The sequence below is a fragment of the Bufo bufo genome, chromosome 2 (assembly GCF_905171765.1).
Source record: "Bufo bufo chromosome 2, aBufBuf1.1, whole genome shotgun sequence".
In the NCBI taxonomy this organism is placed as follows: domain Eukaryota; kingdom Metazoa; phylum Chordata; class Amphibia; order Anura; family Bufonidae; genus Bufo; species Bufo bufo.
Window position 1 is genome coordinate 670,486,193 of NC_053390.1, and position 1,153,433 is coordinate 671,639,625.

The following is a 1,153,433-nucleotide window of genomic DNA, read 5'->3' on the forward strand; positions in this document are numbered from 1 at the left end:
GGGGTCATTATTTCAGAAGACTTAAAGGTAGGCAGACAATGTCATAGAGCAGCAGGAAATGATAGCAGAATGCTTGGGTGTATAGGGAGAGGAATTACCAGTAGAAAGAGGGAGGTGCTCATGCCGCTCTACAGAGCACTAGTGAGACCTCATTTGGAGTATTGTGCTCAGTACTGGAGACCATATCTCCAGAAGGATATTGATACTTTGGAGAGAGTTCAGAGAAGAGCTACTAAACTGGTACATGGATTGCAGGATAAAACTTACCAGGAAAGATTAAAGGACCTTAACATGTATAGCTTGGAAGAAAGACGAGACAGAGGGGATATGATAGAAAAACGTTTAAATACATAAAGGGAATCAACAAGGTAAAAGAGGAGAGAATATATAAAAGAAGAAAAACTGCTACAAGAGGACATAGTTTAAATTAGAGGGGCAAAGGTTTAAAAGTAATATCAGGAAGTATTACTTTACTGAGAGAGTAGTGGATGCATGGAATAGCCTTCCTGCAGAAGTGGTAGCTGCAAATACAGTGGAGGAGTTTAAGCATGCATGGGATAGGCATAAGTCCATCCTTCATATAAGATAGGGCCAGGGGCTATCCATAGTATTTAGTATATTGGGCAGACTAGATGGGCCAAATTGTTCTTATCTGCCGACACATTCTATGTTTCTATGTTTCTATATTGATGACCTATCCTGAGAATAGCTTATCAATATATTTGCACTGCGTAACCCCTTTAAAGCTCATTTTAAATAATCTGGTCTCTTTTTAGGGTTTATAATGTCTGACAGAACCTGCATGGTTCTGGAACCCAATAGTGATCTAATTTCAGATCAGTCAAACTATGCGGAGGATCCAAGTGTTGCAGACATGATATAGAGTTTAAGATCTGATAAAATTATAACTGTCTTATATAAGCCTATACCTACAGTTACTTAGTATTTATCCTATTAATTTAATCCATAGTGGAGCCTTAAGACAGTATTACACTGGCCAATATATTGGCCAATAATCGTTAACGAGTGTTCGTATGAAATCCCGGTAGCTTTCATCCTGCAGTGTAATACTGCTGCTGATTTCCTAATGAATGAGCAAACACTTGTTCATCTGACAATTCTGATTTTGAAGAATGCTTAAAAATCAGTTCTTGCCGGGAGCTGATTGCGCTGTCTAATATAAATCTACTGTCGGCAAACCACTAGACAGTATAGGGACAAGCAATGACATAGAAATCGCTCCTCCCCATACTGAGGAGGAAATTGCTGCATGTAATAGCAGCAGTCACCCCCGCTGCTCCTAACGCTTCCCTTCCATTAATCGCTTCCTGATCTGCCCCTCTAATGCAGGCTTTAGCAATGTGGCAACCTAATTGTTTCCTTATCTTCTCCTGTCTCTCTTGCTCTTAACAAAAATAAAGATGTTTATAATAGTCTATTGATCTCATCATGAGTTAAACAATCCAGTTCCGCACATATTTATGCCATCATTCCCCTACTTCTTCCTTTCAAATTCCAACATACTGTATATGAAGTTATTATATACTGGTAGACAATAATTTTCCACATAGAAAACTATATTTAAAAAACTGAATGATGGGTGATGAAAGTGCAAATCAAAGTATCCGAAGTGGACTTTGATCCAAATTTCAGGAAAATTTCAATTTGCTGTGAAGCCGAGTTTTCTCGTGCCTTGGGGTAACTAATCAATTTTCCCTGAAATAAAAATGGCCATCTTGATTGAACATACCGTGCAAAATCTCAAGTATGGTGTCGTATGACATCACTACGCTGGTTGACGGGATGACGCCAAGATTTTGTGCGGTGACTGCTATCAGGATGCCCTTGGCAGCCTTAAAGCGATCAAATAGATAAGGTTAGTATTTTTTTTTTACCGGGTTAACCCCTGAAAGCCCTCAATGATCAGCGATGAACGTGACATCTGATTAAGTAATTCATCACAAAGCAAATTTCTTTGTGAAATTCAGCAAAGCAGCTGAATCGAATGTTCAATAACTTCGCTCATCTCTAGTAGTGACTGTTCTCACATCTGTGCTTTTGTTGGGGATAAATTAATTTGTAATTATGGCCAAAAAAGCCACATATTTAGGCCCTGGTGAGTGGCACATATGCAGTATGGAACCGTGGGCACTATGAGTGCCGCTGTGTTTTATTTCCATATGGATCCAAATTACAGAGGTATTTCCCAAAAGAGTAATTGCATGACATTTATTATTAGGTGTTTCTGTATGAATCCAAAAGAATGTACAGTTCACTTTTGCCAAACCCTGTAATCCTTAAAGGGAACCTGTCACCGGGATTTTAGGTATAATGCTGAGGACATGGGTTGCTAGATGGCCGCTAGCACATCCGCAATACCCAGTCCCCATAGCTCTGTGTGCTTTTATTGTGTAAAAAAAACCGATTTGATACATATGCAAATTAACCTGAGATGAGTCAGAGCTTGAAAATATGACTCTTCTCTGGTCACACAAGTAAGATATGACTCTTTTATGTTAATTTGCATATGTATCAAATCGTTTTTTTTACACAATAAAAGCACACAGAGCTATGGGGACTAGGTATTGCGGATGTGCTAGCGGCCATCTAGCAGCCCATGTCCTCAGCTCTGTACACCAAATCCCGGTGACAGGTTCCCTTTAATGAAGGAGAAGTATATTCAAATTATTAGTATATTTCCTCATCATACTTTACTTTTTTAAATGTAAGCACTAACATGCATTCCACAATTTGATTAAAATGTGTGGTATGAATATGGAATTATGAATTGAAAAACACAGTATAAAGTAAGCATTTCATATCTGCATTTATTTTAACAAAGGAAAAAAAATGAAATTGAATGTTGAAATTGATGCAATGCTGAAAAACGAGTTTATAATACTTACTAAAACATTATAAAATAATAAAAGTATGGTGTTTATGTAAATTATGATTAATATTATTATTTTAGCACTTTTACAAAAATATGCCCTTACTGCAGGGTTTGTATATATATAAAAAAAAAAAACATGGCATCAAGTTAAATCAGTTTAAGGAGGGTCCACTATTATTTCCGAAAAATTCATATTTTAATTTTTAATATTTAACTTATCTTTAGATGGCATATTAGAGCAGTATAATTTTCTCTAAATTAAAATAATATTGCAGTAGTTATTAATATGCTAGATGTATTTGTTAAAGGAAAACATGCATTTTCAGGAACAGCCCATGAGATTACGGACTGCACAAGTACTGTAAATTATTGAAATAAATTGACAGCAAAAGCAAAATTCCCTCATAATCTCTCAACGTTCATGACATGAAAAGTATACTTATTAAAACTGATAAAATGTTATACCTGAAATTAGTCCCTGATACATAAACGTTGAAAATAGGAATGCTTCTAAATGACTGTGTTCCTATATTATTTTAAGCGACAATTAAGAACATGGGACACGTTTGAGAAATTAAATGTTAAAATGTAATCGACAGTTCACAACATGTACGGTGTAATAGATGTATCGTCTTTCTCACAACATGACCCCAAATGGGTATATGTTATTCTTTGCTTTTTTAATGCGTTTTTATTATAAAACATTCCACCCAAGGCACAAACGAACAGGGGACATGATTTGGCTCTTTAAAAACAGAACAGGAAGTTTTGGGGGTAATTGTTCTTTCTGATTTATGAGCCATAAATATTAACTAAAAAAGAGTGAAATTTATATTTTCCCCGCTTTCCCATGAATTTTTCTTGTTTTTTATTATTTAAACATCATTTTATGAAAACTATAAAAAGTTATATACTTGTACAATTTTATCAGTAAACAATTTAGTTAAACCCATAAATATATGAAAAATTAAAATCCTGGGCTCTGCAAAACTCATTTAAAATACTTAAATTTGCAAAAGCAGGTGGAAAGAAATACATTATAATTTAACAAACAAAATAAAAATAAAAATTAGGTGCTTATGCTATGATTTTATACTTCCCCAAACCAAACAATTGTGTTGCCTTTTACAACTTCAGTTATCTCACAGTTTAATTTGTTGAGTCGTCCATCTAGAATAAACAGTGATTCTTTAGAGGGTGTCATTAAGTACTGTCCAAAGAGGCCACTCCCAATGATAATTCGATTCTTTGAACTCCATGGCCATTCTTCTAGTTGCAATGGTTCTTTAAGGCTCTTTATCATTTTTACTTTTCCAGAAGAGAGCTCTACAAAAAGTACATCAGTTTGTGTACTAGAGCTTGCATAGACATTGTATTGATGAGCTTCTATAAATGATGATTGAAAGGCCACATCAGATATATGCAAATTAGTATGAATATCAAATAAGTCCTGGATTTCTCCTTGAATTGTTATAAGCTGTACCCTCATGATTCCTTTTACATCATCAATGCTAACAAGGTAGTGGCCATCAGGAGAGACATAGGGAGTACCAGTCACATCTTTGTTATATCCAATAACAGCATCAGTTACACCATCGACTATTACTTGAGGAAGAATTGCTCCAGTTGTATCAGGCTTACAATGGATAAAATAATATCCTCCGAGGTGAGTGTAGGCCAAAGACTGAGGGATGCAATTATAGTCTTTTAAACTTATTGTCTTTATATAAGACATGGTCTCCAAATCAATTTTCAGAAGAGCTTGCTCATCTTTATGAAGGATGAAGCCAAACCTAAAAGCAAAAAATAAGGCAGCTTAAAGAATGAACAAATCTTTCAACCTTTAACAGTAATCTTAATTACATTGCATATAATGAATAATATAGACTGAAAAACTAAAGTAATACTAATGATTTCACCATATACTGTATCTTATAATAAGTAAAGTTAAGCTGCTTTGGCTAATTATCCTAGTATACGTATTGTTTACATCACATAGCATATACAATAGGTGTCTTTCTGTAAAGTACAGAATGATGTAAGGATTGAACAGGAAAGCATGCTGGCAGCTGAACTATTAATACCTAAATTCTTAATGTTTTTCATCACTACACCATAATAACAGGTTCCGCGTAATTAATTTTTTTCTTTGTAAGACATTCTACAGAGAGGATTTCTATGCATGCTGCTGAGCGGCTTTGCTATGTTTGTGCTATATTTTCTGAAAATATGTGAACTCTAACATTCAGTACTCTATAGTCAATTGAAGCTGTAAGCATATAGGATGGTGAATGTGATTAATATTTGTTAACCAAATCAGCTATCTAAATTACAGAAAAATGAACCAGATCCCCAACTTTTTAGTGTTAAAAAATGAAGGTGTTATACAGGTAGATATACAGTAGGTGAACCCGATTTTGTGTCAATCTCGCTGTATTTCTCGGCGAGATTGAGCACATACGAGCCCCATCGCGGGAGCCAGCGCCGAGCTGGCTTGCCGCGATGGAGAGCAAGCGCGTCATAGAAGCGACGGGAGATCCGACTTGGATTCCCGCCAATTCTACACGTGTGCGGCGTTTGTTATGAATCCTGAGGGGGAAGTCCCCGCCGGATTTTAAATAAAAATCCGGCCTGGGTCCCGCCCTCAGGAGCATACCGGGCCCTTAGGTCTGTTATGGGTTGTAAGGAGAGCCCCCCCTACGCCGAAAAAAACGGCGTAGGGGTCCCCCTACAATCCATACCAGACCCGTATCCAAAGCACGCTACCCGGCCAGCCAGGAAGGGAGTGGGGACGAGCGAGCGCCCCCCCCCCCCCTCCTGAGCCGTACCAGGCTGCATGCCCTCAACATGGGGGGTTGGGTGCTCTGGGGCAGGGGGCGCACTGCGGCCCCCCCACCTCAGAGCACCCTGTCCCCATGTTGATGAGGACAGGGCCCCTTCCCGACAACCCTGGCCGTTGGTTGTCGGGGTATGCGGGCGGGAGGCTTATCGGAATCTGGGAGCCCCCTTTAATAAGGGGGCCCCCAGATACCGGCCCCCCACCCTAAGTGAATGAGTATGGGGTACATCGTACCCCTACCCATTCACCTGCAAGAAAAGTGGTAAAAACACAAATAAACCACACAGTGTATTAAAATATTTTATTTTTCTGCTCCGGAGGCCGCCCCCTGTCTTCTTTATTAGCTCTTTTACCAGGGGGGGGCTCTTCTTCTTCCGATATCCCGACGGGTCTTCTCCGCTATCCGGGGGGGTCTTCTCAACTCTCCGGGGTTCTCCTTCTGTCTTCTCCTTCTGTCTTGTTGTCTCCTTCTGTCTTCTGTCTCCGGGGGGGGCTCTTCTTCTTCCGATATCCCGACGGGTCTTCTCCGCTATCCGGGGGGGTCTTCTCAACTCTCCGGGGTTCTCCTTCTGTCTTCTCCTTCTGTCTTGTTGTCTCGGCGCACCCCGATTCTTCGTCTTCTCTTCTTGTTTTCGCCTCTCTCTGTTGTTGACTCGGCGCACCCCGGTTCTTCGTCTCGCGAGACGAAGAATCGGGGTGCGCCGAGTCTCGCGAGACGAAGAATCGGGGTGCGCCGAGTCTCGCGAGACGAAGAACCGGGGTGCGCCGAGTCAACAACAGAGAGAGGCGAAAACAAGAAGAGAAGACGAAGAATCGGGGTGCGCCGAGACAACAAGACAGAAGGAGAAGACAGAAGGAGAACCCCGGAGAGTTGAGAAGACCCCCCCGGATAGCGGAGAAGACCCGTCGGGATATCGGAAGAAGAAGAGCCCCCCCCGGAGACAGAAGACAGAAGGAGACAACAAGACAGAAGGAGAAGACAGAAGGAGAACCCCGGAGAGTTGAGAAGACCCCCCCGGATAGCGGAGAAGACCCGTCGGGATATCGGAAGAAGAAGAGCCCCCCCCCCCCGAGACAGAAGACAGAAGGAGACAACAAGACAGAAGGAGAAGACAGAAGGAGAACCCCGGAGAGTTGAGAAGACCCCCCCGGATAGCGGAGAAGACCCGTCAGGATATCGGAAGAAGAAGAGCCCCCCCCTGGTAAAAGAGCTAATAAAGAAGACAGGGGGCGGCCTCCGGAGCAGAAAAATAAAATATTTTAATACACTGTGTGGTTTATTTGTGTTTTTACCACTTTTCTTGCAGGTGAATGGGTAGGGGTACGATGTACCCCATACTCATTCACTTAGGGTGGGGGGCCGGTATCTGGGGGCCCCCTTATTAAAGGGGGCTCCCAGATTCCGATAAGCCTCCCGCCCGCATACCCCGACAACCAACGGCCAGGGTTGTCGGGAAGGGGCCCTGTCCTTATCAACATGGGGACAGGGTGCTCTGAGGTGGGGGGGCCGCAGTGCGCCCCCTGCCCCAGAGCACCCAACCCCCCATGTTGAGGGCATGCAGCCTGGTACGGCTCAGGAGGGGGGGGGGGGCGCTCGCTCGTCCCCACTCCCTTCCTGGCTGGCCGGGTAGCGTGCTTTGGATACGGGTCTGGTATGGATTGTAGGGGGACCCCTACGCCGTTTTTTTCGGCGTAGGGGGGGCTCTCCTTACAACCCATAACAGACCTAAGGGCCCGGTATGCTCCTGAGGGCGGGACCCAGGCCGGATTTTTATTTAAAATCCGGCGGGGACTTCCCCCTCAGGATTCATAACAAACGCCGCACACGTGTAGAATTGGCGGGAATCCAAGTCGGATCTCCCGTCGCTTCTATGACGCGCTTGCTGGGATGTGCTGTCGCTATCCCAGTGAGTGCGAGATCTCGGCACCACATCGCCGAGTATCAGCGCGACGCTGTCGTGCTGAAAACACAATCTCACAAACACCTACTGTATATGTGCTTAATTGTCTATATTTCAGATGTGGTACCTGACACACTTGAGTTTTACTGAACCAAACATACAGACCCTATGGTGCTATAAGTTAATCTTGCACCTAAATGTTGCCTGTGGATGAAAATCAGGCACATTCAAATATGGAGTTTATATACCTCCAAGCATATCTATATATTTTTGACACCACACCATTTTATGTAGTTTGTATATAGTTATGTTTGGAGGTATATAAACTCCATATTTAAATGTGCCTGTTTTTCATCCACAGGCAACATTTAGGTGCACCTGTGAGGCCTGGGCCTTATCACTCAGTCTTGGGTGGGACTCACAACCTCCTCCCTCCTCCCATTGCAAGTATGGCTGCATGCTGGAGGTAACTGGGAGTTTGCTGTGAGTTGGACCTTACGCTCCTGTAATTCGCCCACTGGCTCCTGGTATTGCATACGGAACAGGTAGGTTAGCGTTAGGTCCCGAGCTACTTGAGATACCTTGGCGCGGTGCTCGGGCTCAGATATGTCCTTCATATAAGGATATATTGGCTAAATTCTCAATTTTAACACCAGTTTAAGGGTTTAGTCAGACTTGTTTGTTTGCATCCACAGTAGTGCACCTTCCTTATTAATGTTTTTTTCATATAGCTATTTACATCTGCACATTTTTCTATCTTGTGTAGGATGTATTTTTGTGGTACTTGTGGTCCGCTGTGGGCATCCTCCACTGTATGAATTTTTGCTGGGGATCGCCATTAGCAATGGGCCACAAGTGCACCAAACTCTTTTGCCACAAATAAGTGCACCAGTGAAATGCGCATGTTTTTTTCTTTCTGTACGCTTTCAACACATTTAACTGCAGAAGTGAACTGCGTATATATTTTTATTTTTCCACAGATATAAGCCACTAAAGGCTTTTCAACATAGCACTTGCACCCCAAGAACAAATTGCTGGAATGACAGAGCTGTATAATGGCTATTTGGATCCCCAAATAATCTTTCCCTGCACTTGTAAATCGCTTTTCTAGCACTGTCCCTAGCGCCTTCTGACGTCTCTCCCTGCACTAAGATGCTGTGAAATAATTCCTTCCTATCCTTTCCCTGCACTTATAAATAGTTTTTATGGCACTGTTCCTAGCGCTTTCTGACGTCTCTCCCTGTACTAAGATGCAGTGAGATGATTCCTTCCTATCCTTTCCATGCACTTATAAAACGTTTTTTCAGGGTTTTTTTCACAATCAGGTTTTTCCAATTGCTGTCCCTAGCGCCTTCTCACGTCTGTCCCTGCACTCAGAACATTGAAAATGCCTGACTCTAAGATGGCCTCCGTATTTATAGGGCTGTGACATCACAGGGCTGGCTGGCTGCTGATTGGCTGCATGCATGGCATTATGGGTCAGCCCGCCTTCCCAGAGATCCTCGCCCCATGTCTTCACACGTGTAACCGCCATTGTAGCCGCCATTTTAGGAAAAATTGTGATTAGTTTCCACGAAGCACAAGGAAATTTGCACTTGTTGCAAAATTAATTTTTCCTGAAATTTGGATCGAATTCAACTTCGTCTGATTCGTTTCGCTCATCTCCAATTATAAGGAGCTTGTGAACTACATATCACAGAAGCCTTGCGGGCTCTGAAACAGGAAGATGACTGGCGAGTAGGGATGAGCGAACCCGAACTGTATAGTTCGGGTTCGTACCGAATTTTGGGGTGTCCGTGACACGGACCCGAACCCGAACATTTTCGTAAAAGTCTGGGTTCGGGTTCGGTGTTCGGCGCTTTCTTGGCGCTTTTTGAAAGGCTGCAAAGCAGCCAATCAACAAGCGTCATACTACTTGGCCCAAGAGGCCATCACAGCCATGCCTACTATTGGCATGGCTGTGATTGGACAGTGCACCATGTGACCCAGCCTCTATTTAAGCTGGAGTCACGTAGCGCCGCACGTCACTCTGCTATGATCAGTATAGGGAGAGGTTGCAGCTGCGACGTTAGGGCGAGATTAGGCAGATTAACTCCTCCAAAAGACTTCATTCTGTGATCGATCTGCAGCTGTGGATCATTGAAGTGCTATTATTGACTTGCTCACTTTTTTGAGGCTGCCCAGAGCGTTTTTAGATCACTTTTTTTCTGGGGTGATCGGCGGCCATTTTGTGACTTGTGCGCCAGCACGAGCTATCACCAAGTGTATTTAACCATCGATAGTGTGATTATTTTGTGCTATATCCTACATCAGCTGCAGGCTGAGCCTGTGTCACCGAAGTGCATTTAACCATCAACAGTCTGGTTATTTTTTGGCCATATACTACATCAGCTGCAGGCTGAGCCTGTGTCACCCAAGTGCATTCAACCATCAACAGTCTGATTATTTTTTGGCCATATACTACATCTGGTGCAGGCTGAGCCTGTGTCACCCAAGTGCATTTAACCATCAACAGTCTGATTATTTTTTGGCCATATATTACATCAGGGGCAAGTTGAGCCTGTCACCCAGCGCCTAAAAAATAGACCTGACATTTCTATTCAACCAAATCTGCACAGTTTTAGCTGGTCAAGTTATTTGTAGTGAACGTAAAAGCAGACTTTTTGTTCTGGGTTGAAAAAGCATTCCCAAATTTGCCATTCTGAAAATAACTAGTTTGTGGTATTTGAGGCCTACTTGAAATCTATCCCAAAAAGAAAATCTTACATTGAAGGTATTGATAGTGTCATTCAAAAAAACCTAAGACACACGCTAGCGTGCTGATAGAAATGTCATTCTGTGATTAAACCTATAACTGTCACACAGCGCAAAAAAAAACAGGTCTCACATCTCTATTCAACCAAATCTGCACAGTTTTAGCTGGTCATGTTATTTGTAGTGACCGTAAAAGCAGACTTTTTGTTCTGGGTTGAAAAAGCATTCCCAAATTTGCCATTCTGAAAATAACTAGTTTGTGGTATTTGAGGCCTACTTGAAATCTATCCCAAAAAGAAAATCTTACATTGAAGGTATTGATAGTGTCATTCAGAAAAACCTAAGACACACGCTAGCGTGCTGATAGAAGTGTCATTCTGTGATTAAACCTATAACTGTCACACAGCGCAAAAAAAAAACAGGTCTCACATCTCTATTCAACCAAATCTGCACAGTTTTAGCTGGTCAAGTTATTTGTAGTGACCGTAAAAGCAGACTTTTTGTTCTGGTTTGAAAAAGCATTCCCAAATTTGCCATTCTGAAAATAACTAGTTTGTGGTATTTGAGGCCTACTTGAAATCTATCCCAAAAAGAAAATCTTACATTGAAGGTATTGATAGTGTCATTCAGAAAAACCTAAGACACACGCTAGCGTGCTGATAGAAGTGTCATTCTGTGATTAAACCTATAACTGTGACACAGCGCAAAAAAAAACAGGTCTCACATCTCTATTCAACCAAATCTGCACAGTTTTAGCTGGTCAAGTTATTTGTAGTGACCGTAAAAGCAGACTTTTTGTTCTGGGTTGAAAAAGCATTCCCAAATTTGCCATTCTGAAAATAACTAGTTTGTGGTATTTGAGGCCTACTTGAAATCTATCCCAAAAAGAAAATCTTACATTGAAGGTATTGATAGAGTCATTCAGAAAAACCTAAGACACACGCTAGCGTGCTGATAGAAGTGTCATTCTGTGATTAAACCTATAACTGTCACACAGCGCAAAAAAAAACAGGTCTCACATCTCTATTCAACCAAATCTGCACAGTTTTAGCTGGTCAAGTTATTTGTAGTGACCGTAAAAGCAGACATTTTGTTCTGGGTTGAAAAAGCATTCCCAAATTTGCCATTCTGAAAATAACTAGTTTGTGGTATTTGAGGCCTACTTGAAATCTATCCCAAAAAGAAAATCTTACATTGAAGGTATTGATAGTGTCATTCAGAAAAACCTAAGACACACGCTAGCGTGCTGATAGAAGTGTCATTCTGTGATTAAACCTATAACTGTCACACAGCGCAAAAAAAAACAGGTCTCACATCTCTATTCAACCAAATCTGCACAGTTTTAGCTGGTCAAGTTATTTGTAGTGACCGTAAAAGCAGACTTTTTGTTCTGGGTTGAAAAAGCATTCCCAAATTTGCCATTCTGAAAATAACTAGTTTGTGGTATTTGAGGCCTACTTGAAATCTATTCCAAAAAGAAAATCTTACATTGAAGGTATTGATAGTGTCATTTAGAAAAACCTAAGACACACGCTAGCGTGCTGATAGAAGTGTCATTCTGTGATTAAATCTATAACTGTCACACAGCGCAAAAAAAAACAGGTCTCACATCTCTATTCAACCAAATCTGCACAGTTTTAGCTGGTCAAGTTATTTGTAGTGACCGTAAAAGCAGACTTTTTGTTCTGGGTTGAAAAAGCATTCCCAAATTTGCCATTCTCAAAATTGTGGTGAACGGGAACAATGAGGAAAACATCTAATAAGGGACGCGGACGTGGACATGGTCGTGGTGGTGTTAGTGGACCCTCTGGTGCTGGGAGAGGACGTGGCCGTTCTGCCACAGCCACACGTCCTAGTGAACCAACTACCTCAGGTCCCAGTAGCCAGCAGAATTTACAGCGATATTTGGTGGGGCCCAATGCCGTTCTAAGGATGGTAAGGCCTGAGCAGGTACAGGCATTAGTCAATTGGGTGGCCGACAGTGGATCCAGCACGTTCACATTATCTCCCACCCAGTCTTCTGCAGAAAGCGCACAGATGGCGCATGAAAACCAAGCCCATCGGTCTGTCACATCACCCCCATGCATATCAGGGAAACTGTCTGAGCCTCAAATTATGCAGCAGTCTCTTATGCTGTTTGAAGACTCTGCTGCCAGGGTTTCCCAAGGGCATCCACCTAGCCCTTCCCCAGGGGTGGAAGAGATAGAATGCACTAACGCACAACCACTTATTTTTCCTGATGATGAGGACATGGGAATACCACCTCAGCACGTCTCTGATGATGACGAAACACAGGTGCCAACTGCTGCGTCTTTCTGCAGTGTGCAGACTGAACAGGAGGTCAGGGATCAAGACTGGGTGGAAGACGATGCAGGGGACGATGAGGTCCTAGACCCCACATGGAATGAAGTTGTGCCACTGACTTTCACAGTTCGGAGGAAGAGGCAGTGGTGAGACCGAGCCAACAGCGTAGCAAAAGAAGGAGCAGTGGGCAAAATCAGAACACCCGCCGCCAAGAGACTCCGCCTGCTACTGACCGCCGCCATCTGGGACCGAGCACCCCAAAGGCAGCTTCAAGGAGTTCCCTGGCATGGCACTTCTTCAAACAATGTGCTGACGACAAGACCCGAGTGGTTTGCACGCTGTGCCATCAGAGCCTGAAGCGAGGCATTAACGTTCTGAACCTTAGCACAACCTGCATGACCAGGCACCTGCATGCAAAGCATGAACTGCAGTGGAGTAAACACCTTAAAAACAAGGAAGTCACTCAGGCTCCCCTTGCTACCTCTTCTGCTGCTGCCGCCTCGGCTTCCTCTGCTGCTGCCGCCGCCTCGGCCTCTTCTGCTGCTGCTGCCGCCGCCTCGGCCTCTTCCTCCGCCTCTGGAGGAACGTTGGCACCTGCCGCCCAGCAAACATGGGATGTACCACCAACACCACCACCTGCGTCACCAAGCATCTCAACCATGTCACACGGCAGCGTTCAGCTCTCCATCTCACAAACATTTGAGAGAAAGCGTAAATTCTCACCTAGCCACCCTCAATCCCTGGCCCTGAATGCAAGCATTTCTAAACTACTGGCCTATAAAATGCTGTCATTTAGGCTGGTGGACACACACAGCTTCAAACAGCTCATGTCACTTGCTGTCCCACAGTATGTTGTTCCCAGCCGCCACTACTTCTCCAAGAGAGCCGTGCCTTCCCTGCACAAACAAGTGTCCGATAAAATCAAGTGTGCACTGCGCAACGCCATCTGTGGCAAGGTCCACCTAACCACAGATACGTGGACCAGTAAGCACGGCCAGGGACGCTATATCTCCCTAACAGCACACTGGGTAAATGTAGTGGCGGCTGGGCCCCAGGCAGAGAGCTGTTTGGCGCACGTCCTTCCGCCGCCAAGGATCGCAGGGCAACATTCTTTGCCTCCTATCTCCTCCTCCTCCTCAGCTTCCTCCTCCTCTTCTTCCACCTGCTCATCCAGTCAGCCACACACCTTCACCACCAACTTCAGCACAGCACGGGGTAAACGTCAGCAGGCCATTCTGAAACTCATATGTTTGGGGGACAGGCCCCACACCGCACAGGAGTTGTGGCGGGGTATAGAACAACAGACCAACGAGTGGTTGCTGCCGGTGAGCCTCAAGCCCGGCCTAGTGGTGTGCGATAATGGCCGAAATCTCGTTGCAGCTCTGGGACTAGCCGGTTTGACGCACATCCCTTGCCTGGCGCATGTGCTGAATTTGGTGGTGCAGAAGTTCATTCGCAACTACCCCGACATGTCAGAGCTGCTGCATAAAGTGCGGGCCGTCTGTTCGCGCTTCCGGCGTTCACACCCTGCCGCTGCTCGCCTGTCTGCGCTACAGCGTAACTTCGGCCTTCCCGCTCACCGCCTCATATGCGACGTGCCCACCAGGTGGAAATCCACCTTGCATATGCTGGACAGACTGTGCGAGCAGCAGCAGGCCATAGTGGAGTTTCAGCTGCAGCACGCACGGGTCAGTCGCACTGTGGATCAGACCCACTTCACCACCAATGACTGGGCCTCCATGCGAGACCTGTGTGCCCTGTTGCGCTGTTTCGAGTACTCCACCAACATGGCCAGTGGCGATGACCCCGTTATCAGCGTTACAATACCACTTCTATGTCTCCTTGAGAAAACACTTAGGGCGATGATGGAAGAGGAGGTGGCCCAGGAGGAAGAGGAGGAAGAGGGGTCATTTTTAGCACTTTCATGCCAGTCTCTTCGAAGTGATTCAGAGGGAGGTTTTTTGCAACACCAGAGGCCAGGTACAAATGTGGCCAGACAGGGCCCACTACTGGAGGACGAGGAGGACGAGGAGGAGGTGGAGGAGGATGAGGATGAAGCATGTTCACAGCGGGGTGGCACCCAAAGCAGCTCGGGCCCATCACTGGTGCGTGGCTGGGGGGAAACACAGGACGATGACGATACGCCTCCCACAGAGGACAGCTTGTCCTTACCTCTGGGCAGCCTGGCACACATGAGCGACTACATGCTGCAGTGCCTGCGCAACGACAGCAGAGTTACCCACATTTTAACGTGTGCGGACTACTGGGTTGCCACCCTGCTGGATCCCCAGTACAAAGACAATGTGCCCACCTTACTTCCTACACTGGAGCGTGATAGGAAGATGCGCGAGTACAAGCGCACGTTGGTAGACGCGCTACTGAGAGCATTCCCAAATGTCACAGGGGAACCAGTGGAAGCCCAAGGCGAAGGCAGAGGAGGAGCAAGAGGTCGCCAACGCAGCTGTGTCACGCCCAGCTCCTCTGAGGGCAGGGTTAGCATGGCAGAGATGTGGAAAAGTTTTTTTTCAACACGCCACAGCTAAGTGCACCACCATCTGATACGGAACGTGTTAGCAGGAGGCAACATTTCACTAACATGGTGGAACAGTACCTGTGCACACCCCTCCACGTACTGACTGATGGTTCGGCCCCATTCAACTTCTGGGTCTCCAAATTGTCCACGTGGCCAGAGCTAGCCTTTTATGCCTTGGAGGTGCTGGCCTGCCCGGCGGCCAGCGTTTTGTCTGAACGTGTATTCAGCACGGCAGGGGGCGTCATTACAGACAAACGCAGCCGCCTGTCTACAGCCAATGTGGACAAGCTGACGTTCATAAAAATGAACCAGGCATGGATCCCACAGGACCTGTCCATCCCTTGTGCAGATTAGATATTAACTACCTCCCCTTAACAATAAATTATTCTACTCCAGGGCACTTCCTCATTCAATACTATTTTTAATTTCATTTTACCATTATATTGCGGGGCAACCCAAAGTTGAATGAACCTCTCCTCTGTCTGTGTGCCGGGGCCTAAATGTGTGACAGTGGCCTGTTCCAGTGGTGGGTGACATGAAGCCTGATTCTCTGCTATGACATGAATACAGATTCTGCGCTGACATAAGGCCAGATTCTCTGTTACGGGACCTCTCTCCTCTGCCTGGGTGCCTGGGCCTAAATGTGTGGCAGTGGCCTGTTCCAGTGGTGGCTGACGTGAAGCCTGATTCTCTGCTATGACATGAAGATAGATTCTGCGCTGACATAAGGCCAGATTCTCTGTTACGGGACCGCTCTCCTCTGTCTGGGTGCCGGGGCCTAAATGTGTGACAGTGGCCTGTTCCAGTGGTGGGTGACGTGAAGCCTGATTCTCTGCTATGACATGAATACAGATTCTGCGCTGACATAAGGCCAGATTCTCTGTTACGGGACCTCTCTCCTCGGCCTGGGTGCCTGGGCCTAAATGTGTGACAGTGGCCTGTTCCAGTGGTGGGTGACGTGAAGCCTGATTCTCTGCTATGACATGAAGACAGATTCTGTGCTGACATAAGGCCAGATTCTCTGTTACGGGACCGCTCTCCTCTGTCTGGGTGCCGGGGCCTAAATGTGTGACAGTGGCCTGTTCCAGTGGTGGGTGACGTGAAGCCTGATTCTCTGCTATGACATGAATACAGATTCTGCGCTGACATAAGGCCAGATTCTCTGTTACGGGACCTCTCTCCTCTGCCTGGGTGCCTGGGCCTAAATGTGTGACAGGGGCCTGTTCCAGTGGTGGGTGACGTGAAGCATGATTCTCTGCTATGACATGAAGACAGATTCTGCGCTGACATAAGGCCAGATTCTCTGTTACGGGACCGCTCTCCTCTGTCTGGGTGCCTGGGCCTAAATGTGTGACAGTGGCCTGTTCCAGTGGTGGGTGACGTGAAGCCTGATTCACTGCTATGACATGAAGACAGATTCTGCGCTGACATAAGGCCAGATTCTCTGTTACGGGACCTCTCTCCTCTGCCTGGGTGCCTGGGCCTAAATGTGTGACAGTGGCCTGTTCCAGTGGTGGGTGACGTGAAGCCTGATTCTCTGCTATGACATGAAGACAGATTCTGAGCTGACATAAGGCCAGATTCTCTGTTACGGGACCGCTCTCCTCTGTCTGGGTGCCGGGGCCTAAATGTGTGACAGTGGCCTGTTCCAGTGGTGGGTGACGTGAAGCCTGATTCTCTGCTATGACATGAAGACAGATTCTGCGCTGACATAAGGCCAGATTCTCTGTTACGGGACCTCTCCTCTGCCTGGGTGCCTGGGCCTAAATGTGTGACAGTGGCCTGTTCCAGTGGTGGGTGACGTGAAGCCTGATTCTCTGCTATGACATGAAGACTGACTCTGCGCTGACATGAAGCCAGATTCTCTGCTATGGCATGAAGAGACTGATTCTGTGCTGACATGAAGCCAGATTCTTTGCTATGGCATGAAGAGACTGATTCTCTGCTGACGTGAAGCCAGATTCTCTGCTATGGGACCTCTGTCCAATTGATATTGGTTCATTTTTATTTTTTTAATTTTAATTTTAATTCATTTCCCTATCCACATTTGTTTGCAGGCGATTTACCTACATGTTGCTGCCTTTTGCAGCCCTCTAGCTCTTTCCTGGGCTGTTTTACAGCCTTTTTAGTGCCCAAAAGTTCGGGTCCCCATTGACTTCAATGGGGTTCGGGTTCGGGACGAAGTTCGGATCGGGTTCGGATCCCGAACCCGAACATTTCTGGGAAGTTCGGCCGAACTTCTCGAACCCGAACATCCAGGTGTTCGCTCAACTCTACTGGCGAGTCAATCCCATGTTAGCTGTGCTCCTGGGCAGAATGATCCAGTCTGGGCTGGTTAGGCACTGAGGTATAAAGCAAGAGGAGCTCTACGTGCCAGGAAGAAGCACATGTTCTCTGACTGGAATTGGGATGACAGACAAGCTTTATCTGAAGACAATATCGAGGACTAATAAGCCAGAGACTGTGTCACCAAGACACCTCCATTACACTGTGGCAGCCATTTTCCAGTACAACAGTTAAATAGCAGACATTACAGGATTATTCCCTGATGGAGCTCAGCCCCTGAACACAAAGTACAGATGTAGTCGAGCTAAAATTGACTCTGATAACACATGTCACAGTGTTATCTTGGTTATTTCGTGACAAAAGCCATTGAAATCCACTGAAAAGTTAGTTATCCTTTTCTTGCCATTCGTTACTTAACACGTTAACCATCAAGTTTGGCTCGGCTGCATCTGTTTTGTGGTGAACCAGTGTTGTCAGCCATAGATTACCAGCCTCTACCACTGGATTGATTTGTGCTGTTTAATAACAATTCTAATTTACCAGCAGTATATTTCCTGGGTATCCCAACTGTTAAAGAGACAGTACCTCAGTAATACTTGTGGAAGTCTATGCAACATAAAGACTACAAATATCTCATATATTGCTGGGTCCTTTATTTACGCTGCATAAACATACCTGTGAGGTCAAATATATTACATAATATATAGAGATTTAATACAATTTTGAAAACATACTGAGAAGTGCTATTTTCAATTACTGCTTAGAGTTAACTGCTTTTGTGTTACCAGATTGCATGGGTTTACCCATTACTAATTATTAGCCACACTTGTTTGGCAGGGTTGCCAAGAAAAAGTCTCATTACTACAAAGAACATGGCAGCACAGAACAAACCACAAGATTTGTGGAACAACATTCTTGGGACAGACAAGACCAAATTGAAGATGTTTGGCCGTAAAGTACAGTACAGTGCTACATTTGGAGAAAAAAACAAACGCAGCATATCAGCAAAAAACACCTCATACCAACTTGTTTTGCAGTCACGGGACCGGAGTATCTTGCAGCCTTTGAGTCAACTATGAACTCCTCTGTATACTAAAGAGGTCTAGAGTCATGTTTTTCACACGTGGCTTTTTCATTTTGTTTTCATTTCCGTTGAATAGATAATGAAATGTGTAATCTACTGTGTATTTACCTAATTTTAAGACCTTCTGAGGACCAGAGTTTTTATTATGCTATGATAGTTAAAAGACGGGGATGTACAGTACAAGTGAGGGATTGGTAAATGAGCTGGTATGACAAGCTACTGAATTACAGCAATGTATTATGGTATATAGTACAGAAGAAAAAGTCAAATAAAAATACACACTAGATGGGAATATAAAAGAAGGCATCAGAAATATATTTTAACAGTATAATGTATGAAAGCAGTGTAAGTACCGGTACTTCCTCTAAGATGTGCACTCTGAAAGGAAGTTATTAAAATAACCTAATAATAAGGATCAACAATAGAGATGAGCGAATTTTTCAAAAGTTCGATTCGGCTGATTCACTGAATTTTACAAAAAAATTTGCTTTGTAACGAATATCTTCAAAGTGCATTTTTTTGTAAGTAGTGGGTGCAATAACAGGGAGCTGTGATAGCGCCGTCCCCGTCATTGTACCCCTCAAATGCCTTGTTCATAATTGATTGTATCTGAGTGTAAAAACAGTGTGTAATGAACATAAAAGAAAATTTTATCAAACTTACCGCATCCATTTGCTCGCGACAGGCCGGCCACCATCATCTTGCTTGAAGATCTGGGGCGAAATCTCGTGCGGCGCGAGATTACATCATTACGCCAGCCGACATGGTGACATATGACGGGATCTTCAATCAAGATGGCGGCTGGCGGCCCATCATGAGAAAATGGAGTAGGTAAGAATGAATTTTTTAGTTTTTTATACTATTTCAGGTTAAATCGATTCGATTACACGAAGCACAAGGAAATTCGGCTTCGAGGCGAATCAAATTTATCCTGAAATTTGGATCAAATTCCACTTTGTGGGATTTGATTCGCTCATCTCTAATCAACAATCTCAAACAAGCTTGTTGTTCCTTATTACTAGAAATCCTCATAAGGGTGTTGACACACACATTAAGTATTTTTTTATTTATTCAGTTTTTGAAGCCAAAATCAGGAGTGGATCATAAAAACAAGAGAAAACATTAATGCCTGATTGTATTTATCACTTTTTGAATGGATTCCTGTTTTGGATTTCTAAACTACATTAAAAAAATCTTGAATGTGTGTCAGCATCCTTAGGGGAGTCAGTAGAGTCTAGAAGTTGATCTGTATCAGTTCCAGAACACACATTTTACAAGAAACAGTGGAGCTTAATATTTCAAGATCGGGGATTATGACTAAACTGTAAAGCACTGTATTGAGAAAAATTCTCAAAGATAAAAGTTTGGCTATCCATGCCAAAAGATCAGTTGGAACTTGGAAGACATTTCTTGATAATAACATATACATAGCCACTTTCTCTCCACAGTGTTCTATTATTCCATGAGTTATTAATCACACAAACCTGTTTTGCAGGATTAAAAAAAGATAATCCTTTTCTAGAATATCAAATTAAAGTTCTTGTTTTGTTGGCAATTTCAATGTTTACATCTTAATATATAATATAGGTCTTTTGGACATAATATATTTCATACCTGATATGATTGATAATCAATGTTGTGCTAGGAATGAAGAAGTCATCAACTCTGTCAAAATGCTTTCCAACTGGCTGAGTATGAATGGTATGATGTGAAACACTTCCACTTGCTTGGGTTATGACCTGAGAACAAATAAAAGAAAAATACATGATTTGCAGAAAATAGCAGACTCACACTTGTTAATGCAGCATAGAAAAACATTTATAAAATTAACCCGTAGGATACCAGTGCCATACATGTAAGGCGCTGGAAAGCGGTTCTGAAATCCCAGCGCCGTACAAAAATGTGCCGGCATCAGTGAAAACACTGATGCCGGCGCATCAACCCTTGTACTGCCGCAGTCAGCGCTGACCGTGGCTCGTGCGGTATCCTGCCGGTTGTGGGGTGGCCATCAGGTCTTTTCCCACAATAAAGTAAAAAAAAATAGAAAAAAAAAATAAAGTCAAAAATAAAATTAGACATATTAGGTATTGCCACGTCCGTATCAACCTGCTCTATGAAAATATTACATGACCTAACCCCTCAGATGAACACCGTCAAAAAAATAAAATAAAAACTGTGCTAAAAAAACATTTTTTTGTCACCTTACATCACTAAAAGTGCAACACCAAGCGATCAAAAAGGCGTATGCCCCCCAATCTAACCGTCACCTCATCCCACCAAAAATTAGCCCCTACCTAAGACAATCACCCAAAAAATAAAAAAAAACTATGGCTCTCAGACTATGGAGACACTAAACCATGATTTTTTTTTTTGTTTAAAAAATGATATTGTGTAAAACTTAAATAAATAAAAAAGTATACATATTAGGTATTGCCACGTCTGTAATGACATTCTCTAAAAAAAATCACGACTTAACCCCTCAAGGGAACACCGTAAAAAAATAAAATAAAAATGGTGTAAAAAAAGCCATTTTTTGACACCTTACATCATAAAAAGTGTAATACCAAGCGATCAAAAAGTCATACGCACCCAAAAATCATACTAATCAAACCATCGTCTCATCCAACTAAAAATGAGACCCTACCTAAGACAATCGCCCACAAAATAAAAAAAGAACTATGGCTCTCAGAATATGGAGACACTAAAATATGATTTTTTTTTTTGTTTCAAAAGTGCTGTTATTATGTAAAAATAAATTTAAAAAAGTATACATATTAGGTATCGCCGCGTCCATAAGAACCTACTGTATAAAAATATCACATGAACTAACCCCTCAGCTGAACACCGTAAAAAAAAAAGTGTAAAAAAAGCCATTTTTTGACACCTTACAAAACAAAAAGTGTAATACCAAGCGATCAAAATGTCATACTTACCCCAAAATCACACCAATCAAACAGTCATATCATCCTGCAAAAAATTTATACCCTACCTTGGACAATTTCCCAAAAAAAAAAAAAATATGGCTCTCAGAATATGGAGACACTAAAACATGATTTATTTATTTTTTTAAATGCTGTCATTGTCTAAAACTTAAATAAATAAAAAAGTATACATATTAGGTATCGCCGCATCCGTAAGAACCTGCTGTATAAAAATATCACATGAACTAACCTCTCAGTCGAACACCGTAAAATAATAAAATAAAAAGTGTGTCAAAAAAGCTATTTTTGTCACCCTACATCACAAAAAGTGTAATACCAAGAGATCAAAATGTCATATGCATACTGGAAAAAATAAGCCCCTACATAAGACAGTCATCCAAAAAAAACAAAAAAACTATGTCTTTCAGAATATGGAGACACTAAAAAAAAAAAAAAAATTCAAAAATGCTCTATTATGTAAAATTGAAACCAACAACCCCCAAAAAATAGTCATATTTGGTCTTATCGCTAGAGATGAGCGATTTAAAAAAAAAAATCTGATTTGCCGGTTCGCTTAATTTCCGGGAAAAATTTAGCTCCATCCGAATAAATTTGTGCGAATTACGTTAAAAAACGCTTATTCCCTGGCTGCTGAGAGCCATTATAGTGGTGTAGAACACTGTGTCTTGAAGTAACATGCATAGGGAGTCTGCTTTGGTAGTGAAATAATACTGTGAGTCCATATGACATGCAGATGACAGGCTTCGCTCTTAGAATCACAGCATACTTCACTTATTTGGGCGGTAATGGGCCCAAAACTAACCATATAACTCAAGTATCAACTCAGCCTTACAGGTAGATGTTAGCATCAAGAAGAAGCGCACTCCTTTTACACCCTCGTCAGGTGATTCCACATAGATGTCTACAGAACCTGTTCTATTAAACGCTTATACAAGTAGAGGCCCGAGTGGAGAGGGTGTGAGCAGTAAGTTTGTGTTGACGTCACTTATTAATTTTTCCCATTCTCTGATCCGCCAGAACAATTACCCAGAAAAAACGGATCCTGTCTGTGAAGCATACGTCTTCACTCGGTAAGCTTTTGCTGAATAATCAATTAGTATTGCTAAAGGCAAAAAAAAAAAAATGAGTGGATCTAAAACAGAGTTAACACGTGAATGGAATATTTGCATGTCTTCTGTGTTTTCTACCCACTCCTGCTTGGCCGTCAGCGGACCAGCCCAGTATGGTTGTATCAACTGGTGGATTGGCTGCCGGCAGGAGGTGTGTTCTAGGGGGCGGGGTGTTTCCCCTTTAAATCACCGCGTCTGCCTGGCCGCTCGCGGCCATTACAGAGCCGAGACTATGTTTGCAACGAACAGTACACCGTCTCTCACACTAGGCTTCGGTGTTCCTTGTTGATTACATGGCTTAGCAAGCCGATCTCAAACCTGTGTTATCGGCGTTAGGCAGTGTAGGTGTAGTGGCTACCTGGCTCCTGATGACGTGCATTTACCAACTGCACAGAAACGCGTAGAGCCGTAGCTCAGTGTGTTTAGACTTGTTGTTTGTTGGTCTGTCTCTGCCAGCATCAGCAATCGTTTATGTGGTTAACTCACCTATGTTAGTGGTTTGAGTCTCTGAGTCGGCATAGTGCACAGCCGCTCTCAGTACTCACTGCCGCTGCTCAGTGACACGCTGGTCACTGGTCAGTTCATGTGCTTGCAGTGTGTGTTAGCCCCTGTTAGTGGGTTGGGGATTCCTCAAAATACTATAAGTCTCCCCAGGGGCTATAGCGCACAGTATCTCTCTCCGTTAGCACATCACAATTATACAGGCAGCACCTTGCCTTTCGGAGCACCATATCCGAGTATTAGTGCTGCGGATTTTAGATTATCAGTCCGTCTATCCCCTTATTATAATCAATATAGCCCTCCTAATTGCTAGGGAGTTATACCCAATTTTAGTAGAGGCCAGATATATTAGGGTAGACGGGTTCAGTCTTAGTTGATTTTTATAGGTTCCACCCCTTTCCTATATAAGCACTAATAAAACATTTATTATTTTGCTCCATTTTAGCGTCCTCTTTCTCAATATTTTGGTGTTATATCATAGGGACGTGTACCGTATATACACAATTTTCTTGTTTTGCAACCAAATTATAAGCCAATACTGATGGGACCATACAGGCCTTAAAGGGAACCTGTCACCGGGATTTTGGGTATAGAGCTGAGGACATGGGTTGCTAGATGGCCACTAGCACATCCGCAATATCCAGTCCCCATAGCTCTGTGTGCTTTTATTGTGTAAAAAAAACAAAACGATTTGATACATATGCAAATTAACATAAAAGAGTCATATCTTGCTTGTGTGACCACAGAAGAGTCATATTTTCAAGCTCTGACTCATCTCAGGTTAATTTGCATATGTATCAAATCGTTTTATTTACACAATAAAAGCACACAGAGCTATGGGGACTGGGTATTGCGGATGTGCTAGCAGCCATCTAGCAACCCATGTCCTCAGCTCTATACACAAAATCCCGATGACAGGTTCACTTTAAATCTGCTACATAGACAGGATCCGTTGTGTGCCTCGTTTTTCCTTCCTTCTGATAGATCAGAAGTGTCAAATAAATAATGATGTCAGCCAAGCCAAAAGCCAAAATAGTGGACCAGTCATTAAGTGGGGAGAGTGGGAACAGCATGAGAAGTCCACAGAGTAGACCTATGACATAGTGGTGAGGTGAAAGCAGCATGGGGAGACCACAGAGTGGCCCAATGACAGGGTCTGGAGGTGGCAGCAGCATGAGGAGACCACAAAGCGGCACAATGACAGAGTCTGGAGGTGGCAGCAGCATGAGGAGGCCAGAGAAGGGCACAATGACAGAGTCTGGAGCTGGCGGCAGCATCTGGAGTTGTGATGGATGAACATCGTCCAGGGCGGTTCGCGAACCCCATTATGCAAACGCGATCAAATGTTTGCGAACCACAAGTTTGCGGCGAGCCCCATTCACTTTCATGGCAGGCGAACCTGAAAAACCTTCAGCTTATATTTGCAGCCACCAAATACTTAGTAGAAGTGTACAAATAGTCTCACAACATTGACAGTGACATACTAGATGGGGATCAATGATAAAAATTCCAACAAAAAATATGTATCTTAATATGGGGAAATTCTCTGAAATCTGCCCTGTTGGAGCCTAGAAAATTTTTATTTTAGGCCACAGGAGTACGGGCCTTAAAAATTAGGCATTCACCTGACATAAAAGAAATTGTGATTATGTGGCTCGAGGTACATAATGCGTTCACTGAACAACAATTTTACTGTAGCCCACTTTTTTTTCACTTTTTTTGGGGGGCAACCGTTATATCACACTAGTATTATTTGTTTCAATGTCGTTTGTCACTATCTGTAGCTAAGGTAACACAGCAAAACCGCAAACCAATGCTGCACTGCCCAAATGCGCTATATAGAAAGTATATAATTGCTATATAACACCCCTGCTTCAATCAGTTTTTTGTGTGGGGAAACTGGTATATCACACCAGTAGAAATGATTTGTTTCAATAGCGTTTGGCAAGATTTTTTGTCCACCAAATTAATAAAAAAAATTTTTTACCACAGATAAAAGTAAAGTGCTTAATGCTGAATACAAGATTTTTTTGTCCACCGAAATAATTCAAAAGAGATTTTACCGCATGTAAGTGTAGTGCTTAATGCTGAATACAAGATTTTTTTGTCCACCGAAATAAGTCCCAAAATATTTTACCGCATATAACTGCCGCGTTGAACGCTAAATATCTTTTTCTTTTTCTACTGATATACGGCACTAAAGGCTTTAGCACATGTAACTGGAACAGTGAACGCCGAGTATATTTTTATTTTTCCATGTATATACACCACTAAAGGCTTTTCAACAGATGGTTATAAACTGTCAGTTTAAAAAAAATAATGGCGCCTGAGGAGGAGTGATCTGAAGTGAATGGGACGTAGCGGAGGAACTAGGTCTGTGCTGGAAGAGCGAGACACGGTCCTCGTGCCGTTTTTTGTGCTGCACAGAAGTCCCCGTAGTGTCCAGTAAGCAATGCCGCAGATGGATGAGGACTGGTGTGAATTAGCTTGCATTTTTGTGCAAGGTTAGTGCATAGTGCATTCACCTGTATTGGCGTGCTGCTCTTATGGACATCGTCACGTAAACGCGCAGTGTGTGAAACGTAAATACAAAATTTCACCATGACGTAATTCGGTCCATACCGCAAAAAGAACTTTCCCACATATAACTGCAACAGTGAACGCTGAATATATTTTAATTTTTCTACTGATATACGTCAATAAAGGTTTTTCAAGATATACAGTGGGATGCGAAAGTTTGGGCAACCTTGTTAATCGTCATGATTTTCCTGTATAAATCGTTGGTTGTTAGGATAAAAAATGTCAGTTAAATATATCATATAGGAGACACACACAGTGATATTTGAGAAGTGAAATGAAGTTTATTGGATTTACAGAAAGTGTGCTATAATCGTTTAAACAAAATTAGGCAGGTGCATAAATTTGGGCACCACAAAAAAGAAATGAAATCACTATTTAGTAGATATTCCTTTTGCAGAAATGACAGCCTCTAAACGCTTCCTGTAGGTTCCAATTAGAGTCTGGATTCTGGTTGAAGGTATTTTGACCATTCCTCTTTACAAAACATCTTTAGTTCATTCAGGTTTGATGGCTTCCGAGCATGGACAGCTCTCACCACAGATTTTCAATTCTATTCAGGTCTGGGGACGGAGATGGCCATTCCAGAACGTTGTATTTGTTCCTCTGCATAAATGCCTTAGTGGATTTTGAGCAGTGTTTAGGATCGTTGTCTTGTTGAAAGATCCAGCCCTGGCGCAGCTTCAGCTTTGTCACTGATTCCTGACCATTGGTCTCCAGAATCTGCTGATACTGAGTGGAATCCATGCGTCCCTCAACTTTGACAAGATTCCCAGTCCCTGCACTGGCCACACAGCCCCACAGCATGATGGAACCACCACCATATTTTACTGTAGGTAGCAGGTGTTTTTCTTGGAATGCTGTGTTCTTTTTCCTCCATGCATAACACCCCTTGTTATGGCCAAATAACTCAATTTTAGTTTCATCAGTCCACAGCACCTTATTCCAAAATGAAGCTGGCTTGTCCGAATGTGCTTTAGCCCACCTCGAGCGTCACTTTTTGTGCTGTGGGTGGAGAAAAGGCTTCCTCTGCATCATTCTCGCATACAGCATCTCCTTGTGTAAAGTGCGCTGAATGGTTGAACGATGCACAGTGACTCCATCTGCAGCAAGATGATGTTGTAGGTCTTTGGTGCTGGTCTGTGGGTTGACTCGGACTGTTCTCACCATTCGTCGCTTCTGTCTATCCGAGATTTTTCTTGGTCTGCCACTTCGAGCCTTGACTTGAACTGAGCTTGTGGTCTTCCATTTCCTCAATATGTTCCTAACTGTGGAAAGAGACAGCTGAAATCTCTGAGACAGCTTTCTGTATCCTTCCACTAAACCATGATGGTGAACAATCTTTGTCTTCAGGTCATTTGAGAGTTGTTTTTAGACCCCTATGTTGCTACTCTTCAGAGAAAATTAAAAGAGGAGGGAAACTTACAATTGACCCCCTTAAATACTCTTTCTCATAATTGGATTCACCTGTGTATGTAGGTCAGGGGTCACTGAGCTTACCAAGCCAATTTGAGTTCCAATAATTAGTTCTAAAGGTTTTGGAATCAATAAAATGACAACAGTGCCCAAATTTATGCACCTGCCTAATTTTGTTTAAACAATTATAGCACACTTTTTGTAAATCCAATAAACTTCATTTCACTTCTCAAATATCACTGTGTGTGTCTCCTATATGATATATTTAACTGACATTTTTTATCGTAACAGCCAACGATTTATACAGGAAAATCATGACGATTAACAAGGTTGCCCAAACTTTCGCATCCCACTGTAATTGCAGCAGCGAATGGGGAATGTATATTTGGATTTTTACTGATATACGTTACTAAAGTTTTTTCGAGATATAAGTACAGGAACGAATGGCGAACGCATGTTTCTTTTTCTAATGATATATGTCAATAAAGGTTTTTCTACATGTAAGTGCACCAGCGAATGGCGAATTTATATATATTTTTCTACTGCAATACTCCAGTAAAGGCTTTACCAGATATAACTGCAACAGTGAAGTGAGAATATATTTTTCTTGTAGTACTGAAATACACCCCTATACGCTTTCACCAGAAATTACTGCAGAAGTGACCAAAGAATATATTTTTCTTGTTAGACTGAAATTGGCCACTATACACTTTGACCAGAAAAAAAATAAAGAGTAAGTGCGTATATATACAGTACAGACCAAAAGTTTGGACACACCTTCTCATTCAAAGAGTTTTCTTTATTTTCATGACTATGAAAATTGTAGATTCACACTGAAGGCATCAAAACTATGAATTAACACATGTGGAATTATATACATAACAAACAAGTGTGAAACAACTGAAAATATGTCATATTCTAGGTTCTTCAAAGTAGCCACCTTTTGCTTTGATTACTGCTTTGCACACTCTTGGCATTCTCTTGATGAGCTTCAAGAGGTAGTCCCCTGAAATGGTTTTCACTTCACAGGTGTGCCCTGTCAGGTTTAATAAGTGGGATTTCTTGCCTTATAAATGGGGTTGGGACCATCAGTGGCGTTGAGGAGAAGTCAGGTGGATACACAGCTGATAGTCCTACTGAATAGACTGTTAGAATTTGTATTATGGCAAGAAAAAAGCAGCTAAGTAAAGAAAAACGAGTGGCCATCATTACTTTACGAAATGAAGGTCAGTCAGTCAGCCGAAAAATTGGGAAAACTTTGAAAGTAAGGGCTATTTGACCATGAAGGAGAGTGATAGGGTGCTGCGCCAGATGACCTAACCTCCACAGTCACCGGACCTGAACCCAATCGAGATGGTTTGGGGTGAGCTGGACCGCAGAGTGAAGGCAAAAGGGCCAAAAAGTGCTAAGCATCTCTGGGAACTCCTTCAAGACTGTTGGAAGACCATTTCAGGGGACTACCTCTTGAAGCTCATCAAGAGAATGCCAAGAATGTGCAAAGCAGTAATCAAAGCAAAAGGTGGCTACTTTGAAGAACCTAGAATATGACATATTTTCAGTTGTTTCACACTTGTTTGTTATGTATATAATTCCACATGTGTTAATTCATAGTTTTGATGCCTTCATAGTCATGAAATTAAAGAAAACTCTTTGAATGAGAAGGTGTGGCCAAACTTTTGGTCTGTACTGTATTTCTTGCAGTACTTAAATACGCCCCTATATGCTTTCACCAGAAATAACTGCAGCAGTGACCTGAGAATACATATTTCTTGTGGCACTGAAATTGGCCACTATAAGCTTTGACCAGAAAAAAATTAAAGAGTGAAGTGCGTATATATATTTCTTGCAGTACTGAAATACGCCCCTATATGCCTTCACCAGAAATAACTGCAGCAGTTGAGTGCGTATATATTTTTCATTTTTTTTTACTGAAATACGACACTATACGCTTTTACAGAAATAACTGCAGAAGTGACCTGAGAATATATATTTCTTGTTGGACTGAAATAGGCCACTATACGCTTTGACCCGAAATAAATAAATAAATTGTGAAGTACGTATATATTTTTCTTGTCATACGGAAATATGCCCCTATAAGCTTTCACCTGAAATAACTGCAACAGTGCAGTACGTATATATATTTCTTGTTGTACTGAAATACGCCCCTATACGCTTTCACCAGAAATAACTTCAGCAGTGCGTATATATTTTTGTTACTGAAATACGCCCCTATATGCTTTCACCAGAAATAACTGCAGAAGTGAAATGCGTATATATTTTTCTTGTAGTACTGAATAAGATACTAAAGATACTAAGATATAAGCCTCTAAGAGGTTTTCAACATAACACTTGCAGCCCAATAACAAAAGCTGACAGAGCTGTCTAATGACTATTTGGATCCCAAATAATCATTCCCTGCACTTATAAATCACTTTCCTATCAATGTCCCTAGCAACCTCTGTCGTCTCTCTCTGCACTAAGATGCTTTAAAATGATTCCTCCCTATCCTTTCCCTGCACTTATAAATCATTTTTTCTGTCTTTTTTTTCCACAATGAGGTTTTTACAATTGCTGTCCCTAGCGCCTTCACACGTCTGTCCCTGCACTCTGAATGCTGCAAAATAGGAAAATCTAAAATGGCTGCCATATTTATAGGGCTGTGACATCACATGACTGGCTGGCTGCTGATTGGCTTCATGCAGGCATGTCAATCTGGGTGATCCCGCCTTCCCAGAGTTCCATGCACCATGTCCTCAGTCCTCACACGTGTTGCCGCCATTTTAGGAAAATTGTGATTCGTTACCACGAAGCGCGAGGAAATTTGCATTCGTTGCTAATAAAAAATTTCCTGAAATTCTAAACTAATTCCACTTTGTTGCATCCCTATCAACCTGCTCTATAAAAATACCACATGATCTAACCTGTCAGATGAACATTGTAAATAAAAAATAAAAACTGTGCCAAAACAGCTATTTTTTGTTACCTTGCCTCACAAAAAGTGTAATATAGCATATTGCATCCCTTTCCTTCTGTGCCCTGCCGTGTGCCCGTACAACAGTTTACGACCACATATGGGGTGTTTCAGTAAACTACAGAATCAGTGCAATAAATATTGAGTTTTTTTTGCTGTTAATCCTTGCTTTGTTAATGCAAAAAATAGATTAAAATGGAAAATCTGCCAAAAATTTTAAATTCTGAAATTTCATCTACATTTTCCTTAAATTTTTGTGGAACACCTAAAGGGTTAAGAAAGTTTGTAAAATCAGTTTTGAATACCTTGAGGGGTGTAGTTTGCAAAATGGGGTCACTTTTTGGGCATTTCTACTCTAGAGGTACATTAGGGGGTCTTCAAATGTGCCATGGCAACTTAAAATTATCCCTGTGAAATCTGCCTTCCAAAAAACATATGGCGTCTCTTTCCTTCTGTGCCCTGCTGTGTGCCTGTACAACAGTTTACAACCACATATAGGGTGTTTCTGTAAACTACAGAATCAGGGCAATAAATATTGAGTTTTGTTTGTCTGTTAACCCTTGCTTTGTTACTGGAAAAATTAAAAATTAAAAATTATTAAAATGGAAAATCTGCCAAAAAAGTTAAATTCTGAAATGTCATGTACATTTTCCTTTAATTCTTGTGGAACACTTAAAGGGTTAAGAAAGATTGTAAAGTCAGTTTTCAATACCTTGAGGGGTGTAGTTTCTAAAATGGGGCCATTTATGGGTGGTTTCTATTATGTAAGCCTCATAAAGTGACTTCAGATCTGAACTGGTCCTTAAAAAGTGGGTTTTGGATAGTTTCTAAATTTCTAAGGGCTGTTTCACACGAGCGGATGCCGTGCGTGACATCCGCTGCGTGAATGACAGCCAAGACCCGATACAGACAGCAGAAGCACGGAGCATTAACATAACTGATAATGCTCCGTGCCTCTCTGTGATCTCTTTACTACGAAATCACAGTGACAACTTTATCTCACTGTGATTTCGTAGTAAAGAGATCACAGAGAGGCACGGAGCATTATCAGTAATGTTAATGCTCTGTGCTTCTGCTTTCCGCATGGGGTCTTGGCTGTCATTCACGCAGCGGATGTCACGCACGGCATCCGCTTGTGTGAAACAGCCCTAAGCCTTCTAACGTCCCAAAAAAAGAAAATGGCATTTACAAAATGATCCAAACATGAAGTAGACATATGTGAAATGTAAAGTAATAACTATTTTAAGAGGTATCACTATCTGTTTTAAAAGCAGAGAAATTGAAATTTTGAAACTTGTGAATTTTTTCTAATTTTTGGTAAATTTGGTATTTTTTTATAAATAAAAATGAAATATTTTAACTTAAATTTACCACTGTCATGAAGTACAAATTGTGACGAGAAAACAATTTCAGAATGGCTTGGATAAGTAAAAGCGTTTTAACGTTATCACCACATAAAATGACACATGTCAGATTTGCCAAAAATCGGCCTGGGATTTAAGATGAAAAGTGGCCCGTACTGAAGGGGTTAACCAATGTGTAAATAGTATCATAAAAAAATGGGCTCTATGAAATGTCACATTTAATTATTTAAATGCACCTATGAATGAATTATTCCTGTAATTAATGTAGTGTGACGCTCTTTGGTAGAATTATTTTTTGGAAATGCATGTAAGGGATAATTTTATTATTTGTATAAAATGTGTGTTTTTGTCAATATTCATATATAAAATAGTTTAACCCGTTCTCACTGTATGCATTTTGGGAGTTAGTGACCAAGCTATTTCTTTTTTCATTTTTTTATCGTTGTCTTCCAAGATCTATTACTTGTTTTAAATTTCCATCAATGCAGCCATATAAGAGCTTAAATTTTTGCAGAACAAGTTTTAGTTTTTAATGGCACCATTTTGGTGTATACATACAGTAACCTACTGATTAATTTTATGAACTCTTTTTTGGGGTTAATGGTAAAAAACAGCAATACTAGTACTGAGTTTTTTATATAATTTTTGCAGGATTCATTTTTTGCCATAAATAACTTGGTAACATTATTCTTTAGGTCAGTATGATTATGGCAATACCAATTACAAAATTTACTACTTTTACACAATAAAAAAAAAAAATGTTTTGAAGGAAACATTTACATTGCTAAATCCCAAGACCCATAACATTTTTGTTTTTCTTTGTAAAGAGCTGTGTAAGGGCTTGTACACTTGTACATGAGAGACCTGGCAAGTGGTGTTACAAATTTGATTACTTTTAGTAAAAATGTTAATTCATCAAAAATGTATTTTATTACAACTCCAAAAGATACAAAAAAAAGAACCTCCAAAAATCTCCAACACCTGTTAGAAATAGCAGGGATAGACATTTTATTAGTAGTCGGGATGAGCAAATCAATTTTAGATTAATCAAATTCGTTATGAATTTCCTAAATAATTCAGATTTGAGTGAATTCAAAACCTTTGCGTTTTGTTTCGGCCAAATAACTCAAAATTAAACCAAATGCAGGTAATACAGAGAATAAGGCATCTGCCACAAAAAAAGGATCATTTTTGGACTTTGTTTTAATAGTTTCACTACTTTAAAAAAAACTTAAAAATCAAATCAAAATTTTCTTTGCTTCACCATTTTCTGACAGTCATAACTTTTTCATATTTCTATCTACAGAACTATATGAAGATGTGTTTTTTGCAGGAATGAATTTTAGTTTTAATTGGTACCATTCTTGAAGTACATACAGCTTTTTGCTTTTATTATATTTTGGGGGGGAAGAAGGTGAACAAAAAATGGCTAATTGTGGATTATTTTTATTTTTTGTTACGCTGTTCAATGCGCAGGAAAAATTATTTTATATTTTAATAGTTTGGACATTTTGGGAAGCAATGATACCTGTTACGTTTATTTTAATTGTTTTATATGTAAAACTGGGAAAGGGGGTTATGACATCTGTGTGCATTCCGTATTTTGCAGAACAGAACAGCTGGCTCCTAATAGAACAGTGCTATCCTTGTCCATAATGGGGACAATAATAGGACATGTTCTATCTTTTGCAAAACGGAATGCACATGAAGTAACTTCAGTTTTTTTGCGGACCCATTGAAATGAATGGTTCCGTATACAGTTCGCAAGAAAAATGGAATGGACACAGAAAGATAATGTGTTCGTATGCATGAGGCCTTACAGACAGTAAAACAAAGTTTAACCTTCAGAAGGCCTCGGGCTGTCATAGTAACCGATCAAAGCTATGCAATTTATTTATAGGTGCTCTGATCAGAAGGCAGAGGGAGCCCTCTCTCTGAATAAGGCCTCTTTCACACAGCCGTTTTTTATTTTCATTTACGGACCGTTTTTTGCATACCGTAAATGGTCCGTATACGGAACCATTCATTTCAATGGTTCTGCCAAAAAAATGGAATGTACTCCGTATGCTTTCCGTTTCCGTATTTCCGTTTTTCCGTTCCGCTGAAAGATAGAACATATCCTATTATTGCCCGCAAATCACGTTCCGCGGTTTCATTCAAGTCAATGGGTCCGCAAAAAAAAAAAAAACGGAACACATACGGAAATGCATCCATTTGTCTTCCATATCCGTTCCGTTTTTGCGGAACCATCTATTGAAAATTTTAGGCCCAGCCCAATTTTTTCTATGTAATTACTGTATATGCCATATGGAAAAGCGGAATGGAAAAACGGAACAGAAATGGAAACACAACGGAAACAAAAAAAACGGAACAACGTATCCCTGAAAAACGGACCACAAAACACTGAAAAAGCCATACGGTCGTCTGAAAGAGGCCTAACTCCACAGATGCCACAATCTCTATTGACTGCAGCATCTTAGGGGTTATATCACGGAGTTCAGCGCCATCGGCAATTACGGTCATTGCAGCTGCGGGCTTGTATCATACAGCTGGTACCTGCCATGTATGGAGCTGGCTCAGTGCAGCAGCCTGCTCCGTACAGCCCCTTAAGCATAATGACGTACATATACGTGATTATGCTTTAAGAGCTTGATATATTGAATGGATGGAGATGAACTAAAAGTTTTTAATTTGAGCAGTAATCTTTTCCAAGCAAACAGAGTGAGTGAAAAAGTTCCCTATCCAACCAAAGGCCTGTTCAGTAGACAATTTTAACAAGAAGGATTGGATAAATTGTGCTAAGGGTGTGTGTTCTAAAGGGAGATATATTTTTTTGAGAAAGAGAGTGACTTTAAATCAAAAGAACATCCCTCGGCATCCATGAGATGTGTTGGTGTTCTAAACCAGGTGTGCTCTATCTCAGTATTTCAGGGGCTTATTTTATGACCAACAATTTCCATTCTAATACTGTCACTTCTAACAACTGCAAATTGATTATGTGAACATACCAGTAGTTTTTGTCTTGTTACAAAATAAATGAAAAAAAAGTCAGCCCTTTGTTTAGCTAATGTTTAATGCATAGTAAATGCACTGTGCACATGCTGATGCATTAAGTATGCCCAGTTAATGTTTCCCATGGGCTCAATAGCCTTTTCTAAATCTGTACAGTATCTATTATGTGACTCACAATATGTTCCTTCTTTATGTTGCATTTTTATTAGGTTTTTATTACCAGGACACTAGTGAACTAGCATTATGCTATTGTAAGCACATTATTGATTGGGCTGTTTAAATGTGGAAAAATTAAAGTTAAATAAAAGTGAAGAACTTTGGAGCATAGAATATCTAATGTGAGCATTTTCTATATATAATTTGTAAACGATCATCTAATGAAAGCTTTATGCATGTCTGGTACACAAATAAAAGAATACAGTAGTTCCAGCTATGGCTGCTTTCCCCACAAAATAAAGGCAGTACAAAATAAAGGCAGGAGAGTGGGCAGTCTGGTTGCTATGTATAACTGATTCCTCTTCTGGAAAGGAAGCATTCTTTGGCATTGTAAAATATTATTATTATTATTATTATTATTAATCCTTTTAAAACCTGAGATAATACAAAAAAGTACAATAAGCATGAAGTAACTGAGTGATCGTTGCCTAGGCTACCTGACCAACCTCTCTCTTGGTGAAATGGCCCTATGCCGCCACTGTCCTACATGATTTTGAGTGTGTCAGTGATTGTTATTAGTGTTGAGCGAGCTGAAGCTGATGAAGTGGAATTCGATCCAAATTTCAGGAAAAATTCAATTAGTTTCTCGTGCTACATGGTAATGAATCATTTTGTTTCTAAAATGGCTACTGCATTACAAAGCGGAAGCAAGAAGCCCGGGAATGATGGATCACCCATAACTCCATGCAGATAGCCAATCAGCAGTTTAGCCAGCCTCTTTGATGTCACAGCCCTATAAAAAGCCTCATCCTGCCTGGCCAGTTTCCAGTGAACTTATTGCTCTATTTTTTTGCGGGACCGCGGAACGGAAGTGCGGATGCGGACAGCACATAGTGTGCTTTCCCCATCTTTTGAGGCCCCATTGAAAATGAATGGGTCCACACCTCTTCCGCAAAATTGTGGAACAGATGCGACCGATTATGCAGACGTGTGAATGGACCCCTAGTTATGGTCCATGGTAGCAGAATCCATAGCGGAATTCTTACATAACCCGAACCTAAACCTTGTACGCCAAACTTGAAACATAAGTTTGCTCATCCCTAGTTGCGAACACAGGGGTGAATAAAGTGTTTTTCTTTTCACTAATTTTTTGAGAGAGTGCTGCCATTTTTTTTATTCTTATATTGTCCTGGATTTGTTGCCGTATCTACTGGTCTACATCTCTATATTAATATTACGCCCGGTGTGCTGCCATGCGTCTTATAGGGTGAATACAGGGGAAAAAAATGAACGGCTTGCCGCCGGACATCTTATACTACCTGACCGCCGCTGCTGGTGCTGGGAGGAAGTGGCCGGACATCGCTGCAGATGGTGGGTGAGGCAGGGACAAGTTGCCTCTGCAAATGGCAGGGGATACAGGGACCGGTCGTCGCTGCAGATGGTGAGGGAAGCAGGGGCTGGCCGGCGCTGCAGATGGTGGGAGAGGCAGGGATCTGCCGCTGCTGCAGTTGGTGGGAGGCAGGGGCCAGCTGCCTCTGCTGGTGCTCCGTGTTATGGACCGGCCGGTCGTGGCAGGTGTTGGGTGATATGAACCGGCCGGCCGATGCACTGTGAGAGGTTGATGGAATCACGTGAGCAGGAAGAGGTGGGGTGCAGCAGGCTTTACATGTGCCTGCTCCTGTTGTGCCCTGAGAGCTGTGTCCTGAGAGCTGTGTCATCTATAAGGTACCCCTAATAAAGTGCCCCCCCTAAATAAAGTGACCCACTTATTAAAGTGTTAAAGGATAGTATACTTACGCTAGCCCACTTGTGCCACCAGAAGTCCGCTTTGTCCACATTATATATATATATTATGCTGTTACACAATAAATATTTACATTAATGTAGAGGGGAATTTAAATAGTTTATTCTTCTGTGCAATTTTCTATAGATGTTTCTATGGTTAGTTATATGCTGACATCTAGTGGTCTTTTTTTGGTAATGCACTTGTTTTTCCATGTTCCCTTTCTGAGATCTATAACTCATTTCCTTTGCAATGCTCCACCCTTCTTCTGGAGTACAGCACTTCCTGTATCATGGATGTAGCTAATAGAACACATGTAACAGGGACACATGTATTTTTCATGGTAGGCTAAAAAAAGAATCATCTTTTGACCGCATAATACTGAGATCCATTCATTCTGCTGTATCCTGCTGTCTGATGTACAGAATAAAGCAACTTGTGGATGAACACGGTATTGGTGAGTTCAGCCATCTGATGAGGATTTTCCGCAGTGATCATATCTGCTTATACAGGCCAGGCATAGAGGTCTTACAAGGGATAGATCGTTATCACAACAATCAGAGTCAGAATATATATATATATATATATATATATATATAGATATATATATATATTCCTGCAGTATATAAATCTGTTGCTAGAGGTAGTTGTGCATTGTGTGCGTGCATATACAGTACAGACCAAAAGTTTGGACACACCTTCTCATTCAAAGAGTTTTCTTTATTTTCATGACTATGAAGGCATCAAAACTATGAATTAACACATGTGGATTGGAATTATATACATAAAAAACAAGTGTGAAACAACTGAAAATATGTCATATTCTAGGTTCTTCAAAGTAGCCACCTTTTGCTTTGATTACTGCTTTGCACACTCTTGGCATTCTCTTGATGAGCTTCAAGAGGTAGTCCCCTGAAATGGTCTTCCAACAGTCTTGAAGGAGTTCCCAGAGATGCTTAGCACTTGTTGGCCCTTTTGCCTTGACTCTGCAGTCCAGCTCACCCCAAACCATCTCGATTGGGTTCAGGTCCGGTGACTGTGGAGGCCAGGTCATCTGGCACAGCATCCCATCACTCTCCTTCATGGTCAAATAGCCCTTACTTTCAAAGTTTTCCCAATTTTTCGGCTGACTGACTGACCTTCATTTCTTAAAGTAATGATGGCCACTAGTTTTTCTTTACTTAGCTGCTTTTTTCTTGCCATAATACCAATTCTAACAGTCTATTCAGTAGGACTATCAGCTGTGTATCCACCTGACTTCTCCTCAACGCAACTGATAGTCCCAACCCTATTTATAAGGCAAGAAATCCCACTTTTTAAACCTGACAGGGCACACCTGTGAAGTGAAAACCATTTCAGGGGACTACCTCTTGAAGCTCATGAAGAGAATGCCAAGAGTGTGCAAAGCAGTAATCAAAGCAAAAGGTGGCTACTTTGAAGAACCTAGAATATGACATATTTTCAGTTGTTTCCCACTTGTTTGTTATGTATATAATTCCACATGTGTTAATTCATAGTTTTGATGCCTTCAGTGTGAATCTACAATTTTCATAGTCATGAAAATAAAGAAAACTCTTTGAATGAGAAGGTGTGGTGTCCAAACTTTTGGTCTGTACTGTGTATATATATATATATATATATATATATATATTACTCATTTTATGATGTAAAGTAACAAAAAAATGGCTGTTCTGGCACAGTTTTTTATTTTTAATTTTTTTACAATGTTCACCTGATAATGTAATATTTTTATAGAGCAGGTCGTAACGACGCGGTGATACCTAATATGTAATTTTTTTATTTTATTTTGGATTTACACAATAAAAAAATTTGGAAAAAAAATCATGTTTTTGTGTTTCCATTTTCTGAAAGCCATTTTTTTTGCCACATTTTTAAATTAATTTTTTTATGGCGTTCACCAGACAGGTTGTATCACATGCTACTTTTATAGAGCAGGTGGTTACGGACACAGCGATGCCTAATATGTGCATTTTTTATTTTGTTTTCCACAATAAAAGCATATTTTTTTTTTAAATCATGTTTTTGTGTTTCCATTTTCTGAAAGCCATATTTTTTTATTTTTTGGGCGATTATCTTAGGTAGGGTCTCATTATTTGCAGGATGAGATGATGGTTTGATTGGTACCATTTTGGGGCACATATGATCGCTTGGTATTACACTTTTTATGATGTAAGGTGATAAAAAAATTGCTTTTTTGGCACATTTTTTTATTTTATTTTTTAAGGCATTCACGAGACAGGCTGGATCACATGACATTTTTATAGAGCATGTCGTTACGGACGCGGTGATGTGTAATATGTGCATTTTAAATTTTTTATTTTACACTGTAAAAATCAGGTTTTTATTGCGTTCACCATGCGGGGAAAGTAACATGATCCTTTTATATTCAGGTCGTTACGGATGCGGCGATACCAAACATGTTTAGTATTTTTTATTTTTTTTTAACCAATTATATGTGTGTGTATATAGGAATAAGTATTTTTTTTAACTTTTTTTTTCCCTTTTTTTGTTTACACGTTTTTGACCCAGACCCACTTGGTTCTTAAATATCCAGTGGGTCTGATAGTTTACAATACACTGCAGTACACTGTATAGTCTACTGCAGTGTATCTTTAATTACATTTATGCTGGGTTCATACGGATGTTGCGGGAAAAGATGCTGGTGCGTCAGGGGCGTAGCTAGAAATGCATGGGCCCCATAGCAAAAAAAATTTATGGCCCCCCCCCCCCCATAACAGTGTCCCTGACAGTGACTGACCCCCAACAGGGGGTGGAGGCCGACAACTATTGTAAGACGGACCCCGCGTTCCTTATGTAAGTGAGCTTAAAGGGAACCTGTCACCAAAAAATCACTTATTAAGCTGTTAATAGTACCTTATAGTGCTGCATAGTAGTTTCCTAATGCACTTTTTCTTCATTTAGCCTCCTTGAGAAATCGATGTTTTATTCAGCCGCTGCCCCGTGCTTCAAGTCAGGTTTGAAGTCAAGGGGGCAGCGGCCTAGGCGTCTCCAATCCTGCTCTCCCCGCCTCCCGCCGCCTTTATTGACACGCCGGATCTCAGTGCCGGGACCGAGCTCCCAGCCCGCATGCCCAGTAAAGGGCTGCTGTATCCTGTAGCGCGATCCCGGCTCTGGCTCGTACACTCAGCCGGCTTCAGTTTCGCTACTGCGCATGCGCCCGCCAGCCTTACATACTAGCGCAGTTACAGAAGATGCTGGGCGCATGCGCAGTAGCGAAACTGAAGCCGGCTGAGTGTACGAGCCGGAGCCGGGATCGCGCTACAGGATACAGCAGCCCTTTACTGCGCATGCGGGCTGGGAGCGCGGTCCCGGCACTGAGATCCGGCGTGTCAATAAAGGCGGCGGGAGGCGGGGAGAGCAGGATTGGAGACGCCTAGGCCGCTGCCCCCTTGACTTCAAACCTGACTTGAAGCACGGGGCAGCGGCTGAATAAAACATTAATTTCTCAAGGAGGCTAAATGCGGCTAAACGATGAAAAAGTGCATTAGGAAACTACTATGCAGCACTATAAGGTACTACATACTAGTACATACTTTGCACAAGTTTATTATTTACAACTTAAAGGGAACCTGTCACCAAAAAAATCGCTTATTAAGCTGTTAATAGTATTTTTTGGTGACAGGCTTTTCTTTTTACTGTGGCAGACTGCCGGCAGTGCACAAATGATCCGAATCCATTCACTTCTGTATTGATGACACATCCTGAAGATCAATTAGGCACACTCCCCCCGGGGCGGGGGGGGGGGGCGTTCAGGCAGGCTCCCGCTCTTCACATTCAAAATAGGCAGCCGGCGGCAGCGTAACGTGACGTCACTCACTCCGTCACGCCGCACGTGCATGGCTGGCAGTGCAGGAGGCGGAGCACAGACAGGGGTGTGATTAGGCTGTGCCCAGGCACACCTCGTGCGCACGCCTATGGGTACGCCCCTGTTCCGGCCCCCTCCACCACTTACCTCATCTTCTGCCCCGGGCCCGCCTGCTCCAGTCCTGAGTCCTGACTTGGCGCGGCTTTCCCCCAGCCAGGCCTGAGCCGCGGACCGCCCACGCCCCACCCACTACACTGGGCGGGCGGTCGGGCCTGGCTACCAGTGCCTGTGTGTGTGTTAATAAAAAAACATAAAAAATTTATGCGATCCGGACGGGCCCCCAGTGGCGTAGGGCCCCATAGCCACTGCTATGGTTGCTATGGCGATCCCTACGCCACTGGGGTGCGTTGTGGGAACATGCGCGATTTTTCCCCACGAGTGCAAAGCGTTTTAATGCATTTTGCACGTACGTGAGAAAAATTTACATGTTTGGTACCCAGACCCGAACCCGGACTTCTTCACAGGAGTTCGGGTTTGGGTTAGGTGTTGTGTAGATTTTATTATTTTCCCTTATAACATGGTTAGCATTGAGGGGTTAAAAATAATAAACAAATCAGATCTCCTCTTCTTTCTTCTGTGAACCCAGCCTTAGTCTGCTTATGCTTCTGCCTTTAGCAGGAGCCTGATCAGGCCCAGATATACCACGGCAAACCAGATGCCTGTGAAGGCGTCGGTTGCCATGGTAACCACCGGGCCGATGCCACAGCAGCACAGTGGCCCGATGTTTAGCCCCTTCCATATAGTGGGCCCTAAAAACCATGGCATGGAAGGGTTTATATCTGCAGTTTGAAACAGACTGTCAGCTGTATGTTACAGTTGACAGTCTGCACCGCTCTGCCATTCTGAAGGGGGGAAAGGGTTGTAGAGGAGGGAGAGAAAGACTGTGCGCACTCCCGTGTGGAGCGAGGAGGAGTTACAGAAAATCCGTCAGATGACGGATTCTCTGTAAATTCACTGAGAGCAGCCTGCTGTGCATGGGAAGCACAGCAGGCTGTAGAACCAAAACAAAAAAATAAAAATAAATACAACCAATTGGAGAAATGATTTTCTCCAGAAAATAAATTTGTGTAATTTTTTTATTTTTTTATTTTTACAAAGGTGTCCATATCCTTTAAAACCAACCTTGATATCCGAATGATACAAATATACTGTATAATTACCTGCTGGAAATTTCTCTGGGTTTGGGCTCATTCGCACAAACGTTTTTTGCGTTCCATATATGGGCCTTTTTTTGCGTTTCGTATACGGTCCCCATACGGTCCTTATACGGAACCATTCATTTCAATGGTTCCGCAAAAAAAATTCCGTATGCATTCCGTTTCCATATTTCCATTATTCCGTTCCGTTGAAAGATAGAACATGTCCTATTATTGCCCGCAAATCACGTTACGTGGCTCTATTTAAGTCAATGGGTGCGCAAAAAAAAAATGGAACACATACGGAATGTACTCCGTATGTCTTCCGTATCCGTTCCGTTTCTGCGGAACCATATATTGAAAATGTTATGCCCAGCCCAATTTTTTTAGTGTAATTACTGTATACTGTATATGCCATACGGAAAAACAGAACGGAAAAAACGGAATGGAACCAGAAACAGTACTAAAAAAAAAAAAATGATCCGGGAAAAACGGCTTGCAAAACACTGAAAAATGAGCCCTTTGGATGTGAACTTTTATTGCAATTTGCTGAGTAAATTAATTATTAGAACTGACTGAAATTTACAAATGTAATTGGACTCACAGAAAAAAATATTCATGTGATCTGTGAAAATACCTTTTACTTTGCTTTAAACTTAATTAAGGCTGGGTTCACACGGGCGTCACGTTTTGGCTCCGGATGCATCCCGGGTGCATTGCGGCAAACCCGCGCGAGTAGGTACACAATTGCAGTCAGTTTTGACTGTGATTGCATTCCGTTGTTCAGTCTTTATCGCGGGGTGCAATGCGTTTTGCATGCGAGTGATAAAAAACTGACTGTGGTACCCGGATGCGAAATTCTTCACTGAAGTTCAGGATTGGGTTCGGTGTTGTGTAGATGTAATTATTTTCCCTTATAACATGGTTATAAGGGAAAATAATTGCTTTCTTTACTACAGAATGCTTAGTAGAAGGTAAATTGAGGGTTAAAAAAATAAAAATAAAATTAACTCACCTCCTCCAATTGATTGGGTAGCTGCCGGTCTCCTGTTCTTTCTTCAGGACCTGTCAAAGGACCTGTGGTGATGTCACTGAGCTCATCACATGGTCCAATCACATGGTCCATCACCACGGTGATGGACCATGTGATTGGACCATGTAATGTGACGTCACTACAGGTCCTTTAGCCGGCAGCTCATGATTAAAGAAGTAAGAAGAGATCGGCACCTACGCGATCAAGAGGAGGAGGTGAGTTTATTTTATTTATTTTTTTTAACCCTCAATTGACCTTCTACTAAGCATTCTGTTTTAAGAATTCTATTATTTTCCCTTATAACCATGTTATAAGGGAAAATAATACAGTGAATAGACTTTCATCTTAGCAACCATGCGTGAAAATCGCACCGCATCCGCACTTGCTTGCTTACATTTTTGTAAACTTCCCTTGCCATCCATCCCCAAAGGTTCTCAATTGGATTTAGATCAGGGGAACACGCAGGATGGGCCAAAAGAGTGATGTTATTCTCCTGTAAAAAGTCCCTTGCCCTGCGGGCATTGCATACTGTAGCGTTGTCCTGTTGAAAAACGCAGTTGTTACCACACAGACGAGGGCCCTTAGTCATGAGGAATGCTTTCTGCAACATCTGGACATAGCCAGCAGCCGTTTGACGCCCCTGCACTTCCTGAAGCTCCATTGTTCCACTGAAGGAAAAAGCACCCCAGACCATTATGACGCCCCCTCCACTGTGGCGCGTAGAAAACATCTCAGGTGGGATCTGCTTGTCATGCCAGTAACATTGGAAACCATCAGGACCATCAAGATAAAAAAAATTCTCATCAGAGAATAAAAATTTCTTCCACCTTTGAATGTCCCATGTTTGGTGCTCTCTTGCAAAGTCCAAACGAGCAGTTCTGTGGCGTTCAAGGAGACGAGGTCTTTGTAGACGCTTTTTGTTTTTAAAGCCCTTCAGTCTCAGATGCCGTCTGATGGTTATGGGGCTGCAGTCAGCACCAGTAAGGGCCTTAATTTGGGTCGAGGATCGTCCAGTGTCTTGACGGACAGCCAATTGGATCATCCGGCTCAGTGCTGATGAATTTTTTTTAGGTCTTCCACTTGACTTTTTTGTTCCATAACCCTCAGGATCATTTAAGAAATTCCAAATGACTGTCTTAGGCTACTTTCACACCTGCGTTTAGGTCGGATCCGTCTGGTATGTGCCCAGACGGATCCGCACCTATAATGCAAACGCTTAGATCCGTTCAGAACGGATCCGTTTGCATTACCATGAACAAAAAAAAATAAAAAAATAAATTTTTTTTTTTTTTGTTCATGATAATGCAAACGGATTCATTTTGACTTTACATTGAAAGTCAAAGGGAGACGGATCCGTTTGAAAATTGAGCCATACTGTGTCAACTTCAAACGGATCAGTCCCCATTGACTTACATTGTAAGTCTGGACGGATCCGTTTGCCTCCGCACGGCCAGGCGGACACCTGAATGCTGCAAGCTGCGTACAGGTGTCCGCCTGCTGAGTGGAGCGGAGGACAAACGGAGCCAGACTGATGCATTCTGAGCGGATCCGCATCCATTCAGAATGCATTAGGGCTGGACGGATCCGTTCGGGGCCGCTTGTGAGAGCCTTCAAACGGAACTCACAAGCGGAGCCCCGAACGCTAGTGTGAAAGTAGCCTTACTGCGTCCCACCTCAGCAGCGATGGCGCGCTGTGAGAGACCCTGCTTATGCAGTTCAGCAACCCGACCACGTTCAAAAAGGGAGAGTTTTTTTGCCTTTGCCATCACAATGTGGGACTACCTGACAGAAAATGACAATGAATCCACATCTTTGCACAGATTTGACCTTTTAAAGGCATGTGGTCCTAAAATTTGGATCAGCTGAAAAACAGCCTGTTTCAGTTTAATCGTTATTTTCAATTAATTGAATGCTCAAAAAATGTTTTGTCTCACTCTCATTTCTTCTTGTTGCATGTGGAAGCTCTACTTGGAACCTTGTTAAGATCCAGCCATGCTAAATATGATTTTTTGCAATTTTTCAAGTGGTCTTAAACTTTTGATCAGGACTGTATTAATACAGAATCATTGTTTGAGGGCAGCAGAGTGCTGTTAAGGCACGATATGCTGCCCACAAAAGATAGTTTTGGTAACCGCACCGACGTTCCGCTTGTTCATTGGGTACTCGGCGGCACCTTTAAACTGGTCAATTATCACTTACAAGAGTTCCTTTGAATGCATGTGATAATGTGCCCAAATTTTGGACAGTGTAAAGGGGCCTTCAGTTATTTTGTCATTAACTAGATTTGACTAATGTATTCACAAATCTATTATTATAATAATAATATATAAGTAATACTGAAACTAGCCATACACATTATGCTTTTGATTGGCTGAATCTGCTGAAAACAGGTTTGGCCAACACACTAATGTGTGTGGGGAGCTCCCGACTCTCACCAGAGATGATGTCGGGGGGTACAAGGGTCAGGAGAAATTTATATTTTCACCATCCTTTTGTTCTCCAGTGAGATAAACCATCTGCAGAAGAGTCTAGCACTTGCTTTCTCTCCAATTCCAATAGCATACACAGACACGTTCGAGACATGAGAGCTGAACGTGTATTCCCAGCTTTAGTCAGCAGAAACAACTGCTCACTATCCTCTATTTTCTAAAAAGTAGTTATTCATTTTTAATTTTTAATCTTTATTATTTTCTTTTTCAACTTTTTTCCCAGTCCCAATAGGAGATTTGACAATTTGATCTTCTGATTGTCCATTGCAGATTAAAATAGATGTGTGTGTGTGGGGGGGGGGGGGGGGGAGTATTTATCTTGAGAGAATTTATGATTTCAGACAGGCAGTATATTTTAGGCTTTAAAGTTATGAAATGTCAAAGGATGTTTGACAAATTTGGAGCATTTTGAGCATCAGTCTAACATTCGATGTTTATGATATGTCTTTAATGGCGTTAGATCAAGACACTGCAACATCTAAGGGGTTAAACAATTTGGAGTTATTTCCAATGGCAACAACGAAAATGACAGAAGGGCACACAACTGAATTGATTCATATTGAATGGACCCCAATGATTATAATTAGAGATGAGCAAAGTTTAGAAAAGTTTGTGTCAGCAACTTTGCCGAAGTTCGCCAAGAAATTTGATATATTTTAAATTAATCTGTCATGAATCGCTATAAATCAGTTATACCCAGGCCACCCTGTCTTAGGGTAAGGCAGCGGGGGGCGGCAGTGCTACGGGCGGGTGCAGCCATGCTGTGGTGAAGAACCACATGACCAATTAGCTCGCAGTTGCCTTTCATTTAATTATGAAGATGACACTGTATAGTCCTTCTTTATTGTTAATTAGAGCTGTAAACAGGGGTGTTGCTGGTATAGGGTTTGGCTGGTTAGGTGGGGGCACAATATGCATATTATTGCTGTTCTTTCCTGAAATCTCCTGCAGGGTATTTGACAGTAAACAATAGATATTAATCAGCTCTGGCAAACCCACTTCTCCAACCCCAGCACTCTCCTGCTCTCCTGGGAGCCCTTCTTCTGCCATCTGCTTTTTCACATCATCTAATACCCATGAGAATATGCCATCAGGAACATCCAGCTCCTCCTCTCTCTGCATCTTCCTGACTTTTGTAGGACATGGAGACTTTGAAGGATGATTTGGTAGAAGTAAAGCCAGCAAAAGATGACAATGCTCATCATTAAAACCTACCCCCCCAAGGGGTGCAGACTGGATGGTGTTGGTTGGCACACTGGCAGTGGAATAATAAAGGCTTCCATCTTATTGGTATTGAATTACATATCTTAGTTTATGGCTGATGTAGGATTAAGTAAATGTAAGAATAAATAAATAAACTGACACATAATAAGTCTCCCTGCACTCTCCCTTTCCAATATTATTTATGAATCGTTTCAGCAACACTGGCCCTAGTACATGAGCACTTGCCACATCTCTCCCTATGTTCAGCTCAAAGGACAACGGCAAAGACTGCGCGGGATGAGGGTTTTATAGGGCTATGACATCACAGTTTTGCTTTGTAACACAAGCAGCTGCCATTTTAGGAAAATCTGATTCGCTTCCACAAAGCTCAAGAAAATTTGGATTAATTGCAAATCAATGTTTTCCTAAACTTCGGACTAGAGATGAGCGAATCAAAGTTGACGAAGTGGAATTTGATCCAAATTTCAGGAAAAATTCGATTCGCAAGTGCAGGGAAAGGTTATTTACAAGTGCAGGGAAAGGTTATTCAAGGTGTAGGGAAAGGATTGGGAGGAATCATTCCATAGCATTTATTTTGAACATGGTTCAGTAGGGGAGGTTACAGCCTGGGTAATGGGAACAATCCTATTACACCTTGCTACACTGACTGGAGACCCAAATTGCCATTATACAGCTCTGTAATTTCAGCAAACCGTTCTTGTTATTGGTGTGTTACAGCCATTAACAGGGTTTATACGTCTTATTTGCCCTTGTGCGGTGCAGTTATATGCTATAAAGCACTTTTTGCCTTGTATTAGTGGGAAAAAAAGGGCTTATTAGCCATTGTGTGGGGAAGTGCTAAAATGACAGCACTTTTTGTCGTGTATTGTGGCAAAAGAAAAATATATTTGCCGTTCAGCTGTGCAGTTATATGTTCTATAGACCTTTTTGTCGTGTAATAGTGGCAAAATAAAAATATATTTGCCGTTCAGCAGTGCAGTTATATGTTCTATAGACCTTTTTGTCGTGTAATAGTGGCAAAATAAAAATATATTTGCCGTTCAGCAGTGCAGTTATATGTTCTAAAGCAGGGATGCTCAACCTGCGGCCCTCCAGCCGTTGCAAATCTACAACTCCCAGCATGCCCAGAAAGCCTACAACTATCAGCCTACAGCCGAGCATGATGGGAGTTGTAGTTTTACAACAGCTGGAGGGCTGCAGGTTGAGCATCCCTGTTCTAAAGCCTTTTGTGGCGTGTTCTAGTGACAAAAGTAAAATATATTTTCTGTTCAGCGGTGCAGTTATATGTTCTAAAGCCTTTTGTGGTGTGTATAAGTGGAAAAATATAAATATATTTGCCATTCAGTGGTGCAGTTATATGTTCTAAAGCCTTTTGTGGCGTGTATAAGTGCAAAAATAAAAATATATTGGCCGTTCAGCGATGCAGTTATATGTTCTAAAGCCTTTTGTGGTGTGTAGCGTATAAGTGGAAAAATAAATATATATTTGCCATTCAGCGGTGCAGTTATATGTTCTAAAGCCTTTTGTGGCGTATATTAGTTGTCACAGTCGTTACCTTTGACTGTGACCTTCCGTCCTCGCTCGTTCGGCGCTCCTCGCTGAAGTTTTGTTTCTGTGTCATTTGTGGTTCTTTATGGGTTAACTCCCCTGTGTGCCTATTAGGAGTTAATCCTCTGTCTGCTCCATGGGTGTGGTCTCTCTGCTGCACCCATGGAACCTGTATATAAGGCTGAGGTTTCCTCAGTTCTGTGTCAGCTCTCCTGGTGTGTGTTGTCCTGTCCTGCTCCTGGTTTGTACTCTCTCTCCCATGCTGCTGACCCATGGGATCCGTGTCTATCTGTGCTCTGTGGGTTTCCCTACTTGTTCATTAACGTCGTCGGTCTGTTATCTGTTCTGCCTGTTATGTTTCAGTTACTTTGTGTTTATTCTGATGTCTGTGTTCAGCCAGCCTTTGCAGCAGAGTGGCATGACAATGCCATGCAGTTTACTACTGGTGGAGCAAGTCCTTCTCTGCTCATTGCCACTCCTGCTCCCTTGCATGAACTCCTGCTTGTGTTATTATTTGCCCTGTTTTGTATTTACCTGTCTGTTATGTTTGCCTATGTGCCGTCGGTACCTTCTGGTACCTGTTGTCCATTCGTCCCTGCTGTCACTGTCTAGTTCACGCTCCAGAGTGCACCCATGGAACCTGTATATAAGGCTGAGGTTTCCTCAGTTCTGTGTCAGCTCTCCTGGTGTGTGTTGTCCTGTCCTGCTCCTGGTTTGTACTCTCTCTCCCATGCTGCTGACCCATGGGATCCGTGTCTGTCTGTCTGTGCTCTGTGGGTTTCCCTACTTGTTCATTAACGTCGTCTGTCTGTTATCTGTGCTGACGGTACATAGAGCTCATGTTTTGTCTGTGCTGCCTTCCCTGTTTTGTTTGTGCAATAAACTCTTATGTGTCTGTACCTGATTTCCGTTTGTTTATTGCATGACGACGCGGTGGTCTCTCCTGGGACCTCCAACTCGTGACATTAGTGGCAAAAGAAAAATATATTTGCCGTTCAGCGGTACAGTTATATGTTCTGAAGCCCTTTTTAGTGTGTATTAGTGTGATAAAAAGGGCTTATTAGCAGTTGTGTAGTGAAGTGAGAAAATTACAGACTTTTTTGGGGTGTTTGAATTTCCTTTTTATTTAATTATTTGATCTAACAGTATGTGGGACAGAGAACCCAGGCCCTGCACAGGGGCGTGGCAGAGGCCTAAATGTTTATGGTATGAGGTCGCAGCAGAGTAATGGGCCATGGCAGCAGGGGTCACTTCGAGAGGCCTGAGCTCCCAGTGTCAGCTAACAGTCGAGTCTTGTTCAGCAACGCAGCGGTTCTTGAATGGTTGACTCGATCTTCGACTTCGTTGCAAGTGACATCAGACACCCCCAGCCAAGAGTCAGTGAGTTCTTCAGACACAATCCTTAGTTGGCATGGCCCGGAAGCAGGCCCTGTGCCCTCACCTGTCCTCTACCTGCCTTTGTCCTTTTCTGTTCCTCAGCCAGAGAAGTATTGTATGCTGTGGGCTCAGCTCCACTATACAGTGAGGACGAGCTACTAGTATGTCAGCAGCTACTGGCAAGCCAAGATGTGGAGGAGACATCCACTGCTTCCTCCACTATACGGGCAAGTAGTGATGAGGAGAGTGGCGTGGGAGCTGGTGTTGCGAGCGGACAGGCTCCTGACTCAGAGAGGAGGACATCAGTGGTGTGCAGACAGTACTCAATGATGATGATGTAGCTGATCACACTTGGGAGCCGGTGATGAAGGGGCTTCATTATCATCGGGAGAAGAGGGTCGCAGCTTGCCTGTGAGGAAGCAGCAGAGACAAAAAGTCACTAGTGCATCTGGGAGAGGAGGGTGGCAGCAGTGGGAGGTCAGGAGCCAAACATGCAAGGGGTAGACCAACCCTTTTGCAGGAGCCTACCTGCCCGGGAAGTAGATATGCATGGGTTCACAGAGGCAGCGGCGGTAGCCGTAAGTCAGTGCATAGTGTTGGGGGTAAAATCACCTACTCGGCGGTGTGGCAGTTTTTGTTAAGCCGCCGGAGTAGGTGAACATGGGCATATGTAGAATCTGTAGGCAGAAGGTGAAGTATGGCCAGGGTGTCAAAGTTGGCACCATGACCCTGCATCAACATATGCAGCATCACCATAAAGTGGGCTGGGAGAACTGTGGCTCCGATGTGGTGGTTCAGCCTGCTGCAGCAACCACTGCATCACCCAGTGGCAAGCAGCCGATTTTAGGCAGTCAAGGCTCCACCACCTCAGATGAAGGGAGCTGTCTGTCCTTCCCATCATCTGCTGGTCCTGATGCTCCTGCTCCTCGCCCTCCATCTCCTGTCAATTATTCCATCAGCACTCAAAGCGATTGCCAAGAGACAACAGTATGCGTGCACTCATACAATGGCGCAGAAGCTGAACGTGCTCCTGTCCAAGTTGCTAGTGCTGCAGTCCCATTCCCTTTCCAAGTACTGGACTCTGCTCCTTTCAGAGAACTGATGGCTTGTGCTGAGGTGGAGAGTCCCAAGCCGTCATTTCTTTGCCAAAAAGGCGGTACCAGCCCTGCACACACATGTAGAAGAGAAGGTGGGCCAGTCCTTAAGCCTGTCGATGTCTGCCAAAGTGCACAGCAGCGCCGATGTGTGGAGCTGTAACTACAGTCAGGGACAATACATGTCCTTTATGGCCCACTGGGTGAATGTGGTTCCTGCACAGCCACACCAGCAACTTGGCCAGGTGACACCGCCTCAGCCTCCACATTCTCACTCCGTTGGTCCTGTGACAATATCCGCCTCTGCCTCTTTACCTTCCACCGTGTCCTCAGCCTCCACTGCAAGGACAATTCACAGTGCCCCTCCAGCATACCACATGTGCAGGGCACGGTGGTGTCACCCTGTTCTGCACCTCGTTTGCCTGGAGGAACGGAGTCACACAGGGGAGGAACTGCTCCGTGTCCTTCATCAAGAATTTGAATCCTGGCTTTCTCCACAAAAACTCAAAATCTGAACCATGGTGACCGACAATGGTAGGAACATGGTGTCGGTGCTGCGTCAAGGAGGGCTGAGCCATGCTGCCTTTATTTGACATGTGTTTAATCTGGTTGTTAAACGGTTCCTGAAGTCTTCCACTCATCTGCAAGACATCCTAATAATGACCAGGAAACTTTGCATACACATCACCCACTCGTACACCGCAAAGCACACCTTCCTTGAGCTGCAGCGGCAGAACGGCTTCCCCCAACATAGGCTGATATGCAACGTTTCCACGTTGGAATTCCACCTTCCATATTTTGGTCCGACTGTATGAACAGAGAATGGCCGACGATTTCTTGATGATCCAAGCGGACAGAAGTACATACCCTGTGTAACTTCAATGTCAGCCAGTGGCAGCTCATGCGTGACACCTGCCGTTTGCTCAGGCCCTTTGAGGAGACCACGTTATTTGTCAACCGCCAGGACTACGGGATGAACAATGTCATCCCACAATGTCTATCTTCTATATCATCCTTCTTCGCCTCTCGCTTTCTAAAACTTAACATGGATAAGACAGAATTCATAATCTTTCCCCCATCTTGTTCAACCCCCTCAACAGACCTATCTATCATGATCAATGGCTGCACACTCTCCCCGGTCAACAAAGTCCGCTGCCTCGGAGTGACCTTGGATTCTGCCCTCTCCTTCAGACCGCACATCCAAGCACTTTCCACCACCTGCCGCCTCCAACTCAAAAACATCTCCCGCATCCGTGCTTTCCTTAACTTTGAATCTGCGAAAATTCTTGTACATGCCCTCATTATCTCTCGCCTAGACTACTGCAACATTCTCCTCTGTGGCCTTCCATCTAGCACTCTCGCACCCCTCCAATCTATCCTCAACTCTGCTGCCCGACTAATCCACCTCTCACCCTATTACTCCTCTGCCTCTCCCCTCTGCCAATCCCTTCACTGGCTCCCCATTGCCCAGCGAATTCACTTCAAAGTACTAACAAATACATACAAGGCCATCCATAACCTGTCGCCTCCCTACATTTCTGAGCTACTTTCCCGATACATCCCCACACGCACTCTCCGATCCTCACAAGACCTCCTTCTCTCCTCACCTCTTATTGCCTCTTCCCACAATCGACTTCAAGATTTCTCCCGTGCATCCCCCACACTCTGGAACTCGCTACCCCAACATATCAGACTCTCACCTACATTGGAATCCTTCAAAAGAAACCTGAAAACCCACCTCTTCAGACAAGCCTACAAACAGTGACCCTGCTGCCTCTATACCGCCATGACCTACTTAACTCGCACCTACTGTGTCCTTCTCCCATACCATGTAGATTGTAAGCCCTCACGGGCAGGGCCCTCTCTCCTTCTGTACCAGTTTGTAACTTGTCTTGTTTATGATTAGTGCAATTGTCTGTATTATGTATGTGCACCGCTCATCATATGTACAGCGCTATGGAATGAATGGTGCTTTAATAATAAATAATAATAATAATTCCACTGCTTCATGTCCTGGAACAGATGCTGGTAAATCTGTCTGGTCAGGGGATTGGAGAAATGGCGCCTACATCTCAAGGCCACATGAGCCCTGTGGGGGCTGAACTAGAGGTGGAGGAGAAGGAGGAGGATGTTGGAGCACAAGCAATGTGTAGCGAAATGGGTGTTTTTTATACAGTAGAGGAGGAGCAAGAGCAGCCAGAGGATCTACAGGGCGATGAGGAAGATGAGGCAGAGGACCCAGACACACCATGGCAGTGTGCAGTGGAGATGGAGGCAGAGGGTCCCTCCGAGTCACTTGCACATATGGCCCGATGCATGATCACTTGCTTGCGCAGTGACAGCTGAATTGTCACTATTCGGTAAAGGGATGACTTCTGGCTCTCCACCTTGTTGGACCCTTGCTACCGGTCCAAAATGGGGGCATTTTTTACACCCACTGAGAGGGAGGACAAACTGAACTACTATAGAGACATTCGATGTAGTCAATTGGCCTCTGCCTATCTGCCTGCACTATCGTCCATCCTCTCGCTGTCACGGCTGAAAGTGGGGGAAACCCCCAGCTGTGCGGTGTCGTAGATAAGGGTAGCTGCTAGGCCAGGATGACAGGATCAGGGAGCAGGTCACCTCCTAACGCATCCCTAATTTTGACCCTGACTCCTAACTGTATTAGCCAACCCTGATGGTAGGAGGGCTCATACTCCAGAACCTGGGGTCCCTACTAGCCCTGAGGAAAACCCTGAAATAGGAGCAGGGTAAGACGACCTGTTCCTCCTAGACACGGAGGAAAAGGAGTCTCACTGGACAAGCTGCAAGGAGAAGGGAAACATATACAGGGAGTGCAGAATTATTAGGCAAGTTGTATTTTTGAGGATTAATTTTATTATTGAACAACAACCATGTTCTCAATGAACCCAAAAAACTAATTAATATCAAAGCTGAATATTTTTGGAAGTAGTTTTTAGTTTGTTTTTAGTTTTAGCTATTTTAGGGGGATATCTGTGTGTGCAGGTGACTATTACTGTGCATAATTATTAGGCAACTTAACAAAAAACAAATATATACCCATTTCAATTATTTATTTTTACCAGTGAAACCAATATAACATCTCAACATTCACAAATATACATTTCTGACATTCAAAAACAAAACAAAAACAAATCAGTGACCAATATAGCCACCTTTCTTTGCAAGGACACTCAAAAGCCTGCCATCCATGGATTCTGTCAGTGTTTTGATCTGTTCACCATCAACATTGCGTGCAGCAGCAACCACAGCCTCCCAGACACTGTTCAGAGAGGTGTACTGTTTTCCCTCCTTGTAAATCTCACATTTGATGATGGACCACAGGTTCTCAATGGGGTTCAGATCAGGTGAACAAGGAGGCCATGTCATTAGATTTTCTTCTTTTATACCCTTTCTTGCCAGCCACGCTGTGGAGTACTTGGATGCGTGTGATGGAGCATTGTCCTGCATGAAAATCATGTTTTTCTTGAAGGATGCAGACTTCTTCCTGTACCACTGCTTGAAGAAGGTGTCTTCCAGAAACTGGCAGTAGGACTGGGAGTTGAGCTTGACTCCATCCTCAACCCGAAAAGGCCCCAGAAGCTCATCTTTGATGATACCAGCCCAAACCAGTACTCCACCTCCACCTTGCTGGCGTCTGAGTCGGACTGGAGCTCTCTGCCCTTTACCATTCCAGCCACGGGCCCATCCATCTGGCCCATCAAGACTCACTCTCATTTCATCAGTCCATAAAACCTTAGAAAAATCAGTCTTGAGATATTTCTTGGCCCAGTCTTGACATTTCAGCTTGTGTGTCTTGTTCAGTGGTGGTCGTCTTTCAGCCTTTCTTACCTTGGCCATGTCTCTGAGTATTGCACACCTTGTGCTTTTGGGCACTCCAGTGATGTTGCAGCTCTGAAATATGGCCAAACTGGTGGCAAGTGGCATCTTGGCAGCTGCACGCTTGACTTTTCTCAGTTCATGGGCAGTTATTTTGCGCCTTGGTTTTTCCACACGCTTCTTGTGACCCTGTTGACTATTTTGAATGAAACGCTTGATTGTTCGATGATCACGCTTCAGAAGCTTTGCAATTTTAAGAGTGCTGCATCCCTCTGCAAGATATCTCACTATTTTTGACTTTTCTGAGCCTGTCAAGTCCTTCTTTTGACCCATTTTGCCAAAGGAAAGGAAGTTGCCTAATAATTATGTACACCTAATATAGGGTGTTGATGTCATTAGACCACACCCCTTCTCATTAGAGAGATGCACATCACCTAATATGCTTAATTGGTAGTAGGCTTTCGAGCCTATACAGCTTGGAGTAAGACAACATGCATAAAGAGGATGATGTGGTCAAAATACTCATTTGCCTAATAATTCTGCACGCAGTGTACAGATATATGGCAATGGCATGTAGTGAAACTAGTACCACACCTACCTGCCACAGAAACAGAGACTGGAACCCGTGCACAAGTGCTAATGTCCACACCAAACACAAAAGGACACAGCACACACACAAAGCACACAGGAACCCAGACAACCATAAGCTGCAATAAACATAGAGACACCACTAGACATATAATAACAACAGAACAACAATGTCTAAACATATCTTATGACCACAAGCGTGGCCCTCACTTAATAGATGGTATAATACTGGGAGGATGACTCCAGCATAAACATGGCTGAAGTACCCCTCAGCTACAGGCATCCAGCAGAGGCTAAATAGCCCAAGTAGCCACACCTACACAGACACACCCAGTGTTCACACAGTAAGGAGGGAGTTAACCCTTTCTACACCAGGCAAAGAACGGAAACTACTTAAAGGGAAATACACACATAAACACCACACTCCACCTGTTACCGACGGCAACGGCATGCGTGGCAACCATGTCCTGGGAATCAGTCAGAAGGCCGAGACACTGCCACCACATGCACACAACACCACACGTTACAACCGCAAGCGAAGGGAAAATGTCACAGTGCACACCATACAGACAAAAGGCACACCTACAAAGACAGGTTGCCAGGTGCAACCGCATGCCCTAAACAGCAAGCTGCCTAGCAACAGCTCAGGCCGCTATACTGCAAATAACATCATGTTGCCAGCGGCAACCACATGTGAGGCCACATACTTCAGCCCTCACCTGTGATTGATAACAAGACCAGACCGCGGCAACAGCATGCGGGTCCAGGAGGCACGACCATGAGCAAGGTCGTGACACTCGCAGGCCCTCTGATCTCACGTTCCACTGTCATGGCTGCTGGGGAGGGGTTGGGTGGCAGGAGCATTACCAGCTCCATCAGCAGCAGCCTGAGTCTAGAGTCGCTGATGAGCAGCTTTCTTCATCCACTTAGTGAAGAAACTACTCACCAGCAGCAGCTAGACCTAGAGCAGGACCTGAACCAGCAGGTAGTGGCATACTTGGACAGCACCCTGTCACCCCACATTAAAGATCCGCTGGACTACTGGGCAGCCAAAGTGGATTTGTGGCTGCAACTGGCAGAGTTTTCCCTGGAAAGGCTGTCCTGCCCAGCCAGTAGTGTGGCATCAGAGCGAGTGTTTAGTGCGGAGGGGGCCATAGTTACCGCAAGAAAAACTCACATGTCCACCCAAAATGTTAAGAGACTGACTTTTGCCAAGATGAATCAGGCGTGGATCAGCCAGGATTTCCAGCCACCAATGCCTGTTGCATCAGACTAGATCATCCTTAGTGACACACCAAGACTTTGACAAAATAAATCGGTTTCTTCTGGCTACCTGCCATAGCTACTATTCTGATGCTGCCACCTACCTGATGCCACACATCTGATTCCAAGTACTCCTTCTTTCACCCACAATCTTCAGCTGGTACTGGTATTGCCACCCACCTCTCCACTCTGTTACCAGGTCACTATGTGGTCTCCTGATCCTGCTGCCACCTCCACACTATGTCAACTTGCCACTCTGTGGTCTCTTCATTCTGATGCCACCTCCACACTATGTCATCTTGCCACTCTGTGGTCTCCTCATTCTGATGCCACCTCCACACTATGTCACCTTGCCACTCTGTGGCTTCCTGATGCTGCTGTCACCTTGCCACACTGTGGCCTCCTAATGCTGCTGCCAACTCCACACTAAGTCACCTTGCCATTTTGTGGTCTCCTCATGCTGATCCTACCTCCACATTATGTCATCTTGCCACTCTGTGGCCTCTTGATGCTGCTGCCACCTCTACACTTCGTCACCTTGCCACTCTGTGGTCTCCTCATGCTGCTGCCACCTCCACACTATGTCACCTTGCCACTCTGTGGCCTCCTCATGCTGCTGTCACCTCCACGCTTGCCACCTTGCCACTCTGTGGCCTCCTAATGCTGCCACCACCTCCACACTGTCATTGTGCCACTCTGTGGCTTCCTCCTGATGCTGATGCTGCCTCCTCCACACTGTTATTGTGCCACTCTGTGGCCTCCTCATGCTGTTTCCACCTCACCACTATGCCATAGGACCACTCTGTGGACTTCTCATGCTGTTCCCACCCTCCCCACTTCATGACTGGGCCATTATTTTGCCTTTCGCCCTGGCTGACAACTTCATTTATTTGACCCTTCTTCTGATCTGTCATGAGACACACAATGGATCTTGTCTGTGTAGCAGCTGTAAGGCCTGTATGGTCATATCAGAATTGGCTTGTGATTTGGTAGCCCAAAGCAGGAGTGGGTACAAAACACAGAAGACATGCAATTATCCCATTCACGTGTCATCTCTGATTTAGATCCACTCCTGTTTTGATGGCATTAGCAATACTGATGGATTACTAATCAAATGCTGACCTAGTGAAGGTGCTTGCTCAACAGACAGGAAACATTTTTTGGTGATTATTGTTCTGACGGATCAGAGGATGGGCAAAATAATCAGTGACGTCAATACAAACTTACTGCTGACATCCTCTCCACTATGTCGGGGGGCTCTATTTGTATAAGTGTTTAATAGTACAGGTTCTGTAGAAGGAGTGTGCTTTTTCTTGACGCTAACATCGTCATGTAAGGCTGAGGTCATACTTTAGTTATTTGGTCAGTTTGGCACCGTAACTGCCCAAATAAGTGAAGTGTGCAGTGATTCTAAGAGCGACGCCTGTCATCTGCATGTCATACTGACTCATAGTATTATTTCACTACCACAGCAGACTCCCTATGCATTTTACTGCAAGGCACAGTGCTCTACAACACTACAAAGGCTCTCTGCAGCCAGGAAATAGCCGTTATTTAACGCGATTCAACGCAAATAAATTCGGATCGAACCAAATTTTTTCTGAAAATTCAGCGAACGGGCCGAATCGAATTTTGGAAAAATTTGCTCATCTCTACTTCGGACCAAATTTTGCTTTGAATGCTTCGCTTTGCTCAACAGTAATTAGAATGTGAACTGTTTGGTTTCTGTTCAAGATTCTGTTCTAGGAGAAAAAAGTCACAGAAGTACCTTCTATCTTCATTTAGCAGGACCTGCGCTGACGTGGTGAGCGCAATGACGTCAGCAAAGGCCCTTTTGCAGGTCCTTTAAGAAGAACAAAGAAGAGGATCCCGACTGAACGATCAAGTGGATGAGGTGAGTTATGTTTTTATTATTTTTTAACCCTTAATTGACATTATACTTCCATATTAAAGAATGCTATTATTTTCCATTATAACCATGTTATAATGGAAAATAATAAAGTAAATGGGGTCCCTGGTCATACATCCCTCGTCTCCTTAGCAACCATGCGTGAAAATTGCACCGCATCCGCACTTGCTTGTGGATGCGATGTGATTTTTACACAGTTCCATTCATTTCTATGGGGCCTGTGTTGCGTGAAAAACGCAGAATATAGAACATGCTGCGATTAAACCCATGCGGAATACTTGCCCGTGTGAAAGGGGCCTAAATCTTCGCCAGTATTCCCAGAAAATGCATACGTTATAACAATAATAAAACAAGTTAAAACAATAATGTATTTTCATAGTAGTGGTTACACCCCCTTTAAGTTTAATCAGCTTAAGGCTATATGCACACGACCGTTGTGTGTTTTGCGGTCCGCAAATTGAGGATCCGCAAAACACGGATGGCATTAATACTATTCTTGTCTGCAAAACGCGGACAAAAATAGGACAGGTTATATTTTTTTGGCGGACCACGGAACGGAGCAACATTGAAGTGAATGGGTCCGCATGCAAGCCGCAATAACTGCTACTCGGATGCGGACCAAAACATCGGCCGTGTGCATGTAGCCTAAACCAGGTTTCTTCCAGCTAGTTTAATCTTTACCTCTTGCTGCACATTTTCACTAATGTTACTGCAGTTTTAAATGTATATATATTGATGGAAGGTACGTGTCACCGAGATTCCTGGCCTCGGTGAGGTAAGAGTCGGAAATTTTAAGTGTCAGCGACAGTTAGTGCTGACTGACACTATTTGTTATTTAGTATGCCTGTAGAGCCGATCCGGGCCGGCTCTTACTGGGAGCAGCCAAAGTGCAGGGTGGGTGGCTCTCCCCACGCCCCAGGCCGGGTTTTGGCTGGGATATAAAAACCCAGCCAGCAGTCTCAGCTGTGTGGATTTTACCTCCATCTGACAGTGAAGCTGTGGAGAATCTGTGCTGAAAGCTGAAGACTGCAAACAGGCGTGCAGGGCGCCTGAAAGAGGCCAGTGAACTTTTCTGTGGCTCAGCATTCAGCCGGGTGTGAACTGACACCTAGGATTCCAGGTGAACACTGTGTTATTTTCTGTGTGAGAACAAGCACCAAGACTGTTATGTTTTTGTTGAGTGTGAATAAAACACTGAAGTTTGATGTACATCCTGGTTCCTTGCCTCTATACTGTGTCCGCTAACCTGTCTACCAGAGCAAATCCCCACTATATATATGTTTGTTTTAAATTAAACTACATAACAAAACAGAATATAGGAACCTGGCTTTTGTCTTATGTTATATTTTGTTTATAGACCATGAGTAGACCACAGAAATATACAATTATAGGGCACAAAACTTTTTATTCTTGTTCTATAATCTAAAAAAGGTAATTTAACAGTAAACTGAGTGTTTTTTTCTAAGCATCCATATCCTGGTTTTATTCACCATACCTATTAGTAATGTGTTAGAGAAATTATGCTTCCAATTATTTTTCAGTTTGAATATTTTATCATACACAGTAGCATAACTAGTATGAAAATCTAAATCTAATCTAACAATAAAGTTTGTGTAAGGATCCATTCACACGTCCGTAGGTTTTTCGCGGTATGCAAATTGCGGGTCCGCAAAACACGGACACCGGAAATTTGCGGACCGGACATCGCCTGCACTATAATAGAAAATTCTGTTTCTTGTCCGCAGTTTATTTCGGGAACGGAATTGTGGATCCGGAAGTGCGGATGCGGACAGTACATAACATCCGTTCCGGCTCCATTTTAAAAAGATCGGTCCGCATAATCCTAAACAGATCCGGAAAACAATTGTGGATGTGTGAATGGGCCCTGAAAATGGCAGTTTTTTCATACAATAGAACACATAAACATACCTGTAATGTTGAAGAAGACTTTTCTATAGTACCCCAGCTGAGAACCCAGACTTGGTCATGTGACTTATCATAATGCAGTTTCACAGGAACGGGATCTGTGTTTACTGCCTAGAAATATTAAATAAGAATCGTAGTAAGAAAATAAATAGATAATAAATATTAGCTTTATGTGACACCTCAGGGTATTTAAAGGGGACCTGTCACCAAATGCAGTGCAATCTACAGGCAGCATGTTATAGAGCAGAAGCAGATGATCAAATTGATATACAGTTTTGTGGGAAAAGATTCCATAAAACTTGTAGGGACACATTTATTAAGACCGGCGATTTAGTCACCAGTCTTAATAAAGCCCTGCGCAGGCGGTGGTTCTGCCGGAGTTTTGAAAAGGCGCCGGCCTCTACATAACTTCGGCGGATCCTCCACCAGCTTCCTTGCTGTCTTGCATTTAGACATTTTTCTATTCCTGAAACAGGCGTAGGAAATGATGACTGAGACGGGCCTGCCAGGCCATGCCCACAATTTTAGACTTGGCGTGAGCGGGGAGAAGTCGCACATTGCGGCGCAACTAACCATTGCATCGCAATCTGGCCCTGAAATACGCCTAGTTTAGGCGTGTTTCAGATTAATAAATGACCCCCGTAATTTATACATTTAAATGTTTACAGATTGTATTGCATTGCATTTCATGGTGACAGGTCCCCTTTAATATAGTCTCAAAATATTAAGTAACTGTAGACAGAAACCAAAATTTAGTTGAATGGGTCTGCAATCCGGAAGGTCCGGTGCGGAACAGATGCATTCTGTAGTGCTTACATGGGATTTCTGTTCATGAATGGGTCTGCGGAATCTGCACGTACGTTGCCCATGCATTGGGGACCGAATGCACGGAACGGCCGATCAACGGGCCTGTGCATGAGCCCTTAGTATGACTAAACTATCCAGTTCTGGAAGTCACTAATTCAGAAAAATTGCTCTGATAATAAACTTGTTATTTTGTTGAAAGATTTCCTTCTTTAAACTCACACAGTAAAGTCACGTACAACCTCTGAACGACACATAAGAGCTTTCACACCTAGAATCGAAATCTCTCATCTAATCAGGCAATTTTGATACTGTACATCTGGAAAATTATCCTATGGCTATTTTATTATGTCCATATGTTTATTGTGTTTGTTTATTAGGTTCAGTTTGATAAGACTATTGCTTAAATAAGTGTTTATGAGCTGTCAGAGCTGCTGTCTGATGGATTCAGTATGAATAAGTGAAATTAAATTATAAAAAAATGTCCCCTAAGGCGCTTTTTACACGAGCGTGACGGATTAGGTCCGGATGCGTTCAGAGTGCATTCAGTGAAACTCACACCATTTTGCAAGCAAGTTCAGTCAGTTTTGTCTGCAATTGCGTTCAGTTAGTCAGTTTTTTCCACGCGAGTGCAATGCGTTTTGACAAAAAAACGGAAGGTTTACAAACATCTCCTAGCAACCGTCAGTGAGAAACGCAATGCATTTTTCACTGAAGCCCCATTTTACTTCTATAGGGCCAGTGCTGCGTAAAAACGCAGAATATAGAACATGCTGCGTTTTTTCACGCAATGCAGAACTGATGCGTGAAAAAAAAACGCTCATGTACACAGACCCATTGAAATGAATCGGTCAGGATTCAATGCGGGTGCTATGCGTTCTCGCCATGTATTACACCCGCACGGAAAACTCACTCATGTGAAAGGGGCCTAAGGACTCTTTCACACGAGCGTGACGGATTAGGTCCGGGTGCGTTGAGTGAAAATTGCAACATTTTGCAAGCAAGTTCAGTCAGTTTTGTCTGCCATTGCGTTCAGTTGGTCAGTTTTTTGCCGTGCGAGTGCAATGTGTTTTGATGCGTTTTTCACGCGCTTGATAAAAAAACTAAAGGTTTACAAACGACATCTCCTAGCAACCATCAGTGAAAAACTTTTCACTGAAGGCCCATTCACTTCTATGGGGCATGGGCTGCGTGAAAAACGCAGAATATAGAACATGCTGCGTTTTTCACGCAACGCAGAACTGATGCATGAAAAAAAACGGTCATGTACACAGACCTATTGAAATGAATGTGTCAGGATTCAGTGCGGGTGCTATGCATTCACGTCACGCAATGCACCCGCGCGGAAATCTCGCTCATGTGAAAGGGGCCTAAGGCCCCTTTCACACGGGCGAGTATTCCGCGCAGATGCGATGCGGGAGGTGAACGCATTGCACCCGCACTGAATACCGACCCATTCATTTCTATGGGGCTGCTCACATGAGTGGTGATTTTCACGCATCACTTGTGCGTTGCGTAAAAATCGCAGCATGCTCCTCTTTGTGCGTTTTTCACGTAACGCAGGCCCCATAGAAGTAAATGGGGTTGCGTGAAAATCGCAAGCATCCGCAAGCAAGTGCGGATGCGGTGCGATTTTCACGCACGGTTGCTAGGAGACCCGATCATTATTATTTTCCCTTATAACATGATTATAAGGGAAAATAATAGCATTCTGAATACAGAATGCATAGTAAAACATTGCTGGAGGGGTTAAAAAAAATTATAATAATTTAACTCACCTTAATCCACTTGATCGCTTAGCCCGGCATCTCCTTCTGTCTTCATCTGATCCCTGTGCAGCAATAGGACCTGTGGTAACGTCACTCCGGTCATCACATGATCCATCACATGATCTTTTACCATGGTGATGGATCATGTGATGACCGGAATGACGTCACCACAGGTCCTGTTGCTGCACAGAGATCAGATGAAGACAGAAGGAGATGCCGGGCTACGCGATCAAGTGGACTAAGGTGAGTTAAAATTTTATTTTATTTTTTTAACCCCTCCAGCGATGTTTTACTATGCATTCTGTATTCAGAATGCTATTATTTTCCCTTATAACCATGTTATAAGGGAAAATAATAGCAATCTACAGAACGCCAATCCCAAGCCTGAACTTCTGTGAAGAAGTTCGGATTTGGGTACCAAACACGCGCGATTTCTCACGCGAGTGCAAAACGCATTACAATGTTTTGCACTCGCGCGGAAAAATTGCGGGTGTTCCTGTAACGCACCCGCTAATTTTCCCGCAACGCACGTGTGAAAGAAGCCTAACAGTCACATTAAAATTGGAAAAACCCTCCCAAAAATGTCACTTTTTTTATTGTAGATTTTTAATATATGTCTGCAGTAAATCTTGTTGGCGCACAACTCAGGGGAAACATTTTCATTTTTAACCACTTCCAGACCGGGCCACTTGCCCCCATACTGACCAGGCATAATTTTGCAAATCTGACATTTGGCTCTTTATGTGGTAATAACTTACGAATGCTTTTACTTATCCAAGACATTCAGGGACTATTTTCTTGTGACACATTGTACATCATGTTAATGGTAAATTTGAGTCAATATATTTCACCTTTATTTTCTAAATTTGAATCTCTCTGCTTTTAAGACAGATACCTCATAATATACTCATTAATTAACATTCACCATATGTCTACCTTATGTTGGCATCATTTTGATAATGTAATTTAATTTTTTAGGACGTTAGAAGGTTTAGAATTTTAGAAGCAAATTGTGAAATTTTTAAGAAAATTTCCAAAATCTATTTTTTTAGGGACCAGTTCAGTTCTGAAGTCATTTTGGGGAGATCACATAATAGAAACCACCCATAAATATCCCATTTTAGAAAATACACCCATTAAACTATTCAAAACTTGTTTTAGAACAGTTGTTAACCCTTTAAGTATTTCACAAAAATGTAAGCAAAATATATGTGAAATTTCAAAATTTCACTTTTTTTTTGCAGATTTTCCATTTTAATATTTTTTTTTTCCTGTAACACATCAAGGGTTAACAACAAAAAAACTCAATATTTATTACCCTGATTCTGAAGTTTACAGAAACAACCTATATGTGGTCCTATACATCTGTATGGCCACACGGCAGGGCACAGAAGGCAAGGAGCACCATATGATTTTTGGAAGGCAGACTTTGATGGAATGGTCTTAGGGCGCTATGTTCCATTTAAAGAGACCCTGATGTACCCAAGAAATTTTTAAGGTGTGTAGCGAGCACTTTGAGCTAACAGGCGTTTCATAAAATTTATAACCCTTGGCTGTGAAAATGAAAAATATATATTTTTTTTTTTACAAGAAAATGGTGCTTTAGGCCCAAGCTTTCTTTTTCACAAAAGATGACAGGAGAATATGACCTCACAATTTGCTACGCATTTTCTTCTGAATATAGTAACACCCCAATTGTGGTTGTAAACTGTTATTTGGGGATATGCCAGGGCTCAGAAGGGAAGAAGCAGCATCTGGATTTTATAACATGGAATTTTCTGTCATGGGTATTAAGAGCGATAACTTTTTAATTTTTTTTGTTGACTGAGCTGTGCAAGGGCTTATTTTTTGCGGGACAAGCTGTAGTTTTTATTGGCACCATTTTGGGGTACAAATGACTTTCTGGTAGTTTTTTATCTTATTTTTTTTGGGAGGTGAACTAACAATAAAAGCTGAAGCTAGAAAAGGCGTAATTTTTCTATATATTTTTTATTTTACATTCACTTGATGGGGTAGATCATGTGATATTTTTGTAGATCTGGTCATTATGGATGTGGCAATACCAAATATGTATATTTTTGAAGTTGTACACGAGCATTTTTAGAAAAAAAATCATGTTTTTGTGTTGCAATTTTCTTAGAGCCATATTTTTTTATTTTTCTGGCTATGGTCTTGTGTGGAGCTAATTTTTTGTGGGATGAGGTGACGTTTTTATTGTTACCATTTTGGGGTACATACAACTTTTTGATCGATTTAACATTATGTTTTTTGGGAAGTGAGGTAAATAAAATCTGTTTTGGATAATGTTTATTTTTTTTTATTTTTTTACAGTGTTAACTTGATGGGGTAGATCATTTGATACTTTTATAGAGCCAGCCATCAAGGACATGGCGAGACCAAATATGTCTATTTTATTTTATTTATTTTTTTAATTTTTTTGATTTTTTTTTTTTTAAATTACTTAATTGAGTATTTTTTTGTTTTTTTTTACGTGATGAAACTTAATAAATTTTTTTATAAAACCCTCCCCTGGCTCTCGCAGTCACATTACTACGGGGCCGGGACACAAAGCAGCACATTGCTTCCTTGATGTTTACACAGCGCTCGTTTCACACTGTGTATACAGCGATCTAGAAGGCAGGGACACCCAGGAATGGTCCCTGCCTTCTCGCTGGGGTGCTGTGCTGTCACTGATAATGGGCCCCCAGCCCAGCAGCTTCACAATTAGCGTGCAGCTGTCATCTCTGAAAGGACATTCCAAAACGTCTGATCAAAGATAAACCTGACTGCCCAGGACGTTTATAGTCAATGGGCGGTAGGGAAGTGGTTAATTAGCCGTAAGGACCATTAATACTTTCCCCCTTTGTATTCTAGCAGTCATAACTTTTAAATTTTTTTCTTAAAAAATTTTTTTGGGGGAGTATATATACTTTAGTAAATGATATTCTGGTTGTAGGAATTTACTCCTTAGTGACAGCAGGAGTTGCTTTCTGTCCTCACTGTCTGAAAAAAATACTAATTTATCATAAGGCCAAGAGGATTCCAAGGAGCAGCCTCTTGAAATAGAGCTATCCAATAATTGCATGGTTACTCCCTGGTCTGGTTCTAGTCCTGCAACTTAACCTTAGGCCTCTTTAAAACGATTGTGTGTGTCCCGTGGCCGTATTGCGTCCCGCATATGGCGGGTCCGCAATACACGGGGCACTGGCCATGTGCATTCCGCATCACAGATGCGGACCCATTCACTTGAATGGGTCCGCAAATCCAGAGAGGAAGTGCGGTGCAGAACAAAAGCACGGAATGGAAGCACTACGGAGTGCTTCTGTGGTGTTTTGTTTCATGCTTCATTCCGCAAAAGGATAGAACTTGTTCGATCTTTTTGCGGAACGGATGGATTGTGAACCCCATTTAAGTAAATGGGTCTGCGATCCGCATGCGGCTTCCCTGCGGTCGGTGTCCGTGCATTGCGGACCGCAATTTGCAGTTTGAAGCACAGCAACGGGGAACACGCGTTTGTGTGAAAGAGGCCTTATTCAGCTGACTGGGGATGAACAGCAATATCAGACACAGCTCAAGGGCAAGAGTGGTGTTTCTGCAAACAAGACTTTTTGCTAATCCCAGACAGCTCATGTAAATGTTACATTTTATAGAATTTCCTCCAAAAAAAAGACAGCTTAGTGTTCTTTTCATATGTTCCATTGTCTTCAACTTTATATAAAAGTGAGGTACGAAGTACTATTTATAGAATTTTTTCATCATCTTACTAAACTAGACTTTAATGGTGTCATTTACAAAACAGAAATATGCTTATATTGGGCGTATTTCTGGCGCAGATTGTGGCACAAAGATCCTTTGTGCCACAATCTGTGACTTTTCCCCGCTCATGCCAGGTCTAAAAAAGTGGGTGTGGGTGGGGAAGGGGATGGGCCTGCAGGCCTGTCACATTTACCATTTTCTATGGCTGTTTTAGAAAATGGTCTAAATGTGAGACAGCTGTCTCACATGCAGAAGCGGCGGTGGATTCTCCAAAGTTATGTAGAGGCCGGCACTTCTACATTACTGCAGCAGATCCACCGCCAGTGTAGAGGTTTATAAAGACCGGCGTCTAAAACACTGCTCTTAATAAATGTGCCCCTAAATCTTTTCTAAAAATATGAGAATGTATTTCATAGAGATGAGCGAATTTCCCTAAATTTGTTTTGGGTCCAATTCAATCAAATCAGCTGTCATATTTGGTTCAGACCTAACAAGTTCAGTCTAAGGCCTCTTTCACACGGCCGTTTTTTTTTCCCGTTTACTGGCTGTTTTTTGCGGTCCGTATACGTGTACTCCGTATGCATTCCGTTTCCGTTTTTCCGTTTTTCCGTTCCGTTTTAACATAGAACATGTCCTATATTTGGCCGCAAATCACGTTCCGTGGCTCCATTAAAGTCTATGGGTCCGCAAAAAAACGGAATGCATACGGAAGTGCATCCGTATGTCTTCCGTATCCGTTCCGTTTTTTGCGGATCCATCTATTGAAAATGTTATGCCCAGCCCAATTTTTTCTATGAAATAACTGTATACTGTATTTGCCATACGGAAAAACGGAACGGAAAAACGGAACGGAAACGGAAACACAACGGAAAGAAAAACGGAACAACGGATCCGTTTAAAACGGATCGCAAAACACTGAAAAAGCCATACGGTCGTGTGCAATAGGCCTAAACTGGATTTGCCCCAGTTGTCCTGAAAACTCATTTATTACACTCTTAGGTCTCCTAGGACTGCATCCAACTTCTTTCATGCCAAGACAGCATTAGTAATATCAAAGTGACAACAACAAATATGGCTATGGGTGAACAGTTTGGAACCCATGTCAGTCTATTTCAGTCTATAAAAAAAAAAACAAAAAAAAAAAACAGCACTGTCAAGTTTTTGCACTTTTTAAAATAAAAAACAAACATTTAAAAACAAAACAAAAAAAATTCAGAACCCTGATTTGTCACATAATATTTTTAATTATCCACTTCTATCACCACAACTATGGCAGCGTGGAGTGGGGAGTCATGTATTTTTCTTTTTCTTGGTCACTTTGAGAGAAGATAATACTTTATAGGGCATTATAGGGGCTGAGGCATTATAACTACAGGGAGCCACTATAAGTAGAGGGGGAACTACAGTGGGCTTTTTTCTTACTAGGGACAGTACAGGGGGTCATTATTACTACTAGGGCACTATATGGGGCTATATACCTATGGAGGCGCTATAGTAGGCATTATTCCTACTTGGGGTACTATAGGGGAACTGAGGGAACTACAGGAGGAACTATTACTGCTACAGGCACTACAGGGGGTGTTATAACTACTGGGGGCACTATAGAGGGCATTATAATCACTCGAGACACTAGAAGGGGGCATTATACCTACTAGGAGCACTATAAGAGGCAGTATAAATACTGTGGACACTATAGGGGGCATTATGGCCAATGGGAGAAATACAGGCACTACAGGGGGTGTTATCATTGCTGAGGGTACAATAGGGGTCATTTAACATACTGGTGTCATGATGAGGGATATTAAACTCCTGTATGCACTATTGAGAGCATTATAACTACTGGGAGCATTTTATGGGCATTATAACTACTGCAGGCACTATAGGGGGCATTATAACCATGGGGGCTCTACAGGGGGGTCTTATGGAGGAGTTTTATATTTCTTTTAGGGACACATTTGGGGGCTTCAGTACCACTGGGGCACTTTGCGGAGCTTTATCACCATTTGGGGCACTATGGGGCATTATCACCGGATGTATTTTCCTGAATGTTTGATGTAATGTCCATCCAAAGAGATGAGGAAAAAGAATGTGTATAATCAGAGGAGACGTCACTGGATATAATAGGTATATAGTGTAGTATTCTCCTGTATATATGCGGTTGGATAGATAATTTTACATATATGCATTGGGCTTGAGCATCAAATCTTGACTCTAGCAACACTCCTATAATTCAAAAATTATTGTAAGAAATTGAATTATATAGCCAGTAGAAGTATTCACTCACAGCAATGTATTTTTTTCTCACTATGAAACACACTCACTGATAGTGATGAGCGGGAGGTGCCATATTCGATTTCGCGATATTTTGCGAATATTCGAATAAATATTCTTATTATTTTCGTCGAAATCGAATATTCGTAATTATTTAATTTTTCGCGAATAATATGCGATTAAAATAATCGTACGATTATTTTAATCTTATGATTTTTTTTTTCTTTCCTATGGCTAGGCTAATATGTGTACTTTACGAAATTTCTTAATATTGCTCTAACTTCGTCTTTTAGAATATTCGGAATATTGCTCTAACTCCGTCTTTTAGAATATTACGAATATTCTAAAAGACGAAGTTAGAGCAATATTAAGAAATTTCGTAAAATACACATATTAGCCTAGCCATAGTCATAGGAAAAAAAAAAAAAATCATAAGATTAAAATAATCGTACGAATTTTTTTTTCGAATAAAAATACGAATATTCAATTTCGCGAATATTTGGAACTATATTCTAAATATTCGCGAAATCTCGAAATTGCGATATTCGAGAAAAAAATTCGAAATTCGAATATTCGCGCTCAACACTACTCACTGACACTAATCTATAGTTTTTTACTGTCTCTAATTTGCTGTCTGATGTCCTCTCTCCATAGAGTAGCAGCATTTCCTAGTTGGGCACTTTTATAGTGGCCATGAATCATCCACTGAGTCATCAATAACTCACAACTATAGTTCCTCATGATTAGCTGTGCTAGAGGGAAGTCTGCCAGCAATGTAAGCCCGCTGGGCCACCACCCAAAGTCATGTGATCCTTTTTCCTTGTCTCACGATCTGTAAAATGGTAGATTTTGAGAGATCCATGCAGGGTGAATCCAAGTTTCAGATTCTCTAAAATATGAAGTTTTGGAAAGTTCATAACATATCCAGTTTATGCCAAATCAATTTGTTCATCTCTAGTACTGTTTACAAGAAAAACTTAACAGATATGACAGAAAGAAAGCAGAAAAATAGGCAAGATAATGAATTAGTGTCACATTTCCTATATTTCTACATTGTATTCCTTGTCTTGTTTGTCAAGGAAGGTACCAGCTGGCTAATTAGGATCAGCTAATTTAAACTAATGATATAGATCCTCAGGATAATGCTCTAATGACTAGTTGAGATTGCCGATGACACATAAGAGCACTCTTGGGCTGTTTCAACAAGCCTTTCCTATATCCCAACTGAACTAATGTTCCTCTTCACCGTGAAAATATAGTAGTTGTTTATCCTAGCTTTGCTTTTTAGAAATACACCTGCAGCCAGTTCATTAGAAGGACAGGCTAACTTTTTTATCCATTATTTCCAATTTTAAGTTAATATGTTTGATGGCTTTTAAGTATATCTTACATCCTTTTGATGGATATTCACACTATATATAATGTATATAAATAGTTGTTAATTGAAAAATTTGCCAGCCTTAAACCTAACATTTTTGTCTACAAAAGCTACTACAGTTTTCCTACTCCACAACTCCACTGCTACTGGTGTGAAATTGCAACTTTTTTTGCAAATGTCTCAGTGATAAATCTGAAGTAAAACTATTTAACATAGCAAACCGCATGCACTTTCTCACCCATATTTCAAAACTGGAGTGAGTGGTGTAAAAATCACAAAATTTTTGTGCACGTTTTGAAGCCAGAGATTAGTGTTGATCAAGCATGCTCGGCCGAACACCGATGCTCTGCACATGGCGGTATTTGGCCGAATACCGCACGTGCTCGAGCGCAATGCTCGAGTCTCCTCCTCGCACGTTTGTTGGCTGCAACGCAGCCAATAAACATGCAGGTGAGTACTGCCCTTCACTGTAATGCTGTAGCCATGTTGGTTACTGGCATTACAGCGATTGGCTGGCCGGAACACGTCATCGGGTGCTATATAGCACCCGATGACACGTGTTCGGCTCAGTGTTAGTCAGGGAGAGCTGTGCTGAAGAAGGGAAAGCTAGTGTAGGGACAGGAATAGTTTTTTTGTAAGTTGAAAAACTTGTCAGAGACCCAAAAGTCCTTTAAAGGACTATTGTTGTGTGTGGCAGCAGCAATATATATATTTTTAGCGCAACCTGCTCTAAATTGCTAAAACTTTACAGACCCAAAAGTACTTTTAAGGACTATTGTGTGTGGCAGCAATATAATTTTTTTGTGCATCCTGCGCTAAATGGCGTACAATAGTTTGGCCACTGCAGACAGCGACATTATCTGTGCTAAATCTCCTGTGTAACATGTGCGCATACCAAAAATATCTGTGACATTCAGTGTACTTTTTCCGTAGACTGTGTCCGCTGCGGACCGTGACATTAGCTGCGAAACATCTCCTGTGTAACGTGTGCACATCCAAAAAATATTAGTGACATTCAGTCTACTTTTTTACGTAGATGGTGTCCGCTGCCCGACAGTGACATTACCTAAGGTACATCTCCTGTGTAAAGTTTCCACATCCCAAATACCTGTGACATTCCCTGTAATTTTTTTATTAGACGCCGGTGACATCAGCGACAATATCTGTGGAATTTCTCCTGTGTAATGTTTCCACATCCCAAATATCTGTGACATTCCCTGTAAATTTATATTAGTCGCTGCTGACATCAGCGACATTATCTGCGGTATTTCTCCTGTGTAACATTTCCACATCCGAAATACCTGTGACATTCCCTGTAATATTTTTATTAGCCGCTGGTGACAGCATTGACATTATCTGCGGTATTTCTCCTGTGTGACGTTTTCACATCCCAAATACCTGTGACATTCCCTGTAATATTTATTATCCGCTGGTGACAGCATTGACATTATCTGCGGTATTTCTCCTGTGTAATGCATCCACATTCCAAATACCCGTGACATTCCCTGTAATTTTATATTAGTCGCTGCTGACATCAGCGACATTTTCTGCAGTATTTCTCCTGTGTGACGTTTCCAAATCCTAAATACCTTTTTATTTTATTTTTGCGCATACACTTACAAATCCTATGCTACTGTACATGTGACATACTTTCAATATATAACAGAAGGCGAGCAATAAGGTACAGGGAAGTGGCCGTGATGCTGATGGTGCACGCAGAGGCTGTGGCCCTGGGCACGTTGAAACTGTGCCTGCTGCCAAAGCACAAGAAAAACAATCATCCACGATGCCTAGCTTCATGTCCCAGTTTGCAGGGTTGGACAGGACAACACTCTCTAAGTCAGACCAGTGCGACCAGGTGGTCAGTTGGATTGCAGCAGATGATGTTTCCAGTCGGATAAGCACCACCCTGTCTTCCACCAAGTCCAGTCTCAGTAGCCAAGAGTCTGGTCAACACAATCCTCACCCTGATCCTCCTTCCTCCCACAATGGAGAGTCTTGCCAAATAAGTGATCCCACACTCCAAGATTCCAAGGAGCTCTTTTCAGCGCCATTCCTTCATTTGGGCCTTTCGACAAGCCTGCTTGAAGAGGGACATGAGATCTTGTGCCCTGATTCCCAAACTCTTGAGCATCCACAGTCACAAGAAGATGACAGTGGGGAATGGCAATTAGTGTTTCAGGAGGTGGAGGTTGATGATGATGAGACACAGTTGCCAATAAGTCAATGGAAATTAGTGTCTCAAGAGGTTGATGATGAGAATGAGACACAGTAGTCAATAACTGGGGTTGTTGTTAGGTCAACAAGTCAGGAGGATGAGCAGAGTGAGGAAGTGGAAGAGGAGGTGCTGGACAATGAAGTCACTGACCCAACCTGGGAAGGTGGCAAAATGAGCAAGGACAGCAGTACAGGGAGGGGGAGGGATCCGCAGCACCGCAACAGGCTGAAAGAGGAAGTGGGGTGGCAAAAGGGAGAAGGTGGGCCACACCAAACAAGCCTGCAACTGTTCCCCGGAGCACACCCTTGCAAAAATTTCCCTTGCCAAGGGGTAGGTGTTCCACAGTCTGGCATTTTTTTGAGTAAAGTGCGGACGACAAAAGAATTGTAAATTGCAACTTGTGCCATACAAAAATTAGCAATTGCGTGAACACTAGCAACCTTACCACCACCAGCATGATCCGCTACATGGCATCAAAGCACGGTAATAGGTGGGCCAAACACCTGGGTTCACAATCTGTGTCTGCTGGTCACACCACTGCCTCCTCTTCCCCTGTGTTACATGCTGTCCAATCCCCTGTCAAAGGCGCAGGCCCGGATGCCTTCCGACCTCCACCTGGACCGTCGCAAGCACCATCAGCGACCACATTCACTTCCGTGTCCCAGCACAGCGTACAGATGTCCTTACCCCAGGCATTTGAACGCAAGCTCAAATACCCCGCCACCCACCCACAGACCATAGCACTAAATGCATAACTTTCCAAATTACTGGCCCCGGAAATGTTGCAATTTAGGCTTGTTGACACTGAGGCCTTCCGCAGCCTGATGTCGGCGTTCATCCCTCATTACACAGTCCCCAGCTGCCACAATTTTTCACGGTGTGCCATGCACTCCTTACACCACCATGTGTCCCATAACATCACCCGTGCCCTGACCAACGCAGTTACCATGAAGGTTCACTTAACTAGTGATGAACGAACATCGGCCGGGACATTTCAAATGTTTGCGAACCTCGAGTTCGTGGCGAGCCCCATTTACTTTAATGGCAGGCGAGCCTTAAAAAACCTTCAGGTCATATTTGCAGCCACCAAATACTTACTAGAAGTGCACAAATATTCTCACAACATGGACAGTGACATACCTGAGGTGGATCAATTGCATAATTTCCCACAAAAAATATGTATTTTAATCAGGGGCCATTGTTATGCGTCTTAAAGGGAAACTCTCAAAAATGTACCATGCTGGAGCCTAGACATTTATTTTTATTTTAGGCCAGTGGAGTAGAGGCCCCAAAAATTATGCATTCAACTGACAGAAAAGAACAAGTGATTATGTGGCTGGAGGTATAATAGGTGGTCAGTGCATAACAATTTTACTGCAGGCCAGTGGAGTACAGGCCCCAAACATTAAGCTTTCACTGGAAAGAAAAGAACAAGTGATTATGTGGCTGGAGGTATATAAGGCGGTTTACTGTAGGACAGTTGAGTACAGGCCCCAAATATTAGGCTTTTACTGGAAAGAAAAGAACAAGTGATTATATGGCTGGAGCTATATTTGGCAGTCAGTGGATAACAATTTTACTGCAGGCCACTGGAGTACAGGCCCCAAAAATTATGCATTCACTGGACAAAAAAGAACAAGTGATTATGTGACTGGAGGTATTTTAGACGCACAGTGGATATCAATTTTAGTGTAGGCCAGTAAAGGCCCCAAAAATTAGGCATTCACCTGACAGAAAAGGGCTTTTATGCCGCTGTATATACATAAGACAAGGACCATTCTTTGTTCTTTCTGGTGGCGGATATGTGTGGGCTGGCATAAGGAAATTCAATTACATGTGGTCGTCACAGGTGTTGAATTCCTCCGAGATCCATACCTCATTAATTTTTAGAAATGTGAGGTAGTCCACACTGTCGTGAGCTAGGCGAGTGCGTTTATCGGTCACAATCCCACCGGCAACGCTGAACGTAATTTCGGACAGGACACTAGACGAGGGGCAAGCCAAGAGTTACATGGCAAATTGTGCCAGCTCTGGCCACATGGTCAAGTTTGCACACCCAGTAGTCCAGGGGTTCCTCGCTTCTCAGAGCGTCCACATCGGCCATTAACCCAATCTAGTCGGACACCTGTCGGTCTAGGCGTTCCCTGAGACTAGATCCGGAGGGCGGCTCTCAATGGGTTGGCTGCAAAAATGATCTCATATCTGAAGTGACAAACACATCTTCAAACCACCCTCTTGCAGGCACGGCAGGATTTGTACCCGCACCTGTTTCGCTGTGGGTGAAAACTCCTCTGCCAGTGCCAGCAACAGCAGAATGCAGCATCTCTCACAGCAAGGCCTGGAAATGTTGCAATCTGACAGCCCTCTGTGATGCTGGTAACATGTCTGCCATTTTGTGTTTGAACCGGGGGTCCAAGTACGTCGCCACCCAGTACTGGTTCTTGCCCTTTATGCTTTTTATACAGAGGTCCCTCTTCAAACACTGGAGCATAAAGGCCCCCATATGCACTAACTTGGAAGCGGTGGAGCGCCCTAGCTCATGTCCATCGCTCAGCAGAATGTCGTCCTCGGTCTCCTTCCCCCAGCCACGGACAACACCAGGGATCCCCGAAAAGTTTAAGGTCCGTCTCAAAGCCTGCTCTTCTTGCATCTCCTCCTCATCCCAGTTACAAACCTACTCTGACTCCTCTTGAGACTCCTGCTGACTTGTCTTAGATGAAGTAGCCCTCCCAGGGATTTCATTCAGCATTGCGTTTTCCTCATCTTCCAGCTCCTGCTCCTCGGCGGCTTGTTTGATGACACGACACAATGCACGCTCCAGAAAGAAGGCTTAAGGTACTATGTCACTGATGGTGCCCTGGCCGTGACGGACCAGTTTGGTGATCCCATCAAATGGCTGCAGAAGCATCGCGCATGAGCAGCCAATGGAGCAGTGAAAAGAAACCAAGATCCCCAGAACCTGTCCTGCTGCAGAGTTCATACAGGTAGTCGTTAACGGCACTTTGCTGCTGGAGCAGCCTATCAAGCATATACAAGGTGGAGTTTCAGCACGTCGGGCAGTCCCAAATCAGACGTCTGAGGGGCAGATGGTGTCACTGCTGAACGTCAGCAAGGAAAGCCATGGCCGTGTAAGATCTTCTAAAATGGCCAGAGATTTCCTGGCCTGCCGCAAGACGTCCTGGACCCTGGGGTATTTGGCAATGAATCGCTGCATGACTAAGTTCAGGACATGTGCCATGCATGGCACATGTGTCATTTTGCCCTGTTTCAGCGCACTCAGCAGATTGGCACCGTTGACACCACTTTTCCAACTGTCAATTGAGTTGGGTTAGCCACTGAGCGGCCTGTGACCGCAGAGCTGAAAGCAGTGCAGGAACGGTGTGGCTCTTAGCTTCCAGGCACAACAGCCGCAGCACAGCATGGCAACGTCACCTGGCACGTCGAATAGGTTCTGGGGAGCTTGGGGGGTGCAGCGGAAGAGGCGGTAGCAGTGGAAAAGGAGGAGTCAGCTGAGGTGGAGACGGAGGATGGAGTAGGAGGAGGAAAAGAAGCAGGCCTGCATACTACCCAGTGGGCAGTAAAAGTTATGTACCGTGCTAGACCACGTGTCTGTGGTCAGATGTATTTTGGCACCGACACTGTGCTAGAGATATATTCACTTGGCACTGAACGTGGCCATATAGCTCTGGGATGCCCTTCTGGGAAAAATACTTCCTTCCGAGGACCTTCCATTGCAGTGTGCCAATGGCCACAAATTTTCTAAAGGCCTCCGAGTCCACAAGTTTATATGGCAGTAGTTGGCGGGCTAGCAGTTCTGACAAGCCAGTGGTCAGCCGTTGGGCAAGAGGGTTATCCAGCATCATCAACTTTTTACGCTCAAACATTTTGGCCGCAAAAGCCTGCCTTCTGCAATATGAACGCGACGACAGCACGGTGGAAAGTGGAGTGGAGGACAAATGGAAGGAGAGAGGGGAAGATGAAGAGGCAGGACATGGAGCGCCGGGAGTGTGGCTTTGTGGGTTCTGATGATATTGCTCCCACTGGGTTCGGTAATGGGAGGCCAGGTGCCTTAAGGCGGTCATTCCTATGTGAGTGTTGGGCTTACCACGACTTATGCATTGACAGCACAGGCTGCAGATGGCAACACTATTGTTAGTAGCTGACACAGCATCCTGGGAACACAAGATGTAACCGTGCATGGTGGATGGCTTGCTCCAGATACATTTGCAGTCTGCTTTTTGCCTCCTGTGCACAGCGAGTTTTGCCTGCTTCTCCTCCTTCTCCTCCCTATCTGCTGCTCCGTCTCTCCCTCTGAACTCACCTCCTAGTCAGTATTTTGTGGAAAGAGGTATATAGAACGCCTGTATAAATATTTGGTGGAAGCAGGGATATGGCACCCCTCAATCAGTATTTTGTGGAAATAGGTATATAGAACCCCTTAATCAGTATTTTGTAGTAGCAGGTATTTCGCACCCCTCAATCAGTATTTTGTGGAAGCCGGTGTATCGCAGGCCTCAATCAATATTTGGTGGAAGCAGGTAAATCGAACCCCTTAATCAGTATTTTGTAGAAGCAGGTGTATCGCACCCCTCAATCAGCATTTTGTGGAAGCCGGTGTATCGCAGGCCTCAATCAGTATTTTGTGGAAGCAGGTATATAGAACCCCTTAATCAGTATTTTGTAGAAGCAGGTATATCGCACCCCTCAATCAGCATTTTGTGGAAACGGGTATATAGTACCCTGAATCAGTATTTTGTGGAAGCGGGTATATCGCACCCCTCAATCAGTATTTTGTGGAAGCCGGTGTATTGCAGGCCTCAATCAATATTTGAAAGAAATAGTATGAGACTGGCACTCAATTATGTGGATCACATAGAACGTGGCAATTTAATACAGCAATAAATTGATATAAAATCACATTTATAAACTTACAATAAAATCCAATAATAAAAATAAATATAAAAAAATAATCACAGATTATATGCACACTGATAGCACTGATTTATAAAGTCGCGTATTGTTCATAGAAAATAAATCCAGGTATAGGACTGTATTTGGAGAGAGAAAAGAATTGTGTATATATCAGTTATTTGAATGTCACTGCGTTCCCTCGGTGGTGGTCCCTAGGATAGGGACAGCACGGACAGTAAATAAAGTCGGGGGGCGGGACCTTAGTATTCCGGTTTATGTAGTTGTTAGGTATAGTTGGTGGATAGGGCGTGAAATAGTTCCTTACCCCTGTTGTATCGGGAACGCCACTTGGATTTCCACTCACCGCCTTGTACCGGCCTCTTCTCCTCCCGCTTGGAGTCCTCGTCCGAGACTTCCGCGTCACGTGGTGTTTGTCTTGCGGGACTTGCCTGTTTGGTCCGGTCTTTCGTACGAATATCAATCCGGAAGATTTATATGGAGCGCTCCACAAGTAATATAGTCCTCGGTCCTGTACAGTTAATCCGGATCTTTCTTTATGGGGGTGAACTTTGCCAGATGCGTTTCAGGGACCTCTCTCCCCTTCCTCAGTGGCTCCACAGCACGGCCGGCGTCCTCGGTCCCCCCAGCAACCAGATGAAGCCTGAGCACTGAGCTGGGCACTCGGTGCTCAGCCTTTTGCAGCAGCGCGAGTCATGTGATGCTGGCCACGTCCCATGACCCCTGTTACTCAGTATTTAAACAGGCAGCCTGCTGGCCACAGGTTGCCTGTTGTTTAGGTACCTGCTGTGAATTTGCATTACCTGGCTTACTTACCTTTTGCTATTTCCTGACGATCCTCTGCCTGCTTCTTGTGTACTTTGCTGCTCTGGAATTCTGACCCAGGCTTCCTCCTGACGATCCTCTGCTGACTCCTTTGATACTTCTTGACTTTACTGGTATTTATAACCCTGGCTTCTCCTGACTATTCTCTGCTTGCTCCATTTGTACTTCGTTGCTCTCCTGGTATTGACTCGGTCCGTTCACGTTCTGTTTGTCTGGTCTGTCCTCCCAGCACTTATTCCAAGCTAGGGATTGCCGTCCAGTTGTTTCCTGTCATTATTGCGAGGCAAGTAGGCGGGGCCGGGGTGAGGGTGGAGCACAGTGGTCACTTTCCTCCCCCCTGTGTGTGTGTGTGTGTACGCGACCGTTACAGAATAACAGGCCCGACCTAACCACTATATCATTAATCCTGGAGAACTTACTTGTCGAGGTGTTACTGGGAATGCCTTGGCTCCAATTACACAACCCCACTATAGATTGGACCAGAGGCTAGTTGGTGAGATGGGGACCTAAATGCGACTTGTACTTGTCTGTGGTGCAGGTTGGGGTCTCAATAGAATCTGATAAATTACCAGCAGTCATTAAGGAATATACTGATGTGTTCTCATCATCGACCCCAGAGGCTTTACCACCCCATAGATCTTATGATTGTGCCATTGAGTTAGTAGAGGGTGCCAGGTTTCCTAAGGGGCGTATTTATAATCTTTCTAAGCCTGAACGCAAGGCCATGGAGGATTATATTAAAGAAAGTCTCATTAAGGGGCACATTAGACCCTCTGTCTCTCTCTGATGGGGCAGGGTTTTTCTTTGTAAAGAAGAAGGATGGTGGTCTCAGACCTTGTATCGATTGCCGGAAATTAAATAAGATTACTATCCGGAATAGATACTCCCTCCCATTGATTCCGGATTTGTTTAACCAGGTACTAGGCATGGTTTTCTAAAATTGACTTGTAAGGAGCATATAACCTAATCCAAATCAAGGAGGAAGATGAATGGAAGACAGCGTTCAATACTCCGGCTGGGCACTTTGAATATCTGGTTATGCATTTTGGACTCCGCAATGCCCCAGCTGTGTTCCAAAACTTCATGAACGGTATTCTCAGGGAGTTCTTGGGTAAATTTTGTCATTGTCTACCTTGACGACATTTTGATATTTTCCCCTGATTTCAAATCTCATGTGTTTCATTATAGACAAGTGTTGGAGGTTTTGAGGGAGAATCAGTTATCCGCTAAACAAGAGAAGTGTGGCGTGCAGAGTCCTCGTCTCCTAGGTGATGGGGGGGCAGGACGGACCCAGCCTCGCACGTCTTCTCAGCGCGGCCGGCGTCCTTAGTCCCCCCAGCCACCAGATGAAGCCTGAGCACCGAGCTGGGCACTCAGTGCTCAGCCTTTTGTAGCAGGGCGAGTCATGCGACGCTGGCCATGTCACATGACCCCTGTTACTCAGTATTTAAACAAGCAGCCTGCTGGCCACAGGTGTCCTGTTATTTAGGTTCCTGGCTTACTTACCTTCTGCTATTTCCGGATGTACCTCTGCCTGCTCCTTGTGTACTTTGCTGCTCTCCTGGAATTCTGACTCAGGCTTCCTCCTGACAATCCTCTACTGACTCCTTTGGTACTTTTCGACTCTCCTGGTATTTATGACCCCGGCTTCTCCTGACTATTCTCTGTGTGCTCCATTTGTACTTTGTTGCTCTCCTGGTATTGACTCGGTCCGTTCACGTTCTGTTGTTTGTCTGGTCTGTCCTCCCAGCACTTATTTCAAGCTAGGGATTTCCATCCAGTTGTCCCCTGTTATTAGGACTTGCGAGTCAAGTAGGCAGGGCAAGGGGTGAGGGTGGAGTGCAGTGGTCACTTTTCTCCCCCCCGTGTGTGTGTGTACGCGACCGTTACAACTATAATATACTTTCTATGTTAGAAAGCATATTATAGGTATATCACACCAGTTGCAATTAGTTATTCAAATAGTATCTCTATATAGCTGCGTTATCACAGCAGAACCGCACACAACTGCTGCACAAAACAAATGCACTATAATATACTTTCTATGTTAGAAAGTATATTATAAGTATATCAACCCCCCAGTATATCACACATATTAGCTTGCGTTTGGTGTTGCTAACAGTGGCAACCTCTCCCTACACTGGCAAAACAAAGAATGTAAAATAGCTGCCAGATCGGGTTCTGTTATAGGGTGGGGGTGTTTCCATGTGCTTAAACGTCTCAATTGGCTGTCCTGTTACACCTGATGGATGTGTCATGGATCAAAGTTCGACGCAATGCAAAAAAATATGGCGCTTGCGAACATCGCCATATATTCGCATGTTTGGCGAATTGCGAACGAGCAAAGTTTGCCGCGAAACGACCGCCGGACGAACAGCAAGGCCATCTCTACACTTAACCACTGACACATGGACAAGTGCATTCGGCCAGAGATGCTCCATTTCCTTGACGGCACACTGGGTGTACATTGTGAAGTCCGGTAGCGAGTCGTACCCTGGGATGGCACAGGTGCTACCGACGCCAAGGATTGCGGGCCCTAATTCCATCAGGGTTTCCGCCACCATCTAAATTACTGGCTCCAACCCCCACTTCTCCTCCTCCACTTCCACCTCAGAATTATTCTCTTACAGCACCAGTCAGCCATCAGTCGGTAGCTGGAAGCAGTGTAGCACTGTAGTGGGGAAGCGTCAACAGGCCGTGCTTAAGCTGATCTGCTTAGGTGACAAACAGCACACCGTCGCAGAGCTGTGGCAGGGGATAAAAGACCAGACTGACCTGTGGCTCTCGCCACTCAACCTAGAACCAGGCATGGTTGTGTCTGATAATGGCCGTAACTTGGTAGTGGCTTTGGAGCTCAGCAAGCTCACACACATGCCATGCCTAGCCCACATGTTCAACTTAGTGGTTCAGTGGTTACTCAAAACCTACCCCAATTTGCCTGACCTACTGGTGAAAGTGCGCCGCGTGTGTGCCCATTTCCGAAAGTCATCGACAGCTTCCACCAGTCTGTCAACGCTGCAGCAGCGCTTACAATTGCCAGCTCACCGACTGTTGTGCGACGCGAGCACGCGTTGGAACTCCACGTTCCTCATGTTGGCCAGGCTTTATGAGCAGCAGAGGGCAGTAGTGGAATACCAGCTGCAACATATTTGTCGCCTTTCCAGTCAGCTTCCGCCCTTCACAAGCGAGGAGTGGGCATGAATGTCTAACCTCTGTGAGGTTTTAAGAAACTTTGAGGAATCAACACAGATGGTGAGTGGCGATAACGCTATTATTAGCGCAACCATCCCATTTCTGTGTCGACTCAAATGCTAGCTGCTCACAATTAAGGCCGACGCTTTACATCTGGAAGAGGTGGAAATGGGGGAAGACATTACACAGGGTGATAGCCAGACCACTCTCAGTTCGTCTTCTCCGCGCAAATTGGATGATAATGATGTGCAGGAGAAGGTTGCCTCCGCTACAGAGGGTAGTACCCATGGAAATGTAATTCCATCTTTTCAGAGTGTATGGGCAGAAGAGGATGAGGAGATTGAGAGTCATCCTTCTGATGCTGACAGCGAAGTCTTGCCTGTTAAGGCTGACTTTATGTTAATGGCTGACTTTATGTTAGGCTGCCTTTCCCGTGACCCACGCGTTTTACCCATTTTGGACAACAACACCGATTTACTGGTTGTTCATCCTTCTCGACCCCCGCTACAAAGAGAACTTCTCATCTCTCATTCCTCTGGTGGAGAGGACTAGCAAATTGGTGCAATACCAGAAGGTCCTTGTGGAAAAATTGCTCCAAAAATTTCCACCTGACAACGCTGGTGGCAGAGTACGTAGTTCCTTGGGCAACCGAGGAGGGGAGATGAGGGGAACACACAGCAGTTCCAACAGAGGCAGGGCAACACTCTCCAAAGCCTGGGACAGTTTCATGACGCCCCACCAGCACCCTCACCCTGATGCGCGGCCTAGTGACACAAGGAGGGAAACATTTTGGAAGATGGTGAAGGAGTACGTAGCAGACCGTGTCAGTGTCCTTAATGATCCCTCTATGCCTTACAACTATTGTGTGCCTAATCTTGACACGTGGCACGAACTGGTGCTCCTTGGAGGTGCTGGCCTGCCCTGCCGCCAGCGTTTTGTCAGAGTGGGTATTTAGTGCTGCTGGGGGCATAATAACTGATAAACGCATCAGCCTGTCAACTGAAAATGCTGACAGGTTGACTCTTATAAAAATGAACAAGGCCTGGATTGCCCCTGACTTTTCTACTCCACCAGAGGATAGCGGCTGAACATAAAGGCCCTTTAAATGTGTTTTTTATAATGTACTGAATACACTGTATTCCCCTGCACCCCTTCCACCACAAAAAAGGGTATATGGTTTAATCTTTTTCTCCTCCTTCTCTTTCATCATATCAACATGCTTATTAGTCTGCCCTCGCTTCTAATGTTGTAGAGGGTCAGCTCACCAGCAGCCCCTCACCTACAATCTTTTACAGAGTTAGCTCACCTGCATGCCCTCACATGTAATGTTTTAGAGGGTCAGATCACCAGCAGGCCCTCACCTACAGTCTTTTACAGGGTCAGCTCACCAGCAGGCCCTCGCCAATAATTTTTTCAATGGTTAGCTCAGCAGCAGGCACTCGCCCATAATTTTTTTGATGCTCAGATCAGCAGCAGGCACTCGCCCCTAATGTTTTAGAGGGTTACCAGCAGGCCCTTGCTCCTAATGTTTTTGAGGGTCACCAGCAGGCCATCAATCATAATTTTTCAAGGGTGTATGATGCCCTCCTTTATGTGTAATAAAGGGTGTATTGGAGTGCCGGTTCCTTGTAATTTTTGGAAGCCCTTTCACTTAGCGCATACGCTTTATGTGTAGGAGTCCCACTACCTGAACAATTGTACCACAATGTGAATGAGGCCTTCCATTATGTGATAAACAGGTTGTATCGGAGTGCCTATTCCTTGTAATTTTTGGCAGCACTTGCACTTTATATATAAGCAAATATACAGGAAAGAATGTTTCCTAACAATTTTTCCTCTAAAATCTATTTTATCTTCGGTTTTGTGCGTATTATAATCAGTCTGTAAAAGTAGCATACTACTCGAACAACCTCATTCCCAGCAGCGACCTGGGAGTCCAATATGCATCCAGACATCCTCCCCATGCTATTCCCAAACCATTTCGGTGGTGTTTTCCATCAATTTCTAACCTTTTTCCTATGAACCAGACAACCTCCCCTCTTCAGAACAGGGGGTGCCTGGTTTAATGCTTGGGTTCTCCCATTGACTTCCATTGTGCTTGGTAGAGCACCCGAGCATCCCGAGGTGTTCGACCCGAACACCCGAGCACTTTGGTGCTCGATCAAAACTACCAGAAATCTTTAGTGAAGGCATGATTTGTGGTTTCTTAGGTTATTATATAATGCAAAAAAAAATTGTTTATTTTATTAGCTCAACTACCTACAAAAGACACCAGAGTCTCCACAGCTGAAAAAATATATAAAAAATCTTTATTTAACCCTTTAGGGACGCATGACGTACCGGTACGGCATATTTCCCGAGTCCTTAAGGACCCATGACGTACCGATTGCGGGGGTTAATCGGAACGGGATGCCCGCTGAAATCATTACAGCAGTTTACGACCCCATATGGGGTGTTTCTGTAAACTACAGAATCAGGGCCATAAATAATGAGTTTTGTTTGGCTGTTAACCCTTGCTTTGTAACTGGAAAAAAAATATTAAAATGGAAAATCTGCCAAAAAAGTGAAATTTTGAAATTGTATCTCTATTTTCCATTAAATCTTGTGCAACACCTAGAGGGTTAACAAAGTTTGTAAAATCTGTTTTGAATACCTTGAGGGGTGTAGTTTCTTAGATGGGGTCACTTTTATGGAGTTTCTACTCTAGGGGTGCATCAGGGGGGCTTCAAATGGGACATGGTGTAAAAAAAAACAATCCAGCAAAATCTGCCTTCTAAAAACCATACGGTGCACCTTTCACTCTACGCCCTACTGTGTGCCCGTACAGTAGTTTACAGCCACATATGGGGTGTTTCTGCAAACTACAGAATCGGGGCAATAAATATAGCATTTTGTTTGGCTGTTAACCCTTGCTTTTGTTACTGGAAAAAATTGATTAAAATGGAAAATTTGCCAAAAAATCTAAATTCTGAAATTTTATCACCATTTACCATTAACTCTTGTGGAACACCTAAACGGTTAACAAAGTTTGTAAAAATCAGTTTTGAACACCTTGAGGGGTGTAGTTTATTGAATGGGGTGGTTTCTATTATGTAATCCTCGCAAAGTGACTTCAGACCTGAACTGGTCCCTAAAAATTGGGTTTTTGAAAATTTCTGAAAGATTTCAAGATTTGCTTCTAAACTTCTAAGCCTTGTAACATCCCCAAAAAATAAAATATCATTCCCAAAATGATCCAAACATGAAGTAGACATATGGGGAATGTAAAGTAATAACTATTTTTGGAGGTATTACTATGTATTATAGAAGTAGAGAAATTGAAACTTGGAAATTAGCTTTTTTTTTTTTTACAAATTTTGGGTAAATTTGGTATTTTTTTTTTTATAAATAAAATGATTTTTTTTTTGCTTCATTTTACCAGTGTCATGAAGTACACTATGTGACGAAAAAACAATCTCAGAATGGCCTGGATAAGTCAAAGCGTTTTAAAGTTATCAGCACTTAAAGTGACACTGGTCAGATTGGTCAGATTGGCCAAGTCCTTAAGGTGAAATAGGGCTGAGTCCTTAAGGGGTTAATAAATATGTATAACATAACATGATTAAAAGAGACATGTTTCTCATCTCTTTTAATTATGTTATACATATTTATTTAATAAAGATTTTTCATATATTTTTTCAGCTGTGGAGACTGGTTTCTTTTGTAGGTAGTTGTATCAATATAGATGTGGCTCTTTTTGAGGGGGTTTGTACACTTTTTTTTCATTATATTTTTATGTTTAGATCTATATATTTTTTTATGTGTAACCTATTTATTATAACCTTTATTTGCTCAAACACAGTTACATTCTTCCTGTGTCCATGAGTCTATACTGCCCCTCATGTGCATATCCTATATAATTACTTCTCATGGAGGCGCCATAGAGCCTACCACAGATAAATAGGGACTCTATGTACTGTCAAACAGGAGCCTTGCAAGTAGTTATGTAAGGTAGTAGATCATGGCATATGTAATAGCTCACAAAATATGTGAATTTTTGTGTATATATCCTTCGTCCCGCATTATCCGAATTGCATTGGATTGGTTTTGACACTCCTAAGCATCAGTAACTCAGTATATTGACATCACTAAGCGCTCTGTTTGAGCTCGAGTTAGCAAATACGATACAGAATCCGTTCCATTTTAGTGTATATAATCCTTTACCCAGCCCCGAAGAGAAGTACCAGTATACAAGAGAGTAGCAACACGGGCAGTGACTTGACAGTGGAAGCCTAGTAAGGTACATGCTTGGTTTTTAAGCTGTGAGTGCACATTTACCTCTATGTCTGATACTTCAAAATGGTGTTTAGTGTGTAAGTACTGTATATTACTTGTTAATTAATGGGATTTGTGGAGAGGTGTTAAAGTTGTAAATGATTAACCCCTTCACTACAAGCTCTGTACATGTACATTGCTGGAGCGATGAGACAACATGGTGCCTGCTCGCACATGCACTCGCTGTTTCAAACAGCAGAGACCCACAGCTAATGACCGTGACTGGCAATAATGCAGATCGTGGTCATTAAAGCCTTTTGATGTTGTGATCAAGTGAGATCATGGTATCTAAACGGTAAAACTCTGCGGCCAATGAGGATGCTGGTAATTGGTTTGAATACCCTAGGTCTTGCTGAAAAGACCAAGGGTTTTTGAAGCTGCAATTCTTATTTTGATCATAAGATGGCAGGCCAAAATAAGAAATGAGCAGTTCTGAACAATAAATGGATTTAAAAAATCCATGATTGTTCAGAATTTCACAAAAAAAAAAATTGGTAGACTTGAATACTGATTTCAAAATCATAACAAAAATATTAAAAAAACGTAAAAAATATATAAAAAAATGTAAAATATAAGTTTAGCCCCCCTCCTTCCTGTAGAATAAAAAATAAATACATAAATATTAAAAATATAAACATCATGGGTATCACCATGACCAAAAACGGCCATACTATTAAAATATAAATATATTTTTCCAATATAGCAAATGCCAATTTGACATTTTTTCATCACTTCTCCTAACCAAAAAATTTTAATAAAATGTGATTAAAATGTCACACATTCCACAATGGTATCAATAAAAACTACAAATTGTCCCGCAAAAAATAAGATCCCACACAGCTCAGTAGATATAACTAGAAAAAAGTTATGAGGGTCAGAATAAGGTTGATGTAAAAAAAAAAAATCTCAAAGTTGAAATTTATTTTTACACTATTTAGACATAAAAACCTATACATATGTGGTATCTTTGTAATTGTACAGACCCAGAGAATAACGGGTACAGGTCGGTTTTGCTGCAAACAGAATGCAGTGGAAACAATACCCGTAAAAAGGCGGAGGAATTTTGTTTTTTTACAGCTTCCAACTACATTGTATGCAATATTAAATGGTGGAATTAGAAAGTACAACTTGTCCCATAAATAAGCCCTCATACAGCTATATGAACAGAAAAAATGAAAAAGTTATGGCTCAAGGAAGATGGGAGAGAAAAATGAAAATGCAAAGACAAAAAAAAACTCTGGTTTCCTAAGGGTTAAAAGTGTGTTATGGGCTGAATAAGTCTGGATTCTGTACTTCCTGATACCTGGTGAAGAAAGGACTCAAATGGTATTACCACTTAGGGAGGAGGTGTCTGGGGCTGTTTTACAGTGGCATCAGGTGAGAGCTATCATAAGAAAAATTTATATTACTAAAGCATCACGGTCTGATAGGGTTCAAAGGCACATTTTAAAATCTTGCGCTGATCAACTAGTGGGGGTATTTACTTTTATTTAATCTGTCACTTTGATTGACTGTGGTCCGTAGTTGTTTAAAAACTATCACTATTATACGAGTACCCAAGAAGCAGAGAGTTGGATATCTGAATGATTATAGGCCAGTGGGTTGAACACCACTCATTATGAAATGTTTTGAGAGACTTGTTTTATGTTATACTAGCAGAAGGACCCAGCTTCGCAGGGGTATACTTCATCTATTTAATTTAATGTGTGTGTATGTCATTAAAAGATATCGACAGTATCCCCCTTAACACTGACATCCATAGCGGACCGTCCCCTTAACTGTGACCTCCACAGTTCTCTGTCCCCTTAACAAAGACCTCCACAGTGACCGTCCCTTATCAGTGACCTCCACAGCAGCCCACCCCTTTAACAGTGACCTCGACAGCATCCCATCCCCTTAACAGTGACCTTCACAGCGGCCACCCCTTCATTAGTGACCTCCACAGTACCCCATCTCCTTAGCAGTGATTTTCACAACACCCCGTCCTCTTAACATTGGCCTCTACAGCAATCTGCCCTTTAACACTGACCTCCATAGCAGACCGTCCCCTTAACTGTGACCTCCACAGCAGCCTGCCCCTATGGTGGCCAGAGGTCTGGTTTTAGGCCAGATAGTCCGGCTATCAGACTCCCTGTCCTCCGTCCGGCGCAGGGCCTGGATGGACACAGGGATGTTCTTTTGAACAGCTCACTCTCAGACAGCAGCACAGAAGTTGATTTTTACCTTCATTTTTTCAATCCCCGTCGGCTGCAGAGTGGGAGGGGTTGTGGCTAAGCGGGACCTAGGGGCAGGGTTTTTAAGTCAGTATTTTGAGGGTGGCCTGAATTAATACCCTACCTACCCCTGAATTGTGACCTCCACAGCACTCCGCTCCCTTAACAGTGTCATCCACAGCACCCTGCCCCTTTAAAGCTGACCTACAGCAGTGAAGAAAAATGACTGGGTTGTTATGGAAACTGGTGTAAAACTGTGTGTATGTGGAGACTGAGGGCCTGCGAGCTTCTATTGTCTGATAAGGGTCATGTGACCAGGCTTCTATTGGCTAATGCATTTTTTGGGAATATCTTACGCAGGGATGTCCTTTTGAACAGCTCACTCTCAGACAGCAGCACTGCGCTGTCTGAGCATGAGCTGCAGGGAGAAAGTTCACCATCCCTCCCAACCCTGCAGCTGACAGAAGTTTATTTTTACCTTCATTTCTTTAATCCCTGTCGGCTGCGGAGTGGGAGGGGCGTGGCCTAACCGGATTGGGGGTGTGGCTTAGCGGGACCTGGGGGCGGAGTTTTTAAGTCCATATTTTGAGGGTGGCCTGATTAGCCTACCTAATTGTGCCCTGAACTGGGACCTTTACAGCACTCCGCTCCCTTAACAGTGTCATCCACAGCGCCCTTCCCCTTTAAAGCTGACCTGCAGCAGTGAAGAAAAATGGCTGGGTTGTTATGGAAACCTGGTATAAAACTGTGTGTATGTGGAGACTAAGGTCCTGCGAGCTTCTATTGGCTGATAAGGGACATGTGGCCCTGTGTATGGCAGTTGGGATATGAAGAGAAAGACCTGCAGGCTTCTATTTGCTAATGTAGGTCATATGATGTGCTATATTTGCATTATATTTTTTTTTTTATATCTCAGGAAGTGCTAGAGAGCTGTGACCCCCACACGATTTCTTTCAAGGTAGCAAGAGATGTGTATTACCAAGTTTCATTGAAATCGAAGGTTGTGTTTTTGAGTGATTGTGGAGCATACATACATCCATCCATCCTTCTATCTATCTATCTATCTATCTATATATATATATATATATATATATATATATATATATATATACACTGCTCAAAAAAATAAAGGGAACACAAAAATAACACATCCTAGATCTGAATTAATTAAATATTCTTCTGAAATACTTTGTTCTTTACATAGTTGAATGTGCTGACAACAAAATCACACACAAAAAAAAATGGAAATCAAATTTTTCAACCCATGGAGGTCTGGATTTGGAGTCACACTCAAAATTAAAGTGGAAAAACACACTATAGGCTGATCCAACTTTGATGTAATGTCCTTAAAACAAGTCAAAATGAGGCTCAGTAGTGTGTGTGGCCCCACGTGCCTGTATGACCTCCCTACAACGTCTGTGCATGCTCCTGATGAGGTGGCGGATGGTCTCCTGAGGGATCTCCTCCCAGACCTGGACTGAAGCATCTGCCAACTCCTGGACAGTCTGTGGTGCAACATGACGTTGGCGGATAGAGCGAGACATGATGTCCCAGATGTGCTCAATTGGATTCAGGTCTGGGGAACGAGCGGGCCAGTCCATAGCATCAATGCCTTCATCTTGCAGGAACTGCTGACACACACCAGCCACATGAGGTCTAGCATTGTCTTGCATTAGGAGGAACCCAGGGCCAACCGCACCAGCATATGGTCTCACAAGGGGTCTGAGGATCTCATCTCGGTACCTAATGGCAGTCAGGCTACCTCTGGCGAGCACATGGAGGGCTGTGCGGCCCTCCAAAGAAATGCCACCCCACACCATTACTGACCCAATGCCAAACCGGTCATGCTGGAGGATGTTGCAGGCAGCAGAACGTTCTCCACGGCATCTCCAGACATGTCTGTCACATGTGCTCAGTGTGAACCTGCTTTCATCTGTGAAGAGCACAGGGCGCCAGTGGCGAATTTGCCAATCTTGGTGTTCTCTGGCAAATGCCAAACGTCCTGCACGGTGTTGGGCTGTAAGCACAACCCCCACCTATGGACGTCGGGCCCTCATATCACCCTCATGGAGTCTGTTTCTGACCGTTTGAGCAGACACATGCACATTTGTGGCCTGCTGGAGGTCATTTTGCAGGGCTCTGGCACTGCTCCTCCTGTTCCTCCTTGCACAAAGGCGGAGGTAGCGGTCCTGCTTCTGGGTTGTTGCCCTCCTACAGCCTCCTCCACGTCTCCTGATGTACTGGCCTGTCTCCTGGTAGCGCCTCCATGCTCTGGACACTACGCTGACAGACACAGCAAACCTTCTTGCCACATCTCGCATTGATGTGCCATCCTGGATAAGCTGCACTACCTGAGCCACTTGTGTGGGTTGTAGACTCCGTCTCATGCTACCACTAGAGTGAAAGCACCGCCAGCATTCAAAAGTGACCAAAACATCAGCCAGGAAGCATAGGAACTGAGAAGTGGTCTTGTTTTAAGGACATTACATCAAAGTTGGATCAGCCTGTAGTGTGTTTTTCCACTTTAATTTTGAGTGTGACTCCAAATCCAGACCTCCATGGGTTGAAAATTTTGATTTCCATTTTTAAATTTTTGTGTGATTTTGTTGTCAGCACATTCAACTATGTAAAGAACAAAGTATTTCAGAAGAATATTTAGCAGTGTGTGTGTGTGTGTGTGTGTGTGTGTGTGTGTATGTGTATATATATATATATATATATATATCAGTACAGACCAAAAGTTTGGACACACCTTCTCATTCAAAGAGTTTTCTTTATTTTCATGACTATGAAGGCATCCAAACTATGAATTAATACATGTGGAATTATATACATAACAAACAAGTGTGAAACAACTGAAAATATGTCATATTCTTGGTTCTTCAAAGTAGCCACCTTTTGCTTTGATTACTGCTTTGCACACTCTTGGCATTCTCTTGATGAGCTTCAAGAGGTAGTCCCCTGAAATGGTCTTCCAACAGTCTTGAAGGAGTTCCCAGAGATGCTTAGCACTTGTTGGCCCTTTTACCTTCACTCTGCGGTCCAGCTCACCCCAAACCATCTCGATTGGGTTCAGGTCCGGTGACTGTGGAGGCCAGGTCATCTGGCGCAGCACCCCATCACTCTCCTTCATGGTCAAATAGCCCTTACTTTCAAAGTTTTCCCAATTTTTCGACTGACTGACCTTCATTTCTTAAAGTAATGATGGCCACTCGTTTTTCTTTACTTAGCTGCTTTTTTCTTGCCATAATACCAATTCTAACAGTCTATTCAGTAGGACTATCAGCTGTGTATCCACCTGACTTCTCCTCAACGCAACTGATGGTCCCAACCCCATTTATAAGGCAAGAAATCCCACTTATTAAACCTGACAGGGCACACCTATGAAGTGAAAACCATTTCAGGGGACTACCTCTTGAAGCTCATCAAGAGAATGCCAAGAGTGTGCAAAGCAGTAGTCAAAGCAAAAGGTGGCTACTTTGAAGAACCTAGAATATGACATATTTTCAGTTGTTTCACACTTGTTTGTTATGTATATAATTCCACATGTGTTAATTCATAGTTTTGATGCCTTCAGTGTGAATCTACAATTTTCAAGGTGTGTCCAAACTTTTGGTCTGTACTGTATGTATGTGTGTGTATATATATATATATATATATATATATATATATATATATATATATATATATATATATATATATGATAATGGCTAATATTCCAGTTACACTGGATAGCTAAAAGTTGGTCTACAGGAGTAATAGATCTACGGAAGATGCAATTTCGATTGTACTTCACTCTGTTGTGCTACATGTGGAAAAGCCTAACAAGTATGCTAGGATGTTATTTATTGATTTTAGTTCCTGTAATACTATAATCCCTCAGAAACTTGTAGAGAATCTTAAGAACCATTGATTGGCAAACAGGCTTTGTTCACGGATTGTGAATGAGTCGTCTACTTTGGTATTAAATACAGGTACTCCGAAAGGATGTGTCCTTAGCCTGGCTCTTTTTACGTAGTTAAACTCCCTTTTTCCTTTTTTACTCATGACTGTATCCATTTAGCCATCTAACTATAGTGTAGTTTGCTGATGATACCACGGTAGTGAGATTGAAATCAGGCAATGATGAGAATTTTTATAGGGAGGAAGTTCAGAATTTAGTTAAGTGGTGCTCAGAGAGTAATCTAGGTCTTAATATAGCAAAAACAAAAAAGGTCATAATTGATTTTAGGAGAACAAGGTATTTTCTCCTCTCTATATAATTGGAGAGAAAGTAGAAAGAGTAGATGATCTTATCTAAGGTTTCTGGGCTTCATATTACTTAAGATTTGACATGGATTGTTAATGTATCTTATTTAGTAAGGAAGGCCCAACAAAGGTTTTTCTTTTTGAGGAAGTTGAAAAAAACTAGACTTCCATCCAATCTATTAGTGAGTTATTATAGTAGTGTAATAGAGAGTATTCTCTGCTTATACACTAGTCGTTTGTATAAGAGAGCTACCAGTAAAATTAGGGATTCAACCCACCCAAGCTATAACTTCTTTGTCTGACTAATATCTGGCAAAATATACAGGCCCTTCCTTTAAAGCACAGACAAACAGCTTTTTTCTAGGGCTGTTGCCTAGCTGTTTTTTTTTATTTTTAAATTGGGTATGCTAAGGGGTGTGGGTTTAATTAAATCGGTTGTGATTGAGATGTGATTTCTTTAAACTACTGCACGTATGCACTCTTTGGTGGTATTGCTATGCACTAGTGATGAGCGGGAGGTGCTATATTCGTCAAAATCAAATATTCTTCATTATTCTATTTATCGTGAAGAATATGCGTATTGCGTTTTTTTTTTTTTTTTTCAACTGTATAAGGCAACTTTCCTATTGGTTGGCTATTGCTATTGGCTAATATGTGTATTTTACGAATATTCGCTATATTGCTATAACTTAGATTTTTTTTAATATTACGAATATCCTAAAAAACAAAGTTATAGCAATATAGCAAATATTCGTAAAATACACCTATAGACTGTAATTTAGGTAATATAATGCTATAATTTTTTTACAGTCTAATTTTTTTTGTCTCTTCTGAACTTCAGATTCGGAAAAAAATTACACTATTAAAAAAAAAATACTATAGAACTATATTAGCTAAATTGCAGTCTATATGTGCATTTTACGAATATTCACTATATTGCTATATATTCGTTTTTTAGTATATTCAGAATTTTTTTTCCATATGAAAACATGATTCCTTCCTGCTTAAGTTGCTTGTGGGCCAGTGAGTCATTGACCCACAAGAAAGAAGCAGGGAGGAATCATGTTTTCAGATGTTAAAAAATTACGAATATTCGATATAGAGAATATATAGCTCTATATTCGAAATATTCGCGAATTAGTGAAGTTGGGATATTCGCAATTAATATTCACTATTCGATTATTCACGCTCAACACTACTATGCACATGGGTCTATATATGATATTGTGACTACTGTATATTGCTGCTAAAAAATTATATGAGCTGTATACAAAACTAATTTCATAAATACTATGTAAATTCCAATGATAATAGAGTGATATCTATCGTATATACAGTATAAATATAAATGTATAGCTCCTCGAAAGTAGCTAAAACTCTACTTTAGGCCTTATGCACACAAACGTATTTTCATTCAGTGTCCATTACATTTTTTTGTGGACCGTATACGGAACCATTCATTTGAATGGGTCTGCAAAAAAAAAAAAAAAATCGGTAGGTACTCCGTATGCATTCCGTTTCTGTATGTCTGTATTTCCGTTCTGCAAAAAAATAGAACATGTCCTATTATTGAAAAATACATACGGTCGTGTGTATGAGGCCTTAGAGGAACATTTGTACTCCAGTGTTGGTTTAAACTTAATGAACACATAAGCTTAATGAACACAGACAAATTAGGGATCTGCATCCCAAGTAGAATTATATGATCCACAGTAACGGATGCAATACAGTTAGAATGCAATATGGAAGGGACACACACTATTGTGTGCATGAGTCTTAGAAAACACATTTTTGCCAAGTGCATTACATTCCTTTGGCGATAAGCAAAAGGAGTAATGAATCTCAGAACATTTATAGCCATTGCTATAGTTTAGTCAACAAGTAAGCATTATTTATAGGGCTCTAAATTTTACAAAATAAGTTTTAGCAAACATATTGTCAAGTGCAGTTCAATTACCTGCTATAGTCCAATAAAATGTAAAGTATAGGACTTACTACTTAAGTTTATAAAGACTGTTCTCATTCACTGAGTATTCCAGCAAGTAAAATTCTAAAATAGCCCAATACAGATATCAGCATACTCAATTTATGAACCTAATAGCTGAATTAAATTGTAAACAACAGAGTCTGAATAAAATATCACATTTACCACTGATACTATGTTCGAATAATACATAAAATTGAGCCCTGACATGGAAAAACATGATAGATCTGTGCACTCAAAACTTGTTACAACTTGCAATAAAACACAGGCATTATCAAGACTATGCAATTTCCAAGGCACTGAACAGCACAGATGCACCTGATATAAGTTAATTTATTTCTACCGTCTTATAACTAACTTCATGTTTAAACTCAGTTTCAGTATTGCTGCAACATAGTCCAAAGTCCCTGTTGATGGGAAAGGACTTTTGACATCCAAAATGAAATATCTAATTGGCTGACCTCTATTGCACCTGTAAGCAAAACAAAGTTAACCTTTCAGGTCAAATGACTTCAATTTAAGTATTCAAAGAATCTATCTGGGAAAGTATTAGAGAGCTTCTTCATAAACTATTAAAACTGAGCTACAGTGAAATTTGAATGTGTAGAAAAAAGGGCAGGCAGCGTTATGAAGTTTCAGTACTACTTACTTTTTAAAAATAACAAAGATTATGGGGGAAATTATTAACAAGTCGCAGATTTTGTCGGACGCCAGTTTTCTGGCAAAATCCGCTCACTCCACTTTTCTAGAGTGGTAAGAAAAGAGGAGTGGCATGGGTGGCAGGCCCGGCTCATTTATCATTTTCATCTCCGTTTTTTGGCATAGTAAATGGCTTAAATCTATACCAGCAAAGGAGCTGGCTTAGTATTAAGTATGTCGCACGACAGGCTGAATGAAGCACCAAACTTACCATCTGTTGAGGCCTGTGCCTCTACCAAACTTTGGCAGTTCCTCTGGCTGTGCAGTGTAACTTAAGACTGGTGTGAAAAACGCTAGTCCTGATAAATCTCCTCCTATTTGTTTTAAAACATTGAATAGCCTAAGTATTGCATACACTTAACAGATGAGAGACACAAATTGGCCTGTTAAAGCATGCCCGTTGCAATAAATATACCAGATATGCAGTATGCATCAACAATATATTGCTTTCTACGTAAGTAAAGAGGCTTGTCCAGGTATGGCATAAAAAGTCGCCAACCTTGTGTTTGGGTTGTTTTCTACGCCACTGCGACAAAATGTTGTTATAAGTTGCATTTCTACATTGCCCTTTCTATTTTCTGAAAAGGGGGCATGGTGGGGAAGGGGGTGGGTCCAGGAAAGCTGGTATATTTATCTTCATTTATTTAGGCCAAGACAGAAATCTACGGCAGCTCTGAGATGCTGTAGATTTATGTTTAGACACATGGACTGCTGGAGGATGCGCCTAATATCTTCATAAATTAGGTGCATCTTCTGGCAGTGCACAGGATAACATAGACTGGCTTAAAATGACGATCTATGATGAATTCCCCCAATGTCAAAAAATGCAGCTGTATATCCCATAATTCCATCCTTTGCTTTTCTTTACTGTTTTACACTAGAAGGATTTTTTGTACAGTAAGGAGAAACTTTAGGTTTCTGGAAGGTGAGAAAGATGCAATTTCCACCGAGTTATCTTCCATTTCATTAATGTGGATTTGGGGGGTACTATATCTCCTTACAGAGTGCCAAAGTCAGCTCGAGGAGATTTATAGGACATACATGCTCTTCTGGAATTCTGGGAAGAAAGGGATGCAAATGAGCTCTTAGCAAGTTCTGCCTCTGATGCTACCAGATGTAATGTAGCTATCCTATAAATCTATGACAGCTATGTATATATAAGCAGCTTAACGTTTTGTTCACTCATGAGGCTAATGTATACTGTATATGCAGAGGTTGGCATTTTCTGAAAAAAAATTCCAATACAGGTAAACTGTAAATTTTGAATACAAGAAATTCGCTAATTGTCAAAACTTTTTTTTTTTTGTTTGACACAAATTTCTAATTCAATGTTATGACTACAAATTTGAATGCATGTTAAATATTTTCAAAACTTCTTGACAATGTCAAAAAGGTTTTCCCTTACTGTAGTTGATGCTTTTAGCATAATTCCTCAATTCTATTCACTAACATTACTAAAATTGTAAATAGGGTACATGTGTAGCAGTTAACAAACAATAAAATAAACAGTAAGGTTGATTTATTTCCTAAATTCATTGAAAATTCAATTAAACATGTATGATGTTTTTCTAAAATAGTGGATTCTTCAAACTAAATTTCGAGATAAAGGCACTTTTGGTAGCCAGTGATGGATTCAATTGTTCACCATTTAAAAATATTTACTTTTCAGTAATGTATTTAACATTTACTGTTGTGGTATTTACATGACAGACTAGTACATTTTTATTACCTGCACAACTTTCTGAGCCTGGACATCAACAAGGATGACCCTATTCAGCATAGGCTGCGCTGCATATATGAATTTGTCCTTTACTATAACAGCAGATGCCCATACACATCCTTGAGTTTCATGTCCTTCTAACTTTGGACAAACCTCATCCTGGAAAAGAAAGACAAAAACAAAATTAGTTAAAACAAAACTATTTGCATTAACTCCAAATCAGTGTTTATTCCAATATGTGTGTGTGTGTGTGTGTATATGTGTGTATGTATGTATGTATGTATGTATGTATGTATGTATGTATATATATATATATATGCTGAAACGTTGCTGCTGGTTGGGTTAATAAACCTTCCACTTTCTTCACTATTTGGAGTGTTGCCTTCGTTTTTTGCTTTGTGTCTACAATTTGGACCTTGGTCACAGGTCTTATAAGGAGGACTTTTTGCACCCGTTTATATTTCATCTGGAGTGCTGCTTCTTTTCTTTTCTCTTCTATATATATATATATATATATATATATATATATATATATATAAACAGCCAATCAACAAGCGCTTAACTCTGTGCCCTTAGAAGCCATCACAGCCATACCTACTAATGGCATGGCTGTGATTTGGCCAGTGCAGCATGTGACCCAGCCTTTATATAAGCTGGAGTCACGTAGCGCTGCACGTCACTCTGCTGTGCTTAGTGTAGGGAGAGGATGCTGCTGCTGTGAGGGAGAGAACAGGAAAGAAATTTTAATCCGAACTGCAATTGAATTCAGCGATCTACATAGATTTAGTTGTGTGGGTGCAGTGCACAATCTTTTTACCCTGCCCTGAGCCCAGTGACAGAGAAAAATAACTTTTATCCGTCTGTTAGTTAGGTGGGCGGCGGCGGCCCTTTTATGCAAGCTCAGTGCACCAGCACTGCAGATGTGCTTTTGTGACATTGAAATCCAAGCTTGAAATACTGAAATAATAATCTGGGTTTAAAAAAAACTCATTTTTGGCAATATCCTTCATATGGGGCATTTGCAGCATTAGTCAGTGTGCAATTTAAGCTAGAAATACAGCTATAATTTTCTGGGTTTTAAAAAACACCCTTTTTGGGCAAAATACTCAATTTTACAGCTCTTGCTGCATCTGTACGTGTGAAATTCAAGCGTTATATACTGCTGTCATATTCTTTTTTTCAAACAAACACCAATTTTGGCCAAAATACTTAATATTGCAGCTTTTGCTGCATCTGTGATTGTTAAATCAAGCTTGAAATACTTCAATAATTTTCTGGCTTTGAAAAAACACCAATTTTTGGCAATACCCTCCATCTGGGGCCTCTGCCGTATTAGTCAGTGTTCAATTTAAGCTAGAAATACAGCTATAATATTCTGGGTTTTAAAAAAAAAAAACATTTAGGACAAAATACTTAATTTGTGGCCTAGTCTGCATCTGTACGTGTGAAATTCAAGCATTATATACTGCTGTCATATTCTCTTATTCAAAAAACACCTAGGCAAAAAACTTAATTTTGCAGCCTTTGCTGCATATGTCATTGTGAGATACACCCTTTACATACTGCGGTGCTATTCGGATATTAAATAAACAACCATTTTGGGCAAAAATCTTAATTTGCAGCCTTGTCTGCATCTGTCAGTGTGAGATACATGCTTTAGATACTGCTCTGCTATTTTGGTATAAAAAAACACCCATTTTGGGCAAAAATCTTAATTTTGCAGCCTTTGTTGCATCTGTCATTGTGAGATACATGCGTTATATACTGTTGTTCTATTCTGTAATTAAAAAAACACTCATTTTAGGCAAGATCCTAAATTTAAAAAAATATGAGAGCGTCAAATAAGGGATGTGTCACCGGTCATGGTGCTGCTAGTGGAGCTCCTATTGCAGGGAGAGGACAAGGTCGATCTATGCCAGCTACACACAAGTGAAACACCTTCCTCAGGTGCAAGTAGGCGACAGAAACTTCTGCGGTATTTGGTCGGGCGTAATGCGGCTCTACGAATGGTGAGGCTAGAACAAGTACAGGCGATAGTAGATTGGTTGCTGACAGTGCCTCCAGTTCCTTTACATTGTCTCCCACCCAGTCTCCTGCTGAAAGATCAGAGTTGGCACCTGAAGCCATTGTCCATCAGTCTTTCACCTCACCCCCTTGCAAATCAGCCAAGCAGTCTGAGCCCCAAGTTATGCAGCAGTCTCTTCTGCTTTCTGATGAGTCTGCTAGCAGGGTTTCCCAGGGCCATCCACCTAGCCCTGTCCCAGAAGTGGAAGAGATTGAGTGCACCGATGCCCAACCACTTATGTTTCAAAATGAGTACATGGGAGGACCATCGCAGCATGTCTCGGATGATGATGAAACACAGGTGCCAACTGCTGTGGCTTTCGAAAGTGTGCAGGCCGACAAAGATGGCAGGGGTGAAGACTGGGTGGAAGAAGATGTGGAGGACGAGGAGGTCCTCGACCCCACATGGAATCAAGGTCATGCGATTGACCTGTGTAGTTCGGAGGATGAGGCGGTGGTCGCACAAAGCCACCAGCACAGCAGAAGAGGGAGCAGGGTGCAAAAGCGGAGCGGCCGTCCTCTAGACAGTACGCCTGCTACTGCCCACCGCAGCAAAGGACCGAGCACACCAAAGCCAGCTCCAAGGAGTTCCCTGGTGTGGCAGTTCTTCAGACAATATGCTGACGACAAGACACGAGTGGTTTGCACGCTGTGCAATCAGAGCCTGAAGCTAGGCATAAATGTTCTCAACCTGAGCACAACCTGCATGACCAGGCATCTAAGTGCAAAGCACGCGCTGCAGTGGAGTAGACACCTCAAAAACCAAGAAAGGTCTCTGGCTCCTCCTGCTTCCTCTTCTGCTGCAGTCTCGGCCTCTTCATCCACCTCTGGAGTGACAGTGCCACCTGCCACCCCGCAAACAGAGGATCTGCCAGCAACATCACCATCTGGGTCACCAAGCATCTCCGCAATGTCCCAAGGAAGCGTTCAGCTCTCCATCTCCCAAACACTAGAGCGGAAGAGGACGTACCCCTCTACCCACCCGCGATCCCTGGCCCTGAATGCAAGCAATTCAAAATTACTGGCCTTTGAATTGCTGTCATTCCTTCTAGTGGAGACAAAGTTTTAAAAGCATTATGGCGGTGGCTGTCCCACAGTACGTTGTGCCCAGCCGCCACAATTTTTCCAGGCGTGCCATCCCTTCCCTGGACAACCAAGTGGGGGACAAAATCAGGTGTACACTGTGCAACGCCATCTGTGGCACGGTGCACCTCAGTACGGATATGAGGACCAGTAAGCATGGTCAGGGACGTTCTATCTTCATAACCGCACACTGGGTAAATGCAGTGGCAGCTGGGCCTGAGGCGATAGCAGTTTGGCACATGTCCTTCCACCACCGAGGATTGCAGGGCGCTCCAGTTTGCCTCCTTTTGCTTCCTCCTCCTACTCTGCTTCCTCATCCTCTACCGGCTCCTCATCCGGTCAGCGTAACACCTTCACCACCAACTTCAGCACAGCCAGGGGTAAGCGACAGCAGGCAGTTTTAAAACGTATCTGTTTGGGGGACGAACCCCACACCGTGCAGGAGCAGTGGACGGGCCTTAAACCAACAGACCGATGAGTGGTTGGTGCCAGTGAGCCTCAAGCCCAGCCTGGTGGTGTGCGATAATGGGCAAAATCTCGTAGTAGCTCTGGGACTAGGCGGTTTGATGCACATCCCTTGCCTGGCGCATGTGCTGAATTTGGTGGTGCAGAGATTCCTTAAAAATTACCCCGATATGTCAGAGCTGCTGCATAAAGCGCGGGCCGCCTGTGCGCGCTTTCAGCGTTCTCACCCTGCTGCTGCTCGCCTTTCAGCGTTGCAGCGTAACTTCGGCCTTCCTGCTCACTGCCTCATATGCGACGTGCCCACAAGGTAAAACTCCACCTTGCACATGCTGGCCAGACTGTGCGAGTAGCAGCAGGCGATAGTGGAGCTTCAGCTGCAGCATGCATGTGTGAGTCGCTCTGCAGAACAGCACCACTTCACCACCAATGACTGGGCCTCCATGTGAGACCTGTGTTCCTTGTTGCGCTGTTTCGAGTACTCCACCAACATGGCCAGTGCTGATAACGCAGTTCTCAGCGTTACTATCCCACTTCTATGCCTCCTTGAAAAAACGCTACTAGCGATGATGGAAGAGGATGTGGCACAGGAGGAGGAGGAGGAAGAGGGATAATTTCATAGGGCTTCCGGCCAGTCATTCACATGTGGCTCCGAGGATGGGTTACTACACCCACAAACGCCAGGTATACAATTGTCCAGCCAGCGCACAGTTCTGGAGGATGACGAGGTGGAGGATGAGGAGGAGATAGAGGAGATAGAGGAGAAGGAACCATGTTCACAGCAGGGTGGCACCCAGACCAGCTCATGGCCATCACTGGTGCGTGGCTGGGGGGATACAGAGGACACAGACTATACACCTCCCACAGAGGACAGCTTTTCGTTGCCTCTGGGCATCCTGGCACACAAGAGCGATTACATGCTTCAGTGTCTCCGCAACGACTGCCGAGTTGCCCACATTCTAACTTGTGCTGATTACTGGGTGGCCACGCTGCTGGATCCCCGTTACAAGGACAACGTACCGTCCCTAATTCCCTCACTGGAGCGTGAATGTAAGATGCGTGAGTACAAGCGCAAGCTGGTAGATGCGCTGCTGGTGGCATTCCCACCTGACAGCGGGGGCACAGTGGAAGAACAAGGCAAAGGAAGAGGAGGAGGAAGAGGAGGAGGAAGAGGTCACCAACGCAGCTGGGGCACCGCCAGCACCTCAGAAAACAGGGTTAGCATGGCCGAAATGTGGAAAAGCTTTGTCAGCACGCCACAACAACCAGCACCACCAGCTGATATGAAACGTCTTAGCAGGAGAAAGCATTTCAGCAACATGGTGGAGCAGTATGTGTGCACACGCCTACACGTACTAAATAACTGGTCAGCCCCCTTCAACTTCGAGGTCACCAAATTGGGCACATGGCCTGAGCTTGCCCTTTACGCCTTGGAAGTGCTGGCCTGCCCTGCAGCCAGTGTATTATCTGAACGTGTGTTTAGCACGGCAGGGGGCGTTATCACAGACAAGCGCAGCCGCCTGTCCACAGCCAATGTGGACAAGCTCACGTTCATTAAAATGAACCAGGCATGGATCCCACAGGACTTGTCCGTACCTTGTGCAGAATAGACGTGTATACCGGCCTTAACCAGCCATTGTTATACTACAGCGCAATTGCTCATTCTTGTATTTTGGATATTTCACACTCTTTTGGAGTGTACCCTAATAAAAAAAAAATATATGAAACCAAAAATCTGTGTTGGCTACCTCATCCTCCTCCACCGCCGCTTCTACCTACACCGCTAATTCCACCGTCTCCTCAAACTCCTACTCCATATGGACCTCTACCTCATAAATCTAGTTGTTTTTTTTAATTATTTGTACGTATTTTATTTTATGTCATTTCATTTATTTGTCTGTTACATTTTCGGGTGAAATTCACCAATTTTTGGCTGTGATAGACCCCTGCCTACCTAGTAGACAGCTTAATACATTTCACTAATTTGTCTGTTACATTCTTGGGTGACATTTTACAATTTTTGCCGTGAATAAACTCCTGCTCTGCATAGGTGACAGGGACCGAAATTTTTTAAAATAATCTGTTCCATTGGTGGGTGACATTAACCCATTTCTGGCGATGAAAAACCCCTGCTCTGCATAGGTTACAGGGACCTAAATTTCTAAAATTTTTCTTCAATTGGCCCTTTCATTCGATCCTTCTGCTTTAATAACTAGTGATGAGCGGCAGGTGCCATATTCGATTTCGACGAAATTCGCGAATATTCGATAGAATATTCATTTCATATTCGTCAAAATCGAATATTCGTCATTATTCTAGTTATCGCGATTATTATGTGATTAAAATAATCGCTTATTGCGATTTTTAACTTAAGGCTACTTTCCTATTGGTTTGATATCAAGAATTAGCGAAGATGACGAATATGACGAATGTATTCTTCATATTCCTCAAAACGAAGATAACGAAGTATTCTACATCTTCGTTTTAGCTACCTATTCGTCAACTTCGCTAATTGTAGCAATCAAATAGGAAAGTTGACTATAGAGACAGCTAAGTTTAATTCGCTATGCGATTATATTACTTTTTTTTTATTATTGAATAGTTAAATACTTGATTATTATAATGATTCTATTTATAAAAATAAAAAAAAGCAAAGTAATATAATCGCATAGCGAATTAAACACAGCTGTCTCTATAGTCAACTTTCCTATTTGATTTCTAGAATTAGCGAAGTTGACGAATATGGAGCTAAAACGAAGAGGAGAATACTTTATCTTCGTTTTGAGGAATATGACGAATACATTCGTCATATTCGCTAATTCTACCAAGCCAACCATAGTAAACCAGGTCCAAGTTGAAATAGCAATTCGATTAATTCAAATTATAATAATCGAATTTCGATTTTAACTTAGCACTGCTATATTCCATATTAGGCTAGAATTAACAAATATGGAATATAGCAGTGCTAAGTTGAAATCGAGATTCGATTATTATAACTTGAATTAATCGAATTTGCGATTTCAACGTAATTCTCAAATCCGACAGTACATTCTAGTATGGAGACGTTCCCATGGTGATGGGGACGCTCCATGAGCACGGAAGTCGTCAGAAGCGGCAACGGGCACTGACTGGAGCAGCCAGGAAGCCAGGAATCCTAAGGACAGGTAAGAACTACTTTTGGGAAGTGGGAAAGAAAAAAATATAAAAAAAAAACTAATATTCAAAATATCGACTTTATACCACTATATTAAAAATATTCGTGAATTAGCGAAGTGCCGATATTCGCTAAAAAAATTTGATATTCGAATATTCGCGCTCAACACTATTAATAACTTGTCCCACATTTACACTACATCCCATTGCAGCCATTGACCTCCCTTGGATGAGGTCTCCTTTTCACATGCTCCCTATCCGGCGTGGAACCCTGATTCGCCGATAACCGTGATCAACATGGTAGCCTCAGAAAAGAACATCGAAAGTTGATAGAGAAGATATCCAAATGGATTGTGGAAGTCATAGGGACGTGCGATCAGGCAGAAGTTATCTAGAGTCAACAAAGCGGCAGTAGGTCCTCTCCTGGCTAATGTTTCCAAATCCTAAATACCCCAGTGACATTCCCTATAATTTTTTTTCTTAATCATTCCAATAACAGGGCATCTTAAGAGTCCTGTATTGTTATTTATCGTCACTACCTTGCCGCGCGCGCCCCCTCCTTAACTTGGAAGCTTATGCTTCAATACTTTGTCCCACATTTCCGCTTAATTACATTTAATTTCATCCATTGACTTCCCTTGGATGTGGTATCCCTTTCTCAGGCTCCCTCTCCGGCCTGGAACCCTGATTCCCCGCCACCCATGATCACCATGGTAGGCGCATAAAAGAACATCGAAAGTTGATAGAGAAGATATCAAATTGGATTGTGGACATCACGGGGACATGCGACATGATGGAGCAGTATGTATGTACACGCCTACATGTACTGAATGATTGGTCTGCCCCTTTCAACTTCTGGGTCTCCAAATTGGGCACATAGCCTCAGCTTGCCCTTTACACCTTGGAGGTGCTGGCCTGCCCTGCAGCCAGTGTACAGGGAGTGCAGAATTATTAGGCAAGTTGTATTTTTGAGGATTAATTTTATTATTGAACAACAACCATGTTCTCAATGAACCCAAAAAACTCATTAATATCAAAGCTGAATATTTTTGGAAGTAGTTTTTTGTTTGTTTTTAGTTTTAGCTATTTTAGGGGGATATCTGTGTGTGCAGGTGACTATTACTGTGCATAATTATTAGGCAACTTAACAAAAAACAAATATATACCCATTTCAATTATTTATTTTTACCAGTGAAACCAATATAACATCTCAACATTCACAAATATACATTTCTGACATTCAAAAACAAAACAAAAACAAATCAGTGACCAATATAGCCACCTTTCTTTGCAAGGACACTCAAAAGCCTGCCATCCATGGATTCTGTCAGTGTTTTGATCTGTTCACCATCAACATTGCGTGCAGCAGCAACCACAGCCTCCCAGACACTGTTCAGAGAGGTGTACTGTTTTCCCTCCTTGTAAATCTCACATTTGATGTTGACCACAGGTTCTCAATGGGGTTCAGATCAGATGAACAAGGAGGCCATGTCATTAGATTTTCTTCTTTTATACCCTTTCTTGCCAGCCACGCTGTGGAGTACTTGGGCGCGTGTGATGGAGCATTGTCCTGCATGAAAATCATGTTTTTCTTGAAGGATGCAGACTTCTTCCTGTACCACTGCTTGAAGAAGGTGTCTTCCAGAAACTGGCAGTAGGACTGGGAGTTGAGCTTGACTCCATCCTCAACCCGAAAAGGCCCCACAAGCTCATCTTTGATACCAGCCCAAACCAGTACTCCACCTCCACCTTGCTGGTGTCTGAGTCAGACTGGAGCTCTCTGCCCTTTACCAATCCAGCCACGGGCCCATCCATCTGGCCCATCAAGACTCACTCTCATTTCATCAGTCCATAAAACCTTAGAAAAATCAGTCTTGAGATATTTCTTGGCCCAGTCTTGACGTTTCAGCTTGTGTGTTTTGTTCAGTGGTGGTCGTCTATCAGCCTTTCTTACCTTGGCCATGTCTCTGAGTATTGCACACCTTGTGCTTTTGGGCACTCCAGTGATGTTGCAGCTCTGAAATATGGCCAAACTGGTGGCAAGTGGCATCTTGGCAGCTGCACGCTTGACTTTTCTCAGTTCATGGGCAGTTATTTTGCGCCTTGGTTTTTCCACACGCTTCTTGCGACCCTGTTGACTATTTTGAATGAAACGCTTGATTGTTCGATGATCACGCTTCAGAAGCTTTGCAATTTTAAGAGTGCTGCATCCCTCTGCAAGATATCTCACTATTTTTGACTTTTCTGAGCCTGTCAAGTCCTTCTTTTGACCCATTTTGCCATAGGAAAGGAAGTTGCCTAATAATTATGCACACCTGATATAGGGTGTTGATGTCATTAGACCACACCCCTTCTCATTACAGAGATGCACATCACCTAATATGCTTAATTGGTAGTAGGCTTTCGAGCCTATACAGCTTGGAGTAAGACAACATGCATAAAGAGGATGATGTGGTCAAAATACTCATTTGCCTAATAATTCTGCACGCAGTGTATTGTGAGGGTGGACCCTAATTTAAAAAAATAATAACTTTAAAACCAAAATGCATTGTAGGCTACCTCCCTCTCCACCGCCGCTTCCACCTACACCGCCACATCCACCGCATCCTCAACCTCCTACTCCATATGGACCTCGTCCTCCTAGATCAAGATTATTATATTTTTTGACGTATTTTATGTTATTAAGTCATTTACCTATCCACATTAGTTTGCAGAGCACTTGCCATGCTCTTAACCACATTTTGCTGGCATTTGCTGCCCTCTAGCCCTTTCCATTACCTTTTTACAGCCATTTTAGTGCTCAAAAGGGGTTCGGGTTCGGAGTCAAGTTCGGGTCCCGAACTCTAACTTTTTTGTGAAGTTCGGCCGAACCCGTCGAACCTAAACATCCAGGTGTCTGCTCAACTCTAGTCAGGATACGTTCAGGGTGCATTCCGTGATAATCACGCGATTTTGTATGCGATTGCGTTGCGTTATAGCTTTTTTCCCCGCGCAGATGACATGCGGATTGCATGCGTTTTTAACGCGCGTGAAAAAAACTGAACCATCCTCTAGTTCGCCTGTTACTGCAAACACATATAAATATCCCCAGCATGCATTGGTTTTTTAGACAGCTCCATTTGTTTGGGGAGTTTTGGTCGTTTGGCTGGTTTGTGTGCTTGGTTATTGGATTTCCCTTTGCAGGATGTCCACTTTCACCGTATCATCCACTCACCAGGTGTTCTTGCACTGGCTGGTCTTCCGCTGTTTTGGAAAGCGGCCAGAAATGATACAGGAGGAACCGCGGAGGAAGCGAATGTGGGTGCATCCTATAATTTCGCAGCGGGCCAGCAAAGGGCAATTTGTTGGTTTGTACTCTGACCTCTGTGCACACCCTGTTAAGTTCTTTTATTATTGCCGCATGTCCGTGGCTACCTTTGATCGGCTGTTGGGGGACTTGAGGCCTGCCTTGACTTTCCAGGACACCGCCATACGGCGGAGTGTGTCACCTGAAGAACGTCTCATTATTACTTTAAGGTAAGACTATATTATCACACTCATACATGAATGACCCACTTTTTGCCGATACATAGCAGTTTTCTCTATGGCCTGTGTATTCAGAACTGTACCTGATCCATGTAAAAGTACTTAATAGTAGTACATATGTATAGTACTGTGTTTCTCCAAAAATAAGCCCTACCCCGATAATAAGCCCTAGCCTAGCGCTATTTTGCAGGGTTTTTGGAGTAGGCTTAAAATATAAGCCCTACTCCAAAAATAAGCCCTAGATACAGCCGTATTTTATTATACAGGGTGGACCATTTATATGGATACACCTTAATAAAATGGGAATGGTTGGTGATATTAACTTCCTGTTTGTGGCACATTAGTATATGTGAGGGGGGAAACTTTTCAAGATGGGTGGTGACCATGGCGGCCATTTTGAAGTCGGCCATTTTGAATCCAACTTTTGTTTTTTCAATAGGAAGAGGGTCATGTGACACATCAAACTTATTGGGAATTTCACAAGAAAAACAATGGTGTGCTTGGTTTTAACATAACTTTTATTCTTTCATGAGTTATTTACAAGTTTCTGACCACTTATAAAATGTGTTCAATGTGCTGCCCATTGTGTTGGATTGTCAATGCAACCCTCTTCTCCCACTCTTCACACACTGATAGCAACACCGCAGGAGAAATGCTAGCACAGGCTTCCAGTATCCGTAGTTTCAGGTGCTGCACATCTCGTATCTTCACAGCATAGACAATTTCCTTCAGATGACTCCAAAGATAAAAGTCTAAGGGGGTCAGATCGTGAGACCTTGTGGGCCATTCAACTGGCCCACGACGACCAATCCACTTTCCAGGAAACTGTTCATCTAGGAATGCTCGGACCTGACACCCATAATGTGGTGGTGCACCATCTTGCTGGAAACTCAGGGAACGTGCCAGCTAGATGAACAGTTTCCTGGAAAGTGGATTGGTCATCGTGGGCCAGTTGAATGGCCCCCAAGGTCTCCCGATCTGACCCCCATATAAATGGCCCACCCTGTATAATGGGTCCCCCTCTGTATTATTATAATGTATAATGCCCCTATGTCTTATTGGTAGATATATTCCCCCCTCTGTAGTAGTTATAATGCTCTTCTCCACCCCTGTAGTGTCCCCAGTATGGCCTGCATTAGCATGGATACATAAAAAAAAAATGTGTGTGTCTCACGAAGGTGGTAGCAAACACATCACTGTGTGCCACGTCATCACATTATCTTGTAATACCAAGAGCAGGAGGTCACAGTGATGTTATTGTGATCTCCTGCCTCGTAGGCTTTAGGCCTACCAGCCTGAGGCCTACAAGTCTGGGGCCATAGGCTCCCGTACAATGCAGTGAACTGTAGCCCCCTCCACAGTCTGGTGGCACACTGTGTCAGTGAGTTAGGCAGGCAGAGGAAGCCATTGCTCTGAGTGAGTGCTCCTGCAGTTATACAATTCAGTTTCTTACATTAAATTTCAAATTGTCTTATTTCAGAAACTGGCATTTATCATGTACACATAGTTAATACAAGGCAGTTATTAATGTATTTTGATTGTCCATATTGCTTCTTTTGCTGGCTTCTTTCATTTTTCCATAAAATTATACATTGCTTGTTTCAAGGGGTTCCAACTACTCTGCAATCCAGAAGTGGTGGTCGTGCTTGTACACTAAAGGAAAAAGCGCAGCCCTCTCTGGCAGCTGGGACCGTGGGAGTCCACATAAGACAGAGCTTTTTCCAATAGGTTACAAGCACGGCCACTGCTGCTGGATTGCAGGGTGGTCATAACTCCTAGATAATGTGATGGAAAAATGAATGAAATCAGCAATATGGACAATCACAATACATTAGTAAGGGCCTTGTATTAACTTTCTCTACATTATAAGTGCAATTTGTTGAAGTGAGACAACTACTGTACTTTAATTCATATATCACCAATCTTCACATTTTTTAAATCCTTCAATGCAGTATGTTATTAAACAGGATATTTACTACCCATTATCACCGGGTTACCCATAGTGTATATGTGTTGCTGTCTTCACTTTAAAAAGCTTGAAGGGGGTTGCATATAGTCCTAGTGGCAGAGTGGCATGCACAACTTTTCAGGGCTATTGCCACACTTTCGATTCAGACTGAATTTATTCAGACCAGATCTAATCTGGTGGCTTATTCAAATCAAATCAGACCCCAAACAAAGTTTGGGAAATTCACTCATCTATACCTTTGCCCTATTGTAAAGAATTTATTATGACTTTATAAAATGCTTGTATGCTTTGTGCATACAGTGCATAGTGATTCGGTGAACAAAGACCATGAGCCGTATGAATAAATTCTTCCACATCCTTTCATATACTATGCTGATAACATTCCATTCAGGTGAAAAATCTGCTTTGGATGAACTGCAAATAAATGTGCTCCTTGTAACATTCTATGATTTTTTTTATTCTTATTATTTTTACTTACACGTCTTATTACTTTGACTTAATAAATATCAATGAGGCAGTTTGTATGTAAATTTATTTAATTTTTTTTTGATTGCAGTCACTTAGATCAACTATCAGTATTACTATAATTAGAGATGAGCAAAGTTTAGAAAAATTCAATTCAGCAACTTTTCTGAAGTTTGCAAATACATTTGATTCGCTCCGAATTAATTTGTCACAAATTGCTATAAGTCAGATATACCCTGGCCACTCTGCCTTGGGGTATGGCCACACAGGGCCAATGCATTCCTATAATTTTAACTAGCAGATCTGCTTTACAATAGGAATCATTCAACAATGCAATGAAGACATCTGCATTTAATACATTATGTGATATATCATTTTAAGGATTATATATATATATATATATATATATATATATATATATATATATATATAGATAGAATATTGTTTGCCCTATAAGACACATCTACCAATAAGATATCCCTAGGTTTTAGAGGAGGAAAATAAGAAAAAAATATTTTCCATCGGAACTCAGCTTAGACCCCCCCCATCAGATCATCAATTAAAATAGCTTAACCCCTTTAATTTGCATTTGTGGATTTCACGGTAAACTCTGTTCACAGACAATCATTCCTGGAAGTGTTCTTTAGCCTATAGAGTGATTTCCAGTGCAGTATATTGCCTGTTTTTAATGCAGTGCTCCCTGAGGCCGTAGATTACAAGCATGTTGACCGTCAGCCTTGTCCCCTTTGCACATAGATTTCTCCAGATTCTCTAAATCATTTGATTTTATGTACTGTAGATTGGGGATACTCAGTCTTCACAATTTTACATTGAAGAACATTTTTATGAAATTCTTCCACAATTTTTAGACAGTTTTTTGCAGGTTGGTGAACCTCTGCCCATCTGGTTCTGAGAGACTCTGCCTCTGTAACATGTTATTTTTATACTTTTGTTGAAAATTGCTCATACAGTTGTTCTATCATTAGTACCACTTACTTTTTTCGGCCTTTTGTCACCCCTGTCCCAACTTTTTTGAGAAGTGTTGCTGCCATCAAGTTCTTAAGGAATTTTTTTTTTTCGGGAAATTATAAAATGTCACACTTTCGGTATTTAATATACCGATACATGTATGTCCTATTTTCTACTGTGAATAAAATATGCGCCTATGAGATTTGTAAAATGTTGCATTCTGTTTTTATTAATGTTTATTTACATTTTACACAGCGTAAATTTTTTGGGAAGGGGGGTTGTGTGTATATATGTGTATATTATATATATATATATATATATATATATATATATATATATATATATATACATATACTTTTTCAAAGTAATATATTTCATATTATGATTACACACTAGCACTGTACATTACACACTGTGGTTTAAAAGAATCATTTTTTAAATTACTGTTGAAAATAGTTCACATAGGAGCAGCAAAACCCATGTCTTCTGTGAATTTTGGTTGTAATTCTACACAGGTAATTTGACAGTAAGTCAATGAAGTCCAGTAGGAATCATGTGCTTTGTAAGCACTCCCAAATGAATAAAAATGATATAGAGCAACACTAAGAAAATGGCCAATAAAAGTTTAATTTGCTCAGAGAATGAAAAAGTTGACATATTGGTTGTTGCTTATTTTTCCAATCTGTAGCCCTATGTTTTTGTTTTCTAACTGCCAGTATCGTGTCATTCTGCTAGCATAACCTTTTAAAATATATCTTAGCTTATTCTATCTCTATCTGTGTCATTTAATTTCAGATGCAATTTATATCATATACAACAAACTAAGATATGTTTTTACCAATAGCTCAAGGGCTCTGTGCAAGTTTCCTTTTTTTTTTTTTTTTTAAAGAAACTTAGCACACTACCGGTTTCAATATAAAAGACAAATCAAATGGATTTAACTACAAATGTCAATATTTTAATACAACTGAAAGGTCACCGGTGCCACCAATAGTTCAAAAGAAGATACAAACTGAGAAAATAAAAGCAAATATTTGCAATCAATATTAATTGTGTAACTGTCTATGCTTTGCGAAAGTATATTCTACTGCTGATGGCTTGGTGTAAAAGCTCTAGATTTTTCCTTTTCTCTGCTGCTCTCAACATTAAAAAAAAAAAGAGATTAGAGGAGGATTAGGGGCCACCACAATCTGACACATTTAGGCCCCTTTCACACGGGCGAGTATTCCGCGCGGATGCGATGCGTGAGTTGAACGCATTGCACCCACACTGAATACCGACCCATTCATTTCTATGGGGCTGTTCAGATGAGCGGTGATTTTCACGCATCACTTGTGCGTTGCGTGAAATTCGCAGCATGCTCTATATTCTGCGTTTTTCACGCAACGCAGGCCCCATAGAAGTGAATGGGGTTGCGTGAAAATCGCAAGCATCCGCAAGCAAGTGCGGATGCGGTGCGATTTTCACGCACGGTTGCTAGGAGACGATCGGGATAGAGACCCGATCATTATTATTTTCCCTTATAACATGGTTATAAGGGAAAATAATAGCATTCTGAATACAGAATGCGTAGTAAAACAGCGCTGGAGGGGTTAAAAAATAATAAAAAAATTAATTTAACTCACCTTAGTCCACTTGATCGCGTAGCCTGCCATCTCCTTCTGTCTCCTTTGCTGAATAGGACCTGTGGTGAGCATTAAATACAGGAACAGGACCTTTGATGACGTCACTCCGGTCATCACATGGTACGTCACATGCTCTTTTACCAAGGTGATGGATCATGTGATGACCGGAGTGACGTCATCAAAGGTCCTGTTCCTGTATTTAATGCTCATCACAGGTCCTATTCAACAAAGGAGACAGAAGGAGATGGCGGGCTAATCGATCAAGTGGACTAAGGTGAGTTAAATTTTTTATTTTTTTTTAACCCCTCCAGAGCTGTTTTACTGTGCATTCTGTATTCAGAATGCTATTATTTTCCCTTTATAACCATGTTATAAGGGAAAATAATACAATCTACAGAACACCGATCCCAATCTGTGAAGAAGTTCGGGTTTGGGTACCAAACATGCGCGATTTTTCTCGCGCGAGTGCAAAACGCATTACAATGTTTTGCACTCACGCGGAAAAATCACTGGTGTTCCCGCAAAGCACCCGCACATTTTCCCACAACGCCCGTGTGAAAGAGGCCTTACTATGGTGTAAATTATAACTGGAATCTATGCTCCTAGCAGGCATAGGTTTTCGTTTTTAGCGCACAGAGATGCTGGACTACATAGATGTAACACATTTCTTAAGAGGACTGTGCCTCTTCATAAATTGGTCGCAATTTTTGTAAGACTAGTGTGTAAAACACTGCTCTATAGTAAATGAGAACGTTCTAATGACGTGCTGATCTTCAGTTTAATAGAATTCTGCCAGCAGTTCAGACATCATGTTCAACAGAACACTTTTTTCTAGTAAGAATTTAAACAGATTATCTCTAAGCATTACACAATTGCTTTGAAACTATTTTTCAGTCCATGAGTACAAAGTATGATCATAGGTAGCTACTGAATTTTGAGCCATTCTTTCATCTTATTCTGATCTGGGTTTGGTGCATTCATTACTAGAGCTAATTACATTCTATTGGAGAAAATGTTAAACTGATTAAAACAGATTCTGTTTGCTTCTCATCCACGTAATTCCCAAAAGAAAATAATATTTTAAAATCATAATACAGATTACATCTAATTTGAGAAAGAATATCATAAATAGATGCCAAATTTCACCCCGAAATATGTGATGGATAAACAAAATGATTATACATTGTAATGCTGTAACCTAGAGTGATCTATTGCTTGTTGCTCACTAAGGGCTCATGCCCATGCCCATGAACGTAAGGGCTCCGTGCCCGTGCTGCGGACTGCAAATTGCAGTCCGCAATGCACGGGCACCAACTGTGATGCAGCCGCATGCGGATTGCGGACCCATTCACTTGAATGGTGTCCGCGATCCGCATCCTACGGTCCGCAACGCAAAAAAGTAGTACATGCACTACTTTTTTGCAGTGCCGAGGCATGGCCAGAAACACCATGGAAGCACTCCGTAGCGCTTCCGCGGGGTTCCGATCCATGCTTCCGCACCGCATCTTCGGATTTGCGGACCCATTCAAGTGAATGTGGAAAGCACACGGCTGGTGACTCGTGTATGGCGGAACCACCGTATGCGGTCCACAGCATGGGCACAGAGCCCTTACATTCGTGGTCATGAGCCCTAACTTTGTTTAAGGCATTTTCTATACACCTGAATCTGTTTTATGTGCTGGGAGGGGCTTATTGTTATGCCTTTAAATATCTTTAGTTTCTATGCCTGTTTGCTGGGTATAGCGAATGTTGTGTATTTCCTTCAAGAGTCCATCCTAGGGTTTGTAGGTCCACAGTCTCCTGTTTGTATTATATTTGTAATTGTTGTGTTTTTTTTTTTGGAGGGGGTGATTTTTTTTGCTGTCTAGCTGAACTTCACAGTTCAGGGTCAGTTTTTGCTAGATTTATTACTCTTAGGCCTCATGCACACCACCGTATGTATTTTGCGGTCCGCAAAAATCGGATCCGCAAAAAATACGGATGAAGTCCGTGTGCATTCCATATTTTGCAGAACGGAACAGCTGGCCACTAATAGAACAGTGCTATCCTTGTCCGTAATGCGGACAATAATGGGGGACATGAGGGGGCCGGGGTGCACACAGGACAGAGGACGTGTGGGGGCAAACTTTTATTTTATAATGTGGCAACTTTGGGGGACATGAGGGGGGTGCACACAGGAGGACGTGGGGGGAATATGGTGGGATACTGTGTGACACAGTGGGGGGGCAATTTATTATGGGAGGGATGGCAATGTGGGGGACACTGCACTGTGGGGGACACTACTGTGTGGGGGGCACCGTGGGGGACACTACTGTGTGGGGGGCACCGTGGGGGACACTACTGTGTGGGGTGGGCAGCGTGGGGGACACTACTGTGTGGGGGCAGCGTGGGGGACACTACTGTGTGGGGGCAGCGTGGGGGACACTACTGTGTGGGGGAAATTACTGTCCGTAATGCGGACAGTCAGTTTCTGTATTAAACAAACTCTGCTTGCTGTGACCAGTGAGAAGAAAATCAGCACTGATATCTAGGCCGTGTGTGACGCCTATATTTAATCAAAATTGCAGTTAGTCAGTAAATATTATCTGCTTTATATGTTTCCTTGGGACCATCCGGTTCTTATGCAATTCTGCTCTATTCAAGTGCTAAGCACACCCGAGTACTAAGACCTAAAGATTAGGACTTTCAAAAAGCAACTGAATAAGATCAAATGACATGTGTTATTTAGGTGTCACCCCTTTATTTAGAAGATAAGTAAGATTCCATATTCCTGGTATTAAGTCGTCGGTAAGGAATATCCATTGTGAGACAATGAGACAAGTTCTTTTCTGTTAGTTCATTCTCCCTCCTATACAATTATTTTACGCTATTCTTGGCTGCCCCTCCATAATCCAGTAATGCCTTTAGGGCTCTGCAATGTCCCTGACTGTTTTCCAAGAATGTATAAGTGATATATGAGAATATATGGGATGGAAAAATTAATCAAGACAGCAAAGGAAACAATAGGGACAATTACAATACATTAGCGCCTTGTATTAACTTTCTCTACATGATAAAGGCCATTTGCTGAAGTGAGTCAACCCCTTTAAATATTCTAAAACACTATTTGGTATCCTTGTAATCATAATAAACAGTACAATATAGTGAACATATTATTTATGGTGATTGGTAAACAGCATAAATAAAAGTGAAGGGGGGAGGGGCATGGTTTGGCTATATGGATTCCAGAAATTCCTGATGGCAGCCTGGATCCAATTCTGCTTGATTCCCTGCTGGAAAAATCCCATCCTAAAGCAAAGCACCATTGCTGACATCTACAGGGCAGTGTCCAGAAAAATGAGTACAACACTCCCCTTAGGGCTCATGCACATGACCATATGGCTTTTTCAGTGTTTTACGGATCCGTTGTTCCGTTTTTTTGTTTCCGTTGTGGTTCCGTTTCCTTTCCTTTTTTCCGTTCCGTTTTTCCGTATGCCATATACAGTATACAGTAATTACATAGAAAAAATTGGGCTGGGCATAACATTTTCAATAGATGGTTCAGCAAGAACGGATACGGAAGACATACGGATGCATTTCCGTATGTGTTCCGTTTATTTTGCGGATCCATTGACTTGAATGGAGCCAAGCACTGTGATTTGCGGACAAGAATAGGACATGTTCTATCTTTTCACGGTACGGAAATACTGAAACGCAATGCACACGGAGACACTTCAGTATTTTTTGCTGAACCATTGAAATGAATGCTTCAGTATATGTACCGCATACTGAGCTAAAAAAACGGCCAGTATACTGAACGCAAAATACTGTCGTGTGCATGAGCCCTTAGAGGAAGGTCATTGATGATGTTGTGTCTACAGAACAGAGCCTTACAAGCCTTGCCACACCTCCCATTTAGATGATATAATCAGGATAGGGAACCAACACAGTCGGAAATGTCCCAGGAACACGGGGCATTACAGATAAAAATTCACTATTAGGGCTCATACACACGACCGTTGTTTTGCGGTCTGTTTTTCACGGATCTGTTTTTTTTTCTCTGATTTAAGTCCTGTTCCGTTATTCCACAAAACATATCCGTATGGTTTCCGTATGCGATCCGTTTTTTGCTGATCAGAAACAGTAACTTATTAATCACCAAACACATGTGCAATATGGGCTGGGTACAGCATTTCTACAGTATGGATCCCCAAAATACGGATGACACACGGATGTGTTCCGTGTGCGTTTCGTATTGTTTGCGGACCCATTGATTTGAATGGGGCCTCGGACCGTGATTTGCGGACAATAATAGGACATGCACTACTTTTTTGCGGAACGGAAATACAGAAATATGGAAACGGAATGCACACAGAGTACCTTCCGCTGTTTTTGCGGACCCATTGAAGTGAATGGTTCCGCATACGGTCCGCAAAAAAAAAAGGAACGGAAACGGAAAGAAAATAAGTTTGTGCGTATGAGCCCTTAGTGAGTGATAACGTGTTGTTTCCTATCTCCTTTAAGCTGAAAGACAATTGTTTCATTGCTAAAATGGAGAAATGTGAGTTTGAGGTGGAGAGTGTCTCCTGTTTGGGGTATGTCATTTCCTCCTTCAGTCTGCTATCTGATAGATGCTTTGTACGTCTTTCCTTGTGATCTTCTGGTTGTTACATAATTCTGCTCTACTCAAGTCCTGGAAATATCTGAGTACCAAGAGCCATTGATTAGGATTTGGAAGAAGTGACTGCTGAAGCTGAAGTCAATTTCTGCAAACCACTCAGTGTCATTACATATAGCAATGACTGTTATTTTTCTTTTTATGATTTAGGATTTTGTACTGCATATAATGTAGCTGTGTATGCATTTTTTTTTTTTATGAATAGCATCAAGTCATGGCAGGAGATTTGATTATTTCTGGGATAGAATACAATAAAAGATCAACTTGAATTTATAAGACCAGTGTGTCAGTTCCTTTTTATATCACTTTTTCAGTTGTGTTTTGTATTTTTTCATTTATAACAAATGTATGACTTTATATCTCTACATATTCACATTTATATACTATTTTGATCACACAGTTACTTATTTAGCTTACCTGGGTTCCAAATATTTTCTCAATGGTCCTAATATGTCTCTGATATTCACATTCTACAGGTTGGATTACTTTTATACCATCTTCATTAAACACGTAAAACAAGTTTCCAATCCCAAGACCTTTAAAAAAAGAAACATATTACCATGAGAATGTATTTCATGTTAATCATATATCACAGGGACTACAAATATCAATAGCTGGTTTTGTACAGAATCTGAAATATTTAGTTTTGTTACATATAATGTAGTAATGTTATATCACAAACCGTAAACCTTTTATATTACTTTAAAAGAAAAACATCAGTATTAGGGCTCATTCACACGGCCGTTGCCCCTCCGTTGCCATATTGTGGCCCGCATACATGGGGCACCGGCCGTGTGCATTTCATATGACTTGAATGGGTCCGCAAATTCGGAGATGTGGAACGGAATGGAAGCACGGAACCCCACAGAAGCACTACGGAGTGCCTCCGGGGGGTTCTATGCCTCCACACTTCAAAAAGATAGAACTTGCTCTATCTTTTTGCGGAAAAAATGGATCGCGGACCCCATTAAAGTGAATGGGTCTGCGATCCGCATGCGGCTGGCCCACGGTTAGTGCCCATGCATTGCGGACCACAGCACCGGTACGGAGCCCTTACGCTTATGTGGACAAGCCCTTACGATACTAAAATGTTACACATGTAGTAGAGGGACCTTTGACACTTAACCACCTCCCGTCCACCCATAGACTAAAAGTGTAAAATAAAAAAATAAAAAATAAAGGGTTGAAAAAATAAAATAAAAAAAAAGGTTTCACATGTAAAAAAAATAATTCCCCAAGTAAGGAATAAAAAAAATATGTTAAAAATAGAAAACATAAAATAAAATAGACATATTTGGTATTGCTGCGTCCGAAAAACCAGCTCTATAAAAATATCACATGACCTAACCCGTCGGGTGAACACTGTAAAAAAAAAAAAAAAAACCTGTGTCAAAACAAGCAATTTTTGTCACCTTAAATCACAAAAAGTGCCACACAAAGTGATCAAAAACGCGTATGTCCCACAAAATGGTACCAATAAAACCATCACCTCATCCCGCAAAAAATGAGCCCCAACATAAGAAAATCTCTCAAAAAATAAAAAAACTATAGCTCTCAGAACATGAACACATTAAAACATAATTTTTTTGTTTCAAAAATGCTATTATTGTGTAAAACTTTAATAAATAAGAAAAAGTATACATATTAGATATCGCCACATCCGTAACAATCTGCTCTATAAAAATGTCACTTGACTGAACCCCTCAGGTGAACGCTGTAAAAATAAATAAATAGAAACTGTGCTAAAACAACCAATTTTTTTGGTCACCTTGCCCCATAAAGTTTTATAATGAATAATCAACAATTCATATGTACCCAAAAATAGTAGCAATTAAACTGGCACCTTATCCCCTAGTTTCCAAAATGGGGTCACTTCTTGGGAGTTTCTACTGTAAAGGGTGCATCAGGGGGCTTCAAATGGGACATGGCATCTAAAAACCATGTGGAGTTCCTTTTCTTCTGCGCCCTGCCGTGTGCCCAAACATCAGTTTATGACCACATGTGGGGTGTTTCTGTAAACTACAGATCAGGGCCATAACTATTGAGTTTGGTTTGGCTGTTAACCCTTGCTTTGTAACTGGAAAAAAATTATTAAAATGGAAAATCTGCCAAAAAAGTGAAATTTTGAAATTGTATCTCTATTTTCCATTAATTCTTGTGGAACGCCTAAAGGGTTAACAAAGTTTGTAAAATCGGTTTTAAGTAACTTGAGGGGTGTAGTTTCTACAATGGGGTCATTTATGGGGGTATCCACTATGTAGGCCCCACAAATTGACTTCAGACCTGAACTGGTCCTTAAAAAGTGGGTTTTGGCAATTTTCTTAAAAATTTGAAGAATTGCTTCTAAACTTCTAAGCCTTCTAACGTCCTAAAAAAATAAAATGACATTTCCAAAATGATGCCAACATAAAGTAGACATATGGGGAATGTTAAGTAATAAATATTTTATGAGGTATCACTTTCTGTTTTAAAAGCAGAGAAATTGAAATTTAGAAAATTGCGAATTTTTCAAAATTTTTGGTAAATTAGGGATTTTTTCATAAATAAAGGTGAAATATTTTGACTCAAATTTATGACTATCATGAAGTACAATGTGTCACGAGAAAACAATCTCTGAATGACTTGGATAAGTAAAGGCGTTCCAAAGTTATTACCACATAAAGTGAGATATGTCAGTTTTGCAAAATTAGGCCTGGTCAGGAAGGGGGCAAATGGCCCGGATGGCAAGTGGTTAAACATTTATCTTGTGCAGCATGATAACTGAGTTAAAGTCTTACTATCAAAAACTGAACATTCAGCTTTTTGGCCTTACATATGAAACGTTATTTGCCCCAAACTGTGTTTTTTACTCTAAAAAAGAGAGCAAGGTTTTTAAGAGCAGGGTTGCTACATATCTATCATTGTCTTTTATAAGGCCAAACTGAAGGCTCAGATGACTATGGCAAAATATGTCATACTGTCATGAACCACTTGGAGGAAATGACACAACTACATCACACAATTACTACTAATGGTGCTACTACAAAAGATTTGATGCCCGCTTCTCGGTGTGATCTTCTGGTACAGAACCTTGGTGTTGTATCTACTACATATCTCACTGTGGTATGAGCTACTAATCTGATTGCCATAGTTAATATTTTCCTGACTAGTAAATATAAACTCTGACCACTGTATAGACCATTTATTTAATTACTGTCCGATCTTTGTATAAAGGTGCATTCACATGACCATATGTATTTTGCAGATAACGTCCGTTTTGCATGCATTTGTTTGAGGACTTATTGACTTCAATGGGTCCTGAATTCTCATTTGTGGTCAAGAATAGGATATGTTCTATCTTTTTGCGGAACGGACATATGGATGTGGAAAGCACATGCATGTCTGTACAGCTGGTTGTCTTCTTCTATTTTTTCCACTTATATACCGGCATTTGAAAGCCATCTGGACATTTAGCTTTATCAGATAGGTATTAGTTATCAGAGATACATTGTTTTGGATTTAGATCATTTATTAATCTATGGGGTGCGATACCATTGCGTTTCCACAGCACTGTAGTAACACCAGTGATAAACTATTAGTTTATTTCTAATGTGTTATGTTAATGTTTTACAAAATGTACTGGATTTACTAACACATGAGAAACCCAGTTTTTAATGTTCAGAAGTCAAAATGCATTTATATGTAGTTGGAAATAATCAGGCAAGTTTTTTATGGGTAATTTTATATCATTTTACACTGCTTGATTCATCAGCTTTTAACCTGATTATACATGAATGCTTTCAGAAAACTACATTTGAGTAAAAATGCTTTTAGTAAATTTGGAAGGTGTTACATATCAGTAATGTTTAAGTTTGTCAAGTCTATGCTCTCCAGTCTTTATAGAAAAAAAAAAAAAAAATACAATGGGGGACATTTACTAAGCATGTTGCACCAGAATTATAGCGTAAAATGCACCCAAAAAAATGGTGTTTTAATTTGCACCAAATATATCAACTGTTTTCTCCAGAATGTTTGCCATAAAGAATGCATCACGTCAGAAATGTATCATAAATGTCAAAGTGGAGAAGGCTATCAAATTGGCACACATTTTGCCTCATTTATCATCCTCTTATCGGCAGAAATGGCTCAAATTGTTGCAGACAATTTAGCCAGCTTATGTGGTGGTGGTTTGTGCAAAAAGTCACATTTATGGAATGAAGATGCTGCTTTTTGTCAAAGTCACATTTATAAAAATAAAAAAAATAATAAATAACAAGGTACAAAACAATAACAAAAAACAAGGTAATTATTAAAACAGGACACAATTATTTTTTCTAATATAAATCTGCAGGGTTTTGTCAGTGAATTGACATCCAACAAAAGTCGCAATTTACCACAAGAAATATCGCAAATATACTTCAAAAGTCGCAAATATGTTTCTAAAGTCTCCAGTGTGGTCTGGCTGAAATGACGCATTTTGGTTTAAAAAAGTCGCATTTTAGTGCCATTGGTGTTAAAATGTCGCAAATAAAATAAAATAGGCGGATAATCAGGTTTATATTTTAAAAAGTCACATTTTAAAAGTGGTGTGCACCTTTTGGATATATGTGGTGAAATAAATCAACACTTTTGATGTGTAATTTTAGTATTTTTTTGGTACAAATTACACCATTATTTATAAATGTCCCCCAATGTGTTTACTGTGTTTCCTTTCTGGAGAGCCATAGACAGCATTTTTAAACGATTCCTAAGATTTGATAACATTTACATATTCAAATACCACATTTTCTTAGTCACAAAGTACTGGATCAGTATTAATAAACATGAAATCATTATTTGTATATTTGTTATTGCCAAGTAAATGAAATCTTTTTTTAATACATCTAACATCATAGACCACTTCAAGATGATTTATATTTAAATTTGGCGCACATTTATGTCACAAGGACTACATCATCATATTTGCTCATCCCTTTTCTGATACCTCTAACTTATCTAACATCTAAAATAACAATACAATTTTCTTCAGGTAACAAGTTGAATTTCAAGAAAACACAAGTTGACTTACTTGACTTAAATTTGAGAAACACTCAATATTAAAATGACATTAAGATTTTCAATATAGAAACAGTTCTGGAAATATTACTTAAATCGGTTATCCCACGATAAAAATGTATCCCTCATTCAAAAATTAGGGGATGGTCCAAATGTTGGAGCCCCCATAAAAAGAACTGGGGCTCTGCATTCCCCCATTTGAATGTAGCTGCATCACGAAGGTGCACTGCCATTGCACTGAACTCTAAAGATACAGTTGAGTGCTTGTACTTGGCTATCTTTGGCAGTACCATTGAGTTAAAATAAAGTGGCAGCTCTGATGTGTAACTATTGCTCTATTTAAACATGAAAACTCAGAGTCCCTGTTCTAGTTATTGGTGGGGCCCCTAGCAGATACAATTTTGTTAGGAGACCACTAGGGTTGAGCGAACCCGAACTGTAAAGTTCGGGTTCGTACCGAACTTTAGGATTTTTGGACCCCGGACCCAAACCCGAACATTTTTGTAAAAGTTAGGGTACGGTTCGGTGTTTGGCGGTTCTTTCTTGGTGCTTTTTGAAAGGCTGCACAGCAGCCAATCAACAAGCGTCATACTACTTGCCCCAAGAGGCCATCATAGCCATGTCTACTAATGGCATGGCTGTGATTGGCCAGAGCAGCATGTGACCCAGGCTCTATATAAGCTTCAGTCACGTAGCGCTGCACGTCACTCTGCTGTTACAAGTGTAGGGAGAGGATGCTGCTGGACTTGTGATTTCAGGGAGAGCATAGGAGAGAATCTAACTCAGCGATCTACAGACAAATAGTTGTGTGGGTTCAGGGCACTATCGTTTTACCCTGCCCTGAGCTCATTGACCAAAAATACTAACTTTTAGAATTCTGTTAGATAGGTGGGTGGCGGCGGCCATTTTATGCATGCTCAGTGCACTAGCACTGCATCTGAGCTTTTGGGACATTGCAAATCACCATTTTTTTCGGTCAAACTACAACATTTGAATTAGTCAGTGTGCAATTTAAGCGAGAAATACACCCATAATTTTCTGGGGTTTGAAAGACACATTTCTTTTTTTCAAAAAACAGTATTTGCCAGATCTGCAAGTGTTAAATTCAAGTTTAATATATACAGCATTCATATTCTGTTAGCAAAAAAAAAACTTTTTGGGCAATCTACAACATCTGTATTAGTCAGTGTGCAATTTAAGCTAGAAATACACCCATCAATTTCTGGGGTTTGAAAAATACACTTATTTGACAAAAAACACTATTTTCAGGCCTTGCAGCATCAGCACGTGTGAAATTACAGGCTTATATATTGCTGTCAAATTCAGTTGTTAAACAAACAGTCATTTGGGCTCCAAAAATTTAGTTGGCAGCCTTTGATGCAGATGTCATTGTGAGATACACCCTTAATACATTTGGGTTACATTCAGAGATTTTAAATACCGCCATTTATTGAATTCAGGCCTACAGAGGTTCAGGCCCTGTGAGATACCACCTCTACATACAGGGGTTTGAATTAGCCATTTTGAAATACAGCCATTTTAAATACAGCCTTTTTGTGCAAAGATATATTTACTTCAGGCCTACACTGATTCAGGGCGTTTGATCCCCACTATACATACAGGGGTTTGAATTAGGCATTTGAAATACAGTCATTTGAAATACAGCCTTTTTGTGCAAAGATATATTTACTTCAGGCCTACACAGGTTCAGACCGTGTGAGATACCCCCCTACATACAGGGGTTTGAATCAGGCAATTGAAATACAGCCATTTTTGGGGGCGGAGCTAGCGCCGGACTGTGATGGCCGCATAGTCAGTAGCTCTCCGTACTAAATCCTACACAGCACCAGCTAAAGCAAGCAGACAGACGTGACAATGGTCAAGATTGGTCACCCCAGGGCCGGAGATAACCCTAGTGCCATCAAACCTCTGAATAGCAGTGGAGATATGGACAAATTCATAAAAAAGGCTGCCGCCACTGTTGCGGCCAGAGAAACTAAGATGGCGCCGACTCCATCTCATAAGGTGAGCGAACGCTCCACTAAAGTCTCCGAGGGAGAGAGTGATACAGAGGACTCTCATTGCAAAACGGCTCTCCCGATTACTCGCCGCTTCCTAAAGCAATCGCTCAGCAAGGCTATGGAGACAATTTTGAGCGAATTAACAGCCCTTCGCCACGATGTTCATCAGATAGGAAACAGGGTTGTAGCCCTGGAAACTCGCCAAGCTGCGGTCCTGGATCACCAGTCAGCAACCGCTACCTCCTTACAGAAATGTCGCAACTACCTGAACGATCTCCATAATGCTTTGGAGGATCAGGAGAATAGAGGGCGCAGAAACAACTTGTGCTTCAGGGGAATACCCGTATCTGTCTTGGCATCGGACATCCCTGCGGCGGTTAAGGCGATCTGCAGCTCCGTTCTGGGCCCAGACCAACAGACGGAAATAATCGTGCAACGGGCACACAGGGCTTTGAGACCTAAGCCCAAACCATTAGAGCCGCCTAGAAAATTGGGAACTATACCAGGACTTGACGGATCTACCTGAAGTACCGAAGATCTCACCCTTTGAGCCACCGCGCACTCCGAAGTCTCAGAGGTTCAAGCGGAGGACCGCACAGATGACGCCGTAGAACCTGGTTTTAATGCTGTAACCTGAGCGTCAGAAATGATTTGACAACTTACGAACTCCTCTCCTTATCTTTTCTGTGTCTTTCCTTCCTCCCACTATTCATCTAAACCATCTGTACTCCATCGATTCTTCATAGATGGTTGCTACCCACCCTCGCTCACCTTACCCTGTAATTCCTCATATACCCCTCCCCCTCCTTCCATTAATAATTTTCTATCACTCTGTCGATATGCCTCACTGTTGAGGCTTCCTCTAGTGCTGTGAGGGTCACAATAGGGTTTATAAACCATTTCCCCCCCTTGCAATCCTTACTTTAACTTTTCAGAATGACCCATTAATGGGTTTTGTTACTCAAAAGTTTATTTTTTAGTTACAAGTTTTTTTGTTTGCTTTATGTTTAAGGTACTGGTCTTCTCCATTCCTATGCAAATGACAACACTAAGAACACCTCTAGCTCCTACCTCACCCTCCCAGATCTCTCAAAGCGGATGCATTCAAAAACTGACTTCCTGGAGGGGGACCTGGCTTCGACAAGGTAATCCCCTTTACAACAGACGTTATGGTTGATCTATCATTTGCGTCTTTTAATGTTAAGGGCTTTAACTCCCCTTCTAAGAGGAGCCAGGTCTTCACATTGCTACGCAAATCTGGAGCCAGTGTCCTTCTCCTTCAGGAAACACACTTCAAATTTAATCACTATCCTAACTTATCCTTCTCCAACTACCCCCAGAGGTATCATTGTGGAGGTGATTCTGCTGCATCTGGGGGGGTGAGCATTGGATTCCAGAGGAAGGTTCCTTTTGATTGGTGTCGAACATTAGTTTGGTTTGAATCACTTATAACTAACCCTAACCCCCCAAAAAGGCTAATCTCACAATTATATAAAAAAACTGAACAATCCCTCTATGCTCATTAAACCGGTGTTCATTAGACATTGGGAAAAATATCTAGGCCGAGACTTTCCATTATATACTTTACCAGATATACTTTTATCTCCTCATAGGTGATCCCGCTGTGTACGTATACAGGAGAACGGTTACAAAATTTTAACTAGGTGGTACAAAACGCCAGATGTGACCTCTCTGTATTGGGATACAGCTACAGATAAATGTTGGAGATGCCTCAAAGATAAAGGAACGTTCCTTCATATATGGTGGATGTGCCCTATAATCAATAAATGGTGGAAAGAAATCTTTGATGTAAGCAACCAAATTTGTCACACTAAAGTACAGTTGTCCCCTCTGATGGCATTACTTAATCTAGATGGCCATATAAAGCCACCCTCTCCTCCCTTCCTTTTCAAACAGCTACTGATAGCAGCCCGCCTCCTAGTGCCAAAATATTGGTTATCAACTTCCATCCCCCCCCCCTTCTTGAACAATGGAAATAAAAAATTGACCAATTGTACAGATTTGAAGAACTTTCCTCCTGGGAAGCCCGCAACCATAGCAAATTCCAAAAGCATTGGCGTTTATGGCACGAATTTTGACACCCTGATTAATATATAGAGAAACTCACATCACCTCTGATAGCTGGGATGACCTATAAATTGACTCTGTTAAATTTACTCTGTTGCATTTTACAATGTTGGATGTATAAACAACGCGTGACCAGGAACACAATTATATTGAACCACTGTATATGCCTTCTTATGTCATTAGTGTTCATTTTAGTATGGAATGAATCATATAATGTACAACTTCAACGTCATGCTTGATGTTCAAGATACCAATGTATGTACCTTGTTACGTTATGTTCTTTAAATAAAAATTTCTAATAAAAAAAAAAAGAAATACAGCCATTTTAAATACAGCCTTTTTGTGCAAAGACATATTTACTTCAGGCCTACACTGATTCGGGGCGTTTGTGATCCCCACTATACATACAGGGGTTTGAATTAGGCATTTGAAATAGTCATTTGAAATGCAGCCTTTTTGTGCAAAGATATATTTACTTCAGGCCTACACAGATTCAGACCGTGTGAGATACCCCCTACATACAGGGGTTTGAATCAGGCATTTGAAATACAGCCATTTGAAATACAGCCTTTTTGTGCAAAGATATATTTACTTCAGGCCTACACTGAATCAGGGCGTTTGTGATCCCCACTATACATACAGGGGTTTTACTCAGGCATTTGAAATACAGTCATTTGAAATACAGCCTTTGTGCAAAGATATATTTACTTCAGGCCTACACAGGTTCAGACCGTGTGAGATACCCCCCTACATACAGGGGTTTGAATCAAGCATTTAAAATATAGCCTTTTGAAATACAGCCTTTTTGTGCAAAGATATATTTACTTCAGGCCTACACTGGTTCTGATCGTGTGAGATACCCCCCTACATACAGGGGTTTGAATCAGGCATTTGAAATACAGCCATTTTGTGCAAAGATATATTTACTTCAGGCCTACAGAGGTTCAGTCCCTCTGAGATACTACCTCTACATACAGGGGTTTGAATTAGGCATTTGAAATACAGCCATTTGAAATACAGCCTTTTTGTGCAAAGATATATTTACTTCAGGCCTACACTAATTCTGGGCGTTTGTGATCCCCACTATACATACAGGGGTTTGAATTAGGCATTTGAAATACAGTCTTTTTGTGCAAAAATATATTTACTTCAGGCCTACACTGATTCAGGGCTTTTGTGATCCCCACTATACATACAGGGGTTTGAATTAGGCATTTGAAATACAGCCTTTTTGTGCAAAGATATATTTACTTCAGGCCTACACAGGTTCAGACCGTGTGAGATACCCTCCTACATGCAGGGGTTTGAATCAGGCATTTGAAATACAGCCATTTTATGCAAATAAATCTTTAATTGAGGCCTAGTCTGGTTCAGGCCGTGTGAGATAAACCCTTTTACATACTGTCGTTCTTTTTTTACTATTAATTAAACACCCATTTATTGCAAGATACTAAATTAAAAAAAATATGAGGAGAGTGTAAATAAGGGACGTGGCCCAGGTCATGGTGCTGCTGGTGGAGCTCCTGTTGCAGGGAGAGGATGTGGTCGATCTGTGCCAGCTACACGCACAAGTGAAACCCCTTCCTCAGGTGCGAGTAGGCGACAAAACCTGCAGCGGTATTTGGTCGGGCCTAATGCTGCTCTACGAATGGTGAGGCCTCAACAAGTACAGGCGATAGTAGATTGGGTTGCTGACAGTGGATCCAGTTCCTTCACATTGTCTCCCACCCAGTCTCCTGCTGAAAGACCACAGTTGGCACCTGCAGCCGATGTCCATCAGTCTTTCACCTCACCCCCTTGCAAATCAGCCAAGCAGTCTAAGCCCCAAGTCATGCAGCAGTCTCTTCTGTTTTTGATGACTCTGTTAGCAGGGTTTCCCAGGGCCATCCACCTAGCCCTGCCCCAGAAGTGGAAGAGATTGAGTGCACCGATGCCCAACCACTTATTTTTCAAGATGAGTACATGGGAGGACCATCGCAGCACGTCTCGGATGAAGATGAAACACAGGTGCCAACTGCTGGGGCTTTCGAAAGTGTGCAGACAGACAAGGAAGTCAGGGGTGAAGACTGGGTGGAAGATGATGTGGAGACCGATGAGGCCCTCGACCCGACATAGAATCAAGGTCATGCGAGTGACCGATGTAGATCGGAGGAAGAGGCGGTGGTCACACAGAGCCACCAGCACAGCCGAAGAGGGAGCAGGGTGCAAAAGCGGAGCGCCCCTCCTCTAGACAGTACGCCTCCTACTGCTCACCGCAGCAAGGGACCGAGCACACCAAAGCCAGCTCCTACGGAGTTCCCTGGTGTGGCAGTTCTTCAAACAATGTGCTGATGACAAGACACAAATGGTTTGCATGCTGTGCAATCAGAGCCTGAGGCGAGGCATAAACGTTCTCAACCTGAGCACAACCTGCATGACAAGGCATTTAAGTGCAAAGTACGAGCTGCAGTGGAGAAGACACCTCAAAAACCAAGAAAGGTCTCTGGCTCCTCCTGCTTCCTCTTCTGCTGCAGTCGCGGCCTCTTCATCCACCTCTGGAGTGACAGTGCCACCTGGCACCCCACATACAGAGGATCTGCCAGCAACACCACCACCTGGGTCACCAAGCATCTCCACAATGTCCCACGGAAGAGTTCAGCTCTCCATATACCAAACGCTGGTGAGGAAGAGGAAGAGGAAGTACCCCCCTACCCACCCGCGATCCCTAGCCCTGAATGCCAGCATTTCTAAATTACTGGCCTTTGAAATGCTGTCATTCCGTCTGGTAAAGACGGATAGTTTTAAAGGCCTTATGGTGGTGGCTGTCCCACAGTACGTCGTGCCCAGCCGCCACTACTTTTCAAGGCGAGCCATCCCTTCACAAACAAACAAGTAGGGGACAAAATCAGGTGTGCACTGCGCGACGCCATCTGTGGCAAGGTGCACCTGACTACGGATACGAGAACCAGTAAGCACGGTCAGGGCCGTTATATCTCCATAACAGCACACCTTGTAAATTTCAGTGGCGGCTGGGCCTGAGGCGAATAGCAGTTTGACGCATGTCCTTCCACCACCGAGGATTGCAGGGCGCTTCAGTTTGCCTCCTGTTGCTTCCTCCTCCTACTCTGCTTCCTCATCCTCTACCAGCTCCTCATCCGGTCAGCGTAACACCTTCACCACCAACTTAAGCATAGCCAGGGGTAAATGACAGCAGACAGTTTTAAAACTTATCTGTTTGGGGGACAAACACCACACCGCGCAGAAGCTGTGGACGGGCCTTGAACAACAGACCGATGAGTGGTTTGTGCCAGTCAGCCTCAAGCCCGGCCTGGTGGTGTGCGATAATGGGCGAAATCTCGTAGCAGCTCTGGGACTAGCCGCTTTGACGCACAACCCTTGCCTGGCGCATGTGCTGAATTTGGTGGTGCAGAGATTCCTTAAAGATTACCCCGACATGTTAGAGCTGCTGCATAAAGTGCTGGCCGTCTGTGCGCGCTTTCTGCATTCTCACCCTGCAGATGCTCGCCTGTCAGCGCTGCAGTGTAACTTCGGCCTCCCCGCTCACCGCCTCATATGCGACGTGCCCACAAGGTGGAACTCCACCTTGCACATGCTGGCCAGACTGTGCGAGCAGCAGCAGGCGATAGTGGAGTTTCAGCTGCAGCACGCACGGGTGAGTCGCTCGGCGGAATAGCACCACTTCACCACCAATGACTGGGCCTCCATGCGAGACCTGTGTTCCTTGTTGCGCTATTTCGAGTACTCCACCAACATGGCCAGTGCCGATAACGCCGTTCTCAGCGTTACTATCCCACTTCTATGCCTCCTTGAAAAAATGATCATGGCGATGATGGAAGAGGATGTAGCACAGGAGGAGGAGGAGGAGGAAGAGGGATCATTTCGTAGGGTTTTCGGCCAGTCATTCCCAAGTGGCTCCGAGGGTGGGTTCCTGCACCCACAAACCTAAGGTACACAATTGTCCAGCCCGGGCACAGTTCTGGATGATGAGGAGGTGAAGGATGAGGAGATGGAGGAGGAGGAACCATGTTCACAGCAGGGTGGCACCCAGACCAGCTCATGGCCATCACTGGTGCGTGGATGGGGGATACAGAGGACACAGATGATACACCTCCCACAGAGGACAGCTTTTCGTTGCCTCTGGGCAGCCCTGCACACATAAGCGATTACATGCTGCAGTGTCTCCGCAACGACCGCAGAGTTGCCCACATTCTAACTTGTGCTGATTATTGGGTGGCCACTCTGCTGGATCCCCATTACAAGGACAACGTACCGTCCTTAATTCCGTCACTGGAGCGTGATCGTAAGATGCGCGAGTACAAGCGCACGCTGGTAGACGCGCTTCTGGTGGCATTCCCACCTGACAGCGGGGTCACAGTGGAAGCACAAGGCGAAGGCAGAGGACGAGGAAGAGGTCGCCAACGCAGCTGGGACACCGCCAGCACCTCAGAAGGCAGGGTTAGCATGGCCGACATGTGGAAAAGTTTTGTCAGCACGCCACAACAACCAGCACCACCAGCTGATATGGAACGTCGTAGCAGGAGGCAGCATTTCTCCAACATGGTGGAGCAGTATGTGTGCACACGCCTACACGTACTGAATGACTGGTCTGCCCCCTTCAACTTCTGGGTCTCCAAATTGGGCACATGGCCTGAGCTTGCCCTTTACGCCTTGGAGGTGCTGGCCTGCCCTGCAGCCAGTGTATTATCTAAATGTGTGTTTAGCACGGCAGGGGGCGTCATCACAGACAAGCGCAGCCGCCTATCCACAGCCAACGTGGACAAGCTCATGTTCATTAAAATGAACCAGGCTTGGATCCCACAAGACTTGTCTGTACCTTGTGCAGAATAGACATTTATACCACCATCAAACATACATTCTTGTACTAAAGTAAAGGGCAATGATCCTTTGTTTTATTTATTTTTTATTTGTCACAATATTTTGGGGGCTACCTACCCCAATAAAAAATAAAAATAAAACATTGTTGGCTACCTCCTCCTCCTCCATTGCTGCCTCCACCTACAACACCACATTCACTGCCTCCTCAACCTCCGACTCCATATCCACCTCCTTCTCTGAGTTGCAGGTTAATAATTTGTAATTTTTTGTTATTTTATCTTATTTTAAGTTATTTACCTATCCACATTTGTTTGCAGAGCAGTTGCCATGCTCTTAAGCACATTTTAGTGCCTTTTACATCCCTGTAGCCTTTTCAAGGACAATTTTATAGCCATTTTAATGCAAAAAAGTGCCAATTTTAGTGCCCTAATTTAAAAAAAATCTTATTTTCAATTGTGGGAGGAGCTGAGCGAGGAACAGAATAGGCATGCCTACGTACCGTCCTGACCTAACTGGCTGGAGTGTGCCCGACGCCAGTGACGAGGTAAGGCCTGAATAAGTGGGCCACCCAAGAGGAGAGTATGAAGAACGGGATGGGAGGGAGGGGCAAGAACCGGGCACCCTCCTGCTTGTAGGAGGGGGTTTAAATAGGGAGAGTGCGCTCCTCCCACAATTACAGGCTGCAAGCAGCCTTCAATATTTGTGGGAGGAGCTGAGCGAGGAACAGAATAGGCATGCCTACGTACCGTCCTGACCTAACTGGCTGGAGTGTGCCCGACGCCAGTGACGAGGTAAGGCCTGAATAAGTGGGCAAAAGAGAACTGGCACGTTGCAGGGTATGGAATATTTATTGAAGCATTGTGGCCTACAATGCCAAGGACAAAGGCTCTGGATACCTCAGCCCGTGGATTCGGAATGTACCTTGCGAAGCAGGACGACCTCCAACGACCCATCTTGCGGATGATGTGAGCCGGTACCTGGTGACTAGAAGCTGCGGACGCGGCCCCTATACGAAAGGAGTGCCCGGACATTGTGCTAGGGTTGTAACCCAACCCTGCGGCCAGGGTGCGGATGTTGGAGATGAACAGGGTTGAAGACAGGGGCTTACCGTTAACCGGGAGCAACGGGTCGTCTAAAGCGGGAGATTGGAGGGAGGCCAGGAGCTCCTGGAGCACCTTGATAGGACACCAACAGTTGGCCGTAGGGTAAAATTCCACCTCTGTGGGAGGACCGGTTTGATTGGTCTTGGAGGACGGAATGGACAGGATGAAGTGGTCGGAGTGCCAGGCGAGATGTCGCCTGAGCAGGGTTGTTCGGGAGATGGCGCTGCAGGTGAACTCCCCGGGTCTGAGGAACCCATAGAACCCGAGGTACATGGCCGCTTGTAATGATGCCTGCTGATTGGCCAAAAGGAAGACCTTGATGGGACACCAGTAGGCCGTGGGGAAGAACTCTACCTCGTTGGGAGGACCAGCCTGATTGGACTTGGTGGCTGGGATGGACAGTATGAAGTGGACTGAATGCCAGGCGAGATGTCGCCTGAGCAGGGTTGCTCGGTTGACTGTGCCGCAGGTGAACTCCCCGGGTCTAAGAACCCAGAGACCCTAGGTACATGGCTGCTTTGGCGATGATGCTTGCCATGTCCAAACCCACGTGATGACCCGGATCCAATGCAATCAGGGATTCAAACATGCGGAACCCGAACTGGATAACAGGAACCACTGGCTACTGCTGGAAAACCCAGAGCGTTTCAGGCAAATATATCGGATCCCGAGTGATTCAGGCAAATGTGTACCACCAGTGGGAAAAGACCTGAGTGATTCAGGCAAATGCGAACAACCTGTGGGCAAAAAAGACCTGAGCGATTCAGGGAATAAGTAACCTGGGTGAATCGGGAAAACATACGACCTGGAACTACCGGCAACCTGAAAGACAGGAAAAATACAAAACCTGAGCGATTCAGGGAAATACCTAAACCTGAGCGATTCAGGAAAATACCTGACCTGAGCGATTCAGGGAAACACCTGACCTGAGCGATTCAGGGAATACGTAACCTGGGTGAATCGGGAAAACATACGACCTGGAACTACCGGCAACCTGAAAGAGACAGGAAAAATACAAAACCTAAGTGATTCAGGGAAAAACCTAAACCTGAGCGATTCAGGAAAATACCTGACCTGAGCGATTCAGGGAAAACGTAAAACCTGAGTGACTTGGGCACATACATAACCCGAGCGATCCAGAACACATGAACCCGGGCGATTCTGGAACATGAAACCCGAGTGATTCAGGTAAAACATGGACCTGAGTGATTCAGCGAAATGCATGAACCCGAGCGATCCAGGAAACACGTAAAACCCGCGCAACTCCGGGGAATTAGACCTGGGTGAATGGGTAAACACGTGAATTTTTGAGCTAATCTGGGAAATACATGAACCTGAGAATCATAAGGAAACAGGAATGAACATGGTATAGAAAGGATCGCAACCCAACCGAATCAACGGACAGTGCTGCCAACTCTCCGGCGATACTGGAGACATAGTAATGGAGGCTCGTGATGAATAAAGAAAGCTCTGAGCTGCGGAGAAGCGTCACGCCGCCACCCGGCTGGAACTTACCTGAAACCCGGCACCGTGGAGTGACTGCGACACAATTGAGGATGGATCGAAATTCCAGTGGCTGAGGCCCTGCTTACATAAAAATAAGCTTGCGTTGGTACGAGACCCGGGGAGAGGTGCGATCTGGTGGCAGTGGAAAGAGGCGACGGAGAACCAGGATGCAGCCTGGACGCCATGGCCAACTGCTGGGTGACCCTGGAGAGCCAGAATCAGAGCCCAAAGTCGCGCTGCATGCCACAACCTGCGGAACAGGAATCCAGACACGCCGGACACGAATCGGGTAACCAGGAACCAGCCGGACGTTGCTGAACAACCCCCGAGCGCAACAGGCTGATGCATGGAACCTGCGTAATTCCGGCTATGCACTGAATCCTGAGCGGTTCAGGCAACATGGAATCCTAAGCAAGCAGGCAATGACATACACCTTCATGAAGATGACGGACACCTGGGTGGGTCGGGCAGAACCTTGAACCTGGTTGGACCTGGCCACCACCTACCCACTGGGAGACCAGGGAAACAGAAGCCTGAGCGGATCAGGCCCACCTGACCTGAGGGAATCAGGGGAATACATAACCAGACTGTTCAGGAAAATGTGCGATCTGGGAACAACCGACCTGGAACAGGAAGGAAAAACAAAACCCGAATGAGGGAGAACATGGCACCTGAGCGACTCAGGGAACATGACACCTGAGCGATTCAGGGAACACACCAGACCTGAGCGATTCAGGGAACACACCAGACCTGAGCGATTCAGGGAACACACCAGACCCGAGCGATTCAGGGAGCATCACCCCTAAGTGACTAAGGGGAGGCAACACCAGAGCGATTCAGGGGACCTGACCCTGATCACCTAGGGAAGACATGACACATGCGATTTTGGGAACATGACATTTGTGAAATTGGAGAAGACATGACACCTGCGATTCTTGGGTAAATGACACCTGCAATTTGGAGAAAAACACGATGCCTGAGCGAATCAGGGAAGACAAACCTGACAGAATCAGGGAAGACATGACACCTGCGATTCTGGGAACATGACACCTGCGATTTGGGGAAAAACATGACACTTGATCGATTCAGGGATCCGGGAAGACATACCACTCGAGTGATTCAGGGGAGACATACCACTTGAGTGATTCAGGGGAGATATACCACTTGAGTGATTCAGGGGAGACATAACATTTGAGTGATTCAGGGGAGACATTACACCTGAGCGATTCAGGGAGACATTACACCTGAGCGATTCAGGGAGACATTACACCTGAGCGATTCAGGGAGACATTACACCTGAGCGAGTTCAGAGAAGAAATGGCACCTGAGCGATCCAGGGAAGACATTGCGCCTGAGCGATTCAGGGAAGACATGACACCCGGGTGGTACAGGGAACATTGTAACAGAGCGATTTGGGGACCTCATCCTATGAGCGAATCAGGGAGTATATACCTGAGCGAAATCGGGGATGACATTGAACCTGAGCGATTCAGGGGACAAATGACCTGGTGGTTGCAGATGATATGACAACCGTGCGGATCGGGAAACACGTGATGCTTGGGCGGAACCACGGAATGACGTTACCCTGAGTGATTTGGGTAGCAGGACCCCTGGGTGACCTAAGGACAGCCGCACCGGCGCGAGGCCCAGGCAACGGACCCCTGACCTCAAGGAACGACTGCCCTCAGTCCCCCAGAGGTTGATTGGCCAATGTATTGGCGTGGTTGGCAGGCGCTCTGCCTGGTTTTGAACAACAAGAGGCCATCAGATGACTGCCATTACCTTTTTTTTTTTTTTGGCAGTGCAGGGGTTAAGGGCAGCAACTGACAGACAGACAACACCAGCTGCTGACCCGCAGTGGCTGGAGGACGCGGCACATGCTGCATGAGCCTGCTGGAACAGAGGTATTGGCTGTCTGCAGCCGCCAGCACCGTTTCCCTCGGATCCCAGACCATCATGACCCCCGCACGAACCCCAGAGGGAGAGAGTGACTGCCGCAGGATCGGCTGTGAAGCCTCTCCCCCCCCCCCGCTGGACCCAGGTCACGACTGCTCAGAGTCCCGTTTGCTTCCCGAGCCCAGCCAGCCCTGGATAGTGGGTGCAGCTTCTGAACTCCGCCCCCGTGACGGACAGACCTGCCCCGCCGGCCGCGACGTCTGTGCTGGCTGAGTGCCAGGGTACCTGGAGGGGAAGCCGTCTGGCCGCGACGTCCGTGGACGCCGACCGGAACCCCGAGCGATGCCTGAAGGCCCATCCCGGTTGCAGGGCGTGTTCGGGAGGAAGGCAGACGGGGCAGGGGGAGAAGCGCCTGGTGCTGGTGGGAGGCCGCGGCCACATGGATGTGCCGAAGCACTTACTTACCGCTGGCGCCCCTCTGCAGGAACAAACTGAAGTCACGGGAACCGGAAGTGACGTCACGGATCTGCCGAGGTGAGAACCATGCAAGAACCGGGCGCCCTCCTGCTTGTAGGAGGGGGTTTAAATAGGGTAAGTGCGCTCCTCCCACAATTGCAGGCTGCAAGCAGCCTTCAATATTTGTCGGGTGACATTTTACCATTTTTGACATATAAAAAACCCTGCTGAGCCTGGGTAACAGGGGCCTAAATCTCTCAAAATCCTCTGTTTTATTGCTGGGTGACAAGAACCCCCTTTTGCCGTGAATGAACCCCTGCTGTGCCTAATTTTGTGAAAACATCTGTTACTGATCGGAAGATGCGCGACTACAAGCCCACGCTGCTGATGGCATTCCCACTTGACAGCGGGGGCACAGTGGAAGCACAAGGCGAAGGCAGAGGAGGAGGAAGAGGTCGCCAACGCAGCTGGGGCACCACCAGCACCTAAGAAGGCAGGGTTAGCATGGCCAAAATGTGGAAAAGCTTTGTCCGCCCCGGAGGTGCTGACCTGCCTCCAGCCAGTGTATAGTGTGAACGTGTGTTTATATAGAATGTGTCGGCAGATAAGAACCATTTGGCCTATCTAGTCGGCCCAATATACTGAATACTATGGATAGCCCCTGGCCCTATCTTATATGAAGGATGGCCTTATGCCTATCCCATGCATGCTTAAACTTCTTCACTGTAATTGCAGCTACCACTTCTGCAGGAAGGCTATTCCATGCATTCACTACTCTCTCAGTAAAGTAATACTTCCTGATATTACTTTTAAACCTTTGCCCCTCTAATTTAAAACTATGTCCTCTTGTAGCAGTTTTTCTTCTTTTAAATATTCTCTCCTCTTTTACCTTGTTGATTCCCTTTATGTATTTAAAAGTTTCTATCATATCCCCTCTGTCTCGTCTTTCTTCCAAGCTATACATGTTAAGGTCCTTTAATCTTTCCTAGTAAGTTTTATCCTGCAATCCATGTACCAGTTTAGTAGCTCTTCTCTGAACTCTCTCCAAAGTATCAATATCCTTCTGGAGATATGGTCTCCAGTACTAAGCACAATACTCCAAATAAGGTCTCACTAGGGCTCTGTAGAGCGTCATGAGCACCTCCCTCTTTCTACTGGTAATTACTCTCCCTATACACCCAAGCATTCTGCTAGCATTTCCTGCTGCTCTATGACATTGTCTGCCTACCTTTAAGTCTTCGGAAATAATGATCCCTAAGTCCCTTTCCTCAGATACTGAGGTTAGGACTGTATCACTGATTTTATATTCTGCTCTTTGGTTTTTACGCCCCAGGTACATTATCTTGCACTTATCAACATTAAATTTTAGTTGCCAGATTTTTGACCATTCCTCTAGTTTTCCTAAATCCTTTTCCATTTGGTGTATCCCTGCAGGAACATCAACCATGTTACAAATCTTTGTGTCATCAGCAAAAAGACACACCTTACCATCGAGGCCTTTTGCAATTTCGCTGATAAAGATATTAAACAATATGGGTCCCAGAACAGATCCCTGAGGTACCCCACTGGTAACAAGATCTTGGTCTGAATATATTCCATTGACTACAACCCTCTGTTGCCTGTCCCTCAGCCACTGCCTAATCCATTCAACAATATGGGAGTCCAAGGCCAAAGACTGCCATTTATTAAAAAGCCTTCTATGTGGGACAGTATCAAAAGCCTTACTAAAGCCTAGATAAGCGATGTCTACTGCACCTCCTCCATCTATTATTTTAGTCACCCAATCAAAAAAATCAATAAGATTAGTTTGACATGATCTCTCTGAAGTAAACCCATGCTGTTTTTCATCTTTCAATCCATGGGATTTTAGATGTGCCACAATCCTCTCCTTAAGTATGGTTTCCATTAATTTCCCCACTATTGATGTCAGGCTTACTGGCCTGTAGTTGACCGATTCCTCCCTACTACCTTTCTTGTGAATGGGCACAACATTTGCTCATTTCCAATCTTCTGGGATGACTCCTGTTGCCAGTGATTGGTTAAATAAATCTGTTAATGGTTTTGCTAGTTCACCGCTGAGCTCTTTTAATAGCTTTGGGTGTATCCCATCAGGCCCCTGTGACTTATTTGTATTAATTTTAGACAGCTGACTTAGAACCTCTTCTTCTGGAAAGACACATGCATCAAAAGATTCATTAGTCTTCTTTCCTAACTGAGGTCCTTTTCCTTCATTTTCCTTTGTAAAAACTGAACAGAAGTAGTCATTGAGGCAGTCAGCTAGTTCTTTATCTTCTTCCATATACCTTCCTTCTTTTGTTTTTAATTTGGTAATTCCTTGTTTTAGTTTACTTTTTTCATTTATGTCTCTGAAAAATGCCTTATCGCCTTTTTTCCCTGACTGAGCTAATTTCTCTTCTGCCTGTGCTTTAGAAGCTCTTATAACTTGTTTGGCCTCTCTCTGCCTAATCTTATAAATTTGCCTGTCATCCTCCGTTTTTTTTTTTTTATAATTCCTAAATGCTATCTTCTCGTTTTTAATGATTTTGGCCACTTCTGCTGAGTACCACAGTGGTCTCTTCCTTTTTTTGCTTTTACTGACAAGCCTAATGCAATTTTCTGTTGCCTTCAATAGTGCCACTTTTAAGTAGTCCCATTTATCCTGGACTCCAATAAAACTGTTCCAATCTGATAGGGACTCGTATACCACTAATCTAATTTTAAAAAAGTCAGTTTTTCTAAAATCTAAAACTTTTGTTTTTGTGTGGTGTGACTCAGTCACTGTACTTATAGTAAACCACACTGACTGGTGATCACTAGATCCCAAGATTTCCCCTACAGTAATATCCTATACCAAATTCCCATTTGTGAATACTAAATCTAAAATGGCCTCCTTCCGGGTTGGCTCCTCAACTACTTGCTGTAGAGATAATCCCATTAGGGAATTTAGAATATCTGTACTACTGGCAGAACTAGCTATTTTGGTTTTCCAGTTTACATCTGGAAGATTGAAGTCTCCCATAATGATAACTTCCCCCTTCAATGTCATTTTAGATATTTCCTCAACTAGTAGATCATCTAATTCTTTGACTTGGCTAGGTGGTCTATATATCACACCTACACGAGTTACCTTATGATTATCAAGCTGCAAGGTAACCCAAACTGACTCTAAATTGTTCTCGCTAACTTGTATCAAATTAGATTTTATGCTATCTTTAACATACAGGGCCACCCCTTCTCGCCTTCTCTGTCTTTCCTGTATAGAGAGAACCCTGGTATTGATATATCCCAGTCATTACTCCCCTTGAACCACGTCTCAGTAACAGCCACTACATCTACACTGCGTGCAGAATTATCAGGCAAATGAGTATTTTGACCACATCATCCTCTTTATGCATGTTGTCTTACTCCAAGCTGTATAGGCTCGAAAGCCTACTACCAATTAAGCATATTAGGTGATGTGCATCTCTGTAATGAGAAGGGGTGTGGTCTAATGACATCAACACCCTATATTAGGTGTGCATAATTATTAGGCAACTTCCTTTCCTTTGGCAAAATGGGTCAAAAGAAGGACTTGACAGGCTCAGAAAGTCAAAAATAGTGAGATATCCTTGCAGAGGGATGCAGCACTCTAAAATTGCAAAGCTTCTGAAGCGTGATCATCGAACAATCAAGCGTTTCATTCAAAATAGTCAACAGGGTCGCAAGAAGCGTGTGGAAAAACCAAGGCGCAAAATAACTGCCCATGAACTGAGAAAAGTCAAGCGTGCAGCTGCCAAGATGCCACTTGCCACCAGTTTTGGCCATATTTCAGAGCTGCAACATCACTGGAGTGCCCAAAAGCACAAGGGTGCAATACTCAGAGACATGGCCAAGGTAAGAAAGGCTGAAAGACGACCACCACTGAACAAGACACACAAGCTGAAACGTCAAGACTGGGCCAAGAAATATCTCAAGACTGATTTTTCTAATGTTTTATGGACTGATGAAATGAGAGTGAGTCTTGATGGGCCAGATGGATGGGCCCGTGGCTGGATTGGTAAAGGGCAGAGAGCTCCAGTCCGACTCAGACGCCAGCAAGGTGGAGGTGGAGTACTGGTTTGGGTTGGTATCATCAAAGATGAGCTTGTGGGGCCTTTTCGGGTTGAGGATGGAGTCAAGCTCAACTCCCAGTCCTACTGCCAGTTTCTGGAAGACACCTTCTTCAAGCAGTGGTACAGGAAGAAGTCTGCATCCTTCAAGAAAAACATGATTTTCATGCAGGACAATGCTCCATCACACGCGTCCAAGTACTCCACAGCGTGGCTGGCAAGAAAGGGTATAAAGAAGAAAATCTAATGACATGGCCTCCTTGTTCACCTGATCTGAACCCCATTGAGAACCTGTGTCCATCATCAAATGTGAGATTTACAAGGAGGGAAAACAGTACACCTCTCTGAACAGTGTCTGGGAGGCTGTGGTTGCTGCTGCACGCAAGTTGATGGTGAACAGATCAAAACACTGACAGAATCCATGGAAGGCAGGCTTTTTGAGTGTCCTTGCAAAGAAAGGTGGCTAAATTGGTCACTGATTTGTTTTTGTTTTGTTTTGAATGTCAGAAATGTATATTTGTGAATGTTGAGATGTTATATTGGTTTCACTGGTAAAAAATAATAATTGAAATGAGTAAATATTTGTTTTTGTTAAGTTGCCTAATAATTATGCACAGTAATAGTCACCTGCACACACAGATATCCCCCTAAAATAGCTAAAACTAAAAACAAACTAAAAACTACTTCCAAAAATATTCAGCTTTGATATTAATGAGTTTTTTGGGTTCATTGAGAACATGGTTGTTGTTCAATAATAAAATTAATCCTCAAAAATACAACTTGCCTAATAATTCTGCACTCCCTGTATATTCTCAGATGCTGGATTATCACTCCTTTGCCCCCTTTCCTAGTTTAAATGCTCCTTAACCAAATACTTGGAACTGTTCACCGAGGACATTCGTTCCCTTGAGAGAAAGATGCAAACCATCTGTCTTGTACAGTTTTTTTCCATTCCAACAAGAGCTAACATGAGACACAAAACCAAACCCTTGGTTCAGACACCATTCACCAAGACATACATTGAGCTCCTTAATGCGCATCTTCCTGTCATGCTGAAGGTTATGCACAGGCAAAACTGCAGAGAATGAAACAGTTGATGCAACCTCCCGTATATCCTTTCCAAGTGTGTGAAAAGCTTCTTTCACCTTTGAAACCTCATTGCAAGCCAGATCGTTTGTTCGAAGATGGACAATAACATCCACTTCCCTTTCCTGCTTTGCTTGCCTAACAATATTAAGGATCCGTCGTCTATCCCTGCTAGCGGTAGCACCAGGGAGACATCTCACAACACCATTCTCCTCAAAATTCACACCTCTTATGATGGAATCGCCCACCAACAGCTGCTTACTATCAAACCTCACCTTCTCCTTTTTGTCTTTGGCTGCAGTCTTACATACTTTAGGCATGGGAGATGATTGTTTCTCACCCACTGTGCTTGAGCCATCCTCCATGTTGCTCTTGCACTCTGAAAGTGCTGCAAATGAATTATGGAGAGCCACAGACTGTGGAACATGTCTTCTATCCACAACTCTCAGTCTACCAGAACCTACAGTAACCCATCTTCCATTTCTAGGGGGCCTCTGTGGCAGTGGCATTGCAATGTTCTCAGCCTGAGTTTGTTTAATGGTTAATTTACAAATCTCATATTTCAAAAAGGTAATTTCCTGCTGCATTATGGAGAGCTGTCTACAGATCAGACAGTATCCAAACCTCTGAAGAGTGGAACCTGAAATAAAAGCACAACAATTCCTGCACAGAACCAGGTCTGCCATTGTAAAGAGGGGAAAGATTTTAAACAAACAAATCTTACTTGTTTAGATTGTATCCACCTCCAGAATATCTCCTGAATATCTCCAATGCACTTGTAGATCAGCACTTGGAATAGCAGCAAGCTATAATTAGACAAGCTAATACTATGTTGCTATATATACACACACTCCCACAAAGGCTCCTCCCCAACAGCAAATTAACACCTTACTCGCCTATGCTCATTTGCAATCAGACAATAGAGATACTGTGTCTAACAAATTCCTTACCTCTTTTGAAACACAGTGTCTGAGTATCCACCAGAAAAACCACTGAAGTTCTGCTACAGTGGAAAAACTCTGAGTTAGACTAAGTTAGTCTCCTGAATATCTCCAATGCACTTGTAGATCAGCACTTGGAATAGCAGCCTTGGAAAAGCAGCAGGCTATATTTAGCACGGCTATGTTTAGCACGGCAGAGAGCATTACCGCAGCCAATGTGGACAAGCTTACGTTTATTAAAATGAACCAGACATGGATCCCACAGGACTTGTCCGTACCTTGTGCAGAATAGACATTTATACCAGCCTCAACCATCCATTCTTGTACTCAAGTGCACTTATTCTTTGTTTTATTATGTTATATGTCCCAATATTTTGGGGGATACCCCAATTTAAAAATAAAAAATAACACAAATCAGTGTTGGCTACCTATTCCTCCTTCACCGCTGCTTCCACCTACACCGCCACGTCAACCTACACCGCCACATCCACCGCCTCCTCAACCTCCTACTCCTAGATCCAGATTGTTATTTTTAATTTTTCTGTATTTAATGTTATTTTAAGTAATTTCCCTATCCACATTTGTTTGCAGAACAATTGCCATGCTCCATTTTGATGCCTTTTGCAGCCCTCTAGACCTTTCCAGGACTATTTTAGAGCCATTTTAGTGCCCAAAAGTTCGGGTCTCCATTGACCTCAATGGGGTTCGGGTTCGGCGTCAAGTTCGGGTCAAGTTCGGGTCCCGAATTTTTTTTTCAAGTTCGGCCGAACTCGTCGAACCTGAACATCCAAAAAATAAATCCTAAATGGGTTGTCTCTAGAGTTGAGCGGACAGCTCAACTCTAGAGACAACCCATTTAGGATTTATTTTTTTTAAGTAAACACTATTGACTGCATATTCTTAATCCTTTCAGCGCTGGAGGATTTTTCATTTTTACGTTTTCATTTTCACTCCCTGTCTTTCTCAGGCCATAAATTTTTTACTTTTCCATCCACATAGCCATATAGGGACTTTTTTTTTGCAGGACAAGTTGCACTTTCTAGTTCCACCATTTATTGCATACATATGCATATAAGGAAGGAGCTGGAAAAAATTCCAAATGGAGTGAAATAAAAAAATAATAATGCAATTCTGCACCAGTTTAAGGGTTTTGTTTTTACGGCATACGGCAAAATGCTAATTTCATTCTCCATGTTAGTAAGATTAAGGTGATATCACAGATATATAGTTTATCCTGTGTTTTAAGGCTGAAAAAGAAAATTTGAAAAAATATTTTTTGATTTTTATCGCCATATTCTGACCCCTATAACTTTTTTATAGTTATGTGTATAGAATCTGTGTTAGGCTCATTTTTTGTTGGGCAATATGTACTTTTCATTGATACCATTTTGGGGTGTGCATGACTTTTTATCACTTTTCATAAAAAAAAATTGTGGGAATTGAAGTAAGCAAAAATTTGCAGAAGCCATTTTGACTTTTATTTTTCTGTATGGGATAAATATTTTTATATTTTAATAGTACGGGCCTGCAGCGATGCCAATGAGTATATTTTTTTGTTTACATATTTTTATTTACATTTTCAGAAAAGTGGATGATTTTAATTTTTACTGTATGTTTTTTCCTTTTATTTTTAAAAATATATTTTGTACAGTTTTTTTATAGTTCCCTTAGTAAACTATAACAATTAATAATTAGATTGCTTCACTCGTGCAAGCAAGACCACCACTGATGGATTGCAGGGTGGTCTGTAACCATGGAAACGAGCAGTGTATAATATGATGGAAAAATGAATCCAGCCAGCAAAGGAAGCAATATGGATAATAACAATATATTAGTAAGTGCCTTGTAGTAACATTCTCTACATAATAAATGCCACTTTACTGAAGTGAGACAACCCCTTTAATCCTCATGAGCTGATGGCGGATGCGCCAAAGTTGCACCATGTCTCATGGCAGGCAGAACCAAGCGCCAAAGTTATGTAAACGCCTACTTTGGAGCTTGGCTCTGCTGGCTGGGCGACATGGTTTAAACTATGACAGCACTCTTGCTGGTGTAGTTTCAGACCATTTTCCATGCCATTAAACTGGCGTAGAAAATGGGTAAAGTGCTGTGAGTGGGGATAAGGAGCAGATTTTGACGCAAAACCCCTTTGCAACAAAATCTGCACCTTAAATATGGCAAAAAGTGTTGTATATTTCTTAATAAATGACCCTCTCTGTTGCTATTGAGCCCTGCCACAGGACCCACCCCTCAGGGCACTGAAGCCCTCATATGTGCAAAAAAAATACAATTTAGTTTTTCTCAGGAACCCCAAAATCTATTTTCACAAGACAGGTTTTAATTTTAGTAACCAGATCAACCCTACCAGGCAGTATGCCTGGTTTATTAGGGATGATCTTGCTGACAGGTGCTCTTTAAGCAAAAACAGTAGTACATTTTGATCACATATATTTAGCATCTGCACCAAGAAATGTCACAAAATATACTAAAAAGCCACATAAAATTAATGTTCATACAAAATCAAGACATGTGGTCCACCAGTTTAGATCCATTGATGGCTGGTAAACCCAGGTTTAGTCATAACTTCCAAGTAAACTTTTTGTTACAAAAATCTGATTACCATGGCAGCATGAAATTGAGAAATGTTTGTCTCCTAAGTACTAATAATAACTCCAATAATGGAGTTAAGCTGACAACTCCACTAACATAATACTGGTTGCTACTGATTCCTACTAGACACAGCCTTTTAAAGGGTTATAGCTGGTAGGCAGCATAGAGCTAGAAAAAAATTACTGGACTACTTATGAGATTGGAGGAAGGAAATCATTCCTTCATCCCATCCTGCATTATTAATCAGAATTTTCTAAACACAAATTAAATAATCTTTCTAATTATATGTTGCTTTTTTTTATTTTTTGGGATATTGTGCTTCATTTTGTTATGATCATTATGTCATCAAACCAAGAACAGTTGATGAAGCTCCTAGCATGGACATTTCATGATTTTATGGAATACAATTATATTACAACATGAAAATGAAAAAAAAAAAGAAAACAAAAAACAAAAGTACTTTATGAATACCTTCTTTGCGCCACAATATATTCGACACTGCAGCATGTAAGGAAGGAAGAAACACAACAGAAACAAATAAAATGTGAATATGTAAAACAATGGATTGAAAGTACATGCATTTATTTTGCACCATTACAATGAATATTCATTAAATGAAATGGCAAAAAAACTAAATAATGAATTACCCAGCCATATTAATATAAAAATATCTCTGAAACAAGATTTGCACTATTAAATCATAATTTTATTAATTTATCTATTAAAGAAACATTTTAAATGAAAACAGCAAGGACACTGTTTATTATTGGAGTCAAGGCGGTCATACAATATTTCACAAAAGTGAGTACACTGCTTACATTTTTGTAAATATTTTTATTATATCTGTTAATGGGACAACACTGAATATATGACACTTTCATACAATGTAATGAAGTGTATGGCTTGTATAACAGTGTAAATTTGTTGTGCCCTCAAAACAACTCAACAGACATCCATTAATGTCTAAACCGCTGGCAACAAAAGTAAGTACACCCCTAAGTGAAAATGGCCAAATTGTGCCTAATTAGCCATTTTCCCTTCCTGGTGTCATGTGACTCATTTGTGTAAAAGTCTCAGGTGTGAATGGGGAGTAGGTATGTTAAATTTGGTGTTATCGCTCTCACTCTCTCTCATACTGGTCACTAGAATTCTCAATGGCTCAATGGCACCTCATGGCAAAGACCTGAAAAAATGGATCTGCTCTACATAAAGATGGCCTAGGCTATAAGAAGATTGCCAACACCCTGAAACTGACCTGCAGCTTGATGGCCAAGACCATACAGAGGATTAACCAGAGAGGTTCCATTCAGAACAGGCCTCGCCATGGTGGACCAAAGAAGTTGAGTGCACAGCGTCATATTCAGAGGTTGTCTTTTCAAAATAGATGTATGAGTGCTGCCAGCATGCCAGCATTGCTGTAGAGTTTAAAGGGGTAGGGGTTAGCCTACCAGTGCTCTGACCATACGCCGCACACTGCATCAAATTGGTCTACATGGCTGTTGTTCCAGAAGGAAGCCTCTTCTAAAGATGATGCACAAGAAAGCCAGCAAACAGTTTGATGACTACAAGCAGACTAAGGACATGGATTACTGGAATCCTGCAATGTGCTCTGATGAGACCAAGATAAATTTATTTACAGTAGTTCAGATGGTATCAAGCATGTGTGGAGGCAACCATGTAAGGAGTATAAAGACAGTGTGTCTTGCCTAGAGTCAAGAATGGCGGTGGGAGTGTCATGGTTTGGAGCTGCATGAGTGCTGCCAGCTGTGGGAGCTACAGTTCATTGAGGGAACCATGAATGTCAACATGTACTGTGACATACTTAAACAGAGCATGATCCCCTCCCTTCATAAACTGGACCACAGGGCAGTATTTTAACATGATAACAACCTCAAACACACCACCAAGATGACCAGTGTTTTGCTAAAAAATGAGGGTAAAGGTGCTGAACTGGCCAAACATGTCTCCAGACCTAAACCCTACTGAGCATATGTGGGGCATCCTCAAACAGAAGGTGGCGGAGTACAAGGTCACTTTGGGCACAAATTAGCCATTTTCACTTAGGGATGTACTCACTTTTGTTGCCAGTGGATTAGACATTAATGGCTATGTGTTGTATTAGTTTAAGGGCACAACAAATTTACACTGTTACACGGGCTATACACTGACTACTTTACATTATATCAAAGTGTGATATCAGCAGTGTTGTCTCATGAAAAGAATAGAATAAAATATTTACAAAAATGTGAGGGGTGTACTCACTTTTGTGAGATACTGTATATTTTCTGCTTATAGTCTGCAAGTGCTTTGGTAAGGTTCTAATATTTATTTCAGTAAACTAAAATGCCATTATGTTAGTTTTTATCCTCCACAGTTTGATCCTAATCAGAAACATATAATGATCTCATAGCAAAACATATTCTGAAAATAACAGTTCATGGTTCATCTATTACCATTCCATGTGCTACAAGCTATTTGCTCTACATTATTCATAAATAAGCATCTTATTCACTCACAATAACATTTTAATGCAATGATAACATTTTAATACAGCCATCTAATGATTTGCCGAGAGTGATGAAGTGCTTTGGGGTAGATAATGATATCTTGGGATGATTCATTATTAGCTGAGGCTAGAGGAACCCTCTACCATATATGATTATTATTAGGAACAAACTATGGTACAGATATAGCCAGTATTAAAGTCATACCTGGTGCGTTATCACTATAGCTTTTTGCACAGGCTTTGTTTAAAGAGTTTGGCCACCGCCTGGTTACTGTTGACAAATGTGTTTGTAAGCTGACCGTATGGCACTTACTAATATAGTCTTTATTGAAATTCTGCAGTATTTTCTATATTTCATAAGGTATGCCCCATTTTTTGGCAAATTCTTTTGTGCTGTCTGCATGGAGGTGCTGTCCATAAGGGAGGGTCAAATGACTTCCATGTGATGTCTCCTTCATTTAAACACACTGCACCTACATGTACACGTAAAAACCCAACAGACCAAGTGCAGATGGCAAATGTGGTGTATTTGAATGGAGGAGACACCACATGGAGGTGATTTGCCAGGTTACATGACCTCCATCAGCGGCTATCTTATGGAGAGGACCTCTGTGTGGACAGCACAAAATAATTTGTAAGCAAGAGAGTATGCCTTAGAAAATATAGAAAATGGTGCTGTATTAGTAAGTGCCATGTAATCATCTCACAAACACATCGGTCAACAGTAATCAGAAAGTGGCCAACCCCTTTAACTCTGTGCAAAGTTTGTAAAGCTTTAAGTTGGTATCTTACATTGTCGGGATGGTGCAAACCCACTGATTTTGGGGCTTGCTATATCTGTAGTGGAAAAGTGACATTATGAGCTCCCGAGCAATGCATATTATAAAAATATGTTAATTGAGTGCAGAGCTACAGTACTGTCATTACTAGAGATGAGCGAAATTCGATTAGGCTGGTTCACCGAATCTTCCGAAAAGAATTTATTTGATCTGTCGCGGCGAATCACGCTAAAAAACAGCTATTTCCTGGCTGCAGAGAGGATGTATAGTGGTGTAGAACACTGTGCCTTGCAGTAACATGCATAGGGAGTCTTCTATGGTAGTGAGTCAGTATGACACGCACATGACAGGAGTCACTCTTAGAATCACTGCACACTTCACTTATTTAGGCAGTTATGGGGCCAAAACTGACCAAATAACTCAATTATGAACTCAGCCTTACAGGTCGATGTTAGTGCCAGGTATAAAGAACCGTGCAGAGGCCCAAGATCCTACTGTAGCGTGAAAGAGCGCACTCCTTTTACACCGTCAGCTGATTCCACATAGATGTCTACAGAACCTGTTCTATTAAACGCTTATACAAGTAGAGCCCCCCTGACAGAGTGGAAAGGGTGTTAGCAGTTAGTTTGTGTTAACGTCACTGATTATTTTGCCCTTCCTCTGATCCATCAGAACAATAACCCCCCAAAAAACTACCCTGTCTGTTGAGCATCCGTCTTCACTTGGTCAGCATTTGGTCAGTAATCCATCAGTATTGCTAAAGCCCAAAAAAAACTGGAGTTGATCCAAAACAGAGATGACACGTGAATGGAATATTTGCATGTCTTCTGTGTTTTGCACCCACTCCTGCTTTTGGCTACCAAACCATAAGTCAATTCTGATGGGACCATACAGGCCTTATAGCTGCTACATAGACAGGATCCATTGTGTGTCTCATCTTTCCTTCATTCTGACAGATCAGAAGAAGGGTCAAATAAATGATAATGTCAACCAGAACAAAAACACAAAATGGTGGCCCAGTAAAGGAGTGAGGAGGGTGGGAGAACAGCTTGAGAAATCCACAGAGTGGCACATTGACACAGTGTTGAGGTAGCAACAGCATGAGGAGACCAAAGAGTGGCCCAGTGACATAGTGGGGAAGGTGGCAGCAGCATCATTAGGAGACCTCAGAGTGGCCCATTTACATAGTGTTGAGGTGGCAGCAGCATGAGGAAGACACAGAGTGGCCCAGTGACATAGTGTTGAGTTATCAGCAGCATGAGGAGGCCACACACTGCAAGGTGACAGTGTGGAGGTGGCAGCAGCAGCATGAGGAGGCCACAGAGTGGCAAAGTGACATAGTGTGGAGGTGGCAGCAGCAGCATGAGGAGGTCACAAAGTTGTACAATGAAATAGTGTAGAGGTGGCAGCAGCATGAGGAGGCCACAGAGTGGCCCAGTGACAGAGTGTGGAGGTGGCAGCAGCAGCATGAGGAGACCTATGTGGTGAGGTGGCAGCAGCATCAGGAGACCACAAAGTGACCCGGTGACAGAGTGGGGAGGTGTGTGGAAATACCCGCTGACGATGGTGGGTATAAGAAGGAGCACTTTGCATCAGATGTGTCGCATCAGGCGGGTGGAAGCATCAGAATAGTAGCTGAGGCAGGTAGCCAGAAGAAACCAGTCTCTTTTGTAAAGGTTGGGGTGAGACAATATGGATGATCTAATCTGATGCATCAGGCATTGGTGGGTGGAAATCCTGGCTGATCCACGCCTGATTCATCTTGACAAAGGTCAGTCTCTCCACATTTTGGATGGACAGGCGAGTTCGCCTTGGGGTAACTATGGTCCCCACCGCACTGAACACCCGCTCTGATGTGACACTACTGGCTGGGCAGGACAGCTTTTCTAGGGCAAACTCGGCCAGTTGTGGACACAAATCCAGTTTGGCTGCCCAGTAGTCCAGTGGATCTTCAATGTGGGGTGGCAGGGTGCTATCCAAGTATACCACCACCTGCTGGTTCCGGTTATGCTCCTGGTCTAGCTGCTGCTGGTGAGTAGTTTCTTCACTAAGCTGCTCATCGTCGACTATAGACTCAAGCTGCTGTTGATGGAGCTGGTACTGCTCCTACCCCCCAACCCTGCCACAGCAGTCATGGCATTGGAACAAGAGTGCATAGGGCCCCCCTCGGTCAGACCTGCGAGAGGATGGACGATGGCGCAAATAGGCAGCGGCCAACTGACTACATAGGATGTCTCTATAGTAGTTCAGTTTGTCCTCCCTCTCAGTGGGTGTAAAAAAGGCCCCCATTTTGAACCGGTATCGAAGGTCCAACAAGGTGGAGAGCCAGAAGTCATCCCTTTGCCGAATGGTGACAATTCGGCTGCCACTACCCAAGCAAGTGAGCATGCAGCGGGCCATTTGCGCAAGTGATTCGGAGAGACTCCCTGCCTCCATCTCCACTGCATACTGCCTCGGTGTGCCTGGGTCATCTGCCTCACCTTCATCATCTCCCTCTTGCGCTCAGGCTGCTCCTCCTCTCCTGTCACCTGTGTACAAAAACCACCTATTTCGCTACATATTGCTTGTGCTCCATTGTCCTCCTCCTCCTCCGCCTCCTCCAGTTCAGCCCCCACAGGGCTCATGTGGCTGTGAGATTTAGGCACCACGTCTCCTGTCCCCTGACCAGCCAAATATACCAGCATCTGTTTCAGGATATTAAGCAGTGGAATGACGTTGTTCATCCTGTAGTCCTGGCGACTGACAAATAACGTGGCATCCTCAAAGGGCCTGAGCAAATGGCAGGTGTCACACATGAGCTGCCACTGGCTGACATCGAAGTTACACAGGGGAGTACTCCTGTCTGCTTGGATCATCAAGAAATCATTGATGACCTGTTCGTACAGTCGGTCCAACATATGGAGGGTAGAATTCCAACGTGTGAAAACGTTGCATATTAGCCTATGTTGAGGGACCCCGTTCTGCCACTGCAACTCAAGGAGGGTGTGCTTGGCGGTGTACGAGTGGCTGAAGTGCTTGCAAAGTTTCCTGCCCATTTTTAGGATGCCTTGCAGATGGATGGAAGACTTCAGGAACCGCTTGACAACCAGATTGAACACATGCACAATGCAAGGCGCATGGCTCAGCCCTCCTTGACGCAGCACTGACACCATGTTCTTCCCGTTGTCGGTCACCATGGTTCCGATTTTGAGTGTCGCAGAGAAAGCCAGGATTCGATTTCTTAATGAAGGACATGGAGCACTTCCTCCCCTGTGTGACTCGCCCAGGCAAACGAGGTGTAGAACAGCTTGACACTGCTGTGCACTGCACATGTGATATGCTGAAGAAGCACTGTGAATTGTCTCTGCAGTGGAGGCTGAGGAGGCAGAGGCAGACATTGTCGCAGGACCAATGGAGTGAGAACGTTGAGGCGGAAGTAGCGTCACCTGACCAAGTTGCTGGTTTGGCTGGGCAGGAACCACATTTATCCAGTGGGCCGTAAAGGACATATATTCCACACATCGGCGCTGCTGTGCACTTTTGCAGACACCAACAGGCTCAAGGACTGGCCCACCTTCTGTTCTACATATTTGTGCAGGGCTAGTACTGCCTTTTTGGCAAAGAAATGACGGCTTGGGACTCTCCACCTATGCTCGACACAAGCTATCAGTTCTCTGAAAGGTGCAAAGTCCACCACTTGGAAACAAGGGGACTGCAGCACCAGCAACTTGGACAGGAGAACGTTCAGCTTCTGCGCCGTTGAATAAGTGCATGCATACTGTTGTCTCTTGGAAATTTCTTCGGTGATCGATTGCTGATGGAATGACTGAAGAGGAGCTGGGGGGCGAGGAGCAGGGGCATTAGGAACGGTAGATGATGTTAAGGATAGAGAGCTCCCTTTGGCTAAGGTGGTGGACCCTTGACTGCCTGGGTGCGTGCCCCTGGGTAATGCAGCGGTTGCTGCGGCAGGCTAGACAACCACATCGGAGCCACGGTTCTCCTAGGCCACTTTATGGTGACGCTGCATATTTTGATGCAGGGCCGTGGTGCCAACATTGGCACCCTGGCCACGCTTCACCTTCTGCCAACAGATTTGGCAAATGGCCATGTTCACCTCTTCCGGAGGCTTAAAAAGAAACTGCCACACCCCTGAGTAGGTGTTTTTACCACCAACACTCCACACTGACTTACTGCTATAGCTGCTGCCTACATGACCCCCGGAACCACTACTTTCGGGGCAGGTAGGCTCCTGAAAAGCGGATGGTCTATCCCGGGCATGTTTGGCTCTCGACCTCCCACTGCTGCCACCCTGCTGACTGCCGGCCACGCTACCGACTTATCGGCTCTGCCGCTGCCTCACTCGCAAGCTGCCACCCTCTTCTCCCGATGATAATGAATAGTTGAGCGCAAATATTTGAATGGCAAATTTTTATCACCACTTCGAGAATTCGCGAATATTTAGAATATAGTGCTATGTATTCGTTATATTGAATATTCTGCCTTTTCTTCCATCTGAACACATGATTCCTCTCTGCTTCTTGCTTGTGGGACAATGATAAGGAAGCAATGTCAAGTTCACAACAATATTTAGTGCACCAATAAGTAATCTGTAGTCAGACCTGCTAAAATGTGAAGTTGCACGAAGTGTGATAAAAAATATCCTAATCACTGCCAATTAGCGCAATCATAAATATATTGGAGCACTTGACTTTATCTCAGTATAAAGCTATTCTAATGTTCTGCCGTGCCAACCATTTAATCCAGTCTCAGGAGAAACTCATGAAACTTCTAGTAGTTTGAAAAAGGTAGCCAAAGTGACCCACGCCTGTATTTCGCATTATGAATTTGCATTACACGATTTTTACATTGCTGATTTCTCGCATTCAATAAAATCTCGAATTTGCGAATATATGATGAATTTTCTGCAATATATTCATGAAATATAGCAAATTTGAATATAGCCCCTGCCTCACATCACTAATAATGAAGCCTCTTCGTCACCCGGCTCCCAATTGCGATCGGCTACATCATCAAATCGAGTACTGTCTGCACTTCACTGATTTCCTCCTCCACGGTCTTTCAGCCAGGAGCCTGACCGCTTCCAACACCAGCTCCCACGTCACTCTCCTCATCACTACTTGCCTGCCTACCGGAGGAAGCGGTCTCCTCCAGATCTTGGCTGGGCAGTAGCTGCTGACTGTCCTCTAGTAGCTCCAACTGCACCACTGAATGGCAAATAATACTTTTTTTGCCACTAATACAGGCCAAAAAAGTAGTGTTGAGCAAGCATGCTCGACCGAATACCAGTTCGGCTCGAGCATCACAGCTTGAGTCTCTTCCCCGCACGTTTAGCGGCTGATAAGCAGCCAATAAACGCGCTGGTAAGTACTGCCCCTACTGTAATGCCAGTAGCCATGTTGGCTACTGGCATTACAGTGATTGGCTGGCCGGAGCACGTCATCTATATAGCACCCGATGACGCATGTTCCAGTGGCGTGCCCAGGGGTGCCAGGCACAGAAGCAATGAGCGCTTCCATCAATACAGATGTAAGCGCTCATTACTTGAGCGCTGACACCCACATACTGCGGCGAGGCACCGGAGCGCATAGTTACCTGCCTGCCCTGCTGCTTACCACAGCCATAGGCTTCAGGCCTAGTAGGTCTGAGGCCTATGCAGTAGTGAAATCCCATCCCAGGTGTGTGCGATGACGTCATCGCGCGTGCCTGTGCTGGGACGCAGCAGCACAGTGAAGTGTTCACACCTTCCTCTGCAAGCAAGCGCCTGGACATAGGAGAGTATTTAGATTTTTTTTTTTATTATTGCAAATTATTATGGGAGGGATTACTATGTGGGGCCAATAATTATGGGAGGGATTACTATGTGGGGGGCAAATTACTATATGGGGCAATGGGGGGAAACTACTGTGTGGGGCAAATTATGATATGCGGTAGTGGGGGCAGTGTGGGGGGAAATTACTGTGTGGAGGCAGTGTTGGGGAAACTACTGTATGGGGGCAGTGTGAGGGACATTAGTGTATGGGGGCAGTGTGGGGGAAATTACTGTGGGGGAAACAATACTGTATTGGGACAGTGTGGGGTAAATTACTATATGTGGGCAGTGTGGGGAAAATTACTATATGGGGGCAGTGTGGGGAAAATTACTATATGGGGGCAGTGTGGGGAAAATTACTATATGGGGCAGTGTGGGGGAAATTACTATATGGGCAGTATGGGGAAAATACTACAGTCAGGTCCATAAATATTGGGACATGGACACAATTCTAACATTTTGGGCTCTATACACCACCACAATGGATTTGAAATGGAACAAACTAGATTTGCTTTACCTGCAGACTGTTAGCATTAATTTGAGGGTATTTACATTTAAATCAGGTGAACGGTGCAGGAATTGCAGCAGTTTGCATATGTGCCTCCCACTTGTTAAGGGACCAAAAGTAATGGGACTGAATAATAATCATAAATCAAATTTTCACTTTTTAATACTTGGTTGCAAATCCTTTTCAGTCAATTACAGCCTTAAGTCTGGAACGCATAGACATCACCAGACGCTGGGTTTCATCCCTGGTGATGATCTGCCAGGCCTCTACTGCAACTGTCTTCAGTTCCTGCTTGTTCTTGGGGCATTTTCCCTTCAGTTTTGTCTTCAGCAGGTGAAATGCATGCTCAATCGGATTCAGGGCAGGTGATTGACTTGGCCTTTTAATAACATTCCACTTCTTTCCCTTAAATAACTCTTTGGTTGCTTTTGCAGTATGCTTTGGGTCATTGTCCATCTGCACTGTGAAGCGCCGTCCAATGAGTTCTGAAGCATTTGGCTGAATATGAGCAGATAATATTGCCCGAAACACTTCAGAATTCATCCTGCTGCTTTTGTCAGCAGTCACATCATCAATAAATACAAGAGAACCAGTTCCATTGGCAGCCATACATGCCCACGCCATGACACTACCACCACCATGCCTCACTGATGAGGTGGTATGCTTAGGATCATGACATGAGCAGTTCCTTTCCTTTTCCATAGTCTTCTCTTCCCATCACTCTGGTACAAGTTGATCTTGGTCTCATCTGTCCATAGGATGTTGTTCCAGAACTGTGAAGGCTTTTTTAGATGTCGTTTGGCAAACTCTAATCTGGCCTTCCTGTTTTTGAGGCTCACCAATGGTTTACATCTTGTGGTGAACCTTCTGTATTCATTCTGGTGAAGTCTTCTCTTGATTGTTGACTTTGACACACATACAGCAACCTCCTGGAGAGTGTTCTTGATCTGGCCAACTATTGTGAAGGGTGTTTTCTTCACCAGGGAAAGAATTCTTCAGTCATCCACCACAGTTGTTTTCCGTGGTCTTCCAGATCTTCTGGTGTTGCTGAGCTCCAAATGTTCCAAACAGTTGTTTTGGCCAGGCCTAATGTTTTTGCTATCTCTCTGATGGGTTTGTTGTGTTTTTTCAGCCTAATGATGGCTTGCTTCACTGATAGTGACAGCTCTTTGGATCTCATCTTGAGAGTTGACAGCAACAGATTCCAAATGCAAATAACAGACTTGAAATGAACCGTGGACCTTTTATCTGCTCATTGTAATTGGGATAATGAGGGAATAACACACACCTGACCATGGAACAGCTGAGAAGCCAATTGTCCCATTACTTTTGGTCCCTTAACAAGTGGGAGGCGCATATGCAAACTGTGGTAATTCCTACACCGTTCACCTGATTTGGATGTAAATACCCTCAAATTAAAGCTGACAGTCTGCAGTTAAAGCACATCTTGTTCGTTTCATTTCAAATCCATTGTGGTGGTGTATAGAGCCAAAAATGTTAGAATTATGTCCATGTCCCAATATTTATGGACCTGACTGTATATGAGGGCAGCGAGAGGGAAACTACTGTATGGGGCAGTGTGAGGGAAATTACTGTGTGGGGGCAGTAGGGGGAAATAACTATATGGGGGCAGCGAGAGGGAAACTACTGTTTGGGGGCAACGTGGGGAAAATTACTTTATGGGGGCAGTGTGGGGGAAATTACTATATGGGGCAGTGTGTGGGAAATTATTGTATGGGGCAGTGTGGGGTAAATTACTATATGGGGCAGTGGATATAGGTGAGTATTTAGCTTTTTTTTTATTGCAAATTATTATGGCAGGGATTACTATTTGGTGGGCAAATTACTATATATGGCAATGTGGGGGAAACTACTGTATGGGAAAAATTACAATATGGGGGCAGTGTGGGGAAATTACTGTGTGGGGGATATTACTATATGGGGGCAGTGTGGGGGAAATTACTGTGTGGGGGAAATGTAGTTTAAATTACTGTATGGGGGCAGTGTGATGGAAACTACTGTATGGGGGTAGTATGGGGGAAATTGCTGTGGGGGCCAAAGTGAGGGAAACTACTTTATGGGGGCAGTATGGGGCAAATTACTATATGGGGGCTGTGTGGGAAATTACTGTATGGGGCAGTGTGGGGAAAATTACTATGTGGGGACAGTGTGGGGGAAATTACTGTATGGGGCAGTGTGGAGGAAATTACTGTGTGGGGCAGTGTGGAGCAAATTACTGTATGGGGGCAGTGTAGGGCAAATTATTATATGGGGGCAGTGGGAGGGAAATTACTATATGGGGCAGTGTGGGGGAAATTACTATATGGAGGCAGTGTGGGGGAAATTACTATATGGGGCCAGTGGACATAGGTGAGTATTTAGCTTTTTTTTATTGCAAATTATTATGGAAGGGATTATTATGTGGGGGCAATAATTATGTGAGGGATTACTATGTGCGGGGCAAATTACTATATGGGGCAATGTGGGGGAAACTACTGTATGGGGGAAATTATAATATGGGGCAGTGTGGGGCAAATTACTGTGTGGGGGCAGTGTGGGGGAAATTACTGTATGGGGCAGTGTGGAGGAAATTACTGTGTGGGGCAGTGTGGAGGAAATTACTGTATGGGGGCGGTGTAGGGCAAGTTACTATATGGGGCAGTGGGAGGGAAATTACTATATGGGGGCAGTGTGGGGGAAATAACTTTATGGAGCCAGTGTGGGGGAAATTACTATATGGGGCAGTATGGGGGAAATTACTGTGTGGGGGAAATTACTATATGGGGCAGCGTGGGGGGAGTTGCTATTGGGGAAGCACTGTAGTGGCAATTCTATTATTTCTGGGGACACTATACATGGGTTATTACCTGGAGCACAATATAGGGTGTTATTATTACTGGGGGAACTCTAGGGGACACTATAGCTGCTGTGGACACTATAGGGACATTTGGGGTAATTTATCAAACTGGTGTAAAGTAGAACTGGCTTAGTTGCCCATAGCAGCCAATCAGATTCCACCTTTCACTTTTGACAGCTCTTTTGGAAATCCAGTTCTACTTTACACCAGTTTGATAAATGACCCCAATTAAGTCTACTGGGGTCACTATTTTTAAGTCTACTGGGGTCACTATTTTTTCAGCAGTATAGTACCTGGGGCATTGGGGGGAACAACGGGCACAGTATTGGGGGTGGCAGACGGATGACACTGTGGGGACACCAGGATGGGAAGGTTGATGGAAAAATTAAGAAATCTAACGAGTCTGTTACAAACTCTGTAGAGACGATATGCGGCTGAAAGAATTAGTCATGGCGGTCTAACGGAGGAGAAGAGGAAAGAAAATGTCTACATGACAGGAGATGTCCCTGGATGTAAGAGGTATGTGGTCAAGTATTGGGGGGATGTGCCAGAGAAAGGACCGCCCCGGGTGCCAAACACCCTAGGCACGCCAATGGCATGTTCGGCTCATTCTAAGTCAGGGAGAGCTGAGCATAGGAAGGGACAGAGAGTGTAGGGAGTGTAATTGAATTAAATTATTCTACAAAAACGTTTAATAGACCCAAAAGTCCTTGTAAGGACTATTGTGTGTGACAGCAGCAATATATGTTTGTAGCGCAACCTGCGCTAAATTGTTCAGTGTTAAGGACAGCTGTGCATAGGAAGGGACAGACAGTGTAGGGAGTGTAATAGGAAGATTTTTACACAAAAAAGTTTCATAGACCCAAAAGTCCTTTTAAGGACCATTGTGTGTGACAGCAGCAATATATATTTTTTGCGCATCCTGCGCAAAATACCGTGAAATAGGCCGCTGCGGACAGTTAAATTATTCGCTCCACATCTCCTGTGTAAATTCTGCGCATCACTAAAATATAAGTGACATCCAGTGCACTTTTCCCGTAGACGGTGTCCGCTGCAGACACTTATTTTCCACGCCACATCTCCTGTGTAAAGTGTGCGCAACTCTAAAATATCAGTGACATCCAGTGCACTTTTTCCGTAGGTTGTGTCCCCTGCGGACAGTTAAATTATCCGTGCGACATCTCCTGTTTAAAGTGTGCGCATCCCTAAAATATCAGTGACATCCAGTACACTTTTTCCGTAGACGGTGTCCGCTGCGGACAGTAAAATTATCCACGCCACATCTCCTGTTTAAAGTGTGTGCATCCCTAAAATATCATTGACATACAGAACACTTTTTCCGTAGATGGTATCCCCTGCAGACAGTTAAATTATCCGCGCCACATCTCCTGTTTAAACTGTGCGCATCCCTAAAATATCAGTGACATACAGTACACTTTTTCTGTAAACACTGCGAACTGTGACATTATCTGTGGTACCTGTCCTGTATAATGTTTCCTCATCACAAATACCTTTGCACATTTTTTTTGCACATACATACTCTTCCAAATCCTATGCTACTGTACGTGTGACATACTTTCAAGCATATATCACATTTAAAATGAAGAAGGCAAGCAGTAAGGGACGGGGAAGTGGCTGTGCTGCTGATGGTGCACGCAAAGGCCGTGGCTCTGGGCGCGGAGAAACAGTGCCTGCTGCCAGAGCACAAGAATACCTAGCTTCACGTCCCATTTTGTAGGGCGGCGCAGGACACAAATCTTGAAGTCAGACCATTGCGACCAGGTGGTCGGTTGGTTTGCAGAAGATAATGCTTCCAGTCGGTTAAGCACCACCCTGTCTTCCACCAAGTCCAGACTCAGTAGTCAAGAGTCTGGTCAACATAATCCTCACCCTGATACTCCTTCCTCAAACCATTTACAGTCTGGCCAAACAAGTGATCCCACACTTGGATATTCCGAGGACCTATTTTCATCGCCATTACTTGATTTGGCCCTCTCGCCAAGCACACTTGAAGAGAGACATGAGATCTTGTGCCCTGATTGCCAAACTCTTGAACATCCACAGTCACAAGAACATGACGGTGGGGAACAGCAATTAGTGTTTAATGAGGTGGATGATGATGAGACACAGTTGTCAATGATTCAACCGTAATTACTGTGTCAAGAGGCTGATGAAGAGGATGAGACACAGTTGTCAATCACTAAGGTTGTTATTTAGGTCAACAAATCAGGAGGATGATGGTGGACGATGAGGTCACTGACCCAACTTGGGCAGGTGGAAAGCCGAGCGAGGACAGCAGTACAGAGGGGGAGGGATCTGCAGCACCGCAACAGGCTGGACTAGGCAGTGGGGTGGCAAAAGGGAGAAGGCGGGCCACACCACGCAGGCCCACAACTGTTCCACGGATCAACCCCTTACTGAAATCTCCCTTGCCAAGGGTTAGCTATTCCACAGTATGACGCTTTTTGAGGAAAGTGCGAACGACAAAAGAATAGTAGTTTTCAACCTGTGCCATACGAAAATGAGCCGGGGTGTGAACACTAGCAAGCTGACCACCACCAGCATGATCTGCCACATGGCATCCAAGCACCGTAATAAGTTGGATGAACGCTACATTTCCCAGACCGTACACTGGGTGAACATTCTGGAGGCCGGGAGCGAGTTGTACCCTGGGATGGCACAGGTGCTACCGACACCAAGGATTGCGGGCCCTAATTCAATCAGGGTTTCGGCCACCACCTGCGTTAGTGGCTCCAACCCCCACTTCTCCTCCTCCACTTCCACCTCAGAATTATCCTATTGCAGCACCAGTCATCCATCAGTTGGTAGATGAAAGCAGTGTAGCACTGCTGTGGGGAAGCATCAACAGGCCGTGCTGAAGCTGATCTGCTTAGGTCACAAACAGCACACTGCCGCAGAGCTGTGGCAGGGGATGATAGACCAGACTGAGCTGTGGCTCTCGCCACTCAACCTAGAACCAGGCATGGTTGTGTCTGATAATGGCCTTAACTTGGTGGCAGCTTTGGAGCTCGCAAGCTCAGGCACATCCCATGCCTAGCCCACGTGTTCAACCTTGTGGTTCAGCGGTTTCTCAAAACCTACCCCAATTTGCCTGAGCTACTGGTGAAGGTGAGCCGTGGTGTGTGCACAATTTCGCAAGTCACCGACAGCTGTAGTGCAACGTGAGCATGCGCTGGAACACGACGTTCCACATGTTGGCCAGGCTTTGTGAGCAGCAGAGGGCAGTAGTGGAATACCAGCTGCAACATGGTTGTCACCTTTCCAGTCAACTTCCACTATTCACAAGCAAGGAGTGGGCATGGATGTATGACCTCTGTGAGGTTTTCGGAAACTTTGAGAAATCAACACAGATGGTGAGCGGCGATAACGCTGTTATCAGCGTAACCATCTCACTTCTGTGTCTACTCAAATTCTCGCTGCTCACAATTAAGGACGCCGCTTTGCATGTGGAAGAGGTGTAAATGGGGGAAGACATTACACAGGGTGATAGCCAGACCACCCTCAGTTCATCTTCTGAGAGCCAATTGGAAGATGAAGAGGAGAAGGAGGAGGAAGAGCAGGAGATGGTTGCCTCCGCTACAGAGGGTAGTACCCATGGAAGTTTAATTCCATCTGTTAAGTTTGGGTGGGGAGAAGGGGAGCAAGAGGATGAGGAGATTGAGAGTGATCCTTGTAACAACCACCCGCCAATCCCGTCGTACTAAGCCACAGTTGCCATACAGGTCTCCACTAGAGACTTCTGGAGGCGAGTCCACTGTGAGCACAGAAGACGTTTAAGATTGGTTGGTGGGCCCAAACATGATACAATCACGATTGTATGTACAATCGGTAAAAATAAAATTACTGATTTCACGCTGGAAATCAAATTAATTTGCTGCCACCACTCTTCGTATTGAATCGGGGCGAAGAGACCCCGGCTAGCTAATCCTAAAGGGACGAAATGGTTATTTGCAACCTAGCTAGTAAATTAACAATTTATAAAAATAAAACAATTTGGTAGTATGTCTTCTGAGGACAGAGTTCTTAGCATAGATCAGGTCATCAAGTAACAAGGGCAAAACTGGAACGATGAAATTGTTAGTTTTTATTCTAAAACTATACACAAAAATATATATACATTAAAGCTGACAGATAATAATACCTGCCAGTTGGACAGATTGGTTTGGATAGAAATAGGTAAGAGGTGGAAGGGAATAGAATGTCTGTAATTTCAGAATTACCGTGGTAAAGTCCAGTAAAAGGCAAAGTCTTTGTAGAATAATCCAAGATGGTGGGGTGTGCCCGTGTCCAGCGGGCGGTCGTGATGTTAGTAGACATCAGATGGTAGAAGAAGGACCCAGGGCTGAATGTGTCACAGGGTTTTACACCCTCTGTAGTGGGGAGGGGTTGTGACCCGCACAAGTCCAGCCTTGGGTAATTGGAAGAGGGGCAGTTCCTGCCCTGGACAGAGGAAATCTGGCTGAATCTTTGCTGTGCCAGTTTCTCCGTACCCGTGGGTCAAATTAGGACATAGAGGCCATATTGAGAATCAGCACAATTTTACAGATCCTCTGATACCAAACAGGATAGAATTACCATTTAGATTCCCTGAGAGCTTTGATATCTGAGAGAGAGAATCTCTGATTGACTGGCCGATTTCCTGAAAGGTGTATTATTGGGGCCGGAATAATCCCTAAAGAGATGGTTCAGTGCATTGGTTCCGAACCCAGGAAATATGAGGAAATATGGACTCAAATATGAAAGCTATGTATTAGAGGTGGCTGCCCAGTGACCTCTTTTTGTGTCTCAAACAGCTGTCTGATAAGAATCTGTCCTGCTTTCTTTGAAGCGCACTGGCAAGACTGAAGGTGTGAGAACCCTGCTGGTATTGGAGACACTATGGCTGCAAAAAGGTTTAGGAGGTACTGTCATAAGAGAACTAGATTGATGGCTACTCAACTTGGCATGGGGCAGGAAAGGTTTGTCACAAGGAGGTGATAATGGCACCTCTGCTCTGTGAATTACTCCTTTAGTGAAAAGAGAAGATTTTTAGTGAAGGCTCTGGTGTCTCTGTGATTGCGAAATATGGCGCATTTGCGATTTCCTAGTATCGCTGTGGATCGCAAAGCGTCACAATCCTCCTGATGACGACAGCGGAGTCTTGCTTGTTGGTACTCTGGCACACATGGCTGACTTCATGTTAGACTGCCTTTCCCGCAAACCCGCACATTATACTAATTTTAGACGACACCGATTACTGATTGTTCACCCTTCTCGACACCCGCTACAAAGAGAACTTCTCATCTCTTATTCCTGTGGTGGAGAGAACGAGCAAAATGGTGCAATACCAGAAGGTCCTTGTGGAAAAAAATTGCTCCAAAAATTTCCAGCTGACAACGCTGGCTGCAGAGTACGTAGTACCTTGGCCAATCGAGGAGGGGAAACAAGGGGAACACACAGCAGTTCCAACAGAGGCAGAGCAACACACTCCAAAGCCTGGGACAGTTTCATGACACGCCGCCAGCACCCTCACCCTGATTCCTGCCCTGGTTTCACAAGGAGGGAAAAATTTTAGAAGATGGTGTACATAGCAGACCGTGACAGCGTTATTTTTTTACCAAAAAGAGGAGGGGATTACAAAAGAAAATTATTAAATAGAGAATATTTTTGGATTTTCGCATTGAACACGCGGCAACCTGATGGTCTGAACAGACGTCTAGACCTAATCTTGCAACAATAAACCCATCATGTCATTGTTCCTGCACTTCACAGCCGTCCCTCAAAAAAGCAAAAAAACTTTAAAAAACTCTCTCCTTTAATTTTGTTTCCCACTTTTTGTATAGGCTTTTTTGTTCATTGTGTGTTTTTTTCTTTTTTTGTCTCCTTTTTTTCTCATGAGAAGTCTTGTTCATAGGTGTGGCATGTTTTGGAGGTTGTCTGCAGTCATGTGACCAGAATCAGTGAAAACAGGTGCAGTCCCTCTTTAAACACTGCCACTTTTTAATGTTGTATTGTGTCATGAGTAAGGGCGCAAATTGTCTTCAGTAGCCCGAAACGCATAGACAACGACTTTGTAACTGTCTGGATGTGATTTTACCGCAAGCAAAATAAATTTTCCTTTACTAAAGTGGAGCTGGATTTTCTTGAACCATATTGCAATTTTCCCCTACTCCCCCCCCCACCGTGACACATAGCATGTTTGAAGTAAAAATACACAGCTAAAAGTAAGGTTTTTCAGAACATACTTTTTATAGCAGCAGCACAAGGTGGCACAGTTTAGTCCTATGTACTGCAATGTGAAAAAGCTTCAATGCCTCATACTGTTGTTCCTAATGGTATGCTGTGTGAACAATGTCAGGACTTCTGTAAACAAACAGGCTCCACCGATCAGAGGCAAGAGTCTGTCCTCAACTGATCTAATATTGATGACCAATGGTAAGGATGGGATTTCAATAGGCTGGATAACCCCCTTAATACATGTTCCCATTTTTTTTATTTTGTTTCATATTAATGACATTATGATGATCATTTAGCAGTAAGGAAGAATTTTTATGTGCTTGTCCTCAGGATGTAGAACTCCACTTGGCAGAACACTTAAATCATATGATTGTACAAGAGCTGCTTAGATATTTTGTACCAAGATTTAGCAAATGTTTCCTTGGATCATTTTAACACATAACATATGAAATATAGAAGTAAATTAATGTCCTCAAAGGTAAAAGAAAATACTAGGAACAATATGCAATTAGTATTTAAATAAAATAATAAATAAGCACAGGTTATTAAAGGGGTTGTGCACCTTTGGGGGATCCTTTCCCTTTCACATGCAGATCTGAAAAGAAAAGCATACTTTCACTGGCTCCTAGCTCCTTTGCTCCTAGGCTTCCTGTTTGATGCCACTGAAGCTAATTGATGGCCACAGTGTTGAGCAGCTCCCCTTATGTTATAACAAATTTCCAAGTGACGCAAGGGGATCAGATCACTGCTGCAGGCAGCAATTGGCTGCAGTGGTGTCAAAAAGAAGTTTTATTTATAGGGAGGGTAATGAATCAGCCAAAGCCTAGGACCAAAGGATTCAGGACACATTGCCAGGTAGCAGGTAAGTATGCATTTGCAGGTCTGTCAAGTAGGAGAGGAGAGGGTTGAGGGTTGACAACCCCCCCCCCCAAGTTGCACAACCCCTTTACTATGTGGGTGAGTCAAAAATGACCCACACTCTAGCTGTGCATTGTATGAAGAAAGTGTTTTAACATTAAGACTTGTGTATGAATAGGTAGAGAAGTTCAAGTAAGGTTGCACATAAGTATTGATCAGAAGAACGGAAAATTAAACAGTGATGAAAATCTACCCTTAGGCTTGCACTCACTGGAGATACTTGGTTGCCCATGATTCACTGTATCAACTCAGACTTAACATGTGCATCCAGCCTTGCCAACACATAGACATGGCACTTTAGGGCATGTTCACACTACAATTGTGTTTTTGAATTAGTCAAACTGTGGTAAGACTTAGACAGAACTTTACTCAATAAAAATGAAAAGGAGCTGCCCATCGGTTTTGATCAGTTGTATCAACAAAAACATACCTCATAAAAATAAATAATGGGCATGCTCGCTTATATTTACACAAAAATACAAAAATAAAATAAATATTAAAATGACAACAAACATAAGAAACATAAGGGTGGTGTCACACAAAGCTTTTTATAGCAGTTTCTGATGCAGTTTTTTGAGCCAAAGCCAGAGGTAGATCCAGAGGGAAGGAGAAGCGTTTTTTCCTTTAAATTTTGTGTTCCCTTCAAACCCTCTTCTGGTTTTGGTTTAGAATCTGCACAAAAACCCATGTGTGACACCAGACTTAACATGTAAATATATCCTAATGTTTTCATAAGGTACAGTACACAGTTTATATGCTAGTTACTGCCACTGTGGAACCATACAGCTCTAAGACATATAACAAAAATAAAAGCAGAACAAAAGAGTAAAAAAAAAGAAAAGGCAAATTTTAAAAATAAAGAAAAAATAAAAATAGCAGATAACAAAAGGTTTTTCACTTTGGCAGACTCAAAAAGCTTAAAAGGGTTGTCAACTCCTTTAGGACTAATTCAAATGAATAATAGGGTACTTGTTTATGTTTTTTTTTACCCTGAACATGCACAATTTTTCTAATCGACGGTATTGAGTCAGTCTTGTGGGAAAAATGGGTGAGGAATATGTTTGATTTTATTCCCAAAGGGCCTATGGTCTGAGCAGAAAATCATTCATGTGAATATGCCTATTCAATGATTGAATGAGTCAGTTTTCAGTCCAGGTGCTGTCTGCTCTAACCTCCTAGAATTTAATGTACTGAATTAGGGCTCATGCACATGGCCGTTACCTGGTCGTGCCAGTATTGCGGCCTTCAAACAGTGGGTATGCAATATGCGGGCACCAGCTGCGGGCACCCCGCATCAAGTTGAATAGGTTTGGATCTGTCTGCGGAATCTGTTGTGGTCCCAATGCACGGAACGGCTGACCAATGGCCACGTGCATGAGCCCTAACTCCTAGAAATCAAAGGACAAGTGAATTTTTACTTTTTCTCATCATATCATTATTTTCTTAAATAGTAATTATTTTCTTAATGTGTACTGCATTCATAGTGTTTGAAGCTACATATTTCTGATACGTAGGGGGAATTTATTATTGTAGATGTATTTGAGGTCAGTTTTTAGACTAGAGTTGCCATACAGAAGTGCCAAATTTAGAAAAATAGCGCACAGTAAAAACGTGCAATATGGTTGCACCTATTTCAGTAAAAGTAAGCATAAGGTATGCCTGGCATGGAGTTCGGAGTATTTGTCACTTTTTAAAATATTGCACTTCCTAATGTGACACAACAGTCTGCTCTGAAATTCTATCCATATTTTCACAATCTTTAGGTGGCGCTGGAAGGTGCATTTCTCAATAAGTAGCAAAATTAAAACCCAAAAAGTCACCCCACTTTTGACTTTAGGAAAAAGATTTCTGAAAGACAGGGCTTGATAAATTTCCCCATAGACATAGATTTATAACATTCTTTTCTGAGAGCTTACTGTATACTGTGTTATTATTGACACCCCAAATATAAAAAGCAGGGCACCTTACTCCGTAACACTACTGTGTGCTAGGAAAATCTAACACCCCAATTATGATCGAAATTACACAGTATTCCTTTTAATTAAATACTCAATGCTTTATTAGTTCATAACAAAATAATAAAAATATAAAAAATCAATAATGGCGGCATGCATGTACAGAAAACAGAAGCTTACAAGGACTGTAATTCCTATGTATAACACCATATGTGGGATAGGTAAAACAATGTTGTCATCAGACGCAAATATACGCCTATCTGAAAAACCCCTATCACATGTAAAGTGCAAGTGCAACAACAGAGAATTCTGGGGATATGAGCTCAGCAAGGGGGAACACTCCATATACTGAGTACCTAATAAAATGCAAGATAGACACCATCCACAATGGGTAACAAAACATAAGTACCGACCAGTGTAGCTAGGAATTACAGTCTATATGAGCTTCTGTTTTCTGTACTAGTGTTGATCACGAATATTCAAATTTCGAATTTTTATCGCAAATATAGATACTTCAAAAATTTGCAAATATTTCGAATATAGTTATATATATTCGTTATTTCGATTATTTATTTTTTTTATTCGATTTTTTTTTTATCAGTACACATGATCCCTCCCTGCTTCTAGCTTGTGGGCCAATGAGAAGGCTGCAATATACTTGACTTTAGGAGTAGTAGTGTTTGCGAATTTTGCTCTATATTCGTTTTTTTCGAATATTCGCTATATTGCAAAATATTGTTGTTTTAGAATATTACAAATATTCGAAAAAACAAAGTTATAGCAATATAGCGAATATTCAAAAAAAATCGAATATAGAGCAATTTAGCTAATATAGTGCTATAATCTTTTTTTTATAGTTGTAATTTTTTTCCAATCTGAACTTCAGATGAGAAAAAAATTACAACTATTAGACAAAGAAGATTATAGCACAATATTAGCTAAATTGCTCTATATTCGTTTTTTTTCGAATATTCGCTATATTGCTATATATTCTTGTTTTAGAATATTCGAAAAACAAAGTTATAGCAATATAGCAAATATAAAAAAAAAATCGAATATAGGGCAATTTAGCTAATATAGTGCTATAATCTTCTTTGTCTAATAGTTGTAAGTTAAAAAATTCAAATCCGAAAATTCTAATGACGAAAATTTGCATATTACACAATCATTACCTTGCCGATTTTTTGAGAAAAAAAATTGTGAATTTTAGAATTTGCGAATATTCGATGAATATACTACAAAATATTTGCGAAATATCGCGAATTCGAATATGACCCCTGCCGCTCATCACTATTCTGTACATGCATACAGCCGTTATTGATTTTTATATTTCTTCTATAAAAATCGCAATCCCGGATCTGTGCAGCACACTGTGCTGCCCCATAGAAATGAATGGGTTCTCAATTCCGTTCCGCAAAATGCGGAACAAAATTGCGGACGTGTGAATGGACCCTTAGTCTTCCTCCTGAAGGGGGCCCTTGTGGCTCTGGGCCCCAAAGCAACCACTTCCCCTATATCTGCACCCCTGAGATATACAATGCCTCCAGTATAACAAACTTGATAACTGTCTATAGTATTAATAAAATCATTTGAATACAATATATTCGTTTGCATTGCACAACTGGCTGTACTGTATAAAGGTTGACTACATAGCATCATGCAGAAGATTTTTAGCACTGTTTCTCAGCACTCCTAAATAAAATTAGGAAAATCAACATCTCTAAACAGTACACTTTTTAAATTGTAGTATTTCTACCTTGGAAAGGGCAAAATAGTAGTGTAATTCCATTAGTATGAATTGCTTTAAAAAAATCAGGTTAAGATGATTAAAGCAATGTGATGGATCGAAGAGGAATAAACGCTAATAATAAAGTTTGAAGAGAAACATTTTCAGTTTTTCCCATTTTACAGTTGACTTGACTTAATACAAAAAAAGAAAAAATGGCAATCTGAAAAAAATTTTGAATGACAGAAGTGAGAGATTGAAAAATTAGCAGAGCTGAAATAATGTAATAGGAAATATGGCGTTTGTCTAGAAAGCATTTCTGCACATTCCAAGAGTCAATAACGGGGAAAAAAGAAAATGAAGAGGTATAGGTGAAATGAGTTGGCAAAAGAGCCACAGACCATAAACAGAAAAAGGACTAAAAAAGATTTTCATTGCAGCACCTAGAACTATAAAATGTGTTCAAGTTTACAAAGCTACCCATGCAATAATGCCCCAGCTAAATTATTAGAAGCCATTCATTCAAAGCAGTCATGAGATCTTTATATTATTTCAGAAAGTTGATTTTAACATATGTTGACACAAAATGGTAGGACATTTTAAATTAAGTTCCATTTGAAAACGTAATAAATCCGGCTTTATTACATGCTGTACAGTGATGGACGAACATCGGCTGGGATGTTTCGCGAACGCACATTTGCGATAAAATGTTTGCAAACCACGTGCTTGCGGGAGGCCCCATTCACTTTAATGGCAGGCAAACCTGAAAAACCTTCAGGTCATATTTGCAGCCACCAAATAAATACTTACTAGAAGTGCACAAATAGTCCCACAACATGGACAGTGACATACCAGAGGGGGATCAATCACAAAAATTCCCACAGAAAATATGTATTTTAATCAGGGGCCAATTTTATGCATCTTAAAGGGAAACTCTCAAAAATGTGCCCTGCTGGAGCCTAGAAATTTTTTATTTTAGGCCACGGGAGTACGGGTTCTAAAAATTATGCATTCACCCGACTGAAAAAGAACAAATGATTATGTGGCTGGAGGTATATTAGACAGTCAGTGGATAGCAATTTTACTGTAAACCACTGGAGTACAGGCCCCAAAAATTATGTATTCACCTGACAGAAAAGAACAAGTGATTATGTGGCTGGAGGTATATTAGACGGTCAGTGGATAACAATTTTACTCTAGGCCAGTGGAGTACAGGCCCCAAAAATTATGCATTCACCTGACAGAAAAGAACAAGTGATTATGTGGCTGGAGGTACCGTATTTTTCGCCCCATAAGACGCACTTTTTCTTCCCCCAAAATGGGGGAGAAATGCCCCTGCGTCTTATGGGGCGAATGCTTGCCGTTTTACATCGCAAGCTGCGATGTAGGAGCGTGCGGGGACTCGGGGAGGGACTGGGAGGAGGATCTGGGGGCTGGCAATAGCGGCGGGGCGGTGCAGTCAGTGTAGTATAGCCCCGCCCCGCCACTCCGGTATACTAATATAAGATGTCATATTCATTTATTGGTTATTAAACATGTCCCCTCAGTCCTATTACTACCTTACATCCTAATCGCATCTATAGAATTCAGGCAGGCCAGGCGGGCGGCAGCGTAACTCTTGTCATGTGCCTGAATAAAGCCGGCGGCGCAGGCAAGTGACGTCAGTGAGAGACGCGCCGGCCGCCCGGCTTGGGCTGCCTGAATTCTACAGAAGCGATTAGGATGTAAGGTAGTAATATGACTGAGGGGGCATGTTTAATAACCAATAAATGAATATAACATCTTATATTTGTATACTGGCGGCAGCGGGGGGGGGGGAGGCGGGGGCGATCTGTGGATGGCACAGTTATGGGCTGGGGGGGTCTGTGGATGTCACTGTTATGGGCTGGGGGGGGTCTGTGGATGTCACTGTTATGGGCTGGGGGGGGTCTGTGGATGGCACTGTTATGGGCTGGGGGGTCTGTGGATGGCACATATATAACAGTGCCACCCACAGATCCCCCCCAGCCCATAACAGTGCCATCCGCAGATCCCCTCCTGTAACAGTGCCAGCCACAGATCCCCCCCCCTGTAACAGTGCCAGCCACAGATCCCCCTGTAACAGTGTCCGTCATCCACAGATCCCCCCATAACAGTGTCCGTCATCCACAGATCCCCCCCATAACAGTGTCCGTCATCCACAGATCCCCCCCCATAACAGTGTCCGTCATCCACAGATCCCCCCCATAACAGTGTCCGTCATCCACAGATCCCCCCCATAACAGTGTCCGTCATCCACAGATCCCCCCATAACAGTGTCAGTCATCCACAGATCCCCAGTAATAGTGCCATCCACAGACCACCATTAGTTCCAAACACACAGCACACCTTTTGGTTAAAAATATTTGTTTTCTTATTTTCCTCCCCAAAAACCTAGGTGCGTCTTATGGGCCGGTGCGTCTTATAGGGCGTAAAATACGGTATATTAGACGGTCAGTGGATAACAATTTTACTGTATGCCAGTGGAGTACAGGCCCCAAAAATTATGCATTCACTAGACAGAAAATAACAAGTGATTATGTGGCTGGAGGTATATTAGACGGTCAGTGGATAGCAATTTTACTGTAGGCCAGTACAGGCCCCAAAAATTAGGCATTCACCTGACAGAAAATACCTTTTATGTTGCTGTATATACATAAGACAAGGGCCATTCTTTGATCTGGTCGGTGGCAGATATATGTGTGGGCTGTATATCTGCCACCGTCCAGGGGTTTTTTGCTTCTCAGAGCGTCCACATCGGCCGTTAACACGATCTATTCAGACACCTGTCGGTCTAGGCGTTCCCTGAGGCTGGATCCGGAGGGCGGCTCTCGATGGGTTGGCTGCAAGAATGATCTCATATCCAAAGTGACCAACACATCTTCAAACCGCCCTGTTCTTGCAGGTGCGGTAGGATTAGTACCCGCACCTGTTTCGTTGTGGGTGGAAATTCCTCTGCCAGCTCCAGCAAGAGCAGAATGCAGCATCTCTCACAGCGAGGCCTGGAAATTCTGCATTCTGACAGCCCTCTGTGATGCTGGTAACATGTCCGCCATTTTGTGTTTGTATCGAGGGTCCAAGTACATTGCCATCCAGTACTGGTCCTTGCCCTTTATGCTTTTTACACGGGGGTCCCTCTTCAAACACTAGAGCATGAAGACCCCATTTGCACTAAATTGGAAGCGGTGGAGCGCTCTGGCTTCTGCTCATTGCCCAGGAGAATGTCATCCTAGATTTCCTCCCCCCAGCGACGGACAACACCAGGGATCCCTGAAAAGTTTAAAGTCCCCCTCAAAGCCTGCTCTTCTTGCTACTCCTCCTCCTCCCCTCCCCAGCCACCATCCTCCTCTGACTCCTCTTCAGACTCCTGGTGATTTGTCGCAGATGGAGTGGCCCCCCCTGGGAATTCATTCAGCATTGCAACTTCCTCATCTTCCTGCTCCTGCTCCTCGACAGCTTGATCAATGACACAACGCAGTGCACGCTCCAGAAAGAAGACGTAAGGTACAATGTCACTGATGGTGCCCTGGCTGCGACTGACCAGTTTGGTGATCTCATCAAATAGCCGCAGAAGTCTGCATGTGTCGCGCATGAGCAGCCACTGGCGCGGTGAAAAGAAACCAAGCTCCCCAGAACCTGTCCTGGCACAGAGTTCATACAGGTAGTCGTTAATGGCACGTTGCTGCTGGAGCAGCCTATCAAGCATATACAAGGTGGAGTTGCAGCGCGTCAGGCTGTCACCAATCAGACGTCTGACAGGCAGGTGGTGTCGCCGCTGAACGTCAGCAAGGTGAGCCATGGCCGTGTAAGATCTTCTAAAATGGGCAGAGATTTTCCTGGCCTGCCGCAAGACGTCTTGGACCCCGGGGTATTTGGCAACGAATCGCTGCACGACTAAGTTCAGGATGTGTGCCATGCACGGCACGCATGTCATTTTGCCCTGTTTCAGCACGCTCAGCAGGTTGGCATCATTGTCACATATCACTTTACCAACTGTCAAATTGAGTGGGGTTAGCTACTGATTGGCCTGTGACCACAAATCTGAAAGCAGTGCAGGACCGGTGTGGCTCTTGGCTTCCAGGCACAACAACCGCAGCACAGCATGGCAACTTCTCACCTGGCATGTCAAATAGGTTCTGGGGAGCTTGGGGGGTGCAGCCGAAGAGGCGGTAGAAGTGGAAAAGGAGGAGTCAGCCGAGGAGGAGACGGAGGATGGAGTAGAAGGAGGAGAAGAAGAGGCAGGCCTGTATGCAATCCGTGGCAGTAACACCAAATCCACACGGGTTACATGCTTGACGGCCGTCAGAAGGTTTACCCAGTGGGCAGTAAAAGTTATGTACCTTCCCTGCCATTGTTTGCTAGACCATGTGTCTGTGGTCAGATGTATCTTGGCACCAACACTGTGTGCCAGAGATATATTCAATTGCCGCTGAACGTGGCCATAAAGCTCTGGGATGCCCTTCTGGGAGAAATATTTCCTTCCGGGGACCTTCCATTGTGGTGCGCCAATGGCCACAAATTTTCTAAAGGCCTCCACCAGTTTGTATGGTAGTAGTTGGCGGGCCAGCAGTTCTGACAAGCCAGCGGTCAGCCGTTGGGCAAGAGGGTTATCTGGCGTCATCAACTTTTTACGCTTGAACATTTGGGCCACGGAAGCCTGCCTTCTACCAGATGAACACAATGACGGCATGGTGGAAGGTGGAGTGGAGGACAAATGGGAGGCGTCAGGAATATGGATTATCGTTTAATGGCAGCCATGATTCTCATTTAATTCACCTTGGTCAGTGTACATGCAAAATAAGTTCTCACTTCAACCCTCTGTCTGTCAGATAGCGGAAGTAGTGAGCTCCACAGGGGGGCCCTGCTTCAAAGCCAGCAGATGGCAGAGAACCTCTAGCAGTCCACCAGTGTTTACAACTTTTCACACTTCCATCTAGTCAGCCAAAAACCCAGATGATGTGACAGGAAGAATCTCTCAGCATAAGGTCTAGTCCATTCCCCAGTTCAATCAAATCTAGCAGACAGCATGGAACCGGCGATTTATAAGGAATTATGAATCGCCTGGCCATCACAGGCACAAACCGGATACATATTTGTGTCCCTGTGGCCACGATGAACCGCCCATGGTCTTTGTTTGGTGGTGGGAGGCCAGGGAAAGGGGATATACATATCTCCCCACAGAAACCAAATAACGGTACCATGCTTGGACTCTACTAGTAGTCCTAAAACCATCTCCCTGTGACCTTTTGGTCTGGAGCTATGAACCCTAAAGGGTTATGTGGGTCATTTGCTGCCAGTCCAGCAGAGGGGGGTGGACCCCTTCCAGAGGCCGAGAGGGGAGGTGCCGGCTACAGGTTAAAAGGCTTGTGCCAGCAAGTGGGCGGGTCTTTCTCTGAAAGCGGGTCACATCATGCCATGTGTTTGGAGAGACCTGGAAATGGCTGACATCACTGCCGCCATGTGACCCCAGCCAAGAACTATTCCACCATTATAACCCAAAGGAACATTCATCTACCTGGTAACTGACTTGTACTCTATGTAATCCTGTTTGTACCATATTACTTGCATTCGTAACCTCAGACCACTGTATATATTCCTTGTGTATATTGTGTTATCTAGTGTGCCCTTAAGGCGAATAAATATATAATTTAATCTTGTGCTATCTTGTATCTCAATCACAAATCCCCATGTCTGTGTTACGGCCTAGTTATAGGCTACCGCGGGTTGGTTTCTCACCCTATATAATACCGTTAGCGGACCGGGCTTATATCAAATGAGAAGCTGGTGGCAGATTTCCCGGGCTGAGGAAGTGCTGTTTCATTGGGGCAGTGACCAGGCTCCCTCAGCTTGTTGCCTCTCTGTGCCGTGTGGACATGAGGAGTCGGTGTAAACTGTACCAAGCTGACCTTACATGCTACTTCGGGGGGGGGGCGTAACATCACGTCTTGGTAACCAGGGACCATACCGCATCTCATGAGCTCGCCGTAGTTGACGTCAAGCAGGCACGAGCGGTGGTATTTGTCACAGGAGGAGAGAGGAGAAGGAGAAGAGGCAGGATGTGGAGCATCGGGAGTGTGGCTTTGTGGGTTCTGATGGCGTTGCTCCCACTGGGCTCGGTGATGGGAGGCCAGGTGCCTTCTAAAGGTGGTCGTCCCTAGGTTAGTGTTGGGCTTACCGTGACTTATGCATTGACAGCAAAGGCTGCAGTTGGCAGCTGACACGTTTTTAAAAAAGTCCATACTGAGGAGCCATGTGCCGGCGTCCTGGGAGCGCAAGATGTGACCATGCATGGTGGATGGCTCTCTTCAGATACATTTGCAGTCTGCTTTTTGCCTCCTGTCCACTGCGGGTTCTGCCTGCTTCTCCTCCTTCTCCTCTGCTCCGTCTCTCCCTCTGAACTCCCCTCCTCTTCCTCTCTTGTGGGCACCCATGTGACATCTATTGACACACCATCGTCACCTTCACCGCCACTGACATTACAGATCTTGGAGTAGGCAGCAACAGCGGAGACCACCCTCATTTGGCTGATCTTGGTACAGTGGTCAGACTGCTGGGTGGCGGCCGTTGCTACCTCCTCTTCCTCATCCAATGCCAAGAATGGCTGCGCATCGGTAAGGTCTGGGAATGGATGGGAAAATATTTAATCTGACTCGAGTGGAGGGGCTATAGTGGTGGTGGTGTCTTTAGGGGTGTACACAGCAGAAAGTGAGGAGGGTACAGAAGCAGAAGGCTGAGTGAGCCACTCAACCAACTCTAGTGTGACCTTTGACGTAATCGCACGCACCTTCTCCAACTTCCAACTTAGGCTCTGGCCTGGTGCACCTGCCCGACCCCTACCACCCCTGCGGCACGGCCTGCTTCTTCTTCTGCCTGTCATTTTCAAAATGACCCTGTGCCAAAGTCCCTAGAGAAAAGCAGTATTTGCGGAAGCAGAAATATCGCAGGCCTCAATCAGTATTTGGTGGAAGCTGGTATATCACACCCCTCAATCAGTATTTGGTGGAAGCAGGTATATAGATCCCCTTAATCAGTATTTTGTAGAAGCAGGTATATCGCACCCCTTAATCAGTATTTTGTGGAAACAGGTACTGTAGGAAGGGGCAAGGGTCCATCGTTGATGGAAGGTATGTGTCACCAATGTTCCTGGCCTCGGTGAAATAAGAGCCAATATTTTCAGGTGTCAGCGGCAGCTAATACTGATTGACACTTTGCTATTTTAGTATGGCTGTATAGCTAATCCGGGATGGCTCTTACTGGGAGTAGCCAAAGTGATGGCTGGGTGACTACTCTTCACGTTCCAGGCTAGGTCTTGACTGGCCTATAAAAAACTCAGCCAGCAGTGTCAGCTGTGAGTGGATTACTCCTCTCTGACAGTGGAGCTCTGTCAGTCTCTGTGTTTGGACCTGGGAGTTTGTGCCCGGATTAAGGCCTGCTTCCTTGGTGGTGTGAAAACAGGTGGATTTGGCTTTGTCCAAGGATTTCTTCTTTGCAGCATGGTGTGAACGAACACCAGAATCACAAGGTGACTGCTTTCCTTGAAGCAGACTTTTTGTTTTGTCATTTACTTAATGTGTGAATAAACACTGAACTGTTTAATTCAAAGAATTTGTTGCTGCCTCTATACTGCGTCCGCTAACCTGCCTACCAGAGCGAATCCCCACAGTATATAGAACATCTAAATCAATATTTGGTGGAAGCAGGTATATTGCACCCCCCAATCAGTATTTTGTTGAATCAGGTATATTAAACCCCTCAATCAGTATTTTGTTGAAACAGGTATATAGAAAACCTGAAGTAATATTTAATGGAAGCAGGAATATTGCACCCCCTCAATCTGTATTTTGCGGAAGTAGGTATATCAAATCCCTTAATCAGTATTTTGTGGAAGCAAGTATATAGAACCTCCTAATCAGTATTTTGTAGAAGCAGGTATATCCCACCCCTCAATCAGTATTTTGTGGCAACAGGTATATAGAACACCTGAATCAATATTTGGTGGAAGCAGGTATATCGCACCCCTCAATCAATATTTTGTGGAAGCAGGTATATCAGACCCCTTAATCAGTATTTTGTGGAAGCAGGTATATAGCACCCCTCAATCAGTATTTTGTGGAAGCAGGTATATAAAACCCCTTAATCATTATTTTGTGGAAGCAGGTATATCGCACCCCTCAATCTGTATTTTGTGGAAGCAGGCATATAAAACCCCTTAATCAGTATTTTGTGGAAGTAGGTATATCGCGCCCCTCAATCTGTATTTTGTGGAAGCATGTATATAGAACCCCTTAATCAGTATTTTGTAGAAGCAGGTATATTGCACCACTCAATCAGTATTTTGTGGAAACAGGTATATATATATATATATATATATATATATATATAACACCTGAATCAATATTTGGTGGAAGCAGGAATATCGCACCCCTCAATCAGTATTTTGTGGAAGCATGTATATAGAACCCCTTAATCAGTATTTTGTAGAAGCAGGTATATCGCAACACTGAATCAGTATTTTGTGGAAACAGGTATATATATAACACCTGAATCAATATTTGGTGGAAGCAGGATTATCGCACCCCTCAATCTGTATTTTGTGGAAGCAAGTATATAAAACCCCTTAATCACTATTTGTGGAAGCAGGTATATCGCACCCCTCAATCAGTATTTTGTAGTAGCAGGTATATTGCGCCCCTCAATCAGTATTTTGTGGAGACAGGTATATAGAACACCTGAATCAATATTTGGTGGAAGCAGGTATATCGCACCCCTCAATCAGTATTTTGTGGAAGCAGGTATATCAAACCCATTAAACAGTATTTTGGGGAAGCAGGAATATTGCACCCTTTAATCCGTTTTTTTTTGGGGCAACAGGTATATCACACCCATTGCAAATAGTTGTTCCAATAACACTTGTCCCTCTATATACCTGCGATATCGCAGCAGAACCGCACACAACTGCTGCACAATAAAAATGCACTATCATATACTTTCTATGTTAGAAAGTATATTTTAAGTATATCACACTGCTCAGTATATCACACCTATCGATAGCACACCTATACCAGTCCTTAAAAGAACTTTTGTGGCCCTATTAGCTAGCGGTTGGTGTCCCTAACAGTCTGTCCCTGCTCCACAAAGCAACCTCTCCCTACACTGGCAAAACACAGAATGAAAAAATGGCTGCCAGATCGGGTTCTGTTGGGGGTGTGTCCATGTGTTGAAATGTGTCAATTGGCTGTCCTGTCCCACCTGATGGATGTGTCATGGGTAAAGGTCTGGCGCAATGCAAAAGAATATGGCGCATGCGAACGACCGCCGGGCGAACTGCAAGGCCATCTCTAATGCTGTAGTCCAGTCTACCAATTTTCTTCTCTTGAATTTATAAGGTCTACATTAGAGATGACCACATTTCCTAAAATTCGTCTGAATCGACCAAAAAATTTGATTCAGATGTGAATCGATTCTATTCAACTCAAATGTGCTTTAAATGCTGGGGAAAATATTTATCTCATAAAATTCTACTCAAACAAATCTCAAAAATTTCTGATGCCACTAAATCAAAAGTTTGGGTTGAATTTTGATTCTAACGAATCAATTCGCTAATATCTAGTCTACATGTTAAAGGAGTTGTCTCACTTCAGCAAATGGCATTTATCATGTAGAGGAAGTTAATAGAAGGCACTTACTAATGTATTGTGATTGTCCATATTGCTTCCTTTGCTGGATTCATTCATTTTTTTCATCACATAAACTGCACTTTTCCATGGTTATGACCACCCTGCAATCCATAAGTGGTCATCCATCTGGTTGCCGGACCATGGGAGTGCAAATAAACTAGTGCTTTTCCCTATAATGTGTTAGCATGGCCACCTCTGCTGGATTGCAGGGTGGCCATAACCCCTTGATGCGAGTAGTGTATTATGTGATGGGAAATTAATAAAGCCAGGAAAGGTTTCAATATGGACAATGTTATTTGCTGAAGTGAGACAACCCCTTTAAGTGTCATAGTGCTCTAGTATACATTTTAACATACAAAATAAATAAAACATGATACTGTAACTTTTTATAGCAGTGAAATTAGATGAGTGCAAAAAATAAAGGCAGAAGTCTTTAATACATACAGCTGAGAAATTCCACCCACAGTTAGGGCTTATGCACACAACTGTTGTTTTGTTCAATGTTCAATAAAAAAATTTTGTGCATTGCAGATGTCATCCGTGTGCTGTTTGCATATGTGTAGCTGCTCTGCAAATTAGACAACATGCCCTATTCTTGCCCACTTTGCAGACAAGAATGAGCATTTCTACTGATGGGAGTGAAAACATTTCTGAATGCACATGGCCAGGATCTATATTTTTTTGGATACCTGGTTTGCTGACCGCAAAATGGATAAAGTTGTGTGCATGAGCCTTGCTATAAGATAGAGTTGATGCTGTACCTCGTTGAACCAGTAGGTAAAATGTGTCTTGTATTTTTGATATATTCTCCTTTTGGATGCATTTTAAAGGACATATGCAGTGCATTCTAATTCTGTGCATATGGCTTTGACATACAGGTATGTATGAAGACTAAGGAGCATAGTCAAGTCTTAAAACCTGGCTGGTGACTAGAGATGTCGCGAACATAAAATTTTCCGTTCGCGAACGGCGAACGCGAATTTTCGCAAATGTTCGCGAACGGGCGAACTGCCATAGACTTCAATAGGCAGGCGAATTTTAAAACCCACAGGGACTCTTTCTGGCCACAATAGTGATGGAAAAGTTGTTTCAAGGGGACTAACACCTGGACTGTGGCATGCCGGAGGGGGATCCATGGCAAAACTACCATGGAAAATTACGTAGTTGACGCAGAGTCGGGTTTTAATCCATAAAGGGCATAAATCACCTAACATTCCTAAATTGTTTGAAATAACGTGCTTTAAAACATCAGGTATGATGTTGTATCGATCAGGTAGTGTAACTGTTATGCCCGCTTCACAGTGACAGACCAAACTCCCCGTTTAACGCACCGCAAACAGTACATTTGCACAACCGCAAACTCCCCATTTGCACAAGGTTGGATACCAAGCTAGCCATGTCCCGTTCCTTGTCCTGACTGATGTCATTGAAGGTCTCTTCCTCCACCCAGCCACGTACAACACCAAGGGTCCCCGAAAGGTGACAACAAGCCCCCTGGGAACGCTGCTGTGGTTGGTCTTCCACCTCCTCAAAGCCACCTTCCTCCTCTGACTCCTCTTGTTCAGACTCCTCTCTCTGCATTGCATCTCTATGCGTTATTATAAGGTGTGTTAAGTAGTACTATTCCTATCAGTTTAATCCCTGTTACGTCCCCTATCAGGGGACGTGTATATGGAATCGATTTTAGGAACCGGGAGATGGAAAAAGATGCTTGGTCGGTCCTCCTACTTCAAATTTGAGGCACTGCGCGTGCAATCTAATGTGCCGCCAGATAGTTGTGGTGTGTTATGTTGTTCTATTCTTATCAGTTTAATCCCTGTTACGTCCCCTATCAGGGGACGTGTATATGGCATCGATTTTAGGAACGGGGAGATGGAAAAAGATGCTTGGTCGGTCCTCCTACTTCAAATTTGGGGCACTGCGTGTGTAATCTAATGTGCCACCAGATAGGAGTGGTGCGTTAAGTAGTTCTATTCTTATCAGTTTAATCCCTGTTACGTCCCCTATCAGCTTTCAGGCAAGTCAACCCTAAGATGGCGTGACACTGCCGTATCCGGGATGTGGAATAGCCCCTGGGAGCTGGGGGGGTGCCGTTGATGTGGAGCAAGACGCAGCAGCAGAGAGGGACTCAGCCGAAGAGGTTAAGGAAGAGGATGGAGTAGGAGGAGTAGAGGAAGGTGGCATCAGGCCGGCCCTGCAAGTCGTGGCGGTGTCACCAACTCCTCTGCAGAGCACGCATTCCATGCTTGGCTGCCGTCAGCAGGTTTACCCAATGCGCAGTGTAGGTGATATACCTGCCCTGACCGTGCTTTGCAGACCAGGTATCAGTGGTCAGATGGCCCCCTTACCCCCAACACTGTGTGCCAGACATGCCATGACTTCCTTTTCCACAATAGAGTACAGGTTGGGGATTGCCTTTTGTGAAAAGAAATTTCGGCCGGGTAACTTCCACTGCGGTGTCCCAATAGCTACAAATTTTTTGAAGGCCTCAGACTCCACCAGCTTGTATGGTAAAAGCTGGCGGGCTAAGAGTTCCGACAAGCCAGCTGTCAGACGCCGGGCAAGGGGGTGACTTTGTGACATTTGCTTCTTACGCTCAAACATTTCCTTGACAGACACCTGACTGTGGGCAGATGAGCAGGAACTGCTGAAGGTGAGAGGCGGAGTGGCGGATGGTTGAGAGGGGGCAAGGAGGAAAGCAGTGGTTGACGTGGCTGAAGATGCTGGACCAGGAGGAGGATGGAGGCTTTGAGTTTGTGATGTGCGATCATGTGCCTTCGCAAAGCAGTTGTACCTAGGTGGGTGTTGGACTTCCCACGACTCAGTTTCTTTTGGCACAGGTTGCAAATGGCATTGCTGTTGTCAGAGGCAGATTGCTGAGCTCTGCAATGACGGCCATCTGGTGGTGGCAACAGCATGCGTTGATTGGCGTGCTGTCTGGCTGACCCCGGGTGCCGATGCATGCTGTCTGACTGTGCCACTAGCTCCTTGCGACGACCTCCCCCTGCTTCCAACTTGTCTCCTCCTCCTCTCTGTCTCCCCAACTGAACTTTCCCCCTGTTCTTCATCTCTTCTAGCGGGCACCCATGTGACATGCACGGACACATCGTCATCATCAACCGCATCACTTGTATCTGACAACGCAGCAAAGGAAGCAGCAGCGGGTACAACATCATCATCATCACACCGTACGTCCATGTGTGTAATGCTGCCTGACTGAGACATATCCCTGTTATCTACATCCTCTGGCAATAATGGTTGCGCATCACTCATTTCTTCCAACTGATGTGTAAATAACTCCTCTGACAGATCAAGTGAAGCAGCTGTGGTGCTAGTGTTGGTGGTGGCAGCAGGCGGGCGAGTGGTAATTTGAGAGGTGCCCGAAGCTAAGCTGGAGGAGGATGGTGCGTCAAGGTTCCGAGTAGAGTTGAGCGAACACCTGGATGTTCGGGTTCGAGAAGTTCGGCCGAACTTCCCGGAAATGTTCGGGTTCGGGATCCGAACCCGATCCGAACTTCGTCCCGAACCCGAACCCCATTGAAGTCAATGGGGACCCGAACTTTTGGGCACTAAAAAGGCTGTAAAACAGCCCAGGAAGAGCTAGAGGGCTGCAAAAGGCAGCAACATGTAGGTAAATCCCCTGCAAACAAATGTGGATAGGGAAATGAATTAAAATAAAAATTAAAAAAATAAAAATTAACTCATATCAATTGGACAGAGGTCCCATAGCAGAGAATCTGGCTTCACGTCAGCAGAGAATCAGTCTCTTCATGCCATAGCAAAGAATCAGGCTTCATGTCAGCAGAGAATCAGTCTCTTCATGCCATAGCAGAGAATCTGGCTTCATGTCAGCGCAGAATCAGTCTTCATGTCATAGCAGAGAATCAGGTTCACGTCAACCCCCCACCACTGGAACAGGCACTGTCACATATTTAGGCCCCGGCACCCAGACAGAGGAGAGAGGTCCCGTAACAGAAAATCTGGCCTTATGTCAGCACAGAATCTGTCTTCATGTCATAGCAGAGAATCAGGCTTCACGTCACCCACCACTGGAACAGGCCACTGTCACATATTTAGGCCCGGCACCCAGACAGAGGAGAGAGGTCCCGTAACAGAGAATCTGGCCTTATGTCAGCGCAGAATCAGTCTTCATGTCATAGCAGAGAATCAGGCTTCGCGTCACCCACCCACTGGAACAGGCCACTGTCACACATTTAGGCCCACGGCACCAGGCAGAGGAGAGAGGTCCCGTAACAGAGAATTCGGCCTTATTTCAGCACAGAATCTGTCTTCATGTCATAGCAGAGAATCAGGCTTCACGTCACCCACCACTGGAACAGGCCACTGTCACATATTAGGCCCAGGCACCCAGGCAGAGGAGAGAGGTCCCGTAACAGAGAATCTGGCCTTATGTCAGCACAGAATCTGTCTTCATGTCATAGCAGAGAATCAGGCTTCACGTCACCCACCACTGGAACAGGCCACTGTCACACATTTAGGCCCAGGCACCCAGGCAGAGGAGAGGTTCATTCAACTTTGGGTTGCCCCGGAGTAGAATAATATATTGTTAAGGGGAGGTAGTTAATATCTAATCTGCACAAGGGATGGACAGGTCCTGTGGGATCCATGCTTGGTTCATTTTTATGAACGTCAGCTTGTCCACATTGGCTGTAGACAGGCGGCTGCGTTTGTCTGTAATGACGCCCCCTGCCGTGCTGAATACACGTTCAGACAAAATGCTGGCCGCTGGGCAGGCCAGCACCTCCAAGGCATAAAAGGCTAGCTCTGGCCACGTGGACAATTTGGAGGACCCAGAAGTTGAATGGGGCGAACCATCAGTCAGTACGTGGAGGGGTGTGCACAGGTACTGTTCCACCATGTTAGTGAAATGTTGCCTCCTGCTAACACGTTCCGTATCAGGTGGTGGTGCAGTTAGCTGTGGCGTGGTGACAAAACTTTTCCACATCTCTGCCATGCTAACCCTGCCCTCAGAGGAGCTGGCCGTGACACAGCTGCGTTGGCGACCTCTTGCTCCTCCTCTGACTTCGCCGAGGGCTTCCACTGGTTCCCCTGTGACATTTGGGAATGCTCTCAGTAGCGCGTCTACCAACGTGCGCTTGTACTCGCGCATCTTCCTATCACGCTCCAGTGTAGGAAGTAAGGTGGGCCCATTGTCTTTGTACCGGGGATCCAGAAGGGTGGCAACCCAGTAGTCCGCACACGTTAAAATGTGAGCAACTCTGCTGTCGTTGCGCAGGCATTGCAGCATGTAGTCGCTCATGTGTGCCAGGCTGCCCAGAGGTAAGGACAAGCTGTCCTCTGTGGGAGGCGTATCGTCATCGTCCTGTGTTTCCCCCCAGCCACGCACCAGTGATGGGCCCGGGCTGCTTTGGGTGCCACCCCGCTGTGAACATGCTTCATCCTCATCCTCCTCCACCTCCCTCCTCCTCATCCTCGTCCTCCTCCAGTAGTGGGCCCTTTCTGGCCACATTTGTACCTGGCCTCTGGTGTTGCAAAAAACCTCCCTCTGAGTCACTTCGAAGAGACTGACCTGAAAGTGCTAGAAATGACCCCTCTTCCTCCTCTTCCTCCTGGGCCACCTCCTCTTCCATTATCGCCCTAAGTGTTTTCTCAAGGAGACATAGAAGTGGTATTGTAACGCTGAGAACGGCGTCATCGCCACTGGCCATGTTGGTGGAGTACTCGAAACAGTGCAACAGGGCACACAGGTCTCGCATGGAGGCCCAGTCATTGGTGGTGAAGTGGGTCTGATCCGCAGTGCGACTGACCCGTGCGTGCTGCAGCTGAAACTCCACTATGGCCTGCTGCTGCTCGCACAGTCTGTCCAGCATATGCAAGGTGGAGTTACACCTGGTGGGCACGTCGCATATGAGGCGGTGAGCGGGAAGGCCGAAGTTACGCTGTAGCGCAGACAGGCGAGCAGCGGCAGGGTGTGAACGCCGGAAGCGCAAACAGACGGCCCGCACTTTATGCAGCAGCTCTGACATGTCGGGGTAGTTGCGAATGAACTTCTGCACCACCAAATACAGCACATGCGCAGGCAAGGGATGTGCGTCAAACCGGCTAGTCCCAGAGCTGCAACGAGATTTCGCCCATTATCGCACACCACCAGGCCGGGCTTGAGGCTCACCGGCAGCAACCACTCGTCGGTCTGTTGTTCTATACCCCGCCACAACTCCTGTGCGATGTGGGGCCTGTCCCCCAAACATATGAGTTTCAGAACGGCCTGCTGACGTTTACCCCGGGCTGTGCTGAAGTTGGTGGTGAAGGTGTGTGGCTGACTGGATGAGCAGGTGGAAGAAGAGGAGGAGGAAGCTGAGTAGGAGGAGGAGGAGACAGGAGGCAAAGAATGTTGCCCTGCGATCCTTGGCGGCGGAAGGACGTGCGCCAAACAGCTCTCCGCCTGGGGCCCAGCCGCCACTACATTTACCCAGTGTGCAGTTAGGGAGATATAGCGTCCCTGGCCGTGCTTACTGGTCCACGTATCTGTGGTTAGGTGGACCTTGTCACAGATGGCGTTGCGCAGTGCACACTTGATTTTATCCGACACTTGGTTGTGCAGGGAAGGCACGGCTCTCTTGGAGAAGTAGTGCCGGCTGGGAACAACATACTGTGGGACAGCAAGCGACATGAGCTGTTTGAAGGGATCGAGGGTGGCTAGGTGGGAATTTACGCTTTCTCTCAAATGTTTGTGAGATGGAGAGCTGAACGCTGCCGTGTGACATGGCTGAGATGCTTGGTGACGCAGGTGGTGGTGTTGGTGGTACATCCCATGTTTGCTGGGCGGCAGGTGCCAACGTTACTCCAGAGGCGGAGGAAGAGGCCGAGGCGGCGGTAGCAGCATAAGAGGTAGCAGGGGGAGCCTGAGTGAGTTCCTTGTTTTTAAGGTGTTTACTCCACTGCAGTTCATGCTTTGCATGCAGGTGCCTGGTCATGCAGGTTGTGCTAAGGTTCAGAACGTTAATGCCTCGCTTCAGGCTCTGATGGCACAGCATGCAAACCACTCAGGTCTTGTCGTCAGCACATTGTTTGAAGAAGTGCCATGCCAGGGAACTCCTTGAAGCTGCCTTTGGGGTGCTCGGTCCCAGATGGCGGCGGTCAGTAGCAGGCGGAGTCTCTTGGCGGCGGGTGTTCTGATTTTGCCCACTGCTCCCTCTTTTGCTACGCTGTTGGCTCGGTCTCACCACTGCCTCTTCCTCTGAACTCTAAAAGTCAGTGGCACGACCTTCATTCCATGTGGGGTCTAGGACCTCATCGTCCCCTGCATCGTCTTCCACCCAGTCTTGACCCCTGACCTCCTGTTCAGTCTGCACACTGCAGAAAGACGCAGCAGTTTGCACCTGTGTTTCGTCATCATCAGAGACGTGCTGAGGTGGTATTCCCATGTCCTCATCATCAGGAAAAATAAGTGGTTGTGCGTTAGTGCATTCTATCTCTTCCACCCCTGGGGAAGGGCTAGGTGGATGCCCTTGGGAAACCCTGGCAGCAGAGTCTTCAAACAGCATAAGAGACTGCTGCATAACTTGAGGCTCAGACAGTTTCCCTGATATGCATGGGGGTGATGTGACAGACCGATAGGCTAGGTTTTCATGCGCCATCTGTGCGGTTTCTGCAAAAGACTGGGTGGGAGATAATGTGAACGTGCTGGATCTACTGTCGGCCACCCAATTGACTAATGCCTGTACCTGCTCAGGCCTTACCATCCTTAGAACGGCATTGGGCCCCACCAAATATCGCTGTAAATTCTGCTGGCTACTGGGACCTTAGGTAGTTGGTTCACTAGGACGTGTGGCTGTGGCAGAACGGCCACGTCCTCTCCCAGCACCAGAGGGTCCACTAACACCACCACGACCATGTCCACGTCCGCGTCCCTTATTAGATGTTTTCCTCATTGTTGCCGTTCACCACAATTTTGAGAATGGCAAATTTGGGAATAGTTTTTCAACCCAGAACAAAAAGTGTGCTTTTACGGTCACTACAAATAACTTGACCAGCTAAAACAGTACAGATTTGGTTGAATAGAAATGTGAGGCCTGTTTTTTTTTGCGCTGTGTGACAGGTATAGGTTTAATCACAGAATTAGACTTGTATCTGCACGGTAGCGTGTGTGTTAAGTTTTTCTGAATGACACTCAGCACCTTGAATGTAAGATATCCTTTTTGGGATAGATTTCAAGTAGGCCTCATATAGCAGAAACTAGTTATTTTGAGAATGGCAAATTTGGGAATAGTTTTTCAACCCAGAACAAAAAGTGTGCTTTTATGGTCACTACAAATAACTTGACCAGCTAAAACAGTACAAATTTGGTTGAATAGAAATGTCAGGTCTATTTTTTAGGCGCTGGGTGACATTCTCAACTTGCCCCTGATGTAGTATATGGCCAAAAAATAACCACACTATTGATGGTTAAATGCAGTTGGGTGACACAGGCTCAGCCGGCACCAGATGTAGTATATGGCCAAAAAATAACCAGACTGTTGATGGTTAAATGCACTTCGGTGACACAGGCTCAGCCTGCAGCTGATATAGTATATGGCCAAAAAATAACCAGACTGTTGATGGTTAAATGCACTTCGGTGACACAGGCTCAGCCTGCAGCTGATGTAGTATATGGCCAAAAAATAACCAGACTGTTGATGGTTAAATGCACTTCGGTGACACAGGCTCAGCCTGCAGCTGATGTAGGATATAGCAAAAAATAACCACACTATTGATGGTTAAATACACTTGGTGATAGCTTGTGCTGGCGCACCACAAGCCACAAAATGGCCGCCGATCACCCCAGAAAAAAGTGATCTAAAACGTTTTGGGCAGCCTCATAAAAGTGAGCAAGTCGATATTAGCACTTCAATGATCCACAGCTGCAGATCGATCACAGAATGAAGTCTTTTGGAAGAGTTAATCTGCCTAATCTCACCCTAACGTCGCAGCAGCAACCTCTCCCTATGCTTGAATCAGCAGAGTGACGTGCAGCGCTACGTGACCCAAGCTTATTTAGAGGCTGGGTCACATGCTGCACTGGCCAATCACAGCCATGCCAATAGTAGGCAAGGCTGTGATGGCCTCTTGGGGCAAGTAGTATGACGCTTGTTGATTGGCTGCTTTGCAGCCTTTCAAAAAGCGTCAAGAAAGCGCCGAACACCGAACCCGAACACAGACTTTTACGAAAATGTTCGGGTTCGGGTCCGTGTCACGGACACCCCAAAATTCGGTACGAACCCGAACTATACAGTTCGGGTTCGCTCATCCCTAGTTCCGAGCGGAAGCTGTTGAAGATTGGGTGTCCTGTGTTAGCCAGTCAACTATGTCCTCAGAACTTTTCGAATTCAGGGTACGTGGCCTCTGAACACTGGGCATTGTTCTAGGGCCAAAGGGAATCACAGCATCATGACCACGATGGCCCCTGCGGGGTGGCCTGCCTCTGCCTGTCATTTTTTTTTTAGATTAGTTAAGTTGTACTATGCGTGCAAGGTACTGTGACACCAGATATGAGTGGCACTGTGCACTGGCAGAAGTTGGCAGAGTAGACGCTGTAGGCCTGACACACACGCTTGTAGACAACTAACTGCTATTCAATCTATTACAGTCAAAACATATATTTTTTTTTAAATGTGCACTACTGTTACACCAGATATGAGTTGCACTGGTGTGACACTGTGCCCTTGCGGGCCCTGAAACGCACACTTGTGAAGGAAAATGACTGCTATTATTTCAGTCCAAAAAGTGTTTTTTTTTTTAAATGTTACACCAGATATGAGTTGCACTGGTGTGACACTGTGCCCTTGCAGGCCCTGAAACACACACTTGTGAAGGAAAATGACTGGTATTATTTCACAATCCAAAAATTTTATATTTTTTTTTAAATGCATATCTGACACCAGATATGAGTGGTGGCACTGGGCAAGTGGGCACAGTATACACTGTGAGCCTGATACACACGCTGGCAGCCGCAGGCAGGCAACAGCAATTAGATTACACAGAAAAAAAAAAAGCAGACTGATGTTCTAGCCCTAAAAAGGGCTTTTTGGGGTGCTGTCCTTACAGCAGAGATCAGATGAGTCCTTCAGGACTGTAGTGGACACTGAATACACTGGCCTAGCTATCAATTTCCCTATTAAATCAGCAGCAGCTACACTGTCCCTCCTCTCACTAAGGATGCAGCTTCCGAATGAATCTAAGATGGATGCTGTCCAGGTGGTGGGAGAGTCTGGGAGGGAGGGTCTGCTGCTGATTAGCTGGAATGTGTCTGCTGACTGTGAGGTACAGGGTCAAAGTTTACTCACTGATGACGAATAGGGGGCGGACCGAACATCGCATATGTTCGCCCGCCGCGGCGAACGCGAACAAGCTATGTTCGCCGGGAACTATTCGCCGGCAAACTATTCGGGACATCTCTACTGGTGACATGCTAGCCTATAATTTGATAATTTCTTAACCTTGATAATATCTCTGGTGTCTACAGGCAAGAAGTCATCTGTAGATGGATATTCATTAAAGTGGACACCCTTATGGAAAGCATCTGACTCATAAATCTAAAGGAGGGTTAGAATATACATTTACACACTTCTAATTTTAATTCAGCGTAGCGGTGTTCAATGTACAGTACTGATACATTCTGAATTACTAGCATCTAACATTTACTATTCAAGGTCAACTGTTTGCACAATGCATTAACATTATTAAATGCAGAAAGAAGTTGGTCCAGCCTTGCTTCGTGGTAATCCAAATGCACTTTATTAAATAGTAATGTGTACTAAAAACATCCAGATACAGGTTGCATGCGTCTACGTGTTTCGGGCAAAGAACAGTTTAGCCCTTACTCATGACTGCTCAAAATACACTAAGATCTTCACCTTTATAGGGGGAAGTGAGCCTCAGCTGAAGCAATCATGGCATCAAGTGGCTCTTCCCTCCTGGAAAGGTGCTTGGTAATAAAACTAAACTAAAAAGGGTAAATATAATTCATCCTTAGTAATATAAAAGACATGGGAAAGGAAAAGAGTTAGTACTGTAGGATCAAGTCTAATCTTTTATTTAACCCCTGAGGCTGGCGGCTTTCTAACTGGATAATCCAGTAGGATTCTCTATTTAACAATTTCCTTCTGCGGTCGCCTCCTCTTACTGGTTTGTTAACCCTTTCAATACCTTGTACAGACATGTCAGAGGTATCACCACCATGGACTAGCGCAAAATGAAGACTAGCCGCAGCTAATCTTCATTTTTCCTTTCCCATGTCTTTTAAATTACTCAGGATGAATTATATTTACCCTTTTTAGTTTAGTTTTATTACCACCTTTCCAGGAGGGAGAAGCCACTTGATGCCATGATTGCTTCAGCTGCGGCTCACTTCCCCCTATAAAGGTGAAAATCTTAGTGTATTTTGAGCAGTCATGAGTAAGGGCTAAACTGTTCTTTGCCCGAAACGCGTAGACGCATGCAACCTGTATCTGGATGTTTTTAGCACACATTACTATTTAATAAAGTGCCTTTTGGATTACCACGAAGCAAGGCTGGACCAACTTCTTTCTGCATTTATCCCTATTTGCTCCCAGACCGGGTGAGGGAGCGGTTCCGTGCCTCAAAAGTGGAGTTCCAGGCAGGTGAGAGCTGCTCATACCACATTTTTTTCCTGAATGATTTGTTATTAACACTATTAAATACTGTATTAAAACACAGTGAGGGCTTACAGCAGTTATTCTTCAGTAAGTCTCACATCTGGCTTTTTAACTTGTGGGTGAGTTATAATATTTTGCCTAAAGGGTCCACTTTGCCAGGTTTCTCCTCTAAAGACTTTTCCTATACTTAAAATATACAAGCTACCATAATTCTCATAAAAGAAACCATGTGTGAAAAAAACAGAACAATACTAATTCCACATAAATACTCAAAGACATTCTAAATGTGTAGGTGTTTGCATATAAAACTGATGTGATTGATTAGACACTTCCACTCTAAGTTCGGAAAAGCGCTTTGAAAAGATATACTATATTTCAGAGATTTTCTTTGCATACATTAGTGTCTCGGGAAGCCATAATGTAGAAATAATTTTGTTACACATAGAGCACAGGCACAGACATAAAATTAGATATCTGTGTATATTATGTTTTAGGAAATTAGCGAAAAAGGCATTGTTAAATGCTAAGATGACGGGTTTATTTTTTAAATGTAAAATAAAAAACAGTGGAATGGCAGTAGCTTCCAGGAAAATATTGTACTTTAACTTGTAGCGAGACATGATGATGTGGTCATTATTATACATAAATCAGTTCTATAATAAAAAGCAATTTTGAGTGTGCAGTGCATAAAATAACATAAATAGGTTTACGTGTGCAAATGATGCTAACTGGAATGGAAGTACTAAGACAGCGTGGATGGTCAATCTCAATGATATTTATCAAGTCATCTAAGTGTTGTAAAATAACTATATAACGCATTACCAAAAAATTATGTGCATAACGTAAAACTCTGGTCAGGAATAAAAAAAAATCAACTATCACTTGCTATAGTTTTTATATACATCCCCTAAATATCCACTGTAAAAGATTTCTCTTTTTTTCGCCATTATGGCTTCTATACCCACACACCTCTATATGCACACACCATTTAACTCGTATTTTTTATAGGCGTGATTTTTTGTAACTTGCTGCACATGTAATTTTCGGGCTATTTTTGAAGTTGCAAACAAAGCGCAAAAAAATGTAAATACACATTTTCAATGTTAGACTTGGAAAGTATTTATGATAAATTAAAGGTGTCCTACAGAATTTGACAAATAAACATCTATAAAACTTTTTTGATTCAATTCTCTAGCACATGGATGCCCAACCTGTGGTCCTCCAGCTGTTGCAAAACTACAACTCCCAGCATGCCCGGACAGCCGACAGCTATCATCCTACACCAGGGCATGTTGGGAGTTCTAGCTTTACAACATCTGGAGGGAGGCAGGTTGGGCATCCCTGCTCTAGCAAGTTCCTCCAGTTTGTTGGTTCTGCATTGAAATGATAGTCCTAAGAGCAACTCAAGATACACTTAAGTACTACAATGACTGTTGCCTGAGTGCATTACACAGTATTAGTTTTACTGTATGTCAATAGCATAACAGGAAAAATATTAAAAATACTGATATTTTGGGAACAGTGTCCCAAAAAATAGAGCTACAGCATAACAAGTGAACCTGGGGCACCACAGTGCAGCTTGAAAATAAGACCCAATCAGACCTCTTCTAATCTGCTGATTGCTCCTCCTCCATTCCCCGATTTCTCGTCTTTATTACATGTGTAAATAGGGACTGTTAAACTTGTCTCTTTTTACACTGCATGTGTGCAATGAAAACTATTATGATAATGGAAGCATTTTGCTGTGAGTATAGCTAAATTATCATACAAAATATAGAATGATTGTGTCCTCTTGTGAGCCTACTTCTATGTAGCAGAGCTGAAAAGCTTCTGAATGCAGGAAATCCGTGATATACATATTGACACTTGAGATTTACCTCATTAGTGACCAGCCTACTGTATTTTCCACCTTAGTGATCAAGCAACTTTTTTTTAAAAAAGATTTCCGTCACATTCTGAAAATTATAGATGTAGCCTAACTAAAATTGACTCTGATAACTCTGATAACCCATGTCACAGTGTTTTATTGTGACAAAAGCCATTGATTCACTTTTATTAACTATTTCTGTAAGGGAATGTAAAAAAACAAACAGCAATACCATAATTGTTTTTTATACTGTAAATTTGGTGACATTCACTTTAATGCTTAGATAATCTGCTAACTTTACTTTTTTTCAATATAATTACAGCAATATCAAATATGTACATGTTTTTTGAGTTTTACCTTTTTCTTTTAAATGTTTTTGCATTGCCGCAATCCCCGGAACCATAACTTTTTTTTCTTTCTAAGGAGCTGTGTGAGGATTTTTGTAATATGACTTGTAGTTTTCATTGTCATCATTTTGGGTACATATGATGTTTTAATTGCTTTTTATTATGCTTTTTGTGGCAGATAAGCAAAAAAACAATAGCAATTCTATCTTTTTTTTATGGTGTACAACGTGCAGGACAAGTTATGTTAATTGCATATTTCAAGTCATTATGGATGTGACAATACCAAATATGTGAGAGTTTTAAAAAGTAAATTCCATTAAAAAGCATTTTTTTGTGTTCTTTTCAAACTTGGAGATTAAAAAAAAATATATATATAAAATTTTTATTTGACATGTATTAGTCCTATAAGGGGACTTTGACACGTGATCCTCTGATTGTTTCTATAATACACTGTACCACTTATGTAGTGCAATGTATTATTCTGTCAGTAGGATAGTGACAGTTAACTTATCAGGCCATATCGGTACCTGACAATCTCATTTGCAGTGGTGCCGATGGCTCACAGAGGGGGCCCCCCTCATTTTGAAACCACTTAGATGAGTGGTTACTATTGAACAGGTTAAACACCCGAGATCTGTGATTCTGCCGATCCAGGCTGTTAGAACAGGAGCCTGTCTGACATGAGAGAGCAGAGCTCCTGCTCTTTGATGCACGGTAGATTTGTGCAGTGATATGACTAAACTGCTATAAAAAAGATATATTGGTGGTCACTAAGGGAATATATACAAATAAGTAAAATTTTATCTTTGAATTAGCACTCCATTTGTTGTAATTCATCACCTAAACTGGCACTTAGAAGAAGCTTAATTTTCGAGATAGACATCAATCTTAAACATAAGGTCAAATTCCTAATAATAACAACAATAATAATGTAAAAATAAAATAATAATTTGTGCAGATATTTCTACAAACAAGCATTATACTAGTTTATAAAGCTATTTGAAACTTCATCAAATTAGTTAGAGATAGCCTACTGTATAGATTAAATATATAATGCAAAGTTTAAGAACATTACAGTTGAACTTCTCTTGTTTTTTATTGTTTTAACAGACTATGCCAAATGTTCAAACTGTTGTATCTTGAATAGTGCTTACATAATTATGTGCATTTTTTATTTTTATTTACAGGTATTAAAAGAAATGCTTCGATCCATTGAATCCCCTGATAGTCCCAGAATAATCAGTGAATGTTCAGAGGTGGACACATATTCTCATCCTTGCCTCTCTCCTTCTGGTATGCAGAGGGATTTCTGGTGTGGTGAGTGGACTGCTTCTGAGTCTGCAGCATCTTTTCTGCTACTAAGAATTGAGCAAATACAATTGCTGTAATGCTGCAACTTCAGGAGACTTTGAAGGAGAAGACACAAAAGATCTAGCCCGACTGTCCACCTTGTTACATTTATTCAGTTGAACACCAAAAGGCTGCTCAATAGAAACAGCAGGTGACACTATATTAAAGGGGTTCTCTGGGAATTCAAAAAATAATTAAATATTACTTTATTATAAATATATTCTCAAATACCTTTCATTATTTATAATGGCTCATTTTGTCTGGGGAGCAATCATCAGGGGAAACAAAATGGCCACTGTCCCATTAGTTCACACAAAACCTGTCCTGATCACACATGACGACAAGTTACTTTACAACACTGAGGTAAGGAGCTGCCTTATCCTCCTCCTCATCTCTATTTGTCAGGGATTATGATCCTCAATACAGATGATAAGAAATGTTGCTGAATCTCTGGGGAATTTAGTTCATGAGGAGACATGAAGTACAGAGAGGACAAACAGGACAGGCTGTGGTAATGTGTTGTGGTAATGGAGACTGTAAACAAGTGCTGCTGCTCTTTAGCCACACCTCACCAGCCTCTCATGTCTCCTCATTATCTCCATTTCTACAGAGAGTAACTTGTGCTTCTGTATGATAAGGACAGGTTTTGTGTGTACTGATAGGACAACGGACATTTTATTTCTCCTAATGATTGCTCCCTAGACAAAACAAGTCATTCTAAGTAATTAAAGGTATTTGTGAATATACTTATTATAAAATAATATTTAAGTATTTTCCTTTTTTTTTTTTTCCTGAAGAACCCCTTTAACATTATTCTGGGAATATAGCGTGGAAAGCATTTTTTTATATGAACGTAAATGAAAAAAAAAATTGAAAAATGGACTGGATTTAAACTACAAACAGTATTTTTGTTGGATAATACCTTTATATGGCATTAGAGGTTATCACAGTTAAAAGGGACATATCCCCATTTTCACCCAGACAACCCCCCTGATATGAGCACCAGAGTATTTCATGCTCCGATGCATTCCCTTGCCCTGCGCTGTATCATGCAGGGCAAGGGCTTTATTTGGTTATATTTTTACACTGCTAGGCGGAGGCTTCTGCCTAGCAGTGTTCCGGGTAACGTCAGCGGCACTGATGGGCAGGCTTTAGCACTGCCCTAGCTGCCGTTTTACATGCTAGGGCATGCCCATTGATGCTGGTGATGACACTGGGCTCACTGCTAGGCGGAAGCCTCTGTCCAGCTTTACCCATGGAGAGCCTGGAACATTTCTGGATCTCCAGAAAAAAAACTTTGCCCTGCACAATTCAGCGCAGGTCAAGCATTGGAACATGTCAGAGGTCTTGCCTAGGTGAAAACAGGGATACTTTAACTGTTGTCACATACAGGGGTTAAAAATAAAAATTTTCCAGTGCATGGACTTCAAAAGATGCCCACACATAAAACTCCTAGGCAAATCTTAAGAATTGTACAGTATATAGTACATACGTGTTTTTCTGGCTGAGTCTTCCACAAAGAGGGAAGAGATGTCTTCATCCACTCCAGCTGCATTCTTGGCAATGCAAGTGTATGCACCAGTGTCTTCATAGCGCACATTGCTGATGTGCACCTCACTGCCATTTGCTAGGGGGAATAATTAAAAAAATACAAATTAATATTGTTTGTTTGTCAAGTATATATACTTATCTACTAAAGTGGAATTAAGTTTTCCAGGTATTAATAAGGCTATTTCATTTTATTTTTATTGACTACGAGCCATGCTAAGCTATTACTGTATTGCTTGGTTTAGAAGAAAAGAACTAGCGGTCAAATGACCAAATACTCCCTTTAGGGGTCCTACAGTAGCTAATATACGGTATATGATTAAAACTACATCTTTTATTCTATTAAAACGTATAACATAGAAAAGAAAAATGTGTAAGATTAAAACTATCAGGAACTAGCCGGGGACATTTATTATTTCACTGATAATGTCAGCAATGGGGTCAGTGCTTTATATTGCAGCACTGTGTTGTTAATAAACACTGTTTTGTGAGTTAAGTTGTGTTATTATCTTATGTCATCGTCTCCATATATCAATCCCTTATTATACTTATTCTTTATTACGCACTAATTGGTCTTACAGTGTGCAATATATGTCTTTTTGCTGTTGACAGCAGTGCAGGATTCTGGAGGCGAGGCCAGATAGTCTGAATTTACTGCAGTTGTCACTGCTTTATATGCTCACACATAGACACAACACTCTCTATATCTGAATACACTGGAGCGGTTGGTGTATCGATCCACACAGTTTGTCACCCACACACTTGGTTGCATATGTATCGCACTGTCCCTACAAGCTCACCCTCTCAATTACAATTGGTGACCTACAGCTAATCCCTGCCTAAAAATTAGCAGCAAACACTACCTATCCCGACATGTTTCGACACGTGTGCGGCTTCGTCAGGGAAGTTTAGGTGATAGCGGTTGCGTGCCACTAACTGCCCTGTTAAGTAGCTTCATTCTCCTCCCTCCCAGATAGTTTCCTCCAATGTACAGTCCACACAGCGCCTCCCCCTGCCATTCAGCAGTTATGCCGGAGGCTCCGTCTTACGGTGGAAGGAGACAAAGGTCACGATCACGCACGATGACGCATTTCTAAGTAACCCTTCACATTTCTAAGTAACCCTTCAGTTGCTGCCAGCCAGCTTATGTGTATTATATATTAAACAAGGGATGGCTGTTAGATGTAGAGTATGTGGGGGACATACATGCATGGATATAATTGTAATAAATAAGGACCAAAGAATATGTCATAAATTATGAAGGAAAAAAATAAAAATAAAATATATATATATATATATATACTGACATGCACGTGTGATTAAATTAAAGGGAACCTGTCACCGGGATTTTGGGTATAGAGCTGAGGACAAGGGTTTCTAGATGGCCTCTAGCACATCCGCAATACCCAGTCCCCATAGCTCTATGTGCTTTTAATGTGTGTAAAAACCGATTTGATACATATGCAAATTAACCTGAGATGAGTCAGAGCTTGAAAATATGACTCTTCTCTGGTCACACAAGTAAGATATGACTCTTATGTTAATTTGCATAAAAGGCGGGAAGTACAAAATGCATAATACTTATTAAATTCGTCTGCAAATGAAATTAAAAGTGTAATTTATATGTTTAGGGTAACACAATGAACATTTAGAAACGCTCAGTGAGGGTAGCATAGTAGAGGTGACAGGTTCCCTTTAACCCCTTAAGGACGCAGGGCGTATCGGTACGCCCTATTTCCCGAGTCCTTAAGGACTCAGGGCGTACCGGTACGTCCTAACTTGAAATCAGTATTCCGGCGCCCGAGGGGTTAAACGGAACGGGATTTCGGCTGAAATCCTTCAGCCGGCATCCTGTGACAACGCCAGGGGGGGTCATGTGACCCCCCCGTGTCGGCGATTGCAGCAAACCGCAGGTCAATTCAGACCTGCGGTTTGCTGCGCTTTTTGCAGTTTCTGATGCCCGCGGTCCCTGACCGCGGGGATCAGAAACTTTTGAGTGCCTATAATCAATATTTTTCACCCCCCCCTGCACCCCTGCACGATTTTATGCCGGCGGGTGGTGCGGGGGGTGTCGCATGCGGTGGGGGCGGTGCGGGAGGCGGGCGGTGCAGCAGGCGGGATCGCGATCCCCCGCCCGCCTCCCCATGAATGATCGTTGGCTTCTAGTGGTTATACCAGGGTGCCAGCACATTGCTGGCACCCTGGTATAAACGGCTGACATCTGTGCAGATGTCAGCCGTTTAACCCTTTCCATACCGCGGTCCGTACGGACCGCTGTATGGAAAAAGTTAACTGTCGTCGGTCAGGGAGCTCCCTCCCTCTCCATCGGGGGGCTGCTGGGCCTTTGCAGCCCCCCGATGGAGAGGGAGAGAGCCCCCCTCAGCCCTGTGCTTACCCTTCCCCGTCTGCGAAGTTCTGAGCAGACGGGGAGGGTTCCTATGGCAACAGGACGCCTGCTCAGGCGTCCTGCTGTCCATGGTGCTGAACAGATCTATGCTGAAAGCATAGATCTGTTCAGTGTAAGTAAAATACAGTGCAGAACAATATATATTGTACTGTACTGTATTATACAGACATCAGACCCACTGGATCTTCCAGAACCAAGTGGGTCTGGGTCAAAAAAAAAGTTAAAAAAAGTGAAAAAAGTTAAGATAAAAAAAAAAACATTCATCACTGAATAAAAATTAAAAAAATAAAATACACTACACATATTAGGTATCGCCGCGTCCGTAACGACCTGATCTATAAAACGGTCATGTTACTTTCCCCGCACGGTGAACACCATAAAAATAAAAAAATAAAAACTATGAGAAAATTGAAATTTTGCCCACCTTACTTTCCAAAAAAGGTAATAAAAGTGATCAAAAAAGTCACATGTACGCTAAAATAGTACCAATAAAACCGTCATCTCATCCCGCAAAAATCATACCTTACCCAAGATAATCGCCCAAAAACTGAAAAAACTATGGCTCTCAGACTAAAGAAACACTAAAACATGATTTTTTTTGTTTCAAAAATGAAATCATTGTGTAAAACTTACATAAATAAAAATAAAGTATACATATTAGGTATCGCCGCATCCGTATCGACCGGCTCTATAAGAATATCACATGATCTAACCCCTCAGGTGACCACCGTAAAAAATAAAAAATAAAAACGGTGTAAAAAAAGCCATTTTTTGTCATCTTACATCACAAAAAGTGTAATAACAAGCGATCAAAAAGTCATATGCACCCCAAAATAGTGCCAATTAAACCGTCATCTCATCCCGCAAAAAATGAGACCCTACTCAAGATAATCGCCCAAAAACTGAAAAAACTATGGCTCTTAGACTATGGAGACACTAAAACTTTTTTTGGTTTTAAAAATGAAGTTATTGTATAAAACTTACATAAATAAAAAAAAAGGTATACATATTAGGTATCGCCGCGTCCGTGACAACCTGCTCTATAAAATTACCACATGATCTAACCTCTCAGATGAATGTTGTAAATAACAAAAAAAAAAAAGTGCCAAAAAAGCTATTTCTTGTTACCTTGCCGCACAAAAAGTGTAATATAGAGCAACCAAAAATCATATGTACCCTAAACTAGTACCAACAAAGCTGCCACCTTATTCCGTACTTTCTAAAATGGGGTCACTTTTTTGGAGTTTCTACTCTAGGGGTGCATCAGGGGGGCTTCAAATGGGACATGGTGTCAAAAAAACCAGTCCAGCAAAACCTGCCTTCCAAAAACCGTATGGCGTTCCTTTCCTTCTGCGCTCTGCTGCGTGCCCGTACAGCGGTTTACGAACTCATATGGGGTGTTTCTGTAAACTACAGAATCAGGGCCATAAATAATGAGTTTTGTTTGGCTGTTAACCCTTGCTTTGTTACTGGAAAAAAAAATATTAAAATGGAAAATCTGCCAAAAAAGTGAAATTTTGAAATTGTATCTCTATTTTCCATTAAATCTTGTGCAACACCTAAAGGGTTAACAAAGTTTGTAAAATCAGTTTTGAATACCTTGAGGGGTGTAGTTTCTTAGATGGGGTCACTTTTATGGAGTTTCTACTCTAGGGGTGCATCAGGGGGGCTTCAAATGGGACATGGTGTCAAAAAAACAGTCCAGCAAAATCTGGCTTCCAAAAACCATACGGCGCACCTTTCACTCTACGCCCCGCTGTGTGGCCATACAGTAGTTTACGGCCACATATGGGGTGTTTCTGTAAACGGCAGAGTCAGGGCAATAAAGATACAGTCTTGTTTGGCTGTTAACCCTTGCTTTGTTAGTGGAAAAAATGGGTTAAAATGGAAAATTAGGCAAAAAAAGGAAATTCTCAAATTTCATCCCCATTTGCCAATAACTCTTGTGCAACACCTAAAGGGTTAACAAAGTTTGTAAAATCAGTTTTGAATACCTTGAGGGGTGTAGTTTCTTAGATGGGGTCACTTTTATGGAGTTTCTACTCTAGGGGTGCATCAGGGGGCTTCAAATGGGACATGGTGTCAAAAAAACAGTCCAGCAAAATCAGCCTTCCAGAAACCAAACGGCACACCTTTCCCTCTACGCCCTACTGTGTGCCCGTACAGTAGTTTACGACCACATATGGGGTGTTTCTGTAAACGGCAGAGTCAGGGCAATAAAGATACAGTCTTGTTTAGCTGTTAACCCTTGCTTTGTTAGTGGAAAAAATGGGTTAAAATGGAAAATTAGGCAAAAAAATGAAATTCTCAAATTTCATCCCCATTTGCCAATAACTCTTGTGCAATACCTAAAGGGTTAACGAAGCTTATAAAATCAGTTTTGAATACCTTGAGGAGTGTAGTTTATAGAATGGGGTCATTTTTGGGCGGTTTCTATTATGTAAGCCTTGCAAAGTGACTTCAGACCTGTAGTGGTCCCTAAAAATTTGGTTTTTGTAAATTTCTGAAAAATTTCAAGATTTGCTTCTAAACTTCTAATTCTTAAAACATCCCCAAAAAATAAAATATCAATCCCAAAATGCTACAAACATGAAGTAGACATATGGGGAATGTAAAGTCATCAAAATTTTTGGGGGTATTACTATGTATTACAGAAGTAGAGAAACTGAAACTTTGAAATTTGCAAATTTTTCAAATTTTTTGGTAAATATGGTATTTTTTTATGCAAAAAAATTAACTTTTTTGACCCAATTTTAGCAGTGTCATGAAGTACAATATGTGACGAAAAAACAATCTCAGAACGGCCTGGATAAGTCAAAGCGTTTTAAAGTTATCAGCACTTAAAGTGACACTGGTCAGATTTGCAAAAAATGGCCAAGTCCTTAAGGTGAAATAGGGCTGAGTCCTTAAGGGGTTAAATCCAATAATGTATTGTTGGATATTATTACTACAATAAATAAATCAATAAAGTGCAGTGTAAATAATAATGAAAACCTTACTCCAATCAATATATAATGGTCCTACATGTAATTCTTCTATACTATCTACGTTTGGGTAGAGCACTTATACATATCAATGTGAGGAACTGAGATGTATAAGAGGAGATTTAGATATTCCATTTTATGGGCTGAATACACAATAGATTCAAATCTATATTAATTAGTTATTATGTAAATTCCATATTCCAAACATAAATTCAGACAAATTATCAGGTAGATCAAATGAAGGCAGTGTACGAAAAGCCCTCATTCAGGCCATTTGGACTCAAGGGGCCAGATTTATCATTAGCTCAGGTCAGAATAATGGAGTGAAAAAGTCCCAAAAAAGTCCCAAACGCTAAAACTGCGCACAAATTTGCGACTTTTTTCTGCTCTGCACTATGCTCGCCAGTTTTCTGAAAGTGGGCGTGTTTTCTTATGTAAATGAATCTCTAGACAGATTTACTATTGGGATTATTTAAAAAGTCGCAAAAAAAGTCGCAATTTCACTCCAGTGAGGACCATGCTTATCTTATGAGACTTTTTAATAGAACATGCGACTTTTTCATAAAAACGTGCAACTTTTTCGTAAAGATGTGCGACTTTTGTAAAGCTGCTTACTGACGGATAAACTGCTACCGTCAAACCACATTTATTACAGTCTTAAAGGGCCGATCATAAATCTGACTTGGCTAAAACTGACTTTAGCCATATGTGAAAGTGGAGTGAGCTGTCAGAGTAATGATAAATCTGGCCCAAGGAGTGTAACCTATATATCCACTTCGCCTCCTCCTAAAGTATTTTCTGGTCAAAATTCCCACTTCTGGGGCCTAGTTTTATTTTAGAAAGACCCCAGAATTTTAGAACATCCAAATTGTTATTGTGTACATATGAAATATGTCTATATAGAGAAGTGTCTATTTTTGTATTTATGTCACTGATATGTCCAGAAATCCTTCTCCTAAATTCCTGCACCGTTTTGCCCACATCTAGTTTCGGGCAAGTGCAGGATGCGACATAGACTATGTCAGTACTCCAACAATTAAAATAGTCCCTAATGACATATTCACGTCCATCCACTGGATTTCTAAATTTCTTAATCTTGGGTACGTATTTGCTGAACGTGCAATTACCACACGGGAAAAAGCCCTTTGCTTTTGGTTTCAGCTATAATTCATTATCTATCTGTGTATTAGGCAGGAGACTTTGGACTAATTAGTCCCTGAGGTTTTTTCCCCTTCTATACATTACACTTGGATAAGGTGATGGGACTTTATTTAAATTCGAATCACTAAAAAGTATTTTCCAGTGTCTTCTGAGAATATTAATTATTTGTTGGTGACAGCCATCATACTTCCCAATACATCTGATTATCTTGGTTTCCTGTGGGGGATCTTCTCTATTTTTCTGTGATAAGAGATCCTCTCTTTTTTGAATTTTTGCTCGATTAAATGCCCTTTTCAGAAATTTTCGTGGGTATCCTCTCGCTCTTAAGCATCTACTGTATATAGTTTATCTGCTTCTTTTTTGAAAGCATCCTCTGTGGTACAATTTCTCCTGGCTCTCAGATATTGTCCAACAGGTATTCCTTTATTTAATGCCGCTGGATGCCAACTGGACCAATGGAGAAGACTATCTGTAGAGTTGGGTTTGCGAAATATATCTGTCAGGATGCGTCCGTCCCTATCTTTGCTGATTTTTTAATCCAGAAAACAGATCTCACTTGGATGGATCTCAAAAGTGAAGTGCATTCCAATATCGTTCTCATTTCGTTTTTTTACAAACTCAAGGAAGACTTGCTTCTCTCCTTCCCAGAACAGCAGGACATCATCAATAAATCTGCCCCAAAAGAGAATATTACTTGTGAATGATGAAAATGTCTATGAAAACACAATTTGGTTCTCACACCACCCTAGAAAAAAATTGGGGAAAATCGGTGCACAAGGCGTGCCGATCGTGGTACCTTTCGTCTGATGATAAAAGGTACCGTTACATTAAAAAAAAAAAAAAATTGTGTGTGAGTAGGAATCTCAAATTCAAAATAAAACCATTGTGCTTGTGAAAAGAAGTGTTTTTTCTATCAAGGAAGAATTTGACTGCTCTAATGCCCGGTTCTCCTCCTATACCATCTCAGCGGTGCACAAGCCCAAACAAAAATCAGTCCAGGACAATATTCTTTTTAGTAGAAAGAAAGCGGGCGGCACTCACCATCGTGAAGATATGAAATATTCCTTTACTGCCACATAAAGCACACGCGGCACCGGATCTAGCAGTCACTTCCCTGAACACTGAATGCAGCGACGGCCGTTTCACGCAATATGCGCTTCGTCAGGCTGCTACAGGTGTGTGCAACTGCACTCCACCTCTTAAAGCACTTCACGTCAAAGCATCAGCTGTGCAATCAGTGACGCTCTCCTGGTGCTGATATACATTGGTTACATTTAAGAACAAACTGCTACATTCAACATAATTGTCACAGAGCATTTATATAAGTTACAACAAAACACTGTAATCCAGTCTATCATTTAGGTCTGAGTTTCCTGTTGTCTGCGTCCGCAATATCCATCGCGCTTCACTATGCAACAATTGGCGATGTCTATCTCCTCCATTCAAAGGAGGAGGGACGGACTCAATCCCTGTAAATATTAATGAGCTTGCATCTCCAGCGTGCACTTCCCTAAAATGTTCAATGAGTCTGGGGGATCCCTTCCCTGTGTCAATTGAACTCAAATGTTCTCTAACACGCTCAAACATGCAGCGAATCGTCTTGCCAATATAAAATCGGCCACAACTGCAGGTCACCATGTACACGACATATGTGCTGCGGCAGTTCATAAAGCTGCGAACTTGTTCTTAAATGTAACCGATGTATATCAGCACCAGGAGAGAGTCACTGATTGCACAGCTGATGCTTTGACGTAAAGTGCTTTAAGAGGTGGAGTGCAGGTGCACACACCTGTAGCAGTCTGACGAAGCGCATATTGCGTAAAACGGCCGTTGCTGCATCCAGTGTGCAGGGAAGTGACTCCTAGCTCCGGTGCCGCGTGTGCTTTGCTTTATGTGGCAATAAAGGAATATTTCATATCTTCACAATGGTGAGTGCCGCCCGCTTTCTTTCTACTAAGAAGGCTATTACCCAAACTCCCCTGATTAAGCCGCACACGCGGAGAAACATGTGAGAATGGGTAGTGTTTGCTGCTAATTTTTAGGCAGAGATTAGCTGTAGGTCACCAATTATAATTGAGAGGGTGAGCTTGAAGGGACAGTGCGATACATATGCAACCAAGTGTGTGGGTGACAAACTGTGTGGATCGATACACCAACTGCTCCAGTGTATTCAGATATAGAGAGTGTTGTGTCTATGTGTGAGCATATAAAGCAGTGACAACTGCAGTAAATTCAGACTATCTGGCCTCGCCTCCAGAATCCTGCACTGCTGTCGACAGCAAAAAGACATATATTGCACACTGTAAGACCAATTAGTGCGTAATAAAGAATAAGTATAATAAGGGATTGATATATGGAGACGATGACATAAGATAATAACACAACTTAACTCACAAAACAGTGTTTATTAACAACACAGTGCTGCAATATAAAGCACTGACCCCATTGCTGACATTATCAGTGAAATAATAAATGTCCCCAGCTAGTTCCTGATAGTTTTAATCTTACACATTTTTCTTTTCTATGTTATACCTTTTAATAGAATATAATAAAAGATGTAGTTTTAATCATATACATTAGCTAGGAGTATTTGGTCATTTGACCGCTAGTTATTTTGTGAGTATTCATCCCGAGGGTCCCAGAAAGGGCTCAATTGTGTGCTTGGTATAGAACATTTAAACTAGAAGTGAATGTTAAAAGTAAACAGGAGATACATTAAGCTTGCCCAAGATATTTCGTCAGTGTGCAGGATATTCTGCATGTTCATGGAAATAGTCTTAAAAAAATCCTGCAGAGACTAATGTCAGTTTTCACTTAGTCTGACAAAAGTTTTAACATTTCAATCCTGCAGTCAGAGGAAGATAGGTGAATGATAAAGCTGTTAATCCAGTCCTAGACCAGGCCATTTACCCCCTGACCAGTTGCATGTTCTGCTTTTAATTTTTTTTTAGTTCATGCACGGTTTAGTTACGTAGATATTTTTGCACCTTTTTCTGTAATACGTGGGGCTTTATTTATATGTCATTTAAAATTAGTATTTTTTGTTTTTAGTTTTTATTAAAAAGGAAAAATGTAAATGAAAGGGTTAAACTTTTTTACATTCTTTTGTTAATACACAGCTTAATAACATAATGCAACTCAAATATTTTTTATATTATGTCCTCTTTTACTCAGGCTGACACATTAGCCCCAGCTACAGGAGGAATACAATACATGGCTGTGCAAACTCATTAGAGTATTGATCTGGGTCTGATATGACCCTGTAGCACGCATGGACTCCCAGCTCTTGGAGATCACTTGACCACTAGGACCAAAACAGGAAGCTGCATTACCACTTCCTGGTCTCTATGCACAACACCTGTTGAGTGCTGTGTATAGAGTGAGGGGAAAGGAGGGGCGGTGAAATATACGTCTTTGCCTTCTCTATGTGGGAGCAGAGGTGCCACTGACATCTGGTTCCCCACTTCCGCAGCTTCACAATTAGTGTTCAGCTGTGATCCCTGCAAGGACATTTTAAAACGTCTGTCCAGAGATGAAGGACGACCACCCAGACATATATAGTAAATGATTAGTTGGGAAAGAGTGAATCATATTGTCATGGTTGCTCATGCTTCTTGTCTGAATGAGTAGCAGAAGCTTTAATAAACCTTCCTGTGACTGCAAGTTCTATGGAGGAAGTTCCTTCAGGTGCAGTATCCCAAGCTCTATAAACTGAACCCTCTTCTCTGCTCTGAGTGACAGCTCTAGTGGTCTCCCCGTTGGACACTAGAGCCATCACTCTCTTTAAAGGCTCATGCACAAAAACCTATTTGTTACGTTTTTTTTTTTTTTTTTTCTCCACTAAGCAGAACTATTCACTTCAATGGGGCCGCAAAAAAAAAACAGGAATAACTCTGTGCAGTGCATTCCATGTCCGTATGTTCACATGGTCTTTCTTTAAAAAAGTAGAGCATGTCCTTTTATTGTCCGCATTATGCACAAAGATAGGACTGTTCTATAGAGGGCAGGACATTCTGTTCTGCAAAATGCAGAATGCACGCAGCCGGGATACATGTTTTGCAGATGAGTAATTTGCGGAACGCAAAACACCCAACGGTCGTGTGCATGAGCCCTAAAGGGGTTGGATAGAATTAAAAAACAGGTCTGCTTTTCCTTTCCAGGAACAGTGTAGTTTTGAATCTTTAGTTTATTCAATTGAACAGATTAAAGGGGTTCTCCAGAAATTAAAAAAATTAAAATACTTAAATATAATTTTTTAATAAATATATTCACAAATACTTATTTTTACTTAGAATGGCTTGTTTTGTCTAGGGAGCAATCATTAGGAGAAATAAAATGGCCGTTGTCCTATCAGTACACACAAAACCTGTCCTAATCACACAGGAGCACAGGTTACTTCACCACAATGAGCCATAGTGCTGCCTCATCCCCCTCTCTGCTCTTCTTGTCAGGAATCATGATCCTGATTACAGGTGAATCTTTGTGGGAATGGAGATGATAAGGAGACATGAGAGGTGTGGCTAATGAGCAGCAGCAATTGTTTACAGTCTCCATTACCACAGCAACACATTACCACAGCTTGTCCTGTCCGTCCTCTCTTTACTTCATGTCTCCTCATGAATTAAATTCCCCAGAGATTCATCTAAAGTTATTATCATCTGTATTCAGGATCATAATCCCTTACAAGTGGAAAAGAGGGGGAGGATGAGGCAGCTCTTTACCTCAGTGTTGTAAAGTAACTTGTCCTCAAGTGTGATCAGGACAGGTTTTGTGTGAACTAATGGGACAGCAGCCATTTTGTTTCCCCTGATTTCTCCCCAGACAAAATAAGCCATTATAAATATTGAAAGGTATTTGATAATATATTTATAATAAAGTAATATTTAAGTATTTTCATTTTCTTCATTCCCAGAGAACCCCTTTAAACTGCAATTACCAGACACAGCTCATAATCTGTTGGAGTAATCTTTTTGTAATCATGTGCAATGTGTAGCTGACTTACTTTTAACCAATCAGATACAGTACATTAAAAGAAAATCTCGTTTGTCACATTAAAGATAGTGTTGTTTTTTTTTTTTACAGAATTCTCATTCAACTCATTACAACCTCCTCCTATACCCCACCCAAATTTTTAATTCCAACTGCTCCGTATCTTACTCCATTTTGGTGATTGATTCTGATTCCTAATCCAAATCCGCTATTTTAGTCTAATAACTTGGGTTGAGCAAAGCAAAGCATTCAAAGCAGAATTCAGCACAAAGTTTAGGAAAACTTAGATTTAAAACTAATACGATTTTCCTTGCGCTTACAGGTAACGAATCAGTTTTTCCTAAAATGGCGGCTGCACGTGTTACAAGGTGAAAATAAGAAGCCCAGGAACGGAAGATCACTCATAATTCCCTGCAGCCAGCCATTTTGCAGTTAGCCATCCCCTGTGATGTCACTGCCCTATAAAACCCTCAACCGCGCAGTCTCCACCACTGTCCTGTGAGCAAAGCATAGGGAGAGATGTGGCAAGCGCTCATGCACTAGCAACAGTGTTTCCGAAAATGAATTGAAGAGTGTTGGAGAGGGAGAGTGTAGGGAGACATATGCTGCATCAGTTTTATTTATTTATTCCTACATTTACTTATTCCTACTATCAGCCGTAAACTAACATATGTAATTCAACACTAATAAGATGGAAGCCTTTATTATTCTGGTGCCAGTGTGCTATCCAGTCTCTTTACCCTTTAGGGGGCCCAGGTCTTAATAAAGGCCATCCACATCTTTTGCTGGTTTTACTTCTTCCAAATCATCCTTCAAAGTCTTCATTTCCTAGAAAAGTATTACATGATGTGGAAAAGGAGTAGAAAAAGATCGCAGAAGAAGCGCTCCCACCTGTAGGGCAGAATAGCACTGGGGATGGAGAAGTGAGTATGCCAGAGCTTATTAATATTCAGTAAATGGAAAACTCAGCGGCTCAACCTCTCACCATATGGAAAAGATGCTCACCTACAAGGCCCACCCTAAGGCCCAAAGTGAAAACATAGATCGCAAAAACAAAGAAGGGGCACACTCAAAAGTGCGCACTTGAAAGAACAAAGATGGAAAATTTTTTCAACCTAAAAACATATACTCTCCTAAAAATAGATATACATAAAATGCAGGCTCTATACGGATTGAGTCCCGCATATCAATGCGCCAGTCCCAGGGTGATTCCTATAGAATGTATGCCAGCTGTATACAGTTGAAATGAGGCCCATGCTGATGAATAGGGATGAGCGAACCCGAACTGTATAGTTTCGGGTTCGTACCGAATTTTAGGGTGTCCGTGACACGGACCCGAACCCGAACATTTTCGTAAAAGTCCGGGTTCGGGTTCGGTGTTCGGCGCTTTCTTGGCGCTTTTTGAAAGGCTGCAAAGCAGCCAATCAACAAGCGTCATACTACTTGCCCCAAGAGGCCATCACAGCCATGCCTACTATTGGCATGGCTGTGATTGGCCAGTGCAGCATGTGACCCAGCCTCTATTTAAGCTGGAGTCACGTAGCGCCGCACGTCACTCTGCTATGATCAGTATAGGGAGAGGTTGCAGCTGCGACGTTAGGGCGAGATTAGGCAGATTAACTCCTCCAAAAGACTTCATTCTGTGATCGATCTGCAGCTGTGGATTATTGAAGTGCTATTATTGACTTGCTCACTTTTTTGAGGCTGCCCAGAGCGTTTTTAGATCACTTTTTTTCTGGGGTGATCGGCGGCCATTTTGTGACTTGTGGTGCGCCAGCACAAGCTATCACCAAGTGTATTAAACCATCGATAGTGTGGTTATTTTGTGCTATATCCTACATCAGCTGCAGGCTGAGCCTGTGTCACCGAAGTGCATTTAACCATCGACAGTCTGATTATTTTTTGGCCATATACTACATCTGGTGCAGGCTGAGCCTGTGTCACCCAAGTGCATTTAACCATCAACAGTGTGGTTATTTTTTGGCCATATATTACATCAGGGGCAAGTTGAGCCTGTCACCCAGCGCCTAAAAAATAGACCTGACATTTCTATTTAACCAAATCTGTACTGTTTTAGCTGGTCAAGTTATTTGTAGTGACCGTAAAAGCACACTTTTTTTTCTGGGTTGAAAAACCATTCCCAAATTTGCCATTCTCAAAATAACTAGTTTCTGGTATTTGAGGCCTACTTGAAATCTATCCCAAAAAGAATATCTTACATTGAAGCTAGTGATAGTGTCATTCAGAAAAACCTAAGACACACGCTAGCGTGCTGATAGAAATCTGATTCTGTGATTAAACCTATACCTGTCACACAGCGCAAAAAAAAACAGGCCTCACATCTCTATTTAACCAAATCTCTACTGTTTTAGCTGGTCAAGTTATTTGTAGTGACCGTAAAAGCACACTTTTTTTTCTGGATTAAAAAACCATTCCCAAATTTGCCATTCTCAAAATAACTAGTTTCTGGTATTTGAGGCCTACTTGAAATCTATCCCAAACAGAATATCTTACATTGAAGCTAGTGATAGTGTCATTCAGAAAAACCTAAGACACACGCTAGCGTGCTGATAGAAATCTGATTCTGTGATTAAACCTATACCTGTCACACAGCGCAAAAAAAAACAGGCCTCACATCTCTATTTAACCAAATCTCTAGTGTTTTAGCTGGTCAAGTTATTTGTAGTGACCGTAAAAGCACACTTTTTTTTCTGGGTTGAAAAAACCATTCCCAAATTTGCCATTCTCAAAATAACTAGTTTCTGGTATTTGAGGCCTACTTGAAATCTATCCCAAAAAGAATATCTTACATTGAAGCTAGTGATAGTGTCATTCAGAAAAACCTAAGACACACGCTAGCGTGCTGATAGAAATCTGATTCTGTGATTAAACCTATACCTGTCACACAGCGCAAAAAAAAACAGGCCTCACATCTCTATTTAACCAAATCTCTACTGTTTTAGCTGGTCAAGTTATTGGTAGTGACCGTAAAAGCACACTTTTTTTTCTGGGTTGAAAAACCATTCCCAAATTTGCCATTCTCAAAATTGTGGTGAACGGGAACAATGAGGAAAACATCTAATAAGGGACGCGGACGCGGACGTGGACATGGTCGTGGTGGTGTTAGTGGACCCTCTGGTGCTGGGAGAGGACGTGGCCGTTCTGCCACAGCCACACGTCCTAGTGAACCAACTACCTCAGGTCCCAGTAGCCAGCAGAATTTACAGGGATATTTGGTGGGGCCCAATGCCGTTCTAAGGATGGTAAGGCCTGAGCAGGTGCAGGCATTAGTCAATTGGGTGGCCGACAGTGGATCCAGCACGTTCACATTATCTCCCACCCAGTCTTCTGCAGAAAGCGCACAGATGGCGCATGAAAACCAAGCCCATCGGTCTGTCACATCACCCCCATGCATATCAGGGAAACTGTCTGAGCCTCAAGTTATGCAGCAGTCTCTTATGCTGTTTGAAGACTCTGCTGCCAGGGTTTCCCAAGGGCATCCACCTAGCCCTTCCCCAGGGGTGGAAGAGATAGAATGCACTAACGCACAACCACTTATTTTTCCTGATGATGAGGACATGGGAATACCACCTCAGCACGTCTCTGATGATGACGAAACACAGGTGCCAACTGCTGCGTCTTTCTGCAGTGTGCAGACTGAACAGGAGGTCAGGGATCAAGACTGGGTGGAAGACGATGCAGGGGACGATGAGGTCCTAGACCCCACATGGAATGAAGGTCGTGCCACTGACTTTCACAGTTCGGAGGAAGAGGCAGTGGTGAGACCGAGCCAACAGCGTAGCAAAAGAGGGAGCAGTGGGCAAAATCAGAACACCCGCCGCCAAGAGACTCCGCCTGCTACTGACCGCCGCCATCTGGGACCGAGCACCCCAAAGGCAGCTTCAAGGAGTTCCCTGGCATGGCACTTCTTCAAACAATGTGCTGACGACAAGACCCGAGTGGTTTGCACGCTGTGCCATCAGAGCCTGAAGCGAGGCATTAACGTTCTGAACCTTAGCACAACCTGCATGACCAGGCACCTGCATGCAAAGCATGAACTGCAGTGGAGTAAACACCATAAAAACAAAGAAGTCACTCAGGCTCCCCCTGCTACCTCTTCTGCTGCTGCTGCCTCGGCCTCTTCTGCTGCTGCCGCCGCCTCGGCCTCTTCCTCCGCCTCTGGAGGAACGTTGGCACCTGCCGCCCAGCAAACATGGGATGTACCACCAACACCACCACCTGCGTCACCAAGCATCTCAACCATGTCACACGGCAGCGTTCAGCTCTCCATCTCACAAACATTTGAGAGAAAGCGTAAATTCCCACCTAGCCACCCTCGATCCCTGGCCCTGAATGCCAGCATTTCGAAACTACTGGCCTATGAAATGCTGTCATTTAGGCTGGTGGACACACACAGCTTCAAACAGCTCATGTCGCTTGCTGTCCCACAGTATGTTGTTCCTAGCCGCCACTACTTCTCCAAGAGAGCCGTGCCTTCCCTGCACAAACAAGTGTCCGATAAAATCAAGTGTGCACTGTGCAACGCCATCTGTGGCAAGGTCCACCTAACCACAGATACGTGGACCAGTAAGCACGGCCAGGGACGCTATATCTCCCTAACTGCACACTGGGTAAATGTAGTGGCGGCTGGGCCCCAGGCGGAGAGCTGTTTGGCGCACGTTCTTCCGCCGCCAAGGATCGCAGGGCAACATTCTTTGCCTCCTGTCTCCTCCTCCTCCTACTCAGCTTCCTCCTCCTCTTCTTCCACCTGCTCATCCAGACAGACCGACGAGTGGTTGCTGCCAGTGGGCCTCAAGCCCGGCCTGGTGGTGTGCGATAATGGGCGAAATCTCGTTGCAGCTCTGGGACTAGCCGGTTTGACGCACATCCCTTGCCTGGCGCATGTGCTGAATTTGGTGGTGCAGAAGTTCATTCGCAACTACCCCGACATGTCAGAGCTGCTGCATAAAGTGCGGGCCGTCGGTTCGCGCTTCCGGCGTTCACACCCTGCCGCTGCTCGCCTGTCTGCGCTACAGCGTAACTTTGGCCTTCCCGCTCACCGCCTCATATGCGACGTACCCACCAGGTGGAACTCCACCTTGCATATGCTGGACAGACTGTGCGAGCAGCAGCAGGCCATAGTGGAGTTTCAGCTGCAGGACGCACGGGTCAGTCGCACTGTGGATCAGACACACTTCACCACCAATGACTGGGCCTCCATGCGAGACCTGTGTGCCCTGTTGCGCTGTTTCGAGTACTCCACCAACATGGCCAGTGGCGATGACGCCGTTATCAGCGTTACAATACCACTTCTATGTCTCCTTGAGAAAACACTTAGGGCGATGATGGAAGAGGAGGTGGCCCAGGAGGAAGAGGAGGAAGAGGGGTCATTTTTAGCACTTTCAGGCCAGTCTCTTCAAAGTGACTCAGAGGGAGGTTTTTTGAAACACCAGAGGCCAGGTACAAATGTGGCCAGACAGGGCCCACTACTGGAGGACGAGGAGGACGAGGATGAGGAGGAGGTGGATGAGGATGAGGATGAAGCATGTTCACAGCGGGGTGGCACCCAAAGCAGCTCGGGCCCATCACTGGTGCGTGGCTGGGGGGAAACACAGGACGATGACGATACGCCTCCCACAGAGGACAGCTTGTCCTTACCTCTGGGCAGCCTGGCACACATGAGCGACTACATGCTGCAGTGCCTGCGCAACGACAGCAGAGTTGCCCACATTTTAACTTGTGCGGACTACTGGGTTGCCACCCTGCTGGATCCCGGTACAAAGACAATGTGCCCACCTTACTTCCTACACTGGAGCGTGATAGGAAGATGCGCGAGTACAAGCGCTCGTTGGTAGACGCGCTACTGAGAGCATTCCCAAATGTCACAGGGGAACCAGTGGAAGCCCAAGGCGAAGGCAGAGGAGGAGCAAGAGGTCGCCAACGCAGCTGTGTCACGGCCAGCTCCTCTGAGGGCAGGGTTAGCATGGCAGAGATGTGGAAAAGTTTTGTCACCACGCCACAGCTAACTGCACCACCACCTGATACGGAACGTGTTAGCAGGAGGCAACATTTCACTAACATGGTGGAACAGTACCTGTGCACACCACTCCACGTGCTGACTGATGGTTCGGCCCCATTCAACTTCTGGGTCTCCAAATTGTCCACGTGGCCAGAGCTAGCCTTTTATGCCTTGGAGGTGCTGGCCTGCCCGGCGGCCAGCGTTTTGTCTGAACGTGTATTCAGCACGGCAGGGGGCGTCATTACAGACAAATGCAGCCGCCTGTCTACAGCCAATGTGGACAAGCTGACGTTCAAAAAATGAACCAGGCATGGATCCCACAGGACCTGTCCATCCCTTGTGCAGATTAGATATTAACTACCTCCCCTTAACAATATATTATTCTACTCCAGGGCACTTCCTCATTCAATACTATTTTTAATTTCATTTTACCATTATATTGCGGGGCAACCCAAAGTTGAATGAACCTCTCCTCTGTCTGGGTGCCGGGGCCTAAATGTGTGACAGTGGCCTGTTCCAGTGGTGGGTGACGTGAAGCCTGATTCTCTGCTATGACATTAAGACAGATTCTGCGCTGACATAAGGCCAGATTCTCTGTTACGGGACTGCTCTCCTCTGCCTGGGTGCCTGGGCCTAAATATGTGACAGTGGCCTGTTCCAGTGGTGGGTGACGTGAAGCCTGATTCTCTGCTATGACATGAAGACTTATTCTGTGCTGACATGAAGCCAGATTCTCTGTTACGCGACCTCTCTCCTCTGCATGGGTGCCTGGGCCTAAATATGTGACAGTGGCCTGTTCCAGTGGTGGGTGACGTGAAGCCTGATTCTCTGCTATGACATGAAGACAGATTCTGCGCTGACATAAGGCCAGATTCTCTGTTACGGGACCGCTCTCCTCTGTCTGGGTGCCGGGGCCTAAATGTGTGACAGTGGCCTGTTCCAGTGGTGGGTGACGTGAAGCCTGATTCTCTGCTATGACATGAAGACAGATTCTGTGCTGACATAAGGCCAGATTCTCTGTTACGGAACCGCTCTCCTCTGTCTTGGTGCCGGGGCCTAAATGTGTGACAGTGGCCTGTTCCAGTGGTGGGTGACGTGAAGCCTGATTCTCTGCTATGACTTGAAGACAGATTCTGCGCTGACATAAGGCCAGATTCTCTGTTACGGGACCGCTCTCCTCTGTCTGGGTGCCGGGGCCTAAATGTGTGACAGTGGCCTGTTCCAGTGGTGGGTGACGTGAAGCCTGATTCTCTGCTATGACATGAAGACAGATTCTGTGCTGACATAAGGCCAGATTCTCTGTTACGGGACCGCTCTCCTCTGTCTGGGTGCCGGGGCCTAAATGTGTGACAGTGGCCTGTTCCAGTGGTGGGTGACGTGAAGCCTGATTCTCTGCTATGACATGAAGAGACTGATTCTGTGCTGACATGAAGCCAGATTCTCTGCTATGGCATGAAGAGACTGATTCTGTGCTGACATGAAGCCAGATTCTTTGCTATGGCATGAAGAGACTGATTCTCTGCTGACATGAAGCCAGATTCTCTGCTATGGGACCTCTGTCCAATTGATATTGGTTCATTTTTATTTTTTTTTCATTTTTATTTTAATTCATTTCCCTATCCACATTTGTTTGCAGGGGATTTACCTACATGTTGCTGCCTTTTGCAGCCCTCTAGCTCTTTCCTGGGCTGTTTTACAGCCTTTTTAGTGCCCAAAAGTTCGGGTCCCCATTGATTTCAATGGGGTTCGGGTTCGGGACGGAGTTCGGTTCGGGTTCGGATCCCGAACATTTCCGGGAAGTTCGGCCGAACTTCTCGAACCCGAACATCCAGGTGTTCGCTCAACTCTAATACTCGGACTTCCAGATCTCTACTTTCATTGCCCATCCCGTCCAGACCATGGACTCACTTATCAATGGATTTTATCACTGCTCTACCTAATTCTTCAGAAAAGATAGTTATTCTGGTGGTAGTTGATCGCTTTAGTAAAATGGTGCACTTTATGGCATTTTCCGGCCTACCTAATGCTAAAACACTTGCACAAGTGTTTGTTGACTACATTGTGAAACTCCATGGCATTCCCTCTGAGGTGGTCTCGGATCGTGGGACTCAGTTTGTTTCCAGATTCTGGAAGGCGTTATGTACTCGACTGGGGGTACAACTTTCCTTTTCTTCGGCTTTTCATCCTCAGTCGAACGGACAGACAGGGCACACTAATCAGAGTCTGGAGACTTACTTGAGATCTTTTGTCTCTGAGAACCAGGAGGAGTGGTCTTCATTTTTGTCCTCCTGATAGACAGGAGTCCACTGGGAAGTTGCCATTTTTTGGGGCATATGGGTTTCACCAGCAGTTTGGAACATTTTCTGGTTCGGATACGTATGGTATCCCTGAGGAGGAGCATTTTTTTGTTATCATTGTCATCTATATGGCGGAAAATTCAAGATAACTTGATGAATATGGGCAACAAGTATAAACGTGTAGTTGACAGGAAACGTATGAATGGTTCGGACCTAAGAGTGGGTGATTCTGTGTGGCTGTCCACAAGAAACATTGAGTTAAAGGTACCTTCTTGGAAGTTGGGTCCAGGGTTTATTGGTCCATATAAGATCACTACCATTATTAATCCTGTAGCTTTTCGTCTTGAACTTCCTCAGGCCCTGAAAATTCATAATGTGTTTCATAAATCTTTGTTGAAGAGATATGTTGAACCTTTGGAGCCGTCTTCCTTGCCATCCGCTCCTGTCATGGTGGACTGTAGTTTTAAAATTTCAGTTCGCCAAGATAATTGACTCTCGAGTTCTCTGTAGATCTGTTCAGTATCTTGTTCACTGGAAGGGTTATGGACCAGAGGAGAGGATGTGGGTGACATGAATGCCAGTCGTTTGGTGAAAGCTTTTCACGGGCCTTACCCGGATAAGGTCGGTCTTGGGCATCCGAAGGTCATCCGTAGAAGGGGTGGTACTGTCACGGATGTACCGAGACATACGGACGTCCCGGCGACAGTGGGTGGCAGGAGATCTGTGAGACTGGTAACACGTGGTTTAATCTGACAGGTTTTCCTTGTGAATTAATAGGTGTGTTGTGTTGTTTATGGTAATGGACACACCCCTTGCCTCCAGGTGTTGCTTATGTGCTCATTTAACCTTCCTTATTTATAGTTGCTTCTCCCACTATGCTATGCGGTTTATAGCTTCTGTACCTGTGGATTGTTTGTGGTTGGATCTCGGCTGAGTTCCTGGTGCTTCCATAGCCTCTTTGAAGTTAAGTCTTTCCTTTCCCTTTTGTATTTTGTTTGGGTACTGTGTTTTACATTTCCCTATTGTTTGTATTAGGCCTGAAGTAGACTCCTGTTCGCCCTTCCTTTTGGAGGAACAGGTAGTCTCGTCCCTGCCATTAGTACCAGGGTCCTATAGGGCTAGATAGGACTCTAGGTATTCCTGCGTATGACTCACCTACCTTTGGGGTCTGTTAATACTGGTAGTCACACAAGATTTTGGTTATGGTTTTCACTAGGAAGTGTCCATCTTCCTTCCCTAGTTCTCAGGCCTGATTCCCTGTTTCCCCCTTCCCTCCTATGCTCGGTGTGGAGTTTCCCTCCCACAACGAAGCGTGACACCAATACTGATCAATTACTGACCAAATACTGACCGTGTGAAGGCGGATACTCAAAAGACTGGATCTATTTTTTAATAAACATTGACGTCAACACAAACTTACTGCTGACACTCCCCACTCTTGGGCCACTGCACATTTATGTACATTACACCTGATGCAATCATTGACCTGTAAGGCTCAGTTCACACTTCAGTTATTTGGTCAGTTAATTCCAGCAGTTACTGTAGAATGAGCCAAAATCAGGAGCCAATCCTACTCGCAGACAAGGTATCATGAATAGATCTGCGCCAGTTCTGACCAAATAAGACCGATAACTGACCAAATAAGTGAAGTGTGAACTGAGCCTAATAGTGATGCATGCCAATGGGCTCATGCATATACTGTATGTGTCTGTCATATTGATGCATAGTAACAGTTCACTGCCAGAAAGGACTAGCTATGCATGTTTCTGCAATGCACAGTGATGTACACCAAGATACACTCTCCCTGCAGACCGGGATATAGACATCAGCGAAGTGTCGGAATCAAATTTTTTTAAAGTTTGCTTATCTCTAGTAACAAATCAAATTTCTTGTCAAAGTTCAACAAAGCTGCCAAATCAAATTTTTCAAAACTTCACTCATCTCTTCTCACAATGAATGGAGAAAATCAGCGAGCGAATCACTGAAGTGTGAACTAGGCCTAACACTATGATGGGATAACATGTGAGTAATTAGATGGGAAGTAGTACTATTGATTTACAATAATCAAACTTTTACTGGTGACTAGAGTTGAGCAGGCACCTGGATGTTTGGGTTCGGCAGGTTCGGCCGAACTTGAAAAAAAAGTTCAGGTTCGGGACCCGAACTTGACCCCGAACCCGAACCCCATTGAAGTCAATGGGGACTCGAACTTTTGGGCACTAAAATGGCTCTAAAATAGTCCTGGAAAGGGCTAGAGGGCTGCATCAGAATGTGCTTAAGAGCATGGCAACTGTTCTGCAAACAAATAAGGATCGGGAAATGACTTAAAATGACATAAAATACAGAAAAATTAAAAATAACAATCTGGATCTAGGAGTAGGAGGTTGAGGAGGCGGTGGATGGGTGGATGTGGCGGTGTAGGTTGATGTGGCGGTGTAGGTGGAAGCGGCGGTGAAGGAGGAATAGGTAACCAACACTGATTTGTGTTATTTTTTATTTTTAAATTGGGGTATCCCCCAAAATATTGGGACATATAACAAAATAAAACAAAGAATAAGTGCAAGAATGGATGGTTGAGGCTGTTATAAATGTCTATTCTGCACAAGGTACGGACAAGTCCTGTGGGATCCATGCCTGGTTCATTTTAATAAACGTAAGCTTGTCCACATTGGTTGTGGCCTGTGATAATGCTATCTGCCATGCTAAACCCTGGCTGCAGAGCAGGTCAGCACCTCAAAGACTGACAAAGCTTTTCCACATTTGGGCCATGCTAACCCTGCCTTCTCAGGTGCTGGTGGTGCCCAAGCTGAGTTGGCGACCTCTTCCTCCTCCTCTGCCTTCGCCTTATGCTTCCACTGTGCCCCCGCTGTCAGGTGGGAATGCCATCAGCAGCGTGCGCTTGTAGTCGCGCATCTTCCGATCAGTAACAGATGTTTTCACTAAATTTAGTTCCCTGTCAGCAATGCAGAGCAGGGGTTCATTCACGGCAAAAGGGGCTTCATGTCACCCAGCAATAGAACAGAGGATTTTGAGAGATTTAGGCCCCTGTCACCCAGGCACAGCAGGGGTTCATTCACGAAAAAAGGGGGTTCATGGCACCCAGCAATAGAACAGAGGATTTTGAGAGATTTAGGCCCCTGTCACCTAGGCACAGAAGGGGTTCATTCACGGCAAAAGGGGGTTCTTGTCACCCAGCAATAGAACAGAGGATTTTGAGAGATTTAGGCCCCTGTCACCCAGGCACAGCAGGGGTTCATTCATTGCAAAAGGGGCTTCATGTCACCTAGCAATAGAACAGAGGATTTTGAGAGATTTAGGCCCCTGTCACCCAGGCACAGCAGGGGTTCATTCACGGCAAAAGGGGGTTCATGTCACCCAGCAATAGAACATTGGATTTTGAGAGATTTAGGCCCCTGTCACCCAGGCACAGCAGGAGTTCATTCACGGCAAAAGGGGGTTCATGTCACCCAGCAATAGAACAGAGGATTTTGAAATATTTAGGCCCCTGTCACCCAGGCACAGCAGGGGCTCATTCATGGCAAAAGGGGCTTCATGTCACCTAGCAATAGAACAGAGGATTTTGAGAGATTTAGGCCCCTGTCACCCAGGCACAGCAGGGGTTTGTATACGCCAAAAATGGTAAAATGTTACCCGACAATTGAAAATAAGAATTTTTTCAATTTAGGGCACTAACATTGGCACTTTTTTGCATTAAAATGGCTCAAAAATAGTCATTGAAAAGGCTAGAGGGATATAAAAGGCAGACAGAACCATCAGTCAGTACGTGTAGTCGTGTGCACAGGTACTGTTCCACCATGTTGTTCAAATGCTGCCTCCTGCTAACACGCTCCATTACAGCAGTTGGGGCCGGTTGTTGCGGTGAGGTGACAAAGGTTTTCCACATGTCGGCCATGCTAACCCTGCCTTCTAAGGTGCTGGCGCTGACACAGCTGCGTTGGCGACCTCTTCCTCCTCCCCTGCCTTCGCCTTGTGCTTCCACTTGTCCCCCGGCGTCAGTCGGGAATGCTCTCAGGACCGCATCTACCAGCGTGCGCCTGTAGTCGCGCATCTTCTGATCAAGCTCCAGTGAGGGAATTAAGGACGGCACATTGTCTTTGTAACGGGGATCCAGCAGGGTGGCCACCCAGTAGTCAGCACACGTTAAAATGTGGGCAACTATGCAGTCGTTGCGCAGGCACTGCAGCATGTAGTCGCTCATGTGTGCCAGGCTGCCCAGAGGTAAGGACAAGCTGTCCTCTGTGGGAGGTGTATCGTCTGCGTCCTCCGTATCCCCCCAGCCACACACCAGTGATGGCCCCGTGCTGCGTTGGATGTCACCCCGCTGTGAACATGCTTCATCCCCATCCTCCTCTTCATCCTCCTCCTCCTCCAGTAGTGGGCCCTGGCTGGCCAAATTTGAACCTGGCCTCTGCTGTTGCAAAAATCCTCTTTCTGAGCCACTTCTAAAAGACTGGCCTGAAAGTGTTAGAGATGACCCCTCTTCCTCCTCCTCTTCCTGGGCCACATCCTCTTCCATCATCGCCCTAAGTGTTTTCTCAAGGAGACATAGAAGTGGTATTGTAACGCTGATAACTGCGTCATCGCCACTGGCCATGTTGGTGGAGTACTCGAAATAGAGCAACAGGGCACACAGGTCTCGCATGGAGGCCCAGTCATTGGTGGTGAAGTGGTGCTGTTCCACAGTGCGACTCACCCGTGCGTGCTGCAGCTGAAACTCCACTATGGCCTGCTGCTGCTCGCACAGTCTCTTCAGCATGTGCAAGGTGGAGTTCCACCTGGTGGGCACGTCGCATATGAGTCGGTGAGCGGGAAGGCCGAAGTTACACTGTAGAGCAGACAGCAGAGCGGCGGCAGGATGAGAACGCCGGAAGCGCGCCTGCACGGCCCGCACTATATGCAGCAGCTCTGACATGTCGGGGTAGTTGTGAATGAATTTCTGCACCACCAAATTCAGCACATGAGCCAGGCAAGGGATGTGCATCAAACCGGCTAGTCCCAGAGCTGCAACGAGATTTCGCCCATTATCGCACACCACCAGGCCGGGCTTGAGGCCCACTGGCAGCAACCACTCGTCGGTCTGTTGTTCTATACCCTGCCACATCTCCTGTGCTGTGTGGGGCCTGTCCCCCAAACACATCAGTTTCAGAACGGCCTGCTGACGTTTGCCCCTGGCTGTACTGAAGTTGGTGGTGAAGGTCTGTCGCTGACCGGATGAGGAGGTGGTAGAAGAGGAAGATGAAGCCGAGTAGGAAGAGGAGGCAACAGGAGGCAAAGAATGATAGCCTGCGATCCTTGGCGGCGGAAGAACGTGCGCCAAACAGCTCTCCGCCTGGGGCCCAGCCGCCACTACATTTACCCAGTGTGCAGTTAGGGAGATATAGCAGCCCTGGCCGTGCTTACTTACGTATCTGTGGTTAGGTGAACCTTGCCACAGATGGCGTTGCGCAGTGCACACTTGATTTTATCCGATACTTGGTTGTGCAGGGAGGGCACAGCTCTCCTGGAGAAGTAGTGGCGGCTGGGAACTACGTACTGTGGGACAGCAAGCAACATGAGCTGTTTGAAGCTGTCCGTCTCCACCAGCCTGAATGACAGCATTTCAAAGGCCAGCAGTTTAGAAATGCTGGCATTCAGGGCCAGGGATCGAGGGTGGCTAGGTGGGAATTTACGCTTTCTTTCAAAGGTTTGTGAGATGGAGAGTTGAACGCTTCCGTGTGACATGGTGGAGATGCTTGGTGACGGAGGTGGTGTTGTTGGTGGCACATCCTCTGTTTGCTGGGCGGCAGGTGCGAACGTTCCTCCAGAGGTGGAGGGAGAGGCCGAGGCAGCAGCAGAAGAGGGAGCAGAAGGGGCCTGAGCCCTTTCTTGCCATGCCAGGGAACTCCTTGAAGCTGCCTTTGGTGTGCTCTGTCCCTGGTGATGGTGACTGCTCTGCTTTTGCACCCTGATCCCGCTTTTGCTACGCTGTTGGCTCGGTCTCACCACTGCCTCTTCCTCCAAACTCTGAAAGTCAGTGGCACGACCTTCATTCCATGTGGGGTCTAGGACTTCATCGTCCCCTGCATAGTCTTCCACCCAGTCTTCCTCCCTGGCCTCCTTTTCGGTATGCACACTGCAGAAAGACGCAGCAGTTGGCACCTGTGTTTCGTCATCATCAGAGACGTGCTGAGGTGGTATTCCCATGTCCTCATCAGGAAACATAAGTGGTCGTGCGTCAGTGCATTCTACGTCTTCCACCCCTGGGGAAGGGCTGGGTGGATGCCCTTAAGAAACCCTGCAAGCAGAGTCTTCAAACAGCATAAGAGACTGCTGCATGACTTGAGGCTCAGACAGGTTCCCCGATATGCACGGGGGTGATGTGACAGACTGATGGGTATGGGTTTCAGGCGCCACCTGTGCACTTTCTGCAGAAGACTGGGTGGGAGATAATGTGAACGGGCTGAATCCACTGTCGGCCACCCAACTGACTAGCGCCTGTACTTGCTCAGGCCTTACTATCCTTAGAATGGCATTAGGCCCGACCAAATATCGCTGTAGATTCTAGCGGCTACTGGGACCTGAGGTAGTAGGTTCAGTAGGAACAGTGTTGTTATGGCAGAACGGCCACGTCCTCTCCCTGCACCAGAGGCTCCACCAACACCACCACCACGACCATGACCGCGTCCCTTATTAGATGTTTTCCTCATAGTTAGCGTTTACAAAGCAAAGTAAAAAGTTGATAAGTCTGTTAAAAATAATTAACCGCCAATAAGAACCCTGATGTAGGGTATTGCACTCAATTATTATTATTTTTTTTTTACTCTATATGACAGCAGTATTTTTGCCCTAAATGTGACACACACTTATGCACGTCTTATCCCAGATGTGCAGTATATCAGAGGGTTTTTTCACTGCAGTAACCAAAAAGTCGTATTTCTGGCCTAAATGTGACAGTCACTTATGCAAGTGTAATCCCAGATGTGCAGTATATCAGAGGCTTTTTTCACCCCAGTATGCCAAAGCCGTATTTATGGCCTAAATGTGACAGTCACTTATGCACGTGTAATCCCAGATGTGCAATGTATTAGAGGCTTTTTTCACCCCAGTAACCAAAAAGCTGTATTTCTGGCCTAAATGTGACAGTCACTTATGCTTGTCTAATCCCAGATGTGCAGTATATTAGAGGGTTTTTTCACCCCAGTAACCAAAAAGCCGTATTTCTGGCCAAAATGTGACAGTCACTTATGCTTGTCTAATCCCAGATGTGCAGTATATCAGAGGCTTTTTTCACCCCAGTATGCCAAAGCCATATTTATGGCCTAAATGTAACAGTCACTTATGCACGTGTTATCCCAGATGTGCAATATATTAGAGGCTTTTGTCACCACAGTATGCCAAAGCCATATTTCTGGCCTAAATGTGACCGTCACCTATGCTTGTCTAATCCCAGATGTGCAGCATATTAGAGGGATTTTTCACCCCAGTAACCAAAAAGCCGTATTTCTGGCATAAATGTGACAGTCACTTATGCACGGGTAATCCCAGATGTGCAATATATTAGAGGGTTTTTTCACCCCAGTAACCAAAAAGCCGTATTTATGGCCTAAATGTGACAGTCACTTATGCACGTGTAATCTCAGATGTTCAGTATATCAGAGGCTTTTTTCACCCCAGTATGCCAAAGCCGTATTTATGGCTAAATGTGACAGTCACTTATGCACGTGTAATCCCAGATGTGCAATATATTAGAGGGTTTTTGCACCCCAGTAACCAAAAAGCCATATTTCTGACCTAAATGTGACAGTCACTTATGCTTGTCTAATCCTAGATGTGCAGTATATTAGAGGCTTTTTTCACCCCAGTAACCAAAAAGCCGTATTTCTGGCCTAAATGTGACAGTCACTTATGCATGTGTAATCCTAGATGTGCAGTATATCAGAGGCTTTTTTCACCCCAGTAACCAAAAAAAACGTATTTCTGGCCTAAATGTGACAGTCACTTATGCTTGTCTAATCCCAGATGTGCAGTATATCAGAGGGTTTTTTCACCCCAGTATGCCAAAGCTGTATTTATGGCCTAAATGTGACAGTCACTTATGCACGTGTAATCCCAGATGTGCAATATATTAGTGGGTTTTTTCACCCCAGTAACCAAAAAGCTGTTTTTCTGTCCAAAATGTGACAATCACTTATACTCGTGTAATCCCAGATGTGCACTATATTTAACAGATGTATTTTTTTAACCCCAGTAAGCAAAAAGCTGTATTTCTGGACTTGCAGATAGCCTGTGCTGGTGCACTATCGTTGCATAAAATGGCTGCCGATTATGTATTGATATTGACTAACTGAAGAAAAAAAAGTTTGTTTTCAGCAGTAGTTGGCTCAGGGCAGGCTTAAAAAAATTGTGCACTGCACTTACAAAACACATTTGCTGTATATCACTGAGTACAAAAAACAGTTCTTGATAGGATTTCTCCCTGATCTCTCCCTCACAGCAGCTGCAGCCTCTCCCTACACTAATCCGAGCAGAGTGACGGGCAGTGCTACGTGACTCCAGCTTAAATAGAGGCTGGGTCACATGCTGCAGTTGGCCAATCACAGCCATGCCAATAGTAGGCATGGCTGTAATGGCCTTTTGGGGCAAGTAGTATGACGCTTGTTGATTGGCTGCTGTGCAAGAAAAGTGCCGAACACCGAACCCAAACCCAAACTTTTACGTAAATGTTCGGGTTCGGGTCCGGGTGACGAAAAACCTAAAGTTCGGTACGAACCCGAACTTTACAGTTCGGGTTCGCTCAACTCTACTGGTGACTTTTTATTGTATATGTACAATTTTTGAAAATATTCATATTCAATATCCTAGAGAAAAACAGGCATATATTAAAGCCGAACTCCTGGCTAAGAGCACCAAAGCACTAGTCTGTTACTAACATAATCAAGCAACATTTGATTCCAGGGTGTTTAATCAAGCTCTTTAAATATGCATCTCATTCTCCATTAGACACAATATTACATATAAAACTCAACCACTTATGAAATGTACTGCAATTCTAAGAATGTGCACTTTAGCTAATCATCCCCATGCCTGAAGATAACATGTATATAAGTGTATATAAATATATATTCGGTTCCCTCTTATGATTCTTCTATTCATTGTTATATTCAGAATATCCTATATCTACGTAATCATTTTATTTTGTTTCTTTTTATTTCTATTTATCTTTACTACTATATTTTCATTTATTTCCAATGTCCCTTCAACTTTTTCACATACAGTTATTCATACATTATGCTTGTGGACCCCTGCATTTCTGTTACTCCTTCAGGTTATTGTTAGTGTTGAGCCAATCGAAGCCAAATTTACTTTGATCCGAATTTCAGGAAGAATTTGTTTTTTTGCGAAGCCGAATTTCCACATGCTTAGTGGTAAAAAATCTATTTTTCCAGAAATGGAAGTAAAAAAACAAAAAAACATACTATCCTCATCTATTTGCTGGCGGAGAGGCTGTTGCAGCCACCTTGATTGAATCTCACGCGGGGCGACATGTAATGTCACCATGTCAGCACACTTCCCGGGCGCAGTGATGTCATTAGTCGGCCGCAACGGTGAACAAAAGGACAAGGTATGTCTTTTTTTTAAACCTGATTGATCCCTGAAAGGCCTCAATTGTAGCATCAGATGCAGTGATCAGTCATAAATGCTGCATCTGAAGGGTTCAATAATTTCCCATCATTGCGCCCGCTTCATACACAGAAATTCGGTTTGTGACTAAGTAATTCACTATGAATCAAATTTCTTAATGAAATTAGGAGAAGCAGCAGAATCATAACTTCGTTTGTCACTAGTTATAGTCATACAACTAGTCTTACTTTATTTTAATTGGCTGTGTGTTCTAGGTTGGAGCATGCAGCAGGTTGTTTTCTATATATTCTGCTGGGAGATAGACTATTAGCTGTATGTTATAGGTGGAGTACACAGCTGATTGTCTCCTATACATTCTGTAAAGGTTCCGCCTTCAATTTGATGTTAGCCACTTTTGTCACCATTATCTGGCATGCACTCCACCCTGGAACGCAAATACAACATGCCCATTACTTTTTCACGAAGCGGTGTGTTTCACCCTGGTATGCATTGCTCTTACTTGACACACCTACACACATGCTTTCTACACATAGCCTGCCATCACTTTTCTATCTTACAGTGCGTTCCACCTTGGAATACACGACTCACATGTAGACATGCCTACACACATGCGTTCTAGGTTACTTCAAGGCAACAGTGCGAGTCATTGTCAGATTACTATATAGCAGTGACCATATCATATTTGCTACAATAATGCTTCTCTATTGGTGAAGTTTCACTGTTCCTTCGCACCGTTCCCTTTTTTTTACCGTCAGTTCTCTGATCCAAAGAGTAGGTGTTATTTTTGGCATGGCTGATTTATTAGATGTTTCGTAGTTATTTTCAGTTTATCCCTATACCTGTTTGCTGCTCTCTAAGTACACATTGTCGTTCTCATTTATTCCAGTTGTCTTGCTTGTTTCCTTAACCCTACCATGCCATGTCTTTAGCATTCTTGAGTACCGTTATATTCACCTTAGAAGCAGATCGATACATGCAGTTTTTTAGCAGGCTCTGTTGTCATTAGCACAGGCCGGCAGTATACCTGACTTTGTTACCTAAAGTCCCCTGATGAAATCATAATCCTTTTGAAATAGCTAGGGATGTTTTCAATGTATTATCTAGAAACCTTGCAAACCTCTGAACAGCAGGACTGGTACCACCTGGTTCAGGATTCATTATAGGGATCTTAGGCAGTTTAAGGACTGTCCAAAGGGGGTCATCCCTGTAGGGGCACGTGCTTTGCTTAGCTGGACCTAATAGTTCAGACTACGCCAAGCAGGGAAAGAGAAGGGAAAGAAATCCCATCCTGCTGTGACTCACATCACAACTTCCCTCTACCTTCCCTCTGTGATATTTATCCACAGTAAGTTCATACAGCTATATTGCAAGAGTGTCAGAAGAGTAGAAATCTTTTATTAGTACTGTGACACAGTGAAGGGTTTTGCCTGGGAAGGCAGGTATTTCCCTCCCAACATGTATGGCGGGGCTGGTTTCCAGCCAGGTGAGGTCAAATACCGGACTGGAGTGTAAGTGCCGGTCCAGGTTTTGCAGCACCTGGCTGTCCTTAAATAGGCAGCTGGGCTCAGCAGCTGAGTCTCTGTGTTGGGATCCGAGGTTTTGTGCCGGACTGGAGGGCTGAGACCTTTGTGCAGGGGGAACAGTCTCCCTAAAGCCTGCTGTGGACTACTGGAGGCAGAACTGCCAACAAGGTGACTTGTGCAATATGAACTTTCCATTTGTGTGTGAATTAACACCAAAGACTGCAAAGTGACGTGGTGTTTTGTTCAACTGCTGCAAGTGTGAATAAACACTGAAGTTTGAGTAAAGAACTTGTATTATGCCTCTGTACTGTGTCCGCTTACCCTATCTACCAGAGCGAAACCCCACAGTACTACCAGCAAAAAACTAACCAGCGGCTGCTGTAACACATGATGGGTTTAGAGAAATCAGGGATGTCTCAGGGAGTCCATGATGCATGGAAAGCGATTCCCAAGTTGGCACCAACAGATGACGTTGAAACCTACCTGGCAGTGTTCGAGAAGGTGGCTGTGAGGCAGAGTTTACCCCAAGACCAGTGGGCTGAGGTCATCGCTCCGTTCCTGGCATTCGGAACCAGGATGAAGAACTCCAGGGGGGAACTCTGGGGAAGGGTGTAACAAAATCCAGAAATTCCCCGCCCCAAACCCGGCAGCCTGAGCTGAGAAAGACCAAACAGGATGTGCACTTTGGGGATCGGAAACAGATAATCTGCTGGCGGTGTGTCATGAACCTGGCTATGTATGGGCCGACTGTCCCCACCTAGTCGAGCCCATTTGGGTATCGACAATCATGGTATGCCAGAAGGGTCGGTGCATCAGACACAGAACAACAGAAACTCTCAATAACGAACCTTTGTGTCAGGTGGAGGTGGGAGTCACTCCCGTGGTGGCTCTGCTGGACTCAGGGAGTCGGGTGACCCTTGTGAGGGCTTCCCTGGTGCAACCCACCGAGTTCACGGGCCGGAAAGTCGGGGTGCTCAGTGTACATGGAGATTTAAAAGAGTACCCCACTGCTCTGGTGTCCCTAAGCACGTGTGCCAGCAGGCGGATCGATGAGGTGGCCGTAACCACGAGCATGCACTGTGACTTGATATTAGGAAGAGACTTTCCGTTGTTCCCAGCCCTGCGGCCGGCCGTTGTACATACTGATCCCCGAGAGTTAGGGAAAGCTCCAGTAGCGAGGCCTGGCCCAGTTTAGGTGTTAGAACACAGGAAACCCAAGGCAGAGGAGCCCATGGTAGGTCCGGTGGATGAGGGGGAGACAACCCCATGGATAGGTAGGGAGCATAGGAAGATAGCTCAGCAAGACCAGAGTCGGACCTATAATCGAGCATATGGGGTCCGTAATTTTTGCCAGGGAGATCCGGTGTTGGTTTGTGGGCCGCCTGTGGACAGTAAGTTCTGCGCTAGGTGGAAGCGGCCCTACGAGGTACACGAGAAAATTGGAGATGTAAACTACAAGGTACACCAGCCATGGCCGTGAAAGCCGGAGCAGGTTTACCATGTTAATTTACTCAAACCTTGGAAAGATAGGGAAACCTGTATTGAAGACAGACCTTCTTAAACAGGCTCAGGAGGCCAAGGAGATGGTTAGTCGGAACACAGATGTGTTCTTGGACCTCCTTGGATGCACTTCCACAATTCGCAATGACATTCTTACTGAGCCTCAGGTGAAAGTCTGGCTAAAACTGTACTGGGTACCCGAGGCTTAGCGACAAGCACAGTAGAACACAGGGCAGGTCGGTTGCAGAGAAATGCGGATGCCCTGTCCCGGGTGCACTGTTTGGCATGTGTTGACGCCCTCAGGGTGACACAAACTATGTGACACATTGAAGGGTTTTGTCTTGGAAAGCAGGTATTTTCCTCCCAACATGTGCGGCTGGGCTAGTTTCCAGCCAGATCAGGTCAAATTCTGGACCGGGGTGCCGGTCCGGGTTTTGGCAGCACCTGGCTGTCCTTAAATAGGCAGCTGGGCTCAGCAGCTGAGTCTCTGTGTTGGGATCTGAAGTTTTGTGCCGGACTGGAGGGCTGAGACCCATGTGCAGGGGGAACAGGCTCCCTTAAAGCCTGATGTGGGCTACTGGACGCAGAACTGCCAACAAGGTGATTTGAGCAATATGATCTTTTCATTTGTGTGTGAATTAACTCCAAAGACTGGAAAGTGACGTGTTGAACTTGTTTTGTGCAACTGCCGTAAGTGTGAATAAACACTGAAGTTTGAGTAAAGAACTTGTATTTTGCCTCTGTACTGCGTCCGCTTACCGTATCTACCAGAGTGAAACCCCACAGTACTAATAGTATGTTTTAAAGACATATTAAAAGTTATGTTTTAGAATAATTCACCTTTCTTTGAAGGCATACATGCATTTTTATGATTTTTTTTATGGTATATGGTGATCTGTATCATACTTACTAGTGTTGGGCGAGCATGCTCAGCCGAACACTAATTCGGCTCGAGAATCACAATGCTCGGCACATCGCGGTGTTCGGCCGAATACTGCGTGGGCTCGAGTCTCCTCCCCGCACGTTTGTTGGATGCTACGCAGCCAATAAACGTGCAGGTAGGTACTGCCATTCACTTTAATTCCGTAGCCATGTTGGCTGCTAGCATTACAGTAATTGGCTGGCCGCAACTCGTCATTGGGTGCTATATAGCACCCGATGACACGTGTTCGGCTTAATATTAGTTAGGAAGAGCAGGAGAGCAGAAGGGAGAGATAGTGTAGGGATTGAAATAGCAATAATTTAGTTTTTATACTTGTTAGAGACCCAAAAGTACTTTTAAGGACTACAGTTGTATCTGGCAGCAATATATATATTTTTAGCGCAACCAGCGCTAAATAGCTTGTATTTGTTTGGCCGCTGCAGACAGTGACATTATCTGCACTACATCTCCAGTCTAACGTGTGCGCAGCCTAAAAATATCTGTGACATCCAGTGTACTTTTTCCGTAGACGGTGTCCATTACTTACGCTATACCTCCTGTATAATGTTTGTGCAACCTAAATATCAGTGACATTCATTCAGTGTAATTTTTTATTAGGGAGTGGTGACAGGGACATTACTTGAGCTATACCTCGTGCTTAATGTGTCCGCATCCTAAAAATATCTGACATTCTGTTTACTTTTTTTGCACATACACTTACTGTGCTACTGTACGTGTGACATACTTGCAAGCATATATACCATTTAATATGCGCAAGGCGAGTGGTAAGAGACGAGGAAGTGGCCATGCTACTTCTAGTGCACGCAGAGGCCATTGTCCTGGGCGCGGTGAAACTGTGCCTGCTGCTAGGGCACAAAAAACACAGTCATCCATGATACCTAGCTTCATGTCCCAGTTTGCAGGGAGGCGCAGGACACCACTCTGGAAGTCGGACTAGTGCGACCAGGTGGTCGGTTGGATTGCAGGAGATAATGCTTCCAGTCGGTTAAGCACCACCCTGTCTTCCACAAAGTCCAGTCTCAGTAGCCAAGAGTCTGGTCAACAGAATCCTCCTTCCACCCACCATGGAGAGTCTTGGCAAACAAGTGATCCCACACTCGGATATTCTGAGGAGCTGTTTTCATCGCCATTCCTTAATTTGGGCCTCTCACCAAGGCCGCTTGAAGAGGGACATGAGGAGATCTTGTGCCCTGATTCCCAAACTCTGAAGCTGCCACAGTCAGAAGAAGATGACGGTGGGGAACAGGAATTAGTGTTTCACGAGGTGGATGATGAGGATGAGACTCAGTTGTCAATAACTGAGGTTGTTGTTAAGTGGAAGAGGAGGTGCTGGACGATGAAGTCACTGACCCAACCTGGGAAGGTGAAAAGCCAAGCGAGGACAGCAGTACAGAGGGGGAGGGATCTGCTGCACCGCAACAGGCTGGAAGAGGCAGTGGGGTGGCAAAAGGGAGAAGACAGGCCACACCAAACAGGCCTGCAACTGTTCTTTGGAGCACCCCCTTGCAGCAATCTTCTTTGCCAAGGGGTAGGTGTTCCACAGTGTGGTCGATAAAAGAATTGTCATTTGCAACCTGTGCCGTACCAAAATGAGCAGGGACATGAACACTAGCAATCTCACCACCACCAGCATAATCCACCACATGGCATCAAAGCACCCTAATAGGTGGGCCGGACGCCTGGGTCCACAACCAGTGTCTGCGGGTCACACCACTGCCTCCTCTTCCCCTGTGTTAAAGGCTGGCCAATCCCCTGTCCAAGACGCAGGCCTGGATGCCTCCCGCCATTCACCTGGACCTTCGCAAGCACCATCAGATTCTGTGTCCCAGCGCAGCGTACAGATTTCTATACCCCAGGCCTTTGAACGAAAGTGCAAATACTCAGCCACCCTCCCACAGACCATAGAACTAAATGCGCACATTTCCAAATTGCTGGCCCTGGAAATGTTGCCATTTAGGCTTGTGGACACTGAGGCTTTCTGCAGCCTGATGACTGCGGCTGTCCCGCGGTGCTCTATCCCCAACTGCCAATATTTTTCATGGTGTGCAGTCCCAGCCTTACACTAGCATGTGTCCCGTAACATCACCCGTGCCCTGACCAACACAGTTATTGGGAAGATCCACTTAACGACTGACACATGGACAAGTGCTTTTGTCCAGGGATGCTCCATTTCCATGACAGCACACTGTGTGAACATTGTGGAGGCCGGGAGCGAGTCGTACCCTGGGATGACACAGGTGCTACCGATGCCAAGGATTGCGGGCCCTACTTCCATCAGGGTTTTTGCCGCCACCTACATTAGTGGCTGCAACCCCCCTTCTCCTCCTCCGCCTCCTACTCAACTTCCACCTCTGAATTATCATCTTGCAGCACCAGTTATATATCAGTCAGTAGCTGGAAGCAGTGTAGCACTGCCGGGTGGAAGCGGCAACAGGCCGTGCTTAAGCAAGTCATCGACAGCTTGTGCTGGTCTGGCAACACTGCTTAAGCTGATCTGCTTAGGTGACAAACAGCATACCGCCGCAGAGCTGTGGCAGGGCATAAGAGATCAGCCTGAGCTGTGGCTCTTGACACTCAACCTAGAACCAGGCCTGGTTGTGTCTGATAATGGCCGTAACTTGGTGGCGGCTTTGGAGCTCGGCAAGCTCACACACATACCATGCCTAGCCCACGTGTTCAACCTAGTGGTTCAGCGGTTTCTCAAAACCTACCCCAATTTACATGATCTACTGATGAAGGAGCGCCGCATGTGGGCCTATTTCCGCAAGTCATCGACAGCTTATGCTGGTCTGGCAACGCTGCAGCAGCGCTTGCAATTGCCAGCTCACTGGCTGTTGAGCAACGTGAGCACGTGCGTGCTGGATCTCCACGTTCCACTGTTGGCCAGGCTTTTTGAGCAGCAAAGGGCAGTAGTGGAATACCAACTGCAACATAGTCGTCGCCTTTCCACTCAGCTTACACTCTTCACAAGCGACAAGTGGGCATTGATGTCTGACCTCTGTGAGGTTTTAAGAAATCTTTGAGAAATCAACACAGATGGTGAGTGGCGATAACACTATTATCAGCGTAACCATCCCACTTCTGTGTCTACTCAAACGCTCGCTGCTCACAATTAAGGCGGACGCTTTGCATGCAGAAGAGGTGGAAATGGGGGAAGACATTACACAGGGTGATAGCGAGACCACCCTCAGTTAATTTCATATTCCTGTGGTGGAGAGGACGAACAAAATGGTTTAATACCAGAATGTCCTTGTGGAAAAATTGCTCCAAAAATTTCCAGCTGACAATGCTGGCTGCAGAGTATGTAGTACCTTGGCAAATCGAGGAGAAGAGATGAGGGGAACATGCAGCAGTTCCAAAAGAGGCAGGGCAACACTCTCCAAGGCCTGGGACAGTTTTATGACACCCGCCAGCACCCTCAACCTGATGCGTGGCCTAGTGTCACAAGGAGGGAAACATTTTGGAAGATTGTGAAGGAGGACGTAGCAGACCGTGTCAGCATCCTCAGTGATCCCTGCGTGCCTTACAACTATTGGGTGTCCAAGCTGGACACGTGGCACGAACTGCCGCTTTACGCCTTGAAGGTGCTGGCCTGCGTTTTGTCAGAGAGTATATTTAGTGCTGCTGGGGGCATAATAACTGATCAGCGCATCCACCTGTCAACTGAAAATGCTGACAGGTTGACTCTTAGAAAAATGAACTAGGCCTAGATAGCCCCTGACTTCTCTACTCCACCAGAAGAAAGCTGCTGAACATAAAGGCACTCTAAATTTGGCTTTTTGGTTTATTAAATACACTGTATTCCCATGCACCCCTTCCACCACTTGAAAGGGTATATGGTTCAATCTCCCTTTTCTCGTCCTCCTTCTCCTCCTCCATCATATCAACATGCTTATTAGGCTGCCCTCACTCCTAATGTTTTAGAGGGTCAGTTCAGCAGCGGGCCCTCACCCATAATGTTTAAGAGAGTCACCACCAGGCCCTCAACCATAATGTTTTAGAGGGTCAGCTCGGCAGCAGACCCTCGTTCACAAATTTTTTAGATGGTCAGCTCGGCAGCAGGCCCTCACCCCTAATGTTTGAGATGGTCAGCTCTGCAGAAGACGCTCACCCCTAATGTTCTAGATGGTGAGATCAGCAGCAGCCCCTCGCCCCTAATGTTTTAGAGGGTAATCAGCAAGCCCTTTCTCCTAATGTTTTTGAGGGTCACCAGCAGGCCATCAATCATAATTTTTCAAGGCTGTGTATAATGCCCTCCTTTATTTGTAATAAAGAGTGTATTGGAGTGCCGGTTCCTTGTAATTTTTGGCAGCCCTTTCCCTTAGTGCATAGGCTTTATGAGTGTAGGAATCCAACTACCTAAATAATTGTACCACAATGTGAATGAGGCACTCCTTTATGTGATACACAGGTTGAATCGGAGTGCCTCTTCCTTGTAATTTTTGGGGTGTTCTACTCAAGCATCCGAGCACTTTGGTGCTCGACCAACACTAATACTTACCTGTGATCACCAGTTCTGGGGTTATTTTCAAACTGATATCTCACCAGTCAGGTATTGGGAAGGGGAAAATGAAATATTCCCCTTTTTATCCATAGTTTTTCATTCAATGTGACTATAGTATTTCTTAGTATTAAATGACATCAGTTGTATTTTTCGCCCCATAAGATGCACTTTTTCTCTCCCCAAAATGGGGGAAAAATGCCCCTGCGTCTTATGAGGCAAATGCTGGCAGTTTTACATCGCAAGCTGTGATGTACGAGCGAGCGGGGGAGGGACTGGGAGGAGGAGCTGGGGGCCGGCAATAGTGGCGGGGCGGTGCAGTCAGTGTACTATAGCCCCGCCGCTCCGGTATACTAATATAAAATGTCTTATTCAATTAATAGTTATTAAACATGCCCCCCAACTCCAAATAGTACCATACATCCTAACCGCTTCAGTAGAATGCAGGCAGGCAGGCCGGGCGGGCGGCAGCGTAACTCCCTGATGTCACGTGCCTGCGCCGCCTACTTTATGAATGAAGCAGGCGGCGCAGGCAAGTGACGTCAGTGAGTGACGCGCCGGCCACCCGGCCTGCCTGCCTGCGTTGTACTGAAGCGGTTAGGATGTACGGTACTATTAGGAGTTGGGGGGAATGTTTAATAACTATTAATTGAATAAGACATTTTATATTAGTATACTGGAGCGGCAGGGGGGGTTGTGGATGACATTTTTATGGGGGACATCTGTGGATGGCACAGTTATGGGCTGGGGGGGGTCTGTGGATGGCACTTTTATGGGCTGGGGGGGTCTGTGGATGGCACTGTTATGGGGTGGGGGGGTCTGTGGATGGCACATATAGAACAGTGCCACCCACAGATCCCCCCTCTAACAGTGTCAGCCACAGATCCCCCCGTAACAGTGCAAGCCAAAGATCCCCCCCATAACAGTGTCCGTCACAGATCCCCCCCATAACAGTGTCCGTCATCCACAGATCCCCCCATAACAGTGTCCGTCATCCACAGATCCCCCCATAACAGTGTCCGTCATCCACAGATCCCCCCATAACAGTGTCCTGAACAGATCCCCAGTAATATTGCCATCCACAGACCACCATTAGTTCCAAACCCACCAAAAGCACACCTTTTGGTTAAAAATATTTTTTTTCTTATTTTCCTCCCCAAAAACCTAGGTGCGTCTTATGGGTCGGTGCGTCTTATAGGGCGGAAAATACGGTATATTGTTATTTATTTTCCCTGGTCTTTAAACAAATATGACTACAGCACATCATTGAGAGTGAGCTCTACCATTACATCAGATGTACTCCTACAATGTCTGTGATAAAAAATAAGGGTATTATACACTGTTACCATTTAACCGTGATGAAGGCAAATTAGTTGATGATACGCTTGGGTACTAGCACCAGTCTCCTTATTTGGCTGCCTTTTGGAGATGATATTTACCTAATGAACAGTATTAATCGTGTTTATATTTTTTCATTGGATATTGCGTGTTAGGTTTATTTGTTGCACTAGTGTACTTTAAAAATAAAATGTAGTTATCACTTGGGATATTGACTTTTTGCACCTGTATATGCATTTTTATCTTTGATTTATCTTTCCTGTAGGTTTGTCGAAATGCATATTGCTTATTGCTATAGGAGACTGGTTAAAGTAGTCATGTATCATGACATCACTTTGCTCACATCTATGTGATTTTAGAGATTTTATCTTTTGTATTCATCTGCATATGTTTATCATGGAATAAAGATTATTTATTTGTACTGCAGTGTGCCCACTGTTTTTGTCTTGGCTTCGTTGGTTTATAGTTAATTTACAGCAATGCATCAATAACCAGCACTCTGACCTTACCAAGCTGATACTGATGCTTTAATCGACTAGCAGCTAATAATTTCCACCATACAAATTGCTATTATGTCTTTCCGGTGATCATAATTATGGATCATTCATGACCAACTGTGTAACAGCACTGTTGATAACAGGTGAAACAATATTGGTACTAACTGATTGAGCCTTTAGTTACTTGCCATTACTACCTGTTTTTGGTTTGATGCAGAGGATTTTTTAAAAACGATTACCAGTGCTAGAGAAGTGTGTGAGATCTACTAGCAACAAAAGTAGGGCACTTTTCCCCACTAACTATATCATTATGACAATCTTCAACATGACTGGATAAAATAGTGGTGCTGGCAGAGTATGGGGAGGGGTCCCCTCTATATGTATCTCCAGATAGCACGGCACCATGAGGAAAACATCAATGCTGACTAGGGATGAGCGAACCCGAACTGTATAGTTCGGGTTCGTACCGAATTTTGGGGTGTCCGTGACACGGACCCGAACCCGAACATTTTCGTAAAAGTCCGGGTTCGGGTTCGGTGTTCGGCGCTTTCTTGGCGCTTTTTGAAAGGCTGCAAAGCAGCCAATCAACAAGCGTCATACTACTTGCCCCAAGAGGCCATCACAGCCTTGCCTACTATTGGCATGGCTGTGATTGGCCAGTGCAGCATGTGACCCAGCCTCTATATAAGCTTGGGTCACGTAGCGCTGCACGTCACTCTGCTGATTCAAGCATAGGGAGAGGTTGCTGCTGCGACGTTATGGCGAGATTAGGCAGATTAACTCCTCCAAAAGACTTCATTTTGTGATCGATCTGTAGCTGTGGATCATTGAAGTGCTAATATCGACTTGCTCACTTTTTTGAGGCTGCCCAGAGCGTTTTTAGATCACTTTTTTCTGGGGTGATCGGCGGCCATTTTGTGGCTTGTGGTGCGCCAGCACAAGCTATCACCAAGTGTATTTAACCATCAATAGTGTAGTTATTTTTTGCTATATCCTACATCAGCTGCAGGCTGAGCCTGTGTCACCGAAGTGCATTTAACCATCAACAGTCTGGTTATTTTTTGGCCATATACTACATCAGCTGCAGGCTGAGCCTGTGTCACCGAAGTGCATTTAACCATCAAAAGTCTGGTTATTTTTTGGCCATATACTACATCTGGTGAAGGCTGAGCCTGTGTCACCCAAGTGCATTTAACCATCAATAGTGTGGTTATTTTTTGGCCATATACTACATCAGGGGCAAGTTGAGCCTGTCACCCAGCGCCTAAAAAATAGACCTGACATTTCTATTCAACCAAATTTGTACTGTTTTAGCTGGTCAAGTTATTTGTAGTGACCGTAAAAGCACACTTTTTGTTCTGGGTTGAAAAACTATTACCAAATTTGCCATTCTCAAAATAACTAGTTTCTGCTATATGAGGCCTACTTGAAATCTATCCCAAAAAGGATATCTTACATTCAAGGTGCTGATAGTGTCATTCAGAAAAACTTAACACACACGCTACCGAGCAGATACAAGTCTAATTCTGTGATTAAACCTATACCTGTCACACAGCGCAAAAAAAAACAGGCCTCACATTTCTATTCAACCAAATCTGTACTGTTTTAGCTGGTCAAGTTATTTGTAGTGACCGTAAAAGCACACTTTTTGTTTTGGGTTGAAAAACTATTCCCAAATTTGCCATTCTTAAAATTGTGGTGAACGGGAACAATGAGGAAAACATCTAATAAGGGACGCGGACGTGGACCTGGTCGTGGTGGTGTTAGTGGACCCTCTGGTGCTGGGAGAGGACTTGGCCGTTCTGCCACAGCCACACGTCCTAGTGAACCAACTACCTCAGGTCCCAGTAGCCAGCAGAATTTACAGCGATATTTGGTGGGGCCCAATGCCGTTCTAAGGATGGTAAGGCCTGAGCAGGTGCAGGCATTAGTCAATTGGGTGGCCGACAGTGGATCCAGCACGTTCACATTATCTCCCACCCAGTCTTTTGCAGAAAGCGCACAGATGGCGCATGAAAACCAAGCCCATCGGTCTGTCACATCACCCCCATGCATATCAGGGAAACTGTCTGAGCCTCAAGTTATGCAGCAGTCTCTTATGCTGTTTGAAGACTCTGCTGCCAGGGTTTCCCAAGGGCATCCACCTAGCCCTTCCCCAGGGGTGGAAGAGATAGAATGCACTAACGCACAACCACTTATTTTTCCTGATGATGAGGACATGGGAATACCTGCTCAGCACGTCTCTGATGATGACGATACACAGGTGCCAACTGCTGCGTCTTTCTGCAGTGTGCAGACTGAACAGGAGGTCAGGGATCAAGACTGGGTGGAAGACGATGCAGGAAACGATGAGGTCCTAGACCCCACATGGAATGAAGGTCGTGCCACTGACTTTCACAGTTCGGAGGAAGAGGCAGTGGTGAGACTGAGCCAACAGCGTAGCAAAAGAGGGAGCAGTGGGCAAAATCAGAACACCCGCCGCCAAGAGACTCCGCCTGCTACTGACCGCCGCCATCTGGGACCGAGCACCCCAAAGGCAGCTTCAAGGAGTTCCCTGGCATGGCACTTCTTCAAACAATGTGCTGACGACAAGACCCGAGTGGTTTGCACGCTGTACCATCAGAGCCTGAAGCAAGGCATTAACATTCTGAACCTTAGCACAACCTGCATGACCAGGCACCTGCATGCAAAGCATGAACTGCAGTGGAGTAAACACCTTTAAAACAAGGAACTCACTCAGGCTCCCCCTGATACCTCTTCTGCTGCTGCTGCCGCCTCGGCCTTTTCTGCTGCTGCCGCCGCCTCGGCCTCTTCCTCCGCCTCTGGAGGAACGTTGGCACCTGCCACCCAGCAAACATGGGATGTACCACCAACACCACCACCTGCGTCACCAAGCATCTCAACCATGTCACACGGCAGCGTTCAGCTCTCCATCTCACAAACATTTGAGAGAAAGCGTAAATTCCCACCTAGCCACCCTCGATCCCTGGCCCTGAATGCCAGCATTTCTAAACTACTGGCCTATGAAATGCTGTCATTTAGGCTGGTGGACACACACAGGTTCAAACAGCTCATGTCGCTTGCTGTCCCACAGTATGTTGTTCCCAGCCGGCACTACTTCTCCAAGAGAGCCGTGCCTTCCCTGCACAACCAAGTGTCCGATAAAATCAAGTGTGCACTGCGCAACGCCATCTGTGACAAGGTCCACCTAACCACAGATACGTGGACCAGTAAGTACGGCCAGGGACGCTATATCTCCCTAACTGCACACTGGGTAAATGTAGTGGCGGCTGGGCCCCAGGCGGAGAGCTGTTTGGCGCACGTCCTTCCGCCGCCAAGGATCGCAGGGCAACATTCTTTGCCTCCAGTCTCCTCCTCCTCCTACTCAGCTTCCTCCTCCTCTTCTTCCACCTGCTCATCCAGTCAGCCACACACCTTCACCACCAACTTCAGCACAGCCCGGGGTAAACGTCAGCAGGCCGTTCTGAAACTCATATGTTTGGGGGACAGGCCCCACACCGCACAGGAGTTGTGGCGGGGTATAGAACAACAGACCGACGAGTGGTTGCTGCCGGTGAGCCTCAAGCCCGGCCTGGTGGTGTGCGATAATGGGTGAAATCTCATTGCAGCTCTGGGACTAGCCAGTTTGACGCACATCCCTTGCCTGGCGCATGTGCTGAATTTGGTGGTGCAGAAGTTCATTCGCAACTACGCCGACATGTTAGAGCTGCTGCATAAAATGCGGGCCGTCTGTTCGCGCTTCCGGCGTTCACACCCTGCCGCTGCTCGCCTGTCTGAGCTACAGCGTAACTTCGGCCTTCCCGCTCACCGCCTCATATGCGACGTGCCCACCAGGTGGAACTCCACCTTGCATATGCTGGACAGACTGTGCGAGCAACAGCAGGCCATAGTGGAGTTTCAGCTGCAGCACGCACGGGTCAGTCGCAGTGCGGATCAGACCCACTTAACCACCAATGACTGGGCCTCCATGCGAGACCTGTGTGCCCTGTTGCGCTGTTTCGAGTACTCCACCAACATGGCCAGTGGCGATGACGCCGTTATCAGCGTTACAATACCACTTCTATGTCTCCTTGAGAAAACACTTAGGGCGATGATGGAAGAGGAGGTGGCCCAGGAGGAAGAGGAGGAAGAGGGGTCATTTTTAGCACTTTCAGGCCAGTCTCTTTGAAGTGACTCAGAGGGAGGTTTTTTGCAACAGCAGAGGCCAGGTACAAATGTGGCCAGACAGGGCCCACTACTGGAGGACGAGGAGGACGAGGATGAGGAGGAGGTGGAGGAGGATGAGGATGAAGCATGTTCACAGCGGGGTGGCACCCAAATCAGCTCAGGCCCATCACTGGTGCGTGGCTGGGGGGAAACACAGGGCGATGACGATACGCCTCCCACAGAGGACAGCTTGTCCTTACCTCTGGGCAGCCTGGCACACATGAGCGACTACATGCTGCAGTGCCTGCGCAACGACAGCAGAGTTGCCCACATTTTAACGTGTGCGGACTACTGGGTTGCCACCCTGCTGGATCCCCGGTACAAAGACAATGTGCCCACCTTACTTCCTAAACTGGAGCGTGATAGGAAGATGCGCGAGTACAAGCGCACGTTGGTAGACACGCTACTGAGAGCATTCCCAAATGTCACAGGGTGTCATGGTCTTACCTTCTTGCTGTTCTCCTTCGTTTGACATGTGCTGGCGGCCATCTTGGTTTCTGGGTTTCTTGTAGCCTCCCACCCTGCGGCTCCTCCTTCCCACTGGGAGGAGCTGGATGCCTAGCTCATATATATAGGAGGTCTGTGGCTTCAGTTCCTTGCTTGGTCCTCCTGTGTTCACATGCTTCTAGACTGCTGCTGCTTCTGGTTCCTGATCCTGGTTTCATCCGACTACCCTGCTGGTTCCTGATCCTGGTTTCGTCCGACTACCCTGCTGGTTCCTGATCCTGGCTTCATCTGACTACCCTGCTGGTTCCTGATCCTGGCTTCGTCTGACTACCCTTCTGGTTCCTGACCTCTGGCTTCGCAAAGACTCTGCTTCGGTTTCGCCATCCGTTTGGACTTTTGCTTTACAGCTTTATTTTCAATAAAGCCTTCTTATTTTCACTTATCCCTTGTTGTACGTCTGGTTCATGGTTCCGTGACACAGGGGAACCAGTGGAAGCCCAAGGCGAAGGCCGAGGAGGAGCAAGAGGTCGCCAACGCAGCTGTGTCACGGCCAGCTCCTCTGAGGGCAGGGTTAGCATGGCAGAGATGTGGAAAAGTTTTGTCACCACGCCACAGCTAACTGCACCACCACCTGATACGGAACGTGTTAGCAGGAGGCAACATTTCACTAACATGGTGGAACAGTACCTGTGCACACCCCTCCACGTACTGACTGATGGTTCGGCCCCATTCAACTTCTGGGTCTCCAAATTGTCCACGTGGCCAGAGCTAGCCTTTTATGCCTTGGAGGTGCTGGCCTGCCCGACGGCCAGCGTTTTGTCTGAACGTGTATTCAGCACGGCAGGGGGCGTCATTACAGACAAACGCAGCCGCCTGTCTACAGCCATTGTGGACAAGCTGACGTTCATAAAAATGAACCAGGCATGGATCCCACAGGACCTGTCCATCCCTTGTGCAGATTAGATATTAACTACCTCCCCTTAACAATATATTATTCTACTCCAGGATACTTCCTCATTCAATACTATTTTAAATTTCATTTTACCATTATATTGCGGGGCAACCCAAAGTTGAATGAACCTCTCCTCTGTCTGGGTGCCGGGGCCTAAATATGTGACAGTGGCCTGTTCCAGTGGTGGGTGACGTGAAGCCTGATTCTCTGCTATGACATGAAGACTGATTCTGCGCTGACATAAGGCCAGATTCTCTGTTACGGGACCTCTCTCCTCTGCCTGGGTGCCTGGGCCTAAATATGTGACAGTGGCCTGTTCCAGTGGTGGGTGACGTGAAGCCTTATTCTCTGCTATGACATGAAGACTGATTCTGCGCTGACATAAGGCCAGATTCTCTGTTACGGGACCTCTCTCCTCTGTCTGGGTGCCGGGGCCTAAATATGTGACAGTGGCCTGTTCCAGTGGTGGGTGACGTGAAGCCTGATTCTCTGCTATGACATGAAGACTGATTCTGCGCTGACATAAGGCCAGATTCTCTGTTACGGGACCTCTCTCCTCTGTCTGGGTGCCGGGGCCTAAATATGTGACAGTGGCCTGTTCCAGTGGTGGGTGACGTGAAGCCTGATTCTCTGCTATGACATGAAGACAGATTCTGTGCTGACATAAGGCCAGATTCTCTGTTACGGGACCTCCCTCCTCTGTCTGGGTGCCGGGGCCTAAATATGTGACGGTGGCCTGTTCCAGTGGTGGGTGACGTGAAGCCTGATTCTCTGCTATGACACGAAGACTGATTCTGTGTTGACATAAGGCCAGATTCTCTGTTACGGGACCTCTCTCCTCTGCCTGGGTGCCGGGGCCTAAATGTGTGACAGTGGCCTGTTCCAGTGGTGGGTGACGTGAAGCCTGATTCTCTGCTATGACATGAAGACAGATTCTGTGCTGACATAAGGCCAGATTCTCTGTTACGGGACCTCTCTCCTCTGTCTGGGTGCCGGGGCCTAAATATGTGACAGTGGCCTGTTCCAGTGGTGGGTGACGTGAAGCCTGATTCTCTGCTATGACATGAAGACAGATTCTGTGCTGACATAAGGCCAGATTCTCTGTTACGGGACCTCTCTCCTCTGTCTGGGTGCCGGGGCCTAAATATGTGACAGTGGCCTGTTCCAGTGGTGGGTGACGTGAAGCCTGATTCTCTGCTATGACATGAAGACAGATTCTGTGCTGACATAAGGCCAGATTCTCTGTTACGGGACCTCTCTCCTCTGCCTGGGTGCCTGGGCCTAAATATGTGACAGCGGCCTGTTCCAGTGGTGGGTGACGTGAAGCCTGATTCTCTGCTATGACATGAAGACTGATTCTGCGCTGACATAAGGCCAGATTCTCTGTTACGGGACCTCTCTCCTCTGTCTGGGTGCCGGGGCCTAAATATGTGACAGTGGCCTGTTCCAGTGGTGGGTGACGTGAAGCCTGATTCTCTGCTATGACATGAAGACAGATTCTGTGCTGACATAAGGCCAGATTCTCTGTTACGGGACCTCCCTCCTCTGTCTGGGTGCCGGGGCCTAAATATGTGACGGTGGCCTGTTCCAGTGGTGGGTGACGTGAAGCCTGATTCTCTGCTATGACATGAAGACTGATTCTGCGCTGACATGAAGCCAGATTCTCTGCTATGGCATGAAGAGACTGATTCTCTGCTGACATGAAGCCATATTCTTTGCTATGGCATGAAGAGACTGATTCTCTGCTGACGTGAAGCCAGATTCTCTGCTATGGGACCTCTGTCCAATTGATATTGGTTCATTTTTATTTTTTTAATTTTTATTTTAATTCATTTCCCTATCCACATTTGTTTGCAGGGGATTTACCTACATGTTGCTGCCTTTTGCAGCCCTCTAGCTCTTTCCTGGGCTGTTTTACAGCCTTTTTAGTGCCCAAAAGTTCGGGTCCCCATTGACTTCAATGGGGGTCGGGTTCGGATCCCGAACCCGAACATTTCCGGGAAGTTCGGCCGAACTTCTCGAACCCGAACATCCAGGTTTTCGCTCAACTATAATGCTGACAGCACACTGACAAAATTAATATATTGCAACTTAGTGTTCTAAATGCAGTCTGACTTTTGAAGAGACAGAATAATGATACATGTATGGTCTGCCTTAATCTTTTTTAGGTAATGAAATATCAGAACAGAGATATTAATCCACTTTGAAATAGCTCTGAAACAATGCCTCCCAAACTGGCAGTCCTCACTGTGCACCAGGGCTTTGCACAAAGAGGGAGGATACAGACAACATTTCTGTTATTCTGCAGATACTTTGTGTCACACGCTGCCTATTGAGATAATTTATAGGTTTATCACAAAATACTGTGAAGCTTGACTTCATAAATATTTATTTTTCTCTTTGTCTAACCTCTTTTTTCTTCTAAAGATTTTAAATTACATCAATAATGTTAATAGGTTTTAATTAGAGTGAAGTGATTCTAAAATGTTACCTGAATGTTGTGTGATTTGATGTGGTGGAATAGGATTTGGAATCAGAGCACTTTTGAATTTATTCAGGCCCGAATAGAAATGGGTGGTCAATTCGACTGAATTAGTCAGAATCAGAATTTTAAGAAATTTGTTCATCTCTAGGGTTGAGCGAACCAGAACTGTAAAGTTCGGGTTCGTACCGAACTTTAGGATTTTTGGACCCCGGACCCGAACCCGAACATTTCAGTAAAAGTTTGGGTTCGGTGTTCGGCGCTTTCTTGACGCTTTTTGAAAGGCTGCAGAGCAGCCAATCAACAAGCGGTTAACTGTCTGACCTTAGAAGCCATCACAGCCATGCCTACTATTGGCATGGCTGTGATTGGCCAGAGCAGCATGTGACCCAGCCTCTATATAAGCTTGAGTCACATAGCGCTGCTTGTCACTCTGCTGTTACAAGTGTAGGGAGAGGATGATGCTGGACTTGTGATTTCAGGGAGAGAATAGGAGAGAATCTAACTCAGCGACCTACATAGAAATAGTTGTGTGTGTGCAGGGCACAATCGTTTTACCCTGCCCTGAGCCCATTGACCAAAAAAAAAATAAAAAAAATAATAATTCTGTTAGTTAGGTGGGCGGCGGCGGCCATTTTATGCATGCTCAGGACACCAGCGCTGCATCTGAACTTTTGGGACATTACAAATCACAATTTTTTTGGGCAATCTACAACATCTGGATTAGTCTTTTCCTGATCTGCAAGTGTTAAATTCAAGTTTAATATATACAGCTTTCATATTCTGTTACCAAAAAAACTCTTTTTCGGCAATCTACAACATCTGGATTAGTCAGTGTTCAATTTAAGATAGAAATACACCAATCATTTTCTGTGGTTTTAAAAACACACTTTTTTGACAAAAAACACTATTTTCAGGCCTTGCAGCATCAGCACGTGTGAAATTCAGTTGTTAAACAAACACTCGTTTCGGCAAAAAAAAAATTGTTGCCAGCCTTTGATGCAGATGTCATTGTGAGATACACCCTTAATACATTTGGGATAGATTCAGAGATTTGAAATACCACCATTTGGTGCACCAATATTGAATTCAGGCCTACACTGGTTCAGGCCGTGTGAGATACCCCCTCTACATACAGGGGTTTGATTCAGGCATTTGAAATACAGCATATTTTAGGCAAATAAATATTTAATTCAGGCCTACACTGGTTCAGACCGTGTGAGATACACTCTCTACATAGAGATGTTTGATTCAGGCATTTGAAATACAGCATATTTTAGGCAAATAAATATTTAATTCAGGCCTACACTGGTTCAGACCGTGTGAGATTCACTCTCTACATACAGGGGTTTGATTCAGGCATTTGAAATACAGCCATTTGAAATACAGTTATTTTGGGCAAAGAAATCTTTAATTTAGGCCTACACTGGTTCAGACCGTGTGAGATACACCCTCTACATACAGGGGTTTGATTCAGGCATTTGAAAAACAGCCATTTGAAATACAGCCATTTTGGGCAAAGAAATATTTAATTTAGGCTTACACTAGTTCAGACCGTGTGAGATACACTCTCTCTACATACAAGGGTTTGATTCAGACATTTGAAATACAGCCATTTGAAATACAGCCATTTTGGGCACAGAAATATTTAATTCAGGCCTACACTGGTTCAGACCGTGTGAGATTCACTCTCTACATACAGTGGTTTGATTCAGGCATTTGAAATACAGCCATTTGAAATACAACCATTTTGGGCAAAGAAATCTTTAATTCAGGCCTACACTGGTTCAGACTGTTTGACATACACCCTCTACATACATGGGTTTGATTCAGGCTTTTGAAATACAGCCATTTGAAATACAGCCATTTTGGGCAAAAAAAAATTCTTTACTTCAGTCCTACACTGATTCAGACTGTGGGAGATACACCCTCTACATACAGTGGTTTGATTCAGGCATTTTGAATACAGCCATTTTGGGCAAAGAAATCTTTAATTCAGACCTACACTGGTTCAGACCGTGTGAGATACACCCTCTATATACAGGGGTTTGATTCAGGCATTTGAAATACAGCCATTTTGGGCAAAGAAATCTTTAATTCAGGCCTACACTGGTTCAGGCCCTGTGAGATACACCCTCTACATACAGGGGTTTGATTCAGGCATTTGAAATACAGCCATTTGAAATACAGCCCTTTTGGGCAAAGAAATATTTAATTCAGGCCTACACTGATTCAGACCGTGTAAGATACACCCTCTACATACAGGGGTTTGTTTCAGGCATTTAAAATGCAGCCATTTTGGGGAAAGAAATCTTTAATACAGGCCTACACTGGTTCTGGCCGTGTGAGATACACCCTTTACATACAGGGGTTTTATTCAGGCATTTGTAATACAGCCATTTTTGGGAAAGAAATCTTTAATTCAGGCCTAGTCGGGATCAGGCCGTGTGAGATACACCCTTTACATACTGTCGTTTTATTCTACAATTAAAAACACCCATTTAGGGCAAGATCCTAAATTCGAAAAATATGAGGAGAGTGTCAAATAAGGGATGTGGCCCAGGTCCTGGTGCTGCTGGTGGAGCTCCTGTTGCAGGGAGAGGACGTTGTCGATCTGTGCCAGCTACACGCAAAAGTGAAACCCCTTCCTCAGGTGAGAGTAGGCGACAAAACCTGAAGCGGTATTTGGTCGGGCCTAATGCTGCTCTACGAATGGTGAGGCCTGAACAAGTACAGGCGATAGTAGATTAGGTTGCTGACAGTGGTTCCAGTTCATTCACATTGTCTCCCACCCAGTCTCCTGCTGAAATACCACAGTTGGCACCTGCAGCCGATGTCCATCAGTCTTTCACCTCACCCCCTTGCAAATCAGCCAAGAAGACTGAGCCCCAAGTCATGCAACAGTCTCTTCTGCTTTTTGATGACTCTGCTAGCAGGGTTTCCCAGGGCCATTCACTTAGCCCTGCCCCAGAAGTGGAAGAGATTGAGTGCACCGATGCCCAACCCCTTATCTTTCAAGATGAGTACATGGGTGGACCATTGCAGCACATCGTGGATGATGACGAAACACAGGTGCCAACTGCTGGGGCTTTCGAAAGTGTGCAGACCGACAAGGAAGGCAGGGGTGTAGAGTGGATGGAAGATGATGTGGAGGACGATGAGGTCCTCGACCCCACATGGAATCAAGGTCATGCGAGTGACCTATGTAGTTCGGAGGAAGAGGCGGTGGTCGCACAAAGTCACCAGCACAGCAGAAGAGGGAGCAGGGTGCAAAAGCGGAGCGGCCGTCCTCTAGACAGTACGCCTGCTACTTCCCACCGCAGCAAGGGACTGAGCACACCAAAGCCAACTCCAAGGAGTTCCCTGGCGTGGCAGTTCTTCAGACAATGTGCTGATGACAAGACACGAGTGGTTTGCACGCTGTGCAATTAGAGCCTGAAGTGAGGCATAAACATTCTTAACCTGAGCACAATCTGCATGACCAGGCATTTAAGTGCAAAGCACGAACTGCAGTGGAGTAGACACCTCAAAAACCAAGAAAGGTCTCTGGCTCCTCCTGTTTCCTCTTCTGCTGCAGTCTCGGCCTCTTAATCCACCTCTGGAATGACAGTGCCACCTGCCACCCCACAAACAGAGGATCTGCCAGCAACACCAACACCTGGGTCACCTAGCATCTCCACAATGTCCCAAGGAAGCGTTCAGCTCTCCATCTCCCAAACGGTGGAGAGGGAGAGGAAGTACCCCCCTACCCACCCGCGATCCTTAGCCCTGAATGCTACCATTTCTAAATTACTGGCCTTTGAAATGCTGTCATTCCGTCTGGTGGAGACGGATAGTTTTAAAGGCCTTATGGTGGTGGCTGTCCCACAGTACGTCGTTCCCAGCCGCTACTACTTCTTAAGGCGAGCCATCCCTTCCCTGCACAACCAAGTAGGGGACAAAATCAGGTGTGCACTGCGCAACGCCATATGTGGCAAGGTGCACCTGACTACGGATACGTGGACCAGTAAGCACGGTCAGGGCCATTATATCTCCATAACAGCACACTGGGTAAATGCAGTGGCGGCTGGGCCTGAGGCGGATAGCAGTTTGGCGCATGTCCTTCCACCACCGAGGATTGCAGGGCGCTTAAGTTTTCCTCCTGTTGCTTCCTCCTTCTACTCTGCTTCCTCTTCCTCTACCAGCTCCTCATCCGGTCAGCGTAACACCTTCACCACCAACTTCAGCACAGCCAGGGGTAAACGACAGAAGGCAGTTTTAAAACTTATCTGTTTGGGGGACAAACCTCACACCGCGCAGGAGCTGTGGACGGGCCTTGAACAACAGACTGATGAGCCTCAAGCCCGGCCTGGTGGTGTGCGATAATGGGCAAAATCTCGTAGCAGCTCTAGGACTAGCCGATTTGACGTACATTCCTTGCCTGGCGCATGTGCTGAATTTGGTGGTGCAGAGATTCCTTACCCCGATATGTTAGAGCTGCTGCACAAAGTGCGGGCCGTCTGTGCGCGCTTTCGGCGTTCTCACCGTACTGCTGCTCGCCTGTCAGCGCTTCCCACTCACCGCCTCATATGCGACGTGCCCACAAGGTGGAACTCCACCTTGCACATGCTGGCCAGACTGTGCGAGCAGCAGCAGGCGATAGTGGAGTTTCAGCTGCAGCACGCATAGGTGAGTCGCTCGGCGGAAAAGCACCACTTCACCTCCAATGACTGGGCCTCCATGCGAGGCCTGTGTTCCTTGTTGCGCTGTTTCGAGTACTCCACCAACATGGCCAGTGTCGATAACGCCGTTCTCAGCGTTACTATCCCACTTCTATGCCTCCTTGAAAAAACTCTCCTGGAGATGATGGAAGAGGATGTGGCACAGGAGGAGGAGGAGGAGGAAGAGGGATCATTTCATAGGGTTTCCGGCCAGTCATTCCCAAGTGGCTCCGAGGGTGGGTTCCTGCACCCACAAACCCAAGGAACACAATTGTCCAGCCTGTTTACAGTTCTGGAGGATGAGGAGGAGGAGGAGATGGAGGAGGAGGAACCATGTTCACAATAGGGTGGCACCCAGACCAGCTCATGGCCATCACTGGTGCATGGATGGGGGGATACAGAGGACACAGACGATACACCTCCCACAGCGGACAGCTTTTTTTGCCTCTGGGCAGCCTGGCACATATGCTGCAGTGTCTCCACAATGACCGCCGAGTTGCCCACATTGAAACTTGTGCTGATTACTGGGTGGCCGCGCTTCGGGATCCCCGTTACAAGGACAATGTACCATCCTTAATTCCGTCACTGGAGCGTGATCGTAAGATGCGCGAGTACAAGCGCACGCTGGTAGACGCGCTGCTGGTGGCACAAGGCGAAGGCATAGGACGAGGAAGAGGTCGCCAATGCAGCTGGGGCACCGCCAGCACCTCAGAAGGAAGGGTTAGCATAGCCGAAATGTGGAAAAGCTTTGTCAGCACGCCACAACAACCAGCACCACCAGCTGATATGGAACGTCTTAGCAGGAGGCAGCATTTCAGCAACATGGTGGAGCAGTATGTGTGCACACGCCTACACGTACTGAATGACGGGTCTTCCCCCTTCAACTTTTGGGTCTCCAAATTGGGCACATGGCCTGAGCTTGCCCTTTACGCCTTGGAGGTGCTGGCCTGCCCTGCAGCCAGTGTATCATCTGAACGTGTGTTTAGCACGGCAGGAGGCGTCATCACAGACAAGCGCAGCCGCCTGTCCACAGCCAATGTGGACAAGCTCACATTCATTAAAATGAACCAGGCATGGATCCCTCAGGACTTGTCCGTACCTTGTGCAGAATAGACATGTATACCGGCACTAAGCAGCCTTTGTTATACTGCAGCGCAATTGCTCATTCTTGTTTTTTGGATATTTCACACTCTTACAGTGTACCCTAATTTAAAAAATAAAAACCAAAAGCCTGTGTTGGCTACCTCGTCCTCCTCCACCGCCGCTTCCACCTACACTGCTACGTCCACCGCCTCCTCAATCTCCTACTCCATATCATAACTCTAAATCAGCACTCCACTTCATAAATCCAATTATTTTTTTATTTGTACGTATTTTATTTTATATAATTTCACTACTGTTTCATCTATATTTTCGGGTGAAAGTCACCAATTTTTGGGTGTATAGTACTACTGCTATACCTAGTAGGCCGGCTAAAAAATAAATAAATTGTAATTTACATTTTCTGGCGAAATTTACTAATCTTTGGGTGTATAGTACCACTGCTATACCTTGTAGACCAGTAAAAAAATAAAAATAAATTGTCAGTTACATTTTCTGGCGAAATTAACTAATTTTTGGGTGTATAGTACCACTGCTATACCTAGGAGACCGGTAAAAATAAATAAAAAAATTGTCAGTTACATTTTCTGGCGAAATCAACAACTTTTTGGGTGTATAGTACCACTGCTATACCTAGTAGACAGATTAAACAAAAAAAAATTTTATTGTCATTTACATTTTCGGGTGAAATTCACAAATTTTGGTGTGTATAGTACCACTGCTATACCTAGTAGACCGGTAAAAAAAAATAAAAAAATTGTCAGTTACATTTTCTGGCTAAATTAACTAATTTTTGGGTGTATAGTACCACTGCTATACCTAGTAGACCGGTAAAAAAATAAAAATAAAATTGTCCGTTACATTTTCTGCCAAAATTAACAGATTTTTGGGTGTATAGTATTACTGCTATATTTAGTAGACAGGTTAAACAAAAAAGAATTGTCATTTACATTTTCGGGTGAAATCCACCAATTTTTGGATGTATATCACCACTGCTATACCTAGTAGGCCGGTTAAAAAAAAATGTCATTTACATTTTCGGGTGAAATTAACCAATTTTTGGGTGTATAGTACCACTGCTATACCTGTGTTTTTTTTTATTTTTTCAGGAGTTTGCTATTGATTTGATCTAGGTCCTCAAACTCAGACTGCTGCTTTTCTGGAACTAGGCACTGGACCACCTCACCTCAGCTCCATGCACTGTGTAGTACCTACAGGGAGTGCAGAATTATTAGGCAAGTTGTATTTTTGAGGATTAATTTTATTATTGAAAAACAACCATGTTCTCAATGAACCCAAAAAACTCATTAATATCAAAGCTGAATATTTTTGGAAGTAGTTTTTTGTTTGTTTTTAGTTTTAGCTATTTTAGGGGGATATCTGTGTGTGCAGGTGACTATTACTGTGCATAATTATTAGGCAACTTAACAAAAAACTAATATATACCCATTTCAATTATTTATTTTTACCAGTGAAACCAATATAACATCTCAACATTCACAAATATACATTTCTGACATTCAAAAACAAAACAAAAACAAATCAGTGACCAATATAGCCACCTTTCTTTGCAAGGACACTCAAAAGCCTGCCATCCATGGATTCTGTCAGTGTTTTGATCTGTTCACCATCAACATTGCGTGCAGCAGCAACCACAGCCTCCCAGACACTGTTCAGAGAGGTGTACTGTTTTCCCTCCTTGTAAATCTCACATTTGATGATGGACCACAGGTTCTCAATGGGGTTCAGATCAGGTGAACAAGGAGGCCATGTCATTAGATTTTCTTCTTTTATACCCTTTCTTGCCAGCCACGCTGTGGAGTACTTGGACGCGTGTGATGGAGCATTGTCCTGCATGAAAATCATGTTTTTCTTCAAGGATGCAGACTTCTTCCTGTACCACTGCTTGAAGAAGGTGTCTTCCAGAAACTGGCAGTAGGACTGGGAGTTGAGCTTGACTCCATCCTCAACCCGAAAAGGCCCCACAAGATCATCTTTGATGATACCAGCCCAAACCAGTACTCCACCTCCACCTTGTGTAATGACCGACGACACGCACAGGGAGGAAAACAGGGAAAGCCCTGCCCAAGGGAGAGGGAAAGGTGGTGACCCCTAACTCACCTTGCGGCTGGCACCTGACTGCCCTGACGTCCCTAGACGGGTTCCTCACCCGTGCGGCGATCGCGTGCCTAAACCCTGGCTTTCCCTAATATGAGCCCTGGATAGTGAACAGGCCGGTGGGATCGCTAGTCCACACCACTATCACTAAGAGGGAAACACCAGGGAGAGGACAGACAAAACATACAAACACATACACCCAGGTGGGCGACCACAATAAACCAAAAAGGTCCAACAGGGATCTGGAGGGTAGCGTTCTGGACCAACTACCAGCGAACGCAGCAACACAGCTCCAGAAGGTCAGAATAGATGTCCAGGCAGGAAGCTCTATCTCTGGCAACCAGAGAAGTGTGAGAGAGAAATATAAGGAGGTCTGGGAGTGCTGGACAAGGAACAGCTGAGGAGAAGGAGCTACGGATCCCTGAGTGAGCCAAAAGGGTTTGCTAAGCAAACCCAGAAAGCTACCATAAGGAAAACAGCCCTATCTTAAATAGAGCGTGCAGCCAACCGCTGCGACTTCCTGATCCCGGGTATAACGGAGTCAGGCGTGGTCCTCGACACCCTCGTGACAGTACCCCCCTCTCTACGAGGGGCCTCCGGACACTCAGGACCAGGTCTCCCAGGATGAGAGGCATGAAAAACCCGAACTAACCTGTCGGCGTTTACCTCAGACGCAGGAAACCACATTCTTTCCTCGGGACCGTAACCTCTCCAATGCACCATATATTGAAGAGAGCGGAGGACCCGACGAGAATTAACAATTTTGGATATCTGAAATTCTAGGTTACCATCCACGACAACAGGAGGGGGTGGCAGCGGTGATGGTTCTAGAGGTGGAACATATTTTTTGAGTAACGACTAATGAAAAACATTATGAATTTTAAAAGTCTGAGGTAACTCCAGGCGAAAAGCCACGGGGTTGATGATGGCTACAATTTTGTAAGGGCCAATAAACCTAGGACCCAGTTTCCAAGAGGGAACCTTCAATTTAATATTCCTAGTAGACAACCACACATAGTCATTCACTCCTAGGTCCGGACCTGGCGACCGTCTCTTATCAGCCATGCATTTGTATTTACCTCCCATATTTTTCAAGTTAGCTTGCACCTTCTGCCATACCGATGAAAGAGATGACGAAAACCGTTCCTCTTCGGGAACCCCAGAAGACCCCCCCTCTTTGAAAGTACAGAATTGGGGATGAAAACCATATGCACCAAGAAATGGTGACTTGCCAGTGGATTCCTGACGACGATTATTTATGGCAAACTCAGCTAACGGTAAATATGATGACCACAACTCTTGGTTTTCAGACACAAAACATCTTAGATATGTCTCAAGGTTTTGGTTGGTACGCTCAGTCTGTCCATTCGACTGAGGATGGAAAGCAGAGGAAAAGGACAAGTGTACCCCCAAACGAGAACAAAAAGCTTTCCAAAAATTAGAAATAAACTGGGTACCCCGATCCGAAACAACATCGGAGGGGACCCCGTGAAGCTTCACGATTTCACTGACGAATACCTGAGCAAGAGTCTTAGCATTAGGTAGTGCGGGTAACGCAATTAAGTGTACCATTTTGCTAAACCTGTCCACTACTACCAAAATAACTGTTTTACCCGCAGACAAAGGTAAGTCAGTGATAAAATCCATTGACAGATGTGTCCACGGTCTATTGGGAATGACGAGTGGTAATAGAGACCCTGCAGGACGTGTATGTGAAACTTTTGCGCGCGCACAGGTAGAACAAGAAGACACAAAATCCAATACATCCTGACGCAACCTTGGCCACCAAAAACGACGAGACAATAGTTCCAAGGTTGCTTTACTACCCGGGTGCCCAGCAAGTGCCGAATTATGATGTTCCTTTAATAATTCGAAACGTAAGTTCAACGGTACAAACAATTTCTCTGAGGGGCAAGAGACCGGGGCGTCCCCCTGGGCCTCTAACACCTTCCCCTCCAAAACAGAGTGTACCGCAGAAACAACCACTCCTCTTTGAAGAATGGGTACCGGATCACTCACATTACCCCCTCCAGGGAAACAATGAGATAGTGCATCAGCCTTGGTGTTCTTTGCCCCAGGACGATAGGTAATCACAAAGTTAAACCTGGTAAAAAATAGCGACCACCTAGCCTGTCTAGGGGTGAGACTCTTAGCTGATTCGAGGTACAGAAGATTTTTGTGGTCCGTAATTACAGTGACGGGGTGGACTGCCCCCTCTAAGAAATGACGCCACTCCTCAAACGCAAGTTTAATAGCTAATAGTTCCCTATTGCCAATATCGTAGTTCTTTTCTGCTGCAGATAGTTTTTTAGAAAAGAAAGCACAAGGACGCCATTTGCCAGGAGACGGATCCTGAGACAGCACCGCCCCCACTCCCACCTCTGACGCATCGACTTCAACAATAAAAGGCTGAGAGACATCAGGTTGGACCAGTACAGGTGCTGAGGTAAACCTCTCTTTTAGAGAGGAAAAAGCAACTTTAGCGGCGTCAGACCATTTAGAAAAATCAGTCCCCTTCCTAGTCATGTCAGTAAGCGGTTTTACAATAAGTGAATAATTTTTAATGAATTTCCTATAGAAATTCGCGAAGCCCAAGAACCGTTGTAGTGCTTTGAGGTTCTCAGGAAGATCCCAATCTAAAATTGCCTGGACCTTCCTAGGATCCATACGGAAACCTGACGCAGATAAAAAATAACCCAGGAATTGTATCTCCTGAACGGCGAAGACACATTTTTCAATTTTAGCATATAATTCATTCGTCCGTAGGACCTGCAGTACTTGTCTGACATGCACCTCATGGTGTTTTCAGATCGGACGAATAAATTAAAATATCATCTAGGTATATTACCACAAACCTGCCGATTAGATGACTAAAAATGTCATTAACGAAATGTTGAAAGACGGCAGGAGCATTGGTCAGACCGAAAGGCATAACTAGATTTTCATAATGCCCCTCAGGGGTGTTAAACGCTGTCTTCCACTCATCCCCCTCCTTAATACGAATCAGATTGTAGGCACCCCTAAGATCAAGTTTGGAGAACCACCTAGCACCCGCAATCTGATTAAACAGGTCAGGAATGAGAGGAAGAGGGTATGGGTCTCGGATGGTTATCTGATTTAATTCGCGAAAATCTAAGCAAGGACGCAGGCCCCCATCTTTCTTTTTAACGAAGAAAAACCCTGCAGCCACGGGTGAAGAAGAGGGTCTGATGTGTCCCTTAGCCAAGCTCTCGGAGATATAATCTTTCATGGCTTGTCTCTCTGGACCCGAAAGATTATATAACCTGGTCTTGGGTAATTTTGCGCCGGGAATAAGCTTAACCGGGCAATCATAAGGACGATGAGGTGGTAACTTCTGACAACCCTTTTCAGAAAAAACATCCTCAAAGTCCGAAATAAATGTAGGTAGGGTAGTTATGGAGGCGACTAAGCAATTGCTATTTAAGCAATTTTCTCTGCACTGCTCACTCCACTCCAATATCTCCCTGGCCTGCCAATCCACCACTGGATTGTGCGCTACCAACCAGGGAAGACCCAGCACTACCGGAGTGGGAAGCCCCTCCAGAACATAACCTGAAAGCATCTCGTTATGGTGGTCCCCTACCCGAAGGTGTAAATTATGAACCATGTGCGTGAGGTTTCTCTGAGACAGAGGAGCAGAATCAATAGCGAATATGGGAATGGGTCTCTGTAAAGTACAGAGAGACAAACCCAAAGTGCGGGCAAAATGGGCATCTATCAAATTTACCCCTGCTCCACTGTCTAGAAAGAAAGAAATAGTCTCCGTCTTATCACCAAAAATAATAACCGCTGGCAACACAAATTGCGATGTACGTATGGAGGAAACGTATACCCCCCGGCTGACATCCTCCACACAGCCTGGGGTTAGTAGTTTTTCCGACGGTCTTTTGTTTCTGAGGAAAGAAGGACAGACATTAATGAAATGACCCCTCTCCCCACAAAAAAAACAAACCCCACGCCTACGGCGAGCCTCAGGAGGACGGACCTGACGAGTAGTTCCTCCTAGCTGCATAGGCTCGTCTAAGTCCGTACAGACTAACTGCTGCTTGGGAGGGGTTACCAATTGCTCCGGTTTTTTCAACCTGACCCTAAGGCGTCTATCTATTCGGATAGAAAGGGACATAACCGCATCAAGGGAAAAGGGGGTCTCATATAATGCAAGCGCATCCTTAACCCTTTCGGATAACCCAGAGCAGAACTGACTCCTGAGAGCCGGGTCGTTCCATTGGGTATCCGTAGCCCACCTACGGAATTCAGAGCAATACTCCTCTACCGGCCGCTCTCCTTGTAAGAGTCTCCGTAATCTTGATTCAGCCAGGGCGACTCGGTCAGGGTCATCATATATGAGACCCAAGGCCCCAAAAAACTCATCCACTGACCGAAGAGCCTGGGAATCAGTAGGTAAAGAGAGCGCCCAGGACTGCGGATCCCCCTGCAGCAGGGAAATAACAACCCCCACCCGCTGATCTTCATTACCAGAGGAGTAAGGGCGCAGTTTAAAATATAACTTACAGGCCTCACGGAATGTCAAAAACTTGTCCCTTCCCCCAGAAAATCTGTCAGGGAGAGGGACCTTGGGTTCCGCAACAACCTGGTTACCAGTAGCAACCGCTGGGCTTGCAGTCAGTTGTAATTGCTGCTGTTGCTGGAGGACCGACGCCTTCAATCCTACCACCTCCAAAGACAGGCCATGAAATTGTTTGGACAGAGCAGCAATTTGATCCATACTGGATTCTAAGTAGGTAAAAAAAAATTTTTTTACCTACACAAAATAATGGCCAGAGATAATGTAATGACCGACGACACGCACAGGGAGGAAAACAGGGAAAGCCCTGCCCAAGGGAGAGGGAAAGGTGGTGACCCCTAACTCACCTTGCGGCTGGCACCTGACTGCCCTGACGTCCCTAGACGGGTTCCTCATCGCGTGCCTAAACCCTGGCTTTCCCTAATATGAGCCCTGGATAGTGAACAGGCCGGTGGGATCGCTAGTCCACACCACTATCACTAAGAGGGAAACACCAGGGAGAGGACAGACAAAACATACAAACACATACACCCAGGTGGGCGACCACAATAAACCAAAAAGGTCCAACAGGGATCTGGAGGGTAGCGTTCTGGACCAACTACCAGCGAACGCAGCAACACAGCTCCAGAAGGTCAGAATAGATGTCCAGGCAGGAAGCTCTATCTCTGGCAACCAGAGAAGTGTGAGAGAGAAATATAAGGAGGTCTGGGAGTGCTGGACAAGGAACAGCTGAGGAGAAGGAGCTACGGATCCCTGAGTGAGCCAAAAGGGTTTGCTAAGCAAACCCAGAAAGCTACCATAAGGAAAACAGCCCTATCTTAAATAGAGCGTGCAGCCAACCGCTGCGACTTCCTGACCCCGGGTATAACGGAGTCAGGCGTGGTCCTCGACACCCTCGTGACACCTTGCTGGCGTCTGAGTCGGACTGGAGCTCTCTGCCCTTTACCAATCCAGCCACGGGCCCATCCATCTGGCCCATCAAGACTCACTCTCATTTCATCAGTCCATAAAACCTTAGAAAAATCAGTCTTGAGATATTTCTTTGCCCAGTCTTGACGTTTCAGCTTGTGTGTCTTGTTCAGTGGTGGTCGTCTTTCAGCCTTTCTTACCTTGGCCATGTCTCTGAGTATTGCACACCTTGTGCTTTTGGGCACTCCAGTGATGTTGCAGCTCTGAAATATGGCCAAACTGGTGGCAAGTGGCATCTTGGCAGCTGCACGCTTGACTTTTCTCAGTTCATGGGCAGTTATTTTGCGCCTTGGTTTTTCCACACGCTTCTTGCGACCCTGTTGACTATTTTGAATGAAACGCTTGATTGTTCGATGATCACGCTTCAGAAACTTTGCAATTTTAAGAGTGCTACATCCCTCTGCAAGATATCTCACTATTTTTGACTTTTCTGAGCCTGTCAAGTCCTTCTTTTGACCCATTTTGCCAAAGGAAAGGTAAAGATAATTATGCACACCTAATATAGGGTGTTGATGTCATTAGACCACACCCCTTCTCATTACAGAGATGCACATCACCTAATATGCTTAATTGGTAGTAGGCTTTCGAGCCTATACAGCTTGGAGTAAGACAACATGCATAAAGAGGATGATGTGGTCAAAATACTCATTTGCCTAATAATTCTGCACGCAGTGTATTTACTGCAGTGCTTCTCCATTTAAGCAGGATATATGCATTGTATTCTCTCTGGCTCATTTAAGCATCCACAAGACATGAAAAGGTTCCCTGGTATACCTAGTATAATGATATTAGCTGCAGATCATTTGTGTCATGTAATCTGAAAGATAGGACCTATATGGAACAGGCTGTGTTTCTGAATGATTTTTGTACTGTATAAAGCCCATTATTCTGCTGAAGAGGACAATGTCATTAGAAAAAAAAAAACTGTTGCCATATAGGGTTGTTTTTGGGCTGCAAAAATGTTTAGGTAGGTAATATGTGTAACATTCACATGAATGCCAGGACCTACATTTTTCCAGTAGGAAATTGGTCAGAACCTCACACTGCCTCCATCCTGGTACCACCTCTTCCCTGAGTAAACAAATATGAACCCGACTGTTCAAATTTAACCTGCTTATAAAACAAAGCATGGTTTGTCAGATCAGGCCACCTTCTTTCATTGCTTACTTATCCAGTTCTGATGCTCATCTGGGTTTATGGTGGACAGGAGTAAGCATGGACATTGTGATTGGTCTGCACCTCTGCAGCCTTCTAGCTTAGCAGTTTGTGATGCACTTTGCGTTCTGACACTTTTTTTTATAATATCCAACCTTAACTTTTAAGTAATATGTGCTACAGTAGCTATTCACTGTAATCTAGCCTTTGCTTCTCAAATTAATCAAAAAAACTTTTAAGTTCTCATTACCCTAGTTTTTCACTTGGTTTTAATGTTATAGCTGATTATTGTATACATAGACAAAATTATTAAATGTAAATCCACATTCATATTTGGATTGTATTTTTCCATTAAGAAACATTGTAAAGATTAAAGTTACCTATTTATCTTATGAGACACTCACTAGAAAAAAAAAAGCAAAATACAGACTCTATACAATAGGTGTCATATCGTCCAATTCTGTGAGTTCCCTAACATCTGGTATATGACAGGTCTTGAGTTTCATTTGCTGCAAAGAATAATATATCTTAGAGTAGGCATCAGTGTGGAAGAGAAAAGCAGCTGAGCAATAAATTAAATGCATACAATTTGCATGACTTTTTAAAAGTCTAGTAATTACCTGTCAATCAATATCTAAGGATTTTTTTTTTAACTAAAACCCAAGTTGTTTTAATAAGACAACATATCATACAACATGCAGATGTATGTACAGAATTTCAGAATAGTATAAAAAAATTTGAATAATTACAGGGACACATCTGTACACCTTAGGGGCTTACACAATTACAGTAAGTGATTTTTGTTTGTTATTTTTATTTTTTTTATCTAATGTGGACATATTAGTATATTAGGAATCAAAACTGAATTCTAGTAGTGAATGCCATCTACAGTACAGTCGTGGCTAGGGATGAGCGAACCCGAACTGTATAGTTCGGGTTCGTACCGAATTTTGGGGTGTCCGTGACACGGACCCGAACCCGAACATTTTCGTAAAAGTCTGGGTTCGGGTTCGGTGTTCGGCGCTTTCTTGGCACTTTTTGAAAGGCTGCAAAGCAGCCAATCAACAAGCGTCATACTACTTGCCCCAAGAGGCCATCACAGCCTTGCCTACTATTGGCATGGCTGTGATTGGCCAGTGCAGCATGTGACCCAGCCTCTATATAAGCTTGGGTCACGTAGCGCTGCACGTCACTCTGCTGTTACAAGTGTAGGGAGAGGTTGCAGCTGCGACGTTAGGGCGAGATTAGGCAGTGATTAACTCCTCCAAAACACTTAAGACAGTGATCGATCTACAGCTGTGGATCATTGAACTGCTGCTATTCAATTGCTCACTGTTTTTAGGCTGCCCAGAGCGTTTTTCAGTCACTTTTTTCTGGGGTGATCGGCAGCCATTTTGTGGCTTATGGTGCGCCAGCACAAGCTGCCACCAAGTCCATTTAACCATCAATAGTGTGGTTATTTTTTGCTATATCCTACATCAGGGGCAAGCTGTCACCAAGTCCATTTAACCATCAATAGTGTGGTTATTTTTTGGCTATATCCTACATCAAGGGCAAGCTGCCACCAAGTCCATTTAACCATCAATAGTGTGGTTATTTTTTGGCTATATCCTACATCAGGGGCAAGCTGCCACCAAGTCCATTTAACCATCAATAGTGTGGTTAATTTAAATCTATCCCTAAAAGGGTATATTAGATTCAAGGTGCTGATAGGGTCATTCTCAATAACTTCACACACACGCTACTGGTGCATATCCAAGTCTAATTCTGTCCGTAAACGTATACCTGTCACCCAGCGCCTAAATAATAGGCCTCAAATTTATATTCAGCCAAATCTGTGGCTATTGCTGTAGCTGCTCAAGTTATTTTGTGTCCGTCAAAGCACAGTTTTTGTTCTGGGTTGAAATACAATTCCCAACCTAGCAATTTTCTAAATTAGTGGTTTCTTCTGTATCAGGCCTACTTTAAATCTATCCCTAAAAGAGTATATTAGATTCAAGGTGCTGATAGGGTCATTCTCAATAACTTCACACACACGCTACTGTGCATATCCAAGTCTAATTCTGTCCGTAAACGTATACCTGTCACCCAGCGCCTAAATAATAGGCCTCAAATTTATATTCAGCTAAATCTGTCATTACTGCTGTGCCTGTATTAGTGTAATACGGTACCTAAATAGATAGCCAGATAGTGTTAGGTGTCTGTAAAAAAAAGGCCTGAATTTGAATTCAATACATTGGGCCAAATAATATTTTTCTTATTGTGGTGAACGGTAACAATGAGGAAAACATCTAGTAAGGGACGCGGACGCGGACATGGTCGTGCTGGTGTTAGTGGACCCTCTGGTGCTGGGAGAGGACTTGGCCGTTCTGCCACAGCCACACGTCCTAGTGTACCAACTACCTCAGGTCCCAGTAGCCGCCAGAATTTACAGGGATATTTGGTGGGGCCCAATGCCGTTCTAAGGATGGTAAGGCCTGAGCAGGTACAGGCATTAGTCAATTGGGTGGCCGAGAGTGGATCCAGCACGTTCACATTATCTCCCACCCACTCTTCTGCAGAAAGCGCACAGATGGCGCATGAAAACCAAGCCCATCAGTCTGTCACATAACCCCCATGCATATCAGGGAAACTGTCTGAGCCTCAAGTTATGCAGCAGTCTCTTATGCTTTTTGAAGACTCTGCTGGCAGGGTTTCCCAAGGGCATTCACCTAGCCCTTCCCCAGCGGTGGAAGACATAGAATGCACTAACGCACAACCACTTATGTTTCCTGATGATGAGGACATGGGAATACCAGCTCAGCATGTCTCTGATGATGACGAAACACAGGTTCCAACTGCTGCGTCTTTCTGCAGTGTGCAGACTGAACAGGAGGTCAGGGATGAAGACGATGCAGGGGACGATGAGGTCCTAGACCCCACATGGAATGAAGGTCGTGCCACTGACTTTCACAGTTCGGAGGAAGAGGCAGTGGTGAGACCGAGCCAACAGCGTAGCAAAAGACAAAGAGGGAGCAGTGGGCAAAAGCAGAACACCCGCCGCCAAGAGACTCCGCCTGCTACTGACCGCCGCCATCTGGAACCGAGCACCCCAAAGGCAGCTTCAAGGAGTTCCCTGGCATGGAACTTCTTCAAACAATGTGCTGACGACAAGACCCGAGTGGTTTGCACGCTGTGCCATCAGAGCCTGAAGCGAGGCATTAACGTTCTGAACCTTAGCACAACCTGCATGACCAGGCACCTGCATGCAAAGCATGAACTGCAGTGGAGTAAACACCTTAAAAACAAGGAAGTCACTCAGGCTCCCCCTGCTACCTCTTCTGCTGCTGCCGCCTTGGCCTCTTCTGCTGCTGCAGCCTCGGCCTCTTCCTCCGCCTCTGGAGTAACGTTGGCACCTGCCGCCCAGCAAACATGGGATGTACCACCAACACCACCACCTGCGTCACCAAGCATCTCAACCATGTCACACGGCAGCGTTCAGCTCTCCATCTCACAAACATTTGAGAGAAAGCGTAAATTCTCACCTAGCCACCCTCGATCCCTGGCCCTGAATGCCAGCATTTCTAAACTACTGGCCTATGAAATGCTGTTATTTAGGCTGGTGGACACACACAGCTTCAAACAGCTCATGTCACTTGCTGTCCCACAGTATGTTGTTCCAAGCCGGCACTACTTCTCCAAGAGAGCCGTGCCTTCCCTGCACAACCAAGTATCCGATAAAATCAAGTGTGCACTGCGCAACGCAATCTGTGGCATGGTCCACCTAACCACAGATACGTGGACCAGTAAGCACGGCCAGGGACGCTATATCTCCCTAACTGCACACTGGGTAAATGTAGTGGCGGCTGGGCCCCAGGCGGAGAGCTGTTTGGCGCACGTCCTTCCGCCGCCAAGGATCGCATGGCAACATTCTTTGCCTCCAGTCTCCTCCTCCTCCTACTCAGCTTCCTCCTCCTCTTCTTCCACCTGCTCATCCAGTCAGCCACACACCTTCACCACCAACTTCAGCACAGCCCGGGGTAAACGTCAGCAGGCCATTCTGAAACTCATATGTTTGGGGGACAGGCCCCACTCCGCACAGGAGTTGTGGCGGGGTATAGAACAACAGACCGACGAGTGGTTGCTGCCGGTGAGCCTCAAGCCCGGCCTGGTGGTGTGCGATAATGGGCGAAATCTCGTTGCAGCTCTGGGACTAGCCGGTTTGACGCACATCCCTTGCCTGGTGCATGTGCTGAATTTGGTGGTGCAGAAGTTCATTCGCAACTACCCCGACATGTCAGAGCTGCTGCATAAAGTGCGGGCCGTCTGTTCGCGCTTCCGGCGTTCACATCCTGCCGCTGCTTGCCTGTCTGCGCTACAGCGTAACTTCGGCCTTCCCGCTCACCGCCTCATATGCGACGTGCCCACCAGGTGGAACTCCACCTTGCACATGCTGGACAGACTGTGCGAGCAGCAGCAGGCCATAGTGGAGTTTCAGCTGCAGCACGCACGGGTCAGTCGCACTGCGGAACAGCACCACTTCACCACCAATGCGAGACCTGTGTGCCCTGTTGCGCTGTTTCGAGTACTCCACCAACATTGCCAGTGGCGATGACACCGTTATCAGTGTTACAATACCACTTCTATGTCTCCTTGAGAAAACACTTAGGGCGATGATGGAAGAGGAGGTGGCCCAGGAGGAGGAGGAGGAAGAGGGGTCATTTTTAGCACTTTCAGGCCAGTCTCTTCGAAGTGACTCAGAAGGAGGTTTTTTGCAACAGCAGAGGCCAGGTACAAATGTGGCTAGACAGGGCCCACTACTGGAGGACGAGGAGGACGAGGATGAGGAGGAGGTGGAGGAGGATGAGGATGAAGCATGTTCACAGCGGGGTGGCACCCAACGCAGCTCGGGCCCATCACTGGTGCGTGGCTGGGGGGAAAAGCAGGACGATGACGATACGCCTCCCACAGAGGACAGCTTGTCCTTACCTCTGGGTAGCCTGGCACACATGAGCGACTACATGCTGCAGTGCCTGCGCAACGACAGCAGAGTTGCCCACATTTTAACGTGTGCGGACTACTGGGTTGCCACCCTGCTGGATCCACGGTACAAAGACAATGTGCCCACCTTACTTCCTGCACTGGAGCGTGATAGGAAGATGCGCGAGTACAAGCACACGTTGGTAGACGCGCTACTGAGAGCATTCCCAAATGTCACAGGGGAACAAGTGGAAGCCCAAGGCGAAGGCAGAGGAGGAGCAAGAGGTCGCCAACGCAGCTGTGTCACGGCCAGCTCCTCTGAGGGCAGGGTTAGCATGGTTAACTGCACCACCACCTGATACGGAACGTGTTAGCAGGAGGCAACATTTCACTAACATGGTGGAACAGTACCTGTGCACACCCCTCTACGTACTGACTGATGGTTTGGCCCCATTCAACTTCTGGGTCTCCAAATTGTCCACGTGGCCAGAGCTAGCCTTTTATGCCTTGGAGGTGCTGGCCTGCCCGGCGGCCAGCGTTTTGTCTGAACGTGTATTCAGCACGGCAGGGGGGCGTCATTACAGACAAACGCAGCCGCCTGTCTACAGCCAATGTGGACAAGCTGACGTTCATAAAAATGAACCAGGCATGGATCCCACAGGACCTGTCCATCCCTTGTGCAGATTAGACATTAACTACCTCCCCGTAACCATATATTATTGTACTCCAGGGCACTTCCTCATTCAATCCTATTTTTATTTTCATTTTACCAATATATTGCGGGGCAACCCAAAGTTGAATGAACCTCTCCTCTGTCTGGGTGCCGGGGCCTAAAAATATCTGACAGTGGCCTGTTCCAGTGGTGGGTGATATGAAGCCTGATTCTCTGCTATGACATGAAGACTGATTCACTGCTGAGTCGCTGACATGAAGCCTGAATCTCTGTTATGGGACCTCTCTCCTCTGTCTGGGTGCCGGGGCCTAAATTATATGACAATGGACTGTTCCAATGTTGGGTGACGTGAAGCATGATTCTCTGCTATGACATGAAGACTGATTCCCTGCTGACATGAAGGCAGATTCTCTGCTATGGGACCTCTCTCCTCTGCCTGGGTGCCTGGGCCTAAATATGTGACAATCGACTGTTCCAGTGGTGGGTGACGTGAAGCCGGATTCTCTGCTATGACATGAAGACTGATTCTCTGCTGACATGAAGCCAGATTCTCTGCTATGGGACCTGTGAGAGAAGGATTTATTATTTTACGCATATATAATGAGAACATTCTGTAGTACACATTTCTGTCCACTGGATGGCCGCAAACCATATGTATGAGAAGGTCAATAATGGAGGGGGAAGAGGGGATTACATTACAGTCTTCAAATACACCTATAGACTCAGTGAAACCACTCCAATCAGGTTAAGGAACCAATAGTCTCTTCTTAAGGAACACCCCTTTTGTGATGTCATGTCTGCTATTTAAGTGAATGTACTGTGAATAAAAGGCTCTGTCTCGCCGGCTCTCTTCTACCATGGCTCATGGAAGATAAGAAGATGCTTTCATGAAACCACCTAGTGTCTGGTCTCATTATAAAGCAGTATGGTGTACACATACTTATTCTTCTAATTGATTTGGCACCACACAAAGAAGAAGGAGAAGCGCATGAATTGCGACCACAAAATGGCGCCGAGCGTGGGGAAGATAGCTTGCGTAACTTCCGATTCAAACGCCACGAAAGCGACTTAAACGGAACCATCAGACGAGATCACATGCCGGCAAGGTAAGAAAGCTTTATTTCTTACAAATCTCCTCTGTAACTTCCGCTTTTGTGGGTTCTCAAGAGTTGAATTGGTGTTATTGCGATAAAAGGGTTCAAGTTATAGCTGATCTGTCCGTTAGAAAGAACCTGTTGAAATATTCCTTCTTTGTGTGGTAGAACATGCTGAAACTAAACGGAAATTGTTAGACAGCTGAGCCGGATATCCTGTGACAGAGAATTAGTTCCCAGTCAAGGTTCTGACGAGAACTTTGGGAAAAGGGTTAATACCAATTGCCATAGGCAATTGGAAGTTATTAAGATTTTGTATCCCGGTGAATTGACTAGGGGTCTTCACTTTGAGAGATTGTGGGTTCAATACTATTATTTCATTTGAGCTGTGTGCAACTGCGCTTAAGTTTGTGTGTTCGGTGGCAATTACTTATAGTAATCGGATTCCGTTTGAGCTTTGTGCAACTACGCTTAAGTTTGCGGGTTTGATAAGTAGCAATTGTTAGAGCTTTGTGCAACTACAATAATGGGAAATTCGGATGTTGCAGGACAGAGTAAAGAGATATTAACGGTGGCTCAGTTGATGAGAGAAAAAGAAAGGAAAAGTTTCAGTTAGAAATAAAAGTTGAAAGCATTCTGTCATACTAAGTAGCAGCGATTTCTGGTATTATCCGTAAATATGCAGTTTTGTGTAAAAGTTCCCCCTAGATGTTGCAAATGCAGTAGGAGATAGATTAAATTAAAGTTGTGGATAAGTGTGTAGATGGAAAGTTGAAAGTAATTGAGAAGAATGGACAATATTGCTATAGTAAAATGGAGGATTTGGGTGTGGTAAGGGAACAAAGAGAGTTGGCCATGCGGCATTCCCTTCCCCCCCACCACATGTGTTGTAACTAAGTAATCCTGGGTCTTGTGGTCCATCAAAGACTACCTATTGCTTTTTCTGTCAGCCCCTCCTCTACACCAGGTGCTGGAATGTGCTAATCAGCACCACCCACTGTGCCTTCTGCTCCCTCTAGCCCTTCCCCACCCCCCAAAAACTCTTTCCTTAGGCCTTATGGGGGATGAGTGTGTGTGCAAGCACGAGTAACATGTTGTTTGTTTGTGGATCTCAGAGACAGGACACTATTTCTATCATAGTTCCAACACTGGATTATATCCAGTGATGTCTGAAAATAACCCTTCCCAATTGTATGTCCCATCAGTTAAAAATGTACCTGCAGTAATTGCCCCTATGATGCCTACTAGAAATATTCCAGGCCAGTCTACTCAATCTAGATTGCACCCATTCTAAGTCCTTATTCAGGTATGAGTGAAAGTGTAGGGATATCTGCATCATTATATGATGTATGACATCTTCTACACCCAGTAGTAACATCAATTTTGCCATGATGAATAGAATTCCCAATTCAGAGGACTTACTTATGCTGCTTTATAGAAAATTAGTTAAAATATGGAGAGTTTTCTCATATTATTTCTGAGATTTGGAAAATTGAGTCCAATGTAGAGCTGGGGATTTAATGCATAGTGAAGATCAGTGAGTCTGTGATGAAGTGTTTAGATCATCAGTCAGTCACATTGTCATCAGGACAGAGAGTGTGGAGAAAGTTTTCACTAGACTCCAGGAAAGTTGGGTGGATTTGGATTTTTGAGCTTATTTTATCTATGCATGAGAAAATCCTAAGTGCTGCCTTTGTGTATGATCTTGAGAATCATCTAGAAAGGTCTAGTGTTGGCTAGGCTTGAGAGAAGTTAAATTTGTCCCTATTTTGTCATATTGTTAAAGTTAAATCAAACAAAGACCTAAGGCGGGGGTGGCTGCCTATCAGTCCTCCCCACAAGGGGGGGGAGGAAGACTTTGTATGTACTTGCCCACTTCCTCACCTGTGGGAGGAAGACAAATGTTCAGCCCCTTCAAATGAAACACCCATAGGAAATTAACAACCCAGAATCAAATACTGGATCCCTGTTATCTATACAGTCCTTAGGATCTAATTACATTGCCTCATAGCAAACATGTTCCATGATCTCTCATGACTGAGGGTAGTATCACATGTGTAGGAGCATCTAGTAATGCAATTCCTACTCCTCTCACCAATTAATCACCGTCTTAAGGGTGTGCAAAATTAGATCCGATTACTCTGCTGCATCTGGAAGGGGGGAGACTGGGAGTAGTAAATACAAATACTTTTTCCCACCTCTGTAAATAAAAAAATATAAAAATTCAAATTTAATGTCTCCAATTAATAACCACATTTTTGTGTTTCTGGTAGATCATTTCAGGTTCCTGGAAGATGGATCACCTCGGACAGGATATGCTGTTCCTACTTAATCTGATGTTGTCAAGAAAGAACCACTCCGTCCAGCAATGGTAGTGCAGGAGACAGAGCTGAAGACACTCGCTGAGGTTGGTAAGATGGCTGAGGGTAAGACTACTAACATCCAGGTATGCCTTCGGTATCACTCATTATTATGGTCTAATCTAGTGAACCAGAGATTTTGTTTGATCCATGGCTAAGCCCATCAATAATGAATGCTGAGTGTATGAAAGATGTTTGATGCCCTGATACTGCCTGAGAAGGTAGAGGTTACATTATTACCTGAAGTCTACCCTAAGTGTAAATCTGTGTGATACAGGATGGCTTAAGGCCAGTGGACTTCCAAAAAGTTTGTCTTTTTCAGATACAGGTTACAGAGGCTGAAAGGAAACATCAAAGGAAAAAGGTAGAAGTGATAATAGGACTCTGGAGGGTTAGTAATAAACTCTTCCTTCAGAGGGCACTCTACCTAAAGAGGATGGATTTAGAACATGGGCAAATCCAGAGAGAGAAGGTGTGATTGGGTTCTGTGGTGGACGGCTCCTGGGTTCAACAATGCTGCCACTAGGTGAATGCTGTAATAATGATAGGAGAACTATGGGAGTTCCAGGAAGGCATATGCCCAGGTCATCTTACCCATTTCAGAGACTGCGGATTGACTACATTCAGAACAAAGGTGGAACAGTGTAAATATGTCTGTGTCTGTATTGATATCTTTCCAGGATATTCGGAGATTTGGCCTGTAGCAAAGGCTACAGCTAAAAGATACTGACTGAGGTGAGAGTACCTATCCCTGGGGTTTTTCTTCCTCCGATATACATCTAACCGGAAGATAGGCCTAAGTCCTTATGAAGTACTCTTTGGGAATGCTCCTGGATTAGGTGTCTATTTCCCCAAAAGTTCCAGATGCAGCATAGTAGTTTTCCAAAATGATGTTGTCTGTTGCACAAGTTATTGTCTAATGTGTATTTCCAAGTTTTAGTTGTTTCCTAGAATCCAGACTGTATAGAAGCGATTCATTCTTCACAATCAGGAGATTGGATAGTGGTGAAACAAGAGACGGGCGGAAAGTCCTAGAGCTACGGTTTGAAGACCTACATCAAGTCCTGATAACCGCCGCCACTGCTGTCGAATTGCAAGGAAAAACTGATCGTATTGCAATCAAGTGCCAGGACTATAAGAGCCATAATGTTGTTTCATGCCTTATTGTTTGTTCCATATTGTACAAGGGGGAAATCACAGTCAAATCAAATTCCAACGGTGATATATTATCAAGATGAGTCAGGAACAACTAAGTTGACTTTTGCAGTATAGTGGACTGTAAGACAGAGGACAGATAGGACACTTGGTTTTGGTCTGATAAGTACATCTGTGTGACGGGGACTGACCCAGTCTATGGTAATTGTATTTAGATATGACCATACCAACTGTGGATATTGGAAATTAACAGAATGGAGTACTGGTCTAAAGTGTTAGAGATATAAACTAGTGGAAACTACCTCTAGAGTCAGTAAAGGCGAAGGTTTGTCGCAAAAGATGACTATCCTGAAGGGAACCCCACCAAACAGTTGTAAACATGATGAGTGTAATCCTCTGTTCCTGTCCATTAGAAATCCTATCCAACAGGATTCGGGGATATATGTGTTAGGAGCGTGTGTAAGTGACCAAGATCCCCTAGGAAAATTTAGAATGTTGGTAAGGGAGAAACCTCAAAGTTCAGTTGCATCTGTAGCTCCTACATCCTTACCTATAATTGACATTAAATATTTGGCCAAATTTAAAATATAATGACAAACTGACCTTAGAGACAGGATTTATACAGGAAAGCCCTTTGGTGTTTTCCCTCCAGGATATTGTTCTTAGGGTACTTTCACACTAGCGTTTTTCTTTTCCGGCGCTGAGTTCCGTCCTAGGGGCTCAAATCCGGAAAAGAACTGATCAGTTTTATCCCCATGCATTCTGAATGGAGAGTCAGTCCTTCAGGATGCATCAGGATGTCTTCAGTTCAGTCTTTTTGACTGATCAGGCTTTTCAGAAAAACGAAGCATGCAGTATTTTTACCTCCGGCCAAAAAGCCTGAACACTTTGACTGAACGCCGGATCAGGCCTTTTTCCCATTGACTTGCATTAACGCCGGATCTGGCACTGTGTGTTCAGTCAAAACGGATCCGGCTTTTGCATGTTAAACCCGAAAAATGTGAAAAAAAGTTAAAGTCCATAAATGGCGGATCCGTTTTTTCCTGATCAGGATTCAAATGTAATCCATTTTCACACGTTTTTCCGGATCCGGCGGGCAGTTCGGGTGTCGGAATGGAACGCCGGATTAAAACAACGCTAGTGTGAAAGTAGCCTTACATAATTCAGCTGAAGAAGACAAGTAGTGACTCTAACGTTTACTCTGACAGTTGGTTTATCAACCAAAATTATCAAAACGCAGATATCTGGTGATTGTGTGGAGATTTGAAACTCCGACCCAGGATGCAGGTGGAATGAAGTGGTCAATGTACCCTGATCAAGTCCTGATCGGGTACTGATGCCATTTGTTCTATTCTCACCTCCTGAGTGGGATCAAATCAGAAAACAATGTCCGGTCACGACTAAGGAGGTCACTGCCTACATCTTTTGACTCACGTTTATACATGGATGCCATAGGAATCTGTAGAAGAGTTTCTGATTAATTTAAAGCTAAAAGTCAGATAGTTGCAGGATTCGAGTCATTAATTCCTATGATTAGTAGTATAAAAAAATTAATAATAATTTTTTTTTTGATTGGATTAACATATCTATTGTCATCAACAGAGATTTGTGAATTATATCTGTGATGCTGTTAAGGGAATGGTGGAACAACTGAGCTCTTTTCCAGTGATGACTCTACAGAACCGACTGGTCCTTGACAGCAGAAAAAGGAGGGGTCTACAGGAACTGCTGCATCTACATCCCGGACAACACTGCCCCTGATGGAAGGATCACCAAGGATCTGAAGAAACTGATGAACTTTATCAAATGAACTGATGGGAAAAATTCTGAAATTAATATCATGGCCAGAATAAAGTTTTGGGAACTGGTTCAGTGACTACAATGTTATTAGAATTTGGTTTTAATGGGCTGTCATATAGTTCTACATTTTAGGAAAATTTTTTGGAAAATGTATAATACATCCATGCCCACACTATGTATATGTGCTGTGCCCCTGTCAAAGACAAAGATTATTCCATCCTTAACCACCTCCGGACCGCCTAACGCAGGATCGCGTTCCGGAGGTGGCAGCCCTGCGCAGAGTCACGCATATATGCGTCATCTCGCGATGGCCGAGATTTCCTGTGAACGCGCGCACACAGGCGCGTGCGCTCACAGGAACGGAAGGTAAGAGAGTTGATCTCCAGCCTGCCAGCGGCGATCGTTCGCTGGCAGGCTGGAGATGTGTTTTTTTTAACCCCTAACAGGTATATTAGACGCTGTTTTGATAACAGCGTCTAATATACCTGCTACCTGGTCCTCTGGTGGTCCCATTTGTTTGGATCGACCACCAGAGGACACAGGTAGCTCAGTAAAGTCCCACCAAGCACCACTACACTACACTACCCCCCCCCCCCGTCACTTATTAACCCCTTATTAGCCCCTGATCACCCCTGATCACCCCATAGAGACTCCCTGATCACCCCCCTGTCATTGATCACCCCCCTGTCATTGATTACCCCCCTGTAAAGCTCCATTCAGATGTCCGCATGATTTTTACGGATCCACTGATAGATGGATCGGATCCGCAAAACGCATCCGGACGTCTGAATGAAGCCTTACAGGGGCGTGATCAATGACTGTGGTTATCACCCCATATAGACTCCCTGATCACCCCCCTGTCATTGATTACACCCCTGTCATTGATCAACCCCCTGTAAAGCTCCATTCAGACGTCCGCATGATTTTTACGGATCCACTGATAGATGGATCGGATCCGCAAAACGCATCCGGACGTCTGAATGAAGCCTTACAGGGGCGTGATCAATGACTGTGGTGATCACCCCATATAGACTCCCTGATCACCCCCCTGTAAAGCTCCATTCAGATGTCCGCATGATTTTTACGGATGCACTGATAGATGGATCCGATCCGCAAAACGCATCCGGACGTCTGAATGAAGCCTTACAGGGGCATGATCAATGACTGTGGTGATCACCCCATATAGACTCCCTGATCACCCCCCTGTAAAGCTCCATTCAGATGTCCGCATGATTTTTACGGATGCACTTATAGATGGATCCGATCCGCAAAACGCATCCGGACGTCTGAATGAAGCCTTACAGGGGCATGATCAATGACTGTGGTGATCACCCCATATAGACTCCCTGATCACCCCCCTGTAAAGCTCCATTCAGATGTCCGCATGATTTTTACGGATGCACTGATAGATGGATCCGATCCGCAAAACGCATCCGGACGTCTGAATGAAGCCTTACAGGGGCATGATCAATGACTGTGGTGATCACCCCATATAGACTCCCTGATCACCCCCCTGTAAAGCTCCATTCAGATGTCCGCATGATTTTTACGGATGCACTGATAGATGGATCCGATCCGCAAAACGCATCCGGACGTCTGAATGAAGCCTTACAGGGGCATGATCAATGACTGTGGTGATCACCCCATATAGACTCCCTGATCACCCCCCTGTAAAGCTCCATTCAGATGTCCGCATGATTTTTACGGATGCACTGATAGATGGATCCGATCCGCAAAACGCATCCGGACGTCTGAATGAAGCCTTACAGGGGCATGATCAATGACTGTGGTGATCACCCCATATAGACTCCCTGATCACCCCCCTGTCATTGATTACCCCCCTGTAAAGCTCCATTCAGATGTCCGCATGATTTTTACGGATGCACTGATAGATGGATCGGATCCGCAAAACGCATCCGGACGTCTGAATGAAGCCTTACAGGGGCGTGATCAATGACTGTGGTGATCACCCCATATAAACTCCCTGATCACCCCCCTGTCATTGATTACCCCCCTGTCATTGATTACCCCCCTGTAAAGCTCCATTCAGACGTCCGCATGATTTTTACGGATCCACTGATAGATGGATCGGATCCGCAAAACGCATCCGGACGTCTGAATGAAGCCTTACAGGGGCGTGATCAATGACTGTGGTGATCACCCCATATAGACTCCCTGATCACCCCCCTGTCATTGATCAACCCCCCTGTCATTGATCAACCCCCCTGTCATTGATCACCCCCCTGTCATTGATCACCCCCCTGTCATTGATCACCCCTCTGTAAGGCTCCATTCAGATATTTTTTTGGCCCAAGTTAGCGGAATTTTTATTTTTTTTTCTTACAAAGTCTCATATTCCACTAACTTGTGTCAAAAAATAAAATCTCACATGAACTCACCATACCCCTCACGGAATCCAAATGCGTAAAATTTTTTAGACATTTATATTCCAGACTTCTTCTCACGCTTTAGGGCCCCTAGAATGCCAGGGCAGTATAAATACCCCACATGTGACCCCATTTCGGAAAGAAGACACCCCCAGGTATTCCGTGAGGGGCATATTGAGTCCATGAAAGATTGAAATTTTTGTCCCAAGTTAGCGGAACGGGAGACTTTGTGAGAAAAAAATTAAAAATATCAATTTCCGCTAACTTGTGCCAAAAAAAAAAAATTTCTATGAACTCGCCATGCCCCTCATTGAATACCTTGGGGTGTCTTCTTTCCAAAATGGGGTCACATGTGGGGTATTTATACTGCCCTGGCATTCTAGGGGCCCCAAAGCGTGAGAAGAAGTCTGGTATCCAAATGTCTAAAAATGCCCTCCTAAAAGGAATTTGGGCACCTTTGCGCATCTAGGCTGCAAAAAAGTGTCACACATCTGGTATCGCCGTACTCAGGAGAAGTTGGGGAATGTGTTTTGGGGTGTCATTTTACATATACCCATGCTGGGTGAGAGAAATATATTGGTCAAATGCCAACTTTGTATAAAAAAATGGGAAAAGTTGTCTTTTGCTAAGATATTTCTCTCACCCAGCATGGGTATATGTAAAATGACACCCCAAAACACATTCCCCAACTTCTCCTGAATACGGCGATACCACATGTGTGACACTTTTTTGCAGCCTAGGTGGGCAAAGGGGCCCATATTCCAAAGAGCACCTTTAGGATTTCACAGGTCATTTACCTACTTACCACACATTAGGGCCCCTGGAAAATGCCAGGGCAGTATAACTACCCCACAAGTGACCCCATTTTGGAAAGAAGACACCCCAAGGTATTCCGTGAGGGGCATGGCGAGTTCCTAGAATTTTTTATTTTTTGTCACAAGTTAGTGGAAAATGCTTATTTTTTTTTTTTTTTTTTTTTTTCATACAAAGTCTCATATTCCACTAACTTGTGACAAAAAATAAAAAGTTCCATGAACTCACTATGCCCATCAGCGAATACCTTGGGGTCTCTTCTTTCCAAAATGGGGTCACTTGTGGGGTAGTTATACTGCCCTGGCATTCTAGGGGCCCAAAAGTGTGGTAAGGAGTTTGAAATCAAATTCTGTAAAAAATGACCTGTGAAATCCGAAAGGTGCTCTTTTGAATATGGGCCCCTTTGCCCACCTAGGCTGCAAAAAAGTGTCACACATCTGGTATCTCCGTAATCGGGAGAAGTTGGGGAATGTGTTTTGGGGTGTCATTTTACATATACCCATGCTGGGTGAGAGAAATATCTTGGCAAAAGACAACTTTTCCCATTTTTTTATACAAAGTTGGCATTTGACCAAGATATTTATCTCACCCAGCATGGGTATATGTAAAAAGACACCCCAAAACACATTCCTCAACTTCTCCTGAATACAGAGATACCAGATGTGTGACACTTTTTTGCAGCCTAGGTGGGCAAAGGGGCCCACATTCCAAAGAGCACCTTTCGGATTTCACAGGTCATTTACCTACTTACCACACATTTGGGCCCCTAGAATGCCAGGGCAGTATAACTACCCCACAAGTGACCCCATTTTGGAAAGAAGAGACCCCAAGGTATTCGCTGATGGGCATAGTGAGTTCATGGAAATTTTTATTTTTTGTCACAAGTTTGTGGAATATGAGACTTTGTATGAAAAAAAAAAAAAAAAAAAAAATCATCATTTTCCACTAACTTGTGACAAAAAATAAAAAATTCTAGGAACTCGCCATGCCCCTCACGGAATACCTTGGGGTGTCTTCTTTCCAAAATGGGGTCACTTGTGGGGTAGTTATACTGCCCTGGTATTCTAGGGGCCCAAATGTGTGGTAAGGAGTTTGAAATCAAATTCAGGAAAAAATGAGGAGTGAAATCCGAAAGGTGCTCTTTGGAATATGGGCCCCTTTGCCCACCTAGGCTGCAAAAAAGTGTCACACATCTGGTATCCCCGTACTCAGGAGAAGTTGAGGAATGGGTTTTGGGGTGTCTTTTTACATATACCCATGCTGGGTGAGATAAATATCTTGGTCAAATGACAACTTTGTATAAAAAAATGGGAAAAGTTGTCTTTTGCCAAGATATTTCTCTCACCCAGCATGGGTATATATAAAATGACACCCCAAAACACATTCCCCACCTTCTCCTGAGTACGGAGATACCAGATGTGTGACACTTTTTTGCAGCCTAGGTGGGCAAAGGGGCCCATATTCCAAAGAGCACCTTTCGGATTTCACAGGTCATTTTTTACAGAATTTGATTTCAAACTCCTTACCACACATTTGGGCCCCTAGAATGCCAGGGCAGTATAACTACCCCACAAGTGACCCCATTTTGGAAAGAAGAGACCCCAAGGTATTCGCTGATGGGCATAGTGAGTTCATAGAACTTTTTATTTTTTGTCACAAGTTAGTGGAATATGAGACTTTGTAAGAAAAAATAAATAAATAAATAAATCATAATTTTCCGCTAACTTGTGACAAAAAATAAAAAGTTTTATGAACTCACTATGCCCATCAGCGAATACCTTAGGGTGTGTACTTTCAGAAATGGGGTCATTTGTGGGGTGTTTGTACTGTCTGGGCATTGTAGAACCTCAGGAAACATGACAGGTGCTCAGAAAGTCAGAGCTGCTTCAAAAAGCGGAAAATCACATTTTTGTACCATAGTTTGTAAACGCTATAACTTTTACCCAAACCATTTTTTTTTTACCCAAACATTTTTTTTTTATCAAAGACATGTAGAACTATAAATTTAGAGCAAAATTTTTATATGGATGTCGTTTTTTTTGCAAAATTTTACAACTGAAAGTGAAAAATGTCATTTTTTTGCAAAAAAATCGTTAAATTTCGATTAATAACAAAAAAAGTAAAAATGTCAGCAGCAATGAAATACCACCAAATGAAAGCTCTATTAGTGAGAAGAAAAGGAGGTAAAATTCATTTGGGTGGTAAGTTGCATGACCGAGCAATAAATGGTGAAAGTAGTGTAGGTCAGAAGTGTAAAAAGTGGCCTGGTCTTTCAGGGTGTTTAAGCACTGGGGGCTGAAGTGGTTAAACAAATGAAATCTTGTTGGTGGTTGCGGGGTAAATAGGACAAGGTGAAGGCAAACCCGAAAGGGAATTGAGGGGACTTGGTGAAGCAATAAGGGAAGTCCAGCTCTTCGCTGTTTAGGGCGTTGGGAGAGTACCTCACTTTGCCTGTTCACCTCTGGTCTATTGCCCGCAAAAGGAGGGATTTGTGAGAGAAGGATTTATTATTTTACGCATATATAATGAGAACATTATGTAGTACACATTTCTGTCCACTGGATGGCCGCAAACCATATGTATGAGAAGGTCAATAATGGAGGGGGAAGAGGGGATTACATTACAGTCTTCAAATACACCTATAGACTCAGTGAAACCACTCCTATCAGGTTAAGGAGCCAATAGTCTCTTCTTAAGGAACACCCCTTTTGTGATGTCATGTCTGCTATTTAAGTGAATGTACTGTGAATAAAAGGCTCTGTCTCGCCGGTTCTCTTCTACCATGGCTCATGGAAGATAAGAAGATGCTTTCATGAAACCACCTAGTGTCTGGTCTCATTAAGGAGAAGCGCATGAATTGCGACCACAGACCTCTCTCCTCTGTCTAGGTGCCGGGGCATAAATATATGACAATGGACTGTTCCAGTGGTGGGTGACGTGAAGCCGATTCTCTGCTATGACATGAAGACTGATTCTCTGCTGACATGAAGCCTGAATCTCTGTTATGGGACCTCTCCCCTCTGTCTGGGTGCCGGGGCCTAAAAATATCTGACAGTGGCCTGTTCCAGTGGTGGGTGACATGAAGCCTGATTCTCTGCTATGACATGAAGACTGATTCTCTGCTGAGTCGCTGACATGAAGCCTGAATCTCTGTTATGGGACCTCTCTCCTCTGTCTGGGTGTCGGGGCCTAAATTATATGACAATGGACTGTTCCAATGTTGGGTGACGTGAAATATGATTCTCTGCTATGACATGAAGACTGATTCTCTGCTGACATGAAGCCAGATTCTATGTTATGGGACCTCTCTCCTCTGTCTGGGTTCCGGGGCCTAAATTATATGACAATGGACTGTTCCAATGTTGGGTGACGTGAAGCATGATTCTCTGCTATGACATGAAGACTGATTCTCTGCTGACATGAAGCCAGATTCTATGTTATGGGACCTCTCTCCTCTGTCTGGGTGCCGGGGCCTAAATTATATGACAATGGACTGTTCCAATGTTGGGTGACGTGAAGCATAATTCTCTGCTATGACATGAAGACTGATTCTCTGCTGACATGAAGCCTGAATCTCTGCTATGGGTCCTCTCTCCTCTGCCTGGGTGCCTGGGCCTAAATATCTGACAATGGACTGTTCCAGTGGTGGGTGACGTAAAGCCTGATTCTCTGCTATGACATGAAGCCTGATTCTCTGCTATGACATGAAGACTGATTCTCTGCTGACATGAAGCCAGATTCTATGTTATGGGACCTCTCTCCTCTGCCTGGGTGCCGGGGCCTAAATATCTGACAATGGACTGTTCCAGTTTTGGGTGACGTGAAGCCTGATTCTCTGCTATGACATGAAGACTGATTCTCTGCTGACATGAAGCCTGATTCTCTGCTATGGGACCTCTCTCCAATTGATATTGGTTAATTTTTATTTATTTTATTTTTATTTTAATTCATTTCCCTATCCACATTTGTTTGCAAGGGATTTAACTACATTTTGCTGCCTTTTGCAGCCCTCTAGCCCTTTCCTGGGCTGTTTTACAGCCTTATTAGTGCCGAAAAGTTCAATGGGGTTCGGGACGAAGTTCGGGTCGGGTTCAGATCCCGAACCCGAACATTTCCGGGAAGTTCGGCCGAACTTCTCGAACCCGAACATCCAGGTGTTCGCTCAACTCTAGTCGTGGCCAAAAGTTTTGAGAATGACACAAATATTAGTTTTCACAAAGTTTGCTGGTAAACTGCTTTTAGATCTTTGTTTCGGTTGTTTCTCAGATGTAGTGAAATATAATTACACGCACTTCATACGTTTCAAAGGCTTTTATTGACAATTACGTGACATTTATGCAAAGAGTCAGTATTTGCAGTGTTGGCCCTTCTTTTTCAGGACCTCTGCAATTCGACTGGGCATTAGAGATGTCCCGAACTATTCGCCGGCGAATAGTTCCCGGCGAACATCGCTTGTTCGCGTTCGCCGCGGTGGGCGAACATATGCGATGTTCGGTCCGCCCCTTATACATCATCATTGTGTAAACTTTGACCCTGTACCTCACAGTCAGCAGATACATTCCAGCCAATCAGCATCATACCCTCCTTCCCAGACCCTCCCACCTCCTGGACAGCATTCATTTTAGATTCATTCGGAAGCTGCAGTGTCACAAATTTGTCTAAGTTGTAATCGCAATGCGATTAATACAGGTTATATTAATCGCATTGCGAATTCAACTTAGAGCTGGGTTCCTAATGGTTGGCGTTGCTATGGCTGGTATCACCCGGTGCGGTAGAAAATGGTGTCACCCCTGCCCCCCCCCCCTCCCGAAGCCATAATAAAGAGATAAAGAGAAAAAAAAAGAAGTCACTAAGTCAGCTCCAATCACATATCTGCATAGACCCAGAGTCTTGGTCTGTGTGCAGATATCTGATTGGAGCTGACTTCTTATTTTCTCTTTTGCACATAAACGTTTAAACTATATTCCTTAGTAAAAATGACCAGTCCACACCATGTGGGTCTATATTTATGAGGGTCCGTCTGAGCAAAGATTAGTAAATTTGGCCGGGTGGACCCAACTATATTCGTCAATTCTAGCAATACAACCATTAGGAACTCAGATCTAAGTTTTAATCGCATTGCGAATTTAACTTACCACACTCTGCGTCAACTACGTAATTTTCCATGGGAGTTTTGCCATGGATCCCCCTCCGGCATGCCATAGTCCAGGTGTTAGTCCCCTTGAAACAACTTTTCCATCACTATTGTGGCCAGAAAGAGTCCCTGTGGGTTTTAAAATTCGCCTGTCTATTGAAGCCTATGGCGGTTCGCCCGGTTCGCTCGTTCGCGAACATTTGCGGAAATTCGCATTCGCCATTCGTGAACGAAAATTTTTATGTTCGCGACATCTCTACTGGGCATGCTCTCAATCAACTTCTGGGCCAATTCCTAACTGAGAGCAACCCATTCTTTCATAATTACTTCTTGGAGTTTGTCAGAATTAGTGGGTTTTTATTTGTCCACCCGCCTCTTGAGGATTGACCACAAGTTCTCAATGGGATTAAGATCTGGGGAGTTTCCAGGCCATGGACCCAAAATGTCAACGTTTTGGTCCCCGAGCCACTTAGTTATCACTTTTGCCTTATGGCACAGTGCTCCATCATGCTGGAAAATGCATTGTTCTTCACCAAACTGTTGTTGGATTGTTGGAAGAAGTTGCTGTTGGAGGGTGTTTTGGTACCATTCTTTATTCATGGCTGTGTTTTTGGGCAAAATTGTGAGTGAGCCCACTCCCTTGGATGAGAAGCAACCCCACACATGAATGGTCTCAGGATGCTTTACTGTTGGCATGACACAGGACTGATGGTAGTGCTCACCTTTTCTTCTTCGGACAAGCCTTTTTCCAGATGCCCCAAACAATCGGAAAGAGGCTTCATCAGAGAATATGACTTTGCCCCAGTCCTCAGCAGTCCACTCACCAAACTTTCTGCAGAAGATCAATCTGTCCCTGATGGTATTTTTGTAGAGAAGTGGCTTCTTTGCTGCCCTTCTTGACACCAGGCCATCTTCCAAAAGTCTTCGCCTCACTGTGCGTGCAGATGCGCTCACACCTGCCTGCTGCCATTCCTGAGCAAGCTCTGCACTGGTGGCACTCTGATCCCACAGCTGAATCCTCTTTAGGAGACGATCCTGGCGCTTGCTGGACTTTCTTGGACGCCCTGAAGCCTTCTTAACAAGAATTGAACCTCTTTCCTTGAAGTTCTTGATGATCCTATAAATTGTTGATTGAGGTGCAATCTTAGTAGCCACAATATCCTTGCCTTTGAAGCCATTTTTATGCAACGCAATGATGGCTGCATGTGTTTCTTTGCAGGTCACCATGGTTAACAATGAAAGAACAATGATTTCAAGCATCACCCTCCTTTTAACATGTCAAGTCTGCCATTTTAACCCAATCAGCCTGACATAATGATCTCCAGCCTTGTGCTCGTCAACATTTTCACCTGAGTTAACAAGACGATTACTGAAATGATCTCAGCAGGTCCTTTAATGACAGCAATGAAATGCAGTGGAAAGGTTTTTTTGGGATTAAGTTAATTTTTATGGCAAAGAAGGACTATGCAATTCATCTGATCACTCTTAATAACATTCTGGAGTATATGCCAATTGCTATTATAAAAACTTAAGCAGCAACTTTTCCAATTTCCAATATTTATGTAATTCTCAAAACTTTTGGCCATGACTGTATATGTAAATGGGACTTGTAGTATTATTCCCAATTTATTTTATAAAACCTTAAGAATGACCTGGATATCTGCATTGATTGCATATGATTGTGATCTAAGCCACGGGGAAAAAAAATAGTTTTATTATTTATATGTTTTATAGAGCACATTAAGTAAACATGCAAAGTGCAGGCAAAGAAGTACATGAACCTTTGTGATTTAACCAAGAGCTAGTTGCAAAAGGTGTTCCAATTAAGAGGATATGATTGGAAGCATAGATTTCAAAGGCACTTTTCCTATTAAAAAGGGGAACACAAAGCCTGATTGCTGACAAATGAGTACTCCTTATGAAAGATTGGTTAGTGTCTAACATGCCTTGATGCGAACAACTTGCAGAATACTTCAAAAAAAGTGTAAGGCTTCATTGGCATCTGTAGCAGAGAACAGCCTGCTAGAGTTCTCCAGATATAGCATTGCCAGATGCTGCCGTCTGCCCGCAGGACCCCATTGACTATAATGTGGTCCAGCAGAGATTTGGCTGCTACTTGAAAAATATGCTGGTAATCGGCCAGGTAGGCAATATTCTTTGTTCTATGCTGTAACAGCCTGCTAGAGTGGACAGTTGCACATGTGAAATTAGCATTATATAGTTGGTTGAAGCTGGAAAAGGCTATACAAAATATTGTAAAATATCTGTCTGTTTATCGACCCATGGTTAGACAAATTAGCTATAAATGGAAAAAATTTAGGACTGTTGCTATTCTCTCTAGAGGTAGGAGTCCTGTTAAGATCACTCCAACATCACATTGGACAATCCTAAAAGAGATGAGCAAGAACCCAAAAGACCTACAGAAGACTACAAACAGCTCTTCATGTGTCCGATATGAGAAAAATTCTGAACAAGAATGATGTTCACGGAAGGACATAAAATAGGAAGCCACTGCTTACTATGTGTAACTTTTAGTACAAACGCAATGCACAATGGAGTGTTTGTAGGAAAAACAACACTGCACCCCAACAGCAAAAACGTATCCCAACTGTGAAGTAAGATGGGGAGAGTATCATGGTTGGGGCTGGTTTTCTGCCACAGGGATTGGATGCCTTGCAACCATTGAGAGAACAATAAATTATAAGCCATATTAAAATGTTTTACAAGAAAAATATTGGAGGCAGCACTCCGTGATTTCAAACTGAAGAACATTGGGGTGATGCAGCAAGACAATGACCCAAAACAAAAATAATTAAATCAACTAAAGAATGTTTCAAAAATATTTGTATTAGGCTACATTCACATGTCCATGTGACATCCGTGTCACATCCGTTATTTTTTTGTGGCTCCATTGTAACAATGTTGTAACAATGTCTATCCTTGTCCACAAAACGGACAAGAATAGAACATGCTCAATATTTCTTGCAGGGCTATGGAACAGACAAATGGATGCAGACAGCACATGGTGTGCTGTCCGAATTTTTTGCAAACCCATTGAAATGGATGGGTCCGCATCCAATCCACAAAAAAAAACGGAAAGGACATGGAAACAAAATACGTTTGTGTGAATGTAGCCTTATTCATATCAAAATTCCTCCTCCATGCTGTGCAAATGTTATTTTAAACTATAGGAAACATTTGGAGGTACAGGTTAATAAACATTTCACAACGATGTTAATTTCAGCCTCCATGGCTTCTGCATCTTTTCAGGAATAAGTCAGATTTTTTTAAAAATCTAATTTTCATACACATAATTTAGGCTCTTTTTTTTTTTTTTTACAAGTTTTAGATATTATACTAAAATATACTTTTTATTTGCATTTGCCATTGCTTATGTTTGATTCTTTTCACTCTATTTAGATCCAGCAGCAACTTCCTTCATCCTGTATACCAGTTATTATGGGATCAGTCACATGGTCACTGGTATAAATAAAGACAGCGGCAGCCTCTATTTTTTACACAGTGCTTGTGTGTAGTGTACGAGAGAAGAGAAGATAGAAGCAGTAAAGAACCTGCCTTGTTTTTGGGTCCTCAGGAATCTTTGACAGTGAGGTACCCCTTACGTGACTGCTGAAAGCCCACAATGGAAATATACACTGCCTGTCCCCAAAAAAGTTGCCACCAAAAAAAAAAAAAAAAGGTCACACACTCTAATATTTTGTTGGACCGTCCAGTGTTGCATACATTTTTCACCAAGATCTTGCATTAATGATGGTAGAGTCTGACTGCTGCGCAAATCCTTCTCTAGCACATACCAAAGATTCTCAATGGGGTTAAGGTCTGGACACTGTGGTGGCCAATCCATGTGTGAAAATGATGTCTCATGCTCCTTGAACCACTCTTTCACAATTTGAGCCTAAAGAATCCTGGCATTGTCATCTTGGAATATGCCTGTGCCATTAGGGAAGAACAAATCCATTGATGGAATAACCTGGTCATTCAGTATGTTCAGGGAGTCAGCTGACCTCATTTTTGGAGCACATACTGTTGCTGAACCTAGACCTGATTAAGTGCAGCAACCCCAGATCATAGCACTGCCACCACAGGCTTGTACAGTAGCACTAGGCATGATGGGTGTATCACTTCATCTGCCTCTCTTCTTACCCTGATGCGCCCATCACTCTGGAACAGGGTAAATCTGGACTCATCAGACCACATGACCTTCTTCCATTGCTCCAGAGTCCAATCTTTATGCTCCCTAGCAAATTTAAGCCTTTTTTTCAGGTTTGCCTCACTGATTAGTGGTTTTCTTACGGCTACACAGCTGTTCAGTTCCAATCCCTTGAGTTCCCTTTGCATTGTGTGTGTGGAAATGCTCTTATTTTCACTATTAAACATAGCCCTGAGTTCTACTGTTGTTTTTTTTTTATTTGATTTCATCAAACGTTTAAGAGATCACCGATCACGATCATTCAGGATTTTTTTCCCATCACATATCTTCCTCGAATACGATGGGTCCCCACTATTCTTCCAGTTTTTAATAATGCGTTGGACAGTTCTTAACCCAATTTTAGTAATTTCTGCAATCTCCTTAGATGTTTTCTCTGCTTGATGCATGCCAATGATTTGACCCTTCTCAAACAGACTAACATCTTTTCCACGACCACGAGATGTGTCTTTCGACATGGTTGTTTAAGAAATGAGAAGCAACTCATTGCACCAGTTGGGGTTAAATAACTTATTGCCAGCTGAAAGATAATGTAGTAATTATCCAATAGGAGGCTCATAACTATTTGCTTAGTTAAATCCAGGTGCCGACTTTTTTTTTGGACAGGCAGTGTATGTACTAGGTCAGAGATTTTTTGGTTTTTAAAAAAATGGCAGGTAATTCTTAACCAATTCACTTTATTTTCTCTCTCTGCACTGAGGAGGTTTCCTCAATATACTAAATAAAAGACATGAACAGTACAGCCATTTGTACTGTATATTAGTAGCTAATATTGAGATTTGTTTATAATTGTGATTTCTCGAACAATCAGACCAAATTTTCTGAGATCTCTGCAGCAGTACAGCTTTTTATTGCAATTTAAGTGCCCTACACTTTATAATAATTGACATAATATCATATAATTATGAAATGCAATTTATGTTGTACTCTTTATTTTGGCTCTTGTGCATTTTTATATTAGATACACATGCAAAGAAAATGGCCAAGAGAATTGATGTTCTTTCATATTTGTATCTATTTTGTTAATGTTAAATTCACATTTAATATAGACATCCATTTTATTTAATTTTTTTTTTCAATATTAGCACTACAATAGATTGATTAGTTTTGGTTGGCAAAAAACTTACAAAGGCCTTAACTCAGTGATATAATTATGCTAGTGCAGTTTATTTAAATTAAAAGGAAAAAACGAAGATGAAAATAAAATGAGGCTTATTTCTATAGTTCATAGTCCCCAATTTCCATGATTTTTCTTACATTTCCTTAGATTTCCCTGACATCACTCATCAGGGTATAGTCAAGGGGCATGTACACATTTCAGTAGATCCACTGATCAGGCTAACTGTGGGAGAAAATGTCTGTATGTGGGTAAGTAACTGGCTCAGTGGTAGAAAACAGAGGGTGGTTATTAACGGTACACACTCAGATTCGGTCACTGTCACTAGTGGGGTACCTCAGGGGTGAGTATTGGGCTCTATTCTATTTAATATATTTATTAATGATCTTGTAGAAGGCTTGCACAGAAAAATAGCTATTTTTGCAGATGACACTAAACTGTGTAATGTAATTAACATGGAAGTGGACAGTATACTGCTACAGAGGAATCTGGATAGGTTAGAGGCTTGGGTAGAGAAGTGTCAGACGATGTTTAACACTGACAAATATAAGGTTATGCACATGGGAAGAAAAATACATGTCACCAGTACATACTAAATGATAAAACACTGGGTAACAGTGGGTAACTACGCTGTAGAAACCAGTATCAGGCAGCTGCTGCCAAGGCAAATACGATAATGGGTTGCATCAAAAGGGGCATAGATGCCCGTGATGAGAACATAGTCCTACCACTTTATAAATCACTAGTCAGACCACACATGGAGTACTGTGTACAGTTATGGGCTCCTGTGAACAAGACAGACATAGCAGATCTGGAGAGAGTTGAGAGGAGGGCAACTAAAGTAATAACTGGAATGGATGGAATACAGTACCCTGAAAGATTATAAAAATTAGGGTTATTTACTTTACAAAAAAGACAACTAATGGGAGATGTAATAAGTATGTATAAATATATCAGGGGTCAGTACAGAGATCTATCCCATCATCTATTTATCCCCAGGACTGTGACTGTGACGAGGGGACATCCTCTGAGTCTGGAGGAAAGAAGGTTTGTACACAAACATAGAAAAGGATTCTTTACGGTAAAAGCAGTGAGACTATGGAACTCTCTGCCTGAGGAGGTGGTGATGGTGAGTACAATAAAGGAATTCAAGAGGGGCCTGGATGTATTTCTGGAGCGTAATAGTATTACAGGCTGTAGCTACAAAAGAGGGGTCATTGATCCAGGGAGTTATTCTGATTGCCTGATTGGAGTCGAAAAGGATTTTTTTTTCCCTTAAAGTGAGGAAAATTGGCTTCTACCTCCAAGTTTTTTTTTGCCTTCCTCTGGATCAACTTGCAGGATAACAGGTTGAACTGGATGGAGAGATGTATTTTTTAAGCCTTATAAACTATATCACCATTAAAAGTGTTTTGCTTTGACATAAAATATTTACATTGAGTTTCTTTCATACCTTTAGCGCATATCTTTTCATATACATTTACAGCAGTACTTTGAACTTTTGCTTATAGCGTTTTTCTTTGTCTTTTTTATACTGTATAGTCCTTATCCAAGCATTTTTTAAACATTCACAAAAAAAGTAATTATGGACTAAAGCAATTCAATAGCTAGTTGATTCTACCGTACAGTTTCTCAATAGGAATGAGGTTATACAAGATGGAGAAATGATTAAGAGCAGAGGCAATTATATGCAGTATATGAAGATTATTATACATTGTCGCTGACAACTGATATTCTAAAAGAATGATATAATGTAGGAAGCTCAACTCCAAGATAGAGTGGAAATCTATTCATTATAGATAATAATACAGATAATATACAGATAAATTCCATTTCGAGGAGTCAGTATGGGAATCAATAATTTAAGAAAGACTTCAGTAAAATACATTTTCAACTGGATTTTTTAAATTGAAATAGATGTTTGAAGAATACTCAATCTAAGAAACTGTATATGAAGGTAGAGGAGAGTAAAAAGGATTTAAGACAGCAAAGAGTTACAAAGAAAAAAGTACAAAGATGAGACCTTTCTTGACATGACAGAAGAGAATAGCGAGACTGGTTAGTTAGGATTATGTGAGTATACTACAGTATCTGGTTAAAGTGTAAAGAATGAGGGGAACATTTATTAAGTCCTTCTGCATTGTTGGTGGAAGTGCCAAAATAGAGGCACAGGCCTCTACATAAGTTTGGCACTTTCTCCAGCAGGCCGTGACACCCACTTAACTCTATGTCAGCCCCCTTGCTGGCATAGATTTAAGGCATTTTCCACTTCATAAACATGTGCTTCCCCGCCCACGCCACTGTCCCTTTTCTCGGCACTTAAGAAAAGTTATGTAAGCAGAAAAAAGTTTCAGATTTTGCCGCAATAATAGCATGTGACAAAATCTGCAACTTTAATAAATATGCCCCAGAATGCTGGTTATGAATAGTAACCTTCAAGAGAGAGTTAACTTTTTTAATATATCAGAGGGATACAGCAAAGAACTGTTTTGCCTCAGTATATAGTGAGCTTACTTTTCATTTATTTGCGGAAATTTATTTTGTAGTCCTACGTAAATCAGAGATATAAATGTTAGTTTTTCTTGTCAGCTATCATGTGTACTACTATTGTGAACACATACTGTACACAATACAGAATGTTTGAAATCTTTATAGGATTTTAGTGATGTCACTGAGGTGGTAGATTGTTTCACAACTGCTATGTGCAATTCTTTATTACATCATAGGAGGATTTTTTTCTGTCAGTTTCATATGTAAACCCCCCTATGAATTGACAGGTATACCAAGGCATAGTATGTCCCCATAGACTTTCATGGGTGCTGCTTTATGGCCGGATACAAACAGTGGTTTTATGGAGTCATAATACAGCAGTATACATTAGCCCTAAGGCTGGGTTCACACCAGAGCGTACTAAACGTACGCTCTGTATGCACGATTGTACGGGCGTTTGCAATCGCGCATACAGAGACAAGCGAACGCCCAGTGTCGCGCGTTCCTGGAAGTCTATGTACGGGAATGCGCGACACTACGCCCCAAAGAAGCTCCTGAACTTCTTGGGGCGTCGGGCGTTTTACAGCGCGATCGTACGCACTGTAAAATGCCCAGGTGAGAACCATGCCGATAGGGAAGCATTGGTTTCTCCTTGTTGAGCGTTTTACAGCGCGTAGGTCTGAACCGGCTGTAAAAAGAACTACTGCATGCAGATTTCAATTAGCACAGAACTGTCAGCTGCAATTCTTTTACTTCCGTAGTTCTTATTTCCTGCATATTCCTTGAGGGTGGACACAAAAAGCAGAGATCTAAATATGATCATATATGAAAAATAGAAATTAACACTGTCTGATGGTATTTTTGCCAGTACTGTTTCAAATATTTAAAGGGAATCTGTCAACTCTCATATGCTGTCATTACTGAGGGCAGCAAAGGGTAGTGCTAGACCCACTGATTTCTGAAATTTGTCACTCTTATGATGGTCTACAGTGAGGTCAGCATATGGGAGTTGACAGATTCCCTTTATCCCCTTTAGGACACAGCCTTATTTCACCTTAAGGACCAGGCCATTTTTTGCAAATCTGACCAGTGTCACTTTAAGTGGTGATAACTTTAAAACGCTTTGACTCATACAGGCCATTCTGAGATAGTTTTTTCGTCACATATTATACTTCATGACACTGGTAAAATAAAGTCAAAAAATGAAATTTTTATTTATAAAAAAATACCAAATTTACCAAAAATTTGTAAAAAAAAATGCTAATTTCCAAGTTTCAATTTCTCTACTTCTATAATACATAGTAATACCTCCAATACCTCCTTAATTTACATTCCTCATATGTCTACTTCATGTTTGGATCATTTTGGGAATTATATTTTATTTTTTAGGGATGTTACAAAGCTTAGAAGTTTAGAAGCAAATCTTGAAATTTTTCAGAAATGTTCAAAAACCCAATTTTTAGGGACCAGTTCAGGTCTGAAGTCACTTTGCGAGGCTTACATAATAGAAACCAGCCAAAAATGACCCCATTCTAGAAACTACACCCCTCAAGGTATTCAAAACAGATTTTACAAACATCGTTAACCCTTTAGGTGTTCCACAAGAATTAATGGAAAATAGAGATATAATTTCTAAATTTCACTTTTTTGGCAGATTTTCCATTTTAATATTTTTTTCCAGTTACAAAGCAAGTGTTAACAGCCAAACAAAACTCAATATTTATGGCCCTGATTCTGTAGTTAACAGAAACAACCCATATGTGGTCGTAAACCGCTGTACGGGCACACGGCAGGGCGCAGAAGGAAAGGAATGCCATACAGTTTTTGGAAGTCAGGTTTTGCTAGATTGGTTTTTATGACACCATGTCCCATTTGAAGCCCCCCTGATGCACCCCTAGAGTAGAAACTCCATAAAAGTGACCCTATCTAAGAAACTACACCCCTCAACGTATTCAAAACTGATTTTACAAACGTTGTTTACCCTTTAGGTGTTCCACAAGAGTTATTGGCAAATGGAGATGAAATTTTTGGGCAGATTTTCCATTTTAATCCATTTTTTCCAGTAACAAAGCAAGGGTTAACAGCCAAACAAAACTCAATATTTATGGCCCTGATTCTGTACTTTACAGAAACACCCCATATGTAGTCGTAAACAGCTGTACGGGCACACGGCAGTGCGCAGAAGTAAAGTAATGCTGTTCTGGCACCGTTTTTTTTTTTTTTTTGTTATTTACAACATTCATCTGACAGGTTAGATCATGTGGTATTTTTATAGACCAGGTTGTCCCGGACGCGGTGATACCTAATATGTATACTTTTTTTTTATTTATGTAAGTTTTACACAATGATTTTTTTACGGTATTCACCTGAGGGGTTAGGTCATGTGATATTTTTATATATCAAGTTATTACGGACGCTTCGATACCTAATATGTATACTTATTTATTTAATTTTTAGTGTTTCCATAGTCTGAGAGACATATTTTTTTCAGTTTTTGGGCGATTATCTTGGGTAGAGTATGATTTTTGCGGGATGAGATGATGGTTTGATTGGCACTATTTTGGGGTGCGTGTGAATTTTTGATCGCTTGCTATTACACTTTTTGTGCTGTAAGGTGACCACAAATTTGTTTATTTAGCACAGTTTTTATTTTAAATTTTGAAACTTTTAATTTTGGGGGGGAAAACTTATTTTTTTAACGTATTTTTTCACTTTATTTTTTGTCCCACTTTGGGACTTCAACTTTTGGGGACTAATCCCTTTACAATGCATTCCAATACACGCATTTAGCCAAGGTGCCTGCTCAATGATTTGAGCAGGCACTGGGTTCCGATCACTGCCCGCGAGGCGGCGGTGATCGGAACTATACATGACGTACCGGTTAAAGATCATAAAATGTAGCACAAAAATGCAGAGCAGACATAAATCTTTCCTATAAGACTAAGTCCCAGGAGTGATGACAAATAATAAACACATAAATGTATAACTATAGAATGCATCTATTTTTTTTTAAATAAAAGATAAAAAGATCCCCCAAAAAGGCTTTCTTATAAAATATACCACAGCCCCCCCTTTTTATTCACCAAATTATTATTTTTTCCGATAATATCGGATTGGAAACAACAGCGAGTAAACTTTCTAAATAATTATGGTGATAGATGATTAACAAACCTTGTAAAGTTAGTTGCTTGGACAATTTTGTTGTAATATCTATTCCGTTCTTGAGCCAGCTGAGTTGAGGCTGAGGGACTCCATCAGCATGGCATCTAAGATTGGCAGTGACACCGGGCTCCCTGGCCTGGCTTTCTGGGTAGACTCGGATGACTGGTGGAACTAGAATAGTAATAAAAAATAGTTGAAAAGTCACAAATATATATTATTTAAGATACAGTAAAACAATGTTAAAAATAACCAAAAGTTTTTTAAAATATAGAATTTTATATAAACAAATACAGTTTAACCGCTAAAGATGATATATATATATAACGGAAAAACTAACAATTCCATTTAGTCTTCAGATTTCTGTTTGGTGGACTTAAAGTACAGTATACCTATACTAGCAACATTTTTCCTATATCATTGTGACATATCAAAGGTTTTGATTGTGGGGGCCTGAGAGCTGAGACCCCTACTGATTGCTAAAACAAGGAGAAAAAGCACTCACACAGAAACAGCCTCAACAGAAACTCAATGAGTCTGCCTCAAGTCCATCTCCTGCGGTGTGGAGAGACAGCGCTCTGTACAAGCGCTTCTTTCTCCTCGTTTTAGTTATCTGCAGGGGTCTCACAGTCAAAACCTTTAATGTGTCACTAGGACGTATCAAAAGTTTTGCTAAAGTACAGGTATACTTTAACCATAAGCTTTCACCTTCTTTTTTTTTTTTTTAACTGAGGTCCTACTGAACAGTAGTGATGGACGAACATCTGCCAGGACGGTTCGCGAACGCGATCAAATGTTCGCGAACCACAGGTTCGCGGCGGGTCCCATTCATTTTAATGGCAGGCGAACCTGAAAAAGCTTCAGCTCATATTTGCAGCCAAGAAATAATTACTAGTGACATACCAGATGTATTATTAGAATTTGCGATCTCCATTCTTTTTTTTTTTCAATGCAAAATATCGCAATATAATTTTTGCGCATGCGCAAATGCACTATACATTACCCAAATGCACTATAAAGAAAGTATATTGGTATATAACACCCCGCTTCAATCAGTTTTTTTTGGGGGGGACTGGTATATCACACCAGTTATAATTATTTGTTCCAATTAACCCTTGTTCCTCTATATACCTGCAGTATCGCAGCATTACCGCACACAACTGCCGCACAATACAAATGCACTATAATATACTTTCTAACATATACTTTCTATTTTACATTGTGCAAGGAAGGCAATCCATTAGAATATACATAAAGATAAAACGCAACCTTTAATAATGTTACTATGAGGGTCCATTCACACGTCCGTAAGTGTTTTGCGGATCCGCAAAACACGGACACTGGCAATGTGCATTCCGCAATTTGTGGACCGCACATTGCCAGCACTATAATAAAAAAATGCCTAATCTTGTCTGCAATTGCGGACAAGAATAGGACATGTTCTATTTTTTTGCGGAAACGGAAGCACAGATGCAGAAGTGCAGATCCACAAATGCGGATGTGGATCCGCAAATGTGGATGCGGACAGCACATTCCGGCCCCTTTGAAAATGAATGGGTCTTCACCCGTTCCGAAAAATTGTGGAACAGATGCGGACCCATTTTGCGGACGTGTGAATGGAAAAGATATCCCTCAAAATGAAAATAAATTAAATTATTAAAGTTCAGCAAAAAGCATAGATGTGGTAGGCAATAACAAGTGCTCGGCGGCACTAAATCATGTGCTCGGCGGCACCAAATCAGAAACCACATGTCCTACCACAATCCGGGGGGTTCCAGTGCACATCCATGAATCCCAGAGGGAAAGCAAAATACATCTATCCCTGGGCATATGGTATTGAAGGACAGGGTGGGCAAAGAACTGTCCCTGATATTGCCCTACAGGGGGGTGCTATTCAGGCCCTGATAGCCTAACCACAGAACACCCGCCCTGATAAGAGCGACCCCGTCCGAAACCTTACCCTATATAAAAATGGCCCTAGTAAGCCCCTAGCCCCTAGGCCCCTGACTTCCAGGTGATCACTATATAGATCTATGTGTTTTTGACTCATTATAAAAGTATATTATAAGTATATCGCACCCCTCTGTGTATCACACCTATCGATAGCACACCTATACTAGTCCTTAAAATGACTTTTGTGGCCCTATTAGCTAGCATTTGGTGTCCCTAACAGTCTGTCCCTGCTCCACACAGCAACCTCTACCTACACTGGCAAAACGCTGAATGTAAAATGGCAGTCAGATCAGGTTTATTTATAAGGTAGGGGGTATGTCCATGTGCTGAAACGTCTCAATTGGCTGTCCTGTACCACCTGATGGATGTGTCATCGGTCAAAGTTCTTCACAATGTAAAAGAATATGGCGGGCGCGAATTTCTCCATATGTTCGCATGTTCGGCGAATCGAGAACACGCAAAGTTCGCCTCGAAATGACCGCCGGGCGAACCGCAAGGCCATCTCTACTGAACAGATTTCAATAGGAAACCTGATCATTTTAGATGGTTATGGCAAACTTTACTGCTGACACCTTTCTTCTTTGTGATGGTTATTGGTTGAATGATGTACACTCACAAGAAAGGTAGAGGTCCTGGTGAATTAACTTGAAGATCTAAATATATCAGAAAATATGATCATAATGACCATAACACTTTACTAAAAGGATTCATTATTAACACTTAAATTGTGAAATATTATGATTAATGCATGAATTTTGACAGTAATATGACAAATACAACCAAACTGCAAAAAAAATATTTTGTATTATCTTATTTAACATTATTAACATAACAGAAAAATTACAAACAGATGACAAAAAAGTTAACCCCCCCCTATCGTCTAACTCTAATGACTTCAGAGGGGCAGTGTTCAGTCAGGAAATACAGCTCCCACACAGACTGAATATGCTCATGTTAAACTGGCCTAAAGGTCTACTACAGATTCACCAAAAAAAAGCTAAATCTGTTGGGTTATTAAAAATTATATATATTATATAATTTTGCAATATGCTTTCTGTAAGAACTTGTCATTACTTTGAACATCTCCACTTGCTACAAATGACGATGAAAAATTGTCATGGCCATTTTATGTACAAACATCAGTAGGGCTTGGATCTATGACCTACAAGCTTTGCAATACAGCATGCAATTTAGCATGCCATGACTCTTCTTAGGGTCGGTTCCATTTGGGTGGAATTTTCATGCATTTTTGTATTTTTAGGGGAGTTTTTTTTACCCCAGATGTTAGCTGAAAGTCTATGGAAAATATAAAACTCAGGACACACAAGCGTTTATTTGCTATTGCAGCTTTCATCAACTAGGTAGTCTCTGGTATTCTTTTTTAACACAGCATATTAAACCTTTTGTTTGTTTTTCTGGCTGTTTGATATTGTTTTCTCTGTAGAGAAAAAACACCAGAAAATAAATATGGTCCACATGGTCGCCCACATGGTCCATTGTTTTGGGGGGGGAAACTGCACAAAAACCCCATAAAATCAGTATGTGGTAAGGAAAAATCGTGAGTGTTTTCTATGACATGATCCTAGTATGCAAGTGGTAACATAATCAGTTTTCATCACAATTTATAAAAATATATAACATTTTCCATTTACAACTACTGAAAGATAGACACTTGTATCAGAAAAATGGTTAATGAGATTTGGTTCAGCTACCGAGATCAATACACTTCTAGGTGATAAAAACTATTAAACAATGTCTCCTGGAATTAATCATTGATGACCTGTCCTCAGAATCTGATCAGGAAGGGTTCAGCTCCTGGCACCTCCGTCAGTCTGCAGTTTGAAGTGGTTATATTGCTCAGACAAGAACTGTGTCCTCTTCATACTATGGCAAGCACAACTATGTAAATTGTACAGCGGCTGTGCTTGGTATTGAAGGAAAATCCCATTACCGTGAAGGGGTCTGAGCTGTATAAAGGCCATGTGATGTTACAGGCTGAGAAATGGGCCCCACTTGTCACAGCCCCTTCCAGACAGCAGATTATTGGGGGTGATGGGAGTTGGATCCCATCGATCAGATATTAATGAGCTATCCTGGGGATAGGTGATTAATATGTAAACCCCTTTAGCATCTACATAGATTTAATCTAAAGATTGAATGTCTTTGATAATTTAAATGATAAATCAAGATGATCCAAAGTGTTACATGGAAGGTGTCCCTTTTGTGATACCAATGACTTTTGTAATATTAACAAACATATCAATAGTAGAGTTAAGCGAACCAGAACTGTAAAGTTCGGGTTCGTACCGAACTTTAGGGTTTTCGGCACCCGGACCTGAACCCGAACATTTACGTAAAAGTTTGGGTTCGGTGTTCGGTGATTTTTATGGCGCTTTTTGAAAGGCTGCACAGCAGCCAATCAACAAGCCTCATGCTACTTGCCACAAAAGGCCATCACAGCCATGCCTACTATTGGCATGGCTGTGATTGGCCAACTGCATCATGTGACCCAGCCTCTATTTAAGCTGGAGTCACGTAACGCCACCCGTCACTCTGCTCGGATTAGTGTAAGGAGAGGCTGCAGCTGCTGTGAGGGAAAGATCAGGGAGAAATCTTATCAAGAACTGTTTTTTGTACAGCAAAAGTGTTTTGTGGGTGCAGTGCACAATTTTTTTAAGCCTGCCCTAAGACAACTACTGCTGAAAACGATTTTTTTTTCCTTCAGATAGTCAATATCAATACATGATCGGCAGCCATTTTATGCAACGATAGTGCACCAGCACAGGCTATCTGCATGTCTCCAAGTCCAGAAATACAGCTTTGGCATACTGGGGTGAAAAAAGCCTCTGATATACTGCACATCTTTGATTAAACAAGCATAAGTGACTGTCACATTTAGGCCAGAAATACGGCTTTTTGGTTACTGGAGTGAAAAAAGCCTCAAATATATTGCACATCTGGGATTACACGTGCATAAGTGACTGTCACATATAGGCCATAAATATAGCTTTGGCATACTGTGGTGAAAAAATCCTCTCATGTACTGCACATCTGGCATTACACATGCATAAGTGACTGTCACATTTAGGACAGAAATACAGATTTTTGGTAACTGGGGTAAAAAAAAAACTCTAATATTCTGCACATCTGTGATTAGACAAGCATAAGTGACTGTCACATTTAGGACAGAAATACAGATTTTTGGTTACTGGGGTGAAAAAACCCTCTAATTTACTGCACATCTGGGATCAGACAAGCATAAGTGACTGTCACATTTAGGACAGAAATACAGCTTTTTGGTTAGGGTGAAAAAACCCTCAAATATACTGCACATCTGGGATTAGACAAGCATAAGCAACTGCCACATTTAGGACAGAAATACATCTTTTTGGTTAGGGTGAAAAAACCCTTTAATATACTGCACATCTGGGATTAGACAAGCATAAGTGACTCTCACATTTAGGCCAGAAATACGGCTTTTAGTTACTGGGGTGAAAAAAGCCTCTAATATATTTCACATCTGGGATTACACGTGCATAAGTGACTGTCACATTTAGGCCAATAAATACGGCTTTGGCATACTGGGGTGAAAAAAGCCTCTCATATACTGCACATGTGGAATTACACATGCATAAGTGACTGTCACATTTAGGACAGAAATACAGCTTTTTAGTTAGGGTGAAAAAACCCTCTAATATACTGCACATCTGGTATTAGACAAGCATAAGTGACTGTCACATTTAGGACAGAAATACGGCTTTTTGGTTACTGGGGTAAAAACAAACTCTAATATACTACACATCTGGGATTACACGTGCATAAGTAACTGTCACATTTAGGCCATAAATACGGCTTTGGCATACTGGGGTGAAAAAAGCCTCTCATATACTGCACATCTGGGATTACACGTGCATAAGTGACTGTCACATTTAGGACAGAAATACAGCTTTTTGGTTAGGGTGAAAAAAAAACTGTGATATACTGCACATCTGGGATTACACGTGCATAAGTGACAGTCACATTTAGGCCATAAATACACTACGTGCAGAATTATTAGGCAAATGAGTATTTTGACCACATCATCCTCTTTATGCATGTTGTCTTACTCCACGCTGTATAGGCTCGAAATCCTACTACCAATTAAGCATATTAGGTGATGTGCATCTCTGTAATGAGAAGGGGTGTGGTCTAATGACATCAACACCATATATTAGGTGTGCATAATTATTAGGCAACTTCCTTTCCTTTGGCAAAATGGGTCAAAATAAGGACTTGACAGGCTCAGAAAAGTCAAAAATAGTGAGATATCTTGCAGAGGGATGCAGCACTCTTAAAATTGCAAAGCTTCTGAAGCGTGATCATCGAACAATCAAGCGTTTCATTCAAAATAGTCAACAGGGTCGCAAGAAGCGTGTGGAAAAATCAAGGCGCAAAATAACTGCCCATGAACTGAGAAAAGTCAAGCGTGCAGCTGCCAAGATGCCACTTGCCACCAGTTTGGCCATATTTCAGAGCTGCAACATCACTGGAGTGCCCAAAACCACAAGGTGTGCAATACTCAGAGACATGGCCAAGGTAAGAAAGGCTGAAAGACGACCACCACTGAACAAGACACACAAGCTGAAACGTCAAGACTGGGCCAAGAAATATCTCAAGACTGATTTTTCTAAGGTTTTATGGACTGATGAAATGAGAGTGAGTCTTGATGGGCCAGATGGATGGGCCCGTGGCTGGATTGGTAAAGGGCAGAGAGCTCCAGTCCGACTCAGACGCCAGCAAGGTGGAGGTGGAGTACTGGTTTGGGCTGGTATCATCAAAGATGAGCTTGTGGGGCCTTTTCGGGTTGAGGATGGAGTCAAGCTCAACTCCCAGTCCTACTGCCAGTTTCTGGAGGACACCTTCTTCAAGCAGTGGTACAGGAAGAAGTCTGTTTTCTTCAAGAAAAACATGATTTTCATGCAGGACAATGCTCCATCACACGCGTCCAAGTACTCCACAGCGTGGCTGGCAAGAAAGGGTATAAAAGAAGAAAATCTAATGACATGGCCTCCTTCTTCACCTGATCTGAACCCCATTGAGAACCTGTGGTCCATCATCAAATGTGAGATTTACAAGGAGGGAAAACAGTACACCTATCTGAACAGTGTCTGGGAGGCTGTGGTTGCTGCTGCACGCAATGTTGATGGTGAACAGATCAAAACACTGACAGAATCCATGGATGGCAGGTTTTTGAGTGTCCTTGCAAAGAAAGGTGGCTATATTGGTCACTGATTTGTTTTTGTTTTGTTTTTGAATGTCAGAAATGTATATTTGTGAATGTTGAGATGTTATATTGGTTTTTACTGGTAAAAATAAATAATTGAAATGGGTATATATTTGTTTTTTGTTAAGTTGCCTAATAATTATGCAGAGTAATAGTCACCTGCACACACAGATATCCTCCTAAAATAGCTAAAACTAAAAACAAACTAAAAACTTCTTCCAAAAATATTCAGCTTTGATATTAATGAGTTTTTTGGGTTCATTGAGAACATGGTTGTTGTTCAATAATAAAATTAATCCTCAAAAATACAACTTGCCTAATAATTCTGCACTCCCTGTACAGCTTTGGCATACTGGGGTGAAAAATGCCTCTCATATACTGCACATCTGGGATTACACATGCATAAGTGACTGTCACATTTAGGCCATAAATATGGCTTTGGCATACTGGGGTGAAAAAAGCCTCTCATATACTGCACATCTGGGATTACACATGCATAAAGTGACTGTCACATTTAGGACAGAAATACAGCTTTTTGGTTAGGGTGAAAAAAAAACTCTAATATACTGCACATCTGGGATTAGACAAGCATAAGTGACTGTCACATTTAGGACAGAAATACAGCTTTTTGGTTAGGGTGAAAAAACCCTTTAATATACTGCACATCTGGGATTAGACAAGCATAAGTGACTGTCACATTTAGGACAGAAATACAGCTTTTTGGTAAGGGTGAAAAAACCCTCTAATATACTGCACATCTGAGATTAGACAAGCATAAGTGACTGTCACATTTAGGACAGAAATACAGCTTTTTGGTTATGGTGAAAAAACCCTTTAATATACTGCACATCTGGGATTAGACAAGCATAAGTGACTGTCACATTTAGGACAGAAATACAGCTTTTTGTTAAGGGTGAAAAAACCCTCTAATATACTGCACATCTGGGATTAGACAAGCATAAGTGACTGTCACATTTAGGACAGAAATTCAGCTTTTTGGTTAGGGTGAAAAAACCCTCTAATATACTGCACATCTGGAATTAGACAAGCATAAGTGACTGTCACATTTAGGACAGAAATACAGCTTTTTGGTTAGGGTGAAAAAACCCTCTAATATACTGCACATCTGGAATTAGACAAGCATAAGTGACTGTCGCATTTAGGACAGAAATACAGCTTTTTGGTTAGGGTCAAAAACCTTTCTAATATACTGCACATCTGGGATTAGACAAGCATAAGTTACTGTCACATTTAGGACAGAAAACCAGCTTTTTGGTTAGAGTGAAAAAAGCCTCTAATATATTGCACATCTGGGAATACACGTGCATAAGTGACTGTCACATTTAGGCCATAAATACGGCTTTGGAATACTGGGGTGAAAAAAGCCTCTGATATACTGAACATCTGGGATAAGACGTGCATAAGTGTGTGTCACATTTAGGCCACAAATACTGCTGTCATATAGAGTTTAAAAAAAAAATTGAGTGCAATACCCTACATCAGGGTTTTTATTGGCGGTTAATTATTTTTAACAGACTTAACCACTTTTTACTTTGCTTTGTAAACGCTAACTGTGAGGAAAACATCTAATTTGGGACGCGGTCATGTTCGTGCTGGTGGTTTTGGTGGAGCCTCTGTTGCAGGGAGAGGACGTGGCCATTCCGCCACAGAAACACGTCCTACTGAACCTACTACCTCAGGTCCCAGTAGCCGCCAGAATCTACAGCGATATTTGGTCGGGCCTAATGCCGTTCTAAGGATGGTAAGGCCTGAGCAAGTACAGGTGCTAGTCAATTGGGTGGCCGACAGTGGATCCAGCACGTTCACATTATCTCCCACCCAGTCTTTTGCAGAAAGCGCACAGGTGGCGCCTGAAACCCATGCCCATCAGTCTGTCATATCACCCCCGTCCATATCGGGGAACCTGTATGAACCTCAAGTCATGCAGCAGTCTCTTATGCTGTTTTAAGACTCTGCTGGCAGGGTTTACCAAGGGCATCCACCTAGCCCTTCGCCGGGGTGGAAGACATAGAATGCACTGACGCACAACCACTTATGTTTCCTGATGAGGACATGGGAATACCACATCAGCACGTCTCTGATGATGACGGAACACAGGTGCCAACTGCTGCGTCTTTCTGCAGTGTGCAGACCGAAAAGGATGTCAGGGAGGAAGACTGGGTGGAAGACGATGCAGGGGACGATGAGGTCCTAGACCCCACATGGAATGAAGGTCGTGCCACTTTCAGAGTTCGAAAGGTAGAGGCAGTGGTGAGACCGAGCCAACAGCGTAGCAAAAGCGGGAGCAGGGTGCAAAAGCAGAGCAGCCGTCGCCAAAACAGTTTGCCTGCTGATGGCCACCGTCACCAGGGACCGAGCACACCAAAGCAGCTTCAAGGAGTTCCCTGGCATGGCACTTTTTCACACAATGTGCTGACGACAAGACCTGAGTGGTTTGCACGCTGTGCCATCAGAGCCTGAAGCGAGGCATTAACGTTCTGAACCTTAGCACAACCTGCATGACCAGGCATCTACATGCGAGACACGGGCTGCAGTGGAGTAAGCACCTTCAAAACCAAGAAAGGGCTCCTGCTCCCTCTTCTGCTGCTGCCTCAGCCTTTTCCTCCGCCTCTGGAGGAACTTTGGCACCTGCCGCCCAGCAAACAGAGGATGTGCCACCAACACCACCACCTCCGTCACCAAGCATCTCCACCATGTCACACGGAAGCGTTCAACTCTCCATCTCACAAACTTTGAGAGAAAGCGTAAATTCCCACCTAGCCAGCCTCGATCCCTGGCCCTGAATGCCAGCATTTCTAAACTGCTGGCCTTTGAAATGCTGTCATTCAGGCTGGTGGAGACGGACAGCTTCAAACAGCTCATGTCGCTTGCTGTCCCACAGTACGTCGTTCCCAGCCGCCACTACTTCTCCAGGAGAGCCGTGCCCTCCCTGCACAACCAAGTATCGGATAAAATCAAGTGTGCACTGCACAACACCATCTGTGGCAAGGTCCACCTAACCACAGATACATGGACCAGTAAGCACGGCCAGGGTTGCTATATCTCCCTAACTGCACACTGGGTAAATGTAGTGGCGGCTGGGCCCCAGGCGGAGAGCTGTTTGGCGCACGTCCTTCCGCCGCCAAGGATCGCAGGGCATCATTCTTTGCCTCCTGTTGCCTCCTCTTCCTACTCGCCTTCCTTCTCCTCTTCTACCACCTCCTCATCTGGTCAGCGACAGACCTTCACCACCAACTTCAGCACAGCCAGGGGTAAACGTCAGAAGGCCGCTTTGAAACGAATGTGTTTGGGAGACAGGCCCCACACCGCGCAGGAGTTGTGGCGGGGTATAGAACAACTGACCGACGAGTGGTTGCTGCCAGTGAGCCTCAAGCCCGGCCTGGTGGTGTGCGATAATGTGCGAAATCTCGTTGCAGCTCTGGGACTAGCCGGTTTGACGCACATCCCTTGCCTGGCGCATGTGCTGAATTTGGTGGTGCAGAAATTCATTCAATACTACCCTGACATGTCAGAGCTGCTGCATAAAGTGTGGGCCGTCTGTGCGCGCTACCGGCGTTCTCATCCTGCCGCCGCTCGGCTGTCTGCTCTTCAGCGTAACTTCAGCCTTCCCGCTCACCGCCTCATATGCGACGTGCCCACCAGGTGGAACTCCAGCTTGTACATGCTGGAGAAACTGTGTGAGCAGCAGCAGGCCATAGTGGAGTTTCAGCTGCAGCACGCACGGGTGAGTCGCACTGCAGAACAGCACCACTTCACCAACAATGACTGGGCCTCCATGCGCGACCTGTGTGCCCTGTTGCGCTGTTTCGAGTACTCCACCAACATGGCCAGTGGCGATGACGCCGTTATAAGCGTTACAATATCACTTCTATGTCTCCTTGAGAAAACACAGGGCGATGATGGAAGAGGATGTGGCCCAGGACGAGGAGGAGGAAGAGAGGTCATCTCTAACACTTTCAGGCCAGTCTTTTAGAAGTGGCTCAGAAAGAGGATTTTTGCAAAAGCAGAGGCCAGGTACAAATTTGGCCAGTCAGGGCCCACTACTGGAGGAGGAGGAGGATGGGGATGAAGCATGTTAACAGCAGGGTGGCATCCAACGCAGCTCGGGCCCATCACTGATGCGTGGCTGGGGAGATACAGAGGACGCAGACGATACGCCTCTCTCAGAGGACAGCTTGTCCTTACCTCTGGGCAGCCTGGCACACATGAGCGACTACATGCTGCAGTGCCTGCTCAACGACTGCAGAGTTTCCCACATTTTAACCTGTGCTGATTACTAAGTGGCCACCCTGCTGGATCCCCGTTACAAAGACAATGTGCCTTCCTTAATTCCCTCACTAGAGCGGAATCGGAAGATGCGCGACTACAGGCGCACGCTGGTAGACGCGCTCCTGAGAGCATTCCCGACTTATGCCGGAGGACAAGTGGAAGCTCAAGGTGAAGGCAGGGGAGGAGGAAGGGGTCGCCAACGCAGCTGTGTCAGTGCCAGCACCTCAGAAGGCAGGGTTAGCATGGCCGACATGTGGAAAACCTTTGTCACCCCGCAACTGCTGTAATGGAGCGTGTTAGCAGGAGGCAGCATTTGAACAACATGGTGGAACAGTACCTGTGCACACGACTACACGTACTGACTGATGGTTCTGCCCCATTCAACTTCTGGGTCTCCATATTGTCTACATGGCCAGAGCTTGCCCTGTATGCCTTGGAGGGGCTGGCCTGCCCTGCAGCCAGTGTACTCTCTGAACGTGTATTTAGCACGGCAGGAGGCGTCATTACAGACACACGCAGCCGCCTGTCCACAGCCAACGTGGAAAAGCTCACGTTCATTAAAATGAACCAGGCTTGGATCCCACAAGACTTGTCTGTACCTTGTGCAGAATCGACATTTATACCACCATCAAACATACATTCTTGTACTCAAGTCAAGTGCAATGATTCTTTGTTTTCTTTTTTTTTATTTGTCCCAATATTTTGGGGGCTACCTACCCCAATAAAAAATTAATAAAAATATTGTTGGCTACCTGTTCCTCCTCCATTGCTGCCTTTACCTACAACACCACATTCACCGCCTCCTAAACCTCCGACTCCATATCCACCTCTTTCTCTGAGTTGCAGGTTAATAATTTGTAATTTTTAGTTATTTTATTTTATTTTAAGTTATTTCCCTATCCACATATGTTTGCAGAGCAGTTGCAATGCTTTTAAGCACATTTTACTGCCTTTTACATACCTCTAGCCTTTTCAAGGACTATTTTAGAGCCCTAAATAAAAAAAAAACTTATTTTCAATTGTCGGGTGACATTTTACCATTTTTGGCGCATACAAACCCCTGCTGTGCCTGGGTGACAGGGGCCTAAATCTCTCAAAATCCTCTGTTCTATTGCTGGGTGACATGAACCCCCTTTTGCCGTGAATGAACCCCTGCTGTGCCTGGGTGACAGGGGCCTAAATGTCTCAAAATCCTCTGTTCTATTGCTGGGTGACAAGAATCCCCTTTTGCCGTGAATGAACCCCTTCTGTGCCTAGGTGACAGGGGCCTAAATCTCTCAAAATCCTCTGTTCTATTGCTGGGTGACATGAAGCTAGTTTCGCCGTGAATAAACCCCTGCTGTGCCTGGGTGACATGGGCCTAAATCTCTCAAAATCCTCTGTTCTATTGCTGGGTGACAAGACCCCCCTTTTGCCGTGAATGAACCCCTGCTGTGCCTGGGTGACAGGGGCCTAAATCTCTCAAAATCCTCTGTTCTATTGCTGGGTGACAAGAACTCCCTTTTGCCGTGAATGAACCCCTGCTCTGCATTGCTGACAGGGGCCTAAATCTCTCAAAATCCTCTGTTCTATTGCTGGGTGACATGAACCCCCTTTTGCCGTGAATGAACCCCTGCTCTGCGTTGCTGACAGGGAACTAAATTTAGTGAAAACATCTGATACTGATCGGAAGATGCGTGACTACAAGCGCACGCAGCTGATGGCATTCCCACCTGACAGCGGGGGCACAGTGGAAATACAAGGCAAAGGCAGAGGAGGAGGAAGAGGTCGCCAACGCAGCTGGGCACCACCAGCACCTGAGAAGGCTGGGTTAGCATGGCCAAAATGTGGAAAAGCTTTATCAGCCTTGGAGGTGCTGACCTGCCCTGCAGCCAGTGTATAGTGTGAACGTGTGTTTAGCACGGCAGAGACTATTATCACAGGCCACAGCCAATGTGGACAAACTTACGTTTATTAAAATAAACCAGGCATGGATCCCACAGGACTTGTCCGTACCTTGTGCAGAATAGACATTTATACCAGCCTCAACCATCCAGTCTTGTACTCAAGTGCACTTATTCTTTGTTTCATTTTGTTATATGTCCCAATATTTTGGGGGATACCCCAATTTAAAAATAAAAATTAACACAAATCTGTGTTGGCTACCTATTCCTCATTCACCGCCGCTTCCACCTACACCGCCACATCAACCTACACCGCCACATCCACCCATCCACCGCCTCCTCAACCTCCTACTCCTAGATCCAGATTGTTATTTTTAAGTTTTCTGTATTTTATGTTATTTTAAGTAATTTCCCTATCCACAATTGTTTGCAGAACAGTTGTCATGCTCTTAAGCACATGTTGATGCCTTTTGCAGCCCTCTAGCCCTTTCCAGGACTATTTTAGAGCCATTTTAGTGCCCAAAAGTTCAGGTCCCCATTGACTTCAATGTGGTTTGGGTTCGGGGTCAAGTTCGGGTCCCGAACCCGAACTTTTTTTTCAAGTTCGGCCGAACCTGCCGAACCCGAACATCCAGATGTCCGCTCAACTCTAATCAATAGTATACATTTTATATTGAATTAAAAAAGCAGATGTGATTCTTTATTAAACAGCCTACTGAGTAGTATGGACATGGCTTATTTTGTGCAGCCTAATTTTAAATTGTGCATTTTGTAAGCATGTGGGCTCATGCATTGTACAGGCCTTAGTATCCAACTGCTGCTGTCGTGTTACTTTTTAACAACTAGCGTATAAATCACATGGTCCAATGTCATGAAAGGGTGTTCCCCTCTTAAACAGAAAGTCTAGCACTGGGAGAGAAGCCCTATTCAATTGCCATCTTTATGAAATCCATCTTAAAAATAATCCAACATGGACTTCAGTTCAAATGTCTGGGTTTACGCATTTTGGATCTTTAAGCTTTACTTGGCTCAAGTTAAGCCATGTTGGTCGGATAATCTATGATTAAAAATTACTAGTCGGACGAAATGTGTCAGACGAGAGTGGGGATATGCATGTAGTTATGCGATTTATTACAATAAAGGATTGATTTTTATTTACAACACACTGGATTCCTTCTCTAGCTTCAACTCGATTATTTCTAAGGACATGATCATGCCTTGAATCCACGCAGTGACCTGTTTGATGAAGTGAAAATATGGTGTTGGATTACATTTTCGCTTTACAAGTTGTTAGAAAGTGTCTCAGCATGAGAAATCTATCTACAAGTGGACACTGACTGGCCACCGAAATGTATGTGACCATGGGTAATTGTAGCAATTATGTGTATGGCACACTTTTAAAGGTAATTCAGTGAGGCCAAGCGTTTCTGACAGTGTTCTGTCTGTGTTGGTACTGCTAATTGACATAAAGGATGCTAAGGGCAGTGGGGCCTGCTGTGAGTAGTATACTTTGAAACTAAGTCCGAGCGTTTGAAGTAGTGCACACAGGTTTGTCATGATATTACAACCTGATTAATTATAGTCTTCTTATCTATATGAGAAAAAGCAAGTGGTGCCTTTCTCAATACCGTTAGATTAGATATCTGGATAACTGCATTTATACATGACCTCAATGAATTACTAACTTTACGGCAGACCACCATTATTGGGGCACCCAAAAATTTGTTTCCTTGCCATTCCTGTTATATGTGCTGCAATGTAAACTCGATGTATAGCCAACCCAATGATTCCCTTCCTACAGCAAAGGCTCTATTTCAATTCTTATTCATTTCTCTGCATTCATAATCTCTATACTTTCTGCTGTGTCTTCATATATGCAAGATATTGAACATTGACTATACATATTACCCTTTTTCTCCATAATACATTTGTTAATTGTAGTCTGGGTATAAGGAACAAATTGTTCTGTTTGCTACTTGACACAACCATGGCCTTTAGCTTGGCATATGACCCTACTTAATCAATATCTTTAAGGATTCTTTGTATGCAGAAAGAACAACTATCCTACAAAAGTCCAAGGGAGAGGTGAGCTCTTCATCTATTTAAAAGCATCCTCATATTTTCTGCAAGCTGTACTACAATCTTATGGAAATATGAAGATAAAATGCAGTACATTAAATAAGACAGTTCTAGTGTACTCAAGTACTGTGACAAAAATGCTGCAAACACCAAAAAATAAGCAAATCTTGTATTCTTCTCTCCTCTACTAAATTGACAAAAGAGACAAACCGTAGATAGTCTACAGCAATAATAAACCTTATCTCTAAAATAACACACTCCAAAATAGGTTAAACCTATTATACAGGCTCCATCTGGGTCTGCATCCTCTGGAATTCCTGCTGTTGGGAAACTACAACTCTCAGCATACTCTATTAACTTCTATTGGAGTTCAGAGAACAGCAAGCAGCTATGCAGACCACCGGCTGTAGCTTCAAAACAGGTGGAGTGCTGAAGGCAGCTGTTCTAGATCAAGTTGCACCTTGAACAGCAGACATTCTTCAGAATTTTTCACAGAAAATAAAACTGTTGATACACGATTCCCAAGTTTATTACAAACTCACCAATCTATTCTAATTTCAGTAATATACATGTGAATGAGATTTTGAAAACCCTGTATACATGTAGCAGAAAAACGTTTGCATGGACAAACAAGAGTCACTCTGTCACAGATTCGTTATACGTTTTAAGTACAGAGTTCACCCACTCATTGTACAGTGAAATCTGCATGCACCATATTTAATACAGTTCAGATTGTTTAACATACCCAAATGTGGTCATTTCTGCATCAAAGTTATTGTGGGTGGCATATAAGCTCATTTAGATGGGCTGACTGAGCAGGCAATTATAGGGAACAAACACAGTAATAGGGATGAGCGCGAATATTCGAATAGCGAAATATTCGTACGAATATTACAACTTCGTAAATTTGCGAATATTTCGAATATATTAAGATATATTCGTTAAAACAAATAATCGTTTTTTTTTCCATCTGAACCCATTAGGCTACTTTCACACTAGCGTTCGGGGCTCCGCTTGTGAGCTCCGTTTGAAGGGTCTCACAAGCGGCCCCGAACGCATCCGTACTGCCCTAATGCATTCTGAGTGGATGCGGATCCGCAGAGAATGCCTCAGTCTGGCAGTGTTCAGCCTCCGCTCCGCTCAGCAAGCGGACTCGGGTGTCCGCCTGGCCGTGCGGAGGCAAACGGATCCGTCCAGACTTACAATGTAAGTCAATGGGGACGGATCCGCTTGAATTTGACACTATATGGCTCAATTTTCAAACGGATCCGTCCCCCATTGACTTTCAATGTAAAGTCTGGACGGATCCGTCTGAACAACTTTCACACTTAGAATTTTTTCTACAATATAATGCAGATGGATCCGTTCTGAACGGATCCCAAGTCTGCATTATAGGAGCGCATCCGTCTGGGCAGACCCCAGACGGATCCGCTCTGAACGCAAGTGTGAAAGTAGCCTTAGTCATATCAGTAATTTACTTTAATATCACCAAATTAGTGCTAGTAATTTAGTATCACATATTTTGTGATAGTAAAAATTACTACTATCACTAATGGGTTGGCTTGTTAGAATTGTTGAATATAGCGCTATATTCTCTATCTTCATCTATTCGACCAAGCCAACCCAATAGCATACAGCCCTTATGCGACCCGAATCACTCGCATATGTAATTGCCTATTTGTCGGATAACATAAACTATCCTACATAAAGAGGGAAATTATAAATCAGTAACGATTCTCATTACTGATTTATAATTTTCCTCTTTATGTACAGCACTATATTAGCTAAATTGCAGTCTATATGTGTATTTTACGAATATTCGCTATATTGCTATAACTTTGATTTTTAGAATATTACAAATAGTCCAAAAAAAAAGTTATTGCAATATAGTGAATATTCATAAAATACACATGTAGACTGCAATTTAGCTAATATAGTGCTATAATCTTTTTTTTTATAGTCTAATTTTTTTAATCTCTTCTGAACTTCATTTTTGGAAAAAATGTACACTATTAGAAAAAAATACTACAGCACAATATTAGCTAAATTGCAGTCTATATGTGTATATTACGAATATTCGCTATATTGCTATAACTTTGTTTTTTCGAATATTCGTAATATTCTAAAAACTGAAGTTATAGCAATATAAAGAATATTCGTAATATACACATATAGACTGCAATTTAGCTAATATTGTGCTGTAGTATTTTTTTCTAATAGTGTACATTTTTTCCAAAAATGAAGTTCAGAAGAGACCATAAAATTAGACTATAAAAAATTATGATTATAGCACTATATTAGCTAAATTAAGTGTATTTTACGAATATTCAATATATTGCTATAATTTCGTATTTTAGAATATTCGTAATATTCTAAAAAACGAAGTTAAAGCAATACAGCGAATATTCGTAAAATACACATATTAGTCAACCAATAGGAAAGTTGCCTTAACAGTTTAAAGAAAATCGCAATACGCGAAAAATGTAATCGCATATTATTCACGATAAATAGAATAATGACGAATATTCGATTTCGACGAATATAAGACGAATATTCAATCGAATATTCGCGAAATATGGAACCTCCCGCTCATCACTACACAGTAATTGTCAGAGTAGGTGAGTGTTGCTTGTTTCCATACAGATCAATTCTTTCTGGGTAATAGATCTATTTTTACAAAGCAGAATCTGCCTCCCATGCTTGCTTGCTGTTTGGGTGATCAATGACTCCTCTACCCCCATTTAATGGCAATGAACATTTGTAAAAACATTTGTTCCCAATAATAACCCCAATAATTGTCACACGTAAAAGGACATTATGTGCATGAGCTAAGTCTCAAGTTTCAACTAAAGGGCTGCTTCTGTCACCAGATACATCGTTAAGAAATCATCTTACATGTGAGATGTGCACTTGTCAATATATCCTATTGGTCTTTATACTATTTCAATAGGTGGCCTCTTTGTTGAGAAATTGGCTCTTCCAACTCGTTGCACCGAAGGCTACACTCCTATTCATTTCCAGCCACCCCCACCACTTGAATGACAGGGCCAAGCAGTGAAGACATACTCATGTCTGGCCAAGAAGTGTCACGGCATTATGTTTGGCGCAAGGGATGGAGAGCCCAGCAATCTCCATCCATGTACAGTGAGTGCACTGAATGTGCTGCCACGAGACTTCAGGGCTAGATGTGAATATATCTTCACTGCCTCGCCCTCTCAGTCAAAGCAGTTGGCGTGTGGCCAGGATTAAAAAGGAGCAGAGAGTCAGGTGCAACGGCACCACCCTTGTGGAACTTATGGGTTAATTAGCATAATATTAAAAGTTGATTTCTCAACAAAGAGGCCACCTATTGAAATAGGACCAACACCCTTGCAATGTACTCCCAGTAAATGGGGGTTCCTTTGCATTGTACTATTGACATCAAATGAATGGATAGTCTGCTTATGTACCACTTCAGAATTGTACAATCATAAGTGGAATATACTGTACATTTTCTAAACACAGACACCTTTTAATTACATTTTCACTGCTTACCATTCACTTGGAGTATATGAGTTTGATAAAGCTTATCATAGCCATCAGCATGACAGCTGTAATTCCCCATGTGGGTTGTGGTAGCCTTGGTAATGTATAAGGATCCATCATCTCCAAAGTCCTAGAGGAATAATTTTAGAAAAACAAGGTTATTGTAATTATCTTAATACCGTAACATTAATTATGTTCCTCAACTTGGCATATTTATTGTAATGCAAGATGCTCAGCGCAATAATGCTTGATAGAGTCATCATATAGATCCAGTTCAGTCATAGTTGGAGTACAATTACAGACATTTTATTAAGTAGAATTTGAACTGCCTATTCTCTAGCCTGCAGTACAGTAAGAGTCATGCAACAAATGAAATGAAATTGTTTTATTTTGCGTTTATTGATTATTTCTAAGTTTATTAGTGTAATTTAAAGTTGTTAATATACATAAAGTGTAACTTGCATTTTAGTGTATTTTTACTCTTAAACATTTTTGTAAATACTTTATTGGGGAAAGATGGTTCTTTGCAGTAGAAAACAGGGTGTGAAGAGTCCTTTTATCAAACCTTTAACTGAGTGTTTCTAAGGAGAGTCTGTCTTCAGTTCTTCTGAATGCTGAAGACACCTTTTGTGTAGGATACAGAGGCTTCCTGCTGCCTTTGGTCACTACCCCAGTCCCTGAGTATGTATGTACATGTCCTCTTACTTTCACTGTCCATCACTATGCCTATAGGACTTGTACACAGAGGTGTCTTCAGCCCTTAGTAGAATGCTGAAGACTGAAGACAGACTCTCGTAAGCAATCCTATATTTGATAAGAAGACTCTTTCCCTAATAAATCATATTAAAAAAAATTTAGATCCCTGTCCGTACATTAAAAATTTTAAATAAAAGAAAAATTACACTTTCCGGATTCTACATCCCCATTACAAAGAATAGATCTCCTGATTACAGGATGATCACAAGACTCCTGCTTTTAGGACCACTCTTGAGGGATAGCAACTATTGAGTCCTAGTTCCCCCACAACAAAAACTCTGATATGTTTTTTTTAAACCACACCACCATTTAATGAAAAGACCTTTATGTTCATAAAAAAACAAGCAGCTTAATGAGCCCACAGTTTGTGTTATTATTGTCATGATGAACGTGACTAATTGCTGGGGATGCCGAGACAGGAATCACATTCTTTAAAGGGCCGGTTCTGATTAGACAAATGGTTTAATGGTTTAAAGGAAATGTGTCATTAAAAAATGACATTGTTTAAATCATATTTTTATGTTAAACACATTTTTAGAGAATTTTTGATGATGTAATTTTTAATTTTCCATGTCACTATTTATATTTAAACAAAAAACATAAAATCCTGCACTTTTCCCACTGCCCGCTAAGCATAATATTAGGCACCACTTCTTGGTCTGTACAGATTACTTTACCTGCCTGGCAAGGTTGTCCATGGTGAATAAAATGATACCTTTGTTTTGTCATTACGTTGAACTGCTGCAGAGATATCTTAGTTTTTATTTATTAGCAAATGAACAAGTGTGAGCATCAAGGGAACGGGCTGTGAGACATCTTGTCTGTCAATAAAGAGGAGGGAGGATGGTGTAGAGCACAGAGGTGTTACAAAAATAGTGCTCCAATTGCTCCGGTCAGCAGCCCCTTGGTGATTAAACTTGCTCAATAAAATCTGAGATATCTCTGTAGCACTTCAACATACATACAGAGAAAAGAAAGGTATCATTTTAATCAGCATGATCCACCCTACTAGGCAGTATGGCTTGTTTAATAGTGTTGATCATGCCAACAGAAACTCTTTAAACCTAACACTTGTGTTTAGAAATGCTACTAGAGTTTTTCTATAGCATTTGGCATTGATTTGGAATTTTTTTTTGCAACTTTTAAAAATTATTACAGTGAGAAATCAGATTTGAACCTAATTTGCATAGCTAAGGGCTCTTTCACACTTGCGTTGTCCGGATCCGGCGTGTACTCCATTTGCCGGAATTACACGCCGGATCCGGAAAAACGCAAGTGAACTTAAAGCATTTGAAGACGGATCCGTCTTCAAAATGCGTTCAGTGTTACTATGGCACCCAGGACGCTATTAAAGTCCTGGTTGCCATAGTAGTAGTTGGGAGCGGGGGAGCGGTATACTTACAGTCCGTGCGGCTCCAGGGGCGCTCCAGAATGACGTCAGAGCGCCCCATGCGCATGGATGACGTGATCCATGAGACACGTCATCCATGCGCGTGGGGCGCCCTGACGTCACTCTGGAGCGCCCGGGGAGCCGCACGGACGGTAAGTATACTGCTCCCCCGCTCCCCACTACACTTTACCATGGCTGCCAGGACTGGTAGCCATGGTAACCATTCAGAAAAAGCTAAACATCGGATCCGGCAATGCGCCGAAACGACGTTTAGCTTAAGGCCGGATCCGGATTAATGCCTTTCAATGGGCATTAATTCCGGATCCGGCCTTGCGGCAAGTGTTCAGGATTTTTGGCCGGAGCAAAAAGCGCAGCATGCTGCAGTATTTTCTCCAGCCAAAAAACGTTCCGGTCCGGAACTGAAGACATCCTGATGCATCCTGAACGGATTTCTCTCCATTCAGAATGCATTAGGATAAAACTGATCAGGATTCTTCCGGCATAGAGCCCCGACGACGGAACTCTATGCCGGAAGAAAAGAACGCAAGTGTGAAAGAGCCCTAAGGGTACTTTCACACTTGCGTTGTTTGATTCCGGCAGGCAGTTCCGTTGCCTGAACTGACTGCCTGATTAGGCAAACTATATGCAAACGCATGTCATTTTTTCTGACTGATCAGGCATTTTACAGACTGAACAGGATCCTGATCACTCTGAAAAATGACTGATCAGGCAGAAAAATGCATTGCAATACCGGATCCGTTTTTCCAGTGTCATCAGGCAAAACGGATCAGGTATTTATTTTTTCCTCATTTTTAGAGGTCTGCGCATGCGCAGACCGGAAGGACGGATCCGGAATTCCGGTATTTTGAATGCCGGATCCGGCACTAATACATTCCTATGGAAAAAAAGGCATTCAGGCAAGTCTTCAGTTTTTTTCGCCGGAGATAAAACCGTAACATGCTACGGTTTTCTCTTTTGCCTGATCAGTCAAAATGACTGAACTGAAGACATCCTGATGCATCCTGAACGGATTACTCTCTATTCAGAATGCATGGGGATATGCCTGATCAGTTCTTTTCCGGTATAGAGCCACTAAGACGGAACTCTATGCCAGAAAAAAAAAAAACGCTAATGTGAAAGTAGCCTAACTGGGCCCAATTTCCTAACCAATTTCAAAACTGGAGTGATATAAAAATGCAGAAAGTTACAAAAAGTTTGTGATAGTGAGCCCGAAAAGTCCTATGATTGTATTTTTGGAAGCCATAATTCTGTAGTGCAGGATTCCAACACATCCCGCCGACCCCAGCCCCCAGTTTTCCTCTTTTATAGGAGAGCCATTGTTGAGCTAATAGTACAGTAAACCTCACTTCATACCAGACAGCAAAAAAATATTAATTTGGATTAAACATCTTTATAATGAGTACAGTAGCAAGTAAACACACACGTTATTATATCTGTATAGATTTATTTCACATACTGATTTTATTTTATCTTTTTTTTTAATTAAATATTTGCAGTACATATTGCAGAGTTTGCCATTGTGCTGGATGTATGGAGCTATCAGCCTACGGTTATATGCAATTCTAATGTCATAATAATAAACGCAGTATACCAAAACTCCCTGCCCATACAACAATTATACAGCCACAAAAGCTTTTGCTTTGTATCATACAGGGATTACAATTGCTTTGTTCTGTGGCATAGGGTTATGTTCTATCTAATGTTCTCTCTTTGTGAAATGTGTGAGTTTTATAACTTTATCCACAGTATGGTTCTGCTATAGTGTTGATCTATTAGAAACTGCTTCACTCCATAGTGTACCAATGGATATCTATAAATGAGCTGCTGTATGCTACTGAGTAACAATAGCAAAAAGCAACTCATTCAGGCAGTTTCGATTAAATAAAAGGTTTCTGTGAAGTGGATAATTCCTATTAAAAGGTATGGTCCAAAGCAATGAAAGTTTTTAATGGAATTCTGCTTAATGAAAAAAATATATATATATGGAATTTTGGTCACAACAAATACAGGCAACTGGACGCGAAACTAATCTTACATACATGATATATATATATATATATATATATATACAAAGTCAATAATGGGATAGTTTAAGTATAAATGATTAAATGTAAAGAAACATAAATGGGATTCAGCTGGATTTGTTATGCCTTGCAGACAGCTGAAGTGTTTCCAGCACTAGTCTCGTTTATCGGGAAAAAAAAGTTTACTGATATTGTGTTAAGAGGAAATATCTCAAGAGGAACACATCAAGATTAGATCATGAAAAAGCAACAAGCTGAGAAAGAATAGATAACATTACCCAGGTGGGACTTCAGGATAAAACAAACAGGTAGGGGGAAGAGAGGGCAAGAGAGGAAGAGAAAATGCTTGGGATCACTTAGTCCAGGAGGAATTCACAGGAATAATATCTGCTGTGCACAGAAAAAGCCAGGTTGGAAACAATAAAGCTGGTGTCATGTTTGTGGTAGATTACTCGCAAGGTCAAATAGAACAGGGCATAATCCCAAGACACAACCTTCTTCATGTACAGATGTTACAGAGTCTTTCAGATTTCTGCCAGGAGGATATTGTCAGTGTTTTATAGTTCATGAATCACTGAAAATATTTACTGTAAATGTGGAAACTTTTCTAGAGCAACTTATGATACTGTTTACTCAAGTGTTACATAGATGTAATATTTAGAATTTAAAGAGCCCTTGTCAGCAGGAACATCTCTATTAAGGTTGGAAGAGACACGCATTATCTCTTTGTCATGTTCACCACATTCTGCTTGCAGAGCTGACCTTCGTCTGCTTGTTCATAACTTATTCAAACATTCATATACCGCTGTAAGAACAGATGAATGAACGCTTTGCAATCACCTGAATTTCTGCACTGATTACTAAGAAAATACGGTCTAATGGTGCATTTAGATGTTGTGAGGGGCAGTTGATTGTTGGGAAGGAAGCGTTCCTTCCTGAGAGACAGCAGCTTGTTACGTGGAGTTCAACCTCTGCATTTACATGCAGCAATCACTTTCACAGTATGAGGAAAAGCAAATCATTGCTCCTAGGCAGCAGTGCTGTTTAGACAGCGCCATCTGCTGCCCAGGAGCGATGATTGGGTGATCTGTGGAACCATTAGATGGGTAGGTTATCAGGGATGAGCATTTGTAGGAACTTTCATTCCCGATAATTGTCCCGAACATCGGGCCATGTAAATCTAGCTTAAGGGACTATTATAGATAAGCACTATCTAAATAAACTAATAATGCATAAACCATTTCTCATTCATGATATGTCTGCCATATCAGTGTCATTATTACATGAAGTGTTTTCACTCATGTCAGCTCATAAATTGATGATAGAGGGACAGAAATTGGGCCGCACATTTCTATTGTCTAGAGCAACATAGTAGTGCAGGTAGATAGCAGTACAGTACATGTAGTACAGGTAGTGTAGATAGCAGTACACTACATACTGTATAGTGCAGGTAGATAGCAATACACTACATATAGTACAGCTGGAGAGCAACGTATATCATAGGTAGACAGCAGTACACTACATGCAGTATAGTGCAGGTAGATATCAGTACAGTACTTGTAGTACAATTGGAGAACAGTACAGTACATACAGTATACCACAGGTAGATAGCAGTACAGTTAACACAACAGATTGGTTTGACTGTGAGTTGTGATACCACGCCGATCGTAGCAGATTAAAATACTGTAGGTCTTGGAATTAATTTTAGTGGAAGATTTCTGCACATATATGGGTACATTTCTATAATTAATAATATAATTATATAATGTTATGATTCTATAAGGTTTTATAGAAATTAGTAAAAGCACATAATATGTTAACATATAGGCATAATATAGGGGAATATGACCACATGTAAACATCATGGCAAATCGAGGATGAACAGATTTATTTTAGTATACATAGAGGTTGTGTGAATCTTTAGTTTCCTTGAAGATTAGATTAACAGTCTCTCAAACATTTTATAATATCTTTTCTATGCATAATTGAAGTTGTTAAAGAGTTATCTTTCTATTTATGACTGAGCACTAGGTCTTAGTGGACCAAAAGTAAATTCACTTTAGCCATGCAATGATTAGTGGAAGTAATTAAAAAGGTTATCCAAAGAAGAATATTGTTCATACATAAATCCAGCCAATAATTTTTTCCATTTACATTCCCTAACAACTTGTAGACTGCACATGAATGTCTAGGAGGCCTGCATTAAACTAGCAGCTGTAGAGATCATGCCGTAATGGAGAGCCAGTTGTCAGTGACATCCGGGCTCCAAAGGGAGAAGGCAGAGATGTTTCATGTCTGCCCCTGTCTTGCCTATTGTTGTATACACAGCACTCAATGTGTGCTGTGTTTTCAGATCAGGCAGCTCAATGCTGATTTTTCCTCCAGGGCTAGTGATCATGTGATCGTTGAATGTCGGGTAACTGCCAGAGCTACTGGGACCTATTACACCTAGATCAGCTCTGCAGTGCGCGTCAGGAGGTTATATTCCCCCTGCGACTGGGGCTAACCTAAATCAGCAGTAAAAAGCATGTTAAAATGTCCCACAACGTCTTGTATGACCTGGAAGGCACTAAGTATAAATAAAGAAATGAACAGAAAATAAAGATAAAAAAAATAAAAATTGCCACTAGCCCTGCCCTGGAGACCATAAATTATGTATCCCCTATATGCAAAGGAACACAACAGAAAGGTGGCATCTTTTTTTTCTTTCTTATTTTGTAAAGTGTTTAAGTTGCATTTTATGCTAATAAATATGAAAAAGTATAAAAAACTAAGTTTTATCAAAAAATATTTATAATGAAAACCCCAAAAATCTAAAATGCAAATGGCATAAAATAAAGCCTCAGCTAGAGATCAGAATGTATCCCAAATTTCTTATTATTCATTCAGAGAGATGTAATATTTCTATGAATGAGACATGCAAGTCAGTACTGAGTGTCTTAAGAGAAATTTACCCTGGTTAGCTGAGTGGCCATTATTGGGGTCTTAGGAGTGCTCTTTCTCATTAGGGAAACCACCTAGTATGCATGAGGTGTATTGTAGTATAATCAACACTGCTCTACGTTTCTGGGAAAAATATATACAAACTACTATATTTTATTTCTACTGGCATAAAGAAATTTCACATACATCGCATACATTCAGCAAGAGAAACACACTTTGCATGTCAGAAGCACTTCCCGTCCCGAATGCTGCTAATATGACATGGACCCACAGCAATGATTTATAACAAAGTGTGTTCCTGAATATTTGAAATTAACCTATGTGTTCTTTTTTTTTTGGAAGAAAATCTAATTTAAATATCTTTCCCATAAACCCAAAGGTATGAAAATTTGCTTTTCTTTATGAAAAAGCACTGATTGAACAGTTTAACGCTACTACCTGGGGAAAATCTTATTATGAAAAAGCGATGATTGAACCATGGTGTTAGCCTAGAACTCTTCAGTTTTCAAACTCTTATAATTTTGGGTTTTTAGGAAAGATATTTAAATTAGCTTTTCTTCCCTCCCCCAAAAAAAAGAACATCCTAAGCCTATCTGATAACAAGTAGAAGTAAGATGTGCTAATTTGCATATGTGTCCCAGAAATTCAGTACAATACTCTTCCTGCATACTATGAGATCTCCCTAATGAGAAAAAGCAACCCAAAGGCCACTCAGCTAACCAAGGTAACTTTTGCCTGAGATACTCAGTTTTTTTTTTTTCCCCTCTTATGGAAGGAGGTCTGACTTGTATATCTTGTTCAGATAAGCGTAATATGGAGACATTCAATATTCTTGTCCTTTTAGTGGGAAAACTGTCTTGAATGTCTCCATCAGAGAGGCATTATGTATTATCTTTGTTTCTCTCTCGGCCTTAATAGTACTTTTTGTTTTGGATAGAATCGATTCATATTTGAATCAAACAAATCGATTATCTCTGGACCAAATGTATCAATGACAAGAGATACAAAAATTGTTTTAATAACTGGAAAAAAAGTTACGGCTTTCAAAGCTGCATGCTCCATGACACATTTACTGAGGTGGACACAGAAAGTCTGCTCAATAAAAACAGCAGATGGGGCTATGCAAATACTATTCCTGGAATATCTGGGAATATAAACATTCTCTTCTAAGTGAAAAGAATACAAAAGAATACCTCTAGTAATAGACTGGATTCACTATGAACAAAATTGTAAATTGTGGTTCATCCCCATTGAGAATCAAGGCAAAGTACTTCTAGGAGGCCTACTTAAGGTGCTATTATATGTGTGGCAGAGGGACAGTAACCTAAAGTAGTTGGTTCCTGTTTGTGCTATTGTTTCAAGTTGCAAGTAAAGATGCAGCACAACCATTTGTGATAATCTATGTGTGGTACCTGTGTCTCAGTGGAGAATGTGTCCTGAGGCCCTAATATCTACTACTAATATGTTCCGGGTTTTTTATGCAGTTTGGAAGTGTGGTTCATAAACAGACTATAAAGGACCAATATAACTTCTCTCTCTTTTTCAAATCAATTCCTCATTTTGTCTTCACAAACTGCATCAAATAGCCTAAACATATGGCAGCACCCTGACAATCAATATCACATTAGGATATGATTTTTACCTGAGTAGGTTTAGATTGGAGTCACACACACACACACAACTCCAGTGCAGAGAAGTTGGTTTGTAAAAAATAAAATAAGTAGAACTGAACAGATTTTACTGAAGTATGTATCACGCAAGTTGAATATCTATTGCTATATATTTCTTTTGAAAACTTAGAAGCAGCTGCAGTTCGTCCATAAGCGTCTGTGATATTTAGAAATGAATTCATGTAGTGCCGCATATTAACACAGAAACAGTGTCAGAAAAAAGCAGTTGCATCTGATTAGATAATCATAAACCATTACAACCCAATCATTCACAAGCAAGCTGGCACCAAGTTTCCCTGCCACAAGATGTATTCTTATCTTTAGATCTACAGCACCTGTGGTGGTGTATTTAATTACACGCAGGCAAAAGTCTTGAATAGGCAGGAACACTACACACTAGTTTTTATTTTTTGCTATATAAAATGTGTTTTAAGGGAAAGAAAAGGAATACATAATACATGATGACATTATATACAGTGCCTTGCAAAAGTATTCATCCCCCTCAGTAAACACATTTTCCTGGTTTTTATATACAATTTAGTCCAGTCTTGTAATCTGGATGCTGAATTAAACAAGCGGCTAAATAAATAAAATAAAATAAATTAACATATGCAGAATTCAATCCCCTGTGTGGTGGAAACTTCAAGGTCACACAGATGAGTGATATTGCCCTAACACAGTGGTGGCAAACCTATGTCACAGGTGCCAGAGGTGGCACTCAGAACCCTCTCTGTGGGCACCTGCACCTTGGAAAAGTCTATGGTATATCAATATGCCTTAGACTTTTCCTGCCAATTATCAGCACAGGACGCACTATGCATCACAGGCAGCACATTGAATGCAGGGAGGCTATTATAGCGAAATGATAAAGTACATGGAAGATATATTGGTATTCAGGTTAACTTGCCATGTTTGCACTTTGTGAGAAATAAGTAGCTTTTAGGTTGCAGTTTGGGCACTCGGTCTCTAAAAGGTTTGCCATCAAAAAGCTTTGTAAATGAATGTTAAGAAGCATTCTGCTGAAAAGATACATTTAGGGCCCCTACACACATACATTTGCTCGAGAATTATAGAAACTTAAGGTATAGAAACTGCTCACATTGTTATTGTGTTTTTTGTGTGATTATTTTTTAAAACTGTGTGAACCATTTTTTTCCTGCCATTTTTCTCATATAGAGAAGGAGATGCCAATGCCAGAAAAAAACCCCAATAAAAACAGCAACCAAACTACAAACCAACCAACCAAACTACCAAAACAACAGTAGCAAAAAAACTAACAAAAAAAAAAAACACTTGTAAGTTTTGCGTTTCATAGGTCCCATAGACTTTCAGCTAACATCATCTGGAAATGTGTTTTTACAGCAAAGAATGCACCAAAAACTGCAAGTAAAAAACTTAAATTATAAAAGTGTACAAAAGTCCCATTAAAACTGATCCATGAACACATCCTTCAGGGACTGGGAGCGACTAAAAATGGAGCAGCCACAGGATTGAGGGCATGTTAGTGGGGTTTTCATGTTCAGGAGGACAGGTCAGGACCCCAGGGGTTATCTGCTACAAGGCGAAGTAACCTCTTTAGAAATTATATAGTAACATAGTTTATAAGGCTGTTATCCTACAGGTTAATGAAGAGGAAGGCAAAAACACCTGTGAGGTAGAAGTCAATTTTCCTCACGTTAAGGCGAAAAAAAAAAATTCCTTCTCGACTCCAATCAGGCAATCAGAATAACTCCCTAGAGTAACTTTTACCTATAGATTAATTAAGAAGTAAGTACATTATTTGAATAATCCCATAAAAAATTCTTAAAGCAAAAAGAGACTACTGCAACCAATCACAGGCCTCAGCGGTCACAAGCCAATCATTAAGGCCTGTACACTACTACGCTGCTTCTTGGTAGTGCAGGGATATGCAGGGATGTGATCAGGAACCAAGCAGATTCAGGTCTGCAGACGTGTGAATGTTTTTTTTTTTTTTGTGTTCAGGGGCATAGGTTAGGACCCCAGGGGTTGTCAGCTCCAAGGCAGGACAACCCCTTTAAGAAAAGCAGTTTATTTAACAAGTCAGATGCCAATTACAATGTTTAAGTGGCAGAGCCAATTTCTTTGGTATTGTGGAAGGATGCAGTACATTACAGTACCAATATTATGTACCCAACATCCAGACCCCCCATCCCCAGAGGTTCCAATGACCCAAACTCAATCACCATAGAACCCTGAAACCATCCTTACTTGTTGTCTTGAAGCACTATTACCTATAATTATTACTGCATATATATTAGTGTAGAGGTTACCGTAGCTAGCACAATGTCTCCCTATGAAATATTATATTCCATTGTAATTTTTTGCATTTATTAAGAGAAATAATACGATCTTTGGTTTAACATAATAGGTACATAGTATTTTGTGGTTAGAAATTCAGAGTATGCATGAACTCCTTTTGTATTTCACATTTCCCTGCCTATAATAAGTTTGCATCTATTATCTTTGATTTCTCTTAATGTGTTAGGCTGTCCTAGGAGGCTATTCAATGCTGCATCTTTCACATGAAGGAGGATTTATGTGAATTTTCCCCTAGTATATTACTTTACATCCTCAGTATGTGACCTCTCATTTAGCCTTCATCTTTCTATTATCTTTTAATATTCTTGAGGCATTTGGAATTTCCAACACGATTCCCTTACCTCTTCATTCTGCTAAGCAGATAGGATGCATTTTAATTAAGATTTTCTAGTTGTATGCATATTCTTTATCCCTCAAAAATATTCACAAGTAAATATAATTATTTCAGCAGTAGTTTTTTTTATCAAGAAGGGATTAGGAACAAATTATACTAATTAATAAACTGCTTTGTGTAAACTATTTATCAAAATGCTGTAATATACCATGTACTAATGAAAACTTAAGATGGGCAGCATTAGGAAACCTATACTTTGGATTCTTTATTGAATAATTTATTATATACAAAAAGAATTTTAAATCAGTTTTAATCCCTGTGATTAAAACTAGGAAGGAATGAAAACAAGTAATAAAAAATATATAAAATTGTAAAACAGTTTCTAAAGGATATAGCATTGTTATTGAGGTAGAATTTTTTTGTTCTAAACTCCTTTAGTGTATATTACTGAATGTACTTTTTCATTTGTTCCTTGAGGGTGGGGGTGGAGTCCTGGAAAAGAATGAGAGCAGAGCATCCCTACGCACCTCACTTTAGTAACTGCAGTGCCAAGATTCATTGTGCACCTACTTAACAATGGTGTTGTCATTAAAGAGGTTGCCCAGTTCCAAGAAGGAACGAGACAAGCCCCCAGCATCCATCTGAAATAAGGAACAGATAAGTACTTACCTGACAGATCCTGCTCCACCGCTGTCAGGGATTGAACCGGGAGACTCCGGCGTCCTAGGCTGTAGCCTTGCTCACTAGACCACAGAGCTTCCTGGACAGTTTCTGTTACTTTTTTGAACCACCTCCTTGACCTGAATGTTCCTGCTTTTGGTTTGACCAATCAGATCTGTGTACGCCCTATTTAAGGAAGACCATGTCACTTCCTCCCTTGCCAGATTATTGAGCTATCTCAGCCTTAGTCTTGCTTCAGCCTCTCAGTATTTTGTCTGCTAACCTGCTCGTGTACCGAACTCTGCCTCCATCGACTACTCTCCTGCCTCATCCTGAATCCTTGCACCTGCCATCTCGTGTACCGAACTCTGCCTCCATTTGACTACTCTCCTGCCTCATCCTGAATCCTTGTACCTGCCATCCCGTGTACCAACCCAGGACTGCCTGACTACTCTCTTGCCTTCCTCGTTCTTCGGCACTCATCTACCACGTGCACCTTATCGGGTCCATTGAGCCACCGCCATTCCTGCATATCAGGATCATTCATCCATTCCGTTTCCGCGCTCCTCTGTTCCTGTGTCGCTGCCATTGGACTCCTTCCCCTCTTCGAGTAACCTCTACAAGCAATTGTGCAGGTAACCATAACAACCGCTCCGGTTCTCCCTGTGGTCACGTCATGGCGACAAGTGTCTGCAGCAGACAATCACTGGCCTAGTTGGTTGCACCATGGTGGCCAGTGATTGGTTGCACCGATCACATGTTGACTGCACTGCTGCAGCTTAGAAAATAGAGCCCTGCCAGGAGAACTGGAGTGGTGGTGTGGGATCTGTCAGATAAATACTTACTTATTCTTTATTTCAGGTGGATCTTGGGCGTTGTTTAGTTTTCTCCTGAAACCGCACAACACATTTAAGCTTCTCAACGCTACATCTTTATTTTATAGCAAAACAGGAAAACATTATGTGTTTCAAAAACGGACACAATATGTCAGCGTCCCAGCTCGCTGAGAAGCGGATTTAAAAGTGAAAACCATCAAAAACATTTTTAGTTGTTACTTTTGGACAAATAGTTCCTGTAACTGAAAATAGAGAGGCTAGGTTCACATTAGCAGCCTCCATCACAGATTCTGCAAATGATGGAAAAAATAGCACAGCATATAGCGCTACTTTTCTAGTAATATAGTGTACTGTATGATGGAAACTCAACAAAAGCCATTGCGACTCAGTAGGGTTCATGACTCGCCAGTAGTATTTGCCATATGATTTACAGTATTCTGCATTTTTAGTTTTCTGTTTTCACGACAGGAGACTGGAAATGATTAGCGAAGATTTGAACTCAGCCTAAGAAACACATTATTATCAAACAGTTTTACTACTCTAACTTCTGATTTATTGCAGACTGCATAGACTCAAATTGGTTTAATTAAATGAATGCACAAGCAAAAGTAACAGAGAGGCGTTCAAAATAAACTGACAATGTGGTACATTTAGCAGATCAATATTGCATTGTGGACATCAATAACATGATATGCCCTTTTGGAATACTGAAAGATAATATCCTTCTGTACAGTTCATTGTGCACTGTTAAAAAATGTCTAGTCCCTTTTTTTTTTATAGCTAAACATGATTTCATATTCCCTTTAGCCTTGGTTCAATAATATTGAAGTTGTTTTCTATATAATGAAGAGCTTTACAGGTAACAGCTATTAATGCAACTAGATTGTTGGGGATTTGGTAAAAGAACTTGGAGGTACAGTATGGGTACACAAAAGGCTATGGACTGTGGGAGCTTACATGGGCTGGTGCTTTTTTTTTATAGTTTGAAAGCACAGCCATGCTGCTGGATTGCAGGGTGGTCGTAACCTCTGGATACAAGCAGTGTATAATCTGGTGGAAAAATTAATCCACCCAGCAAAGGAGGGAATATGGACAATCACAATACATTAGTAAGTGGCTTGTATTTACTTTCTCTACTCAATAAATGCTATTTTCCAAAGTGACAAAACCCCTTTAAGAGTATGTGCACACTGTCCTACTACAAACCTGCTGTATGGAGTCCATATGGATCCCATAGCTTTTTGTGGACCCATATTGTACCTCCAAATTACTTCAATTTAATTTTGAGGTTTTTGTTGTGAATTCATGAAATTTATGACCAAAAAATTTGGTATGTAGTATATATACAGTAGCTATATACACTCTTTGACAAATAAAATAAAGCACTCAGAAGAATCTATTGAAATCAAATTAAACTTTCCATGTGTGAAAGTAATGATAATATATGTAAGCGATAACAATATTAGATATAAAGTATACATTTATTGAGGAAAACTGTACAATTGAATGGAGGCTGTTGGGCCACCTCTAGCCTGGACACAAGATGAGATATGATTGGGCATGAAGGCACACAGGTTCTGTTTTGTATCCTGTGGCACTTTTGCTGACAAATATTGTAGCTGGGCCTGTAGATCCTGTGCGTTCATGGGTTGTTGAAACTGGCATCCCAGTTTGTCCCATAAATGCTTGGCTATAAATCTGACAACCAGGCAGGCCGAGGAAGTGTTGCAATCTGGAGGAGACATTCCTCGGAAACCCTTGCTGTGTGAAGTTCAGCATTATCCTGCTGAAAACTGCCAGCTGGAAGCAACACATGTGGCCGCAGGATGTCCTTCACATATTACTGAGCCGTTAGTGTGCTTCATATCACCACTAAGGGTGACCAACTATCATATCGCATGGCTCAGCAAATCATCACGCCAGCAGTTGGGACGGTGATTCGCTCCACAGGAAAGGCAGGATTGAAGCATTCATTACAAGGCCTCCATATTCAAACCCAACCATTTTCGGATCCCAAATAGAACTTGGACACTATAGACAAAACGGGTCCAGTCCATAGAAATCCAGGTTTCTTGTTCACAACACTGCAAATTAAGGTAACAGTGGCCGTCTTTTAATGCCAGGGTACATAATGGGTGCGGTGATACCAAATTTCCTTCTGCTAAGTGTCTGGAAATGATCCACCCAAATTGTGTGTAATGAAGGATGAAGGTGTCAGCTGTGTCTGGATGGTGAATAACAAAGCTGTGTGAGCTGATCATGCTAGTCAGTGGATCAAACGTTCCTCTCTACTGGTGGACTGTTTGGGCCATCTGGAGTCTGTTTGCCATGTGTGCCTGCTCTCGCGTAACCACTGCTCCCAACACTTCCTAACAGCTAGGTCAGAACTGTCTAGATGTCAGGCAGTTTATCAAAACAACCATCCTGCCTCTTTCAGTGAAATGATGTGCCTCCTCTTAAAGTCTTTCAACTGGGTTAAATGTCTTTGAATGCATCATAGAGGCACGCCTAGCAGTCAATGATCTCTCATAAAGAAGTAGCCTACCCAAAAGTAGCTTCTGAGAGTTTTTTTATATGGCAACAGGGAAACACTTTTACGCCCTCTTCTGGCAAGACCCACTGTCTAATCAGACCATATCTGTAATTTAGATATCTGCCTAAGACAAAATTGCATGCCGAGTTTTGCAGAAATCCGACATTTTTATCTAGAGATGTTATTTTTTGTGAATAATATATATACACACATACACTCTCTGTCTATAATAGTTATGCTCATAGATACACAAGCTGGTAATAAATCAGCACATTCTTCTGTAAAGATTCTTTGAGAGACTGTAACTAATGTACTATATTTTCAGTTGTCAATGAAAGAGAATCTAAATCACTTTCCAGAGAAGTAACTATTGCATTGTCTTGGGAAGTAATTTGTTATATCATTGCTGAGTGGACACAGTAGTTTGACATGCTATCCTATGGAGAATTGATGAAAGTATTCCAGTTCGAGGAGGGTCTTGCCGTAGTCTAGCAAAATACATCTCTTTCTGTCTGTGAGTTGATTTAGTTACACATCACATTTTTTAATTGAAATTTTGGACTTAAAAGTTTTTCAACTTAATCATATGCATTGATTATGCTGTCTAGACCAGCAGCTTTCCAACAATGTGTCATGCACAGAAATGAAGAGATTGCTTTGTTTGCTTGGTTGTTTTAAACCACTGCATAGTATATTTATCCTGGCAACCTTACTGATTTGTCTTTTTGAAATACTTTGAACTATTATAAAATTCAGGTCATAAGCATGATTCAATGCTGACTGATTATCATAGATGGATTATATTGAATTTTTTTCTTTCTTGTAATGTAAAATGTTAAATTCAGCTTAGGGTGGAAATAGATGCATTCTAGACAATCCCAGCTACAGGGAATTATCTTTTTTTCTCTAAAGGCACTATTACAGATGAGTTATTATATTTTCTATATTTACTGTACTAGTATTACTGAAATCCATATATTAGTGAGCAGTGGAGGCAACTAAAAGAAATTAAAATACAAAAAAACATGCATTGGGCTAGTTTAAAGTCAGTACTAGAGTTGAGCGAATCGAATCCCACGAAAAGGAATTAAATACGAATTTCAGGATAAATTCAATTTGCTTCGAAGCCGAATTTCCTCGTGCTTCATGTTAGCGAATCGATTTAACCTGAAATAGTGTAAAAAAATAAAATAAAATTCATACTTACCTCCTCCATTTGCTCGCAATGGGCCACCAGCCACCATCTTGATTAATGATCTCGGCCGAAATCGCGAGCAAATAGAGGCTGTAAGTTTGATAAAAAAATATATATTTTTATGTTTTTACACTCAGATGCCGCGATCATGTATGAATGTGGCATCTGAGGGGTACAATGACAGGAGGTTGCGCTATCAGATCTCCCTGTCATTGCACTCGCTACAAAAAAAAAAAAAAGTAATTAGTCACTAAGCAAATATTTTGGTAAAATTTGGCGAAGCAGCCGAAACAAACTTTCTAAAAATTAGCTCATCTCTAGTCAGTACCAATGCAATGCTAACCCGGCTTATGACCTGTCCAGAATACACCTATGCGTCAGTTCTCACTTCAGAGTCTGGAAATGATCTCACACATGATAATCCGAGGTGGGCATGTCAGCTTAATATTCCATGTGCTGGTAATCCGTTTACAATAACCTCTGTTGCCCATTACCGAATATTAGATAACAATAATTTAAACTGTAGTGACCAGTGTCGGTCAACTGCTGCAAGGGCTAATAAGATCACTGGGTGCATTTAAAGGGCATCTGTCAGGCGGTTTGTACCTAGGAAACTGGCTGACCTTTTGCATGTACGCTTGGCAGCTGAAGGCATCCGTGTTGGTCCCATGTTCATATGTGTCCATGTTGCTGATAAAAATGATGATGTAATATATGCAAATTAGCCTCTAGGAGCAACATGGGCGTTGCCATTACACCTAGAGGCACAGCTCTCTTTATAACTCTGCAGCCTCTCCACTTTGATTGCAAGGGTCAGACAGTGAAAACATGATTATGCCTGGCCCTGACATCCTAAAGTGGAGAGAGTGCTGCAGACAGATACTGCTGACAGATATTCTGCTGACAGATCTGCTGACAGATACCCTTTAATAATCGGTTCCTTCTATCTACAATATACTGGATGCTCTTGTAAGAGTTGTTTCTTTATAAACAGCCCAGTGTTATACTAACCCACCACAACCTGCTGTGATCTATACTCGCGGGGAATTTGTTTTCTTCTGAAAAAACACTGCCTGTCACTGAGTTTCATTTTGTGATGCTGGATAGATTACAGCAAGCATGCTATTACATGCAGCTGTGTCCTCTGTGGCATGGGGAGGAGCGATCGCTATGCCATCGCTCGTCCCTATTCACTTCCTATTCAAGTGAATAAGAAGGAGCCACCCCATTGAAGTAAATGGGGATGGCCGTGTTGTAATTACACTGCTCACTGCTGCAATGGCGACGATGAGCAGGTAAACAAAGAGTACATTGATCCCTTAACATACAATGGTCTCAGGATACAATATTTTCAACATATGATGGTCTTTTCTGGGCCATCGTTAGTTGAAACTAGAGTCAACATACAACATCCCAGACTCAGATCCAACCAAACAACATGGACATTTCACTGGTAAAACATCTTTATTGGTTGTCTACTCTATTAGCTCCTCTGCAGTTTTAAATGTTCAGTCACAATATATAGTAGATTATTCCATGCCCCTCACCCAAGAGTAAAACAATTCTTCCTTTATCGCATCAAGCGGGTATACAAAGACATGGACATCTAGGTGACGGCTGTTTCGTGCATGGCCAGATGAATAGAAAGTCATTTACACCTTCCAGCATCTATTCCTGTCTGTTTTTCTTAAAGACTTACTTTATATGTCTTGGTTATCTGCTTATTTTTACTAAAACATCATTTTTTGTTATTCTGGGATGACATTTTTGGGCTTTGGAACCAATTACTGGTTTTCCATAGAGTTATGGACTCAAGTTACAATGGTTTCAACTTACAATGGTCGTATTGGAACCTATTAATACTGCAACTTGAGGGACCACTGTATAAGAAAAGCGGAAAAAAGCAGACAACCTCTAAGTATTCTTTACAGGTCAAACTATGGAAGCCCTACTCCAAGAGGTAGTAATGGCAGAGACTGTGTCAGCATTTAAAGGGAACCTGACCTCATCAATACGCCTCCTCAACTGCCCGCAGTACCTCATAGCTGTAGTCATCATGTCTCCAATTATGTCTTTGCCTGGTTCATATTTGCCGTTATTTGCGCTAAAAGCGTTTCTTGTGATATTTCACTACAATACGAGAAAAATAGACGCAGTTCACATTTGGTGTTATTTGCGCTAAAAGTGTTTCTTGTCATATTTTACTACAATACGTGAAAAATAGACGCAGTTCACATTTGGTGTTATTGGTGTTAAAAGCGGTTATTGCCATATTTCTAGAGAAAAAGAGAAAAATAGACAGTTCATATTTGGTGTTATTTGTGCTAAAAGCGTTTCTTGTCATATTTCAGTCCAATATGAGAAAAATAAACGCAGTTCACATTTGGTGTTATTTGCGCTAAAAGCATTTATTGCCATATTTCTGTAGAAAAATAGAAAAATATACGCAGTTCACTTTTTCTATTATTTACTCAGAAATCTTTTAGTGGCCTATTTTAGTCCAATACAAGAAATATATACCGCATTTTTGGCCCTATAAGACGCACTTTTCCCCCCAAAAGTGGGGGGAAAATAGCAGTGCGTCTTATGGGGCAAATGCTGCTGATTTTGCCAAATTTTCAATGATACACCCGCCGCGATGCCTTGCGGCGGGTGTATCAGCTGTGAGGGAGGAGGGGCTGGGGGCCGGCATCTGCTTTTATAATGACAGCGGGGCCCGTGCAGTGACTGTATTCTACTACACGGGCCCTGCTCACTGTATAATCGTATCTGTAATAGTTAATTGTTATGTATATAATCGGGTAATCAGCGCCTGTACACTTACAACTACAAGCGCTCGGTAGCAGAGAGGAGGGAGGAGGCAGGCCGGGAGGACGGGCGCTGGCAGCGTGAGTCACTACGTCACGCGCCTGCGCCGCCCACTTTATGAATGAAGCAGTCGGCGTGGGCGCATGACGTAGTGACTCGCGCTGCCAGCGCCCGTCCTCCCGGCCTGCCTCCTCCCTCCTCTCTGCTACTGAGTGCTTGTAGTTGTAAGTATACAGGCGCTGATTACCCGATTATATACATAACAATTAACTATTACAGATACGATAATATACAGTGAGCGGGGCCCGTGTAGTAGAATACAGTCAATGCACGGGCCCCGCTGTCATTATCAAAGCAGATGCCGGCCCCCAGCCCCTGTATTGAGTGTCATTCACTACAGGGACACTTATGGAGGGGATCTGTGGATGACACATAGAATAAGATGCTATATATGTGTCATCCACAGATCCCCCCCATAACTGTCATACACAGATCCCCATAACAGTGCCATCCAGAGACCCCAATAAGAGCCACCCACAGATCCCCCATAAGTGTCACCCACAGATCCCCCATAAGTGTCACCCACAGATCCCCCATAAGTGTCACCCACAGATCCCCCATAAGTGTCACCCACAGATCCCCCATAACAGTGCGTCACCCACAGATCCCCCATAACAGTGCGTCACCCACAGATCCCCGTAACAGTGCGCCATCCACAGATCCCCATAACAGTGCGCCATCCACAGACCACAATTAGTTCAAAACCCACCAAAAGCACACCTTTTGGTTCAAAATATTTTTTTTCTTATTTTCCTCCTCAAAAACCTAGGTGCATCTTATGGGCCGGTGCATCTTATAGGGCGTAAAATATGGTATATGCAGGTCACGTTTGCTGTTATTTGCGCAGAAATAATTTTGTGACCTATTTTAGTACAAAAAGAAAAATATATTCGTTGCTTTTAGGGGTGTTTTAATTTCCTTTTCATTTGTTTAGTTCAGCTACAAGTATGTCAGGCAAAGAAGTGCCAGGCTATGCACAGAGAAGTGGCAGAGGCATGAATGTTTCTGGCGCAAGCAGAGGTCGCAGTAGAGTAAGGGGCCGTGGCAGCAGTAGTCGCAGCGAGAGGCCTGAGCTCCAGGTGTCATCTACCGGTCGTGTCTTGACCAGCAACCCAGCGGTTCTTGATTGGTTAACTCGGTCATCCACGTCATCCCAAGTTACATCAGACACCCCCAGCCAACAGTCGATGGGTTTGTCAGACAAAACCCTTAGTTAGCATGGCCCGGGAGCAAGCCCTGTGATCTCACCTGTCCTCAACCTGCCTCTGTCCTTTTCTGTTCTCTAACCGCGAGAAGTAGCATATGCTGTGGGCTCTACTCCACTTTTCAGCGAGGAACAGCTACTAGAAGACAGTCAGCAGATACTGCCCAGCCAAGATCTGGAGGAGACATCTGCATCTTCCTCCGCTAGTCTGGCAAGTAGTGATGAGGAGAGTGGCACGGGAGCTTGTGCTGTGAGGGGTCAGGCTCCTGACCCAGAGGCCGTTGAGGAGGACATAAGTAGTCTGCAGACACTAATATATGATGATGAAACCAATTGCACTTGGGAGCCGGGTGCAGAACGGGCTTCATCATCATTAGGAGAAGAGGGTGGCAGCTTGCACCTTGCCAGCAAGGTGGTAGCATGGCTGGGAGTCAGCAGGGTGGCAGCAGTGGAAGGTCAGGATGCCAAACGTGCCTGGGGTAGACCACCATCTTTGCAACAGCCTACCTGCCCGGGAAGTAGTGGTGCAGGGGTTCACGGAGACAGCGACAGTAGCAATAAGTCAGTTTTTTTTCAAAGCGCCAGAGGAGGTGAACGTGGCCATATGTAACATCTGTGGGCAGAAGGTGAAGCGTGGCCAGGGTGCCAATGTTGTCACTACAGCCCTGCATCAACATATGCAGCGTCACCATACAGTGGCCTGGGAGAACCGTGGCTCCGATGTGGTGGTCCAGCCTGCCTCAGCAACTGCTACATCACCCAGTGGCACGCACCCATTTTCAGCCAGTCAAGGCTCCACCACCTAAGCCGAAAGGAGCTGTCTGTCAATCCCATCTTATGCTGGTCCAGATGCTCCTGCTCCTACTCCTCGTCAGTCATTCCATCAGCAATCGATCACCAAAGCGATTGCCAAGAGACAACAGTATGTGTGCACCCATCCAACGGAGCAGAAGCTGAACATGCTCCTGTCCAAGTTGTTGGTGCTTCAGTCCCTCTCTTTCCAAGTGGTGGACTCTGAACCTTTCAGAGAACTGATGGCTTGTGCCTAGCCGAGGTGGAGAGTACCAAGCCGTCTTTTATTTTCGAAAAAGGCAGTACCATCCCTGCACACACATGGAGAACAGAAGGTGGGCCAGTCCTTCAGTCAATCGGTGTCTGCCAAAGTGCACGGCAGCGCCGACGTGTGGAGCTGTAACTATGGTCAGGGACAATACATGTCCTGTACGGCCCACTGGGTGAATGTGGTTCCTGCACAGCCACACCAGCAACTTGGACAGGTCACGACGCTTCCTCCTCCACGTTGTCACGCCGTTGGTCCTGCGACAATGTCCGCCTCTGCCTCCTCATCCTCCATCATGTCCTCAGCCTCTACTACAGGGACAAGTGACAGTGCCCCTCCAGCATACCACATGGACAGGGCTCGGCGGTGTCACGCTGTTCTTGCACCTGGCTTGATAAACATGTGCCCACACCAGGCAGTTAACGGCCATTCTAGCGCTGTTGCCGCTACCTTAAGACACAAGGTCGGTGGCTTACATGTTGTCTGTCCACACCCAATATGCGCGTTGCTCCTGAAGAGCCAGGGATGGCAAAACGCATTGAGCAGCTAGTGGGGGCAAGATTAATGCAGGCAGCTAGATTTCCCAGTTGATTCATGCTCACACCGCAGTAGCTGTGTGCACGTGCCCAGTAATACAACAATGGACACGTGCGTTTGTTACCAGCTAACTGCCTTGGTGTGGACATTGCGCCTCGATCTCACCGCTGCATGAGCCCTGTGGGGGTTGAACTGGAAGAGGAGGGGGAGGAGGACATTGGAGCACAGGCAATTTGCAGCCAAATTGGTTAGTTTTTCTACTCAGCTGACAGGACAGGAGGAGCAGGGGCAGCCAGAGGAGTTACAGGACGATGAGGAAGATGAGACAGAGGACCTGGACACACCGTGGCAGTATGCAGTGGAGATGGAGACATGGAGTCCCTCCGAGTCACTTGCACAAATGGCCTGCTGCATGCTCACTTGCTTGTGTAGTGACAGCCGAATTGTCACCATTCGGCAGAGGGATGACTTCTGGCTCTCTACCTTGTTGGACCCTCGCTACCGGTCCAGAATGAGGGTCTTTTTTACACCCACGAGAGAGAGGACAAACTAAAGTACTACAGAGACATCCTATGTAGTCAGTTGACAGCTGCCTATCGGCCCCATCGTCCATCCTCTCACAGGTCTGACCGGTGGGGGGGGGGCCCTCTGCGCTCACGTTCCACTGCCATGGCTGCTGGGGAGGGCTGGGGTGGCAGGAGCAGTACCAGCTCCATCAGTAGCAGCCTGAGTCTAGAGTTGTTGATGAGTAGCTTTATTCACCCGCATAGTGAAGAAACTACTTACCAGCAGCAGCAGCAGCTAGACCTGGAGCAGGACCTGAACCAGCAGGTGGTGGCATACTTGGACAGCACCCTGCCACCCCACATTGAAGATCCGCTGGACTATTGGGTAGCCAAACTGGATTTGTAGCCGCAACTAGTAGAGTTTGCCCTGGAAAAGCTGTCCTGCCCGGCCAGTAGTGTGGCATGAGAGTGGGTGTTTAGTGCGGCGGGGGCCATAGTTTCCCCAAGGAGAACTCACCTGTCCACCCAAAATGTGGAGAGAATGACCTTTGCCAAGATGAATCAGTCATGGATCAGCCAGGATTTCCAACCACCAATTCCTGATGCATCAGACTAGATCATCCATGCTGCCACACCAACACTTTGATACAAGACCGTTTTATTCTGACTATCTGCCTCAGCTACTACTTTGATGCTGCAACCCACCTGATGCCAAACATCTGATGCCAAGAGCTCCTAATTTCACTCACCTTTATCAGAGGCTAATGGTATTGCCACCCACCGCCACACTCTGTTAACAGGTCACTTTCAGGTCTCCTGATGCAGCTGCTGCTGCCATCTCCAAACTATGTCTCCTTGCCACTCTGTGGTCACCTCCTGCTGCTGCCATCTCCACACTATGTCACCTTGCCTCTCTATGGTATCCTCCTGAAGCTGCTGCTGCCATATCCACAATATGTCACTTTGCCACTCTGTGGACTCCTCATGCTGCTGCCACCATCTCCACACTATGTCACCTTTCCACTCTGTGGGATGCTGCTGCTGCCATCTCCACACTATGTCACCTTGCCACTCTATGGTGTCCTCCTGATGCTGCTGCTGCTACTGCCATCCCCACACTATGTCACCTTGCCACTCTGTGGGATCATGCTGCTGCCATCACCACACTATGTCACCTTGCCACTCTGTGGTCTCCTCCTGCTTTTGCCATCTCCACACTACATCACTTTGCCACTCTGTGGTCTCCTCATGCTGCTGCCATATCCACATTATGTTTTCTTGCCACTCACTGGCCTCATCATACTGCTGCCATCTACAGACTGTGTCATTGTGCCACTGGGTGGCCTTCTCATGATGCTGCTGCATCTGACACCTCCAGACTCTGTCATTGTGCCACTCAGTGGCCTCCTCATACTGCTGCCATCTCCAGACCCTGTCATTGGGCCAGTCTGTGGTCTCCTCATACTGCTTCCACCTCACCACTATGTCATAGGTCCACTCTGTGGACTTATCATGATGCTCCCACCCTCCCCACTTCATGACAGGTCCACTATTTCAGCTTTCAGCCTGGCTGACATCATCTTTTATTTGACCTTTCTTCTGATCTGTCAGAAGGAAGGAAAATGAGACGAACAAAGGATCCTGTCTGTGTAGCAGCTGTAAGGCCTGTATGGTCTCATCAGAATTGGCTTAGGATTTGCCAAAAGCAGGAGTGGGTACAAAACATAGAAGACATGTAAATATTCCATTCACATGCCATCTCTGTTTTAGATCCATTACTGTTTTTTTTTGGGCATTAGCAATACTGATGGATTATTGAGCAAATGCTGACCGAGTGAAGGCGGATGCTCCACAGACCGGATCAGTTTTTTGTGGGTTATTGTTCCGATGGAACAGAGGAAGGGCAAATTATTCAGTGATGTCAACACAAACTTACTGCTGACACCCACTCCACTCTGTCAGGGGGGCTCTACTTGTATAAGTGTTTAATAGAACAGGTTCTGTAGACATCTATGTGGAATCAGCTGACGACGGTGCAAAAGGAGTGTGCTTCTTCTTTACACTAACATCGACCTGTAAGGCTGAGTTAATACTTAAGTTATTTGGTCGGTTTTGGCCCCGTGACTGCCCAAATAAGTGAAGTGTGCAGTGTGATTCTAATAGCGACGCCTGTCATCTGCATTTCATACTGACTGACAGTATTATTTCACTACCCCAGAACACTCCCTATGCATGTTACTGCAAGGAACAGTGTTCTACACCCATATAAATGCTCTATACATCCAGGAAATAGCCATTTTTTATCACGATTCGCCGCAAATATATTCGGATCGAAGCAAATTTTTTCAGAAAATCTGGCGAGCCAGCCAAATCAAATTTTTTAGAAATTCGCTCATCTCTACCTATAATGGTTACAGAGATGTGTGTATCTGGTGAGGGGGAAGCACCAAGAATACTTCCCGCACAGGATGCCATGTAACTGGGCCGGGCAGGATTGTCCTGGGTATTGTATGGGGAGCTCCCAAATCTTCTGTGGAAGAAAGAGAGAAAAGAATGGGCCATGCTGAAATTCCTTATGTATCTGTCTTGTTAGAAGGTGAACCTTCAGTCCAGTCAGGAGTTCAGAGAACTCTTAGGTTTTCATTAAGAAATGTACTTTGCTCTATTCAGCCTTCCCTCAACCCTGACCAGTCTTCCTGTACCAGTCGCTGACAAATAATCCCATGCAGTGGCTGGTTTTCTCCAGAAATTATGTTTAGAATTATGGCCAAAAAGTTCAATCTTAGTTTCATCAGACTAGAGAATATTATTTCTCACAGTCGAGAGTCCTTTAGGTGCTTGTTTTGCAAACTCCACAGGGGAGTTCATGTGTCTTTTACTGAGGAGAGGCTTCTTTCTGACTACTAAGCCATAAAGCCCAAATTGGTGAAATGTTGCAGTGATGTTTGACCTTCTGGAAGTTTCACCCATCTGCACACAGGATCTTTGGAGCTCAGCCAGAGTGACCATGGCCCCTCTCCCCTGATTACTTAATTTTGTGGTGGTGGAGGGGCTGTTCTAAGAGGGATCCTGCTTATGCCAAAATTCCTCTATTTAAGAACTATAGAGGCCACATCCCAAAGATGAGAAATGGGAGGCCTCCAGAGGCAAAGCGTCTGAATATTTATTTCCATGCTAAATTTTAGTTTTTTCTTTTTTAAATAAAACTTTCTAAAATTTCTAAAATTCTGTTTTCCCTTTGCATTGAGTACAGATTGATTTTAATTTTAGCACAAGGTCGCAACATAAAATGTGAAAAAAGTGAAACGATCTGAATACTTTAACGAATGCATTGTACATGTTTGGAGAAAGTTAGTCTGTATGTTTACAGGGGGGTCAGGAGAGACAGCTTTTTTGCAGACAGCTATTGAAGATGCTTTTAACAAGATTTTGAAGGTTGTATACAAAATGCTGCAGCAGAGATGGAAAGTTCACTTCAATGATGTCAAGAACATGCCATTCCACATTTTATAAATGTGATGTAAATATTAAAGGACGTACGTGTAGAAATATTCTCATCTCTTTGATATAGAATATTGACTTTCACAACCCAACTTGTCTTTCAATTCTTCAAAACTCTGAATCTTCCAAAGCGCCTTGGATATTCTTTTGGAAAAGTTAATAACATACTGTAATATGGAAGGCTCAGCTCATTAAATCCTAGCACCTCAAAGATTTTTGTTGGGAGTGTGCGAGTTTACATGCTCAAATTCATTCAATCGGTGCATTTACAATATATATTTGCATAGTTCATGTTATGTTTATACAGATTTATAAATATAATTTGAGAATTATTTCAAATGATGACATTTCTCATTAGTTTTCATCAGGTAGAACGTGATCATTAATCAGGCCTCTGGTGTTTTCTCTGAGAGAGCAAATCTCATTATCTGATATAAGCTATGAGATAACAAGGTGTATGTCATTTAGCTTTTTCCAGCTAATGTATTCTTTGGGGGCAGATGATGTCTGCCGAAGTGGATAACAAACAACTCAGGTGTATACATGCACACTCATAAATCTTTCATTACAGACAACTAAAGCATACCGTCAATGATGGCAGAACCATATTTACTCTATATGCCATTTATGGTTTGGAAACTCTCCGTATGATTAAATGTTAATTTGTAATATTTTCCATGATCAGGGAAATCTAAAACCTAGCTAGCATCTGTACTGTAATCTTTAATTGCCATCTGTCAGCACATTTGTACCTGGCTGACCTGTTGCATGAGCTGGCAGCTGAAGGCATCTGTGTTGATCCCATGTTCATATGTGCCGGCATTGCCGAGAAACATGAAGTTTTAATATATGCAAATGAGCCCCTAGGAGCAACAGCTTCACCCTCTGAACTTTGATTGACAGGGCCAGGCATGATCACATTTACACTATCTGGTCCTGTCAATCAAAGTGGAGAGGACTTAAAATGTGTACAATTGGAAACAAGTGAAGTTCACTCACCCATGTCATAAAGAAACTTCTTAGATTTATGATGTGTATCACATTAGGATATGTTAACATCTGCATCATAGACTCTGTGACGCTGTAATACATCCATTACACATCTGGCAACCAAAGGACCGCTATAAACTTTAATGTGGCATGTGAGGTTCTTTTGTAGGTTCCTATGCCTTAGATGGGAAAAATAGCACTGTGTGCAAATGACAGGCACCTCAGCAGTATTATTTTCTCTTTGTATTGTGTAAGTAAAATACACATCTAATAGTAGATATGCCTCGGGAACAATGCCCTATTTTTCATTTAATAAAGGGTTCATTGCACCTATTGCGAGAACATCAGCCCCCTGACTTCCAACCTACAAATCAAAGACAGCTTCATCCAGGTGATATGTTGTCCAGAAACAACCGAGTTATGGAACCTGTAACTGTAATTTATTATATGTGGCTGCTTCAGCTTGTGTGATACATAGGGGTCTCAGAGGTGGGGCACCCAACTGTGAAACATCTATGGCATATACTGTAAATATGTCATATACTGCATTAGTAGGAAGACCATTTTAACCAACTGTTTTCCCCTGCCATCCCCTGCTGAGATGCCTCCAAGACTGGCATCCTTTGTGTTCTTCTGGCTCACTGCTTCTCAGTCTTCCTTTGTGTTCAGCTGGCACACACTTTCTAAAGACCCACCGCCGATTTTCCTGGGGGAAATAAGGTCCATTTGCTTCCTACAGACTGCTAAGGTGTTTATTCCTGCCTTTCCTGTTATCCTCTTTACTTCTGTAATTGACCTCATATACAAGTCTGCAGCTTGCCCTAACCTTTATGACCATGGGGACCAAGCTCTGCCTACCTTGATTTCTCAACCATCTGACCACATATTCTGCATGACGTATTGGCTAATCTGTCAAGCTTATGTCAACTGTTGCTAATGGAGATTACTCCTGAAGCAGTGACCCGGGGATTCCCTGCAGCAAAGTCCAGATCCTTGAATAGGGCTTAAACGGTGAACACCAGGGAATCTCTTAGACTCGGCTCCTGGGTTTAACACTAAGCCAAATCTGTAGCAACCTAAAGGTAGAGATGTCCCGAACTATTCGCCGGCGAACATCGCTTGTTCGTGTTCGCCGCGGTGGGCGAACATATGCGATGTTCGGTCCGCCCCCTATTTGTCATCATTGAGCAAACTTTGACCCTGTACCTCACAGTCAGCAGACACATTCCAGCCAATCAGCAGCATACCCTCCCTCCCAGACCCTCCCACCTCCTAGCAAAAAGCAAGGACTGCATCCATCTTAGAATCATTCGGAAGCTGCAGTTTTAGCGAGAGGAGAGACAGTGCAGCTGCTGCTGATTTAATAGGGAAATCGATAGCTAGGCCAGTGCATTCAGTGTCCACTACAGTCCTGAAAGACTCATCTGATCTGCTGTAAAGACAGTGTCCAGACAGCACCCCAAAAAGCCCTTTTTAGGGCTAGTACATCAGTCTGCTTTTTTTTTTTTCCCTCTAATCTAATTGCAGTTGCCTGCCAGCGTGTGTGTCAGGCGGCCCACAGCGTATACTGTGCCCACTTGCCCAGTGCCAGCACTCATATCTGGTGTCACAGTAGCTTGCATTTAAAAAAAAATATATACTTTTTTCACTGTAATCTAATTGCAGTTAGTTGCCTGCAAGCGTGTGTGTCAGGCCTGCAGCATGTACTGTGCCAACTACTGCCAGTGCACAGTGCCACCAGTGCCACTCATCTGGTGTCACAGTAGCTTGCATTTAAAAAAAAAAAAAAAACTTTTTTCACTGTAATCTAATTGCAGTTAGTTGCCTCCAAGCATGTGTGTCAGGACTACAGCGTGTACTGTGCCAACTACTGCCAGTGCACAGTGCCAACAGTGCCACTCATCTGGTGTCACAGTAACTTGCATTTAGAAAAAAAAAAAACCTTTTTTCACTGTAATCTAATTGCACTTAGTTGCCTGCAGGCGTGTGTGTCAGGCCTAAAGCGTGTACTGTGCCAACTACTGCCAGTGCACAGTGCCACTCATATTTGGTGTCACAGTAGCTTGCATTAAAAAAAATAAAAACTTTTTTCACTGTAATCTAATTGCAGTTAATTGCCTGCAAGCGTGTGTGTCAGGCTTACAGCGTGGAATGTGCCAACTACTGCCAGTGCACAGTGCCAACAGTGCCACTCATCTGGTGTCACAGTAGATTACATTTAAAAAAAAATAAAAAAATTTTTGACTGTAATATAATTGCAGTTAGTTGCCTTCAAACGTGTGTGTGTCAGGCCTACAGCGTGTACTGTGCCAACAACTGCCAGTGCACAGTGCCACCAGTGCCACTCATATCTGGTGTCACAGTAGATTACATTTTAAAAAAATATATAACTTTCTTGACTGTAATATAATTGCAGTTAGTTGCCTGCAAGCGTGTGTGTCAGGCCTACAGCGTGTACTGTGCCAACTACTGCCAGTGCACAGTGCAACCAGTGCCACTCATATCTGGTGTCACAGTAGCTTGCATTAAAAAAAAAAATACATTTTTTCACTGTAATCTAATTGCAGTTAATTGCCTGCAAGCGTGTGTGTCAGGCCTACAGCGTGTACTGCGCCAACTACTGCCAGTGCACAGTGCCAACAGTGCCACTCATATCTGGTGTCACAGTAGATTACATTTAAAAAAAAAAAAACTTTTTTGACTGTAATATAATTGCAGTTAGTTGCCTGCAAAGTTTGTGTCAGGCCTACAGCGTGTACTGTGCCAACAACTGCCAGTGCACAGTGCCACCAGTGCCACTCATATCTGGTGTCACAGTAGATTACATAAAAAATAAATAAAAAAATTTGACTGTAATATAATTGCAGTTAGTTGCCTGCAAGCGTGTGTGTCAGGCCTACAGCGTGTACTGTGCCAACTACTGCCAGTGCACAGTGCCACCAATGCCACTCATATCTGGTGTCACAGTAGATTACATTAAAAATAAATAAACTTTTTTGACTGTAATATAATTGCAGTTAGTTGCCTGCAAACGTGTGTGTCAGGCCTACAGCGTGTACTGTGCCAACAACTGCCAGTGCACAGTGCCACCAGTGCCACTCATATCTGGTGTCACAGTAGATTACATTTAAAAAAAAAAACTTTTTTGACTGTAATATAATTGCAGTTAGTTGCCTGCAAGCGTGTGTGTCAGGCCTACAGCGTGTACTGTGCCAACTACTGCCAGTGCACAGTGCCACCAATGCCACTCATATCTGGTGTCACAGTAGATTACATTAAAAATAAATAAACTTTTTTGACTGTAATATAATTGCAGTTAGTTGCCTGCAAACGTGTGTGTCAGGCCTACAGCGTGTACTGTGCCAACAACTGCCAGTGCACAGTGCCACCAGTGCCACTCATATCTGGTGTCACAGTAGATTACATTTAAAAAAAAAAACTTTTTTGACTGTAATATAATTGCAGTTAGTTGCCTGCAAGCGTGTGTGTCAGGCCTACAGCGTGTACTGTGCCAACTACTGCCAGTGCACAGTGCCACCAGTGCAACTCATATCTGGTGTCACAGTAGCATGCATTAAAAAAAAAAAATAATTCACTGTAATCTAATTGCAGTTAATTGCCTGCAAGTGTGTGTGTCAGGCCTACAGCGTGCACAGTGCCACCAGTGCCACTCATATCTGGTGTCACAGTAGATTACATAAAAAAAAAAAAAACTTTTTTGACTGTAATGTAATTGCAGTTAGTTGCCTGCAAGCGTGTGTGTCAGGCCTACAGCGTGTACTGTGCCAACTACTGCCAGTGCACAGTGCCACTCATATCTGGTGTCACAGTAGATTACATTTAAAAAAAACAAAACTTTTTTGACTGTAATGTAATTGCAGTTAGTTGCCTGCAAGCGTGTGTGTCAGGCCTACAGCGTGTACTGTGCCAACTACTGCCAGTGCACAGTGCCACCAATGCCACTCATATCTGGTGTCACAGTAGATTACATTAAAAATAAATAAACTTTTTTGACTGTAATATAATTGCAGTTAGTTGCCTGCAAACGTGTGTGTCAGGCCTACAGCGTGTACTGTGCCAACAACTGCCAGTGCACAGTGCCACCAGTGCCACTCATATCTGGTGTCACAGTAGATTACATTTAAAAAAAAAAAAAAAACTTTTTTGACTGTAATATAATTGCAGTTAGTTGCCTGCAAGCGTGTGTGTCAGGCCTACAGCGTGTACTGTGCCAACTACTGCCAGTGCACAGTGCCACCAGTGCCACTCATATCTGGTGTCACAGTAGCATGCATTAAAAAAAAAAAAAATTCACTGTAATCTAATTGCAGTTAATTGCCTGCAAGTGTGTGTGTCAGGCCTACAGCGTGTACTGTGCCAACTACTGCCAGTGCACAGTGCCACCAGTGCCACTCATATCTGGTGTCACAGTAGATTACATTAAAAAAAAAAAACTTTTTTGACTGTAATGTAATTGCAGTTAGTTGCCTGCAAGCGTGTGTGTCAGGCCTACAGCGTGTACTGTGCCAACTACTGCCAGTGCACAGTGCCACTCATATCTGGTGTCACAGTAGATTACATTTAAAAAAAAAAAACTTTTTTGACTGTAATGTAATTGCAGTTAGTTGCCTGCAAGCGTGTGTGTCAGGCCTACAGCGTGTACTGTGCCAACTACTGCCAGTGCACAGTGCCAGCACTCAGATCTGGTATTACAGTAGATTACATAAAAAAAAAAAAACTTTTTTGACTGTAATGTAATTGCAGTTAGTTGCCTGCAAGCGTGTGTGTCAGGCCTACAGCGTGTACTGTGCCAACTACTGCCAGTGCACAGTGCCAGCACTCAGATCTGGTATTACAGTAGATTACATAAAAAAAAAAAAACTTTTTTGACTGTAATGTAATTGCAGTTAGTTGCCTGCAAGCGTGTGTGTCAGGCCTACAGCGTGTACTGTGCCAACTACTGCCAGTGCACAGTGCCACTCATATCTGGTGTCACAGTAGATTACATTTAAAAAAAAAAAACTTTTTTGACTGTAATGTAATTGCAGTTAGTTGCCTGCAAGCGTGTGTGTCAGGCCTACAGCGTGTACTGTGCCAACTACTGCCAGTGCACAGTGCCAGCACTCAGATCTGGTATTACAGTAGATTACATTAAAAAAAAAAAAAAAACTTTTTGGACTGTAATCTAATTGCAGTTAGTTGCCTGCAAGCGGGTGTGTCAGGCCTACAGCATGTACTGTGCCATCTACTGCCAGTGCACATTGCCACCAGTGCCACTCATATCTGGTGTCACAGTGTCACGGAGGACAGGGTATAAGATACACAGAAAGATGAACAAACAAGTTTCTAGGCGAGAAGCTGGGGATCAAGGTCACCTCCTGACAAATCCCTACCAGCTCTCCCTATACTGCTATGCCCACATTCAGACCCTTAAGGTGGGAATAATGTGTCCTCGTGCCTGGGCTGAAAATACCCTAAAAACCCTAAGATGGTGAAAGGGGAATAGAGGCAGCCTGTTCCCTCAGAACCTGGAGGGTCAGGCGTCTCTCTAACAGCCTGGACAGCAAACCACAAGAGAACAAAAAACCAACTTATCTTTCTGAGCAGGAACAGACAATCCTTCCTTCCTTGCATACACAGAGCCAGACAGAAGCTATAACCCGCAGGGAACACTGGAAGTGGGTGTGATTTAAACTGAAACCAACGACCCCACCAAGTGCACCTGAAGGGAGGCGGATCTAGCTTGACTCCAAAACAAAACAAAAGGCTAGACACATGCTGCTAATCTGGCAGACCTCCAGATTGCAGGTAAGCCAAATTCTTATGATTCGTATATACAGTAACGGGGTGAGACGCCCACTCCAACCAGTGACGCCATTCCTCAAAGGCCAATTTGATGGCCAGCAATTCTCTATCTCCTACATCATAATTCCTCTCGGCGACCGAAAGCTTCTTGGAAAAAAAAGCACACAGAACCCATTTGCCAGGAGATGAACCCTGAGACAGCACTGCTCCAACCCCCACCTCAGATGCATCAACCTCTACCACGAATGGCTGAGACACATCGGGCTGCACCAGAATGGGAGCAGACGCAAAACATTCTTTAATAGTCGAAAAAGCCTGCAATGCCTCATCCGACCAGACAGAAACGTCGGCGCCCTTCTTAGTCATATCGGTTAGAGGCTTCACAATGGTAGATTAGTTCAAAATAAATTTTCTATAATAATTAGTAAACCCCAGAAACCGCATCTAAGCTTTCTAATTCTCCGGTCGGTCCCATTCCAGAACCGCCCGGACCTTTTCGGGGTCCATACGAAAACCAGAGTCAGGAAGCAGATAACCCAAAAACGGAAGCTCCTGCACAGAAAACACGCATTTCTCCAATTTGCCATATAATTTATTCTCCCGAAGGATCGTCAAAACCTGTCTCACGTGATCCTGATGGGTCTAGTAAATTAAAATGTCATCCAAGTAAACTACTACGAACCTCCCCACAAAATGATGGAAAATGTCATTGACGAATCGCTGAAATACCGCTGGCGCGTTCGTTAACCCAAAAGGCATAACCAGATTCTCGAAATGAACCTCATGTGTGTTGAAGGCCGTTTTCCACTCATCCCCTTCCTTGATTCTGATCAGATTGTAGGCCCCTCTTAAATCCAACTTGGAGAACACCTTGGCTCCAACAATCTGATCAAAAAGATCGGAGATCAAAGGAAGGGGATACGGATCACGGACCGTAATACGGTTCAATTCCTGGAAATCCAAACAAGGTCTCAGCGATCCATCCTTTTTCTTTACAAAGAATAAACCCACTGCCACTGGAGACTTAGTTGGCCTAATATGACCTTTTGCCAAACTCTCGGCAATATACTTCCGCATGACCTCTCTTTCAGGTTGAGAAATATTGTAAAGCCGAGACTTTGGCAACTTAGCCCCTGGGATGAGATTAACTGGTCAATCATAGTCACGATGAGGGGGCAATTCCTGAGCCCCACCCTCTGAAAAGACATCCGCAAAATCTGAGAGATACAGAGGTAGAGCCGTAGTAGACACACCAGAGATAGAAGTGCCAAGACAATTATCTGAACAAAACTCACTCCAACCAGTGATCTGTCTTGCTTGCCAATCAATAATTGGGTTATGTTTTGTCAACCATGGTAACCCTAAGACTATAGGAGCGGGTAAGTCCTTCATGACAAAACAAGACATAATCTCAACATGTGAATCACCCACCTTTAAAAAAATACCATGAGCAATATGAGTGAGACTCCTTTGAGAAAGAGGGGAAGAATCAATTGCGAAAACCGGAATCTCTCTTTCTAAAGTGCAAGTACTTAGACCCAGATTTTAAAGAAAAAGAAAATCAATAAGGTTTACCCCAGCACTATAGTCAATGAATACTTCAACAAAAAAATGTATTGAGTCTAGCGCCACCATAGCTGGAAGGAGAAAACGAGTACTACAGGGAGCTTGCATACCTGCTTGCTCCACCACTCCATTCACACTACCAAGTGTCAGGAATGTTTTTTTTTTCTTTAAGTAAACCTCTTGGTGATTCTGTCTCATCAACATGCGGTTTAACGAAAGGACAAGCAAAAATAAAATGACCACTTTTTCCACAGTAATAAACCAGTTTATGCAACCTCCTAAAGTCTCTACGACCAGAACGGAAAGATACCTGACCCAGCTGCATGGGTCCCTCCCCTACCCCAGAGTTACATGTAATATCACCTTGGGGAGCAGGTGAGACGAAACCACTCACAGAAGGGATCCCTTGCGAGGAGGGAGTCTTACACGCCAATGTATCCTGGTACTCATGAAAGGCAAGGGCATCTTTCAATCTCTCAGATAACCCCTGACAAAACTGACTACGTAACGCGGGGTCATTCCACTCTGACTGGGTAGCCCATCTCCTAAACTCAACGCAATAAGCCTCTGCAGTATGTTCACCTTGTAATAAATTGCGCAATTTAGATTCCGCCATCGAGACCCGATCTGGATCATCATATATTAATCCCCAGGCATTAAAAAATTCTTCCACCGACCGGAGGGCCAGAGAACCGGGCGGCAGAGAAAAGGCCCAGGATTGCGCGTCCCCTTTTAACAAAGAAATGATTATACCAACTCTCTGAATTTCATCACCAGATGAAGATGGACGCAGCCAAAAATACAACTTGCATCATTCTTTAAAGTCATCCACACCCCCTGCAAATCTATCAGGGAGCGCGACTTTAGGCTCCCCATAAATTTGACTTGCACCTGATGCCAGAGCATTCTGACACCGTGTGACCGAATTACGCAGATCAGCAACCTCTAGGGATAATCCCTGCATGCGATCAAATAGCGCTTCAATTGAATCCATCTCAAAACCGCTGAGCAATGGCACTCAAAGTATTGGCGGGTTATAATGTCACGGAGGACAGGGTATAAGATACACAGAAAGATGAACAAACAAGTTTCTAGGCGAGAAGCTGGAGATCAAGGTCACCTCCTGACAAATCCCTACCAGCTCTCCCTATACTGCTATGCCCACATTCAGACCCTTAAGGTGGGAATAATGTGTCCTCGTGCCTGGGCTGAAAATACCCTAAAAACCCTAAGATGGTGAAAGGGGAATAGAGGCAGCCTGTTCCCTCAGAACCTGGAGGGACAGGCGTCTCTCTAACAGTCTAGACAGCAAACCACAAGAGAACAATAAACCGACTTATCTTTCTGAGCAGGAACAGAGCCTTGCATACACAGAGCCAGACAGAAGCTATAACCCGCAGGGAACACTGGAAGTGGGTGTGATTTAAACTGAAACCAACGACCCCACCCAGTGCACCTGAAGGGAGGCGGATCTAGCTTGACTCCAAAACAAAACAAAAGGCTAGACACGTGCTGCTAATCTGGCAGAACTCCGCACATAGCCTGAGCACGGCATGATACACAGTAGATTTCCTTTTTTCAAAAAAAATAAACTTTTTTGACTGTAATATAATTGCAGTTAGTTGCCTGCAAGCGTGTGTGTCAGGCCTACAGCGTGTACTGTGCCAACTACTGCCAGTGCACAGTGCCACCAGTGCCACTCATATCTGGTGTCACAGTAGCTTGCACGCATAGTACAACTAATCGGAAAAAAAAATGAAAGGCAAAGGCAGGCCACCCCGCAGGGGCCATTGTGGTCGCGGTGCTGTGACTTCCTTTGGCCCTAGAATAATGCCCAGTGTTCAAAAGCCACGTACCCTGAACTCAAAGTTCTGAGGACATAGTTGACTGGCTAACACAGGACACCCAATCTTCTACAGCTTTCGCTCGGAACCTTGACGCACCATCCTCCTCCAGCTCAGCTTCGGGCACCTCTCAAGTTACCCCTCGCCTGCCTGCCGCCACCACAAACACTGGCACCACAGCTGCTTCACTTGATCTGTCAGAGGAGTTATTTACACATCAGTTGGAAGAAATGAGTGATGCGTAACCATTATTGCCAGAGGATGTAGATAACAGGGATATGTCTCAGTCAGGCAGCATTACACACATGGACGTATGGTGTGATGATGATGATGATGTTGTACCCGCTGCTGCTTCCATTGCTGAGTTGTCAGATACAAGTGAAGCGGTTGATGATGACGATGTGTCCGTGGATGTCACGTGGGTGCCCGCTTGAAGAGAAGAAGAACAGGGGGAAAGTTCAGATGGGGAGACAGAGAGGAGGAGGAGACGAGTTGGAAGGAGCTAGTGGCACAGTCAGACAGCATGTATCGGCACCCGGGGTCAGCCAGACAGCACGCCAATCAACGCATGCTGTTGCCACCACCAGAATGCTGTCATTGCAAAGCTCAGCAGGGTGGCATTTTTTTTGTGTGTCTGCCTCTGATAACAGCTATGCCATTTGCAACCTGTGCCAAAAGAAACTGAGTCATGGGAAGTCCAACACCCACCTAGGTACAACTGCTTTGCGAAGGCACATGATCTCAAATCACAAACACCTATGGGATCAACACATGAGTACAAGCAGCACACAAACTCAAAGCCGACATTCTCCTCTTGGTCCAGCATCTTCAGCCACATCATCCACTGCTGTCCTCCTTGCCCCCTCTCAACCATCCGCCACTCCGCCTATCGCCTTTAGCAGTTCCTTCAGCACGTTATTCCAAACAATTTAGGAATGTTAGGTGATTTATGCCCTTTATGGATTAAAGCCCGACTCTGCGTCAACTACGTAATTTTCCATGGGAGTTCTGCCATGGATCCCCCTCCGGCATGCCACAGTCCAGGTGTTAATCCCCTTGAAACAACTTTTCATTCATTATTGTGGCCAGAAAGAGTCCCTGTGGGTTTTAAAATTCGCCTGCCTATTGAAGTCTATGGCGGTTCACCCGGTTCGCGCCTGTTCGGGAACATTGGCGTAAATTCGCGTTCGCCGTTCGCGAACAGAAAATTTTATGTTCGCGACATCTCTACCTAAAGGACCCACAACATCTTCAGCAAGGTATGTGACAGTCTTTCTCTACAGAATTATGGGTGCCTTGTCTAGTTAACAACACATCACTCAATTCATTTATGCAGTGTTATAAGCTGCTAAAATAATGTAATATTTTATTGATATTAGTTTTTTGTTATATATATACACTGCGTGCAGAATTATTAGGCAAATGGGTATTTTGACCACATCATCCTCTTTATGCTTGTTGTCTTACTCCAAGCTGTATAGGCTCGAAAGCCTACTACCAATTAAGAATATTAGGTGATGTGCATCTCTGTAATGAGAAGGGGTGTGGTCTAATGACATCAACACCCTATATTAGGTGTGCATAATTATTAGGCAACTTCCTTTCCTTTGGCAAAATGGGTCAAAAGAAGGACTTGACAGGCTCAGAAAAGTCAAAAATAGTGAGATATCTTGCAGAGGGATGCAGCACTCTTAAAATTGTAAAGCTTCTGAAGCGTGATCATCGAACAATCAAGCGTTTCATTCAAAATAGTCAACAGGGTCGCAAGAAGCGTGTGGAAAAACCAAGGCGCAAAATAACTGCCCATGAACTGAGAAAAGTCAAGCGTGCAGCTGCCAAGATGCCACTTGCCACCAGTTTGGCCATATTTCAGAGCTGCAACATCACTGGAGTGCCCAAAAGCACAAGGTGTGCAATACTCAGAGACATGGCCAAGGTAAGAAAGGCTGAAAGACGACCACCACTCCTTGTAAATCTCACATTTGATGATGGACCACAGGTTCTCAATGGGGTTCAGATCAGGTGAACAAGGAGGCCATGTCATTAGATTTTCTTCTTTTATACCCTTTCTTGCCAGCCACGCTGTGGAGTACTTGGACGCGTGTGATGGCGCATTGTCCTGCATGAAAATCATGTTTTTCTTGAAGGATGCAGACTTCTTCCTGTACCACTGCTTGAAGAAGGTGTCTTCCAGAAACTGGCAGTAGGACTGGGAGTTGAGCTTGACTCCATCCTCAACCCGAAAAGGCCCCACAAGCTCATCTTTGATGATACCAGCCCAAACCAGTACTCCACCTCCACCTTTCTGGCGTCTGAGTCGGACTGGAGCTCTCTGACCTTTACCAATCCAGCCACGGGCCCATCCGTCTGGCCCATCAAGACTCACTCTCATTTCATCAGTCCATAAAACCTTAGAAAAATCAGTCTTGAGATATTTCTTGGCCCAGTCTTGACGTTTCAGCTTGTGTGTCTTGTTCAGTGGTGGTCGTCTTTCAGCCTTTCTTACCTTGGCCATGTCTCTGAGTATTGCACACCTTGTGCTTTTGGGCACTCCAGTGATGTTGCAGCTCTGAAATATGGCCAAATTGGTGGCAAGTGGCATCTTGGCAGCTGCACGCTTGACTTTTCTCAGTTCATGGGCAGTTATTTTGCGCCTTGGTTTTTCCACACGCTTCTTGCGACCCTGTTGACTATTTTGAATGAAACGCTTGATTGTTCGATGATCACGCTTCAGAAGCTTTGCAATTTTAAGAGTGCTGCATCCCTCTGCAAGATATCTCACTATTTTTGACTTTTCTGAGCCTGTCAAGTCCTTCTTTTGACCCATTTTGCCAAAGGAAAGGAAGTTGCCTAATAATTATGCACACCTAATATAGGGTGTTGATGTCATTAGACCACACCCCTTCTCATTACAGAGATGCACATCACCTAATATGCTTAATTGGTAGTAGGCTTTCGAGCCTATACAGCTTGGAGTAAGACAACATGCATAAAGAGGATGATGTGGTTAAAATACTCATTTGCCTAATAATTCTGCACGCAGTGTATATTTTATTTGTTAACAGAACAATAATTAATTTACACTACACATAATCCAGCACATTGTTTCCAAACAAAAAAGCCCCCTCACCTCAACCCTATATCTCCCCTGCCCCTCCGTCCTCAGGTTGCAGGATGAATAGAGACAGTGAAAAATATATTTATCTTATACTATTACTGATATTACTTCCCCAGCCTAACCTCACAGTTTTTGAAGTTGGGACTATAATGTGAATTGCTTATTTGAGATCTATGCTTTTAGTTACCTTTTCTTAATTGAACTGTTTCTCTTGTCTCTTTTACCAGCTTCATCCTTGCTTATTTCTAGCAATTCTACCATTTTCCCCATATGCAAAATCTCCTGGTGTACCCCAGAAATGTAGTATTGCTAACCTTTAAGTGTCATTATAAATGTCAGACACCTTTACATTATACTCAGACTGAACCGAGAACATGTCTTGTCCATATAATTTGACCAATACCGCTCTTTAGAAGCTTATTATTTTGCATCAAACAAAGGTTCTCCTGAAGTCATTGATTTCTGAATCTTCTTTATGTTTAGTAAGGTCATACACTTGTCCCACCAGAATCACAACAGATGGCTTCTTTTTCTATCATTTCTCATTATTTATTCTAGTCCAACACCCACCTAGGTACAACTGCTTTGCGAAGGCACATGATCTCAAATCACAAATGCCTATGGGATCAACACATGAGTACAAGCAAAGCCGCCATTCTCCTCCTGGTCCAGCATCTTCAGCCACGTCATCCACTGCTGTCCTCCTTGCCCCCTCTCAACCATCCGCCACTCCGCTTCTCGCCTTCAGCAGTTCCTGCTCATCTGCCCACAGTCAGGTGTCTGTCACAGAAATGTTTGAGCATAAGAAGCCAATGTCACAGAGTTACCCCCTTGCCCGGCGTCTGACAGCTGGCTTGTCGGAACTCTTAGCCCGCCAGCTTTTACCATACAAGCTGGTGGAGTCTGAGGCCTTCAAAAAATTGTAGCTATTGGGACACCGCAGTGGAAGGTACCTGGCCGAAATTTCTTTTCACAAAAGGCAATCCCCAACCTGTACTCTATTGTGGAAAAGGAAGTCATGGCATGTCTGGCACACAGTGTTGGGGCAAGGGTCCATCTGACCACTGATGCCTGGTCTGTAAATCACGGTCAGGGCAGGTATATCACGTACACTGCGCATTGGGTAAACCTGCTGACAGCTGCCAAGCATGGAATGCGTGGCTATGCAGAGGAGTTAGTGACACCGCCACGACTTGCAAGCAGGCCTGTTGCCACCTCCTCTACTCCATCCTTTTCGCTAACCTCCTCGGCTGAGTCCTCTTCTGCTGCTGCGTCTTGCTCCACATCCACTGCACCCCCCCAGCTCCCCAAGGGCTATTCAACATCCCGGATACGGCAGTGTCACGCCGTCTTGGGGTTGACTTGCCTGAAAGCAAAGAGTCACACCGGACAAGCACTCCTGTCCGCCCTGAACGCACAGGTGGATCAGTGGCTGACTCCGCACCAACTGGAGATCGCAAAGCGGTGTGTAACAACGGAAGCAATTTGTTGGCGGCATTGAATTTGGGCAAGTTAACACATGTGCCGTGCATGGCACATGTGTTGAATCTGATCGTACAACGCTTTGTGCATAAGTACCCAGGCTTACAAGACGTCCTCAAGCAGGCCAGGAAGGTGTGTGGCCATTTCAGGCATTCCTACACAGCCATGGCGCACTTTTCAGATAGTCAGCGGCGAAACAACATGCCAATGAGGCGCTTGATTTGCGACAGCCCGACACGTTGGAATTCAACACTCCTAATGTTCGACCGCCTGCTCCAACAAGAAAAAGCCGTCAACGAGTATTTGTATGACCGGGGTGCTAGGACAGCCTCTGCGGAGCTGGGTATTTTTTTGCCACGTTACTGGACGCTCATGCACAATGCCTGTAGGCTCATACGTCCTTTTGAGGAGGTGACAAACCTAGTCAGTCGCACCGAAGGCACCATCAGCGACATCATCCCATTTGCTTTCTTTCTGGAGCGTGCCTTGCGAAGAGTGCTGGATCAGGCCGTAGATGAGCATGAAGAGGAAGAGTTGTGGTCACTATCAAGACCAGAAGCAGCCTTGTCGTCGTCGATTGCTGGACCTGCGGCAACGCAGAGAGAGGAGTCTGAAGAAGAGGAGTCACAGGATGAAGGTGGCTTTGAGGAGGTGGAAGACCAACCACAGCAGGCGTCCCAGGGGGCTTGTTGTCACCTTTCGGGGACCCTTGGTGTTGTACGTGGCTGGGTGGAGGAAGAGACCTTCAATGACGTCAGTGAGGACAAGGAACGGGACATGGCAGCTTGGTATCCAACCTTGTGCAAATGGGGAGTTTGCAGTTGTGCAAATGGACTGTTTGCGGTTGTTTGCGATGTGTTAAACGGGGAGTTTGGTCTATCACTGTGAAGCGGGCGTAACCCTTACACTACCTGATCGATACAACATCATACCTGATGCTTTAAAGCACGTTACTCCAAACAATTTAGGAATGTTAGGTGATTTATGCCCTTTATGGATTAAAGCCCGACTCTGCGTCAACTACGTAATTTTCCATGGGAGTTCTGCCATGGATCCCCCTCCGGCATGCCACAGTCCAGGTGTTAGTCCCCTTGAAACAACTTTTCATTCATTATTGTGGCCAGAAAGAGTCCCTGTGGTTTAAAAATTCGCCTGCCTATTGAAGTCTATGGCGGTTCGCCCGTTCGGGAACATTTGTGGAAATTCGCGTTCGCGGTTTGCGAACGGAAAATTTTATGTTCGCGACATCTCTACCAAAAGGACCCACAACATCTTCAGCAAGGTATGTGACAGTCTTTCTCTACAGAATTATGGGTGCCTTGTCTAGTTAACAACATATTACTCAATTCATTCATGCAGTGTTATAAGCTGCTAAAATAATGTAATATTTTATTGATATTAGTTTTTTGTTATATATACAGGGAGTGCAGAATTATTAGGCAAGTTGTATTTTTGAGGATTAATTTTATTATTGAACAACAACCATGTTCTCAATGAACCCGAAAAACTCAATAATATCAAAGCTGAATATTTTTGGAAGTAGTTTTTAGTTTGTTTTTAGTTTAAGCTATTTTAGGGGGATATCTGTGTGTGCAGGTGACTATTACTGTGCATAATTATTAGGCAACTTAACAAAAAACAAATATGTACCCATTTCAATTATTTATTTTTACCAGTGAAACCAATATAACATCTCAACATTCACAAATATACATTTCTGACATTCAAAAACAAAACAAAAACAAATCAGTGACCAATATAGCCACCTTTCTTTGCAAGGACACTCAAAAGCCTGCCATCCATGGATTCTGTCAGTGTTTTGATCTGTTCACCATCAACATTGCGTGCAGCAGCAACCACAGCCTCCCAGACACTGTTCAGAGAGGTGTACTATTTTCCCTCCTTGTAAATCTCACATTTGATGATGGACCACAGGTTCTCAATGGGGTTCAGATAAGGTGAACAAGGAGGCCATGTCATTAGATTTTCTTCTTTTATACCCTTTCTTGCCAGCCACGCTGTGGAGTACTTGGATGCGTGTGATGGAGCATTGTCCTGCATGAAAATCATGTTTTTCTTGAAGGATGCAGACTTCTTCCTGTACCACTGCTTGAAGAAGGTGTCTTCCAGAAACTGGCAGTAGGACTGGGAGTTGAGCTTGACTCCATCCTCAACCCGAAAAGGCCCCACAAGCTCATCTTTGATGATACCAGCCCAAACCAGTACTCCACCTCCACCTTGCTGGCGTCTGAGTCGGACTGGAGCTCTCTGCCCTTTACCAATCCAGCCACGGGCCCATCCATCTGGCCCATCAAGACTCACTCTCATTTCATCAGTCCATAAAACCTTAGAAAAATCAGTCTTGAGATATTTCTTGGCCCAGTCTTGACGTTTCAGCTTGTGTGTCTTGTTCAGTGGTGGTCGTCTTTCAGCCTTTCTTACCTTGGCCATGTCTCTGAGTATTGCACACCTTGTGCTTTTGGGTACTCCAGTGATGTTGCAGCTCTGAAATATGGCCAAACTGGTGGCAAGTGGCATCTTGGCAGCTGCACGCTTGACTTTTCTCAGTTCATGGGCAGTTATTTTGCGCCTTGGTTTTTCCACACGCTTCTTGCGACCCTGTTGACTATTTTGAATGAAACGCTTGATTGTTCGATGATCACGCTTCAGAAGCTTTGCAATTTTAAGAGTGCTGCATCCCTCTGCAAGATATCTCACTATTTTTGACTTTTCTGAGCCTGTCAAGTCCTTCTTTTGACCCATTTTGCCAAAGGAAAGGAAGTTGCCTAATAATTATGCACACCTGATATAGGGTGTTGATGTTATTAGACCACACCCCTTCTCATTACAGAGATGCACATCACCTAATATGCTTAATTGGTAGTAGGCTTTCGAGCCTATACAGCTTGGAGTAAGACAACATGCATAAAGAGGATGATGTGGTCAAAATACTCATTTGCCTAATAATTCTGCACGCAGTGTATATTTTATTTGTTAACAGAACAATAATTAATTTACACATAATCCAGGACATTGTTTCCAAACAAAAAAGCCCCCTCACCTCAACCCTATATCTCCCCTGCCCCTCTGTCCTCAGGTTGCAGGAGGAATAGAGACAGTGAAAAATATATTTATCTTATACTATTACTGATATTACTTCCCCAGCCTAACCTCACAGTTTTTGAAGTTGGGACTATAATGTGAATTGCTTATTTAAGATCTATGCTTTTAGTTACCTTTTCTTAATTGAACTGTTTCTCTTGTCTCTTTTACCAGCTTCATCCTTGCTTATTTCTAGCAATTCTACCATTTTCCCCATATGCAAAATCTCCTGGTGTACCCCAGAAATGTAGTATTGCTAACCTTTAAGTGTCATTATGACTGTCAGACACCTTTACATTATACTCAGACTGAACCGAGAACATGTCTTGTCCATATAATTTGACCAATACCGCTCTTTAGAAGCTTATTATTTTGCATCAAACAAAGGTTCTCCTGAAGTCATTGATTTCTGAATCTTCTTTATGTTTAGTAAGGTCATACACTTGTCCCACCAGAATCACAACAGATGGCTTCTTTTTCTATCATTTCTCATTATTTATTCTATCACTTCTCATTTTAGTTTGTATTTTAATAATGTCTACAAAGGAAATAGAAAATGCCTTATTTCTAATCTCAATAAGCATCACAGATTTATTACAAAAGGACTCGAGCACAGATGGGACACCGTGTCTCTACCACCAACTATATTAATATAGTCTTCACTGCTTTTATCTTGCCACATCAAATGTGAGTTACATCCTTCTGTACGATGACCAACACCTGCCTAATTTTGTGTATTTCCCCATCATGGAGCTAAAACAACTCTGACCCATGAAAGCATGGAATCCACAAGACCTCTGAACGTGTTCTGTGGTATCTGGCAACAATACATTGTCACCACCTTTTAACCCTTTCACTGCCCAGTATTTACACCAAGGGATAGCAGCAAAGAAACCTTCTGTATGTATGGGCACCTGACTTATTAAACCTTTCGGGTAATCAAGTAACAAGTAAACTTAAAATGGGTTGTCATTGAAAATATATTTTAATAATAAAAAAAGTTATACTCAACTTTTAAAATCCCATCTGTTCCAGTGCCACCTCTCCAATCCACTTGAATGGGAGATGAGCTGCAGTAACTCAGCACATCCATTACACTTTGAATGGAGTGGTGCCTCCAGCTCAGTTCAAAGTGCTAGTTCTGGTGCCAGAGGCTGCAGGAAACAGCTGATCAGTGGTGGCGCCGGGAGTCGGATCCCCACCAATCTGATATTGGTGACCTATCATTACCCGAATGACCCCTGCTATGTAAAATATTGGTTTGTTTTGGGGCGGAGCTTGCCGATGGCGGAGTAAGCAGCACACTGCCTGAGCTCCCGTGCACCGCCGGCATTTACAGCCCCATATAGCATCCAGAAGCCCGCAATTTTTTCATGGGTCGCAAGAGGGGCACAGCTGGCACCCCTGCACCCGCATCGCGAGAATCGGGGGACATCACAAAGTTCCTGTGCCCGACCAGCCAGCCTGAAAGCCACAACCTCCAAGATGGCGGAGCAGGCGCGGGAAACGAGCGCCTCTACTCCTCTGACTAGAGGGAAAACTGCGGCCCTCATCTCCAGGAACCAGGGGGAACACATCACCGGAGGACCTCCGGTTTCATATGCAGCAGTGGCAGCAGCGGTGAGTCCTACCTTGGGGTCCGTCCCTTCATCGCCAGCCTCCAGGGGTTCAGAGGCCTATTCAGGCCCACAGCTCTCCCACCACAGCTCCCCTGCCTTGTCGGCTGCCTCCAGTAGATCGCCCACTGCCCTCCCCCATGAGGATGACTGGGACTGGAAGCTCCACTTAAAATCCCTTCCCACTACCGCTGAGGTAGATGCTTTGCTCAGCAGGATGGAAGCTTCCCACAAACAAGATATTGCGGCCTTGCATCAGGATATCAGGCATGTGGGGCAGAGGGTAGAGGAGGTGGAGAACAAACAGGAGCAGATCTTTAATACTCTGGATTGTCACCGTGCAGTCATTAATGAGCACGCTGCTCAAATGCAGGACATTCTAACCCACATGGACGATATTGAAAACCGCAATAGGAGAAACAACCTCAGAATAAGGGGGGTCCCTGAATCTGTAGAGGATCTGCCTACCTGGGCGCAACGCCATTTTGCTTCACTTTTGAAAATTAATCCGGACACGATCATTGAGATAGATCGGATCCATCGGGCGCTGGGCCCAAAATCAACGGACTTGAAACGTCCCAGGGACATTATTTGCCGTATTCACTTTTACAAGGAGAAGGAGTCCATCCTCAAAGCTGCCCGGGCTGCGGCTGGCCCTGAATCGGGCCAGAATACCATCCAGATCCTCCCGGACCTAGCACGCCGCACCTTACAACTTAGGAAGGCCCTGAAACCACTTTTATCCACACTCAGGGACAATGAGATTCTGTATAGATGGGGGTATCCCTTCCAGCTCTCGGCTAAGAGGAACGGGAAATCTGCTACGTTCAAATCTCTTGAAGACCTCCCCAGATTTCTGGCTACACTTGATCTCCCCGCGGTGGAGCTGCCTGACTGGCCCAGACCCCTCATGGTACCGCCCGTCAGTGATCGTGAAGAATGGCAAGAGGCGATCCCGAAACCGCAGAGGCATCCCAGACGCCATTCCAGACCACCTGTTTGAGCCTAATTGGCTTTCGTGGGACTTCACATATTATCCCAATACGCTGGTTCAGTGTATAGTATTCATATTCTAATGTTTTATGCTATATGTTATATATCTTTGATATTCCTTTTTATATGCCGGGGGTCAGTGGGGCTGCTGCCTTGCCCTTGACCTCTCCTCCCCTCGTTAGGGGTATCGACACCTGGTGTCGAACGTGACTATAGTCACTTACTAGTCTACCTCGGAGCCATAGTTTTTGGCTCTCTCTTATAGGAGGTTTTTTTTTCTTTTCTTTTTCTTTGTTGTTTTAACTGCGTGTTGCTTGTTAGTCCTTGTCTCCTTCCTTTTGTTTGGATCCACGTGTTCCCTCCCCCACTTAATCCTATCCAGTTTCCTCTTAGAGGTTGGTAAGATGTCCCCTCTCTCTTTTTGTACGTATAATGCCAGGGGCCTAAATAAGCCAGAAAAACGTAGCCAGATTCTATATCGCTTTCACCGGAAGCGGGTCATGCTTATTATGTTCCAGGAGACCCACTTTAAGCTTGCCTCGGTTCCCAGGTGTGACCGTGGGTATTACACGACTTGGTTTCATAGTCCCAACCCCGTCAAAAAAGCAGGAGGTGTATCTATTGCATTCCACAAATCTTTTCGGCCTACGATTTTGGCTACAGACATTGATAGTAGGGGACGCTATGTATTCCTCAAGCTGTCTGATGGTCCACGTGTATATATGGTTGCTAATGTCTATTTTCCCAACCAGGGGCAGATTCCATATGGCTCCAAGATTCTCAGGAAACTGGCTCGCTTTGCAGATGGATCCTCTATCATCCTGGGCGGTGATCTGAATATGGTGATGGACCCGGATCTGGATTCTTCGTCTGGTAGGTCAGCTATCTCTCCGGCATCCCAGCGTTCCTTTAGGGAAATCCTGTCCTCTCTCCGCCTTGTAGATCTCTGGAGGGTGCTGCATCCGGGAGTCAGAGATTTCAGTTTTCATTCTTTGGCCCATAATAGCTATGCCAGACTAGACCATTTATTTATTTCACAATCTTTGCTTGAGGAGGATCCACTTAGCTCAATGGATGGCTTCCTTTGGTCTGACCACGCTCCAGTGTATGGCCTGCTGAGATTTCAACAGACGCCTTCCCGTCCCTTCACGTGGAGATTGAATGATAATCTTCTTAATGACTTGGTGTGCATGTCAGACATTCGGAAGACCATCTCTGAGTTTACAGTTAACCACCAAACAGACCCCTCCCCCCCGCCGATTAAATGGGAAGCTCTTAAGTGTGTGCTCAGGGGGATTTTCATATCCCATGGCGCTAGACTCAAAAAGGAAAAGTCCGCTAAACTATCCTCACTACTTTCACAACTCGACGGGAAAGAGACCTCAAATAAATTGACCCCCTCTGATCAGTTGAAAGCTGATATCTCACTGCTCCGCCAACAAGTAATTCAAATTCTAGACCAAAGTTCACTATGTTTGCGTGATAAGGTCAAATTTGGATTTTTTGAATATGGCGATAAAAGTGGGAAGTGGCTTGCCAGAGCTCTACATCCTAGGTTACCCCAGACCCAGATCTCCTCACTTAACACATCCGACAAGGGAATTGTTTATGCTCCATCCGAAATCTCATCAGAATTCCGCACCTATTATAGCTCTCTTTATGACTTGAACACAGGGAGGGACTCAGCAACGGCGTCCTTTACACAGGATACTAAAGATTATCTAGACCAATTCGGCCCTGAAAAGATCCCTAACGTAGACTCTCTGGCGCTGGAAGATGACTTTTCATCCCCAGAAATTGCGGGAGTTATAAGAGAACTCAAAAATGGGAAAAGCCCAGGCCCAGATGGCCTTACCCCACGCTTTTATAAGCTTCTCATGGAGGAACTATCTCCCTTATTACTCGAATCTTTTAATTCCATAGCAGTGGGAACCCCCTTCCCTCCCCAAACTTTACAGGCCCATATAACGGTTATACCTAAACCTGATAAAGATCCCTCTTATTGCTCCAATTATAGGCCTATTTCTCTTTTAAACGTGGACCTAAAAGTGTACGCTAAATTACTAGCCTTACGATTACACCCCCTCATCCCGAAGTATATCCATCAGGAACAGGTGGGCTTTGTTCCGGGCAGGGAAGCTCGTGATAGTACCTTGAAGACCTTGGGCATCATAGCTAGAGCTAGGAATACTAGGTCTCCTCTGTGTTTACTTTCAGTGGATGCAGAGAAGGCCTTTGACAGGGTCAATTGGGGCTTCTTAACCTTAACCCTGGAACGTATAGGACTCGGTTCTAAAATGATTAAACGTATTATGGCTCTCTACTCTTCTCCCTCAGCTCAGGTAAGGGCCAATGGCCTTTTATCCACACCTTTTGCTATCAAGAATGGTACACGCCAGGGTTGCCCCTTATCCCCCTTCCTATATATTCTGACCATGGAATCCTTAGCTAATGCGCTGCGCAATAATCAAGATATAAAGGGGGTGAGAGTTGGAACCAAGGAGCATAAACTTTCCCTTTTTGCCGATGATTTGCTTCTCTATCTGTCGGACCCCAGAATAGGCCTTCCTTCGGTCCTGCGGGAATTTGAGAGATTTGGGAGGCTTAGTAACTTCAAAGTTAATATCCAGAAATCCGAAATCTTGAATATTTCGTTACCACGCAGGGAAATTTCCCATGTTAAAGAAAGCTTCTCGTTTAAAGTAGCCTCGGACTCGATTCGCCACTTAGGCATTAACCTCCCAGCAAACCCCAATCTCCTCTTTCAACTGAACTACAAACCTTTATTTAGGAAGGTAGAGGCTTCTCTCCAGAAGTGGTCCCCCCTGCAGATTTCTTGGTTTGGTAGAATCAATGCCCTAAAGATGGATATCTTACCCAAATTCCTCTACTTGTTCCAGACTGCCCCGTGTATTATACCAAATAGTTTTTTTGCCCAATTGCGGTCATTAGCTTCTAGGTTTATCTGGAATGGCACTAAGGCCAGGGTGAGTTACAGAGTTTTATCCAGAGCGAAGAGTGTGGGGGGAGCTGGCCTACCAGACTTCCAGGCATATTTTAGAGCTTCCATCTCTAATTGTGTTCTAGACCTTGTACATAAACGATCTCTGAAACTTTGGGTAGACATAGAACACACCCTCGAGCCCCATATGGTACCTGGGATATTTTGGCTCCCTTTAGCAACACTGAATAGCCTTCTACATACTCTTTGTTCTCCCCTACTTCAGATCCTGATTAAACTATGGAGTAGATTTGCCTCCAAAATCAAGTTAATCTCCTTTGACACATATTGTGGCTCATCCTGGCCTCCCCTCACAGATCAAGAATCTCTCCTTCTTCCGCACAGTTCCCCCGCCCCGGATCCTAATTAGGGACATCTTTAACAGCTCGGGGCTCCTACCTCTCGTGGATCTATCACACATATTCCAAAATTCCCCGGGCCGCTGGTTCCACTACTTTCAACTTCGTAGCTTCTTGGGCTCTCTGGCTCCCGGATCGCAGTTGTCTGCCCCTCTGACAAATTTTGAAAAGCTCTGTGTTGCCAACACAGGCCCAGATCATGGTATTTCTTTGATATATGGCCTGCTGGGTGCCGGTGGGGATGGGGACCTATCACTCGTTGAACAGATGAGAAGTGTTGGGTTTGCCTCTGGTTGGGAGAGTGAATTGACGTTCTCCCTGTCCTCTGAGCAATGGAATCGTTCCCTCTTATTTACGCATAAATCATCCTTGTCTTGTTGTTTACAGGAGTTGAATTACAAGATCCTTACTCGTTGGTATAGGACGCCGGTTAAGTTGCATCATTTTTATCCATCGGTCCCCAACACCTGTTGGCGTTGCCATTCAGAGGTTGGTTCCATGCTACACATCTGGTGGGACTGCCCTGGGGTCGCCCCCTTGTGGCAAGATGTTTTTGCTCTATATAATGCACTTTACCGGTCTACTATATCTCCTTCCCCTTTGATTGCCTTGCTCTCTATATTCCCGGGTAGGATCAAACATGTCAAAAAGGGAGTACTTAAAACATTTGTCCTTTCTATGAGACAGATCATACCACGTCAGTGGAGATCTTCAGACAGTTTGCAGAGAATTACATGGATACGTGCCCTGGATGCCTTATTCAGGATGGAAGAAATGGAAGCTGAGGCCTTGAATCAAGTCCAAACATTTGCACTAACCTGGGAACCCTGGAATCAATTTAGGAGCTCTTCTCGTTTTCAAACCTGGTTGGTCTCAGGTGACTGTACCTGGGATTCGTGATATGATGTCTTGTTCTTCCCCCCTCCCCCCCCCCCCCCACTCTCCACCCCCCCCTCCCTCCCCTGTCTTTTGTTTCGTCGTGTTTTTTTTCTTGTCTGTCCCCCTGTCTCTTCTAGGTTAACGATTTAATCTGTTTCACTTAAGAGTTACATATTAGTAGCCCTTTGTTCAAACCGCCATCACTGAGTATCTCAGGAATGTGTCCTAAGTTCCTTTTGCCTTCCTTTTTAGCAGTCAAGGTTCTTTATATCGCACTGTATGTACCTAATATTGCTGAATCTCTCCTTTAGCATTTATCTGATGGCATTTGTCTTCTCTGGTCCTCATGGTTGCGTTCCAGAGAAATATGGTGGTCTCTGAATCCATTTGTGCACTTTATTTTATGTTTCGCATGGTCTTGGAAATGGAATTGGAGATATATTTTTCATACAATGTCTTGGTTGCTATGTATGATTGTTGTGTTCTTTTTCTATTCAATAAAAATAGATTCAACACTAAAATATTGGTTTGTTTTTGTGTTGCCATATTCAAAGTCCCATAAAATTATGATTTTTCATTGACAGCTCTGGACTAGGGTTTGTTTTTGTGGGATGTTTTGAAGTTTTAATTGGTACAGTAGGTGTTTGTGATATTGTGCTTTTAGCACGACAGCGTCGCGCTGATACTCGGCGACATGGTGCCGAGATCTCGCACTCACTGGAATAGTGACAGCACATCCCAGCAAGCGCGTCATAGAAGCGACGGGAGATCCGACTTGGATTCCCGCCAATTCTACACGTGTGCGGCGTTTGTTATGAATCCTGAGGGGGAAGTCCCCGCCGGATTTTAAATAAAAATCCGGCATGGGTCCCCCCCTCAGGAGCATACCGGGCCCTTAGGTCTGTTATGGGTTGTAAGGAGAGCCCCCCCTACGCCGAAAAAAACGGCGTAGGGGGTCCCCCTACAATCCATACCAGACCCGTATCCAAAGCACGCTACCCGGCCAGCCAGGAAGGGAGTGGGGACGAGCGAGCGCCCCCCCCCCCCCCCCCCCTCCTGAGCCGTACCAGGCTGCATGCCCTCAACATGGGGGGGTTGGGTGCTCTGGGGCAGGGGGCGCACTGCGGCCCCCCCACCTCAGAGCACCCTGTCCCCATGTTGATGAGGACAGGGCCCCTTCCCGACAACCCTGGCCGTTGGTTGTCGGGGTATGCGGGCGGGAGGCTTATCGGAATCTGGGAGCCCCCTTTAATAAGGGGGCCCCCAGATACCGGCCCCCCACCCTAAGTGAATGAGTATGGGGTACATCGTACCCCTACCCATTCACCTGCAAGAAAAGTGGTAAAAACACAAATAAACCACACAGTGTATTAAAATATTTTATTTTTCTGCTCCGGAGGCCGCCCCCTGTCTTCTTTATTAGCTCTTTTACCAGGGGGGTCTCTTCTTCTTCTACTCATTCACTTAGGGTGGGGGGCCGGTATCTGGGGGCCCCCTTATTAAAGGGGGCTCCCAGATTCCGATAAGCCTCCCGCCCGCATACCCCGACAACCAACGGCCAGGGTTGTCGGGAAGGGGCCCTGTCCTCATCAACATGGGGACAGGGTGCTCTGAGGTGGGGGTGCCGCAGTGCGCCCCCTGCCCCAGAGCACCCAACCCCCCCATGTTGAGGGCATGCAGCCTGGTACGGCTCAGGAGGGGGGGGGGGGCGCTCGCTCGTCCCCACTCCCTTCCTGGCTGGCCGGGTAGCGTGCTTTGGATACGGGTCTGGTATGGATTGTAGGGGGACCCCCTACGCCGTTTTTTTCGGCGTAGGGGGGGCTCTCCTTACAACCCATAACAGACCTAAGGGCCCGGTATGCTCCTGAGGGGGGGACCCATGCCGGATTTTTATTTAAAATCCGGCCTGGACTTCCCCCTCAGGATTCATAACAAACGCCGCACACGTGTAGAATTGGCGGGAATCCAAGTCGGATCTCCCGTCGCTTCTATGACGGCTCTGTCTCCATCGCGGCAAGCCAGCTCGGCGCTGGCTCCCGCGATGGGGCTCGTAGGTGCTCAATCTCGCCGAGAAAGAGAGCGAGATTGACACAAAATCGGGTTCACCTACTGTAGGCTCAGGAGAAAATCCAATTTCTTAATTTCTTCATTATAAAATCCATAGGCTGACCAGACAGGCAAGGTCTACGCGTTTTGACTGTATGTCTTAATTATGACCATCATGATTAAGACGTACAGTCGAAACACGTAGACCTTGCCTGTCTGGTCAGCCCATGGATTTTATAATGAATAAATAAAGAAATTGGATTTTATTCTGAGCCTGCTGCTGGATTTTTTCTACTGTTTTGATTGATTCCTGGTCCGGGATCCGTGCACGGTGAAGGAGGACGGTGGGTGAGCTGAAATCAATTTTTGTTCTGATTAGTAATGATCGAGCATGCTCGGCTGAACACCAGTTCGGCTCGAGCATCTTGATGCTCGGCACATGGTGGTATTCGGCTGAGTACTGCCCTCACTGTAATGCCGTAGCCATGTTGGCTGCTGGCATTACAGTGATTGGCTGGCCGGAATGCGGCATCGGGTGCTATATAGCACCCGATGACGCATGTTCGGCACATTCTTAGTCAGGGAGATCTGTGCTGAGGAAGGGACAGACAGTGTAGGGAGCGATTTAAGAATATTTTCACCACCAAAACTTTTCAGAGACCCAAAAGTCCTTTTAAGGAATATTGTGTGTGTCAACAGCAATATCTTTTTTTAGCGTAAACTGCACTAATAGGTAAAACTTTACAGACCCAAATATCCTTCTAAGGACTATTGTGTGTAGTAGCAATATCTATTTTTAGCGCATCCGGCGCTAAATAGAATACAATAGTTAGGCCGCTGCAGACAGCGATATTAGCTGCGCCACATCTCCAGTGTAAAGTGTGCGCATCCAAAAAATATCTGACATCCAGCGTACTTTTTTAGTAGACGGTGTCCGCTGCGGATAGTGACATAAGCTGCGCCACTTCTCCAGTGTAAAGTGTGCGCATCCCAAAGATATCTGTGACATCCAGTGTACTTTTTCCATAGACGGTGTCCGCTGCAGACAGTTAAATTATCCGAGCCACATCTCCAGTGTAAGGTGTGCGCATCTAAAAAATTATCTGTGACATCCAGTGTACTTTTTAAATAGACTGTGTCCGCTTCTGACAGTAACATTACCAGTTCCACATCTCCAGTGTAACGTGTGTGCTTAAAAAATGTATCTGTGACATACAGTGTACTTTTTACGTAGAGGCTTTGGACAGTGACATTACCAGTGGTACCTCTCCTGTATAACGTTTCCTCATCCCAAATACCTGTGACATTCCCTGTAATTTTTTATTAGCCGCTGGTGACAGCATTGACATTACCTGCTGGATATCGCCTATGTGACGTTTCCACATCCCAAATACCTTTTTACATTTTTTTGCGCATACACTTCCAAATCCCATGCTACTGTACGTGTGACATACTTTCAAACATATATAACATTTATTATGAAGAAGGCGAGCAGTAAGGGACGGGGAAGTGGCCGTGATGCTGATGGTGCATGCAGAGGCCATGGCCCTGGGCGCATTGAAACTGTGCCTGCTGCCAGAGCACAAGAAAAACAATCATCCACAATACCTAGCTTCATGTCCCAGTTTTCAGGGCGGCGCAGGACACCACTCTTGAAGTCAGACCAGTGCGACCAGGTGGTCGGTTGAATTGCAGCAGATAATGCTTTTAGTCGCTTAAGCACCACCCTGTCTTCCACCATGTCCAGTCTCGGTAGCCAAGAGTCTGCTCAACACAATCCTCACCCTGATCCTCCTTCCTCCCACCATGGAGAGTCTGGGCAAACAAGTGATCCCACACTCAGATATTCAGAGGAGCTATTTTCGGCGCATTCCTTGATTTAGCCCTCTTGCCAAGCACGCTTGAAGAGGGACAGATCTTGTGCCCTGATTCCCAAACTCTTGAGCATCAGTCACAAGAAGATGACGGTGGGGAATGGAAATTCATGTTTAATGAGGTGGATGATGATGAGACACAGTTGCCAATAAGTCAATAGCAATTACTGTCCCAAGAGGTTGATGAAGAGCATGAGACACAGTTGTCAATCACTGAGGTTGTGGCTAGGTCAGCAAGTCAGGAGGATGAGCAGAGTGAGAAAGTGGAAGAGGAGGTGGTGGACGATGAAGTCACTGACCCAACCTGGGAAGGTGGAAAGCCGAGCGAGGACAGCAGTACAGATCTACTGCACGCAACAGGTTGGAAGTGGCAGTGGGGTGGGAGAAGTCGGCCACACCAAAGAGGCCCGCAACTGTTCCACGGAGCACCCCCTTGCGGAAATCTCCCTTGCAAAGTGGTAGGTGTTTCGCAGGATTGCGCTTTTTTTAGGAAAGTGCGGACAACAAAAGAATAGTAGTTTGCAACCTGTGCCGTACCAAAATTAGCCAGGGCGTGAGCACTTGCAACCTCACCACCACCAGCATGATCCGCCACATGGAATCCAAGCACCGTAATAAGTGGGCCAAATGCCTGGGTCCACAGTCTGTGACTACGGGTCATACCACTGCCTACTCTTCCCCTGTGTTACATGATGGCCAATCCCCTGTTGAAGGCGCAGGCCCGGAGGCCTCCCGCCCTGCACCTTCGCAAGCACCATCAGCTACCACATGCACTTCCCTGTCTCAGCGCAGCGTACAAATGTCCTTACCCCAGGCATTTGAACGCAAGCACAAATACCCAGCCACCCACCCCACAGGCTATAGCACTAAATGCGCACCTTTCAAAATTACTGTCCCTGGAAATGTTGCCATTTAGGCTTGTGGACATCGAGGCCTTCTGCAGCCTGATGTCGGTGGCCGTCCCGTGTTACATAGTCCCCAGCCGCCACTATTTGTTAAGGTGTGCCGTGCCCGCCTTACACCAACATGTGTCCCGGAAAATCACACGTGTCCTGACCAACGCAGTTACTGGCAAGGTTCACTTAACCACGGACACATGGACAAGTGCATTAGGCCATGGACGCTACATTTCCCTGACCGCACACTGGGTGAACGTTGTGGAGGCCGGGAGCACCAGTCAGTCATCAGTCGGTAGCTGGAAGCAGTGTAGCACTGCAGTGGGTAAGCGTCAACAGGCCGTGCTGAAGCTGATATGCTTAGGTCACAAACAGCACACCGCCGCAAAGCTGTGGCAGGGGATAAGAGACCAGACTGAGCTGTGGCTCTCGCCACTCAATTTTGAACCAGGCACGTTTGTGTCTGATAATGGCCGTAACTTGGTGGCGGCTTTGGAGCTCAGCAAGCTCACACTCATTCCATGCCTAGCCCACGTCCTAAACTTAGTGGTTCAGCAGTTTCTCAAAACCTACCCAAATTTGCCTGGGCTACTGGTGAAAATGCGCAGCGTGTGCGCACATTTCTGCAAGTCATCGACAGCTTCAGCTGGTCGGTCAACGATGCAGCAGAGCTGGAAATTGCCAGCTCACTGGCTATTGTGCGACGTGAGCAAGCGCTGGAACTCCACGTTCCACATGTTGGCCAGACTTTGTGAGCAGCAGAGGGCAGTAGTGGAATACCAGCTGCAACAAGGTTGTCGCCTTTCTAGTCAGCCACAGCTCTTTGAGAAATCAACACAGATGGAGAGCGGCGATAACGCTATTATTAGCGTAACCATCCCACTTCTGTGTCCACTCAAACGCTTGCTGCTCACAATTAAGGATGACACTTTGCATGTGGAAGATGTGGAAATGGGGGAAGACATTACACAGGGTGATAGCCAGACCACCCTCAGTTAATCTTCTCAACGTGAATTGGATGATGAAGAGGAGAAGGAGGAGGAGGAGCAGGAGACGGTTGCCTACGCTACAAAGGGTAGTACCCATAGAAGTTTAATTCCATATGTTCTGCGTGGATGGGTAGAAGAGGGGGAAGAGGATGAGGAGATTGAGAGTCATCTTTCTGATGATGACAGCAAAGTCTTGCCTGTTGGTACTCTGGCACACATGGCTGCCTTCATGCTAGGCTGCCTTTCCAGCGACCAGCGCGTTTTTAGACAACACGGATTACTGGTTGTTCACCCTTATCGACCCCGCTACAAAGAGAACTTCTCATCTCTAATTCCTTTGGTAAAGAGGACGCGCAAAACAGTGCAATACCAGAAGATCCTTGTTGAAAAATTGCTTCAAAAATTTCTATCTGACAACGCTGGCAGCAGAGTCCATAGTTCCTTGGGCAACCGAGGAGGGGAGACAAGGGGAACACAAAGCAGTTCCAACAGAGGCAGGGCAACACTCTCCAAAGCCTGGACCAGTTTCATGACACCACGCCAGTACCCTCACCCTGATGCGCGGCCTAGTGTCACAAGGAGGGAAACATTTTGGAAGATGGTGAAGCAGTACATAGAAGACCGTGTCAGCATCCTCAATGGTCCCTTAGTGCATTACAACTACTGGGTGTCCAAGCTGGACACATGGCAAGAACTGGCGCTCTATGCCTTGGAGGTGCTGGCCTGCCCTGCCGCCAGCGTTTTGTCTGAGCGGGTATTTAGTGCTGCTGGTGGCATTATAACAGATAAGCGTATCCGCCTGTCAACTGAAAATGCTGACAGGTTGACTCTTATAAAAATGAACAAGGCCTGGATTGAACATGACTTCTCGACTCTACCAGAGGAAAGAAGCTGAACTAAAAGGCACTTTAAAAGTGTTCTTTATAATGTACTGAATACACTGTATTCCCATACACCCCTTCCACCACAAACAAGGGTATATGGTTGAATCTTCCATTTCTCATCCTCCTCCTTCTCTTCCATCATATCAACATGCTTATTCGTCGCATATAATGCCCTCGCATATATGCTCTTTGTATATAATGTTTTACAGGGTCAGCTCACCTGCAGGCCCTCGCATATAATTTTTTAGAGGGTCAGCTCAGCTGCAGGCCCTAGCATATAATTTTTTAGAGGGTCAGCTCACTGGCAGGCCCTCACCTACAATATTTTACTGGGTCAACTCACCTGCAGGCCCTCGCATATAATGTTTTACAGGGTCAGCTCACCAGCAGGCCCGCACCTAAAATCTTTTACAGGGTCAGCTCATCTGTATGCCCTCACATATAATGTTTTACAGGGTTAGCTCACCAGCAGGCCCGCACCTAAAATCTTTTACAAGGTTCGGCTCACCAGCAGGCCCGCACCTAAAATGTTTTACAGGGTCAGCTCACCTGCAGGCCATCGCATATAATGTTTTACAGGGTCAGCTCACCAGCAGGCCCGCACCTATAATCTTTTACAGGGTCAGCTCACCAGCAGGCTCGCACCTTAAATCTTTTACAGGGTCAGCTCAGCTGCAGGCCCTCGCATATATTTTTTACAGGGTCAGCTCACCAGCAGGCATTCAGATACAATATTTTACAGGGTCAGCTCAGCTGCAGGCCCTCGCATATAATTTTTTAGAGGGTCATCTCACCAGCAGGCCTGCACCTAAAATATTTTACAGGGTCAGCTCACCTGCAGCCCCTCGCATATAATTTTTAAGAGGGTCAGCTCACCAGCAGGCCTTCACTTACATTTTTTCTACAGTGTCAGCTCACCTGCAGGCCTGCACCTAAAATCTTTTGCAGGGTCAGCTTACCTGCACACCCTCACATATAATTTTTTAGAGGGTCAGCTCACCAGCAGGACATCAATCATAATTTTTCAAGGGTGTATGATGCCCTCCTTTTTGTGTAATAAAGGGTGTAATGGAGCGCTGGTTTCTTGTAATTTTTGGCAGCACTTTCACTTTATATACAAGTAAATATATAGGAAAGAATGTTTTCTAACAATTTTTCCTCCATCTAAAATTGCTTTTATCTTCGGTTTGGTGCAAATTATTGTCAGTCTGTAAAAGTGGCGTACTACTCGGAGAACATTGTTCCCAGCAGCGACCTGGGAGTCCAAGATGCATCCAGACATCCACCCCATGCTGTTCCCGAACCATTTCAGTGATGTTTCCATCAATTTAGGAACTTTTCTTATAAACCAGACATACTCCCCTCTTAAGAGAAGAGGGTGCCTTGCTCGCGGTCTCCTATTGACTTCAATTATGCCGAGCACCCAAGAATCCCGAGGTTTTCTGCCCGAGCACTATGGTGCTCGATCAATACTAGTTCTTAATGGCTTTATATACAAAGTCATAAACAGAAAAGTTGGCACTGTAGTATTACTGTTGACAACCAGAGCAGCCCCCTACTGGCAGCTCTGTAAGTTATATAAAAAAGCTGATTGTTGCTGACAAAGCCACTTAGCATCTCAGGCTATTGCAGCAACAGATAGCTGTAAAGGACACTCAGATAGATGGTTAATGGTATGATAATGTTAAAGAGGACCTTTCACCATAATAAAACCTCTAAACTAACTATACAGACGCGTAGAGCGGTGCCCAGGGATCCCCATGCACTTACTGTTATCCCCAGGCGCCGCTCCGTTCTCCGGTTATAGCCTCCGGTATCTTCATAGTTAGGCTCCACCCAGGGGAACCTGCCGGCGTCTCATTCTTCCATGCTGTAGGGCTGGCCAATCGCAGCGCTCAGCTCATAGCCTGAGAGAAAAAAAAACCTCTCAGGCTATGAGCTGAGCGCTGCGATTGGCCAGCGCTACAGCATGGGAGAAAGAGACGGCGTCAGGTTCCCCTGGGTGGCACCTAACTATGAAGATACCGGAGGCTATAACCGGAGAACGGAGCGGCGCCCGGGGATAACAGTAAGTTCAGGGAGATCCCTGGGCGCCGCTCTACACGTCTGTATAGTTAGTTTAGAGGTTTTATTATGGTGAAAGGTCCTCTTTAATGTCTAACTTATCTGGTATCTCCTAATTGTGCCTCGGGCACGTGCCCAGTCTTCTCTCCGTCAAACCAACCGTGGGTTCTGCAATGATTTAAGGGAAGGGCAAAATGAGGGAAGCTACAAATGCCATTAGGAAAATATTTCATAGCCTGTTACTGTCATCCTGACCCTTGTTTAGTCTTTCACGACCCAGGGGGAAGGGGGAAACCAAGGACATTTCTTTATGTTATTACTTCACTTACTAATCAGATTTGTCATATTTGATGGGAGGGCTTTTTCCTACTAAAGTGCTGTGTGGTAGTTTAACAATGTGTCAGTTGTCTAGTTAAAAAATACTGCTTCACTGCTTTGGGGAGGGGGGTTTATTTCTTATTGTATAATTTAGGTTTCCTTTGTGTGTGTCATAAATGTGGAATTTGGACTAGCAATGAAATTGTTGAAGAGATTAGCTCATGAAGAGAACCTCTGTACAGATAGCTTATTGCAGCATATAGACATCATAGAGGGTATCACCCACTTGGGAGCCATCTTTGTAGTACATGGGCAGCCATTTATCTGATTGGCCACTATATAAATCTGCATTTCCCCTGCAGCTAAAGGAGAAAACCTGGCTGGCTGTGGCTTCCAATCAGCATATTATTCACTGGCCATACTTTAAAAAGGGTTGTCTCTGTCTTTTAAGTCGGGAATGAGGTCTCCATGGGTCCAACTTTTTTTGCAGAACATTGTAACTGCTTGATTGGACTGAACTCTGTGGTCGACAGTCTGAACTTTTTCTCATGTTCCTCAAAAAATTCCTGAAAATTTTTTGCATCGTAAAAAAGGATATTATCCTGGTGAAAGACACCACTACCACTAAAGGGTAGCATTGCCATGAAGGGGTGTAACAAAATTTGGTCCGCAACAATATTTAGGTACTGTAGATAGTATGTGTCAAACATCAACCATTGAACATTGAACACTATGGCACTGCCAAACCCTGTACTAGGCTATATCCAGAAGTTTCATAAATTTGAATGGAGCATCAACTAATTATATATATATATATATATATATATATATATATATATACCATTCCATTTGAATGGAATACAGGATAAGCAGAGGACCCCAATGAATGGATCTTGGTAATAGAAAGAAAGATGGAAGGGAGGAAACATAGGAAAGAAGGAAGGGATATTGTTAGTGTTCCTATTATCTTTTATTATTTCTGTAAAATTTTATTTTTAGTTATTTCTGTTTTAGAGACTAGTGTGAAAAATTTGTTACTATTGACTTAACGTATGTTACATAAATAACAATTTATAATTTTTTATATTTAATGTAAAGGTCATGGCTACTGCTAATGATTGCTCTGCCTGAGGCAAAAGGGCAATCATGTATTCATTATCTGCAGGGAAAGCCAATAAAAGGTTTCAATACACTATATTTAGAGATGAGCAAATCAAAGTTGATGAAGTGGAATTCATTCCGAATTTCAAGAAAAATTAAATTCGCCCCGAAGTAGAATTTTCTCGAGTTTCGTGGTAACGAATCCCATTTTTTTTAAATGGCTGCTGCACATGTTGCAAAGTGAAAGTAAGAAGTCCGGGAACGAGGGTGCACCCATAATGCCATGCAGACAGCCAATCAGCAGCCAGCCAGCCCCTGTGATGTCACAGCCCTATCAAAAGTCTCAGCCTGCTCGGTCTCTGCCATTTTACAGTGAACTTAGTGCAGGGAGAGACATCAGCAGGCGCTAGGGGCAGTGATTAGGAAAGACTTTATTAAAAAAATAACTAGTGAGTTGTTCAGGGAAAGATTATTCATAGTGTAGGGAAATGATAGGGAGGCATTATCCACACTGTAGGGAGAAAGAAGGGTCCAATAGGGGAGTGTAAAGCCTGGGTAATAGAAGCTATTCTATTACACCTTGCTGCACTGACTGGGGTTACTAAAAGTGATCTATTACTACAGATTTGAGGATGTTTTAGGGTACTTTCACACTAGCGTTATTGTTTTCCGGCATGGAGTTCCGTCAAAAGGGCTCTATGCCGGAAAAGAACTGATCAGGCATATCCCAATGCATTCTGAATGGATAGAAATCCATTCAATTTGCATCAGTATGCCTTCCGCTCAGTCACTGTCAGGCGTTTTGGCCGGACATAATACCCCAGCATGCTGCGGAATTATGTCCGTCCAAAATGCCTGATCAGTCGCCGGAATTCCCATCGACTTGCATTAGGTTGCTGTCAGTCTTCACACTGATCGGTGGATCCGGCAGGCAGCTCCGACGACTGAACTGCCTGCCGGATCACACTAACGTTAGTGTTAAAGTACCCTTAAAGAGTAATTACAGTAATCCTAGCTTCTTTTATTGGGTTGAAAGTGCGGTCTGAAACAACCAGTTTTGGGTTGTATTTATTTTAAATATATAAAGTACGTCAATTCATCCTTGCTTTTGGGTTGAAAGCGCGGTCTGATACAACCAGTTTTGTGGTGTGTTTATTTCATATATAAAAGAATATAGCATGTAACAAAATAGTGATGAGCGGCAGGGGTCATATTTGAATTCACGATATTTTGCGAATATTTCGTGGAATATTCGCCGAATATTCGCAAATTTGAATATTCGTTAGGAGTAGTGTTGATTGCGAATTTTCGTAATGCGAATCAATGAGATCGTGAAAACTCAGATCCGATGGTATATTCTAACCCCCAGGCGTTCCCATGGTGACGGGGACGCTTGTCGGGGAGGAGTCTGCCAAAGTGGAACAACTGTAAAGATTTAAAAAATAAAGACGAATATTCTAGAAAACAAATATATTTGTTTTTTAGAATATTCGTGATATTCAAAAACAAGAATATATAGCAATATAGCGAATATTCGAGAAAAAAAAACTAATATAGAGCAATTTAGCTAATATAGTGCTATAATCTTCTTTGTCTAATAGTTGTAATTTTTTTCTCATCTGAAGTTCAGATTGGAAAAAAAAATACAACTATTAAAAAAAAAGATTATAGCACTATATTAGCTAAATTGTTCTACATAAATTTTTTTAATATTCGCTATATTGCTATATATTCTTGTTTTAGAATATTACGAATATTCGAAAAATTTATATATAGCACTATATTGAATATATTCGTTTTTTAGAAAATTCATCTTTTTTTCCATCTGAAGTCATGATTCCTCCCTGCTTAAGTTACTTTGGCATACTCCTCCTCGACAAGAGTCCCCGTCACCATGAAAATGCCTGGGGGTTAGAATATACCATCGGATATGAGTTTTCACGATCTCACTGATTCTCATTACGAAAATTCGCATTACGATAATTCTCATTACGAAAATTCGCATTACGAAAATTCTCAATCAACACTACTCCTAAAGTCAAAGATATTGCACCCTTCTCAATGGCCCACAAGCTAGAAGCAGGGAGGTATCATGTGTACTGATTTAAAAAAATCTTGAATATTAAAAAATTACGAATATACTGTATATCACTATATTCTAATTATTCGTGAATTCTCGAAGTGCTGATATTCGCGATAAAAATTAGCAATTCAAATATTCGTGATCAACACTATAACAGAACAGGTTCTGTCTAAATCTATGTGGAATCAGCTGGCGACGGTGTAAAAGGAGTGTGCTTCTTCTTGAGGCGAACATTTACCTGTAAGGCTGAGTTCACACTTGAGTTATTTGGTCAATTTTGGCCCCGTAACTGACCAAATGAGTGAAGTGATTCATATGTGTGTCATACGGACTCACAGTACTATTTCAGTAGCACAGCGGACTCCCTATGCGTGTTTCTGCAAGGCACAGTGTAATACACCACGATACAGGCTCTCTGCAGCCAAGAAATAGATGTTTTGTAACGCAATTCGTGACTAATAAATTCGGATCAATTCAAATCTTTTTAGGAAATTCGGCAAACCGTCTGAATTGAATTTTTGAGAAATTCGTTCATCTCGAACTATATTATTTAAAGTAAATAACTTTCATAGTTGCATGTTAATAGATGTATGTATACACTAATACTGTAAGTGATTTCTAAAGCTTTGCAGAAATAACAATTTTATTTAAAAATGTAGATGACAAGGGTGTAACCAGCTGAGGAAAAGCAGCCATGTAAGCTGAAGATCTGCATCTATCCAGCTCTGTCATTAATCCTTGGAACATAAAACCAACGAACATGTTCTTTTAACCTCTTCAGGACACAGGGCGTACCGGTACGCTCTGATGTCCTGGTACTTAAGGACAAAGGGCGTACGGGTACGTCCTGTGTATTTCCGATCACCGCCGCTCAGTGGGTGGTGATCGGAACCCGGTGCCTGCTCAAATCATTGAGCAGGCACCTTGGCTAAATGCAAGGGGGGGTCCCATGACCCCCCCGTGTCGGCGATCACCGCAAACCGCAGTTCAATTCAGACCTGCGGTTTGCGGCTTTTCACTGTTGCGGCGGCGGCTGGCGGAGGTGCCATCGGGTCCTCATGCAGCTGTAGGGGGGACCCGATGGCATGGAAGGCAGCGTGATGCCTTCCTGAGGCATCTGCGCTGCCTTCCGGTGATGAACCTCTGAGATCCAGCCCCCTGGATCTCACAGGCCGGAAGCTGTATGAGTAATACACAGAGTATTACTCATACAGCCAATGCATTGTAAAAGGGATTAGACCCCCAAAAGTTGAAATCCCAAAGTGGGACAGAAAATAAAGCAAAAAAAAGTTTAAAAAAATTGGTAAACAATAGGGGGGAAAAAAAGTAGACATATTAGGTATCGCCGCGTCCATATCGACCAGCTCTATAAACATATCACATGACCTAACCTCTCAGATGAACACCGTAAAAAATAAAAACTGTGCTAAATAAAACATTTTTTTGTCACCTTACATCACAAAAAGTACAACAGTAAGCGATCAAAAGGGCGTATGCCCACCAAAATAGTACAAATCTAACCGTCACCTCATCCCGCAAAAAATGAGACCCTACCTAAGTCAATCGCCCAAAAAATAAAAAAACTATGGCTCAGAATATAGAGACACTAAAACATCTTTTTTTTTGTTTTAAAAAAGCTGTTATTGTGTAAAACTTAAGTAAATAAAAAAAAGTATACATATTAGGTATCGGCGTGTCCGTATCGACCGGCTCTATAAAAATATCGCATGACCTAACCCCTCAGATGAACAACGTTAAAAAAATAAAAACGGGGTAAAATAAGCAATTTTTTGTCATCTTACATCACAAAAAGTGTAATAGCAAGCAATCAAAAAGTCATGTGCACACCAAAATAAAACCAATCAAACCGTCATCTCATCTCGCAAAAAATGAGACCTTACCTAAGATAATCGCCCAAAAACTGAAAAAACTATGGCTCTCAGACTATGGAGACACTAAAACATGATATTTTTTTTGTTTCAAAAATGATATTATTGTGTAAAACTTACATAAATAAAAAAAAGTAAACATATTAGGTATCGCCGCGTCCGTAATAACCTGTTCTATAAAAATATCACATGACCTAACCCCTCAGATGAACACCGTAAAAAAAAAATGGTGTAAAAAAAGCTATTTTTTGTCATCTTACATCACAAAAAGTGTAATAGCAAGCGATCAAAAAGTCATATGCACCCCAAAATAGTGCAAATCAAACCGTCATCTCATCCCGCAAAAATTATACCCTACCCAAGATAATCGCCCAAAAACTGAAAAAACTATGGCTCTCAGACTATGGAGACACTAAAACATGATTTTTTTTGTTTCAAAAATGAAATCATTGTGTAAAACTTACATAAATAAAAAAAATTGTATACATATTAGGTATCGCCCTGTCCGTGACAATCTGCTCTATAAAAATGTCACATGATCTAACCTGTCAGATGAATTTTGTAAATAAATTAAAAAAAACTGTGCCAAAACAGCTATTTCTTGTTACCTTGCCTCACAAAAAGTGTAATATAGAGCAACCAAAAATCATATGTACCCTAAACTAGTACCAACAAAACTTCCACCCTATCCCGTAGTTTCTAAAATGGGGTCACTTTTTTGGAGTTCCTACTCTAGGGGTGCATCAGGGGGGCTTCAAATGGGACATGGTGTCAAAAAACCAGTCCAGCAAAATCTGCCTTCCAAAAACCGTATGGCATTCCTTTCCTTCTGCGCCCTGCCGTGTGCCCGTACAGCAGTTTACGACCACATATGGGTTTTTTCTGTAAACTACAGAATCAGGGTCATAAATATTGAGTTTTGTTTGGCTGTTAACCCTTGCTTTGTAACTGGAAAAAAATATTAAAATGGAAAATCTGCCAAAAAAGTTAAATTTTGAAATTATATCTCTATTTTCCATTCATTCTTGTGGAACACCTAAAGGGTTAATGACGTTTGTAAAATCATTTTTGAATACCTTTAGGGGTGTAGTTTCTAGAATGGTGTCATTTTTGGGTGGTTTCTATTATGTAAGCCTCACAAAGTGACTTCAGACCTGAACTGGTCCTTAAAAAGTTGTTTTTTGAAAACTTCTGAGAAATTTCAATATTTACTTCTAAACTTCTAAGCCTTGTAACGTTCCCCAAAAATAAAATGTCATTCCCAAAATGATCCTAGCATGAAGTAGACATATGGGGAATGCAAAGTAATAACTATTTTTGTAGGTATTACTATGTATTATAGAAGTAGAGAAATTGAAACTTGAAAATTTGCAAATTTTTCAAAATTTTGGGGAAATTTAGTATTTTTTTATAAATTAAAGTGAATTTTTTGGACTTCATTTTACCAATGTCATGAAGTACAATAAGTGACAAAAAAACAATCTCAGAATGGCCTGGCTAAGTAAAAGCGTTTTAAAGTTATCACCACTTAAAGTGACACTGGTCAGATTTGCAAAAAATGGCCTGGTTCTTAAGGTGAAATAAGGCTGTGTCCATTTTGATCACTTGTGCATTTTACCATAGTGGTCAAAAAGTTACTTTGTAGTGAATGGAATTGTAAAGAAAAAAAAATTGCCACATTTGCACTAGAGAGCTGAAACTAGAAATACCTCTAATATAAGTGTATTTCTGTATAGTACATGACACCCATAGTTCCTAAATTATTTAGGTTCTCTTCACAGATTGTTTTTTTCCTTTTTTTATTTTTACATGTGCCCCCTTGAGACCCCTTGATATACATGTACATCTCTGTACAATAAGGGGTTAACAGACTTAATAGTAGAGATGGCCTTGCGGTTCGCCCAGCGGTCTTTTCGCAGCGAACTTTGCGTGTTCGCGATTTGCCGAACATGCAAACATATGGAGACATTCTTTTACATTGTGAAGAACTTTGACCCATGACACATCCATCAGGTGGTACAGGACAGCCAATTGAGACATTTCAGCACATGGACATATCCCCTACCTTATAAATAATGATCTGATCTGGCCGCCATTTTGCATTCAGTGTTTTGCCAGTGTAGGGAGAGGTTTCTGTGTGGAGCAGGGACAGGCTGTTAGGGACACCAAACGCTAGATAATAGGGCCACAAAAGTCAATTTAAGGACTAGTATAGGTGTACTATCGATAGGTGTGATACACAGAGGGGTGCGATATACTTATAATATACTTCTATAATGAGTCAAAAACACATAAATCTATATAGTGATCACCTGGAAGTCAGGGGCCTAGGGGCTAGGGGCTTACTAGGGCCATTTTTATATAGGGTAAGGTTTCGGACGGGGTCGCTCTTATCAGGGCGGGTGGTCTGTGGTTAGGCTATCAGGGCCAGAATAGCACCCCCCTGTAGGGCAATATCAGGGACAGTTCTTTGCCCACCCTGTCCTTCAATACCATATTACCATGGATAGATGTTTTTTGCTTTCCCTCAGGGATTCATGGATGTGCACTGGAACCCCCCGGATTGTGGTAGGACATATGGTTTCTGATTTAGTGCCGGCGAGCACTTGTTATTGCCTACCACATCTATGCTTTTTGCTTAACTTTAATAATTTTATTTATTTTCATTTTGAGGGATATCTTTTCCATTCACACATCCGCAAAATGGGTCCGCATCTGTTCCGCAATTTTGCGGAACGGGTGCAGACCCATTCATTTTCTATGGGGCCGGAATGTGCTGTCTGCATCCGCATTTGCGGATCCGCACTTCCGCATCCGTGCTTCCGTTTTCACAAAAAAATAGAACATGTCCTATTGTTGTCCGCAATTTTAGACAAGATTAGGCATTTTCTATTATAGCGCCGGCGATGTGCGGAATAGATACCCTCATAGTAACATTATTAAAGGTTACATTTTATCTTCATGTATATTCTAATGGATTGCCTTCCTTGTACAATGTTATAATATAATTTTTATGTTAGAAAGTATATTATAGTGCATTTGTATTGTGCGGCAGTTGTGTGCGGTTCTGCTGCGATACTGCAGGTATATAGAGGGACAAGCGTTATTGGAACAAATAATTATAACTGGTGTGATATACCAGTCGTCCCCCCAAAAAACTGATTAAGGCGGGGTGTTAAATACCAATATTCTTTCTTTATAGTGCATTTGGGTACTGTATAGTGCATTTGCGCATGCGCGTACGCGAAAATTATATTGCCGATATTTCGATATTGAAAAAAAATAATGAATGGAGATCGCAAATTCAAATAATACATCTGGTATGTCACTTTCCATGTTGTGGGACTATTTGTGCACTTCTAGTAATTATTTCTTGGCTGCAAATATGAGCTGAAGGTGTTTCAGGTTTGCCTGCCATTAAAATGAATGGGACCCGCCGCAAACTTGCGGTTCGCGAACATTTGATTGTGTTCACGCGATCGCGTTCGCAAACCGTCCCGGCAGATGTTCGTCCATCACTACTTAATAGATTTTAAGTACCCATGGAGACAGCTCAGTGACTAATATTTCCTGGGGATTTTCCACAACAAAAAGCTTGCTGTGGGTTTAAAATCTTTAAGGCCTCTTTCACACGAACGATATGGATTGTGTCAGGATGTTTTCTGGATGCGTTCAGTGAAACTCGCACCTTTTCGCAAGTCAGTTTTGTCTGCAATTGCGGTCAGTGTTTTCCGCTTGGGTGCAATCAGTTTGATGCATTTTTCACTGAAGCCCTATTCACTTCTATGTGGGCAGGTCTGTGTGAAAAATGCAGAATATACCATATTTTTCGCCCTATAAGACGCACTGGCCCATAAGACGCACCTAGGTTTTAGAGGAATACAATAAGAAAAAAAAAATTACACCTCAGGTCAGACCACCAATCTGACCCCGAATGTTAATAAGACCCCAATAAGACCTCAGATCAGACCCCCAATCAGACCTCAGCTCAGATCCCAATGTGAATGACCCCAATCAGACCTCAGATAAGAGCCCAATGCCTCATATCATCCCCCAGTAGCCTCATATCAGTCCCCAGTAGCCTTATATCAGCCCACAGCATCCTCTCATCAGCCCCCAGTGCCTCTCACCAGCCCCCAGTAGTGTTATTTGAGCCCCCATTGCCTCTCACCAGCCCCCTGCAGCCTAAAATCAGCCCCCATTGCCTCTCACCAGCCCCTAGCAATGATATTTAAGCCCCCATTTTTTGTCACCAGCCCCCAGAAGTGATATTTCAGCCCCATCACCCTCATATGGAATAAAATAAAATCACTTACCTCTCCTGCTCCTCACCGCCCACACTCTGTCTTCCTCCTCCTCCGTCTGCTGTGCTGTGAACTAAAGCACACAGCGCGAGTTCACAGCGCGCCCTCACACTGTGCGCAGCCTTCACAGCCGACAGCCGAGGACCAGGAATCGGTGAGTACAGAGCCTTCACCGCTTCCCGGTCCTCCGGTACTAATGAAGCGCATAATGGAAGTCCTTCATTAGTATTCGCCCCACAAGATGCAGGGGCATTTTCCCCCCACTTTGGGGGGGGGGAGAATGCGTCTTTATGGGGCGAAAAATACGGTAGAACATGCTGCGATTCTCACACAATGCAGAACTGATGCGTGAAAAACAACGCTCATGTGCACAGACCCATTGAAATGAAAGGGTTAGGATTCAGTGTGGGTGCTATGCGTGCACTTTCAAATACAGCCTAACATAGGTGAAATCGTCTGCTCCCTTACGCTGTTTATGAATGGGTTTTGTTAAAATGTTATTCCTATGAATTGCACTATTCTTGTGATATTTCAGCACACATTCCACAAGCAAAATTTGCCAAAACAGATATAGGAATGCAGCCAAAGATTCTCTTCGAATACTGTTCCTTTCCAACAAATGGAAGGAAGTTTACATTATTTCCAGGCGATATTAAACTGTCTTGCAGAATATCTCAGCTTACATTAACTGAATCTCGTGCTTGTTTCCATGTTTTAATCAATGCACCTTCATTATGCTATTGATTTTCATAAAATTATGGTAAGAAGATGAAATACAAAATTATTCTAATTAAAAGGGATAAAGAAAACAGGTGGTGGCTCTGTAAAATTAAGTAGGAGTTATGCCTGTATAAATGAGTTGTTTATTTAATGGCAAAAATAATTTATGCTAAGAGACGTGCAGCTGTAGCCAGGAGTACCTTGTCAAGGGACATATTGCTGGTGAAGATTTTGAAAGAGGTGAACTGCATTTTGGCATCTCTACAGCAGTTTCTTTCAGACATCAAATGAAATAAAAATACATGCAAAGTGCTGATCTTTAAGAAAGATATCTCTAGAATAATAAATAATCGGTAGCATAATGTAGCGTTTAAGGCAATTTGCCTCAGATGCCACTTTGATGGTAAATTATGTGCATGTTCAGTATTGCCTTTTATTTGAAAGGAAAATAAAGAGCTGGTGAGTGCTCGTAATGCACTAAACATTTCTTAGTCCTGTATTTAATTTTCACACAGGAGCAGTACAGTACTAATCAATGACAAATGACTCAATACAGGAGTTAGCATATTATACTCAATATTAATATTAACTAGCAGCTTTCGTTGAGGGTCCATTTGCCCTATTAAAGTATATTTATATCATAGAAATGGATCCTTTGCCGGGACAACCTAAATTAGCCAGAATAAGGAGCCGCTACATACGAGCAGCTCCCACCCTGGTGGACTCAGCCCCAGCTATTACATGGTTAGACATCCATATACTGAGAAAGGGAAATGTGTGCATGTGTGTCATACATAGTCCATGTCGCTTCACGCTTTTGCTCTCTGGTATAAGCGATGGATCAGCAAAAGTTCCCAGATGTGTTTCATAATACCTCCACTGTGAACTTCTGCTGATACCACACAGCAAGAGCATAAAGTGACATTTACTTGGCATGACAGGGTATGGGTGCACATTTATTAAGACCAGCGTTTTAGATGCCGGTCTTAATAAAGCCCTGCACTGTCGGTTGATCCGCCGAAGTTATGAAGAGGTGCAGGCCATCTTGTCTTACATTTAGACCATTTTCTATGCCTAAAACAGGCGTAAAAAATAGTGAATGAGACAGGCCTGCCAGCCTGTCCACTTCCCCGCCCACAATTTTAGACCTAGTGTAATTGGGGCGAAGTCACAGATAGCGGCGCAACTAACAATTTAGGCGTATTTTAGCATAGTAAATGATCCCCTATGTGTATACTTTTTGGATTCTCTGAAATATGTGTTTTTAATAATAGAATGTCGATGAATTGATATGTCTCCTTGCATGGTTTATTGGCTTGTGAAGGAAGAATTGACAGATATAAATAAAAAAGAACGTCATCAGTTTGGACTGATTGGTAGTGTGGCACTTGTTAACTATTTAGGAATAGCTGATGATTAGGGAAGCTGTCTTTAAAGAAGGGTTTATCTTCATGAGACAACAGCTTTAATTATAGTAATTTTTTTGTACTCAAAGTACTAATTTCTTCCTGCTCCAACAGGAATGTGGACTATTCAACACCTTCATTACAAAAAATAAAAATAAACTTATCTGTAGCAGAAGAGTTTGTTATAGTACTGTAGTTTCCATATACAGATGTAGCCACCCTTACCTTACTCAAATTTGGATAAATACAGTTTCTCATGAAGCTATCCTTATCCAAAAACACGCTAGCAAAACATAAACATAAACACTAGATAAACATGTAAAGGATAGACATCTCGTGACGGAGTATTGCAAAAAAATTTCATTTTTTTCTGTTTTTAAAGATGCTTACTTCATGAGACTTCTAGCCAAGAGGAAAGGTGTGAAAGACTGTATCTGTATTTTAAGGTAAGAATTACAACATATTGCAGTACCTGAACTCAATCCGTTCAATTATGATGCGCAAAAGATATATAAATATTCATCTGCTGTTAGAGGAGACTCGTTAAAGCAAATGATTTTTCTCTGCAGCTTTTCTACTAATTAGAAACCTTGTAGAATTAGCTTTGCATGGGCCTCTGGGCACTAAGGTCATAGGCTCCTGCTAGAGTATTGTTACACATAAATGGGTTGTCCAAGTTATTTTTTTTGTTCTTTGTATGTTTCTAACTAACCAGTGCAGTGTCCCATTTCTCATATTTCACATGACCTGTGATGTCAGCTTCTTTCTCTGCTCTGATGACATTCCGTGCACAGGCCTGAGGGAGCAAGAGGAGCAGGTTTGTGTCTGTGCAGGGGGCATCACTGTGAAGGCTTTGCTGGTTGCAGCAGTAAGCCACACCCACCTGCACTGCTGATGTGCTGCTGTCTGCTCTGTGTCTCTCTCCCACTGGATTTTTCAGCAAAGTTTAACCCCTTTTGCCATCAGCAGCACAGACTCAGGGTTGGAGGCTCTGCCTCAGGTACTGAGCAGCTGCAGGGTTTCCTCTTCTCCAGGCACCGAAGAGATAAATGCTGTGCACAGGATCTTATCTCCCTCCTCACCCTGTAAACACAGAGCAGACAAAGACTGGAGGAGTTATCTCCTCTGTACTCTTCTGCTGTAAGCAAAGCATTGCACAAGAATAGGTAGGGGGAATATCCTGTGTGCACCAGCAATGTTGCTGTACTATACAGCTGGGTAGCAGTTTTAGTGACTCCTTTTACAGAGCAGGAGGGGTAGGAGATAATTCTTTATTGACACCCACAAATATTCATGAAGAAAGCCTCAGAGATTGTTGTTACATGCCCCCACAGCTCTGCAACTGAATGTCAACAAAGGGCCAGAATAAAAAAAAAAAAAATTCTCCAAAAACTTGCTTAGCTTATATTTGTATATATTCATGACCATCAGATTTAGGCCTCATGCACACGACCATATTTTTTTGCGGTCCGCAAAAACGGGGTCCATAGGTCCATGTTCCGTGTCCGTTTTTTCTTCCGTGGGTCTTCCTTGATTTTTGGAGGATCCACGGACATGAAGGAAAAAGTCGTTTTGGTGTCCGCCTGGCCATGCGGAGCCAAACGGATCCGTCCTAATTTACAATGCAAGTCAATGGGGACGGATCCGTTTGACGTTGACACAATATGGTGCAATTGCAAACGGATCCGTCCCCCATTGACTTTCAATGTAAAGTCAGGAGTCCCTATTATACCATCGGATCAGAGTTTTCTCCAATCCGATGGTATATTTTAACTTGAAGCATCCCCATCACCATGGGAACGCCTCTATGTTAGAATATACCATCGGATTTGAGTTAGATCGTGAAAACTCATATCCGACAGTATATTCTAACACAGAGGCGTTCCCATAGTGATGGGGATGCTTCAAGTTAGAATATACTACGAACTGTGTACATGACTGCCCCCTGCTGCCTGGCAGCACCCGATCTCTTACAGGGGGCTGTGATCCGCACAATTAACCCCTCAGGTGCCGCACCTGAGAGGTTAATTGTGAGTATCATAGCCCCCTGTAAGAGATCAGGTGCTGCCAGGCAGGAGGGGGCACACCCTCCTCCCTCCCCAGTTTTAAATTCATTGGTGGCCAGTGCGGCCCCCCTCCCTCCCCCTCCTAATTAAAATGCCCCCCATCATTGGTGGCAGCGGAGAGTTCCGATCGGAGTCCCAGTTTAATCGCTAGGACTCCGATCGGTAACCATGGCAACCAGGACGCTACTGCAGTCCTGGTTGCCATGGTTACTTAGCAATTTTAGAAGCAGTATACTTACCTTCGCTGTCTGTGACCTGCCGGGTGCTCCTCCTACTGGTAAGTGAAAGGTCTGTGCGGCGCATTGCTTATAGCACAGACCTGTCACTTACCAGTAGGAGGAGCGCCCGGCCGGTCACAGACATCGCAGGTAAGTATAATGCTTCTAAAAATTGCTAAGTAACCATGGCAACCAGGACTGCAGTAGCATCCTGGTTGCCATGGTTACCGATCGGAGCCCCAGCGATTAAACTGGGACTCCGATCGGAACTCTCCGCTGCCACCAATGATAGGGGGGATTTTAATTAGGAGGGGGAGGGAGGGGGGCCGCACTGGCCACCAATGAATGTACAGTAATACAGGGGAGGGAGGGGGGGCCCACTGGCCACCAAAGAATGTACAGTAATACAGGGGAGGGAGGGGGGCCCACTGGCCACCAATGAATGTACAGTAATACAGGGGAGGGAGGGGGGCCCACTGGCCACCAATGAATGTACAGTAATACAGGGGAGGGAGGGGGGGCCGCATTGGCCACCAATGAATGTAATACAGGGGAGGGAGTGAGGGGGTGCACACTGGCCACCAATGAATTTAAAACTGGGGAGGGAGGGGGGTGTGCCCCCTTCTGCTTGGCAGCACCTGATCTCTTACAGGGGGCTATGATACGCACAATTAACCCCTTAGGTGCTGCACCTAAGGGGTTAATTGTGCAGATCACAGCCCCCTGTAAGAGATCGGGTGCTGCCAGGCAGCAGGGGGCAGTCATGTACACAGTTCTTAGTATATTCTAACTTGAAGCGTCCCCATCACTATGGGAACGCCTCTGTGTTTGAATATACTGTTGGATCTGAGTTTTCACAAAGTGAAAACTCAGCTCTGAAAAAGCTTTTATGTAGACGGATCTGCGATCCGTCTGTGTGAAAGTAGCCTACGGCCACGGATCGCTGGTGCCAATCTTGAAAGTCAATGGGTTCGCAGAAAATCACGGAAAACGGAACAACGGCCACGGATGCACACAACGGTCGTGTGCATGAGGCCTTACAATGCTTTATTTTTTTACATAACTTGGACAACCCCTTTACGTTACAAAATGACATCTTAGGAGCACTAATCACTTTTATTCTGTAAATATAATTTGCATGTAAATGTTGTAAAGTGCTATAACTATAACTAATCAACCATGGGCCTCCTCTAGCAGTGGTCCTTGGGTTCTGCCATAATACCAAACGTTCATTCCATCCCTCACAATTATCTAGCTACAGATAATTATACACAGGATCTTTTGCTGCTCATTTGTCACTTTTCACCCTCCACTATGTGCATGCATATGATAAATCTTATGCCCTCAACACATTAGGTTCACAGGATCAATTTCCTTGTATATCTTTGTTATCATGCAGAAGAGAGACAATTTTACCTCTGGAAGTATTCTGAAATGTATATTTTCTCTCTCACAATCTAATTCTTATTTTGATAAAAAGAGGGAAAGTGCAGGAGAACAGATCTTTTGGCTGTGATGTGTGAGAATACTTAGACTTCTATTGCTGTTTGAGGGGGAGGAGGACACTCCTTCACTAAGGTAATGCTTTAATAAGGGACCTTAAGCAAATCTCAAAAATATGTTTTTTGAGCAAGATATTGAAAATGCATTTTCCAGACAGAAATAAGGCCCACTTTACATACACTGTGTGCACAATTATAAGGCAAGTATTTTGACAGTATCATCATTTTTATGAATGTATAAACTTGAATGCTTCTTGGATTGAAGCATATCAAGTGATGTATATTTTTGTAATGTGGTAGCGCGACGCCTAAGAAGATCAAGAAACTATATCGAGCTGTGCATAATTATTAGTCATATTGTTTTCCTCTGCCAAAATGGGCAAAAAAGGAGATTTAACTGATGATGAAAAGTCATAAATTGTTAAAAGTCTCAGAGGGATGTAACACTCTTCAAATTGCTAAGATATTGGAGCGTGATCACATAACCATCAAACGTTTTGTCACAAATAGTCAACAGGGATGCAAGAAATGTGTTGAGAAAAAAAAGACACAAATTAATTGCCAAAGATTTGAGAAGAATCAAACGTGAAGCAGCCAGGAGCCCATTATCCTCCAAGCTGTCATATTCCAGTACTGCAACCTCCCTCGAATGCCCAGAAGTACAAGATGTTCAGTACTCAGAAACATGGCCAAGTTAAGGAATCTTGAAACCCAACCACCATTGAACAAGACACATAAGATGAATTGTCAAGACAGAGCAAAGAAATATCTGAAGACAGATTTTTCAAAGGTTTTATGAACTGATAAGATGAGAGTGACTCTTGACCGACCAGATGTATGGGCCCATGGTAGGATCAGTAATGGGCATAGAGCTCCACTTCAACTAAGGCGCCAGCCAAGTAGAGGTGGGCTACTGCTAGGGGCTGGTATTGTTAAAGATGAGCTAGTTATACCTTTTTGTGCTGAAGATGGACTTAACATCTACTCCCAACCCTACTGCCAGGTTTTGGAAGAGACTGTCTTCAGGCAATGGTACAGGAAGAAGTCTGTATCTTTCAAGAAAACCATGATTTTTAGGGAAGATAGTGCTCCATAGCATGCATCAAAGTACTCCACTGCATGGCTAGCCAGTAAAGGCCTTAAAAATGAAAGAATAATGACATGGGCCCCTTCGTTCCCTGACCTAAACCCTATTGTGAACTCACAAGTGAGATGGGAACATTGCCCTTTTTCATTTTTTTATTTAACATTAAATATGAAATAACACAGTCATAGCTTCATATGGGAAATCCACCTGCCAGTTATTTTTTATCCAAGATAGAACCATCTTCTAATATGTCTGTCCCAAAGGGTACATCCAAATGCAGTGATTCAGATCCGCCCCTGGCAAAGCACACTTGGGGTATGTCATTATTTTTTGTGGGTTCTTAGCATGAGAAAGCATAAATCACTCTATGCATTAGTTTAAAGTGTGTTTCTCTCCAATGTTCACATGCAACCGCCTTCCTCACTTTTACCCACCCCAGCATTAGATTATCTTCCATATCTACAGGCGATAGTAAGAAATTTCCATCCCTAAATGTGGGTATGCCAAATTTCTAATGCAGCTCCATCAGAGATACATAGCGGGGGTCCTTATCGTGCAATATGTGCCTGAAGGAGTGTATGCCCAATGACCTCCAAATCTCAAACAGTTTGTTGGTCCGTCCCATTGTAAATTCTGGGTGCCGTCACAATAGCATATGTTTAGACGCCAGAAATGGTAGTCCAAATAGTTTCCCTACCTCTTTCCAGGTCACTAGAGTGTCCCTAATCACTACAGAAGATCTTATATCTGAGGGCAGTAATGCCAGCTTGGAGTGGAGAAGAGCACCCAAGTCCCTTCCTTCGGCTAGTTCCTTCTCTAAGAGGAAGTTTGAGTAGTGTGATGACTGATTTAGCCAATCCCTGCAATGGAGAAAGAGACTCGCCAGGTTATATCACCTGACATCTGGAAATTGGACACCTCCTTTGTCCAATGAGGCCATTAGTGTCTTTAGAGCAATTCTTGACCATTTCCCCAACCACATGAATTTGGCAAAGGCGAGTTTGGAATATTAATGTCTTTATGTTTGAGCAAGGCCGGTATGGTCTGCATCAGGTACAATAGTTTTGGGAAGCTAATCATTTTTATAAAGTGGCATTTCCCTAGAAATGATAGAGGCAATCTTTGCCAGCGAGTCAAGTCACGTTTTACAAAAAACTAAGGACGATGTCCAGCTTCCAAAAAAAGTGTCAGCCTTCATTCCATGTGCACAGTGAAATCCGATACAAAATCCATGTCTACACATTTCAGTTCATGTGATACTGATCCTTACTCATGAGTAAGGCTCAGTATCACATGATCCAAAACGTGTAGACATGCATTTTGTATCAGATTTTACTGTGCACATGAAATAATGGCTTTGACTTTTTTTGGAAGCTGGACATCGTCCTTAGTTTTTTGTATATTGTGTTGCGCTAGTTCCCAGCGCAGTCCGCGCCTTTACATTACATTTGTTACAGGTGAGCACAGCCTCTTTGTCTTTTTTCACTCAGGTCACTTTTTATCTGTTGGATTAGCGGTGCATAGCTAAGGGAATATAAAGAGTGTGCTGTACGGCCTATTTTGACCCCCAGATAAGTGATGTGAGATTGGGCTAGTGAGACTGGGCAACCCTGCTGGCGAAAACCTCTCCCATGACTACCTGGTCCAATATTCAATAGTTCACATAGCTAGATTGAAGAGCAATGGAGAGAGGGTGCAGCCTTGTTTTGTGCCCTTCAAGAGCCTAAAAGGTTTTGAAAGAAGTCCTGGTAGAGCTATTTGTGCCTGAGGTGTTGAATATAGAGCCCCTAAATATCTATCCCGTAAAATTTATACAATCTAAAACTTCTCCCAGCCAGCCCCACCCAACATTATCATAAGCTTTTTCAGCATCGATAGTTAAGAGGGCTGGTGAAAGAGGGCCCTTGTTTGGCCTATTCACATAATCAAGCACTGCAAGAACTCTGCAGATATTAAAGATTTCGGATCTCCCCTTCACAAAGCACACCTGTGAATGCCCAATTAAATAAAGAAATAAAGTCTGCCATTCTATCCGACATTATTTTGGAGAGGATCTTGAGGTCTTCATTGATAAGGGATATTGGACAATAGGATGATGGTTGGGAAAGGTCTTTCCCTGCTTTTGGCAGTAGTTTGATGTATGCCATATCACTAGCCGCTGATAAGGCCTGTCCTCTGAGTACTCTGTTGTATCAACAGAATTTTATAAGATTCTTTGATATACCTGTCAGGTCCTGGGGCCTTACCTGGCTTTAATGTTCGGATGATCTTGTTAACCTCCTCAACTGTGATAGCTCTATTTAGATCAGACAAATGGTCAGCTTTTAATTTTGGGAGAGAAACCTTATCTAGGAATTTTTTTTTTTTACCGTAGGGGTAGTTTGGAATGCAGTATAGGTATGTCGTACGTTCACCGTGACTTCATTTAACATGGCTCTTGTTTTGGCTTTTAAAGAGCGTGCATAAGAGATCACTCTGCCCCGTAGTACTGCTTTTGCTGTGTCCCATAGGAGAGACAGGTTGTCTTCATGCTTTTCATTATCAGCAATGAATTCCATGTACCATCCCTTCAGTATCTCTGTGAAATTTTCATTTCCAGAGAGAAAGAAGGCAAAGTGCCAGATATAATCCGACCCAGGGGAGTAACTACCATAGCGGCAGACCAGACGACTGCTATGAGGCCCAGGGCAAGAGGAGACCCAGTCCAAGTTGGGATTATCTCCTCTTCTACTGGAGGTGAAAACTTAGTATGGACTCTACCCTCTAAAGAAACAACTTTTAGCAAATGAGGCAGTGTAAAAATGGTCCAAGGGTCACTGAAAGGGGTTTAGATGGAAACCCTTCTGTCCTGTGTGGGGGGCCTAGTTTGATCCTTGCTATGGGGCCCTTACATCTCTATGTACGCCACTGATCCGACCCCTTCTGGATCTGCTCACGGACATCTATTTGTACTGGAGCCTGATCAGAAATAGCCAAATCAAAGACTTTAGAGTTTTATATCCTGGGATGTAGGGAGGAAGAAACAAAAATGTGGTCAATCCTGGACCAGGCATCATTTGGGATCAAATAGAATGTAAATTCACTACCTTGAGGGTTGCTCAGTCACCATGGGTCAATAAGATTATTATTATTTAAAAAAGATTTGTTTTCCCCATTAGGGCCATATACATTAAATAAACATATTTCTCCTTCCGGAGACATAAAATGTACCTGCTGCCATCTGCCCTCATCTGTGTCATGACTGAGCAGCGTATAATTTAGGCATCTCTGGAAAGGGTTCCAGCTTTCTAGCCACTGATGCCGACCTGAGGACTTTTCCTACCCACATCCTTCTCATGTGGAAAAAATCCTCTGCTGTTAAGTGCGTTTCCTGTAACATTACAATGTCTGGTTTAAAGCGTGCAAGAATTTGAGGACCATGCTGCATTTGGCTGTAGAGCATAGCCCTTTAACATTCCACAATAAAATCTGCAACAAAGGACAACCTCATGAGAATGCTGTGAGGTAGGTTGGCTTGCATACATCCAGATATCCCCCTTACCCCCCTATAACAGAAAAACATTTGAAAAACAAGTAAACAAATAAAGTATAAACTTAGTAGAGGACAGAGGCCCCTCCTCCCCTCACAACCTCCATTTGTCTCCATTTGGAGTCCACTTTTTTCCTACATATGAGCGCATCACCTCATAGCAAAATTCACAGTATAATAGGGAGAGGGGTTGCGGGGGACAACCCTAACACTGTCAAACCTCCAGCACTCAGCAGTGACATGGGCAAATTCATTAAAAAGGCAGCCGCAGCCTTCATGGTGCGGGGAACAAAGATGGCACCGGCTCCACCTAACAAGGTTAGTGCACACCCTCCGGAGCCCTCAGACGGGGATAGTGACATAGAGGAACCCCAAGGCCGGAACGCCCTGCCCATAACCCGGCATTATCGGAAACAAGCCCTATGTAAGGCACTAGAACCGGTCATAAGCGAAATTACCTCCCTCCGCCATGAGCTACGCCAGGTCGGGGACCGTGTAGAGGCCTTAGAAACCAACCAGGCCTCCTTGCTGGAATATCAAGCACCCACCACACTTACCTTCTAAAAATGCTGCACTTATCTCAATGATATTCACAATGCCCTAGAGGACCAGGAAAACAGGGGACGCAGGAATAACCTGCGCCTCCTGAATCGGTCTCTCAGGGGACATTCCATCTGCAGTCCACACCATCTGCAAATCCCTGCTGGGCCCTGAATTCCCGACCAACATCACTATCGAATAGGCTCACAGGGCACCCTCTGAGCCTCCCCGGGACATAATTTGCAAATTTCTAAACTTTCAAGTCAAGAAGGCTGTCCTGGAAGCCGCTAGAAACCATGATGAGCTGACACATGAAGGTGCCCCAGTTCTTATTTATGAAGACCTGGCTCCTACAATCCTTAGGAAACGCAGATCCCTGAAGCCGAAAATCCCGTACATTTGCATTTGGATTATGCTTTTTCCATGCAGGACGCCGCCTTACTATCACGGCTTTCTCTGACCTCGATGCAGCTCCAAATACCACTTTTGGCGGTTTGTACCAAGATCTTACTGCGCTCCCGAAGATCCCGAAAGTAGTCCTGTTCGAATACCAGCATACCCCCCAAAGCACAAAGATCCAAGAAGAAGAATGCTCAATTGACTCTAAAGAGACTCATTTTCGAACCGTAACATCTTTTTTTTTTCACGTTGCAGTAGATAGATGTGTTTAGTTACGTTGCTTTGCTGGCGACAACCCTCTCTATACAACTGACAGATAAATATCCCTCTGCTCTTATTCTTGCTCTAGCTTCTCTGTCCTCTCCTTTCCACTCTAATATGCCCTCCGTCTGTCATTTATATAATGTCAATATATCCAGGATGGCAAAAGCCCACCCTTTTTTACTACTGCTCCATTCTAGATGTGCCAGGAGGATCACAAATACCTGTAGGTTGATAAAGCATTTCTACCTTTGTAATCCTTATACTAAACCACATTACTGCCTACCAACATGGGCCTTACTTCCTTCCTGTACAAGGGTACAAGGTCTCTCTTCCCCTGAGCTCTACTGTATACTGGGACCTCCTCTGGAGTCCGACCCGGTCTTCCGGAAAGTTGGGTATGATTCCTTTTCTGATGCATCTCCTGGAGGGATTTCACACTCCATCGAGGTAACCAATACCACCTAAGACACTATGGCTGACCTACACATTGCATCACATAATGTTAAAGGCTTCAACTCCCCATCTAAGCCAAGGGATCAAGATCAGTCAAGTTTTAAATATATTGCGCAAAGCCAGTGCAAGTGTCCTACTCCTCCAGGAAACGCATTTCAGATTTAATCACTATCCCAACCTCTCCTTTTCATATGACTCCCAGTGGTATCACCGTGGAGGAAACTCATCTGTTTCCGGGGAGTGAGTTTCGGATTTCAAAGGAGGGTTCCCTTTAAATACATTACATATCTGGACCCTGAAGGGTGATATTTGCTTGTTAAAGGCCACATAGGTCATTAAAGTATATACTATATGGCTATATATATACTATATATTATTATTCTTTATGTCCCTAACGTAGGCCAATCTAATATTTTTCCTCTCATTGACTCAAAGAGGGTCTGACTATACTTAGAGGAGATCTGAATGTTATACTTTTTATTCCCACGTACACGGTTCATATCAACGCCTGGATTATGTATTTATTTCAAAGGAACACCTCCACCTATGCTCTGAAGGCAAGATGGGCTCCATTAACTTATCCGATCATGCCCCTACCTTTCTGTCAGTCTCAGCACTTTCGCCTAACCCGAGTAGCTTTAACTGGCACCTAAATTAATCCTTACTTGGAGATTGAGGCACTAGAGAGAAGATTTCCAGTCTTCTGGAAAAATACTTCTCCTTTTATAAGCACCTGACACCTCAGCCCAATCCATCTGGGATGCACATAAACCCTACATCAGAGGGCATTTTATAAACATAGGATCATAAAAATAAAATAAAAATTTGATTCCTTATATCAGAAAATCCAGTCCCTAGAGTCTCTTCACAAATGCTCCTTCCTGTAATCCCAACTGCAGGAACTATCTAGTCTATGAGCGGAATTGAAATCTCTCCTACAGTCTACTGTAGCCAAATATTAGCTGAACTCACAACACAAGTTCTTCGCACATTGAGACAAAGCCTCAAAATTCATGATGCAAAGGGTAAATAATATGAGAATGATGAACTATATTCATCAGCTAGAATCACCCCAAGGAAACCTAATTTACTCTTCCAGACAAATAGCAGCTCAATTTCGTGAGTTCTACAAGTCACTTTATATTTACCAACCCCACTTTCGACCACTGATCACTCATCTCTCCTCTCCTCCTTCCTAGACTCATTCACCCTACCAGCTCTCTCGGAAGCACAAAAACAAACTCTAGCCTCTCCGTTCACCCTAGAGGAACTAACTATCGCCTTACGACAATCTCCAAAGGGTAAGACTCCAGGCCCAGATGGGCTACCCATTTCATACTACAAAACCTTTCAACAACACCTCCTGCCCCACCTTCTCACATTCTGAAATCACTCCCTGCAGGGAAAACCACTCTCCAGAGACATGACAATGGTGCACATTACTCTGATCCCCAAAGAGGGGAAGGACCCAAAACAATGCTCCAACTATAGCCCTATCTCACTTTTCAACCTTAAACTATTAGCAAGTACCCTATTGGTAAACAGAGATCAGGTTGGCTTCGTCAGAGGCAGAGAAGGCAGAGACAACATGTCTAGAGTATTGAACGTGACATTCCATGCCAGCCTTACTGCTAGACCCCTGCTCCTGCTTAGCACTGATGCCAAAAAAGCATTCGACAAAGTTAGCTGGCCTTTCATAAGGCAGGTTATGTCCAGATTTGGCCTCCTTGATCTCTCTGTGCAAGCTACCTTTGTAATGTATTCCCAAGTGTCCACCTCTGTCATGGTCAATGGAGAGTTATCTAGACCATTTCGAATCAACAACAGCACACGCCAATGGTGCCCCCACTACCCCTAACTTTTTGTCTTAGCCCTTGAACCCCTCCTCTACTACCTTAGAACAGATCCAGCAATCTGAGGAGTATCCCTGGGAGACCAGGAACATAAAATAGCCACCTTTGCAGACAACATCATGATTATGACCTCCAACTCTGAGGCGTCTCTCCTTATCATCTATAAACATAGACAATTTTAATTCCTTATCTAATTTTAAAATCAACATGAAAAAATCTCTAGTGATATGCATAGGGATCTCCCCATCACTTAAAGGATAACTGTAATTTTTTTTGTTATTTGCTAGTTTATTAGAGCTAGGCATGTATACCTGAGTTAGTCTGTCAATGATTGCTAAAAGATCTGTAATTACCTTATAATAACAGCTTTCATTAATGTCTCCTGTCCTTTTCCACTGCTCCGTTGCTAGGGCTCATCTGTGTCCGGCTAGAAAGACAGAATGGGTGGTCCTTCACACTGCATGCCTGCATTAGGCTTTAGAGTGAGGAGGAGTGTCTCCCAGTAATCCAATCTGATTGGCTGGCAGGAAGCTGCTGGTTATAGCAAGTTTGTATGTGACCTGAGGGAATGCAGTTTTGGCCTCAGAGAACTGGCAGAGGAACCATCTTGAGAATATCCTCATAATGTAGGATTCAAAACAGCCGTAACCAAGGAAAACAGTGGTAAGTGAAGAAAATAAAGATTGCTTTATGCATAATGCTGCTGCAGCAGTAACATAAGCTAAAATAGATTTTTTTTATGAAAATATGACGGTTATCCTTTAACTCCTTAAGGACCCATGACGTACATGTACTTTTTTCTTTCCGGGACTTAAAGACCCGTGACGTACATGTACTTCATGGGGATAGGGCGATCCACAGCAGGGGTCCGGCAGGCACTGATAGTCAGACCCCTGCTGCATGCGCAGGCATCGGTGAAATCACCGATGCTGGCGCATTAACCCTTCATGCGATGTTGGGAAGGGATCAAAGCTGCCATCGGGTTCCCGTGCTGCTGTGACGGGGACCTGATGGCATGGAAGGCAGCGCGGTGCCTTCCTTAGGCATCTGGGTTGCCTTCCGGTGGAGAGCCTGTGAGATCCAGAACCCTCACAGGCAGGAAGCTGTATGAGTAATACACACTGTATTACACATACAGCCAATGTATTCCAATACAGAAGTATTGGAATGCATTATAAAGGGGATCATACCCCCAGATGTTAAAGTCCCAAAGTGGGACAAAAAAATAAAGTAAAAAAAAAAAGCAAAAAATAAAGTTTCTCCCCCCAAAAAAAAAGTTTCAAGAAAAAAAAAAAAAGTCATTTTCCCCAAACAAAGAATTATTTTTTTTAAATAGGGAAAAAAGAAAAGTAGACATATTAGGTATCGCCACGTTCGTATCGACCGACTCTATAAAGATATCACATGACCTAACCCCTCAGATGAAAACCATAAAAAAAACTGTGCTAAATTTTTTTGTCAACTTGCATCACTAAAAGTACAACACCAAGCGATAAAAAAGGCTTATACTCGCCAAAATAGTACAAATCTAACCGTCACCTCATCCCGCAAAAAATGAGCCCCTACCTAAGACAATCGCCCAAAATAAATAAATAAATATGGCTCAGAATATGGAGACACTAAAAATATTTTTTTTTTGTTTTATAAATGCTGTTATTGTGTAAAACTTAAGTAAATTTAAAAAAGTATACATATTAGGTATTGCCACATCCGTAACGACCGGCACTATAAAAATACTACATGACCTATCCCCTCAGGTGAACACCATACATCACAAAAAGTGTAATAGGAAGCGATCAAAAAGTCTTACGCACCCCAAAACAGTGCCAATCAAACCGTCATCTCATCCCGCAAAAATCATACCCTAGCTAAGATAATTACCCAAAAACGTAAAAACCTATGGCTCTCAGACTTTGGAAACACTAAAACATAATTTTTTTTGTTTCAAAAATGAAATCATTGTGTAAAACTTTCATAAAATGCGAAATGCACGTGGCTTTTTTTGGTGTTTTTTTTTTGCACGGTATTGAGTATTGCAATACTTTTTTATGGTGACGAAAGCGAATCAAAACTTTGGTATCAAAACAACCCTACGCCAATCTGATCGGCGTAGCGTTGTCACGATACCAAAATTTTGATTCAGTTTTGATTTGGCGACTAAAAATGTAATTTGGCTCCTAAATTTTTCAGTTCAGGAGCCAATGGCTACTAGGTATTTTTTTTAGTCTGGAGCACTGTGCCCAGCACCCCGATTCCGAATGTTATGCTGGCCTGGTAATGGCAGCGGGGCCCGGTGCAGTCACTGTATTCTATTACACCGGGCCCCGCTCACTGTAATACTAATATTCATATGTGAACAACTTGAAATCCTCTGCGATCCTCTCCCTCTGAGCTCTCTGTACTCACAAACTTAGTAGCAGGCCGGGCGGCAGCGCAACTCACTGACCTCACGCGCCTGCTCCTCCCACTTTATGAATGAAGCAGGAGGAGCAGGCGCGTGAGGTCAGTGAGTTGCGCTGCCGCCCGGTCTGCTACTGAGTTTGTGAGTACAGAGAGGGAGAGGGAGAGGATCGCAGAGGATTTCAAGTTGTTCACATATGAATATTAGTATTACAGTGAGCGGGGCCCGGTGTAATAGAATACAGTGACTGCACCGGGCCCCGCTGCCATTACAACACCAGATGCCGGCCCCCAGACCCTGTATTGGGGGTCATTCACTCACAGGGACACTGTTATGGGGGGATCTGTGGATGACACATATATAGCATAAGGTGCTATATATGTGTCACCCACAGATCCCCCCCCACAACAGTGCCACCCACAGAGCCCCCACAACAGTGCCACCCACAGAGCCCCCACAACAGTGTCATCCACAGAGCCCCCATAACAGTGCCATCCACAGAGCCCCCATAACAGTGCCATCCACAGAGCCCCTATAACAGTGCCATCCACAGAGCCCCCATAAAAGTGCCATCCACAGAGCCCCCATAACAGTGCCATCCACAGAGCCCCCATAACACCTTTTGGTTCAAAATATTTTTTAATTTGGCTATTTCCCACCCCTCTTGTAATTGTTCCGCTACTTGTGGGCTGTGCGGGAATGAGTTCAGTCACTTCGGCGCGCAATCCCGTCCTGCAGCGCGTGATCCCGCAAGACCCGCCGCTGTAGGTCACGGGTCTCGCGGGATCACGCGCCGCAGGATGGGATTGCGTACCGAAGTGACTTAACTCATGCCCATGTAGCCCGCAAGTAGCGGATCAGTGGAACAAGTACAAGGTGGGTGGGGGGATGATCTGTGGGGTTGCCCAGACGGCTAGGCCCTTCACAGTAGTTATTAACCTCTTTCAGCAGTCCCCCATTCACTGAAGTGGGACTGCTGAAAGGGATTAATAACTACTGTGAAGGGCCTCCCCCCCTTTCACAGTAGTTATGCCCAGATATGTGCCCCCTTCACAGTAGTTATGCCCACACTGCTTCTAACAGAAGCTCACTAATGGACGCTGAGATAAAACCCCCCCGTACGAAAGCATTGAATCAATGCTTTCCTATGGGGAAAAATTTGATCCTGGAGGTCATCATGCAGAGTGTGAGGATGTCCAGCGTCAGATACCAGACCAAAGGTCTGTTTTACTCCAGGAAGCCCTCAGGTGGCTGCCAGCTACTAGAGGCCGACTTATTGATGGAACGTAAACAATGCAGTTTCTCTAGAACATTGCAGCTCGATTTACAAAAGGGACACTGTACCCAGACCACATCAATGAGCTGAAGTGGTCTGGGTGCCTATTGTGTCGCTTTAACTTTGAAATCTTATTAAAGATTGTGTAGGGTGTGGCTGGAGGCGGGCCATGGAGGCGGGATAAGGGTGGGGTATGCAGCAGAACATGGGTGGGGCCTGTAAGGGGGCCCTTCATTTATTTTGCCCGGGGGCCCTGAGGGTTCTCAGTCTGCCCCTGCCAGCGTACTTAGTGCAGGGAGAGACGTGTCTTCATGCTCTAGGGACAATGATAGAAAAATCGTCATTATGCTAAAAAAAATATTTACAAGTGCAGGGAAAGATTATTCAAGGTGTAGGGAAAGGATAGGGAGGAATAATTCCACTGTATTTCTGTTGAACAAGGTTCATTCGGAGAGGTGACAGCCTGGGTAATAGGAACATTCCTATTAGACCTTGCACCACTGGCTGGGCACCCAAATTGCCATTATACAGCTCTGTAATTCCAGCAAACCGTTCTTATTAGGGTGCAAGTGCTGTTTGATACAGGCAATAACAGGGGTTATTACAAGGAAATATTTCTACGTCTTATTTGCCCTTGTGCGGTGCACTTATCTGTAGTAAAGGCTTTTGTGGGGCGTTTTGGCGTAAAAAGAAAAATATATATTTGCCGCTTAGCAGTGTAGTTATTTCTTGTAAAGCTTTTTGTAATGTGTATTAGCGCAAAAAGAAAAAATACATTTACCACTCTGCGGTGCACTTATCTGTAGTAAAGGCTTTGGTGGGGTGTTTTAGCGCAAAAATAAAAAATATATTTGCTGTTCTGCGGTGCAGTTATTTATTGTTAAGCCTTTTGTGACATGTATTTGCACATGCTGTGCATGAGATATTTTACAGCCCTGTTTGCAGTGTATTACTGGTGAAATACAAATATATTTGCCGTCCAGTGTTGCACTTATCTGTTGAAAAGACTGTTGTGTTCTGTAAAAGTAAAAAAAAAACTAGGGCCTAATTCCCCTTGTGCAGTACAGTGATATACTCTAAAGCCCAGTTTTCCGTGCATTAGTAGCAAAATAAAAATATATTCGCTGTCCAGCGTTGCACTTATCTTTTGAAAAGCCTGTTGTGTTGTGTAAAAGTAGAAAAAAATTAGGGCCTAATTGCCGTTCAGCGGTGCAGTTATATGTGGTGAAGCCCTTTTCGCGGTATGGACCGAATTACGTATTGGTGAAATTTTTATGTGAAACAGTTTTTTGGGGGGAAATTGATGGGTGATTGTCGACTTTGTACTGTATGAACGGATATTATATGTTGAAAAGCCTTTAGTGTAGTGTGAAAGTGGGAAAAAATGCTGTTGGGAAAATTGATGGGTGATTGTAGGTCAAATAGCCCTTACTTTCAAAGTTTTCCCAATTTTTCGGCTGACTGACTGACCTTCATTTCGTAAAGTAATGATGGCCACTCGTTTTTCTTTACTTAGCTGCTTTTTTCTTGCCATAATACAATTTCTAACAGTCTATTCAGTAGGACTATCAGCTGTGTATCCACCTGACTTCTCCTCAACGCCACTGATGGTCCCAACCCCATTTATAAGGCAATAAATCCCACTTATTAAACCTGACAGGGCACACCTGTGAAGTGAAAAACATTTCAGGGGACTACCTCTTGAAGCTCATCAAGAGAATGCCAAGAGTGTGCAAAGCAGTAATCAAAGCAAAAGGTGGCTACTTTGAAGAACCTAGAATATGACATATTTTCAGTTGTTTCACACTGGTTTGTTATGTACAGGGAGTGCAGAATTATTAGGCAAGTTGTATTTTTGAGGATTAATTTTATTATTGAACAACAACCATGTTCTCAATGAACCCAAAAAACTCATTAATATCAAAGCTGAATATATTTGGAAGTAGTTTTTAGTTTGTTTTTAGTTTTAGCTAATTTAGGGGGATATCTGTGTGTGCAGGTGACTATTACTGTGCATAATTATTAGGCAACTTAACAAAAAACAAATATATACCCATTTCAATTATTTATTTTTACCAGTGAAACCAATATAACATCTCAACATTCACAAATATACATTTCTGACATTCAAAAACAAAACAAAAACAAATCAGTGACCAATATAGCCACCTTTCTTTGCAAGGACACTCAAAAGCCTGCCATCCATTGATTCTGTCAGTGTTTTGATCTGTTCACCATCAACATTGCGTGCAGCAGCAACCACAGCCTCCCAGACACTGTTCAGAGAGGTGTACTGTTTTCCCTCCTTGTAAATCTCACATTTGATGATGGACCACAGGTTCTCAATGGGTTCAGATCAGGTGAACAAGGAGGCCATGTCATTAGATTTTCTTCTTTTATACCCTTTCTTGCCAGCCACGCTGTGGAGTACTTGGACGCGTGTGATGGAGCATTGTCCTGCATGAAAATCATGTTTTTCTTGAAGGATGCAGACTTCTTCCTGTACCACTGCTTGAAGAAGGTGTCTTCCAGAAACTGGCAGTAGGACTGGGAGTTGAGCTTGACTCCATCCTCAACCCGAAAAGGCCCCACAAGCTCATCTTTGATGATACCAGCCCAAACCAGTACTCCACCTCCACCTTGCTGGCGTCTGAGTCGGACTGGAGCTCTCTGCCCTTTACCAATCCAGCCACGGGCCCATCCATCTGCCCCATCAAGACTCACTCTCATTTCATCAGTCCATAAAACCTTAGAAAAATCAGTCTTGACGTTTCAGCTTGTGTGTCTTGTTCAGTGGTGGTCGTCTTTCAGCCTTTCTTACCTTGGCCATGTCTCTGAGTATTGCACACCTTGTGCTTTTGGGCACTCCAGTGATGTTGCAGCTCTGAAATATGGCCAAACTGGTGGCAAGTGGCATCTTGGCAGCTGCACGCTTGACTTTTCTCAGTTCATGGGCAGTTATTTTGCGCCTTGGTTTTTCCACACGCTTCTTGCGACCCTGTTGACTATTTTGAATGAAACGCTTGATTGTTCGATGATCACGCTTCAGAAGCTTTGCAATTTTAAGAGTGCTGCATCCCTCTGCAAGATATCTCACTATTTTTGACTTTTCTGAGCCTGTCAAGTCCTTCTTTTGACCCATTTTGCCAAAGGAAAGGAAGTTGCCTAATAATTATGCACACCTAATATAGGGTGTTGATGTCATTAGACCACACCCCTTCTCATTACAGAGATGCACATCACCTAATATGCTTAATTGGTAGTAGGCTTTCGAGCCTATACAGCTTGGAGTAAGACAACATGCATAAAGAGGATGATGTGGTCAAAATACTCATTTGCCTAATAATTCTGCACGCAGTGTATATAATTCCACATGTGTTAATTCATAGTTTTGATGCCTTCAGTGTGAATCTACAATTTTCATAGTCATGAAAATAAAGAAAACTCTTTGAATGAGAAGGTGGGTCCAAACTTTTGGTCTGTACTGTATGTTGAAAAGCCTTTAGTGTAGTGCAGACTTTAGTGTGACTCCATTCTCCCAGGCAAGCTAGATGTAGAACAGCGTGAGAGTGATGACAGGGGTCGCACATGGCTTGCATACACTACATGCCTCCAACATAATTATTGGATCTCTACATAAAAAATAATGAATTTGCTGTAAATCGCGAGAGGGGCATAGTTGGAGACATTGGGCCAGATTTATCATTACACTTACATCTTACTCCACTTTTACATATGTCCAAAGTCACTTTTGGCTAAGTCAAATTTATTAATGGTCCTTTAATACTGTGATAAATGTGGTTTGACGGTAGCAGTTTATCCTTCAGTAAGCGGCTTTACAAAAGTCGCACGTCTTTACGAAAAAGTCGCATGTTCTATTAACAAGTCGCATTAGATAAGCATGGTGGAGTGAACTTGTGCAATTTTTTGCACAATTTTTTGCACAATTTTTTGCTACTTTTTAAATAGTCCCAATAGTAAATCTGTCTAGAGATTCATTTACATAAGAAAACACGCCCACTTTCAGAAAACTGGTGAGCACAGCGCAGAGCCAATAAAAGTCGGTAATTTTTGTGCAGTTTAGCGATTGTGTAAAAATTACCGACTTTTTCACTCCATTATTTTGACTTAAGCTAATGATAAATCTGGCTAATTGACTTCACAAGAGATATAGAGCAGCGGAGTTCAGCCACCTCTGATTGCTTCTCACTGTTTACTGCTCCTCATTCAAAATTGGGGCAACCAGCTTCAGCTTCCTCTGATGTGTATTCCTATGGAGTCCTTTTGTTATGGCTTTGCACAGGGAGCAAGAATGTTACACACAATTCTAATGGAACTCCTGATCTTAAGAAACTAGATTTGTACTCCAAAGCAGAGGCTCTTCAGTCATGTCTTGTGTGCTGTGGAGATCGAATGCAGACGGAGCAGATAAAAACACATAAAAATTTTCAACTTACTGAAGCTGCTTGATTTAACCCCTTAAGGACCAGCTCTGTACATGTAGCTGAGCCCACCCGATCAGCGCAGGGGTCACTGATAACATGAATATTTTCAACTTACTGAAGATGCTTGATTTAATTGTGAATAGATGGTAAAGGCAAAGTCTGCTGGTTTGTTGTCATCAGTGTCTTCATTATGTTTGCTGCTGGACCCACGACAATGTAATTCGGTCCATAAAGTAAAAGGAGGTCTACAATCAACCATCAATTTTCCAGAAAAAAGCCTGCTTCACATAAAAAATTTCAACAATGAAAGGATAATGGAATTTGGTTCATTCGGTTATTGTTCTGACGGATCAGAGGAAGGGCAAAATAATCAGTGACGTCGACACAAACTTACTGCTGACACCCTCTCTACTCTGTTGGGGGGGCTCTACTTGTATAAACTTTTAATAGAACAGGTTCTGTAGACATCTATGTGGAATCAGCTGACGACGGTGTAAAAGGAGTGCGCTTCTTCTTGGTGCTAACATCGACCTGTAAGTTCATACTTGAATTATTTGGTCAGTTTTGGCCCCGTGACTGCCCAAAAAGTGAAATGTGCAGTAATTCTAAGAGTGACGCCTGTCATCTGCATGTCATACTGACTGACAGTATTATTTCACAACTAAAGCAGACTCCCTATGCGTGTTTCTGCAAGGCACAGTGTTCTACACCACTATAAAGGCTCTCTGCAGCCAAGAAATAGCAGTTTTTTAATGTAATTTGCCGCAAATTTATTCGCATCCAAACTAATTTTTTTTTTTTATTTGGCGAAACGGCGAATCGAATTTTTGAAATATTTGCTCATCTCTATTCCAGACCGGGAACTGTATAGTAGAGCAGTGCTCCTCTCAAGAACCATGGAATGGTTGAGAGGCTCCAGCCACAAATCAAGGGTGGCTATGGAGCAAGATGGGAGTGCTCCTACTCTTGCTCCTCCTGGGAAACACTAATCCATCACACATCCCCTCTACGCCATATACGATTATTCGGGCTACCCTTAATGCTTGGAAGTGGTTCCAGGCAACCTACTGCTCAGTCCCCTTTCCATCCTCAGTCCTCTACTTTAAGGGATATCTCGGGATTGGCCCCATTGATTATGATAGAGAGTACCCCACACAACTTAAGGAAGTCTTCTGTCCCTGTTGCCTCTTTTTTTGGTCCTACTGGCTCCATCCCTAGTACCAAAGACATACTTGGGCTACTCAACTCCCGCCATCATTACCTGCCCCTGATATCCTTCCTTTACATGACCACTAGTCTGGTTCAAATCACTAATAAGCTACCCCAAAACCCCCTAAGAAGCTCATCTCACAACTGTACAACAGATTAAATTTACCAGCCTCATGCATTAAACCAGCATTCCTACGATACTGCGAACAAGACCATGGCAGGGAATTTTCATTTTCTGACCTACCAGTCTTATATTAAGCTTCTCATAAATCATCCCCCTGCGTTCATATCCAGGAAATTGGAAACAAACTCCTGACCAGATGGTACAAGACACCAGACAAAACATGTCTTTTCTCTTACTTGGCCTCGGACAGGTGCTTGAGGTGTTTCAAGGATAGGGGATCTTTCTTCTACATTTGGTTGGATTGCCCTTTGATCAACCTATGGTACCCTAGTGCCGCCTCAGCAGCCAAATTTGCGGCACTGGGGTACAGACCTCACCAAGCAAAGCACTACTTGGCTACTATGAGGCCATCGAAGAACATAAACCCCTTTTTTATTTTGGCAACTGCTTATGGCAGCTCACCTTCTCATTCCAAAATATTTGCTCTCTACATCCCTCACTTCTCTGGAGAAATGTAAACAGAAGATAGATCAAATCTACCGCTTCAAAGAACTTTCTTCATGGGAAGCCCATAACCACCAGAAGTTCTTGAACCAATGGCAACTATGGAAAACACATAGACACATAGGCCCCTCCTCATAACATATTTCTTACTTTTATCCACCTGAACATGCTCCCCGCTCTCTAATTGGGAAACTTCGTACTAACTGGTTGTTAGAATTTCCATTTAATCCTCATTTTGAATAGTATGCCAATGATATTTTTTATACTTGAGAGAGATGCAATGTTCTTTATGTCTTGTACCTTGTTATTACTGAAAAAATAAAAAGTTTAAAAAATAAATAAAAATCACGGTACAATAATTCCCCAAGATTTACTTCCTTTCCCCGACCTGAGTATAACATAGTCTCTAGTCCTTCAAGATCTATGTGAAGCTGCCCCTGTCATACAACGTGACTATCACAATTGAAAAACAAAAGAAAGTAACTAAAAGCACTGATAAGCTCTTGACAAACCCCCTGAACCCTATGGGGATATTTATAGATATGTAAGAGTTCAGTTCAGTCAGGCCATCTGGATGTCCTTGAGACACGCTGTTTCTTAGGTTCCTCCTGCTGTTCTAAGCGTCACTTTGTAGCTTGTGGATGTTCCCCAGGCTCTATATTGCGCTGGTGCAGGGGGTCTCCTGAGTTGCTCCTAGGCTTTTCCATCTAAATCTGCAAGTCCGTGGCAGCATCTTCGGGAGTTAGATAAGTAGTTGCCGATCCATCAGCTTTATAGATCTTGTGCGTAGCTGGGTATAGCAAAGCGAATCGTGCAAGCCTTAGATATGGTTCTGAGCAAATCATGAAGAAGGCCCGTCTTCTGCGGGTTACCTCCATGGAATAATTTCCAAAGAGAAGCAATCTCGACCCTCTCAGTTCCATGGGCTCCAATCTCCTTTTAAAGGCCCGCAGAATTACTGTCTTGTCCTGAAAGTTGAGGTACTTAAATATGACCTGCCTGGGTCGGCGATTTTGATCCTTGTTGTTTTCCTTGTTGCGCTCCCCAGAGCGGGTGTCAGAGCCTTCCCTTTTTTATTTAATGACATGATAATTCTGCACTCTAATAGTTATCCAATAATTATGTACACATAGATATTCTCCTACAAAACCTCATTTTTACTTAAATATTCAGGTTTGAGGTTTATTAACATTTTGGATTGGCTGACAGCACTACTGTGGTTGTTCAAATAAAATTAAGTCTCAAAAATACAACTTGCCTAATAATTGTGCACAAAGTGTACAGTATGTTGGGTAATGCAGTTTTGTTCCCTGCAGACTAGTACAGAAATGCAATGAAGAAACTGATACCAAAAGGGATCCCTCTCTTTCTTCTAAGCAGTTTTGGCATCAGCTGAATAACTTGTTATGACAGATGTCTCTCTGTGTCTGACAGGAAAATATAGCAAGCATGGATGCTGGTGCTGGACTAATGAAAATAGTTCATAATAATGTCCTTAGTTCGGGGTCACACCACTATTTAGATTTCCATTCTTCTGAGCCATCAGAAGAGCAGAAAAAATCAAGAAAACAGATCATTCTGAGCATCAGTTATGATCATTTTGCGTCAGTTTGTGTTACTTCAGTCATAGATCAGTTATTTTTGATGGGACAAAACACACTTTTTGAATGACTTTGCCACATCCAAAATAATTGATCTCTGATAGATGTGACACAAACTGATCATAGCTAATGCTCAAAATAACTGATCCTTTTTTATTTTTACTTTTTCTGTTCTTCTGATGGATCTGAAGAAAGAAAAACTATATGGTGATGTGAACCTGACCTTCGGTTGAGTTCACAATTCAGTTATTTGGTCAGTTATTTCCATCAGTTATTGTGAGCCAAAATCAGATGTTAGTCAAAAGCACAGAACAAGAGGATATCTTCCCATTATACCTTATCTCTGTGTAGACTTTACTACTAGTTTTGGCTTACAATAGCTGATGGAAATAACTGACCAAATAACTGAAGTGATAACTGAGGGCATAAAAAATGGTCAGATAAAAATAACATATGTGAACCCAGCGTTAAAATTACAAGAGAGAAATGTTGCAGGAAAAATATGATTCACAACTTACATTGATGTCCTCTAAGTCCAAAGCATTTAAAATAACATTGTTGCGTTTCCAAATAATAGGAGGTCTCATATTTCCTTGTATGCCGCAGATCAACACAACACTTTGTCCAACGGTCACTGTGGTAAAGCTAAGCGTCTGATCTTCCGGAAGGATTAGCTGAACAATCCCTGCAATCATATTAAGATACACATGTTGCATTGTTAACAGAGTGAAAGCTTTCTTTACACAAGACAAAAGTTTTATGCTAAATAAATTAAGTATTGTTTTTAACTGTGTAAAGTAAAAGGTCAACCTGACATTTCTATTAAAGTGAATGACAACTATCACCTGGAAGGATAAGAAGAACATTTCACTTGAGAGCTGCAGAGTCGCGGTTATACTAGGCATGACAGATTTCACCTGCAGGTAGATGCATTATTTAAAGGCCAAACAATGCTTTCTGAATATTAACAAAATGTTCAGGGAATCACTAATATGTTAAAGGGAACCTAAATGCATGCTTTCTAGTATAGGGAAAGGTCTGTTACTCACAGAGAGGGGGAGGTGGAGGGAAGCTGCCTATCAGACAAATTTCAAACTTGAAATATAAAACTGGCTACCCAGTGTAGTGTAGTAGACCCACTCATTTGCTAGCAGACAATTATATTATTTTTCTGAAGAGACTGTAGAAAAAAATATATAACTTCATGGATATTCCACTTTAAGAACTAGGGACAGCAACAATTACATGAATAAAAGGAGCAAAATGCTCATTAATGAACTTGAACCAGTTGGTTTTGAAGTGACTTATCCACAGTAGTGTAAATTCAATATTCTAGAAATGTTTGAAAGGGTACAGATAAATACTTCAAGTCTCTAAACGGGCAAGTTGCAACACTGAGAGGCATTGACAATTTGAAAAAGAGTTTGCTTCTCACCGAGCAAGCACTCTTTGGGCTAGATGAGGGGGAGGGTGACAGAGAGGAGGCTGAGAAAAGTGAGGTAGCTAGCTGGGTAACAGAAAGTGGGGTAGAGGGAAGAGTGCCAGGGAGGCTAGCCCTGATATGACACACCCCAACAAGTTTGCATGTTTGGCAGATGAGGGGGATGTCAGTCCAGGGACAGCACTGCTGCAGCCGGACACTTCCTCTGCCAGTCAGGGGAATTTCAGCTCCAGTAAGCAGGGAACCAGGAGAGCAGGGCAGGTCAGACAGGTGCTGGTAGTGGGAGACTCCATTATTAGGGGAACAGATAGGGAAATCTGTCACAAAGACCGTGATCGCCGAACAGTGTGCTGTCTTCCTGGCGCTAGAGTTCGACACATCGCGGATCGGGTTGACAGATTACTGGGAGGGGCTGGAGAAGATCCAGCAGTCATGGTCCATATCGGAACCAATGACAAAGTTAGAGGTAGGTGGAGAGTCCTAAAAAATGATTTCAGGGATTTAGGTCAAAAGCTTAGGGCAAGGACCTCAAAGGTAGTATTTTCCAAAATACTGCCTGTACCACGAACCACACAAGAAAGGCAGTGGGAGAATAGGGAGATTAACAAGTGGCTCAAGAACTGGTGTAGGAAGGAGGGGTTTGGGTTCCTGGAGAACTGGGCCGACTTCTCTATGAGCTACAGGCTCTATCGTAGGGACAGGCTGCACCTCAGTGGGGAAGGGGCAGCTGTGCTGAGGAGAAAGATGGCTAGAAGGTTGGAGGAGTGTTTAAACTAGGGACTGGGGGGGGGGAAATTACATTATAGGAGGAGAAGATAGGGCAGATAGAGACCGGGGGCAAGGTAGTGGGACTGGGGGAGGAATGGAAGGAGGGACTAGAACAGTTCAGAAGGAAAGGTGTAGGGTAAAAAAAAATCTACATAAACCTCTCAAATGTATGTATACTAATGCCAGAAGCCTGACTAATAAAACTGGGGAGCTGGAATTAGTGATGTGTGAGGAGAACTATGACATAGTGGGAATAACTGAGACATGGCTGGATGATAGCTATGACTGGGCAGTTAATGTACAAGGTTACAGTCTGTTTAGAAAGGATTGTCAAAACCGAAGAGGGGGAGGGGTTTGCCTTTATGTAAAGACTAAAGCCCACACTCCGTGAAGATATAAGTGAGGGTCATGAACATGTGGAGTCACTGTGGGTAGAAATACATGGAGCTAAAAACAACAATACATTTCTAATAGGAGTTTACTATAAACCACCTAATATACCAGAGTCCACAGAAAATCTACTACTAAACGATATAGACGAGGCGGCAAATCATAATGAGGTGGTTATTATGGGGGAGTTCAACTACCCAGATATAGACTGGGAAACTGAAACTTGTATATCTCATAAAGGAAACAGGTTCTTGGCAATAACCAAAGACAATTACCTCTCCCAACTGATTCAGGACCCGACTAAAGGGACGTCCATACTGGACTTAGTATTAACCAATAGGCCTGACAGAACAACAGACGTACAGGTTGGGGGACACCTGGGAAATAGTGACCATAAAGTAATAACCTTCCAATGATCATTAAAAAGAGCGTTTCTACAGGGAGGAACAAAAATACCAAACTTTAAAAAAGCTAAATTTAGCCAACTAAGAGAGGCCATAGGCCTAACTAACTGGGACAAAGTCCTCAAAAATAAAAATACAGCCTCAAAATGGGATATCTTTAAAAGCATCCTAAAATCTCATTGTGAGAGGTACATACCGTATGGGAATAAAAGGTTAAGGAACAAAAATAAACCAATGTGGATAAATAGAACTGTAAATAAAGCAATAAATGACAAAAAGAAAGTATATAAATCACTAAAACAGGAGGGTAGCACGTAAGCACAGAAAAACTATAAGGAAAAAAATAGAACATGTAAAAAACAAATAAAAGCGGCCAAACTAGAGACCGAGAGATTAATTGCCAAAGAGAGTAAAACTAACCCTAAAATGTTCTTCAATTATATAAATGTTAAAAAGTATAAATCTGAAGGTGTCGGCCCTTTAAAGAGTAATGAGGGGGGAGTCGCAGAGAGCGACGAGGAGAAAGCAAATATTGTTTTCTCCAATGTATTCACAGATGACATGCAGAATGTAAAAATAAATTCCCCATTAAAAGTGTCCTGTCTGACCCAGGAAGAAGTACATCAGCGAATTAAAAAGATTAAAGTAAAAAAATCGCCAGGACCGGATGGCATACACCCCCGTATCCTAAGGGAATTAAGTAATGTCATAGCCAGACCCTTATTTCTGATGTTTGCGGACTCTATACTGACAGGGAATGTCCCACAGGATTGGCAAATGGCAAATGTGGTGCCAATATTCAAAAAGGGTCCAAAAACAGAGCCTGGAAACTATAGGCCGGTAAGTTTAACATCTGTCGTGGGTAAACTGTTTGAAGGTTTTCTGAGAGATGCTATATTAGAGCATCTCAATGGAAATAAGCAAATAACGCCATATCAGCATGGCTTCGTGAGGGATCGGTCATGCCAAACTAATTTAATCAGTTTCTATGAGGAGGTAAGTTCTAGACTTGACAGCGGCGAATCAATGGATGTCGTATATCTGGACTTCTCCAAAGCATTTGACACTGTACCACATAAAAGGTTAGTATATAAAATGAGAATGCTTGGACTGGGAGAAAACGTCTGTATGTGGGTAAGTAACTGGCTCAATGATAGAAAACAGAGGGTGGCTATTAACGGTACACACTCAGATTGGGTCACTGTCATTAGTGGGGTACCTCAGGGGTCAGTATTGGGCCCTATTCTCTTCAATATATTTATTAATGATCTTGTAGAAGGCTTGCATAGTAAAGTATCAATTTTCGCAGATGACACTAAACTGTGTAAGGTAATTAACACTGAAGAGGACAGTATACTACTACAGAGGGATCTGGATAGACTGGAGGCTTGGGCAGATAAGTGGCAGATGAGGTTTACCACTGACAAATGTAAAGTTATGCACATGGGAAGGAAAAAAGCAAGTCACCCGTACATACTAAATGGTAAAACACTCGGTAACACTGACATAGAAAAGGATCTAGGAATTTTAATAAACAGCAAACTAAGCTGCAAAAACCAGTGTCAGGCAGCTGCTGCCAAGGCCAATAAGATAATAGGTTGCATCAAAAGGGGCATAGATGCCCGTGATAAGAACATAGTCCTACCACTTTACAAATCGCTAGTCAGACCACACATGGAGTACTGTGTACAGTTCTGGGTTCCTGTAAACAAGACAGACATAGCAGAGCTGGAGAGGGTCCAGAGGAGGGCAACTAAAGTAATAACTGGAATGAGGCAACTACAGTACCCTGAAAGATGATCAAAATTAGGGTTATTCACTTTAGAAAAATGATGACTGAGGGGAGATCTAATTAATATGTATGAATATATCAGGGTCAGTACAGAGATCTATCCCGTCATCTATTTATCCCCAGGACTGTGACTGTGACGAGGGGACATCCTCTGCGTCTGGAGGAAAGAAGGTTTGTACACAAACATAGAAAAGGATTCTTTACGGTAAGAGCAGTGAGACTATGGAACTCTCTGCCTGAGGAGGTGGTGATGGTGAGTACAATAAAGGAATTCAAGAGGGGCCTGGATGTATTTCTGGAGTGTAATAATATTACAGGCTATAGCTACTAGAGAGGGGTCGTTGATCCAGGGAGTTATTCTGATTGCCTGATTGGAGTCGGGAAGGAATTTTTTATTCCCCTAAAAGGGGGAAAATTGGCTTCTACCTCACAGAGTTTTTTTGCCTTCCTCTGGATCAACTTGCAGGATGACAGGCCGAACTGGATGGGCAAATGTCTTTTTTCGGCCTTATGTACTATGTTACTATGTTACTTGAAATCTATTTCTATTACTCATGCTGGAAATTTGTAGCCGCCCCAACTAAGGTTTCTTTTACACAGGCAGAAGATTGTGACAAATATTGGGGACAAGCACTCGAAGAAACCCCTTGTTCCCAATAAATATCCTGTGAAAAGATACAAACAATTACCTGATGAATGACCAAACACTCATTTGTCAGGTAATCACATCTTTCATACAGCAGCTAAAATCATTTGTGGGCAGCACATCACCTTGTAAAAGCAGGGATCTGCTGCCCACACACAATTAATCTGTATGAGGATGATAAATCGAAGTGGTAATTGCTCATTTCCATACAGAGGGGATGATTGCTGTACTGTGGCTCAACAACTGGGCAATGATCAGGATGAATCAGTTCATTCTCAATCATTGCTCTGTGCATTGGTCTGTATAAAAAGGTTCTAACAGATTCTTATCATGTTTTTAAATTTAACGGCCCAAGTATTGGTGTGAAATGACATTCTAAACAATCATAAATAATATATAATTGGAAAAGTTCTCATAAATTTAAATGAAGAGTTTTCATGCAATGCATGTGCACCAATACTCCACCATGGAATCGGTGACCACCAATTACACTTTTTCACATATCCAGTGAGTAAGTTTAAAATAAACAGTATATATATATATATTTTTTATAGTTTAGTTATTCGTTAAGCTGAGCTTACATACACAGACTTCTTAAAGCCCTATTACACTGCCTGAACTTTTCCAATTATATATTATTTATGATTGTTTATAATGTAATTTCACACCAATACTTGGGCTGTTAAAATTAAAAACATGATACGTTTGGGCAATGTGTGAGCAATGTGAGCACCAATGGATGAACACATCCATTGGCACTCATTTGCTCCGGTCTGATTACACAAACTATGAATGTGGGAGGAACATTTGCTATTGCTGTCATTCCTCACTCATTATCTTCTGTTCATAATTGGCAGGACATCGCAGGTCACAAGCATGAAAGATGTCCATCAGCCGTTCATCGACTGATCGTCTGCTTGCTTATACGGGGCAATTATCAGGAACAAGCGGTCCAAAAATCATGCAGTCTAGTAGGACTTTTAACAATCAGACAGATATTACAGAAAATGAAGTTGTTTTGAGTTTCATGTTTGCACCCACAGATGTTTTGTTAAGTTAAAACTAGTGTTGAGAAAATCGAAACATCCGAAGTAGAATTCAATCTGAAGTTTAGGAAAAAATCTATTTCCAACAAATCTAAATTTCCTCGTGTTTCAGGGTAACAAATCGATTTTTTTTCCTAAAATGATTGCTACATGTGTTACAAAGTGATTTTCAAATTGGGTTGAATAAGCTGTCTAATATTACTGTTATTGGGGTGTCCATCTTGATTAATAGATAAGCAATTCTATTATGCCTTGGTTCTCAAATTGAGGTTAATAAGCTTTCAATTTTTTACTGTTATTGGGGTGTCTAACTTGTTTAATAGATAAGCAATTCTATTACGCCTTGATTGTCAAATTGGGGAGAATAAGCTGTCTAATTCTACTGTTATTGGGGTGTCCACCTGACTGTCACAGTAACTGTTTCACTACTAGAAAGGACTATGTTGTGGACAATGGTGCTGCAATGCACAGTGATGTACACCAAGATACACTCTCCCTGCAAGCTGGGATGTAGTTGATTTGACATGCTTCATGACAAATTCGGAAAGAAGCTAATTTTTGGAAAGAATTTGGCAAAGCATCTGAAGTGAATTTTTGAAAACTTTGTTTATCTCTAGTTAAAACCAATACTCATCTTCCTCATCTGTTATGATCATCTTAAAATACCAATTTTTGTTATTTCCTATATTAGCTATGATATTCAAATATCTTTCAGATGTGGTTTACACAATAAAATCATCACGCATTAAAATCATTGCGGTTGGCAGATACATTTTTGTTCATATGAGATCAGTTTTCTAGCAGAACAATTGGCCACATATGCAGAGCAATTTATACTGATATGGGTCTGATTGGACAGAATTTGGTCATATATCTGTACATGTAAATTGATCAATATGAGTACCAATCAACCAAGAAATAATGTAGCTCCGCACTCTCTCTCTCTCTCTCTCTCTCTATATATATATATATATATATATATATATATATATATATATATACACACACACACACACCAAGAAACACAAGCCATAAGGTTATGCAAACCAAGGAAGTAGCAGGTGTCGCTAAGATTTGCAGATAATCAGATTTTCAAGCACTTAAATGCTAGATTAAAACTAAGTTTTTTAGCCATGTGTAACCTTAAAAATTGGATCAAGTTATGTGGGATGATAATGCGATGCCTCCTGTTCACCGAGGTGCCAATAATTAGCGCTTTTTGCAAAAAGAGGGACAGAATCTTTGAAATAAGAGACCTTGGTTTATCACTCCAGCAGATCGCTACAAGCCTTGGCTGACATAGCACTGTTCAAAATTGCTTGCCCCGGTGTTTGGAAGAACAATGATGAACTGGAATGGCAGCAAGAGGTGCAAAGAGGTGAACCCCCTGCATAGACGGATTATCTGATTCAAACACTGGTGTGTAGTGATCCATTCTGCACTTCAAGTGAAATTGGACATCACATCCCAAGCTTAGGGCAGCAAAGAGTGTCTACAAACACCATCAGAAGGTATTTGCACGATTTTGGGCGAATTTGCATATCATTAATATGTCTATTGATTCTCTGATTTCCATAATTCCACAATTTCTTCCTGGTATTTCAATTTCCATGTTGAGGACTAATATATATATATATATATATATATATATGCAAAAAAGGCCAAGGCAGCACTCAAATATCCGTGAAAAAAAGGGTATTTTATTCACCCATGTGGTAACAGCAACGTTTCAGCTCACTCCATGGAGCCTTTGTCAAGCCATAATACATAGTGCAAAATCAAGTGCTTATATAGCCTACATAATTAACAAAGTGATTACATGATCCATCAATATCTATAAAAACAGTGTTAAAACGATATACAGGAGGATGTGCATAATTATATCTCACTAAAAACAGACAATGAGTCATAAAGTGCTATGTGCCAATGATGTGTCCATAAATTCATATGATTACAGTGCATAACATCATTACTCAATATCGCAACTCAGGTGTACATGATCGTGTTAATTAAAAACAAATAATTCATTCAATCGAAGGTTCTCACATGTAGCTTGAGACGGCAGGTACTGGTCGGTGTCCGAGATTGCGTAGTGCGCAGGCGTGAAATGCTTCTCATCCCGCGAGACTATTCTATCACATAGAAGACATAGGCGCCCACAACCAAGATGGCGACTTCGCGCTGAGCATCAACTGAGCATGCTCCTTCCCAAAGTAAGGTGGAAACAGTCTGTTGATCACATGACGGAGTCACATGACCGCCATTCATACCAGCGGACAATCCATACTATATCATTTCTTTAGTGATTACTCAAAAAGTGGGAGTCAAACAATACAAAATGGGCTAGTGGCATCCCGCCATTGTCACCCTTATAAACATACTCCCATACCATCGTGTATCAATACTTGTATATCTGATGGTCCACCTGTCATAGGCAGTCACACTTTCTCTCAGGGGGCATGGCGTCCCCGCCATGGGTCACCCGTTCGGGGGCAGCATGCCCAAATGGGATCCAAGGACGCAGCCGTCACCGTGAAGCCACTCTGCATCCCGGTCCCGATCCTGAAATGCCATCCAATCATACGCAGACTGTATGATACCCTAGGGATCCAATACGCACAGATACATGACCTCCAACAAGTGTCAATCTGCACTGTGCCAAAGGTCCCATAATATTGGAAGGATTGGTGCAAGGTCAAATCTTGTCTGTATCGTCATATGTCTCAATGTGATTACATGCATACAACATTGTACACAAAATAAAAATATTTTTTTTTTCACATATTCATAGCCGCCAGTATAGTCCGGCTGTCTTGCAGCTTCCAAGGAGGTAATTCACTGTTGAAAAGTTTTGTATATCCATCTATATAAAAATAATAATAAATAAAACATGAATCAATTAATGGAATAAATCCAATAGCTTTCCACTCATTTTTGAACGACATTGATCCAAGTGTCAAATTTACTTTGATACACTCACAAGATAAACTACAGTTTCTTGACACCGAGGTTACCCCAAGAGACTTATTTTCGACAGTATTTGTAAAACTAAAACTAGAATGATGAATGGAGATCCAAGGAGGCCCAAGACTGCAATGCCCAGGATTCCATTCGTCACTGACTATAGCATCAACAGTCCTCAGGTTTCATGCATTGTCAGGAAACACTAGTCGGTTTTGGCCAGTGGGTTTGACAATATAGAGGAGTTCAGGGCTCCCCCATTGTGCTCCTTTCGTATTAGTCGTAACTTAGGCGATAAATTGGTCAAGTCTGATGTTGGGTCCTCTAGAATCGATTGCAGCACGCATTTTGGTTCTACACGTAAGGGCTGTTATCCGCGTTGCAATTGTGTCAATTGCCCCTATATGATTAGGGGTGATTCTTTCGTAAATCCAGCCCCTGGCAAAATAATCAGAATCCAACAATATCTCACGTGTGATTCTACATATGTGATTTACTTATTATCATGTCCGTGCAACCTGTGGTATGTTGGCGAAACAACTTGGGACGTTAAAACACGCCTAAACCAACATAGGTACACTATAAGAAAACAGAGACTGGATTTACCTGTGCCCAAACATTTTAAGGATGCAGGACACTGTGAGCGTGATTTGAAATTTAGAGTACTTGAGAAAGTGCCTTTGTCCAGAAGGGGTGGAGATAGGACTATACGTTTAAAAAGAAGAGAGCTCTACTGGATCTTTGAGTTACAAACTCTCAAGCCCAGAGGCCTCAATGTGGAATTCAGGGTCATATGAATATCCCTCACCGTTGCTGTTTTTTTCAGTTTTTTCCTGTTTTGTTTTTTCCTTTTCCCTCATTCCTGTTTCTTTTTCTTTCCTTTTCCTTCCATGGTTCTGATGAACTCTGCTTTCCTCTCTCGTACAGATTTTATACATGTGCAACCATTGGATTTATTCCATTAATTGATTCATGTTTTATTTTTTTATTTTTTATATAGATGGATATACAAACTTTTTCAACAATTAATTACCTCCTTGGAAGCTGCAAGACAGCAGGACCATACTGGCGGTTATGGATATGTGAAAAAAAAATGTATTTATATTTTGTGTACAATGTTGTATGCATGTAATCACATTGAGACATATGATGATACAGACAAGATTTGACCTTGCACCAATCCTTCCAACAATATGGGACCTTTGGCACAGTGCAGATTGACACTTGTTGAAGGTCAGGTATCTGTGCATATTGGATCCCTAGGGTATCATACAGTCTGCGTATGATTGGATGGCATTTCAGGATGGGGACCGGGATGCAGAGTCTCTTCACGGTGATGGCTGCGTCCTTGGATACCATTTGGGCATGCTGCCCCCGAACAGGTGACACATGGCGGGGACGCCATGCCCCCTGAGAGAAAGTGTGACTGCCTATGACAGGTGGACCATCAGATATACAACTATTGATACACGATGGTATGGGAGTATGTTTGTAAGGGTGACAATGGCGGGATGCCGCTAGCCCATTTTGTATTGTTTGACTCCCACCTTTTGAGTAATCACTAAAGAAATGATGTAGTATGGATTGTCCGCTGGTATGAATGGCGGTCATGTGACTCTGTCATGTGATCGACAGACTGTTTCCACCTTACTTTGGGAAGGAGCATGCTCAGTTGATGCTCAGCGCGAGGTCGCCATCTTGGTTGTGGGTGCCTATGTCTTCTATGTGATAGAATAGTCTCGCGGGATGAGAAGCATGTCACGCCTGCGCACTACGCAATCTCGGACGCCGACCAGGTCCTGCCATCTCAAGCTACATGTGAGAACCTTCGATTGAATGAATTATTTGTTTTTAATTAACATGATCATGTACACCTGAGTTGCGATATTGAGTAATGATGTTATGCACTGTAATCATATGAATTTATGGACACATCATTGGCACATAGCACTTTATGACTCATTGTCTGTTTTTAGTGAGATATAATTATGCACATCCTCCTGTATATCGTTTTAACACAGTTTTTATAGATATTGATGAATAATCATGTAATCAGGCAAGGGGAGAAGAGAGGATTAGGCGGCACTGCCCCCACTAATATCACCGCTGTCAGCGGCTTGCATGCGGTATAAAGGATCCAGTCAGCGGTGCTCAGCAACAAAGTAACATCAAGGTCAGGTAAATCATTCAGAGAGAAGAAGATAATAGCGTTGCGGCACTCACCAGGATACAAATCAATAGCTTTTATTGTGGCTTCCTTGGAAGAAGATACATAGGGGTCCAGGGGCGGATACACTGTTGCAGGCGGCGACGGCCGTTTCGCGCGTGGGATCGTGCTTCCTCAGGCCGCTCAATACGTCATGACGCAAATGCGTTTTATATAGAGGCGGGCAGGGCACGGCCGGCGCTGTCATCCACAGCTGTTCGCCCCTGAGATAAAATGACATATAAAAACAAGCGCACAGCAGTGACAAAGTAAGTGCAATCAAAATAGCAACATAGATACAGAATTGGATATATTCACCTGCTTATGCCCCTATACCATGGGACATGTATGCAAGGACCTGGATAAGTCAGGGAGACATGAACTAAGACAATGCATGCTACATCCCTGTAAACAAGGGGTGAAAGCGCGCAACAATGACATGATCAAGAACAGATATATAACAATACATTATGTGGGCAGAGGAATCAAATATTGCGCAAAAGGCACAGAGAGAGGTCTACACCAGCGGGTATGTAAAGAAAATTAATAAAAATAAATACAAATATAAAAAATAGTACAGATTGAGAAATGACACATAGCCGAGCATGGAGGGGTGCAGGTCTGTAAGTCTACACACAGATTCATAGAGCACGTATCGCTTACAGAAAGACAGACATATCATTTCTGTCGTTCATGCCTGCTGGGCCCATAGCGCCTGTCTGGATTATCCACCTCGCCTCCCTCTGCAGGAGTAGGCGATGCCGATCCCCCCTGCGAGGGATAGGACGGACATGTTCCACCCCTGCAAAGGAGAGGCAACGCGGATGGGCATCATGGGCGACGCGAATATGATCGATGAGGCGGGGACTACCTCTGCCTGACCTAATGGAGCCGACATGCTCGCGTATACGTTCAAAAAGGGGACGTATGGTCTTACCTACGTAGAAACGTCCGCAGGGACAAAAGACCACGTAAACAACGTAGGACGTCTTTCTGTAAGCGATACGTGCTCTATGAATCTGTGTGTAGACTTACAGACCTGCACCCCTCCATGCTCGGCTATGTGTCATTTCTCAATCTGTACTATTTTTTATATTTGTATTTATTTTTATTAATTTTCTTTACATACCCGCTGGTGTAGACCTCTCTCTTTGCCTTTTGCGCAATATTTGATTCCTCTGCCCACATAATGTATTGTTATATATCTGTTCTTGATCATGTCATTGTTGCGCGCTTTCACCCCTTGTTTACAGGGATGTAGCATGCATTGTCTTAGTTCATGTCTCCCTGACTTATCCAGGTCCTTGCATACATGTCCCATGGTATGGGGGCATAAGCAGGTGAATATATCCAATTCTGTATCTATGTTGCTATTTTGATTGCACTTACTTTGTCACTGCTGTGCGCTTGTTTTTATATGTCATTTTATCTCAGGGGCGAACAGCTGTGGATGACGGCGCCGGCCGTGCCCTGCCCGCCTCTATATAAAACGCATTTGCGTCATGACGTATTGAGCGGCCTGAGGAAGCGCGATCCCACGCGCGAAACGGCCGTCGCCGCCTGCAACAGTGTATCCGCCCCTGGACCCCTATGTATCTTCTTCCAAGGAAGCCACAATAAAAGCTATTGATTTGTATCCTGGTGAGTGCCGCAACGCTATTATCTTCTTCTCTCTGAATGATTTACCTAATAATGTAATCACTTTGTTAATTATGTAGGCTATATAAGCACTTGATTTTGCACTATGTATTATGGCTTGACAAAGGATCCATGGAGTGAGCTGAAACGTTGCTGTTACCACATGGGTGAATAAAATACCCTTTTTTTCACGGATATTTGAGTTCTGCCTTGGCCTTTTTTGCATATATCTAACAGGACCGGGTCCGTGGTCTGCTTCAAGGAATTGCACCAGCTGTGATTTGTGTGCTGCTCTTCAACTTTTTTAACATATATATATATATATATATATATATATATAAAATTATAATATATATTTTTTTTCCTGCAGCACTTAAAAAAAAAACAAGATCCTGAGACGATCCATGTAAATGTAATAGAAATCTGCAGCACTCCAAAAGATAAGGTGCAAAACAGTAACGTTTATTCAGTCGTACGTACAGCAGCTACAGTTCAGTCCTTTCACAGGACCTTTTTCAAGCAAGGGAATTAGCACTGAAGTGGTAGGCAAAATACCAAACATAGTCAGATGTCTATTTGAAACAGGGCTTTGTCTGTTTTATGTATCTAAAATGTGGTATCAGAATTTACTAATGATAACAGGTGGTACTTGAAATTGAAAGAGTGATCACCACCTCCATATTAATAGGCATTTTTTTCCATATTATAAACTATGCATAGCTGCATGTTTGTGCTTGTGGGAATATATTTCTATAATTTAAAACTTTCCAAAAACAACAAAGCTATGTAATAACCTCTGAAAATGTTCTTTTCAATAGAAAATACAGTATGTATGCAATCTACTGGATTAGGCTAGAACATTATAATCAGCACAATAGCAATCAAAGATATAATGGAATAAATGGAACTGTATACAATGTAGCAAAGTAATTAAATCTGCTTTAAGTAGGTAGATTTGAGTAGTGCATGCAGAGAAAGCACAGAGTAGCAGCAATCTCATAATCACAATCCTTCTACAAGTAATATTTAATTATAATTGTCCTTGCTTTTTATTATTCTTATCATCCCTAGTGTATTTGCATAGCAAAATTATTTCACATGTTAAATTAAATACAGATTTTTTCAAGAGTTAAAATGAAAATCAGATCAATCTAATGCTTACAGGAAACATCATCTAAATACAGTTTCATCTTTGTCTTCACATGACAGGCTATGTGCATGCATTTTGTTCCCCAGAGTAAGGCCTTTTTACATGCACCAATGCACAGACAATTATTGGGATCGAGCCAAACTTACTCGGTAATTGCCTAACTTGAGCCAAAGAGTAAGATGAGGCGCTAAAATAGATACTTTATTGATAATTAAAATTAGGGGTGATACAAGTATCCTTAACCCTTTCATGACCAAGGGTCATTGATACCCTAATGTCCAGGTCAAAATTTACAAATCTGACATGCGTCACTTTATGTGGTAATAGCTTTGGAACACTTTTACTTATCCAAACCATTCTGAGATTGTTTTCTCGTGACATATTGTACTTCATGATAGTCATATATTTGAGTCAATATATTTCACCTTTATTTATGAAAAAATCCAAAATGTACCCAAAATTTTGAAAAATTCACAATTTTACAAATTTCAATTTCTCTGCTTCTAAAACAGAAAGTCATACCTAATAAAATATTTATTACTTAACATTTCCCATATGTCTACTTTATGTTGGCATCATTTTGGAAATGTCATTTTATTTTTTTAGGACGTTAGAAGGCTTAGAAGTTTAGAAGCAATTCTTAAAATTTTTAAGAAAATTTCCAAAACCCACTTTATAAGGACCAGTTCAGGTCTGAAGTCACTTTGTGGGGCCTACATAGTGGATACCCCCATAAATGACCGCATTACAGAAACTACACCCCTCAAGTTACTCAAAACTGATTTTACAAACTTTTTTAACCCTTTAGGTGTTCCACAAGAATTAAAGGAAAATGGAGATGAAATTTCTAAATTTCACATTTTTGGCAGATTTTCCATTTTATTGCATTTTTTTATTTAACACATTGAGGGTTAAAAGCCAAACAAAACTCAATATTTATTACCCTGATTCCGCGGTTTACAGAAACACCCCACATGTGGTCGTAAACTGCTGTACGGGCACACGGCAGGGCGCAGAAGGAAAGGAATGCCATACGGTTTTTGGAAGGCAGATTTTGCTGGATTGGTTTTCTGAACGCCATATGTTTTTTATTTTTCTGCCGATCGTCTTGTGCAAGGGCTCGTTTTTTGCAGAAAGTGTTGAGGTTTTAATTGGTACCATTTTTGGGTACATAGGATTTTTTGATCATTCATTATTACACTTTATAGGGCAAGGTGACCAAAAAATTGGCTGTTTTGGAACAGCTTTCATTTATTTATTTTTACAGCGTTCATCTGAGGAGTTAGGTCATGTGATAGTTTTATAAAGAAGATCGTTACGGACGTGGCAATACCTAATATGTATACTTTTTCTTATTTATTTAAGTTTTACACAATAATAGCATTTCTGAAACCAAAAAAATTATGTTTTAGTGTCTCCATAGTCTGAGAGCCATAGCTTTTATATTTTTTGGGCGATTGTCTTAAATAGGGTATCATGTTTTGCGGGATGAGGTGACGGTTTAATTGGTACTATTTTGGGGGTCATAAGCCTTTTTTATCGCTTGCTGTTGCACTATTTGTGATGTAAGGTGACAAAAATAGCTTTTTTTGGCACAGTTTTTTTTTTTTTTTTTTTAATAGTGTTTATCGGACTGGGTCTATCATGTGATATATTTATAGAGACGGTCGTTACGGACGCGGTGACACCTAATATGTGTATTTTATTTTTTCATTTTTTTTATAGGAAAAGGCAATTTCTTTTTTTAATTTACATTTTTATTTATTTATTTATTTTTCATTTTTATTATTTTCACTTTCCTTTTTTATCAAGTCCCTCTTGGATCATGAAGATCCAATGGGGCTGATGGCTGTACTATACTTTGCAATGCTCTTGCATTGCAAAGTATAATACTATTAGATGCCCTGTAGGTGGCAGCACCGGATGCCTTTGCCATGGCAACCGGACGCCTTTGCAAAGCGTCCGGTTGCCATGGCAACCATCGGGCGCTGCTATCAGCGCTGCAGCCCCGATGGTTCAGAGAGGGAGCTCCCTCCCTCTATTAACCCCATGGATGCTGCAACCGCGGCATCTATGGGGTTACAGCAGAGTGTCAGCATAGAGCTGACACTCGCTGCTGATGGCGGCGGCTCAGGAATGGAGCCGCCGCTATCACACACAGCGGGGGCACAGGATCGGGGGCAGCGCTGGAATGGGGGGGGTATTGGGGTACGGCGGCTAACCTTGAGGGTGAGGGAGGCTGGGGCAGGAGGGGCGGGGAGACGGCACGGGGCGGACCGCATCAGGGAGGGACTACATGAATATGGATCAGGCGGGGGAACTACTTCATCAGGGGCAGGCGCGCACAGGGGGGTGTTGGAGGAGCACAGATCGGGGGGCACAGGAAGGGGGCACAGATTGGGGGCTACAGAGACACTACCTGATTTCAGGCTGTGATCTGCAGAGCACAGATCAGAGCCTGAAACCGGCATTTTTTCCACTGCCGAAAAAATGCCGGTTTAGTCTGCACAGACTAACCAATCGGATCGATTGTCGGCAAGGGGCCACTCTGATTGGTCCCTTGCCGACATTACTGAACTGCATGCTGTCCGTGACAGCAGCAGGGCAGGGGCAGAAGCTTTAATCCAAGCGCTTTGCAGCGCTTGGATTAAAGAACTGTCTTGACGTTTATAGACGTGATAGCTGCACGGGGCATGTGCAGCTATCACGTATATATACAGATTGCAGTCGGGAAAGGGTTAATGTTGTCTAATTCAGATAGGTAGTGGAATCAGGTGCTAGAGGATACATGGAGGACTTTTAATAATAGTGATGAGCGGCAGGGGCTATACTCGAATTTGCGATATTTCACAAATATTTTGTAGAATATTCGGCATATATTCGTGAATTTCGAGAATTAGAGATTTTATTAAATGCGAAAAATCGGCAATGTAAAAATCGCGTAATGAGAATCAGTAACGCAAAATACAGGCGTGGGTCACTTTGGCTACATTTTTCAAGCTGGTATAAGATTCCTGAGACTGGAGAAAATGGTTGGCACGGCAGAACATTAAAATAGCTTTATGTGCAGATAGAGTCAAGTGATCCAATATATTTGCAATTGCGCTAATCGGCAGTGATCAGAATATTTTTTCGCACTACGTGCATCTTTACATTTTGGCAGTTCTGACTACAGATTACTGATTGGTGCACTAAATATTGTTGTGAACTTGACATTGCTTTCTTCTCATTAGACCACAAGCAAGAAGTAGAGAGGGATCATGTGTTCAGATGGAAAAAAATGCCGAATATTCGATATAACGAATATATAGCACTATATTCTAAAGATTTGTGAATTCTCGAAGTGGAGATATTCGCGATAAAAATTTGCTATTCGAATATTCATGCTCAACACTATTTAAGAAATCAGTCATATTTCTACAAAAAGAAACTACAGCTGGGTAAACCAAACCCAGATGATTGAAATACCTCTCCACCACTCTAATCTCGTTAAAAAGAAAAAGTAGACAAGAAAAGAGCACTATTTGTTATCAATCAGTTACTGGTGCACTGTTCACACCATATAGACAACCGCATGCTTGTGGTAGACCTATGGCTTGGGGGTAATGAAAGCCATGTACAGTATATAAATGCTGCTCAAAGTGGGTAGAAGTCTAGATGCCCACCCTAAGCAATCATGTGGTACATGATAAAAGGGCGTGACAAACCTATGATTTGAGGTAGCGCAATGCCCTTTTATATATAATAACTGCCCCTCATCTATCTAGGCTACTTGATAAAAAAAAAATCTCAGCTAGCTAGGATCCCTACATCAATGTGTTTATTCACTCTAGTGATTCATCAGGAGCTTAGCTAAGATTTGTGGTCACTGACTGCAGAGCTGAGAGAAGCGCTGTCATGTGGCAGCATGTCCGGCGATAAGATGGTCGTAAGGCGGCCGCCTGAACCACCCTGTTTTAAGGAGGGAGCACCGTCCCTGGGTAGAGACCATAGCGGCGTGCTGGCCAATCTGGTGGGGAGGGGGCGGAACAAGTCCATGTGTAGCCTCTCGCCTCACCGGCCGACCGCATGGAATGTACCACTGACCTACAGTAATAATAAGATAAAGGGATAATGTAAGGAGGACCTTATACAAACTAAGGTTTACCCAGGTTTTCCCAGCTGTTGTTTCTTTTTGGATACATATGACCTATTTATTCAAAGACCTCCATGTATCTTGTAGCACCTGATTCCACTACCTGTGTGAGTTAGACGACATTGAGGATACTTGTATCACTCGGTAACACTGTAAAACACTCGGTAACACTGACATGGAAAAGGATCTAGGAATTTTAATAAACAGCAAACTAAGCTGCAAAAACCAGTGTCAGGCAGCTGCTGCCAAGGCCAATAAGATAATGGGTTGCATCAAAAGGGGCATAGATGCCCGTGATAAGAACATAGTCATACCACTTTACAAATCACTAGTCAGACCACACATGGAGTACTGTGTACAGTTCTGGGCTCCTGTGAACAAGGCAAACATAGCAGAGCTGGAGAGGGTCCAGAGGAGGGCAACTAAAGTAATAACTGGAATGGGGCAACTACAGTACCCTGAAAGATTATCAAAATTAGGGTTATTCACTTTAGAAAAAAGATGATTTAGGGGAGATCTAATTACTATGTATAAATATATCAGGGTCAGTACAGAGATAAATCCCATCATCTATTTATCCCCAGGACTGTGACGAGGGGACATCCTCTGCGTCTGGAGGAAAGAAGGTTTTGTACACAAACATAGAAGAGGATTCTTTACGGAAAGGGAAGTGAGACTATGGAACTCTCTGCCTGAGGAGGTGGTGATGGTGAGTACGATAAAGGAATTCAAGAGGGGCCTGGATGTATTTCTGGAGTGTAATAATATTACAGGCTATAGCTACTAGAGAGGGGTCATTGATCCAGGGAGTTATTCTGATTGCCTGATTGGAGTCGGGAAGGAATTTCTTAATCCCCTAAAGTGGGTAAAATTGTCTTGTACCTCACTGTTTTTTTTTGCCTTCCTCTGGATCAACTTGCAGGATGACAGGCCGAACTGGATGGACAAATGTCTTTTTTCGGCCTTATGTACTATGTTATGTACTATGTTACCCCTACTTTTAATTAATTATCAATAAAGTATCTATTTTAGCGCTTCATCTTACAGTGATTTTTCTAAATATTAAGACGTTTACCTTTGTTTACCAATTAGTCAGTGAATATGATAGCTGCATTTACATGCAGGAATCATATATTCTGTATGGGGATGAGCTATGACAGTTTCGCCCCAAACAGATTTATTGTCTGCTGTGGTAAACCATGTTTTTCTGTGCCATATAAAAGATGCAATCACAAGCAAATTTTCATTCGTCGGGATCTTTACATGGGGCAATTACTGGGAATGAACATTTCTATGAATGCTTGTTCCCAATAATTTCCCCGATACTCAGCCTATGCAAAAGGGCCTTAAGGCAGATTCTATTCAGATCCTAGCTATTTGCTTTACCAAACTGATCACAAAGTACTCAATTTTACATCAGTTCAAAATCTTTTTTGTAATTATTACATCTATGGAAGAAGGGTTGAAACAATCAGTATATAGGAATTGCAAAGTGAGAAAATATACTGCAAAAAATGTGAGGACAAAAAAGGTGAGGACAAGAGATAAGTGGAGTTTAGAAAAAAAAAAATAGATTTCACAGCTTCTTTGAAGTTCCACAAGAAATTTGATTTGTTATGAATTCATTTGTTACAAATTGCTATAAATCAGGTATACCCAGGCCACTCTGCTTTAGGGTATGGCCACACGGAGCGGCGGTGATAAGGGCAGGTTGCAGCCATGCTGCAGTGAAGAACCATGCTGCCTATTAGCCCGTAGTTGCCTTTCATTTAATAATGAAGACCCCAGTGTATGCTCCTTCTTTATTGTTAATGGCGGTGCGGCACCTTTAATGCTCCTTTAAACAGGGGCTGTGTCAACTTCTCCACCCCAGCGCTCTTCTGCCCTACAGGTGGGAGCACTTCATCTGCCATCTGCCTTTCCTCCCTTTCCACATCGATGAGAATATGTCATCAGGAACATCTTGCTGACTTTTCTAGGACAAGGAGACTTTGATGGATGATTTAGAATTAGTAAAGCCAGCAAAAGATGAGGATGGTCATCATTAAGACCTTAAGACCTGGCCCCCTATGGGGTGCAGACTGGATGGCATTGATTGGCGCGATGGCAGCAGAATAATAAAGGCTTTCATCTTATTGGTATTGAAACACATTTATGGCTGATGTAGGAATAAGTGCATGTAAGAATAAATAAATAAAAATTATGCAGAATAAGTCTCCCTGCACTCTATCTGCAGTCTCCATGCACTCTCCCTCTCCAAAATCCTTCTATTCATTTTCAGCAACGCTGTCCCTAGTGCATGAGAGCTTTTGACATCTCTCCCTATGCTCAACGCACAGGACAATGGCGGAGACCCCGCAGGATGAGGGTTTTATAGGGCTGAATTTGCTGGCTGCACGGCAATATGAGTGATTATATGTTCCCAGGCTTGTCTCCTCTACACTAAGTTTCACATTGCAACACATACATTTTAGGAAGACCTTATTTGTTCGCATGAAGCACAAGGAAATTCGGATGTGTTGCAAATTAAAGCTTTCCTAAACTTTGGACCAAATTCCACTTCGAATGTTTTGCTTTGCTCAACTCTAGTGAGGACCAAGTCTAAAGCTCCTTTCATACATCAGTAATCTGGTCAGTATTTTGCAGCAGTTGAACAAATCAGGAGTGGGTCGAAAACCCAGAAGAGGTGAAGTGCTTCTGTTACAGTTTTTCTTTGTGTACATTCGACTTCTGGTTTTGGCTTACAACTACTAGTGTGAAATATTGACCAGTTTCACATGCCCAGAATATGGCTACTACTTAGAATTTACAGCCAAAACATCTGGAACCCCCATTGTTTTTCTCAGCTGAACTAAGGCTGTGACAACACTTGTATATAGGGTTTCTGTCAAGCATGGCAGTGTTTTAATTTCATGCACTAACATGTATTTTGATTTGCAGCATTTTTCACTATGGGGCACATTTACTAATCCTCTAGTCTAGACGGTGTAAACTTAGACCGTCTGTCTAGACCTGCACCAAATTTATCTCATGGCCTCAGGCTGGAGGATAAATGTGGGGCAGGATAGATACTTTTGTCTAACTTTATACCAACTGTTGGTTGGCTTACTTTGAGACAGAATTTTATGAATTGTGGTGCAATTTTAGCATTAGATTTTTGTGCCAAATTACAGCAAAAATGCACCAGATTTCGCTAAGTTGAGCCAATTAGTGCCAAATTTCAGCCACAGTTTACGACAGAATGTTAGTAAATGTGGGCTTCTGTGTTTTAGGTATGGTTTATGGATAAGTTATTTCCCCACAAAACATACATAGTATATTCCTTTGGAAATACAGTTTCACAGGGAACTGCTGGAACTAGTTAAATGTGCACAGTATTATGATTTAAGTTAATATATTTTTTTAACAGAAGAATATGTAATAAATAAGGCTATCATTCATATACCCACATACTAAAAAATCTATTAAAAATAAAAAATAAGAAAAAAAAGAAGCCATGAAATAGCAATCATACTGCATTATTATTCATCAGTTTCTAAGCAATCTGTCATCTATTTGTCTAAATGAAAAGAAAACCTAGCCAATTTATTTTCGAATGATCACTACTTTATCAACTTGAAAGATGCAATATATCACATTGTAGTAGAAATAAAAATTACTTATAAAGAGGTTGTCTCATGAAAAATATCTGAATACTTTTTCAATTGCATGTAAATAAAAATTTAGCATAACCATCTGTCTAGCGCCACCTGCTGTTTGTTAATTTCTTAATTTCTACATGCACCTCAGGTGGATGCAGATGCTAAGTTCCATTCTTCAACTGCCGCCAGTTATAACAGTTACAGGAAAAGAGCTGCTGCAGAAAGGACACACAGAACTACCATCCTGGAGAGAATCTACCAGAGCTGAAGATGGAGAGCTCTGGATTTTTATAAGGTACAGGGCAGTTCTAGCTTTGTTAGAAAGAGATTGCCATGCTCAATGTGATGCACCCATAGACTATAAACGTCCTGGGGGTCGGGATTTATCTCTGGATGGATGTTTTAGAATGTCCATTCAGAGATTGCAGCTGCACACTAATCGTGTAGCTGCCTAGAGGGAAGTCTGCTGTCTGTAACCGCAGGGATCCCCATAGAGAAGTCAGGGACAATTCCTTGGTGTCTCTGCCTTCTAGATTTCTGTATACACAGCGGTGAAGGAGTGCTATGTATATAGCTAAGGAAGCAATGTGCTGCTTCCTGTTCTGGCCCGGCAGGCCAGGAGAGTGCAGGAGCTGTCAGGTCTTCCTGAGACCGCAATCAGCCCTGCAGTGAGACTGGTGAGGCTGTACAGTGTTGTATAATGCTGTACATCCTCTCTGGGGATTGCATTTCCCCTGTGACTGGGGCTACTATATTATCCTCAGTTACAGGAGAAATCAATAGTTAAAAAAAAATAATGAAATATCCCTCAGAGGTCTTGTATGACCATATGGGGGACACAAAGTGTAAAATAAAAAAATAAAAAATAAGTGTTTTATTTTAAAAAGTTTCACATGTAAAACTTTTTCCCAATTAAGCCATTTAAAATTGTTAAAGAAAAAGACATATTTGGTAATGCCACATTCGTAACAACCGGCTCTATAAAGATATAACATTATTTCAGGAAAATGGTGTAAAAAAAATACATAAAAATTATAACTAAGCACCTATTTTTTAGTCACCTTTCAGATTTGTTGCAAATCAAATGTTTCCTGAACTTTAGTTTGAATTCCACTTTGGATGCTTTGATTTGCCTATCTCTAATAATTACATTAAAAAACTGGCATAGCAGACTTGGTAAGTAACCCACATAAGTTTACCTGGCAAGGAGTGGTGTAAAATAATAATATAAGCGGTCATTTATCAAACTGGTGTAAAATTTTTAACAGCTCCTTTGGAAAATGAAAGGTGGAGCCTGATTGGTTGCGGGCAACTAAACCAGTTCTACTTTAAACCAGTTTGATAAGAGATCCCTATAATATCAAGCGATCAAAAAGTCATATATACCCCATAATTGTATCAATAAAAATGTCACCTCATCCAGCAAAAACAAGCCCTCGCACAAGACCAGAAAATGTTTTTTAAAAAATTATGGCTCTAAGAAAATGGCAACACAAAACATGATTTATAAAAAAAAAAAATGCTTATTGTATAAAACAAAACAAAAAATAGACATATTTGGTATCACCACATCCGTAATGACTGGCTCTATAAAAATATCACATGATCTATCTTATCAGATGAACGTCATAATTTTTTTTTAGGATAACAACAAAACATTTTTTTGTCATCTCATCTCCCAAAAAACATAATATCAAGCGATCAAAAAGTATGAACCCCAAAATGGTACTAATGCGCCCGGGGATAACAGTAAGTGCAGGGGGATCCCTGGGTGCCATTCTACACGTCTGTATAGTCAGTTTAGATACTTTATTCTGGTGAAAGGTCTTCTTTAATGTGTAAAACAAAAAAAACAACTAAAGGCATATTTGGTATTGCTGCATTCGTAACGAATGGTTCTATAAATATATCAAATAATCTACCTCATCAGGTGAACAGCATAAAAAAAAAATAACACCAAAACAGCTTTTTTTCCACCTAGCCTACCAAAAAAACATAATATCAAGTCATCAAAAAGTACCCAACAATGGTACCGATAAAAAGTACAGTCTGTCCTTCGAAAGGCAAGCCCTCAGGCATCTATGTGGACAGAAAAACAAAAAAGTTATAGATGTTAGTATATGGTGATGCGAAATATAACAGAGTTTTAATAAAAAGGGATTTTATTATGCAAAAGTAGTAAAACATGAAAAAAACTATATCAATTTGGAATATCCATAATCGTATCAACCTGCATAATAAACATATCATATCATATAAACCTCGTAAAAAAATATAAAAAAACTTTTTGCCCACCTCACATCCCAAAAAATTTGATAAAATTACATCAGAAAGCCAAATGTATCCCAAAATTGTGGCAATAAAAACTAAAGCTTGTCCTGCAAAAAATAAGCTCTCTCAGTCAACAAAAAGTAAAAAAAAAGTTATGGCTCTTAAAAAACATTTCAGGAAATTCCATATTAGAAAATCCAGATTCCGCTGCTTCCATTCTAAGCCCTGGCGTATCCCCAAACAGCAGTTTAAAACCACAAATGGGGTGTTACTGTATTCAGGAGAAAATGTGTAGCAAATTGTTGCTTGAAATTCTCCTACTATGCCTTGTGAAAAAGGAAATTTGGGCCTAAGGCACCATTTTATTGCAAAATAATGGGGCATATTTATTAAGCCGGTGTTTTAGACGCCTCTCCATAACTTCAGCGCATTAAGTGCCAGTTCAAAATGTTAGACAGCTTCCTTGGTGTCTTACATTTAAACCATTTTCTACACCTAAAACTGGCGTATGCCCTGCCCACAATTTTGGAACAAGCGTGAGCGGGGTGAAGTCGCAGATAGCGGTGTAACTAACTGCTGCGCCACCATCTGGGCCTAAAATACACCAAATTTAGGTGTATTTCAGCTTAGTAAATGACCTCCAATGTATTGTTTTCATTTTCACAGCAAAGTGTTCTAAATAGAGATGAGTGAAGTATTGGAAAATTTGTAAGTATTGGGTGCCATGACAGGGAAAGGCAATTGTGCCATAGTGATAAGCGGCAGGGGCAATATTCGAATTTGCAATATTTTGTGACTATTTGGGCGAATATTCGTCATAAATTTGCGAATTCGAGAATTCATCATTATTTTCTTGATTGCGAAAATCAGCATTGTAATATGCGCGTAATGCGAGTGCAATACAGGCGTGGGTAAATTTTGCTGCATTTTTCAAGCTGCTAGAAGTTTCCTGAGACTGGAGAAAATGGTTGGCACGGCAGAACATTACAATACCTTTACATGCAGATAGAGTGCTCCAATATATTTGCGATTGCACAAATCGGCAATTAATGATGTGCATATTTTGCCGCAATACGTGCAACTTCACATTTTCAGGTCTGACTACATATTACTGATTGGTGCACTAAGTATTGTTGTGAACTTGTGACATCACAGCACTATGTCTGTAGCATGTATGTATGGACAGCAGAACTTATCACACTACCTAACACCCTGCACTGGAAACTATCAGCTACACTATATCGTGATCTAACCTACACTGACTATCTCCCACTAACTATCTGTATTATATATTTAAGCTAACTAATCTAATGTAATGACACAGCAAAGCACAGAGCACAGCAATGACACTACTGTCTCTATCAGAACTGCAAAAAAAACTGTAGAAAATGGCTGCTGGTGAGGTTGTTTTATAGTAAGGGGTAGGCAACTTTCCTATTGGTTGCTAGAGATGTTGCTAAGCTCAGACAAAGACATTGCAGCCTTCTCATTGGCCCAAAAGCAAGAAGCAGGGAGGGATCATGGGTTCAGATGAAGAAAAAAATCAAGAATATTCTCGAATACATAGCAATACATTCAAAATATTCGCAAATTCTCGAAGTGGTGATATTCGCGATTAGAATTTGAAATTCGAATATTTGCTCTCAACACTATTGTGCCACTCCTCCTGATTATTTTTTATACTTTTTACCGCCATTCAGCAAAAATCTATTTGTTACTACGAAGCACGAGGAAGTTCACTCAACACTAGTTATTAATACTATGAAACGCCTTTTGGGTCAAAGTGCTCACTACGCCCCTGAAAAATTCCTTAGGTGGTGTAGTTTCCAAAATGTGGTCACTTTTGGGGGGTTTAAACTGTAAGGGCACCTTAAGGTCTCTTCAAATGCAATTGCAACATTGTGCCAAAGACCATTCCAGAAAATCTGCCCTTCAAAAACCATATGGCGCTCCTTGCCTTCTGGGCCTTGCTGTGCATCCATACAACCGTTTACAGACACATATGAGGTGTTTCTGTAAACTGAAGAATCAGGGTAATAAATATCGAGGTTTGTTTTGTTGTTAACCCTTGATGTGTTGCAGGACAAAATGGATTAAAATGGAAAATCTGTGAAAAAGTGACATTTTTAAATTTCACCTCCATTATGGTTTAATTCATGTAGAATACTTAAAGGGTTAACAACATTTCTAAAACTCAGTTTTTAATAGTTTGAGGGGTTTAGTTTCTAAAAGGGGGTAATTTATGGATGGTTTTCTATTATGTAAGCTCCTTAAAGTGACTTCAGAACTAAATTGATCCTTAAAAAAGGTGATTTTGGAAATTTTCTTAAAATTCTAAACTTTCTAATGTCCTAAAAAATAAAACATTACCATAATGATACCAACATAAAGTATACATATGATAAATGTTAATAAATAAGTATTTTGAGAGGTATCACTGTCTTAAAGAGGACCCGTCACTGCTCCTGACAGGCCTGTTTTAATAGTTTCATACATTCCCCATGTAATAACAATTCTGTAGCATCTATTCTTATGGCTCTATGTTGTGCCATTCCTTTATTATTTCTACTAGAAGTTATGAATTGCCAGCAGCCTACAGTAAGGGTACAGAGGGCTAGTAACCAATTGGGGGTATGTACTTGCACAGGCTCACTCTATCCAATCAGTGCTGCCATTTTCAGACTGTGCAGGTATCCCCCCCCCCCAACTTGTTACACCCCTCTGTACCCTTACTGCAGACTGCTAGCAATTCATTCAGAACTTCTAGAGGGAATAATAAAGGAATGGCACAACATAGAGCCATAAGAATAGATGCTCCAGAACTAGTATTACACGGGGGATGCATGAAGCTATTAAAACAGACATGTCAGGAGTGGTGAAAGGTCCTCTTTATAGTAGAGAGATTCAAATTGAGAAAATAGTGAATTTTTCCAAATTCTCAGTAATTTTAGATTTTTTAAATCTAAAACATATTCACTCAAATTTACCATTAACATGACATACAATGTATCACAGAAAACAATCTCAGAATGACTTGGATAAGTAAAAGCAAAGTTATTACCACATAAAGTGCCACTGTCATATTGGCAAAAATAGGCTTGGTCAGGATGGGGGTATATGGTCTGGAAGTGGTTAATCAATTTATAGAATGAAAATTATTTTTCACAGTAAAGTTCAGAAAATGACATGAAATGTGTGATTGCCAAGGCTAGCTTTAAATAAAGCTACTAGAGTAAGATGTTTTTGCAATTTTTTCTTCATTTCATAATATCAACTGTCCAGGGAGATGAATAATTCTATCCTCAACCACAGAAGAAACCCACACAACTTTGGAACAATAAATAGGTTGCAAACTGTTTCATAGGGTATTATATGTATTTAAAGGTGGGGTTGTGGGACTAATTGGGTCCTGGAAAACCCCTTTGAGGCACTCTTGGTTTTCTGAAAACTCAAGTGTGGTAAACACAAAATTTAAGCAGTACAGGGATTCATAATAAAATAGCAGGAACAAAACGCTACCAAATAAAAATACAAACTAAGGGCTCTTTCACACTTGCGTTGTCCGGATCCGTCGTGCACTCCATTTGCCGGAGGTGCCCGCCGGATCTGTAACAACGCAAGTGAACTGAAAGCATTTGAAGACGGATCCGTCTTCAAAATGTGTTCAGTGTTACTATGTCACCCAGGACGCTATTAAAGTCCTGGTTGCCATAGTAGTAGTGGGGAGCGGGGGAGCAGTATACTTACCGTCCGTGCGGCTCCCGGGGCGCTCCAGAATGACGTCAGAGCGCCCCATGCGCATGGATGACGTGATCCATGTGATCACGTCACCCATGCGCGTGGGGCGCCCTGACGTCACTCTGAAGCGCCCTAGGAGCCGCACGGACGGTAAGTATACTGCTCCCCCGCTCCCCTCTACACTTTACTATGGCAAACAGGACTTTAGTGTCCTGGGAGCCATGGCAACCATTCAGAAAAAGCTAAACGTCGGATCCGGTAATGCGCCGAAACAACGTTTAGCTTAAGGCCGGATCCGGATTAATGCCTTTCAATGGGCATTAATTCCGGATCCGGCCTTGCGGCAAGTGTTCAGGATTTTTGACCGGAGCAAAAAGCGCAGCATGCTGCGGTATTTTCTCCGGCCAAAAAACGTTCCGGTCCGGAACTGAAGACATCCTGATGCATCCTGAATGGATTTCTCTCCATTCAGAATGCATGGGGATAATCCTGATCAGGATTCTTCCGGCATAGAGCCCCGACAACGGAACTCTATGCCGGAAAAGAACAACGCAAGTGTGAAAGAGACCTAAATGAAAAGTGTCAACATTTCTGTGAATAACTTGCTCAGTCATACAGACGAATAGGTCACTGAAAAGTTACTCAGACACTTAAAAGCCAGGGGTAAGAAATCTCCTTAACAGATTATACCTAGTGTTGGGCGCGAATATTCGAATCGCAAATATTAATTGCGAATATCGGCACTTCGAGAGTTCGCGAATATTTAGAATATAGTGATATACTGTATATTCGTATTTTCGAATATTCTAGATTTTTTTTCATCTGAACACATGATCCCTTCCTGCTTCTTGCTTGTGGGCCAATGAGAAGGCTGCAATGTCTTTGTCTGAGCTTAGCAACATCCCTAGCAACCAATAGGAAAGTTGCCTACCCCTTACTATATAAGAACCTCCCCAGCAGCCATTTTCTACAGTTTCTTAAAGTTCTGAGAGAGACAGCAGTGTCATTGCTGTGCTTTACTGTTTAATTACATTAGATAGATAGTTAGATAGCTTATATATATAATACAGATAGTTAGTGGGAGATAGTCAGTGTAGGTTATATCATGATATAGTGTAGCTGATAGGTTGTGCTGTCCATACATACATGCTACAGACATAGTGCTGTGATGTCACAACAATACATAGTGCTTCAATCAGTAATATGTAGTCAGACCTGCTAAAATGTGAAGTTTCACGTATTGCTCCAAAATATTTGCATTATTAGTGCCAATTAGCACAATCGCGAATATATTGGAGCACTCTATCTGCATATAAAGCTATTATACCGTTCTGCTGTGCAAACCATTTTCTCCAGTCTCAGGAAACTTCTAGCAGCTTGGAAAATTTAGCAAAAGTGACCCACGCCTGTATTGCGCTCGCATTACGCGACTATTACATTGCCGATTTTCGCAATCGAGAAAATAATTGCGAATTCTCGAATTTCGCAAATATATGACAAATATTCTACAAAATATTTGTGAAATATCGCGAATTCGAATATTGCCCCTGCCGCTCATCACTAATTATACCAAGGACCATATTCAATGGTATAGCATGCTGCTAGTTAAGGGCTCTTTCACACCTGCGTTGTTGTGTTCCGGCATAGAGTTCCGTCGTCGGGGCTCTATGCCGGAAGAATCCTGATCAGGATTATCCTAATGCATTCTGAATGGAGAGAAATCCGTTCAGGATGCATCAGGATGTCTTCAGTTCCGGAACGGAACGTTTTTTGGCCGGAGAAAATACCGCAGCATGCTGCGCTTTTTGCTCCGGCCAAAAATCCGGAACACTTGCCGCAAGGCCGGATCCGGAATTAATGCCCATTGAAAGGCATTGATCCGGATCCGGCCTTAAGCTAAACGTCGTTTCGGCGCATTGCCGGAGCCGACATTTAGCTTTTTCAGAGTGGTTACCATGGCTGCCGGGACGCTAAAGTCCTGGCAGCCATGGTAAAGTGTAGCGGGGAGCGGGGGAGCAGTGTACTTACCGTCCGTGCGGCTCCCCGGGCGCTCCAGAGTGACGTCAGGGCGCCCCAAGCGCATGGATCATGTGATCACATGGATCACGTCATCCATGCGCATGGGGCGCTCTGACGTCATTCTGGAGCGCCCCGGGAGCCGCACGGACTGTAAGTATACCGCTCCCCCGCTCCCCGCTCCTACTATGGCAACCAGGACTTTAATAGCGTCCTGGGTGCCATAGTAACACTGAACGCATTTGGAAGACGGTTCCGTCTTCAAATGCTTTCAGTACACTTGCGTTTTTCCGGATCCGGCGTGTAATTCCGGCAAGTGGAGTACACGCCGGATCCGGACAACGCAAGTGTGAAAGAGGCCTAAAAAGGTTGTCCAGTTTTCATTTAAGAATTGTGCTAGAACTAACAGTACCATATAGTCAACATAATACTATTAGGTTACTTAATTAGGGTTATTCACTTTAGAAAAAAGACGACTGAGGGAAGATCTAATTAATATGTATAAATATATCAGGGGTCAGTACAGAGATCTCTCCCATCATCTATTTACCCCAGGACTGTGACAAGGAGACATCCTCTGCGTCTGGAGGAAAGAAGGTTTGTACTCAAACATAGAAGAGGATTCTTTACGGTAAGAGCAGTGAGACTATGGAACTCTCTGCCTGAGGAGGTGGTGATGGTGAGTTCACTAAAAGAGTTCAAGAGGAACCTGGATGTATTTCTGGAGTGTAATAAAATTACAGGCTATAATTGCTAGAGAGGGGTTGTTGATTGGGAGTTTTTCTGATTGCCTAATTTGAGTCGGGAAGGAATTTTTTTCACCTAAAGTGAGGAGAATTAGCTTCTACCTCACTGGGGTTTTTTGCCTTCCTCTGGATCAACTTGCAGGATAACAGGCTGAACTGGATGGACAAATGTCTTTTTTCAGCCTTATAAACTATGTTACTATGTTACTAGCATCTGTGCTACTGTCCCTTTACTATAGTGCCGGCACCTTTGTGCCAATAGCCGACTCCTATGTAAACCCAAAGACATAAAAGACAAAGTTAGTCAGCTGTTTTTAATTATTGCAGTCTATAGCTATAGTTTGTTTTCTAGGAATTCTAGGCCCAAGGAGAGGTTTCATATAGAGAAGATTCAGTATACAGGTGGAGCCTGCTCTCCCGCAATTAATTTGAGGCCCGTTGGCACAGATATGTATCATATTGAGAAGGCTCCCATTCAGAAAGTGGTTACTTTTTCATGGTGGATGAGGACAAATGATTTGGATCACAATATTTGCTAAGTACTTCACTTTCATTTTATATCGTGAACTGAGATGAGCAAAGTACTGGAAATTTGATTCGACTGCTTCACCGAATTTTACAAAAAAATGTGATTTGTGACTAATTACTTTGTGCCGCTCCCCGTCATTGTACCACTCAGATGTCACGATCAATCAATAAAATCATACTATCATACTTACCTCTTCCATTTGATTGCAAGATCTTCAATCAAGAGGGCAGCGGCCGGCTCTTCGCGCTCAAATTGATGAGGTATGTTTTTTTTGTTTGTTTTTTTTTACACCATATCAGGTAAAATCAATTTATTACCAAGAAGCAGAAAGGAATTCAGATTCACAGCAAATTGAACTTTTCCTAAAATTTGGATCGAATTCCACTTTGTGGGGTTCGATTCACTCAACACCAATAGTGAACATAGCATGAATTTGTATATTGTATGTTTGTAGCGTGCTGTTGCATTCTGTTTGCCCTTCTCCAAACATGGCCACGGATGGAGTGGAGTATGACTAGACACGTCTATGAGTAGACTTCATAGAGTAATACTCCACACTGCCTGGGTAACTAGCACATGCGCAATGCCATGCACAGAGTTACTCTATGGTAGCCAGAGATGGGCAGGTCATGTTTCCTCCATCAGCAGCCATGTCGAGGGAAGGATCATTATGTTTACACAGGAGCTAGCTCTCAGCACAAGGGGTTGGCAATGCTATGAAGGGGAAATCAGCATGCATGGTCTTGTTCCAACCTAATAGTACTGTAAGTTTACTATAGTGCTGGTTCTAGCACATTTGTAAAATTAACCAAAAACTGGCTAACCACTTTAAGTTGCTTTCTGGAGTGATTAGTTGTTCATCAAATTCTAACTTTTGATAAAAATGAGTAGGTAAGTGCACTGATGGGGGCCCAAGCTATTCTGTGCACCCTTGTACCTTCTGCTTCCTCTGCCAGCCCATCCTTCTCCTTCTGGATTGACAGGATCAAGTTCCTACAAAGTCATGTTGCCTGGCTGTCAGTGTCTAGAAGGGGAGGGAGGGAGGGGGGGAGCAGAAAAAGTAGGAGGAGCAAGAGTGCAAAAATTGGCTTGGACACACTCTTGGCGCACTTACCTGCTCCTTTGCATATTTATTAAAAGTACTTTTTCTCGAGAATGATGCAATGTATTACTAAGTAAAATGTTTCATTACATGCAACTGGGCAAGCCCTACAAGGACTTACTTAAAGGGAACCTGTCACCTAAAAAATGCCTCCCAAACCACCAGCATTACCTTAAAGTAGCCAGCAGTATGTTCTTAAAGATCACTTTCCTCCTCCGGCCAGATGCACGAAAGTCTTGAAAAACAAACTTTAATCCCCTGCACGCGCTATGTAACAGCAGAGTTTGAAGTCATGGGGGCAGCGGCCTCCTCGCTTAAAGTCAAGATAACCACGCCCCTTTCCCTGCCCCTTCGCTTTTGATTGACAGCCGATAGCTTTCGGCTGTTCAGCAAAGCCGGCCAAGTGTGAGTGTGTGTCAGACGTTCACGTGCGCGGCTGTCAATCAGAGGTGAACGGGCATGGGGAGGGGGTGTGGTTATCCTGACTTGAAGCGAGGAGGCCTCTGCCCCCTTGTCTTCAAACTCTGCAGTTACATAGTGCGTGCAGGGGATTAAAGTTCGTTTTTCAAGATTTTAGTTCATCTGGCCGGAGGAAGAAAAGGATCTTTAGGAACATACTGCTGGCTACTTTAAGGTAATGCTGGTGGTTTGGGAAGCGTTTTTTAGGTGACAGGTTCCCTTTAAATCATGGTTTGTTGGATGACACTGAAGAGCTTGTTTATCGTGGTCTATGCTAAGCCTCTAGTGAACAGTGTTATTGTATTCAATATTGTTTTAGAGAATGTTATTGGAAAATTTTGAAAATTATTGGAAATTTTGATTGACCTAAACAGAGACTTTCCTAAATCTCACTGAGCACCTTAGGATTAACTTGAACACCAAAGAAAAGCCGTGCCTTATACCATAACAGCATATAATGCTTGTCTGGCAGAATGTATAAAAATCTGAGCAACCAAGTTGTAAGAACTATTGATGGCTGAAAAGGTGAGCATTTCTAAAGAGATCATATGCATTTTGCAAGCTGCTTTTTTAATAACTGAGAAGCTAAGTCACAGCAATGAAACAAAGAACTCCTATCAAAAATCCGAATGTATGCCATGCATAAGTACAATGATTGTTCAGCCTCCTTGGCAACATTGAATAAACACTTTAATAACAATATTATTATTAATCTGCAAATCAAGAGGTTACTAAAGTGAAAGAAAAACACAAACAAATATAATGCAAAAATAATGGAAGCTTTAATCATTCTTAACATGTACAGCTTAGTATGACAGCCGGCAAACCCTGAAACAGACAGTATTTATTACACAGCTCGTGTAAAGCGAAGAAGAAAGACAAAGATAGATGGCTGAGGTCTGGGGTCTGGGTTGTAATGTGGTTGCAACCTACTGAAAAGACCTGCCGGCAGAATAAGTAGGAACAATGTACTGAAGTTTAACTGATCAAGCAATATAGCAATGCTATAGTAAGTATAATGCAAACATAGTTCAACTTACATATAGAAGCAAACACATCCTCAAGGCAGAAAACAATAGTATTGGTTAACATGTTTTTCTAACAGTTTTTATTGAACTATGTTATTGATTAAATGTATAAAATATATATTGCAATATGCAGGAATTGCATAATCTGTATGCAGCATAAATCTGTACAATATACAGATATTAACGAGTTCCACTCTGTATGTGGTTAATTACATTTGACAGGGAATGAATAACTCTAGGGATATGACATAAAATTAACAAGACCTTTAACTAGCTAAGTGAGGGAAGTTTATCTTTCATCCACCTAAAGGGCTATCTAACGTGAGTCAAAGATGCTTATGTGATGGGGATAGAGAGCTTCATCCAGCAGGCCAAATAGACAAAGAAGAGGATGAATGCATAAAGGGGAGTCTATAATTTCTGCGAAGAGACCGGCTATATCTTCCCACGATGATCTAGTATATTGAATAGAGATGAGCGAATCCCAATCCCAAGAAGTAGAAATCGATCTGAATTTGAGGTTAAATTCGATTTGCCTCGAAGCCAAATTTCCTTGTGCTTCATGTTAGCGAATCGATTTAACTTGAAATAGTGTAAAAAAAAAACATCCTTACCTCCTCTATTTGCTCGCAACGGCCCTCCAGCCGCCATCTTGATTGAAGATCTCGGTCGAAATCCCATGCATGGTGACGTATGAAGTCACCAAGCCAGCTGACGTGATGACATCATCTCGCGCTGCGATTTCGCGACAGATCTTGACGCAAGATGGCGGTGGCCGGCCCGTCGTGAGCAAATGGAGGCGGTACATTTTTTAATATTTATCTTATACATTTTTTACACTCAGATGCCACGATCATGTATAAACGTGGCATCTGAGGGGTATAATGCCGGGGGGGCTATCACAGCTCCCTGTCATTGAACCCGCTACTTACAAAAAATGCACTTCGTGACGAAAGTAATTAATCACAAAGCAAATTTTTTCTAAAATTCGGCGACTCAGCTGAGTCAAACTTTCAGAAAATTCACTCATGTCTAATATTAATAGTTCTGTATTATGTGCCATCTTTAGAACAGCGATGGCATCTAGAGTGAGATAGCCTTCCCATAATGAGTTGGCTTACTAGGGTTAAATAGCTCTGGTGTAACCATAATTTATTATTGATAACATGAGATTCTTCTGATCAATCTTCTAAACAAAGGCTAGGGATCAAGGTTTTCCATTTAATTTCCACCACAAGTTTGGTTAAAATGGTTTACTTTCTCACTAGAGCAGCTGAAAAATCAAGCCTAAGTTATGAAATAACCAAGAAAATGAAATGCCAACAATATCTAATGTCATCTATCAGGGCAAACAAATGGTGTACAATTAAAATAAAGTATATTGCAGTTGTTATGGGGTTGTCTGCTTTGTAATGTTGAACTACTTTTCTGATTATAAATTAAAAGGGATCTTGCTGTTCTGAGCCACCATGATCAGCTTTTATCTGGAGAGTTCCCCTTCTATAAGTGCAACATGTAACATACACTCACCTAAAGAATTATTAGGAACACCATACTAATAAGGTGTTGGACCCCCTTTTGCCTTCAGAACTGCCTTAATTCTACATGGCATTGATTCAACAAGGTGCTGATAGCATTCTTTAGAAATGTTGGCCCATATTGATAGGATAGCATCTTGCAGTTGATGGAGATTTGAGGGATGCACATCAAGGGCACGAAGCTCCTGTTCCACCACATCCCAAAGATGCTCTATTGGGTTGAGATCTGGTGACTGTGGGGGTCATTTTAGTACAGTAAACTCATTGTCATGTTCAAGAAACCATTTTTCCAGTCTTCAACAGTCCAATTTTGGTGAGCTCATGCAAATTGTAGCCTCTTTTTCCTATTTGTAGTGGAGATGAGTGGTACCCGGTGGGGTCTTCTGCTGTTGTAGCCCATCCGCCTCAAGGTTGTGCGTGTTGTGGCTTCACAAATGCTTTGCTGCATACCTCGGTTGTAACGAGTGGTTATTTCAGTGAACGTTGCTCTTCTATCAGCTTGAATCAGTCGGCCCATTCTCCTCTGACTTCTAGCATCAACAAGGCATTTTCGCCCACAGGACTGCCGCATACTGGATGTTTTTCCCTTTTCACACCATTCTTTGTAAACCCTAGAAATGGTTGTGCGTGAAAATCCCAGTAACTGAGCAGATTGTGAAATACTCAGACCGGCCCGTCTGGCACCAACAACCATGCCACGCTCAAAATTGCTTAAATCACCTTTCTTTCCCATTCTAACATTCAATTTGGAGTTCAGGAGATTGTCTTGACCAGGACCACAACCCTACATGCATTGAAGCAACTGCCATGTGATTGGTTGACTAGATAATCGCATTAATGAGAAATAGAACAGGTGTTCCTAATAATTCTTTAGGTGAGTGTATATGCCAATGGATTTATAGTGCAAATGTCGGTGCATTTTTATTGTTAACTATTCATTTAACATTGTAAGGCCAATATTTCGTGTCCACAGTTTCAAGGTGCAAGCCATTAATACCTCAGGCTATAAGAAAACAGCTTCATGTTATCTGGTTGTACAGAATTTTTTTTACTAATGCTTCTGTATGCCCTCCCCTCAGTGCTGTGCACTATTGATTGTGCCACACACATGTCTCGCTGTGCCTGCTCTCCAACATTTTAGCAATGGTACCTAAAGATTTAAAGTGGTTGTGCCACTATTTTGGATGCACACAATTAGTGCTTTCTTATTGACTGTCTGCTCCAAATTACAAGTTGTTCATTTGTCATGCACAGAAGGACCACACTGACACCAGTATTAAAGCAGAGCTAATTTATTTTAGGAAGTTAGGCAGTTTATATATCATCACAAAGGGTGTTCCTCTACTGAGGCTTTTTCTATTGTTTCATTGGCTAAAGTACAAAAAGTAGAAAAAGATAACACTTGGCATCTGTGCATTGTGCATTATTTTATTAACTTTGTGAAACTATGTAAACTATGTAAACATCTAGGTGCTAGTGCCATATTGTAATGGCTTCACATCAATATCATCACATCCTCAACACCACCACTAAATGTTTTTTTTAATATACTCTAATTCAGCCTGAAAAACTAGTAACTTTTGGAATTTACTTTCTGTTACAAAAATACTCCAGTTGTGAGATAGTTTCCTTGCTTCATTATAATGGCACCTTCTTGAGTTTAACCTGTATAGTAATATGCATGTCCACCAACTAAGCTGGATGTCTGGGGTGTTCTTTCTTATTACGGAGAGTTCCTTGTATGCATAGTATGTTTGAGGAGTATCGTAGACAAGGCAAAGCTCCTCTTGGATTCTGGGAAAGATATTCAAGTTAGCTTTTAAATTAGCTAAGCCTATCTAATGCCAGTAGATGTAAGATCTGCTAATTTTCATTTTTCAAATTTTTCACAGAAACACAGAGAATCATTAACTGGCTTACAATACTTATCGGTAATTTCCATATGGAGAAGTGGTACCCCAACCAAGGCCTCTCAGGCAGCCAGGCAAATTTACTTTGTTATGGTCTGATAAAGGGTAGTTATCTACAAACCGGATTCCAAAAAAGTCGGGACACTAAACAAATTGTGAACTGAATGCAATGATGTGGAGATGGCAAATGTCAATATTTTATTTGTAATAGAACGTAGATGACAGATCAAACGTTTAATCCGAGTAAATATATCATTTTAAAGGAAAAATATGTTGATTCAAAATTTCACGGTGTCAACAAATCCCCAAAAAGTTGGGACAAGTAGCAATAAGAGGCTGGAAAAAGTAAATTTGAGCATAACGAAGAGCTGGAAGACCAATTAACACTAATTAGGTCAATTGGTAACATGATTGGGTATAAAAAGAGCTTCTCAGAGTGGCAGTGTCTCTCAGAAGCCAAGATGGGTAGAGGATAACCAATTCCCACAATGTTGCACAGAAAGATAGTGGAGCAATATCAGAAAGGTGTTACCCAGAGAAAAATTGCAAAGACTTTGCATCTATCATCATCAACTGTGCATAACATCATCCGAAGATTCAGAGAATTTGGAACAATCTCTGTGCGTAAGGGTCAAGGCCGTAAAACCATACTGGATGCCCGTGATCTCCGGGCCCTTAAACGACACTGCACCACAAACAGGAATGCTACTGTAAAGGAAATCACAGAATGGGCTCAGGAATACTTCCAGAAACCATTGTCAGTGAACACAATCCACCGTGCCATACACCGTTGCCAGCTGAAACTCTACAGTGCAAAGAAGAAGCCATTTCTAAGCAAGATCCACAAGCTCAGGCGTTTTCACTGGGCCAGGGATCATTTAAAATGGAGTGTGACAAAATGGAAGACTGTTCTGTGGTCAGACGAGTCACGATTCAAAGTTCTTTTTGGAAATCTGGGACGCCATGTCATCCGGACCAAAGAGGACAAGGACAACCCAAGTTGTTATCAACACTCAGTTCAGAAGCCTGCATCTCTGATGGTATGGGGTTGCATGAGTGCGTGTGGCATGGGCAGCTTGCATGTCTGGAAAGGCACCATCAATGCAGAAAAATATGTTCAGGTTCTAGAACAACATATGCTCCCATTCAGACGTCATCTCTTTCAGGGAAGACCCTGCATTTTTCAACAAGATAATGCCAGACCACATTCTGCATCAATCACAACATCATGGCTGGGTAGGAGAAGGATCCTGGTACTGAAATGGCCAGTCTGCAGTCCAGATCTTTTACCTATAGAGAACATTTGGCGCATCATAAAGAGGAAGGTGCAACAAAGAAGGCCCAAGACGATTGAACAGTTAGAGGCCTGTATTAGACAAGAATGGGAGAGCATTCCTATTTCTAAACTTAAGAAACTGGTCTCCTCGGTCCCCAGACGTCTGTTGAGTGTTGTAAGAAGAAGGGGAGATGCCACACAGTGGTGAAAATGGCCTTGTCCCAACTTTTTGGGGATTTGTTGACACCATGAAATTCTAATTCAACATATTTTTCCCTTAAAATGGTACATTTTCTCAGTTTAAACTTTTGTTCCGTGATTTATGTTCTATTCTGAATAAAATATTAGAAGTTGGCACCTCCACATCATTGCATTCAGTTTTTATTCACGATTTGTATAGTGTCCCAACTTTTTTGGAATCCGGTTTGTAGAAAGGGCTGGGTTCCTAATGTAAGTTCAAGGTTATCACCAAAAACTTAGTAGTTAAAAAACAGATATTTATATTGCTCATAAACTCAGAGTAGCATATTAGTCCCACCCCTGACCAGAGAGTGTTATATATCAATTTTCAGGGCAATTGGAGTATATTTGATTCGCCCAAAACGAGTCATGAGAAATTCTGGACAAATTCCAAATTCGTAGAATTGATTCACTCATCTATACTTAGCATCTTAACTGCTTTATTACCAGAGGATTTACCCCCTTTATTACCAATCCTATTTTGATGGACCTTTTCCATCAGTGGTGAAATGGAACAAAAACAGCAATGCTGCAATAGCAATAATTAAAAAAAAGTGTCCTTCTTATAAGTCCTTTGGTGAGTACTGTTGAATTAAACAAGGGTCAGTCTTTTCCCCCAAACTGACAACTGTATATTGACTTAATTAACGCTTCTCGAATCACATGAAAAATAGCAAACTCTGGGAACAGCCTTCCTTCACCGTTCTATGTAATCAATCACCGCTGTGTATCTCTTCTGACAATCCTCTTCTTCCCTCCTCCTTTGGAGATTTACACTCAAAGAAAACAGAATTTCCAGTAGAGTAATAATGTTATAGGAATAATGTCTGGACATGCAATATTTTACTCACAACATTAAAAATCTAACTCTCGCCTATCACCACACTCCAATCTGTAATTCCGGCACCTTATTATTATACTCACAGAATGACCATGATAAAAGCACACACCAGCAATAATCACTTATTTTTCCAACTTGGGCTTTGCTTTCTTTAACTAAAGGGCTTCCATCGTGGAAGCCCGTAAGGAAGCAAAGGTCAAACCCAGGTTGGGTGAATAAGTGATTATTGGTGATGTGTTTTTTTATCATGGTAATTCTATGAGTATAATAAAGTGTATTTAAGTGAATTTGGAGTTGAGGTGCTTCACCATTGTGGCATTTTTGTTTTTCTGGTGCCGAGAATTGTATGTGAGGTTCGGTGGAGTGCTTCTCCAGTGAAGGAGTCTGGAATGAAGTGGGGAGAAGCAGGATTCTAGGATCACCTTGGAGGCAAGAGGAGTGTAGTGATTATCATTCCTATGACAATATTACATTTCCGGAGGAGTGTAAATCCACAAAGGAGTAGGGAAGTAGAGGATTGTCAGAAGAGATACACACCAATGACTGATTACATAAAAGAGCGATGGAAGGTTGATCCCATAATTTGCTACTTTTCCTGATACACGAGAAGCACGAATCAAGTGAATATAAAGTAGCAATGCTGCAATAGACTTTTTTTGCTTAGTTAATAATGTGGCATAAATAACATTACCTTTATTCTTTGAGTAAGTGTAATTATGGTGATACCAGAGTTATAAAGTTTGTCATGTTACATGATATTATTTTTATTATGTACTGTCTCTTTAATGCCTATCTAGTTTGTCTCTTGTGGCATTCCTTAGTTTGCATGCTGCTCAGTCTCCTCCCCCTCTTTGCTGTATCAGCCATTTTATTGCTGTAATTCATCTGACCTGTGTCTATTCTCTATACCTGCATGGAAGAATCGTTCTTTTACCTGTTGTAACTTGCATTCTACGGATCATACGACGAATAAACATCGCCAGATCTTCTTTCATGTGAGTTGTGACTGAGTAAGCTATCTGGAAAGGTGATTTGGGATGAATAATCTCTTCAGGGCAATGAGCTCCATGTGCTACTGAAAACCACATTCATAGCCTTTGCAGCCGATTCAGAATAGTAAAAGAACGTATCCAGCAGCCTGCACAGAGATAACTGCGTCACAGGACAGATCATAGTGAAGTGTAACTGTGTGTATTGCATGAGAATTCTGCATACAACCCCAGCACAGCTTGTTACAGCTCCTCACAGTACACAGACACTCTTCACTGCTACAGTCAAGCCTGTGTACTGCAGGCCATCATGAGTGGAAAGGGCTCAGTGTGTGATGAAACACCACAGCATGCTTCACACAGAGAAAGTCAGGATGAGGACCCAGAGTTCACTGCATTGACCAAACGCTCTGTGAAACCCACTTGGAAGGTTAAAGAGAACTATGAATCCATGAGAACTGAACTAGCAACCAGTTTGAAGCAGATTTGGGATAAAATCCTCACCCACATTGATGTGATTTCATGTCCCAGCCATGAGGTACTGCAACTAGAGGGCGCCATAAAGCATCTCTCTGCTTCATACGAACTGTACCAGACTACAAGCAACAAATATAAAACTATTCTGCAAAGCATCAACACTGAGGAGTCCTTAGAGCAACTTAACAATGCCCAGCTTCTTAATGAGGAAAGAGAAAGCTTTATCCAGCGAACTAAAGCAAAGGCAGAAGCAAAATTAATGCTGCCACGGGACACTGTATCCCACAAATCTGTATCCACCAGACGTTCTAAAGGTTCCTCTAGATCCCGAAGTTCAAGGCACTCAACGCTTAGTGAACAGCTAATGAATGCCCGCGCCGAAGCAGAGGCTATCAAGATACGGGCCGCATATGCAAAAAAGAGAGCAGACATGGAGGCCGAGGTTGCAGTAATGGAAGCCGAGGCAGCGCATCGAAAGGCAGTAATGGAAGCCGAGGCAGCGCATCAAAAGGCAGCAATAGAAGCTCAAACGGCACGTCAAAGGGCAGCAATTGAAGCTTTAAAGGAACAGAGCAACTACGAGGCAGCTGCAGCAAAACTAAAGGTTTTGGAACAAGCTATCGGTGCAGATGAAAATGCTAGCGAAAGGGTCAGCGTCAAGGCAGATGTAGAAGATCCTTTTGAACGCACTAAGAACTATGTTCTAAACCACAGCAGTGAACACTCAATTACCTCCACGTTTCACGGCAACGCAAGGACTTCACCACATCATCAGGTAAAAGCCGTTCCAGCCACTTCCTACATGCAAACCCACCCCAGTGCAGCTCCCGACTGTCATGCTGATCCCGCATATGTCACAAAACGGCACACTAATCCGCAAGCAAGTCGCCAGCCTCCTGCTAACAGTACTGTTCCAGACCTTCACCCAACAATTCAGCTGAATGCCCTTGCTGCACCATATCTTCCCGCGTCTCTTTGCAACGATACCATAAACAATGCAATCCACAACAATCAACCAGCAACCTCCTATGTAAAGTCAGAGGCAACCGATACAACAGAGGTAGTAAAGTACTTACTTCGACATGAGCTCGCCAAGTCAGGCCTAGTAAACTTCGACGACCATCCTGAAAATTATAGAAGCTGGAAAGCCGCTTTCAAAACTACATTAGGCGGTATCGGTTTTACTGCCGATCGTGAGCTGGATCTGCTGATCGGGTTGCTTGGCCCACAGTCAACAGAACGTGTCAAGAGCCTCAGGTCAGTTTACATCGACAATCCAACTGCAGGTCTCACCGCAGCATGGGAGCGTCTAGAACAGACTTACGGTAGTCCTGAAGCCATAGAGAATGCATTGCTCAAACGATTGGAAAATTTCCCAAGGATATCTGGTAAGGACAATATAGAGTTCCAGAGACTCAGCGACCTTCTTCTCGAAGTCCAGCTTGCCAAAACTGACCCTAAGCTACCTGGCCTCAGTTACCTGGACACTGCTCGAGGAGTTAACCCTATCGTTTGCAAGCTTCCGCATGGCCTACAAGAAAAGTGGATCCAAGTTGGGTCATCATACAAACGGGAAAACAAGGTTTCCTTTCCCCCGTTCTCCTACTTCTGCAATTTCGTCAGGAACATTGCTGACACCAAGAACGATCCTAGTTTTGCATTCAGCGAGTTCAATACTCCCTCACCTAAAGGTGACAACCTACATACTAGCTACAGGAACCGCAGAGGTCCCGTGTCCGTTAGGAAGACAGACATTATTCCCACTCCCGCCCCAAACAAGAGCGGCAAGATCGAAAACCCAAACCGATTATGTCCCATCCACAAGAAGCCTCATCCCCTCAAAAAATGTATCGGTTTCAGAAAGAAGCCCCTACAAGAACGAAAGGAACTCCTAAAGACTTTTGGGGTATGTTATAGATGCTGTGCTTCCACCGATCACTTTGCCAAGGAATGTAAAACTCCTATCAAGTGCATAGAGTGCGGTTCCGAGGACCATGTGCAAGCACTCCATCCCCTTGAGTCCAATCCTTCACAACATGCAGACCTTCCTCCTGGGCAGAACCACAGCGGGAAGAGTACAGATCACGTACCTAATTCCACCATGGTATTTTCTTCGTGCACTGAAGTCTGTGGGGAAGACCACTGTGACAAATCTTGCGCTAAAATATGCCTAGTGAATATTCATCACAAGGATCAGCCAGAAAAGACTTTAAGGGTGTATGCTATCTTAGACGATCAAAGCAATCGATCGCTTGCACGATCCGAACTGTTCGATCTATTTTGCACAAAAGGAGAGGTTCACCCTTACACCTTAGGCACTTGTAGTGGAACTACAGAGGTTTTTGGAAGAAGGGCTCATGGATTTATTGTGTCCTCCCTAGAAAATAACCTACAATTACCCTTACCTACACTTGTAGAGTGTAACCAGATACCAGCCAACAAAGAAGAAATACCTACACCAGAAGTTGCCTTCTACCACCCTCATCTAAGGTCAATAGCCAGTGAAATCCCACCACTTGACAAAGATGCTAAAATCCTTCTTCTGCTGGGAAGAGATATTCTAAGGATCCACAAGGTACACAGGCAGGTCAGCGGACCTCCAGAGGCCCCATTCGCCCAGTACCTGGACTTAGGCTGGGTCATCATAGGCAACGTCTGTATAGGCAAAATGAAAAGGCCTACTAACATTTCTTCATTCAAGACAAATGTATTGCCAAATGGTCGTAATACTCACTTTGAGCCATGCCCACATCACTACTGGGTGAAGGAGAAGGTAACTAGCTGCAAGTTGCAACATCGCAACACAAACCTTTCCCGCACCTACGATGACAGCTTTGGTTCTACAGTTTTCAATGTAAGCAGTGAAGACGACAAGTTGGCTCCTTCGGCAGAAGACAAAGAATTCCTTAAAGTAATGGACAATGAGTTCTTTCAGGAAGATTCCAATAGCTGGGTAGCACCCCTACCCTTTCGCCTCCCGAGAGAGAAGCTACCAAACAATCTACATCAAGCAGTCAAAAGATTCTCCTCCTTAAAGCGTACCTTAAGCAGGAAGCCAGAGATGGAAAGACATTTTGTGGACTTCATACAGAATATCTTTGACAGAGGTCATGCCGAACCCGCACCCCCATTGAAAGAAGGAGAAGAATGCTGGTACCTCCCTTCCTTCGGTGTGTATCACCCACGAAAGCCAGACCAAATCAGAGTTGTCTTTGACTCCAGTGCCCAACATGAAGGCTTCTCACTTAACGACATGCTCCTCACAGGGCCCAACTTGAACAACAACCTCATTGGAGTCCTAATTCGCTTTCGTCAAGAACCTGTAGCGGTGATGGCTGACATTCAACAAATGTTCCACTGCTTCATCGTCAAGGAAGATAACAGGAATTACCTCAGGTTTCTATGGCACAAGGACAACGACATCAACAAAGAGGTAATTGATTACCGAATGAGGGTACATGTCTTTGGGAACAGCCCTTCCCCAGCTGTAGCAATCTATGGACTAAAAAAGACAGCTCAGCTTGGAGAAGCTGAGTATGGATCCGATGCTCGTCAATTTGTTGAAAGGAACTTTTACGTAGATGACGGGCTCAAATCCTTTCCTACTGCTAAAGAAGCAATTAATCTTCTTACCAGAACAAAAGAGATGCTAGCTGTAGCAAACTTGAGACTTCACAAAATTATATCTAACAGCCAAGAGCTAATGAATGCATTTCACCCTGAGGACTATGCTGCCAGTGTGAAAGACCTTGACCTTGGGTCAGACACACCCCCTATGCAGAGAAGTCTAGGTCTGCTGTGGAACATCAAAGTAGACACATTCACCTTCCAGGTGTCAACCTGTGACAAACCCTTCACCAAGAGAGGAGTCTTGTCCGTAGTGAACAGCATCTACGACCCACTGGGATTTATAGCCCCAGTCACCATCCAAGGTAAGATGTTATTAAGACAGCTTACTACTGATAACATAGATTGGGACACTCCGTTACCTATTGAGAAACAACAAAGATGGGAGAAATGGAGAGGTTCTCTGAAGACATTAGAACAGCTCCAAATTCCACGTTGCTATGCCCCAGTCTCCATCTCAGCCGCTGTCCAGAGGGAAATCCATATTTTCTCTGATGCATCAGTTGAAGCTATAGCTGCAGTGGCCTATTTGAAGACCTCAGGAGTTAATGGAGTCATACACTGCAACTTTGTTCTAGGCAAGACAAAGCTAACACCAAAACCCGCACATACCATACCCAGACTTGAACTTTGTGCAGCTGTGCTAGCAGTGGAAATAGCTGAAGTCATAAAGAGTGAGATGGACATTAACATTGATTCCTTCACATTTTACACAGACAGCAAGATAGTGCTTGGTTACATTTACAACCAAACTAAACAGTTTTACGTGTACGTCAGCAATAGAGTAGAACGTATCAGAAGGTTCTCCTTGCCAAAGCAATGGCACCATATTCCCACTGACCTTAATCCTGCCGATTGTGGGACAAGAGCTATATCTCCAGTAGCTCTCCTCGACTGCTTGTGGCTGTCGCCTCCAAGATTTCTTTCTGAAAACTCCTACTCAATTCCCACGGACACTACCTATGAACTGGTACATCCTGACGATGATAAAGAAATCAGGTCTATGTACACCACACTGTGTACCTCTGCGAGTTCAGAACAAAAACTAAAGTCGCATCGTTTTGAACATTTCTCAACCTGGTCATCAGCTGTTAGGACCGTTGCTTATTTGATACACATTGCCCATTGTTTTTAAAGGAGGTTCTGCTCGGACTTTCTCACGACCAATCACGGAATTGGTGCTTCTTCTCCCAAGTGAGTGACTTAGGCAGGAGTACCGGCTATACCTGTTATGGCGGGGAGAATATCACTATCATTATTGACTGTGCTACTGTTGAAGTCCCACGATTACAAACGATAGACCGCAGGACTCAAGCCATCTGTTTTTTGGACGTCATGTTTCATTGTTCATTTACTGCATACCTCCTTGTGTTTGCGGGTATCTCGTATCTATGGTTTATATACCAGTTTTACCTTTAACGTTTCTTCCCCTACAGGTTCAAGTTGGACTTATCTTTATATATGTGATAGACTTTGAAATCTAAAGATTTCAGGCGGGGAGTGTCATGTTACATGATATTATTTTTATTATGTACTGTCTCTTTAATGCCTATCTAGTTTGTCTCTTGTGGCATTCCTTAGTTTGCATGCTGCTCAGTCTCCTCCCCCTCTTTGCTGTATCAGCCATTTTATTGCTGTAATTCATCTGACCTGTGTCTATTCTCTATACCTGCATGGAAGAATCGTTCTTTTACCTGTTGTAACTTGCATTCTACGGATCATACGACGAATAAACATCGCCAGATCTTCTTTCATGTGAGTTGTGACTGAGTAAGCTATCTGGAAAGGTGATTTGGGATGAATAATCTCTTCAGGGCAATGAGCTCCATGTGTTACTGAAAACCACATTCATAGCCTTTGCAGCCGATTCAGAATAAAGTTTTTTTTTATATTCTTTACTATATTCTGAGAGGCATAACTTTTTTATTGATTGCTTAACAGAGCTATATGAGAGTTGTAGTTTTCATTGTTGCCATTTTGAAGTTCATACAACTTTTTGATTACTTTTTATTTCATTTTTATTGGGATGGTAAGAAAAAAGCTTTTTTATGGAGTTCATTGTTTGGGTTAAATAATATGATACATTTTTGTACACATTGTTGTAGGTGCAGCAATACTAATTTTGTATTGGTTTTATTTTTTTTCTTAATGAAACCTTTTTATTGTGAAAAAAATTTGATTTTTGTGCTTACTTTTTTACTTAAAGCATTTTTTACTGCATTTATTTTCCTCACTAGGAGAATTATACGTGTGATCCTTTGATTGCTTACATATTGTACTGCACTATTTGTGAGTACAGTGTATTTGCCAGCCTGTCAGTCAGCCTATTAAACCCTGGCTCTGTCAGGACCTAATAGGCTTCCATACTTGCTAGACTGGGAGGGTTGTACACCAGAAATGGCAATATATGTATTTAGTATCTAGATATCATGCTGCACCATTTTCTCCAGTAATCTGACAGACCCCATTATAGTTGGCTGCCATTAGTGATGGGTTGCATCAAAAGGGACATAGATGCCCGTGATGAGAACATAGTCCTACCACTTTACAAATCATTAGTCAGACCACACATGGAGTACTATGTACAGTTCTGGGGTCCTGTGAACAAGGCAGACATAGCAGAGCTGGAGAGGGTCCAGAGGAGGGCAACTAAAGTGATAGCTGGAATGGCGCAAATACAGTACCCTGAAAGATTATCAAAATTAGGGTTAATCACTTTAGCAAAAAGACGACTGAGAGGAGATCTAATTACTATGTATAAATATATCAGGGGTCAATACAGAGATCTATCCCATCATCTATTTATCCCCAGGACTGTGACTGTGATGAGGGGACATCCTCTGCGTCTGGAGGAAAGAAGGTTTGTACACAAACATAGAAGAGGATTCTTTACGGTAAGAGCAGTGAGACTATGGAACTCTCTGCCTGAGGAGGTGGTGATGGTGAGTACAATAAAGGAATTCAAGAGGGGCCTGGATGTATTTCTGGAGTGTAATAATATTACAGGCTATAGCTACTAGAGAGGGGTCGTTGATCCAAGGACAGTGGTGTACATACAGGGGTCGCAGGGGTCACACTTGCGACCAGGCCCGCCCCCCCAGTGTTGAGTTTCCTTGCTGCCAGCCCTACCCTCCCTTGAGTCTCCTCCCCCTGAGTCTCCTCCCTGGCGTGCCGGACATGACGTTGAGATGCAGGGACAGGGAGAAGGCGCCGGAAAAGAAAGTGAGAGGGAGAGTGCTGCACAAAGAAGCCGATCCGGCTTTCAGAGTGAGTGAGGTCTGATGGGGGCTGAGAGTTGGGCAATGTATGAAAAGTTATGACTGGTGACTTGTGCTATGAAGTAATGTTTTTTTCTGTTGTCTTGGGGTGCAGCTCTTTTGTTTAGGCACTTCTATTGAGCTTCTAGTATATGCTTGGATGTAGCAGAGCTGGTTTTGTCATGCATTTCTTTTGCCTTCATATGGTAAAATACTTCATTGGCTATCAATGGCTTTATAACTAACTCTGCTATATTTTTGTAGCCTACAACCTCTGACTGCCCAGTTGGGCTGAAACTACTACACCCAACATGTTCTGGCAGTAATAGTAAATGGATATTGGTGCAATTCTGAGCTACTAGTCTATATAATAAATATGTAGGCTACATATGTATTATATAGACTAGTAGCTCAGAATTGCACTAATATCCATTTACTATTACTGCCAGAACATGTAGCAGAGCTGGTTTTACGTGGGAATACCGTGGGTTATACCGAATACAGTAATATACAGTATAATATATATATATATATATATATATAAAATCACAAATATTGCAGCAGCACAGTCAGACGTAGTGACCTGGGTGCAATTCCTCACAGAGGCCGGCCCCTCCTCCACGATATATACTTAACAAATGACGAGGCAGCACTTCCAGCTTTAGGTGGTAGGGTGAAGACCCCAAAACTTTAATCCCAGCAACGTTTCGGCCTACTCAATGAGGCCTTTATCAAGCTTATCAAGCTCAATGAGGCCTTTATCAAGGCCTTTATTAGCTTGATAAAGGCCTCATTGAGTAGGCCGAAACGTTGCTGGGATTAAAGTTTTGGGGTCTTCACCCTACCACCTAAAGCTGGAAGTGCTGCCTCGTCATTTGTTAAGTATATATATATATATATTTTTTTTTTTTCCTCTGGATCAACTTGCAGGATGACAGGCCGAACTGGATGGACAAATGTCTTTTTTTCGGCCTTATGTACTATGTTACTATGTTACTAACTGATAATCGTCAAGGTTTCATTAAAAAAACAGGTCATGCCTAACCAAAATACTTGGTTTCTATGAAAAGGTAAGCTTAAATCTGTATGGTGTCATATATCTAAATTTTGCAAAAGCATTTGATAGTGTACCATATAACAGCCTGTATAGAACCTTCAGATGCACAGACTTGGGGACAATGCATACACATGAAAAATAATTAATTATGGGACAGAAAACAAAGAATAATGTAAATGGTACATTCTCAAAATGGGCTAAATTTGGCAGTGCCATATAACAAAGATCTGTGATAGGCCTCATGCACACAACCTTTGTTCTGGTCCGCATCCGAGCCGCAGTTTTCGCGGCTCAGGTGCGGACTCATTCACTTTAATGGGGCCGCAAAAGATGCGGACAGCACTCCGTGTGCTGTCGGCATCCGTTGCTCCGTTCCGTGGCCCCGCAAAAAAAAAATAACATGTCCTATTATTGTCCGTTTTGTGGACAAGAATAGGCATTTCTACAATGGGCCATCCGTTCCGCAATTTGCAGAAGGCACATGTGCGGCTTCCGTTTTTTGCGGATCTGCAATTTGCGAATCGCAAAAACAAAACAGTCGTGTACATGTAGCCTTAGGCACATTTATTTTGAAGGATACTTAAAACTCAACTTGATTGTAAGATATTACAGAAATCCCCAGAGAAGAGGGAAGCAAGGGCAAATAGGTGGCAGATGAATTTTAATGCTCATAAATGTAAAGTAATGCACTTATGTGCAGTAATCAATTTTCTGCATATATAGTAAATGGAATAAAACTGGGGACAGCAAAACACAAGAGGAACTTAAGTATTACAAGCAAGCTAAGCAGCAGTGCTCTATATTAAGTATCAGCTACAAAAGCAAATGAGATGTTAGTGTGTCTAAAATGAAAGATACTAACTTGTCATCCCAATATAATATTATCCCCTTTAAAACCCTTGTAATACCACAGGTGAAAGAAGGGATTAATTTTTGTTTTTGTTTCCCCAGTCCAAAAACCTTATATAGGAGTGCTGGAGGGGGTTCAAAGGAGATAAGTAAAATATTGCTTGGGATGGAAGGATTTATAATTAGAACAGTGGAACCCCTCAAAAAATGACCCCATTTTGGAAACTACACCATTCAAAGAATATATTAAGGGGTGTACTGAGCACTTTGAACCCCTAAGCGTTTTACAGAATTTGAAAACACTTGGCTGGGAAAATGAAAAGTTTCATTTCTTCCCAAAAAGTTGCTTTAGCCCAAAAATTTTCATTTTCACAAGGGGAAACAGGAGAAAAAGCACCCCATAATTTGTTACCCATTTTCTCCTGAATACGACAACACCCCATATGTAGTGGTAAACTGCTGTGGGGGCACATGGCTAGACTCAGAAAGGAAGGAGCGCCATATAGCTTTTGCAGCGCAGATTTTATTAATAGGTTTATGGGCGCCACTGGTTTTTATTTTTTAAGTGATTGTCTTTAGAGATGAGTAAATTGAAGCTGCCGAAATCGAATTTGTTCTGAATTTTAGGAACAATGTGATTCTGAACAAATGCGAATTTCCTCGCGCTTCGTGGTAACGAATCGCAATTTTTCCTAATATCGCAGCTACAATGGCGGCTAAAATGGCGGCTACACGTGTGAGGACATGGGGCAAGGAACTCTGGGAAGCTGGGAAAACCCATAATGCCATGCATGCAGCCAATCAGCAGCCAGCCAGCCCGGTGATGTCACAGCCCTATAAATACAGCAGCCATCTTAGATTCTGCCATTCACCATCGTACTTTGTTCAGGGACAGGCGTTTATGCAGGCGCTAGGTAGAGTGAAAGAAAACCTCATTGTGAGGAAAAAAGTGTTTTATAAGTGCACGATAATGATACGGAGGAATCATTTCACATCATCTAAGTGCAGGGACAGACATTTCAGGCGCTTGGGAGAGTAATAAAGAAAACATCATTGTGAAAAACAAAGCGCTTTATAGGTGCACGATACGAATGGGAAGGAATCATTTCACAGCATCTTAGTGCAGGGACAGACGTTGCAGGGGTTAGGGAGAGTCATAAAGAAAACATCATTGGGAAATAAATATGATTCCAGAGGGGAAGCAAACCAGGCTGGTGCAGTGAGCTGCATTTATATTAATATAAGCAGATATATAACGCGAGTTTGACCGTGACGCGTGGTTGATTAAGTGTGGTTGTGTAAGTGTGTGACTTAAGATTAAGTGAGGGAGTATCTGAGAGCTAAATTATTTGTGGACATTGATAAGTGGCTGTGTTTGACTGTATTTTGTGCTGTGATAACACTTTTTTTTTTTCTTTCTCCAGGGGTTGCACAGGTGAGCAATTAGGGTGTGGCTGTTTAATTAGGGTGTGGCTGTCTAATTAGGAGACTTTAAAAACTCAGCAGTAAGAACAGCACAGCCTTTTTGATTCCAGAGGGGAAGCAAACCAGGCTGGTGCAGTGAGCTGCATTTATATTAATATAAGCAGATATATAACGCGAGTTTGACCGTGACGCGTGGTTGATTAAGTGTGGTTGTGTAAGTGTGTGACTTAAGATTAAGTGAGGGAGTATCTGAGAGCTAAATTATTTGTGGACATTGATAAGTGGCTGTGTTTGACTGTATTTTGTGCTGTGATAACACTTTTTTTTTTTCTTTCTCCAGGGGTTGCACAGGTGAGCAATTAGGGTGTGGCTGTTTAATTAGGGTGTGGCTGTCTAATTAGGAGACTTTAAAAACTCAGCAGTAAGAACAGCACAGCCTTTTTGATTCCAGAGGGGAAGCAAACCAGGCTGGTGCAGTGAGCTGCATTTATATTAATATAAGCAGATATATAACGCGAGTTTGACCGTGACGCGTGGTTGATTAAGTGTGGTTGTGTAAGTGTGTGACTTAAGATTAAGTGAGGGAGTATCTGAGAGCTAAATTATTTGTGGACATTGATAAGTGGCTGTGTTTGACTGTATTTTGTGCTGTGATAACACTTTTTTTTTTTCTTTCTCCAGGGGTTGCACAGGTGAGCAATTAGGGTGTGGCTGTTTAATTAGGGTGTGGCTGTCTAATTAGGAGACTTTAAAAACTCAGCAGTAAGAACAGCACAGCCTTTTTGATTCCAGAGGGGAAGCAAACCAGGCTGGTGCAGTGAGCTGCATTTATATTAATATAAGCAGATATATAACGCGAGTTTGACCGCGACGCGTGGTTGATTAAGTGTGGTTGTGTAAGTGTGTGACTTAAGATTAAGTGAGGGAGTATCTGAGAGCTAAATTATTTGTGGACATTGATAAGTGGCTGTGTTTGACTGTATTTTGTGCTGTGATAACACTTTTTTTTTTTCTTTCTCCAGGGGTTGCACAGGTGAGCAATTAGGGTGTGGCTGTTTAATTAGGGTGTGGCTGTCTAATTAGGAGACTTTAAAAACTCAGCAGTAAGAACAGCACAGCCTTTTTGATTCCAGAGGGGAAGCAAACCAGGCTGGTGCAGTGAGCTGCATTTATATTAATATAAGCAGATATATAACGCGAGTTTGACCGTGACGCGTGGTTGATTAAGTGTGGTTGTGTAAGTGTGTGACTTAAGATTAAGTGACTTTAGATTCAGGGACTTCGGAGGGGGACTGCAATTAGCCTGTATATTATTACTACATTGTATTGTATTTTTTTCTTTTGTGGTGTAATCCCCATTTAGTATGTGTTGCACAATTGACAACGCAGTCCAGTGCACATCTTGCATGATGTATGCAGTCCTGGAACAGCCGTTCCAGGGTGAATTTCTTTGTTCAAGATGTGAGCAAATTACCCGTTTGGAATCGCTAATCGAGTCTCTAAATGGGCAAGTTGCAACACTGAGAGGCATTGACAATTTGCAAAAAAGTTTGCTTCTCACCGAGCAAGCACTCTTTGGGGTAGATGAGGGAGAGGGTGACAGAGAGGAGGCTGAGGAAAGTGAGGTAGCTAGCTGGGTAACATTTAGAAAGCGGGGTAGAGGGAAGAGTGCCAGGGAGGCTAGCCCTGATCTGACACACCCCAACAAGTTTGCACGTTTGGCAGATGAGGGGGATGTCAGTCCAGGGACGGCACTGCCGCAGCCGGACACTTCCTCTGCCAGTCAGGGGAATGTCAGCTCCGGTAAGCAGGGGACCAGGAGAGCAGGGCAGGCCAGACAGGTGCTGGTAGTGGGAGACTCAATTATTAGGGGAACAGATAGGGAAATCTGTCACAAAGACCGTGATCGTCGAACAGTGTGCTGTCTTCCTGGCGCTAGAGTTCGACATATCGCGGATCGGGTTGACAGATTACTGGGAGGGGCTGGAGAAGATCCAGCGGTCATGGTCCATATCGGAACCAATGACAAAGTTAGGGGTAGGTGGAGAGTCCTTAAAAATGATTTCAGGGATTTAGGGCAAAAGCTTAGGGCAAGGACCTCAAAGGTAGTATTTTCCGAAATACTACCGGTACCACGGGCCACACAAGAAAGGCAGCGGGAGATTAGGGAAATTAACAAGTGGCTCAAGAACTGGTGTAGGATGGAGGGGTTTGGGTTCCTGGAGAACTGGGCCGACTTCGCTGTCGGCTACAGCCTCTATCGTAGGGACGGGCTGCACCTCAATGGGGAAGGAGCAGCTGTGTTGGGGAAGAAGATGGCTAGAAGGTTGGAGGAGTGTTTAAACTAGGGACTGGGGGGGAGGGTAATTACACTATAGAAGGGGAAGATAGTGCAGATAGAGACCGGGGGCAAGGTAGTGGGACTGGGGGAGAAATGGAAGGAGGGACAAGAACAGTTCAGAAGGAAAGGTGTAGGGTAAAAAATATACATAAACCTCTCATATGTATGTATACTAATGCCAGAAGTCTGACTAATAAAACTGGTGAACTGGAATTAGTGATGTGTGAGGAGGACTATGACATAGTGGGAATAACTGAGACATGGCTGGATGATAGCTATGACTGGGCAGTTAATGTACAAGGTTACAGTCTGTTCAGAAAGGATCGTCAAAACCGGAGAGGTGGAGGGGTCTGCCTTTATGTAAAATCTTGTCTAAAGCCCACACTCCGTGAAGATATAAGTGAGGGACATGAACATGTGGAGTCACTGTGGGTAGAGATACATGGAGCTAAAAACAACAATAAATTACTAATAGGAGTCTACTATAAACCACCTAATATACCAGAGTCCACAGAAAATCTACTACTAAACGAGATAGACAAGGCGGCAAATCATAATGAGGTGGTTATTATGGGGGACTTCAACTACCCAGATATAGACTGGGAAACTGAAACTTGTATATCTCATAAAGGAAACAGATTCTTGGCAATAACCAAAGACCATTATCTCTCCCAACTGGTTCAGGACCCGACTAGAGGGACGGCCATACTGGACTTAATATTAACCAATAGACCTGACAGAACAACAGACGTGCAGGTTGGGGGACACCTGGGAAATAGTGACCATAAAGTAATAACCTTCCAATTATCATTCAAAAGAGCGTTTCTACAGGGAGAAACAAAAATACCAAACTTCAAAAAAGCTAAATTTAGCCAACTAAGAGAGGCCATAGGCCTAACTAACTGGGACAAAGTCCTCAAAAATAAAAATACAGCCAAAAAATGGGATATCTTTAAAAACATCCTAAAATCTCATTGTGAGAGGTACATACCGTATGGGAATAAAAGGTTAAGGAACAAAAAGAAACCAATGTGGATAAACAGAACTGTAAAGAAAGCAATAAATGACAAAAAGAAAGCATATAAAACCCTAAAACAGGAGGGTAGCACGGAAGCACTGAAAAACTATAAGGAAAAAAACAGAACATGTAAAAAACAAATAAAAGCGGCCAAACTAGAGACCGAGAGATTAATTGCCAAACAGAGTAAAACTAACCCTAAAATGTTCTTCAATTATATAAATGTTAAAAAGTATAAATCTGAAGGTGTCGGCCCTTTAAAGAGTAATGAGGGGGGAGTCGCAGAGAGCGACGAGGAGAAAGCAAAGCTGTTAAATATTTTTTTCTCCAGTGTATTCACTGAGGAAAATAAACTGTCAGATGAAATGCTGAATGCTGAAATAAATTCGCCATTAAAAGTGTCCTGTCTGACCCAGGAAGAAGTACAACAGCGACTTAAAAAAATCAAAATAGACAAATCGCCAGGACCGGATGGCATACACCCCCGTATCCTAAGGGAATTAAGTAATGTCATAGCCAGACCCTTATTTCTGATATTTGCGGACTCTGTACTGACAGGGAATGTCCCACAGGATTGGCGCATGGCAAATGTGGTGCCAATATTCAAAAAGGGTCCAAAAACAGAGCCTGGAAACTATAGGCCGGTAAGTTTAACATCTGTTGTGGGTAAACTGTTTGAAGGTTTTCTGAGAGATGCTATGTTAGAGCATCTTATGGGAAATAAGCAAATAACGCCATATCAGCATGGCTTCGTGAGGGATCGGTCATGTCAAACTAATTTAATCAGTTTCTATGAGGAGGTAAGTACTAGACTTGACAGCGGCGAATCAATGGATGTCGTGTATCTGGACTTCTCCAAAGCATTTGACACTGTACCTCATAAAAGGTTAGTATATAAAATGAGAATGCTCGGACTCGGAGAAAACGTCTGTAAGTGGGTAAGTAACTGGCTCAATGATAGAAAACAGAGGGTGGTTATTAACGGTACATACTCAGATTGGGTCACTGTCACTAGTGGAGTACCTCAGGGGTCAGTATTGGGCCCTATTCTCTTCAATATATTTATTAATGATCTTGTAGAAGGCTTGCATAGTAAAATATCAATTTTCGCAGATGACACTAAACTGTGTAAAGTAATTAACACTGAAGAGGACAGTATACTACTACAGAGGGATCTGGATAGATTGGAGGCTTGGGCAGATAAGTGGCAGATGAGGTTTAACACTGAGAAATGTAAAGTTATGCACATGGGAAGGAATAATGCAAGTCACCCGTACATACTAAATGGTAAAACACTCGGTAACACTGACATGGAAAAGGATCTAGGAATTTTAATAAACAGAAAACTAAGCTGCAAAAAAAAAAAACAGTGTCAGGCAGCGGCTGCCAAGGCCAATAAGATAATGGGTTGCATCAAAAGGGGCATAGATGCCCGTGATGAGAACATATTCCTACTACTTTACAAATCACTGGTCAGACCACACATGGAGTACTGTGTACAGTTCTGGGCTCCTGTAAACAAGGCAGACATAGCAGAGCTGGAGAGGGTCCAGAGGAGGGCAACTAAAGTAATAACTGGAATGGGGCAACTACAGTACCCTGAAAGATTATCAAAATTAGGGTTATTCACGTTAGAAAAAAGACGACTGAGGGGAGATCTAATTACTATGTATAAATATATCAGGGGGCAGTACAGAGATCTATCCCATCATCTATTTATCCCCAGGACTGTGACTGTGACGAGGGGACATCCTCTGCGTTTGGAGGAAAGAAGGTTTGTACACAAACATAGAAAAGGGTTCTTTACGGTAAGAGCAGTGAGACTATGGAACTCTCTGCCTGAGGAGGTGGTGATGGTGAGTACAATAAAGGAATTCAAGAGGGGCCTGGATGTATTTCTGGAGTGTAATAATATTACAGGCTATAGCTACTAGAGAGGGGTCGTTGATCCAGGGAGTTATTCTGATTGCCTGATTGGAGTCGGGAAGGAATTTTTTATTCCCCTAAAGTGAGGAAAATTGGCTTCTACCTCACAGGGTTTTTTTGCCTTCCTCTGGATCAACTTGTAGGATGACAGGCCGAACTGGATGGACAAATGTCTTTTTTCGGCCTTATGTACTATGTTACTATGTTACAAGTGCAGACAAAGATTATTATAACATGTTTGCTGATCCCATGGAATTCTGGGCAGGCAGATTGGAGAAGTGGCCCGAAATGGCACAGTATGCTCTCTCTGTTCTATCTTGTCCAGCCTCTATGTCATCTCAGATAGAGTTTTCAGTGTGTCAGGGGAAAACATGACACCAAAGGACAAAGTTGTCCTCCACCAGTGTGCAAAATATCACATTTGTCAAAATAAACGAGGCATGGATCCATGAGGATTTTCACGCTCCTCCACCTGAGGCTACATGCACACGACCGTTCCGTTTTTTGCGGTCCGCAAACCGCGGATCCACAAAAAATGGAAGCCGCCCATGTGCCTTCCGCAATTAACGGAACGGGCGGCCCATTGTAGACATGCCTATTTTTGTCCGCAAAACGGACAAGAATAGGACATGCTATATTTTTTTTGCAGGCCGACGGAACAGAGCAAGGGATGCGGACAGCACACGGAGTGCTGTCCGCATCTTTTGCAGCCCCATTGAAGTGAATGGGTCCGCACCCAAGCCGCAAAGACGGCGGCTCGGATGCGGACCAAAACAATGGCCGTGTGCATGAGGCCTGAGGCTGATGAATAGATCTGCCATTGCTGACTGTGCCCCATCATGTCACTGCTCCTGTCTGCCTGCCTACCATCATGTTCGGTACCATATGGCTGCTGCTTCTGCCATCATATCACTGCCGTCATCATGCCACTGCTGCAGTTTTTCTGCCTACAATCATATTCCTTACCGAATGGCTGCTGCTTCTGCCATCATACCACTGCCGCAATCAGCACGTCCACCATCATGTTCCATACCGTATGGCTGCTGCTGCCACCATTATTCTACTGCTGTTGTGTCCCAGCCTACCAGCATGTTCCATACTGTATGCCTGCTGTTGTCATCATCCCAACAGCTGAAACTCCCTGATGAAAATCCCCTTCTGCTACTTTCATTACCCATACTGCTACTAACATCGCTGCTACACAGCCGTCACTACTAGTATCCCTAAACAGCCAAACACACATCAACTGTCTTTTCCGTTTCATGCTGTGCTGCGAATGCTACCATTACAATTGCAGCCACATGCCACTATTTTCCTACCTTTTCCACATTCATTTGATCCTGCTGCTGCTCCCAATTAAAAGGGATAATTTTTTCCAGTCTCAATTAGGACAAGCCAGTCTTTCTTCTGAGACTTAACACTTGTGTGTGTATAAATATGGGTAGACATTCTGCCCCATTAAGGCATAATTTTTGGACGTTTGGTTGCAACAAGCCTTTTTTTCCCATAACACTGTGTGTATATAAATACCATCTGCCCCTGATAACAGAAATTTTTTGGGAATATTTCTAATATGAAAAAGCATAACAAATACAATTATGGGCAGGGCTGAAAACGTATTGGTCGTGGGTAAGACATGCCAAACCTGAACTATATGGCTGAGTTGTGCCTGGAGCCACGGGCGTGGGTAGGCCTGGAGAGGGCGTACCCTATTGGAGTGTGTGAAAAAAAGGGGATGGGAGGGAGGGGTAAGTGAGACACACCCCTGGTGGGTAGGAGTTACGGATATATATAGGGAACTTACGCCCTGCCCACAAATACAGGCTGATATCAGCCTTAATACTTGTGAAATGTGCTTTTAAACATGCTGTTTGTTAACACCTTCACCCATGTATTTATCCATAGCTATATATCTCAGTGTCATTCTGACATTATTTGCTATTGTTGTTATTACATTCAAGAGCTTAAAAAGGTTGGGGTGGAGAAAAAATTCACAAGAAACTAGATCTTTTCATATAAAATCTGAGTCCTAGGAGATGGCAGAGTGTCACATCAATTTTCAGGCCAATTGGAGCATATTTGATTTGTGTAGAATCAACTCTGGTCCAAATCACTTTTTTTATTTTTTTATTCACCTAATCGGACACAAAACAGATCTCAAGAAGTTTGCTTCTACAAGCATGCCTTAGTAATTTTTTTGACCTTTCCAAAGCTGATAACCTGAAAATACATTATAGAATTTTGCAAGACATTATGGTATGTTTCAAATGTTTTTGCTTTCATCTCTTAGTATGTATTTGTTAGTGAACTACAGACATGTTTATTTTATGTTCTGCTATGCAAAATTATGTGATATCTCAGAAAAATGTAGAGTACATTTTCTATTAGACCTTCTATGCAAATTATGTGACTGCATCAGAACATAAAACAAAATGAATAAAATGTTTTGTTTTTTTTTCATTCTGAGAGCACTTCCAGCTGTTATAATGGAACCATTAAATTATTGATAAAACACAGATTCTTCTCAAATCCATTAACTGCATAAAATACAGACTGTTCTTTAGATGAAGCAGGCTAATAGGGTTACTTCACCTATAGGTTTGTTCCTGAATTTTTTTTGGCCACAAAAAAAACACCAAAAATGCCTTATGCCAGGTTCACATCACTGTTTTGTTTTCCATTCTTCTGATCCGAAAAATAAATAAAAATGGACCTTTATTTTACAAAGTAACATAGTTTGAAAAGCTGAAAAAGACATCTGTCCATCCGGTTCAGCCTGTTATCCTGCAAGTTGATCCAGAGGAAGGCAAAAAAAAAACCCTGGGAGATAGAAGCCAATTTTCCTAATTTCAAGGGAAAACTATTCCTTCCTGACTTCCAATCAGAATAACTCCCTGGATCAACAACCCTTCTCCAGAAATCTATTAACTATAACCTATAATATTTTTACACTCCAGAAATACATCCAAGCCCCTCTTGAACTCCTATTGAGTTCAACATCGGTACCTCTTTTGGAAGAGCGTTCCATAGTCTCCCTGCTTACAGTAAAGAACCCTCTTCTATATGTTGGGAAACCTTCTTTCCGCTAGATGTAGATGATGTCCCCTCATCACATTTACACACAGTCCTGGGTATAAATAGATGATGGAAGAGATCTCTGTACTGACCCCTGATATATTTATACATGGTTAATTAGATCGCCCCTCAGTTGTCATTTTTCTAAAGTAAATAACCCTAACTGTGATAATCTTTCTGGGTACTGTAGTCCACCCATTCCATTTATTACCTTAGGTGCCCTCCACTGAACCCTCTCTAGCTCAGCTATGTCAGTCTTGTTTACAGCAGCTCAGAACTGTACACAGTACTCCATGTGTGGTCTGACTAGTGATTTGTAAAGTGCCAGGACAATGTTCTCATCACAGGCATCTATGCCCCTTTTTATGCAATCCATAATCTTATTGTCCTTGGCAGCAGCTGTTTGACACTTAAATAGTTAAGTTTGCTGTCCACTAAAATTCCTAAGTCCTTTTCTATGTCAGTGTTACCCAATGTTTTACTATTTAGTATGTACTGGTGACTTGCATTATTCCTTCCCATGTTCATGACCTTACATTTGTCAGTGTTAAACCTCATCTGCCACTTCTGTGCCCAAGCCTTCAATCTATCCAGATCCATCTGTAGCAATGTACTGTCCTCTGTTCGTGATAATTACTTTACACAATTTAGTGTCATCTGCAAAAATTTATATTTTACTGTGTAACCCTTTTTCAAGATTATTAATAAATATATTGAAGAGAATAGGGCCCAATACTGAGCCCTGTGGTACCCCACTAGTGACAGTGACCCAATCTGAGTGTGTACCATTAATAACCCCCTCTGTTTTCTGTCACTTAGCCAGTTACTTACCAACATACATATGCTTTTTTCCAGTCCAAGTATTGTCATTTAATGTAATAACCTTTTATGTGGCACAGTATCAAATTCTTTAGAGAAGTCAAGATTTATCACATCCATTGACTCACCCCCTACTAGTCTGGAACTTACCTCCTCATAGAAACTGATTAGATTAGTTTGACAGAACTGATCCCTCATGAAGCTTATACAGTGCTATACACTTATTTTCATTGAGAAACTTCAGGATAACATCTCTTATAAAACCTTCAAACAGTTTACCTACAACAGATGTTGCACTTACCGGCCTATAGTTTCCAGGTTCTGTTTTCGACCCCTTTTTGAATATTGGTGCCACATTTGCTAGGCGCCAATCCTGTGGAACACTCCCTGTCATTATAGAGTCCTTTAGTATCATAAATAAGTGTCTGTCTATGACATTACTTAATTATTTTAGGATACAGGGATGCATGCCATCTGGACATGGTCATTTGTTTATTTAATTATTTTAAGACACAGCGGCTGTCACGACTCAGTGTGAGTAGATAACTCCACATCGACCACAAGAGGGAAGGGAAAAGCTACTAAGCCTGGTAACTAAGGAAAGGGGAAAAGGTCACCACCTAGGGAATCCCTAAACCGAGCCCTGACTACTATCAGTATGAACAGACCTTGATGGTAAGAATGTTCATACGCTGTAACCTAGGGCCCTATCTGACCCTAAAGGGCCCTGGATATAGTGTCAGGGCAAGAGATGACCTGTTCCTTCCCAGCTGAAAATGACGACTTATTAGTGGACTCCTGTTTACGGTTATTTATGGCAAACTCGTCTAAAGACAAAAATGAGGACCACTCCTCCTGGTTCTCCAAGAAAAACATCTCAAATAAGTCTCCAGATTCTGGTTAGTGCGTTCAGTCTGTCCGTTCGACTGAAGATGTAAAGCCGAAGAGAAGGACAATTGTACCCCTAGACGAGTACAGAACTCCTTCCAGAATTTGGAAACAAACTGAGTCCCCCTATCAGACACCACATCAAAAGGAATACCATGTAATTTCACGATGTTATCGACAAACACTTGTGCGACAATTTTAGCATTAGGTAGACCTGAAAATTCTATAAAGTGCGCCATCTTACTAAAGCGATCAACAACCACCAAAATCACAGTTTTTCCTGAAGAATTTGGCAAATCTGTGATAAAATCCATGGATAAATGAGTTCAAGGTCAGGACGGATGGGAAACGGAAGTAAAGATCCCGAAGGCCAAGTATGCATCACCTTAGCACGTGCACAAGTACTGCAAGAAGACACATAGTCCTCAACACACTTACGCAACCCAGGCCACCAGAATCTACGAGAGATGAGATCAACAGTGGATCTGCTCCCAGGGTGTCCTGTGAGAACCGTACAGTGATGTTCCTCTAATACCTTGTGACGATTTATAAGTGCAGGGAAAGGATAGGGAGGAAGCGTTACACAGCATTTGTGTAGAACAGGGTTCAGTAGGGGAGGTTACAGACTGGGTAATAGAAACAATCCTGTTATCCCTTGCTGCACTGACTGGGGATCCAAATTGCCATTATACAGCTCTGTCATTCCAGCAAACCATTCTTGTTATTGGGGTACAAGTGCTGTTTCATACAGCCATTAAAGCCTTGACTTTGGTGAAAAAATGATTTATAAGTGCAGGGAAAGGATAGGGAGGAATCATTCCACAGAATTTATTGTATGTAGAACAGGGTTCAGTAGGAGAGATTACAGACTGGGTAATAGGAACAATCCTGTTATCCCTTGCTGCACAGACTGAGGATCCAAATTGCCATTATACAGCTCTGTCATTCCAGCAAACCATTATTGTTATTGGGGTGCAAGTGCTGTTTGATATGGCCATTAACAGGGTTTATTACAAGGAAATATTTCTACCGTACGTCTTATTTGCCCTTGTGCGCTGCAAATATATGTTGTAAAGCCCTTTTTGGCCTGTATTAGTGGCAAAAGAAAAATATATTTGCCCTTGTACGGTGCAGTAATATATTCTACAGCCCTGTTTGCCGTGTATTAGTGGCGAAATAAAAATATATTCGTCGTCCAGCGTTGCACTTATCTGTTAAAAAGCCTTTTGTGTAATGTAAAAGTAGAAAAAAATTAGGGCCTAATTGCCGTTCAGCTGTGCAGTGATATCTTTTACAGCCCTGTTTGCCGTGTATTAGGGGCGAAATAAAAATATATTCGCCGTCCAGCGTTGCATTCATCTGTTGAAAAGCCTTTTGTGTAGTGTAAAAGTAGAAAAAAAATTAGGTCCTAATTACCATTCAGCTGTGCAGTGATATATTCTACAGCCCTGTTTGCCGTGTATTAGTGGCGAAATAAAAATATATTCGCCGTTCAGTGTTGCACATACCTGTTGAAAAGCCTTTTGTGTAGTGTAAAAGTATAAAAAAATTAGGGCCTAATTGCCATTCAGCTGTGCAGTGATATATTCTATAGCCCTGTTTGCTGTGTATTAGTGGCAAAATAAAAATATATTCGCCGTTCTGCATTGCAGTTATCTGTTGAAAACCCTTTTGTGTTGAGTAAAAGTAGAAAATAATTAGGGCCTATTTCCTGTTCTGCTGTGCAGTGATATATTCTAAAGCCCTATTTTCCGTGTAATAGTTGCGAAATAAAAAAATATTTGATCTAACATTTGGTTATTTGATCTAACAGTATTTCATACAGAGAAGTGCCAGTCCCTGCACAGGGGAGTGGCAGAGGCCTAAATGTTTCTGGCGCAATCAGAGGTCGCAGCAGAGTAAGGGGGCATGGCAACAGGTGTCTGAGCGAGAGGCCTGAGCTCCCAGTGTCATCTAGCGGTCGTGTCTTGACCAGCAACCCAATGGTTCTTGAATGGTTGACTCGGTCATCCACTTCATCCCAAGTGACATCAGACACCCCAGGCAAGAGTTGGTGGATTCCTCTGACACAATGCTTAGTTGGCAAGGCCCGGGAGCAGGCCCTGTGCCCCCACCTGTCCTGAACCTTCCTCTGTCGTCATTTCAGTTCCCTCACCGCGAGAAGTATTATATACCGTAGGCTCGGTGAGGGCGAGTAACTAGAAGACGGTCAGCAACTAATGGCAAGCCAAGATTATGAGGAGTCATCCGCCGCTAACTCCGCTAGGCGGGCAAGTAGTGATGAGGAGAGGGGCATGGGAGCTGGTGTTGCGAGCGGTCAGGCTCCTGACCCAGAGATGGTTGAGGAGAACATCAGTGACGTGCAGACAGTACTCGATGATGATGATGTAGCTGATCGCACATGGGAGCCGGGTGACGAAGAGGCTTCATCATCATCGGGAGAAGATGGTGGCAGCTTGCCAGTGAGCCAGCAAGTCGCTAATGTGGGCAGTAATCAGAAGGGTGGCAGGATTGGGAGGTCGGTAGCCAAATGTGCCCGGGGTAGACCACCAGCTTCACGGGAGCCTATCTGCCTGTGAAGTAGCGGTGCAGGGGTTCAAGAAGGCAGCGGCGGTAGCAGTCAGTCAGTGCGTAGTGTTGGGGGTAAAATCACCTATTCAGCGGTGTGGCAGGTTTTTGTTAAGCCACTGACGGAGGTGAACATGGCCATGTGTAGAAACTGTGGGCAGAAGGTAAAGCGTAGCCAGGGTGCTAATGTTGGCACCACGGCCCTGCATCAACATATGCAGCGTCGCCATAAAGTCGCCTGGGAGAACCGTGGCTCCGATGTGGTGGTCCAGCCTGTCGCAGCAACTGCTATATCACCCAGTGGCATGCACCCGGTGTCAGGCAGTCAAGGCTTCACCACCTCAGCCGAAGGGAGCTGTCTGTCAATCCCATCATCTGCTGGTCCTGATGCTCCTGCTCCTCCTCATCACTCACTCCATCAGCAATCAATCACCGAAGCGATTGCCAAGAGACAACACTCATCCAATGACACAGAAGCTGAATCTTCTCCTGTCCAAGTTGCTGGTGCTGCAGTCCCTCCCTTTCCAAGTAGTGGATCCTGCAACTTTCATAAAATTGATAGCTTGTGCCGAGCCGAGGTGGAGAGTCCCAAGCTGTAATTTCTTTGCCAAAAAGGCAGTACCAGCCCTGAACACATGTGTAGAAGAGAAGGTGGACCAGTCCTTGAGCCTGTCGGTGTCTGCCAAAGTTCACGGCAGCGCCAACGTGTGGAGCTATAACTATGGTCAGGGACAATATATGTCCTTTACGGCCCACTGGGTGAATGTGGTTCCTGCACAGCCACACTAGCAACTTGGCCAGGTGACACCGCTTTCGCCTCCACGTTGCCACGCTGTTGGTCCAGCAAAAATGTCCACCTCTGCCTCATCATTCTCCACCATGTCCTCAGCCTCCACTGCAGGGACAATTCACAGTGCCCCTCCAGCATACCACGCTGTTCTGCACCTTATTTGCCTGGGCAAACAGAGTCACACAGGGAAGGAATTGTTCCATGTCTTTCAGCAAGAAATCAAATCATGGCTTTCTCCGCGACAACTCAAAATCTGAACCATGGTGACTGAAAACGGGAAGAACATTGTGTCGGTGATGCGTCAAGGAGGGCACACGTGTTCAATCTGGTTGTCAAGCGGTTCATGAAATCTTCCACCCATCTGCAAGACATCATAAAAATGGCCAGGAAACTTTGTATGCACTTCAGCCACTCGTACACCCTCTTTGAGCTGCAGCGACAGAATGGCATTCCCCAACATAGGCTGATATGCAACGTTTCCACCCATTGGAATTCCACCGTCCATATGTTGGACTGACTGTATGAACAGTCAGTCCAAGCGGACAGGAGTACTCCCCTGTGTAACTTCGATGTCAGCCAGTCGCAGCTCATGCGTGACACCTGCCGTTTGCTCAGGCCCTTTGAGGAGGCCACGTTATTTGTCAGTCACCAGGACTACGGGATGAACCATGTCATTCCACTGCTTCATGTCCTGGAACAGATGCAGGTAAATATGGATGGTCAGGGGACTGAAGACGTGGTGTCTAGATCTCATGGCCACATGAGCCCTGTGGAGGCTGAACTTGAGGAGGAGGAGGACATTGGAGCACAAGCAATGTGTAGCGAAATGGGTGGTGTTTCTACACAGGTGACAGGAGAGGAGGAGCAGGAGGAGCAAGAGCAGCCAGAGATGCTACAGGGCAATGAGGAAGATGAGGCAGATGACCCAGACACACCATGGCAATATGCAATGGAGATGGAGGCAGGGAGTCCCTCCAAGTCACTTGTACAAATGTCCGGCTGCATGCTCACTTGCTTGGGTAGTGACAGCCGATTTGTCACCATTCGGCAGATGGATGACTACTGGCTCTCCACCTTGTTGGACCCTCGCTACCGGTCCAAAATAGGGGCCTTTTTGACACCCGCTGAGAGGGAGGACAAACTGAACTACTACAGAGACATCTTCTGTAGTCAGTTGGCCGCTGCCTATCTACGCCATCGTCCATCCTCTCGCAGGTCTGACAGGGGGGCCCTCTGTAGTCACGTTTCACTGCCATGGCTGCTGGGGAGGGGTGGGGTGGCAGGAGCAGTACCAGCTCCATCAGCAGCAGCAGTACCAGCTCCATCAGCAGCAGCGTGAGTCTAGAGTCGCTGATGAGCATCTTTATCACTGCTGGTTAGTAGTGAAGAAACTACTTACCAGCAGCTAGATGTAGAGCAGAGCCTGAACTAGCAGGTGGTGGCATACTTTGAGTGCACCCTGCCAGCCGTCATTGAAGATCCGCTGGACTACCGGGCAGCCAAACTGGATTTGTGGCTGCAACTGGCCGTGTTTGCCCTGAAAAAGCTGTCCTGCCCGGCCAGTAGTGTGGCACCAGGGCTAGCACAGGAAGTGTCTGGCTGCAGCAGTGTCATTCCTGAACCGTCATCCCTCTCATCTGCCAACCTTGCAAACTTGTTGGGGTGTGTGAGATCAGAGCTAGCCTTCCTGGCACTCTTCTCTCTACCCTGCTTTCTAACTGTTATCCAGCTAGCTACCTCACTTTTCTTATCCTCCATACTACCACCCTCCTCTTCATTTACCCCACAGAGTGTCTGCTCAGTGATCAGCCAACTCTTCTCCATATTGCCAATGCCAAAGCATCTCAGTGTTTAAATTCGCTCCTTTAGATACAGGATATGGGATTCCAAGCAGGCAATTTGCTCACATTTTGCGCAAAAATATACAACCTCAAACGGCTGTTCCAGGACTACATACAGATGTACACTGGACTGCCTTATCAATAATGGAGCACATACTGGCTAAAAGGGATTGCACAAGAGAAGAGAAACAAGAAAAAATACTGTACAATAATACAATGCAATAAAAATGATAAACAACTGACTTAATGTAGTCCCCTAATAAAGTACCTGAATCTAAAGTAATTTATCTTGTCACACTTAAGACAAAAACACACACTTGCGATCAAATACTTGCACACTCTCAAAGTTGTGTTTCTAGTCTTCTTATATAGCTGTTAGCCAGAAAACTCCATACTAGATTGCAATTTTTTTTCTTTGTATTCAAATTGCATGCAGGATTTTTCCTTCAATCTAAAAAAGGGCTTTTGACAAAAACAGATGCAAATGGCTGCAAAATGAGCTCAACTGATGCTCAAATTAATGATCTTTTTTTCTGTTCTTCTGAGAGATTAGAAGAATGGAAAACAAAACAGTGATGCGAATCCAACCTTACTTTTGAAAAAAATCTATATCTTTCAAGCCTACTTGTAAAAAGGAAACAACAGGAGGATATATTAATATCGTGATTTACATTAAAGATCACCATAAAGTAGTTTTGGCGTTTTCCAGCTTCCACTGACGAAAGGTCCACAAGTGAGTCAACGCTAGCCGAAGGACAGTAAGTACCAGCAAAGACGAAAGGTCGGTAATATCCACAAGTAACATCTAGCGGGAAACCGGACTTCAAATCGTAAGAGGCAGCGTGGCCTGCCTATGTAAGAGACACTTGCATGAGAAATGTGGATTTAAAAGCCTGATTGATCGATTTGCTTCTCCACAGGACGGGGTGAACTAAACCCATCACAGGGTTAATGGTTTCAAGCTTAAATCTATGAGTTTGAATGTTTAAGATCGCTACGTACATTATTATTGATTCCTTTTACTAGTGCGAGAGCTCCTCACGTATAGGAATAGAAGGACTGGGATAATGTCTATTTAGGCCATTATTTTATTGATAGTATTTGATATGTATTTTTAGTAAATTGCGTGCATTTATTTGTGGTACATAGCTGGTCATTTGTTTGCTTTTTTACCACCAAAAACACACCAAAAGCTTCAAAACAGCACAGAAATTCAAGAAAAACAATGTGTGATACCAGCCTGTAGCTCATGATGCACATTAGTTAAAAATCTGTTAAAAAAGCCAGAGCATGATCTGGTGTTTTAGGCTAGCTATGCATGATATATCCTGGCAGCACTGTTCTCTAAGAAATGAAAAAAGTAATACAGCACATCAATACAGTCCACAAAGGCTCGGTGCACGCCCCACTTGGGTCAGGTCCTGTATGATCCTTACATAATATCAGGAAAAAACTAAAAGGGGGCAGCACCTTTACTTGCAATAATAGTAAGAAAAGGGTAACCCTTTTAATCCATAAACTGCAATCCAGTAGATGCTAATCAACTACTGGATTGCAGATTATGGATAAAACGGTTTACTTTTTTCCAACACTTCTGCAAATACTGGTGCTGCCTCCATTTTATTTATTTTTTCTAGTTCTGTTCTCTAGGTTGTGTGCTTTGGAACTGAAAGAGTTAAAAATTCCTAAGGCTGCATTATACACGTTTGGGACGATTATCAGGAATGAACATTCTGACTAATGCTCATTCCTGATAATGTGCACATCTAAAGGTGTCACAGGTCACCCGATAAATGAGCAAAATGCTTGTTCAACAGGTGAAATAATCAGAGGTGCATTGGATTGTGCTGTCTAAACACCTATCTGTTTCCCAGGAGCAATGATTTTGTATGGGGACGAGTGATAGCATCAGCAATCACTCGTACTCATACTGTGGAGGGGATCGCTGCATGTAAATGCATCGCTTTACATCCACTTAACCTCTTCAGGACACATGACGTACCGGTACGGCATGTTGTCTTGGTACTTAAGGACACATGACGTACCAGTACGTCATGTGTATTTCCGATCACCGCCACCCGGCGGGCGGTGATCGGAACCCGGTGCCTGCTCAAATCATTGAGACCTGCGGTTTGCGGCTTTACCTGCGGTTTGCGGCGATCGGCGGTGCCATTGGGTCCCATGCGGCTGTAGGGGGGACCCGATGGCATGGAAGGCACTGCCTTCCAGTGACGAGCCTGTGAGATCCAGCCCCCTGGATCTCACAGGCCGGAGCTGTATGAGTAATACTCACTGTATTACTCATACAGCCAATGCATTCCAATACAGAAGTATTGGAATGCATTGTAAAGGATTAGACCCCCAAAAGTTCAAGTCCCAAAGTGGGACAAAAAATAAAGTGAAAAAAAAGTTGAAAAAATAAAGTGAAAAAAAAGTTGAAAAAATTAAGTTTTCCCACCCAAAAATTAAAAGTTTCAAGTAAAAATAAACAAAAACGTCATTTTCCCCAAATAAAGTTAAAAAAAATTGGTAAAAAATAGGTCCGTATCGACCGGCTCTATAAACATATCACATGACCAAACCCCTCAGATGAACACCGTAAAAAATTAAAAATAAAAACTGTGCTAAATAAACCATTTTTTGTCACCTTACATCACAAAAAGTGTAATAGCAAGCGATCAAAAAGTCACACGCACCCCAAAATAGTGCCAATAAAACCGCCATCTCATCCCGCAAAAATCTTACCCTACCCAAGGTAATCGCCCAAAAATGAAAAAAAAATTATGGCTCTCAGACTATGGAAACACTAAAACATGATTTTTTTTGCTTCAAAAATGAAATCATTGTGTAATACTTAGGCCTCATGCACACGACCGTATTTTTTTGCGGTCCGCAAAACGGGGTTCCGTTTTCCCGTGATCCGTGACCGTTTTTTCATCCGTGGGTCTTCCTTGATTTTTGGAGGATCCACGGACATGAAAAAAAAGTCGTTTTGGTGTCCGCCTGGCCGTGCGGAGCCAAACGGATCCGTCCTGAATTACAATGCAAGTCAATGGGGACGGATCCGTTTGACGTTGACACAATATGGTGCCATTTCAAACGGATCCGTCCTCTATTGACTTTTAATGTAAAGTCAGGAGTCCCTTTTATACCATCGGATCGGAGTTTTCTCCAATCCGATGGTATATTTTAACTTGAAGCGTCCCCATCACCATGGGAACGCCTCTATGTTAGAATATACTGTCGGATATGAGTTAGATCGTGAAACCTCATTTCCGACAGTATATTCTAACACAGAGGCGTTCCCATGGTGATGGGGACGCTTCTAGTTAGAATATACTACAAACTGTGTACATGACTGCCCCCTGCTGCCTAGCAGCATCCGATCTCTTACAGGGGGCCGTGATCAGCACAATTAACCCCTCAAGTGCCGCACCTGAAGGGGTTAATTGTACTATCATATCCCCCTGATCAGGGCTGCCAGGCAGCAGGGGGCAGACCCCCCCCCCCCTCCCCAGTTTGAATATCATTGATGGCCAGTGCGCCCCCCCCCCCTTTCTCCCTCTATTGTAATAATTCGTTGGTGGCACAGTGTGCGCCCCCCCGCCCCCCCCTTCCTCCCTCTATTGTAACAAATCGTTGGTGGCACAGTGTGCGCCCCCCCCCCCCTTCCTCCCTCTATTGTAACAAATCGTTGGTGGCACAGTGTGCGCCCCCCCCCCTTCCTCCCTCTATTGTAATAAATCGTTGGTGGCACAGTGTGCGCCCCCCGTCGGCCCCCCCTCCCTCTATAGCATTAACAACATTGTGCGGCCTCCCATCTCCCCCCCCCCCCCCACCCCGATCATTGGTGGCAGCGGGTTACTAGCAATAGTACAATGGTAAAAGATTCATACTTACCTGCTGCTGCGATGTTCGTGTCCGGCCGGGAGCTCCTCCTACTGGTAAGTGACAGTTCATTTAGCAATGCGCCGCACAGACCTATGGCTGTCACTTACCAGTAGGTGGAGCTCCCGGCCGGACACGAACATCGCAGCAGCAGGTAAGTATGAATCTTCTACTATTGTACTGTTGCTAAGTAACCATGGCAACCAGGACTGTAGTAGAGTCCTGGTTGCCATGGTTACCGATCGGAGCCCCAGCGATTAAACTGGGACTCCGATCGAAACTCCGCTGCCACCAATGATGGGGGGGGGGGAGATGGGAGGCCGCACACCGGCCACCAATGTTGTTAATGCTATAGAGGGAGAGGGGGAGGGCACTGTGCCACCAACGAATTATTACAATAGAGGGAGGGGGGGGGGCGCACACTGTGCCACCAACGAATTATTACAATAGAGGGGGGGGGGGCCGCACTGGCCATCAATGATATTCAAACTGGGGAGGGGGGGGGGGGGTCTGCCCCCTGCTGCCTGGCAGCCCTGATCTCTTACAGGGGGATATGATAGTACAATTAACCCTTTCAGGTGCCGCACCTGAAGGGGTTAATTGTGCTGATCACGGCCCCCTGTAAGAGATCGGGTGCTGCCAGGCAGCAGGGGGCAGTCTTGTACACAGTTTGTAGTGTATTCTAACTAGAAGCGTCCCCATCACCATGGGAACGCTTCTGTGTTAGAATATACTGTCGGTTCTGAGTTTTCACGAAGTGAAAACTCAGCTTTGAAAAAGCTTTATGCAGACGGATCTTCGGATCAGTCTGTATAAAAACTAACCTACGGCCACGGATCACGGACACGGATGCCAATCTTGTGTGCATCCGTGTTCTTTCACGGACCCATTGACTTGAATGGGTCCGTGAACCGTTGGCCGTGAAAAAAATAGGACAGGTCATATTTTTTTCACGGCCAGGAAACACGGATCACGGATGCGGCTGCAAAACGGTGCATTTTCCGATTTTTCCACGGACCCATTGAAAGTCAATGGGTCCGCGAAAAAAAACGGAAAACGGCACAACGGCCACGGGTGCACACAACGGTCATGTGCATGAGGCCTTACATAAATAAAATAAAAAAGTATACATATTAGGTATTGCAGCGTCCGTAATAACTTGCTCTATAAAAATATCACATGACCTAACCCCTCAGGTGAATGCCGTAAAAAAATAAAAATAAAAACTGTGTAAAAAAAGCCATTTTTTGTCACCTTACATCACAAAAAGTGTAATAGCAAGCGATCAAAAAGTCACACGCACCCCAAAATAGTGCCAATAAAACCGTCATCTCATCCCGCAAAAATCATACCCTACCCAAGGTAATCGCCCAAAAACTGAAAAAATTATGGCTCTCAGACTATGGAAACTCTAAAACATGATTTTTTTTGTTTAAAAAAAGAAATCATTGTGTAACACTTACATAAATAAAAAAAAGTATACATATTAGGTATCGCCACATCCGTAACAAAAAATAAAAACTGTGCCAAAACAGCTATTTCTTGTTGCCTTGCCTCACAAAAAGTGTAATATAGAGAAACCAAAAATTATATGTACCATAAACTAGTACCAACTATACTGCCACCCTATCCCGTAGTTTCTAAAATGGGGTCACTTTTTTGGAGTTTCTACTCTAGGGGTGCATCAGGGGGGCTTCAAATGGGACATGGTGTAAAAAAAAACAGTCCAGCAAAACCTGCCTTCCAAAAACCGTATGGCATTCCTTTCCTTCTGTGCCCTGCCGTGTGCCCGTACAGCGGTTTACGGCCACATATGGGGTGTTTCTGTAAACTAAAGAATCAGGGCCATAAATATTGAGTTTGGTTTGGCTGTTAACCCTTGCTTTGTAACTGGAAAAAATATTAAAATGGAAAATCTGCCAAAAAAGTGAAATTTTTAAATTGTATCTCTATTTTCCATTAATTCTTGTGGAACACCTAAAGGGTTAACAAAGTTTGTAAAATCAGTTTTGAATACCTTGAGGGGTGTAGTTTATAGAATGGGGTCATTTTTGGGTGGTTTCTATTATGTAAGCCTCGCAAAGTGACTTCAGACCTCAACTGGTCTCTAAAGATTTGCTTCTAAACTTCTAAGCCTTGTAACATCCCCAAAAAATAAAATATCATTCCCAAAATGATCCAAACATGAAGTAGACATATGGGGAATGTAAAGTAATAACTATTTTTGGAGGTATTACTATGTATTATAGAAGTAGAGAAATGAAAACTTGGAAATTTGCAATTTTTTACACATTTTTGGTAAATTTGGTATTTTTTTATAGATAAAAATTACTTTTTTTTACCAGTGTCATGAAGTACAATATGTTACGAAAAAACAATCTCAGAATGGCCTGGATAAGTGAAAGCGTTTTAAAGTTATCACCACTTAAAGTGACACTGGTCAGATTTGCAAAAAAATGGCCTGGTCCTTAAGGTGAAATAATGCTGTGTCCCAAAGGGGTTAATGATCAGCCGATTGTCAGAAAGGAACACTTCCTTCCCAACAACTCTGCACCATAACTCTGTAGCAGGTAAAGCTGTTATTGGGATTATTAATGTTTATTAGTATGTTTTAACCCTCTCCATTCCAGATCACACAACTAAGAGAAAGAATCAACAACCTCTGGCACTCAAGTTGTTCTGAAACTACAACTCCCAGAATCCTCCTTTCACTTTTATGGGAGTTACAAGAACAGCCATGCATGCTGGGACTTATAGTTTGCTGATCCCTGGCTTAGAGGAACAGTATCTGGCAGTGGGATCGTCATGCAGCTCAGCGCTAATTACAGAGCTGTACCACTACTTGCCCCCCACGCCTGTACATGCTAGTTGTTTTGCTTTGTGTATGGACAGCCTTAGATTTTCAATTGCCCACTACCAAGCAATCTACAAATGGATGAGGAATTGTCAATAAAACAAAGTTTTTGTTTTTTTTAAAGGCCTTGCTATATCCACTGACATTTGTTTGTAATGTTGGTGATACAATTCACTATCAGTACAGATCACAAACTGTTTGGTTGTCCATTTGTTTGATGACTTTTGTGCATTATGACCTTAAAGGACTGTTACTGAAATTAAGCCTACCTTACTATACGTGAATATTAAGGCTAAAGCTACAGATATAGTACAGTAACACACATGCTTTATGAGATGTGTTATCTAAAATAAATGCGTTAAGCAAACAGCTTCAATGGCTTTTGTTCCAAGACAACGCGATGAGTTAAGAAATTTGTGTGAAGAGTTTGTGTGTTAACCCTGATACATTTGTATATGGCAATTTTGTGCGTGACAGGTGGCGTGTAACCAAGGATCACAGTGTAGCCCCCTGCCAGAACATATTGTGAAAATGCTAATGACAGCTTCCATTATGAAAAGTGGTCATTAGCATGTGGGAGACACAGGAAGGTGAGAACTGCGCTGACTATACTCACCTTCCCTGGCCTTCTTCCAGGTCCGCACTGTGTCCTGACACATACAGCGTCAGGACATAGTGCACGTAGACGTGCACTATGACCTGACACTGTGCGCTGTCAGGTCACAGTACAGCCCAGCGGGAAGAAAACCAGGGAGGGTAAGTGAATCTGCCAAGAGGCAGCACTGTCCAGAGCTGGAGAGTTAAGTTTATTTATTTATTTTAAATGTCTGATTGGGGCCTGATCTGAGGCTGGGGGGTCTGATGGGGGCTTATCTGAGGCTGGGGGGGGGGTCTGTTCTGAGGCTGGGAGTTTGATAGGGAACTTATCTGAGGCTGGGGGTCTAATCTGAGGTTGGGGGTGGCCTAGTGGGGATCTGATCTGAGGCTGGGGGGTCTGATTGAGGCTGTTCTGAGGCTGGGGAGCTTATGATGAGGGTCTGATCTGAGGCTGGGAGGTCTGATGGGGGTGTGATCTGAGGCTGCGTGTCTGATCTAAGGCTGGGGAGGGTCTGATGAGGATCCGATCTGAGGCTGGGGGGGGTCTGATCTGGGTCTGGTCTGAGTCTGGGGGTCTGATTTGAGACTGGGGGTCTGATCTGAAGCTAGGGAGGGTCTGATTAGGGTCTGAACTGAGGCTGATGTAGGCTGGGGAATCTGGAGGCTAATTTGAGGCTGAGAAAGGGACAATGGCAGGGACAATTGTGAATAAAGAAGCAGGTACAGTGGCAGGGAGAGTGAAAGCTGGGTGAAACCCTCTCTTGACCCCCCTGGAATAATGCCACATAAATAACTGAATATGTGACATTCTGAAAAAAAAATTACACTGCTATGTGTGGTCAAAATGGCACCTGTACTATATGTAATATATATAGTGCAGGCGCCATTTTGTGCTGCAAAAATACAGCGCTCTGGATTTTTTTAAATTGAAGTGCAATATCTGTTACTTACCCTTAAGTTAATTATATATTTGACCACATATAGCAGTCAAATTTTTAAGTTGAGAATTTTGTAATGCCTGCAAACAAATATTACAAATATCCAAATGGCCCTCGGCAGCAAAAAGGTCCCCCCCCCCCCTCGTGTAGCAGGACAGCCATAGAAATTAATGCATGACTCACATGTTTGCCGTGGTTGCAACCCCAGAACCGCAAAATGTCCAGCTGGGTTGGATTTTTTGAGAGTCTGGGGTTTTGTGTTCATCCCCACACAGAGGAGATGATTGCTGCATTTAAATGTAGCTATCACCTCAGCTCGATGATAAGGCACTGATTGGGAATAAACTATTTCAAATCATTGCCTGTGTGTCGGCTTGTGCAAAAGGGCACTTAGCTAAACCTAATATACTTTAGGAAGAGGAGTTTATCTAAATTTTTTCTATTTAAATGTAACACATTTTTGTTTCTTTCATTGGCATGGTTGTATAAGGCCTAGTTTTATGTGAGAGAAAATTCATTTTTGGTTGTTGTTTAATATACATAAATTACTTGGTAATTTCCATAATTGTTTTGCTTTGCAAATATAGAAAAATCTTTTTTACATTGTTTTTTTTTTTACTTTATTATTTATACTGTACATATTTCACACTAAAGCATTTGTTTGTTTCATGATATTTTGGTCATGTAAATTCCTAATCAGTGTAGAGTTTTTGCTTTACGTAAAGTATGCACAATAAATGTATTTTATGAAAAATAATTACTTATTTATTATTTTTGTAGAGAGTGCAACATATCCCCTCCTTTGTACTAGGACCCATTCCTAGACCTCTTTCACACTGGCGTGTGCGGCCCGTGGTCGTTCTGCGGCCCGCAAAATGCGCGCCGCAATGCATGAGCACAGTACGTGGGGCAGCCGCAGCGGATCACGGACCCATTCACTTGAATAGGTCCGCAATCCGGCCATTGCGCAAAAAGATCGGACATGTTTTATCTTTTTGCGGAACGGAAGGTACGGGACGAAACCCCCCGTAGTGCTTCCGTAGGGTTCCGTTCCGTGGTTCCGTTCCGCACCATTCCGCATCTCCGGATTTGCGGACCCATTCAAGTGAATGGGTCCACATCCGTGATGCGGAATGCCCATGGAACGGCGCCTGTGTATTGCGGCCCGCATTTTGCAGGCCGCAATACGGCAACGGGCCGCACACGCCAGAGTGAAAGAGGCCTTAATCTGATGAAAAAAGGAGTTTGAGAGAGTGGATCTCCTGAATGCGGTGTAAAAAATAACCATACAGTTATCATTAAATGAGTGGGTAATTTTGGTGTAAATTGAAAAATAAATAGCATAAAATTCACAGTATTTTTGGGCATGCATGGCATTTTTACAAATATTTGTATTATTCATGTACTTGCCCAAACTTCGTACTGAAACATCTACTTAACTTTCTACAGGTTTTTTTTTTATTATTTGATTTCTTTATCAGAGGCATTCTAGCAATGTGGTCATTGTTTTTAATATCTTCCCACAGATGTACTGATCTTCTAATCTCTACCGTACATTCTCAGGCACTTGAGATTCCTCCAGAAGCAGATAAACTCAAGTTTGACTCTCTTTTGTCAAGTTGTGGCAGAAATGTAGAAGCTGGTATTTTGTTCTGTTACAAAAGATATTTGATTTAATTTGAAGTTAGACTCACACAGCCCACCAGAGGAAATGATTCTGAGGGACCACCTACTGTGTATTTAGGACCTTAAGGCCCCTGCTTTATTAGAGGTCCATTATTGTCCGAGCTTGGGCCCACCGGAGGATCCTCTGGTACTCTGGTGGGCCAGTCCGACCCTGGACTCACAGATGCATTCATTTAGATATACTTTTTCTTTAAATTACATTTTACAAGGAGAAAATGTGACATTATTTCTCAGAAACTGATGCAATCATTCAAAACTTTCCCCACACTCCTTGCACCCTAATGCATTTCATATTTGTGCCTACACAGATCCTGGCTGGTGACAGGCTTAGGGCTTCTTCACACAAACGCGTGAAGCCCGTGCTGTGGACCGCAAATTGCAGTCCGCAATCCACGTCCACCACCCGTGGGGCAGGCGATCCTTCCGTTCCGCAAAAAGATAGAGCACGGAACCCCAGAAAGCACTCTGCAGTGCTTCCGTAGTGTTCCGTTCTGCACCGTTCCGCATCTCCGGATTTGTGGAACCATTGAAATGAATGGGTCTGCATCTGTGATGCATAATGGCCAAGGAACGGAGCCTGTGCATTGTGAATCTGCAAATGCGGTCCACAATACGGCAACGGGCATCTCACGTTCGTGTGAACGAGCCCTTATACAGATGTAGGAGTACTACCCTGTTCAGTAAAAGATGGCTGGACCATTCACAACTTCTACCTTCAGGGTCACCTCTATTGCCTCATAGATTTTAAACTCTCTGGGTGGCATTTATTATGACTGGAGTTTTAGACTCTGGTCTTAATAACCCCTGCACTGGCGGTGATTCCGCCTAAGTTATGAAGATGCGCCGGCCTCGACATAACTTCAGCATATACACCGCCAATTCCAAATGTAAGACAGTTTCCTTGCTGGCTTGAATATAGACCACTTTCTATGCCTAAAACTTGCGTAGAAGATGATAAATGAGACTTCCCTCCCCACGCCATGCCCCGTTTTCTAGACCTGGCATGGGCGGGAAAAAGTTGCAGATTGCAGCAGAAATAACCTTTTCCCTGCAATCTGCAACAGATCTATGCCAGAAAACTGGCATATATGTGATAGTAAATGACCCCTTCTGAAGCTTAAATTTTCATTAGCTTGATTTTTGTCATCTTGCAATTTGTTTGTACAGCTATGCACTGACTGTCAGTGAATAGAGACTTAAGGTCCTCCCAATAAGCTACAAGGACACCTGAATTAGACACTGGTGTCACTAAACCGTAACTTTTAGTCATGTTTCAACATAGAAAAAGCTTGGGGATCACAAAATCTCATTCACTTTGCTGCTACTTAAAATATTATGTCTGTAATTCTGTACTGGAAAATCATATATATATCCCGTGTGAACAAACCTTTGATATAATATTACAGGATTTTAATATTGATGGCCTATCCTGAAGACAGGCCATCAATATCAGATTGTCAAAGTCTGCCATGTTTGCCAATCAGTTGTTTTAAAGTAGCTCTGGTGCCAGAAGTCAGCATCGGAACTATACAGCTCCATCCATTCTGTTGATGATGCTCCCGTAGAGGTAAATGGAAACACCACTTCACTTCGAAGAGAATCTACCAAGAATAATAATCAAAAACCGCCAGCAGAGCTGTGTAATAAACACACACACACACATTACACATTACCTGTTAAAGGGGTTTTCCCATCTCAGACATTGATGGCATATCGCTAGGATATGTCATCACTTTTAGATAGGTGGGGACCCTTAAGTGAAAAAGAGCATACTGAGCATGTACAGTGCGCTTTCCATTCAATGCTGTAAGAGTTCCAAAAATACCTGAAAGAGCCCATTACGCTATTTTTAAAAGTTCCATAGCAGTGAATAGAGAGCGCACCTCTACAATCACCACTATCGGACTGCCGGAAATTGCTTAGCCAGCTTTGCTATTTTCAGAACTCCCATATCAGTGAACAGAAGGAGAACATGCTTGCACTCACCTTCACTTCGAGGGGCCCATTCTGGACATCAATGTGAGAGATGTGAATAACCCTTTAAATACCTATTTTTTCAATACTCTGACATACTATACCATCTCTTTGTATATCAATATGTAACTCTTCAGATGTCATGCTATGGCATACCTGATAAGGAAATCTAAGCAGTTTTAAGAGTTTGCTGTCTGACATACTTTGTTATATGACCTGCAAAAAGGACCTTGCAACAGAAACATTAAAAGTAGTTCATTTCAAAATACTGGTTTCTCTAGATTAATTATTCTCTACAAAGAACCTAATGATATTATGTATGAGAATTATTGTATATTAATGTACTGTAACACTTATTAATAAATTAAGGGGTGGGCCCAGTGCTTCTTTTCCAGAGCCTGCCTAGTACTAATATATTCACAATGCTATCACACATTGCATATTTTGTAATAGTACTGTGGATATTTCAAGGTGAAATTAAAAAAGTAAAGTTCCTTAATTAATACTTTATAATACAAGTAAATTACACTGGACCCTTCAACTGATGTAAGTACATATCTAGCCTATTTTTCAACATAATCACCTTCTTTGATGAGGAACCTGTCTAGGCAGCAGACCAAGAAATCAAATCCCTGCTGGTAAAAAGATTTATCCTTATATTGCCATTAGACCACAGCAGGGTGGGAGGTTTTAGTTCAGCTTTAGAAAAAATACGAAAATGAGACTGGTGTGTAGACATCCATACCTGGTGTATGACAGAGCATTGTCAAACAGAAGCAACACTTCAGGTACAGCATTCTTACATTGTTTCAAAGTGTATTTCCATCTAATCACTAAGATATGCCTATCACTATACGATCAGTCAAGGGTCTGACCTCGGGACTTTCAGGAAAAGAGAATGCAGACTAGAGGACATGAACAGGGTCAGCTGCAGATCCCTGCGGAACCAGGTGCAGGGAAAATTAGGAAGACAAAGCAGCAATAAACCAGCATGGATGACTTTGTTTGTTCATCAGCTTAAAGGGGTTATCCAATATCATAAACTGCCCCCCCCCCCCCATGCGCCGGGCCGCTCAAAGGGAATATACTTACCCCGCTCCCTACTCCCTGCACCGCCACTGCTGAAAACATCCGGTGACGGGGGGGTGAGGGGTAGCAGGCAATGGCGGGCAGAGACGGGAATGAGCCTCCCTAGCATTGTGGGTGATTCTAGGGAGGCTTGTCGTCCCCCCCTCCTGACACCGGTTGTTTTCAACATAATAAAAAATGGGAGATTCTTTCTTAGACACTGACTTTGATAGTTATTGCCACATAACATTCAAAATTTGAAGTTGTAATTCAGAATCTTACTACAAACTTTCAGTTTTCAGCATGGGATCTGTTGTGAAGGGTACTTGAACTTTGTAGCATATCATAGAGAAGCCACAGGGTACACAGCAGGCGCTCTACTACTGTCTGTCAATTAGCGCTGAGAATTTCCATAGCAGATTTCATACATACAGGTTTTGCCCTGGATGCCCTGGATCCACTGAAAAATTGGAGGTAGATTTTTCCTCAGCAATTTACTTTACATGGACACATACCCTAATACTTTAACTTAGATATTACACTCTCAAAATCTCGAAAGGAAATTAGTGTTTTACTGTACCTTATCTGGACGGGGTATAAACAGTAGTTGCATTGCTTAGTATACCAGCTGGTACTCACCCTACACTAATATAGTAAATGGACATAAGTCTATCCCTTACATCCGCAGACATCGGGGCTCCCAATCTGATAAGGGCGACTCAAAGCCTGTGCTGGAACCTAAACCTGTTTTGAGTCGACGTCTATTCTATTGTGCTTATATGTAAATAGGACTGTAGTTTGTCAATACGGCCTTTACAGGTCCTTCATTGCTGTGACACTGTCCAATAAACACCAACAGTATCACAGAAGTATTTTTCTGGCCAGAGTTAGTGTGTAGAGTCCGTGGCCTCACAAGATAAGGAATATCTTGTGAGACCACATGCTTTGCATGCTCTGGCAGGCTTCACTGGCATACAAATTAGCAGTTCTCATCAGCAAGAGGCAGAGTGAAGCAGAAGAGAATCAATGTCTGCTCGGGCTCATATCATCTGTTGCTTCACTCTGCTCCTCTGCCAGTGTAGCTATGTTCTCTGCACACTGACTCAGGCCAGGAAAATGCTGCTCTAATGCTGTCTGTACTTTTTGGACTGCTCCATTGTAAAGTCACAATGAGTGTCCCATTGGCAAACCACAACCTTATTTCTATATTTGGCATAATAAAAAAAAATGGTGGCCATATCTCAGGAACAATGGGACCCTGTGACATAAATAATAAAAGTAGGTTATTCATGTTAGTGGCATCATTTAAGGAGAGTGCTTGCTTTATTTTTTATTTTTCCAACAGGTGACAGGTCCTCGTTAAGAACACTTCCTAGAACTCTGTAAGAGATCCAATTTATTACTATTTATGACATCTATTAAAACATGTTATACTTCCAGCCTTGCATAATGTAAATAAATAGATATATTTACTATGACAAAGTGCAATAACAAAGGTATAGTAATCATGTGTACTCACGAAATGTTCGGTAGAATTCATCCAGGGATAAATGTTTATCACCATTGAAATCATCATATTTTAGAAGATCAAATAAGGAACATTCATACATATTCTTTCCAAAACCTTCTTGTCTCATCGCCTACAAACAGAAAATTGTGATATGCCCAATAAAAATGTGTATAAAAAAATCTGTAAAATATAGTTCAAAATGGCTAATTAGCATTGCGTTAAGAAGCATGTCACTAGCTCATGTAACTAGCTAGTTGATGATGTGCAATATTATAAAGTGCTATAACTATTGAAAAATCTAGGTATCATATACAGTAGTTATTTTCTTCCACATTTGAGAAATGTAGTGCAGTACATTAGGCCACATACATGCACTACATGAATGTCAGGCTTTATCACTCAAGGGCATATGCATTATCACTCAAGGACATATATCACATAGAGGCACACCATGCAACTGTTTGAAGTCCTTAGAGAAAGAGGGCTTAGCCAAGGTTGGTCCATCCTCTTTGCTCATGGGTGGATGGAACCTATGCAGATCTTCTACAGAGGAACTGTACTATTAGCAAACAAGAGGGTGATTACTGGATGGAATGTGGAGAGATAAAGAAACACCAGGCCCTTCTGTCATGGGTGGCAAAATAAAGAATTATCACGGGGAGCCCATTTCGTGTGGCCCTCTCTCTTATGTACTGTACTGTATAACTTACAATAACAGCAAATTTGCATTTTGTAATAGCGCAAGATATATATACACTGCGTGCAGAATTATTAGGCAAATGAGTATTTTGACCACATTATCCTCTTTATGCATGTTGTCTTACTCCAAGCTGTATAGGCTCGAAAGCCTACTACCAATTAAGCATATTAGGTGATGTGCATCTCTGTAATGAGAAGGGGTGTGGTCTAATGACATCAACACCCTATATTAGGTGTGCATAATTATTAGGCAACTTCCTTTCCTTTGGCAAAATGGGTCAGAAGAAGGACTTGACAGGCTCAGAAAAGTCAAAAATAGTGAGATATCTTGCAGAGGGATGCAGCACTCTTAAAATTGCAAAGCTTCTGAAGCGTGATCATCGAACAATCAAGCGTTTCATTCAAAATAGTCAACAGGGTCGCAAGAAGCGTGTGGAAAAACCAAGGCGCAAAATAACTGCCCATGAACTGAGAAAAGTCAAGCGTGCAGCTGCCAAGATGCCACTTGCCACCAGTTTGGCCATATTTCAGAGCTGCAACATCACTGGAGTGCCCAAAAGCACAAGGTGTGCAATACTCAGAGACATGGCCAAGGTAAGAAAGGCTGAAAGACGACCACCACTGAACAAGACACACAAGCTGAAACGTCAAGACTGGGCCAAGAAATATCTCAAGACTGATTTTTCTAAGGTTTTATGGACTGATAAAATGAGAGTGAGTCTTGATGGGCCAGATGGATGGGCCCGTGGCTGGATTGGTAAAGGGCAGAGAGCTCCAGTCCAACTCAGATGCCAGCAAGGTGGAGGTGGAGTACTGGTTTGGGCTGGTATCATCAAAGATGAGCTTGTGGGGCCTTTTCGGGTTGAGGATGGAGTCAAGCTCAACTCCCAGTCCTACTGCCAGTTTCTGGAAGACACCTTCTTCAAGCAGTGGTACAGGAAGAAGTCTGCATCCTTCAAGAAAAACATGATTTTCATGCAGGACAATGCTCCATCACACGCGTCCAAGTACTCCACAGCGTGGCTGGCAAGAAAGGGTATAAAAGAAGAAAATCTAATGACATGGCCTCCTTGTTCACCTGATCTGAACCCCATTGAGAACCTGTGGTCCATCATCAAATGTGAGATTTACAAGGGGGGAAAACAGTACACCTCTCTGAACAGTGTCTGGGAGGCTGTGGTTGTTGCTGCACGCAATGTTGATGGTGAACAGATCAAAACACTGACAGAATCCATGGATGGCAGGCTTTTGAGTGTCCTTGCAAAGAAAGGTGGCTATATTGGTCACTGATTTGTTTTTGTTTTGTTTTTGAATGTCAGAAATGTATATTTGTGAATGTTGAGATGTTATATTGGTTTCACTGGTAAAAATAAATAATTGAAATGGGTATATATTTGTTTTTTGTTAAGTTGCCTAATAATTATGCACAGTCATAGTCACCTGCACACACAGATATCCCCCTAAAATAGCTAAAACTAAAAACAAACTAAAAACTACTTCCAAAAATATTCAGCTTTGATATTAATGAGTTTTTTGGGTTCATTGAGAACATGGTTGTTGTTCAATAATAAAATTTATCCTCAAAAATACAACTTGCCTAATAATTCTGCACTCCCTGTATATATATATATATATTGTAGCTGAAGAGAGTTTGTCAGGCAGTTTTGACCCTGCAAATTTTTTTATAAATAATCCAGTGTGTAACTCTCGCAAGAGCTCCAAAGGTGGTTCCTCACACCTTTGTGTTCTACGCATCCCCTCTGCTCTGGGTGACATCTGTAGCAGTCTCCTGGTTGGACAATGCAGCTTTCAGTCAGAACAGAGGTGTTACAGTCTGTAGATGTGGAGTCATGGTGACAACCACCAGGAGTGGTTGGATGCTGACCCACATGGGTCAGAGACACCAATGTGAGGCACCAGGGGATTAGACAATACTTGTAGTCAACATACAGGCTCAAGGCAGGCAGCACGTTGGTAGGGTGCACAGGAACAAAAAGTTTACAGCTCTTTCAGCAATGTTTAGCGGAACCAGACTGGACCTGAAGATCAGGTAATGAGTGGAACATGGAGCCCAACATATATAGGGGAATAAATAAGTTTGTAAGTCAGTAGCTCGACAGCAGCACACACAGCAAGGGAAAATTGGTGAAACTCCTGCAGTGCTGAAACAGTAAAGCTACAATGAACTGAGCTCCTATTCACACAGGACAGACAGACACATGGTGAGTGGAGTGGTCGGCACAGGTTGTCAGATTAACAAGAGGAAGGGTCGTAGACAAGCTCACTGTAGAGAAGAGAGAGTAAATAAATGGGACACACTTTCTTAAAAGAAGATCTTGCTATAATGTGATATCCTACATGGTTTCTATGTTTTGTTTTCTCTGTAAAAATCCCTTGAGAAGTTGAGGAAGCTGAAGTTGAGACCTGACATAGTGTACTGTATTAATTCTTCATACGTGTCCTAATGTAATCCTTGACAAATAGAATTATGCTTGACCCAGGTTTGTCAGTCATTAATTGAATTTAAAAAAAGGAACAAAGACTAAACAAACCATACAAGTTAAATTAATGTCATCAGGTTTGTTGACCTTTATTCATAAGAGCTTTGTTAAGTGTAATTGAATGTTAATGGAGTTTCCAATTTGCGCTTACATAAAATAAATATCAGTGAAAATACTATATTGATCTGGGGCAGGTACTGTATAGACACTATTGGGGTCATTTATGAAACTGGTGTAAAGTAGAAATGACTTAGTTGCCCATAGCAACCAGATTCCACCTTTCATTTTCCAAAGCAGCTGTGAAAAATGAAAGGTGGAATCGGATTGGTTGCTGTGGGCAACTAAGCCAGTTCTATTTTACACCAATTTGATAAATGACCCCTTATATATTTTACACCACTCCTTGCCAGGTAAACTTATGTGGGTTATTTATCAAGTCTGCTACTCCATTTTTTTTGTGTAACGATTAGAGATGAGCGAATTGAGACATCTAAAGTGGAATTTGATACAAAGTTTAGGAAAAATTTGATTTGCAAAAAATCCAAAACTTTCTCACGCTTAGTGGAAATTAATCATTTTTTACCTAAAATGGTGGCTACACGTGTTACAAAGTGAAAGTAAGAAGCCCTGGAAAGCAATATGACCCATAATGCTGTGCAACCAGCCAGCGAATCAGCAGCTAGCCTGCCAGCCCATGTGATGTCACAGTTGTTTGAGAAGGCAGCGGCGCTCCACCAGCGCCGCAGCCTTCTCACTGTTTACCGCAGGCCCAGTAACGTCACAACTTGTATCAACTGGCCTGGGCGGGGCTAAGCTCTGTTCACTTGAATGGAGCTTAGCCCCGCCCAGGCAAGTTGATACTACTTGTGATGGGCCGGCGTTAAACAGTGAGAAGGCCACAGCGCTGCTGGAGCGCCGCTGCCTTCTCAAACAGCTGATTGGCGGGGTCCCGGGTGTTAGCACCCCGCCAATCAGATGCTGATGATCTATCCAGAGGATAGATCATCAGTTTAAACAAAGTGCAGAACCCCTTTAATCTGTTCTATTATACATAGACTTACTGTGCGGCAGACTCAGTGTCAACAGGTGGTCTAACATATAAACGCATTTATCTAGTTCACCTTATGCACCATTAATACTTAATCTGTTCTGTTATAGATACATTGATTAATAGATAAGCTATTCTATTAGGCCCCACAAAGTGGGGTGATACACCTGTCTCATTCTACTGTTTGTGGTGTATGCAAATTCATTAATAGCTAAGCAAATCTATTAGGCCCTGATTCACAAAGTGAGGTGATACACCTGTCTTATTCTACTATTTTATTGTTTTATTGACAAAAAAGAAAATCTCAATAAAGAAGAAGAAGCTTATTATTCTTCATGTGAGTGTCCTGGACGGTGATTTTGCGCCACATTGTAATCCTGATATATCTTTATTCTACTGTTTGTGGCATGCTCACAAAGTTGGGTGATACACCTGTCTCATTGTACTGTTTTTGGCATGTCCACATTGATATTTAACTGCCTTTGTTAGCCAGTCACTGTGATTTAGTGTTACAGAGCGGTCTTATTTAACAGCTTGTGGGCAGTGCAAATAAATTGACTCTTCGAACAGCAGAGTTGCCCACGAGTTTATGTTTTTTCTTTTTGTTGGAAAAAGTATTCTTTTATCTTAAAAATTATTCCTTTAGCAAAAACATTAGTCGTTTAGCGAATAAATTAGTCTTTTACCAAATAAATTAGTCTGCTCCAATATTACAATCCCCAATCCCTATGATAAATTACATTGAGCGAGTAACCCAAACCTGTCAGCAAAGGGTAGACACACAGCAATCCCTTCAGTGCAGCACGTGTGCAGCCAGGGACATGTCAGGGCATCACAGAACAGGTAGTGCTGAACGTCACTTGGTCCTCCCAGAAGTTGGACACAGATCGACTGGAGTCAAATAACTCCTTGAATTTGGGTTAAAACCACATGGGTCGAACTTGGTAGATGGATAAAACATGGCAGCTAGAAGGGAGGAGTGTCATTGATTATTGTATTGAACCAGACAAATTGGTCTGTTTTAAACCCACTCCTGTTTTTGGTCAAATACTGATCAAATACTGATGCAAAACAATGACAAAATACTGACCATCTGAAAGAGTTTTTAGGGATGCTCAAAATACAGGGGTTTTTTTTGCATTTTTTTTTTTTGTTTTATGTTCTTACACATGGCAAACATAAACAGTGATGTTAACACAGCCTTACTGCCGCTGCTGCTGCCCCTCTCCCCACTCTGTCATGGGGCCACTTTTGTCATGGTTACTGTTACAGCTATAGCTGCCGCCACTGTCATTGGTCCACTTTTGTGACAGTTACTGCCACTGCTGCTGCCACCATCCCCACTCTGCAATGGGGCCACAATTGTCGCTGCCCTGTCCCCACTCTTTCAAGGGGCCACTACTGCCACTGCTGCTGCCACCATCTCCACTCTGTCATGGAGCCACTACTTGAATCTTTGGGTACTGCATGGTCCATGGCGATAAGTTAGACCTGACAATTTTATTGACCTGTAATACTCAAGCCCAGTAATTCCACAGCTAAAAGGAAGGATTAGCTATGAAGAGGGATAAGCGAACACCTGGAAGTTCAGGTTCACCAGGTTCGGCCGAACTTCGGCTCAAAGTTCGGGTCCCGAATAGAGCTGAGTGGACACCTGGATGTTCGAGTTCGACGGGGTTCGGCCGAACTTCACAAAAAAGTTTGAGTTCTGGACCCGAACTTGACCCCGAACCCTATTGAAGTCAATAACGACCCGAACTTTGGAGCACTAAAATGGCTCTAAATGTGGTTAAGAGCATGGCAAGTGCTCTGCAAACAAATGTGGATAGGGAAATTACTTAAAATAACATAAAACACATAATAAAAAAATAATAATCTTAATCTAGGAGGACGAGGTCCATATGGAGTAGGAGGTTGAGGAGGCGGTGGATGTGGCGGTGTAGGTGGAAGCGGCGGTGGAGGAGGAGGTAGCCAACACTGGTTTTAAGTTTTTATATATATTTTTTTTTGTTGTTTAAATTAGGGTACACCCCAAAACATTGGGAAATATAACCTGTGATAACCCCCTCCAGCCGTGCTAAACAAATGTTCAGACAATACACTGGCTGCAGGGCAGGCCAGCACCTCCAAGGCGTAAAGGGCAAGATCAGGCCATGTGCCCAATTCGGAGACCCAGAAGTTGAAGGGGCAGACCCATCAGTCAGTATGTGTAGGCGTGTGCACACATACTGCTCCACCATGTCGCACATCCCCGTGATATCCAGGATCCAATTGGATATCTGCTCTATCAACTTTCGATGTTCTTTTCTGCGCCTACCATGTTGGTCACGGTTAGCGGTGAAGCAGGGTTCCACGCCAGAGAGGGAGCGTGAGAAAGGGATACCACATCCAAGGGAGGTCAATGTATGAAATTAAATGTGATCGAGCGGAAATGTGGGATAAATTATTGAAGCCGAAGCTTCCAAGTAAAGGAGGGGGCGCGCGGCAATTACCCACTCCCGACTCGGGGAGGTAGTGACGATAAATAACAATACAGGACTCTTAAGATGCCCTGTTATTGGAATGATTAATAAAAAATTATAGGTAATGTTACTGGGGTATTTGGGATTTGGAAATGTAAGACGGGAGAGGCCCTGCTGCCGCTTTGTTGACTCTAGATAACTTTTGCCTGATCACACGTCCCCGTGACGTCCACGATCCAATTGGATATCTTCTCTATCAACTTTTGATGTTCTTTTCTGCGCCTACCATGTTGATCACGGTTAGCGGCAAATTAGGGTTCCATGCCGGCGAGGGAGCGTGAGAAAGGGATACCACATCCAAGGGAAGTCAATGGCTGAAATGTTATCGAGCGGAAATGTGGGACAAGTTGTTAAAGTGGAAGGATCGAATGAAAGGAGGTGGCGCGTCAATTAAAGAAGAATTTTAGAAAATTTAAGTCCCTGTCACCTATGCAGAGCAGTGGTTTATTCACGGCAAAAATGGTAAAATGTCACTCAAGAATGTAACAGACGCTTATGCACCCTGCTCCCTCTTTTGCTGTGCTGGTGTCTCTGTGCGACCCCCGCCTCTTCCCCTGAACTAGACATTACCCTGATTCCATGTTGGGTCTAGTATCTCATCATCCTCCACATCATCTGTGGTGGTCTTCCAATGTCCTCATCCTGAAACATAAGTGGTTGGGCATCAGTGCACTTAATCTCTTCCACTTCTGGTGCAGGGCTATGTGGATGGTCCACGGAAACCCTGCCAGCAGATTCATCAAAAAGCATAACTGATAGGCGTCTGTTTCTTCTTCTCCTTTTTTTTTTTTCTCTCGCTCTTTCTTTCTGTTTCTTCTTTCTCTCATTTCTCCTATTCCTCTCTCTCCCCCTCCCCTATCTTGGTGGGGGGAGGGAGGACAGTGGACGCATCGCAGGGTGGGGGGTGGGAGGGGAGAATATGGGATTCGAGGATAAAAGGGAGTAAGCTTAAATTATATTAAATGTTAATGTATGATTCCTGGTTACTCCTTGGTATACTAATAAAGTTGTTAATTAAAAAAAAAATAAAACATAACAGACTGCTGCATGACTTGGGGCTCAGACTGTTTGCCTAATTTGCAAGGGGGTGCGTTGAAATACAGATGGCCATGGGCTGTAGGTGTTAACTCTGATCTTTCAGCAGGGAACTGGGTGGGAGACAATGCGAAGGAACTGTAGGCACTGTCAGCCCCAATCTACTATAGTCTATACTTGTTCTGGCCTCACGTGATTCATACTGTCCTAAATGCAGTGTAGGCCGCAAATGTACTTTCTAGCGCAAAAGATGAGCATTTGTCACCCAACAATGTAACAGACGAATTAGTGAAATGTATTTCCTTGTCCACTAGGTAGAGCAGGGGTATATCACAGCCAAAAATTGGCGAATGTGACCCAACTATGTAACAGACAAATTAGTGAAATTTATTAACCTGTCTACTAGGTAGAGCAGGGGTATATCACAGACAGAAATTGGAGAATTTCACCCGACAATGTAACAGAATAATTAGTGAAATTTATTAACCTGTCCACTAGGTAGAGCAGGGGGTGTCACAGCCAAAAATTTGGGATATGCAACCCAACAATGTATCAGACAAATTAGTGAAATGACTTAAAATAAAATCCGTAAAAATAAAAAAATAATCTTGATCTATGAGGTGGAGGTCCATATGGAGTAGGAGGTTGAGGAGGCGGTGGACGTAGCAGTGGAGGATGACGAGGTAGCCAACACTGTTTTTTTTGTTTATTTTTTTATTTAATTTTTTTGTTTAAATTAGGGTACACCCCAAAAGAGTGGGAAATATAAAAAATACAATGAGCAATTGCGCTGTGGTATAACAATGGCTGGGAAAGGCTGGTATACATGTCTATTCTGCACAAGGAACGGACAAGTCCTGTGGGATCCATGCATGGTTCATTTTAATGAACGTGAGCTTGTTCACATTAGCTGTGGCCTTGTCTGTGATGACGCCCCCTGCCGTGCTAAACACACGTTTAGACAATACACTGGCTGCAGGGCTGGCCAGCAGCTCCAAGGCGTAAAGGGCAAGGCCATGTGCACAATTTGGGACCCATAAGTTGAAAGGGGCAGACCCATCAGTCACTACGTGTAGGCGTGTGCACACATACTGCTCCACCATGTTGCTGAAATGCTGCCTCCTGCTAAGACATTCCATATCAGCTGGTGGGCTGGTTGTTGTGGCGTGCTGACAAAGCTTTTCCACATTTTGGCCATGCTAACCCTGCCTTCTGAGGTGCTGGCGGTGCCCAGCTGCGGTTGGCGACCTCTTCCTCCTCCTCTGCCTTCGCCTGTGCTTCCACTGTGCCCCCGCTGTCAGAAGGGAATGCCATCAGCAGCGTGTCTACCAGTGTGCGCTTGTACTGGCGCATCTTACGATCACGCTCCAGTGACGAATTAAGGGACAGTACGTTGTCCTTGTAACGTGGATCCTGCAGCGTGGCCACCCAGTAATCAGCACAAGTTAGAATGTGGGCAACTCGGCAGTCGTTGCGGAGACACTGCAGAATGAATCGCTCATGTGTGCCAGGCTGCCCAGAGGCAACGACAAGCTGTCCTCTGTGGGAGGTGTATCGTCTGTGTCCTCTGTATCCCCCCAGCCAGTGATTGCCATAAGATGGTTTGGGTGCCACCCTACTGTGAACATGGTTCCTCCTCCTCCATCTCCTCCTCCTCATCCTCCACCTCATCGTCCTCCAGAACTGTGCCCTGGCTTGACAATTGTGTACCTGGCGTTTGTGGGTACAGGAACCCACCCTCGGAACCACTTGTGATCGACTGGCCTGAAACCCTATGAAATGATCCCTCTTCCTCCTCCTCCTCCTGTGCCACATCCTCTTCCATCATCGCCAGGAGCGTTTTTTCAAGGAGGCATAGAAGTGGGATAGTAACGCTGAGAACGGCGTCATCGGCACTGGCCATGTTGGTGGAGTACTCGAAACAGCGCAACAAGGCACACAGGTCTCGCATGGAGGCCGACTCATTGGTGGTGAAGTGGTGCTGTTCCGCAGAGCGACTCACCCGTGCGTGCTGCAGCTGAAACTCCACTATCGACTGCTGCTGCTCGCAAAGTCTGGCCAGCATGTGCAAGGTGGAGTTTCACCTTGTGGGCATGTCGCATATGAGGCGGTGAGCGGTAAGGCTGAAGTTACGCTGCAGCGCTGACAGGCGAGCAGCAGCAGGGTGAGAACGCCGAAAGCGCACACAGACGGCCCGCACTTTCTGCAGCAGCTCTGACATATCGTTTTTTTTTAGGGACCTCTGCACCACCAACTTCAGCACATGCGCCAGGCAAGGGAAATGCGTCAAACCAGCTAGTCCCAGAGCTGCTACGAGATTTCGCCCATTATCACACACCACCAGGCCGGGCTTGAGGCTCATTGGCACCAACCACTCATCGCTCTGTTGTTCCATGCCCGTCCACAGCTCCTGCGCGGTATGAGGCTGTGCTGAATTTGGTGGTGAAGGTGTTACACTGACTGAATGAGGAGGCGGGGTAGAGGATGAGGAAGCGGAGAAGAGGAGGAAGCAACAGGAGGCAAACTGAAGCGCCCTGCAATCCTCGGTGGTGGAAGGACGTGTGCCAAACTGCTATCCACCTCAGGCCCAGCCGCCACTGCATTTACCCAGTGTGCTTTTAGGGAGATATAAAGTCCCTGACCGTGCTTACTGGTCCACGTATCCTTAGTTAGGTGGACCTTACCACAGATGGCGTTTGCGCAGTGCACACCTGATTTTGTCCCCAACTTGGTTGTGCAGGGAAGGGATGGCTCGTCTGGAAAAGTGCATGACGTACTGTGGGACAGCCACCACCATAAGGATTTTAAAACTCTCCGTCTCTACCAGATGGAATGACAGAATTTCAAAGGCCAGCATTTCAAATGCTGGCATTCAGGGCCAGGGATTGCGGGTGGGTAAGGGCCATAGAGACATAGAGAGTCGAACGCTTTCATGGGACATTGTGGAGATGCTTGGTAACCCAGGTGGTGGCGTTGCTGGCACATCCTCTGTTTGTCAGCCAACAATGTAACTGCAGTTTTGACTGGTTGTATTTGACTGTGACAAATGCAGCAAAGACCCAAGATGTAGGGTCTTGCAAAAAATGGGTGTTTTTTTAAAACCCAGAATATAATTGCAGTATTTCAAATTGTATTTCACTGTGACAAATGCAGCAAAGGCCCAGATATAGGGTCTTGCAAAAATGGGTGTTTTTTTTTTAAACCCAGAATATTATTGCAGTATTCAAGCTTGTATTTCACTGTGACAAATGCAGCAAAGGCCCCAGATGTAGGGTCTTGCAAAAAGTGGAATGTTTTTTTTTATACAGAATATTATTTCAGTATTTCAAGCTGTATTTCACTGTGACAGATGCAGCAAAGGCCCCAGATGTAGGGTTTTGCAAAAAATGGGTGATTTATTTAAACCCAGAATATCATTGCAGTATTTCAAGCTTGTATTTGACTGTCACAAATGCAAATATTCTTTGCTGGTGCACTGAACTTGTATAAAATGCCCACCGACGCCCATCTTACTAACAGACGGATAAAAGTTATTTTTCTGTGTCAAAGGGCTCAGAGCATGGTAAAAAAATTGTGCACTGCACCCACAAAACAAAATCGCTGTAGATCGCTGAGTTAACAAGCACTTCTGATAACTGATTCTTTCCTATTCTCTCCCTCACAGCAGTAGCATCCTATCCCTACACTAATAGGAGCAGAATGACGTGCAGCAGTACATGACTCCATCTTATATAGAGGCTGGGTCACATGCTGCACTGGCCAATCACAGCCATGCCAGTAGTAGGCATGGCTGTAATGGCTTCTAAGGGCACAAGAGTTAAACGCTTGTTGATTGGCTGCTACGCAGCCTTTCAAAATAGCGCCATTAACTCGCCCGAACACCGAACCCACACCAAACTTTTACAGAAAAGTTCGGGTTCGGGTCCCGGGGTCCAAAATCACCATGGGAACGCCTCTATGTTAGAATATACCATAGGATTTGAGTTACATCGTGAAAACTCATATCCGACAGTATATTCTAACACAGAGGCGTTCCCATGGTAAAGGGGACGCTTCAAGTTAGACTATACTACGGACTGTGTACATGACTGCCCCCTGTGATCCGCACAATTAACCCCTCAGGTGCCGCAACCTGAAGGGGTTAATTGTGCGTATCATAGCCCCCTGTAAGAGATCAGGGGCTGCCAGGCAGCAGGGGGGCAGACCCCCTCCCTCCCCAGTTTGAAATATCTTTGGTGGCCAGTGTGCGCCCCCCCCCCCGGTCCCCCTCCCTCCCTCTATTGTATTATCATTGGTGGCCAGTGTGCGGCCCCCCCGGCCCCACTCCCTCCCTCTATTGTATTATCATTGGTGGCCAGTGTGCGCCCTTCCCCCCCGGGCCCCCCCCTCTATTGTATTAATATCATGGTGGCCAGTGTGCGGCCTCCCATCTCCCCCCCCCCCGATCATTGTGGCAGCTGAGAGTTCCGAGCGGAGTCCCAGTTTGATCGCTGGGGCTCCCGATCGGTAACCATGGCAACCAGGACGCTACTGCAGTCCTGGTTGCCATGGTTACTTAGCAATATTAGAAGCATCATACTTACCTGCTGCGCTGTCTGTGACCGCCCAGGAGCTCCTCCTACTGGTAAGTGACAGGTCTGTGCGGCGCATTGCTTAATGATCTGTCACTTACCAGTAGGAGGAGCTCCCGGCCGATCACAGACAATGGGTCCGCAGAAAATCACGGAAAACGGAACAACGGCCACGGGTGCACACAACAGTCGTGTGCATGAGGCCTTATTCACACAAGAGTATAATTCAAGATGTTCATTTTTTAATGGGTGTTTTTCAGACAAGCATCCTTAAAGGAACGGACATAAAAAACTGGCAGTTAATAACTTTTAATTGCCCTTTTGTCTTCACTGTCAAGTGAATATTGTCTTACTCAGCTCCTTGATGTTGGCCATGAAGGATAAACAAACATTTTTTGTACATATTTTTTATACACTGGTAACAGAAATCAATCATTTACCTGAGATAATTCATTAGTGTCCACCAATCCATTGCTGTCTTCATCAAAATACTTAAACATTTGGTCAACCAACATCTTTTTTAGACCAAATTTGTCCATATTTCATTCTCATTTCCCTTTCTGACATATCTCTGGTTTTGAGACTCCATTAATGCATTCTTCATCTTGCTATCATTCTGCCGGGCTTTGCACCTGTCTCCTGAAAGGGAAAAAATATCAGCTGGTTAAATAGTTCATTCTCAATACAGGAAGGGATGTATCAAACGTACATATTGTTGGATTCACCGCTAGCCTAACATATGGTTGACGGGGGGTAAAGGGTGTAAACCAAGAACAAATAGCATACTAAGAACAGAGAGCTTTAGAACTCGATGCATAGAAAAAGTAAGGGGGAATTTATTAAGATTGGACTTTCATTCATGAGATGTGCAGGCTTCTTCATTTGCATACCTTGCGGCAGTAGACTGTAATCTGTCATAAACTACATCTTGTAATCAATGCAGCAATTGCAAAATTACCACATTAAAAGAAAACAGATACCATTCTCTCCACAACCAATCCTTCCTACATAAAATTAAAGACTTCCTAACATGCAACACCACCAGGGTGATCTATTTGATACAATGCGATGTGGGAAGCAATATGTGGGACGGACGAAAAAGGACCCTAAAGAAAAAAATTGCTGAACATTAAATAACATCAAACAGGCTACATGAATCACTCAGTGTCAAAACGCTTCCAAATATACCATAACCAGGACCCCAAGGGGATAATATTTACGGCTGTAGAAAAAGCTACCTAAAACTGGAGAGGAGGAATCTATTATAAAACAAATGTCCCGAGTAGAATCAAAATACATCTTTGAATTCAACACACTTGCACCAGGAGTCTAAACGCTGAATTGGAACTATTTGGCTTCCTATAGAGACTAGGTGGGAGGCCCCTGACTGATGGCGGATCGAGTGTCCGGCTGCTTACCAGCACCTCGATCCCCCCTCGGTCTCGGGCCCCCACTCTACACAACACTCTACCCTCAACCAACAGCACCTTTAAAAAACAACAACAATTTAGACATATAGCCAAGAAGATCTATTAAAAACTACTAAAAACCATTAAAAAACAGGAGAAGAGACCACTAAAAACAGTAGAAGAGAATATTAAAAACACTGGAATAAACTGTTGAAAACACACACATACAGTGAAATCTCACCCCCCACCTCTTACCTCCAATACCCAGAGGAACTATGCACACCCCCCTGAACAGAATGCAACACCCCCATGAAACTGAAATACATAGATTCCTGCCCCGCTCCTCACCAATCACTGGGCACAAATGTCAAATCACTGACACAAATTATCTCCATCACTTACATACACAAAAGACTACATGATTCAATAGACACACAAGCATGAACCATCAATTATATCTACCTCTATCCATATAGTTTTTTCATTCACATCTGTAGTCATGTATTTATTTATTTATATCAACTGTACAAAGCTATGACATGTCAATTATATCGCAAGAATACCCACCAGCTGCATGAGATAGAGAAACACATTATGCAGCTAATGTGATCACCATACACAACTTCTAGACAATAAATAAATAAAATGTATTTATTTATTTCTCTTTTTTTCTTTTACCTTTAGACAATAATTTTATTTTTTACAACTTCTAGACAATAAAGTTTCTTTAAAAAAATTTTTTTTTTTTACTTTTAGACAAAGTTTCCTTTTTTTTTTTTTGCCCCTTTTTTGCCGCCTTTTTTTCCCGCCCTTTTTTCCCGCCCTTTTCAATCCATCCCGCTTTTTTTTGCAACCTGATGAGGACATTTAAACCCCTGGCAGGGCTGTTACACGCAGACTCGGACTGGCCCACAGGGGTACAGGGGAATCCCCCGGTGGGCCCCTGAGCAAGGTGGGCCCCTAGTCTCCCACCCCCTGCACAAGTGGCACATAATACAGTAGACTTACTGCACTACATACATATATACAATGTACAGCACCTCAACCAGTCTATGTTCATATAAAAAACTTGTTAAAATATGTATTATATTTGAATGTATCCATACGGTGGGCCCCCAAAATAAATTTTACTGGTGGCCCTAGGTTCCCCAGTCCGACACTGGTTACACGGGCTACCACTGATGAAGAAGGCTGCAATCCTTCGAAACGCGTATGGTTATCCAAGCCTGGGAAGCGCTTCCAAACTCCCCTGCACCATCAGGCTGCCTCCCATCCATTGACAACACAGGGAATTAAAGCGCACGCTACACTGCCGCATGTGCAAGAACGCCAGACACAGTCAGAGACCCTCTGACCACGAGGAAAAGACCCTGCAACATCTCGCACCGACAGACCGATCCACAAACAGCAGCCCTTCACGGTCATCGCATCCATCTGCAACCGCGCTGCCTGCCCCGTCTATCCATAACCGCACTAAGCATCCACAGCACACAGAGGATCCTGCGCGGAGACACCCACATAGAAGAACCGACGATCCTCCAGAAAGCTAACAGCGACCAGATAGCCAATTTTAGGTGGGACGCCACCAGGCACTGGTTCGCTGAAAATAACTTTTGCATAGCTGTGTATACACATACATCGGATTTGGAATGCTCCTGATATATTCTTTTAAACCTGTCACAATTTAGATCTTTGTACTAACTTTTTACATATTTTAATCAACTGAATCAAACTCAGACTATTGACTATATTTGTCTAATATTTAAAGTTCTACATACCATCATTCTGGACTAATAGCCCAATACAGGGTGTTTTATCATCACATTTTCACATTATTTTTATTTTTCTTTATTCATTTATCCATTCATCTATTTTACACCACCCACTCCTCTGACCCATACATTGGGAGTGACCTATATTGATAACGTTTTTATACTACCCAAATATATATAGTTTTTATCATTACACACTATCCCTTGTCCTTTGTTGATATCTGCTGGTGGACCTCATATAGAGTGCCTTTCTTCCTATGTTCCTATACATTCCTATGTTCCTATACATCTTAATTAGATAAATTTTTTGCCATGTCACAGGTTAGACCCCTAACACCAGCTCCATCCCTTTTGTAAGCAACTTTTTCAGCCTTTGATATTTCGACCCCTTAATCTTGTTGTAATAGTATCTGTAAAATACATTTAAAATTACAGGTGTAGCCATCATTATTTGGACTGGTTAGGTTGGGTTCACATCATGTTTTTGCCATCTATTTAACACATAGGTGCAGCCAAGCTAAACTTGATGATTAACGCATTAATTAAAGAATGGCAAAGAAAAATATTACTTTTCAATGGATTTCAATGGCTTTTGCATGAGATAAACCAAGATAACACTGTGCCTGTGTTATCAGAGTCAAGTTGTGCTCAACTACATTTGTATACATTGGGAGGGGGAGAGATACAAATGCATAGCACACAATACTTTTGTATCCTACAACCAGAGGTTCCGTAGCAAATCCGTATAAGTTAACGTATACATTTTCTTTTTACAATGGCACTCTACAAAGAAAGTGAGGGATTTGGAGCTTTGTCCTGTGATAAAATTTCTTACAAGGACCATTTTTTTTTGTTGGAGGACCCCTGAGGAAGCTGGTTCACTGGCGATATGAATTAGGCAGATCACGTGTGCATTCTAAAGCTTGGACACTACATGTTTCATATGGCACATTTTTTGGGTTAGCGGTTACCAAGCATTTCTAAGAGATCCACTACAGCTTGCATTTTGGGCAGGTGAATTTCCAGTCGGTACTGTGGATGAAATATCGTCAGTAAGCCGAAGGCTACTGATGATGTAGACGAAGTACAATGTCCATTAGCCTTTGAAAGGTGGCTAGGGCACCATGCAGACCAAAGGGTAACACTTGTAGCCCCACCGGTGTGATGAAGGCAGTTTTCACTTTAGCAGCCTCCGTTAAGGGCACCTGCCAATACCCTTTCATAAGGTCAGCGAACATAATTACTCCAAAAGCTTTTGTACTTTTTCTTTAAGTTCAGATGACGTGATTAATTGTTCATTTAGTCTCCATTTAAAAGCCTGAGGGGCCACTTGTGGTGTTAAAATGGTTACCAACCCTGGGGAGTGGTCAGACAAGTCGGTGGAATCTATTAGGACCTTTGAGCATTAATGGAGGTGTTCTTTGGAGATAAACAGATAATCTAATCTTTGGTATGAACCATGTAGGTTTGAGAAGAATGTACAGTATAATCTCGTTCAGAGGGATTGAAGGTTCTCCAAATGTCTACTAAATGGGAGTTGTGGATTTTTTTGCGTATAGAGACAAGTGCTTTATGTGATAGGACCGATTTACGAGAGGAGGAGTCTAAAAGAGGCTCCATAGTGATATTGAAGTCACCTCCCATAACGACCACCCCTTTTGAAGGTCTATATAATTGGGAGGAGAGCACTATACCAAGCGGTTTGGTTGGTATTGGGCGCATAAACATTAATGAAATGTACACATCTGAATTGTATCAGTAATACTATACCTGCCCTCCACATCTGTTATGTGCATATATTGAAAGAGGGTCCCCTTTATGAAGAAACACATTTATGCCCTGAGGCTGCGGAGTCTGAACCACAATGAGCATTTAGGAAAGCTAGAATGGGAGAGATTTGGATAATGATTGAACTAAAAGGTTTCCTGGAATAGGAGGACCAAAGCATTTCTTTTTTTTATATATTGAAACATTTGGCATCTCTTGGAGGGGCGAATTAAAGCCTTTTCATTGTAAGAGACTGTGATTTCTGCCATTTATGTTGAATTGGAGGAAAATCATGATGTAGTATCTAGCTAAAATATCCTCATATCTCAGTATGTCAGCCTCCCTGAGCGAACAGGTGGCATTTTTCAGAGGGTCCCTCACAGAGTATCTAAAGCGTATATATTCAGATAGGCACCTACTAAAATAGCAAATGACAAGTTAGAGTAGATAGTAGTATAGTGAAGGGATCCCAGGTAGGAAAAGAGCAATATAGTGAGCAGGGAAGGGGGGAAGGGGTTGTAGAGGGGTATGGCCGAACAGATGGACTGCTCCGATGCTCAAGTCAGGGGGGCTGCCGGGGTGAAATTGGAGGTATGTCCGGGTTCAGCTCTGAACTTGGACAACCCCTTTAAGTTCCTGCTGATGGTGCTGGTACTGTTCCTGCCCCCCCCTTCCCCAGCAGCCATGGCAGTGGAACGTGAGCCCAGAAGGCCCCCCTGGTCAGACCTGCGTGAGGATGGGTGATGGCGCATATAGGCAGCGGCCAACTGACTACATAGGATGTTTTGATAGTAGTTTAGTTTGTTCTCCCTCTCAAAAAGGCCCCCATTTTTAACCGGTAGCGAGAGTCTAACATGGTGGAGAGCCAGTAGTCATCCCTCTGCCGAATGGTAACAATTCAGCTGTCACTACACAAGCAAGTGAGCATACATCGGGCCATTTGCACAAGTGATGCAGAGGGACTCCCTGCCCCCATCTCCACTGCCTACTGCCACAGTGTGTCTGGATCATCTGCCTCGTCTTCCTTATCGCCCTGTAGCTCCTCCTCTCCTGTCACCTGTGTAGAAAAAAACTGCCATTTCTCTATGCATTGCCTGTGCTCGAATGTCCTTCTCCTCTAGTTCAGCTCCCACAATGCTCATGTGGCTGTGAGATGTAGTCGCCATGTCTCCTGTCCCCTGGCCAGCCATATTTAGCAGCATCGTTCCAGGAATGAATCAGTGGATATGAGGTTGTTCATCCCGTAGTCCTGGCGACTGACAAATAAAGGTGCACCTCTGTCTGCCCGTATCATCAAGAAATCATTTTTGGCCTTTCTCTGTTCATATAAATCGGTCCAAGATATGGAGGGTGGAACTGTTGCATATCAGGGTGGAAATGTTGCATATTTTTGGGGACGCCGTTCTGCTGCTGCAGCTCAAGGAGGGTGTGCTTTGCGGTGTACGAGTAGCTGAAGTGCATGCAAAGTTTCCTGGCCTTCTTAAGGTGGCCTTCTTAAGGATGTCTTGCAGATGGGGTGAAGACTTCAGAAACTGCTTTACAACCAGATTGAACATGTGCGCCATGCAGGGCGCATGGCTCAGTCCTCCTGGTCACAGCGCCGACACCATGTTCCGTTGTCAGTCACCATGGTTCCGATTTTGAGTTGTCGAGGAGAAAGCCAGGATTCGATTTCTTGATGAAGGACGTGGAACAGTTCATTCCCTGTGTGACTCAGTTCGCCAAGGCAAACAAGGTGCATAGCAGCGTAACACCGCTGTACCCTGCATGTGGTATGCTGGAGGAGGACTGTGAATTGTCCCTGCAGTTGATGCTGAGGACACAGTGGAGGATGAGGAGGAAGAAGCGGACATTGTCGCAGGACCAACAGCGTGAGAATGTGGAGGAGGAAGTGGCGTCACCTGGCTAACATGCTGGTGTGGCTGGGCAGGAACCATATTTACCCAGTGGTCCGTAAAGCACAGATATTGTCCTTGACCCTAGTTACAGCTCCACACATCGGCGCTGCCGTGCACTTTGGCAGACACCGACTTTCTCAAGGACTCGCCCACCTTCTGTTCTACATAGGTGTGCAGGGCTGGTACTGCCTTTTTTGCAAAGAAATTACTGCTTGGGACTCTCCATCTCGGCTCTGTACAAGCCATCAGTTCTCTGAAAGGTGCAGAGTCCACCACTTGGAAAGGGAGGGACTGCATCACCAGCAACGTGGCTAGGAGCATGTTTAGCTTCAGCGTCGTTGGATGAGTGCATGCATACTATTTTCTCTTGGCAATCGCTTCAGTGATCGATTGCTGACGAAATGACTGATGAGGATTAGAAGGAGCAGGAACATCAGGACCAGCAGATGATGGGAAGGACAGACAGCTCCCCTCAGCTGAGATGGTGGAGCCTTTACTGCATGAAATTGGGTATGTGCCACAGGGTGATGCAGCGGTTGCTGCGGCAGGCTGGACCACCACATCAGAGCCACGGTTCTCCCAGGCTACTTTATGGTGATTCTGCACGTCTTGATGCCAATATTTGCACCCTGACCACACCTCACCTTCTGCCCACAAATTCTGCAAATGGCCATGTTCACCTCCTCTGGCAGCCTAACAAAAAATTGCCACACCACCGAGTATGGCATTTTCCCCCCAACACTCCGGCCTGACTGGCCTGCTTCCGCTGCCCCGACCCTGCACCATTACTTTTCTCGCTGGTAGGCTCCTGCGAAGTGGGTGGTCTACCCCGGGCATGTTTGGCCCCAAACCTCCCAATGCTGCCACCCTGCTGACTCACAGCCACGTTACCACACTGCTGGCTCAGCTGCCGCCTCACGCGCAAGCTGCCACCCTCTTCTCCTGATGATGATGATGAAGTCCCTTCTTCGCTAGAGATGTCCCAAACTATTCGCCGGCAAACAGTTCCCGGCAAACATCGCTTGTTCGAGGTCACCACGGCGGGCGAACATATGCGATGTTCGGTCTGCCCCCTATACAGTCAGCAGACACATTCCAGCCAATCAGCATACCCTCCCTCCCAGACCCTCCCACCTCCTATCAAAAAGCAAGGACAGCATCCTTCTTAGATTCATTCTGAAGCTGCAGGTTCACAAATTTGACTAAGTTGTAATCGCAATGCGATTAATACAGGTTATATTAATCGCATTGCTAATTCAACTTACCACACTCTGCATCAACTATGGGAGTTTTGCCATGGATCCCCCTCCGGCATGCCACAGTCCAGGTGTTAGTCCCCTTGAAACAACTTTTCCATCACTATTGTGGCCAGAAAGAGTCCCTGTGGGTTTTAAAATTCGCCTGTCTATTGAAGTCTATGGCGGTTCGCCCGGTTCACCCGTTCGCGAACATTTGCGTAAACTCGCGTTCGCCGTTCGCGAACGGAAAATTTTATGTTCGCGACATCTCTATTCTTCACCCGGCTCCCGAGTGGGATCGGCTACATTATCATCCGCTACTGTCTGCAAGTCATTGATAGTGTTGAGCGTGAATATTCGAATCGTGAATTTTAATCTCAAATATCTCTACTTTGAGAATTTGCAAATATTTAGAATATAGTGCTATATATTCGTATTCATGAATAGTGTTGATCGCAAATATTCTAATCGCCAATATCGGCACTTAGCAACATCCCTAGCAACCAATGGGAAAGTTGCCTACCCTTTAGTATTGGTCGCAAATATTCTAAATCCCAAATTTTTATCGCAAATATATTACATTGTCGATTTTCGCAATCATGTAAATAATGACTAGAAATCACTAATTCTCGAATTTGCTAATTTATGGTGAATATTCGGCCAAATATTCACAAAATATTGTGAATTTGAATATTGCCTATGCCGCTCATCACTAGTCACTGATGTCCCCCTCAAAGGTCTCAGGGCAGGAGCTGACCGCTCGCAACACCCGCTCCCACACGATTCATCATCACTACTTGCCCGTCTACCGAGGAAAGCGGCGGATGTCTCTTCAGATCTTGGCTGGGCAGTAGTTGCTGACTGACCTATAGTAGCTCGTCTCGCTAAAAAAGTGGAGACGAGCCTAAGGATATAATATGTCTCACGCTGAGGGAACTGAAAAGGACAGATGAAGGTTCAGGAAAGGTGGGGGCAAGGGCTGCTCGGGGCCATGGCAACTAAGCGTCGTGTCAGAGGAACCCACCGACTTTTGGCTAGGGGTGTCTGATGTCACTTGCGACAAGCGAAGACCGAGTCAACCATTCAAGCACCGCTGAGTTGCTGGTCCAGACACGACCGCTAGATGACACCGGGAGCTGAGGCCTCTCGCTGCGACTCCTGCTGCTACCCTCTTCTTCTGTTGTCTGAGACAGAAAAATTTTGGCCACTGCCCGTTCCCTTTGAAGGGCATGTCACCTGTCTGTCTGACATACTGTATTATAAATTAATTAAATTAAAATTAAAATAAATATTCCCAAAAACAGGCTGTAGTATAATGTGACTTCACCGATGAACGGCAATTAAGACATATATATATATATATATATATTTTTTTTTAAATAAATGAACCCCCCCCCCCCCGCCCAAAAAAAAAATAACAATCACAATTCACCACATAAGGTCAATTAAGACGTCTTCTTTTTCCTATTTCTACACCCCCAAAAAAGAAATATAACAATTACAATTCACCACAGAACGGCTAATGGGATGTACGTATATTTCCTTTTAATACACCACATACATGGCTGTAGTACAATGTTATTTCACTGTTGAATGGCAATTAAATTTTTTTCTGAATAATAAATCCCCCCAAAAAATAATAATAATCACAATTCACTGCATAACGGCAATTAAGACATATTCTTTTTCCTGTTGCTATACCCCCAAAAAAGAAATATAACAATCATAATTCACCGTAAAACAGGTAACGGGACGTAGGTATATTTCCTTTTAATACACCACATAAATGGCTGTAGTACAATGTAACGTCACCACTGAACGGCAATTAAGAAGACATATATTTCTAAATTTTATTTCTGATTAATAAACCCCCCCCCCCCAAAAAAAAAAAAAAACACAATCACAATTTACCGCAGAACAGATAATAGGAAGTAGGTTTATTTCTTTTCAATACACCCCGTAAATGACTGTAGTATAATGTAACTTCACCGCAGAGCGGCTATTAAAACGTATTCTTTTTCCGATTTCTACACCACAAAAGAAATATAACAATCCTAGTTCGCCACAGAATGGCTAATGGGACGTACGTATATTTCCTTTTAATACACCACGTAAATGGCTGTAGTACAATGTAACTTCACTGCTGAACGGCACTTATGACATATTTTTTTCTTTTTTTTTTTCTTTTAATACATCCTCCCCCCAAAAAAAAGTTAAACAATGTAAAATCAACGCTGGACAGCTAATAGGACATATGTGTCTATCCTATCAATAGACCCCGTAAATGGCTGTAGTACAATGTAACTTCACCGCTGAAAGGCAATTATGACATCAAGTTTTCCCTTTTTTTTTTCCTATTAGTACACCACCCAAAAAAATCAAAACAATGTAAAATCAACGCAGAGTGGCTAATGAGACGTATGTATGTTTCCTATTAATACACCCCGTAAATGGCTGTAGTACAATTTAGCTTCACTGCTGAACAGCAATTATGACATATATTTTTACCTTTTTTTCCCCTAATAATACACCACCCAAAAAAAGCAAACAATCTAAAATCAACGCAGGACGGCTTATAGGAAGTACGTATTGTAAGGGATTGTTTACTCTTAGGGGGTCGCCATCACAGATTACTTCATCAGGTTTCAGGTCCAAACGGTGCATTTATTTGGCAGACTTCACACACCAGCACAAACAAGAAACACCTGCCCGTCTATGTACTAACTCAGGGCCAACTTTAACACGGGGCAAAAGGGGAAGCTGGCTAGTGGTGTAGCGTGGGGGGGCTAGAGGGCCGTTACAATGGGCACAAAATTCCAGGAGTCGCTAGCAGGGCCGCCAATTAGGCAAAGTGATGCGATGGCCCCAGGCGGCCCTGGTGGCAAGTGGGGACCGGCGGCAGGGCACAGGGAGATGAGCGCTTCCATTGTGGAATCGCTCATCTCCATAGTCATGCAGATAGATGTGTTACGGCGGGGCAAGGGAGGGAGAGGCGTCTCCTTTCCCCGTTCCTCTGATAGGCTGCAGGCACTAGACCTGCAGCCTATCAGAGGCCGGGGCAGGCGGTGCGATCCGCCTGAGCCGTACAGTGGGGGACACAGGCCGGAAGAGGACTGTATTGCACCGCTGCCAGCCTGATGGAGGTAAGTATAAGTGTTTCTTTTTTTATATGGTACTACTTACTGGCACATGATTGGGTGGGCATCTATGGTGGCACTTGCTACTGGCACATTATTGGGTGGCACTGTAGGGGCATCTATAGGGGCACATCTTACTGGCGCATTATTGGGTGGCACTATGGGGGCACTTCTTACTGGTACATTATTGGGGGCACTATGGTGGCATCTACTGAGGCCACAAAGAAGGGGTATTTTATATGGGGGAAGGGGGGAGAGAAACACTATGGGGGCTTCTACTGAGGCCACAAAGAAGGGGTATTTTATATGGGGGCTCTGTTTTTTATACTGGGGCACATTATGGTGGGTATTATGAGGAAGGCAAGAGGAGTACTATGGGCTCATCTATGGGGGCCACTAATAAGGGGTATTTTATACTTGCAAATTATGGGGGACACTGATGGCATCTACTGGGGCACTATATATGGGGCATTTTATACTGGTACATTATGGGGGGCACTAGGAAGAAGAGGGGAGAGGAGCACTGTTGGGGCATTCACTGGGGGCACTATATAGGGGTATTTTATACTGGCATATTATCGGGGCACTATGGGGACATTAGCTCAACTGGGGGCATTAAAAGGGGGTATTTTTGCACTGGCACATTATAAGGAGAATTATTACTTCCGGGGGGCATTATGATGGGCATTATTACTACTGGGGGTCTATGGGGAACATGATTTCTAGTATGGGCACTATGGGAGCATTATTATTTCTGGGGCACAGTGGGGAAATGTTGGGGGCACTGTAGGAGCACTATTACTACCATGTGTGCTCTAGCAGAGAATTATTCCTATTGGTGGGACTTTTGGGAGCACTATTACTATGGGGGCACCTTGGCACAGTATCAGCTTACCACAATTATTTTTGAGGGACATTATGTTTACACTATTAGTGTCAGGGGCACTATTTGCTGGGCGCAGTTATTTTAGGGCACTGTGTGCCAATAATTATTGAAGGGCACTATCTGCATGGTAATACTATTATCAGGGGGTTTATCTGTTTCTACAGTATAGTATTGGGGAGCACAGCGGCACAGTATTGGGGGTGGTAGGATGATTTGTCCAGAAGATGGGAGGATGATGGAAAAGTAGTAAACTAAGATTTTGTTTGTGAAACTGCAGAGACGAGAAATTGCTGAAAAATGGTGATCTGGTCTGAAGGTCTGAAAGGAGAAGATGAGGAAAGAGAACATCTACATCAAAGAGACATCACTGGATGTAAGAGGTATGTGGCGCTGTATTACCCTGTATGTAGGGGTGGATGGAGGGGTTAGTTGTACAGTACTATCTGCACATTGTAAAAAAATTAAATAAAATATGCAAAATACTATGGGCCAGATTTATCATTAGCTCAGGTCAGAATAATGGAGTGAAAAAGTCCCAAAAAAGTCCCAAACGCTAAAACTGCGCACAAATTTGCGACTTTTTTCTGCTCTGCACTATGCTCGCCAGTTTTCTGAAAGTGGGCATGTTTTCTTATGTAAATGAATCTCTAGACAGATTTACTATTGGGACTATTTAAAAAAGTCGCAAAAAAGTCGCAAAAAAGTCCCAATTTCACTCCAGTGAGGACCATGCTTATCTTATGAGACTTTTTAATAGAACATGCGACTTTTTCATAAAAACGTGCGACTTTTTCATAAAAACGTGCGACTTTTGTAAAGCTGCTTACTGACGGATAAACTGCTACCGTCAAACCACATTTATTACAGTCTTAAAGGGCCGATCATAAATCTGACTTGGCTAAAACTGACTTTAGCCATATGTGAAAGTGGAGTGAGCGGTCAGAGTAATGATAAATCTGGCCCTATATATTTGTGTCAGAAGTTGTGCTTTTTTAATTTCTATAATAATGATACAGCCATTTTATTTTAAACTTTTATGCTAATTCTTTTTTTTTCTTCTCTATAATAAGGGACACTACAGTCACCAGAACCACAACAGCTAAACTTAGTAGTTCTGGTGTCTATAGCATGTTTCTGCAAGCTTTTTAATGTAAACACTGCCTTTTCAGAAAAAAAGGCAGTATTTACATTACTGCCAAGGAACACCTCTAGTGGCCACTCATCATTATTAAAGTTTACTACTCTACGAGGTGTGTGGATTTTTTGTGTGTGTGTGTGTGTTGTGGTGGAGGGCGTGATTGCATGCTAGGGTGTGGGAAGGCAGGATCCAGGGGGCCCAAGTAAATTCTTGCCCAGGGTCCAATCAATATTAAAGACGGCTCTGCACTAACTAAACAAATATGACGTGTCTCTCTGACTCACCTACAGTGCTGCCCATAATTATTCATACCCCTGGCAAATTTTAACTTAAAGTTACTTTTATTCAACCAGCAAGTAATTTTTTGATGGGAAATGACATAGGTATCTCCCAAAAGATGATAAGACGATGTACAAGAGGCATTATTGTGGGAAAAAAAACATTTCTCCGCTTTTATTTACATTCGAGCAAAAAGTGTCCAGTCCCAAATTATTCATACCCTTCACAAACTGTCACTGTCTGTGGGAAAATGAAAAGTTCTATACCATTCCAAATAGTCCAAGCTGTTCTAAAGCATCCTAATTTCCCTGATTAATTGGGAACAGCTGTTTTAATCAATTCAACAGGTGAAAAACAGCAGCTCTCTGCAGTTGGTTTGTGGACAGTCATGGCTAAGACAAAGGAGCTCAGTGAGGATCTGCGGCTGCGTATTGTGGCTGCTTACAAGTCAGGAAAGGGCTACAAGGCCATTTCTAAATGTTTTCAAGTTCCAGTGGCTACAGTGCAAACTATTATTAAAAAATTCAAGATGTTCCGTACTGTGGAAAATCTCAGAGGACGTGGTCGGAAGCCAAAAGTGACACCTGTGCTGGCCAGGAGGATAGTTAGAGAGGTGAAAAAGAATCCAAGGATCCCCACCAAGGCCATCCTGGTAAATCTGGGCTCTGCTGGTTGCAATGTCTCAAGGCAGACAATCCAACGGACACTGCACACTGCTGGGTTCCACGGATGCAGACCAAGGAGGACGCACAAAAGCTTGCTTGGCCTTTGCAAAAGCTCATCTGGACAAAGAAGAAGACTTCTGGTCTTTTGTGTTATGGTCAGATGAAACAAAAATTGAATTGTTTGGTCACAATGATGTTTCCTTCATTTGGGAGAAAAAAGGAGAAGGCTTCAACCCAAAGAACACCATCCCCACTGTCAAACATGGTGGTGGGAACCTAATGTTTTGGGGGTGTTTTTCAGCCAATGGATCAAGGAACCTAAACGGCACCATGAAAAAAGAGCAATACATGAGGATTCTCAATAACAACATCAGGCAGTCTGCAGAGAAACTTGGCCTTGGGCACCAGTGGACATTTCAACATGACAATGACCCAAAACACACAGCAAAAGTGGTGAAGAAATGGTTAGCAGACAACAACATTAACGTTTTGGAGTGGCCCAGCCAGAGTTCTGACTTGAATCTAATTGAGAATCTGTGGAGGGAGCTAAAGATCAGGGTAATGGCAAGAAGACCCTCCAACCTGAAAGATTTGGAGCTCATTGCTAAAGATGAATGGGCAAAAATACCTGTGGAGACATGCAAAAAGCTGGTCTGCAATTATAGGAAGCGTTTGATTGCTGTAATAGCCAATAAAGGCTTTTCTATTGATTATTGAGAAGGGTATGAATAATTTTGGACTGGACACTTTTTGCTCAAATGTAAATAAAAGCTGAGAAATGTGTTTTTTTTTCCACAATAATGCGTCTTGTACATCGTCTTATTATCTTTTGGGAGACACCTATGTCATTTCCCGTCAAAAAATGACTTGCTGGTTGAATAAAAGTAACTTTAAGTAAAAATTTTCCAGGGGTATGAATAATTATGGGCAGCACTGTATATATCACAGTTCACACACTGTTTCAGGTGCGGCTTTCTCAGCCCAATAGTCCAGCAGCCTCTAGGCTGTAGCGAATACGAGTCCCCCAAATCTCCCAGGCTTGTTGACCCTCAGCCTAGCCCGGCTGAGACCACATTCACAGAGCCTCTGTAGGTCTCTGTTCCAAATCACTCTTTCTCTCTCTTCCCAGACTGACACACTGGGAGGTGCTTTATCCGAGCCTGATTAGAGCAGGCCTCATCTGGTGATCCCTTCCTGCTAGGGAAAACCTGCCCCGGACTGAGGGTGGGGGGGGGGGGGGTGTATTGGGAGGTCCCACTGCCAAAACCTACCATCCCAATCCAAGTAATATCCAGCCCTGAATAAATAAAGAAAATAGCTTCAGCAACTATATTTACTCAAGCCAGCGTCATTCTGGATTTCACCCACCTCAGCCAGTTGAGGAACCTGGGAAAGATATACCCCCCTTCTGGGACGTGGCCATGCATTTTACAGTTCACATGGCCACAGTATCTATCCTATTAATACACCCCATAAATGGCTCTAGTACAATGTAACTTCACTGCTGAAGAGCAATTATGACATATATTTCTTCCTTTTTTTTTCCTATTAATACACCCCCCAAAAAAAGTAAAACAATGTAAAATCAATGCTGGATGGCTAATAGGACGTATGTATCTTTTCTATTAATACACACCACAAAAAAATAAATATAACAATCACAATTCACTGCAGAATGACTAATGGGACGTATGTATGTTTCCTTTTTATACACCATGCAAATGGCTGTAGTACAATTTTACTTCACCGCTGAACGGCAATAAAGACATATATATTTTTTTCTGATTAATAAGCCCCCTCCCAAAAAAATTAAATAAATTATTTTTCCTATTACTACACCCCCATACAACGTCTAATATAACGTAAATTCACCGCTAAATGGCAATTATGACATATATTTTTCCTTTTTTTTCCTATTAATACACCCCCCCCCCAAAAAAACAATGTAAAATCAACACAGAACATCTAATGGGACGTACGTATCTTTCCTATTAATAAACCCCATGAATGGCTGTAGTACAATGTAACTTCACCGCTAAACACCAATTATGACATACAGTTGCCAGAAAAAGTATGTGAACCCTTTGGAATGATATGGATTTCTGCACAAATTGGTCATAAAATGTGATCTGATCTTTTTCATTAGAGTTGAGCGGACACCTGGATGTTCAGGTTCGACGGGTTCGGGACCCGAATTTGACCCGAACTTGACCCCGAACCCCATTGAAGTCAATGGGGACCCGAACTTTTGAGCACTAAAATGGCTGTAAAAATGTCATGGAAAGGGATAGAGGGCTGCAAATGTTGTCAAAATGTGGTTAAGCGCATGGCAAGTGCTCTGCAAACAAATGTGGATATGGAAATGACTAAAAATAACATAAAATATATAAAAATAAAAAATAATAGTCTTGATCTAGGAGGACCAGGTCCATATGGAGTAGGAGGTTAAGGAGGAGGTGGAAGTGGTGGTGTAGGTGGAAGTGGCGGTGGAGGAGGAGGAGGTAGCCTACACTGCTTTTTGTTTTAAAATTTATTTATATTTTTTTAAATTAGGGTACACCCCAGAACATTGGGAAATATAACCCTCCAGTTGTGCTAAACACACGTTCAGACAATACACCGGCTGCAGGGCAGGCCAGCACCTCCAAGGCGTAAATGGCAAGCTCAGGCCATGTGCCCAATTTGGAGACCCAGAAGTTGCAGGGGCTGACCCCTGTCAGTTAGTTCGTGTAGGCGTGTGCATACTTACTGCCCCACCATGTCGCACGTCCTCGTGATGTTCACGATCCAATTTGATATCTGCTCTATCAACTTTCGATGTTCTTTTATGCGCCTACAATGGTGATTACGGGTGGCGGGGAATCAGGGTTCCAGGCCGGAGAGGGAGCATGAGAAAAAGAGACCAAATTTAAGGGAGATAAATTTATTTTAAAAAAAATTGGGATTGAGAAGAAATGTGGGAAAAGCTATTGAGGCGCAAATATGGGACAAATTACAGAAGCCCAAATGTGGCCCAAAAGAGTCAAGTGGAATTGTGGGAAAAGCCATTGAGGCGCAAATGTTAGCCAAAAGAGTATAGTGGAAATGTGGGACAAAGTATTGAAGCTTAAATGTGGTACAACTTGTTTAAGTTTAAGCATTGAATCAAAGGAGGTGGCGCGCATCAATTAAAGAAGCAGTTCAGAAATTTTATTCCCTGTCACCTATGCAGAGCAGGGGTTTATTCACGTCTAAAATTGTATAATGTCAACAGAAAAATTACAGAAATTAATTAACCTGTCTACTTGGTAGAGCAGGGGTCTATGACAGAAAACAATTGTTTATTGTCACTCGAAAATGTAAAATAAAAATTATTGAAACTTATTAAGCTGTCAACTAGGTAGAGGAGGGGTATATTACACCCAAAAATTTGTTAATGTAACTGACAAATGTTTTTTTTTTTTTATACCGGTCTACTAGGTATAGCAGTGGAACTTCACAACAAAAAATTGCTGAATTTCACCCGAAAATGTACCGGTAACTGACACATTTTTTTTTTGTTAACCAGCCTACTAGGTATAGCAGTGGTACTATACACCCAAAAATTGGTTAATTTCACCAGAAAATGTAACTGACAATTTTTATTTTTTTTAAACGGCCTACTAGGTATAGCAGTGGTACATCACACCCAAAAAATTGTGAATTTCACCATAAAATGTAACAGACAAATAGTTTTATTGTTTAACCTGTCTACTAGGTATAGCAGTGGTACTTTACACCCAAAAATTGTTGAATTTCAACTGAAAATGTAACTGCCACCAATTAAATACACCGGGTAGTAATAAAGTGAAAGGAGCCCTAACACATTTTCCAAAATTCGATACCCAAACAATAGAACTACAGCTCCAATTATAAGTACAAAAATTCTCTTTATAAAATAAACACAATCACATTGTCATAAAAACAGCAGTAAACAGGTATGTTGTAGTGAGGAAAGACCCGAGGAGGACCGGGGGATCGACACACATGGGCTCACATAAGTTCTTCCGGGGAAGAAGCCAGGTTGCTGGCGAAACGGCGTTGGGACAAGGAGACTGAGGGATCGGCGCACCAATACTGGGTACTTTTTCTGAGCTTGTCTTTATTTCAACACTGCCTATGTATATTCACATTGGATTCAACCATCCAGAGTTACTTTTTCGTTTCTTTTTCTGGCTTTGTTGCGACGCTTTTCACTAACTTATGTGAACCCATGTGTGTCGATCCCCCGGTCCTCCTCGGATGCCCCCTGCCGTGCTAAGCACACATTCAGACAATACACTGGCTGCAGGGCAGGTCATCACCTCCAAGGTGTGAAGGGCAAGCTCAGGCCATGTGCCCAATTTGGAGACCCAGAAGTTGAAGGAGGCAAAACCGTCATTCAGTACGTGTAGGCGTGTGCACACATACTGCTCCACCATGTGGGTGAAATGCTGCCTCCTGCTAAGACGTTCCATATCAGCTAGTGGTGCTGGTTGTTGTGGCGTGCTGACAAAGCTTTTCCACATTTCGGCCATGCTAACCCTGCCTTCTGAGGTGCTGGCGGTGCCCCAGCTGCGTTGGCGACTTCTTCCTGGTCCTCTGACTTCGCCTTGTGCTTCCACTGTGCCCCCACTGTCAGGTGGTAATGCCACCAGAAGCGTGTCTACCAGCGTGCGGTTGTACTCGCGCATCTTATGAAATTAAGGACGGTACGTTGTCCTTGTAATGGGGATCCAGCAGCGTGACCACCCAGTAATCAGTACAAGTTAGAATGTGGGCAACTCGGCGGTCGTTGCAGAGACACTGCAGCATGTAATCGCTCATGTATGCCAGGCTGCCCAGAGGCAACGAAAAGCTGTCCTCTGTGGGATGTGTATTTATCGTCTGTGTCCTCTGTATCCCCCCATCCATGCACCAGTGATGGCCATGAGCTGGTCTGGGTGCCATCCTGCTGTGAACATGGTTCCTCCTCCTCCATCTCCTCCTCCTCATCCTCCACCTCGTCATCGTCCAGAACTGTGGCCTGGCTGGACAATTGTGTACCTTGGGTTTGAGGGTGCAGGAACCCACCCTCGGAGCCACTTGGGAATGAATGGCCGGAAACCCTACGAAATGATCCCTCTTCCTCCTCCTCCTCCTGTGCCACAACCTCTTCCATCATCGCCAGGAGCGTTTTTTCAAGGAGGCATAGAAGTGGGATAGTAACGCTGAGAACGGCATTATCGGCACTGGCCATGTTGGTGGAGTACTCGAAACAGCGCAACAAGGAACACAGGTCTCGCATGGAGGCCCAGTCATTGGTGGTGAAGTGGTGCTGTTCCACCGAGCGACTCACCCGTGCGCGCTGCAGGTGAAACTCCACTATCGCCTGCTGCTGCTCGCACAGTCTGGTCAGCATGTGCAAGGTGGAGTACCACCTCGTAGGCACGTCGCATATGAGGCGGTGAGCGGGAAGGCCGAAGTTACGCTGCAGCGCTGACAGGCGAGCAGCAGCAGGGTGAGAATGCCGAAAGCGCGCACAGATGGCCCGCACTTTATGCAGCAGCTCTGACATATCGGGGTAATTTTAAAGGAATCTCTGCACCACCAAATTCAGCACATGCGCCAGGCAAGGGATGTGCGTCAAACCGGCAAGTCCCAGAGCTGCAACGAGATTTCGCCAATTATCAAACACCACCAGGCCGGGCTTGAGGCTGACTGGCACAAATCACTCATCGGTCTGTTTTTCAAGGCCCGTCCACAGCTCATGCGTGGTGTGGGGTTTGTCCCCCAAACAGATAAGTTTTAAAACTGCCTGCTGTCGTTTACCCCTGGCAGTGCTGAAGTTGGTGGTGAAGGTGTTACAGTGACCGGATGAGGAGCTGGTAGAGGATGAGGAAGCAGAGTAGGAGAAGGAAAAAACAGGAGGCAAACTGAAGCGCCCTGCAATCCTCAGTGGTGGAAGTACATGCGCCAAACTGCAATCCGCCTCAGGCCCAGCCGCCACTGCATTAACCCAGTGTGCTGTTATGGAGATATAACGGCCCTGGCCGTGCTTACTAGTCCACGTATCCGTAGTCAGGTGCACCTTGCCACAGATGGCGTTGCGCAGTGCACACCTGATTTTGTCCCCTACTTGGTTGTAAAGGGAAGGGATGGCTCGCCTTGAAAAGTAGTGGCGGCTGGGCACGACGTACTGTGGGACAGCCACCGCCATAAGGCCTTTAAAACAATCCGTTTCCACCAGATGGAATGACAGCATTTCAAAGACCAGTATTTTAGAAATGCTGGCATTCAGGGCTAGGGATCGCGGGTGGGTAGGGGGGTACTTCCTCTTCTTCTCCAGCATTTGGGATATGGGGAGCTAAACGCTTCCGTGGGACATTATGGAGATGCTTGGTGACCCAGGTGTTGGTGTTGCTGGCAGATCCTTTGTTTGCGGGGTGGCAGGGGGCACTGTCACTCCAGAGGTGGATGAAGAGGCTGCGACTGCAGCAGAAGAGGAAGCAGGAGGAGCCAGAGACCTTTCTTGGTTTTTGAGGTGTCTACTCCACTGCAGATTGTGCTTTGCACTTAAATGCCTGGTCATGAAGTTTGTGCTCAGGTAGAGAACGTTTATGCCTTGCTTCAGGCTCTGATTGCACAGCGTGCAAACCACTCGTGTCTTGTCGTCAGCACATTTTTTGAAGAACTGCCACACCAGGGAACTCCTTGGAGCTGGCTTTGGTGTGCTCGGTCCCTTGCTGCGGTGGGCAGTAGGAGGCGTACTGTCTAGAGGACGGCCGCTACGCTTTTGCACCCTGCTCCCTCTTCTGCTGTGCTGGTGGCTCTGTGTGACCACCGCCTCTTCCTCCGAACTACATAGGTCACTCGCATGATCTTGATTCCATGTGGGGTCAAGGACCTCATCATCCTCCACATCATCTCCCACCCAGTCTTTACCCCTGCCTTCCTTGTCGGTCTGCACACTTTCGAAAGCCCCAGCAGTTGGCACCTGTGTTTCGTCATCATCCGAGACGTGCTGCGATGGTCCTCCCATGTACTCATCTTGAAAGATAAGTGGTTGGGCATCGGTGCACTCAATCTCTTCCACTTCTGGGGCAGGGCTAGGTGGATGGCCCAGGGAAACCTTGCTAACAGAGTCATCAAAAAGCAGAAGAGACTGCTGCATGACTTGGGGCTCAGACTGCTTGGCTGATTTGCAAGGGGGTGAGGTGAAAGACTGATGGACATCGGTTGCAGGTGCCAACTGTGGTCTTTCAGCAGGAGACTGGTGAAGGAACTGGATCCACTGACAGCAACCCAATCTACTATTGCCTGTACTTGTTCAGGCATCACGATTCATAGAGCAGCATTAGGCCCGACCAAATATCTCTGCAGGTTTTGTCACCTACTCGCACCTGAGGAAGGGGTTTCACTTGTGCGTGTAGCTGGCACAGATCGACCACGTCCTGTCCCTGCAACAGGAGCTCCATCAGCAGCACCATGACCTGGGCCACGTCCCTTATTTGACGCTCTCCTCATATTTTTTGAATTTAGGATCATGCCCTAAATGGGTGTTTAATTAATAGTAGAATAGAACGACAGTATGTAAAGGGTGTATCTCACACGGTCTGAACCAGTGTAGGCCTGAATTAAATATTTGTTTGCCCAAAATGGCTGTATTTCAAATGGCTGTATTTCAAATCCCTGAATCAAACCCATGTATGTAGAGGGAGTATCTCACAGGGCCTGAACCAGTGTAGGCCTGAAGTAAATATTTTTCTTTGAACAAAATGCTTGTATTTCAAATAGCTGTTTTTTCAATCCCTGAATCAAACTCCTGTATGTAGAGGGAGTATCTCACAGGGTCTGAACCAGTGTAGGCCTAAATTAAATATTTCTTTGCACAAAATGGCTGTATTTCAAATGGCTGTATTTCAAATGCCTGCATCAAACCCCTGTATGTAGAGGGGGTATCTCACACGGTCTGAACCAGTGTAGGCCTGAATTAAATATTTGTTTGCCCAAAATGGCTGTATTTCAAATGGCTGTATTTCAAATGCCTGCATCAAACCCCTGTATGTAGAGGGAGTATCTCACACGGTCTGAACCAGTGTAGGCCTGAATTAAATATTTATTTGCCCAAAATGGCTGTATTTCAAATGGCTGTATTTCAAATGCCTGCATCAAACCCCTGTATGTAGAGGGGGTATCTCACACGGTCTGAACCAGTGTAGGCCTGAATTAAATATTTGTTTGCCCAAAATGGCTGTATTTCAAATGTCTGTATTTCAAATCCCTGAATCAAACCCCTGTATGTAGAGGGTGTATCTCACACGGCCTGAACCAGTGTAGGCCTGAATTCAATATTGGTGCATCAAATGGCGGTATTTAAAATCTCAGTCTGCTTAAACTAATAACACACAAATAATTACCATGTTTTTTATTAAACACACCATGTAAACATTCACAGTGCAGGTAGAAAATGTATGTGAACCCCTAGACTAATGACATCTCCAATAGCTAATTGGAGTGAGGTGTCAGCCAACTGGAGTCCAATCAATGAGATTAGATTGGAGGTGTTGGTTACAGCTGCCCTGCCCTATAAAAAACACACACCAGTTCTGGTTTTGCCTTTCACAAGAAGCATTGCCTGATGTGAATGATGCCTCGCACAAAAGAGCTCTCAGAAGAAAAAATTGTCTATAAATGGAGAAAGACAAATAAGACAAATTGTCTATAAATGGAGAAAGTTCAACACTGCTGCTACTCTCCCTAGGAGTGGCCGTCCTGTACAGATGACTGCAAGAGCACAGCGCAGACTGCTCAATGAGGTGAAGAAGAATCCTAGAGTGTCAGCTAAAGAATTACAAAAGTCTCTGGCATACGGTAACATCACTGTTTGCGAATCTACGATACGTAAAACACTAAACAAGAATACATTTCATGGGAGCATACCACAGAAAAAACCATTGCTGCACGTTTACAGTTTGCACAAGAGCACCTGGATGTTCCACAGCAGTACTGGCAAAATATTCTGTGGACAGATGAAACCAAAGTTGAGTTGTTTGAAAGAAACACATAACACTATGTGTGGAGAAAAAGAGGCACAGCACACCAACATCAAAACCTCATCCCAACTGTAAAGTATGGTGGTGGGGGCATCATGGTTTGGGGCTGCTTTGCTGCGTCAGGGCCTGGACAGATTGCTATCATCAAAGGAAAAAGGAATTCCCAAGTTTATCAAGATATTTTGCAGGAGAACTTAAGGCCATTTGTCCACCAGCTGAAGCTCAACAGAAGATGGGTGTTGCAACAGGACAACGACCCAAAGCATAGAAGTAAATCAACAACAGAATGGCTTAAACAGAAGAGAATACGCCTTCTGGAGTGGCCCAGTCAGAGTCCTGACCTCAACCCGATTGAGATGCTGTGGCATGACCTCAATAAAGCGATTCACACCAGACATCCCAAGAATATTGCTGAACTGAAACAGTTCTGTAAAGAGGAATGGTCAAGAAATACTCCTGACCGTTGTGCACGTCTGATCTGCAACTACAGGAAACATTTGGTTGAAGTTATTGCTGCCAAAGGAGGTTCAACCAGTTTTTAAATCCAAGGGTTCACATATTTTTCCCACCTGCACTGTGAATGTTTACATGGTGTGTTCAATAAGAACATGGTAACATTTAATTATTTGTGTGTTATTAGTTTAGGCAGACTGTGATTGTCTATTTTTGTCACTTAGATGAAGATCAGATCACATTTTATGATCAATTTGTGCAGAAATCCATATAATTCCAAATGGTTCACATACTTTTTCTTTAAACTGTATATTTTTTCCTTTTTTTAAAAATATTAATTAGAGATGAGCGAATCAAATCAGACGAAGTGGAATTCGATCTGAATTTTAGGAAAAAATTGATTCACAACGAATGCGAATTTCCTCTCGCTTGGTGGCAACAAATCGCAATTTTTCCTAAAATTGCGGCTACAATGGCGGCTACACGTGTGAGGACATGGAGCAAGGAGCTCTGGGAAAGCGGGCTGACCCATAATGTTATGCATGCGGCCAATCTGCAGTTAGCCAGCCCTGTGATGTTACAGCCCTATAAATACGGCAGCCATCTTAGAGTCATACATTCAAGCGCTCTGAGTGCAGGGTCAGATGTGGGAAGGCGCTAGGGAGAGCAATTGGAAAAACCTGATAGTGAAAAAAACCAAAAAAAAGGATTTATAAGTGTAGGAAAAGGATAGGGAGGAATCATTTCACAGCATCTTAGTGCAGGGAGAGACGTCTGAAAGCGCTAGGGACAATGCCATAAAAGTGGATCACAAGTGCAGGGAAAGGATAGGGAGGAATCATTTCACAGCATCTTAGTGCAGGGAGAGACATCAGAATGCGCTAGGGACAGTGCTATAAAAGCGATTTACAAGTGCAGGGAAAGATTATTTGGGGATCCAAATAGCCATTATACAGCTCTGTCATTCCAGCAATTTGTTCTTGGGGCGCAAGTGCTATGTTGAAAAGATATATATAAGTAAGAGTACAGAGGCACTGGGTGGCACTGCCACGTGTGTTGATCCGCACCAAGCCTGTCACACCGCGTCAAGATAGGAACAGTAACGGTGGTGCTCAGCCATAGAAAAGTATCAATAAAGAAAAAAATATACCCACTTCATTGGTGCACTTATTTGTGGCAAAAGCGTTTAGTGGCCTATATCATTATAGAAAGAAAAAAATATAAGTTATATGCGGCAAAATCTTTTTTGACGTATTTCGGTCGAAAAACTATATTTTTTTCAGCGGTCAGCGCTGCAGTTATACGCGGTAAAATCTTTAGTGAGGTATCTTGATGAACTTCACGACTCTTCCAGGCTCAAAGATATCTTGACGCTTTGTCTTCTCTTTGTCTGTAGCTACTAGAGGCCTGTTTGTGCCAGGCAGGTTCCCTCAGAAGTATCTGGGTCGATGAGCAGCCGATACCGCACTTACATCAATCCTGACAGGATTCGTCTCCAGGTGGAAAGAAATTGTTTTTTGGAATGCTTTCTCCATCGTAACCATGTCGTTAAATAAACAGAAGACTGGTGGATTCTCTCCTGTCTTAGGCAACACTTAAAGGGGTATTCCCATCTTCAAGATCATATTTCATTTGATAAAACTAATGCCCTCCATCATTTTTCAAATTTGCAAAATGTTATTGCAAAAAATTCACCCATGTTCAAATAATCCCATTCATAATTCCATTAGTTTACCTTGTGTTTCCCATAGATACGGTCCCCTCTTCAGCCGCATCTATAGGCTGCGCTTGCGCAAACAGGACCTTATTTTCACCCAGGCGGCCGGCCTTTTTCTCATGAGCGCGCACACTGCCTGCTGCGCATGCGCAGTTCTTCATTCATGCAGCGTCTGATACAGAGCTGGGGAGAGAGGATCGCAGGAGAGCGGACGTGACCTGGAGAACAAAGTTCAGTAAGTGCCTGCTGCCATATGCACTCGGATTGCCGATGGAGGCATATAGTGGGCTTATGGAGGCGCTGGGGTGGCTGATGGAGGCGTATGGGGGGCTGATGGAGGCATATTGGCGGCTGTTGGAGGCATATGGGGGACTGATGGAGGCACACTGGGGGCTGATGGAGGCATATGGGGGCTGATGGAGGCATATGGGGGCTGATGGAGGCACATGGGGGGCTGATGGAGGCACTTGGGGGCTGATGGAGGCACTTGGGGGCTGATGGAGGCACTTGGGGGCTGATGGAGGCACTTGGGGTGCTGATGGAGGCACTTGGGGGGCTGATGGAGGCACTTGGGGGGCTGATGGAGGCATATGGTGGCTGATGGAGGCATATGGGGGCTTATGGAGGCATATGGGGGCTGATGGAGGCACTTGGGGGGCTGATGGAGGCACTTGGGGGCTGATGGAGGCACTTGGAGGGCTGATGGAGACAGTTCGGGGGCTGATGGAGGCACTTGGGGGGCTGATGGAGGCATATAGTGGCTGATGGAGGCATATGGGGGACTGATGGAGGCACTTGGGGCGCTGATGGAGGCACTTGGGGGGCTGATGGAGGCATATGGTGGCTGATGGAGGCATATGGGGGCTGATGGAGGCACTTGGGGGGCTGATGGAGGCAATTGGGGGGGCTGATGGATGTAGTAGAGCTGAATATGCTGCTGTTCAGCCATAGTTCTAATGGGGAAGGGAATAGACAGATGTAGCAAAGCTGTATATGTGGCGGGTCAGCATTAATGCTGGTGGAAGAGAGAAACAGATGTAGCAGAGCTGAATATGCGGCTGTTATGATACAGTGCTGGTTGAAGAGATAAACAGACAGATGTAGCAGAGCTGTATATGAAGCTTTTCAGACACAGTGCTAGTGGGGGAGTAAAATAAAGATGTAGAAGGGCTGTGTAGGAAGCCATTCAGCCAAAGTGATGTTAGGGGACTGGAGAAGACACATGTAGCTGAGCTGTATATGCATCTATAAAGATACGTAGTGTAAGGTTTATACACAACTGGAGTACAGCTGTAATGGAAACAAATCTGCATCAGTGCTGGTGGGTGGGGGTTGGTCATGTTTTATGGGAGTCAAAAGCACAGATTATACGTTTACTAGCTGGCAAGCTTTTGAGCTAATGTATAATATGGAATTATAGTTTTTGATGCACAAAATGGGTTTGCAAAAGATAAGACTTAAATTTTGTGTGTAAAACTGTGCAGAACAGCCACATGTTACTGTACACTGAGCTCACTTCCCATGGCTCTCTGATGATTCCCCAGCAGGGGGAGGGGCCTCAAAGACTGATGAGTCATACTCTCCACATGAATGAGCACATAAGAACTCAGTTCCCAGTGTGATGTCAAAAAGAGGCGTGGCCGGCCTTCACTCAAACTGCCTAAGCCCACCCAGCCTTAGCTGCAGGAAACCAGGAAGTGAACAGCATAGCTGGCTGAAGGTGAGGATGAAGTAGCAAGATGGGAATACCCCTTTAAGGGCCCTTTCACACTTGCGTTCTTTTCTTCCGGCATAGAGTTCCGTCGTCGGGGCTCTATGCCGGAAGAATCCTGATCAGTTTTATCCTAATGCATTCTGAATGGAGAGAAATCCGTTCAGGATGCATCAGGATGTCTTCAGTTCCGGAACGGAATGTTTTTTGGCTGGAGAAAATACCGCAGCATGCTGCGCTTTTTGCTCCGGCCAAAAATCCTGAAGACTTGCCGCAAGGCCGGATCCGGAATTTATGCCCATTGAAAGGCATTGATCCGGATCCGGCCTTAAGCTAAACGTCGTTTCGGCGCATTGCCGAACCCGACATTTAGCTTTTTCAGAGTGGTTACCATGGCTGCCGGGACGCTAAAGTCCTGGCAGCCATGGTAAAGTGTAGCGGGGAGCAGCATACTTACCGTCCGTGCGGCTCCCCAGACGCTCCAGAGTGACGTCAGGGCGCCCCAAGCGCATGGATCACGTGATCACATGGATCACGTCATCCATGCGCATGGGGCGCTCTGACGTCATTCTGGAGCGCCCCGGGAGCCGCACGGACTGTAAGTATACCGCTCCCCCGCTCCCCGCTCCTACTATGGCAACCAGGACTTTAATAGCGTCCTGGCTGTCATAGTAACACTGAAAGCATTTTGAAGACGGCTCCGTCTTCAAATGCTTTCAGTACACTTGCGTTTTTCCGGATCCGGCGGGCACCTCCGGCAATGGAAGTGCACGCCGGATCCCAACAACGCAAGTGTGAAAGAGGCCTAAGTTTTATCATTAAATTTATTAAATATTGAAAATGAAATTGAACTAAAACTTCATTAAAATTATAAGAAAGTAAACTTAAATTGGCCAATATATTATCCCAATCTTCAAGGGAAATTCACGGACAATCAATTTGCCAAGCCTTTTGTGCTGGAGAACATGTATTATTAAATCGTGTTTTAAGCAACACTTTTAAAGTTGAGAAATTTTAACCTTCTGTTCTGTTCCATATTGCCTATAAATGAATAGACGAAGCGGCCACTCTGTGGCCTCCTCATGCTGCTGCCACCTCCACAATCTCTCGTCATCATTCCACTCTCTGGCCCCCTCATGCTGCTGCCACCTCCGCAATCTCTCGTCGTCATTGTGCCACTATGTGGCCTCCTCATGCTGCCGCAACCTCCAGACCCTGTCATTGGGCCACTCTGTGGTCTCCTCATGCTGTTCCCACCCTCCCCACTTCATGGCTGGGCCATTATTGTGCCTTTCGCCCTGGCTGACATCATCATTTTTAGACCCTTCTTCTGATCTGTCAGAAGGAAGGAAAAATGAGACGAACAATGGATCCTGTCTGTGTAGCAGCTGTAAGGCCTGTATGGTCCCATCAGAATTGGCTTATGATTTGGTAGTCAAAAGCAGGAGTGGGTACAAAACACAGAAGACATGCAAATATTTCATTCACATGTCATCTCTGTTTTAGATCCACTCCTGTTTTTTTCGGCATTAGCAATTACTGTTGGATTATTGAGCAAATGCTGATCGAGTGAAGGCGTATGCTCCACAGACAAGATCAGTTTTTTGTGGATTATTGTTCTGACGGATCAGAGGAAGGGCAAATAAAACAGTGACGTCAACACAAAGTTACTGCTAAAACCCTCTCCACTCAGTCGGGTTCCTTGTATAAGCGTTAAATAGAACAGGTTCTGATAACATCTATGTGGAATCAGCTTGGTGTAAAAGGAGTGCGCTTCTTCTTGGCACTAACATCGACCTGTAAGGTTGAGTTCATACTTGAGTTATTTGGTCAGTTTTGGCACCGTGACTGCCCAAATAAGTGAAGTGTGCAGTGATTCTAAGGCTGGGTTCAGACCTGAGCGTATTTGATATGCGCGTTTAACGTGTGTTTTTGTCGCACGTTTTTATGCGCGTTTTTTGCAATAGTAAACGCGCGTTTGACGCGCGTTTGTGTGATTGACTGCAGTGTCCTATGGCCACAAACGCGCGTCAAAACGCCCCAAAGAAGCTCAAGAACTTGTTTGAGCGTAGGGCGTTTTTCAGCGCGTTCAAACGCGCTGTAAAACGCTCAAGTGAGAACCAAGGCCATAGGGAAGCATTGCTTTTCATGTGTTGAGCGTTTTACAGCGTGTTTGAATGCGCTGTAAAACGCTCAAGTGTGAACCCAGCCTTAGAGCAACGCCTGTCATCTTCATGTCATACAGACTCACAGTATTATTTCACTACCAAAGCAGACTCCCTATACATGTTACTGCAAGGCACAGTGTTCTATACCACTAAAAAAGGCTCTCAGCAGCCAGGAAATATATTTTTTTTTTACGTAATTCACCACAAATATATTCGGATGGAACCAAATTTTTCCCCAAAAATCAGGCGAAACAGCGAATCTAATTTTTGAAAAATTTGCTCATCTCTACTATTAATACAACCCCCCAAAAAAATAAAACAATGTGAAATCAATGCAGAAGGGCTAATAGGACGTACGTATATTTCCTATTAATACACCCCATAAGTGGCTGTATCACACAGAACTTGCACCCCAATCACAAGCAAGGTTTTATGGAATTAGTGATGTATCATATAGTGCAAACAACCAAAAAGCAGCAGTATAACACCAATTTGGATCCCCAATTAGTGCAGCAAGGTTTAAAAGTATCACTCCTATTACCCAGGCTGTACACTCTCCTATTGCACCCTGTTCTCCTTTTATAGTGCAGATAATGCCTCTCTACACCTTGACTAATCTTTTCCTGAACTTGTAAATTGTTTTTTCAGCACAGTAAAGTCTTTCCTAGCAGTGTCCCTAGCGCCCGCTGACGTCTCTCCCTGTACTAAGCAAACTGGAAAATGGCAGAATCCAAAATGGCTAAGGCTATTTATAGGGCTGTGACATCACAGGGGCTGGCTGGCTGCTGAATGGCTTCATGCATGGCATTGTGGGTGATCCCTCATTCTCAGAGTTCTTTGCTCCATGTCCTACACGTGCAAATCAATTTTTTCCTGAAATTCGGATCGAATGCCACTTCGTCAACTTCAATTCGCTAATCTCTAATTGCAACCCCAAATTCTTTAGTAATCTTCAGATTCCATGATGCCTTGCACACAGTCAAAGTGCTAGAGGCTACAATACAACCCAAAACATCTTTGAACTGCCACCATATTTTACTGTAGTTGCTGTGTTCTTTTTTTTTTTGTGGGCCTCATTCCGTTTTGGGTTAAGAGTAGAATGATGTGCCTTACCAAAAAGCTCTATCTTGGTTTCATCTGTACACAAGACGTTTTCCCAGAAGGATTTTAGCTTACTCACGCAGTCTACAGTCGTGGCCAAAAGTTTTGAGAATGACAAAAATATTAGTTTTCACAAAGTTTGCTGCTAAACTGCTTTTAGATCTTTGTTTCAGTTGTTTCTGTGATGTAGTGAAATAAAATTACATGCACTTCATACGTTTCAAAGGCTTTTATCGACAATTACATGACATTTATGCAAAGAGTCAGTATTTGCAGTGTTCTTTTTCAGGACCTCTGCAATTCGACTGGGCATGCTCTCAATCAACTTCTGGGCCAATTCCTGACTGATAGCAACCCATTCTTTCATAATCACTTCTTGGAGTTTGTCAGAATTAGTGGGTTTTTGTTTGTCCACCCGCCTCTTGAGGATTGACCACAAGTTCTCAATGGGATTAAGATCTGGGGAGTTTCCAGGCCATGGACCCAAAATGTCAACGTTTTGGTCCCCGAGCCACTTAGTTATCACTTTTGCCTTATGGCACGGTGCTCCATCGTGCTGGAAAATGCATTGTTCTTCACCAAACTGTTGTTGGATTGTTGGAAGAAGTTGCTGTTGGAGGGTGTTTTGGTACCATTCTTTTTTCATGGCTGTGTTTTTGGGCAAAATTGTGATTGAGCCCATCCCTTGGATGAGAAGCAACCCCACACATGAATGGTCTCAGGATGCTTTACTGTTGGCATGACACAGGACTGATGGTAGCACTCACCTTTTCTTCTCCGGACAAGCCTTTTTCCAGATGCCCCAAACAATCGGAAAGAGGCTTCATCGGAGAATATGACTTTGCCCCAGTCCTCAGCAGTCCATTCACCATACTTTCTGCAGAAGATCAATCTGTCCCTGATGTTTTTTTTAGAGAGAAGTGTCTTCTTTGCTGCCCTTCTTGACACTAGGCCATCTTCCAAAAGTCTTCGCCTCACTGCGCTCACACCTGATGCTGCCATTCCTGAGCAAGCTCTGCACTGGTTGCACTCCGATCCCGCAGCTGAATCCTCTTTAGGAGACGGTCCTGGCGCTTGCTGGACGTTCTTGGACGCCCTGAAGCCTTCTTAACAAGAATTGAACCTCTTTCCTTGAAGTTCTTGATGATCCTATAAATTGTTGATTGAGGTGCAATCTTAGTAGCCACAATATCCTTGCCTGTGAAGCCATTTTTATGCGACGCAATGATGGCTGCACGCGTTTCTTTGCAGGTCACCATGGTTAACAATGGAAGAACAATTATTTCAAGCATCACCCTCCTTTTAACATGTCAAGTCTGCCATTTTAACCCAATCAGCCTGACATAATGATCTCCAGCCTTGTGCTCATCAACATTCTCACCTGAGATTACTGAAATGATCTCAGCAGGTCCTTTAATGACAGCAATGAAATGCAGTAGAAAGGTTTTTTTGGGATTAAGTTCATTTTCATGGCAAAGAAGGACTATGCAATTCATCTGATCACTCTTCATAACATTCTGAAGTATATGCAAATTGCTATTATAAAAACTTAAGCAGCAACTTTTCCAATTTCCAATATTTATGTAATTTTCAAAACTTTTGGCCAGGACTGTAGTGTCAGCAGTGGGGTCCTCCTGGGTCTCCTGCCATAACGTTTCAGTTTGTTCAAATGTCGACAGATAGTTCGTGCTGACACTGATGCACCCTGAGCCTGCAGGACTGCTTGAATTTCTTTGGAACTTGATTAGAGCAGCTTATTCACTAGAGTTGAGCGGACACCTGGATGGTCGGGTTGACAGGTTCGGCCGAACTTCACAAAAAAATTTGAATTCGGGGCCCGAACTTGACCCCGAACCCGAACCCCATTAAAGTCAATGGGGACCTAAACTTTGAGCACTAAAAAGGCTCTAAAAAAGTTATTGAAAGGGCTAGGGGGCTGCAAATGGCAGCAAAATGAGGTTATGAGCATGGCAAGTGCTCTGCAAACAAATGTGGATAAGAAAAAGACTTTAAATAACATAAAATACGTAAAAATAAAAAATAATAATCTTGATCTAGGAGTATGATGTCCATGTGGAGTAGGAGGTTGAGGAGGCAGTGAATGTGGCAGTGTAGGTGGAAGCGGCGGTGGAGGAGGAGATGGAGGTAGCCTACACTGTTTTTTGGTTTCAATATATTTTTTTTGTTTAAATTAGGGTACACCCCAAAACATTGGGAATTATAACCTGTGATAACCCCCTCCAGTCATGCTAAACACACGTTCAGACAATACAATGGCTGCAGGGCAGGCCAGCACCTCCAAGGCGTAAAGGACAAGCTCAGGCCATGTGCGCAATTTGGAGACCCAAAAGTTAAAGGGTACAAACCCATCAGTCGGTACGTGTAGGCGTGTGCACACATACTGCTCCACCATGTCGCATGTCCCCGTGATGTTCACGATCCAATTGGATATCTTCTCTATCAACTTTTGATGTTCTTTTCTGTGCCTACCATGTTAATCACGGTTAGCGGTGAATCAGGGTTCCACGCCGGATAGGGAGCGTGAGAAAGGGATACCACATCCAAGGGAGGTCAATGGATGAAATTAAATGTGATCGATCGGAAACGTGGGAGAAGTTATTAAAACGGAAGAATCGAAGGAAAGGAGGGGGCGGGCGGCAGTTACCCACTCCCGACTCGGGGAGGTAGTGACAATAAATAACAATACAGGACTCTTAAGATGCCCTGTTATTGGAATGATTAATAAAAAATTATAGGGAATGTCACTGGGGTATTTTGGATTTGGAAACGTTAGACAGGAGAGGCCCTGCTGCCGCTTTGTTGGCTCTAGATAACTTCTGCCTGATCGCACGTCCCTGTGACGTCCACAATCCATTTGGATATCTTCTCTATCAACTTTCGATGTTCTTTTCTGAGCCTACCATGTTGATCATGGTTATCGGCGAATCAGGGTTCCACACCGGAGAGGGAGCGTGAGAAAGAGATACAATATTCAAGGGATGTCAATAGATGAAATTAACCCCTTAAGGACTTAGGACGTACCGATACGGCATGGTTCCCGAATCCTTAAGGACCCATGACGTACCGGTACGTCATGGCTTTAATTTGCTATTCCGGCGCCGCGGGGGTTAATCGGAACGGGATTTCGGCTGAAATCATTCAGCCGGCATCCCGTAACAATGCAGGGGGGGGTCATTTGACCCCCCCGTATCGACGATATCAGACCTGCGGTTTTCTGCGTTTCCGGTCCATTCGGGTGTCCTGTGACCCGATGAACCGGAAAAAGACTGCGATCGGTGGCGTAATTATACACCACCTATCGCAGTCCGAGGATTTGGAGAGGCGGTGCTGGCCCTGGTGCTGAACGCCGCTGTCCAGGGTGCTGATTGGTGCAGGGGAGAGAGGCGCGAGATTCAAACTTCCTGCGCTCCTCTCTCCCCTCCTCTTCCTGTCCAGCACCCTGACCGTGCAGCACCGTCCAGCGTCCAGCTCCTGAGTCCCCCTAATCGTAATCCATCACCCTCCTGCACCCATCGCCACCCAGGTAGGTTAGGGTCAGTGAGGGAGAGGCACCGTTAGGAAGGGAAAGAAGGGAAAAGTTAGAAAAAAAAAAAACTTTTACTAAACTTTCTTTTCTTTCTTTCTGATCCATCAGACCCCAGACCCCCCCTCCTGGAATCCAGATTCCCACAGTGGGGTTTACTGAAATTGACTATTTTAGTTTTTTTTTCAGTAACCCACTGGTGAATCTGATGGTGGAGCAGACGAATCTGTGTGCCCAACAGTTCGTCGCTCAAAACCCAGGCTCATTTTTGGCTAGACCCGGTGGCTGGACGCCGGTCAGTGCAGCCGAGATGAGGACATTTTGGGGCCTCGTGCTGCATATGGGTCTAGTCCAAAAACCCAGTGTCAGACAATACTGGAGTGGGGACGTCCTATACCAGACCCCACTGTACAGTATGGTTATGACACGTCCCCGGTTTGAGGCCATCCGGAAATGTCTGCATTATTCCGATAATGCAGCATGTCCACCCCGAGGTGATCCTGCCTATGACCGGCTGTATAAGATACGGCCGGTCATCGATCACTTTGGGGCCACATTTCAGCAGGCCTACGTACCTGGAAGGGAGGTCGCGGTTGATGAGTCTCTCGTTGCGTTCAAGGGGAGACTCAGTTTCCGCCAATATATTCCCACAAAGCGGGCGAGGTATGGCGTGAAGCTATACAAAATTTGTGAGAGTACCTCAGGGTACACTTACAAATTTCGTGTGTACGAGGGGCGAGATTCCCGGATTCAACCCCCAGAATGTCCCCCCACTCTGGGTGTTACCGGGAAACTCGTGTGGGACCTTATGTACCCACTGCTGGATAACGGTTACCACTTGTACGTGGACAACTTTTATACCAGCATTCCCTTGTTCAGGTCCCTTGCCGCCAGATCCACGTTCGCTTGTGGGACCGTGCAGAAAAATCAACGCGGCCTCCCTGCCCACCCCTTCCAGGTACCTATCCCCAGGGGTGAGACCCGTGCACTTACCAGTGGAAACCTGTTGCTGGTCAGATATAAGGACAAGAGGGATGTCCTTATGCTGTCCACAATCCACGGTAACAGCACCACCCCAGTCCCTGTGCGAGGTACCGCGGCAACGGTCCTCAAGCCCGATTGTATCGTCGACTACAATCGGTATATGGGAGGAGTTGATCTCTCTGATCAAGTCCTCAAGCCATATAATGCCATGCGCAAAACCCGGGCATGGTACAAAAAAGTTGCGGTCTACTTGGTACAGGTTGCCATGTACAACTCTTTTGTACTATCCCGAAGCGCTGGCAGCACAGGGACATTCCTCCAATTCTATGAGGCAGTCCTCAAAGACCTGATCTTTTCGGACCGGGAAAGAGCAGGCCGGAGTACCTCGGGAATTGGAGGCGCCCGGATCGTCCCTGGCCAACACTTTCCAGGTGTGGTCCCCCATACTGGAAAGAAGGGACGAACCCAAAAAAGATGCAGAGTGTGTCACAAGAGGGGGATACGGAAGGACACCACTACTCAGTGTGACACGTGCCCCGATCATCCGGGCCTCTGCATTATCAATTGCTTCAGGGAGTATCACACTTCCATGGAGTACTAAATCTTTATAATCCCCAACAGTCCACTAGAGAACATAAAAAACTATGGCTCTCAGACTTTGGAGACACGGAAACAATTTTTTTCCCCCAAAAAAATATTAGTTTTAGAGCAGGCATCCTCAAACTGCGGCCCTCCAGATGTTGTAAAACTATAACTCCCAGCATGCCCAGACAACCTACAGCCATCAGCAGGGCATGGTGGGAATTGTAGTTTTACAACATCTGGAGGGCCGCAGTTTTTAGGATGCCTGCTTAGTGTCTCCAAAGTCTGAGAGCCATACATATTGGGCATCGTCGCGTGCGTAAAAGTCGTCGCTATAAAAATAACTTTTGACCAAACGCCTCGGATGAACGGTGTTAAAAATATAAAATAAAAACAGTGCCAAAACACCCATTTTTGGGCAAAATTTCCATTTGAATCCTTTTTGCCGGTAATAAAGCAAGGGTTAACAGCCAAACAAAACTCAATATTTATGGCCCTGATTCTGTAGTTTGCAGAAACACCCCATATGTGGTCGTAAATGGCTATATAGCCGCACGGCAGGGCATAGAACGAAGGGAACTCCATACGGTTTCTGGAAGGCAGATTTTGATGGACAGTTTTTTTTTTTACACCATGTCCCATTAGAAGCCCCCCCTGATGTAGCCTAGACTAGAAACTCCAAAAAAGTGACCCCATCTAAGAAACTACACCCCTCAAGGTATTCAAAAGTTACTTTACAAACTATGTTTACCCTTTAGGTGTTCCACAAAACTAAATAGCGAATGTAGAAACAATTTTTAATATATTTTTTTTGTTACATTGCCTCAAAAAAGAGTAATGAAGAGCAACCAAAAATCATATTTACCCCTAAAATAGTCCCAAAACAACAACCACCTGATCCCGTAGTTTCCTAGATGGGGTCACTTTTATGGAGTTTCTACTCTAGGGGTGCATCAGGGGGCTTGAAAGGGTACATGGTGTAAATAAACCAGTCCAGCAAAATCTGCCTTCCAAAAACCATATGACGTTCCCCTTCTTCTATGTCCTGCCGTTTAGCCAAATAGTAGTTTACGACCACATATGGGGTGTTTCTGCAAACTACAGAATCAGGGCAACCCATTTTAAGTTTTGTTTGGCAGTTAACCCTTGTTTTACTCCTGGAATAAATTGATTATATTGGAAAATTTTCCAAAAAAAAGAAATTTCTAAATTGTTTCTCCATCTGTCAATAACTCTTGTGGAACACCTAAAGGGTTAACAAAGTTTGTAAACCCAGTTTTGAATACCTTGAGGGGTGTACTTTCTTAGATGGAGTCACTTTTTTGAAATTTCTATTCTAGGGGTGCAACAGGGGGCTTCAAATGGGACATGGTATAAACAAAACCAGTCCTGCAAAATCTGCCTTCCAAAACCCATATGGTGTTCCCCTCCTTCTATGTGCTCCCGTTTGGCCAAACAGTAGTTTACGACCACATATGGGGTGTTTTTGCAAACTACAGAATCAGGGCAACCCATTTTGAGTTTTGTTTGGCAGTTAACCCCTGTTTTACTCCTGGAAAAAATTGATTATATTGGAAAATCTTCCAAAAAATTGAAATTTCTAAATTGTTTCTCCATCTGCCAAAAACTCTTGTGGAGCACCTAAAGGGTTAACAAAGTTTGTAAACCCAGTTTTGAATACCTTGAGGGGTGTACTTTCTTAGATGGAGTCACTTTTTTGAAATTTCTATTCTAGGGGTGCAACAGGGGGCTTCAAATGGGACATGGTATAAACAAAACCAGTCCTGCAAAATCTGCCTTCCAAAACCCATATGGTGTTCCCCTCCTTCTATGTGCTCCCGTTTGGCCAAACAGTAGTTTACGACCACATATGGGGTGTTTTTGCAAACTACAGAATCAGGGCAACCCATTTTGAGTTTTGTTTGGCAGTTAACCCCTGTTTTACTCCTGGAAAAAATTGATTATATTGGAAAATTTTCCAAAAAATTGAAATTTCTAAATTGTTTCTCCATCTGCCAATAACTCTTGTGGAGCACCTAAAGGGTTAACAAAGTTTGTAAACCCAGTTTTGAATACCTTGAGGGGTGTACTTTCTTAGATGGAGTCACTTTTTTGAAATTTCTATTCTAGGGGTGCAACAGGGGGCTTCAAATGGGACATGGTATAAACAAAACCAGTCCTGCAAAATCTGCCTTCCAAAACCCATATGGTGTTCCCCTCATTCTATGTGCTCCCGTTTGGCCAAACAGTAGTTTACGACCACATATGGGGTGTTTTTGCAAACTACAGAATCAGGGCAACCCATTTTGAGTTTTGTTTGGCAGTTAACCCCTGTTTTACTCCTGGAAAAAATTTATTATATTGGAAAATTTTCCAAAAAATTGAAATTTCAAAATTGTTTCTCCATCTGCCATTAACTCTTGTGGAAGACCTAAAGGGTTAATAAAGTTTGAAAAAACAGTTTTGAATACCGTGAGGGGTGTAGTTTCTAGAATGGGGTCATTTTTGGGAGGTTTCTATTATCTAAGCCTCACAATATGACTTCAAACCTGAACTGGTCCATAAAAAGTGGGATTTTGAAGATTTCTGAAAATTTCAAAATTTGCTTCTAAACTTCTAAGCCTTGTAACATCCCCAAAAAATAAAATATCATTCCCAAAATGCTGCAAACATGAAGTAGACATATGGGGAATGTAAAGTCATCACAATTTTTGGGGGTATTACTATGTATTACAGAAGTAGAGAAACTGAAACTTTGAAATTTGCTAATTTTTCAAAATTTTCGGTAAAAATTGTATTTTTTTATGCAAAAAAATTAACTTTTTTGACCCAATTTTAGCAGTGTCATGAAGTACAATATGTGACGAAAAAACAATCTCAGAACGGCCTGGGTAAGTCAAAGCGTTTTAAAGTTATGAGCACTTAAAGTGACACTGGTCAGATTTGCAAAAAATGGCCAAGTCCTTAAGGTGAAATAGGGCCGAGTCCTTAAGGGGTTAAATGTTGATCGAGCGGAAAAGTGGGGCAAATTATTGAAGCAGAAGCTTACAAGTAAAGAAGGGGGCGCCCGTCAATTAAAGAAGAATTTTTTAAATGTAATTCCCTGTCACCTATGCAGATCAGGGGTTTGTATATGGCATAATTGGTAAAATGTCACCTGACAATGTAACAGACGATTTTTTTAAATTTATGTCCCTGTCACCTATGCAGAGCAGGGGTTTTATCACGGCAAAAATGGTCAAATGTCACCCAAGAATGTAACAGACAAATTAGTGAAATGTTTTTAACTGTCTACTAGGTATAGCAGGGGTATATCACAGCAAAAAAAATATATTTTTTTGCCCAAAATGGGTGTTTTTTTAATAACAGAATAGAACAGCAGTGTCTACAGCATGTATCTCACACTGACAGATGCAGCAAATGCTGCAAATTTTGTTTTTTGCCCAAAATGGGTGTTTTTTAAATAATAGAATATAACACCAGTATCTAACGCGTGTATCTCACACTGACAGATGCAACAAAGGCTGCAAATTTAGTTTTTTGACAAGAATGGGTGTTTTTTTAATAACAGTATAGAACACCAGTATCTACAGCATGTATCTCACACTGACAGATGCAGCAAAGGGTGTTTTTTTTGGTGGTTTTTTTTAAATTCAGAATAGAACACCAGTATCTAACGCATGTATCTCACACTGACAGATGCAGCAAATGCTGCAAATTTAGTTTTTTGCCCAAAATGGGTGTTTTTTAAATAATAGAATATAACACCAGTATCTAACGCGTGTATCTCACACTAACAGATGCAGCAAAGGCTGCAAAATTAAGTATTTTGCCCACAATGGGAGTTTTTTTAATAACATAATAGAACAGCAGTATCTAACGCGTGTATCTCACACTGACAGATGCATAAAAGGCTGCAAATTTATTTTTTTGCCCAAAATGTGTGTTTCTTTAATAACAGAATAGAACACCAGTATCTAATGTGTGTATCTCACACTGACAGATGCAGCAAAGGCTGCAAGTTTAGTATTTGGCCCAAAATGGGTGTTTTTTTAATAACAGAATATAACAGATGTAACGCGTGTATCTCACATTGACAGATGCAGCAAAGGCTGCAAATTTAGTTTTTTGCCCAAAATGGGTGTTTTTTAAATAATAGAATATAACACCAGTATCTAACGCGTGTATCTCACACTAACAGATGCAGCAAAGGCTGCAAAATTAAGTATTTTGCCCACAATGGGAGTTTTTTTAATAACATAATAGAACAGCAGTATCTAACGCGTGTATCTCACACTGACAGATGCATAAAAGGCTGCAAATTTATTTTTTTGCCCAAAATGGGTGTTTCTTTAATAACAGAATAGAACACCAGTATCTAATGTGTGTATCTCACACTGACAGATGCAGCAAAGGCTGCAAGTTTAGTATTTGGCCCAAAATGGGTGTTTTTTTTAATAACAGAATATAACAGATGTAACGCGTGTATCTCACATTGACAGATGCAGCAAAGGCTGCAAATTTAGTTTTTTGCCCAAAATGGGTGTTTTTTAAATAATAGAATATAACACCAGTATCTAACGCGTGTATCTCACACTAACAGATGCAGCAAAGGCTGCAAAATTAAGTATTTTGCCCACAATGGGAGTTTTTTTTAATAACATAATATAACACCAGTTTCTAACGCGTGTATCTCACACTAACAGATGCAGCAAAGGCTGCAAAATTAAGTATTTTGCCCACAATGGGAGTTTTTTTAATAACATAATAGAACAGCAGTATCTAACGCGTGTATCTCACACTAACAGATGCAGCAAAGGCTGCAAATTTAGCTTTTTTGCCCAAAATGGGTGTTTTTTTTAAACCAGAATATTATTGCAGTATTTTTAGCTTGTATGTCACACTAACAAATGCAGCATAGGCCCCAGATGTAAGGTATTACCAAAAATGGGTGTTTTTTTTTAAACCCAGAATATTATTGCAGTATTTCAAATTTGTTTCTCACACTGACAGATGCAGCAAAGGCTGCAAAATAAGTATTTTGCCCAAAATGGGTGTTTTTTTTTATATAACAGAATAGAACATCAGTATCTAACGCATGTATCTCACACTGACAGATGCAGCAAATGCTGCAAATTTAGTTTTTTTGCCCAAAATGGGTGTTTTTTAAATAATAGAATATAACACCAGTATCTAACGCGTGTATCTCACACTGACAGATGCAGCAAAGGCTGCAAATTTAGTTTTTTGCCCAAAATGGGTGTTTTTTTTTAAATTCAGAATAGAACACCAGTATCTAACGCATGTATCTCACACTGACAGATGCAGCAAATGATGCAAATTTATTTTTTTGCCCAAAATGGGTGTTTTTTAAATAATAGAATATAACACCAGTATCTAACGCGTGTATCTCACACTAACAGATGCAGCAAAGGCTGCAAATTAATATTTTTGCCCAAAATGGGTGTTTTTTTAATAACAGAATAGAACACCAGTATCTAATGTGTGTATCTCACACTGACAGATGCAGCAAAGGCTGCAAGTTTAGTATTTGGCCCAAAATGGGTGTTTTTTTAATAACAGAATATAACAGATGTAACGCGTGTATCTCACATTGACAGATGCAGCAAAGGCTGCAAATTTAGTTTTTTGCCCAAAATGGGTGTTTTTAAAAAAAATACAGAATATAACACCAGTTTCTAACGCGTGTATCACACACTAACAGATGCAGCAAAGGCTGCAAAATTAAGTATTTTGCCCACAATGGGAGTTTTTTTAATAACATAATAGAACAGCAGTATCTAACGCTTGTATCTCACACTAACAGATGCAGCAAAGGCTGCAAATTTAGTTTTTTTGCCCAAAATGGGTGTTTTTTTTTAAAACCAGAATATCATTGCAGTATTTTTAGCTTGTATGTCACACTAACAAATGCAGCATAGGCCCCAGATGTAAGATATTACCAAAAATGGGTGGTTTTTTTTTAAACCCAGAATATTATTGCAGTATTTCAAACTTGTTTCTCACACTGACAGATGCAGCAAAGGCTGCAAAATAAGTATTTTGCCCAAAATGGGTGTTTTTTTTATAACAGAATAGAACAGCAGTATCTAACGCATGTATCTGACAGATGCCGCAAATGATGCAAATTTATTTTTTTGCCCAAAATGGGTGTTTTTTAAATAATAGAATATAACACCAGTATCTAACGCGTGTATCTCACACTAACAGATGCAGCAAAGGCTGCAAATTAATATTTTTGCCCAAAATGGGTGTTTTTTTAATAACAGAATAGAACACCAGTATCTAATGTGTGTATCTCACACTGACAGATGCAGCAAAGGCTGCAAGTTTAGTATTTGGCCCAAAATGGGTGTTTTTTTAATAACAGAATATAACAGATGTAACGCGTGTATCTCACATTGACAGATGCAGCAAAGGCTGCAAATTTAGTTTTTTGCCCAAAATGGGTGTTTTTAAAAAAAATACAGAATATAACACCAGTTTCTAACGCGTGTATCACACACTAACAGATGCAGCAAAGGCTGCAAAATTAAGTATTTTGCCCACAATGGGAGTTTTTTTAATAACATAATAGAACAGCAGTATCTAACGCTTGTATCTCACACTAACAGATGCAGCAAAGGCTGCAAATTTAGTTTTTTTGCCCAAAATGGGTGTTTTTTTTAAAACCAGAATATCATTGCAGTATTTTTAGCTTGTATGTCACACTAACAAATGCAGCATAGGCCCCAGATGTAAGATATTACCAAAAATGGGTGGTTTTTTTTTAAACCCAGAATATTATTGCAGTATTTCAAACTTGTTTCTCACACTGACAGATGCAGCAAAGGCTGCAAAATAAGTATTTTGCCCAAAATGGGTGTTTTTTTTATAACAGAATAGAACAGCAGTATCTAACGCATGTATCTGACAGATGCCGCAAAGGCTGCAAATTTAGTTTTTTGCCCAAAATGGGTGTTTTTTTTAAACCCAGAACATTATTGCAGTATTTATAGCTAGTATGTCACACTAACAAATGCAGTATAGGCCCCAGATGTATGGTATTGCCAAAAATGGGTGTTTTTTTAAACCCTGAATATTATTGCAGTATTTCAAGCTTGTATCTCACACTGACAGATACAGCAAAGGCTGCAAAATTAGATATTTTGGCCAAAATGGGTGTTTTTTTAATGACAGAATAGAACAGCAGTATCTAACGCGTGTATCTCACACTGACAGATGCATAAAAGGCTGCAAATTTAGTTTTTTGCCCAAAATGGGTGTTTTTTTAATAACAGAATAGAACACCAGTATCTACCGCATGTATCCCACACTGACAGATGCAACAAAGGCTGCAAGTTTAGTATTTGGCCCAAAATGGGTGTTTTTTTAATAACAGAATATAATACCAGTATGTAACGCGTGTATCTCACACTGACAGATGCAGCAAAGGCTGGAAATTTAGTTTCTTGCCCAAAATTGGTGTTTTTTTAATAACAGAATATAACACCAGTTTCTAACGCGTGTATCTGACACTAACAGATGCAGCAAAGGCTGCAAATTAAGTATTTTGCCCACAATGGGAGTTTTTTAAATAAAATAATTGAACAGCAGTATCTAACGCGTGCATCTCACACTGACAGATGCAGCAAAGGCAGCAAATGTAGTTTTTTTGCCCAAAATGGGTGTTTTTTTTAAACCAGAATATTATTGCAGTATTTTTAGCTTGTATGTCACACTAACAAATGCAGCATAGGCCCCAGATGTAAGGTATTGCCAAAAATGTTTTTTTTTTTTTAAACCCAGAATATTATTGCAGTATTTCAAACTTGTATCTGACACTGACAGATGCAGCAAACACTGCAAAATAAGTATTTTGCCCAAAATGGGTGTTTTTTTAATAAAAGAATAGAACAGCAGTATCTTAAGCATGTATCTGACACTGACAGATGCAGCAAAGGCTTCAAATTTAGTTTTTTGCCCAAAATGGGTGTTTTTTTTATACCCTGAATATTATTGCAGTATTTTAAGCTTGTATCTCACACTGATAGATGCAGCAAAGGCTGCAAAATTAGATATTTTGGGCAAAATGGGTGTTTTTTTAATAACAGAATAGAACAGCAGTATCTAACGCGTGTATCTCACACTGAAAGATGCAGCAAAGGCTGCAAATTTAGTTTGTTTTGCCAAAAATAGGTGTTTTTTTTAAATCCAGAATATTATTGCAGTATTTTTAGCTTGTATGTCACACTAACAAATGCAGATTAGGACCCAGATGTAGGGCATTGCCAAAAATTTTAGTTTTTTTAAACCCAGAAAATGATTGCAAGTTTGTATTTCACATTGACAAATGCTGCAAAGGCACCAGATCTAGGATATTGCAAAAAATGGGTGTTTTTTTTACCCAGATTATTATTGCAGTATTTCAAGCTTGGATTTGAATGTCACAAATGCACATATGCTGTTCTGGTGCACTGAGCTTGCATAAAATGGCCGCCGCCGACCTAACAGACGGATAAAAGTTATTTTTCTGTGTCACTGGGCTCAGGGCAGGGGAAAAAGATTGTGCACTGCACCCACAAAACTAGATCTATGTAGATCGCTGAGTTAACAAGCACTTCCGATTAAAGATTCTTTCCTATTCTCTCCCTCACAGCAGCAGCATCCTATCCCTACACTAATCAGAGCAGAGTGACGTGCAGCGCTACATTACTACAGCTTATATAGAGGCTGGGTCACATGCTGCACTGGCCAATCACAGCCATGCCATTAGCAGGCATGGCTGTGATGGCTTCTAAGGGCACAAGAGTAAAACGCTTGTTAATTGGCTGCTCTGCAGCCTTTCAAAAAGCGGCAATAAATTGCCGAACACTGAACTCGAACCCGAACTTTTACTAAAAAAGTTTGTGTACGGGTCCGGGGTCCAAAAATCCTAAAGTTCGGTACGAACTCGAACTTTGCAGTTCGGGTTCGCTCAACCCTATTGCACTATCATGCATTGCAACCTTTCATTGATTTTTCTCTTCAGTCCACGTCCAGCGAGATTAGCTACAATGCCATGGGTTGTAAATTTCTTGATTCTGCTGCACACCGTGGAAAAAAGGACAATTTTGTCAGACCCATTTTTGAAGTTTTGTGTGAAATTATGTCCAATTTGCCTTTTTTTCCTCAGTTTTATTTTTTTATGTTATTCCAATAGACACAAATGAAATAAACATGTCAATAACAAAACATGTGTAACTGCAATAATTTTCTGGGAGAAATACCTATTTTTCTGGAAAATCAATCTCCGTCTTCACTTGCAGCCAATATATATACAGTGGATATTAAAAGTCTACACACCCCTGTTAAAATATCAGGTTTCTGTGCTGTAAAAAAAGATAAATCATTTCAGAACTTTTTCCACCTTTAATGTGACCTATAAACTGTACAACTTAATTGAAAAACAAATAAATCTTTTAGGTGGTGGGAAAAAAAACAAAATAACTAAGTGTGCACAACCTCTTATAACTGGGGATGTAGCTGTGTTCAGAATTAAGCAATCACATTCAAAATCATGTTAAATAGGAGTCAGCATACACCAGCCATCATTTAAAGTGCCTCTGATTAACCCCAAATAAAGTTCAGCTGCTCTAGTTGGTCTTTCCTGAAATTTTCTTAGTCACATCCCACAGCAAAAGGCCATGGTCCACAGAGAGCTTCCAAAGCATCAGAGGGATCTCATCGTTAAAAGGTATCAGTCAGTAGAAGGGTACAAAATAATTTCCAAGGCATTAGATATACAATGGAACACAGTGAAGACAGTCATCATCAAGTGGAGAAAATATGGCACAACAGTGACATTACCAAGAACTGGACGTCCCTCCAAAATTGATGAAAAGACGAGAAGAAAAACTGGTCTGGGAGGCTACCAAGAGGCCTACAGCAACATTAAAGGAGCTGCAGGAATATCTGGCCACTACTGGTTGTGTGGTACATGTGACAACAGTCTCCCGTATTCTTCATATGTCTGGGCTATGGGGTAGAGTGGCAAGATGAAAGCCTTTTTTTACGGAAAAAAAACATCCAAGCCAGGCTACATTTTGCAAAAACACATCTGAAGTCTCCCAAAAGCATGTGGGAAAAGGTGTTATGGTCAAATTAAACCAAGGTTGAACTTTTTGGCCATAATTCTAAAAGATATGTTTGGCGCAAAAACAACACTGCACATCACCAAAAGAACACCATACCCACAGTGAAGCATGGTGGTGGCAGCATCATGCTTTGGGGCTGTTTTTATTCAGCTGAAACTGGGGCCTTAGTTAAGCTAGGAAGGAACTTCATCTTTCAGCATGACAATGACCCAAAGCATACATCCAAATCAACAAAGGAATGGCTTCACCAGAAGAAAATGAAAGTTTTGGAATGGCCCAGCCAGAGCCGAGATCTGAATCCGATTGAAAATCTGTGGGGTGATCTGAAGAGGGCTGTGCACAGGAGATGACTCGCAATCTGACAGATTAGGAGTGTTTTTGCAAAGAAGAGTGGGCAAATCTTGCCAAGTCAAAATGTGCCATGATGATAGAGTCATACCCAAAAAGACTGGGTGCTGTAATAAAATCAAAAGGTGCTTCAGCAAAGTATTAGTTTAAGGGTGTGCACACTTTTTCTTCCCTCCACCTAAAAGATTTCAGTTTGTTTTTCAATTGAGTGGTACAGTTTATAGGTCACATTAAAGGTGGAAAAAGTTCTGAAATGATTTATCTTTGTCTCATTTTTCTACATCACAGAAACCTGACATTTTAACAGGGGTGTGTAGACTTTACATATATATATATATATATATATATATATATATATATATATATATTAGTATGTATACATATAAATAAACACACACACATTTTTTTTATTTTAAACATATTCTGGGTATTAACTGACAAGCTTGGAGTTTGGACAACCCATTTAAAAAAGTGCCTAAATGGGAATATGCCTTTTAACCCTCCAAGTGAGATGCAAGCACGTCAATGACCAATGAATTGCACCCACATTTGTTGAAATATAGTAATATCCCTTAATATAAACTAAAGATGCTTTACATCTCAAATAAAATGAATTAATTTCAGGACTCAATTAAAGCGTCCATAGACGTACTATGTACCACTGCTCAGCAAACATTTATAGTCATGAGTGAATTGATTTGTCATGTATCCAAATCATTATATTTGGAAAAGGCACATATTACTGTTAAATACCTTCTATTCACATGAACATTGCTTTTGTATTTATCTCCTTAGTCGGCATTAATAGTATCAATTTTTACTGTAGATAAAATTAAACTATAGCGCTTATTAACAAGAGTCGTAAATCTTAGTAAAATACCAAACTATCATTCATGCTAAACAGATTCTGAATTAGGTTTGATTCAAGCTAATTGGGTGTCTTATCGCTTACAACCAGACCACAAACAATTTAGTTCTGGTCTGTAATGTAATTCATCATTGTAACTCCTATAATCCATCGCTACAAACTGTTCACAGTCGTCTTGCTCAGCATTATACACGTTGCTTTCATTTCAAAGGACAATTTTAGTTTAAATTGTTATACTCTAATTGACACATTGTAATAATCTGATCACAGTTTTTCTTTTCTTTATAGAAACATAGAAACATAGAATGTGTCGGCAGATAAGAACCATTTGGCCCATCTAGTCTGCCCAATATACTGAGTACTATGGATAGCCCCCGGCCCTATCTTATATGAAGGATGGCCTTATGCCTATCCCATGCATGCTTAAACCCCTTCACTGTATTTGCAGCTACCACTTCTGCAGGAAGGCTATTCCATGCATCCACTACTCTCTCAGTAAAGTAATACTTCCTTATATTACTTTTAAACCTTTGCCCCTCTAATTTAAAACTGTGTCCTCTTGTGGTAGTTTTTCTTCTTTTAAATATGCTCTCTTCCTTTACCGAGTTGATTCCCTTTATGTATTTAAAAGTTTCTATCATATCCCCTCTGTCTCTTCTTTCTTCCAAGCTATACATATTAAGGTCCTTTAACCTTTCCTGGTAAGTTTTATCCTGCAATCCATGTACTAGTTTAGTAGCTCTTCTCTGAACTCTCTCTAGAGTATCTATATCCTTCTGGAGATATGGCCTCCAGTACTGCGCACAATACTCCAAGTGAGGTCTCACCAGTGTTCTGTACAGCGGCATAAGCACTTCACTCTTTCTACTGCTTATACCTCTCCCTATACATCCAAGCATTCTGCTGGCATTTCGTGCTGCTCTATTACATTGTCTTCCCACCTTTAAGTCTTCTGAAATAATTACTCCTAAATCCCTTTCCTCAGATACTGAGGTCAGGACTGTGTCAAATATTATATATTCTGCCCTTGGGTTTTTACGCCCCAGGTGCATTATCTTGCACTTATCCACATTAAATTTCAGTTTCCAGAGTTCTGACCATTCTTCTAGTTTTCCTAAATCCTTTTCCATTTGGCGTTTCCCTCCAGGAACATCAACCCTGTTACATATCTTTGTGTCATCAGCAAAAAGACAAACCTTACCAGCGAGGCCTTTTGCAATATCACTTATGAAGATATTAAACAAAATCGGTCCCAGTACAGATCCCTGTGGAACCCCACTGGTAACATTACCTTGTTTTGAATGTTCTCCATTGACTACAACCCTCTGTTGTCTGTCACTCAGCCACTGCCTAATCCACTCAACAATATGGGAGTCCATGCTCAATGACTTTATAGTGGTGATTAACCCCTTCGTGACATCTGCCACACATGAACTGTGTTAGGTCTTTAAAGATGGTGCTGGCTCAGAAGCTGAGCGGGTGGCATTGCCAGAGACTACCTGCTGTTTTTATTCAGTGACTGGAGACAACTCCAATCATGGACACTTAACACCTAATTTAACACCACAAATGCAGTGGTATATTGCACTATGGCATCTGAGCGGTCATTGAAAGGGAGGTCCCTCCGATGACTGAATGACCCCCAGCCTGTGACAATATCATAGAAGCCATTCAGTTACTATGGCAGCCAGGAGCTTTGTGAAGGCCTGCCATTGTAAAATTCCTAGTAAGCCCTGTCTCGGGAAGCAATTTCGCCAGAGACTGCAATAATATTTTACTGCAGTCTATGGTAAAATCTATCCAATGACCACATGTCCATGTCTACTTGAAGGGTAAAAATATAGCTTCCCCAGCAAAATAAAAGTATGAGGTCATGAGTATACGGTCATGTTAATAAGTACAACTTGTCCCTCAAAACGCAAGCCCTCATATGTCTATATCAATGGTTAAATAAAATCGTTATGGTTCTTGGAAGGTGGAGAGGAAAAGTTAAAATTAAAATGTTTTAATTATTTCAGGCACTAAAGGATTAAAGGGGTTTTATGAGATATTTTTATGATGACGTAGGTCATCAGTATCTGATCGGTGGGAGTCCAACACCCAGGACCCCCGCTGATCAGCTGTTTGAGAAGACACTGGCACTCGCAGCAACACCGCAGACTTCTTACAGATTTCCCTTTCACATTCATTAGTCACATGGTCTAGGCACAGCTCAGTCCATTGAAGTGAATGGGCCCAAGCTGCAATACCAAACACAGCCGCTATGAAATGGAAGGTGCTGTGCTTGGTGAACAGACATAAGGCTGCAGCGCTATGGAAAATCCTGGTGCCTTCTCAAATAGCTGATCATTAGGTGTCCCATGTGTCAGACCTCCACTGATCAGATACTGATGACTTATCCTGAGGATAGGTAATAAGTAAAAATATATCAGAAAACCTTTTTAAATCAGCAGTATGTCATTGCATTGTAAAAGGCACCTGAGAAAATGGCCCCTAGATACATTATGCATATGTAGTGGAGTTTGCTTGTCAGAAATAACAGAGATAAATGTATAATTTGGCACAACTGTTTGTGATATGAGAATTCATTATCTATGACTTCATGTAGAAGTATCCTCAGGGGATTACACTGACAGCATAGGCATTATGCAAGAACAGTGTGTGACCACCCTTCTCTTCAAAATCTAAACCACATAAAACTATATACTGGTAACTTCCCCACAGCTTTGTACAGTCAGTCATTCTCTACACATCCAGCTCATGGTCCCTAGTCCTATTGTGGAATAGGGGGCTTCCTTCCCTTTGAAGACCCTGTGTGGCTGACCTGCTCTACATACAGTAGTACACCACTATGTTTATGCACACACAACTGAAGCATCCCCAAAGTGTTAGCTCTGCCATGTCTGTAATTAAATCATACATAAGTGTGCATTTCCAATAAACATTCTAGAATCTAGTCCCTTCTGTCATTGCTAGTACATATGACGTTCAAGTCATAACAGAACAGCATTGACTAATCCATGTCACATGCACACAACATATCCGTTTTGTGGCACAAATCCGCGTGCTTTCCGAATCCATATGTCCGTTCCACAAAAGCAGAACATGTCCTATACTTGTCCAAAGGCAGCTGCCGGAAGCAGCTGATAGGTAGACATGCTGGGTGTCATCCCCCACTGATCTGATTTTAGTGACCTATCCTGATGATAGGCCATCAATATCTAAGTACCGGTCAACTTTTTTAATATGATTAAAGGATTTGATGGGTGTCTGGAGTGATCACATTTATGATATTGCCTGTGGTTTCTATAAACATGTTTTCACTGTCATCATGTGTGGCATAGTCACATTCCTGAAGGCATGGTAAAAGTAATATACCCTTTTACTGATTACTGTTCTGCTGTATACATTGTCCAGTACTGTTCATTTTATCGTTGCTTAGTGATCAGTTCATTACATGGCATGGCATAGGTTTGTTGCACTGTATGGATTCATTTGCAGCTGGCAGGAGTTTTACACAGAGGTGTTAAAAATGTTTTTGTTTATTAATTTTGGTTCCCCCTTTGAAACGACTAGGTATCACACCTCCAGTGTGTCAGAATATGTATACTTTCTAAAAATACTATGTGCTATTCTTTCCACAATTATTTTAATCCTAAGGGCATTCATGATGTCCAATTAAATACACAAATGCAACACCACAAATGCTTTACAGATAATATGATACAAGAGAATTAAAGTTCACCAAAGGATACTGTTTCTGCATAATTCAGTAGTACATATAAGGATATGACACTTTGTAAAATTTATCTTCAGGGATGGGATATTCCAGAGAAGTGTCCAGGCTATGACACAATAATGGGTTTGTAATTAAACAGTTCCATAAAGGTGCAAAAGTAGAGAACCTTATTTAGAACTGACTTTGGAGATAATTACTTGCCACTAGGGTCTTTTACTTATGAACCAATTTAAAATATGAAAGTGGGGATAGTCTTCATTTCCCCTTAGGAAATTGTGTCCCCATTGTTGCCCCCATTGTGCATATTTCCACTGGTGCTCCTGTGTGATTGCCATGCTGTACACTGATTTGCCTTGTGGGGTGCTATATTGGGCAACACCATCTGCTTCTCCCGATGTAGCTGGACATCTGCAAACTTATTTTTACTGGCTGTCAGCTTTCAGGAGTAGGAGGTGCTGAGTACCAGTGATGAAGATCTGGCAAACATGCATTTCAGGGCTACATCACAATGCTCAAAGGAGTGGATAGAAGAGTCCTTAAAACAAGAAACACTTGGCACCAGGATGAAGCAATATCAACGTGTAGTATCTGGAAGATCTGCTGTGAACTCTGAAGAGCAGCACCTCCATGCATAGAAGTCATGAGACTTCATGGACTTCACTTGGGGTAGAGACAAAAAAAAAAATACTTAAGAAGTTTGGAAGCGGGTTAATAGACTGCCTGTAAAAGTACTAGCCAGAGGACAGAGTGTCTGACTACCCTGCCGTGCCACATTTCCAAACTGAACAAAGTGAGCAAAGTGTTTGGGCAAAAAATTGACAGTTCCAAGAGTTTTACTTCTCTGCAATGTAGATAAGTTTAAGAAGTTTGAATTGTGTTTTGCTGGGATCCAGTATGCTTTTTTTTTTTTATAGTATTCCCCTTTTAGGAAGGACTTGGACTGGAACTTGGTTTGCCACTCTATGGTTTAGGCTTTAGAGCCAAACTCCAGGGTCATGCAAAGTACCATATGAAGTGCACATAGCATGCTTTTTAGCCAAGGGTAAAATAAAGCCAGATGAACAGCACTCCTGGGAAGTGAGCAATGGGTTTGCATCTCCTGGGGAAGTGGTAAGTTTCCCCATGCAAAATAGGGTAATACACATCCGCACGTCCAATATTTGGAATTTGTTCCAGATGCAACATTTAGGTCTAAAGAGCCATTGCTTGACAAAGGCTCTTTAGCCAAAATGTTGCATCTGGAATAAATTCCAAATATTGAACGTGTTGTCTCTATCCTCCTTTATTTTACTATGTGGATTAGCCAAGGGTATTCAGGGTAGGATGCATGAAAGGTAGAGGTGCAGGGCATTACCTCCATACTACATAATTGGTAAAGACTATTAGTAGTGACCTACTTCGGCACACTAGGAAGAGTGAGAGAAGAAAGTAACTTTGACTCAACCTAGCGTTGTGGAACCTACAGTGATAGTCCCAGTCACAGTTCAAGAACTGCTCATTAAAATGCGCCAATGTTAAAATAAAGAACTATTTTTTTCATCACAAAGGTCTGAATTATTCTTTGGGAACCCCTCTTAAGAAAATCAATACAATATGGTCAAGCTCAATGAAGGCTTGTCCAAAATACTCCCAAGAACCCCTCTTACATCTATCATTGATAATATGTTCTGCATGTGTATTGATGGGCCAAAAGCATTTCAGTCTGATACTGTTTATCTTATTAGAATGTATCTTTTGCACTTTCCAGCACCCTGTAGTTTTCCTGCCTGCTAGCTCTATTCAGAAACTTTTTCAGTCACTAAATAATATCTAGTTTAGGAAAGTAAACAGAAGACAGAAAATAGAAGAGTAGAAGGAGGTTCAGCTGCAGTTTATCTACCTCAGGCTCTCTGCAAGACACCATGCTGTGAGAGGGAGGGGGGACTAGTTGTAGAAGAAATTTAATCAAAGCACACAGCACAACTGTCCAACTCTGTTACATGTCCTCTTGGCAAGGACTGTGAAAGAAAACTTTAATTTATAGAAAACAGCAGAGGAATCAAGAATGTTCATAATATGATTAGTGATGGACGAACATCGGTCGGGAAGGTCAAATGTTCGCGAATCGCAAGTTTGTGGGGGGCCACATGTACATTAATTGCAGGCGAACCTGAAAAACCTCAGCTCATATTTGCAGCCACCAAATACTTAGTAGAAGTTCACAAATAGTCCCAGAACATGGACAGTGACATACTAGAGGGGGATCAATGACAAAAATCCCAACCAAAAATATGTATCTTAATCAGGGGACATTTTTATGCGTCTTAAAGGTAAATTCTCTGAAATGTGCCCTGTCGGAGCCTAGAAAAAAATTATTTTAGGCCACGGGAGTTCGGGCCTTAGAAATTAGGCATTCACCTGAAATAAAAGAAATTCTAATTATGTGTCTCGAGGTACATTATGCAGTCAATAGATAAACATTTTACTGTAGGCCACTGGACTACAGGCCCCAAACATTAGGCATTCACCGGACAGAAAAGATCAAGTGATTATGTGGCCGGAGGTATATTACACGGTCAATGGATATCAATTTTACTGCAGGCCAGTACAAATACAGGTCAAATACATATGTTTAAAAAAACTAAAAATATAAAATTGGATTAAAAACATGGGTAATGAAATCCCCCCTCTTGAAAAAAAAAACTAATGATAATAGTTGAAATTCGATAACACGTGGTCGTCACTGGTGTTAAATTCCTCCAAGGCTCCAACAATTATTCATTCACTGTACAGAAAAGAACAAGTAAGTATGTGGCTGGAGGTAGATTACACGGTCATTAGATATAAAATTTACAGCAGGCCAGTGGACTACAGACCCCAAAAATTATGAATTCAGCGTACAGAAATGAACAAGTAAGTATGTGGCTAGAGGTAGATTACACAGTCATTGGATATCAATTTTACAGCAGGCCAGTGGACTACAGGCCCCAAAAATTGTGCATTCAGGCGACAGAAAAGAATAAGTAAGTATGTGGCTAGAAGGAGATTACACGGTCATTGGATATCAATTTTAGAGCAAGCCAGTGAACTACAGGCCTTAAAAATTATGCATTCAGCGGACAGAAAAGAACAAGTAAGTATGTGGCTGGAGGTAAATTATAAGGTGATTGGATATCAATTTTACAGCAGGCCAGTGGACTACAGGCCCCAAAAATTATTTGTTCCAATAGCGTTTGTCACTCTGTGTAGCTTCGGTAACGCAGCAGAACCGCAAACAAATGCTGCAATACCCAAATGCACTATATAGAAAGTATATTATTGGTATATCACACCCCTGCCTCAATCAATTTTTTGGGGGGGCAACTGGTATATCACACAAGTAGAAAATATTTGTTCCAATAGCGTTTGTCACTCTGTGTAGCTGTGGTAACGCAGCAAAACCGCAAACAAATGCTGCACTACCAAAATGCACTATATAGAAAGTATATTATTGGTATATCACACCCCTGCTTCAATTAGTTTTTTATGGGGGCAACTGGTATATCACACCAGTTGAAATTATTTGTTCCAATAGCATTTGTCACTCTATTTAGCTGCGGTAATGCAGCAAAACCACAAACAAATGCGGCACTACCCAAATGCACTATATAGAAAGTATATTATTGGTACAGTATATAACACCCCTGCTTCAATCTGTTTTATTGGGGGGCAACTGGTATATCCCACCAGTTAAAATTATTTGTTCCAATAGCGTTTGTCACTCTGTGTAGCTGCAATATCGCAGCAGACACGCATACAACTGCTGCACAATACAAATGCACTATAATATACTTTCTATATTAGAAAGTTTATTATAAGTATATCACACCCCTCAGTAAGTCACACCTATCGATAGCACACCTCTACCAGTCCTTCAAAGGACTTTTGTGGCCCTATTTGCTAGCATTTGGTGTCCCTAAATGCCTGTCCCTGCTCCACACAGCAACCTCTCCCTACACTGGCAAAAGACTGAATATAAAATGGCGTCCAGATCGGGTTTATTTATAAGGTAAGGGGTATGTCCATGTGCTGAAACGTTTCAATTGGCTGTCCTGTACCACATGATGGATGTGTCATGGGTCAAAGTTATTCACAATGTAAAATAATATGGTGCCGGCAAACATCTCCATATGTTCGCCCGTTCGGCGAAACGACCGACGGGCCAACCGCAAGGCCATCTCTAAATATGATTACTAAAGTGCAACTTATGATGCTACTGGCTACTTGTGATGTACTGGCTGCTGCTCCTCTTTTCTTAATTGGGTTTTTCTTTTAGTATCATGCAGCATCACATATATTATTTTTCTATTTTTTTGTATTTATTTTTAATTATTAGTTTCACATATAAGTTTGGCTTATTTTTAGAGACACTAAAATAGATCACCCATAGATTTCAGTATATTTTATTGAATGTACTGGCTTAAAATTTACTTCTGTAAGGTTTTTTAATCTAAAATACATACTTCCTGTCCTGTAGTACTGTGTATGCAATTAGACTTATACATACTGATATTGTGTGGCTCCAACATACTAATATGCTTGAATTGCTGCAGTTTGCATGTGAACATTAATGTGAATATGGCTTATATCCACAGACTGAATTATAACAGTGAAGAGGAGAAGATGCTTTGGGACAGAAAACAGAGCTGGAGGTTTTAGGTGTTTACTTCCATTAATACAGAAATAAAATAAAGGATCAGACTTATTAAGCTACCTTGACCCAATGTATCACAAAAAGGACCAGAAAAATCTAGAAAGCTATCACAGTGAGGCTTAAAAATGGCAAATAAGTAAATAAATAACATCAATTTTTCTTCCCCTACCAATTAAAAATGTGCTACCACACTGCACACCATCTAAAAGATATAACAAAATCATAACTCTAACACAACCCTGATGTCTCATTATAATGCCTTCACTAATGAGAGCTCTTGCCTGACAAGGAAAACCCCAACCACTGAAACCCAGGTTACTATAGCAGGGGTTAGATATCTAAACATGATGTCCAATATGGAATTTGAAAGGCAAGAGAGACACCATGCAAAAGGCACACCAAAGAATGAGCACAAAAAATAATACCCAAAATACTAAAGAGGAGAAAGTTGTTCTGGAGATCCAACACATTTCCCATGGAGTTGCAGAGGGTCGTCAGGTAACCAAAATACTTATCATAGTTTCTCCAAAAATAAAGAGCTACTTGGTGTTGTTATCTGCATAGTTATAACCTCTGTGTTTATGGCACAAATATTGATTCTCACACTGGAAATACTCTACTGCTTCCAAAACAAGGACAGAGGACCAACTATCTTCACATGGATCAAGTTCGGCTGCATCTATAGTGACCAGTGGAGGCCATTATACCATGAAGGGATTTGAGTCTAACTGAAATCCCTATTCATGCATGGAAGTTATATCTATGCTCTTTACCAATAGTGTTGGGTGCGAATATTTGAATCACGAATTTTAATCGCGAATATCGGCACTTCGGCAATTCACAAATATTAGAAATATAGTGCTATATATTCGTATTCACAAATATTCTAGATTTTTTTCATCTGAACTCATTATTCCTCCCTGCTTCTTGCTTGTGGGCCAATAAGAAGGCTGCAATGTGTTTCTCTGAGCTTAGCAACATCCCTAGCAACCAATAGGAAAGTTGCCTACCCCTTACTATATAAGAACCTCCCCAGCAGCCATTTTCTGAATATTTTTTTTTGCAATTTTGAGAGAGACAGCAGTGTCATTGCTGTGCTCTGTGCTTTGCTGTGTCATTACATTAGATAGTTAGTTAGCTTATATATATATATAATACAGATAATTAGTGGGAGATAGTCAGTGTAGGTTAGATAGTGATATAGTGTAGCTGATAGGTTCTGCTGTCCATGCATACATGCTACAGACATAGTGATGTCACAACAATACACCAACAATACACCAATCAGTAATATGTAGTCAGACCTGCTAAAATGTGAAGTCGCCCGTATTGCGCCAAAATATGCGCATCATTAATTGCCGATTTGCGCAATTGTAAATATATTGGAGCACTCTATCTGCATATAAAGCTATTATAATGTTCTGCTGTGCCAACCATTTTCTTCAGTCTCAGGAAACTTCTAGCAGCTTGAAAAATGTAGCAAAAGTGACCCACGCCTGTATTTCACACGCAATACGTGAATATTACACTGCTGATTTTCGCAATCAAAAAAATAATAAATGACGAATATTCGCCCAAATATTCGCGAAATTATTGCGAATTTGAATATTGCCCCTTGCCGCTCATCACTATTTACCCAATATAATAATAATAATAATTAATTGTTACTATTATTATTATTATTACTATTAGTAGTAGTAGTAGTAATAGTAGTAAAGTTTTCTGTGACTGCATACATTAAACTTGTTAACATAATATCAACAGAATCTCATTTTCTATCATAAATCAGATTTTCAGCCAAGCGTATAATGATAACAAGACAGCCTTCAGAAGTTGTAGAAGTAAAAAGAAAAAAATACTCTAGAACAAACTGTGAACAACAGAAATGCTAAAACAAGCCTTAAACTGATTATTCTTGCCCCAAGCAGCCAGTGTTTTTGTAGATAAAGCAAATGGTGAAAAAATTACAATGTCCAGTCTTATGAAAAATAAAGCTGTTTTGTCTGCTGGTGCTGCTGGCTTATTAATGCTCACACATCACATTTATTATATATAACTTTTTTCCAGTTTAAGACTGGAGTTGCCATAAGCATAGACACTGCTTGAAATTTGCAAAAAGATTTAAAAAAATACTCATTTAAGCTTTATTAAAATGTTTGTTTACACTACATGGACAAAAGTATTGGATCACACCTCTTAATCACTGAATTCAGGTGTTTCATTTAGTCGCATTACCACAGCCCCGAGCCAAGTAGTCTGCCTTTAGAATCATTTGTGATAGAACTTTAAATTGGTACTGGAATCTACCATTGCAACAAGTCAATTTGTGAAATTTCTTCCCTCCTAGAGATTCCAGCATCAGGGTATTTTTACAAAGTGGAAAATTTAGGAACCACAGCAACACACTATTGACTCAATAACTGTAAAGTTCCAAACCTCCTCTGGCATAAACATCAGCATAAAAACTGTGTGCCAGGAGCCAGGGCCGATTTTAGACAAAATGTGGCCCTGGGCGGAATTAAAAGCAGGGCCCCAAATTCTGAAGTACTGTCACATTTATTCACTTGACGCAAGGGTAGAAGTCACCCCCGTGGCCCACGATTGGTTGCAGGCAGTGTCAATATGGTTGATGACATCCAGGGACCTGAGCAGAGGTTAGAGAGCACAGGAGCCGAGAGCCAGTGTCAGCAAGCAGGTAAGGCCCAGTTCACACTTCAGTTGTTTGGTCAGTTATTTCCATCAGTTATTGTGAGCCCAAACCAGTAGTGAAGCCTCCTCAGAGATAAGGTATAATGGAAGGATTTCCTCCTGTTTTGTGTTTTTGACCCACACCTGGTTTTGGCTCACAATAACTGATGGAAATAACTGAAGTATGAACTCAGCCTAAGGGCTCATATAGATGGCCGTTGCCCGTCTGCATTATATGGGCACCGACCGTGTGCTCATGATATCACATATGCGGACCAATTCACTTGAATGGGTCCGCAATCCAGAAGGAGCAGTGTAGAACGGAGGCACTGTGGAGTACTTCCGTGAGGTTTCTCTCTGTGCCTCTGCACTGCAAAAAAATAGAACATGTTCAAGTTGAATGGGTCTGTTTTAGTCTGCGGCAACCAGACGGATGGTGCCTGTGCAGTGGGGACCGCAAACTGCGGTCCCCAATGCACGAAACTGCCGGGACACATTTGTGTGCATGATCCCTAAGTGTGCTTCATTTAGCAAGTTTGCCCAGGAGACCTGCTTAACCGCCTCACGTCCACCCATAGGATATAAACGTCCTATGGGTGGACGTCTATTTCTGACAGCACGTTTTAAAACGTCCTGTCAGAAATAGCAGCTGCACGCTAATCGTGCAGCTGCTGATCGGGTTGCCCGCTGTCAGTGACAGCAGGGGCAACCCAGAGAGGAGGCAGGGACAGTGCCCAGGTGTCCCCCTGCCTTCACGATCGCTGCAGACACAGCGCTCACCGAGCGCTGTGTCTGCAGAGCAGGAAGCGCTGTGCGCTTCCTGTTCCGGCCCGGCGGTCATGTGACCGCCGTGACCGGAGTGTGCAGGAGCTGTGTGAGGTCTCTCAGAGACCTCGATCAGCCTGCTGTGAGGCTGTACAGCGCAGGATTGCTGCTGTACAGCCTCTATAGGGGTGCATTTGTCCTGTAACTGGGCTACAATCTCAGCCCCAGTTACAGGAGAAATCAACTGTGAAAAAAAAAAGAAAAAGTGAAGCAAATGTCCCCCAGAGGTCTTGTATGACCTTATGGGGGACGAAAAGTGTAAAAAAAAATAAAAAAAATAAAGGGTTGAAAAATCAAATAAATAAAGTTTCACATGTAAAAAAAAAAAAAGTTCCCAAGTTAGGAATAAAAATAAAAAATTAAAATAGAAAAAATAAAGTAAAATAGACATATTTAGTATTGCCGCGTCCGTAAAAACCAGCTCTATAAAAATATCACATGACCTAACCCCTCGGATGAACACCGTAAAAAATAAATAAAAAAAACTGTGTCAAAACAAGCAATTTTTGTCACCTTGCATCACAAAAGGTGCAACACCAAGTGATCAAAAACGCGTATGTCCCACAAAATGGTACCAATAAAACCGTCACCCTCATCCCGCAAAAATGAGCCCCTACATAAGAAAATCTCTCAAAAAATAAAAAAACTATAGCTCTTAGAACATGGAGACACTAAAACATCATTTTTTTGGTTTCAAAAATGCTATTATTGTGTTAAAGTGAAACAAATAAAAAAAGTATACATATTAGGTATTGCCGCGTCCGTTAAAAACCATCTCTATAAAAATATCACATGAGCTAACCCCTCGGGTGAACACCGTAAAAAAAAAAAAAAAAAAACTGTGTCAAAACAAGCAATTTTTGTCACCTTGCATCACAAAAGGTGCAACACCAAGTGATCAAAAACGCGTATGTCCCACAAAATGGTACCAATAAAACCGTCACCTCATCCCGCAAAAAATGAGCCCCTACATAAGAAAATCTCTCAAAAAATAAAAAAAACTATAGCTCTCAGAACATGGACACATTAAAACATAATTTTTTGGTTTCAAAAATGCTATTATTGTGTAAAACTTTAATAAATGAGAAAAAGTATACATATTAGGTATCGCCACGTCCGTAACAATCTGCTCTATAAAAATGTCACTTGACTGAACCCCTAAGGTGAACGCTGTAAAAATAAATAAATAGAAACTGTGCTAAAACAACCAATTTTTTTGGTCACCTTGCCCCATAAAGTGTTATATTGAATGATCAAAAAATCATATGTACCCAAAAATAGTACTAATAAAACTGGCACCTTATCCCCTAGTTTCCAAAATGGGGTCACTTCTTGGGAGTTTCTACTGTAAGGGTGCATCAGGGGGCTTCAAATGGGACATGGCATCTAAAAACCATGTGGAGTTCCTTTCCTTCTGCGCCCTGCCGTGTGCCCATACAGCAGTTTACGACCACATGTGGGGTGTTTCTGTAAACCGCAGAATCTGGGTAATAATATTGAGTTTTGTTTGGCTGTTAACCATCGATGTGTTAGAGAAAAAAATTGATTAAAATGGAAAATCTGCCAAAAAAAGTGAAATGTAAAAATTTGATCTCCATTTTCCTTTAATTCTTGTGGAACGCCTAAAGGGTTAACAAAGTTTGTAAAATCGGTTTTGAATACCTTGAGGGGTGTAGTTTCTACAATGGGGTCATTTATGGGGGTATCCACTATGTAGGCCCCACAAAGTGACTTCAGACCTGAACTGGTTCTTATAAAGTGGGTTTTGGCAATTTTCTTAAAAATTTGAAGAATTGCTTCTAAACTTCTAAGCCTTCTAACGTCCTAAAAAAATAAAATGACATTTCCAAAATGATGCCAACATAAAGTAGACATATGGGGAATGTTAAATAATAAATATTTTATGAGGTATCACTTTCTGTTTTAAAAGCAGAGAAATTGAAATTTAGAAAATTGCGATTTTTTTTAAATTTTTGGGTAAATTTGGGATTTTTTCATAAATAAAGGTGAAATATTTTGACTCAAATTTATGACTATCATGAAGTACATTGTGTCACGAGAAAACAATCTCTGAATGACTTGGATAAATAAAGGCGTTCCAAAGTTATTACCACATAAAGTGAGATATGTCCGTTTTGCAAAATTTGGCCTGGTCAGGAAGGGGGCAAAGGGCCCAGATGGGAAGTGGTTAAGGGCTTGTTCACATGACCTAATGGCTTTTTTAGTGTTTTGCAGGCGGTTTTTAATAGAATCTATTTTTCCATTTTTGTTTCAGTAGTGTTTCCAGTTCCATTCCGTTTTTCCGTTAGGTTTTTCCGTATGGCATATACAGTATACAGTAATTACATAGAAAAAGTTGTACTGGGCATAACATTTTCAATAGATGGTTCCGCAAAAACGGAACGGATATGGAAGACATACAGAGAACATTCCGTATGTGTTCCATTTTTTGGCGTACCCATTGACTTAAATGGAGCCACGAAATGTGATTTGCAGGCAATAATAGGACATGTTCTATCTTTTAATGGAACGAAAAAATGGAAATATGGAAACGGAATGCATACTGAAAATCTCCCACTAACTATCTGTATTATATATAAGCTAACTAACTAACTAGCTAATGTAATGTGACACAACAAAGCACAGAGCACAGCAATGATACTGCTGTCTCTCTCAAAACTGCAAAAAAATGCAGAAAATAGCTGCTGGGGAGGTTCTTATATAGTAAAGGGGAGCACAATGGGAGAAACCAAGCATCCACTGCTGTGAAGAGGGGAGGATGCCAGGACCCACTGAGGTCTATGCACAGTGAGAGAATCCTCCAGTGCGAGTTTGCAGATTAAGAGTCCCTGCTCTGACTCCATATATAGCTATGTCCATATATGGAGTCAGTGCTTGGGGACACCCAGTGTATTTAAATCAAATTTAGCCTCTATTTCTGAAAAGTTTCTGCCAGGATTTGAACACATTAAATGTGTTATATATACAGTACAGACCAAAAGTTTGGACACACCTTCTCATTCAAAGAGTTTTCTTTATTTTCATGACTATGAAGTCATCAAAACTATGAATTAACACATGTGGAATTATATACATAACAAACAAGTGTGAAAAGACTGAAAATATGTCATATTCTAGGTTCTTCAAAGTAGCCACCTTTTGCTTTGATTACTGCTTTGCACACTCTTGGCATTCTCTTGATGAGCTTCAAGAGGTAGTCCCCTGAAATGGTCTTCCAACAGTCTTGAAGGAGTTCCCAGAGATGCTTAGCACTTGTTGGCCCTTTTGCCTTCACTCTGCGGTCCAGCTCACCCCAAACCATCTCGATTGGGTTCAGGACCGGTGACTGTGGAGGCCAGGTCATCAGGCACAGCACCCCATCACTCTCCTTAATGGTCAAATAGCCCTTACTTTCAAAGTTTTCCCAATTTTTCGGCTGACTGACCTTCATTTCTTAAAGTAATGATGGCCACTCGTTTTTTCTTTACTTAGTTGCTTTTTTCTTGCCATAATACCAATTCTAACAGTCTATTCAGCTGTGTATCCACCTGACTTCTCCTCAACGCAACTGATGGTCCCAACCCCATTTATAAGGCAAGAAATCCCACTTATTAAACCTGACAGGGCACACCTGTGAAGTGAAAACCATTTCAGGGGACTACCTCTTGAAGCTCATCAGGAGAATGCCAAGAGTGTGCAAAGCAGTAATCAAAGCAAAAGGTGGCTACTTTGAAGAATCTAGAATATGACATATTTTCAGTTGTTTCACACTTGTTTGTTATGTATATAATTCCACATGTGTTAATTCATAGTTTTGATGCCTTCAGTGTGAATCTACAATTTTCATAGTCATGAAAATAAAGAAAACTCTTTGAATGAGAAGGTGTGTCCAAACTTTTGGTCTGTACTGTATATATATATATATGCTAGTGTTGAGTGAGCATGCTCGGCCGAACACCAGTTCAGCTCCAGCATCAAGATGCTTGGCCGCATATATTGTGTGCTCAAGCGTGATTCTCAAGTCAGTGTATTTAAATCCAATTTAGCCTCTATTTCTGAAAAGTTTCTGCAGGGATTTGAACCTTCTACATTAGAGGCAAGGACTTTAACCACTCAGCTATAAAGCTAAATGATAAGCTAAGTCAGAAAAACCTCATAGTAGTTTGTCATGTTGTAAGTATTCCTATACAGCAGAAGTATCATTTCATATTTCAGTGCAGGCTCACATGTAGCTGTACAGTGTGGTGGTTAAAGTTATTTGCTCTAACGTAGAAGGTTGTGAGTTCAAATCCTGGCAGAAACATTTCAGAAATAGAGATTAAATTTATATATATATATTTTTTTTTTTTAGCAATTGTAAAAAGTGTATGGCACAAAATAAATGTGTAATTACTACTGATGTTTTTAGCCATAATATATTTACATATATTATAATATACATTTTCAAGCTGGCATAAGTTTCCTGAGACTGGAGAAAATGGTTGGCATGGCAGAACATTAGAATAGCTTTATATGCAGATAGAGTGCTCCAATATATTTGCGCTTGCGAATTTTAAGCAATATCAGCTACACTATAGATCAATCTAACCTACACTGACTATCTCCCCCTAACTATCAGAATTATATATATAAGTAAACTGTCTAATGTAATACAACAAAGCACAGAACACAGCAATGACATTGCTGTCTCTTTCATAACTGCAATAAACTTTAGAAAATAGCTGCTGGGTAGGTTCTTATATAGTAAGGGGTAGGCAATTTTTTTATTGGTTTCTAGGGATGTTGCTAAGCTGTGACAAGGGCCCACAAGCTAGAAGAAGGGAGGGATGATCACCTGATGTGTACTGTGTTAAAAAAAATATATATATATATTCGTCATTACGAATATATAGCACCATATTCTAAATATTCGCAAATTCTCTGAATGCCGATATTCGTGATAACAATTTGCTTTTCAAATATTCACGTTCAACACTAATTCTAAATATATATATAATACATTTAGCCTCTATTTCAGAAAGGGTTCTGCCGGGATTTGAACTCATAACCTTCTACATTAGACCCAAGAACCTTAACCACTGCGCTATACAACTACATGTTAACCTGCAGTGAAATATGAAATGATACTTCTGCTGTATAGGAATACTTACTACATGACAAACTACTATGAGGGTTTTCTGACACAGTTTATCATTCAGCTTTATAGCTGAGTGGTTAAAGTCCTTGCCTCTAATGTAGAAGGTTGTGAGTTCAAATCCCTGCAGAAACTTTTCAGAAATAGAGGCTAAATTGGATTTAAATATACTGACTTGAAAATCACACTTCAGCACACAATATATTCGGCCAAGCATTTCGATGCTGGAGCCGAACTGGTGTTCGGCCGAACATGCTCGCTCAACACTAGTATGTATGTATATATATATATATATACAGTCCTGATCAAAAGTTTAAGACCACTTGAAAATGGCAAAAAATCATAGTTAACATAGCTGGATCTTAACAAGGTTCCAAGTAGAGCTTCAACATGCAACAAGAAGAAATAGGAGTGAGACAAAACATTTTTTGAGCATTCAATTTAATGAAAACAACGAATAAACTGAAACAGGCTGTTTTTCAGCTGATCAAAAGTTTAGGACCACACCTCCAAAAAAAAACTAAACCCCCCCAAAACAGAAATCCAACTTCCAAACATGAACTCAGTAATGAGTAGCTCCGCCGTTATTGTTTATCACTTCCAAAATTTGTTTCGGCATGCTTGATGCAAGCGTTTCCATGAGGTGAGTGGGAACATTTCTCCAAGTGGTGAAGACGGCCGCACGAAGGACATCTACTGTCTGGAACTGTTGTCCATTTTTGTAAACTTCCCTTGCCATCCATCCCTAAAGGTTCTCAATTGGATTTAGATCAGGGGAACACGCAGGATGGGCCAAAAGAGTGATGTTATTCTCCTGGAAGAAGTCCCTTGTCCTGCGGGCATTGTGTACTGTAGCGTTGTCCTGTTGAAAAACCCAGTCGTTACCACACAGACGAGGGCCCTCAGTCATGAGGAATGCTCTCTGCAACATCTGGACATAGCCAGCGGCCGTTTAACGCCCCTGCACTTCCTGAAGCTCCATTGTTCCACTGAAGGAAAAAGCACCCCAGACCATTATGGCGCCCCCTCCACTGTGGCGCGTAGAAAACATCTCAGGTGGGATCTGCTTGTCATGCCAGTAACGTTGGAAACCATCAGGACCATCAAGGTTAAATTTTTTCTCATCATAAAACTTTCTTCCACCTTTGAATGTCCCATGTTTGGTGCTCTCTTGCAAAGTCCAAACAAGCAGTTCTGTGGTGTTTAAGGAGACGAGGTCTTTGAAGACGTTTTTTGTTTTTGAAGCCCTTCAGTCTCAGATGCCGTCTGATGGTTATGGGGCTGCAGTCAGCACCAGTAAGGGCCTTAATTTGGGTCGAGGATCGTCCAGTGTCTTGATGGACAGCCAATTGGATCCTCCGGCGCAGTGCTGATGAATTTTTTTTGGGTCTTCCACTTGACTTTTTTGTTCCATAACCCTCAGGATCATTTAAGAAATTCCAAATGACTGTCTTACTGCGTCCCACCTCAGCAGCGATAGCGCGCTGTGAGAGACCCTGCTTATGCAGTTCAACAACCCGACCACGTTCAAAAAGGGAGAGTTTTTTGCCTTTGCCATCACAACGTGTGACTACCTGACAGAAAATGACAAAGAATCCACATCTTTGCACAGATTTGGCCTTTTAAAGGCATGTGGTCCTAAAATTTGGATCAGCTGAAAAACAGCCTGTTTCAGTTTAATCGTTATTTTCAATTAATTGAATGCTCAAAAAATGTTTTGTCTCACTCTCATTTCTTCTTGTTGCATGTTTAAGCTCTACTTGGAACCTTGTTAAGATCCAACAATGTAAAATATGATTTTTTGCCATTTTTCAAGTGGTCTTAAACTTTTGATCAGGACTGTATATAAAATGAAAAAACAAGGCAGCACAGCCTCAAGGTAATGGTGGGTGCATGGCCCACTGGGACTAGTCAATCCTGCATCAATAAATAATAAAAAAGGGCAGCACTCCAAAAAAAAATATTTAAAAAATACTTTATTCACCTCAGCGAGGCTTGAGAAAGGCTCGGATATAGAGCCGAAACGTCGCCATTACCACTGAGGTGAATAAAGTATTTTTTTAATTTTATTTTTTGGAGTGCTGCCCTTTTTTCTTATTTATATATATATATATATATATATATATATATATATAAAACACATTTAATGCTCAAGATGTTTCGCTAATTCTGCATCCTCCTGGCATTATGTTTTTTCTTTAAAGTAGTTGTGCAGCACTACAATATTGATGATCTATCCTCAGGACAGGTCATCAATATCTGATCGATGGGGTCCTACTCCCATCATCCCAGTCGATCTGCTGTTTGAAGTAGTAGTGGCACTCGTGTGAGCGCTGTTTCCATATCAAAATTACACTGCACGTTATCTTGCTTGTAGAAACAGCGTAGAGTAATTACAAATAAGAGTAATTACAAATACTCGTCCCATACAAGTGAAAGCAATAAAGAAGTTGTAATTACACTAAATCTATTCTACAGGGTGGCCAAAAAAAAAGATGAAAAACCGCAGCACTCCCAGTCTTGAATCCAATTTTGTGTTTATTAACACCGGAAAAAAATAGCAAAAACACAAAATTGGATTCAAGACTGGGAGTGCTGCGGTTTTTCATAAATTTTTGTGGCTACCAAGGGGGCTCAGGTGGGGGCCTGGCACTGCGAGCACCGCCGTCATTTTACACAGAAATCGACTAACAAGTGGTGCTGTCCTGTTTTAACTTTGACGAGTATTCTACAGGGTTGCCCACAAAAAAGTATCCCGCCTCCAGTGATAGAATGACAAGATGAACGAGCAAGTGGATTTTTTTTTAAATTGCCCACAAGTCATAAAAGATGATGAAAGCGGTCCCCATTCATGTCTATGCATCTTTGGGCACGTCTGATTATGTTGGCTGATGCTGCTTGCAGCTCTTCAGCAGTGATGCTGCGGATAGTGTTTGTGATGTTTTCCTTGAGTTCATACAGGGGATGTAGATTGCTAGCGGACACTTTCTGTTTTAAATTTCCACACAGACAAAAATCGCATATGGACAAGTCTGGGGAACGTGGTGGCCATAGCCTCTTGCTCACAGCTTGCTCTTCCGTAAACAGCTCATGAACCCATTCCAGGTAGTTCTGTGAGGTGCGGCATGTTGCCTCATCTTGTTGGAAGAAGCAGGGCATTATTTCTTCTGCAGCATCACAATTGAAGAGCTGCAAGCAGTATCAGCCAACATAATCCTACGCGCCCAAAGATGCATAGACGTGAACATGGACCGCTTTTAGCATATTCTGTGACTTGTGGGTAATTAAAAAAAAAAACAATTCACTTGCTCGTTCATCTTGTCATAATATCACTGGAGCCGGGCTACTTTTTCGTGAATAAGCGAAACGTTGCACAGGAAAAGAGGGTGCAACGATTGCATGAGTGCTTCTAACACTTAAGACAGCTGATTGATGGGGATCCAGGCAGTCGGACCACTGCCGATCTGATATTGATGACCTATCTTGAGGATAGGTAATCAATATTGTAGTACTGCACAACTCCTTTAAAGGGGTATTCCGGTTGTTAAAAGTTATCTCCCATCCACATGATATCCCTATCAATGGGACTTCCACCAATCATGAAAATGGGGGCCCTGTACCCCCTGTAGTCTTCGGCAGCCCTCCTTAAAAGAACGGAGTGACCAGTCACACATTTATCGCTATGGGAATTCCCGGGATAGCCGGGGGCCCTTGTTATGGTAAGTATTCTGTCTCAGCATCGGTTGTACCTGCGACAAGCTTCTTGTAGACCCAGTCTGTAAGGATGTGTGCGGCAGGTTGAATGATCACTTTAACAGATAGCTTACTCAATGAATAAAGACTCCAGAGGTGATTTTCAATGCTTCTTTATGCTTCAAGGTAGCAAGGATATAAACATAGAGGCTTTTTCATAGGTAAATTTCTAATGAAGTTACACAGCTCCCACACTCTGCAGTCTCCTCATAACAACTATACAAAATGGAGTTACAGCAGGAAATGGAGGGTGGGAACAACCAACTAGCCAGAAACAGCAGGGGTGTAAGGATCATACCAAATAATATAGTAACATAACATGTAATAACAACTGCTAGACTGTAAAAGCTGCGTGGCAGCACAGTAAGACCCCCACCAATCTAATAATTTCCCCGTTTCCTTCGGATAGGGGATAACCTGTAATAACCAGAATATCCTTTAAGGAAAAGGCATCATGCCAAGATGATACAGTATTAGGAAAACATCCTGGTCATTAAATGGGTTGCCTATTTTTTTAAAAGAAAGGACACATAGCCCGGAATGCAATTCAATCACCTGGTAAACCCCTCAGCACTCTAGTGGCACTCTAGTGGCACTGTTCTGGTGGTCCATTTCAAGCGACTCAGTGTTGAAAAGTAGAAAGGTGTCAAGACACACAGTGCATTGTACTGTGTACTTTTGATTCCTGCATATTATACTGTTTCTGGTACTCTGTTTACTGATAACATTCTAAATATTCTATGTTTTATTCTTTTCATCCCCAGTTTTTATTATTTCATTCAAATTCATTTCTTTTACAGCCGTTACAGCTGGTTGAGATTTACATCCTTTTATAAAATGTACATGAGCAGTACACAGTCCATTTTTGTCTTGTCATTTGGAATAAACTATGTCATGTCTTGTTACAATATTTCTACCCTGACATGGAACTATTTACTATAACACTCCGGAAAAAAGGAAATAAAGAAGAGCAAAAGGCTAAGGAAAGAGAATAGAATGAGTCCCCATCCATTATGCTGTCCTGGCACAGGCTTTGGGAGAGAGTTATAGGCATAAATTAACTTCGACAGCATTATTTTGTGCTGTACAATTGTCTTGGATCCCCATGTAATAAACATGCCATGGAGTTTGTGTGATACAGCTTGGCTCTTGCAAAGGCAGAATATTCTGTCTATGTTCAAATCAATCTTACCAGATATGTAGCATAATGCACATGGTCCACCTGCCATCCTTTTAGCTAACAGCTGGCAGTCCCAAAATCATATTTCACTTTACATACTACGGTTTACACACCGCATGCACTACTTTTTTGTGGTGTGGACAGTCGGATGCGGATCGCGGACCTCATTCAAATGAATGCAGCACGGGCCCGGCCGGCACACGGGCCTTTAAACAGGGCAATTATCAGGAACACAATTCTCATGCACACGCTACAAAAAAACTCTTCAGCAGAAATAAGCCTGTGATGCAGATTTAAAATCTGCAGCATGTCAATTTATGTGGTTGATTTTCATCGTGGATTTTACACTTAAAAAACAGCAAAAAATAAATAAAAATGCTGTGGATGATTTCAGTCTTTATTTACAACAGAAAACGGCCCCCTCTCTGTCCTTCTTCTTGGAAAGTGGCAAGGGCGGTGTAGAACCACGACTTGCGACCCAATATAATCGCAGTGGCATTTATAAAGTCTCACATATAGGGTTTGCAACTTATTCCCACCAGAAAACATAGTGTAGGTAGATGATAGATGTCACCCATGGTTTTACACATGTTTTTTTTGCAGCAGTTACTAAAAAAACATCAGTTCCAGATGTTATCTGAAGGTCTAAGGGAAATATGAAACGCAGGGCACACAAACGTTTTGTTTTGCTCCTGAAGTGTTTTTGTTATTCGGTGGCATTTTGGTATTTCTTGCTTGAAGAGCTGTAGCTTTGTAGCATTTTTTCAAGCATTTTGCCAAACACCTAGGGCAGTGGTCGGCAAGCCGCGGCTCGCGAGCCACATGCGGCTCTTTACACACTTTAATGCGGCTCTTCTGCAGGGCTCCAGATGCCATTAGCGACTAGACCCGCCGCCGCAGCTCTGCTCAATACAGCGGCGGGCACAGGAGATGATCGTTCTCAGCAGCGCAGGAGGAGTCTCTCCCTCCCCCCTGTGCTGCTGCTGTCCCCGCCGCTGCCAATAAGAAGAGGCAGGAGGAGGAGGGGAGGGGCTGTGGCCACTGCGCCACCAATGAAGAAAACTGACCTGTTAATACAAATACAGGAGGCGGGTGCCGGAATCAAATAGCCGGCACCCGACCTCTGTGACAGGGAGCTGCGATCCGCTGCAGTTGAGTTAACCCTTCAGGTGCGGTACCTGAGGGGTTAACTGCCGCTGATCGCAGCTCCCTGTCACAAAGGTCGGGTGCCGGCTATTTGATTCCGGCACCCGCCTCCTGTATTTGTATAAGAAACGTTGGTGGCACAGTGCCCCCCCCCCCCCAGTATAATAAACGTTGGTGGCACAGTGCCCCCCCCCCCCCAGTATAATAAACGTTGGTGGCACAGTGCGCCACCCCCCCCCCCCAGTATAATAAACGTTGGTGGCACAGTGCGCCCCCCCCCCCCCCCCCCAGTATAATAAACGTTGGTGGCACAGTGCGCCCCCCCTCCCCCAGTATAATAAACGTTGGTGGCACAGTGGGAAGTGCCAATGAGGGTTAAAAATAATAAAAGAAAATTAACTCACCTCCTCCAGTTGATCAGGTAGCTGCCGGTCTCCTGTTCTTACTTCTTTCTAGTTTCTTCAGGACCTGTGGTGACGTCACTGAGCTCATCACATGGCCCATTACCATGGTGATGGATCATGTGATGAGCACAGTGATGTCACCACAGGTCCTGCGTCCTGAAGAAACTAGAAAGAAGTAAGAACAGGAGACGATCAATTGGAGGAGGTGAGTTAATTATTTTTTTATTTTTTAACCCTCATTGGCACTGCCCACTGCGCCACCAATGTTTATTATATTGAGGGGGGGCGCACTGCGCCACCAATGTTTATTATATTGGGGTGATGGGGGGGGCGCACTGCGCCACCAATGTTTATTATACTGGGGTGTTGGGGGGGCGCACTGCGCCACCAATGTTTATTATATTGGGGTGATGGGGGGGGCGCACTGCGCCACCAATGTTTATTATACTGGGGTGATGGGGGGGGCGCACTGCGCCACCAATGTTTATTATATTGAGGGGGGGCGCACTGCGCCACCAATGTTTATTATATTGGGGTGATGGGGGGGCGCACTGCGCCACCAATGTTTATTATATTGAGGGGGGGCGCACTGCGCCACCAATGTTTATTATATTGGGGTGATGGGGGGGGGCGCACTGCGCCACCAATGTTTATTATATTGAGGGGGGCGCACTGCACCACCAATGTTTATTATATTGGGGTGATGGGGGGGGCGCACTGCGCCACCAATGTTTATTATATTGACCTTGTACTAAGCATTCTGTATTCAGAATGCTATTATTTTCCCTTATAACCATGTTATAAGGGAAAATAATACAGTGAATAGACTTTCATCCTAGGAACCATGCGTGAAAATCGCACTTGCTTGCGATTTTCACACAGCCCCATTAACTTCTATGGGGCCTGCGTTGCGCGAAAAACGCACAACAGAGCATGCTGCGATTTTCACGCAACGCACAAGTGATGTGTGAAAATCACCGCTCATGTGCACAGCCCCATAGAAGTGAATGGGTCCGGATTTAGTGCGGGTGCATTCCGGTATTTTGAATGCCGGATCCAGCACTAATACATTCCTATGGGGAAAAATGCCGGAGCCGGCATTCAGGCAAATCTTCATTTTTTTTCGCCGGAGATAAAACCGTAGCATGCTACGGTTTTATCTTTTGCCTGATCAGTCAAAATGACTGAACTGAAGACATCCTGATGCATCCTGAACGGATTACTCTCCATTCAGAATGCATGGGGATAAAACTGATCAGTTATTTTCCGGTATAGAGCCCCTGTGACGGAACTCAGTGCCGGAAATGAAAAACGCTAATGTGAAAGTACTTTAAAATATTAAGTTTAAATCCCCCCTTTCCCAATTTTACATATAAAATATATAAACAATAAATAAATAAACATATTACATAGCCTTTTTAGTCACCTTGTCACCCCAAAAAATAGCATAGGACTGTTCTATTATGGGCCGAATGTTTCATAAAATGCGAAATGCACACAGCTTTTTTTGTTGTTTTTTTTTTTTTGCACGGTATTGAGTATCACAATACTTTTTTATGGTGACGAAAGCGAATCAAAATTTTGGTTTCAAAACAACCCTACGCCGATCTGATCGGCGTAGCGTTGTCACGATACCAAAATTTTGATTCAGTTTCGATTTGGCAACTAAAAATTTGATTTGGCTCCTAAATTTTTCAGTTCAGGAGCCAATGGCTACTTGGAATTTTTTTTTAGTCTGGAGCACTGTTCTGTGTGCCCGGCGCCCGCTCCCCTCCCTCCTCTCGGGGGCGGCAGCCTGCGGCTGTCCTGCCTACATGTGTGCCGTGCGGCGCTCAGGCCAAAGGAGGCGTCACTGACTGTCAGTGGGGCCGCGGCGGAGGGAGGCGAGGAGGCGGAGCTGCTCTGTCTGCTATGACCTGTAAAAGCTGCCCCTCCAGGCTGGCAGCAGAAGAACACAGTCACAGAGTAACACTGAGGCACGACTTGTTGGAACTTGGCCGACCCTGCTGGACTCTAGTCTGGACTCTGGAGAAGACACCTTAAGGCAGAGCCAGCTGAGATTGGAGCCAGGACCAGACCGACCCCACTCCAGCCAGACCCCAGTGATATATCAGGTACCGACTTCAACATTGTCCCTCATCATGTCACCCCCCCGATGGTGCAGACTCCAACATTGTCCCCCATTAGGGAGCATAATGGATGGGGGCTGACGGCTGTCATGGGGGGCATGATGGCTGACATGGGAGTAATGATGGATGGGTGCTGACGGCTGACATGGGCATGATGGATGGGGTGCTGACGGCTGACATGGGCATGATGGATGGGGTGCTGACATGGGGGGCTGACGGCTGACATAAGGTCATGATGGCTGACATGGGGGGCATGATGGATGGGGGCTGACGGCTGACATGGACATGATGGATGGAGTGCTGACATGGGGGGCTGATGGCTGACGGCTGACATGGGGTGCTGACGGCTGACATAGGGGCATGACGGCTGACATGGGGGGCATGATGGATGGGGGCTGACAGCTGACATGGGCATGATGGATGGGGTGCTGACGGCTGACATGGGGGGCATGATGGCTGACATGGGGGGCTGATGGCTGACATGGGGGGTAATGATGGATGGGGGCTGACATGGGCATGATGGGGTGCTGATGGCTGACATGGGCATGATAGATGGGGTGCTGACGGCTGACATGGGCATGATGGATGGGGTGCTGACATTGGGTGCTGACGGCTGACATAAGGTCATGATGGCTGACATGGGGGGCATGATGGATGGGGGCTGACGGCTGACATGGACATGATGGATGGAGTGCTGACATGGGGGGCTGATGGCTGACGGCTGACATGGGGTGCTGACGGCTGACATAGGGGCATGACGGCTGACATGGGGGGCATGATGGATGGGGGCTGACAGCTGACATGGGCATGATGGATGGGGTGCTGACGGCTGACATGGGGGGCATGATGGCTGACATGGGGGGCTGATGGCTGACATGGGGGGTAATGATGGATGGGGGCTGACATGGGCATGATGGGGTGCTGACGGCTGACATGGGCATGATGGATGGGGTGCTGACGGCTGACATGGGCATGATGGATGGGGTGCTGACGGCTGACATGGGCATGATGGATGGGGTGCTGACGGCTGACATGGGCATGATAGATGGGGTGCTGACATGGGGGGCTGACGGCTGACATAGGGGCATGACGGCTGACATGGGGGCATGATGGATGGGGGCTGACATGGGCATGATGGATGGGGTGCTGACTGCTGATATAGGGGGCTGATCTGAGGTATGATTAACATTGGGGGTCTGATTGGTGGTCTGACCTGAGGTATAATGGAAAATATTGTTTCTGATTATACTCCTCTAAAACCTATGTGCATCTTATAGGGCGAAAAGTACAGTCCTCAAACCAGATCGAAGATATCAGGACCACACAGAGGAGAAGCCAGCTGCTGCAGACAGAACCAGGACCAGGTGAGCTGCGGGCGGGGCGGTGGGAGAAGGGGGTCACCGAGATGTAGCTTCGCTTGTGTTGCCAAAAAATCCTTGCACAGGCTCTGGTCACGTCCACGTGACAGGGCCGGTGCAAAGAGTCCCACAGTACCCGACCTATGTGGATACTTGCATGCACAATATTCTCAATAAAAACTTATTGAAACTAAAAACAGTGTACCATCCTATGTATTTTCGGTTTTAAAAATGTGGCTCTCAAAATAAATTTCAATCGTGGTTTTGGCGAGATTTGGCTCAGTTGAAAAAAAAGGTTGCCCACCACTGACCTAGGGGGAAAATGCCATGAAGAAAACTATGATGGTTTGCCACATGTATTTAAAAATTTGGGCCAAATGTATGATTTGGATTGTCACATTTGTCTAAATCTATTATGTTGTTTTAAAGATTGGTAAAGTGAATAATATGAGACACAATGCACTATACTACCAGGATTGTATGCCACTTTTTATAGTAACTTTGATGCTGGTATAGGTTTTGTCTAAAAATGCACCAAAATGTGTATAAGGGCTCATGCACACGACCGTTGTTGTGTTCCGTGTCCGTTGTTCCGTTTTCCGTGATTTTCTGTGGACCCATTGACTTTTTCAATGGGTCCGTTAAAAACTTGGCTAATGCACCGTTTGTCATCCGCGTCCGTGATCCGTGTTTCCAGTCCGTCCAAAAAATAAGACCTGTCCTATTTTTTTCACGGACAACGGTTCGCGGACCCATTCAAGTCAATGGGTCCTTGAAAAAACACGGAGGCACACAAGATTGTCATCCGCGTCCGCGCGTCCGCGTCCGTTTTTTTCCTATCATTTGCATGGCAAACTTGACTTAGACTTTTTTTTGCTTTCCTTCATGTCTGGTGATCCTCCAAAAACAAAGGAAGACACACGGAAACAAAAACGGAAACGGATCACAGAACAACGGAACCCCATTTTGCGGAACGGAACACAACAAAGGTCGTGTGCATGAGGCCTAAGACTGTGACAGTACAAGGTGCAAAATAAAACCACTTTCCAGGTACAGTGACATTGATATATATGCCCCATTGTGTGCAAAAAAAATACAAAATTCCTTGGATATTCTGGTGGGTTTTTTTTGTTTTGTTTTTTTACTAGTAAGAAACTGCCAGTGCCAAAGTCATGTGTGTAAGGATCTTTAAAGAGCATAAAATAATATGAGATGGAAACGTTTTGTCACCCAACATAGAATAAATTTTTTTTCTTGGAAAGCTTTTCTAATATACAATGTTTAAATATGTTAAAAACTGAAAGCATAAACCACCCTCTCTATATTTTCTCATGCTGTGTCTGTTTTTCCTCTCAACCAGATGAGTGGATTTACTTAGATTTTTTAATAATAATTAATGGAAATTAAAGAGGATTTGTTGACTGATGGCAGATGGCTTGAGGATTTTGTGGAGGTGCCATGCATTTGTGAAAAGAGTGATATCAACCTCTGGCTCGAGACAAATGTTAGCTGTGAAATAAATGAAGAGATATCTGCTTGATTAATTTGAAGAAAGAAGATTTGCACGTTTGTGTGCATTTCATGATTACCTTGTTGTTGATGTTTTAATGATTATCTTTTCTGCAAATCATTGCCTGAGGCCTTCGTAATATATCAGTACATATGAAGGCTCTTTGCATCCCTTGTTAATAAAATAGGCACTCAATTACTGTTGGCATTAAATAAGCATATCCTTAAAGGGGTTGTTAACCTTGGTTGAGACTCCCTAGTGTTATGGCTCCTTCACTTCCCCTGGGCCACTGCAACTCTAAGGTGTTCATATGTTAACATCTGGTTTGAGGCAAGTCACAGTGTGGCCTCTGCATTCAATGACTGGCTGCAGTGGTAACGTGTCTCCCATGTATCACATGACCCAGTCACATGGCTGCCCCTCGGGATAAAGAACCCCTATAAAAAGTAGTTTGATGATAAAGTATCACGTTTGACCTCTCTGTATGGTGATTAGTGATGGCCTTGTGGTTCGCCCCGGTGGTCGGCTTGCGGTGAACTTTGCTCGTTCACGATTCGCCGAACATGCGAACATATGGCAATATTCGCGCCCACCATATTCTTTTACATTGTGAAGAACTTTGACCCATGACACATCTGACCTGATCTGGCCGCCATTTTACATTCAGTCTTTTGTCAGTGTAGGGAGAGGTTCCTGTGTGGAGCAGAGACAGACTGTTAGGGACAAAAACGCTAGCTAATAGGGCCACAAAAGTCCTTTTAAGGACTGGTATAGGTGTGCTATTGAGAGGTGTGCAGTACAGAGGAGTGTAATACACTTATAATATACTTTCTAATATACAAAGCATATTATAGTGGATTTGTATTGTGCCGCATTGTAACTGGTTATCGGTTCTGCAGCGATACTGCAGCTACACAGAGTGACAAACGCAATTAGAAAAAATAATTATAACTGGTTTGATATACCAGTCCCCCCTCAAAAAAAACTGATAAAAGCGGGGTGTTATATACAATAATATACTTTCTATATAGTGCATTTGGGTACAGCAGCATTTGTTTGCGGTTTTGCTGCATTACCTCTGCGACACACAGTGACAAACGGTACTGGAAAAAATAATTCGAACTGGTGTGTCCATGCACGTACGCGAAAATTATATTGCCGATATTTCCCATTGAAAAAGATTATGAATGGAGATCGCAAATTCGAATAATACATCTGATATGTCACTGTCCATGTTGTGGGACTATTTGTGCACTTCTAGTAATTATTTCTTGGCTGCAAATATGAGCTGAAGGTTTTTCAGGTTCACCTGCCATTAAAATGAATGGGACCCGTTCGCAAACCGTCCCGGGAGATGTTCGTCCATCACTAATGGTGATATCATTTAGTGTTATGATAGACTACATGGAATGAAGAACAGACTGTATCAGCATGTCAGACAGCAAGTCAGATACATTTTGAAAATCTCATCAGTACGGTGCAGAAAATTTCTTGCTCAAAAACTGACTTACAGTGTGCATTTATCAATTTGTCTGCAGAGTTTTAATGCAAATTTAACCCTTTATAAATTGTGACATCTAGAGCAAATCCATGTCAAAATTTGAACCAAAATCTGCAAGTATCACATGCGGATTTTGTTATGGATTTGGTCCAGAAATGCAGCAAAATTCACACTAAAATATGTGCAGAAACTCCAGATAAATGGAGTTATGAGGACAGTGTTGGAGATCCTATTAAGAGGGAAAAACTCACAGTAAATAAAATTCTACATCACTGTTACAGGCATTGGGTGTAGAAACACTGCACCAAACAACTGGTTTTACTTTGGGCTTGACCTAAGGGCATTGTACTCGTAGTCTCCTGGTATAAACCCTTTAACCTCTATACAGGGATCTGGACTTCACTGCAGGGGAGCCACATGCCACTACCTCTTGAAATAATCCTGGTGTGGTTGGCAGCTGACCCAGTGAGGTCAGAACCACAGATGCAAAGGGTCAGGCAATACTTGTAGTTAAGCAAGAGGTCTGAATTCAGGACTGGCAGAGTTCATGTGAATCTGTGAAACTAGTTTGTGGTCCAGACAGGCAGCAAAGGGTCCATACAGTCAACAGACTAAGGTTAGGTCAGGCAGTGGAGGTTGGTAAAAAAGTCAACAAACAGAACAGTACAGCTTTACTGGGGACTAATAAGCTAAATAACATAAAGCTTAGGCACCCTCCACTAGAAGAAGGTGCCTTAAATACCCAGCAGTGCCCAGTCATTAGCTAGGGAAGACTACGGTGCAATCGCTGACTTTTTAAGTCACACAGCCTAGAGACTGGCCCATGGATCTGTAAGCAGGAGAGCATGTGGAATGCTGGTGGATGGGCCTGCTGCCAGTAGTCAGAGGAGAACAAATGGGTCTGGACCATTGGGAAGCAGAGGAACTGGCCTTGAATGATGTGGTGCCTGTGACTGCTCAAAGGAATGTGGCAATGGCAGGCACAGGCTTCCTGCATAAACACCACACACATTCAACATTGTAGCACTACGTGTATAAAATACAAAGATAATATTTACACTAGGGCCTTATTATGGCTGCCCTTGTTACAGCGCAATGCTTTTGTTGGGTATTATCATGCATCGCTCTCCACCATACAACCTCTAGAGGGACAGTTAAGAAGGTTTAGAATACCAATCAACTAATATTTTTACTGTCATTCTGGTGCAATTTTTATTAATGGAACCAGTTTTAATAACTATTCCATAGATTCCGTGAGAAATAAGCAGCCCAGATGGATAAAACTACTATAGGGATCCTATAGTTAATTTACTGCTGCTGTGAGGGAAAGCTGTGAACTGTTAGTATAATAATAGATTATACTGATAACAGTATGGCAGCTCTATTGTTCTCTTAATAGGCCTAGATAAAGATTCCCACAAAAGAGCATTGCACTTGACACTGTAATGGTGTAATCTATGATACTCTAAATGAGTCGCCTTCCCTTTCTCGTGAGAAAGTCAGGCAAGGCCGTTTAGCATGCTAAAAGTTCAAACAAAGGAGGAGGTTAATGAGCCAGGACAAGAGGTAGAATGCAAGACGTGACTTCTAAAATGTATGTCCAGAAAACTATCTACCTGTTTCTTGTAAAAAAAAAAAAAATCAAAAATCAAAATAAATACATAAAATGTTTGCATATATGCTGTTACGGCCTCCTGCACACGGCCGTTTTTTTTCCACGTTTACTGGCCGTTTTTTGAGTTCCATATACGGTCCGTATACGGAACCATTCATTTCAATGGTTCCGCAAAAAAAACGTAATGTACTCCGTATGCATTCCGTTTCCGTATTTCCATTTTTCCGTTCCGTTGAAAGATAGAACATGTCCTATTATTGCCCTCAAATCACGTTCCGTGCCTCCATTCAAGTCAATGGGTCCGCAAAAAAACGGAACACATACGGAAATGCATCCGTATGTCTTCCGTATCCGTTCCATTTTTTGCGGAACCATCTATTGAAAATGTTATGCCCAGCCCAATTTTTTCTATGCAATAGCTGTATACTGTATATGCCATCCGGAAAAACGGAACGGAAAAACGGAACAGAAACGGACACACAACGGAAACAAAAAATGGAACAACGGATCCGTGAAAAACGGACCGCAAAACACTGAAAAAGCCATACGGTCGTGTGAAGGAGGCCTAATGCTGTATGCAATAATAAAATGTTCAAGGCAGTGTTCCTATAACCAAGGCTGCAATGAACTATTTTCTCATAGCATAAATTAATAAATAGATTATCAGAAGAGATACAAATGGCAAAGCATTGTACTAAAGAAAATCACACTGATACTTGTAAGCAACATTATTAATAAGTAAAAACTGCTAATGTCAAGAGACTTCACTAAATCAAACATACCGTATACAAGATTATTGTTTGCTGGCAATTTAATTTTGATTCCAATCTCAGGAAAGGAATGAACATTGTTGCAAGTGAAATGAAATACAATATGTATAAGGCTTGCTTTTTATGCACTTTACAGTTTTTCATTTTCTCGGACTGTTAATAAAGTGTGAACTGAATTCTAAAAAAAGAGACCCTACAAAGAGATTAACTGTTGCTTTATTTCAATCCTTCACTATGTCAACAGTTCATGGGAAATGACTGGCAGAACCGTGAAATAAATCCAATACTAAATGTGTGTATTACAGTGTATTTAAAGAAGTGAAAACTGGCCATGACATTATATTATCATTAAACAGTATAATTAACTATGCATCAATCAGATTGATATTAACCATTGGTACTTTAACTGTGGAAGGGTTAAATATAGATAACGAGACAAAGCCCTATTTAGATTGAAACGCTTGATGGGCTTATTTACAACCATTAGGTAGGTGATGAACAAAGACATATCATTGCTCATGTGACTGCTGCAGCAAATCCATGCTTTCAGTAGTCATGGGCCATTCATGCACATGTAACCACTGAGACCACTGATTGGCTTGCAGCTGTAATGTGAAGGGTGAATGCTGCAGGCCCAGTGGGAACTGGAACAGTGGCGACCAAATTGGTGGGGGAAGGGAAAATGGCAAGACACTGAAAAAAACGAATAAAGTTTTTTTCTTTATTTTATACCACCACCTCCTTTCTGCCAATTTTTGAAACAAAATGGGAAAACTCCCTTTAATTGATTTATGAATGGGTTCTTTTGAGTTTGTTCATTGGTTGCTAAAGTCATCTGATCTATAAAGAATTGAATCTGCTATGGTAGCCTTGATAGGGCCTGCACTGCTGGAAGAGCCATGTAGTTTATGAAAAGGAGCAGGGCTTGTCATAAATTATATGGCTCCTTCGGCAGGCCATGCGCTGGAATGAAATTGATTTTAGTCATTATTTACGCCAGTTTTTGGCATAAATAAGGACAAATGAGTCAGGGCTAGTGTTGAGCGAACAGTTCGAGCATAGTTCGTAAAAGTTTTTCGTAAAAGTTCGGGTTCGGGTTCGTCGTTCGGCATGTATTTTGGCGCATTTTGATAGGCTGCAAAGCAGCCAATCAACATGCATCATACTACTTGCCCTAAGATGCCATCGCAGCCATGCCTACTATTGGCAAGGCTGTGATTGGCCAAGTGCAGCATGTGACTCAGCCTCTTTATAAGCTTGTGCGCACGTCGGGACGTGCTCACTCCCGATGTGAATAGAACAGGGATAGACGCAGCTGATGCTAGGGCGAGAATAGGCAGGGATAATTGAATAACTGGAAGCAAATTTCTCTCCTCCACCTGTGATTCATCTGAACAACTGCAGCTGAGCTGCTTTTTTGATAGGGATTGGCTATTTTTAGAGTGGCCAGAGTGATTTTTCCATCCACATGTACCTGGGCTGACCGCCGGCCGCCATTTTGCGACTTGTAGTGCTGCAGCAGAAGCTGCCACAGTGTGCATTCCAAAGCTCCAAACAAGTCAGACATCTACACCTGGGATTCAGACCAATAGCGATTTAGCAGCACAGTCCAAGGCTATTTTTTTTAAAGGTTGTGCAGACCATTTTGTGGCACATGTTACTGGGCTGATAGGCGGCGGCCATCTTGGGACTAGTGCTGCAGCACAATCTCTCCCAACGTCCATTAATCACTTGTAATAGTGGTCTGTGCCATAGAAATCCTACATCAGGGACTTGGGTGTGCTTGTGTCACCCCTACTAATACCAGTCCACCTGTAATCCATACAGTGAAAAGCCATAAAGTATTCCAGTGAGGGAATTTTTTTTTTATTTAAAAAAGGCCAAGTTAGTTTATCTGGCGTTCAATATACTAGATACAGTTAGGCCTGCGTTTCATACATCTGGAATTAGCAAACTAATGTGCTGGGGTTGGGAAAACATATATGTACCCATACTAGAATCTGTCAAAGAAAGCGGTACTCACATATAACAGTCATTCCATCTGTAATCCATACAGTCAAAAGACTGAAAGTATTCCAGTGAGGGAATTTTTTTTATTTAAAAAAGGCCAAGTTAGTTTATCTGGCGTTCAATATACTAGATACAGTTAGGCCTGCGTTTCATACATCTGGAATTAGCAAACTAATGTGCTGGGGTTGGGAAAACATATATGTACCCATACTAGAATCTGTCAAAGAAAGCGGTACTCACATATAACAGTCATTCCATCTGTAATCCATACAGTCAAAAGACTGAAAGTATTCCAGTGAAGGGATTTTTTTTATTTAAAAAAGGCCAAGTTAGTTTATCTGGCGTTCAATATACTAGATACAGTTAGGCCTGCGTTTCATACATCTGGAATTAGCAAACTAATGTGCTGGGGTTGGGAAAACATATATGTACCCATACTAGAATCTGTCAAAGAAAGCGGTACTCACATATAACAGTCATTCCATCTGTAATCCATACAGTCAAAAGACTGAAAGTATTCCAGTGAGGGAATTTTTTTTATTTAAAAAAGGCCAAGTTAGTTTATCTGGCGTTCAATATACTAGATACAGTTAGGCCTGCGTTTCATACATCTGGAATTAGCAAACTAATGTGCTGGGGTTGGGAAAACATATATGTACCCATACTAGAATCTGTCAAAGAAAGCGGTACTCACATATAACAGTCATTCCATCTGTAATCCATACAGTCAAAAGACTGAAAGTATTCCAGTGAGGGGATTTTTTTTATTTAAAAAAGGCCAAGTTAGTTTATCTGGCGTTCAATATACTAGATACAGTTAGGCCTGCGTTTCATACATCTGGAATTAGCAAACTAATGTGCTGGGGTTGGGAAAACATATATGTACCCATACTAGAATCTGTCAAAGAAAGCGGTACTCACATATAACAGTCATTCCATCTGTAATCCATACAGTCAAAAGACTGAAAGTATTCCAGTGAGGGAATTTTTTTTATTTAAAAAAGGCCAAGTTAGTTTATCTGGCGTTCAATATACTAGATACAGTTAGGCCTGCGTTTCATACATCTGGAATTAGCAAACTAATGTGCTGGGGTTGGGAAAACATATATGTACCCATACTAGAATCTGTCAAAGAAAGCGGTACTCACATATAACAGTCATTCCATCTGTAATCCATACAGTCAAAAGACTGAAAGTATTCCAGTGAGGGAATTTTTTTTATTTAAAAAAGGCCAAGTTAGTTTATCTGGCGTTCAATATACTAGATACAGTTAGGCCTGCGTTTCATACATCTGGAATTAGCAAACTAATGTGCTGGGGTTGGGAAAACATATATGTACCCATACTAGAATCTGTCAAAGAAAGCGGTACTCACATATAACAGTCATTCCATCTGTAATCCATACAGTCAAAAGACTGAAAGTATTCCAGTGAGGGGATTTTTTTTATTTAAAAAAGGCCAAGTTAGTTTATCTGGCGTTCAATATACTAGATACAGTTAGGCCTGCGTTTCATACATCTGGAATTAGCAAACTAATGTGCTGGGGTTGGGAAAACATATATGTACCCATACTAGAATCTGTCAAAGAAAGCGGTACTCACATATAACAGTCATTCCATCTGTAATCCATACAGTCAAAAGACTGAAAGTATTCCAGTGAGGGGATTTTTTTTATTTAAAAAAGGCCAAGTTAGTTTATCTGGCGTTCAATATACTAGATACAGTTAGGCCTGCGTTTCATACATCTGGAATTAGCAAACTAATGTGCTGGGGTTGGGAAAACATATATGTACCCATACTAGAATCTGTCAAAGAAAGCGGTACTCACATATAACAGTCATTCCATCTGTAATCCATACAGTCAAAAGACTGAAAGTATTCCAGTGAGGGAATTTTTTTTTTATTTAAAAAAGGCCAAGTTAGTTTATCTGGCGTTCAATATACTAGATACAGTTAGGCCTGCGTTTCATACATCTGGAATTAGCAAACTAATGTGCTGGGGTTGGGAAAACATATATGTACCCATACTAGAATCTGTCAAAGAAAGCGGTACTCACATATAACAGTCATTCCATCTGTAATCCATACAGTCAAAAGACTGAAAGTATTCCAGTGAGGGAATTTTTTTTATTTAAAAAAGGCCAAGTTAGTTTATCTGGCGTTCAATATACTAGATACAGTTAGGGCTGCGTTTCATACATCTGGAATTATCAAACTAATGTGCTGGGGTTGGGAAAACATATATGTACCCATACTAGAATCTGTCAAAGAAAGCGGTACTCACATATAACAGTCATTCCATCTGTAATCCATACAGTCAAAAGACTGAAAGTATTCCAGTGAGGGGATTTTTTTTATTTAAAAAAGGCCAAGTTAGTTTATCTGGCGTTCAATATACTAGATACAGTTAGGCCTGCGTTTCATACATCTGGAATTAGCAAACTAATGTGCTGGGGTTGGGAAAACATATATGTACCCATACTAGAATCTGTCAAAGAAAGCGGTACTCACATATAACAGTCATTCCATCTGTAATCCATACAGTCAAAAGACTGAAAGTATTCCAGTGAGGGAATTTTTTTTATTTAAAAAAGGCCAAGTTAGTTTATCTGGCGTTCAATATACTAGATACAGTTAGGCCTGCGTTTCATACATCTGGAATTAGCAAACTAATGTGCTGGGGTTGGGAAAACATATATGTACCCATACTAGAATCTGTCAAAGAAAGCGGTACTCACATATAACAGTCATTCCATCTGTAATCCATACAGTCAAAAGACTGAAAGTATTCCAGTGAGGGAATTTTTTTTTTATTTAAAAAAGGCCAAGTTAGTTTATCTGGCGTTCAATATACTAGATACAGTTAGGCCTGCATTTCATACATCTGGAATTAGCAAACTAATGTGCTGGGGTTGGGAAAACATATATGTACCCATACTAGAATCTGTCAAAGAAAGCGGTACTCACATATAACAGTCATTCCATCTGTAATCCATACAGTCAAAAGACTGAAAGTATTCCAGTGAGGGGATTTTTTTTATTTAAAAAAGGCCAAGTTAGTTTATCTGGCGTTCAATATACTAGATACAGTTAGGCCTGCGTTTCATACATCTGGAATTAGCAAACTAATGTGCTGGGGTTGGGAAAACATATATGTACCCATACTAGAATCTGTCAAAGAAAGCGGTACTCACATATAACAGTCATTCCATCTGTAATCCATACAGTCAAAAGACTGAAAGTATTCCAGTGAGGGAATTTTTTTTATTTAAAAAAGGCCAAGTTAGTTTATCTGGCGTTCAATATACTAGATACAGTTAGGCCTGCGTTTCATACATCTGGAATTAGCAAACTAATGTGCTGGGGTTGGGAAAACATATATGTACCCATACTAGAATGTGTCAAAGAAAGCGGTACTCACATATAACAGTCATTCCATCTGTAATCCATACAGTCAAAAGACTGAAAGTATTCCAGTGAGGGGATTTTTTTTATTTAAAAAAGGCCAAGTTAGTTTATCTGGCGTTCAATATACTAGATACAGTTAGGCCTGCGTTTCATACATCTGGAATTAGCAAACTAATGTGCTGGGGTTGGGAAAACATATATGTACCCATACTAGAATCTGTCAAAGAAAGCGGTACTCACATATAACAGTCATTCCATCTGTAATCCATACAGTCAAAAGACTGAAAGTATTCCAGTGAGGGAATTTTTTTTATTTAAAAAAGGCCAAGTTAGTTTATCTGGCGTTCAATATACTAGATACAGTTAGGCCTGCGTTTCATACATCTGGAATTAGCAAACTAATGTGCTGGGGTTGGGAAAACATATATGTACCCATACTAGAATCTGTCAAAGAAAGCGGTACTCACATATAACAGTCATTCCATCTGTAATCCATACAGTCAAAAGACTGAAAGTATTCCAGTGAGGGAATTTTTTTTATTTAAAAAAGGCCAAGTTAGTTTATCTGGCGTTCAATATACTAGATACAGTTAGGCCTGCGTTTCATACATCTGGAATTAGCAAACTAATGTGCTGGGGTTGGGAAAACATATATGTACCCATACTAGAATCTGTCAAAGAAAGCGGTACTCACATATAACAGTCATTCCATCTGTAATCCATACAGTCAAAAGACTGAAAGTATTCCAGTGAGGGGATTTTTTTTATTTAAAAAAGGCCAAGTTAGTTTATCTGGCGTTCAATATACTAGATACAGTTAGGCCTGCGTTTCATACATCTGGAATTAGCAAACTAATGTGCTGGGGTTGGGAATACATATATGTACCCATACTAGAATCTGTCAAAGAAAGCGGTACTCACATATAACAGTCATTCCATCTGTAATCCATACAGTCAAAAGACTGAAAGTATTCCAGTGAGGGAATTTTTTTTATTTAAAAAAGGCCAAGTTAGTTTATCTGGCGTTCAATATACTAGATACAGTTAGGCCTGCGTTTCATACATCTGGAATTAGCAAACTAATGTGCTGGGGTTGGGAAAACATATATGTACCCATACTAGAATCTGTCAAAGAAAGCGGTACTCACATATAACAGTCATTCCATCTGTAATCCATACAGTCAAAAGACTGAAAGTATTCCAGTGAGGGAATTTTTTTTTTATTTAAAAAAGGCCAAGTTAGTTTATCTGGCGTTCAATATACTAGATACAGTTAGGCCTGCGTTTCATACATCTGGAATTAGCAAACTAATGTGCTGGGGTTGGGAAAACATATATGTACCCATACTAGAATCTGTCAAAGAAAGCGGTACTCACATATAACAGTCATTCCATCTGTAATCCATACAGTCAAAAGACTGAAAGTATTCCAGTGAGGGAATTTTTTTTATTTAAAAAAAGGCCAAGTTAGTTTATCTGGCGTTCAATATACTAGATACAGTTAGGCCTGCGTTTCATACATCTGGAATTATCAAACTAATGTGCTGGGGTTGGGAAAACATATATGTACCCATACTAGAATCTGTCAAAGAAAGCGGTACTCACATATAACAGTCATTCCATCTGTAATCCATACAGTCAAAAGACTGAAAGTATTCCAGTGAGGGGATTTTTTTTATTTAAAAAAGGCCAAGTTAGTTTATCTGGCGTTCAATATACTAGATACAGTTAGGCCTGCGTTTCATACATCTGGAATTAGCAAACTAATGTGCTGGGGTTGGGAAAACATATATGTACCCATACTAGAATCTGTCAAAGAAAGCGGTACTCACATATAACAGTCATTCCATCTGTAATCCATACAGTCAAAAGACTGAAAGTATTCCAGTGAGGGAATTTTTTTTATTTAAAAAAGGCCAAGTTAGTTTATCTGGCGTTCAATATACTAGATACAGTTAGGCCTGCGTTTCATACATCTGGAATTAGCAAACTAATGTGCTGGGGTTGGGAAAACATATATGTACCCATACTAGAATCTGTCAAAGAAAGCGGTACTCACATATAACAGTCATTCCATCTGTAATCCATACAGTCAAAAGACTGAAAGTATTCCAGTGAGGGAATTTTTTTTTTATTTAAAAAAGGCCAAGTTAGTTTATCTGGCGTTCAATATACTAGATACAGTTAGGCCTGCATTTCATACATCTGGAATTAGCAAACTAATGTGCTGGGGTTGGGAAAACATATATGTACCCATACTAGAATCTGTCAAAGAAAGCGGTACTCACATATAACAGTCATTCCATCTGTAATCCATACAGTCAAAAGACTGAAAGTATTCCAGTGAGGGAATTTTTTTTATTTAAAAAAGGCCAAGTTAGTTTATCTGGCGTTCAATATACTAGATACAGTTAGGCCTGCGTTTCATACATCTGGAATTATCAAACTAATGTGCTGGGGTTGGGAAAACATATATGTACCCATACTAGAATCTGTCAAAGAAAGCGGTACTCACATATAACAGTCATTCCATCTGTAATCCATACAGTCAAAAGACTGAAAGTATTCCAGTGAGGGAATTTTTTTTTATTTAAAAAAGGCCAAGTTAGTTTATCTGGCGTTCAATATACTAGATACAGTTAGGCCTGCGTTTCATACATCTGGAATTAGCAAACTAATGTGCTGGGGTTGGGAAAACATATATGTACCCATACTAGAATCTGTCAAAGAAAGCGGTACTCACATATAACAGTCATTCCATCTGTAATCCATACAGTCAAAAGACTGAAAGTATTCCAGTGAGGGAATTTTTTTTATTTAAAAAAGGCCAAGTTAGTTTATCTGGCGTTCAATATACTAGATACAGTTAGGCCTGCGTTTCATACATCTGGAATTAGCAAACTAATGTGCTGGGGTTGGGAAAACATATATGTACCCATACTAGAATCTGTCAAAGAAAGCGGTACTCACATATAACAGTCATTCCATCTGTAATCCATACAGTCAAAAGACTGAAAGTATTCCAGTGAGGGAATTTTTATTTTATTTAAAAAAGGCCAAGTTAGTTTATCTGGCGTTCAATATACTAGATACAGTTAGGCCTGCGTTTCATACATCTGGAATTAGCAAACTAATGTGCTGGGGTTGGGAAAACATATATGTACCCATACTAGAATCTGTCAAAGAAAGCGGTACTCACATATAACAGTCATTCCATCTGTAATCCATACAGTCAAAAGACTGAAAGTATTCCAGTGAGGGAATTATTATTTTATTTAAAAAAGGCCAAGTTAGTTTATCTGGCGTTCAATATACTAGATACAGTTAGGCCTGCGTTTCATACATCTGGAATTAGCAAACTAATGTGCTGGGGTTGGGAAAACATATATGTACCCATACTAGAATCTGTCAAAGAAAGCGGTACTCACATATAACAGTCATTCCATCTGTAATCCATACAGTCAAAAGACTGAAAGTATTCCAGTGAGGGAATTTTTTTTATTTAAAAAAGGCCAAGTTAGTTTATCTGGCGTTCAATATACTAGATACAGTTAGGCCTGCGTTTCATACATCTGGAATTATCAAACTAATGTGCTGGGGTTGGGAAAACATATATGTACCCATACTAGAATCTGTCAAAGAAAGCGGTACTCACATATAACAGTCATTCCATCTGTAATCCATACAGTCAAAAGACTGAAAGTATTCCAGTGAGGGAATTTTTTTTTTATTTAAAAAAGGCCAAGTTAGTTTATCTGGCGTTCAATATACTAGATACAGTTAGGCCTGCATTTCATACATCTGGAATTAGCAAACTAATGTGCTGGGGTTGGGAAAACATATATGTACCCATACTAGAATCTGTCAAAGAAAGCGGTACTCACATATAACAGTCATTCCATCTGTAATCCATACAGTCAAAAGACTGAAAGTATTCCAGTGAGGGAATTTTTTTTATTTAAAAAAGGCCAAGTTAGTTTATCTGGCGTTCAATATACTAGATACAGTTAGGCCTGCGTTTCATACATCTGGAATTATCAAACTAATGTGCTGGGGTTGGGAAAACATATATGTACCCATACTAGAATCTGTCAAAGAAAGCGGTACTCACATATAACAGTCATTCCATCTGTAATCCATACAGTCAAAAGACTGAAAGTATTCCAGTGAGGGAATTTTTTTTTATTTAAAAAAGGCCAAGTTAGTTTATCTGGCGTTCAATATACTAGATACAGTTAGGCCTGCGTTTCATACATCTGGAATTAGCAAACTAATGTGCTGGGGTTGGGAAAACATATATGTACCCATACTAGAATCTGTCAAAGAAAGCGGTACTCACATATAACAGTCATTCCATCTGTAATCCATACAGTCAAAAGACTGAAAGTATTCCAGTGAGGGAATTTTTTTTATTTAAAAAAGGCCAAGTTAGTTTATCTGGCGTTCAATATACTAGATACAGTTAGGCCTGCGTTTCATACATCTGGAATTAGCAAACTAATGTGCTGGGGTTGGGAAAACATATATGTACCCATACTAGAATCTGTCAAAGAAAGCGGTACTCACATATAACAGTCATTCCATCTGTAATCCATACAGTCAAAAGACTGAAAGTATTCCAGTGAGGGAATTTTTATTTTATTTAAAAAAGGCCAAGTTAGTTTATCTGGCGTTCAATATACTAGATACAGTTAGGCCTGGGTTTCATACATCTGGAATTAGCAAACTAATGTGCTGGGGTTGGGAAAACATATATGTACCCATACTAGAATCTGTCAAAGAAAGCGGTACTCACATATAACAGTCATTCCATCTGTAATCCATACAGTCAAAAGACTGAAAGTATTCCAGTGAGGGAATTTTTTTTTATTTAAAAAAGGCCAAGTTAGTTTATCTGGCGTTCAATATACTAGATACAGTTAGGCCTGCGTTTCATACATCTGGAATTAGCAAACTAATGTGCTGGGGTTGGGAAAACATATATGTACCCATACTAGAATCTGTCAAAGAAAGCGGTACTCACATATAACAGTCATTCCATCTGTAATCCATACAGTCAAAAGACTGAAAGTATTCCAGTGAGGGAATTTTTTTTATTTAAAAAAGGCCAAGTTAGTTTATCTGGCGTTCAATATACTAGATACAGTTAGGCCTGCGTTTCATACATCTGGAATTATCAAACTAATGTGCTGGGGTTGGGAAAACATATATGTACCCATACTAGAATCTGTCAAAGAAAGCGGTACTCACATATAACAGTCATTCCATCTGTAATCCATACAGTCAAAAGACTGAAAGTATTCCAGTGAGGGGATTTTTTTTATTTAAAAAAGGCCAAGTTAGTTTATCTGGCGTTCAATATACTAGATACAGTTAGGCCTGCGTTTCATACATCTGGAATTAGCAAACTAATGTGCTGGGGTTGGGAAAACATATATGTACCCATACTAGAATCTGTCAAAGAAAGCGGTACTCACATATAACAGTCATTCCATCTGTAATCCATACAGTCAAAAGACTGAAAGTATTCCAGTGAGGGAATTTTTTTTATTTAAAAAAGGCCAAGTTAGTTTATCTGGCGTTCAATATACTAGATACAGTTAGGCCTGCGTTTCATACATCTGGAATTAGCAAACTAATGTGCTGGGGTTGGGAAAACATATATGTACCCATACTAGAATCTGTCAAAGAAAGCAGTACTCACATATAACAGTCATTCCATCTGTAATCCATACAGTCAAAAGACTGAAAGTATTCCAGTGAGGGAATTTTTTTTTATTTAAAAAAGGCCAAGTTAGTTTATCTGGCGTTCAATATACTAGATACAGTTAGGCCTGCATTTCATACATCTGGAATTAGCAAACTAATGTGCTGGGGTTGGGAAAACATATATGTACCCATACTAGAATCTGTCAAAGAAAGCGGTACTCACATATAACAGTCATTCCATCTGTAATCCATACAGTCAAAAGACTGAAAGTATTCCAGTGAGGGAATTTTTTTTATTTAAAAAAGGCCAAGTTAGTTTATCTGGCGTTCAATATACTAGATACAGTTAGGCCTGCGTTTCATACATCTGGAATTAGCAAACTAATGTGCTGGGGTTGGGAAAACATATATGTACCCATACTAGAATCTGTCAAAGAAAGCGGTACTCACATATAACAGTCATTCCATCTGTAATCCATACAGTCAAAAGACTGAAAGTATTCCAGTGAGGGAATTTTTATTTTATTTAAAAAAGGCCAAGTTAGTTTATCTGGCGTTCAATATACTAGATACAGTTAGGCCTGCGTTTCATACATCTGGAATTAGCAAACTAATGTGCTGGGGTTGGGAAAACATATATGTACCCATACTAGAATCTGTCAAAGAAAGCGGTACTCACATATAACAGTCATTCCATCTGTAATCCATACAGTCAAAAGACTGAAAGTATTCCAGTGAGGGAATTTTTTTTTATTTAAAAAAGGCCAAGTTAGTTTATCTGGCGTTCAATATACTAGATACAGTTAGGCCTGCGTTTCATACATCTGGAATTAGCAAACTAATGTGCTGGGGTTGGGAAAACATATATGTACCCATACTAGAATCTGTCAAAGAAAGCGGTACTCACATATAACAGTCATTCCATCTGTAATCCATACAGTCAAAAGACTGAAAGTATTCCAGTGAGGGAATTTTTTTTTTATTTAAAAAAGGCCAAGTTAGTTTATCTGGCGTTCAATATACTAGATACAGTTAGGCCTGCATTTCATACATCTGGAATTAGCAAACTAATGTGCTGGGGTTGGGAAAACATATATGTACCCATACTAGAATCTGTCAAAGAAAGCGGTACTCACATATAACAGTCATTCCATCTGTAATCCATACAGTCAAAAGACTGAAAGTATTCCAGTGAGGGAATTTTTTTTATTTAAAAAAGGCCAAGTTAGTTTATCTGGCGTTCAATATACTAGATACAGTTAGGCCTGCGTTTCATACATCTGGAATTAGCAAACTAATGTGCTGGGGTTGGGAAAACATATATGTACCCATACTAGAATCTGTCAAAGAAAGCGGTACTCACATATAACAGTCATTCCATCTGTAATCCATACAGTCAAAAGACTGAAAGTATTCCAGTGAGGGAATTTTTTTTTATTTAAAAAAGGCCAAGTTAGTTTATCTGGCGTTCAATATACTAGATACAGTTAGGCCTGCGTTTCATACATCTGGAATTAGCAAACTAATGTGCTGGGGTTGGGAAAACATATATGTACCCATACTAGAATCTGTCAAAGAAAGCGGTACTCACATATAACAGTCATTCCATCTGTAATCCATACAGTCAAAAGACTGAAAGTATTCCAGTGAGGGAATTTTTTTTTTATTTAAAAAAGGCCAAGTTAGTTTATCTGGCGTTCAATATACTAGATACAGTTAGGCCTGCGTTTCATACATCTGGAATTAGCAAACTAATGTGCTGGGGTTGGGAAAACATATATGTACCCATACTAGAATCTGTCAAAGAAAGCGGTACTCACATATAACAGTCATTCCATCTGTAATCCATACAGTCAAAAGACTGAAAGTATTCCAGTGAGGGAATTTTTTTTTTATTTAAAAAAGGCCAAGTTAGTTTATCTGGCGTTCAATATACTAGATACAGTTAGGCCTGCGTTTCATACATCTGGAATTAGCAAACTAATGTGCTGGGGTTGGGAAAACATATATGTACCCATACTAGAATCTGTCAAAGAAAGCGGTACTCACATATAACAGTCATTCCATCTGTAATCCATACAGTCAAAAGACTGAAAGTATTCCAGTGAGGGGATTTTGCTTATAAAAAATAATATATTTCATTGTGGTGCGAGTTGAATCGCAACAATGAAGAAAAATACTATTAAGGGACGAGGACGCGGTCGTGGTGGTGTCCGTGGAGCCTCTGTTGCTGGTAGAGGACGTGGCCGTTCGACCCCAGGCGCACACAGTAGGGAACGAACTCCCTCAACTAGCCGGCAGAATGTACCGCAATATCTCGTGGGGCCCAATGCCGCTCTTAGGATGGTAAGGCCTGAGCAGGTACAGGCATTAATCGATTGGGTGGCCGACAGTGCTTCCAGCACGTTCACCACATGGTCTTCCACCCAGTCTTCTGCGGAAAGCGCACAGGTGGCACCTGAAAACCAAGCCCATCAGTCTGTCACATCACCCCCAAGCATATCAGGGAAACGGTCTGAGCCACAAGTTATGCAGCAGTCTCTTCTTCTGTTTGAAGACTTTGCTTCCAGGGTTTCCCAGGGGCGTCCACCTAGCCCTTCCCCAGTGGAGGAAGACATACCATGCACTGACGCACAACCACTTATGTCTCCAGATGAAGAGGACATGGGAATACCACCACAGCAGAGTCACCGACTCTCTGATGATGACGAAACACAGGTGCCCACTGCCGCGTCTTTTTGCAGTGTGCAGACTGAACAGGAGGAGGTCAGGGAGGGAGACTGGGTGGAAGACGATGCAGAGGACGATGAGGTCTTAGACCCCACATGGACTGAAGGTCGTGGTGATGACTTTCACAGTTCAGAGGAAGAGGTAGTGGTGAGACCGAGACAACAGCGAAGCCAAAGAGGGAGCAGGGGGCCAAAGCAGACGAGCCGCCGCCCCCAGAGTTCGCCTGCTACTGGACATCGCCAACAGGGACCCAGCCCCACAAAGGCAGCTTCAAAGAGTTCCCTGGCATGGCACTTCTTTAAACAATGTCCTACCGACAAGACCCGAGTGACTTGCACGCTCTGCCATCAGAGCCTGAGGCGAGGCATTAACGTTCTGAACCTCAGCACAACCTGCATGACCAGGCATCTACATGCAAAGCATGAACTGCAGTGGGGTACACACCTTAAAAACCAGGCACTCGCTGAGGCTCCCCCTGCTCCCTCTACCGCTGCTGCCTCGGCTTCCGCCTCGAGAGGAATGTTGCCACCTGCCGAGCAGCAAACAGAGGATGTGCCACCGACACCACCACCACCGCCACCGTCAACTAGCGTCTCCACTATATCACACAGCAGCGTTCAGCTCTCAATATCTCAAACCTTAGAGAGGAAGCGCAAATTCCCCCCGAGTCACCCTCGAGCCCTTGGCCTGAACGCCAGCATTTCTAAACTGCTGGCCTTTGAAATGCTGTCATTCCGGCTGGTGGACACAGACAGCTTCAAACAGCTGATGGCCATGGCTGTCCCGCAGTATGTGGTTCCCAGCCGCCACTACTTCTCCAAGACAGCCGTGCCTTCCCTGCACATGCAAGTGTCCGATAAAATCAAGTGTGCACTGCGCAACGCCATTTGTGCAAGGTCCACCTAACTACAGATACGTGGACCAGTAAGCACGGCCAGGGACGCTATATCTCACTAACTGCACACTGGATGAATGTAGTGGCGGCTGGGCCCCCGGCGGACAATTCCTTGGCGCACGTCCTTCCGCCCCCTAGGATCGCAGGGCATCATTCTCTGCCTCCTGTCGCCTCCTCCTCCTACTCGGCTTCCTCCTCCACTGCTTCCACCAGCTCATCCGGTCAGCCACACACCTTCACCACCAACTTCAGCACAGCCCGGGGTAAACGTCAGCAGGCCATTCTGAAACTCATATGTTTGGGGGACAGGCCCCACAGCGCAAAGGAGTTGTGGCGGGGTATTGAACAACAGACCGACGAGTGGTTTCTGCCGGTGGGCCTCAAGCCAGGCCTGGTGGTATGCGATAATGGGCGAAATCTCGTGGCAGCTCTGGGACTAGCCGGTTTGACGCACATCCCTTGCCTGGCGCATGTGCTGAACTTGGTGGTGCAGAGGTTCATTCACCACTACCCCAACATGTCAGAGCTGCTGCATAAAGTGCGGGCCGTCTGTGCGCGCTTCCGCCGTTCACATCCTGCCGCTGCTCGCCTGTCTGCGCTACAGCGGAACTTCGGCCTTCCCGCTCACCGCCTCATATGCGACGTGCCCACCCGGTGGAACTCCACCTTGCACATGCTGGAGAGACTGTGCGAGCAGCAGCAGGCCATAGTGGAGTTTCAGCTGCAGCACGCTCGCGTCAGTCGTACTGCCGAACAGCACCACTTCACCACCAATGATTGGGCCTCCATGCGAGACCTGTGTGCCCTGCTGCGCTGTTTCGAGTACTCCACCAACATGGCCAGTGGCGATGACACTGTTATCAGCGTTACAATACCACTTCTATGTCTCCTTGAGAAAACACTTAGGGCAATGATGTTAGAGGAGGTGGCCCAGGTGGAGGAGGAGGAGGAGGATGAGGGCTCGTTTCTAACACTTTCGGGCCAGTCTGTTCGAAGTGGCTCAGAGGGAGGTTTGTTTAAGCAGCAGAGGACAGGTTCACAAGTCGCCAGCCAAGGCACTGTACTGGAGGACGAGGAGGATGAGGAGGAGGAGGTGGAGGGGGACGAGGATGACGCAAGTTCACAGCGGGGTGGCAGCCCAGGCCCATCACTGGTGCGTGGCTGGGGGGATACGGTGGACGATGACGATACGCCTCCCACAGAGGACAGCTTGTCCTTACCCATGGGTAGCCTGGCCCACATGAGCGAATATATGCTCCAATGCCTGCGCAACGACAGCAGAGTTGCCCACGTTTTAACGTGTGCAGACTACTGGGTGGCCACCCTGCTGGATCCCCGGTATAAAGACAATGTGCCCACTTTAATTCCTGAACTGGAGCGCGACCGTAAGATGCGCGAGTACAAGCGCACGCTGATAGAGGCGCTCTTGAGAGCATTCCCACATGTCACAGGGGAACAGGTGGAAGGTGAAGGCAGAGGAGTGGCAAGAGGTCGCCAACGCAGCTGTGTCACGGCCAGCTCATCTGAGGGCAGGGTTAGCATGGCAGAAATGTGGAAAAGTTTTGTCTCCACGCCACAGCTATCTGCACCGACACCTGATACGGAACGTGTTAGCAGGAGGCAGCATTTCACTAACATGGTTGAACAGTATGTCTGCACACCCCTCCACATCCTGACGGATGGTTCGGCCCCATTCAACTACTGGGTTTCGAAATTGTCCACGTGGCCAGAGTTAGCATGTTATGCCTTGGAGGTGCTTTCCTGCCCGGCGGCCAGCGTTTTATCTGAACGCGTATTCAGCACGGCAGGGGGCGTCATTACTGACAAGCGCAGCCGCCTGTCCACAGCCAACGTGGACAAGCTGACCTTCATAAAGATGAACCAGGCATGGATCCCACAGGACCTGTCCCTCCCTTGTGCAGAGTAGTCCTTATTAACTGCCTAAAACATGTCTTGTTGTGCTACGGGCCACTTCTTTATTTGATACAAATTTTATGAAACCCACAGTTGAATGAAACTCTTCTCTGTCTGGGCGCCGGGGCCTAACCAGATGAAAGTGGCCGGTTAAACTAACGGGTGACATGAAGCCATAACCTCTGCCATGCTACCTCTGTCTTCTGTCTGGGTGCTGAGGCCTAAGTCAAATAAAGCGGTCTTCTGCTGTGCTGGGGGATATGAAGCTAATCTCTGACCTCTCTCCTCTGTCTGGGTCCAAAGGCCTAAATCACTGAAAGAGGCCTTCTCCTGTGGTGTGTGATATGATGCCAGAATATGTGCTGTGGGGCCTCTCTCCTCTTCCTGGGTGCAGGGGTCAAATAAACTAAATTGTGGCCTACTCCTGTGGTGGTTGATATGATGCCTGATTCTCTGATGTGGAACCTCTCTCCTCTGTTTGGGTGAAGGGGTCAAAGTAACTAAATGGTGGCTTCTCCTGTGGTGGCTGATATGATGCCAGAATATGTGCTGTGGTGCCTCTCTCCTCTTCCTGGGTGCAGGGGTCAAAGTAACTAAATGGTGGCTTCTCCTGTGGTGGCTGATATGATGCCAGAATATGTGCTGTGGGGCCTCTCTCCTCTTCCTGGGTGCAGGGGTCAAAGTAACTCAATGGTGGCTTCTCCTGTGCTGATTGATATAAAGCTGATGGTTGTGCCATCTGACATGGTTGCCAGGGTCTGATTCAATGGGGGCCTACTCCTGTGGTGGGTGATCTAAATGCCTGATTCTCTGCTGTGAAACCTCTCTCCTCCGTCTGGGTGTAGGGGTCAAAGTCTTTCAAAGTCGCCTTCTCCTGTGCTGATTGATATGAAGCTGATGGTTGTGCCATCTGACATGGTTGCCGGGGTCCCATTAAATTGTGGCCTACTCCTGTGGTGGTTGATATGATGCCTGATTCTCTGATGTGGAACCTCTCTCCTCTGTTTGGGTGAAGGGGTCAAAGTAACTAAAAGGTGGCTTCTCCTGTGGTGGCTGATATGATGCCAGAATATGTGCTGTGGGGCCTCTCTCCTCTTCCTGGGTGCAGGGGTCAAAGTAACTCAATGGTGGCTTCTCCTGTGGTGGCTGATATGATGCCAGAATATGTGCTGTGGTGCCTCTCTCCTCTGTCTGGGTCCAAAGGCCTAAATCACTGAAAGAGGCCTTCTCCTGTGGTGTGTGATATGATGCCTGAATATGTGCTGTGGTGCCTCTCTCCTCTTCCTGGGTGCGGGGGTCAAAGTAACTCAATGGTGGCTTCTCCTGTGGTGGCTGATATGATGCCAGAATATGTGCTGTGGTGCCTCTCTCCTCTTCCTGGGTGCGGGGGTCAAAGTAACTCAATGGTGGCTTCTCCTGTGGTGGCTGATATGATGCCAGAATATGTGCTGTGGGGCCTCTCTCCTCTTCCTGGGTGCAGGGGTCAAAGTAACTCAATGGTGGCTTCTCCTGTGGTGGTTAGTATGATGCCAGAATATGTGCTGTGGGGCCTCTCTCCTCTTCCTGGGTGCAGGGGTCAAAGTAACTCAATGGTGGCTTCTCCTGTGGTGGCTGATATGATGCCAGAATATGTGCTGTGGTGCCTCTCTCCTCTTCCTGGGTGCGGGGGTCAAAGTAACTCAATGGTGGCTTCTCCTGTGGTGGCTGATATGATGCCAGAATATGTGCTGTGGGGCCTCTCTCCTCTTCCTGGGTGCAGGGGTCAAAGTAACTCAATGGTGGCTTCTCCTGTGGTGGTTAGTATGATGCCAGAATATGTGCTGTGGGGCCTCTCTCCTCTTCCTGGGTGCAGGGGTCAAAGTAACTCAATGGTGGCTTCTCCTGTGGTGGCTGATATGATGCCAGAATATGTGCTGTGGTGCCTCTCTCCTCTTCCTGGGTGCGGGGGTCAAAGTAACTCAATGGTGGCTTCTCCTGTGGTGGCTGATATGATGCCAGAATATGTGCTGTGGGGCCTCTCTCCTCTTCCTGGGTGCAGGGGTCAAAGTAACTCAATGGTGGCTTCTCCTGTGCTGATTGATATAAAGCTGATGGTTGTGCCATCTGACATGGTTGCCAGGGTCTGATTCAATGGGGGCCTACTCCTGTGGTGGGTGATCTAAATGCCTGATTCTCTGCTGTGAAACCTCTCTCCTCCGTCTGGGTGTAGGGGTCAAAGTCTTTCAAAGTCGCCTTCTCCTGTGCTGATTGATATGAAGCTGATGGTTGTGCCATCTGACATGGTTGCCGGGTCCCATTAAATTGTGGCCTACTCCTGTGGTGGTTGATATGATGCCTGATTCTCTGATGTGGAACCTCTCTCCTCTGTTTGGGTGAAGGGGTCAAAGTAACTAAATGGTGGCTTCTCCTGCGGTGGCTGATATGATGCCAGAATATGTGCTGTGGGGCCTCTCTCCTCTTCCTGGGTGCAGGGGTCAAAGTAACTCAATGGTGGCTTCTCCTGTGGTGGCTGATATGATGCCAGAATATGTGCTGTGGTGCCTCTCTCCTCTTCCTGGGTGCGGGGGTCAAAGTAACTCAATGGTGGCTTCTCCTGTGGTGGCTGATATGATGCCAGAATATGTGCTGTGGTGCCTCTCTCCTCTTCCTGGGTGCGGGGGTCAAAGTAACTCAATGGTGGCTTCTCCTGTGGTGGCTGATATGATGCCAGAATATGTGCTGTGGTGCCTCTCTCCTCTTCCTGGGTGCAGGGGTCAAAGTAACTAAATGGTGGCTTCTCCTGTGGTGGTTGATATGATGCCTGATTCTCTGCTGTGAAACCTCTCTCCTCCATCTGGGTGTAGGGGTCAAAGACTTTCAAAGTCGCCTTCTCCTGTGCTGATTGATATAAAGCTGATGGTTGTGCCATCTGACATGGTTGCCAGGGTCTGATTCAATGGGGGCCTACTCCTGTGGTGGGTGATCTAAATGCCTGATTCTCTGCTGTGAAACCTCTCTCCTCCGTCTGGGTGTAGGGGTCAAAGTCTTTCAAAGTCGCCTTCTCCTGTGCTGATTGATATGAAGCTGATGTTTGTGCCATCTGACATGGTTGCCGGGGTCCCATTAAATTGGGGCCTACTCCTGTGGTGGGTGATCTAAATGCCTGATTCTCTGCTTTGAAACCTCTTTCCTCCGTCCGGGTGTAGGGGTCAAAGTCTGTCAAAGTCGCCTTCTCCTGTGCTGATTGATATAAAGCTTATGCTTGTGCCATCTGACATGGTTGCCGGGGTCTGATTCAATGGTGGCCTACTCCTGTGGTGGGTGATCTAAATGCCTGATTCTCTGCTGTGTAACCTCTCTCCTCCGTCTGGGTGTAGGGGTCAAAGTAACTAAATGGTGGCCTACTCCTGTGGTGGGTGATATGATGCCTGGTTCTCTGCTGTGGGACCTCTCTCCTTTGTCTGGGTGCTGTGGTCAAAATAATAGTAAGTGACCTTCTCCATTGGTGGGTGACTTGAAGCCTGATTCTGTGCTATGGGACCTCACTCCAATTATTATTGTTTAATTTTTATTTATTTTATGTTAACTCATCATTTCCCTATCTACATTTGTTTGCAGGGGATTTAACTACATTTTGCTGCCTTTTGCAGCCCTCTAGCCCTTTCCGGGTGTGTTTTACAGCCTTTTTAGTGCCCAAAAGTTCGGGTCCCCATTGACTTCTATGGGGTTCGGGTTCGGGATGAAGTTCGGGTCGAGTTCGGATCCCGAACCCGAACATTTTTCGAAAGTTCGGCCGAACTCGTCGAACCCGAACATCCAGGTGTTCGCTCAACTCTAGTCAGGGCCCATAAGCATGCCCACACTTCGTCCTCAGGATGCCCCCTTTTCATAAAAGGATGGCATAAATTTCCAATTGCAACTAGAAAAGTGGATTTGTGGCTTTTATATGCCAAAACAAGTGTACAAAGAATAATGAATGTCCCCCCATTTTCTGAAATGTTGCATTTATTTTAGCACTGTTTGAGTTTTTAAGTTCCTTTCACAAATAAGATAGAAATTTCATTATAATTTGGTCTTTAGTTTATGCTGTTTTAGCATTGTATATTTTTCCCACTTGTTTTGCTAAAGTTTTTATAATAATTTAAATTTTGCATATACTACTTATAGAATGATTACAGATCGATTGATATTCTATATTTATGGTAGTGTTAGTATTTTGTATATTCTACTGTGTAATTCATGTATATTATAAATATCTGGGTCAAGTTAGGTCATGTCCCAGATGAACCCTTGGAACGGTAACATTCAAAAACTTCATGTCAAGGTGGTATTTTAAAGGGCATCTGTCAGCAGATTTGCACCTATGACACTGGCTGACCTGTTACATGTGCACTTGGCAGCTGAAGGCATCTGTGTTGGTCCCATGTTCATATGTGCCCGCATTGCTGAGAAAAATTATGTCTTAACATATGCAAATCGTGGCATCTGAGATAAAAAAAAATTAGGGCTTTCAGGAGTTAAAAAAATATATAATAATACTCACCTTATCCATTTTAGCACAAAGAAGCTGCTGTGGCCATCTTGATTGTAGATCCCACGCAAAATCTCCTGAGGTGCATGATGATGTCATCACACTGGCCTGCATGGTGACATCATACATCACAGAAATTTTGCGCACAATCTTTAATCAAGATGGCTGTGGCGCCCTCTATGCTTTCAAATGGATAAGGTGAGTATAATTTTCTTTTACTCCCATTTCAGGCAAACATGCTTTATTACCACGAAGCACAAGGAAATTCGGCTTTCCTGAAACCTGGATCAAAGTCTATTTTTAATACTTTGATTCGCTCAACACTAGTGATCACGTCTGGCCTTGACCTCCTAAAGTCTTGTGCTGCGTGCTCCTCAGTATCCAACATTGTTTTCCTTCTTACTTCTGCATAACAAAAGGATCTAAGATATAAAATATTTAATCCCTCTTGTGCCTTGCTTGTAAGGTTATGAAAAATCAGTACTGAAAAAAGGCTGGTGCAGAAATGCATCCTTTAGTTATCAATTGTGATGTGATGATTCTGTGCTGGGTCCAGCTATTATTTAACTTATTCATTAATGACATAGAGGATGGTAGTAATAGTGCTGTTTCTATTTTTGCAGATGACACCAAACTTTGTTATATGGTCCAGTCTATGGAAGATGTTAATAAGTTACAAGCTAACTGTTTGGGCCTCCACTTGGCAAATGATGTTCAACATAGATAAATGTGAAGTTATGCACATGGGAGCTAATAATCTGCATGCAGCATATGTACTAGGGGGAGTAAAACTGGGAGAGTCACTGGTTGAGAAGTATCTGGGTGTATTAGTAGATCATAGACTAAATAACAGCATGCAATGCCAGTCAGCTGCCTCTAAGGCCAACAGAATGTCTTGTATTAAAAGAGGTATGGAATCGCGGGACAGGGATGTAATATTGCCACTGTACAAAGCATTGGTGCCACATCAACTGTAATACACAGTTCTGTTCTGGGCACCAGTCTATAAAAAGGTGCCCTGGAGTTAGAAAAAGTGCAAAGGAGAGCAACTAAACTCATAAAGGGGCTGGAAGATCTTACCTATGAGCAAAGATTAAACAAACTGAATTTGTTTAGCCTTGAAAAAAGATGTCTAGGGGTACTTTCACACTTGCGGCAGGACGGATCCGACAGGCTGTTCACCCTCTCGGATCCGTCCTTCCGCTATTTCGCCCTGCCGCTGGACCGCCGTTCCGTCCCCATTGACTATAATGGGGACAGGGGCGGAGCTCCGACGCAGCACGGCAGTGTACAGCGAAAGGCCGCCGGACTAAAAGTCCTGCATGTCCGACTTTTTAGTCCGGCGGCCTCTCACCGTGAACTGCTGTACTGCGCCGGAGCTCCGCCCCGTCCCCATTATAGTCAATGGGGACGGAGCGGCGGTCCGGCAAAATGGCGAAATAGCGGAAGGACGGATCCGACAGGGTGAACAGCCTTTCGGATCCGTCCTGCCGCAAGTGTGAAAGTACCCTAAGTGGAAACATGATTAACCTGTACAAATATATAAATGGACCATACAAAAAATATCAAGAGAAGCTATTCTGTGTTAAACCTCCTCAAAAAAACAAGGGACACCCCCTACACCAGGAGAAAAAAAAGATTCAGTCATAAGAGGCGACAAGCCTTCTTTACAGTAAGGTCTGTGAATCTGTGGAATAGCCTGCCGCAGGAGCTGGTCACAGCAAATACAGCAGATGGCTTCAAAAAAGGTTTAGATGATTTTTCAATTCAAAATAACATTGAGGCTTATGATCACGTATAGAAATCTTATCCTACACACCCTTTCCCTTTGTCACAACTCCTTTTTAAAAGGAAGATGGACATTGATCCAGGGATTTGTTACGTGGCTCAATATAGCAGAATTACAGGTTGGACTTGATGGACTTTTGTCTTTTTCCAACCTTAACAACTATGTAACTATTTAATGACAATATGACTTTTGGTGCGCCTAGTTAGTATAAGAAGGGGCTTCAGTGTCCCTTTCACTCGTCCATACAGACTGCTGTCCATGAATTGGCTCTTCCTATGTGAACAATGACGGGGAAGTAATTCTGGATGGGGTGTCTCAACCTCTGTACTGCATGGATTGACAGGATTCCTGACAGTGGGGCTAGTCCCAGAGAACCCCTTTAAAGATGATAATAAAGACATTCGGTATAAAATACCTGGATGTTATTTTCCAAACCTCTTTGGCCACAAACCACAAACCAATTCAAATATTGCTTTCCTGAATTCCTTTGCTGAATTTACATATCTTCATGATAGAATCAACGTGATTTGTAAAACGTGCTGGTTTACAAAAGGTCCGGATTTATAATAATTGGCTTCCTGCAGCGCACAGCTTCCGCTTTTGTTATTAGATCAGTAAAGCTGCCATACCTTATGTTTTTCATTATCAATATGTACTGTATACAAACACATATTCCTAATTACAGTGAAATGAGATCTCAGAGAAGATATTGCTTTTTTACCAATCTCACTTGCTTAGCGGATGAGTATAATTTATGATGTGCTTCAGAATAAGACAAATTAATGGCTTGGAACAGCACTGTAATTATTAAAGGGGAACTATGACTATGATTATTAATTGAAGGCAATGATTATGATAGATATTTTCCTGACGCTGTTCTTCTGATGTGTACATATTCAACCACAGACTAATGAGAACTGGCAAACATTGTTTGATCACTGATGTCTAGTTTATGAAATATCTTAAAAGAAATACAGCATAACAACATTTTTCAACTGCATAATATTTTGTTCAAAATAAAAACAAAACTATATAAATCCTCCCAACTACAAGCAGTCCACGAATGTTTAGGGTGATACGGTAATATAAACTCAGGTTGAGACACAGAGGATAAGGCTACTTTCACACTGGCGTTTTGGCTTTCCGTTTGTGAGATCCGTTCAGGGCGCTCTCACACACGGTCCAAAACGGATCAGTTTTGCCCTAATGCATTCTAAATGGAAAAGGATCCGCTCAGAATGCATCAGTTTGCCTCCGTTGCCTTCATTCCACTTTGGAGACGGACACCAAAAAGCTGCTTGCAGCGTTTTGGTGTCCGTCTGACGAGACTAAGCCAAACGGATCCGTCCTGACACACAATGTAAGTCAATGGGGACGGATCCGTTTTCACTGACACAATCTGGCACCATAGAAAACTGATCTGTCCTCCATTGACTTTCAATGGTGTTCAAGACGGATGCGTCTTCGCTATGTTGAAGATTCTACAAACGGATCCGTTCTGAACGGATGCAGACGGTTGTATTATCTGAACGGATCTGTCTGTGCAGATCCATGTCTGATCCGCACCAAACGCGAGTGTGAAAGTAGCCTTAGATGACAATCAGAGGTATCTATCCTTTAGGATTTGTTTGATTGTAGTCAGCATCTGTGTACAAATAGGTAATGGGGAAATATTTCATTACTAGTGATGAGCGAAGTTTTAAAAAACTTGATTCAAATGCTTCGCCAAACTTCCACAAGACATTTAAATTAGTTATGAAATGCTTTGTAATGAATTGCATTCCATTGTATGGAGGAGGTGCAATCATGGGGAAGAGCAATCGAACCACCCTGGTCATTTAACCCCTCAGCTGCCACATTCAACGCTGATCGTGGGATCTGAGAGTCACATTCAGCCTATCAGGGGGTTAATCGGAGGTTAAAACAAAAAACACATACTCACCTCATCCATTTGATCGTGGAAAGGCTGTCGTGGCCATGTTGATTGAATAAAACGCACCAATTTTCGCACACGCTGACGGGGTGACTTCACCTCGTCATCATGCTGGGTGGATGGGGTGACATCATCATTGATGACATCAGCTCACCCATCCAGTGTGATGACGTGGTGATGTCACAAGTCAGCGCATGATAATTGGCACATTTTCTTCAGTCAAGATGGCCACAACAGCCACTCTACGATCAAATGGATGAGGTATGTTTTTTTTGTTTATTTTTTTATTGCCATTTCAGAAAAAAAATATTTGTTAGCACAAGGAGCCAAGAAATTCTGGTTCATGGCTAATCAAATTTTATCCAGAAATTCAGATCGAATTCCACTTCATTAACTTTGATTTGCTCAACACTAGTGATGAGTGAGCACCAAACTATTGCTATATTCGTGTGCTCGGCCGAGCACCTGAGTATAATGGAAGTCAAAGGGAGACAACCAGGCACCTCCTCCTTGGAAGAGAAGACGTGTCTGGATCATAAAAAAAAGGTTAAAAACTAATAAAAACCCCATCAAAATGGTTTGGAAACAGCATTAAGAGGATAGCTGGATGCGTCTTAGACTTCTATTATGTACGACATACAATAGACAACCACACAAAGGCTGTATACTAAAAGCCAGGTATGTGCAAGCCATAAATCTATCCTTGAGACAGATAACAGCCAGAATACCTTACAATGGCAGCCTTGTGCACTATGAGATATTCCAAACCAGCTCTCATCTGGTTGAGAACCAGTAAACCTCAAAATAATTTTGCATCTGTTGGATGGCTTGGGTGGACCTGAACACCTAGATCAATATCATTAAGTTTTCTGATTGTCCAAACATAATATTCAATAACCTTTCTATACAGTTTTGTCATGTAAAAACTTATTTGATAAAAAAAATCTTAAGTGGGAAAAAATCTGTTTTATTTTTTTATCCCCATATTTTAACCCTTTTAACTTTTTTGTAATTATGTGTACGGAGCTGTATGGGGTCTCATTTTTTGCGGGGCGATCTGAACTTTTCATTGATACCATTATGGGGTGTGTATTATTTTTTTGATCACTTTTTATTACATTTTTTTGTAGAAAATGAAGCGACCAAAAATGGCTAATCGGCCATTTGGATGCTTTTTTCCGTTTTGCTGTTTGCCTTGTGGGGAATATATTTTTATACTATGGGCATTTTCACATATCGCGACACCCATTAAGTGTATTTATTTTTTTTTTTTAGTTTTTTTAATTTTATTTTGGGAAAAGAGGAGGGGTTAATTTTTATTTTTAAAAATTTTTTACACTTTTATATAGTTACCAAAGGGAACTATAACAATCAATCATCTCAATGCTATTATCATAGACTCCAATGCACTTGCATTGGAATCTATGATGATTTTACTACTTTCCTATCGAGTCATATTACAGGCAAGGGCTCCATAGGAAATACTATGCAGCAGCCTCCTGTCATTTACAAATACAGGGGCTGCTGCACACAAGCTCTGGCTCCTGCTTTCGGTTTTCAGCTCGCTCAGATGCCGTAATCAGGATTGACCATGGCATCTGAAGGGTTAAAGGTCTGCGATCGGCATTACTACCGGTTGCGGACATGAGCCGCGGGTAACATAGTATATAAGTGTCTTTTATAAGAAGGAGGCAGCGATCGGGCGCCATGTTTAAAGATGGGCGTGAAGGGGTTAAAATGAAGTTTGGAGAGAAGCAACTTTGGATTTTGGATCTGAAGCTCGCTTCTCTCATCCCTAATCATAATTTATGGTGAAAGTGGTGTAAATAATAGTGAAAATCTAAAGAATGCCAGATATGAGCTAGAATAGCTTTTCCAGTGCACAGACAGGCTAAAAAAATACTGTAAAGAGGCATGTGCTTCAGTGCCAAAGGCTTGCATGAGATGTGGAGCTTGTTTAAAGGAATTTGGTCACCATAATATTATCTGCCAGTTAAATCTAGATAGCATCACATCTCCCTTTTTTCTGGTTTTCATTTTCTGATTGCAGATTTTTGTATTAAGAAAATTGCTTTACGGCAGCCACATGAGCCATAGACATAATGGATAGAAGGGGAGTCAGGGACCCCACTGACTTCTGTGGGTGAGTTTTCTAGGCATGCTCTCTGACCTGTGCAGAGATCATTGTATAGGGTAATAATAGATAAGCTTTGACAATCATCTGTTGTGAATGGAGAATCTTGTGTTATCTATACACAGATGTGATATCATTATAGGCAGGATTAGAATGACAGATAAACAGGTAACTGCAGTAAAGTGACATATATCAACTTAAAGGAGAAACGGTACTATATAATATCCATTAAAATAATTGGTTATTTTTATTGAATGACATAAAAGACATATACATAGAATACATTTACAAAAACATGAATGCAGAGACCATACAGAATGCCAAACACAGAATCCTCATAGGCATCACTAGAGATTTCTGCTAAGTCGTTGATTGTATAGCTAAATGGAAGCTGTGTGGGAACGACCAGGTCAGCATATAATTAGCTAAAGCTGGCTCCGGATGTGCTCACAGCTATCTAAGCCTAAAGTGCATTAGCATACATATATTACAGGTATGAGTGATATTAAAGTGCTGCGGCCGACATGAAATAATTTACAAGGTGCATCTGCAGGTGCTACCATATCTGTGCAAGCAAGCCGGTCAAAGTCTCTTAATTCTTACCCTGTATAAAGTAGTGTGTCGATGTGGCTCTGTGTGGCGTGCTTCTCGACGCACGTTTCGCTTTATTGCTTCATCAGGAGGGGCTCCGTAAAGTGACATGTACAGACCAAGAAGTGGAGCCTATTATTAGTAGTGATGGCTTTGCGGTTCAAGGCGAACTTTGCGCGTTCGCGATCCGCCAAACATGCGAACATATGGCGATGTCCACGCGCGGCGTATTCTTTTGCATTGGGCCAAACTTTGAATACATGACACATCCATCAGGTGGGACAGGACAGTCAATTGAGACGTTTCAGCACATGGATACACCCCCAACCCTATAACAGAACCAGATGTGGCAGCCATTTTACATTATGTGTTTTATCAGTGTAGGGAGAGGTTGCATTTTGGAGCAGGGACAGACTGTTAGGAACTTAGGGACACCAAACACTAGCTAAAAGGAACACAAAAGTCCTTTTAAGGACTGGTAAAGTTGTGCTATCGATAGGTGCGATACACAGAGGGGTGTGATATACTTATAATATACTTTCTAACATAGAAAGTATATTATAGTGCATTTGTATGCTTCCAGAAAATACTGATTGAGGGCTGCGATCTATCAGCTTCCACAAAATAGTGATTGAGGTTTTCCATATACCTGCGTCCACAAAATTACTGCTTGAGGGTGATATACCAGCTTCAACTCACAACTGATTGAGGCCTGCCATATATCAGCTACCACAGAATAGTGATAGAGGTTTTCCATATACCTGCGTCCACAAAATTACTGCTTGAGGGTGATATACCAGCTTCAGCTAACAACTGATTTAGGCCTGCCATATATCAGCTTCCACAAATTAATGATAGAGGTTTTCTATATACCTGCGTCCACAAAATTACTGCTCGAGGGTGATATACCAACTTCAGCTAACAACTGATTTAGGCCTGCCATATATCAGCTTCCACAAAATAGTGATAAAGGTTTTCTATATAGCTGCATCCACAAAATATAGATTGCGGGTTTTGATATACCTGCTTCAACTAACAACTGATTGAGGCCTGCCGTATATCAGCTTCCACAAATACTGCTCTTCCCTAGGGATTTTGGCACAGGGTCATTTTGAAAAGGACAGGAAGAGGAAAAGGGGTAGTAGGGGTCGGGCAGGTGCACCAGGCCGGAGCCTAAGTGGGAAGTTGGAGTATGTCAAAGGACGCACCAGAGTTGGTTGAGTGGCTCACCACCACCACCACCATAGCCCCTCCACCTGAGTCAGAGGAATTATTTTCCCATCCATTCCCAGACCTTACCAATGCACAGCCATTCTTGGCATCGGATGAGGATGAGGAGGTAACAACGGCTGCCACCTAGCGGTCTGATGACAGTACCCAGATCAGCCCAAGGAGGGTGGTCCCCGCTGTTGTTGCCTACTCCGAATTCTCTAATGATGACGTGTCGATGGACGCATTGTGGGCTTTTTTTAACGTGTCCACTGCTGACAATAGTGTTGCCATCTGCAGCTTATGCTGTCAACGCATAAGTCGCGGTAAACCCAACACTCACCTAGGGATGACCGTCTTAAGAAGGCACCTGGCCTCCCATCACCGAGCCCAGTGGGAGCAACGCCGTCAGAACCCACAAAGTCACACTCCCAGTGCACCACATCCTGCCTCTTCTCCTTCTCCTCTCTCCTCCCATTTGTCCTCCACTCCACCTTCCACCGTGCCGTCGTCGCGTTCATCTGGCACATGGCAGGTTTCCATGGCCCAAATGTTCGAGCATAAAAACATGATGACGCTGGATAATCCTCTTGCCCAACGGCTGACCGCTGGATTGTCGGAACTGCTAGCCCGCCAACTACTGCCATATAAATTGGTGGACTCGGAGGCCTTTAGAATATTTGTGGCCATTGGCACACCGCAATGGAAGGTCCCCGGAAAGAAATATTTCTCCCAGAAGGGCATCCCTGAACTATATGACCACGTTCAGCGGCAAGTTAATATATTTCTGACACACAGTGTCGGTGCCAAGATACATCTGACCACAGACACGTGGTCAAGCAAACACAAGCAGGGAAGGTACATAACTTTTACTGCCCACTAGGTGAACCTTCTGACGGCCATCAAGCATGTAACCCGTGGCGCCCGTGTGGATTTGGTGTTACGGCCATGGATTGCATGCAGGCTGGCCTCTTCTTCTCCTCCTCCTACTCCATCCTCTGTCTTCTCATAGGCTGACTACTCCTTTTCCACTGCTACCGCCTCTTCCGCTGCATCCCCCAAGCTGTTGTGCCTGGAAGCCAAGAGCCACACTGGTCCTGCACTGCTTTCAGCTGTGCGGTCACAGGCCGATCAGTGGCTAACCCCGCTCAATTTGACAACGGTGCCAATTTGCTGAGCACGCTGAAACAGGGAAAAAATGACACACGTGCCGTGCATGGCACACGTCCTGAACTTAGTCGTGCAGCGATTCGTTGCCAAGTACCCCGGGGTCCAGGATGTCTTGCGGCAGGCCAGGAAATCTCTGGCCATTTTAGAAGATCTTACACGGCCATGGCTCGCCTTGCTGATGTTTCACTTGCCCATCAGACGTCTGATTTGTGACTGCCCGAAGTGCTGGAACTCCACCTTGTATATGCTTGATAGGCTGCTCCATCAGAAATGTGCCATTAACGACTACCTGTACGAACTCTGCGGCAGGACAGGTTCTGGGGGGGCTTGGTTTCTTTTCACCGCGCCAGTGGTTGCTCATGCGCGATGCATGCAGACTTCTGCGGCAATTTGATGAGATCACCAAACTAGTCAGTCGCAGCTAGGGCACCATCAGTGACATCGTACCATATGCCTTCTTTCCGGAGCGTGCATTCATCAAGCCGTCAAGGAGCAGGAGCTGGAAGATGAGGAAGTCGCAATGCTGAATGAATTCCCAGGGGGGGCAACCCCATCTGAGACAAGTCAGCAGGAGTCTGAAGAGGAGTCAGAGGAGGATGGTGGTTGGCGGGAGGAGGAGGAGCAAGAAGAGCAGGCTTTAAACTTTTCTGAGATCCCTGGTGTTGTCCGTGGCTAAGGGGGTGGAGACCGAGGACGACATTCTCCTGGGCGATGAGCAGGAGCCAGGCCGCTCCACCAATTCCATTTTAGTGTAAATGGGGGCCTTCATGCTCCAGTGTTTGAAGAGGTACCCCCATATAAAAAGCATAAAGGGCAAGGACCAGTACTTGGTGGCAACGTACTTAGACCTCCGGTACAAACACAAAATGGCGGAAATGTTACCAGCATCACAGAGTACTGTCGAAATCCAGCATTTCCAGGCCTTGCTGCAAAAGATGCTGCATTCTGCTGTTGCGGGCACTAGCAGAGGAATTTCCACCCACAGTGAAGCAGGTGTGGGTACCAATCCTTCCACGCCTGCAAGAAGAGGGCGGTTTGAAGATGTGTTGGTAACTTCAGATATAAGATCATTCTTGCAACCAACCCATCGACAGGCGCCCTCCGGATCCAGCCTCAGGGAACGCCTAGACCGACAGATGTCCAACTACATTGGCTTAAAGGCCGATGTGGACGCTCTGAGAAGCGAGGAACCCCTTGACTACTGGATGTGCAGGCTTGACCTGTGGCCAGAGCGGGCAAAATTTTCCATGGAACTCTTGGCTTGCCCCTTGTCGAGTGTCCTGTCCGAAAGGACGTTCAGCACAGCAGGGGATAATCGTGACCAATAAGCGCACTCACCTAGCTCACGACAGTGTGGACTACCTCACATTTTTAACAATGAATGAGGCATGGATCTCAGAGGAATTCAACACCTGTGATGACCATGTGTAATTGAATTTTCTCATGCCAGCCCATACGTATCCGCCACCACCCAGAACAAAGAATGGTCCTTGCCTTATGTATATACAGTGGCATAAAAGGCCTTTTATGTTAGGTGAATGCCTCATTTTTGGGGCCTGTACTGACCGACAATTACATATTTATCCTGTGAATGCCTTATGTACCTCCAGCCACAGAATCCAAAGTTCTTTGCTGTCAGGTGAATGCCTATTGCATAATTTTTGGGACCTATATTGGCCGACAGTTACATTTTTATCCTGTGACTGCCTGATGTACCTCCAGCCACAGAATCCAAAGTTCTTTGCTGTCAGGTGAATGCCTATTGCCTAATTTTTGGAGCCTATACTGGCCGACAGTTACATATTTATCCTGTGACCGCCTAATGCACCTCCAGCCACAGAATCCAAAGTTCTTTTCTGTCAGGTGAATGCCTATTGCCTAATTTTTGGGGCCTGTACTGGCATTTTTTTTTATCTCTAGCCACATAATCACACCACTGTCTCACTCCTCTGCCTTTCTTTATGCTGGCTTAGGAACCACATTCACCATAGGGATATTTTAATGTCACAGGGTCATGTGACTGTACACCCCACCCCGTACTGTGCCCCTCAGCCCGTACTGTGCCCCCTTATACCCTGCATTGTGCCCTCTTACCACACCATGTGCAGTGCCCCTAGTCATTCCCTGTACTGTGTCCTCTTATACCCTTTTATCCGGTCACGGTATGGTGGTGTTATCTGTTCACTGTACAGAGGTGTTACCTGGTCAGTGTATGGCGATGGTATCTAATAACTGGATGGCCATAATCGTATCCCTTTACCTGCCCACGCCATCTTTTTTTAAACCTGGCATGAGCGGGAAAAATATGCAGATTTTGGTGCTAAGGACCTTTGCGCCACAATCTGTGTCAAAAATACGCCTAACATAGACGTATTTCTATATAATAAATGACCACCTAATTGTATTATTATTCGGGGGTAGGGCTAATATCTTTATATTATATAGATTCTAGTGTATTATACTGTGCCCTGTATTTCCCAGTAGAAAATGATCCTTGGGAAACACAGTCCTCATCCCTGACCACCAGAACCAGGTAGCGCTCCCGCAGTACATGGCGGCCTCCCCTCTCCGCCACGCTGCTCCGCTGTATTACTGATGCTTATTCTGAAACTAGGGCTGGGTTCACATCCTATTTTTGCCATCCATTTAATGCATACCAAAAATGTATGCGTTAACAGATGCATCAGACTGATGGAATACAGTGGCGTCCGTTCACAATACAGTTCCATGGTAGAAAAAACATTTATGTTAACGTATGCATTTTTTTAATGGACTCTGCAGGATGCAAAAACGTGGAGTGCTGCACATTTTTATACATCAAAACGATAGGAAATAAAAAATTTCTAGGCTCCAGCAGTGCACAGTTTTTAGAGTTTTGCTTTAAGACGCATAAAAATGGCTCCTGATTAAAATACATATTTTTGGTGGGAATATTTGCCAATGAACCCTCCTCTGGTACAGTTGCAAGAAAAAGTATGTGAACCATTTGGAATGATATGGATTTCTGCACAAATTGGTCATAAAATGTGATCTGATCTTCATCTAAGTCACAACAATAGACAATCACAGTCTGCTTAAACTAATAACACACAAATAATTAAATGTTACCATGATTTTATTGAACACACCATGTAAACATTCACAGTGCAGGTGGAAAAAGTATGTGAACCCCTAGACTAATGACATCTCCAAGAGCTAATTGGAGTGAGGTGTCAGCCAACTGGAGTCCATTCGATGAGATGAGATTGGAGGTGTTGGTTACAGCTGCCCTGCCCTATAAAAAACATACACCAGTTCTGGGTTTGCTTTTCACAAGAAGCATTGCCTGATGTGAATGATGCCTCACACAAAAGGGCTCTTAGAAGACCTACGATTAAGAATTGTTGACTTGCATAAAGCTGGAAAGGGTTATAAAAGTATCTCCAAAAGCCTTGCTGTTTATCAGTCCACGGTAAGACAAATTTTCTATAAATGGAGAAAGTTCAGCACTGCTGCTACTCTCCCTAGGAGTGGCCGTCCTGTAAAGATGACTGCAAGAGCACAGCGCAGACTACTCAATGAGGGGAAGAGGAATCCTAGAATGTCAGCTAAAGACTTACAAAAGTCTCTGGCATATGCTAACATCCCTGTTAGCGAATCTACGATACGTAAAACACTAAACAAGAATGGATTTCATGGGAGGATACCACAGAGGAAGCCACTGCTGTCCAAAAAAAAAATTGCTGCACGTTTACAGTTTGCACAAGAGCACCTGGATGTTCCACAGCAGTACTGGTAAAATATTCTGTGGACAGATGAAACCAAAGTGGAGTTGTTTGGAAGAAACACACAACACTATGTGTGGAGAAAAAGAGGCACAGCAACATCAAAACCTCATCCCAACTGTGAAGTATGGTGGTGGGGGCATCATGGTTTTGGGCTGCTTTGCTGCGTCAGGGCCTGGACGGATTGCTATCATCGAAGGAAAAATGAATTCCCAAGTTTATCAAGACATTTTGCAGGAGAACTAAAGGCCATCTGTCCACCAGCTGAAGCTCGACAGAAGGTGGACAAAAGCATAGAAGAAAAACAACAACAGAATGGCTTAAACAGAAGAAAATACGCCTTCTGGAGTGGCCCAGTCAGAGTCCTGACCTCAACCCAATTGAGATGCTGTGGCATGACCTCAAGAAAGCGATTCACACCAGACATCCTAAGAATATTGCTGAACTGAAACAGTTCTGTAAAGAGGAATGGTCAAGAATTACTCCTGACCGTTGTCCACGTCTGATCTGCAACTACAGGAAACTTTTGGCTGAAGTTATTGCTGCCAAAGGAGGTTCAACCAGTTATTAAATCCAAGGGTTCACATACTTTTTCCACCTGCACTGTGAATGTTTGGTGTGTTCAATAAAAACATGGTAACATTTAATTCTTTGTGTGTTATTAGTTTAAGCAGACTGTGATTGTCTATTGTTGTGACTTAGATGAAGATCACATCACATTTTATGTCCAATTTGTGCAGAAATCCATATCATTCCAAAGGGTTCACATACTTTTTCTTGCAACTGTATATCACTGTCCATGTTGTGGGACTATTTGTGTACTTCTAGTAAGTGTTTGCTGGCTGCAAATATGATCCACCGCTAAGAGTCGTTAAGCGACCCTCAGACAGGTGTAGCCCCGGGAGGAACCCGGGGCCGCAAGGTGCGTTCAAAGTGTCGATGATCAATGTGTCCTGCAATTCACACTGGCTGCAAATATGACCTGAATGTTTTTTCAGGTTCACCTGCCATTAAAGTGAATAAGGCCCGCTGCAAACACGTGGTTCGCAAACATTTAATCGCGAATGGCCAATCTTCATCCATCACTAATTATTAGGCTTAGTGGCCAGCGTGAAAACGGCAGGATTTTCTGGGTTTTGTAAGATATTAACAAGGAAAAATAAATATTAAAAATGTAAAATTATGTTAAATTTAAAAATGTGATTTAAACAATGGGTTATTTTTTGGACATATTACCTTTGTTCCACTCTCCACTCCCAAAGAGTTTCTTCTGAATTTCCTCCAGGATGCAGTTACTATGATGTTGTTGTCCTCCAGGATTAGATATTATTTACATTATTTTTTTTATTCCAGGGAGCATTGCTTGGCCTAAAAAACTACCTGCGCCAAGTTGTCAGTCTCCACAAGGAGAAACTTAATTTCACCATAACCAAATCAAATACCTCTCTCCCAGCCAAACCATATATGTGTCATGAGATGATTAGCTTTTTAAACCATCATGACATTATTGAGACACAAGATCTCTATCATATACTGTAAGTCTATACTGTATACAGCTACCCAGTGACTCTTGTAAACTGCCGCCTTTCAAGGTTTATGATAGCATGTTATGATATTGTATTGAATTGGCTTAATGAAAAATTGATGTCTTAACCAAGCAAGAGCTAAGGTAAAAGTTGATGGCAGAATGAATAGAGCATCAGAACATATTGGAAGAGAAGTTGCATTTTATCAGCCAGAAAAAGGGCGATGCTTGGACTGACTAACATCACAACATAAGGCCAAGTTATTTCTTCAAAGCGTGCAGCGGGATTAAGTATAGGTTCTAGAGTGGACAGTCTAATGACCTCAACATTAGTAAGTCACTTTTTTCAAACATTCAAGCAATTCATACTTGATAACTAAAGAATTGAAATGACATGGAAGCTTTTTGCCAAAATGAATGGACACTTTTACTGCATGATAAAACAAGGGGCTCCTTTCACAACTATCACAAAATATTGCAAGCCATCATTGACGGAAAAGGCAACAATGACAATATTCAGAACTAAAGACATGTAATCAATACATTATTTCTTTTATTGCTAAGATTTTGGTTCTGTGATATGTATGTAACAGATTAGACATTAAAACTAACCGTTTTCTGGAAAATTCTGCCTGGATTTTGTAAACTAATGAGTACAACTATATATTAAAATTTCAAAATTTTTTAAAACATTCAAAAAGCTGCTAATAAATGCAATAGTAGATAGTAGGAATTCAAGCAATCTCACCTCAGTACTATTGTATTAAAATAAAGAAATAGATCACGCTAGAAATGTTATGCTACATTTTTAGGATTTATGATTTCAGTTTTCCATCTAATTTAACAAAACCAGGAAAAAAGAACTGGCAAGTAGTCACGCTCATTGGAAAGTTTAAGGTGAAAATGATTTTTTAGCCATCAGAAAGTTTAAGGTGAAAAGAAAAATTCTATCATTAGATTCAATATAACAGATCATTAATCAGATTTTCTGTGAAACAGAAATCCAACGTACCACAACCGTTTGTTCAGTGTGCGGTATAAATGCCACAGTTTGCTTTCATTTGACAACAGTTGTATACACCCACATAGAGAACATATGTCTATGCTAATGATTACAACCACTGAATAGTGAAGAAATGATGGAAGCAATCACTTTCAAACACATGATGGATTAAAATAGATATTTTAGGAATGTGGCTATATAGCCGTAAATAATAAAAACTGCATATATATGTCATTTTTACTACTATTATACAAAAAAAAACATGACCAAATACCAGAAGAAAAATTATATCCTAGCTGTAACTAAAATTCATTTAAGTCTAGGTACACATCTACTTCACGGTATTCCTGTTTTTCCGGCAGAGGAGCAGACAACTGGAATTACTGTATCTGGCATAGCCACTATAATAAAATCCAGAAAGTTTCTGGTATGAATGGCACCTTCTGCAAGAAAAATACTCCTGCATGCACTCATACTAGAAAACTGCTAGAAACTCAGTGGGTCCCATTATACTGAAAGGGGATCTGACGAGCCTACGATGGTATCCAGCTATGCTGTATACGGTAATTCCAGTAGTCTGCTCCTCTGTAGGAATACTGTAATACAGACGTGGACATAGCCTAAGGCTACTTTCACATCTGCGCTTTTGCTGGATCCATCATGGATCAGCAAAAAAGCTTCTGTTAGGATAATACAACCGGATGCATCCATTCTGAACGGATCCGGTTGTATTATCTCTAAAATGACAAGACGGATCCGGCACTAAAACCATTGTAAGTCAATGGGTGCTGGATCTGTTTTCTTTTGTGTCCGAGAAAATGGATGTTTTATGCCGAATCCGTCTTGCTCCGCATCCCATGATGCACACAAAAATACTGCTTGCAGCATTTTCTGTCTGGCATGGGAACGCAACCAACTGGAATGGAATACATTCTGGTGTATTCTGTTACATTCAGTTCAATTTTGTCCCCATTGGAAATGAATGAGGTCAAAACTGAAGTGTTTTCCTCTAATACTGAGATCTTATGACAGATCTCAATACCGGAAAGGAAAAGCGCTGATGTGAAAGTAGCCTTAGGCTATGTTCACATCTCCTTTACAGATTATCCAGCAGCCAGATCCAGCATACAATAAATGCCACAGTATTTGTCTATCTGAAACCACGCATTTATGCCGGAAACCGGACGGATCACCACATCATCCCGTTATAGTCAATAGGTGGATGACAGCATGCTATTCTCTGCCAGAAAGGTTCACCAGAGATCCGTAGATGTGAACGCAGCCTAGGGCTCCTTCACACATTCTTTGTTTCAGACATGGCATGAGTTTATTTTATTTTTTTACAAAAAAATGTATGCCAATTGATGTCAATGTTTTTGACTGATCAGGCATATCCATTGTATCAGTTTTCTTCAGTTTTCATCAGTTTAAAAGAAAAAAAAATGATACAGTTTTTACTTGGAAACAAGGTACGTGACCTGTGATTGCTTGAATTTTTGAACAATAAGTGTGACAGTGTAATATCAATGATGTCTCTTCATCATGTTTTTAAACAGAGCAGATAAACTGAGTGAGAAAATGAATACTATTCTATGCAGCCAATTTAACTGATCCTCCTATTACTTTCGCCTGAATCACTGCATCAGGTTTTTATAGGATGAAAAAGTGCAAACAGTGGTAGTTCCATCACTTGTCAATAAGATTTATGCACGGGTGTAGCTATGGTGAAATCAGGGGAAGTGGCTGCGATGGGGAAGCTGTCTTACATTTATAAACGGCGGTGGCTCTACATAACTACGGAGGATTCATCACCAGCTATAGGGTATTAAGACCAGCCTCTAAAATGCCAGTTTTAATAAATGACCCCCATAGTACATACATGTAGGAGGAGAGAGTGATCTTGCACAACAGGAGGTCATGTGACCTCGCTGACCAATCCTAGCCATCCTGCACATATATAAGTGGCTCAGGCCTCTTCCCAGAGTCAAGGTCCTTATGTCCCGCTAAGGACTCTGCTACCTGTTTGATCCCTGCCTGCTTGCCTTAACTCTCCTGTTGCCGGACCAGATTGCCTGACCTGTGCTGCCTGCCATGACCTATTGCCTGTTTGACGTCGCTTCTGCCTCATCCTTCGTTCCTGCACTGTTGCTCCTGGTTATGACTCAGCCTGCTGAGAACGCCTGTACCTCTGGTACCTTGCTCAGGTACCTCCTGGACCACCTGGACCAGCTGCCTCGTGTGCCAATCCTCCTCAAGAGGTAGCTACCTGGTGTTCCCCTCTGGAAAGTCTATCCCCACCATCAGGGGTACGATCAAGAGGTTCACTTAGACAACGCCCTTAGAGGAGGTAGGACACGTGGCACAGTGGGTTCACACTCAATGATTCGTGACACATACAGGGTCAGACTATCACATCAATGTATCAAAGTACCACAGGATCCTACATTGAGCCAAGGCTGACACAGTGAATAGCCCCAAATGTATTCACATGTAGAGTTGGAGCCAGTTACTTTCCACTAATGTTTAGTTTTTATGGAGCGATTCATAAATAACCTATTAGACCTTATTAATATGTTATGCATGTTTAATAAATTATTACCATGCCAAAAGTGAATTAGCACATGTTCTGTATACTGTAGGTAAATGGTTGGCCAGCAGAATTATCTTATATGTTAGACTTAAAGACATGTCAGTGGAACACTGGTCAGATTAATCGGAGTTTGACAGCAAATACTCTACAGTTATCTTAAGAAGTAGCTATCAGAACTAGATGCCCATCATAGACGCACAGATGGTGTATGATGACTATATATTTTGATGAACGAAGGGTTCACAAAGGCATCAGGGTATCCTACCACATTTGGTTCATAAAGTTCAGCATGATAGCTGCCATATGGAAAATGATTAATAGCCTCATATCACCACATTCCCCACCAACCCCTACATTCATTTATAATACTTACTATTTCTCTTTACCCCATGCAGACAACAGTACATGCAGGTTCCCACTGGGGATCCTTGGGCCCACCTGAGAAAAATATTCTCAGGGCTCAACCCCAATATAATCAATACAGTCTAATAGGTTTTGGGTCGAAGAAAACCTTAGAGGCAAGTTATTAGCTCCATAGGCAGCTCCAAATTAATTTTTGGATAATTTGGGCCCACTATGGTGTCAGAACCTGAGCCCACCAGAGGATCCTCTGGTACTCTGGTGAGCCAGTCCAGCGATAGGTACATGTAACATGCAACCAGTGCACTAAAGGGAAGAGCTCATTCTACATCTCTGTACCTATAGTATTATCAGCAGCTCAGATGCCACATCTAATTGGTTTTACAAAGAAATTCTAAGGCAGCTATTTTGTTTGAATCCATAAATTTTGCCCCTATCAGTAACATTGTAGAAGTCTCTTTCTGTTGCTGGTTGAAAAAAACTGCTAATTTTGGAACATTGAGACATTAATAACTGATATAGAAATTGGTTTTCGATTGACAATGATATGAAAATGCCATTTTCTGCACATGGTTGGAACAGCTAAATCTTTGCACTGCATTTCCATTTGCATTATGATTACAGGATTTCCTGACTCTTCAGTGCTGTAATGGCTTAGATAATGCCACTAATTTTATTAAAACATCTATTGGATTGATAGCTGAGAAGAACGCTGACATTATTTTCAACCTTAAAAGTCATTCTTCAAGGATTTAAAGTCTGGTGTATGTATTGAAATTAGAATTTCTTTAAAAAAATCCTTTATTCTCCCAATGGTTTTGAATCCATCTAAGACATTTTGTCTTGCCAATCATTTGAATAATGCTAGACACTTATCTTGCCGAGTTTTGAATAGCTGTCATTATTAAACTTTAACTTGCTCTCTTAAATACGCCCATGGGGTTTATCAAGGCTTAAAGCTGCAATTGAATTTTGATTAATGTTACTGAAGCTAAAAATGTAGTATTATACTTATACACTCTATGGCATACTATGTTCACTCAGTAACAGCACTGTGATCATCATTTTCTTTGGCCACCACCAGTAAAGTCTATGCTGCATGAATTGACCAGTGGGTGAGTAAATAAGTTAATAACCTGGCTATTCTTGGTATTTCCTCTATATACTCTGTGATGATACTGTGCATTTATTGGTTCAGCGATTGTATTGTTTCAGGTACAGTATAGCCATTTATTTTAATGTCTCTGCATGTATGTGGTTGGCTCTTTAATGTATTGTTCCAATTTATTATTTATGCTAAATATACAGTTGTGTTCAAAATTATTCAACCCCCACTGAAATTGAGTGTTTTGGCCAGTTTGACATTGATTTTGATCATTTCAGTCATCTTGTTTACAATTAAATCAAAGAGGCACTTGTAAGTCAGACAAATATAACATAACATTTATAATGAAATAACCACAAATGTCTTTTCTGTGCTCACATCATTATCAGTTTTATTCAACCCCCAAGTGACATTCAATCTTAGTACTTAGTACAACATCCTTTTCCAGTTATAACAGCTTTTGAACGTGAAGCATAGCTTGACACAAGTGTCTTGCAGCGATCGTCGGGTATCTTCGCCCATTCTTCATGGGCAAAAGCCTCCAGTTCAGTCACATTCTTAGGCTTGCGCGCTGCAACTGCTTTCTTTAAGTCCCACCAGAGGTTCTCAATCGGATTTAAGTCTGGTGACTGCGATGGCCACTTCAAAATGTTCCAGCCTTTAATCTGTAACCATGCTCTAGTGGACTTGGAGGTATGCTTGGGATCATTGTCCTGTTGAAAGGTCCAGCAACTCCCAAGCCTCAGGTTTGTGACGGACTGCATCACATTTTCATCCAATATCTCCTGGTACTGAAGAGAATTCATGGTACCTTGCACACGCTGAAGCTTCCCTGTACCTGTAGAAGCAAAACAGCCCCAAAGCATGATTGACCCCCCGCCATGCTTCACAGTAGGCAAGGTGTTCTTTTATTCATAGGCCTTGTTCTTCCTCCTCCAAACATAGCGTTGATCCATGGGCTCAAACAGTTCTAATTTTGTTTCATCAGTCCACAGAACACTTTTGTGGTTTGTCCACATGACTTTTGGCATACTGCAGTCGACTCTTCTTATTCTTTGGAGACAGCAAGGGGGTGCACCTGGGAGTTCTGGCATGGAGGCCTTTATTACGCAGTGTGCGCCTTATTGTCTGAGCTGAAACTTCAGTACCCACATCTGACAAATCTTTTTTCAGTTCCTCAGCAGTCACACAGGGACTTTTCTCCACTTTGCGCTTCAGGTAGCGCACAGCAGTCAAAGTCAGCATCTTCTTTCTGCCACGACCAGGTAGCGTTTCAACAGTGCCCTTTGCCTTGAATTTGCGAATGATGCTTCCTATGGTGTCTCTTGGTATGTTTAACATCTTTGCAATCTTCTTATAGCCATTGCCCTTCCTGTGAAGAGAAATCACCTCTTCTCTTGTCTTCCTGGACCATTCTCTTGACTTCACCATGTTTGTAAACACACCAGTAAATGTCTAGAAGGAGCTGAGTATCACAGTCCTTTTAAATCTGCCTAATTGGTGCTTATTATGCTTGATTGCTTCTCCTTGACATCCACAGGTGCTTTCAATACCTGATTGAAAACACTTGAATGAACCTCTGTTCTTAAGAGTGGTAGTCTTTAAGGGGTTGAATAATTGTGTCAATGAAGAAATCACAAAAAAACATTTATTGTATTACAAAAAACAATTGATGTCATTTTAGTTGCATTTGGTTCTTTAAAAAGTCCTTGTAAGATTTTATTCTGAACACAATTACAAATGTACACTAAATTCCCTAAAACCCTTTACAGCATTGGGGGTTGAATAATTTTGAACACAACTGTACATCATATACCGATTAGTTATAACATTAACACTACTGAAAAGTCAAGTGAAAAACATTGATTATCTCTCTATAAATGCATTTGTTAATGGTGGAACAAATCAGGCATCAAGTAAACAGTTAGTTATTAAAGCTGATGTATTTGAAGCAGGAAAAATGGGAAAGAGTAAGAACAGGAGCAAGTATGAGAATGGGCTATACCTTGATAGCTAAATGATTGGGTCAGAGTATCTCCAAAACTGTAGGCCTTATGGGGTGATCCCAGTATGCATTGGTTTCCTACCAAGGAGCCAGAAATAGTGTAATGTGTTGCCCAAGGTTGCATAGCTGAAAACCAGTCAGATAGCCCATGCTGAACCATGTCCACTGTGAAAAGAACCTACGATGAGCATTAGGACTAGAATTGAAGAAGGTGACCTGGACTGAAGTATTACGTCTTCTTATACGGTACATCACGATTGTTGACAGCTGAGTGTGTATGACTCTAAGATGTACAGTAGAAGACAAGCCAGCAGAGGTAGTGAGATACCATGTGCAATGTAATACTGTGCCTGCCACACTTTAAAATTGTTTAGGAATGATTTGAGGAACATGAAAATGTATTTAAGTTGTTGACTTGGTCTCCAAATTGCCCTGATCTCAATACAAGAGAGAATCTGTGGGATATGCTGAAAAACAAGGGTAATCCTTAGAGGTTCCACCTCACATCCTCAACTGTTATGGCAGCACAAGGGGAGCATACCAAAAAAACTATTCAATAATAACCTTAAAGTGGGTGTTCACATTTGGGCAACCCTTTCACCAGACCCCCCAATGTGGCCGTCCCTGCATAGGAAATCATACTTACCTGATTCCCCCCGATGGGGTTCCAATCCTTTGCTGCCCTGCGTCCTCTACTGCTTCCCGGTCTTCTCACATCTACATCTGATTTGACATGAATCATGTTGCTTCAGCCAATGAATGGCCACAGCAGTGATGTGTCCCCTTGTGTCAGTGAGGGTCTGCCCGAAAAGCCCCTGGCGGTCTTTAAATGTTTTAGCGCTGTGTTTTCTTCAAAAGGGTTGACCAAGTTATAATAAAACTCTCCCAATGCCCCCAAACATAATAAAAAATAAAAGATGCATATACTGTACCTTGTAATGCCCACTGTTTCCAGTGCTCCAGCGCTGGTCTTCGGTTTCTGTTTAAAGGCTGATGAAGCAGTATACAGCACATATCCGCTGCAGTGATTGGCTGTAGTGGTTACATTCCGTGTACTGCTAGATCACCGCTGTAGCTGAGACACATAAACCAGATGTGAGAACTGGAACTGCATCAGTGGAAATGTAGGCGGTTAACTGGTAAGTAATGAATGTGCTCTTTTATTGTTTTATTACATTTAGGAGCATTGGGGGAGTTTTACCATAACTCGGACACCCCTGTAATATAGTGCTCATAGATCTTAAAGGGAACCTGTCACTTGCACTATGCTGCTGTCACTAAGAGCAGCATAGTGTAGTGACATACCCATTGATTTCAGCATTCTGTCACATCTGGATGGGCAGTCAGTACTTTTAGCCGAACCCCACAGTATGTGCTGTGAGGAAGATGAGTCAGATGAGGCTTGCTATCCCTGCCCTCCTGGCTATAAATGTGCATATAAAAGAAACCTATCAATCATAGTCTAGAGATGGGGGCAGGGGTGGGGAGGGCACTGAGCCTCATCAGACTCATCTCCCTTGCAGAACTATGGCTTTGGCATGTCAGTACTCTAAAAGTACTGATGGCCAGCACAGAAGTGACAGACCACTGAAACCAGTGAGAGCAGCCTAGTACAGGTAACAGGTCCCCTTTAATATAGCACTAGTCTACATTCAATATACTTTATTAATCCTGCCTGCTACATTTCCTTCCCTGATTTGAGGCAGTCCTGCTATGCATAATATCATTTATTATCATTGGCTGGGGAATAGCATGGAAGGTAAGAATTGTCAGTAGTCTGAGAGCAGCGCCTACAAACATGTCCCTGCTATATTATTGTGATTGTCTGGATTCTGATGATGATGTCATGGCCAATATGATGATACCATAGACATGGTAAACATCTGTTTCCATGGGACAAAAAAATCCATCTGCAGAATCACAGTCCAACCGAATCGAACAACCCACATGCATAGGATCATGGTGCATACAATGTCAGGCCCCAGCCCTCTTGAGCCCCTCACTATCAAGAAACATTTTCCCTTTTTCTGTTTTCCTTGGTGACATCGGTGTTGCATCATTATAACAATGCCTGTCCACAAAACGGATAAGAATAGGACATGTTCTATATTTTTTTTTTCGGAACGGACTTGCGGACATATGAAAATGAAATGCAGACTAAGTCATTCCCGTTTTTTTTGCGGACCCATTGAAGTGAATGGTTCCGCATACAGGCTGCAAAAATACCCGGAAAGGACAGGGTAAGAAAATATGTTTGTGTGCATGAGCTCTTAGTCTGTTGGTGTTGCCTTAGGTTAATACATTTTACAATGTGATGATAATGTTTTAGTCACTGAGAGCAATTACAGTACCTACTGTACATATGAAACTCTGATCATAAGCACCATTCTGAAAGCATAATCAAAGGAGGTCAGTTTTATTACAGTAGGTCAAGCTTATGGTGTCAGTGATGGGTTGATCAGCAGGACAAGATCATCAGTGTCATGTCGTGAGGCAATCATTCTAAAACATTTTTACATTTGATTATGCATAATTAAACATGAATATGAAAACATCTAACTATATCCTCTAAACACACATGTAGATAAAATTGTTTTCACCCTTCGGTTAAAGAAAGAAAAACCCACAATGGTCACTGAAATAACTTTAAATTGACAATAAGCAGACAGTTTACAAGTTTGAAGACACCTCTGATGCTAAAACAGAAACCACCTTAGTTTAACATGTCTCTATGGTCAAATTATTTTCAACCTTTTCTAAGGGTACCATCATTTTTCACCAGGTCATTAGTTTATTTTATGAATTATTATGTGGAACTACAATTCAAAAGCAAAATCTGATTTTCATTAGCTCATTTTTAGTAGATTTTTATTTAGTGAAAACAGTATAATAGAAAGGGCTCACACTAGTAAAAAATAGACAACGGGGGGTTCTCCAACTGTTGGACCACCCTCTGTCCAAAAAGGGGACTAAAGAGCCAGAGAATATATATAAATCAGGCAGGCACACCCCCTTCTGATATTGCAGGAACAATAATCCACAGGGAACCAAAAACAGTATATTAAATAGATAAAAATACTTAACCATTTGCCCCCTTCCTGACCAGGCCTAATTTTGCAAAACTGACCTATCTCACTTTATGTGGTAATAACTTTGGAACGCCTTTACTTATCCAAGTCATTCAGAGATTGTTTTCTCGTGACACATTGTACTTCATGATAGTCATAAATTTGAGTCAATATATTTCACCTTTATTTATGAAAAAATCCCAAATTTACCAAAAATTTAGAAAAATTTGCAATTTTCTAAATTTCAATTCCTCTGCTTTTTAAACAGAAAGTGATACCTCATAAAATATTTATTACTTAACATTCCCCATATGTCTACTTTATGTTGGCATCATTTTGGAAATGTCATTTTATTTTTTTAGGACGTTAGAAGGCTTAGAAGTTTAGAAGCAATTCTTCACATTTTTAAGAAAATTGCCAAAACCCACTTTTTAAGGACCAGTTCAGGTCTGAAGTCACTTTGTGGGGCCTACATAGTGGATACCCTCATAAATGACCCCATTGTAGAAACTACACCCCTCAAGTTACTTAAAACCGATTTTACAAACTTTGTTAACCCTTTAGGCGTTCCACAAGAATTAAAGGAAAATGGAGATCAAATTTTTAAATTTCACTTTTTTGGAAGATTTTCCATTTTAATCCAATTTCTTCTTTAACACATCGATGGTTAACAGCCAAACAAAACTCAATATTTATTACCCAGATTCTGCAGTTTACAGAAACACCCCACATGTGGTCATAAACTGCTGTATGGGCACATGGCAGGGCGCAGAAGAAAAGGAACTCCACATGGCTTTTAGATGCCATGTCCCATTTGAAGCCCCCCTGATGCACCCTTACAGTAGAAACTCCCAAAAAGTGACCCCATTTTGGAAACTAGGTAATAAGGTGCCAGTTTTATTGGTACTATTTTTGGGTACATATGATTTTTTGATCATTATATGGGGCAAGGTGACCAAACAATTTGTTGTTTTAGCACAGTTTTTATTTATTTATTTTTAAAGCGTTCACTTGAGGGGTTCAGTCAAGTGACATTTTTATAGAGCAGATTGTTACGGACGTGGCGATACCTAATATGTATACTTTTTCTTATTTATTGAAGTTTTACCCAATAATAGCCTTTTTGAAACAAAAAAATTATGTTTTAATGTGTCCATGTTCTGAGAGCTATAGTTTCTTTTTTTTTGAGAGATTTTCTTATGTAGGGGCTCATTTTTTGCGGGATGAGGTGACGGTTTTATTGGTACCATTTTGTGGGACATACGCCTTTTTGATCACTTGGTGTTGCACTTTTTGTGATGTAAGGTGACAAAAATTGCTTGTTTTGACACAGTTTTTATTTTTACGGTGTTCACCCGAGGGTTTAGTTCATGTGATATTTTTATAGAGCTGGTTTTTACGGACGCGGCAATACCTAATATGTATACTTTTTTTTATTTATTTCACTTTAACACAATTATAGCATTTTTTAAACAAAAAAAATGATGTTTTAGTGTCTCCATGTTCTAAGAGCTATAGTTTTTTTTATTTTTTGAGAGATTTTCTTATGTAGGGGCTCATTTTTTGCGGGATGAGGTGACGGTTTTATTGGTACCATTTTGTGGGACATACGCCTTTTTGATCACTTGGTGTTGCACTTTTTGTGATGTAATGTGACAAAAATGGCTTTTTTTGACAGTTATTTATTTTTATTTTTTATGGTGATTATTGGACTGGGTCTATTATGTGATATATTTATAGAGCCGACTGTCACGGACGCGGCAATACCAAATATGTCTATTTTATTTTTTCTATTTTTTCATTATTTTATTTTTTTTACATGTGAAAACTTAATTTTTTTTTTTTTTTTTAACATTTTATTATTATTTTTTTTATTTTACACTTTGCGTCCCCCATAAGGTCATACAAGACCTCTGGGGAACATTTAACTTCACTTTTTTTTTTTCTTTTCACTGTTGATTTCTGACATAGTAGCCCCAGTTACAGGAGAAATGCACCCCCAGAGAGGCTGTACAGCAGAATACAGAGCTGTACAGCCTCAGTGCAGGGCTGATCGAGGTCTCTGAAAGACCTCACAGCTCCTGCACTCTCCCGGCTCAGACAGTCACATGTCCTGGAGATCGTGCTGATTAGACTCCAGTGAAAACAGCTGCTGGGTGAGTGTAAATGTTCCGATCTCTCTCTCCTGCTAGCACTAATGAGAGGGAGACAGTACAAGCCTCTCTGAGCGCTGTAACTGCAGATTACAGCGCTCACAACACATACTCTGGAGACAATGCTGCTGATTTGTCTCCAGTGTAAACAGCTGCTGGGGGATCGCTGCTGGAGTGTGAATGTACCGATCTCCCTCTCCTGCCAACGCTACAGAGAGGGAGACGGTAGAAGCATTTCAGAGCGCTGTAACTGGAAATTACAGCGCTCACATGCCCTGGAGACCATGCTGATCGGTTTCCAGGGCTTACAGTTAAGAATTACCATTGCGATGCCTACTTTAAATACCGATCTCCCTCTCTGACTGGCAGTAATAAGAGGGAGATAGTAGATGCATTTGTGATCGCTCTGACTGCTTGTCAGAGCGATCAAAAGCCTGGAGACCAGCAAAAAAGGTCTCAGGGTAAAGCTCCATGTTCTTGGCTGTCAGGAGGGAGCTTAGTCATGGAGTTTCTATGTACAGGGGCAGAGCACAGGAGGGAAAGCTGCAGGACGTTTTAAAACGTGCTATCAGAAATAGAGATCCACCTCCTGGACGTTTATAGTCAATGGGCAGACGGGAGGTGGTTAATAAAAAAATTTGGTCTAGTACATATATTCTAAAGCAAACTAAAAATAAATCCGTCTAAAAACATGGATAACAAAAAAGTGCCCATATTGCAATAGTATACCACTCAATTAGTATCACTCAATTGATAAAAATAAAAATAAATCTGTACATAACAGACAACCATGAAGTAGTAGTTATGAGTATTACTGATTAGGTATACTGCAATTAGTACGTAGTATACACTATGCCAGGGATGGTCAACCTGCGGCTTTCCAGCTGTTGTAAAACTACAACTCCCACCATGCCCTGCTGTAGGCTGATAGCTGTAGGCTGTGTTGGCATGCTGGGAGTTGTAGTTTTACAACAGCTTGAGAGACTCAGATTGGCCATTCCTGCACTATGCGGACAATTGTTCAAAGTAGTTGGTTACCAACTACATTGAACAATTGTCTGCATAGTGTGTATTACATACTAATTGCAGTATACCTAATCAGTAATACTCATAACTACTACTTCATGGTTGTCTGTTATGTACAGATTTATGTTTATTTTTATCAATTGAGTGATACTAATTGAGTGGTATACTATTGCTATATGGGCACTTTTTGAAAGAGGGGGGGGATTTCATTATCCATGTTTTTAGATGGATTTTTTTTTTGTTTGTTTTAGAATATATGTACTAGACCGAACTTTTTTATTAAAGTATTTTTATCTATTTAATATATTTGGTTCCCTGTGGATTGTTGTTCCTTCAATATCAGAAGGGGGTGTGCCTGCCTGATTTATATACATTTTTATTTATTATTACTTTTGGCAGTTTCAGGTTATTTTAGTGACCTTTGTGGGTTTTTCTTTCTTTATCGGAAGGGTAACAACAATTTTGTCCACATGTGTAAATATACTGTATTCTAATATTTTACTGTTTCCAGAATAATAACACTGTATAACTGTACAAATTTGCATATGTAAAAAATATAATAAACATGCAAATATTCCATTTTTTTTTTTTTTTTTTTTTGAGATTAAATCACCCCAAAACTAAAAAATAAAGTTCAGTCTGCACCCAACATTAGGGGGAGCTTACTGAATACTACTTTTACAATAAACTGAATAATAGAGTATGCTGGAAGCTCCTCAACATCCCCTAGTGTTTTGTTGTGTATGGGATTTGTAGCTTAGATTAAAAAAAAATAAAAAGAGCTCCAGCTGCTACAATGAGATATTAGGGTAAAATATTAGGATGGAATATTCAACCTATGAAAGACATGGATTTCAAAAAATACTTTCACCTCAAACAGAAGGCCCATATTTTATAACTTGTTCAAAAGTTCTTAGCCTTTAATAAAAGTTCTATGGTACTTTGCTTGTCAGCTGCTTTATATGTACCTAGATAAAACCCAGTCTAGCAAAACCATCATAATAGTTTATACAAATCAAAATTGAATTTCTAGTTGTGTTTGGAAGCCTCCCTGTAAAAAGTCAACATTTTATCATTTGCATATTTCTATGAAATGCGTGAGTTTGAGCAGTTCACTTCTTTGTGAAAGATCCATTAGAGCTCACTGTGTTGTTCTCATGTTTGCGGCTGTAGCTCATAACGTACATTAGGGTAAATATAATCTATTATAAACAACAACAATTCAATCAATTAAATGAAAAATGTAAACATTATGAAAAACATTAAAATGAAAATGTTACACTAAATTTTACAGCCAAAATGTTATCTGCCATATGAAACACATTCAAGGTCATATTCCGACACGGTTTTCCTACTGCAAATATATACAGATATTGTAGTTGGTGAAAGGGAACGTACTGTATGAATTCACAATCATACATATGTGTTGTACTGTAGGCCCAGGTTTAGACTATCCATGCTTTTTCCTCAAAAGGTTGGAGCTTAGAAGCAAAACTTGAAGCCACTGGGCCCCAATGTGTAATCTGTGTGACAGGGCCTCCCACTTAAAATGTTCCTTTATAATACTGGTGGCCTCTTTACTCTGTACAACTCTGTTTCTTGCTCACACAGTTTTTCAGTAGTTTTCTCAATTATTTAATATGTTTTTACATGCATTCAGAAGGAAACACAATAACAGCAGCCCATGTAGCTGCAATGAGACCCATAGATGAATTACCAGAGCAACTTCTGTTAATCTTCTTTTATAATGACTGGTTAGAAACTAGACTACCTTTTTTTTTACTTAAATAGGTTGTCTGTGTTAAGAAATTAGGATTTAGCAGATGGGTGTGTCTTATGAAAAGCCTTCATCCATGTCCTAAATAGAGAGCAGCAAAGCTTTAGCTCTGGAGGCTTCAGAATGTTAGTGTCTTGTGAAAATATCTAATTAATTTCAATCATAACTGTGTACTGTCTAATTTTCGGTTGTAGTGATGCAAAGTAACTGAATAAGGGAATTGAACATGTCTGGCAATTCAGTAAGAACAGTGTTCCTCAATACCAGTCCTAGGGTGCCTACGTGCAAGTCATGTTTTCAGAATTTCCTTAGTATTGAGCAGATGACAGACCATAAGTATTAATTCTGTGGAAAATTCTCAAATCATGACCAGCAGGTGGGTCCTGAGGACTGGAGCTGAGGAACACTGCTCTAACTGAATCACCAGACATTTGGATTTGACTACATTTTTGGAAATTGGATTCATTAGAAATTTGGATTTGTTTAGAATTAATTTGCTCATCTAAACTGGAAACTTGTTCAACATGCAATGTACATTATCAGTGGGATATAATTGTCAAAAGGAAAATGTTTGCAATCACAGTGAGGTGACTGCAACTGACTAATTGCTGGGCTCCTAATAAAATTGCCAGGACCAGGGAAACCTCTGATCTTGGCTGTGATCCTTAGATCCTAGGTGATAAGACAAAGGGAGGGGCCAAAGGCATGGCCTAATAGATTGTCTGTTAGCATCTCACTAGTATCTCTACAGTATACAAAAGCATTATAGAAACCGAGGATTACATTGTGAATTGATCTAGCTGGGCAAAAAAATAATTAAAGGTTAATAAAGTTTGTTTTACAAAAAAAAAGTTCATAGGGGAAAAAACATTTTTTTCATAAAAAGTGGTTTAATTTTTAGAAGTGGTCATAATGCCCCACATGTAACGGTATCCTGTTATTTAACTCCTAACAGTTTTGTTCAAGCTGTGCTCAGGCTATGGGAAAAGGACTTAACAGTTCAGCCCCAGCAGAACCCGGGGAGCAGGGTGAAGGGAAGGGTTGCTTCAAACCTTCATATCTCAGGCCACTTACCAGATGAGATATGTTCTTGGCCTGGTCTTGTCTGAAAGCTGATAATCTAAGTTTTAAAACAAGACCTATAGACTTTAGAAATTGGGTCAACAGTGATAGCAGTTGAAAGAGAAAGCAGGTTTTAATTACTTTCACTGATTTTCTAAAGGCTATGGGGGTCATTTATTAATCTGAAATCTGCCTAATTCAGGCGTATTTCAGGTGCAGATGGCGGTGCAACGATTAGTTGCGCCGCTATCTGCGACTTTTCCCCACTCGCTCCAAGTCTACAATTGTGGGCGTAGCATAGGCAGGGAAGGGGACGGGCTGGTAGGCCCATCTCATTCATCACTTTCTACGCCTGTTTTATCATTCTGTCATTCCTTGCTGACCTCTCGGCTGTAACTTACGTCTTCCAACTGACAATCTTTCTGTGCCTCATCTCTGACACATCTTACTTCCAACTGGTGTCTATTCTGAGGACAGTGACCCAAAAATCTGACCAGTAAAGTCCATAAATACCTTAGACTGTGCACCATTACATCACACTAACAACAAAAACAGTCTGACCCAGGTGGTAAAGGGTGTGGTGGTTTGAACCAGTACAAGTGGCAACCTATGCTAATTTTTTATTTGATGCATCATCTTCCATATGTATCTTATCTCTGACAGTTTACAGTATGTGACAACCAAACTCAAACAGTAAACACACACACTAGGGTGTTTCATTTTTCCAAAGATTTGATTTTAATATGTCTTACGCTCCGAGTCTCAGTGATGTAAAAGATATATATGCCAAATTTCAAGAAGATTGGATAATATTTAGGGGTTGCACACATTGATCACTTTTATTACTACTCTAACTTCTGTACCTAGGAGGTTGGTCTAAAAACTACTTTAGTTTCAGGATCCCAGGGGCTCTGCATCAAGCAAGGTGGATGGCAAAGGCAATATATGCACTTAAAATTGTCCTCTTCACTAAACAGTTGAATATTCCTCAACGAGAATTGAAAGGAATGAAACGGGTTGCACATTTTGTCAGGGTCATATATGTTCGCTTTTTGCACAAGGCAATTGTAAGTCGATGGGCTCCAAAGAATGATTTGGATATGCTACGGCTTCTGAGCACTTACCCAGATGCAGACGTCAAAAAAAGTGCTCTCACAGTTGCTAAGAGACACCTTTGGTATCTGTCAGAAACAAACGTATTACTCAGGGTGTTAAGGAAAATATGACTACAAATTTAGAAACCAAACCTGCAGAGAAAGGAAATGAAACGATTAGAGGGTAAAAACCTAGTTTTTGAAGGAAAAGACCTGAGCCATTTCGTAACTAATAAAACAAAGACGTTCTTTGAATTGTTTGGGATCCACGACGTGATAGAATACTGCATTGATTCTCTAAGAAGCCATGTGAACACTCTTAAGGTGGTCAATGATACCGCAGAAAGAGGAATTGCTCTGATAAAAAGTTTAACAAATCGGTCAGGGACGAACAACAAAAACAATTCTTGTTGAGGGTAGTCGAGCATCACAGAAAAGTCGTCACCAAGCTAACAAAAGAAGGGGTTGCATCGTTCAAAGTTGATTAATATAACACATGTTTTGCCTACCATACTCCCTATTAATCTTAGTGTCTAGTTTTAATATTATTTTAAGTTTGTGCTTTCTAGTTTTCCCAATAAAAGTAATTAACATTGAAAAATCTTATTTTTTGCCTACTTTTACAAAACTGATCTAAAGTGTGCAACCTTTAAATATTATTCAATCTTCTTGAAATGTGGCATATATATCTTTTACATCACTGCGACTCGGTCGTAAGCAAAGTCTGCAAAAAATTTACATTTTCTTTTTTTCCATTACAAAATAAAACACCCTAACACACACACACACAATAATATGTATGTATAGGGATTATTTTCTCACAGACAAAGATTTCTGAAAAAAATATCATTATTGCATAAAAGCACACATTTGATCCTTTGGATCTTACCTTTCAAGAAACAGTCTTCATTGTGAACCATGATAATTTTTAGCTTTTTCTGGCATGCAGCTCTGTGAACTTCACAATGATTTTCATAAAATTCTCCATCTGAACCACAAACTGGTTTGTAATGAGGTTTACAACGTTCCATGCATGCACATTCGGCTTGTCCAGTCTCTTGGTTAATTACACAATGTCTTCCAAGACCACAATACTTGTGTTCACAAGATCCACGTCCATCCTCTTGACCAAAGTAACCTTTAAAAATTAAAACAGAACAATAAAGTAACCTGATGAAATTTTTCCTATGCTATATATCTGCCCAATACTTGAGTCAGTCATCTAAAGCATAGCATGGTGAGGACACGCATGTAGTCACACAAGAGTAAACATAAAACTTGAATTTGATAGACCTGTGCCTTTATTTAATACATTCAGGACCAAGGTCCTCAGATGCATGAATGCACAACAAATTTACCATTTGGATTGAAAGGTGAATATTTTTATATTATTATTGTTATATTTTGGTTATCTTTGCAGCACAGGTGAGCTTTTAACATGGTACTAAACACAAGGCTAGTATTTTAATTTTTTTCTAGTTTTATTTATCTACCATAAAATTACCAATTTTATGTATTCAAATCACCTTCTTGTACTTTGCCCAACATATGTAGTTGCTATAATGCCTAAAAACAATGGAGGCTTCCTGCATTCCGGTCTCAGTACTAAATACAGGGCTTATCTTGGGTGATTTTTCCAACAGAACCTGGTCATTTCAGCTCTCTGTTGCCTCATGGGTAGGAGTGACACTATATCATCCTGATTTTTTTTTTAATGGTATAGAGTTGTGCAGCATGATCTGGCAAACACTGTAGATTTATATGCCTTCACTGCATGGGGCATACTGTAGTCAGCTACAACGTTGATCTACAGATTGGAGGCAGAAGGGGTTTTAACCTCCTCCAGTGCTGAGAAAATGATCATTACTTTTGTGGGCAACTATTCAGTATACCTTGCATTTTAGTCATTTGCATTGCTTTTTCAGGGCTTACAGGTCATTCCCAATCAGTGTATTCCAGCTATATCTACATGCAGGGTATATATAGGGGTGTCTGTCAATGATCAAATAAGACTGCTCACTGGACTCCTAAGTCCAGAATGTTCACTGATTTCAATCAAAAAGTTACAATTTTTTCCCTCAAAATTAAGTCACTGTGTATGTATTTGGTTGTTTGCCTCTAGGCAGTTTGTAAAATGACTGCTTGTCTCTGTGCTGTTAATAGAGTTAACAGTAAAAACAAACACATAATACAGTGGAGACAAAGGGAGGACAATGTTAAGGGGCGTTTACACAGGCCGATAATTGAACAGATCATCACTAACAAGCATTACTAGCAATGATCTGGCGGTGTAAATGCACTACTCATTACCCGATGAATGAGCAAAACTCTTGTTTATCGCATAATTACATCTTTTGTGCAGCACAAAAGATCATCATTTCCTAGTGGCAGAGCGTGCTATGTAACCATGATCTGCTGCCAAGAAACAAAGAGTCAGTATGGGGAAGAGTGATGGCATTAGCAATCGCTCCTCCTCATACTCTGGAGGAGATCGCTGCATGTAAATGCACCGGTCTCCTCCACTAGTGATCTGCAGATTGTCAGGAAGGAACGCCTCATTCCCGACAATCTGCTAATTCGTTGTCGTGTGTAAAGGGACCATTAGATCTGCTTCTACATAGATACTGATAGACATAGTGATGAGATGCTGTTCCGAGTAGAAAAAATGTATACACTGTATATGTTAGATGCATAGACAGTTTACTGAATGTCAGGGATCACAGAACACCTGTGAGGGTTACATCACTGATGCCATGTTTAGTCCTGTTCAGTGAGCCCATAAATGCATTACCCAGGACTAACTGGTTCATGGGCTTATCCATTCTATTGTGCACATAGGGGTCAACTGCATGGATAAAGAATAGAATGTGAGTAAAATTTTAAATACATCTATGTTAGAAAATTGTTTGATTTCTAAAACTTTTAAAATTTGAAAACCTGGAATTTCCCTTGACGTGTCAAATTATTTTACAATATTTCCATCATGATCACAGACTTCTCATGTGCTTTAGGTTTGGTCACTTTTGTGATTTTACTATTATTTGATGGAAATCACATCAGAACCTGAAGAACCCTATTTTAAGTCAATGGGGCAGTTATGCATCAGGGGTATTCTGGTGTTAAAGAAATACTGTCAAACAATGTCAATGCATTTTCTCAAAGCCAATATATTTTTGAAAGCTATATTATTTTCCTCTTCAAATATTTAAAAATATAATAGAATTAACAATGTATTTTATCATGACTTCATTGCACATTTACCCTGCATAGTGCCTAATAGCTTTCTAACAGCCTGCCGTTAAACAGACATGACATATAATACTATGCTCATTTTGTATTTGCAGATAATTAACCTTGATAGCCCAAAAAAAAAATTGAGAAGGCTGCCTTATATGACCGCTGCTAATGCACTATTGTCTTTATCTGAAAAATGAAAAGTACAAAAGTCATCCGACAGTAATTATGCATGACTATTACAGAATGTGCTCAGACTGTCGTTAAACATGACTCACATCAAGGTAACATCCAAAATGCACATTTGTAATAATGTTACCAACATTCCTTCTGTGGGGCAGCAGAATATTCCTGCATTTCAATCTCTACTTTTTGTTTGTATTTTCCATGTGTTATTAAAGAGAAACTTCCATAATTTTTTAATCAATTGCCGTGGAAAAAATGTTTAGAATTTTTTTTTTTTTTTTTTTTTTTTTGGCAGCACTATGTAATTACAAATTATTGTAAATACAAAACAGTGTCCTTCTATATCAATTAACACAAATGCTAAAACCTTCAATATAGATAGGTAATACACTTTCAGTTTGCTGCTGCTGTGAGGTGAAGATGTTATCTGAAGGGTAATCTTCATGATAACAGTAGGTGTAGAGTTTGGATAACAGTATGTCAGCTCTACTGTTCTCTTTAGAGACTTAGATAAAGATGCCCAGAGAAGAGTATTACTATTATTAGTGTAATGTGTGATGCTCTAATTGAGACACAGATACCCCTTTCCTATCTTGCTGCAGTGATAGTCTGCTTTAGCCCGATTGTCTGCTCTGCAAAAAGTCCTAACAAAGGAAAAGTTAAAAAGCCAGGACAGGAAGTAGAATACATAGAGGGACTTATACAATTATATTCAGAAAACCATCTGTAGATAGATAGATAGATAGATAGAGGGTTGTCACCTTTTAAGATCTTACAGAGGTTGTACTGTATCTGCACTGATGAATGAAATGCATGAAAATAGAAGATACTAAGCTGACAACTTATTACATATAAAATATACCAGGTGTGCGCCAGCACACAACCTGCTGATGAACCTGTTGTACAGGTAAAACAAAACTAGGTCAGACCTATCACTGACTTCCAGCACATTTTGGCTATAAAAGTGTCTTAATTCTTTAATAAAGATTCTGATTGGAGATTCTCTGACCCAGTCATCCCCTTATTACAATAAGACTTTTGTCAAAGTCATTCAGACCATTATACTTGCCCAAATTTCCTACTTCCACATCAACTTCAAGTACTGACTGCTTCCAGTGCCTAATATATCATATCCCACCCATTGACAGATGCCATTCTAATAAAATAATCATCATTATTAAGTTAGGATTGCTGTATTTGTTATAATGAATTTAGAACTGCTTGAAATGCTTAAGGGTGCAATTACACAATTAATTAGTGTTACACGGTGGCTGCTGATGGTAATGGTACCCTAACTGTAAAAATCAATTAAAGTAAAAGGGTACAATAGTACAGTGTCCCTAAAATGAAACAACCTTGACTCAATGATAGAAAACAGGAGGGTAGTTATTAACGGTACACACTCAGATTGGGTCACTGTCACTAGCGGAGTACCTCAGGGGTCAGTACTGGGCCCTATTATCTTCAATATATTTATTAATGATCTTGTAGAAGGCTTGCACAGTAAAATATAAATTTTTGCACATGACACTAAACTGTGTAAAGTAATTAACACTGAAGAGGACAGTGTACTACTACAGAGGGATCTGGATAGACTGGAGGCTTGGGCAGATAAGTGGCAGATGAGGTTTAACACTGACAAATGTAAGCTTATGCACATGGGAAGGAATAATGCAAGTCACCCGTACATACTAAATGGTAAAACACTGGGTAACACTGACATGGAAAAGGACCTAGGAATTTTAATAAACAGCAAACTAAGCAGTAAAAACCAGTGTCAGGCAGCTGCTGCCAAGGCCAATAAGATAATGGGTTGCATCAAAAGGGGCATAGATGCCCATGATAAGAACATAGTCCTACCACTTTACAAATCACGTCAGACCACACATGGAGTACTGTGTACAGTTCTTGGCTCCTGTGAACAAGGCAGACATAGCAGAGCTGGATAGGGTCCAGAGGAGGGCAACTAAAGTAATAACTGGAATGGGGCAACTACAGTACCCTAAAAGAATATCAGCATTAGGGTTAATCACTTTAGAAAAAAGACGACTGAGGGGAGATCTAATTACTATGTATAAATATATCAGGGGGCAGTACAGAGATCTATCCCATCATCTATTTATCCCCAGGACTGTGACTGTGACGAGGGGACATCCTCTGCGTCTGGAGGAAAGAAGGTTTATACACAAACATAGAAGAGGATTCTTTACGGTAAGAGCAGTGAAACTATGGAACTCTCTGCCTGAGGAGGTGGTGATGGTGAGTACAATAAAGGAATTCAAGAGGGGCCTGGATGTGTTTCTGGAGTGTAATAATATTACAGGCTATAGCTACTAGAGAGGGGTCGTTGATCCAGGGAGATATTCTGATGCCTGATTGGAGTCGGGAAGGAATTTTTTCCCCCTTAAAGCCTCATGCACACGTCCGTGAAACACAGACCGTGTGATACCGGCCTGGATTTCGTCTGAGTGCAGGAGAGCACGGCGCCATTGGTTGCTATGACGTCGTGCGCTTCCTGCTGCCGCCGCAGTACAGTAATACACTGGTATAGATCATAGCAGTGCATCACTGTACAGCGGCGGCAGCAGGAAGTGCACAGCGCCATAGCAACCAATGACGCCGTGTGCTCCAGCACTCAGAAGAAATCCAGGCCGGTATCACACGGTCCATATTTCACAGACGTGTACATGAGGCTTAAGTGGGGAAAATTGGCTTGTACTTTAATTTTTTTTGCCTTCCTCTAGATCAACTTGCAGGATAACAGGCGAAACTGGATGGACAAATGTCTTTTTTCTGCCTTATATACTATGTTACTATGTAAAAATAGCAAAAACAGTAAGCGGAAAAAATTGCCAAAAAGTGCAAATAGAACATTAAGGCTACTTTCACACTCACGTTTGGTGCGGATTCGTCATGGATCTGCACAAACGCATCTGTTTAGATAATACAACCGCACAGAACGGATCCATTTGTATTATCTTTAACATAGCCAAAACTGATCTGTCTTGAACACCATTGAAAGTCAATGGGAGATGGATCCGATTTCTATTGTGCCAGATTGTGTCAGTGAAAACGGATCTGTCCCCATTAACTTACATTGTGTGCCAGGACAGATCCGTTTGGCTCAGTTTCGTCAGACGGACACCATGTGTCCGCCTCTAAAGCAGAATGAAGGCGGAACGGAGGCAAACTGATGCATTCTGAGCGGATCCTTATCCATTCAGAATGCATTAAGGGCAAAACTGATCAGTTTTGGACCGCTTGTGAGATCCCTGAATGGATCTCACAAACGGAAAACAAAACGCCAGTGTGAAAGTAGCCTAACCCGTTCACTACCAGCGCCGTATATGTATGGGACTGGAGCGAAGTGCAAACATGGTGACCGCTCGCACACGCAGAGGGCATGTTTAAAACAGCAGAGACCTGTGGCTAATGACAATGACTGGCAACAATGCCGATCATGGTCATTAAAGCCTTTAGATGCCGTGATCAAGTGAGAACTGGGCTTCACGCTTCAGGCTTCTTACTGGCATCCTCTGAGGCCAATGAGGATGCCGGTAATTGGTTTCAATATGCTTGGTCCCTCCTATTTTTGCCAGCAGGTGGCAGCAACATAAGAAATGACCAATTTTGTACAAACCATGGGTCTAAAAGGCCCATGAGGGTTCAGAATTAAAAAAAGGATTTTGTAGGCTCAAATATGGCTCATCAAAGTACTATCAAAATCATAAAAAAAAAAAAGTAAAAAATATATATAAAAAAAATGAAAAAAATATAAAAGTTTAAATCATCCCCCATTTCGTAGAATAAAAAAAAATACATAAATAGCAAAACATACACAGAACTATTAAAATATAAAAATATTTTTCCAAAACAGCGAATGGTATAACGCAGTGGTGCCCAACCATTTTTCATCTGAGGGATGCACTATACTTAGTATAAATTTTGCGGGCCGGAACCAGGTAGCTTTGCCAGAAAGAAATGCAAATGCTGTGAGGGGGCACGTGTGAGCATTACTACTGTGAAGAGGGCACATATCTGGCATAACTACTGTGAGGGGGCACATATCTGGGCATAACTACTGTGAGGGGGCACATATCAGGGCATAACTACTGTGAGGGGGCACATATCAGTGCATAACTACTGTGAGGAGGGCACATATCAGGGCATAACTACTGGGAAGAGGGCACATATCTAGGCATAACTACTGTGAGGGGGCACGACTGAGCATTACTACTGTGAAGAGGGCACATATCTGGCATAAAAACTGTGAGGGGGCACATATCTTGGCATAACTACTGTGAAGAGGGCACATATCTGGGCATAACTACTGTGAGGGGGCACATATCTGGGCATAACTACTGTGAGGGGCATGTGCGAGCATTACATCTGTGAAGAGGGCACATATCTTGGCATTATTACTGTGAGGGGGCACATATATGGGCATAACTACTGTGAGGGGGCATGTGTGAGCATTACGTCTGTGAAGAGGGCACATATCTTGGCATTATTACTGTGAGGGGGCACATATCTGGGCATAACTACTGTGAGGGGACATGTAATGTATACATGTGTGTAATGTATGTAGAGCAGTATGTGATGATCACACACTGCACTACATGGATTACACACATGTATACATCACATACTGCGCTGTCACCTTCTTCTGCAGGTCTACCTTGAGGTCTGGTCTTTAGGCTTCAGTCAGATCCTCCACCGCCATGCTTGCGCCGTGTGCCCGATACCACCAGGAGCTGGCCCCTCCTCCTTTCATCTCCCGCCGGCTTCTCCTACAGCAGGGCGCTCTATCGCTCCAGTGCCCGCCCAACCTTACCAATCAGGGGCGTAGGTAGAAATGACTGGGCCCCATAGCAAAAAAAATTATGGGCCCCCCTCCCGGATCTCCCACCCCCACATACCTATCGGACCTCCCACCCCTTCCAGAGCTCCCACCCAAACACCCCTCCAGGACCTCCCACCCCAACATCCCCACACCCCTCCCTAGATCCCCCTAAGTGTCATCCACAGATCCCCCCTAAGTGTCATCCACAGATCCCCCCTAAGTGTCATCCACAGATCCCCCCTCAGTTTCATCCACAGATCCCCCCTCAGTGTCATCCACAGATCCCCCCTCAGTGTCATCCACAGATCCCCCCTCAGTGTCATCCACAGATCCCCCCTCAGTGTCATCCACAGATCCCCCTCAGTGTCATCCACAGATCCCCCCTCAGTGTCATCCACAGATCCCCCCTCAGTGCCATCCACAGATCCCCCCCTTTATTGCCATCCACAGATCCCCCCTCAGTGTCATCCACAGATCCCCCCTCAGTGTCATCCACAGATCCCCCCTCAGTGTCATCCACAGATCCCCCCCTCAGTGTCATCCACAGATATCCCCCTCAGTGTAATCCACAGATATCCCCCTCGGTGTCATCCACAGATATCCCCCTCTGTGTCATCCACAGATATTCCCCCTCGGTGTCATCCACAGATATCCCCCATCGGTGTCATCCACAGATATCCCCCCTCAGTGTCATCCACAGATATCCCCCCTCAATGTCATCCACAGATAACCCCCCCTCGGTGTCATTCACAGATATCCCCCCCTCGGTGTCATCCACAGATATCCCCCCCTCGGTGTCATCCACAGATATCCCCCCCTCGGTGTCATCCACAGATCTCCTCCCCACCCAGAGCCACTTCCTAGCTAATTTATTCACTGCACTTGCCTCTGTGAAATTGAAGAGAAGCGCCGTAATCTCGCACAGGCGCACTGGCAGAGGCGCACTGGTCGATGCCTCTGCCAGTGCGCCTGTGCAAGATTACGGCGCTTCTCTTTAATTTCACAGAGGCAAGTGCAGTGAATAAATTAGCTAGGAGGCGGCGCTGGGCGGGGAGATTGCAGGCACAGGCATCACTTTGCTGCCTGTGCCGTTCGCAGCGCGTCCTGCGCTAGTGCGCTGATAAAGTCCTGTTACTGCATGGGCCGCATGACACGGCTTCGCGGGCCGCATTTGGCCCGCGGGCCGTAGGTTGGGCATCTCTGGTATAACGGAAAAAAGGTTCAAAATAGCCAATTTGTCATTTTTTCATTGCTTCTCTTACTGAAAAAAATGGAATAAAATGTGATCAAAAAAGTCACACACTCCAAAATGGTATCTATAAAATCCCCAGATTGTCCCGCAAAAACATTAGCCCAGGCATAGCTCAGTAGATATAAAAAAGTTATGGGGGTCAGAATATGGTGATATAATATATATATATTTTTTTTCTTCAAAGTGTACTTTTATATTTACACTATTTAGACATTAAAAAAACCTATACATATGTGGTATTTATGTACTGATCCAGAGAATAAAGGGCACAGGTCAGTTTTGCTGCAAATGGAACGCCGTGGGGACAAAACCCATAAAACGGAGGAGGAATAGTGTTTTCTTTTCCAATTCCACATCATTTTGAATTTTTTTGCCGTTTTCCACTAGACTGTATGCCATATTAAATGGTAGAATTAGAAAGTACAACTTTCCTGCAACAAATAATCCCTCACACAGTTGTAAACTGAAAAAAATAAAATAAAGTTATGGCTTAAAGGGGTTATCCCACTTTGCATTTTCATACTTACCTGCTGCCTGCACGCCGTTCACTTCCTTGATTCTGGCTGGGGGCGGGCTTCATCTTGATTGAAGTCTTCTCCCGGCCGGGCCGCGCGCTGGACTGAACGCGCACGCCGCCGCACATGCGCCATGGTGACTTATTCCTGGCCAGTATAGTACAGAGTCGGCGTGCGCGTTCGCGGCTCTGTACTATTCTGGCCAGGAAGAAGTCACGATGGCGCATGCGCGGCGTTATGCATGTTCAGGACAGCGAGCAGCCCGGCCGGGAGAAAAGAAGGAATCTTATGCGCAAGCGCGGCCACCGGGATTCCGTAGAAGAGCGGTGGCTGTAACCAGGGGAGACCGAATTACAACAATGAGGTAAGTGGGCATGAATTTTCTCGTAAACGGTGGGAATGGGTTAATCAAATATATTTACAAAAATGATTAACAGATTTAACAGTGATCATTATGATGGGATAACCCCTTTAAGGAAGAAAGGGAAGAGAAATGAAAACATAAAAACCTCCAGTATCCTAAGGGTTAAAAGGAACACTATTCAGTACATTAACTGACTGGATTTACAAGTTAATCTTTTCAAATAAAAACTTAAAATCTTTTTTAAATTTGTATCTAGAATTTTGGTTCTATCGGTAATAGTCATACACATTTTCAAACACTAATTTATTCACAACAGGACATTTTTACAGCTTCGAGGCAGTATCAAACACAATGTTTGATTGGAAATTCCTGTTGAAAACATCTCTGAAATTATACAGTGTTCATACGTGAAAATGGTATGAAGATAGTAGAGAACTGTATCTATATATAAGATGTGCTGTGATTTTTCTCATGGTTATTTATGTCAGAATTCATTTAACTTAGCATGAGGCAACATCTGGCATACTATCTGCTAGTGAAAACAAATTATGTTTTTTTTTTTATGACCGACGGGCATATATTAATTGACCATATTTTATAGAAGTGCTAAAATACTGGATAAATATGTTCACAGATCCATTTTATGTGACATTTTGCAGATAGTGATTCAATTACAAGTAAATATAGTTCATGACCTGTAATATAGCTAAATAACACAGCTTTCCTATGATACTTTGATTTAAAATATACACACCAATGTAATACTGAGTGGATTATTATTAATGGAGGATTTCCAGATAATCATCTAATTTATCATAATTTTACTTTCTTTCAGGGTGGATTCACATATAATTTTACCTATAAATTCAGTTAATATTTTGAACTTTTTGATACATCTTTTTGAGCCAGAAGTCTGTCGTAAAACACTAAACAGTTTACCGTACATACACTGGGGGAGATTTATAAAAACTAGTGTAAAATAAAACTGACTTAGTTGCCCATAGCCACCAATCAGATTCCACCTTTCATTCTTTTGAGCTCCTTTGGAAAATGAAAGGAAGAAACTGATTGGTTGCTATGGGCAACTAAGCCAGTTCTACTTTACACCAGTTTTGATAAATCTCCCCCACTGTGGTTCATGTTGTTATTGTAGGATTCTCCTGGACAATGGTGCATTTACTAAATTGCAGAATACTCTTAAGGCCTCATGCACATGACCGTTGTGTGCATCCGTGGCCGTTGTGCCGTTTTCCGTTTTTTTTTCGCGGACCCATTGATTTTCAATGGGTCCGTGGAAAAATCGGAAAATGCACCGTTTTGCAGCCGCATCCGTGATCCGTGTTTCCTGTCCATCAGAAAAATATGACCTGTCCTATTTTTTTGACGGACAACGGTTCACGAACCCATTCAAGTCAATGGGTCCGTGAAAGAACACGGATGCACACAAGATTGGCATCCGCGTCCGTGATCCGTGGCCGTAGGTTACTTTCATACAGACGGATCTGAAGATCCGTCTGCATAAAAGCTTTTTCAGAGATGAGTTTTCACTCATATCCGACAGTATATTCTAACATAGAGGCGTTCCCCTAGTGATGGGGAGGCTTCTAGTTAGAATATACTATGAACTGTGTACATGACTGCCCCCTGCCTGGCAGCACCCGATCTCTTACAGGGGGCTGTGATCCGCACAATTAACCCCTCAGGTGCTGCACCTGAGGGGTTAATTGTGCATATCATAGCCCCCTATAAGAGATCAGGGGCTGCCAGGCAGCAGGGGGCAGACCCCCCTCCCTCCCCAGTTTGAATATCATTGGTGGCCAGTGTGCGCCCCCCCCCCTATTGTAATATCATTGGTGGCCAGTGTGCAGCCTCCCCCGGGCCCCCCTCCCTCTATTGTAATATCATTGGTGGCCAGTGTGCGACCCCCCCGCCCCCCCCCCTATTGTCATATCATTGGTGGCCAGTGTTCGGCCTCCCCCGGCCACTCCCCCTCCCTCTATTGTAATATCATTGGTGGCCAGTGTGCAGCCCCCCCGGCCCCCCCTCTATTGTATTAATATCATTGGTGGCCAGTGTGCGGCCTCCCCCCCCCCCGATCATTGGTGGCAGCGGAGATTCCGATCGGAGTCCCAGTTTAATCGCTCTGGGGCTCCGATCGGTAACCATGGCAACCAGGACGCTACTGCAGGACACAGACAGCGCAGCAGCCAGCAGGTAAGTATGATGCTTCTAATAGTGTAATATTGCTAAGTAACCATGGCAACCAGGCCTGCAGTAGCATCCTGGTTGCCATGGTTACCGATCGGAGCCCCAGAGCGATTGGGACTCCGATCGGAATCTCCGCTGCCACCAATGCCGGGAGGGGGCCGCACACTGGCCACCAATGATATTACAATAGAGGGGGGGCCGGGGGGGGCCGCACACTGGCCACCAATGATATTACAATAGAGGAAGGCAGGGGGGTGGCCGCACACTGGCCACCAATGATATTACAATAGAGGGGGGCCGGGGGGGCCGCACACTGGCCACCAATGATATTCAAACTGGGGAGGGAGGGGGGTCTGCCCCCTGCTGCCTGGCAGCCCCTGATCTCTTACAGGGGGCTATGATACGCACAATTAACCCCTTCAGGTGCGGCACCTGAAGGGTTAATTGTGCTGATCACAGCCCCCTGTAAAAGATCGGGTGCTGCCAGGCAGCAGGAGGCAGTCATGAACACAGTTCGCAGTATATTCTAACTAGAAGCGTCCCCATAACTATGGGAACGCCTCTGTGTTAGAATATACTGTCGGGTCTGAGTTTCACGATTTAACTCAAATCCGATGGTATATTCTAACATAGAGGCGTTCCCATGGTGATGGGGACGCTTCAAGTTAAAATATACCATCGGATTGGAGAAAACTCTGAACCTATGGTATATTAACTTCTGACTTTACATTGAAAGTCAATGGGGGACGGATCCGTTTGAAATTGCACCATATTGTGTCAACGTCAAACGGATCCGTTTGGCTCAGCACGGCCAGGTGGACACCAAAACGACCAAAAAGACCCACGGACGACAAAACGGTCACGGATCACGGAAAAACGGAACCCGTTTTTGCGGACAGCAAAAAAAAAACGGACGTGTTCATGAGGCCTAAGTATGTGTTTTTTTTTCCTGGCATTTTTCTCTATAGACTTTACTATAGGGCTTACAAAATGTAAGGAAAATGTATGTACACAATGTCACAAAATAAAAAAAATGCATGTACAAAATTTAAATAATGTCTTCATTTTAAAACACACAATAAATAGTATGAACAAAGAAGCCATAAGAATGCCTTCACATGTGGAAGTTTTTGTTGCAGAAAATTCTGCAAATAAAAAATAAGTTCCATTCATTTGAACTGAGTTGTTTGGGTGGGAACCAAATGTATTTCTGCAAGCCCCCTTCAAATGAATAGAATTGATTTTCAGTTAAAGAAATCTTTTGCAGCAAAATCTGCCCCATGCAAAAGTATCCTTAACCCTTTTGCTGCTTAGACAATTTTCATAGTTTTTACATATGCAAACTTAAATTATAAAATAAAACAATCCTATTAACCTCTGAAAGCAGACACCTAGCACATTGTCACAATGCCACTCAGCACTTTTTAGACACAGACACCTTCATGCAGCTTTGTAGCAAAGTGTACTTTTTCATAACAATTACATAAAAGTTTATTTTAGTGGGTAAAGTGTGAGCCAAGCAGAAAGTTCCATAGACCACACCTCTTAGAAATAAATACTCAAAATCTGCAAAGTTCACACATACCACCTGGACCTAAATTAACAAGCACATATCTTCATAAAATCACCAGAACTAGAAAGACCATCTGGTTTTACGCTGGAAATTTAAAAAAAAGTAACAACTTATACAATACAGGGAACACAGTCCTTATACTGCCAAAACGTATACAGTGTATTTCCTGAAAGCAAACAACCTGAGGAGTTCAGCTGTCTTAATGGACTGTTGGCAACCATGTCCACCATATAACTTTGTGGCAAACAGGAAAAAATGCATCAAGACAAATATTTGCACCTAAAGCTAACATCCAAGCAGAGGTTTACACATAAAAATGTGAAAAAATAATATACTGAGGGGTGCAAAGCTCATATATACCACAGGTGTACACATCAACAAGTGCTTGTGCTCTGAAAAACACGGAACAGAAGCTGAAATATTATCATTAACAAATGTAAGAAAAGCTGTATAGGGAATACAGCAAATGGCTGCTATGTTACCAAAATCTACAATTTCTGAGAGCATGAAACATTCCATATATAAAAATCTAACCTAATAATTAATATATATATATAAACCACCTTCATGCAACTTTGCACCAAAAAGTGAATGTTAGCAAAAATTGGACAGAAATTTCAAATCTACAACTAAAATGTGTATTCTAGCAGAGTACTTATGCAAATAAAGTATAACCTGCAAAAAAAACTGAAAAGATTTGAGGAGGTTATACATACCACACACATCCACATTCAATGGTGCATATGCTAAAGCAAAAACTGCAAGAATTTAAAATTACCAACCAATTTTGTATGCAAGTATTGGAAATGATGTGGTATATAATTTTCCATCCCCATACATAAGCTGTAATCCTAATTAATAATAATACATTCATAAACCAAATATAATGCTTTTAGACAGGTATAATATGGGTGTTTTATTGCTCTTCTATTATGGACTGAACACCTGAACATCCTGTAGTTCATCAGGAAATTAGTTATGGCACCATTCCTCTGGTTCTGATATACCATGGGAGATTCGGTTGTTGTATACAAAATATGGGCACAAAAAAGGCAATGGCAATTGAAAATGAATGTTTAGCACAACAGTTTTCAAATATAAGTGAAAATATCTATTTTGAATTTGGAAAATATTATCAGTCAGGAATATCTAATTCCTCTATAGTGATAATCATTATTGCTATTACAGCAGAGTGTAATGGTATCAATAGAACAGAATAGCGATCTATATATTTTACTCCATAGATTAGGTATGGATGGTATAGGGACAGTATTATGTGTAAAATGTAAACTTTTTTGATATTTGTGGGATCGTGATGCAGATTATTTGCCACTGGGATCCTAGATGCTGGTGAACAGCTGGGTCATCAATAAATTGCATAATTAGGTGCAGAGGGATACTTAGATATACAAGCTCTCATCTTATCAGTCCTTTTCTAGAAAGCAAAGACCCCTACCTGTATATGTGTCAATGAAAGAGCAAGTATGCTCTCTGATTGACGGGTGAAGGGTGCTGGTAACATGCACAGAATTCCATGTTACCCTCCCCCTTAAGAAATGTACAGTTTTCACAAAGGGAAGGTATATACAGCATTCACTGAGACCATTTTCTAAGGGCTATGACTCCTGATTTCTCATAACTGGTCTTCTTTTAAAGCTGAGATTGTCAGCTTTGAACCCGACTGGCTTGAATCTCTAGCTATTATACAGCTTGAGGTCTAGCCATCAATAGCAAGGATGCATAAGATACATTTTTGGCTACTGCATTGCTACCCCAATAAGACAGATGAGATCCTTAGCAGAGAAAATCTTGCTTTGTATCACAAGCCTTAGGCCTCACGCATTTCACCATATCAACATTTCAGTCTGCAAAGCATGGATTTGCAAAATATGGATACTTTCCATGTGCACTACAAATGTTACCCACTCCCATCAACAGAAATGACTATTCTTGTCAGCAGTGTGGACCAGAATAGAAAATAGTCTATTATTTGTAGAACAACCTCACAAATCCATCAGTATGCCATTGCAAAAAAATGAAAAACACAGTTGTGTACATTTGGGAAGTTAAGGAACCGTTGGTTTATATAGTACAACTTGTAACTGGATTCAAAATTGGTTAAAATGTTATCATAAATGGGTAATTATTCAAACTGGACTAATATTATAGGAGTTCATTGAGGAACTGCACTAGGACCATTACCACTTAGGCCCCTTTCACACAGGCGAGTATTTCGCGCGGATGCGATGCGTGAGTTGAACGCATTGCACCCGCACTGAATACCGACCCATTCATTTCTATGGGGCTGTTCAGATGAGCGGTGATTTTCACGCATCACTTATGAGTTGCGTGAAAATCGCAGCATGCTCTATATTCTGCGTTTTTCACGCAACGCAGGCCCCATAGAAGTGAATGGGGTTGCGTGAAAATCGCAAGCATCCGCAATCAAGTGCGGATGCGGTGCGATTTTCACACACGGTTGCTAGGAGACGATCGGGATGGAGACCCGATCATTATTATTTTCCCTAATAACATGGTTATAAGGGAAAATAATAGCATTCTGAATACAGAATGCAAAGTAAAATAGGGCTGGAGGGGTTAAAAAAAAAATAATAATAATTTAACTCACCTTAGTCCACTTGATCGCGTAGCCGGCATCTCCTTCTGTCTCCTTTGTTGAATAGGACCTGTGGTGAGCATTAAATACAGTTACAGGACCTTTGATGACGTCACTCCGGTCATCACATGATACGTCACATGATCTTTTACCATGGTGATGGATCATGTGATGACCGGAGTGACGTCATCAAAGGTCCTGTAACTGTATTTAATGCTCACCACAGGTGCTATTCAACAAAGGAGACAGAAGGAGATGCCGGGCCGTGATCAAGTGGACTAAGGTGAGTAAAATTATTATTATTATTTTTTTAACCCCTCCAGCCCTATTTTACTTTGCATTCTGTATTCAGAATGCTATTATTTTCCCTTATAACCATGTTATTAGGGAAAATAATGCAATCTACAGAACACCGATACCAAGCCCGAACTTCTGTGAAGAAGTTCGGGTTTGGGTACCAAACATGCGCGATTTTTCTCACGCGCGTGCAAAACGCATTACAATGTTTTGCACTCGCGCGGAAAAATTGCGGGTGTTCCCGCAATGCACCCACACATTTTCCCGCAACGCCCGTGTGAAACCAGCCTTAGCCTAAATGATGCAGAAGTCGGACTTCATAGTACTTTCCCTGCACTGGAAGCTTTGTAGTGTTGATATATATTGATGTATTGAAACAGAACACAAAGTCCAAGGTCACAGGGTAAGGCCTCTTACACACGGCCGTGTGTCCCCAGTGACCTACTTGAATGGGTCCGCAAATCCGGAGATGCGTAACAGAAGCACGGAACGGAACCCTACAGAAGCACTACGGAGTGCTTTCGTGTGGTTCCTTTCCGTGCTTCCGTTATGCAAAAAGGTAGAACTTGTCCTATATTTTTTCGGGACGGACCGATCGTGGACCCCATTCGGCATGCCCACGGTTAGTGCCCGTGCATTGTGGACTGCAATTTGCAGTCCGCAGCATGGACACAGCCTAGATAAATGTCCAAATGAACAGAAAATAGAAGATGAGGTTTAAGTTAAAAAGTTTAAGGGTATCTACACTGCTCAAAAAAATAAAGGGAACACAAAAATAACACATCCTAGATCTGAATTAATTAAATATTCTTCTGAAATACTTTGTTCTTTACATAGTTGAATGTGCTGACAACAAAATCACACAAAAATAAAAAAATGGAAATCAAATTTTTCAACCCATGGAGGTCTGGATTTGGAGTCACCCTCAAAATTAAAGTGGAAAAACACACTACAGGCTGATCCAACTTTGATGTAATGTCCTTAAAACAAGTCAAAATGAGGCTCAGTAGTGTGTGTGGCCTACAACGCCTGTGCATGCTCCTGAAGAGGTGGCGGACGGTCTCCTGAGGGATTTCCTCCCAGACCTGGACTAAAGCATCTGCCAACTCCTGGACAGTCTGTGGTGCAACGTGACGTTGGTGGATAGAGCGAGACATGATGTCCCAGATGTGCTCAATTGGATTCAGTTCTGGGGAACGGGCGGGCCAGTCCATAGCATCAATGCCTTTGTCTTGCAGGAACTGCTGACACACTCCAGCCACATGAGGTCTAGCATTGTCTTGCATTAGGAGGAACCCAGGGCCAACCGCACCAGCATATGGTCTCACAAGGGGTCTGAGGATCTCATCTCGGTACCTAATGGCAGTCAGACTACCTCTGGCGAGCACATTGAGGGTTGTGCGGCCCTTCAAAGAAATGCCACCCCACACCATTACTGACCCAATGCAAACCGGTCATGCTGGAGGATGTTGCAGGCAGCAGAACGTTCTCCACGGCGTCTCAAGACTCTGTCACGTCTGTCCCATGTGCTCAGTGTGAACCTGCTTTCATCTGTGAAGAGCACAGGGCGCCAGTGGCGAATTTGCCAATATTGGTGTTCTCTGAAAATGCCAAACGTCCTGCACGGTGTTGGGCTGTAAGCACAACCCCCACCTATGGACGTCGGGCCCTCATATCACCCTCATGGAGTCTGTTTCTGACCGTTTGAGCAGACACATGCACATTTGTGGCCTGCTGGAGGTCATTTTGCAGGGCTCTGGCAGTGCTCCTCCTGTTCTTCCTTGCACAAAGGCGGAGGTAGCGGTCCTGCTGCTGGGTTGTTGCCCTCCTACGGCCTCCTCCACGTCTCCTGATGTACTGGCCTGTCTCCTGGTAGCGCCTCCATGCTCTGGACACTACGCTGACAGACACAGCAAACCTTCTTGCCACAGCTCGCATTGATGTGCCATCCTGGATAAGCTGCACTACCTGAGCCACTTGTGTGGGTTGTAGACTCCGTCTCATGCTACCACTAGAGTGAAAGCACCGGCAGCATTCAAAAGTGACCAAAACATCAGCCAGGAAGCATAGGAACTGAGAAGTGATCTGTGGTCACCACCTGCAGAACCACTCCTTTATTGGGGGTGGCTTGCTAATTTCCTATAATTTCCACCTGTTGTCTATCCCATTTGCACAACAGCATGTGAAATTGATTGTCACTCAGTGTTGCTTCCTAAGTGGACAGTTTGATTTCACAGAAGTGTGATTGACTTGGAGTTACATTGTGTTGTTTAAGTGTTCCCTTTATTTTTTTGAGCAGTGTATTTTGGAACAAACAATAAATATTCTATTTATACTCTACAGGAACACAAATTAGTTAAGTTGTAAGCTTTAGGCTACATGCACACGACCGTATGTGTTTTGCGGTCCGCAAATTGTGGATCCGCAAAGAAAACGGATGACGTTCTGTATGGCATGCTTTTTTTTTTTGCGGATCCGTTTTTTTTGCGGATCCATTGTAATAATGCCTATCCTTGTCCGCAAACTAGAAAAAAATAGGACATGCACTATTTTTTTTGCGGAGCAACGGAACGGACATACTGATGCGGACAGCACACGGTGTGTTTTTTGCGGACCCATTGAAAAGAATGGGTCCGCATCCTACCCGCAAAAAAACGGATCGGACGCGGAAACAAATTACGGTCGTGTGCATGAGGCCTTATTGTGAGCCAAAACCAGTAGTGAAACTTCTCAGAGATAAGGTATAATGGCAAGATCTGCACCTGTTCTGTGTTTTGGACCTCTACCTGGTTTGGGCCCATAACTGATCAAATAACTTAAGTTTGAACTTGGCCTTAGTGGAAAATTATTTGGGTGTAATAGTTGATAATAAACTAAATCACAGAATTCAATGCCAGTCTGCTGCATAAAAAGCCAACAAAATATTGTTCTGTTTTAGGACAGGCATAGCTTCTAAACAAGAAAATATTATTTTGCTCCTTTTATCAAGCCCTTATTCAATTAATTAGTCTCAGTTTGTTCCTGTAAATGTGCTGTCAATCACTTCTCACAATATTAGGCCTCATGCACATGACCGTATGTATTTTGCGTACCGCAAAAAACAGATCCGCAAATAAAAAAGGATGACATCCGTGTGCATTCCGTATGATGCCGAACGGAACAGCTAGCCCCTAATAGAACAGTACTATCCTTGTCCATAATGTGGACAATAATAGGACATGTTCTATTTTTTTGCGGAACCGAAATGCGGACATACGGAAACAGGATATACACGGTTAAACTTCCTTTTTTTTTGCAGACCCATTGAAATGAACAGTTCTGCATACCGTCCGCAAAAATACGAACGGACACGGAAATAAAATACGTTCGTGTGCAAGAGTCCTTAATGCCAATTTTACCACCTTCTCCATTCAGGGTATTTTGATCATTTCATGGATGAGGTGTTTCTGAAAGCTAATGTTTGCTGCACACCGCCTGACATTTGTATGCTTTCTTAGTATATAAATGGATTCTAACTGCTTTAATGTTAAAATAACAAGAGGTCAATCATTTATGGCTACTAGTAGAGAAAACTGCATAAAAAAGCCTGTAGAGAAAATATATATATATATTATTTTTTTTTGCATAATCATGAGTGCTTCTGAAATAGAGAAAGTGCTTTCAAGAGAAAAGCAGCTGCGAATGCCAGTAGAATCCTTCAAAATTAATGCTGGAGAGAAATGAAGAGATGGCAAATAGGTAAGAAAAGAAATAACACTAAAACAGCTGTTTCCACTTACAAAACACCTTCTGAGCTAATAAAACGGAATATATTTGTTGGTTTAGAACATCACAAAAACCACCCATTGAGCAGTTCACCAAAATAGCAAAGAGAAGCATTTAAATATTTAACAGCACATTTATCAAAGAACGGAAGTTAAGGTGCTACCTTCAGGCAAATACTCAACTGAAAATATGTTATTATCACAGATGTTCAGCTTGTTCCAAGCTTTTCACAGAATAGTGCATAGGATTCGTTTGGACAATTTACCACACGTAATGACATTATTCCAAAGCAGCACAGTTAAATGGTTAACAGTGAAGGCTTGTATTTAGAACCTCAGCCTTAACTTAGCATACAATTTGCTGATTAGAATAAAATCATAAAATAAAGAAATGAGAGAAGCCTAATAAAGATCATTACTGAACATACTGTACGCCAAGAATGTATTTTATTTTATTCTTTGTTATGCATTAATCATATGCTGGATGATAATATATCGTACTGTAACGTCACCACTAGTGTTAAAGCGAATTGAAGTCCATGAAGTAGACTTTGATCCAAGTTTCAGAGAAAATTTGATTTGCAGCAAAGCCAAATTTCTTCATGCGTCGTGGTATCGAATCAATTTTCCCTGAATAGCGGTGAAAAATATCATATTTAACTCAGAGGACTCCCCTGCATAACGGAAATGGGACGGATCCGTTTTGAAGCCCGAGGCATTTGTGTTATGCATTTTGTCATAGAATGCGTTATGGTCCGTGGTAACGGAATCCATAACGCAAATTCTGCTTTTACCACCAACGAAGTGTGAACAAATTTAAAAATATGAAATTCGCTCATCTCTAGCAGTGACGTATGACGTCACCACGCTGGCCAACATAACGGTGTCATCACGGGCCACGTGAGATTTCACTCTGGGTCTTTAATCAAGATGATGGCAGCTGGCTCTTCGAGATCAAATGACAAGGTTAGTTAGATTTTTTTTTTTTTTTCAATTTTACACCATGTTATTAATGTCAGATGCTGTGATCAGCTATGAATGGGACATCTGAAGTGTACAATGACGCGAGGGGGTTTGCACAATTGCCACTCTCTGTCATTGCACCCACTACTTACAAAGAAATGCGCTTGCGAAGCAAATTGTTATTGTAGAATTTGGCGAAGCAGCCAAATTGAATTTTGCCAATACTTTGCTTATCACTAGTTACCACTTATTAGCTTGTTAATATTAAAACTGGTGTTATTTTACAAATGTTAAAAGGATGATATATATATATATATATATATTTTTTTATTATGAAATTGCTATTATGAATATGAGAAGGTAAAGAAAAAGTGACTCAGTCAGTAGAGTTGGGCTAATGGAACCTGTATGAGGTACACAGAGTCTCATGAGACACAGGCACTTTGGGGCACATTTTATTAAGACCAATGTTTTAGATGCCAGTCTTAAAAAAGGCCCATAGCTAGCAGTGGTTCTGCAAAGTATTAAGATGCATCCAGTGCAGTTCTAAATGTAAGAGAGCTTCCTAGCTGTCTTACATTTAGACTATTTTCTACACTTAAAACAGGTGTAGAGAATGATGAATGAGAAGTCCCCCTTCTCTGTCCATGCCACGCCCACAATTTTAGACCTGGCGTGGCAGGGAAAAGTCACAGATACGCCTAATTTTGGCATATTTCAGATTGGTAAATGACCCCCTTTGTCTACCCTGTAAGGTGCTTTCAATGGCACCATGTTACTGTATTATTCTTCCTGGAAGTATCCTCATTGTACGACAACTGATGGGACATGTTACATTTTTTGCTTCCCTCAAGATTCTTAGGGAAAAAAACATGAGTTTTTAAGGAAGTACAGAAGAGCAGGAACATATGCTTCTATATTGCTGTTTATTGTATGAAGTTATATTTATTTTGCATATTAATGTACCATTACATACTCCACGTGTATGAGACCAAAAGAGTCATTCCACTCCCACAGGACCTGGATCTGTATGAAGAAACCGGAAATGCTGACATTTGCTTATGATCATGCTCCATTTTATTAAAAAAATGAATATTAAATATCACTGCTCTTCTTACTGGCGATATATGATTATATTTTACTCTTCTTCAGCAGCCATTGATTTCAATACTAAAATGTTAATAAACAGTATATCTACTAATTGTATATTTCCTTGAAACATCCTTAATTTGCAACTGGCAGTAAGATAGGACTTATCATGGTGCTACTTGTGGATTGTAATTTATTTTACTATGAACAAAAGTTTTTCAATGATTTTAATTTTTTGATATTGTTATTAACAAGCCCACATTAATTCTACCAGTTATAATTATCTGCAGCATAATACATGTTACTCTGGCAGACTAAATGCACCACTGTCCCTCTTTTCCGGGCAGGCGCGGTTATTGCTCCACTCTCCCTGTATGTATTGGGACTAATGTTCAGTGAACTTCTCTTCAGTTCTACTGAACTTTATCCTTCTTCCTTGCTTGCTGTCCAGCTGCTGATTAAGTTGCTGAGCACCTGCCCTATTCAGCTGGGCTGCTTGTCCCACCCAGTTGCCTGAACTTTGGGTTTTAGTAACCAGCAAAGATGTGATCTCTAGTCTTCTAGAAAAGGTTTCTCATGTGCAAAATCCAAGGGAGCATTTAATTTTTTGTTTTATTTTATTATTTGTTTCTATTATAGATTTTTATGCCTCTGTAGGAGATCAGGAAAATAATTATTACAATAATGCCCTATATGAGTGCCCCATTATTTATTATTGCTTGCTATAGAGTAATAAAGCTATAGCCAAAAGTTGGCAATATTCTGCAATATCTTAAAGCAATATCTAAATTTTATAGTAGTACATTCTAGTATGCCATCATAGTTATTCTTGTGGTTTGGTGAGGTAACTCTTTGGTGTTTTCTGTTTCATGCTAAGACATTAAAGGGGTTGTGCAGTTCAGATCAGCAGGGTCCGGCATCTCTTACCGATCAGATGTCTTGAAGAAGCCATGGCACTCGTTCAAGTGTTTATCTGCATGCTGTAGTGGTGTCCAGTGTAATTACATCTTCCTATCCCATTCAAATGAATAGAAGAGTATGATATAATTACACTGCAACACCTCGTGCCGGCACTGCTGTCCCTACCTCGTGCACCGGGCGCCGGGGTCCCTCTTTCCTTCCTGCTGCCAGAGTATACTTCCTGCTTGATTCCTGTACTGTTGTTAGGGCTTGCATGGGTGTGTTCTCTCTTCCCTTGTGAGGCAGCACATACACACCCTCTGTCTCTGTCTGGATCAACCCACTCTGGAGAAGAGTGACCCAGTCATTAAGAATCTACAGGCCTTCCTATAGGCTTTCTGTAGGGTGTTTGATGATCAGGATGCACCACCTCAGCCGCATCTCTGTACTGCCATTGCGCCAAGGAAGTCAGTCCATGATCCAGTATGCAGTCCAGTTCTGGACCGTTGCCTCTGAATTGGACTGGAATAATGAGACATTAGTGGACGCCTTTGGTAGGGTTACTCCGGGAAAATTGAGGATGAACTGGCGCGTCGAGATGTTACCTCTACCCTGAACGACCGTATCTCCCTGACCACCCAGATTGTTCTGCCCTTCAGGAACGTGCTAAGGAGGTAGCACGTGAGAGAAGGACCATATCATCTAGCGTCTTCTTTCCAGTGCCTTCAGTCCCTCAGCCTTCTATGTCTGCTGCTGCACCAGAGTCAGGCTGACTGAGCAAGAACATGGTCACTGTCGTACAAGGGGGCTTTGCTTCTATTTGGGGCGGTGCTGGACTTCTTCTATGTTCTATGCTCTGAAGAAGGGAAAAATTCCGAGACTAGGGTCTGGTTGGGGAGAAGCACCCTAGGTGAAGACAATTCCTATCCTCCACTGACTCTGCCGGTAACCTTGTCGTCAGGCTATGTTCGATTTACGCAGACAGCGCAGATTCTGGAGCAGCAGGGAACTTCCTGCAACAATGCCTAGTGGATTGTCATGAGGTACCTGTTCGACACCTGCAGAGTTTTCTGACGGTATTTTCCGTCGAGGGAAGGGCTCCGTCTGAGTCCATACAGTTAATTCACGGAACCTACAAAAATAGGTGGGAGCGTCTTCTCAAGTCTGTCTCATCCTCTCCTCTGGGACTTCCGTGGCTTCGTGTTTATGAACTGTTTATGACTGGAGGGTCCATAGAGGTGCTTCATTGGGAAGTGTCTTTCTTCTATTCAGCTGGCTTGGTTGTGTCGGGTCCACCAATCTCCAGGGTCTGCCGCAGGCCTATAATGCTTATGCGGATGTTCTTTGACAAAAAAGAGGCTCAGACGCTACTCCTCACAGACCATATGACTGCCCCACTGACTTGGTCCGGGTCCTTGCCTCCTCATGGACGCATCTATTCCCTGTCACCAGCAGAGACTCAGTCCATGTCTGAGTATATCCAGGAGACCTCGTCAGATGATTTATCTGCAAATCTTCCTCTCTGGCTGGTGCAGGTTTTTCTTTGTGGAAGAGAAAGATGGGTCTCTACGTCTACATGCATCGACCACAGGGTCTTAACAAGATTACCGTCAAAAATAAGTACCCTCTTCCCCTAATTTCTGAATTGTTTGATCGCCTCAGGGGAGCTAAAAGTATTCTCAAATTAGACATACGTGGGGCCTACAACCTGATCAGGATTCACCAGGGTGATGAGGGAAGACCGCCTTCAACACCCGCGGTTGTCACTACGAATACCTGATAATGTCCTTTAGACTAAACAATGCCCCAGCAGTGTGCAAGAATTTGTTAACGACCTCTTCAGAGACTTGCTATATTCCTGTGTTGTGGTGTACCTAGAGGTATCCAGATCTCCAGATTTGGGCTACTCTCCAGAGGCAGGTTCGTCTGGTTCTTCAAAGTTAAGAGAAAATCGTCCTGTACGCCAAGTTCAAGAAATGTTCCTTTAGAGCAGTCTTCTATTCCATTCCTATGATACATAATATCCGATACTGGCCTGCCAGATGGATCCCGAAAAAGCCATCAGCCATTTTAAAGTGGTCTTGTCCTTCAGGTTTAAAAGGAATCCAGTGGTTCCTGGAATTCGCCACTACAATCTCCAGTTCATGCCACACTTCTCCTTGACTGCTTCCTCTCTGTGTTGACCCTATAGAGCAAATCCTAAGATTGAACAGCTGAGGCTGAATCAGCCCTCCAAGCCTTGAAGCAGGCATGTTCTGAGGCTCGGTTCTCATTGCCCTGATGCTAACAAGCAATTCTATCTTGAGGTTAATGCATTGTCTCTAGGAGCTGGGGCGGTGCTTTCACAAAAAACTTCCTCTGGTAAGATGATAACCTGTGGTTTCTTCTCCTGGGCCTTCTCTGCTCGTGAGCAGGCTTGGACTGGCCCACAGGGGTACAGGGGAATCCCCGGTGGGCTCCTGAGCTAGGTGGGCCCATAGTCTCCCACCCCCTGCACAATTAGCACATAACACAGTAGACTTTACTGTACTGCATACATATATTCAATGTACAGCTCCTCAACCCGCTTATATTCAATATAACAAACTTGTTAAATTATTTATTATATTTGGATGTATCTGTATAGGTGGGCCCCCAAAATAAATTTTACTGGTGGGCCCTATGTACCCCAGTCCGACACTGCTCGTGAGCACAAACTACTCGATTGGGGACAGGCAGTTATTGGCCATCAAAATGGTACTGAAGGATGGTGTTACCCTCTGGAGGGAGTATCTGATCCTGTGATCTACACTAAACCACAAAAATCTGACCATTTTGCAGTCTGCACAAAGACGAATCCTCGGCAAGCCAAATGGTCGTAAATCTTTGCCCATTTTGATTTTGTTCTTCATTTCCGTGCCGCAGAGAAGAATATCAAAGCAGATTGCTCTCTCGGGGTTCTCTGATGCTACTGATCAGGAGGGGGAGCTTTAACACACAGCATTGATCCTGCAAAAAATTGCTGTTCCTCCTTCAAGTTGTCTGAGATTCGCCCGGAAAGACTTTTGTTGCGCAGAACATCAGGAGGCAAGTTCTACTCAGGGGGCATACCTCAAAATTGCAGGTCATTATGGGCAACAAAAAGACTTTCAAATTTATTGCTCAATGGTACTGGTGGCAATCCATGCGGCAATATATCCAAGAGTTGCCTGTCTGCCATGTGCACAGAATAAACCCTTCCAAGCAACGTCCAGTGGGCCTCTTACCTACTCTTCTTGTTCCTGAGACTCCTTGACAACAGATTAGCGCACTTCGTCCCTCTGCTCATCTGCTTCTGCTACTCAGCTGGCGAAAAAATTTATTGAACACATTTTTCGCCTCCATGGTTTTCTCCACCATATTGTGTCAGATAGAGGTGTGAAGTTCATCTAAGTTCTGGAGAGCTCTTTGTAATCTTTTGAATGTGTTCTCTGGATTTCTCTTCAGCTTATCATCCGCCAGTCTAATGGTCAAGTGGAATGTGTCAATAAAATCCTGACCAATTTTTTGCGACATTTCACCAACCTCCATCATGATGAGTTGAGTTATTACCTTGGGCTGAATTTTCGTATAATAACCATGTCCAAAAAAAAATCTAAATTTTTTGTTGTTTACAGTCAACAACCTAACATCCCACTCCCCGTGTCTTCTACTTCTGGTATCCCTGCAGCGCATGCAACTTCAAGAGAGTTCCCTAAAATCTGGTAGGAGACCAGGGCATCTCTGAAAGAGTCTCCTCTGCGCATGAAGGAGGCTACTGATAAAAGACGTAGAGATTCTTCTAAGTTCCATCCTGGTGATAAAGTGTAGCTTGCCTCCAAATACATCATGCTTAAATACTTTCTTACAAAGTAGTCCTCGCTTCTTTATGATTTTTCCTACAAGCTTAAGCTGTCAGCCTCTCTCCAGGGTACCAAATTCTTTCCACGTCTCCCTGCTGAAACCTGTCATCCTTAATCATTTTTGTCAAAAAAAACTGTCTCAGCTCTGTGGGTCAGTGATAAAACGTCTATGAGGTAAAAGCTATTCAGGGGATGTAAGAAGAGTAGAGGGTAAACCCTGTTTCTTGTGGATTGGAAGGGGTTTGGCCCATGAGGAAGATCTTGGGAACCTGGAGAGAACTCAATGCCCCTCTTCTTCTGAAAATTATTTTGTCTAGGGCCAGGCCTGAGTGAGAGGGGGTATAAGGGGGGTACTGTTAGCCTAGTGGTCCGTGCAGGTTCTGCTGCCCCTACCCGAGAGCACGAGTGACTGGCTCCCTCTTTCCCTCCTGCTGCCTTGCGCCGTGTTGACAAACACGAGAAGCAAGTAGTTTAACTGTTGTATCTGTGCTCCATGCCAGAGTTTACTTCCTGCTTGAGTCCTATACTGTTGTTAGGGCTTGCATGGGTGTGTCTCTCCTCCCTTGTGAGGCAGAACATACACACTCTCTGTCTCCCCAGCCTATAGCTGGATTGCAGGAAGTATTTAAAGGCGCTTCCTGCCCCAGGAAGATGCCTGAGCAACTCATGGTCACTAGCTTGTCTACTAGTTCCTAGTGTATAAGTGTTTTTGGAGTTCTGCTTTTCTGTGTACTGGACCCTGCTTTTGGATTTACGGATTTTGCTTGTTTGCCACCTGCCTATGACATTGGGCTTTGTTTACGGAATTTGCTGGATTGCTGCCTGCCCTGACTTTGGACTTCCTGATCACGTACTTCCCCTCGGTGCTTGCACAGGTATCTTTGACACCCTGTCAGCTGACTCAGAGACTGCTCTGGAGTGGCACCTGGCAACTATCCTAACGGCCCAAGCCTATCCTCACCATTTGAGGCTCTATTGAAGACCAGGTAGTTGCTTAGTCATGCTCCTCCAAAGTATAGCCAGTCAGTGGCACAGTGGGTCCACACCCGTTTGCATAACAGTGTGCAGTTAAACTTTTAAGAGGACACAGATCATGAAACTGCGCAACCTCTTTGAAGGGGTTGTCCAAGAAAAATATTCTACAATTTTCAGACTTTCACCTCGATCTGGATACTTTTTTACTTGTATGTAAATAAAAAATGTAAATTAAAATTTTGTATAGTTACTAAGTTATTCAATAAAATGTATCTGTACAGTGCCACCTGCTCTTTGTTTCTTATTTCTTTGTCCGTCTCACTGAGAAGGCTGCACGTTCTCAGTTGCATGCTTCAGCAGCCTCCTGAGCTTTGATAGGGCCAGGCCTTTAGCAGAAAAGGCACACACCCTGAGCTACAGCAGAATATACACTCCCATTGAGCTGCCAGCTTGATATAAATCTAGCAGAGCAATAAATGTAGACAATGCCCAGGGGGCCGCTGGGCCCTCCTCCTGGCCAGCCAGTAGAAGTTTTTGGGGATGCATTTTGTGCTGCTGGCAGTATTTTGTGATGGACTGTGTTTTTTGGCTCTGTTGGGGTGGTAAAATGTGCCACAATATGGTATTGATGGCCCTGCCTTCCATCAATTTGGACTCAACAACAAAACGGGACCACTTTTAGCATTTTTCCAGTGCCACTTTAAGTTCCCAGTTCTCCCCTGTGGTACAGGACTGTTTTTAGCTTTGCTAGAAAGAGATCATCATGTACTATAGGATGTCTGTTTTTCATTTTTTACATTATTCATGAGATAACCCCCTATTTTCACATAGATAGGATTTGCTATATAAAAAAGCAAAGCTTATCTACAGCAAAAAGTCAGCAGTGCACCATACTTACATACAGATTTCACTTTGTATTTTTACCTTTTATAATGACAAAGGTGGAATCTACAAGGAAATTCCACCACTTTAGCAAATCCTAAATCTTTTTCCACACTATAGATGGGGCTTTACCTGCCTTTTTCACTTAAAATAATTTTTTCTTTATTTTTTCACTTTAACTTTTTTCACTATATGATAAAGTCAAGTCTACTATACTTTACAAGCTTCTATGGACACAAAATGTTATATTCATCTATGTTTACAATTCTGAAGAAACTATTAAACAGGGGTACACAATCTGCTACCCAGCAGTCACATGGAGCCCGCAATGCAAATATATTTCCCATGTCAGAAAGAAAAAGAGTGGCATGTAGTGTGGGCATAGTGGGGGGGGAGTACTGATATTTTCTCAATAGTTGGGAGTCCTGAAGGTGGAACCACCACCTATAAGACATGCATTTAATGTTTCAGCTGGTACAGTAATACTCCTTTAAGTTTTATTGAGCAATTAAGAATTGTTCGAACCTGACAATGCAGCCCTCAAACAAAAAGGTTGTGTATTCAGGCCATAGAATAAGAATAAATTGTAGCTAAAGCACCAAAAAGGTAATTTTGAAAATGAAACCTAAAAGGAACTAAATTTATCTTAACACGTATCTAATAATCTAGTTTTTCTGGATCACAGCACTATTTTGTGATGTTCTGTGTATAAAATGGCACCTCTCAATGTATTAGAAAACAAATGAATAGCTGTTTCTTGTAGCTGATGTGTTGGAAGTAGGAAAAATGGGCAAGCATTGTGATGGCTAGATGACTGGTTCAGTGTATCTTCAAAATAGCAGGTGTGGTGTTCCTTGCATGGAGTGGTTAGTACCTTACAAAAGTGGGCTAAGGAAGGACAACTGGTGAACCTGATTTGTGGTTATATGCTCCCACTGAACACTGCCAAATGCACCTACAGTGGATACCGAACTGGACCATGGAGACCAGTAAAAGAAAATAGCCTGGTCTCATGAATATTTTATTTGATTGGTGCATTGGAAACCAATTGATAAAGACTAATGTTCTGTGCAATGTTCTAGTCGTAAACCTTAGTTTCCTGGCATTCAAGTGGATGTTACTTTGACTCATATGACCTACCTAAAAATGCTTGCAGAATAAGAATACATGTTAATTGCAGTAGTATTCCTTTATGGCAATGGCCTTTTTCAGCAAGATAATGTGCCCTGCTTCAAGCTCAAGGATGATTTAAGGAACATGACATTTAAGATAGTGACTTGGCCTCAATATTCCCCAGATCTCAATCCAATCCAAGCATCTGTAGGATGTACTGGCAAAACAAGTTTGATCCACAAACGTCTCACCTCACAACTTGCAGTGTTCAAAAGATCTGCTGCTAACGTCTTAGTGCCAAATACTGTACCACATTCTTTTACACATGTAGAGGCTTAAATATATATATTTACATTTAGTCATTGACTACTAGTTGCCTCATCTTGCCATGTGTTTTTCTTAGTAATTAAAACTTAGCCTTTATTGTTATTTAAATAATTCCTAACTGACCATAAAGGGTTAAAAACTAGTGGGTGATCTCTTATCTATAGTGCTTGTATTGGATATAACACCTCATGAACTGGTGGCCCTGCGCTGGCTCAAGATTTTTCCCTTGGAGGATGTATTTATTGTTTTATTGTACCGCACTCTGTTAAGGTTTCACCTTATTATTAAAAGCGCCTCATGCACTGCCCCCCCCCCCCCCGACATGTTTCGCCAGCTAACCTGGCGTCTTCAGGGGATCGGGCAGTGTGCAATGTGTAGGCGTGGCGATAACTATTTATCACCTCCTAAAGTCGATGTCATAACTTGCGGCCAATCATATTTCCTCTTACATTCGTTCTGCAAGGTAGATGCAGGCCAATTGGACATCTTACTACTTTGCTCCTCCTTCTATGGTGATGTGTGCTCTTCCTATCTCGTCTGTGATGTTCGGTCTGCTTATCTTGCGCTACTTACCTTCATCCCGCGCATGTTTCTATACTTTTGGTGTTAACGATCGCTTCTGAGCTTGTACTCGGACTTAGGAAATAATGCTTTTTCCTTCTCCCTTCTGCACATGTCACATTACTTGTTAATTCACCTTTCACAGGTACCTAGTCGGCGCTTGCGCTAGAACTTAGACTAATGCTGATTCTTTTCTATATCTCTGCTAGTCTAGAACTATTTTAGTGTCCTGCTGCGATCATATTATTATCCTTATAGCTAGTAAGTGATTTCCTACCTTGCATTATTTATCTGTAGCCTTTTCTTTTCACTGATGATATACTTGTATTGATTGACTCTATACATTTTTATATTTTTATATTTTTCTTCTGGGTATATCAATTAATTTTTCCAGTTATAAACTCTGTTTTCTATTATCTTAGGTTATCCATTGCTGTTGTCCTCACTCTTCTATGGTAAGTGCTTGTTCGCTTATAGTTACTGATAGAGTTATTTTCGCCTCCTATTTTTGTGTATTCTTCAGGTCAAGCTTCTATTATTAGGAGTATTAATATTTTTTATTATTTTTATTTTTATACTCGTATTGCTACGTTTATAGGAATGATGCAAAGGTGAATCCTTCATTAAGGCCATGGGGGGGGGGGGGGGGGGATAAACCTTTTAGTCGATAAATCCATTTGGTCTCTTCTTGCTGTAATTTTTTATCCAAATTACTTTGTCTAGGACCAGGCCTTATTTTTGTGATTCCCCAAATGTTGAGGCTGTCAATTTTTCCACCATGTACTGCTTGTTTGTGTCTGGATACTGATGTATCTGCTTGTAAATTAATATCACTAAGGTGTTTTGAGATGCGTCTTCTGAGTTCTTGTGTGTTTTTTCCCACATACAATTTTGGACATCCGCATTAAATGGCATACACTACTCCTGTAGTTTTAAAGTTAATGTATTGTATAATTTTGTATTTTTTCCCATCTACAGGATTTACTGCATTTTACTGCCGTATTGACAATTACCGCACAGGTATGACCCTTTTGTAGTTAGCCATGTGATTTTTGTTCTTTGTGGGCAATTCCATTGAAAATGGCTATGAACAAGGTGCTCTCTCAAGTTTTTCCCTCTTCTATATGTTATTGTGGGATAGTCGGTGATAATGCTCCTCAATACTGTACCACAGGACACCTTCTAAGGTCTTGTGGAGTCCATACCTCAAAGAGTAAGAGTGTTTTAATTGCACCAGGGGAATTTACACACAAACACACACACACAGTTAACTTATTCTATACTACACCTATAGGTAGAATTTGGACTTTCATTAGAAAGCATCTTTGGCTACTGATACTCAATACTCAGTGCCCCCAGTCGATTCCATAATACCTTAGATCTTCATATTTGTGTCAGTCATCTGTGCCACAACTTTTTATTGCAATAAATGGAAAATCTATTTCATGAAACACGTGTGCTTACCAAAATAAATGCTAAACATTCAATCAATTGTTTCCATTATATATTTATAAAGCTGTTTTTCTAAGCTAACCATTGCAGAAGTTCACACCATCTTAAATGTCACAGCATTAATATATACATTACAGTCAAGTTGCAGTGCAAACGTGTCATCTGTAAGACTGTAATTGCTGATCAGCTCTTTAGGACACATACTAAATAAAACAGAGCAATTTATGGAAAGTACAAATTAAATAACACGTTGCCAAGTGCACAGGACATTCTATCACACTTTAAAGGCCTTATTTTATTTATTTCTAACTAAAAGAATGTATTGCACAGACATTAACTTGTAATTAGGTTTCTATAGCTCCTCAAAATCAGAGAAAACTATTTGACAATTAATTAAAGTCACCTTACATTTTATGTTCAATAAAATAAATCTTTCATAGTTTGGAAAACTCATATAACCATCAACATAACTCTGAAAGAAAACAGCAATACCTCATAGCTAAAACTTTTTCCTAGGTTCACATTAGTTAAAGACAATCCCATCCCTGAAGAACAGTAATTTCCAGAAGCTCAGAACTGACAAAGAACCTAGGCAGGTACTACAACTCAATTTTACCTATAATATGAAAAGCATTAAACTTCTGTTGAACATGTTCTTCCTCTAATCCTTATTCCCATCTTGGACACTGGGGTCATGTTGCTAGGATATGCCCCCAATGTCTGTTAGGTGCGGGTCCCTCATCTATACTTAGAACAGAGTCTGCAAAGTGTCGGAGGGAGCACTGCATATACACGGCCACCCTCATTCCTATGGGAGCATCGATAATAGGCTTGTCAGCTCCATGAAAGTGAATGGATCAGTTGGTCGGTGCGCTTCCCATTCATTTCAATGGGACTTCCAAATATCGGCGCTCCCACAGGAATGAATGGAGGGTGGCTGCACATGCGCGGTGCTCCCTCCAGCACTTTGTGGGCTCCATTCCAAGTATAGGTGTGGATACCAGAGGTGGGACCCACACCTATTAGACATTGGGGGCATATCCTAACCATATGCCCCAAATGTCTGAGATGGGAATACCCTTTTAGCTCTATGCTACAGTTAGGATACCTCCACACAGTCAGATTTCTGCATGCCATTTTGGAAGCCAAGATGAGGAGTGGATCATAAATGGAGAGAAAAAAATACAGATACAACAAGTTTTTTTTTTCATTTACTCCAAGAAATCCGCAGAAAAACATGCACAAAAATTTGCACTATTTATATAATTTTCGGTGTGGTTTTGTGCGTTTTTTATGCATTTTTGGGTGTGGATTTTATACGTATTTTCCACAGATCTCACCCTTCCAGGAATAACGGTGAAATCTCCACAAGTAACATTCTGCAGATTTCTAAATCCACAGACTAGGTCAATTTCTGTATGGAAGAAAAAAGCAAAGTGAACATGACATTTGTCAAATTTTCTGATGACACTTTTCTTTTACAGGGGTTTTATGAGATTTTTTAACTGAAGGCCTCTGTTATCCTTTGGATCGGTCATCCGTACCTGATCAGTGGGGGTATTACTGCCGAAACCCCCACTGATCAGCTGTTTGAGAAGGCAGCAGGGCTCACAGAGGCACTGCAGCCTTCTCTCAGCTCACAAAGCACAGCGCCATACATTGTATAATGGCTGTGCATGGTATCACAGCTCAGCCCCATTCACTTCAATGGGGCTGAGCTGCACTTAGGCCATGTTACCAATGATTGCGATGTCACGGCCTAGGCTAAGCTGTGAAAAGACTGTGGTGCTTCTGCAAGCTCCAGTACCTTCTCAAACAGCCAATCGGCGAGGGTCCCTGGTGTAAGACCCCCACCAAACAGATATTGATGACCTATCCAGATGATAGGTCATCAGTTAAAAATTCTTAAAAACCCCTTTAACCACCTCAGGACCGCCGAACGCAGGATTGCATCCTGGCAGCGGCCCTGTTATTCCTCCTGGACGCGCCGATGCGTCCTCTCGCGAGAAGCGAGATTTCCTGTGAACGCGCGCACACAGGAGCGCGCGTTCACAGAATCGGGAGGTAAACGAGTACATCTACAGCCTGCCAGCGGCAATCATTCGCTGGCAGGCTGTAGATGCGATTTTTTTAAACCCAAAAAGGTATATTAGACGCTGTTTTGTTAACAATGTCTAATATACCTGCTACCTGGTCCTCTGGTGGTCCCTTTTGCTTGGATCGACCACCAGAGGACACAGGCAGCTCTGTAAGTAGCACCAAACATCACTACACTACCCCCCTGTCACTTATTAACCCCTTATTAACCCCTGATCACCCCATATTAGACTCCCTGATCACCCCCCTGTTATTGATCACTTCCCTGTAAGGCTCCATTCAGATGTCCGTATGTGTTTTAAGGACAAGAATAGGACATGTTCTATAGGCTCTACAAAAAACGTAGTGTTCGCCCGATCAGGCCTGATCTTGTTCGCACACTTGCGTTCAGTCCGCCCCACCGCAGTGGCAGAATTTTTTTTTTCTGATCACTGCAAAAACACTGTAAAATCGCTGCAGCGCTATAAAAAGGTCACTTTTGAGGGGCATGGCGAGTTCATAGAAGATTTTTTTTTTGGCACAAGTTAGCGGAAATTGATTATTTTTTTTATTTTTTTTTGTTTTTTCTTACAAAGTCTCATATTCCACTAACTTGTGACAAAAAATAAAATCTCACATGAACTCACCATACCCCTCACAGAATCCAAATGCGTAAATTTTTTTAGACATTTATATGTGTTTTGGGGTGTCTTTTTACATATACCCATGCTGGGTGAGAGAAAAAAGTGTCACACATGTGGTATCGCTGTACTCAGGAGAAGTTGGGCAATGTGTTTTGGGGTGTCTTTTTACATATACCCATGCTGGGTGAGAGAAATATCTCTGTAAAATGACAACTTTGTATAAAAAAATGGGAAAAGTTGTCTTTTACAGAGATATTTCTCTCACCCAGCATGGGTATATGCAAAAATACACCCCAAAACACATTGCCCTACTTCTCCTGAGTACGGCGATACCACATGTGTGACACTTTTTTGCAGCCTAGGTGCGCAAAGTGGCCCAAATTCCAAAGAGTATCTTTACGATTTCACAGGGCATTTTTTACGCATTTGGATTCCAGACTTCTTCTCACGCTTTAGGGCCCCTAAAATGCCAGGGCAGTATAAATACCCCACAAGTGACCCCATTTTGGAAAGATGACACCCCAAGGTATTCCGTGAGGGGTATGGTGAGTTCATGTAAAATTTTATTTTTTGTCACAAGTTAGTGGAATATGAGACTTTGTAAGAAAATAAAATAAAATCATTTCCCGCTAACTTGTGCCAAAAAACAAAATATTCTAGGAACTCGCCATGCCCCTCACGGAATACCTTGGGGTGTCTTTTTTCCAAAATGGGGTCACTTGTGGGGTATTTATACTGCCCTGGCATTTTAGGGGACCTAAAGCGTGAGAAGTAATTTGGAATCCAAATGCGTAAAAAATGCCCTGTGAAATCCTAAAGGTGCTCTTTAGAATTTGGGCCCCTTTGCGCACCTAGGCTGCAAAAAAGTGTCACACATGTAGTATTGCCGTACTCAGGAGAAGTTGGGCAATGTGTTTTGGGGTGTCTTTTTACATATACCCATGCTTGGTGAGAGAAATATCTCTCTAAAATGACAACTTTGTATAAAAAATGGGAAAAGTTGACTTTTAGAGAGATATTTCTCTCACCCAGCATGGGTATATGTAAAGTTACACCCCAAAACACATTTCCCTACTTCTTCTGAGTACGGCGATACCACATGTGTGACACTTTTTTGCAGCCTAGGTGCCCAAAGGGGCCCAAATTCTAAAGAGCACCTTTAGGATTTCACAGGGCATTTTTTAGGCATTTGGATTCCAGACTACTTCTCACGCTTTAGGTCCCCTAAAATGCCAGGGCAGTATAAATACCCCACAAGTGAGCCCATTTTGGAAAGAAGACACCCCAAGGTATTTTGTGATGGGCATAGTGAGTTCATGGAATTTTTTATTTTTTGTCACAAGTTAGTGGATTATGAGACTTTGTAAGAAAGAAAAAAAAAAGAAAAAAATCATAATTTTCCGCTAACTTGTGACAAAAAATAATAACTTCCATTGTAACTCACTAGCCCATCAGCGAATACATTAGGGTGTCTACTTTCCTAAATGGGGTCATTTGTGGGGTGTTTCTACTGTCTGGGCATTGTAGAACCTCAGGAAACATGAAAGGTGCTCAGAAAGTCAGAGCTGCTTTAAAATGCGGAAATTCACATTATTGTACCATAGTTTGTAAACGCTATAACTTTTGTGCAAACCAATAAATATACATTTATTGCATTTTTTTTATCAAAGACATGTAGAAAAATAAATTTAGAGAAAAATTTATATAGAATGTAGTTTTATTTGAAAAATTTTACAACTGAAAGTGAAAAATGTCATTTTTTTGCAAAAATTTTGGTCAATTTTGATTAATATAAAAAAAGTAAAAATGTCAGCAGCATCCGGAATCCAATTATGTACGCAAGCACCTCTATATGGGAGTTGACGGTGACGACCATTGGCTACAAATTACATTTTACCAACCCTTGAAGAGCTGTACTGGGAACAACCTGTGATATATGTTTTGTTTATTTTGCTTGGAGGATGTTAGTCTCCACCATGAGTTGTCTATGTTCTAGTCTATACTGTCATACCCCGGCAAAGAATATTAGACTAAGGAGAATAATAACTGCAATACTTTAGATGTTTCAGGCCCTTGTTAGACTAGCTGAAATAATAATTGTCACTCATATCTATGTATTGCCCAAAAACGAATACTTTGGCGAGCGCTTGTTATGTATGACTATTTTTCTACATTTTTCTATATTTGCAACTATGTGAAAAAGAATATATAACTTTGTACTATTCTGTAACATTGCAAGTAATGCCTATATTTTCTTTGTGAAAAATAAATAAATCAGATATTTGTTAAAAAAATAAATAAAATGTCAACAGCAATGAAATACTACCAAATGAAATCTCTATTAGTGAGAAGAGAAGGAGGTAAAATTCATTTGGGTGGTAAGTTGTATGACCGAGCAATAAACCGTGAAAGTAGTGTAGTTCAGAATTGTAAAAAGTGGTCTGGTCATTAAGGGGGTTTAAGCTAGTGGAGCTGAGGTGGTTAAAGTGTACCTGTCCTTTCAGATTTTTTTTATAGTAAGCTGTCATGCATGTCAATAAAGAATTTCACTATATCTAGCCATTATATGACTTACAGACTGGATTTATCACTAGTTTGCACTTCTGCAGGCTCTCTTTCAGATTTCCCCATAGGAGAAGGAAACTATCTGGTATGATGTCTCGCGTATAGATTATACAAATAAAATTAGATCCATACCCTCAAAAACCGCTGCAACATGTAGGACATCATACAGAAGTACTGAGCAGTGTAGCTGTGAATCCAATACTCGGATGAGGTAGAAAACTTACTAGAGCTAGCAGATGCAAACATGTTTCCGTTGCTCTGTTCCCACAAGCAGCTCCTCCCTTCTATTTCCCTACCTTCCATATGTAACATGATCCTTCAGTGAGCAAACTTTCTATTCTCTCAAAACTAGAGATGCGAAAATCAATTCTTTAATATTAAAATTTTAACCACATTTTTTCAAAAATTCAGATTCTATTCAATCAGAATTTTATGTGATTTGTTTTTTAAATTTTTTTGCTAGAAAGAGAGACAATGAGAGAGAGAGAGAGAACCAAAATGTCAAGGAGATTGAAGCACTTTTGATTTGAGTCTGACCAAATCAGACTCAAATCAAATTTTCAGAAACGTGTTCAACACCACTCAATTCAGGAGGAAGTAGGGAGAAGTAGTGGATCTTAAATGGAGAAAGAAACATTTTTCTTGAATAAAATATGCACTACAAAGTTTCCTATATTCACTTGCGCTATTTATATGTACAAAAAAATGTGAGGCTTAGATTGTTTCATGTATTCTTTTCACCTATACATTAAATTTACTGTATTTTAGTAGAATCTAGTTTATAAGACATATCAGAGCTGAGTTTCACAGATACAGTATAGCATCTGTGGCTTACCAAGAGATTGCAGGTAACTCCTTACTCCAAATACAAAAAATACTGCTCCAACGAGTAATGCTACCCTGTGCTCTACTACATTTGCATATATGATATTAAGGAATATGCCCTTTCTGTTTTACTTTTAGAACAATATATGTTCTAAAAAGTGCATTTAAGACACTGACAATGTAATGAATAAATGTATTTGAAAAAAAAAAAATGAAAATGTAGAAGGATTACAAAAAACACACATCTGCCCAGGAGGAATACTTATTAATTCAGCTTTGGCCACTTTGATGTTTCAAAGACTGAATTTGTAGTCAACTTACAGATACCTTTGTAGAAAGCTGTGAAAAAAGGCTATTTCTTCTTAAAAAGAGCAGAGAAATGAGTGGCTGTCATTACTCACCCTTGTTCTCTGTGCCCCGAAGGTACAAAAGTTAAATCTCTGTTGTCTCACAACTTTGCAGCTTAGGGAAAGGTTCTGAAAATAGGTGTTGCTTTCAAATAATATATAAAAAAAGCTGAATGAAGATGCAAGTGGGATATTAAGGTCAGTCTAGGGCCTTTAAAGGACATGAAAAGAATTTTCACAAGCTAAATAGCTATTTTGGGGGGAAATTACACTACAAAGATATGGATGGTACATGTTATCATACAGTAATAGTCTCTTAAAATGCATGTGAATTTGTTTTAATGCCAAATATATCACAGAAATACATTTTACTATCTCCCAACTTGCTCATTTGTGTTGATTTTCCATTCTATGCATTAAAACATTTTTTTTATTTAACACATCAATATTTTTTATGCACGTTTATTACAATGTATATACTATATTTTTTGCTCCATAAGATGCACTGAACCATAGGATTTAGAGGAAGAAATAAAAAAAAAAATATTTCATACCTCACATCAGACCCTCAAATCACATCCCCAATCTTCATCAAACCTCAAATCAGACCCCTATTCCTTATCAGACTTCATATTAGACCTCCATAAGAACCTTATTCTTCATCAGATCCCCATCAGACCTCAAATCAGACCCCAAATCAGACCATCATTCATCTTTACACCTAAGATCAGAACCCCATTCATTATTAGACCTAAGATCAGACTCTCATCAGACCCCAAATCAGATGCCCAAATTAGACCCCCATTCCTCATCAGACCTCAGATCAGACCCTCATAAGACCTCATTCAAACCCCATGACACCTAAGATCAGATCACCATTCCTTATTAGACTTCAGATAAGATCCCCATTAGACATGAAATAAAAAAATAAACTTAGTTCTCCTGCTAAGGATGATGTTGCCACTCTACAGATGCAGTGGCTCTTCCTACACTCACTGCTCTCTGGTCGTCTCCAGGCACCTCGCCACACTGTGACCTGACGTCGCACAGCATCAGGTCATAGCACATACTCTACGTAGTTAGGACAGTGCAGAGCGGTGCTCGGAGAAGACCATTGAGTGGTGAGTACGGCCAGCACAAGGAGAGCTCTCATTTAAATTACTTTAGTTGGAGGAGGCCGTCGTATGGAGCAGAAATATGGTAAATATGGTACCTACCATCTTTTCAGACTATTAGACAAGTGAGTACTATATAATGACCATGTCTTTATTATTATGTATACTTTCCAACTCCAAGTTGCATAAAACTGAATTGAAGCATATCAGGTCATATGTGTGTGTTTAATGAAGGAGGATGTGGCCTAAAGACATTAAGACCAGGGTGTGCATAATTATTAAGGAGCTTGTTTCCCTCTTGCAAAATGGGAGATACAGAGATTTAACTGAAGTATAAAAATATTAAAAGTCTTTGAGAATGATGCAACACTCATGAAATTGCTAAGATATGAGGGCGTGATCACAGAACCATTAAACATTTTGATGCAAATAGTCAACAGTGACGCAATAGACGTGTTGAGAAAAAAAAGCGCAAGCCCAGCACACTACACTCTCTGAATTTTATGGTAGCCGTCATGGCACATAACCGATAGAATTTAGGGTTAGTTTCCCGTCTTACAGAGACTGCCTTGACGTGTGGCAGACTGGGCCAAATAATTTTGTACAAAATGTATTTGCCAAAAATCTCAAATTTACTTAATAAGCATAGCATTAGCATCAGAATACTTTTTTGTACTTTGAATGCTGTTGAATTGTATTTTTTTCTTTGGAATTCTATGACGGAATGCATAACGGAATGCCTTTAAGTTTATTAACATTTTGGATTTACAAACAGCACTGTAGTAATAAACTAATAAACTATAATAAAAATAAATCCTCAAAAATGCAACTTGCCTAATAATTGTGCACAGAGTGTAATGACTAAGTGCCAAACATGTGAGGCACTTACAGTTGGGTTTTAATCTAGAGTACCGTACATGTACAATCCAGAATTAAAGCTCCTGCTCTTGCAATGTACAGTATCTGCGGACCCTGAGAAGAAGACATTAGTGGTTTATTACGCCTTCTCATTTCCTCAGCGCACAGCACTATAAAAAATAGAGAAAGCCTCGGATGTCTCAGGTACAGCAGATTTGCAGGTCCTTAGCAGACCTCATTTGAATGTTCCAGTTCCAGTTAAAAAAAAACTGTAAAATGAAAAAAAATGTGTCATTGACCCCAGGAGGTTTTTTAATGACCTCCTGGAGGAAATATTATGTGTATACAGTATTATATATCAAAATGACAGACACAACATAGGGAACCAATTTTAATAATTTATTTTAAAGTCAGTTTGCATATAATAAAAGCTATAGTTTTAAAAAATATTTTTTTGCAGTTTTCACAAAATAAAACTAAAAAAAAAATAGCTAAAAACATTAATAAAAAACTCTAGGTCTCACACAAAAAACAAAAAAGTTTCAAAGTGTCTGGTCATTAAGGCCTTTTCAGACCTGGTCATTTCAGGTCTAATGGTGCTGTTGCTGTTTTCAGTGGTTATCATACAAAAGGCAGCTCTTTGCAAACATGAGTGTCATGTCTAGTTTGGCAGTATTAAAATATGAATATTAGATACACCTCAAAGATGCCTAATCATAACGGAAAAGTTTTCCTTCTTTCTCAATTAAATTGTAATTGTTTGACTTTACCATAGTAAAATAAAATAATGAAAATTAAGCAAAAATACAAAAAAACAAATTAAACAAGCCTTTGGTAGACCTCCACATCTATACTTTCTTATAAAAATGACCTGTTTCTTTCACTTTTTCATGTTTTATTGTGTTACAACACTGAATCACAGTGGATTTAATAAGGCTTCTTTGATCTTTGTGATCAACGGAAAAAAGACTTTTATGTCAAATAAAAAAGCACCTTTTTCTACAAAGTTATGTAAATTCACTGCATTATTAAACATAACATTAACTTATTCAGAGCTGTCAAAGCTATCTTGGTGGCATCATCACAGTACACTCCGTCTACGTTGAATGCTTTTTTAAAGAATTTAGGGCAGTGTTCCCTCTCTAGTCACTTATGATTGTCAGAACATTACCAGGTATTCAGGTAATACATAGTCATTTCACTGTCACATAGCACTAACATATTTCACTAGGTTATATACTGTAATAGGGTTCTTTAGATTTACTGTGCAGTGTGGATCAACACCTTTCGACATATTTGTGAGTGGCTCGACCTACAAAAGTTTGGGGCATATTTTTATTTTATTTTTCATAATTATGTCACTTTAGAATGTTTTGGATAGTAGTTCTATGACATGCATACATTTTTATCTATCCTTTTACTGGTATCCTATGTAACCACAGACTTATGCCTCATGCACACGACCGTATGTATTTTGCGGTCCGCGAAAAATGGATCCGCAAAAAATACAGATGATGTCTGTGTGCATTGTGTATTTTGCGGAACGGAACAACTGGCCCCTAATAGAACAGTCCTATCCTTGTCCGTAATGTGGACAATAATAGGACATGTTTTTTTTTTTTGCAGAACAGACATACGGAAATGCACACAGAGTCACTTCTGTTTTTCCGCATGCGGTCTGCAAAAAAACTGAACTGACACAAATAGAAAATACGTTCGTGTGCATGAGGCCTTATGTAGATGTCTTTTTTTGGCTTCAAGATTTTCTAAATATAAGCTTCCAAGCAAATAATTGTGGATGTCCCTTGGGGATTACAGGTGCCAAATTGTATTAGAGTGTATCGCACTAATTGCTTCTTATGCATTTTTGTTCATGCATGGCTTCTACCAGTAAAAAACAAACAAAAAAACATTGAAAGTACTTGTCAAATTCCTATAAAAACCATAGCAAAATTGTTTTGGTAATTTAGGGTTAAACTCTTCTTTTTGTTGCTCGGTATTAGGCCTCCTGCACACGACCGTTGTGTGCACCCGTGGCCGTTGTGCTGTTTTCCGTTTTTTTCACTGACCCATTGACTTTCAATGGGTCCGTGGAAAAAACGGAAAATGCACCGTTTTGCAGCCGCATCCGAGATCCGTGTTTCCTGGCCGTGAAAAAAATATGACCTGTCCTATTTTTTATACGGCCAACGGTTCACGGACCCATTCAAGTCAATGGGTCCGTGAAAGAACACGGATGCACACAAGATTGGCATCCGTGTCCGTGATCCGTGGCCGTAGGTTACTTTTTATACAGACGGATCCGAAGATCCGTCTGCATAAAAGCTTTTTCATAGCTGAGTTTTCACTTCGTGAAAACTCAGAACCGACAGTATATTCTAACACAGAGGCGTCCCCATGGTGATGGGGACACTTCTAGTTAGAATACACTACAAACTGTGTACAACACTGCCCCCTGCTGCCTGGCAGCACCCGATCTCTTACAGGGGGCCGTGATCAGCACAATTAACCCCTTCAGGTGCGGCACCTGAAGGGGTTAATTGTACTATCATATCCCCCTGTAAGAGATCAGGGCTGCCAGGCAGCAGGGGGCAGACCCTCCCCCCCTCCCCAGTTTGAATATCATTGGTGGCCAGTGCGGCCCCCCCCTCTATTGTAATAATAGGTTGGTGGCCAGTGCGGCCCCCCCCTCCCTCTATTGTAATAATTCGTTGGTGGCACAGTGTGCGCCCCCCATCGGCCCCCCCTCCCTCTATAGCATTAACAACATTGGTGGCCAGTGTGCGGCCTCCCATCTCCCCCCCCCATCATTGGTGGCAGCGGAGTTCCGATCGGAGTCCCAGTTTAATCGCTGGGGCTCTGATCGGTAACCATGGCAACCAGGACGCTACTACAGTCCTGGTTGCCATGGTTACTTAGCAATAGTACAATAGTAGAAGATTCATACTTACCTGCTGGTGGCTGCTGCGATGTTCGTGTCCGGCCGGGAGCTCCACCTACTGGTAAGTGACAGGTCTGTGCGGCGCATTGCTAAATGAACTGTCACTTACCAGTAGGAGGAGCTCCCGGCCGGACACAGACATCGCAGCTCCCAGGTAAGTATGAATCTTTTACTATTGTACTATTGCTAGTAACCCGCTGCCACCAATGATCGGGGGGGGGGTTAGATGGAGGCCGCACACTGGCCACCAATGTTGTTAATGCTATAGAGGGAGGGGGGCCGATGGGGGGCGCACACTGTGCCACCAACGATTTATTACACTAGAGGGAGGAAGGGGGGGGCGCACACTGTGCCACCAACAAATTATTACAATAGAGGGAGGAAGGGGCGCACACTGTGCCACCAACAAATTATTACAATAGAGGGAGGAAGGGGGGGGGGCGCACACTGTGCCACCAACGAATTATTACAATAGAGGGACGAAGGGGGGGGCGCACACTGTGCCACCAACGAATTATTACAATAGAGGGAGGAAGGGGGGGGGCCGCACTGGCCACCAATGATATTCAAACTGGGGAGGGGGGGTCTGCCCCCTGCTGCCTGGCAGCCCTGATCTCTTACAGGGGGATATGATAGTACAATTAACCCCTTCAGGTGCGGCACCTGAGGGGTTAATTGTGCTGATCACGGCCCCCTGTAAGAGATCGGATGCTGCTAGGCAGCAGGGGGCAGTCATGTACACAGTTTGTAGTATATTCTAACTAGAAGCGTCCCCATCACCATGGGAACGCCTCTGTGTTAGAATATACTGTCGGAAATGAGGTTTCACGATCTAACTCATATCCGACAGTATATTCTAACATAGAGGCGTTCCCATGGTGATGGGGACGCTTCAAGTTAAAATATACCATTGGATTGGAGAAAACTCAGATCCGATGGTATAAAAAGGACTCCAGACTTTACATTGAAAGTCAATAGGGACGGATCCGTTTGAAATGGCACCATATTGTGTCAACGTCAAACGGATCCGTCCCCATTGACTTGCATTGTAATTCAGGACGGATCCGTTTGGCTGTCCGTGGATCCTCCAAAAATCAAGGAAGACCCACGGACGAAAAAACGGTCACGGATCACGGAAAAACGGGACCCGTTTTTGCGGACCGCAAAAAAAACGTTCGTGTGCAGGAGGCCTTAAGAGTTGTTTTCAGTCTGAGATTACAAATTCAATTTTTTTTATTCAACTGTCCAAGGGTGTAAGGAATACATACTTTATTGCAAGCAATATGGGGGGAGATTTTCTACACAAGATGCTCCAGAATTCTGACTCAATTTATATAAAAGAAACTTTTTTATGTGATGTGTACCAGATTTACTATGTGTTTAAGGCACTTTTTGCACTTTACTAGAAAGTTTTGAAGAGTGTCTAAAAAGAATGCATTGCTCAGATGAGTCTTAAAGGGGTTCTCCAAGCTATCTATAAAAAAAAAGTTCATTCTAATGGTCTTAAGGAGGATTAGATTAATCCTTACCAGCCCCTCGCTCTGCTGATGCTGCCCTCTCCGTTGCACTCACACAGACTACGGGCTGATTTATGCGCTTCTTTTCCTGTTTCGCTGCATGTTTGTAAATTTAGCTGAACATGAAAAGAAGTGCACAGATTTGGTCAGTACCCAGGCGGAAAAACCCTAAGCCTTTGTGACTAAAGGCAAAGATGGCGGCATCAGAGGGGTGACGGATGGTAAGTATTTAAGCTACAATCTTCCTTCCACAGGGCATTAGAAAGAAGTCTAAACTTGTAATTCCAGCTCGACCTGGTTTGTAGTTGCTCCAACGTGCCCGGAACTAAAAGGTAGGTCCATAAAGCATTCAAAAGAAGGAAAAAGTTACAGCACTTACAATACAATTGCGTTGAGTCTTTCTGTTTAATTTCACGTAACAATAAAACCATGTAGGAACAGATCCTTACACCATGCCGGTAGTTGACACGTTTCGGACAACTATCCTTAGTCGTAAGCCCTAAGTCGGTTACAAACTAGGACAGGTGTCCGAAACGCGTCAACTACCGCATGGTGTAAGGATCTGTTCCTACATGGTTTATTGTTGCATTAGAAAGAATTGTTTTAAAAAATAGCCCGGGAAAATTAGATTAATGGTATTAGATTTATTAATGACATGTGCCATCATTTGAAGTAACTACTAGTCTAATTTAAGCCAAACATGTAGTGACATAAGGATAAATAAAGCTTAGAACGTGTCTAGCAAGAGGGTTCCAAAAGATATCCAGGCAGTAATAAGCAGCACTATGATAGATTTGATGCATCTTCTGCCCTGCCTGGTCCTGGGAAATCTATGCTGCTACTTATGTGGTTCAGCATACAGAAGATCATAAAGGTGTCATGCCTCCTTAGGCCTTGCTGTATATGAAATAAGCCTGTCTATTCACTTCCAGGTTCTATCTGACTTTAGAACGGACAGCACCCAGACTGAAAACTAACCCATTAAAGTCATTGGGGCAATGCAGATCTGCGATTTTCAGAGCATCGGTTCGTGTCAAGAAAATCGCAGGAGTGCAGCATTCAGCGTCGATTTTCACTCAAGTAAATAGATCTGCAAGAAAATGGACCACATACAATTGCCATCTGTGAATCGCCCATTTAAAAACATATCTGTATTCCCTGTCCAGAACATGGATTGTTTGTCTGAATACAACACAAAGGGTGGAAAAATATCAAACCTAGCTTAGTTGCCCATAGCAACCGATCAGATTCCACCTTTCATTTTTTAGAGCTCTTTAGAAAATTAAAGGTGAAATCTGATTGGTTTGCTATGGGCTGCTTAAGCCAGTTTTCCTTTACATCATTTTTGATAAATCTCCCCCTAAGACCTCTTCCCGTTTACGTTTTTTGCATTTCTAATAGGTCCGGGAAAAAAACGGAATGTACTCCGTATGCATTCTTTACCGTATTTCTGTTTTTTCCGTTCTGTTCAAAGATTGAACATGTCCTATTATTGCCTACAACAATCACGTTTCATGGCTCCATTCAAGTCAATAGGGCTGTAAAAAAAACAGAACTGATACGGAATGCATCCGTATGTCTTCCGTATCCGTTCCGTTTTTGCAAAACCATCTATTGAAAATTTTATGCCCAGCCCAATTTTTCTATGTAATTGTTGATACTGTATATGCCATACTTCTGTTTCCGTTTGCGGATCTGTAAAAACAAAACGGCAAAACGGAACGGAAGCGAAAAACAAAAAACTTAAAAAAGGATTAGGTAAAAACGGACCGCAAAAACACTGGAAAAGCCATACGGTCGTGTGCAAGAGCCTAAGAATGCATTTTTGTCCATTGTGTTCACTTAGAATAAAACAAATAAATTACCATAATTAATGACAGAACTTGTTCATTCATTTATCATTGTCACTAGTGTTAAGCGCGAATATTTGAATAGCAAATTTTAATTGCGAATATTGGCCACTTCGAGAATTCGTAAATATTTAGAATATAGTACTATATATTCGTATTCTCGAATAGTGTTGATCGCAAATTTTATAATCACAATTTATTGAGAATTTATCTTGAATATCGGCACTTAGCAACATCCCTAGCAACAATAGGAACGTTGCCTACCCCTTAGTAGTGATGAGCGGCAGGGGCAATATTCGAATTTTTTATATTTTGCGAATATTTGGTAGAATATTCGTCATATATTCGCAAATTTTAAATTATTTTCTTGATCGTGAAAAATCTGCAATGTAAAGCCTCTTTCACATGAGCGTGTCTGGATTAGGTCCGGATGCGTCCCGGTGCATTGCGGCAAACCCGCGCGAGTAGGTACGCAATTGCAGTCAGTTTTGACTGCGATTGCGTTCCATTGTTCAGTTTTTATTGCGCGGGTGCAATGTGTTTTGCACGCGCGTGATAAAAAACAGACTGTGGTACCCAGACCCGAACTTCTTCACAAAAGTTCAGGTTTGGTTACAAGGTTGTGTAGATTATATTATTTTCCCTTATAACATGGTTATAAGGGAAAATAATAGCATTCTGAATACAAAATGCATAGTAAAATAGGGCTGGAGGGGTTAAAAAAAAATATATATTTTAACTCCCCTTAATCCACTAGTTCGCGCAGCCGGCATCTCTTCTGTCTTCATCTGTGAGGAAAAGGACCTTTGATGACGTCACTGCGCTCATCACAATGGTCATTCACATGATCCATCACCATGGTGATGGATCATGTGATGGACCATGTGATGAGCGCAGTGACGTCACTACAGGTCCTTTACGCAGGTCCTGAAGAAAGAAGACAGGAAAAGAAGCCGGCTGCGCGATCAAGTGGATTAAGGTGAGTTAAAATATTAGTATTTTTTTTTATACCCCTCCAGCCCTATTTTACTATGCATTCTGTATTCAGAATGCTATTATTTTCCCTTATAACCTTGTTATAAGGGAAAATAATAATGATTGGGTCCCCATCCCAATCGTCACCTAGCAAACCGTGAGTGAAAATCGCACCTCATTCCGCACTGCTTGCGGATGCTTGCCGATTTTCACGCAACCCCATTCATTTCTATGGGGTCTGCGTTATGTGAAAAACGCACAAAAGAGGGAGCATGCTGCGATTTTCACGCAACGGCACAAGTGATGCGTAAAAATCACCGCTCATGTGCACAGCCCCATAGAAATGAAGGTGGTCGGTATTCAGTGCGGGGGCAATGCGTTCACCTCATGCATTGCACCCGCGCGGAAATCTCGCCCGTGTAAAAGGGGCCTAATTGTTGCAGAATGCCTGCGAAAATACAGTCGTGGGTCATTTTTTCAAGCTGCTAGAAGTTCCTGAGACTGGAGAAAATGGTGGCACGGCAGAACATTACAATAGCTTTATATGCAGATAGAGTGCTCCAATAATTTCGCGAGTTGTGAAATCGGCACTAATGATGTTAATTATCAACTACACTTTATCACTATCTTAACCTACACTGACTGTTTCCGACTATCTGTATTATATATATAAGCTAACTAAAACTAACTAACTAACTACTAACTAACTAACTATCTAATGTAATGACACAGCAGAGCACAGCAATGACATCTGCTCTACTCTCTCAGATCTGCAAAATACTGCATACAAGGGCTGCTGGGGAGGTTCTTATATAGTAAGTGGGCTTTTTTTCTCAGAGAAAAGGTGGTGGAACTCAGCCCCCCTCCCCTGGCCACGCCCCTACCCCCCCCTAGGACCGCCCCCTAAAACCGCCCCTTTAGAGAACAGGGATGCAAGTAAAATTTGGGGGGACTATAAAAGTCCAGCCCAACAAAGAAACCCCCCAGATGGGGATGGCACTGTTAATGGGGGATCTGGGGATGGCACTGTTAATGGGGGATCTGGGGATGGCATCCGCAGATCCCCCATCCTATAACAGTGCCATCCACAGACCCCCCATCCTTTAACAGTGCAATCCACAGACCCCCCCACCCCATAACAGTGCCATCCACAGACCCGCCCATCCTATAACCGTGCAATCCACAGACCCCCCACCCCATAACAGTGACATCCACAGACCCCCCACCCCATAACAGTGACATCCACAGACCCCCCCTTAACCGTGCCATCCACAGACCCCCCCACCCCATAACAGTGCCATCCACAGACACCCCCCCACCCCATAACAGTGCCATCCACAGACACCCCCCCCACCCCATAACAGTGCCATCCACAGACCCCCCCCTTAACAGTGCCATCCACAGCCCCCCCACCCCATAACAGTGCCATCCACAGCCCCCCCACCCCATAACAGTGCCATCCACAGCCCCCCACCCCATAACAGTGCCATCCACAGACCCCCCCACCCCATAACAGTGCCATCCACAGACCCCCCCCACCCCATAACAGTGCCATCCACAGACCCCCCCACCCCATAACAGTGCCATCCACAGACACTCCCCCACCCCATAACAGTGCCATCCACAGACCCCCCCCCCTTAACAGTGCCATCCACAGACCCCCCTTAACAGTGCCATCCACAGACCTCCCCAAACCGTGCCATCCACAGACCCCCCCACCCCATAACAGTGCCATCCACAGACCACCCCACCCCATAACAGTGCCATCCACAGACCACCCCACCCCATAACAGTGCCATCCACAGATACCCACTCACCCCATAACAGTGCCAACCACAGACCCCCCACCCCATAACAGTGCCATCCACAGACCCCCCCTTAACAGTGCCATCCACAGACCCCCCCACCCCATAACAGTGCCATCCACAGACCCCCCCACCCCATAACAGTGCCATCCACAGACCCCCCCACCCCATAACAGTGCCATCCACAGACACCCCCCACCCCATACCAGTGGCATCCACAGACACCCCCCCCACCCCATAACAGTGCCATCCACAGACCCCCCTTAACAGTGCCATCCACAGCCCCCCCACCCCATAACAGTGCCATCCACAGCCCCCCACCCCATAACAGTGCCATCCACAGCCCCCCACCCCATAACAGTGCCATCCACAGACCCCCCCACCCCATAACAGTGCCATCCACAGACCCCCCCCACCCCATAACAGTGCCATCCACAGACCCCCCCACTCCTTAACAGTGCCATCCACAGACCCCCCCACCCCATAACAGTGCCATCCACAGACCCCCCGACCCCATAACAGTGCCATCCACAGACACTTCCCCCACCACAGGACACTCCCCCCTCCCCATAACAGTGCCATCCACAGACCCCCCCCCATTATACAGTGCCATCCACAGACCCCCCCCCTTAACAGGGCCATCCACAGACCCCCCTTAACAGTGCCATCCACAGACCCCCCCCATCAAACTCTGCCATCCACAGACCCCCCCCCCCATTGCCGCTCCAGTACAGTTATAAAATGTGTAAAATTAATAATGATTCTATTCATGAGGCCCCCTCTGTAATAGAACATTCAATATATCCATCCTACTCACAGGGCTGTTATCGTAATCCTGGCCGGCCGGGCAGACGAGCGCAGCGTCACTGACTGACGTCACGTGCCTGCGCCGCCTGCTTCATTCATAAAGTAGGTCGGGCAGGCACGTGACGTCAGTCAGTGACGCTGCCGCTCGTCTGCCCGACCGGCCTGGATTACGATAACAGCCCTGTGAGTAGGATGGGATATATTGAATGTTCTACTACAGAGGGGGCCTCATGAATAAAATCATTATTAATTTTCCACATTCTATAACTGTACTGGGCTGGGGGCCGGAGCACAGTGAACGCACCGGCCCCAGCTCCTCCTCCCAGTCCCTCCCCGCTGATACTCGTAAGCCTGCGATGCTGGAGCATGGCAGGCTGCGATGTCAAAAGGTGGCGAAACGCCGTTCCGGTGCGTTCCGCCAGAAAAAAAAGCCCGGGGGTAGACAACTTGAGTGCTATATTACATAAAGGATGTTTAGTTATTATATATGTCAAATGTAGGCACCATTCCAGGTACGGAAAAGGCAGTTCCTTTGTTATGTGTTGTATAATTTGTTTCCCTTATTTGCATTTCCAGACACTGTTCTCCTGCACTGCGGGTTAGAAATGGGGGCATTTCACAGAACTTTTTATTCTAAACTTAGAACTCATCAGCTGTTTTCTCTTCGTGCCCCCATTTTCCACATGGCGCTATGACAACCACTGTCAAAACTGTAGTAAAGCAGATGATTTTTAACAATTTTAGATTGTTGTGATATTCTCTCCAAAGAGCCGTTGATGTCTAAACTTCAAAACTCCGGCACAGTTTTTCACTCTTATTGCCTGGCAATCCCAAAGTGCTATAAATGTTCGCGTTAGGACAGTTACTGGATTAAACACTGGCCAAGCTCTGTTAGCAAGGTTGTGATGGATGCTTTTCGCAGTATATTTTACCTTTACTTGAGCGCGCTGCTCATATTAAATGCCACAGATTTTGCAAGCTGTATAAAACGATCCAGTAAATGTGCCTTCCAGAATCATTAAAGTAAATAAACCACTCTGAATACCGTGTAGAAAAATCCATTTTATGAACTTGTTTCCCTGTCTATATAACATTGTTTTAATTGTCTTACTTCTGAAGAGCAGTAGCAGCCTAAACTTGCCCATGCATTTCCCAATAGCACTATATTTCGGTTTACTGGCTTCCCTGGTGTCATTTGCTGATATCTTCATCTATGTCCTGCCTGATACTTAGTAATGCTGTCTTCCGTAGCAACTTTAGTAAGTTTATTTAGGGTTCCTTCGCAATTAATTAGTCTTTTTTTAGGAATTTTTTGTTGCATTTTTGACAATATAGTGTATTTTAACAGCTAGCATTTTTCAATAGCATATTTAGTATGGCCTGGTGTTTCTTTCGGAGGAAAGTACATGCCAGCTGTAATGTCACTTTCTCTGTAGGGCTGTATAAGAAAAAATGGTAGAAATGCCATGCAAAAACACTAGTGATGAGCGAGAATGCTCGGCCGAGTACCGGTTCGGCTCGAGAATTGCTATGCTCGGCATATGGCGGTACTCGGCCTAATACCACGTGTGCTCGTCTCGTTGCTTGAGTCTCCTCCCCGCACGTTTGGTGCCTCATAAGTAGCCAATCAACGTTCAGGTAAGTAATTCCTTCAGTGTATGCCATAACCATGTTAGCTATTAGCCTTACACCGATGTCCCACGCTCGGATCATTCAGCGTCAGGGAGAGCAGACAGTAGGCAGGGACAGATAGCGTTTTGCTGGAAATTCACAGATTTAACTCCAAAATAACTATTGAAAGACCAAACAATCCTCTTAAGGACTACAGTGTGTTTGACAGCAGTGCAGCACCATTTTTTTTTATTTTTTTAACCAGGGGTTAAATGCAGCAGTATCGGGGACAGGCCGTCTTTAGGAAGGGACAGATAGTGCAGGGCTGGAAAATCGCTGTTTTAAAGTACCCAAAAGCTTTTAAAAGACAGAAAGATTTGATATTAGTGAGATCTACAGTATGCCATCAGAAAGCAGTGTGTTGTTTAGCAGACATTATAAAAAGCGGATATTCACTAGAGTGTGCCTGCTAGTGAGACACACAACCGCTCCATCATATAATTTTTCCCCGGTGGAATTACCCTTATTTTTGCCACATATGTGTGTGCGTTCAATCCGAAACCCGTTATATTCAGTACTCCAGCAGAGAATTATTTATATTTTGGGCAAATTTAACTAGTTTTGGGCACATCTGTGTGTGTGTTTAGGCTGCAACTGTATATACAGTATTCTCAGCAGAGAAATTATTTGTATTTGGACACATTCAACTGCTTTTGGGCACATCTGTGTGTGCGTTCAATCCACAAATGTCTTTTACAGTATTCCAGCAGGGAATACATTTCATTTGGGACAAATTTAACTAGTTTTAGGCACATCTGTGTGTGTGTTTAGGCCGCAACCGTACATACAGTATTCTAGCAGAGAATTTTTTGAATTTGGGACACATTACCTACTTTTGGCACATCTGTCCTCGTTCAATCCACAAACGTTATATATCGTATTCCAGAATTATTTGTATTTGGGACAAACTACTTTTGGGCACATCTGTGTGTGCGTTCAATCCACAAATGAATGAAGCAGGCGGCGTGGGCGCATGACGTAGTGACTCACGCTGCCAGCGCCCGTCCTCCCGGCCTGCCTTCTCCCTCCTCTCTGCTACCTACCGAGCGCTTGTAGTTGTAAGTATCGCTGATTATGCGATTACCGGTATATACATAATTAACTATTACAGATACGATTATACAGTGAGTAGAATACAGTCACTGTAGTAGAATACAGTCACTGCACGGGCCCCGCTGTCATTATAAAAGCAGATGCGACCCCCACCCCCTGTATTGAGGGTCATTCACTACAGGTACACTGTTATGGAGGGGATCTGTGGATGACACATAGCATAAGATGCTATATATGTGTCATTCACAGATCCCCCCATAACTGTCATACACAGATCCCCATAACAGTGCCATCCAGAGACCCCAATAAGAGCCACCCACAGATCCCCCATAAGTGTCACCCACAGATCCCCCATAAGTGTCACCCCACAGATCCCCCATAAGTGTCACCCACAGATCCCCCATAACAGTGCGTCACCCACAGATCCCCCATAACAGTGCGTCACCCACAGATCCCCCATAACAGTGCGTCACCCACAGATCCCCCATAACAGTGCGCCATCCACAGATCCCCCATAACAGTGCGCCATCCACAGACACAATTAGTTTAAAACCCACCAAAAGCACACCTATTGGTTCAAAATATTTTTTTTCTTATTTTCCTCCTCAAAAACTTAGGTGCGTCTTATGGGCCGGTGTTTCATATAGGGCGAAAAATATGCTTCCACAAAATACTTATTAAGGGTTTTGATATACCTGTTTCCACCAAATATTGAGGGCTACGATATACCTGCTTCCACAGAATACTGATTAAGGGGTTTGATATACCTGCTTCCACAAAATGCTGATTAAGGGGTTCGATATACCTGTTTCCAACAAATATTGATTGAGGGCTGTGATATGCCTTCTTCCACAAAATGCTGATTAAAGGGGTTTATATACCTGCTTCCAACAAATATTGATTAAGCCTCCGATGATACCTGCTTCTACAAAATACTGATTAAGGGCTTAAAATACTGTTTCCATCAAATATTGATTCAGGACTGCAATATACCTGCTACCATAGAATACTGATTAAGGGGTTTGATATACCTGCTACCACAAAATACTGATTGAGGGCTGAGATATACCTGCTTCCACAGAATACTGATTAAGGGGTTTGATATACCTGTTTCCAAAAAATATTGATTGAGGGCTGCGATATATATGCTTCCCCAAAATACTGATTAAGGGTTTTATTTACCTGTTTCCATTAAAATATTGATTGAGGGCTGCAAAATACCTGCTTCCACAAAATACTGATTAAAGGGATTGATATAACTGCTTCCACCAAATATTTATTGAGGCCTCCGAGATACCTGATTCCACAAAATACTGATTAAGGGTTTGATATACCTGTTTCCACCAAATATTGATTGAGGGCTGCGATATACCTGCTTCCTCAAAATACTGATTAAGGGAATTGATATACCTGCTTCCAAAAAATACTAATTGAGGGCTGTGATATACCTGCTTCTACAGAATGCTGATCAAGACGTTTGATATACCTGCTTCCACAAAATACTGATTGAGGGCTGCGATATACCTGCTTCCACAAAATACTGATTAAGGGTTTGATATACCTGCTTCCACAAAATACTGTAGGAGGGCTGCAATATTCCTGCTGCCACAAAATACTTATTAAGGGGTTCGTTATACAAACCGGATTCCAAAAAAGTTTGGACACTAAACAAATTGTGAATAAAAACTGAATGCAATGATGTTGAGATGGCAAATGTCAATATTTTATTTGTAATAGAACGTAGATGACAGATCAAACGTTTAATCCGAGTAAATGTATCATTTTAAGGGAAAAATACGTTGATTCCAATTTTCACGGTGTCAACAAATCCCCAAAAAGTTGGGACAAGCAGCAATAAGAGGCTGGAAAAAGTAAATTTGAGCATAACGAAGAGCTGGAAGACCAATTAACACTAATTAGGTCAATTGGCAACATGATTGGGTATAAAAAGAGCTTCTCAGAGTGGCAGTGTCTCTCAGAAGCCAAGATGGGTAGAGGATCACCAATTCCCACAATGTTGCGCAGAACGATAGTGGAGCAATATCAGAAAGGTGTTACCCAGCGAAAAATTGCAAAGACTTTGCATCTATCATCATCAACTGTGCATAACATCATCCGAAGATTCAGAGAATCTGGAACAATCTCTGTGCGTAAGGGTCAAGGCCATAAAACCTTACTGGATGCCCGTGATCTCCGGGCCCTTAAACGACACTGCACCACAAACAGGAATGCTACTGTAAAGGAAATCACAGAATGGGCTCAGGAATGCTTCCAGAAACCATTGTCAGTGAACACAATCCACCGTGCCTTCCGCCGTTGCCAGCTGAAACTCTACAGTGCAAAGAAGAAGCCATTTCTAAGGAAGATCCACAAGCTCAGGCGTTTTCACTGGGCCAGGGATCATTTAAAATGGAGTGTGGCAAAATGGAAGACTCTTCTGTGGTCAGACGAGTCACGATTCGAAGTTCTTTTTGGAAATCTGGGACGCCATGTCATCCGGACCAAAGAGGACAAGGACAACCCAAGTTGTTATCAACGCTCAGTTCAGAAGCCTGCATCTCTGATGGTATGGGGTTGCATGAGTGCGTGTGGCATGGGCAGCTTGCATGTCTGGAAAGGCACCATCAATGCAGAAAAATATATTCAGGTTCTAGAACAACATATGCTCCCATTCAGACATCATCTCTTTCAGGGAAGACCCTGCATTTTTCAACAAGATAATGCCAGACCACATTCTGCATCAATCACAACATCATGGCTGCGTAGGAGAAGGATCCGGGTACTGAAATGGCCAGTCTGCAGTCCAGATCTTTCACCTATAGAGAACATTTGGCGCATCATAAAGAGGAAGGTGCAACAAAGAAGGCCCAAGACTAGGGATAAGCGAACCCGAACTGTATAGTTCGGGTTCGTACCAAATTTTGGGGTGTCCGTGACACGGACCCGAACCCGAACATTTTCGTAAAAGTCCGTGTTCGGGTTCGGTGTTCGGCGCTTTCTTGGCGCATTTTGAAAGGCTGCAAAGCAGCCAATCAACAAGCGTCATACTACTTGGCCCAAGAGGCCATCACAGCCATGCCTACTATTGGCATGGCTGTGATTGGCCAGTGCACCATGTGACCCAGCCTCTATTTAAGCTGGAGTCACGTAGCGCCGCACGTCACTCTGCTATGATCAGTATAGGGAGAGGTTGCAGCTGCGACGTTAGGGCGAGATTAGGCAGATTAACTCCTCCAAAAGACTTGATTCTGTGATCGATCTGCAGCTGTGGATCATTGAAGTGCTATTATTGACTTGCTCACTTTTTTGAGGCTGCCCAGAGCGTTTTTAGATCACTTTTTTTCTGGGGTGATCGGCGGCCATTTTGTGACTTGTGGTGCGCCAGCACGAGCTATCACCAAGTGTATTTAACCATCGATAGTGTGGTTATTTTGTGCTATATCCTACATCAGCTGCAGGCTGAGCCTGTGTCACCCAAGTGCATTTAACCATCAACAGTCTGATTATTTTTTGGCCATATACTACATCAGCTGCAGGCTGAGCCTGTGTCACCCAAGTGCATTTAACCATCACAGTGTGGTTATTTTTTGGCCATATATTACATCAGGGGCAAGTTGAGCCTGTCACCCAGCGCCTAAAAAATAGACCTGACATTTCTATTAAACCAAATCTGCACAGTTTTAGCTGGTCAAGTTATTTGTAGTGACCGTAAAAGCAGACTTTTTGTTCTGGGTTGAAAAAGCATTCCCAAATTTGCCATTCTCAAAATTACTAGTTTGTGGTATTTGAGGCCTACTTGAAATCTATCCCAAAAAGAAAATCTTACATTGAAGGTATTGATAGTGTGATTCAGAAAAACCTAAGACACACACTAGCGTGCTGATAGAAGTGTCATTCTGTGATTAAACCTATAACTGTCACATAGCGCAAAAAAAAAACAGGTCTCACATCTCTATTCAACCAAATCTGCACAGTTTTAGCTGGTCAAGTTATTTGTAGTGACCGTAAAAGCAGACTTTTTGTTCTTGGTTGAAAAAGCATTCCCAAATTTGCCATTCTCAAAATTGTTGTGAACGGGAACAATGAGGAAAACATCTAATAAGGGACGCGGACGTGGACATGGTCGTGGTGGTGTTAGTGTACCCTCTGGTGCTGGGAGAGGACGTGGCCGTTCTGCCACAGCCACACGTCCTAGTGAACCAACTACCTCAGGTCCCAGTAGCCAGCAGAATTTACAGCGATATTTGGTGGGGCCCAATGCCGTTCTAAGGATGGTAAGGCCTGAACAGGTGCAGGCATTAGTCAATTGGGTGGCCGACAGTGGATCCAGCACGTTCACATTATCTCCCACCCAGTCTTCTGCAGAAAGCGCACAGATGGCGCATGAAAACCAAGCCCATCGGTCTGTCACATCACCCCCATGCATATCAGGGAAACTGTCTGAGCCTCAAGTTATGCAGCAGTCTCTTATGCTGTTTGAAGACTCTGCTGCCAGGGTTTCCCAAGGGCATCCACCTAGCCCATCCCCATGGGTGGAAGAGATAGAATGCACTAACGCACAACCACTTATGGGAATACCACTTCAGCACGTCTCTGATGATGACGAAACACAGGTGCCAACTGCTGCGTCTTTCTGCAGTGTGCAGACTGAACAGGAGGTCAGGGGTCAAGACTGGGTGGAAGACGATGCAGGGGACGAAGAGGTCCTAGACCCCACATGGAATGAAGGTCGTGCCACTGACTTTCACAGTTCGGAGGAAGAGGCAGTGGTGAGACCGAGCCAACAGCGTAGCAAAAGAGGGAGCAGTGGGCAAAATCAGAACACCCGCCGCCAAGAGACTTTGCCTGCTACTGACCGCCGCCATCTGGGACCGAGCACACCAAAGGCAGCTTCAAGGAGTTCCCTGGCATGGCACTTCTTCAAACAATGTGCTGACGACAAGACCCGAGTGGTTTGCACGCTGTGCCATCAGAGCCTGAAGCGAGGCATTAACGTTCTGAACCTTAGCACAACCTGCATAACCAGGCACCTGCATGCAAAGCATGAACTGCAGTGGAGTAAACACCTTAAAAACAAGGAAGTCACTCAGGCTCCCTCTGCTGCCTTTTCTGCTGCTGCCGCCTCGACCTCTTCTGCTGCTGCCTCGGCCTCTTCGGCTGCTGCTGCCGCCGCCTCGGCCTCTTCCTCTGCCTCTGGAGGAACGTTGACACCTGCCGCCCAGCAAACATGGGATGTACCACCAACACCACCACCTGCGTCACCAAGCATCTCAACCATGTCACACGGCAGCGTTCAGCTCTCCATCTCACAAACATTTGAGAGAAAGCGTAAATTCCCACCTAGCCACCCTCGATCCCTGGCCCTGAATGCCAGCATTTCTAAACTACTGGCCTATGAAATGCTGTCATTTAGGCTGGTGGACACACACAGCTTCAAACAGCTCATGTCACTTGCTGTCCCACAGTATGTTGTTCCCAGCCGCCACTACTTCTCCAAGAGAGCCGTGCCTTCCCTGCACAACCAAGTGTCCGATAAAATCAAGTGTGCACTGCGCAACGCCATCTGTGGCAAGGTCCACCTAACCACAGATTCGTGGACCAGTAAGCACGGCCAGGGACGCTATATCTCCCTAACTGCACTCTGGGTAAATGTAGTGGCGGCTGGGCCCCAGGCGGAGAGCTGTTTGGCGCACGTCCTTCCGCCGCCAAGGATCGCAGGGCAACATTCTTTGCCTCCTGTCTCCTCCTCCTCCTACTCAGCTTCCTCCTCCTCTTCTTCCACCTGCTCATCCAGTCAGCCACACACCTTCACCACCAACTTCAGCACAGCCCGGGGTAAACGTCAGCAGGCCATTCTGAAACTCATATGTTTGGGGGACAGGCCCCACACCGCACAGGAGTTGTGGCGGGGTATAGAACAACAGACCGATGAGTGGTTGCTGCCGGTGAGCCTCAAGCCCGGCCTGGTGGTGTGCGATAATGGGCGAAATCTCGTTGCAGCTCTGGGACTAGCCGGTTTGACGCACATCCCTTGCCTGGCGCATGTGCTGAATTTGGTGGTGCAGAAGTTCATTCGCAACTACCCCGACATGTCAGAGCTGCTGCATAAAGTGCGGGCCATCTGTTCGCGCTTCCGGCGTTCACACCCTGCCGCTGCTCGCCTGTCTGCGCTACAGCGTAACTTCGCCTTCCCGCTCACCGCCTCATATGCGACGTACCCACCAGGTGGAACTCCACCTTGCATATGCTGGACAGACTGTGCGAGCAGCAGCAGGCCATAGTGGAGTTTCAGCTGCAGCACGCACGGGTCAGTCGCACTGCGGATCAGACACACTTCACCACCAATGACTGGGCCTCCATGCGAGACCTGTGTGCCCTGTTGCGCTGTTTCGAGTACTCCACCAACATGGCCAGTGGCGATGACGCCGTTATCAGCGTTACAATACCACTTCTATGTCTCCTTGAGAAAACACTTAGGGCGATGATGGAAGAGGAGGTGGCCCAGGAGGAAGAGGAGGAAGAGGGGTCATTTTTAGCACTTTCAGGCCAGTCTCTTCAAAGTGACTCAGAGGGAGGTTTTTTGCAACACCAGAGGCCAGGTACAAATGTGGCCAGACAGGGCCCACTACTGGAGGACGAGGAGGACGAGGATGAGGAGGAGGTGGAGGAGGATGAGGATGAAGCATGTTCACAGCGGGGTGGCACCCAAAGCAGCTCGGGCCCATCACTGGTGCGTGGCTGGGGGGAAACACAGGACGATGACGATACGCCTCCCACAGAGGACAGCTTGTCCTTACCTCTGGGCAGCCTGGCACACATGAGCGACTACATGCTGCAGTGCCTGCGCAACGACAGCAGAGTTGCCCACATTTTATCGTGTGCGGACTACTGGGTTGCCACCTTGCTGGATCCCCGGTACAAAGACAATGTGCCCACCTTACTTCCTACACTGGAGCGTGATAGGAAGATGCGCGAGAACAAACGCACGTTGGTAGACGCGCTACTGAGAGCATTCCCAAATGTCACAGGGGAACAAGTGGAAGCCCAAGGCGAAGGCAGAGGAGGAGCAAGAGGTCGCCAACGCAGCTGTGTCACGGCCAGCTCCTCTGAGGGCAGGGTTAGCATGGCAGAGATGTGGAAAAGTTTTGTCACCACGCCACAGCTAACTGCACCACCACCTGATACGGAACGTGTTAGCAGGAGGCAACATTTCACTAACATGGTGGAACAGTACCTGTGCACACCCCTCCACGTACTGACTGATGGTTCGGCCCCATTCAACTTCTGGGTCTCCAAATTGTCCACGTGGCCAGAGCTAGCCTTTTATGCCTTGGAGGTGCTGGCCTGCCCGGCGGCCAGCGTTTTGTCTGAACGTGTATTCAGCACGGCAGGGGGCGTCATTACAGACAAACGCAGCCGCCTGTCTACAGCCAATGTGGACAAGCTGACGTTCATAAAAATGAACCAGGCATGGATCCCACAGGACCTGTCCATCCCTTGTGCAGATTAGATATTAACTACCTCCCCTTAACAATATATTATTCTACTCCAGGGCACTTCCTCATTCAATACTATTTTTAATTTCATTTTACCATTATATTGCGGGGCAACCCAAAGTTGAATGAACCTCTCCTCTGTCTGGGTGCCGGGGCCTAAATGTGTGACAGTGGCCTGTTCCAGTGGTGGGTGACGTGAAGCCTGATTATCTGCTATGACATGAAGACTTATTCTGTGCTGACATGAAGCCAGATTCTCTGTTACGCGACCTCTCTCCTCTGCCTGGGTGCCTGGGCCTAAATATGTGACAGTGGCCTGTTCCAGTGGTGGGTAACGTGAAGCCTGATTCTCTGCTATGACATGAAGACAGATTCTGCGCTGACATCAGGCCAGATTCTCTGTTATGAGACCTCTCTCCTCTGCCTGGGTGCCTGGGCCTAAATGTGTGACAGTGGCCTGTTCCAGTGGTGGGTGACGTGAAGCCTGATTCTCTGCTATGACATGAAGACAGATTCTGCGCTGACATCAGGCCAGATTCTCTGTTACGGGACCTCTCTCCTCTGCCTGAGTACCTGGGCCTAAATGTGTGACAGTAGCCTGTTCCAGTGGTGGGTGACGTGAAGCCTGATTCTCTGCTATGACATGAATACAGATTCTGCGCTGACATAAGGCCAGATTCTCTGTTACGGGACCGCTCTCCTCTGTCTGGGTGCCGGGGCATAAATGTGTGACAGTGGCCTGTTCCAGTGGTGGGTGACGTGAAGCCTGATTCTCTGCTATGACTGGAAGACAGATTCTGCGCTGACATAAGGCCAGATTCTCTGTTACGGGACCTCTCTCCTCTGCCTGGGTACCTGGGCCTAAATGTGTGACAGTGGCCTGTTCCAGTGGTGGGTGACGTGAAGCCTGATTCTCTGCTATGACATGAATACAGATTCTGCGCTGACATAAGGCCAGATTCTCTGTTACGGGACCTCTCTCCTCTGCCTGGGTGCCTGGGCCTAAATATGTGACAGTGGCCTGTTCCAGTGTTGGGGGTTACGTGAAGCCTGATACTCTGCTATGACATGAATACAGATTCTGCGCTGACATAAGGCCAGATTCTCTGTTACGGGACCTCTCTCCTCTGTCTGGGTGCCGGGGCCTAAATATGTGACAGTGGCTTGTTCCAGTGGTGGGTGACGTGAAGCCTGATTCTCTGCTATGACATGAAGACAGATTCTGTGCTGACATAAGGCCAGATTCTCTGTTACGGGACCTCTCTCCTCTGCCTGGGTGCCTGGGCCTAAATGTGTGACAGTGGCCTGTTCCAGTGGTGGGTGACGTGAAGCCTGATTCTCTGCTATGACATGAAGACAGATTCTGTGTTGACATGAAGCCAGATTCTCTGTTACGGGACCTCTCTCCTCTGACTGGGTGCCTGGCCTAAATGTGTGACAGTGGCCTGTTCCAGTGGTGGGTGACGTGAAGCCTGATTCTCTGCTATGACATGAAGACAGATTCTGTGCTGACATCAGGCCAGATTCTCTGTTACGGGACCTCTCTCCTCTGCCTGGGTGCCTGGGCCTAAATGTGTGACAGTGGCCTGTTCCAGTGGTGGGTGACGTGAAGCCTGATTCTCTGCTATGACATGAATACAGATTCTGCGCTGACATAAGGCCAGATTCTCTGTTACGGGACCGCTCTCCTCTGTCTGGGTGCCGGGGCCTAAATGTGTGACAGTGGCCTGTTCCAGTGGTGGGTGACGTGAAGCCTGATTCTCTGCTATGACATGAAGACAGATTCTGTGCTGACATGAAGCCAGATTCTCTGCTATGGCATGAAGAGACTGATTCTGTGCTGACATGAAGCCAGATTCTTTGCTATGGCATGAAGAGACTGATTCTCTGCTGACGTGAAACCAGATTCTCTGCTATGGGACCTCTGTCCAATTGATATTGGGTCATTTTTTTTTTTTTTTTTTAATTTATTTTCCTATCCACATTTGTTTACAGGGGATTTACCTACATGATGCTGCCTTTTGCAGCCCTCTAGCTCTTTCCTGGGCTGTTTTACAGCCTTTTTAGTGCCGAAAAGTTCGGGTCCCCATTGACTTCCATGGGGTTCGGGTTCGGATCCCGAACCCGAACATTTCCGGGAAGTTCAGCAGAACTTCTCGAACCCGAACATCCAGGTGTTCGCTCAACTCTACCCAAGACGATTGAACAGTTAGAGGCCTGTATTAGACAAGAATGGTAGAGCATTCCTATTTCTAAACTTGAGAAACTGGTCTCCTCGGTCCCCAGATGTCTGTTGAGTGTTGTAAGAAGAAGGGGAGATGCCACACAGTGGTGAAAATGGCCTTGTCCCAACTTTTTGGGGATTTGTTGACCCCATGAAATTCTGATTCAACATATTTTTCCCTTAAAATGGTACATTTTCTCAGTTTAAACTTTTGTTCCATGATTAATGTTCTATTCTGAATAAAATATTAGAAGTTGGCACCCACACATCATTGCATTCAGTTTTTATTCACGATTTGTATAGTGTCCCAACTTTTTGGGAATCCGGTTTGTACCTTTTTTCACCAAATATTGATTGAGGCCTGCGATATACCTGCTTCCACAAAATACTGATTAAGAGGTTCGATATACCAGCTTCCACAAAATATTGATTGAGGGCTGCGATATACCTGCTTCCACAAAATACTGATTAAGCGGTTTGATATACCTGCTTTCATCAAAATACTGATTGAGGGTTGCGATATACCTGCTTCCACAAAACACTGATTAAAGGGTTTGATATACCTGCTTCCACAAAATACTGATTGAGGGTTGCGATATACCTGCTTCCACAAAACACTGATTAAGGGGTTTGATATACCTGCTTCCACAAAATACTGATTGAGGGCTGTGATATACAGTACAGACCAAAAGTTTGGACACACCTTCTCATTCAAAGAGTTTTCTTTATTTTCTTGACTATGAAGGCATCAAAACTATGAATTAACACATGTGGAATTATATACATAACAAACAAGTGTGAAACAACTGAAAATATGTCATATTCTAGGTTCTTCAAAGTAGCCACCTTTTGCTTTGATTACTGCTTTGCACACTCTTGGCATTGTACAGATTAAGGGGTTTTATTTACCTGTTTCCACCAAATATTGATTGAGGGGATTGATATAACTGCTTCCACCAAATATTTATTGAGGCCTCCGAGTTACCTGATTCCACAAAATACTGATTAAGGGGTTTGATATACCTGTTTCCACCAAATATTGATTGAGGGCTGCGATATACCTGCTTCCTCAAAATACTGATTATGGGAATTGATATACCTGCTTCCAAAAAATACTAATTGAGGGCTGTGATATACCTGCTTCCACAGAATTCTGATCAAGACGTTTGATATACCTGCTTCCACAAAATACTGATTGAGGGCTGCGATATACCTGCTTCCACAAAATACTGATTAATGGGTTTGATATACATATTTCCACCAAATATTGATTGAGTGCTGCGATATACCAGCTTCAACAAAATACTGATTAAGAGTATTGCTATACCTGTTTCCACCAAATATTCATTGAGGCCTGCGATATACCTGCTTCCACAAAATACTGGTTAAGGGGTTTGATATGCCTGCTTCCACAAAATACTGATTGAGGGCTGCAATATACCTGCTTCCACAAAATACTGATTAAGGGGTTTGATCTGCCTGTTTCCACCAAATATTGATTGAGGCCTGCGATATACCTGCTTCCACAAAATACTGATTAAGGGTTTGATATACCTGCTTCCACAAAATACTGTAGGAGGGCTGCAATATTCCTGCTTCCACAAACTACTGATTAAGGGGTTCGTTATACCTTTTTTCACCAAATATTGATTGAGGCCTGCGATATACCTGCTTCCACAAAATACTGATTAAGAGGTTCGATATACCAGCTTCCACCAAATATTGATTGAGGGCTGCGATATACCTGCTTCCACAAAATACTGATTAAGCGGTTTGATATACCTGCTTCCACAAAATACTGATTGAGGGTTGCGATATACCTGCTTCCACAAAACACTGATTAAAGGGTTTGATATACCTGCTTCCACAAAATACTGATTGAGGGTTGCGATATACCTGCTTCCACAAAACACTGATTAAGGGGTTTGATATACCTGCTTCCACAAAATACTGATTGAGGGCTGTGATATACAGTACAGACCAAAAGTTTGGACACACCTTCTCATTCAAAGAGTTTTCTTTATTTTCTTGACTATGAAGGCATCAAAACTATGAATTAACACATGTGGAATTATATACATAACAAACAAGTGTGAAACAACTGAAAATATGTCATATTCTAGGTTCTTCAAAGTAGCCACCTTTTGCTTTGATTACTGCTTTGCACACTCTTGGCATTGTACAGATTAAGGGGTTTTATTTACCTGTTTCCACCAAATATTGATTGAGGGGATTGATATAACTGCTTCCACCAAATATTTATTGAGGCCTCCGAGTTACCTGATTCCACAAAATACTGATTAAGGGGTTTGATATACCTGTTTCCACCAAATATTGATTGAGGGCTGCGATATACCTGCTTCCTCAAAATACTGATTATGGGAATTGATATACCTGCTTCCAAAAAATACTAATTGAGGGCTGTGATATACCTGCTTCCACAGAATTCTGATCAAGACGTTTGATATACCTGCTTCCACAAAATACTGATTGAGGGCTGCGATATACCTGCTTCCACAAAATACTGATTAATGGGTTTGATATACATATTTCCACCAAATATTGATTGAGTGCTGCGATATACCAGCTTCAACAAAATACTGATTAAGAGTATTGCTATACCTGTTTCCACCAAATATTCATTGAGGCCTGCGATATACCTGCTTCCACAAAATACTGGTTAAGGGGTTTGATATGCCTGCTTCCACAAAATACTGATTGAGGGCTGCAATATACCTGCTTCCACAAAATACTGATTAAGGGGTTTGATCTGCCTGTTTCCACCAAATATTGATTGAGGCCTGCGATATACCTGCTTCCACAAAATACTGATTAAGGGTTTGATATACCTGCTTCCACAAAATACTGTAGGAGGGCTGCAATATTCCTGCTTCCACAAACTACTGATTAAGGGGTTCGTTATACCTTTTTTCACCAAATATTGATTGAGGCCTGCGATATACCTGCTTCCACAAAATACTGATTAAGAGGTTCGATATACCAGCTTCCACCAAATATTGATTGAGGGCTGCGATATACCTGCTTCCACAAAATACTGATTAAGCGGTTTGATATACCTGCTTCCACAAAATACTGATTGGGGGCTGCGATATACCTGCTTCCACAAAACACTGATTAAAGAGTTTGATATACCTGCTTCCACAAAATACTGATTAAGGGCTGTGATATACAGTACAGACCAAAAGTTTGGACACACCTTCTCATTCAAAGAGTTTTCTTTATTTTCATGACTATGAAGGCATCAAAACTATGAATTAACACATGTGGAATTATATACATAACAAACAAGTGTGAAACAACTGAAAATATGTCATATTATAGGTTCTTCAAAGTAGCCACCTTTTGCTTTGATTACTACTTTGCACACTCTTGGCATTCTCTTGATAAGCTTCAAGAGGTAGTCCCCTGAAATGGTCTTCCAACAGTCTTGAAGGCGTTCCCAGAGATGCTTAGCACTTGTTGGCCCTTTTGCCTTCACTCTGCGGTCCAGCTCACCCCAAACCATCTCGATTGGGTTCAGGTCCGATGACTGTGGAGGCCAGGTCATCTGACGCAGCACCCCATCACTCTCCTTCATGGTCAAATAGCCCTTACTTTTGAAGTTTTCCCAATTTTTCGGCTGACTGACTGACCTTCATTTCTTAAAGTAATGATGGCCACTCGTTTTTCTTTACTTAGCTGCTTTTTTCTTGCCAAAATAAAAATTCTAACAGTCTATTCAGTAGGACTATCAGCTGTGTATCCACCTGACTTCTCCACAACGCAACTGATGCTCCCAACCCCATTTATAAGGCAAGAAATCCCACTTATTAAACCTGAAAGGGCACACCTGTGAAGTGAAAACCATTTCAGGGGACTACCTCTTGAAGCTCATTAAGAGAATGCCAAGAGTGTGCAAAGCAGTAATCAAAGCAAAAGGTGGCTACTTTGAAGAACCTACAATATGACATATTTTCAGTTGTTTCACACTTGTTTGTTATGTAAATAATTCCACATGTGTTAATCCATAGTTTTGATGCCTTCAGTGTGAATCTACAATTTTCATAGCCATGAAAATAAAGAAAACTCTTTGAATGAGAAGGTGTGTCCAAACTTTTGGTCTGTACTGTACCTGTTTCCACAAAATATTGATTAAGGGTTTCTATATACCTGCTTCCACCAAATATTAATTGAGGGGTGCCATATACCTGCTTCCACAAAATACTGATTGATGGGTTTGATAAACCTGTTTCCACCAAATATTTATTGAGGCCTACGATATACATGCTTCCGCAAAATACTGATTAAGGGGTTCGATGTATATGTTTTTAGAGATGGCCTTGCAGTTCGCCCGGCGGACGCTTCGCGGCGAACTTTGCTCGTTCGCTATTCTCCTAACATTTAAACATGTGGCGGTGTTCGCATGCGCCATATTTTTTTGCATTGCGCCGAACTTTGACCCATGACACATCTATCAGGGAGACAGGAAAGCCAACTGAGACTTTTTAGCACATGGACACCCCCCCCCCCCACCCTATAACAGAACCTGATTTGGCAGCCATTTTACATTTTGTGTTTTGCCAGTGTAGGGAGAGGTTGCTTTGTAAGGACTTTTAAGGACTGGTGTAGGTGTACTATCGATAGGTGTGATATACTGAGGGGTGTGATATACTTATAATATACTTTGTGACATAGAAATTATATTATAGTGCATTTGAATTGTGCAGCAGTTGTATCTGGTTCTGCTGTGATACTGTAGCTATATTGAGGGACAAATGCTATTGGAATAACTAATTGCATCTGGTGTGATATACCCCAAAAAAAAATCTGATTGAGGGGTGTGATATACCTATAATATACTTTCTAACATAGAAAGTATATTATAGTGCATTTGTATTGTGCAGCTGTTATGTGCGGTTCTGCTGCGATACTGCAGGTATATAGAGGGACAAGCGTTATTGGAACAAATATTTGCAATGGGTGTGATATACCTGTATCACAAAATATTTTTTTATTAAGTGGTGCGATATACCTGCTTCCACAAAATAATGATTAAGGGGTTCGATATACGTGCTACCATCAAATATTAATTCAGGGGTTCTATATACCTGCTTTTACAAAATACTGATTAAAGGGTGCTATATACCTGCTTCCACCAAATACTGATTGAGGCCTGCGATATATTTATTCAAAGGTTCAATATACCTGTTTCCACAAAATACTGATAGAGGGGTGCAATTTACCTGCTTCTACAAAATATTGATTAAGGTGTTCTATATACCTGCTTCCACAAAATACTGATTGAGGGGTGTAATATACCTGCTTCCACCAAATATTAATTTAGGCCTGCGATATACCTGCTTCCACTAAATATTGATTAAGGTGTTCTATAAACCTGCTTCCACCAAATATTGATTCAGGGGTTCTATATACCTGTCTCCACAAAATACCTATTGAGGCGTGCAATATACCGGTTTCTACAAAATACTGATTGAGGGGTTCTATATACCTGCTTTTACAAAATACCGATTGAGGGGTTTGATATACCTGCTTCCACAAAATATTGATTCAGGTGTTCTATATACCTGTTTCCACAAAATACTGATTAAGGGGTTTGATATACCTGCTTCCACAAAATATTGATTCAGGTGTTCTATATACCTGTTTCCACAAAATACTGATTGACGGGTGCGATATACCTGCTTCTACAAAATACTCGTTACGGGGTTATATATACCTGCTTCCACAAAATACTGTTTGAGGAGTGCGATATACCTGCTTCCACAAAATATTGATTAAGAGGTGCGATTTACCTGCTTCCACAAAATAGTGATTAAGGGGTTTGATATACCTGCTTCCACAAAATACAGATTGAGGGGTATGATATACCTGCTTCCTCAAAATACTGATTAATGGGTTTGATATTCTTGCTTCCACAAAATACTGATCAAGGGGTTTGATATACCTGCTTCCACAAAATACTGATTAAAGGGGTTTCCCATCTCAGACAATGGGGGCATATGGTAAGGCCCACACCTACAATGAGAACAGAGCCGGGAAATGAATGGAGGGCGCACTGCGCAAGCGCAGCTGCCCTCCATTCATTTCTATGGGGCCGCCAAAAATAGCCGAGCGCTGGCTCGGCTATTGCTGTCTGCCCCATAAAAATGATTGGGATCATGGGTGCGCATACTTGGTGTGTTCCATTCACTTCTATGGGAGCAGCACTTGGTGGTGGACAAACCCCAGGAAATATGGGTCCTCCAGCCACAGCGCTCCCCACTTTTTTCTCATTGTAGGTGCGGGTCCCAGCGGTGGGACCCGCACCTGTCAGACAATGGGGGCATATCCTAGCGATATGCCCCAATTGTCTGAGATGGATATACCCCTTTAAGGGGTTTGATATACCTGCTTCCACAAAATACTGATTGAGGGCTGTGATATACCTGCTTCCATAAAATACTGATTAAAGGGGTTTCCCAACTCAGAATATGGGGGCATATGGTGGGACCCACACCTACAATGAGAACGGAGTCGGGAAATGAACGGAGGGCTCACTGCGCATGCGCAGCCTCCCTCCATTTATTTCTATGGGGCCGACAAAAATTGCCGAGCGATGGCTCGGCTATTGCTATCTGCCCCATAGAAATGAATGGGAGCATGGAAGAGGGCGGTTTGATGATGTGTTGGTCACTTTGGATATGAGATCATACTTGCAGCCAATCCTTCGAGAGCCGCCCTACCGATCCAGCCTCAGGGAATGCCTAGACCAACAGTTGTCTGACTACATCGGGTTAACGGTCGATGTGGATGCTCTGAGTAGCGATGAACCCCTGGACTACTGGGTGTGCAGGCTTAACCTGTGGCCAGAGCTTGCAAAATTTGCCATGGAACTCTTGGTTTGCCCCTCGACGAGTGTCCTTTCCGAAAGGACATTCAGCGCAGCAGGAGGGATCGTGACCGATAAATGCACTCGCCTAGCTCACGACAGTGTGGACTACCTAACATTTCTAAACATTAATGAGGCATGGATCTCTGAGGAATACAACACCTGTGACGACCACGTGTAATTTAATTTACTTATGCCAGCTCACACATATTCACCACAACCCAGAACAAAGAATGGTCCTTGTCTTATGTATATATAGCAGCATAAAAGGCTTTTTCTGTCCTGTGAATGCCTAACTTTTTGTCCTGTACTGGCTTACAGTAAAAATTTTATCCGATGACTGCCTAATGTACCTCCCGCCACATAATCACAAGTTCTTTTCTGTCAGGTGAATGCCAAATTTTTGGTGCCTGTACTGGCCTACAGTAAAATTATTATCCAGTGACTGCCTAATGTACCTCCAGCCACATAATCACAAGTTCTTTTCTGTCATGTGAATACCTAATTTTTGGGGCCTGTACTCGAGTGGCCTACGGTACAATTTTTAGCCAGTGACCACCTAATGTTCCTCCAGTCACATAATCACAAGTTCTTTTCTGTCAAATGAATGCCTAATTTTTGGAACCTCTACTGGCCTACAGTAAAATTTTTAGCCAATGACCGCCTAATGTACCTCCAGCCACATAATCACAAGTTCTTTTCTGTCAGGTGAATGCCAAATTTTTGGGGCCTGTACTGGCCTACAGTAAAATTTTTAGCCAGTGACTGCCTAATGTACCTCCAGCCACATAATCACAAGTTCTTTTCTGTCAGGTTAATGCCTAATTTTTGGGGCCTGTACTGGCCTACAGTAAAATTTTTATCCAGTGACCGCCTAATGTACCTCCAGCCACATAATCGCAAGTTCTTTTTTGTCAGGTGAATGCCTAATTTTTGGGGCCTGTACTGGCCTACAGTAACATTTTTATCTGGTGACAGCCTAATGTACCTTCAGTCACATCATCATAAGTTCTTTTCTGTCAGGTGAATGCCTAATTTTTGGGGCCTGTACTCCCGTGGCCTAAAATAAAAATTTTCTAGGCTTTAGCAGGGTACATTTTTGAGAGTTTCCCTTTAAGACGCATAAAAATGGCCCCTGATTAAAATATATATATTTTTGTGGGAATTTTTGACAATGATCCCCATCTGTTATATCTCTGTCCATGTTGTGGAACTATTTGTGCACTTCTAATAAGTATTTGGTTTCTTCAAATATGACCTGAAGGTTTTTCCAGTTCGCCTGCCATTAAAGTCAATGGGGCTCTCCGCGAACGCGTTGTTCACAAACATTTGATCGCGAACCGTCCCGGCCGATGTTCGTCCATGACTATTACTAACAGTGCATGCACTTCATTAGTATGTATGGCAGCCATGAGGAGGCCTATATGTGTGACAGCCCCCATATAGAGATAGTCATACCCCAGGATTACTAACAGTGCATGCACTTCATTAGTATGTATGGCAGCCATGATGAGGCTTATATGTGTGACAGCCCGCATATAGACATAGTCATAACTTCAGGATTAGTAACTTGTCCATGTATTTTATTAGTAGTACCTGGCAGGTCACAACTCTCTTAATGACTGTGAAAGTCATTAGGGTGCACAGGATACAATTGTTATTCATGCTCTGATATATCAACATATAGAATAAAAATCAAGCACATATCACATAGTCAGACAGCAGCGCAGTATATAGAGTACATATGTATGGTACTGTGCTGTATAACTCTGCAAGGCATTACTAGATTGCAGATTAGCACATGAAATTTAATTTAATTTAAAATTATGGCCCAGGAAAGTAAGGAATGCTATTTTTCAAAAAATATAAACATAACAGTCAAGCAATCCATGTATTTCACAAAGGATTGGTTATTTAACACATTCAGGACCTTGGACGAGAATGCTCGTCCTAACTTGCAGGTACTTAACGCACTAGGACAAACAATTTCGTCCTGCAGTAAAACTGTTACTGTGAGTAAACACACAGTTGTTAAGAACTGAGCTACTTGTAATTCTCTGCTGAGGAGATCAAAGCTGTGGATTGGCCTGCCCTTCCTCCTCAGCTGCAGAGTTAACCCCTTCAGTAATCCTCACACATCCATAGCCTTTCCTTAGTGCTATGTTTGGGGAGCTGTGTGACCAGTGAATGTCATTTACAAAATGATCCAAACATGAAGTAGACATATGGGAAATGTAAAGTAAACTATTTTAAGAGGTATTACTATCTGTTTTAAAAGCAGAGAAATAGAAATTTTGAAAATTACGAATTTTTCCAAATTTTTGGTAAATTTGGTATTTTTTTTATAAATAAAAATGAAATATTTTGACTCAAATTTTCCACTGTCATGAAGTACAATGTGTGACGAGAAAACAATCTCAGAATGGCTTGGATAAGTAAAAGCGTTCCAAAGTTATTACCATATAAAATGACACATCTCAGATTTGCATAAAATGGCAAGGTCCTTAAGGTGAAAAATGGCAGGGTCCTTAAGGGGTTAAAGAGTAACTGTCATTTAATTGCTTTTCCAGAATTGAAAATTACAGGTAAATATGAGAAATGTAATATAGCTTATATCTTAAAAGATAAAGATGCTTCCTTCGCCTCTTATCAGTTTCCTGTCCTGCTATTTGACTGCTCAAATCCTTCTTCAATGCCTGCTCACTAAAGTACAAGATTTCATAGAAGAATATAGAAAGGTGAGCCGGAAGGAGATGGGAGGGGCTGCTGGAGACAGACAGATGCAGAGAGACAGACACAGAAACTGCTGCTGGCTTGTAAGTAATTTACTGCCCATTTTCACTTCTGCATTTTCATCTTAACTACTTTTTTACCTAAAAAATTCAGCAAATATGCTGGCAATAAAATGCAGGAAAAAGGTCAAAAATGCTCAAAAACAGCAGAAAATACATTTTTAACACCAGCCAATTAGCTAGTAGTCTTTGGGTGTTCAGAAACATAGCCATGCAATGTGCTTTAACTGCAGAGGTACAGCAAATACCCATAAAATTGCATGTTGTTAAGTCACACAGATCTTGTCACAAACTTTTACATGTACGGCAAGCTTAAACCTAATGTAAAAAAAAGCTAAATATCATTGAGTGGTGACTGAATTACAAGGGTAATGGTTGGGCTTACAAGTGTCAAATTAGTTGCAGAAATTTATATGATTGTCCTATTCATCAACCATGTCGAGCTGTATGAATTAGACAATATATATGTTGCATGTGAATATTAAGGAATAGGATTCACTTGAACTGAACTTATTTTTTTTAAATAAAACTCTAATTCCTGATAATAGATTTCATTTACTCTAGTACGGAAAGGATCCCAAAAAACAGGCAGCATTTTTTATTTAAAACGTCTCGCTTCTCCCTTATGCTGGGATCTGTAGCCATTTTTGATCAAAAATGAATAAATAACCAATCTCCATAATTTGTGGACGCAGGTATATTACAGTTATTGCACTAGCATGACAGGTTTGGACTATGAACACTGGATATGGACCAGTGGCATGAGACACAGGACCAGCTCTCAGGCTGGTGGTGGGGCTCGCGTGAGGTTTGTGGGCTCGGGTAAGCAATATAGTTTTAGTATTTTCTGTAACTTTTAGTGGGAAAGAAAAAAATGCAGGAAAAAAAACAAGCCTATGTTTGTTTGCTTGGTGTGCTATTGCTTATTTTCCTATTTATTCCTGGAGATTATTTTTCAGAATTTTATCAGACAGGATATAGTTAGCTTTTTAGTTAGCCGAGATTACTTTCATATTCTCTAAATGATCTTAATATCTTAATATCAGAAGATATATGTGTTGCGCTAATGCTCCCATATATTTAGACATGAAATAGACCATTTATGCAGCAAACAGAACAGATTGATTGTTTAGTAAAAATAAGGAGTGCATACACACCCAAAATAAGGAGTCAAATATAACTTTTGTTAAATTGGTCAAAATTAGAGATGAGTTGAGCAAGTTTTGAAAAATTTGATTTGGCAAGTTTGCCGAATTTAATAAAGAAATTTGATTTATTCTGAATTAATTAGTCATGAATTGCTATAAAAATAGTGCATATCTCTAGATGGGCACTCATGCAGTTGGAATCACATGGAAGTAACAAAAATATACACATTTATTGAATCTTAAAAACAATAATTAGATAAAGTGGCTACAAGGTTATAAAATTGAAAAATAAAAAACAAAGAACATATAAAAAATAAAAACAATGCAGAGAGACCTCTAATGAATCGTTGTGTTGGAAATAGCAGCAATATTTTAGTGTTGGTAATTAATGTTGATAATTAATTATCCGGGCAATACAACGGAACATCAGACAGTTTTAGCACATATTAAATATCATAAGTCACAGATATAGGTAGGGATACTATTATCTTGTATTTCTATTATCCTAAGTTCACTTGTAAATCACTGTTTTTGTGTCCAAATTATCGCCGTACTTATAACCGTAATTTATGTCCATATAGAGATGTCATTGTTGTCAAAAGTACAAGCATATCTACCTGGTTATTCTGACGGTTAGTTCATTCACAGTGAGGTGTTACTTTTTGTGTTCACTGTTGAATATAATGTATATATTTTGTGGCGTCCCACGTGATAGAAAACTAGTGAGCACACCTCTATTCGTATCAATAGTATTGAATATAAAATATATACTTATCTTAGTGAGCGAAGTTGGATTTGACCGGATCAGCTATGCGGGATGCGTTGTTCAATTAGCAAAAGAATTGAACCAGATCAGCTATGCGAGATACGTTGTTCAAATAGTAAGAGAGTCGTGCGCTGCTGAATGAGCATTGCCTACATCTTACAGCGCACGACTCTCTTGCTATTTGAACAACGCATCCCGCATATCTGATCCGGTCAAATCCAACTTCGCTCACCAAGATAAGTATATATTGTATATTCTATATTATTGATACGAATAGAGGTGTGCTCACTAGTTTTTTTATCATGTGGGACGCCACAAGATATTAGAAATGCGAGATAATAGTATCCCTAGCTATATCTGTGACTTATGATATTTAATATGTGCTAAAACTTCATTAAGATAAGCAGATTTCCAGCATGAAGGAGATAAAATCTTGCATGTTCTTTAATGAATATTCCAAACGTACACACAGTGCAGTGAAAGAAGTCCCTCCATGTCCCTGGTCAGACCGACATGTTTTGAGCCAGTCGGCTCTTAGTCATGACCCAATAGCAAATATGTGACTGTCATGCACAAAAATGTATACAACTTAGGCTACTTTCACACTCGCAATTTGTGCAATTCCGTCATGGACGGATCCGTTCAGATAATACAGCCGTCTGCATCCGTTCAGAACTGATCCATTTGTATTATCTTTAACATAGCCAAGACGGATCCGTCTTGAACACCATTGAAAGTCAATGGAGGACGGATCCGTTTTCTATTGTGCCAGATTGTGTCAGTGAAAACGGATCCGTCCCCATTCACTTACATTGTGTGCCAGGACGGATCTGTTTGGCTCAGTTTCGTCAGAAGGACAAGCAGTGTTGTGGTGTCCGTCTCCTAAGCGGAATGGAGACTGAACTGATGCAAACTGATGCATTCTGAGCGGATCCTTTTTCATTCAGAATGCATTAGAATGCAAACTGATCCGTTTTGGACCGCTTGTGAGAGCCATGAATGGATCTCACAAATGGAAAGCCAAAATGCGAGTGTGACAGTAGACTAACACATGAGGAAGGGCTGAAATTTGTCTTTGGTAGCCCGAAACGCGTAGACAAGACTGCTATTTTTGTAACTGATGGATGAAATTTTACCGCAAGCAAAATAAATTTATTTTCCTTTATCAAAGTGGAGCTGGATTTCTAAAACTTTTTTTCACAGTAGACTAACACACTATCCACAGGTCATCAAGCTTTGTGCTTTTACACTGACACATTTCATAGTCATGTATTTAGTCAAGGCATACATTATGTTGCATAATACAAAGTGGATGGTTGTGATGCACATCTGTAAATGCTGAATTTGCAGAAATTACAATTGAAAGCACACAAATCTGCAGATTTCAATGTCTCACATTACATTTCTATTGTAGTTTAACTTGACTCAGGACTGATATTAATTTGTAACTTTATTATTTAAATAATATTTACATCTGTGATTTCTTTGTAAATGAAAACTATGCAAAAGTTGCCACAATTTAAACTTCTTAAATATATACAAGGGTAGCCACATATGGTAGGTCTGCTGTGCATTTCCATAGCAGCAAAATAATGCAAATTCTGTGGTGGAAATATAGAAATGTTACAAATTTGCTCCATATTTCACCCTCTACATTTTCAAAAGAAATGACCAACATAAATAAATTCTGCAGTGGATTTAACATTCTCCCTGCATATCAGGTTTTGTGTGGATATCCATAATGTATGGCATGCACTTTGCTACGACTGTACAGATTCGATAAAGGCAGAACATGTCCTGCTTCTTCCTCTCAGTCAATAAACAAAACAATATATATTATCAGAATCTTGTATTAATATCTATTTCAGATGATGAAGAAACTGAAAGATAATTTTTCCATGCCAAAACACTAAGGGGTTGTGCAGGGCACAGATATCGATGACCTAACATTATTTGCCCTACCACGTAAGTGAATATTGGCTCTATCTTGATCTAGTAACCTTGCTAATAAGCCTACTGCAGGTGTTATGGTGTAGAGACCACCAGGCGACTAGATACCCTAGCTGTCTACAGACTGATAGCACCGACGTGGACTAAACACCTATATCTCCTATAAATACCAACTAGTGACGGTATTGAGCCTATAGTCCATCCGGACTACTATGCGATTCTAATAACAGTGGTGGAGTGAACGCTAGTTAAAACCTAACACTGCCCCCCGACATGTTTCGCTAGTAACACTGGCTTCCTCAGGGGTAATGGGCAGCAATGCCCATTACCAAGATTGCTGCCCATTACCCCTGAGGAAGCCAGTGTTACTGGCGAAACATGTCGGGGGGCAGTGTTAGGTTTTAACTAGCGTTCACTCCACCACTGTTATTAGAATCGCATAGTAGTCCGGATGGACTATAGGCTCAATACCGTCACTAGTTGGTATTTATAGGAGATATAGGTGTTTAGTCCACGTCGGTGCTATCAGTCTGTAGACAGCTAGGGTATCTAGTCGCCTGGTGGTCTCTACACCATAACACCTGCAGTAGGCCAATTAGCAAGGTTACTAGATCAAGATAGAGCCAATATTCACTTACGTGGTAGGGCAAATAATTGGACTTGGGGTTAGGGACTGTGCATGGTTCACTACCTTCCCTCCTCCCCTCCCCTCCCTTGTCTCCTTCACTACCACTAGTCAGTACTAGTATCAGTGGTGTGGTGACCGTGTTTTTAATTCCTTAGTAACTGTTTGTTTCAATGGTCTGTGTAACCAATAAAAATTTGCGTTCCACGCATATCGTTTAGCTTTTTAATGCATACCGAATAAAAGTGATTTATTAGTTTGACTTGGGCCAAGATAGGTTTTTCTGCCTACTTAGGCATATGTAAATAAAAGAACATTTAGGATAGGTAATCAATATCCGAACAGTAGGGGTCTGACTCCAGACACCCCTGCGATCAGCCATTTGAAGAGGTAGAGGCTATAGGGTGAATGCTGTTTCCACTTACCTGTCTGTCGTCTCGATTATAGAGGTGGCACAGTGTAGTTACAGTACAAATGCTCAAATGCTCATCCCATTCATTGTGGATTACAACACCTGTGCTAAAGCATATGAATTGAATTCAATCCGAATTTCAGGAAAAATTTGATTTGCCGCAAAGCCGAATTTCTTTACACTACGTGGTAACGAATCAATTTTCTCTGGGGGTAAAAAACCATTCTCACCTCATCCATTTTCTCCCAAAGAAGCAGTCGTAGCCTTCTTGATTGAAGATACCGCGCAAAATCTAGCGTGGGGTGGCGAATAGTGTCACCACACCAGAGTGTTGGCCGAGTGCTTTAACGTCATCAGTGACGCCCGGCCAGTGTGATGATGTGATGACACCATCACGTAAAAGATTGAGATTTCATGTGGTGTCTTCGATCAAGATGGCCGTGACAGCCCGTACACGAGCAATTGGATAAGGTATTTTTTTTTACCCTGATTAACCCCTGAAAAGCCTAAATGGTAGCCTCAGATGCTGCGATCAGCGGTGAACACGGCATCTGTGGGGTTCCGTTTCCCGTCATTGCGCCTGCTACATACTAAGGAATATGCTTCGTGACAAAGTAATTCATCAAAAATAAAATTTCTTTGTGAAATTCGGTGAAGCTGAGGAATAAAATTTTTCATAACTTCGCTCATCACTAATGACTGCATCACGACTGTGCATTGTGGCCATACCCTTAAAGGGGTTGTCTCACTTCAGCAAATAGTCTTTATCATGTAAAGGAGGTTAATACAAGCCACTTACTAATGTATTGTGATTGTCCATATTGCTTCCTCTGCTGGCTTCATTCATTTTTCCATCACATTATACACTGCTCATATCCATGGTTATGACCACTTTGCAATCCAGTATCAGTGGTCATGTTTGAACAACATAGGAGAAAGTGCAGGCTTATGCACACTCTCGCAGTGCCAGCCACCAGATAGACTGAAAGCGCGGCCACCACTGCTGGATTGCAGAGTAGTCGTAACCCCTGGATACAACCAGTTTATAATGTGGTAGAAAAATGAATCAAGCCAGCAAAGGTGGCAATAGGGAGAATCACAATACATTAGTCAGTAACTTTTTCTACATGATAAATGCCATTTGCTGATGTGAGAAAACCCCTTTAATAGGATATATCTAGGTAAAACCCTGCCAGTACCTTCCCCTCAATGACATAGAACTACAAATCCTCACCCCATAAACAAGTAGTAAATTGTGACAAATAAGACATGTTTGTCAATAGTCTGGACAGTCCAGCTGCTTTTTGGGCTTTCCTATGGAGTATGTTGGTTTTTGGTCTTAAATATCATTGGGATATTTGTAAAATTACCTAAAAATATCTCAAATTCGCTCCACTATTAACTTGCCGTGGTATGTACACACAGTTTGTGTAAGTAAGTTAAAATAAAATTCTTTGCCTATGCTAAATTTATGCTGTGCTATGTGCCACTTTCATACAATTGGGACATACAGTAGACTTTTACCTTTTCACGAAAAGACACATGTGATGACAAACTTCAACGCATTCCCCTATTGATAAATCAGGATCACTGAGAGGCCTCGTTCACACCTCTATTTTTTACTGACGTGTGCTGTCCGCATTTTCCAAGGACAGCACACGTACCCATTGATTTAAATGTGTCTGCTCACATTTCAGCATTTTTTTTTACTGACTGTGGGTCAGTAAAAAAATCACGGGGACATGCACTACTTTGATCCGTGATGCGGACCAGGCACAACCATTGAAGTCTATGGGTCAGTGAAAATCACTGACACACATCCGTGTTGTGTCCGTTTTGCGTTCGTTTTTCAATGAAGACTAATAAGAGATTCTTTGGAAATATATTTTTAGCTGAGCAACATCAGTGAATTTACGGATGACATACGGATGGTAAAAACGGACACAAGGACCGCTTCACGGGTGAAACATGTATGCTTTTTTTCACGGACGTGTCACTGACACAGAAATGTGGACGATGCCTAAGGAATAAAATGCATGATATATAGTAATATTTTTTGCATAATTCTGATGCTTTTATGTTAGCATTTTAGCTAGCTCAGGATGGAATGGATGAATTATATTTTTATAACAGCTCAAATGAATTCATTTGAAACTACTTTTAAGAGCACACCTATCAATTCTGGGCCTGAATGCTACCTCAAAGATATGCTTCAGCCATGTGGAACATTTTTAATGACCTCTTGTCAAATGTGCTGAATAACATAATTATCAACTTATCATGCTCACAGGGTGTGCGTTTTTACAGCTGAAAGCACTTTCCTTGATATTCTCACTACCACTGTTTTTCTATTATACATGTTACCACCAAGTGATCTGAAAACCTTGCAAGCAATTTTGATTCTCACAGAGATGCAAACAGTATATGTGCATGAAGTCTTCTGGAGTACTATTGGTACTTTGTTAGTGTATATTTTTCTATTCCAGTTTGCAATGATATATTTTTAATTGTGTTTTGATATTTAAATGGGTTTTCCAGGAAAATCAACTAAAGAAAAAAAGCCATAAAAATCATGTACATTGCTCTTCTGATGCTGGTCCAGTCCCAACTACTCTTCACTTCCTTATCCCACTTTGACATGCCAGAAAAAACAGTAAAGGTCCACTCACACAAACACTGGCTAAGGGCTCATGCACACGACAGTATTTTGCGTTCAGTATACTGGCCGTTTTTTGGGTTCAGTATGCGGTACATATACTGAACCATTCATTTCAATGGTTCAGCAAAAAAAACGGAGGTGTCTCCGTGTGCATTCCGTTTCCGTATTTCCGTACCGTGAAAAGATAGAACATGTCCTATTCTTGTCCGCAAATCACGGTGCTTGGCTCCATTCAAGTCAATGGGTCCTCAAAAAAACCAGAACACAAACGGAAATGCATCCGTATGTCTTCCGTATCTGTTCCATTTTTGCGGAACCATCTATTGAAAATGTTATGCCCAGCCCAATTTTTTCTATGCAATTACTGTATACTGTATATGACATACGGAAAAACGGAAAATGGAAAGGAAACGGAAACACATTCAAGACTCATTTACATATCTATAAAATCCTTTTTTAAAGAAATTAAAACCACACAGCCCTATAGGACAGATATATTGCGGACATGCTAGCGGCGATCTAGCCGTGCATGTCCGTATCTCTATAGGCCAAAACCTGGTGACAGAATCCCTTTAGGTAATATTGACTGTGCTTGGCTAAGTAAACCTATCTTCAGAAAAAAAATTGTTTCATTCAAGTTTGTATGTGAAATCTATTAAAATGCAGTCATTATTTTTAACAATCGAAGTTCCGTCAAGCAGCAGAATCAAATTTTTCAAACCTTCGCTCATCACTAATAGTAGGTGATGGAAATACTCACCTTTCCTTCTCCCCCTTTCTGGACACTGATGTCTACACATGTCACAGAGCATGCTCGGAACACTCTACAACAGAAGTAAAACTGTTCCTTTTCCAATTTTGATTTCGTATGTCTCGGCCGTAAGACCCTTTGCCAGCCGGGTCTTCAAAGATGGCACCTGCTCCTGAGTGGAGAGGGTGCTATAGTCGCGGGTGGCCTGCTGTTTCTTATCGCAGACACCCGCGGCTAATGTCCGCAACTGGCAGTAATGCCGATCATGGACATTTAACCCCTCAGATGCCATGGTCAATCCTGACCATGGCATCTAAGCGCGTGAAACACCAGAGGCACGTGCTTCCGGTGATGCTCCGGCTCCCTCGTGCGGTGATCGGAGGAGCTGGAGCTTGTGTGCAGCAGCCCCTGTCTTTGTGAATGACAGCAGGCTGCTGCATAGTATTTCCTATGGAGTCCATGCCTGCAATTTGCGGTCCCCAATGCATGGGCCCCATCCGTGCGGCAGCTGCGATGGATCCAGACCCATTCAACTTGAATGGGTCCATTATCTATCCGCACCATAAAGAAATAGAACAAGGTCTATTTTTTGCTGTGCAGAACAGAGGCACGGAACTCCACGGAAGCACTACGGAGTGCTTCCGTGGCTTTTCTTTCCGTGCCTCCGTATCGCAAAAAAATAGACCTTGTTCTATTTTTTTATGGTGAGGATGGATGATGGACCCAGTCAAGTTGAATGGGTCTGGATCCATCGCACAGCTGCCGCACGTATGGGGCCCGTGCATTGGGAACCGCAAATTGCGGTCCCCAATGCACGGAACGACCACAGAACGGCCGTGTGAAAGAGGCCTAAGACTGAAATGCCAAGTGAATGGGTCTGCATCCGTGATGCGGGGAGCACACGGCCGGTGCCCACATATTGCGGACCGGCTATTTGGGGGGCGCAATACGGGCCACGGCCAGCAACAGCCATGTGTATTAGGCCATAATAAGAAGTACACTACAGCAAGAAATGCCAAATGCATTAACCCTTTCAGGACCAAGCCATTTTTCACCTTTCTGTCCAGGCCATTTTTAGCAAATCTGAGGTGTCATTTTATGTGGTAATAACTTTAAAACTCTTTTACTTATCCAAACAATTCAGAGACTGTTTTCTCATCACATATTGTTCCTCATGACAGTGGTAAAACTGAGTAAAAAAAAATCATTTTTATTTATAAAAAATATCAAATTTACTAATTAATTGGAAAAATTAGCAAATTTTAATTTCTCTACTTTTATAATAGATAATAATATCTCCAAAAAGAATTACTACTTTACATTCCTCATATGTCTACTTCATGGTTGGATAATTTTGTGAATGCCATTTTATTTTTTGGGGACGTTAGAAGGCTTAGAAGTTTAGAAGCAAATCTTGTAATTTTTCAGAAAATTTCCAAAACCCACTTTTTAAGGACCAGTTCAGGTCTGAAGTCACTTTGTGAGGCTTACATAATAGAAACCACCCAAAAATGACCCCATTTTAGAAACTACACCCTCAAGGTATTCAAAACTGATTTTTACAAACTTTGTTAACCCTTTAGGTGTTCCACAAGAATTAATGGAAAATGGAAATTAAATTTCAGAACTTCACTTTTTTGGCAGAATTTCCATTTTAATCATATTTTTTTTCCATTAACAAAGCAAGGGTTAACAAACAAAACTCAATATTTATTGCCCTGATTCTGTAGTTTATAGAAACACCCCATATGTAGTCGTAAACTGCTGTACGGGCAAACGTCAGGGCGCAGAAGGAAAGTAACGCCATATGGTTTTTAGAAGACAGATTTCACTGGGATAATTTTAAGCTGCCATGTCACATTTGAAGACCCCCTGATGCACCCCTGAAGTAGAAACTCCCCAAAAAATACAGCAGGGGTCCAGCTATCAGTGACTGCCGGACCCCTGCCGTGGATCAGGCGGGCGCAGCTCCTGCACCCGCCCGATCAGCGCGCCGTACATGTACGGTGCTGGGAGTTAAGTCACATCCAGTTGTGCCTTACATGTACAGCGCTGGGCGTTAAGGGGTTAAGTGGTTTAGGCCATGCGCCAGAAAAGCAAATATAGAAAAGCCTAAATTATAGTAAATGTGCTTGGCTGCAGAACTTTAGCTATGCACAGGTTTGTTCCAAAAACCTAAGGCCTCATGCACACAAACGTATTTGCGTTTTTTTGTGTGGACCGTATACAGAACCATTCATTTCAAAGGGTCTGCAAAAAAAACAGAAGTTACTCCATTGAATTCAGTTTCCTTATGTCCGTATTTACGTTCTGCAAAAAAATAGAACATGTCCTATTATTGTCCGCATTATGGACAAGGATAGTACTGTTCTATTAGGGGCCAGCTGTTCCGTTCGGCAAAATACGGAATGCACACGTATGTCATCTGTATTTTTTCCATTTTTTGCAGACCGCAAAATACATACAGGTGTGTGCATGAGGCCTCAGTCTGGGTTTCTACATTTAGGTTTTCTTGTGCAGTTTATAAAGCCAATGCCAGGGGTGGATACAAAAAGAGGAGAAGACTCAGTTTTGTTTTGTTTTTTATACATGTCTTCTCTTTATAAACAATTTCCGTCTTTGGTTTCAGATACAGCATAAAATAAACTGAACATCTAAACCCAGTCATATACCTCCATTGTCACTATGAAATGAAAATCGTGCTGAAACCTACAATAGAAACTAGATAGTGTAAACCTTATAGGCCACTGCAAGACTAGCACCATATGTTAATCGGACTTGGCACATTGAGATCACATTTGCTGGATCATTTCAGTTATTATGCAATAAGGCACGCATAATTTAGCAACAAATCACCAGTGTCATTGTGATATCCTGTGATATAACACATTTTGTCATATTATGAATTTGAAGAATACGTGCATTGTAAATGGAAGACTACACTTGTTCCTTTATAGGAATGTCTGCTTTTCTGTTTTGAGTGATAGACAAAGAACATAAAAAGTCAATTTCCTAATCTTTCTTAAAAGGTCATTTAAATGAAGTTACAGAAGATTGTTAATTAATCAGGGGAACTGAACAAATAAAGAAGAGGTTCATATGCAGAAGGGAAAACATATCATGGAATCAATGGTTTAGATAAAGAAATTTGTTCATAAGGTTGTAGGGTTATGGCATCTCTCCTAATGATGAGGCATTGATGCTGAAATTATACTGGCCATACTTCAATATAAATTATAAATGGAAATATAAAACAAATATGTCCTCTAGTAATGTTCTGTCTTGTGATGTTCCTTTAAAATGCAAAAATGCTACAAAGAGCAAAGTCAATGAATACTCTTCATGTCATTATTTCCTGTTAAATTAAATAGAATGCTGCCGTCAGTAAAAATCCGATTGTAATAAGAAGGATTCATTTATGGGTTAGTTTGGGTATTTTTTTTATAAAATAGGAAAAGCATTGCACGAAAATATTGAAACCAAATCTAGCGTGAACAAGGCCTTAGGCTACTTCAGGCAAAAGACTTGTCTTAAATTTTATTGAACTGAATATTTTAGGGTTTTATAAATATGATCCTCTGTAATATGAATTTATTATTATTTTACCCAATTTGGATCTTAGATATCAATGTATTTCAAATGGAAAAGAATGTTCTTTTTACAAATAGACATAGTAGTAGTGTTCTGTGCCAAAATGCAATAAAGTTCGAATTATTTTGAATACTATAGATTAAGACTATACATTATGATTAATCTTGAGAATCTGGAAAAAAAATAATTGCATAACCATTAAATTGTCCCTTCTGCTGTGGAACTCCTATGAAAAAAAAAATATTATTTTCTTTTGCTGTCAGAGCACTGAGAGACTATGGAGCTTTCTGCTAGAGGAGGTTGTAATGATTCATTCATTCCCCTGAGCTGAATAAGGTTTGTTTCTACCTCATGGGCGTTCCCCCCCTCTCTGGTTTAATATGGCAGGACGTGGTGGACTTGTCTGTTTTCAGTCTTATATAAGTCTGTATTCATATACAATATTTAGTATACTGTATATGAAATGAATGCAGATGGAAAAAATCCCTGGGTGAATACTTCACCAGCACATTACTGTAGTCTTATTATCATCTGGAGAATCTGACATTCTTGAAACATACATGAAAACTTGCATCTATATTTACATACATTGTAGCCATAAAAGACCATACAGTGCATGTTTTTGAAATAGAAAATGTGCAGTTCCTTGTTAATATATATAGGCTGAGAGATAAAAAAAATAACTTTTATCAAAGTAATGGGAATACTGTCTTTTTAGAATGATGTAAAGTGAGTAAAAACAATGAAATGTGATAGTAGTGCTTGAATGCTGTACGGAGATTTTTCTCTGTACAGCATTCAAATGTATGCGCCCTGGCAAGACAAAGTGAGTTATCAGCGAAGTCTCGCAGGAATTACATTCTAAAGATCATACACTGAAGGTCCCTTTGCAATACCCCATGTTCGGGCAGATTATCGCTAACGATCATTTGTAGGAACACATGGTGTAAGGGTGGAGCGGATTACCTGATGAACAAACAAAATGCTTCAGGTTTTAGAATCATTGGTGCAGACACCTAAATCATCGTTTGCCAGGATCTGATCATGCTGTCCAAACATCATTCTGCCGCTGGCAAGCAATAATTCTGTTTGGGTACGAGCGGTGGGATTAGCGATCGCTCCTCCCCATACTGTGGAGGAGATCTCTGCATGTAAATGCATCTGTCTCCTTCGATGACGAGCAGGTGATTGTTGGACAGGAAAGCTTCCTTCCCAACAGTCGTCTGCAATTGAGCAGCGTAACGGGGACTTTAGGAAGGTGAAAATGTAATTACATACTTCTTATCCATTATGTCTAACGCAATCTTTGCAGAGCTTTAAATTGAAGATAGAAATGGAACCAGATGCAGTACTGGGGCATTTTTACAGCGTCAGATTATCTTTAATGAGCGTTCTTATGAACGCTTGTTAGCAATTATCTTGCCTATTATTCTTTCTATGCCACATAGTAATTTTGCTCCCAAAAAAAAATTACCTATTACCCTTAACTTATAGGGCCAAACTACTTATTCTACTAAAATGTACCAGCACCAATCTTCCCTCATTTACAGCATGTAGGCAATAGGAAAACAAAATGGGGAGCTTTTCCTCAAAACCTGACAACCATGGGAAAGTACACAAACTACAAACACTGTCAGTGAATCGATTTAACCTGAAAGAGTATAAAAAAAAAAATCTAATTTACCGCCCCCATTTACTCGCGACGGGCCGGCTGCCGCTATCTTGCTTGAAGATCTCGGCGGAAATCCCGTGCGGTGCGAGATTACGTCATCACGCCAGCTGGCGTGATGATGTAATCTCACGCTGCACAGGATTTCGCCCGAGATCTTCAAGCAAGATGGAGGCTGGCAGCCCGTCGCGAGCGAATGGAGGAGGTAAGTTTGAATTTTTTATTATTTTTATACTATTTCAGGTTAAATCGATTCGCTGACACGAGGCACGAGGAAATTCAGTTTCTAGGCGAATCGAATTTATCCTGAAATTCGGATCAAATTCCACCTTATGGGATTCGATTAGTTCTCTATTACAAACCATTGTTTGTTCAAAGTTCTTATTTTCCCTTCTTCACTTGTGTTTCCACATCCTCTTCTTGCGAGGCGATAGAACTGAATAATATCTTTTACAATTTATTACAATATTTGTGTTGCTCTAGAGGCCTGCATGCCCCAAGATTTTATTGACTGTTATTTGTATACTTCTCCTTCATAAAAAGAAGAGCTTTGGTTAAAAATCAACAGTAAATCAGTATGCTCAGGTGACATCTGGAACAAATCCACAGCAGAACAGCATATGGTATGGATTTTAATAAACCCATAATGCTTTCAAATGAGCACAGATTTTTCTGCTGCAGTTGAGTGAAGTTTTCTCAAGTTTTCACAGTATTTTTTATGGATTTTTGGGCATAATCTGTAACAAGGAATATGGGTATTAATTACCCTAAAAAGGGAACTCTCTGACTTCCCAATGAATGTTTTTTTTTCAAGCACTGATCACTATGATTCTGTAGAAGCTCAGGAAGTACTCTCTGCTGGACAGATGATCTGCAATGCACATTATAGATGTTTGTTGTTGTTGAGACAGATCTATCGCATTTTTTTTTTTTAGGTTCAGTTTACGTTAGAATAATGGACCAATTTTCAAACAGGTGCGAAAAATACTGATGGATGCCACTGACTTATAATTGATCTATAAGGAATCAATCAGGTTTCCATTTTTTATTACAGGAGTAGACATATACTGTAATCTAGTTTACTGCTATAAACAGCAATGAAAAACCAACAGAATGCTAATGTGAACAAAGTTTTTTTCTTGCCGTTTAGAAGATAGCTTAGAACTGGGAGTGGCAGAAGAGACTTTGGTCCCCTGATGGAGTTACTCTGGACGAACCTTATTTGAATAGAGATTAAAAATAAAAAAAAAAGGAGATGCAGCTCAATATTATAATAAGTTGCACAATGACTATTATTACAGATGGCAAGTCCTGATCATCTTACATATGGCAAATGGTAATGAGAGTAATAAATGAAGATTTATATAAAAGTAGGAAAAACAATCACAAACAAAATAGATAAAAAGCAAGTCTAAGAAAAAATTAAAGACTTCAATGTATGAATATTCAACTCAATGCAAATATTGACTTTTCTAACAAAAAAAAAAGCTAAATAAATCAGAAGAACCAACAGATTGCCTTAACAATATGTGCTGGGAATATAGAATTCAGTGAGGAGAATGAGAACTGACGTTAATACCCAATAAGTCTGCGCTATAGCTTATTAGCATGCATGATTCTGTTAACCTTTAAATTGTTTCAATGGCTAAAAAATGAACGTGACATATGAAAAAGGTCAGTTTGTGATATAATTTATTTATAGGAGGACAGCACAGTTGATATTCTGTCTTAGTTTCTTGAGTTTTATAGAATCCCAGCGCTATTCCATTTTGACTTAGGTCAGCTGTATTTACACGGGACAGACTAACTGGTCTTTGGAGAACGGATGTTTTGTCTTTTACTCGTTTCCACGAACATTATGAATGTCTGAACAGAGATGCGTTACTTGCTTATCTATTGTGAGATGTTCTAATAAAAGATCCCTTCAAATAACACAGAAGACAGAAAATCATAAGTATCAACATGTCATTGTCAGATAATGTACTCATAGATCTGGATTCAAATGAATTATTTCAAACTAATTCTGGGAAAAACCAAGGTTCCATTTGCACCAGGTTTGAGCTTTTCATCTGCGTTATATGACGCCAATGTAACGACTGTGTAGGCATACATTAATAGTGTACTGCAGTATACTTTTTTGTTGTGAGTTACAAATATTCTAGTTGAAAAGGGGTATATTTCATTCCATATATTTGGTGTATGCACTGGGAACTGCCTCAGTCAAAACACTGAACAGGATATGGATATAGCCTTAGCGTTCTCAGTTGTACAGTGCTCTTATTGGATAAATCTAAATAAATCAAAAGTTGAGGAAGAGTTTTTTTTTTGCTGTCAGAGCACTGAGAGACTATGGACCTTTTTGCTAGAGGAGATTGTAATGATTCATTCATTCCCCTGAGTTGAATAAGGTTTGTCTCTACCTCATGGGCGTCCCCCCCCCCCCTTCTCTGGATCAATATGGCAGGACGGAGTTGAACTAGATAGACTTGTCTGTTTTCAATCTTAAATAAGTCTGTATTCATATATAATATTTAGTATACTGTATATGAAATGAATGCAGATGTAAAAAAAAATCCCTGGGTGAATACTTCACCAGCATATTACTGTAGTCTTATTATCATCTGGAGAATCGGACATTCTTGAAACATACATGAAAACTTGCATCTATATTTACATACATTGTAGCCATAAAAGACCATACAGTGCATGTTTTTGAAATAGAAAATGTGCAGTTCCTTGTTAATATATATAAGCTGAGAGATAAAAAATAAATAAACTTTTATGAAAGTAATGGGAATACTGTCTTTTTAGAATTATGTAAAGTGAGTAAAAACAATAAAATGTGATACTTGAATGCTGTGCGGAGATTCGTCTCTGTACAGCATTCAAATGTATGCGCCCTGGCAAGACAGAGTGAGTTATCAGCGAAGTCTCGCAGGAATTACATTCTAAAGATCATACACTGAAGGTCCCTTTGCAATACCCCATGTTCGGGCAGATTATCGCTAACGAGAATTTGTTGGAACACATGGTGTTAGGGTGCAGCGGATTACCTGATGAACAAACAAAATGCTTCAGGTTTTAGGATCATTGGTGCAGACACCTAAATCATCGTTTGCCAGGATCTGATCATGCTGTCCAAACATCATTCTGCCACTGGTAAGCGATGATTCTGTTTGGGTACGAGCGGTGGGATTAGCGATCGCTCCTCCCCATACTGTGGAGGAGATCTCTGCATGTAAATGCATCTGTCTCCTTCGATGACGAGCAGGTGATTGTTGGACAGGAAAGCTTCCTTCCCAACAGTCGGCTGCAATTGAGCAGCGTAACGGGGACTTTAAGAAGGTGGAAGTTTAATTGCATACTTCTTATATATATATCTATCTTTGCAGAGCTTTAAATTAAAGACAGAAATGGAACCAGATGCACTACTGGGGCAAATAAGACTACAACAGGCCAAGTGGCTACTACAGGGATCACAGTAGTACAGTAAAAATAAGGACTAGGCAAGCTATGGATCATCCCTTTTTCTTCATGGAGACTTATCTGGCCTTTTATGATATTCATATCAGATTTCATATCAGATGAAAAGGTGTCTTTGTCTTAGCTATGGTAGCGCTACAAAAAAGGGACTACAATACAAGCATTATTGTGCTTACTTTTTAAAGTCTTTTTACCTAGTGTTTATTTTTAGAAGATGAATCAATATAAAGTTTGCTTTACGGCCTCTTGTTACACTATTTAGAAAGGCAGCCTCTTACTAGGAAAGGCACAATTTAATCTGACAAGGCTTTAGAAATACAGAACAATGTTTGGAGGAAAGGTTGTAATCAAATCAAGCTATTCAAGTGAAAGAAACATCGTGCTACAATAATTAATTGGTAATCAATCCCTCCAGGGAAAGCTTCTTAACATCATGATGGTATAATCAACTGGTTATATTTTAAGAAATCTTAATGAGAAAGTAAACAAATGAATTGCTGGTGCTGTCTCTACTATTAATATATCCCTTATGTTTTGTCTCGCAAAGGCATGCATACGGCTCGCTATTTACAAATTAACATGTCAGTAAAGCCCAACCATTGACTTCTTTTTCTGATGTTGCTTCATATTCAGCTCTTTGATTGACCACCCTGATCTTAAACAAAAGAACAATCTTGTTCATATACATCAAGAAGGTAGAAAGGGGATTATGTAGCTTTGCTTTAGAGTTTATGAACTCCTTTTTCATGCGGTATTACTGTTTTCGGCTCTTGTTCTGTGCTCTTTTGCATGGGAATACCTAATGGATGTCTCCTATGGAGCTTTCACTTGCCCAGTCAATTATGTGCTTTGTTATAAGCCACGGGTATGGTGGAGAATTATATACTGTACATAATGACACACCGTTACTAAATTTGTCAATGTAGCTGGGCTGAGCTTTTCATCTTGCAGCTTGTTGGGATATTACAAGGTAGATAGTTAAATAGAATGGGCCAGGTATTTTTTGCTGATTTAAGCTAAGCATACAGGCGAAAAATAAGTATAGTATTTCTGTAAATGTACAGTAGCTATTTCATATTCATAAAAAAAAAAACTCTGTGGGATGCTGTTTTGGACACATACAGTTCCTCCTATTCGTGTTCTGTATAAGCAGCGTTAGGCCTCATGCACACGACCGTTGTGTGCACCCGTGGCCATTGTTCCGTTTTCCGTGATTTTCTGCGGACCCATTGACTTTCAATGGGTCCATTGAAAACTCGGAAAATGAACAGTTTGTCATCCGCCTCCGTGATCCGTGTATCCTGTCCGTCAAAAAAATATGACCTGTCCTGATCCAGTGCGGCCCCCCCGCCCCCCTGCCTCTATTGTATTAATATCATTGGTGGCCAGTGCGGCCCCCCCGGCCCCCCCTCCCTCCCTTTATTGTATTATCATTGGTAGCCAGTGTGCGGCCCCCCCGGCCCCCCCCTTTATTGTATTATCATTGGTGGCCAGTGTGCGGCCCCCCCCGGCACCCCCCTCCCTCCCTCTATTGTATTATCATTGGTGGCCAGTGTGCGCCCCCCCGGCACCCCTCCTTCCCTCTATTGTATTATCATTGGTGGCCAGTGTGCGCCTCCCCGGCCCCCCCTCTATTGTATTAATATCATTGGTGGCCAGTGTGCGGCCTCCCCTCTCCCCCCCCCCCCCGATCATTGGTGGCAGCGGAGAGTTCCGATCGGAGACCCAGTTTAATCTCTGGGGCTCTGATCGGTAACAATGGCAACCAGGACGCTACTGTAGTCCTGGTTGCCATGGTTACTTAGCAATATTAGAAGCATCATACTTACCTGCTGTGCTGTCTGTGACCGGCCGGGAGCTACTCCTACTGGTAAGTGACAGATCATTAAGCAATGCGCCGCACAGACCTGTGACTTACCAGTAGGAGGAGCTCCCGGCCGGTCACAGACAGCGCAGCAGGTAAGTATGATGCTTCTAATATTGCTAAGTTTGGCAGCACACTGGCCACCAATGATAATACAATAGAGGGAGGGGGGGCTGGGGGGGCGCACACTGGCCACCAATGATAATACAATAGAGGGATGGGGGCCGGGGGGGCCGCACACTGTCCACCAATGATAATACAATAGAGGGAGGGAGGGGGGGCCATGGGGGGCCGCACACTGGCCACCAATGATAATACAATAGAGGGAGAGAGGGGGGGCCGGGGGGGCCGCACTGGCCACCAATGATATTCAAACTGGGGAGGGAGGGGGGTCGGCCCCCTCCTGCCTGGCAGCACTTGATCTCTTACAGGGGGCTATGATACGCACAATTAACCCCTTCAGGTGCGGCACCTGAGGGGTTAATTGTGCTGATCACAGCCCCCTGTAAGAGATCAAGTGCTGCCAGGCAGCAGGGGGCAGTCATGTACACAGTTCGTAGTATATTCTAACTTGAAGCGTCCCCATCACCATGGGAACGCCTCTGTGTTAGAATATACTGTCGGTTATGAGTTTTCACGATGTAACTCAAATCCGATGGTATATTCTAACATAGAGGCGTTCCCATGGTGATGGGGACGCTTCAAGTTAAAATATACCATCGGATTGGAGAAAACTCAGATCCTATGGTATATTAACTCCTGACTTTACATTGAAAGTCAATGGGGGACGGATCCGTTTGCAATTGCACCATATTGTGTCAACCTCAAACGGATCCGTCCACATTGACTTGCATTGTAAGTCAGGACGGATCCGTTTGGCTCCGCACGGCCAGGCGGACACCAAAACGACTTTTTTTTCATGTCCGTGGATCCTCCAAAAATCAAGGAAGACCCACGGACGAAAAAACGGTCACGGATCACGGACCAACGGAACCCCGTTTTGCGGACAGTGAAAAAATACTGTCGTGTGCATGAGGCCTTACAGTGTGTTTGTGGGCCTAATGGAAGCAGCAATGAATGTGAGTTAAAGGGAGTGTATCATCTATATTCTTTTATATTGTAATCTAGTATTTTAGTTTCTGATTAGTAGATTTCTTATCCCATTTTCTGTGCCTGTTTATGGGGCAAGCCATCTTGCCTGAGCTGTTGTTAGCTGTATTGACAGATATGATTTACAGAAGCGACATGGAACCTAGGCACAATAGACAGCTTGAAATCTATGGTGAGTTTTCTAGACATGCTTTGTTACCTGTACAGATGTCATTGTACAGGGAGGGCACATCACCTATTGTAAATTAGCTGTGGCCATCACCTACTTTGAATGATGTGATTCTGAAATCTATAAATAGGTGTTACCAATCTATATATATAGGTCTTACCCGGTCTTACCAATCCTTCCTGTGATGATAATGAGATGACTATTGAAAAGTAATCTCTCTCTCACTATCTTTCTCTCCCGTGTCTTCTAGGACTCATATTTATTCTCTGGTTCTTTTCAGGAAAAATATGAGTCCTAAGAGACCAAAGATAGTTTTTTAGGGAAACTGGAGCATTTTGCATTCATGTGGAATTGTTTCAGACCCAAATTGAATTTTTGCAAAAAGGAATCAGACACACAATGAATTTCAAGAAATTTGCTCATCTTTAGTACAGAGCTCATATGTATGATTTTTAACATCTCAGTCCTATGTTCTTGCATGAGATTAGCCATTGACAGAGCAATTTAGCAGCAATTTATCCCCACCCACTGAAAACACATATATACTTTTCCAAAAGATAGTATATGGAGGAATTAGGAGGAATAGCAGCTCGACTGACCGTTATCTAAGGTGAATGACCACCATTACTATTCTGCCTTATCTAGGTCTCCAGAGGTACAACAGAGCTGCAACCTGTCATTAAATCCTCTGCCTAAGGTAACTGAACCAACCCTTCCCCAGTATACAAAGCAAGTTAAAAATGAACTGCAGAAAGCAGGACATGTTAGTTTACTGTGTATGCTTTAGTGATCAGGATGAAAACTGGATTCTTATATGTATCAAACATGGAATAATATAACTCAATGAGATATCGCAGTGCACAAAATAAAGAGTTTGGTGAGATGTTTAGATTTTTTAATTTATACACACACATAAATAGTTAGATATGCAGCTAGTAGAGATACGCAAATTTCCCAAAATCCATTTTGGGACTCATTCAGTTGAAAAAGCAGTCAGATTTGATTTGATCCAAATAAATTTGGTCTAAAATGAAAATGCACCAATTGACCTGAAAAGGTGTGTATGGCACTAGCTATGGGTAGAATAGCAGGGAAGCTTTTCTCTAAGGCCTCCTGCACACGCCCGTTTTCCCCCCCCGTTTACTGGCCGTTTTTTGCGTTCCGTATACGGAACCATTCATTTCAATGGTTCCGCAAAAAAAACTGAATGTACTCCGTATGCATTCCGTTTCCGTATTTCCGTTTTTCTGTTCCGTTTAAAGATAGAACATGTCCTATTATTGCCCACAAATCACGTTTCATGGCTCAACTCAAGTCAATGGGTCCGCAAAAAAAGGCGCACATACAGAAATGCATCCGTATGTCTTCCGTTTCCGTTCCGTTTTTTGCGGACCCATATATTGAAAATGTTATGCCCAGCCCAATTTTATCTATGTAATTACTGTATACTGTATATGCCATACGGAAAAACGGAACGGAAAAACGGAACATAAACAGAAACACAACGGAAACAAAAAAACGGAACAACGGATCCGTGAAAAACGGACCGCAAAACACTGAAAAAGCCATACGGTCGTGTGCAGGAGGCCTAAGGACAAGCGTCTCCCAATAGTTAAATTCCCAGAACTTGTCACAAGTCCTGGGGATTTAAATATAGACTGCTTTATAATATACAATACTACCCAGTAACTAATAATGTCATCTTATAATGACAACCTGACTCTCTGATTGGGAGACGCTTGTCCTTAGAGAAAAGCCTCCCTCTGCCCTATTTCCCCCAGCAACTGCAGACATCACTCTTACCCAGTGATGTCCGTCTTTACTATTGGCTGAAGCGCACTGCCTCTTCTCCGGCATGCCAGCTTGTGCCTGCGCAGTCGGAGCTGGAGCACGGCGAGCACAGGCACTGATTTGCCTTCGACAGAGAGATATTTTGAATTTCACATTGACCCCCACCATATGTAAGTGTTTTCTTAGACTTTTTCATTGCTGCTCACACCACCAACACTTTTGATTGATTACCTGTATTATGAGATTTGTCTAATTATGAATTGTGATTAACTGCTTGATAAAGACTTGCTAAAGTCGAAACATCGCAATGTATGCTGCTGATTAAATAAAAAACAGAATTTCTATAATTGAAGAGTGGCGCAGATTCCTTAATTATTCTGCTACTTCAAGGGACCCCTAGCCTGGATCCCCATTTGGGGGCACCAACCCAGAATTGGACCTGGAATTAGGTACCTGGATTACAGGTATGACTTTTACCCCACATTGGGACTTGTAGTGCTGCTTATCTTCTATTACTAGCTATGGGTAGTCAGATGGTTTAAAAACAAAATGCATTGTTGGTTTTTATTTTCAAATAAAAAAAAAAAGTACAAAACAATCCCTTATTGGTAGAAAATACATTCTCCTCTGTCTTCTAACCTTTAAAATTATGGGTTCCATTTTGTGTGATTCAGGCAGAATGAATCCCCAAAAAATTGGATTCATAAAACCAATGTTTTGGGGAAATTCTAATGAAACGAATTAGTTTCATTTATAATTGATTTGCATATATCAGATAAATAGAGAGACAGATACTAGCATAAAGTATTACGAATACCGGCACTTCGAGAATTTGCAAAGATGTAGAATATAGCGCTATATATTCTTATTCGCCAATATTCTAGATAGTTTTTTCATCAGTAACCTCCCTCTTTGCTTGTGGGCCAATGAGAAGGCTGCAATATATTTGTCAGTGCTATGCAACATCCATAGCAACCAATAGGAAAGTCGCTACCCTCTTACTATATAAGAAACTGTCCAGCAGCCATTTTCTGCTGTTAATTTGCCGTTCTGAGAGAGAGCAATGCTTTAATCTGGATCCTATTCCTTATCCAATTACATTAGATAGTTAGTTAGCTCATATATATAATACAGATAGTTAGTGGGAGATAGTCAGTGTAGGTTAGATAGTGATATCGTGTAGCTGATAGATTCTGCTGTCCATACATATATGCTACAGACATAGTGCTGTGATGTCACAACATCAGTAATATCTACTCAGACCTGATAAAATGTGAAGTGGTATGTATTGCACAAAATATATATGCATTATTAGTGCCGATTTGCGCAATCGCGAAAATTATGACTAGAGATCACGAATTCTAGAATACTTAAATTTATTGCAAATATCGCGAAACGAATATTGCCTATGCTGCTCATCACTATAAATTACTGACGATTAGGTGGAATAATTAAACGGTGAATCAAATGAAATCTGCTTTTGCAGGTTTATATTGGCTTGGCTTTTATTAAATGGTGTTTTGCTGTAGGTCAATTAGCAAGTGCATTCTGTGTCAAAACAAAGTCATGTAACTAAAGTGTAGCTGCAGATAAAATACTAATGCAAAATTACATCCTATTTACAACAAGGGGCACAGAAGTGCTTGTAATTGTGCAAAACTTCTTATTTTTACAACTTTTAATTTACAAAAACTAAATGAAAATATAATTTGCAGAGTAAAACAAGAAATGAAGTATACACTTTTAAGCAGGTTGAAATAAATGTAAATTTTTTAGAATTTTTAGGGATATCATTAGGCAATCATATGCTATTCAGCCTATTACTACTATGATAAGTCAGAATGCTTGGTGTATTTAATATAAACAGAAACACAAGGCATAATCAGAATAACAAATAAGGTCCATTAACAGCAGCTAACTTACTTGTGGATTATTTGAAAAAGCAATAATAAATGTAAAAATAAAATAAAAATACTTTACAGGGTATCTGGCTGACCTGTTGCATGTGTGCTTTATTTTTGCTGGTCCCATGTTCATATGTGCCTGCATTGCTAAGAAAAATTATGTTTTAATATATGCAATGTAGCCTCTAGGTGCAGCGGGGGCGTTACTGTTACACCTAGAGGCTTAGCTCTCTCTGCACTTTGTACAGGACGTGGCAGTTACATAGAACTGGTAATGAGGATACTGTACTACAAAGATGTTAGGCACGCTACTAGCAGACGTTGTGTGTATGCCAACATAAATCCTGAAACAGACAAGACACATGGTTTACATTATGTTTTCAATCAGATTTTAGCCACTTTAAAAAGAACCTATCAACACAAAATGCAGTGCAATCTTTATACTTTAAATATCTGCTCTTTATGAGCTCAGTTGTACATGGGGCCATTTTATCAATGACTGACAGCTATCTATCTATACACACTTATACAGGAAATATTATCAGTCACTGATAAGGTGGCCAAATTGGGCTGCTGATCTCAGAAAGTGCAAATATTTATAGAAAATGTATAAAATTAAAAAGAATCTGAATCTTTTGCTACAAAACTTTATCTTAATCTGCCCAGCTTTTTCTGCTATATAACTTGATTTTGTGGTGACAGGGTCTTTTTAAACTATTAGTAACTAGCAGAAAGACCCGGCATTGCACGGGTATATTTCATCTATTTCATTTAATGTTTGTGTGTGTCGTTAAAAGATATTGACAGTATCCACTATAACAGTGACATTTACAGTACCCTGCCCCTTTAACAGTGACCGCCACAGCGGCCTGCCCCCTTAACAGTAACATCCACAGTGCGCTCCCCTTTAACAGTGACCTCCACAGTGGCCAACCCATTATTAGTGACCTCCACAGTACCCAGTCTCGTTAACAGTAATTTCTACAATAATCCGCCCCCTTAACAGTGACCTCCACAGAACTCAGTTCCCTTAAAATGTGACCTCCAAATCATCCCTCCAACTTAACAGTGACTTCTACTGCACCCCACCCCTTAACACTGACCTCCATAGTGGACTGTCCCCTTAACATAGACCTACACAGCTCTCACCCCCTTAAAAGTGACCTCCACAGCATCCCACCCCTTTAACAGTGACCTCCACAGCATCCCAACCCCTTAATGGTGACCTCCACAGCATCCTGCCCCTTTAACAGTGACCTACACAGCGGCCACCCCTTTTATTAGTGACCTCCACAGTACCCCATCTCCTTAAGAGTGATTTCCACAAAACCCTGTCCCCTTAACAGTGGCTTTTACAGCAATATGCCCCTTAACACTGACCTCCATAGTGGACCGTCCCCTTAACTGTGACCTGCACAGCAGCCTGCCCCTAGGGTGGCCAGAGGTCCGTTTTAGGCCGGACAGTCTGGCTTTCAGACTCCCTGTCCTTCGTTCAGCGCGGGACCTGGATGAACACAGGGATGTAATTTTAACCCCTTAAGGACTCAGCCCAATTTCAACTTAAGGACTTGGCCATTTTTTGCAAATCTGACCAGTGTCACTTTAAGTGCTGATAACTTTAAAACGCTTTGCCTTATCCAGACCATTCTGAGATTGTTTTTTCGTCACATATGTACTTCATGACACTGGTAAAATGAAGTAAAAAAAAAACATTTTTATTTATAAAAAAAATACCAAATTTACCAATTTTTTTTTTAAAAATTGCAAATTTCCAAGTTTCAATTTCTCTACTTCTATAATACATAGTAATACCTCAAAAAATAGTTATTACTTTACATTCCCCATATGTCTACTTCATGTTTGGATCATTTTGGGAATGATATTTTATTTTTTGGGGATGTTGCAAGAAGTTAAGAAGCAAATTTGTAGGGACTAGTTCAGCTCTGAAGTCACTTTGCGAGGCTTACATAATAGAAACCACCCAAAAATGACCCCATTCTATAAACTACACCCCTCAAGGTATTCAAAACTGATTTTACTAACTTTGTTAACCCTTTAGGTGTTTTGCTGGACTGTTTTTTTTGACAACATGTCCCAATTGAAGCCCCCCTGATGCACCCCTAGAGTAGAAACTCCATAAAAGTGACCCCATCTAAGAAACTACACCTCTCAAGGTATTCAAAACTGATTTTACAAACGTTGTTAGCCCTTTAGGTGCTCCACAAGAATTAATGGAAAATAGAGATACAATTTCAAAATTTCACTTTTTTGGCAGATTTTCCATTTTAATAATTTTATTCCAGTTACAAAGCAAGGGTTAACAGCCAAACCAAACTCAATATTTATGGCCCTGATTCTGTAGTTTAGAGAAACACCCGATATGGGGTCGTAATCCGCTGTACGGGCACACGGCAGGGCGCAGAAGGAAAGGAATGCCATACGGTTTTTGGAAGGTAGGTTTTGCTGGACTGGTTTTTTTTACACCATGTCCCATTTTAAACCCCCCTGATGCACCCCCAGAGTAGAAACTCCATAAAGTGACCCCATCTAAGAAACTACACCCCTCAAGGTATTCAAAACAGATTTTACAAACATCGTTAACCCTTTAGGTGTTCCACAAGAGTTATTGGCAAATGGAGATGAAATTTCAATTTTTTGGCAAATTTTCCATTTTAATCCATTTTTCCCAGTAACAAAGCAAGGGTTAACAGCCAAACCAAACTCAATATTTATGGCCCTGATTCTGTAGTTTACAGAAACATCCCATATGTGGTCGTAAACTGCTGTACGGGCACACGGCAGGGCGCAGAAGGAAAGGAATGCCATACGGTTTTTGGAAGGCAGATTTTGCTGGACTGTTTTTTTTGACACCATGTCCCATTTGAAGCCCCCCTGATGCACCCCTAGAGTAGAAACTCCAAAAAAGTGAACCCATTTTAGAAACTACGGGATAGAGTGGCAGTATTGTTGGTACTAGTTTAGGGTACATATGATTTTTGGTTGCTCTATATTACACTTTTTGTGAGGCAAGGTAACAAGAAATAGCTGTTTTGGCACCGTTTTTTTTTTTTGTTATTTACAACATTTATCTGACAGGTTAGATCATGTGATATTTTTATAGACCAGGTTGTCACGGATGCGGCGATACCTAATATGTATCAATTTTTTTTTTATTTATGTAAGTTTTACACAATGATTTCTTTTTTGAAACAAAAAAATCATGTTTTAGTGTTTCCATAGTCTGAGAGCCATAATTTTTTTCAGTTTTTGGGCGATTACCTTGGGTAGGGTATGATTTTTGCAGGATGAGATGACGGTTTTATTGGCACTATTTTGGGGTACATATGACTTTTTGATCGCTTGCTATTACACTTTTTGTGATGTAAGGTGACAAAAAATGGTTTATTTAGCAGTTTTTTTTTTTTTCTTTTATGATGTTCATCTGAGGGGTTAGGTCATGTGATATTTTTATATAGCCGGTCGATCCGGACGCGGCTATAACTAATATGTATACTTTTTTTTTATTTATGTAAGTTTTACACAATAATATCATTTTTGAAACAAAAAAAGAGCCATAGTTTTTTCAGTTTTTGAGCAATTATCTTAGGTAGGGTCTCATTTTTTGCGGGATGAGATGACGGTTTGATTGGCAATATTTTGATGACGGTTTGATTGCATATGACTTTTTGATCGCTTGCTATTACACTTTTTGTGATGTAAGGTGACAAAAAATGGTTTATTTAGCACAATTTTTTTTTTTTACGGTGTTTATCTGAGGGGTTAGGTCATGTGATATTTTTATAGAGCTGGTCGATACGGACGCGGCGATACCAAATATTTATACTTTTTTTATTTATGTAAGTTTTACACAATAATATCATTTTAGAAACAAAAAAAAATATGTTTTAGTGTCTCCATATTCTGAGCTATAGTTTTTTTATTTTTTGGGCGATTGTGCTAATTTTTTGCAGGCTGAGGTGACGGTTAGATTGGTACTATTTCGGTGGGCAAACGCCTTTTTAATCGCTTGCTGTTGTACTTGCTGTTGTGTGATGTAAGGTGACAAAAAAATGGTTTATTTTGCACAGTTTTTATTTTTTATTATTTACGGTGTTCATCTGAGGAGTTAGGTCATGTGATATGTTTATAGAGGCGATACCTAATATGTAAACTTTTTTTTTTAACCTATTTTTTACCTATTTTTTTACTTTATTTGGGGAAAATGATGTTTTTGTTTATTTTTACTTGAAACTTTTAATTTTTTGGGGGGAAACTTTATTTTATTTTTTGTCCCATTTTGGGACTTCAACGTTTGGGGGTCTAATCCCTTTTCCAATGCATTCCAATACTTCTGTATTGGAATGCATTGGCTGTATGAGCAATACTGTGAGTATTACTTATACAGCCTCCGGCCTGTGAGATCCAGAGGGCTGGATCTCACAGGCTTGTCACCGGAAGGCAGCGCAGATGCCTAAGGAAGGCATCACGCTGCCTTCCATGCCATTGGGTCCCCCCTACAGCCGCATGGGGACCCGATGGCACCTCCGATCACCGCCGCCGCATAAGGTAAAAGCCGCAAACCGCAGGTCTGAATTGACCTGCGGTTTGCGGCGATCGCCGATACGGGGGGTCACGGGACCCCCATCCCCGGCGTTGTAACAGGATGCCCGCTGAATGATTTCAGCGGACACCCTGTTCCGATCACCGCCCGCAGCGCCGCAATCTAGTTTTAAACTTAGGACGAACTGGTACACCCTGAGTCCTTAAGGACTCGGCAAACATGGCATACCGGTACGTCCTAAGTCCTTAAGGGGTTAAACACTCACTCTCAGACAGCAGCACTGTGCTCTCTGAGCATGAGCTGCAGGGAGAAAGTCACCCTCCCTCCCACCCCTGCAGATGACATAAGTTGATTTTTACCTTCATTTTTTAAATCCCCGTCGGCTGTGGAGATGGATGAGGCGTGACCTAATTGGGTCGGTGGCTTAGCAGGACCTGGAGGCAGGGTTTTTAAATCCGTCTTTTTAGGGTGGCCTGAAAGGTCACCCTACCTGCCCCTTTAACTGTGAGCGCCACAGCACTCTGCTCCTATAACAGTGTCATCCACAGTGCCCTGCCCCTTAAAAGCTGACCTACAGCAGTGAAGAAAAATGGCTGGGTTGTTATGGAAATCTAGTGTAAAACTGTGTGTATGTGGAGACTAAGGGCCTGCGAGCTTCTATTGGCTGATAAGGGTCATGTGACCAGGCTTCTATTGGCTAATGCATTTTTGGGAATATCTCAGGAATGGTACGTGCTAGAGAGCTGAGTCCCAGTCTAAAACCTTCCTGGACACCAGATGTAACTATGTGCCAAATTTTGTGATTGTAAATATGACAGTGCAGATTCCTTTAGCGGGCATACATACATACATGCATACACTCAGCTTAATATATTAGTTTTTAATTAGATAAAGGTGTATTCCAACCAATTGGTTTACAAGGCTACAGAAGTAGACTTCACCTATGGCAGTCATTGTTCCCATGTGCTAACGGTGTTACCTGGTACTCAGATACCCTGAGGACTTACAGTAGGGCCCAGTTGTTTAACAACCTCATGGTCACAGAAAATACTGTAAATTGGGATTCACTACATTATCAAACTGGCAGAAGGGCCGACTCCAGATTTACGTCAGCCTTCCTATTTTAAGCAAAAGTAATTGGTATACATTGCAACAAGTCTTATGTTGATGGTGCCAAGTGGAAATTTCCATACAGTTGCCCTTTATTATTATCTAAATTATTTCTACACAGAAGGGAAGGGTGGGGGTGATCCAGGTTCTTTAAATTTATGTTAGGTATATCTGCTACAAATTCAATTCTGTAATTTAATGTTTAAACTGACACCAAGGTAAAGCTTAACTTCCAGCGTTATCTGTAAGTTGAGGAGTACTGCAGATGACGGCACATTTTAAAACACAAACTGGCTTGTTTTTAGCTCATAATACCATGCCATCGCTTTGTAACCTTCCTCTTCAAAAGAAATTGAATCTATAAGAGCTCTTTATTAAGGCTTCATTTTAATGCAAAATGTATCAGTAGCACAAAGGTTGCCATGGAAATTAGTTTTGCAATCAGGAATGCTTGCCAGAATAGACTAATATATATATATTGGATGAAACGCTGTACGTTGTTGAATTAAGAATGTCCCTACTAATTTCCCATATAAAAAGTATTGTATGTTAATCATCTGCACAGCACTACTTGGTTTAACTGCACAATGCACCTGATTCAGTTTTTCACATTTCATTATATTATAACTAGAGATAAGCGAATTTTTCAAAAATTCGATTCACCGATTCACCAAATTTTTTCTTAAAATTTGCTTTAATATGAATTAGTTTGCAGCAAATTACGCTTATAGTGGTGTATAACACTGTGCCTTGCAGTAGCACGCTTAGGGAGTCTGCTGTGGTAGTGAAATAATACTCAGTATGACATACAGATGACAGGGGTTGCTCTTAGAATCACTGCATATAAACTTATTTGGGCAGTCACTGGGCCAAAACTGACTAAATAACTCAAGTATGAACTCAGCCTTACAGGTCGATGTTAGCGTCAAGAAGAAGCGCAGTCCTTTTATACCCTTGTCAGCTGATTCCACATAGATGTCTACAGAACCTGTTCTATTAAACGCTTATACAAGTAGAGCACCCCTGACAGAGTGGAGAGGGGGTCAGCAGTAAATTTGTGTTGACATAATTGATTAATTTGCCTTTTCTCTGATCCGTCAGAACAATAACCCATAAAAACGGATTCTGTCTGTGGAGCATATGCCTTTACTGGGTCACGATTTGCTCAATAATCCATCAGTATTGCTAATGCCAAAAAAACAGGAGTGGATGTAAAACAGAGATGACACGTGAATGGAATATTTGCATGTCTTCTGTGTTTTGTACATCATAAGCCAATTCTGATGGGACCATATAGGCCTTATAGCTGCTGCACAGACAGGATCCATTGTGCATCTCATTTTTCCTTCCTTCTGACCGATCAGAAGAAAGGTCAAATAAATAATGGCAAATTAGTGGCCCAGTCATGTAGTGTAGGAGGGGGGCAGCATAAGAAGTCTGCACAGTGGGACTATGACATAGTGGTGAGGTGGAAGCAGCATGAGGACACAACAGAGTGACCCAATGACAGAGTGTGGAGGTGGCAGCAACAGCAGCAGCATCAGGAGGATACCATGGCAAGGTGACATAGTGTGGAGATGGCAGTAGCAGCAGCAAGATACCACAGAGTGGCAAGGTGACATAGTGGGGAGATGGCAGTATCAGCAGCATCAGGGGACTACAGAGTGGCAAGGTGACATAGTGTGGAGTTGGCAGAAGCAGCAGCATCAGGGGACCACAGAGTGGCAAGGTGACAGTGTGGAGATGGCAGCAGCAGCAGCATCAGACCACAGAGTGGCAAGGTGACATAGTGTGGAGATGGCAGCAGCAGCAGGAGCAGGAGGATATCACAGAGTGGCAAGGTGACATAGTGTGGCGATGGCAGCAGCAAAAGCATCAGGAGACCACAGAGTGGCAAGGTGACATCGTTTGCAGATGGCAGCAGCAGCTGCATCAGGAGATCACAAAGTGACCCCGTGACAGAGTGGGGAGGTGGGTGGCAATACCAGTACCCGCTGATGAAGGTGGCGGAAAGAAGGAGCACTTGGCATCAGATGTGTGGCATTAGGCGGGTGGCAGCAACAGAGTAGTAGCTAAGGCAGGTGGTCAGAAGAAACTGGTCTCTTTTATTAAAGTGTTGGTGTGGCACCATGGATGATCTAGTCTGATGCATCAGGAATTGGTGGTTGGAAATCCTGGCTGATCCACACCTGATTCATCTTGACAAAGGTCAGTCTCTCCACATTTTAGGTGGACAGGTGAGTTCTCCTTGGGGTAACTATGGCCCCGCCGCATTAAACACCCACTTTGATGCCACAATACTGGCCAGGCAGGACAGCTAACACCCAAATTCGTTTTGGCATGCTTGATGCAAGCGTTTCCATAAGGTGAGTGGGAACATTTCTCCAAGACGGCCGCACGAAGGCCATCTACTGTCTGGAACTGTTGTCCATTTTTGTAAACTTCCCTTGCCATCCATCCCCAAAGGTTCTCAGTTGGATTTAGATCAGGGGAACACGCAGGATGGGCCAAAAGAGTGATGTTATTCTCCTGGAAGAAGTCCCTTGTCCTGCGGGCATTGTGTACTGTAGCGTTGTCCTGTTGAAAAACCCAGTCGTTACCACACAGACGAGGGCTCTCAGTCATGAGGAATGCTCTCTGCAACATCTGGACATAGCCAGTGGCCGTTTGACGCCCCTGCACTTCCTGAAGCTCCATTGTTCCACTGAAGGAAAAAGCACCCCAGACCATTATGGCGCCCCCTCCACTGTGGCACGTTGAAAACATCTCAGGTGGAATCTGCTTGTCATGCCAGTAATGTTGGAAACCATCAGGAACATCAAGGTTCAATTTTTTCTCATCAGAGAATAAAACTTTCTTCCACCTTTGAATGTTCCATGTTTGGTGCTCTCTTGCAAAGTCCAAAAGAGCAGTTCTGTGGCATTCAAGGAGACGAGGTCTTTGAAGACGTTTTTTGTTTTTGAAGCCCTTCAGTCTCAGATGCCATCTGATGATTATGAGGCTGCAGTCAGCACCAGTAAGGGCCTTAATTTGGGTCCAGGATCGTCCAGTGTCTTGACGGACAGCCAATTGGATCCTCCGGCTCAGTGCTGATGAATTTTTTTTGGGTCTTCCACTTGATTTTTTGTTCCATAACCCTCAGGATCATTTAAGAATTTAAGAAATTCCAAATGACTGTCTTACTGCGTCCCACCTCAGCAGCGATGGCGCGCTGTGAGAGACCGTGCTTATGCAGCTCAACAACCCGACCACGTTCAAAAAGCTAGAGTTTTTTTGCCTTTGCCATCACAATGTGTGACTACCTGACAGAAAATGACAATGAATCCACATCTTTGCACAGATTTGGCCTTTTAAAAGGCACGTGGCCCTAAACTTTTGATCAGCTGAAAAACAGCCTGTTTCAGTTTATTCGTTGTTTTCATTAAATTGAATGCTCAAAAAATGTTTTGTCTCACTCCCATTTCTTCTTGTTGCATGTTGAAGCTCTACTTTGAACCTTGTTAAGATCCAGCCATGCTAAATATGTTTTTTTGCGATTTTTCAAGTGGTCCTAATCTTTTGATCAGGACTGTACTTAACTATGCCCCTATATGCTTTCACCAGAAATAACTGCAACAGTGCAGTGTGTATATATTTTTCTTTTTTTACAGAAATACTCCCCTATACACTTTCAACTGAAATAACTGCAGAAGTTAACTGAGAATATATTTTTCATATTGTACTGAACTACGCCCCTATATGCTTTCACCAGAAATAACTGCAACAGTGCAGTGCGTATATATATTTCTTTTTTTACTGAAAACGCCCTTATACGCTTTCAGAAGAAATAACTGCAGAAGTGAACTGAGAATATATTTTTCTTGTTGTACTGAACTATGCCCCTATATGCTTTCACCAGAAATAACTGCAACAGTGTAGTGCGTATATATTTTTATTTTTTTACTGAAATACGCCCCTATACGTTTTCAACAGAAATAACTGCAACAGTGCAGTGCGTATATATTTTTCTTTTTTTACTGAAATACGCCCCTATACACTTTCAACACAAAAAACTGCAGAAGTGAACTGAAAATATATTTTTGTTGTTGGACTTAAATAGGCCACTATACGTTTTAAGCAGAAAACAATTAAAGAGTGAAGCACGTATATATACTGAACTACGCCCCTATATGCTTTCACCAGAAATAACTGCAACAGTGAAGTTCATATATATTTTTCTTTTTTTACTGAAGTACGCCCCTATACGCTTTCAGCAGAAATAACTGCAGAAGTGAACTGAGAATATATTTTTCTTGTTGTAGTGAACTACGCCCCTTTACCCTTTAAACGGAAATAACTGCAACAGTGCAGTGCTTATATTTTTTTACTGTAATACGCCCCTATACACTTTCAACAGAAAATAACTGCATAAGTGACCTGAGAATATATTTTTCTTGTTGGACTTAAATAGGCCACTATACGCTTTAAGCAGAAAACAATTAAAGAGTGAAGCACGTATATATTATTCTTGTAGAACTGAAATATACACCTATACGCTTTCAACAGAAATAACTGCAACAGTGCAGTGCAAATATATATATATATATATATATATATATTCTTAAACTAAAATATGCCCTTATACGCTTTCAACAGAAATAATTGCAGAAGTGAACTGAGAATATATTTTTCTTGTTGTACTGAACTACACCCCTATACGCTTTCAACAGAAATAACTGCAGAAGTAAAATGTGCATATATTTTTCTTGTAGTACTGATATAAGATACTAAAGATAGTAAGATATAAGCCACAAAAGGCTTTTCAACATAACACTTGCAGCCCAATAGCAAAAAGCTGGAATGACAGAGCTGTCTAATGACTATTTGGATCCCCAAATAATCATTCCCTGCACCTGTAAATCACTTTCCTATCAATGTCCCTAGCGCCTTCTGATGTCTCTCCCTGCACTAAGATGCTGTGAAATGTTTTCTCCTTATCCTTTCCCTGCACTTTGTGATTGTAAGATGGCTGACCTTTTTATAGGGCTGTGACATCACAGGGCTGGCTGGCTGCTGATTGGCTGCATGCAGGCATGTCAATCTGGGTGATCCCGCCTTCCCAGAGTTCCTTGCCCCATGTCCTCAGTCCTCACACGTGTAGCCGGCATTTTAGGAAAATTGCAATTTATTACCACAAAGCGCGAGGAAAATCGCATTCGTTGCGAATCTAATTTCTCCTGAAATTCTAAACGAATTCCACTTTGTCAGCTTCGATCTGCTCATCTGTAATTATAACAGTAATTACAGAATATGATTGATCAACTAATTCAAGTTTACATTTTTTTAAATGCAAATGAATCTAAAATAATTTCTTTTGCTTTAGCTTTATATATAAATAATAGAGGGGATTTATTAAATGTAACCCTTTTTAAATAGACCCATAGATTAATAACAGAATCATACTCACATGCTCCATGCCTCTCTTTTCTGGTGAACTGACTCCATTTGGCGACCCTCCAGCCCCTGGCTTCTATACTTACTGCCATGGTATGGATGAGGTTACATGCGCTACTGCAGCCAATGATTGGCCTCAGTGGTGATTTGCTTCCAAGTGGCACATGACCCAGCAATAACTGTTACGGATAAGTGGATGTTAACCCACTGTGCCACTGACTAGCTATACTCTGGAGGGGCGTGTCTAAGCAACTACCTAGTCTTCACTAGAGCCTCTGGTGGTGAGGATAGGCTTGAGCCAGGGGCAACTACAGATAGTAAACCAAGTCAGTGGCTGGTCCGAGCAGACCAGAGGATACCTGGGTAGGTACGGCAAGTACAAGCGTAGTCAGTTGGCAGAGGTGTTACCAGGAGCAACGATGCAGGGCCAAAGGATAAGGCAGAGAAGAAGTCAGACAAGCAGAGGTTCAGGGCAGGGGGCTCAGGAACAGGTCAGGCAATCCAGATCGGCAACAGGAGAGACAAATCAAACAGGCAGGGATCAGACGATAAGCGAAGTCCAGAAACAAAGTTCCAGTCAGTAGCACCAGTGGTTGTCAGGCTCTTTAGCAAAAGACAAGAACCTTAACACTGAGGCATCTGGGAGAAGGGCTAACCCCACTTAAATACCTGCAGGAGAGCCAGGGTAACCAGGATACACCGATACAGAACTACAGATACAGTCAAAGGGGTACACACGTACACGGGCAGGTTCACACAAGATACCGCAGCCAGCATGCAGCCAAAAGCAACCAGTACGCAAAAGGCGTGCAGCCAGCCTGCATGGCAACACACGTCATGGTAAACCGCACCATGACAATAACGTTCTGCTTGGGAACACGTCAATGCTGAGTCATTGGTTTCACATGACCCTGTTCATACCCCAGCCAGACCATAAGCATAACTGAGTGAGGGTGCCTGTACAGAGGACAAGGTGATTATGATTTTTTCATTAGGTACCACATCCTACAGTATGTGGGACTAATTAAAAAAGGGCCATAAAAGACTTTTAGGCTCTGTCCAGCTGTTATCAGATTCGCAAAATTATTATGTGGTGCATGCTTCTTAAGAACAGTTTATCATGGTGAGAAATCTGAGCACCAAAACTGAAATTTCAGGTATAATTTCCAAAAGTTATGTGGCATAAAAATAAGAAATGTGGCAAGCCGCCTAGGCCAGGGATCAGAAAACTAGGCTTATTAAATTCCCGCTTAGTCTTTACTAGCTTATTTTTATTGAAAAGAGTTAGGTCACTTATCAGAGGCAAGGGTACCTGATGCTATAGGTAGAGCTTTATAATCCTATATATATAGTACAGAAGGTTGTATTCATGCATCACAACTGAGTATGTTATTTTATACAATGTACCATTAAATCACAATGTTTTTGTGACATGCATATTTCTCCAAAGCCATAACATATTTTAAGGAAAAGTAGTAGTATGCTGGTATCATCTTTCATTGTTCAGTAGTTCAGCTTGTGCCATATTGATGAATATGAAATATATCCCCCAGCAATCTTGACAATAAGGGTTGCCAAAGTCCCCTCCCTGAATGGAGCAGTAGTGCACATTTTGCTCCACCACTTCTTTATGACTGACAGACTGCTGACTCTCTGAATCTCTGGGAGCCCCAGCAGTTGGATCCTCTGCAATCTCACATTTATCATCTGTTTTCATATTGATGGCCTATCTTTAGGATAGGTCATCACATGCGATCACCCTGTCCTCAGTATAGGTCATCAATATGAGATCAGCCTGTTCTCTGGATATGTCATCAATATGGGATTGGTGGGGGTCCTACTCTTGGTATCCCCACCGATCAGCTATGTGAAGAGGCAGTCTCTTCTTAGGCCATATGACATCACATTCATTGGTCCCATGGCATAGGCACAGCTCAGTCCTATTTAAGTGAATGGAGCTGAGCTACGATACCAAGTACAGATGCAATGACACTGTGCTCGGTCATCTGCAAGGAGGCCGCTGCACTCACCAGAGCTCAGGTGAGCACAGTGAATTTAAGAGCCAGGAAATATGCGAATTATATCCATATGGCCACATTTACTCAACTAAGTCCTTGCTGGGCTGGTAGATGACAATATACCAATATACCATTTTCTGTGATATGAGAAAGCATAGATTATGCTATCATTTAGAAAGGCTTTTTTTTTTTTAGAGTTTATTAATATTGCACCCCACTTGATGCCTATACAGAGGGATATGAATTGCAGCCTTCCACTGGAGTTATTTGCTGGGAGATCCATCCAATGTATATTTATAATATAGCCATTTAACATGATGTAAAGAGAGCCTAAGATGTGTATTGTTAAGCAGCTACAGGAGAAGGAGACTCTCACTAGAAGTAACAGAGCTACAAGAAATCTTAATTTAGTTTTTCTCAGCATGCGGCTATTGTTATCTCTATGTGCATGTAGCCAGAGACTCAGATTAACCTTTTATATGCAGCAGGTTTACCTTTTACAAGCAGCTACATTCTCCTATACAGAACCTACAAAAACTGCCAGGCCGCTTATGATGTATTATTACTTTATTGCAAAATGACATATATTTACAAACATGATTAAAAGAGAATATGGTGCAGGAAAAAAGAAAAGACGACATCACTGGAGGATAAACACAGCGGATACATGTCCATAAATCAGTCCATCTGTATGATATATTGAAAGATAAAGTGCAAATGCAAACATGTCACATACATTCCAAGGACATAGAACAATTACCCATGCTGTGTCTCCTCCAGGATGGCGCCAACCCCAACGCGCGTTTCGGCCTACCCCCAGACAAAGGTACGCCAAAACGAGTGTTGGGGTTGGCGCCATCCTGGAGTGGTTTCGACCTGCTTCACCCAACACAAAATGCACATTTAACAAATGTATTCTGAAAATTTCCCTGTACTATCACAGACACTGTTCTTGCAAATTCCCACAGGCAAAGAGTTTTTTCTTGCGGCAATGTCACCATCTTAAACCTACATCATTATGTACAGGTTTAAACTGATTCATGAAAACTGTTTAAAAGGAAACTGACTTTGTTGCCCAAAGGAACCAATCACAGCACAGCTTTCATTTTTCAAGAAGAAAATGTTTGTAATTTAGCTACAGGCCTTTAACCTTGCACCATCCTTTGATAAAAAATGTTCAGGGTCCTTGTTGAAAGGATAAGTTGTTGTAAAGTACCATGTTATAATCAATCAATTTTCAGTTTCCTGGATGGACAATTTTCTTAAACATTACAAACCTTCTTTCTGTCCCTGTTTCTCTTACTCTGATGCTGTCAATCCAAAGGTAAAATGGGAAGACCTAGATATTTTAGATAGCAAATTCCCATATTTTATATTTTATAAATCTCTGCTAGAATCATTAACTAATAAATAGTAAACCACATTAGTCAAGGCAACATTTGGTGTTTTACTGTATAATCTAATGATCAATTCATTTAGCTAATGAGATGCAAAATCCGTAAGAATTTCAAAACCTTCTGCAGTGGAATCATTAATAACTATTTTAAAACTTACAAAAAGTGAAAACTGTGAAGTTAAAGAAAATTATATATTGTGGGATTTCGCTCTGGTAGACAGGATCAGCGGACGCAGTATAGAGGCAACAACAAGTTCTTTGGATCAAACTGTTCCCTGTTCATGATCAAACAAAAAGTCACCTTGCGGTGTTGGTGGTAATTCACACCATGCGGCAATTCTGCCTCAAAGAGTCCTTGACATAGCAGCACCAACCTGTTTTCACGCCAAACAGGTACAGTCAGGTCCATAAATATTGGGACATCGACACAATTCTAACATTTGTGGGTCTATACACCACCACTATGGATTTGAAATGAAACGAACAAGATGTGCTTTAACTGTAGACTGTCAGCTTTAATTTGAGGGCATTTACATCCAAATCAGGTGAACGGTGTAGGAATTACAACAGTTTGCATATGTGCCTCCCACTTGTTAAGGGACCAAAAGTAAAGGGGCAATTGGCTTCTTAGCTGTTCCATGGCCAAGTGTGTGTTATTCCCTCATTATCCCAATTACAATGAGCAGATAAAAGGTCCAGAGTTCATTTTAAGTGTGCTATTTGCATTTGGAATCTGTTGCTGTCAACTCTCAAGATGAGATCCAAAGAGCTGTCACTATCAGTGAAGCAAGCCATCATTAGGCTGAAAAAACAAAACAAACCCATCAGAGAGATAGCAAAAACATTAGGCGTGGCCAAAACTACTGTTTGGAACAGCCTTAAAAAGAAGGAACGCACCGGTGAGCTCAGCAACACCAAAAGACCCAGAAGACCACGGAAGACAACTGTGGTGGATGTAAACCATTGGTGAGCCTCAAAAACTGGAAAGCCAGATTAGAGTTTGCCAAACAACATCAAAAAAAGCCTTCACAGTTCTGGAACAACATCCTATGGACAGATGAAACCAAGATCAACTTGTACCAGAGTCATGGGAAGAGAAGTGTATGGAGAAGGAAAGGAACTGCTCTTGATCCTAAGCATACCACCTCATCAGTGAAGCATGGTGGTGGTAGTGTCATGGCGTGGGCATGTATGACTGCCAATGGAACTGGTTCTCTTGTATTTATGGATGATGTGATTGCTGACAAAAGCAGCAGGATGAATTCTGAAGTGTTTCGGGCAATATTATCTGCTCATATTCAGCCAAATGCTTCAGAACTCATTGGACGGCGCTTCACAGTGCAGATGGACAATGACCCAAAGCATACTGCAAAAGCAACCAAAGAGTTTTTTAAGGGAAAGAAGTGGAATGTTATGCAATGGCCACATCAATCACCTGACCTGAATCCAATTGAGCATGCATTTCACTTGCTGAAGACAAAACTGAAGGGAAAATGCCCCAAGAACAAGCAGGAACTGAAGACAGTTGCAGTAGAGGCCTGGCAGAGCATCACCAGGGATGAAACCCAGCATTTGGTTGTCTATATGTTCCAGACTTCAGGCTGTAATTGACTGCAAAGGATTTTCAATCAAGTATTAAAAAGTGAAAGTTTGATTTATGATTATTATTATGTCCCATTACTTTTGGTCCCTTAACAAGTTGGAGGCACATATGCAAACTGTTGTAATTCCTGCACTGCTCACCTGATTTGGATGAAAATACCCTTAAAGAGGACCTTTCACTTGTAAAAACTATGTGAACTAAGTATGCTGCCATGTGTAGAGCGGCGCCCGGGGATCTCACTGCACTTACTATTATCCCCGGGCGCCGCTCCGTTCTCCTGTTATGCCCTCTGGTATCTTTGCTCCTTAAGTTATAGTAGGCGGGTCTTCCCTTGTCCTGTGGGTGTCTCCTTCTCCTAGGCTGCAGCGCTGGCCAATCGCAGCGCACAGCTCACAGCCTGGGAGAAAAAAAACTCCCAGGCTGTGAGCTGTGCGCTGCGATTGGCCAGCGCTGCAGCCTAGGAGAAGGAGACGCCCACAGGACAAGGGAAGACCTGCCTACTATAACTTAAGGAGCAAAGGTACCGGAGGGCATAACGGGAGAACGGAGCGGCGCCCGGGGATAATAGTAAGTGCAGTGAGATCCCCGGGCACCGCTCTACATGGCAGCATACTTAGTTCACATAGTTTTTACAAGTGAAAGGTCCTCTTTAAATTAAAGCTGACAGTCTGCAGTTAAGGCCTCATGCACACGACCGTTGTGTGCATCCGCGTCCGTTCCATCATTTTTCACAGTTTAGCGGAGGTCCCATTCATTTCTATGAAGCTGTGAAAAAAAATGATACTCCTCCGTTTTTTATCCGCGTCCGTGATCCGTGATTCCAGTCCATCAAAAAAATATAACCTGTCCTATTCTTGTCAGTGGAAAACGGAGGACGGACCCATTAAAGTCAATGGGTCCATCAAAAAAAACGGATGCACAACTGGTATGTCATCCGTGTCCGCTTTTTCTACAAGACCTTGGTGCAATAAAATTACACTTTTTATTAACCTTCCTTTTTTTTCCCCTGTCAGACAAAAAAAAAGGAAGACACAAGGAAACACAACTGAAGCAAAATCGGACACGGACCACTGAAGCCAAATCACTGACAGTGAAAAAACACTGTCGTGTGCATGAGGCCTAAAGCACATCTTGTTCGTTTCATTTCAAATCTATTGTGGTGGTGTCTAGAGCCAAAAATGTTAGAATTGTGTCGATGTCCTGATATTTATGGACCTGACTGTAGCAAGCCTTCATCCAGACACAAGGCTCCCAGATCCCAACACAGAGACCTGGCTTGTGAGCCCAGCTGCCTATTTAAGGACAGCCAGGTGCTGCCAAAACCCAGACCGGCACTTACAATACGGTCCGGTATTTGACCTCACCCGGCTGTAAATCAGCCCAGCAGCACATGCTGAGAGGAAAATACATGTTTTCCCAGACAAAACCTCTCACTGTGTCACAATATGTTATTGGGAAAAATACTGTAATTTATGTATGTCAGGGAACTAAAATGTTGAGGTATTATTATAAGAAGAAAATAGACTAAGCATGGAGAATAATTTGCCCTCCGGTGCCTCTCCACTATTATATTATAAGCTGAAAGGCTTGTATATGAATTGATTCTACATAATAAATATCAAAAAGGAATTCAAAAAGCCCTGGCTGTTATTAAATAAAACTTTGTATTTTACTTCCAATAACCGAATTCTGTCCAGACTCTTAATTTAATTGCATTTTCTTTTCTTTGATCTTTTAACCTCATTTCGATAAATGAGGAATGATTTTAAGGTGACTGAAGGTAGGAGGCAAGACATGAATGCTGACAACAAATAGAACTGTTGTTTATATGCAGTTGAGCATAATTTTCTAGCCTCAACAAGGAGACATCATAACAACATATGACTAGAAATCTCAGGAAGAGGACTCCTGGCTTACAAGAATTTCTAATACACAGTATGTACATTATTAGCAATTCTTTCATCTGCAGAAAATCTAAAACTGTAAAACGATCAGCACAATACTGCATTTTGTTTTATACTGTGACTTTCTTTACTCAAAGACTGTATGCACATCTGGATACACAATTCCTGTCGCTTTACATGATGGAGAAATAGACAAGCTGTGTTTTTCTATCTTCATTTGGCTCCATTTTACAAATATATTTTCCCTAGACACATAGATGGTAAATAATAGGTGATTAGAAAACTCTTTATGCCTTTGTATCAAGATATTATGGTCCCATTCAAGTCCTGCTTACAAAGTAAAATATCTGTATGGTATATAACTGTCAACTGGAAAGAGATATGGATCAGGTGAATCGTCCTGAGGAAGAGGACCCTTCTGCTATATATATAATAAAGTTATTCTTCCATTACCTTGGATAAGTTTGGAAATCCTGTTGACGGTGCCGAACAAGCGATCCATTTCAGTTGACTGATATATCTTCCCTAGCTATTGGTTCAGTGGTGCAGGCACGGAATCGTGGCAGCAGTCAAGGGCTCCAGTTTGCTGGTCAGGTTTTTAGCCAGCAAGGAACATGACAAGTGATTATTCACAACACAAGGCGGTAATATAGCTGCATGTAAGTACATTTTCTAAATGACACCATACATGTGGCGCTATTAGCTGTCACTTATTTTTTCCATATGGTATATAAGGGAATTTGTATACATGCAAATAACTCGCGATCAATATAAATGCCTATGGTATGTTCTAAAGAGTATATACAGTAGATTAAAAAGGCCTTATGCTTTTTGTTAATAGTGTCCCATAGGTAACATTTATCATATGTAACTACATGTTTGATGAGGACTATTGCATGTACTCAGGGGGAATTTATCATCGCAGTGTCTTTGGTTTGTGGGGATGTGCCTAATTTATGAAATAGTGAACAGTAATAATGAATATGGAGCAAGTGTAATGTGGTTTAGCCACTGTCAGTCAAGTACACCAAAGGGATTACCTGACATGGAGTTGCAACATTTTTACAACTTTTGTGAATGTCGCAGAAGATCAAGTTGACTTAAAAGTGTATCTAACCCACAAACCTGCCCGTAATCAAAGACAACTTTTGAAAATTGTGTGTAAAAATTCATGTGTACCGGCACCGGTGACATTTTAATGCAGAAAACTGGCCTCCTAGATTTGATAAATGTTCTCCTTAGTGTCTATGCATTGTAAAATGCCATGCTTCTCCATGAGCATCCAACCCAATGTCACTTGCTACTGAGAGCATCAGAAGAGTCTTTGCTAATATTCAATTTGGGGAGGGTCACCAAGGAGCTAACAAATACATACATGGCTGTCCACAACCTGTCCCCTGCCTACATCTCTGAGCTACTTTTCCGATACATCCCCCACGCAATCTCCGATCCTCACCAGACTTCCTTCTCCCCCCCCTCTTATCACCTCTACCCACAATCGCCTCCAAGATTTCTCCCGTGCATCCCCCATTCTCTGGAACTTGCTACCCCAACATCAGTGGAATCCTTCAAAAGAAACCTAAAATCCCACCTCTTCAGACAAGCCTACAACCAGTGACCCTGCTGCATCTATACCACCATGACCAGCTTTACCTTCACCTATTGTGTCCTTTTCCCATACCATGTAGATTGTAAGCTCTCACGAGCAGGACCCTCTCTCCTTCTGTACCAGTCTGTAACTCGTCTTGTTCAGTGTAATTATCTGTATTATGTATGTATACCCCTTTTCATATGTACAGCGCTATGGAATGAATGACACTTTAATAATAAATAATAATAATAATAATAATAATAATAAATACTACGTTATGGCCTCTCAGCTGCAGTTGTTAGTCAAATGGAATAAATCTGTTTTTATATACTATTTGGATTTTGTTTTGTTTAAAGGCTATGATAACATTTTTGAATAGTTGGAATCTGGGAAATTGCATACTACTAGATATAAAGGGGCAACATTGTGTCATCTTTATGATTTGCTGTAGCACTGGCTTACAATGTTTCTTGAGTGGTCTAATTCTACAATATACTCGCCCTTAGGGCTCGTTCATACAAACGTGTTATGCCCGTTGCCGTATTGAGGACTGCATTTGCGGATCTGCAATACACTGGCACCGTTCTGTGGCCATTCCGCATCACGGATGCGGACCCATTCATTTCAATGGGTCCACAAATCTGGAGATGCAGGAACGGAACACTACAGAAGGACTGCGGAGTACTTTCTGGGGTTCTGTTCAGTGCTTCTGCACCGCAAAAAGATAGAACTTGCTCTATCTTTTTGCGGAATGGAAGGATTGCGGACCTATTCAAGTGAATGGGTCTGCGAGTCCCATGCGCCTGCCCTACGACGGTGCAATTTGCAGTCCACAGCACGGGCACGGGCGTCACACGTTTGTGTGAATGAGCCCTAATGGGGTAAAAACTACATGAAGGAATTTCTTAAGATTACCCTGCATGAAAGATGGAAAAAATATGATACTAGCAGAAGGACCCGGCTTCATTAATTCCTTTAATGTTTCTGTATGTTGTTAAAAGATATTGACAGTATCCTCCATAACAGTGACCTCTACAGCACCCCGCCCCACTGTCTGCTGAGCTGTGTATCTAATCCTATCCTGTGTGATACTGTCTGCTGAGCTGTGTATCTAATCCTATCCTGTGTGATACTGTCTGCTGAGCTGTGTATCTAATCCTATCCTGTGTGATACTGTCCGCTGAGCTATGTATCTAATATCCTATCTTGTGTGATACTGTCTGCTGAGCTGTGTATCTAATCCTATCCTGTGTGATACTGTCTGCTGAGCTGTGTATCTAATCCTATCCTGTGTGATACTGTCCGCTGAGTTATGTATCTAATCCTATCCTGTGTGATACTGTCTGCTGAGCTGTGTATCTAATCCTTGCTGAGCTGTGTATCTAATCCTATCCTGTGTGATACTGTCTGCTGAGCTGTGCATCTAATCCTATCCTGTGTGATACTGTCTGCTGAGCTGTATATCTAATCCTATCCTTTGTGCTGTCTGCTGAGCTGTGTATCTAATATCATATACATAGCAACATAGTACATAAGGCCGAAAAAAGACATTTGTCCATCCAGTTCGGCCTGTTATGCTGCAAGTTGATCCAGAGGAAGGCAAAAAAAAAAACTGTGAGGTAGAAGCCAATTTTCCCCACTTTAGGGGAATAAAAAATTCCTTCCCGACTCCAATCAGGCAATCAGAATAACTCCCTGGGTCAACGACCCCTCTCTAGTAGCTATAGCCTGTAATATTATTACCCTCCAGAAATACATCCAGGCCCCTCTTGAATTCCTTTATTGTACTCACCATCACCACCTCCTCAGGCAGAGAGTTCCATAGTCTCACTGCTCTTACCGTAAAGAATCCTTTTCTATGTTTGTGTACAAACCTTCTTTCCTCCAGACGCAGAGGATGTCCCCTCGTCACAGTCACAGTTCTGGGGATAAATCTCTGTACTGACCCCTGATATATTTATACATAGTAATTAGATCTCCCCTCAGTCGTCTTTTTTCTAAAGTGAATAACCCTAATTTTGATAATCTTTCAGGGTACTGTAGTTGCCCCATTCCAGTTATTACTTTAGTTGCCCTCCTCTGGACCCTCTCCAGCTCTGTCTGCCTTGTTTACAGGAGCCCAGAACTGCACATAGTACTCCATGTGTGGTCTGAATAGCGATTTGTAAAGTGGTAGGACTATGTTCTTATCACGGGCATCTATGCCCCTTCTGATGCAACCCATTATCTTATTGGCCTTGGCAGCAGCTGCCTGACACTGGTTTCTACAGCTTAGTTTGCTGTTTATTAAAATTCCTAGATCCTTTTCCATGTCAGTGTTACCGAGTGTTTTACCATTTAGTATGTACGGGTGACTTGCATTATTCCTTCCCATGTGCATAACTTTACATTTGTCAGTGTTAAACCTCATCTGCCACTTATCTGCTCAAGCATCCAATCTATCCAGATCCCTCTGTAGTAGTATACTGTCCTCTTCAGTGTAAATTACTTTACACAGTTTAGTGTCATCTGCGAAAATTGATACTTTACTATGCAAGCCTTCTACGAGATCATTAATAAATATATTGAAGAGAATAGGGCCCAATACTGACCCCTGAGGTACCCCACTAGTGATAGTGACCCAATCTGAGTGTGTACCGTTAATAACCACCCTCTGTTTTCTATCATTGAGCCAGTTACTTACCCACATACAGACGTTTTCTCCCAGTCCGAGCATTCTCATTTTATATACTAACCTTTTATGTGATACAGTGTCAAATGCTTTGGAGAAGTCCAGATATACGACATCCATTGATACGCCGCTGTCAAGTCTAGAACTTACCTCCTCATAGAAACTGATTAAATTAGTTTGGCATGACCGATCCCTCACGAAGCCATGCTGATATGGCGTTATTTGCTTATTTCCGTTGAGATGCTCTAAGATAGCATCTCTCAGAAAACCTTCAAACAGTTTACCCACAACAGATGTTAAACTTACCGGCCTATAGTTTCCAGGCTCTGTTTTTGGACCCTTTTTGAATATTGGCACCACATTTGCCATGCACCTATCCTGTGGAACATTCCCTGTCAGTATAGAGTCCGCAAATATCAGAAATAAGGGTCTCGCTATGACATTACTTAATTCCCTTAGGATACGGGGGTGTATGCCATCCGGTCCTGGCGATTTGTCTATTTTAATCTTTTTAAGTCGCTGATGTACTTCTTCCTAGGTCAGACAGGACACTTTTAATGGGGAATTTATTTTTACATTCTGCATGTCATCTGACATTTTATTTTCCTCAGTGAATACACTGGAGAAAAAAATATTTAACAGTTTTGTTTTCTCCTCGTCGCTCTCTGCGACTCCCACCTCATTACTCTTTAAAGGGTCGACACCTTCAGATTTATACTTTTTAACATTTATATAATTGAAGAACATTTTAGTGTTAGTTTTACTCTCTTTGGCAATTAATCTCTCGGTCTCTAGTTTGGCCGCTTTTATTTGTTTTTTACATGTTCTATTTTTTTTCTTATAGTTTTTCAGTGCTTCCGTGCTACCCTCCTGTTTTAGTGATTTATATGCTTTCTTTTTGTCATTTATTGCTTTCTTTACAGTTCTATTTATCCACATTGGTTTCTTTTTGTTCCTTAACCTTTTATTCCCATACGGTATGTACCTCTCACAATGAGATTTTAGGATGTTTTTAAAGATATCCCATTTTGTGGCTGTATTTTTATTTTTGAGGACTTTGTCTTAGTTAGTTAGGCCTATGGCCTCTCTTAGTTGGCTAAATTTAGCTTTTTTGAAGTTTAGTATTTTTGTTCCTCCCTGTAGAAACGCTCTTTTGAATTATAATTGGAAGGTTATTACTTTATGGTCACTATTTCCCAGGTGTCCACCAACCTGCACGTCTGTTGTTCTGTCAGGCCTATTGGTTAATACCAAGTCCAGTATGGCCGTCCCTCTAGTCGGGTCCTGAACCAGTTGACATGCTGTCATATGATGTCACCACGCCGGCCAACGTCATCACTCACCACGAGAGATTTCACATTAGATCTTCAAGCAAGATGGCCTTGGTGGCCTCTTCATGATCAACTGAATGAGGTAAGTACAATATCATTTTTTTTAACTAGCAACCACTAAAAATCTTTAGTATGGATCTCAGATGCCACGAAGCAGCAGAATCGATTTTTTTAGAACTTTGCTCATCACTATTGTTTATGTCTCACAATTATTTGAACATAGAATAATTATGACCTTTGAGGCTTATAAATTGGAGTTTAATCTGCCCAATTCTTTTCAGTTTTGCTACTACCAGATACTGTACACCATGCCAATAAGTCTACTAAAGATAAAGACTGATTTTGGCCTGGTGATTTTGAGGTAGTAGCAAACCTGAATTTACTGAAAACTAAGAGAAAAGCTATTTCAAAGTTTTATGAAATTATTTCTAAGCATTCAGATAAATGACAGTTTCGGAGACTGAATAAATGGTCTAATTAGATAGAAGGTCTTGAAGAGTTGGTATCGGACTATATACCGTACTTTGTGATATTTAAGGAATGCTGATAATAGATTTATCCAATTTAACATAGTCCACCAAGGTTTTTTTTTTTTTTTGCCTTTGCTTCATTTAATCATGTTATATGGTCATGTTCTGTTATCCAAAGTTATTGGACACAGATTTGTGATCTTTTTAATGGCAACTTTTCTACCAAATTAACTAAGAATCCGCAATCTGCTATATTTAGATGTTTACTTGATAAAGATTTTGCTAAAGCAAAGAAAACCCTCATCTAGAAGATGCTGTTTTGGCCTGTCTTCTGATAGCTCACGTGTGGCTGTCTAGCAAGGTCCTGACCTTGATCACCTTCTATCTCTTATAGACTTGACAAGAAGGTATGAAAATCTGTACAATGCTAAATACCTCTTGGGAAAAAATAAGCTTTAAGATGGGAAATGTTTAATAGAATATATATCTATATCTATATATATCTATGTCTATATATATATAAATGAAAAAGAGGCAGCACAGCCTAAAGCCAGATATGGGTGCACAGCCTGCTGGGAAAAGCCAATCCCACAATTATAGGTCGAAAAAGGCTCTCTCAAGCATTGAGAAAGGCTCTAGTGCAGAGCCGAAATTTCGCCATTGCCACTGAGGTGAATAAAGAGTGTTCTTAATTTTTTATTTTTTGGAGTGCTGTCTTTTTATATATATATATTTTTTTTTTACTCACTCTCCCCCCCACTAGCTCTGATGCCTCGCCTGGGCCACATATTGTGAGTGGGATTATTTGTAGGGTTATTTATGTTCTAAAAATTTAACCCCTTCAGGACCCTGCCATTTTTCACCTTAACCACTTGCCGCCGCGCTAACGCCGAAAGGCGTCATTGCGGCGGCTCCCCCAGGCTACGCTAACGCCGATTGGCGTCATCTCGCGTGAGCCGAGATTTCCTGTAAACGCGCGCACACAGGCGCGCGCGCTCACAGGAACGGAAGGTAAGAGAGTTGATCTCCAGCCTGCCAGCGGCGATCGTTCGCTGGCAGGCTGGAGATGTGTTTTTTTTAACCCCTAACAGGTATATTAGACGCTGTTTTGATAACAGCGTCTAATATACCTGCTACCTGGTCCTCTGGTGGTCCCCTTTGTTTGAATCGACCACCAGAGGACAAAGGTAGCTCAGTAAAGTAGCACCAAGCACCACTACACTACACTACACTACACCCCCCCGTCACTTATTAACCACTTATTAGCCCCTGATCACCCCTGATCACCCCATATAGACTCCCTGATCACCCCCCTGTCATTGATTACCCCCCTGTCATTGATCACACCCCTGTAAAGCTCCATTCAGATGTCCGCATGATTTTTACGGATCCACTGATAGATGGATCGGATCCGCAAAACGCATAAGGACGTCTGAATGGAGCCTTACAGGGGCGTGATCAATGACTGTTGTGATCACCCCATATAGACTCCCTGATCACCCCCCTGTCATTGATTACCCCCCTGTCATTGATCAACCCCCTGTAAAGCTCCATTCAGATGTCCGCATGATTTTGACGGATCCACTGAAAGATGGATCGGATCCGCAAAACGCATACGGACGTCTGAATAGAGCCTTACAGGGGCGTGATCAATGACTGTGGTGATCACCCCATATAGACTCCCTGATCACCCCCCTGTCATTGATTACACCCCTGTCATTGATCAACCCCCTGTAAAGCTCCATTCAGATGTCCGCATGATTTTTACGGATCCACCGATAGATGGATCGGATCCGCAAAACGCATACGGACGTCTGAATGGAGCCTTACAGGGGCGTGATCAATGACTGTGGTGATCACCCCATATAGACTCCCTGATCACCCCCCTGTCATTGATTACACCCCTGTCATTGATCCCCCCCCTGTAAAGCTCCATTCAGATGTCCGCATGATTTTTACGGATCCACTGATAGATGGATCGGATCCGCAAAACACATACAGGCGTCTCCCTGGAGCCTTCCAGGGGGGGTGATCACCCCATATAGACTCCCTGATCACCCCCCCTGTCATTGATCACCCCCCCTGTCATTTATCACCCCCCCCGTCAGGCTGCATTCAGATGTCCGTATGATTTTTACGGATCCACGGATACATGGATCGGATCCGCAAAACACATACGGACATCTGAATGGAGCCTTACAGGGGGGTGATCAATGACAGGGGGGTGATCACCCCATATAGACTCTCTGATCACCCCCCTGTCATTGATCACCCCCCTGTAAGGCTCCATTCAGACATTTTTTTGGCCCAAGTTAGCGGAATTATTTATTTTTTTCTTACAAAGTCTCATATTCCACTAACTTGTGTCAAAAAATAAAATCTCACATGAACTCACCATACCCCTCACGGAATCCAAATGCGTAAAATTTTTTAGACATTTATATTCCAGACTTCTTCTCACGCTTTAGGGCCCCTAGAATGCCAGGGCAGTATAAACACCCCACATTTGACCCCATTTCGGAAAGAAGACACCCCAAGGTATTCCGATTGAAATTTTTGTCCCAAGTTAGCGGAAAGGGAGACTTTGTGAGAAAAAAATAAAAAATATCAATTTCCGCTAACTTGTGCCAAAAAAAAAAAATTTCTATGAACTCGCCATGCCCCTCATTGAATACCTTGGGGTGTCTTCTTTCCAAAATGGGGTCACATGTGGGGTATTTATACTGCCCTGGCATTCTAGGGGCCCCAAAGCGTGAGAAGTCTGGTATCCAAATGTCTAAAAATGCCCTCCTAAAAGGATTTTGGGCACCTTTGCGCATCTAGGCTGCAAAAAAGTGTCACACATCTGGTATCGCCATACTCAGGAGAAGTTGGGGAATGTGTTTTGGGGTGTCATTTTACATATACCTATGCTGGGTGAGAGAAATATCTTGGTCAAATGCCAACTTTGTATAAAAAAATGGGAAAAGTTGTCTTTTGCCAAGATATTTCTCTCACCCAGCATGGGTATATGTAAAATGACACCCCAAAACACATTGCCCAACTTCTCCTGAATACGGCGATACCACATGTGTGACACTTTTTTGCAGCCTAGGTGGGCAAAGGGGCCCACATTCCAAAAAGCACCTTTAGGATTTCACAGGTCATTTACCTACTTACCACACATTAGGGCCCCTGGAAAATGCCAGGGCAGTATAACTACCCCACAAGTGACCCCATTTTGGAAAGAAGACACCCCAAGGTATTCCGTGAGGGGCATGGCGAGTTCCTAGAATTTTTTATTTTCTGTCACAAGTTAGTGGAAAATGATGATTTTTTTTTTTTTTTCTTACAAAGTCTCATATTCCACTAACTTGTGACAAAAAATAAAAACTTCCATGAACTCACTATGCCCATCAGCGAATACCTTGGGGTGTCTTCTTTCCAAAATGGGGTCACTTGTGGGGTAGTTAGACTGCCCTGGCATTCTAGGGGCCCAAATGTGTGGTAAGGAGTTTGAAATCAAATTCTGTAAAAAATGACCAGTGAAATCCGAAAGGTGCTCTTTGGAATATGGGCCCCTTTGCCCACCTAGGCTGCAAAAAAGTGTCACACATGTGGTATCTCCGTATTCAGGAGAAGTTGGGGAATGTGTTTTGGGGTGTCATTTTACATATACCCATGCTGGGTGAGAGAAATATCTTGGCAAAAGACAACTTTTACCATTTTTTTATACAAAGTTGTCTTTTGCCAAGATATTTCTCTTACCCAGCATGGGTATATGTAAAATGACACCCCAAAACACATTCCCCAACTTCTCCTGAATACGGAGATACCAGATGTGTGACACTTTTTTGCAGCCTAGGTGGGCAAAGGGGCCCACATTCCAAAGAGCACCTTTCGGATTTCACTGGCCATTTTTTACAGAATTTGATTTCAAACTCCTTACCATACATTTGGGCCCCTAGAATGCCAGGGCAGTATAACTACCCCACAAGTGACCCCATTTTGGAAAGAAGACATCCCAAGGTATTCGCTGATGGGCATAGTGAGTTCATGGAAGTTTTTATTTTTTGTCACAAGTTAGTGGAATATGAGACTTTGTAAGAAAAAAAAATAATAAAAAAAAAATCATCATTTTCCGCTAACTTGTGACAAAAAATAAAAAGTTCTATGAACTCACTATGCCCATCAGCGAATACCTTAGCTTGTCTACTTTCCGAAATGGGGTCGATTGTGGGGTGTTTGTACTGTCTGGCCATTGTAGAACCTCAGGAATCATGACAGGTGCTCAGAAAGTCAGAGCTCCTTCAAAAAGCGGAAATTCACATTTTTGTACCATAGTTTGTAAACGCTATAACTTTTTTTTTTTTACCCAAACATTTTTTTTTTTATCAAAGACATGTAGAACAATAAATTTAGAGCAAAATTTATATATGGATGTCGTTTTTTTTGCAAAATTTTACAACTGAAAGTGAAAAATGTCATTTTTTTGCAAAAAAATCGTTAAATTTCGATTAATAACAAAAAAAGTAAAAATGTCAGCAGCAATGAAATACCACCAAATGAAAGCTCTATTAGTGAGAAGAAAAGGAGGTAAAATTCATTTGGGTGGTAAGTTGCATGACCGAGCAATAAACCGCTAAAGTTGTGGAGTGCCGATTTGTAAAAAAGGGCCTGGTCTTTAGGGGGGTATAAACCTGTGGTCCTTAAGTGGTTAACGACCAGGCCGTTTTTTTGGAAGTTTGACATGTGTGAATTTATGTGGTAATAACTTTGGAACGCTTTTACTTGTCCAAGCCATTCTGAGACTGTTTTGTCGTGACACATTGTACTTCATGATATTCATAAATGTAAGTCAATATTTTTTTTTTATTTTTTAAATTTCAAATTTCTAAAAAAAATGGAAAAATTTGCAACTTTCCAAATTTCTATTTCTCTGCTTTTAAAACAGATAGTGATACCTCATATAATAGTTATTACTTTACATTTCCCATATTTATACTTTATGTTTGGATTATTTTGTGAATGCCATTTTATATTTTGGGGACTTTAGAAGGTTTAGAGGCAAATCTTGAAATTTTTCAGAAAATTTCTAAAAAGTCTGAAGTCACTTTGTAAGGCTTACATAATAGAAACCACCCAGAAATGACCCCATTTTGGAAAATACACCCCACAAAGTATTAAAAACTGATTTTAAAAACTTTGGTAACCCTTTAGGTGTTCCACAAGAATTAAAGGAAAATGTAGATGAAACTTCAGAATTTCACTTTCTTGGCAGATTTTCCATTTTAATCCATTTTTCCAGTTACAAAGCAAAGGTTAACAGCCAAACAAAACTCAATATTTATTACCCTGATTCTATAGTTTACAGAAACACCCCATTTGTGATCGCAAATTGCTGGATGGGCACACGGCAGGGCATAGAAGGAAAGGAATGCCATATGGATTTTGGAGGGCAGATTTCACTGGGATAATTTTAAGTTGCCATGTCACATTTGAAGACCCCCTGATGCACCCCTAGTGTAGAAACTCCAAAAAGTTACCCCATTTTGGAAAATACACCCCTCAAGATACTCAAAACTGATTTTGCTAACTTTGGTAACCCTTTAAGTGATCCACAAGAATTAAAGGAAAATATCGATGAAATTTCTCCAAAAAAGTGACCCCATTTTGGAATATACGGGATAAGGTTGCAGTTTTGTTGGTACTATTTTAAGGTACTTATGATTTTTTATTGCTCGATATTACACTTTTTGTTATTTACAACGTTTCATTTATGAGGGATGAGATGTCGGTTTGATTGGCACTATTTTGGGGTGCATATAACTTTTTGATCGCTTGCTATTACACTTTTTGTGATGTAAGGTGACAAAAAATGGCTTGTTTAACACAGTTTTTATTTTTTATTTTTTACAATGTTCAACTGAGTGGTTAGTTCATGTGGTATTTTTATAGAGCAGGTTCTTACGGAAGTGGCAATACCTAATATGTATACTTTTTTATTTATCTAAGTTTTACACAATATCATTTTTGAAACAAAAAAAAATAATTATGTTTTAGTGTCTCCATAGTCTGAGAGCCATATTTTTTTTTTATTTCTTAGGCATAAATTTTTGCGGGATGAGAAGAAGATTTGATTGGATCTATTTTGGGGTGCTTATGACTTTTTTATCGCTTCCTATTACACTTTTTGTGATGTAAGGTGACAAAAAAATGTATTTTTTTGACAGTGTTCAACTGAGAGGTTAGATAATGTGATATTTTTATAGAGCAGGTTCTTATGGATGTGGCAATACCTAATATGTATACTTTTTTTTATTTTATTAAAGTTTTACACAATAATATCATTTTTTAAACAAATAAAATCATGTTTTAGTGTCTCCATAGTCTGAAAGCCATATTTTTAAAATTTTTTGGGTGATTGTCTTAGGTAGGGTACCATTTTTCCAGGATAAGATGACAGTTTGATTGACACTATTTTTGGGTGCATATGAGTTTTTGATCACTTGCTATTACTATTACAATTTTTATAGAGCAGGTTGTTACGGACGCAGCGATATCTAATATGTCTTCTTTTTTATTTATTTTTACTTTTAACGCAATAAAAGCATTTTTGAAACAAAAAAAATTGTTTTAGTATATTTATAGTCTAAGAGACATTTTCTTTTGTGATTGTCTTAGGTAGGGGCTCATTTTTTGTGGTATGAAGTGACGGTTAGATTGGTACAATTTTGGGGGGCAAACCCCTTTTTAATTGCTTGGTTTTGCACTTTTAGTGATGTAAGGTGACAAAAAAAATTTTTTAGCACAGTTTTTTTTTTTTTTTTTTTACAGTGTTCACCTGAGGGGTTAGGTCATGTTATATTTTTATATTTTTATAGAGATGGTTGTTACGGACGTGGCGATACCAAGTATGTCTAGTTTTCTTTTTTTAATATTTTTTACAATTTTATGTGTTTTATTTTGGGAAAGGGGTGTTTTTATTTTATTTTTTTTTACTTTTTATTTTAGTCCTAGTCTGGGACTTCAAATTCTCGGGGTCTGTACCCCTCTACAGTGCTTTACAATACATTGTGTATTGTAATGCATTGCTTGTCAGCTTGTATGCCTGAGGGCTGGATCTCACACAGGATTTCATAGAAGGCAAGCCCCGATGCCTATGGAAGGCATCGGGCTTCCTTCTCTGCCATCGGGTCCCCGTCACTGCAGCGTGAGGACCCGATGGGGAAGCGGAGGGCACGCGTACCCTTTGCAAACCCTGTGCATGCTGCCATCAGCTTATATAGCATACAAGGGGTTAATACCATAGCATACAAGGGGTTAATACGCCGGCATCTGTGTTTTCACTGATAGCGGCGTATGCAGCAGGGGTCTGGCTGTCAGTGACTGCCGGACCCCTGCCGCTGATCGAGCACAGCACCTGCACCCGCCCGATCAGCCATCCGTACATGTACGGCACTGGTCCTTAAGTCACGTCCTTAAGGGGTTAAAGGAAAAATAAATAAATAAAACTAATCATCTTCCTTGAGCTGCTGCCCTAGAAACTCCCCTTTGGTCATAAATCTCTCCTGGCCTGTTGTGTTTCTCTGAGTGGTGGCTCAAGTGTAGAGGTTTTGTTGCTGCTACCTGCTGCGCTGCTCAGTTAGCAATGACAAAGGTGTGAGACTGACAGGGCCAGGTCAAAGGGGACAGGGGAGTTTGAAGTAGCAGGGCCCACTGCTTTGTGCTTAATGAGGCTGATTTATAAATAAAATTGATTTATATAAATCAATGTGGTCATCTCTATTGATGACATATCCTTTAATTACTAACATTTGACACACTGTGTTGCAATGGAGATGGCTTAAAATGTATTTGACAATACAATGGAAAATCTGTAGCAATGGTAAAAGGTAAATGGTCCATGCCTCTTTAAATATAGATCTAGGCTATATAGATCCAGGCTGCACTCCAAATAAAGATTCTATTTATTCATGCAATGCGATATTTCAGCTCTCAATGCTTGAGAAAAGCTAATGGGCTTTTTTTTTTAATTGTCATAACGGCATAACAAAATAAAAAAAGTTATAATTACAGATACCCTACAGCTTTTATTTCGATGCTTACCAGTTTCAGCTGGTCTCTGCTTTCTGCTCCCCCTTGACAAATAGGAAATGGGAGTGGCAGGAAATCAGTGAGGAATATTTTTTTTTAAAATTCTTTATGCCAGTAAAAATGGACAATCCTTTTAACCCTTCATTGTTATCCTATAACTGTCTTATTTTGCAAAATTATTATCTAATTAAAGTGGCACTTTAAAGTGCCTCAGCTGTCCTGAAAATGTGAGTATGGAACTATGAGGTCTCCCATGACTGTCTCTCACTCTCGATTTGCACAAATTTTGAAGAGAGAATTAGCAAAAATTCATATTTGGATCATCACTTTGAAGCTTTTAATATTAACTGCTTGTGGGGGTGTCCCTGAGTACACAACCCCCTAAACACCCACACACAGGCAGAAAATGTGTTTCCAAGTGACCTACAGGAACATTTATAGTCAAAAACATTTCTGTATATGGAACAGGGAGGCAGACATAAAAACTGTATTGTATTCTCTCAATTCTAAAATTATCATTGTGGAACTATTATTCTGCATTGTGAGGATGCTTTTCTATTTCATAAGAAAATTGTAAGAGAGTATTGTAATATATTCTTTTCAAATTCTTCTCCGTTAATCATTGAAATGTAAATAAATTATGCAGAGTTTATTAAATCTATTTTTATTCACACAGTAGGAAGAAATAATGGAAAGCTAAAACTGGTAGAGATACCCTTGTGGTTGTATGTAATCATTCAATCTCCGAAGGCTGTTTTGTCATAAACAGCCTCATAAATCATACTATGGCTTAACCATTACGGAAGACATTTAGCCGTAATATGTTTCCCCTTACCTACAAAATCCAATGAAGTAAATTAACAAATGCCATTTTCAAGTGTTTAGCTTATCTTTCACAGTAAAACAATACAAGTCAGATTCAATATTTCGTGAAGAAAGCTGAAAGCCTTCCATTAAAAGCATGTTACCTTAGAACTTCCTGGGAATAAAATGAACACATAGATTTTAAGGAAGGTGAGGATTGTCCGTCTAATAGAACATTGTGAAAAGATGACACAGACTTGTCAATATCAATCAGACCTAGTACAAAGATTTATACAGTATACTGTACAGAACAAAACTTGGCAGTATGCACAGCAAGAAAGTTCTCACTTAAATTGTAAGTTCACTTTTAAACAACATTTTACAATTTTATAAGTTAAAATTTGATGTAGCCCTGGCCAGCACAGGTCTCTCTCCTGGGACGGGCCGGTTGATCCTCGACCTCTTGGTCCTGAGGAGGAATTATTTCCTCTTTGGGGACACCTTCTACCAACAGAAGCGTGGGGTGGCTATTGGGTCCAATGTGGCCCCGACCTACGCTAACATCTTCATGGCTGAGGTCGAGGATCGACTGGTCTATCGCTCCAAATTTTATGAGAGAGTCCTGTGCTGGTTGCGCTACATCGATGACATCTTTATGATTTGGGGGGGCACCACCCTTGTACTAGAGGAGTTTCACCAGCATTCAAACTCTGGTGTCTGGGGACTTCAGTTCACTGTGACTGTTTCAGACCGTGAGCTGCAGTTTTTAGATGTCAGAGTGTATCTGCAGGATGGGGTACTCAAAACCGATCTCTTTCAGAAATCCACTGATAAAAATACACTGTTGATGTTGCCATGGAGCCAATTATTACAGGTACGCCGGATTGTGTCAGAAGATGGTATTTTTGAAAAACGTGTTGATGAGATGTGTAGGAAGTTTACAAACAGGGGATATCCCAAGAGGTTGATTGGACGCACTAGAAAGAGTATTACAGACATTGAAAGTAAGGGTACTCTAAATGTGAGTCCTTACAATAGAATTGAGACGAGGATCCCTTTTGTGTCCGTCTATGGGGAGGATAGTGGCAATATTGTCACAATCCTTAGAGAAGAATGGCAGATTCTGCATAGCGGCCTGCCCTCTATTAAGGAATTTGAATTTCCTCCCATGATGGCATACAAAAGGGGCCCCAACATTCGTGATCGAGTTGTGAAGGCAGATGTCGGAGGGAAAGAGTTAGATAGGCAACTACTCCTGGCCCCAAAAAAATATGGGAATTTTCCTTGTCTCTCATGCTGCAACTGCAGAGGCATCGAGAGAGGTGATAGCTTCCTACATCCATACAGTGGTAAAATATATAAGTTGAAAGGATATTATACATGTAGATCTAGAGACGTAATTTATATGATACAGTGCCCATGCAGTTTCATATCTATTGGTGAGACTACGATGGAATTAAGAGAGCAGATTAATAAGCATAAGAGCACAATAAGAAAAGGTATGATTGATAAACCTGTAGCGAAACACTTTATTGAATGTGGGCATTCCATAAATCAATTACGTTTTCGTGCAATAGATAGTCTAGGTCATCTTAGAAGGGGAGGAGACAAGAATAAGATTCTGAGGAAAAAAGAACTCAAATGGATATACAATTTGAAGTCACTCCAACCATATGGATTAAACATTGAGTTCACTGTTTCCACAATTGATTAATTTTGTGTTGTAAAAATATAAATTAATAATACATTGTTTATTTCTATAAATTAATATCAATTTTTTTTATAATAAATGATTTGAATAAATAAAACTTCATTTGGCCACTAGGAGGATATTATTTATTTTAAAGATGTTCTTCTGAACATTGTAATTCTATGGGACATTCATTTCTGCTTTAAGAAATACTTTAATAAAACAATAATTTTGTAAAATGAATACTATTATCTCATTGACAAATTACCTTCAGCTATCAAAACCTTACAATGTCTTCATTCTTTAGTGGTTTACATTGTGCTTTTGTGGAAACTACTCTTGCTGAAAGCAGAGTTTATGTTAACTGTCAGATATAATTAACATTATTATCATTAACATTTAATTAATGAACTGTGTCACTATTTTGAAAATTGTCAGACCTGAGTAAACTCATTAACAAAAAAATGTACCTAGACAGAAATGTCACTGTCAGGTCAATGTCATGTCAGGGCTTCTGACTGGCATTTTTCTGAAGGATAATTTTTACCCACACACAGCACACGCATCCTTGGCCTGCACAGTCACTAGATTTATTGCCAATCAAACATAATGATGGCTGAAAATACATCAATAAAATCAGTATGTACCTTTTTTTTATGTCTTGGAAAGTAGCTCGCACACAAAGTTTCTGAATTAAAAAAAAGGCTCTTTGTTGTGCTTTAAATGAAAACAACCAAAAGATATATGTTAAATCCACTTTAACAAATTAGGAAAAAATGGTAAAAAGAGAATATTTAATTTCTGTTTGTCTCTACTGGTTGGTTTGGTGCTGTGCATCATGGCCAGAGGCTAATGTATTGTAAAATTTTGGATATCCTAAACCTACAAAAAAAATATTCCAGTCTGCTGAGATTCCTGCATAAATACCTCTCTCCCTGTACTCTGAGGGTGGCTTCACATAGAATTTTTTTGGAGAAGTTTTTGATGGAGATTTTCCTGCTATTTTTCAGCAAAAGCCAGAAGTGGATCCAACAGGAAAATAAGTAAAAAATAATAAATATTGACCTGTGAGAGTATAAGCAGAATATAATTGTCCATATCTAAATCAATTAATCTTACTAATGCCTTCTAAGTGAGAAATATCATCTAATGTAAGAATAACCCCATCCCTAAAAAGTTGGGAAATATATTTAATACCCGAATTTATCCAAAACTTATCTTGTAACAGAATCAAAAATTCACCCAAGTGAACATTTCCCCAAAGTGGCGTGAAGTCTAGTGCAGAAGTGACTTCTAATTGCTTTATCATAAAATCCCATACTTTTGTTAGAAAGTACACTATGGCACGGCATGTACGAAGGTACTCTCCTTAGCTTCAATTGTCCAGATTCCAATAACTCAAATATACTTTTATATCCTGAGTTATAGACCAGATCTTTTGACACTGGGTCAGACTGCCATTCACTTATTTTTTGTAGCTGGGCTGCCAAATAATAACCTCTAAAAAAGGTTACGCCTAATCCTCCTAAACTAGCAGGATGGTACAGATATTTACACGTTTTCTTCCCCAGATCAGCTCATTCAATGGCTTATTAATAAGTGAAAATGTGCTATTGTCAATCCAAACTGGTGCAGCCATAAACTGATACAGGAGTTGAGGGAGAATAATCATTTTATTAAGTGAAATTCTATCATCCATCAATAGTGGCAATTTAGACCATATCGCAATCTTGGCTTTTATTTTTTTAATTAGCAGGTTGATATTGAGTGAGACAAAACCATCTATAGAGGAAGAGACTCTTATACCCAAGTACTCAAAGGATTCCTGTGGCCCCAATATTCTCACTCCCCCTATGTTATCCAACATCATGTCATCCAGAGGTAGCAAAATAGTCTTGTTCCAGTTAATATCCAACCCGATTCCTCCACCTTTTGAATTATCTTTGGTAATGTATTCGGGGTGTCACTCAAACAAAATAACAAAATAGAATATCATCAGCATATAAAGAGACTTTACCTACACTCCCGTCCTCTCCAAAACCTCTTATTAAATCATCTTGCCTAATCTTTAAAGCCAAGGGTTCTAAAAAAAAGATTAAACAGGAGAGGGGATAAAGGGCATCCCTGACGCATACTTGATAATAGGACAGATGGAGTTAACGCACCATTAACACTAATACGGGCCGTCGGTTTTGTATAGAACATTCATGTCAGATTAATAAAATGTTCCCCATTTTCCAAAATGCCTCATTGTTGTCCAGAGGAAGCCCCACTCCACCCTGTCAAAGGCCTTTGTAGCATCCAGTGATAGGATGGAGCGAAAGAACCCCCCCCCCCACCGTTACCTGCATACTAGAAAAAAGGCGCCTTATGTTATAATGAGTGCTTTTCCCCGGAATAAAACCACATTGATCATAATGTATAATCAACTGTGTGACTTTGCTGAGTCTAATAGGCAATACCTTGGCAATGATTTTAATATCTGTGTTAGGCCTCTTGCACACGACCGTATGGCTTTTTCAGTATTTTGGGGTCCGCAAAAGACGGATCGGCAAAAAATTCGGATGACGTCCGTGTGTATTCTGTTTTTTGAGGAATGGAACAGCTGGCCCCTGATAGAACAGTACAATCCTTGTCCGTTATGCGGACAATAATAGGACATATTCTATCTTTGAACGGAACGGAAAAACGGAAATACGGAAATGGAAGGCATATGGAGTACCTTCCGTTTTTTTGCTGATCCATTGGAATGAATGGTTCCGTATACGGTCCGTATACGGAACGCAAAAAACAGAATGTAAATGGAAAAAAAAAACATTTGTGTGCAAGAGGCCTTAAGCAGAGATATTGGTCTGTATGCACCGGCCTCCAACAGATCTTTCCCCTTTTTACTTATTAACACAATAATATCCTCAATCATAGATATTGGGAATACCCCCTCCTGAACCCGTCATAAATTACCTCCTCCAGGCAGGGGAGCAACACATCCCGATACCTCCTATGGACCTCAAATGGTAACCCATCTGAGCCTGGAGAAGTATTACCTTGAATTGATTCCAAGACACTCTGTAGCTCAATCAATGAGATCGGTGCATCCAGAGCAGATCTCTGCTCATCAGATAGTCTTGGAAATTGGATGTGATTCAAGTATTCTTCTATCTCCTGTTCAGTTGCCTTAATTTCTGTTCTGTACAAGCCATCAAAATAAAAATAAAAGGCGTCTCTATTTTCTTCCTGATTATGTAGAATGCTACCATATACTGACCTTATTGCAAATATAGAGGGGGCAATGCCCTGATTCTTAACAATGGCAGATAAAAGCCTACCAGGCTTTCCTGACTCTCTAAAAGGTATTATAACCAGAAAATACATTTTTTTATTGTGCTTTCTGATACATAAAATCACCATACTTTCGCGGAGCACTCATCATTTACTCTCTCTTACCATCTGCCTGATTTACATAGTATTCTTACTCTTTTTTACTTGCCTCTTCTTTAAGCTCTTTTTCTCTTAGCGCAAAATCCCTCCTCATGGATGTTGTCCTTCTCATTAGGATTCACCTAATAAAATCTTTCATAGCATTCCAAACAAAATACATTTTCATAGAGCCCTTATTAATATTCCAAATGGCAGAAATTTCCTCCTGGATGGATCGGTGTTCTGCAATGAGACTCAGCCAGTGCGGATTAACCTTCCGACAAACTCCACCCCTCCTACTCCAACCAAGATCAATCTCCAACAACAAAGGAGAGTGATCCGAAACCGACCTTGGCTCATAACATATTTTAACCACACTACTCGCATGTCCATGGTTAATCAATGCCATGTCAATACGGTACATGGAACCACCTGTTCTACTACAACAAGAGAAGGCCTTGGTAGAGCCATTTCTGTACTTTCAAATATCAACAAATCCTGTTTTTCTTCAGAATTTTGCCAATGGAGAATTCAATCCACTGGGAGCACCTTTCCCCCTGATACTGCTAATCATATCCAATTTTATGTCCATTACACAATTAAAATCGCCGATAATGATGGTTGCACAACTGTTCCATATAAATATTAGTAATTGACCCAGTATATACGGAGAATATGGCAGGAAAATGTTGAAAAATGCCAGAATACATTTTGTGCCATTTAATATTCCATAGAGAGATACAGTTGTGTTCAAAATTATTCAACCCCCAATGCTGTAAAGAGTTTTAGGGAATTTAGTGTACATTTGTAATTGTGTTCAGAATGAAATCTTACAAGGACTTTTTAAAGAACCAAATGCAACTAAAATGACATCAATTGTTTTTGTAATACAGTATTAAATGTTTTTTTTTGTGATTTCTTCATTGACACAATTATTCAACCCCTTAAAGACTACCACTCTTAAGAACAGAGGTTCATTCAAGTGTTTTTGATCAGGTATTGAAAACACCTGTGGATGTCAAGGAGCAGCAATCAAGCATAATAAGCACCAATTAGGCAGATTTAAAAGGACTGTGATACTCAGCTCCTTCTAGACATTTACTGGTGTGTTTACAAACATGGTGAAGTCAAGAGAATGGTCCAGGAAGACAAGAGAAGAGGTGATTTCTCTTTACAGGAAGGGCAATGGCTATAAGAAGATTGCAAAGATGTTAAACATACCAAGAGACACCATAGGAAGCATCATTCGCAAATTCAAGGCAAAGGGCACTGTTGAAACGCTACCTGGTCGTGGCAGAAAGAAGATGCTGACTTCGACTGCTGTGCACTACCTGAAGCGCAAAGTGGAGAAAAGTCCCCGTGTGACTGCTGAGGAACTGAAAAAAGATTTGTCAGATGTGGGTACTGAAGTTTCAGCTCAGACAATAAGGCGCACACTGCGTAATGAAGGCCTCCATGCCAGAACTCCCAGGCGCACCCCCTTGCTGTCTCCAAAGAATAAGAAGAGTCGACTGCAGTATGCCAAAAGTCATGTGGACAAACCACAAAAGTTTTGGGATAGTGTTCTGTGGACTGATGAAACAAAATAAGAACTGTTTGGGCCCATGGATCAACGCTATGTTTGGAGGAGGAAGAACAAGGCGTATGAATAAAAGAACACCTTGCCTACTGTGAAGCATGGCGGGGGGTCAATCATGCTTTGGGGCTGTTTTGCTTCTACAGGTACAGGGAAGCTTCAGCGTGTGCAAGGTACCATGAATTCTCTTAAGTACCAGGAGATATTGGATGAAAATGTGATGCAGTCCGTCACAAACCTGAGGCTTGGGAGACATTGGACCTTTCAGCAGGACAATGATCCCAAGCATACCTCCAAGTCCACTAGAGCATGGTTGCAGATTAAAGGCTGGAACATTTTGAAGTGGCCATCGCGGTCACCAGACTTAAATCCGATTGAGAACCTCTGGTGGGACTTAAAGAAAGCAGTTGCAGCGCGCAAGCCTAAGAATGTGACTGAACTGGAAGCTTTTGCCCATGAAGAATGGGCGAAGATACCCGTAGATCGCTGCAAGACACTTGTGCCAAGCTATGCTTCACGTTTAAAAGCTGTTATAACTGGAAAAGGATGTTGTACTAAGTACTAAGATTGAATGTCACTTGGGGGTTGAATAAAACTGATAATGATGTGAGCACAGAAAAGACATTTGTGGTTATTTCATTATAAATGTTATGTTATATTTGTCTGACTTACAAGTGCCTCTTTGATTTAATTGTAAACAAGATGACTGAAATGATCAAAATCAATGTCAAACTGGCCAAAACACTCAATTTCAGTGGGGGTTGAATAATTTTGAACACAACTGTATATATCTTCCTTCCACATCACTGGATATGGAAATGAACTTGAAATTGACCCTTCTATGTATCAATACCGAAACACCCCTTGAGTAGCTAGTATAAACTGAATGGTAACAAGAAATCATCCAGTTCTTTTTAATACAATGAATGGTGTCCTTAATCAAATGCGTTTCCATTAAACCAACTATACCTGGAAGATCTCGATATAGGACCGCGCTGCTCCCAGGTAACAGAAGATCCCCTTCAATTGATTAAATCAGCAACCACGTTTTCAAATAGGCAAACATCTGTGGCCCATAGGAAACTCACAGTTCACATGTCGGTTTTTCTGTGGATGCCAAGAATGGCGCAAAAATAATGAAGAACCACCAACAAAGTAAAATCAATTGGCATTTATTATACTCACAAAGGTATCGCATAGGTGTATCACCCTTATAATTCAGCCCAACCTAGGTTTTGCTTTTGCTTCGCCTGGGGCATGCTCCACCCCCCCCCTGGAGCGTTCTATTTATATGTTCAATTCCTCAAGAGACAATTGCCTCTAGAGGAAACTCCATATTCACAATCTGACAGATTTTACATCTAAAAATTAAAGCTTTAAATTAACCTTAATAAAATAAAATAAAACGAATGCATAATGTTACCCCGTATATCCCCACATATTCCTCCTCAAAAATTGTCACAAATAACAATGTTACAAATAATCAACATATCGCAATTAGTGTTGGGCGAGCATGCTCTGCCAAACACTAATTTTACTTGCGCGTGCTCGAGCGCGATGCTTGAGTCTCCTCTCCGCACGTTTGCTGGCTGCTACACAGCCAAAAAATGTGCTTGGAGGTACTGCCACTCACTGTAATGCCATAGCCATGTTGGCTACTGGCATTATAGTGATTGGCTGGCCGGAACGCATCATTGGGTGCTATATAGCACCCGATGACACGTGTTTGGCTCAGTCTTTGTCAGAGCTGTGCTGAATAAAGGACAGATAGTATAGGGAGTGAAATAGTAATATTTTAGTGAAAAAACTTGCTAGAGACCCAAAAGTCATTTTAAGGACTATTGTTGTATCTGGCAGCAATATAATTATTAGCGCAACCTGCGCTAAATTGCGTGGAATTTTTAGAGACCCAAAAGTCATTTTAAGGACTATAGTTGTACCTGGCTACAACATATATTATTAGCGCAACCTGCGCTAAATTGCATGCAATTGTTAGTGCCGCTTCTGATAGTGACACATCTTTTAATTTACATTTGTGCAGCCTAAATATCTGTGACATTCAGCGCAATTGTTTGGTCGCTGGTGACAGTGACATTACCAGCGCTACATCTCCTGTATAACGTTTGCGCATCCTAGATATCAGTGACATTAATTCAGTGTAATTTTTTATTAGCCACTGGTGACAGCGACATTACTTGTGCTATACCTCCTGTATAACGTTTGCGCATCCTAATTATCAGTGACATTAATTCAGTGTAATATTTTATTAGCCACTGGTGACAGCAACATTACTTGTGCTATACCTCCTGTATAACGTTTGCGCATCCTAAAATTATTTGTGACATTCAATGTACTTTTTTCATAGGCTCTGCGGACAGCGACATTATCTGCGCTACATCTCCTGTTTAACATGTGCGCATCCTAGAAATATCTGTGACATTCTGTGTACTTTATTTGTGCATACACTTACAAAACCTGCGTTACTGTATGTGGGACATACTTGCAAGCATATATACTATTTAATATGTGGATTGCGAGCAGTAAGGGACGGGGAAGTGGCCGTGCTGATGATGGTGCATGCATAGGCCTTGGCCCTGGGCGCGGTGAAACTGTGCCTGCTGCCAGAGCACAATAAACACACTCATCCACGATACCTAGCTTCATTTCCCAGTTTGCAGGGTGGCGCAGGACACCACTCTTGAAGTGAGACCAGTGCGACCAGGTGGTCGGTTGGATTGCAGCAGATAATGCTTCCAGTCGGTTAAGCACCACCATGTCTTCCACAAAGTCCAGTCTGAGTAGCCAAGAGTTTGGTCAACAGAATCCTCACCCTGATACTTCTTCCTCCCACCATAGAGAATCTTGGCAAACAAGTGATCCCACATTTGGATATTCCGAGGAGCTCTTTTCATCGCCATTCCATGATTTGGGCCTCTCGAAAAGGCCGCTTGAAGAGGGACATGAAGAGATCTTGTGCCCTGATTCCCAAACTCTTGAGCATCCATAGTCATAAGAAGATGATGGTGGGGAACGGCAAATAGTGTTTCATGAGATGGATGATGATGAGGAGACACAGTTGCCAATAAGTCAACCGCAATTAGTGTCTCAAGAGGTTCATGATGAGGATGAGACACAGTTGTCAATAACTGAGGTTGTTGTTAGGTCAACAAGTCAGGAAAATACAGATAACCAGAGTGAGGAAGTGAAAGAGGAGGTGGTGGATGATGAAGTCACTGACCCAACCTGGGAAGGTGGCAAGCCGAGTGAGGACAGCAGTACAGAGGGGGAGGGATCCGCAGCACTGCAACAGGCTGGAAGAGGCAGTGGGGTGGAAAAAGGGAGAAGGTGGGCCACACCAAACAGACCCACAAATGTTCCCCGGAGCCAAGTGGTAGGTGTTCCGCAGTCTGGCGCTTTTTTGAGGAAAGTGCAGACGATAAAAGAATTGTCATTTGCAACCTGTGCCGTACCAAATTGAGCACGGGCATGAACATTAGAAACCTCACCACCAGAATGATCCGCCACATGGCATCAAAACATCCTAATAGGTGGGCCAAACGCCTGGGTCCACAATCAGTGTCTGCGGGTCACACCACTACCTCCTCTTCCCCTGTGTTACGTGCTGGCCAATCCCCTGTTTAAGATGCAGGCCCGGATGCCTCCCGCCATGCACCTGGCCCTTCGCAAGCACCATCAGCTAGCACATCCACTTCTGTGTCCCAGTGCAGCGTACAGATGTCTATAACCCAGGCTTTTGAATGAAAGCGCAAATACCCAGCCACCCACCCACAGGCCATAGCACTAAATGTGCACCTTTCCAAATTGCTGGCCCTGGAAATGTTGCCATTTAGGCTTGTGGACACTGGGGCTTTCCGCAGCCTGATGGTGTGCAGTCCCAGCCTTACACCAGCATTTGTCCCGTAACTTCACCCGTGCCCTGACCAACTCAGTTATTGGGAAGGTCCACTTAATGACTGACACATGGACAAGTGCTTTTGGCCAGGGATGCTACATTTCCATGACGGCACACTGGGTGAACATTGTGGAGGCAGGGAGCGAGTCGTACCCTGGGATGGCACAGGTGCTACCGACACCAAGGATTGCAGGCCCTACTTCCATCAGGGTTTATTCCACCACCTACGTTAGTGGCTTCAACCCCCGCTTCTCCTCCTCCGCCTTCTCCTCCACTTCCACCTCTGAATTATCATCTTGCAGTACCAGTCAAACATCAGTCAGTAGCTGGAAGCAGTGTAGCACTGCAGTGGGGAAGCGACAACAGGCCGTGCTTAAACTGATCTGCTTAGGTGACAAACAGCACACCGCCACAAAGCTGTGGCAAGGGATAAGGGACCAGACTGAGCTGTGGCTCTCGCCACTCAACCTAGAACTAGGCATGGTTGTGTCTGATAATGGCCATAACTTGGTGGCAGATTTGGAGCTCGGCAAGCTCACACACATACCATGCCTAGCCCACGTGTTCAACCTAGTGGTTTAGCGGTTTCTCAAAACCTACCCTGAGCTACTGGTGAGGGTGCGTCGCTTGTGTACCCATTTACGCAAGTCATCAACATCTTCCACCGGTCTGGCAATGCTGCAGCAGCACTTGCAATTGCCAGCTCACTGACTGTTATGTGACGTGAGCACGCGCTGGAACTCCACGTTCCACATGTTGGCCAGGCTTTGTGAGCAGCAGAGAGCAGTTGTGGAATACCAGCTGCAACATGGTCGTTGCCTTTCCAGTCAGCTTCTGCTCTTCACAAGCGACGAGTGGGCATTGATGTCTGACCTCTGTGAGGTTTTACGCAACTTTGAGGAATCAACATAGATGGTGAGCGGCGATAACGCTATTATCAGCGTAACCATCCCACTTCTGTGTATGCTCAAACGCTCGCTGCTCACAATTAAGGCGGACACTTTGCATGTGGAAGAGGTGGAAATGGGGAAGACAGTACACCACCCTTATTTTGTCTTCTCAACGCGAATTGGATGAGGAGGAGGAGAAGCAGGAGACGGTTGCCTCCACTACAGAGGGTAGTACCCATGGAAGTTTTATTCCATCTGTTCAGCATGGATGGGTAGAAGAGAAGAAAGAGGATGAGGAGATTGAGAGTCTTCCTCCTGATGAGGACAGCGAAGTCTTGTCTGTTGGGACTCTCGCACACATGGCTGACTTTATGTTAGGCTACCTTTTCCGTGACCCTTGCGTTATACGCATTTGGCCAACACCGATTACTGGTTGTTCACACTTCTCAACCCCTGCTACAAAGAGAACTCTCATCTCTCATTGCTGTGGTGGAGAGGACAAGCAAAATGGTGCAAAACCAGAAGGTCCTTGTGGAAAAATTGCTCCAAAACTTTCCAGCTGACAACGCTGGCTGCAGAGTATGTAGTTCCTTGGCCAACCAAGGAGGGGATACAAGGTGAACACACAGCAGTTTTAACAGAGGCAGGGCAACACTCTCCAAGGCCTGGAAGCAACACTTTCCAACGCCTGGAACTGTTTTATGACACCGTGCCAGCACCCTCAACCTGATGCGCGGCCTAGTGTCACAAGGAGGGAGACATTTTGGAAGATGGTTAAGGAGTACGTAGCAGACCGTGTCAGCGTCCTCAGTGATCCCTCTGTGTCTTACAACTATTAGGTGTCCAAGCTGGACACGTAGCACGAACTGGCGCTCTACGCCTCAGCTTTTTGTCAGAGCATGTATTTAGTGCTGCTGAGGGCATAATAACTGATAAGCGCATCCGCCTGTCAACTGAAAATGCTGACAGGGTGACTTTTATAAAAATCAGCAAGGCCTGGATTGCCCCTGTGTTCTCTACTCCAGCAGAGGAAAGCGGCTGAACATAAAGGCACTCTAAAAGTATTCCCATGCACCCCTTCCAACACTAAAAAGGGTATATGGTTCAATCTCACTTTTCTCGTCCTCCTCCTCCATCATATCAACATGCTTAATAGGCTGCCCTCGCTTCTAATGTTTTAGCGGGTCATCTCAGCTGCAGGCCCTCACCCATAATGTTTAAGAGGGTCACCAGTAGGCCCTCGCCTATAATGTTTTTGAGGGTCACCAGCAGGCCCTCGCCCATAATGCTTTTGAGGGTCACCAGCAGGCCCTCACCCATAATGTTTTTGAGGGTCACCAGCAGGCCCTCACCCATAATGTTTTAGAGGGTCACCAGCAGGCTCTCACCCATAATGTTTTTGAGTGTCACCAGCAGGCCCTCGCCCATAATGTTTTTGAGGGTCACCAGCAGACCCTCACCCCTAATGTTTTAGATGGTCAGCTCAGCAGCAGACCCTCACCCCTAATGTTTTAGATGGTCAGATAAGCAACAGGCCCTTGCCCCTAATGTTTTGGATGGTAAGATCAGTATCAGACATTCGCCCCTAATGTTTTAGAGGGTCAGCTCAGCAGCAGACCCTCACCCCTAATGTTTTAGATGGTCACACCAGTAGCAGGCACTCGCACCTAATGTTTTAGATGGTCAGATCAGCAGGCCCTTGCTCCAATAGTTTTTGAGGGTCACCAGCAGGCCATCAATCATAATTTTTCAAGGGTGTGTATGATGCCCTCCTTTATGTGTAAAAAGGGTGTATTGGAGTGCCATTTCCTTGTAATTTTTGGCAGCCCTTTCAATTAGTGCATAGGCTTTATGAGTGTAGGAGTCCCACTATCTGAACAATTGTAACACAATGTGAATGAGGCTCTCCTTTATGTGATATACAGGTTGTATCGGTGTGCCATTTCCTTGTAATTTTTGGCAGCACTTGCACTTTATATACAAGTGTATATATATACAGGAAAGAATGTTTCCTAACAATTTTTCCTCTAAAATTTATTTTACCTTCGCTTTTGTGCGTATTATTGTCAGTCTGTAAAAGTGGCGTACTACTCGGACAACATCATTCCTAGCAGCGACCTGGGAGTCCAAGATGCATCCAGACATCCTCCCCATGCTGTTCCTGCACAATTTCAGTGGTGTTTCCATCAATTTCTGACCTTTTCCTGTGAACCAGAAACCCTTCCTTCTACAGAGCAGGGGGTGCCTGGTTTAATGCTCGGGTTCTCCTATTGACTTCCATTGTGCTCGGGTGCTCTGTAGAGCAGACGAGTATCCCGAGATGTTCTACTCCAGCACCCGAGCACTTTGGTTCCCGACCAACACTAATCGCAATCTATTCACCATAATTTTTATACCCCTATTCATATAGAACCTTTTCTTCCTATCTTCTAGTGAATCACAAGCTGTAATTCATAAAAATCCTCAAAACGCATACTCAAAGTGGATCAACAGAGATTTACACATCTCCTTATTCATAAATTTCTCTACTATATGTCCCGACCCTTTCTCATTCATTGCTCTGATCACTTGTTCTCCTCCAGCTTATAGAAAATTACTACCGTCTTCTACTCTCCACAGAGTGAAAAAACACATCTAGATGAAATAGCGGACGGCAATTTTAACCCACCACGCAAGATTTAAGGTCAAATTCAACATTAAGTCCATGCGGTTGTAATGTTTTCAACTTATAAATACATTCAACTTCACTGCAATAGATTTTTTAACAGTGGATCTCCTCCTCGCCATTTTTGATTAACCTTTTCCATCCCTGTGAGCATCAAACCACTAGGATCTTTTCCATGCGATTTTTTAAAACTGCTATATATGTGTCATCCATAGATCCTCCTCATAACAGTGTCCCACAATACACTGGCCCGCCGCTCACCACAGTATTTATAAATATTAATCCTTAATAAGTTTAACTAAAGCTGCGGTCTCCCCAGTATCAGTACTGTACTTACTAACAAGCTTCCATAGCAGGTAGCAGTAACGTCACTCACTGACGTCACGCGCCTGCTCCGCCTGCAAAGTGGGAGGAGCAGGCGCGTGACGTCAGTGAGTGATGTTACTGCTGCCGTCCGCTCTGCCTGCTATGGAAGCTTGTTAGTAAGTACAGTACTGATACAGGGGAGAGCGCAGCTTTAGTAAAACTTATTAACAGGTTAAGTAATAATGTTTAGAAATATTGCGGTGAGCGGCGGGGCCCGGTGTAAGAGTACAGTGACTGCATCGGGCCCCGCCCCAAGTTCTGGACTCCAGACCCGCCTATCTCCCGGCTCATACATCGCAGGCTGCGATGCTGCAGCATTGCAGACTGCGATGTAAAATGGAAGCATTCGCCCCATAAGACGCAGGGGCATTTTTCCCCCACTTTTTTTGGGGAAAAGTGCATCTTATGGGGCTAAAAATATATCTTATTTTTTTGAGACTATATCTGGAAGATGTTTATGTATACAAATAAAAAATGGCACATATCTTAACTTTATATACATGCCCCGTACATTCCACACTAATATCTTAACCGACATACTGGGTCAGAAAAAAAACCCCCCCCCCCCCAAAAAAAGCTCTCTCTCCACCAGTTCCAACTATATCCATCCACCCCCCTGTCCCTTTCCTTTCCCTTACTCACTCCATCCCTCCCCTTCCTCACCCCATCCCCCCACTTGTCCCCAGGCTAATATTAACCTGCAAACTCTATTCCAGAGCTACTCCCCCCCATCCCCAGCACACTTCATCATGGATAAAAAAATTAATACTGTGGCGATCTTAAATTCTCAAAACTATTTAAGTCCCTTTATGTCCATGCAATCTACAACCGCCTCCAGCGTATCAAAAACATGAATAGTGTTGCCAAAAACGACCCTCAATCTAGAGTGGACGTTAAGAGAATATTTAATATTGGCCTGTGCCAATCTTTTCTTAACAGCCACAAAACTGAGCCTTTTTTCCTGTGTGTCCCTAGAATAATCCGGATAGATAGAGATCTTGCAACCATTGTAGCTTAGGTTCGATTTCCCCCTTGCTCTCTTGAGGATCCTATCCCTGTTATTTAGAACTCAAGATTTTAGCTAGCAATACAAATAGATGGAACCCATTCGCTTTCTTAGCTTGCAGGCGATGTGAATGTTCCACCCCAAAAAACTAAGAAAATCAGTCCTTCCCCAGGCTCTCAAATAGCCATGTTTGCAGAAAAGCTTCTGGATCGTTCCCTTCAGCTCTCTCTGGAAGCCCTATGATCCTGATATTATGTCTTGATCTATCCTCTAGATCTGGAAGTTTTGCTTTTAAGGCCCCCCTTTCCTCCTTCAAAAGCAGAATATCTTGTTTCATGATATCGACCTCTGACTTCAAGTCTGAAGTAACAGCGCCTAATTCTTGGAGTTTGGTTTACACTTTATTTAGGTCATGTGTAATAAGTGATATATCAGATTTTACAGATCCCATTTGTGTTGTTAAATTCTCTAAAGCCTCATTAGATCTCTTAACATGGGCGAGGATTTCGCCCAGGATATGTGCGTCTTGATAGTGGAGATAGATATCCCCAACTCACCCGATTCCTGGGCTCCTCCTTCAACAAGCTGGTCGTGATTATTTTCTTTAGTACTGTCTCTCTGCATGTTCTGGGAGGTCATCATTGTTTTAGCCACTGAAGATTTTAGATATTTATCAATCTTGGATGGTCCCCCTTCTGGTCTACTCCCTGAGCGGTATTTTGGAGAGAACAGTTCACCAGATTCTCTACTGCTTTTGGGGGCAATAATCTATTAGCAAACTTTATGAATGTAACTTGGAGGAGCTTAGAACCTAGAGCTTCTGTGTACACCACTCCCAAAGTGTAAAGCTGCACACACAAAAAAAAAAGGAGAGAACACCCTATTCCTATAGGTTTTGGGGTCCAAACTGGACAAAAATAGCTTTTACGGTAATGGCAGCTCTTCAACCGCCTCAGATCAAACGCTCCAAGACTCCTTTCACCACTGCCCATTTTGAGTGTCCCCTTTCCTTTGGTTATGCATCTCTCTCCCCACCCTCCCTCTTACCGACCCATCAATGCAGGCAGCGCTGACAATACCGCCTGGTTCAAAGCCAGATTCAGCCCAGGAGCCGGGAGGAGGCGGTAATTCAAGCCAAAGGGAGTGAGCAGTCCACGATCCTTTTCTCACGCCACCAACCTCCGGTACCGGGGAGCACCTCTAATCTTCAAAAGGCACCAGAAGCGGGGGCAGCAACGGACGCTGCAGCAGGTGGAGGTATCAACAGACCATCAAACGCGGCGTACACTCACGAGCAAGCGGGTGAGGTGGGCGGATAGGTTGGGGAGTACGGCACGCACCTATTACGTCATGCTGCCACGCTCAGAATAATATTTTTGATGCATTATTTATGCTAATATTATGAAAGCTGGATTCTCATGACATCACAAGATGTTTTCTCTGAAAACAATAATCAATGTAATTTATAATTATTAAATTGTTTTCTCCTAAGCCCTGTATGTGAATTGATCTACCCCATCCCCCTTCAATTTATAGCTTTCAGAAGTTATACCCTGTTTATACTCTTGAATGAAAAACTGATCTGACCTAATCGTTAGGAGAGGTCAAGTCTTCAAGGACTTCTACAGTGCATCCAAAGTATTTATATTCTGTGTGATGGGTCTGTTGTGCTCCGATCTAGTTAAATACATGTTCAATAGTGTCATATTGATTTAATTTCATACAAAGGACAATCTGCCATATAATTTGGATGCTCATTAGAAAATAAATGATCAGTGACTTTATTTGACTTTGCAACTTGTAACTCTTTCATTTGGTATTTTTTAAATAAGTATTTGCCTATTTAACACTGAGCAATAAAAGTTTTAGTAATTTTTATTTTGCATTATGGCTTCTCTAAATTGTACTTTTAAATATAAACAACTTTCATAAAACAATACTACAAGTAAAGATAAAAAAAAAAACTTTGCAATATATCTTATTAGAAAAAATGTCTGTTTTTCTTTCTTATCTAACTCATTTCCTACTCATATGCCTCCTGAACGTTTTACTCTCTGCTAATATCCATCTTCAGAGAGAAACAGCTTTTTAGTTTCACTGAGATATCAGGTTACAGTTGTCAATAGAAGTCTAGAGAAGGAGAGTATAAAGCAGCTGCAGTAGAAATATAGACAGAGAGAAACACATTCAGACCCTACTGCACCTGGGGGTGTGCTACATAGAATTAGGGGATTAGGAGAGGTGTCATACCAGCTAGTGTCCTATTCCCTCCTCCATCATCACCATGCTGCTATGGATAATTATAACTCAATCTTTCACTAAAGCTGAAAGTTGTCTCCTCTGTGGAGACACATTCTAGCAGTAAATTCAGAGTGAGTGAGCGGTTTTGGAGATGTGGGGCACCTGGTCAATGAAAAAAAGAGCTATTTTTCTGTAATAAGATATATTACAAATTTTCTTACCTTCACTATTGATTTATGGAAAGTTGTTTATAATTAGGATACTCTTTAAGTCAAAAGTTTGTAGCAATGATAAGTAATATGAACAAAATGACACCTCATGATATTTTATTGTAAACCATGCAAACTAAACAGATATTAATTATATTATCACTATTATTGCTACTATCAACCAGTGCCCCCCTTACCGACAAGGTACATTTTAATATTTTTAATACACTTTTTTTTGGTTGGTTATTTAACCACCTCAGCTCCCCTAGCTTAACCTCCTCAGGACCGCCGTACGCAGGATTGCGTCTTTGCGGCGGTCCTGTTGTTCTGGGTGGACGCGCCGGTGCGTCCTCTCGCGAGACGCGAGATTTCGTGCATTGCTGGCCCGCGCATGCGCATCGCGGGCCGGCAAAAGTTAAAGAAGTATTTCGTCACCAGCCTGCCAGCCACGATCATTGGCTGGCAGGCTGGCGATTTTCAAAAAATCAAATCAGAAGCCAGATAACAGATCATATTAGTAAATATGATCTGTTATATGGCTTCTCTGCTCCTCTGCTGGTCCTTTTCGTCGGTTGGATCCAGCAGAGGAGCAGAGATCACTGTGAGTACCCACCAACACTACACCTTAGCCCCAGATCACCCTCCATCACCCCCATCATCCTAATTAACCCCTTGATCGCCCCCTGTCAATCACTTAGTGAAAGACAAAAAGTGATCAGTGTAAACTGTCACTTTTTTTTTTTCACTAGTATTGGCTGTTAGGTTTTAGGGATAGTTTAGGCCCCTTGGTTAGGTAGTTTAGCGTCAGTTAGCGCCCAGCCCACCGCACCGCAGTCACTTATTCGCTGATTAGCGTATCGCTAATCAGCATTTGTACTTTTATAGTATCTGTAAGTGATCAAAACTGATCACGGTCAGATCTACAGTGGGATGCGAAAGTTTGGGCAACCTTGTTAATCGTCATGATTTTCCTGTATAAATCGTTGGTTGTTACGATAAAAAATGTCAGTTAAATATATCATATAGGAGACACACACAGTGATATTTGAGAAGTGAAATGAAGTTTATTGGATTTAGAGAAAGTGTGCTATAATTGTTTAAACAAAATTAGGCAGGTGCATAAATTTGGGCACTGTTGTCATTTTATTGATTCCAAAACCTTTAGAACTAATTATTGGAACTCAAATTGGCTTGGTAAGCTCAGTGACCCCTGACCTACATACACAGGTGAATCCAATTATGAGAAAGAGTATTTAAGGGGGTCAATTGTAAGTTTCCCTCCTCTTTTAATGTTCTCTGAAGAGTAGCAACATGGGGGTCTCAAAACAACTCTCAAATGACCTGAAGACAAAGATTGTTAACCATCATGGTTTAGGGGAAGGATACAGAAAGCTGTCTCAGAGATTTCAGCTGTCTGTTTCCACAGTTAGGAACATATTGAGGAAATGGAAGACCACAGGCTCAGTTCAAGTTAGGGCTCGAAGTGGCAGACCAAGAAAAATCTCGGATAGACAGAAGCGACGAATGGTGAGAACAGTCAGAGTCAACCCACAGACCAGCACCAAAGAACTACAACATCATCTTGCTGAAGATGGAGTCACTGTGCATCGTTCAACCATTCGGCGCACTTTACACAAGGAGATGCTGTATGCGAGAGTGATGCAGAGGAAGCCTTTTCTCCGCTTGAGGTGGGCTAAAGCACATTTGGACAAGCCAGCTTCATTTTGGAATAAGGTGCTGTGGACTGATGAAACTAAAATTGAGTTATTTGGCCATAACAAGGGGCATTATGCATGGAGGAAAAAGAACACAGCACTCCAAGAAAAACACCTGCTGCCTACAGTAAAATATGGTGGTGGTTCCATCATGCTGTGGGGCTGTGTGGCCAGTGCAGGGACTGGGAATCCTGTCAAAGTTGAGGGACGCATGGATTCCACTCGGTATCGGCAGATTCTGGAGACCAATGTCCAGGAATCAGTGACAAAGCTGAAGCTGCGCCGGGGCTGGATCTTTCAACAAGACAACAACCCTAAACACTGCTCAAAATCCACTAAGGCATTTATGCAGAGGAACAAGTACAACGTTCTGGAATGGCCATCTCAGTCCCCAGACCTGAATATAATTGAAAATCTGTGGTGTGACTTAAAGAGAGCTGTCCATGCTCGGAAGCCATCAAACCTGAATGAACTAAAGATGTTTTGTAAAGAGGAATGGTCCAAAATACCTTCAACCAGAATCCAGACTCTCATTGGAACCTACAGGAAGCGTTTAAAGGCTGTAATTTCTGCAAAAGGAGGATCTACTAAATATTGATTTCATTTCTTTTTTGTGGTGCCCAAATTTATGCACCTGCCAAATTTTGCTTAAACAATTATAGCACACTTTCTGTAAATCCAAAAAACTTCATTTCACTTCTCAAATATCACTGTGTGTGTCTCCTATATGATATATTTAACTGACATTTTTTATCGTAACAAACAACGATTTATACAGGAAAATCGTGACGATTAACAAGGTTGCCCAAACTTTCGCATCCCACTGTATAATAGTATTAGTGTCACTTTAGTTCGCCCTCCACCCAAAACGCAGTGTTTGCCCGATCAGGCCTGATCGGTCGCCCACACGTGCGTTCACCCACGCCCGCCCCACCGCAGTGACAAAAAAAAAATTGTTTTTTGATCACTGCACATTCACTTTACACGCACTGCGGCAATAAAAAAATCAGTTTTGATATTTTTTATCAACCGCAGCGGCCTCCGGTACTTCGCTAGCCTCCCCTTTGTAAGACAGGCTTGCTTTTTTTCTTGGGTAGTCTCAGGGAATACCCCTAAATTTAGTAGTCCAAATGTCAAACAGGGGGTATTCTTCTGAAGAGGCCTACAGGATTCTGACCCAGTCGGATGAGGAATGGGAACCCTCATCTGACGAATCTAGCGGGTCAGAATATGAACCTGTGGAAAGCAGTGGCTCTCTGACCCAAAGTTCGAACGAGGAGGTGGAGGTCCCTGGCAGCACCAGGCGTACCCGGCCCCGTGTTGCTAGACCACAAGTTGTGCAGGATCCGTTTCAAGAGCAGCAGAGTGGGGCTGTCGCTGCCGGATCACGTGGTGAGGCATACACCAGCAGCGCAGCCCTTCCTGGACCTAGTACCAGCACTGCCGTACAACATGGTGACGTGGCGAGCACCAGAAGGGCAGTTGAAGCTGGTACGGTGGCACGTGCAGTAGTTACCCCGTCGCAGCCACCGCGCAGACAGGCCCGTAGAGCCCCTAGAATCCCTGAGGTGCTGGCAAACCCTGATTGGCAGTCATCAACTTCAGCCGCACCTGTAGTTCCCCCTTTCACCGCCCAGTCTGGAGTTCGGGTTGAGACGGCTCAAATCGGTTCGGCCCTGGGATTTTTTGAGCTGTTCTTGACTGCGGAGCTCTTGGACTTAGTCGTGGCAGAGACAAACCGGTATGCCACACAATTTATATCCGCCAACCCGGGAAGCTCTTATGCCCAGTCTTTCCGGTGGAAACCAGTCCAAGTTTCCGAACTTAAAATTTTTATGGGCCTTCTCCTCAACATGGGTCTAACTAAAAAGCATGAATTGCGGTCATATTGGTCCACGAACCCAATTCATCACATGCCCATGTTCTCTGCTGCTATGTCCAGGACACGATTTGAGACCATCCTGCGTTTCCTGCATTTTAGCGACAACACCACCTCCCGTCCCAGAGGCCACCCAGCTTTTGACCAGCTCCACAAAATTCGGCCCCTCATAGACCATTTCAACCAGAAATTTGCAGATTTGTATACCCCCGAGCAAAACATCTGCGTAGACGAGTCCCTAATACATTTTACCGGGCGCCTTGGCTTCAAACAATACCTCCCAAGCAAGCGTGCCCGGTATGGGGTCAAATTGTATAAGCTCTGTGAAAGGGCCACAGGCTATACCCACAAATTTTGGATCTATGAGGGAAAAGATCAGACCCTGGAGCTGGTCGGTTGCCCTGACTACCTGGGGAGCAGTGGGAAGACAGTCTGGGACTTGGTGTCACCCTTATTCGGCAAGGGGTACCATCTTTATGTGGACAATTTTTACACAAGTGTGGCCCTCTTTAGGCATTTGTTTCTAGAATGGATTTGCGCCTGTGGCACCGCGCGAACTAGTCGCGTGGGCTTCCCCCAACGGCTTGTAACCACCCGTCTTGCAAGGGGGGAGAGGGCTGCCTTGTGTAACGAAGAACTGCTCGCGGTGAAATGGAGAGACAAGCGTGACGTTTACATGCTCTCCTCTATTCACGCAGACACGACAATCCAAATTGAAAGGGCAACCCGTGTCATTGAAAAGCCCCTCTCAGTCCACGACTATAATGCGCTCATGGGAGGGGTGGACTTCAATGACCAGATGTTGGCTCCCTATTTAGTTTCCCGCAGAACCAGACGCTGGTATAAGAAGGTGTCTGTATATTTAATTCAATTGGCTGCCTATAATAGTTTTGTTCTCTACAGTAAGGCTGGGAGAACAGGATCCTTCCTCAAATTCCAGGAAGAGATCATCGAGAACCTCCTTTATCCAGGAGGTTCCGTGGCCCCATCCACCAGTGTAGTTAGCCGTCTACACGAGCGACATTTCCCCAGTGTCGTTGCTGGTACCTCAACCCAACCGCCACCCCGAAAAAAATGTTGTGTCTGTAGCAGGAGTGGAATAAGGCGTGACACCCGCTATTTCTGTCCTGACTGTCCTGACCACCCTGCCCTATGCTATGGAGAGTGTTTCCGGAAGTACCACACACAGGTACACCTAGCATAGGGATCACATCTCACCAGGACAGGCACACAAGGCTATTAGGGCCCATTCACTCACAGCTGCTGCAAACCTCTCCTTTCACCTGGGATAAAGTGCATAACGCACTTCGCCACATCTTTGGGCGATTTGCGCTTTGCACATTGTCCCATGGGGAAGGAGAGGTTTGTTCTATAAAGGTAAAAAAAAAACAAAAACAAAAAAACACCAGTAAGCAAAAAGGTTAATGTTCAGTTCAAAAAGTTAAAGTTTAGATGTTCTCTTCCAAAGTTAATAAAATTATTGTGTTGCGGCCTGTTTTTTTTTTTTTTTTTTTACCTTCCAGGTGGACCAACCGATCGAGTAGCTGCAGCACTGATGTGCATTCTGACAGGAGCATTGCGCTGCTGTCAGATTACACGCAAGTCGGTGTATGCGGTGCTGCAAGACGAGATTTCTCCTCTGCAGTAAAAGATACGTTTGCCGAGGCATATGAGCTGAGGAGGTGGCGGTGTTCATATACTTTGGCAAACACTTTGTATATATATAAAAAAAAAAATCCCGGCAATGATTTATTCATCCACATCGATTGATGTGAATGGAGAAATCTGGTTTGCCAGGGCATACGAGCTAAGTGGGTATGGATGTTGGGCGGAGCTCCTATGTCCTGGCAGACGCCTTTCCCCTCCTTTTTCTTTTTTTGGCAGAGATTTTTTCATCCACATTGATCGATGCGAATGAAGAAATCTGCGCCGTTAATTTTTTTCTTTCAGCCCAGGGGCTGAATGGAAAAAAAAAATCTCATTACCCGTATGCTCAATATAAGGAGAATAGCAGAAACTCCTAATGCTGGGCATACATGTAATGATTGCGGAGACCCTCAAATGCCAGGGCAGTACAAACACCCCACAAATAACACCATTTTGGAAAGAAGACACCCCAAGGTATTCGCTGAGGGGCATATTGAGTCCATGAAAGATAGAAATTTTTGTCCCAAGTTAGCGGAAAGGGAGACTTTGTGAGAAAAAAATAAAAAAAATCAATTTCCGCTAACTTGTGCCAAAATTTTTTTTTTTCTATGAACTCGCCATGCCTCTCATTGAATACCTTGGGGTGTCTTCTTTCCAAAATGGGGTCACATGTGGGGTATTTATACTGCCCTGGCATTTTAGGGGCCCCAAAGCGTGAGAAGAAGTCTGGTATCCAAATGTCTAAAAATACCCTCCTAAAAGGAATTTGGGCCCGTTTGCCCACCTAGGCTGCAAAAAAGTGTCACACATGTGGTATCTCCGTATTCAGGAGAAGTTGGGGAATGTGTTTTGGGGTGTCATTTTGCATATACCCATGCTGGGTGAGATAAATATCTTGGTCAAATGCCAACTTTGTATAAAAAAATGGGAAAAGTTGTCTTTTGCCAAGATATTTCTCTCACCCAGCATGGGTATATGTAAAATGACACCCCAAAACACATTCCCCAACTTCTCCTGAATACGGAGATACCACATGTGTGACACTTTTTTGCAGCCTAGGTGGGCAAAGGGGCCCACATTCCAAAGAGCACCTTTCGGATTTCACCAGTCATTTTTTACAGAATTTGATTTCAAACTCCTTACCACACATTTGGGCCCCTAGAATGCCAGGGCAGTATAACTACCCCACAAGTGACCCCATTTTGGAAATAAGACACCCCAAGGGATTCGCTGATGGGCATAGTGAGTTCATGGAAGTTTTTATTTTTTGTCACAAGTTAGTGGAATATGAGACTTTGTAAGAAAAAAAAAAAAAAAAAATCATCATTTTCCACTAACTTGTGACAAAAAAAAGAAAAATTCTAGGAACTCGCCATGCCCCTCACGGAATACCTTGGGGTGTCTTCTTTCCAAAATGGGGTCACTTGTGGGGTAGTTCTACTGCCCTGGCATTCTAGGGGCCCAAATGTGTGGTAAGGAGTTTGAAATCAAATTCTGTAAAAAATGACTGGTGAAATCCGAAAGGTGCTTTTACCCAAACCATTTTTTTTTTACCCAAACATTTTTTTTTTATCAAAGACATGTAGAACAATAAATTTAGAGCAAAATTTATATATGGATCTCGTTTTTTTTGCAAAATTTTACAACTGAAAGTGAAAAATGTCATTTTTTTGCAAAAAAATCGTTAAATTTCGATTAATAACAAAAAAAGTAAAAATGTCAGCAGCAATGAAATACCACCAAATGAAAGCTCTATTAGTGAGAAGAAAAGGAGGTAAAATTCATTTGGGTGGTAAGTTGCATGACCGAGCAATAAACTGTGAAAGTAGTGTAGGTCAGAAGTGTAAAAAGTGGCCTGGTCTTTCAAGGTGTTTAAGCACTGGGGGCTGAGGTGGTTAAACCCCCTTAATGACCAGACCACTTTTTACAATTCTGCACTACACTACTTTCACAGTTTATTGCTCGGTCATACAACTTACCACCCAAATGAATTTTACCTCCTTTTTTCTCACTAATAGAGCTTTCATTTGGTGGTATCTCATTGCTGCTGACATTTTAACTTTTTTTTATATTAATCGAAATTGACCGAAATTTTTGCAAAAAAATGACATTTTTCTCTTTCTGTTGTAAAATGTTTCAAATATAACTACATTTCTATATAATTATTTCTCTAAATTTATTGTTCTACATGTCTTTGAAAAAAAAAATGCAATAAGTATATTTATTGGTTTGGGTAAAAGTTATAGCGTTTACAAACTATGGTGCAAAAATGTGAATTTACGCACTTTGACTTTCTGAGCACCTGTCATGTTTCCTGAGGTTCTACAATGCCCAGACAGTAGAAACACCCCACAAATGACCCCATTTCGGAAAGTAGACACCCTACGGTATTCACTGATGGGCATAGTGAGTTCATGGAAGTTTTTATTTTTTGTCACAAGTTAGCGGAAAATTATTATATATTTTTTTTCTTACAAAGTCTCATATTCCACTAACTTGTGACAAAAAATAAAATTTTACATGAAATCACCATACCCCTCACAGAATACTTTGGGGTGTCTTCTTTCTAAAATGGGGTCACTTGTGGGGCATTTATACTGCTCTTGCATTTTAGGGGCCCTAAAGTGTGAGAAGTAGTTTGGAATCCAAATGCGTAAAAACGCCCTGTGAAATCCTAAAAGTACTCATTGGAATTTGGGCCCGTTTGCGCACCTAGGCTGCAAAAAAGTGTCACACATGTGATATCGCCGTACTCAGAAGAAGTAGGGCAATGTGTTTTGAGGTGTATTTTTACATATACCCATGCTGGGTGAGAGAAATCTCTGTAAAAGACAACTTTTCCAATTTTTTTATACAAAGTTGTCATTTTACAGAGATATTTCTCACACACAGTATGGGTATATGTAAGAATACACCCCAAAACACATTGCCCTACTTCTCCTGAGTACGGCGATACCACATGTGTGACACTTTTTTGCAGCCTAGGTGCATAAAGGGGCCCAAATTCCAATGAGTATCTTTAGAATTTCACAGGGCATTTTTTACGCATTTGGATTCCAAACTACTTCTCATGCTTTAGGGCCCCTAAAATGCCAGGGCAGTATAAATACCACACAAGTGACCCCATTTTGGAAAGAAGACACCCCAAGGTATTCCGTGAGGGGCATGGCAAGTTCCTAGAATTTTTTATTTTTTTGGCACAAGTTAGCGGAAAATGATTATTATTTTTTTTCCTTACAAAGTCTCATATTCCACTAACTTGTGGCAAAAAATAAAATTTTAAATGAACTCGCCATGCCCCTCACGAAATACCTTGGGGTGTCTTCTTTCCAAAATGAAGTCACTTGTGGGGTATTTATACTGCCCTGGCAGTTTAGGGGACCTAAAGCGTGAGAAGTAGTTTGGAATCCAAATGCGTAAAAAATGCCCTGTGAAATCGTAAAGATACTCTTTGGAATTTGGGCCCCTTTGCGCACCTAGGCTGCAAAAAACTGTCACACATGTGGTATCGCCGTACTCAGGAGAAGTAGGGCAATGTGTTTTCGGGTGTATTTTTACATATACCCATACTGTGTGAGATAAATATCTCTGTAAAAGACAACTTTTCCAATTTTTTTATACAAAGTTGTCATTTTACAGAGATATTTCTCTCACCCAGCATGGGTATATGTATAAATACACCCCAAAACACATTGCTCTACTTCTCCTGAGTACGGCGATTACACATGTGTGACACTTTTTTGCAGCCTAGGTGCGCAAAGGGGCCCAAATTCCAATGAGTACCTTTTAGGAGGGCATTTTTAGGCATTTGGATTCCAGACTTCTTCTCACGCTTTAGGGCCCCTAAAATGCCAGGGCAGTATAAATACCCCACATGTGACCTTATTTTGGAAAGAAGACACCCCAAGGTATTCCGTGAGGGGCATGGCGAGTTCATAGAAGTTTTTTTCCTTGGCACAAGTTAGCGGAAATTGATTGTTTTATTTTTTTTCTCACAAAGTCTCCCTTTCCGCTAACTTGTGACAAAAAGTTCTATCTTTCATGGACTCAATATGCCCCGCAGAGAATACCTTGGGGTGTCTACTTTCCGAAATGGGGTCATTTGTGGGGTGTGTTTACTGTTCTGGCATTTTGGGCGGGGCTAAACTGTGAGCAACCCTGTAAAGCCTAAAGTTACTCATTGGACTTTCGGCCCCTTTACGCACCTAGGCTGCAAAAAAGTGTCACACATGTGGTATCGCCATACTCAGGAGAAGTAGCGCAATGTGTTTTGGGGTGTATTTTTACATATACCCATGCTGGGTGAGAGAAATATCTCTGTAAATTGACAACTTTGTATAATTTTTTTTTTTAAGTTGTCATTGATACCACATGTGTGACACTTTTTTGCAGCCTAGGTGCATAAAGGGACCCAAATTCCAATGAGTATCTTTAGAATTTCGCAGGGCATTTTTTACGCATTTGGATTCCAAACTACTTCTCACGCTTTAGGGCCCCTAAAATACCAGGGCAGTATAAATACCCCACAAGTGACCCCATTTTGGAAAGAAGACACCCCAAGGTATTCCGTGAGGGGCATGGCGAGTTCCAAGAATATTTTTTTTTTGGCACAAGTTAGTGGAAAATGATCTTTTTTTTTTTTTTTCTTACAAAGTCTCATATTCCACTAACTTGTGACAAAAAATAAAATTTTACATGAACTCGCCATGCCCCTCGCGAAATACCTTGGGGTGTCTTTCCAAAATGGGGTCACATGTGGGGTATTTATACTGCCCTGGCATTTTAGGGGCCCTAAAGCGTGAGAAGAACACTGCGTTTTTTGTAGAGCCTATAGAACATGTCCTATTCTTGTCCGCAATTGCGGACAAGAAAAGGCATTTTCTATATAGTTCTGGCAATGTGCGGATCCGCAAAATGCGGAAAGCACATTGCCGGTGTCCGTGTTTTGCGGATCCGTGGTGTCCGTGTTTTGCGGATCCGCGGATCCGCAAAACACATACGGACGTCTGAATGGGGCCTTACAGGGGGGTGATCAATGGCAGGGGGGTGATCAGGGGTTAATAAGTGACAGGGGGGGGTGTAGTGTAGTGTGGTGATTGGTGCTACTTTACAGAGCTGCCTGTGTCCTCTGGTGGTCGATCCAAGCAAAAGGGACCACCAGAGGACCAGGTAGCAGGTATATCAGACGCTGTTAACAAAACAGCGTCTGATATACCTTCCAGGGGTCAAAAAAATCTCATCTACAGCCTGCCAGCAAATGATCACCGCTGGCAGGCTGTAGATCAGCTCGTTTACCTTCTGATCCTGTTAACGCGCGCTCCTGTGTGCGCGCGTTCACAGGAAATCTCGTGTCTCGCGAGATGACGCGACAATGCGTCTAGGAGGAACAAACCGACCGCCCGCAGGACGCATCCCTGCGTTAGGCGGTCGGGAGGAGGTTAAATCATTTTACAACTTTTTTCAGTGATGCATGTGGCCTTATTTTATGCCATTTTTTTGTATTTTTGTTTTTATTTTTCGGGAAATGTAAAAACAAGATATTTTTTTTGCACAACTAAAGTGCAACTAAATACATTTTTAAATTCCCCATTCAGTTATTTTGGTTATTTTCATACAGTTTATGATCGCCAGGGACAGGGATAGAAACTGTCTTGTGGGCTAGTGGTAGTGTTCTTCTTTATTACTTTGTCTTTTTTTTATTTTACACTTTGTGCCCCCCTCATAAGGTCTTAACGCTATTTACTGTGTACTGTTTTTTAAATGAGATTTCAGTGCTGAGATTCCATTTAATAATGACTTAAGGGAAAATGAATGCAGGTTGGAAAGTAATTGGTAGAAGGAATAAATAACTAAAAAGTTCAATGCCTTTTAAGTACTACCACCGATATGACACCCTATTGCTCTTCTTAAATCTTTTTCTCTAAAATTTTTCAAAACTCTTGGAAGCAAATAGCCCAAAGAGCATACATGACTATGTTTAAGCAAATTTTGGTCTACCCAGCCTGTCCCGAGCCTGCCTATTTGTTTATCAATTCTCTGAACTTTATCAAGGCAAGAACATCATGTACGATTGATAAAATACAAGTAAAGAGACAAGATAGTACAGACATATCCAGACATATTGGTGTGGTAAAGAAATACTGGTAATAGTGGATGAGCAAACCTGAACTGCAAAGTTCGGGTTCGTACCGAACTTTGCGAGTTTGGGTACCTGGACCCGAGCCCAGACTTTTTCACTGAAGTCCAGGTTCGGGTCAGGTGATTTTATTATTTTCCATACGGTTATATCAGAAAATAAAAGCATTCTTAAGACAGAATGCAAAACAATATGGCCATTCAGGAACTGAAGTTCGCCTGATCCCGGCGAACCCGAACTTTCAATAGGTTCGCTTATCCCTAGTGGTAATCTGATCAATCAATACCTAAATAGGATGCACATTTTCTCCATCCATATACAATGGAATTTACCATTTGAAATTCACGCCATATATGTGTTTTAGATTTTAATTTGTATATGTTGAGAAATGCTCTCAACATTTAAAATGGTCAAACAAGCCAAAAATATGCAATAAAATCAATGCTGCATTCGACATGGCAGACATACTGTATATGCAGAATGTATAGCCAGAACACAATGTGTATACAGCATTATCAGCAAACCATGACTGCCCATAGTAATTGAATTTCATTAAGTTATATTACATATTATGTGTATTATGTCTGATATGGCAGGTAACAGACGTGCGGCGCAGAGGGGGAGGGAAGGGGAGAACCCTTTAACTAGGGAGAGGGAGGAGTGGGGACCCCTAACTCACCTAGCACTGGCACCTGGCTGCCCTGACGTGCCTAGACGGGCTGCTAACCCGTACACCGATCATGTCCCTCGTCCCTGGATTACCATGAAATAAGCCCTAGCTAGTAAGTAGGGTGGTGGGTCCTCACCACTGAGACCTAGGGTATCAACAGGGAAAGGACAAACACCACAAACAATCCAAGAAGGGAGACAACAAACAGGAGAGAACCGGAGATCCGACAGCACCAGTTCCAACAGCTCCACAGCAACTCCAACTCCACCAGAGGTCAGAATAGAAGATCTGGAAAGAAGGTCTATATCTGGCAACAAGGGAAGCAGAAAGGGAGAATATATAGTAGCTGGGAGAGGCTGACAGAGGACAGCTTGAAGGAAAAGCTGCAGATTCTTAAATGAGACAAAAAGGATCGCAAATAGGGTTGCGCAAACCTGAACGGTTTGGGACCTGAACTTGACCCGAACTTCTCCCTGAACCCAGACCCCATTCAAGTCAATGGGTACCCAAACTTCACTTTATTATTTTGCATTATAACATGGTTATAATGGAAAATAATAGCATTATTAAAACAGAATGCTAAATAAAATGTGTATTGAGGGGCTAAAAATAAAATAAAAACACCTCATCCACTTGATCACGCAGCCGATATCTTCTTTTCTTCAGGGCCTTCAAAAGGACCTGCGGTGATGTCCTCGCGCTCCCCACGTGGTGAGCGCAGTGACGTCACCGCAGGTCCTGCTTAATGAATGCATTCTGTTTTAAGAATGCTATTATTTTCCATTATAACCATGTTATAACAGAAAATAATAAAATCACCGAACCCTAACTTCAGTGAAAATGTCTGGGTTCGGGTACCCGAACTCTCAAAGTTCGGTACAAACCCAAACTTTGAAGTTTGGGTCTGCTCAACTCTAATTGCAAACCTAAGTAGGAAACCCTGGACCGGAATCCATTCCCATTACTAGGTCATGGAGCAATATCTTGAAACCGAGCGAGTAGCCACCCGATAATACCTTCTGACCCCAGGCACAACAGGGTCAATGATAGGTCGTGACACCCTTGTGACAATGTGGCTGGTTGTGCAGACCTGTTTTAGTTAATCAATTATACAAAAAAAGAAAAAGAATCTTGATAGTGATATAGTCTTGTTATTTATGGCAGGTTTAGTTGCTTTCTTTTACAATTCACTTTGATTATATTGACTTGACCTCCAGTTGGCCTAAATTACTTAGCAAATTATAGTTTTCTATGCTTCATCATAAAACCATTTCAATCAGTTGTCACCAGATTGTACCTGGGGCACCTGAGGCTAAATGCACACACTAAAATACTAAAATGCTTTTTTCTTTCCTTTCTAAAATCACAAGGCTGAAATCATACCAGCTCAAGAAACCCTTTACATTTGCCCTTTGAAATGGCTTTCTACAGAGTTTCCTGCATTGACATGACTGCAGACTACTGTATCTTATCAAGTGAAGGGAAAACATTTGTGAAATTTCAAAGCAGACACATGTCTTATTTCTCAGTCAAATTTTTTACTACTGATTATTTTTAAGTATTGCATCGCATATTAAAAATGATTCAAGTGTATTATAAATTAACTATGGTCCATCTAAATAGAAAAAACAACAACATATAAACAGGGGGTTGCTAAATTATTCAAAAAATCTGACACCATCCTCAAAGTAATCAAGAATTGCATGTCTGAAATTGATCTGAAGGCAAAATCATTTTGCATTCAGATGTTAAGGTAAGCGTAAAATTAAATGGATCAATATTCAATGTGACATATATTGTAATTAACAATCCAGCAATCAATACCTTGAATTTTATGCTTGGTAGGAAGATTTAGTATTTTAGTTGAACATGAAATTCTTGCAAAATATTAAGAGTTTCTGGAGCATAGAGATATTTAAATAGTAGGATGCTACAGAGTTAAGAAAAATATATCCGGGCATGATGTTATGTGTGGGTCCGGTGTACGTACATGTAGCCTTTTGTCAAGGAGAGGAGTTTAAGGCCAATGCACATATATACATGTATAATACCCATGGTGCCTAAATAATACTGGCATATAGTGCCCAAATAATATTGACATACTGTAGGTATTGACCACCAAGTACAGATATATTCATTTGTGTTGAAAAAAATGACTTTGACCCAAATTTCAGGAAAAATTTGATTAGCTGAGAAGCCGAATTTCATTGTGCTTTGTGATAACAAATCAGTTTTTCCTGAAATGGTGGCAAAAAAAACCAAACATACCTCATCCATTTGCTCGCAGAGAGACTATCACAGCCATCTTGATTGAAGAACCAAGTGAAATCTCAGTAATGACATCACAGCGCCTGGCCAGCGGCCGCGACGGCCTCATTGCGAGCAAATGGATAAGGTGAGTATGCATTTTTTTTTACCGGATTAACCCCTAAAAGGACTTAATTTTAATCTCAGATGCAGCGGTCAGTGATGAACGCGGCATCTGAGTGGTTCAATGACGGGAGCAGCACAATCGCTATTCCCCATCATTGTGCCCGTTCCAAACAAAGTAATGCGCTTCGTGACAAAGTAATTAATCACAAATCAAATTTCTTTGTGAAATTTGGCGAAGCATCTGAATTTAGTTTTTAGGAACTTCGCTCCTCACTAATATTCATCACATAAGTACACTCAATGCAAACAGTGAGCACATATCAGCACACTATAACGGCATGCACGGACACATATAGATGTAATATATACATACAAATACATACAAAGACAAATATAGGTTACATACTGTGCAGCGACTCACAGGAAAGAGTACTGTAAGGAAGAAGGGAATGATAGCGACACCGATAGGAAAAATAGTGGTTCATAGTGGCGGTCACCACTCTGGCACTCCCTGGGGCCATGCAGCAGGGAGAGGTGGATGCACCCTTTTTTCCCTTGGGGTAGTCGCTAATTCTCCTTTCTGTTGGTAGTTGAGATGCCCATAATGGTAGATGTTTGGCAGGGTGCAAGGTAGGTCAGATAGAGATTGGCGAATGGAGTTGACAGCGACCAGGCCCAGTTAAATAATAACAAAGAACCGTCTCTTTACTGAGGATGATGGGAGATGCAGTACAAGCACATGTCAGGCACAATTCTGAGGTATCTTACAGAGCTTGCCTTTATCAACAGCTGTGTAGAGACAGCAACAATGATAGTAGTGCTTCCTGAGATTCCTTCTATAGAAACACTTTGCAATGTTCCCTATTCAACCATTGGGCATGCCTCCCCTCCACTCTCACCCAGACAAAGTTCTGTTCCTTATACAGATTGCTCTACCTTCTATGAAAATGACTGTTCTCTTTCTCTCAGGGATAGGATCACAGTTAAGGCTACTTTCACACTCACGTTTAGGCTTTCCATTTGTGAGATCCGTTCAGGGCTCTCACAAGCGGTCCAAAACGGATCAGTTTTGCCCTAATGCATTCTGAATGGAAAAGAATCCGCTCAGAATGCATCAGTTTGCCTCCGTTCAGTCACCATTCCACACTGGAGGTGGACACCAAAACGCTGCCTGAAGCGTTTTGCTGTCCATCCTGGGATGCGGAACGAGACGGATCCGTCCTGACACACAATGTAAGCCGTCCCGGATCTGTTTTAACTGACACAATAGAAAAAGGATCCATCCCCCATTGACTTTCAATGGAGTTCATGACGGATATGTCTTGGCAATATAAGACATAATACAACCAGATCCGTTCATGGCGAATGCATGCGGTTGTATTATTGTAACGGAAGCATTTTGACGGATCCGCAAAAAAACGCTAGTGTGAAAGTAGCCTAAGTTGTTATTTGGCAGCTGTTCAGTAGCCCCTTTCTTTCAGGATTCAGCATCAGAAATGGTGCGTTCATGGAGAAAATTTCCTTCTTGAGCTTGTTTGACTGCACCAAAACCCAAACAGGTCTATTTCCTCAGGTTGAGAGCTCTCTGGATCACACTAGACTGAGTGGCTGATGCAACCACAACAGGTCTGCACTGATCAGCTCCCCACTTACAGGGGGTCAGGGCAGCCCCCCCTCCCCCCCCCCTTCCCCACACAGGGAGTCAAGGCCAAAAAAATAAAGTGGTGCTACTCATATACAGCTCTAGGACTCAGGGCATAACTATAATTAATAATTTTTTACTATGGTGCACCAAACCCTTTTTTTTTTATAAACTAGGGTCTTCCTTAGTGGAAATATTCTCAGGAGTATTTGAAGTGGCCACAAACGTGAGCACTCTGCACAATACAGCCGTATCATATTTAATTTTAAAAGCACATGGAACATCTGTTTCATATGGAATGATAATTAGGCTGACAGAGTGATTCTGGAGTAGAGATGGCCTTGTGGTCTACCCTATAAATAAACCCGATCTGGCCGCCATTTTACATTCTGTGTTTGCCAGTGTAGGGAGAGGTTGCTTTGTGGAGCAGGGACAGACTGTTAGGGACACCAAAGGCTTGCTAAAAGGGCCACAAAAGTTCTTTTTAGGACTGGTATTGGTGTGCTATTGATAGGTGTGATACACAGAGAGGTGTGATCAGGGGCGTTGCTAGGTCAAAACATTCGGGCCCTGGGCCCCTGGTGTTTTGTCCCAGGCCCCGAATGTCCTGCCTGCCTGTTAGACATAACTGTATTGCTGTCCTCAGGATGGCAATACAATTAAATCTAATGCACTGCAAGAGATGACGGACCTGTGATGACTTCAGAGGTCATGTGATCAGTTCTAAATGCAGTAGCTGAAAAGGACCTGGGATGATGTCACAGTCATGTGACCAGTGCAGGAGAGGACGGCTCAGCAGTGAAGAGAAGCCCTGGGAAGAGGCTGAGGTGAGATCTGCTACATGAGGAGAGGTAAGTGAAGATTACTCAGTGTGAGAGGCAGAGCAATGTTGGGAGTTGTAGTTATTTAACTGGGACTGTATGTTAGGGCTAAAGGGAGGGAAGTTATTTACATGGGACAGTGAGGTGGAGTGATGTTATTTACATGGGACTGAAATTTGGAAGTGGCTGGGGTAGGGTGATGTTATTTACATGGGACTGTATGTCGAGGGGTAATGTTATTTATATGGGACTGCATGTTGAAGACAGCTGTGGGAGGGAGTGATATTATTTACATGGGATTGAATGTTAAGGGGTAATGTTATTTACATGGGACTGCATGTTGGAGGTGGCTGGGGAGGGGTGATTTCATTTACCTGGGACTGTATGTTGAAGGTGTCTGAGGGAGGGAGTGATGTTATTTATATGGGACTGTATATTGAGGAGGTGATGTTATTTTCATGGGACTGTATGTTGAAGGCGGCTGGGGAGGGGGTGATGTTATTTACATGGGACTATATGTTGGAAGGGGCAGGAGAGATGGTGTGATGTTATTTACATGGGACTGTATATTGGAGGGGGTTGGAGAGATGGTGTGATGGTATTTATATGGGACTCTATGGCGAAGGGAGGGAAATAGTGTTATTTACATGGGACCCTATGACGGAGGTGCTGAGGAATTATAGTTTCTGAGAACACTAAACGGAGGAATATAACTACAGGGGTCACTGCAGGCAGCATTATAAATACTTGGGGCGCTTCAGGGCAAGCATTATAACAGTAGGGGTCAGTATAAATACCGGGGGCACTCTGGTGGCATTTTAAATCCAGGGGACATTACGCGTTTTTATTACTACTGGGGGCTCTATAGGAGGGATCCGCATTATTTCTACTAAGAGCACTGTGGGGGCCTTATTACTACTGAGGGGTCTGTAGAGAGCTTTATTACCACTGGGGGAATAATAGGGGGCCTTATTTCTACTGGGGGCTATGTGAGGGAATTATTAATACTGGAGGGCTCTACTATTAATGGAGGCACTCTTGTGGAGAATTATCACTGTTGGGTCCAGTAGGGGGCAGTATTATTAATGAGAGCATTCTAGAAGGGATTACTATTGGTGGGGCTATGAGGAGTACTGTTACTATGGGGGTCACTAATTTTTCTTCAGGATAGTATTTGGGGGTACAGAAAAGTAAGAAAGCTAAGATGTCTATGCGTCACACTCTGCAGAGACAAGGCAGCTGAAATAATTGTCCGGACCGAATGGAAAAGATGATGACAGAGAAGATCTACATCAGAGGAGACGTCACCTGGGAGGCCCTGGATGTGAGAGGTACGTGCTGCTGTATAGCAAGTACAGCAAAATGTCTTCAGTGCTAGTGTTTGAAGGGGAGGTGCGGTTGTTCAACTTAGAGAATTGGGCCATATGCATTGGTGCTTGGGCCCTGGATCTTTTGAGACCCTAGCAACGCCCCTGAGTGTGATATATACTGCTCAAAAAAATAAAGGGAACACAAAAATAACACATCCTAAATCTGAGTTAATTAAATATTCTTCTGAAATACTTTGTTCTTTACATAGTTGAATGTGCTGACAACAAAATCACACAAAAATAAAAAAATGGAAATCAAATTTTTCAACCCATGGAGGTCTGGATTTGGAGTCACATTCAAAATTAAAGTGGAAAAACACACTACAGGCTGATCCAACTTTGATGTAATGTCCTTAAAACAAGTCAAAATAAGGCTCAGTAGTGTGTGTGGCCTCAATGTGCCTGTATGACCTCCCTACAACGCCTGTGCATGCTCCTGATGAGGTGGCGGATGGTCTCCTGAGGGATCTCCTCCCAGACCTGGACTAAAGCATCTGCAAACTCCTGGACAGTCTGTGGTGCAACATGGGACTGCATGTTGGTGGATAGAGCGAGACATGATGTCCCAGATGTGCTCAATTGGATTCAGGTCTGGGGAACAGGCGGGCCAGTCCATAGCATCAATGCCTTCGTCTTGCAGGAACTGCTGACAAACTCCAGCCACATGAGGTCTAGCATTGTCTTGAATTAGGAGGAACCCAGGGCCAACCGCACCAGCATATGGTCTCACAAGGGGTCTGAGGATCTCATCTCGGTACCTAATGACAGTCAGGCTACCTCTGGCGAGCACATGGAGGGCTGTGCGGCCCTCCAAAGAAATGCCACCCCACACCATTACTGACCCAATGCCAAACCGGTCATGCTGGCGGATGTTGCAGGCAGCAGAACGTTCTCCGCGGCGTCTCAAGACTCTGTCACGTCTGTCACATGTGCTCAGTGTGAACCTGCTTTCATCTGTGTAGAGCACAGGGCGCCAGTGGCGAATTTGCCAATCTTGGTGTTCTCTGGCAAATGCCAAACGTCCTGTAAGCCCAACCCCCACCTGTGGACGTCGGGCCCTCATATCACCCTCATGGAGTCTGTTTCTGACCGTTTGAGCAGACACATGCACATTTGTGGCCTGCTGGAGGTCATTTTGCAGGGCTCTGGCAGTGCTCCTCCTGTTCCTCCTTGCACAAAGTCAGAGGTAGCAGTCCTGCTGCTGGGTTGTGCCCTCCTACGGACTCCTCCACGTCTCCTGATGTACTGGCCTGTCTCCTGGTAGCGCCTCCATGCTCTGGACACTACGCTGACAGACACAGCAAACCTTCTTGCCACAGCTCGCATTGATGTGCCATCCTTGATAAGCTGCACTACCTGAGCCACTTGAGTGGGTTGTAGACTCCGTCTCATGCTACCACTAGAGTGAAAGCACCGGCAGCATTCAAAAGTGACCAAAACATCAGCCAGGAAGCATAGGAACTGAGAAGTGGTCTGTGCTCACCACCTGCAGAACCACTCCTTTATTGGGGGTGTCTTGCTAATTGCCTATAATTTCCACCTGTTGTCTATCCCATTTGCACAACAGCATGTGAAATTGATTGTCACTCAGTGTTGCTTCCTAAGTGGACAGTTTGATTTCACAGAAGTGTGATTGACTTGGAGTTACATTGTGTTGTTTAAGTGTTCCCTTTATTTTTTTGAGCAGTGTACTTACAATATACTTTCTAACATACAAAGTACAGTGGGGCAACAAAGTATTTAGTCAGCCACCAATTGTGCAAGTTCTCCCACTTAAAAAGATGAGAGGCCTGTAATCTTCATCATTGGTACACTTCAACTATGAGAGACAGAATCGGGGGAAAGAATACAGGAAATCACATTGTAGGATTTCTAATGAATTAATTGGTAAATCCCTCTGTAAAATAAATATTTGGTCACCTACAAACAAGCAAGATTTCTGGCTCTCACAGACCTGTAACTTCTTCTTTAAGAGGCTCCTCTGTCCTCTACTTGTTACCTGTATTAATGGCACCTGTTTGAACTTGTTATCAGTATAAAAGACATCTGTCCACAACCTCAAACAGTCACACTCCAAACTCCACTATGGCCAAGACCAAAGAGTTGTCGAAGGACACCAGAAACAAAATTGTAGGCCTACATCAGACTGGGAAGACTGAATCTGCAATAGGCAAGCAACTTGGTGTGAAGAAATCAACTGTGGGAGCAATTATTAGAAAATGGAAGATATACAAGACCACTGATAATCTCCTTCGATCTGGGGCTCCACGCAAGATCTCACCCTGTGGAGTCAAAATGATCTCCCAGAACCACACGGGGGGACCTAGTGAATGATCTGCAGAGAGCTGGGACCAAAGTAACAAAGGCTACCATCAGTAAGACACTACGCCGCCAGGGAATCAAATCCTGCAGTGCCAAACGTGTCCCCCTTCTTAAGCCAGTACATGTCCAGGCCCGTCTGAAGTTTGCTAGAGAGCATTTGGATGATCCAGAAGAGGATTGGGAGAATGTCATGTGGTCAGATGAAACCAAAGTAGAACTTTTTGGAAAAACTCAACTTGTCGTGTTTGGAGGAGAAAGAATGCTGAGTTGCATTCAAAGAACACCATACCTACTGTGAAGCATGAGGGACCAGGACGACTGATCCGTGTAAAGGAAAGAATTAATGGGGCCATGTATCGTGAGATTTTGAGTGAAAACGTCCTTCCATCAGCAAGGGCATTGAAGATGAAATGTGACTGGGTCTTTCAGCATGACAATGATCCCAAACACACCACCCTGGGCAACGAAGGAGTGGCTTCGTAAGAAGCATTTCAAGGGCCTGGAGTGGCCTAGCCAGTCTCCAGATCTCAATACCATAGAAAACCTTTGGAGGGAGTTGAAAGTCTGTGTTGCCCAGCGACAGCCTCAAAACATCACTGCTCTAGAGGATATCTGCATGGAGGAATGGGCCAAAATACCAGCAACAGTGTGTGAAAACCTTGTGAAGACTTACAGAAAACGTTTGACCTCTGTCATTGCCAAAAAAGGGTATATAGCAAAGTATTGAGATGAACTTTTGTGATTGACCAAATACTTATTTTCCACCATATTTTGCGAATAAATTCTTAAAAAATCAGACAATGTGTTTTTCTGGATTTTTTTTTTCTCATTATGTCTCTCATAGTCGAGGTATACCCAGTAGCGTACCTACCATATAGGCAGACCACACAGCTGCTATGGGGCCCGTGAGAAAGAGGGGCCCGCTGTGGAGGAGAGGCCCCACCCCCTAATTGCTCCTGTCTATCTTTCTAAAGCTAAAGGACCTTTGATTATGTTATCACAGGTCCTGTAAGGGAACTGCACAGTGTAAAGTGTAGTTCCCAGGTTAGAACAGCTCTTCTGCCAGGACCTGTGATGACATCATCTTCAGTATCACAGGTCCTGCAGGATCTAGCAAAGGAACTGCACCAAAAATGGTGTAGTTCCTAGGTTTGAAAAGTACATCTGCCAGGACCTGTGATGACATCATCACAGGTCATTCAACCCCTAACAGCAAGTATTAGAAGTTCACAATCAGCTCTGCATTGATCCATACAGACTGGAATGGAGTGGTAAGAGGAGGTCCTCCACTTCTTGTCATTTACGCCCACCCATGCCCTGTTTTTACTGATTGCACACTCATGAATAATACTTCAGATAGTTACAGTGACCACTACCTCATGTACCTCACATGCAGTGACCATAATGCATAACTGACCAGATATTTCTATAAACAATGCATCTACAGTATTATACCTTGTATGCCTCACATTAATACACTGCTCTGTATATATATATAAATATATATATATATATATATATATTTATTTATTTATTTATATACACTGCATTGATTACACAGTATTATAGATGCAATATGTACAGATATATAGTATATATTGCAGTGTACTGATATGTGAGGTACGAGGTATAATATATGCAGTGTGTATAGATATATAGTATATACAGCAGTGTACTGATATGTTAGGTATGAGTTATAATAGATGAAGTGTGTACAGGTATATTGTATATACAGCATTGGATTGATATCTGAGGTATGAGCTGTAATTTATACCTCATACCTCACATGTCAGTACCTGCTATATATACAATATATCTGTACAGACTGCATCTATTATACCTAGTACCTCACATATCAGTACACTGCTGTATATACAATATATCTGTACACACTGCATCTATTATACCTCGTACCTCATATATTACACTACTGTATATACTATATATCTGTGCAGACTGCATATAATATACACTGTACTGCACATATCAATACACTGCTGTATATACGATATACCCGTACACACTGCATATATCATACCACGTTCCTCACATATCAGTACACCTCTGTATACACTATACATCTGTACACACTGCATCTATTATACCTCTTTTGTGTGTCAGGGCTGTTTTGTAATCCCAATCCGGCTCTGATGGCATAAATTATAAAACACAGCAGCAAGCATAGTTCATGGAACAAAGAGAGAGGCCTGGAATGGGTAGTGGGAAGGGCTATAAAAGGGTGCTATGGGGCCCATTGACTTCTATGTATGCCCCTCGGTATACCTATGAAGAAAATTTTAGACCTCTCTCATCTTTTTAAGTGGGAGAACTTGCACAATTGGTGGCTGACTAAATCCTTTTTTGCCCCACTGTATATTATAGTGCATTTGATTTGTGCAGCAGTTGTGTGCAGTTCTGCTGCGATACCGCAGCTATACAGAGGGACAAACGCCATTGGAACAACTAATTGCAACTGATGTGATATACCAGTTGCCCCCCAAAAAATCTGATTGAGGTAGGGGTGTGATATACTTATTATATACTTTCTACACTGCCTGTCCCCAAAAAAAGTTGCCACCAAAAAAAAGCCTTTAGCTTTGATTACGGCAATGTCACAAGATTTATTTCCATCCAGTGTTGCATTCATTTTTCACCAAGATTTTGCATTGATGATGGTAGAGTCTAACTGCTACGCAAAGCCTTCTCCAGCACATCCCAAAGATTCTCAATGGGGTTAAGGTCTGGACTCTGTGGTGGCCAATCCATGTGTGAAAATGATGTCTCATGCTCCCTGAACCACTCTTTTACAATTTGAGCCCGATGAATACTGGCATTGTCATCTTGGAATATGCCCGTGCCATCAGGGAAGAAAAAATCCATTGATGGAATAACCTGGTCATTCAGTATGTTCAGGTAGTCAGCTGACTTCATTCTTGGAGCACATACTGTTGCTGAACCTAGACCTGACCAACTGCAGCAACCCCAGATCATAGCACTGCGCCCACAGGCTTGTACAGTAGGCACTAGGCATGATGGGTGCATCACTTCATCTCCCTCTCTTCTTATCCTGATGCGCCCATCACTCTGGAACAGGGTAAATCAGGACTCATCAGACCACATGACATTTTTCTATTGCTCCAGAGTCCAATCTTTATGCTCCCTAGCAAACTGAAGCCTTTTTTTCTGATTTGCCTCACTGATTAGTGTTTTTTTTACGGCTACACAGCTGTTCAGTCCCAATCTCTTGAGTTCCCTTCGCATTGTGCGTGTGGAAATGCTCTTACTTTCACTATTAAGCATAGCCCTGAGTTCTTCTGTTGTTTTTCTTCAATTTGATTTCACCAAACGTTTAAGTGATCGCCGATCACAATCATTCAGGATTTTTTTTCCCGCCACATTTCTTTGTCGAATACGATGGGTCCACACTATCCTTCCCGTTTTTAATAATGCATTCTTAACCCAATTTTAGTAGTTTCTGCAATCTTCTTAGATGTTTTCTCTGCTTGATGCATGCCAATGATTTGATCCTTCTCAAACAGACTAACATCTTTTCCACGACCACGAGATGTGTCTTTCGAGATGGTTGTTTAAGAGAAATGAGAAGCAACTCATTGCACCAGTTGGGGCTAATTAACTTATTGCCAGCTGAAAGATAATCGCCCATGCAGTAATTATCAATTAGGAGGCTCATAACTATTTGCTTAGTTAAATTTCAGGTGGTGACTTTTTTTTTGGACAGGCAGTGTATAGTGCATTTGTATTGTGCAGCAGTTGTGTGCGGTTCTGCTGCGATACTGCAGCTACACAAAGAGAGACAAACGTTATTGGAACAACTAATTTCAGCTGGTGTGCTATACAAGTTGCCCCCCAAAAAAATCTGATTGAGGCAGGGGTGTGATATACCTATAATATACTTCCTATATAGTCCATTTGTATTGTGCAGCAGTTGTGTGCTGTTCTGCTGCGATACCGCAGCTATACAGAGTGACAAATGCTATTGGAATAGCTAATTGCAACTGCTGTGATATACCTGTTGCCCCAAAAAAAACTGATTGAGGGGTGTGATATACCTATAATATACTTTCTAACATAGAAAGTATATTATAGTGCATTTGTATTGTGCAGCAGTTGTGTGCGGTTCTGCTGCGATACTGCAGTTATACAGAGGGACAAACGCTATTGGAATAACTAATGCAACTGGTGCGATATATTAGTTGCCCCCCAAAAAAAACTGATTGAGGCAGGGGTGTGATATACCTGTAATATAATTTCTATATAGTGCATTTGTATTGTGCAGCATTTGTGTGCGGTTCTGCTGAGATACCCTAGCTATACAGAGTGACAAACGCTATTTGAACAAATAATTTCAACTTGTGTGATATAATATTTGCCCCCCAAAAAAACTGATTAAGGGGTTTGATATACCTGCCTCCAGCAAATAATCATTAAGCGGTTCTATATATCTGCTTCCATAAATACTGCTCTTCTAAAGGGACTTTGTGACAGGGTAATTTTTAAAATGACAGGCAGAGAAGGAGGTTGGCCATTCCGCAGGGGAGGTAGGGGTCGGGCAGGTGCACCAGGCTGGAGCCTTAGTGGAAAGTTGGAGAAGGTGCGTGGCTCACTCAGCCTTCCGCTTCTGCACCCTCCTCATCCTTTGTATCTGCATTCTCCTCACTCTCTGCTGTGTGCACCCCCAAAGACACCACCACCACCACCATAGCCCCTCCACTAGAGTCAGAGGAATTATTCCACTCGAGTCAGAGGAATTATTTTCCCATCAATTCCCAGACCTTATCGATGTGCAGCTTTTCTTGGCATGGGATGAGGAAGAGGAGGCAGCAACAGCGAGTGCGCTTATTAGTCACGATTCCCTCTGCTGAGCTGAACGTCCATTCGGAAAGGGGAAGCCAAGAGTTCAATAACAAATTGTGCCAGCTCTGGCCACAGGTCAAGCATGCACACCCAGAAGTCAAGGGGTTCCTCGCTTCGCAGAGCGTCCACATCAGCCGTTAACCCGATGAAGTCGGACACCTGTCGGTCTAGGCGTTCCCTGAGGCTGGATCCAGGGGGCGGATATCGATGGGTTGGCTGCAAGAATTATCTCATATCCAAAGTGACCAACACATCTTCAAACCGGCCTCTTCTTGCAGGCACGGTAGAATTGGTACCCTCACCTGTTTTGCTGTGGGTGGAAATTCCTCTGCCAGCGCCCGCAACAGCAGAATGCAGCATCCTTTGCAGCAAAGCCTGGAAATTATGCATTCTGACAGCCCTCTCTGATGCAGGTAACGTGTCTACCATTTTGTGTTTGTATCGGTGGTCTAAGTACGTCCTTGACCTTTATGCTCTTTATATGGGGGTCCCCTTCAAACACTGGAGCATGAAGGCCCCCGTTTGCACTAAATTGGAAGCGGTGGCCACCCTGGGTCCTGTTCATCGCCCAGGAGAATGTCATCCTCGGTCTCCTCCTCCAAGCCATGGACAACATCAGGGATCCCCAAAAAGTTTAAAGCCTGCTCTTCTTGCTCCTCCTCCTCCTTCCCCCAGCAAACATCCTCCTCTGACTCCTCTTCAGACTCCTGCTGACTTGTCTCAGATGGAGTAGCCCACTCTGTGAATTCATTCAGCATTGCAACTTCCTCATATTCTAGCTCCTGCTCCTCGATGGCTTGATCAATGACACAACGCAATGCACGCTCCAGAAAGAAGGTCTAAGGTACGATGTCACTATTGGCGCCCTGGCTGCGACTTACCCGTTTGGTGATCTCATCAAATGGCCGCAGAAGTCTGCATGCGTCGCGCATGAGCAGCCACTGGCTCGGTGAAAAGGAACCAAGCTCCCCAGAACCTGTCCTGCCACAGAGTTTGTATAGGTAGTCGTTAACGGCACGTTTCTGCTGGAGCAGCCTATCAAGCATATACAAGGTGGAGTTCCAGTGCGTCGTGCAGTCACAAATCAGACGTCTGACGGGCAAGTGGTGTCGCCGCTGAACGTCAGCACGGTGAGCCATGGCCATGTAAGATCTTCTAAAATGGCCAGAGATTTTCCTGGCCTGCCGCAAGATGTCCTGGACCACGGGGTATTTGGCAGCGAATCGTTGCACGACTAAGTTCAGGACATGTGCCATGCACGGCACATGTGTACTTTTGCCCTGTTTTAGCACGCTCAGCAGATTGGCACCGTTGTCGCACACCACTGTCAAATTGAGTGGAGTTAGCCACTGATCGTCCTGTGACCGCAGAGCTGAAAGGAGTGTGGTACCAGTGTGGCTCTTGGCTTCCAGGCACAACAGCCGCAGCACAGCATGGCAACGTCTCACCTGGCACGTCTAATAGGTTCTGGGGAGCTTGGGGGGTGCAGCGGAAGAGGTGGTAGCAGTGGAAAAGGAGGAGTCAGCCGAAGAGGATGAAGTAGGAGGAGGAGAAGAAGAAGCCGGCCTGCATGCAATCCATGGCGGTAACACCAAATCCACAAGGGTGCCATGTGTTACATGCTTGATGGCCGTCAGAAGGTTCACCCAGTGGGCAGTAAAAGTTATGTACCTTCTCTGCCCTTGTTTGCTAGACCAAGTGTCTGTGGTCAGATGTATCTTGGCACCGACACTGTGTGCCAGAGATATATTAACTTGCCGCTGAACGTGCCATATAGTTCAGGGATGCCCTTCTGGGAGAAATATTTCCTTCTGGGGACTTTCTATTGCAGTGTGCCAATGGCCACACTTTTTCTAACGGCCTATGAGTCCACCAATTTATATGGCAGTAGTTGGTGGGCTAGCAGTTCTGACAAGCCAGCGGTCAGCCATTGGGCAAGAGGATTATCCGGCATCATCATTTTTTTACGTTCGAACATTTGGGCCACGGAAGCCTGCCTTGTGCGAAATGAACGTGTCAAAGGCACGGTGGAAGGTCGAGTAGAGGACAAATGGGAAAAGAGAGAAGAAGGAGAAGAGGCATGACATGGAGTACCATAAGTGTGGCTTTCTGGGTTATGATGGCGTTGCGCTCACTGGGCTCGGTGATGGGAAGCCAGGTGCCTTCTTAAGGCAGTCATCCCTAGATAAGTGTTGGGCTTACCTCGACTTATGCGTTGACAACACAGGCTGCAGATGGCAACACTATTGTCAGCAGCTGACACGTTAAAAAAGCCCACACTGTGGTGCCAAAGTCCCTAGAGAAGAGCAGTATTTGTGGAAGCTGATATATTGTCGGCCTCAATCAGTTGTTAGTTGAAGCTGGTATATCACCCTCAAGCAGCAATTTTGTGGATGCAGGTATATGGAAAACCTCTATCACTATTTTGTGGAAGCTGATGTATGGCAGGCCTTAATCAGTTGTTAGTTGAAGCAGGTATATCAAAACCCGCAGTCTGTATTTTGTGGATGCAGGTATATGGAAAACCTCTATCACTATTTTGTTGAAGCTGATCTATGGAAGGCCTCAATCAGTTGTTAGTTGAAGCTGGTTAATCACCCTCTAACAAAAATTTTGTGGACACAGGTATATGGAAAACCTCTATCACTATTTTGTGGAAGCTGATGTATGGCAGGCTTCAATCAGTTGTTAGTTGAAGCTGGTATATCACCCTCAAGCAGTAATTTTGTGTGGACGCAAGTATATGGAAAACCTCTATCACAATTTTTTGGAAGCTGATATATGGGAGGTCTCAATTAATTGTTAGTTGAAGCAGGTATATCATAACCCACAATCTTTATTTTGTGGATGCAGGAATTAGCACTATAATATTTTTTGTGACTATGGCATTATTGTACTTTATCTGATATGCAGAGTGCTGTTGCATTGTCTTTTTTTCTATGTTTTTAGCCATGGCAGCGTGCACCTGCGCATTGAGATGTGCTGACTAACCCCCTTTTCTTCGCATTGGGATGTGCTGATTAACCCACTTTTCTTTGCAGGCCTCATTCAGTTGTTAGTTGAAGCTCGTATATCACCCTCAAGCAGTAACTTTGTGGACGCAGGTATATGGAAAACCTCTATCACTATTTGTGGAAGCTGATGTATGGCAGGCTTCAATCAGTTGTTAGTTGAAGCTGGTATATCACCCTCAAGCAGTAATTTTGTGTGGACGCAAGTATATGGAAAACCTCTATCACAATTTTTTGGAAGCTGATATATGGGAGGTCTCAATTAATTGTTAGTTGAAGCAGGTATATCATAACCCACAATCTTTATTTTGTGGATGCAGGAATTAGAACTATAATATTTTTTGTGACTATGGCATTATTGTACTTTATCTGATATGCAGAGTGCTGTTGCATTGTCTTTTTTTCTATGTTTTTAGCCATGGCAGCGTGCACCTGCGCATTGAGATGTGCTGACTAACCCCCTTTTCTTCGCATTGGGATGTGCTGATTAACCCACTTTTCTTTGCAGGCCTCATTCAGTTGTTAGTTGAAGCTCGTATATCACCCTCAAGCAGTAACTTTGTGGACGCAGGTATATGGAAAACCTCTATCACTATTTGTGGAAGCTGATATATGGCAGGCCTCATTCAGTTGATAGTTGAACCTCGTATATCACCCTCAAGCAGTAATTTTGTGGACGCAGGTATATGGAAAACCTCTATCACTATTTGTGGAAGCTGATATATGGCAGGCCTCATTCAGTTGATAGTTGAACCTCGTATATCACCCTCAAGCAGTAATTTTGTGGATGCAGGTATATGGAAAACCTCAATCGCTATTTTGTGGAAGCTGATAGATCGCAGCCCTCAATTAGTAGTTTCTGGAAGCATGCAAATGCCCTATAATATACTTTCTATGTGTACACCAATCTGTGTATCACACCTATCGATAGCACAACGTTACCAGTCCTTAAAAGGACTTTTTTGGCCCTATTAGCTAGCGTTGGGTGTCCCTAAGTTCCTAACAGCCTGTTCCTGCTCCAAAATGCAACCTCTCCCTATGCTGGCAAAACACATAATGTAAAATGGCTGTCAGATCGGGTTCTGTTATAGGGTTGGGGATGTGTCCATGTGCTGAAACATCTCAATTGGCTGTCCTGTCCCTGATGGATGTGTCATTGGTCAAATTTCGGCGCAATGCAAAAGAATATGGCGCACGCAGACATCGCCATATGTTCGCATGTTGGACGGATCGCGAACGTGCAAAGTTCGCCGTGAACCGACCGCTGGGCGAACCGCAAGGCCATCACTACTCCACTGGCCTACAGTAAAATTTTTATCCACTGACTAATATACCTCCGGCCACATAATCACTTGTTCATTTCTGTCCGGTGAATGCATAATTTTTGTGGCCTGTACTCCACTGGCCTACAGTAAAATTGTTATGCACTGACCGTCTAATATACCTCCAGCCACATAATCACTTGTTCTTTTCTATCAGGTGAATGCCAATTTTTGGGGCCCGTACTTCCGTGCCCTAAAATTAAATTTCTCTAGGCTCCAGCATGGCACATTTTTGAGAGTTTTCCTTTAAGATGCATAAAATTAAAATACATATTTTTTGTGTGAATTTTTGCCATTGATCCCCCTCTGGTATGTCACTGCCGATGTTGTTGGACTATTTGTGCACTTCTAGCAAGTATTTGGTGGCTGTAAATATGACCTGAAGGTTTTTCAGGTTCGCCTGCCATTAAAGTGAATGGGGCCCGCCGCAAACGGGCTGTTTGCGAACATTTGATCGCGAATGCGCATTCGCGTTATGAAACGTCCCGGCCGATGTTCATCCATCACATTCTGGAGGACACTACAGAGAAACCCAAGGGAAGTATAGATAGTCCTAATTATTTGACTTCATTTGACTATACAGTATTTAGAATTATCAAAAAGTCTAATCTAACCAACATTATCTATAAAAGTATCATAACAGACAACAGAGGGTGGTTAATAATGGTACACACTCAGATTGGGTCACTGTTACTGGTGGGGTAACACAGGGGTTAGTATTGGGCCCTATTCTCTTCAATATATTTATTAATGATCTTGTAGAAGGCTTGCACAGATGGATCTGGATAGATTGGAGGCTTGGGCATTGAAGTGGCAGATGAGGTTTAACACTGACAAATGTAAGGTTATGAACATGGGAAGGAATAATGCAAGCTACACGTACATACTAAAGGGTAAAACACTGGGTAACACTGACATAGAAAAGGACTTATTAATTTTATTGGACAGCAAATTTAACTGTAGAAACCAGTTTCAGGCAGCTGCTGCCAAAGCCAATAAGATTATGAGGTGCATCAAAGGGGACTTAAATGCCTTTGATGAAGAACATAGTCCTGCCACTTTACAAATCACTAGTCAGACATGGACTACTGTGTATAATTTGGGGCACCGGTGCACAAGAAAGACATAGCAGAGCTTTAACGGGTTCAGAGGTTGGCAACCAAGTGGCTCCTCAGCAACTAGTTGAGGATCACTGGTCTACAGGAAAAAAAGCTTCTACACAAACATAGAAGAGGGTTCTTTAGAACAGTGTCAGTGAGACTATTGAGTTCTCTGCTAGAGGAGGCCTAAAAGAGTTCATGACTCGAGGGGACTGAATTTATTCTGGATAAGGGGTATTGATCCAGGGAGTCATTCTGCTTGCCAGTTTGGAGTTGGGAAGGAATTTTTGTCTGTAAGATAAGGAGAATTCACTTAGTTTTTTTGCCTGCTTCGGGATCAACTTTGCAGAATAATCGGCTGAACTGGATGGACATATGTCTTTTTTCAGCCTTACAAACTATGTAACTATGTTACTATGCATATAAATGAAACTGTAGCTGTTAAACTAAAGCCATACAAAATAATGGATATTATTTAGTTATGTTTTAGAACAGATTGACATTTTCTCTTTAAATCCTTGTCCTTTTTACCTTTAGCACACACAGAACAAAGCATTACTTTTCACAGACAGTCTTTCAAAAATGTATCATTATCTAAATGATGAACATGCTTATTGATAGAATTTTTCATATTTCTTTTTTATGTTAGAAGGATTTGGGTCACTTTTAGCAGAGGAAGCTTTCACTTATCACCACATGAAATGGAGTAACAGGAGTTTTAACATTAATAATTGCAGTAATTCAGATGCCTGTGCAGTGCAGGCTATGGGGTTTCTAACAATTACACAATGAAAGACACATCCTGATTCCTTTGCAAATTACTATAGTGCAATCTAAATCAATAAATGCATTTTCTAACTCAGTACTACAGGTACACATTATATAGAAAAAGAATCTTCTATTTCTATTCATAAAGAATTTGTATAGACTTACCCCCAAACATGAAAATCAGAAAAATGCTCCTGAAAATGTCACTTTTTTATAGTACATTTTGAATTTATGCATCGCATAAATATAGTTGAGCTTTCAGAAAACTTCTGATATGTCATAGCACTTGTAACCATGAGTAAGAGTGAGCAATACACCCAAAATGCATTGGTTGTGTACTGTATACTTTGCTGTTTGGATTATTTTTACTGGATGAAATAAAGACTGTATTCATCTGGAAATTGGATGTTGAAATATAACTTCTTTTATTTGATATGTCATAGAAATATATCAAAGGTTTTGATCGGTGAGGGTCTTAGTAACACAGGGTGCACAAATTATATTTCTGCCCCTGATATCTACCAAATTCAATATCTTAGCATCATGTCTGTAAGTGACTTTGTAGAAACATTTACACACTAGTGATGAGCGGCATAGGCAATATTAGTTTTCGCAATATTTAGCAAATCTTTCACATAATATTCACAATAAATTTGCGAATTTTCGAATTCGTGATCTCGTCATTATTTTCGCGATTGAGCAAATCGGCAATAATGATGTGCATATTTTTTGCGCAATACATGCAACTTCACATTTTATCAGGTCTGAGTAGTTATTACTGATTGGTGCACTAAGTATTGTTGTGACATCACAGCACTATGTCTGTAGCATGTATGTATGGACAGCAGAGAAACACTAATTCCTATCACACTACCTAACACCCTGCACTAGAACCTATCAGCTACACTATATCACTATCCTACTTACACTGACTATCTCCCGCTAACTATCTGTATGTGAGATAACTAACTATCTAATATAATTGGATAAGGAATAGGAGCCAGATGAAAGCACAGAGCACAGCAATGACACTGCTCTCTCTCTCTCAGAACTGCAAGAAAACTGCAGAAAATGGCTGCTGGGGGGTTTCTTATATAGTAAGAGGTAGGCAACTTTCCTATTGGTTGCTAGGGATGTTGCTCAGCTCTGACAAAGATATTGCTGCCTTCTCATTGGCCCACAAGGAAGTAGGGAGGTTATTGATGAAAAAAAATCTAGAATATTCGCGATTACGAATATATAGCACTATATTCTACATCTTCATGGATTCTCGAAGTGCCAATATTCGTGATAAAAATTTGCAGTTAGAATATTCACGATCAACACTATTACACACGTGGACAAAAGTGTCCAAAAACCCACAATGATAACTGAAATAACTTGAAACTGGCAAAAGTAATAATCTACTGAAAATCAGCTAATGAATTGTGTTTGAATTGTAGTTCAACAGAATAATACATAGAACTAATGAAACTGACCAGGACAAAAATTATGGTAACCTTAACTTAAAGTTTTATTGCACAGCTTTTTGAAGCAATCACTGCAATCAAGTGATTTCTGTAACAAAAATGTGTACGCTAAAATGTGTTCACTTTGTGAATGACCCTGTGTAGGATTAGGTTGTGCTATACTGAAGCAGTACAAAAGTAACAGTAGATAATTGGAGATTGTGATCCCTGTGCAGACAAGAGAATGTGAGAATCTGGCAAACAGGTGGCGGTAGGAACTTCCCCGCAACACTGGACCATGTACATGAACCCAGTGCTAAGTGTGTCAAGATTATACCCCTATATAAAGGATGATGCAGAGAAAGGGAGCACCACCAATACAGCTTATGAGTTGTGATTGTAAAGAATTTCTACCAAAGTTTTGTGCAATGATCAAGCGCTGGTCCTTTCCTAAGAGAAGACTACATCTCCATTTACAGTAGAGGCTGTACCATTAGATATCCCTATCTCAGTTGAAAGTTTTCTGTTGCCCTTGCGCTGTGTCAGTGACTTTTATTTGCCACTCACCAAGCTGCTGCTTACACTCATACAATACAGATACAGTCAGGTCCATAAATATTGGGACATCGACACAATTCTAAAATTTTTGGCTCTATACACCACCACAATGCATTTGAAATGAAACAAACAAGATGTGCTTTAACTGCAGACTGTCAGCTTTAATTTGAGGGTATTTACATCCAAATCAGGTGAACGATGTAGGAATTACAACAGTTTGCATACGTACCTCCCACTTGTTAAGGAACCAAAAGTAATGGGACACAATAATAATCATAAATCAAACTTTCACTTTTTAATACTTGGTTGCAAATCCTTTGCAGTCAATTACAGCCTGAAGTCTGGAACGCATAGACATCACCAGACACTGAGTTTCATCCCTGGTGATGCTCTGCCAGGCCTCTACTGCAACTGTCTTCAGTTCCTGCTTGTTCTTGGGGTATTTTCCCTTCAGTTTTGTCTTCAGGAAGTGAAATGCATGCTGAATCAGATTCAGGTCAGGTGATTGACTTGACCATTGCATAACATTCCACTTCTTTCCCTTAAAAAACTCTTTGCTTGCTTTTGCAGTATACTTTGGGTCATTGTCCATCTGCACTGTGAAGCGCCGTCCAATGAGTTCTGAAGCATTTGGCTGAATATGAGCAGATAATATTGCCCAAAACACTTCAGAATTCATCCTGCTGCTTTTGTCAGCAGTCACATAATCAATAAATACAAGAGAAGCAGTTCCATTGGCAGCCATACATGCCTACGCCATGACACTACCACCACCATGCTTCACTGATGAGGTGGTATGCTTAGCAGTTCCTTTCCTTCTCCATACTCTTCTCTTCCCATCACTATGGTACAAGTTGATCTTGGTCTCATCTGTCCATAGGATGTTGTTCCAGAACTGTGAAGGCTTTTTTAGATGTCGTTTGGCAAACTAATCTGGCCTTCCTGTTTTTGAGGCTCACCAATGATTTATATCTTGTGGTGAACCCTCTGTATTCACTCTGGTGAAGTCTTCGCTTGATTGTTGACTTTGACACACATACACCTACCTCCTGGAGAGTGTTCTTGATCTGGCCAACTGTTGTAAAGGGTGTTTTCTTCACCAGGGAAGGAATTCTTCAGTCATCCATCACAGTTGTTTTCCATGGTCTTCCAGGTCTTTTGGTGTTGCTGAGCTCACCGGTGTGTTCCTTCTTTTTAAGAATGTTCCAAACAGTTGTTTTGGCCATGCCTAATGTTTTTGCTATCTCTCTTATGTTTTTTTTTTTTTTTCAGCCTAATGATGGCCTGCTTAACTGATAGTGACAGCTCTTTGGATCTCATCTTAAGAGTTGACAGCAAAAGATTCCAAATGCAAATAGCCCACTTGAAATGAACTCTGGACCTTTTATCTGCTCATTGTAATTGGGATAATGAGGGAATAACACACACCTGGCCATGGAACAGCTGAGAAGCCAATTGTCCCATTACTTTTGGTCCCTTAACAAGTGGGAGGCACATATGCAAACTGTTGTAATTCCTACATCGTTCACCTGATTTGGATGTAAATACCCTCAAATTAAAGCTGACAGTCTGCAGTTAAAGCACATCTTGTTTGTTTCATTTCAAATCCATTGTGGTGGTGTATAGAGCCAAAGATTTTAGAATTGTGTCGATGTCCCAATATTTATGGACCTGACTGTACATGTGAGGCAAGGTCCAACATTTTGCTGTTGCTTAACTTTACTGTAAATTTTTTTATTCTGCCCAATGTACTTTTCCAGTTAACACAGCAAAGTCAAGAAAATATTAAGCATGGTATAGCTGGTGACTGTAAGAGAAATGCACTTCTAATCTCTCTGAACTCCCTGATTCTCTAAAAACTCTATTTCTCAAAGGAATCAAAGAGCATGATTATAACTACCTTTAGAGTTGATACAGAGCATTCTCAGTTATGAGGAGGCAGCTGTGGGGTAGCAAGAAATAGTTTCTCTTATCACTTCCACAAGCTCAGCTAACATAAAATCATAGAAGGCAATTAGTAGTCAGAGCTGCAAGAGCAAAGTACCGTATGTATCGTCCCATAAGACGCATTTTTCCCCCAAAATCTTATGGGGCTAATACTAATGAAGCGCTTCCATTATGGAAGCGTTTCATTAGTACCGGAGCACCGGGAAGCGGTGAAGGCTCTGTACTCACCAATTCCTGATCCTCGGCTGTCGGCTGTGAAGGCTGCGCACAGAGTGAGGCAGGGGCGGGCTGGGACGGGGGGGCAGGGAGGCAACTGCCCCCCAAGCCGCCTTAAAAAAACGGCCGCTGGACCGCCTTTAACAAATATATATTTTTTTTTTATTCTTCAGGGCCACACCGCCAATCACCACAGGCGGCGCGGCCCTGGATGTAATTGCGGCAGGCAGTAGGAGATGAGTGCTTCCATTGTGGAAGCGCTCATCTCCATATTCATCTGTATCGCCGTCCTCAGGACAGCGATACAGATGGCTCTGCTGTGGGGCAGGGGGGCTGGCACTCTGGGGAAAGCTGGCACTATGGGGGGAGCTGGCACTATGGGGGGAGGTTGACACTATGGGGGGGAGCTGGCACTATGGGGGGCTGGCACTATGGGGGGCTGACACTCTGGGGGGAGCTGGCACTATGGGGGAAGCTGGCGCTATGGGGGGAGGTTGGCACTATGGGGGAGCTGGCACTATGGGGGGTTGGCACTATGGGTGGGAGCTGGCACTATAGGGGGAGCTGGCATTATGGGGGGCTGGCACTATGGGGGGGCTGGCACTATGGGGGGAGCTGGCACTGTGGGGGGGAGCTGGCACTATGGGGGGAGCTGGCACTATGGGGGAGCCGGCACTATGAGGGCAGATGGCACTATGGGGGGTTGGCACTATGGGGGAGCTGGCACTATGGGGGGCTGGCAGTATGAGGGGAAGCTGGGACTATGGGGGAAGCTGGCATTGTGGGGGGGAGCTGGCACTATGGTGGGATCTGGCACCATGGGGGGGAGCTGGCACTATGAGGGGGGCTGGCACTATGGGGGGGCTGGCGCTATGGGGGGAGCTGGCATTTCTTACAGCCCTATTTCTTTTGGGGTGGCATTCTGGGGGCATTTATTTCTTGCCCATTTGGGGGGCACTATGGGGGCATTTGTTACTGGCACATTATGAGGGACACCATGGGGGAGAGGTGCACTATGGGGGTATCTGGGGGCTCTAAAGGGGCTTTTTTATTATTGGCACATTATGGGGGCACTATAGGGGAGAGCGGCACTATGGGGCATCTGGTGTCACTATAGGGGCATTAGTTGGGGGCACTATGGGGAAGTGGGGGCTCTAAAGGGGCCTTTTTTATTGGCACATTATGGGGGGCACTATGCATCTGGTGGCACTAAGGGGGAATTTTTTACTGGCACATTATGAGAGGCACTTTAGGGGACAGCGGCTCTATGGGGCATAATTTGGGGGCACTATGGGGGAGTGGAGCACTATTGGGGCATATAGTGGCACTAAGAAGGGGCATTTTTTACTGGCACATTATGGGGGAGAGGAGCATTTTAGGGACATCTGCTGGGGGCACTAAGAAGGGGCATTTTTTTTACTGGCATATTATTGGGGACACTATAGGGAAGGGGGAGATGAGCACTATGAGGGCATTTACTGGGGCACTATATAGGGGTATTTTATACTGGCAAACATTATGGGGACATTAGCTCAACTGGGAGCACTAAGCAGGGGTATTTCATTTACTGTCATATTATAGGGAAAATTATTACTACTAGGGGGTATTATGTGGAGCTTTACTACTACTGGGGGGCTATGAGGAACATGATTACTAGTATGGGCCCTATAGGGGCATTATTACTACTAAGTGTGCTCTGACAGAGAATTATTTCTATTGGTGGGATTTTGGGGAGCACTGTTACTTTGGGGGGCACCCTGGCACAGTATCAGCTTAGCACAATTATTTTTGGGGGACACTATCTTTATACTATTAGTGTCTGGGCGCAGTTATTTTTTAGAGCACTGTGTGCCAATAATTGTTGAAGGGGGCACTATCTGTGTGGTAGCAGTATTTCCAGAGGGACTGTTTCTGCAGTATAGTATTGGGGGTGGCAGGAAAGGGTGTTCAGAAGATGTGAAGATGATGGAAATGTGGGAAACTAATGTCTGTTTGTCAATCTCTGCAGAGACGGGAGATGGCTGAAAAATCATCATGGCAGTCTGGTCTGAATGGAGAACATGAGGAAAGATAACGTCTACAACAAAGGTGACTTCACTGGATGTAGGAGGTATGAGATGCTATGTAGGAGAGGAGATGCACTGGCTCCTCCCCCTGCCATTTGCAGAAGGAGGATTCAGAGCTGGGTGAGGACGGCCAAAGGGGGCAGTAGGCCATGGGCGGGTGGCAGATGGTGGGGGGAACCACAAGCCTTGAGCAGGATCTGGGGAGGGAGGAGAGTGGAGGAGCTTCCTGGCTGTAGCCTGCTGTTTATTGCATAATGTGAAGCAGACAGTGCAGCCAGGACAGGCCTTCCCTCTCCGTATGATGTGTAGAGACAGGCCTCAACAATAGAATTTCAGCTGTACAGTGTTTGTTGGGAGTGGCCTATTATATGTAGGAGGGGCTTTTAATAATGGACAGGGCTAAAAATGGGCCACTTGACTGGATTTGCCCACCAGGACTAAGGCTGCCAGCCCTTCCCTGGTGTGAGGGCGCGCTGTGACCTCACACTGTGTGCACCAGTTTACAGCACAGCAAACGGAGGAGGAGGAAGAAAGAAGAACGAGCAAGGGGGGTGAGGACCGGCAGTGTCCGAGCAGGAAAGGTAAGTGTTTTTTTTATTTTATAAAACATGAGGTGCTGGGGGCAATATGGAGATGATGAGGGCAATAAGGACATGCTGGAGGCTGATATGGGGGCAATATGGACATGCTGGAGGCTGATATGGGGCAATATGGACATTCTGGAAGTCTGATATGGGGAAATATGGACATGCTGGAGGCTGATATGGGGGCAATGTGGAGATGCTGGGGGCAATATGGACATGCTGGAGGCTGATATGGGGGCAATATAGAGATGCTGGGGGCAATATGGAGATGCTGGAGGCTGATATGGGGGCAATATGGAGATGATGGGGGCTGATCTGGGGCAATATGAAGATGCTGAGGCAATATGGGGCTGATATGGGGCAATATGGGGATGCTGGGGTCTGATGTGATGCAATGGGGCTGCTGGGAGCTAATATGAGAGGCAATGGGGCTGATATGAGGCAATGGGGACTGCTGGGGGCTGATATGAGACTTCTGGGGACTGATGAGAGGCATGAGGCTCTTATCTGAGGTCTGATTGGGGGTTTTTGTTGGGAGACCTGGCTTTTGACATATAGCCTTTGTGTGGTTGTCTATTGTATGTCGTAGATAATAGGAGTCCAAGACCCATCCAGCTATCCTCTTAATGCTGTTTCCAAACCATTTTGATGGGGTTTCCATCAATTTCTAACCTTTTTTCATGAACCAGACACCCTCTTCTCTTCCGAGCAGGGGGTGCCTGGGGTTCTCCCATTGACTTCCATTGTGCTTGGGTACTCGGTAGAGGACCCTAGCATAATGATGTGTTCGGCCAGGGCACACGAGCACTTTAGTGCTCGATCAGCACTACTGTACATTTACATGTGTACTTGTAGTATTAGGTATAGATTTCTAGATAATGAAGAGGGGCATGTTAGCATTGAAAACATATGTATCCACATGAAACATCTATTTTCCTTCTACATTAGGAATGCATCAAACATACAACACATTTTATTCCACTTCCAGTGTTTTATTCGAAAGACAGCTGGACTCCCCAGAGAGAAGATAGAAGAGGTTTATTACTTATTCTGCTGTCTCTATTTCTGTATCCACAGTACTTACTGTTCCACAGCTCTATAGCTTACTGGAGATAACATGATAGTTCAGATGATAGTCATGTACCTTATGCTTGGAAAACCTGTGGAGGCTTCTCTGTAACCAGGCATGTAACCTGATTCTCCTGTCCCTCAATATAAAATATTTAACAGGGCCACCACCTAGCATGTGCAATTTATGATGCTGATCTATTGCTATGTGTCAGATTCACTTGAGACCTTGATGCCCCCTATGGGTGCACACCCTCACACAAAAAAATAAATAAAAAAAATGCACAAACTGCCATTATAGCACACTTCAGACACATATTCTGATCACAAATTTTTATCGCGAATATCGCCACTTCGAGAATTTGCGAATATCTAGAATATAGTGCTATATCTTCATAATGGCGAATATTCTAAAATATTTTTTATCAGTATCCATGATCCCTCACTGCTTCTTGTTTGTGGGCCAATGAGAAGGCTACAATATCTTTGACTTTAGTAGTAGTGTTGATCGCAAATTTTCGTATCGCGTATTTTTTTATCGCAAATTTTCTGATTGCAGATTTTCACAATCAAGAAAATTATTATTATTTTCACTAAATATCGCAAATTCGAAAATTGCACCTGCCTCTCATCACTGCTAAATTGCCATATATCAAAACTAAATGGGAAATCAATTTTACTACTTTTTCAAAAAGTATATTTATTTATTCATTTCTTGGCAGTGCTACAAGCTTGAATAAGGACTTTTCGCAAAACACTGACTATATGCTACAATTTAAGCTAAAGAGGTATTCCCATCTCAGACATTGATGATATATATATATATATATATATATATATATATATATATATATATATCTAGGATATGCCATCGATACCAGATAGGTGCAGGTCAAACCTCTGGAACCCTTGCTTATCTCCAGATCAGGGCCCCCAAAGTGAACTAAGAGCAGCCAGGCATGTGCAGCCACCCACCGTTCACTGCTATGTCAGTTTTAAAGAGCCAAAATGGCTACTGGTAGGCATTGTAAAAGAAGACTCAGTTTTAGGCCGGGTTCACACGAACGTGTGTGACCCGTGCCTGTGAAGCGGCCCGCAAATAGCGGGCCGCAATGCTTGTTCGCCGGCCGTAGGTCAGCCGCATCGGATCGCGGACCCATTCACTTTAATGGGTCCGCGATCCGGCCGTTCCGCGAAAAGATAGGACTTGTTCTATCTTTTAGCGGAACGGAACAACGGGACGTAACCCCAGGAGGCACTCCGTAGTGCTTCCGAGGGGTCCCGTCCCGTGCGGCCGTTCCGCGATTCCGGATTAGCGGACCCATTGAAGTGAATGGGTCCGCATCCGTGATGCGGAATTCACACGGAACTGTGGCCGTGTATTGCGGCCCGCGATTTGCAGGCCGCAATACGGCCACGGGTCACGCACGTTCGTGTGAACTTAGCCTTATACTGACTTTAAAACCAGCCTCCAGGGCAGACTAACTGGTCAGGTGTGCATGACTGCATGGAGATCGCCACGCCTCCAATATATACTACAAAGAAAAAATGTAGGGGATTCAGTCAGCACAACCCTGTATGCAGGTGCACATCGCTATGGCGAAGTACACATACAAACGCAAAAACACAAATGCAATAGCACTCTGCAACCAGCACTCTGCCCTGCGTCTATTCTGGATGTTGAATGAGGCATTGGTGTACATTTTGGCCAAAGCGTAATAAGCCACTCACCACGTCAAGGTCGCCTCTATGAGTGGTCCCTAACACTAGTACCTACAACGCCTACCAGTAGCCATTTGGCTCCAGGAGAAGTATATAGTAGGCTCAGCATGCATGTTGGTACTTGCATCCCTGGATCCGATGAAAGCTGTCACGGCACCGGACGGGGTTAAAAGCAGAGTGTGCCTGGCGTGCATGCTGTACCTGCGCTCCCTGGACTTTGTGTGGCTATCATGGCCCATAACAGGTAGGTACTAGTGTTAGGGGCCACTCATAGAGGCGACCTTGACGTGGTGAGTGGCTTATTACGCTTTGGCCAAAATATACACCAATGCCTCATCCAGCATAGAGGCAGGGCAGAGTGCTGGTTGCAGAGTGCTATTGCATTTGTATTTTGCGTTTGTATATGTATTTCGCCATAGCGATGTGCACCTGCATACAGGGTTGTGCTGACTGAATCCCCCACATTTTTTCTTTGTAGTTTTATATAGATGTCATTGTTTTATTGTGGTCAACTGCAAAACAGCATATCTTATTTTAACTGATGGATGAAATTCATTGCCTACTGCTTAGCTTGAAGAAGGATGCTCTGCTGCTTCTAATTGTTATTCATATTTTCACTCCTTGCTAAGTACAGTGCTGCTTTTCGTGTATGCTGTATTACTTCTAACTACTATTTATTCAGTATGTATGGGAGCAGAATAGTACTGATTCTCCTGTTCTGTATGCAATCTTTTTTTCCATCAGATCCTGTATGCATGAGTAACTGCACTTCAACACCTCATTTGACTTAGCTGCATGTGTACATCTTTGGAAAAGCTGCTGGCAAAAAAGGGCGAAGATGAACAAGCAAAAAACATTTTATGCGTACACGTATTACAATTCCAGCCCCGTGGCTACTGTTAAAAGTATTCATCTACCATTTAATGCAGCTAAACTAATGTTGTGGATTCACATTAAAAAGCTCTTTACTAAGACACAATAGTTATAGTAATCAGCAATTAGTATATATTACAGATGAGCAAATAGATTCATCCTATTTGTAATTCGACCCTAATTTTCAGAAAAATTGGGATTCTAATGACCCTGAGTTTCTTGAGATTTGATTTAGACAGAGAGAGACAGAGACTACTGCATGTAACACTCCTATAACTAAACAATGTGCAGGTCAGCTTTCCTTCTAAAAGGAAAAGAAAGCTAAGTGCCTTACACCAGTAGTTGTAACATAGCTATTCAAAGTCAATGCTTAGCCTTTAAAACAGGCTTCAAGTATAACTTGGATATGGACCTTTGTCTCTCTCCTCTCTCTCTACCTGCCTTTAAGGCCCCTTTCACACGAGCGAGAATTCCGCGCTGGTGCAATGCGTCATGTGAACGCATTGTACACGCACTGAATCCGGACCCATTCATTTCTATGGGGCTGTGCACATGAGCGGTGATTTTCACGCATCACTTGTGCGTTGCGTGAAAATCACAGCATGCTCTATTTTGTGCATTTTTCACGCAACGCAGGCCCCATAGAAGTGAATGGGGCTGCGTGAAAATCGCAAGCATCCGCAAGCAAGTCGCAAGCGGATGCGGTGCAATTTTCACGCATGGTTGCTAGAAGATTATTTTATATGGAAAATAATAGCATTCTTAATACAGAATGCTTAGTAAAATAAGGCTTGAGGGGTTAAAAAAAAAAATATTTAATTAACCTCATCCACTTGTTCGCGCAGCCCGGCTTCTCTTCTGTCTTCTTCTTTGCTGTACAGGAGAAAAAGGACTTGTGGTGATGTCATTGCGCTCATCGCATGGTCCGTCACATAATCCACCACTATGGTGATGGATCATGTGACAGACCATGTGATGAGCGCAGTGACATCACCACAGGTCCTTTTCCTCAAAGAAGAAGACAAAAGAGAAGCCGGGCTGGGCGAACAAGTGGATTAAGGTGAGTTAAATAATTTTACATTTTTTTTTACCCCTACATCACTATTTTACTAAGCATTCTGTATTAAGAATGCTATTATTTTCCCTTATAACCATGTTATAAGGGAAAATAACAAAATCTACACAACAGCTAACTCAAACCCGAACTTCTGTGAAGAAGTCTGGGTTCGGGTACCAAACATGGCGATTTTTCTCACGTGCATGCAAAACGCATTAAAAATTTTTGCCCTCGCGCGGAAAAATTGTGCATTTTCCGGCGACGCACCCGCATCTTATCCGGCCCAAATCCATGATGCCCATGTGAAAAGGCCTAACAGTACCTTCAATACGGGTAGAATTGATTCATACCCAATTGTTTTTAAAAATTTAGTAGATTGGACCTGAAACAAATTCCAAGAAATTCGCTCATCTCTACTATATATAATAATCTTACGTATAATAATTGTAAAAATATTTTAAGTGAGATATTTACACTTTTCATAGTCATTAACACAAATAAAATATCAGAGGAATGAGTCTGCAAGTACTATAATGGTTTAACCCCTTAGTGACCAGCTTGTTTTGGGCCTTACTGACCAAACGTTTTTCTTTCTTTTTTCATTGTCGCGTTCCAAGAGCTATAACTTTTTTATTTTTCTGTCTACATAGTTTTATGAGGGCTTGATTTTTTGCAGGACAAGTTGTAGTTTTTAATGGTGCTATTTTGGGGTACACATAACTTTCTGATTAACTTTTATTAATTCTTTCTGGGAGAAAGATGGGAAAAACAGCAATACTGCCACTGCATTTTTACGTTATAAATTTTACGGTGTTCATTTTTTGGTATAATTAACATAGTATCTTTATTCTCTGGGTCAGTATGAATACAGTGATACCAAAAACATATAGTAATTTTTACAGTTTACTACTTTTTTGCAATAAAACCCCTTTTTTTTTAAGAAAAAAAATGTTTTTGCATTGCCGCATCCCAAGACCCATAACTCTTTTATTTTTCTTTCTATGGAGTTGTGTGGGGGCTTGATTTTTGTGGGACAACTTATATTTTTCATTTTTTGATAGCTTTTTGATAGCTTGTTATTACTTTTTTTCTGTGGCAACTAAGAATAAATTAGCAATTATGTCTTTTTTTTTTTTTTTTTACATCGTTCACCATAGTGGATAATTTACATGATATTTATGTAGTCCGGGTTGTTACAGACATGGCAATACCAAACATATGGGGAAGATTTTTTTTTTTTATGTTTTCATTGAAAAGAGTATTTTCAATGAAAAAAAAGCATATTTTTTATTTGATTTTATTAATTGAATAGATTTTTTACCACTTAATAGTCCCACAAGGGGATTATAACAGACAGCTTTTTGATTGCTTTTAAAATGTGCATTGCATTTTAATAGCAATGCTATTCTGACATTGACCAGCAGGCTGCGCCGGAGAGGCGCATCCTGCTGGAAATTTGCGATCGCATTTGTGGGGTGCCGATAAGAGACCACTCCCCTTGTCAGCACTTTACATGCGGCAGGCACCATTGCCCGTGGCATGTAAAGTGTTAAACAGCCGGGATCGGCACTCCTGCCGGTCCGGGCTGTTAGAGCAGGGCCGCGGCTCTCATCTGAGAGCAGGGTCCCCACTCCCCGTAAAAAGTGCCGGCCCAGCCTAAGGTTCCTTAGTGACCGCCATAAAGACACATATGGGCGGTAATTGAGGGGTTAAGAATAACAGCTGTTTAATTCCTTTGTTTGATCACAATGTAAGTAATGGTATTAAATGGGTTTTCCAGGTTTTTGCAGGTTTTTACATTTGAAGCCAAGTCTGCTGCACCTGCTGCAAAAATCATACCTGCTCCCCAAAGCTTTTTTCTCCCTTCACTAGTCTTCATTTCTTGTCTGTAACTTATGAATTGATGATGTCAAGTGTCCTCCTGCAGCCAATGACTGGCCTCAGTGGTAGCATGTATTCAAGTGGTATGTCATTGCTTGCGGGACACGTCACTGCAGAGGCCATGTGATCCAGTGCAGCACATGTGATCCAGTCTATCTAGAGGTTTACAGAGGGAAATAGAAGACTGTAGAAGAGAGCCAGGGAGCCAGAATGGAATGGCAGGGAGCAATAGGTTGGCGTCTGTAAAATGTTGTATAATTGAAATTATTAATACACTTTGTTTTTCAAATTTGCATTTATTCTCCTATTTTATCTCTTGGTCCCTTCAGCTCTACTTACACATTTGTTCCTTGCCCTCGTGGTGATGCACATGAATAGGGCTTGCTGTCTGGCTCTGTTTATTAGCTAAGCCAGGCCCCATTGCTGTCTCCACATTGGACACAATTAAAAAGTGGGGTAGCTTAGCAATGAACTAGGCCAGAAAGCTATCATCTTTCAAGAACATCATTGGCACAGTGAGGCGGGTGAGGGGGGTGAGGGCTGTTTCCTCCTGTATTGGAACCAATATGGAAGGGGAACTGCCAGGACAAGGACAGCGTGCCCAAATAGTAGGATAGTATGTTAGTGATTTAACTTTTTTGTATTCTCATTTAACAATTATCAGTATGAATGGAAATTAATTTTTACACTATGGGTTTAAGAATAAGGGCAATAATAGGTAGTGTTGAGCGCGAATATTCGAAAAGCAAATTTTATCGTGAATATTGCCACTTCGAGAATTCACGAATATTTAGAATATAGTGATATACATTCCTATTCTCGAATATTCTTGATTTTTTTTTTCCATCGGTGACCTCCTTTCTTGCTTGTGGACCAATAAGAAGGCTGCAATGTCTTTGTCTGAGCCTAGCAACATCCCTAGCAACCAATGGGAAAGTTGTCTACCCCTTACTATATAAGAACCTCCCCTGTAGCTTTTTTCTAAAGTTTATTGCAGTTATGAAAGAGACAGCAATTTCATTGCTGTGCTCTGTGCATTGTGTTATTACATTGGACAGTTAACTTATATATATAATTCAGATAGTTAGTGGGAGGTAGTCAGTGTAGGTTAGATTGATTTATAGTATAGTGTAGCTGATAGGTTCTGCTGTCCATACATACATGCTACAGACACAGTGCTGTGATGTCACAAGTTGCACGTATTGCGAAAAAATATGCGCATCATTAATTCCTGAAAATTCGCAAGTGCAAATATATTGGAGCACTCTATCTGTATATAAAGTTATTCTAATGTTCTGCCGTGCCAACCATTTTCTCCAGTCTCAGGAGACTTATACCTGCTTGAAAAATGTAGCACGAGTGACCCACGCCGGTATTTTGCGCGCATTACGATAATAATCCATTGCCGATTTTTGCAATCAAGAATATAATCTTGAATTCGCGAATATATGACAAATATTCTACAAAATATTGGCGAAATATCGCAAATTGGAATATTGCCCCTGCCGCTGATCACTATTAAAAGGCAGATTGTAAATAGTCTCATTAATGATGTACAACTCAAGCCCTTACTACCCACAAGAGACATCTTCTCCCTTTTGTTGTTTGTGCTATCTCATGTCCATGTGGCTGCTGTAAAGCATAACTTTGAACTGCTGTTAAAGGAGTTAGTCCATCTTTTAAATTGGGGCATATCCTCACACCTACCTCTGGAATGGAGCCATCAAAGTGAAGGACAGCGGACTATGTATGCACGACCCTCCTCCATTCATTTCTATGGAAGTGATGAAAATAACCAAGCAGCATGCTCAGCTATTTTTGCAGGTCCTATAGAAACTAATGGGAAATGCACCTTGCAATCATGACCACTGCTCCATTCACTACTATGGGACTGACAGACATAGCCAAGCCAGCTGCATGGTCCAGTCTCCTTCACTTTGCAGGATCCATTCTAGCAAAAGGTATTGGTCCCAGAGTATCTGCACTATCCTAGCATTATACCCCCAATGTATGAAATGGGCCAACCCCTTTAACTGAGCAGAGCAGATGTTCAAAAGAGAAGACTTCCCTTCAAATTGCAGAGAATAGAAAACAAAAATTTACAATCAGAAAACAAAGCAAATTTGTAAAAATAAATGTTTCAGTATCAGATTGAAATAATTAAAAACAAAATAGGTAATATATTCTCTATGAAAACTAAATATTCATTGTTCTTGAAAGTCAGAATTACTCTACAGAATTGCCAACTAACACCTAGTTAAACAATACATCACCTTTCCTAGCTTTGGGATTTTAAAAGAGGAGCATTAACATGGACTCTTATGCAACATTCTGAGCAGAGTTATACTAGTTGTAATCCTGGGAGCAGGCAACAACACAGACTTTATTATTCGCCTACCCAATGTAATGACTGGTATTTATATTGGTAAGTATATTTTTAAACAGTCAACTAGCACCTTACATCTGTGAATCCTCTATTCAGGATGGGGGGTGCTTAGTACATCAGCAATCTCTGGTCTCTTCACTTTTTGTGGGTGGGCAGCAGCTCATCCCATGCCACCACCAAGTGTTTGCATCTACTAGGATTGCAGCTCTTGCTAAGCTATACCCCACAGTTGACAAGTATGTAGTCCACCCCCCCTCATTTCCATCTCCATTGTCTACAGAAATATTTAGCATACAGAAACATAAAGATAGTTATATTAGTTTAGAAGTAAGAATGTTTTAAAGATATCTGAGCCACTTCGCCTTTTTCTTTATGAGAAAACTATGCCAGAGCAAGAAAAGTACGAAATATCTCAATCTACAGTACCACTGAATGCATGTGACAGTAGACTAGAATTTCAGCCACAGCATTAACAGCATAGGGTGCTACCAGAGAGGAAAATGTATTGCATGTAAGAAAAAACAATATTTTCTTGCATGTACAGTACAGACCAAAAGTTTGGACACACCTTCTCATTCAAAGAGTTTTCTTTATTTTCATGACTATGAAGGCATCAAAACTATGAATTAACACATGTGGAATTATATACATAACAAACAAGTATGAAACAACTAAAAATATGTCATATTCTAGGTTCTTCAAAGTAGCCACCTTTTGCTTTGATTACTGCTTTGCACACTCTTGGCATTCTCTTTATGAGCTTCAAGAGGTATAACAGTCTTGAAGGAGTTCCCAGAGATGCTTAGCACTTGTTGGCCATTTTGCCTTCACTCTGCGGTCCAGCTCACCCCAAACCATCTCGATTGGGTTCAGGTCCGGTGACTGTGGAGGCCAGGTCATCTGGCGCAGCACCCCATCACTCTCCTTCATGTTATGTATATAATTCCACATGTGTTAATTCATAGTTTGGATGCCTTCAGTGTGAATCTACAATTTTCATAGTCATGAAAATAAAGAAAACTCTTTGAATGAGAAGGTGTGTCCAAACTTTTGGTCTGTACTGTATATTGCAATAATACTTCATCTGAAATGCCCTATTCATTCTATGGTAATACATTTCATAGAAGAACCACCTTTAACCCCCCTTTACAGCACCATCAACTTTTTCAAGGACAATGGGTTTTTGGTACAATCTTAGGGTTCTAACTACATTGCAGTTTGAAAAATATAAATGTTTGATTTCTGAAGTGATCATATTTTTAACCAGACACATTTTCACTATGCATATGGTTCCATGCAAAAATACATGTTTTATTGATATCAAACTTCTTAAAAAAAAATAAAAAATAAATTCAAGTCGTCTTAGACCTATTTTTATATTACACTTTGTCAAAATGCTATTTTTTACTCAGTGATTTACACTATTGAATATCCCTTTGCTCTGAATAACCCGTTATTTATTATGTTGGGTCCCAAAAATCCCTTAGAGGTGATTGTTGGGTTAGTATTCTCGAGACCCTATTCTTAAAATCAGTAATGTCTAGGACTAAATACTTCATTAATGTGTTCTAATGTGTATATATCATACTAATTCAAGCAAAACCCAAAGAATGAAACAGGTATACATTCTTTGATGCTTCAACATTTGCTCTGTACATTAGTATGAATGGCAACAAATGAATCAGGATTTCCTATTAATACTAGACTCTAGTACTATTATTCATGAACTTATACATAGTATTTAGTATATTGGGCAGACTAGATGGGCCAAATGGTTCTTATCTGCCGACACATTCTATGTTTCTATGTTCCAAGTATGTTCCGCATACATTCATATTTTTCCTCAACTCTACTGCTATTATTCATGAGTACATAATTGTTCAGGTTATGTTACATCCAGGGTTGTAATAAAACTATACTTGCCATTTTCTGCCACGACTTCTCAGTATTAGCTGGTTTCCACAGTAACACTACAATAAAATATGGCATTGACTACTGTATATTCATTTACAGTTTTAGATGGGAATTTCATGACGTTATTTCAGTCCATCTTTGTATCATTCAGACTTGGTTATTACAATAAAATAAATAGGAAGACCTGAGAAAAGTCTGGGTTGAGTAAAGAATATCCAGATCACTGAGACAACTTTCTTGTGGTTTTATTTAAAGCATATAAGCCACAGGAAACCCTCCACACAGTGAGCGATTATATTCAATGCATGAAGGAGGAAGATAAGGAAAAGTGTGATGACAATACCACTGGAGAGGGCTCAAGGGAAGAAAGATAATGAAGAGTGTCATCATGCTGCCACTGTTGAGTGCACATGATTCTTCAACACAATCTACAGTGAAGGAAATCCTGGGACTACGCATTTTGGGACAATCTATCCATGGTGCTCTGTGCAAAATTTAGATTTTTTTTTTTTTTTGCAGAGATTATATTTACACACAGTTCAATGAAGAAAGAATCTTTTTTTCTTTTTTTGCTTTCCTAAGTGGCAGTCAGGCTACCAATTCTGGGAACTGAATTAAGAGATTATAAGAACATGAGGAGTGATTTATTATTCTGAAATACGCTTAAACTAGGCATATTTCAGGCGCAGATAGTTGTGCCGCAATCTGCGACTTCTCCCTGCTCATGCCAGGTCTAAAATTGTGGGCGTGGCATGGGCGTAGAAGGGGACAGACCGGCAGGCCCATCTAATTTACCATTTTCTGTGCTTGTTTTAGGCGTAGAAAAAGGTCTAAATGTAAGACAGAAAGGAAGCTGTCTTACATTTAGAACTGGCGGAGGATCTGCTGAAGTTGTGAAGAGGCAGGCACCTCTTCATAACCTCCAGTTTAGGGCTTTATTAAGACCAGCGTCTAAAATGCTGGTCTTAATAAATGTGCCCCATTATGCTTTTATCTTGCCTATATTAGATACACATAATAGTTTTCTTAGAGGGCGAACACAATTTTTTAAATGGTTCTGTAACAAAACAGCAATAAATCCTTCCCACGGAAATGAGACATCCTTAGCTATGCAGTAGCATAGTGCAATATACTCACCTTTCGGCTGTCCATCTGTCAGCCTCACAGACACAGATACAATGACAGTTACTATTCCGATACACCTGCCTCTGTGCTAGTTTTACGTTTTCTCATCCTGGTTAGTTATTTTTTATTCTGCAATTGCTGTTAAATTGTGAAATTCATAAATATGACCCGTATGACTACTCATATTATTCTCTAAGCTATAGCATACCAAGCTCTGCTGGATTTTGTTACTAAAACCTTTGCTCATCTGACTCCTTTCCTTCACTGCTCTTTACAGTACCAAATACTCTGCTCTGCTTGACTTCTGTCAATTTGACTCAAGCAACTTTGATGACAGCTTACCAGGGTACCACATGCATATCTGTACCTGCTTAATTCCCATTGCCTTCTCCTGGACTGTTGGATCATGCTTCTGCTACCCTATCTCTTTCTGATATCCCTGTCCAGTAAATTTTGAGACATTTACTTTTTTATTGTCCATACAAAACCTAGGTCTAACGGCCCTGATTTGCTCTGATTTCCTTCCTGCTAGATGTTATCTAGGAAATCAATCACCAGATCAACAAGGTACCTTAGTCTCGAGGCCAGCTGAGCTTTGATCCTGACAATAATATTGCAAAAAGGGAAAGTAAAATGATGTCATCTGGTTATTGTTTTTTTCCCTCCTGAGTATCACAGGAATCAGACCTATACACATTTACAACTACGATTTAATGGTCCATTTCTAGAATACAAGTACCTTTCCAACTTTAAAGAAGTAATCGAAGCAAAACTGATGCATTGCGGAATGAAAGCTCAGTCTAAAGAGGGTGCCCCATGACAAATGAATTTTCTGTTGAGTGTTTCCTGATTCTTTTGTCACCCCCTCAGGCAAAGCAATTGAGCACTTACATCCTGTTTTTAGCTTGCCTAATCATGCTGACTTGTTGAAGGACTTTTGTTTTAGTACTTAGAAAACCACACGTAATTACAAATATAGGAGTTCATATGAAAACATAAATGAATGAAAACATTAATATGTAAGATTTAAAAAAAATTATGAAGATAATAAAGGGTATCACAATTAAAGGATAAAGATGCAGCTTAGCACTATTGGATAAAGCTTACTGTTAAGTCTGCCAGAAAGTTTGATTTGTTTCACTAAAGCTCTTGTGAAGAGAAGAATGACCTCTTTGTGGCAATGGAATTCATCTATAAGACCATCTTTTTTCCCTTTCAAAATAAAGAGTTTGCATGCTGCCAACGTAGCCGCCTGGTGCAACATATGAATGATGAATTCTCTGTCTGAGTCACCAATTAAAAACGTTCTCAATAATAATAAATAATAAATGAATTTGCCTAAAACCAAAGTATGACTAATACTTGTAATTCACTATTTGTATAAAGCAATTTATACAGTTCAATGTGTTTTCCACTCAGGACATAAAATTGTCCACATAATAGAATATCAGAACACAAGACTCAAGTTTGATAATTATGTTTTTTTTCTTACAGAGTTATTGGAAGTTGCAGTGGAAAACATGACAATAGGAAATGGGCCATATTATGTGTTCTTCTGAATTTGCTTCTCATGGTAAAACTGTACATGCTGATGAAATTGGCAACTCCCCAGAAGTTTGAAGATTTCACTTCAATAGACAAATTGGATGAAATTTTTGATTTTAACTATGGGCATGACTAGATGGACAGCTGAAGAATATAATTCTGGTCAGAAGATGGCTATATACAGAACTTGCATGCATTATCTATAGATGACTGAAATAGTCACCAAGGGTGATATTTATTAAGACTGGCATTTTACGTACCAATATCAATCTATCACCCACCGGCATCAGATATGCCACAATTATTAAGAAGTGCACATCTCTTAATAATTGTAGCGCCTCTGCGTGAGTCTGACGCAATAGATTATAATGATTATAATATATTTGTCAGGATGGTTCTGCCTGGCCCTACAGTACCTACTCCCCACCCTATTATTTTCTGTTTTACTATTTTGGAATACAGGATGACAAAAAAAACACTTAGGGTATTTTTTTCTAGGGTGTTCAGCAAATGGGATAAATAATGAGACATTTTAATAGTTTTAATAGAATTTATGGACGCTGCAATATCATTTATGTTTATTAATGCTTCATTAACCAAAAAAATGGCAAAGGGGATATTTTTTATATATTAGAATTTTTATATATTTTTAAAAAGTTGTAAGATGTGCTGCAATACTTCTGTATTAGAGATGAGTAAATTGATTTATTTGAATCAAAATTTGACCCAAATGTTTGAAAACAATTTGATTCCATAAGAGAAAGATTCACTTGTGTGAGGAGTCTTTTAGGCCAGACAAGTTTGTTCTGGGAAATGTTAAGTATCAAGTCAATACTTAGCAATTTAAACAGGCTTTAAGTCATTACTTAGTTTGCCCCTCATCCATGCAGAACAGAGAGAATTGCCTTAGCAAAGAGAAAGGTCTTGGATGGCATGCAGGGAAGGTGGGTGGGTGGGGGGGTTAATATTTCTCTATATGGAGAGCATCTAGTATGCATGATAAGAATTATAGGCCAGCCAATGTTCCTTGGGGCTTCTGGGGAAAAGATATGCAAGTTAGCTTTCCTTCCTAAAGAAGAAGAAAACTAAGGTTGGATTTCTGTGTGGAATGTTAGTTCCAAAGTGGAACACAGCACAGGGACAATTTTCAGAGGAAAATTGCCTGGTTGCAACATAAAGACATACAGAAATACACCCTTCGCTTTATTCTCCTTTAAGAAGCAAACCTAATTTGCATTTATTTCCAGAGAAACCCAGAGAAATGTTGACTGGGTGGTTTCCCTAAGTAGTTTTCCCAGATCCTGACAAAGGCATCTTACTAGTTAAGCCAATTCTCTATGCTTTTCACTGACGAGGGCCAAGTTATGCTTTAAATTCTTTTTAAAAGGGTAAGTACTGTTTGTTGCAAGGTTTAGTCTTCTTTTCAGTTTGGAAGAGAAGTTAATTTTCATATTCAGAGATGGCTTCTCTGGCATATAAGACTCTTTATTTGGGTGAATCTCACTTAGTTTGAAGAATTAGAATTAAGTTGTACTCAAATCAAATTTCTTAGCAATTTTGGATAAATTGGAATTAAACAGCATCTGTCAGGAGATTTGTATCTATGAATCTAGCTGACCTTTTGCATGTGTGCTTGGCAGCTGAAGGCATCTGTGTTGGTCATATGTTCATATGTGCCTGAATTGCTGAGAAAAATTATGTTTCAATACATGCAAATACATGCTATTAAACCTAGAGACTCAGCTCTTTCTGCAACTGCCACATCCTCTCTACATTAGGAATGGTAAAGGCCAAGCATGAGTATGTTTACACTGCCTGCCCCTTTCAATCAAAATGCAGAGGGTACGGTAGTTGCAGAGAGCACTGAGCCTCTAGGAGTATGGGCAACACTCCCATTGCTCATAGAGGCTTATTTGCAAATATTAAAACTTCATCTTTGAATTTTGAGAAATGTGCTCATTCTTATTCTGTATTGCAGTGTATGGTAATTTTACTGGACATCCTATTACACTCTGTCCCTGGCCAAATCTGAAACACCTACATTTTACAAAACAATTTGATTGAAAGCTATTTTTGTCAATCTACTGTTTGTAAGTGCAATGTCTATTTTTCCAGAGGTCCAAATGAATATTGGTTTTATAAGAATTGGTTGCACGTGAAGATCTCACATCAAAATCATATATAGTGTTCTGCACTATATTACACATACTTTTTAGGCCCATCACATTAAATGGATAACATTTTTGAATTGATCTTCTATAAATGTATGATAAATGGATAGCTTCACCTGCTGTTTGTTTTTTTCATTTTCTTTGTTCAGCACATGTTGAAATGCACACGTTTAGTTTCCTCCTTCAACTGTCCCCTGAGTTGTGATGGTAAGAGAGCTGCAGCAGAATGGATACACCTCCTGACTGGCAGCAGAAAAGACACTCCCCTGAGCTGCCAGTTTCAAATAAATCTAGTAGAGCAATAAATGGGGAGATCTCTGGATCCATGTGCGGTACAGGGCTGGTTCTAGCTTTGTTAGGAAGAGATTCTCACGTTCTATATGATGTCTGATTTTCATTGTTTACATTAGTTGTGGGATAATCCCTTTAAGTACACTCATATCATGGCTTATTACAAAAATTCTCCCGGAATGATAATTAAAGGGAATCTGTCATGATTCTGGACTATTATCTAGTAATACATGAGTAGTACTACACATACAGTAAGTTCAGATAATTTTTTTATTTATTTTCCTACTTCCCTCTGTTCCTGCCCTGTCAGTACTCAAAGCTGCACTAAAATACACTGTCAAGACTGTTGAGCCATGCCAACAATGGGGAGGGCACAGCAGTTGCAGAGAAAGCTGAGCCTCTAGGTGTAACAGCAACACCCCCGTTGCTAGAGGCTCATTTGCATATATTAAAACATAATTTTTATCACCAATGTGGGCACCTATGAACATGGGACCAACAGGTCAGCCAGTTTCATAGGTACAGATCTGCTGACTGATGCCCTTTAAGTCTTGAATTTAATGTCAGTTTGGGGATCCTATTTTTAAAACAAGCATTTTATAATATTATGTCAGCTTTGGGACCCCATTTTGAATACAAGCGTGCTATAAAGTGTTAATAGACAAATAAAATAACCTCTGTTATATAAATCAATGTCTTTTAAGTTTGTTTCTCCATAATCCTTTCAGAATTTCTGTTAATAAAAAAAAAACTCAAGGTATTTTATACATGTATTCAAGATTTATTTTTAAATGAACCGTGCCATAGTCATTTGTAACAGTTGTTTCTCTGTACTGTACTTATGTCAATAGTAATAAAAGATCAGTTTTCCTACTGCGGCACTGGATTGAATTGAGTGTTTTCTGGGCACAATGCCTAGAGCACAGTTAGTTAAACAACATTCAAAACTGAGAAGCATGATGAAAAATTGTTTCCATTGCATCGACATGTAAGCTAGCTTCTGATGAAGTAACATTTATATTGGCAGATGATATCCTATATTTTAATTTGCTCAACTAGCAAAGCATATTTTTAAAAGAAAATTAACCCACCTTTGTTCCTTGTGACATCATGATTTCGGTCTTGCTGGAAATAAAAATACAAATAACAATTAGACGTGACAGAATGCAACACAAGTTTATATTCATAGCTTTTATTTTTATTGACTTTTTGATCAATAAAATATTATACGATAGGCAGTCATCTAGAATTTATAATTGAAGGAACATTCTGGAAAACACCTGAGACAAAAGCCTAGATTTGCTGTTGACCGTGTGCTTTGATTTTGTCTACAACTTTGGCACATTTAGGTGCAAAGTATCCCATCTCTTAGCTGTTTTTTTCTTGCCACGCTCAACAATGAGCATGGCTTAGTGGGAAAGAACTGGTGGCCTAAAATAAGAATTTTTGCATGAACCAAATTTGCCAAAATGTCTGGTGTACAAATCTGAAAAAAAGTAAGACAACTAAAAGTTGGCTTAAATTTTTAGACAGAGAGCCTATAGATGTGTCGGAATTATTATGCAACTTGTTCCAATGTGATAATTATGGCATAAATAAAGACCTATCTTGATGACTACCCTAACTACTAGTAAATCTGGAGCACTGTGTTGGGCTAAATGTACATACGGAAGGTAGGTTGCATACATTTTTGTGACTGAAAATGAATTTTAATAAATAAAGGAAAACCATAGCACTCTTCCTTGCAAATCCTTTGTGTGGTTTATTAGCTAAAAAAAATAGTGATGTTTCGAATAGTCTTTATCAATCAAGAATTTTATTCATTTCTGTAACATACCTGGAATATGTGAAGCAGGCTTCAGATGCTAAAACCAAAGTCGCTTTGTTCAAAACTTCGGATTAATACTGTACGAAGATCCGTCTCTGTACAGTATTTAAATGTATGGGCTCCGATGAGCCAAAGTCAGTTATACAAAGTCGCGCGTGACTTCATTGAACAACTTCGTTAGTTGATTTTTAAAGTGGAAAACCACATTAAAACTTGGAACATTTTAATACTGAAGTTTTGAACCAAGTGACTTTGGATGTACAGTAGCATCTGAAGCTTGCTTCGCTCCTCACTAGAAAATACCATGATGGCTATTTGAAAGCCTCCTGAGATGACAGAGTATGACACAGACAATTTTCCTTTGGTGTTTGCTGCATCCTTGTATAATGTCCTCCCTTTTCAAGCCCTGAACTGGGTTGTACACAGTTTTGCCTAAATTATACATCTCAAATATTAAATACCCATGGAATGTTTTTTAGCCCACAAAGCCTCACCGAACGCTTAGCTTGGGATACATTTTTATATTCTCTGGTTGCCCCTTTGAGGTTTATCTCCAGGACAGTGCCGCAAAAAAACTGGTCAGTTGGGAAGTTTTATAGAGTGTCCTAACTTTTATGTGGATGAGACATTACATAAAAAGGGTTCAAAATTTAATGTTTTAAACAAGAAGGTGCAAAAATACAAAATTAGTTTTAATAGGAGTATTAGTGAATTGACAGTAAACCCAATCAAGAAAACATGGAAGGTCACTTTCACATCAGTGTTAGCAATTTCCATTGTTCTGCTATGTTAGATGAGCAGAAGAACAAAAATAACAGAAGTGCTGGATTTGGCACATAACTGAAATGGACAAACTCAGACAGATCCCATTGATTATAATGGAGTCTTCTTTTTTAGAGGCGCGAAAGTCCTGCATGCTGGACTTTTTTGCCCCTTCTTTTTTTCTGGAAAGTGCAATGGAGGCCTCAAACGTAGCCTCCAATGCAGATATGAACAAGCCCTGTGTTCTGCTCTTTGTAATGGATATGGTAGATTTTGGATAATGTAAAATGCAATGAGAAGATTGAATTCATCCTTCCCCATCATTGAAAACAATTTCCTATGTACATTTTTTTTTGTTTAGGCAGCAACTTTGCTAGAATTCAAGAGCAGACTACTGGTTCAGATAAGGTAGTTTTGTGATTTATTGCTGAGTAAGGGAGAAGTTTTTTATTGCCTGGAGAGTGGGTTTATTGCAGGGTTTTCCTCTGCTCTGAAATACTAGTGGATTAAAAAGGAAAACCTTCTTTTTTTGTATGCGGCAGAAAGTGGTCCCCATGCACATTATATTTATGGCTATTTTAAAAAAATTAAGCGGGGAGTGGTATTTGTATTAAAGGGACTGTCTGACAGTTTTAAATTTCATTAAAAAAAGTCTCAGAGTGCTGTAAAAGTTAAAAGAAGCAATATTTGCCGATCTAGTGTCACTTGCATTCTGATGCTTCACAGGTCCCCCACCAGTCTCAACTTCCTGGTCCCTCTCGACAGTCAATCAGTCAATCACTGGCTGAGACTGATCACTTCTGTGGCCAGTGATTGACTGAGCAGTCATTTCCTGCATGTTCTGAGGGCACTAGAAGGAGACACCAATAAGGATATGAAAAGTGACAGGGGACCAGTGAGGTGTGCATTGATTCTTTTATTTTTTACAACATTCTGAGACTTTTGTTGGAATTTTTTAACCACCCGACAACCCGTTTAAAGGGAATCTGTCACTTCCAGCAAGCCTTATTAAGCACAATAATAAATGTACAGAACATCTGCTGCTGACTCAAGATCAGTAATTTGTATGTCGATAATAATCCCCGTTCCAGAGTCATTGGCAGGTGTTCCATACTGTACATGTATTACTGTACTTTTAAGGGCTTATTGAAGGTGTTCCCTTTAATAATGTTTTAGCACATTTAGCAAAGTGCATTGATGATTGATTGTTAAAATAAAAACGTGTTTTCTTCTTCGACTAACTATTCGTCTTCATATTGTTATTATTATTTTAAAATACAAATCTTCCTTTTTGTACAATCAGAACAAAATAACAAATCTGAAACTGACTGTTAGCCTTAAGCTTTGTAGAAGCTTAGTCATGTTCTGGTAGTTGTAATACATTCATTTTATTTTAAAGGCTGGCAATCATTTCCTTCAGTGTTCTGTTGGTTCAGAATTTCCAACTGTGGCATCAGATTAGAGGATTTTTAAAAGCTTCAGCCGCTGTCTTTGTTTTTTATTTTTTTTATTTAACAAGATATGCATATAAAAAGAAAACCACATGGTACAACAAAGAAAACTGAGATAAATCTTAACAACAAAGACATTTTACTGAGGTTGTTTGAGTTTACATATAAGACTCAGCTTGCACATACTCATATAAAGGTGACTAAAGTTTACCAAATCCAGTGATTAGTGCCTGTTCATGCAAAAAATTCCAATTTGGCCGAATCCAAAACATTTATGATTTCTCCAGCATGAATTGCAGTGTTGAGCGAATTGAAATCCACAAAGTGGACTTCATTCCAAATTTCAGGATATATTTGATTTGCCATGCAGCTGAATTTCCTCGTGCTTCGAGGTAGTGAATCAATTTATCCTTAAATAGTGTAAAAAAAAAAATTATACTGTACTTGCCTGCTCCATTTGCTTACAATGGGCAAGCTGCCGCCATCTTGGTTGAAGATCTTGCATAAAATCCGAAATATCAGTGACATTCAGTTTTTATTTATTTATTTATTTATTTATTTTTTTATTGATTATTAATTATCACAAACACAACATTCGGGTAAATATCCCGACAAGCAATACAATGTATGTGCAAAGTATAGAGGGCGCGCAGACCCACTTCTCAGTAAGTGTGTCATTAAGTAAACAAACAGTCAAACTCGGGAACTCACGCCATAGGTCTCAGGTCTAACTCTATAAGACATTAATAGTTGCCGAACCCACCTCACAAGCGGAGGCCTCATTCTCAGTGTGCAGTACATGAAAAAGACTTCCTTTTGTTGTGGCTCGCTACCTGGTAATCAGTAGATAATGCACAAATAATAATTAATTATTAGTTGTACCTTGCATTTCCAACCTACCCAACCTGCCCTTCAATTGCTCCAACAGGTACCAACCCGTTAAAGTGAACGGTTGCATTATACTCCTTATTTCCGTGTCTGACATGTAACAAACAATAAAAGATTTCCATTTCTTAAAAAGGTTTTGTGCCTGCTTGTCTTTTTCATTCATTATGAAAATCCTTTCTAAATGAAATACCTTTTTCAATTGGGACTCTATCATGGTCATGGTAGGAGCCGCTGATTCCAACCAGTGTTGCAGAATGGTGCGCTTCACTACCATACATATGGAATGAAAAAGATGCGGAAGACATTTCTCCCCAGCCTCCTCCTCCTCACAGTGAAAGATACAGAGCAAGGGAGTCATACGAACTCTCATCCCCCAGATTTTGTGAATCATTTCTCCAACCAAGGTCCACAATTGCACACTTTGAGGGCAAGTCCACAGGCCATGTAACAAATCTGTATACCCCAGGTTACATTTAGGACAATTAATTAAGCGGTCTGGCTTAAGCGGATGAGGGGGGATATTAAATCCGTAGATTGCCCTATGTATGATCCTCAACTGCGTGTCCCTCCACACTTCATTCACTATATGTTTTCTGATCCTCAGCCAGCCTTTCTGTATTTTTGGGGCAATATTATCTACCCCCAACTGCTCTTCCCATTTATCAAAGCTGTTAACATTATAAGTTTGTGCATCTTCCTTACGGAACCCATAGTATATAGATGATACTGAACTTCTACCCCCTCCCCCTCCCAAATCAATGAGTTTGTCTAAGACGTTCCTTTTGATCTCCTTGTGTACAAGTAGCAGATTAGAATGAAAAGCATCTTTTATTTGAGTAAATTGTATTATCTGAAAAGGGCGCAGCGAGAACTTATTGACGATCTCGTGGACAGACAACCATCTTGGCTCAGTGTCGTGGAAGAGATGCTTAACGTGTGTGATACCTTTGGACCTCCACTCAGCAAACAGCATATTAGTCTGGCCCTGCTTAAATTCAGGGTTTCCCCACAAGGGAAGGTGTTTAGATATGCGGTAAGACAGCCAATACTTCCGTCTTAATATTCTCCAAGACGCTATGGTGTCTTTTATAAGAATAGAGCTTTTAATTACTGTTGGAATACATGTCAATCTTGCATGTAATAATGCTGCAAGGGACCAAGGAGCACAGAATTCGCTTTCCAATAGGAAATCGGAGTAATAGTTGGTTTTGTTTACCCAATCCACTATGTGTCTAGCCATGCATGCAAGATTATAACGTCTGACATCAGGAGAGGCTATGCCGCTTAACTCCCCAGGTGCTGTTAGTTTGTGGTAGCCAATCCTTGGCGGTTTACCCTTCCATAAAAAATCAGTAAAGGCACTCCTCAGCCTATTCACGTCGGCGTGCTTTAAAAGCAAGGGTATTGTTTGCATTGGGTACAATAATTTGGACATCGACATCATTTTAAGTAAATGATTGCGCCCCATCAGTGAAAGCGGGAGAGTACGCCAACTTTGTAATTCAGCTATAATTTTAGAGATCAAGGGTCCATAGTTAAGTCTATACACCGACTCCATTGTTCTTCCTATTTTAATGCCCAGATACGTGATGTAAGAGCTAGCAATAGGTATGTTTTCCACAGTTCTTAGTGAACTGCTAGTAGCTGGGGTGCGTAAAAATAGAATCTCACTTTTGGAGTAATTAACCCTAAGTCCCGAACACTCTCCAAAAATTTGCAGAACTTGAGTAACCCTGGCCAAATCTGAAACAGGGTTCGCCATAAATAAAACTACATCATCCGCAAACAATGCTAGTCGGAGCTGATGGGAACCCACCTCCAGGCCCTCAAATACATCAGATGAGTCTAGATATTGTGCAAGCGGTTCTATAGCCAAGTCGAATAAGAGGGGGGACAAGGGACATCCCTGCCTCGTTCCCCTTTGCAGAGAGAAACATGGTGATAAAAAGCCCGGTGTGCTTACCCGTGCACGGGGATTCGAGTATATCCTAGTAAGGACCGAACGGAAAAGACCCAAAAAGCCCATTTTATCCAATACACGATTAAGCCAGTCCCAGCTAATGCTGTCAAAGGCTTTCTCCGTATCTAGGGTAACCAAAGCTGGACCCTTTCCTCTATACTTCACGGAGTTAGCCACCGACAGTGCCAAGAACGCCTTCCTTATGTTGGTTACAGCCGACCTTCCTTTGACGAAACCCGTTTGTCTCGGTGATATCAAGGAGGGAAGTATGTCCGCCAACCTATTAGCAAGGAGCTTTGACAGAATTTTCAAGTCCTGGTTAATCAAGGAAATAGGCCTATAAGAGGAGGGATCTTCCGGGTCCTTTCCTTTTTTGTGTATGAGCGTGATTAACGCAGTATTCATGTGCTCTGGAATAACATGACCATTAACTATGTCTAGGAAGGCCGTAGTCAATATAGGAGATAGTTGTTCGTTCAGAACTTTATAAAAGTCTGCCGTGTACCCGTCTGGACCCAGGGCTTTCCCAGAAGGAAAAGTTTTGATGGTGGCTTGTATTTCTACAGCAGTTATAGGGGCGTTAAGAATCGAGAGCTGATCCTCTGTGAGGGCTGAAAGAGACCGGCTACTTAAAAAGAGGCTATTCTCTCCCTCAACATTTCTGCTGTCCTGATAAAACTGTGCAAAATAAGTTCCTAGAAGATCTGTTATTTGCTTTGGTCTGTGCTCCCTGGTCCCGTCAACCTTCCGTAAACAATGTATGTGGGTCCTAGGTTGCCTGCCCTTGGCCAGAGAGGCCAACAGTCTCCCTGATTTGTGCCCAAACTTGTGCAGTTCAGACTCTAATTTTGTTCTTCTAATGCTTTCCAATTTATCTGCCCATATGTCGAAGTCCCTTCGGGCCAAGAGCCATTTTTCTCTGTTTGACGGAGTCTGAGCCCGAAGGAAGTCACCATACGCCCTACGCACCACTTCACTCGCTGCCTGATATCGTTGTTTGGCCATTTTTTTCAATGAGGAAACATGAGATATTAGTCTGCCTCTCAACACAGCTTTCCCGGTTTCCCAAAACAGTAATGGGGAGTGAACATGAGCCTGGTTATCAGTGCTATACTCTATCCACCATCCCCGTAATAAGGCCAGAAAATTCTCATCCTTCACTAGAAAATTAGGGAATCTCCAAATGTAGACCTCGCCCCTGGGATACCTGTCAACTAGATCTACCAGCACAGGAGAGTGGTCCGAGACCACCATATCTCCAATTGAGACATGCAACACACTGTGAAGGGCCTCAGGGGATAGAAACATGTAGTCTATTCTGGACCAACTATCATGCGCATTCGAGTAATGTGAGAACTCCCTGTCCTGGGGATGGTGGATTCTCCAGCAATCCCTAAGAGTAGCCGAGTCAGCAAATCTCGCCAACAAGTCTACCTGTTTTCTATGACCTGCAGGTTTCTTATCTTCTTGGACGTCCATTACAAGATTAAAATCCCCACCCACTATTTTGTATGGATGTGAGTCACTAAGCAATTTGTGCTGTACCGTATCTAAAAAAGCTTTTTGATCCTGGTTAGGAGTGTATATATTGTATATACTATAATTTCCAAACGGGCCCGAGATGTGTATATGCACCATTCTACCTACGTCATCAGATTCAACTGAATGTATTACTGAAGAGAGATGGCTTCCAAGCAGAATCAGAGCTCCAGCTTTGCTCCCCATGGCGGCTGAGCCTATTACAGTTCCCACCCACATCTTTTTCATCCTGTGGAAATCTTCCTCAGGGAGATGGGTCTCCTGCAGCAACGCTATGTCTACCTTAAGGCGCTTCAGATGGCGCAGTATTTTTATGCGTTTATTCGGGGAACGCAGCCCCTTAACATTCCAGGAAGCTATTCTCATACTAGCGTGCTGCAGGTCGATCCATATTTCAAATCTAACAGCCCAGGTCTTGAGCCATGTACTTGTTGGCCCATAAGTAACAAGAGGCCACCTCCTAGCAGAGTGTCCCCCTGAACAGTTAAACCCAGTATATGACGGCCTATGAGACTGTGAGTGTAGATCCCATGAACATAAAGAACAAACATAAAAACAGGACAACAAGTAAACTCGTAAATCCAACGTAGCATATTACTCTAAGTTGTAGACTTTCCTTTTTTCTGGCAATACCCTGTAAGCCACCAACCCTCCTCACTGGCAGCCCATATCCCATTAAAGGGCTCCATGATCAATGCAGTCTCCTGTGGAAAAAGAAAGGTTAGCAAACAATAGACCTGTCCTTTCTCAGACATTTGCAGGAAGATGCCGACACGGGGATCAGTATTCCTTGGGAGAAGCTCGACTTTTAGCAGACAGTCCAGCAGGCATTCTACTCCAGTCCTAATGCCTGGGTGGTTTACCCTGGGGCCTGGAATCCAAGCGAGGACTCCTTGGTTCTGTCTCCGCCGCACTCAAATGTTGAATAAAATCCTCTGCTTCTGTAGGGTCAGCAAATTGATGAGTCGATCCGTCTGCATCTTGAATCTTGAGAATAGCTGGAAACATAAGCTGGAATTTAATTTTCTTCTGATACAGTCCAGAGCAAATATTGCTAAAGGCCCTTCGTTTACGCTGAACCTCAGCAGAGTAGTCTGCAAATAGGAGCACCTTACTGCCTCTCAGGACGAGCGTTCTCTGTGACGTCTGTACGCTCTCAGTATTTCTTCTTTATCAGAGTAATCTAGATATTTGCAGATGGCTTGACGTGGCCTCTGCTGCTGGCGGGATGCTGAGGTAGTCTGGCTATCTCTCTGTGGGCCAATACGATGTGCTCTCTCTACCCTCCTTTTCCCAGGTAAACCAAGGGCCTGGGGGAGTTCGGAGTCAAAAAGATGGCGTAGCTCATGCTGCTGCACTGTTTCAGGAACACCCACCAGCCTCAGATTGCTTCTCCTGGATCTGTTTTCCAGGTCATCAACTTTGTCTGCTAGATTATTAGCAAGTTTAAGCAGATCATTGTATTTGGTGGAGATATCAGTAGCATCTTTCTCCATGCACGCCACCCTCTGCTCCAGCTCCTCAAAGCGGTGGTCATGCACTAAGATTTCCTCTTGCAGCTTATTTAACGTTGCCTGCACTGTGGAGGATAATGACGCTATAAGGTCAGGGGCTAGCTGCTTTGCCACCTCCATTGCCAACGCTTTTAAGTCCACCTTGCCCCCCTCCGATTCAAACATATCCACCTGTGTGGAGCAAAGTGCGTCCATATGTTCCTTCCCGTCGGTCTGCCTCTCCGCTGTGGTAGGAGTTGGAGTCGGCACCATCTTGGGAGACGCACACTCCGCGGCCTGAGAATCTCGGCTTGAGGAGACGATTTTATGCCCGCTTCGGAGCAGGTAGCGCTCCATGTACTTCTACAGCGGCGATAATTCAATGTCCCCCTCCTTAAAAAAGAAGCGGGGGCTTAATAGCAGGCTGATGTAAAGCTGCACAGTGAGGAGCGGGCTTCTCCGTGTCCTCACATACCAGCGCCGGAACCGGAAGTCCCCAGTCTAATTTTTTTTGCTGCTGGTGGCAGCGACATTACCTGCGCTACATCTCCTGTATAACATTTGCCCATCCAAAATATCAGTGACATTAATTCAGTGTATTTTTTTATTAGCTGCTCTTGACAGCGACATTACTTGCGCTATACCTCCTGTTTAGCATCCTAAATATCAGTGACATTCATTCAGTGTAATTTTTTATTGGGCGGTGGTGACAGCGACATTACTTGAGCTATACCTCCTGTTTAACGTGTGCGCATCCTAAATATCAGTGACATTCATTCAGTGTAATTTTTTATTGGTTGGTGGTGACAGCGACATTACTTGAGCTATACCTCCTGTTTAACGTGTGCGCATCCTAAATATCAGTGACATTCATTTAGTGTAATTTTTTCTTAGGAGGTGGTGACAGCGACATTATTTGCGCTTTACCTCTTGTTTAACATGTGCGCATCCTCAAAATATCTGTGACATTCTGTGTACTTTTTTTTTGCGCATACACTTACAAAACCTGGGCTACTGTACGTGTGACATACTTGCAAGCATATATACCATTTAATATGCGCAAGGAGAGCGGTAAGGGATGGGGAAGTGGCCATGCTGCTGATGTGCACGCAGAGGCCGTTGTCCTGGGCGCGGTGAAACTGTGTCTGTTGTCTGTTGGAACTCTGGCACACCTTGCTGACTTTATGTTAGGCTGCCTTTCCCGTAACCCTCGCGTTGTACGCATTTTGGCCAACACCGATTACTGGTTGTTCACCTTTCTCGACCCCTGCTACAAAGAGAACTTATCTTGCATTCCTGTGGTGGAGAGGACGAGCAAAATGGTGCAATACCAGAAGGTCCTTGTGGAAAAATTGCTCTAAAAATTTCCAGCTGACAACGCTGGCTGCAGAGTACATAGTTCCTTGGCCAACCGAGGAGCGGAGACGAGGGGAACACACAGCAGTTCCAACAGAGGCAGGGCAACCACCTCTAAGGCCTGGGACAGTTTTATGACACCCGCCACCACCCTCAACCTGATGCGCGGCCTAGTGTCACAAGGAGGGAACAATTTTGGAAGATGGTAAAGGAGTACGTAGCAAACCGTGTCAGCGTCTTCAGTGATAATGTGTGCCTTATAACTATTGGGTGTCCAAGCTGGACATATGGCACGAACTAACGCTCTACGCCTTGGAGGTGCTGGCCTGCCCCGCCGCCAGCGTTTTGTCAAAGCATGTATTTAGTGCTTCTGGGGGCATAATAACTGATAACCGCATCCGCCTGTCAAAATGCTGACCGGTTGACTATTATAAAAATGAACAAGGCCTGGATTGCCCCTGACTTCTCTACTCCACCAGAAGAAAGCGGCTGAACATAAAGTCACTCTAAATGTGGCTTTATGGTGTATTGAATATACTGTATTCCCATGCACCCCTTCCACCACTAAAAAGGGTATATGGTTCAATCTCCCTTTTCTCGTCCTCCTCCTCCATCATATCAACGTGCTTATTAGGCTGCCCTCGCTCCTAATGTTTTAGAGGGTCAGCTCAGCAGCGGGCCCTCTCCCATAATATTTTAGAGGGTCACCAGCATTCCCTCACCCATAAAGTTTTTGAGGGTCACCAGCAGGCCCTCAACCATTATGTTTTAGAGGGTCAGTTCAGCAGCAGACCCTCACATCTAAATTTTTAGATGGTCAGCTCGGTAGCAGGCCCTCACCCACAAAATTTATTAGATTGTCAGCTCGGCAGCAGGCCCTCGCCCACAATTTTTTTTTTGCTGGTCAGCTCTGCAGCAGGCCCTCGCCCATAATGTTTTAGATGGTCAGCTCGGCAGCAGGCCCTCACCCCTAATGTTTTAGATGGTCAGCTCAGTAGCAGACCCTCACATCTAAATTTTTAGATGGTCAGCTCGGTAGCAGGCCCTCACCCACAAAATTTATTAGATTGTCAGCTCGGCAGCAGGCCCTCGCCCACAATTTTTTTTTTGCTGGTCAGCTCGGCAGCAGGCCCTCGCCTATAATGTTTTAGATGGTCAGCTCGGCAGCAGGCCCTCACCCCTAATGTTTTAGATGGTCAGCTCAGTAGCAGACCCTCACATCTAAATTTTTAGATGGTCAGCTCGGTAGCAGGCCCTCACCCACAATATTTTTTAGGTGGTCAACTCAGCAGCAGGCCCTCACCCACAAAATATTTTAGATGGTTAGCTCGGCAGAAGGCCATCACCCCTAATGTTTTAGATGGTCAGCTCAGCAGCAGACCCTCACCCCTAATGTTTTAGATGGTCAGCTCAGCAGCAGACCCTCACCCCTAATGTTTTAGATGGTCACATGAGCAGCAGGCCCTTGCCCCTAATTTTTTAGAGGGTCACCAGCAGGCCCTTCCTCCTTATGTTTTTAAGGGTCACCAGCAGGCCATCAATCATAATTTTTCAAGGGTGTGTATGATGCCCTCTTTTATGTGTAATAAAGGGTGTATTAGAGTACCGGTTCCTTGTGATTTTTGGAAGCTCTTTCCCTTAGTGCATAGAGTGTAGGAGTCCCACTACCTGAACAAATGTACCACAATGTGAATGATGCCCTCCTTTATGTGATATACAGATTTTATCGGAGTGCCTCTTCCTTGTAATTTTTGGCAGCACTTTCACTTTATATACAAGTAAATATACAAGAAAGAATGTTTCCTAACAATTTTTCCTCTGTCTAAAATCGATTTTATCTCCGGTTTTGTGCGTATTATTGTCAGTCTGTAAAAGCGGCGTACTACTCGGACAACATCGTTCCCAGCAGTGACGTCGGAGTCCAAGATGCATCCAGACATCCACCCCATGCTGTTCCCGAACCATTTCAGTAGTGTTTCCATCAATTTCTGTCCTTTTACTATGAACCAGACACCCTCCCCTCTTCAGATCAGGGGGTGCCTGGTTTAATGCTCGGGTTCTCCCATTGACTTCCATTGTATTCGGGTGGTCGGCAGAGCACCCAAGCATCCCGAGGTGTTCTACTCGAGCACCCTAGCACTTTGGTGCTCAACCAACACTAGTTAAAATGAGTTATGTATTATCTGAAAGTCAACAATCTTTAAAAATTAAACATTTAATCTCACGCACAATGACGTGATGACATCACCATGTCATCACACTGGTCGGGTGGTGAAGTCACACGTCCGCGTGTTATTTGGCGCATTTTCTTAAATCATGATGGCCGCAACAGACTCTCCACGAGCAAATGAATAAATGGGATGGAGGTGAGTATGTATTTTTTTTTTTTTTACTGCCATTTCAAGAAAAATTGATTTGTTACCATGAAGTATGAGGAACTTCAGCTTTGTGACGAATCAAATTTTCCCAGAAATTCGGATCGAAGTCCACTTCATATATTTTGATTTGCTGAACACTAATTATCACTATTGGGTGCACTACTAATAAGGGAAATCTGGGAGCATTACTACTATGGGGGGTATCTGTATGGCAATGTTATTTCTGATACCATAGTGATTGTGGCATGGGGAGCACAGTGGGCCCAGTATTGGGTGTAGCAGCAGGATGGGTATGTATAAATTTGGGGGGTGATTTCGGGTCTGTATAAATTTTAGGCAAAATCTGTATCAGTCCCCCATGTCGCATATACTGTAGTATTACTGTTTTCTTGTTATATAGCAGAGGGGTGGTACATCCCTAACCAAAAATGTCTGCCTATGATGGTCAGGACCAAATGGAGAAGAAAAGGAAAGTGAAGAACTGAAATCTATGGAGACATCAACTGGAATTCACTAGAGCTGCCCCTGAATGTTTCTTTTAAATGTGCTTTAATCTTATTAGGAAGTAATGTCACTTTTAATTGACTCCGGGGGAAGAGGGGCACAATTCACCTGCTCCACCTAGGGCGCCAAAATACCTTGCCGCAGCCCTCCATCCAGGCTGTCTGTCAGCCTGGGAAGCCTTTGTCTCAGGGTCATGTGAGGACCCTTCTACCTCTCACATGATTTTTTCCCGCCAACATGTGCACTTTTTTTTGTGTGATCCCATTGCAACAATGCCTATTCCCAAAAACGACCAGAACAGGACATGCTGTCCATATTTTAGATAAATTGGTCTGCATCCATTCTGCGGTTCATATCTGGACCGAAACACCCTTGTGTGAATGGGGCCTTACAATTTTATATTGTATTTTTAGATATGGTATAATATAGACTGTGAGGGATACCCCACCTCGTGCCCGCTTGACGTCAACTACGTTGAGCTCACGAGACACGGTATGGTCACTGGTTACCAAGACGTGACGTTACGCCCTCCCGGAGGAGCATATAAGGTCAGCTTGGTACAGTTTACACCGACTCCTCTTGTCCACATGGGCACAGAGAGGCAACAAGCTGAGGGAGCCTGGTCACTGCCTCAGTGAAACAGCACTTCCTCAGCCCGGGAAATCTGCCACCAGCTTCTCGTTTGATATAAGCTCGGTCCGCTAACGGGATTATATAGGGTGAGAAACCAACCCGCAGTAGCTTATAACTAGGCCGAAACATGAACGTGGGGATTCGTGATCGAGATACAAGATAGCACAAGATTAAATTATATATTTAATCGCCTTAAGGGCACACTAGATAACACATTATACACAAAGAATATATACAGTGGTCTGAGGTTACGAATACAGGTAATATGGTACAAACAGGATAACACAGAGCACAAGTCAGTTACCAGGTGGATGAATGTTCTTTTGGGTTATGATTAGTCCTTTGCTGTATTCACATGGAGTGCAGTGATGTCAGCTGGTTGCAGATCCCTCTAAGCACATGGCATGATGTGACCCTCCTTCAGAGAAAGATGCCCAGTGGCTTGCATGTGCTTTTGACCTGTAGCCAGCCGCTCCCCTCCCCGCCTCTGGGAACGTTCCCCTCCTCCTCTTCTGGGATGGCAGCCAAGGACCCAAAAAACCATTAGGGCCCATAGCTCCAGACCAGGAGGTCACAGGTAGATGGTTCTGGGACCAACAGACCCCCCTGGGTTCCGGCTACAAGTAGAGTCCAAGCATGGTACCATTATTTAGTTTCTGTGGGGAGATATGTGTATCTCCCTTCCCTGGCCTCCCACCACACTAAGACCACAGGCCTGTTCTTTTTGGCCACAGGGACTCAAGTATGTATCTGGTTCATGTATGCAATGCACGGGCGATTCATAATTCCTTATGAACCGCCGGTTCCAACCTGTCTGATAATCTGATTGAAGTGGTGAATGGCTTAGACCTCATGCTGATAGATTCTTCCTGTCACATCAGCTTGGTTCCTGACTGACTGGATGGAAGTGTGAAAAAATGAAAACACTGGTGGACTGCTAGAGGTTCTCTGCCCTCTGCTGGCTTTGAAGCAGGGCCCCCCTGTGGAGCTCACTACCTCCGCTATCTGACAAGCAGAGGGTTGAAGTGAGAACTTTTTTTGCATTTATACTGACAAAGGTGAATCAGATGAAAATCATGGCTGCCATTAAATAATGATCCATATTCCTCACATAGACGTTTTAGATTTGTGTGCAGTGTTTTTCTTTTTGAGGCTGTTTAGTTAGACAAATAACACTTTGTGGTAATAACTAGAGTTGAGCGAACCTGCCTTTTGGCTTAAAGGGGTTGTCCGAGTTATTTTTTTGTTCTTTCTATGTTCCTAACTGGGCAAATATAACAGCTTTCCAATTAACTCACTTTATCTCCAGTGGCTGGTTTCTCAGATTTCACTGAGGGTCACATGACCTGTGATGTCAGCTTCTCTCCCTGCTCTGATAAAACTTTGTTTACAAGCCTGTAAACTAGATGTCACTGTGCTGGCCACGCCCGCCTTCACTGCCTACTCCTAGGATCCTTAACCCCTTCAGCTGCACACACTGGGTATCTGCAGCAGTGACAATTCTGGGCACAGGAACTGAAGGACTAGAGAGAGCATTGCACAAGAAGGTAGGGGGAAGATCCTATGTGTATTAGCAGTGTCATTATACAAGTGGGACTTGTAGTTCTACACTTACAAGTTGCTGTTGATTCTCCCAGCACTCAGGGCAGCTCTTGTATTCACTCCCTTAGCAGTGTCATTGTATAGCTGGGACTTGTAGTTCTACACATACAACATGCTGCTGAGACTCCCAGCAGGCAGACATGTCACTCAGGCAAGCTCTTGTATTCACTCCCTTAGCAGTGTCATTATACAGGTGGGACTTGTAGTTCTACACATACAGCATGCTGCTGAGTCTCCCAGCAGGCAGACATGTCACTCAGGGCAGCTCTTGTATTCACTCTCTTAGCAGTGTCATTATACAGCTGGGACTTGTAGTTCTACACATACAACATGCTGCAGAGTCTCCGAGCAGGCAGACATGTCACTCAGGGCAGCTCTTGTATTCACTCCCTTTGCAGTGTCATTGTACAGCTGGGACTTTTTGTCCTACACATACAACATGCTGCTGAGTCTCCCAGCAGGCAGACATGTTACTCAGGGCAGCTCTTGTAGCCACTCCATTAGCAGTGTAATGATACAGCTGGGACTTGTAGTTCTACACATACAACATGCTGCAGAGTCTCCCAGCACTCAGGGCAGCTCTTGTATTCACTCCCTTAGCAGTGTCATTGTACAGCTGGGACTTGTAGTTCTACACATACAACATGCTGCTGAGTCTCCCAGCAGGCAGACATGTCACTCAGGGCAGCACTTGTATTCACTCCCTTAGCAGTGCAGGGGGAGGGTCAGAGATTGTTTTTATTGCATGTAAACAAAGGGCCAGAAAAGAACCAGGGAAATGAGGAAATATATATTTTTTTTTTGCATAAAACTTGCTTAGCTTAGTTATATATTGCTGCCCATCAGATTTTCAGTGCTATATATATTTTTTTCATAACTCGGACAACCCCTTTAAGTGAATTACATAATGGATTCCGTTCTCACGGAATCCATCCTGTAATTCGATGCCAGCATGCAGCATAATACTAGTGTATGGCCAGAACCAAGGGCTCCATTCTGCTGGCCATACCCTTGTATTAGAGGAATTCCGTTTGGCATGCCAGCATTGAAATAAATAATGGATTCCGTGAGAACTGCAGTACAACTTATATTACATAAAACATGAAACTTAGATTCCAGATTTGACTCTACAAAAATGGTAACTGGAATGAGAGCATAACCCTTTCTTAATTACCTAAAGAAAATGTCTTCAGAATCATTTCAGAGACTTTTGCTTTAGAAATAATTTTTTCATTTTAACTCATCACTATAATCATTGCTATTCTTAAATTCAGAGGAAAAATATAATCTGTGTGATGACCGGATAAAAAGTGACTAAATAAATAACTGTAAAGCCAGGTCAAGGATATTAGGACAGATTATAGTAGATGCTTTGGATAAATTTAGCTATGAACAAAGAAGATTAAGTGTCTGCCTGGTAACAGTGCTTGGGATATTGAAGGGAATTGTCACAGTAAATTTTCAGTTTTTTTTTCAAATGCATCTGGGGCAAACAAAAAATACAACACAATTGCTATAAGGCAAACTAAAATAAGGCAAATCAAAAAATAAATTTGCAAGGCAGAATTATGTATTTGCACAGTTGCTTGCAAGAAATTTAGGCTGCATTCACATGTGCCATATTTTAGTTATGCTTTATAAAAAAAATAAGTACTGCAAATTTTGAGCCTGTGGTGTGGATCTCCAAAACAAAATTATGCTATATGTTTTTTTATATATTTTGAGTATTTCTTGTATTTTAAATGAAACTGTCACCGTGAAAATGCAGGAACAGAAGGAGCTGAACAGACTGATACATAGTTTTATGTGAAAAAATTCTGTATTAGGCTACATGCACATGACCGTATGTGTTTTGCTGTTCGTATGCCATCCATTTTTTGTTTGCGGATCCATTGTAACAATGCCTAAAACGGACAAGAATAGGACATTTTTATTTATTTATTTTTTTACGGGGCTACAGAACGGACATACGGATGCAGATAGCATACGGTGTGCTATCTGCATTTTTTGCGGACCCATTGAAATGAATAGGTCCGCATCCTATCCCCCCAAAAAATGGAACGGACACAGAAACAAAATACATTTGTGTGCATGAGGCCTAAAGGGAAAGGTCCCGTTCAAAAACCCAATTAATCAGTTAAAAACCGAGAGCTGTTTCTTATGAAAATAAAATTGACTGTTATCACCTGCTGGTTGGCGATGTGTGAAAATGAGCACCCATAAAGGCAAGATGCTTAGTGCCGGTGTTTTGGATAGGCTAAGAAAGGTCCCTCTTTTACATATATTTAACATATATTCAACGCACTGGTTACATTCTGAATATATTTTAACTTTTTTTTTGGGGGGGGGGGAGTCAATGTATACATTCATGAGAACGGGGGCCCATATTCCCCCCATTTGAATGCAGTGGCAGACATGCATGTATGTCCACCATTCCGTTCAACTCTGTGAGTAAAAGCTTTTGGCTATCTCAGGCAGCCCCATAGTGCTGAATGGAGCAGCAATGTGCATGCGTGTCCACAGCTCCATTCAAATAAGGAAATACGGCCTCCGTTCTGGTGACGATCAGACACTTATTCACTATCCATTGGAAAAGGCATAAGTTGATGTAATGGAACAACCCATTTAAGACCTTGTGAACATGACAAATCCAATGGCTGACCATGGCAGTTCCACCAAAGTTACTACCATATGCCTCAGTAAGGCACTATATTCTCTCTAAAAGCAATGCTTCTAAGGGACAATACATCTGTATGGGTATATTAAGAATGATATTCAGAATTGTTGCAGAAATGTCTGTAACTGTCCTATTCATTTGAATGTGGTCTGCAACACAAACCCCATTCGGATGAATAGTGCTGATTTTCAGTTGCAGAAATTTCTGCTTTCCAAGAATATACCCTTATCCAGCATGAGACGGAATAAGCTGCAAATTAAAGTTTGCAAATTCAGTATGGCACACTGTTGGGCATGTTATCAATAATTCTTTTTTTTTTTTTGGACCCTATCCTGGTTTTGGCATAATACTAAATCAAAAACATTTCAGTGTATATTAAATGTAATGTCAGACTTTCAGAATTACTTGATATATATATATTAACCTCACAACTACTCTGGGTTTCATCTCTTAGCTGCCAGCTGGTGAACCTGGAGGGAATTTCTGGCTTATCTGTAAACAATTATATTACTCCCACCGCAGGGAAAACCGCCTCAGTTCTCAATTAAAATAGCCCAATTTTCCTTTGGTATCCTCCCTTTAACTGATGTGCTGTTTGTGCATTTGCTTTTGTACTTTGCATTGAAAGTGTTTTAGGTTCTGTACTGTTCAGGCGTAATGTGTAATTACTCAACATGCAATTTTTTCCAAGAGGTGTAATACTTAGAATGAACGCATCTTTCATACATTTAGTTCTTTTTCAGAATTTAAGACATAAACACTCAGATGAAGAATTATGATAAAAGTAGATACTGATTTAGTCTTTCCCCTACAGTATTTATATCTTTACTGGCTTTCTTAAACTGTATATTTCAGAACATTTTTACTTAAAAAAAAGCTGTAATAATGTTGTCAAGTACAATAAAGTGATTTTACACTGTTAGCCATTAGTGGTTTTTAAAAGCATAAAAACTGATTTTGTTACATTAAAATATGATTCCTTTACAACAAGACTCATGTGCGGCAGGTTTCAAATAGATCCTAAGGGATTTAAGCAGTCTTGCAAGATTTGAGTCCATCTGGCCCTATTAGCACACAGGCTGGGAAAAGCTGACACAAGCAAGTTCTAATTTTGTCTTTTCTATAAATTATGCCATAATTGCTTGTATAAATCAAAGCTCTCCATATTACTTTTGGCATGTTTTCTTAGAAAGATTAACTTATCTTGTACCTTTCTAAAGAATATTGCTTGTATTGGTTGACCCTGATTTACAGTGAAAGTATTCGTCCTTGAGAAGCTTACACTATATCAAACACAGGAATAGACTTTGATTTATTCAATTAAAGGACTTACTTTCTTTTGAAATTTTTACATGATCAAATTGAACAAATGTAATTGTTTTTTTTTCTAAATACCTTCAATTCATAAAGATCTACATTGACGAGCAAAAGGGTAACAATCTTTTGAACTTTGGAATGTCAGGCTTCATATCTCACCATCCACTACAGATTCGAACGTGAGACTACCATAGTTTTATAGACAATCATCTTGATTATCTCATACATAAATTGGACTTGCAACTATTTAGAATATGATTAGTTATGCAGATTCTTGTCATGTAACTGCATTGTGAGTATTTTGTAAATCCACCTTTAACTTTCAACACTGCCTGAATCCTTCTGGGCATGCTCTAGATAAGATTCAAGCATATTCCATCCGAGGTCTCTTCTACACATTACCAATGTTGGTGCATACTGTCTACTCACTTCGGTACAAATACAGCTTTTTCTTCCAACTCCACCCACAAGTGTTCAATTGGATTGAGGTATGCGGACTGTGTGGGCCAATCCAGCACCTCCTGTCACGCTCTAGTGTGGGAGGGAAACCCCCACACCAAACAAAGGAGGGAAAGTGAAAAGGAAATGAGGCCAGAAAACTAGGGAAGGAAGATGGACACCTCCTAGTGAAAACCCTAATCAAAGCCCTGACTGACTACCAGTATGAACATACCCCATAGGTAGGTGATTTTATACACAGGAATACCTAAAGTCCTATCTAACCCTAAGGGACCCTGGTACTGACAGGAATGAAACATCCTGTTCCTCCAAAAGGAAGGATGAACGGGAGTCTCCCTAAGGCCTAATACAAAACAACAAAGAAATGCAACACACAGAAAAGCCAAAATACAAAGGGAAAGATAACACTTAACTTCCAAAGAAGCTATGGCAGCACCAGAAACTCAATCGAGATCCAAACGCCAGCTATCCACAGGTCCAACTGAAGCTATAAACTGCACAGCATTGTGGGAGAGACAACTATAAATAGGCAAAGCTAAATTACCATAATAGCAACACCTGGAGGTTAAGGGTGTGGCCAGTACCAGAAACAAACACAGACGCCTATTGATTCACAAGGTAAACATGTCAAACAAAACCACGTGTTGCCAGTCTCAAAGATCTCCTGTCACTCACTGTCATGGGAACGTCCGTATGTCTCGATACGTCTGTGACAGTCCCCCCCCCCCTTCTACGAGTGACCTCCAGGCACCCTGGACCAACCTTATCAGGGTGAGACCTGTGAAAAGCTTTCAATAAACGACTGCCATTCACGTCAGATGCCGGTACCCACATTCTCTCCTTAGGTGAGTCAATTATTTTTGTGATCTGGAACTCCAAACTACCGTCCACCATGACAGGAGCGGGTGGCAAGGAATATGGCTCCAAAGGTTCAACATATCTATTGAACAAATATTTATGAAACACATTATGTATTTTTAGAACCTGAGGAAGTTCAAGATGAAAAGCTAGAGGATTAATAATGGTCATGATCTTATATGGACCAATAAACCTTTGACTCAACTTCCAAGAAGGTACCTTCAACTTGATGTTTCTTGTGGACTGCCACACCAAATCACCCACTCTTAGGTCCGGACCCTTCAAACGTGTCCTGTCAGCCACACGTTTATACTTGTTGCCCATATTCATCAAGATATTTTGAATTTTCCGTTATATAGATGATAATGATGACAAAAAACATTCCTCCTCAGGAATACCAGAAGTATCTGAACCAGAAAAAGTGCCAAACTGCGGGTGAAACCCAAATGCCCCAAAAAATGGCAGCATAACAGTGTACTCCTGTCTACGATTATTTATTGCAAACTCTGCTAAAAACAAAAACAATGACCACTCCTCCTGGTTCTCAGAGACAAAACATTTTAAGTAAGTCTCCAGGCTCTGATTAGTGCGCTGCATCTGTCTATTCGATTGAGGATGACAAGCTGAAGAAAAAGACAGTTGTACCCCCAGCCGAGTACAGAACGCCTTCCAGAATCTGGACACAAACTAAGTCCCACGATCCGAAAGCACGTCAGAGGGAATGCCATGGAGTTTCACAATGTTATCAGCAAACATTCGAGCAAGCGTTTTAGCATTAGGTAGGCCAGACAACGCTATAAAGTGCACCATTTTACCATACTACCAAAATAACTGTCTTTCCTAACAAATTAGGCAGATCAGTGATAAAATCCACAAATAAATTAGTCCATGGTCTGGATGGGATAGGGAACGAAAGTAGGGATCTGGAAGGCTGAGTAATTGTCACCTTAGCGCGTGCACAGACTCTACAAGCCGACACATAGTTCTCAACACACTTACGCAACCCTGGCCACCAGAATCTATGAGAGATGAGGTCGACAGTAGATTTGCTCCCAGTGTGTCCCGTAAGCATCGTACAGTGATAACACCTTATAATGCAATTCCGATGGCACAAACAATTTCCCGGTTCGTCTCCCTGGGTCTCTAACACCTTCACCTCTAGGTCAGGGTATAAGGCGGATATCACCAACCCTTCCAATATATAGGACTTGGATTTTCAAAATCACCACCTCCAGGAAAACTATGTGACAAGGCATCTGCATTGTTATTCTTAAACACAGGACGATAAGTGACAGTGAAATTGAATCTGGTGAAAAACAAAGACCATCTGGCCTGCCTCGGGTTTAGTCATTTAGCGACTCCAGGTAAGCCTGGTTTTTGTGATCTGTGAACACTGTGATCGGATGAATTGTCCCTTCCAACCAATGATGCCATTCCTCAAAAGCCAACTTAATAGCCAGTAACTCTCTGTTACCCACATCGTAATTTCTCTCTGCGGAAGAGAGTTTTTTTTATAGAAAAAAGCACTTGAATGCCATTTACCAGATGACAGGCCCTGAGATAAAACTGCTCCTACTCTTACCTCGGACGCGTTCCCTTCCACAATGAAAGGTTGTGATACATCCGGCTGCACCAATATAGGGGCAGAAGAGAAGCACTCCTTAACCGAATAAAAAGCTTGCAATGCCGAATCAGACCACACTGAGACATTTCTTAGTCATGTCAGTTAAGGGTTTCACCGCTGTCGAATAGTTCTGAATACATTTTCGGTAATAATTGGTGAACTCCAAAAACCGCATAAGAGCCTTCAGGCTGTTGGGTCGGTCCCAGTCCAATACAGCACGGACTTTCTCCGGATCCATTCGAAAACCCGAAGACGACAACAGGTATCCCAAAAATTGCACCTTGTGTACAGCAAAAACACACTTCTCTAATTTTGCGTACAATTTATAATCCCTTAGGATCTGGAACACGTGTCTAATGTGATCCTGATATATCTCCACATATGGAGAATAAATTAGTATGTCATCCAAATACACGACTACAAACCTCCCCACCAGGTGATGAAAAATGTTATTCACAAAATGCTGGAAAACCGCAGGAGCATTGGTCAACCCAAAAGGCATGACCAGGTTCTCAAAGTGACCCTCAGGAGTATTGAAAGCAGTCTTCCATTCATCCCCTTCCTTGATCCTGACCAGATTATATGCCCCCTTAAATCCAAATTGGAGAACACCTTGGCACCAACAATCTGGTTAAACAAATCAGGAATCAAAGGATCACGGACAGTAATCCGATCGAGGAATGAATATATATAAGCTGCTCGTGACCTCTTGTATCAGCTTGTGGTTCGGTGCACAACCCTTATGACCTACCCCTGGTCGAAATAAGACAAAATTGTATGGAAATAAAGTGGTAGGGGCCACTCAACTAGCCGGTGCCAGATGGACACAAATGGTTAAAGTAAAAGCACACATAAAGTAAAAGTACACATAAAAATGTTGCCAGTGAGATCAGCCGCGAATGTTCGCTATATAGCCCTGTATTATATTGGACAGAGGGTACAGCAGTGAGATGTCCAAAACATAGGTACACGGGGGTCCTGTTTTAATAGTTGATAAGAGTCAGTGGTTCCAGGTATAGGAGGATATGAGGATAAAGAGCCTTAATTGATTATTTGCTCTAATATGCACAGATCATCCTCTGCAGATGGTAGCGATGTGAATATTAGATGTAGAATAGGTGTATAATACGGGATGCAGCTTATACCAACAGCACTGCAGAGTATTGTCTCAACAGCGGTATTTCATGGAGGTGTACATTGGATATACAGCTATGGTAGAGAAATGTTTCATTCATGATCAATGTATCAATGAAACACATCTCACTGCCGTACCCTCTGTTCAATATAATACAGGGCTATATAGCGAACATTTGCGACTCATCTCGCTGGCGACATTTTGATGTGTATTTTTATGTGTACCTTTAAGTGTATTTTATCTGATGTTGTATTTTCTGGTTTAAGGTCAACCTAACATTTTATTACTATCGAGTTGGCAACACTCTCCTAGTGTTTTACTCATTTGCTAAATAAATTCTACTTTCTTTAACCATTTGTGTCCATCTGGCACCGGCTAGTTGAATACCACTTTATTTCCAGTAATCCAATTGATTTCAAGGAAATCCAGACATGGCCAAAGACCTCCGTCTTTTTATTTTTTTGAATAAAAAAAAACCCTGCTGCCACTGGAGATTTGGAAGGTCTTATGTGTCCTTTAGCCAAACTCTCGGTAATATACTCTCTCATGGCCAGTCTTTCAGGTCCAGAAAGGTTTTACAATCTAGGTTTGAGCAACTTAGCTCCGGGGATAGGACAATCATTTTCCCAATGTGGAGGTAAATCCTGTCATCCACTTTCAGAAAATACGTTGGCAAAATCAGATTTAAATGAAGGCAATGTCTTAGTAGTTAAAGCAGAAAAAGATGTATTAAGACAATTGTCTTTGCAATAATCACCCCAATCCAGAATCTGTCTAGCAATGATTGGATTGTGCTTGCTCAACCACGGCAAACCCAAAACCACCGGAGCAGGGAGACCCTCCAACACAAAACATGAGATAAATTCCTGATGAAAGTCACCTATTCTTAATCTGATATCATGCACCACTTGCGATAAACACTTCTGAGCTAGAGGTGAGAATAAAAAGCAAAAAAAAATAAAAAATTTCTCTAATGCACTCAGTGACAACCCGTGCATCCGGAAAAACTGATCATCAATTAAGTTCACCCCGGCCCCGCTCTCGATAAACACTTAACACCTCAATACCTACAGTTTTTTTATCTAGCGCCACCTCAGCAGTCAGGACTAGATATCGGGTACTACCAGTCAAAGACAGATGCACATTTTATGACTCTCCTCTCACCCCTCCAAGAGTCAGATGGGAATTAAATGTCCCTCTTTTTCTTTTTGCTGTTGAATGTATGGACCTACTCTGATAAAATGTCCCTGTCCGCTGAAAAAAACACACTGCCTTCCTATTACCAGTATGCTTAAAAGCGGATCCAGGAGTAGCTCCCCCTAACTGCATGGGTTCGTCCCCAGACATAAACCCAGAAGCAACTTCACCCAAAGTGTCAGAAGAGGACGATACATCATGTGATAGTACGTCCTGAGAGTGGGTCCCCTAGATCTCTCTCTATCAATGCGTATAGCCAGAGACATAGCAGCTTCCAGAGACACTGGGGTTTTATGAAAGGCTCAAGCATCCTTCAGCCTCTCTGATAACCCTTGACAAAACTGGCTACAGAGGGCAGGATCGTTCCACTCCGTATCCGTAGCCCACTTTCGAAACTCAGAGCAATAAATCTCAGTGGAATGATCACCCTGACGAAGGCCGCGCAACTTGGTTTCGGCTAGAGAGGTCCGATCCAGATCATCATAGATAAGACCCAAAGCTTCAAAAAATTAATCTACCAACCGGAGAGACTGCAATCCGGTTGGCAAGCAATAACCACACCAACTCCCTGTTTCTCATCCCCAGATGAGTCTGGACATAGCCTAAAATATAGTTTGCACGCCTCCCTGAACAAAATGAAATTATCACGTCCCCCAGAGAATCTGTCTGGAAGGGCAACTTTAGGATCCAGATAGGCCTGGTCTCCACCACTACCACCAGGACCAACAGCCTATGATCTCTGCATATGCGAGATGGTTGTGCGGAGGTCAGCTACCTCACAAGGTTGCAGTGCAGCAATAGGATCCATGGCTGCACACAAACAAACAAAAAATGACGGTTTTGGCGGTCACGCTTCAGTGTGGGAGGGAAACACCACAACAAGCATAGTAGGGAAGGGGAAACAGGGAATCAGGCCTGGGGAAAGTGAAAGTGAAAAGGAAATGAGGCCAGAAAACTAGGGAAGGAAGATGGACACCTCCTGGTGAAAACCCTAACCAAAATCCTGACTGACTACCAATATGAACAGACCCCAAAGGTAGGTGAGTTTATACGCAGGAATACCTAAAGTCCTATCTAGCCTTATAGGACCCTGGTACTAATGGCAGGGACAAGACTATCTGTTCCTCCAAAAGGAAGGAAGAACATGAGTCTACTTCAGGCCAAATACAAACAATAGAGAAATGTAACACACAGAACCCAAACAAAATACAAAAGGGAAAGGAAAGACTTAACTTCAAAGAGGCTATGGAAGCACCAGGAACTCAGCCGAGATCCAACCACAAACAATTCACAGGCACAGAAACTATAAACCACACAGCATAGTGGGAGAAGCAACTATAAATAAGTAACGTTAAATGACCACTAGTGATGGACGAACATCGGTCGGGACGGTTTGCGAACGCGCGTTAGTGATCAAATGTTCGCAAACCGCACATTCACGGCGGGCCCCATTGACTTTAATGGCAGGAGAACCTTAAAAACCTTCAGGTCATATTTACAGCCACCAAAAACTTACTAGAAGTGCACAAATAGTCCCACAACATGGATAGTGACATACCAGAGGGGGACCATTGGCAAAAATTCCCGCAAAAAATATGTATTTTAACCTCCTCAGGACCGCCGTACGCAGGATTGCGTCTTTGCGGCGGCCCTGCTCTTCTGGGTGGACGCGCCGGCGCGTCCTCTCGCGAGACGCGAGATTTCCTGTGAACGCGCGCACACAGGCGCGCGCGCTCACAGGAACGGAAGGTAAGAGAGTTGATGATGTGTTTTTTTTAACCCCTAACAGGTATATTAGAAGCTGTTTTGATAACAGCGTCTAATATACCTGCTACCTGGTCCTCTGGTGGTCCCCTTTGTTTGGATCGACCACCAGAGGACACAGGCAGCTCAGTAAAGTAGAACCAAGAACCACTACACTACACTACACCCCCCCCCCGTCACTTATTAACCCCTTATTAGCCCCTGATCACCCCTGATCACCCCATATAGACTCCCTGATCACCCCCCTGTCATTGATTACCCCCCTGTCATTGATTACCCCCCTGTCATTGATCAACCCCCTGTAAAGCTCCATTCAGACGTCCGCATGATTTTTACGGATCCACTGATAGATGGATCGGATCCGCAAAACGCATCCGGACGTCTGAATGAAGCCTTACAGGGGCATGATCAATGACTGTGGTGATCACCCCATATAGACTCCCTGATCACCCCCCTGTCATTGATTACACCCCTGTCATTGATTACCCCCCTGTAAAGCTCCATTCAGATGTCCGCATGATTTTTACGGATGCACTGATAGATGGATCGGATCCGCAAAACGCATCCGGACGTCTGAATGAAGCCTTACAGGGGCGTGATCAATGACTGTGGTGATCACCCCATATAGACTCCCTGATTACCCCCCTGTCATTGATTACCCCCCTGTAAAGCTCCATTCAGAATTCCGCATGATTTTTACGGATGCACTGATAGATGGATCGGATCCGCAAAACGCATCCGGACGTCTGAATGAAGCCTTACAGGGGCATGATCAATGACTGTGGTTATCACCCCATATAGACTCCCTGATCACCCCCCTGTCATTGATTACCCCCCTGTAAAGCTCCATTCAGATGTCCGCATGATTTTTACGGATGCACTGATAGATGGATCGGATCCGCAAAACGCATCCGGACGTCTGAATGAAGCCTTACACGGGCGTGATCAATGACTGTGGTGATCACCCCATATAGACTCCCTGATCACCCCCCTGTCATTGATTACCCCCCTGTAAAGCTCCATTCAGATGTCCGCATGATTTTTACGGATGCACTGATAGATGGATCGGATCCGCAAAACGCATCCGGACGTCTGAATGAAGCCTTACAGGGGCATGATCAATGACTGTGGTTATCACCCCATATAGACTCCCTGATCACCCCCCTGTCATTGATTACCCCCCTGTAAAGCTCCATTCAGATGTCCGCATGATTTTTACGGATGCACTGATAGATGGAACGGATCCGCAAAACGCATCCGGACGTCTGAATGAAGCCTTACAGGGGCATGATCAATGACTGTGGTTATCACCCCATATAGACTCCCTGATCACCCCGCTGTCATTGATCACCCCCCCTGTCATTGATTACCCCCCTGTAAAGCTCCATTCAGATGTCCGCATGATTTTTACGGATGCACTGATAGATGGATCGGATCCGCAAAACGCATACGGACGTCTGAATAAAGCCTTACAGGGGCATGATCAATGACTGTGGTTATCACCCCATATAGACTCCCTGATCACCCCCCTGTCATTGATCACCCCCCCTGTCATTGATTACCCCCCTGTAAAGCTCCATTCAGATGTCCGCATGATTTTTACGGATGCACTGATAGATGGATCGGATCCGCAAAACGCATACGGACGTCTGAATGAAGCCTTACAGGGGCATGATCAATGACTGTGGTTATCACCCCATATAGACTCCCTGATCACCCCCCTGTCATTGATTACCCCCCTGTAAAGCTCCATTCAGATGTCCGCATGATTTTTACGGATGCACTGATAGATGGATCGGATCCGCAAAACGCATACGGACGTCTGAATGAAGCCTTACACGGGCGTGATCAATGACTGTGGTTATCACCCCATATAGACTCCCTGATCACCCCCCTGTCATTGATCACCCCCCTGTCATTGATCACCCCCCTGTAAGGCTCCATTCAGACATTTTTTTGGCCCAAGTTAGCGGAATTATTATTTTTTTTTCTTACAAAGTCTCATATTCCACTAACTTGTGTCAAAAAATAAAATCTCACATGAACTCACCATACCCCTCACGGAATCCAAATGCGTAACATTTTTTAGACATTTATATTCCAGACTTCTTCTCACGCTTTAGGGCCCCTAGAATGCCAGGGCAGTATAAATACCCCACATGTGACCCCATTTCGGAAAGAAGACACCCCCAGGTATTCCGTGAGGGGCATATTGAGTCCATGAAAGATTGAAAATTTTGTCCCAAGTTAGCGGAACGGGAGACTTTGTGAGAAAAAAATTAAAAATATCAATTTCCGCTAAATTGTGCCAAAAAAAAAAAATTTCTATGAACTCGCCATGCCCCTAATTGAATACCTTGGGGTGTCTTCTTTCCAAAATGGGGTCAAATGTGGGGTATTTATACTGCCCTGGCATTCTAGGGGCCCCAAAGCGTGAGAAGAAGTCTGGTATCCAAATGTCTAAAAATGCCCTCCTAAAAGGAATTTGGGCACCTTTGCGCATTTAGGCTGCAAAAAAGTGTCACACATCTGGTATCGCCGTACTCAGGAGAAGTTGGGGAATGTGTTTTGGGGTGTCATTTTACATATACCCATGCTGGGTGAGATAAATATCTTGGTCAAATGCCAACTTTGTATAAAAAAATGGGAAAAGTTGTCTTTTGCCAAGATATTTCTCTCACCCAGCAAGGGTATATGTAAAATGACACCCCAAAACACATTCCCCAACTTCTCCTGAATACGGCGATACCACATGTGTGACACTTTTTTGCAGCCTAGGTGGGCAAAGGGGCCCATATTCCAAAGAGCACCTTTAGGATTTCACAGGTCATTTACCTACTTACCACACATTAGGGCCCCTGGAAAATGCCAGGGCAGTATAACTACCCCACAAGTGACCCCATTTTGGAAAGAACACACCCCAAGGTATTCCGTGAGGGGCATGGCGAGTTCCTAGAATTTTTTATTTTTTGTCACAAGTTAGTGGAAAATGATGATTTTTTTTTTTTTTCATACAAAGTCTCATATTCCACTAACTTGTGACAAAAAATAAAAACTTCCATGAACTCACTATGCCCATCAGCGAATACCTTGGGGTCTCTTCTTTCCAAAATGGGGTCACTTGTGGGGTAGTTATACTGCCCTGGCATTCTAGGGGCCCAAATGTGTGGTAAGGAGTTTGAAATCAAATTCTGTAAAAAATGACCTGTGAAATCCGAAAGGTGCTCTTTGGAATATGGGCCCCTTTGCCCACCTAGGCTGCAAAAAAGTGTCACACATCTGGTATCTCCGTACTCAGGAGAAGTTTGGGAATGTGTTTTGGGGTGTCATTTTACATATACCCATGCTGGGTGAGAGAAATATCTTGGCAAAAGACAACTTTTCCCATTTTTTTATACAAAGTTGGCATTTGACCAAGATATTTATCTCACCCAGCATGGGTATATGTAAAAAGACACCCCAAAACACATTCCTCAACTTCTCCTGAATACAGAGATACCAGATGTGTGACACTTTTTTGCAGCCTAGGTGGGCAAAGGGGCCCATATTCCAAAGAGCACCTTTCGGATTTCACAGGTCATTTTTTACAGAATTTGATTTCAAACTCCTTACCACACATTTGGGCCCCTAGAATGCCAGGGCAGTAGAACTACCCCACAAGTGACCCCATTTTGGAAAGAAGAGACCCCAAGGTATTCGCTGATGGGCATAGTGAGTTCATGGAAGTTTTTATTTTTTGTCACAAGTTAGTGGAATATGAGACTTTGTATGAAAAAAAAAAAAAAATCATCATTTTCCACTAACTTGTGACAAAAAATAAAAAATTCTAGGAACTTGCCATGCCCCTCACGGAATACCTTGGGGTGTCTTCTTTCCAAAATGGGGTCACTTGTGGGGTAGTTATACTGCTCTGGCATTCTAGGGGCCCAAATGTGTGGTAAGGAGTTTGAAATCAAATTCTGTAAAAAATGACCTGTGAAATCCGAAAGGTGCTCTTTGGAATATGGGCCCCTTTGCCCACCTAGGCTGCAAAAAAGTGTCACACATCTGGTATCTCCGTACTCAGGAGAAGTTGGGGAATGTGTTTTGGGGTGTCATTTTACATATACCCATGCTGGGTGAGAGAAATATCTTGGCAAAAGACAACTTTTCCCATTTTTTTATACAAAGTTGGCATTTGACCAAGATATTTATCTCACCCAGCATGGGTATATGTAAAAAGACACGCCAAAACACATTCCTCAACTTCTCCTGAATACAGAGATACCAGATGTGTGACACTTTTTTGCAGCCTAGGTGGGCAAAGGGGCCCATATTCCAAAGAGCACCTTTCGGATTTCACTCGTCATTTTTTACAGAATTTGATTTCAAACTCCTTACCACACATTTGGGCCCCTAGAATGCCAGGGCAGTATAACTACCCCACAAGTGACCCCATTTTGGAAAGAAGAGACCCCAAGGTATTCGCTGATCGGCATAGTGAGTTCATAGAACTTTTTATTTTTTGTCACAAGTTAGTGGAATATGAGACTTTGTAAGAAAAAAAAAAAAATATAAAAAATCATCATTTTCCGCTTACTTGTGACAAAAAATAAAAAGTTCTATGAACTCATTATGCCCATCAGCGAATACCTTAGGGTGTGTACTTTCCGAAATGGGGTCATTTGTGGGGTATTTGTACTGTCTGGGCATTGTAGAACCTCAGGAAACATGACAGGTGCTCAGAAAGTCAGAGCTGCTTCAAAAAGCGGAAATTCACATTTTTGTACCATAGTTTGTAAACGCTATAACTTTTACCCAAACCATTTTTTTTTTACCCAAACATTTTTTTTTTATCAAAGACACGTAGAACAATAAATTTAGAGCAAAATTTCTATATGGATCTCGTTTTTTTTGCAAAATTTTACAACTGAAAGTGAAAAATGTCATTTTTTTGCAAAAAAAAATCGTTAAATTTCGATTAATAACAAAAAAAGTAAAAATGTCAGCAGCAATGAAATACCACCAAATGAAAGCTCTATTAGTGAGAAGAAAAGGAGGTAAAATTCATTTGGGTGGTAAGTTGCATGACCGAGCAATAAACGGTGAAAGTAGTGTAGGTCAGAAGTGTAAAAAGTGGCCTGGTCTTTCAGGGTGTTTAAGCACTGGGGGCTGAGGTGGTTAATCAGGGGCTATTTTTATACGTCTTAAAGGGAAACTCTCAAAAATGTGCCCTGCTGGAGCCTAGAATTTTTTTCTTTTAGGCCATGGGAGTTCAGGCCCCAAAAAATAGGCATTCATCTGACAGAAAAGAACGTGTGATTATGTGGCTGGAGGTACACTAGGCAGTCAATGGATAAAATTTTTACTGTAGACCACTGGAGTACAGGCCCCAAAAATTAGGCATTCACCTGACAGAAAAGAACTTGTGATTATGTAGCTGGAGGTACATTAGGTGGTCACTGGATAAAATTTTTACTGTAGGCCAGTACAGGCCCCAAATATTAGGCATTCACCTGACAGAAAATAACTTGTGATGATTTGGCTGGAGGTACATTAGGCAGTCACTGGCTAAAAATTTTACTGTAGGACAGTACAGGCCCCAAAAATTAGGCATTCATCTGACAGAAAAGAACTTGTGATGATGTGGCTGGAGGTACATTAAGCGGTTACTGGCTATAAATTTTACTGTAGGCCAGTACAGGCCCTAAAAATTAGGCATTCACCTGACAGAAAAGAACTTGTGATGATGTGGCTGGATTTAAATTAGGAGGTCACTGGATAAAAATTTTACTGTTGGCCACTGGAGTAGAGGCCCCAAAAATTAGGCATTCACTTGACTGAAAAGGCCTTTTATGCCGCTGTATATACATAAGACAAGGACTGTTCTTTGTTCTGGGTGGTGGCGGATATGTGTGGGTTGGCATAAGGAAATTAAATAAAACGTGGTCGTCACTGGTGTTGAATTCCTCATTCATTTTTAGAAATGTGAGGTAGTCCACACTGTCGCTTATCGGTCACGATCCCCCCCAACTGCGCTGAACATCCTTTCGGACAGGACACTCGACGAGGCGCAAGCTAACAGTTCCATGGCAAATTGTGCCAGCTCTGGCCACAGGTCAAGCCTGCACATCCAGTAGTCCAGGGGTTCCTCGCTTCCACATCGGCCGTTAACTTGATGTAGTCGGACACCTGATGGTCTAAAAGTTCCCTGAGGCTGGATCCGGAGGGCGGCTGTCGGTGAGTTGGCTGCAAGAATGATCTCATATCCGAAGTGATCAACATATCTTTAACCACCTCCGGACCGCCTAACGCAGGATCGCGTTCCGGAGGTGGCAGCGCTGCGCACAGTCACGCATATACGCGTCATCTCGCGAGACGCGAGACTTCCTGTGAACGCGCGCACACAGGCGCGCGCGCTCACAGGAACGGAAGGTAAGAGAGTTGATCTCCAGCCTGCCAGCGGCGATCGTTCGCTGGCAGGCTGGAGATGTGTTTTTTTTAACCCCTAACAGGTATATTAGACGCTGTTTTGATAACAGCGTCTAATATACCTGCTACCTGGTCCTCTGGTGGTCCCCTTTGTTTAGATCGACCACCAGAGGACACAGGTAGCTCAGTAAAGTAGCACCAAGCACCACTACACTACACTACACCCCCCCCCCGTCACTTATTAACCCCTTATTAGCCCCTGATCACCCCTAATCACCCCTGATCACCCCATATAGACTCCCTGATTACCCCCCTGTCATTGATTACCCCCCTGTCATTGATCAACCCCCTGTAAAGCTCCATTCAGACGTCCGCATGATTTTTACGGATCCACTGATAGATGGATCGGATCCGCAAAACGCATCCGGACGTCTGAATGAAGCCTTACAGGGGCATGATCAATGACTGTGGTGATCACCCCATATAGACTCCGTGATCACCCCCCTGTCATTGATTACCCCCCTGTCATTGATTACCCCCCTGTAAAGCTCCATTCAGATGTCCGCATGATTTTTACGGATGCACTGATACATGGATCGGATCCGCAAAACGCATCCGGTCGTCTGAATGAAGCCTTACAGGGGCATGATCAATGACTGTGGTGATCACCCCCCTGTCATTGATTACCCCCCTGTAAAGCTCCATTCAGATGTCCGCATGATTTTTACGGATGCACTGATAGATGGATCCGATCCGCAAAACGCATCCGGACGTCTGAATGATGCCTTACAGGGGCATGATCAATGACTGTGGTGATCACCCCATATAGACTCCCTGATCACCCCCCTGTCATTGATTACACCCCTGTCATTGATCAACCCCCTGTAAAGCTCCATTCAGATGTCCGCATGATTTTTACGGATGCACTGATAGATGGATCGGATCCGCAAAACGCATCCGGACGTCTGAATGAAGCCTTACAGGGGCATGATCAATGACTGTGGTGATCACCCCATATAGACTCCCTGATCACCCCCCTGTAAAGCTCCATTCAGATGTCCGCATGATTTTTACGGATGCACTGATAGATGGATCCGATCCGCAAAACGCATCCGGACGTCTGAATGAAGCCTTACAGGGGCATGATCAATGACTGTGGTGATCACCCCCCTGTCATTGATTACCCCCCTGTAAAGCTCCATTCAGATGTCCGCATGATTTTTACGGATGCACTGATAGATGGATCGGATCCGCAAAACGCATCCGGACGTCTGAATGAAGCCTTACAGGGGCATGATCAATGACTGTGGTGATCACCCCATATAGACTCCCTGATCACCCCCCTGTCATTGATTACCCCCCTGTCATTGATTACCCCCCTGTAAAGCTCCATTCAGATGTCCGCATGATTTTTACGGATGCACTGATAGATGGATCGGATCCGCAAAACGCATCCGGACGTCTGAATGAAGCCTTACAGGGGCGTGATCAATGACTGTGGTGATCACCCCATATAGACTCCCTGATTACCCCCCTGTCATTGATTACCCCCCTGTAAAGCTCCATTCAGATGTCCGCATGATTTTTACGGATGCACTGATAGATGGATCGGATCCGCAAAACGCATCCGGACGTCTGAATGAAGCCTTACACGGGCGTGATCAATGACTGTGGTTATCACCCCATATAGACTCCCTGATAACCCCCCTGTCATTGATCACCCCCCTGTCATTGATCACCCCCCTGTCATTGATCACCCCCCCTGTCATTGATCACCCCTCTGTAAGGCTCCATTCAGATATTTTTTTGGGCCAAGTTAGCGGAATTTTTTTTTTTTTTCCTTACAAAGTCTCATATTCCACTAACTTGTGTCAAAAAATAAAATCTCACATGAACTCACCCTACCTCTCACGGAATCCAAATGCGTAAAATTTTTTAGACATTTATATTCCAGACTTCTTCTCACGCTTTAGGGCCCCTAGAATGCCAGGGCAGTATAAATACCCCACATGTGACCCCATTTCGGAAAGAAGACACCCCCAGGTATTCCGTGAGGGGCATATTGAGTCCATGAAAGATTGAAATTTTTGTCCCAAGTTAGCGGAACGGGAGACTTTGTGAGAAAAAAATTAAAAATATCAATTTCCGCTAACTTGTGCCAAAAAAAAAAAATTTCTATGAACTCGCCATGCCCCTCATTGAATACCTTGGGGTGTCTTCTTTCCAAAATGGGGTCACATGTGGGGTATTTATACTGCCCTGGCATTCTAGGGGCCCCAAAGCGTGAGAAGAAGTCTGGTATCCAAATGTCTAAAAATGCCCTCCTAAAAGGAATTTGGGCACCTTTGCGCATCTAGGCTGCAAAAAAGTGTCACACATCTGGTATCGCCGTACTCAGGAGAAGTTGGGGAATGTGTTTTGGCGTGTCATTTTACATATACCCATGCTGGGTGAGAGAAATATCTTGGTCAAATGCCAACTTTGTATAAAAAAATGGGAAAAGTTGTCTTTTGCCAAGATATTTCTCTCACCCAGCATGGGTATATGTAAAATGACACCCCAAAACACATTCCCCAACTTCTCCTGAATACGGCGATACCACATGTGTGACACTTTTTTGCAGCCTAGGTGGGCAAAGGGGCCCATATTCCAAAGAGCACCTTTAGGATTTCACAGGTCATTTACCTACTTACCACACATTAGGGCCCCTGGAAAATGCCAGGGCAGTATAACTACCCCACAAGTGACCCCATTTTGGAAAGAACACACCCCAAGGTATTCCGTGAGGGGCATGGCGAGTTCCTAGAATTTTTTATTTTTTGTCACAAGTTAGTGGAAAATGATGATTTTTTTTTTTTTTCATACAAAGTCTCATATTCCACTAACTTGTGACAAAAAATAAAAACTTCCATGAACTCACTATGCCCATCAGCGAATACCTTGGGGTCTCTTCTTTCCAAAATGGGGTCACTTGTGGGGTAGTTATACTGCCCTGGCATTCTAGGGGCCCAAATGTGTGGTAAGGAGTTTGAAATCAAATTCTGTAAAAAATGACCTGTGAAATCCGAAAGGTGCTCTTTTGAATATGGGCCCCTTTGCCCACCTCGGCTGCAAAAAAGTGTCACACATCTGGTATCTCCGTAATCGGGAGAAGTTGGGGAATGTGTTTTGGGGTGTCATTTTACATATACCCATGCTGGGTGAGAGAAATATCTTGGCAAAAGACAACTTTTCTTATTTTTTTATACAAAGTTGGCATTTGACCAAGATATTTATCTCACCCAGCATGGGTATATGTAAAAAGACACCCCAAAACACATTCCTCAACTTCTCCTGAATACAGAGATACCAGATGTGTGACACTTTTTTGCAGCCTAGGTGGGCAAAGGGGCCCACATTCCAAAGAGCACCTTTCGGATTTCACAGGTCATTTACCTACTTACCACACATTTGGGCCCCTAGAATGCCAGGGCAGTATAACTACCCCACAAGTGACCCCATTTTGGAAAGAAGAGACCCCAAGGTATTCGCTGATGGGCATAGTGAGTTCATGGAAGTTTTTATTTTTTGTCACAAGTTTGTGGAATATGAGACTTTGTATGAAAAAAAAAAAAAAAAAAAAAAAATCATCATTTTCCACTAACTTGTGACAAAAAATAAAAAATTCTAGGAACTCGCCATGCCCCTCACGGAATACCTTGGGGTGTCTTCTTTCCAAAATGGGGTCACTTGTGGGGTAGTTTTACTGCCCTGGTATTCTAGGGGCCCAAATGTGTGGTAAGGAGTTTGAAATCAAATTCAGGAAAAAATGAGGAGTGAAATCCGAAAGGTGCTCTTTGGAATATGGGCCCCTTTGCCCACCTAGGCTGCAAAAAAGTGTCACACATCTGGTATCTCCGTATTCAGGAGAAGTTGGGGAATGTGTTTTGGGGTGTCTTTTTACATATACCCATGCTGGGTGAGATAAATATCTTGGTCAAATGACAACTTTGTATAAAAAAATGGGAAAAGTTGTCTTTTGCCAAGATATTTCTCTCACCCAGCATGGGTATATATAAAATGACACCCCAAAACACATTCCCCACCTTCTCCTGAGTACGGAGATACCAGATGTGTGACACTTTTTTGCAGCCTAGGTGGGTGGGCAAAGGGGCCCATATTCCAAAGAGCACCTTTCGGATTTCACAGGTCATTTTTTACAGAATTTGATTTCAAACTCCTTACCACACATTTGGGCCCCTAGAATGCCAGGGCAGTAGAACTACCCCACAAGTGACCCCATTTTGGAAAGAAGAGACCCCAAGGTATTCGCTGATGGGCATAGTGAGTTCATAGAACTTTTTATTTTTTGTCACAAGTTAGTGGAATATGAGACTTTGTAAGAAAAAAAAAATCAAAAAAAAAAATCATCTTTTTCCGCTAACTTGTGACAAAAAATAAAAAGTTCTATGAACTCACTATGCCCATCAGCGAATACCTTAGGGTGTGTACTTTCAGAAATGGGGTCATTTGTGGGGTGTTTGTACTGTCTGGCCATTGTAGAACCTCAGGAAACATGACAGGCGCTCAGAAAGTCAGAGCTGCTTCAAAAAGCGGAAATTCACATTTTTGTACCATAGTTTGTAAACGCTATAACTTTTACCCAAACCATTTTTTTTTTACCCAAACATTTTTTTTTTATCAAAGACATGTAGAACTATAAATTTAGAGCAAAATTTCTATATGGATGTCGTTTTTTTTTGCTAAATTTTACAACTGAAAGTGAAAAATGTCATTTTTTTGCAAAAAAATCGTTAAATTTCGATTAATAACAAAAAAAGTAAAAATGTCAGCAGCAATGAAATACCACCAAATGAAAGCTCTATTAGTGAGAAGAAAAGGAGGTAAAATTCATTTGGGTGGTAAGTTGCATGACCGAGCAATAAACGGTGAAAGTAGTGTAGGTCAGAAGTGTAAAAAGTGGCCTGGTCTTTCAGGGTGTTTAAGCACTGGGGGCTGAGGTGGTTAAACTTGCCTTTTTCTTTCAGGCGCGGTAGGATTGGTACCCGTACCAGTTTCACTGTGGGTGGAAAATCCTCTGCCAGCACCCGCAACAGCAGAATGCAGCATCTCTCGCATCAAGGCCTGGAAATGCTGCATTCTGCCAGCCCTCTGTGATGCTGGTAACATGTCCGCCATTTTGTGTTTGTACCGGGGTTCTAAGTACGTTGCAACCCAGTACGGTCCTTGCCTTTTATGTTTTTTATACGGAGGTCCCTCTTCAAACACTGGAACATAAAGGCCCCCATTTGCACTAAATTGGAAGCAGTGGAGCGCACTGGCTTCTGCTCATCGTCCAGGAGAATGTCGTCCTCGGTCTCCTCCCCCCAGCCACGGACAACACCAGGAATCCCCGAAAAATTTAAAGTCCCCCTCAAAGCCTGTTCTTCTTTCTTCTCGTCCTCCTCCTCCTCCCCCCAGCCACCATCCTCCTCTGACTCCTCTTCAGACTCCTGCTGACTTGTCTCCTCTGGGAATTCATTTAGCATTGCGACTTCCTCATCTTTCAGCTCCTGCTCCTCGACGGCTTGATCAATGACACGACACAATGCACGCTCCAGAAAGAAGGCGTAAGGTACGATGTCACTGATGGCACCCTGGCTGTGACTGACCAGTTTGGTGATCTCATCAAATGGCTGCAGAAGTCTGCATGCGTCGCGCATGAGCAGCCACTGATGCGGTGAAATGAAACCAAGCTCCCCAGAACCTGTCCTGCTGCAGAGTTTGTACAGGTAGTCGTTAACGGCATATTGCTGCTGGAGCAGCCTATCAAGCATATACAAGGTGGAGTTCCAGCACGTCGTGCTATCACAAATCAGATGTCTGACAGGAAAGTGGTGTCGCCGCTGAACGTCAGCAAGGTGATCCATGGCTGTGTAAGATTTTCTAAAATGGCCAGAGATTTTCCTGGCCTGCCACAAGATGTCCTGGACCCTGGGGTATTTGGTAACAAATGGCTGCATGACTAAGTTCAGGACGTGTGCTACGCATGGCATGCGTGTCATTTTGCCCTGTTTCAGCACGCTCAGCAGATTGGCACCGTTGATGCACACCACTTTACCAACTGTCAAATTGAGCGGAGTTAGCCACTGATCGGCTTGTGACCGCAGAGCTGAAAGCAGTGCAAGTCTGGTGTAGCTTTGGCTTCCAGGCACAACAGCCGCTGCACAGCATGACAATGTCTCACCTGGATATTTATTTTTCAATTGATATGCGGCAGAAGATTTTTTTATATTGTGCAAACGTTTTCGGCCGTATGTGGCCTTCGTCAGGCACTATGGAGATTACAATAAGGCAATTTCAGTAACAATTAATTTCCAATCAATTTACATCATTGATTATAGGGACATCTTCATAATATACATACTGTATGTATGTCAAAAGGAAAAAGGATAAAGAGTAAAATAAAAATAAAATAAAAGTTTTGCTGTCCTTTGATTATTCAGTTGCTGGTTATATAAATCACAATGGTGTAGAATATCTGTTCTAGGTTAAGGGAGTTATATCACCGTTTGTATATTTTACATACACCTGGTCAAATTATCACGGCATTATCATTGCTGATATTATAGTTCAATTATAGTTCAATTATTGAACTATAATATCAGCAATGATAATGCCGTGATAATTTGACCAGGTGTATGTAAAATATACAAACGGTGATATAACTCCCTTAACCTAGAACAGATATTCTACACCATTGTGATTTATATAACCAGCAACTGAATAATCAAAGGACGGCGAAACTTTTATTTTATTTTTATTTTACTCTTTATCCTTTTTCCTTTTGACATACATATGTATATTATGAAGATGTCCCTATAATCAATGATGTAAATTGATTGGAAATGAATTGTTACTGAAATTGCCTTATTGTAATCTCCATAGTGCCTGACGAAGGCCACATACGGCCGAAAACGTTTGCACAATATAAAAAAATCTTCTGCCGCATATCAATTGAAAAATAAATATCCTTGAAAGAAACCATTGCTGTGATCTATGTTTTTGATGACTACGGGGTTGGGAACCCTATCTACAGCAGCAATAAGCAGTACAGCCACAAAGTTTGGTACAAAATGTCTCACCTGGGATGTCAAATAGGTTCTGGGGAGCCTGGGGGGCGCAGCAGAAGAGGCGGTAGCAGTCGAAAAGGAGAAATCAGCCGAGGAGCAGACGGAGGATGGAGTAGGAGGAGGAGAAGAAGAGGCAGTCCTGCATGCAATCCTTGGCGGTAACACCAAATCCACATGGGTGCCACGGGTTATATGTTTGACGGCCCATCAAAAGGTTCACCAAGTGGGCAGTAAAGTTATGTTCCTTCCCTGCCCATGTTTGTATGCAGAAAATCATAAAAGTGTGAGGCCACTTTCCGGCGCTGCTGGCATATAGATCAATCCTCGAGATTAGTAATATTATTTTATTGAGTTCAAGTCAACGCATTTCAAGGGCGAAGCGCCCCCTTCGTCAGGACAATTTACAGAATTGATTCTATAAATTGTCCTTACGAAGGGGGCGCTTCGCCCTTGAAACGGTTTGACTTGAACTCAATAAAATAATATTACTAATCTCGAGGATTGATCTATATGCCAGCAGCACCGTAAAGTGGCCTCACACTTTTTTGATTTTCTGCATACAAACTTTCCTGGAACTATCGAGACAGGAAGAGGCCCAGGCAGCAGCACGGCATTCCCTGATGCTGGTGGGGATAGATACCATCTAAGGCATATACAGCTGTTGTGACTCCTCACAACAGCATCCGGTAAGCGAAATACGCACCATGATACTATATTATTTATAAGGCGGTACCACACATGAGGCGCTGTGTTTTTTTGTCTTTTTCTTGTCCCTGCCCATGTTTGCTAGACCACATGTCTGTGGTCAGATGTACTGTATCTTGGCACCAACACTGTGTGCCAGAGATGTATTCCCTTGCCGCTGAACGTGGCCATAGAGCTCTGGGATGCCCTTCTGGGAGAAATATTTCCTTCCGGGGACCGTCCATTGCGGTGTGCCAATGGCCTCAAATTTTCGAAAGGCCTCTGAGTCCACCAGTTTATATAGCAGTAGTTGGCGGGCTAGCAGTTTCGACAAGCCAGTGGTCAGCAATTGGGCAAAAGGGTTATCCGGCGTCATCAACTTTTTACGCTCTAACATTTGGGCCACGTAAGCCTGCATTCTGCAAGATGAACGCGACGACAGCACGGTGAAAGGTGGAGTGGAGGACAAATGGTAAGAGAGAGGAGAAGGAGAAGAGGCAGGACGTGGAGAGCCAGGAGTGTGGCTTTGTGGGTTCTGATGGTGTTGCTCCCACTGGGCTCGGCGATGGGAGGACAGGTGCCTTTTTAAGTCCCTAGGTGAGTGTTGGGCTTACTGCGACTTATGCATTGATAGCACAGGCTGCAGATGGCAACACTATTGTCAGCAGCTGACACGTTAAGAAAAGCCCACACTGCCCAGGCATCCTGGGAGGGCCAGAAGTGACCGTCCATGGTGGATGGCTTGCTTTAGATACATTTGCAGTCTGCTTTTTGCCTCCTGTGCCCTGCTTCTCCTCCTTCTCCTACCTCTCTGCTGCTCCATCACTCCCTCTGTAACTCTCCTCCTCTTCCTCTCTTGTGGGCACCCAAGTGACATCCATCGACACATCATCATTGTCACCTTCACCACCACTGACATTAGAGATCTTGGAGTAGGCAGCAACAGCGGGGACCACCCTGCTTGGGCTGATCTGGGTACTGTCGTCAGACCGCTGGGTGGCGGCCGTTGCTACCTCCTCTTCCTCATCTGATGTCAAGAATGACTGGTCATCTGTAAGGTCTGGAAATGAATGGGAAAATAATTCCTCTGACTCGAGTGGAGGGGCTATGGTGGTGGTGGTGGTGGTGGTGTATTTGGGGGTGCACACAGCAGAGAGTGAGGAGGGTGCAGATACAGAGGATGAGGAGGGTGCAGAAGTGGAATGGAACGGCCGCCTGCCTCTTCCTCTGCCTTTCATTTTTAAAATCACCCTGTGCCTAAGTCGCTAGAGAAAATCAGTATTTGTGGAAGCAGGTATATCGCAGGCCTCAATCAATATTTGGTGGAAACAGGTATATCGAACCCCTTAATCAGTATTGTTTGGAAGCAGGTATATCACAGGCCTCAATCAATATTTGGTGGAAGGAGGTATATCGCATCCCTTAACCAGTATTTTGTGGAAGCAGGTATATCGCAGCCCTCAATCAGTATTTTGTGGAAGCAGGTATATCGCAGGCCTCAATCAATATTTGGTGGAAGCAGGTATATCAAACCCCTTAATCAGTATTTTGTGGACGCAGGTATATCACACCCCTCAATCAATATTTGGTGGAAACAGGTATATCGAACCCCTTAATCAGTATTTTTTGGAAGCAGGTATATCAAACCCCTTAATCAGTATTTAGTGGAAGCAGTTATATCTCAGCCCTCAATCAATATTTGGTGGAAACAGCCATATCAAACCCCTTAATCAGTATTTTGTGGAAGCAGGTTTATCGCACCCCTCAATCAATATTTGGTGGAAGCAGGTATGTCGAACCCATTAATTATTATTTTGTGGAAACAGGTATATCACACCCCTCAATAATTTTTTTTTGCCACAACAGTTATATCACACCACCCTGTTTATTTGGGGCAACAGGTATATCGCAGCCCTCAATCAGTATTTTGTGGAAGAAGGTATATCCCACCCCTCAATCTGTTTCTTTTATGTCAACGGGTATATCACACCCATTGCAAATAGTTGTTCCAATAGCGCTTTTTCCTCTATATAGCTGCGGTATTGCAGCAGAACTGCAAACAACTGCTGCACAATACAAATGCACTATAATATACTTTTTATGTTAGAAAGTATATTATCAGTATATAGCACCCCTCAGTATATCACAACTATCGATAGAACACCTATACCAGTCCTTAAAAGGACTTTTGTGGACTAATTAGCTAGCGTTTGGTGTTCCTAACAGCCTGTCCCTACTCCACAAAGCAACCTCTCCGTACAGTGGCAAAACACAGAATGTAAAATGGCTGCAAGATCGGGTTTGGTGGGGTCATGGGGTGAAACGTCTCAATTGTCTGTCTAATCCCATATGATGGATGTGTCAAGGGTTAAAGTTCAGTGCAATCCAAAAGAATATGGCGCCGGCGGACATCGCCATATGTTCGCATGTTCGGGGAACCATGAACGCGCAAAGTTTGCCGCAAAATGATTGTCGGGCGGACCGCAAGGCCATCTCTAATGACCAAATAAGCAACAGAGGTGTGGTTATTACCAGAAACAACACAGACACCTATTGATCCACAAAGAAAACCTGTCAGATCAAACCACGTGTTGCTCAGTCTCACAGATCTCCTGCCACTCACTGTCGCTGCAATGTAAATATGTATCTGTATGTCCGTGACACCAGTCTATTGACTTTTGTCTCATAGCTCCAAATCAGCCCTTTCCAAACTTCCACTGTCCACTGCTTTATAATCTTCTACTGTCCAATGTTCATACTTTTTTGCAAACTGGAGTCAATGCTTCTTATGACGATATTGAAGTCAAGGCTTCTTTACCTTTTTTTGGGCCACCATTCTAGACTTGTATAATGCACGTCACTTGGTGCTTGCATGGACTTCTGTGATCTCCCTATTACAAAGCATACGAGCCACCTCCTCTGCCATGTTTGTCGTGCCAAAACTGGTAGACCATGTTATGAGCCGAATTGTTGACTCCGAAATTTTGCCTGAATGTCTTGCTTTGGAATGCATGCATGGACTTTATTTTGTATTCTTCTTACTGTCATGGCACTCACATGTTGCAGTTTAGCAATTTTCTAGGCCGAAGTACCACTATCGATGAGCTGGATGATGCTGTTTCTCTTTTCTTAGAAAATCTTCTTGGCTTCTCCTCAATTCAAACCAGTGACCTTTCGCTTGGAAATGAACCTAGTAACATACTGAGCTATTAGGGAATGTGAGAACAGGTTGTAGTTTGTAGTATACAAGAAGAAAAAGATTGTTCTACCACCAGGAACAAAACAGTTGCATGACAAGAATCTTCATAACTTATCATATGCTAAATAGTTGCAAGTCCTATTTATGTATGAGATAGCCAAGATGATTGTCTATAAAATATTGGTAGTCTCACGTTCAAAACTATAGTGGATGGTGAGATATCGAGCCTGAAAGTCAAAAAGTTCAAAACATTGTTACCCTTTTGCTCGTCAGTGTAAAGCTCAATAACTGAATATAACTTCAAGTTACCATCTTTAGGTAAACAGACCCAGATTTATGAAGCCAGAACACAAGCATTACAAAATCTTGAATGGCTTGTTACTAGATGCATGTTGGCTGTACAATACTATACCATAATACAGCCACATTTTAGTGGATGTCTTTTAGACACAATGCTCTGGTGTTTTGAGGCTCTGCTGAACTTACATTACCAAAGAGTTTTATGTTTTTTTTTAATATTAAATGTTGATACATAATTTATAAAAGTGTCATTTTTTTTATTTACATACACATACATTTACATCACCACTACTCTACACTACAGCTTCTAGCCCCGGCAAAGGCAACCATACAATTTATCTACTATAGAACAATGACTGAAAAGGAAAGGGGACATAAAAAAATTGTTGAACTTTTCTGCTATTAAAACAATTACAAAATGTAAAATCTATTTTTCTTTTTCTTTTTTCTCCAATATGAAAAATAAAAAATACTAAAAATTGCATAAAAATAAAGCCCATTTAACACAAAAAGGACAATCATTATTACAATATAAAACAGTTATTACTTTGAAACCTGCATGTACTAAATACAACTGAAAATATGTCTGGTCATAAATAGAGAAAAATGGCCTGGCCTTGAGCTAATTAAAGTAATCTCATCCGTAACCCCTTAAGTGTCCTAACATGAATCACCAAGTGGAGGAAGCAGTAATTCCTTCTGCAACAAATCAATCCACCACTATTTCAACTGAAAAGGAGAAAAGAGGTGGGGCACAGTGCTTGGTACGTAAGTCAATGTCTCTGTAATGCTACAGGTTTTGGAATTTTTTTTCAGGTTTTATTTTTTATTCTATACTATTGCTTAGTATTCTATTTGCAGTAATGTGACTAGTCCGCTCCTGTCCCTGCTCAAGATTTGTTATTCCTTTTCAAAGGAAATTATAAAGGCTTTCCTAAATTTCTAAATCTAAATGGGCTCAAAATGGACAAATTAAAAAAGTGTACCTTGCTGCTCATCATCACCAAATTAACCAACTACTGGATGTGGCAGCCACCTGATGATCAGTACTTGCAATTAATAAAAGTCAGCATTACTGGGGGATCAGGTAATGCACAAGACCAGTAGTGGGGGGGATCATTAAAGTTAGTATATTTATAATCCTTGCACCCTGAACGAGCCATTTGAAAACTGACACTCTTCTTCTATTCTCCAGTATCTCTTCTTCATAGTAAAGTCACATATTCCACTATGCTCTAAATATTCATCCCTTTTGTCTTCTAGGGTTCACCAACCTTTGCAATTCAAATTCAAGTAAGTGAGTTCCCTCTGTACCTACCTTTTTTTTTTTACTTTGAACCCTACAATACATCCACAACATAACACCATATAACACAACCTATTTTTCAGTTATTTTCTATCTTAGCAACTATTCCAACAACATGCACAATTGGTAGTGACTACTGGGAACACTTATAGCCATGTCTGTCACACCACCAATTGTTAATCTGTCCTTTAAAATGCTTTTAGTGTGTTTGAGTGGCAGGAGAAAAAATAGCTTTAATTGTGGATTCCGAAGGCTATAGGGTCCCTTTTGGCTGTTCACATAAAGAAAGTATCACAACATGAATTAAAGGGCAATTATCACATTGTTCTGTAAGCTATACTGAGCATTGTAAGAAATATCAAGGGGAATTATCACTTCTTTTAGGATTGGATAATTAAATGTTGTAAAATAACGTATAGTCAATGATTCCTGGCAAGGAACTGAATGTTTCCATACATCATGGATGTTGTAGTTTTAACATGGAACATACATTTAAATTAGCTAAATGATCATTTAACCAGATAACCAGTGAAAATACAATGAGATTACATGCTAGTTTTGTCATAGCAAAATGTGCTGAAAAGAATGCAAAAAAAATAATGGCATGATAAAAAAAAAATAATGTAATACATTGTGCTACAAGAATAAGAGTTTATTTACAGATGCCTATAAAGGCGTTGAACCTATCTTGCCCCAGGTATAACTTAATATTTCACTTTTATTATTATTTGACTTAAAATCATGTGCTTGATACCTTTATTTTAATTTTAATCTTACTTAGTGAACCAAAAGAAAAGAAGTAAAAAAATACAGTATCCACTCCACTGCGTGGTAAAAAAAAAATAGGCAGTGAATCAAGAGGGAGAGCACGGGCACTAACTCTCACCCCTCTCTGTCACGGCTGTATGTGATCAACAATAGTATACACGGTAAAAGAGCTACTGACCTGACCCAAACTAGGGAGGATAAAGGGTGACCCCTGTCAGACCCTCAAAGCTCTCCCTATGCTGCTAAAGCACATGCCCGGATCCAAATGGCGGAACGAGGCATGCCCACGTACCTAAGACTGATGACCACTGTAACCCCTACAATAGTGGAAGGGGCACGGCCACCGGTGCCCTACTCAGTATATGGAGGGAACCGTGGCCACCTCAGATCCAGTCAGAAAATAATCAGGTACACAACAATGTCTGTACACTTAGCTGAAGGTGTTGCAGCCGCAGAGAAGACGGATCCAAGGACAGCTGGCAATATCCGGAGTGCTTGCTGCAGCAGAACACAGGTCCAGTGAACTGATAGCTACAAGTAAAGATACTAAAGCAAGAGCTACAACTGAAATGAGAACTATAATCCATGCCCTACAATAGGAGGAGGGGTGATATAAAGAGAGGAAAATCAAACGCATGAGGAACAGCTGGGAGGAAGGAAACCAAAAGTAAACAGAGCAGTGAGAACTCCTCCCAGCTCTAGTAGTGACATCATCACAGGGGTGGAGAAACAGAGCTGTGAGAACGTCCCAAAGCTCTGGTAGTGACAGTACCCCCCCCCTCTACGGGTGGACTTCGGACACCCAGGACCCACTTTCTCAGGATGAGCCCTATGAAATGCCCTGATGAGGCGAGTGGCTTTAATGTCCGACACCGGAACCCACATCCTCTCCTCAGGACCATAACCCTTCCAATGAACGAGGTACTGAAGAGAACCGCGGACAATGCGAGAGTCCACAATTCTGGAAACCTCAAACTCCAGATTGCCATCAACCAAAATCGGAGGAGGAGGCAAAGAGGAGGGTACCGTGGGCTGGACATATGGTTTTAAGAGAGATCTGTGAAATACATTATGTATCTTCCAAACCCGTGGAAGATCAAGACGGAAGGCAACAGGATTGATGACTGACAATATTTTATAAGGCCCAATAAACTTGGGACCCAATTTCCAGGAGGGAACCTTCAGTTTAATATTTCTTGTAGACAACCACACCAGATCACCCACATTCAGGTCCGGACCAGGCACACGTCTCTTATCAGCCACACGCCTATACCTCTCACTCATCTTTTTAAGATTACTCTGAATCTTTTGCCAAATGGTAGACAAAGACGAGGAAAATCTCTCCTCCTCAGGTAAACCAGAAAGAGCCCCTCCCGAGAATGTCCCAAACTGCGGATGGAACCCATATGCACCAAAGAATGGTGACTTATCAGAGGATTCCTGACGACGGTTGTTCAGAGCAAACTCAGCAAGAGGGAGAAATGAACACCAATCCTCCTGGTTCTCTGCCACAAAACAGCGCAAATATATGTCTCCAGATTCTGATTGAGGCGCTCAGTCTGACCATTCGACTGCGGGTGAAAAGCAGAAGAGAAGGACAGCCGAACCCCCAAGCGAGAACAGAAAGCCTTCCAGAACCTGGACACAAACTGCGTGCCTCTATCGGAAACAATATCAGAGGGAATGCCGTGCAATTTAACAATATGGTCGACAAAAGCTTGCGCCAGCGTTTTAGCATTGGGTAAACCAGGGAAAGGTACGAAATGAGCCATCTTGCTAAAACGGTCCACCACTACCAGGATCACCGACTTCCCCGAGGAACGAGGAAGATCCGTGATAAAGTCCATGGACAGGTGTGTCCAAGGACGGGAAGGTATGGGTAACGGGAGAAGGGAACCTGAAGGCCGTGAACGAGGGACCTTAGCGCGAGCGCACGTCTCACAAGCAGCCACAAAACCCTCCACCGACTTACGAAGAGCCGGCCACCAAAATCTCAGAGCAATGAGATCTACCGTGGCTCTACTCCCGGGGTGACCAGCAAGAACCGTATCATGATGCTCCTTAAAGAGTTTGTGACGTAGCTCAGGAGGCACGAACAACTTCCCAGAAGGACAACGGGCAGGTGCCTCAGTCTGGGCAGCCTAGACCTCGGCCTCCAAATCGGAATATAGAGCAGAAACAACTACCCCCTCCGCCAAAATGGGACCCGGGTCCTCGGAGTTTCCTCCTCCCGGAAAACAGCGAGAGAGAGCATCAGCCTTCACATTTTTTATCCCAGGTCGGAATGTAACAACAAAATTGAATCTGGAGAAGAACAGAGACCATCTGGCCTGTCTCGGATTCATATGCCTGGCCGACTCCAAGTATGCCAGGTTCTTATGGTCGGTAAAAACGGTGATAGGGTGCCTGGCCCCCTCCAACCAATGGCGCCATTCCTCGAAAGCCAACTTGATGGCCAACAACTCCCTATCTCCCACATCATAGTTTCTCTCTGCCGGGGAGAGTTTTTTAGAGAAAAAGGCACAGGATCGCCATTTGGCAGGAGAAGGGCCCTGGGACAAAACCGCACCCACACCCACCTCGGAAGCATCCACCTCAACAATAAAAGGTAAGGAAACATCGGGATGCACCAAGACGGGAGCAGACGCAAAACTCTCTTTAATCTTAGAAAAGGCTGCAAGCGCCTCCTCCGACCAAGAGGAAAAATCCGCCCCCTTTTTTGTCATGTCAGTAAGGGGTTTGACAACAGAGGAATAATTCAAAATGAACTTTCTGTAATAGTTCGCAAAACCCAGAAAGCGCATCAATGCCTTCTGATTCTCAGGAAGCTCCCACTCAAGTACAGCACGGACCTTCTCCGGATCCATGCGAAAACCAGAAGCAGAGAGGAGAAAACCCAGAAATTGAATCTCCGATACCATAAAAAGACATTTCTCCAGCTTGGCGTACAATTTATTTTCCCGCAGAATCTGCAGAACCTGAAAAAGATGATCCTGATGGGTCTGAATATCAGGGGAAAAAATCAAAATATCATCAAGATACACCAATACAAATTTCCCCATTAAATGGTAGAAAGTACTATTAACAAAATGCTGAAAGACGGCCGGAGCATTCATCAGGCCGAAAGGCATAACGAGATTCTCGAAATGCCCGTTAGGGGTATTAAAGGCCGTTTTCCATTCATCCCCCTCTCTGACCCTGACCAGGTTGTACGCGCCTCTCAAATCCAATTTGGAAAACACTTTGGCCCCAACAATTTGGTTGAAGAGGTCCGGGATCAGAGGAAGGGGATAGGGATCGCGAATCGTGATACGGTTCAGCTCCCTAAAATCTAGGCAAGGTCTCAGAGAGCCATCTTTTTTTTTAACAAAAAAAAAAAAAAACGCGGCCACAGGTGACTTTGAGGGACGAATATGCCCCTTCTCGAGACTCTCGGAGATATAAGTTCGCATTGCGATTCTTTCCGGTTGTGAGAGATTGTAGAGGCGTGCTTTTGGCAGCTTGGCGCCAGGAATGAGATTAATGGGACAGTCAAACTCCCGGTGAGGAGGTAGCTCTTGAACACCGCTCTCGGAAAACACGTCCGAGAAATCAGAAAGAAATGATGGCACAGTTTTAGTAGACACCTCTGCAAAAGTCGCTGTGAGACAATTCTCTCTACAAAAGTCACTCCACTCATTTATTTGCCTTCCTTGCCAATCAATAGTGGGGTTATGTCTAGTGAGCCAGGGTAACCCCAAAACTAGAGGAGAAGGCAATCCGTTAAGGACAAAACAAGATACAGTATATCCTCCACATGAGTGTCACCTACAGCTAGCCGGATATTGTGAACAATGCCCTTCAGAGATCTCTGTGAGAGTGGAGCAGAGTCAATAGCAAAAACAGGTATATCCTTTTCTAATGTGCAAACCTGAAAACCATGCATGGCTACAAATTGAGTGTCAATAAGATTGACGGCCGCTCCACTATCGACAAAAATCTCACAAGAAATTACTTTGCTCTCTAGCGCCACCCTGGCAGACAGGAGAAAACGGGAACTGCAGGTCAGAGGAAAAGCATCAATTCCCACATCAACTTTGCCCAAAGTAGCAGATGAAGCAGAATTTGATGATTTACCTTTTGAGGTTTTTCTCTTATTATCGCTCTTAGTACAGTTCAAGAATCTCCTAGACGGACAAACATTTGCCAAATGACCTATGCCCCCACAACAAAAACACACCATACTCTGAGGACTAAATCCTCTTTTATCAGGGGCAAGTCGACCTAGCTGCATGGGCTCCTCCTCAGAGGGGAGAGAGACAGGATGAGGCCCCTGCACACTGAATGAGTCCGCACCACTTCCCCTAGACTGACAATGGCTGGACAGAGAGGTCTCGTTTCTTTCTCTTAGACGCCTGTCAAGGCGTACCGCCAATGACATGGCAGAATCTAAGGACGTTGGTCTCTCATGGAAAGCAAACGCATCTTTCAATCTCTCTGAGAGACCATGACAGAACTGACTCCGGAGTGCAGCATCATTCCAACCCGAATCAGCTGCCCATCTCCGAAATTCAGAACAATAAAGCTCCGCAGACAGTTTGTTCTGGCATAAAACACGTAAGTTAGATTCGGCCAGAGCAACACGATCCGGGTCATCATAAATCTGCCCCAGGGCCACAAAAAATCTTTCCACGGATCGAAGGGAGGGATCCCCTGATGGCAGCAAAAAAGCCCAAGTCTGAGCATTACTCCTGAGCAGGGAGATGACAATCCTCACCCTCTGCTCCTCCTTACCAGAGGAGTGGGGACACAAGCAAAAATGGAGTTTGCATGCCTCTCTGAAGCGAACAAAATTCTCACTGCCCCCGGAGAACGTTTCCGGAAGTGAGACCTTTGGCTCGCAACAGACTCCATGAGCCGGAGCAGAGCCCAATGCTTAAAGCTGAGTCATAGATTGACGGAGATCCGCTACCTCCAAAGAAAGACCCTGCATGCGGTCAACCAGGCCAGAAAGCGGATCCATGTCAAAAAAGGACGGTTTTGGTGGATTATAATGTCACGGCTGTATGTGAGCAACAATAGTATACACAGTAAAAGAGCTACTGACCGGACCCAAACTAGGGAGGATAAAGGGTGACCCCTGTCAGACCCTCAAAGCTCTCCCTATGCTGCTAAAGCACATGCCCGGATCCAAATGGCGGAACGTGGCATGCCCACGTACCTAAGACTGATGACCACTGTAACCCCTACAATAGTGGAAGGGGCACGGCCACCGGTGCCCTACTCAGTATATGGAGGGAACCGTGGCCACCTCAGATCCAGTCAGAAAATAATCAGGTACACAACAATGTCTGTACACTTAGCTGAAGGTGTTGCAGCCGCAGAGAAGACGGATCCAAGGACAGCTGGCAATATCCGGAGTGCTTGCTGCAGCAGAACACAGGTCCAGTGAACTGATAGCTACAAGTGAAGATACTAAAGCAAGAGCTACAACTAAAATGAGAACTATAATCCACGCCCCCAAAATAGGAGGAGGGGTGATATAAAGAGAGGAAAATCAAACGCATGAGGAACAGCTGGGAGGAAGGAAACCAAAAGTAAACAGAGCAGTGAGAACTCCTCCCAGCTCTAGTAGTGACATCATCACAGGGGTGGAGAAACAGAGCTGTGAGAACGTCCCAAAGCTCTGGTAGTGACACTCTCACTTTATAGGCAGTATGCTGCCTTCATGCCGGTTGCAGTGCCACTAGTAGCTAAGCTGAATTGTGGGAGCCTGAAACAATCATCCCTTCAATAGTAGCCACTGCAATCAGGACATTCACGGTTTGAATACCGTATTTTACTGCTGAGCTAATCTAGCATTGATAAGTAGGCCAGCCGGACTACTACTAGCTAACCAACTGTGGAGTGAATCACTGAGTTAAAAACTAAATCTGCCCCCCGACATGTTTCACCAGATGACTGGCTTCTTCAGGGGAATTGGGCAGCAATGAGTACCTTATCAAACTGGCGGTTTAAATGCATAGTGTAGTGATTGACAACCTCTGCAGCCTATAAGCAGTGTGCCTAAGTGCCTAAGGATTGGCTGCATCTGAAGCCACACCCCCTAAGACAGAGTAAAACACCAAACAGCATCAACTACCTTATTCATCAACATTAGCGCGCCGACGTCATCTGAGTCGCATACAAGAGGCGTCATCAGTGACATCCTGCCCCCCCCCCCCGATAGTTGCGCCGACACTTAGAGCATGAACGCCCATCTGGTTGCACTGCGCATGCGCGCAGACATAGACTCCAGACGGGAAAAATACTAGGCTGTTGGTGGCTGCGTGAACTGCGGGCGGGGAAAGTGTTAGGCTGTCAGCGGCTGCGCGAGCACTTAAAACTGGACACTAAAGGGACATATCGCCTGTGCCCTATGAGAATGCTATAGTATATAGAGCTGGTAGTAAGTAGATGGATGAATTTACTGCAATAGGTAGTACTTGTAATGCTAGTGCTGGTGATGTACTTGTCACGGGATAGCTGTGCAGAGCATAAAGTGACTTTTGCCCCTAAAAACAAATACTGGACGTATGTTTTACTGTATATACTACATGCACATCTGTGATGCCCAGATGTCACATGAGCAGCTAGACTTTTAGCCCAGTGTCATCTGTATTGCCTCTGCTATACAATTTGCATAGCATTATATAAGGTGATGATGTATGACCTATCTACCTTAGGGGTTAAATCACTTTATAGCACTGCTCAAATTCTATATAGTGTAAGCCTCTGTTGCTCCAGCACGATACCAGCCGCACTGTCCCAATGTGTGAATTAGGGAGGATTATATGGGGTGATGGTGCTTGGTGATGGTGCAAAATCAAACTTGCCGGCCACACATATTCGTATGAGCACATTAGTGCCTGATGAAGGGCACACCTTTTGCCCGAAACGTTGCTTCAGTCTGAAAAAAGGACCACTATGTCCGGCTAAAACAAAATAAAAATTAATTAACCAAATTTGGAGTGCTGTCTAAATTGTTGAAGATTTATACGTTCCAAGAGGTGGAGCTGGGAACACACCCAAACCAGTCAGTAATAGATAGAGTGCTGTAATCACCACGAGATTTTCATGGTGCAAAATCAAACTGCCATGGAGAATAATCCGTATGAAAACAAAAGATCACTGTAACAAGCATGACTTCATTTTACAGTATAGTGGTACATGCTAGTTGTTGTTATATTCTGCATTCTTGTTATTATTGATAACATGGACAGACTTCTGCCATAGGGAATATCCGTATGAAGACAGAGGTCACACTATCAAGCATGACACCACTTTACGGTGTGGTGATGCATACTGGTTATTGTTATAGGCTGCTTTTTTGTTGTTATTATTATTAATGATATAAGAGAGCTTCTGTTTGCATAAAGAAAAATCAGTATTCAAAACCAGTAAGTCGGATACTCCGAATTTTTGGCTCTATACGCGAAGGTGTCAACTGACTTATAAAATAGAAATGTCATAAAGTGGAGATAACTAGAAATGTATGATTCCTGCCACACAGAACCTCTCCCTCATTTTCAGAGGAAAACAGTAAATGCAAATCCCTCATTGAGCCCCCTAGGGCTAAGGCTATCGAGCCGATAGATCCCTCTTGTTTCTTCATTCAGAAGAATGGCATCAAGGTCACCCTTTCTGACGCCTAGAGTTTTTTTGCAGATGCCCCAAAATTTGAGCACTTTGTGATCTCCATCATGATAGGCCCTTATATGTCTGGAGACTGACGTCTCTGCCTTGGTGTTAATGCTACTGATGTGCTGACAGAACCTTCTCCTAAACTCTTGGGACGTCTTACCGACATAAATCTTGGGACATGGACATTGGATGGCATATACTATGCCTTTGGTCTTACAATTTATATATTGTCTGATGTGATATTCTTTTTCATCTATAGGATTGATGAATGATCGACATCTTCTCACAAGAGGACAGAACACGCAGTCCCCACACGGGTAAGTGCCCACTATTCTAGATGTTAGCCAGGTGGTCTTTGGCGGTGCAGGACGGTAGAAACTATGAACCAGGGCGTCCTTCAAATTTCTACCTCGACGGTAGGTAACACTGGGATTCTGCGTGATAACAGTCCTTAAGTCATTATCTGCCCACAGGACATGCCAGTGTTTCTTCAGAATTCGGAACACCTGATCGTTTCGAGCACCAAAGGTGCCAATGCACCTGACAACCTGTGCACCAGATGTTCTGGGTGCAGCATTTAACAATTCTGTCCGATTCGTGTTACTTGCCCTGGCAAATGCCTGGTGCAAAACCTTTTTGGGGAATCCCCTTTCATGGAAACGATCCCAATTATAAATAACAAGAATAAGAGTGAGACATTATCAGACTCTGGAGGCCAGCAATATTAATCACTGTATTTTTTGCATGCTTTCCAAATCTCTGAAACTTAAAAAGCATATTCATTTATCTATTTTTTAAAGAAGCACAAAGACAAAATTAAAAGGGTCATCTGTCTTTACATGTATACTTCATTAATACAGTGTTTGCATGTCCCATGGCAAAATGTATGAATAAGACTGGGGTTACATAGCGTCATGTGCCGTACGAGTGTCAGAAAAGTCATGTTATCAATAAAATGTGTGCAACTTGTATGCAAATTGCTGTTACATGACTAATTTAGATTTGTGAATTGGCTGTTACAGCACATGTGGCTGTGTAGCCCTAGTCTTAATTGACAACTGAGTGAGACCATCCCTATGTACTTATTTAATCAGTGCTAATTAGTAGCAGACTGCATATGGACACACCTTAGTGACACGGGTAATGGTATCAGAGAAATAGAGGAATGCAAAATTTGAAGCAAAGATTTTCCAGAATTGTTGTTTCATGAGGGATTTGTTTTTCAAGTTTCCTCATTAAAGGGAGTCTGTTGCTTCCAAAATCAGTTTTAAAGTAAACATTAGTCACCGTTGAGAAAGTGCCTTTTTTGTGAAAATACTGATCTATAATCCTGAGAAATAAGGTATTTGGTGCACAATGGGCAGGGTGGTTCTTATTGGTGCACCATTGTTCTGCCAGTATACATTCTTTATATATTTACCTACCCCCTGCTGCCTGGTTTCAACTTCCTGCTGCTTGGTTTAGACTCCCTCGATCCCTGGATTTATTCACTGTGCTTTGTTCCTCACATGTAAACTTCTAGCATGGACAGGGTCATGTGTGCCACTGCAGCCAATTACTGCCCTCAGAAGTAACATGTCCATAAGAAGCATGTCACAGCTTTGCAGTAACCAAGCAGCAGGGCGCAGGTAAGTATGCTTCCCTTCAGGTCTGGCTGGTGGTAGTTAAAAAAAAAGCTAACATGTTTTAAGACATAGAAACATAGAAACATAGAATGTGTCGGCAGATAAGAACCATTTGGCCCATCTAGTCGGCCCAATATACTGAATACTATGAATAGCCCTTGGCCCTATCTTATATGAAGGATGGCTGTATGCCTATCCCATGCATGCTTAAACTCCTTCACTGTATTTGCAGCTACCACTTCTGCAGGAAGGCTATTCCATGCATCCACTACTCTCTCAGTAAAGTAATACTTCCTGATATTACTTTTAAACCTTTGCCCCTCTAATTTAACCACCTCAGCCCCCAGTGCTTAAACACCCTGAAAGACCAGGCCACTTTTTACACTTCTGACCTACACTACTTTCACCATTTATTGCTCGGTCATGCAACTTACCACCCAAATGAATTTTACCTCCTTTTCTTCTCACTGATAGAGCTTTCATTTGGTGGTATTTCATTGCTGCTGACATTTTTACTTTTTTTGTTATTAATCGAAATTTAACGATTTTTTTGCAAAAAAATGACATTTTTCACTTTCAGTTGTAAAATTTTGCAAAAAAAACGACATCCATATAGAAATTTTGCTCTAAATTTATAGTTCTACATGTCTTTGATAAAAAAAAAATGTTTGGGTAAAAAAAAAATGGTTTGGGTAAAAGTTATAGCGTTTACAAACTATGGTACAAAAATGTGAATTTCCGCTTTTTGAAGCAGCTCTGACTTTCTGAGCACCTGTCATGTTTCCTGAGGTTCTACAATGCCCAGACAGTACAAACACCCCACAAATGACCCCATTTCTGAAAGTACACACCCTAAGGTATTCGCTGATGGGCATAGTGAGTTCATAGAACTTTTTATTTTTTGTCACAAGTTAGCGGAAAATGATGATTTTTTTTTTTTTTTTCTTACAAAGTCTCATATTCCACTAACTTGTGACAAAAAATAAAAAGTTCTATGAACTCACTATGCCCATCAGCGAATACCTTGGGGTCTCTTCTTTCCAAAATGGGGTCACTTGTGGGGTAGTTATACTGCCCTGGCATTCTAGGGGCCCAAATGTGTGGTAAAGAGTTTGAAATCAAATTCAGTAAAAAATGACGAGTGAAATCCGAAAGGTGCTCTTTGGAATATGGGCCCCTTTGCCCACCTAGGCTGCAAAAAAGTGTCACACATCTGGTATCCCCGTACTCAGGAGAAGTTGAGGAATGTGTTTTGGGGTGTCTTTTTACATATACCCATGCTGGGTGAGATAAATATCTTGGTCAAATGACAACTTTGTATAAAAAAAATGGGAAAAGTTGTCTTTTGCCAAGATATTTCTCTCACCCAGCATGGGTATATATAAAATGACACCCCAAAACACATTCCCCACCTTCTCCTGAGTACGGAGATACCAGATGTGTGACACTTTTTTGCAGCCTAGGTGGGCAAAGGGGCCCATATTCCAAAGAGCACCTTTCGGATTTCACTCATCATTTTTTACAGAATTTGATTTCTAACTCCTTACCACACATTTGGGCCCCTAGAATGCCAGGGCAGTATAACTACCCCACAAGTGACCCCATTTTGGAAAGAAGACACCCCAAGCTATTCCGTGAGGGGCATGGCGAGTTCCTAGAATTTTTTATTTTTTGTCACAAGTTAGTGGAAAATGATGATTTTTTTTTTTTTTTTTTTTTTCATACAAAGTCTCATATTCCACTAACTTGTGACAAAAAATAAAAACTTCCATGAACTCACTATGCCCATCAGCGAATACCTTGGGGTCTCTTCTTTCCAAAATGGGGTCACTTGTGGGGTAGTTATACTGCCCTGGCATTCTAGGGGCCCAAATGTGTGGTAAGGAGTTTGAAATCAAATTCTGTAAAAAATGACGAGTGAAATCCGAAAGGTGCTCTTTGGAATATGGGCCCCTTTGCCCACCTAGGCTGCAAAAAAGTGTCACACATCTGGTATCCCCGTACTCAGGAGAAGTTGAGGAATGTGTTTTGGGGTGTCTTTTTACATATACCCATGCTGGGTGAGATAAATATCTTGGTCAAATGACAACTTTGTATAAAAAAATGGGAAAAGTTGTCTTTTGCCAAGATATTTCTCTCACCCAGCATGGGTATATGTAAAATGACACCCCAAAACACATTCCCCACCTTCTCCTGAGTACGGAGATACCAGATGTGTGACACTTTTTTGCAGCCTAGGTGGGCAAAGGGGCCCATATTCCAAAGAGCACCTTTCGGATTTCACTCGTCATTTTTAACAGAATTTGATTTCAAACTCCTTACCACACATTTGGGCCCCTAGAATGCCAGGGCAGTATAACTACCCCACAAGTGACCCCATTTTGGAAAGAAGACACCCCAAGCTATTCCGTGAGGGGCATGGCGAGTTCCTAGAATTTTTTATTTTTTGTCACAAGTTAGTGGAAAATGATGATTTTTTTTTTTTTTTTTTTTTTCATACAAAGTCTCATATTCCACTAACTTGTGACAAAAAATAAAAACTTCCATGAACTCACTATGCCCATCAGCGAATACCTTGGGGTCTCTTCTTTCCAAAATGGGGTCACTTGTGGGGTAGTTATACTGCCCTGGCATTCTAGGGGCCCAAATGTGTGGTAAGGAGTTTGAAATCAAATTCAGTAAAAAATGACGAGTGAAATCCGAAAGGTGCTCTTTGGAATATGGGCCCCTTTGCCCACCTAGGCTGCAAAAAAGTGTCACACATGTGGTATTGCCGTACTCAGGAGAAGTTGAGGAATGTGTTTTGGGGTGTCTTTTTACATATACCCATGCTGGGTGAGATAAATATCTTGGTCAAATGACAACTTTGTATAAAAAAATGGGAAAAGTTGTCTTTTGCCAAGATATTTCTCTCACCCAGCATGGGTATATATAAAATGACACCCCAAAACACATTCCCCACCTTCTCCTGAGTACGGAGATACCAGATGTGTGACACTTTTTTGCAGCCTAGGTGGGCAAAGGGGCCCATATTCCAAAGAGCACCTTTTGGATTTCACAGGTCATTTTTTACTGAATTTGATTTCAAACTCCTTACCACACATTTGGGCCCCTAGAATGCCAGGGCAGTATAACTACCCCACAAGTGACCCCATTTTGGAAAGAAGAGACCCCAAGGTATTCGCTGATGGGCATAGTGAGTTCATGGAAATTTTTTTTTTTTGTCACAAGTTAGTGGAATAGGAGACTTTGTATGAAAAAAAAAAAAAAAAATCATCATTTTCCACTAACTTGTGACAAAAAATAAAAAATTCTAGGAACTTGCCATGCCCCTCACGGAATACCTTGGGGTGTCTTCTTTCCAAAATGGGGTCACTTGTGGGGCAGTTATACTGCCCTGGCATTTTCCAGGGGCCCTAATGTCTGGTAAGTAGGTAAATGACCTGTGAAATCTGAAAGGTGCTCTTTGGAATGTGGGCCCCTTTGCCCAGCTAGGCTGCAAAAAAGTGTCACACATCTGGTATCTCCGTACTCAGGAGAAGGTAAGGAATGTGTTTTGGGGTGTCATTTTACATATACCCATGCTGGGTGAGAGAAATATCTTGGCAAAAGACAACTTTTCCCATTTTTTTTATACAAAGTTGGCATTTGACCAAGATATTTATCTCACCCAGCATGGGTATATGTAAAATGACACCCCAAAACATATTCCCCAACTTCTGCTGAATACGGAGATACCACATGTGTGACACTTTTTTGCAGCCTAGGTGGGCAAAGGGGCCCAAATTCCTTTTAGGAGGGCATTTTTAGACATTTGGATACCAGACTTCTTCTCACGCTTTGGGGCCCCTAAAATGCCAGGGCAGTATAAATACCCCACATGTGACCCCATTTTGGAAAGAAGACACCCCAAGGTATTCAATGAGGGGCATGGCGAGTTCATTGAAAAAAAAAAATTTTGGCACAAGTTAGCGGAAATTGATTTTTTGGATTTTGTTCTCACAAAGTCTCCCTTTCCGCTAACTTGGGACAAAAATTTCAATCTTTCATGGACTCAATATGCCCCTCAGCAAATACCTTGGGGTGTCTTCTTTCCAAAATGGTGTTATTTGTGGGGTGTTTGTACTGCCCTGGCATTTGAGGGTCTCCGCAATCATTACATGTATGCCCAGCATTACGAGTTTCTGCTATTCTCCTTATATTGAGCATACGGGTAATGAGATTTTTTTTTTCCGTTCAGCCTCTGGGCTGAAAGAAAAAAATGAACGGCACAGATTTCTTCATTCGCATCGATCAATGTGGATGAAAAAATCTCTGCCAAAAAAAGAAAAAGGAGGGGAAAGGCGTCTGCCAGGACATAGGAGCTCCGCCCAACATCCATACCCACTTCAGCTCGTATGCCCTGGCAAACCAGATTTCTCCATTCACATCAATCGATGTGGATGAATAAATCATTGCCGGGATTTTTTTTTTTATATATACAAAGTGTTTGCCAAAGTATATGAACACCGCCACCTCCTCAGCTCATATGCCTCGGCAAACATATCTTTTACTGCAGAGGAGAAATCTCGTCTTGCAGCGCCGCATACACCGACTTGCGTGTAATCTGACAGCAGCACAATGCTTCTGTCCGAATGCACATCAGTGCTGCAGCTGGTCGATCGGTTGGTCCACCGGAAGGTAAAAAAAACAAAACAAAAAAGAAAAAACCAGGCCGCAAAGCAATAACTTTATTAACTTTAGAACAGAACATATTAACTTTTTTAAACTTTTTTAACTTTTTTACTTACCGGTAATTTTTTTTTTGTTTAGTTTTTTTTACCTTTATAGAACAAACCTCTCCTTCCCCATGGGACAATGTGCAAAGCGCAAATCGCCCAAAGATGTGGCGAAGTACGTTATGCACTTTATCCCAGGTGAAAGGAGAGGTTTGCAGCAGCTGAGAGTAAAAGGGCCCTAATAGCCCTGTGTGCCTGTCCTGTGAGATGCAATCCCTATGCTAGGTGTACCTGTGTGTGGTACTTCCGGAAACACTCTCCATAGCATAGGGCAGGGTGGTCAGCACAGTCAGGACAGAAATAGCGGGTGTCACGCCTTATTCCACTCCTGCTACAGACACGACATCTTTTTCGGGGTGACGGTTGGGTTGAGGTACCAGGAACGACACTGGGGAAATGTCGCTCGTGTAGACGGCTAACTACACTGGGGGATGGGGCCACGGAACCTCCTGGGTAAAGGAGGTTCTCGATGATCTCTTCCTGGAATTTGAGGAAAGATCGTGTTCTCCCAGCCTTACTGTAGAGAACAAAACTATTGTACAGCGCCAATTGAATTAAATATACAGACACCTTCTTATACCAGCGTCTGGTTCTGCGGGAAACTAAATACGGAGACAACATCTGGTCATTGAAGTCCACCCCTCCCATGAGCGCATTATAGTCGTGGACACAGAGGGGCTTTTCAATGACACGGGTTGCTCGCTCAATTTGGATTGTCGTGTCTGCGTGAATGGAGGAGAGCATGTAAACGTCACGCTTGTCTCTCCATTTCACCGCGAGCAGTTCTTCGTTACACAAGGCAGCCCTCTGCCCCCTTGCAAGACGGGTGGTTACAAGCCGTTGGGGGAAGCCCACGCGACTAGTTCGCGCGGTGCCACAGGCGCAAATCCGTTCTAGAAACAAATGCCTAAAGAGGGCCACACTTGTGTAAAAATTGTCCACATAAAGATGGTACCCCTTGCCGAATAAGGGTGACACAAAGTCCCAGACTGTCTTCCCACTGCTCCCCAGGTAGTCAGGGCAACCGACCGGCTCCAGGGTCTGATCTTTTCCCTCATAGACACGAAATTTGTGGGTATAGCCTGTGGCCCTTTCACAGAGCTTATACAATTTGACCCCATACCGGGCACGCTTGCTTGGGATGTACTGTTTGAAGCCAAGGCGCCCGGTAAAATGTATTAGGGACTCGTCTACGCAGATGTTTTGCTCGGGGGTATACAAATCTGCAAATTTCTGGTTGAAATGGTCTATGAGGGGCCGAATTTTGTGGAGCCGGTCAAAAGCTGGGTGGCCTCTGGGACGGGAGGTGGTGTTGTCGCTAAAATGCAGGAAACGGAGGATGGCCTCAAATCGTGCCCTGGACATAGCAGCAGAGAACATGGGCATGTGATGAATCGGGTGCGTTGACCAATATGACCGCAATTCATGCTTTTTTGTCAGGCCCATGTTGAGGAGAAGGCCCAAAAAAATTTTAATTTCGGAAACTTGGACTGGTTTCCACCGGAAAGGCTGGGCATAAAAGCTTCCCGGGTTGGCGGATATAAATTGTGTGGCATACTGGTTGGTCTCTGCCACGACTAAGTCCAAGAGCTCCGCAGTCAAGAACAGCTCAAAAAATCCCAGGGCCGAACCGATTTGAGCCGTCTCAACCCGAACTCCAGACTGGGCGGTGAAAGGGGGAACTACAGGTGCGGCTGAAGTTGGTGACTGCCAATCAGGGTTTGCCAGCACCTCAGGGATTCTAGGGGCTCTACGGGCCTGTCTTTGCGGTGGCTGCGACGGGGTAACTAGTGCACGTGCCACCGTACCAGCTTCAACTGCCCTTCTGGTGCTCGCCACGTCACCATGTTGTACGGCAGTGCTGGTACTAGGTCCAGGGAGGGCTGCGCTGCTGGTGTATGCCTCACCACGTGATCCGGCAGCGACAGCCCCACTCTGCTGCTCTTGAAGCGGATCCTGCATAACCTGTGGTCTAGCGACATGGGGCCGGGTACGCCTGGTGCTGCCAGGGACCTCCACCTCCTCGTCCGAACTTTGGGTCAGAGAGCCACTGCTTTCCACAGGTTCATATTCTGACCCGCTAGATTCATCAGATGAGGGTTCCCACTCCTCATCCGACTGGGTCAGAATCCTGTAGGCCTCTTCAGAAGAATACCCCCTGTTTGACATTTTGGACTACTAAATTTAGGGGTATTCCCTGAGACTACCCAAGAAAAAAAGCAAACCTGTCTTACAAAGGGGAGGCTAGCGAAGTACCGGAGGCCGCTGCGGTTGATAAAAAATATCAAAACTGATTTTTTTATCGCCGCAGTGCGTGTAAAATGAATGTGCAGTGATCAAAAAATATATATTTTTTGTCACTGCGGTGGGGCGGGCGTGGGTGAACGCACGTGTGGGCGACCGATCAGGCCTGATCGGGCAAACACTGCGTTTTGGGTGGAGGGCGAACTAAAGTGACACTAATACTATTATAGATCTGACCGTGATCAGTTTTGATCACTTACAGATACTATAAAAGTACAAATGCTGATTAGCGATACGCTATTCAGCGAATAAAAGTGACTGCGGTGCGGTGGGGTGGGCGCTAACTGACGCTAACTACCTAACCAAGGGGCCTAAACTATCCCTAAAACCTAACAGCCAATACTAGTGAAAAAAAAAAAGTGACAGTTTACACTGATCACTTTTTTTCCTTTCACTGGTGATTGACAGGGGCGATCAAAGGGGTGATCAAAGGGTTAATTGGGGTGCAGGGGGGTGATCTGGGGCTAAGGTGTAGTGTTGGTGCTACTCACAGTTCAGTCTGCTCCTGTGCTGGATCCAACCGACGAAAAGGACCAGCACAGGAGCAGAGAAGCCATATAACAGATCATATTTACTAATATGATCTGTTATATGGCTTGTGATTGGATTTTTTAAAAATCGCCAGCCTGCCAGCCAATGATCGTTGCTGGCAGGCTGGTGACTAACTTGTTCTTTAACTTTTGCCGGCCCGCGATGCGCATGCGCGGGCCGGCTTGGAGCGAAATCTCGCGTCTCGCGAGATGACGCGTATATGCGTGACTGTGCGCAGCGCTGCCACCTCCGGAACGCGAATCTGCGTTAGGCGGTCCGGAGGTGGTTAAAACAATGTCCTCCCGTAGCAGTTTTTCTTCTTTTAAATATTCTCTCCTCTTTTACCTTGTTGATTCCCTTTATGTATTTAAAAGTTTCTATCATATCCCCTCTGTCTCGTCTTTCTTCCAAGCTATACATGTTAAGGTCCTTTAATCTTTCCTGGTAAGTTTTATCCTGCAATCCATGTACTAGTTTAGTAGCTCTTCTCTGAACTCTCTCCAATGTATCAATATCCTTCTGGAGATATGGTCTCCAGTACTGAGCACAATACTCCAAATGAGGTCTCACTAGTGCTCTGTAGAGCGGCATGAGCACCTCCCTCTTTCTACTAGTAATGTCTCTCCCTATACACCCAAGCATTCTGCTAGCATTTCCTGCTGCTCTATGACATTGTCTGCCTACCTTTAAAGTCTTCTGAAATAATGACCCCTAAATCCCTTTCCTCAGATACTGAGGTTAGGACTGTATCACTGATTTTATATTCTGCTCTTGGGTTTTTACGCCCCAGGTGCATTATCTTGCACTTATCAACAATAAATTTTAGTTGCCAGATTTTTGACCATTCCTCTAGTTTTCCTAAATCCTTTTCCATTTGGTGTATCCCTCCAGGAACATCAACCCTGTTACAAATCTTTGTGTCATAAGCAAAAAGACACACCTTACCATCGAGGCCTTCTGCAATTTCGCTGACAAAGATATTAAACAATATGGGTCCCAGAACAGATCCCTGAGGTACCCTACTGGTAACAAGATCTTGGTCTGAATATACTCCATTGACTACAACCCTCTGTTGCCTGTCCCTCAGCCACTGCCTAATCCATTCCACAATATGGGAGTCCAAGCCCAAAGACTGCAATTTATTGATAAGCCTTCTATGTGGGACGGTATCAAAAGCCTTACTAAAGTCTAGATAAGTGATGTCTACTGCACCTCCGCCATCTATTATGCTTGAAATGCTGTAACATCTGTCCATTTACCCTATATTAATTGGGTAAATGGGCAGATGATGTCTAGTGCTGGAGTAATTGTAATTTTGCTAAATTATTACTAAATTTGGGCTGATACAAAATAACACAGTTGAAAGTAGACATTTTTCCCTATTAGTTATTTCCTTAGAGAATATAATCTTTTATTGTATGAAAGTCAAAGCAAAGTTCTGCATTTGTGCCTCTAACATCTCATTTAGACAATATCTCATGCACTAGGATTTATGTTCACATATATTAATGGCTATCATTGAAGATATGGAGTACTGATTTTAATTAACTTTGCATTATTTATACACTGCCATCATGGTAATAAGAATTATGTAGATAGAGATGAGTAAATACCTTTGCTGTCTCAATGTCACACAAAGACTGTATATCGTAAAGAAGATGCATTCATTCAAGAGAACATAAATATCTAAAATTTATTATTGTCCCATATTGTTTGTGCATTATTATGATTCAGTAACATGAAATAAAGTGTATAAAATCTAAGGAAGGAACACTCCTTACGTACAATACATGGTGTTTAGGTTTCTGATCAGCAAAATTGCCTTTTTCACATTAAAAAAAAAATGCCAAAGTAAAACCTGTTGGTGCCTTCATAAAAGCATTAAGGTGCAATTCCATCTTTAAGCTTCTCTGCTGAAAACATTAGTGAACTAGGGGCGTGGGCATCATGTAAACCAAGATAAATGAATGTTATTGAGCTCCATCTGGAGGTCTGTAAAGCCTAGATATCGTTGATCATAACGCTACCTATGTAAGGTTTTTATATATTTTGTAAAATGAATACTTTTGCACAATATTATGCCAATAACAGGTGGATTGAAAATATACCTATAGGTGTGAAAACCGCAATTGAGTGCTTTTATGATACTTCTTACAACAGATACAGCAGGTTTATGGCCTTGAGAGTCAAACATCAACAACTCAAATCTAAAGTACCTCTTAGTGGCTTCAGAGTCGATCTCTAAAATAACACACCCACAAGATATTGTGAACTCCTTCAGCTCCTTGTATGCTAATTATGTGATCAAAAAGATGAATTTACAATCCCTCAACCCTCCTCAGACATGATTATTCATTTTTATGCAACATTCAGCTTCCAATAGTTTCACAGGACCAATTAGACTTGCGTAATACTTCAATCATGCTATCTGAAGTATCTAATGTCATTAAATTACTAAAACCATATAAAGCCACTGGGCAGATGTCTTCACTAATGAGTAATACCAGATTTTTATACAGACCCACTCTCCACATTTGGTTACATTTTTTATATACAGTCAGGCCCATAAATATTGGGACATCGACACAATTCAAAATTTTGGCTCTATACACCACCACAATGGATTTGAAATGAAACGAACAAGATGTGCTTTAAATGCAGACTGTCAGCTTTAATTTGAGGGTATTTACATCCAAATCAGGTGAACGGTGTAGGAATTACAACAGTTTGCATATGTGCCTCCCACTTGTTAAGGGACCAAATGTAATGGGACAGAATGATAATCATAAATCAAACTTGCCCTTTTTAATACTTGGTTGCAAATCCTTTGCAGTCAATTACAGCCTGAAGTCTGGAACGCACAGACATCACCAGACGCTGGGTTTCATTCCTGGTGATGCTCTGCCAGGCCTCTACTGCAACTGTCTTCAGTTCCTGCTTGTTCTTGGGGCATTTTCCCTTCAGTTTTGTCTTCAGCAAGTGAAATGCATGCTCAATCGGATTCAGGTCAGGTGATTGACTTGGCCATTGCATAACAGGCCACTTCTTTCCCCTAAAAAACTCTTTGGTTGCTTTTGCATTATGCTTTGGGTCATTGTCCATCTGCACTGTGACTTTGACACACATACACCTACCTCCTGGAGAGTGTTCTTGATCTGGCCAACTGTAAACGGTGTTTTCTTCACCAGGGAAAGAATTCTTCGGTCATCCACCACAGTTGTTTTCCGTGGTCTTCCAGGTCTTTCGGTGTTGCTGAGCTCAGCGGTGCGTTCCTTCTTTTTAAGAATGTTCCAAACAGTTGTTTTGGCCACGGCTAATGTTTTTGATATTTCTCTGATGGTATTTGTTTTGTTTTTTTTCAGGCTAATGATGGCTTGCTTCACTGATAGTGACAGCTCTTTGGATCTCATCTTGAGAGTTGACAGCAAAAGATTCCAAATGCAAATAGCACACTTGAAATGAACTCTGGACCTTTTATCTGCTCATTGTAATTGCGATAATGAGGGAATAACACACACCTGGCCATGGAACAGTCGAGAAGCCAATTGTTCCATTACTTTTGGTCCCTTAACAAGTGGGAGGCACATATGCAAACTGTTGTAATTCCTACACCGTTCACCTGATTTGGATATAAATACCCTCAAATTAAAGCTGTCAGTCTGCAGTTAAAGCACATCTTGTTAGTTTCATTTCAAATCCATTGTGGTGGTGTATAGAGCCAAAAATTTTAGAATTGTGTTGATGTCCCAATATTTATGGACCTGACTGTAGTTATTTTAGGGAAACATTTCCCTCCTTGCTTAAGGCTAGGGTTGTGACTATCCCGCAGCCAGGTAAACCCAACACTTCTCCTGCCCACTTAAGGCTAGTTTCACACTAGTGGCAAGGAACTCCGGCAGGCTGTTCCGGTAGGTGAACAGCCTGTTGGATACTTGCTGCCGCTAGTGCACGGGTGCCCACGAACTACCGCTCCGGCCCCGTTGACTATAATGGGGGCAGGGCGGAGTTCCCGCGGCAGCATGGCAAACATGCTGAGAGACGGCCGGAATAAAAGTATGACATTTCGTACTTTTATTCCGACCGCCTCTCGGCATGTTTGCCGTGCTGCTGCTGGAACTCTGGCCCGCCCCCATTATAGTCAATGGGGCCAGAGCGGTAGCCCGGGGGCAAGCGTGCACTAGCGGCAGCACGGATCCGACAGGCTGTTCACCCACCGGAACAACCTCCCGGACTTCCTTGCCGCTAGTGTGAAAGTACCCTTAGATCCATGCCCCACTTAGATTCCAACACTAAAATATATGCAAAATTGTTATCCCTTCACCTTCACTCGGCTCTTTCTTCTATCGTTGATAACAACCAGGTGGGATTCACTAAAGGTAGACAGACCCCCGATATGGATAATCATTAATCTAATTCTGGTGGCAGAATGCTCACAAAGGCCTTTTCCGCTCCTAACCTTGGATGCCAAGAAGGCGTTTGATAGAATAGATTAGGAATTTGCTTTTGTTACCCTAAGTTTGGATTTAATGGACCTATGATGAAAACTATAAATAGAGATGAGCAAATTTTATAAAAATTTGATTCAGACATTTCGCCGAATTATCCCAAAAAATGTGATTATATTTGAATTTATTTGTGACGAATCGCGTTATATCTCAGGTATTTCCTGGCTGCAGAGAGCCTGTATATTGGTATACAACACTGTGCATTGCAGAAATATGAATAGCTAGTCCAATGTGGTAGTGAAACCGTTAATTTGCATCAGTATGACATGCAGTTGACAGGCATCACTCTTAGAATCACTTCACACTTCACTTATTTGGTCAATTACGGGTCCAAAACTGACCTTATAGGTCAATGTAAGCTTCAGGTATAAAGAGCTGTACAGTGGTCCAAGATTGTACTATAGAGTGAAAGAGTGCACCCCTTTTACACCGTCAGCTAAGCATCCGCCTTCACTCAGCATTTGGTCAGTAATCCATCAGTATTGCTAAGGCCAATAAAAAAACAAGAGTGGATCCAAAAGAAAGATTACATGTGATTGGAAAGTTTGCATGTCTTCTGTGTTTTGTACCCACTCCTGCTTTTGGCTTCCAAATCATGAGCATATCCTGATGCAAAAAAGGGACTGTGTGATACAGGCCTTACTGATGCTCCAAAAACAGCATTTGTTGTGTGAAAAACATATTGTAATAGTATAAAATACTGTAAAATGTAAATAGTATACAATACGGTAGAATAAATGAAAACATTATAATACCTACAGTATTTATTTTTAAAAAGTCACTTTGACAAAAAAAGCATAGCTTTGAAGCTAATTATAGTAGAAACGATCATGCAGTGTATTTTTTTTTTCCGGTGCCATCACCTTTCCACCGAAATGCGTAGACTGCCATCTCTTGCACAGGGAAAGACAGTCTGTCGGAGGCTCCATGACTGTGCACACCGTCCCTTAGAAAGCTGAAGAGACTCTGCGTCCTACCATCTGGTGCTTCATAGGGCAATGTAAGTTGGAGATTTTATCCCTTTGAAACAGTTCAGAAGAAATTATATTTTCATAACATGGCATCTGACTCTCACTATCAGTGAGAAAAATGAATGCTCTCCTATGTGGCTTTCTTACACATTGCCTCAGGTAAGGTAAGTTAAACTTTATAGTCTTCCTATTAGCTGACATGTTACACTGTGGCACTTACTAATATTTTACGCCACAACAGTGGCGCAAATAAGCTGCAAATTATGGCACACATCATATGTGCACAATAATTTGTTACTATTGAAGCTTCTTGCCACTTTTCTAAAGTGGTGATAAAATGGGTCAGGGCTTATCAGGAGGTGGTTAGCGCAGCCCCCCAAATTTACTATAACTTATAAAAATTGGAGTAAACTTCACTTCAGTTTCTGATGCACGGACTGCCAAAAATGCCCCTAATTTATTAAGAGGCATCTACCTCCTAATAAATTAGGTGCAGCTCATTCCACAGAGGGAATTGGACTGGTGCATAGGAATGCCAGTCTTGATAATTGTTCTTCACTGTGTACACACAAAAACTGGAAAAAAAAATATTAATAAGAAAAAAATGATTCATCTTGCCTTGTTCTAGCAATTTGTGACTCATTCCTGTTTAATATAGAACTGGCATGATCTGTTCAGCTTTTAATATTGTTAAACCAATTATATTTTCCATGCTGTATGTAGAAATCAATTTCTTTTACTTAATTTCAGAAATTACTTTTAAGGCAAACAGTTCCTTTCTCTTATTTAGATTTTAATCTCATTTTCTTCTCTCTACTAACTTTGACCTTTCAGGTAAGTTTCTCTGAGTAAATAGAAATAAATAGGGTAACAATTAAAATGGCTTTAGGATACATATATTTCTAATGTATCCTCTCTCAGTAAGATAGTACACCAGACTCTGACCTTAAAGGAAATGTGTCACCAAAAATTTTAACTCCCAGTTAAAACCAGATAGCAACACATACTCTTTTTTCCAATCTGAATTTATTTTGTGATTGCAGATTTTTTATTCTGTTTCCTGAACATGATTATGGGGACGGCCATCTTGCCTGAGCTGTTCTTAACAGCATTTAGGCTACTTTCACTTTAGCATTTTTGCTGGATCCGGCAGGGTTTAGCAAAAACGCTTCCGTTACTGATAATATAATCATCTGCATCTATTTTGAACGGATCCGGTTGTATTATCTTTAACATACCTAAGACGAATCTGTCATGAACTCCATTGAAAGTCAATGGGGGACGGATCCATTTTTGATTGCGTCAGATTGTGTCAGAGAAAACAGATCCGTCCCCATTGACTTGCATTGTGGGTCATGACCGATCTGTTTTGCTCCGCATGCAAGGACGGAAAGCAAACCGCAGCATGCTGCGGTTTTCTCTCCGGTATTTAGACGGAACGGAATGCATTTTGGAGCATTTCATTCTCTTCAGTTACATTTTGTCCCCATTGACAATGAATGGGGACAAAACGGAAGCATTTTTTCAGTATTGAGACCCTATGATGGATCTCAATATCTGCACTTAAGGGGTTGGCCACTTATTGGCTACTCATGACCAATGTGTAGGGAAGATGTCTATAGCAATTACTAATATAGTCTCTGTCGATATTCTGTGCAATTTGCTATATTTCATAAGCCATGCTCTCTTCTTAGGCAAATCTTCTGTGCTGTCTGCATAGAGTTCCTGTCCATAAGATGGTCACTGATGGAGGTACACATGGCAGATGCAGTGTATGAATGAAGGAGACCTCACATGGAGGTGTTTTTCCTGGTCATATGACCCTTCATCAGCAGCCATTTTATGGACAAGATCTTTGTGTGGACAGCACAAAAGACTTGGCAAACAAGTTGGCATATCTTATGAAATATAGAAAACGGCACATAATTTCAATAAAGACTATATTAGTAAGTGCTATTATGGTAATCTTACAAACACACTGGTCAACAGTAACCAGAAAGTGGCCAACTCCTTTAAGAAAATTGCTTTACGGCAGCCCCCTGGTCCATAGACAGAATGGTCAGGAGGGGATTCCATTGTCTTATATGGGAGAGTTTTCTAGGCATGCTCTGTGACCTGTAGAAAGAATAGAGAAGCTCTGACTTATTGTGAATAGTGGATCCTGTCTTATCTATACACAGAGGTGATATCATTACAGGCAGGATTACAATGACAGATAAGCAGGTAACAGCAGTAAAGCGATCTGTACAGACCAAGAATTGGTGCCTATTATTAGACCTAGTCGCCAGTGTGAAAACTGCAGGATTGTATGTTTTTTTCTTTGAACATAGATATTGACATGGAAAATTAAAAATAACATCAAAAATTTGTTAAAAATTAGTTCAACATAAAAAAAATGATTTAAACAATGAGTTATTATATGATGACACATTCCCTTTAATGGATTACATTAGTTTGGGGAAAGAAGCTCTGTTAAAGCAATACATTTTACTAAAACTCAAGGGCAATACAATACTCTGCTGTATAACTGTGTAGTGGGTTTACAAACTGAAGAAGAATTAAAGAGCTCTTAAGAAGACATTTATTATGTGCACTGATAGAGTGATACACAGGGTAAGCTATTTCACAGCTACTTCAGACTGAGCTTTCAAAGCCTGTCATCAGTTCCCTTCAGGACTTACCTAAATGGATAGAAGAGCATCTGACAACAGAATTATTTTATATTTTAGACCTTATTCATGAATTAAGGGGTCATTTACCTATATAAAAATATGCCTATCTATGACTTCTCCCCACCCATGCCACTCCCACAATTATAGATCTGGTGTAAGCGGGGAGAAGTCAGGCCCATCTCATTGATCATTTTCTACACCTGTTTTAGGCATAGAAAATGGTCTAAATGTAAGACAGCTTGGAAGCGGTCTGACATTTAGAACTGGCTCCTGCTCCTTTTCATAACTTCGGCGGATCAACCGCCAGCCCAGGGGGTTATTAAGACCGGCGTCTAAAATGCTGATCTTAATAAATGTTCCCCTAAGTGTTTTCCCCTAACCTGGAGTTCATTTAGCCCCAGCTCTAAAAATCCTAATACATTTGTTTCTACCTAGACATGATGATAAAACATTAACTTTGTTCAAAGCTACAATAAAGCATACCTGTAATTTCAGGTGACTTTTTAGAATGATGTGTCAGTTGTCTACATGAGAAATAGCTGTATAAGTTCCCATTATATGACAGTTTTCCTCTCTGTGGACTATATCTCTAATAGTTATCTTTCCATAAGCTAGTGGGTGGATAACAGCTGATAGGATACCCCTTGGTCTGCACATGGAGAGTCTACTCCCTAGCTCAGTGTAGCACCTCCATAGAAGCATCAGTAATTGAGGACATTATATATCAGAGCTATTCAATTTAGATGTGAATCCAGCAGTAAAGTGAGACAGTAAATCATTGACTAGCCAGCAGCACTATCTCTGTGTGTCTCCTGCCTATGTCTCTTTCCAGCACCCCCTCCCTTCTCCTCCCACTTCTCCATAGACTCCTATGATATGCAGATGTAATCTGATCCTTCAGTGAGCTGCTAACGTATCTTCACTAATGAAAGATTTGAGCAGTGAATTGAGATTTAGTATATCACAAGGAGCAGGGGAGAGGTCTAATAAGTGGATGGGGCATTTTTCCCTGCTAAGCTATATTACAAAGTACCAATCAGGACTGAAGTTGAGCTCAGATCCAAGTTTTAAAATGGTTTTTAAGTTTAAAAATCAAAGCTGTACCAAAGTTATTCACCAAAGTCTTGCGAGACTTTGAGAATACTTCACTTCGCCTCGTCGGAGGTCATATATTTTAATGCTGTAGGAAGACGGATCTCTGTACAGCATTAAACCAAAGTTTTGAGCGAAGTGACTTCAGGTCTATGACACAAAGCTAGCTTCGTTTTTCCATATCTATATTTATATCTCTCTTTGTATCTATGTATGTATCTATCTATCTACAGAAAAGAAAAAATGGAACAGAATTGATGGATATAAAGTATATAAACGGTGTGCAAGCGGCTACATATATATTCTTACCTCCAGTAAATCGCAACAAAATTCAATGGCATGCCCAGAGAAAAATTCAAAAATAGTGTTCTATTATTCACCCTTATCGACCTATCTATCTATGTATCTATCTATCTATCTATTGGTCTATACAAATCTGCCATTGACTCTCATTGTAAAAATAAAATTCACTAAATATACAGTGCAGCACTCAAAGTATGATAGATCCAATTACATTGGGGAACTAGATAGCAAGTATAAAAAATAACTCATGTATGACCTTTTGAGCCCCATCCTGGATTGTGATCAGGACTTTAACAAAACTGCAAAATACACAAAATACAATGATGAGTTGAACTAGAGTAACTAGAAAATGCCATGTACGGTATACAAAAAAAAGAGGAAAACCTCTTTAAGGCCCCATTCACACGTCCGCAATTTCGTTCAGCATTTTGCGGAACGGAATTGCGGACCCATTCATTTCTATTGGGCCGCACGATGTGCAGCTTGGCTCCGGAAATGCGGACCCGCACTTCTGGGTCCGCATTTTCTTTCCCGAAAAAAATAGAACATGTCCTATTGATGTCCGCAATTGTGGACAAGAATAGGCATAGTCTATTAGTGCCGGCGATGTGCGGTCCGCAAAATGCAGAACGCACATTGCTGTGTCTGTGTTTTGCGGATCTGTGGATCCACAAAACACGTTACGGACGTGGGGCCTAAGGCAACATACTGTTTTAAAGTGTTTTCTAGGACAACAACAATGATTGCCATCAGTCAAACCTCTTTGGTACTACTGGCCCATCCTAGGGATAAACCATCAACATTTCAGTTCTGGAAAATCTCTTAATTTTTTTTAACTTTCTTAAAACTAAAATCAAAATTTTGGACTATATAAAAAATAATAAGTTTAACAAAGCATAGCCATTGCTACCATACCATATACAGCAATAATATATGACAAGGTTCAGTTGCTAACCTTAGGAGAGTCTTGTGAAAATCAGGAATCACAGATGTGTTATTTTTAAAGCTAGCAGCTACTTTGTAACACAGTGTCTAGGTAAGACTTGTTATTCATCTTTGATGTTAAAACCCCTTATGAAGTGTGAAATTAAATGCTTTTTAAACCATTCTGATACAAAATGCTCTGAAATAATTGTGAAAACTGAAGAGAAATAATTAGAGATGAGCGAATTTTTCTAAAATTTGATTCTGCCAGTTCGCCTAATTTTATGAAAGAATTTGTTTCGGTCCGAATGTATCTGTGGCGAATCACGTTAAAAAATTTCCTGGCTGCTGAGACCCTTTATAGGGGTGTAGAACACTGTGCCGTGTAGTAACACGCATAGGGAGTCTGCTGTGGTAATGAAATAATACTGTGAGTCAGTATGACACGCAGATGACAGGCGTCACTATTAGAATCACTGCACACTTCACTTATTAGGGCAGTCACGGGGCCAAAACTGAGCAAATAACTCAAGTATGAACTCAGCCTTACAGGTCGATGTTATCGCCAAGAAGAAGCGCACTCCTTTTACACAGTCGTCAGCTGATTCCACATAGATGTCTACAGAACCTGTTCTATTAAACGTTTATACAAGTAGAGCCCCCCAACAGAGTGGAGAGGGTGTCAGCAGTAAGTTTGTGTCGACGTCACTGATTATTTTGAACTAATCACTTAAAAAAGGGAACGCTGTGTTAAAAAAGCTAAAAAGCAATTTTATTAGTAGTAATACTCACGTGGTTCTTGTAGTTGATTAGTCTCCACACCATTGCGACTGTGCATGCGGTGTTATGTGGGCTCCAGGCAGGCCAGCTGACTGATTGAGAGTTTGTCAGCTGAGTTGGTGTGGACAGATGTTTATCAACTAGAAAAGTTTTTAATTTAGGTAGAGTTTATCCGTCCCATTCACACATATTTTAGAGTGTTCTAATAAAATAGCTTTTTAGCTTTTTAACACAGCACTCCCTTTTTTCAGTGATTAGTGTGAAGTGGAACATAAACCACAACCATTTTTATTCAGTGAATTCACTGATTATTTTGCCCTTCCTCTGATCCGTCAGAACAATAACCCCCTAAAAAAACGGATCCTGTCTGTGGAGCATCCGCCTTCACTCGGTCAGCATTTGGTCAGAAATCCATCAGTATTCCATTGTCCCTGCAGTGGAGGCTGAGGACACGGTGGAGGATGAGGATGTAGAGGTGGACATTGTCGCAGGACCAACAGCGTGAGAAGGTGGAGGCGGAAGTGGTGTCACCTGGCCAAGTTGCTGGTGTGGCTGGGCAGGAACCACATTTACCCAGTGGGTCATAAGGGACATATATTGTCCTTGACCATAGTTACCGACCAAAAAGGGCTGTAATTTTAGCACTTCACCACACAACGGCTAATAAGCCCTTTTTTTACCACTAATACAAGACAAAAAATTATTTAGAACATATAACTGCACCGCACAAGGGCAAATAAGACATAGAAATATTTCCTTGTAATAAACCCTATTAATGGATGCATCAAACAGCACTTGCACGTAAATAATAAGAACGGTTTGCTGGAATTGCAGAGCTGTATAATAGCAATTTGGATCCCCAGTCAGTGCAGCTAGGTGTATTAGGATTGTTCCTATTACCCAGGCTGTAACCTCTTCTACTGAACCATGTTCAACAGAAATGCTGTGGATTGATTCCTCCCTATTTTTCCCTACACCTTGAATAATCTTTCCCTGCACTTGTAAATATTTTTTTTAGCACAATGAAGCTTTTTCTACCACTGTCCCTAGCGCCTGCTGACATCTCTCCCTGCAGACATTGGAAAATGGCAGAATCCAAAATGGCTGAGGCTATTTATAGGGCTGGCTGGCTGCTGATTGGCTGCATGTATGGCATCATGGGTGATCCCGCCTTCCCAGAGTTCATTTCTTTATGTCCTCACATGTGCAGCAGCCATTTTAGGCAAAAATTTGATTCGTTACTATGAATCGCAAGGAAATTTGGCTTTAGTGCGCATCAAATTTTTCCAGAAATTTGGATCGAATTCAACTTTGTCAGCTTTGATTCGCTCATCTCTAGAAATAATGTAAAAGCTGTTGTAAAGATTAGACCTTCTCAGAAAAACAAAACTATTCTCAAGAAAGCTCTAGCATTCAGATGAAGAAATGTTCAAGTTAATGATGGTTATTCAAAATTTACTGCTATTTTTTACTTCAGGTGAAGTTTAAATATATTTCTTTCTTTCTTTCTTTCTTTTTTTCTTTCTTTCTTTCTTTCTTTCTTTCTTTCTTTCTTTCTTTCTTTCTTTCGTTCTTCCTTTCTTTCTTTCTTTCTTTCTTTCTTTCTTACTTCATGCCTTTAGATTTTGCCCTCAACAGCAGAATCTAACCTTACTTGATTTGGATAAAGTATTATGTAGAGCAAACAAATAAACCTCCTACCTTTTATGATTTAAATTCTTTAAATAAATTCATTAGGAAAGAAAAAAAATGAAAATACTGAAAAAACTTTATTATAAAACAAACTAAATGACTTTTATAATGACTCGTTTTGTTTTGAGAGGATTTTAAATGGACATGAATGCAGAGTCCAAATACAGAGCACAGAGCAATAGCCCTTTGTAAGCTCCATTTTCAGACAGTATTAGCACTATGAAGGACAAAATTATGTGCAGAATCTGCAGATCATAGATGAGATAAAATCTCATCTGGCTGTGAGCCTCGGAACAGACATATCTCCCCCACAGCAGAATGTGTCTAGTCTTCATTCCTACAATTTAACTTGTGTGTAAGGCTACTTTCACACTCGTGTTTTTGGCGGATCCGCCATGGATCTGCAAAAACGGATCCGTTACAATAATACAACCGCATGCATCCGTCATGAATGGATCGGTTTGCATTATCTGTAACATAGCCAAGACGAATCCGTCATGAACTCCATTGAAAGTCAATGGGAGACGGATCCATTTTCTATTGTGCCAGATTGTGTTAGAGAAAACTGATCCGTCCCCATTGACTTACATTGTGTGCCAGGACGGATCCGTTTGGCTCAGTTTCGTCAGGCAGCTGCAGGCAGCGTTTTGGTGTCCGCCTCCAGAGCGGAATGGAGACTGATCGGAGGCAAACTGATCATTCTGAGTGGATCCTTTTTCACTCAGAATGCATTAGGGCAAAACTGATCCGTTTTGGACCGCTTGTGAGAGCCCATGACGGATCTCACAAACAGAAAGAGTGTGAAAGTAGCCTAAGACGAGGTGAGCTTCGTTCTGAGAGCATATCTCAGCTGTGATCTGCACATGATATCATGCGTCTAGTCTTCATTCCAACACTTCAACTTGTTTGCATGAGGTGAGGTAGGCTCCGTTCTGAGAGCTCATCTCAGCTATGATATGCACATATCATGCGTCACAGTGCTAATACAGTAAGGAAAGCGAGCTAACAAAGGGTAACTGCTCTCCGCTCTTCATTCTGACTCAGCCATCCTCCAGTGTCCTTAGGACAGATTCCATGTCCAGGAATGCCTCCACTGATTGACCCCTACACAAAATGAGCCATTATAAATAATTAAAGGTTTTCTGTCACCAGAATTAACCCTATTAAACTAGCTGACATTAGCAATGTGCTAATGTCAGCTTAACCTAACTAGCCTATTCCTACTTTTATCTATGCCCCCGTTACTCCAGAAATAAAACTTTCACCTTCAACTGCCTTGTGCACTGGGGAAATCTGAACGGCACAGGCGCATTGAGGAAGCCAGCAGCCAGAAAGCGGCCTTCACTCACTGCGCCTGCACCAAATTCTGAATAGGACGATGCAGGCGCGGGATTTACACGGCAGACAGAGCCGGCAGTAGGAGACCAACGCTACCTGGCCCTGTTAATCTAGTGTAGTAGGGCATGGCCAGAGGGTAATTAGCATAGTATAAAAGTTATATTTTTGGAGTAACGGGGGCATAGATAAAAGTAGGAATAGACTAGTTAGGTTCAGCTGACATTAGCACATCACTAATGTCAGCTAGTTTAATAGGGTTAATTTTGGTGACAGAAACCCTTTAAAGGCATTTAGTAGTTTATTCATAATAACAATATATATTTTTTTCTTTTTTTTTTCTTTTACAGAGAACCCATTCAAGGAATAAAGTCAAGAAAATATAATAGACCGTTATCATTCAGACCTATTTCTCTTGAATACCAGTTTGTTACATTGAAAACTGCCGGTAAATGAAATAATACTATAGATAATATAAACATTATCTTGATATCATGTGGCAGCTATTACATTTCTTCATAATATTTTATTATACAGTATGCAATTCTCAGCAGAAAATTTTTAAACAATTATTGTATAGTATCTTTATTTTTTTATTTTATTACTTTTATCCATTGCTGACATATGGTCACTTAAATTCCCAAAGCCTATGTGGTAAAACTTTTAGGTTTTCATTATAAAATCCATTGGGGAGGGGACGGAAATAAACTTAAGTGGCACTATTCAATCAGTAGACATTGCTGTATGTGGGGAATTGAACCCATGAGAGGTCATCGTTAGAGGTGAGCGAAGTTTTAAAAAATTTGATTTGGCAGCTTTGATTTAAATAGCTATAAATCAGGTCAATCTGCCTAAAAGTACCAGTGGCCTGTAATACCGATGCCTAGTAACTCTACAGCTAACAGAATGGATTAACTATGAATATTGGTGCACTGCATGGTTATGTACATGGTGATAAATTGTAGCGTCTGTTGTTCAGCAGTCTCCTACGCTCTTCCTCCACTCTCCCTGTAGTCTCCCTCTCTAATATTGTCCTACATTCTCTGTTAACAGTTTGCAGCAACACTGTCCCTAGAGTATGAGCGTCTTGTCATGTCTCCCTATGCTCAGCTTACAGGAAAATTGTGGTAACCGGGTGGGATCAGGGTTTTATAGAGGTCTGCCTAGCTGTGATATCACAGGGGCATGGCTACCAGCAGATTGGCTAGCTGCACGGCATTATGGGTGATCTCGCTTTTCTGCTCTTGTCTCCTCTACACTTACTTTCACTTTCTAACATGTGCAGCCACCATTTTAGGAAAACTGAATTCTCCTAAACTTTGGCCTGAATTCTGCTTCAGATGCTTCGCGCAACCCTAATCAACGTGATAACACTACAGCTGCTTGGAATTAAACAGGGTCTTATCATTATCAGGAACGCTGTTCAAATTTCAGGCGTGTAAGTTCATATTATACAATTAAATAAATTAAGAAATAATTTTCAATTCTTGACCAGTGGAGGTTTGATATCTGGGGCCATAGCTAATGCCAAGACTGAATTATGTATTTAATGAGGTATACCTACCAACTCATTATTTTGTATCACTTTATGTTGTGAGTTATCATGCTGCACAAAACATAGAAACATACAATGTGTCGGCAGATAAGAACCATTCAGCCCATCTAGTCTGCCCAATATACTGAATACTATGGATAGCCCTTGGCCCTATCTTATATGAAGGATGGCCTTATGCCTATCCCATGCATGCTTAAACTCTTTCACTGTATTTGCAGCTACCACTTCTGCAGGAAGGCTATTCCATGCATCCACTACTCTCTCAGTAAAGTAATACTTCCTGATATTACTTTTAAACCTTTACCCCTCTAATTTAAAACTATGTCCTCTTGTAGCAGTTTTTCTTCTTTTAAATATTCTCTCCTCTTTTACCTTGTTGATTCCCTTTATGTATTTAAAAGTTTCTATCATATCTCCTCTGTCTCGTCTTTCTTCCAAGCTATACATGTTAAGGTCCTTTAATCTTTCCTGGTAAGTTTTGTCCTGCAATCCATGTACTAGTTTTGTAGCTCTTCTCTGAACTCTCTCCAAAGTATCAATATCCTTCTGGAGATATGGTCTCCAGTACTGAGCACAATACTCCAAATGAGGTCTCACTAGTGCTCTGTAGAGCGGCATGAGCACCTCCCTCTTTCTACTGGTAATTCCTCTCCCTATACACCCAAGCATTCTGCTAGCATTTCCTGCTGCTCTATGACATTGTCTGCCTACCTTTAAGTCTTCTGAAATAATGACCCCTAAATCCCTTTCCTCAGATACTGAGGTTAGGACTGTATCACAGATTTTATTTTCTGCTCTTGGGTTTTTACGCCCCGGGTGCATTGTCTTGCACTTATCAACATTACATTTTAGTTGCCAGATTTTTGACCATTCCTCTAGTTTTCCTAAATCCTTTTCCATTTGGTGTATCCCTCCAGGAACATCAACCCTGTTGCAAATCTTTGTGTCATCAGCAAAAAGAGACACCTTACCATTGAGGCCTATTTTATTCTGTAACCTCTAAGATCTTCACTCTTTGTTGGAATGGCAGTACTGGCATAATGATTCAAGGGTACCTACATGGAGCCATTAAATGAATGGGTTAAGGATGTATACCTTTTGAAATAAAAGTTGAGATCAGAATTTTTTTTTACTTTAAAGGGAATTTGCCACCACATATCTGTACCTAAACCTATCAGCCTCTGCAGATGTCAGCAGTGCCATTTGTCCCATCTCGATATAATCCTGAGAAATAAGCCTTTTTGTGTTATGCCAATTAGACTGTTGGTGCAACAAGTGCATTGCGTCTGTACCTTATCGCACCCAAGGCTCCGCTAATTTTTCTGTCAGCCGCGGCTTCACTGCTTTCACAGACAGGGACAGGCAGTGTGTAGGTGCTTGCGCCTGACCCTGAAGTCTTATGGCAGCATGTTCGGCAAATGCGCAGTACATGACTGGAGGTCGCCAGGCAGATGTGCAGACAGATTCCATCTTCCGGGTGATCTCCAGCCATGTACTGGGTGTGGCGAAAATAACCTCGCCACTGGGTTTGGAGGGGCCTGGTTGCCAGCCTCTTGCCCCAGGATTATGGGCCCTCTCATCAGCCCATGCAAAACTTAAACCCCATGGCGATTTGACTGTGTTTGTGGCATCTGAGCGCTCAGATCCAAGCCATATGGGGACATGTGGGGTTTTGAGGTGTGTGACAGAACCATCTGTCTGTGTAATTGTATTGTATGTTATGTGATGGTACCCAGATAGCTAATTTTATTGTATTTGTGTATTCTGAGTGCTATTCACCTAATGATATGCACTCATTCTTGAGCTATCTGGGAATATGTTAAATGTCTGTGTTTGCTGTGAGGGTGTGACATTGTGTGTTCGGGTGGTGATTCCTGTCCTGTTGTTCCCACATGTGTATTGGTGATTTCCCTTTGTCCTGAGAGATAATTGAATTGCTCCTCGGGTGTCTCCAGGGCAGAGAGGAGGAAACCATGATGCATTGTGGGGATCTGTTGTGTCTGTGTATCCTGAGTGCTACGTATCTGTCCTGTGTCACAGTCTTCCTTCTGGTCCCCTAGGGGTGTGTACACCAGATGGGGACCTGCATAAATACGGGCGGGTAGCCCTCAATAAAGTGTTCCTGTTTTACACTCAACATAGAGCCTCGTCTCATGTGTGTGGGGATTGCTATACGTGTATACTCCCCTGGCTATTACTCCTAGCTCTTGTAAGAGCTGTTCCTGGTTCCTGTGGTGGTATAGGTGTCGAGCAGAGTGCTTGGAGTCCTCAGGAGGCACTGGAGGTACCCAGTCGGGGTGCCAGGAGATCCGTTACATTGGTGGCAAGCGGCGGGATTGTTCCCACAGCCAGAAGGACAGCTACAGGAGACACCATTCCATGGATTTTACAATTTGAGGGCAACGCATGTCCTAGTACAGCGACCCTGACAGCACCAGAATGGAAACAGCAGTGGAGTACAATGAGGGTGTCATGGATGACCGAGATGCAGTCCGCAAAGGCATCTGGTACCAGGTACTGGGTATTGTGGAGTATATGCGGGACGAGAGACTCCCCACGGAAGACCAGCGGTTGCAGAAGCGAGTAGCCCTGCGGATGCCCTTCCTGGGAGAGCAGCCCCGGGAGGAATGGGTAAAGGAATTGGAACTCCTAGCATGGCAGGAGCTGTGGCTGGAAGGTGCCTACCAGGCGCTCTGGTGGTATGGGGCACAGTACCTACCCAGGACAGCTGAGCATGACAAGCCGGAGGGAGAGGAGTTTGATTGTCCTGGCTTGTTATGGGAGAATTTTTCAGAGCTGGAGTTTGGGAGCCCTACACAAGCCTGGTTCAGGGACCTCTTTGAGTGGCGGGAGAGCAGGTATGACTGGGACGACACTCATGAGATTGAGCAGGATCTGGTCCACCTGGTGACCCGGGAGATGGAGCTGGAACAGGGCTACCAGCAGCTGTTCCACTCCAGTGAGAAGGCTCAGCAGGAGAGCAGAGTGTCAGACCCAGGTCCAGAGCCATTCAGCTGGGAGGATATTGTGTATGTTTACTGGGAAGAACCCCAGGTGGCCGGTGGAGATGGGACCGAGGTCTCTCCACTGCTCCTGCAGGGAATTGGGAGCCCAGTCTCCATTCCTCAGCGGCAGGCTGAGTTACAGGGGGCAGGGACAGTCAGTCCTGTCCTCCAGCGGCAGAGTGTCCTACAGGGAACAGAGAGCCCAGTCTCCTTTCCCCAGCAACAGGACACTGTATTGGGAGCGGAAACAGTCGGTCTCCCTCCCAGAGGCTGGAAGTATGTATGGGAGAGGAGCTTGTTACCCCCTCTCCCTATCGGCAGTGTGAATTGCAGGCAATTGGGAGCCCAGTCTCCATTCCCCAGCGGCTGGGTGATTTACAGGGAATTGGGAGCCCAGTCTCCATTCCCCAGCGGCCGTGTGATTTATTGGGAATTGGGAGCCCAGTCTCCATTCCCCAGCGGCAGGCGGAGTTACAGGGGGCAGAGACAGTCGGTCCTGTCCCCCAGCGGCAGAGTGTCCAGCAGGGAATAGGGAGCCCAGTCTCCTTTCCACAGCAGCAGGACACTGTATTGGGAGCGGAGACGGTCGGTCGCCCTCCTCAGCGGCTGGAAGTATGTATGGGAGAGGAGCTCGTTACCCCCTCTCCCCAGCGACAGCTTAACTTACAGCACAGGGGGTAGGGACAGTCAGTCTCCCCCTCCAGCAGCAGAGCTGGGTATCCAAAGGGGAGACAGTCGGTCTCCCCCTCCAACAACCAGGCTCCAACCAGGCTTCTTCCATGGTAACGCTGGCACCAGGGCAGAGTACCGCTGATCCCTGCCCACAAAGCAACCTCCACTCCAAGCCAGGGAGCAACACAGAGACCGGGAGTACCAGCTACCAACATAACCTTGGTGGACTCACTGGACAGAGACAGGCTACCAAATTCAACAGGTCCAATATTTGGTTGTGGGTGGGCTGCCGGACTAACTTAGGTACCGACCGGCGTAAGGTCGGGTATCTGGTTAGTCTTCCCTGGGAGGGGGAGATGTGTGGCGAAAATAACCTTGCCACTGGGCTTTGGAGGGGCCTGGTTGCCAGCCTCTTGCCCCAGGATTATGGGCCCTCTCATCAGCCCATACAAAACTTAAACCCCATGGCGATTTGACTGTGTTTGTGGCATCTGAGCGCTCAGATCCAAGCCATATGGGGACATGTGGGGTTTTGAGGTGTGTGACAGAACCATCTGTCTGTGTAATTGTATTGTATGTTATGTGATGGTACCCAGATAGCTAATTTTATTGTATTTGTGTATTCTGAGTGCTATTCACCTAATGATATGCACTCAGACTTGAGCTATCTGGGAATATGTTAAATGTCTGTGTTTGCTGTGAGGGTGTGACATTGTGTGTTTGGGTGGTGATTCCTGTCCTGTTGTTCCCACATGTGTATTGGTGATTTCCCTTTGTCCTGGGAGATAATTGAATTGCTCCTCGGGTGTCTCCAGGGCAGAGAGAAGGAAACCATGATGCATTGTGGGGATGTGTTGTGTCTGTGTATCCTGAGTGCTACGTATCTGTCCTGTGTCACAGTCTTCCTTCTGGTCTCCTAGGGGCGTGTACACCAGATGGGGACCTGCATAAACACGGGCGGGTAGCCCTCAATAAAGTGTTCCTGTTTTACACTCAACATAGAGACTCGTCTCATGTGTGTGGGGATTGCTATACGTGTATACTCCCCTGGCTATTACTCCTAGCTCTTGTAAGAGCTGTTCCTGGTTCCTGTGGTGGTATAGGTGTCGAGCGGAGTGCTTGGAGTCCTCAGGAGGCACTGGAGGTACCCAGTCGGGGTGCCAGGAGATCCGTTACATTGGTGGCAAGCGGCGGGATTGTTCCCACAGCCAGAAGGACAGCTACAGGAGACACCATTCCATGGATTTTACAATTTGAGGGCAACGCATGTCCTAGTACAGCGACCCTGACAGCACCAGAATGGAAACAGCAGTGGAGTACAATGAGGGTGTCATGGATGACCGAGATGCAGTCCGCAAAGGCATCTGGTACCAGGTACTGGGTATTGTGGAGTATATGCGGGACGAGAGACTCCCCACGGAAGACCAGCGGTTGCAGAAGCGAGTAGCCCTGCGGATGCCCTTCCTGGGAGAGCAGCCCCGGGAGGAATGGGTAAAGGAATTGGAACTCCTAGCATGGCAGGAGCTGTGGCTGGAAGATGCCTACCAGGCGCTCTGGTGGTATGGGGCACAGTACCTACCCAGGACAGCTGAGCATGACAAGCCGGAGGGAGAGGAGTTTGATTGTCCTGGCTTGTTATGGGAGAATTTTTCAGAGCTGGAGTTTGGGAGCCCAGGTGTCGAGCGGAGTGCTTGGAGTCCTCGGGAGGCACTGGAGGTACCCTGTCGGGGTGCCAGGAGATCCGTTACACTGGGCATTAAAATATTCTGAGAAGCACAGATCTACAGAAGCTGATGGTTTTACTTACATGTAAGTGGTGACAGGTTTCCATTACCCAATCTATACAATGGAAAAATGCCAACAATGATAGAAATGCTGCTTATCTTTTAACAAAGAATTCATCTTCTGCAAAGGGATTAGTGCTGAAATGCTTATTGGTCTTTTAAACATGTATTTCTTACCAGGACCTCTTGCTTTATCTTACAACCAAAGCTTCATAATCATTTCATGATGGATTTACAGGGTATCCATATATGTCGTAGATTTATGTAGGATGTATGGTTAACTTCTTTAACATTTTTCATATGCACATGTACGGTAACTGCCAGCAATATATTCAAGGTGCAATGCTACAATATTCTGATTTTGAATAACAAAATAATCCAAGGGTATGAGAGTATGCTGCTCTGAGAATTAGCTGAACTAATAAATACTTTGGATGTGTTACTGTAACAGATGTAGAAAACTGTATGGTCTTCACCGAGTGCTTTTCTGAGGAAATCAATTACGGTAGCTATTCCTGGATCATGAAGTGTTTCTAAAGAAGAAGTATATAATTTATATATCTTTATCTATATATAATTTCAAATACATATATTATGGAAGTTAAAGTTAATCTCAAGTTTGGAGACACTTTAAAAAGTGTTTTCTGTATTAGGACATATTTATATCATAGCGAAGGACAACTCACACAAAACCCATCAATTAGCCAAAGCAGAAAACCTCTGGAAGTCAAAACCTAACCATGTATTATGTGGATACCCATTTATTTGAATAGGCACTATGTAATTTGGCATCCATTGCAGGGAAATTATGTACAGTGGCACAGCTGCAATTTCCATGGGTTCCAAAGTAATCACCTATTTCATGGAGAGGGTCTTTATTAATCTTGTAATACCTGTTAGAGACATATAGTATTATGCTTCTTTTAACTAACTCAGGTGATCAGCGATTCATAAACAGATGGTACAAGGAGTAAGGAATGTATTTAATGGCATAACTTTCTTGTTTTCTTGACTGACCACACATCTATGACCTATAAAATACTATTTCATTGATTAGTTTTCTCATATCATAAATTTGTCTTTCATTGTGACTTGTTGACATCCATAACTGTATTTTCTGGGAAATCTTGCTTTTCTAGCATACATGCAAGTTATTGTATCATTTCTTTTAAACTAGCTTTTCCCACAATTATCAGTTATCACCTTTCCATATATAAGAGATATTATTGATGGTAAAACACATTCAAGCAGTGGTAGAAGAGCATGCTTGCACATGAAAAAAGTCCTGTTGAGCAATAGAAGATTGAAGGTCTTTCTGTAAATTGATAACCCCACCCTAATTTACACTAAGGGTATAAACTCTCAACAAGTGCATCACAGAGAGTAAACTGATCTAAGATGTCCCCACACATACATTCCCCTCTCCTTGTTGTTCATCATCTTGGACATTGTGGCACACAATAGATGGACTTCTTAACCTTGAAGCTAACTCATTTTATTAACTTTATAAGCTTCCTGTCTCATTTATTTGCTACTTTTTAGCTCTTGATACTGATATAGCTATATAAATAAAATCTTTATTCACATAGTAACTGTAACGGACCGTTTCTGCAGACAAGGGGTTAAAATCCGTTTAGGCGATATGCCCCTTTCTGAGAGACAGGCACAGCTACTGCAGAACACCAACTCCCGAACTGGATACAGAATAGCACTCCAAACTGGAACCTCACGAATAGCTGCTAGCAGACGAACAGGAATCAGCTTACACTCCTGGCAATCAGTCTCTAACAGCATACAGCGGATCCCCCCAATAACGAGACAAGGCTCCGTGTTGAGGGTCAAGCAGTGGTCTGAGGTGCTGGCACACCCAGCCTGTTTTTTATTACAGTTGTTGCAATTACAGGTCCGCCCACAGGAAGGTATAAAACAACCAAGCCCATCTGGTGTACACGCCCCTAGGGGACCAGAATGAAGACTTGTGACATAGGACAGATATGCAGCACTGTAGGATACACAGAGACAATACATCCCCACAATGCATCATGGTTTCCTCCTCTCTGCCCTGGAGACACCCGAGGCGTAATCCAATTATCTCTCAAGACAAAGAGAAGTCACAAATACACATGTGCAGACAACAGGACAGACATCACCCTTTAAACACACAATGGCACAATAGAAACACACCCAGCATTTTCCTCCCAAGCTGACAAGTTACACTTATTATAAATTGTTACAACTTTGTGAGTTTACATTGGCCATACATATAACTTACATCAATTTAAACAGTATAACTTGGGGACAAACCTATCCAAAATTCACTTGAATAGGTTCAGGGGTTTAAAAGTTAGTATGGGCCATAATCCAGAGGCAAGAGGCTGATAAACAGGCCTCTCCAAAATCCAGTGGCGAGGTTGGTTTCGCCACAGTAACTATGTGTGGACTGATTTATGCCCGTATTCCAGAATCCACTGTAAGACTAGTGACAAAATTAATAGTGGGGGTGATAATGCCACATTGACAAAAGCCAAAGTTTAGGTCCAATGTGTGGTCACCTAAATCCCCAACATTTTAATGTTATTGGAATTTTAAAACTGACTACTTATACTGCTAGATCTGTTGCTTAACTTATGCCTTCTTATTTTCCTTACCAGACTTCTCACCGGCTGACTTTCTGGTTACTAATACACTACTGGTTTGGTCACAATAAAAATCATGGTATGGAGAAAAGTAAGGTCAGCATCCAAAGATTAAAGAGAAACTATCAACAAGAAATGCAGTGCAATCTGCAAGTAGCATATTACAGCAGAGCAGAAGGAGCTGAGCAGATTGATATATAGTTTTGTAGAAAAAGTTTCAATAAGACATATAATTGAATACATTCAAATCAATGTTCTTTTTAAATTCAAGGTGGCCCATTTGGTATTCTCTGTAAAAGTATATATATAGAGATAGTTTCACTCACAAGATAACCCTTATGTGTAACTGAACTCAGAAAAACAGAGACTTACAGGTTTTACTGAATCTTTTCCCACAAAACTATATTTTAGTCTGCTCAGCTACTCCTGCTCTATAACATGCTGTCTGCAGATTACATTGCATTTGATGGTAACAGGTTCCCTTTAAATATATTTATTAGGGTTGAGCGAACCCGAACTGTAAAGTTCGAGTTCGTACCAAACTTTAGGATTTTGGGACCCCACCCGAACCCGAATATTTCAGTAAAAGTTCGGTTTCGGGTTCGGTGTTCGGCGCTTTCTTGGCGCTTTTTGAAAGGCTGCACAGCAGCCAATCAACAAGCGTCATACTGCTTGCCCCAAGAGGCCATCACAGCCATGCCTACTAATGGCATGGCTGTGATTGGCCAGAGCAGCATGTGACCCAGCCTCTATATAAGCTTGGGTCACGTAGCGCTGCACGCCACTCTGCTGTTACAAGTGTAGGGAGAGGATGCTGCTGGACTTGTGATTTCAGGGAGAGCATAGGAGAGAATCTAACTCAGTGATCTACAGACAAATAGTTGTGTGGGTGCAGGGAACTATCATTTTACCCTGCCCTGAGCTCATTTACCAAAAAATACTAACTTTTAGAATTCTGTTAGTTAGGTGGGTGGCGGCGGCGGCCATTTTATGCATGCTCAGTGCACCAGCACTGCATCTGAGCTTTTGGGACATTCAAATCACCATTTTTTTGGGGCAAACTACAACATCTGTATTAGTCAGTGTGCAATTTAAGGTAGAAAAACACCCATCATTTTCTGGGGTTTGAAAAACACACTTTTTTTTTCAAAAAACAGTATTTTCCAGATCTGCAAGTGTAAAATTCAAGTTTAATATATACAGTTTTCATATTCTGTTAGCAAAAAAAGACTTTTTTGTCAATCTACAACATCTGTATTAGTCAGTGTGCAATTTAAGGTAGAAATACACCCATCATTTTCTGTGGTTTGAAAAACACACAATTTTTTTCAAAAAACAGTATTTTCCAGATATGCAAGTGTTAAATTCAAGTTTAATATATACAGTTTTCATATTCTGTTAGCAAAAAAAGACTTTTTTGGCAATCTACAACATCTGTATTAGTCAGTGTGTAATTTAAGGTAGAAATACACCCATCATTTTCTGGGGTTTGAAAAACACACTTTTTTCTTCTTCAAAAAACAGTATTTTCCAGATCTGCAAGTGTTAAATTTAAGTTTAATATATACAGCTTTCATATTCTGTTAGCAAAAAAAGACTTTTTTGGCAATCTACAACATCTGTATTAGTCAGTGTGCAATTTAAGGTAGAAATACACCCATCATTTTCTGGGGTTTGAAAAACACACTCTTTTGACAAAAAACACTATTTTCAGGCCTTGTAGCATCAGCACATGTGAAATTACAGGCTTATATACTGCTGTCAAATTGAGTTTTTAAACAAACACTCATTTAGGCACAAAAAATTTAGTTGGCAGCCTTTGATGCAGATGTCATTGTGAGATACACCCTTTATACATTTGGGTTACATTCAGAGATTTTAAATACCGCCATTTGGTGCACCAATATTGAATTCAGGCCTACACTGGTTCAGGCCCTGTGAGATACCAGCCCTACATACAGGGGTTTGAATTAGGCATTTTAAATACAGCCATTTGAAATACAGCCATTTTGTGCAAAGATATATTTACTTCAGGCCTACAGAGGTTCAGGCCCTCTGAGATACCACTTCTACATACAGGGGTTTGAATTAGGCATTTGAAATACAGCCATTTTGTGCAAAGATATATTTACTTCAGGCCTACACTAGTTCAGGGTGAGTGTGATCCCCCCTATACATACAGGGGCTTGAATTAGGCATTTGAAATACAGCCATTTCAAATACAGCCATTTTGTGCAAAGATATATTTACTTCAGGCCTACACTGGTTCAGGGCGTGTGTGATCCCCCCTATACATACAGGGGTTTGAATTAGGCATTTGAAATACAGCCATTTTGTGCAAAGATATATTTACTTCAGGCCAACAGAGGTTCAGGCCCTCTGAGATACCACCTCTACATACAGGGGTTTGAATTAGGCATTTGAAATACAGCCATTTCAAATACAGCCATTTTGTGCAAAGAAATCTTTAATTGAGGCCTAGTCTGGTTCAGGCCATGTGAGATACACCCTTTACATACTGTCGTTATTTTCTACTATTAATTAAACACCCATTTAGGGCAAGATCCTAAATTCAAAAAATATGAGGAGAGAGTCAAATAAGGGATGTGGCCCAGGTCGTGGTGCTGCTGGTGGAGCTCCTGTTGCAGGGAGAGGACGTGGTCGATCTGTGCCAACTACATGCACAAGTGAAACCCCTTCCTCAGGTGCGAGTAGGCGACAAAACCTGCAGCGGTATTTGGTCGGGCCTAATGCTGCTCTACAAATGGTGAGGCCTGAACAAGTACAGGTGATAGTAGATTGGGTTGCTGACAGTGGATCCAGTTCCTTCACATTGTCTCCCACCCAGTCTCCTGCTGAAAGACCACAGTTGGCACCTGCAGCCGATGTCCATCAGTCTTTCACCTCACCCCCTTGCAAATCAGCCAAGCAGTCTGAGCCCCAAGTCATGCAGCAGTCTCTTCTGCTTTTTGATGACTCTGTTAGCAGGGTTTCCCAGGGCCATCCACCTAGCCCTGCCCCAGAAGTGGAAGAGATTGAGTTCACCGTTGCCCAACCACTTTTTTTTCAAGATGAGTACATGGGAGGACAATCGCAGCACGTCTCGGATGATGACGAAACACAGGTGCCAACTGCTGGGGCTTTCGAAAGTGTGCAGACCGACAAGGAAGTCAGGGGTGAAGACTGAGTGGAAGATGATGTGGAGGATGATGAGGTCCTCAACCCCACATGGAATCAAGGTCATGCGAGTGACCGATGTAGTTCGGCGGAAGAGGCGGTGGTCGCACAGAGCCACCAGCACAGCAGAAGAGGGAGCAGGGTGCAAAAGCGGAGCGGCCATCCTCTAGACAGTACGCCTGCTACTGCCCACCGCAGCAAGGGACCGAGCACACCAAAGCCAGCAAGAAGGAGTTCCCTGGTGTGGCAGTTCTTCAGACAATGTGCTGACGACAAGACACGAGTGGTTTGCACGCTGTGCAATCAGAGCCTGAAGCGAGGCATAAACATTCACAACCTGAGCACAACCTGGCATTTAAGTGCAAAGCACGAGCTGCCGTGGAGTAGACACCTCAAAAACCAAGAAAGGTCTCTGGCTCCTCCTGCTTTCTCTTCTGCTAAAGTCGCGGCCTCTTCATCCACCTCTGGAGTGACAGTGCCACCTGGAACCCCACAAACAGAGGATCTTCCAGCAACACCAACACCTGGGTCACCAAGCATCTCCACAATGTCCCACGCAAGCGTTCAGCTCTCCATATCCCAAATGCTGGAGAGGAAGAGGAAGTACCCCTACACACCCGCGAACCCTAGCCCTGAATGCCAGTATTTCTAAATTACTGGCATTTGAAATGCTGTCATTCCATCTGGTGGAGAAGGATAGTTTTAAAGGCCTTATGGCGGTGGCTGTCCCACAGTACGTCGTGCCCAGCCGCCACTACTTTTCAAGGCGAGCCATCCATTCCCTGCACAACCAAGTAGGGGACAAAATTAGGTGTGCACTGCGCAACGCCATCTGTGGCAAGGTGCACCTGACTACGGATACGTGGACCAGTAAGCACGGTCAGGGCCGTTATATCTCCATAACAGCACACTGGGTAAATGCAGTGGCAGCTGGGCCTGAGGCAGATTGCAGTTTGGCGCATGTCCTTCCACCACCGAGGATTGCAGGGCGCTTCAGTTTGCCTCCTGTTGCTTCCTCCTCCTACTCTGCTTCCTCATCCTCTACCAGCTCCTCATCCGGTCAGCGTAACACCTTCACCACCAACTTCAGCACAGCCAGGGGTAAACAACAGCAGGCAGTTTTAAAACTTATCTGTTTGGGGGACAAACCCCACACCGCGCAGGAGCCGTGGACGGGCCTTGAACAATAGACCGATGAGTGGTTTGTGCCAGTCAGCCTCAAGCCCGGCCTGGTGGTGTGCGATAATGGGCGAAATCTCATAGCAGCTCTGGGACTAGCCGGTTTGACTCACATCCCTTGCCTGGCGCATGTGCTGAATTTTTTGGTGCAGAGATTCCTTAAAAATTACCTCAACATGTCAGAGCTGCTGCATAAAGTGCGGGCGATCTGTGCGCGCTTTAGGCGTTCTCATCCTGCTGCTGCTCGCCTGTCAGCACTGCAGCGTAACTTCGGCCTTCCCGCTCACCGTCTCATATGTGACGTGCCCACAAGGTGGAACTCCACCTTGCACATGCTGGCCAGACTGTGCGAGCAGCAGCAGGCGATAGTGGAGTTTCAGCTGCAGCACGCATGGGTGAGTCGCTTGGCGGAACAGCACCACTTCACCACCAATGACTGGGCCTCCATGCGAGACCTGTGTTTTTTGTTGCGCTGTTTAAAGTACTCCACCAACATGGCCAGTGCCGATAACGCCATTCTCAGCGTTACTATCCCACTTCTATGCCTCCTTGAAAAAACGCTCCTGGGGATGATGGAAGAGGATGTGGCACAGGAGGAGGAGGAGGAAGAGGGATCATTTCATAGGGTTTCAGGCCAGTCATTCCCAAGTGGCTCCGAGGGTGGGTTCCTGCACCCACAAACCCAAGGCACACAATTGTCCAGCCACGGCACAGTTCTGGAGGATGAGGAGGTGGAGGATGAGGAGGAGGAGATAGAGGAGGAGGAACCATGTTCACAGCAGGGTGGCACCCAGACCAGCTCATGGCCAAACACTGGTACGTGGATGGGGGGATACAGAGGATACAGGCGATACACCTCCCACAGAGGACAGCTTTTCGTTGCCTCTGGGCGGCCTGGCACACATGAGCGATTACATGCTGCAGTGTCTCCGCAACGACCGCCGAGTTGCCCACATTCTAACTTGTGCTGATTACTGGGTGGCCACGCTGCTGGATCCCCGTTACAAGGACAACGTACCGTCCTTAATTCCCTAACTGGAGCGTGATCGTAAGATGTGCGAGTACAAGTGCACGCTGGTAGACGCGCTGCTAATGGCATTCCCACCTGACAGCGGGGCACAGTGGAAGCACAAGGCGAAAGCAGAGGACGAGGAAGAGGTCGCCAACGCAGCTGGGGCACTGCCAGCACCTCAGAAGGCAAGGTTAGCATGGCCGAAATGTTGAAAAGCTTTGTCAGCACGCCACAACAACCAGCACCACAAGCTGATATGGAACGTCTTAGCAGGAGGCAGCATTTTACCAACATGGTGGAGCAGTATGTGTGCACACGCCTACACGTACTCAATGATGGGTCTGCCCCCTTCAACTTCTGGGTCTCTAAATTGGGCACATGGCCTGAGCTTGCCCTTTACGCCTTTGAGGTGCTGGCCTGCCCTGCAGCCAGTGTATTATCTGAATGTGTGTTTAGCACGGCAGGGGGCGTCATCACAGACAAGCGCAGCCGCCTGTCCATAGCCAATCTGGACAAGCTCACGTTCATTAAAATGAACCAGGCATGGATCCCTCAGGACTTGTCCGTACCTTGTCCAGAATAGACATGTATACCGGCACTAACCAGCCATTGTTATACTGCAGCGCAATTGCTCATTTTTGAATTTTGGATATTTCACACTCTTTTGGAGTGTACCTTAATTTAAAAAAATTAAATTAAAACCAAAAAAGTGTGTTGGCTATCTTGTCCTCCTCCACCGCCGCTTCCACCTACTCCACTACGTCCACCGCCTCCTCAAACTCCTACTCCATATGGAACTCCACCTCATAAATCCATTTTTTTTTTTGTACGTGTTATATTTTATATCATTTCACTACTTTGTCATTTACATTTTCGGGTGAAATTCACCAATTTTGGGTGTATAGTGCCACTGCTATACCTAGTATGACGGTTAAAAAAAATAAAAATTGTCATTAACATTTTTGGATGAAATTCACAAATTTTTGGGTGTATAGTGCCACTGCTATACCTAGTATGACAGTAAGAAAAAAAATATAATTGTTATTAACATTTTCTGGTGAAATTCACAAATTTTTGGGTGTATAGTACCACTGCTATACCTAGTAGGCCGATTAACAAAAAAAATATATTTGTAAGTCAACAATTTTTGGGTGTGAAGTACCACTGCTATACCTAGTAGACGGGTTAAACAATAAAAAAAATTGTCTCTTACATTTTATGGTGAAATTCACTAATTTTTGGGTGTGATGTAGGCTGGTTAACAAAAAAAAAAGTCAGTTACATTTTCTGGTGAAATTCAGCAATTTTTTGGTGTGAAGTACCACTGCTATACCTAGTAGACTGGTAAAAAAAAAAAAAATGGCAGTTACATTTTTTAGTGAAATTCAGCACTTCTTTGGTGTGATGTACCACTTACATTTTAGGGTCAAATTCACCAATTTTTGGGTGCAATTATACCCCTCCTCTACCTAATTGACAGCTTAATAAATTTCAATAATTTTTATTTTACATTTTCGGGTGCCAATAAACAATTGTTTCTTGTTTGCAGAGCACTTGCCAGGCTCTTAACCACATTTTGACGCCATTTGCAGCCCTCTAGCCCTTTCCATGATATTTTTACAGCCATTTTAGTGCTCAAAAGTTCGGGTCCCCATTGACTTCAATGGGGTTCGGGTTCGGGGTCAAGTTCGCTTCGAGTTCGGGTCCCGAACTCGAACTTTTTTCCGAAGTTCGGCCAAACCCGTCAAACCCGAACATCCAGGTGTCCGCTCAACTCTAATATTTATCTCTAGAGTATTACATAGCTAAAATAATTCAGTGAGCTCTTCTTTACACTTGTATCAAAGCTATGGATTATAAAGGGTGCAGTCTGTTTTCAATATGTGTGGTGTGGTGTGGTGTACTGTACATTAGAAGGTATAATGCATTGCCTATGTATGCCTACATCTCTAAATGTCAAAGACACCATTATTTAGTAACCATCTGGAAAGGTAAAGGCAAGTTAGGCATCTCAGAGTGAATACAAATCTCCAAATAGGAGTAGTTTGATCTGACCATGTAGACATGATTGTTTAAAGGAATGCTAGATACAAAAATCTCCTCCTTTCCTCTAACCATACTTTGTGTGATATAAGAATTAAAACCAGGAGCTCATTCATGTCCCCTATCACAACCCTGTGTTCAGAGCTATAACAACTGAGCAGGAGCCTCACTCCTACTGTATGTCTTGTCTGCAGCAGGTCAAAAATATTCTTAAGTTCCACCTCTTTCCTTGCACCAAATAGAACCACTCCACAACTTCCAGAACCTCCACAACATATACAAACGTCCACCTCGTGTCAAAACTTTGCCCCTTAGTTATTCCCGAGCCAAAAATACACAGTTCCTAGACTGTTTATTTCAGAAACCGAAATAAAATCCTGCAAACAGGGCAGTAAAGATGATCTCCTTCAGTGCTGTTTCATGGCTAGTACTGCTTCATAATATTTTGAGCAACAGATCCACTACCTTACATACTTTGTAGGAAAATTTTAACTTTTGAAATTTCAATCCGCATCCTGATTGCAGTTTTGGTTTAGTATAATTATTTTCAGTTTAAAAGCAGACTGCCTTAAGTTCTTTTCCAAAATTGGAAAATAGTATGAGCATCAGTTGAAATATTATATTACACAATTACATGTATTTAAAGGTTAAGATAATATTTTCCTTGTACCTCAATTCAAGTTAGCTGGAAAAACAAGAACACAGCCATCGTCCTTTAAGTGCTAAATACCTAGAAAATGCTATGTAACTAGTTCATATTTCCTCATTAAAATAGCATTTAATGATCTTTAAGATAAATGCAGTGACAATGAATATGTAATTAGCCACTTAACATTCATTTCCATACACAGCGGGTAAGTTTGTCAATATTTTTTAACAAGAATCTACAACCTTGCCAAAAGTGAAAGATGTGGCATTAAGGAATGATCACATTTCAAAATGCAATTTTTTATTTAAATCCACTTTAATGTTACAAATACATGTCAAGAGCAGTATCAACCTTTAGTAGATCTCCCTAGTGAAAGCTTTAGGAGATATTTGTGGATGATAGAGACTTTGCTTTAAGGTAAGAGTAAGATTTAAGAAGAAAATAACCCACGTAGTTTTAGACACTTTAACATGAATCTAGTACTCGTTTGTTGGATATTTGTCAATGACATACTCTTGGAAGCTATAAAGATATAGTAGTGGCCAAGAGGAAGAAGAAAATAAACCACAATCAGCTGCTTAACAGTAGGAAAGTCAAACTTTAATATTATTCATAGAGATAGACTATAATCCAGGGATTTCTAAACAGGTGGCCCCTGCACTTTACATGTATAATTCCTACTTTATTATTTACAGGAGCAAAAATAATAAAGTATACTGGAAGTATCAATAAAACACGAACTGAATGTATGATGGTGTTCATTAATCCCTTCCCCCTGTATGCATTTTAGGGCTTAGTGACCAAGCAATTTATTATCATTTTTTTGATTGTCACATTCTAAGAGCTAAAGCAATAGTTTTTTTTTTGTTTGTTTTTTACAGCATTCACCGTATGGGATAAGTTATATCAAAATTGTACAGTGTGGATTGTAATGGATGTGGTGATACCAAATATGAAGCATGGATTTTATTTTTGCAATTTTTTTCCCATTGAAGCGTTTAATTTTTTTTCCCAATGGAAAAAATTGCTTTAATAGAAATTTTACCTTTTTAACCATTGAACCCCCATTGGATTTCCATAATGGACAATCATGACCTGATAAAAAATTAGATCACATTTTTGGGGGACAGAAATTATGGTTCAGTAAAGACCCATTTGGCGTGGGATGCATTTCAGGCCTTTATGAGAGTGGTCTTTATTAGCAATATTTGTAATTTGAGAAAATGTTATGCTAGGAACGAGAAGGTATTGGAGGAAGAAGCATCGGCAAGAATGAAAAATAAATAAATAGGGGAATTATGCAGGAGACAAGTTAGGCTCATTCTGATTTTCTCCTGGATAAAGCCCAGCAGAGGCTTTTCTTTAGAGGACTAAAACATTTTTATGAATCGGGTCGCCCTGGTAAAATTATGGCAAGGGTGGTCTCCAATCAGGAACAAAAAAAAAAAAGAGATTCTTAGTATTCGTTCCCCTGATGGTAATATTACTGAAGATCAGGATTGTATAAAGAAAATATTTGTGAATTATTTTTTGGAATTATATAAATCAGATAATACTCTTTCAGATAAAGCGATTGATTCATATTTGGATACCATCTCTCTTCCAGTTCTTACAGACACTCAAAGAGAATCTCTTGAGGTGGGTTTTTCTTTTCAAGAGCTAGAGAATGCAATAAAGGCCTGCTCAGGAAATTCTTCACCTGGAGCTGATGGATTCCCATATCAATTTTTTTGCAGGTATAGGGAGGTTATCTTCCCCTGTCTTCTAAAGGTATTTATTGATTCATTAGAGGAAGGTATTAGTGTTGAGCGAGCATGCTCGTCCGAACTGCTCTTCGGCTCGAGCATCGCTATGCTCGGCAGATCCGAGTGCTCGGCTGAATACTTCTGGTGCTCGAGTAGAATTTAATACAATGGAAGTCAATAGGAGAACCCCAGGCACCCCCTGCTCAGAAGAGAAGAGAAGAGGATGTATGGTTCATAAAAAAAGGTTAGAAATTGATGGAAACCCCATCAAAATGGTTTAGAAACAGCATTAGGAGGATAGCTGGATGTGTCTTAGACTTCTATTATGTATGACATACAATAGACATCCACACAAAGGCTTTATGCCAAAAGCCAGGTATATGCAAGCCATCAATCGATCCATGAGACAGATAACAGCCAGCATACCTTACAATGGCAGCCTTGTGCACTATGAGATATTCCAAACCAGCTCTCATCTGACTGAGAACCAGTAAACCTCAAAGTTGCTTCACATCTGTTGGATGACTTGGGTGGACCTGCACACCTAGATCAATATCATTAGGGCGACAAAAGGTTTTCTGATTGTCCTAACATAGTATTCAATAACCTTTCTATACAGTTTTGTCATGTAAAAACTAATTTGCATAAACATGGGCATATGGGAAAGACATGCAAATGAGCAGAATCTGCCTTGTTTTTCAGCTGTCATAAGACTATGGAAACCAATAGATGGCAATATTGAGTTATGAATTGCGCCATCTATTTGTTTCACAGTATTATGACAAGAGTAGACTAATAGTTTTGTCAGAAGACTATGAAACCAATAGATGGCACTGTTCATAACTCAATAGCGCCATCTATTGGTTTCATAGTTTTCTGACAAGAATATTAGACTATGAGTCTTATGACAAGCTTATTAGTGTAGCCTTTTGCATGGAAAATTCGCAATAAAAATTCACAATTAGAATATTCACGATCTACACTAGGATGATATCTGACACTGGGAAAGCTGGGTAATAACTCAGTGATAAAATCTGACACTGGGAAAGTTGGGTAATAACTCAGTGAAAATATCTGACACTGGGAAAGCTGGGTAATAACTCAGTGATGATATGTGCCACTGGGAAAGCTGGGTAATAACTCAGTCTAGATCGTGAATATTCTAATCGCTAATTTTTATTGTGAATTTTCCATGCAAAAGGCTACACTAATAAGCTTGTCATAAGACTCATAGTCTAATATTCTTGTCAGAAGACTATGAATCCAATAGATGGTGGTATTGCGTTATGAACAGCACCATCTATTGGTTTCATAGTCTTCTGACAAAACTATTAGTCTACTCTTGTCATAAGACTGTGAAACAAATAGATGGCGCTGTTCATAACTCAATAGTGCCATCTATTGGTTTTCATAGTCTTATGGCAGCTGAAAAACAAGGCAGATTCTGCTCATTTGCATGTCTTTCCCATATGCCCATCTTTGTGCAAATTAGTTTTTACATGACAAAACTGTATAGAAAGGTTATTGAATATTAGGTTAGGACAACCAGAAAACTTTTCATCGCCCAAATGATATTGAGCTAGGTGTGCAGGTCCACCCAAGCCATCCAACAGATACAAAATAACTTTGAGGTTTACTGGTTCTCAGTCAGATGAGAACTGGTTTGGTGGGGTTTCCATCAATGTCTAACCTTTTTTTTATGAACCAGAACCTCTTCTGAGCAGGGGGTGCCTGGGGTTCTCCCATTGACTTCCATTGTGCTCGGGTGCTCAGTAGAACACGCAAGCATACGAATGTGTTTGGCCAGAGCACACGAGCACTTTGGTGCTCGCTCAACAATAGAATGTATCCTTCCAGAATCAATGAGAGAAGCTGTGATAATAGTGATACTGAAAGAGGGTAAAGATCCCCTTAATATGGGGTCTTACAGACCCATCTCTCTTCTTAATACTGATGTTAAGCTTCTCTCAAGGATTCTGGCTACAAGGATCTCTAATGTTATTTCATCAATTACACATCCTGATCAAAACGTTCTTACTATAACTAGCACCGTCTTTTTGCCAATATACAGTCTCCTGGTGGGGTCTCCCAGTCCATCCTCTATCTGGATGCCTCTAAGGCTTTTTATAGGGTGGACTGGAGATTTCTCTGGAGACTGTTACAGAAGATGGGATTTGGTCGATTTATTAATATGATTAGGTTTTTATATAGATCCCCTAGTGCGAGATTGAATATAAATGGCTTTCTTACAAGGAGTTATCCTTTGAGTAGAGGCACCCATCAGGGTTGTCCTCTTTCTCCGCTCTTATTTGATATCTATATCGAGCCCCTTGCTGATAGGGTTAGACAAGACCCTCAAATTGAAGGCTTTGGGGTATTAGGGGTAGAAGATCGGGCTTCCCTATTTGCCGATGATATTCTATTTTATATAAAACATACGAATATTACACTCCCAAAAATTATTCAAATTGTTAACTCTTTTGGTTAAGTTTTGGGTCTTGATATAAATTGGTAAAAAACTAGTCTTATACCTTTAGATAGTCTCAAACTGCCCCTAGATGGGTCCTTAAATAACTATAGGATCTCTGATTCATTTCAATATCTAGATATAACAGTATCTCCTAAAATTCAAGATTTCCTACAGCTTAATCTTATTCCATTGATAAATAAATGGAGGGCCAAAACAATGATATGGCTCTGGCTTCCGCTATCGAGAGCTGATAGAATTTCTCTAGTGAAGATGGTGATTTTGCCCCAATTACTGTATATCCTCGAGAACTCCCCAGTGTGGATCAAAGATAAGTTCTTTAAATTAATTGAGAGAATTATTAATGATTTACTCTAGAGGAGAAAACTGGTAAGGCTAAAATTGGAGTATTTCTATAAGCCGACGGAACAGGGAGGGCTTAAACTTTCCTGCTTCAAGGGATATTTTATAGCTACACAGCTTTTTTGGTGAATGGAAGAATAGCCCACTTTGCAGAACCTTGGTGAGGAAATCTCAGTATGATAATATGTTTAACTTATTAGGATCCGGTCAACTAATTAATTCCCAAAAGGTCTATAGAGCAGGAAGTTATTTACTAACTCTTGAGTACTATTCGAGACTGGCTATTAGAGACTGGCTGGGAATAAAGGGCTCTCTTTGTTGTACCCCTCTTTGGTATAATTACCACTTTTAAGCTCTAGATGGACTGGCTAGTGATCACCCAGTATTGGCAAAAAAAATAAAAAATTATGTTGCACAAGTGGTTGGGAATGGGATATACTTTTGTTTTTGGAGCTACCACAAATAGAAAACATATTGAATTTACCCTGGTTTAGGTATTTTCAGATAAAATCGGCACTTGCGAGTGTAAAGAAAAAAGTGCTTTTTGAGATAGGCACTTTTACACCTTTGACTCACTTTATAAGGAATATGGGTTAGAAGATTAAGATTTCTCAACTTTATAAAGTGAGTGACCTCTCCAAGGTAGGATGTCAAAAATATAAAAGGATCATTTTGATCAAAATAATGTTTTTGGCGAGACTTTTGATTGCACAGGCTTGGTTTTCTAAAAATACTCCAAGTATTATTTTATGGCTAAACCTTGTTAATAAGATTAAGAGATAGGAAAATATTTTATATAAACAGAGAAATACTGAGGAAAAATGGTTTAGTTTTAAGGGAGAATGGAAGTTTTAAGGTTTTCCTGTCTCTTTTCCCCTCATTATCCCCCCTTTTCATTTTTTCAATGGGGAGGGATGAGAGACATATTGCAAGGGAGAGGGTTGGTGGGATAGGAATATAAGGGTAAGGTTTATTAGGGGAAAAAGAGTATAATAATGCTGCTTTTTTTCCCCCACTGAATTGTATTGAATGAATTTCTAATAAAAAAAAAAAGTTAGCTGGAAAAACAAGAACGCAGCCATCGTCCTTTAAGTGCTAAATACCTAGAAAATGCTATGTAACTAGTTCATATTTACTCATTAAAATAGCATTTAATGATCTTTAAGATAAATGCAGCGACAATGAATATGTAATTAGACACTTAACATTCATTTCCATACCCAGCGGTGAGTTTGTCAATATTTTTTAACAAGAATCTACAACCTTGCCAAAAGTGAAAGATGTGGCATTAAGGAAAGATCGCATTTCAAAATGCAAGTTTTTATTTAAATCCACTTTATTGTCACAAATACATGTCAAGAGCAGTATCAACCTTTAGTAGATCTCCCCAGTGAGAGCTTTAGAAGATATTTGTGGATGATAGAGACTTTGCTTTAAGGTAAGAGAAAGATTTAAGAATAAAATAAACCACGTAGTTTTAGACACTTTAACATGAATCTAGTACTCGTTTGTTGGATATTTGTCAATGACATACTCTTGAAAGCTATAAAGATATAGTAGTGGCCAAGAGGAAGAAGAAAATAAACCACAATCAGCTGCTTAACAGAAGGAAAGTCAAACTTTTATATTATTCATAGAGATAGACTATAATCCAGGGATTTCTGAACAGGTGGCTCCTGCACAATTCCTACTTTATTATTGACAGGAGCAGAAACAATAAAGTATACTGGAAGTATCAATAAAACACTAACTGAATGTATGACAGTGTTCATTAACCCCTTCCCCCTGTATGCATTTTAGGGTTTAGTTATCAAGCAATTTTTATCACATTCCAAGAGCTGAAGTGATTCAGTTTTTTTTTTTTTTTTAACAGCATTCATACGGGATAAGTTACATCAAAATTGTAGAGTGTGGATCGTTATGGACGTGGCAATACCAAATATGAAGCATGGATTTTATTTTAGATTTTTTTTCCCCTGAAAATGCCAAACTAGTAGCTATGTAGGTTTTTCTTCACCCAAGACAAATATTCAAGTTGCTGCTTAACCATGTATCTAAATGCCATTGCTGAGGCAGAATGTCTTGTTGGCTAACCCCCCCCCCCCCCCAGCACTTTGCAAATGGGAACATGCCAAGAAGCCCCCTTCTCCACCCAACTGTGCATATAATCATATCAAAAAGGGGTTCCTTTAAATAGCCACATGGCAGAATAATAAAATGCAGACATATGGTAAGCAGTTGCCTATCCCAATACTAGGTCTAGGTAGCTATTTAGTAGTCTAAATATAGTATGCAAACCACATTCATTTTACTTTTTGCTGTAATTCTTCATGTATGACCATTTTTTTTATATTTGTGTAATATATTCTTTCTAAAATGTACTACTATGTGACTAGGTATATGAAGAAAGTAATATTTAAGCATTTTGATGAATCAGTAGATACAAAAGATGACACCCCAGAAGCTGAAAGAGGAGCACTTATTGAATGGTAGAAAAGGCTGCAGAAATTTGCAAAACAACAGGACGTTTTCCTAGACATTAGGCCTCTTGCCCACGACCGTATGCCCTCCGAGATACATGGTCCTTGAGAAAATATAAAAAAATTATGGCTCAAGGAAGATAGGGAAGAAAAATTAAAACGCAAAAATGTCCTGGAGCGGCATTGATCGTGCTCACGGAAGCGCACAGCTTAATAGATTACAATGATGCTGTGCAAGTCCCGCCTCCCACGTACTATTGTCGACGTCCACAGCATCATTGTAATCTATGATGCTGTGCACTCCCATGCACACGATCAATGCCGCTCCGGGACATATGGCCCACTCACGGACCGTATATCTCAGAGGGCATACGGTCGTGGGAAAAAGGCCTTAAAGGGATGGTTTCAAAATTAACAAAAAGCTGGGTACAAGCAGGGGATTGTGCAAAGTATAAAAAAAAAACATTACTTACCTGTTACATAACCCACCATTTCAGTGCTGTCATTCTGGTCATTCCCACTGGTATTAGTTTACAGGGTTGCTATGCTGATGTCATTTTAGCAACATGTGGCTACTGTAGCCAAAAGTACCTTGCTGAGACCAGTGATTGCCCTTGGTGGTCACGTGATATTGACCTGATGTCAGCGCTGTAGCCCTGTAAACAAATGCTAGTGGGGAGGATAGGAACCACAGTGCCCGAGCTGTGGATGATGAAAAGAGTAAGCTGATTGGGTCTTGCCTCCTTTTTTTCTAAGATAATTAATGATTATTTTATTATTTCACACAATCTGCGTGTGCTCCATTTTTGCTGATCTTGGTGAACTTCTTTAACCCCTTCACTACCGAAGGTTTTTCATTTTTGCGTTTTCATTTTTCTTCCCTATCTTCCTTGAACCATAACTTTTTTATATTTTCGTTCACATAGCTGTATAAGGACCTTTTTTTGTGGGGCAAGTTGTACTTTCTAATGCCACCATTAATTCTGGTATACAATGTAGTGGGAAGCGGTAAAAAAATCCAAATGGGGTGAAATTTGAAAAAAAACGCGTTTTATGGGTTTTGTTCCTACGGTGCTTCGTTTGTGGCACAACTAACCAATGCCCTTCATTCTCTGGGTCAGAAGGATTACAACGATACCCCATATGTATAGGTTTTGTATGTCTAAATTTAAACTTTTAAAAAAAGCAACTTTTTTACATCCACCATATTTCGACCCGATAACTTTTTTAAACTTATGTCTACTGAGCTAATTTTTCATTTATGCTATTTTGGAGTGTGTGTGACATTTTGATCACATTTTATTACATTTTTTGGGCAAGAGAAGCAATGAAAAAATGGCAAATTGGCTATTTTGACCCTTTTTTCTGTTATGCCATTTGCTGTATTGGAAATGTTTTAAATATATTTTAATAGTGCAGTGTTTTTGGTTGTGGTGATACCCATGATATTTATATTTCTTGTTAATTAGGTATATATTTTTTATTATACAGAAAGGGGAGTGATTTAAATTTTTATATACCGGTATATATATTTTTTTACATTTTTATTTTTTGTAATGATTTTGAAGCTCGTATATAAGCCTATAAATTCTTACATTGGCCTGCCGTCTGGTGGCCAAAATAATAATTGCAGCATGAATACTATAAGCTTCGTCAGCGAGGCTCATAGTATACAGAGCAACTACCGACAGACCCATTGGCCGCAGGGGGTGTCGGTAGGAAGCATTTAGATGCGTGATCTCACTTGAGCCGTTAATTAGTTTGAAAAAGCAGAGACCTGCCATCCATGACAACTGGGGGGTACAACTTTCGGCATCCCCCTTGATCAGATGTTTAAAGAGGTGCGACGCTTGTAAGAGGGCTGCTTCCTTTTTAAAATTACCCAAGTGTTCCTTTGCTTGTAGAGGCAGTGCAGTCTAATTACAGAGCCTTATCCCATTCAAGTGAATTGAAAGAGCAGATGTAATTACACTGTGCCGCTACAAGCAAGATGGCGCACAGGTAATTTTGAAGAATAAGCCCTTTTTCAAGCTACACTACTTCTAAAAACAGGTGCTTGTTGGGAGTGCCAAGAGTCAGACTCATGCCAATCTGATTTTGATGACTTATCCTGAGAATAGGTCATCAGTATTACAGCACTGCACAACCAATTTAAGGCTGTAATCACACATGCAACATTTGTGTCAGGTTGTGAGTGAATACAACTGATGGCAGAAGTATACTTTTTATAGTTATACAGTAATTTCTATATTTATACATTTTTACACTTTTCTTAGATTCGTAAAAGGCCTTCTCGATAAAAGGATAATTAATCTCTTACAGATAGATACAGATAAATGATAGATGGATGGATAGATATAGATAGTTAGATAGATAGATAATGCAAATGCATTGGTCGGACCTAGAATTATTGCAGTTCTCTATTAGCGGCTTATTGTAGTTTCTAAAATTAAGTCAGTTGGGATTTCGAGCAATTTTACAATACAAAAGAATAAGCATTCAAATAATGGAAGAATTATTCAAATGTGTCTTTAAATGACCAGATAACCATATAAAGCTGGGATATATAACAATTTCTGAGAGCTGAGGAGGCCAGGCTTTCTGATTAAAAAAAAGACAGGATTGTTTTATGTAGCCATTGCAGAAAATTAAATTGGAGGATATTATCCTATTTGTAGCAAAATTAAAAGAAAGTAATTTTATGATCACCTAACAACCTTGAGGCATAAGCTCCCCGAGGCAATGTAATTCACAGTTAGATATTTTATAGCATCAATAATCTGCCTCAAGCATTACAAAATACAAGGGTACAAAGCAACAAACATTTCTCTTCTGTGAGACCCTTCTATATATTTGATAGCAGAAGGTTACAGGCAAATTGAATTCAGTCTGATGTAGCTAAATATTCTAAGAACTTGTGATGTACAGCAGACATCAAACATTCGTTGCCTCTCTAGTAAGCATACAAACGTTTCATTACCGAGCAAATTGTAAGATACACAATGATTTTAGTGTGATAAATCACACGTTTCCAATATTTATATCTTGTTGTTCCCATAAGTTATAGTATTAATGACAAGGCTAAAGCTTATTTTTTGTAATACATTTTATCACTTTGCAACAAACTGCATAAACTTACTGAATATTAAAAATGAACTAACCAGATTGGACCGAACTATGCTATTTTTTGGATAGCAGACAAAGCCGAATCTGTTTAGGTTTGTTTCGGACAAATCCACTAAAACGGCATAACACCATTTTAGTGCACATGTCGGTGGATAAAAATCACTAGGGAAGAAGAAGGGGTCTCAGATTACCCTGAGAGGAAGTGGGGGGAGGGATTGTCCTGATTGGCTGCCAGGCTGACAAACAGCCTGGGTGAGCCTCAATGCTGCAGTCGACAGGGGGGTGCCCTAGCAGAATGTTATTCTGTGCTGGGCTGTAAATGAAGGTGGTTGGGTCTTACAACATCTGTCAGGAAACCGATCTTACGGAGTTTGTGAATTCCATTTACACATGGTTGCAATTCAATATTTTTTGTTGTTGGGGGGGTTAAATTAATTAACCAGCATATATCAGGATTACTGCAGCAAAACACATGGTTCAGCAGCAATGTAACTGTGAGTGTTAACGTGAAATTGAGTGTCAAGCCTCAATTGTCCGTTTCCGTGAATTCCATTTCCACACAGTTGGAATTACATTTTTTGTTAAATATAATTAAACTAGCATATATATGTGTTTACTCCAAGAAACAGGGTAGGGCAGAAATCTACCTGTGAGTGATAGCAAGAAATTAAGCATCAGGCCTCAATCATCCATTTCTGTGAATTCCATTTTTACACAGTTGGAATTTTTTTTTTTTGAGGGGTTCAGTTTAATTAACCAGCATATAGGTGATCAATACATTAGTACACAGACTAAAGTAACAATTTACCTGAGAGTGTCTGGCCTCAATCATCCATTTGCATATATTCAATTTCAACATGATTGTAATAATATATTTTTTGTGACTTGTCCAATTTAATTTGCCAACAGGGAAAGCGAGCACTCTGGCCAGTCAATGTCTCCACACCCTGCGGTGCCTCAGCATCTTCATAACACAGGATGTCAGCCACAATCTGCTGACCTGTCCCCAAAAATGGCATCCACTATCATGATGCCAATTAGATGTAAACAATATTTTCAAAAGACAAAATATTAAGAAAGCAGCCCCCCCAGACTCTGTGTCTGCAAAATGTTTGAAACTCTGCACTGATCAGCTAGCCTTTTCACAGACATATTTAAACCATCTCTGGAACTTTCAATGGTCCCTGCCTGTTTTAAACGCTCAACCATTGTCCCAGTTCCTAAAAAATCAAAACTTACATGTCTAAATGACTATAGAACTGTTGCCCTTACATCATTGGTCATGAAAGCATTTGAAAAATTGATAATGGCTTATCTGAAATCCATCACAGATCCCCTGCTGGACTATCTGCAATTTTCCTACAGGTTTAATAGATCTGCAGATGATGCTGTAAACATGTGCATGCATTATGTACTAGAACATCTAGACTCCCCGGGAACCTATGCCAGAATTTTATTTGTGGATTTGAGCTCTGCATTTAATACCATAATACCATGGCTGCTACACGGCAAGCTCTCCCATCTACGCATACCTGAATCTATCTGCAAATGGATAACCAATTTCTTAACCAACAGGAGACAGCAGGTTAGACTTGGTAAACACACCTCAAGCTCTTTGACAGTCAGTACTGGAGCTCCCCAGTGCTGTGTGTTTTCCCCACTGCTCTACTCACTGTACACCAATGACTGCATCTCCACAGACCTATCTGTTAAGGTTCTGAAGTTTGCAGATGACACAACAGTAGTTGATCTCATACAAAATGATTAATGGTGCAGTTCTACACCGCGATCATCGAATCCATCATGACATCTATGGCTCCTGCTCAGTATTAGAAAAGGTAAGACTGCAGCGCATCATCCGAACAGCGGAAAGGATAATTGGCTGTAGCTTACCTTCCCTGCAGGTGTAAAAAGAGAGCAGCTAAGATTGCCTCAGACCCCTCTCACCCTGCTCACTCCATCTTCCAGCCTATGCCTTCAGGAGTGAGATACCATTTAGTGGCTACTAAAACTTTATGCGGAAAATTATGGGACATGTTCTATATTTGAACAGAACGTAAAAACGGAAATACAGAAACGGAAGGCACGTGGAGTACCTTCCGCTTTTTTGTGGATCCATTGAAATGAATGGTTCTGTATAGGGTCCATATACGGAATGCAAAAAAAGGAACATAAATGGGGAAAAAAAATTGTGTGCAAGAGGCCTAATACAGAGCACAGTTTTTTTAAGAAATCAGTCTGTTTGTGTATTTCTATGTAAACAAAAATGCCCTTTAGGCCTCTTGCATACGACCATATGGCTTTTTCAATATTCTGCGGTCCGAAAAAAAACGATCCGCAAAAAATACGGATGACGTCCGTGTGCATTCTGTTTTTTGTGGAACTGAACAGCTGGCCCCTGATAGAACAGTACTATCCTTGTCCGTTATGCGGACAATAATAGGAGATCTTCTATCTTTGAACGGAACAAAAAAATCGGAAATACGGAAACGGAAGGCATATGGAGTACCTTCCTTTTTTTTGCGGATCCATTGAAATGAATGGTTTTGTATATGGTCCGTATACGGAACGTAAAAACGGAACGTAGACGAAAGAAAAAAATGTTTGTGTGTGAGGCATTAGAGGGTTCCTACAGGTGCTTCTCAGCTCTGGAGAAAGTACTGAAAATACAGGACATAAAATAATTTTCTAGGTTACTAAGTACTAATGCCATATCCCTGCACATCACTATGCATGTCACCAACTGTGTGACATGTAGGTATATGGAACATCACCGCTGCAGCCAATCACTGCGCTCAGTGGAAGATTGTTGAGGACATTGGCTGTAGCGGCCATATGCTTTATCTAGACATATTGCCATTGCTTTTTGCAAACAAATAGCGACAGAAGAATAGCAGCAGAAGAACCAGAACAGCATCGCAGAGCATTTGCTAGAGACAGGTGTGAGTATGAAACTTTTCATTTTATGCTATTTTATGGCTTGTCCAAGATTTTTAATGATCTTAAAATATATATCCTAAATGGATTCTCTAAGCTAAACTGCTTACTTACAACACTAGTAGGGTTGGAAAGAGCAGTACAATCATGCCGATTGTGGAGATTTAAAGGGAATCTGTCACCAGGATTTTGTGCACAGAGCTGGGGACATGGGCTGCTAGATGGCCGCTAGCACATCTGAAATACCCAGTCCCCACAGCTCTCTGCTCTTTTATTGTGTTAAAAAACCTTTTTGATCAATATGCAAATGACCTGATATGAGTCCTGTGTCCGGAGATGAGTCAAGCGGAAAGGAGCCCAGCACCGCCCCGCGTCCTCCGAATCTCCTCCTTGCTGGCTGAACATGATGCCGACACTGCGCATTGTGCCATTGTCCCATTATCTCCTAGACAGAGGGGAGGAATATGCTGGGTGTGTTTCTATTGTCCCATTGTGTCCGATTTGCTGCTGTACTTACATTGTATGTGTTGTAATATATTGATTGGTTGTATTTCAAAACCCTGTGGGCAGTACTATGTTTGTGTATTGTGAATAAAAGAGGCTGTATGGGCCAGTAAAGTCAGTTCTGCTTAACCCTCAAGAGAAGTGTTGTCTTGTTATTGGGGGAATTGGATTGTATGCTGATTGCTAGGAGTGTAAGCCGATTGTATGCTTTTCCTGTTCCGCGGTTTCCAGTGTTCGTGTAGTTTGCAGTTCGGCAGACTGGTGCTTGCAGTAGCTGCCTGTGCATTGGAAAGGGGAATATCGTCTGAACGGAGTTGTGTGCTGAACGGTCCGTTACAGAGACCACCCATCTCCCATGCTACAGTTAGCAAACTGCTTGCTAAGTTTCGTGAAACTGGTTCAGTGTTGGATTTGCCAAAATGTGGACGCATGAAATCTGTCTCTAATGAAGAAACATCAGTGGCTGTCCTAGCTTCATTCAGCAAGAGCCCACAGTGAAGCACTCGCCGCATGTCACTGGAGAGTGGCATTAGTCAAACATCCCTTCGGCGGATATTAGCTACTCACAAATGGCACCCTTACAAACTCCAGCTACTGCAGCATCTCAACGAGGATGACCCAGATCGGCGCACTGAATTTGCAGAATGGGCAAAACAAAAATTGGAACATAGAAACATAGAAACATAGAATGTGTCGGCAGATAAGAACCATTTGGCCCATCTAGTCTGCCCAATATATCTGAATACTATGGATAGCCCCTGGCCCTATCTTATATGAAGGATAGCCATATGCCTATCCCATGCATGCTTAAACCCCTTCACTGTATTTGCAGCTACCACTTCTGCAGGAAGGCTATTCCATGCATCCACTACTCTCTCAGTAAAGTAATACTTCCTTATATTACTTTTAAACCTTTGCCCCTCTAATTTAAAACTGTGTCCTCTTGTGGTAGTTTTTCTTCTTTTAAATATGCTCTCCTCCTTTACCGAGTTGATTCCCTTTATGTATTTAAAAGTTTCTATCATATCCCCTCTGTCTCTTCTTTCTTCCAAGCTATACATGTTAAGGTCCTTTAACCTTTCCTGGTAAGTTTTATCCTGAAATCCATGTACTAGTTTAGTAGCTCTTCTCTGAACTCTCTCTAGAGTATCTATATCCTTCTGGAGATATGGCCTCCAGTACTGCGCACAATACTCCAAGTGAGGTCTCACCAGTGTTCTGTACAGCGGCATAAGCACTTCACTCTTTCTACTGCTTATACCTCTCCCTATACATCCAAGCATTCTGCTGGCATTTCGTGCTGCCCTATTACATTGTCTTCCCACCTTTAAGTCTTCTGAAATAATTACTCCTAAATCCCTTTCCTCAGATACTGAGGTCAGGACTGTGTCAAATATTCTATATTCTGCCCTTGGGTTTTTACGCCCCAGGTGCATTATCTTGCACTTATCCACATTAAATTTCAGTTGCCAGAGTTCTGATCATTCTTCTAGTTTTCCTAAATCCTTTTCCATTTGGCGTTTCCCTCCAGGAACATCAACCCTGTTACATATCTTTGTGTCATCAGCAAAAAGACACACCTTCCCATCGAGGCCTTTTGCAATATCACTTATGAAGATATTAAACAAAATTGGTCCCAGTACAGATCCCTGTGGAACCCCACTGATAACATGACCTTGTTTTGAATGTTCTCCATTGACTACAACCCTCTGTTGTCTGTCACTCAGCCACTGCCTAATCCACTCAACAATATGGGAGTCCATGCTCAATGACTGCAGTTTATTGATAAGTCTTCTATGTGGGACAGTGTCAAAAGCCTTACTAAAATCTAGATATGCGATGTCTACTGCACCTCCACCGTCTATTATTTTAGTCACCCAGTCAAAAAAATCTATAAGATTTGTTTGACATGATCTCCCTGAAGTAAACCCATGTTGTTTTTCATCTTGCAATCCATGGGATTTTAGATGTTCCACAATCCTATCCTTTAATAGGGTTTCCATTAATTTGCCTACTATTGATGTCAGACTCACTGGTCTATAGTTGCTCGATTCCTCCCTACTACCTTTCTTGTGAATGGGCACGACATTTGCCAATTTCCAATCTTCCGGGACGACTCCTGTTACTAATGATTGGTTAAATAAATCTGTTAGCGGTTTTGTTAGCTCACCACTAAGCTCTTTTAATAATTTTGGGTGTATCTCATCAGGCCCCTGTGACTTATTTGTCTTCACCTTAGACAGCAAACTTAGAACATCTTCCTCTGTAAAGATATATGCATCAAATGATTTATTAGTCGTCCTTTCTAGTGGAGGTCCTTCTCCTTTTTCTTTTGTAAAAACTGAACAGAAGTATTCATTAAGGCAGTCGGCTAGCCCTTTATTCTCTTCTACATACCTTCCGTCCTTTGTTTTTAATTTAGTTATTCCTTGTTTTAATTTCCTTTTTTCATTTATATATCTGAAGAATGTCTTATCCCCTTTTTTCATAGACTGAGCTAGTTTTTCTTCTGCCTGCGCTTTAGAAGTTCTTATAACTTGCTTGGCCTCTCTCTGCCTAATCTTGTAGATTTCCTTATCTTCATTGCTCTGGGTTTTTTTATAATTACAAAATGCTAGCTTTTTATTTTTAATGATTTGGGCCACTTCTGCTGAGTACCACAGTGGTCTCTTCCTTTTTTTGCTTTTACTGACAAGTCTAATGCAATTTTCTGTTGCCTTCAATAATGCACCTTTTAAGTAGTCCCATTTCTCCTGGACTCCATGTAATCCGTTCCAGTCTGATAAGGACTCATTTATGACTAATTGTATTTTACGCAGAAGTTTACGCAGAATATTTTGTTCAGTGATGAGGAAAACTTTTATGTGAATGGTGAAGTTAACAAACAAAACCACCGCTATTGGTCTGACACTAACCCACATTGGATAGATCCCTCCAAGACTGTTGGAACAAAAAAAATTGATGGTATGGTGTGGTATATGGGGTACAAAGATAGTGGGGCCATTCTTCATCAATGGAAACCTCAAGGCGCACTGGATATGCGAAATTGCTACATGATGATGTGTTTCCCTCTTTATGCACTGAAGCTGGCCCGTTCCCTGAGTTTTTCCAGCAAGATGGTGCACCACCACATTATGGATGTCAGGTCCGAGCATTCCTAGATGAACAGTTTCCTGGAAAGTGGATTGGTCGTCGTGGGCCAGTTGAATGGCCCCCAAGGTCTCCCGATCTGACCCCTTAGACTTTTATCTTTGGGGTCATCTGAAGGCAATTGTCTATGCTGTGAAGATGCGAGATGTGCAGCACCTGAAACTACGGATACTGGAAGCCTGTTCTAGCATTTCTCCTGCGGTGTTGCTATCAGTGTGTGAAGAGTGGGAGAAGAGGGTTGCATTGACAATCCAACACAATGGGCAGCACATTGAACACATTTTATAAGTGGTCAGAAACTTGTAAATAACTCATGAAAGAATAAAGTTAAAACCAAGCACACCATTGTATTTCTTGTGAAATTCCCAATAAGTTTGATGTGTCACATGACCCTCTTCCTATTGAAAAAACTAAATTTGGATTCAAAATGGCCGACTTCAAAATGGCCGCCATGGTCACCACCCATCTTGAAAAGTTTTCCCCCTCACATATACTAATGTGCCACAAACAGGAAGTTAATATCACCAACCATTCCCATTTTATTAAGGTGTATCCATATAAATGGCCCACCCTGTATTAAGTGATCTGCATATTGCACTGTAAAGTCCCCTAGTGGGACTAGAAAAAAATCCAAAAACATGGTTTTATTTTTGCAAAATGTAACCATATGTGGTATCACTGCCAATTTAGTGACCAATATAATAAAGGGAAAACACACGTCGAAAGTAGCATGAAAAAATTCAAAACACAACTCCATCTATAAACTTTCTTAAAAGCTCTGTTTGCTGTATAAGCGATTATTTATCATTTATGTAAAATTCAAGCCACTTACAATTTATTAACCAATTTTATACTCTAAATAACCAACAAACATATGTAATAAATGCTTCTCTAATAACAGAGGTCCTTTGTTTCACAAATGTATGCGCTGTCACATATTTTAGTATCCTACTCACAAATACCAAACAATTTCAAGCCTAGCCTTTTTTGTAAATGACTCTAGAATGTTAATGTAGATGGCAAATTCAAAACTTAAAGCATTCCGAACAAGTCATTTAGACTGTGACTTATGTAATTTTCTTCAATTTTTGCTTTTAATAATATTGATGTATATTCTGAAAATATAGACCACATTTAACATACACAGGAATCTAAAGTGGATAATATAATAAGGCAGCTCTCACCTGCGTTGATTACAATCACCCTTTGTGCACAGATGCCGCACCTGGATGCGGTAAAGTCCAGAAAATTACAAAGAAGATATCCACCTCAGTTCAGGTGAAATTATAGTTGACTTTTATTCCAGCGTTAAAAATCAGTAATGCAAGTATACATCTACGCATTTCAGACCTCTTAAATATATGGTACAAAGAAAAAATGTGGGTGATTGAGTCAGCACAACCTGTATGTAGGTGCACGTCACTATGGCGAAATACATATACAAACGCAAATTACAAATGTGATAGCACTCTGCAACCAGCACTCTGCCCTGCCTCTATGCTGGATGAGGCATTGGTGTACATTTTGACCAAAGCGTAATAAGCCACTCACCACGTCAAGGTCGCCTCTATTGAGTGGTCCCTAACACTAGTTCCTACCTGTTTATGGGCCATGACAGCCACACAAAGTCCAGGGAATGCAGGTCAGCATGCACGCCAAGCACACTCTGCTTTTAACCCCGTCCGGTGCCATTACAGCTTTCATCGGATCCAGGGATGCAAGTACCAACATGCACGCTGAGCCCACCATATACTTCTCCTGGAGCCAAATGGCTACTGGTAGGTTCTATATAAGCAGACTCAGTTTTATACTGACTTTAAAACCAGCCTCCAGGGCAGATTGACTGGTCAGGTGTGCATGACTCCATGGAGATCGCCACGCCTCCCGTCCTGTGCCATTACAGATCACCGGACGGGGTTAAAAGCAGAGTGTGCAGATAGCAGGAAATTCCTGGCTAAATTGTGTAATAAAATAGGTGGCATGTTGATTAGTGTCAGTACTTCCAGACTGTTTAGGTTTTGGGGAGAATTCAGGAAAGACTCTGTTTATATCAGAAACCATTTTAGTGTCCCGCTCTATATTATTGCGTGAATATTCCCTACGTAGGAGTCTATCCCTTATATTAGAAGCTTCTCTTTCAAAAACCTCTTGGTCAGAGCAGTTGCGGCGAGCACGGATCAATTCCCCTTTGGGGATATTGCAGATAGTGTGGGAGGGATGACACGAATGGGCTAGTAATGTGGTGTTTCCAGCAAGCTGTTTCCGATAGTTAGACGTGCTGACTCTGTGGGTGGAAATGTTCCCCCTCAGGCACAAATCCAGAAATTGAATCTCAGTGTCATTAGTTTGAAAAACAAATTGTATACAGTCAACACTAGAGTTGAAATGTCTAATGAGCTCTGGTATGGACGCCACATCACCAGACCATACCATCAGCAGGTCATCGATGTAACGTCCATACCAGAGTAGACGGTCCAAAAAAGGGGAGGTGTCGATGAGGATAAAGTGACCCTCCCACCATGCCATGAATATATTTGCAATGGAGGGAGAGAACTTAGCCCCCATCGACACCCCTGACACTTGCAAATAAAATATATCATCAAATAAAAAATAATTGTGCCTGAGGAGGAAGTCCAACACCAGAACAGCATATTCCCTGAGTGTCACAGTGTAATCACTGTAGTGGTCAAAAAACCAGTGAGGTGATTGCCAAATTATGGGGGATATTGGTATAAAGGGACGTAATGTCAGCTGTTATCCATGAATGTCCCTCCCTCCATTCAAAATCAGAAAAAGCCTGCAACACTGATCTTGTATCTTTTAGAAAGCCAGGTATTAAAGGCACCAGGGGTTGTAAAAGGGAATCCACCCACTCACACTTATTTATTAACACTGAATCGCATTCATCACTATTGGTTTAGTGTTTGAATTTATATCTCAACCTCTTTCCACAGTTTTTTCATGTTTTGGCTTGTAGGTTTTTTAACCCATTTAATTTGTATGGAACCGCCTCCTGATATCTCCTCCTCCCAGGGGGTTAGTTTAGGATGTATGTGGAGGTGCTTCCATTTCATATTCATGTTTGTCATGAGGAAGGACCCATATATTTAAGAGCTCTGAAACGCGTAGATGTATACATGCATTACGGATTTTTAACGCTGGAATAAAAGTCAACTATAATTTCACCTGAACTGAGCTGGATATCTTCTTTGTAATTTACAGGAATCTAAAGGTTACAAGCAACAGTTCACATAAAAACAGAATCTTTTAGCTTTTTTCTTATATAGCATCAACCAGATACCATTTCCCATGCATCAGATGTAAGTAGACTTTGTCTTTCATTTTATAAACTATATTTGAAAAGCATGATTTGAATGTCAAAAGTAACAATGACACTAAGCTATGAGTCATGACTTTTTCTGTGAGGTCTGATATGAGAGTTTTGACCCACTTTATTAAAATGGACACACAAGGGTCACAGATAAAAAGTGAGATGAGCATTCCCTTAAGCCTTCTTTCCTGCTTTACATTTTAGGGAGAGGTGAATATCTGCAATCCCTGTTCTGGGGCTGCACTCCGGGGAGGGTGACACAGTTACTTTGTTGGGCACAAAGTGAGAACATTTAGTGTGTTGTACATTATTACCATCTGGGACACTGTTTGCACCCCACTATTTTTGGGGGCACTATCTATTCTGCACTTCTTTCAGGGGCCCTGTCTGTGTGACACTATGTGTGTGTGTGTGTGTGTGTGTGTGTGGGGTGTTATTGTAGTAGCATAATACTAAATCATTAAATATTTTAAAGAGGACCTGTCACCACTTCTGACATGCCTGTTTTAATAATTTCATGCATTCCCCATGTAATAACAATTCTGGAGGACCTATTCTTATGCCATTACTTTATTATTTCTTCTAGAAGTTATGAATGAATTGCTAGCAGTCTGCAGTAAGGGTACAGAGGGGTGGTAACCAGTTGGGGGGTTATATCTGCACAAAATCACTCTATCCAATCAGTGTTGCCATTGTCAGAAAGGGCTGTGACACCCCCCCCCTCCTTGTGACACCAACCCTCTGTACCCTTACTGCAGGCTGCTAGCAATTCATTCATAACTTCTAGTAGAAAAAATAAAGTAATGGCGCAATATAGAGTCATAAGAATAGATTGCATGGGAATGCATGAAATTATTAAAACGGGCATGTCAGAAGTGGTGACAGGTCCTCTTTAAGACCCTAGCAAAGCCCCTGGGAGATACAATATTTCTGCATTTGAGACTCAGCTTTTTCCTTTTTCTAAAAACAACCATGACCCTGGTAATCCAATTATATCTAACAGCATAATTGTCATAAGTGAAGGTGTACCATTAGGCAAATTTCAGGAAATAAGTGATACTGAGTAGTATGCTAACATACTGTAACCGAATGCAAACAGCAAAGCAATTTTGTTTTTATTAACGGTGACTTTACAGCAGACATGTTATTTTTAAGTATTTATATATCATGCATAACATCTCAGATTACTCTGAGAATTAAAAGCAGCACAAAATACATTAATAAATTCCTTGCTAATGGCAGAAGATAAAAAATAAATAAAAGTATTGCTTTTAAGACTTTATATGTTCATCTACAGAGAGATTCAATGTGTTAGTAAGCTCCTTAACACTTAGACATCACATTAGCTGAGAGATTATTTTGTACAAAATATTTAAGAGGAGAGGGTAGTTGAATTTATGCAGTTTTTCAAAGGACCATAAAGGGTTAAAAAAAAATGTGCATTAATTCATTCTACAATGTCTGTCTTTCCAGTGCTTACCAGGTGCCAGCTGCTTTCCACTTCCTCAACATAGAGGAAATGCCTACAAGGTTTGGTCAAATTCGATTTGGCTGCTTCTCCGAAAAAAAATAAAAAAATCCGCTTTGTGACAAATTAGTTCGTCACAAAGCGCATTTCTTTGTAAGTAGTGGGTGCTAGTGTTGGGCGCGAATATTCAAATCGCTAATTTTAATCGCGAATATCGCTACTTTGAGCATTCGCAAAGATTTAGAATATAGTGCTATATATTCGTATTTGCGAATATTCTAGATTTTTTTTTCATCAGTAACCTCCCTTCTTTCTGGTGGGCCAATGAGAAGGCTGCAATGTCTTTGTCTGAGCTTGGTAACATCCCTAGCAACCAATAGGAAAGTTGCCTACCCCTTACTATATAGCAACCTAAGTGCTGTGATGTCAAAAGTTCACAACAATACTTAGTGCGCCAATCAGTAATATGTAGTCAGACCTACTAAAATGTGAAGTTGCACGTATTGCGCCAAAATATGCGCATCATTAATTGCCGATTTGCGCAATCGGGAATATAGTGGAGCACTCTATCTGCATATAAAGCTATTGTAATGTTCTGTCGTGCCAATCATTTTCTCCAGTCTCAGGAAACGTCTAGCAGCTTGAAGAATGTAGCAACAGTGATCCACGCCTGTATTGTGCGTGCAATACGAGCATATTACATTGCCGATTTTCGCAATAAAAAAAAATCTCGAATTCGCGAATATATTGTGAATATTCGCCCAAATATTCACAAAATATAGCAAATTTGAATATTGCCCCTGTTGCTCATCACTAGTGGGTGCAATGATAGAGAGCGGTGATTGCGCTGCTCCTCGTCATTGTACCTCTCAGATGCCACCTTCATACAGGATTGCGGCATCTGATATTAATAACAGAGTGTAAAATCAAAAAATAATAATAATATTTACCAGATCCATTTGCTTGCGACGGGCCGGCTGCCACCATCGGCGCAAAATCTCACGCTGCCCGAGATAACGTCATCACGCCGGGAGGTGTAGTGATGTCATACGTTATGGGATTTCGGCCGAGATCTTCAAGCAAGATGGTGGCGGTCGGCCCGTCGTGAGCAAATGGATCAGGAAAGTATTATTATTATTATTCGCTACCATGAAGCATGAAAATATTCGGCTTTGCGGTAAATCTAAATTATCCTGAAATTCGATTTGCTCACCACTACCTAGAAAGTATCACTTAGCTAAATTACAAAAGTACCACCAATACCTATAAACTCCCCTCCCACATACAGTATATTACATTGTCAATCCAATACAACTGCAAAGTCCCAAATTGACAAATAATTAAAAACATGAAGTGAACATCATCATAAGCATTTAATAGCACAATACAAAAGCTATGTGCATGCTCAAACCCAGGCAAAAGAATTCAGGCACAAATTGAAAATATAATCTATCAGAGGAAGGTGTAATAGAGGGGTTTTGAGACATAGCCCCAACCAATATCGCCAGTAAACCAGCAGCTTCCTCAGGGGTCAGTGATACTTTTGTACTTTTTAAACATTTTTAACTGTGTAATCTGCTTATATATAAGAAAGCGTTTGGATCAATTGTAAAGGCAATAATTGGTATTGTCTACACTTCATTGCACGCGTCTTCTCTGGGTATATAGAATCATGTCCATGTACAGAGCACCCTCTAGGTGCTGCCTGCCATATTTATAGTCTTGCATTTATAGTGACTGGATGAGCAGGCAATTCTACACATTTTTCATGTGTCAAGATGGTACCAGCGAGTAGAGAGCATTAGGTATTAGAGCAACGTAGCAATGGCAGCAGTGTGGATTCTGAGAATAATACTTATTTTTTTTATTTTTTTAGCCGTTTCTGGATTTTTTCTAAAAAAAGTTCTGCTGCCAGAAAACCGTTTAAAAATAAATTCCACCTCTGTTTGGAATGGTTGTATTTATCGGCTATACATTTTCTTCTTTAAATATCTCCATTACTTTTTTGCTTAATTCATTTTGGTAAATCACTATGCTTTTCAGTGTAAGAAAAAGTATTCTCTAATTGATATCTGGAAAACATCAACGTGCTGACTCGAGTATATAGATCTTATTATTCCTTTTATTTGTTCTTATTTAGTGCACTCATATCTCAGATTAGCTCATGTATTTAATGACCTCTTAACACCTGTCTTAACTGCGCAAGAGGCCTATGTCAGGATTCGGGGGCTACTATTTCTTCTTATGGACGGTGCCTAATAAGCATTAGGAGTATTATAGCTGATATTTAAAGGGAAAAGTCTCCAGTTAAAACTTCTTAGTCTTTATTCACACATCTTCTAAAAAGATCAGAGTAGCTCATTTGAGACACTTGCATGTATCGGATAGTGTTGATAAATCCCTACTTGAGCAGGCCGATGTAGCAAGCGATTGTCAGGAGGGACACATTTTCGGGAATTTCCCGAAGAATGAGCTTGCTCACCAGGCAATCAGTGGCAGTATTGCACTGCAAGATGATCATTAACGAGTGTTCATGCGAACCCTCGTTTGAGATTATCGGACGAAAAATAAGCCAGTGCTATGCAGCCATTACAGCTTACCATAGGCAAGACTATGCTCCTTGGGGGAAAAGTATGGCTAGCATGGTGGCAATGAAGGCTAGAATTGAGGTCTATCCCCTTCATCAATGAGCCCAGCTTTTTTCTTGGATGCAATGATGGTCAGACATTGGTCTGGAGACCATGTGGGCAATACCATACAGAGCGCTTTGCAAGGGAATGTCACACTGGCCCTACTCCCAGGATTATGGTGTGGGGTGGTATAATGTATGGTAGCTAGACCCCCCTAGTCTTCATTTCAGGCACACTAAGGTCCCTTTCACACGAGCGAGTTTTCCGCGCGGGTGCAATGCGTGACGTGAACGCATAGCACCCGCACTGAATCCTGACCCATTCATTTCAATGGGTCTGTGTACATGAGCGTTGTTTTTCATGCATCAGTTCTGCGTTGCGTGAAAATCGCAGCATGTTCTATATTCTGCGTTTTTCACGCAGCCCTGGCCCCATAGAAGTGAATGGGGCTGCGTGAAAAACGCATTGCATCCGCAAGCAAGTGCGGGTGCGATGCGTTTTTCACTGATGGTTGCTAAGAGATGTTGTTTGTAAACCTTCAGTTTTTTATCACGCGCGTGAAAAACGCATCAAAACGCATTGCACCCGCACGGAAAAAACTGAACAACTGAACGCAATCGCAGACAAAACTGACTGAACTTGCTTGCAAAATCATGTGAGTTTCACTGAACGCACCCTGAACACATCCGGACCTAATCTGTCACGCTCGTGTGAAAGGGGCCTAACAGTTTGGCGTTACATTGATTTGGTCGTAGAACCAGTGGTACAGTTATTTCTCTAAGGTGCCCCAGGAGCCATTTCTCAACAAAACAACACCAGGTCCCAAGTTGTTTGTGCTACTGTGAGCAGTCTACGTGGCTTAAACATGCAACCATGGCCTGCAGCGCCTCCATATTTGTCTCCCATTGAGCATATCCGAGAAATTATTGGTTGATGATGATTTGCATGTCCCAGTCCTCAGACAACCATTAATAACCTCATTGATAGCATTCTAAGGCATGTTAGTGCATGTATTTCTGTGCATGACTCTCATACTCATTACTGAATAAATTGAGATGTTTTGAATATTTTGTAACCATTTTTTTATCATTTGTATATCATTAACCTATCTACTGATCCTGTGGTTTCCATAATTCTGAGACTTTTCCTTTGTGGTGCAGCAATTGAAATGCTGAAGAGTGTACAGATGCAGCCGAGCTAAACTTAATAGTTAACGCGTTAAGTAAAAAATGGCACAAAAAAGGTTAATTAACCCTTTCCATGCATTTCAATGGCTTTTGTCACAAGATAACACTGTGACATGTGTTATCAGACTCAATTTTAGCTCAGCTACATCTGTATGTTACTATGTCACTATTTTCTAGCTTGCAAAAAGTTGAATATGGTCTTAATGTCATGAGCATTTTTTTTTTCCAGTTGAGATTGTTCTGAAGTCAACTCTATTTTATCCCACTCATAATTTAGAATTATGATTACGGTCAATAACTTTAGATACAGATATCACCAGAGTTTAGAATATCCCTTTCATCAGCTTCTACTGCTTAGAGCAATTGTTAACTGTACCTTGAAATCACTGAGAAAAATAAGTGCTGTTCTTTATGCCATTTACTTCCGTAATATCTGGATCATATTTGGTTACAGTGAAAATGTCTTAGATCAGCTGTAATTCAAATTATGGCTACCGAGTGCCATAAAATCCATAAAATGTGCTGTATTTAAGGAACAATACAAGTGAAAATATTTGCTCTGAATATATTAGATTTGAGGATTATTGCCATGTTACAGCTTTAGGCATGCAGTAGCATACTTATTCATCACACATTAACATAACTGTTTCCCCGGCCTCTGTTTTCTTTGCAAAGATGATTTCACGTGTTTTTCACATTTTCAGAAAAACTGATATTCTTTATCATTTAGATTCGGAGCTCTGCTTGCTTAACATTAGGCTTCCATAAAGAAATCTAGTGTTAGTATTAGTAGTAATAAGTAGTCATCATAAAAGAATAGTAATTCTGAAAACCTGAGAGGAAAACATGGCTTTTGTCTCCTCTCAAATAACGAGCCACTAAATAAAGACAAATATATTTTTTCTAATAATTTATGCACCACAAGTACAGTACGGCCCAGCAGCCATAGCATTAAAGGGCATCTGTCAGCAGATTTGTACCAGTTTCATGGCTGACCTGTTACATGTGCTCTTAGCAGCTGATGGCATCTGTGTTGGTCCCATGTTCATATGTGGTCGCATTGCTCAGAAAAATGATGTTATAATATATGCAGAAGAGACTTTAGGAGCATCAGGGGTGTTGCCGTTGCACCTAGAGGCTCTGCTCTCTCTGCGACTGTTGCACCCTCTCCACTTTTATTGACAGGGCCAGGGGTGATGACGTTTTCATTTCCTGGTCCTATCAATTAACGTGCTGAGGGTGCGGCAGTTGCAGAGAGAGCTGAGCCTCTAAACGTAATGGCAACGCCCCAGTTACTCCTAAGGCTCATTTGCCTATATTAAAACTTCATGTTTCTCGGCAATACCAGCACATATGAACATGGGACCAACACAGATGCCTTCAGCTGCCAAGTGCACATGTAACAGGTCAGCCAGTTTCATAGGTACAGATCTGCTGAAAGAAGTCCTTTAGAAGATCTGTCAGAAACCTTAAATAATATCTAAGTTGCCAAATAAAATAGAAACAGATCCATAAAATCAAGTAGTCGACATGGCACTTATGCGTTCCATTGAAACATATTTGTTCTTTCTCATAGCATGAACTAACACAGTACTCAGTTTCTCTTCTAAACCACAGTGGACCTATACAATCCCAGCGCGCGTGGCGAAAACCCTGCAAAAATGGTGGTCCCGAGTTCTCCATTGAAATGGAGAAACAGTGGAGCATGCTGCTGCTCCATTGATTCTTTATGGGACTGCAGGAGATAGCCGAGTATCACAGAGAATGAACAAAGCAGCAATGCATCTGCTTGACCATTTTTGTGATCAATGTGGGTCCCCATGGTGATACTCCCCACAAACACATATCATCTATACTGTAGATAATTTGTTATTGTGGGACAATCCTTTGAATGACCAACAGCCAACACCACTGTACAGAGGTCTTCAGAACTTACAACAGTGCCTGTCCCAGTGCAACTTACAATCTAATTTTCCTACCTGAAACACACTTATATTGGATTTTCTAACATACTGATGGATAAATTGTCTCTTTATGATATTGGTACTAGTATTTTATAATAATATTCACATTGGTGCACTTGTGTTACTGCTGTGCTCCGCTTTCACCAAGAAGCAATATCCAAGTCAACTCCTTTGATACTGACCATTATAAACTCCACATATATGCACGACCCCGAGTATAACACTACCCTGGCTTCCATGAGGAAGGAATACGATTATCCCAAAATACCTAGGAAGTGGAATTGTGGTCTCTACAGTTCTCCATACCTGAAATGTGATGTCACACTGGAGAGGGAAAGTTCACCAGTATGTACATGTAGGAGTGATAGCCACTGGACAGGACTTCCATTTGATGCTATTCCATAAAGCATCGTTGTAGTGAAGTTACATATGCAGGAATTAGGGAACAATATATGTGTAAGGGTAAAGAATTGGAATTGGGCAAAAAAAAACAAAGAGTCATTGTAAATGTTACAGTACATCAGGGACAAGAGAACAACAGAAGGACTTGGGTATTCTGGTTTCAAGTAAGTTAAAGGGGTAGTCTCACTTCACATGCAAGTGGCATTTATCATGTATAGGAAGTTAATACAAGATACTTACCAATGTATTGTGATTGTCCATATTGCTTCCTTTTTTATCACATTATACACTGCTCGTTTCCATGGTTACATCCACCCTGCAATCCATCAGCGGTGGTCGTGCTTGCACACTATAGGAAAAAGTACCAACTAATGTGAGCTCCCACGGTCTCAGCTACCAGAGATGCCGGCACTTTTTTCTATAGTGTGCAAGCACAACCATCATTGATGGATTGCAGGGTGGTCGTAACAGTGGAAACAAGCAGTGTATAATGTGATGAAAAAATGAATCCAGTCAGCAAAGGAAGGAATATGGATAATAACAATACATTAGTAAGTGCCTGGTATTAACTTTCTCTACATGATAAATGCCACTTTCTGAAGTGACACAACCCCTTTAAGTTGCAGTAACTCAATGTCAAGCAGCAGCTACAGCAGCAAACAAGTTTTTAGGGCCTTGAAAAAAGAGAAAATTGTGATTCCAATTTAATATTACCCCTTTATAAATCCCTTGTAAGGCCACATCTTAAAGAGAATCTGTCACCCTAGTTTAACAGCGCCGCCCCCTCCGCTACGTCAACTAATTCATTCAATCCATGCACCTGGAATCTTCATTTCGTCTTCTGGAAATCTCGCGCAGGCGTAGTACCATCTACTGCCTGTGCCTGTGCAATCCAACCGCTCCTGAGGGCAACAGCCTCAAAAATGTCACTGGGTATGCACCCTCAGGAGCTATTGGATCGCACAGGCGCAGGCAGTAGGCGGTACTACGCCTGCGCAAGATTTCCAGCGGACGAAATGAAGATTCCAGGTGCATGGATTGAATGAATTAGTTGACGTAGCGGAGGGGGCAGCGCCGTTAAACTAGGCTGTGGGACGATACTGCATAACCAGGAGGCGTGCTTGGGCTCTAAATTAAGGCGGTCTAGGGACTGCAGGGGGGCATTACTGGGCTCAGAGGGTGAAGAATAACTCCCCTCTGGGCACCTTCAGGGTTCATTTGCATAATGCAAAAATTGCTTTTTTAGCAAAATGAAAGCATGAAGAGAAGAAAGAAATCCACTGCAGGAGATAAGGTAATTTATTAAACATGGCAATGGTGACAGCTTAATATGGTCAAACCGGGTGACAGATTCCCTTTAAATATGTGATATCAAATTTGTGTTTCACATAGTAAAAAAAGAAACAGAAGAAATAGAAATGGTTCAGAGGGGGGTGACTAGATAGCATGAAAGGTCTCTCTTACATCGAGAGGTTTAAGAAAATCAGGCTTGGTCAGCATGACAAAAAGATGTCTTAGGTGTTCTCATATACAGTTCATGTATAAATACACGTGTGGTCAATACAAAGAACAGGCACAGGGTTTTTTCAAATATACTATAAAGGACCAGGGAGATTCATTACATGCATAGGGAGGGTGATTTAGACAGGAAAGGATTCTTTAAAGTTAGAGAGGTCAAACAAACAAATACCCTACCCCAAGAGGTAGTAATGGCAGATACTATGCCAGCTTTTAAAAAGGGCTAGATGCTTATCTAATCACATTGATGGTTATAATTAAAGGAGTTTTCTGAGTTTTTTTTAACTGATCAGTATCTGAATTGTAGGGCCCCGACACCCCCCTCCATCAGCTGTTTGAGAAGGCACCGGTGCTTGTAGTAGAGCCGTGACCTTCATGTAGCTTAGCCATGTGATGTCACGTTGGCCATGTGATGTCACCATCATCGGTCACATAGCCTAGGTGCAGCTCAGAGTAAAGCCTCTACCAATTTGGTGGAAGTATAATGTGATTCATTCCCTGTGGGAGGCAATTGCTGCTTTATTATATAAAATATGTAACTTTACACTTATCTCCAGTGCAAACTTTACCCTTGGTAGAACTTGACTCCCGTTCCTCTCTATAAATAAACAGTCATGTATACACTGATAGCAACAAGAATAAAATCCCTAAGTATTATTTATCTGTACAAAAAAAGACTAATGCCTCCAGTTGACATAAACCATCTCAGTTTTATATCAGATGGAGCATATGGTTAGTCTTCTTATAATAAAACAAGTGTTACTATTATATGTGCTATTCAGGGGCCATATTCTGGAGACATGAGCAGTGGATCCCAGAGGAAGGACCTACACATTTGTGACATATCCTAGCAATACATCATAAACATTGAGATGGTTGGCCCGACGGTTAGCACTGGTTCCTTTCAGTTCTGGGGTCCTAGGTTCAATTCGAACCAAGGACAACACCTGCATGGAGTTTGTATGTTCTCCGTGGGTTTCCTGCAGGTACTCCGGTTTCCTCCCACACTCCAAAGACATACTGATAGGGAACTTAGATTGTGAGCCCCATTGGGGACAGCGTGATGCTAATATCTGCAAAGCGCTGCAGAATAAACTAGTGACAGATTTCCTTAGCAAAATGCTGGCTCGCTTTCTTTAATTGACCGAGCCGTTTAGCCAAATACCTATATTGAACAGCTCCAGAGCAGGCCAAATAAGTCCTCATATTCATGAGCTCCTGGATTTCCTTGTCCACCTGCTGCTAATTTATATGGAAAAAAAACTATCATGGGCAGGTAGACGGGGACAGCCGTGAGCTCATGAATATGGGGACTCAATTCTGTTTCTAAGACTATGAACACACGGTGCTGTAGTGTTGCGGTTTCGACGAGGCTGTGAGGAGGTCGAGTGTTCTGCGGTCGTATGGGCCACAGCTGCCTCCAATTAAACTAATGAGAACGCACTGTTTGGTGGGTCTGTATGGTTAATGACTGTTCTGTATTAAAGGCGCTGTGTGGCCATTAACAATACAGAACCACTGAACAGTGCGGTCTCATTCATTTCATTAGATGCAGTTGTGGCCGAATGACTGCAGAGGCATTCGACCGCAGCACGGAGGCGTCCCAACCATGACTGCACCGTGTAGTTGTATCCTTAGGCTAAAAACAGACAGATGGTAATCTATGGGGTTATTCACATGGCAGTTTATTTGACGGCCAAAAAAAAAAAGAACATGTTCTATCTTGTCCCTTTTTCACTGACCGACTGCCCCCATACAATTGAATGGTTCCATTTTTAACATCTGTTTCTCAGAGAGGCATCAGTGAAAAAAAAGTCTGTTAAAAATGGACAGTTTATCCGGATTAAATGGAGGTTTATTTTCACTGTCGTGTGCATGTAGCCTTAGCCTCTCAGTATGGCCAACATGATGAATATTAGTAACAGCATTTCTAGACGTGTCATATAAATATGTTGTGTACTCCATGTTTTCTGGCTTGTTTTCATGACTTTTTTGTCGCAGCAGAACTGTAGAGGCTTTTGCTAACTTTGATGCATTATGTCAGAACGTGTTGTGATATTTTCTACTGAATGCCATATGGTATGCTGAGCTCCTGACAGATATGCTGGTATATGCTGGTATCTGAGAGACCACTATTATATATTAAATCTCAAAGATCTCAAACAACACACCAGAAAAAAAGCTAAATTCATGCTGAGTAATCAAGCAACTATTTTATGGCACAGCACGCTACTCAGCCTGGCTTAAAAAAAACACAGATTCCAATGTTCTTTCTTTCAGAGCTATTCTTTGAGCATTGGATGGAATAGAGATAAATGGAATTAAGCACTTTATATTACCGTGACCTATATATTCCTTGGCTAAATGTTTTCTTCTGTGTTATACAAAAATGGCAGTTTATTGTGGCAATTCCTTACGGTTATACGGTATATCACATACTAAGGTTTTATAGTTTATAATCTTTCCTGAAAGGCTATAGTTCATTATGATTTTGAAAATAGTAGTCATTAGGCTGAGTTATCTCTTACAATGCTCTGTAGTGAATGGCTGACCACTTTAAAATGGCATTAAAGGTAAAAAAGAAGAATACATAACCATGACATCTCATGTTCCCCTCAGGCTTTCATTGGCCTCTTCTCGCCAGCTGTATTGTCACAGCCATGTAAAGAACACGGAAGATTTTTGAAAGCAAGAAATCTTAAATGGGGTTTTTTGGTTTGCATTAAAGGGTTTCTATCACTTCGTTTCACCTATTTAGCTTTCAGACACTAGCGATCCGCTAGTGTCTGCTTTATCTAACCATCCTAATATAAGAGCTTATTGTCCTGCCGTTTAGCTAAAAAAATAACTTATATAGATATGCAAATGAGCCTCTAGGTGCTATGGGGGCGTGATTAGCACCTAGAGGCTCCGTCTACCTTAACAAACTGCCGCCGCCCAGCGCGTCCCTCCAGCCCGCCCATCTCCTCCGGAATGCGATGCTCCTCGTATTCGGCGCATGCGCAGTGAATGTCTGATCGCTTCCCTGCTCAGACATCTCCACTGCGCCTGCGCCGATGACGTCATAGTGCTCCGAGGAACAGGCGCAGTGGAGATGTCTGAGCAGGGAAGCGATCAGACATTCACTGCGCATGCGCAGAACAGAGACGCGCACGGAGAGGATCGCTTCAGCTGGAGATGGGCGGGCTGGAGGGACGCGCTGGGCGGCGGCAGTTTGTTAAGGTAGACGGAGCCTCTAGGTGCTAATCACGCCCCCATAGCACCTAGAGGCTCATTTGCATATCTATATAAGTTATTTTTTTAGCTAAACGGCAGGACAATAAGCTCTTATATTAGGATGGTTAGATAAAGCAGACACTAGCGGATCGCTAGTGTCTGAAAGCTAAATAGGTGAAACAAAGTGATAGAAACCCTTTAACATCTTTTAAAATAATCATTTAGGAAGGTAGCAGTAATTTGGTAATGTATTTCTTTTACCTTTGTTGCTCCTATCTTCCCTTCTGTGGTCACATGTCCATGCCACTCTTTCTTATTTCCTGTGATGGACATGTCAAAGCAGCAACAGGGGCAGTGATAGGGGAATGTCTATATAACTAACTAGGTGCAGGGGCTATAAACTAGCTGGGTGTTGTTAGGGGCAGTGATAAGGCATTGTCTATATAACTAACTAGGTGCAGGGGCTATAAACTAGCTGGGTGTTGTTAGGGGCAGTGATAAGGCATTGTCTTTATAACTGGGTGCAGGGGCTATAAACTAGTTGGGTGTTGTTAGGGGCAGTGATAAGGCATTGTCTACATAACTAACTGGGTGCAGGGAATATAAACTAGCTGGGTGTTGTTAGGGGCAGTGATAAGGCATTGTCTACATAACTAACTAGGTGCAGGGGCTATAAACTAGCTGGGTGTTGTTAGGGGCAGTGATAAGGCATTGTCTACATAACTAACTAGGTGCAGGGGCTATAAACTAGTTGGGTGTTGTTAGGGGCAGTGATAAGGCATTGTCTATATAACTAGCTGGATGCAGGGGCTATAAACTAGCTGGGTGTTGTTAGGGGCAGTGATAAGGCATTGTCTTTATAACTGGGTGCAGGGGCTATAAACTAGTTGGGTGTTGTTAGGGGCAGTGATAAGGCATTGTCTACATAACTAACTAGGTGCAGGGGCTATAAACTAGCTGGGTGTTGTTAGGAGCAGTGATAAGGCATTGTCTACATAACTAACTAGGTGCAGGGGCTATAAACTAGCTGGGTGTGGTTAGGGGCAGTGATAAGGCATTGTCTACATACCTAACTGGGTGCAGGGGCTATAAACTAGCTGGGTGTTGTTAGGGGCAGTGATAAGGCATTGTCTACATAACTAACTAGGTACAAGGGCTATAAACTAGCTGGGTGTTGTTAGGGGCAGTGATAAGGCATTGTCTACATAACTAACTGGGTGCAGGGGCTATATTCCGTGGCCCAGTAAAAAAGATAGAACATGTCCTATTCTTGTCCATTTTGCGGACAAGAATAGGTATTTCTATAATGAGCCACCCATTCTGTTCCGCAAATTGCAGAACGCACATGGGTGGCATCCGTGTTTTGTTGATCCATAATTTGTGGACCGCACAACACGGCACTGTTGTGTGATTGAGCCCTTAGTGGGTGGTGATACAGGAGTGTGTATGTAACTGGCTGGGTGGGAGGAGCTATAAACCAGCTTGGTGTCGTTAGGGGCAATGATAGGGGTGTGTGTACATAACTAGCGGTGTGGGAGGGGCTATAAAATAGCCGGACATTGTTAGGGGCTGTGATAGGGGACTGTTTATGTAACTAACTGTGTAACAAAACCTATAGACAATCTGGGCATTGTTAGGGGTGGAGCTAGAGCTGTGGTAGAAATAGGAGAATTGCATCATGGGTTTGGTTGGGTGTGGCAGCAGGAAGTGCGATATACAGGATGTAACACACCAGCTTTATTTGTGTACATGGTGAAAAACAGGTCAAAAACAGGTGCTGGGAGCTGTAGTTTTACAACAGCTGGTGTGCCAGAGGTTGCTGACCCTTGCATTGAAAAAATCTGAAAATGAAGTAGCATTGTTTCTTTGCACAATTCCGTGTTTAAGTTTAATATAGATTTTCTAGAAGCCCGCATTGACTAAAGAAACCTAGAGGATAAGGCTTTATTATAAAACTTATATAATACTTATATATTCTTCTTTAGCGCCATGACATATCCACAGTAGGAGGGGGTGGATAGAGATTCCATGTCTCCCCTCATGCCTGTAGTTTTCTGTAACTATAGTATCTCTTGCTTTAGTGTTTTTCCAATCTTGGTGTAAGATTATAATGTTAGTGTGGAAGCATATGGTGAATAGGTGAAAAGGGGAGAGATGAACTTGCAGAAAGCAGAAGAAGTAGCAGACTTTGGATTGTGCGCAGTTCTCCATTTAATTAAAATCTATGAAATATCCATATTGATATCAGTGGTGTAGTTTATATATTAGTGAATAACCTGGAGGACAACTTTTCTAGATCTAATACTTTACACTGCTGGAAGTTTACTGTAAATGTACCAGTTAGCTCCACTGTGAGCTGAATACTGTACATCAGAAGCACAGATCTGTATTCTGTCCAAGAGGATTTCTACAATAGTTTTAGCTATTGTAACATTTTCGAGGGCATTTAGCCAATGGATTCTCCATCCTCTGATTTGGACAGACTTTCACAGCAAAATGTTTACACCAACACATTGAATATGTATTTCTTGTCCTCAGTCAGTTTTAGGGTGAGTGCACATGTGGCATAAGCACTGCAGATTTGCCTCCTTAGACTTGCCCGAGGCAAATCTTCAGCATTGCACAGTACCAGCAAAGTACATGAGGTTTTTAAGACTAGTGATGGATGAACATCTCCCGGGACGGTTCGCGAACGCGATCAAGTGTTCGCGAACCGCAAGTTCGCGGCGGGTCTCATTCATTCTAATGGCAGGCGAACCTGAAACACCTTCAGCTCATATTTGCAGCCAATAAATAATTACTAGAAGTGCACAAATAGTCCCACAACATGGACAGTGACATACCAGATGTATTATTCGAATTTGCGATCTCCATTCATTATTTTTTTCAATGCGAAATATCGGCAATATAATTTTTGCGTACGCGCATGCGCAAATGCATTATACAGTACCCAAATGCACTATAAAGAAAGTATATTGGTATATAACACCCCGCTTCAATCAGTTTTCTTGGGGGACGACTGGTATATCACACCAGTAGAAATTATTTGTTCCAATAACGCTTGTCCCTCTATATACCTGCAGTATCGCAGCAGAACCGCACACAACTGCCGCACAATACAAATGCACTATAATATACTTTCTAATATAGAAAGTATATTATAACATTGTACAAGGAAGGCAATCCATTAGAATTATACATAAAGATAAAACGTAACCTTTAATAATTTTACTATGAGGGTCCATTCACACGTCCGTAAGTGTTTTGCGGATCCGTAAAACACGGACACCGGCAATGTGCATTCCGCAATTTGTGGACCGCACATCGCCTGCACTATAATAGAAAATGCCTAATCTTGTCTGCAATTGCGGACAAGAATAGGACATGTTCTATTTTTTTGCAGAAACGGAAGCACAGATGCGAAAGTGCGGATCCGGAAATGCGGACAGCACATATTCCGGCCCCATTGAAAATGAATGGGTCTGCACCCATTCCGCAAAATTGCAGAACGGATGCGGACCCATTTTGCGGACGTGTGAATGGAAAAGATATCCCTCAAAATGAAAATAAATTAAATTATTAAAGTTAAAGGGGTTCTGTACTTTGTTTTAACTGGTGATCTATCCTCTGGATAGATCATCAGCATCTGATCGGCGGGGGTCGGACACCCTGGACCCCCGCCGATCAGCTGTTTGAGAAGGCAGCGGCGCGGCCTTCTCACTGTTTACCGCCGGCCCAGTGACGTCACGACTAGTATCAACTAGAGTGGGAGGGGCTAAGCTCCATTCAAGTAAACAGAGCTTAGCCCCACCCACGCTAGTTGATACTAGTCATGACATCACTAGGCCAGCGGTAAACAGCGAGAAGGCCGCAGTGCTGCTGGAGCGCCGCTGCCTTTTCAAACGGCTGATCGGCGGGGGTCCCAGGTGTCCGACCCCCGCCGATCAGATGCTGATGATCTATCCAGAGGATAGATCATCAGTTAAAACAAAGTGCAGAACCCCTTTAAGCAAAAAGCATAGATGTGGTAGGCAATAAAAAGTGCTCGGCGGCACTAAATCAGGTGCTCGGCGGCACCAAATCAGAAACCATATGTCCTACCACAATCCGGGGGGTTCCAGTGCACATCCATGAATCCCAGAGGGAAAGCAAAATACATCTATCCCTGGGCATATGGTATTGAAGGACAGGGTGGGCAAAGAACTGTCCCTGATATTGCCCTACAGGGGGGTGCTATTCAGGCCCTGATAGCCTAACCACAGAACACCCGCCCTGATAAGAGCGACCCTATCCGAAACCTTACCCTATATAAAAATGGCCCTAGTAAGCCCCTAGCCCCTAGGTCCCTGACTTCCAGGTGATCACTATATAGATCTATGTGTTTTTGACTCATTATAAAAGTATATTATAAGTATATCGCACCCCTCTGTGTATCACACCTATCAATAGCACACCTATACTAGTCCTTAAAATGACTTTTGTGGCCCTATTAGCTAGCGTTTGGTGTCCCTAACAGCCTGTCCCTGCTCCACACAGCAACCTCTCCCTACACTGGCAAAACACTGAATGAAAAAGGGCGTCCAGATCAGGTCTGTTTATAAGATAGGGGGTATGTCCATGTGCTGAAATGTCTCAATTGGCTGTCCTGTACCACCTGATGGATGTGTCATGGGTCAAAGTTCTTCACAATGTAAAAGAATATGGCAGGCGCGAATAGCTCCATATGTTCGCATGTTCGGCGAATCGCGAACACGCAAAATTTGCCGCGAAACGACCGTCGGGCGAACTGCAAGGCCATCTCTATTTAAGACATCTCATCCACACATTGTGAAGAAAACCTACCTAGTATAAACTTGACTTTCTCTGTAAATTTTCAATCCACAGCGTCTCAATTTATATTTCAGAATTTACCCATGGCTTTCAACCTTTAAAAAGCAAATGTTAAAAGCAGAGAGAGACCTGCTGCGATCCCGACAGCAATGCCACAGGCGAAAACCAGACCTTTCTGGGTGGTTTCTGCAGCATCGATTTTTAGCCTGAGCCAGTGCAGATTTTCAGGGATAGAAAATCCAGTGGAAACATTACAAGTGAACCCACTCATTCTCTTTTCATGCAGAAATATAAATTCAGTCTGATCAATACAAAATTAATCCTAAAGTATCTGACCACAGCTGCCTAACTGTCCATGTGTATAGTCTACTGCCTGCTACTTCAAAACACACCTCTGTATATACCAGACTATAAACTCCCACAGGCTGACATCACCTGCCTTGAAGTATGATGTTAACAGATCACAGTTTATTTAAGGAGCTGGCTCTTATTAAGGCTTAATAGAAAGCTCAAGGCATGGACTACCTGGATGAAGTGGGATCTGACCCTTCTCTCCCCACTCCAAAAACCCATCAAATTCAGAGAAAACTCTGTCTCTGCTAAATCCACTCTATGGTTTCCCCAAATAACATATTTTGTAACAAAAACATGCCACTTTAGTAGCTACAATGCTACAGTAATTTAGTAGTACACCATAGTGTCTAGGCTTCTAGTTGTTTTATTTTTTATGTAACATTTAAAGAGAACATGTCACTACTCCTGATATATATATATATATATATATATATATATATATATTTTAGTAAATAACATCTTTTCATGAAATAACAATTCTGGAATACATTTTTTGATATGCCATTCCTTTGTTATCCCTCCTACACTGCTCAACATTGAAATTGCAAAATCAAGAAAGAAAATCGTAGAAATATGGAAATCACAGGTTCAATAGACATGTTAATGATATGCAAATTATAAAAAAGGAAACAAAATATTCAAAACATCTCAATTTATTCAATATCAAGTATGAGTGCCACGCACACAAATACATGCATTTTCGCACCTTGAAATGTTTAAAGGTGCAATGAGGTGATTAATGGTTATCTAAAGAATGTTCTGCTTTGCTGAATGCACTTGGGCACACAAATCATCAAGATCCGCTGCTGGCAGCTTCCTTTGTAATTGCTGACCAATGACATCCCAGATGTGCTCAAAGGGAGACAAGTTTGGAGACACTGCAGGCCATGGTAGCACATTTAGACTACATAGGTTTTGCACAGTAGCATGAGCCTGGCATTGTTCTATTATTATTATTCTTTAGATAAATGGCCTTACCACTGGATCCATGACCAAATCAATGTAACACTGAGCATTTAGTGTCCCTGAAAAGAAGACTAGAGGTGTCTGAGTACCATAAATTAGGCCACCGCACACCATAATCTTGGGAGTTGGACCGGCGTGACGTTCCCTTGTAAAGGCCTCTTCAGGGCATTACCCATGTGGTCTCCAGACCAATCATAGAAACATATAAGATAAGAACCATTTGGCCCATCTAGTATGCCCAATATACCGAATACTATGAATAGCCCCTGGCCCTATCTTATATGAAGGATGGCCTTATGCCTATCCCATGCATGCTTAAACTCCTTCACTGTATTTGCAGCTACCACTTCTGCAGGAAGGCTATTCCATGCATCCACTACTCTCTCAGTAAAGTAATACTTCCTGATATTACTTTTAAACCTTTGCCCCTCTAATTTAAAACAATGTCCTCTTGTAGCAGTTTTTTCTTCTTTTAAATATTCTCTCCTCTTTTACCTTGTTGATTCCCTTTATGCATTTAAAAGTTTCTATCATATCCCCTCTGTCTCGTCTTTCTTCCAAGCTATACATGTTAAGGTCCTTTAATCTTTCCTGGTAAGTTTTATCCTGCAATCCATGTACTAGTTTAGTAGCTCTTCTCTGAACTCTCTTTAAAATATCAATATCCTTCTGGAGATATGGTCTCCAGTACTGAGCACAATACTCCAAATGAGGTCTCACTAGTGCTCTGTAGAGCGGCATGAGCACCTCCCTCTTTCTACTGGTAATGCCTTTCCCCATACACCCAAGCATTCTGCTAGCATTTCCTGCTGCTCTATGACATTGTCTGCCTACCTTTAAGTCTTCTGAAATAATGACCCCTAAATCACTTTCCTCAGATACTGTCTGTATCACTGATTTTATATTCTGCTCTTGGGTTTTTACGCCCCAGGTGCATTATCTTGCACTTATCAACAATAAATTTTAGTTGCCAGATTTTTGACCATTCCTCTAGTTTTCCTAAATCCTGGTGTATCCCTCCATGAACATCAACCCTGTTACAAATCTTTGTGTCATCAGCAAAAAGACACACCTTACCATCGAGGCCTTCTGCAATTTCGCTCATAAAGATATTAAACAATATGGGTCCCAGAACAGATCCCTGAGGTACCCCACTGGTAACAAGACTATGGTCTGAATATACTCCATTGACTACAACCCTCTGTTGTCTGTCCCTCAGCCACTGCCTAATTCATTCAACAATATGGGAGTCCAAGCCCAAAGACTGCAATTTATAAATAAGCCTTATATGTGGGACAGGTTAAAAAGCCTTACTAAAGTCTAGATAAACGATGTCTACTGCATCTCCTCCATCTATTATTTTAGTCACCCTATCAAAAAAATCAATAAGATTAGTTTGACATGATCTCCCTGAAGTAAACCCATGCTGTTTTTCCTCTTTCAATCCATGGGATTTTAGATGTTCCACAATCCTCTCCTTAAGTATGGTTTCCATTAATTTCCCCACTATTGATGTCAGGCTTACTGGCCTATAGTTGCCCGATTCCTCCCTACTACCTTTCTTGTGAATGGGCACATTTGCTAATTTCCAATCTTCTGGGACGACTCCTGTTGCCAGTGATTGGTTAAATAAGTTAATGGTTTTGTTAGTTCACCGCTGAGCTCTTTTAATAGCTTTGGGTGTATCCCATCAGGCCCCTGTGACTTATTTGTATTAATTTTAGACAGCTGACTTAGAACCTCTTCCTCTGTAAAGACACATGCATCAAAAGATTCATTAGTCTTCTTTCCTAACTGAGGTCCTTTTCCTTCATTTTCCTTTGTAAAAACTGAACAGAAGTATTCATTGAGGCAGTCAGCTAGTTCGTTATCTTCTTCCATATACCTTCCTTCTTTTGTTTTTAATTTGGTAATTCCTTGTTTTAGTTTCCTTTTTTCATTTATGTATCTGAAGAATGCCTTATCACCTTTTTTCCCTGACTGAGCTAATTTCTCTTCTGCCTGTGCTTTAGAAGCTCTTATAACTTGTTTGGCCTCTCTCTGCCTAATTTTATAAATTTGCCTGTCATCCTCGTTTTTTTTTATTTTTTATAATTCCTAAATGCTATCTTTTTGTTTTTAATGGTTTTGGCCACTTCTGCTGAGTACCACAGTGGTCTCTTCCTTTTTTTGCTTTTACTGACAAGCTTAATGCAATTTTCTGTTGCCTTCAATACTGCCACTTTTAAGTAGTCCCATTTCTCCTGGACTCCAATGAAACTGTTCCAATCTGATAGGGACTCGTATACCACTAATCTAATTTTAGAAAAGTCAGTTTTTCTAAAATCTAAAACTTTTGTTTTTGTGTGGTGTGACTCAGTCACTGTACTTATAGTAAATCCACACTGACTGATAAACACTAGATCCCAAGCTTTCCCCTACAGTAATATCAGATACCAAATTCCCATTTGTGAATACTAAATCTAAAATGGCCTCCTTCCAGGTTGGCTCCTCAACTACTTGCTGTAGAGATAATCCCAGTAGGGAATTTAGAATATCTGTACTCCTGGCAGAAATAGCTATTTTTGTTTTCCAGTTTACATCAGGGAGATTGAAGTCTCCCATAATGATAACTTCCCCCTTCAATGTCATTTTAGCTATTTCCTCAACTAGTAGATCATCTAATTCTTTGACTTGGCTATGTGGTCTATATATCACACCTACACGAGTTACCTTATGATTATCAAGCTGCACGGTAACCCAAACTAACTCTAAATTGTTCTTGCTAACTTGCATCAAATTAGATTTTATGCTATCTTTCACATACACGGCCACCCCTCCCCCTTCTTGCCTTCTCTGTCTTTCCTGTATAGAGAGAACCCTGGTATTGTTATATCCCAGTCATTACTCCCGTTGAACCACGTCTCTTATTCTTATTCCCTAAACTGCGAGCATTTGTAGACAAGAATCTGAGCTTGTCATTTCTTAACCTTTGTTCTACTGGCATCTTCTGGCATTGTTCCGGGGGGCAGTTGTACTGCTGGATTATCACTCTTTTGCCCCCCCTTTCCTAGTTTAAATGCTCCTTAGCAAATACTTGGAACTGTTCACTGAGGACATTCGTTCCCTTGAGAGAAAGATGCAAACCATCTTTCTTGTACAGTTCTTTTCCATTCCAACAAGAGCTAACATGAGACACAAAGCCAAACCCTTGGTTCAGACACCATTCACCAAGCCATACATTGAATTCCTTAATGCACATCTTCCTGTCATGCTGAAGGTTATGCACAGGCAAAACTGCAGAGAATGAGACAGTTGATGCAACCTCCCGTATATCCTTTCAAAGTGTGTGAAAAGCTTCTTTCACCTTTAAAACCTAATTGCAAGCCAGATAATTTGTCCCAAGATGGAGAATAACATCATCTCCCTTTCCTGCTTTGCTTGCCTAACAATATTAAGGATCCGTCGTCTAGCCCTGCTAGCGGTAGCACCAGGGAGACATCTCACAACACCATTCTCCTCAAACTTCACACCTCTTATGATGGAATCGCCCACCGACAGCTGCTTACTATCAGTCCTCACCTTCTCCTTTTTGTCTTTGGCTGCAGTCTTGCATACCTTAGGCATGGGAGATGATTGTTCCTCACCCACTGTGCTTGAGCCATCCTCCATGTTGCTCTTGCACTCTGAAAGTGTCGCAAATGAATTATGGAGAGCCACAGACTGTGGGACATGTCTTCTATCCACAACTCTCAGTCTACCAGAACCTGCAGTAACCCATCTTCCATTTCTAGGGGGCCTCTGTGGCAGTTGCATTGCAACGTTCTCAGCCTGAGTTTGTTTAACGGTTAATTTACAAATCTCATATTTCAAAAGGCAATTTCCTGCTGCATTATGGAGAGCTGTCTACAGATCAGACAGTATCCAAACCTCCGAAGAGTGGAACCTGAAATAAAAGCACAACAATTCCTGCACAGAACCAGGTCTGCCATTGTAAAGAGGGGGAAGATTTTAAACAAACAAATCTTACTTGTTTAGATTGTATCCACCTCCAGATTACCTCCTGAATATCTCCAATGCACTTATAAAAATCAGTACTTTGAAAATTCATCAAGCTATAATTAGGCAAGCTAATACTATGTTGCTATATATACACACACTCCCACAAAAGCTCCTCCTCCAACAGCAATTTAACACCTTACTCACCTATACTCATTTGCAATCAGACAATAGTGATAACCTGTCTAACAAATTCCTTACCTGTTTTGAAACACAGTGTCTGAGTATCCACCAGAAACACCACTGAAGTTCGGTTGTTTTGAAACACAGTGTCTGAGTATCCACTAGAAACACCAATGAAGTTCTGCTGTTTTGAAATACAGTGTCTGAGTATCCACCAGAAACACCACTGAAGTTCTGCTGTTTTGAAACACAATGTCTGAGTATCCACCAGAAACACCACTGAAGTTCTGCTACAGTGGAAAAGCTCTGAGTTAGACTAAGTTAGTCTCCTGAATATCTCCAATGCACTTATAAAAATCAGCACTTTGAAAATTTTGCAATCTCCAGCTATTATTGTATCTGAGACAAAAGCGGGACTCATCGCTGAAGAGGAGAGACCTCTCTTCCAGTTTCCATTACTGTCTGGCTGTGCGCCATGATAACCTTTGAGAGTGGTGACATCAGGTCAGTGGAACACCTGTATGTCAATGTCTGGCTTGTAGCCTAGTGTTATGCAAATGCCTTCTGATGGATTGTGCAGACACTGTTTGCCACTCTAAGATTGGGATGTGATGTCTAATTTCACTTGCAGTACAGAATGAATCACTTCTGGCCACTCTGCTAGTCTGATGATCTGTCTGTGTAGAGGTTAATCTCTTTGCACATCTTGCTGTCATTCCAGTTCGTTGCTGCTCTCCCAACCACCAGGACATGCAACGTTGAACATGGTTGACATCTCAACCTACGCGCGTAGTGATCTGTCGGAGTGATAAACCAAGGTCTCTCAGTTCAAGGGTTCTGTCCCGCTCAGTTTGCAATAACTGGCAAACTGGCACGCTAATGAACAGGAGATATTGCACAATCACCCACACAACATGATCCGATTCTGAAGGTTTCATGCGGCTAGAAAACTTTGCTTTCAATCTCAATTTGATGCCCTTCACACATGCCTCAGATTGGAGCTAGGTTCTTGAAAATCTGATCATCTGCAGATCTCAGTGTTGAGGAGTGTATACATTTACAGAAGTAGCCAGTTATAACACTTAGCACATTAAATAAGCAATTGCAGCAAACTTTAAATTGACACTTAACACAGCAATAACCATTGAAAGTCAAACCTTAACTTGCTGCAATTGTTTAATATATGCGTTATGAGTATGAATCTAGAGAAGGCTACTTCAGTATGAATAAACAGGTTGTTACCAGTTAGAAGCATGTCACAGTCGGACACTTCCTAACCAATGACAGTTGTGCCAAGCTATATAGGGATATACCCCTTGGATAAGGAGAATGTTTACATCCAATTGTCAACTTATTCAAAACTATTCAGAATTAAGAGAGGAAAGGCACAGAGTTCAAAATAAAAATGTTCCACTTTTTTATTTCATGGAAAATGTAAGTATTTACTAAATCAAATATGTTAGGAATGGTGACAGTTCTTTAACAGATCATATAAAGAAATATATGTCTCACCTTGTGCCGTAATCTTATGTATGGTGGGAAGGACTTAACTCCAAAGTCTTCCTTTGCAGCTCTTCCTTGAACCAGTAGGAAAAAGTATCCCAAACAAAAAATAGCTGTGTGCCAACTGGACATCTTGTTCTGATAAGATATAACAAGGAGCATTAACAATAGAGCCCACAGAAAAGTTTAAAGAAAAAAAATAATCCATTAGGAAACGCCATACTTTGTATACAACCAAACACACAGGAATTAAAAAGTGGCCCTTCAGTTCACAATTTACAGATAAAAAGCCTTAGCTGTCAAGCTAGGGATATACATTATTTTTTTTTTTACATTGATATAGTACAAACAGAAGAGAAACGGCAATCTAGCAGAAATAATTTATTCCCCATGTTCAACAGAAGGCATTGTTTCAGCTACTTAATGCGGCAGTTTTGAAGCCTTGAAGTTGACCACTGAGCATTTCATATACGGTGATAAAAGGGTGGATAAATTATTGCTGTCTGCCTTGATGGAGTGATGCTTTTCTTCTGTTTGTTGTGAGCCACTGCGGACCTTAGAGTCAGACCTTTTGGCCACGACATACAAAATCCTAAGAGATTTCAACTCAGTGCTATTTCACCTTGTTGTCTTAAATTGATGAACAGATAGTGATGAAACATATATTAATATTATAATAGCATAATACTTGGTGTTATACCAATATTACTCATAATGGGCAGAACGGTGGCTCAGCGGTTAGCACTGGTGCCTCGCATCGCTGGGGTTCGAAGTTTGATTTAAACCAAGGACCACATCTGCATGGAGTTTGTATGCTGTCCCCAAATTTGTGTGGCTTTCTTATGGGTACACTGGTTTTCTCCCACACTCTGAAGTGAGTAAAATAAATAAATAATTTACTTCCCTGAATAATTATGAGTTTTTATTTATCAAAAACAGTCAAAATGACCAAAAATGAGTCCAGAACTCAACTTACTGCAACATCACCCCATTGTGTGGGACAGAATATGTCAGGCTAGCATCAGAAAATATCAGAATTAATTTGAAACTTCATTTCAATGGTAAGCAATGAACAACTAAGGACTTAAAGGGGTTGTGTCACTTCAGCGAATAGCATTTATTATGTAGAGAAAGTTAATACAAGCCACTTACTAATATATTATGATTATCCATATTGCTTCCTTTGCTGGCTGGATTCATTTTCCCATCACATTATATGCTTCTCGTTTCCATGGTTACGACCACCCTGTAATCCACCCTGTCATGCTTGCACACTATAGGAAAAAATGCTAGCCTCTCTGGTGACCGGGACCATGGGAGCTCACATAGGCTGGTGCTTTTTTTTTTTACAGTATGCAAGCACGACCACCGCTGATGGATTGCAGGGTGGTCTGTTACCATGGAAACAAGCAGTATATAATGTGATAGAAAAAATTATCCAGCCAGCAAAGGAGGCAATATGGACAATCACAATACACTAGTAAGTGCCTTGTATTAACTTTCTCTACATGGTAAATGCCATTTGCTGAAGTGAGACAACCCCTTTAAGTGGCAGTTTTTAACTACATTTTCAAAATGTTATATTTCCTTAAATCAGGTAATATAGCGTCTTGAAAAATGAACTGGGTTAGAGATTGTTTAAAGTAATTAAAATCACGATTTCCAAGCACAGTTTACAAAACATACAATAAATATAACTAGGCATAAAAATATCCGGCAGTACAGTGAACCTCCCCCTTTACTTGCACATTCTGGCATTTTTCTAGTATAGCTTAAAGCGTAAAATACAATATCTCATAGACTGCTATGAACTACACTAATGGTTTTTTTCATGTACAGTAGGCTCCTTGCCTAGACTTTGATTCCAGTAATAGTACAGAAATCGAATGCAGCTTCTTTTCCATGACCATTTCACACACTATTTGATAGATGAGTCTATCTAAGAGTCTATTACAGAAGTATAAATATGGAACCCTACAGGCATGTACGCGCAATGTGCAGAAGTCTGACGGATAGTTACATTAGAACGGTGGCATCTTCAGAATTTGTACAAAAGATGTTCTGATGGCTCAAATTGGCATTTTTTTTTATTAAGGACTGGAAACAACCACGCTGGTTTATTATCATCATGCAAGGACAAGGTTTATTTTTGAAAAAAAACAAGATGTCGATGTTGCAGTACTACTGTGATTTTAGGAAAACGTGAACAATCAAGTGATGGTCTTCTTATTCCATCATATATAGCATATATCTTATCAATATTATCCAGTTACATTTAGTGGTATGGATATTATTTCTAAGCTTCCAAATACATATCTAGTGTATAGAAAAACACAAGACAGTGATGTCTTAAATTAGTCCCCTAGCATAACTATCTACTCTTTTTTTCCGTTTGAAAGTTTGCAATATATGCTATCAATAGGAAGTTGTATCAGGCTCTAAATATTGGTTTAACCCTTTGAAGACATCGTGATTTTCCATTTTTGCCTTTTAGCTTTTTACTCCCTGCCTCCCAAAGCCATAACTTTTTTTATTTTTATTTTTAACTTGTACTTTCTAATGGCATGATTTAATACCACACACAATGTAGTGGGAAGCTGGCAAAAACTTCCACAAGGGCTGGAATTGAAAACAAAACAAAAAAAAAAAAAAACGCAGTTTCCGCCAGTTTTTTGTGTTTTGTTTTTAAGGTGTTGTCTGAGATTAAACTGACCTGTTCCATTCTCTGGGTCAGTAGGATTGCATCAATAGCACATTGATAAAGTTTTTATTATTTTAAATTCTTTTTCTTAGTTTTAATACTTACATCTTTTTAAAAATCTTTGGGGAATTATTATTTTTTCTTTTCATTATCATATTCTGACCCACGTAACATTTTTACTTTTATGTCTACGGAGATATGTGAGGGTTTGTTTTTTTCTGGGCCAATCTGTACTTTTCCAAAAAAGAGGAAAAATAATGGATTGCGCATCCCCATGCTATGCATTGATCTATAACTGCTTCTCAGCACAATTCATATCACTTCTCAGCATTAATAATAGTGTACCAAGCCATAATATACAGATTGTACATAAGGCATTAGTATACATCCACTCACCACGCTAAGGTTGACTCTACGAGTGGGTACTGACTCTGAATTAATGCATTGTGGAGTGGTGAGTGGGCTTATGCATTTTGTTCTAAACGTACACCAATGCCTTGTGTACAGTACTTATCTGGGCTGTATGCTTTTTATTAAGCTGAGAAGCGATGTCAATTGTGCTGGGAAGTAGTGATAGATCAATGCATAGAATGTGGATGTGCGATCCATGTATTTCTCTTCTATTTTTTGGAGGGATTTTTCATTAGTGTCTTTCCTTTTTCCCTGGTATCAGCACTCCTCCCATTCGACCCTGGTGTTCTTAATTAGCAGGAGTCTGCATAAGGGTCAATGAATTCCTACCAATTCTTATGGAGTTTCTGAGAGCATATGAAAAAGTGAGCTTTTTGACATCTGTTCACATGGCGCGGTGCTGTGTGGTTGCCATTATTGCTGTGGTGCTATGCTGGTGGTTTGGTGGGGCCTAGGGACTGGGTGGCTTTGTCTAGCAGCAGGGGTTCTGTTTGACTGCTGGATCCACTGTCTTGGGGAGTGGGCTTATACATTTTAATCAAAATGTATACCAATGCCTTGTGAACAGTATGTATATCACGGGACCGTATACTATTTATTATGGTGAGAAGCAATGGTAATTGTGCTGAGAAGAAGTTATAAATCAATGCATAGCATGTGGATATGCGATCTATGTTTTTCTCCTTTTCTTTGGATAAATCTGTACTTTTCATTGATACCATTTTGGGGTGTGCATGACTTTTTGATCACTTTTATTCATTTTTTGGGCGAGGTGTCGTGACAAAAACATCAAATTGGCTGTTTCTTTTATTTCTGTTATGCCGTTCTGGGATGAATATTTTTATATTTTAATAGTATGAGCATTTTGGGATACACTGATGCCTATGATGTTTTTTTATTATTTATTTTTGTTTTAAGGAAAGGAGGCTGATTAGAATTTTTAAATATTTTGTTATATATTCAGTTTTTTCTTGCACTTTTTAAAAGCTAACCTAGGGAACTTAAACAAGCAATCAATAGATCACTTCTCTCATAGGCTACAATGCATTACCATTGAATTCTATGAGAAATTTGCGATGTTCTTATGGGTCCCATTTTGGGGACCCCCAAGGAACATAGCTGCAGGAGTCTCAGATCCTTCAAGGGGGCCAAGGCTGACACATGGAATGAACATCTTCCCCAATTTTTGCCAGGGAGAGCAAGCTGTTTTAACTCCAGGTGTGCAATGCTACTCAGTTTTCAACGCTCGGATGTCATAGTCACATATGAACACGGCATCGGCAGGGCTAAATGTCTGCGATTAGCATTATTGCCATACACAGACACTATCCCCAGGCATTTGCTCTGTGAAACAGCAGGCACCTGGTGGCTATGGTGCTCACTTTGCACCAGATTGGGCACCTTCTGTAAAGAGACAACATCAAGGGGTTAAAAGATCCATCTAGTAGAAAACAGTTAATATAAAACAGGAAATATCTTGTTTTGGGAAGCTGCTATGCAATTGACCCCCGTCTGATCAATTAGTGTGGGTCTGCTATAGCTTTGGATGGCTTGGAAAATGAGTTCTAGATTGGTCAGTCTTTTCATTAAACATTTGCTGGCTTCTGCTGTTAGTTCCTGGTTATAGCATAGGCTCTGTGCATTTGAATGTATATTATAATCTGTTTTTCCTTGCTTCTTGTCAAGTGTAGTTTTGTTCTTGTAATCATTCTTGTCCAGTCCTTGCTTCCGCGTCTTGTAGTTAGTTTTATTTGTTTGAATCTGCCTTGCCTTGGTTCTAGTTAAGCTTTGCTTTTTGGGTTTCCTACCTCAGGGTCCTAATGGCCTTCATGTTATTGTCAGTATTACAGATTGGGATTTTCATTACTTATTTTTAGGGAGAGTGAGGGTTGGTGTTTAGACACAGATCTAGGAAAAGATTCACAAAAAGCTATAGACGGGTCAATTATTGTTTGTTCTATTATCTGTTCATCATATTACCCCATTTTTTTTTTTTTTTTTGCTCACTTATATAGTGCTAATATATTATACAGTGTTTTACATACATAATCATCACTTACTGTCTCACAATCTAAGTTCCCTATCATCAAATGTTGGGAAACTGGAGTATTTGGAGGAAATCAACACAAACACAGGAGAAGCATACAAACTCTATTTAGATTCTTATCTGATAAAACTATCAAAATGACCAAAAACGAGTCCAGAACTCAACTTTACCGCAACATCACCCCATTGTGTGGGACAGAATGTGTCAGGTTAGCAACAGAAAATATCAGAATTAATTTTAAACTTAATTTCAATGGTAAGCAATGAACAACTAAGGACTTAAAGGGGTTGTGTCACTTCAGCAAATAGCATTTATTATGTAGAGAGAGTTAATACAAGCCACTTACTAATGTATTGTTATTATCGATATTGCCTCCTTTGCTGGCTGGATTCATTTTTTCATCACATTAGATGCTTCTTGTTTCCATGGTTACGACCACCCTGTAATCTAGCAGCGGTGGTAGTGCTTGCACACTATAGGAAAAAATGCCAGCCTCTCTTGTGACCGGGACAATGGGAGCGCACATAGGCTGGTGCTTTATTTTACAGTATGCAAGGAAACTTAATCCAGCCAGCAAAGGAGACAATATGGACAATCACAATACAGGGTGGGCCATTTATATGGATACACCTTAATAAAATGGGAATGGTTGGTGATATTAACTTCCTGTTTGTGGCACATTAGTATATGTGAGGGGGGAAACTTTTCAAGATGGGTGGTGACCATGGGGGCCATTTTGAAGTCGGCAATTTTAAATCCAAGAGGGTCATGTGACACATCAAACTTATTGGGAATTTCACACGAAACACAATGGTGTGCTTGGTATAACATAACTTTATTCTTTCACTAGTTATTTACAAGTTTCTCTTTGTTTACAGCCATTGACATGTCGCCGAGGTTAACACGTGAGGAGCGGATAGAAATTGTGTTGATGTCTGGTGAACGCAGTAACCGGGTCATTGCAGCAGATTTCAATGCAAAACACCCTATGAGACCACCCATCTCCCATGCTACAGTTAGCAAACTGCTTGCTAAGTTTCGTGAAACTGGTTCAGTGTTGGATTTGCCAAAATGTGGACGCATGAAATCTGTCTCTAATGAAGAAACATTAGTGGCTGTCCTAGCTTCATTCAGCAAGAGCCCACAGCGTAGCACTCGCCGCATGACACTGGAGAGGGGCATTAGTCGAACATCCCTTCGGCGGATATTAGCTACTCACAAAAGGCACTCTTACAAACTCCATCTACTGCAGCATCTCAACGAGGATGACCCAGATCGGCGCACTGAATTTGCAGAATGGGCAAAACAAAAATTGGAACAGGACCCTCAGTTTACGCAGAAGATTTTGTTCAGTGATGAGGCAAACTTTTATGTGAATGGTGAAGCTAACAAACAAAACCACCGCTATTGGTCTGACACTAACCCACATTGGATAGATCCCTCCAAGACTGTTGGAACAAAAAAATTTATGGTATGGTGTGGTATATGGGGTACAAAGATAGTGGGGCCATTCTTCATCAATGGAAACCTCAAGGCCACTGATATGCGAAATTGCTACATGATGATGTGTTTCAATCTTTATGCACTGAAGCTGGCACATTCCCTGAGTTTTTCCAGCAAGATGGTGCACCACCACATTATGGGTGTCAGGTTCGAGCATTCCTAGATGAACAGTTTCCTGGAAAGTAAATTGGTCGTCGTGGGCCAGTTGAATGGCACCCAAGGTCTCCCGATCTGACCCCCTTAGACTTTTATCTTTGGGGTCATCTGAAGGCAATTGTCTATGCTGTGAAGATACGAGATGTGCAGCACCTGAAACTACGGATACTGGAAGCCTGTGCTAGCATTTCTCCTGCGGTGTTGCTATCAGTGTGTGAAGAGTGGGAAAAGAGGGTTGCATTGACAATCCAACACAATGGGCAGCACATGGAACACATTTTATAAGTGGTGAGAAACTTGTAAATAACTTATGAAAGAATAAAGTTACGTTAAAACCAAGCACATCATTGTTTTTCTTGTGAAATTCCCAATAAGTTTGATGTGTCACATGACCCTCTTCCTATTGAAAAAACAAATGTTGGATTCAAAATGTCCGACTTCAAAATGGCCGTCATGGTCACCACCCATCTTGAAAAGTTTCTCCCCTCACATATACTAATGTGCCACAAACAGGAAGTTAATATCACCAACCATTCCGATTTTATTAAGGTGTATCTATATAAATGGCCCACCCTGTACATTAGTAAGTGCCTTGTATTAACTTTCTCTACATGGTAAATGCCATTTGCTGAAGTGACAAAACCCCTTTAAGTGGCAGTTTTTAACTACATTTTCAAAATGTAATAGGCATAAAAATATCCGGCAGTACAGTGAACCTCCCCCTTTACTTGCACATTCTGGCATTTTTCTAGTATAGCTTAAAGCGTAAAATACAATATCTCATAGACTGCTATGAACTACACTAATGGTTTTTTTCATGTACAGTAGGCTCCTTGCCTAGACTTTGATTCCAGTAATAGTGACAGAAATTGAATGCAGCTTCTTTTCCATGACCATTTCACACACCATTTGATAGATGAGTCTATCTAAGAGTCTATTACAGAAGTATAAATATGGAACCCTACAGGCATGTACGCGCAATGTGCAGAAGTCTGACATCTTCAGAATTTGAACAAAACAAGATGTTCCACAAAGTAAAAGCCAGCACCGTTCTTAAAAGCTGTGATGATCCTTTATTCTTGAGTACAGCACATACAAATAATCATGGCACCCCAATTAAGTTGTATGTGCTTTCTGCACTCAAGAATAAAGGATAGTCACAGCTTTTAAGAATGGTGCTAGTTTTTACTTTGTGGATTACAAAAGGTTGGCAATCGGACTACAACCGTGCACGTCTGGTACAAAAAAGGTACAGGTGAGCTGGAGCTTACTTTTTCATATCTATTCAGATGTTGTCTTTGGTCAGATTCAATCTTAGGACCCTAGTGCTGCAAGACACATGTGCACTGTGCACTGTGCTACCCTTCATCCATCTTTTCATTATCTCACTATCATCACCATTATCTGTTTGTTCCACTATCTGATTGTCATCATTATCCTATTCCAGTTATCTATTGCTGAGTTCTAATTTTCTTGCTTTCTTGTTACCAGCTTTGTACGGATGGAGTAGAGTTAACACTCCTGTTTTCTGAGATTTTTGAGTTGTGTTATCAAATCTAAGCAAACACCTTCAATTGCTTTTCAATGGCTTTTGTCTCAAGATAACGCGATGAGTTAAGAAATTTGAGTTAAGAGTGTATTTCAACCATGCTTTGTATTATTGTTAATGTGATTGTCCAGCTGTTACACAATTCAGACCTAATGTAAATTCTGGGGTTATCTGAGTACTGGAAAGCACTATTGGTACCTGGGAAAGGTGACTTATTTTAGTCCAGTTCTGACATCTAGTGTCTATATTTACAGTAGGGAGGGGGAAAATCATAGGAGACAGAGCTCTCTCCAATAAAACATCTCTGACGGGTCCATGCACCTACCATGTATCAATTATAACCCTGGTGTGGCCTTATGAAGTTTAGGGGCAAAGATATGTTTTTTCTTTCTAAAGCTAGTCATCTCCTAACACACATATCAAATGTGTCTAGTGAAGAGGAAAGTAAAGAAAAATCATCAAAAATAAAGAGTCTGAAACTCAGGCTTTATTGTAAACCTAAAATAAGAAACACATTAAAAACATTTAGAAAAATGAGTGTTAACTTTCTTGGTAGTATTCATCTATGTATATTTGTTATACTAGTGTACAAGTCTGATGTGGGCTAAAAATACACAGTAAGCAGGGCCTTACTTTATTGGGGCATTCATAATATATGAGTTATTCATTTGATAATCATGTGTTTAAGAATTTAATTGCCGACAGAATACAGCAAATAACCCTGTTAGACTAATTTCTTTTACTTGACCTATTTACTAAAACATTGTGCAAACCTACATACCGGTAGCAAGGTTATAAGGTCATTGGCTCATACCACAGCATTCAGCTCTCTTTTCAGTAATCAATCACCCTCACAACCAGAATCTAATTCCATTGCCAATCTCCCCTGTAAAGTAATCCCATCAACGAAAGAAAAGAAAGGAATACATGCGAAATAATGATGGAAGAATGTAATAACCACAATGCACATGGCTTAGTGCAACCCATACAGAAGCCTAAGACATCTAATCATTAGATACAGTTGTTTAGACGCAATTTACGTTATGTCTGAAAGTACAATAGGATTACCGCTAATTCTACTATGTATAGACGAGTGAATAATTCCTATATAAATCAAATTTATTATGAATTTCCTATTCAAATTTAGTCGAATGTGAAACTTTTCTGATTCGTCCCTTGCAGATCACTCAAAATGGGAGGCCACCATTTAGTAGAACAGAAGGCAGAGAAGACGACATCTGCCACCAAAAAAGGATATGATCCTTTAACCATAGCCATATAATGTACATCCCTGACACTTTGAAATTACTAATGCTGACTTGGCATTATAGTTTGAAAGGGAGAAATATACAGTCCTAGGAGAGTGTCATATAGTTTTCAGGGCAACATGGGTACAACTGATGAAATTGAATTGGACATCTGATTTGACCCAAAAGTAATTTTGGTAAATTTGCTCATCTTTTCCACTGTGTTTTAACTCAGATTTATAAAGATGGACATCAATATTCAGCAAAAACAAGCTCTGCTATAGCTATAGTTGTAGTAGCAGACTTTGAGGACTGCAGTTTATCCAGCCCAAATTCTGTGCATTGCTATGCTGAAGGGTTGCCATACTGACCAGTCAAGCCCCTGCTGATTAATTTATCAGTGAGGCTGAAAGCTGTGCCAATCAGGTCCCTGTCCCATCGTATAATCCCAGAAGTAAGCATGGCTAGCTGCTGGTGATCACATATATGAATTCTGGCTCTGTATCTCTGTGCTTTGTATCTTAACTCTAGATCTGCTTGTTAACCCTCTGTGTACTGACTGTGGCTTGGTTTCGGGATTAATCCCTTGTCTACTGAAGTCGCTTTTACTAATTCTCCTGGTAGTCTAAACATGGCTAGTTTCTGGATTAACCCCATCTGCTGTTTGGGCTCTTAATGTCTCTCCTGGTTCAGACCCTGCTATCTACTACTCCTTTCACTCCTGTCATTCTGGTAGGTCTGCTGCTAGCGAGCGCACATAATTTTCCTGAAACCCTACTCCACAGGTTCCTAGTGTCCAAGTCCATCAAGCCTTGCCACAGGCTCTGGTAAAGAATCTAGGGGCTGCCTTATCTTCCTGCCAACTACTGAGGTTATGGAAGACTAGTAGCAGTTTCTGAGTTACTATATATGTATGTATATATATATATATATATATATATATATATTACAGTATAGGGACACACAATTATCACAATATTATGTATGTACTAAAATAAAGTACTGCATATCTCACTACACTGATAATAATGTAATGTCAGGGACCAATTTGTAGTCATCTGCTGTAAGGTGACCTTCAAAACTGTTTGAGCCATACATTCTTTTTGCCTTACCATAAATCCTAGCATGATTTATTGTCCCACTGTGAATCCACTTCTTTTTTATTCATTCCACGCCGATGCTGCAGCCACAAGAATGCACACGTATGCAACTGACTTTTTAATAGTTTAATAGTGTCTTTGATGTGCATGAAACATTGTTCCTCTCATGAGATGTAATAATGTTTGATAACCGCAATCTTTTAGAAGAGACATACTGTACATTCTACTTCTGTTCTATCCTTCTCCATTTTCTCCTTCTTCAGTTTCTTCTCCAAGGGCATGTTTGGAGAATAATGGAGCTAGTATATATTCCGAAAACATGTAATAACACATGAAACACCCATGAAGAAATTCTCTGTATTACTATGTAAGTGAACAGTATGTTTACTTTACTTGGGAAACTGATATAATTTAATTTTCACCAGATTTTTTTAAATTAAACAATAAAAGTTTATTATACCCAAAGTAAGTATATAGTATACTTAGTATGTGCAAAATAATGGTTGCACATTTATTAAGACTGGCATTTTAGACGCCAGTCTTAATAATGCCCCATAGCTGACGGAGGATCCACCAAAGTTATGAAGAGGCACAGGCCTCTACAAAATCTTGTATTCCGAGTGAGATGCATGATTTGATGATACAAATGATTTACAATGATATTTACAAGGAGGAATCATATTCGTGGTACACTAGAGGCATGAGGAAACAGGGCTATGTGGTCTAACTCTGTCGATCAAGGGGGAGTGGGAACTGAGCACAGAGAGGCGTAGTGGTGCTTCAAGGGCTACTGCTAGCCCCCTGGTGCTCAAACTAATTTGCATAAATATAAAAATCAATATATCTCTCCAGCTGTTTAAGCTACAAGCAAAACAAAATGTATAGGGGGTAATTTATCAAGCAGAAATACGCCTAAATTAGGCATATTTCTGGCGCAGATTGTGGCGCAAAGGTACGTGGGCGGGGAAGGGGACTGGTCGGCAGGCCCGTCTCAGTTACCATTTTCTATGCTTGTTTTAGGAGTAGAAAATGGTCTAAATGTAAGACAGCTAGGAAGCTGTCAGATGCGGACCCATTCACTTCAATGGGGTTGCAAAATATGTGGACAGCACACTGTGTGCTCTCCGTATCCATATGTCGGTTCCGTGGCATCTGCAAAAATATAGAACATGTCTTATTATTAAGATAGGACTGTTATATTATGGCCCGGACATTCCGTTCCACAAAATGGTGGTATCCACCTTTTGCAGATTTACAATTTGTGGACTGCAAAACAGGCAACGGTCGTGTGCATGAGCCCTAAAAGGACAAAAACTATCTCTTAACTGGCTACCGTGTTAATCAGTATTAAATGCCAGAAGTATAAAGCCATTTATATGTTGTGGATTCCGAAAAGATTTAGCCACATATACTGAGACTGAGTCTGCAATAACGACTGTACATCGGCAGTGCCTGTCAAAAGTGTACTTTATTCACTGCCTGCTCATAATTGACAAGGATTACATGCTGAAAACTGAAGGTTAGCTCCATTGAATGAGATATATTGTCCATTAATTCTACATTGATTCTCCAAATTGGAAATTATATCAACTCTCCAAACTGGAAATAACATTAATTTGCTGTAAATGAAAAATGTTCATCCTACAAAATCTATGACTATATCTATGATATAAATCATTGGTTTTAAATGCATAGATGACCACAAAGAGCCTAAAGAAAAACAATGTCTTTTACAACTTCAGAGCTAACGATTAATCGCTTATTTTTTTGTGAGCTATCTAATTACCTTATTTCTTGAATCATAAAAACTTACATATAAGGCCATGCTAACATCTGTATAGTTTTATCTATTTTTCTTTTCTGGGAACAGAAATTAAAAAAATGGCAGTGTTGGTCCATCATATGATGAACACTGACCGTGCCTGAAAAACTCCACTTCCTTTAATGGATTTCTGTCAGGGAGCCCAGCATTTTACTTGACAAAATTGTGCATCAGACTATGGTAGTTTGCCCTGCATTTTTATGAGAATCTAAAACAAAGCCTTAAATACAGATATGAACAAAGCCATATATGTACTAGACTATGGAGGTTAATCAATGTTAGGGTTTTTTTATTCTTTGGATTTACTAAAGTGATATTTAAGTATTTAGGCTATATTTAAAGTTATATGTTTAAATTGGTTATTTATATGGAGATGTTTTAATTAAAAGGGTTTTCCGAAACTTTTCATGAGTCATCAATATCTGATCAGTGGGAGTTCGACACTCAGGACTACCGCCGATAAACTGTTTGCGAAGGCACCAGTGCTAGCTTCCCACAGGTTTGGCCAGGTGTCGTCAAGTTCATTGGTCATGTGGCCTAGTAGTAGCTCAGTCTTACTGAAGTGAATGGGGCTGAGCTGTGATACCAAGCTCAGCCGCTATCAAATGGATGGTGCTATTCTTGGTGAGCTGAGAGAAGGCCTAGGCGCTCAAAGTGCTGCTGCCTTCTCAAAGAGCTAATTGGTAGGGGTACTGAGTGTTGAATCCCCACCGATCAGATACTGATGACCTATCCAAAGAATAGGTCATCAGTGGAAAAGTATCAGAAGACCCTTTTAAGGAACTGTTAATTCAAGTTTATGATTGGTTTTGTGTCCAGGCATTCATTAGGTTGTTAATAATTGTTTTAGTCACAATATGTGTTATGGTGTCTTCCATATTGTTATTATTGTTGTTTACTATTACAATTAATTTGAATGTGAAATACTGAAATATTTTTAACCAGTCTTCTTCAAAAAAGCTTGTCAGAGGCATTTAAAAAAAAATTTGAATATACAAATCTCCCTGTCCACATTGCATACACCCCTGTATCCTAAGGGAGTTAAGTAATTCAATAGACAGACCCTTATTTCTGACATTGAAGCACTGTCAGGATCTGTTCCACAAAACTGGCACTTAGAAAATTGTAGATATTCAAAAAGGTTGTAAAAAACGGAGCCATGAAACTGTAGGCCGGTAAATTTAACATCTATTGTGGATAAAATGTTTGAAGGTCTTCTTACAGATGCTGTCTTGGAGTATCTCAATGAAAATAACCATATAACACCATAGTAGCATAGGTTTATGAGGGATTGGTCCTGTCAAACTAAACTAATCAGTTCCTATATGGAGGTAAATTATAAACTGGACCTGGAGAGCCATTGGATGTCATATTTCTAGATTGCTACTGTGCCATAGATAGAAAATACTTGGCCTTGGAGGAAAATGTCTGTATGTGGGTAAGTAAATGGCACAGCGATAAAAAACAAAGTGTGGTTATTATCAATATATACTCAGGTTGGGTCACCATCCCCAGTGGGGTACCACAGGGGTCAGTACTGAGCACTGTTTTCTTCAATATATATTTATTAATGATCTTGTAGAAGGCTTGCACAGTAAAATATCAATTTTTGCAGATGACACTAAACTGTGTCAAATAATTAACACGGTAGAGGACAGTATACTACTACAGAGGGATCTGGATAGATTGGAGGCTTGGGCAGATAAGTGGCAGATGAGGTTTAACACTGACAAATGTAAAGTTATGCACATGGGAAGGAAAAATACAAGTCACTAGTACATACTAAATGGTAAAACACTGGGCAACATTGACATGGAAAAGGACTTAAGTATTTTAGTTGACAGTAAACTTAATTGTAGAAACCAGTGTCTGCCTGACACTGGTTTCTACAATTAAGTTGGCTGCTGCCAAGGCTAATAGGATTATAGGTTGCATCAAAAGGAACATTGATGTATGTGATGAGAACATTTAAAAATCATTAGTCAGACCACACATGGGTTATTGTGAATGTAACCAGATAAAATGTGATTAACATAAGATAAAACCAAAACATATTCACAATGATATTCTATAATTTCACACCTCCAACAATAATCCTCTTTGTAGTGCAATATCCCCTTTTCGAAACATCTATACGCTTTTGAATAGCTATGTTGATCTAACTGTATTAATGAGTTAACAAATTGCAAGAGTTTGCATGGAGAATTAAAGGATCGATTCATAGGAGCTATTAACCCTTTGATGACCAAAGGTCATTGATGCCCCAGTGTCCAGGTCAAAATTTACAAATCTGACATACGTCACTTTATGTGGTAATGGATTTGGAACACTTTTATTTATCCAAGACATTCTGAGATTGTTTTCTCGTGACACATTGTACTTCATGACCGTCATAAATTTGAGTATATATATTTGAGAATATATTTCACCTTTATTTATGAAAAAATTCCAAATTTACCAAAAATTTGGAAAAATTCGCAATTTTCAAAATTCCAATTTCTCTGCTTCTAAAACAGAAAGTGATACCTCATAAAATATTTATTACTTAACATTCCCCATATGTATACTTTATGTTGGCATCATTTTGGAAATGTCATTTTATTTTTTTAGAAGCAATTCTTGAAAGTTTTAAGAAAATTTCCAAAACCCACTTTTTAAGGACCAGTTCAGGTCTGAAGTCACTTTGTGGGGCTTACATAGTAGATACCCCCCAGAAATGACTCCATTGTAGAAACTACACCCCTCAAGTTACTCAAAACTGATTTTACAAACTTTGTCAACCCTTTAGGTGTTCCACAAGAATTAAAGAAAAATGGAGATGAAATTTCAAAATTTCATTTTTTTGACAGATTTTCCATTTTATTCCATTTTTTTCTTTAACACATTGAGGGTTAACAGCCAAACAAAACTCAATATTTATTACCCTGATTTTGCGGTTTACAGAAACACCCCACATGTGGTCGTAAACTGATGTAAGGGCGCATGGCAGGGCACAGAAGGAAAAGAGCGCCACATGGTTTTTGGAAGGCAGATTTTGCTGGACTGGTTTTAGTTGCCATGTCCCATTTAAAGCCCCCCTGATGCACCCCTACAGTAGAAACTCCGAAAAAGTGACCCTATTTTGGAAACTAGAGGATAAGGTGTCAGTTTTATTGGTACTATTTTGGGGTACATATGATTTATAATTGCTCTATATACGTTTTTTGTGAGGCAAGGTAACAAAAAAATTGCTGTTTTGGCACCGAGATGGTAGATCATGTGCTATTTTTATAGAGCAGGTTGTTACGGACGCAGTGATATCAAATATGTCTACTTTTTTTGTTTGTTTGTTTAAGTTTTACATAATAAGGCATTTTTGAAAAAGATATTATGTTTTTGTGTGTCCATTTTTATGAACGCCATATGTTTTTAATTTTTCTGCCGATTGTCTTGTGCAGGGGCTCGTTTTTTGCAGAAAGAGTTGAGGTTTTTATTGGTACATATTGTTGAGTGGATTAGGCAGTGGCTGAGTGACAGACAGCAGAGGGTTGTAGTCAATGGAGAACAATCAAAACAAGGTCATGTTACCAGTGGGGTTCCACAGGGATCTGTACTGGGACCAATTTTGTTTAATATCTTCATAAGTGATATTGCAAAAGGCCTCGATGGTAAGGTTTGTCTTTTTGCTGATGACACAAAGATATGTAACAGGGTTGATGTTCCTGGAGGGAAACGCCAAATGGAAAAGGATTTAGGAAAACTAGAAGAATGGTCAGAACTCTGGCAACTGAAATTTAATGTGGATAAGTGCAAGATAATGCACCTGGGGCGTAAAAACCCAAGGGCAGAATATAGAATATTTGACACAGTCCTGACCTCAGTATCTGAGGAAAGGGATTTAGGAGTAATTATTTCAGAAGACTTAAAGGTGGGAAGACAATGTAATAGGGCAGCACGAAATGCCAGCGGAATGCTTGGATGTATAGGGAGAGGTATAAGCAGTAGAAAGAGTGAAGTGCTTATGCCGCTGTACAGAACACTGGTGAGACCTCACTTGGAGTATTGTGCGCAGTACTGGAGGCCATATCTCCAGAAGGATATAGATACTCTAGAGAGAGTTCAGAGAAGAGCTACTAAACTAGTACATGGATTGCAGGATAAAACTTACCAGGAAAGGTTAAAGGACCTTAATATGTATAGCTTGGAAGAAAGAAGAGACAGAGGGGATATGATAGAAACTTTTAAATACATAAAGGGAATCAACTCGGTAAAGGAGGAGAGCATATTTAAAAGAAGAAAAACTACCACAAGAGGACACAGTTTTAAATTAGAGGGGCATAGGTTTAAAAGTAATATAAGGAAGTATTACTTTACTGAGAGAGTAGTGGATGCATGGAATAGCCTTCCTGCAGAAGTGGTAGCTGCAAATACAGTGAAGGAGTTTAAGCATGCATGGGATAGGCATAAGGCTATCCTTCATATAAGATAGGGCCAGGAACTATTAATAGGATTCAGATATATTGGGCAGACTAGATGGGCCAAATGGTTCTTATCTGCCGACACATTCTATGTTTCTATGTTTCTATATGATTTTTTGATCATTCATTATTACACTTTATGGGGCAAGGTGACCAAAAAATTGGCTGTTTTGGAACAGTTTTTTTTTATTTATTTTTTACAGCGTTCATTTAAGGGGTTAGGTCATGTGAAAGTTTTATAGAACAGATCGTTACGGATGTGGCAATACCCAATATGTATACTTTTTCTTATTTATTTAAGTTTTACACAATAATAGCATTTCTGAAACAAAAAGAAATATGTTTTAGTGTCTCCATAGTCTGAGAGCCATAGCTTTTTTATTTTTTGGGCCGATTGTCTTAAATAGGGGCTAAATTTTTGGTGGAATGGGGTAACGGTTTGATTGGTACTATTTTGGGGTGTATACGCCTTTTTAATCGCTTGGTGGTACACTTTTTGTTATGTAAGGTGACAAAAATGTTTTTTTTTTACACAGTTTTTATTTTTATTTTTTATGGTGTTCATTGGACGGGGTTGATCATGTGATATATTTATAGAGATAGTTGCTATGGACGCGGTGATACCTAATATGTGTGTTTTTTTTTTTTTTTTAATTATAGGAAAAGGCAATTAATTTTTTTAATTTACATTTTGTTTTTTTTTACTTTGATTTTTTTCACTTTTTTTTTATCAGGTCCCTCTTGGATCCAGTGGGGCTGATGGCTGTACTATAAGCATTGCAAAGTATAATACTACCAGATTTCCCTCTCTCATCCAGCAGCCCCAATGGATGAGAGAGGGATCCCCCTCCCTCCATTAACCCCATGGATGCCGCTGCCACGGCATCTATGGGGTTACAGCAGAGTGTTAGCATACAGCTGACACTCGCTGCTGATGGTGGCGGCTCAGGAATGGAGCCGCCGCTATCACACACAGCAGGGGGACCGCATCGGGGGCAGCTCTGGAAAAGGGGGGGATACAGCCAGCATTGAGGGGGCACAGATCGAGGCAGGATGAATGAATTGGGTGGGGAAGGGGCGGACCGCATCAGGGGCATGATACATGGATGGGGGGATGGAGACCGCATTAGGGGCAGGGCTCACGGTGGTGGTGGGGGGTTGGAGGCTCACAGGAAGGGGGCACAGATCGGGGGGCGTCAGGACACATTACCTGATTTCAGGCTCTGATCTGCACAGTGCAGATCAGAGCCTGAAACCATCATTTTATCACTGCCACGATCCGATTGGTTAGTCTGCACAGACTAACCAATTGGATCGATTGGCAGCAAGGGACCACTCTGATTGGTCCTTTGCTGGCATTACTAAACTGTATGCTGTCTGTGACAGAAGCAGGGCAGGGGCAGAAGCTTTAATCCAAGCGCTTTGCAGCACGGGGTATGTGCAGCTAGCACGTATATAGACGGATTGCAGTCGTGAAGGGGTTAAGGACCAACATCACAAAGGTCTTTGATGTATTTATAGCAAATAGTCCACTGTTCTTCATGGTATTCTTTGAAATCAGAATAATAAGCTGCAACTATGTGACTAAGGCCTCATGCACACGACCGTTGTGTGCACCCGTGGCCGTTGTGCCGTTTTCCGTTTTTTTTCGCGGACCCATTGACTTTCAATGGGTCCGTGGAAAAATCGAAAAATGCACCGTTTTGCAGCCGCATCCGTGATCCGTGTTTCCTGGCCGTGAAAAAATTATGACCTGTCCTATTTTTTTCACGGCCAACGGTTCACGGACCCATTCAAGTCAATGGGTCCGTGAAAGAACACGGATGCACACAAGATTGGCATCCGTGTCCGTGATCCGTGGCCGTAGGTTACTTTTTATACAGACGGATCCGAAGATCCGTCTGTATAAAAGCTTTTTCATAGCTGAGTTTTCACTTCGTGAAAACTCAGAACCGACAGTATATTCTAACACAGAGGCGTTCCCATGGTGATGGGGACGCTTCTGGTTAGTATATACTAACAGAACTGTGTACATGACTGCCCCCTGCTGCCTGGAAGTTGCTGCCAGGCAGCAGGGGGCAGCCCCCCCCCCTGTAGTTAACACATTGGTGGCCAGTGTGGCCGGCCCCCCCCCTCCCTCCCCTGTAGTTAACTCATTGGTGGCCAGTGCGGCCGGCCCCCCCCTCCCCTGTAGTTAACTCATTGGTGGCCAGTGGGCCCCCCCTCCCCTGTAGTTAACTCATTGGTGGCCAGTGCGGCTGGCCCCCCTCCCTCCCCTGTAGTTAACCCGTTGGTGGCCAGTGGGCCCCCCTCCCTCCCCTGTAGTTAACTCGTTGGTGGCCAGTGGGCCACCCCCCCTCCCTCCCCTGTAGTTAACTCATTGGTGGCCAGTGGGCCACCCCCCCTCCCTCCCCTGTAGTTAACTCATTGGTGGCCAGTGGGCCCCCCCTCCCTCCCCTGTAGTTAACTCGTTGGTGGCCAGTGGGCCCCCCCTCCCTCCCCTGTAGTTAACTCGTTGGTGGCTAGTGGGCCTTCTCGCCTCCCTCCCTCTCCTAATTAAAATCTCCCCCCTATCATTGGTGGCAGCGGAGTGTACAGATCGGAGTCCCAGTTTAATAGCTGGGGCTCCGATCGGTAACCATGGCAACCAGGACGCTACTGCAGTCCCGGTTGCCATGGTTACTTAGCAATTTGTAGAACCATTATACTTACCTGCGAGCTGCGATCTCTGCGTCCGGCCGGGAGCTCCTCCTACTGGTAAGTGACATGACCTGTCACTTACCAGTAGCAGGAGCTCCCGGCCGGACCTGTCACTTACCAGTAGGAGGAGCTCCCGGCCGGACGCAGAGATCGCAGCTCGCAGGTAAGTATAATGGTTCTACAAATTGCTAAGTAACCATGGCAACCGGGACTGCAGTAGCGTCCTGGTTGCCATGGTTACCGATCGGAGCCCCAGCGATTAAACTGGGACTCCGATCGGTACACTCCGCTGCCGCCAATGATAGGGGGAGATTTTAATTAGGAGAGGGAGGGAGGGGAGAAGGCCCACTGGCCACCAACGAGTTAACTACAGGGGAGGGAGGGGGGGCCCACTGGCCACCAACGAGTTAACTACAGGGGAGGGAGGGGGGCTGGCCGCACTGGCCACCAATGAGTTAACTACAGGGGAGGGGGGGGGCCCACTGGCCACCAATGAGTTAACTACAGGGGAGGGGGGGGCCGGCCGCACTGGCCACCAATGAGTTAACTACAGGGGAGGGAGGGGGGGGCCGGCCGCACTGGCCACCAATGTGTTAACTACAGGGGGGGGGGCTGCCCCCTGCTGCCTGGCAGCACCTGCCAGGCAGCAGGGGGCAGTCATGTACACAGTTCTTTTAGTATATTCTAACCTGAAGCGTCCCCATCACGATGCAACTCAAATCCGACAGTATATTCTAACATAGAGGCGTTCCCATGGTGATGGGGACGCTTCAAGTTAAAATATACCATCGGATTGGAGAAAACTCTGATCCGATGGTATATTAACTCCTGACTTTACATTGAAAGTCAATGGGGGACGGATCCGTTTAAAATTGCACCATATTGTGTCAACGTCAAACGGATCCGTCCCTATTGACTTGCATTGTAATTCAGGACGGATCCGGATCCGTTTTTTTCATGTCCGTGGATCCTCCAAAAATCAAGGAAGACCCACGGACGAAAAAACGGTCACGGATCACGGAGAAACGGAACCCCGTTTTGCGGACCGCAAAAAAATACGGTCGTGTGCATGAGGCCTAAGGGAGAGCAGTTACCGGCAGAGTGCAGATCAGAGCCTGAAACCATCATTTTAACACTACCACGATCCGATTGGTTAGTCTGCACAGACTAACCAATCGGATCGATTGGCAGCAAGGGACCACTCTGATTGGTCCCTTGCTGGCATTACTAAACTGTATGCTGTATGTCATACTAAACTGTATGTCTGTGACAGCAGCAGGGCAGGGGCAGAAGCTTTAATCCAAGCGCTTTGCAGCGCTTGGATTAAAGAACTGCCATGACGTCTATACACGTGGTAGCTGCACGGGGTATGTGCAGCTAGCACGTATATAGACAGATTGCAGTCGTGAAGGGGTTAACCTCTTCACGACCGCAATCTGTATATATACGTGATAGCTGCACATACCCCGTGCAGCTATCACGTGTATAGACGTCAAGCCAGCTCTTTAATCCAAGCGCTGCAAAGCGCTTGGATTAAAGCTTCTGCCCGAGCCCTGCTGCTGTCACGGACAGCATACAGTCTAGTAATGCCAGCAAGGGGCCAATCAGAGTGGCCCCTTGCCGGCAATCGATCCGATTGGTTAGTCTGTGCAGACTAACCAATCGGATCGCGGCAGTGTTAAAATGCCGGTTTCAGGCTCTGATCTGCGCTCTGCAGATCACAGCCTGAAATCGGTAATGTGTCCTGAAGCCCCCGATCTGTGCCCCCTTCTTGTCCTTCTTCTTACCCTGCCCCCGATGCGGTCCGCCCCCTCCTGCCCCGATCTGTAATAAATAAAATGCTGCGCCCTGCCCCCGATGCGTCCGCCCCCTCCTGCCGCCATCTGTAATAAGTAAAATGCTGCCCCCTGCCCCCGATGCGTCCGCCCCCTCCTGCCCCGATCTGTTATAAGTAAAATGCTGCCCCCGATGCGGTCCCCCTTCTGTGAGTGATGGCGGCGTCTCCATTCCTGAGCCGCCGCCATCAGCAGCGTGTGTCAGCTCTATGCTGACACTGCTGTAACCGCATAGATGCCGCAGTAGCGGCATCCATGGGGTTAATAGAGGGAGGGGGCTCCCTCTCTCTCAACCATCAGGGCTGCTGCGATCGCAGCGCCCGATGGTTGCCATGGCAACCGGACGCTTTGCAAAGGCGTCCGGTTGCCATGGCATAGGCGTCCGGTGCTGCCACCTACAGGCATCTGATTGTATTATACTTTGCAATGCAAAAGCATTGCAAAGTATAGTACAACCATCAGCCCCACTGGATCTTCAAGATCCAAGAGGGAACTGATAAAAAAAAAATTGAAAATAATAAAAGTAAAAATAAATAAATAAAAATGTAAAAAAAAAAAATCCTTTTCCTATAAAAAAAAAACAAAAAAACTAACAAAAACCACACATATTAGGTGTCACCGCGTCCGTAGCGACCATCTCTATAAATATATCACATCATCAACCCCGTCCAATAAACACCATAAAAAATAAAAACGGTGTAAAAAAATAAGCCATTTTTGTCACCTTACATCACAAAAAGTGCAACAGCAAGCGATCAAAAAAGGCGTATATACCCCAAAATAGTACCAATCAAACCGTTACCTCATCCCGCAAAAAAAGCCCATATTTAAGACAATCGCCCAAAAAATAAAAAAGCTATGGCTCTCAGACTATAGAGACACTAAAACATCATTTTTTTTGGTTTCAGAAATGCTATTATTGTGTAAAACTTAAATAAATAAGAAAAAGTATACATATTAGGTATTGCCACATCCGTAACGATCTGCTCTATAAAACTGTCACATGACCTAACCCCTCAGATGAACGCTGTAAAAAAAAAAAAAAAAAAAAGGTTCCAAAACAGCCAATTTTTTGGCCACCTTGTCCCATAAAGTGTAATAATAAATGATCAAAAAATCCTATGTACCCAAAAATGGTACCAATAAAAACCTCAACTCTTTCTTCAAAAAATGAGCCCCTGCACAAGACGATCGGTAGAAAAATAAAAAACATATGGCGTTCAGAAAACCAATCCAGCAAAATCTGCCTTCCAAAAACCATACGGTGTTCCTTTCCTTCTGCGCCCTGCCGTGCGCCCTTACATCAGTTTACGACCACATGTTGGGTGTTTCTGTAAACCGCAGAATTAGAGTAATAAATATTGAGTTTTGTTTGGCTGTTAATTCTTAATGTGTTAAAGAAAAAAATGTAATAAAATAGAAAATCTGCTAAAAAAGTGAAATTTAGAAATTTCCTCTCCATTTTCCTTTAATTCTTGTGGAACACCTAAAGGGTTAATAACGTTTGTAAAATTGGTTTTAAGTAACTTGAGGGGTCTAGTTTCTACAATGGGGTCATTTATGGTGGTATCTACTATATAGGCCCCACAAAGTGACTTCAGACCTGAACTAGTCCTTAAAAAGTGGGTTTTGGAAATTTTCTTAAAAATTTTAAGAATTGCTTCTAAACTTCTAAGCCTTGTAACGTCCTAAAAAAATAAAAAAACATTTCCAAAATGATGCCAACATAAAGTAGACATATGGGGAATGTTATGTAATAAATATTTTATGAGGTATCACTTTCTGTTTTAGAAGCAGAGAAATTGAAATTTAGAAAATTGCTAATTTTTATTTATTTTTGGTAAATTTGGGATTTTTTCATAAATAAAGGTGAAATATATTGACTCAAATTTATGACTGTCATGAAGTACAATGTGTCATGAGAAAACAATCTCAGAATGGCGTGGATAAGTAAAAGTGTTCCAAAGCTATTACCACTTAAAGTGACGCATGTCAGATTTGTAAATTTTGACCTGGACACTGGGGCATCAATGACCTTTGGTCATGAAAGGGTTAAGGACCAACATCACAAAGGTCTTTGATGTATTTATAGCAAATAGTCCACTGTTCTTCATGGTATTCTTTGAAATCAGAATAATAAGCTGCAACTATGTGACTAAGGGAGAGCAGTTACCTGCAAAATAAGCTATACTCAATTTTATAATTTTCCGCAACTTAATAAAATCAGAACTGTATAATAATTAATATAATCATATGCCCATCACAATTATAATCATTATTAACATCCTCCATTGTTCTGTTATTTTTTAATAATGTCTGCAATTTTTTGGAAGATTCTGTAACATAAGTATTTTACATAAATTGGTTTTAGAATGATTAGAAATTAAGCACACATTATATGTTTCAATTAAAAATCCCAACGCACACCAGAAAAATATAAAAGACAAAGTCATATCATAGTTAAATAAGTAAATTGATAAAAATGTAATGCACACTATTTAATTTTAGTGTTCAACACAGTTGTTTTCTTCTCTATTGCTCAGAATGTCTAGCTACAGCCCAGGGCTTATTACTTGGCATCTGTTCAGTGAGAAATTTCAAATAAGGGCTTAAAAATGATTCCTGCAGAAAACTACTGGCAAACTGACAACTCTCTTTAACAGAATCCCCTTTGCTCCTAGTGAAGTAGTACAAAAAGTCAAAGGTTGCCATCACACCATACATACAACTATGGGATTTAAGTGTTTAGGAAACATGGCAATCATAACTTTGTGGAGTACTGTAATCTGTAGTTATTTACTAAATTGCAAAGAAAATAAATAGGTATAATAAGTGGAATCGCTAGTGCAGATTTTAAATCTGCATATCTGTCAATTCATACTATGGATTTCACCATGGATTTTCACACCATAGCATGAAATTCCCAGCAAATTTACAGCATAAATTGAAATGCTGCATATCTAACATCTCAAACGTAGATCAATTTATGGTACAGTTCTATTTTGCAGTACATCGATGACAATTCCTATAATCTCATCCACTTTGCTGGCAGTGTAAAGCACAAACTCAAATTGCAGCATATCTGGGACAAACTATCTGGCTTGCAATGAGGTTTCAAAGGTAAAAGAAGCTTTTCACACACTTTGAAAGGATATACGGGAGGTTGCATCAACTGTTTCATTCTCTGCAGTTTTGCCTGTGCATAACCATCAGCATGACAGGAAGATGCGCATTAAGGAATTCAATGTATGGCTTGGTGAATGGTGTCTGAACCAAGGTTTTGGCTTTGTGTCTCATGTTAGCTCTTGTTGGAATGGAAAAGAACTGTAGAAGAAAGATGGTTTGCATCTTTCTTTCAAGGGAACAAATGTCCTCGGTGAACAGTTCCAAGTATTTGCTAAGGAGCATTTAAACTTGGAAAGGGGGGCAAAAGAGGGATAATCCAGCAGTCCAACTGCCCCCCCGGAACAATGCCAGAAGATGCCAGTAGCACAAAGGTTAAGAAATGAAAAGCTCAGATTCTTGTCTACAAATGCTCGCAGTTTAGGGAATAAGATCAATGAACTTGAGGCTATAATGGCATCTGAGAATATAGATGTAGTGGCTGTTACTGAGACGTGGTTCAAGGGGAGTAATGACTGGGATATAACAATATCAGGGTTCTCTCTATACAGGAAAGTCAGAGAAGGCAAGAAGGGGGAGGGGTGGCCCTGTATGTGAAAGATAGCATAAAATCTAATTTGATACATGTTAGCGAGAACAATTTAGAGTCAGTTTGGGTTACCTTGCAGCTTGATAATCATAAGGTAACTCGTGTAGGTGTGATATATAGACCACCTAGCCAAGTCAAAGAATTAGATGATCTACTAGTTGAGGAAATAGCTAAAATGACATTGAAGGGGGAAGTTATCATTATGGGAGACTTCAATCTTCCAGATGTAAAGTGGAAAACAAAAATAGCTAGTTCTGCCAGGAGTACAGATATTCTAAATTCCCTACTGGGATTATCTCTACAGCAAGTAGTTGAGGAGCCAACCCGGTAGGAGGCCATTTTAGATTTAGTATTTACAAATGGGAATTTGGTATATGATATTACTGTAGGGGAAAGCTTAGGATCTAGTGATCACCAGTCAGTGTGGTTTAGTATAAGTACAGTGACTGAGTCACACCACACAAAAACAAAAGTTTTAGATTTTAGAAAAACTGATTTTTCTAAAATTAGATTAGTGGTATATGAGTCCCTATCAGATTGGAACAGTTTCATTGGAGTCCAGGTGAAATGGGACTACTTAAAAGTGGCAGTATTGAAGGCAACAGAAAATTGCATTAAGCTTGTCAGTAAAAGCAAAAAAAAGGAAGAGACCACTGTGGTACTCAGCAGAAGTGGCCAAAATCATTAAAAACAAAAAGATAGCATTTAGGAATTATAAAAAAAATAAAATAAATGAGGATGAGAGGCAAATTTATAAGATTAGGCAGAGAGAGGCCAAACAAGTTATAAGAGCTTCTAAAGCACAGGCAGAAGAGAAATTAGCTCAGTCAGGGCAAAAAGGTGATAAGGCATTCTTCAGATACATAAATGAAAAAAGGAAACTAAAACAAGGAATTACAAAATTAAAAACAAAAGAAGGAAGGTATATGGAAGAAGATAACGAACTAGCTGACTGCCTCAATGAATACTTCTGTTCAGTTTTTACAAAGGAAAATGAAGGAAAAGGATCTCAGTTAGGAAAGAAGACTAATGAATCTTTTGATGCATGTGTCTTTACAGAGGAAGAGGTTCTAAGTCAGCTGTCTAAAATTAATACAAATAAGTCACAGGGGCCTGATGGGATACACCCAAAGCTATTAAAAGAGCTCAGCGGTGAACTAACAAAACCATTAACAGATTATTTAACCAATCACTGGCAACAGGAGTCGTCCCAGAAGATTGGAAATTAGCAAATGTGCCCATTTACAAGAAAGGTAGTAGGGAGGAATCGGGCAACTATAGGCCAGTAACCCTGACATCAATAGTGGGGAAATTAATGGAAACCATACTTAAGGAGAGGATTGTGGAACATCTAAAGTCGCATGGATTGAAAGATGAAAAACAGCATGGGTTTACTTCAGGGAAATCATGTCAAACTAATCTTATTGATTTTTTTGATTGGGTGACTAAAATAATAGATGGAGGAGGTGCAGTAGACATCGCTTATCTAGACTTTAGTAAGGCTTTTGATACTGTCCCACATAGAAGGCTTATCAATAAATTGCAGTCTTTGGGCTTGGACTCCCATATTGTTGAATGGATTAGGCAGTGGCTGAGGGAGAGGCAACAGAGGGTTGTAGTCAATGGAGTATATTCAGACCAAGGTCTTGTTACCAGTGGGGTACCTCAGGGATCTGTTCTGGGACCCATATTGTTTAATATCTTTATCAGCGAAATTGCAGAAGGCCTCGATAGTAAGGTGTGTCTTTTTGCTGATGACACAAAGATTTGTGACAGGGTTGATGTTCCTGGAGGGATACACCAAATGGAAAAGGATTTAGGAAAACTAGAGGAATGGTCAAAAATCTGGCAACTAAAATTTAATGTTGATAAGTGCAAGATAATGCACCTGGGGCGTAAAAACCCAAGAGCAGAATATAAAATCAGTGATACAGTCCTAACCTCAGTATCTGAGGAAAGGGATTTAGGGGTCATTATTTCAGAAGACTTAAATGTAGGCAGACAATATCATAGAGCAGCAGGAAATGCTAGCAGAATGCTTGGGTGTATAGGGAGAGGAATTACCAGTAGAAAGAGGGAGGTGCTCATGCCACTCTACAGAGCACTAGTGAGACCTCATTTGGAGTATTGTGCTTAGTACTGGAGACCATATCTCCAGAAGGATATTGATATTTTGGAGAGAGTTCAGAGAAGAGCTAGTAAACTGGTACATGGATTGCAGGATAAAACTTACCAGGAAAGATTAAAGGACCTTAACATGTATAGCTTGGAAGAAAGACGAGACAGAGGGGATATGATAGAAACTTTTAAATACATAAAGGGAATCAACAAGGTAAAAGAGGAGAGAATATTTAAAAGAAGAAAAACTGCTACAAGAGGACATAGCTTTAAATTAGAGGGGCAAAGGTTTAAAAGTAATATCAGGAAGGATTACTTTACTGAGAGAGTAGTGGATGCATGGAATAGCCTTCCTGCAGAAGTGGTAGCTGCAAATACAGTGAAGGAGTTTAAGCATGCATGGGATAGGCATAAGGCCATCCTTCATATAAAATAGGGCCAGGGGCTATCCATAGTATTTAGTATATTAGGCAGACTAGATGGGCCAAATGGTTCTTATCTGCCGACACATTCTATGTTTCTATCTTTCTCATGAGGACGTATTCTATGTTTAAATTAATACTATACCTTTCCAATTAATGCACTGAATATTAAGAGTACAGCCTCACATTCAGGTTTCCTGATGTAATTGAGGGAGCCAAAACCAGAAATGATTTTAAAACAGAAAGCATTTAATTTACTAAAACAGGAGGGTACTAGGAAGCATTGAAAAACTATAAGAAAAAAATAGAATATGTAAAGACAATTAAAAGCAGCTAGAGACATAGAGATTAATTGCCAAAGACAGTAAAACTAACCCAAAAATGTTTTTCAATTATATAAATGAAGTTGTAGGCCCTTTACAGAGTAATGAGGGGAGCGTTGCAGAAAGCGGATTAGGAGAAATAAAAGCTATTACATTTTTTTCCCCACTGTATTTACTGAAGAAATGAAAGGCAGAGTGTAAATTCCCCATTAAAAGTGCCCTGTCTGACCCAGGAATAAGTGCAACAGCATCTTAAAAAGATTAAAATAGACAAATTTTCCTGGACCAGATGGCATGCACCCCCGTATTATAAGAGATATACGTAATCTCATAGACAAACCCTAATTTCTGATATCTAAGCACTCTATATTGACAGGGAGTGTTCCACAGGATTGCCGCTTAGCAATTGTGGTGCCAAGATTCAAAATGGGATCAAAAACAGAGCCCAGAAACTATAGGCCGGTAAGTTTAACATCTGTCATGGGTAAACTGTTTGAATGTTTTCTAACAGATGCTCTCTTGGAGTACCTCAATGAAAATAAGCAAATAGTGCAGTATCAGCATGGCTTCATGAGGGATCAGTCATGTCAAACTAATTTAAATCGTTTTAAAATGGGAGGTAAAATATAGACTTGACCGTGGCGAGTCAATGAATGTTGTATATCTTAACTAACATCAAAGGTTAGTATGTAAAATGAAAATGTTTGGACTGGCAGAAAATGTGTGTATAGAAAACAGTAATAGAAAACAGAGGGTGGTTATTAATGGTACACACTCAGATTGGGTCACTGTCACTAGTGGAGTACCTCAGGGGTCAGTATTGGGCCCTATTCTCTTCAATATATTTATTATGGTAATGATCTTGTAGAAGGCTTGCACAGTAAAATATAAATTTTTGATATGCCACTAAACTGTGTAAAGTAATTAACACTGAAGAGGACACTATACAGCTACAGAGGGATCTGGATAGATTGAAGGTTTGGACAGAGAAGTGGCAGATGAGGTTCAACACTGACAAATTTAAGGTTATGCACATGGGAATAAATAATGCAAGTCACCCGTACATTCTAAATGGTAAAACACTGGGTAACACTGACATGGAAAAGGACCTAGGAATTTTAGTGAACAGCAAACTAACAGTAGAAACCAGTGTCAGGCAGCTGCTGCCAAGGCCAATAAGAGAAGGGTCTGCATCAAAATGTGCATAGATGCCCGTGATGAGAACATAGTCCTACCACTTTACAAATCACTAGTTAGACCACAGATAGAGTACTGTGTACAGTTCTGAGCTCCTGTGAACAAGGCAGACATAGCAGAGCTGGAGAGGGTTCAGAGGAGGGCAACTAAAATAATATGTGGAATGGGTGGACTACAGTACTCTGAAAGATGATCAAAATTAGGGTTATTCGGTTTAGAAAAAAGACGGCTGAGGGAAGATCTAATTAATATGTATAAATATATCAGGGGTCAGTACAGAGATCTATCCCATCATCTATTTATCCCCAGGGCTGTGACTGTGACGAGGGGACATCCGCTTTGTCTGGAGGAAAGAAGGTTTGTACACAAACATAGAAGAGGATTCTTTACGGTAAGAGCAGTGAGACTATGGAACTCTCTTCCTGAGGAGGTGGTGATGGTGAGGACAATAAAGGAACTCAAGAGGGGCTTGGATGTATTTCTGGAGTGTAATAATATTACAGGCTATAGCTACTTGAGAGGGGTCGTTGATCCAGGGAGTTATTCTGATTGCCTGATTGGAGTCGGGAAGGATTTTTTCCCCTAAAATGAGAACAATTGGCTTCTACCTCACAGTTGTTTTTTTTTTTTTTTGCCTTCCTCTGGATCAACTTTCAACATAGCAGGCTGAACAGGATGGACAGATGTCTTTTTTCAGCCTTACAAACTACTGTATTTTTCGCCCCATAAGACGCACTTTTTCTTCCCCCAAAATGGGGGAGAAATGCCCCTGCGTCTTATGGGGCGAATGCTTGCCGTTTTACATCGCAAGCTGCGATGTAGGAGCAAGCGGGGACTTGGGGAGGGACTGGGAGGAGGATCTGGGGGCTGGCAATAGCGGCGGGGCGGTGCAGTCAGTGTAGTATAGCCCCGCCGCTCCGGTATACTAATATAAGATGTCATATTCATTTATTGGTTATTAAACATGTCCCCTCAGTCCTATTACTACCTTACATCCTAATCGCATCTGTAGAATTCAGGCAGGCCAGGCGGGCGGCAGCGTAACTCTTGTCATGTGCCTGAATGAAGCCGGCGGCGCAGGCAAGTGACGTCAGACAGTGAGAGACGCGCCGGCCGCCCGGCTTGGGCTGCCTGAATTCTACAGAAGCGATTAGGATGTAAGGTAGTAATATGACTGAGGGGGCATGTTTAATAACCAATAAATGAATATAACATCTTATATTTGTATACTGGAGGCAGCAGGGGTGAGGAGGCGAGGGCGATCTGTGGATGGCACAGTTATGGGCTGGGGGGGTCTGTGGATGTCACTGTTATGGGCTGGGGGGGGGTCTGTGGATGTCACTGTTATGGGCTGGGGGGGGGGTCTGTGGATGGCACTGTTATGGGCTGGGGGGGTCTGTGGATGGCACTGTTATGGGCTGGGGGTCTGTGGATGGCACATATATAACAGTGCCACCCACAGATCCCCCCAGCCCATAACAGTGCCATCCGCAGATCCCCTCCTGTAACAGTGCCAGCCACAGATCCCCCCCCCTGTAACAGTGCCAGCCACAGATCCCCCCCCTGTAACAGTGCCAGCCACAGATCCCCCTGTAACAGTGTCCGTCATCCACAGATCCCCCCCATAACAGTGTCCGTCATCCACAGATCCCCCCATAACAGTGTCCGTCATCCACAGATCCCCCCCATAACAGTGTCCGTCATCCACAGATCCCCCCCATAACAGTGTCCGTCATCCACAGATCCCCCCCATAACAGTGTCCGTCATCCACAGATTCCCCCATAACAGTGTCCATCATCCACAGATCCCCCCCATAACAGTGTCCGTCATCCACAGATCCCCCCCATAACAGTGTCCGTCATCCACAGATCCCCCCCATAACAGTGTCTGTCATCCACAGATACCCCCATAACAGTGTCTGTCATCCACAGATCCCCCCATAACAGTGTCCGTCATCCACAGATCCCCCCATAACAGTGTCAGTCATCCACAGATCCCCAGTAATAGTGCCATCCACAGACCACCATTAGTTCCAAACCCACCAAACACACAGCACACCTTTTGGTTAAAAATATTTTTTTTCTTATTTTCCTCCCCAAAAACCTAGGTGCGTCTTATCGGCCGGTGCGTCTTATAGGGCGAAAAATACGGTATGTTACTACATCTGTCCATTATATTTTCTCTCCTTTTATGATTCACTACTGATCTTGGCTCCCAAACTGCATTTCCGTACTCTAAGTCTGGGGCTACGCGGTCAGATGTATCGAGAAACAGCCAGTCTCAGAAGATTAGTGCAACCAAAATTGTGTCTGCAACTTGCTGTCATGCTATTTAAGAGCTTTAATTTTGCTGTAAAAACACAGCCAAACCATAGAATTGTTGCAGGCAAGTCACAATCGCATACAACTTTCCTTGTGGTCTATGATGGAAATGTCACGTGCATTTGGAGTCAGTTTTGCTTGAGCCTGCCTCGGTGAACTTTGGAACATATGTATGAAATTTATATTTATTTATTAATCATTGTCGTTTAATTGTGTACACCTCATCTAGTCTCCTACAGAGCATACTAGTGTATCTATCAACTTTTCCTAAATCTTCACTTCAATCTCGATGCTCCCGCTGTTTCCTCCCACACAGCTTTGATATAACAAACAGTGGACTCTGTCAGGGGAAATACAGTCTCCACAGAAGGCGTAGTCACGTGACCAGTCTCTCAATCTCCGGAGTGAGACAGAAAAAGTAGCTCAAGTACATTAGTAAGTTGCAGGGCCTGGCAGGAGAAGCACAGGGAAAGGGAAAAAGTTATACCTGTATATCCTCTTTAATAATTTTGTGTAGAAACATTACTTCAGCTTTTTTTCAGCCACCTCCCCCCAACATACACATAAACACTGGAGAAAGTCTGAAAAAAGTTACAGTGATAAATCTAGAGCAAATCTAATTAACATAGCTAGTCACACCCACTTTTCCATCCATATTTCAAAACTGGAGTGAGTAGTGTAAAAATGAAAAAAGTCGCAAAATTGTTACACAAGGAATTCCAAACAAGTTGCACAGCCCTATTTTTTTATATATTTTTTTAAGCTAGAAGTCAGTAGTGTAGGGCTTGATAAATTCTCTTAATAGTGTCGGAAGATACATCAAATTTATCAATTGCACACTGTTAAATTTATCAATTTAACAATTTGATAACTTGGCACACCTTTTGGCTACCTGGCCTAAACTTACGCTGTAGAAATATTAGACATGATTAGCAAATCTGCTGAAGTGCATTATATACTTTAATAACGACTTTAAAGTGACAAAAAAAAAACACACAAAAATGCAGTTAAAAACACAAAATGTAAAATGTCCCCTTTTAACCCTTCTCTATATTATAGTGATAGAGTTCCTGGCCAAAATAATATGGTCTTATGCTTTGATTCGGTCTATATTTGCCGATTACTTGGTCCTACATCTCTCTTACATATCTCCTATTCCAGAGTCTGTTTCCCAGAACTGCTGGGTCTTTATGGATATTTTTGGCTCACTTTCAAACTTTACAGTGAACACATACAAGTCAGTTTGTCAGTGTAACTATACTTTGAAAAAACTTTTGATATGTAATAGTAGCATATCAAAGGTTTTGAGTACTGATGGTCCGAGTGCTGGGACCCCAACCAATTGCTAAAATATAGACAAAAAAGCACCTCCACAGAGTACTGCCTCTACTCGCTGCTGGAGATATGTAATAGTAGCATATCAAAGGTTTTGAGGGGTGATGGTCCGAGTGCTGGGACCCCAACCAATTTCTAAAATAAGGACAAAAAGCACTCCCACAGAGTGCTGTCTCTCCTCGCTGCTGGGATGTTGGCTAAGAGGAAAGACACTGCTTTGTCTGAGTGTTCTATCTCCTAGCTTTAGTTATCAGTAGGGGTCTCAACACTTGGACCCCCACTGTTCAAAACTCTTCACATGTCATTATGATATATTAAAAGTCTTTTAAAAGTACAGGTACACTTTAATATCAATCTCCCTTGGCTGGAGGCTACTCTTTAGCAAAAGGTCTCTACTCTTAAATGATTAAAAGACTCTTTTCAAATAACTGGAAATAGATGTACTGTCCCTCAATCACCTTTGGTGAGAAAGATGGAGAGGGATTTTTGGGAATGGTTTAAACTTGGCTTTGAAAGGAAACTTTGTTTAAAAATGTTTACATTTTCTAGGTAGTTTCTGGCATAGTTCCCTATAGCTACTGCTGGGTATTCCTGGCGGTACGCACGGGGTAGTTCTTGACAATACTCACTTTTTATTCCATTTACAGGTTTATGGATACATTCATTGATGTCATATTATCATTATCATCTTTGGTTGTTTTCTTTTCTCACTTGCTCTTATATTGTCTCTGGCTTTATACGCTTTGTCCCTATCTTGGACTTAGTGAGTTTTATATCTGTGTCTGTAAAATATAAGAATGAAACTGGATCGCACATTCTCAATACTATGCTTTTATCTAATAACTCCTTCTCAGCATAATTTACATAGCTTCTCAGCGCAATTTATAGTATACCTACCCCTATGCTGCATGCTATACATGAGGCATTAGTATACAATTTGATCAAAAAGCATAGGCCCACTCACCACAACAAGGTTGCCTTTTTGAATGGGACCCTACTCTAAAGTTGGCGCAACGCTGCATGACGACCACCAATGCCGCAGCACCGCACCAGCAGGCAGCGGGACCCAGCAGTCAAACAGCCCCCCCGCTGTCTGGCAAAGCCAACCTGGCACTGGGCCCCACCAACCCACCAGCACAGCACTGAAGCAACAATGGCCGCAGTGCAGTACTGCACCATGTGAACAGGTGTGGAACTCACCTCATCACTAGAGATGTCCCGAACTATTCGCCAGCGAACAGTTCCCGGCGAACATAGCTTGTTCGCGTTCGCCGCGGCGGGTGCACATATGCGATGTTCGGTCTGCCCCCTATACATCATCATTGCGCAAACTTTGACCCTGTACCTCACAGTCAGCAGACACATTCCAGCCAATCAGCATACACTCCCTCCCAGACCCTCCCACCTCCTATCAAAAAGCAAGGACAGCATCCATCTTAGATTCATTCTGAAGCTGCAGTGTCACAAATTTGACTAAGTTGTAATCGCAATGCAATTAATACAGGTTATATTAATCGCATTGCGAATTCAACTTAGAGCTGGGTTCCTAATGGTTGTATTGCTAGAATATAACGAAGATTGAGAATCTAGCGCTATATTAGTTATATTCGTCAATTCTAGCAATACAACCATTAGGAACTCAGATCTAAGTTGAATTCGCAATGCGATTAATACAGGTTATATTAATCGCATTGCAAATTCAACTTAGATCTGAGTTCATAATGGTTGTATTGCTAGAATATAACGAAGATTGAGAATATAGTGCTATATTCGTTATATTCGGAATCGTCAATTCTAGCAATACAACCATTATGAACTCAGATCTAAGTTGTAATCGCAATGCGATTAATACAGGTTATATGAATCGCATTGTGAATTCAACTTAGAGCTGGGTTCCTAATGGTTGTATTGCTAGAATATAACGAAGATTGAGAATATAGTGCTATATTCGTTATATTCGGAATCGTCAATTCTAGCAATACAACCATTATGAACTCAGATCTAAGTTGTAATCGCAATGCGATTAATACAGGTTATATGAATCGCATTGTGAATTCAACTTAGAGCTGGGTTCCTAATGGTTGTATTGCTAGAATATAACGAAGATTGAGAATATAGTGCTATATTCGTTATATTCGTCAATTCTAGCAATACAACCATTAGGAACTTAGCTCTAAGTTGTAATCGCAACGCGATTAATGCAGGTTATATTAATCGCATTGCGAATTCAACTTACCACACTCTGAGTCAACTACGTAATTTTCCATGGGAGTTTTGCCATAGATCCCCCTCCGGCATGCCACAGTCCAGGTGTTAGTCCCCTTGAAACAACTTTTCCATCACTATTGTGGCCAGAAAGAGTCCCTGTGGGTTTTAAAATTCGCCTGTCTATTGAAGTCTATGGCTGTTCGCCCGGTTCGCCCGTTCGTGAACATTCGCGGAAGTTCGCGTTCGCCGTTCGCGAACGGAAAATGTTATGTTCGCGACATCTCTACTTATCACATACTTTCAGGAACTCCAACTGGTAAAAATTTTAACCCTTATGCAGACTCCTGCTAATTAAAAGCACCTGGGCCGAATGGGGAGGCGTACTGATACCAGGAGGGAAAAGAGCATAGATTCATGGTGAGGGGGCCTATGCTTTTTGATCAAATTGTATACTAATGCCTCATGTATAGCATGCATCATAGGTGTAGGTATACCATAAATTGCGCTGAGAAGCGATGTAAATTATGCTGAGAAGCAGTTATTAGATAAAAGCATAGTATTGAGGATGTGCGATCCAGTTCTTTTTCTTATATTTTACATATATTTATATCTGTGTCTGGTCATGCTATTTCCAGCACTGTGTTCATTGTATGCATATTTTTATGTGTCTGTGTCTTTCTCTAATAAAACCAATATTAAAATTTAGTTATTTTGGATGTGTAGCTTTTTTGCAATTTTCTTTGGTTCTGTTTACACTGTCTATTGGTTTAAAACTATGCTTGCACTCTGTACCATGGTCCGTACCCTATGGATGTCCCATGCCATTAAATCTCTCTGATCTAGTGATTGCTGATTGAGGTTTAGGTTTAACAAGACAATATAGCATATGATGCTGCACGGCGGATAGAGAATTAGAAAAATACCTCTACAGTCAACAGTGGGAAGGGGCAACCAAATTAACACACAAGCTTTCAATTTCTTGTCAGTTACAGGACACTAGCTTGGAAATACTTGCAAGACAAGGATCTCAGAACAGTTGCATCAAATGGTTCCTACAGTTTCTGCATCTTGTTGTAGATCTTCAGGTGTTTCTAGCACTATGCTTGCTATTTGATGGGATCACCTGGCACCTCACTTACTCTGGGATGCCAATGTCCACCAATTATAACTCAAACTACAATGCCTCCAGAGGTTATTTGCTTTCAGAGATTCCAAGTTCCTATCCTCTGTTAATAGGAGGCTCATCTGGCACATCTGGAGACTCTGCAGAGGGAGGTTGTGAGAGCTGCAGGAGCACCTCTATGGATGTGATATTTATATCGTATGCCATGAAGACAATGGAACTCATGTATACAAACTGTTGCATACTAACACGAGCAAATGGCGCACTATTGGGGTCATTTATCAAACTGGTATAATGTAGAACTGGCTTAGTTGCCCATAGCAACTAATCAGATTCCACCTTTCATTTTGGACAGCTCCTTTGGAAAATGAAAGGAGCAATCTGATTGGCTGTTATGGGCAACTAAGCCAGTTCTACTTTACACCGGTTTAATAAATGATTTATAAAAATCCAATTTGTTGCATAATTTTCCGGTGTCAGTTTGCAGAACAGAAGTACAGTTTATTGACAGCATGTGGGACATTTATCATTTATATAAAAAAGTGGATCAAAAACATCTGTAAGTGATATGAAACCACAACATGCTCTGCCAAAAACCCTGTTCTGAAAAATGTAACCTCTGTCTTGCGGTTAAGTGCCACAATGACCAAAATCTGCTGTTTAGATGTAAATATATACAATGGCTGAATTTGATGGACAAAGTATTTTTAATCACATTACAGTATGCTACTATGCAATTTAACATAACGTAAGGTAACTGATCTATTTGCTTATTGTGCCAGATGATCTAATTTACATTGTAAGGCCCCTTGCACACGACCGTGTCCACCCAGTGGCCGTATTGCGGCCCGCATATGGCGGGTCCGCAATACACGGGACACCAGACGTGTGCATTTCACTTGAGTGGGTCCGCAAATCTGGAGATGTGGTGCAGAATGGAACCACGGAACGGAAGCACTACGGAGTGCTTTCGTGGGGTTCAGTTCCATGCTTCCGTTCCGCAAAAAGATAGAACTTGTCCTATCTTTTTGCGGAACAGACGGATCGTGGACCCCATTCAAGTGAATGGGGTCGCAATCCACATGCAGCTGGCCCACGGTTGGTGCCCGTGCATTGCGGACCGCAATTTGCGATCTGCAGCACGGGCAGCACACATTCGTGTGCAAGAGGCCTAAGCCATAATGACAGTAGCAACACTACCTTTCTAGTTCAGAATATGTCTTGTTATCTTTTAGGTTTACCCTTTTAAAATTCACTGTCTACAATCTAAGCATGACTCAGGAGATCTCTCAATCAAATACATCTGCTCCCAGCACACATGCTATTCCCAGGACAAACTGATGCATACTAATACGAGTAAATATGGAGCAAATGGCACATTAATGAGGTACTTTATCAGACTGATATAAAGTAGAACTGGCTTAGATGCCCATAGCAACCAATCAGATTCCAATTTTCATTTTGCAGAGCTCCTTTTAAAAAAGAATGGTGGAAGCTGATTGGTTGCTATAGGCAACTTAGCCAGTTTTCCTTTACACCAATTTTCATAAAAATCCCCCAGTGTGCCTCAAGTCTATAAGGCAGGTGTAATATATCGCCATGTACAGCACATTCTACTGCACCCACATTCAGTCAATCCATTATGTTAGCTAAACAGTTACGTTGCATGCGGATTACGTTTGCGGTCCATATGCGGAACCATTCACTTCAATGGTTCCGCAAATAAAACGGAATGTACTCCGTATGCATTTCGTTTCCGTATTTCCATTCCGCTGAAAGATAGAACTTGTCCTATTATTGCCCGCAAATAACGATCCGTGGCTCCATTCAAGTCAGCAGCTCCGCAAATAAAACTGAATGCATACGGAATGCATCCGTATGTCTTCCGTATCTGTTCCGTTTTTGCGGAATCATCTATTGCAAATTTTATGCCCAGCACAATTTTTTTTATGTACTTACTGTTTAAGCTTTATTAAATGCTTCAGTTTCATAAACGGAAACCAAACGGAAAAACGTAACAGCAAAACGGAATGGAAGCGGAAACACAAAAAATTGAAAAATGCATCTGTGAAAAACGGATTGCAAAATATAGAAAAAGCCATAATACAGTGACCAAACTGGGACTGTTGCTGGTATGGGGTAACAGCATCTGATGGGTTAAGAGTGCGCGACCGCCATAACCACCAGTTGCGGACATTAGTGCTGGGAGTCTACTCTTTAAAGCAGCAGAGATCTGGCAGCAATGGCACCCGCTGCACATGCCAGTGGGCGCCATTTTTAAATGCCTGGAAAAGGATTAACTTCCAAGCCTTCACACTGAGAGGCCTGAGCACACCTGAATCATTCATAACAAATCAAATTTCTTGTCGAAATTTGGCGAATCGGCCGAATCAAATTTTTCAAAATCCGTTAAACTCTAATTATTATTATTACAGATGAGGCGAAGTTCGCCAAGAAATTTCACTCGTTCCAAATTAATTTGCCACTAATCGCTAGAAATAAGGTATACCCAGGCCACTCTGCCTTAGGGTACAGCCACACGAAACAAACAGCTGCCTTTCATTTAATAATGAAGACCAGTTATAAAACAAAGTTCCAGCACTCGTTTTCTTTTGTAGCTAAAATCCTCATCTTTATTCAGGCAGTAGAAACAATGTACAGGACATGCACCCACTAGTGTAGCAACATTGACGCGTTTCGAACGAAGTTCTTATTCTTAACCGGGTGATCCGGGTCGATTGAGTGAGCTGGACTTTTCTCTATGTATCTTTAAAATAATGAAGACCACACTGTATAGACCTTCTTCATTGTTAATGGACGCAAAGCACCTTTAATGCACCTTTTTATTAAATTTTTTAATTTTTTATTTTTTATTGATAAACAAACCAGCTGTTGCTGGAATGGAGTTTGGCTGGTTAGGTGGGGAGGGACAAAGTGCAAATTGACAATATGCTGTTCTGACCTGCAATCTCCTACAGGTTATTTGACAGTAAACACAGAATATTAACCACCTCCGGACCGCTGTACGCACAGACGCGTCCTGGAGGTGGTTGTTTCATTCCGAGTGGACGCGCCGGCGCGTCCTCTCGCGAGACGCGAGATTTCGGTCTCAGCCGGCCCGCGCATGCGCATCGCGGGCCGGCAAAAGTTCGAGGAGAATTGCATCAGCAACCTGCCAGCCAATGATCGTCGCTGGCAGGTTGCTGATTTTTAAAAAATCGAATCACAAGCCAGATAACAGATCATATTTGTAAATATGATCTGATATATGGCTTCTCTGCTCCTGTGCTGGTCCTTTTCGTCGGTTGGATCCAGCACAGGAGCAGACTGAACTGTGAGTACACCAAACACTACACCTTAGCCCCAGATCACCCCCCTGCACCCCAATTAACCCTTTGATCACCCCTTTGATCGCCCCTGTCAATCACTAGTGAAAGGAAAAAAAGTGATCAGTGTAAACTGTCACTTTTTTTTTTTCACTGGTATTGACTGATAGGTTTTAGGGATAGTTTAGGCCCCTTGGTTAGGTAGTTAGCGTCAGTTAGCGCCCACCCCACCGCACCGCAGTCACTTTTATTCGCTGATTAGCGTATCGCTAATCAGCATTTGTACTTTTATAGTATCTGTAAGTGATCAAAACTGATCACGGTCAGATCTATAATAGTATTAGTGTCACTTTAGTTCGCCCTCCACCCAAAACGCAGTGTTTGCCCGATCAGGCCTGATCGGTCGCCCACACGTGCGTTCACCCACACCCGCCCCACCGCAGTGACAAAAAATTATTATTTTTTGATCACTGCACATTCACTTTACACGCACTGCGGCGATAAAAAAATCAGTTTTGATATTTTTTAGCAACCGCAGCGGCCTCCGGTACTTCGCTAGCCTCCCCTTTGTAAGACAGGTTTGCTTTTTTTCTTGGGTAGTCTCAGGGAATACCCCTAAATTTAGTAGTCCAAAATGTCAAACAGGGGGTATTCTTCTGAAGAGGCCTACAGGATTCTGACCCAGTCGGATGAGGAGTGGGAACCCTCATCTGACGAATCTAGCGGGTCAGAATATGAACCTGTGGAAAGCAGTGGCTCTCTGACCCAAAGTTCGGACGAGGAGGTGGAGGTCCCTGGCAGCACCAGGCGTACCCGGCCCCGTGTCGCTAGACCACAGGTTACGCAGGATCCGTTTCAAGAGCAGCAGAGTGGGGCTGTCGCTGCCGGATCACGTGGTGAGGCATACACCAGCAGCGCAGCCCTTCCTGGACCTAGTACCAGCACTGCCGTACAACATGGTGAAGTAGCGAGCACCAGAAGGGCAGTTGAAGCTGGTACGGTGGCACGTGCAGTAGTTACCCCGTCGCAGCCACCGTGCAGACAGGCCCGTAGACCCCCTAGAGTCCCTGAGGTGCTGGCAAACCCTGATTGGCAGTCACCAACTTCAGCCGCACCTGTAGTTCCCCCTTTCACCGCCCAGTCTGGAGTTCGGGTTGAGACGGCTCAAATCGGTTCGGCCCTGGGATTTTTTGAGCTGTTCTTGACTGCGGAGCTCTTGGACTTAGTCGTGGCAGAGACCAACCAGTATGCCACACAATTTATAACCGCAAACCCGGAAAGCTATTATGCCCAGCCTTTCCGGTGGAAACCAGTCCAAGTTTCCGAACTTAAAATTTTTCTGGGCCTTCTCCTCAACATGGGCCTGACAAAAAAACATGAATTGCGGTCATATTGGTCCACGAACCCAATTCATCACATGCCCATGTTCTCTGCTGCTATGTCCAGGACACGATTTGAGACCATCCTGCGTTTTCTGCATTTTAGCGACAACACCACCTCCCGTCCCAGAGGCCACCCAGCTTTTGACCGGCTCCACAAAATTCGGCCCCTCATGGACCATTTCAACCAGAAATTTGCAGATTTGTATACCCCTGAGCAAAACATCTGCGTAGACGAGTCCCTAATACATTTTACCGGGCGCCTTGGCTTCAAACAATACATCCCAAGCAAGCGTGCCCGGTATGGGGTCAAATTGTATAAGCTCTGTGAAAGGGCCACAGGCTATACCCACAAATTTCGGATCTATGAGGGAAAAGATCAGACCCTGGAGCCGGTCGGTTGCCCTGACTACCTGGGGAGCAGTGGGAAGACAGTCTGGGACTTGGTGTCACCCTTATTCGGCAAGGGGTACCATCTTTATGTGGACAATTTTTACACAAGTGTGGCCCTCTTTAGGCATTTGTTTCTAGAACGGATTTGCGCCTGTGGCACCGCGCGAACTAGTCGCGTGGGCTTCCCCCAACGGCTTGTAACCACCCGTCTTGCAAGGGGGGGGAGGGCTGCCTTGTGTAACGAAGAACTGCTCGCGGTGAAATGGAGAGACAAGCGTGACGTTTACATGCTCTCCTCCATTCACGCAGACACGACAATCCAAATTGAAAGGGCAACCCGTGTCTTTGAAAAGCCCCTCTCAGTCCACGACTATAATGCGCTCATGGGAGGGGTGGACTTCAATGACCAGATGTTGGCTCCCTATTTAGTTTCCCGCAGAACCAGACGCTGGTATAAGAAGGTGTCTGTATATTTAATTCAATTGGCGCTGTACAATAGTTTTGTTCTCTACAGTAAGGCTGGGAGAACAGGATCCTTCCTCAAATTCCAGGAAGAGATCATCGCGAACCTCCTTTACCCAGGAGGTTCCGTGGCCCCATCCACCAGTGTAGTTAGCCGTCTACACGAGCGACATTTCCCCAGTGTCGTTGCTGGTACCTCAACCCAACCGCCACCCCGAAAAAAATGTCGTGTCTGTAGCAGGAGTGGAATAAGGCGTGACACCCGCTATTTCTGTCCTGACTGCCCTGACCACCCTGCCCTATGCTTAGGTGAGTGTTTCCGGAAGTACCACACACAGGTACACCTAGCATAGGGATTGCATCTCACAGGACAGGCACACAGGGCTATTAGGGCCCTTTTACTCACAGCTGCTGCAAACCTCTCCTTTCACCTGGGATAAAGTGCATAACGTACTTCGCCACATCTTTGGGCGATTTGCGCTTTGCACATTGTCCCATGGGGAAGGAGAGGTTTGTTCTATAAAGGTAAAAAAAACTAAACAAAAAAAAAATTACCGGTAAGTAAAAAAGTTTAAAAAGTTTAAAAAAAAGTTAATATGTTCTGTTCTAAAGTTAATAAGGTTATTGCTTTGCGGCCTGGTTTTTTCTTTTTTGTTTTGTTTTTTTTACCTTCCAGGTGGACCAACCGATCGACTAGCTGCAGCACTGATGTGCATTCGGACAGAAGCATTGCGCTGCTGTCAGATTACACGCAAGTCGGTGTATGCGGCGCTGCAAGACGAGATTTCTCCTCTGCAGTAAAAGATATGTTTGCCGAGGCATATGAGCTGAGGAGGTGGCGGTGTTCATATACTTTGGCAAACACTTTGTATATATAAAAATAAAAATCCCGGCAATGATTTATTCATCCACATCGATTGATGTGAATGGAGAAATCGGGTTTGCCAGGGCATACGAGCTGAAGTGGGTATGGATGTTGGGCGGAGCTCCTATGTCCTGGCAGACGCCTTTCCCCTCCTTTTTCTTTTTTTGGCAGAGATTTTTTCATCCACATTGATCGATGCGAATGAAGAAATCTGTGCCGTTCATTTTTTTCTTTCAGCCCAGAGGCTGAACGGAAAAAAAAAATCTCATTACCTGTATGCTCAATATAAGGAGAATAGCAGAAACTCCTAATGCTGGGCATACATGTAATGATTGCGGAGACCCTCAAATGCCAGGGCAGTACAAACACCCCACAAATGACCCCATTTTGGAAAGAAGACACCCCAAGGTATTCGCTGAGGGGCATATTGAGTCCATGAAAGATTGAAATTTTTGTCCCAAGTTAGCGGAAAGGGAGACTTTGTGAGAACAAAATAAAAAAAATCAATTTCTGCTAACTTGTGCCAAAAAAAATTTTTTTCTATGAACTCGCCATGCCCCTCATTGAATACCTTGGGGTGTCTTCTTTCCAAAATGGGGTCACATGTGGGGTATTTATACTGCCCTGGCATTTTAGGGGCCCCAAAGTGTGAGAAGAAGTCTGGTATCCAAATGTCTAAAAATGCCCTCCTAAAAGGAATTTGGGCACCTTTGCCCACCTAGGCTGCAAAAAAGTGTCACACATCTGGTATCTCTGTATTCAGGAGAAGTTGAGGAATGTGTTTTGGGGTGTCTTTTTACATATACCCATGCTGGGTGAGATAAATATCTTGGTCAAATGCCAACTTTGTATAAAAAAATGGGAAAAGTTGTCTTTTGCCAAGATATTTCTCTCACCCAGCTTGGGTATATGTAAAATGACACCACAAAACACATTTCTAAACTTCTCCCGAGTACGGAGATACCAGATGTGTGACACTTTTTTGCAGCCTAGGTGGGCAAAGGGGCCCACATTCCAAAGAGCACCTTTCGGATTTCACAGGTCATTTACCTACTTACCACACATTAGGGCCCCTGGAAAATGCCAGGGCAGTATAACTACCCCACAAGTGACCCCATTTTGGAAAGAAGACACCCCAAGGTATTCCGTGAGGGGCATGGAAAGTTCCTAGAATTTTTTATTTTTTGTCACAAGTTAGTGGAAAATGATGATTTTTTATTTTTTTATTTTTTTCATACAAAGTCTCATATTCCACTAACTTGTGACAAAAAATAAAAACTTCCATGAACTCACTATGCCCATCAGCGAATACCTTGGGGTCTCTTCTTTCCAAAATGGGGTCACTTGTGGGGTAGTTATACTGCCCTGGCATTCTAGGGGCCCAAATGTGTGGTAAGGAGTTTGAAATCAAATTCAGTAAAAAATGACCTGTGAAATCCGAAAGGTGCTCTTTGGAATATGGGCCCCTTTGCCCACCTAGGCTGCAAAAAAGTGTCACACATCTGGTATCTCCGTACTCAGGAGAAGGTGGGGAATGTGTTTTGGGGTGTCATTTTACATATACCCATGCTGGGTGAGAGAAATATCTTGGCAAAAGACAACTTTTCCCATTTTTTTATACAAAGTTGGCATTTGACCAAGATATTTATCTCACCCAGCATGGGTATATGTAAAAAGACACCCCAAAACACATTCCTCAACTTCTCCTGAATACAGAGATACCAGATGTGTGACACTTTTTTGCAGCCTAGGTGGGCAAAGGGGCCCATATTCCAAAGAGCACCTTTCGGATTTCACAGGTCATTTTTTACTGAATTTGATTTCAAACTCCTTACCACACATTTGGGCCCCTAGAATGCCAGGGCAGTATAACTACCCCACAAGTGACCCCATTTTGGAAAGAAGAGACCCCAAGGTATTCGCTGATGGGCATAGTGAGTTCATGGAAGTTTTTATTTTTTGTCACAAGTTAGTGGAATATGAGACTTTGTATGAGAAAAAAAATAATAAAATCATCATTTTCCACTAACTTGTGACAAAAAATAAAAAATTCTAGGAACTCGCCATGCCCCTCACGGAATACCTTGGGGTGTCTTCTTTCCAAAATGGGGTCACTTGTGGGGTAGTTATACTGCCCTGGCATTCTAGGGGCCCAAATGTGTGGTAAGGAGTTTGAAATCAAATTCTGTAAAAAATGACCTGTGAAATCCGAAAGGTGCTCTTTGGAATATGGGCCCCTTTGCCCACCTAGGCTGCAAAAAAGTGTCACACATCTGGTATCTCCGTACTCAGGAGAAGTTGAGGAATGTGTTTTTGGGTGTCTTTTTACATATACCCATGCTGGGTGAGATAAATATCTTGGTCAAATACCAACTTTGTATAAAAAAATGGGAAAAGTTGTCTTTTGCCAAGATATTTCTCTCACCCAGCATGGGTATATGTAAAATGACACCCCAAAACACATTCCCCACCTTCTCCTGAGTACGGAGATACCAGATGTGTGACACTTTTTTGCAGCCTAGGTGGGCAAAGGGGCCCATATTCCAAAGAGCACCTTTCGGATTTCACAGGGCATTTTTTACAGAATTTGATTTCAAACTCCTTACCACACATTTGGGCCCCTAGAATGCCAGGGCAGTATAACTACCCCACAAGTGACCCCATTTTGGAAAGAACACACCCCAAGGTATTCCGTGAGGGGCATGGCGAGTTCCTAGAATTTTTTATTTTTTGTCACAAGTTAGTGGAAAATGATGATTTTTTTTTTTTTTTTTTTTTTCATACAAAGTCTCATATTCCACTAACTTGTGACAAAAAATAAAAACTTCCATGAACTCACTATGCCCATCAGCGAATACCTTGGGGTCTCTTCTTTCCAAAATGGGGTCACTTGTGGGGTAGTTATACTGCCCTGGCATTCTAGGGGCCCAAATGTGTGGTAAGGAGTTTGAAATCAAATTCAGTAAAAAATGACCTGTGAAATCCGAAAGGTGCTCTTTGGAATATGGGCCCCTTTGCCCACCTAGGCTGCAAAAAAGTGTCACACATCTGGTATCTCTGTATTCAGGAGAAGTTGAGGAATGTGTTTTGGGGTGTCTTTTTACATATACCCATGCTGGGTGAGATAAATATCTTGGTCAAATGCCAACTTTGTATAAAAAAATTGGAAAAGTTGTCTTTTGCCAAGATATTTCTCTCACCCAGCATGGGTATATGTAAAATGACACCTCAAAACACATTCCCCACCTTCTCCTGAGTACGGACATACCAGATGTGTGACACTTTTTTGCAGCCTAGATGGGCAAAGGGGCCCATATTCCAAAGAGCACCTTTCGGATTTCACAGGTCATTTTTTACAGAATTTGATTTCAAACTCCTTACCACACATTTGGGCCCCTAGAATGCCAGGGCAGTATAACTACCCCACAAGTGACCCCATTTTGGAAAGAAGAGACCCCAAGGTATTTCGTGATGGGCATAGTGAGTTCATAGAACTTTTTATTTTTTGTCACAAGTTAGTGGAATATGAGACTTCGTAAGAAAAAAAAAAAATCATCATTTTCCGCTAACTTGTGACAAAAAATAAAAAGTTCTATGAACTCACTATGCCCATCAGCGAATACCTTAGGGTGTGTACTTTCCGAAATGGGGTCATTTGTGGGGTGTTTGTACTGTCTGGGCATTGTAGAACCTCAGGAAACATGACAGGTGCTCAGAAAGTCAGAGCTGCTTCAAAAAGCGGAAATTTTTTTGTACCATAGTTTGTAAACGCTATAACTTTTACCCAAACCATTTTTTTTTACCCAAACATTTTTTTTTTATCAAAGACATGTAGAACCATAAATTTAGAGCAAAATTTATATATGGATGTCGTTTTTTTTGCAAAATTTTACAACTGAAAGTGAAAAATGACATTTTTTTGCAAAAAAATCGTTAAATTTCGATTAATAACAAAAAAAGTAAAAATGTCAGCAGCAATGAAATACCACCAAATGAAAGCTCTATTAGTGAGAAGAAAAGGAGGTAAAATTCATTTGGGTGGTAAGTTGCATGACCGAGCAATAAACGGTGAAAGTAGTGTAGGTCAGAAGTGTAAAAAGTGGCCTGGTCTTTCAGGGTGTTTAAGCACTGGGGGCTGAGGTGGTTAATCAGCTCTGGCATACCCACTTTTCCAACCCCAGCGCTTTTCCTTCTTTTTCACATATTCTAATACCAATAAGAATATGTCATCAGGAACATCCAGCTCCTCCTCTCTCTGCATCTTTCTGACTTTTCTAAGACATGAGACGTTGATGGATGATTTGGAAGTAGTAAAGCCAGCAAAAGATGAAGATAGTTATCAATAAGACCTGGCCCCCTTAAGAGGTTCAGACTGGCAGTGGAATAATAAAGGCTTACACCTTATTGGTATTTAATGACATTTCTTTGTTTACTGCGGATGTAGGAATAAATAAATGTAGAAATAAAGAAATAAAACAGACGCAGAATAAGTCTCCCTGCACTCTCCCTGCAGTCTCCCTGCACTCTTCCTGCACTCTCCCTCTCCAATATTCTTCTATTATTCGTATTCAGCAACACTGTCCCTAGCACATGAGCGCTTGCCACGTCTCTCCCTATGCACAGCTCACAGGACAATGGCGGAAACCGGACAAGATGATTATTTTTTTTTTTTTAAATCTCTTTTTATTATTTCAAGTATATCAAAAAGAGGATCACAATATGACATTCCATAAGATTGACTTAGATTGTACATTATTGGAATAACAGTATTAGCAGTATATGGACATAATCATATCCTGAATTCAATAAATCTTAAGAGTACATTCAAACAGAGGGTGTGCACCCAAAGGGAAAGGGGAGGGTGAGGGTGGGGGGGAGAACAGGGGATGACAAGGCACTTGGATTTAGAGCAAAGGGTTGATCCTTTAGGGTGAAGTTCCCACAAGGGATCACCAAAGTGAACAGCATGTATAGAATATATAGTGTATCCCAGTAAACATCCCAATTGGAGCGTTATAACAGTTTTACCTCTAACTATTCCCTATCTGATCCAGAATCTCAGTATCTCTCTTAGCTTGTGCTTTGTTCCAAGGAGGCCAAACCTCTAAATATCTAGTTCTATTGCCATAGGACCAGCCCATTAACTCTTCCATTCTCTGTAATTGATGCATTTTGTCATACCACATTTTTAAATCTGGCGGGTTAGTATCTCTCCATTTTGTGGGTATAAGCAGTTTCGCTGTGGCGATCATATGTGTGGGAAGATTATATTTTGATGGACTAAAATTCTAGTTTGGAATCAATAGCAGTATTAATTCAGGAGAGAGTGTTATGGAGGTAGAACAGATCGAATTTATGGCCCTCTCCACTTCCCTCCAAAATTGTGTTAGTAGGGGGCAAGACCACTAGATGTGTATCATAGACCCGCCTTCTGCATGACATCTCCAACATTGATTATTGGGGGTAAGTCCTATAGAAAAAAGGTACTCTGGGGTCCTATACCACCTTGTGACAGTTTTATAAGAGTTTTCTTGAAAGCGAGTACATGTGGAAAAACCCGTTGCATGAGATAAGATATATGAGGATTCAGTATCAGTAAAGCTTCTCCCTAGATCTTTTTCCCATTGACGTAAGAAATATGTTTTTGCTCTACTGGACATGCTTAATAGATTATTGTAAGTTATAGAAAGTGACTTCTTCAGAGGTGTAGGTAATATAGAAAAGTTTTCCAACCACGTTGGGTCAGGAAACTTAAAATCTGGGTCTTTCTCATATTTCTTGTAAGTATTTCTAAAATCCCATATTTGGATTGGGGTGGGTGGTTTTCTGCCTAGTTTAGCAAAAATGTTTTCTAGAGGTAGTATGTGGTTAGATTCCAACATTTCCCCTATTCTGACACCTCCTAAAGAATGCCACCAGCTCCTAACCCTGCCACCCATCTTATCAGTGAGGTAAGGAAGCACATCAAGCAGGGTTAATTTAGATAATTTACACCCTTTAGGGGGGGCAACTGGAGAGTTACGATGGCAAAGAAGCATACTTTTGGTTAGTACACTCATCTCTGGGCAAAGAGAGAGGGGAGCCTCTTGGGACCATAAGATTGCATTCCTGTGTATCCCTAGCATCGCCCTTTCAATATCCAGATAAGGAGCATTTATTTTATCTTTAGTTAAGAGAGCCCATCTAGCTAATTGAATGGCTTTATTGTATAATGCCATATCCGGTAGCGATATACCCCCTTTATGTTTTCTCTGGGAGAGAGTAGAATATGCTAGTCTTGGCCTCTTAGTGTTCCACAAAAATGTGGTATATATGCTTCTAAATTGAGAGTAATATGAAGCAGGGATGCGTATCGGGAGGGCCTGGAATAAATATAGAAATTGAGGTAGGACAAATGTGGATAGGAGGTTTTTCCTTCCAAACCATGACATATAAGGTACTTTTAGTGAGGTGATGAAGGATCTAATTTTAGAAATTAGTGGGATATAGTTGAGTTTAAACAAAAGGTTCAAATTGGCAGGAACATTAACCCCTAAGAACCTAATGGATGATGTGGGCCACTTGAACCCAGATGAGCGTTTAAGGGTAGTTAAAACATTATTTGGAATATTGATAGGAAGGGCTTCTGATTTGGAAAAATTAATCTTAAAATTGGATACTGCACTATATTTATCAAATAAGGACAAAATGGCGGGGAGTGCTTCCTCAGGATTGGAGATTACTATTAAAAGGTCATCAGCAAATGCTGCAGACCTATGTTGATATTGACCAAGGGATATGCCTTGTATCTTGTCAGATTGCCTTATTTTAAGGAGAAACATTTCTAGACATAAGATGAAGAGGGTGGGTGAAAGGGGGCAGCCTTGTCTGGTCCCATTCTTGATGGGGAAGGCATCCGACAGGGTACCATTAACCAACACTTGTGCCATGGGGCATGAATATAGCGTGAAAATGGTTGAGACAAATATTGGGGGGAAGCCAAATTTCAGCAAAGTGGCTCTCATGAAATCCCAGCTAACCCTGTCGAATGCCTTCTCCGCATCTGTACCTAATAATAGCATGGACATATTTGTGACTTGGGCATTGTGAATTAGGTGGATCAACCTCCAAATATTATGTTTCCCTTCCCTTCCTGGGTCAAATCCAACTTGTTCAGGGTCAATAATCTTATTAAGTAAAGGGGATATCCTGTGCGCTAGTAATTTAGATTTTAAGTCACAATTGAGTAACGAGATAGGCCTGTAGCTCCCACATTCCTCAGGGTCTTTCCCCTCAGTGTGTAAGATGGTTATATGTGCCCTTAAGGCCTGGGGAGCTAAAGACGCACCTCCCAACAGTGAATTACATAGGTTAGTGAAGTGGGGAAGTAACTGATTCTTGAACTTCTTGTAATAAATGATGGGGAGACCGTCAGGACCTGGGCTCTTCCCTATGGGGATAGAGCCAAGTACCTTATCTACCTCAGATATGGAAAAGGGGTTAAGGAGTGTCTGCTTTTCTTCAACCGAAAGCGAGGGGGCCTTAATTGAGAATAGAAAGTCGTCTATGAGGTTCGTATTAGATTCCTCTGGGGGGTCTAAATCAGTATTTGGTACAGAGAGATTGTATAGATTAGAGTAAAACGTCTGAAAGGATTTGGCTATAAGGGGAGTAGAAGTGACTCTCAAGGACGGGTCGCGTTTAATTGATGAGATAAAAGTTTTCTCCCTCCTTTTTTTAATTAAGTGGGCCATCATTTTGTTTCCCTTGTTACCATGTTCGTATATTTTACTCTTTAAGCGTAAGAGGGATTTAGCTTCTTTAATATTTAGAAGGTCTTTAACCTTGCGTCTTAAGATTGTCAGGGCCTCTTTGTGGACTTCAGAGTGTGTTAGTTTATGTAATTTTTCTTGTGTCTGTATCTGAGAGAGTAAAGACATCAGTTCTTTTGTTGATTTATTTTTAACGTATGAACCCAAGGCTATCAATTCTCCCCTTATATAGGCTTTGTGGGCTTCCCAAAGTATTGGGGTAGAAGTTTCAGGAGTATCATTATATTTGAAGTAATTCTCTAATTTGCCACTTACTGCTTCTATGTGATTTTGTGATTCCAGAAGTGTGGTATTTAACCTCCACGACCAGGCCTTGTGTGGAAGACACTGTAAGGAGAGAGATAAATTGATGGGGGCATGATCTGATACCACTAAGTTACCTATCTCAGTACCCTGCACACATTGTATATAGGAATATGGTATAAATAAATAGTCTATCCTACTGTATGAATTGTGGACATGTGAGAAGAAAGTGAAATCTTTCTCTGAAGGGTGTATAGTCCTCCAGACATCAATCAAGTGTAGCTCTGCCAAAGCCGTCATCAGTTTCACTAGCTGTTTTCTAGCTACACTGGCGGGTTTATTAGTGGGGGTATCAAGTGAGATGTTAAAATCACCGCCTACTATCAGCAAACCCTCAGAGAAGTCTTTGATCCTCTTGAGCGTTTTAATTAACCATGGAACTTGGCTAGAATTAGGGGCGTAGACATTTGCAATTGTAATCTTAAAGTTAAAGATGGTACCTTGGATTATAAGCAAGCGGCCTTCAGGGTCTGTATAAGATTTAACGAGGTGGAATGGAATAGATGGGCTAATGGCAATTGATACACCTCTGGAGGCTGATGAGTGAGTAGCATGGAACCATTGGGAATATTTGATCTTGGGTAGAGAGGGAATGTGACTATGACGGAAATTAGTTTCCTGCCATAAAACTATGTCCGCCTTTTGTTTGTATAGCAGGTTGAGGATCTGTCTTCTTTTTTGAGGGGCATTAAGCCCGTTCACATTATGGGGTAATACTTTTAAGCTAGCCATACTGTATTAAGACCATTGAAATTGTTTGTATACCAAGAGCCTTGTGGAGGTGGATAACTGGGGGAAAACCAATTTGTACAAAGAAACTTTGGCAAAGAACCAGGTGTATGCATTTACTTGAAGTATAATCAGTATTTGAGGTGGTGGCGTTTCCACTGAATCAACCATGCCAACCTCAAAAATAAATTGAGGAGGACAGGGCCGTCCCGCAGGAACACCCCACCCCTGCAGGGAGGGAAAGAGAACCTTTGGCATCTAGACTAGTTGCCTTATGCATATGTCAAATAATACACCTCATTTGTAACGGGTGGGAAAAACATGAAAACAAGTACAGGTGAACCTAAATAAGGAGAAAAAGGTCATTATGAGCACTTCTAGACTTTTACATGTAGGGTAGGTCACCAAATGATAACTGCAGATATGCTCCCGGGCCCTCCCACCACCTTAAGTTGATGGCAAGCGAGCTCAGGGTTAACTGCTATCATCTTACATGTGCGTCTTGTCAACTGGAACATATGATAATCATAGAACACATATGTATAACTGTTAGATCAAAACATATGAAACTTTTAGAACAGTTACTGTAAGAGGGTCGTCAAGTGACCCCTTGTGGTCAGCTGTACTGGGTGACCATGGGTTGTAGAGAAGATAGTATGGAAGGCTTCACAGTTTCTCAAGTAAACTTCCTATTCTTCAGAGACTTCAGCTTTTTTACTACCTGCCATGTTGGAATCTCAGGCAGGTCAGGAATACCCAGGTCTTCTGGCACAGGCATCCAAGGTTGGACCTCTACCGGCGTAATACCAAGCTTGTCCCAAGCATCCGCTAGGTCCTGCGGTGTTCTGATAACAATTTGTTGCCCTGCTTTGGAAGTGGCTAGGCCGAAGGGGAACAGCCATCTTATTGGAAGCTTATGCGATCTAAGCGCTTCAGTGACTGGTTTTAGCGCTCTACTTTTTGCCAAGGTGCTGGACGCTAAATCTTGGTAGAATTGTATGCGGGTCCCATTGTATAGAATCTCTTTTGATTCTCTTGCGGCCCTTAATATAGAGGCCGTGTCCAGATAGTTTAAAAGTCCGCAAATTATATCCCTAGGGGGACCATTTTCGGGAGGTTTTGACCTCAGGGCTCTATGAGCTCTCTCAATTATTATCTGGGAGGCTTTGTCTTCTCCCACTAATGAGGCAAAGATGGCGGTGACTGCGTTGGTGATCTCCCCGGGGGGAACATCCTCCGGCACCCCTCTTATGCGGACATTCTTCCGCCTGCTCCTATTCTCCTGATCTTCCAGATGGAGAAGAGCAGAAGTGATGTAGGAATTATGGCCTAGTAGGACCTTTCGGACGGCTTCTCCGTGAGTAACTATCGCCACCTGCGTTTCTTCTAATGCCACGACGCGCCCCCCGATTTGTTTTACCTCAGTCTTGATGTCTGAAATATCTTTGTGCAGGGGTTGTAGCGCTTTATATAAGGTCTTCTTAAAGAAGGCTCTAGACAGCGGAAGATCCACATTCTCTGCTCCTTCCGACATGGCGCATGAGCTCTCACCATCCGAATCTTCGGTCTGCGCGGCGGCTCTGGCCCCCTCCGGCGCCATCTTAGATTTGTGTGCCGGCGAGAAACTTCTCTTTTTGAGAAAGCGGTCTATCTCCGATTGAGTATGGGACGATTTTTGTGTGCCTGAGGCCATATCGCTTCTGTCCTTGTTAGGTTTCACCATTTTATGTGAATATAGCACCCGTTATGCTGGAAAGGCAGCGGCGTCTGTGAGGAGCTCTGAGATCAGGCGTCCATCTCGGCTCGCAGCTAGCTCCGCCCCCCAAGATGAGGGTTTTATAGGGGATGGCTATCTGCGGATTGGCTGGCTGCAAGGCATTATGGGTGATCTTGCCTTCCCAGGTTTGTCCCCTCTACATGTAGTTTTGCTTTGTAACATGTGCAGCTGCCATTTTAGGAAAAACCTGATTCATTAACACTAAGCATGAGAAAATTCTGATTTGTTTTGGACCAAAGTTTTCCTAAAACTTCAGACCAAATTCTGCTTTGAATGATTCGCTCAATACTAATTATTATTATTATTTATTTTTAATGCCACTTTTTTATTTTTATTCCAAAAACCCTAAGATTAGATGCTTTTAGTACAGTACAGCTGACCACAAGGGGTCACTTGACGACCCTCTTACAGTAACTGTTCTAAAAGTTTCATATGTTTTGATCTAACAGTTATACATATGTGTTCTATGATTATCATATGTTCCAGTTGACAAGACGCACATGTAAGATGATAGCAGTTAACCCTGAGCTCGCTTGCCATCAACTTAAGGTGGTGGGAGGGCCCGGGAGCATATCTGCAGTTATCATTTGGCCCATATGTAAATATAAAATACAACAGTGCATTTTATGTTGAATAACTCTTCTTTTTGCTGCATTTTGGGGGTAAGTGGTCTTTTTTCAAAATGCAGTATGCTCTAGGTATTTGGCATTTTTTCATGACTTTCCCCGTGAAAACATGGATATAAAATGTATGAATAGGAAAGAAATGGTACCCAAGAAACTGCCTAAGACACCAATATTAAAACATTAGAATAAAGAATTCAGATAATCATCAATATGTAAATCATGTGTACAGTGCTGTCTCCTGTTTTTATTGAGGTAAAAGGACTGCACAACATACAGAGAAACTTAAATGGGTGTACAAAGATGGAAAACAACAACCAAGGCGGGATAGTCTGAGATATATCTTCTCAGACACTAGGAATAATCTCCAGCAACATAAAAGAGCATTAAGAACTTCAAGCCATGAAGTCAAGCAAAGGCTGCCATATCCTAAGGAAAAGAGCTCTACTCTTGTTTTTCCAACCTACCAATTCCTCCAGTCTGCACAGCTATCCACATGTCAGAAGTAGATAGGGCTTTATTACACCATTTCAACAAAATGAATAATTTAGCAGCAGAGATTTTAAAAGTGACAAGGTTATTTTTTAGAGGGTAAAACCTGACTTTAGCAACCACAAGAGGATCAACTCCATCCAAGGTATAAATCTGGAGTTATTTAATGTTTGAGACTATGCCAATAGAGACTTTCATCTTCAACAAAGATCCGTGAGAGACAGGCCAATTTTAAAAAGGATCTCAGACATTCTATACTATCTCTAGAGATGGTCTTGAAGGTGTTTTCTTTTATCGATATTTACTGAGAGAATCCATAAGAATTAGCTAACTTGGAAGAATTTTCATCCTCAGTGAAGGATTGGTCATGCTCCTGTTCCCGGAGGGAAATTAAATATGGTTAGGTGGAGGCTAGGTCCAGAAGCAATTTATTATACACACAGTCTTAGTTTAACATGTCTATATGGTCAAATTATTTTCAATCTTTTCTAAGGGTATCGTCATTTCTGTCTAGGCCAGTGTCATTAGTTTGTTTTATAAATTATTCTGTTCAACCACAATTCAAAAGCAATGTCTGATTTTCATTAGCTGATTTCAGTAAATTTTTATTTCTTATTACTTTTAAGAGTTTCAAGTTATTTCAGTTACCATTGTGTGTTTTTTTTTTTCTAATGGAAGGGTACCAACAATTTTGTCTACGTATTTATTTTGATAAGTACTTAAGAGGGACTGATGGAGAAGAGTATTATATTCTAGCCAAGTTGGATCTGAGTATGTTTTGACTTGGTGCTTGTTAATTTCCAACATGTGGATGAGAAATCCAGACACTGCAAGGACGAGGGGGGTTTTAGTCTCTAATTTGTAAGTATAGATGACAGGTTTGCTTTGTCTGATGACCATAACCTCTGGGTTCTTCACATTAAAATGGAGATTCCACCAATAATTTAAGATCTTGTTACCTAAATAGGAAGAAAGGGTGTTCAGGGAAGCAATAGAAGAGAGGAGACATTTAGAGAAATTCAGAAGGGCACCTAACTGACATATCTTTAACATGCCCTTGGTGAAGTGGGTTTTTCTATGGGTGAGAAATTGAGCAAAAAAATTAAGGTAGGAATTACCCATCAATTGACGTTCAATATCTAAATAACGTAGCGTTAAATCGGCATTAGGTAGTTGAGACCACCTGGTTAGCTGGATAGCTCTTTAGTATAATGAATGGATATGATCTCTTTAATATGTCTCTGAGACAGTTTGGGAGTACCCTAACCTAACCAGTCTATTTTTCCTGAGAAATCTACTAAAAAGGCTCCTAAATTAATGAAAATAACTAGCTGGAATGTCTATTTGCAGCGCTTGGAGAAAATGAAGGACATGCAGGAGGATGAAGGTGAACAATAGATTTCTTTATGCAATTCGCAAAACATATGTCAATTTCCATTTCATTAAAGATTTATGAATCTTATTAAAAACAGGGAGGACATTGCGATTAAAAAGGAGTTTAAGGTCTGCAGGAAGTGTGATACCCAGATATTTTATCTAGCCATATGAAAGGGGAGGTAACTTTGACAGGGCCAGCTGGGAGCAAGTCAGGGTGATATTGCGTGCCTCGGATTTGTCATAATTGATCTTAAAGTTAGACACTACAAAAATCCTTAAAAAATTGAAAGATGGATGGGAACGCTTCGAGGATCTGTATCAGTATTATAATGAAAAATAAAAATCGGGGCATTAAGATGTAGTGTCTACGAAGCATCAATTAGCCACATATCTGCAAGGGACATTTTCGGCTTCCTTAAAATGTAACCGTTGTTTCAGTTAATTTTTAATATATTCTTATTATTTAAACAAGAGGAAGCAGAGATACTAGCGCTGCCGTCTATTGGGGAGGGGGGGTGGTATTTTAGGGATCACCCACACTGCGAGGGGGTTACAGTGGGGCGCGTCGCTGCTGGGTTCTGAAACAGGGATAATTGCCAAAAAACCCGGTATAAGTAGGAAAACCTAGTATAAACAAAAGGAGAAATAGAACCCGCGCTGACTAAGTGACAGAGGGAGACACTTATGTAAAGTTTAGTGTATCTTGTAAGGGTTGAAGAAATATAAAGTCCACTGGAACAATGCAATCAGATGACACCCGATTCCTTCCTACGGTGCCTGAGAGCAACGTTCAGAGTCCACCTGAATAAAGTCACAAAGCATACATAAAACAAAAGGCTGCAAGTACTTACTGCTCAGCCGTCTTGAAGATTTGTGGCTAGAAGTTTCTTGCTTGATGTGAAGCTGCTACTTGGATGAACTTGTTAAATCTGTTCGTCGCTTCTGTCTTCTGTTGCTGTCTTCTGCTTACCTGGTGGCACGCGCGTAGCTCCGGCCGGTAGCACGCGCGCGCTCCTGGAAGCAATGTTCGTTGTCCTGGTAACCTGGCGTGTGACGTCACACTCGAGAGCTACAGAAGCCTCTTTGGTCCACAATACCTCCGACGCGTTTCGGAATAGTCGTATTCCTTCCTCAGGGATAGATGTGGATCCTGCTTCACTGGTTTTTAAGCCCGCTGGTTACCAAGGTGACAGCTTTTGTTTGCAATACAGCGCGAATACAAAGAAGAGCATAGCAATTATCAGAGGAGAGCGATCTTTGATAATAATCGATCTCAATAATTGCATTAATTTGTTGGTTGGTATACACATGTTCTTTAATTGGATCCATAATGGCTCATGACTGGCCATTGATTTTATTGTATTTATTTTTATTTTTTGTTTTTGTATTTATTTAAATTTATTCCACCGTACTTCCGGTACTCTAGTGGTTTATTTTATTTTATTTTGTGGGTTCATTAAACTACTTGAAGGTTCGTCAGCGCTTAGTAATACGTTTCCAAAAGAGAGAATTATAGGAAAGCGAACAGCTCTATTTCCTGATTAAGGCCAATGGGCGCCAGGGTGTTGAGGTTGTAGATCCATTCGCTCTCCTTACGGGACATTACTTTAATAAAATCTCCACCTCTGGGGTCCTGCTTTATCTGTTCTATGCCCCCAAAGATCGAGCCTTCAAATTTGCCTTTTTGTTTCTCACTGTAGTGACGTGACATGTGGTGGCCAACGAATTTTTTGTTGATGTTCTTTATATGCTCCCATAATCTGATTCTAATTAATCAAGAATCAGATTATGGGAGCATATAAAGAACATCAACAAAAAATTCGTAGGCCACCCCCTGTCACGTCACTACAGTGAGAAACACAAAGGCAAATTTGAAGGCTCTATCTTTGGGGGCATAGAACAGATAAAGCAGGACCCCAGAGGTGGAGATTTTATTAAAGTAATGTCCCGTAAGGAGAGCGAATGGATCTACAACCTCAATACCCTGGCGCCCATTGGCCTTAATCAGGAAATAGAGCTGTTCGCTTTCCTATAATTCTCTCTTTTGGAAACGTATTACTAAGCGCTGACGAACCTTCAAGTAGTTTAATGAACCCCCAAAATAAAATAAAATAAACCACTAGAGTACCGGAAGTACGGTGGAATAAATTTAAATAAATACAAAAACAAAAAATAAAAATAAATACAATAAAATCAATGGCCAGTCATGAGCCATTATGGATCCAATTAAAGAACATGTGTATACCAACCAACAAATTAATGCAATTATTGAGATCGATTATTATCAAAGATCGCTCTCCTCTGATAATTGCTATGCTCTTCTTTGTATTCGCGCTGTATTGCGAACAAAAGCTGTCACCTTGGTAACCAGCGGGCTTAAAAACCAGTGAAGCAGGATCCACATCTATCCCTGAGGAAGGAATACGACTATTCCGAAACGCGTCGGAGGTATTGTGGACCAAAGAGGCTTCTGTAGCTCTCGAGTGTGACGTCACACACCAGGTTACCAGGACAACGAACATTGCTTCCAGGAGCGCGCGCGTGCTACCGGCCGGAGCTACGCGCGTGCCACCAGGTAAGCAGAAGACAGCAACAGAAGACAGAAGCGACGAACAGATTTAACAAGTTCATCCAAGTAGCAGCTTCACATCAAGCAAGAAACTTCTAGCCACAAATCTTCAAGACGGCTGAGCAGTAAGTACTTGCAGCCTTTTGTTTTATGTATGCTTTGTGACTTTATTCAGGTGGACTCTGAACGTTGCTCTCAGGCACCGTAGGAAGGAATCGGGTGTCATCTGATTGCATTGTTCCAGTGGACTTTATATTTCTTCAACCCTTACAAGATACACTAAACTTTACATAAGTGTCTCCCTCTGTCACTTAGTCAGCGCGGGTTCTATTTCTCCTTTTATTCTTATTATTTATTATTAAAGCGCCATTCATTCCATGGTGCTGTACATATGAAAATGGGTATGCATACATAATACAGACAATTGCAATAAGCATGAAAAAGACGATTTACACACTGGTACAAAAGGATAGAGGACCCTGCCCGCGAGGCCTTACAAACTACATGGGGCATACAATCTACATGTAGGGATAGCAGTGTTAAACATTTTTGCAATATACTCCATTAGAGAAAGATGTTTCTTTGTTCTAGAAAACAGAACATTAAGAGTATTCTTAGCAAAGCTCTAACATTGTTGCTAACAAGAGTCTGTCTTCAGTCTTCACCATTTGAATGAGCACTGAAGACAGGGGGGGTGATGGTAAGTGGATAATAAGGAACTTCCTTATTTCAAGCTCTGCATGTTACACCCTATTTTGTTGGGCAATAGGGTATATAGGTGATTCCCTGTCTCTCCATCATCCAGCAATTACCACCGCCTCATAAAACAGAAGGCAAACTTGCCATGGAGGCAATTTAGGGAGGCTTAGCAATAGAAGACTGAATGAATAGGAAGCCAAGAAGGTATATCTAAGGGGGGATCCCCAGTTTCTCCCAGGTGTTTGAGAGATCATCAATGTGTAAATCACAATTTGGCTGCCATCTTTAAATGATGCTAGGCCAAAAGGATATAGCCAATGGATCGGCAGTCATTTTGCTCTAAGGACCTCAGTCAGAGGTTTCAAGATATGGTATTTTGGCAGCATGGTCCTGAAACAAAATTATTTTGAGCCTTCACAGAGGATGGTCTTTGCCTCTCTTGCTGCGCTCAAGATGGTTGATGTATCTAAGAAATTGAGGAGGCCACATATATCTCCTGGTAGACTGTCTGGTAAAGGCTTAGGGCACAAGGATATATGTACTCTCTCTATTATGACTTGGGCTGCCTAGTCAAGCCAATTAAAAAGGGGAAGATTTGTTTTAATGCTGCTAGTATTGCTTTATTAGAGACATTTTGTAAGAGGCCCTGTGGCTGATGTTTGCTCCTGTTTTTCTGGTCCTCCATTTGCAGGTGAACATTATTAATGTGGGCTTGATATGAAGGGACCTGGTTTTGCAAGGCCTCACTATGTTAGATGAGCTCCATGTGGCAGTCTTTCAAAGCAGCTAGTACAGTATGTGACCCACATACTACATGTGTTTTATGTCTGACTTTATGTCAGATAGAGCTGTAAAGGAAGGAACAGCACTCGCGCTTGATTTTAGATTCAGAATTAAATTTCTAGTCACATATTAGTTCATAGTGACGCGTTTCAGCACTCAGACGTGCTTTCATCAGACTATGCACAAATATCGTCATGACATGTCTTAAATAACAAAAAAATGCAAAGGAACTGACGTCACATCACTGACTCCTCCCCCTGACAAGATACATTAATAGATAGGGAAGCTCCGTGAGTCTCCATATGTTGCAATGGAAAAAGTCCCATAATTAGTTCCGCTGAAAAGGAAAAAAAGGGTTTTAAGTATCAAATCAGACTGCTTATATTGTATTCACGGTTCAAACGTCTTGGCTCCATTGTTTGCAAACGATGGATCCAATACTCTTCTTTTTTCAAAAGCAATTTATTTCGATCACCACCATGGCGGGGTAATGGAACACTTTCAATCACCTGATAGCGTAATTGTGCTATTGTATGCTTTTTATGGAAAATGATATAGTACGGGGAGTAATAAATTACCCTTTCTGATGGTGGACTTGTGTTTGCTCAGCCTGTCTTTAATTCTCATAGAGGTTTCACCCTGTTCCTGTAAAATGCTGTGTGTATAGTGGGTCAGAATAAACAAAATGACTTTCTAAATATGACATGTAGCTATTTGCGTACGGCGGTGTGACATTCGATAACATCGTGGTCCTGCTGCGCTGTTGATAAAAGGAATCCTGGAATAAGAAATAGTTTTGTTCAAGTACTGTACTCAAGTGTGATAGAAAAAAAATAATTTATTTTACTTTATATGTGCTGGCTTCTAACAGTTCTGCAACGGCTGCAAGTCCCTTCTCATGTGTTATGGAGGTATAGAGACTGCATACGTCAAATGTGACTAATATGCAGTCCCTATCTATTATCAAAAGATGAATCTCAGATAAGAAATGACCTGTGTCGCGTATGTATGATGGTGAAGTCTGGGTCAAAGGGGTCAATACCTTTTCTAAGAAGATTGCTGGGCGAGACAGGATGGAGTCAGTCGATGCCACAATGGGACGACCTGGAAGTGTGGTCATGGATTTATGCACTTTGGGTAGGGTGTAAAACACCGGGGTAATCGGATATTGATTAATCAATAAATCTCCCAATTTGGCATCAATGACTCCATCCTCTCTGGCCCTGTCAGCAATACTCTGAATAAGGCCTTTTATACGAAAAACTGGATCAGTTTCTATTTTTTGATATGTGTCGGTGTCCCTCAATTGGCCCAGAATTTCTGTTATATAGTATTCCTTATCTAAAACAACTAAGGCACCCCCTTTATCAGCAGGCTTAAAGACAAGGTAACTATTATCCAACATATGTTTAAGTGCAAATGTTTCCTCTCTATTCAGATTGTGTCTAATTTTAAATCCCCCTTGTTGAAACTGTTGCAATAATGTATCCACATCCCTCTGTACCAGGTGAATGAAAGTTTCCACTGGGTGGTGTGTTTTGGGAGGCATAAAAGTGCTCTTAATCTTAAGGTTAAACTGTTTGGCTGTATATCACAGTCAGCAGAGACATGCTGATTAGTATCATCCTTTTCCTTATGGAAATGAGCTTTAAGTCGCATGTTACGATAAAAGCGCTGCAAGTCCATATCTAGGGTAAATTTGTCCAAAGTCCCTGTAGGGCTGAAAGACAAGCCTCTTGCTAACAAATTCATTTGTGTAGGATTTATGTCAGATACATCTCTAATTAACAGTATGAGAACTTTTTTAGGGCTTTGGTGAGAAAGGATTGAGAGATAGGCAAATTGTCTGACTCACTAGTCGCATCAAAGAGGATTCCCAAGCTCTCTGCGTCAGAATCCTCTTGTGTGGTTGAAGCAGTGTGCTCGCTTGGTGCCATCTTGTTCCAGCCAGGAGGAGAAACTAGCTCTTTCTTGATACATTTATTCATCTCATATTGAGATCTTCTGGCTTTCAGGGACCCTTGGAGGGTTTTTGACTTGTCCTTGCCGAATTTGACTATGTTATATGGTTGAAGCACTCTGTAAGTTGCAGAGCAGGTTGGACAAGGTGTCCGTCACACAGCATGGCAAGCTGTGCCCCCCCTTCAAATATCTTCTTTGGGAAGCTCAGATAGACATATCTTCCATTGCAAGCCATGACGTGTGCAAATTAGAATACAAAGTCAGTGTGAGCTTTATTCCAAAATCAAGAAGGATATAGCCATAGGAGGTGCATTTGCAAGTAGCATTTGTAACCAGCTCTGGTGCCTGAGAACTTAAATCAGACACTAGTTCAATAAATAGCACATTGTACTGTAGTTTGATGTCTTATTTCAGATTTTGCAATGTGGCCCAGGAGCTTCCAGTTACATCTGTGACTATAAGCACAGCCATCTTGGGGGAATGGTGCATGCAGCATTTTAATACACATTGACCTACTGCTAGGAAAAGTGAGCAATCAATGACCACTTGATGGTTGATTAATCCATCTTAGGTAAATTTCCTGTAAAATGTATTCAGTGTTTGTAAGACTCAAACATCATGGTTTTCTTTTATAAAACTGTCATGACAGCTACAGATTTCAATGATTCCTAAGGGCCCCATTCGCAACATGAAATGCTGGCCAAATGCTAGGCAGAAGTGATCAATCAATGATCCCACTTCCTAGTTGTTTAATATATTTTAGGTAAACTTTATGTGAAATTTATACATCTTTGTAAGACTCTGGCATAATGGTTTATTCTTATAGCAGTGCCCTGACAGCTATCGATCCTGATAAATCCTAATGGCCCCATTCACAATGGTTTTGAGTAATAATTATAACTTTTTTGGAAACCATGAAATAATATTAAGTATTGTGGGTTTTACATTATTTGGTGGGTCTCCTGATTTAAACAAATACTCAATGTTATACCATAGATATATGATTGATAGATGATAGATAGATAGATGGATAGATAGATAGATAGATAGATAGATAATTAAAAAAGATAGGAGTGTTAGTTTATTTTTATAAATTAACAATATGAGGGAGCCTAATTATAATTTACAGGACTCTTTGTTCTTCTTTACGCTGTAAATGTTTTTTTAATGGCATTGGCTGTATGTTTGGGGTCGTCTTGATGCAGTACAAACTCAGAGCCAATCAGACACCTCCCTGATGGTACTGCGTGATGGATAAGAATTTGCCTGGATTTCTCAGCATTGAGGACACCATTAATTCTGACCATAGACATAATAGACGATGAAGGAAGCTTGCAGAAGAAAACAACATCATGCTTACTTCCCTTCAAAATTGGAAGGTGTTCAGCAGTGCCATCAGCTCTGAACTGGCAAGTACACCCATCTGCGATTAGGAGAAGTGGTCTTGATGGAAGAACTGGGACCAAAACTATTCCTTCAACATGTAACAAGGCCAAACATGCATAACAACATAGGAATTGGGGTGCAGAAAGAGGGCAACTGTTTTTGTGGACTGATTTGAAATATTTGCTGTAACAGAAGGCAGTTCTATCTATTGTGAGTAAAATATGGGTCTAGGATTCTTTCAAATTATTGCATTCTGTTTTTATTTCCATCTATTTACATTTTACACAGCATCCACAATTTTTTGGAATTAGGGTTGTACTGTATATACACATGGGAGAAGAAAGACTTTCCTTGTATATACACATGGTCTATGAATGCACAACCAATTACAGTCAGTTACACCTACAGATTAAACACATTTATGGGTTTTGAAAAAGTACCAAGTATTTTGTAACAAAACACAGCATGGCACTGCATAATATTTCATTAAATATGAGAATTTTCCCAAATGCTCTTCTCTGCTATCAGTGCAGTTAAATACATCAAAATGAAAAATCTGTCAGCAGATTCTTGGCTGTTATTTCTGATCACTGGCAAAACATCAAATGTGAAGGTATTTTTATCAATTCATTTCTTCGGAATTTGTTGCTAAAATAATTGAATGCCACAAATATATGTTAATTCAACCATGTGTTGGATTCATGTATAACCCTGTTTGGTAAAAAAAAGCTTTACACTCATGTTCTTACAATCTTCTAAAAGAGCAATTACATGCAAAGCATTCAGAACACAAATAAAGGCGACAGAACAATAAGCACTTCACTTGTGAATAATCTCTAATATAACCTGCAAAGTAAATATAAAACTAATGGCATGAAAATTAGCTCCAGAGTCAGGGGCATATCTATAGAGGGTACAGTTCCATTTGCACCCAAGTCATGGTGCCTAAAGATCCACATAAGATTGCATAGTGGCCACTAATATTATAAATTATACATGGCAGGTCTATGGGCGACAAAAGCTTTAAAGGGTTTCTACCACTTCGTTTTCACATAATTAGCTTTCAGACACTAGCGATCCGCTAGTGTCTGCTCTACCAAACAATCCTAATATAATAGCTTATTGTGCAGCCGTTTCGCTAAAAAACGAATTTATATTGATATGCTAATGAGCCTCTAGGTGCTATGGGGCGTCATTAGCACCTAGAGGCTCGGTCTACCTTCACAAAATGCCGTCGCCCAGCGCGTCCCTCCAGCCCGCCCATCTCCTCCGGAATGCGATCCTCCCTGTGAGCCAGCGGAAGAATTATCACGCATGCGCCGTGCGCGTCTGTATTCGGCGCATGCGCAGTGAATGTCTGACCGCTCCCTGCTCAGACATCTCCACTGCGTCTGCGCCGATGACATCATAGTGCTCCGAGGAACAGGCGCAGTGGAGATGTCTGTGCAGAAAGCGGTCAGACATTCACTGCGCATGCGTCGAATACAGACGCGCACGGCGCATGCACGAGAATTCGTCCGCTGGCTCTCAGAGAGGATCGCATTCTGGAGGAGATGGGCGGGCTGGAGGGACGCGCTGGGCGGCGGCATTTTGTGAAGGTAGACCGAGCCTCTAGGTGCTAATGACGCCCCCATAGAAAACGAAGTGGTAGAAACCCTTTAAATGATGATTCTGCATATATTGACAGACTCTGATTCATCAAACTCTCTTAACTTATAAATTTAAGAGGTGACACCTACCAATAATTAGAGGACCTGCATACAGTAAGTCATATGGGAAGTGGTAACTCACTTTTCTAAAGTCTGCTACTATATAGGCTCATGTGCTCAGGGCTTGGTTCCTAGTGGTACCTTGGAACCAAAACAACACAACATATAATGCAACAGTTCTCTGCGAACCAAATAAAGTACAAAAACATAGTGTAATGCTAATGCTATGCTAATAAAGTAGAGATGCTTGGCAAATAAATTTTGTACAAAATTATTTGAGCCCGTCTGCCGCATGTCAGTAAGACGGGAACCTAACACTAAGTTCTACCTGTGCCTGGACAGCGACCATGAAATTCAGGGGGTGTAGGTTCCACATGCATGCTCGTTCCTCTTTGATTTTTATCATTTTTGGTGCCAAAACGGCCTCTATTGAATACAGGGGATGCAAGTACTAACATGCATGCCGACTCTACTACCAACTCCATACCTCTCCTGGTGTCAGGAGCTTCCAGTGAGTGGGGAGAAGCAGGCTAAGCTTTATACTCATGCTAATTAAAATCAGCCTATGAGGCAGACAGGCTGGTCAGGAGTGCACGACCGACTGGAGTCAGCCACACCTCCATTGTAAGAGAGCTGAGAGCTCCTGCATTATATGTTGTGTTGTTTTATGTTTCCAGTCATAGAAGCGTGCACCTGCGCATTGGGATGTGCTGAGCAACCCCCTTTTGTGCTTCCCTGGTACCTTGGAACCAAAACAGAGTTTGGTGCCAAAGTTTTTTACAGTAATAATTAATTCCCGAAGTTATTACATGAAGTCTCTTGCAACTTCCACAAGTAATAACTTCGGCTCATCGGACCCCATAGATTCTAATACTGTAACTCCATACAGTTTTACTACAAAGTTTTTTTCATCCTTGTGGCTTTTTGAAAATTTCTTATATAACATAATTCAGGACAATAAACTATGAACTAATTGCATTAAATTTATTGTAATGATATGGATAATGTGATATGGCTCAGTGGTTAGCACTGGTATCTTGCAGCGCTGGGATCCTAGTTTCAAATATGACCATGGAAAACATCTACATGGAGTTTGTATGCTCTCCCCATGTTTGCATGGGTTTCATCCCACACTCCAAAAACATACTGGAAGGGAACTTAGATTTTGAGCTCCATTCCGGACAGGAAGTCTGAAATGGTGCTTTGTAAAGTGCTATAGAATATGTCGGCACTATATACGTGAGTAAAATATTACTAACAAAATTATAATACACAGATAAAAATGTGTTTAATTGCTAATCTTATAGTACACTAATGCTAGAATAATATTCTTTATCTGTAGAGCAATTCATAGTTCACTACAAATGTTATGTGCGCATAAAAAATTGCAAAAACAGTAGTGAAGACACTGCTAAAGAATGCTGTGAAGAACTGAAAAATGTTAAAAACTACAAAAGAATGTGAACCTTGGTGTAAGTTTTTATGCAATTTCTTTTAGCCAAACAAAAGAGTGGGTACAAAACAGGTGATAAGTATAAGTCCTTCAAATTTGCTTCTCTTTATTCTCTTCTAATCTTTTCTACTTCTCCTTAAGCCTGTGTTACAGTAGCAGTCACTGCACCTGTGACTTTGGATGTGCTAGTCTAAATTTTATTGCTGTGTGTTTGGAGGGTAGCCCCCTCCTGTAGATTGAGCACTCCCCGCTCATCTGCCCAGGGCTTCTGAGCAGAGTATAAATGTAGCTGGTTCCTACCCCGCCCTGAACATTGTAGGCTTAAATTAGGCCCAGGGGAGGCAGTTCTATTAGGCTGAGTTTACATCACCGTTTAGTTTTCTGTTCTTCTGATCCATCAGAAGATCCTGTTGTATCAGTTATGCATAGGATCCAGTTTTTTTTTACTGTTGCATCATTTCTGTCTGAGATCTGTTTTGTCAGATGGAAAAAAGTACCGTTTTTTTTTTCCTCTCGGTGATGAGAATGCACCCATAGTGTTGGTAGTTGGGCTCAACATATGTCTAATAAAAAATGTGCGCAAAGAGCTTCTATTTTATATGTATAACAGGTATAGCAAAAAGTAATCCAGAATAATCTTCAATCCCAAGTTCCATTGATTGCATGCATAACAGTGTGCGTCCATATTTTGTTTGATATATATATATATATATATATATATATATAGTCAGGTCCAGAAATATTGGGACATTGACACAATTCTAACATTTTTGGCTCTATACACCACCACAATGGATTTAAAATTAAACAAACAAGATGTGCTTTAACTGCAGACTGTCAGCTTTAATTTTAATCCAAATCAGGTGAACGGTGTAGGAATTACAACAGTTTGCATATGTGCCTCCCACTTGTTAAGGAACCAAAAGTAAAGGGAAAGAATAATAATCATAAATCAAACTTTCACTTTTTAATACTTGGTTGCAAATCCTTTGCAGTCAATTACAGCCTGAAGTCTGGAACGCATAGACATCACCAGACGCTGGGTTTCATCCCTGGTGATGCTCTGCCAGGTCTATACTGCAACTGCCTTCAGTTCCTGCTTGTTCTTGGGGCATTTTCCCTTCAGTTTTGTCTTCAGCAAGTGAAATGCATGCTCAATCGAATTCAGGTCAGGTGATTGACTTAGCCATTGCATGACATTCCACTTCTTTCCCTTAGGCCTCTTTCACACGGGCGTTGCGGGAAAATGTGCGGGTGCGTTGCGGTAACACCCGCGATTTTTCCGTGCGAGTGCAAAACATTGTAATGCGTTTTGCACTCGCGTGAGAAAAATCACGCATGTTTGGTACCCAAACTCGAACTTCTTCACAGAAGTTCGGGCTTGGGTTAGGTGTTCTGTAGATTTTATTATTTTCCCTTATAACATGGTTATAAGGGAAAATAATAGCATTCTGAATACAGAATGCTTAGTAGGTGATCAATTGAGGGTTAAAAAAATAATAAAACAATTAACTCACCTTCTCCTCTTGTTCGCGTAGCTCCAGGTCTCTTCTTTGCTTCTTTAATGATGGGCTAAAGGACCTTTGGTGACGTCAGATCACAATTTTTTTTATTTTTTTTTAACCCTCAATTGATCACCTACTAAGCATTCTGTATTCAGAATGCTATTATTTTCGGAAAATAATACAGTGAATAGACTGTCACCTAGCAACCATGCGTGAAAATCGCACCGCATCCGCACTTGCTTGCGGATGCTTGCGATTTTCACGCAACCCCATTCACTTCTATGGGGCCTGCGTTGCGTGAAAAACACAGAATATAGAGCATGCTGCGATTTTCACTCACCGCTCATGTGAACAGCCCCATAGAAATGAATGGGTCGGTATTCAGTGCGGGTGCAATGCGTTCACCTCACGCATCGCATCCGCGCGGAATACTCGCCTGTGTGAAAGGGGCCTTATAAAAGTCTTTGGTTGGTTTCGCAGTATGCTTTAGGTCATTGTCCATCTGCACTGTGAAGCGCCGTCCAATGAGTTCTGAAGCATTTGACTGAATATGAGCAGATAATATTGCCCGAAACACTTCAGAATTCATCCTGCTGCTTTTGTCAGCAGTCACATCATCAATAAATACAAGAGAACCAGTTCCATTGGCAGCCATACATCCCCACGCCATGACACTACCACCACCATGCTTCACTGATGAGGTGGTATGCTTAGAATCATGAGCAGATCCTTTCCTTCTCCATACTCTTCTCTTCCCAAGTTGATCTTGGTCATATCTGTCCATAGGATGTTGTTCCAGAACTGTGAAGGCTTTTTTAGATGTCATTTTACAAACTCTAATTTGGCCTTCCTGTTTTTGAGGCTCACCAATGGTTTACCTCTTGTGCTGAACCCTCTGTAGTCACTCTGGTGAAGTCTTCTCTTGATTGTTGACTTTGACACACATACACCTACCTCCTGGAGAGTGTTCTTGATCTGGCCAACTGTTGTGAAGGGTGTTTTCTTCACCAGGGAAAGAATTCTTCAGTCATCCATCACAGTTATTTTCAGTGGTCTTCCGGGTCTTTTGGTGTTGCTGAGCTCTCCGGTGCATTCCTTCTTTTTAAAAATGTTCCAAACAGTTGTTTTGGCCACGCCTAATGTTTTTGCTATCTCTCTGATGGGTTTGTTTTGTTTTTTCAGCCTAATGATGGCTTGCTTCACTGATAGTGACAGCTCTTTGGAGCTTATCTTGAGAGTTGACAGCAACAGATTCCAAATGCAAATAGCAGACTGGAAATTAACTCTGGACCTTTTATCTGCTCATTGTAATTGGGATAGTGAGGGAATAACACACACCTGGCCATGGAACAGCTGAGAAGCCAATTGTCCCATTACATTTGGTCCCTTAACAAGTGAGAGGCACATATGCAAACTGTTGTAATTCCTACACCGTTCACCTGATTTGGATGTAAATACCCTCAAATTAAAGCTGACAGTCTGCAGTTAAAGCACATCTTGTTTGTTTCATTTCAAATCCATTGTGGTGGTGCATAGAGCCAAAAATGTTAGAATTGTGTCGATGTCCCAATATTTATGGACCTGACTGTATATATATATATATACATATATATATATATATATATATATATATATATATCTCAAATATTACTTTGGACATAATAATAAAGTTGCATGAGAGAAAATACAGTATATGTAAATTAAAATGAAAATAAGAACATACCTATGAATGTTTTTTTTTTTGCTCTATAGCTATATAGAAGTCATGTACAGCATGTAACACTATGCTGTAATTTAGGTTTTTTAAAACATAAGAATTAGGCCAGGTAGGGTAAAGCAAACTGTGTCCTTGAGCAGCTTGAAAGCATATCCCACTCATTAATAGGCATTAATGTCGTCTTATCTTTAGCAGAGGTGATTACCACAGTTCACTGCCCTTTACTGCAGGGTTTAAACTCTTCCTGGTTATCACACCGTCGGTGTTTATTAAGTGACTTGGCGGAGCAATGCATGAAGTGCAGTGATCAGTGGCGAGGTAATGATCATTGTGATTTGTTAATTTTATCAGTCAGGAAATGTAACATATTTAAGTGAAAATCATTTCAGCTGGCTTTGGAATATTTTCTCAGAACCTCGAGAGATGGATTCAGGAACAATAAAGGCACTGGCTATTTTTATATAATGGTGACAAAAACAAACCCTGGTTATGGAAAACAAAGCAAAGCTGTAGAGAATAGCAAAACCAGTAGGGAATTAATAAACCTATCCCCATCTGAGATCTGTCTTTCTTTGTAATGTGATGACACATGTGCTACTGATTGCATTATCTTTTGACTCCCTTGTCCTATTACATGGAAATGTGCTTTTCTTTATTTAAAAAATTCTAATAGAAAAGAAATAATGCTATGCTTTGACACAATAGTATGTTAAAGTAATAACAGTTCTACATTCAAATACAATCCAGTATCAAGGCAAGTGCTATTTTAAAGAAGGCGGTGTGGTACATCCACAGAAAATCCCTGATAACCTCTGCCAATTACAAACATGGGATTATGATAAAACTGTTCTACAGCAACTGGCTGAAAGGTTTTATTTAATGACCCATTCAATGATGCACAAACATGATTATATCTTACAGACTCGGCAATATGGTTTTGCTGAGCTTCCTAGGTTACTTTTATTTTTTGATTAAAGAGAATCAGTGGCGTAAGTAGAAATGACTGCAAAATTTTAAGTGGCGCCTCCCCCCCCAGCAACTTATTTGCAACCCCCACTCCTGCGGCTAGTCAAGATCACTCTGTCAGGCGAGTCCCAGAAGCCAGTCCATTTGCTTCTTACAATGTTTCTGAATATAATGTAATTTTAAAATACCGTTGAAGAAGCCCTCACAAAATAATATTTTAGTCCTCTTCCTGAGTGGGCCCCTTCTGAGTTCGGGCCCCAAAGCAGCTGCTACCCCTGCTTCCCTATAGCTACACCCCTGAAGAGAATATATTAATATAGATCATGATAATATTTTTTAGCTCTGACTCAAGGAGGCATGGACTTCACAAAACCGTTGTGGTATCTTAGAGAAAATGGTGGGAGGGCACCACCCAAAAAAAAAATACACCTAGGGCTTATGCTCACCAACATAAGGGTTCCATACTACAGAACACAAACGGCAGGTCCGCAACATACGGGCACCGGCCGTGTACACTATGTCCTGCGGATGAGGACCCATTGATCTGCAAGATACGACTGAAGATAGGACATATCCTATCTTATGCAGCATGGAGACACGGATCAGAAGCCCACAGAAACACTACAAAGAGTTTGTGGGCTTTCGGGTCCGTGCCTCTGCACCACAAAAGATAAGACATGTCCAATCTTTTGCCATAACTTGTGGATCACAGACGCATTCAAGTCAATGGGTCTGCATCCCCAGCATGCAGTGTACACGGCCAGTGCCTGTGCATTGCGGACCACTATTTGAAGTCTGCAGCATAGGCACATTGCCCTTTCGTTTGTGGGCTTGAGCCCTTAGGGTGAGATTTATCAAAACCAGTGTAAAGGAAAACTGGCTTAGTTGTCCATAGCAACCAATTAGATTCCACCTTTCATTTTTCTAAGCTACTTTGAAAAATGAAAGGTGGAATCTGGTTGCTTTGGAAAACTTTTCCTTGAACTTTCCCAGTTTTCCTTGAACTAGTTGATAAAACTCCCCTTCAAACCATCATGCCCAATAATGACATTCACAGCATGAAAAACACAATGAACACTCTGAAACGAGTAAATATATAATCTTTATGAAACAAAGTACCAAAAAAGTACCACTTGGTACACAAGGCACTAAGAGAGGAGCCATGACAATGAAGCTCCATTTATTCGCATGCCCTCTCTTTTACTTAGCCAAGTCTTAGTTACAGTAGATTACTTTGGACCATTTATTTAAACCAAACTCCTGCCACATGTTAATAAAAAATTTACCACAAATTCTGACTTTCTTTGGCACACTTCCTGCAAGCCAAAAAGTATTTGAGCATGCTACAGAAATTATTTTTTTTTGGTACAAATCATGAATTAATTGGTTTAAAAACTGTAGCCTCAAGATTTTGGCATCTGTGACGAATACTGTACCCTGACTGACGTCGGACGTCAAATACGTAGAGCCAGCGAGATACGGTATAGTCACTGGTTACCAAGGCATGACGTTACGCCGTTCCTGAGGTGCAGGTAAGGTCAGCTTAGTACAGAGTTCACAGACTCCTCCACACGGGCACAGAAAGGCAACAAGCTGAGGGAGCCTTTTCACTGCCCCAGTGAAACAGCACATCCTCAACCCGGGAAGACTGCCACCAGCTTCTCGTTTGATATAAGCCCGGTCCGCTAACGGGATTATGTAGGGTGAGAAACCAACCCGCATTAGCGTATAACTAGGCCGAAACACCGACGTGGGGATTCGTGATCAAGATACCAGAACAGCACAAGATTACATTATATATTTAATTGCCTTAAGGGCTCACTGGACATAACACAATATACACAGAAAATATATACAGTGGTCTGAGTGGTAAATACAGATGATAGGGTACAACCAGGGTTAAGCAGAACAAAAGTCGGTTTACCAGGTATAGGAGTCATTTGGGTTGTGATGAGTTCTTAGCTGTATTCACATGGGAGACAGTGATGTCAACCGGTTGCAGGTCCCTCTAAACACATGCCACAATGTGACCCTCTTTCAGAAAAAGACACGCCCGCTTGCTGGCACAAGCCTTTTAACCTGTAGCTGGCCCCTCCCCTCCTGGCTTCTGGGAGGTTCCACTCCCCCTCTGCTGGGACTGGCAGCAAATGAGCCACAAAACCGATTAGGGCTAATGGCTCCAGACCAGAATGTCGCAGGGAGGTGGTTCTGGGACCAATGGATACACCTGGGTTCCGGCTATCCAGTAAAGTATAAAGCATGGTACCGTTATTTGGTTTCTGTGGGCAGATATGTATATCTCCCCTCCGGGGCATCCTACCACCAGACTATGACCACTGGCCTGTTCATTGTGGCCACAGGGACACAAATATGTATCTGGTCTACAGTTGAAAGAAAAAGTATGTGAACCCTTTGGAATGATATGGATTTCTGAACAAATTGGTCATAAAATGTGATCTGATCTTCATCTAAGTCACAACAATAGACAATCACAGTCTGCTTAAACTAATAACACACAAAGAATTAAATGTTACCATGTTTTTATTGAACACACCGTGTAAACAGTGCAGGTGGAAAAAGTATGTGAACCCCTAGACTAATGACATCTCCAAGAGCTAATTGGAGTGAGGTGTCAGCCAACTGGAGTCCAATCAATGAGATGAGATTGGAGGTGTTGGTTACAGCTGCTCTGCCCTATAAAAACACATACTAGTTCTGGGTTTGCTTTTCACAAGAAGCATTGCCTGATGTGAATGATGCCTCGCACAAAAGAGCTCTCAGAAGACCTACGATTAAGAATTGTTGACTTGCATAAAGCTGGAAAGGGTTATAAAAGTATCTCCAAAAGCCTTGCTGTTCATCAGTCCACGGTAAGGCAAATTGTCTATAAATGGAGAAAGTTTAAAACTGCTGCTACTCTCCCTAGGAGTGGCCGTCCTGTAAAGATGACTGCAAGAGCACAGCACAGACTGCTCAATGAGGTGAAGAAGAATCCTAGAGTGTCAGCTAAAGACTTACAAAAGTCTGTGGCAAATGCTAACATCCCTGTTAGCGAATCTACGATATGTAAAACACTAAACAAGAATGGATTTTATTGGAGTATACCACAGAAGAGGCCACTGCTGTCCAAAAAAAACATTGCTGCACGTTTACAGTTTGCACAAGAGCACCTGGATGTTCCACAACAGTACTGGCAAAATATTCTGTCGACAGATGAAACCAAAGTTGAGATGTTTGGAAGAAACACACAACACTATGTGTGGAGAAAAAGAGGCACAGCACACCAACATCAAAACCTCATCCCAACTGTGAAGTATGGTGGTGGGGGAATCATGGTTTGGGGCTGCTTTGCTGCATCAGGGCCTGGACGGATTGCTATCATCGAAGGAAAAATGAATTCCCAAGTTTATCAAGACATTTTGCAGGAGAACCTAAGGCCATCTGTCCACCAGCTGGAGCTCAACAGAAGATGGTGTTGCAACAGGACAACGACCCAAAGCATAGAAGTAAATCAACAACAGAATGGCTTAAACAGAAGAAAATACAACTTCTAGAGTGGCCCAGTCAGAGTCCTGAGCTCAACCCGATTGAGATGCTGTGGCATGACCTCAAGAAAGCGATTCACACCAGACATCCCAAGAATATTGCTGAACTGAAACAGAAGTTATTGCTGCCAAAGGAGGTTCACCCAGTTATTAAATCCAAGGGTTCACATACTTTTTCCACCTGCATGGTAAAAAAACATGGTAACATTTAATTCTTTGTGTGCTATTAGTTTAAGCAGACTGTGATTGTCTATTGTTGTGACTTAGATGAAGATCAGATCACATTTTATGACCAATTTGTGGAGAAATCCATATCATTCCAAAGGGTTCACATACTTTTTCTTGCAACTGTATGTCTGTGATGGACGGGTGATTCATAATTCCAATATGTCTGATAATCTCATTGAAGTGGTGAATGGCTTAGACTCTCTGCAGAGAGGTTTTTCTTGTTCCATTAGCTGGGTTTCTGGCTGGCTGGAGTAGAGGAGTAAGATGCAAACAAAGGTAGCCTTCCAGAAGTTCTCTGCCATTTGGCTGGGCTTTGACGCAGGGCCCCCCGGTGGAGTTCACTACCTCTGCTATCTGACAGCAGATGGCTGGTGTGGGAACATGGCTTATATTAAATAATAATCCATATTCCAAACAGGTCGGTGTGGGAACATGGCTGACAGTAAATAATAAGCCATATTCCTCACAGCATCTAGGGGGAATTTATGAAGCCTGAAACTCCAGACCTCAGCCTTAAAAAACTTGCAACTTTTGGGGCTTTTTTGGGCACAAGTTTTATACATTTTTGCAAATTTTCTACCACTCATTCAGTTTTAATAAGTGGGTGGGAAAGTAGGTGTGGTTAATCTGTCCAACTGATTTAAGGCAGATTTATCAACTGCGACTTAAAAAATAAAAATAAAAATCACAATCTTATTCCAGTAAATGGGTGGTATAGAACGTGGAGTAACATCTCAAGACAGAAGTGTAAGGCTAGGGCTACACCTGTCACGGCCAAGATTGCTGAGTAGCGGTGATTCCACAGAAATGAATGTGATCGCTACGGCAGTCACATGAAATCCAACGTGACTGGATTTCTTGCAACTGCCACTTTGATCCCATTCGATCCTATATTTCATCTTTATTTATAAGAAAATTCCTAAATTTACCTAAAATGTGGAAAAATTTGCAATTTCAAAGTTTCTATTACTCTGCTTTTAAGACAAATAGTAATACCTCATAAAATAGTTATTAATTTACATTTTTCATATGTCTACTTTTTATTGGCATCATATTGTAAATGTTATTTTATTTCTTTAGATGTTACATGGAGTACAATTTTAGATGCAATTTTTAAAAAGTTTAAGAAAATTTCCAAAACCTGCTTTTTAAAGGACCAACTAGGTTATGAAATCACTATGTGTGGCTTACATAATAGAAGCCACCCAAAAATGACCCCATTTTAGAAATTACACCCCTTAAGTTATTCAAATATGATCGCACCAATGAACTGTTACTCACAGTCTGAGAGGCTTCTTTCTGCCCGCTCTGCCACAAAGCCCAGATTGGTGGAATGCTGCTGTGATATTTGACCTTCTGGAAGTTTCTCCCATATGCATAAATGATCTTTTGAGCTGAGCCAGAGTGATAATTAGGTTCTTGATCACATCTCTTACAAAGGCCCTTGTCTCCCGCTTACTTAGGTTGGTTGGTGCCCAGCTCTAAGAGAAAGAGGAAGAGTTCTGGTGTTTCCTAACTTCTTCAGTTTAGGAATTATGAAGGTCACATTGCTCTTAGGAACTTTCAGTGCAGCAGAAATTTTTTGTACCCTTCTCCAGATCTGTGCCTTCACACAATCCTGTCTCAGATCTCAAAAGGCAGTTCTTTCCTCCTCATGGCTTGGTTTTTGATCTGACATGCATTGATAGATGTGAGATCCAAATCATGTATAATAAACACAGTTCAGCAATCAAAAAGTTTATTCAATATATCAAAGTAAGCATCAGTACATAACTTATGACCACGAGGTACTTTTAAAGTGCCATAATTTCTTTATTCTTCAATTCATAATTCATAGTTCATAGTATAGTAGTTAAAGAACACTAACTTTCCTGCTCCATCCATGCAGATCAAGGAGGAAAGTCAGTGGTCTCTAAATGTTATAATATAAATTATGAATTAAAGTCAGAGGACCGAATAAAGAAATGAAGGCACTTTAAAAGTAACTTATGGTTGCAAGTAGACTTTAGCGAATCAAGCTTCGGATCATAGATCCAAAGTTGATTTGATTGCTGAGCTGCGTTTATTATACATTGTGTGAACAGGGGCTTGGTGAGGCTTCGCAGCAAACAGCTGAAGATTGTCCTGTGTGTGGCTACAGTTGATTTGGACCATATTATTTCCAAATCATGTCAAACAGCTGAAGATTGTCCTGTGTGTGGCTACAGTTGATTTGGACCATATTATTTCCAAATCATGTCCAATCAACTGAATTTACCACAGGAAGGCTCTAATCAAAGTGTAGAAACATCTCAAAATAATTAAGAAAATGGAAGGCACCCAGAGTTAGATTTCAAGTGTCATAGCAAGAGGTCTGAATACTTATGTCCATGCAAAATTTTAGTTTTTTCTTTTCAATAAGTTTGCAAACTAAAATTCTCTTTGCATTTCCCATTATGGGGTACTCAGTGTAGATTGATGGGAAAACTTTTTTTCAGCACAAGGGCGCAACATAATAAATTGTGAAACAAAGTGAAAGGGTCTGAAGACTTTCCAAATACAGTGTATAGGATAACATCTTATGATACAATATTGAAAAATCATGCCTTTAAAAAATAAAATGCTGATCATTTTGCGCTACACATCTCTGTATATCTTCAACCAAGTGGAAAGGTAACAAGTATTTGAGGCAGAATTCAGTCTGAAGTTTAGGAAAACTTTGATCTGTAATGAAGCCGATTTTCCTCGCAATTCGTGGTAATGAATCAGGTTTTCTTAAAATGGTGGCTGCACATGTTACAAAGTGAAAGTAAGAAGCCCAGGAACACGAGATCACCCATAATGCCATGTAGCTAGCCAATCCACAGTTAGCCATTCCCTGTGATGTCAAAGCCATATATACGCCTCATCCCATGCGGTCTCCGCCATTGTCTTGTGAGCTCAGCATAGGGAGTAACGTTGCAAGCGCTCATGTGCTACGGAGAGTGTTGCTGCAATAATCCAGTGGCCATGTTTGATCCATCCACCATGATCGTCATTTGGTTTTAACCCTAATAGTTTTAAAAGCCACATACTATTAGGTACATAGTAAGGAGGGATCCCGCCCTTATGGAGGAATCCATATTTGATTATGGTCACCCAAGTTGTGAATCCCTCAATTTTATTGCTTTGAGGAAGGTTTTCCCACCTAAATGCTAATGTACCATCTCTGGTACCATCACAAAGGAGGACAGGGGCTGCTGCATACATGCTCTGGCTGCCCCGATTCCCGCTGGGGGGAGCTGGAGCACACACAGGTGACCACGCCATTTGAAGGGTTAAAAATCTGCATATTAGTGCCAGTTTCTGCTCTTTAGAACAGCATACATCTGGCGGCAATGTTGTACATTGCATTTTCAAATGCCCAGCCACCGACGTAAATCTACTGTCGGTGGTCGGGTCTAGTTAATTTCCAAGCCTTCACACTGAGAGTGGGCCACCAAGTGGGAAGAATATTATTAGGCAGAGTGGCCTGGGTATACCTAATTTATAGCGATTAGTGACAAATTAATTTGGAACAAATCACATTTTTTTGTGAACTTAGGCGAATTGGCTGAATAAAATTTTTCTAAACTTTGCTCGTTGCTAGTAACAAAGAAAATATATGTAGCTTTCTTGAGAAGGTGTCAGAATTAAATCTATTTTGGAATTAATATCATTGGTGTAGGCACTTGATAATTTTCAGACCTTTGCATGCAAGACTTAAAGAATTTTATAGTACCAAAAATCGGCATTATAAACTATGTGGCAACTCCAAATCATTTTATCAGCGCTTAACCTGCTCCTACTGATTTAAAAGAATTCCCCATTGCCTGATAATATTTCTTCTAAAATGTAGTTTATATACTGTATATTTATTGTGCAACAATGCTTAAAATAATTTTCATAATTGTACAACTACACTATTTTATTATATTTCTCATAAAAGAGGAACAACAATGCATAAAGCCTATTTTCCTTCGGAAAAGAACAAGTCAAAGTCGACCAAATTGCCTTAATATATTTAGAAATCTAATATTATGTTGTACACTAGACATGAGCACATTGCTCAGCTGGACATTGGTCTCTAAATAAAAGTAAGCTGTAAACGTGCCAACCCACGTACTGCAAAGTGAACATTCCAAGCGCAGTTTCCGCAATGTTAACCCTACCTCATCAGACCAACAATAAAGACATGAACTATGATTTAGACTATGAACTGCTAGGATAATGTTATCATAATGCCAGTAATTAAATGAGTTATACCTGATTATACATGCCACAATTTGCCATCTATATAATTAAAAGGCAATTATACTTGCTTCAGATGAGATCTAGTAATAGTGAAAATTCTGAAGCTGTAAATTCACACCTGTATGGTATATAGCAGATAAGTGTGCTCATGATTTCCTTTCTTGACATCTTACTGAGGTAATTTTATATACAAGTAATTTCCTAATTTCTTTGCATTTCATTTTTGAAGAATATTAATTATTTTTATTTTTTTTGTGTTCAGTTTTCAATAGTGCCAATACCAAAAGCAAATGAGGAAACAAGGAAAAACATGGCTATTTGCAAATACCAAAGAAATTCTGAATTAATAGAAGAAGGTCCACTTCAGGGCTCTTATTTTTTAACCAGAGTGTGGTGTAACACAGAGCATCTCGTGGTTGAGCACCAAACAGATTGATGCACGATACAGACAATCCACTTATTTTATAACAACTTTTAAGATTCTCTCACATATTATAGTTTGATCAATGGGGGGCTCCAAGTGATCAGTTTACCACCAGGAGACCCATCTTTTTTTCCATCAGTAACTAATCACCGTTTGTTCTAGTCTATTCGTCAAGACTATTACAAATAGTACTTTGCAGTAGTGTAAAGTTGATCAGAATGGATGATTTCAACCAAAACGATTAAATTTAACAACAAAATACCAGTTTAGTGGAGCCCCATAAAAATGAATGGAGGGCGGCTGCGCATGCGCAGTGCGCCTTCCACAACTTTCGGGGCTCCATTCTTGGTGTAGGTGCGGGTCCCAGAGGTGAAACCCATATCTATCAGACAATGAAGGCATATCCTAGCAATATGCCCCCATTGTCTAAGATGGAAAATACCCTAAACTTGTAAACCACCCTTGAAGAGTCTATAGGTTGAGACTTACACAGTGTCTGTCACAGATGAGGTAAAGGAGTAAACACCACACCGACAACCAGAGGGGAAGGGAAAAGCCACTAGGCCTCAACACTAGGGAAGGGAAAGGGTCACCACCTAAAGAACCCTACTCCTGGCCCTAGCTCCTAACCGTATGGGCACCCCTTGAAGGTAGAAATGCCCATACACAGGAACCTGGAAGCCCTAAAGATCCCTAGAGATATTGGCTGGGCTGAGACAACCCGTTCCTTCCAAGATGAAGGAACAAGCGTCTCCCTGAGGCCTAGTAACAACAACCAAGGGAAAAAGACAAAATACAAACAAGCAAGACACTTAGCTTCTGTTGTAGAAGGATGAGTAGGAACTCAGGGAGAACCACACTCCAGCTCTTTCTAAAACCAAATGAAGCAATTTACCGCATAGTCAGAAGGGTGGGGTCAGACTATAAAGGGTAGAAGTAATGACCACTGAGCAACAGCTGAGACAAGTGAGGTGGTCATTAACCCTATCAATACTGAATCAAGAGAAATCAAGGAGAATGCTAGATTCCTCCATGGTTAGCCAATTTCCTTGATCTCCTGACATCATTCACCTGAGGGGCCGTGACAGTGTCACATGCCAACGATTACACAGCTTTGAGAAGTCTGTTGTAATGCCTTACAATGGCATAATTATCACATTTACTATTCTATTTATTAAACCAAATAGAATACATTTCAAGGAAATGTAATGATTTTTTTTAATGCAATTCCACATTATCTTAGTAAAAATGTGTCCAATTACAGTATGTGAAAAAGTAATATCTGTTAGTAGCAACTTTACCAGCTAGATTTGCAATCATATGGTTCCTATAAACAGAACTATATTGCACATCATTACAGAAACCTCCCTATCTATTGAACCATACCATGAGGCTGAAGTATGCTCCATGGGGTTTCTACACTATGCAACAACCAAACCATATTTCAGAAAAGACTTGTTGAAATCTAAACACTTCAGTCTTGTAAAGGTTACTGTCACCTTCAAGGTTCTGTGACACCACAGAACCAAAAAAAGCAATCAAGTTAAAATAAAGAAAGGCTTGGAACTGAAGTGAATCTCCCCCTAGGGCGAAGAAAAGTATCCAGATGTAACACTGTGGGTTATCTTACTTACAGGAGGTAAAGGTTCTATAGCCATTAACAGAAAATAATAAAAACCAAATAACAAAGACTTTAAAAAAGTAAGTACATCACACACTATAGATAACAGTAAGGAAGCATAATGAAACAGAATACTTAACTAAGGTTTCACTCAATTCTGTTACTCTGGAGAATCTGACTGGACTGTTACAGAATGCCCACCGGCCTCATTGGGGTCTGGCAGATAGCTGTGTGAAACAGACCTTAACAAAACTTTGGTATGCTTTATTACTGAATCTGGGAGTTTTCTGTAAAGCCCAAAGCTAGACATTGTCTATGGAAATGAAAAACAAATACAGACTTGGAAAAAGCATACAGTTCAAAGGAGAATGCATCTAAGCTATAGTCTTATAGCTTCTGATATATTGGGAAGGACATACACAATGGAAGGAGTCACACTGTAATATATATATTTATAGTTTTATTATATAAACTACTCACAAAAAGTTAGGGAAATTTGGCTTTCGGGTGAAATTTATGGAAAACGTAAAAAGTTCACGCTACAGTGATATTATATTAAAAAAGTAGGGAATTTAAGTAGGAGCATGCAATGGTGATTTGCTCATCTCAAACAATTTATTGAAATGAAAGCCAACACAGTGGTGGGTATACACCGACAAAAAATGGCAATGTCTCAATAACTTGTCATGTGGTCTTGAGCATCAATTACAGCTTGACAACAACGTTGCATGCTGTTCACAAGTCGACTTATTGTCTGCTGAGGCATAGCATCACTGAGTCACTGAGGCCCACTGGTCCCTCCTCCAGAGTAGAGTCTGTCTTAGAACATCCTGCTTGAAGCCTCGCAATGGCAAGGTACTGTTGATCAATTGTTAGGTTTTGTCTTGGTCTCATGATGTCAAAATGTGAACAGCATGATGAGGAGGACTGTTTAAATACAAATTATAATTGAACCAATTTATTGGGCGATTCATGGATCAAACACCTGTTGTGAATCTTGCTGTTAAGCTCCTTGCTAGAGAACTGCAATTTGTGCAAAAAGTACTGAAACATTGAACAGTTGGAAATGTCCATTCAAAAGTTTAGACAAAGTTGCATTAAGTTCACCTGTAAAGAGGGCATTTTAGGTTCATCCTGAAATATCACCCACAAGTCAAATGTCCCTAACTTTTTGTGAGTAGTGTATATAAATATACAGTACAGTTAGGTTCATATATATTTGGACACTGACACAAATTTAGTATTTTCTACCTGTTTACTAAAACATATTCAAGTTATAGTTATATAATGGACATGGACATAAAGACCTAACTTTTAGCTTTCATTTGAGGGTATCCACATTAAAATTTGATAAAGGGTTTAGGAGTTTCAGCTCCTTTACATGTGGCACCCTGTTTTTAAAGAGACCAAAAGTAATTGGGCAATTGACTCAAAGGCTGTTTCATGGGCAGGTGTGGGCAATTCCTTCATTATTTCATTCTCAATTAAGCACATAATAGGCCTGGAGTTGATTTCAGGTGTGGTGCTTGCATTTTGAAGATTTTGCTGAGATGTAAACATGCGGTCAAAGGAGCTCTCCATGCAGGTGAAATAAGCCATCCTTTATCTGCAAAAACACTAAAAACCCATCCAAGAAATTGCTACACTATTAGGAATGGCAAAATATAGTTTGGTACATCCTGAGAAAGAAAGGAAGCACTGGTAACCTCAACAATGCAAAAAGACCTGGGCGCCCACGGAAGACAACAGTGGTAGGTGATCGCAGAATAATTACCATGGTGAATATAAACTCCACAACAGCCAAACAAGTGAACAACACTCCCCAGGATATAGGTGTATCAATATCCAAATCTACCATAAAGAGAAGACTGCATGAAAGTAAATACAGAGGGTTCACTGCACGGTGTAAGCCACAAACATCTTAAAAAATAGCACACTTCTGGAAGAACATTTTTTGGACAGATAAAACCAAGATCAACCTCTACCAGAATGATGAAAAGAAAAAGAAAACATGACGAAGGCAAGGTACAGCTCATGATCTGAAGCATACCACATCATCTGTAAAACATGGTAGAGGCGGTGTGATGGTTTGGGCATGCATGGCTGCTAGTGGCACAAGGTCCCTGGTGTTTATTGATGATGTGACACAGGACAGAAGCAGCCAGATGAATTCTGGGATTTTCAAAGTCATACTGTGTGCTCATATCCAGCCAAATGTAGCCAAACTGATTGGTCGGCGTTTCATAATACAGATGGACAATGACCCAAAACAGAAAGCCAAATCAACCCAGGAGTTTATTAAAGCAAAGAAGTGGAATATTCTTGAATGGCCAAGTCAGTCATCTGATCTGAATCCAATAGAGCATGCAATTCACTTGTTGAAGACTAAACTTCAGACAGAAAGGCCCACAAACAAACAACTGAAAACCGCTGCAGTAAAGGCCTGCAAAGCATCAAAAAGGAGGAAACACAGCGTCTGGTGATGTCCATGAGTTCAAGACTTCAGGCAGTCATTGCCAACAAATGGTTTTCAACCAAGTATTAGAAATTAACATTTTATTTACAATTATTTAATTTGTCCAAATACTTTTGAGCCCCTGAAATGAAGGGATTGAGTTTTAGTTCCTCACATTTTTATGCAATCATTTTTTTCAACCCACTTAATTAAAGCTGAAATTCTGAAATTTAACTGCATCTGAATGGTTTTGTTCAAAATCCATTGTGGTAATGTACAGAACAAAAAATAGAAAATGTCTCTGTCTCTGTCCAAATATATATGGACCTAACTGTACACATATATATATATATATATATATATATATATATATATATATATATATATATATGCCAGAAATAGGACAGCACTCCAAGACTTGAAAAAACTGTCTTTATTCACCCATGTGAAGCAGTAGCGACGTTTCAGCTCACAACTGAGCCTTTCTCAAGGAAAGAAATACAAGCTTGTGCCTTCCTTAAATAGCACTCAAATAATCAAGTGACCAATGAACATACAGATCAAAAACATGTGACCAATTAATATGTGAAGACCATTTACCTAATTGAGTCATGTGAGCAATTACATATGCAAAATATCCTAACACTTGATACATAAGATTGCACATATTTGTGTTACATCCAAACACTTTACATTTGATAGTGTATTTACCAAAGTGAGTATGTATGCAACCACAGTGGATTTAATCGATGTGAAATTCATAAATAATCGAATTTCACAGGGTTTACAAAGAATGGTGTGAAAAGGGAAAAACATCCAGTATGCGGCAGTCCTGTGGGCAAAAATGCCTTGTGGATGCTAGAGGTCAGAGGAGAATGGGCCGACTGATTCAAGCTGATAGAAGAGCAACGTTGACTGAAATAACCACTCGTTACAACCGAGGTATGCAGCAAAGCATTTGTGAAGCCACAACATGCACAACCTTGAGGCGGATGGGCTACAACAGCAGAAGACCCCACCGGGTACCACTCATCTCCACTACAAATAGGAAAAAGAGGCTACAATTTGCACGAGCTCACCAAAATTGGACTGTTGAGGACTGGAAAAATGTTGCCTGGTCTGATGAGTCTCGATTTCTGTTGAGACATTCAAATGGTAGAGTCCGAATTTGGCATAAACAGAATGAGAACATGTATCCATCATGCCTTGTTACCACTGTGCAGGCTGGTGGTGGTGGTGTAATGGTGTGGGGGATGTTTTCTGGGCACACTTTAGGCCCCTTAGTGCCAATTGGGCATCGTTAAAATGCCACGAGCTACCTGAGCATTGTTTCTGACCATGTCCATCCCTTCATGACCACCATATACCCATCCTCTGATGGCTACTTCTAGCAGGATAATGCACCATGTCACAAAGCTCGAATAATTTCAAATTGGTTTCTTGAACATGACAATGAGTTCACTGTACTAAAATGGCCCCCACAGTCACCAGATCTCAACCCAATAGAGCATCTTTGGGATGTGGTGGAACGGGAGCTTTGTGCCCTGGATGTGCATCCCTCAAATCTCCATCAACTGCAAGATGCTATACTATCAATATGGGCCAACATTTCTAAAGAATGCTATCAGCACCTTGTTGAATCAATGCCACGTAGAATTAAGGCAGTTCTGAAGGCAAAAGGGGGTCCATCACCGTATTAATGTGGTGTTCCTAATAATTCTTTAGGTGAGTGTATATACAACATAGCTTGAGAAAGACCGCAACAAGCGGTTGAAACGTCAATACTTGACACTGAGTGAATAAACCACACTTGTTCCTTGATCTTACGGGAGTGCTGCTGGCTTTTTTGTATTTCCTCCATTGAATGGGACCTTGGTGCCGGTTCGCATTGGCCTGATTTTGCACCCGACCGACAGTGTGCTGCGTTTTCATTTTATATATATTTATATATATATATATATATATATATATATATAAAATCATAAATATTGCAGCAGCACAGTCAGACGTTGTGCACTGGGTGCAATTCCTCACAGAGGATATATACTTAACAAATGACGAGGCAGCACTTCCAGCTTTAGGTGGCAGGGTGAAGACCCCAAAACTTTAATCCCAGCAACGTTTCGGCCTACTCAATGAGGCCTTTATCAAGCTCAACGTTGCTGGGAATAAAGTTTTGGGGTCTTCACCCTGCCACCTAAAGCTGGAAGTGCTGCCTCGTCATTTGTTAAGTATATATATATATATATATATATATACACACATATATACACATAAAATTATCTCCCCCTATAATACACCTATCAACCTAGTAAGAAAGGCTGATAATACCTTTAGGTTTGTCCAGGATCTTAGAGCGGTAAATGCACATATCATACCTATAGCCCCTGTGGTTCCAGACGTACCATCTCTGCTATTAGCTATTCCTGCCCATGCAGAGTTATACAGTATCTCACAAAAGTGAGTCCACCCCTCACAATTTGGAAAATATTTTATGAAATCTTTTCATGGGACAACACTGAAGATAGGACACTTTGGTACAATGTAATGTAGTCAGTGTACAGCTTGTATAACATTGTAAATTTGGTGTGCTCTCAAAATAACTCAACACACCATTATTTCTTATAGTATAGCCTTTTATTATGGTTTATATAAATTAGAAAAAAAACTGAAAAAAAGTTTATATAAATCTCTCTGGGGACTTGAACTTAGGATCCCTACATGCATACATGATAGACAACGTATCAATAAGCTATAGCATTATCACATAAAGAAGCATGTTTTTTTTCTTTGCTTATAAGCTAACACATATTACTGGTGGCTTAATAATCATACATTGTGCCTATGGATAAAGCAGTAATATGTAGATTAGCTTTCTGAGCAGAACTCAGTGTGGTGAATCTATAGTACATTGAGCAGATGATATGTAGATGCAACGACACAGCTCTGCCCTCAGCATGTCTAGTCCTGTCAATCAAGGGGTGGAGGAAGTGTGCAGAGCACAAGGGGTGCTACAAAGCAGTACTCAAATAACTCAGCCCCACCTCCTGGTGCTCCAGTTGCTCTTTTGCATATGAATTAAAACACAAATATCTCTGCAGCTGTTTAACATACTTTGATTCACTCAACGGTACTCATCAATATCAAACTTCCGGAAAAAATGCAGTGTGAACCCAATCTTAGTGCTCTGAGAGATAGTTAGTTAGGACAGGGAGTACAGTGGACACGTCACAATTTTGATTTTTTATATAGTTTTTATATCTGTATATCACATATGTCAGTATAGAAAACCATGCACTACACCAAACAGAATGCAACATGCCTGTTTGTTATGTCTACTGAATTCAATGACTAATCTGTTAACCTTACTCTTAAATAGATACTACAGCAAAGCTAATGTCTAATGCACACCTCCTCCCACCAGTGACCTAGATAAGGACTATCCGTCTGTTTACCATCTGATGCACACATGTACATGCATTTGCTCCAGCTATTAAATCTATAGTAATTAGAGCAAAGTGCAGGCTTATCAGTGATATCACACATAAGTCAACTGTCCTAATTTTCTTACCCTTCAAACAGTATAGGAATGGTTCATCTGGAAAAGGGTTCAGTCAAATATTAACAGGCAAAAGGCAAAGACAAGTCTGAAGAGACATCTTCCAGTCTTGAACTGCATAATACTACAGTGATGTAAGACCCACATTGACCACTAATTAAATGGGTTGTCCAAGATAAATAAAAAGGCAGCCCTTGTAAATGTGCTACAATAACAAGAGGGATACTCTCTCCTGTCACACCCAGCATTGTACACCAGTCCTCCACATTACTGCTTGTTTTCCTGGAAACAATGTTGACAATTAGAGATGAGCTATAGTTAGTTAGGACAGTGAGTACAGTGGACACGTCACAATTTTGATTTTTTATATAGTTTTTATATCTGTATATCACATATGTCAGTATAGAAAACCATGCACTACACCAAACAGAATGCAACATGCCTGTTTGTTATGTCTACTGAATTCAATGACTAATCTGTTAACCATCCAGTGCACTTTTTCCATAGACGGTGTCCGCTGCGGACATATACTTTACCTGCGCTACCTCTCCTGTATAACGTTTCCGCATCCCAAATACCTGTGACATTGACTGTAATTTATTTGCGCATACTCTTTAAAAAACTGCGCTACTGTACGTGTGACATACTTGCAAGCATATATACCATTTAATAAGATGAAGGCGAGCAGTAAAGGTGGGGAAAGTGGCCGTGCTGCTGATGGAGCATGCAGAGGCCGTGGCCCTGGGCGCGGTGAAACTGTGCCTGCTGGCAGAACACAAGAAACACGCTCATCCACGATACCTAGCTTCATGTTCCAGTTTGCAGGGTGGCGCAGGACACCACTCTCGAAGTCAGACCAGTGCGACCAGGTGGTCGGTTGAATTGCAGCAGATAATGCTTCCAGTCAGTTAAGCACCACCCTGTCTTTCACAAAGTCCAGTCTCAGTAGCCAAGAGTCTGGCCAACAGAATCCTTACCCTGAATTCTCCTTCCTCTCACCATGGAGAGTCTTTGCAAACAAGTAATCCCACACTCGGATAAGAGGAGCTATTTTCAGCACAATTCCTTAATTTGGGCCTCTCGCCAAGCCCGCTTGAATACAGATGGGGAGGGAGCCGCAGCACCCCAATAGGCTGGAAGAGGCAGTGGGGTGGCAAAAGGGAGACAGTGGGCCACACCTGTTTCCTGGAGCACCCCCTGGCAGAAATCTTCCTTGCCAAGGTTTAAGTGTTCAGTAGTCTGGCGCTTTTTTGATGAAAGTGTAGACGATAAAATAATTGTCATTTGCAACCTGTGCCGTACCAGAATGAGCAGGGGCGTGAACACTAGCAACTTCACCACCACCAGCATGATCCACCACATGGCATCAAAGCACCCTAATAGGCGGGCCAAACGCCTGGGTCCACAACCAGTGTCTGCGGGTCACACCACTGCCTCCTCTTCCCCTGTGTTACGTGCTGGCCAATCCCCTGTCCAAGACGCAGGCCCGGATGCTTCCCGCCCTGCACCTGGACTTTCGCAAGCACCATCAGCTAGCACATCCACTTCTGTGTCCCAGTGCAGCGTACAGATGTCTATACCCCAGGCTTTTGAACAAAAGCGCAAATACCCAGCCACCCACCCACAGGCCATAGCATTGAATGCACACCTTTCCAAATTGCTGGCCCTGGAAATGTTGCCATTTAGGCTTGTGGATACTGAGGCTTTCCGCAGGCTGATGGCGGCATCCGACCCTTGTTACTCAGTCCCCAGCCACCACTATTTTGTCCGGTGTGCCATCCCCGCCTTACACCAGCATGTGTCCCGTAACATCACCCGTGCCCTGACCAACGCAGTTATTGGGAAGGTCCACTTAACGACTGACACATGGACAAGTGCTTTTGGCTAGGGACGCTACATTTCCCTGACAGCACACTGGGTGAATGTTGTGGAGGCCGGGAGTGAGTCGTACTCTGAGATGGCACAGGTGCTACTGACGCCAAGGATTGCAGGCTTTATTTCCATCAGGATTTCCGCCATCACCTACATTAGTGGCTGCAAACCCCCTTCTCCTCCTCCACCTCCTCCTCCACTTGCACCTCTGAATTGTCATCTTGCAGCACCAGTCAGCCATCAGTCAGTAGCTGGAAGCAGTGTAGCACTGCAACGGGGAAGCGGCAACAGGCCAGACTAAAACTTATTTGTTTAGGTGACAAACAGCACACCACCGCAGAGCTGTGGCAGGGTATAAGGGCCGTAACTAATAATGGCAGGGTATAATGGCCGTAACTTGGTGGCGGCTTTGGAGCTCGGAATGCTCACACACATACCATGCCTAGCCTATGTGTTAAACTTAGTGGTTCAGCAGTTTCTCAAAATCTACCCCAATTTGCCTGAGCTACTGGTGAAGGTGCGCCGCGTGTGTGCCCATTTCCGAAAGTCATCTACAGCTGCTGCCGGTCTGGCAGCGCTGCAGCAGCACTTGCAATTTCCAGCTCCACCGACTGTTATGCGACTCCTGGTTCCACATGTTGGCAAGGCTTTATGAGCAGCAGAGGGCAGTAGTGGAATACCAGTTCCAACATGGTTGTTACCTTTCCAGTCAGCTTCCGCTCTTCACAAGCGACGAGTGGGCATGGATGTCTGACCTCTGTGAGGTTTTACACAACTTTGAGGAATCAACACAGATGGTGGGCGGCGATGCTGCTATTATCAGCGTAACCATCCCACTTCTGTGTCTACTGAAACGCTCGCTGCTCACAATGAAGGCAGATGCTTTGCATGTGGAAGCACCCTCAGTTTGTCTTCTCAGCGCAAATTGGATGATGATGATGATGAGGAGCAGGAGACGGTTGCCTCCGCTACAGAGGGTAGTACTCATAGCAGGTTTATTCCAGCTGTTCTGCGCGGATAGGCCAAAAAGAAGGAAGAGGATGAGGAGATTGAGAGTCATCCTCCTGATGAGGAGAGTGAAGTCTTGTCTGTTGGGACTCTGACACACATGGCTGACTTTATGTTATGCTGCCTTTCCTGTGACCCTCACATTATACGCATTTTGGCCAACACCGATTACTGGTTGTTCACCCTTCTTGACCCCTTCCCCCCTACAAAGAGAACTTCTCATCTCTCATTCCTATGGTGAAGAGGACTAGCAAAATGGCGCAAAACCAGAAGGTCCTTGCGGAAAAATTGCTCCATAAATTTCCAGCTGACAATGCTGGCGGCAGAGTACGTAGTTCCTTGGCCAACCGAGGAGGGGAGATGAGGGGAACACACAGCAGTTCCAACAGAGGCAGGGCAACACTCTCCAAGGCCTGGGATAATTTCATGACACCCCGCCAGCACCCTCACCCTGATGCGCGGCCTACTGTCACAAGGAGGGAAACATTTTGAAAGATGGTGAAGGAGTACGTAGCAGACCGTGTAAATTGGCGTGCTACTCGGACATCATTCCCAGCAGCGACCTGGGAGTCCAAGGTGCATCCAGACATCCTCCCCATGCTGTTCCTGAACCATTTCAGTGGTGTTTCCATCAATTTCTGACCTTTTCATGTGAACCAGACACCCTCCCCTCTTCAGAGCAGTGGGTGCCTGGTTTAATGCTCGGGTTCTCCCACTGACTTCCGAGCACCCGAGCATCCCGAGGTGTTCTACTCGAGCACCCGAGCACTTTGGTGCTCGATCAACACTAATCATTATATATTTTTCATCCATTTAAATAATATTAATTAAATTATCTGTATTAGTAAACATAATGATGCACACAGCCTGTGGTTGTCTTCAGATACATATTCAGCTGTTGCTACTAGCCCTAGAAATATGTCATCCTTAGTATTCAATTCCATCAATATACTTAAAAGAAGATAAATTCCAGTATATAGTGTCCTGGAAGAAGAGGCAGGTTCACTTTCGAGAGAGCCTGGTGATCCCAAATATTAAGTGTTCTTAAAATACATAGTAGAGACTCTCCTTATACAATATTCTTGAATTACAATGTATTGCTGCCTATCCATTTACATAGAGCAGATGTCTGCACCTGCTGGAACATGAAGATACTGAATTACTTAACACTGCATGAAACAAAGTGAAATAACTTTTCTGCTGTCATCTTTGACTGAACAGAGATTGCTTTGATATCTATTATTTTAACTTAATTATAATTCCTATTATTAATACATAAGTGCAGGCATCTAAAACTATGTCCCAACTAGGTTATTGGTGGCTTCCGATGGCATGGTAAATTCCCTCTAAAAAGAGGAAAATTAAAAGTAAAGCTTTTAATACTCTTAAAATTAAGCAATTCATATTCTTCACAAAATTCAAATTGATCACTAATCCAATTATATGTTCAGAATGAGAGGCTTTATTAAAGAAATGTAACATTTGTAGAAGCTTCTCACTTATAAACAGAGACAAAAAGTTGCAAATAACCTTAACAGACTTTACTTGATTTCTCCGTTCTTGAGCCATTATGAATACAATATCTTCAATTTATTTCACATTCAATAATCACAAAGAGATTTAAAGGGGTTGTCCGGGTTCGGAGCAGAACCTTAACATATCCCCATCTTCACCCCTCCGGCTCCCCCTGATATGAGCATTGAAGCATTTCATACCCCTGTGCTCTCCTTTGCCATGTGTTGAATCGTGCAGGGCAAAGGCATTTTTGGAATTTTTTGGAGATCCGGCGACATACCGGGCTCTCCATGGGGACTGCTAGGCGGAGGCTACTGGCTAGCAGTGAGCCCGGTGATGTCACTGGCACAATGGGTGGGCTTTAGTGCTTCCCTAGCCTGTAAAGCCCGCCCATCAGAGCCGGTGACATTACCGGGAACATTGCTAGGCGGAAGCCTCCGCCTAGCAGTGTAATAATATAAACACAAAAGCCCTTGCCCTGAGCGATACAGCGCAAGGCAAGGGAGAGCATCTGTGCATAAAATGCTGCGATGCTCAGATCAGGGGGGCGGAGGGGTCAAGATGGGCATATATCCGGGTTCAGCTCTGAACCCGGACAATCTCTTTAAGCTCGCCAGATACTTTTGGGCAGATTTATCAAACTGGTTTAAAACAGAACTGGATTAGTTGCCCATAGCAACCAATCAGATTCCACCTTTCATTTTCTGTGAAAAATGAAAGGTGGAATCTGATTGGCTGCTATGTGTAACTAAGCCAGTTCTACTTTAAGCCAGTTTGATAAATCTCCCCCTTTGTGGTTAAAATATGACAGCAAAATTGTAGCTAAACCATGGCATTCTGGATTATGTGCAGTATAGCTATGTTATGGTGTTACAATGGCATGCACAAAGACCCTATTAACATTGGATTGCCTGATTTCTTAATGGCAATAGTAATGGGTAACTAGAATGACAGAAAAGTTCTTATGTATAAAGAGTAATGAAGTGAAATGAACTCTTATCTTAACAGTACTTAAACAGGATGTGTCATCAGAGAATGACCTAATGTTTACATTTTTGATGGATATTTTTTATTTTCCATGTCAATATCTATACTTAAACCAAAAACATAAAATCCTGCACTTAGCCTAATAATAGGCACCACTTCTTGGTCTGTACAGATCACTTTACTGCAGTTATCTGCTTATCTATATACAGAGGTGATATTATTACAGGCAGGATTAGAATTATAGATACGACAGGATCCACCATTCATAATAGGTGATTATTAGAGATTATAAAGCTTATTTATTCTTTCCTTGTACAATGACCTCTGCACGGAGCCTAGAGCGTGCCTAGAAGACTCTCCCATAGAAGTCAATGAAGTTCCCTCCTGACCATTGAGTCTGTGGGCCATGTAGCTGCCGTAAAGAAAATGTGTCATTGCTTTCTAAATGCTATTAAGAACAAGACAGGCGAGATGTTCGTCACCATAATATTGATCAGGAAATAGAATAAATAAATCAGCATTTTTTTTTGTCCAAAATGTTGCAATAAGTAAACTTCATGCAAAATCTAAAGAAACGCAGGCATTTACATTCCGTTTTCTAAAACACCACTTAGGCCACTTTCACACAGTATTTTGCTTCACTATTTGAAAGCTAAAACCAGAAGTGGATCCAAGCAAATCTTTCCATCATAGTTTTCCTCTGCGTATGTCTCACTCCAGGTTTTGGCTTACACATGGCAAACTCATGCAAAAGGAAGAAGAAAAAAAACCAGACTATGCTATGTATCTATGGCCTTGAGGACACCCTGGACTGCAAGGGCTGGATGACTTCATGCAGCTGTTGTGGTTTTTAAATAGGCACAGGATATTGTTGTAAAATGCGATGAAAACTGTTTTCTGCCAAAATCATGTCCCCAAATAAAAACAGCAGTGGCGCAATGCTACAGTGGCTTTAGGCCACACCACAGTCACATCAATATTATCCCGTATGACTCTTTCCTTACAATGAATGAGCCACATATTAGACCTTGGGCACATGTGTGTTACAGACAACACTGTGCAATATGTCAGACCTTACTGCTCACAGTATTGCAGTCTGTGTTGTGGATTATACACATTATATATGGCACTGTATCGGGGATTAGTTCACTCACATCCGAAATAAGCTTGTGTACATGATCCATTTTTAACATGATTATTTCGCACTAATCAGAAAACTTTTAGGCCTCTTGCAGACGAGTGTTGCCGGATTAAGTCCGGATGTGTTGCGGGCGGGTTCAGAGAAAACCTGTGCGAGTTTGCACGCAATTTGTCTGCGATTGCGTTGCATTGTTCAGTTTTTAATGCGTGAAAGCAAAGCGTTTTAATGCGTTTTGCACACGCGTGATAAAAAACTGAATGCTGCTACCCAGACCCAAACCCGGACTTCTTTACTGAAGTTCGGGCTTGGGATCGGTGTTCTGTAGATTTTATTATTTTCCATTATGACATGGTTATAAGGGAAAATAAGAGCGTTCTTTAATGTAGAATGCTCAATAAAATGTCCATTGAGGGTTGAAAAATAATTAAAAAAATTACTCACCTCATCCACTTGGTCGCACAGCCGTTATCATCTTCTTGTTGCAGGACCTGCAAGAGGACCTGCTCTGACGTCATCGCGCTCACCACGCGGTGATTTCAGCGCAGGTCCTGCTGAATGAAGATAGAAGGTTCTTCTATCTTCATTCAGCAGGACTTGCACTGATGTCACCGCGTGGTGAGCGCGATAATGTCAGCACAGGTCCTTTTGCAGGTCCTGCAAGAAGAAGAAAGAAGATGATAACGGCTGCGCGACCAAGTGGATGAGGTGAGTAATTGTTTTAATTATTTTTTAACCCTCAATGGACATTTTACTTAGCATTCTGTATTAAAGAACGCTATTATTTTCCATTATAACCATGCTATAATGGAAACTAATAAAGTAAATGGACTTTAATGGGGTCCGGGGTTGCTCATCCATATTTATTAACATCATCTCCTTAGCAACCATCTGTGAAAATCGCATTTCATCAGCAGTTGCTTACGGATGCAATGCAATTTTCACGCTGCCCCATTCACTTCTATGGGGCCTGCGTTGCATGAAAAACGCAGAATATAGAACGTGCTGATGCGTGCACAACTGATGCGTGAAAAACATCACTCATGTACACAGCCCCATTGGAATGAATGGGTCAGGATTCAGTGCGGGTGCAATGCGTTCACATCACGCATTGCACCTGCGCGGAAAACTCGCCCTTGTGAAAGGGGCCTTGATGTTATTTGATATTGCTATCACAAATGTGTCTACCCTTATGTTATAAAACCAATTTAATACAATATAGTGAAACACGAGCAAAACTATTGAGAGGTTGCAATTCACAAGACAATAGACATATACCACACAGCACATAGGCACCTCGGGGGTCATTTATTAAGACCGGCGTTTTAAACGCCAGTCTTAATAACCCCTATACCCGGCGGTGGATTCGCCGGAGTTATGACGATGCATCCAGCGCCAATCTAAATGTAAGCAACCTTCCTTGCTGTCTTACATTTAGACCATTTTCTATGCATAAAACTGGCCTAGAAAATGGGCCTGCTGATCCATCCCCTTCTCCACCCACGCTACGCCCACTATTTTAGACCTGCGTTAGCGGGAAAACATAGGCGTATTTCTGGATAATAAATGACCCCCCTATAGTATACCCATCATGTGACATACTATTGTAAACTCATGTTGTTTCGAGAAGCTGTTTATCTCAGGACATACAGTATTATGACATGTCCATCCAAGAGTACAGGTAAGGAGGACACACGTGTATCACTAGAACGGTCAAATGTCACCTTTATTTCTCTACAAATGGGCTACACAGCATCTACTTCATCCATTTACATTCTGAACTTCATTAAGGATGCATGAATGATTGAGGTTTAGGCAGCAGCTTCTTGAATGGCTGACCCACATCGGCTGCATCACATTTACATGAATATTGCATGGAAATGTGCCTCTTGCGTCGCTCGGTACCTTCCTATGGACTGTCAGGTAGCAGATGCTATTCCAGCTTTGCCATAGATAGTTTGTATACTTGGTTGCAACGTTATGCCACCTTACACCCTAGATTTTTCATTCACTTTTTTGTTTTGTGGTGGTGGAAACCATTTATCAGATGTCCAATTCATTTTATCCAGCATAACTTATACCAGCAGTGTGAAATGGCTTTATAAGTCTGTCACTGGTAACCCAATATCACTGTGGTTTTAGTAAAATAAAAGGATAATATTTTTGGTTGATGCACTCCTCTCGATAATAAATACAAAACAACATCAACAACTAAATCTAAACATACATTCCAGTAATTATTTTTGTTGTCGTAAAAATATTTCAGCACAAGATATGAACATAACAAAACAAAGCATATCTTTCACAAGATATTAGTGTAAGAATAATGGCCTAGAGGAAACACATGCAGAAGCCAAACAAGAGCTATCGTCTAATACATAACCTGTGCTGACAAAAAAATACAATGTTCAGCTACAAATAATATATGAAAAAAACATCTTGTTTTAAAATTTATTTTTTTTAATCTGAGGTTATAGAGGAGACTTTGATGAAAGTTTTCTGCAAAGTCAAAACAAGTGCAAAGCAAAATAAACTACGACCAAACAGCACAATGGTAAAGACAATAGAAAAAGAGATGATTAAAATATTGTTTGGTGATCATCAGTTATCACCGGAAGATGCCGCGGCTGTTGAGACTTTCTGTCTGCAGCACATGTTGCAAAGGACATGTAGCCTTATACGGGGGAATGTCCACCCATGTCAATTATTTTTCATTTTAAAGAGACATAATACAATAAAAAGCAATGTAAGCATGTACTAACTGAATGAAAAACTGGTACGCAGGGAGGGAGGAGGAGCGAGGGGTTCAAATCTATAATGGAAGGGACAAGGAGACAGTAGATGAAGTAGAGGCCTCTCATATGGCTGTGTGGAGGGAGAGCCTGATCTGACGGGAAGAACGTTGCAGAGTATAGGGGATGCACATAAGAAATCTTGGAGACTACTGTGTAAGGCCTCATGCACACGACCGTAGGTATTTTGCAGTCCGCAAAAAACGGATCCGCAAAAAATACGGATGACATCTGTGTGCACTCCGTATTTTGCGGAACGGAACAGCTGGCCCCTAATAGAACAGTACTATCCTTGTCCGTAATGCGGACAATAATAGGACATGTTCCATCGGAACGGAAATACGGACATACGGAAATGGAATGCGCACGGAGTACCTTCCGTTTTTTTTGTGGACCCATTGAAATGAATGGTTCCGTATACTGTCCGCAAAACAACGGAATGGACACGGAATGAAAATACGTTTGTGTGCATGAGGCCTAAGGAACAGAATACAGTGAGCAAATAGGGTAGTCTTGACAGGATCAGGGGAGGTGAGGTTTAGGAAGAGATTTAGGTAGAAGACAGATTGTGAGTAGTCAGTAAGAGGAGTGGAAAGGCAGAAAAGAAAGAAGGGGAGAGGTATATTAAAAAGGAAGCAGAGAGAAGGTGGTTTGAAGAGATGGAAAACGGTTAGATTGGACACTATAGGGAAGGATGTTGCAGTAGTCCAAGCAGGAGATGATGAGGGCATGTGCTGGTATTTTTGTTGACTCAGAGCTGTGGAAAGAGCTCTAAGCTCTAGTTAATAGAAGGGGCTCCTAAGTTGGTTATCCCACTATGATGTCCATGTGCCATATTAGGACTTCATGAAAAGGAGCAAAGGATAGGTTAGGGTGCATTCACATCACCGTTTAGCTTTCCGTTCTTCTGATCCGTCAGAAGAAGAGAGAGAGAAAAAAAAACCGGGACCCTGTAAAAAAACAGATCCTGTTGCATCAGTTGCCATCCGTTTGAGCCATTCCGTCTGAGATCCGTTTTTTTAGATGGAAACAAAAGAACTGCATGCAGTTTTTTCCCGTGTAAAAAATGGATCTCAGACAGAAATGGCAAACGGATGACAACCGATTCAACAGGATCCGTTTTTTTACTGGATCCTGTTTTGTTTATTTTTCTCTCTTCTTCTGACGGATTAGAAGAACGGAAAGCTAAACGGTGATGTGAATGCACCCTTATAAATGTGTGATGGTGGCAAGAGAGCAAATAAGAATGGATACATCAGTATAAACGCCCCTATAAAAGCCGACACTGAAAAATATGTGATATTAAATTGTTGCCATAGGTGTATATCAATCATCTTAAATTCCTCAATAAGGATATGGGTACAATTTAGAAATGAAAATGTTTCAAAATCCCATCATAATTTGCACCAAGAAAATAAAGGACATGCTTTGCATCACAGTTATTGTTTTAGACACTTTTTTCCAGCTCCATGGGTCCCTGTCTTCACTACACTTCTAGACCCGCATGTAAAAATCCTGAACGGACGGGTCACATGCAATGCTGCAGCAAATGACTGGCCTCGGCAGTGATGTGACCCAACAGCTGAGGCCAGTCATTGGCTGCACAGCTGAAGCAAGTCACAGGACCTTGTTTGTGAAGGAAAGTTCACATTTTGGGACTGAAGGTGCAGTGAAGACATCACAGGACCCCACAGAGCCATTCGCATCACAGGTCCAACGAATGGGGGTGGGATTTTTATATTTTTTTTGGTGAGTCATGGGAAATCCCTATCAAGCATGGTATAGATAATGTATAAAACAGGTTGGTTCTCACCCAGCATACAGTACAGACCAAAAGTTTGGACACACCTTCTCATTCAAAGAGTTTTCTTTATTTTCATGACTATGAAAATTGTAGATTCACACTGAAGGCATCAAAACTATGAATTAACACATGTGGAATTATATACAATACAAACAAGTGTGAAACAACTGAAAATATGTCATATTCTAGGTTCTTCAAAGTAGCCACCTTTTGCTTTGATTACTGCTTTGCACACTCTTGGCATTCTCTTGATGAGCTTCAAGAGGTAGTCCCCTGAAATGGTTTTCACTTCACAGGTGTGCCCTGTCAGGTTTAATAAGTGGGATTTCTTGCCTTATAAATGGGGTTGGGACCATCAGTTGCGTTGAGGAGAAGTCAGGTGGATACACAGCTGATAGTCCTACTGAATAGACTGTTAGAATTTGTATTATGGCAAGAAAAAAGCAGCTAAGTAAAGAAAAACGAGTGGCCCTCATTACTTTAAGAAATGAAGGTCAGTCAATCAGCCGAAAAATTGGGAAAACTTTGAAAGTAAGGGCTATTTGACCATGAAGGAGAGTGATGGGGTGCTGCGCCAGATGACCTGGCCTCCACAGTCACCGGACCTGAACCCAATCGAGATGGTTTGGGGTGAGCTGGACCGCAGAGTGAAGGCAAAAGGGCCAACAAGTGCTAAGCATCTCTGGGAACTCCTTCAAGACTGTTGGAAGACCATTTCAGGGGACTACCTCTTGAAGCACATCAAGAGAATGCCAAGAGTGTGCAAAGCAATAATCAAAGCAAAAGGTGGCTACTTTGAAGAACCGAGAATATGACATATTTTATTGTTTCACACTTGTTTGTTTTGAATATAATTCCACATGTGTTAATTCATAGTTTTGATGCCTTCATAGTCATGAAAATAAAGAAAACTCTTTGAATGAGATGGTGTGTCCAAACTTTTGGTCTGTACTGTAAATCATCAGGGCATCAGGCAGATTTGAAAATTATTCAACAAGATTTTAAATTAAAGAGCAAATTTTGATATCATAGGAACATGCGGTATGCCTTCTAGATTATCACAGTAAGAACAGCTTGTGTGTAGGGCCAAGTAGGGGTCATATTATTGGGCTTCCCCGTCTTAAATTCTGCTTGATTAGGAAGGGCTATACATTTATGGTAAATCCTCTTGATCTTCACTCTATACAAGACATCTAAGTCTAGATGTGGCAGATATTTTTCCCTGAGGTTTTTGGCTTAAATACACGGCAAATGGGTTACATGGGAAGGAGCATGTTGTGGCCTTAACATGCTGAGTGCATTCTGGGGCCTACAGTTCAAGCATCAGTTTCACACAGGAAGAGTTGTCTACTCCAATTTTGCTTTCCCTTGTTTCATCTCTGGCTTTGCATTTTATCGAATAAATGATTTGCTTTTGCCCTTGGCTGCAAAGGGTCAAAGTTTCTGGTGCTTGTGCTAACAGAAGCAAATTCATAATGTCTCCCGTCATTAGTGTACCCAGAAATGGCACCTAGAGGAATCTGGAGTTACTCAACTATGATGTCTCACCGCACCTTTTTCTGCCATATTGTTAAAATATGTTGGATCATGAAATGAAAATCATAATTCTGCTCCTACAGCTGGAACCTGATGAGGTGTAAATATGGAACAATGTGGTAACAATATATTGTGCTTCTTATGCATTAGAACAGGGAGGTCCAACCTGCAGCCCTCCAGCTCTTGCAAAACTCTTGCAAAACTACAATTCCCAGCATGCCTGGACAACCTACAGCTATTAGGGCATGCTGGGAGTTGTAGTTTTGCAACAGCTGGAGGGCCGCAGGTTGAGCATCCCTGAGTTAGAGGATTGCAGAAGTCTACAACTTTTATTTGCACTGGCCACCTGACTTTAGGAAGCAGACACCATCCAGCAGCCACCTTGGTGCCAGGCACAAAGACAAGACTGTCATGACATGTCTATGGCTGCTATGTGTGCAGGCCCCTGGGACAGAATTACACTGGGCTCCTGCCCCTCAACTCATAACTAGAAACCTGGTGCAGGGCAGACAGAGATATGAAATTGGCTGATTTTTCAGCCTTCCCTACAGTTAATTACACTACTTGAGTTTCCTACTCTACTGTACATTGTTTTTATATATTCCCTTTTAAACCTATTGATAGCGCATATTATGTTATTGCCAGTACAGTCAAAATGATAATCTGCTGTATGAATACAAGGGAAGCAGAGAATGGGATGGGATTAATGTTCACAGGTTTCAATGCCTTTTTTTATGCTTCCTTCCCTTGACTTTTGCCCCATGCGGTGTGACCTCTCTTCTCAGCACATTTATTCAATCATCTGATCTCTTTCTCTTGCCATCTGCCACTCCGTTTGCCTCTATTCTGTGAACAATGATATGATTAGCTCTGATATTAAGTGCCTGAATCATGGCTGAATAGCACATACCGTACACTGCGTGCAGAATTATTAGGCAAATGAGTATTTTGACCACATCATCCTCTTTATGCATGTTGTCTTACTCCAAGCTGTATAGGCTCGAAAGCCTACTACCAATTAAGCATATTAGGTGATGTGCATCTCTGTAATGAGAAGGGGTGTGGTCTAATGACATCAACACCCTATATTAGGTGTGCATAATTATTAGGCAACTTCCTTTCCTTTGGCAAAATGGGTCAAAAGAAGGACTTGACAGGCTCAGAAAAGTCAAAAATAGTGAGATATCTTGCAGAGGGATGCAGCACTCTTAAAATTGCAAAGCTTCTGAAGCGTGATCATCGAACAATCAAGCGTTTCATTCAAAATAGTCAACAGGGTCGCAAGAAACGTGTGGAAAAACCAAGACGCAAAATAACTGCCCATGAACTGAGAAAAGTCAAGCGTGCAGCTGCCAAGATGCCACTTGCCACCAGTTTGGCCATATTTTAGAGCTGCAACATCACTGGAGTGCCCAAAAGCACAAGGTGTGCAATACTCACAGACATGGCCAAGGTAAGAAAGGCTGAAAGACGACCACCACTGAACAAGACACACAAGCTGAAACGTCAAGACTGGGCCAAGAAATATCTCAAGACTGATTTTTCTAAGGTTTTATGGACTGATGAAATGAGAGTGAGTCTTGATGGGCCAGATGGATGGGCCCGTGGCTGGATTGGTAAAGGGCAGAGAGCTCCAGTCCGACTCAGACGCCAACAAGGTGGAGGTGGAGTGCTGGTTTGGGCTGGTATCATCAAAGATGAGCTTGTGGGGCCTTTTCGGGTTGAGGATGGAGTCAAGCTCAACTCCCAGTCCTACTGCCAGTTTCTGGAAGACACCTTCTTTAAGCAGTGGTACAGGAAGAAGTCTGTATCCTTCAAGAAAAACATGATTTTCATGCAGGACAATGCTCCATCACACGCGTCCAAGTACTCCACAGCGTGGCTGGCAAGAAAGGGTATAAAAGAAGAAAATCTAATGACATGGCCTCCTTGTTCACCTGATCTGAACCCCATTGAGAACCTGTGGTCCATCATCGAATGTGAGATTTACAAGGAGGGAAAACAGTACACCTCTCTGAACAGTGTCTGGGAGGCTGTGGTTGCTGCTGCACGCAATGTTGATGGTGAACAGATCAAAACACTGACAGAATCCATGGATGGCAGGCTTTTGAGTGTCCTTGCAAAGAAAGGTGGCTATATTGGTCACTGATTTGTTTTTGTTTTGTTTTTGAATGTCAGAAATGTATATTTGTGAATGTTGAGATGTTATATTGGTTTCACTGGTAAAAATAAATAATTGAAATGGGTATATATTTGTTTTTTGTTAAGTTGCCTAATAATTATGCACAGTAATAGTCACCTGCACACACAGATATCCCCCTAAAATAGCTAAAACTAAAAACAAACTAAAAACTACTTCCAAAAATATTCAGCTTTGATATTAATGAGTTTTTTGGGTTCATTGAGAACATGGTTGTTGTTCAATAATAAAATTAATCCTCAAAAATACAACTTGCCTAATAATTCTGCACTCCCTGTATATAGCTTATATATATATTGTGATACAGAGTCTGGTCTGTAAAAACAGGTATTTTCCTCCCAGCATGGTCTACTGGGCTGATTTACAGCCAGGTGAGGTCAAATACCGGACTGGATTTTATGTGCATACACAGAGACTTAAAAGACTACCCCACCGCGCTGGTGTCTCTAACCAGAGTGGCCGGTAGATGGACCCATGAGGTGGGAGAGACTTTCCGGCACTGTGGCCCTATTATGAGAGTGACTGATACCCATGAGAGAGGGGTAACCCTAGCAGAGTGGCCCAGCTCAGGGGGGAGAGCATAACCCTGGGAACCTGAGACCGAAGGGCCAGCGGTAGGGGTGACCACCACTTCGGTGGAAGAGGGGGAGACAACCCCGTTAAGTGTGATGGTGGGAAACGCCGGGTCCTGAATTGGCAGACCTCAATGTCTCCGGGGATAATTTTGGTACCGCCCAATGTTGGGATCCAACCCTATCCCAAGCCTCAAAAAATGTGTTAATAGTAGATGGTAAACCACAACAACATGGGGCAGTTCCAGGGTTTCCCAGTTTTGTAGTTCATCACGGTATGTTGTATCGGGTAAACCAACTACGGGGTGAGCCTATTGAACAGTTGGTGGTCCCCAAGGCTTATCGCAAGCTTGTGTTAGATCTAGCCAACCAACACGTTCTCGGGGGTCACCTGGGGCTGCAGAAAACTCAGGATCACATTCAACAGGGGTTTTACTGGCCAGCATAGTCAAAGAAGTGGAAGAGTTTTGTAAGTCTTGCCCGACCTGCCAGATAACTAGCCCCCAGCCACATTTACGTAGTCCCCTAGTACCTCCCCCGATTAATGAAGTATCGTTTGACCGAATAGCTATGGACCTCATAGGCCCACTACCAAAGTCCGCCAGAGGGCATCAACACATCTTAGTCATTCTAGACTACGCCATTCGGTACCCGGAGGCGGTGGCACTGCGACATACCTCGGCCAAACTCATATCTAAGGAGTTAATGGAGATATTTTCCTGAGTTGGACTACCTAAAGAGGTTCTGACTGACCAAGGGACCCCTTTTATGTCCAAGGTGACGAGGGAACTCTGTAAGTTGCTGCACATAAAACAAGTACGGACGTCCGTTTACCATCCGCAAACGGACGGTTTGGTAGAACGGTTTAACTAAACATTAAAAAATATGCTGAAAAATGTAGTGTCTAAAGATGGGAAGGACTGGGACCTCCTTCTGCCCTATCTCATGTTCGCAGTGAGGTACGCCAGGCCTCTACTAGGTTCTCGCCTTTCGAACTGCTATATGGCAGACACCCTCGCGGTCTCTTGGATGTGGCCAAAGAGGCGTGGGAACAACAACCCACTCCACATAAAAGTGTCATTGAGTACGTTACCCAGATGCAAGATCGGATAGATACAGTGTTGCCTCTTGTTAGGGAGCATATGGAAGCAGCTCAGCAAACCCAGAGTCCGGTCTAAAATCGGCAGGCTCGGGTCCGGATCTTTAACCCGGGTGATCGGGTTTTGGTTCTGGTGCCGACCGTGCACAGTAAGTTCCTGGCTAGGTGGCAGGGGCCCTACGAGGTACTCAAGAAAACTGGAGATTTAAACTACAAGGTACACCAGCCAGGGCGGCGAAAGCCGGAACAGGTTTACCATGTGAATTTACTCAAACTGTGGAAAGATAGGGAAACCTGTACAGAAGACAGCCAGCGGCCGGGTTTTCTAGGAGAAGAGATACAGGCCCCTCTGTCTGATGCAAGAGAGGCAGCTGCGACACTAAAAATTGCTGACAGCCTCTCCTCTAAACAGACTCAGGAGGCCAGGGAGTTTGTTAGTCGGAACATGGATGTATTCTCAGACCTCCCGGGATACACTTCCATAATTCAGCATGACATTGCCACTGAGCCTTAGGCAAAAGTCAGATTAAAACCATACCGGGTACCTGAGGCTCGGCGACAAGCCATATGCAGCTAAAGTTGCAGCTAGACGTAATTGAGGAGTCAAAAAGTGAGTGGGCCAGTCCTATAGTATTGATACCCAAGCCGGACGGGACGTTGTGGTTTTGTAACGACTTTCGAAAACTTAACGAGGTTTCCAAATTCGATGCGTATCCCATGCCCCGGGTGGATGAGCTCATCGAGAGGTTAGGACAAACCCGGTATTTTTCTGTTTTGGACCTAACCAAAGGGTACTGGCAGGTGCCCTTAACGGAGGCTGCCAAAGAGTAAACTGCCTTCATCACACCTAAAGGGGTTGTATCAATATACGGTCTTACCCATTGGTCTGCATGCGCCTCTGCCACTTTTCAGCGACTAATGGACATTGTGCTTCGTCCACATCATCGGTACGCTGAGGTTTTTTGCCCACTTTGCTACTCTAGCCGCACCCTTGACAGGACTCTTAAAAGGGACACAAGTCAATGATGGTTCGCTGGGATGATCGGACGGAAGAGGCTTTCTCCGCTTTGAAGTCGGCCTTGTGCGTGTCCCCGGTTTTGGTGACGCCCGACTTCAAAAGGGAGTTTATAGTACAGACCGATGCCTCCAAAGTAGGCCTCGTGCTGTAATGTCTCAGGAAGTTAACGGGGAGGAGCATCCCATTATTTTCCTCAGCCATAAGCTCACCCCAGCCGAGACCCGATATAGTATAGTGGAAAGAGAGTGCCTGGCTATCAAGTGGGCACTAGAATCTCTCCACTAATATTTATTGGGGAGAAAATTCTGCCTGGTGACTGACCACTCCCCTCTCAAGTGGATGAGCCAGGCCAAGGACAGAAAAGCCTGGGTCACCCAATGGTTTCTCTCTCTACAAAACTTTAAGTTTTCGGTGGAACACAGGGCAGGCCGGTTACAGGGAAATGCGGATGCCCTGTCCCGAGTACACTGTCTGGCATGTGTTCACCCCCTCAGGGTTGACGAAAGGGGGGTATGTGACACAGTGAGAGGTTTTGTCTGGGAAAACAGGTATTTTCCTCCCAGCATATGCTGCTGGGCTGATTTATAGCCAGGTGAGGTCAAATACCGGACTGGATTTTAAGTGCTGGTCCAGGTTTTGGCAACACCTGGCTGTCCCTAAATAGGCAGCTGGGCTCAGAAGCGAGGTCTCTGTGTTTGGATCTGGGAGCCTTGTGTCTGGATGAAGGCTTGCTACCTGTTTGGCGTGAAAACAGGTTGGTGCTGCTATGCTCAAGCACTCTTTGAGGCAGAATTGTCGTATGGTGTGAATTACCACCAACACCGCAAGGTAACTTTTTGCTTGTTTATGACTGTTTTGTCACTTGCCTAAAGTGTGAATAAAACACTGAACTGTTTGATCCAAAGAACTTGTAGCCTCTATACTGCGTCCGTTAATCCTGTCTACCAGAGCGAAACCCCACTATATATATATATATATATATATATATATAGGAAGAGAAATCAAGGCAGCACTCCCGGTAGTCAGGTATGGGTGCCAGCGGCAAGAAACACCTTACCAAGGTGTACAATGTAGGATAAAGAAAGACACCGCAGCACGTCCGTTTGGTGAAATAAGTGGGACCCTTTATTCACCTATGCGACGTTTCGGTCCGCTTACTGGGACCATTCTCAAGCATTGCTTGAGAATGGTCCCAGTAAGCGGACCGAAACGTCGCATAGGTGAATAAAGGGTCCCACTTATTTCACCAAACGGACGTGCTGCGGTGTCTTTCTTTATCCTATATATATATATATATATATATATAGGCACCTGAACATTTTCTAAGAACTGAATAACGTTGCCTGTGAACCTGCAGGTGCAACCCAACAACAGTGTATGATATATCTTCTACTACACAGAGACATCATCTTACTGTATGCACCTTCCCTTAGATCCATATTGAGCATGTGAAAGGCAAAATACAAGACTAAATATGGATATTGTTGCATAAAACACAATAGGGGAACATGACTTAATAGAGAACAGAAGGCAGGTGCATTAAGTGTATTGTGCAGGAAGGCAGTAAAAGAAAAGAGAGCTCTCTCTACAATGCGGACTAGCTGTCACTCCGGTGTGACATTCACATACTGTAGCTGTGCACAAAACTGATAGTTATCGCTGCCAATTCCAGGCAAATCTATTCATTCTTTATTAGCTTAAGTGTTTTGTCAGCTGCAATTAACTGCAAGGATACAAAACACAACATCTGCTCATCACCACAATAAGTATACCGTACAAGGTGTTCTATATACCGGAGAGTGACGCCAGGCGCGTGAAGCCTATTGTGACATTAATAATTGTGGCATATGTTGGTTCCTGCACTGTGTATGTTTTTTAGCAAAGCATCGATAGATATAACTCCAGCACCGAGCCAGCCGTCACTCGTCATTCACTTTAAAAATGAGTTTGCCATGTCTGCTGCGTGGTATTCTGTAAGATGAATGCGATTAGCGCAAATCTCCCATCCAAGCCAAAGGCTTACAGATCAGTTATACAACAGCTACATCCAAACTATTCCCTTCAGGGCGACACAAAGGGTGTTAAAACAGTAGTATTGATCGCGAATATTCTAATCTCAAATTTTTATCGTGGATATTGGCACTTCGAGAATTTGCGAATATCTACAATATAGTGCTGTATCTTCGTAATCGCGAATATTCGAGATTTTTTTTTCATCAGTACCTATGATCCCTCACTGCTTCTTGCTTGTGGGCCAATGAGAAGGATGCAATATATTTGACTTTAGGAGTAGTGTTGATCGCAAATTTTCGTATCGCAAATTTTCCGATGGCTGATTTTTGCAATCAAGAAAATAATGACGAGATCACGAATTCGCGCCTATATGACGAATATTCGCCCAAATATTGCGAATTTGAATATTGGCCCTGCCGCTCATTCAACAGCACCAAAACTAGGGTTTGACAAACCTGACCGATCCTTCCCTTATTCACAGCTAGTCTTCTAGTCAGCAGCCATGGGTCCATCTCAGGTTCCTGCCATCAACAACCTTAGCATTGGAGAATCAGGACATTTAAAAGTATCCTTTATATGTTACACACGTGAGGGGCCGTGATCTACTGGGACTAATCATATAGACAGTAGTAATGCCAGGCGGTAGATAAGCAGAGGTCCTCCAGGCTGGACATGGTGGGACACATGCAGCAGTATAGGCACACACAAGGACCACAGGGCTGTCAATGGTTGACTTCATAAGTGGCATTATTAATTAAAGGGTTGTATAAGAGTAGAATAAAAAATAACATGTGCCTCAGGCCACTCTTTTTTATGGTATTGCAGTTCTTCCTCATTAACTTGAATTGGAGGTGAGCTGCAATACCAGATACAGCCATACACAAGAGTGGCGCTGTTTCTGTAAATATAAAAAAGGATGGGCTTTGTAATTCCCTATAACTCATTTAAGGAGGGATGTAATGTCAATCTGTAGACGGTAGATGAGGCATTGTTAGAAGCTGTGGCAAATATCCCCAACATATGCAGTGTACAGCACTCACGGCTCACTGGCCCTGCCCTACCCTCCTGTAATAGTAAATCATCTCCTTTCAAGAAGGGTCTAACAGTATATATATATAAAACGCTACCCCTTGGTAGCCCCCCTATAGTATAATGTCCTCCTGGGTGGTCATATATAATGCCCCCACCCCACTGTAGTATAATGCACCCTATATATACCAGCTCTGTGTATCCCTAGCTCCTCCATTCATCCAGCATCCACACTGTTGCTATAGCTGTTAATGCCAACCGGATTGTAGCTAGATGGAATTAGAGATGTAGCAGAGCTAAGTCTTCACAATGCCTGGCGATGAGATCATTTAATATGTGTGTGCTTTTTACATAGGACTGCAAGTGCACCAACTCCATGAGCTCAAGATGCACAACGAATGCAACTCCAAAGAGTAAAATGACGGAGGTTCTGCCCCTAATCCAGACTCATTCTGGATAAGATCTTCTATTTCAGCTGAAACTTGTAACTTGCAGAAAGTTTGGAGATGTGCAGCAGCAGAGGAGGAGTGGGGCTGCTGGAAGCCAGCACCGAGGGCATGATGCCCCTCACTGCCATTAACTACTCTGCCTGTCATTGCCTAGGATGTCTGATGGCAGCAGATCTCACAGTCCACAGGTAGGCAGTGCAGACACCGGGCGAGGAGCAGACCTTACCTGCGCTGTGGGCATTCTCATCAAGGATCAGATCCTTAGAGTAATTCCAAGAAATCCAGAAAGAGAGAAGAAATCCCAAGACTTGTGTAGTAAGCCTAACCCTCCAGCCAAGTGCAGGCAGCGATATCCGGAGCGGGGTGCGATCCGGGCAGATCCCAGGGATCGGAGCTCTCCTTCCCCAGCAGAGATCGGCGCAGCGCGGGGCCAGAGTTCAGCACCAGCACACAAGTGGACAGAGCCTGCACGGCGATCGTCAACCCTGGCCACGCCCTCAGCCACTCCGCCCCGCCCCAGCCATCACGTCAGTCCATCTGCTCGTGCACGTGCTGGTGAAAGCCCCTGCTGGCAGCCCCCAGAGACAGGCGCACAGGAGGGGGGCGCACAGGGGTGCACAGGAGGGGGGCGCACAGGGGAGGAGAGTGGTGCACAGGAGGGGGGCGCACAGGGGAGCAGAGGGGCGCACAGGAGAGGGGCGCACAGGAGAGGAGAGGGGCGCACAGGAGGGGGACGGACAGGGGAGGAGAGGGACGCACAGGAGAGGAGAGGGGCGCACAGGGGAGGGGCGCACTATACCTTCACTGCTCCGGACTGTGGCGCCAGTTCTGTAAAGCAAGAATGCAACTTCTCCAGTCCTCCTGCTCTACAGAGAATACTATACAGAATACAGCACTCACTGTATATTATCCTTATCTGCTGATACCCTATAGAGAATACTATACAGAATACAGCACTTATATTATCCTTATCTGCTGATACCCTATAGAGAATAATATACAGAATACAGCACTTATTGTATATTACCTAGTCCTGATGATACCCTATAGAGAATACTAATACAGATACAGCACTTATATTATCCTTATCTGCTGATACCCTATAGAGAATAATATACAGAATACAGCACTTACTGTATATTATCCAGTCCTGCTGATACCTATAGAGAATACTAATACAGAATACAGCACATATATTATCCAGTCCTGATGATACCATATAGAGAATAATATACAGAATACAGCACTTATATTACCCAGTCCTGCTGATACCCTGTAGAGAATACAATACAAAATACAGCCATCTATCACATGGTCCTGCTGATATCCTATAGAGAATACAATACAGAATGCAGTACATACAGTATCCTGTCCTGCTGATACCCTATAGAGAATACAATACAGAATACAACACATATATTATCCTTATCTGCTGATACCCTATAGAGAATACAATACAGAATACAACACATATATTATCCTTATCTGCTGATACCCTATAGGGAATACTAATACAGAATACAGCACATATATTATCCAGTCCTGCTGATACCCTGTAGAGAATACAATACAGAATACAGCACATATATTATCCAGTCCTGTTGATACCCTATAGAGAATACAATACAGAATACAGCACATATATTATCCTTATATGCTGATACCCTATAGGGAATACTAATACAGAATACAGCACATATATTATCCAGTCCTGTTGATACCCTGTAGAGAATACAATACAGAATACAGCACATATATTATCCAGTCCTGTTGATACCCTATAGAGACTACAATACAGAATACAGCACATATATTATCCAGTCCTGCTGATACCCTATAGAGAATACTAAGTAGAAAATTGGTACCTGGAATTTTACTTTCCTTGAGTCCGAAGGCAGCACAGAATGGGTTAACGTTGACCTCTTTTAGTTTCATAGGACCGCCCACCTAGATTTAAACAATCAAACAATTAGTTAATCACATAATCAATACGCCTATAAGGTCTGGTGAATGCAACTGCCCCTTGTATTAAAAAATAGATCCACACAGTTGCAGAACAAAAAATACAATTTATTTAGGGAGGGTAAGCCTGTGCTGCCTTCGGACTCAAGGAAAGTAAAATTCCAGGTACCAATTTTCTACTTTCCCTTATCGTCCTCGGCAGCACAGAATGGGATTTTTATAGATTCCAAAGGGGGGGATTATACTGAAGCTGAACTTAGAATGCCTGTGCCAAAGGCTTAGCTCCTGGACTCGATGTCAAGGCGATAATGCTTGCGAAGGTGGAAGGAGTGGACCAGGAGGCTGCGCTGCAGATTTCTTGTATAGACACCTGCCCATATTCCGCCCAAGAGGCTGCTGTCGACCTCGTGGAATGAGCCTTGATGGAAAGTGGTGGAGTTTCCCCCTCTAACAAGTAGGTTTCTGTGATGGTGTTCTTTATCCACCGGGCGAGTGAATCCTTGGATGGCGTTTGCCCTCTTCTCGGTCCAGAATAAAGCAGAAAAAGACTTTCGTCTAAACGGAACTCTTCCGTTCTTCGCAAATATGTTTCTACTGCTCTTTTCACATCCAGCATATGTAATTGCTCCTGTTCTTCATCCGCCGGATTTGGGAAGAATGTAGGCAAGAAGGTTTCCCTATTAATATTCATAGTGGAAGGAACCTTTGGTTGAAAGGAAGGTATGGTTCTAATCAATATCCCATCAGGAAGGATTCGTATATATGGATGTCTGGAAGATAACGCTCGTAGTTCCCCCAATCTTTTCGCCGAAGTAATGGCTACAAGAAACAGAACTTTGCAGGAGAGATATCTGATGTCCACTTGTTCCAGCGGTTCAAAGGGTGGTCTTGTGAGTCCCCTTAGTACTAGGGATAAGTCCCACACAGGAAAGGGTTCGTGAATCACTGGTCTTAGCCTCTTCAAGGCCTTGAAGAATCTGACTATCAGAGGATGGAACAGATATTTATTCTCTGTCAAGATATTAATGGCAGTCATCTGGGATTTTAAGGTATTCGGCTTCAAGCCCATATCAAATCCTTCTTGAAGGAACTGAAGAATACTGGAGATGTTTATTTCCGTATATCCCTTTCCCGACAACCAAGACCGGAATTTTCCTAATACTTTGGCATATTTCACATTGGTAGAACGCTTGTGGGAATTCATTAATGTGTCAATGACCGAAGCTGGTAGGCCCTCTTCCTCTAATCTGCTTCTCTCAACATCCAGGCCGTGAGGTGCAACCTGTCTAGGTTCTGATGGAATAGACCCTGCTGGAGGAGAAGGTCGGGGGCACATGGAAGCTTCCAATAGTTCCCTTCGGACAGTTGGAGAAGAAGAGGAAACCATGACCTCCGGGGCCAAAATGGTGCTATTAGTATTACTTTGGGTCTTTCTACCGCAATCTTCTGTAGAACCCTCGGTATGAGGGGGTACTGGTGGAAATAGGTAGACAAATAGGCGACTCCAAGACATCGAGAAGGCATCTACCACTGCTGGCCCGTCGTGTTTGCTCAGGGAACAGAACTTCTGGAGTTTCCGATTTTGTCTGGAGGCCATCAGATCCCAGGTTGGACAACCCCATCTGGCTATGATTTGCTTGAAGTAAATCGGATTCAAACCCCACTCGCTCGGACTGACTGTCATCCGACTCAGACGATCTGCTTGTATATTGTAACAGCCTCTTATATGAATCGCTCTTAATTGCGAAAGATGTGATTCTGCCCAGGTGAAAATCCGTTTGCATAATTTCATCAAGGACGGGCTCCTCGTTCCTCCTTGTTTGTTCAGATAGAACACCGTGGAGAGGTTGTCTGAGCGAACCAGCACCGATTTTCCTTCCAGGAGGGTTTGAAAATGGACTAGTGATTCCAGAACAGCCTTCATTTCCTTGAAGTTCGAGGACTGTCGCATATCCTGGGGAGACCATTTCCCTTGGATCCATCTGTTCTGCACGTGAGCTCCCCAGCCTCTGGCTGAGGCATCCGTGGTCATTATTATCAGTGACAGATACTGAAATGATTTCCCTACTGTGAGCTTCTCCGTCTGTAACCACCAGTTCAGACTCTGAATAACGGAAGGCCTCAGGCTGATTCTTCTTTCCAAATCGCAATGACTGGTGCGTCTTGCCTGTATCATATTCCATTGAAGGTCTCGCATATGGATACTCGCCCAGGGGACCGCATCTATGGTAGAAGTCAGATGACTCAAGGTCTTCATCACTCTGCGTACGGATGGCTTGTGAATGGATCTCAAGGTTCTCACTTCCTCTCTGATCTTCTGACCCTTGTCTGAAGGAAGGAACACTTTCATGCAGCGGGTGTCTATCACCATCCCCAAGAATCTTTTCGACGTCGTTGGGGAGAGCTGAGATTTCTTCCAACTCATTATGAAACCGAGGGACTGGAGAAGCGAGATGACTGTACGGAGATGAAGTTGTAACTGTTCCTCCGTTGCTGCTGCCACTAGCCAGTCGTCGAGGTAAGGATAGACTTGAATGGCCTGTAAGCGTAGATGCACTGCTGCCACCACTGATATTTTGGTAAAAATCCTGGGTGCGGACGTCAGCCCGAAGGGCAACGCTCTGAATTGAAAGTGCAGGATTCTCCCTGCTCTTCTGACGGCCACTCTTAGGAACTTCCTTGAGGAAGATCTTATGGGCACATGCAGGTAGGCGTCCTCCAAGTCCAGGGACACTTATGGCAGCTTGCTCCAGCCTGCATCCACCTTAAATATTTGAATCTGGCGCCCTGGACGCCGCCTGGTGACGTCAGCCGCTCCTGCGGCGTCCCATTGGCCCCAGAGGGCGCGCTGACTGATGACGTCAGACGCTGCCCGAACCCGGAAGTGCGGCGGCCTCCTCCGATCCTAGGAGAGGCATGCTGGGGATTTCAAATGCCGGGCGTCGGGCGCACACTGCGCGGATCATCGGCAGGGCAGCGGCTATCAGACCGCAACAGAGACCTCCTGCCGGCGCGCACATCATGGATGCGGCATAGTGCCAGCGCCAAGGACACACCCGTGGCACTGCTGGACACTTGGCCTGGAGCCTGGGACACACCCCACGGCATAGGTGGCCGATCTTCACCACACCAGACAGGTGGGCAGATTCCTCAGAAATGAGGACATAAAAAAAATACAAGGGGCAGTTGCATTCACCAGACCTTATAGGCGTATTGATTATGTGATTAACTAATTGTTTGATTGTTTAAATCTAGGTGGGCGGTCCTATGAAACTAAAAGAGGTCAACGTTAACCCATTCTGTGCTGCCGAGGACGATAAGGGAAATACAGAATACAGCACATATATTATCCAGTCCTGCTGATACCCTATAGAGAATACTAATACAGAATACAGCACATATATTATCCAGTCCTGCTGATACCCTGTAGAGAATACAATACAGAATACAGCACATATATTACCCAGTCCTGCTGATACTCTATAGAGACTACAATACAGAATACAGCCATGTATCACAGGGTCCTGCTGATATCCTATAGAGAATACAATACAGAATAGGGCACTTGTGTGCACAATGTGAATACAGAATGCAGCACTTATTGTATATTACCCAGTCCTGCTGATATCCTATAGTGAATTCAATACAGAATGCAGCCATGTATCACATGGTCCTGCTGATATCCTATAGAGAATACGATACAAAATAGGACAGTTGTGTGTACAATGCGAATACAGAATACAACACTTACTGTATATTACCCAGTCCTGCTGATATCCTGTAGAGAATACTATACAGAATACAGCGCTTACTGTATATTACCCAGTCCTGCTGATACCCTATAGAGAATACAATACAGAATACAGCCATGTATCACATGGTCCTGCTGATATGCTATAGGAATACAATACAGAATAGGGCACTTGTGTGTACAATGTGAATACAGAATGCAGCACTTATTGTATATTATCCAGTCCTGCTGATACCCTATAGAGAATACAATGCAGAATACAGCACTTACTGTAAATTACCCAGTCCTGCTGATACCCTATAGAGAATACAATGCAGAATACAGCGCTTACTGTAAATTACCCAGTCCTGCTGATACCCTATAGAGAATACTGTATAGAATACAGCACTTGTATTATCCAGTAATGCTGAATGATACCCTACAGAGAATACAGTATAGAATACAGCCATGTATCACACAGTCCTGCCAATACCCTATAGAACAGTGGTACTCAACTACTTTTTGTAAAGATCCACATACCTGAGTCTGCTGTAGAACGAAGGTAAGCAGAGACAACACCAGTGGAGTGTAGCACTGCAATCATTTCTTCTTTACAATAAGTCCACCTAATCTGCTTTCTGCCGACCAAACAGTAAGAATGTCCTTCCAGATACCCCTAACAATAATGATGCCTTTTAGTGCCCCTCAGACAGTATGATATCCCTTTAGTGCCCCACAAAGTGTGTTACCCTTAAGTGCCCCCTCACAGCAGGGGGATCCGTTAGGTGCCCTTCACACAGAATGATGGCCTCTTAAAAGCACCGCCCCCACCCCGCTACACACATACACAAATAATATGATGCACTCTTAAAGCTCCCCTCAGAAAGTGATGGCTCTTATATGTCCCCGACACAATTTGATGCCACCTTAGGTAGACTTCACACAATATAATGCCCTGTTAAGTGCCCCCCACACAGTGCTGCCCCCTCAAGTTCCCCCCACACTGTATGATGCCCCCTTAAGTAGTCCCACACAAAGTGATGTCACCCTCACATATTATGCCCCCCCCTAATAAAAATACACCCCTTAGTGTCCCTCCCCACAGAGTTATGCCCAGCTCCCCACTCAGTTATGCTCCCTTTAGTGAACCACCACAGGTTAAGCACCTTTGGACACCCTCTCATAAAGTTATGCCCCCACAGTGCTGCCCCCTCAAGTGCCTCCACACACAGTGATGCCCCTTTAGGTGGCTCCCCAAACGTAGTGATGCACCCTTCATAGATTCTGTCCTCCTTGATGCCCCCCCCCTTCCCCGCACGCAGTTATACCCCTGTTAGTGCCTCCCTGACAGGTCACCTTAGGTGGTCCCCCACCCAGTTATGCCAACTTAAATGTTCCCACACACAGTTATTCCCCTTTTGTGCCCCCTAGAACACAGTTATTGTCCCTTTTTGTGGACCCCAACAGTTATTACCATTAGACCCTTCCTCAAAGTTATGCCCCCACAGTGCTGCCCCCTCAAGTGCCCCCACACATAGTGATGCCCCTGTAGGTGGCCCCCAAATTCAGTGAGGCTCCACACATACAGTTATTCCCCTTTAGGGGCCCCCCACACAGTCATGCCCCCTTTTGTGGACCCCCACACAGTTATGCCCCGTTTAGTGGCACCCTGTAAAAAAAAAAAAAATCCCACGTTCCCCCGATAAACAGAGCCGCTACACTTTGTGCTCAACTGTCTGTGGCTGAGCGAAGCAGGCGTGATGATGTCAGTAGCTGACGGCTCCCTGCTTCACTATTCTATCCAAGTGGATCTGCGTCCTCAGACTGAGTTGAACGCATGACATGCAGGGGCCCGCACAGCTGGCAACCAGTTGAGTATACCTGCTATAGAGAATACAGCCATGTATCACTCAGTCCTGCTGATATCCTATAGAGAATACAACACTTGTATTACCCAGTCCTGCTAATACCCTATAGAGAATACAGTACAGAATACAGCGCTTACTGTATATTATTCTGTCCTGCTGATACCCTACATAGAATACTAATACAGAATACAACACTTGTATTACCCAGATCTGCTGATGCCCTATAGGGAATTCCAATAAACAATACAACACTGGTATTATCCAGTCCTGCCGATACCTTATAGAGAATACAATACAGAATACAACACTGGTATTACCCAGTCCTGCTGATACTCTATAGAGAATACAGTACAGAATACAACACTGGTATTACCCAGTCCTGCTGATACCCTATAGAGAATACAATACAGAATACAGCGCTTACTGTATATTATTCTGTCCTGCTGATACCCTACATAGAATACTAATACAGAATACAACACTTGCATTACCCAGATCTGCTGATGCCCTATAGGGAATTCCAATAAACAATACAACACTGGTATTATCCAGTCCTGCCGATACCTTATAGAGAATACAATACAGAATACAACACTGGTATTACCCAGTCCTGCTGATACTCTATAGAGAATACAGTACAGAATACAACACTGGTATTACCCAGTCCTGCTGATACTCTATAGAGAATACAGTACAGAATACAACACTGGTATTACCCAGTCCTGCTGATACCCTATAGAGAATACAATACAGAATACAAAACTTACTGTATATTATTCTGTCCTGCTGATACCCTATAGAGAATACAATACAGAATGCAGTACATACAGTATCCTGTCCTGCTGATACCCTATAGAGAATACAATACAGAATACAGCGCTTACTGTATATTATTCTGTCCTGCTGATAACCTACATAGAATACTAATACAGAATACAACACTTGTATTACCCAGATATGCTGATACCCTATAGGGAATTCCAATAAACAATACAACACTGGTATTATCCAGTCCTGCCGATACCTTATAGAGAATACAATACAGAATACAACACTGGTATTATCCAGTCCTGCTGATACTCTGTAGAGAATACAGTACAGAATACAGCCATCTATCACATGGTCCTGCTAATAACCTATAGAGAATACAATACAGAATGCAGTACATACAGTATCCTGTCCTGCTGATACCCTATAGAGAATACTAATACAGAATACTGGTATTACCCAGTCCTGCTGATACTCTATAGAGAATACAGTACAGAATACAGCACTTGTATTATCCAGTCCTGATAATCTATAGAGAATACAATACAGAATGCAGTACATACAGTATCCTGTCCTCCTGATACCCTATAGAGAATACAATACAGAATACAACACTGGTATTACCCAGTCCTGCTGATACTCTATAGAGAATACAGCACTTGTATTATCCAGTCCTGCTAATAACCTATAGAGAATACAATACAGAATGCAGTACATACAGTATCCTGTCCTCCTGATACCCTATAGAGAATACAATACAGAATACAGCACTTACTGTATATTATCCAGTACTGCAAATACTTTATAGAGAATGCCAATACAACACTGGTATTACACAGTCCTGCTGAGGTTAGAGGGGATACCCGGGACCCACAACTACCAGCTGTTTGTGAAGGAGTAGTCACCGCGACTTTCTCTCAGCTCACTAAGCACAGTGTTGTACATTGTACATCAGGTCTACTTGGTATCACAGTTAAGCCTCCTTTGCTTTAATTGGGCTGAGTTGCGCGTAGTCCATGTGACCAATGAACATAACGTCACCTGGCCTTGGCTAAGCCGCGAGAAGGCCACTGGGCTACTACGATCGTCAGTGCCTACTCAAACAGTTGATTGGGGGGGGGGAGTCCTAATAACTTATCCAGAGCATAGGTCGTCCATATAAAAGTTTCGGAAAAACCCTTTAATTATGAATTAACCCTTTAAAGGGGCATTAAACCAGTTCAGTTGAATGCTATCAGTTGTACTGGTGTATCCATGTCCATTTACCCTCTCCCATCGGTCACAGCCACCATTGTATTCACCCCTGCAGTGGTACCGTGGTCTGTGCCACTTATGGTTACCCTATGCCTCCTTTTTCCAGCTTGTGTGTGCTCCCTGAGGGCATGCACAGGCTTTCTATATGGCACCTTCCCTTATGGGAGGGGGCGAGAGCAACAAGGTTCCTAGCTTATCTAGCTCCTGAAAAGATATACTGATACTGTGATTCTGGCCTCCTATGTCTGCCTAGTGATCATATTAACCCTGTGCTGCCTTTACTGACATTATCCTGATAACCATATACATCCTGTGCCACCTGCCCTAACCTACTGCCTGTTTTACCATGCTGCACGTCCTCTGTCTGTCTAGATCCCAGCTGTCACCTTGGTGCCACATGCCTAGAGGTAGCAGCCTTGTGGATCCCCTGCAGCAAAGTCCAGATTACCATATGGGACAAAAAGGGTCAATACCAAGGGCTCACCTGAACCCCCCCCCCCCCCCCAGGACTAGCCCCAAGTCAAATCAGTTCAGTGGCATAGTGGGTCTATACAAATGTCTATTCATACCCAGGAGAAGCCATTTGAGGCTGGAAGCAGCTGACTGTAGTGTTCCTTATTATCTGCGAAAGATTTGAAATGGATGTGAGCAACCTGTTTTAGAAGGTGAGCAGGACTGGTTGCCTCCATTTGCAGAGCTGTCTAGTGGAGTGAAGGGGCAGGGTCTCACTACACTGCTCTACAATACAGTGTAATGATGCAATCCTGTCTACCATGTGCCATTATGGCTGAGCAGCCTGACAGGAAAAGTCACCAATATGTCCTATATGCAAGTGTCATGAGCCCCTGTCCCTTGACCGACCTAGAAAGCCCTGCAAGTAGAGACAGATATTAAGACAGGTTACTTGTGGCTAATTGAAATCATTAACAGAGAATCCCTTCAATAGCATTGTTGGCAGAATGTCCAAAAAAATAGTGTGCCCCATAATCTCTATTTTTACCTCACATATATTCAGAGAACCTTAATGGGTTTACAATTAAATGCACAGCAATAGTAAATGCACTAAAATAACAAAAGAAGTCATATGCAATACTTTTCTTCCCTGCCAATTCCTGCATAGTGCTCCAATCCTTTCTGTAGGTGCTTCTTCTCCTGGGTACAGAAGTAATGTCCCATACACACTCGGTCACCAGCCTCAGCAGTCACATGCTGTATTGGCTGCACAGTGGCCTGGTGTGGATGGGACAGCACCACTGCAGCCAGGAAGATGACATAAACGGATGCTGGAAGTGAAAGGGGAGAAAAATGGTAACTATACCTTCTTTTGTTATATTAACTTTTGCTAGTCGAGGGAGAGAGCTTCCTCGCGGGGTTATCACAGCCTGCGCCCCTGTGGAGGCCCCCAGGTCTGTCATAGTAAGCTACCCATTATTCCGTGCCTGCATCATGACTTGACAGGCAGCCAGTAAGATCCCATACGCTGCATTAGTGTTCTATTGCAGTTTATGGTTTAAGCGATTAGAGGATCACACCTTTAAGTCCCTTAAGGGGACTAAAACTTACAGTCAAAAACTGCAAAAAAAATTGTGAAAAATGTTTAAAAAAAAAAGACAATATAAAAATTTTTTAAAAATTCTAATGACCTCCTTTCCCAATTTTACATACAAAAATAATCAATAAAAAATTAACATAATCGGTATCGCCGAGTCAAATAAATGTTAAAACTATTTAAAAAATAAAAATATATTTCCTGCAAGATAAACACTGTAATGGAAAAGTAAAAAATGCATGATTCGCCATTTTTTGTCAACTTCCACCTAAATTTTTTTTTAATAAAAAGTAATAAAAAGAGTTGTATGTACCCCAAAATGGTACTAATACAAATTACATATACTACCCCCACAAAACAAAAAACATCCATATAGCTCTGTAGAATAAAAAATAAAAATAAAGTTATGTGTGTCAGAATATGAGGGTTCAAAGAAAATCGATATATTTTTAGAAGGTTATTTTGGGGTTAGAAAAGCATAATAAATTCTATATACATTTGGTATCACTATAATTGTATTGACCCACAGAATAAGATTGTCATGTCATTTTTATCGCACAATGAACACTGTAGAAACAAAACTCCACACCACACAAATAATATTTCTTGTTTCCAATACAAAATATGGTAAATGAAATAGTGCTGTTAAAAAATATATCATATATTGCGGCTCATAATAAGCACTTTTTAGCAAGAAAAAATCTTGCTAAAAAGTGGCTAGGTCTTATAGTCCAAAGTAAGAAGGGTGGTCCAGCAGTGTCAGACCCCCATGACTGTTTCCTATTCAGCAGAGCTCTCATATAACACTTCACTGGATCAGTGAGAGAGCTATGCATCTGCAGTACAGATCTATGTCATCAGTGTAGGCAGGAGAGGAGACTAAGCAATACATGCAGTGCAGCAGAGGACTGTAAGAGTTAAAAAAATACAAATCTGGGGCTGAAGGTCTATAAGCTGCAGTTACTGACATGAAAGCTCTGCACTGCAGCTTCAGGGGGTTTCCCATGATTAATGTAAAAATAAATGAAAATCAGATATCATATAGTACACCGCAATCTCTTTCTAACAAAGCTAGAACCAGCCCTGTACCCCAGAGATCGCCACATAATTGCTCTACTAGAATCATATCAAGCTGGCAGCTGAAGGGGAGTGTCTTTTCTCTTGCAGCTCAGGGGGCGTGTCCATGCCCTTCTATCACAGCTCAGGGGGCGTGCCCATGCCCCTTCTATCACAGCTCAGGGGGCGTGTCCATGCCCCTTCTATCACAGCTCAGGGGGCGTGTCCATGCCCCTTCTATCACAACTCAGGAGGCGTGTCCATGCCCCTTCTATCACAGCTCAGGGGGCGTGTCCATGCCCCTTCTATCACAGCTCAGGAGGCAGTTGAAGGATAGAACTGAGCATGTGCGGCCTTCTCAGTGAGCAGGTCAAAGAAATAAGAAAAAGAACAAACAGCAGGTGGCGCTAGACAGATAAATTTTATTGAATAACTCAATGGCTATACTACATTTTTAATTGCATGCAGTTACAGTTCAGATCCAAATGCTGGTTTGAAAACGAATGAGTATTTTTTGTGGGACAACCCCTTGAGGAACCTTTGATGATATAACAGATGGGTGGAGGTGGAGCAGAAAGTGCAGAAAATTGAGTGTTTGATAAAGATGCATATGTGTGCGTAACAAAGCTGTGTGTGTGTATGTAGCAGGGCTGTGTGGGTATGTAGTCTCCAGCAGAAGAAATGTAGTACGGAGCAGAACAAAGAGGCCATAGTGCTTGCTGACCTTCTGTGTCCCCTTCACTAGCATCTGGCTGAGCAGTGTGTATAGTATACATGTAGAAGAACTGTGTGTGCTTGGGTGTGCATGTATCAGATCTGTGTGTGCATGTAGCAAAACGTTGTGTGTTCATGTATCTGAGCCGTGTGTGGGCATGGAACAGCTGTGTGTGTATTGAATGTCATGATCATGAAGATGAAAAAAACAAACAATTAAATAAATTATCTGGCAGAACAAGCATGGCAGGACACCATAGAACAATGACAGGAGACACAATTAGGCCTCATGCTCACATCTGTGTATGTCTTGCAGCGCTTGCTCTATGTCCTCTTCCTTAGCATCTGGCTGAGCTGTAGCAGGGCTCTGTGTGTATAGTATACATGTAGAAGAACTGTGTGTGCTTGGGTGTGCATGTAGCAGATAACATCCGTGTGCTGTCGTTTATTTTTTTTTTTTTTTGTGGACCCATAGAGTTTAACGCGCAGTCCAGAAATAATTGGGATCGGATGCAAAATACAGTCGTGTGCTTGCCTTACTTGCATGCATTTAAGGAGGTTACCAACTGTGCCATTGCTGTTAGTTTCAGTGGTCAGCAGATGACACACTAAGGTTAACAGGAGCTGGCCTAAGATAATGACTTTGACCCCTCCGCTTCAATAAACCACCCGGGAAGATTTAATAAGTGGAAATTAGTTTTTTTTACATTTAGTGTTGTCTAAACCTTGGGAGCATCTTGGAAGAAGCAAAAATGAAAAATTAACCAGGTCTTTAAGGGCTTAAAAAAAGAATAAAAAATGCCACACAGTCTGACTCAAAGCTGCATGAGTGAAGAGGAGTCCAAAAATGAATTAATAATGCTATGTATTAACCCAATGAAGTCAAATACCACAGATACTTTATAAAACCAGCACAAAATCACCCTGTGTGCAAATGACTTTAGAAATAAGGGGCATGTCAGAGCTAGCTGATAACAGAACTGCTTCTTCACTGCTTCTGAACATCATCGGTGCCTTCTTGTTGTCTGTAAGTGTGATTTATCCCTCCTTATCTGTTCTGTGAGTTCTGAAGCTGAAACAAAGGAAGGATGTGACAGCAGTAGAGTGCTCACAGATGAGACACCCCCCCAGCTTCTGAGTGAAATGCATCTAGCTGTGCAGCTGAAACATGGAATAATATGGCTGAAAAACATTAGGGAAGCCCAAGCATAACTGTTCTTTCATAACTATGATTGTACAAAGAAGCACAGCCATTATGCAAACTTTTTTTGAAAACTTAGGTACACCTTTCAGCTACATTTCATGGCTAGTAGTAAATGGATGGCTCAAGTCTCCTACAAGCGGGGGCCGGGGCATTGTATGTTGGCAGTGTGTAGCCTTATCACATAAACAGTGATCAGAGTACTCTGTAAATGAGTAAGCGGGTCTCACAAGTCTTTTCCAGATAAAAGCTTAACTTGAAAACAGAGTCTTGAGATTTGACCCCCACATAAGGGGTTAACAATGCTAAATAGGCGGGGAAGCAGTTCAAAAAGCCACATGTTTGCTGTGATTAAGTCTGCATAGCTGAAAAAATGATGTTTTATTGATGCAGTCTCTATATGCTAATGCAGCCTTAAGTGTCAGGACATATACTCTATAGGGAAATTCCTTGGCTGATCAAGGATAACCCTTCCTCTCTTGACTTACAGATGTAGTTGGGCTAAAGTTGATGGTTAACGGGTTAAGTAAACAATGGCAAGAAAATATAAATTGACTTTTTCTATGGATTTCAATGTCTTTGTTCTGGGATAACACTGTGACATGTGTTATGAGAGTCAATTTTAACTTGGCTACATCTATGCTTGCCATGAGCCATCTAATGTCCGTTTCAGGAGATGTTAATCAAGATAAGTGAATAAGCCAGCTCACTTGACCAAGTCCATCTGTGTGTTACCAGTTGGGGGTGTATCCATGCACAATCTGACACTATCTAATCAGTTCTACCAGGGCAGACTATGCAGGGGCGCATCCCAAACTGGTAACACCCTTTTAGACCAAGGCCTCTCCTTAAGGTGGAAGTCTATCCCCTGTGATCCCAAGCAGAACAAAAATGTTATGATGCTCTGTGTCCCCTTCACTAGCATCTGGCTGAGCTGTGGTACCAGGGACATATATGCCATGGCCATGTCTAATAAAATTATTCAAGTGGTCTCAGGGCAGGAAGCTCCACTGCACCTTCATTTTGCTGCTTCCTGTAGGACCCAAACCAATCACATTGGGGGCCTTTCCTGTGGGTAAGTTATCAATGTGCATTCCTGGAAAACACTTTAAAGCCCAAGTTCACTGTGAACCTATAAAATAAAAAGCAGAGTAAATCTGTAAATGTATTGTATTACTTATTTTGTACTAATCCTGATTTAAAGGTGTATTATAATCTTGAGCTGCAATTATCATAAATTATGCAAATCTGGTAAAATGATGTTCATATACTTTAAGAAGGAGACCTTCCATGAACTCAGTAGGCGAGCACTGTGTTAGCAGCTGTATTTTATGCTATATTTAAATTCCAGCATCTGCTGATTTTCCTTTGTATGTGTAAAATGCAAATGCTAGCTTTTGTGATGAAACAGTCTAGTGACTTTAGTGACTTTTACAATAAAATTATATTATACGCTGTATATAATGGTATTGTGAGGTTAATCATGTACCTTTTCCCATGTGCCACAAACACTGTAGATGTGTTGAAATCTCCAAAATGTATGTTCCTTATTGCCCTGCATCTCTTGCATCTACTCTTTAGATAGTAACATAAAACACTATTGAATGTTTAAACTTCTGATCTAATCTGAGCTATCAGACACTCGGCTGCCTTAAAGGGAATCTGTCACCAGTGAGCTCCCTGTCCATGTGTTTGGTTAGACACAAAGTTGTGATTCACCTAAAGCTCCGTTCCCGAGTTATAATAGTTTTCCCTTATATGCAAACTAGGCCTTTGGTGGAATGAGGCTATCACCATTGCTCTTGTTGCACCCGAGCTCCACTCATTTCCATGGCCAGCCCTTCCATGGATGCTTTGATTGACAAGGCCAGGCAATAGCAAAGCAGTGAAGGGGGGAGGGGGTGGTGGCCACAGATCACATCCTTAGGGTACGTCCTGGTGGTGGTACTGCCATGCCCACCTGAGGCAGCCAATGACAGCATGATTTTGAGGTATTGGCTGGGTAACCTTTACAGCAGTGGGGTGGAACCTTTAATGCAGCAGTAAAAATTATTTTTTGTTGGCAGCACTTGTCCCGTGTAAATAGGTTATGCGTTGCCAACAACAATGAAAATGAATGGCTGCACAAATGCTCAAAAGTTACACTCCTCTACATTGCAACACCAAGAAGGACAAGCAGTAAGGTTCTGAAAATTGAGAAAGAAGCAGAAGATATGCAGATGATCACATTTTCAAGCACCTAGCTCCAATATGTGGCATGTCGGAGGGGCAAAAAAAGCCAGATGAAAAGCAAAGTTTTTTAAGTCGTATAAAACCTTAAAAATCAGATCAACTCATGTGCACAGAAATAGAATCCTTGAACTGAGAGACTTTGGAATATCACTCCGGCAGATCACTACATGCCTAGACCGAGATGTCAGCACTGTTCAATGTTGGGTGTCCCGATGGTTGGGAGAGCATAAATGAACTGGAATGACAGCAAGAGGTGCACAGGGGAGAACCTTTTCAAGGACAGATCGTCTGTACAGTAACTGAAATTGGTAGTCACATCCCAAGCCAAGGTGGCAAATGGTGTGTACACAAACCATCTGAAGGCATTTTCACAATTTTGGACTACGAACCAGACATTGAGCTACAGGTATTCTTCTTGCTGCCACACTCAGAGGCTATCATGATACACAGCAAGAGGCAATGGAGGCTGGAATGGAGAGATGTTCTCTTCAGCGATGAGTCCCTCTTTTGTTTTGGATGCAATGATAACCGAGGAATAGTCTGAAGACCGTATGGGCAACACCATTAGGAGGCTTTCACAAGGGAATGGCACACCAGTCCTATAGTGTGGGATGACATAATGTATGGTAGCTGGACCTCTCTAATATTCATTTCAGGTTCACTAACAGCTCAGTGTTATATTGATTTAGTCATGGAATCAGTGGAATGGCCATTTCTCCAAAGTGTCCCAGGAGCCATTTTTCAACAGAACAACACCAGGGCTGTGAGCAGCTTGCATGGCCTAACTGGACTGCAGTGCCTCCGGATTTGTCTCCTATCAAGCACGTCGTTTGTTGCAAAGGGACCAGCTAGCAGTGGATGTTCATGATTTGCATGTTCAAGTGCATTCAGTATGGCTGAACATTCCTAGGACAACCATTAATTACCTCATTGATAGCATGCCACCGCATGTAAGTGCATGTATTTCTGCACATAATCTCTTACTCAATATCAAATAAATTGAAATGTTTCGAATATTTGGTTTCCAGCTTTTTATTATTTACAGTACATATCATAAACGTCTTTCGGTCCTCTGATTTTCATAATTCCACGATTTTTCCTTTTTTTGTTGCAACTTCAGTGGTGAGGATTGTATGAACAATCAGTCATACAACGTTTCACTGCCAACAACTGTCCAGTGCAAAAGATCTTTTTAATCCTGATCGATTTGCTATATTGTCAATTGGAGCTCGTTATGAGCACTTATCTGCATGTGTTATAGGATCCTTAGGCACATTACTGATATAACTCCAAACCAGAGGCATTACTAGTTTCTTTTCTAATTAAAGATTGCCAATATGCCTTTTTTTATGCCATTGTCAATGGATCTTACTATCAAGCTCTGTGTTTTTATGTCACTCTAGATATTCATTCAGTTATAGTTCAGGTGCTCAGTAGTCAGAGACAGGCAAACACCCACAATAGCAGACTAAAACCTTATTTCAATTTTAATGAATTTTTGTTTTTTATATATATATATATATATATATATATATATATATATATATACAATACAGACCAAAAGTTTGGACACACCTTCTCATTCAAAGAGTTTTCTTTATTTTCATGACTATGAAGGCATCAAAACTATGAATTAACACATGTGGAATTATATACATAACAAACAAGTGTGAAACAACTGAAAATATGTCATATTCTAGGTTCTTCAAAGTAGCCACCTTTTGCTTTGATTACTGCTTTGCACACTCTTGGCATTCTCTTGATGAGATTCAAGAGGTAGTCACCTGAAATGGTCTTCCAACAGTCTTGAAGGAGTTACCAGAGATGCTTAGCACTTGTTGGCCCTTTTGCCTTCACTCTGCGGTCCAGCTCACCCCAAACCATCTCAATTGGGTTCAGGTCCAGTGACTGTGGAGGCCAGGTCATCTGGCGCAGCACCCCATCACTCTCCTTCATGGTCAAATAGCCCTTACTTTCAAAGTTTTCCCAATTTTTTGGCTGACTGACTGGCCTTCATTTCTTAAAGTAATGATGGCCACTTGTTTTTCTTTACTTAGCTGCTTTTTTCTTGCCATAATACAAATTCTAACAGTCTATTCAGTAGGACTATCAGCGGTGTATCCACCTGACTTCTCCTCAACGCAACTGATGGTCCCAACCCCATTTATAAGGCAAGAAATCCCACTTATTAAACCTGACAGGGCACACCTGTGAAGTGAAAACCATTTCAGGGGACTACCTCTTGAAGCTCATCAGGAGAATGCCAAGATTGTGCTAAGCAGTAATCAAAGCAAAAGGTGGCTACTTTGAAGAACCTAGAATATGACATATTTTCAGTTGTTTCACACTTGTTTGTTATGTATATAATTCCACATTGGTAATTCATAGTTTTGATGCCTTCAGTGTGAATCTACAATTTTCATATGAAAATAAAGAAAACTCTTTGAATGAGAAGGTGTGTCCAAACTTTTGGTCTGTACTGTATATACACACAAACACACACATATATATATATATATATATATATATATATATACAGTTGCATGAAAAATTATGTGAACCCTTTGGAATGATATGGATTTCTGCACAAATTGGTCATAAAATGTGATCTGATCTTCATCTAAGTCACAACAATAAACAATCACAGTCTGCTTAAACTAATAACACAAAACAAATTTAATATTACCATGTTTTTATTGAACACACCATGTAAACATTCACAGTTCAGGTGTAAAAAGTATGTGAACCCCTAGACTAATGACATCTCCAAAAACTACTTGGAGTGAGGTGTCAGCCAACTGGAGTCCAATTAATGAGATGAGATTGGAGGTGTTGGTTACAGCTGCCCTGCCCTATAAAAAACACACACCAGTTCTGGGTTTGCTTTTCACAAGAAGCATTGCCTGATGTGAATGATGCCTTGCACAAAAGAGCTCTCAGAAGACCTACGATTAAGAATTGTTGACTTGCATAAAGCTGGAAAGGGTTATAAAAGTATCTCCAAAAGCCTTGCTGTTCATCAGTCCACGTTAAGACAAATTGTCTATAAATGGAGAAAGTTCAGCACTGCTGCTACTCTCCCTAGGAGTGGCCGTCCTGTAAAGATGACTGCAAGAGCACAGCGCAGACTGCTCAATGAGGTGAAGAAGAATCCTAGAGTGTCAGCTAAAGACTTACAAAAGTCTCTGGCATATGCTAACATCCCTGTTAGCGAATCTACGATACGTAAAACACTAAACAAGAATGGATTTCATGGGAGGATACCACAGAGGAAGCCACGTTTACAGTTTACACAAATGCACCTGGATGTTCCACAGCAGTACTGGCAAAATATTCTGTGGACAGATGAAACCAAAGTTCAGTTTGGAAGAAACACCCAACACTATGTGTGGAGAAAAAGATGCACAGCACACCAACATCAAAACCTCATCCCAACTGTGAAGTATGGTGGTGGGGGCATCATGGTTTGGGGCTGCTTTGCTGCGTCAGAGCCTGGACGGATTGCTATCATCGAAAGAAAAATGAATTCCCAAGTTTATCAAGACATTTTGCAGGAGAACTGTCCACCAGCTGAAGCTCAACAGAAGATGGGTGTTGCAACAGGACAACGACCCAAAGCATAGAAGTAAATCAACAACAGAATGGCTTAAACAGAAGAAAATACGCTGACCTCAACCCGATTGAGATGCTGTGGCATGACCTCTAGAAAGCGATTCACACCGGACATCCCAAGAATATTGCTGAACTGAAACAGTTCTGTAAAGAGGAATAGTCAAGAATTACTCCTGACCGTTGTGCACGTCTGATCTGCAACTACAGGAAACGTTTGGTTGAAGTTATTGCTGCCAAAGGAGGTTCAACCAGTTATTAAATCCAAGGGTTCACATACTTTTTCCACCTACACTGTGAATGTTTACACGGTGTGTTCAATAAAAACATGGTAACATTTAATTCTTTGTGTGTTATTAGTTTAAGCAGACTGTGATTGTCTATTGTTGTGACTTAGATGAAGATCAGATCACATTTTATGGCCAATTTGTACAGAAATCCATATCATTCCAAAGGGTTCACATACTTTTTCTTGCAACTGTATACACATATATATATATATATATATATATATATATATATATGTATAGAATTTTAAAATAAACATTTGGTCGGCTGTTACATAATCAGAGCTGCTGTTCCTGCTAAAGCAGCTATGAAGAGCTAAAACAATCAACAGAATAATCTGTATATCGTATGAAAATGTTTTTGACAGTGGAGGTGTAAATCCTGATGATAATACATTTAGAAATACAGAAAACTATCCTATACTGGATATTAAGTATGATTATGTTTTGAAAAAATATTTAATTGATGAATGATCTTTAAGCAACACCAATCACTTGTAATATGTAATATGTAATATGTAGTCTTGAAAATTAAATTATTTTGAATATTTAGAAAGCATAAACATCATTCCTTTTGGTGATCATTTTCTTCCTTATAATAAATGCTAATGAAACCTTAAAAGCCACCATGTAATCCACAAATCTATATCACAGTTCTTCATTATCACTGATGTTCTTGTTAACTGAAGAACTTTAGTGACACCTACTGACGAAACGAAAGTACATTATATGAAAAGTGGGAATTATCTACTGCTCCCAGTGTAGATAAATAATCGAACACATCACATTCTGTTATATGCTTAGAAAAAGATTCTGTTATTTATTACCTAATTTGTAGCTTTACAATAAAATGTAGCATCTTTCATGGCTTGCTTTAAGTATATATGTCACTGTACAAAACTATGTTATGTGTTTTTAATGATAACAGTGAATTTGAGTTATATCTTTTGTGGTTGTTTTATTTTCCTAAAAAGTATTTTGAATTAGTCAAGTGCATATGTTATATAGAAGCAGACCATGTGGCTGCTACTAGGGCCTTGGAGAAAAGGGGCCCAACTATAGTTAGTTTCCTCCTCAGACAAGAAGCTCTGCAGCATTCCCATCTCAAAGGAGACATTTTTAGCAAACAAGGGAAACTATAGATCCAAGAGTCAAGGAAAAGACGTGTATGGGAAAGCAAACAATATACCCTCTGTTTTGGATACTAAACCATAGAAATATGGTATGGAGCTTGGACCCATTTTATTCTTTGCCATCAGCCCCTTGGACTTAAGAACCAGGAAATAGGATGATTTCAATGACACGTTTGTTTATGACAAGACTATGAATTCAATAGATGGCGCTGTTCATGAGTAGTGTAGATCGCAAATTTTCCATGCAAATGATTTTTAAGTTGAAAAACAAGACAGATTCTGCTCATTTGCATGTCTTTCCCATATGCTCATGTTTATGCAAATTAGTTTTTACATGACAAAACTGTATAGAAAGGTTATTGAAAATTTTTGCCACCATAATCGTATTGATCTAGGTGCGCAAGTCCACCCAAGCCATCCAACAGATGAGAAGCAACTTTGAGGTTTACTGGCTCTCAGTCAGATGAGAGCTGGTTTGGAATGTCTCATAGTGCACAAGGCTGCCATTGTAAGGTATGCTGGCTGTTATCTGTCTCATGAATAGATTGCTGGCTTCCTCATACCTGGCTTTTGGCATATAGCCTTTGTGTAGTTGTCTATTGTATGTCATAGATAATAGGAGTCTAATGCGCATCCAGCCATCCTTTTAATGCTGTTTCCAAACAATTTTGATGGGGTTTCCATCAATTTCACATTTTTTTTTGTGAACCAGACACCCTCTTTTCTTCCGAGCAGGGGGTGCCTGGGGTTCTCCCTTTGACCTCCATTGTGCTCGGTAGTGCACACGAGCATACCGATGTGTTCGGCCGGAGCACACAAGCACTTTGGTGCTCGATCAACACTAGTCTCCATGTCTGGAGAATAAATTTGTATTTCATCCAGATATATAACAACAAATCTCCCTACGAGATGATGAAAGATGTCATTGATAAAGTGCTGAAAAACCGCTGGAGCGTTGTTTAACCCAAAGGGCATGACCAGGTTTTCAAAATGACCTTTAGGGGTATTAAATGCGGTCTTCCACTCATCCCCTTCCCTGATCCTTAACAGATTATATGCCCCCCTCATATCCAATTTAGAGAACACCTTGGCACCGACAATCTGACTAAACAAATCCGGAATCAAAGGAAGGGGGTAAGGATCACGGACGGAAATACGGTTGAGCTCACGGAAGTCCAGACATGGTCTAAGGGTACCATCTTTTTTTTTTACAAAGAACAACCCAGCAGCCACTGGGGATTTGGATGGTCTGATATGACCCTTTGCCAAGCTCTTGGTGATATACTCTCGCATAGCCTTTCTTTGGGGCTCCGAAATATTATACAACCGATATTTGGGCAGTTTAGCTCCAGGAATAAGATTGACAGGACAATCATACTCAATATGTGGGGGTAACTCCTGGTTTCAACTCTCAACAAACACATCAAATTCGGAAATAAACATAGTAACATAGTAACATAATATATAAGGCCGAAAAAAGACATTTGTCCATCCAGTTCGGCATGTTATTCTGCAAGTTGATCCAGAGGAAGGCAAAAAACCCTGAGTTAGAAGACAATTTACCCCACTTAAGGGGGGAAAATTCCTTCCTGACTTCAATAAGGCAATCAGAATAACTCCCTGGATGAACGACCCCTCTCTAGCAGCTATAGCCTATAATATTATTACACTCCAGAAATTTATCCAAGCCCTCTTGAATTCTTTTATTGTACTCACCATCACCACCTCCTCAGGCAGAGAGTTCCATAGTCTCACTGCTCTTACCGTAAAGAATCCTCTTCTATGTTTGTGTACAAACTTTCTTTACTCCAGGAGCAGAGGGTGTCCCCTCGTCACGGTCACAGTCCTGGGGATAAATAGATGATGGGAGAGATCTCTGTACTGACCCCTGATACATAGTAATTAGATCTCCCCTCAGTCGTCTTTTTTCTAAAGTGAATAACCCTAATGTTAATAATCTTTCAGGGTACTGTAGTTGCCCAATTCCAGTTATTACTTTTGTTGCCCTCCTCTGAACCCTCTCCAGCTCTGCTATGTTTGCCTTGTTCACAGGAGCCCAGAACTGTACACAGTACTCCAAGTGTGGTCTGACTAGTGATTTGTAAAGTTGTAGGACTATGTTCTCATCACGGGCATCTATGCCCCTTTTGATGCAACCCATTATCTTATTGGCCTTGGCAGCAGCTGCTTGACACTGGTTTATGCTGCTTAGTATGCTGTTTATTAAAATTCCTAGTTTCTTTTCCATGTCAGTCTTACCCAGTGTTTTACCATTTAGTATGTACGGTTGATTGCATTATTCCTTCCCATGTGCATAACCTTACATTTGTCAGTGTTAAACCTCATCTGCCACTTCTCTGCCCAAGCCTCTAATCTATCCAGATCCATCTGTAGCTGTATAGTGTCCTCTTCAGTGTTAATCACTTTACACAGTTTAGTGTCTTCTGCAAAAATTGATATTGTACTATGCAAGCCTTCTACAAGATCATTAATAAATATATTGAAGAGAATATGGCCCAATACTGACCCCTGAGGTACTCCGCTAGTGACAGTGACCCAATCTGAGTGTGTACCATTAATAACCACCCTCTGTTTTCTATCATTGAGCCCGTTACTTACCCACATACAGACATTTTCTCCCAGTCGGAGCATTGTCATTTTATATACTAACCTTTTATGTGGTACAGTGTGAAATGCTTTGGAGAATTCTAGATTTACAACATCCATTGATTCACCGCTGTCAAGTCTAGAACTTACCTTTTCATAGAAACTGATTAAATTAGTTTGACATGACCGATCCCTCATGAAGCCATGCTGATATGATGTTATTTGCTTGTTTTCATTGAGATCCTCCAAGATACCATCTCTTAGAAAACCTTCAAACAGTTTACCCACAACAGATGCTAAACTTACCGGCCTAAAGTTTCCGGGGTCTGTTTTTGCACCCTTTTTGAATATTGGCACCATATTTGCTATGCGCCAATCCTGTGGAACACTTCCTGTCAGTATAGAGTCCTTAAATATCAGAAATAAGGTTCTGGCTATGACATTACTTAATTTTCCTATGATACGGGGGTGTATGCCATCTGGCCCTGGCGATTTGTCTATTTTAATCCTTTTAAGTCGCTATTGTACTTTTTCCTGGGTCAGACATGGCACTTTTAATGAGGAATTCACTTTTACATTCTGCATTTCATCTGACAGTTTATTTTCCTCAGTGAATACAGTGGAGAAAAAAATATTTAAAAGCTTTGCTTTCTCTTCGTCGCTCTCTGCAACTCCCCCCTCATTACTCTGTAGAGGGCCAACACCTTCAGATTTATACTTTTTACCATTTATATAATTGAAGAACATTTTAGGGTTAGTTTTGCTCTCTTTTGCAATTAATTTCTCGATCTCTAGTTTGGCGGCTTTTATTTGTGGTGACCACAGAGAAAGAAACATTAAGACAGTTGTCCATGCAAAAATCACTCCAATCGAGAATCTGTCTCGCTTGCCAGTCGATGCTAGGGTTATGTTTGCCTAACCATGGTAAGCCCAAAATCATCGGAGCAGGCAGACCCTCCAACACATAGCACGAGACAGATTCCTGATGGAAATCACCCACTCCTAAATGGATATCATTTACCACCTGCGACAGGCATTTTTGGGTAAGAGGTGCAGAATCAATTGCAAATACAGAAATGCTTTTCTCTAGTGCACTATTAGTCAACCCATGAATACGAGCAAACTGTCCATCAATCAGGTTAACCCCAGCCCACTGTCGATAAATACCTTGATTTCCACAGTTTTGGACTCTAGCGCCACCTCGGCAGACACGAGAAATCGGGTACTACCATTAAATAACAAAAGTAAGTTTTCTTGCTTCCCACCCACACCACCAATAGTAATTTGGGGATTAAGAGTTTTTTTTTTTGTTCACACCATGACGCTGAATGTACGGACAAATATTCACAAAATGTTTCTTCTTTCCACAACAAAACCAGACTCATATGACCAGAGCTCTTACCAGCAGTCCCAGGAGTAGCTCCCCCCAACTGCATAGGCTCCTCACAAGACGTAACCACAGGTGTCTCTTTACCATAAGTGTCAAAGTAAGCCTCCACCTTATTTGACAGTACGTTCTGAGTATTAGGACCTTTAGCTCTCCCCCTCAAGCATCTATCTAGACGTACAGCAAGGGACATAGCTGCTTCCAATGACTCAGGTTTTTCATGAAATCCCAACGCGTCCTGCAGTCTCTCAGATAGACCCTGACAGAACTGGCTATGGAGAGCAGGATCATTCCACTCTGTATCCGTAGCCCATCTCCTAAATTCAGAGCAATAGATTTCCGCGGAGCGTTCTCCCCACCGTAAACCACGTAACTTGGTCTCAGCCTGAGAGATCCGATCCAAGTCATCATGAATAAGACCCAAGGCTCTAAAACATTAATTTACCGACTGGAGGGACGGTGATCCGGTCGGCAGAAAAAAGCCCAAGACTGCATCATCCTTAAGCAAAGAAATGATCGTACCCACACGTTGACACTCATCCCCAGAAGAGTATGGATGCAGCTTAAAGTACAACTTACACGATTCCCTGAACTAAATAAAATTGTCACTACCCCCAGAAAATCTGTCCAGGAGGGCAACCTTAGGTTCAGGGCAGGCCTGGTACCCACCATCGGAACACGCCGCCTGTGGTCTCTGAATCCGTAAGACTGTCGCACGAAGGTAAGCTACCTCCAAAGATAGTCCCTGCAGCTGTTCGGCCAATACAGACATAGGATCCATAGCTGCACTGACCTGAACGAAATGGCGGTTAATATGGCGGTAGATAATGTCACGATCAGCGTGAGGGGGAAACTTCACACTGAACACAGGAGGGAAGTGGAACAGTAACTGGGCCTGGAAACTAGGGAAGAAACAGGTCACCTCCTAGACGACCCTAATCCAGGCCCTAACTATCTATCAATATGAACAGACCCTGAAGGTAGGAATATTCATATGCAGGATACCTAGGCCTTTATATCCCTATAAGGCCCTGGAAAAGGTTAGGACCAGAGACAACCGATTACTCCCCAGATGGACGAATGGAAGTCTCTGTCTCAGGCTCAGATACAAACAACAGGGAATATAACAAACACAGACAAAAGTGACACTTAACTTCTGTAGAGACGGACGAGCAGGAACACCAGAAACAAACTCACACCAGCTCAGACAAACCCAAATGAAGATTTCTACTGCATAGTCAGAAGGGTCGTGTCTGACTATAAAGGGTAGAAGTGATGACCACTGAGCAATAGCTGAGAAAATGGTCTTTAACCCTATCAACACTGAATCAAGAGAAATCAAGAAGGCTGTTAGAGTCCTCCACGCTCAACCAATCTCCTTGATTTCCTGACATCAGTCACCTGAGGGACCTTGACAATAGTACTATATTCTACATCTTTGTGAATTCTCGAATATTCGCGATAAAAGAATTGCGATTAAAATATTTGCGATCAACACTACTTCCTTTGTGCGCCATCACCCATCCTCGCGTAGGTCTTTCTGGGAGGGCCCTCTGTGCTCATGTTCCACTGTCATGGCTGCTGGGGTAGTTGGGGTAGTAGAAACAGTACTTTAAGTCTAGAGTCGCTGATGAGCAGTTTTCTTAACCCACCTACTGAAGAAACTACTCCCCAGCAACAGCTGGCCGAGTTTGCCCTGGACACGCTATTCTGCCCGGTCAGCAGTGTGGTATCAGAGCCCACCCAAAATGTGGAGAAACTGACCTTTGTGAAGATGAATAAAGGGCGTGGATTGGCCAGGATTTTCAAAAACTAGTGCCTGATGCATCAGACTAGATAATCAGTGGTGCCACACCTAAACTTTGTCAAAAGAGACCTGTTTCTTCTGGCTACCTGCTTTAGCTACTATTCTGATGCTGCCAACCGTCTGATGCCACACCTGCTGCCAGGTGCTCCTACTGCCACCCACCATCTTCAGCTGGTACTGGTATTCCCCCCAATCTCCCCACTCTGTCACTGGGCCACTCTGTGGTCTCCTCATGTTGCTGCCACCTCCCCACAATGTCACTGGGAACTTTGTGGTCTCTTCATGCTGCTATCACTCTCCCCACTCCAAGACTGGGACACTATTTTGCTTTCTTGGCCTGGTTGATATAATTTATTTAACCGTTCTTCTGATCTGTCAGAAGGAAGGAAAAATGAGACGCACAACGGATCCTGTCTATGTAGCAGCTGTAAGGCCTGTATGCCATGGTCCCTATTTTGCATCAGAATTGGCCTATGATTTGGTAGCCAAAAGCAGGAGTGGGTACAAAACACAGAAGACATGCAAATATTCCATTCACGTGTCATCTCTGTTTTTTTTACACTCCTGTTTTTTTTTTTGCTTTAGCAATACTGATGGATTACTGACCAAATGCTGACCAAGTGAAGGCGGATGCTCAACAGACAGAATCAGTTTTTTGGGGGTTATTGTTCTGATTGATCAGGGAAGGGCAAAATAATCAGTGACGTCAACACAAACTTACTGCTGACACCTTCTCCACTCTGTCATGGGGGTTTGTATAAGCTTTTAATAGAACAGGTTCTGTAGACATCTATGTGGAATCAGGTGACGACTGTCTAAAAGGAGTGCGCTCTTTCACGCTATAGTATGATCTTGGGCCTCTGCACGGTTCTTTATACATGACGGTAACATTGACCTGTAAGGCTGAGTTTATACTTGAGTTTTTAGTCAGTATTAGCCCCATAACTGCCCAAATAATTCAAGTGTGCAATGTTTCCAAGAGTGACGCCTGTCATCTGCATGTCATACTGACTCACAGTATTGTTTCACTACCACAGCAGACTCCCTATGTGTGTTTCTGCAAGGCACAGTGTTCTACACCACTAAACAGGCTCTCTGCAGCCAGGAAATAGCAGTTTTTTTTAACGCAATTCGCCATGAATAAATTCGGATGGCGAACTGACAATATTGAAATTTTTAGAAATTCACTCATCTCTAGTCTCAATACAAAAAAGTTAAAAAAGTGATTTTAACAAATTTTTATGCAGTTTTCATGCTGAGTTTCTGCATACAAATAGGCAATATGTACAAATTACCTTATAGTGCACTGAAAGAAAAATACACTACAAATATTAATTTTCAACGGGGTAACAGAATTTATGGTTAACTTCTTGAAGAAAAATGCACTAAAATGCTTGAGTATTTTACAGACGAGTGTCTTAAAGTATTAACTCAGCTTGATTCTTGACAGAATATTTAAAAGTTGCAAACATTAGAAATAGTCAGAAATCCTAGACTTATCCAAAACAGCATAAAAGTTAATGTCAAAACAAAAAGCCACAGTAGAGACTTTAAAAAGCATCTGTCAGCAGATTTGTACCTCTGAAACTGGCTGAATTGTTGCCTGTGCACTTGGCAGCTGAAGGCATCTGTCTTGGTCCCAGGTTCATATGTGTCCACATTGCTGAGAAATATGAAGTTTTGATATATGCAAATGATCCTCCAGGAGCAACAGGGGCGTTGCCATTACTCTGAGAGGCTCAGCTCTCTCTGCAACTGCAGCAGCCTCTGCACTTTGTCAGGCCAGGTGTGTTGACTAGGGTTGAGCGAACCCGAACTGTAAAGTAAACATTCGGGTTCGAGTTAGGTGTTCGGCGATTTAATGGCGCTTTTTTAAAGACTGTAGAGCAGCCAATCAGCAAGCGTTTTACTCATGTGCCCTTAGAAGTCATCACAGCCATGCCTACTAATGGCACGGCTGTGATTGGCCAGTGCAGCATGTGACCCATCCTCTATATAAGCTGGAGTCACGTAGCGCTGCACGTCACTCTGCTGTTACTAGTGTAGGGATAGGATGCTGCTGCTGTAGGGGATAGAATGGGAAATAATCTGTTATCAGAAGTGCTTCTTAACTCTGCGATCTACAGTGATTTTGTTTTGTGGGTGCAGTGCACTATTTTTTTTACCCTGCACTGAGCCCAGATAATACATTTTGGGTCCTTTGCTGAATTTGTGACATTCAAATACAAACTTTAAATACTGCAGTTATATTCTGGGTTTCAAAAAACACAATTTATTTGCAATATAATACATTTGCGGCCTTTGTTGCATTTGTGACAGTCAAATACAAACTTTAAATACTGCAGTTATATTCTTGGTTTAAAAAAACACCCATTTTTTGCAAGACTCTATATCTGGGGCCTTTGCTGCATTTGTCTCAGTGAAATACAAGCTTTAAATACTGCAATTATATTCTGGGTTTAAAAAAACACCCATTTTAGGCAAGATAATAAATTTGCGGCCTTTGCTGCATTTCTGACAGTCCAATACAAGCGTTAGATACTGCTGTTATATTCTGGTATAATAAAAACACCCATTTTGAGCAAGATAATACATTTGCGGCCTTTGCTGCATTTCTGACAGTCCAATACAAGCATTAGATACTTATATAGGTGAACAGGGCACTCAAGGATAGCTGCGACCGTGTATTTTAAGCAAAGATGAGCTTTATTGATAATATAAATATATTTGATGCATAAAACAATCAAGAATGCAGTAGAATAAATAGGTTATTAACAAATAATGAATATTCGACAGAGCAAAGGCTATTATTCGATTAATCAACAAATATTCAAATAGTCCAATATTGTAAATCTTGGATCCAATGATTGTGAACATCCAAAGACTTGTTTGCAATAAGTCTATTCGTTTTTTCCTCAGTATACCACTGAGGAAGGGGTTGGACCCCGAAACGCGTCTGGTGCTACACCCCATCTTTGTACTGAAAAACCTACCTTACCATCAAATCGACCATAACCGAACAGAGAGCCGGCTTTAATCTCCTGACTGAATACTGCTACAAATATCTAAAGGCAGATCCTGGGAGTAAGTACACTTGAAGGCTCTTGTGATCATTTCGGACGAATACTTGGTCGATACAAAGGTAATGGACTTAATTCGCTTGCAAGCTTTTCAGCAGTGAGTTGCTGCCAATCACGTCGCTTTGGCGGGACGCCGCCGCGACTATTTGAATAACTGCAAAGCATATGACTGTTGTCTCAATATGAAAGTAAAAAACGAATAGACTTATTGCAAACAAGTCTTTGGATGTTCACAATCATTGGATCCAAGATTTACAATATTGGACTATTTGAATATTTGTTGATTAATCGAATAATAGCCTTTGCTCTGTCGAATATTCATTATATTTATTTGTTAATAACCTATTTATTCTACTGCATTCTTGATTGTTTTATGCATCAAATATATTTATATTATCAATAAAGCTCATCTTTGCTTAAAATACACGGTCGCAGCTATCCTTGAGTGCCCTGTTCACCTATATACGTATATACTTTTCTATATTGAGTGAGTGGCCTCAATTTACAGGAGCACCTGGTGTCGTTTGAGTGTTCTTAGTGCGACATCTTACTTAATTTTAAGCGTTAGATACTGCTGTTATATTCTGGGTTTAAAAAACACGCATTTTGTGCAAGACCCTACATCTGGGGACTTTGCTGCATTTGTCACAGTGAAATACAAGCTTTAAAAACTGCAATTATATTCTGAATTTAAAAAAACACCCATTTTGGGCAAGATAATAAATTTGCGGCCTTTGCTGCATTTCTGACAGTCCAGTACAAGCGTTAGATACTGCTGTTATATTCTGGTATTAAAAAAACACCCATTTTGGGCAAGATAATACAATTGCGGCCTTTGCTGCATTTCTGACAGTCCAATACAAGCGTTAGATACTGCTGTTATATTCTGGGTTTAAAAAAAACTGCCATTTTATGCAAGACCCTACATCTGGGGCCTTTGCTGCATTTGTCACAGTCAAATACAAGCGTTAGATACTGCTGTTATATTCTGGTATTAAAAAAACACCCATTTTGGGGAAGACCCTACATCTGGGGCCTTTGCTGCATTTGTCACAATCAAATACAAGCGTTAGATACTGCTGTTATATTCTGGTATTAAAAAAACACCTATTTTGGGCAAGATAATAAATTTGCGGCCTTTGTTGCATTTGTCACAGTCAAATACAAACATTAGATACCGTTGTTATATTCTGGTTTTAAAATAACACTGATTTTGTGCAAGACACTATATTTGGGGCCTTTGCTGCATTTGTCACAGTCAAATGCAACCAGTCAATACTGCAGTTTCATTGTTGGTTGACAAATTAAATTTTTTTGTGACCATGAAGTTATTGTATAAAATTTGCCTGTCACACTGTTGTGTGACCTCAAGAAATGTTTAATCTTTATGACACCGGCACTGCCTTACTCTCAGTTAACTTAATTGTTGACTATTGGCGGTTACATTGTCGTCTGACATAAACCATCTGTTAGTTTGGTGGTTGAACGCAAAGAATGAGGAGAGCGTCAAATAAGGGACATTGTCCCGGTTATGGTGCTGCTGGTGGAGCTCCTGTTGCAGGGAGAGGATGTGGTCGATCTGTCCCAGTTACACGCACAAGTGAAACACCTTCCTCAGGTGCGAGTAGGCGACAGAACCTTCAGCGTTATTTGGTAGGGCCGAATGCTGCTCTATGAATGGTGAGGCCAGAACAAGTAATGGCGATAGTAGAATGGGTGGCTGACAGTGCCTCCAGTTCCTTCACATTGTCTACCACCCAGTCTCCTGCTGAAAGATCAGAGTTGGCACCTGCAGCCCATGGCCATCAGTCTTTCACCTCACCCCCTTGCAAATCAGCCAAGCAGTCTGTGCCCCAAGTCATGCAGCAGTCTCTTCTGCTTTTTGATGACTCTGCTAGAAGGGTTTCCCAGGGCTATCCACATAGCCCTGGCCCAGAAGTGGAAGAGATTGAGTGTACCGATGCCCAACCACTTAAGTTTCAGGATGAGTACATGGTAGGTCCACCGCATCACGTCTCGAAAGATGACGAAACACAGGTGCCAACTGCTGTGGCTTTCTGCAGTGTGCAGACCGACAAGGAGGGCAGGGGTGAAGACTGGGTGGGAGATGATGTGGAGGACGATGAGGTCCTCGACCCCACATGGAATCAAGGTCATGCGAGTGACCTGTTGTTCGGAGGAAGAGGCGGTGGTCGCACAGAGCCACCAGCACAGCAAAAGAGGGAGTAGGGTGCAAAAGCAGAGCGGCCGTCCCCTAGACAGTACCCTGCTACTGCCTACCGCACCAAGGAACCGAGCACACCAAAGCCAGCTCCAAGGAGTTCCCTGACGTGGCAGTTCTTCAGACAATGTGCTGACGACAACACATGAGTGGTTTGCACGCTATGCAATCAGAGCCTGAAGCAAGGCATAAACGTTCTCTACCTGAGCACAACCTGCATGACCAGGCATCTAAGTGCAAAGCATGAGCTGCAGTGGAGTAGACATTTCAAAAACCAAGAAAGGACTCTGGCTCCTCCTACTTCAACTTCTGCTGCAGTCGCGGCCTCTTCATCCCCCTCTGGAGTGACAGTGGCACCTGCCACCCCGCAAACAGAGGATCTGCCAGCAACGCCACCACCTGGGTCACCAAGCATCTCCACAATGTCCCATGGAAACGTTCAGCTGTCTATCTCCCAAACACTGGAACAAAAGAGGAAGTACCCCCCTACCCACCCGCGATCCCTGGCCCTGAATGCCAGAATTTCAAAATTACTGGCATTTGAAATGCTGTCATTCCGTCTGGTGGAGATGGAGAGTTTTAAAAGCCTTATGGCGGTGGCTGTCCCACAGTACGTCGTGCCCAGCCGCCACAACTTTTCCAGGCGAGCCATCCCTTCCCTGCACAACCAAGTGGGGGACAAAATCAGGTGTGCACTGCGCAATGCCATCTGTGGTAAGGTCCACCTAACTACGTATACGCGGACCAGTAAGCACGGTCAGGGACGTTATATCTCCCTAACAGCACACTGGGAAATGCAGTGGCGGCTGGGCCTGAGGCGGATAGCAGTTTGGCGCATGTACTTCCACCACTGAGGATTGCAGGGCGCTTCTCTTTGCCTCCTGTTCCTTCCTCCTCCTACTCCGCTTCCTCATCCTCTACCACCTCCTCATCCGGTCAGCATAACACCTTCACTATCAACTTCCGCACAGCCAGGGGTAAACGACAGCAGGCAGTTTTAAAACGTATCTGTTTGGGGGACAAACCCCACACCGCGCAGGAGCTGTGGACGGGCATGGAACAACAGACCGATGAGTGGTTGGTGCCAGTGAGCCTCAAGTCCAGCTTGGTGGTGTGTGATAATGGGCGAAATCTCGTAGCAGCTCTGGGCCTAGCCGGTTTGACGCACATCCCTTGCCTGGCGCATGTGCTGAATTTGGTGGTGCAGAGGTTCCTTAAAAATTACACTGATATATCAGAGCTGCTGCAGAAAGTGCGCGCTTTCGGCATTCTCACCCTGCTGCTGCTCGCCTGTCAGTGCTGCAGCGTAACTTCGGCCTTCCCACTCACCGCCTCATTTGCGACGTGCCCACAAGGTGGAACCCCTTGCGAGCAGCAGCAGGCGATAGTGGAGTTTCAGCTGCAGCACGCACGGGTGAGTCGCTCTGCGGAACAGCACCACTTCACTACCAATGACTGGACCTCCATGCGAGACCTCTGTGTCTTGTTGCGCTGTTTCGAGTACTCCACCAACATGGCCAGTGCCGATGATGCCATTCTCAGCGTTACTATCCCACTTCTATGCCTCCTTGAAAAAACGCTTTGGGCACAGGAGGAGGAGGAGATATCACTTCAAAGGGTTTCAGGCCAGTCATTCACAAGTGGCTCCGAGGGTGGGTTACTGCACCCACAAACGCCAGGTACACAATTGTCCAGCACAGTTCTGGAGGATGACTAGGTGGAGGATGAGGAGATGGAGGAGGAGGAACCGTGTTCACAGCAGGGTGGCACCCAAACCAGCTCATGGCCATCACTGGTGCATGGCTGGGGGGATACAGAGGACACAGACGATACACCTCCCACAGAGGACAGCTTGTCGTTGCCTCCGGGCAGCCTGGCACACATGAGCGATTACATGCTGCAGTGTCTCCGCCACGACCGCCTAGTTGGCCACATTCTACCTTGTGCTGATTACTGGGTGGCCACGCTGCTGGATCCCCGTTACAGGGGAATGTCAGGGGAATGTCAGCTCCAGTAAGCAGGGGACCAGGAGAGCAGGGCAGGGCAGACAGGTGTTGGTAGTAGGAGACTCTATTATTAGGGGTACAGAAAGGGCAATCTGTCACAAAGACCGTGATCGCCGAACAGTGTGTTGTCTTCCTGGCGCTAGAGTTCGATACATCGCGGATCGGGTTGACAGATTACAGGGAGGGGCTGGAGAAGATCCAACGGTCATGGTCCATATCGGAACCAAAGACAAAGTTAGAGGAAGGTGGAGAGTCCTTAAAAATGATTTAAGGGATTTAGGTCAAAAGCTTAGGGCAAGGACCACAAAGGTAGTGTTTTCCGAAATACTGCCTGTACCACGAGCCACACAAGAAAGGCAGTGGGAGATTAGGGAGGTTAACAAGTGGCTCAAGAACTGGTGTAGGAAGGAGGGGTTTGGGTTCCTGGAGAACTGGGCCGACTTCTCTATCGGCTACAGGCTCTATCGTAGGGATGGGCTGCACCTCAATGGGGAAGGGGCAGCTGTGTTGGGGGAGAAGATGGCTAGAAGATTGGAGGAGTGTTTAAACTAGGGACTGGGGGGGAGGGTAATTACGTTATAGGATGGGAAGATAGTGCAGATAGAGACCGGGGGCAAGGTAGTAGGACTAGGGGAGGAATGGAAGGAGGGACTAGAACAGTTGAGAAGAAAATGTGTAGGAAAAAATATACATTAACCTCTTAATTGTATGTATTCTAATGCCAGAAGCCTGACTATTAAAACTGGGGAACTGGAATTAGTGATGTGTGAGGAGGACTATGACATAGTGGGAATAACTGAGACATGGCTGGATGATAGCTATGACTGGGTGGTTAATGTATAAGGTTACAGTCTGTTTAAAAAGGATGGTCAAAACCGGAGAAGGGGGGGGGTCTGCCTTTATGTAAAGTCCTGTCTAAAGCCCACAGTCCGAGAAGATATAAGTGAGGGACATGAAAATGTGGAGTCACTGTGGGTTGAAATACTGTACATGGGGGGTGTGGCCTGACCAAGCTTGATGGCTGCTGCTTGAGAGCGGAGCTCCCGCCACTAGATCCTAATTAAGCCTTGTAACAGCGATACCCGAACCACAGGGATGAAGATCCAGTCCAAGGAATTAACCAGAGTCGCCTCAGAGCAGAAGAGGGACTCACCGCACCAATCTGATATGGAGAAATACCTCCAGAAATCAGCTTCTCAGACCCCTGCGCGCACACCAAAGATGGCGCTGAAGCAGTAGGGAGAAGGTGACTCATGCGAGGCCTCAAGCCCTGAAACTCTACATGAGGACGCAAACGAGGTGAGCGGGTCGCAAGCAGAGACCGGGAGAGCTGCGCTCACTAGGGATTTTATAGAACAGGCACTACAAAGAGCCCTGGCCCCCATTGCAGTGGACCTGGCTGTTATAAAGACGGATGTCCGCCATATTGGGGACAGAGTCGAGTCCTTAGAGCAAGTACAGGATGCCATGCTTACTTTTAATACGGCGGTCAAGGACTCACTAGGCTCCCATACTAGAGCCATGAACTCCCTGTTGCTGCAAATGGAAGATCAAGAAAATAGAAGCCGCCGCCGTAACATCAGAATACGGGGACATACTGTTCACCTCTCTGTTGGGCCAAGAAAGAGCTCAGAGCGTTACTGTGGAAAGGGTTCATCGTGCACTGAGACCCAAACCGAGCACCTCAGAGAACCCCAGAGACATCATATGCGGCATACTGAGTTATAGAGACACTGAGGATCTCTTACTAAAAGCAAGGGAGCTGAAAGAAGTGACACTGCAAGGCAGAAGTATTCAGATATTTCAAGACCTGGCAGCATCTACTCTTCAAAAGAGGAGACTGTTGAAACCATTAACGGATCTCCTGCGTACTTTGAAATTCCCATACCGGTGGTTATTCCCATTTGGAATATTGATAACAGCTGGAAACCGCCGTTTTACCGTGAGATCGCCTGCAGACCTAGTCCCCTTCTGGGAAATGATGGACATTACCCCTGTGGAGATCCCCTCCTGGTTGCCGGTTCCTTTAGAAGAAGAAATACCGCCCCTGCCAGCGATCTCTCCATGGATGAAGCCTAAACAACAGAGGAATGGGCGAAACAGGAAAGCGACCAGCAGAGATATGGATATTTGACCCCCTAATAATTTGTCATAGCATGTGATTATATCTATAGAAGGACGGTTTCCTTTTCCTTTTAACGTTCTTCAGAGAAGTATTATTCACACTGTTTAACCCATTACCTTCTAGCATCTGTACTCATGCGGCTATGTGTCACAAGGCGTGCTCTAAGCGCTCTACAGTGCCTCTTCATTATATGGTTAATATTCGCATTATTAGTGTTAGAAGTGTATGCAAGAGTGGGTATTACCCCTGTTGGGGTTAGAATATAACCTGTCGGGTATGTCAAAAGGATCTAGGCCGATCAGGATATATTTATGATACAGATTATCACCCCCCAAGATACAGAGTCCTATCTAGGAATCTGGTTCATGAGTGTTTTTGCTTGTACTTTACATTGTTTGTTTTTAGTTATCTTGAAGTGTTTTATGTTTTTATACTCCATACTTGGTCCTACTAAGTATACGCAGGGTGACTTTTTTTATAACGAGCATGAATGGCGCCATTAGTTCTTAAGATCGCAACATTTAATTTACATGACTGTAAGGGCCCAGTGAAACGGAGTCGGATTTTCCGATCTGTCAAGACAGCATCGGTGGATATTATTATGCTACAGGAGACACATTTCACTACTAGTCATATCCCCAACTTGGGTAACTCTAACTTCCATTATTGGTTCCATTCATGTTCTGATAAAACTGCGTCCAAAGGGGTTAGCATTGGGCTGCGGAAAGATGTCCCTTTTACTTTGCATTCCTAGCTGATTGACCCAGAGAGGCGCTACTTCCTGGTAAACTGCGAATTAGGTCATACAAAGGTTACATTATGCAATTTATATGCCCGCAACGTTAGAACGGTACAGTGGCTACTGGAGACATTAGACAAAATCTCCGCTTTTGCATTCGGTAGGATATTGCTGGGGGAAGACTTTAATTTGACTTTAAATCCCTTGTTAGATTCATCGACCCAACGATCAGCTATTTCATTTAGGGCCCTGAAATCCTTACAAGTGCGATTAAAGGCATTGCACCTAGCTGATGTCTGGCGGTCTGTGCACGGGATTAGAAGGGATTATACATTTTACTCTAATCCACATAGGTTGTACCAGAGATTAGATTATCTCATGTTCCCAGAGAACAGTTTATCTTTAGTGAAATCTGCTAATATAGATAGTATAACCGTGTCGGACCACGCCTTGGTGTCTTGTGCCATTCAGCTTCCTGATTCAGTTGGGAGTAGATAATGGCCAAGGAGAGGAAAAGGCGCTTATAGGGTAAATAAGTTAAGAGCCGAGCCTCCAGACGCCACACGTGCCAGGAGCTAGAAGCAGCGCTCTCTCCACCAGCGGTATCCACCCACCGACTTGAAAAAAGGGGTCCGCAGAACCCCGAAACGCGTTGTCACTTTAACAATAAAAAAAACATTGGTTTCTAAAAATTCTCTGGTTGCGTTTTTTGCGCCTACGGTCCACCCCTCCACTCGACCCCCGGTCCAGTGGAAATATATCCTCCTGATTCAGTTGGGAGAGAGTGGTCTTGGAGACTGAATCACACAATACTTGATACGCAAGCTCATGTGGAGCCGATCGCGAAAAAGTTGCAAGACTATTTTGATCTGAATGTGAACACTGTTGTATCTCCAGCTGTAACTTGGGAGGCGCACAAGGCGGTAATACGAGGGGAGTTCATCGCATTGGGTTCACATATTAAGAAAGAGAGGGCAAAACGCATATCAGAACTTTTAACCCGTATCTCCCAGATAGAAAGAACGCACAAGAGGTCCCTAGCAGAAAAAGAGTTTGAACAGCTTGTGTCACTTCGGCAAGAACTGAAGTCGGTACTAAATGTTAAGGTGGCCAAAGCATACATGAGGGTTAAACATAAACATTATATTCATGGCAATAGGGGTAGTAAGGTCATGACGGCGTTGATAAAAAAGAGGGCAGAGCAGTCTTATATTAGACAAATGATGACACCAGACGGCCTTCTCTCCACAGATGCCAAGGTCATATCCCAGGTATTTACCACGTACTATCATGATTTGTATAATATACGGTAGGGTGACTCTAGTGAAGTGCATAAGGACCGTCAGGATAAGACAGCTTCCTACCTTCAAAGACTCAACTTGCCAGTTTTATCAGATACTAACAAGGAGGCGCTAGTGGCCCCAGTGACTTTAGAAGAAGTTAAGAAAGCCTTAAAATCGACCCCTAAGGGCAAGAGCCCAGGACCAGATGGTCTAACCATTGCCGACTATAAAAAATTCTTCACCACATTAGGCCCTCATTTAGTATCTCCGTTTAACTCCTTACTGAATGGCACTGCACTCCCCAAACAGTCATTAGAGGCTCACATCACTGTCTTGCCTAAGCCTGGAAAATACTTAAATCTCCCATCTACGTATCCAGCAGCATATGTCCAACATCACTTTGGCTGCCCGGGATAGGGCTGAAAAGGAGAAACCTCTCACTTCTGTGGCTACTCACTTTCTGGATCACCATGCTGGTAAGTACAATAGTTTGGAGGTGGTGGGTCTAGAAAATATCCAGCACAATATTAGGGGTGTACGTATGACACAATGTTTGCTTAAAGCTGAATCCCGCTGGATTTTCAATTTGGATACCTTGTCCCCTCAGGGTCTTAACGAGGAACTTTTATTCACAGGTTTTTATTCTGGGTAACACTGTATTTATGTGTATTTGTCTTTTTCTTTGTTTATAGATTTGCACATTTTCTGTGCTCTTTTGGCTCACAAGATCACCGCTTCTCACTTCAGCTGTTGCTGGAATCTACATTGTTTCTTCTCTTCCTACCTGGAACAGCCCAGTATGAAACACAAAGAAGTCTCTGGATTTTCGCCTAAGGTCTCCCCACACGGATGTATATCGATGGACTTATTGTTCTCATTAATATATATACAGTAATGTCCAGAATTGTACTGTTATATACAGCATATATGATAGTCATTGTTGGCATACACGGAATTTGCTCTCTTGTCCTCCCCTCTCCCCCTCCTTTGTGGGCCCCGGTCGGATGGGTTGTGGACCATGTGACAAAGCGTTCTCCTTTCCTTCTTTTTCTTGTCCATTTTCTTTGCCCCTTTTTTTTTTTTTTTTTTGTAGAATATAATACAAGGAACTATAAGTAAACTGCACAGTAAGTATTCAAACACAAAATAGACATATGGAAAATAATATAGAAAATATAAATAGTATATAAAATATTAATTTATATAATAAAATATAATAAAAATAATAAAATATAAAAAATAAAAAATAATAATTAACAAACGATTAATAAATTTATATAATATAACAAAATATAATAATGTAGAAAATAAATTATTTAAAACACTAATATAATAAAACACATAAAATATAAGTAAAAAGTAAAAAATCATAAAAAGAAATAATACAAATAAATTATATTAAGAAATGAGATATATAAGCACAAATAGTTCACGTAATTAGGGATTCTTTATAAAGTAAGGGATAACGTTCATCTAGCTTGACTATCATGTACATGGGTATTTGTGCAGCATTGCACTGTTTATGTCATTTGATGATGTTATTATAGCACATGGCCATTCCAATGAATATGGTGCTTCATGTGCGGTAATCTATTATGGTCATGGATTTTGGACAGAGCATTGCTGCACAATACACATCGTTTTCACATATATTTTAATTTGGTGTTCCTTTGTTTGTCTCCTTTTTCTGTGGATAATGTTGACTTTTGTCTACTTAGACAAGGGCTTATTGCGCCTGGTACGTTTAATTATTCTTTTTATTGTTTCATTGTTTTTCTTTCTTTCCCCTTCCCTCCCTTGTTGCCATACTCCGCTTTGTCTCCTTGTCCGCAGGTCCCTTCCTTCCGGGTGCGTCTACGGCGCCTTACACCGTAGGACTTCCGGTGTTTGGCACGCAGTGTTTGTCCTGTGAGCATGCGCGCCCTGCTATTTCCGGTAATTGGAACGCAGGACGCGCCGGCTCGGCGGCTCACACTGGTGCACAGTATGGTTGGCTGTTGTTTATGCCGGACTTCCGGTGGTTGGCACGCAGCGTCTGTCCTGTGAGTGTGCGCGCCCTGCTATTTCCGGTAATTGGAACGCAGGACGCGCTGGCTCGGCGGCACACGCTGGTGCATAGTATTTCCGATTACTGCCTATGTCGGAGGTTACATGGGCATTAACCGCTTGCCGCCACGCTAACGCCGAAAGGCGTCATTGCGGCGGCTCCCCCAGGCTACGCTAACGCCAATAGGCGTCATCTCGCGTGAGCCGAGATTTCCTGTGAACGCGCGCACACAGGCGCGCGCGCTCACAGGAACGGAAGGTAAGAGAGTTGATCTCCAGCCTGCCAGCGGCGATCGTTCGCTGGCAGGCTGGAGATGTGTTTTTTTTAACCCCTAACAGGTATATTAGACGCTGTTTTGATAACAGCGTCTAATATACCTGCTACCTGGTCCTCTGGTGGTCCCCTTTGTTTGGATCGACCACCAGAGGACACAGGTAGCTCAGTAAAGTAGCACCAAGCACCACTACACTACACTACACCCCCCCCCCCCCGTCACTTATTAACCCCTTATTAGCCCCTGATCACCCCATATAGACTCCCTGATCACCCCCCTGTCATTGATTACCCCCCTGTCATTGATTACCCCCTTGTAAAGCTCCATTCAGACGTCCGCATGATTTTTACGGATCCACTGATAGATGGATCGGATCCGCAAAACGCATCCGGACGTCTGAATGAAGCCTTACAGGGGCATGATCAATGACTGTGGTGATCACCCCATATAGACTCCCTGATCACCCCCCTGTAAAGCTCCATTCAGATGTCCGCATGATTTTTACGGATGCACTGATAGATGGATCGGATCCGCAAAACGCATCCGGACGTCTGAATGAAGCCTTACAGGGGCATGATCAATGACTGTGGTGATCACCCCCCTGTCATTGATTACCCCCCTGTAAAGCTCCATTCAGATGTCCGCATGATTTTTACGGATGCACTGATAGATGGATCAGATCCGCAAAACGCATCCGGACGTCTGAATGAAGCCTTACAGGGGCATGATCAATGACTGTGGTGATCACCCCCCTGTCATTGATTACCCCCCTGTAAAGCTCCATTCAGATGTCCGCATGATTTTTACGGATGCACTGATAGATGGATCGGATCCGCAAAACGCATCCTGACGTCTGAATGAAGCCTTACAGGGGCGTGATCAATGACTGTGGTTATCACCCCATATAGACTCCCTGATCACCCCCCTGTCATTGATTACACCCCTGTCATTGATCACCCCCCTGTAAAGCTCCATTCAGATGTCCGCATGATTTTTACGGATCCACTGATAGATGGATCGGATCCGCAAAACGCATCCGGACGTCTGAATGAAGCCTTACAGGGGCGTGATCAATGACTGTGGTGATCACCCCATATAGACTCCCTGATCACCCCCCTGTCATTGATTACCCCCCTGTCATTGATTACCCCCCTGTAAAGCTCCATTCAGACGTCCGCATGATTTTTTACGGATCCACTGATAGATGGATCGGATCCGCAAAACGCATCCGGACGTCTGAATGAAGCCTTACAGGGGCATGATCAATGACTGTGGTGATCACCCCATATAGACTCCCTGATCACCCCCCCTGTCATGGATTACCCCCCTGTAAAGCTCCATTCAGATGTCCGCATGATTTTTACGGATGCACTGATAGATGGATCGGATCCGCAAAACGCATCCGGACGTCTAAATGAAGCCTTACAGGGGCATGATCAATGACTGTGGTTATCACCCCATATAGACTCCCTGATCACCCCCCTGTCATTGATCACCCCCCCTGTCATTGATCAACCCCCCTGTCATTGATCACCCCCCTGTCATTGATCACCCCTCTGTAAGGCTCCATTCAGACATTTTTTTGGCCCAAGTTAGCGGAATTATTATTATTTTTTTCTTACAAAGTCTCATATTCCACTAACTTGTGTCAAAAAATAAAATCTCACATGAACTCACCATACCCCTCACGGAAACCAAATGCGTAAAATTTTTTAGACATTTATATTCCAGACTTCTTCTCACGCTTTAGGGCCCCTAGAATGCCAGGGCAGTATAAATACCCCACATGTGACCCCATTTCGGAAAGAAGACACCCCCAGGTATTCCGTGAGGGGCTTATTGAGTCCATGAAAGATTGAAATTTTTGTCCCAAGTTAGCGGAACGGGAGACTTTGTGAGAAAAAAATTAAAAATATCAATTTCCGCTAACTTGTGCCAAAAAAAAAAAAATTTCTATGAACTCGCCATGCCCCTCATTGAATACCTTGGGGTGTCTTCTTTCCAAAATGGGGTCACATGTGGGGTATTTATACTGCCCTGGCATTCTAGGGGCCCCAAAGCGTGAGAAAAAGTCTGGTATCCAAATGTCTAAAAATGCACTCCTAAAAGGAATTTGGGCACCTTTGCGCATCTAGGCTGCAAAAAAGTGTCACACATCTGGTATCGCCGTACTCAGGAGAAGTTGGGGAATGTGTTTTGGGGTGTCATTTTACATATACCCATGCTGGGTGAGAGAAATATCTTGGTCAAATGCCAACTTTGTATAAAAAAATGGGAAAAGTTGTCTTTTGCCAAGATATTTCTCTCACCCAGCAAGGGTATATGTAAAATGACACCCCAAAACACATTCCCCAACTTCTCCTGAATACGGCGATACCACATGTGTGACACTTTTTTGCAGCCTAGGTGGGCAAAGGGGCCCATATTCCAAAGAGCACCTTTAGGATTTCACAGGTCATTTACCTACTTACCACACATTAGGGCCCCTGGAAAATGCCAGGGCAGTATAACTACCCCACAAGTGACCCCATTTTGGAAAGAAGACACCCCAAGGTATTCCGTGAGGGGCATGGCAAGTTCCTAGAATTTTTTATTTTTTGTCACAAGTTAGTGGAAAATGATGATTTTTTTTTTTTTCATACAAAGTCTCATATTCCACTAACTTGTGACAAAAATAAAAACTTCCATGAACTCACTATGCCCATCAGCGAATACCTTGGGGTCTCTTCTTTCCAAAATGGGGTCACTTGTGGGGTAGTTATACTGCCCTGGCATTCTAGGGGCCCAAATGTGTGGTAAGGAGTTTGAAATCAAATTCTGTAAAAAATGACCTGTGAAATCCGAAAGGTGCTCTTTGGAATATGGGCCCCTTTGCCCACCTAGGCTGCAAAAAAGTGTCACACATCTGGTATCCCCGTACTCAGGAGAAGGTGGGGAATGTGTTTTGGCGTGTCATTTTACATATACCCCTGCTGGGTGAGAGAAATATCTTGGCAAAAGACAACTTTTCCCATTTTTTTATACAAAGTTGGCATTTGACCAAGATATTTATCTCACCCAGCATGGGTATATGTAAAAAGACACCCCAAAACACATTCCTCAACTTCTCCTGAATACAGAGATACCAGATGTGTGACACTTTTTTGCAGCCTAGGTGGGCAAAGGGGCCCATATTCCAAAGAGCACCTTTCGGATTTCACAGGTCATTTTTTACAGAATTTGATTTCAAACTCCTTACCACACATTTGGGCCCCTAGAATGCCAGGGCAGTATAACTACCCCACAAGTGACCCCATTTTGGAAAGAAGAGACCCCAAGGTATTCGCTGATGGGCATAGTGAGTTCATGGAAGTTTTTATTTTTTGTCACAAGTTAGTGGAATATGAGACTTTGTATGAAAAAAAAAAAATCATCATTTTCCACTAACTTGTGACAAAAAATAAAAAATTCTAGGAACTTGCCATGCCCCTCACGGAATACCTTGGGGTGTCTTCTTTCCAAAATGGGGTCACTTGTGGGGTAGTTATACTGCCCTGGCATTCTAGGGGCCCGAATGTGTGGTAAGGAGTTTGAAATCAAATTCTGTAAAAAATGACCTGTGAAATCCGAAAGGTGCTCTTTGGAATATGGGCCCCTTTGCCCACCTAGGCTGCAAAAAAGTGTCACACATCTGGTATTGCCGTACTCAGGAGAAGGTGGGGAATGTGTTTTGGGGTGTCATTTTACATATACCCATGCTGGGTGAGAGAAATATCTTGGCAAAAGACAACTTTTCCCATTTTTTTATACAAAGTTGGCATTTGACCAAGATATTTATCTCACCCAGCATGGGTATATGTAAAATGACACCCCAAAACACATTCCTCAACTTCTCCTGAGTACGGAGATACCAGATCTGTGACACTTTTTTGCAGCCTAGGTGGGCAAAGGGGCCCACATTCCAAAGAGCACCTTTCGGATTTCACTGGTCATTTTTTACAGAATTTGATTTCAAACTCCTTACCACACATTTGGGCCCCTAGAATGCCAGGGCAGTATAACTACCCCGCAAGTGACCCCATTTTGGAAAGAAGAGACCCCAAGGTATTTCGTGATGGGCATAGTGAGTTCATAGAAGTTTTTATTTTTTGTCACAAGTTAGTGGAATATGAGACTTTGTAAGAGAAAAAAAAGAAAAAAAAAATCATCATTTTCCGCTAACTTGTGACAAAAAATAAAAAGTTCTATGAACTCACTATGCCCATCAGCGAATACCTTAGGGTGTGTACTTTCCGAAATGGGGTCATTTGTGGGGTGTTTGTACTGTCTGGCCATTGTAGAACCTCAGGAAACATGACAGGTGCTCAGAAAGTCAGAGCTGCTTCAAAAAGCGGAAATTCACATTTTTGTACCATAGTTTGTAAACGCTATAACTTTTACCCAAACCATTTTTTTTTTACCCAAACATTTTTTTTTTATCAAAGACATGTAGAACTATAAATTTAGAGCAAAATTTCTATATGGATCTCGTTTTTTTTTGCAAAATTTTACAACTGAAAGTGAAAAATGTCATTTTTTTGCAAAAAAAATCGTTAAATTTCGATTAATAACAAAAAAAGTAAAAATGTCAGCAGCAATGAAATACCACCAAATGAAAGCTCTATTAGTGAGAAGAAAAGGAGGTAAAATTCATTTGGGTGGTAAGTTGCATGACCGAGCAATAAACGGTGAAAGTAGTGTAGTGCCGATTTGTAAAAAAGGGCCTGGTCTTTAGGGGGGTATAAACCTGTGGTCCTTAAGTGGTTAATAAGCGCATGTTTGAAGCGCACATTTGATATACCCAGCCCCCTCTTCCGTCCCTCATTCCTCCCACTAACCAGCTGAGCGGAAGGTTGCCGCCCCCATGCTCCACTCTGCCGCCTCGACACAGGTGAAATCAACCATTACTAGTGATTATTATGTGTATATATTCACCTATGTGCTATTCAGGGACAGGCACCCCTGAAAAAGCCAGCAGAGCCTGGCGATACGCGTTGGGCTTGTTCTGACTACCACACATACCCCCACCATGCTACTTTAAATGATAAGTATTGTAGCTTTTCATTTTTTTTTCATTGTTGATGGATTACATGTATTTTCAGCTGCTGTTTACCTGCATTTGTGGGGGTTTGTTCATGCATTTGTGGTGAGTCAGGGGGACATGTGTTTATATTCAGTTCACATGGCCCAGATTCATTGTATACAATGTTTTGAATTCATTCTCTGTCGTGTCTGTTGCTTTAAATAAATTAGATATTTTTATAGATGTGCGGCTATTATCTCGGTATTCTTTCTTCTTTTTTGTGTATCCTATTGCGTATTTCATACCGTGTGCCGGCACTCTTGTTACAATTTTGATGTGCCCCCGCTTCCTGCATTACATAAATCTCCCATCTAGTTACCGTCCAATTTCTTTGCTTAACGCGGATATCAAGCTTTGGGCTAAAATCTTGGCTTATCGCATAGCAGTTTTGTTGGGGGATCTGGTCTCCCCTGAAGAATCTGGCTTTGTGAATGGTAGGGAGTGCAGGGACAGCACATTTCGGGTAATACAGGCACAGCAATACGCTCTGACTCATGGTCAGAAAGTTATCCTATTAAGTACGGATGCCGAAAAGGCATTCGACAGAGTCGATTGGCATTACATGGAGGCCACCTTACACAGGTTTGGGTTTCCCCCTCAATTTGTGACTGCTGTGCTGTCCCTGTACTCCGGCCCCATGGCGAAAATTCACATAAATGGCATTCTCACGCCACACTTTGAAATACGAAATGGGACCCGACAAGGCTGTCCGCTCTCTCCTACCCTCTTCATTCTTTGTTTGGAGACTCTTCTGCAGGCTATTTGGCAAGACAAAGACATACAAGGTTTACGTATCGGACCCCAGTCACATACTATAGCTGCATTTTCAGACGATAGGCTCTTTTTACTATCAAACCCGAAAGTAGCATTTCCTGCTTTGTTGAGGCAACTGGATGACTTCGGATATGTTTCTAATTTTAAAATACATTTAGCCTAATGTGTAGCTCTAGGAATCAACACCCCTCAGACAACTATAACCCATCTCAAAAAGAATTATCTCTTCCAGTGGGAAAGCGACCACGTCAACTACCTAGGGGTCCAAATTACCAGAGATCCGGACAAACTCTTCTCCCAGAACTATCCTAAACTATTAGCTGACATTAGACTTCAACTGAAAGAGCTGAAAATACCGTTCTTGACTTGGTTAGGGAGAAAGAACATTTTAAAAAACCTACATACTCCCCAAGTTGCTTTATTTAATGCAGGCATTACCAGTGCAACTACCCCACCACTTCTTAACACAGGTTAGAAAAACCTTTTCAGCATTTATATGGAACCAGGCTCGTCCTAGGCTAGCCTACCAGAGATTGATTTTTCCTAGATCCAAAGGGGGCCTTAGTTTACCGGATATAGGCAGCTATTATAAAGCTATACAACTGAGACTGCACTCGGAGATAATAAGTCCCAAAGTAAATAAATTAGGATGCCTAATTGCTAGGAGAGTACTGGGGTCAAGTGCTTTAGCGCAGTTGTGGGATCCAAGTGGGTCTCCACAGCATAATTCTAAAACTACATTATTGAAAGGAGTGATAGATTGTTGGCATAAACTGTCAAGTTATTTAAGCGCTTCCACATCCATGTCGCCTCTCACACCTATTAGGCACTTACCCTACCTATTCAATGCTGATTTCCAGGACGACATGGGCTTGTGGGCAGCGATTGGCGATATGGCAATCAGTGACTTCCTCACTAATCGTCAAGTTCCAGAGGTATCGGCTTTGAAAACTTGATTTAGTCATATCCCCTGGACTACACCACAATATTCTCAACTTAACTGGTATTGCAAGCTATATTTATCCACTTCACCAAGTAATTACACTCCCACTTGGTATGATGCGGTATGGAATCAATCTGTAAGTAAAAAAGGCATGATATCCCTTCTTTATAGGAAAATTTTAGAGACTAGCTCAGATACTAGACCCTGGTTTATTGAGCAGTGGGAGAAGGAGATAGGGCAGCCTTTGAATGAAGAGGTCACAAGTCGAATACTATCTCACTCACATGGCTACTCGAGATGTATTAAATTGCAGGAAAACTCCTATAAAATAATAACCAGATGGTACAAAACTCCAGCAAAACTGCATTCTATCTCACCTACAAATTCCGCAGATTGCTGGAGGTGCGGTAGAGGCAAGGGAACCATGTACCATATATGGTGGTCTTGTCCTCTTATTTCAGAATATTGGGATATGATATCTAAAGTAGTACAAGAAATTTGCCAGGTGGGTTCTCCTGTTACCCCGACTGTAGCTCTACTGAATTTACCTGACTGCAACTATACACATGCCAAGCACTCCCTGTCGGCACAACTCATAGCTGCAGCGAAACTGCTCATACTAAAATATTGGCTGTCCAAAGACATCCCCAGTCTTCGGGAGTGGATTAATAAAGTACAGGAGATATGTCAACTAGAGGAACTGACGAGCTGGGAATCGTTGTCTCATGACAAATTATTACAGACCTGGGATAAATGGGTGGACTGGTATAAAAAGAGAAATGAGTAGGAGATCACTATGTAAGGGTCCTAGAGGTTCAACATGAGGTGGTTGGGCTATGCTAAGAGTGAAGGGTTTTGTATTAAAGAAAGGATAGAATGTTGTTCACTTGCTTTATTGGCCGGATGGATATACAGTAAGATGTAGAACATAATGTGCGATACCACAAAGATTGTCCATGCATGTTTGATGTTTTAAGACTTATTATGCTGACATCCTGCATTCAATATTCAATATTGTTGATCATGCTTTGATGACCATTGTTCGGATATGGAGTACTATGGTTTTTGTTTCTCTGTTATTGTAAATCTGCTTGTCAAAACAATAAAATAAGATTTGAAAAACAAAAAAGAAATACTGTACATGGAGGCAAAAATAATAAAAGATTAAATAGGAGTTTATTATAAACCACCTAATATACCAGAGTTCCACAGAAAATCTACTACTAAATTAGATAGACGAGGCAGCAAATCATAATGAGGTGGTTATTATGGGGGACTTCAACTACCCAGATATACACTCACCTAAAGAATTATTAGGAACACCTGTTCTATTTCTCATGAATGCAATTATCTAGTCAACCAATCACATGGCAGTTGCTTCAATGCATTTAGGGGTGTGGTCCTGGTCAAGACAATCTCCTGAACTCCAAACTGAATGTCAGAATGGGAAAGAAAGGTGATTTAAGCAATTTTGAGCATGGCATGGTTGTTGGTGCCAGACGGGCCGGTCTGAGTATTTCACAATCTGCCCAGTTACTGGGATTTTCACGCACAACCATTTCTAGGGTTTACAAAGAATGGTGTGAAAAGGGAAAAACATCCAGTATGCGGAAGTCCTGTGGTCAAAAATGCCTTGTGGATGCTATAGGTCAGAGGAGAATGGGCCGGCTGATTCAAGCTGATAGAAGAGCAAAGTTGACTGAAATAACCACTCGTTACAACCGAGGTATGCAGCAAAGCATTTGTGAAGCCACAACACGCACAACATTGAGGCGGATGGGCTACAACAGCAGAAGACCCCACCGGGTACCACTCATCTCCACTACAAATAGGAAAAAGAGGCTACAATTTGCACAAGCTCACCAAAATTGGACTGTTGAAGACAGAAAAAATGTTGCCTGGTCTGATGAGTCTCGATTTCTGTTGAGACATTCAAATGGTAGAGTCCGAATTTGGCGTAAACAGAATGAGAACATGTATCCATCCTCTGATGGCTACTTCCAGCAGGATAATGCACCATGTCACAAAGCTCGAATCATTTCAAATTGGTTTCTTGAACATGACAATGAGTTCACTGTACTAAAATGGCCAACACAGTCACCAGATCTCAACCCAATAGAGCATCTTTGGGATGTGGTGGAACGGGAGCTTCGTGCCCTGGATGTGCATCCCTCAAATCTCCATCAACTGCAAGATGCTATCCTATCAATATGGGCCAACATTTCTAAAGAATGCTATCAGCACCTTGTTGAATCAATGCCACGTAGAATTAAGGCAGTTCTGAAGGCAAAAGGGGGTCCAACACCGTATTAGTATGAAACACAGGGAGAGAATGCACCAAACAGATATACTACTGACTATACTGGCAATTCATAAATGCAGGTATTAAAAGCTGAGACTTTCGCCAATATATTCCTATCAAAAAAACATTGGAGCCCATCATGCACCACGTCACGGTCACTCAGCATGGCAGAGGGTCCTAACCGCTGCTCTAACTATGGTGTGAACAAGGTCTGGGGGTGATATAATTCAGCTCACAGCCAAGCTTCCACACAAAAGCCCAGCATGAATACTGCGGCAGTACAATGTGAACCAAGCCAGACTGTGAGCCACACCTACACCAGACCATGTGATGGAGGTTACCAGGTGCAATAGAGTGTACACACACTCAAATCTAACAAGACAGAAACAGAGAAATATAGTGGCAATTCTGGAGGAGCTGCTCAGCCCCTGACACTGTGGCGTGTCTTTCATTGGGGAAGCAGCCCGACCGCATGTGGACCGCAGTAATCGACTATCCCCAGCAAAATATGCATACAATGGAGGACGTCGGCGCGGTCCACATGCACCACAAGAGCAAACTACACAGAATGTAGAAAATAATCATACGAAACACAGGGAGAGAATGCACCAAACAGATATACTACTGACTATACTGGCAATTCATAAATACAGGTATTAAAAGCTGAGACTTTCGCCAATATATTCCTATCAAAAAAACATTGGAGCCCATCATGCACCACGTCACGGTCACTCAGCATGGCAGAGGGTCCTAACCGCTGCTCTAACTATGGTGTGAACAAGGTCTGGGGGTGATATAATTCAGCTCACAGCCAAGCTTCCACACAAAAGCCCAGCATGAATACTGTGGCAGTACAATGTGAACCAAGCCAGACTGTGAGCCACACCTACACCAGAAAATGTGATGGAGGTTACCAGGTGCAATAGAGTGTACACACACTCAAATCTAACAAGACAGAAACAGAGAAATATAGTGGCAATTCTGGAGGAGCTGCTCAGCCCCTGACACTGTGGCGTGTCTTTCAATGGGGAGCAGCCCGACCGCATGTGGACCACAGTAATCGACTATCCCCAGCAAAATATGCATACAATGGAAGACGTCGGCGCGGTCCACATGCACCACAAGAGCAAACTACACAGAATGTAGCAAATAATCACATTCTGTGTAGTTTGCTCTTGTGGTGCTGAATTATATCACCCCCAGACCTTGTTCACACCATAGTTAGAGCAGCGGTTAGGACCCTCTGCCATGCTGAGTGACCGTTACGTGGTGCATGATGGGCTCCGATGTTTTCCTGATAGGAATATATTGGCGAAAGTCTCAGCTTTTAATACCTGTATTTATGAATTGCCAGTATAGTCAGTAGTATATCTGTTTGGTGCATTCTCTCCCTGTGTTTCGTATGATTATTTGCTACATTCTGTGTAGTTTGCTCTTGTGGTGCATGTGGACCGCGCCGACGTCCTCCATTGTATGCATATTTTGCTGGGGATAGTCGATTACTGCGGTCCACATGCGGTCGGGCTGCTCCCCCAATGAAAGACACGCCACAGTGTCAGGGGCTGAGCAGCTCCTCCAAAATTGCCACTATATTTCTCTGTTTCTGTCTTGTTAGATTTGAGTGTGTGTACACTCTATTGCACCTGGTAACCTCCATCACATGGTCTGGTGTAGGTGTGGCTCACAGTCTGGCTTGGTTCACATTGTACTGCCGCAGTATTCATGCTGGGCTTTTGTGTGGAAGCTTGGCTGTGAGCTGAATTATATCACCCCCAGACCTTGTTCACACCATAGTTAGAGCAGCGGTTAGGACCCTCAGTTCTGGGGTCCTGTGAACAAGGCAGATATAGCATTGCTGGAGAGGGTTCAGAGGAGGGCAACTAAGGTAATAACTAGAATGGGGCAACTACAATACCCTGAAATATTATTAACATTAGGGTTATTCACTTTAGAAAAAAGACGACTGAGGGGAGATCTAATTACTATGTATAAATATATCAGAGGACAGTACAGAGATCTCTCCCATCATCTATTTATCCCCAGGACTGTGACTGTGACAAGGGGACATCCCCTGCGTCTGGAGGAAAGAAGGTTTGTAGACATAGAAAAGGATTCTTTACCGTAAGAGCAGTGAGACTATGGAACTGTCACCGCCAGTTCTGTAAGAAGGTCTGACAGACGTTCTTCCCTACCTTTTGTATGACTTTCTTTGTTTTGGTTTCACTTTGTCATCTCCTTTCCTTCTGCCAGGTGTCACTTATTTAGACTTATCGTCTTCCTTTATATTCCTTCCCATACTGCCTCACTTTGCGGTTTATACTACTTCCTGGATGAAGTGTTCACTGCTGGGAGCTGCTGCTGCTGTTTGCTCAGATAAGTCTTTTCCTTTATTGTGTTTCCTTGCTGGCTTGATTCTAGTTGACCCTGACTCCGTCCGTATTAAGTGCAGGGAGCCGGTGGTCGTGTCCCCTCACTTTTATAGGGTTTTCAGGTGTCACACAGTCTTAGGTACGTGGGCATGCAATCATCTACCATTGAGACCCTTGAATGTGCATAGCAGTCAGGGAGAGCTCTTAGGGTTTTAAAGGGCTCACCTATATGCTCCTTAGTTTGGGATCAAGCCAGTCGGTCATTTATTTATAAGTTCCAGCTATCTGCAAATTCATCCGCGACATTATAAACCGCCAAAACCGTCTTAAGCATGGATCCGGTTTCAGCCTTGATTGACCGCATGCAAGGTCTTTCGCTGGAGGTAGCAGATCTCCGTAAAACTGTGTCTCAGTTTCAGGTGACCGGTTCTGCTGGCGTTCATGGAGTTTGTTCCGAGCCTAAGATGTCGCTTCCGGATACGTTCTCCGGGGGTAGTGAGAATTCTGTTCGCTTTAGAGAGGCTTGCAAACTCCATTTTTTCCTACTTCCCCATTCCTTTAGTCATGAGGAGCAGAGGGTGGGGATCATCACCTCGCTGCTCAGGGATAACGCTCAGTCATGGGCCTTTTCGCTGCCGGTGGGGGCACGGCCCCTTCGATCGGTGAATAAATTTTTTGTAGCCCTGGGGCAGATATATGATGACCCGGATCGTATTGCTCGAGCTGAATCTAAACTGCGTCTGAATTTCGGAGATGGGTAGCTGATACTGGTTGGAATGATGCTGGACTCCGAAGTCAATTTTGCCATTGTCTTTCGGAAAGATTGAAAGATGCATTTGCTTTTCATGAGAGACCAGCGTCGTTAGAGTCTGCCATGTCTCTAGCTGTTTGTATTGACAGGCGTCTTAGAGAGAGAGAGAGAGAGAGAGAGAGAGAGGAGATTACTCTTTCCTGTCATATTCAGCCCAAGGACAGTGGGGCTGTCTCATTCAGTGTGCAGGGGTCTCAGTCTGTCTCAATCCCCTCTGAGGAGGAGGCCATGCAGCTAGGTTGCTTGCCTCTGATAGTAGAGGATTCAGCTCTCAGAGGAGGGTTTGTTTCTGTTGTAAGGGTATAAATCATTTGGCTAATGTTTGCCCCTCTAGGAGATTCATGGAGTTTTCTGAGGGTAATAAAAAAAAAAAAAAGAAACCCTCAAAAAACTTTCCATTTGCTACTATTGGCAAGGTTGATGCGGAAATTGAAGGTTTGCCGTTTGCTTGTAGTTCCCGTTTTCTCCTACCTGCCAGGGTGGCGCTAGACAGCAAGAACATTGTTTGTGAGATTTTTGTAGATAGTGGAGCAGCTGTCAATCTCATTGATAATCAATTTGCAACAACGCATGGTTTCCAGGTGTGCACTTTGGAAAAGGATATACCTGTTTTTGCTACCGATTCCGCTCCACTTTCTCAAAGATCGTTAAAGGGCATAGTTCACAATATCCGTTTGACTGTGGGTGACGCTCATGCTGAGGATATGTCATGTTTCATCTTAAGCGGATTACCTACTCCTCTAGTGTTGGGGCTACCCAGGCTCACTAAACATAACCCCACCATTGATTTGCAAGCAAGGCAAATAAATGGTTGGAGTGAGTTTTGCAGAGAGAATTGCCTTATGGAGTCTCTTCCAGAGGTTTCTACCAAGACTGTGCCATCTTTTCTCTCTGAATTTTCTGATGTGTTTTCCAAGTAGTGTCCAGGAGTTGCCCCCTCACCGGGAGTACGACTGCCCTATTAATCTCATCCCAGGCGCCAAGCTGCCAAAATCCCGTTTATACAATCTCTCCCAACCTGAAAGAGTCGCTATGCATACTTATATCTGAGAGCCTGAGAAAGGGACACATCCGAACCTCGAAGTCACCTGTTGCCTCTGTTTTTTTTTTTTGTTAAGAAAAAAGATGCTTCTTTAAGACCTTGTCTGGATTTCAGGGAGCTGAACCGTATCACGATTCGTGACCCATATCCACTTCCTCTTATCCCGGACCTGTTTAACCAGATTGATGGGGCTAAAGTTTTTTCTAAGTTGGATTTAAGAGGGGCATACAACCTAGTCAGGGTCAGGGAAGGGGACAAATGGAAGACGGCCTTTAATACCCCTGAGGGTCATTTTGAGAATTTGGTTATGCCCTTTAGTTTAATGAATGCTCTGGCCGTCTTCCAACATTTTGTAAAACAGCATTTTTTATCATTTAATGGGGAAATTTGTACTGGTGTATCTAGATGACATTTTGATTTTTTTCTCCTGATTTCAAGACTCATCGGGACCAACTATGTCAGGTCTTGCTGATTCTGCGGGAAAATAAATTGTATGCTAAACTTGAGAAATGTGTGTTTGCGGTTCCGGAGATTAAATTTCTTGGTTTTCTTCTCTCCGCTTCTGGTTTTCGGATGGACCCTGAGAAGGTCCACGCTGTGCTTGATTGGGAGCTTCCTGAGAATCAGAAGGGGCTGATGCGGTTTTTGGGTTTTGCCAATTATTACAGAAAGTTCATTTTGAATTATTCCTCTGTTCCACTGATATGACTAAAAAGGGGGTGGATTTTTCCTCGTGGTCGGTAGATGCGCTTAAAGCCTTTTCTAGTATTAAAGAGAGTTTTGCTTCCGCTCCCATTTTGGTACAACCTGATGTCTGTCTACCTTTTATTGTTGAGGTGGATGCTTCTGAGGTGAGTGTGGGTGCGGTCTTATCTCTGGGTCCCTCTCCTGCCAAATGGCGACCGTGTGCCTTTTTCTCAAGGAAACTCTCCTCTGCAGAGAGAAATTACGATGTGGGAGATAGGGAGTTGTTGGTCATCAAATTAGCTTTTGAGGAATGGCGCCATTGGTTAGAGGGAGCCAGACACCCTATTACCGTGTTTACCGACCATAAGAATCTGGCCTACTTGGAATCGGCCAAGCGTCTGAACCCGAGACAGGCCAGATGGTCTTTGTTCTTTTCTAGGTTTAATTTTGTTGTTACGTTGCGCCCTGGGGTTAAAAATGTGAAGGCGGATGCCCTGTCGCGTTGTTTTCCGGGAGGGGGGAACTTTGAAGACCCGGGTCCCATTTTGGCTGAAGGGGTGGTCGTCTCTGCTCTTTATTCTGATTTGGAGGCAGAGGTTCAGGCAGCCCAGGCAGAGGCTCCTGATCTTTGTCCTCCTGGGAGGTTGTTTGTGCCTCTCGCTTTACGACACAAGGTTTTTAAGGAGCACCATGATACTGTCCTTGCTGGGCACCCGGGGAGTAGAGCCACAGTGGATCTCATTGCTCGGAGATTCTGGTTGCCGGCTCTTTGCAAGACGGTTGAGGGTTTTGTGGCAGCCTGCGAGACCTGCGCTCGTGCCAAGGTCCCTCATTCACGGCCAACGGGTTCTCTCCTCTTGTTACCCATTCCTTCCCGTCCTTGGACGCATCTGTCCATGGACTTCATTACGGACCTGCCTCATTCCTAAGGGGAAGACTGTGATTCTGGTGGTAGTGGACCGTTTTAGAAAAATTGCGCATTTCATTCCCTTTCCTGGGTTACCCAATGCTAAGACGCTGGTGCAAGCGTTTGTTGATCACATTGTTAAATTGCATGGCATTCCTTCCGACATCGTTTCTGACAGGGGCACGCAATTTGTTTCCAGACTCTTGAAGGCCTTCTGTTTTCGCTTCGGGGTTCAGTTGTCATTCTCTTCTGCTTTTCACCCGCAGTCGAATGGTCAGACCAAACGCGTCAATCAGAATCTGGAGACATAACTGTGCTGTTTTGTGGCTGAGAATCAGGAGGATTGGTATTCTTTTTTGTCCCTTACTGAGTTTGCTTTAAATAACCGTCACCAGGAGTCCTCTGATAAGTCACCATTTTTTGGTGCATATGGGTTTCATCCGCAGTTTGGGACATTCTCTGGAGAGGGGTCTTCTGGTTTACTTGATGAGGAGAGATTTTCCTTGTCTTTGTCATTTATTTGGCAAAAGATTCAGGGTAATCTGAAGAGGATGAGTGAGAGATCTAAGCGTGTGGTGGATAAGAGACGTGTGCCTGGTCCAGACCTGAATGTGGGGGATCTGGTGTGGATGTCTAAAAAGAATATCAAACTGAAGGTTCCCTCCTGGAACTTACAAGATCTTGTCCGTCATCAATCCCGTTGCCTTCCGTCTTGATCTTCCTCAGACTTGGAAGATCCATAATGTTTTTCACAGGTCCCTATTAAAACCTTATGTCCAACCCACTGTACCCTCCTCTGTGCCTCCTCCTCCGATTTTTGTTGATGGTAATCTTGAATTTCAGGTCTCTAGGATTTTGGATTCTCGCATTATCCGCGGTTCTCTTCAGTACCTCGTTAATTGGGAGGGTTATGTCCTGAGGAGAGGATGTGGGACCCAGTGGCGGACATTAAGGCCACTCGTCTCACCAGGGCTTTCCATAGGTCTCATCCTGAGAAGGTTGGCTCTGAGTCTACGGAGTCCACCCGTAGAGGGAGGGGTACTGTCACCGCCAGTTCTGTGAGAAGGTCTGATAAACGTTCTTCCCTACCTTTTGTATGACGTTCTTTGTTTTGGTTTCACTTTGTCATCTCCTTTCCTTCTGCCAGGTGTCACTTATTTAGACTAATTGTCTTCCTTTATATTCCCTCCTATACTGCCTCACTTTGCGGTTTATACTACTTCCTGGATGAAGTGTTCACTGCTGGAGGCTGCTGCTGCTGTTTGCTCAGATAAGTCTTTTCCTTTATTGTGTTTCCTTGCTGGCTTGATTCTAGGTGACCCTGACTCCATACGTATTAAGTGCAGGGAGCCGGTGGTCGTGTCCCCTCACTTTTATAGGGTTTTCAGGTGTCACACAGTCTTAGGTACATGGGCATGCAATCATCTACCATTTAGACCCTTGCATGTGCATAGCAGTCAGGGAGAGCTCTTATGGTTTTAAAGGGCTCACCTATATGCTCCTTAGTTTGGGATCAAGCCAGTCGGTCGTTTATTTATAAGTTCCAGCTATCTGAAAATTCATCCGTGACAGGAACTCTCTGCCTGAGGAGGGGGTGATAGTGAGTACAATAAAAGAATTCAAGAGGGGCTTGGATGAATTTCTGGAGTGTAATAATATTACAGGCTATAGCCACTAGAGATGGGTCGTTGATCCAGGGAGTTATTCTGATTGCCTGATGTCACCGCCAGTTCTGTGAGAAGGTCTGGCAGACGTTCTTCTCTACCTCCTGTATGACGTTCTTTGTTTTGGTTTCACTTTGTCATCTCCTTTCCTTCTGCCAGGTGTCATTATTTAGACTAATCGTCTTCCTTTGATTCTAGGTGACCCTGACTTCGTCCGTATTAAGTGCAGGGAGCTGGTGGTCGTGTCCCCTCACTATTATAGGGTTTTCAGGTGTCACATAGTCTTAGGTACGTGGGCATGCAATTGCCTACCATTGACACTCTTGCATGTGCATAGCAGTCAGGGAGAGCTCTTAGGGTTTTATAGGACTCACCTATATGCTCCTTAGTTTGGGATCAAGCCAGTCGGTCGTTTATTTATAAGTTCCTGCTATCTGCAACTTCATCCGTGACACCTGATTGGAGACGGGAAGGAATTTTTTCCCCCTTAAGTGGGGAAAATTGGCTTCTACCTCACAGGTTTTTTTTTTTGCCTTCCTCTGGATCAACTTTCAGGATAACAGGCCGAACTGGTTGGACAAATGTCTTTTTTTGGCCTTAGATGCTATGTTACTATGTTACAAGCGCATGCTGGTAGACCTGCTGCTGGTGGCATTCCCACCTGACAGCGGGGGCACAGTGGAAGCACAAGGCAGAGGAGGAGGAAGAGGTAGCCAACGCAGCTGGGGTACCACCAGCACCTCAGAAGGCAGGGTTAGCATGGCTGAAATGTGGAAAAGCTTTGTCAGCACGCCACAACAACCAGCACCACCAGATGATATGGAACATCTTAGAAGGAGGCAGCATTTCAGCAACATGGTGGAGCAGTATGTGTGCACACGCCTACACATACTGGATGATCGGTCTGCCCCCTTCAACTTCTGGGTCTCCAAATTGGGCACATGGAGGTGCTGGCCTGCCCTGTAGCCAGTGTATTGTCTGAACGTGTGTTTAGCACGGCAGGGGGCGTTATCACAGCCAATGTGGACAAGCTCGCGTTCATTAAAATGAACCAAACACAAAGGGGGGAAGGGAGGGGTCAGCACATACCAATGCGCAGGTGCACGTTGCTTGTGGCTGCAAATATACATCTGAAAAACACATAGTGAAACAGCACTCTACAACCCAAATAGAGTACAAAAGTATATTACATTGCAAATGCTATGCTATGCTAATAACTTAGAGATGCTTAGCAAATACATTTTGTACAAAATCATTTGAGCCCGTCTGCCGCAAGCCAAGGCGATCTCTATATTAGCATAGCATAGCATTTGCAATGTAATATACTTTTGCACTCTATTTGGTTTGTAGAGTGCTGTTGTGTTTTACAGATATATATTTGCAGCCACAAGCAATGTGCACCTGCGCATTGGGATGTGCTGACCCCTCCCCCCTTTGTGTTTGTAGTATTATATATAGGAGTTGTGGCTGACTCCTATGGTCCTGCACTCCTATAGCCCCTCTTCTCTCTCACAGGCTGATTTTTAATTAGCATGAGTACATAGTCTGCTCAGCATGCATGCTGGTATTTGTAGTCCCTGGATTCAATTAAGGCCATTTTGGCACCACACAGATATAAACCAAAAGGGGCCCAGCATGCATGTGGGACCTGTACTTACTGGATTTCATGGTCGCTGTCATGGCACATAATAGGTGAGCTTTAGTGTTAGGACCCGTCTTATAGAGATCGCCTTGGCGTGCGGCAGACGGGCTCAAATGATTTTGTACAAAATGGATTTGCTAAGCATCTCTAGGTTTTTAGCATAGCATTTGCAATGTGATATACTTTTGTACTCTATGTGTTTTTCATTAAAATGAACCAGGCATGTATACCACAGGACTTGTCCATACCTTGTGCAGAATAGACATGTATACCGGCCTTACCCAGCCATTGTTATACTCTATCGCAATTGCTCATTGTTTTCTTTTTTATATTTCCCACTTTTTTGGGGTGTACCCTAATTTAAACAAAAAATTTTAAAAAAAAATTAAACCAAAAACCAGTGTTGGCTACCCCCTCCTCCTCCACTGCCGCTTCCACCTACACCACTATGTCCACCGCCTCCTCAACCCCCTACTCCATATGGATCTCCACCTCATAGATCAAGATTATAATTTTTTTTTTAACGTATTTTATTTTAAGTCATTTCACTAATTTGTCTGATACATTGTTGGGTTACATATCCCACATTTTTGACTGTGATATACCCCTGCTCTACATTGTGGACAGGGAAATGCATTTCACTAATTTGTCTGTTACATTGTCGGGTGAAATTCACCAATTTTTGGCTGTAATATACCCCTGCTCTACCTAGTAGACAGGGAAATAAATTTCACTAATTTGTCTGTTACATTGTCGAGTGAAATTCACCAATCTTTGGCTGTGATATACCCCTGCTCTACATAGTGGACAGGAAAATACATTTGACTAATTTGTCTGTTACATTGTCGGGTAAAATTTACCAATTTTTAGCTGTGATATACCCCTGCTCTACCTAGTAGACAGGGAAATAAATTTCACTAATTTCTCTGTTTTATTGTTGGTTGAAATACACCAATTTTTGGCTGTGATATACCCTTGCTCTACCTAGTAGGCAGGGAAATAAATGTCACTAATTTGTCTGTTACATTGTCGGGTGAAATTCACCAATTTTTGTCTGTGATATACACCTATTCTACCTAGTGGACAAGGAAATACATTTCACTAATTTGTCTGTTAGATAGTTGGGTGACATTCACCAATTTTTGGCTGTGATATACCCCTGCCCTACCTAGTGGACAAGGAAATACATTTCACTAATTCGTCTGTTACATTGCTGGGTGAAATTCCCAAATTTTTGGCTGTGATATACCCCTGCTCTACATAGTGGAAAGGGAAATACATTTCACTAATTTGTCTGTTACATTGTTGGATGACATTCACCAATTTTTGGCTGTGATATACCCCTGCTCTCAAATAAAAAGAAAACAGTCTCCAATTTTTTGTGATGTACTTATCGGCGCTGCAGATTCACCAAGCGACGTGAGTAAAAATCACTTCACAGTTAAAATGTCCAAAGAATGTTGATCGCGCTGCCCTCTGAGTGTAAAGTTCCTAACCCGGACCTTTCTTTTCAATGCTCAGGGTGTTCCACCTTGTAGCCAAACAATCGGTTACCAGAGGCTAGGTGCACTCACGTACACCTGCACCCTAGAGGGAAGTGTTAGTACAAATAGTGAAGTTCCACCAGGTATTATCGCAAACAGCAGGTTTTATTCTACTTACAAAAGGTCTTAAAATCTCAGTCATAAAAACAAATCTCTTTTCATCACAGATCCACCCGACCCAGGTTTCGCCAGTCTAGCTTTGTCAGGGGCGATGATGTCCGGCCTCACAGGTGCAGTACTTATTGAGCCACTAACCCTCCCAAGGGCCGCCCACTTATATACATAAATCATTTTTTTTTTCTTCTCCCACCTTTCAAATGTTCACATAATACAATGAATAAACACAATTCCCATAGCCCACTCAGGCTAACGGTATTCTAATATAAAAAATCACAATAACAACAATGAACAGAGCATGCAATACAAAAACATTACCATCCCTCTATTTTCATTCATAAATAAGGGTTGCTGGTTCTTCAACCACATGATTCCACTCGAGCCCATACCAGCCCACTATTTTCGCTCCATTCATAGTTGAGCATCCAAGGACAGCGGCAATAGACCACCCACATCTCCAGCATCACCAAAAACTGCAAGGACTGCTGTTAACCTACATGGATCCACAACGGTAAGGGCACACCCCTTTGCTCATCTCCAGCATCACCAAAAACGTGACACTGCAAGGACTGCTGTTAACCTACATGGATCCACAACGGTAAGGGCACACCCCTTTGCTCTCTCCTCAATCCACCAGACACGGTTTTAAATCGAACTCCATATTGAGTCCTGCTGGTTTCATGGTCCCCAATTTATAAATCCATCCGACCTCCTTGCGGTTGATATTCGCAACAGGGTCCCCTCCCCTCCAATTCCTCTCCACCCTTTCCAGACCACTGAACCTCAAGCCTGCCGGATTCTTGCCATGCGCAAGCTTGAAGTGCAATGGGACACTATGGTCCTCTTTACCTTTCCTGATATTTCCTATATGCTCCTGCAATCGGGTCTTCAATTTGTGAAGGGTTCTGCCCACATACTGGAGCCCACAAGGGCACTCCAGCATGTAGACAACCCCCATCGTCTCACAGGACATTTCCCTCTTGATCTTATGTGTCTGCCCTCCTCTCGACAACACTTCCTGCTGGTTCCTTTTCTTTTTATCATCCTTGGTGCGGTTCCTACAAACATTACAGAAACCGCACCATGTGAACTGGTCTTTACTTAATTTTTTACTTTTCACTATACAGCTGTGAACTAGTGCGTCCCACAGGTTTGGTGCTCTTTTGTATAGTATCCTGGGTCGCTCGGGGATAACCTGCCCCAACACTGGGTCATTTTTTAAAATGAACCAGTCTTTCTGCAGGGAATTCTTCAGTGGTCCTATCTGCGTATTATATTGGGTCACTAATTCGTCTGTTACATTGTTGGGTGAAATTCCCAAATTTTTGGCTGTGATATACCCCTGCTCTACAAAGTAGAAAGGGAAATACATTTCACTAGTTTGTCTGTTACATTGTTGGGTGACATTAACCAATTTTTGGCTGTGATATACCCCTGCTCTACCTAGTGGACAAGGAAATACATTTCACTAATTCGTCTGTTACATTGTTGGGTGACCAATGCTCATCTTTTGCGCTAGAAAGTACATTTGCAGCCTACACTGCATTTAGGACAGTACGAATGGTGAGGCCAGAACAAGTACAGATTATAGTAGATTGGGGGGCTGACAGTGCCTACAGTTCCTTCGCATTGTCTCCCACCCAGTCCCCTGCTGAAAGATCAGAGTTGGCACAACAGCCAATCAGGCAAGCAGTCTGAGCCCCAAGTCATGCAGCAGTCTGTTATGCTTTTTGATGACTCTGCTGGCAGGGTTTCCGTGGGCCATCCACATAGCCCTGCACCAGAAGTGGAAGAGATTGAGTGCACTGATGCCCAACCACTTATGTTTCAGGATGAGGACATTGGAAGACCACCGCAGCACGTCTCTGATGATGACAAAACACAGGTGCCAACTGCTGCAGCTTTCTGCAGTCTGCAGACTGACAAGAAGGGCAGGGGTAAAGAGTGGGTGGAAGATGATGTGGAGGATGATGAGATACTAGACCCCACATGAAATCAAGGTCATGCGAGTGACCTGTCTAGTTCGGAGGAAGAGGCGGTGGTCGCACAGAGGCTCCAGCACAGCAAAAGAGGGAGCAGGGTGCAAAAGCGTCTGTTACATTTTTGGGTGACATTTTACCATTTTTGCCATGAATTAACCCCTGCTCTGCATAGGTAACAGGGACATAAATTTCAAAAAATCGTCTGTTGTCAGGTGATATTTTACCAATTTTGCCATATACAAACCTCTGCTCTGCATAGGTGACAGGGACCTAATTTTTTGTAAAATAGTCTGTTCAATTGGTGGGTGACATGAACACATTTTTCCTGTGAATAAACCTGCTCTGCATAGTTGACAGGGCCCAAAATATTTTAAAATCGTCTGTTACATTGGTGGGTGACATTAAGCCATTTTTGCAGATGAAAAACCCCTGCTCTGCATAGGTGACAGTGACTTAAATTTCTAAAATTTGTCTTTAATTGACGTGCGCCACCTCCTTTCATCAACTTGTCCCACATTTCCACTCGATCACATTTCAGCCTTTGACCTCCCTTGGATGTGGTATCCCTTTCTCACGCTCCCTCTCCGGTGTGGAACCCTGATTCGCCGCTAACTGTGATCAACATGGTAGGCGCAGAAAAGAACATCGAAAGTTGATAGAGAAGATATCCAATTGGATCGTGGACGTTACGGGGACATGCGATCAGGAAGAAGTTATCTAGAGTCAACAAAGCGGCAGCAGGGCCTCTCCTGTCTAACGTTTGCAAATCCAAAATACCCCAGTGACATTCCCTGTAATTTTTTATTAATCATTTCAATAACAGGGCATCTTAAGAGTCCTGTATTGTTATTTAACGTCACTACCTCCCTGAGTCGGGAGTGGGTAATTGCCGCGTGCCCCCTCCTTCACTTAGAAGCTTCGGCTTCAATAATTTGTCCCACATTTCCGCTTGATCGCATTTAATTTCATCCATTGACCTCCCTTGGATGTGGTATCCCTTTCTCAGGCTCCCTCTCTGACCTGGAACACTGATTCTCCGCTACCCATGATCACCATGGTAGGCGCAGAAAAGAACATCGAAAGTTGATAGAGAAGATATCCAATTGGATCATGGACATCACGGGGATGTGCGACATGGTTGAGCAGTATGTGTGCACACGCCTACACATACTGACTGATGGGTCTGCCCCCTTCAACTTCTAGGTCTCCAAATTGGGCACATGGCCTGAGCTTGCCCTTTACGCCTTGGAAGTGCTGGCCTGCCCTACAGCCAGTGTATTGCCAGCACAGCTGGAGGGGGTTATCACAGGTTATATTTCCCAATGTTTTGGGGTCTACCCAAATTGAAAATAAAAATAAATAAAAAATATAATAAAATAAAAAACAAAGCCAAAAACCAGTGTTGGCTACCTCCTCCTCCTCCACCGCCGCTTCTACCTACACCGCCACATCCACCGCCTCCTCAACCTCCTACTCCATATGGATCTCCTTCTCCTAGACCAAGATTATTATTTTTTATTTTTACATATTTTATGTGATTTGAAGTCATTTCCCTATCCATATTTGTTTGCAGAGCATTTGCCATGCTCTTAACCACATTTTGCTGTCATTTGCAGCACTCTAGCCCTTTCCATGACTTTTTTAAAGCCATTTTAGTGCTCAAAAGTTCGAGTCCCCATTGACTCGGGATCAAGTTCGGGTCCTGAACTCGAACTTTTTTGTGAAGTTTGCCCGAACCCGTCGAACCCGAACATCCATGTGTCTGCTAAACTCTAGTGTTGACGTTTTCACTGCCTGGCCCTGTCAATCAAAGTACAGAGGGTACAGCAGTTGCATAGAGAGCTGAGCCTCTAGGTGCAACAGCAATGTCCCTCTTCCACCTACAGGCTCATTTTCATTTATTAAAATTTCATTTTCTCAGCAATGTGGGCACATATGAACATGGGACCAACACAGATGCCATCAGCTAAGTGCACATGCAACAGGTCAGCCAGTTTCATAGGTACAAATTTGCTGACAGATGCCCTTTAACATGAGATCTATACTATAAGATCCCCTTTATTGGAAGGAAGAGATAATGATAGCAGGGAAAGTATAGACAGTATGTGGAAATGTTGGGTCATGCCCTTGCCTATAATGTGAACTAGCATGCTAAAGCTTGCTAAAGTTATACTGTATGTGTAACAAATTCCACTGACAAGAAACATGATTATTTCCAGTATTTTGATGGAATAATAATAATATATTTTGGCAATAAAACTAATAAATGAATATAAATAATAAATTAAAAATAGTTTAGTAAGCTACCACTTAAAGAAAACCTGTCCCCACAAAATGCAGTGCAATCAGGCAGCATGTTATAGAGCAAGAGAAGTCGGGCACTGCCTGTCCCAAAAAAAAAGCTGCCACCTGGTTTTCACTAAGCAAATAGTTATAAGCCTCCTACTGGATAATTACTGCATGGGCGATTATCTTTCAGCTGGCAATAAGTTATTTAACCCCAACTGGTGCAATGAGTTTCTTCTCATTTCTTAAACAACCATGTCGAAAGACACATCTCGTGGTCGTGGAAGATGTTAGTCTGTTTTAGAAGGGTCAAATCATTGGCATGCATCAAGCAGAGAAAACATCTAAGGAGATTGCAGAAACTACTAAATTTGGGTTAAGAACTGTCCAACGCATTATTAAAAACTGGAAGGATAGTGGGGACCCATCGTATTCGAGGAAGAAATGTGGCGGGAAATAAATCCTGAATGATCGTGATCGGCGATCACTTAAACGTTTGGTGAAATCAAATAGAAGAAAAACAACAGTAGAACACAGGGCTATGTTTAATAGTGAAAGTAAGAGTATTTCCACACACACAATGCGAAGGGAACTCAAGGGATTGGGACTGAACAGCTGTGTAGCCGTAATAAAACCACTAATCAGTGAGGCAAAACAAAAAAAGGGCTTCAATTTGCTAGGGAGCATAAAGATTGGACTCTGGAGCAATGGAAGAAGGTCATGTGGTCTGATGAGTCCAGATTTACCCTGTTCCAGAGTAATAGGAGCGCATCAGGGTAAAAAGAAAGGCAGATGAAGTGATGCACCCATCATGCCTAGTGCCTACTGTACAAGCCTGTGGGGGCAGTGCTATGATCTGGGGTTGCTGCAGTTGGTCAGGTCTAGGTTCAGCAACAGTGTGTGCTCCAAGAATGAAGTCAGCTGACTACCTGAACATACTGAATGACCAGGTTATTCCATCAATGGATTTTTTCTTCCCTGATGGCACGGGCATATTCCAAGATGACAATGCCAGGATTCATCGGGCTCGAATTGTGAAAGAGTGGTTCAGGGAGCATGAGAGCATTTTCACACATGGATTGGCCACCACAGAGTCCAGACCTTAACCCCATTGAGAATCTTTGGGATGTGCTGGAGAAGGCTTTGCGCAGCAGTCAGACTCTACCATCATCAATGCAAGATCAGTAGCCACTAGCCATGTGGACAGTCTTACTCACTGATTGACAACTGTCATTTGTATAAGGAATGCTGTTTGTCACTGATAAGGCGACCCACATGGTTAATGTGCAAAGATTCATCTAAGCTTTTCCTAATCTTTTCCTATAAAACTATATACCAATCTACTCAGCTCTTCCTGCACTATAATATTTTGCCTGTATATTGCACTGCATTTATATGATGACAGGTTTTCTTTAAAATGCAAACATTTGAAAGCTGTCTTAAAGTATTAACTAATAAGCATTCACAATACATTAAGCTACTGCCCCTGGCAAAAATATAAGATTACCGCACGTCTTCATCACTAAACCTGTTTTATCAGTGAAATGATAATAATTAGTGTTGAGCGAATCAAAGTTCATGAAGTGGACTTTAATCCGAAGTTCAGGAAAAATTTGATTCGCCTCGAAGCCAAATTTCCTTGTGCTTCATGGTAACGAATCATGGTAACAAATCTATTTCCCCTGAAATGGCGATACTTTCCTTATCCATTTGAGCATGAAGAGGCTGTTATGGCCATCTCGTTTGAAGATCCTGAGCAAAATCTTGTGCGCGTGACATATGACGTCACCACACTGGCTGATGTGATGTCATCATGTGCCGTGCAAAATTTCGAGCTGGATATTCAAGCAAGATGGCTACGGCAGCCTCTTTGCGATCAAATGGATCAGGTAATTACAATTTTTTAAATTAGCAACCACTAAAATGCATTAATATGGATCTCTGAGGGGTTCAATGATGGCGACATTTACAAAGAAATGTGCTTTTGTAAAATTTGGCGAAGCAGCTGAATCGAATTTTTGAGAGGTTCGCTCATCTCTAATAATAATGTACAAACTTGTACACCTGTGCAGATCCTAGATGAATGGCGCAAAATGATTTTCTTCTTCAGGGAATCATCATACTATGTTCCTAGTTGTCACAAACCAGTGGGTGTGAACCCACCGTGCCACGTGTCTTACCTCCTCTAAGGGCGTTGTCTAAGTGATCTCCTTGTTCTTCACAGTACCCCTGATGGTGGTGATAGGCTTTCCCGAGAGGAACACCAGGTCACTACCCCTTAAGGAGGCTTGGCACACAAGGAAGCTGGTCCAGGTGGACCAGGAGGTACCTGAGCAAGGTAACAAAGGTACAGATGAAGTCAGCAGGCCAAGTCATAACCAGGAGCAACAGTGCAGGACCAAATTATAAGGCAGAGGCAAAGTCAAACAAGCAATAGGTCAGGGCAGGTTGCACAGGTACAGGTCAGCCAGTCCGGTTCGGCAACAGGAGAGTCAAGGCAAGCAGGCAGCGATCAAACAGGTAGCGGAGTCAAGGAACACAAGCATGGGTCAGGTACACAGAAACACAAGCAGAGAAATCAGTAACCTTTGCAAGACACAAGGACCTTAACACTCAGGCATCTGGGGGCTGAGCCATGTATATACATGCAGAATGGCTAGGATTAGTCCACAAAGTCACATGATCTAACCCATAAAGCACATGAAGTGACGCGCGCCGGCCCTTAAGGAAGTGCTGCAGGGAAGAAGCAGCAAGCATGCTTTGGCCAGGGCTGAAAGGAAACTGTGGAGCGGATCCCAAAACAAACAGTACCTTCAAGGTCAGAGCCCAGGACTGCAGCAGTGAATGGGGAAGCACAGGCAGCAGATCACCGCTTAACACGGCGCCCAGGACCGCGGCGGTAAGCAGGAGAACAGCGTCGCACAGCAGCCGCTGTTACAATAGTTTAGCACCTTCTCAACATTTGCTGTACATATATGGTGGATGTCAGGTCTTAAAAGGGGTATTTCCATCTCCCTCCAATCACAGACTTTTAAACCCTCTGATGCTGTATTCAATTGTGACATGGCATCTGAACAGTTATTTAGCTAGAGCCCTAGAGCTGTTTGATTGCTATGGCAGCCCGAGGCCTTCCAAAAGCTCAGAGGCCTATAGGAATGCACTTCCATAGACTGCAATGGTAAATCACCTCAGCAGGTCGAAGAACAGATCAGACGATCATATGTTAAATTCCCATAGGGGGACAAAATTAAATGTAAAAAAAAGTAAAAGCAAATTAAAAATAAATAAAAATTCTGATTATACCCTTTCCCCATTTTCAAATGAAAATGACAATAAAAAAATAAAGATAATTGGTATCGCCAAAAGTAATAAAATCTAAAAAGATTCATTCCATATGGTGAACAGAAAAAAAAAAAACTGGCTAATTTTCCAATTTGGTCACTTCATCAAACTCAATAAATATTTTTCTGGGGGTGCCGTGAGTCGGACCCTTCCAATCTGATATTGATGTATTATGTTCATGTATTAATGAGTATCTAATAAAGGATACAAGGAGAAGATACTGGTCATCAACATGTACTGGCTGCACAATCCCTTTAAATAAAAAATCTTCCCCACCATCTACTACAGTACTTAGAAACATAGAAACATAGAAACATAGAATGTGTCGGCAGATAAGAACCATTTGGCCCATCCAGTCTGCCCAATATACTAAATACTATGGATAGCCCCTGGCCCTATCTTATATGAAGGATGGCCTTATGCCTATCCCATGCATGCTTAAACTCCTCCACTGTATTTGCAGCTACCACTTCTGCAGGAAGGCTATTCCATGCATCCACTACTCTCTCAGTAAAGTAATACTTCCTGATATTACTTTTAAACCTTTGCCCCTCTAATTTAAAACTATGTCCTCTTGTAGCAGTTTTTCTTCTTTTAAATATTCTCTCCTCTTTTACTTTGTTGATTCCCTTTATGTATTTAAAAGTTTCTATCATATCCCCTCTGTCTCGTCTTTCTTCCAAGCTATACATGTTAAGTTCCTTTAATCTTTCCTGGTAAGTTTTATCCTGCAATCCATGTACCAGTTTAGTAGCTCTTCTCTGAACTCTCTCCAAAGTATCAATATCCTTCTGGAGATATGGTCTCCAGTACTGAGCACAATACTCCAAATGAGGTCTCACTAGTGCTCTGTAGAGCGGCATGAGCACCTCCCTCTTTCTACTAGTAATGCCTCTCCCTATACACCCAAGCATTCTGCTAGCATTTCCTGCTGCTCTATGACATTGTCTGCCTGCCTTTAAGTCTTCTGAAATAATGACCCCTAAATCCCTTTCCTCAGATACTGAGGTTAGGACTGTATCACTGATTTTAATACTTAGCAATGACAATAACATATTTTACTATTCAAAGCAATAAAGCTCTTGATTTTGTGATGGTCAGAAAATCTCGTAAATTGAAATAAGTTATTTTCTTTTTCTTTTTAAACTCTTTTTCTTGGTTTTCAAGTTAAAGCAGAATAACAAACTGTATACAATACAGTAACAGATAAAGCATAATGGTATACGGCATAGGTAACTGAATGCTTATATAATCCCTAACCCCTGAAGACACCGGTAATCGGCGAAACATGTCGGGGGGCAGCGTGGACCTCATGTTTTAATACAGCATAGTCTTGAGCAATATCAGTAGGAGACACTTGATACATTGTACCTACAATCATGCTGGCAGCGCGCAGCCAGCAAGGTAACAATGTTGAATCCTAGATAGGCGATTACCAATAGGAAGTACAGCCACAGTGGTGGATTACAATAGGGACGTTCGGGTCGGCAGCCCCATAGGCCTGAGGCCTATGCGGTAGTGAAATCCCGACGCAGGCGTGCGTGATGACGTCATCACGCGCCTGTGCCGGGACACAGCACATTGACGTGTGCACGCCTGCCTCATCCCATCTTCATCTGCGAGCAAGTGCCTGGCCCTGGACGGTGAGTATTTAGCTTTAAAAATTTTTTATTTTTTTTTTAATTTTATTTCATGTACCTACTTTGGGGGACATGTGGGGGACGACACACAGAGGAGGACATATTAGGGAAGAGACCTCGAGTACATGAGAGGGGGAATGTGGGGGCTTTGTGGGGCTTATTATGGGAGATACTACTATGTGGGGGCAAATTACTATGTGGGGGCAAATTATTATGGTAGGGACTAATATGTAGGGGCAAATTATTATATAGGGCTGTGTGGGGCCAAATTATTATGGGAGGGACTACTATGTGGGGGCAAATTACTATATGGGGGCAGTGTGGTGGAAACTATTGTGTGAGGGCAGTGTGGGGTAATTGCTATGTAGGGACAGTGTGGGGCAAATTACTATGTGGGGGAAACTATTGTATGGGGGCAGTGTGGGTGAAATTGCTATGTGGGGACAGTGTGGGGGCAGTGTGGGGAAATTTCTATGTGGGGAAAAATTACTATGTGGGGGAAACTATTGTGTGGGGGCAGTGTGGGGTAATTGCTATGTGGGGGCAGTGTGAGGTAATTGCTATGTGGGGGCAGTGTGGGGAAATTGCTATGTGGGGACAGTGTGGGGGCAGTGTGGTGGAAATTACTACGTGGGGGCAAATTACTATATGGGGCAGTGTAGGGGAAACTATTGTGTGGGGGAAATTGCTATGTGGGGGCAGTGTGGTGTAATTTGTATGTGGGGGCAGTGTGGTGGAAAATACTATGTGGGGGCAGTGTGGGGCAAATTACTATGTGGGGGCAAATTACTATGTGGGGGCCGTGTAGGGGAAATTACTGTGTGGGGGTAAACTACTATATGGAGGCAGTTCGGGGGAAATTACTGTGTGGGGGAAAATTACTATGGGGGATTACTATGTGGGGGCAGTGTGGTGGAAATTACTATATGGGGGTGTTGCTATTGGGGAGGCACTGTAGGGGCAATTCTATTATTTTTGGGGACACTATACAGGGATTATTGCCTGGAGCACAATAGAGGGTGGTATTATTACTGGGGACACTCTAGGGGACATTATAGCTGCTGTGGACACTATAGGAACATTTGGAGTAATTTATCAAACTGGTGTAAAGTAGAACTGGCTTAGTTGCCCATAGCAGCCAATCAGATTCCACCTTTCATATTTGACAGCTCTTTTGGAAATCCAGTTCTACTTTACACCAGTTTGATAAATGACTTCAATTATGTCTCCTGGGGTCACACTTTTTTCAGCAGTATAGTACCTTGGACATTGGGGAGCAAAACGGGCACAGTATTGGGAGTGGCAGCAGGATGACACTGTGGGGACACCAGGATAAGGAGGTTGATGAAAAATTTAGAAATCTAACGTGTCTGTGTTACAAACTGTAGAGACGAGATGCGATGGTGATCTGGGTCAAATGGAGGAGAAGAGGAAAGAGAAGGTCTACATGACAGGAGATGTCACTGGATGTAAGAGGTATGTGGTGCTGTATTCTCCTCCATGTCTTTTTTATTATAATTATATGTATTTTAAATTTGGCAACCAAATTTTTCAGTTTAGGACCCAATTTGGGGTATTTTTTTTTTGTCTGAAGATGTCATATGGCCTAAGAAGAGACTGTGGCGCTCATGAAGCACCGCAGCCTCTTCATACAAAAAAAAACTAAACTAAAATGGAGGGAAGGGGGGGGGGGCCCAAGTTGGTTAGACAGCCCCGGGCCTGTCATGCACTTAATCCGCCCCTGTACAGCCATCATACACAATGGCTGAGACGTACTGGCAATTTAAAATATCCTTTAGTTATTTATTAGAATACTATTGAATAAAGGTTAAGTTTTAGGATTAAGGAGGTATACAATGAAGTATGTGCACCTGGACATAGGTGAGCATTTAGCTTTTCTTTTTTTTTTTTTTTTTTATGTGCCAACTAGAGATGGCCTTGCAGTTCGCCCAGCGGTTGTTTCGCAGTGAACTTTGCGCGTTCGTGATTCGCCGAACATGCGAACATATGGAGATATTCACGTCCGCCATATTCTTTTACATTGTGATAAACTTTGACCCATGACACATCCATCAGGTGTACTGTACAGGACAGCCAATTTCAGCACATGGACATACCCCCTACCTTATAAATAGACCAGATCTGGGCACCATTTCACATTCAGTCTTTTGCCAGTGTAGGGAGAGGTTGCTGTGTGGAGCAGGGATAGACTGTTAGAGACACCAAACGCTAGCTAATAGGGCCACAAAAGTCCTTTTAAGGACTGGTATAGGTGTGCTATTGATAGATGCGACATACAGAGGGGTGTGATATACTTATAATATTCTTTCTAACATAGAAAGTATATTATAGTGCAATTGTATACTGCAGCCACACAGAGTGACAAACGCTATTGGAAAAAATAATTTCTACTGGTGTGATTTACCAGTTGCCCCCCAAAAAACCTGATTGAAGCAGGGGTGTTATTTACCAATAATATACTTTCTATATAGTGCATTTAGGTAGTGCAGCATTTGTTTGCGGTTTTGCTGCGTTACCGCATCTTCACAGAGTGAAAAACACCATTTGAAGAAATTATTTCTACTGGTGTGATTTACCAGTTGCCCCCCCCAAAAAAACTGATTGAAGCAGGGGTGTTATATACCAATAATATACGTTCTATATAGTGCATTTAGGTAGTGCAGCATTTGTCTGCGGTTTTGCTGCGTTAACGCATCTGCCCAGAGTGAAAAACACTATTTGAAGAAATAATTTCTAATGGTGTGATTTACCATTGCCCCCCCAAAAAACTGATTGAAGCAGGGATTTTATATGCCAATAATATACTTTCTATATAGTGCATTTGGGTAGTGCAGCATTTGTCAGCGATTTTGCTGCGTTACCGCATCTACACAGAGTGACAAACACTATTTTAAGAAATAATTTCTAATGGTGTGATTTACCAGTTGCCCCACAAAAAAACTGATTGCAGCAGGGAGCTTGTTTTTTTTCACCGCGCCAGTGGCTGCTCATGCAGACTTCTGCGGCCATTTGATGAGATCACCAAACTGGTCAGTTGCAGCCAGGGCGCCATCAGTGACATCGTACCTTAGGCCGTTTTTCTGGAGCGTGCATTGCGTTGTGTCATTGATCAAGCTGTCGAGGAGCAGGAGCAGGAAGGTGAGGAAGTCGCAATGCTGGATGAAATACCAGGGGGGGCTACTCCATCTGAGACAAGTCAACAACAGGAGTCTGAAGAGGAGTCAGAGGAGGATGGTGCCGGGGCGGAGGAGGAGCAAGAAGAGCATGCTTTAAACATTTCTCGAATCCCTGGTGTTGTCCGTGGATGGGGGGAGGAGAACGAGGACGACATTATCCTGGATGATGAGCAGGAGCCAGGCCACTCCACCGCTTCCAGTTTAGTGCAAATGGGGGCCTTCATGCTCCAGTGTTTAAAGAGGGACCCCCGTATAAAAAGCATAAAGAGCAAGGACCAGTACTGGGTGGCAATGTACTTAGACCCACGGTACAAACACAAAATGGCGGAAATGTTTGGGTCCTGTACTGGCCGACAGTTACATATTTATCCTGTGACCGCCTAATGTACCTCCAGCCACAGAATTCAAAGTTCTTTGTTGTCAGGTGAACGCCAATTGGCTAATTTTTGGGGGCTGTACTGGCCGACAGTTACATATTTATCCTGTGACCGCCTAATGTACCTCCAGCCACAGAATCCCAAATTCTTTGCTGTCAGGTGAATGCCTATTGGCTAATTTTTGGGCCTATACTGGACGACAGTTACATTTTTATCCTGTGACCGCCTAATGTACCTCCAGCCACAGAATCTAAAGTTCTTTGCTGTCAGGTAATGCATATTTGCTAATTTTTGGGGCCTGTACTGGCCGACAGTTACATTTTTATCCTGTGATCGCCTAATGTACCTCCAGCCACAGAATCCAAAGTTCTTTGCTGTCAGGTGAATGCCTATTTGGCTAATTTTTGGGGCCTGTACTGGCCGACAGTTAAATTTTTATCCTGTGACCGCTTATGTGCCTCAAGCCACAGAACCCAAAGTTTTTTGCTGTCAGGTAAACGCCTATTGGCTAATTTTTGGGGCCTGTACTGGCCGACAGTTCCATATTTATCCTGTGACCGCCTAATGTCCCTCCAGCCACAGAATCCTACAAAGTTGTGTGCTGTCAGGTTAATGCCTATTGGCAAATTTTTGGGGCCTGTACTGGAGTGGCAAGTTCTCACAACAATACTTAGTGCACCAATCACTATTATCTCACGAGACCTTATAAAATGTGAAGTTGTGTGTACTGCGAAAAAATTAATCGCATCATTAGGGATTTTTTCGAAATGGTGCTATTTTTAAACACTCGATCTGCATATACAGCGATTGTTATAACATGCATGTGAAATGTAATCAAATACACTGCTTTAATGTCAAATGACTTACAGTGATCAGAAATTCTTCCTCAACGTCACGAAAATTGTTGCCAACCATCTTTTCTGATCGTATCCGACTTCAGTCTGGTGGAAACCCAGTTGCTGTAGTAGGCCGTGCCTATTTTGCGCATGCACATAAGCGAATATTACATTGACGATATTTCGCATTGAAAAAATAATGAATGGAGATCGCAAATTTGAATAATACATCTGGTATGTCACTGTCCATGTTGTGGGACTATTTGTGCACTTCTAGTAAGTATTTGGTGGCTGCAAATATGACCTGAAAGTATTCCAGGTTCGCCTGCCTTTAAAGTGAATGGGGCCTGCCGCAAACTTGCGGTTCGCGAACATTTGATCTCGTTCGTGCGATCACGTTCGTGAACCGTCTGGCCGAAATTCGTCCATCACTAGCGCCAACTTTGGGGGACATGGGGGGAACGCACAGGAGTACATGTAAAGAGAGTACATCAGGGGGAAATTGCAGTATGGGGGCAAATTACTATGTGGGGAAAAAATATTATGGTGGGATACTGTGTGGGGGCAAATTATTATGGGAGTAATTATTATGTGGGGGCAAGTAATTATGGGAGGGATTACTATGTGGGGGCAAATTGCTATATGGGGCAATGTGGGGGAAACTACTGTGTGGGGCAGTGTGGGACAAATTACTATGTGGGGAAATTAATTTTTGTGGGCAGTGTGTGGGGAAATACTGTATGGGGCAATGTAGGGGAAAATACTGTATGGGGGCAGTGTGGGAGAAATTACTGTGTGGGGGAAATTACAATATGGGGGAAATTACTGTATAGTAGTTATGAGCAGCAGGGGCAATATTCGAATTCGATATTTCGTGAATATTTTGTAGAATATTTGTCATATATTTGCGAATTTCGAGAATTTGAGATTATATTCTTGATTGCGAAAATCGGCAATGTAATATTCGAGTAATGCGCGCAAAATACAGGCGTGGGTCACTTATGCTACATTTTTCAAGCTGGTATGTTTCCTGAGACCGGAGAAAATGGTT

The 1,153,433-nt window shown here is 42.5% G+C and overlaps 1 protein-coding gene across 1 annotated transcript; it reads right to left on the reverse strand.

The window, feature by feature from the left end:
- Positions 1-3,983: 3,983 nt before the first annotated feature.
- On the reverse strand, positions 3,984-970,323 carry FSTL5 (follistatin like 5). Its single transcript, XM_040418623.1, is given in 16 exon segments — positions 3,984-4,686; positions 20,209-20,333; positions 59,766-59,873; positions 96,092-96,241; positions 116,472-116,590; positions 144,191-144,217; positions 193,402-193,536; positions 287,337-287,498; positions 306,327-306,447; positions 402,014-402,180; positions 482,879-482,999; positions 495,686-495,789; positions 495,792-495,905; positions 627,927-628,175; positions 830,890-830,923; positions 970,201-970,323. Coding segments are annotated over 16 exon segments (2,562 nt in total).
- Between the last annotated feature and the right edge of the window lie 183,110 nt (positions 970,324-1,153,433).